At 41.9% G+C, this 1153433-nt stretch overlaps 5 protein-coding genes and 1 long non-coding RNA gene across 25 annotated transcripts in view; 4 read left to right on the forward strand and 2 right to left on the reverse strand.

Moving 5' to 3' along the window:
* The first annotated feature begins 93816 nt into the window (after positions 1–93816).
* NKAIN2 (sodium/potassium transporting ATPase interacting 2) lies at positions 93817–856614 on the forward strand. 5 transcript variants are annotated; one of them, XM_006139449.4, is made up of 9 exons: positions 93817–94823; positions 271845–271949; positions 447225–447362; positions 510486–510566; positions 741798–741998; positions 830996–831056; positions 847718–847799; positions 850547–850690; positions 853361–856614. In XM_006139449.4, exons 1-9 carry the CDS (start codon positions 94770–94772, stop codon positions 853368–853370), a joined length of 876 nt encoding a protein of 291 aa, XP_006139511.1. In that variant the 5' UTR covers positions 93817–94769; the 3' UTR covers positions 853371–856614. The 5 variants fall into 5 exon arrangements, with proteins under 5 accessions (XP_006139511.1, XP_014437208.1, XP_075780189.1 ...); XM_014581722.3 differs by lacking the exon at positions 850547–850690 and having other exon boundaries at positions 93818–94823; XM_075924074.1 differs by lacking the exon at positions 510486–510566 and having other exon boundaries at positions 93819–94823.
* A 72238-nt stretch (positions 856615–928852) lies between these two features.
* On the forward strand, positions 928853–1010633 carry RNF217 (ring finger protein 217). 3 transcript variants are annotated; one of them, XM_075924096.1, is made up of 7 exons: positions 928856–929760; positions 954418–954651; positions 971256–971420; positions 979380–979581; positions 993670–993741; positions 997567–997636; positions 1008624–1010633. In XM_075924096.1, coding segments are annotated over exons 1-7 (1347 nt in total). In that variant the 5' UTR covers positions 928856–929157; the 3' UTR covers positions 1008625–1010633. The 3 variants fall into 3 exon arrangements, with proteins under 3 accessions (XP_075780212.1, XP_075780211.1, XP_006139509.3); XM_006139447.4 differs by having other exon boundaries at positions 928857–929760; positions 997567–1010633; XM_075924097.1 differs by lacking the exon at positions 971256–971420 and having other exon boundaries at positions 928853–929760; positions 997567–1010633.
* Positions 1010634–1015071: 4438 nt separating this feature from the next.
* On the reverse strand, positions 1015072–1027150 carry LOC112544100 (uncharacterized). Of its 2 annotated transcripts, XR_012902661.1 has the most exons (4): positions 1027031–1027150; positions 1021785–1021908; positions 1020614–1020750; positions 1015072–1018787 (listed from the first exon to the last, which is right to left on the reverse strand). It is a non-coding gene; the product is annotated as an uncharacterized LOC112544100 (long non-coding RNA). The 2 variants fall into 2 exon arrangements; XR_003087421.2 differs by lacking the exon at positions 1027031–1027150 and having other exon boundaries at positions 1021785–1023661.
* LOC102454699 (uncharacterized) lies at positions 1027109–1064818 on the forward strand. 8 transcript variants are annotated; one of them, XM_075924098.1, is made up of 12 exons: positions 1027342–1027685; positions 1027832–1027909; positions 1029866–1029903; positions 1032577–1032667; positions 1032867–1032945; positions 1044218–1044332; positions 1051997–1052181; positions 1055895–1056049; positions 1057816–1057978; positions 1062250–1062408; positions 1063609–1063776; positions 1063961–1064816. In XM_075924098.1, the coding sequence occupies exons 3-12, from the start codon at positions 1029894–1029896 to the stop codon at positions 1064162–1064164; spliced, it is 1329 nt and encodes a 442-aa protein (XP_075780213.1). In that variant the 5' UTR covers positions 1027342–1027685; positions 1027832–1027909; positions 1029866–1029893; the 3' UTR covers positions 1064165–1064816. The 8 variants fall into 8 exon arrangements, with proteins under 8 accessions (XP_014437217.2, XP_006139507.2, XP_075780217.1 ...); XM_014581731.3 differs by lacking the exons at positions 1027342–1027685; positions 1027832–1027909 and adding an exon at positions 1027109–1027266; XM_075924101.1 differs by lacking the exon at positions 1029866–1029903.
* Positions 1064819–1069943: 5125 nt separating this feature from the next.
* TPD52L1 (TPD52 like 1) overlaps positions 1069944–1153433 on the forward strand; it is an 86615-nt gene continuing 3125 nt past the window's right edge. The window contains exons 1-7 of one of the 5 annotated variants that reach the window (XR_012902658.1): positions 1069944–1070116; positions 1109646–1109761; positions 1116669–1116817; positions 1135946–1136047; positions 1145136–1145196; positions 1148428–1148619; positions 1148651–1150275. Coding sequence is in view for 4 of the 5 variants with exons in the window: in XM_075924103.1 (XP_075780218.1) it covers positions 1070095–1070116; positions 1109646–1109761; positions 1116669–1116817; positions 1135946–1136047; positions 1145136–1145196; positions 1148428–1148559 (582 nt within the window). In the remaining variant the exon portion in view is untranslated. Of the gene's footprint in view, positions 1070117–1109645; positions 1109762–1116668; positions 1116818–1135945; positions 1136048–1145135; positions 1145197–1148427; positions 1150276–1151232 lie in introns of those variants that run through there. The other 4 variants (XM_075924103.1, XM_075924104.1, XM_006139443.4 and 1 more) reach the window with 4 other exon arrangements.
* HDDC2 (HD domain containing 2) overlaps positions 1152506–1153433 on the reverse strand; it is a 16875-nt gene continuing 15947 nt past the window's right edge. The window contains exon 6 of one of the 2 annotated variants that reach the window (XM_075924107.1): positions 1152506–1152650. In XM_075924107.1, coding sequence (XP_075780222.1) covers positions 1152553–1152650 — 98 coding nt within the window. In that variant the 3' untranslated portion in view covers positions 1152506–1152552. Of the gene's footprint in view, positions 1152651–1153428 lie in introns of those variants that run through there. The other variant, XM_075924106.1, reaches the window with a different exon arrangement.

The following is a 1153433-nucleotide window of genomic DNA, read 5'->3' on the forward strand; positions in this document are numbered from 1 at the left end:
TCTTAAGTAGATCAGGGCAAAGACCACGTCTAAACATTTCACAAACAAATATGCCGCGTGCTTGTGTTTCTGTCTATCTGCCCTCACTCTCAGTCCCCTCCATGTACTCTCCCATCTCCATTGCTGGAGAAGCACTGAGGCACCATGTCTATGCCCTCTCTTTTCCTCAGCTGCTTCATGCTGAACTAGTCCCAGAAAAGGAAGAGGAGACAAAGCCCAGCTGGTGGTAATGGTTCCATCGCAGCGGCAGTGTGAGCAGGCAGAGAAATGGTGTGGGTACCCCTGCAGCATTCTGGAAGGGCTGCAAGGAGGCACAGCAGGACTGCCAAATGCAGGAACATTACATGAGAATCATGACATGTGGCAGCTCAACGGCTAATTTCACAGACACTGCCTGAAATGGAGACCTGGGTGAGAGCGGGGCATTTTCTATGCAGGAGATCAGCTTGTCTTTGGCTTCAGGGGAAACATTCAATCAGTGCACCAAGGGTGAGTTAAGTTAGAGACACATGAAAATAGAACCTACTGGCTCTGAATGAAGAGGAATATTCTTTGGGGCTGAGCAAGGGAGGATCCTCTAGTGAACCTTAGAGATGAGCAGGACACCACAAGACCTATTTAAACTGTTGACTCTGATCATAAGATCTAGCCTCCAGGGCTGTGTCTAGATTGGCATGATTTTCCGCAAATGCTTTTAATGGAAAAGTTTTCCGTTAAAATCATTTTTGGAAAAGAGCGTCTAGATTGGTATGGATGCTTTTCTGCAAAAGCACTTTTTGCGGAAAAGCGTCCGTGACAATCTAGACACGCTTTTCTGCAAAAAAGCCCCGATCGCCATTTTCACGATCGGGGCTTTTTTGCAGAAAACAAATCTGAGCTGTCTACACTGGCCCTTTTGCACAAAAGTTTTGCGCAAAAGGACTTTTGCCTGAACGGGAACAGCATAGTATTTCTGCAAGAAGCACTGATTTCTTACAGTAGGAAGTCAGTACTTTGCGGAAATTCAAGCAGCCAGTGTAGACAGCTGGCAAGTTTTTCTGGAAAAGCGGCTGTTTTTCCAGAAAAACTGGCCAGTCTAGATACAGCCCAGGTGTCTAGACAGGGTTGTGCTCTCAAGATGAATTTCTATGCAGGGAACCAACACAGAGTCTATGCAACACTTGCACCCACAAAGCAAGGCTGATCCTCTGAACAAGAGTAAGTTTGTACCTAACCTCTTAAGTTGGGTAACACTTTCACTGATACTATGACAGTTTTTAAAAGAATGAAAACACATATAAACCTTGCTGTGGTTCTTTCAGGAGCTATCACAGCCTGTTAAACCAGGAAAAGGTTTTGTATGCTAATTCTCCACACATCTCAGAAGGTGGGAGAGAGAGATTTACCCTTCAGCTCCCTCACTAGCCACTAGGTTCCTGCATACAGGGATGCTCACTGTCCACCCACTTGCATGGGAGGAGAAGTGGCAGTCCAGCGAAGGCAAGAAGAGAGAAATTTTCATAGAGGCATTCTATAGTCCCCTGCATGACTGTATACCATAGATCACAATTTGGCGAGAAACAAGATTTCTGAGCAGGAACTCATAATAAACCAAGGTGAGTACTTCATTTGCAAAACTGACTATTTGAGAAGCTCCAGTATTAATTGCTATTTTAGATGACAAATTGTATAGCTCAGAGAGTCAAATTACTGGTACCCATCTTTCAGGAGCTGATTTCCAAGTTGTCATGACAATAATGCTCAAAGAGGGGGTGGAGGCAGCAAATAACTGACATTATATTGGTAGAGAGTGGGAGAAGGAAGAACAGACATTCATACTAATTAAGGGAAGCATTTGAAGAGCCAATCAAGTTAGCTTTTATTAACAAGGAAATACAGAACAGGTTTTAGATTGTCTGCTAATTTGTTAGGACATTTGGTGATTTTTCCTAGGTTTTTTTTCTCCCTTCATTCTCTTGCTCAAGTTATAATCCTGTATATATATCACATCACAATTTCCATAATATTTTATTATGATGTCACACTGGGTTAGGCCTTCCTGTAAATAATCAATTTTCCTTTAGCTCCAGGTCCTGGTTTTACAGCTGTTGCATTGGAATTCTGTCTCTGCTTATATCCATGATTGGTCACAATTAATTTTTTTGCGATCTTTTTGTAGTCCTTGGTGTCACAAATTCTTCACAAAGTACTCAAAAGTTTACCTTCCATTCTGGGCTGAAATACTGTGAATAAAGTTTCTGAGCTCTTGGAATCTCATATCCAGACCTTAAACCTGCTTTGAACACATGCCAAAAACTAGATCCAAATACTGTCTCTGATCTAGATGGGCATCACTTAGGACTCCTTGCAATATTTTCAGATGCTTAGTTTTGATATTTCAGTCTCAGTCTCATAGGCCTTCTTTCAGGAAATATCACAGCCTCTCTAGAGGCTGAGTTGGATTCAGAGCAACTCTCTAGCCAGGAGATTCAGGGGGTAGTCTGTTACAGAAAAAAACAACAAATGGTCTGGTAGCACTTTATAGAGTAACAAAACATGTAGATGGTATCATGAGCTTTCGGGGGCACAACCCACTTCTTCAGATGACCGGAGTTATGAGCTGCAGATATGAAAACTTGAAATAAATAGGAGAGGGGAAGAAGAGGGGGGAGAGAAAGAAAAAGGGAAGGTGGTAGGAAACAGAGCATCATTAAGTATCTGGAGAATGGGTACTTAAACCTAAGCAGATAAAAATCAAAGTCAATAGATAGATTTCTAAAACAGGAAGGATACCATTCAGGGCGCTGTTAGCACCTTCAGTGGTTATTAAGTAGGTAGAGTCCCCACCAGCCCATATCACAACTGAGTCCATTGGCATGTGAATTGAATTTGTGGATGAACTGGGATTCTAGGGCTTCTCTGTGTATTTGGCTTGTAGAGCTGGTTTGTGACAAGACAGCTACTTGCAGGTCTGTAAGACTGTGGTTAGGCAAGCTGAAATGCTCACCAACAGGATTCTGTATATTCCCTTTACGTATATCTGATTTGTGTCCATTGATTCTTTCCCGCAGAGACCATCCAGTTTATCCAAAATATATAGCATACCTGCATCCTAACACCTTGAGACTTTATTTATAATTAAGGGACATTTGATCTGCTAGGTTTTAAGAGTAGAAATTACTCCACAGCTCAATGTTGGGATGTTAATAGATAGAGAGGAAAATATCTACTGCATAGACAATAGACTATTCCACTTCCACCTAGATAGCATGGATTATTAGAGGACATTGCAGAACTGCTAATATAATCTAAACCTACATGCCTGATATGACAAGGAATCCTGTTGCATTTTTAACATAAAAAGGGTCACAGATTACCAATGACTGGAATTTCAGAGAGAAGGAATAAGGGTGATGTTATAAGGTATCTGAATCCATATTCCTGATTCACTGCCTGTGTAAAAGGTCAAAATAATGAAAGGAACAATCAGAAACAGATTTGAGGCATTCACTAGCTATGTACATATTTGCTTATTTTCTTGTAACTAAACAGTTCCTTCTAAGAGCCAGATCTCAGGGGGCATAAAGCAAAATAGCTCCATTGAGGTCAGTGGAAACTACATCAGTTAATACTAGCTGAGAATCTGGTCCTCTATGTGGATGACTTTTGCAGAGTTTAAATTAAATCTATATGGGACACTATTTCTTGCTCTTTAATCTGATTTACTCACTTTAAAATAGATTGGTGTATTTCAGCTCCTGTGGTTTTAGACTGTTTGACTATTTGACACAATCTGTCCTGGAGACATGAAACAAGCTTCAGCTTCTAGAAGCTAGAAGAAAGGTGCCTGGAACCTCCTTGTCCGGAGATTCAGAAACAAAGTGTAGACAAGGCTGCAATCCTGAAAGTTACAGGAAATGCCAAATGACCAAGGAAGAGAACTGGGCTTAAGTGGCCTGACGTGAAATAATGACATGAATCATATATCTGATCTTTGGAAGAGATATCGGTCAAGATCTGGTTTAATAGTATGAAAATATACACTAGCCATCATTTTCTCTCTCTTTCTCATTCTCTCTCTCTCTCTCTCTGTAGAACAGATTTTATAATCCAAGACTATGTGGATGTGTCAGGAAATCAGGCTGAGGGCAGACTGGCCTACTGGTCAGAGTCCAAACAGCAGAGGCAAGACTGAGTCAGAACCAGGATCAATGGCCACAGCCTAGCAACAGGGAAGGCAGGAGCAAGGCTGAGAAAGAACTGGAACAAGGGTTGTTGCAAGGCAATGTCTAGGCTGGAGCAAAAAGCAAGACAGTAACAGGACCTGGAAAGCAGCAGACACAGGGAGATGGAGATGCTGCAGGTATACACATTGAGAAGCCAGCAAGATATTGCTGTTGCTGGGTTTAAGAATGGGCCTGATAGCTTCCTTAGACAATCAGGTGGCCTGCATGATGTGATCCAGCTTTGCTCATTAGGCTGCCAGGGGAACGAGCAGCTGCAGCTGCAGGTCCTCATTCTTGAGAAGATGTTTTCCCAGATAGACTTTTTCTACTCCATTTGCTCATTGCTTTCTTAAGTGCTTTGGCTTGGCTTGAGTAGGAAAGACTGTTTAAAGACCAAATTCTATGCTCAAAGCACAGGCTTTTGAAACACTTCTCTTTAATGTTCAGTTGCAAAATAATTAAGAGTTGGTTCTGTGTGGCAAAGTTCAGATCTAGTTACAACTTTCCCCCCATGGATTCAGAGTTCAACTCTGGGATTCTCTCTTTTAAAAAAATAGTGATAGAAATGTAGTCATGTTAGTCTGGTGTAGCTGAAGCAAATATTAAAAAATAGCCTTTGAAACTGTTCATGCAAGATACTAAGGGTATAGGACAAGAGTTTAAAAGTTATTTAGGTGTCTAAAGATACAGATAGTACTCGTGAAAATCCCTAATGGCCTAACTCACATTGTGAAATCAATGACTAACTTGCATTGATTTCAATATTAGTTAGGCACCTAATGCTTTTAAAAATCTCATTAGGTACCTAAATGCCTTTAAAGCTCTGGCTCAGACTCCATAAAAGAATATGTTTCTCAAAAAAACAAAAAAGAATATTTCAACACCAACCTTGTATAGTAAAAGAAATCTGCTGGTACCTGTCTTAGCAAAGCTGAAAGTATCAAATAGCACACAGACAAATATATTCTCATGCCAAATGCTTTTGAAAAAAAATAGGATCAAATCAACACTCACAATGCTATGACTAATGAAAACCCTCTTTATTAGACTATGGAAACTATTTGATGAGTCTGACCTTCATAATCACAAGGAAGCCTATCCTTTTTCTACTCTATGACTCGTTCTCTTACTTGAGATATTTTATATGTAATGTATAGTTTATACTAGGTTGTGATTTCCATCTTTATATATATTGAATAACTGCTCACATTAAGGCTATGGCTACATAGCAGCATTATTTTGGAATAATGTGAGTGTGTCTACACTTCTTTCTATCACTATTCTACACTTCAAGCCATTATTTTGAAACAGTGGCGAGCTGGAGGACTTCTTGCTCCAACACCTGTAACCATCATTTTTTGAGGAGTAAAGGAAGTTGAAAGAAGAGTGTTCTTCCTTCAACTTCCAGCTGTGTAGACAGAACCAAAACCGAATTAAGAAATTTGAATTAAGCTATGCAATTGACATAGATGAAGTTGCATCGCTTAATTCAACTTTTTCCCTGCTGTGTAGACGTGCACCAATAGGTTGTCCCATTTAAGTGGAATTGCTCACCTATCTGAGAGAAAATTACAACCAGGCCCATACAGTATATGCTATATTTCATATTTACACATTTCTCATATGATTCATACATTTCATATACTCATACTATTACAAATATTGAAGAAACATATGTATTGTCAGAGATAAAATAAACAGCATCTGCCATCTACTATTATGGAACATAAGAAAGGCCAGACTGGGTCACACCAAAGGTCTACCTAGCCCAGTATCTTGTCTGCCAACAGTGGTCAATACCAGATACCTCAGAGGGAGTAAACAGAGTAGAGAATCTTCAAACAATCCCTCTCCCGTCACCCATTCCCAACCTCTGACAGAGGCTAGGGACACCATTCCTACCCATCCTGGCTAATAGCCATTGATGGACCTAACCTCCATGAACCTATCTAGATAGGTTTTTTGAACCCTGCTAAAGTCCTAGTCTTCACAACATCCTCTGGCAAAGAGTTCCACAGGTTGACTGTGCGCTGAGACTGTGCTTTTGTTTGTTTTAAACCTGCTGCCTATTATTTCATTTGGTGACCCCTCATTCTTATATTGTGGGAATAAGTAAATAACTTTTCCTTATTCACTTTTTCCATACCAGTCATGATTTTATAGACTTCTATCATATCTCCCCTTAGTCTCCTCTTTTCTAAGATGAAAATGATAAAGTTCTGTCATTGGTTATATACCTGTGGAACATGCATTTGTTTCAATAAGAAAATTTTTAGCCCATAATATTGAAGTAAATGAACCTTATCTCATCAAACTTCAATAACATGCACAGAGAAAAATTAAGCAGAAAATGAAAACGATATAAAGCATGCAAATAATTTCACTGGTAATTAATTAGGAGAGAGAGCCATTTTTAAACAGCTTTGATTGCAATAGAATTTCTGAAAAGGTTTTTAAAAACAAGACAATAGTATTTTCTCCATTATAGTTATTACTTTTGCTGGTCTGAATGCAAGCAACGCTCCTGAACCAATCAAGGTTAGAAATGTAGTTGTCAGCGCCAACAATACTTCTCTATTTTCTGTTTTCTTACTGAAAAATATAAATGGATAGCTTTTTCATTAGGCAATCGAGTTTCTTCATAGAATATGAATGGATGCTATGAAATAGCAGATTGAGAGCCAGAGATGACAGCTGCAACTGCTCTGAAAAAATAAGAATAAAAATTAAAGGATGTTTTTAAAGCAAAAAAGGTTGGTGCATTAATGGTTTTGCCACTCAGCACAGATACATTAGTTTTTCCTGAACAGTTTGTCACCACTTGTCTATGTCAATCATATTAAATCCCTATCCATGCTCTAACATATGTCCCAACAAAGTCAACTTTCTAATGCAGACCAAAAAGGTATTTTGCTGTATATGCAGCCATTACAGACCCCTTGCCCTTTCCTCGCTCTCCTCCTCACCTCCCTAAATATGAGTGACATGGAATGCAATGATCCTAAAGGGCAAATCTCAGCATTTCCAGCTTTTAGTTAACAGATTAAATAAACCAGCAAAATGAGCAGCCAGGAGAATGCAGAGCCAAATACTCAGCTATGTTTGTGGATGACACAGAATGCAATCCAGGGAGATAGGGAGAGAGTACAAAAGTGGTGTGAAGTTCATCTTAGCACTCCACGGGTTCGGAGGACATTCTGTGAGTGGTACCCAGGTACACAGCACAGCTGCAAAAGAGCCAATCTGATTAATGCTGACTATTAATGGTGTGAGGGCTAGTGAACAGGGCACTGGATTGGGGATCAGAAGATCTTTTTTCTATTTTTGCTACTTGCACGGACCTCTGTGTCATCTTGGGTAAGTCTGTGTCTCCCTTTCCCTCTCACTTTTTCTCTGTTTTGATTTTAAACTCTGAAATTGCAGGCAGTGTTTCCTACTATATGTTTGTAAACTACAGAACACACTGGGGACCTGATCTTGATTGGGACATATGGTGCTACTGCAATGCAAATAATAATAAGCCAGAAATGGTAGAGGAGACAACACAAAGTTGGGGTGTCACAATCATACCCACTACACCTGCTGTAGGAAAGATAATATTGAAAACACCACAGCACCATCCCTCGTGCCCTACGGGGTGATCCTTCTGGAGTAGATATGACAGACACAGCCAGAGCCAGCCAGCTGTGTTATGTGGTGCAAGGTAACCACACTCTATAGAAACTCTGGCCAGGAATGTACTCAAATTCATGCCAGTCCAGAGCCACTGAATCCACATATCAATATGAACTTTCATTGTTCGTGGGTGTGCAGATCTGGGTGTTTTGGTTTGGGATTATCTTTAGCTAACATTTGGGAGTCTCTCTGGCTATGTCTACACTACAAGTTTTTGTGGTAGACAATATGCTAATGAGGGGCTCATTAGCATAAGTCACTATCTCATTTGCATATTTTCTGCCAATCCATTTTTTCGCTGGGGTTTTTGTGCAAAAAGGGAACATCCACACTGCTTGTTTTTGCGCAAAAACCCCTAGCAAAAAATCAGATCGGCAGAAAATATGCAAATGAATCACAGCTTATGCTGCAAAAACTCATAATGTAGACGTCGTCTCCATGTAGTACTTCTGAGGTCCACAAATGCACTGGTTTTAAATTCCTGCAACCCATTCAAAATGCAGATTTTGATCGGTAAATCTCTTGGGATCCCAGGTGCCTTACAGACTGCCCCTCTTTCAGGCTAGGTCTACACTAGGGGATAAATTCTAATGAAGACATGCAATTTCAGCTACATTAATTATGTAGCTGGAGTCAAGGTATCTTAAATCTCGTTTTGGCACCATCCACACAGTGGAATGCTGACAGAAGGACACTCTTCTATCCACTTCCCTTATTCCTTGTAGGAGCAGGACTATTGGCACCAAAGGCAGCACCTCATAGTTTGAATTAGCGTGTCCTTACTAGACCTGCTAATTCAAATACCAGAAGATTGACTGCAGCAGCTTCAATCTTCTCTGCAGCGTAGATAAGCCAGGTACCAGTTTGGATCAGTGAGGCCACTAACACTGACATATGTCAGTGAAAGCGCTTAACTTCCGGTATTTATTTTCCACATGGGCCAACAGAGTCACTTTTTGGTGACCTGAGCCCATTAAAAGCCACGATTATTCATTTTCTGAATGGACAAGTGGTATACATGGAAGGTTTTGTAAATGGAAGGAGGGGGATACTGAAGTTTTTAATGAGGCATAATACAGTCATAAACCCAACAATGGAAATGTCAAAATAGAAACAAGGAACAAAACTTAGTTCTCTATAGTGCAAATAAAAAACAGAGCTTGCCAATTAGCAAACTATTCTGGGGTTCATCTGCATTAGTCGCAGCAGCAGCAATGCAGTGTTAAGACCTCCCAAGCCCAAAACTAGAAGCACATCTGGCCATACATTTACTTTTCACACATCACCAAATGCATACTAAAATGAGTATCAGGTATATTGTTTCCTTCTCTGGGTAAAAATGTGGAGCAGGGGTACAGATGCTTCTTTGTCCTCGTGGTGTAGTGCACGTGGTTGGGGAAAGAGTAAGTTGACACAGACACCTTTTATTAAAAGTACATAGCCATTTGAAACTGGGCCAGTTGAGCTGGATTTCTGGTTGTTTTGTGGCATTGCAGCATAGGGAAAATTAAGGTTTTTACCTTTGACAATATAGAACCCAATTTTCCAAGATGCTGAGCAACCATCAGCTTCAGTTTGAGTCAGAGAAGTGAGGATGCTCAGTAGTTTGAAGAATCAGGTACTTCAAAATTGTTTTTCCTGAAATCAAACCATGACTTGAATAGTCTGTTTTTCAGGATGATTAATTTAAATACAATTGTCACTCCTAAGTACAAGAAAGTTATGGGATATTAATAGCCTGTTGAATTATTGAAGAGAGATGACTAATGCTTCATGTGCCATAAGACTGCTATCTGCAAAAATAACATCTGTGTCTTTGCTGGGCAGAGCTACAATTAATCACTATTTCTGAACCCTGAATGAAAAGGATTCCATCAGGTTGTGAGTTCTTCGCCTCCAGATGTAAAACTCAACTCTCAGCTACTTTCACTTGAAATTTCAAGAGTTAACATGTTAAAAATAGACACCAATGGCAATGTGAGCAGCAGAGCAGGGTAGCTGTCCTGAGTACCTGGCCACCAGAGGTCCTAGGCACATATTGAGGGTAGCTTATTCATACCACCATTCACATTGCCACAGTCACATGTCAGTAAACTAGTTTGATGAGAGCTGGCACACATACATCGCTAAAGTGCAGATCACAACCCCTAGCTACAAGTGTGGTGAGGCTCAATGATCTTACAGCAAATGTGATCCTTGCTTTTCCACCATATTTATGGAAGAGGCTCCTTATTATCCATTGCCTACTTAGTGGCTCCATACATCAGAGGGCAGGATTTAACATTTTTGGTTAAGTCTTGCTTACCCAATTATGGCTAAATTGTCAGAGGGACTGAACACACATCACCTCAGCTGAAGCAAATGGGAGCAACTCAGTATTCAGCACTTTTGAAAATCAGGCCACTTATTTAGGTAACTAAAAGTGGTCTTGAGAATCTAACTATGGGCATACATAGATTTTTAGAAATCTTGGCCATGATTAGTTCAATATGTGGGTGTTCCTCGCCATTTATCTTTTAAACAAAGCTATGTTGCTTGTGTATTCAACAGCAATAGCCGTCACTTCAAGCTAGACTGCAATGTGTGTCCAAAACCTTTGAGCTTTCTGTAGTTAAATATACATTTCAAAATACTACTGCATTTAAATAGGAGTCTCCCACTGGAACAAGAGACACATTTCAGCCATAGATTTCAGGTAACTCCTCAAGAACTGAATTAATCACAGTATCATCTTGTTAAGCTTGAGAAGAGTCTGGGGCCCGATTTCAGAATGTTACACCTGTGATCACCCACTGTGTCTGTTGCTCAACACTAAAATAACATAGGCAGCATCCATCTGTCAGTGTTAAAAAAACCCAGGGTTATTAAAAAGGAAGCTCACTGTGATCATTTTAAATACTTTCACACATTTTTATAAAAACACTTAAAAGCTATTTTTCAAGTGATTAACATTGATTAATTCACCACTACAGTGATTATTTGCATAATTTTTAGAATGCATAATTAACCCAGTGATTTGTATGAACACTGTGGTCCCAAAAGTGTGGGTTTTTGAAAAAAAAAGGTTTTCCTTTCAAGTCAAGCTACTATTTTAACATTGTGACCCCATAGAACAAGATTAAACAGGTGTATATATAGATTGTCCTATTATACTATCCATATTTATTATATAAACAGATTAAGAGTGTATTTACAGACTCTTATTAGTAGCAGCCACTGATAAGACTACTGTAGGTGTTGGACAGCTATATTCTGTAATGCAATTAAGATGAATGTACTCTCCAGGCAACTGTAAAGTTACTGGATGTTAGGACTGCTGCTGACCCCTAGCACCTAAATGATTCTGGAGCAAATCTAGTATTTATCAATTTCTACTTGTTAGCTTAGCTAAACCTCTTGTAAATTGACTAAGAGCTTACACAATAAGCTAGTTTGGTGACAGAGATAGCAGGTGGAATGAGCATGTGAAGAGTGCCTCTAGCAGTTTTTATTACCCTGATACAGTTTTCTTTTATGTCCGTAATCCTCTCTGTTACCCCTTTTATGATAGGCTTTCACCTCGGGGGCACCCCTCTGGGTCCAGAGGAAGTATTTCCAGGGGTCATCATCCCTGGCACCCTCTGGTCTATGCTTTCTTGGTCCCACAGGCTGTGTCCAGACTCAGGGGTTTTTTCGGGAAAAGTAGCCTTTTCCCGAAAAAACTTCCCCTGCATCCAGACTCAAGCCGCATTCTTTCGAAATTATTTCGAAAGAACGCGGCTTTTCTTTCGATGGCGGTAAACCTCGTTTCACGAGGAAGAACGCCTTCTTTCGAAAGTTCCTCTTCAATGTAAATAGGGCTTCCTCGAAAGAGAGCATCCAGACTCGCTGGGTGCTCTCTTTCGAAAAAGCGGATTGCTCTTTCGAAAGATCCGCCTGCAGTCTAGACGCGATCTTTTGAAAGAGGCTCTTTCGAAAGATGCTTTCGAAAGAGCCTCTTTCGAAAGAAGCCTGCAGTCTAGACATAGCCACAGTGGCCTGTCTGGATCTTCCATGGGAACTTAAAAGTGCAATCCCCTTCCAGGATAACAAAAGATCCCATAAATCTAAAATCTCAAATAACTTTTTCTGCCTTCTCAAACCACAAGGAAGTCTTCTGCTCCTAGGTCCTGCAGAGTTCCTCCCTGGTTGCTTCTTCACCAGAAGGATTCCCTATGCCACTTCCTTTCCTCAAAGAAGTTTACTGCAGGGATCTCCTGCCATTTATAAGCCCTATCTCAGGACCCTCCTCCTCCCCTAATCTAGTCTCTTTCCAACTGATTCTCCACCCCACCCCAAAAAGCTCTTTCTCTGAGAGAGATACCTTTTTGTTCCTATCTGCTGGGTGACCTCCATTTGACTGAGTTTACATAATCCTTCATAGCTTGGACCAATAAATGTAATCTCAGCCATCTGTGTCCACTAACTGACTGGATCATGGGCAAAGCTGAGAGGCAACTTCTAGGTAACAAGCAAGGATGAGCCCAGCAAGTTTGTAACACACTCCAGTTTCTAGACAAAGGGAAGCTTATCATTATGATTCACCCTGAATACTCCTGGACTCTTCCAAATTTTATAGCTGACTAATGGAATATTCTTCTCCTCTAAGGAGAATTAATGAAGCAATACAATTACATGCAATAGGTACTTTGGCACCAAACCATCCTCTTCTACCACATGTCCACACAGATCTGCTTGGCTCTATGACAGTGTTTCTCTAAGTGGTCCGCGGATGGACCCACTCTGAGAAAGCTGCTACCGGACTGCAGCCAAGGGGAGCTGCGAACCACAGCCAATAGGAGCCATGAGGCTCTATGGATGCAGAGCTGGTAAGTAAACAAACCAGAATGACCCGCTAGCAGCTTTCTTAGAGTGGGCCCATGGAAAAAATAAACAAGAGAGCACACATGACAAAGATTTCTCCCTCCAAAGGTATACTCCTGTTTTACTAGAGCAGGGGTGCACAAATACCAGCCTGCAGGCTGGATCTAATCTGCTGGGGCTTGCTTATGGTGGCCTCCTCATCCCTCCCCTGTATATTTACTTTCACGGCTGCAGGTACAGGTGATCCAACTCCCATTGGTTATGGCTAACAGGAGCAGGAAGGGAGCCGTGTCCTGGTCCGCACCACTTCCCGCCGCTCCTATTGGCCGATAACAGCAATCCACGAACAGAAGCTTCAATCGCCAGTACCTGTGGCTGTGCGGGTAAATATAGCAGTGGTCCACCGGGGTAACTCAGATGAACCAGCCCCAAGTTTTTGCCCACCTCTGTATTAGCATCTACAACAGCTTATTTCCACACAGCTATAGACAGCATTTTTCTCATCAGTCATAGAGGTAGAAATGTCATGCTCTTCAGAGCTCTTCCGAATGGTAACCAGTTATAAACTCAAAAGGTCTCTATTTATTTCCAGTACATGGCACTTCTCATGAGGAATTATCTTCTCTACCTGCATTCAAGACCATCTCACAGACCTTCACAAGCAAGTAAATCCCAGGACAAGAGACACCATGCTGTGCTCCCTTTCTTGTCCCCTTATGCAATATGTGATAATCCTCTATGTCTTCAGTGCTTCAGTCACCTGAAAATCTGATCCTTGCCCTTTTTGCTGTCAGGAAAATAGATTAGGAAACACTGAGGACCAGTGGCAATAGATATCAACAATTCCTTTTATGAAAGTTGTCTAACTTACAGTGCTACAATAAGTGGTTCTACCCCTTATCAAAGAAGCCATTACTTCATTCCAGCAACTTTGCAAATCATCCTTCCCCCCACATATACACACACACCTTTCTAAGCAAGCTAATCACAAAGTTAATGAAATATAATTTTTGAAACCACATCTCTGCAGCCACCATCCTGGAGCTAGCTTCAGGCAAAGACAGGGCACTCATATACCCTGACAAATAGCTTCCCTCTATCCACTGATATGGGAAATATATTCATACTTATCCTGCCGTATTTTTCAAGAGATATGATGGATCTCCTAGCTCTTCTGCACCAATTCCAAGGCAGCAGTTAACAGAAATGCTCCACAGTGACTCAGGTCTTTCTTTTCAGAGGAAACCTAAAAGTTCATCATGTGAAACTGCTCCCTTGCCTCCAGACCTCTCATATGCAAGACTCTTTGTTCTATTTCCATCCTTTTTCGTCATTTGCAGCAAGCCTTTGAAAGAGCTCATGAGACAGGATGGGCTGAAGTCTCGACAGTACACAGACAAATCTACTTCTCCTTTACATAAAAATGATACCGTCTCTATGCTTTCTGACCACTTTTTTAAGATCAGCACTTGAATGAAGAACAAGACTTAGGTGCTGCTAAGGATGGGATGAAGCGGGGAACTCTACTTATCAATGCTATTCCCTTCTCTCAAGGAATTCTCTATTTATCAGTTCCATTCACTATAGACATTTGTCCACAGATTGTCAGATTGGTTCCCAGCTTTTGGGAACCATAGGGCTTTTCTATACTTGAAAGTTATTTTAATTTAAGGTATGGTGTGACTTTAAAGCATAAGAGCTACTCCATAACAGTTCTCAGTATGGCCACTATTATTCTGGAATAAGTTCATGCACTGGGAGGTATTATGCAATAACTATTCTGTGCAATATACTTGGACACTGAAGTAGTAACAGTAGCTAAGAAAACCTTTGTGGCTGGCTGATCCTAATGAATAAAAATACGGCCATAGTCATCTGTGTACATATAAGCTGGAAAACGTCAGTTTCCTATAGCTAGGAAGAAAGCCCTAAGCAAGATTCAGCTTATTCATATTGCAGTGGCTCACTAATTAAGATCAAATCACCCAACATTCTGATCTATGCATTGGCTCCCCGTGGAATACAGAATGTTGTTGGAGGTTGCTATCCTGTAACAACAGCTGTGTTCCACTGGAAAAAATATATCCATCAACCCACCGATGAAGACTCATGTGACCATGAGAGGCAGAACCTTCACAGCACTCGAATCACAATGATCATCAACTCTGTTTAGGACATGTTGTTTGTGTATTGTATTTAGCTATTTAGAAAGTATAAAGGCTTTAAAATAAAACTAGATTCAAATACAAAAAATGATAGTATGTATAGGGAGTTCTGTTAGTTCATTCTTCTCAATAATGGTCCTCTGTCTTTGTCTCTCAAAAATGGTACAGAACCAGGGTAAGAACAGTATCTTTTCCTCTTCATAAGTTGGAGAGCTTGTACTTTGGCCCCATCTGAGAAGCATAAAGTGCAAAGTGTGTGTATACATAAAGCAATGTAAAGACTACCTTTGCATTCCTTCAGCTGTAGGGTTGCTGCATGCAGAGCTGGTGCCTCAGCATAAGTGATAACAGCCTTAAGGATTTACTTAAAATGCTAATAGGCCCAAGAGGCAAAGCTGAAGCATCAGATCAGCACAACATAGGTGAGTGCTGGCTATGCCCTGTTTCCTCTGGACATGTCAGCATGTCAGTAAAAGGCTTCAGTTTCCTCTATGCTGAGGTAATCTTTCCAGGGATAGATGCACCACATGTATAGCCAGATTTTACCAGCACAAAGTGGCTGCAGGGAATTTTAAAATCTGCCCCATAGACTTTGCTTCCCTGGATAAATGTAAAACCGTCTTTTCTCAAAATATCAATAATTCTATTACAATTAGTTTCAGTGATCTGTCAGCAGAAGTTATTGCTATGTTAATTCAAAGACAAACTCAGAGGTTCTGTATTGCTAGGTTGATTATAAATGGCAGCACATCTTATCCTTAGTCCCCATATTTCTTCTGTTTTTGTACCCTCTTGCATCAGGCAGTTGCAGTGCATGTACTCCCTGCTTATGTTTACATGGTGGGGCAGCCAGTTTGGAGAAGTTCAACTGTGTTATAGCAGGTTTCTGTGGCTATGCTGAGATGGCCAAATCAGGGTGAATTGCTTAAAGACAGAGCTACTTACAGCCCAAGACTGGTGGTCCTGCACTATAAGGCACCAAACCAGTCACACAGAGCACTTCTGTTCACCACAGTGGCTAGCAACAAGTCACACAAGCAGTCCCCTTGGACACTCCAGCTTATCCTATGCCTCAACCAATATCCCTCCTTACACAGATGAGAGGTTATGAAAAAAACCTCACTAAATCCAAACAGATCCTTCTGATCCCAAAGGCCACATTCCCAGGTCAATTTATGCCTCTGATCTTACCCAAAAGAGCACGCTGTGCCAATCCTTTAGAATCTATCATCTAAATGTGTATTAATAAAAGTAAGAAAGAAGAGGTTGAGAGTACAATTGTTAAAGGAATCAAATTACTTGCACCAATGCAAAGTTCTTGATACAGGCTTGTAACAGAGGTGGAATTACTTCAGAACGACAGAGCTTTAAAAAGCCAGTTTCCAACTAAGTGACCAGAGGAGCTAATGAATAGTGAAGTTTTGCAAGGAAGCTTAATGAGGAAGTATGAGAGCCAGATAAATCTAACAAACACTCTCCAAACTTTGACCAATGAGCCCAATCCACCCACTCCCAAAAAATCCCCAAAGAACAAATTAAAAAATTCAAGAGTAAAAATAATAGAGTCCAAAGTCCATCAGCAGACTGAGGGCTATCCAGTTTATTGTACTGAATGCTACATAGTTAAATGAAGGTATTGATATAATAGGAATCATAAAAACTTGGAGAATGCTTAACAAGGGGACATGATAATACCAGGGTACAAAATATACAGCAATGACAGAGTACACTGCATTGGTTGAGGAATGGCACTAAATGTGAAAGAAATCACAGAGTCAAATATAGTAAAAATCTTAAATGACTCAAATGTTACCCTTGACTTTTTTTTGATAGAATCCCATGCTCAGATAATAAGAGTATAATAGTAGATATATTACTGACCACCTGATCAGGATGGTGACTGTGAAATGCTCAGGGAAATTAAAGAGGCTACAAAAATAGGAAACTCATAGTAATGGGCACTTTCAACTATCTGCATATTGACTGGCTTCATGTCACTTTAGGATGGGATGCAGAGATTAAATGTCTAGACAGTGTTAATGACTGCTTCTCAGAGAAGCTAATCCTTGAACCCACAAGGGCAGAGGCAATTTTTAATTTAGTCCTAAGTGGAAAGAAGGATCTGGTCCAAGAGGTGAATATAGCTGAACCACTCAGTAATAGCGGCTAGAATGTAATTAAATTTAACATCCTTGTGGGACAGGAAGTATCAAAGAAACCCAATAAAGTGCCATTTAACTTCAAAAGATGGAACTACACAACGAGGAAACTAGTTAAACAGACATTAAAAGGAACAAAAATGAAATGCTTGTAAGATACATAGAAACAACTTTTAAAAAACATAACAGTGGCTCAAACTAAATGTACGTTGGAATTTTTAAAAAAATCAAAAAAAGTACCAAAAATGTTCTCTTAGGCTATGTCTAGACTGCAGGCTCCTTTTGGAAGAAGCTTTTCCAGAAGAGATCTTCTGAAAAACTTCTTTTGAAAGAGAGTGTCCACACTGCCAAAACGCATCGAAAAAGCGATCTGCTTTTTTGAAAGATAGAGTCCCCACTGAATGGATGCTATCTCGCACTTAAGCTTTGATTACTATGGACGGGGTAGTCAACAGGGCACCTGTGCTTTTTCCTATTTCCTCTTATTTCGAAAGAACTCCCTCTTCCCCAACCACACACACCTTTTTCCAAAAGAGCTCTTTCGGAAAAAGGCTTTTTCCGCGTAGAATGAGATTTATCAATGTCGGAAAACCCCTCTGTTCTTTCGATTTTCATTTGAAAGAATGCGATTGCAGTGTGGATGTAAGGGAAGGTTTTTTCGGAAAAATGGCTGTTTTTCTGAACTAATTCTGTAGTGTAGATATAACCTTGGTTAAGCAACAAAATAAAGGAGATTAGAGACAAAAAGACTTCCTTTAAAAATTGGAAGTTTAATCCTACTGAGAAAAATAGAAAGAAACATAAATTCTGGCAAATCAAGTGTAAGAATAATTAGGCGAAAAAAGAATGTGAAGAGCAACTAGCAAAAGACAAAAACAAAGAGTGCCTCTGAAGCATGATGAAGGCCAAATAGTCAGCCAGCCCATTGGATTATCAAGATGTTAAAGGAGCACTCAAGGAAGATAAGGCAGTTGTAGAGAAGCTACATGAATTCTCTGCATCAGTCTTTACAGCAGAGGATATGAGGGAGAGTTCCACACCTGAGCCATCTTTTAGGTGTCAAATCTGAGATACTGTCCCACACTGAGGTGTCATTCAAGGATACTTGGAATAAATGATACAGTAATTAAGTCACCCGCACCAAATGGTATTCAACCAAGAGTTCTGAAGGAACTCATCTATGACATTCAAAACTGTGGGATGTAACCTATTGTACAGATGTGGTTGCCTCATCTCAAAAATATATATTGGCATTGGGAAAGGTTCAGAAAAGGGCAACAAAAATTAAGGCTTTGGAATGGGTCCCATATGAAAAGAGATTAAAAAGACTGGGATTTTTCAGCTTAGAAAAGAGGAGACTATGGGGATATATGACTGAGGTCTATAAAATCATTACTGGTACGGAAAAAGTGAATAAGGAAAAGTTATTTACTTGTTCCCATAAGATAAGAACTAGAGGTCACCAAAGAAATTAATAGGTTGCTGGCTGAAAACAAACAAAAGGAAGTTTTTCTTTACACACTGGCTACGTCTAGACTGGCATGATTTTCCGCAAATGCTTTTAATGGCAAAGTTTTCCGTTAAAAGCATTTGCGGAAAAGAGCGTCTAGATTGGCACAGACATTTTTCCGCAAAAGCACTTTTGCGGAAAAGCATCCGTGCCAATCTAGACGCGCTTTTGCGCAAAAAAGCCCCGATCGCCATTTTCGCAATCGGGGCTTTTTTGCGCAAAACAAATCTGAGCTGTCTACACTGGCCCTTTTGCACAAAAGCTTTTGCACAAAAGGCCTTTTGCCCGAATGGGAGCAGCATAATATTTCTTCAAGAAGCACTGATTTCTTACATGAGATCGTCAGTGTTCTTGCAGAAATTCATGTGTAGACAGTGTAGACAGCTGGCAAGTTTTTCTGCAAAAGCAGCTGCTTTTGTGGAAAAACTTGCCAGTCTAGACGCAGCCAGCATGCATGGTCTGCCTATGGAACTCCTTGTCAGAGGAGGTTGTAAAGACCAGGACTTTAACAGCATTCAAGAAAGAGCTAGATAAATTCATAGAGATTAGGTCCATCAATGGCTATTAGCCAGGAGGGGTAGGAATGGTGTCCCTAGCCTCTGATAGAGGCTGGGAATAGGTGATGGGAGAGGGATTTCTTAAAGATTCCTGTTCTGTTTACTCCCCCTGGGACACCTGGCATTCACCAGGAAGACAGGATACTGGGCTAAATGGACCTTTGGTCTGACCCAGTATGACCGTTCTTATGCTCTTATGACCCAACCCATACTATTCCTCAGAAAGACTCACCATTCTCAGATTTGGTCCTGCTTATTATTCCAGATCTTCACATTTCTCCTGAATACTTACACTGACATGAATTTCTCTTCAAATGACTGAGCAGTACTTTGTTGTCTCAATCCTGAAATTCTTTCTTAGAAATCCAGTATACCAAGCTTCTGGTCCTTGCCAGCATTGAAATATCTTGGACCCAGGAGCCAGAAAAAACACTGAAAGATTAGTGTTTGAAGGAGTATATTTTTATCAATAAATGCTAGTAAATGTCAATGGCGTCAAAGATATTTCCATTTATGATCATCAAAATTTACAGATAGGCAAAGCAAAAAAAAAATGCTGCTTAACAGCTAATTAGCAGTTGATTTAAGGATATTTATTCTGTATATTTTGACATCTGATGCTGCCAATTTTTATATTAAAAGTTATAAAGCTTTAACTTTTAAATCTTCACTTTTATTAAATATTTATTGTCTGAGTCCTTCATTGCCTAACCCCCATAATTTCTCAAAACTATGAAAAATGTAATTGATTACATTAAAACAGGTGTTTTAAAATAAGCATCAGTTTTTATCATTGAACTTTTACACACACACAAAAAAATCAAGCTGCCTAGAGTAAGTGTAAATATTACTCAGTGCTAATTCATCTTTTTTAATTAGCATAACTAAGGAGCTTCTTCAAGGTAAAATCAGGAAGCCCAGTTTCCCAATATGAGTGTCTAATTAGGACATCTTAGAACTCAATTCAATATTTAAGTTTTCTGGAAAGGGAAAATTGCTTACCTGTATCTCTTTGGAGGTTACTGTTACCAGTCCCTAAAGTCACTATGCATGCTGCAGTGACACCCCTTGAAATTTGGAGTAATGCACCAGATTGTTGGAGGCAAACACTGTAAATGTTCTCAGCACTCGGCCTCAGGCTCTGTCCCTTGGTGGGTTCCCATGAACACTCAAAGAAGCTGATGAACAACAAAGGGTTGCTTTCCTAGGTCTGCCAGAAATAAACAGTTTAATTACCCTAGACATGATTGCTTAATCAAAAAGATGGCAAAGAACACAATAAGTCCCAATCCAGTCTCCACAGAGAGCTCATTTGGGGTGCATCTACACTGCACCCGTAGCTCGAAATAAGCTACATAATTTGAGCTATACAAATTGCGTAGCGTTTTTCATGTCAATTTCGAAATTGCTTATTGCTAAATTTGCACTGTCTACACAGCACTTATTTTGAACTAAATCACTATTCCAAAATGTCCCTTACGCCTCATGGAACGAGGCTTACAGAGATGCCGGAATAGCAAGCCCATTGTATTTCAAAATAATGGGCGTGATCAAAAGACATGAAATAGTGCTGCAGTGTATACATAGCCTTGGAGAGTATAGATGCGGAGCTCTCAGACCTACTGCCAAGGATATCTGTGCCTGGCTAGCCATCTCTCTGAAGCAATCATGCTCTGCCCTGCAGATACATCAGTCTTTTTTGCTCAGCACCTGCTATCTCAATCAGGCCTATCTACACAGTCTTGTGACTGCAGGATACTCTTGGCTAGCCACCTATCATAGCTACTGCTAGCCCCTAGGCTCTCTACAGTCAGCTATTCCATTGCTACTTCCAACCTATCGTTTCTGCTCACTGCTTCCCCCCGAACCAATCCCCCTCAGACTATAGGCAATACAGCTCTTTCTTTTCCTTTTCAACCACAGCTCTTAGATTTTCTGTCCCCAAAACTTACAGAGGTGGTATAGAACATGAGCCAGGCTGCAGCCACAGGCTTTAAATATCATTCCCTCAGCCTTCCAGGCTGTTGAAAAAGGAGCTTCTGGTATCACAATCGGTAGTGTAGTCAAGGGTAAACTTTTACCCATTTCTCATTTGGAGAATATAGAGTTTAGTTTTAGTTAGTTTACCCACTTCTTTCTTTACCACTATATCATTGGTGACAAACTCCTCCAGCACTGCAAGTGTTTTTTTTTATTATCATCTTCTCACATTAACTCATTTCCAGTCAGTTTGGTAGGTTACCTAATGTAGTACACAGTGGCCTCACTGTTTCTGTATTTTTTGCTTTGGTGTGCTTCAGCACACCTCAAACTCTTCTGGTCAAAAATAATCTTTAGAGAAAGCACATTATAGTCACTCGTTGCTGTTGTAAACACACACATACAAGGCTTGTACATGCTTAGGCTTCAAATTTGAGTTTAAAATGAAAAAATAAAGCAATAGAAACCCCTTTCAGAATAAACAAAAATTACTTAAAAATGAAAGCTATGCCATACTGCCCGGGCTAGTAGCCAATATATGCTACTAAAGTGGAAGGTCCTGGTAATAATGATAACCAACTGTGCAAAGCTATACTAATTCCTCCATTTCATTAACTGACTCCATTTTGTACTTTACAATGTACAGCATTTTGCATACCAATTTAACTGCACCTCACCAAAGGGACCTATTAACCTACTGCTGTTCTTGATATAGAGAGCTAAAAATAACTCTTAATTCTACCCTTTAATCTGAATGAGTAATGTCAATAGTTTACCTTTGCCATGCTTATGGTGCAGTCATTTGGTGAGAAGGAATAAAACAAGGTTTCATGAGGAAAGAGTCCCTTCAAATCTTATTTATGAGCTATTCCCTCTTTATATAAAATCTTCTTCTCTGAGTTGTCTGTTTCATCACTGTTCATCAATAGCTCAGATAATGACAATTAATGGAAATACTGAAAAAAAATCTGATCTTGATAAGGTACCTATTTGAATGTTTGTAGTATTTTATTACATATTTTAGTAATTTTTCTCTATCATTGCTGAATGAATAGATATTCATTCATTGCTGACAAGAATCCATTTCCACTGATTTGGAATGCTTTTGGAAGCCACATTTTCTTCAATAGCATCTTTCTAAACCACACATTTACAGATCCTATTTTCACTTGTAAATGCTCACAAAGATTATTTGACACAAATAACTTGAGATATTTCAGAATCTAATTGCATATGTTTCCTTAATTCTCATTGGTGCAGTTCATGGGGCCATATCATAGAATCCCCCAAACACTTGCATGCAGAGACCACTAGGCACAGTTCTCACTTCCATGCAAGAACTGGGATGCAGTTAACTTTGTAACACTATTCCCATACTTAAGACCCCACAGGGGGCTAGAGAATCATGTAAAGGGAGGGAACAGAAGCTAAGTGGGGTGAGGCAGAGAATGGAAGGCCTCACAGTTAGTAGAAAAGAGACTAGAGAAATACACATAGTTCTCCTACATGTCCTTACTGAAATTACCCAGAAAAGATGCATCATGGGGACTGTGGATCTCCCCAGCCCTGTTGTCATTCTAATGAAGCCATGAGTGTTGTGGTTTTTCCTCACTAGACCTCAAATGAAGGAGCAGAAAGACACCATCTGGCACCTTGCTATGAAGAGGTCAGTTCACTATAAACTTCACAGACCTCTCTCAGGGTATGTCTAGACTACATCCCTCTGTAGTCAGAGGGATGTAAATTAGACATACCAAAATTACTAATGAAGTGGGGATTTAATTATCCCACGCTTTTTGCCGAAATAGCGGTTTGCATGTGTAGCCCCTATTAAAGTTAATTCGAACTAACGGCTGTTAGTTCGAATTAACTTTGTAGTGTAGACATACCCTCCGTTATGATGTTGACACTTGGGGTGTGTCTAGACTACATGCCTCCTTCGACGGAGGCATGTAGATTAGCCAGATCGGAAGAGGGAAATGAAGCCGCGATTAAAATAATCGCGGCTTCATTTAAATTTAAATGGCTGCCCCGATCTGCCGATCAGCTGTTTGTCGGCAGATCGGGGGAGTCTGGACGCGATGCCCCGACAAAGAAGCCTTTCTTCATCGACACAGGTAAGCCTCGTGAAACCAGGCTTACCTGTGTCGATGAAGAAAGGCTTCTTTGTCGGGGCATCGCGTCCAGACTCCCCCGATCTGCCGACAAACAGCTGATCGGCAGATCGGGGCAGCCATTTAAATTTAAATGAAGCCGCGATTATTTTAATCGCGGCTTCATTTCCCTCTTCCGATCTGGCTAATCTACATGCCTCCGTCGAAGGAGGCATGTAGTCTAGACACACCCTTAGGCTGTGTCCAGACTCCATGCCTCCGTCGACGGAGGCATGTAGATTAGCCAGCTCGGAAGAGGGAAATGAAGCCGCGATTAAAATAATCGCGGCTTCATTTAAATTTAAATGGCTGCCCCGATCTGCCGATCAGCTGTTTGTCGGCAGATCGGGAGAGTCTGGACGCGATGCCCCGACAAAGAAGCCTTTCTTCATCGACACAGGTAAACCTGGTTTCACGAGGCTTACCTGTGTCGATGAAGAAAGGCTTCTTTGTCGGGGCATCGCGTCCAGACTCTCCCGATCTGCCGACAAACAGCTGATCGGCAGATCGGGGCAGCCATTTAAATTTAAATGAAGCCGCGATTATTTTAATCGCGGCTTCATTTCCCTCTTCCGAGCTGGCTAATCTACATGCCTCCGTCGACGGAGGCATGGAGTCTGGACACAGCCTTAGTCACTGCTTTCCCCTGGCTGTACCAATTCAGCTGCAGAAGTAGGTGAGGACTGGGCAAATCCTTTACTAACTCCCTTCAGCATGCCAACCAGTGTTGCTGAACTGTCACAGAGAGGACACAATGACCATCTAGTCAAGATGATAAGTATGGGAGCTCTCAGCAGCTGTCCCCTTGTGCACATAGTCCAGCAATACAGATAAATCAGTTCTGGAACCAGATGCTGTTTTATACCTCCTAACTAAATAAGCCTGGATGATCATATGCAGATTCCCCTAACGTATGGAAATGCCTGGGTGGTGTAAATCCAGTTTAGGTAGCTCTGTGCCATCTGCTTTCCCTACTCCCAGCTGATGGTGTATTTAGGACATACTGGCTCTGATAGTTTTCAACCAGCAGAGGGGTCCTGACGGTATTACTCCTGTTAGCATAATTTAGATCAGAATTTGGTCAGCTCCATGACTGGGGGATTTAGATCTGTATAATAATAACTTTTTACAATCCCTTTGGAGAGGTAAGTACCCTTTTGAATAAGTACCAGCATCCGTCACAGGGTGGTTCCCTGAGCATATTTTCTCATTGTAAGTATAGACCACATCCATTCTAAGCCACCTCTGCTACCACTCTTGATTATAGCATTCCAACAGACCTTGACCCATAGTACTATTTATCTATTCACAAGTCCTCCTCCTCTTCTTTGGGGGGGGGAGAGGGGGAGAAGGGAGTGGTATTAGTGTCAGCCAGCTCTACTTTCCTTTGGGCTCTTTATTTCTTCCTTCCTTCACCACCCACCCTCACTCTCCTTGCCTTCACTATTTTTCAACTCCCAGAAGCTCGAATTGCTTCCCTTCGCTAATTAGACATTCAGTTCTGGCCCTGTTTGTTAGCTGATTCTCTATTTAGGTTCAAATTAACCTATATTGGCAGGGATTTGAGTGACAGGGTACTGAGATAGCACATGGCTCAGAACCCCTGTAATGGCATCCACACTCATGAAGCTGCTGCAAGATGTTTAGTGAGGAGTAGTTTGAACTGCATGCCGTTCTTATTGTATCAAATTAAAAAAAGTGTGAGTAGTAAATGTTCTATATCTAGCTAGGTCTTCTATTAATATTATAAAAGCTAATGAAATGCTTGTTGATGTTGTGACCCATTTCTGGGGAGGCTACCTTTACACCCTCTAATTTCTGGGTTGTGATGGGGCCTGAAATAGCTAATGGTTTAAATTAGGCAGTGAACCATCCCCATCAATCCAGAAAGCTTGTAGTATTCTGGCCTTGACATGCCCAACCAGGGGCAGATGACGGTTTTGCGGGGCCCTGGGCAGCATAACTCCGCGGGGCCCCCCCTTTGCCACGGCGCATGCGCCGTGACACCATGTGCATGTGCAGTGGCGCCACGGCGCATGCACGGGGCTTTTTTAAGTGCGGAGCCTGGGGCGATTGCCCCGTTCGCCCTGCCCTATATCTGCCCCTGTGCCCAACACATAGGGCATGTCCTTCTTCCCATTTACACTGGGACTTCCTAGGAGTCCTTGAAATATGTTTATTTTTATCAGTTACTAAAATTCTTCCTCTGCTGGAGATAAGGTTTTTAGAGTCCCTTTATAGTGCTGCAGCCCATATGCCATGAATAAAAGAAGACTGGAGGTGTGAAATTTGCCCCAAATGTGTAAACATCTATTTTTAGATTTTAGGTTTGCTTTGCTGAATTTTCTTTTGTTGTATGAAAGTAGCACTGCTCATAGTCCTGGAATATATTCCCAATAACTAGTTTTCATAGTAATAAAATATCTTAGCTTTGGTATAGCATGAGACCACATATATATTCATGTGTTGATCCACACATTGTCAGGTACCATTAATATTAATTCTTAATCAAGAAAAAATACACAAATATATGAAAATGTGGAAGGCTAGAGAAAATGTCTGAAGTATGGTTGTAAAAAAAAGAGAAAAAAAGAAAATGAGAATGCAAAAAAACCCTTGGAGAAATACATTTGCTTTAAATATCAGAAAGGGAAAAATAATTAAGCAATAAGACACAACAGGGAGTGCAATTATCACATGATAATAATTCCCGTAGGCCTTTCCAAATGGTCTTTAATCCAGGCTATAAATAGCATAATAGTAACTGCTAAAGACTGATTTTTGCATTCATTTGCAGTGTTATCATTGTGCAGTTCTTAAGGGATGCAATCCTGATAATGTCCATGATGCCCTTCTGCAAAATGAGCAGGATTACAGAAACAAGGACTGAACAATAGGTTTTACAGAGCGTGACTGAGAAAATCCATTTTTTAACCAGTCTTGAAATATGTTTTAGAATTGGGGTTGCAGAGAGTCACATCAATTTCTTTATATGGAAATTGGAAGAAATGTCTTCTCTCTTCTTAGTTATGTTTATCAGATCAGGGCCTAGAGGAAAGCATACTAGACTGGAACTCAATGGGCCTTACTTCTCCCCCCGGGCTCTACCACTGGGATGCTGAATAACCTCCAGCAAGCCACTTCACTGCTCTGTGCATCAATTTCCACATCTGCAAAATAGTGATAATGATAATATCAGCTTTGTAAAACACATGGGGCCTACTGCTAAAAAGTGTTGGCTATGAGAGATAGTATTATTATAGCAACAATGCATAGGGCCATTAGGTAAGATGTACGGGATTTCAACTGATTTAATCAGTGTGTGTGTGGGAGGAGGTAGATATAGGAGTTTGACAGCTGCATATGTTGGAGTTGCTTGTCATTTGAGGCTACGAAAAGGTGATCTGCTTTTTTGAAAGATAGTGTGCACACTGAATGTACGCTATATCGCATTTAAGTTGTGATTACTATGAATGGAATGGCCACTAGGGCACCTGTGCTTTTCCCTAGAGGCCTCTTCTTTCGGAAAAAAAAACCTACTTTCCCGTCCACACATGCCTTTTTCCAAAAGAGCTCTTCTTCATAGAAAGAGGTTTACTGCTGTCGGAAAAACCTCTCTGTTCTTTTGATTTTCTGTCGAAAGAACACAATTGCAGTGTGGATGTAAGTGTAGTTTTTCCAGAAAAACAGCCACTTCCAGCAGCAGCAATTACCAGAGGGATATTTACTCCAGCCACAACAGGTTAGGCATGTTAGAACTCACTACTCAAAGAATTAAATTTAAGCAAAGGAAAGAACTGAAAATTATGAAATGCACAGACCAGTCAAAAACCCTAAATAACCTACTTTGCAAGGAGTAAAAGAAGTAACACCAATGCCCCATTTATGTGTTGGGTCAGGAAATAAGAGTGAAGGACAGTGTGTGTTTATGAGAATGACAGACACACACACAGGGTGCTAGAGTGACAGAGACTGGCATTGCCAAGCTCCCTCCATCACCTTCCCCTTGTGTGGAGATAGGGTACAGAAGTGCGGGACACACCCTGACAGCAGTGCCCCCCTTCTTCTCCCTCCCATACTCTCAACAGCAGGCAGGAGCCTCCCAGAGGAGGTGGGGTAGCTCCAAGGCAGAGGGCAGGAGCAGCATGACAGTGGGGGGAGGGGCAATTGAAGTGCCAGTGCTTGATAGCTTCCTGGCCAAATCAGTCAGGATCTCCTGTCAGAGGCTCCAAGATCTACCGGTAGATCCTGATCCACTAGTAGGTGATCATTGTTCTAATATAAAGTTTCAGTGTAACATTATATACTTAGATACTTGATCTTGCACACATAAATTCATTCTCCTCCGATCTGCTCTCAGAGATGATTTTCCTGTCTTATTTAGTGTAACCAAATTATGTTGTGCATGCCACCTGCAATCTTTAGAGCTTAAGAATGGCAGTATCAGTCACATGATCCCTGTGATGGAAGATAGCTGCTGAGTCCCAAATCTCCTCACTTCACATATATCAATTTGTCTCTATAATTACCTTCCTAACAAAATGGAAATAAGTTTCTGTCATCACCTTTTGAATTAATCTCCCAAATGAACTTCAAACTGTTGAATAGGGAGACCAGTGGGGGGGAAAAAAAAGAGAAGCAAAGGGGGAAACTGAAAAGCCACAGCAGAATCCAGCCCTAAATATTGCAGCACGGAAAGAACTTCTCTGTCCAATTGGGTTCCATCTGAAAAGATATTCATGGCATCTCTAAAGGTGAAGTCAGATCCCCTATGACTCACTTGGGATATGTCTACACTACAGAGTTTTGTCGGGAAAATGGCCATTTTTCTGACAAAACCTGAGTTATGTCCACGCTGCAATTGTGTTCTTCCGAAAGTAAATTAAAAAAAAAAAAAGAGAGGGCTTTTTCCAGTGTTGGTAATCCTCTTTCTAAAAAGAAGAAACCTTTTTCTGAAAGAACTTTTCCAGAAAAAGGCGTGTTTGGATGGGGAAGAGGGAGTTCTTTCAAAAGAAGAGGAAAGAGGAAAAAGCACAGGTGCCCTGGTGGCCATTCCACCCATAGCAATCACAGCTTACATCTGAGATATTGTCCATTCAGTATGGATGGTATCTTTCAAAAAAGCAGATCACTTCTTCGATGCACTTTTGTATGTGGACACTCTCTTCTCCTCTCAACTGTCTTCTCAATATTTATTAAATATTTTGGACAAATTCATAAAGGGTTTTATCCTCCATTGTAATAAGCCCTTTTACTTGCCCACTTGTCACTGATGTTAATTGGAATTGAGGGTGTTTATCACCTCAAAGGTTCAAATCCACATTAGGTGTATTCCATATCTACTTTCTTTAATGCACATATTCAGTTACTTTTCTAATTTGCAAAGAAAAACAATTTAAAAGAATCTGAAAAATAAATTCAACTAATAAAAGGATGTTAGCAGTTGCACATAATTTTATGTTGCAAACACATCCCCTTAACTTCAATCAGTCTTTCATTGTTTTGCACCACCCCAAAAATTAATTTGTTGAAAACCCACCAGGCAGTCACATTGCTGTTTGAATTAAATAATTAAGAGAGCCATTATATCATTAGTGGACAATTTTACTAAGATGTAGCTATATAAATTGGTAGTTTGTAATATAGGAACCAATGGTTTTCTAAAAAAATGAGCAAAGTGGTTCCAACTCAAGTAATGCACTTGCTACAATTCTGCCTGCAAGAATGCAAGTATACTTAATAAAATAGCAGGTCCTTTCCATTTTCACATAAAGTATCATTCATCATTTTCACAATAGAACAACACATTTTCTTTTAGCTTTGTCCCATTCCCAAAAGTAGGTTTTAAAAAAGTCAGAAGAGATGGACTGATGGAGAGATATTTTTCTTTTATCTTTAAAGGCTTGTTGACATTAGCAAAATGTCCAGTTGTTGATAACTTGCCCAACCTGGCTGCTCCATAAGTAGTATTGAAACCGATTTGACTGAAAGGAAATTGACTACTCAATTTCCAGTGCCCTTTATAGCAGTGGCTTTCAATGTTTCCAGATTATTGTATGCTTTTCAGGAGTCTGATTTGTCGTGTGTGTCCCCAAATTTCACCTCACTTTAAAACTAGTTGTTTACAAAATCAGACATAAAAATACAAAAGTGTCACAGCACAATATTGCAGACAAATGGCTTGCTTTCTCATTTTTTACCATAGAATTATAAAATAAATCAGTCGGAATATAAATATTGGGCTTATGTTTCAGTTTAGTGTATAGAACTGTATAAACAAATCACTGTTGTTATGACATTTGAATTTGTACTGATTTTGCAAGCATTTTTTTATGTTGCCTGTTGTAAAATTAGGAAAATGTTTAGATAAGTTGATACGCCCCCTGGAAGACCTTCGCATATCTTTTGGGATATGCATTTGCCTGACTAAGAACCACTGCTTATTTAGCATGTGTGCTAGACACCCAGCTGAGAGACTATGCTGTGTGGCATATTTTCTGTAGTCAGTGCTGAAAACAAATTAACTCCACCAATGTTAAGTCACAATCTATGGGAAGTTATTGTTGACAGCAATTCAATTTCTTAACATATTGTGGTCAGAACATGTCTATTAACCATGTATCTTTAACCTCCCTTTTTATATTATGATGGAGAAAATGTAAAACTTCTAATAAGAAGGACTTAGATGTATCATATAAGACCATATCTTCCAGCAGATACCAAGATGTACCAAGGTATTTTAGACCGAATACTATAAAATTGCATTTATTTTCTTTTGACACTTTTTAGTTTCAGAAAGTACCAATACCATTTACATTTGATTAAAAAAGTTATTTAGATGACTACATGGAATTTTCATGTTTGTGAAGCGGGGGGAGGTTGTTGTTTTGTTTTGGTTTGGGTATTTTGAGCCTGGTTCTGGTACTCAGTACCAGTAATGACTGAGGCCACTGTCTGTTCCAAGGGGGAAATAACCTTTTCTACAGGCATTACTGGAGTCAGGTGTCTCTTGGCCTGGGGACAGAATCCATGCCTGTGTTCCAACTCATTTTTATCTATGGCCACCAGGATCATAAAAATGATCCTGAGTGAATAAACATGAGTTTTCTGACATCCTGATGTAGGAGTGGACAGATACTCACCCAGTTGTCCAAGGAAGAGTATTAGGAGCTCTTTATGGCTGCAAGTTGTATTTTAGAGCTCTGCTAGCTACAATAAGACAGGAGGTCAACTGAGATTACCCCATACTCCAGATAACCTATTCCAAGAAAATCTTCAGCTTCCTTCCCTGGAGGGGGTAGCCTTTTTATTTGGTTCTGGTGAGAGGAGTTTCTGTGACAGGCCAACATTTCTGCTGGGCTGGTTCCAGAATTTATGAGATAGTCAGTCTGCTAAGAAAAAGGTTTTTTTAATTGCTATTCAAGTAGCATTTGACATATTATTACAGTCTAATTGTTACAAACATTCTCAATGACCTAGAGGGCATGCCATTAAGTTCTGCTAGCAAGTTCACTGTGATGTAGGATGTACAGAAATACAAATACTATAGTAAAATTAAATTACTGTAGCTTTGCAGAAATAATAGGAGCATGCGGCACTATGTAATTTACAGGTAATTAGAGATGGTGCTGCTTTCACCAATGTCATAAAAGGAGATTTTTATTAAAGCTTCTTTTTTAATGAAGTGGGATAAATATATTCTGCTGCCTTACAGATTACACAAACAACTGCACAAAAACCAAAATAACGAGATTCACTAAAAAAAATACATTGGTTGTATAACTCCTCCTCCTGCCTCAACAAATATGGAGATAGCCCTGCATTTTATTGTAGATTTCATCAGTAGATTCAGATCTAGAGCTGTGATTAGGGTCCCAAAGTCTTGTGCTAAAACTGAAAGATGCACTTCAGCTGCAAATATGTAGCAATTATCATGAAATGAAGTTCATTCCACATTTTAGCAAATCACCATGGAAACCTGCATTCATTGGATTCTAATTGGAAACATTGTAGTCTTTGAAAACATTTTAGGTTTAGGATTGAATAATTTTTTTATTTGAGCAATCATATTATTATTTACAGGATGTGACCATCCAGCATAATTGAGGGTAGGGAGAAAGGGAGTTGACAATAGTCTTTGAAAAAATGTACTCCTCTAATTGTATGCAGGATCTAATCTTGCAGTTTTTATTCATACATCAATGGGACATCTATCAAAGTAAGGATTGCTGGATCAGGCCATTAGCATGTTAACAAACACAAACACACACTCACCATGAGAGGAGGAAGTATTGATTATTATCTAGCAACTTTGACTTTGATTGTCTGGATATTTCCTATTTTTTTAAATGTAACATACTCAACTGTGTTCAGAAACAAAACATTATGCACATAGCATATTCTCCTCCTGAAAACAGGACAAAGTTCCTCCACATTCTGTATCATGTTCAGTATCATGGAGTTACAAAAGTATACATATTTATGAGATACAATCTATTTCAACCACAAACAATTGGGCTGTGTAGTGATTGTTATTTCTCTATATATATATTCCTTTTTTTTTCCTGCGGGATGACAAAATGACATCATCACATCATCTGCACTCCTTACCCGTTCCTAGGGCTCAGGCATAACCTTTCCAATATAGGCACCCACCCTTACCTTTCTGCAGGCTCGGGCATAACCTTATACTTGGCGGGTTTTTGGGCTCTTTTACCCGCGAAAGAGCCTTACACAGTAATATCCTTCTTAATCTCTATTTATTTACAATAATCAAAAACAGGTGCACACTCCAGGCACACAGTGCTCACCACTCCCAATGGGACAGATGAACTTGTCTTGATGGCCACTCAAGATCAGGTCCTTTTGGGGGACTCCAATTTCAGCACAGTGTCATGGGCACAGGGTTGAGGTCTGGCAGCTCTGATCTTGGAGCTGTGTCCTGGAGTTGGTTCCCAAAGAATTTCCTATTCGGTCCCAGTTTATATAATGAAACCTGAATACAGCTTAGCTCTACTTTAACCAATTATTTTAGTATAATTTTTCTATTCAGTCGTAGCCTACAGTAACAGATTTACCTAACCAATCAAACCTCACCTCCTAGTTGATTTACACTTAGCAAAATTAGTTATACAGCTGACAGTAACAATTAAAAACCAAACAGAGATCATACAGACAAACAATAGGAAAGTGAGGACCATAACCATAGAATGAGGATTCCACAACCTCAGCTGTACAGTTTCTTGCCAGATGAAATGCTATTAACTAAGTTTTCTTTATCCATTTTGAAATCTGGCTGTAGAGGAAGGTTTTAGGCCTACCAATATGGCTACAGGTCTTCCAACAGAGATATAGAAAAATCATATTATTACACCCACTACCAGCCTGGCCCTCCTCAGCAGCCATGTGGAGAGCCTGGACTGCCCGACCCCTCCTCCCTAACAGCCAGGGGAAGAGCTGGGGCTGGGGCCAGGGCTGCCAGGGCCTTGGCCCAGCCCTTACTGGTGGCTGTGGGGGAGAGCTAGGGCTGTTTTGCTGTGGCCTCGGCCTTCCTCAGTGGCTGGGGAGAGATCGGGGTTGCCACAACTCGTCCTTGGTCCAGCCTTCCCTGGCAGTTGGGGGGAGAGTCAGAACTGCCTATCCCCAGAGAGAGGGATTGGTGAGCATAGCAAGTCCCCTAACATATCAGGAAAGAATAATTCCCTCCACAGAGTCACTGAGCAAAATGCAATGGCCTGTGTCATGCAGAAGGTCAGAATAAATTAACATGAAACACAATGCACTCACCTAACCATAAAATCAATTAATCTATATATCTATATCTACCATACATTTAACCCCATGTGTTATGATGAATGTGTATAAAAGTGGTAGGCTGTGTCTAGACTGCATCCCTTTTCTGTAAAAGGGATGCAAATTAGACACATCGCAATTGCAAATGAAGCGGGGATTTAAATCCCCCCCGCTTCATTTGCATAAACATGGCTGCCGCTTTTTTCTTGCTTAGAGCTTTGCCGGAAAAAAGCGCCAGTCTATACACGGATCTTTCAGAAAATAAAGCCTTTTCCAAAAGATCCCTTATTCCTTATTTTAAGAGGTTTACATATTTATCCAACTCTTTTAATGAATTAGCACAAAATTTTCAGACTTCGATGCCTAAAAACATTTAGGGTGGGATTTTCAAAAGTATCTAAAGGTATTTAAGATACATTGCCTTTCTCTAGGGTTTGTGGTCCTAAATCAGGTAGAAGGAAAATCATATTTGTTAAGCCATATATATGCATCTAAACAAGTAGCCCTATATTCAAAGGGGCTGAATACATGTACATTCCATTGATATTAATGGGAACTTTGTGTGCTCAGGTTTCCTGAAAATCAGCTCATTTTGTTAACCAGATCCCTCTTTTTGCCTTATTTTTATTGTCCACTTCACCTCTACATTTGTAAATAATTGGCTAGATTTCAAGAAATGCTAAGCTCTTGCTGATGCCGCTAACATCCTATGCCCATGGTATATATGACCTGTGACATAAAAGACACAAACACAGAGGGATCCCAACACCTCAGTCAGACACATAGGAGTGTTTAGCTTTCATTAAGACTGTGGGGAATAATTCTCTCCACCATTTTAAAATTAGAGTTAAATAGTTTCAGTTAAGAATTGCTCTTAGTGGAAAAAAAAGCCCTCTGATTAGATATGAAGTCCCAGAATTCCTGGGCTCCTTGCTCAGGCTCAGACTTAGGCTTCAGAGCTCCCAGACATCCTGCTGCAGAGCCAAGAAGAAGTCCTGAGATGACTGTCTCAAGCAAGGATTTCCAGGCTGTCAGCTCCATAGCAGGGAGTCTGGAAGCCCTAACAACTCCAGCTTAGGCTAGGGGTGTCAGGATTTCCAGGTGCTAGGACTAGGGTCCCCGCCCTGGAAATTCACATGATGGTCTACCCTGCAGTTCTAAACCCTAAGGTTATGTCTACAGTGCAGAAAACATAGAAGCTACTGCTGTTGATCTTCCAGGGTTTGAATTAGCAGGTCTAATGAAGACAGCTAATTGGAACTGAGAGGGTGACTCTGGTCGATGCTGGTAGTCCTGATTCCATGAGAAGTAAGGGAAGTCGAATGGAGAGTGTTTTCCCTCTGACTTCCTGCAGAGTAGACAGTGCCAAAAGTCAAGTTAAGGTACTTCGACTTCAGCTACGCAATGAATGTAGATGAAATTGCATATCTTAATTTGGCCTTATCCCATAGTGTAGAAGTACTCTAAGAGCCCTGGATCCTAGTCTATGGTGCAGTCCATCGTGGGTTTGCTCTGGAACTGTGAACCCTGGAGTCCGAGGCGGTTACATTTTTCAAAACACTTTGGGTTTGAGGAATGCACATTTCCTAATAAAACCCTGTTGCATCAAAAACCTCCCAACCAGCTCTAACGTTGATTGATTTTCCAGTCCTGGTTGTTCATCAGGTTTACCTCTCAGCTGCTCCTATGAATCACATAGGGTATGTCTACACTACGCTCCTAGTTCGAACTAGGAGGGTAATGTAGGCATACCGCACTTGCAGATGAAGCCCGGGATTTGAATTTCCCGGGCTTCATTTGCATAAACTGGGCGCTGCCATTTTTAAATCCCTGCTCGTTCGAACCCTGTGCCGCGCAGCTACATGCAGCACGAACTAGGTAGTTCGGACTAGGCTTCCTAGTCCGAACTACCGTTACTCCTCGTGGAACTACCTAGTTTGTGCCGCGTGTAGCCACGCGGCACGGGGTTCGAACGAGCAGGGATTTTAAAATGGCGGCACCCAGTTTATGCAAATGAAGCCCGGGAAATTCAAATCCTGGGCTTCATTTGCAAGTGCAGTATGCCTACATTACCCCGCTAGTTCGAACTAGCGGGGTAGTGTAGACATACCCATAATGGGCTACACTCTGTTCTCGGTTCAACATGTGTAATGAGAGTTGCACCCTTGTACTTGAAAGTAGATTGCCCAATCTAAGTATTAGGCAAAACCACAAAGACCACACATATGTCACCATGCAGTTTGTTTCCCTTTTGTTAAGACAAGAACTCATACCCAAAAACTCTTGAACATTCATATTGTAGGGAGCACTGCATCAATATAAATTCATTTCAATGAATCTAGCCATCAGAGGATGAAAAAATTCTGCAGAATTCTGGGTGATTCTGGGTTGGACAAATTAACATGTACTAAAGCAGGAAAGGAACACAAAAGCCAGAAAGCAGTGTTCATGTGATGTCACACTATGCTTATCCTCTCTATTAACACCAAACCCATGATTACAGAAGCACACAGCAATATTAACAGTAATAGTCATAGCCATAAAAAGTCAAATCTACCAACATTTGCCAATATTTAGTAATCACACAGTTCAACTATAGAGAAACAATGTGGTAACTTAGGCCATGTCTATACTATAATGTTAAGTTGATGTAAGCTGTGTTGATGATTATAAGTCACTTTAATTACATAGGCTGTACAGGTCCACATGAGGCTTCTTGTGTCTACAGAGTGTATCCACAGTTGGTGCCCGTGCATCAACAGAGAGCTTTGCATTATGGGTACCTGTCCCAACATACAATTCACTACCCTCTGCTACTCTGTGCTGCTGGAAACTAATGGAATGGATCACAATGCATCATTAGGACATGCTCACCATCCTATGAAACAGTTTTTGCTATCCATTATTCATGGGATTCTGACTTTGTTTCATGCTGCTTTTCAACAATCCTTGTTAACTGTGCACCTGCCATCTCTTGCTGAAAACATAGATCCTCAACTGCTGACCAGTCTGGTGATGAGCATTATGAACACAATGCAGCTGATCCTGCATTATTTAAACAGTTCTGCTGTATTCCATATAGGAATCCGTTTACCGTGGAAATCCAAAATAGTCAACTGGGACAATGCTGTGTGGATTGTACATGCTGAGCAAACAGGAAGAGGAATTTCAAAAATTCCCAGGCTTTAAACAGGGCAGGAGCACGTGCCTATTTACCTTCAGGACAAGGAAATTCAAACTGCTGACCAGAGTAGTCTTGATGGGCACTGTGATACACCTCCTGGAGGACAATTTGGGTGTCATAATGAAGTACAGTGTCTATACTGACACTGTATCAATCTAACCTTTTCACAAAAAGCTTTGTGCCTCTTGCCAAGGTGGCTTTATTTTGTCAATGTAATAGGAGAGTTAAATCCTCTAGAGGAGGAGCTCTGTAGTGTGTACACCCACACTATTTTCTTGATAAAAACTGACTTTTGTCGACAAAGTGCTGTAGTGTAGACAAGGCCTTAGATATTGTGAATCTTGATCATCCAGTCAAACAAGTTCCAAACAATGATTTTCTAGTCTGATGTCTGGCATTTAAAATCATCTGGCTACACGTTGAAGGGTTGTCTGCTGCCAAGTGAGAATTTATTAGAGTTCTGGCAAAGGACATTCTAGCTGACATTATTTGTGGACAAGAAATTCATATTACACTGAATGACGCTCGTTAGTTTAAAATCATAGGTTTCACTCTATTAAGTTATGATCTTCATGTAAAACATCCCTGAAACTGAATCACATCTGTAGTGATATATCAGCTGCTATCCATACCGAATCTTCACCCTTTTTGAGACATGATTGAAGTTGGTGGGTTTCCAATCACACATGTATAATAGCTACCAGGTAAAACACTGAATGCACAAGATTTCCCAAGGCTTAATCATTCATCAGTGTATTTGGCAATTTTAATGGTCATCACAGCGAGTGGAGTTATGTGACTGCAGATCCAACCAGAAAACAACTGTTGGAGTGTGAAACAAATAAGAATTTCACATTAGTCCATGACTTCAAGCATCATAAAAGTTTCCATCAGCACATTTGAATAATAATACTGCCCAGACCTGTGCTGTGTCAAGTTGTTTGTACACTGAAATCTACTCCTCTACCATGGCTAAGAGTTCTCTGCAATATTGTTCCACCCTGTATTCACAGACAGGAAAGTGTAGCAAAGCTCATGACAAAATTATGTGATATGTGAGAAAGTGACAAACACGTATCGTGTCTTGGACCCTATTCAACATCAGCCCAGGTTTGATTTACCACAAAGGCAATAGAGCCTTCTGATTGGGTTTCATGTCTAGCATGGAATTTGTGCTGCTCCACAGGATTTCAGTGGGGTTTTGGAGACAGTCCACTATGTCAATGTGAGCAGCCACAAACCATGGCACACATTGCTGAAGACTGCAAAATAAATCAACTTCCTAGAGGCCTTCATACCTTCAACATTGTGGATGAGAATGTTGACTCGGTTTCACCAGATTGTATACAACATATAAGTAACCTTTCCCATGAGCCGGCAGGGTGGCGCTGAACCTTTCCTCTGTTTTGTAATTCATTTGTCTTTCTACCTCTGCCTTCTATATTTTTCACAAACATCTTGCTGAGTGTATTGTGGTTGTCTCAGAGAATCTCATTGTTGCCTTGTTATTTGTCGCATGGATTTTAGTCTTTGGATTTACACCAGATATTATTTCAAGTTCAAACACTCGGGCTGCAACTACACTACCTCCAGTATCCCGAAATAGCTATTCCACATCTTAAGAGCAAGCCACTTTTGGAGAAATATAATAGGCTCACTATTCTGATTTCCCTGTAAACCTCGTTGCATAAGGGTTAAGGGACGTTTAAGAATAACGCCTTATTTTGAAATTACTTTGCAATAAGCTACACAATTTGCATAGTGCAAATTGTGTAGTTTATTTTGAGGTAAGGGTGCTATGTAGATGCACCCTAAGCTACTTCACTGGTTGTTATTTGCTTCAGGCTTTTATTTTACATACTGGTATAAAGACAGAAAAAACAATTCTTTCCTATTGGATCTTGTAACAATGTACTTGTATGTTACTGACAGTCCAATCTGCTAGTAAGGAACTTTAAAGGAACATACATAGGCCTTTTATAAGCTATCTTTTGCATCAACTTTAACAGAATTTCCAGATTTTAGATCTTGCAAAACATCTCTGCTCAGAGTATCAGACTAAGCATATGGTACATGTTTTTAAGTACACTATTAGGCCCATATCCACCCAGGGACTTAGGTGTTGTGATGCTTGACATCAGAACACCTAACTTTTGGGCACTTAGAAAAATCATAGGAACGTCACTGCAATCCCTAAAGCCCAAATCAGTTGCTTAGGCACCCTGTTCAGTGAATGAGGAGAAATAGGCATATTACAATGTGATACATAAAGTCAGAATGCTGGAAAAGGGGAAATCTAAGCTATCCAATGAGACCCGTGGATGAAAAGGGAGTGTCCTAAGTATCCTACCCTTATCATGCAGGTAAGCACTCAGATCCAGGCCCATTAGATCAGTAAGGCCCATAAGATCCTCTGTCTAGATCACCTATCTATCTAACATTGGTAGGCATACTTAGAAGCTGTCTAGAGCTGCATTAATCAGCCAGGATGAGGGAAGGAGGGGAATTTCCCTTATAACCTTTTGCCCTATCATTAGAACTCTCATTTAGAATGAGGGAAACCACTGGTTCAAGTTGCCTATTTGCTATCATAATTCATATAGTTAAGGGGATACAGGCAGTCCCCGACTTACGCGGATCCGACTTATGTCGGATCCGAACTTACGAACGGAGCTTTCTCGCCCCGGAGGTCGAGGTAGCGGATTGCTACCTGCGAGCTCCGGGGCGAGAAAGCCCCGTTCGTAAGCTGCTCTGGTGCCCCTGGTCTGCTGGAGACCGTCTCCAGCAGACCAGGGGCACCGGGCGGGTTCCCGCGCTTCTGAGGCTTTGCCAGAGCAAAGCCTCAGAAGCGCGGGAACCGCTGCTGCTGCCGCTTGAGACCCGGTGCCTGTGGTCTGCTGGGGACCGTCCCCAGCAGACCACAGGCACCGGGACCCAAGCGGCAGCAGCGGCCGGGTCTCAAGCGGCAGCAGCGGCGGTTCCCCGCGCTTCTGAGGCTTTGCTCTGGCAAAGCCTCAGAAGCGCGGGAACCCGCCCACTGCTGCCACTTGGGTCCCGGTGCCTGTGGTCTGCTGGGGATGGTCCCCAGCAGACCACAGGCACCGGGACTGAAGCCGCAGCCGCGGGGGGGAGGGGTCCCGCGCCTCTGAGACTTTGCCAGAGCAAAGCCTCAGAGGTGCGGCACCCCGCTGCCGCTGCTGCTCTGCTCCCCGTGTCCCTGGTCTGCTGGGGGGGGGGGCGTGGATAGTGTGCCCCCCCCAGCAGACCAGGCTTTTGTTTTGAACCCTGGAGCAGAGCAGCTGGGGTGCTGCTGATTGGTCCTGTAGCACCCGCTCTGGGCACTACTGGACCAACCCGGCAGCACCCCAGCTGCTCTGCCCCAGGTCCTGATTCAGCCGCTGCTGGTCAGTTTCAAGCAGTGGCTGAATCAGGACGCCTGGGGCAGAGCAGCTGGGGTGCTGCTGGGTTGGTCCAGTAGCACCGAGGGGTGCTACTGGAGCAACCCAGCAGCACCCCAGCTGCTCTGCCCCAGGCGTCCCCAAGTCAGCCGCTGCTGAAACTGACCAGCGCTGACTACAGGAAGCCCAAGGCAGAGTTGCTCTGCCCCAGGCTTCCTGGAATCAGCGCTCATCAGTTTCAGCAGCAGCTGACTTGGGGAAACTTGGGGTTCTTAAGTTGAATCTGTATGTAAGTCAGAACTGGCGGTCAGTTTCAGCAGCGGCTGAATCTGGACGCCAGTTCCGACTTACATACAGATTCAACTTAAGAACAAACCTACAGTCCCTATCTTGTACGTAACCCGGGGACTGCCTGTATTTCGTGATGGGCCTCTTCTTCTCTCCTATTGTTGTTCCCCTTATCTATTTGAATTAAATATTAATTGTGCAAGAAAAGTAAAGAGAATGACAAAATTCCACAGTTCTACTTCTTTCATGCAAATATTTCGTAGACCTTAAATATTTTTTGCTGGCATATATTTAATTGTATTTGATGAGAGTTGATATGGGTAAACCCTAAGGTTTGTCTAGACTACATCCCTCTTTCGAAAGAGGGATGTAAATGAGCCCGATTGAAAGTGCAAATGAAGCGGGCATTTAAATATCCCGCACTTCATTTGCATAATGGCATCCGAGCGCTTTTTTGAAAAAGGGTTTTTCTAAAGTGAAAGCATCGTCTAGATGCAGTTCCTTTTAAAAACACCCTTTTTTAAAAGATTCCATACTCCTCATTCTAGATGGCGTTTTTTCACTTTCAAAAAACCCTTTTTCGAAAAAACACTCAAATGCCATTATGCAAATGAAGCGCGGGTTATTTAAATCCCCGCTTCATTTGCACTTTCAATTTGCCTAATTTACATCCCTCTTTCAACAGAGGTATGTTATCACTATTCCGCAGCTTCTTTGTTTCCCTAAACATAACCACATTATTTCCATTAAAATCCTAACTTCAGAAATGAATGTCCTTGCTTTTCCCTGGTGGCTTTACAGTAGGAAAATATAACCCAAAGTTATGTCTACAAACACAATTAGTAGACATTTTAGATTCTAATTTTCTGACATTCACTCACATGCATGAAACTTCAGAAAGACTTAAAATTACAAAGCATTTCTTGTTAGATATCTGATTGTTCATCTGATAACTATGCATCTAATGTATAATTAATAATATAATTATTGTGCTTACCTGGTTTAGATTAAGCACTACTTCATCCAAATCATGAAACTTTACTGGAAATAAGCCTTTTACAATTTTATAGATTAAAATGATAGCAGGTGGAATAGATTCACTGCATCTACATATACTAAAACCTTTTACAGCACTTGTGGACAGAGATTTATAGACAGGGTATAATTCTGAAATACTTAATAAAGCAAATTTCATTTAAAATATTACACAGAACAGATAACACACATTGGTAGGATTATTAAGACAGAGAGGTACTGCAGTTGGAAACCCTTAAACACACATTTTAAGAGGTTAATTCAAATACAATATGCTATTGAGGTTATTTAGTGTCACTTTCTTCTTGCCAAGAACTTTTAGGGGTTCAGATACACCAAAGGTGTGGGCAAATGTAAAAGTTTAGAAAGAAACCCTGATGCTAAGATTAAAACAAACAAACAAACAAAAAGCCTTCCAAACCATTTCATACTTCTATATGGTACTGGTGTAGCAATATCTATTTAATGAATGTTCACAACATCAAAGTGTTTGCATAGGAAACTAATTGGGATCATTAGAGTGGTAACCAAAACCATTAATAAGGGAACTTGTGTTTAGTGATAATAACTAATTGAATGTCTTTACTTCTAGTGAGATTTTTATTTTGCAAAAGTAAATAATTCTAATGGCATGTGAGATGGGCAGCAGGGCTTATAATTCAATTTAAATTCTATGACTCAAAATCATTATTCTTTGCAGATCCAAAGGGAATGGTATCCAAGGTTACATAATGTTGACTTCTCTACCCTTGAGACTGTGGTGATTGTCTTATCGTTAGTGAAGCAAAAGCTAGCCAGTCAGTTAGTGTCAATCAAAGCTTGTGAGGCATTTTACAGATTAGTCCTTATTGATATATAATGATGTATGAATCAAAAGCAAGAGATGGAGCAATTTGTCATTGTAACAGCCAGATTTCCAATTAGCCTTTTTAGCTATTTTTGTTGGCTATACCATGCATTTTTCATTGCTCCGTGCATTTTGATTGCATAACACAAATGCTTGAAGGAGCTGACATTAATCCAAATCTTTGTTTTATAATTTAGTCAAGGGAAAGCACATATAGGGAAGAAGGAGGGAAGTAGATTCAGTACACTTAGGGTTAGTGGAGTTACTTTTGTTTTACACCATTGTGGCTGCTCATTCCCCACTCCCCACCCTCTGAAGCGTCTGACAGTGGGAAGCTACAAAGGAAATAAATGTATAAATGTATAGCTCGAGAATGCAGGGGAGTTATCAGGAAGGCGAAAGCGCAATTGGAATTGCGACTCTCAAGGGATGTGAAGGATAACAAGAAAGGTTTCTACAGGCATGTTAGCAAGAAGAAGGTGATGAGAGAGGGTGTGGAGTCCCTACTGGATGAGGGTGGTAACCTAGGCTATGTCTAGACTGCAAGCCTCTTTCGAAAGAGGCTCTTTCGAAAGTATCTTTCGAAAGAGCATCTTTCGAAAGAGAGCGTCTAGACTGCACGTTGAACTTTCGAAAAAGCGGCTTGCTTTTTTGAAAGAAAGCATCCAGTGAGTCTGGATGCTCTCTTTTGAAGAAGCCCTATTTATATTGAAGAACGCCTTCTTTCGAAAAGCTGCGTTCTTTCGATTTAATTTTGAAAGAACGCGGCTTGAGTCTGGACGCAGGGGAAATTTTTTCGGAAAAAGGCTACTGAGTCTGGACACAGCCCCTGTGACAGATGATGTGGGGAAAGCTGAAGTACTTAATGCTTTCTTTGCCTCTGTTTTCACAGACAAGGTTAGATCCCATACTAATGAGCTAAGTGATGCAATTTGGGATGAAGGTGAACAGCCCTTGGTGGGGAAAGAACAGGTTAGGAACTATTTAGAGAAGCTAAACGTACATAAATCCATGGGTCCAGACTTAATACATCCAAGGGTACTGAGGGAGTTGGCAAATGTCATTGAGGAGCCTTTGGCCATTGTCTTTGAAAAGTCGTGGAAATTGGGAGAGATCCCAGAAATTGGAAAAAGGCAAATGTAGTGCCCATCTTTAAGAAAGAGAAGAAGGGCGATCCAGGGAGCTATAGGCCGGTCAGTCTTACCTCAGTCCCAGTAAAATCATGGACGGGATCCTCAAGGAATCCATTTTGAAGCACTTGGAAGAAGGGAAGGTGATCAAGAATAGTCAGCATGGATTCATGGAGACCAAGTCATGCCTGATCAATATGATTAGCTTCTATGATGAGGCTCTGTGGATATGGAGAAGTCAGTGGATGTGATATACCTGGACTTTAGCAAGGCTTTTGATACAGTCTCCCACAATATTCTTGCCAGCAAGTTAAGGGAATGTGGATTGGATAAATGGACGGCAAGATGGATAGAAAGCTGGCTGGAAGGTTGGGCCCAGCGGGTAGTGATCAATGGCTCGATGTCAGGATGGTGGTTGGTTTCTAGTGGAGTGCCCAAGGTTAAGTTCTGGGACCAGTTTTGTTCAACATCTTTATTAATGACCTGGGGATGGATTGCACCCTCAGCAAGTTTACAGATGACACTAAGCTAGGGAGAGAGGTAGATATGCTGGAGGGCAGGTGATAGAGTCCAGAGTGACTTAGACAAATTGGAGGATTGGGCCACAAGAAATCTGATGAGGTACAATAAGGACAAGTGTAGAGTCCTACACTTGGGACAGAAGAATCCCAAGCTTTGTTACAGGATGGGGACCAACCAGCTAAGTAGTAGTTCTGCAGAAAAAGACCTGGGGATTACAGTGGATGAGAAGCTGGACATGAGTCAACAGTGTGCTCTTGTAGCCATGAAAGCTAATGGCATATTAGGTTGCATTAAGAGGAGCATTGCCAGTTGATCCAGAGATGTGATTATTTCTCTTTACTCGGCTCTGGTGAAGCCACATCTGGATTATTGTGTCCAGTTCTGGGCCCCCAATTACAGGCAGGATGTGGATGCATTGGAGAGGGTCCAGTAGAGGGCAACCAGAATGATTAGGGGGCTGGAGCATATGACCTACGAAGAGAGGCTGAGGGAGCTGGGTCTATTTAATCTGCAGAAGCGAAGAGTGAGGGGGGATTTGATAGCAGCCTTCAACTTCCTGAAGGGAGGTTCCAAAGAGGATGGAGAAAGGCTGTTCTCAGTAGTGATGGATGGCAGAACAAGGAACAATGGTCTCAAGTTGTGGTGGGAGAGGTCCAGGTTGGATATTAGGAAAAACTATTTGATTAGGAGGGTGGTGAATCACTGGAATGGGTTACCTACGGAAGTAGTGGAGTCTGCATCCCTAGAGGTGTTTAAGTCTTGGTTTGACAAAGCCCTGGCTGGGTTGATTTAATTGGGATTGGTCCTGCCTTAGGCAGGGGGCTGGACTTGATGGCCTTCTAAGGTCTCTTCCAGCTCTATGGTTCTATGATTCTATGAAATAAGGAAGTATAAGGAGCAGATAGGGTTCAGGGTTCACCCTCTCGTCACTGTATTACAGCATAATTCTCTATTGACTGGACAGAGAACACTCAGACCAGAGAGATTCAGTTAAGCAGTGGCTGATAAGCTATCCAGTGGAGAACTTATTCAATGTCTGGAGATGATATTCTGTAGTTAAAAGATAATAGTAGTATTTTAATTACTCTATGTCTTCCAGGATTATAAACAGTGGAACAGCGGACTATTTTATTCTTCTCTTTTTATTGTATAAAATGTAGCTTTGGAAGCTTATTATATTTCTTATTGTATCATGCCAGTAATCCTGCTAAAATTATTCTTGAGTTGGCATTTTCATTATAAATTCCAGTTTTAGGTTTCATATCCTAGCTATTCAAAATCACACTGATCTGCCATTTGGCTGTCAGCTTGGATTCAGAAACTATTGTAGCTCCATTAAGCTACTTTTTGAGGATTCCATATTTTAAGGCAACAAAATGGCAACATAGAATAAGATGCTTTTCTCAGAATAAAAACAAAGAAAATTTTTAAAAAGTGAAAGCTATGGATTTCACATAATTTACTCAATCAAATATTAACTTGCATCTTTTAAGGTATGGAAGAATAATCACAAGTAGAATAGGGAATGGTCTCAGAAATTCTGTTCATAAAGATCTTGGCTCTGAAGATTTTGGCAGCTTCCAGTTCATCTGAAGATTTGGATTTTGCCCATGAAAGCTCATGATAAAATATATACATATACGTTCATATAGTTAGTTTCTAAAGGCTTGCTGTACTAGGAAATTATTTCAAAATTACTTATTTTGAAATAATGACTCCTGAAATAGCTATTTCAAAATAGCATGTCCACACTACAGGGAAGCCTCAAAATCAATCCGAGGCAGGCTCCCTTAATGTGGATGTGCTACCTTGACTCAGAGCTCTGGGAAGCACTGGGGAGTAATTACTTTAAATGGCTCTGGGGAGTAGTTATTTCAAAATACCAGCAGTGGAGCATCCACTCTACTGCCATTTCAAAATAACAATTTCAAAATAAGCGTTATTCCACGTGGAAAGCAGAAGTTATTATTTGAAATAACCAGCCCCTAATTTCAAAATAACAGGCTTGATAGCGTGGACACTCCGCTAGTTATTTCAAAATAAGGGTAATTATTTCGAAATAACTTCCTAGAGCAGACCAGAGCTAAGGTGCCACAGGACTATTTGTTGGCGTTGAAAAATGATTCTTGTAAGTATGAATCTTACTATACTTTACCACATCTTCATCAGCTTGGGGGGACTTTTCAGAAGAATTTAAGAGAGTTAGGTACACACTTTCCCATCACTGTTCAGGACAGTTGCACCTGTATCTCCCCTCTATGATCCAACAAGGACATCTATTCTTAGGCTTCCAACCACCCATCCATGTTTCTTTCTCTCCTGGCTGCAGAGCTTTCTGCCTTCACTATGAATTCCCCAGCAAAATCAGACTTCATCCATAGGACTTTTTAGCTTTTCTCCTCAACAATGGCTAACAGTGCAATCGCCTGCAATCTAAATGAACACTTGCCTGCAAGCCCATTTATTCTTAAGGAAACCATTAAAAAAACCTAAGAACCTACACACATGCCAGTAATCTTACCAGAGATCACCCTGTTAGGCCCTAGAGAATTGGGCCTAGTGCAGTTATGTTAAGACAGATCAAGGAAAGAGGTTAACAAAGGTTTCTGGGTAGTCCCTGAACAGAACTAGAGACATGGTTCAAGCAAGGGGCGCTTCCTACATACTTGCTTGAGTTCCAGAGGTAAAATAAGTGAAAGGCTGCATTCCTATACTGGTTGTGATGGGAACAGCTAGTTTGAGAACTGATAAGGTAACTCCCTGTTTCTGTTCTCACCCTGATCTTAACAAACTGTCTCTGCCCTCTGTTTGTTTTAACTCCCTGTCTCCTTGTTGTTTGGTACTTGCCTTCTGGGCTGATAAGAAAGCTGTTGACGCATTATGAATTGCTGAAGGCCATGAAGTATACACATTAACACTAGAAGCTTCTAACTAATTAAGGGGGGGCTGAGATGCTTGGACAAATGTTTTATGATGCGACGGAACTGTCTATATAATCTTAATTGTTACTGAAATCGTGGCTGGTTCACTTTGGAGACGGGCTGCTCTCTATTGTAGTGCGCACTATTGAATAAAGAGCTTGTGATTGGATCTTGCTGGTGTTGCCTGTCTCTTTGTGGTCAGACAACGAACAGAGGCCGTCCAGGTTTGAGTCCCTGACAACCCCAAACCCAACCCCAACCCCAACAAGGGCTCTGGCTGTTGAAAAGTCCTTCACACCCTACTCTGGAGATTTCCTATGATTATAAATTCTTGTCTCCTTTTGCAGAACTCCTGGGAATCTAGAAGATATTCCTTTGTACCATCTTGGCCTTTTGCTTCTGGGAACAGGTAATTCATAGACAAAGGTACTCTTCCCTGGGTGAAGTTTCTAAACCATTTACATTCCCTCCTCCCACACATTTCCTAGGAAACTCATTCTTGTTCAATTGTTTAAACAAGTTGAAGCTCCTAACACTTCCCAAGGTTTACATTGGTCATGACTTTTACTCAATTTACATATAATCCCACATCAACACAAATATTTGCATTCTTAATACAGTGAGCTCCTAAGATACTTAAATGACCAATCTGAAATCAATATGATTTAATTTAATTCAGTAAGGTTTCTCCTGGATATTAAAAGAATTTACTATACTTGTAACTCTCATTGAAACTCAAAGGAATTGTGCACGTGACTTCTATTTGTTCTATTTGTTCCTGTGAAAATCCACCCTAAGAAAAGACTGCAATGCATACTACATAAGGATACATATGGAGAACACTTGGAAGCTGAAGTGGTTGCAGAATACGGTGGCTTGCATATTGACCTTGATCCTGTAAAGTCCTTATGTATGTTTAACTTTAAGCACATGCATAAACTCTGATTTTTCTTATGTAAACCTTTATTGCTTGTTAATCTAGTTTTTCCTCTGCTTTTGTACTTTCTCCTATGTTGCCCCATAAGCATAGACACTGTTCATTGTAAAATCCACAGTCACATTATCTTTTCACACAGCTTCTGAGTACAAATAATAATAAGAGTAGGTGTGGAGGAAGAGTGTTTTTGGGAGAAAGGGTAAAACACAGCACTCTCTTCCAAACATAACTTTTATTTATATCTGGTATATTTGTGTAAGTGCAGGAGAAGCAGGGTCAGGCTGGAAGTAAGTCAGCTGGAGCAAATGGTCTCTAAGTGGTGAGAGAAAGAAGGTGGGATAATCTTTTGAAAAGGTGGGAGTGAAGTTGCTGAAAATAATTTCATTCCCGTTTCCCTTTCAATTTATAAAATTACTTACAGCAGTGCAAAATTTGTGTAAAAGAACATATAGTAAGCCACTTTGCAGTGATGTGAATGACTACATTACATGTAAGTCAGCAAGGAATCTAGCACTATGTACTTACATAAAACTATATTCCAGGAAAAGTGTCTTCTTTGAAAATAAATGTCTTCGTCTGCTTTAAGTGTTTACTTTCCATAAGTGTCTTAGCTTTCATGTAGAAGCAAGAGACTATAATTCTGTGACAATGTTCTCGTCACTTCATGTTATATCTCAATTATGTTAAAGTATGCTGTAGTGCAGACACTTATTAAACTGATAATTTGCATAAAGCAGGGATATAATAAATTTGTTTCCTAATCAACCAGAGATCATGGCTTGATAGAGTAAATATCTGGATTTGGTTTAGATTCTGTTATAATATTAGAATTCATAAATATTAATATTATAAGATTAATAGTATAATATACAGTTCAAACTACTGTTTAAACTTTAGATTGTATTGGGCCTAACTTTCCATTGCATTGTACCACCTTTCTAATAGATTGTCTCCACTGACTTCAGCTGTGTAAAATGGCATAAGACTGCAGAATCAAACCCTAGAGTTTACGTTTGGCTAGCACTAAGAAAATTAGCATCTACATGTAGTCTCCTCACTAAAGGTGCCTCTGCTTATCTTCTGGGAAGACCCTGTGTGCTGCAATCTAGTCCCACAGACTACAATTCCCATGAGCCCTGGAGGAAAACAGGAAGAAAGTGACTTTTGTTTTGGAGACCTGAGTCTCTCCACATATGTGGAGGAAGACTCAGTAGCCTATGGACTCTTCCCTTTATTTTTTGGAACAAAAGGGAGCCAGGGCTGCTGTGGAGGAGTTTTTATCCAGTTCAGGAGCTGATAAGTTGTAGTTACAGATTGGGACAGAGAGCCTTTGGAACAGGTTCTAGCATGCTGCTTCTGATTGCCCTAGAGGGGAGGCCCTTTGGATGTACTTGTGGCTAGAAGCTACTCTGCATCTAGCACACAGAAGAAGACTGTGAGTAACTGGGCATCTTTGGGAAAATGCTGCTTGGGACAGACCTCAGAGATTCAGACTAACTCTGGGTTCAAAGAGAGGCAGAGAGGCCAACCCAGTGAACTAGAGCTGCTGCATAGCTTGGACCCACATACACACTATCTACAGAGAATCTCCATTACAGCTGTAGTTCTTCAAGCGTGCTCACACAAGCAAGAGTTTGGGACTCTGAGTCCAGGGGTGTGTATACTCTGGGGTGGGATAAATATTGTCAGTGCAAATGGCAGCTAGATAAGTTCCTTTTTCATAGAATCATAGAATCATAGAACCATTGAACTGGAAGAGACCTCAGAAGGTCATCAAGTCCAGCCCCCTGTTCTAGGCAGGACCATTCCCAACTAAATCAACCCGGCCAGGGCTTTGTCAAGCCAAGACTTAAACACCTCTAGGGATGGAGACTCCACTACTTCCCTAGGTAACCCATTCCAGTGCTTCACTACCCTCCTAGTGAAATAATTTTTCCTAATATCCAACCTGGACCTCTCCCACCACAACTTGAGACCATTGCTCCTTGTTCTGCCGTCTGTCACTACTGAGAACAGCCTTTCTCCATCCTCTTTGGAACCTCCCTTCAGGAAGTTGAAGGCTGCTATCAAATCCCCCCTCACTCTTCTCTTCTGCAGCCTAAATAAACTCAACTCCCTCAGCCTCTCCTTATAGGTCGTATGGTCCAGCCCCCTAATCATTCTGGTTGCCCTCTGCTGAACCCTCTCCAATGTATCCACATCCTGCCTATAATTGAGGGCCTAGAACTGGACACAATACTCCAGATGTGGCCTCACCAGAGCCGAATAAAAGGGAATAATGACATCTCTAGATCTGCTGGCAATGCTCCTCTCCCACCTCAACTTGAGATCATTTATCCTAGTTCTGCCATATGTCACTACTGAGAACTGCATTTCTCCATCCTCTTTGGAACCTCCCTTCAGGAAGTTGAAGGCTGCTATCAAATCCCCCCTCACTCTTCACTTCTGCAGACTAAACAGACCCAACTCCCTCAGCCTCTTCTCATAAGTCATGTGCTCCAGCCCCCTAATGTGTCCACATCCTTTTTGTAGTGGGGGGCCCAGAACTGGACACAATACTTCAGATGTGGCCTCACCAAAGCCGAATAAAGGGGAATAATGACATCTCTGGATCTGCTGGCAATGCTCCTCTTAATGCACCTAATATGCCATTAGCCTTTTTACTTCTGTGTACTTTGTTAATTGATGTAATTCACTGTTAATTTGTTCAATCCTGTTTCTTTAAGTTAAGTAAAGGTTGTTCATTCTAATGCAATCTATTAGATGTATATTATTTATGATTTGTAATTGTTGTTCTGGAGTTAGATCCAGTTTATTGCTAGAATAAGTTTATTCCTGGAGGTTCCCAAGGCACACCAGTAAGTGTGTACAGGGCCAGCCAGGTGGAGGCACCGCCATTGTACATTCTTTATGAGCAAGGAACTGCGGCAAGGGGGTGGATAGGTTTTCCCCAACCAAACAACATCACCACTGGGGTACTTAGGATCTCCTTTTATGTCAAGACCACCAGGTGCCCACACACACATCCACATCAGCAGCACAGCCATGGGTACATGCATTGCCCCACAGTATGCTAACATCTTTATGGCTGACTTAGAACAATGTTTCCTCAGATCCTGTTCCCTCTTACCCCTTCTCTACTTATGCTACTTCGATGACATCTTTATGATCTGGACCCATGGCCAAGAAAAACTAGAGACAGTCCACAGAGATTTTAATAACCTACACCCCACCATCAATCTCAGCCTGGACCATTCTACACGAGAGATCCATTTCCTGGATACCACAGTACAAATCACCAATGGTAAATTAGACACCACTCTCTACAGAAAACCCACCGACTCATACAGTTACCTTCATGCCTCCAGCTCCCATCCAGAACACACCATACAATCTATCATGTATAGCCAAGCCCTTCGATACAATCGCATCTTCTCTAATCCCACTGACAGAGACCAGAAACTTCAGGATCTCTTCCAAGCAATTATAAACCTCAACTACCCACCCAGAGAAGTAAAAAAACAAATTGAAAGAGCCAGACGAATACCCAGAAACCATCTACTTCAAGACAGACCCAAGAAAACCAACAATAGAACACCACTTGTCATCACCTATAGCCCCCAACTTAAACCCTTCTAACACATTATCAATAAACTACAACCTATACTGGAACAGGATACTAAACTTTGAGAGGCTCTGGGAGACAGACCTATAGTCTTACCAACAACCACAGGACATACCCCACTAACACCAACTGTGGAACTTTCCCTTGCAACAAACCCCGTTGCGAGCTTTGTCCACATATTCACTCTGCTGATACCATTATTGGACCTAACCAATTGAGTTATAAGATTAAGAACACATATTCCGGCTCATCCAGAAATATAATTTATGCTATCATGTGCCGACAATGTCTGTCTGCTATGTACATTGGACAAATGTCTCAGACACTTCGCCTAAGAATCAATGCACACAAAACAGATATTAGACAGGATCACAAAGAAAAAACAGTTTCTTGCTATTTCAGCCAGAAAGGGCATTGTCTCAATGACCTGATTACCTGCATTCTGCTTCAAAGACCTTTTAACACCAAAGTTGAAAGAGAATCCTCTGAACTGTCATTCATGCTTAAATTTGATACTTTACACCTAGGTCTTAACAAGGACGCTAATTACCTTACCCATTACAAAGATAGCCCCCAATTATCACCTCTAATATCATTAGCTCACAGACATTTACCTCCCCACTTCATCCCTCTTCTGTTCTGAAATTTGATTAGTCCTTTTCATATGTATTCATTTTTTTGATTGTATCCTTTTGTATATATGGTCGTGCCAATTTTCTTCCACAATTTGATCTGAGGAAGTGGGTATGGCCCACGAAAGCTCATCACCTAATAAACCATCTTGTTAGTTTTTAAAGTGCTAAATAGTCCTGTTTTTTGTTCCACACACCTGTGAGTGTGACCTGCTCCCAAGTAACCTGGGGAAGAAAAAGGGGATTATACACATAACTATGTTAATGCAATAACACTGGTGCAACCACCTAATGTAGGACTGCTAACCTGGTCTAAAGCGGTGCATATACTTGTGTTAATTCATTTGGCAAGTTATTCTCAAGGGGAAGATTTCTGCAGGCACAAAGGATGAGAAGTGGGGCACCTATTTGCACTTTTTGTATTGGAAAATGGCCCCTTTATTGTTTCCATTGTCTCAATATACAGCTGGGCATTTTATGGTTTGCAGTGTTTATATTCATATTAATTCTATTAAAACATGAAGAAACATGTTTCTCTAAGTTGTTTCTCTAAATGTATTAGGGATACTTGCCCTCCAACAAGTTTTCATGTATTACCTGATATTAACTGTAATAAGTCTAATAGGGTATGTCTACACTGCCACCCTAGTTCGAACTGGGGTGGTTAATGTAGGCAACCGAAGTTGCAAATGAAGCCCAGGATTTGAATTTCCCGGGCTTCATTTGCATCTTGCCAGGTGCCGCCATTTTTAAATGTCCGCTAGTTCGGACTCCGTGCCCGCGGCTACACGTGGCACGGACTAGGTAGTTCGGATTAGGCTTCCTATTCTGAACTACCGGTACCCCTCGTTCCATGAGGAGTAACGGTAGTTTGGAATAGGGAGCCTAATCCAAACTACCTAGTCCGTGCAGCGTGTAGCCACGGGCAGGGAGTCCGAACTAGCGGACATTTAAAAATGGCGGCGCCTGACAAGATGCAAATGAAGCCCGGGAAATTCAAATCCTGGGCTTCATTTGCAACTTCGGTTGCCTACATTAACCACCCTAGTTCGAACTAGGGTGGTAGTGTAGACATACCCATAATTAGTGTAAGATTTTTAATTGTAAACCCGTTAGATGATATTTTACTGAAGAGATCAATGTTTTTGTTGCCTTTTGCATTACCTCAAAAATTTACAATGAACATTAATTATGAGCCAAATTTGCCCTTTGAATGAACACATTTTGCTCCCACTGAAGTGAATGGGAGTAGTATGGATTTATGAGTAGACTTTGCCATTTCCCTGGGAACTGCAACAAAATTGCTTCAATTAACTTAGGCCCAGATCCTCAGAGGTATTTATGTACCTAAGTCCCACTGATTTTAAGGATCTAGACCTTAATCTTTTTCTCTGAACTAGAGATGGGCCTGAACCAAAACCACATGCCAGAACATCCTGGACATGAACTTCACAGGTAGCCTTTTACAAAGGCTGATCCAAAATCCATTCTCAAATTTTGAATAAATTTGGATCTAGAACCAAATTTTGACATTCATATCCACATATACCCGATAAAATACTATTCATGATAAACTTTTATGTTCATTTTGAGGATGAGTATTTCAATAGCTAAATGTCAAAGGGGTTAGGTACTTTAGGAATAATGAAGATAGATGATTATCTATTATTCTGTAAACTGGTATAATCGTATTAGGCTTAACTTTCCAGACCTGATGTGTTCCCAGGACACTTAAAGATTTTGCAGAATGCCAAACCATCTTTGAAAAATATAGCAGATAAGAATAGGCTTGCGTGTAAATTGTGGAATAGGCTGCCAACCCAGCAAGGGATTGGTTGCCATGGCTGCTGGTTATAAAAGCAGCTAGCTTCTTGAGCATCCCATTATTATAATTTATTGGGTAGCATTCTCCATGTATGAAAAAGTAAAAATGATGTAAAATGAAATCTGCATAGGCAGCATTATGAACAGCATGATACACTAAGTCTTTTGTGTCTATTCCTGTAATATTCCGGTACTGGTCACAGCAGACATGGACTTTGGATTTGATGGACAAGTGAGCAGACTCAGTATGCTAAATTCTGTACTCCTACCTCTGGTATATGCATGCAGATGTTATGATATTTACCTTCATTTGTGAGGATAGGTGGGATAATATATTCATTTCTACACCACTTCATTTTTTTCCTTCTTGCCATTAAACTGGGAAAGAAAAGGGAGAGTGAAAGAGCCATCTGTGTTTGAACTTTATGTAGGCATGATATTCACACAAAGAATTTCCTAGCACAGCCAATTTTTCTTTTGATTATTTTGAGTAATTAAATTAGCTGCAAATACAAATGAAAAAATAAAAGAAAAACAAACTTACAAACTTCTAACTCATAATTCAGTTGCTCCAAGCTTTTTACTTTTATTTTTGCTTGTTCTTAGAACGTAAGTATAGATGTTTGATTCTTTGGTGCACAATTCATTATTGAAGCTTGTGTGATGACAATTTGCTATAGTATAGCAAGAATTATCATGTACAGCTACCATGACTTTCAAAGGGAATCATTTTTTCCCAGGCTTAAGCTGCAACTGGAAAAGTTCCAAATCACTACCTAAATTTACATTCCACTGATGTCCAGAAATGTATTTTTTATAATTAAGAGCTATGGCCTACTCCCATTAAAGTAAATGAGAGTTTTGCCATTGACTTCAATGTGAGCAGACTTAAGTCTTAGCTTTTTTTGGAGTGCGGGGAGTTCTGTCTGCCAATATTATTACATATACTATATGTTTGTGTGTTGAAAAAAAAGAATGGCACAAAGTCTGATAAGAGACATTTGTACATAATGGATGATTATATGAATAGCAGTAACATCCTTGCAGAGGAATAATGTTTATTTATATACATGTATTGCCGAGACTTATTTCTGATCTTTTAAAGGTATAATGTGGAAGCTTGTACCTGAACGTAAGACTCTGTGAAGGGAGTTTTACAAGACACATGCATTAGATTCTTATTTCCCTTAACCATTGATTAAAAAGCCTTATGATGAGATGACCTGATTGCTAATTATGGAAGGGAAAGCTGTGAGATAGAAAGATTTCACTGCTTACAAAAACAAGGACATATTATAGAACAGGGACATATTGATATTGACGTCAGAGTTTTATCACTCCCTTGGTTGATACAGGTTAGGCCAAATATAAGAATATAATTGAATTTGGGGATAAAACATGCTGAAAGTTTGCCTGTATAAAGTTCCAAACCAGCAAAGAATTTAGGCACATGGGACTACTCACATAGGGTATGTCTACACTACCCTCCTAGTTCGAACTAGGAGGGTAATATAGGCATACCGCACTTGCAAATGAAGCCCGGGATTTGAATTTCCCGGGCTTCATTTGCATAAGCGGGGAGCCGCCATTTTTAAAACCCCGCTGGTTCGAACCCCGTGCAGCGCGGCTACACGGGGCTCGAACTAGGTAGTTCGGACTAGGCTTCCTATTCCGAACTACCGGTACACCTCGTTCCGGTAGTTCGGAATAGGAAGCCTAGTCCGAACTACCTAGTTCGAGCCCCGTGTAGCCGCGCTGCACGGGGTTCGAACCAGCGGGGTTTTAAAAATGGCAGCTCCCTGCTTATGCAAATGAAGCCCAGGAAATTCAAATCCCGGGCTTCATTTGCAAGTGCGGTATGCCTACATTACCCCGCTAGTTCGAACTAGCGGGGTAGTGTAGACATACCCATACTTACCAAGCTGGAATGAAATCTAAGGCTATGTCTAGACTGCAAGCCTCTTTCGAAAGAGGCTCTTTCGAAAGAGAGCGTCTAGACTGCACGGAGAAATTTTGAAAAAGTGGCTTGCTATTTCGAAAGAAAGCATCCAGTGAGTCTGGATGCTCTCTTTTGAGGAAGCCCTATTTACATTGAAGAACGCCTTCTTTCGAAAGAGGAACTTTCGAAAGAAAGCGTTCTTCCTCGTAAATTGAGGTTTACCGCCATCGAAAGAAAAGCCGCGTTCTTTAGAATTAATCGAAGAACGCGGCTTGAGTCTGGACGCAGGGGAAGTTTTTTCGAAAAAAGGCTACTTTTTTCGAAAAAACCCCTGAGTCTAGACACAGCCTAAGTGAGATCAAATCTTGCAGTTCTAACTTGGACTTTAATTAGGCAAAACTCCTATTATTCAGTTGAAGGATTTAATGAATGAGGTGCGTAAATGTGAAAAAATGAGGAAAGTGTGAGTCTTCCTTCTTTTTTGTGATGCCACATTCCATCTTATACCAACTTGTATAAAGGTTAAGTCAGCAGGCACTGCTGTGATTATCTAGTATGGAAGTGCTAGCCACAGAAGAAAATGTGGCAAACCAAGACAAGATGATGTGTTGGGTAAACTTATGGTATGTCTAAACAGCAAAGTTATTTTGAAATAACAGTTGTTATTTCGAAATAGCTTTCCTAGCATCTACACAAGCCAACTGCTATTTCACAATTAATTCGAAATAGTGGAAGGCTTATTTTGAAATTGATAAACCTCATTTCATGAGGAATCGTGCCAATTTCAAAACTGATATTTCAAAATAAGTGCTGTGTAGACGCTTATTTCGAAATAGGGGGCCTCCAGCCCTTCCCAGGTTGCCGTGCTGGCTGCCCTAGCCACAAGGTAACTTCTGACCTGATGCCCTGCCAGAACTAGTTCCAGCTGGCCTGAAATGCGATTCAGCATCCAATCAGCGTGGACGTGCTATTTCGAAATAGCAAAAAGCTATTTCGAAATGCATTTTGTATGTAGATGCGTTATTTTGAAATAAGATATTTCAAAATAACTATTTCTAAATTAGATATTTTGAAATAAAGCTGTAGTGTAGACATACCCTTACCATGTGTTTGGCTACACAAAAAGGCAAATATATACAGCAACATAAAAGTTTTCCCTGCAGTAGGAATTCAGTAGCCTAAATCTGCCTGCCAAAACACAAGTATCGTCTAGGCCACGGGTGGGCAAAAGGGCTTCTGTGGGCTGGATCCAGCCCGCCAAGTGGGTTGATCTGGCCCGCGGAGGCCCTGCCACTCTCCTGCCCCCAGGCCAATTAGGGCCTGGGGGAGGGGAAGCGCACAGAACTCCCTTCCACTCTGTGCGGAGCATGCGGCACTTCAAAGTTCTACATGCTCCTCACAGGGTGGGAGGTGACATCACGCACCCAGCCACCCCCAAGCCCCGATTGGCCTGAGGGTGGGGGAGCTGTATGAAGTTTCCTTCACCCTGCGAGGAGCACATGGCACTTCAAAGTGTTGTACACTCATGCAGGGCAGGGGCAGGGCAAAGGAAGCTTCACACAGCTCCCCTGTCCCCAGACCCTGATTGGCCTGGGGGCAGGGGGAGGGTGCAAAACTTCATTCGTCTTGTCCTGGCCTTGAGAGAACCAACCGTGCGGCACTTCAAAGTGCCACATGCTCCTTGCAGAATGGGAGGAGGCTTCCCGTGTTCCCCCACCCCCAGGCCCTGATTGGCCTGGAGGTGGAAGAGCATGGGAAAACTCTTCTCATCCTGCCAGGGGCATGGGTGCCTAGTGGAAAGGGTGGGGTAGCCCGGAAGCATCCTGAACCCGCCCCCTTACGGTTTAGGCCCTGCCCCTTCTGGGAGGCCCAGGACCACTTCAAAAATTTTTGAAGTGGCCCCCGGCCCAAAATTATTGCCCACCCGTGGTCTAAGCCACTGCTTTGTAACTGCACTTCCAAGTCTTGTTAAAGGGGCACAGTACTTGATAAAGATTTCAAAGATTCTTAACATTAAGGAGCTGAAGTAAGGGTTCAAAGATAGGAATCTAAGGTCAGTCAAGGAGACCATCTGATTACACATTCAAGTTGTTAAGTTGTTTAGACTTACAGTTGTTATGGTTTGTAAGTATCTAGATGGGGAACAAATATTTAGCAATGAGCTCTTCAATCTAGCAAAAGGAAGTATAAAGCTGAAAGTTGAAGCTAGACAAATAAGGTGTAATTTTTTAACAGTGAGCATATTTGACCATTACATTTTACCAACAAGTGCAATTGATTCTCTATCACTGACAATTTTTAAGTCAAGATTGAATGTTTTTCTAGAAGATCTGCTCTTGAAATTATTTTAGGGAAGTTCTTTTATGACCTGTGTTATACAGGTCAGACTTAGAGCTACCATATTTCCCAATGTAAAAATGGGACACTGTATGGGGCTGGCCTGAGCTGGTTGGCTTCCCCACTGAACTGAAGATGCCCACTGTGTGCGGTCGGCCTGACCTCCCACTTCCTGTCCCAAGCGAGTCTGGGCCAAGCCATCTGGTGTTGCCACCTGTGCAAAACCTGAACCACCTGGAGTTGATGCCTGAGCCCAAGAATCCAGCACCACACATCACCATTTCCCTCCCCAATTTTTTTTTTTTTTTTTTGTGGAACTGGTCATTTGTTCCATTTGCTCTTGTCAACCGATGGCCAATTGACAAGAAGAAATGGGACAAATACCCATTTTTACCAAAATAGTTTGGATGTTTGGGACAGGATTTAAGAAGTGGACTGTCCTGATCAAAATGGGAAGTTTGGTCACCTTAATCAGACTAGATGATCACAGCAGTTCCATCTGATTTGCAATCTGAGCCTATGAAATGTCATGTTATACAAATCAAATTTGTCTGGGGACTCTCAAAAATTATAGGATTGTTATTAAATTTAGATGATAGGTAAGTACAGTTTAGGAGTGCTTGGTGGCTAGATCTATCAACGCATCCCTTATAGAACTGATTTCTTTAAAATCAATATTGTAAGAAATGTTATACAAAGACAAAAACTATAATACATTGCTATGTATGGGTTTCCTTTGAACCCTTCTAAAATCCTGTGATGAAGAAACACTTCATTCATTTGTTCTTTGATAAATGTGCATCCCAGAAGCAATAGCCACATGAGGTCACTGTTGTTCATCCATGAATTATAAATTTAAACCTTGATGGTTTGAGTTGACTGATGCCCACATGTGAGACTGGTAAAAAGCAAAGTGCTATACAGTATACATTGATAAATGGTATAGTTCAAGAATTAACAGCTTCTGTTGATTTTTTTTTAAATACAAACTTTAACTCCAGAAAGATAAGAAGATTATCAATTGTAAATCAGTTGTTAGTTGAGGTTTGAAAATGATCAGAAAAGTTTTTTATATTGGTCAAAAAACCCTCATAACATGAAATTTAATGTCTTGTTTCATTCACTTTCGGGATATCACCATGTATATCTGGGTTATATTTTAATTGATGGCCTGGGATCGCATACAAAGATGGCCTGAGAACAAAAAGCTTTATATTCTCAGTGGTTGCTTTATGGTTTTCATACAACAGATTTTTGTTTTGTATTTAAAGTTCAGCATCTGGAGAGTTGTGACATTCCACAATGTGTCATTCTCCCACCACCCCCAAAATACTGTACTGTGTTCCTGGAAAGCCAGGTACAGCATTAGAGGAATAAGATTACCACAGTCTGCACTAGTTCATTTTGTGTACTGAGTTGATGAGTGTGATGTGAAAGCAGCCTGACCATAAATCTACTTCTTGGATTCTTTTCCTTAGAATCTTAAGAAAAAAATTCTACCTCTTCTCTATTAAGCTCATATAATTTATGTGATTGGCTCCTTTCTTACAGAAACCCTTTCTTTCATGTAATATTGATAAGTGAATTGCATGAAAGTCAAGAAACTGACTTAGGTCAATTTGTGTAGCTTATTTCAAGTTAAGGCCTGCTGTGCAGATTCACCCTAACATGCCAGGCAGTATATATGCAGTAATACAAAGTGCATTATGAGTGTACTTACATTACAGAAAAGGTGCATTTACTTTCCATTATAGTGCATTATTTGGAGAATTATATGTCACAGCGTCCATTGTTATATGGTCATGTAATGAAAGGCCCTATTTTAATGATACAATCAAGAAGACAGAATTAATTTATCTACGGAGAATATCAGCTTTGAATTTCTAGAATATATATGATTTATTTATATGAGTAAAATATATTTACATTATTAAAATCTTTACTTCTAATATGGGCTCATTCCTATTAATATCGCGTACATATTTTCTGGAAAAAAATTACTTAAGTAGTTGTGTTCATCAATGCACATTTAAACACAAATCATGATTTATACCATAGCTAAAATAACCAGGAAGTGTGTAGAAATCAATTAATTTTACAGCATATTTCATAAAACAATTATTTATATAAGTCTCAAAGAGTTTTACAGAATTATAAACAAACTATAATAAAAAAATGAAGAATGCTAAAATTGCAAAGTCTAGAATTCAAAAGTTAGGAAATGCTAAAATAAAAGCCATCCAGATATTCTTAACTTTATTACAAATATAAGCATCAAAATATATTATATTCTAAATAAAGAATGTGTCTCAGATGACACAGTTATGTCATCAAATTTAGATTAATATGTAAGACAGTAGAGGACTGTGCGCTAATGTGGGACTGTAAACAAAAATAAAACACATACATTGCTGACTCAAAAATACATAATAAAGTAATAAAGCTTAAAGAACCTAGCCCTGATGCAATACAGTAAAAAAAATAAATAGTAAGTTAACAGGGGATAGCATTGTCAATTTCCTTCGATGGGATATATTGGCTTAGAAAAATTACAAAAAAGTTCCCTAATTACATAACCATGACAGATTTCTAATTCTATAGCATATCTTGCTGTTCTCTCTGTGCCTCAATATTCTGTTACTGTGAGCATTACTATTTAATCCAACAATCTATACTAATATAGCACACGCCATAGTTCCATGGTTTTCAGTTTAGTTTACTTTGTGACTTTGAGAGAAGTCAAGATGATGGATCTTAAAGGAGAAACAGTTTACTCTCTCAGGGTATGTCTACGCTACCACCCTAGTTCGAACTAGGGTGGTTAATGTAGTCATACAAACTTGCAAATGAAGCCCGGGATTTGAATTTCCCGGGCTTCATTTGCATGTTGCCGGGCGCCGCCATTTTTAAATGTCCGCTAGTGCGGACTCCGTGCCCGCGGCTACACGCGGCACGAACTAGATAGTTCGGAATAGGAAGCCTAGTCCGAACTATCTAGTTCGTGCCGCGTGTAGCCACGGGCACGGAGTCCGCACTAGCGGACATTTAAAAATGGCGGCGCCCAGCAACATGCAAATGAAGCCCGGGAAATTCAAATCCCGGGCTTCATTTGCAAGTTCGTATGACTACATTAACCACCCTAGTTTGAACTAGGGTGGTAGTATTGACATACCCTCACTGGGTTTGGTTTTTCTTTCTTCCTTTCATAAAATAAGACATCTAGGCTGAAAATATATGCCCTTCATCCTGCAAATGCTTAAGCACTTGTGTATTTTTAATCACACAAATGGTCCAAAAAACTTAATGGGACTATCATAGAATCATAGATCCACAGAGCTGGAAAAGGCCTCAGATGGTCATCAAGTCCAGCCCCCTGCTCTACGCAGGACCAATCCCAACTAAATCAACCCAGGCAGAGCTTTGTCATGCCAAGACTTAAACACCCTTAGGGATGGAGATTCTACTACTTCCATAGGTAACCCATTCCAGTGTTTCACCACCCTCCTAGTGAAATAGTTTTTCCTAATATCCAACCTGGACCTCTCCCACCGCAACTTGAGACCATTGCTCCTTGTTTTGCCATCTGTCACTACTGAGAACAGCCTTTCTCCATCCTCTTTGGAACCTCCCTTCAGGAAGTTGAAGGCTGCTATCAAATCCTCCTTCCCCCCATTCTTCACTTCTGCAGCCTAAATAAACTCAACTCTCTCAACCTCTCCTTATAGGCCATATGCTCCAGCCCCCTAATCATTCTGGTTGCCCTCTGCTGGACCTTCTCCAATGCATCCACATCCTGCTTGTAATTGGGGGCCCAGAACTGGACACAATACTCCAGATGTGGCCTCACCAGAGCCGAATAAAAGGGAATAATGACATCTCTGGATCTGCTGGCAATTCTCCTCTTAATGCAACCTAAGATGCCATTAGCCTCCTTGACTACAAAGGCATACTGTTGACTCATGTCCAGCTTCTCATCCACTGTATCCCCCAGGTCCTTTTCTGCAAAACTACTACTTAGCCGGTTGGTCCCCGGCCTGTTACAATGCTTGGGGTTCTTCCGTCCCAAGTGCAGGATTCTGCACTTGTCCTTGTTGAACCTCATCAGATTTCTTGTGGCCCAATCCTCCAATTTGTCTAAGTCACTCTGAACCCTATCTCTGCCCTCAAGCATATCTACCTCTCTCCCTAGCTTAGTGTCATCTTCAAACTTGCTGAGGGTGCAACCCATCCCCTCATCCAGGTCATTAATAAAGAGGCTGAACAAAACCGGTCCTAGAACCAAACCTTGGGGTACTCCGCTAGAAACCGACCGCCATCCTGACATCGAGCCGTTGATATCATAGGTGGCAAATTATAAATATCTTTAATTGCTTGTAGTATTGGGGCCTGAGAAAGAAAGTATATTGTTTTGCTTTTTGCGTAAGAAAATCATAGCACAGGAGGTTTGAATTATCTAACATGCTCCTTCTATTTACAGTGCTATAGATGTTAAAGAATTAAGTCATCTTAAATCAAAACAGATTTTTGAAGGTATGTAGGTGTTGCTACAAGGTAACTTCTGACCTGATGCCCTGCCAGAACTAGTTGCGGCTGGCCTTAAATGCGATTTAGTGTCCAATCAGTGTGGACGTGCTATTTCGAAATAGCAAAAAGCTATTTTGAAATGCATTTTGTGCATAGATGCGTTATTTCGAAATAAGATATTTTAAGAATAATAACTTTTAAAATTAGATATTTTGAAATAACGCTGTAGTGTAGACATACCCTTACTGTGTGTGTTTGACTACACAAAAAGACAAATACATACAGCAACATAAAAGTTTTCCCTGCAGTATGAATTCAGTAGTCTAAAACTGCCTGCCAAAACACAAGTATCGTCTAGTGCCTACGTTTCATTTTGCTGTGATATGTCAATGTGATTTTGTACCTCACTGCTTAAATCCCATTTGAAATGAGATTTAAGATCTTCAATTAGCTGTGCATTGCGGTGCTGAGGGTAGCAGCATCTAAATACCTTTAACCATAGGGCCTTATTCTGGGCCTTAACCATAGGCTTGACATTACTCCCAGGAAAAGGGACTGCAAGGGGTCCATTCATGTGGTTTGAGTGCTTTGCTAGATCATGGCCTTGATCCTCTCAACATCCTTCTGAGGTAGATATTTATTATTTTCTCCAGTTTACAGTAAAAGATGCACAGAGAGATTATGTGGCTTGCTCAAGGTTGTACAAAAAAGTATACAGCAAAACGAAAAATGAAACTCAAATCAGTATGAAAGAGCTCTTAGGGTCACTGAAGGGTGTGGACTTATCCAGACTTCCTGTCCCCTGATGCAGACTTATCTCTTTTAAATACCGCATTGATGCGTGGCAGTCCTGTGCTGTAGGACACTCCCAGGAGAGCCATGTTAAAATGTCTCCACCAATTTGAAGAGAAGATTTAGATGATTTTCCTGCCTCTGCCTAGAGTCATTCCCTCTCTGGACACTACAAAGGCATCCCTGCCAGAGCGCTCATAACAATACTTAAAAAAAGCAAATTATTTTATCTTTTGAAAGGATCAGATTGCACCCAAGGACTGGAATTTTTAAAAAAAATGTCTCAATGAAGAATAATTCTAGACTTCTCTACAGTATTTTCACTGCATGCTTTGCCCTCTCAAGTTGTATAAGATTAACAGGATGGTATTAAATCAATACACTAGATATATTTTCTGGATCAAACCAATTTTCCTTTTATGGCCAGATTCAAACACTCATTAAACTCAGCAGAAAGATACTCACTGACTTTAATGGGTGCTGAGTCTGGATGTTAAGGCATTAGAGGCCTTTGGGCATGCAGTAGTAATAGTAGGCATCCTTTAGTCTCAAGAGACCACAGGTATGCCACCATAAAAAAATTATTCAGTTTGTTTTATGGCAGCTGCAAATGTGGTTGAAGAGACCCATTCAAGAGAGACAATATCTGCTGCATCTGTCACATTGAAAGTTGATGTTTTGACCTCTGCTTCTGCAAGCTATTTTCTCTTCTGCTAAATTGGACTATGGTATTGGGGCAGTATGCAACCTAGATGAACTCCCCTACAAATCTATCACAGGAAAGGTATCTATCATAGGTAATGGATTACTATGTTCTTGGAAATAGAATCTTTCATTGGAAAATGAACCTTCCATTCCATTACTGGTAATGGAGTCTTTCATTGTATCTTTCTTTGCCATTACTGGATTTTCTAAATTTAAACTTGTATTAATTTTTATTTAAATAAAGCTTTGTTCTTAAAAAAATCTAATTACTAGTCTAAACATGCCAAAGGGTCCTGACACTATTACAACTCTTTTTATGTCCAATTAAACAAGTTATAATTCTCCCTGAGGTTTTTCTGCACACTTTCATCTATTCTAAGGCAATCCAAACAAATGAGGCAAAATCTCTTGTCTCAGTGAGAAGATCATATTGATAGTAGACCTTTCAGCTCTGAAGCCACATTGTAATTCAGGATAGATTCTGTCTGCCAGGGTCTGAAGTCAGGAAATAATGATAATAACAATAATAATAATATTTAAATTGTGCATTTCAATAAACGAATATGTATTCTGCTGTGTATATTAAGGACAATTCTCTGGATGATGTATGTATATTTTCACTTGTGACATGAAACATTTTCTTGATTTACTTTAATTATCACCAGTACAAATTACAACAAAATGTAAAAATCTGAATGGACATAAATTATGGCATCAAAATAATCTGATATTTTACGATTAAGTAAATTCTGCAAATTAGCCTTTCAGTTTCATTCAAACCTATACATTTCTCCTCCCCCTTCAAATCCTATAGATTTTGTTAGGGTGTATAATCCATAGTGATAAAACTGATCTAGGATTGAAGAAATTGCAGTTATATTATTACATATTATTAGGGCATTCTTTTTTTCAAAACCATGTTACTCCCCTTTTCTCATCTATAAAGAGAAAGACCATTAGATTTACTGAAAGAGATGAAAGTACTTAAAACAAAAAGCTCCATTCTCCCAGACACCCCTATTTCAACCTTTTCTAACGAATATATCATATATTATGAGATGGACACTCTATATGACATGTTGAGAGTATGTCAGTTGCCCTTCATTACATATTGTATCATTTTAACAAGTCAATGCTAACCTGGGTGACATCTAATTAAGACACTGCTAATGAGGTTGTAAAAATTGGGGTCACTAGAGACACTTGATTACTGACACATATTGCTCTTTTTATCCAAGAATTATATAGCTGTCTGTCTTTGGTCATTAGACAGAGAGAAACATCCCTGAGTGAAAATTTTAATATTTTTAAATAGGTTTTGAAGAGCACAGCCTTCTGTTGTAAGTAGAAAACAAATGTACTTAATCATTCAGTTTTCAGCAGATCTTGGCGCAATAGGCTTTTATATTCATACTAAAAGAAAATGTGCATGATGTAGTAGCTGTAGCTTTATAATGGCTTAATAGAACCAATATTAAGCATATTCAAATAACAGAATATGAACAAATGTATGTGCTGACATTCTGAAAGCTTTCATATGGGTGCAATTTTCAAATTAGTAAACTGAAAGTTATCAAAAAGGCAACGTATTGTTATCCTCTAATGGACTATTATGGCATAACTTATTTACTTCTGTAGTGATCTGCTCAAGCTTAAATTCAATTTCTGCAGTTTTGGACACAGAGGCCCCACAGGGCTTTTACAATCTGGCTGCTGTAGAGCCTAATCCTGATTCAAGAACCAGAGGTTTTCTGGACTATTCCAGTGGAACTAACACTTCCGTGTTTGGCAATGCATCTATCTAACACAATGTAATTCTGTGGAGGCATTTGTAACTCTGTTCATTAGCTGTGAATCGTACAGTGGAAAAAGTCACATGTCCTAACATCCTCTTACATGCAATGCTGAAACAAGACAGACCTGAGAACAAGGCCACCAGTGGTGGGCTGAGGGAGAGAAGAAAAGGACAAAGGAGGCAGCTGCCCAGAGGCCCAGCAATTTAAAAGTGAGAAACAGTGAAGCCAGACTGCAGCCAATTAACCTCAAAAGGAAAACATCAAGGTTCTCTGTGTTGGTTCCATTGCTCTGCTGGCTGACAAGCATTTAAATACTCTCATTCATGATAGTTTCCCTTGACTTTTCCTTTTGTCTGTCTCTTTCCCCACCCCTAACACATAATGCTGTGGTTCTCTTAGGTTCAGCCTCTTGACTTGGCTGTCAACCCTCTAGGACAATTTGCACAACTGGTATCTTAGCCTATACCATAATCACTCATTTCTCATTAAATTCAACCTGTAGTACTGTCACAGAATCATTGTAGGAATCATTGCAGGAATTAAATATGGAAAATACTCCTGTCTCTGAAGGATTGTTTCTTTAAATAAGCCATATCCTTAGATGGTCTAAAGGAGGGGTGAACAAATACTGACCTCCTGGGCTGGATCTGGTCCAGCAGGGTTAGGTCCTGGGTAGGCCCCCACTGTTATGTTTATCTGCACAGCCATAGGTACCTGCAATCACAGCTCCCGTTAGCCACAGATTGTAGTTCCCAGTCAGTGGGAGCTGCGGGAACTGGTGACCTGGTCTGTGTTGCTTCCCACTGCTCCCATTGGGCAGGAATGGTGATCTGCAGCTAATGGGAGCTGTGCAAGTAAATATAGTGGTAGTGGCCTGCCAGGGCTAACCTTGGTAAACTGCCTTCATGCTGTAAAGCCTGGTCTCCAAAGTCTCAGGCTACCATTCTATCTATTTGACTATTCCTCCTTTCTCATATCTATTGTTTTCCCTTCATCCACTAATTTTATAATTCTATCCCAAAAGCAATCAGCTTTGTCTGGAATGATCTGCTCTTTATAAATGTGTTCTTTGGCATCCCTGCATTCCTCTTGGTGAGAGGAATAAGGGATGTTCTGAAAGAGGAGTTTTTTTATGAAATTTGGCCCTGTATAGACGAGCCAAATTTTGGAAAAACCTCTTAAAAGGGGTGGGGGGGAGATACGCAAATTGTCTATAAAACTCTGCAGTGGAGATGGAGCCTCAGTGACATACAACTCTGAGTTCCCAATTTGTCACCCCTTTCTTGGGACTGGGAGAAGAAACAAACTGTTTTCTAGCCAGTAGTGAGGCTGTGAGAGTATAAACTTTCTGAAGAATCAGAGAATAATTATATAAAAGGTTTCATTATAAAAATTAAAAAGAGAAACTACAGTAAAACTCCAATAGTCCGGCATCCAATTGTATGACACTTCTGATAGTCTGGCATCAAAATGGCAAGAGCCTAGTAAGTGAGCTTCGGCAAAAAACGAGTCACAAGGCAGCAGTGGCAGCAGCTGAACCGAGCAAAACTGGACGGGACCAAGTCAGTCTGCCACTGGCATTGTGTGATGCTGGACAGTGCTTGTGCTACAATAAAAAGGGTTAAAAACACTTTATATACAGTATATAATGTATGTATATATATATATATAAACCACCTATAGTACCAGCTGATAGTCCAGAATATCTGATAATCTGGCACCACCTAGGTCCCAATTTAAAAAACTAAGGTTACATCTACATTGCTCATTCTTGCACAAGAAGATATGCAAATGAGGCACGGTGATGAATATTGCCATTCCTCATTTGCATACCTAATGAGCTACCATTTTTGCACAAGAGGCTTTTGCACAAGGAGCAGTCTACACTGCTCCTTCTTGCACAAAAGCCCCCTCTTGCACAAGAGCTGTTCTGTTGCTTATTTTCTGGCAAAATGGCTCTTGCACAAAAGCCCCTTGTGCAAAATTAGCAGCTCGTTCAGTATGCAGTTGAGGTGCAGCAATATTCATCACTGAGCCTCATTTGCATATATTCTTGCACAAGAATGCACAATGTAGACATAGCCTAAAAGGACTAAATTCCTCTGTCCTAGAGATCACAATGAGATTCAGAAATCTATCTGATCCCATGTTACCTCGGAAACTTTCTTTGTGTCTTTATACCACCAAAGCAATTAAATCCCAATCAGACGCCCCTTTTCCACTCCCCAAGTACTTTTCTTTCCCTCCAAAAAAACTGTTAGTATGATGAAACCTGATCATGTACATTTTTGCTTTCATTAATACAAGAAATCCAATGGTATTTATATAATATAACTAAGCATAACCAACAATGGTGGCAAAGAGGCTACCAATTTACTACACTACCTTTCTCAAGAGGTCTTCATAATGTTAAGGCGAATTTCAAATTACCCTTCCAGGAAACCAGTGGTCATATCTCCAATACAATGAGCATCACAGTGAGGGAAACACACATAGGATTAGTACCATCCTATGGCCCTATAGCTGTCTGGGAAAATACACAACAAATAAACCAAATGATAATGAACCCCAGCAATACCTAGGGCATTAACTACATCATATCACTCAGGGTATGTCTATATTAGCTCGTTAATTTGAGCTAGGTAGGCAAATGAGGTGACCAGAGTTGCAAATGAAGCCCGGGATTTAAATATCCCGGGCTTTATTTGCATGTTCCCATCCGGTCGCCATTTTGAAATTTCACTAGCCCGAACACACTGCCGCGCGGCTACACGCGGCAGTGAAACACTAATTCAAACTAAGTCCTTAGTTAATGAGGAGTAACAGTTAATTTGAACTAAGGACTTAGTTCAAATTAACGTTTCACTGCCGCGTGTAGCCGTGCGGCAGTGAGTTCGGGCTAGTGAAATTTCAAAATGGCGACTGGACGGGAATATGCAAATAAAGCCCGGGATATTTAAATCCCGGGCTTCATTTGCAACTCCGGTCGCCTCATTTGCCTACCTAGCTCAAAGTAACAAGGTAGTGTAGACATACCCTCACAGAGTTGCATAACATTTATTTCATAATCAGCTGCATGCTTGCTTTCACCATCCTCCCCAAGAAAGGACTTGTAAATTCAGAAATTCTCTCAAAGATTATTTTAAATACCTTTTTTGCTCAGTTTAAAAAGAATAAAACAAACAACCCCGTGCCCTCAAATCTAGACTCTTGTAAACAGAGCTGTTGGTTATTTGAATCAGGTAAATATTACATACAGTATTTTACTGACATTTCCTTCAGCATCTATATAGAAGTAACCAAACAACCTTATGCTACCTATGTGTTTTCTGACTTTTGAGTGAATAGGTTAGAAATGTGAAAAAACCACTTCCACAGAAGAGAGGCTGAATAACCACTGATGGAAAAGAAACATTAAAGTATAATTTTCTGAGATGTTCTGAATTGTTGCATTACTGTTATTAGAATACAAATAGAAAAAACTGGCCTTCAACACAAATATAATGGCTACAGACATTTAAATGGCAGGTGAAAAGGAAAAAATATTCTTTTTTTTTTAATAATGATTATTTTGTATAAATAAATTTTATAGTACTGCATATTTACAAAGCTTTGGACACACACATTGAAATAGTCATTACTAAAAGAAGGATTCTCCTTTCATTCTGTCTCTCTTCTTCCACATGAAAGAACATATTGCAAATGTAAACAAACTTCAAGTGAATATAACACTGTCATTTTGCAGATGGATGACAAACTCTTACATCAAAAAATAAATTGTGAAAATTGTTGTATTCACTTTTACTGATACACTTCTTTGTGATATGTGTACTGCCTGTCTGAAAGTGTAGGACCAACATATTTGTGTATTATTAACCATCTGCATATTAAAACAATGTCACTTGGATGTTTGGTGATGCAAAACTGAGGCTATGTCTACACTACAAAGTTTTCCTGGGATACTGTATCCTGGAAAACTCTGCTGCATCCAGGGAACGCATCTGCTTTCTGATATTTTTTTTTTTTTTTTTGGAAGAGCAGAGACACTCTTTCGGAAGCCCTGTAAATCTTATTTCGCAAGGAAGAAGGTTCTTCTGAAAGAGGAGGTTTTTCCAAAATTTGGCCCCTTGTAGATGGGCCAAATTCAGAAAAGCCTTTTCCAAAAAAAGAATTGGAAAAAGGTAAGTAAATTGCATACCTTTTTCCAGAAAAGAAGTGTAGTGTAGACATAGCCTGAGTTACATGGAAAGTTTATGACTAAATGCTGCAACCTAAATTAACTTAGTGATATTATTAAAAACTACATACAAAAAAATCCTTTTTGCTTCTATATTCCAGTTTGTATTTACATTTGACATTGGTGCTAACAATAAAAGGGAAGACCATACCCAAAACAAGTCTGAAAACTAGCATATAGAAGTGAAATTATGACTATAGGAATAGACCTTGCCAAGAAAAATCACAGTAAACCAGCAGCAGCCCCAGGAGATATTATACCTTAGAGACACCCCTCTGAGTCAAAATTCCTCCCCTGCTTCCTTTTTCTTCCAGGAGAAACAGGTTAGAAATTTACTGCTGGCTAATAAATCATGACACAATCTTTCTCTATGTTTTGATAAAATAATGGGGGAAGTCAGTACTCTACTCTGTCCCCACCCACCTGTTCCAAAAATAAAATAAGTAAGAACGTAGACTGATTTAATCTTACACATCTGGAGCCAAGATTATCTCATGAAAGTGGAGTTCATACTCCCTTGTGAAGGCCCCACAGTCCAAATCAGAATTTAAACCCTAAATTATACAAATAAATCACCTATCGGTCAGTGTGTTTTATATATCCCTGCCCTCCTTTGTCTGATCCACAAAGGTTGTGAGTTTGCTATCAACCCCACCTACAAAGCCCAAGCTGTGCAGATATATGCTTTCAGTTCTGTAGTGGCAGGGAGAGCAAGAAGGGGACTGTCATATATTACAAAAAGTTCACTGAGAAGGTGTGATCACAGACCTCAATATTAATGCACAATTATATTAATACAATTATCACTATTTTAATATTATGTCATTACAAACTTGTTTGCACCTTTACTAAATATTAAGATATAGATAAAACTATGTTATATCCAGGATGCTAGAAATATAACAATATTTATGCATATTGTTGTTGGTTATGATATAAAAGGTTCAGGATGATTATGGTGTCACTCAAAGACAAACAAATAGCAGGAAGACCCTTCTTAGCCATGAAAATTTGTTTAGTACCTTTAAGATTGTCTGATCTATATCAGGACTCTTTTATGTATAAAATATCAGTTTGGTAAATGTAATCCTTATCTCAAGAAAACAAACCATGTAAAACATTAATGTTCTAGAAAAAGATCAAGTGGTGAAAAGGAATGTGCAGCTGTTTTTTCAAAGTAATAAACTGAGTCTTAAGTGGGTTTTTTCATCCTCCGGAGAAAAAATTGTTAAGTTAACCTACACAGATATTCTAGAAATTTCCTTGTTGAAATGAATGTTCTAATTACTCTAAAAACTTCCTTCAGAAAAGCGTATTGGAAAAACATGTGCAGTTGGAAATGTTTTTAAACTTTTGTTTATTTCTTAAATGTTGAAATGACAAATTGTTTTGACTGGCATAGCTGCAAAAACTGTTTAAATGCAAATTAGATTAGATGAGAGTACATGCTCCTGTGCCTTGTGAATCATGAGGCAATACAGTGCTTCCACCTCAGTCCGTCTAGTGCCACTTTTCTTGATCCGTTATAGTCTGTTTCCATGATAGTGGAATATTCTCATTACATTTCTAATATGTCCTCTGTTGTCTTCTGTTATTCCAATTTCCACCAGGTGGTATCCCAGCAAGGGCTTGTTCAATAGTGTGAGTTTTTTATGTGCACACAACACATCACTTCAGCCTTCCTTCTCAGCATATTGTCTCCAAGTGACCAGTCCTTTGTTACATATCTGAAAGAGCTAACCTACCATAACTTATTTCTCTAAACTATTATTAGTAATTTTAAAAATAAAACTATTTGGGATGGGTCTTTACAAAGGCAAAGAGGAAACTAATAAGATCCTCAGGACCAGTTCAACAACAATAAGGGCACCTGCAAGGCGAGTTCTGGCTAAGGCACAGGGAGACAACAATAAGTCTCAATGGTCCCACTGGACAATGCAGTTTGCACAACACAGACTTTGTACAATGCAGCCTCAGAGCAGAATTTCTCAGTGAAGAAGGGCCGGAGGTAGACCCCATTTTAAACAAAGTCCAAAGGCCTGACCCAGCAAGAATGCCTGAGATTCTCTTTATTTTCATATGGCCTCCCTTCTCTCATAAGGAAAGAAAGATGGCAGAGGACTTTTTTTGTTGTCTTGAAGAACTTCATTGTGCCTCTGCTGTGGAAAGAGAGGAGAGAGAGGCAATTACGAAGGACCTGAATTGGAGGTGGAGAAAAAGAGAAATGTCTATAGTCAATTTCATTCAATTTGGTCTTATCTTATTCCTTTGTATAGTACTAGGGGTTATTCCCAGCATTGCTTGGGTCCTTGTGAGGACTCTGGATAGAGAATGCAGAGGTGTAGGAATCCAGGGTGGGGGTTGGGAGGTCTGTGAAGGCTCACCTGGACCGTTCGTGGCAGCACAGGTGGCGCTACTCCAGCTATGGCAGCTCCCTAGAGTGCTCAGGGGAAAGGGTGCCTGGGGCCATGCTGCTTAGCTGATAGCTTCTCCCAAGACAGGGGGCATGCTGCCTGGCTCTGGCCTACAGCTTCTCTGGGTGCTGCTCCCTCCCCGACTCTGCTTCCCCCCTCACTGCTTCTGAGGGCTGGGGGAGAAGTGATTTGGCACAGGACAGCAACTTACCCATGGCTGGTGACTGGCAACATGAAGAGTCCTGGCCTCAGCTGGCCATTCTCTTCCTCATACTCTTGTGGTCACTGTGCAGTATAACTATCTCTCCCCAAGTGGTCATTGCACAGCATAACTGTCCTTGCTCTCATAACTCTCTCTTTCCGAATGCTGGGGGAAACAATTCAATTTCAGTCGCTTCCCATTTTCCTGTCAGAACCAAATCCTAACCTGGCTTTAAAATATGATAAGAGAAAGCTGCATACCAAATTTAGTGGTCCTAGCTCTTATATTTTAGGAGGAATTATTGAACAAACAGACTCACAGATGGACGGACAGACTCACAGAGAGAAAAATACACAAACTCTCTAAATATGGACCATAGATAGATTTTCATTATACTTATCAGATATACCCATTCCTAGACTCTTGTCTGATGTAATAAAAGTAGGTTTAATGTTACAGTTTATGTAGGGCATAGAGAACAAATGTGTTTGTTCATAAATTATATGCCTATTATTCATGGAATATTTATAAAAATTGTTTCTGGCTATGAGTATGGAAAATAAATGTTTACAATCTTCTTATATTTAATTTCCCATATGATTTTTAAATTCCTTTTTCAAAATATACAACATGATCTAAGAAACCTTTGGCTTGGAGATTTTGGCAAGTCAAAAATTGCAAGGTAAGAGCATCTTCATTTCATGATTGTACTTTCTTGCATCATATGTTTTATAGATACAGGCAGTCCCCAGGTTACGTACAAGATAGGGACTGTAGGTTTGTTCTTAAGTTGAATTTGTATGTAAGTCGGAACTGGTACATATTGTAGGGGAAACTCTAGCCAAACATTTCTCCAGAGCTCAGTTTTATTCTCCCACACCTCACTTCCCTCAGTCCTTTATTCTCAAGCTGAGGTGTCTGCTGAGAAAAGCCGCTCCGCGTCTCCCTGGTCTGCTGGGGAGGGGGGGCGCTAGCTTCACGTCTCCCTGGTCTGCTGGGGGGAAGCAGCTAGTGCGGGGTTGCCTCACCCCGTTTGTAAGTAGGGATTCGATGTAAGTTGGATCCATGTAACCCGGGGACTGCCTGTAATTGGCAAGAATAGATAACCAACCTTTTAAATTCAAAAGAGTGCTTATAATATATCTACTGGCATCCTTTTGAGACAGCTGACTTCCCCTGAAGGGTCAAGATAGAGCATCACAATTTTAGAGAGAGAGCAAAATCATGAAAAAGAAAAAAAGAAAAAAATTCAAAGTGCTTAGATCAGGGAAAGTGGGCAATATTCAGTGCAGGGGGTTGAAAGGAAAATACCATAAGATATTTCTTGTTGGTTACAATTATGCACTTAATATTATGACATTTTAGGTAAAGATTTTAATAATAGTCAGTTTTTATGAAGCCAAATACTCAATAGTCTTCAATGGTAATTTGTTCAGATCCTTAGTAGTTGCCCAAAGTTACACAGTGGGAAAATAGTCAAAATGGGAGTAGAACTCAGGTGCTTGACTCAACGTTCTGCTTTATTTCCCAACATGTTCTAGCTACACCTTGAGTGAATCTTTTTTTCCTACTTGTGTTTGAACAGCAGCCAGACTCTTTTGAGTTATGTCTGTGGGCTAGGAAAATAACTGTAACTGAAATTAAGAGAATATGGACTGCAGGAATTAGCTGGAAATGAGCTTGAGAAGGTCCAGAAAATTTGGGGAATAGAAATAATTTTAGCAAGGAGAAGAAAAATGAAGGAAGTCCAACAATAGCAATAGGCTATAGCCCTAAAGAAAACAGGTTAATATGTGTGTCCAGAAAGGGAAAAATCTGAGGAAAGAAAAAAGAGAAAAAGCAAAAGAATAAACTGAATTGAATAAGAGCAGAGAAAGTTCCACCAGCCAAGGGCTGGAGGCTGCCCAGAGATCAATCCCTTATGACATGGATGCATGAAGTTCTGACATTGAGCTCTTGGCCCATCCAGCCTTTGAAGCTGCATAGGAATGGACCAACTAATGAACAATCACTCCAGCTGACCATGTGGCTATGCACTGAAGAAGAATAGAAAGGAAGTGGTTTAGTAACCTGATGAAATAGAATCTTCTTCACTCATGAAAAAGTACACAGGCTTTGAAACAAGAATGCCCAGATCCAGAATGAATGAAAATTCTGTGGCATACAACACAAGAAGATATTCAAAATAGTATTGCACAGATCATGCTTACCAATCAATAATCTATTCACAGACTTTGCCATTAACATCCATTACCTCAACAGCCCTTTAAAGTTCACTTAAACTCTAAGGCTTTTAAATATTTCAGGGGTCTTATAATGGCAAATAATGGTGAAATTAAAATTAGCAATATAATCCCCACCTAGCTATATTCATCTCAAGTGTTTTCCAGGCAGTCACTGTGTCTGCCTTTATTTGAAGAGCACCTAGCATACTGAGGCACTAGTATGATAATAATCCATACAGTACATGTGTGAAGAATATAATATAGCTATCACTGAATCCTGGATGGGAAAGTCTGGCTAGAGTCTTTAAAGTCTCTCCCCTGCTGATAGGGGCTGCTCTGCTACACACTCATGCATCTTGATATAGGTATGGAAAATGGAGTAAAGTGGATCAGAAGCTACTGAAAATGAGCCATCCTTACCTGAGGAGAATGGTTGTCTCTAGAGAGGATTTCAACTGGGGACGCACACATTGGAACCTTGGTAAAATTCATATCAAGAGAAAGGAAGAAGGCATAAAGGAAGTGCTAAAAGAATCTTAAAGAAATTGTGTCAAAATCCCAGGGAATTATTGATAACTAGATAGAAACTACTCTAATAAAGGCTCAGCTCTGGTAGCTGCAGGAATTGACAAACCTTTCTAGTTCAAATCTAACCTTAAGGCAGAACATGAAAAATGGGAAAGGGTATTAATTGCAGCAGATCAGACAGCGCTGACACCTGCCACCGCTGAGGAAAAATGCACATAAAATCACTTTGAAAGAATATGTGAATATTAAAAGTAACCAAGAAACCTGCAATAAATGTTAATGAAGCTCTGAAAAAAGGCAAAAGTGGGATGAAGTGTTTAGTCAGTGTAAGCTTATGTACAGCTTAATGGTTCAAGAGGAGGGAATTAAACTTGCATTTGGTAAAGAGAATGTCAGAAATTAGTTTTGAGGAGGGATTTGAATGAGAAAAACTAAAATTGAGAGGTAAATTGGGTATCCCATGGACGTAGAAGGTGCAGGGGGGAATGGGAATATGAAAAGAGTCATATAGTGGCTCAAATATTCCATGAGTCTCTAAAAAAAATTAAAGTTAAAGATGGCTGGTGTCAGCAGATCTCATCATTTTGACATTAGAGGATTCTATTATTATAAAAATGAAAGAATCATAATGAGGGGTCAAAGCTTACTGTGATTTCAAGGTGCATGGGGGAATCAGTGTTTCTAGCGGAGAAGTTTACTTCACAAGTCTTATGAGAAGGCAGTAGCCTCTGCAAAGCTATTATTACAACCACCTTCCATTATAAGAATTTATTTGTGACCCCCCCCCTTGTAATTTTGTAATTGTGAGGTGGTAAATTGTTTGACTGGAACATTTCTGTATTTTCCTCTTAAAGAAGAGAAGAATGGTTCTGCAAAGACTGAAGAAAATTCTTCAAACTGTTTTTTCAGTTATAGGTCACTACAATTATTGATATGAAATGTTTCTATCTCTAACATTTTGTCTCTTTCTAGCTAACAAATGGCTTGTTACTACTACATCTATATTTAAATTACCTTTCAAATCCTGTATGCCAGATATCTATAAAGAAAATCAAAATCCAAGGAAGACAGATTATCTTTTTTGTGGATTCTATAGGGGACAAGCAGGCTTAGACTAGTTAGAGTGATTCAATAGTTTTGCCAGTTGACTGGATTTAACTGCTCTAGCCAGTTTTTGCAGTGCTTTGCTAGTTGCAAATTGCTGGTGAAAATGTGCCTATCCTTTTCCTACAGCACCAACATCCCCTCTTGAGCTGTGTGCAAGCATGGCAGCAGCCATACAGCAATATTGTAACTACCAAAGCTCACCAGCAGAGAGGGGTAAACAGTCAGGACTAAGATGGGGGAGTCAAGAGTGTCTACACAGGATGGTAGGGGGACTCCCTCAAGAGCTAGGGCTCCTTGGAGGTGGGGTGGACACAAAGAAGGGGTATGTCTACACTACAAAGTTAGTTCGAACTAACAGACGTTAGTTCGAACTAACTTTCATAGGCGCTACACTAGCACTCTGTTAGTTCAAATTTAATTCGAACTAACGGAGCGCTTAGTTTGAACTAGGTAAACCTCATTCCACGAGGATTAAGACTAGTTCGAACTTACTAGTTCGAATTAAGGGATGTGTAGCCCCTTAATTTGAACTAGTGGGAGGCGAGCCCTTCCCAGCTTTCCCTGGTGGCCACTCTGGCCAACACCAGGGAAACTCTACTGCTCCCCTCCCGGCCCCAGAGCCCTTAAAGGGGCACTGGCTGGCTACAGGGTTTGTGCCAGTTGCAAGGCTGCCAGCACCTGTGCCAGGACACCCAGAAGCTGACACCCCATGAGCCAGCCACCCGATGCTCCCCACCCCTCCCCCGTCTTCCCGGGACCAGCCTGGCGGCTCCCAGGACCCTCCCAGGGCCACAAGAGGTGGGCGCCTGCGTGGTCTAGTGCGGAGATCATGGACCTCATTCAGGTTTGGGGGGAAGCCTCCAATGTCCACGATCTCCGCACTAGCCACAGGAACGCGGCAGTGTATGGCCGCATGGCTGCCAGCCTGGTCGCCAGGGGCCACCAGCGCAGCCGGGAGAAGGTGCACTGTAAGATCAAGGACCTGCGGCAGTCCTACTCCCGGGCCTGCCTGCCAGGGGCCGACCCGGAGGAGTGCTCCCAATTCCAGGCTCTGGACCGCATCCTGGGGGCTCATGCCGTCCCTGCCCCCTGGGAGGTGATAGACCCCGGGGCAGAGGGACCGTTCCCAGATACCAAGGAGGAGGAGGAGGGCTCCAAGAGCCAGGAGCCTGCCGGCAGCCTGCCCAGGACCCAGGACTCCCGAGGCACCCCACAGAGCCACTCGCCTGTGTCGTCCAAAGTCGAGGAGGCGTCCACATGTGAGTACCATCATGCTCCCCTTATGTGTACAGGGGGCTGGGGCGAGAGGGAGCCCAGGGACCGTGCGCCTGGGCCTTGCCCACCACGGAGCAGCAGCTGGGGATCCTGCAGGAGCCCTGGCCTTGCAGAGGGGGGCTGGGTTTCACAAACCTGGGTCCCTGGGGTAATTGACTGCTGTTCTTGTTTCATCACAGCCGCAGCACCTGGGACTGCAGGGTGCACCACCCCGCCTGCAGCAGCCGTCCGCGCCTGGGCCAGCAGGAGAGCCAGGAACCAAGAGGAGTATCAGAGGCGGCACATCCGGTTCCTGGAGCACCAGCTCCGCATCCAGGACCACTGGGTCCAGGAGGACCTGAGGCTGCGCCGGAGGAGCTTGGAGGCACTGGAGGAGCAGGGCCGTGCCCTGCGAAGCCACCTCCAGAACCTGCTCGACCGCTTCCCAATTCCTCCTGCTCCGGCTCCTGCTCCTGCTCCCCCTGCTCCCGCTCCTGCTTCCTCCACACCGCCCGTCCCTCCTGCCCCACCCTCCACAACCATTCCCCACCAACGCCCCCGGACCCGCAGTGTTGCGAGACGGGAGAGGCAGCCAGACCCTCACCCCTGAGCTTTCCTTTCCCTTCCTCCCTTCCCTCCCCTTCCAGCTCCCTCATCCCAGGTTTCCCCCTCCCCTGTCCTACCATCCCCCCTCCCTCCTCCCTCTCCCCACCCCAGTTATGTTAAATAAAAAGATGTTTTTGTTTGAAAAACAGGTGTCTTTATTTGACAGTAGGTAGGGAGGGGAAAGGGGAAGGGGGGTAGGGTGGAAGAAGGCCCCAGTGGGGCATGCAAGAGAGAGGTCAGTCCTCCTCCTCCACCAGGAAGCTCTCCCGCAGGGCTTCCTGGATCCGGACGGACCCCCGCTGGGCTTCCCAGACGGCGGCGGTGCTGGGCTGACCGTAGTGGCCAGCCATGCGGTCAGCCTCAGCCATCCAGGCTGGCAGGAAAGCCTCCCCCTTTCTCTCACATAAATTGTGGAGCACACAACATGCTGCCACCATGGGAGGGATGTTGTGCTCGGCCAGGTCCAGACAGGTGAGGAGGCATCGAAAGCGGGCTTTCAGTCGCCCGAAGGCCCCCTCCACCACGATGCGGGCCCTGGTGAGCCTGGCATTGACAGCCTGGCGGGAGGGATTGAGGTGCCCCGTGTAGGGCTTCATCAGCCACGGCTGCAGTGGGTAGGCAGCATCCCCCACCAGGCACACGGGCATGTCCACGTCCCTGACCCTGATGTGGTGGTTGGGGAAGAAGGTCCCGTCCTGCAGCCGCTGGCACACGGAGAAGTTGCGGTACACCAGGGCGTCGTGTGCTTTGCCGGACCAGCCCACATTAATGTCCATGAACTGTCCCCGGTGGTGTCACACGGCCTGCAGCATCATGGAGAAGTACCCCTTGCGGTTCACGTAACAGGACGCCTGGTGTTCCGGGGTACGGATGGGGATGTGCGTCCTGTCGATGGCCACCCCGCAGTTGGGGAAGCTGAGGGTGCCGAATCCCCAGATGATGGCGTCCGGGTCGGCGAGGCGGACCACCCTGCGGAGCAGCACCCGGTTGATGGCCTTGGCCACCTGAGGAGAGACACAGCAAAGCGCCAATCAGTGGGGCTCCCGGGTGGCTGGGAGCATTCGTGCCCTGGCAGTGCCCCGCGCCCCACTCCCGGAAGCAACCCCCTGGCAGCGTGTAGTACGGCCGGGACAGACCGACCCCTCCGGTGTGGGGTGCTTTCGCCTCCTCCCGCCCCCCCTTTGTCCCTGGGGCAGCCCATCCCCTCCTTGCAGCCCCCCTCTCCCCTCCGGCGCAGTGGCCGACGAGTGCCATATCTGCATGAGCATTGCTCCGACGGTGGATCTCCCCACGCCGAACTGGTTCCCGACGGATCGGTAGCTGTCCGGCGTGGAGAGCTTCCAGAGGGCGATGGCCACCCGCTTCTGGAGGGGGATGGCGGGCCTCATGTGAGTGTCCCTTCTGTGCAGAGCAGGGGCGAGCCACTCACAGAGCTCCAGGAAGGTGTCCCTCCTTATCCTGAAGTTCTGGGTCCACTGTCGGTCTTCCCAGTGCTCCAGGACGATGCGGTCCCACCAGTCGCTGCTGGTGTCCAGAAGCCAGATGCGGCGGTGCACGCCGGTGCTGGTGCGCTGCCGCGGCTCCTCCATGGCCCTCAGGGTGGCCAGGTGGAGAGGCAGGGGGTTGACGTGCACCAGGTGGTGCCAGGCAGCCTCGAGCCATTGCTGGCAGGCTTGCAGCAGCAAGTCCAGAAAGTGCACCAGAAGGTGCAGGGTGAGCTCTGGCTCCATGTTGCCTGAAGGGAAGCACCGACACAGACGGGCACAGAGACCAACACTTTGCTGTCCCTCGGCGAGGTTGGCAAGCAAGCAGGAAAAGCTGAGAACTGGCTGTCCAGGGGGGGTCCCTTTAAGCACGAGCCTCAGATAGCCTCAGACAGCAGCCACACAACGCAACTACTGACCTGATGCCCTGCCAGAACTGGTTTCAGCTGCCCTTAAATGCGCCCCTGCGTCCAATCAGTGTCGACGCGCTAGTTCAAACTAGTTTTTAGGTCTAGCTGCGTTAGTTCGAATTAGCTTAGTTCGAATTAATTAATTCAAACTAAGTTAGTTCAAATTAGTGCTGTAGTGTAGACATACCCAAGGTAAGACACAAAGAAGACTTGAATCACTTTTTGCACCCAGCCCCTATCTCCACTGCTACCTTCATGAGCAGTGCAGAGGGAGTGTCAGTCAGCTGGTGTGGATGGCACTTGGGAGGGAACGAAGGAGGTCAGGAAGTAGGGGGAGGGACAGTGTCTCATTCTTTCTGTGTCTCAATGACAACTCTATGTTAAATGAACAACAAATGGGAAAGGGGAAAAGGGAGAACTTATGAACCCTTGGTTAGCACAAGAAGCTGAGAACAAAATTAATCAAAGCTCCAAAGCATGAAGTTCTTTAATTGCCAGTACACCAAAACTAGAAGCCTAGGTAATGAAAGAGGAATTGGAACTGTGCATTTTGGAGCACAAATTTAACCTGTTTGGTGATACTGAAGCTTGATGGGAAGTTTTGCATGAATGAAAAATTAAAACCAGGAGGCTCAACATATTTAGGAAGAAGGTTTGAGCAATCAAAAGGGGAGAGGGAGTCACAGAGTAGGTCGATAATGACATTAACTATTTCCAAGTCAATAACAACTCAGAGGGTATGTCTACACTGCCACCCTAGCTTGAACTAGGGTGGCTAATGTAGGCATTCGAAGTTGCAAATGAAGCCTGGGATTTAAATATCCCGGGCTTCATTTGCATCTTGCCGGGTGCCGCCATTTTAAAACCCCGTTAGTGCGGACTCCATGCCCGCAGCTACACGCGGCATGGAGTAGGTAGTTCGAATTAGACTCTCTAATTCGAACTACCGTTACTCCTAGTGGAACTACCTACTCCTAATAGAGAGCCTAATTCGAACTACCTACTCTGTGCCGCGTGTAGCCGCGGGCACGGAGTCCGCACTAACGGGGATTTAAAAATGGCAGCGCCCGGCAAGATGCAAACGAAGCCCAGGATATTTAAATCCCGGGCTTCATTTGCAACTTCAAATGCCTACATTAGCCACCCTCGTTCGAACTAGGGTAGCAGTGTAGACATACCCAGAGGTAGCAATAGGAATGCTTATGGCTCAATGTCCTAACATGTAAAACATGGGTGAGTGCTACAGACCACCAAATCAAACAGCAGAATGACCAGCTCCTTAATCACTTAATTATGCAGGGAGGAAAGCTGTGCTATCATGGTTGACTTCAATCTGAGTGACATATGCTAGAAGTCTTGAGCAGTCTGTACTAAAATATTCTCAGAATTCTTAAATATTATAATGACAAAATTCTAACTCAAAAAGTGTTGGGGAGTTCTATAATAGACCTGTTCTTGATAGACAATAATTGATCACAGCAACTTAGTGGTTGCTTACATGCAAGAGAATATGTCACATTGTAAAATTGAATAAGATCCAAATCAGTGTTATGTATACTTGGTCTTTAAAATGGTCACTTTAGCAAAGCTGAAAACAATTGTGAAAGGCTACACTGGTTTAAATATGTTTGGCTTGGAGGGAAAGTGAAAGCAGTGATAAAAACTTTCTAAAGATACATAACAAAATGGGGAAAGGGAAGTTGATACTTTAGCAAGTAATGTAAAATACAGGTTAGAAATGATAGAAAATTGATAAAAGAAGCAAAAGGACACAAGCAGAAATCTATAACCATTAGAATGAAGGACAGTAGAGTTTATTAAATACAATAGGAACAAAAGGAACAATGTCACTGGTCCACTGCTACACAAAAATAGTAGAACTTACAACAATAATGTTAAAAAGGTGGGAGTGATTAATAAATATTTCTGTTTGACATTTGGGAAAAAGCTAAGAGGAATAGTCAGCCATTTAATAATGAAGAAATTCTTTCCATTTTGATAGTAACTCGGGAGGATATTAAACAAAGTCAGACATTTTCAGACCAGCATGTCCAGAAAATGTTTACCCAAGAGTTTTAAATGAACTGTCCAAAGAGCTGTCTGTACCATTAACGTTGATTGTTTTCAGTCAGTCTTTGAACTCTGGGGAAGTTCTAGGAGATGGGAAGAAAGTGAAGGTTGTGCCAACATTTAAATGAGATAAACCAGATAATTATAGACCTGTCATCCTGACATCAATCTTGAACTAAATAATGGAACAGCTGGTATTAGATTTGTTTGATAAAGAATTAAAATATTATAATATAATTTGTAGGTTATAAATCCAGTAGACACCATTGTGACCATCTAGTCTGACCTTCTGTAGAACTAATGGGCAATAGGACTTCCCTGAACTAATTGTTGTTTGAACTAGAATATATATTTTAGAATCATTGGTCTTCCATTCTGACTATGGCCTTACCTAAAAGGCTGCTAAAACTAAATCAGTGCGTGGCTGGCAATCACATGTATGCCAAATGCTTTAGTGCAGGGGTGGGCAATGAAACAGAAGCCGTTCGCCAAGGTCAGCCCTTGGCAGGCCACTGCCAATATATATACCTGCACCACCAAAGGTAAAGGCGATTGCAGCTCCCATTGGCCACAGATCACAGTTCCAAGACAATGGGAGCTGTGGGAAGTGGTGCGAACTGAGACACCACTTCCCACAGTTCCCAGTGACCAGGAGTGGTGATCTGCAGCCAACAGGAGCTGCAATCACCTATAACTGCGAAGGTGCAGGGAAATATAGCAGCAGTGACTTATCAAAGGCTAGCCCCTGGGGAACCATATCTGGCCCATAGGCTGGTAATTACCACTCCTGCTTTCATGGTAAAATATTGCTCATGATGGGCATATACTGAACATTCAACCAGACCATCTTGAGATCCAGGTGCCACTCGACCAGCAAGGAGGTCACATCCCTTTTTTCCATGATGATTGTTATATATTTTAGGAAAACATCCAATATTGATTTTAAAAATTTCCATGATGGCGCATCTACCACAGTCCTAGGTCAAATGTTCCAATGGTTAAGTAACTGTTAAAAAAAGTGTGGCTTATTTCCAGCTTGAAATTTCTAACTTCAAATTCCAGCCTTTGCATCTTTGCCTGCTAGGTTGGAGCCCTTTATTACTGGAGGGAGAAGGGAAGAGGGTGGCAGGGTGAGCTGCTCTACATAAAAGACTATATACACTGTAGTCAAGTCACCCTTTAATCTTCTTTTTGTTAAGATAAACAGACTGAACTCTTCTCAAAAGGCATTTTTCCAGTTCTTTAACTATGCTTGTGGATTTTCTCTGAACCCTGTATGATTTATCAATACTCTTGAATTGTGGGTATCAGAATACAGTATGCCAGTAATTGTCTCACTAGATACAGAGGAAATATTATTAAATACAAGAGTAAGATAATCTCCCTACTCCCTCTCAAATGCCTCTGTTTATATAACTGGGGCTCACATTAACTTGTTAGGGAACAATATTGCACTGGGAGCTCATGTTCAGCTGATTATGTGCAACACCTTGAAAGTCCTTTTCAGAGCCACTGCTTCTGAGACTACAGTTTCCCATTCAGTAGATTATGGCCTGCATTCTAGGTATATGATTTTACATTTAGCTGTACTAAAACTCATTGTTTGCTTGTGTCTAAGTGATGAAGTGAGCTAGAGTGCTGTGAATGATTTGTCCTTTACCCCAATCTTGGTGTTATCTATCCTTTGTGGGGGAAGAACAGCTCAGTGTTTTGAGCATGGGCATGCTAAACCCAGGGCTGTGAGTTCAATCCTTGAGAAGGGATTTTGGGGCAAAAATTTGTCAGGGATGGTACTTGGTCCTGTTGTGAAAGCAGGGAACTGGACTCAATAACCTTCCCTTCCAATTCTAGGAGATAGGCAATCTAAAAAAGAAATGTATCAGAAATTAACATTTTAATCAACTCAATGGAAGAGAAATAAAATAAATAGTGTAGAGGCAAAAACCAGCCCCTGTGGGATGCCTTTAGATACACACCTGCTCAGTATTGGTTCCTTGTTTATAATTACATTTTCCCATCTATCAGTTAGGGTATTTTTAACTCTTTCAATGAGTGCAATCTTAATTTTGTATCATTCCAGCTTCTTTATCAAAAAATTCCGTGGTACCAAGTCAAATACCTTACAGAAGTATAAGCATATTCTAGCAACACTGGTAACTTTATCAGCCAAGTTTGTAATCTGACTGAAAAAGTTATCAATCTATTCATGCCACATGCTTTTATCTGATATCTAATCTGATATCTTTTTGAAGAGGTAACTGAGAAGCAGAATGTTTAAATGACTTGCCAAACACTGCACAGGAGGTCAATAGAGGGCCTAGTAACAAACTTTATCTTGAATCCTTTAAATGACTCATATTTTACTTGCTAGACCAAAGTATCTCATGCAAATTGCTTCAAATCTCAGCACTTATATGAGGTGAAACAAGGGACCAATAATGCTTACCCGCCTTTGTATAATGCTTTAGGAGCTACAAATGGAAAAGAACTAGTTTAGTAAAAAGCATTATTATTTGCCATATTTTTCAAATGTGCTAACTAAGGCACAGACAGGTTTAGTGACTCACTTTGAGGCACACTAATCTAATAACATATGCATTAAGAGTGCTACTTTAAAGCCCACTGATTTCAGCAGGAGTTTTTCCATTAACTCCAATGGACTTTGGATCAGGCACTAGCTGAAATACCTGAGGGTATGTCTACACTACAGCGCTAATTCGAACTAACTTAGTTCGAATTAGTTAATTCGAACTAAACTAATTCGAAGTAATGCATCTAGAACTAAAAACTAGTTCGAATTAGCATTTTGCTAATTCGAACTAGCATGTCCACATTAAGTGGACTCTTAACCGGGGTTAAGGATGGCCGGAAGCAGTGCCGACAGGGCATCAGATGAGGACTTAGAGCGTGGAGCTGCTGTCTCTGGCTAGCCGAGGGCTGTGCTTAAAGGGACCCGACCCCCACCCCGGACAGACAGTTCTCAGGGGTGCCCTGCTTGCAAAGCAGTCCTGGCTTGGAGTGCCCTGAGTGCCCACACTGGGCACATCACAGCACTCGGCCATCAGACCAGCTGCACTTGCCGCAGGCTGCCATCTGGGGAGAGGGGGTAATTGGGGGGGCTGCAGGAGAGCTTCCACTCCCAGAAGCCCGTAGAGCCAGCCCAGTCCTTCCCATCGGGGGCTCGTACCCCATTCCTCCCTCACCTCTTTCCACTTACCCTTCTCTAGCCCCCCTTCCTGATGTACAAAATAAAGAAAATGTGTGGTCAAAAATAAAATCTCTCTTTATTGAAGAAAACTCAGGGAGACTGGGAAAAGGAAGTGGGAGAGGGGAAGAGAGAGGGTGGGAGAGGGGAGGGCAACTAAAATGATCAGAGGTTTGGAAGAGGTCCCATATGAAGAGAGGCTAAAGAGACTGGGACTTTTCAGTTTAGAAAAGAGGAGACTGAGGGGGGATAGGATAGAGGTCTATAAAAGCATGAGTGGGGTGGAGAGGGTGCATACAGAAAAGTTCTTCATTAGTTCCTATATAGAAGGACTAGAGGACACCAAAGGAAAGGAATGGGTAGCAGGCTTCAAACTAGTAACAGAAAGTTCTTCTTCACAAAGCAAAGAGTCAACCTGTGGAACTCCTTGCTGCAGGAGCCTGTGAAGGCTAGAACTAGAACAGAGTTTAAAGGGAAGTGAGATCAATTCATGGAGGTTGGGTCCATGGAGTGGTATTAGCCAGGGGGTAGGAGTGGTGTCCCTGCCCAAAGTTTGTGGAAGGCTGGAGAGGGATGGCACGAGACAAATGGCTTGGTCACTGTCGTCGGTCCATCCCCTCCAAGGTCCCTAGGGTTGGCCTCTGTCGGCAGACAGGCTACTGGGCTAGATGGACCTTTGGTCTGACCCAGGACGGCCATTGTAAGCTCAGGGCTCAGGGTCGGGGGTCTCAGTGCACCACCTTGATTTTCATGCACACCTGCTCCTGGGTGGCCAGGCTGGCAGCTCTCCTGCCCTAGACAGCCACTTTCCTGTGCCTAGTGTGGAGGTCGTGGATGAGGTCCACGATGTCCGCACTAGACCAGGCGGGTGCCTGCCTCTTGCGGTCCCGAGCAAGCCTGGTCCCGGGAAGGGGGGGGGGGGGGGCTGGAGGGCATCGGGTGGCTTGTTCGAGCTGTGCCAGGTGCAGGGTCTGCTAGCTGGGTGCTGGCAGGCTTGCACCTGGCATGGGCATCGTAGCCAGCCCGTGCCCCTTTAAGGGGTCCGGGGCTGGGAGGGGGTCAATAGAGTTTCCCTGGTGCTGGCCAGAGTGGCCACCAGGGAAAGCTGGGGAGGGCTAGCCTCCCACTAATTCGAATTAAGGGGCTACACACCCCTTAATTCGAACTAGTAAGTTCGAACTAGGTTTAGTCCTTGTACAATGAGGTTTACCTAGTTCGAACTAAGCGCTCCGCTAATTCGAATTAAGTGCGAACTAGCGGAGCGCTAGTGTAGCGCCTATCAAAGTTAATTCGAACTAACTTTGTAGTGTAGACATACCCAAACAGACTAGATATGGGTCTAGCAATTAACTTACTATGACTCTGCCAGCATTCTGAATGTTAGTAAACTGTGTGGTGCACACACACATGGTTGAGTTACCTACCTAGATACATTGCCATGGAAGCATTGAGGTCTCCAGAGGAGCCATTAATTTCAGCTCTCACTCCTTCAATGTAATGTAATAATTTGGTGCTCTATCCCATTCCATTTCCTTACCATTCTGAAACCTGCATAAGTGGTTACTGCACACAAGAAAATGTGTGTGTGTGTTTGTGTGTTTAAAAAAAATCTTGGGAAATTCTCACAACTAGAAAATTCAGAAACTGGTTAAGATTGCTAAGGAAAATCAGTAAAAGCAATGTACTTTACCTTTCACATTAGTTACAGAATCCTGATAACTAAGAATCAAGAAAATGAATTAAAAACCTCAGTGTTCAAGAACATGAATTAAAGATGTCACATGTTAAACACTCTATTCTGATTTATGTTTTGTCAAAACCTGCAGGGTGGGTGAGAAGTGGTATAATAGAAAGGCCCCATTATGTTAATCAAAAGGTAGGTGGAACGCCAGAGTAGTGGAATCCTCTTCCCAACAGGGAGGGTCTTCTAGCTGTCAGAGAAAAGAACAAGATCATTTTTCCTCTCAGCAGCCACAATGTGATGTGAGGACACTTTAAATTATCTGCCATATGCTGTTGGGATTCCCCAAAGAAGAGCTGGTGACAGGCAGCACACACTTCCTCTTTACAACAGTAGGTCATTCCACCAGACCACTGGGCTCTTTGTTTCATGGATGGAATGATCCCACTCATTCTTCGGATCAGCCTCTAGGGGTATGTCTACACTACCCCACTAGTTCGAACTAGCGGGGTAATGTAGGCATACCGCACTTGCAAATGAAGCCCGGGATTTGAATTTCCCGGGCTTCATTTGCATAAGCTGGGCGCTGCCATTTTTTAATCCCGGCTAGTTCGAACCCCGTGCCGCGCAGCTACACGCGGCATTGAGTAGCTAGTTTGGATTAGGCTTCCTAATCCGAACTAGCTGTACTCCTCATTCCAGGAGGAGTGAAATGGAATGAGGAGTACAGCTCGTTCGGATTAGGAAGCCTAATCCGAACTAGCTACTCCGTGCCGCGTGTAGCCGCACGGCACGGGGTTCGAACTAGCCGGGATTTAAAAATGGCGGTGCCCGTCTTATGCAAATGAAGCCCGGGAAATTCAAATCCCGGGCTTCATTTGCAAGTGCGGTATGCCTACATTACCCCGCTAGTTCGAACTAGCGGGGTAGTGTAGACATACCCCAGGTAGTTAGTTTGATTAATTTTACTTGCCTTGATCCCTAGCATAGTGGGATAATATAGCTCTTGCCATTTAGCTAAAACAGAGCCCTGCTTAAGAAACTTACATATTCAAATCCATTTCAATGCTCTGAATATCATTAATTTCAACAGAAACTGCTTCTTAGTGAAATGGATTTCAGGCATCAGACTCTTATATGACAGGTGATTTTGTCACTATGCAAAATGTGAAACCTGTAATCAACTTGTTATGGCATTTCACAAAAGTCTGTGACAGTAAAGTAAGTAAACTGTCATTTGGGCAATCAGGTCTTGAAATCCTGCGGGGAGGGGGAGGAGGGGAGGGAAGTGCTTGACATTCAATCTTCGTGGTAGAGATGAGGTTAAAAAAATAGTTTAAGATGACTACAGTTTTTCTGGTTTGAATAGAGTTCTTGGTGAAATGTATTTACGCTTACAATAATTTTCTCCTAGGTATAACATTTATATTTTTTCTCGTCATTGATCACCTCCACCCCCAATTTCCTGGTAATACATAAAAGGTCTATGATTTTAACAAGTGTGTTAAACTGAAGTGACATATCCTTCCCTCTTTATCACCATTGCATTTTATCTTTTACCAACATTAGTTTGAAACTAGGGTAGGTATAGTGGGCAAGTATCTACATTGATTTACCTAGAGTTGTGTCAGACTGTATAGACATGATATCGATGGATGGAATGTTGTGTACATATGCAAAATTTCTTGTGATACATGTGTGGGCATATTACTAAGGGAAATTGTAACCAACGCAAGGTTGCAAAATAGTATTTCAGTTGATTCACCTAGAAGCTTCACCATTTGGGCTGACATCTCCCCAGCTTGTTCTTTGCCCATGAACAAAGATGATTTGGGGGAATACAAGTATAATTAGGTAAATTATTACTAAGAGCAAGTAAAGTGGGGAAAGAATACACCCTTCCCTTCTCCTTGTGATAATTTTAATATTACAATCCATCCTATGAAATCACTGATGTTTGAAAGTTAACATTTGCGTAGTAATTCCTTCAGTGAGAAGCAGTCTCCTGCCTTGTTTCCCAGAAAATCAGTTTTGATCTGAGCATTTGAAAACTACTTGCTGAATACACACAATAGAGTGTAAGTTAATTAAGTATGAACCAAGAAAACAAACACACTGTCCATGTGTGCACAACTGACTTTTCCGCACCCTGAACTACATGGGCTACAAAATGGATCCAAACGGGCCTGGGGAAAGTTCAGAGTGTCTGCTCGGCAGCTCTTTCAAACTAACTCCTCCCTGGCTGATTACAAGTGCTCAGAAGTGAGCCTCACAGTAGTGGATATAGGGATAAGGATATAGTCTACCTACACTCCATGAAGTTCATCAGGGTGTAAAGTCAAGGGACTCTGGTCTTTGGCAGGAGGGATTGAACCTGTGCCTTTACTGCATGAGCTAAAAGCCAACTGCCTCTTAACTAAGGCTGTAAATCAGACTTAATTATCCCTTTTCAGTGGTCTCAGTGCCTATGGATTACAAGAGCATAAGGTTTTCATTTTTCGAAATAGTATTTTGATTGTTAAGAAAACCTTCTGAAGGGGGAATCAAAAGCAAACCTATGTTGTGTGGAGACTGTTACAGATTACATAGCTAAATGAGAGATACAAACTCTTCCCAACCATCTCAGTGAAACACCCACTAGAGGATAATTTAAAGGTCGTTATTTGACCAGCATTAGTTGAGAGGGAGGGACATGTGCCTCGCTCTTTGGCACCCTGCTTGCATGAGACCAGGAACTCCCATGCTGTTTGCAGAAATCTAGAAAGACTCCATAATAAACATAGGCCATGCGATCTTCTCTTGACCTTAACTACTCATCTGATTGCATAACAGTGCCCCAAGGATTCAAGAATATTCACTAGGAGATAGATCTAAGGATTTCAAGCAAGTCCTCACAAGCTGAGATATACAGTTGAACTGGCATGTTTATATTCCTTTTTTCTGCTTTGCTAGCTGATTTTCTTTCCTCCTCAGTGCAACTGCTGGTGAAAAGAAGCTGGGGCAGAAATGGAGAGGAAAGGCTGCAGAGGTAGAGAACAGGATGTAACCGTGTAGTGCAGGGAGCTATGAGCTACAGAGCTCCCAGGGAAAAAGCAGGCTCTGGGGGAATGTGGAGAAGGCAGGAAGGAGAATGATCCAAGGAAGTTAAATAGCATGGAAAGAAACACAAAGGATTAGCATGGAAGGAATAGAACAAGATAAAGGCAAAGCGTTGAGGGAGAAGAGCAAAGGGGAAGTGAGAAAACAGAATAAGGACAGACAGATGGAAACACAAGAACTAGAAGAAGGGAGGAACTATAAAGATGGGGAAGAGTGGAAGGTACAGAGATCCATGAAGGATTGTGCTCTATTATTATTTTCACTGTAAAGATTTGACAGTGTAATAAATGTGTTGGAGTGCTAACAGGAAAGTGCCCCTCTGTTTTGGTTCTAGGGTCACAGAGGTTTCTACCTCATCATATGACAGTGGTCAGTCTCCAGAAATTCCAGGAGCTACTGTGGCATTTTTGATATTGAAAATAAAGTCAAATTAAAATCAGACATAATATGAATCAAAATAACAAGCATGAATTGGTGGCATCAGTTAATAAAACACATAAATGAAGATGTTAAGGGTGGTGCTCAAAGTAGACAACCAAAGTTCCCTGGTAGATGAAAACTATTCTATTTCTTGCAGGGCACTTGTGAGTATCAAGTGTCTCTGATTTGCCATGGCTTTCTGATCACGTGGCCTCTTCTTGTTCTCCAAAGAGCTCCTTCTGCAGTGACTTGCTATGCTGAGGTGGATCCATGACCTGGATCTTGTGTGTGATGTTCTTAGTGTTTTTTTATGAGTGATATGACAAGCACGTTTACTTCTGTCAGCACCATCAATAGCAAGACAGTGTCTTCAGTGTCTTCATTTTTTGGTTTTGCTTAGATGGCTTCTGTTCCCCCTGTATGGCTGTTCCTCAGTGGCAGTTATGTCAGATGACATTGTGGATGGTATAGCTACAGCAATTTTGTGCTTGGAATTGTCATTTTAAGTGCATACCGGAGCAGTTGACAAAGGCTTCCCTTGTCGACCGCACTGCATCTAGACTGCCGCGCTGTGCCAGATCAGCTGATCGTTGGCACAGCGCGGCAGCCATTTTTATTTTCATGAAGCGGGGATTATTTAATCCGCTTCTTTGACTATGCCGAGTAAACTATTTTACATGGCTCCGTCGATGGAGCCATGTAGTCTAGACGTACCCACGGTTACTATTACAGACACGTATGATCTCAGCAGGCTTTGTTTAGGCTTTAATAGTGCTCATGCATTGAGTGTCCAGTTTTCCGGAGTTAGGCATTCATTCACAGTGAGCATTCAGTGGACCTGCATATTCATTGTGCAAGTCTCTGTCTAAATTTGATTAGTAAATCTAGAGTGATTCCTGCAATTCATAATTGTTATAATTGCTAAAACAACAGCACTAATCAGTAACTCAGCCAAAAGAGTGACTTCCCTGGAACATTATGTTGAGTGCTTCTGATGACACAGCAGGTAAATGGCTTTGCACTCATAGATATTGGATGGTTTACATGATTTAATGCTGTCAGTTTTTCCCAAACTTTATCCACATATTTTGGACACCTTGGAAATAAAGAAAAAGCTGGAACATCCCAGTCAGTGCAAATATTTTCCATAGTGCTTTATAAGACACTGAATTTGTCTCTTCCAACAATTTTGAGCAGCATCAGAAATTGTATTTAGTGTTCTTATAGCTGTGTTAGTCCCAAGATATTGGAGAGAGAGAGTGGATAAGATAATATCTCTTATTAGACCAACTTCTGCTGGTGAAAAAGACAAACCTTTGAGCTATCCAGAGTTCTTTTCTAGGTCTGGGAAAGTAGCTTGTTAACATTCTTCCGGACAAAATTGTGGAGTTAGTTGGTTACAGGTTGTTGTAATAATTTATAAATCCAGTGTTTTCATAAAGATGATGACTTTTAGTGTCTAGCAAAGTTCTGAATTTAAACTCCCAGGCTGATCTTTTGAAAGTGTTGTGCAGGTTTCCTTTGAGGATAAGAACTGTCAAATATGGAATGATCTCTTTGTGAAAAGTGTCCACTCAGAAATGACAGGGTGTTTTTATCTTTTATCATTTTCCTGTGAGTTCATCTGAGAAAATAGTGATTGTCTGGTTTCTTCCACATAGTTGTTACTGGGACTACATAGTATGTTGTGATAGGCATGTGTATGCATCCATGGATCTTGAAAGGTATGTTGTGTAGGGAAGTGTTGATTACTGCAGAAGCAGAAACATCTGCAGATTCTGCAGTTATTCTGGCGGGATCTAGTGTTGCTTTCAGTTGATGTACCTGTTCTGTGTGGAGCTTGCTTCTGATGATGAGTTTGGTGAGGTGGAAGAAGGGGTTGTTTAAAGTGTGTGTGTATGGGGGGGGGGGGGGAGAGATTTCCCATCCTTTAGCTCCCTCCACCAGATCTGCTACTACACCAAACCCACTCAAAATTTTCCAAGCCCCTTTCCTCATTTCAACAGCCCACCAATTCTCTGAGCCCTTCCAGTTAACCTGCCTCTCCACAACCCTGGCCCTTCCATGCAGGGGCAGCCCGAGGCAGGCTGACGGCAGCTGGCGCCCCAGGCAGAATGTGCGATTGGCACCCCCGCCTCCACAGCCCTGAATGGTGTGATGTCATCATTGGGCACCCCGTTTAATGCGGCGCCCTAGGCGACGGCTGAGTCAGCCTATACTCAAGGGCCGCCCCTGCTTCCATGCCTCTAAGCTTCCCACCATTCATCCCTTCCATCTTGGGTTGCCAGGTGTCCAATATTCAACTGGATAGCCCAGTCAAAAACAGACTCTAGCAATGGTGCTGACCAGGCCATTAAAAGTCCAGTTGGCGAGGATGGTAGGCTCCCTGTGGCTCCAGGAAGCAGTGACATCTTCCTCTGGCTCCTAAGCAGAGGGTCAACCAAGGACAAGTTCTTGCATCACTAGAGCTGGCTCCACAACTTTCCTTATATGGGAACTGCAGCCAATAGGAGCTGTGGGACAGTGCCTGGGGCAAGAGCTCATTTCACAGAGCTCCCTGACCCCTCATGTTGCTGCTTCCACAGAGCCTCTCCTGGAAAGTACTGCCCACAGCCTGCTTCCAACAGCCTCTTCAGCATCCCAACCTTCAGCATCCCAACCCCCTGCCCTAAGCCTGAGCCACCTCCCACACTACAAACTTCTATACCTCAACCCCTATCTCCAACCCCCCCCCCCCCAGAACCTGGACCCCAGACCAGAGCCTGTATCCCTTCCCACACCCTAAGCGCTGCCCCAGCTCCGAGTCAGACACACCTTCCACATCTTCAACCCTTCCTTTGTGGCCCCACCCAAATCCCGTAGCTCTGGCATTAGCCATCACCCCTTTCCAGCCTCCTGTAAGATGGGGCGGGGCGGGAGTGCAGCCAAGGGGAAGGGGGAGAGCAAATGTGTTTGGTTTTGTGGGATGAGAAACTTGCCCGCTCAATGTCTATCCCCTCTGCCTCCTGCCTTTCTCTGGCTTTAGAGCAGGGCGCGCTGGGGGCGGCCCAGAGCAGCGGCTTCTCTTTCTGAGCAGCCAGGAGCAGGGGCTAGGATCGGGCTCCCCGGAGCCGCCCCTGCAGCTGGCGCGGAGGCGCTGGGGGCACAGTGCCAGGACTGAGACGGGGGGAGCGTTGCCAGCGTTTTGCGCTGCTTCTCCAGGGCTGCCCGGCAGGCGGCAGCAGAGAGCTCCTCCCGCGCCCGGTCCGTGGCTGGCTCTCCGAGCCGGGAGCCACCGCCTCCCCTTCCAAAACCGGGAGCGTGGGAGGGGGCCTGGCCGCTGCCAGTCCCCCCGCAGCTCCCGGACAGGAGCCGCGTCCCCACCGCCGCCCCCCGCCCGCCCCCTTGTCTGACCCAAAGAGCAGCTCCCCCGCCTCCCCCCGAGCAAGCTCCGTGCGAGCATCTGCCGCTGGAGCGTGTGGCAGGCAGCCACAGCCGCTCCCGCCGCCGCCCACCGCCAAGGCCGCCCGGCTGCGCGGGCGGGGTGGGGGGAGGCACTTCGGAGAAGTGGCGATTTCACCACTGAAGGGGGAACCCCCCCTATGGGAGGGGGTGGAGGAGGCAGCAAAGTCGGTGGCAGAGCCCGAGCCCTAAGGGGAGTGGGAAGCCCTCCCCTCCCCGCGCCTCCGCCGGGCTGGGCTGGAGCAGGCAGGCAGAGCAGCAGCAGTCCCCCCGTGGCGAGCCAGCCCGTGCCATGCCGCTGAGCAGCCGCCGCCCGCGCCGTGCCACGCTCTCCTCCCGCTGCTGCACTGGGAGCCCGGCCGGCGCCGCATGGAGCAGCTGAAGCCTTCGCCCAGGGGACGCGGGAGAGCCGGCTGAGCCTCCCGGCGGAGGGACAACCGCCGCTGTCGCTGCCCGAGAGCGGCTGGGGAAGGAGCAGGCGGAGGAAGGGGGCAGCGCTGCTCGGGCAGCCGGGGAACCCCTCGCCCAGCATGAACTGAGCTCGGCCGCCCTGCAGGCTTCGCGAGCCGCGCTGCGGGGCAGGCTTTGAAGCCCAGATGCCTTTGGGGCTTCCCAGCACAGCGCGGCTGCTCCTGCTGGCACCTGGCGCAGCATTGCCCCCCGCGCTGCCGCCGACGCGCTCGCTGGAGGCTCGCTCCGTGGTCCGCGGGCAGAGCGACGGTAGCGGCGGCGGCGGGCTGCGGCTGCTCACCCGGCGCAGCGGGTCCTAATGCCTGTCACTTCCCGGGACTCGCTGGCGGCGGCGGCAGCAGCAGGCAAAAGCCCCCGGAGCCCCGCGCAGGTTTGCCTGGCCTCTCCCGCAATCTGATTGGATCAAGTCGGGCTCTACGTGGCGAGGGGGTCTTGGAAACCATGGGTTATTGCAGCGGCAGGTGCACGCTGATCTTTGTCTGTGGCATGCAACTGGTAAGTGACACGCGCTGTGTGCGGGTCCTCGGCGAGAGTGGCAAAGCCGTGCAGGGCAGAGGCTGACACATGGGCTGCAAGGGGGAGGTGGAAGGTTAAAAAAAAAAGACTTTTTAATGGATCACTGACACACGGTATCATTCATCACAGGGAGCTTCTGCCCCAGCTGCCTTGAAGTATCTCCCGCCTCCCCAGAACTTGGGAGACTCCTTCAAATGGGAGAGATCTGGTACTTTGGATATGTATTAGAAAAAATATCGTTACGGGTTTTGCTTAGGGAACTATTGAGCTGTGTACATAAAGTAAAGTTAATTTAGAGGGGAAATAAACCCCTGAGGACAGTTTTGACAGGAATTGACTAAACTTGGTGTCAGATTTAGCGAACATATTTAGTTAGCACTCAGTTTAAAGATTGTTATATTGATAATCCTGAACAGCTTGCCACACAGGTGTAAGTGAATTTACCTCAGATTTTTTTTCTGCAGCTATGTTTCTTCTTGCAGTATTAGTGGCCAATGTTTAACTGCATTACATTATTAAAGAAGTGAAAAAATATGTGGGAATTCATGGCAGATACTGTATTTACAGCCATCAGACATACAAACCATAGTGAGTTTAACGAGTATGCAGTAGAGGTCCAATAACTTAGAAAAGATTTAAAGATAGATCTACTTATGAGAAGTACAAAATAGATAAACATACTGACTGCACAGGATGGTGGAGTTTGTAGAATTCAGATTAAATGTGATACTAGTACAGTACACATTGTTAAGGACTCAGCCACACACAAAAATGTCCTGTCTTTGGATTTCAGTTGCCCAAGAGTGGAACATGTAGTACAGGGTTTCTTTAAGCAGTCAACCTTGATCAGGAAGGAGATCATTCACACTACCCATTCCCCTCTATCTCTTGTTGCTGGAAAAGCCTGAGCTGGTATCAATGGCAACCAGCATTGCCAACAATTCTTCCAATGTAGGCAGGTACTAAGAAGACTAAAAAAGAGGAAGAAAACAGTAGATTTCAGGGACCTAAATCAGTACAGTACATAACAAGTAGATTTATCAGTAGAACTGAAGTACAAATGTCTGTGGTTTTTATATATGTTGTGATCAATCCTTCATTCTTCTGTATTATGGGAAGCCTTCTATTTGTACAAATGGTCTTCTCCTCAAAAGTTATCTGATCCTTTGCATATGGTGTATCCTGGTAGACTTGATTTGTTCATGTGCAATCTAAAAAGAAAAGCGTGAATAGAAGTCTGTAGTACAAGGAATTGTAGGAATGTAACCTTTTCCGAGCATTTTGGAAACACAAAGTACATCATTGAAGTTTTCCAGATTTATTAAAGTTTCAGACCCATGCTTTTCATTTTCTTTGACAAAGACAACAAAAAGTTTAATGTTCTTTATATGGACAAAAGATTCCTTTGAACAAATATTAGCTTGAGTGAATTAATTTATGAATGTGAAAAGATGTAAAATACATTCTTCTTTATAGGGTCTTTGTATTTGCTAACTCATTTTGTGTATGTATAAAAACAAAAACAACCTCCAGGGATGTATGAATTTGTGATCAGGTAAAATAATGGAGGATCTTGTTTCACATTATATTACTTTTGTATTTTAACTTGGTAGGATGTTATAGAATAAGTAAAACATAACCTGAGTACTTTATTCCATCCCTGTTTTTAAAAAAAGTTGAGAAACAATATATTTTAAATAGCTTGCAAGGCACTACTATTGCCCCCTTTGACCTGAGCAGTTACCCAAAAAATGGGGATTTAGTTAGGTTGTTCCAGTTCGGAGGAGAAAGCAGTAATAGGTTCTTCTCTGATTCAATTTTATCTATTTAAAAAAAATGTATAAAGTCCTTTGTCAATGAATGCAGAGAGAATCAAATAGCAGGAAACCGATTATTTTGCTCACAGCACCAAGAGTACTTTTAACCAGCACCCCAAAAAACATCTCCCAATATCCTCCAGGGTCAGCCTCTATCAGCTGTTTCTTCAGGCTCTCTCTCTGAGTGTATGCCACATTTTTCTTTTTATTCAGCCTTCTCTCCACCCCCAATCCTATTGAAAATGATATTCAGCAAAAGCTCCAGGATTGGTTCACATATTCCTTGTTTTAAGTGGGGGCTTATATTTACAGTTATACTAATTAAATGTGTATACAGACCTATCAATCTCCATGAGGGTTTTAACTTAATCTATAACAAGTTTTCAGCTGGCTCATGATAGTATGAAGTGTCCTGAGAAACCTGAAAGCTTTAATTTCTTTACAGCACAATAGGGGGCACCTTACTAATAAAACAGCTGAATCATAGTGCATCTGTGTAATGACATTTCAGTAGGTTTTTATGGAAGAGTGCTCATTTACATGAAAAATATAGTTGGCCATAGAAAAATACTCTTTTCTCACTTCTTAATAATCGCGTTCCTCCCATTTCTGTGCCATCACATTGACATAGGTCATGAGCCTTCAAACCCTTTCTCATATGAATACTTCTACTGTTTGATTGGTGTGACTTTGTAAGGACTCCTTATGTTTAAGTCCTGCTCTACAGTAGAAAATTAAGTTGGCTTAACTATATTTCCTAGCTTCAGAGGGGTAGCCGAGTTAGTCTATAACTGGAAAACTTAAAAAACAATTAATAGAAAACATCTGAAGAAGTGGGTTGTACCCCCAAAAGCTCATGATACCTCTACATGTTTTCTTAGTCTTTAAGGTGCTTCTAAATTATTCATTGTTTTTATATTTCCTATGGGTTTGAAAAATCAACATCCCTGATCACTATAGTTCAGCCAACTTAAAAATTGTATTGACAGTGCTAAGTCAAGGTAGATTTCTTCTGTTGATGTATCTACTGCTTCTCAGGACATGGATTACCTACATCAATCAGATGACTGAACCAAAGAGCATCAGTGGTGTAGCTGTAGGGGAGTAGCTTGCCACTTTAGCATTTTTCGGATAGATAATTCCCTAACTGCCATTGCTCAGGGAGATGGTGTTCTTACAAAGATAGAAGAACTCCTTCCATTGCTGCAAGCTGTGCTGGCATAGCTCTGGCACCATAGCTATACCATAGTAATCTGTATAGAGTAGAATGGCCTACATTTTTTAGGATTCAGGCCATAATTAGCAGCCATATTAATGCAGATCATGATTTTTTACAAATGATGAAGAGTCAACTGGCATGATATAGTGAAAGAGCATTAGTTGACTGTTAGTCATTTTTTTTATCCACATCATTTTCAATAGAGAAAAAAATTAATTGAAAAAACAGTGGTTTAATTTTTAAAACAATTATAAAACATAGAAAAATGTTCTTTTAAGGGAAAAGTTTCAAATTTTAAGAAGGAAAAGTGTTTTGCAACTTGGTTTATATTAAAATTTTTGCATAATTTGCTTAGTATAGATGTTGTGATTTAACTAGTCTTAGCAGGATTACCAAAATATGTAATACAATTCAATAATGTGGGTCGCTAGAAAAGTTTCTGCAGGCTCATGTGTACCATGTTTGGCTAATCTCTGAAATGTACCATATAGGCTACATTTGCAAAGAGCGCATCAGGAATGCAGATAGATGCAGTTGAGAGGTCCGGCTTAAACACAGGATTATTTTTATAAATGCAGTTTAAACACCTATTGCTTGTGCAGTGTATACTATATCATCCGTTAGCAAAAGGATCCAAGAATAGTTTGCTTCCAACTGCACACAGATCAGTTCTTCCTTGCTTAACATACATTTTCCTTCCTATTTGTGCTCTCACTTACACTATGCAAAGCAGCTTTTGATAGTTCATTTTCTTCTATATTTGTTAACCCATAAGAAAAATTAATGCAGTTGTGACTGTTGCAGGAATGCTGTATCCAGTCTGGTACCCACAATTCAAAAAGGAGTTTGGTAAATTGGAGAGATTCAGGGAAGAGCCAAGAGAATGATTAAAGAAAACATGCCTTGTAGTGATAGATTGAACATCTTGAGTCCATGTAGTTTAACAGAGAAAATTAAGGGGAGACTTGCTTGCATTCTATCAGTATCTACATAAGGAACAATGTATTAATAGTTTCTACAGTCTAACTGAGAAAGATAAGATGAACCAGTGGCTGGAAGCTGAAACTAGACAAATTCAAACTGGAAAAAAAGGCAAAGTTTTACCATTAATCACTGGAACAATGTACAAAAAGTTATGGTGGATTCTCCTTCACTGACAGTTTTTAAATTAAGATTGGATGTTTTTTTCTAAAGGATCTGCTCCAGGAATTTATTTTGGGGAAATTCTATGGCCTATGTTATACAGAAGCTTCAGAGGGGTAGCCAAATTAGTTTGTACAGGATAAACTTAAAAAAAACCCAAATAGTCTGGTGGTACTTGAAAGACTAACAAAACATGTAGATGGTATCATGAGCTTTCGTGGGCACACGAAACAGACCGGTCATCTGAAGAAGTGGGCTGTGCCCACGAAAGCTCATGATACCATCTACATGTTTTGTTAGTCTTTCAAGTGCTACTAAACTATTTGTTGTTTTTGAAGTTATACAGAAGGTTAGATTATCACAAGGGTTCTTTCTGGCCTTCGAATCTATGAATTTTATCAGGTTAGAGATAATTTGGCTGATGTCAGGTCCAAAGTGTTAATTCATTTAGTAAATGAAAACAAATCTCAGTATACCTCTTAATTCTCCAAAGATATTGAACTGATTCTTTGTAAGTCTCTCTCCCCTTCAAGAGGTCATAGAGAATGAATGTGTGTGAAATGGAATCTCAGTTTCTTTCAGTTCTCACCCAGATTTCATGTTGCTTTGAGAGACATTTTCTAGTATTCTATCTCTTCTCCTACCTCTCTGACTCTTTCTTTTTGGGGTCTCCTTTCTCATTAATAGCTCGACTGGCAGCCGCCTATGCTGTTGCTTAACAACATTCTCAAGCAGCAACATGAAATTGACCTTATTAGCAGCTTCAGGGCTGTCCTTAAAGCTCTGAAGATCAGTAATGAAAATGACCAGTTTTGTTTCCCTGTGTTGCTGTGTGTGAGAGAAGACTATGAACAATGACAGAAGCACTGAGTTGGCCATCTGGAACTTCAGGAAGATAGTACTTCATATTTTCAAACTTGAAAGTCATAGTCATAAGCAAAGACTAGAAAGTTTAAGAGTTAACTTAACATTCTGCAGAATTTAATAGTTTATCAGTTCACTTCTCTTAATTGGGAAAGGATCTCACTTCCCAGACACGATTAGGTGAATGGTATTCTCCATTTCTGTGCAATGTTTTATACTATTTCTCTATGTTACTGTTCACATTTTTTCTTTGTGTTCTATACAGTCACAGGGTCCATTTACTATTAAAGCACCTCCTCCTGGAAGGTCTAGATTTAGCTCCATCCAAATCAGTTGCCCTTTTTCATCATGGTGCTTCTTTCAGTCTGGGTCTCAGATCTCTCTCCTTAAAGACTCAAATCCAGCCACATCACTATAGTCTTCTCCTACTGGGGTAGCAAAGTCCTTGTCCAACACTTTCTGCACCATGGTCCAATCTGTGCCATTTTAACAGTTGGTAGAAAAACCCTTCCCCAAGTAGAGAAACTCTACTCCAAGTTCCAGTCCAAGGTCCGTCGTGTTTAGAGACTGTGATCTGTTTGCATCCAGAGCCTGTTGCTGTTTCGTTTGGACTCCTTCCTACTTCTCCGCTCTTATTTTCTGTACATGCAGCCCCTCCCCCACTCTGAATTTATTAACCCAAACTCTCTGCAGAGTACCTAAATCTGTAGTGCTAAACACACCTTCCTTCTCCCAAGGAGTGACTAGAGACTAGTTCCCCGTAGCCCTTTTCTGGTACCAACTTGCTGACACTACCTGTTTCTTTCCTGCTGGACTCCCTCCTCAGTTAGACTTTCAATCCCTGACTCTTCAAGCATCTAAGGGTAATTAATCTAATTTAACCTGCTCTGTTTTGCATGGGGTGGACATCCTTTCACATATACTTGTTTGATTGTAATAAAATTCAAGAGCAAAATTTATTTTCTCTTTTTTAAAAGGCATAGCCTCATCAATTTGTTTGCAGAAAATTTCAGCTACACTTGACAAATAAACATAATGTTTTTGAAATATTACTAATGATTTTAGGCACCTCAATTTTTGAATGCACAAGTTCAATTGCTTTAAAGAGGTCTGATTTTAAAAGGTATTTATTAAGGACTTTCTGAAAGTCAAAAAATTGATACAGCCAGAATCACTAGTCACTTTTGAAATTGCAGGCTTTAATACTTAACCTGAGTTTTATGCTGTTTAAAGTAGTGATCCGTGATCCAGATGCCTAATGGAATCTGACAGCTTGCTTCAAAAACTCACTTGAGCTTCATGGCCTTGCACAAATTATTAACATGAGTGTAGAGAAAATTCAAACAATTTATTTCAGAAACAACAGCTATTGCGGTAATTTCTATACTTATCTGTGATATTTGTGTATGTGAACCAATACTTAGTTACACTGTTGCACCTGTATGCACATTTGTTCTGCTGGAAATAAAGCTCTAGAAACTTTCAAATAGAGGAAATAAATTACATAGAATCAGAAAGTAATACCTGCAGTATGCCTTTCATGGTCAGAGGTGCAACTATTCCACAGTCCACACAGTGCTAGCCTTCATACTTACAGCATTTTCTCTTCCAATTATTGCATAAACTGTAAAACAATGATACATTTAATCAAATCGAACAGAGCTTTATTCTTTGGAGAACAAGTTTGCCTTAGTGATCATTTCTGTAAAAAGTAAGAAATATAACATGACACACTTTGGTTTTAATAGAAAGCAATCTTTATGCTCATTTTTATCTGTCATGAACAGAATGTTTTAAATCATCATTACTGGCAAACTTGTAGATTCTGTCATGTTTTGTGAGTGTTGGCTTTTCATGTCAGAAACTTAGATTAAACACCAGCTTAATGTCTGAAATGAGAATGGTGATTTCAGGTCCGTAGCAGTCTATATCACAGTTCAAGCCCACTTGATTTGGCATAGTTTTATATCATTAGTATCCTTATTTAAGAGAAACCCTTGTTTGAATAGCTTTCAGATTGAATTATCTGCAGTTTTCCAAAGAGCTATGGCTATCCAGGTTGGAGCTGATGTCACTTAGGTTGCATCTCGATGTCGACACTATTTTGGGATATGTCTGATATCCCGAAATTTTGTTTTCCATGTCTTAACAGCACACCTGTAATTTCGAAATGCGATCGAAATAAGGGGCTTGTTATTCCAATGTTTCTGTAAACCTCGTTCCATGAGGATTATGGGATTTGTCAGAATACTGGGCTATTTTGGAATTTGGTGCTGTATACACAGCACCACATTTTGAAATAGACTATCTTCAAATAAGATTGAAATAAGCTACGTAATTTACATAGCTCAAATTGCATAGCTTATTTTGAGCTAGTGCTGCTGTATAGGTACATTCTTACGGAGTAGTATTAGAAAACTCACAGGGTTGTGCCTATGCAATATTTACCTGGAAGTTTTACAGAATAATTAACATTCCAGTCTAGATTTGTTCTTATGCCATGCTCTTCTCCATAGTATCTGAGTGCCTTCCAGCAGTGCATTAAGGGATGTGACTGACATCACGTTTGTGTTCTTTCATCCTCTCTCCAGTTGGGAAGTGTGTACAGGGGAGTATTTTCTTTTGGAATTCTTTTGATAATGACACACATGTTGTTATATTTTTATGTTGGAGAAGGCCAGGTCATAAAAATGTGCCTTGTACTTAGAGCGGAAGGTGGTAGGTTTGTGATGGTCCTCAGTTTCCAGATCCATATACTTTTTAAAAGTACAACGATTCTTTTTGCTTCTGAAACTGGGTCCGTGGATTCCTTCAAAATTGCATATGTGTTTTAAAACAGGCTTGTTTCTTCCTAAACATTTTTTTCTGTTTTTGTTTTTTTAGTTCTGGTAGAAAAAAATGGAATGGATGTAGATGGATATCCTAGCCTCTTTCTATCCCAAAACTTTCTGATGTCACTAACTATACAAAGAAAGTAAACAGATTTACCTGCAGCAGACATTACACAAATGTATATATATATATATTTAAAAACTGCTGTGTAATGCTGAAGAGTTCATTTGAGGAACCAACTGGTTTTGTAACAATTTTTAAGTGAGCAAAAAGTGGAGGGAGAGGTGATAAGCACTATATTTCTGTGCTGTTATTCAGATGAAGTACTCCAGATTGATAACTAAGATCTTTATTTCTTAAGATTTTGGGATATACATGGTGGCATAGCTATTATGTAATTTAAGTGTATTGAGTTGACTTCCAATATGAATGATACAAGGTTATTTTTATAGAAAGATGGCCATAAGCAGATAAGGATTTTCAAAATGGAGCAATGTGAAATAGGGATATGAGGTGAATTTTTCCTGAAGTTGCTTACATATTTTCTTGGTTTAATGGTGTTTTACTGAGAGGAAAATAGTGTGATTAGCCTGACATTTATGATTTGACAACACCCATTACTCTCTCTTCTACCTGCTTCTCTGCTAAAAATAGATATGTATCACCCAGGACTTGCTTTGTTATGCCCTCTGTTTGGGCCATTTTCTATTCACTGGTTTCATGTATTAGAGAATTTGTAGAGAAATTTAGTGTAAGAACAAAAGTTTTTAACTATCAAGCATGTTTTATTCTTGTTCTAATTAAGTTTTGTTCTTGGTTTTAAATATGGATAGACTAACAGTGCTCTTCTAGAGGGAAATAACCGCTTTCAATATCTGGTGAGTCACATCATGGAAGATTTAGCTCCTTCTAAGTTGTAAAGTGATAACAAGATACTATAATAGCTTGAATGACACCTCCTTGCCAGAGCCAACCAGTAGGTCCCAAACTACTACCCCGTTTATTTAAAAAATATACAATATACTGTTGTGTTGATGGTGCTTGAAAATGTTTCTGGAAATAACATCTAGAAGGAAAACTATTGATCTCTGTGTTCACTAAGAATAAACATGCATACCTAATAGTTCTATTCAACATGCATCATAGGTATGCATTTTTAATTTAAAATCTTGATTTGAATTAATAAATAACATAAAAATATTTATCCATTTGACTGTTGATTCCTGCTAAAATGTAAATGTAATATAGTATAAAATGAAGGATACTGGTGAGATATAATGGTAAATTCATTTACCTTTCATTCTCAAACCTGATGCTCAGCTATTTATGTAATTGTAAGTTATTTAAGTGAGAAATATTAAACTGGGAAACTAAAGTTAGAAAAATGTTACTGATGTTGAAAACCCCCCACCCTTAACATTGTTTTACATTTCTCCACTGATAGCTTTCTAGAGCTCCTCTTTTTAGGCAATTTAACCTACATATGGTTTAATTCTGGTGCTATTGAATGAACTGAAAAAAGCAGGGGTAGGGGGGCCTCTGAGCCATAGAAAAATTAGTTGGGGGCCACATGCAAGAGAGAACGATAAATAAATAAATAAACCAACCCTCACCAAGGTGGCCCCTCACTGAGAAGGAGAAAGACACTTCCCAATATTCCCCTTGCTCACTAGAGCATCTGGACCCCAGGCCTTAGCTTCCCTATCCCTGGTATAAATTATCAGTTACATCAGTAGGAGAAGGATTGATTCAGCATGTCCTCTATTTGCATCTAAGTTGGTTAAGACTCAGAGTTTTATTTCCTGCAAATCACAAGTGTCTTGATGGAAGAGATAAGTGGAGAAGACATAAATGTGAAGTTAATTATATTACTTCTAAGAGAAACTTAGTTTTTTTGTCCACTGTAACAGTATCTACCACCATTATATTTTGTATCCCCTTTATAGAGTTAGAGTTCTCTAGTGCAGGGGTGGGCAATATCCATCCATGGGCCAGACACAGTTTGCCAAGGTTAGCCTGTGGTGGGCTGCCAGTGGTTTATTTGCCTGCTCATCTGCAGGTACAGCCACTTCCAGATACCATTGGTCATGGACCGCCATTCCTGGATAATGGGAGCTCTAGGAACATTGCTTCTCACAGCTCCCACTGGCCAGAAATGGTGATCAGTAGCCAACAGAGCTGCAAGGGGCCATACCTGCGGATGTACACATAAATAAAGCATTGGCGGCCCATCAGTGACTCACTCTGGTGAACTGTCTCCAGCTTATTGCCCACTTCTTCTCTAGTGGGCAGGTGAGGTATGGTAGTTAATTTTTAAAAAGCCCTGAATTATAATTGTTCTGTTCCCAAATCTTCAATGGCTTTGGGTAAGTCATTTCACTTCCCTGCGATGTAGTTTCCATATCTGTAAAATGGGGATATAATGATGCATAGTTCTTGGGTAAATCACTTTCAGATCTGCTGAAGAAAATGCTATAAAAGAGATAGGTACTCATCTTCTTCTTTCAGAAGATATTACTACAAGATCCTTTGGAGACTCTGCCTCTATAAGGATCACATCAGTTTCTTCTTAAATTCAGCCACTTCTGTATTGTCACAGCTGCTGCTTAACAGTACAGAGTGGGACAGGAAGTGAACAGTAATTTCTCTTATAGAACTACAGTGGAAATTGAGACAGAGCATAATATAGAACTGTTAATTGGAATTTAGTTGACATAAGCATGAAAGGTATATAAAATGTTACCTGTACTCTATTTAAGTAATGTTGCAGACCTAACAAAAGGGCCAGATTTTGCATAGTACCTGACACATCTCCAAATAATCACACAAAAATAACTTATAGAATAAGATACTATTCACTGAAGGTTTGTCTATACTGCTCCGTAGCTCAAAATAAAATACGCAATTTGAGCTATGCATATTGCCTATCTTATTTTGATCTTATTTTGAAATATTTTATTTTGTAATTTAGAACTGTCTACACAGCACCAAATTTCAAAATAACCCACTTTTCCGAAACATCCCTTACTCCTTCTGGAATGAGATTTACAGGGACATTGGAATAGCGAGCCCGTTATATTTTGAAATATAGATATTTCGGGATACTCTGGTATCCCAAAATACCATCGCAGTGTATACGTAGCCTGAGAGAAAAGGTAGTGAATCTGACTTAGAGACAAATGTTGGCTAATATTTATATCTGAAATCTTAACTGCTATTTGAACTAAAGTAATTCTTTCTCAGGTGACTCATACTATGGTTCACTTTACGAATTAAAAATTCTTTTAGAATTTCTCCACAGAAGGATCTACTAATTGGGTATCAACAATTATTTTCCTTTTAACTTTAAGATAAAAAGGAAGAATGATATTATGATGTTTCTTTAGAGTAATGCATGGGAGTATGAAAAACAGTTATCCAATAATTCATAACAAAATGTAAAGCTTACAGATGTTGGCTATGATCAACAATGGCTCTGAGTTTTTCCTTTATTTTGTGGTCACTGATTGAACAGACTTTCCTAGAAACTCATAAAGCATTGAAACAAATGAAAGAAAAAGCATGTTGCATATCATTGCTGCTTTCACAAACAAAAACACAAATATATTATGCCTAAGAAGTCCCTGTTTAATATCCATTGGACCGACTGGTGACATGGGTTTTTATGAGTAGCTTTACTGGCCAGTGGTGTGTCATTGCATTTTTATTCAAGGTGGTAGTGAAAAAGACAAAAAATATGGGGAGTTTAGGAAACGCTAAAGAGTAAAAGACTGATCTGGAAAATGACTTTAAATAAAGATGCTGTATTTCTTGTTAATGCTGTTATAAACCTTTAAAAATAAGGCATACACACCAGGCCCACCCCATGTATTTCACACCAATAGTATTTTAAGTTTCTTTTGAAATTAGTACTCATGATGACAGCCATTCATGGTAAACCAGTTGATGACAATAGTAGTGTTGATTATAAAACTCTGGCTCAAATTGTAAAACTCTGGCTCAAATTTAGTGTATAGTGAAAAGAGAATAAATTGTCTTGTGTTTTCCATGCTAAGCGAAGCCCTCATGATAACCAGCAAAAGTGGTACTTGCAACAAAAAAAAAAAGAAAAACCCAACCACAACAACAACAAACTGCAGCTGGATGTAGAATCTAGAACACAACTAATAATGTTTTGTTTCAATTTTTGGCAATCTCTAACAATAGTTAGGGGCTCTACCATCTAGTGCAATGCATTTTCTTGTAATGAATGTGTAACCCAGAGCTGGGGCTATAATAGTAGGTAAGGAAAATGTTATCAGTCTCTACTTCTGAAAGAGACATTGTGCTGTATAATGCTCAATTGTTCCTTTCCAGATTCAGATTAAGAAAGTTATTTATGCACACTGATCAAGTGCTGTTTGTTGTATAAAATTAGATAGGCATATTATGAAAGGTACCAAAAGGCAGCTACTTTAGCAGGTCCTATGCATGCCATTTCTCATGTATTTGAATAAAAATACTTTTTGTGATTGCTGGTATTTGCAATCATTCTTATTTTGTAGTATGCATTGTGGCAGAGCTCCAGCTGTGCCCCATGGGTCTCACATTACTGGTGGATGGTATTAGCCTCAGAGGCTCACTGTGGTCCTGCACACAGTCTCGTTTTCTTTACAAGAGGCAGGGACCACAGCTTACTGAACCATACTCATCACAGGCTTTTTCATGGTTTTGGGGAGTAAGCCCTCTATAGACCTGGTCTCTCTTCTCAGGGAAGTCTCTGTGTTGGTGTGGGGGAGACTTGAGAGGGAACCCAGAACCATCCACTACTCCGGGTTTCAGCCCAGGGACCCTAAGGCAGCAGCAACAAACAGGGTTGCTTTGCTTCCGATAGGACGGCTTTTTCCCTGGGCCACTTCACTTCCCCAAATGATCCCCTCCCTCCAAGTGCCTTCCCTCTGGTATCTTAGCCACATACAGCATTTCTGTACCACTTTTCCTCTTTCTGGGTCCATCGCTCTTTGTCTTCCCCCCTCCTTACCCGGGTAAACCTTTTAAAGGTTTACCACAGGTTTTAATTAGCTGCAGGTGTTTAACGACTTGCCTGAGGGAGCAAGCTAATTAACTAGCCCCCAGGCCTGCCTTCATTTTGTGGCAGCAGTCTCTAGAAGCTTATTTGGGGAATAGAAAGCCATTCACCCAGTGCCCTGTATACCTGCCCTCGATTAGAGCACGGCAGCTTGCTGGTTTGGGTCTGTCACAGCATAAAAATATCATCATGTGTGTTCCTTATCAGTATTATATATGTTGGTGGTCAGCTATTCCTCTCTATACAAAACATTAATGAAACTCCCACAGATAATAAAGTTAGGAGTATAACTCACCACATCATTACTATAATTTATGCATGAATAACTGTCAGTTTCAAATAAACATGGATGTAAAGCAGGAATTGTACAATTCTGTATCAAATCAATGCATATTATTGAGAGAAGACTAGACCCTTATATTGATATAGTTAGAGTGTGTTTGCAATGCTGATGTTAGGAAATAAAAGACCGGTGGTAGCATAAGATGGAAAAGACTCCTTGAGCTTGGCTTTAATACAGAGAATTCTTACAGAAGGCATGTGTTGGAAAATAAGAGTCTATGTGGACATTGACATCATATTAATTGCCTTCAATATTAAGGAAGGGTGAGAGTCTTATGTGCTCCATCAGCAAAAAGCAGCTGGGAAGTCATTTAACTGGCTCCATGAGGCTTCTCCTTGTGTAAGGGAAATTTGAGTTGTATGGAGCTAGCACACTGACACATTCACCACAGGAGGGCATTCCTGGGATAAAGAGGTATGGCTGGACATTCCTATGACCCATAGATCCGAGGCTGCTGGAGGTTTTGGATCTGGAAGGAGCTAGTTCCAAGACCAGCCAGGAGGCGGTGCCCAGGGACATATTCTTGGGAATCATCCACTGACATCGTATGTATTAAATAACTGTTTATATATGCAGACAGAACTTTCTTTAAAAATGTGCCTCCCCCCATATCCTGTGCAGAGTGAATCTCAGATGGATTAGAGCACTTAGCTAGGCATAGTACCATGTTTTTGTAAATGTTTCCTATTTTTAAAACAAAAATGTCAAATAATTTAAAAGATTATATACCATATTTAGAATGAATGAGGTTATATTTTTAAACACTGAACTGAACACCCTTCATTGAGAGCAGAAACAATTATTTTTAAGAGGCTAACCACCATTCCAGACAAAGTTATTGAGGAATTAAGTGATCTAAACTGAGCTATAACTTCTGTGCTGAATGGAGCTATTGAATGGGTACTCTGTTACATTTGATTATTTGAGAACTTTGCCATTTAAAAAGTGATGTTTTGTTGGCATGGACACCTCAGTAGCATATTTTTATTTGAATCAAAGAGTCTGGGTTTAGTATAGGAGATCCTATTACCTTTTTGGTCTCTGGAGGAAGAATGGACTGAAGAATGGAAGGTCCCAGAAGCACTGATCACTGAGGACCTTTAGTAAAAGATTTAATGTCAATGATTCTAGAGAAAGGGGACACTTGCTTGCTCTGGTACGTCTAGACTTATTTCCACTTTCGAAAGAAGATATGCAAATTTGGTGGTAATTTGCATATCTTCGTCCGATCGTTTTTTCAAAAGTTTTTTTTGAAAAAGCAAGCAGTTTAGACGCAGTTCTTTTGAAAAAAAAAACCACTTTTTTTTCAAAAGAACCTGTAAACTTCAATTTTTGAGGAAGAAGGTTCTTTCAAAAAGAGGTTTTTTTTTTTTAAAGAACCACGTCTAAACTGTTTGCTTTTTCAAAAAAAACTCTTAAGAAAAAGCGATCGGAAGAAGACATGCAAATTACCACCAAATTTGCATATCTTCCTTCGAAAGTGAAAGTAAGTCTAGATGTACCCTCAGCTAGGGTGATCAGTTGGCAACTGGGAGGAAAACATAGGCCAGTGGGAAAACTCCAAAAAAGGTCACTTTTAAAAGAAATTACAAAAGTAAAAATTGTTAATGTTGGCAAGAATCAGGCAGAGACTAAGCAACCTGTCTTAAATAATTGTACTAGTGTAGGTAGAGCTTGAGTGTAGAACACTGGCTTCACATGCTGTATCTACCTCTGAATAGGTGACATGGCACCAACCCTATAACCTGGTTCTTAGTATTTCCAAACGTGGAGAAACTTTAGCCCGCAGTGTAAATGTACCCTTCTGGAGTTGTCACCCCTTATTTCAAGGATCAGTCTAGTCTTCAGTGATGGAGATGAATATTAGGTCAATTTTTACTAAAACTGTTCTGTCACCAAAGCTATACTGAAACCCAAATGGAGATAAGTATAAGGTCAGTATATTAACATGCTGCCACCTGAATCCCTAGGAATGTCAAAGTTGATCAAGATAAAGCATGGTTCATGAATTGTATTTTTAAAAGGTCAAGAAGTAAAGATGATTTATTTATTTCAATTGAAATTCACCAGGTCCAGGGACAGGGTGAAGGGAAAAGGAATTAAAACTTGAGAGCTATTTATTTGTTTAGAAGATATTAATCAACAATTGTCCCAACCCCAGATGTTTGTGAATATTGTCTATGTCTCCAAAAATATTTTGGGATAGTAACTCCTTTCAAAATGAGTTTTCAAGACTCATTTCTTGCAATGTTTGACTTTGAATTAGTGTTCCCAGAACATTTGGAAGTCTTAGTTTTTCCATAGATAATCTTCTAAGCAACTGAATTTGTGTTCAGAGATTAAATTTTGTTCTTTCAAAGTTTACAACTGAACATTGACTTAATACAACTTTGAAACTTTACTATGCAGAAGAAAAATGCTGCTATTAACCATCTTAATTTAAATGAAACAAGCACAGCAAGCACTGTTTCCTTGCCTTGTTCATTAAAAAAAATCCTTTTTGTTTTTGGTAGTTCACATTAAACACAGTATTGTATGATAGGGTAGAGTATTTGCCCTTTTTCTCTCTGCTGTCTGATTGCTTACTTCCAGTTCCAGATGAGATGTGTGGTTTACTGGTCACTTCATTACTCTGGTGTTCATAACTCTGAGGTTTTATTGTAGGTAACTATTGGCCAAGATGGTCAGGGATTCAATCCCATGCCCTGGGTTTCCCTAAATGCCTGACTGTTAGAAGCTACGGAATGGATCACTTAATAAATTGCCCTGTTCTGTTCATTCTCTGAAGCATCTAGCACTGGCCGCTGTTGAAACACAGGCTACTGGGCTAGATGGATGATTGGTGTGACCCAGTATTGTGGTTTATATATCACCCTCCAAAAATCATACAAACCAAACAACAAAAACCAAAAATACATTCACTTTTTAAAGAAGCTGTGACATATAGTAAGTAAAATCCATCCTTACAAGGATTATTTACCCACATAATGGTGACCGACTTCCTGCTTTTCAAGAGCTAACAGGCAGTGATGTAGTATGTAGCCTCACGTTTGCCACCTTGAGTATCTTTTAACTACTTAGGTCTCTTATGCACCGCTTCCTTAAGAAGACTTAGTAGGAACAAAAAGATTGAGCAATTGTTTAGAATCTATCTCATTGGCTCGAAAAAAGCTACCCAATTTGAGCTACGCAAATTGCATAGCTTATTCTGAGTGTATTTTGAAATAAACCACTATTCTAAAATGTCCCTAAATCCTTATGGAACGAGGTTTACGGGGATGTCGGAATAGTGTGCTTGTTATTTCAAAAGATATTTTGATGGATATTTCGAAATAACAGGCTTGTTCAAAAGACACGGAATAGCTATTTTAGGATACGGGAAGTATCCAACAATAGCTCCTCAGTGTAGATATTTTCTTAGTTACAATGGACACAGACACCTCATATCTCTGGTAAAGTCTTTGTCATGAAATGTTACTGAAAATCATTAAGGGTATGTCTAGACGACTTTTTTTTTAAACTACCCTTTTTTCTAAAAAGCTTCACCTGCATCCACACTGCAATCATGTTCTTTCTAAATTAAATTGAAAGAAGGCAGGGTTTTTTGTTTTGGTAAATCTCAAATTATGAGTAAGAACGCCTTTTCTGAAAGAGCTTTTTCGAAAAAAGGTGTGTATGGATGCAGAACAGGGACATTTTTTGAAAGAAGGGGCAGTCGAAAAAAGCACAGGTGCCCTGGTGTCCATTCTGTGAATAGCAATCAGGGCTTTCTTTCGAAAAAGCGTCCATGCAGTCTCGATGCTCCCTTTCAAAAAAGCAGATTGCTTTTTCGATCCAGTTTTGAGGTGTGGATGCTCTCTTTCGAAAGACACTTTTTTGAAAGAGCTCTTTCAAAAAAGCTTCTTTCGACAGACGCTTGCAGTCTAGACGTACCCTTAGATTTCTTAAGTCAGTAACACATCTAGTCATGAGATCATTTGTACTCTCTACCCACATAAAATCTTATTACAGTGATATTGCAGTGGTTAATTTTTTCATTTCTCCTTTAAAACAAGAATTAATAATACAAGGGAATGTCATATATTAGCAAAGACACTCTGGCCCCTGCCACAGCACATCAGAACAAAAAGTAGCAGAGAAATACAATGTAATTTTGTGCACTTTGGGGGAAATTAAATCCAGCTATTGAGTTAAGTGGCTAGAATTACAATAGGGATTATTAATTTGAAGACATGCAGTTGTGGAAATAAGAGCTGGATTGCTGAAATGTTAATAGAGCATTTTAATAGGATTTTTTTTGGGGGGGAGGGAGAGTGCAGAGGAAAATGGAACTGCTCTTGCATTTATAGAATTTTGGCATCACAAAGATTTTTTTCCCCTTCATAGCTCACCTTCTTTCCTCCAGCGTGCCCTTCTCTAAACTAACAGTGCAAAATGAATGATGGAGTCAAAGGAGCTTTCTGTAGGTAGAGAATTCACAGCACTCATACCTGCAGTACTGCCTGCTCGTGTGACCTTTTTTGTGAGATATAAGGGTTCACGGGGGCTGGAGCTCATCTGGTGCTGAAAGTTCAGCCCTGCTAGAAGCTGGCAGATTTCTGTTTTCACAGGAGGGAAGACACAAGCTCAGAGACCCCAGCCACAACATCTCTCTGCTTCCTCCTCCTCTCTGTGAGCAGCAGGGGCAGGACATCTGGTCCTTCCCCCCAGGCAGCACCTGGCCTGGAAAGGGGCAGAGAGGGGTAAAGAGCCCCTGGATGTACCTCTTTATTTGGATGAGAAACAGTGGTCCCTCTGCAGCACCCCTACCTTTTCCCCTGAACAACACCAGAAGGAGCAGAAGTGAGGTTGGAGGAACTGGACTGATGTGAGTGATGGGAGTGGTGATTGAACTCATATGGAGAGTACTGGATGGGACGCAACTGGTGCGAGACTAGGGGACAGAATTAGCTACTCGGCAGAGGACAGTCAGATGTGAGGGTGAAAGTTTCTTCAGCAGGAGACAAAATCACCTTACCCAAAACATTTGGGAGCACTGGTAACATTAATAGTCACACATTAATAGTATTGGGGATGGGAAGGGGAAGTTCAAAAATCAAGATAGGTCACAAATACAATATAATGGTTTTAAAAAAAAAAATCTCATGGTGCATGATTTCATGAGATTGTCAGTACCATTACTGGTATGTCAAAGAGCATATGCAATAACTGTCATCTTCACTGACATACTAACGATTGGATGGGGACCTCCAGAGATAAAGCATGTGAATCCCTACAGTTTGAGGTGAAAGGTCATCTTTTCAAGCTGAAAGCTGTAACACACCCATGTCCTCTGTGAATGACACACAGTTGGGGACATGTCATACACTGACTGGTAGGTTACATAGGCATTTTCCGCAAAATACTGTAGCAGTCAAAGTGGAAACTGAGGTCAGTGATTGTGCTTGAATGAGTTCACATCTGTTATGGATTTATTAGTGTATTTCTAGTTACAGAGTCAGGTTTTCCCACAGAGTGTAGATGGTGCTTCAAGCTTTAAGAAAAAGAATGGTAAATCTGTTTTTGATTAAAGAATATTGCTGTAACCTTTAGGAACAGATCTGAGTTTACTTTAAAGTATATGTTATTAGTGAACTCATCATTAACAGTCTATTCTGGACATAATAAGTAATACATACCTCATGCTTTTTCTGCTCAATTAAATTAAAAGAATAGTGATAATTTCACTTTAAACTTTGCAGTACTATAATTACACCATTGATTAAAAACATAAATGTTAATTTAAGTGGTGTGTAACAGGGTTCCAGGATGCTCTGTATGAATGTTAGATTCCTTTCCTGAAAGGAAACACTGAGTTCAAATGGAGAGCATTTGGTGCACACTCTTGATTATAAATGAAACTCGTTGGCTCAGACTATTCTGTAAGGCAGCTAGAATGTCTCCCTTGGCCAGAAGGAGGCCTTTAGGGAAATGGGGAACTGTCAAATTAGGAGAGCGAAGTTATGCTGGGCTTCGTTTTGACCAATAAAGGCAAACCCCAGGAAAGGGGTAAATTTGGACTATGTATGGCATATAGAGATGCTGTTCAAGACATGGGGACTCCTTCAAGTGGTTATATAGTTCAAATGTGTAGAGCTCTGTGCAAAATTGGTATCTGCATCCACAGCTGCAAAAATGATCTGCAGATATTTGTGTTCACATCTGTGGATGTAGATACCTACAGATATAAAGTGGATATGTGCAGATTTGCATGATTCTAGATAAACAATTAGTATCTGCAAATATGAGCTGCGGCTAGCTACTTCCTCATGTGCAGATGTGAATACCTGCAGCTATAAAGCAGATATCCATGGATTTGCAAAGTTTTAAAAATGTATATTGCTCTTGTCTAAAAAACTGCAGCCCTTCTGTTGTATGTATGTATTTCTTGTTCCCAAGGTGCAACCTAATTATAGGACTGCTTAGCTCTCCCAAACCCACCAACCCGAGTTGCCTCTCACACTGTGATGATGTTGTCAAGCCACAGACCTCTGTCAGGTATTGCACCTACACAGACATCCACAGGCAGGGACATACACAACTGAATTAAATGAATGATACCCCAGCTACTCATGAACCATCTATAGGGAGGCTCCAGCCAATTCCCCCCAGATCCCTAGCCTTCTTGCACTGGACAGAAGCCTGGACAGAGTCAGTTCACTATCCTTGGTAAAATGAGCTAAGATTTCAAAAGCACTTCAACCAAAACACACTGTTCTAGGTAAGATATAAAACAGAATTATGAAGTACAGTATGATTTTAAGTGATTTTAAGTGAAAGCATAGCAATCAAAGTCAGTTACCTAAGAAATGAATTCATGGTCTGAGCTCTACAAATGTGAATTAAGCAGAGTTTCACCCAAACAGGTTACAGATTCTCATTGTGCAGGCTTCCGCCCCAGGACCCTCCTTTCCCGGCTCAAAGTCTTTGCCCTGCAGATATTCAGGTGTTGAGGTGGCAGTGTAGGCACAGAGATACCTAGTGGTGATGTCACTTCCCCTCTGTTATAGTTTGTTCCAGCTTGATGAAGGACTTTTGCTGTGACTTGGGGATTAAGCAGTCCCCATAGGTTAAGCAGACTCCATTTTCTATCTGCTCTCTCTGAGAAGTAATCATTGTATACAGTTTCTGGGATTGTGGATTCTTTCCTTGAGGGGGGTTGATGAGCCATTATCCACTATCTGGCTACTCCATGGTTGTATTTGAAAGGCTACTTGTGGGTGTTTCCAACATCCCAACATATTTCAATAATATACACATAGCAAAACTTAATAACTTCACATGCAGTGACAGTACATACAAAAGGATATTAATGTTCAGCAGATCAAGACTTTTAAAATGATACCTCACAATACATATCATAATTATATGACATTGTTGTATATAGAGGTTCCAGAGGTACAGAGTATCACAATGTATATATGTATAGATCCCTTTTTAGAAGATATATCAATTTCTGCTGAATTTAGGAGTTCCAGTTTAGTCATTCTAACTGTTTCACACATTTATAGCTTTCTCAAACTGATGTTTTCTTTTGGTTAAGGATTCATATGAATGTTTTACGAATTTCTGAGCAAAATAAGCTAAACCATTTAAGTCATGGGGACATAAAAAATATTCCTTGCACTTAGGTTCCAGCCACAAACACATGCATAACCCAAACATAGCAGTATGCATTCATTTCAAACCTAACTGATCTTGTAGGTATTATTCATAATGAATGAATTATCCTACTTTGGATAAGCTTTGCCCAGTAGTTGTAAAGCCCTGAGCACTTAAATTTTAAAAAATTATTTGTAGCCACTAAAATTTTATCTATATTATTTTTTATCTGTTTACTGCTAAAGAGAGCAGACAACGGTGGGCAAAGAGTTGAATCTATATATATTTTAGAGTTTGTCTTTCTGTCTTTGAGCCCATTTGTTCAAGAACTCCTAAACTGTAAGAGCTTGGATCACCACATTTGCTGTGCATCTTCCTCTTATCTTAACTTAAAGCAAGGTCAGGGTTTGGTTGTGCCAGGAAAATGGGATGTGCCTGGAATTCAGTTGTTTTCCATAACATGATAGGAGGGATAGTTATGTTCCACGATGTCCACAGGGGGCAGTGAGTGTGGGAAACAGTTATACTTCAGAGTGACCAGAGGGGGGAGGTCCCCCCAGGAAGAAAGTGGCCAGCTGGGGTCAAGGCTCTTCATATTGATAGCCAGTGATCTAGAGGAGGAGGGATAGCTCAGTGGTTTGAGCAGTGGCCTGCTAAACCCAGAGTTATGAGCTAAAGCCTGGAGGTGGCCATTTAGGGATCTGGGGCAAATCTGTTAGGAATGGTACTTGGTCCTGCCATGAGGGCAGGGGACTGGAGTTGGTGACCTTTCAAGGTCCCTTCCAGCTCTATGAGATAGGTATATTATTGTAAGTGGTTGTTATGCCCCTGAGCCACTTCCCCTCCCAGATCCAGGCCTGGTCCACAGGGAACAACCAGCCAGAGGGATGTCAGGGCAACTCCCCCATGAGGAGATGTCAGGACAGTGCAGCCCTGGCCCTCTGGAAAGAGGTGCCCTTGGAACAGTGCCACCCCTGCTGCCACAGGTAGTCCCAGTAAGCCCTGCTTTAACATCCCAGCCTCCTGCCCTGGCTCCTGCGCCCATAATAGCTTCAGTGCCTGGACCTGAAGGACCTGAGTAATGCTGGATACATTTTCTATAATTATTTATACAATAGCCATGAAAACCCTAACAGAGACTAAACCCCCTTTTGTGTTTTGATGCTTTATGTTCAAAGAGTCAGAGACAATACCTGTCTCAAAGAGATTACAATCTAAAGAGACAATACTGACAAAGAGGAGAAAGGAAATACTATTTTTCTCATTTTACAGTTGGGGCACAGAGACATAAAGGCCTCAATTCAGAGTCATATCAATGACTTGATTAAGGACATAATGCAAAACTGGGAGAATTGGGGACTGAAAACATAATTACTGAAATCAGCACCTTAGTTTCTGGGGTGATTTTAATGTTGACTTGATCTGTAGAAGCTTATTGTAGGCTCATTGTTTAAAGCATCTTGTTTCTTGATCAATGGTAAATTGGGTGTTAAATCATATCAGTCAATATAAAACTAGACCCAGAAAACCCCAGGACAAATATTGTGATATCAAATAAAGTGACATTTGCAGTTGCATTTTTTAAATACAATTCATACAAAAGGAAAATGCAGTGCTAGGATTTAAAGTTCAAGTCTAATTCTGGTTGCTTTTGCTAGTTTTTTAAACTATATTCTCTCTTTTAAATCATAAATAAAATGAATAATTCAAATGGAATTTCTTTAAATATATTTCTCATACTTAGTCACTGTTCATGGCTTGATTTGCATCCAGTGAGAATTGTAAAATAAGCCCAGATTTGGGAAAAAAAAACATTTTTTCAATATCTCATACAGATATCAAATAAGTCTGAATCCTAATTTTGTGGCTCCAGAAACTGAATCCCAAGCATCAAGAACTCAGGGGAAGTGCATACAAACATCATGGTTTCATTAAATTTGCTGCCTTTTGTAGCCATTGATTTTAATTGCATAGTCTTTATTTATTGTGTAGTGTTATATTTAATAAATATGTTATATTACATATGTAACCAAAGCACTGAGACCACTAAGGTGGGTGAAGTCTACCCTACAACCTCAGCTAAGAGCTGGTTGTGTTTTAGATCATGTAGTTGAGGCTCATGGCTCGGGTCCCAGGTTCAATCCCACCTGCTGACAGTCAGGGTCTATTGGCTTTATAAATATATTCACTATAAATCAAAGTTACTTGGCAGAATAATAAAAATCTAAAATGAATGTTGGCAAAAGCCTACCCATCCTGTAAAATGCAGTCTCTCTTTTGTTTTCAGGGGACACAACTAATAAAAAAGGAAGGGTTAATCCTTTCATGTACATGCACAAAATGCAGGTATAAACAAACTCACAATATTAAAAAAGGTGCCTCAATAGAAAAATTAATCCTTGTATGAAAAATTCCAGCAGGAATCACTCTTGTATCAATGAAATGGCCAACAAACCATAACGCTATCTAAAAGGATGTGTGTTTGCCCGTATAACTAGTACATAATATTTATCTTTAGAAATTGTTTATGCTGTAACATTTATAACTTTATTGGTATTTATATTATAACTTTTTGGTAACTTTAATAAAACTATATATATATATATATATATATATATATATGAGAGAGAGAGAGAAAGAGAAAGAGAAAGAGTATGTTATTTGCCTATGGTTTCATGTGTTCCTATGAATTCTAAATCCACAACCAACAGGTTGAATTTAAGACTCTGACTGTAAGAGTCTGGCTGTAAGAGCTAAATGCACAAAAGCATAATGAGCCACTAAATAAAATAAAAGACTACAATTTAGACTTTGAGGACAATCCAGAATATTCCTATGCAGCCCACATATTTCTTAGTTGGCCTTTGAACTGCATGTCCAGATAGTTATCCGACTTGTTGAAGTTACAGTCAGTCCCCGAGTTACGCAGATCCGACTTACGTCAGATCTGCAGTTACAAACGGGGTTTGCTGCCCATCTCCCTGGTCTGCTGGTTTCCAGAAGACCAGGGAGACGGGGAGCAAAGCTGGGGAGCATGCGGGCAGCGGACAGCCCAGACGCGCCATGGCTGTCCCGCTGCCGGCGTGTTCCGCGGCTTTGCTCCCCGTCTCCCTGGTCTGCTGGAGACCAACAGACCAGGGAGACGGGGAGCAAAGCAGAGCAAAGCCGCGGTGCACGCGGGCAGCGGACAGCCCAGATGCGCCGCGGTGCAAGCGGGCAGCGGACAGCCCAGATGCGCCGCGGCTGTCCCGCTGCCGGCATGCTCCGCGGCATTGCTCCACTGTGCTCCCCGTCTCCCTGGTCTGCTGGAGACCAGCAGACCAGGGAGACGGGGAGCAAAGCCGGGGAGCATGCCGGCAGCAGGACAGCTGTGGCGCATCTGGGCTGTCCCGCTGCCCCCATGCTCCACGGCTTTGCTCCGGGCGCCTGTGGTACAGCAGCTGGGGCGCTGCCGGTTGGTCCCGTAGCACCGCTCTGGGCGCTACTGGACCAACTCGGCAGCACCCCATCTGCTCTGCCCCAGGCGTCCTGATTCAGCCACTGCTGGTCAGTTTCAGCAGCGGCTGAATCAGGATGCCTGGAGCAGAGCAGCTTGGGTGTTGCTGGGTTGGTCCAGTAGCGCCGAGGAGCAGCGCTACTGGAGCAATCCAGCAGCACCCAAGCTGCTCTGCCCCAGGCGTCCCCAAGTCAGCCGCTGCTGAAACTGACCAGCGCTGACTACAGGAAGCCCGAGGCAGAGTTGCTCTGCCCCGGGCTTCCTGGAATCAGCTGCTGATCAGTTTCAGCAGCAGCTGACTTGGGGACGCCTGGGGTTCTTAAGTTGAATCTGTATGTAAGAACTGGCGTCCAGATTCAGCCTGTTGAAACTGATCAGCGGCTGATTCCAGGAATCCCGGGGCAGAGCAACTCTGCCTCGGGCTTCCTGTAGTCAGCCGCTGGTCAGTTTCAGCAGTGGCTGAATCTGGATGCCAGTTCCGACTTACATACAGATTCAACTTAAGAACAAACCTACAGTCCCTATCTTGTGCGTAACCCGGGGACTGCCTGTACTCTGAAATCCAAGTCTGGCTCTTCACCATGCTTTTTTATACCATCAATGCCTGAGACATATCTTACGCAAGTATGGAGTTTTGCACTGCGATATCTCACCATCTTTCATGCCAGTTTTTTTTTTAAGCCAAGATTTTATCCAATTCTTATCCAACTACCTTTTTGCCTGTGTGCTGCACAATGAATCCAGAAGAGAATTTTGTGAGTTCTGATAAGATTTTGATTATTATTTCTGTAAGCTAACAGGCTTGACAAAATGCGACCTATTGTCATCTTCACAAATACTGTATAGTTTTTATACCTCCAGAAGAATGGTCTGATTTTCTACCTTATCAAAGTTTATTAGTATCTCATCTATGTTACCAGTCTGCTGAAATTCATACACATGTTCTTAGTATAGCCTGATTCTGAACTTGTGAAAACTGTCTACTTTAAGGCTGAGATTTGTAAAGGTGACAATAGGATTTAGACTCCCAGTTCCTATTGAAATGGAAAAGGGACAACCAAATCCTTTCAGCAGTTTTGAAAATCTCAGCCTTAATCCTTTGGAAGTTTTTTTGTTTTTGTTGGGGTTTATATTGTTTTTCAATCTTTTCACTAATAACCTAACAGTCCATGAAATTGGTATATCACTCTATTATTTGGTACCTGCCACCTTATATTTTTCTTATTTCCAATTTCAGTGTTTTAAGACTTACCTATTCCTATCTGCTACTTTTACAGTGCTTTACGTCAAAACTATTAAGTTATGCTTTTATAACAATAGAGAGAGAGGTTGTCTTTGGCAGAAACACTTTGCTTACTAGGCTTCTGGTAAAAAGCCACTTTATTTGGGGAGGGGGATTAATTCTATTTTTACATAGACTAAGTTAATTAGATAATGCTCAATATTTGGTATGCTTTCTACACTTTGTAACTGGCTGTATAAAAGTAGCATAAGTCAGGGAACTTTTTCTACTTCTGAATCACTTTTTATATCCTGCTCCCTCTCCAGTCTCAGAACCCTTATCACTTGCCTACTATTGTACTATATTTCACCTGTTTGACTGTCAATTTCTTCTCCATTTCATGTTGCTCTAAAATTGTAACTTATTTTCTTGGCTTATAAATATGATATGATGTTTCAATATGGAATACGACATCGGGTAGTAGCTGGTGCTTTTCTAGTTCTGGTAATTAAAAGTACTTCTTGTCAGGTTCCCCCATCACAAAAGCATTTAAAGCATAGACTTTTTTCTGTAAAAGTTGATGAAATAATTATATGTAAAGCCTACTCTATAGAATCAGACAGACATCTGAACAAATAACTTCCTATGATGCCTCTGTAAGATGCACACATAATATAAATGTCTACTAGCCCCTGCAGTTATTCCACATTTAAGAACCACTGATGAACAAGAATAGTTGCTATAACAACTTCCATTTGAAGGCAACTAAGGATAAAAATTGTCAAGCATGGAGCATTTGTTTATATTTAATCCATGTTTTCTTTCCCATCATCTGTACAAATAGAAAACCTGTTGATGATAACACCAGAGATGGGTTGGTGCATACCTGAACTTGTCATTGATGCTGGAGAGACAATCGCAAAAATGTAGTTGCAATGTATTTTGGGGAACAAATTATGCAAATGATAAAATAATAGAACAGGAAAGATCTTTTGTCACAGATATCTATTGTCATTTTCACGGTGCTGTCACCATGTCTTCTGAAAAATGTCTTGTGCAAGAGAATGTCCACACACAAAAGCACATTGAAAAAGCGAGGCACTTTTGCGAAAGAGAGCGTCCAGACTGATTGGATGCTCTCTCGCATAAAAGGCCACCTGGAACCAGTTCAGGCTGGGCTTTAGGTCTCCAGTTGCTTCTGAGTGCTGGTGTCAGAGCCCTTGCAGAGACACGAGCTTAACGGGACCCTCCTGGGCAGCCGTTTCTCTGCTGCTGCTATGTGCTTGCTACCTCTTCAAAGGACAGAAAAGCTTTCAGGGTATGTCTACACTTGCTCCCTAGTTTGAACTAGGGAGGCAAATGAAGCATACCGAAGTTGCAAATCAAACGCGGGATTTAAATATCCCGTGCTTGATTAGCATATTCGTGTCCGGTCACCATTTTAAAATGCTAGTCGCCTGATGTAACTTGCCGCATGTAGACTCATTAGTCTGATTTAAATCCCTTCCCTCGAATTAACAGGTACTTCTCATGCTGAAATTCATACATATGTTCTTAGTATAGCCTGATTCTGATCTTGTGAAAACTGTCTACTTTAAGGCTGGGATTTGTAAAAGTGACAATAAGTCTTAGACTCCCAGTTCCTATTGAAATGGAAAAGGGACAACCAAATCCTTTTGGCAGTTTTGAAAATGCAAATGAGGAGTACCAGTTAATTCTAGGGAAGGGATTTAAATCAGACTACTGTGTCTACACACAGCAAGTTACATCGGGCAACTGGCATTTTAAAATGGCGACCGGCTACGAATACGCTAATCAAGTACGAGATATTTAAATCCCGCGCTTGATTTGCAACTTCGGTATGCTTCATTTGCCTCCCTAGTTCGAATTAGGGGGCTAGTGTAGACATACCCTCACAGTGCCTTCTGTGGTTGCCCTCTTCTTTTTTGGACACCACAGTTTTGTTCTTTTGTGCCATGGAGTCGGATGGCCCCATGCGATGGGCCTACATGGCCATGCCGCAGTTTCTGAAGCACTTAGTGCCAGCTGCCTTCCTGGTCCTGCAGTACCTGAACTCCGAGCTCATTCTGGGATCCCTCTCTGTGGCTGCGGCTGCTCCACTCTGGCTACCACACCCCATTGTGGAGAGAAGGTTCTGGAGGCTCAACACAGTTCGGACTGGTGGGACGGCTGGTCATGCAGCTGTGGGATGACCAGCAGTGGCTCAACAACTTCCGCATGCAAAAGGCCACTTTTCTAGAACTCTGTGCCTGGCTCACCCCCCGCCCTCTGGAGATGCAACACCCACCTGCGACCCGTCATAACCATGGAGAAGCAGGTCGCAGTCGCACTCAGGAAGCTGGCCACCCCCGACAGTTACCCGTCAGTGGGCAACCAGTTTGGAGTGGGGAAGTCCATCGTTGGGGCCCTCCTCATGGAGGTAAGGCACTGTAGGGCTACAGTCCCTGCAAGGGGTGGGGAGAGTGTTGGATAAGGGGAACCCTCGGGTCTGGGAGGCTGGGGACTTTGGGGGATGGAGTGGGAGTGGTGGGGGAATCTCCATCCCTGGGGGCTTGTGCAGTCCTGCCCACACACAGCCCTGCTGCTGGTGGGTGTGGGGGAGCAGCCTTATAGGAGGTGGCTCCTGGAGTGTTGGGGGGGTAGGGGAGAGGAGCAAAGTTGCCACCTTTCAAGGGCTCAGGAACCCCCCTCCCTCATTCTCTGTTTTGTGTGTTTCTTTGTCTCCTTCTGCAGGTGGTGAGGGCCATCAACTCCCTCCTGCTGAGGAGGGTGATCCGTGTGGGAGACTTGGGCACGACCATGGCCAGATTTTCTGCCCTGGGGTTTCCGAACTGCAAGTGAGCAATCAATGGGATCCACATCCCCATCCACGCACCGCACCATCAAGCGGCTTAGTACATAAATCGAAAGGGCTTTTCCGTTGTCCTGCAGGCCCTGTTTGACCATCAGGGACAGTTTTCTGACATTTTTGTTGGGTGGTCGGGCAGGGCACATGAGGCCTGCATGTTCAGGAACTCAATCCTGTACCATAAGCTGAAGGTGGGCACATTTTTCCCCCGCCGGGACTTTGTGGTCGGGGACATTCACAAGCTTCTGTACATAGTAGGGGACGTGGCCTACCCTCTCATGCCGTGGCTCATGAAGCCATACACCGTCCACACAGATCCCAGCAGGGACCTGTTTAATGCCCACCTGAACTGGGCCAGGTTCCAGGTGGAGTACACCTTCGGCTACCTCAAGACATGTTTACGGTGCCTCCTCACCTACCTGAATGTAGGGGAGCACGACATCCCCAAGGTGGTGGCAGCATGTTGCATCCTCCACAATATTGTGGAGCAGAACAGGGAGGCCTTCTCCTGGGATGGGGGGCAGATGCCAACCACGAGAGCTGAGGTTTTGAGCAGCCCCAGACAGCTGCCATCCGCCAAGCTCATCAGTTGGGGGGGGGGGGGCGCATCCGGGAGGCCCTGAGGGAGAGGTTCTCTTAAGCACCCCACTAACTCTCCCCAGGGCCTTCCCAATAGGGGATTTTGGCTTGCTGCTCTATCCCTTCCCCACCACCACTTCTCCCTTTGCCCCTTCCCTGACCTCCCAATAAACACTCCTGTTTGATTTTCAAAAAAAATGCAGTCTGTATTAATGAAAGATTAAGAAAAGGTGGGCAGGGGGAGAGGGATCAGACCTGGGAGGGAGGTTCTGAATGGGGAGAGGGGCAGCTCGATGTGCCACCTCAGGTGTGGGGACCTCGTTGGGGTTGTGCGAGTCTGGGGACCACAAAGAGGTGGAGAGGAGGGAGGGCTGCAGCGGGGTGAGGGTTGGCGAGGGGGTGGAGGAGGGGTCATGGGTATCACTTGGGGAGGGGGCATGGGCATTACTAAACGAGGGAGCAGAGGCATGGCAGGAGGGGCAGGCAGAGGGTGAATGGGAAGGAGAGTGAAAGCCAGGAATAGCGGCATCAGGCACGTGTTCCATCAGGTGAGACATGATGACGCAAATGTTATCACACTGCTGCATCAGTTGGTCCCAGACGCACTCCCACTACTGCCGGAGAGGGATAAGGATCTTGTGCATAAAGGGGTTTTTGCTCAAAATGGACACGTCTACACTACTTGTTTTTACGCAAAAACCCCTTGCACAAAAACGGCTCAGAATAGATTATGCAAATGAAGCACAACAATATGCTAATAAGAGCTTGATTTGCATTGCCTCTTCTGGCAAAAACTGATAGGCTACGTCTACACTGGCACCCTTTTCCGGAAATGCTTAAAACGGAACAGTTTTCCGTTATAAGTATTTCCAGAAAAAGCACGTCTACATTGGCAGGATGCTTTTCCGGAAAAGCACTTTTTCCGGAAAAGCTTCCGTGCCAATGTAGACGCGCTTTTCCGCAAAAAAGCCCCAATCGTCATTTTCGCAATCTGGGCTTTTTTGCGGAAAAGAAATCTGTGCTGTCTACACTGGCCCTTTTCCAGAACAGTTTTCCAGAAAAGGACTTTTGCCCGAACGGGAGCAGCATAGTTTTTTCAGAAAAGCACTGGTGATTTTACATTAGATCCTCAGTGCTTTTCCTGAAATTCAAGCGGCCAGTGTAGCCAGCTGGCAAGTTTTTCCGGAAAAGCGGCTGATTTTCCTGAATAACTTGCCAGTGTAGACACAGCCATAGTGTAGACATAGCTTTTGAGTTCTGTTGATTTAAAGCATCTGGGAATCTGGTCCAAAAATGTCAAAAGTGCTTCCATTTGTGAAGAATTGTTTGGAGAACACACACACACACTGTAAATTTGTCTACACTAGTGTTAGCTCATTTTGGAGTCTCAGATGAGGAAATAAACAGGATGGGACCCAAATATGAATACCGAGGATGTTTTTTCACTCCCTAGAGAGGTTTCTAAAGAGAATTGGTGCTGCCAGTGATAATTAGGGATGTGAAATCCTGGTTAGGTGGTTAACTGGTTAAATGAAGTGTTTAACTGGTTAACTGCAGTCTCCCCACCTGCAGTGCAGTGGTCTTATGTGTGTTGAAGCACCCACTGGCGGGGGCTGCTCCAGCCCAGCCACACCTACCAGGGCCAGCTTTAGGTCGTTTCGCCCAATTCCCTGAATCGGGCCCCGTGCCTAAAAGGGCCCCGCACCCTAAAGGAAGAGGGCCCCATGCCCTAAATCCGTTAAGTGTGCTGGCTTGCCAGGTGCGCTGCGGGAGAGGGCGTTGGCTCTGGAGGAGCATAGTGGCTTCTATGCACTGCAGAAGGGGTGAGTTGAGCGCAAGGTTTGGTAGGGAGGTGGGATTCTGCTTTGTAACTGGGAATTTAAAGGCGCTGTGACTTTTTTGTGTGAGCTATTTTTTTTGCTCAACCAAAATTTGTGTGTGGTTTTTTTTTTTGCTCAACGAAAAATCCTGGCTGACAGGGCCCCACACTTCCTAAAGCCAGCCCTGACATCTACAGTGTCATGGGCTGCTCAAGCCTGGACCACCATGGTGTGTCACAGGAGCTGCTCCAGTTGTAGTGCTCTGTTCCAGTCCAGCCAGGATGGAATGGCTCCTGTGAGCCCCCTCATAGCATGGTTCACTTGGAGAGGCTGGAGCACCCTGGCCCGCAGCACAGAGCAGTTGGCTTGGCCAGGGTGGAGCAGCCAGGTAACATGTCAGTAAAGAGCATGCTTACTGATTAAACTGTTAAACTTTTACATTCCTAGTGATAAAGCCTACAGACATGGAAAGTTCAGATCCTAGTATTGAATATACTGAAATTATAATTGAGCAGGTGACTGGAATTTAAAGCTGTAGGCCTCTGAAGTAAAGTTCCAATGCACAACCCGTCATCCTACCAGATCTAGTACTTGGATATTTTTCCCTAGAAGTATGCTGAAGGGTCCCAGCTTATTATCACTAATCTTAGAATTAACTTGAAATGCTTTTGAATTATTACCACACTAGAAAACTTATCTGGTATTGCCAAGGTCTATCCAAGGGCCTGGCCAAAGGGGACAGGAGCCATATTTCCTGGCTGCCAGCTTCTTCTCAGGGCTGGCCTACAGCTAGGGTGGGGAGGAGCCATGAAGGATGCCCACCAGCTTCTCCCCAGGGCAACTGTCCCCTGGAGCAGGTTAGGGTGGCATGGGCCAGTAGCTACTCCCCAGGTCTGGGGTTTTTGCTGCTACCCCTATGGTCACTCGTGAGTAGTACTGTCCCTGCCATCACATCCATCACATCCATCTCATTTGATGAGAAACAGTCACATTCCAGGCACATCCATTGTCCTGGCACAACCAAAGCCTGACCTTGCTTTAAGATATAAGTGAAAGCTGCATACCAAATTGGGTGGTCCTAGCTCCTACAATTTAGGAGGAGTTCTTGAACAAACAGACTCACATATGGATGAACACACAGACAAATAGATGCACAGACTCTCTAAAATTTAGATAATTAAATTGTGTGTTTAACTATGACCTCTCATGGCTGATTAAGAAAATGAAAGATTTAAACTGCTCAACTGGCTCTTTCTATATTATTTAAGGAAGTGTTATATCACTTTTCCCATTTTTAGTGTCCTAACAGATCATTATGTGAAAGCGATGAGGAGTCCTGTGGCACCCTATAGACTAACTGAAGTGTAGGAGCATAAGCTTTCGTGGGCAAAGACCCACTTCGTCAGATGCATGCAGATGTCAGATGTGTTCAGGTTTTGCAAACAGAAATGTATACCAGCAGCACACATATTTGACTATGAGTCATAGGAATCAAACTCAAGAGCTGGAATAGTATTTTGGAATAACAGTGTTCTTTAGAACTGTACTCAATCCATCTTTATGAAGAGTGCCTGCTGTCTAAAAGGATATAAAGATGAAATTGCTAGGATGTAGAATATTGTGTTTTTCTGGTTTTAATTAAAATTGAGTTCAGGTAGAGTGAATTTTACTAGATACTTCATCTTGTTCAGTATGTGTTTATTTTTGAAGAAGTGGGATGTGCCCATGAAAGCAGATAATACTATCTATATTTTTTGGTTAGTTTCTAAGGTGCTACAAGACCATTCGTTGTTTTGTAAGTTTCCTTAATATGTCCATTCTTTCTTCAATTAGTCCTAGAAGATTTAATAACATACTGCAAGGATTGCAATTGACTAAAGTTGTGTTCTTTTTTAATTACAGTTATTTTTTAAATACAACTTAGGCAAGTGGTGGTATTCTTACCATATGATTATACAGTGTTCTTAAAATATTTACTTTTTGAAGTGTAAGAGTTGTATTTAGTAAAAATTTACATATAAATTATATCTCTTGCTTCAAAAAATTGCAGAACACACAGCAAAAAGCACCACAAACCCAAATCCACAGATTTTCCATGCAGTCAGAGCTGGCTTTGGAAGCTTACAAATTTGCTATTGCAAGCATACCTCTCAAGTGTTCCACATTGTCAGAAATGTTCTGCATTTCAGATCCAAAATACATGTTTGTTCCGCATGATGTTGAAAAAAATGGGCCCACCTATCTTCTAGAAGGCAAGGTTCCCTTAAAATTTTGTGAACACTACATTGAAAATTGCTTTTGGTATGTTCTGACCACTTTACTCATTCATATTGTGTGAAAGCAATCAGTTCCTATTCTCAGGCATTATTCTCTACATTCGTGACCTGTGTTTCATATTAGCAGAAATGAAAGATAAAACAAAGACACAATTCAGAGAAAAGTCGCTTTACCTTTTAGTTTTACTATTAGCACGTAGACACCAATCCTGTAAAGGTTGAAGCTCTCTAGTCTGGCATTCTCTGGTCTAGCAACACCATGATTCGGCATGATTTTAATTAGCTGGATGTCCACTTATCATGGGTTGGCCGAGTTTTTTGTGGTCCCATAAAGTTTGTTTACAGCTACCAGTTCTTGCTCTCAGTATTCTGTACTGTCTTTTTATAGCTCAGTAAGCTATGGAAGTGTTGGTAATGGTGCTAGCTTGACAGTATTGACCTTCTGTGGTCAATGACCTCTCTGTGGTCAATGACCTAGTTCAAACTAGGAGGGTAATGTAGGCATACTGCACTTGCAAATGAAGCCCGGGATTTGAATTTCCCGGGCTTCATTTGCATAAGTGGGGAGCCACCATTTTTAAAACCCCGCTGGTTCGAACCCCATTTCACGAGGAGTAACGGTAGTTCGAATTAGGAAGCCTAGTTCGAACTACCTAGTTCATGCCCCGTGTAGCTGCGCTGCACGGGGTTCGAACCAGCGGGGTTTTAAAAATGGCGGCTCCCCGCTTATGCAAATGAAGCCCGGGAAATTCAAATCCCGGGCTTCATTTGCAACTGCGGTATGCCTACATTACCCCGCTAGTTCGAACTAGCGGGGTAGTGTAGACATACCCACTAAATGGGGAGACAAGCCCTATGTTATGTTTAAGAAATGTTTTTTTCTCATGTTGATGAAGAGAATTAGCTTCTACTGTGGCACAGTGGTCTTCAATACAGGCTGGCCTTGCTGGTCCAGCACCCTTGGGACCTGACTGGTCCTGAACAAGGGGATTTGCTGGACCAGGGAAGATCCCTCCCCTCATGGGCCATGCTGCCACCAGGTTAGGGCTCCAGTCTGTCCCCCCTGTTGCCTCATCGCCCTCGGCTTTCTCCAGTCCTGCTACTGCTGGGGCCGGAGTGCCACAGCCAGAGCTGCACAGAGTCAGAGTTCTGTGGCCACCTGGCTCCGCAGCCAGGGCAGAGCTTTGCAGCTGCCTGGCTTTGTGGCTGGGGCCGGAGCTCTGTGGCCGGGTAGAGGGAAAGGGCCAGAGTTCCAGGAACTGTTCAGCACAAAGATAAACATGCTCAGCCAAAGCTGTCACCCTGATTTTACAGTCCCCTACCCCATACACACCCATCAAGCCTGCTGATGGGAGGAACAAAGAGTGCAGTTCTTCTGGGGCCTGGTAATTTAAAAGGCTGAGACTGGGGCTAGAGTTCCTTGGTCTCTGGACCAGAATGAGACCGGAGCTCCACAGCAGGGGATGGGGCCAGAGCTGCCTAGCCGCTGCTGGGGTTGGAGAATCCTTGGCTGGGGCCAGAGGTCTACTTGCTGAATCATCAGGCCCTGTGTTTTAGGAAAGAAAGATCCTGATTTCACATTCAATAAACAGCCATGGAATCTGTGGTCACAATATATCTTATAATATATTTATTGTCAAATGAATCACTAATGTATTGGCCAGAATCACAATTTCTTGACCATCACAGAAGAAAACACAACTTTCACAATTTTGTTTTGTTAGAACTTACATTACAATTGGGTGCTTCTTTGTCTGCAGGACATTTATAGTGAGCCAACGTTCAGTTCTGAAATGTGTCTTCATTTACGACTGTGTTGAACCACTGAACTGCTGACTGACTGAGTGAAGCAGAGTTTTATGCGGAACTCAATACCATTTCCGTTTGTCTGTCTGTAAGGGTATGTCTACACTACAAAGTTAATTCGAACTAACAGACGTTAGTTCGAATTAACTTTGATAGGCGCTACACTAGCGCTCCGCTAGTTCAAACTTAATTCGAACTAGAGGAGCTCTTAATTCGAACTAGGTAAACCTCATTTTACGAAGACTAACGCCTAGTTCGAATTAGCTAGTTCGAACTAGCTTTCCCTGGTGGCCACTCTGGGCACCACCAGGGAAACTCGTCTGCCCCGCTCCCGGACCCGGAGCCCTTAAAGGGGCATGGGCTGGCTACGGTGCCGTGCCAGGTGCAAGCCTGCCAGCACCCAGCCAGCAGACTCTGCACCTGGCACGGCTCAAGGCACCCACCCGCTGCCACCTAGCCCTCCGCCTCTTCCCGGGACCAGGCTGGCAGCTCCCGGGAGCCTGCCCGGGTCTGCAAGAGGCGGGCGCCCGCCTGGTCTAGTGCGGAGATCGTGGACCTCATCCATGACCTCCGCACTAGGCACAGGAAAGTGGCCGTCTAGGGCAGGATAGCTGCCAGCCTGGCCACCCGGGAGCAGGTTTGCATGAAAATCAAGGTGGCCCACTGAGACCCCCGAACCTGAGCCCTGAGCTTAGAATGCCCGTACTGGGTCAGACCAAAGGTCCATCTAGCCCAGTAGCCTGTCTGCCAACAGTGGCCAACACTACGGGTCCTGGAGGGGATGGACTGAAACAATGACCAAGCCATTTATCTCGTGCCATCCATCTCCAGTCTTCCACAAACAGAGGCCAGGGACACCATTTCTACCCCCTGGCTAATAGCACTCCATGGACCCAACCTCCATGACTTGATCTCACGTCTCTTTAAACTCTGTTCTAGTTCTAGCCTTCACAGCCTCCTGCAGCAAGGAGTTCCACAGATTGATTATTTGCTTTGTGAAGAAGAACTTTCTGTTATTAGTTTGAAGCCTGCTACCCATTCATTTCATTTGGTGTCCTATAGTCCTTCTATTATGGGAACTCTAATGAAGAACTTTTCTTTATGCACCCTCTCCACACCACTCATGCTTTTATAGACCTCTATCATATCCCCCCTCAGTCTCCTCTTTTCTAAGCTGAGAAGTCCCAGTCTCTTTAGCCTCTCTTCCTATGGGACCTCTTCCAAACCCCTGATCATTTTAGTTGCCATCCCCTCTCCCACCCTCTATCTCCCCCTCTCCCTCCTCCTTTTCCCAGTCTCCCTGAGTTTTGTTCAATAAAGAGAGTTTCTATTTTTGAACACACGTGTCCTTTATTTTGTACATCAGGAAGGGGGGCTAGGGAGGGGTAAATGGAAGGAGGTGAGGGAGGAATGGGGTACGAGCCCCCGATGGGGAGGACTGGGGTGGCTCTGTGGGCTTCTCGGGGTGGAAGCTCTCCTGAAGCCCCTTGATTGACCCCCCATCCGGATGGCAGCCTGCAGCAAGTGCAGCCGGTCTGATGGCCAAGTGCTGTGATGTGCCGAGTGTGGGCACTCAGGGCACTCCAAGCCAGGACTGCTTTGCAAGCGGGGAACCCCTGGGAATTGTCTGTCCGGGGTGGGGGTCGGGTCCCTTTAAGCACAGCCCTCGGGTAGCCTGAGACAGCAGCTCCACGCTCTAAGTCCTAATCTCATGCCCTGCCGGCACTGCTTCCGTCCATCCTTAACCTCAGTTCAGGGTCCACTCAGTGTGGACATGCTAGTTCGAATTAGCAAAACACTAATTCGAACTAGTTTTTAAGTCTAGATGCGCTAATTCGAATTAGCTTAGTTCGAATTAGTGCTGTAGTGTACACATACCCTCACAGAAGAGGCGTGGGTTTTTTTTTTTAAAAGAATTTTCCAATCAATTCTGAAATGTCAAGGTATGATCTACACCAGAAGGGAGAGAACCCTGTTGATTCTGATGATGAAATTTAGAAAAGGGTAAGAGAGGACACCTGGAGTACCTTGTACATGAAAGAAAATAAATAACGATGTACAATGGGACTGACAAAAGGGGTGGGGCAGTGGCTGGTCTCCCCTAGGCAGTGTCACTGCCAGCTCTAGCGTGTTGCTTCTATTCCAGGCAGCCCTCCCAGAGTGTGCCGTACAGGGCTGCAGCACTGATTTAAAGGGACTTGAGCTCTTTCTGCTGCCACAATGACAATGGCAGTGGCTGGGAGCTCTGGACCCTTTTAAATTACCGGGCCCCAAGAGAACTGCACTCTTTGCTCCTCCCAACAGCAAGCCTGATGGGTGTGTATGTGGAGGGGGGGGGGTTGTAAAATGAGAGGGAGAGCTTTGGCTGAGCATGTGTATTCTTGGGCTGGACAGTTCAATACCCCAGGTCACAAATCTCTCCTGATCTAGATCATAACCCAAACCCCTGCACCCCAATCCCTTAGCCCAGGTCACAACTGACTTCTTCACCTGAACTCCCTCCCAGATCTCTCCGGTCATCCTTCATCCCACTCCCTTACCCCAAGCTCCCTTCTTCACTCAACCTCTATTCCAGACCCAGCACCTCCATTAATATCATGGAAGAGTGCGGCCCTCTACCACTTTCCAAAATCCGGGAGTGGGCCCCCATCAAAAATTATTGCCCACCTCTGGTTTAAAAGATGGAAGTGCTGTAGCTTCAGCACCATTCTCCTCTGTGTTTCACTGGGTAGGATCCAGAAGCAGAGGTGGAGGGATTTGGAGGAGACAGTTGGGCCCTTAGCTAGCACACATTTTTCTCCTCTTAGTGACATCCCTTTCACCGCTTTGTATTATTATACCTTTAGCAATTATGGTTTCAGTTAAGTGTTTTTAAATAGCCCGCTCACTTTATTATACATATGTATTCATTTCAAATGCAGCATAAACAAGGTAAGATCATACTGCAAGAGTAAAATAAATAGTAGATGTAGCTGTAGACATAGTATTATTAGGCTGTCAGCTTTACACTATTCTTAACTTATCATAGATCTTGAAATATGCAGCACAGCCAATTTTGGATCAAATGACCCAGAAAAGAATCTATTTTATCTGAAAGTCAGTACACTTCTTAGCAAATAAACCATCACGATGGTTGGCCTGAGAATGCTGAACTTTGATAGTCCTCTGGGCTACTCTGCACCAACTATATAGGCAAATTGAATGGTTGTAGCTAAAACGCACAATCAAGCTAATGATTTCACTGTGAAATGCTGAATTGATTCATAACTTGTTGGTTTTATTCATATGGGTTGTTTTATATGTGCGGTTCAATACAGTCTCTTTCCTGCTTAATTTATAAATCAACAGTGCAAGTACAGCTATGCTTCCAGTATGCAAATGAACTTCATGGATTGCAGATCTCAAATCGCACTCTATTAAGATTGCAACATACAGAAAGTTTGAATGGGCACTGTTTATACTGTCCACTGAATGAGGCAGGGATCTTATGAACAACAGTATGTAATTACAAACTGTATCATAATACATATGCACAAGAGGGCCAAATTAACGTTTCAATGGCATTTACTAACTTTTGAATTCTGGACTTAATATTCTTTTAACTGAGTTTTTATGTGTAATTTTTTAGACTTTTTAAAAAAGTGAAAAAATAAAATTCTATAATGTGGGACCATATTGACACCCATGTGGATCATAGAAGCCTAGAAGATTAGGGTTGGAAGAGACCTCAGGAGGTCATTTAGTCCAATCCCCTGCTCAAAGCAGGACCAAAGCAGGCATCACCAGTAGGTAGGTGTGACGGAGTGGGCCGCCTCCACCCCGCGGAGGAAGACCTCCCCCGCACTGAACCCGCGGTCGCTCTAACACTCCTCGAGACGACCCGAGGAGTAAAGATGATGTGCCGCTCCTGCTCCGCCGCCGCCGCCGCCCAGCTGACGGGCGGCACACAAGGGACAAAGCCGGCAGAGGGGCGGAGACAGGGGGAAGGGGTGGGCCTAACGTGCGCAGCGTCCGACGTCACTACGTCGGGACACTGGCGCGGGATTTCAAAAACCCCAGCGAGGCTGGGAGATGGGAGGAGGAGGCAGGAGTGGAGTGGGGAAAGAAGGAGGCAGGAGTGGAGCAGAGAGAGGAGGCAGGAGTGGAGCGGAGCGGAGCGGAGGGAGGACGCAGGAGTGGAATCACGGGGGAGATAGGGACGGGGGATAGGAAGTAGCCCAGGGCCGGGTAGGACCTGGCGTGCTGGTGAGTTTCGGGCAGGTGCCCCACCAGCAGGACAGGTCTCGGTGTACCTGTCCTTAGGGCCCTGGGCTGGGGTCCGGGAGAGAGGGTGGGCCCAGACCCCTCTATTCCCCCCCCCCCATTGGTGAATAACCAGGGGATCGCGACTAGAGACTGAGGACAACAGGAAGGGGGACAAGACTCTCCTGTTACAGTAGGAAAATGTTATTTACACTGTGCAAACCTTGACCACTTGAGCTAATAGAGTAACTGATAGCTGTAGCACGTTTTCATTCTGTATGTGGGCCAGCCATTAGAGCAGTGTTTCTCAAAGAGAGCCACAGTCCACAGCAGGGCTGGTGGTCCAGAGAGGAGTCCTCCCAGTGGGCTGAGGGCAGTGCACTGGTCAGGCCAGCATCTAGGAGTGGAGCCTCAGGACAGCCTGAAGCCTGACCTCTCCTGCTCTGGCAAACTCCTTATTTGGGATCACTCAGGTCCTGAGGATGCTGGACCAGAAAGGTCAAACCTGTATTATGTTGGTTAGGGCTGATTGAGAGCTCTATTGAAGCCAGTAAGAATTTTTCCATTAACTTTATATGGGAGTTAGATCAATCTCTGGGAGCTGTTCAGGAGTTACAAGAACATTGTTTCTTTTGAATATTGCCATTTTCTGTTTCATGTGCATGTTTTATATTCTGGTACATTTCTAAATTTTTGCTTTGAATTTTGAAATTTTGATCCTTTGTTATACAAAAGCTAGTACCTAACTAGTGTCAAAAGCCTAACTACTGTTGATAAGACTGGGAAAACCTCTGTTAATTTCAGTGGTTACTCTTCTCCTCACAGTATTTTTGAACTTGTTCGCATAGTGTGTTCTTCCTATTCCGGTTATCCACTGTACTATGCAAGGTAAATGAAACAAATACAATAAAAATCATATTAAATTTTACAAGTTTAAACTTAGTATTTTTTTACTTAACATTGATCTTGGCCTTCCATAAATTATTTGCATTCTTAATCATTAAGGCAGATAATTGTTTTCTCTCTTGCTCAAATCAGCATATAGATGGTATTTCCTAGTCTAATATATGCTCCCAGCATAGTATGTAAAGAAAGCAAATCAGTTTACCTAAAACCATCTATGTAAACCTAGTCTCAGATGTGTCGTTATTAGCTGTTCAAAACATGTATAAGGATAATTTCACTCCAGGCTATTTTAATGAAGCCTTGTTTGTTTAAGGATAATTTTGAACAGAATATATAATTTTGAATATATCTTACAAAATTAGGAATTTAGGACATGGTGTAAGGCATAATAACTTCTGTCTTGTGGAGTTATTTGTTCTTCGATTTTGTTCTATCATTTACTCAATTTTATATGTATTTATTTATTTTTTTGTATAAGCTCTTATATATATATATATATATAATATATATAAAATCAAGAGCTTATATAAAAAATCCAGTCATGTTTCCTCTAGGCTGGTGTTCCAGAAATTAAAAGTAAAATATTTACATGGGTTATTTTTTTTTCAAGAAGACAGCAACTCCACTAATCTGGAAAATAATGAAAACTGCACTTCAGTTTTCTTCTTGTGTACTGGTACAATATGTGCAGGCATTTAATTGGTAAGAAAGGCTGTGTAAATAAAGACACAGTAAAGGAAAATATTCTCATTCATTATGAAAGTGTCATTTGGAAAATATGTCTTGTATAAAAGAATGCTGCCAGGGTAACAAGACCTGTTAAGCCCATGCTAGACACTGATTTAAGCAGCTAATCTAGTTATATTGCATTTTGATATCAGTGTAGTTTGTTTCCTTCTACTCTATATTTTTACTTAGCAGTGATGCAGGACTAACTGTACTATTCAACACTGGATAACTCTATTGTTAAGTATCGACATATTGGTTAGAATTCAACCTTACCATCCATCTCTGTTGTCAGGACATGTCTACACTAGGAAACTATTTGAAATAACTAAATTCAACTTAATTATTCCCGATTTTACAAAATTGAAATAATGTGTCCCCCCTATGGGGAAGTCTTAAAATTAGTTCAAGGCAGGCTCCATTACTGTGGATGCGCTTCCTTGACTTAGGGCACGTCTACACTATGTTTTACTTTCGAAAGAAGATATGCAAATTTGGCAGGAATTTGCATATCTTCTTCCGATCACTTTTTCAAAAGAGGTTTTCTTGAAAAAGCAAGCAGTCTAGACGCGGCTCTTTTGAAAAAAGCCCTTTTTTCAAAAGAACCTGTAAACCTCATTTTTTGAGGAAGAACAGTTCTTTCGAAAAAAGGTGGGGGTTTTTTTCAGAAGAACCATGTCTAGACTGCTTTCATTTTCGAAAAAACCTCTTTGGAAAAAGCGATCAGAAGAAGATATGCAAATTCCCGCCAAATTTACATATCTTCTTTAGAAAGTAAAATGTAGTCTAGAGTTGCCCCAGTGGGGAATAATTAATTCAAATTACTCTGGGGAGTAGTTATTTCAAAATAGTGGCACTGAAGCATCCACACTAATAATGACGAAGTGGGTCTTTGCCCACGAAAGCTCCAGTACATCTGTTAGTCTATAAGGTGCCACAAGACTCCTTGTCGCTTTTGCAGATCCAGACTAATACGGCTACACCACTGATACTTCACACTAATACTATTTCTTAATAACAATTTCAGAGTTAGAATTATTTCACCCAAAAAGTAGGCATACAGGTTTCAAAATAAGTGGCCCCTTATTTCAAAATAATGGGCTTGGTAGTGTGGAAACTCTGCTTATAAATTTGACCTAAGGGGCAGTTATTTTGAAATAAAGCCCTACTATAGAACAAGGCTTATAGACTATAATCCATGGTTTCTGTAGTGTTTCTGTCACCAAGTGGCATATGCTATATATGACATATCTAATCTTACTGAATTTAGACATATGCATTTGTGTTTCTGCATTAAACATTGCTACAGCCTGACAGCTTGGCTATTTGTGTATCTAACATGTAACTGTTATAGGGAAATATCTAAATTCATGTGAAGCTACCCTAAATAGATGTTCTTATCAATACCATGCAATTAATTGATCTGCATAAAGTTATGACAAAACTTAAAATTATTGCAATGTTTTAGAGAGGCATTAAAAATAATTTATTATTTGTACCCTTAGGAGTATAAGTGTATGCTTAAAATACAAAAGAAATATTATTCTGGAAGTTAAGATGTAAGTAAATTGTATTCCCTCATAGATCTTGAGATTTTACTATAATATAAAGGTGCCAAGTGACCTATAACTTAAACTCACCAAATCAGAAAAGATACAACCATTCATACTGTGACATTCTGAATGAGTCTTCAGTTTCTTTACCCCAGCTAGTTTGACAGATTTTTTTAATGAGTTGTCAAATTTCTGTCATATAAGTATAGAGCCAAAACCCGACGTATTTTTTCCTATGTTCAGAGTATGACAGCAGGAATCAAAGTGTAAGGATTGCACATTATTCCCATGCTGTACAAGAAAACCTTTTTGATCAGTAAGCCACATCTGACTTTTTTGTACCACTCAAAAATATTCCCCTGATTTTTTCCTTAGATTTTGGACATATTGAATAAGTAAATAAAGCTTTAAGTATGTTTGTGAAGCTTTAAGTATGTTGTTGCTTGTTATTTTAAGAACATGAACAAATGAACATGAAACTCTGGTGAGACTGGGGAAAGGAGGCTAGAGAGGGGAGAAGAGAGGGTGGGAGAGGGGAGGGGGAAACCTGGCAGGAGGGAGCTGGAAGGGGGATGCAAGGGGAAGAAGGAGGAGGGGAAGCTCAGGGCTCAGACTGAGGGTCTCGCCAGACCAACTTGATTTTCATGAAAACCTGCTCCTGGGTTTGCATGTGGCTTTTGGTGGCCAGGCTGGCAGCTATCCTGCCATAGGTGGCTGTGTTCCTCCATCTAGTGCGGAGATCATGGATGTTGAGGGCATCCCCTGCAAACCTGAATAAGGTCCATGATCTCCATCCTGGACCAGGAAGGTGCCCACCTTCTCTGGGCCCTGGCAGGCTCCTTGGAGCTGGAAGACTGCTCCTGGGGAGCGGTGAAGGGCTGGCTGCCAGTGGCTGCTGGCTCATGTTTTGGGGCCACTGGGTCAGGGGCAGTGACTGCTGGCTCCGGGCTGGTAGGCTTGGAGCTGGCACAGAGACTGTGGCCAGAGTCAACCCTTTAAGGGCTCTGGGGAGAAGGGAGGAAGAGGAGTGTTCTTGGTTGAGCTCAGCTGGAGTGGTTACCAGGGCACCCTGGGAAGGCAGGAGGCCCCCTATTTCGATATAAGAGTCTACACAGCACTTATTTCGAAATAGCTATTTCTAATTTGGCATTATTCCTCATGGAATGAGATTTACCAAATTCGAAATAAGTGCTCTGCTATTTTGAATTAATTTCGGAATAGCGGTTTGGCTATGTAGATGCTAGTAAAGTTATTTCGAACTGTGTAGACATACCCTAAGTGATTGCGTCTAGTACACAGTACCTTTGCTGAAGCTAGGATGATTAAGAACATAAGAACAGCCATACTGGGTCAGACCAAAGATCCATCTAGCCCAGTATCCTGTCTGCCGACACCTGTAACCCACCTCCAGAGAAACAGAGGCTAGGGATACCATTTCTACCCATCCTGGCTAATAGCCATTGATGGACCTAACCTCCATGAATCTATCTGGTTCTTTTTAAATCCTGTTAAAGTTCTAGTCTTCACCTCATCCTCTGCCAAGGAGTTCCACAGGTTGACTGTGCACTGACTGAAGAAATACTTCCTTTTGTTTATATACACCAGTTGAGGATCTGCCCCATTAGGCTTTTGTGAGTGAAAAAACCCTCACTTTTCCTTATCGTGGTAGCGTTTGTATTACTACACTTATAAACAGACACAGTTATGTCAAGATTAATTATAGTTTTTTAGTCGTATTATATTGCCATCCGTAGTTGAGATGTTCTAAAGAGCTTAATAAAACCATAGGTGGTAGCTGTAATGTGGGAAGGATAGCTCACCCAGTTTCAAGCGTTGGAGAATGTTTTGCTAACAGAGACTGATGACCAAGACATCAGATTAAACCTCTTTTTTCCCAATGTATACTTTGTACCACTTAGAATGCAGCAATTAAACTCCTCCTACCAACAAAGGCTTCAATTCAGCAAAGCATTTAAGCATATATCTAATACTTTGCTTAGCTGGCCTAAAGTGAAATAGTGATAGAAATGTAGCCGTGTTAGTCTGGTGTAGCTGAAACAAAATACAGGACTATGTAGCACTTTAAAGACTAACAAGATGGTTTATTAGATGATGAGCTTTCGTGGGCCAGACCCACTTCCTCAGATCAAATAGTGGAAGAAAATAGTCACTATAGTCACTATTTTCTTCCACTATTTGATCTGAGGAAGTGGGTCTGGCCCACGAAAGCTCATCATCTAATAAACCATCTTGTTAGTCTTTAAAGTGCTACATAGTCCTGTATTTTGTTAAAGTGAAATAATCGTTTTTGGTAAGAGCCTGAGACCTGGTGTGGCAAATACGGGCATTCGGCTTACCTCTCAGTTTCCTCTCTGCTGAAGGATTTCAGTCTGACCTTTACTAATAATTTAACATATTTTGGGTGAAAGTCTCATTTTGTTTTCACTGCAACAATAGGCATTCTACAACTATGGGGTTTCCTGCCTATGCATTCTTTAGTTAATAGTCTATAATGGTTCCAAAGGAGTTATAATCCTGTAAAAAATGTAATTATAGATTAAAAAAAATACACGTATTTTTTGTAGATAGTCCATAATGGCTGCAATGTGTAAACATGCAATTATGGAGTTTTTCTAAACACTTACTATTTACTCAATAGGCCGTGAGAGCTCCAGAAGGAGTTCTTTATTACTTTGCAGATCATTGAACCTATAGACTATATAATAGCTCCCTTGAAGCCAAAATGTACTATTTAACGTGGGTGCTGTGTGTAAAGTCTACATGCCTTTTTAAAAGTGAATTGTAGAAATATATTTTGTTCATAATACTGAAATGGTTGTTCCTTATTTTGGGAAGTGTCAAAAAGTTAACCATAAGTTATCTGAGAATGGTAAAGATTTGGGTTTTTTTCATTTCAGTTTTATGATTTTTTCAAAGTAATGCTTGTTTATTTCAGAGCTGAGATTGTGCATGCCAATATTTGACCCGGATTATTATTACTATTTTTACTTTTTTAAAAGTTTTTTGAAACTCAGTTGGAAATCTCTTAAGTCATTGGTCACCAACTGGCAGATCACGAAACCTTGACAGACAATTTCAGTCTAGGGTTGCCAGCCTTCCTGGTTTGGCTGTGAATCTCCCAGAATTGGGCTCAAGCTCTGGGAGACATCTTCAGAGAAATGGGGAGATTGGTCACAAAGGGCACATCTGCACAGCAGGGCTAAAGCCAAAATAAGTTATGCAACTCGAGCTACGTCAATTGTGTTACTTAAGTCAAAATACAGTAGACTTCCAATAATCCAGCACCTTTGGGACCCAGGGGGTGTTGGATTATTGGATATGCTGGAGTATCAGAAGGTACTCCGGCGGGGGGGCTATGACGGGTCTGTGGGGGAGGAGGGTCGGCGGGGAATGGCGTGGCGAGGGGTGAACCCCCCGCCGTTTTGCAGGGAGGTGGGGAAGCCCCACACAGCTGCCAGCGATAGGCCAGCTGGGGCTGCAAGCAGCAGTGGCGGACTTGGGGAAGCAGCTGAGCAGAGCAGCTTGGGTGCTGCCGGGCTGGTCCCACAGCACCGCCCCTCACCTGAGTGGTGCTGTGGGACCAACCTGGCAGCACCCCAGCTACTCTGCTCAGCTGTTTCTCCAAGTCCGCCGCTCGTCAGTTTCAGAAGTGGCAGCCGGACGAGTGCGTTCCCCACCCGCCCGCCGGATGAGTGTGTTCCGGCAGACCCGTCACAGGGGTATAATTCCCTTCCCCTCGTCTCTCCTTTCCTTTCCCGACCCGTGAGCGCTCATGGGGCTCACAGGAGCTCCAATTGTCCAGCTGGCTGGAGCACTTTCGGGTTCCAGTTGGTGCTGGACTATCAGGAGTGCCGGACCACTGGATGCCGGACAATTGGAGTTTTACTGTAGCTTATTTCAGCTTTCGGCGCTGTCTATACAGCAGAAAGTCCGAGTTAGAGCATTCTTCCTCCAACTTCTCTTGTTCCTTGTAAAATGAGGGTTACAGGAGTTGGAGTCAGAAGTCCTCCAGCTCAACATTATTTCAACATTATGTTGAAATAACTGCTTACTGTGTAGATGCAGGATATGTTATTTTGGAATAACATCAGTTATTCTGAAATAATGCATTTGACATGCATCTGATGAAGTGGGTCTTTGCCCACGAAAGCTTATGCTCCAACACTTCAGTTAGTCTATAAGGTGCCACAGACTCCTTGCCGCTTCTGAAATAATGCTGCTTTGTAGACATAGCCTAACTGTCCAGCAGTGTAGTGAGTCTAAGGCAGACTCCCTACCTGTGTTGGCCCTGTGCCAATCCTGGTAGTGGCTGGCATGCTCCTGTGACCCCTGGGGAGTTAGAGGATCTCTGCAAACTTCCCTCTTCCGCAGGGACTGGCCCAGCAACTCCCATTGTCTGGGAAGGAAGAACTACAGCTAATTGGAGCTAATTGGGTAGTGCCTGTGGATGAGGGCAATGAACAGACCACCTGTCCCTCCCAGCCCCAGGAGTTGCTGCCAGACATTCTGGCTGCCTCTGAGAGTGACACAAGGCCAGTATAGGTAGGGAGCCTGCCTTAGCCCCATTGCCCTGCTGCTGGGAGTCACAGTCACTGAGGTAAGTGTGCATGGCTGGAGCCTGCACCTCAACCTCACTCCTGGCTGGTGAGAGGAGGAGCAGAGAAATAATTCATGAATTTGTGTAGTTTCCCCTTACTCCCTGATAGGGGAACGGGAAGAAAAGCAAGAAGCAGCATCCTGGTACGCATGGCTGTTGCCCCCACCCCTCCCCCCCACTCTCCCAAAATGGCACCCTTGAGCAGAGCACTGTCTTGCTGAAGTGGAGATTGAATAGGCTGGAGAGGCAGGAAATCATCTTCTCGATGACAGGTCAAAGTGGGACACTTTCCAAAAGAGGAAGATGTCAGGAATCTTGACGTATGGAGAGGTTTCAGCCTGTTGAGGGAGAAGTGAATCAGCTACTAGATGGTAGTTTGATTATTTTTATATATTTTTTAAAAGCTTAAAATCCACTAGAATAATGCTTTCCAGACAGACTCACTTGTTAGTGGGATGATTACAGCTCATGTTCCATTACACTAAATGAAAATCTTGTAGTAGTTCTACACTAAAGACAGCCAAGATTAAAGTTATGCAGATAATCGTTTCAGTTAAATCTTCAGCATGAGATACAGCATCTTTGTCCAACAGATTAATCAGTTCTCAGAGGAGCTCCCTCTATACTTCTCCATGCTGTGAGTTGGGAGTAAATATCAGGTTTTTTTAACTAATCATTTCTATAGTGAAAAGGATGGGGGAGACAACAGCATTGTGAATACATATGCTGTATTCATGGGCACTATTATAGGGCTAGAAGACCAAAGGTTGCATTTTCATAATGTCATTGAACCTCTCTAAAATGCAGTCAGCTGCACCCGTGTGTCAGAGCAACTGTATATCAAGAGTGAAAGTGACAGAGATTGTGGGCATGACAAGGTAACTAGGTAAAAGCAGACATGTTGTATTTAACTGACGACTGAGAGGAGGATATATTTCTGTTTCTTTTTTCATGCGAGCAAGAGTCTATTCAACTGCACAAAGCAAAAACAAATTATCTCCCTCCCCATCCCTCAATAATATTCATTTTATGCAGGGAGAAGGGGAAAGGACACAGATCCTTTGGCCTTCAACATGTGTAATGTAACGAAATACTCTAATTATGTTCACAAACAGGAATAAAAGAAATCATTTAAAACTAGTCAAGAGTGGATTCAAAAATAGCTGTGATTCAGAATAAATGTTTGCATTCAAATGGAAAGTTTAAAGTAATTTATACTTCAGGAATCAGCATATCTGAAACAAAGGTATTATCTGAATGTGGAGTTAACTGTCATGTCAACATGTTGCAGTTGGACACACCACCATACATTAGGAACAGTTAACACTGTCAGATCTTAAGTATGTCATCAGTCTTGATTTTATAATGATGTGTGATTTACTGATTAATTTGTTGGTGTGATACTGAGTACAAAGGGATCATTAGAAACACCTAACATAAAACATTTCCTGTCTTTAGTCACAGAAGCACTTATTGGAAGTAACATTGTGAAATGGATTGGGTCTTGAACCAGTTAGTAGTAGGTTATGATAAATACCATTATCAAAGGCACTAATTAACAGTCTCAGTAGAGATATAATGTTTTCTCCACTGTGGACATGAAGATTGAACTACTTGTCCAACAGCTTACAGTCTCTTTAACCAGAAGACCCAAAAGCACTCTCTAGAGTTATTTTTCCACAGGATTACACTGTGCTCACTGGCTGTTGCTTGGCTTTTTAGCTTTTTGCCTCTGCCTCTGCCTCTGACACCTTCCTCTCAGTTTTTGTGTGTTCTGTCTACACCTTCATTCTTTTTCTCTCTCAAGGGTATGTCTACATTACAGAGTTTTTTTCAGAAAAATGATGGTTTTTCTGAAAAAAAAACTTCAATTACTTCCACACTGCAATCACATTCTTTCTGAAAAAATATTGAAAGAACTGAGAGGTTTTTCTGACATTGGAAAAACCCCTTTCTATGAGAGAGAAGCCTTTTTTCTGAAGGAGCTCTTTCAGAAAAAGGCATGTGTGGACGGGGAAGAGGGAGTCTTTCTTAAGAAGAGAAAAGAGGAAAAAGCACAGGTGCCCTGGTGGCCATTTCACCCATAGTAATCACAGCTTACAGGTGAGATAGCATCCATTCAGTGTGGATGCTATCTGTGGAAAAAGCAAATCTTTTTTCGATGCGGTTTGGCAGTGTGGACGCTCTCTTTCAGAAGAAGTTTTTTTGGAAGATCTCTTCTGGAAAAGCTTCTTCCGAAAGAAGCCTGCAGTCTAGACATAGCCTCACACACCTGCATCTCAGCCAAAGCCTCCTTCCCATTCGGTCCAAAAATCCTGGGTGGTCCACAAAATCTTTTTGTTACAAGGGCCTTGTGATTAATTTATTCTTACAGTTGTGTTAATTGAAGGATGAGTTCACATTCATCAGTCTCAGTGAGGTTTTAATCTGATTTATAACAATGTTTCAGCTAGTTCATAGTTCAACAATTTACAAATGATACAATGTTAACTATTTTGTACAGTGTGTTCCTGTTAAAATGTTTTCACATCATCAACCCACAATGATTTTTATTGACACCCAAGCCCCTTATGAGATTTTTCTCCCTGATGGACTTTCTTTGAAACACCAGGGAGTGCTCATTTCAGTCAGGAATCTGGGTGAGTGGCTGGGGAGGGCCACTCACCCTCTTAGGAATCTGGGTGAGTGGCTGGAGAGGGATCACATGAGGATTACCTGTTGTGATCCCTCCCTCTAAGGTTGTGGTTCTCAACTGGTGGTCCATGGTGACTGTCTCGGTGGTCCACAGGAACATTGTCCAAAGTCACATGGCGTGAGCAGGTGCCGTTGTTAGGCTGTTTTACGCTGTGTTCACAAGCATGCGGTGCGTCCTCCATAACGTCACTTAGGATTGGCCTGGTGGTTCGTGGACTGAAATGAGTTGAGAACCATTGCTCTAAGGCATCTGATATTGGCCACTGTTGGCAGACAGGATACTGGGCTAGATGGACCTTTGGTCTGACCCAGTATGACCGTTCTTATGTTCTTATGAATCTCTTGTGTTTCAATGGAATTTCCTGGCTGAGGCAGACCTTTGCCCTTTCTGTTCAAATGGAGGATTTGCCTCAAATTTTCCAGCTTCAAATTCTACAGATAAAATTCTCAAATGTGATGGGGAAGGTGGTCCAACATGAAAAGGGTTTTGAAACCTGGATATACCTAGACAGTCCCAAGAGCCCTTTTCAACTGTGAAAATGCTAAATCACACCCACCTCCTGAGCACTGAAATGGTTTCCTATCTTCTCTATTCGCTATTTGTCACAAACATTCCACTAATGAACAGAGATCAGTTCTTGTATCAAATTCACAAGAGTTTTAGCAGCTAACATCTCCTCCCACTCCTGATACCTTGGATCTAAAAACAGGTTTCAACAACTTCCCACCTTTCTGGAAAGCTTCTCTAATGCATAGCAGTTATAATGCTCTCTGACAACTTGCTCATTGCAAACCAGTTGTCTACAAACAAGTTGTCTCACCTTGGCCTTATCTTTAAAGGAAATTTGCAGAGATAGAATTTGTAAAATATATTTACCTTTCTGGCAAAGATTACACTGTTATTAGCCACCATGAAACCCAAGCCAATTAGTAGTTTTTCCACTATTTCAGACACCCAAACTTCCTCCTTGAATTCAGACGTCCAGTCCTCAAACCCATTTTTCCCAATATTTGGGTGGGTGCACTTACCCCAATCACTGTCTTTGTTGGAAACAAGTTAGGTGGCTCAATTTTGGATCCTCTATTCCCTACTCTTTTTAGTGTGTCTGATCTAATAATGATTATGTTGGAGCCTGTGTTAATCACTGCTGTGTTTTTACAGATCCTATCACAAACTCAGTAGCCAAACTCCCATTATTGTTGTTAAATTGCCCAGATCTGAACATAAAACTATGGAGCTGATCCTTGTATCACCAGCAAGCTTTGTCCCTCAGCTTGACATTTCCACATTTCATGAACTGGGTGTGACATTTCTGATATGCTGTTTTGCCCAGCATTAAATTAATGCTCCATTCTGTGGCCAAGTTTGTCACAGTACCATCATGTAACTGAACTGTTTCCTTTAATTTTTGCATTTTTATCACTTTCCCTTCTTTTACAAACCAGTTTGCTTGTGAATGAGATTAGATTTCTCTTTTCCCCTTAGACGTATTAAATGCGAAGTCTCACTTGCAGGACTCAGAGTGATCAATTTACTTCTTACTAGTGGCTGCTTCCACTTCTGGTGCATTGCTGCTAAGGAAGTTGCAGATTGCAGCCTCTGAGTGTCTTTGGCCTCTGTTTGCTGATCTTGATCTTCAAGTCAGCTAAACATCTATAAATTGGTCTATTGACAGTTTATCCTGGAAGGCTTGGTGATACCTGGGTATGGCATCAACATATTCCACAGGTCTTCTGCCACTTTGGGTGGCATTTCTTCATTCTGTCTCCTTCTAGCTGTGCCTTGACCATCTCAAATTGATGGCTAGATCTAAATCCCAAGTCAAGGACTTGTACCAGGTGTGGATACCTCGGTCTCTTTTATGAGGGTAAATTCTGCACCACCATCAGAGGTAGGACACCCACTTCACTGCGGTAACACCCTCTTTCTGTTCATCATGTCAGCCATTAATTTGGGTTACAATGCCTCCCACTTGGCTTTTGCATAATTTTAAGCTGGGACAGCCCAGTTTTCCCCCTTTGGGCACTTTTGGTTTACAAACAGTCAGATTATTGGTCACTTCATCATTTGCCATTCCAGTTGAGGATGTACTACAGCAGGGTTTTCCAATCTGCATGGGCACTTTGTAGTTGTTGCTCCAAAAAGAGATCTAATCTTAGTCCTCATGTCATCTCTGAACCCTTTCTGGGAAACTTCCAGTTGTTGTTTAGGGTTTTGTCTTAATTCCTTTTGCCAAATCTCCAGCTCCTCTTTTAGAACTTGTTTTAGATCCCACTAGCCAGTCTTGATTTTTGCAAGCACCTCCATTATTTGTTTCTTATTGGTTCAATGGGTATACCAGCTCATATTCTCTCTCCTTAAAAATTGGATCCCACCACTTACAGCAGTGTTGCCTCTTCCTGACCTGAGTGTCTAGTCAGCTCTCGGGGTTCTAGGATATTCCAGTTGGTAGCAGAAATAGATGGAATCTGGTATTTTCTTAGATGCTATCTTGTTTATGTACAGGTGTGTACAAAATCCTGCTTCTTCAGACACAAGAGGTACCAAAAACAAAAGGAGCAGTTAGTTAGCTTATAGCCAGCAGATCTATAACTGCTTTCTTTAACTTTTTCCAGGGTCACTCTAAGCTCACTGAGTAACACTGGATTTTCACATTTGCTTTTCTCTCTCTCTTCTCCCCTCCTATGTGATTTGTGTGTTTGCATTTCTGACATAAACATCCCTGACCCCAAAACAAACCATTCATCAAATGCTCTCTGCCCACTCACTCCAAACTCTTGGGCAAGTTTACATACAGAGGACTAGTGACTAATTGATGCTTCCATTTATGTTAATAAGTGCACAATCATCTATCTTAGTGAGATAACTCGACCCATAATAAGGTTTCCCTCAGTTCATAAAAATGTGCATAAGATAGCTAGGGAAGGAATAAAAGGGCAGATTCTCAACACAGCTTCTTTCTGCCATCCCAGAGGAGCTAGATGTTGGTTTCTGTAAGGCCTGATCTACACAAGGATCTTAGTCCAAAATTAGCTCCCTCCTCCCTCCCCCCGTCCCCGGACCAAGGTCGAATTTGTAAGTAATGTGTCCACACTATGGAGGGATTTAGGGGCCATAGTAGACCACAAGTTAAACATGAGTCAACAGTGTGACACTGTTGCAATAAAAGCAAATATGATTCTGGGATGCATTAACAGACAAGTTTGTTGTGAGCAAGACATGAGAAGTCATTCCTCTGCTCTACCCTGAGCTGATTAGACCTCAATTGGAGTATTGTGTCTAGTTCTGGGCACCACATTTTCAAGAAAGATGTGGAGAAATTGGAGAAAGTCCAGAGAAGAGCAACAAAAATTATTAAAAATCTAGAAAACATGACCTATGAAGGAAGACTGAAAGAATTGGGCTTGTTTAGTTTAGAAAAGAGAAGACCGAGAGGGGACATGATAGTGGTTTTTAAGAATTTAAAAGATGTTATAAGGAGGAGTGTGACGGGGCGCGCCGCCCCCGCACCCCATCCGGTGGCCCGCCCCGCACTCAGCCCGCAATCGCGCTGTCCCTCCTGGGCGCCACCCAGGGAGCGCGGCGGCACTGCGGGGCCTGCTCCCTTGCCGTGGCTCGGATAACGAGCGGCGCGGCGGAGGCGGGGCTACGCCCGGACAGTGACGTAAGGCGGGGGCGGAGCCTCGGCGACGTGACGGCTGACGTCACCGGGCACAGGCGCACGGCGGGGGCGGAGCCTGGTGACGTGGCGCATTGCGTCACCCGGGCCGGACGCCGGCGGGGAATTCAAAAGGGGGAGGGAGCAGAAGGAAGGGGGGAGGACGGAGGAGCAAGGAGGAGGAAGGAAGGAGACAGAGAGCGAACGGAGGAGGAAGGAGCAGAGAAGGAGGAGGAGGAGGAAAGAATAGAGGAGGAGGAGAGAACAACGGAGGAAGGAGGCACGGAACACAGAAGGAGAGGCACGCAGCACAGGAAGGAGGGAAGTGGGGTAGCACAAGGGGTGAGGGGGACTACGTAGAAGAGGGGAAAGCAGAGACAGCGGGGAGCCGGACGGGCTCGCTCGTTACAAGGAGGGAGAAAAATTGTTCTCTTTGGCCTCTGATGTTAGGACAAGAAGTAATGGGATTAAATTGCTGCAAGGGAGGTTTAGGTTGGACATTAGGAAAAATTTCCCAACTGTCAGGATGGTCAAACACTGGAATAAATTGCTTAGAGAGGTTGTGGAATCTCCTTCACTGGAGATATTTAAGAGCAGGTTGGATAGACATCTGTCAAGAATGATCAAGACAGTGCATGGTCCTCCCATGAGGGCAGGGGACTGGACTGAATGACCTCTTGAGGTCCCTTCCAATTTTAGGATTCTAGGATCTATGACTACCAAGCCCATTATTCCAGAATAAGGGGCCACAGAATTCAAACTCCGTAGTCCTGCTTTTCACAAGGAATAACACTATTACTGAAATTTTAAGTACAAAATAACGTTAGTGTGGATGCTCCGATGCCACTAATTCAAACTAATTGGCCTCTGAGAGGTCTCCTGTAGCTCCCCAGAGTGCTTCCTGTGGCTCTGAGTCAAAGGCAACATGTCCACATAAATAGATCCTGCCTCAGCTATATTCTATTCTTCCTCATAGTGAGTACACAGTACCTCAAATTTGTAAAATCGGGTGCCCAGAAGTCAAACTTAGTAAACTCAAATTAATCTCCTAGTGTAGACATGGCCTAAAAGGGATCATCTGTAACAGGCAATGGGCTGTATTTTTTGTTTTTGCAACTTGAGTTCCGTATATGAACAGAACCTTTGGAAAAGATTAATATTTTTGACTCACTATCACATATGTGCCCTGTGTTTGGAGCAGAACTAGGAAATTGCCTATGGACAGTGCCATAGACGATAATAAGAATTTTACCAGCATAGGGTCTGTGAAATTGGACCTACTGTAGTCAATGGAAGGAGACTTCTTCCAATTCATCATTTATTAAACATGAGCCTCAGAAATCTTGATAATCTCATGTCCAGCTCTTCTTTTAGTAATGAATAATGTAATGGTTTATAGGCAGATGAAGAGAGCCATTGAATGTTTGGTATAAAGTTGTACTTAATACGATGATTCAAACAACCTTTTCAAAGTACATGATAGTAGAAAATAAATGTAAAACCTTTTATCCTAACAACTAACATTTTGCTAATCTGTTGTTTATTTCCAGTTCCTGAGTCTTCATTGAACTATATGGATAAAATCATACCCTTTCCTCTCTATCAAGTCTTTTAATCCTCATTCCATTTTTTTAGAAACAGATTCAATAAAAGAGATAAAGTTCCATTTCAGATGTCACTTATGTCAATCTGTGCTGAAATCTGCTGTTTAGGGCTCTATAATATCATTTGCAGTAAGATTGTACTAAAAGTCCTCAAGCATTTGGGTTTAAAATATTTCTTTTTGTAGTATGTTGCCATTAATGTAAATAATTATACATATATACAAATAGAGATGAATGAAAAATCTATGAATTCTTAATCTATGAAGTTTAATGTCATTATAGTAAGAAATATTTTAGTAAATAGGGAAATAATTCCTTTAGGCAGACAATTTGCAATTTCTCAGTATCAGCCTGCACATCATGACAGGTAAAAAACATTGAAACAAACATTGTAATAAAATATTCGACAAATTGGAAAAGTACAGTAACTACGAGAAAGCTTTTCAGTATATAAAGAAAAGCTTAAGACAATATGCAACTTCCTCTGGCAGAAAGACTGATTTGTACAGTAGCAAGATGATGAAATTCTCACTGAGTGAAATTCACACATCATAATAGTGAACCACAGAAAACCACCAATGAATTGTAGAAGGTAATACAGTAACTGTAAGTGATACAAAAGGCAGAGTTGTTGAAAAGAGATCTTTGTTATGATATATTATTTATTAAGCTATATAAGAACTAGATATTAAGTATGGTCAGAAAGGCTAAAGAAGAAAATGTGTTACACCTAACAAGGGGCATAAAAAGCTGTAATTCTTTAAATATATTAGGATAACTATTTAGTAGGGAATGAGAACTAATAATTGATGACATCAAGAAAGCTGTGGCATTTTATGCTTGTTTTGCTTCACTCTTCACTAAAATGCCTAATGGTGACCAAATACTCAATACAAGTAATATTAACAACAAGGGGGAAGGAATGCCAGACAAAACAGAGAAACAGGTTAAGAATATTTAGGCAAGTTAAATGTATTCAAGTTGGTGAGACCTGAATAAATTTACCATAAAGTACTTAAGGAATTAGTTGAAGCAATTTTGGACCTGTTAGCGATTATTTTGAGTACTCAAGGAGGACAGGTGAGGTCAAATAGAAGAACGTCAAATTCCAAAGGAAAGCAAAGAGGACTTGGGGAATTGTAGACCAATCATCCTAACTTCAATACCTGGAATGATACTGGAAGAAATGATTGAATGACCAATATGGAAGCCCTTGAAAGTTAATAGGAATATAAATAATAGCCATCATAGACTTGTCAAGAACAAATCATGCCAAACCAACATAGTTTTCTTCTTTGGCAGGGTTATTGGCTTCTTGAATGGAGGGAAACAGTAGATGTGCTAAGTATCAGAGGGGTAGCCATGTTAGTCTGAATCTGCAAAAGCGGCGAGGAGTCCTGTGGCACCTTATAGACTAACAGAAGTGTTGGAGCATAAGCTTTCGTGGGCAAAGACCCACTTCGTCAGTAGATGTGCTATATCTTGATTTTAGTAAGGCTTTTCATAGAGTCCCATCCGATAACCTCTCATAAGTCAAGTAGGAAAAAGTGGTCTAGGTGAAATGACTATAAGGTGGATGTATAACTAGTTGAATGACCATACTCAAAGGCTATGTTTACACTGGTGCGATCTTGTGTCAGAAGTATGCAAATGAGGCTAAGAGTGGAATATCACCAAGCCTCATTTGCATATCTAATGAGCTGCCATTTTTGCGGAAGAGGCTCTTGTGCCAGAAGGAGCTATCTACACTGCCCCTTCTTGCGCAAGAAAAACCCTCTTGTGCAATGCTGTTACGCTGATTATTTTCAGGAATAACGGCATTGCACAAGTGGGTTTTTCTTGCGCAAGAAAGGGCAGTGTAGACAGCTCCTTCTGGCGCAAGAGCCTCTTCTGCAAAAATGGTGGCTCATTAGATATGCAAATGAGGCTCTGCGATATTCCACACTTAGCCTCATTTGCATACTTGTGGCGCAAGATCGCACCAGTGTAGACATAGCCAAAGAGTAGTTATCAATAGTTCTCTCAAACTACAAGGATGTATCTAGTCACATCCACAGGAGTCAGTCCTGAGTCCAGTATTAGGCAATATTTTCATTGATGACTTGGATAACGGGGTAGAGGATATACTTAACATTTGTTGAGGACACCAGTCTGGGAGGGGTGTCAAAGAACAGAATTAGAATTCAAAATTATCTTCAATTGGAGAATCAGCCTGAATTCAATGAGATAAAATTCAATAAAGACAAATACAAAGCACTTCACTTTGGAAGGAAACCTAAAATGCACAGCTACAAAATGAGGAATAGCTGGTACTCCTGGTGAAAAGGATCTGATGTTTATAGTATAAATCGATCACATGATACAGTTGGAATATCATTATTGAGTGTTTTAACTAGAATGTCATTTGCAAGAGATGGGAAGAAACTGGTGACTTCTAAGGTAACTCCTAGCCCTACATTTTTATGATTATTAAATATGCTGAGTGGTCCAGAGTTCACAGTTAGAACTTCTCTTGAATCTCCTGGCTCCTGGAGCCATTCTAAACTATAGTTTGGACCTCCCTGGTCTGCCACCCTCAGGACCTGACCTGTCCCAAATAAGGGAATTTGCCAGATCAGAGGCAGTCCCCTGCCACCTGCCTCCCAGGACATTGTCCCTCCCTCCAGGTGGCTCTGCCGCAGCCCTGCCTGCTGCTGCCAGCGAGATAGGGGTCTCCAGGGATAGAGCTCTCCAACTTCTGAAGCCCTGCTTCTGTTCTGCCCGGCTGGGGCTTCCTAGGGATGGGACTTCGTGTCTGCCCCACTGCTGCTACACATAGACTTGCCTATACACAGCCTCTTTAGTCAGACTTTTCTCTGGAATTGAGAGCTCCTTGGTACAGAGAGTGAGTTACGGCTCTATGATTCTCATGGTATATCTGCAATATTCCTGGCCCTGGAAATTCTGAAGATTACAGTAGCACAGTATGCTCCATTCATCCCCAAATACACTCTCTGTTGTCCGACCATCCCCTATGTAGATACTGGTGTGAGGTGGATGGCACAAGGCCTTGAAATGCCGGCTGTAACCCTGATAGTTTTCCTATGCATGAGGAACTCTCAGTTGAGGAGATCTGCCTGTTTCCTGGTCTCTTGGTACCTATTAAGCATAAAACAAAGAATCTGGACTTTACATAGGATACCGGAATTAACACCACAACCTACCTAGCCATTTCTCTGTGTGGTTAATAATTTATGAATCTTCAGAGATTAAAAGCCTGGAATAATTTTATGCACATTTTTTAGAATATTGGTCTCCCAATCACATCTTGCCCACTTAGCAGTTTTTGCATTGATGGGTTTCTTGATCAGTTGCTGAAATAACAATGAAGTTTTTGCTGCATTGGAAAAAAATGATGAGTAAGGCATTATAAAATGTGTTATCGCTGTTGTGAAACGAAATTGTCAGAGTACAGAAGCGGGAATAAGAAGTGTCAGGTTTGCAAATATGGCTATTTTTAAACATGGGCCACCTACGTGAGCATCATCAAGACTGGAAAATATGTTCTTCGGATTATATAAAGCTCGCTGGAGGTGGGTTGCCAGTGGGTTGCCACAGGGATTCGTGTCAATGCCCGTTTAAATTAATGGGCCAGATTCTCTGATACATTTCCACTCTGGTGGCACAAAGGGACTGGAAAGCAGCAGAATTGGGCCAGCTATGAATTCCTACAGTGTACTTGATCTTCATGCTACTCCCAATGCACCCCCAGATTTGTGAGCATTTTGAAAGTATGGCTAGAATATAGTTGATAGGCTGTCACTTGGAAACACTGTGGGAGGAGAAATGATGTGAGATTCAGAACTTGAGTTTAAGCTGAGCTGCAACTTCAAGGCACTGTCTCAACAGGTATATTTTAGAGTACTAGCATAAGCCCCACTAACCTGAGTATGTGGATCTGGACTGCAAAATGCTTCATAGACATATCCTTACAGGGTAACTGACAACCCTCCCTCTCTGCTGCATCAAGCAGAAATGTAGGCAGTAAGATTGTGTGAGCCAGCATCTTTATTAATAACCTAGAATGGGTAAGCAGCTTGTTAATTACATTTTCAGATTATATGAGACTGGAAGGTGTTGTGAACACCAGAGAGAAGGGAAAAATAATACCGACAATGAGGTTTGCAATATGCAAAAGAAATGAGACTCAATCTGTAAAAGCTAAGCAATAATGGTAATAAGAGGTATAATAAACTGAAATAAATATGCAGGGGGAGGACACTCCAAGTAAAGAAGCAAGAGCAAATGACACCCAAGGGTGGTGGTGGACAGCTAATAAGCTATTGGGTTGCAATTCAATTTTATAGGAAAAATCCAATGTGTTTTTGAGTTGTGCACATAGAAGTGTTGTCATGTCATGGATCAGGAAGATGACAGCTCATTCCTATGTGGAGTTGTGATAGGGAAGGAATTGATGGAGGCTATTTATTTTAACAATATATTTTTATAAGATTGTCAAGGGCTCCTAGAATCTGGGGTGAGGGACTCTTTTTCCCCCTAGCACACTAAAATGTTATATAAATAAATAAAGAATACTCAGGCCAGATACAGAATTCCAGGTTCAATTCTCAGCACCTAAGAAAGGGAGATTTATCAACATACTAGAAAGAATTCAGAGAAAATTTTAAGAAAAGGTTAAGGAGATGGAGGAATTGATGTATTAGAAAAGAGTTAAAGCATCAAACGCTGTGAGCCAGATTCAGAGCTGGTATAAATGGGAATAGCTCCCTTGAAGCTATGTGAATTTATAGCAGCTGAGGCTTTTGCCTTTTTCTACTACTTGGCCAAACAATTGCAAAGATGGCCATTTAAAATATAATGGTGACTGCAAAAGATGGTCCTTTACCTACACTTATCACTGGGCTTAGCTGCTTTCTGTGGCAATGAAGTGGGTTGAGTTATTTTCTCTTTTTTCAGAGGGCTGAAGTGGGATTTATGTAGTGCATAGGCCTTATTCTGGCCCTATAGGTGAGCAAATTTCCCCTTAAGTATAGGAAAGAAAAGGGTTGAATAAGGTAGTCTGATTATAAAGCTAGTATCACATGGAAATACCACTTAGGACTTGTCTCCACTTACTGGGAGGGAGCTCAATGCTGTAGAGGCGGGTCTAGTAAGGATGCTGATCATGTTCCTGTTGACTCCGGTACTCCGCCAAGTTAGGAGAGTCAACGGAAGAGTTTCTCCTGTCGACACCCTGCAATGGGGAAGTCATGGTAAATCAAGCTATGATACGTTGACTCCAGCTGCTCTATTCACTTAGCTGGAGTTGCATACCTTAGTTTGACTTTGTCCAGTAATGAAGACATGATCTCAGAGTCTTGCCTTTTGGATTTCTGCTGATCCAGCTGGTGCACATGAGAATCACTGCAGAAAAGACATGTTGAGGGTTTGCTTGTATAGTCACTATAAAAAAAAAAACAGATGGCTTGTGAAAAGGAGATAAGTATTTGTGCTCTCTTTACTCTAAAATATACAAGAATACAGTGTGTGAGGAAGTCCACCCCTGTTTTATCTGGGCATTCTACAATCACACATAAAACTCTGAAGGCCAAGCCAATGTTAAAAAAAACAATAACAATAAACCATTCAACCTCAAGACAGCTCCTATACCCAAAGATATATTGTAATTTTCACTGCTCTCTATAGTTCACGTTTTTGCTCCTTTCAATTGTAAGACCTTTGGTACTTTCACATCCTTTGGAGTTTGGCCATGATAGCATTTACCTAGAGGTGGGGAGAATACACTAAAACTGCTTCTGTGCCATAAAACTGAACAAGCAGGTGCCATTAAACTGACCTGAGTTCATTCTTTAATAGACGTCACTTGACCTATCCTATCTCAAAGACATTAGCATGCTCAGTATTCAGAAATACAATATTCTGCTTTTAGTGAGGTTATTGCACAAGTCATTAGGTATTTTCTGTTGAAAAGCATGTCACAGTTTTTAATCTTTCAGTCTAAACAAACTATCAGTAATCAGAGAGGAGTTTTGCCCTTTTTCACAACTTTGCGTCTGTACGTTTAGGACGGGGTTGAAAGCTAAATTATCAGCTATGGCACTCTCAAATAATGGATTCAGTTAAAACACAGAGGCTACGTCTAGACTGGCATGATTATCTGGAAATGCTTTTAATGGAAAAGTTTTCCGTTAAAAGCATTTTTGGAAAAGCACGTCTAGATTGGCAGGACGCTTTTCCACAAAAGCACTTTTTGCGGAAAAGCGTCCATGGCCAATCTAGGCGCGCTTTTCCGCAAAAAAGCCATTTTCGCGATCGGGGCTTTTTTGCGGAAAACAGTACTGTGCTATCTACACTGGCCCTTTTGCGCAAAAGTCTTTCGGAAAAAGACTTTTGCCCAAACAGGAGCAGTATACTATTTCCGGAAAAGCACTGACAATCTTACATGAGATCGTCAATGCTTTTCCGGAAATTCAAGCGGCCAGTGTAGGCAGCTGGCAAGTTTTTCTGGAAAAGCGGCTGATTTTCCAGAAAAACAGAGACAGCCAGAAGGAATAATATTAAATAATCCTTCACTTGCCATTAAGCCTGATCTGTACTAATAGCTGTGTTCATAGCCAACAGCACTGGTTAAATCACTTCAAATGGGATTCCAGTGAAGTTCTTGAGCAATATAAAATGGCTTTGTGATTTCTGAGCTTTCTGCTGGGATGAGCAGCAACCTACCAGAACAACTCAGAATCCTTGAAAGTTATAGTTGATGTCTACTGCCAAGGAATTGTAGGACTCGATGGGACCTCAAGAGGCAAGACTAATTATTATCTAGACCTTCCCTGACAGGTATTTTTCTAACCTGTTCTTAAAAATCTCCAGTGATAGAAATTCCACAGCCTTCCTAGGCAATTTATTCCAGTGCTTAACTATCTGACAGGAATTTTTTTCTAATGTCCAACCGAAACTGCTGTTGCTGCAATTTAAGCCCATTGCTTCTTGTCCTAGCCTCAGAGGTTAATGCTTCTCTCTGCCTTGTAACAAACTTGTATGTACTTGTAAATGGTTATCATGTCCCCTCTTGGTTTTCTCCCATCCAGACTAAACAAACCTAATTTTTTCAATTTTCCCTCTTAAGTCATGTTTTCTAGACTTTTGATGTTTTTTATTTTTCTGGACTTTATTCAATTTGTCCACATCTTTCCTGAAATTCGGCGAGGCCCAACTGACATGGAGTAGTGAATGATTTACTTCTTGGTTATGTCTACACTGCAGGCTTCTTGCGCAAGAACTTTTTGCACAAGAGTTTTTGTGCAAAAGATTTTGCGCAAGAGTACGTCCATACTGCCATGTTCTTTTGCTCAAGAGTTGGCAATGTGGAGCCTTTCTTGTGCAAGAAAGCTCTGATGGCCATTTTAGCCATAGTTAATGTGTTCCTGTCTACACTAGCCTTTTTGCGCAAGAGCTCTTGCGCAAAAAGGTTTATTCCTCGTGGAGAGAGGAATAACTCTTGCACAAAAAGCCCTCTCTTCTGACAATCTATTGGAAACTTTCTTGTGCAAGAACGGGTGTGTAGTGTGGATGCTCCACAAGTTTTTGTACAAGAACAGCTGTTCTTGCACAAGAAGCCTGCAGTGTAGACACAGTCCTTGTGTCTTGCGTATAACATTCCTGCTAATACACCCAGAATTATGTTTGCTTTTTTTTGCAAGTGTTACACAGTATACTTACAGAGATCCACTACAACCCCAAAATCCCTTCCTGAAGTACTCCTCCCTAGGTAGTCATTTCCTATTTTGTATTATGTTACCTTTGTCAAAATATACTTACCTGGAACCAACTCAGATGATGACCAAAAACTCTGTAATGTAATTTAAAGGAAAATTTCAACTAAGAAGTGAATCTTGCATTGCACTCTAAAAGAGATAAAGATTCAGAGTTAGCTCTCTAACTGTCAACTGACAAAGGGTTGGTCCTCCATGTTGAAGTGGGGATAAACATTAGTTAACATTGGACAGTGCTTTGAAGTTGTAAAGTGCTGAAAATTTAAGTGCTAACTATAATTACTGTGAGGTTCTACAGCCAGAAAAAAGATATTTTAAAAAGTACTCAAAAATTTACCTATGCTAGGATAATCAGAGAGGTGACACTTAATTTAATTATGCATACAGATTACATCCGCATCCAAGTAAAATGGATTGAAGTAATGCTGTATAAAATCTAATCTAAGCTTTACTGCATAGACATCCAGATGTTTCATATATGCCAATGAGGTTTTTTTTAAGAGGCAATTCCTCCTTCAACCACAGGGCTATTTTTGTGCTGTGAAAAGGATTAAGAGTTGAATCCATGATCCATATAAAGGAAACAAAAAAGCAGTTTTATTGATTAAGGTTACATTTCCTTTCCTTTTCACGGACTTGAAGTAATTGCCTGTAATGGATTTTTTTGAGAGCTCAATATATTAAATACAAAAAAATCTACATCTAAGTAACATGAAATCTGTGACACAAAACAATAAAAAATAAAAAACTTGCAGTGAAAAATAGCTTTCATCATACTGACTAAGCAAGGCACAGAGCTGGGAGGCATATATGTTAATCCCAAACTCCTTCAAAGAATAATTTCATTAGATTCCATATTACTTACAGGATGTAATGTATACATTTTTAAAGGTATGCCATTAGATAGACTGGAAAACATCCATCAATTTTTTTTTCTGGCTTTCAGGCAATTAAAATGTGATTTCAAAGGGAGTTAAGGGATTAGATAACCAATTCCCACTGGGATTCCCACAGAATTTAATTTGGAGTTATGCATCCAACTGTAGCAGGCCTTGCAATTAAACATTCATGACTGGCCCATACCAGTTGACTTGACTCTTGGACCAAGAGACTGTTTAATTGTGTTGACATTCAGGCTTGGACTCAGGCTAGAGCCCAGATTCTAGAACCCTTCAAGATGGGAGAGAACCAGAGCTTGGGCAGCAGCATGAGCCCAAATGTCTACACCACAATTAAAGAGTCCCTTAGCCTGTTTCCCAGGAACCCACATCATAGGCTACGTCTACATTGGCCCCTTCTCCAGAAGAGGCATGTTAATTTCCAACTTCAGAATAGGGAAATCCGCGGGGGATTTAAATATCCCCCGCGGGATTTAAATAAACATGGCCGCCGCTTTTTTTCCGGCTTGGGGAAAAGAGGAATAAGTAGGAATAAGAGTAGGAATTTCAAAGTAGGAATAAGAGATCCTCCAGAAAAGGGCTTTATTCCGGAGGATCGCGCCAGTCTAGACGCTTTTTTCCGGCTTTTCCCCAAGCCGGAAAAAAAGCGTCGGCCATGTTTATTTAAATCCCGCGGGGGATATTTAAATCCCCCGCGGATTTCCCTATTCTGAAGTTGGAAATTAACATGCCTCTTCCGGAGAAGGGGCCAATGTAGATGTAGCCATATGGTATGGGTCAGCCATGGCTTGCTTTTCCTAAGAGTAGACGTACCCTTAAAAAATTGCTCCTTAAGGGTGCTTCACTGTATCTGCTAAATGTTTCTGCTAAACATTTTTTGTAAGACACTTACTGCACATTTAAGCTTTACATTTTCCTTAGGATGCCTGTACATACCGAGGCTTTTTTGTTTGGTTTGCTTTTTGTGCAGTCAGAATGTTAGTGAATTTAATGCAGCACCTGGATTAGGTTTATTGGTTAATTGGAGCTGCAAAACGAGAAATGAAACTCGAGAGCATAAAACATTTTTGTGTTTCTTTCAGAGATATTATTTTATAATAGCTATAGTTTTTTAGTGACAGAAGGTTAGATTTTTTTTAAAAAAAGTCTAATAGTCACTCTCTCTGGAGAACATTAGTAGAGTTCTCATCCTCTAATCAGAAACTTTTTTAGTCACCATTTAAACTGTCAACATTTTACTGTAATATTTCTGAATGGGCAGAGTCCACCCATTAGTCTGAACACAGAACATACGCACCATGCAAATTCTCTAAATTCATCCCCCTGCTTTTGGTTTCCATTTATTCTAATCAGTAAAGAAATCACCTTCATCCTTAGTCTGAGAATCTTACTGAACTGGTAGTCTTTTGGTGCTTTCTCAGTGAGATACTTTATTTTACACCCTAGAGAATCTCCAGTTTTCATCCTACTGAATTGGTGCTAATGGGACCCACCTGTTCTGCCTACCAAAGCTGAGTATGAAGAATAGCCCTGAATCTCAATGCAGATTCCTAGGACCTGACATCCTATCACAGTTTCCTGACACTGAGCCCAGGATGTAAGTAGTGTTTTGGATAGTGTTGCATGGTAACTTGATAAATACACTTTTTTAAGTGGAAACCCTTATATAATAATATATACAAGACATAGCAGAAATAGCTTTTTTTTCAGTGCAGAGTGACTGACTTTGTTTTTGTGGACTGTGAATTGCTCTTCCTTTTGGTGATCATACCTGAAGGCAATAACGTCACATTACACTATATGCATGGTGATCAATCTCCAATGTTAATTTTTCCTCTCCATTTTGGTTTTCACCTGTTTTAACCATGTCATGTGAAATTAAGGGGTTGACTCTGACATAATTTTGCTCATAACACACATTAGGAATCCATTAGCCTTAATCATTTGTTTCACCAAATATGGCTTTCCATTAGTACCCTTTGTAAAATCAAGGATGGTAAATGACTTGCTTCTGAAAGGGAGGGAAGCAGAAATTCAGAGAGATGAGTGCTTTCCTGATTCGTGTATCTTTGTGGTCAGCCAGCTGGAAAATAGTACTAAAATAAGTATGGCCATTAAAATATCAGTACTGAAAAAAAAAACCCTATTCATGCTATATTCCCACAGGGGTATGAAGGTTTCTTCATTTAATTCCAAAATGAGTTCTTTTATAACCATGGGAATTAGAGATGGGAAAAGATATTATTCATTCACCACCTCCATTCTTCTACTTCAACTCTCGATCAGTGTATGATTGTTCCCTACAAAACATTTTCAGGTAATAAATAAAATTTTAGAGGATCCAATTTTTCTTCACACAAGCTCTCAGAACACCTAGTCTACGTCTATACTGCAGCGATATTTCAGGATACCTCTGGTATCCCAAAATAGCTATTCCGTGTGTTTTGAGCATACCCTTTTTTTTAAATATAAGGGGCTCGCTATTTCAATGTCCCTATAAACCTCATTCCACGAGGAGTAAGGAAAATTTTGGAATAGTGATTTGTTTCAAAATAAGTGCTCTGTAGACAGTGCCAAATTTTGAAATAAGCTATTTTTAAATAACATCAAAATAAGATATTCAATTTACATAGGTCAAATTGAATATCTTATTTTGACCTATGGTGCAATATAGACGCACACCTATTGCAATGCTGCAGAGAGTGTATACAGTATTTAGATACTTGTGTGTGGTTTTCATATTACCTTGAAATTCTAGATGTTTAATTCTTTTAAATCTTTCCTGTGAGTTTTTCTGTATTATCTATTCTTTTCCCTTCTGTATTTTCTACTTAGAATATATGTCAAAACTGGACACAGAATTCTAAGTTCATCATCATCTGTACAGAAAGAAAATCTCTGTATCATGACATAATATTTTAATGAGGTAGTTAAAAATCATGTTGGTTGCTCCCATCTCTTCTCCGTCCTCTATGTATAGTGTTACTAATTCTTATCTAATTTAATTTACATGGTTGTCCATAGCTCTCTCTTGGAAGCAGTGTAAATAGGGCATTGAACTGATATTTAGGAAAACCAGGTACTAGTCCTGCCTGTGTCACTCGTCTGCTGGCTGAACTTAAGCAAGTCTTTTTACTTCTCAGGAGCTCAGTTTCTGTATGTTGCTCTTTGAGATCTATAGTCCTTTGTATAGTCTATAGTCTATGTATAGTCCTTTGAGATCTATGGATTAAAAGTGCTGGCTAAGAGCGTGGCAATATAGTCATGACTGATTTTCAAATGCCTTCACAATAAATATCTTTCTCTGAAGTCCTCTGTAAATTTACTATTGCCATAATCCTTGATTATGCGGCTCTTGTACATTTCAAAGGAGTAATGCAGAAGTGCCTATCGACTAGCTGAGAAGTCGATGGAAATTCCATCGACTACGTGACTAGTAAATTAATTGATATTTAACATCCTTAGCCCGTGATGGTTGTTGTAGTAGCTCTTTCTCTATCTTGCATTTGCAAGTGCTTCCTTAGTGGTCTTCTTTCTTCTCTATCTGTAAATAATTATACAGTTATATTCTAGTGGGTTTGTATAAATAGTTAAGTATATGTTGGTGGTTCCCCCCCTACAATCCATTCCCCAGGACTGAGGCATACTGTAGTCATAGGGTTTCAAGTCATACAGGTTGCAATGCCTGTCTCAATTGCCTGGGTGAAAGCCACCAGTTAGATAGATTCAAAATTTTCAAGGGCTTTAAGTCCAGAACAAGAATGGAACAGTATTTTCAATTGAAACTCTTCTTGATGGAGATAGCACTTTGCCCCAAGCCAGCCCAGGCAGCGTCAAGCCCAGCACCGGGAACGTCTATGTGCAGTGCCCTGACCTTAAAGTGGGAGGCTTCAACACAAAGGAAGGACTCATCTAAGGAGTCCCAGCAGCACCACTCCCTGTCACGGATTACCAGGTTGCAGTCCTCGGTGCCATACAAGAAGAAAAGAACTGCTGAGAGTATTCCCCTCCCAAGTTATCAGAGCATGTGGGCACCGAGGGGATGCATCCTGTATTGAGACACCCAACTTCAGGTCCACCTATGCCAGAACCATTGACTGTGGCCTCATGGGGAGGTCTGTTGAGTTCAGTTTTGGTGGACTCCCTAGTGTGGGAAGAACTGGAGGAGGATCTGGATCTTCCCCCTGTGCCAGACACATTTGACATGGCAAGGTACCTGATTGCCACAGGCTCTGGCAGTAGCACTGGATCAGGCACCGATTGTGGCATCGAAAGTGGCAGCACCAGTACTTATCTGTCACAGTGGCAAGCCCACTATGGTGCAGTACCTTTTCCCATTATCATGCCTCCATTCCCCAGCACATCAGTCAGGGGTGGAATCCCATGTGTCTTGGCAGAGCTGTTAATGCTGCAGGGCACCACTTCCAAGACTTCCCCAGGCACAGATAAGGGTTCCCATCATGTCCTACCCCTCTCAGAGGCAGGGGCTGGTTGAGTGTCCCTTTTGGATATTATGAGCCTATCACCAGGCTCAGGTGCCACAATCTAGAGCCTTATTGGTGTCATCAGAAGCAAGTGTGCATTCATCAGCCTCTTTGGTCACATGAGAATCCAGTAGAGTTTGGGAAACAGAGGCTCAGGCCATCGAACCAGCAAGGAGGATACTAGCATGAATGCCAGACTATAGCCACTTTGGCACAGGATACCGTAACAGCCATGGCATAACACAAGGAGCCAACACCCAGATGGTCTCCCATAAGCCAGAGAAACAGGAATATCTTGTCCCAACAAGGGTATTTTCCTCTTCCTCTCCCAGTGAGGCAGTAGTAGGGATTTACACCAGTTTGTCTGCCGTGGGCAACAGGGCCCATCAGGACCTTCTTAGAAAGGTGGCTCAAAACTTCAAGTTGCAGGCAGAGGAAGTCTCGGAGGACACAGACCAGATGGTGGATATTCTGACCAATGAATGGTTCTTGAGAGTAGCTTTGCCACTCCTTAAAAGAATTCAAATGACAACAAAGATATTGTAGCACACTCCTGGATTTGTCCTGCCAACTGCCAAGAGGGTAGGCTGGAGATACTTTGTGCTGTGCAAATAGTATGAGTTCTCTTTGTGCACCCCCAGCCTGGGACCCTGGTGATGGAGGTGGTGAACCATGAGTGGTAAGGGCAACTGGAGCCTACACCAAAATCCAAGGATGCCAAGAAGTTGAACCTCTTCAGGTGGAAAGTTTACTCCACTAGAGGGCTCCAGCTTCAAATAGCAAAACAGTATACAGTCCTGAACTTCTATCAGTGTTCTGTCGAACCTACATAGCAGCAGAGCCCCGCAGCTGTTTAATGAGCCCTGCACAGTCAGGGGCTCAGGACTCATACATGGAACTGCCTGGCTAGGGCACTTCTCCCTCAGCTACAGCAGCAGCTCCCTGCTGAGGTCAGAGCAACAAGTCTCTCCCGTCTGGGAGGGACATGCACAAGTCCCCTCTCTACTAGCTGGGAGAGATTTGCTGCTCTCTCCTCAGGAGGGAGCTGCTGCTGTCACTAAGGGAGAAATGCCTCTCCCCCACCAGGCAGCTCTGTGTATGAGTCCTGAGCCCCTGGCTGGGTGGAGCTCGTTAAGATGCTGTGGGACTGTGCTGCCACGCATCTTAGAGAGAACTCTGGCCTTTATGCATATATCTCCTGGAAAATTTTGGCAAAATTTCAGGGATTGCTCCTGGCAGACTCTTGCTTCGAGATTGTGATGCTCCTGGAAGAGGGCAAAATGGTGGCTAGGACCTCTCTCCAGGCTGCCCTGAAGTTGGCAGACTCTCCTACCTGCTCTATGGCTCTGGCCATAACATTGAGGTGCAGCTCTTGGCTCCAGTTTCTGGGCTCTCACATGGTACAAAATACAATCTAGGATCTGCTCTTCAACTGTTTGGCTTGTTTCTGGAGCAGACAGACTCAAGGCCTCAAAGAGTCACGAGGTGTACCGGTAGTTCGGAATAGGAATCCTAGTTCGAACTACCTAGTTCGAGCCCCGTGTAGCCGCGCTGCACGGGGTTCGAACCAGTGGGGTTTTAAAAATGGCGGCTCCCTGCTTATGCAAATGAAGCCCGGGAAATTCAAATCCCGGGCTTCATTTGCAAGTGTGATATGCCTACATTACCCCGCTAGTTCGAACTAGCGGGGTAGAGTAGACATACCCTCAGGGACTTGCGGCAGTCCCTCAAGTCTCTGGGAATTCACACACTGATGAAAAAGAGCTGTTTAAACTCCACACTGCACCACAATTCGGCTACGTCTAGACTGGCCCCTTCTCCGGAAGAGGCATGCAAAGCAGGCAAGTCAGAATAGGGAAATCCGCGGGGGATTTAAATATCCCCCGCGGGATTTAAATAAACATGGCCGCCGCTTTTTTTCCGGCTTGGGGAAAAGCCGGAAAAGAGCGTCTAGACTGGCGCGATCCTCCGGAATAAAGCCCTTTTCCGGAGGGTCACTGTCATTAGTCACATACACATTGGCACTGGAGTGGGGATGCCCCTGTGCAACATTAGGATTCAAGGTCTATGGTCCTAGGCAGAATTATCGCTGCACATTAATGCATGTAGCTTGACAGAATATTCAGGCCGCTCTGCAGGAACATAAGTTATCGGTGTTGATGGACAACACCACAACAATATTATATATAAACAAATAGGGTGATGTTTTCGACTCTCCCTTGTGTCTTGAAGCCCTCAAACTAGGAATTTTGCATCACCCACTCGCTACATATAGAGCTGTCATATCTGTTGGGCTCACAAAAGGAACTAGCCAATTGCCTCAGAAGATCCTTTCATGGCCATGAATAGTCCCTCCACCCGGACATCATCATCAGTATCTTCCAGAGGTGGGGCTCTTGTGGGAATTGAAATGACCAAACAGCTGATCAAGATAATAGGGTTACTTATCTTTTGTAACTGTTGTTCTTTGAGATGTGTTTCTCATGTCCATTCCATGACCAATGTCCTCTATTGGAGTATCTGACAAGAAGAAACTGAAGAAGCAGCGGATCAGCAGAGACCTAAATATACAGCCAAGAAGGCACCGCTTCAGAGAGACTTCACAGCTGACCCAACAGATACTGCTATGGAAAAACATTCCAACAATCATACACATGGCATGCACACCTACTTGGAATGGTCATGAGCAGCACATCTTGAAGAACAACAATTATGAAAGGCAAGCAACCATTTTTTATCAAAGGTGATGAATTTCCTCCATTCAGATAAGAAAACTGCAGAGGAGCTGCACACATGGTATGCTGTTATTAACGTGATACTGGACAATAATGGATACATTTTTATAAGAAATGAAAGAGGACGCTCCTTTTAATTCTGGTCAATATGTTATGCATTTATTTCCATGTTAGCCTTCACTGGAAGAAGTATTTGCATTCTCCACCACTGAAGAGGTTTAGATAGCTTGGAAGAGTATGTGAAGATTTTCCATTTTTTTTCAGGGAGGCTTGTTTACCTTAAATGACATCCATTAAAACAAGCTCTGCTGCCTGTCTCTTCAAACACCTTTGCCTATGTGAGGAGGCAGAGCTGGGTGAAAATGTCAAGTCAGCCAGCTGGTGCTAAGATAGAAGAGCTTGAGCAGGGAAAAACAAAAGCAACTTTCTCTGGAAGAAATTACTGGCCCTGAAATAACATTTCAGCAATGAAACATAAAAGCCATACACAGTGGGAGATCATTAAAAAGTATCCTGTCACTTCTGTAAAGACCCTGGATTGTAATGCAGATTATATTGATTTGCTTCCAATTTCTTTGTGAAACTGGAGTTTCCTCCAAGTGAGCACAGGTACTAAATCTCTTTGAGTTACAGTGGTGAGAAGCAGGGTAGCTGGTGGGATGTCTCTCTTACCAAAAACTTGAGATCAGAAGGTTATTAGCAGGAGGTTTTCAGACTTTTTGAAGGCTTAATAAATTATTAACTAATTGCATCCATAGTGTTCACTGTACCATCAGTGGACAGCTTAAAAGCGGGGGAGGGGCGGGGAGGAAGAGATCGCGCAGTGCTGTACTGTGTGGTGCCTTTATATTGATTGTAAAGAAGGATATTATTTTTGTTGTTCTTTTCAGAGATTAAGAGACGCTATCTCTGGTGGAAGTAAGTTACACTTTCCCAAGATCTAAATTCAAATCTTATATGTCACGTATCCCTGCAGTTACTGAGGCTTTAAGAAAATACCTCATTTTTACCTTTATAAAATGTTCTAACTTTATCAGTTTTACCTTTCACAGACACTTTAGCCTCTGCCCTCAATAGAACCAATTGCACAGGAAATACGAAAAGCCACTACAAACAGCCATGTCAGGACTACAGAAGAAGATGCTAGACTTATCCTCTTCTATGATTGCCTGTGACATTTCAAACCATCAAATGTAATAGTAAAGTTTGAGACATTCAGCTGAGCTGCCAAAATCATGCAGAATAGAGGTTTGCTGCTATTTTAATACCATGGTCTCACATTGGTATTACTCACAGCTGGACCTCAGTGGAATCCCAGAATAATGGGTCTCTGATTTCATAATGGTTCTAAGGAGGTGCCGAGGTAACTTCCACAATGGTTAATAAATTACTCCTGGTATCTGAGGAGAAATGACTGAGTACATCTACCTTTGCAGAAGGTCAAAGACAATGGGCCTGTTTCAGTTACCCTAAGGCCTCTTTATGCTGCTCTCGCAGCAGAAAGGGACCTTTAAAGGCTTGGAATGATCCCACTGTAAACACCCAGGCCTGCCAACATGGGGGGCAATGGGAACAGCTGCCCTGGGGCCTTGTGATTTAAAAGGGTTCGGGGCTCCAGGCTGCTGCTGCTACTACAGTGTCATCAGTAGCGATTGGAGCCCCACCCCCCTTCGATTGCAGCCTAAAGCCAGGCAGTACTGAAGGGCTGGCTGGGGAGGCTAGATTCCACCCTGCCCATTCTGCCTGAGGCCCCACTCCTTCTGGGGCCCTGCAGCCAGCCCCTCCACCTTGCCCAGGGCCCAGTAAAATCTGTTGGCTGCCCTGCACATGCCATCTGGACAAGGTGCCTTCACAGCCAGTGTCAACTAGCCTTCGAATTTGACATCAACCCTGCTTGCAGCCTCTGGAGTAGAGGATATGCCCAAGGGCAGGCTGGGTTTGGGAAATGAGTAAGTAGATGAATGTGGTGGGCCAGGGGAAGGACAGCAGTCTGAGGTAGCTCTAACTTGCACTGGGGCGGGCAGACATTCCCCTGGCTATCCCAGAGTACTAGCAGTGCAAAGCAAAGTTGGTTTAGAGACACTGTTCCCACCCTGTTCTTGCATCAAGTGGAAGAACTGAACAAAAGAGCTGGCATTAGGGAACAGGAATCAGATCATGGAGCTGTGGCTGATACCTGCGAGGTTTACAACTCAGAGGCTGAGAACTACTGAAGATTTTCTTCACTTTTCAAAGAAACAGCACTCACTCTGTTTGTGTCCCCTCAGTGTATCACATCTGATCTGTCAGGGTTTGTTTCACAGTAGAACTAGCTTTAAAATATGGTTGTACCATTTCTTTCCCTGAAAAGGTTTCCAGATGAAGTGGAGGAGTATGCCATAATTTATTTTTCAACTTGATTTACCATTTTGGAGCAGTGTTCGGTAGCTAATATATCATATGTACATTCTACCACTTGCTGAATTTAGCACTGGCGGGAGTTTAGCTCTGGTGAAAGGTGTTAGCCCTACAGCCCTGGAGACTGAGCTACTCTGTTTCTCTGTGTGCCATGGGCATTAACATAGCTAATTTCCCTCACATCAATCCACTAATATGCTCAAACTGGATATGAAGTGGACCTCTGTAATCATAAGGACTATGGGTATCCTCTTTCTTGGCATCTCTGTTGATAGTGTCATCAAGGGTGCCAGTTGTGGTGCCCCTTTTCTGATATGGCAACTTGTCCACTAGGAGCTGGGCTGAGTCTGTTACCTTATGTCATGCAGGCTGATAGGCATGTTCTTTTTGTTTGTTTTTTGTTTTTGTTGCAACAACAGCAAGTCAAGTATGACACTTTCTACAGGCAAGACCAGCCACCCCATGGCTTTTATTGGCAAGTTACTTTCAGTTCTTTTGTATTTTTAGAATTAGTTATCACTGGCTTGGGAGTTTTCATTATCATCATCATGGCTTGGCTTCGCGAACGAAGATCTAGGAAGGAAATCCACGTCTTCTGCAGGCACGCTGGTGGCTGACGAGGCCTATGTAGGACAGGCATGTCCTGCCACAACAGCTGCAAATATAGGTCTGATCTGGGATAGGTGCTGTGGGGTCACGGTTCTTCTTCCTTCTCCTTTTGTCCTCCATACAGGCCCTGCGGGTATCTTCGAAGAAAGAGGTGGCCTGGTGGACTGTGTGCCGCCAGCAGTTGCGATCAGCTGCTTGTGTTGCCCACTGACGGTGATCGATACAACAAGCAGTGAGGGACTTCTTCAGGGAGTCTTTGTACCTCTTTCGTGGTGCCCCTATGTCGCGGTAGCCAGAGGAGAGTTCCCCATACAGCACAATCTTGGGTAGGTGGTGGTTCTCCATCCTGGCGATGTGCCCTGCCCAGCGAAGCTGTATCTTGAGGACCATGGCCTCGATGCTGGTGACCTCCGCTAACTCGAGGACTTCAGTGTTGGCGACAAAGTCACTCCAATGAATATTGAGGATTGTGCGGAGGCAGCACTGATGGAAACACTAGAGGAGACTCAGGTGACGACGGTACTTGACCCAGGACTCAGCGCCATACAAGAGAGTGGTCAGCACAACAGCTTTGTAGATGCTGACCTTCGTGTCTCTTTTGAGGTTGCTGTTGTTCCAGACACGTTTGTATAGTCTGCCGAATGCACTGTTTGCCTTGGCCAGCCTGTTATCGACTTCTTTGTCGATCTTGGTGTCAGATGAGATCACGCACCCCAAGTAGCTGAACTGGTGGGCAACTTTCAGTTCTGTTTGTTCAATGAAGATGCTTGGTGGATGGTGCTCCTCGTGGGGTGTGGGCTGATGAAGAACTTCAGTCTTCTTCAGGCTGACTTCAAGACTGAAGAGCTGAGCAGTTTTTGCGAAACAAGACGTAATTCGCTGCATAGCTGCCTCTGTGTGAGCAAGGAGGGTGGCATCATCAGCAAACAGCAGCTCCCTGATCAGTTTCTCCATGGTTTTTGTATGGGCCTGCAAACACCTCAGGTTGAACACGCTCCCGTCGAGACGAAAACGGATGTATACGCCATCAGCGTCGTCGAGGTCCTCTGTGACCTGCTGGAGCGTCATGCTGAACAAAATGGTGAACAGTGTGGGAGCAAGAAAACAGCCCTGTTTCACGCCGTTTGCAATAGAGAAAGGCTGCGAGAGGTCGCTGCTATGTCTGACTTGTCCAAGCTGGTCTTCATGAAGCTGGATGATCATGGTGAGGAACTTCGGTGGGCAGCCTAGTTTTTCCAGGATTTTCCAAAGTCCCTGCATGCTCATGGTGTCAAACACTTTTGTCAGGTCCACAAAGGTGACGTACAACGCTTTGTTTTGCTCCCGGCACTTCTCCTGAATCTGCCTCAGGACAAACACCATGTCTGTGGTTCCCCGGTTGGCTCTGAAGCCACACTGTGTCTCTGGGAGGTGATCTTCTGCTATCGCGGGTGCCAGTCTATTCAGCAGTACTCTTGCGAGGATTTTGCCGGCGACGGACAGAAGTGTTATGCCGCGATAATTGGAACAGTCTGACTTCTCCCCTTTGTTCTTGTACAGGATGATGATAACTGAGGTCATGAGGGAGTTTACCCTGCTCCCAGCAGCAGACGAAGAATTCATGGAGTTTGGTGTACAGTGCTGGGCCTCCGTTCTTCCATACCTCAGGAGGGATGCCATCAACTCCTGCAGCTTTACCACTCTTCAGCTGTTCAATGGCTTCCTCAGTCTCTTGTAATGTTGGTGCCACATCCAGTTCAGTTTTCACTGGTTGTTGTGGGATGCGGTCAATCGCTGGTTCTTGAACTGAGCGGCTAGCATTGAAGAGGGTGTAGAAGTGCTCAGACCAGCGGTTCAGGATAGAGTCCTTTTTGGTGAGCAGTTCTTTCCCGTCTGCACTCCGCAAGGGGCTCAGGATTTGGTACGAAGGGCCATATACCACTTTTAGAGCTTCGTAGAATCCCCTGTAGTCGCCAGTATCAGCGCAAAGCTGAGTTCTTACTGCGAGGTTGGTCCACCACTCGTTCTGAATCTCTCGAAGCTTGCACTGGAAAGTGCTGCATTCCAGGCAGAAGGCTGCTTTTTTGTGCAGGCAGGATGGTTGGGCCAGGTGGGCCTGGTGTGCTGACCTCTTCTTTGACAGCAGCTCTTGGACTTCTAAGTTGTTCTCATCGAACCAATCCCTGTTCTTCTTCGTGGAGAATCCAAGGATATCTTCAGATGTTTGCAGAACAACGGTTTTGATACGATCCCACAGCACTTCTGGAGCCGGAGGTGAGTCTGCTAGGCAGCTCGGTTCCTCTAGCCTGGATCATAGGCTCTCCTGGAAAACCGCCTTGACCGCGGAAGACTGAAGGCTGCAGACTTTGAGCTTCTTCCTCGGGGCGTCACCTTTCCTTGGTTTGGGCTCAAAGTGGAAGCTGAGTTTGCAGCGGACAAGGTGGTGGTCTGTGTGACACTCGGCGCTGGGCATTACCCTGGTGTGAAAGACATCTTTTAGATCACACTGGCGCACTAAGATGTAGTCTATGAGATGCCAGTGTTTTGACCGAGGGTGCATCCAGGTTGTCTTTAGACTGTCTTTCTGCTGGAAGATAGTGTTGGTAATGGAAAGCTGCTGTTCCGCACAGAGTTCAAGTAACAAGCATCCATTATCGTTGCAGCTGCCCACACCATGCCTTCCAAGTACGCCTTTCCAGGTTTCCGAGTCTCTGCCCACTCTGGCGTTGATGTCGCCCAGGATGATAATCTTGTCATCAGCTGGAACATCCTGCAGAAGGCTGCGTAGGTCGGAATAAAACTTGTCTTTGTCAGCAGGGTCTGCCTGGAGAGTTGAAGCATACACACTAAACAGTGTGGCATGTTGCTGGTCACGAAGTGGTAGACGCATTGAGATGATGTGGTCAGAGTGGCCGGTTGGCAGGCTTGCAAGCTTGATAGCGATGGAGTCCCTGATCATGAAGCCGACACCTGAAAGGCGTCTCTCTGTCGCTGGTTTGCCTGACCAGTAGAGGGTGTAACCTGCGCCATGCTCTCTTAGACTGCCTTCCTCTCAAAAGCGGATTTCGCTGAGTGCGGCGATATCAACATCCAGCCTAGTGAGTTCGTGTGCAATTAAAGCGGATCGTCGCTCAGGTCGAGTGCTGTCGGCTGAGTCTAACATGGTTCTGATGTTCCAGCATGCGAGTTTAAGTCATTATAAGTATTACTGAAAAGGTAGGCCTACTATACTGTAAAATGTCAATAAAATGGACTAGCTTGATCCATATATTGTGCTAGATCCCCATCTGGAGTTCTGTGCTTTATACCAATCTAAAGAACTAGTCCAACTTGCTGACTTTCTAATTTTTCTCAGGACAATAGATAGGCCTGTCAGCCATTCAATATTGATAAATTGTTGGTTTCAATACAGGGTACTGACCACTGGCTATAAAGAATCTCAGGGGCTCACATATAAATATATAGAGGTTCACACTGTCAGCCTCTATATAAAACCATGGTACACCCACATCTTGAATACTGAGTACTCATCTCAAAAAAGATATATTGGCATTGGAAAAGGCTCAGAAAAGGGCAACAAAAATGATTAGGGTTTTGGAATGGGTCCCATATGTAGAGAGATTAAAAACACTTGGACTTTTCAACTTAAAAAAGAGGAGACTAAGGGAAGATATGATAGAGGTCTATAAAATCATGACTGGTATGGAAAAAGTAAATAAGGAAAAGTTATTTACATATTCCCACAATATAAGAACTAGAGGTCACCAAATTAAATTAATAGGCAGCGGGTTTAAAACAAACAAAAGAAAGATTTTCTTCACTCAGTGCACAGTCAACCTCTGGAATGTCTTGCCAGAGGATGTGGTGAAGGCTTGAACTTTAACAGGGTTCAAAAAAGAGCCAGATAGATTCATGGAGGTTAGGTCCATCAATGGCCATTAGCCAGGATAGGCAGGAATGGTGTCCCTAGCCTCTGTTTCTCTGGAGATTGGTGATACCCACTGTTGTGATCCCTTCCTCTGGGGCATCTGGTATTGGCCACTGTCAGCAGACAGGATACTGAGCTGGATGGACCATTGTTCTGACCCAGTTTGGCCGTTTTTATGTTCTTATGTTCACAACTACAGGAAACAAACAGACACTGAAGACCAAAAATCAGAATTTCACCTGTTGTACACTGGTGTCGATTTATTGACCTCAGTGGCATTATGTCTGTTTATATCAGATGAGGATTTATCTGATGTAAATATTCTTGTTCCTGGAAATGTTAGTCTGAGAGAAAAAGAGACTTTTTGCGATAGACATTCATGACTTATCTTTGTAATGCAGGAATTGAAACTCTGTTCTCTGCTCATTCACCAACACTTTTCTGACATTCAAAATCCTCTGCTGCAGCATTTTCTAGATCTTGGCTGAAAGGAGTAGCTCAGAAGCTGTACCGAATGTTAGATTTTAAGCAGACTACAGCATCATGCCAAAAATAAAGATAATCCTTTTCAGGATTTGGAGATTGAATTAGCCATAACTTTATTTGTCATTGGCCTGTTTGGCTAATGACAAATGCATTTTTAATTACATAGTAGTGACTTTGGATTATGGTTAAATTCATGCAAAGAACAAGGAAGAGAGCTAATTGGCAAGAGAAGTCAATAAAGTAATCAGTCTGAATTACAGGATACTAGAGATGGTTCTATATGAAGTTCATGTACATCATGATTGTGAGTGCCAATAGAACAAACTGCATTAGCGACTTGAGTTCAATAAGTCTCTGGTGCATAAAAAAATCAAGCTTGAGTTACATAGGATAAGATATTAAGTCAATTACACAATCGAAATATTTATTGCGAATCTAGTCTTGAAAGAGCAAGACCATTTTGAGGGAGGGGTCCTCATTTTAGACCCAAATTTACTGTATCTCATGACTGCGCATTGAGGATATTATTATTTGCTCCATAGGCACCCTCTAGCTGCTAGTTATCTCACAAATTCTTTCTCTTTCTTTCTTTCTTTCTTTCTTTCTTTCTTTCTTTCTTTCTTTCTTTCTTTCTTTCTTTCTTAGAACAGTTTTTACAAGAAACTTTGTCTCTCGTTTACTGATTATTATGTTGTCTCTGATCTTTGTCTGGCAAGGATTTTTAAGGCTATGTCTAGACTGCATATTTTTTTCAAGATACTGGAAGTATCCTGGAAAAACTCTGCCATGCTCAGGGAACACATCTGCTTTTTCGGAACAGTTTCTGAAAAAGCGGGCATGTTCTTTCGTTATCCCTGTATTCCTCTGTGAGAGGAATAAGGGATGTTTCAAAAGAGGAGGTTTTTCCAAAATTTGGCCCTGTTTACACTGGGCCAAATTTTGGAAAAGCCTCTTCCGAAAAAAAAGCAGAAAAACATACACAAATTGAGGTTCGCAATTTGTGTATATTTTTCTGAAAAAAAACCTGAAGTCCAGACGTAGCCTAAATATGTTAAAACTTCTCTATTGTATGTTTAAAAATCAATGAACCTAGTATCAAAGCTTTTCCACTCTAGGAATTTGAGTGTGTCCTTCATTTTAGATAATGTGTGAATATATTCCAGGATACTGAGAAGTGGTGATCTCATGTATGCCCAATTCTCCTGTGCCGCTGTGCCATTTTTCTTCAGGAAGAAAATATTAATAAAAGGATGGACCCAGAATGAAGGGGGAAGAGGAGACCTGAGAACCTAATTTGGGCCAGTTTTTGGCCCTGTACTAAATCTGAAAGAGGAAGTTGGTGCACAATTTGGAAGACCCCACAATCACAATAAGTCAGTGCAGTCATAGGAGAGTGGCTTATCTAACTTATTAATGACACTCCAATAAAAGATTCTAGTAGAGAGCTTGTTTAGAATTCATTGTTCTTTCTGTTTAGAGTGTTAAGTGGCAAAACCTGTGGAGATAAGGACCTTTACAAAATGGTTTTGTACTCAACAGAAGTTCAGCTCCTGTGATGGCCTTCATTTCTAAAAAGGATGTTTGTAATTAACAGAGTGAAGGACACAATTTATCTGGTGATAAGACAGGTGCTAAAGCTGCCTTATAAAGAGGAAGTCTGTATTAAGAAGGAATTAAGCAGCTTAGTGTCTCCACTACACTTGTGCATATTTGGGAAAAGATAAGAAAGGAGAACTACAGAGACCTTGAATACTTTACTAATGGATTTTGACAGTTAAAATTACTAGATCCAGAGAATGCCAGCATACTGCTATTTTCTCTACCCAGGTTTAAGATACCCTGCTAATTAAGAGTCATAAAATAACTCTGCATATTGTCAGATAACTAAGCTTATGTAGCAGATTTGGCATGTGCTCTATAGAAAAAAAAACAGAATTAGAAATTTGGTTATAGTTGGAAAGTTGACTGTAAAAATGACTTTCCATATCTGTTTTTTAATGACTTTCATATCACATTTATTCAGTTTTCATACAGGTCACAGTGATATCGTTTCAAGAAACAATCATTAGTGCATTTATTGCACATTATTTAGTCTGGGTTAAAGGGTTACAGTTTAGCTTACAGTTGCACAGCTAGCTATAAAAGGCTGGAAGTGTAACTTAACTCATCTAGACTCAAGGAATGAAGTCAATGGAAAGGGACTAAATGCTGAAGAAGGAACTAGAAACCACAACTTCATTAAAGAGGCAAGAAGAAAAGCCACAGGAAAGTCTGCAAGATATTTTCAGTGCCAATATATCAATGCAAAAAGTATGGGAAACAAGCAAGTTGAACTGGAAGTTGTGATACAAGAAAGAAAATTATGACTTAATTGTCATTATTGAGACCTGGACAATACCCATAATTGGAATGCCAACATTAATGGAGAGGGCTTGTTCTGAAAAGATACAAGGGTAAAGGAAGAGGTGGTTGTATTTATACGTGTATACACTTGCTCAAAGGTTCAAGAGGAAGTGAACAGCACATCTATTGAGAAGTCTCCAGGGGTGCATCTAGATAGCACTCTGCTCTTGGAATAAGATACACAATTTGTGCTATGCAAGTCTATTAGGGTATGTCTACACTACCCCGCTAGTTTGAACTAGCGGGGTAATGTAGGCATACCGCCCTTGCAAATGAAGCCCGGGATTTGAATTTCCCAGGCTTCATTTGCATAAGCGGGGCGCCGCCATTTTTAAAACCCCGCTGGTTCGAACCCCGTGCAGCACGGCTACACGGGGCACGAACTAGATAGTTTGAACTAGGCTTCCTAGTTCGAACTGCCATTACTCCTCATTCCATTCCATTCCATTCCATGAGGAGTAACGGTAGTTCGAACTAGGAAGCCTAGTTCGAACTACCTAGTTCGTGCCTCGTGCTGCACGGGGTTCGAACCAGCGGGGTTTTAAAAATGGCGGCCCGCTTATGCAAATGAAGCCCGGGAAATTCAAATCCCGGGCTTCATTTGCAAGTGCGGTATGCCTACATTACCCCGCTAGTTCAAACTAGCGGGGTAGTGTAGACATACCCTTACAGATTTGGACTACCAGATTAGGAAAAGGAGGTGAATGAAGCATTCTACAAGCAGACAAAAAGATCAGCTAACACACTAGTTAATACTAATGGAGGATTTTAACTTTTTTATATCTTCTGGAAGACTATTTCAGTAAAGCATAATATGTCCTGCAAATTCTTAGCATATGTAGCGAGCAAATTCCTGATCCAGAAAAGTAAAGAAATAATGAGGAGGGGTTCCATTTTGGATTTGTTTTTTACCAACAGGGATGAATTAATTGTGAATGTTAAAGTGGTCAAGAACTTTGGAGGAAGTGATCATGATCTCATAGAATGCAAGATCCTAGGGAAAGGAGGATGTTAGTACAGCAAAACAAGGACATTGGAATTCAGAAAAGCAGATTTCAATCAGCTCAGAGAAATAGTGGGCAAGGTCATATGGAAAGACCAATAAGGAAGAAAAGGAGTGAAAGGGGGCTGGCAGTGTCTAAAAGATGTAATACTACAGGCTCAACATCAGGCTTTTCCAATTCAGAGGAAAGATAAGAAGAGCCACAGGAAACCAATGTGACTGCAAAAGGAGCTTTTCAGGTATCTAAAACTCAAAAGAGATATATATAGGAAATGGAAGGAAGGTTATGTCACCAAGGAAGTATACATGGGAATAGCATCAGTTTGTAGGGACAAAATCAGGAAAGCCAAGGCAAAGAATGAGTCACAGCTGGCAAGAAATATTAGAGGCAACAAGAAAGGATTAAACAAATATGTCAGATAAAAAAGAAAATGAGAGATGGTGAGGGTCCACTGCTCAGCTGACCTCAGCTGGTTTTGGAAGATGATATGAGGGCAGAACCGCTCAGCATCTTCTTTGTTTCAGTCTTCTTACAAAAAGTAACATAGACAGGATGACAAAGAAAATTATGATACCAGTGGTTCCCAAACTTTTTGTTACCAGGGACCGACAAACCTATTCACAAACTTTTGGTGGACCAGCAACATTTGCATATTTCCATATTCATTTTGCAAATAATGAATATGAAAATAAAATAATACCGATCCACCAAAAGCTCTGGCCTCCAGAGTCCCCCAGTGCCAGCCCTAACCCCTAGAGCCCCCCCACCCTCCACTACCCTGAAGTGCCAGTCACTGACCCCAGAGTCCCCTGCACTCAGCCCCCCAGTCTCCCCTCCAGTGCCAACCCCAGTCCTCAATATTAACCCTGTCCCCAGAGTCCCCCAGTGCCAGCCCTGCTCCCATAACCTCCCAGTACTAGCCCCTCCCCCAGAGCTCCACAGTGCCAGGCCCCCAACTCTTAGAGCCCCCCAAGCCCAGAACCCCTCAGCATTAGCTGCACCCCTGGAAATCCTAGTGCCTTCCCTGTCCCCTTCACCTAGCTCTGCACTGCCTCCCAGCTGCCAGCTGAGCATTGCTGCCTGGGTTGTGGCTGCTTTAAGGCTGCTGTGCCAGGCTCCACGCGGTCCTCCTGCCGTGCAGCAAAGTTCTCTTCTGTGTCCGGGAAGAGCCCTCATCCCTGCCTGCCATGCCAGACCTGGTGACATCCCAGCCCCAAACACACACATGGGATCAGGGGTGTCTGTGGCACAAGTGACTGGGTGGGTGCACATTTCTGGTGGTTCGAGAGTTTCTCCTCAGGCAATTACAGTCAAGGCCTAGAGGTGTAGGGTCACTTAGCCCGTGCATGTCTCAGGCTTGCATCACCCACCCATCAGCTGGGCAGTACTAGCCCCCCTGACAGCTGCTGGATTGAGTGAGGGAGTCCGGCTCCCTTCGCACAACTCTGACCAGCTCTGCCGGCTGTGGTATTCCAGGGCATATATGCAGTGCAGACCGGAGCCGGCAGGGGAGACCCCTCAGGGGAAGCCGTGCCCTGCTGGAGGAGGGGCAGAATTTGCAGACACCCAGCGCGGCTCCCCGGAGCCTCTAACCAGCTCCTCCTCGATAAAGGCTGGGATACTCATAGCCTCAAAGGCTCTGCTCCCTCGTCCCAAACATGCCACCCAAAATGGAAAGGACACAAGGCAGCCACCTGCCACACAGCCCCACCGGCTGGGCCGCATGGCTGCCACCGGAGATAGAACCAGTGCCATAATGAAGCTTCCCCAGCAGGGACAGCCTCACCAGGAACAGCATCACTGTGGCCCAGCCCCAGCCGTGGCACACCGGGGCAGTGCACAGCACCATTCAGCATGGGAGGGTGGAAGAGAATTTTTAGTGCGTGTGCAAGTGCTCACCTTATAAGAAATAGAGTCCCCCAGTGGGTGGGGCTCATTAGCAGCTGGGGGTGTGGCCTGGCAGAGTTCTACAGCCCACCAGGCAGGGGTGCCCAGCTGCCACTGGTCTGTGGACCGTTGGTTGGGAACCGCTGCCATAGACAATAAAAGGGAGCGGATGCAACTCAGAATAAGTGTAAAAAATGTCACAAATGTTCTGACCAGTTTGAATTAATTCAAGCCATTGGGCCTGATACTATTCACCCCAGGGTGCTGAAGAAATCTCAGAGCCACTAGCTATAATATTTCCTGTCAAATGGTTGACAAGAAAGATCCTTGAAGACTGGAGAAGGACTACCATAGTGCCCATTTTTAAAAGGGGGGAAAAGCGTGATCTGGAGAACTATAGACTAGTGAGTGTGACTTTGATACCTGCGAAGGTAATAGAACAATTTATAAAATATTCAGTTTCTGTATTCCTGGAGGATTAAGGTAATCACTACCAGCCAGCATGGATTTACTAAGAACAAACTATGCCAAACAAGTATGATTTCCTTCTTTGACAGGGAAACTGGTTTGGTGGGTAGGGGGAATATAGTGGACATCGTATTCTGGGACATCAACTAAGCTTTTGACATCGTCCCTCATGGCAGTTTGATAAATACTGGATAAAAGCAGGCTTGGCAGAACTACAATTAGGTGGATACATAATTGGTAAGAAAACCACAAACAAAGTGTAACTATTAATGGAATGATGTCAGATTGGAGGGAGATCTCAAGTGAGGTTGCACAGTTATATGATCTGGTCTTGTATCTTTATTAATGACCAGGATATAGGAATGGAGAGCATACTGATCAAATTTGCAGAGGACACAAAGCTGGGAGGGTTGCCAACGCTTTGGAGGGTAGAGCTAAAATCAGAGGGATCTTGATAAATTGGAGAGCTGAGCTATAGACAACAACATGAAATTCAATAAACATAAATGTAAGATGCTACACTTAGTGCAGTAAAACCAAACGCACAAATATAGAATGGGGACAACTGGCCTAGCAGCAGCACTGCTGAGAAGGATGTGGGAGTTGTGGTGTATCACACCTCAACATGAGTCAATAATGTGATGCTGTTATAAAATAAGCAAATGCATTTTTAGGTTGTATTAACAGAGGCCTCGCATGCAAGTCATGGAAGTTGATAGCACCACTCTACTTGGTGCTGGGTAGGCCTCAGCTGTGGTACGGTGTCCAGTTTTGGTCACCAATATAAATGATGTAAAGAAATGGAAAGGATCCAGAAACGAGAAGTAAAGATGATCAAAGGGATAGGGAAGCCATATGAGGAAAGGCTGAAGGGACTGGGTATGTTAACCTTTGGAAAAGAAGAGATTAAGGTGTTGGGGCTGTTCCCCACTTTGGCACTCAGAGTGCAGAAGATGGGGACCCACAAGGGACCTTAAATACCTTGCCTCTTTAGGCTCTGCTTACAAAAACTCCCTAGAGTCACAGATTTACCGACTTTGGGGAGTTGGTGCCACCATCAAGTGATTTAACCCTGAAAAACAGAAAGGAACACTTGAATTCCTTCCCCAGGGGTATCCCAAGTTCTTTTACCCAATGGCTGTGTCTAGACTGGCATGATTTTGCACAAAAGCGACTGCACAAAAGGGTCTGTTTTGGGACCCGTACTGTTCAATATCTTCATCAATGATGTAGATATTGGGATAGAGAGTACGCTTATTAAGTTTGCAGATGACACCAAACTGGGTGGGGTTGCAACTTCTTTGGAGGATAGGGACATAATTCAAAATGACCTTAGCAAGTTAGAGAAATGGTCAGAGGTAAACAGGATGAGGTTTAATAAAGAGAAATGCAAAGTGCTCCACTTAGGAAGGAACAATCAGTTCCATACATACAAGATGGGAAGCGACTGTCTAGGAAGGAGCATGGCGGAAAGGGATCTAGGGGTCATAGTGGACCACAAGTTGAATATGAGTCAACAGTGTGATGCTGTTGCAAAAAAAGCAAATATGATTCTAGGTTGTATCAACAGGTGTGTTGTAAGCAAAACTCGTGAAGTCATTCTGCCGCTCTACTCTGCACTAGTTAGGCCTCAGCTGGAGTACTGTGTCCAGTTCTGGGCGCCACATTTCAAGAAAGATGTGGAGTAATTGGAAAGGGTCCAGAGAAGAGCGACAAGAATGATTAAAGGCCTAGAGAACATGACCTATGAAGCCAGGCTTCATGAACTGGGCTTGTTTAGTTTGGAAAAAAGAAGATTAAGGGGGGACATGATAGCGGTTTTCAAATATCTAAAAGGGTGTCACAAGGAGGAAGGAGAAAATTTGTTCCTCTTGGTTTCTGAGGACAGGACAAGGAGTAATGGGCTTAAAGTGCAGCAGGGGAGGTTTAGATTGGACATTAGGAAAAAATTCCTAACTGTCAGGGTGGTCAAATATTGGAATAAATTGCCAAGGGAGGTGGTGGAATCTCCCTCTCTGTAGATATTTAAGAACAGGTTAGATAGACATCTGTCAGGGATGGTGTAGACGGAGCTTGGTCCTGCCTTGAGGGCGGGGGGCTGGACTCGATGACCTCTTGAGGTCCCTTCCAGTCCTATTATTCTATGATTCTATGAAAATCTTGCTGCCTGTCTACACTGGCCGCAAGTATTTGCGTAACGTACAAAATCAGTGGTTCTTGTGCAAATACTCTGACGCTCCCGCTCAGGGATAAGCCCTCTTGTGCAAGTATTCTTGCACAAGAGGGCCAGTGTAGACAGCAATGTTAATTTCTTGTGCAAGAGAGCATCTACACTGGCACAAATCTTTTGCACAAAGGCACATGCCAGTATAGACGGTCTCTTGCGCAAATACTTTTAACGGAAAAACTTTTCCATTAAAAGTATTTGCGCAAAATCATGCCAGTCTAGACACAGCCTAAGAGATCTTGAGAAAAGAAGCAAAAAGCACAGAAAAACAAACTGTATCTCTGATAGCTGACCTCCAAGGCTGGGCAGACACACACTGAACTCCTATTACATTCCAGGACACCAGAATCAAATCATCACCTTAAAAAAAGATGGTTTTATTAACAAAACAAAAAGATATACTCGATAAAGCATACTTGGTTGTTAGGTATTATAGAGAACTAAGAAAAGAAAAGGTCAAAAACACAAATAATCATACTTCTCCAGGCTGTAATTTAAATGGTGAGTGTGGGAGAGAGGCATAGATTCACACAGAGAAGTTTAACCAAACAACCAAAAGAAAGAAAATACCCAGGATTTTCCTTTTCTTTACTCACGATCCCTTCCTGGTTCAGTCCTCATCCATGCCCCAAATTCTTTGGAGGCATGGTAGGCCTGTCTGGGTTTAAATCATTCTGTGTCTCTCCTCTCCTGGCTTAAATTCCTCACAAAGAAAACAGGCAAGGTACAATTCAAATTTCAACACTGTATCTCATCGGCTCTTCTGGCTCTCTGCCAATCCCTGTTATCTACCTGAGTTTAATCCTTTAGTCACTGGGTGCTAGCCACCACTCCTCCTATCCATCACATAAGGTTACAGATGAAACTTCAAATACTTGGGAGAAAAGTTGTTTTTTCTTGCCACAGAGGGCAAGACAAGAGACAATGGGTTCTAACTACAATATAGCAGATTTACAATAAAACAAAGGGAAAAAAAATCCTAACTGTAAGATTGGGAGTACAGTGGGCTGCCTAGGAAGGCTGGGGAAGCTCTTTCACTGGAGGTTTTCAAAGTAAAGTTGGACAGCCTTCTCTCTTGGATGGTTTAGATATAACAAACCCTGCCTGATGGCAGAGGATTAGATTAAATGACCCTTGCAGTCCCTTAACTCTATATCTGTCTACTATATATTTGAGAGGGGTTTGAGAGCAAGTGAGTCTGTCTGTCTGTCAGTCTGTCCATCTATTTGTTCAAGAATTTCTCCTAAATGGTAAAAACTAGGACCACCATATATAGTATGCTTATCATAAATTAAAGCAAGGTCAGGGTTTGACTGTTCAGGGGCAGGAGCAGGGCTAAAACTGTTCAGCTTGGAAAAGAGATGACTAATTGTAGCTGTGATCAGGGTTTGTGAAATCATCAATGGTGTGGAGAAATTGAATAACCTCTCGACATAACACACAAGTCAGGATCACCCAATGACATTAATAGGAAGCAAGCTTATAAAACAAACAAAAGGAAGCACATCACACAAGATGCAGTCAGTCTGTGGAATTCATTGCCAGGGATATTGTGAAAACCAAACATTTAACTGGGGTCAAAAAAAAGAACTAGATACGTTCATGAAGGACAGGTACCTCAATGGCTATGAGCCAAGATTGTTAGGGACACAACCCTATGCTCTGCATATCCTCTGACTACTAGAAGCTGGGACTGAATGACAGGGGAAGTATCACTCAATACATTTCCATGTTCAGGTCACTCCCTCTGATGCTCCTGACATTGGCCACTGTCAGAAGATGGGATACTGGGCTAGGTGGACCTTGGTCTAATTCTATATGATTATTCTCAGGGATCGACAAATAGTGTAATCTACTCACCCGTGGTGTGTAGGTTACACCCTGGAAGAACTGGTGCGGAGTGATATGTGCATGCGCAGAACAATCTGCACATGCGCAGATCACAGAACCGTGCAGCTGGCGAGCAGGGCTCGCCACCACTCGGCGAGACCTCGTTATTCTTATGTTCTTTCCAGCTGAGGATCTGTCCATTTCTATTGCTCTATTGAATGTAAGATATGTATATTTTGCTACAGGGTTGTTTCAATTCTACAATTGTTACAATACAATTCTAAGTGTAAAAAAAAAGTTGGTGTTCCCTTGACCTGGGCTGCATTATGAATTTCATTGACAAGCCGCAAAGCTAAAGAGACGTTGGTTGATACAGCCCATAACAACAACTTGCTGGTTAGAATACCAGAAAGTTATTTGCAGGAGATTTTGAAAATGTTTTCTGGAAGGCACACTGAATTGCTAACTAATTGCATTCACATTATTTGCCATACCATCAATGGGGAGCTTTTTATGGCTGGATGCAGCTAGATTAAAATCAATTAAAAAGATGAGTTGGTTTTATCATGTATTTTTATTTTGTCTGACAGCTGTTTTCTGAATGCCACAGAAGAGTGCACAGGAAGCAGATATTTCCCCTCTGAATAAACCAATTGTTATACTCTAACTCTTTTATAGTAGAAGCATTACATAAAAATGAGGCAGTTTTAAGTGACGTCTAAAACACCCTCTATTCTCCTGCCTCAAGACATCTCCAGCAATGGCACAATCTGCTGTCTGTGCTATAATACTAAGAAAGACCAGGGCAAAGCAAGAATAAAGTGTGGGGACTAAAATGAGAGGGGATGTAATGGTGGCATAAGTTACACATCACAATACTCATATAACAATGGTAAAACATGAGCTACCAAATAAGATGCAGTCCCATCCTGTCAAAAAATTCCAATTCAACATGTATCAGTTTTCATGCAGAGCTCTTTATATGTCTCTACCTGCTTACTTCGCTATCTAGGACTCTTTTGTTACTAATTACTTTGATGTAAATGCAACCATGATCAGGATTGATGACACCAAAATAAAGTGCATGTGACGGACCGGGCCGTGTCTGGGCACAGCTGAGGGCGTCCGCTCAGGGCGAATTGCTCAAATCCGGGGCTCCTTACAGCCTCCAGACTGGTGACCTCTCCAAACAGGCCACAAACCAGTCCCACAGAGCGCTTCAGCTGCCTGCCTGAAGCCTCACGAGCAAAACCCCTCCGACATCCCAGCAATATCTGTGCACCAGATGGCCCCGGGCCTTATACACAGGTAGGGGGTCGTAGCACCCAATCCCAAACAAGTTCTGTCCGGTTCCAAGAAACCAGCCACAGATCCCTGGTCAATTTACCCTCTGGATCTTACCCACAAATCACGCTGGGCCAATCCTTTAGAATCTATATCTAAACGTTTATTATCACAAGAAAGAAAAGCATGAGAGTAAGGTTATTAAAGTACAGTACGTTACATGCACCGAATCTCCCAGTTCTCGATGCAGGCTTTAGCAGAGATGTTGCAGCTGCTGGTTTAAAAGTTCTTATTGTGCATCCTAAGATCAGGATGGGTCCACAGGTCTTTCGGGCCCTTCAATCCCTGCAATGCTGCCTCTGGGATGAAGTCCTGAGCTGAAGACAGAAAATGGCATCGACCACATGGCCTCTTTATACCTCTTTCCTGGCCTCTTCTTGTATGCAGCAGGTCACCTGGTCAGAGGCCAATCTCTGTGTTTCCTGCTGGCTGCTCTCAGGTGACAGCCCCCATTCTTTGAGTGTGTCCTTGGCCCATTTAGTGCCATTGTCCTACAGGGCCTGGATAATCAGCCTGTCCATAGCAATGCTTAACCACATTCAGAGAAATATTCAGCTTCCACACAGATTACAGATTCCTACCTACACACACAGACATTATACACTCACACAGGGTATGTCTACACTACCCCGCTAGTTCGAACTAGCGGGGTAATGTAGGCATACCGCAATTGCAAATGAAGCCCAGGATTTGAATTTCCCAGGATTCATTTGCATAAGCGGGGCGCCGCCATTTTTAAATCCCCGCTCGTTTGAACCCTGTGCCGCGTGGCTACACGGGGCACGAACTAGGTAGTTCGAACTAGGCTTCCTAGTTCGAACTACCGTTACTCCTCGTGGAATGAGGAGTAATGGTAGTTCGAACTAGGAAGCCTAGTTCGAACTACCTAGTTCGTGCCGCGTGTAGCTACGCGGCACAGGGTTCGAACAAGCGGGGATTTAAAAATGGCGGCGCCCCGTTTATGCAAATGAAGCCCGGGAAATTCAAATCCTGGGCTTCATTTGCAATTGCGGTATGCCTACATTACCCCGCTAGTTCGAACTAGGTAGTGTAGACATACCCATAAATAGCGTACATAAGATCAGCAAACAATAAGCTCCCATTCAATACCCCACATGGCTCTCTTTTATACCAATTTCTGGGGCCAACACCTCCACCTAGGGGTGCAGCAGCGATCTGGCTGCTTCCCTCCAATTCGGTAATGTGACAGTGCGTACGAGGGCAAACACATGGGAGGGGAAAACCAAAGTGTAAAGCAACAGGAGAAAACAAAGCAGCATGACTATGGACAATGAGGGAAGACTTGGAACTGATTAGGCTTGGTCGAAACATTTCCACTTAAACTGGCTTTTGACAGGAATTAGCTTGGCAACTTTTCAACTCAACAACATATTGGGTTTAGGGAAGTCACATTGCACGTAATCAGCTGATTGAGTAGTAGATGGAATTTCCATTGACTACTCGATTAGACAATAAGGAGGGAAACTGCAGAGCCACAGTGGGTTTAGCCCCCAGCCCCAGGTGCTAACCCCACTGCAGCTCTGTCTTTTAAATGTATTAAGAGTTGCCAGGCTCCTAATGCATTTAAAAGGCAGAGCCATAGCACAGGAATGAGCCGGGAATCAGCTGATTCCCAGCACACACCCATCCCCTTGCTATACCTCTGCCTCCTTTGCCCCCCAGATGGTGCTGGGGGGAACCAGCTTTTAAGCCGGCTCCCTCCAGTACTGGCTCCTGCTCCCCCCACCTTTGAGGCGGGGGGGAGGGAGCAACTAGTCAAATCACTACTTCACTACCCAGTAAGCATGTGCTTATTGGCTAGTTGACTAGTTGACTAATCACTTACATCCCTAGCTGGGTTTGGATTTTTGTTTTTTGTTTGTTTGATGAAAAGTATCTGCTTTCTTGGAAAATTTCAACTTAACCCATAGGCTACGTCTAGACTACAGGCTTCTAATTGTGTTGGTGTATGTATAGAGAGGAGCAGAAATGTAATCAATCCATTTCACCCTTCACATTAAAGCATATATATTTTCATTCTCTCTCCTTTATGGAGCTCTAATAGCACTTTAACAAAACTATCAAGGTCTTTAGTTGCCACAGGGCAAGTGTTCATTTATGGCTGGGACTCTGGGAGAACAATTGGTCCATGAGAGGACCTAGTTAACCTTAAAAAAATGGTGTATTATGTAAAAGTTTGAGAATCATTCCTTGATAATAGAATACTAGCAGACTTACCCGGTATTGCCTTCAAAGCAGGGAACTGGTTGTGGGAGGTGGGCGCAGGAGTCAGGGCTAGGATTTAGGGATTTAGGGGGAGTGCAAGAGGCTGGGGGCGGGGGGAAGTGAGGGTTGGGAAGTTAGGGACTCAGGGCAGGGGATCCCATCCCACATGGGCCTTTGTTCTCCCAGCAGCCTCTCTTGGCCACCGGGGGCCTTTTTTCTCTCCCCCTCGTCCAGGCCAAGGGCTAGGAGTGGGGAAAGGGTTTGGGTCATAGGGTTACTTACTTGGTGTGTTAGCAGGCAAGATTGTGGAGCCCATGGGGGCTAGGCAGGGGAAAGCATTGATAGCTTGGCCACACCCACACTCTGCCCCCAGAACACCTACCATTGGCATCCTGGACCAAGACACCAAGTTCAACACTGCTATTCTTTGAAATTTAGTAAAAGTTTTAATTTAGCTAGACCAACTAAAATGATAGTGAAGAGGTGGTTGCATAGGCTTCGGTTATGAGACGTGCTAACTAGCCTGCTCCCCTGGGTACATTCTTGAATTGCTAGCTCACACTGTAATCACACCTCTGACTGCAATGTAGCCAGACTGTTGGATCCAACACATCTGGCACCTACTCTCTCTGGCTGTGTGTTAGACCATAAGTTTGGCAAGCTTTAATGCATGTCACAAGACATACCTCTATGTTCAAGCTTTTGAATAATATCCAGACCTTTAAATCTAGAATCACAGTTTTTAAGTCACTTTAGACCTATATTTTGTGAACTTCATTTTTATTTTTAATTAATATAAGGAGCCCAGGTGCTGAGGCAAAGGATGCAAACAGGTAAATACATAATTGTGGAACCATATATACATAAAGGTCTATAAATATATATAGGTATGTATCATACTTGCAGGCAGACTCCTTGAAATAATCCAGCGAGTGAATGTGGTGGGGAGGAGGTGAGAGGAGTGAGCAACGGGGAAAGAGGCTCAGAATGGGGCAAGGCCTAGGGGAAAAGGCAGAAAATGATGGGGCCTCAGGGAAAAAGGAATGGTGGGGCCAGAGCCAGGGGAGCAAGAGCAAGGCTTTATGTGTTCAGTTACCAGTAATTCAAAGATAGTGACCTTATAGATGTATCATGTAAAAATCTTTCTGGTCAACATCATTAGTTCATGTCATATACACCTCCAGAGAAAAAGCTATGACAGAGATGTAATAGGCTAGTCTTTTGTACTATTGTAATGTAAAAAAATGCAATATAGTTCTGATACTGTGTTCTTAATGTCCACAAATCCTGACAAATGTGCTTTTCAGAGACTTAGTAATACATGTGCTGAAGAACAATAATGTTTTTGTTGACATTGGTTCTAATGACACATTTGGTACAACTTAAATGTAAATGTAAAATGCTACTTGTTTTTTATATTTTGTATGCTGCTGCAAAAAGGAGCCACAGTATTTCTTAAAAAATACTTTTTAAAATACATTGATAAAAACAAGGAAATTCAAATTAAACTCAGCTCTGACAGCAGTGTATTTGAATGATCTGTAGTATTTAAGTGCAACTGAACAAGCTGTTTAGAGTTCAAACCTTAGCTGAATTTCGTAGCTTGTGATGTTCAGAGTGAGGGCTTGTCTACATACTGAGGTAGTGCGCATTATAGGAGCACATTGGTCCATGCAGCTTCTAAAGTGCATTAATACATTGCACAATTGTTGGTCCTGCTGTGCTTTAATGTCATGCTGTTTCAGTCATTTAGTGAGCACCAGCAGGGGCTACAAGGACAAATTTATGTACAGCATATTGCACTTTAGAAATCACACCCCCATAGTGCACATTACCCTACCATGTAGACAAGTTCTGGGATCAAACTGGTTCTACAGTGAATATTCCTATCTTAAGTACACTTGAACCTCCTTAATCCAGGTGTCCCTGATGTGGGAACACTCATGGTTTGGACCCTGGCAGGGGGAGGAAGAAGTGACTCTATCTGGGGGAACATCAGCACAGCAATGCACTTGTCCAGCAGGCTTGGGAACAACAAGGGGGTGCGGAGCCAATTGTGCCCCAAGGAGCAGGATGTTAGGTAAATGCCCCACCCACATCTTGCTCACGCCAAGTCCCCACACCCTCAATGAGCTCCTGTCACCCTCCCTTCCAGATATTGCACTCCCACTCACAGCATGATCCTGCATCCACCCTCTCTCAAAGGTAGACTTTGTTTACCCTTCATTTTGGCGAACACTAATGGTCCAGAAAATTCCATAATCTGGCATCATCTGTTTCTCAACATTGCTGGATTAAAGAGGTTCAAGAGTATTAGCTTTAATTAGTGGTAACTTGTTCTTAAACTCTCCCTATATGACAACAATGATCACGTTTTCTCAACTCTTTTTAAATTGTCATTTGCACTGAGAATTTGTGTTGTCATTCCCCATTTCTAGCCAGTGGCATTGCTAAGGAATCCTGCTTTTAGGTTGATGAATCTGAGATCTCAAATGAAGTCAGAGAGATACCATGGCCATTGTTGCACTCCTCTTTATCATTTGGTCATCTTGCGCCTCTTGTCCTGGTATCACGCATAGCTTCTCATTTAATAGACACAGAAGTTAACTTTCCATGGAGCTTCTTTTGTTAATGATTGTCTACTCTAAAAAAATAAATGCCAGTGGCAAAGAAGTGACCTGCAGTCAATGAAAACATTAAAAGAATTAGGCACCTAAGAACCCTTGAATCTTTTGAAAATATCACTTTACCAGCCTCGTAACTGTGGCTCCAAACTCTCAGGTCAGAATGTTCAGTTTAGTAGTTTGTGTAATTGAACCTAATTCATTTTCCCTTTGATTAGCACATCCTATTTTTAAAATTCCTTGTGTTCATGACCTGTGATATCTTTAAAGTTGCCTAATTTTTCCATTGAGAGTAAGCTAACTAAATTCTCCCATGAACACTGCTATGTAATCCCCATTGATCCCAACAAAAGTCACACATGCTTAGCAAGGGCAGTTTAGACTCCTAAGTTATCTTTATGAGAAAGAGGAGTGAATTACCTCTTGTACTGTTATAATACTGCACGTTTTTCCTCTGCAAGAAGTTTCTTTGAAAATATACCTGTAGGCACAATATATTATTACTCTAACATAATCAAATATCATTTTAAGAGAGAATTATTTTCTTAGTTGTCATCTAATGAGACCCGCTTTTATTTTAAGTATTTTCTATGAGATAACATGAGACCATTTCTGCCTGCAGGGTAACTTTTTATTAAGTACATGGAAAATACCAGTACTTTATATAAACCAGCTTGCTCACTTCTCTTTTTATTAATGATTTTTGCCTATAGTGATTTTATTACCTTTATACTTCTTGCATGTATTGATTCATTGGACATCTTCTGGAACTCATTACTGCATTGATATATAATTCAAAAATTTATTGTAAGCCTTTACTTACTGGAATAAGAGATTTATAAATTTTAACAAAGACACAAAGCATATGCTTTAAAAAGCTCTGCCACACTGAGAGATATTACTGGTTCTATTAGTGTTCCACATTTTAAGTATGTAGAATGGGTTTTTTTTTTCAATCTGGTAGGCTCTTTAAAATGGCAAGGAACTTTTGGATTATGCTCACTATATGAATGTACAACATCCATTGACTTCAGTGGAAACAAACAGGTATAACTGCCAGCAGAATTTGACTCATGTTTTTTAGCCTGGTCCAGAAAATGAGCCCCATTGCATCCTTATGCCATGCAATGCTTCTGGGTTGGTCATCAACACTGTGGAGCCCCAAAAGGTCTTCTGGATCTAAAAGCATGCCTCTACTGCCTTAACTAAAATTCCAATCATGTTGGTTCTAAGTATGTAGCACACCCACCAGCTTGTATTTGTGGCCCAGGGAGATGTACTGTATAACAGTATAAGAGCATGTTACATTTAAAATAACAGAAGCATCATACCAAGCTGTACTACTGGTTATCAAAATGTTTTTTCTTTTTGCATTCATTCATTTGAGCATTTGTAATTTTTTATAGCAATATGAAATTTGGGAAATAAACTATCCAAATATAAGTTTCAGAGGGGTAGCTGTGACAGTCTGTAACTGGAAAAACTTTAAAAACAGCCAATGGTCTTGCAGCACCTCAGAGACTAAAAAGAAATGTAGATGGTATCATGAGCTTTCGTGGGCACAACCCATGCCACGAAAGCTCATGATACCATCTACATTTTTTGTTAGTCTCTAAGGTGCTGCAAGATTATTGGTTATTTTTTAAGTTTTTCCTATCCGAAGATAGTTATGCATAGTGATGATAAGTCTCTGTAGGAACAAAGTTTCCATAATGTCCTCTCATTGATTTTCTTTGCTTGTCTTGAATTGACTAAGAATATGATGAGAAAGGTAAATCAATATAAAATATAGTTAATGAAAGAACTGTTCTTCCACTAGACTCTGATGATGGTTTTGCAAGTTTACACAGAGGAAAAATGTATCTTTCTGAGGGCAAATGGAAAAGAATTCTGAGTGAACTGGTTTCCAACTGGTTGAAGCACAGATACAGTTTGTCCTCTAAACAATAAGAATACAACTGTTCAAAAATGGTTCTGTATTTAAAAGTAGCAAAATCCACAATACTAAATTATGGCATTTGAATCATATGACATGAATGAAATAGTCACAGAAATAAATCATTGTCACAGAGTCAATATCGCTTTCTTTGAAAACAAATAGCTGTGACTTTGAGCATTTATTTTTGCTCAATATCTCGTCTTCAGTTCTGTATATAACTCCAATACCAGCTGAACAGCATACTATTGTGAAAAAATCAGGTACATCACAAAATATTTCACAGAGCTGGGTTTCAACTAAATAACAAATAACAGAACCAATATTTGAGTCCACTGGTAAATCAAAAGAAAAACTAGATAGTTGAGGCATTGCAAGTAGATAATATTCTTGAACCTTTAACATTCCACAATAAAGTTAAGTATTGTAAAGGCACAATTATAATGATTTTAACTGTGCCCTCTGTTCAAGCAGTGAGCCCCTACAGTAATCAGAAAAAGATGGAATGGGAGATGATTGATTTCCTTTTTTTCTATACTCTTATTTAACTTCTTATAAACAAATTATCTGACACTTCCTATAGATGCACAGAAGGCAGTGTTTAGCATAAAGGACTTTCTGTATAATGACTAAGTGATGGGCATCATGTTGAGCATATGCCTCTATGATTGTTGTTTGTGCTGCTACATTGCTTTTTAAAAACCAAATGAAAATAATGTGAGGGAGAAGGAGGCACCCAGCCAGTTAGCACAAGATGTACTTCAGCTCAAGAACAAGAAGCTTCATAATTTTACGGAGGAGTCAAAATCCCTGTTTTGAAAGGACTTATTTTAAAATGTAAAACCTTGTTCCAGGTGGATGTCACCAGTGAAGAGCTTATTTCACAGAAGGCTGGCTGTTAATTCTAGGGCACTACATCAAATTCCAGAAGATAAATTAACAAGGAACAAATTTGTACTAGTTCCGTCAATAACTAATCTGACTCTAGAGCTGTAGTTCATAGACAAAAGGAGCTTCGATAAACAGACGGGATGACAAAAGGCCCTTTCTTTCTCTTCTTATTCAAATGTTAAATGTCTGTAAATGTCTACCAGCACGAAAGCTGCTATTAATTAAAAAAATAAACTGCTGATGTTTGCTTCTTTCCCAGAAAACACACACACACACCCCACCCCCACCCCTAAGCCCTAACCCTACTCCCCTTTACAAGCTGCTGGTGGCTAGCCTATAGGCTCCTGGGGAAGTTTTATTATTGTTTGCCCATTCCGCAGAAAACAAAATGTAGCAACTTATGCCATGGCATTTTGTGACATTGAGATAGAACATCTGGGAAGTTTAGTGTGACAATGACAGCAAAGCTGACAGTGATGCTGACTAGCTTTGCTGAATACAGCTTGGGAATCTGCAATCATTGTCTCCCCCCCACCGCAGAAAACCACGGTACAGCTCATCTCTTTTTTGGCCTTGAAAATAGAATAATATCCCCCGTTTACTTTGAAGCTGTACATAGAGAACTGTGTATCACATACACCACAAAGCAAGTCATTCAGAAAAAAATATGAACTATAGTAAGTGAGAGGAAGTGCAGCTGAGAACATAGTCCAATTGCAGACATTGGGTGGATTTGATAATCAGATGTCTACTCTGCATAAAATGGAAGTTAAACAGCTAAACATTAATTACTCTTATTATCGCTTTTATATACTGAAATGTGGGACAAGATGAAAGAAGAAAAAAAACATCTTGGGAATAGAGCCAAGAAAGGGGGGATGGGAAAAATATTTGCATGTAGAATCTAAAATTACTCTTGCAGGCGATCAAAAGCTGCACTAGCCGAAAAGAAGGGAAGGCATTTAAAAAATTAAATCAAGTCTCTCCATCAGTAGGAATTTTTTAATACACTAATGTAAATGAAGTCAAAATATACCCAGCATTTTGCAAAACATTATTAAAATACTTTCTTATGTTGTCATTTATAAACATAGTGAGGGACCAAAGCAGAGTGAGAGAAAGCTCTGTGCCTGGTAGGAGTGTTTGTGTTGGAGTCAGGCTCTGAATGTGAGAACCTCTGTAAATGTGTGATGCATCTGGGAGAAATTTGCAATGCTCCTAAATGAGGATTAGCTGTTATCTAATGGTGTGTAGAATAAATACATACTAAACATGGGTATGTCTACACTACAGCGCTAATTCGAACTAAGGGTATGTCTACACTACCCTCCTAGTTCGAACTAGGAGGGTAATGTAGGCATACCGCACTTGCAAATGAAGCCCGGGATTTGAATTTCCCGGGCTTCATTTGCATAAGCGGGGAGCCGCCATTTTTAAATCCCCGCTTGTTCGAACCCCGTGTAGCGCGGCTACACGGGGCTCAAACGAGGTAGTTCGGACTAGGTTCCTATTCCGAACTACCGGTACACCTCGTTCCACTACCTCGAGGTGTACCGGTAGTTCGGAGTAGGAACCTAGTCCGAACTACCAAGTTCGAGCCCCGTGTAGCAGCGCTACACGGGGTTCGAACAAGCGGGGATTTAAAAATGGCGGCTCCCCGCTTATGCAAATGAAGCCCAGGAAATTCAAATCCCGGGCTTCATTTGCAAGTGTGGTATGCCTACATTACCCCGCTAGTTCGAACTAGCGGGGTAGTGTAGACATACCCTAATTTAGTTCGAATTAGTTAATTCGAACTAAGCTAATTCGAACTAACGCATCCAGACTAAAAAACTAGTTCGAATTAGCATTTTGCTAATTCAAACTAGCATGTCCACACAGAGTGGACCCTGAACCGGGGTTAAGGATGGCCGGAAGCAGTGTCGGCAGGCCATCAGATGAGGACTTAGAGCGTGGAGCTGCTGTCTCAGGCTAGCCGAGGGCTGTGCTTAAAGGGACCCGACCCCTACCCCGGACAGACAGTTCTCAGGGGTGCCCCGCTTGCAAAGCAGTCCTGGCTTGGATTGCCCTAGTACCCACACTGGGCACATAACAGCACTCGGCCATCAGCCCAGCTGCACTTGCCACAGGCTGCCATCTGGGGAGAGGGGACAATTGGGGGGGCTGCAGGAGAGCTTCCACCCCCAGAAGCCCACAGAGCCAGCCCAGTCCTCCCCATCAGGGGCTCGTACCCCATTCCTCCCTCACCTCCTTCCACTTATCCCTCCCTAGCCCCCCTTCCTGATGTACAAAATAAAGGACAATTGTGTTCAAAAATAGAATCTCTCTTTATCGAACAAAACTGGGGGAGACTGGGAAAAGGAGGTGGGAAAGGGGAAGAGAGAGGGTGGGAGAGGGGAGGGCAACTACAATGATGAGGGGTTTGGAACAGGTCCCATATGAAGAGAGGCTAAACAGACTGGGACTTTTCAGCTTAGAAAAGAGGAGATGGAGGGGGGATATGATAGAGGTCTATAAAAGCACGAGTGGGGTGGAGAGGGTGCATACAGAAAAGTTCTTCATTAGTTCCCATAATAGAAGGACTAGAGGACACCAAAGGAAAGGAATGGGTAGCAGGCTTCAACCTAGTAACAGAAAGTTGTTCTTCACAAAGCAAAGAGTCAACCTGTGGAACTCCTTGCTGCAGGAGGCTCTGAAGGCTAGAACTAGAACAGAGTTTAAAGAGAAGTTAGATAAAGTCATGGAGGTTGGGTCCATGGAGTGGTATTAGCCAGGGGGTAGGAGTGGTGTCCCTGCCCAAAGTTTGTGGAAGGCTGGAGAGGGATGGCACAAGACAAATGGCTTGGTCACTGTCTTCGGTCCATCCTCTCCAGGGTCCCCAGGGTTGGCCGCTGTTGGCAGACAGGCTACTGGGCTAGGTGTACCTTTGGTCTGACCCAGGACGGCCATTGTAAGCTCAGGGCTCAGGGTCGGGGGTCTCAGTGGACCACCTTGATTTTCATGCACAACTGCTCCTGGGTGGCCAGGCTGGCAGCTCTCCTGCCCTAGACAGCCACTTTCCTGTGCCTAGTGTGGAGGTCGTGGACAAGGTCCACGATGTCTGCACTAGACCAGGCGGGTGCCCGCCTCTTGCGGTCCCGGGCAAGCTCCCGGGAGCCGCCAGCCTGGTCCCTGGAAGAGGCGGAGGGCTGGGGGGCATCGGGTGGCTGGCTCGAGCCGTGCCAGGTGCAGGGTCTGCTGGCTAGGTGCTGGCAGGCTTGCACCTGGCACAGGCATCGTAGCCAGCCCGTGCCCCTTTAAGGGCTCCGGGGCCAGGAGGGGGGCATACGAGTTTCCCTGGTGTTGGCCAGAGTGGCCACCAGGGAAAGCTGGGGAGGGCTAGCCTCCCACTAGTTCGAATTAAGGGGCTACACACCCCTTAATTCGAACTAGTAAGTTCGAACTAGGCTTAGTCCTCGTAGAATGAGGTTTACCTAGTTCGAACTAAGCGCTCCGCTAGTTCGAATTAAGTTTGAACTAGCGGAGCGCTTGTGTAGCGCCTATCAAAGTTAATTCGAACTAACGTCCGTTAGTTCGAATTAACTTTGTAGTGTAGACATACCCCATGATTTTATGTTGGCTTCATTTTCAGATTCACTGTATCTTTACTCTTCTTATCTTTTTCCTGAAGGAGCACTTTGCAGGGAATGACCCTTCTGTTCTGAGGGAAAAAACCCAATGAGAGAATGTTACACAACATGACTGGTGTGTTTTTGACTGAACAGATGTTTGGGTGATATCTTTCAAAGGAACAAGTCTTTCAATACACACTGTAATTTTTAAAAGAAGTTTCAAGGACAAATGACTCGAAAACTCCATAATCTTAAAATAATATTCGGGTGGGGCATCCAATATGCATCTTTATAAAAAACTTTGACAGCCTCCCTTGTACTGGAGAGAGACTCTGAAATATAATTAGTTTCTTTTTAATTAATGGGGTGGACAGTACTATATTTCAGGAACCAGTTGTTGTGGTTAATGATATAGTACCCAAATCTTAACGGTTTTGTAAGGGTTTCTTCTACGTACATTTAAAAAGCACAAAGAAAAAGATATATAGCAAAAAGGAAACAACAGTTTTAACTGGGGGAACATAACTCTTTAAATCAACTTACCAAAGAGAAATTTCACATTTATTCTTTTAGAATTTTTGTAAAAGAATACAGGAATAGCTGTACCAGATAGGCCCTGTGATCCAGCAACTCCACTGTTCTGTCTCCACTGTCCATCTAAGAGATACTTCAGAGAAAGGAGCACAAAAACATTGGAATAGGCATTTGGGCAATAACCTGCTTACAATGAAAATTTTCCTCCTAGGGCCTCCTATAATTAAAGCATAAGTTTTATATTCCTCCCAGAATTTTTGTTTTTGATTTTCACTATTAAAATTGCTGTGAAAATACTTGCAAATAAACCCATTTACTAGAATATGCAGAGGTCTTACACTGTCTCAGGCAAATGAAGAATTAATTACAACTGAGGTCCACATAGGTTCTCCATGGATCGACCATGAAAGCAATTGCTCCTGGAAAAGGAAGAAAGACGTTCTGAAAGAATTCAGGGCTGCAGGTTAGAGGACTTGTTTATTTATTATATTCTGATAGGTGTTCTCTAGTCTCTGTGACCGAGAGATAATAATAGCTTGTAGTTCTTGTGCTTTTTAAAGTTTACCTTCAGCTGGACTCCTGTCATAGTCAGCATGGTCTGTCAAATTTTCTTTTAGTGTAGTAAGGCTCCTTAGTGTTCATTTCAGCCTGAAGGCGTTCTGAGAGCTCTAATATAACTTTGCAACACAGGACATAGGACAATATATTAAAACAAATCAAATGATCCCTTTCTAAAGTGCAAGTGAGGTGATGAATCAGACTTCTTGAGTGGTTGTCATTATCCCCACACACTGGCTTTGTGCTTATTTCTAAATATCTTATACATTCTCTCTTCTAGTTTCAGGGTTTCTGGCTCTTTCATTGCATCATTTTCTATTCTCCATTCTTTTCTTAAAACCTAAACTGAGGCTTATAGAGCAATGCCAAGATTCAGTGTGCCAGGATTAAGTGAAACTATCCTTAATAGCCAGTGTGCAGCAAAGCTGCATTTGCTGCTTCATAGCACGGGGAGGGTGGCAAATTTGATCAGCTGTTCCATGGAAAGTTTTGGCACAATGGATCTCTTCTGTGCACTGATATACTGGCTATACCCTCAAACTTTTCCACTCCTTTGCTCTTTTACACATTGTTCTGAAGAACTCTGTTGGTCAGGGGATGAGTTACTCAATACATTTTCTGTAAGGTTCAGGGTACATGTGCAGCAGAAATATGGCCTTAATACACCAGTATTAGCAGACAAAAAATTTGCCATCTATCCTACAACATCAATGGGGGCTACAGCACTTGTGGACTGTTTTTACGTACTTCCTCTACTATAAAATCTTTAAAAAAAATCCAACAATGGTCCTGTAGCATCGTAGGGTGTGTCTATACAGTAAAGTTGTTTCAGAATAATGACCATTATTCTGAAATAATTATGCAAGCATCTAGACAGCAATTCCATTATTTCAAAATCATTTGGAAATAACAGACAGCTTATTCTGACTTCTGTAAACCTCATTCTGTGAAGAATAATGCCTATTTCAAAATAGCTATTTCAAAATAAGGGGTGTAGATGTTCCACTTCTGCTATTTCAAAATAGCCCCTCACCAGGGCCATTGTAAGTTATTCCTCCTGGGGCTCTAAATCGAGATAGCATGTCTATATTAGGGAAGCCTGCCTTGGACTTATTTTTGAGGCTTCCCTGCAGTATAGACATGCTATTTCAAAATAAGCTATTTCGGAATAACTGTTCCGGAATAGCTTATTCCAACATAACTGTGCAGCGTAGACGTAGCCTTAGAGACTAACCAATATATATCATGAGCTTTTGTGGGCACAACCCACTTCTTCAGAAGACAAATATGGAGTAAGAGGTTCAAATATATAGCAGAAAAAGAAGGGGGAGGAGGGAGGAAAAAGACCTTTCAATTAAAGTGTCTTTGCTAAATGTGGCTAATAGTGTGGGCTGTAAGTTCCCATACTTAGCTTTTGATGTCATTTGGGTGTTGACTATAACTGCCCATCTAGTTCATGTCTTTGTTCAAACCATGAGAGAGAGTGTCAAATTTGTATCTGAAGGCCAGTTCCACACTCTCCCTCTAGGTGATTCCTGAAATTGTTTTGGAAGAGAATAGTCACCTTTAAATCCATTAATGAGTGCCCAGACAAGTTAAAATGTTCCCCAACAGGTTTCTGTATGTTGCCATTTTCAATATCTGATTTGTGTCCATTAATCCTTTGCCACAGAGACTGTCCAGTTTAGCCAATATACATGGCAGAGGGGCATTATCACATTAGTGGAAGTTCAGTTGTATGAGCCTCTGATGTCATGGCTTATGTGGTTAGGTTCTGTGATGATGTCGCTTGTGTAGATGTATGGACAGAGTTGGCACTGGAGTTTGTTGCAGGGGTGGGTTACTGGGTGAGTATGATTGAAATGTGCTGCGTGGTTGCTGGAAAGAATTTGTTTCAGGTTAAGAGTTTGTCTGTAGGTGAGGATTGGCCTGTTTCCCAAGTTCTGTGAGAGTGAGGGATCATTTTCCAAGATAATCTGTAGATTGTTAATTACATGCGGGGGGGGGGGGGGGTGTTAAAATTGAGGGCTGTGGGTGATGACCAGTGGTGTTCTGTTATTTTGTTTGTTGTGTCTATCTTGGAGAAGCTGATGCCTGTGTACATTTCTGGTTCTGTCAATCTGTTTTTTCACTACCCTGATGGGTATTTAAGTTTTAAGAATGCATGATAGAGATCCTGTAGGCGTTTGTCTCTGTCTATGGCATTGGAGCAAATCCAGTTGTATCTTAGGGCCTGGCTATAAACAATTGATCAGGTAATGTGTCCTGGATGAAAGCTAGAGGCATGTAGGTACGTATAAAGATTGGTAGGTTTCCGGTATAAGGTAGTGGAAATGTGGTCATCATTTAATTGTACTGCAGTGTCAAGGAAGTAGCTCTCTTGTGTAAATCGATCCAGGCTAAGGTTGATGGTAGGGTGGAAGCTGTTTCCTTTCCATGGATCCATATGATGAAGATGTTGTCAATGTAGCATAAGTAGAGTAAGGGTGCCAGGGAGCGAGAGCTGAGGAAATTTTGTTAAAGGTCAGCCATAAAGATGCTGGCATATTGTGGGGTCACGTGGGTGCCCATAGCTGTGCTGCTGACTTGAAGATATAAATTATCCCCAAATTGGAAATAGTTGTGGGGGAGAACAAAAGCTCAATCACCAGGTGTGAAGTGGTGTCATCAGTGATAATGTTTCTGACAGCCAGTAAGCATTGTTTGGAATACAAAGTTTCAGAGCGGTAGTAAACTTAGTCTATAACAGGAAAAACTTAAAAAACAACAAATAGTCCCACAAAAGCTTATGATACCATCCACATGTTTTGTTAGTCTTTAAAGTCCTACCAGACTATTTGTTGTTTTTTTATTGTTTGGAATGTTAGTGTAAAGAGATTCTACATCCATGCTGGTCAGGTTGGTGCTTTCAGAAAAATCACTGGTGTTCTTTAGTTTCCTCGGTAAGTCAGTGGTATCTCAAAAGTAGCTAGGAGTTCTGGTAGCATAGGGTCCAAGGAGAAAGTCAATATAACTGGATAACTCTGCTGTAAGTGTGCCAATGCCTAAATTAATGGGGACATCTGTGATTTTCAGGTTTGTGGATCTTGAGTAGCTACTTCCTCTGCTATAGTTGCATGTCCATTGTTATTCTGTGATACTAGAATATGAATTGTTCTATGCAAATGAAGGTGAGCTGTATACATGGAGCTATTATCTAATTCTGATCTAGTTTCCTGGCTAAGTTAAATGGTCTAAGTTTGTGGATAATTTTCTGCAGGGTTATCCTTAACTATACACATACATTGATGGGAGACCAAGAACTGTCAGCAGTTAGGGTATGTCTACACTACAAAGTTAATCGAACAGACGTTAGTTCGAATTAACTTTAATAGGGGCTACACATACAGACCACTAGTTCGAATTTAAATCGAACTAGCGGAGCGCTTAATTAGAACTAGGTAAACATAATTCTACGAGGAGTAACATCTAGTTCGAATTAAGTTGTTCAAATTAAGGGCTGTGTAGCCACTTAATTCGAACTAGTTGAAGGCTAGCCCCTCCCAGGTTAACCTGGTGGCCACTTTGAGCCAAACCAGGGAAACTCTTCTGCCTTCCTCCCGGCCCCGGAGCCCTTAAAGGGGCACGGTCTGGCTACAATGCTTGTGCCAGTTGCAAGCCTGCCAGCACCCAGCCAGCAGAACCTGCACCTGGCACAGCATGAGCCAGCCACCCGCTGCTATCCAGCCCTCCGCCTCTTCCCAGGACCAGGCTGGTGGCTCACCGGAGCCTGCCCGGGGCCGCAAGAGGTGGGTGCCCGCCTGGTCTAGTGCGGAGATCGTGGGCCTCATCGAGGTTTGGGGGAGGCCTCCAACGTCCACAATCTCCGCACTAGGCACAGGAAAGCGGCCGTCTAGGGCAGGATAGCTGCCAGCCTGGCCACCAAAGGCCACATGCGAACCCAGGAGCAGGTTTGCATGAAAATCAAGGTGGTCTGGTGAAACCCCCGACCCTGAGCCCTGAGCTTAGAACATAAGAACATAAGAATGGCCATACTGGGTCAGACCAAAGGTCCATCTAGCCCAATAGCCTGTCTGCCCACAGTGGCCAGCACCAGGTACTCCAGAGGGGATGGACTGAAGACAATGACCAAGCGATTTGTCTCATGCCATCCATCTCCAGCCTTCCACAAACACAGGCCAGGGACACCATTCCTACCCCCTGGCTAATAGCACTCCATAGACCCAACCTCCATGAATTTATCTAACTTCTTTTTAAACTCTGTTATAGTTCTAGCCTTCACAGCCTCCTCTGGCAAGGAGTTCCACAGGTTGACTATACGCTGTGTGAAGAAGAACTTTCTTTTATTAATTTGAAGCCTGCTACCCATTAATTTCATTTGATGTCCTCTAGTCCTTCTATTATGGGAACTAATGAAGAACTTTTCTTTTTTCACCCTCTCTACACCACTCATGATTTTATATACCTCTATCATATCCCCCCTCAGTCTCCTCTTTTCTAAGCTGAAAAGTCCCAATCTCTTTAGCCTCTCTTCATATGGGACCTGTTCAAAATGCCTAATCATTTTAGTTGCCCCTTTCTTAATCCTTTCCAAGGCCAAAATATCTTTTTTGAGGTGAGGAGACCACATCTGTACACAGTACTGAAGATATGGCATACCATAGTTTTATACTTCCTCTCCTCCTTCTTCCCCTGGCTTCCCCCTTCCAGCTCTCTCCTCCCAGGTTTCCACCTCCCCTCTTCCACCCTCTCTCTTTCCCTCTTCCATCTCCTTTTCTCAGTCTCCCCAGAGGTTAATCCCCTCCTCTCCCCAGTTTTGTTAAATAAAGAGAGTTTCTATTTTTGAACACACGTGTCCTTTATTTTTTACATCAGGAAGGGGGGGGTGGAGAGGGGTAAGTGGAAGGAGGTGGGGGAGGAATGGGGCACGAGCCCCTGATGGGAAGGACTGGGGTGTCTCTGCGGGCTCCTCGGGGTGGAACCTCTCCTGCAGGGCCTCCTGGATCCTGACAGCCCCCCAATTGACTCCCCCGGATGGCAGCCTGCAGCAAGTGCATCTGGGCTGATGGCCGAGTGCTGTGGTGTCCCGGGTGCGGGCACTCAGGGCACTCCAAGACAGGACTGCTTTGCTGTCCCTCATCGAGTTAGACAAGCAAGCGGGGAACCCTGAGAACTGTCTGTCTGGGGTGGGGGTCAGGTCCCTTTAAGAACAACCCTTGGCTAGCCTGAGGCAGCAGCTCCACACTCTAAGTCCTAACCCAGTGCCCTGCCGGCACTGGTTCTGGCCAGCCTTAACTTCGGTTCAGGGTCCACTCAATGTGGACATGCTAGTTTGAATTAGCAAAACACTAATTCGAATTAGTTTTTAGGTCTAGATGCACTAATTCGAATGAGCTTATTTCAAACTACCGCGCTGAGCCGACAAACAGCTGATAGGCTCAGCGCGGCAGACATGTAAATTTAAATGAAGTGGCGATTATTTAAATCGCCGCTTCATTTTAATATGCCTGGTAGCCTAATCTACATGCCTCTGTCGCCAGAGGCATGTAGTCTAGACGTACCTTAAGACAGCTCAAAGTTGCATGTATAGGTCCCCTTGCAAGTTCCAGCAGCAGTGTAAGGGAAGTGCTGGGGATAGATAGAGGGAGGGGGCCTATGGCATATAGTGTAGCTGTATAAGTACACATAGCCATTCTAAAACAGGGTGCAGTAATTTAGAGCAACCCCCTGAGATATTTAAGCTGTGAACTGTTTTAGTCACCGCAATAGCCTGCAGATTTCAAAAGTGACATAAAGTGACCTTTGCCTCTCTTTCCCTTGAGCTATGAGTTTTTTGCTCTGCCAGGAAGAGGTGCAGCATGGAATATTACCCAGAGTTTAACCTTTTACATAGTGTCTTATACTTCACTTATGAAATTTTGAAGCAGGGAACTCCCTTAGACTCCTATATATAACAATCCATTTTGCAAAAACTAGCGTCTGCATTATAGCACTTACAATAGGATGGTGAAGGTTACATTTAGCTGTCTCTATTCAGTATCTTGGACACAGCAGTTTTACACAGGATGTAAACAACACCAAAATGTTTCATCTGGAAGACACGGAAATATAAAAAAAACTGGGGAGGATAAGGTTGGGAACATATCTGCTATACAATTTTAAGACGTTGATATGAGTAATGACTATTAGCTTTGGCTTGCGCCTGTCCAAACAATCCATATATTAGGGCTTTTAGCAGTATTAATGAGATGTGGTTTTGGGAGTGCACACACTAAGTTAGATTTTTGATTTTCACTCTGACACTGCTAGCTTTCACCCTGAAGCTCACTATTATTTTGTGCCATTTGTTAATTTCTTGCATGAATGCCTTATTTACCTTCATTTAGACTATGCTGCAGGTGGGAACAGAACAGTATTTATTGGCAATGTTTCTGGTGGTAAAAACTGAAGGACAGTTCAGGGTCTTACATAGCTCTAGGGTGTCACCACTGTGAAAGCAATTTTGAGGTGTGATTTGTCATTTATGAAGAAGATGGATCTGTTAAATACTGGTGCTATCCAGTGCTAATTACAGGAATAAAGTGTTTTCAATGTCTTCAAAGCAATTAGATATTACTGTACTGTTAAAGAGCCTGATCCAAACCCCATTAGAATCAATAAGTGTCTATCCTTTGACTTCACTGGGTTTTAAATCAGGACCTCAGCACATTTCTGTTTTGTTCAAGAGTATATGATAACCATAGCTGATCTCTGTGAGATAACAGATTTATGTAATAAATTAGTTAGTTTCTGACACTAAATCATTATTAGATTTCAGCTGCTAGTCTGGCCACTATTTTTTTTTCTTTTAAGACATACTATTTATTGCACATTATTCTGTTTTATGTGCATTGTATAAGTTGTATCAACAGAGTTTATAGCAGGTTTCCTTTAATTTGACTTTAGCAGTTCTAATTATAACAGATATTCCACAAGGATATCTGGATATGAATACAAATTAAAACACTATTATAACTAAGCTTTGCAGATTCTAGTTGTCCTTTATAGGAATGTGAAAGGTTAACTAGTTAACTGTTAATCAGTAAGCAGCACCCATTATGGGAGATGCTTACTGATTCAGGTTAACCAGCGGGGGCTAGGCAGGTTAACCAGCCCCTTGGGAGTCGATGGCAGACCCAGTGCGTCGCAAGCAGGAGCAGCCCTTGTCCATGGTGGGCCCTGTGCATTGTAGGCAAAGCTGCTCCGGGCGTCTGGCACAGCCCCTGTCCCTGGCAGTTGTGGGTTGCTCCTACCCAGCCTTAGCAGAGCTGGGCTGGAGTTGACCCCCTTAATTGGTTAACTACTTAAAGATTAAATAAACTTCACATTTATTCAGTTTACCAATTACAGAGGACTTTACATCCCTAGTCCTTTATGGTTTATGCATCTTTATTCACTCCCTCTCATCAGTTTTCTTTTTTTTTTCTTAGTTACTTTGGTAGTTTTTGGATTTCAGAAGTGTCTTCCAGAAGGTTGCTCAGCAAATATTTTGGTTCTAAGTTGTTTTCATTATCCTGGAACCTTTGTGCAAATTTCACACCACAATCATTTAGTCCAACATTAAAGCAAATGCATTCCCAAGTGTGAAAAGAATAACTCAGTTGTTATTTATGGAAATGTAAGAAAATATGTACTAGATTTTTTTAAAAATTCAATTCTTTATTCTTAACACAGTCAGGCCCCCACTCAAACTAATGGAATTTTGGTGGGAGAAAGTAGTGCCCAATTGCATCCATAATAATAAAGGATGTGTGACATTGTTCAGGTAAAATAAGAAAAATCTCTGTTCTTCACCCACTTTCAAACCTTGAACTGGTTTCCAAAGTTTAGAACAGTTGGGAACCATTCCTTTTGCCATTTTCTCCGTCTCCACATTTTGTAGTAAATGAGATTACTAACTTTAAAGGGGCTAATAGTTCCTTTAAAGTTAGAAGCATAAATAGCAGAAATAAGCAGATATGTTTCAGGTTTTCTGACACTTATTAGCATTGCACTCAAAAGTGCAAGTGACTATAGCAGAGGGTTGACCTGTAGGCAGAACAAAAATGAATCAGAATAAGAATCCGCCTAATGCTTCAGCTGTCAAGTGTTTACATTTATCATTTTTTCCCAGTGAGTAAGATCTTTTATAGAAATTAAGAATGGAGGCAGATTATATTTATACACCGTTGTATATATGGCAGCATAAAAAACAAGGGTCTGTTATTCAACTGTATCATTGAAAAGTGTGTACACTCTAGAATTATGCCTTCACAAACACTGACTGAATAAAGAATATGGGTGTAAGAGTGCAGTCTCTAAAAATAGCCCAGTGTTTATGAAGCAGAAAAAGCTCAGGTAGAGGAGAAATGGGTATTACAGAATCTGTGTTAAAACTTTGATTTGATATGTAGTGAGAACTCTGATCTCAGTCCTTGGTGTTTTCTGACTCTATTATTTCTGTCGTTGTTTTGAATGTGTATACACCTTCCTTGACAGTACGGTGAGTAAAAACATTGTTTCCTCAGCCTTGGGAACTGTTTGTTGTTTTACATACAGAGGAGCAGGCAGAGCCAGCAATATGCAAATTAATTGTTTGTCTTGCCCCAAAGAAACAGGCTCCAGACGAAGATGAATTCTAAGTGAAGTGTGAATGTACTGCCTAGTGCTCTAGTGCATGAGTCGGGGAAGTTAAATTGTATAATCTTCAATGCCTGTTGGAAGCTCTGGGCAAAGAATTAACATTTTATGGTGTATCACTCTGCAGCAAGAAAAGACATTGAAAAGGAAAGGGAGTTCTGATTGGTTAATAAATGCACATCTGAGAATTTTAGATTGTGAGTGTAATGCACCTCACTGGCTGGACAGGTGAATCAAATACTGGGTAGCTACAGGATAAATCCAAATCCAGGCCACCTGTGGTTACTGAAAAATCTCTGCAGCTATTCTTTCATAATAGTCCAGTGCAATGTGGCTCCCTATAAAACACCTGTACAAGCTGGTTGGCAGTAACTCATTCTTGTTGTTAAAATGACCCAGATTGTACTCATTTTTAAAACTACATGTCTCATTATTATTAACAGCATCATAGAAATGGAGATAATGAAAATATGTCTGAACAGATAGAGCCCCACATTTTCACATTTGTGCCACATCTGTGCCACATTTCTGCTTTGTGTGGCAGAGAGGGGAGGCCACTAGGGAATCTATGATGATATGCACTAATCCTTGCCCTAGCTTGGGCTAAAACAACCATGGGGCTGTACATTAACAGGGCATATCTGGAATGTAGCAGGCTCCAGCTATTCCTCTCAAGAGCTCCCTCTAATATGGCTAGTTGGTGGATAATGCAGCAGAATCTGGATATGCTAGGTATGTGCTGACTGCAAGCTTACCCCCTCCCTCCCATACTTGGTGGATTCTCAGCTGACCAGATTTGACTGCATTGCAACATGTGCATTGCAGGCGTGACGAAAAGGGGCCAGAAGGCACCCAAAGCATAGGGGCCCATACCATAAAAATGATAGGTCAATTTTTAGACCTGACAATTATCCTTTTGAGGATATTTTGATGAAATTAGTGTTTCAAAAGCTGACAGTTTTTAGCCTGTTATTTTACATAATGTACAATAATTTAGAAGTCTGGTTTGGCAGCTAAACTAGTCATTGTCAAGAAGGTAGGCATTCTTGTCATGAATTTATGGTTGAGTAAACTAGCTGAGATTGTTAAAATTGTATGTTTGTATTAAACTCCAATATAAAATACCAGGTAAAAACAGGATAACACCTATTAGTCACCTTCAGGCTGGAATTTGTATTGCATAGTGGTTTATGTAAAATAGGAACATACTTTGTATTTTATTCATATTGGATATTATTTTTTGGGGGGAAAAAAACCAGACACCTTAAAAGAGATGAATGAAAAGTGATACATCTACACATTTTCAAGTTACTGGTTCATTATCTTATTTCCACATCTCATCCTGCTGCACTTTTCAGTGGTTAATGTCTTTCTAATCAGGCCAAACTAGAAAGTTCTTTGTAGCTTAAAAACGCTAAGTGGGAATACAGCTGATCAGAAGTGCAGTCCCTGAAAACAGGACAGCTTGTTCCAAGGCTTTCCTCACGAGAGATGATTGTACAGCAGAGAATCTCATCCAGCAGCTGTAGATCAGGAACTGACCATCCAAGACAATTGAGATAAAATACCTGCTTCCACAGGGATGTAAAGTCAAGATCATTTGGAATGGAGTCAGAAATGAATCAGCTTTCAAGGAAGGTTCATATTTCAAAAAGAAAAGAGGTTACGTAGAAGGCTGTAACCTTGCTGGAGCACGTTTTCAAAGCAATACAATTGTATTAAATGCATGGGGACTGATGTCTTAAGGAATGTAAAGAAAGATGAATGCAAGTTTCTCCTCTTCACAGTTCTGTAGCCCAGGATGCAGCTGACACTATCAGCAATTGAAAATTCACATTGGCAGTTAGAAATTTGTAAGAGACATTCTAGAAAGGAAAGACAATGCAGTACAAACATAGTGCCATAAATGCACTGACTTCCCTCCAGTGTCCCATTTTCTTCAGCAAAGTGAAATATTTCTTAAAACTGTACATAAAGCTTTTTCTTGCCTTATATTGCTGTTATTCCTGTTCCATTAAACACCTTCACTCCTATAATCAAACTTGTGGGAAAATAGCCATAGAACAAATGTGAAAAATCAAAGCCCAATTGCTTGTGCATTATTATTGCTATTAATCAGCATCAAGGGATTATTATAGTAGTGCAGTGTATCTGCAGTATATTTTACAAGTTCATAAGCACTCACTTCTTAAAGGATTGTAGACAGAATATGAAATAGAGGAAACTAGGTGTATCCTCATGGGCAATTACAGAATGGAAGAAACAATCCATTACACATATACAAAATGGGAAATGACTGCATAGGAAGGAATATTGCGTAAAGGGATCGTGGCGGTCACAGTGGACCACAAGCTAAATATAAGTCAACAGTGTAACACTTGCAAAAAAAGCAAACATCATTCTGGGATGCATTTACAAAAATGTTGTAGGCAAGATATGAGAAGTAATTTTTTCACTCTAATCTGCACTGATTAGGCCTCAACTGTAGCATTGTGTCCTGGTCTGGGTGCCACATTTCAGAAAAGATGTGGACAAATTAGAGATAGTGAAGGTGAAAAACTATTCTCCAGAACCTCTGAGGATAGGATAAGAAACAATAGGTCTAAAACAGAGATTTAGGTTGGACATTAGGAAAAACTGAAAGCGTGAACTGTGACCAGTGGGAGCTAGCAGCATCCCTGGTGAATCATGTGCAGCCAGAGTACTGGAGGTTCCTCAGTACTCGAGGTTCCTCAGGAGCTTCTTGCAGATAGAAACCGCATCAGTATCCAGCTATCAGACAGCCTTTTATTGCCTGTACCCACACCTATATTATATTCTTAAAGGGGCAGTTCTCATTTCTCATATTCCATAATTTTATATTATTATTAAGAAAATTAACAACAAAAATATTCTAGCTTGTTACTAAATAGAAGCAGCATCAGCCTAGCTCTCTAACAGCTATTTACCAGCATCAGACATCCTCCTCACTGATTCTGCTGCACTCCCCCACGTTTCTTGCTAGGACTTTGTGGCGCATAGCCCATGGTTCCCTGTGTTGCACTGAGCCGAGTGTCTGTCTTGGGTATGTAAATGGGTAGGGGATGAGGGATTGTGAGAATGTATCTGTACTTGCGTGGTTTGACCTGACTCCTCCCTGCCAAGCAGAAGGGTTACCAGTCTGAATGAAAGTGGAACCGGTGCTCTAACCCATTCCCTCATCTGCGCTGGTTAGCTTGAGTGGAAAACACTCCCAATCTCAAGTGAGAGGGTTTTGTGTGTGGATCAGGGTGGGGCAACACTTGAGTGAAAATTCTGGTTAACTCTGCAGTGCAGAAATAACCTGTGTTGAGGCAGGTCTGAGTGGGACAGGAATTGTGAGTATTCATCACCTCTAGTAAAGGTTTGCCTAGATGGGTGGCTTACATCAAATTGGATTAACCTTTCTTCTAAGTTATTCTTCTTTCCCTCAACCCTCTCTTACCCTTATAGAGACCTTGTTTCTAAGCCTGTGTAAGAGAGTGGCTGGTTAACTTCGCCGTAGATTTTTTTCCTCTATGAATATGAGGGCTGATATTAAGGCATAGTTTTATGTTATTTTGGAGGGGGTAGGATTTGAAGTTTCAGAAAGGGATGGGGGAGTGAGCCCTAAGGAGATTGAGTACAGGATTAAGAATTTTTGTGGTTGATATTTTCCTACTCCCTTTCCCCTACATTTTTGTATAATAGGGTAATTTGGTAAGGGAGCCCATGCAAAGTGTACTATAACTGGCTAACAAGGCTGGGATGTGGAAGAATAAGAAAGATCTTGGTTGGCTGATGGAAGTTACGTTATTAGAACAGATTTTGCAGCCTGTCCTGAATATCACTGTTTTATTGTGCACCGTGGGAGCTTCATCTCATTGATGGCAAATTTAGGGGGACTTACAGATGGAAGAATATTCATATGAACTGGGGTTTGGGGACCCTAGAGACAGTATGTCTGTATAGTGCCTAGAACAAGGGGGCTCTGATTCTTGACTGGATACTATTGCATGATATATAATAGTTTGTGGTAGTAGTGGTTTGAATGACCAAGGCTTGAGTCCTCAATCCCTGAGGTAGCAGGCAGAGGGAGACAAGATAGAGAAAAATATCATGCAAGGAGTGAACTTGAATTGAGATGTTTGATTGTTATGTTGTATGAAAAGGCCTACAGTGTTACAGGGGTATCCACAGTTGTAGGTTTTTATTGTGAACAGAATGTGGGGATGCCATTAAATACTGTGCCATAGGTCAGGAGGCACACCAGGAAGAGTATTATGATTGTATATAGCATGAACCTTTCTCTGCAATATCCGTAGTACAGTGGGCTGAAATCCTGGCCCCACTGTAGTCAGTGGGAAAACTCTGAAGCTGAGATTTCACCCGTTATTTCCTGATTTTTGAGTGCTTAAATGGGCAACCTTCACATTCTTCACACAGACATTTTTGTATAGGATTTTAGTGTAGATGTGAAAACATGATCTGAAGAGTTTTGTTTCCAAAGGGTTTGGCGTATAGTTTGGATGGCATAATGTTGTCAAACCACAAGTACATGATTTATTTTTGCAGATGACAGATGGCTCTCATGGCAAGATTATTTCTGTCATGAGACATGTCATAAAGTGCAAGGGATCTCTCATAAAAATAAACCAGATGTGTATTGCTGGCCTCAGCAATTTCTGATCATAAAAAGCCTTTAAAAGTGTAAATATAAAATATTTTAATAATCAGCCCCGCTGTTTTAACCTCCCCATATTATTGATGTGCTTTTAAAATATTTGCATTTGCAGACAGTTTACTATAAATCTTCCTCATCTTTTTTAATGTACACTTATAAAACTCCCTCTCATGCTCTCTTTGCTGTACGTGATCCAGTGGGGGCGGGAGAGGCAAGATTTCTGATGCCTTGGAGGCAATTTTATATTGTGTCTTCATGTCTGACTGAACCATGGAACAGTTTTTGGTGGCAAGGGGAAGAGAGAAATGTATAACTGGATCAAAGGCATTGCACTTAGGAGAAATCAGTCTTGAGTAGGATCAATGGAGAATTCAAGCTAGGGAGAGGAAATCCAGCTAAGGCATTTTAGTCTTTGGAAGACTTGGCCCAAATGGCAATTATTTTAAGATGCTGGTGTAATGTTTTTCATCTGAAAAGCCTCAATTTTAAACATGGTGTATATGCCATAGTTAAGGGTATGTCTACACTACCCCGCTAGTTCGAACTAGGGGGGTAATGTAGGCATACCGCACTTGCAAATGAAGCCCGGGATTTGAATTTCCCGGGCTTCATTTACATAAGCCGGCCGGCGCCATTTTTAAATGCCGGCTTGTTCGAACCCCGTGCTGCGCGGCTACACGCGGCACGGGCTAGATAGTTCGAACTAGCAAGCCATTCCGCACTATCTGTACGCCTCGTGGAACGTGGAACTAGGAATGGCTTGCTAGTTCGAACTATCTAGCCCGTGCCGCGTGTAGTCGCGCGGCACGGGGTTCGAACAAGCCGGCATTTAAAAATGGCGCCGGCCGGCTTATGCAAATGAAGCCCGGGAAATTCAAATCCCGGGCTTCATTTGCAAGTGTGGTATGCCTACATTACCACCCTAGTTCGAAGTAGGGTGGTAGTGTAGACATACCCTCTGAGAACAGCATCTGATACTAAGGAATGTCTGAGTAAAATTCTTGGGCTTATTTTATTCAGATGGACATTCTAGAGGATCACAATGACATTTTAAATATACAAAACCTAAGAAAGAAAGTTGTCTCTCTCTGGTTTCAGGATGCCTAGGTTCTGTTTGAGAGTTCAGAGATCAAGCACTTGTATACAGTCATATTATATTTATCACGTGTAAAACTTTATTTTATGGAAAGGGGAATATATGGGATGCAGCACTTAAATTATGCTCTGATCATGGAATTATTATGAGCTAACAGGGCATCTGCCATTAGGAACCAAAGTGGAGGGAAGAGCTGACTGAAAAATCGAGACATTTCAAAAGAAAAACAACATTTCCATTTTTTTCCAGGCCTTTATAGCAAATGTTTCAGCTTCATATTAAAAAATGGGATATTTTTTAACGGCAAGAAGTGATTTTTTAATGGAAATTTTCATTTAAATAAATAGTCAGGGTTTTTTCTTTGAAAGAATATGTCAATCAAAGAACAAAGAATTGCAACCTAATGGAAGTTGCAGAATTATTTTGCTGATTTTCTCCATTAACTAGACCAGGAAGGTTTTATTACAAGCACGACAGCTAGATAAATAGTAGGTGTGATGCCCTGAGGTAGCAGAGCATAAAAAAGAGGTAGGGTCAGCAGATGACCCAGGGAGAAGCCATTGGAATAAGCCATCTTGGGCCAGGGTTCTTGTTGAGGTGTTTGTAAATATAGTCCTGCCACAGAACTTGGTCACTTGAATCACATATAAACCTGCAGAATAAAAGAAACAACAAAGGGGGGAATTTTGGATCGGATTCTGCATGTTTAACTGGAAAACATTATTCATGTTTTGAACAGATCTGTATCCATGAACAATGAAAAAGAAAAGTCATCTGCAGAAAACATACAATATGCAGCCTGATTCTCAGTTACTCAGTTACTCTAGTTTCACAGTAATGTGACTTTATTGACTTCATCTGTGCTTCACTGAGGTATAATTGGAGTAATGCAGTGATGACTCAGGCCCTATATGTTTACTTGTAGGATTAGATGACTGTGTTTTCTGTTTCTTTGTAATTGAAATGCCACATTATTTGTTTAGGATGGTATGGCTGCAACTTTTTACCTTTTGCATGGCTCTGGATCTAACATGTTCAATTTAAAAGATAGATTGCACCCAAAGAGCATTTAAAAAAAAGGTTATTTCAGAGAAGTAAATTACTATTGTGTGGTTTAAAATGGCAACTGTATTTGCAATATAAAAGAAAAACCTTTATTTTATAATATTGGAGAGCAAAGATTTGAATGAGATTATAATGAGGCATGATTGGAAATAAAATTTTACTTTTACAAGCTAATTTCCTTGCAGGAGAGAGAGAACACTATTCAACTTAGTATTTCAACTAAAGAATAAGCATATGAGGCAGGAACAGTAGAGTGCTTGGGAAAATTAAGATGTGTATGTATGTGCGTGTGTAGGTACGATCATAGATGTGTAGGACTGAAAGCATACTTTCCAAGCCATTATCTAAGTTATTAATGAAACTGTTGAATAGTACTGGATTTCGGGCAGATCCTTAATGAACGACAACTCTATAGAGTAACCAGAATATATATATATATTCATATATACATATACCTTCCTGTGCTGTCTAATCTATTAATCCTTCTCTAAATTTTATTAACTGAAAATAATAACCCGTTAACTGTATCTGAAAATGGTATTGACAGTAAGGGTATTAGCAAGACTGTTTATATTTGACCACACTTGTGTAATGGAGTCTATTGCCAAACATTACAATTTCATTACTCATTTTATCCCTTTATTCACTTGATCATGTTGATAAACTGACTGTGTGATTAACAAAACAGCATGCTTCGGTTTTCCCATTATAGAAGAGTGCAGTACATGGAGAGAAGCTCTACATATTCTTTGGTTTTTACCGTGCTGTTTCAGAGTGAAAATAGTAAATCAAGTGTTGAAGTTTTCTTGAAATGTTGTAGCTGTTGTGCAGGAAATAGTTTATTTGAAATGCTCTATTCCTTATCTCAGACCGTTAACATTTTTGCCATTCAATACTTTTCTGTTATATAATGGGACTTTGCGAGCTCCCTCTGGTGGAAAAAAATAAAAATTCTTAGTTGTTGAATGACTAAAGATCAAGTGAGATTTCAAAAGCAGCTAAGTAATTTATTATTTATATTGCTGTAGTACCGAGGATCCCTAGTCATAGACCAACGCTGCATTGGGCTAGGCACTGATTTAGAAGACCTGTTCCTTTTCTTACATCCCACTGTTCGTGCAAGAATTGTAGAAGAGCCCAGAAAAGCATATCTTCCTCATGATGAAAAGAGAAGTTTGTTCTCAGTCTTACTTCAGGGTTGCCCTTAATCTAAACATATTATAGTTATGCCCTGACATTAATAGAATATGTTTCTGAATTAGGATCACTATGTAAAATATTATCAGGCCTATGTGTGGTAATTTGAGTGGTCACATATTTCAGCAGCAGAAGGGGGTCTATGAGTCTCCAAAAAAAAAAGGAAAATTTCAGCAGTAATTTTTCAACAGATGGACACAGCATTAGGAAGGTGACAGCAGGCAGTCAGCAGGTGGAGGAAACAGGAAAGCAATGTCACTTGCTGCAATGCTTGGCATTAATTACTACTGTTTGAATTGTGCATGCCCTTTGGCTTGCTAAAGTTAATCACTATGGATAATAAAATAAAAGTGCAAAATTATTACCTGGATTTAGTGAAGGAGCATAGGAAAACAAAGCATTCAAAAGCATCACAACCACCCTGAATTTTTAAATTGTCTTGAATTATGTTTACTGTGGGGAAGGTGGGAAGGGCAAGAAGATGGATCTGAATCTATCGTTTATTTAAGAAACATGTTAAGAGCCAGAAAACTTTTCAGCGATATTCTTTTTAGTAGCTTGGAGTGCAGTCATGGGTACCTTGAGTTGGGGGAGGGAAAAAATTAAGTTTTCCTCCCCCAAAATTTTACAAGCCATTTTTCCATCAATGAAATCAGTGCTGTCTCTATGGTGAACATAAACAGCAGTAAAAAATTAAAAAACAACAAATAGTCTAGTAGCACTTTAAAGACTAACAAAACACGTAGATAGTATCACGAGCTTTCTATCTATATGTTTTGTTAGTCTTTAAAGTGCTACTAGACTATTTGTTGTTTTTTTAAGTTTTTCCTGTTACAGACTAACTTGGCTACCCCTCTGAAGTTCATAAACACTAGTGTTCCCCACATATTAATGCAGGCAGAAGAGTGCATCTGACTAGGATCTACTAGCTCTGCCATAGGCATGAATGAAACAGTAGTATTACCAATGAGTAAGGGACAGGAAACAATTGCATATTTAAAATGTACAATATTTTAAAGAAGATCAAATATGTTCTGGATTTTGTCCTGATTCAGCAAAGCATGTGTGTAACTTTAAGCATGTAAGATGTGCCATTGACATCTGTTTATGCATGTGCTTAAATGCTGGGTTGGATCATTAGAAGTTTTTCTCCTGATTCCTACTTAGAAGTTAAAACATGAAATTCCCTTTGTTTCTTTTACTGATATTATGCTGGTATTCTTCTAAACAATGTAACCTGTCCATTATCTAATACAGGTTGAACCTCTCTAGTCCAGAACTCTCTGGTCCAGCAACATCCATGATCCAGCATGATTTTAGTTTGCCAGATGTCCACTTATTATCTATGTGGTCAAGTTTCCCACAGTTTGTTTACAGCCATCAGTCTTATCTGTCAGTGTTCTGTGCCATTACTTAGCTCTAATTTACCCTGAAATGCCTTCTAAGAGCCCAGTAAGCAGTTGAAGTGTTGGTAATGCTGCTAGACAATACTGACCCCCAGTGGTTCAGCAAATTCTCTGGTTTGGCACCAGTCAGGTCCTGAGGATGCCAGACCAGAGAGGTTCAACCTTTATTTGTATCACTTTGCTTTGGATGATGCTGAGAGTGAGTGCATCAAATGGAGTTAGCAAAATTATGCAAAAACATTACAGCAAAAACTCTGGGCATATTCTTGTTTAGTTCTGGCATCAACTTTTAATTGTTGACTTTCACTAAAACAAGTCTCTTGTTGACAGAAGAAAAGCAAGATAATATCTCTCACGTGCAGCAAAATTTCCTATCTTTTTGCTTCAACGAGGATCCGCTCTTTCCCCCCAGGCTGTTGTAAAATTGCAAAGGAACAAATGGACAAAACACTAATGGCCAACAGGATATAGAACAAACCTTTGCTTAGTAGGGAGCAACTTGATGTCTGTTTAGACAGAGAAGTTTGGATTCAGGACTCGGATGTAAGGAGAATGAAGTGGACTAGAAGTGAAGAAATATCACCTATAGTGAGTGGCAGTACACACTATGGAGTGAGATTTATTATAAACTCCCTATTCCTTAAATCCAAATATAGACAGTATACTCAGGAGACAGATATACAAAATGCCAAGGAACCTTTAGGTCCTCATTTACTCAGCACATGCCTCACCATTAACAAGAGGCTTTTAAAAGCTTTGCACTAAGATGTTAAGGTATATCTTTGTGACCTGGAAGAAAACACAAGATTTCTTCTTGAAACAAGGAGATGGCTAATGGATTATCAAGATTCTGGGCAGAATGTGCCTAACCAACAATGAAGAAACTAACTAAGTCTTTATAAATATAGTTGAAGTGATTAATGCAGAAGGGTGTCCTTTCCACACCCTCCTCCCCTCCAGAACTAGAACCAGAAAATATATTTAAGACATAAAAAGGGGAAAAGGTTACTAAGACACAAACCAAGTCTTAGATATTCACATTCTTCCTTAAAGAGCTCTATCTTTACAGAAGAGGCATTGGAGTCTGGTCCAGAGCACTTACAGGAAGAAACTAAGGACAGATTGTTCCCAGAGGATTTCTTTGATACTATGGTCAAAAGAGTCATAAAAAACTTTAGTGCATCAGCTGAAAGAGGACAAAATGAAAAAGTCAAAGGGGAAATACAGATAGTAAAAAGGAGTCTGATACTTATCCCTGAGGACTTGTAGATGAATTCAGAAACTTTAAAACAGCAGCAGTGGCAGTATAGGCCCCTTCATTACTTTATTTCCAGTGTAGGTCTTACGCATAACTGTAACCCATGAAAGGATAAATTAAAAGATAAGAAGTTAATTAATATTGTGGTAGATATTCCTAGAAGCATCTCCCCATTTCATATTCTTCTCTAGCCAGAATTAAGCGCTCTCATCCAAGGCTATGGTATCAAATGCTACTTCCAGGAAGCAGAAATTACTACCTTTGTGGAAAGCTAACACTCATGTATAGATAAAGCTGCTGCAGGATATGTGGGAAAAAATAAGGTAAATATAAAGAGGTCTAGAAAGTGATCTTCATTTTTTCCTATCAGAGTAATCACTCATGGAAAAATTACAGCTACAGCAGCTACATGTCAGGCAGGTATTAGGCCTATGGAGCAAAATAGCAGATAATCATTTCCTCTGTAAAAAAGACTATTTATACGGATTGCACATGTACTCTTTAATTGAGAGAGACTTTCCAATGGTTGAAAGACTGCCTTTCTTGAAATCAATATAGACAGTGACGATTACAGACAATTGGGTGGTTGAAGTTATACGAGAATGAAAAATTAGGTGTTTCAAGCAGAAATTCTTGAATTCCCTAACTTTTCAGTTGATTTGCAAGTGAAGTAACATAGAAGAGGACATACATATTGCGGATGAGTTCCTGGCCTCACTGAAATCAGAAGCATAACTCAGCAGGGCCAGGATTTCACCCAGTGTCCCGAGATAACCTAAGAACCACCATGCATATTTAGAAAACTAAGTAACATTAACTGGATAAGAAGGAAGAGTAAAACAAGGAAGAGTCTTCTTGTTAAAGCTGCTGCCCTGGATTCAGTCCCAATTCCAACAGTCTTCTTACTGACCAGTTTTGTTGCTACTTAAAGCTCTACAGTGCAAAGGCTCTGTACAAGTAAAGCAATTACAGTTACATACCGCATATACAACATCATATTTTTAACTGTCACAGCCATGGAAAAACATTCATGTTGTTCTCAAAGAAACAACAAGATGAGTAGGGAAAGAAGAGCGGCAAGGTACATTTCCCCTTTCGGCCACTCTAACAAAGTACAAAGATGAGACTGGAGCAGAGGCAGATAATGGGCAGGGTAAAAAGAAGGTATAAAATGTATGATGCATGGTTTGGGGAATGTCAGAATTATTGGTGCCCAGTTGGTGGATATTCTTGATGTCCTTGGGGATCATTGCTGAGATGGAGGCAAGACAATAACAAATAGACAACTAAGTTGATTGCAGACTGAAAGTATTGGCCAATATGTACCTCTCTTGTGGAAAATCATGATAAGACCCAATTACTTCTTATTCCCCATGGCTCTAGAGGTTACACAGTCTCCCTGTGATCTGCAGGGTCAATGAGGATGATGTGTGGACAGTGGCTAGGGTCAGAAAAATGAAGCATTTTAGAATGTTTCTGAACATGAGGCACTGTACCAATTGCTGTAGGCTAAAAATGAAAGCATTGGCATCTGGTCAATGCACTGGTCTACAAATTAGAAGATGTGGGTACAATTCCTAGCTCAGATACAAATTTTCTGTGTGACTTTGGATAGGTCAATTAATCCCTCTTGGGTAAATTCACAAAGGTGTAGTGCTGCAGCACCTGTCTTTTAGGAACCTAGAAAATCACAGGAACACCACTGTGTTTCAGAAAGCCTGAGTTAGGTGCCTAGGCTCCCTATAAAATGACTGGGGAAAGAGATGCATATTAGATTGTGATTGACAAAAGCCAGCATGCTATGTGGGGAGCTGTCAAAGCTAGTCAGTGGAAGATGGTGACCACAGGAGTGTGTGCTAAGCCCTATTCTTCTCCTGGAGATAGGCATCTAGTCCAAACTACAGAGAAACACCCAACTCTGGCGATAGGCACCTAAGGCATTTTTTTTTTTACAAGAAACTGTGAAAGAAGGCTTCTCTCATAACTTTCTGCTTCTCAGGTAAGAATATAGAATATTGTGATGTGGATTACCCTCTGTCTCTCCTGCTGAAGCTATTCCACTGTGAATAATAAGTCATTTGGGCTAGAGAGGGAAAGCATTATCTCAGGAATGACTCTGTGGCCTGGTGTTTAGATTGTTCACCTAGGGGATGAGAGACATAAGGATTTGCCCCCCTACTCAAGAGAGACTGAGGGACCTTGCCCCAACCACAATATCCCATTTCCTAGTGGCTAAAGGTTATCCCTGGGATGTGGCAGGTTGCTCTTTGGATCCCGTCTCCTCAGCTGGTGGAGAGCAGACTTGAAGCAGGGGTCTGCTGCATCCCATGTGAGGGTGGGCCTCACTTTGTCCAAATTCACTTGTGGCCCCCACATGAGCTAGACGGCTGAATGCCTTTTTTCCCCTGATTTATGAATCACTCTGGACCTTAGGCAGAAGACAGGCATCTGGACATCTAGAGGGAAACAGCAGTGTGCATGCCCAGAGTTACTGTAAAACTTTAGGCACTAAGTTCACGTGCCTACAGGTTTAATAGAAGTTTGGGGAATTGCTTAATACGGGAGTTTAGGCCTTTGTGCAGGGCTGGCCTTACCATGAGGCGAACTGAGGTGGCCGCCTCAGGTGCTAGACTGTGGGGAGCGGCACCACTAGGACCCAGAGTATAGAAAATTGTGCCTGCTGCTGGTGCATATGTATTCTCTCTGCTCTAGATGCACAGAGATGGTGGAGTGCCATGAGAGGAATAGAACAGGAAGAAGGCTGAATTGAGATCTTTCAAAGTTTTGGCCCAAGCGAGGTGGTGTGGGGGCATCATTTGAGCTCCCTGTCTCAGGTACCAAAATGTTATGGGTCGGCCCTGCCTTTGTACCACTTATAAATTTGAGATAATATTAATTTGCCATAAGTTCTTTGGAGCTAGGAGTGTCTCTCACTAGGTTTGTAAAATGTATAAAATATTTGGGGCCCTGATCTTACTTAGGGAACTCTATGTATATTATAAATAATAATGATTATTCAAAAGTTTAATAATAAGTTTTGATCAAGTATGACAAACTAGAAAATATAGTTAATAAAATGTGTATATGCATCGCTGGTGGATAATCTAATATAGAATTTCTAGTAAAGAAGCTTTCACATTTTGAGCAGTGTGTGATCATTCACATCAACATATGTAATAATTTACAGGCCTTTGAAATAGTAAACGGACTCCCATTTTCATTTTTTCTTGACAGCTCTGGGTGTTATGTATCCTATAATTTCCCTCGGGATTCTGCTTAAATTACACAAGATCCCCCATGATTCTCTGGTGAAAACTTTCATTGCGGGGAAACATTAAAGATATAATGATAGGAGTTCTGTACTTTAATTTTTTGCCATTTCATTTCTTGCTAGCCCTATGTAGGTTTAATTTCTCTTCAGCTTCAAGAATTGCTCTCCCTGGATTCCCTTTGATAAAAATGTCAAGCCTGAGAGACGTGCTGCATTTAATGGTATACTGTGCATTGTTTTATTCTCATTAGCCTACAGTTTGAGCCTTGTAGATGTTGTCTCACTCAGCTTGATGAATACAGTATATTTTTTTCAGTTAATTGCAAGCCTCATGAGTCTTTCACCTATCCCATTCTTAAAATAGAACTCTTTCACTATCCAGGAACTTAGTTTTTTATTTGAGCAATCCTTGATTTCTAATCTAATATGGACTTTACCGGTCCCTTGCTTAGTGCCCTCAGGGCACGTCTTCACTCACCGTGCCAGAGATCGACTAGTCTAGCATAGACCTGTAAATCAAACGCTGAGGACAGCTCCAACCGGCGCCTGTACTCCTTGCAGTCAGGAGGAGTACAGGAAGCCAACAGGAGTGTTTGCTCTTGTTGGCCTCCCCCAGTGGGGATGCCACTAATTTAGGTTTAAGGTAAACTGATTCCAGCAATGTATTCTACGTAGCTGGACTTGCATACTTTAAGCTGACCGTTCAAGTCTAGTGTAAGCCTGGCCTCAGTCAGATAATTTACATCTGTTTTCCCACCTGTAACATGGGGATAATACTGACCAGTTTCCCTATCACATGAGGGATTACTTAGTGAATTTTTGTACAGTGCTTTGATGATACAAACTGATATAAAAAGGTTAAACCTTATCATGTTTATTATACTTTCAGTACCTTCCCTGGGCTTTTAGCCACAGATTCCCACTGCCTTTAATGGGAGTTGTGCAGTTAAAACCTCATGCAACACTGTGGCCATATAGGGAAAAGAGTTAAGGGGCTTGTATTTTGATTGTTACACTGTGCACCTTTCTTTCTATTCCTATTAATATTCATTATTAGATTGCAGTTGTGTCTAGAATCAGAGTCTCTCATGCTAAATGATATCTATCCATATATTATGAGAAGGTTCCTGCCTCTAGGAGCTTACAGTATGAGGCCCTGGTCCTGAAAATATTTTTTGGACTACTCACATTTCAAACCAAGTATGTGCATGCATCACTGTTTGCAGATGCAGGGACTGAGAGCTCAAGACCAATTACTCTTATCCCGATTCTACAAAAGGAGGACAGACATAGAGATTAGGTGACATGCCCAACATATGTAACAGGCCTGTAAAAGAATTGAGCCCAAGTCTCTGGAGACGCAAGCCAGTGCCTTGACAAGGCAATTTCTCATGTTTATAGGCCCAACCTTTCTGATTTATGTACATTTTGCTTGCTCTGATTGGCAAAGCTCCTTTTACCAGCTTGGTTTTTTGTTTGAATCTTCATACCATTTTACTTACACAACAGTAATCTTCCATCCATGCTATGTATCAATTTATTTCTGGAAATTGCTTTATTCTGGGATGCAGATAATAATAACGCTGCCACCAGTCTCTTAGTATTACAACCATGTTTTTCTCCCTCAGATATTTGTGTGTGGAAATATACAATTTGCTATTGTTCTGTAAAATTATGTTACTTTTTCACAATAATATGTACAAGTGTGCTAATGCAGTGGGAATGAGTCAACCCTCATACAAAGAAATTGAAATCGTGCTTTAGCAGATAACGTTATTGCTGTCACATGGAACTTGGTATAATATTTGTCAGATAATAATATGACTTGACACTTACATTATAAACTCGTTGGGGCAAGGACCCTGTCTACTGTTATGTTTACACGGCGCTTTGTACATTATGGGAACTACAAGAAACAAATAATGATATTTTTATCCCAGTACAACAGAATGCTTTGCAAGAATTATAAGTATGTGTTTGCTATGGGATGTCTTCCCCTCACAAACATTGTTTTGCCTTCCTGCTTTTTTCCAAACGAGCCTGTTGATTTAACTCAGTAAACATAGTCATACGGTAAACATCCCAATATTTAACCCAATATAATGATGTGATATACATTCCAATAACCAGATCAAGATAATGGTATTTATAAATTATTACAGAGCAACTATATTTTTATCATAATGACTACATGGAATTTTGACTAAGAAGTTCAAATGGGCTCTACTTTAATATGGTAAGATTCATCCTGCAATCTTCTATGGAGGAATTTTTTTTTTAATTCTAAATTTAGGGTACTGAAATTGTGCAAATCATAATTAGTTGTCCCATCTTTTGGGAAAGTCTACATTCTTTTCAGATGTTTATGGAACTCCGTAGGTGAAGCATTTCCTTTTCCCACACAAAGGAACATAGGAAGAGACCTAAAAAAGAGTCACCATGGCTTAAAAGAAGCAGTGAGGGACAAAAAAGGTATCTTTTAAGAGTGGAAGTCCAATCCTAGTGAGATAAATAGAAAGGAACATAAACACTGTCAAATCAAGTGTAAAAATGTAATAAGAGAAGCAAAAAAAGATTTTGAGGAACAGCTAGCCAAAAACTCAAAAAGAAATAACAAAATGTTTTTTAAGTACATTAGAAGCAGGAAGCCTGCTAAAAAACCTGTGGGTCCCCTAGACTATCGAGATATAAAAGGAGCAATCAAGAATGATAAAGCCATTGCGAATCAACTAAATGATTTCTTTGCTTCAGTCTTCACGGCTGAGGACGTTAGGGAGATTCCCAAATCTGCACCATCCTTTGTGGGTGATGAATCTGAGGAGCTGTCCCAGATTGAAGTGTCATTAGAGGCGGTTTTGGAACAAACAGAAAAACTTAATGTTAACAAATCTCCGGGACCAGATGACATTCATCCAAGGGTTCTAAAAGAACTCAAATGGGAAATTGCTGAACTATTATCTGTGGTTTGTAACCTATCCTTTAAATCAGCTGCTGTACCTAATGACTGGAAGGCAGCCAACGTGACACCAATATCTAAAAAGGGCTCTAGAGGCGATACTGGCAATTACAGACTGGTAAGTCTAACTTCAGTACCAGGCAAATTAGTTGAAACAATAGTAAAGAATAAAATTGTGAGGCATGTAGAAGAACATAATTTGTTGGACAAAAGTCAACATGGTTTCTCTAAAGAGAAATCATGTCTTACTAATCTATTAGAGTTCTTTGAAGGGGTTAACAAACATGCAGACAAGGCGGATCCAGTAGATATAGTATACTTAGATTTTCAGAAAGGCTTTGACAAGGTCCCTCTCCAAAGGCTCTTGTGTAAATTACATGGCCATGAGATAAGAGGGAAGGTCCTTTCTTGTATTGAGATCTGGTTAAAAGACAGGAAACAAAGGGTAGGAATAAATGGTAAATTTTCAGAATGGAGAGGAGTAACTAGTGGTGTCCCCCAAGAGTCAGTCCTGGGACCAATCCTTTTCAACTTATTCATAAATGATCTGGAGAAAGGGGTAAGCAGTGAGGTGGTAAAGTTTGCGGATGATACCAAACTGTTTAGGATAGTCAAGACAGAAGCAGACTGTGAGGGACTCCAAAAAGATCTCACCAAACTGAGTGATGGGCAACAAAATGGCAAATGAAAAGTGTAAAGTAATGCACATCGGGAAAAATAACCCCAACTATATGTACAGTATGATGGGGGCTAATTTGGCTATGACAAATCAGGAAAGAGATCTTGGAGTTATCGTGGACAGTTCTCTGAAAACTTCCACACAGTGTGCATCGCGGTCAAAAAGGCAAATGGGATGCTAGGAATTATTAAGAAAGGGATAGAAAATGAGACACAGAATATCTTACTGCCCCTGTATAAAACGATGGTACACCCACATCTTGAATACTGTGTACAGATGTGATTCTCCTCACCTCAAAAAAGATATTTTGGCCTTGGAAAGGGTTCAGAAAAGGGCAACTAAAATGAGTAGGGGTTTGGAACGGGTCCCATATGAGGAGCGGTTAAAGCAACTGGGACTTTTCAGTTTAGAAAAGAGGAGACTGAGGGGGGATATGATAGAGGTATATAAAATCATGAGTGGTGTGGAGAGGGCAGATAAAGAAAAGTTATTTATTAGTTCCCATAATAGAAGAACTAGAGGACACCAAATGAACTTAATGGGTAGCAGGTTTAAAACTAATGAAAGAAAGTTCTTCTTCACACAGAATGTAGTCAACTTGTGGAACTCCTTGCCAGAGGAGGCTGTGAAGGATAGGACTATAACAGAGTTTAAAGAGAAGCTAGATAATTTCATGGAGGTTAGATCCATAAAAGGCTATTAGTCACAGGATAGAATTGGTGTCCCTGGCCTCTGTTTGTCAGAGGCTGGAGAGGGATGGCAGGAGACAAATCATTTGATCATTGTCTTCGGTCCACCCTCTCTGGGGCACCTGGTGGTGGCCACTGTCGGCAAACAGGCTACTGGGCTAGATGGACCTTTGGTCTGACCCAGTACGTCCGTTCTTATGTTCTTATGTTCTTATTATTTTCTAAAGTATAATCAGTTATTGGCCAATGAATGGATGTATGTTTTCACTTTGAAGGCTTCTCATGGACTATCTGCACCTTCCCCACTATAATTTCTGATTCAGAATGAAAAGGTCAGCTCCCTGCTTTGATAATCCCATGATTTCCTCCTCCAGCACCAATGTATGATTTCTCTTTGAGATTCATAGATCGCAATCTAGCATCCTAATTGCTCTGGTTGGTTAGGGACATAAGAATTGAATTGGGAAAGACTTCTCAGTTAGCCCTTATAGTGTGTTTTTTAAAAAATTCTCTCTGTCCCTAGGGTTTTCCTAGTGCCCATAATTGTAATAGTTCTTTTTTTAACATGACTGTACTTCTACATCATATATATAGTAGCCCAATGTCTGTGACTCTGTGATGCTGAAATGCTGGCTGTTCCCTCTGGGTGGCGCTGTTGCCTCCCTGGCTGTTCCCTCTGGGCGGCGCTGTTGCCTGAGTCACGTCCTTCGCCTCCCACCATAGCGCTCGGCTGACTTCTGCGCCACTCAGCCGGGCCGCCACAAGGGAGCAAGTGGCACAAGCGGGGGGTTGGGTGCCGCAGTCCCCATGCGGTACAAGGGTGCTGCATGGGGAGCATGGGGCCCAAACAGACGCTTTGTGCTGCTTGCTTCCTGCGGCAGCCCGGCTGAGCGGTGCAGAAGTCAGCCGAGCGCCACGGCGGGAGGGGAAGGGGGCGGGGCGGTGACGTACATGGCCAGGGGGCGGGGCCTGGCCATGTACGTCACTGCCCCGCCCCCCATCACGCCCCCCTTCACTCTTCACCTCCCGCCATGGCGCTTGGCTGACTTCTGTGCCACTCAGCCGGGCCACTGCATGGGAGCAAGTGGCGCAAGCGAATGTTTGGGCTCCACGCTCCCCATGCAGCACGGGGAGCATGGTGCCCAAGTGGCATTCTGGGCTCCGCGGTCCCCCAAGTTAGAGGCAGGAGGGGGAGGAGAAGAGAAAGAGAGAGACAGAGAGAGAGGCAGGAGGCGGAGGTGAGCTGAGAGGAGGGGGAGGAAGCAGTAGGAGGAGGAGACACACACACACACACACACACACACACACACACAGAGCAAGAGACTGGAGGCTCAGGAGAGAAGACCGATATGGAGGAGAGACCTGAAAATCCCGTCTTATGATGGGCTAATTGGCTAGTATCCTAAGAATTCATGTTATTTCTAGTCTGGCTCTTTTACAAGTGAAGGATCAGATCCTTAGGTCCTTTCTTGATTGCCTGAATAGAGACTAAGTACAAACTTCTTCTGAGGTCTAGAAAATGACCCAAAATATTGCATATCAGACGGATGTCTATGCCATTAACCAGGAATAAATACAGCACTGATTATTTACAATAGAATAACTGTAGCTCATTAATTTCAAAGAGATATGAAGACAGATTCAGATGCCACCAGAAATAAAGAATATGAATTGTCTGGTGCAGTATTTTAAAGAATAGAGTCCAAAGCTGTTAATGAGATGTAGTAACTGCCTTTTGTAAGAAAGACACGTTGTTTTTATCAAGAAGGTCATGCATGTCAGACAGAGTTATCGTTTTCTATGTTAGATTGACTTTGTCTCAGTCAGTGGGAATTAAGATTTCAATGCACATTACTCATAGTTAAGACATGTCTGGGGATGAAACTGGTTTTGATTTATTGTCATTACTGTTAAATACTGTTTAAATACAATCAGCCGATGCATGTCACTGAAGCCATAGAATCATGCAAGTATTAAATTTACAACACGGAAAATAGCTCAGGGATCAGAGGAGCACAGATAAATTCTGACTCACAAATGAATGTGAAGAGCTGCCTCTTCATCTCCAAAAGGTTCACACAGTGTAGTCTTTTGTGTCTAAATTACCAGGCATGTGACAGAAAACTCTTCACACAAACTCAGAGATACACATCCCCATATGGAGCAGCTTGAGATGCTTTATTTGTATTAGAGGGGTGCCCAAAATGTGCTAGATACTGTACGCACAAGAAAGAAGACACAATCCCTGCCCCAAACAAGTTAACAATCTAAAAGACAAGGGAAGTAATCTCTTTTCATGAATCATTCACAAATCATTCCTGTTTTCTACAGATGTACTTATTATCTACACGTATTCACTAAATAATTTGTGTGAACAAATTTCAGCCTGTGTGGTGTTTGCAAGCTGTTCATCCTTTCAGGCTGTCTGATTTCGTCAGACACAGTTCCGTAGTATATGTCAAGCTCCCACGAGTGTATCAGCCTCAGTACACTCTGCCAAGAAGCAGGATACAAACTCCAAACTGATTGTGAGTTCTGTATTTAGATGTCATCAACTGAGTAACAAGTGCAAATTCCTCAAGCACTATAGTAACCTAACCATGGAGTCATAGCCCCCTGGCATACTCCAGTCTGTCTTGCCACTCAGGCAAACATGCCATTGTTTAACTAAACTCTTTTCCCCAAATGTGAAAGTTGGTATTACGTCACCTAAAAATAGGGGAAAAATCAAACAACCCATGTATAGATAAAGATTTATTAACTAAGAAAAATAAATGAGAGTGATGGTAACGGTTAAAGCAGGTAAACATACACATACAAATGAGTTTCAGAGGTAACAGAAACTGCTGTGATATGTAAGCTTTCTATAGCCCCTAGAGCGAATCCAAGCAAAACATCTTGGGGATCCCTTGTTTATGCTTAGAAATATGCCTTCTCTAAATTCCAACCAGTAAAGTGATACAATTCCTCTTGGTCAGGGATTTTATTCCCCTTCCCCAGAATGCCCCTCAGTGCTCCAGTTACTACAATATCCTCTGGCAGCTGAGGGTAACTTAAAGCAGCTCAGTGGTTGATCCTGGAATTGGGGACGTGTGGAAGTTAGAGTGAAGCTCTTCATTTGTTGCACACTGCTGTGTTATGCCACTGAATACAGTGTAGCCTCTAAGGAGCTCTAGCCACTTAGCTGAGAATTCTCTCTACAGACTCCTTGAAGTATGATTTTTACCGTACTTTGTTTACATGTTAGCAATAGAAGCATCCCAGTAGCAGATAGAGGTGTATGATATAAACCGAATCTCGCTATATTTCTTTTCTTTTCTTTTCTTTTCTTTTCTTTTCTTTTCTTTTCTTTTCTTTTCTTTTCTTTTCTTTTCTTTTCGTCAGTTCTATCATTTTCTGGCTTGTCTCATGTACATGTTAATGTATATAGCTGTGATTATCTTGGAGCATCTGGCAAATCTGTTTTCCCCTAATGTGAAAGTTGTTATTATGTCACCTAAAAATAGGGGGGAAAATCAAACAACCCATGTCCTCAACAAATAACCAGCCCCACATTTTGGGGCCACTTAAAGGAACTCTCATTGCAGACTCGCCCAAATTTTTCTAGATTCTCCCCATATGCAGATTTGCTATTTTGGCTCTTCGGTTTTAAAAGGAAGCATGTGAATCCAGATAGATAAACAAGGACATTATGTTTCACAGCTACTTCCCTTACTACTGGCGGTAGCTCTGTTGCTCTAATGGCAATTATGGCCTATGTAGGCTTTAGTCTGTATAGAAAAAGTCCCGTGTCATAGCATTAGAACAGAGAGAAAAATAGAGAAGGTTGGGGTTTTTTTGATTCCTTGGGAGTGGTGGAAAGAGAAAATATATTTGGTTCATTATTTTTTAAAATGGCTTCTTGCTATAATAGCTGGATTGAAGTTATGATCACGCTTTCTGATGGCAGGAAATGTTGATAAAGAGTAACATGGGACACAGTTGCTTTTACAATTTGTATGACAAGCTTGCTGCATTCATTCTTTTCATTGCTCGGGAAAGATTGCAAACATTCTTTCATTTTTATTCTAACCTTGCTGATATTCCCTCTCTCTCCCCTCCCCCACACACTGTAAATCACTTGAGTGAGAACTGGTTTCTTCTGATTTTACTGTTTCTTCACTTTATAACTTTCTTGAAGTACAATAGACTCTAGGCATCCTTGACTCCTTGTCATCCAGTTTACACAATCTTGGCAGTGAAACCAGAGATGAGCAGCTGTATAGCACAAACAATCAGGGATAGGGCAGTGCCAATGAAATAACAGTATCAGGGTACGTACGGATATTGCCGTTGAGAATTAATAACATTAATATGTATTAGTTCTTATATGCATTTAGCACATGCAAAATTACAGTTGGACTGATTGCGCCTTTTTGAACTGTGGAGAGAGAGGAACCCACTGTACCTGAACATCTTACTGCAAAATGGAAAGGGAGTCAGTAGCCTCTGTTACAGTGCCTCCTGCTTCCCAAACCCTGTAAAAGAAATTCTGCTGGGATCCATTTGGGGATAGGGGAATGGGCAGGTTAGGGGGAAATTGTGCATCTCTCCCCAGTAGAATCACCCTTGGCACATTTGTACCATCTCTCCCAGGCTTCATTAACTTTCCATGACATGGACTTCTCATTTCAATATAGGGATACCCTTTTAAGAGGGTTTCTCTGGGCACTTGCTAACCAGGGAAGACATACTGAGGGACACAGAAGCCTCCCTCTGGTTTCCTGAAATTAGTGTGTTTTTAGCAGCCAGTCCAACAATCTGTTTAAAAAGAGTGAATCCCCACTGCCAGTTATTTTCCTGCAAGGTCTGCACAGCCCTAACTTATTGCCCACTTTGTGCTTCCTCTGTACCTCCTTTAGCACTTCAGACCCTCTCTGCCCTCATGGAAATCCCATGACAGGCTGACTTCCTTCACTACAAAGTTATTATTTCCTTTATTTCTGCTATCTTCTTAGCTACGTAGCTCTAATTTTCTAACTTAACTGAATCCCATGACCACAATCCCAGTTGCCTTTTCACCACTTATTCCTCAAACACCCCCTTCCTCACCTCTTTCTACTTGCCCAGTGACACCATCCCATTGACTGACTCCCTTAGTGGCCATTCTCAATTCACTTCCTTGCCCTTTTCCTCAACTTCTCACTCTCTTCCTCTCAAAATACAAACAACAACAAAAGCCCTTTGACTCAGTTGCCTCTAGCTACTGTACAACAGGGGAATTCTACAGGACATTTATTACTAGATTACAGCCCCTTTAAACTGCTGATGTGTCATCAAGGAGCTCAAAGGTAGCTAGAGACCCTGGCCTAGTGTATAACCATACAATATGACATTAAGGTTTTGAATGCATAGCACAAACTTGGAAAGAAATTTATGAAAGATAGGAAAAGTATTGATTCATTGTCATCAGTCACATATCCAAGAACTGACACACAGCAGTGGCTAATCAGAAGTGTCTGGGCATAGATTTAATAATGTGATTAAAGGTAGGGCAGATGTTGTTCCAAAGAATAAGTGAAAGTAATGATAAAGCCCTTTATGCATCACAATAGTCAACAGCTCTTGGGACTTCTCATTGACATGCATTTGTAAATACGCTTGACTCAGATCAATCTTGCTAAGCTTTTGCCCTTCAGCCAGGCCCTCAAAGCCGTCATGGATGTGTGAAGTATCAGAGGGGTAGCCGTGTTAGTCTGAATCTGCAAAAGCGACGAGGAGTCCTGTGGCACCTTATAGACTAACTGAAGTGTAGGAGCATAAGTTTTCGTGGGCAAAGACCCACTTCGTCAGGACATGCATCTGACGAAGTGGGTCTTTGCCCACGAAAGCTCATGGATGTGTGGAAGAGGGTATTGCTCTGCCAACAACACTAGATTAACAGTGTCCTTAAAATTACCACAAATCTGAATGGGACTGTCTTTCTTCAACATTGGAAGAATTGGAGTTGCCCATGGACTATGGGTAACTGATATTAGGACTCTATTTTTGGCTAGGTTCTCCAGGGCCACTTCAACTTTTGGCCTGATAGCATATGTCACAGTTCTGGCCTTCAGATATTTTGGTTGGCTGCCAGTTTTAATATTCAGTTTCACGGTGATTCCTCTCATACTTCCCAGATCCTCTCCAAAAACTGCAGCCTATTTCTTTAATACATCGATCAGACCTGTTTCTTCTTTTGTCATCTGGTGCACTTCTGCCCAGTTCATCTGGATCTTCCTAAGCCATGGTGAATGGTCTTTCGTCACAAACGGTGGCAATTCAGCAATCTGTCCATTGGGCTCCACCTTAACATCACTAGTGCTCTTCTCCCGTATATGTCATCAGAACAGTCTTTGTTGCCTTATGAAGAAGATACATTAGCTTTTCTTTATACACTGTGTCCGAGACCAACAAAACTGCTGAACTGGTGTCCTGTTCCATACATACAGGTTTGCCATCCAAAAACGGGATTATCAAGTATTCATGTGAGCCTGCTGCCAAAGACAAAACATAGCATGGCACTTCTTCAGATGGGGTGTCATCTTGAGTCTGCCCAATGGTATGCAGATTTCCCTTTTTGGTCCACCAACCCCAGGCCTTTTTCTTCTTTTGTTTTCAGGCATGCTCAATGTGTCCCTTTTCCCCACATTGTTGACACACCAGGTCGTTATATCAGCATTCAGATGCATGGTGACCTGGCTTACCACAGCAATAATATTCCTGACTCCCCACTGTTTTATGCGTAGGTTCTTGGGACACTTTATGAACCATAGGGGGTGCACTGAGGTATTGTGCCTCCAGCATGGCCAGTTCCATGGAGATTGCAATATTAACAGCCTTCTGTAGGGTGAGCTGGGCCTCTGTTAATAGGCGCTTCCAGATAGCTTAACTGTGCAGGCTACACACTAACCTGTCACATATGGCGTCATTTAACATCTCCTTAAATTCACAGCGTTCTGCAAGCTTTTTCAAATTTGCTACAGATTGTACAGCTATTTCACTTTCTTTTTGGTCTCTGTTGTGGAACCTATACCTTTCTGCAGTTATCAGTGCTTTTGGAACATAATGTGACCCCAGGATTTCCACAACGTCACTGTAAGATTTGGTATGTGGCTTAACAGGGTGCAGCAAACTGCGTAGCAGAAAGTAGGTGTTAGCCCCTATAACACTTAAGAATATTGGCACCTTCTTCTCTTCCTTAATGTCATTTGCAATAACAGAAAGCTTAACATGCTAAGTATATACGTGTCATTGCTCTATACATGCCTCCTCAAAAGCTCCAAGAGGCCCTGCAAGTGTAGCGATGGCTACTGCACCTCCCTTCCTTTCCTTCTTTCTCTTTTTCCCCCGCTCTCCCAGCCTCTGGGCTTCCCTCCGTCATAACAAAGCAGACCCTGATTTTAGCTTCAGTTTGCACTGTCAGTGTAACAATCAGTTCTCACCCTCATCTTCCAAAACAGCAAAAAGGTTTGTTTGCTTACATTGATTTCTACTTCTTCTGTTGCTGGAGGCAGCACAGGCATCTCATTCTCATCTCCACTTTGTTATATTGTTTAGAATTACAGAGCTTAGGAAGAAATCACTTGAAACACAGAGCACTCTAGTGGATTCAAGTTGCCATTTAATTCTATAATAGAACTAACTAGAACCAGCCCAAACTGGCTCGGCTGACCCCCTAATGACCAAACTGAGTTACTATAACAATAACAAGATCTATGGCTACATCTAGACTATAGCGTTTTTCCAGATATCCCAGAAAACTCTACCGCATCCAGGGAATGCGGCTGCTCTTCCAAATGCTTTTTGAGGAAGAGCAGACACGCTCTTTTGGAAGTCCTTCCACGAGGAAGAAGGGCTCTTTCAAAAGAGGAGGATTTTCCAAAATTTGGCTCCTTTCCTGTGCGATGCCCCAGAAGCAGCTGGCAACAGGCCTGGCTTCTAGGTGTGTGTTGGGAAGAGTGCACAGGGCTCCGCATACTCCCCCTGCTTTGAGCATTTTCTCTGCACTCTCATTGCCTGGGAAACTGCTGCTGATTGCTTCTGGGATGCAGCAAGGTCTATGGCGCCAGGAGAGGCAGGAAGCCTGCCTTAGTACTCCCTCTGCACTGCTGACTGGGAGTGGTTCAAGGTAAGCCCCTTCTGCCCCAGCCCTGGCCCCCATCTCAAAGCCAAAGCCAACTCCTACACCCCAAAGCTCATCCTCAGCCCCATTCTGGAGCTCACATTATAGTCAAATTATGTTGGGTTGCAGGCATAAAACATTTTCTTCAATTGGGTCATGATTAAAAGTTTGAAAACCCCTGGTCTAAAAGATAAAAGAGGTCTTAGAATTGCTATACATTTACCCAGCTAGAAAAGTATAAAATGGCCTAGATATAAATGAGAAGCCCAGATGCAAATTACACACATCGCAATTGCAAATGAAGCGGGGATTTAAATCCCCCCGCTTCATTTGCATAAACATGGCTGTCACTTTTTTTCCAGCTCGGAGCTTTGCCAGAAAAAAGCGCCAGTCTAGACAGGGATCTTTCAGAAAATAAAGCCTTTTTTTAAGAGGATAAGGGATCTTTCGGAAAAGGCTTTATTTTCCGAAAGATCCCCGTCTAGACTGGCGCTTTTTTCCGGCAAAGCCCCGAGCTGGGAAAAAGCGGCAGCCATGTTTATGCAAATGAAGCGGGGGGGATTTAAATCCCCGCTTCATTTGCAATTGCAATGTGTCTAATTTGCATCCCTTTTACGGAAAAGGGATGCAGTCTAGATACAGCCCTTATGTCCTCTGTTACATTTAAAAATGAAAAGCAACCTGTGAAGGATATACTACCAATGCAAAGGCTTCCTGTTTTCACATGTCCGACAAAATGTGATCTCTCTATTGGAAAGAGGCTGTTTCTCTTCCAAATAAAAAAGATGTGGTAATCTGTTTAGAGAGCACTGTATACACGGTGCCAAGATTGAAAATTGCAAGTGATATGGATTTATTAGCTACTTGAAATCTTCTCTTTATTTTCACAGAAATGATTATTTTGTTTTATTGAGGTTTTAACTTCAGTGCTTTCTGTAGAATAACATTAATTACAATTCATTTGCTGCTTTTAATTTAAAGGCATAACTAAATATTAATGAATCCACATCTTTGTAAATTCCCTCAGCTAAGTCACAAAATAAACAAATATTGTTTTAATGTGCAGTAGCCTTTAATATTCTAAATTACATTTTTTGCGCTTTTGATATAAACCTATCTGCCTCTCAACACAATAATATGTGGAGATATTCTGACCACACCTTATTCTGTCCACAGTGTGCTGGTTACATTAGAACAATAGTTAAGCTGTTAATTCAGGAGGAGGTCCTACAATTATTGATATACAATCTTCTTTCCAGTTCTTAACCACAGCCCTGCTACAGTGAAATGTAGAATCAGGGTCACTATTCATTGCCATATGACACAAGTCACCTCCCCGCTCAGCTCAAAATGTTGTTGTTTATTGTTATCCTCCATTTACCCTTTTATTCCATTTCAAAATTCTCATTCCAGGACCACTGAAATTTTGTGAGATCCTACCTCACATTCCTTTGTAAAATTACCTATTGTAAGACAACTCTGTTCCTTTTTCTAATTTTGAAATTTTGATTTAAAAAGCAGTTAGGTTCTCTAAAAAGATTAATTCCTTATGGCCCCACTTTAGAGAAGCACTTAGTTAAATTCTTAAATTGAACCAATATGTTTATATCCCATTGACTTAAGTGCATCTTCTTGTGTGTTTAAATTGAAATATATGCCTAAGTGCTTGATGAATTGGGACTACTGTTCATACATAATATAATATTTTTGTGCTTAAGTATTACTTGTAACAATAGCAGGGACAACATACTCAGAGTGACGTGATTTCCAGGTTGGTGGAATTTTTTAACGATGTAATTTATGTTGGTGCCATTAAATGGCTGGTAGATAAAATATGATCAGATATTTACATAACATAGAAACAACTAGCTGCCTCAGAACATGTTATTTTTGTACAAAATATTAAAGCTGCAAAACAAACTTTGAACTCAGAAATAATTCTGTTAATTTGACTTTAACAGATAGCTTTGATTGAAAGCACTAGTGAAGGACTTGGTGTGTAGAAGAAAATTCACAAATCATGAACAATGCAAATAGAATTACAAGGTGGTAATCTTCTCTGCTGCACTGAGAAGCTTACTGATGTGACAAAAGCCCTCAAGACCACATGCAATCTGAGACTGTGGCTGCTGGTGAGCATCATTCCTGGAGCCCAACAATAAGGAGGAAACTTAACATATGCAGGTTTTTATTGCTGGTCACTTAGCAACCTGATTAAGGATCCTCAAAGTTGCACCAAACTTGCATATAAGTATGAGAAGATTTTCTCCATAAAGGATGGATGGACTCAGTTCATAAGAATGGCCACATTGGGTCAGGCCAAAGGTCTAGCTAGCCCTGTATCTTGTCTTTCAACACTGACCAGTGCTTGGTCTTCTAGAAGGAATGAACTGTACAGATAATAATCAAGTGATCCATCCCCTGACATCCATTCCCAGCTTCTGACAATGAGAGGATAGGGACACCATAGCTGCCATACTGGCTAATAGCTATAGATTGACCTATCCTACATCTATCTGTCTAGTTCTTTTTTGAATCCTGTCATAGTCTTGGCCTTCACAACATCAGTATTTTCTTGTGTTCATCTCTTCTTTAGCAGATTAATTGCACTTGCTCTTTTGAACTCACTAGCAACCTACACGTACTAATTTTTTACTTTATCCTGTAATGCAAAAGGATGAAAGAACATGGCTAGCATCCCTTAGACTGATTATTTGCTAAATTGGAAAAATTGGCTGTATTTGTAGGATATAGTTAATTTCAGAAGAAAATATTTCCTAATCTTAAGGAAACAAAAGAAGCAAGGGAGGAAAACACGTAACTATCAATGAGGAGTCTTTCCAGATTTTAATGAAGTTTAGATTTAAGATTAGGAAGATTCAAAAATATATTTGACCCTTATATAGGCAGAGCAAGCATATATAAGGCTAACTAAATTTTTAAAATACTATTAAACTTATTCTGTGGGGTTTAAAACTCTATTTAAATCTCAATGTAAACCTCTCTATTTATTAGAGATTGGGATGAAATCTATATAGGAGGCAGATTATTCTATGTCTTTCTACAAAGGGATTCTTACTCCTTGGGTGTGTCTAGACTACATGCCTCTGTCGATGGAGGCATGTAGATTAGACAGATAGGCAAAGGGAAATGAAGCCGCGATTTAAATAATTGCGGCTTCATTTAAATTTACATGGCTGCCGCACTGAGCAGACAAACAGCTGATCAGCTGTTTGTCGGCTCCACACACTAGTCTGGATGCACCGCGCCGACCTGAAAGCCTTTTATCGACATCCCCCTTATGCCTCGTAGGATGAGGTTTACAGGGGATGTCGATAAAAGGCTTTTATTTCAACAGGGGAGTGTCCAGACTAGCGCCCGGAGCCGACAAACAGCTGATCAGCGCGGCAGCCATGTAAATTTAAATGAAGCCGCGATTATTTTAATCGCGGCTTCATTTCCCTTTTTCGAATACACAAATCTACATGCCTCCGTCAACGGAGGCATGTAGTTTAGACGTACGCCTTTATTTGACATCTCTTGGCTTCCTATTGGTTGAGCATACATCTCTTTCATGAGGGAGAATTTTCACTTTAGGTTCCGGTCCTGAATAGCTAGGTGATATACTGCCTTCCAGTGAAGAGTGATGCATGTTTTGGCCAGCAGAAAAGAAAGGTGTGTGAATTTGAGTTTATATTGGTACAGTATAAGGCCATGGAAACAGGACACTGGATAGAATTCTGTGACAGTTCCTGTAGTTTCTGTCACATTCTATAGCAACACATTTAATGTGGCCTCAGATAAGGTTGGTGAAAGCAATTAGCATCATAGCAGTGGCCGCTTCCATCCCTGTCATATTCAGGACACCCATTGGATCAGCCAGGAAACTGAGTCATTCTTAATTTGAGGATACATTTTCATCAAGATTTTGTATGTTTATTTGTGTTTATATTTTCTATACATTTGAGAGAGTTTGTCTGTCTGCCTGCCTGCCTGTCTGTCCATCTGTCTGTCTTTAAGTTTGTCTGTTTGTTCAAGATATTCTCCTAAATGATAAGACCTAGCACCACCAAATTTGGTACAGAGCTTCCTCTTATAATTTAAAGCAATGCAAGGAAAATGGGATGTGTCTGGAATGGGATTGTGTCTCATAAAAGCAAACACAAAAGACAGAATCAGCAGGCAGGTGAAAGGGGCTGGCTGGGGCATGCCCTCTTCCACCTAGCACTGCCCAACTCTGAGCCTCACGTCCTCCAAGAACCCTTTAGAGTGGGTGAGAGAATGTGAAGCTCCCTGCTGATTCATACTGTGATGTTGCTGGCTGTTCCCCTTTGTCAGGGAGTGAAGGGAAAGTGCACAGTTTGCTGCATTTCTCACTCTGTTTGGGGAGCAGAGGGGGCAGATGAACCTGGACCTGCCCCAGGTGGGGGATATGCAACCCTCCTCTGGCTGAAGAGCACTTTTCACCTGGCCTCAAGTTGCTACAGTAAGAGAGGGCTGGGGTAGTCCTCTCTTATTGGGGCACCCTGCATACTGGACCCTCATCTACAGCCCCATAGCAGAGCAAAGATTTAAATGAAGCATGCACATTTTCATTTTATTTTCCAAAAAACAAAAAATGAATTGAGTTAAGGACCTGAGGAATGCCAGGTAAATCTTCTAGCAAGTTATAAGCACATTACAAAACAAAATATATATAAATACATGCACAGAATGGAAATATTCAGTAAAAACATTTGATGTTCATTATTTTAAAACCTGTCAACAAAACAAAATGAACCCTCCATCCACCATCCCCAAACCACCAAACCCTGAATCCCTAGAGGTCATGAAAACCATCAATTATTGAAGTGATTATCTAGATGAATGAGAACAAAATCTATTAGTATAAGGGACTAATATATACTGAACTGCAGAGTATGCAATTTTCATGTGTGAGTTGACATCCTCATATTATTTCCTTTCTATTTGAAAGGGTCATTTTTTCCCTATTAATGCAGCAGTAGCAAGCTCTCTAAGTCAGTCTGTGTATGAGGGAGGAATTGCAGAGAACCATTTTCTCAAAATAACTCAGCCTCTAAAAAAGTTTGCTGAAATGCTAACTGGTAATACCAGTCAGCATCCCTAATATACAATAATACAAGCATGGAGAAGGAAAGAATTTTTGAGAGAGCACTAATATGGTATTCCAGAACATACACTTTCCTGGATAGGTACAAAGCAGGGGTTTTCAACGCTGGGTCACGGGCCTGCTTGGGTAAGCCACTAGCAGGCTGCGAGACACTTTGTGTATCTAAGTGTCCATAGGCATGGAGCCTTGCAGCTCCCATTGGCTGTGGTTCACCATTTCCAGCCAAGGAGAGCTGTGGGAAGATAAACAAAGCATCTTCTGGCTCACCTGTGATCCATCTTTGAAAACCCCAACTCTAGATCCTAAGCAGCTATAGCCGGCCAGAGTAAGTCTAAGGTCCGACACTGGGCTCTCAAAGTACAAAGGATGCTACACAGGTATCTGTCAAACAGAAACAGTTTATTTCCTGACAGCTAACAGCTAACAGCTGTGCCCCATAACTGAAAGAACAACATAACAAAGAAGCGGCATATCTTACGTCCCTTCCTGCAAGCCTGGAACCCCGGATTAGGCTGCGGACGAAGTGGGAGGTTGTCTCAGCTTCCAAAGTCCATCGTTGAGGTTCAATTTGCTAGGCTTTGAGGCCGCCTTAAATACAGTTTTTCCTGCCTTGTTTTGCAGTTTGGAAATTTCCAGAGGTTACTCATTAAGTGTTGATGTAGGGCTTAGCTGTTAGTTATTGATCTGGTTCTGATCTAGTTCTGCTTTTTCTTTGACCCTGTTTACGTGATCAGTACGTTAGGGTAAACAGAGTTGTTTATGCATTTTTGCCCTTTACCCTTATCATATACTTGTTCTTGCTATACTGGCAACAATGCTAATCTTAAATGGCGTATGTTCCCAAAGACTTGCTTCTGGCTCATCAGATATAGGGAAAAGGGTGACGTTCCCTATATCTGGGGTGACGTTCCCTCAGTGGGCAGCCTCTGCGATGCCCCAACTCACCTCGGCATCTCTGCTGCTTTCTCCTGGGGTCTCAGGTTGCTGCTGGTCAGGAGCTTCCTTTATAGGTCTTTCTCCTCTGGCTGCTAGCCCAGACTGAGCGCTTCTCCAGGCTTTTATAGTTGAGCTGCATCCTGGGCATGCTTGGTAGGGTTGCGGGGGTAGAGCCTCTGCAGCCAGGTAACCCTGTCTGGGCACTGCGGATTCAGTTCAGGGCTGCCTTGCCCCATCACATAGAACATAAGAATGGCCATACTGGGTGAGATCAAAGGTCCATCTAACTCAGTATCCTATCTTCCAACAACGGCCAATGGCAGATGCGCCAAAGAGAGTGAAGAAAAACAGGTAATCATCAAGTGATCCCTCTCCTGTCATCCATTTCCAGATTCTGACAGAGACTGGCCAATAAATATCTATGGACCTAACCTCCATAAATATATCTAGGATTTTTTTTTCATAGAATCATAGAATACTAGGACTGGAAGGGACCTCGAGAGGTCATCGAGTCCAGTCCCCTGACCTCATAGCAGGACCAAATACTGTCTAGACCATCCCTGATAGACATTTATCTAACCTACTCTTAAATATCTCTAGAGATGGGGATTCCACAACCTCTCTGGGCAATTTATTCCAGTGCTTGACCACCCTGACAGTTAGGAACTTTTTCCTAATGTCCAACCTAAACCTCCCTTGCTGCAGTTTAAGCCCATTGCTTCTTGTTCTATCCTCAGAGGCCAAGATGAACAAGTTTTCTCCCTCCTCCTTCAGACACCCTTTTAGATACCTGAAAACTGCTATCATGTCCCCCCTCAATCTTCTCTTTTCTAAACTAAACAAACCCAGTTCCTTCAGCCTTCCCTCATAGGTCATGTTCTCTAGACCTTTAATCATTCTCCTTGCTCTTCTCTGGACCCTCTCCAATTTTTCCACATCTTTCTTGAAATGCGGTGCCCAGAACTGGACACAATACTCCAATTGAGGCCTAACCAGCGCAGAGTAGAGTGGAAGAATGACTTCTTGTGTCTTGCTCACAACACACCTGTTAATACATCCCAGAATCATGTTTGCTTTCTTTGCAACAATATCACACTGCTGAGTCATATTTAACTTGTGGTCCACAATGACCCCTAGATCCCTTTCTGCCGTACTCCTTCCCAGACTGTCGCTTCCCATTCTGTATGGCTACGTCGACACTGGCACCCTTTTCCGGAAATGCTTAAAATGTTATAAGTATTTCCGGAAAAGCGCGTCTACATTGGCAGGATGCTCTTCCGGAAAAGTGTCCGTGCCAATGTAGACGCGCTTTTCCGCAAAAAAGCCCTGATCATCATTTTCGCGATCAGGGCTTTTTTGCGGAAAAAACTACTGTGCTGTCTACACAGGCCCTTTTCCGGAACAGTTTTTCCGGAAAAGGACTTTTGCCCGAACGGGAGCAGCATAGTTTTTCTGGAAAAACAATGACGATTTTACATTAGATCATCATTGCTTTTCCGAAAAGCAAGCGGCCAGTGTAGACAGCTTGCAGCTTATTCCGGAAAAGCGGCTGCTTTTCCGGAATAAGTGGCCCAGTGTAGACACAGCCTGGGCTCGTCTACACTGGCCCCTTTTCCGGAAGGGGCATGTAAATTTCACCAGTCGTAGTAGGGAAATGCGCGGGGGATTTAAATATCCCCCGCGGCATTTAAATAAAAATGTCCGCCGCTTTTTTCCGGCTTTTAAAAAAGCCGGAAAAGAGCGTCTACACTGGCCCCGATCCTCCGGAAAAAGCACCCTTTTCTGGAGGCTCTTATTCCTACTTTGACTTAGGAAGTAGGAATAAGAGCCTCCGGAAAAGGGCGCTTTTTCCGGAGGATCGGGGCCAGTGTAGACGCTCTTTTCCGGCTTTTTTAAAAGCCGGAAAAAAGCGGCGGACATTTTTATTTAAATGCCGCGGGGGATATTTAAATCCCCCGCGCATTTCCCTACTACGACTGGTGAAATTTACATGCCCCTTCCGGAAAAGGGGCCAGTGTAGACATAGCCCCTATGTGTAAAACTGATTGTTCCTTCCTAAGTGGAACACTTTGCATTTGTCTTTATTAAACTTCATCCTATTTATCTCAGACCATTTCTCCAATTTGTCTAGGTCATTTTGAATTATGACCCTATCCTCCAGATTAGTCGCAATCTCTCCCAGCTTGGTATCATCTGCAAACTTAATAAGTGTACTTTCTATATCAATATCTAAATCCTTGATGAAGATGTTGAACAGAGCCGGTCCCAAAACAGACCCCTGCGGAACCCCACTTATTAAACCTGTTAAAGTTTTAAACCTGTTAAAGTCCTGGTCTTCACATCATCCTCTGGCAAGGAGTTCCACAGGTTGACTTTTCATCACATGAAGAAAAATTTTTGTTTGTTTTAAACCTGCTACCTATTAATTATATGTGGTGACTCCTAATTCTTATCTCTATCTCATTTTCAAGTGAGCTGTTTGGGATTTTATGTCATGTATATCTTTGGAGAGGCCATGGATATCTTTGGAGAGGCCATGGATATCTTTTGAAATGAATCCAGTTGGTCTGTGTATTCTTTCCATGGCACGATATCCTGTGCTAGGTTCTGCTGTGGTTTTACAGGCTTCTCCATCAGCTGCTGAGGTGATTCAGGCTTAGGTCTTTTGTGGCCTTTGATTGTTTCCATGTGTGGAAACCATGTGCAACAGTCTGAAGTTTATTCAATGAATTAGTTTAAATGGTTTTGACAGAAACTTACTGCCAGTTTACTAATAAAGTAATTATTAGACATGAATTGCTATGAGAAGAGTGAGGAGGTCCAGGACTAGGCAGCCATCTTCCTCACAAGTGGCATTTGACTCCTTTTTTCAAATATAAATGTACATCATGTAATCTTAAAGTTTGCATGAATGTATGTCTCCCTTAATAAAATAATAGGCATTGTTCAATAATGTACCTCTTGAACTAGTTATTCTTTTATGTGTTTGGAGAGGATATGATCTTACAATGTGTTGAGCACTCAACTTCCTTTATTTTACATGGAAGATGAGGCCTTTGAAAATCTCACAGGATTGGGATCAGAAACAATCTCAGAATTCTCTCCTGGGATTTATTGTATGTTATTGCTTTGGCACCCATTAAACATGCCTCTCCAATAAATGACTAAAAATGGACTGCATTGGTTTTGTAGATTAGGGTTATATCTATAGCTTGTAGGTAAAACTTTGTGTGTGTGTGTGTGTGTGTGTGTGTGTGTGTGTGTGTGAGCATATTTTCATCAAATTATATTTCATAAATTATATTTACTTCTGAAATAAATAGTACCCACAAATTACCTTACCGATGTAATTAATCAAATTAATTAATATCAATAAATGTGAATATTTTTAATTTCTAAGATTACTGTGTGCCTGAGTGATAAGTAAGAGATGATTTACATGCTACATTGCTGGCATACAAAAATGTACCAAAAGACAAATGTAGAAAAATGTGTTGAATTAATGCATGTTGTGTCCTGATTCAGGAACCATTTAAACATGTGAGTAAATCAGTCATTACATTGGAAAGGTCTTACATATATGCTTAACCTTAATGGGACTTAAATATGTACTTTAAATGCTTTCCAGAATTTCAGCCTTAATATCTAGAAAATGTCTTGTAATATTACCTCAACATTACTAAAAATGGTGATCTGGAAACCAAAGAATTAGGTAGGATGAATGATTAATATTTTTATTTTTGGGATATAAATTCAGGGATGTGACCTGACTACTGCTTACCTGAAAATTCCTTCTAGGCCTTAGTTGGATGCTGTAAATTAGATGAGCTAGAGAAATCAAGTATATCAGTAGCTATGTATCTTTTTAATTCAAAAAATAATTCCATAAACCACACTGTGCTAGTTGAGTTATAACTTCATCTGCTGTGTCTTTCTCATAGAGAGATTCCAAGTAAGACTGTACTAACTGCAAGTGTGAGGCATGCAATGTATCTATTGTAGGAAAACTTTTCTCTATGCATGCTGAAAGAGAAGGTAATTTGAGCCAGGGGAGATAGATGGATTCTAACTATTGAAAGGAAGTCAGGTCCTGTTTAGATTTATAACAATTTATTAAATAACAAAAATAAGTGCTAAACCCTTAGAAGCTGGAGGAGAACTTTAATTCAGTTAGTAAAAGAAGCCACTTGTAGATTAGGGTTAGTTCTATATCAGTTGTATGGTGGAAGAAGGTAGGAGTGAAAAGTAATAAATATGTGGCCATCAATTGTTGTACTAAAACACCCTTGGAAAAGTTGTTTTTTCCAATTAGAAGGGAGTAACTGAGATGTATATTATAGGAGTTCCCTAATGCACACAATAACATTGTGTCTCATCATTCTTTGAGCTGAAGCTCATGGAGAACTTCCTGATTTAGTCAACATGTACATTGCTAATAGACTGAAAAATCAACTGTTCTACCTTGACGTCAGTGTTCTTATTTACACGCAGCAATACAAGGTGTGTATGATATCCTGGTTGCTGAAACCAGGGAGCAAACATGCTGCTGCATTCTAAATAAGTTATAAGCACTAGAGAAGCACTGCTGGAAGTCCTAAAAAGTGGAGCTACAATAATTAAGCCTTTTAATGCCAGGGTCATGCCTTATTTCTGTACAGTTATAACAGAGTAGACTGAGAAGGAGCTGGGTGCACTTAGAGGGAATTTATTTAACTTTTAAACTGTATATAACTTTATAAAAATATGCATAATTTGATTGCATTCTTTTCCCCCACCATTCCTATTGCTTGTCTTCTTAGACAGTAGACTCTTCAGGATAGCAGGTGTCTCAAATATTTTTTCAGTGGGGTCTTCCATGGAGCCACTGCAATACAAATAATTAATAGTAATAATAATAAAAACATGATTAATAGAAAATTGGGAAAAAACATACCTTTTGGCTATAGCCAACATATTTTTCTTTAGAATAGCTACGATTAAAAGTGTTACCAAGATTATTAACCTGATTAATTAGCCCTCCAACTAGAATATAAGAACATAAGAACTGTGTGAAACCAAAAGTCCATCTAGCCCAGTATCCTGTCTTTTGACAGAGGCCAACTCCAGGCGCCCCAGAAAGAATTAAGGGTATGTCTACACTACAGCACTAATTCAAACTAACTTAATTCGAATTAGTTAAATAGAACTAAGCTAATTCGAACTAGTGCATCTAGACCTAAAAACTAGTTCGAATTAGTGTTTTGCTAATTCGAACTAGCATGTCCACATTGAGTGGACCCTGAACCGACGTTAAGAATGGCTGGAAGCAGTGCCGGCAGGGCATCAGATTAGGACTTAGAGCATAGAGCTGCTGTCTCCGGCTAGCCGAGGGCTGTGCTTAAAGGGTCCTGACCCCCACCCCAGACAGACAGTTCTCAGGGGTTCCCCGCTTGCTTGTCTAACTCGATGAGGGACAGCAAAGCAGTCCTGGCTTGGAGTGCCCTGAATGCCCACACTTGGCACATCACAGCACTCAGCCATCAGCCCGGCTGCACTTGCCGCGGGCTACCATCTGGGGAGGGGTCAATCGGGGGGCTGCAGGAGAGCTTCCACCCAGAGGAGCCCGCAGAGCCACCCCAGTCCTCCCCATCGGGGGTTCGTACCCCATTCCTCCCTCACCTCCTTCCACTTACCCCCCCTAACCCCCCCTTCCTCATGTACAAAATAAAGGACACTTGTGTTCAAAAATAGAAACTCTCTTTATTGAACAAAACTCGGGGAGACTGGGAAAAGGAGGTGGGAGAGGGGAAGAGAGAGGGTGGGAGAGGGGAGGGCAACTAAAATGATCAGCAAAAGTGACGAGGAGTCCTGTGGCACCTTATAGACTAACTGAAGTGTAGGAGCATAAGCTTTCGTGGGCAAAGACCCACTTCATCAGATGCACGTCACATGCATCTGACGAAGTGGGTCTTTGCCCACGAAAGCTTATGCTCCTACACTTCAGTTAGTCTATAAGGTGCCACAGGACTCCTCGTCACTTTTGCAGATTCAGACTAACACGGCTACCCCTCTGATACTTAAAATGATCAGGGGTTTGGAACAGGTCCCATATGAAGAGAGGCTAAAGAGACTGGGACTTTTCAGCTTAGAAAAGAGGAGACTGAGGGGGGATATGATAGAGGTCTATAAAAGCACGAGTGGTGTGGAGAGGGTGCATAAAGAAAAGTGCTTCATTAGTTCCCATAATAGAAGGACTAGAGGACACCAAATGAAATTAATGGGTAGCAGGCTTCAAACTAATAACAGAAAGTATTTCTTCACAAAACAAATAGTCAACCTGTGGAACTCCGTGCTGCAGGAGGCTGTGAAGGCTAGAACTATAACAGAGTTTAAAGAGAAGTTAGATAAATTCATGGAGGCTGGGTCCATGGAGTGGCATTAGCCAGGGGATAGAAATTGTGTCCCTGGCCTCTGTTTTGGAAGTCTAGAGATGGATGGCACGAGATAAATGGCTTGGTCTTTATCTTCGGTCCAACCCTTCCGGGGTAGCTGGTGTTGGCCGCTGTCGGCAGACAGGCTACTTGGCTAGATGGACCTTTGGTCTGACCCAGTACGGCCATTCTAAGCTCAGGGCTCCGGGTTGGGGTTCTCACTGGACCACCTTGATTTTCATGCAAACCTGCTCCTGGGTGGCCAGGCTGGCAGCTATCCTGCCCTAAATGGCCACTTTCCTGTGCCTAGTGCGGAGGTCATGGATGAGGTCCACGATGTCCACACTAGACCAGGAGGGCACCCGTCTCTTGCGACCCAGGGCAGGCTCCTGGGAGCTGCCAGCCTGATCCTGGGAAGAGGCGGAGGGCTGGGTGGCAGCGGGTGGCTGGCTTGTGCCGTGCCAGGTGCAGGGTCTGCTGGCTGGGTGCTTGCAGGCTTGCACCTGGCACAGGCACCGTAGCCAGACCATGCCCCTTTAAGGGCTCCAGGGCTGGGAGGGGGGCAGAATAGTTTCCCTGGTGGTGCCCAGAGTGGCCACCAGGGAAAGCTGGGGAGGGGTAGCCTCCCATTAGTTCGAATGAAGTGGCTACACAGCCCTTAATTCGAACTACTTAATTCGAACTAGGCGTTAGCCCTCATAGAACGAGGTTTACCTAGTTCGAATTAAGCGCTCCACTTGTTCGAATTAAGTTCAAACTAGCGGTTTGCCTGTGTAGCGCCTATCAAAGTTAATTCGAACAAACGTCTGTTAGTTCGAATTAACTTTGTAGTGTAGACATACCCTAACATAACAGGAAATCATCAAGTGATCCACCTCCTGTCACCCATTTCCAGGTTCTGCAAACAGAGGTTAGGGACACCATCCTTCCTCATCCTGACTAATAGCCTTTGAACATACATAACATAAGAACATAAGATCGGCCGTACCGGGTCAGACCACAGGTCCTTCTAGCCCAGTATCCTGTCTGCCGACAGTGGCCAGCACCAGGTGCCCCAGAGAGGATGGACTGAAGACAATGATCAAGCGATTTGTCTCCTGCCACCTCTCTCTAGCCTCTGACAAATAGAGGCCAAGGACACCATTTTATCCCCTGGGTAATAGCCTTTTATGGACCTAACCTCCATGAAATTATCTAGCTTCTCAGATAATTATCTAGCTGCTCAGAGGGACAGGCAGCCTAACTGTTAGTGTGCATCACTGATGTTCCTATCCTCTATGAATTTATCTAATTCTTTTTTGGGACCTTTTGTTATAGTCTTGGGGTATGGCTACACTGCAAGGCTTTTTCAGGATACCAGAGATATCCCAAAATAGCTACCATGTATCTCCAAAAGCTGACTGTTGCATGAGGGATAAGGGATGGCTCAAAATATGGATGGCTCAAAATAGCATGTTATTTTGAAATTTGGCATTGTGTGAAATAACATACACAATTTGTGTAGGTTGTCTGTGAATTGTGTGAAGAAATGCTGCCTTTTGATTGTTTTAAACCTGTTGTATGTTAATTTCATTTGGTGACCCCTAGTTCTTGTGTTGTGAGAAGGTGTAAATAACACTTCCTTATTGATTTTTTTCCACTCCAGTCATGATTTTATAGACCTCTATCATATCCTTCCCGCCCCCGCCCCAGTAGTCTCTTTTCCAAGCTGAAAAATGTCAGTAACAGTAACATCACATATAAAACTATTTTGAAAAGATTCCATGTGATTGTCTGAATGACATGGGGTTTCAGTAGTGGAACAAATGTCTATCACCCTTTCTTTTTTGTATGACTTGAACTATTTAATAGCAATTCCAGACCCACCAGCAAAATTTCATCAATTATATTAAAAATGCTGAGACACGTTATAGTTTCATTTATAGTAATGGACGACTTCTATCTGAAATAGCAGATCGTTCATGAATCTGAGGCCAGATCAATACCAAAATGTGAGGACAACCCAGCTAGATCACTCATGGGTGTGAACAATCCACACCCTTGAACTATGTAGTTAAGGTAATTTAACACCTGGTACAGACAGTATTATGTTGATGGAAGAATTCTTCCATTTACCTAGCTTACATCATCTAGGGACAAGGATGAACCCCAACAGTGGCAAAACCCTTCCTTTCACTGAGGGAAATGTTTGCACTGAAATGGCATAGTTGTATGATTTCAGCAGTTCAAGTGTAGACATAGCCTATGAAACACAATCTTTACTTCAAAGGAAAACCTAAATCGTGGAAATCAAACTGGAATATCATTGGCATACAAGTGCACCTGGGAATGAATAGGGCCTCTTCTCAATTCCCTTCTCCAAAAACTAGAAGGCTTGAAAATTGGGCCTCAAATAGGAGCTGCTACAGGTTCAAGAAATGTTTCCTTGATAAGTAGGCAGTTCTGTGCATATCTGAGGAAGATCATGAGCTTGCAAATGAGGAGTTAATAATTTTGTAAATTATTGTACAACAGCCATCGTAGCTGCTTCAAACAAACAGGATGGAGAGGGGGTCCAATCCTGAGAAAATGGGTCTCGAGGCATTCAGAAGACTCTTGCAATCCAAAGGCCAAGAGAGAACAGGTTGCAAGCTATCTCATCCATGAAGGATATAAAACAGATTCCTCTCTGTAGCAAGAAAGCAGATTCCTCTCTGTAAAAAGTGGGTATAGGCAGTCCCCGGGTTACGTACAAGATAGGGACTGTAGGTTTGTTCTTAAGTTGAATTTGTATGTAAGTCAGAACTGGTACATATTGTAGGGGAAACTAGCCAAACATTTCTCCAGAGCTCAGTTTTATTCTCCCACACCTCACTTCCCTCAGTCCTTTATTCTCAAGCTGAGGTGTCTGCTGAGAAAAGCCGCTCCACGTCTCCCTGGTCTGCTGGGGGGGGCGCTAGCTTCGTGTCTCCCTGGTCTGCTGGGGGGAAGCAGCTAGTGCGGGGTTGCCTCACCCCATTTGTAAGTAGGGATCCGATGTAAGTCGGATCCATGTAACCCGGGGACTGCCTGTATACAAAATCCTTCTCCAAGTTGCTTCTTGGTCATCTTCTCACTATTCTGTACCTAGTCTACCTCAATGCACACAGATCACCAGTATGTTGCAGTAGTTTCTTTGCTAAGGGGACAGACAAACTAGTTAAGGCAGACAGGAAGGAAATCAAGGCCCCATTACAGTTGGTATCAAAACCATGATTTGAAGAGCGAAATTAATTATGTCTCAGCACCAATAAGGAGAGTACTAAAAGTCATGGGATTCATTAGTCTCTAAGGCATATGCAATTTAATTGGCTCTAGCATTAATAAATGTGAATTACCACTGGCATTTACATGCATATAATGATAGCGCGCGTATTTTGCGGGGTGAGACAATTATCTTAAGTACTTTAAACCAGCCCAAAAGATGAAGTAGAATATAAGGCCAGCCCTGGGCAATTTCTCCTTGGCCCTTTGAATAAAACCTAAAGCAGTGGTCTCCAACCTTTTTACACCCAAGATCACTTTTTAAATCTCCGAACAGGCAAAGATCTACCGCCCCGCCCCTTCCTTGAAGCCCCGTCCCTTTCTTGAAGCCCTGCCCTCTCTATTCTCCTCCTGTCCATCATTTGCTATCCCCAGCCCTTACTTACACACTCTGAGGGTATGTCTACACTAGAAAGTTAGTTCGAACTAACGGACGTTAGTTCGAACTAACTTTCCTATGCGCTACACTAGCGCTCCGTTAGTTCGAACTTAATTCGAACTAACGGAGCGCTTAGTTCGAACTAGGTAAACCTCATTTTACGAGGACTAACGCCTAGTTCGAACTAGCTAGTTCGAACTAAGGGCTGTGTAGCCCTTTAGTTCGAACTAGTGGGAGGCTAAGGCTTCCCAGGTTTCCCTGGTGGCCACTCTGGCCAACACCAGGGAAACTCTATTGCCCCCCTCCCGGCCCCGGAGCCCTTAAAGGGCCATGGGCTGGCTACTCACTTTGTGCCAGTTGCAAGGCTGCCAGCACCCGTGCCTGCACAGCCTGCACCTGCCACACAATGAGCCAGCCATCCGAGGGCTCCCAGCCCTCCACTGCTCCCCACGACCAGCCTGGCGGCTCCCAGGAGCCTGCCCGGGGGCGCAAAAGGCGGGCGCCCGCCTGGTCAAGTGCGGAGATCGTGGACCTCATCGAGGTTTGGGGGGAAGCCTCCAATGTCCACGATCTCCGCACTAGCCACCGGAATGCGGCCGTCTATGGACGCATGGCTGCCAGCCTGGCCGCCAGGGGCCACCAGCGCAGCCGGGAGCAGGTGCGCTGCAAGATTAAAGACTTGCGGCAGTCCTACTCCCGGGCCTGCCTGCCAGGGGCTGACCCGGAGGCCTGCCCCCACTTCCACGCCCTGGACCGCCTCCTGGGGGCTCATGCCGTCCCTGCCCCCCGGGACGTGATTGACCCCGGGGCAGAGGGACCGCTCCTGGAGACAGAGGAGGAGGAAGAGGGCTCTGAGAGCCAGGAGCCTGCTGCCAGCCTTCCCAGGACCCGGGACCCCCGAGGCACCCCACAGAGCCGCTCGCCTGCATCATCTGAGGCCGGGGAGGCGTCCACCTGTGAGTACCCTCGTGTTCCCCTTATGTGTACGGGGGGCTGGGGCGAGAGGGAGCCCCGGGACCGTGCGCCTGGGCCTTGCCCACCACGGAGCAGCAGCTGGGGATCCTGCAGGGGCCCTGGCCTTGCAGAGGGGAGCTGGGTTTCACACACCTGGGCCCCTGGGGTCATTGACCGCTGGTCTTCTTGCACCACAGCTGCAGCACCGGGGACTGCAGGGCGCACCACACCGCCTGCAGCAGCCGCCCGCGCCCGGGCAAGCAGGACAGCCAGGAACCAGGAGGACTACCAGAGGCGGCATCTCCGGTTCCTGGACCGACAGCTCCGTCTCCAGGACCACTGGGTCCAGGAGGACCTCAGGCTGCGCCAGAGGAGTCTGGAGGCCCTGGAGGAGCAGGGCCGTGCCCTGCGAGGCCACCTCCAGAGCCTGCTAGACCGCTTTCCATTTCCTCCTCCCCCTGCTCCCCCTCTTGCTCCCCCTCTTGCTCCTCCTGCTCCCCCTCTTGCTCCCCCTGCTCCCCCTCTTGCTCCTCCTGCTCCCCCTCTTGCTCCCCCTCTTGCTCCTCCTGCTCCCCCTCTTGCTCCCCCTGCTCCCCCTCTTGCTCCCCCTGCTCCCCCTCTTGCTCCTCCTGCTCCCCCTCTTGCTCCCCCTCTTGCTCCTCCTGCTCCCCCTCTTGCTCCCCCTGCTCCCCCTCTTGCTCCTCCTGCTCCCCCTCTTGCTCCTCCTGCTCCTCCTGCTCCTCCTGCTTCCGCTCCTGCTTCCTCCACACCCCCTGTCCTCTCTGCCCCCCCCTCCACAACCATTCCCCACCGACGCCCCCGGACCCGCAGTGTGGCGAGACGGGAGAGGCACCCAGACTCCCACCCCTGAGCTTTCCTTTCCCTTCCTCCCTTCCCTCCCCTCCCCTTCCAGCTCCCTCGTCCCAGGTTTCCCCCTCCCTTCTCCCACCTTCATTCCTCCCTCCCCCACCCCAGTTCTGTGAAATAAACAGACGTTTTTGTTGGAAAAACAGGTGTCTTTATTTGACAGTAGGTAGGGAGGGGAAAGGGGAAGGGGGGGGTAGGGTGGAAGAAGGCCCCGGTGGGGCATGCAGGGAGAGGTCAGTCCTCCTCCTCCTCCACCTGGAAGCTCTCCCGCAGGGCTTCCCGGATCCGGATGGCCCCCCGCTGGGCTTCCCGGACGGCGGCGGTGCGGGGCTGACCGTAGTGTCCAGCCATGCGGTCAGCCTCAGCCATCCAGGCTGGCAAGAAAGCCTCCCCCTTCCGCTCACACAAATTGTGGAGCACACAACATGCCGCCACCACGGGAGGGATGTTGTGCTCGGCCAGGTCCAGACGGGTGAGGAGGCATCGAAAGCGGGCTTTCAGTCGCCCGAAGGCCCCCTCCACCACGATGCGGGCCCTGCTCAGCCTGTTATTGAAGGCCTGGCGGGAGGGATTGAGGTGTCCCGTGTAGGGCTTCATGAGCCAGGGCTGCAGTGGGTAGGCGGCATCCCCCACCAGGCAGACGGGCATGTCCACGTCCCCGACCCTGATGTGGCGGTCGGGGAAGAAGGTCCCGTCCTGCAGCCGCTGGCACACGGAGGAGTTCCGGTACACCCGGGCGTCGTGTGCTTTGCCGGACCAGCCCACATTTATGTCCGTCAACTGTCCCCGGTGGTCACACACGGCCTGCAGGATGACGGAGAAGTACCCCTTGCGGTTCACGTACCGGGACGCCTGGTGTTCCGGGGCACGGATGGGGATGTGCGTCCCGTCGATGGCCCCCCCGCAGTTGGGGAAGCCGAGGGCGCCGAATCCCCGGATGACGGCATCCGGGTCGGCGAGGCGGACCACCCTGCGGAGCAGCACCCGATTGATGGCCTTGACCACCTGCGGAGAGAGACACAGCAAAGCGTCAATCAGTGGGGCGCCCGGGTGGCTGGGAGCGTGCGTGCCCTGGCAGTGCCCCGCGCCCCACTCCCGGAAGCAACCCCCCTGGCGGCGTGTAGTACGGCCGGGACAGCCCGACCCCTCCGGTGCGGGGCGCTTTCGCCTCCTCCCGCCCCCCCCTTTGTCCCTGGGGCGGCCCATCCCCTCCTCGCAGCCCCCCTCCCCCCCGGCTCGGTGGCCGACGAGCGCCGTACCTGCATGAGCACTGCTCCGACAGTGGATCTCCCCACGCCGAACTGGTTCCCGACGGATCGGTAGCTGTCCGGCGTGGAGAGCTTCCAGAGGGCGATGGCCACCCGCTTCTGGAGGGGGATGGCGGGCCTCATGCGAGTGTCCCTTCTTTGCAGGGCAGGGGCGAGCCACTCGCAGAGCTCCAGGAAGGTGTCCCTCCTCATCCTAAAGTTCTGGGTCCACTGTCGGTCGTCCCAGCGCTCCAGGACGATGCGGTCCCACCAGTCGCTGCTGGTGTCCAGACGCCAGATGCGGCGGGGCACGCCGGTGCCGGGGCGCCGCCGCGGCTCCTCCACGGCCCCCAGGGCGGCCAGGCGGAGAGGCAGGGGGCTGACGTTCCCCAGGTGGTGCCAGGCAGCCTCGAGCCATTGCTGGCAGGCTTGCAGCAGCAAGTCCAGAACGTGCACCAGAAGGTGCAGGGCGAGCCGTGGCTCCATGTTGCCACCTGCGGCGGTCCCCCCCGAAGGGAAGCACCGACACAGACGGGCACAGAGACCGACGCTTTGCTGTCCCTCGGCGAGGTTGGCAAGCAAGCAGGAAAAGCTGAGAACCGGCTGTCCAGGGGGGTCCCTTTAAGCACGAGCCTCAGATAGCCTCAGACAGCAGCCACACAAAGCAACTGCTGACCTGATGCCCTGCCAGAACCGGTTTCAGCTGCCCTTAAATGCCCCCCTGCGTCCAATCAGTGTGGACGCGCTAGTTCGAACTAGCAAAACGCTAGTTCGAACTAGTTTTTAGTTCTAGATGCGCTAGTTCGAACTAGCTTAGTTCGAATTAACTAATTCGAACTAAGTTAGTTCGAACTAGCGCTGTAGTGTAGACGTACCCTGATAAACAGTTTATTTTTAAATTATGCAATGTATAAAATTAAAATCACATGTTTATAGTTATGAAATAAATGGTCTGTTTTTTATTCATGCTGTTTAAATCTAAAATGAAGCATTTATAATTATACATTTTGTGGGAACAGAGTTCTTTGGCTGGGGGAAGGGGAAAGGGAACAGGGTGCTGGGAGGGCAGAGGACAGGGTTCTGCAGCAGGGGACAGAGTAACACTGGGGACAGGTTTCTGCAGCTGGGGACAGGGTGCCAGTGGGGACAGGAATAGGGACAGAATTCTGTGGCTGAGAAGTGGGGGCTGTGGAGTGGGGTGCCAATGGAGGCAGAGAGTCCCCTGTACCTGCCTACTCCCAGGATTCCCCCACCCCCAGAGGGAAACCAGCGCGTGCCTGCCCTGGGGCCGACCCAGCCGAGGCGCAGGGAAGCCTGCGCACGCACGCCTGTCCCAGGGCCGACCCCACGCAGGGAAGCCCCCCCGCACACTTGCGTCTGCCCCGGGGCCGACCCCCCCCCAGCGCAGGAAAACCCCACGTGTGCCTGCCCCAGGGCCGACTGCCCCGGTGCAGGGAAACCCCGCGCACGCACCTCCCCCGGGGCTGACTCACCCCTCCTGTGTGGTGCAGGGAGCTGATGCTCCCTCCCGCAGTACACCCGGCGGAGCAGCTAGCGCTACTTCCGGAATCGCCGGAAGTGGTGCTAAGCTGCGGGACTTCTGTCTATCCCCGGGAAGCGGACACTATCTCCATTTTCACTGGAGGTAGGTAGTGGGGCTTCTCAGGGGTGAGAGAGAAATGGGGGCGGGGCGGACAGGACATATGATTAGCATCAGTGTTCCCTCTAACCTGAAGGCAGCACAGCTTCACAGGTGATTAATCAGCTCCGCCCAGTCAGAGGCTCAGGGCTTCTTGCACAGAGCTAACTGATTAGGTGAGTCTGATTAATCACCTGTGAAGCTGTGCTGTCAGGCAGCTTAGAGGCAACACTGTTTAGCATACATACGTGTAATAGTTTTCTAGCAAATATGGTTCTTTTAGTAATAGTTCAGTTCCCGGCGCATTTTGTATGATGATACCAGATTAATGCATAAATTATAAAGACTTCTGTATTTGTATACCATGAGACCTATCTTGAGTGGCCCTCCAAAAAACCCAAAAATCAGTTGCCTAACAGTACAGCTTTTTAAGAAGAAGAATTGCTCTTAATATTTTTGGTGTAATCTCTCAAGATAGTAAGGGTGGTTTCTTATATAGGTTTATTTGCAGTGAAACCTATGTAAATCAGATATTTCAAAGCTCTGAATGAGGTTTAGAAAGCTAGTTTCTAAGACATTAATAATGTTAGCACTTTCAAAGGGATTCATTGACTGAGCAATAAAAACTCCATTTAGTATGAAATTTGGCATATGGCTTTCAAATGAGATCAGATTTTTATTTTTTGTTTTGTTACTGCTGATAGTATATCTGCTCCTGTAACTCCATCAAAGTCATTGGAATTACATCAGAAAAGTGTTTGCCCCTACACTCTTTTAAGACAAAAAACAATCATAGAATTTTCTAGACCAGTGTTTCTCAACCAGTGGTATGAATACCGTTGGGGTACTCAAGAGAAGCCTGGGGGGCACATCAGCACAACTGAAATTTGGAGAAACCTGAATTTTTGTTTTAAGTTTTACAGTGCTTTATTATTTTTGTACTTTTTACACCCAAAAATGTCATTGTTTGCCCAGCTACGATTAATTTGTTTAAACAAATGTGTTACAATAGTAGAAACAATTTTGTGTGTCTAAAAACTGTAGGTACTGGGGGTACTTTTTTTTTTTAAATGGAGTGATTTATAAAAAAAGGTTGAGAAACACTGTTCTAGACCCATTGGGCAAGATTCTCAGGTGATGTAAATTGACTTAACTGGAGCTATGTTGTCTAACACTAGCTAAGAATACTGTGCATCATTTTTTCATCATCTTGGCTAGTGTGGTCTGTTAAAAGTTGCTTATTTTGTGCTTTTTAAAAGTAAGACATCAACATTTAATTACTATATGACAATTGAATGTGGATAGCAACAGCTAAACTTTTAGTCTGATTCATTAGCAGTGACCAGGTTTAAAACCCATGAAAACTGTAGAATGCCTACAGAATAAATCTGTGAAAAAAAATTGGAGCTGTCACTGAATGTGAGGGGGCATAGGCTAGAAATAACTTTCACTAACGACAGTATAATTCACTGGCAAAACATTACTACATCAGTGTTTCTGTTACAGTAAGATAGGACTTGGTAGCTATCCACCAACTTACCTGGATAGTTATTTTAGCAATGGCAGGATAGAGTTCATAGTGTGCTTTTTTTTTTTTTTTTAAGTCTTGACTTCCCAAATAGCAGTACCAAGAGCACAGCTGGTTTCTGCTTGTCCACCCAGTTATGTTTACAGTGACCAGATATGATGAAATTCAGTAAAAAAGGTGCACAACTGCCTGCAAAACCATATAAAAAAAGCAGCCATCAGTGGCTCAAAATAAAGCTAGAAGGACATATCAATTGGGGTCCTGCATAGATCTGTCCTGGGTCTGGTTCTAATCAATATCTTCATAAATTATTTAGATGATGGCTTAGATAATACACTTATAAAATTTGTAGCAAGCTGGGAGATGTTGCAAGTGCTTTGAAAAACATGATTGAAATTCAAAATGATCCTGACAAACTGGAGGAATGCTCTCAATTATATAAGATGAAATTCAATAAGGACAAGTGCAAAGTAGTCCACTTAGGAAGAAATAATCAATTGCAGAAATGCAATATGGGAAATGACTGCCTTGGAATGAGTACTGCAGAAAAGGTTCTCGGGGTTACAGTGAATCACTAACCAAATATGAGTCAACATTGTAATACTCTTGCAAAATAAACAAAGTAAGAATCATGCTGGGATGTATTAGCAAGTCTCGTAAGCAAGACACCAGAAATCATTCTTTTACTCTGTATTCAGTATTGATAGGGCCTCAGGTAGAGTATCATGTCCAGTTCTGGGCATTACACGTCAGGAAAGATATGAACAAACTGGAGAAAGTCCAGAGAAGAGCAACAAAACTGATTAATTATCTAGAACACATGGCCCATAAGGGAAGACTGAAAAAAAGAATAGGTTTGTTTAGTCTGGAGAAGAGATGATTTAGGTGAGCCATAACAGTCTTCAAGTACATAAAAGGTTATTATAAAGAGAAGAGTGGTAATTTGTTCTCATTTATCATTTAGGACAGGACAAGAAGTAATGGGCTTAAATTTCAGGTAGGGAGATTTAGAGTAGATGTTAGGAAAAACTTCCTAACTATAAGGGTAATTAAGTTAAGGAGGCTGTGGAATCTCTGCCATTGTTAGAATGGTCTAAATAATATTTAGTTCTGACTCGGTGCAGGAGACTGTACTAGATGACTGACTGAGATCCCTTTCAGTCCTACACTTCTATGATTCCATGATTCAAGAAGGCATTCAGAATCAACAATCAAGGAAGTACAACTGAATAAATCATTCGTAAATGACATTAAACTTGTGAGAGAGTCCCCAAAGCCAATCATTCCATAACTGAAATGAAATGTAAGATTCCACATGATACCACAGCCATGACTGCTTTTTACAGGGTAATTCAGTGCCCAAATATTAGTGTGCCATCAACTGAAAACACCAAGTTGGGACCCTTTACCTCATGGTTACCATATTTATTTTTCTCAACACTCCATGCCGCTTAAAGAGCTTTTGAAGATTGCTTTTATTTCAGGAAGGGTTTCTGATCATTTCACATATTCAGAGATTTTTTTCAAGCCAATAAATTCTTAAGTTTTTTTAAGTAGTTGCAAGTTTTGGAGGGAATCCAAAATAGTGACTTCTAGTAGTGTGCAACTGACTTTGGAAATCCCAGAGGGAAAGAATTTTGAGGATCTATGAATGTATAGTGTGAATGTTTGTATTGGCTGTCTGTCACTGATATAATGTTATTTCAGTATAATTTTCATCTGTGAAGAAAATTATCTGTACCATCTCTGTTCAGGTTCAGAAATGAAAAACGGGTTATTTCAGTATATTACTGTAGTGGTATGGTGTAATCCTGACTCCACCTAAGTCAGTTACAATTTGCCAATCAGTATATTAGGGCTAGCATTTCACCCCTAATTATCAGCGATTATGACTGTATATTTACACAATGCTGCATCATCATAGGTTCAGAATGTGCTTGGCCCTAAAGAGCTTTTATTGAAATATGTGCATCTTCATATAAATGAAAAAAGACCATCCCAAAGTGGGGCAATGTCTTCTATGGAGGTTAATAGATAGTCTTTCACTTGTGTTATTAAGGCTAGATTTTCAGAAGAGTGTGATGCAGCTAACATGAAAATCTTACCACTGTTTTTGGTGTCCAAATGTGAGCCGAACTCTTTTGAAGGACTGAGCCCCATTGTGGGTTCTCAAAGGATTGTCTCATGGTATGGCTGAGAAAAATGGGACACAAAGCCGAACAATTCTGGAAACTAATGAAGCAGAGAATATTCTTGACCATAAGCTCAAGGGAGAGTTTGCAGCAATTGTACAATTATTTTAAAAAAGAAAATGTAGTAGAACTATTATTCTCTTTACCCTGATGGACAGCCTGGGTGGAATATCCCATGACAAGGACACAAAAAATATTTTCACTGGCTATGACCCTTCTCATGGCATTCAGTGCTGTGAGTTACTATCTGCCTACAGTATGAGGGACTATGGCCTATAGTAGCTGAATGTTAGCTCCCGAACTCAACCAGCCTGTCAGTGACTCAGCACTCCCTTCTGCACTATACCAGCTTTGGTTTTCCCCTGAAGTTTCACAACAGATGCACCCTTGCCCCCACATCCCTACAAAGTGTCCCCCTGCGGTATCCATCCACTGATCTCTTGATAGCCACAGAAATATCAGCTCCTCTGTTCCCAAAGGAACAGTGAATCAGTTTCCCAGGTTTACCTTAGATCCCCACATTCATATATAATGCAGAACACTTGAGTTCAGTTATTAAATAAAAAACATAAATTTATTTAAGAAAGAATAAAGATTCACATGTAAAATGTGAAGTGATTTATTTTGTGTGTGTGTGTGTGTGTGTGTGTGTGTGTGTATTTACTCAAAGACCAGAGTTGCATAGGTGGAAACAAAAAAGGGAGTTAAAATTTCCATCTTGAAATACTGGTTGAAATATTAATAAGTCACGCATTTAAAAACCATGAGATTTCTAAAAATAGCAAGATGTGCTAGCTAGGTTTTGTAGAAGAGATTTTAGGTGGAAAGCTATTATCCCTTGTTACTTCTAGGACACCAGAAAGTATGTGCATATGAATCTGTGTAATTATAATTATTCATGCTCTGACACACACACAGAAACCCACACACATAATATCTCCCTATATATGTCATGCATAACAAAGAATTTGCACTGAACTTTAGCTAGGGTTTTATGACCAGTGCCTCCATAATATAAGGCATCTTCAGATATGTTGAACTGGCCAATTAAAGATGGAATTTTTCTATATCTCTACTTCAGTTTTACTGCAAAAAGAATTAGTGGGGAAATAGAGAGGAATCGTCTTAAGAATCTCTGTCAGAAAAAGTTGACAGGCCTTGCAGAATAATGCTGAATATGAATTCACAAGCCCTTCATAGCAGAGAAGGTATATTCAAACTGGCTTATAAATAGACCATCGTTAGCTTTGAACTGCCTCCATTTTACTCTGAGCTTCCAGTAAACCTTTACTTATATGCAACTCCAGTGAGAGTTCTAAAGTTGGCTATGAAGAAATTGACAGAGGTTCTGTTTGGAGGTTTCTGTCAGCCATGGAAGAAGAAAAGAAGCCTGACTTTGTGCCTTCTCCTAACTGTGCAAGAGGTATAGAAAACTTTTGGCTCTCAGAACTAAAATCCTTATTTGGAAACGTGCCCTGTGTATTGGGGCGCAAGGGAGGTTAAAAAAGTCTTTCCTTCCATGTGCCGCTATATGTAGCATGTACAATAGGATTCCTTCAACTTTTTCCATATACCCTTTGAAGAGCAAATATCCGAGAACTTGCCCTTACCTACCATGGCCTCATGCAGTGGTCAGCAGAGCACATAGTGGCAACAATATGATGAACCTTCCAAAAGGATGCTGTGTACTAACTGTCTGCAGCAGGGAAGTATTCCTGCTGGATATTCCTGTTACAGGATTTACTTACAAACAGAAGGACACTTACCCACCTCAACATAGAAAGCTAGAAAGGTACTCTCTACCTATACTTCCTCATCCTTTTCCCCTTTTTAATAGATTGCATGGCACCACATTTGTCTGATCAAGCACATTGCTGGCAGGAGCTCCACGCATGTGTTGATGTGTTGACATGAAGCTACAGATTTTTGCTTTTCTTTTAGTTAAATATGACAAAACCAATGCACTCCCCAGAAAGAAAATCCATGATGACAAATGCATCTGTAAAACAAAATCAAAGCATTTCTTGTTGTAGGCAGAATGGAATCTTTCAGAATTAACAAACAAAGGGCAATGAACAAGTCTTTAGTTAGCCTTTAGTTTGCATCAGGTACATACCTTGTCGCCAGAATTCAAAGGGCACCCATTAGGAAAGGGTCCTAAATTACCTTTCATTGACAAACCCTCATAAAGGGTTGACAAATGGTAATTAAACCACCATATAAACAGTTCCTACAATAAGGCCTGTGGCGGGGTAGCCCCGCCCCTCCCGAAGACTGCCGGAACGCCGCGAGCACGGGGGGGGAAGCTCACCCCCCGCCGCAGCTCGGAGAGACGCCCGCTTGCCCCGAGAGGGAGGGCCGATGCGCCGGCCGGGGGACGAGCCGGGACTGGCGGGCAACGCAGCCAATGAGCAGTGGGAGGAGGCGGGAGGAGGGACGTCACAGGGAGGCCGGCCGGGGGAGGGGCCAGAAGCCGACGAGAGCGGTGACATCATCTGCCTGCGCCCAGCGGGCAGTTTAAATGAGTGCAGAAGGCCGGCAAGCAGGGGGGAGACCGAGGCGGCACACTCCCCCCAAGAGCCGGTGGACGGACGCAGATACTGGAGGCCCTGGGCAGGACCAGAGAGTGAACCCAGGTGAGACAAATGGACCTGGGGGGAAGAAGTGGCCCAGGACGGGGACGCAGACCCTGAGAGCAGGGGAGTTTAGGGGTCTCGACCTCCCCTGCTAGGTGGGGAGTCTTTCCCTGACCTTAGGGCCCTGGGCTGGGGTCCGGAGCGAGGACGGGCCCGGACCCCCTTCCCCCAACCGCCTAACGGAACCGAGCGAAACCGGTCACTTCGAGGCGCTAATGACGGAGAAACTGAGGGGGGCGGATGTAAGCCCCTCCGCACAAGGGGGGAACCCCTACAAGGCCCCGTCGCATAGGAACTATAATGAGGTTCCATAGGTTGAATAGTCACAAGTGGGTGCTGCACCTTTAAGAAATAATTGTGTAACTTCCAAAGAGGCCACCATGAAAGGAAAAATTGGGGGAAAGCAGGGAATGGTTCGGAGTGTAGGGTGGGAAACTGAGTCACAAATCAACTCATATTAGGTTTAAGTTATTTTAACCTTTATATGTCATTTTCAGACAGAATTGTTGTTACTTATAGTTTCTGGACATATATTTAGGCCAGACAGTAAACATAAAAGATAGAACAGGTCAAGTTACCAAGTTCCTGAGTACCAAGAAGTCTGCCTCCACTTCAGGATTGTCATGTTAGTCTCTGATTCCTAGTCTTATCTCTTAGGGTATGTCTACACTACCCCGCTAGTTCGAACTAGCGGGGTAATGTAGGCATACCGCACTTGCAAATGAAGCCCAGGATTTGAATTTCCCGGGCTTCATTTGCATAAGCCGGTCGCCGCCATTTTTAAATCCCGGCTAGTTTGAACCCCGTGCCGCGCGGCTACACGTGGCACGGAGTAGCTAGTTCGGATTAGGCTTCCTAATCCAAACTAGCTGTACTCCTCATTCCACGAGGAGTACAGCTAGTTCGGATTAGAAGCCTAATCCGAACTAGCTACTCCGCGCCGCGTGTAGCCATGCGGCACGGGGTTCGAACTAGCCGGGATTTAAAAATGGCAGCACCCAGCTTATGCAAATGAAGCCTGGGAAATTCAAATTCCGGGCTTCATTTGCAAGTGCGGTATGCCTACATTACCGTCCTAGTTCGAATTAGGAGGGTAGTGTAGACTTACCCTAAGTTTTGTTCCTTCACTTTCAGGTTCAGTATTCTTCTGATACAAGCCTTCTTCACTTGGTTATTTATATCTGTTCACATTACATATTCTGTAGCTTTCCTCCAACCAACATTAAGCATTGTGTCTTACATAACCTGTATGATATGTAGGTGCAAACTTTAGTTTAAACAACTTTTTATACTATTTTCATGTTGTTATGATTCCATGTCACCTTATTCTTGCTTTTCTTAGTACAGGGACACTTTGGCTATGTCTAGATTGCATCCTTTTTTCGTAAAAGGGATGCAAATTAGACGTATCGCAATTGCTAATGAAGCGGGGATTTAAATCTCCCCGCTTCATTAGCATAAAAATGGCTGCCTTTTTTTTCGGCACAGAGCTTTGCCAGAAAAAAGCGCCAGTCTAGACGTGGATCTTTCAGAAAATAAAGCCTTTTCTGAAAGATCCCTTATCCCTCTTAAAATAAGGGATAAGGGATCTCGGAAAAGGCTTTATTTTCCAAAAGATCAGCATCTAGACTGGCTCTTTTTTCCGGCAAAGCTCCGTGCCGAAAAAAAGCGACAGCCATTTTTATGTTAATGAAGCGGGGGAGATTTAAATCCCCACTCCATTAGCAATTGCGATACGTCTAATTTGCAGTCCTTTTATGAAAAAGGGATGCAATCTAGACGTAGCCTTTATATCTACACTACAGAGGGGTTTTTTTTAAAAACGGCCATTTTTCTGAAAAAACTCGCGGAACATCCACACCTCAAGAGCGTTTTTGCACCTAAAAATTGAAAGAACAGAGGGTTTTTTCCAGCTTATGCAGTCCTCATTCTATGAGGAAGAACACCTTTTTGCAAAAGAGCCCTTTCGCAAAAAGGTGTGTGTGGATGGGGAAGAGGGGAGTTTTGCACAAAAAGAGGAAAGAGGAAAAAGCACAGGTGCCTTGATGGCCATTCTGTGCATAGCAATCAGAGCTTACTTTCCAGAGAGTGTCCATGCAATCTGGACGTTCTCTTTTGCAAAAGCGCATTGCTTTTTTGATGTGCTTTTGCAGTGTGAATGTGATCTTGCACAAGAAGTTTTTGTGGAAGATCTCTTCCGATAAAAGCTTCTTGTGCAAGAAGCCTGCAGTCTAGACGTAGCCTAAGTGTGACATTTGTGAATTTATTAAACTAATTAACTTCCTTCTTTTTATCTAAATTTACCAATGCAATACCAAAATGCTACTTTTGTCTTATCAGTAATAAGCATTATATAAACAAATCTATATAAAAAGGGGGCAAAACAACTCTCATGCCAGGCATAAGTTCACATATAGTCTTAGCCAAACTTATTTACTATCTATAAATATAAATTAGTAAAATATAACTGACAGGACCCTTTTTATCAGTCTATAATTCTTCATCTTTACATTTCAAACTCACAATTGGACATATGTGTATCAGCCCCACCTTTCATTTGCATTTTATTTTATTTATTTTATTTTAATGGGAAATTTATGGTAAACATATTGATTTTTAATGTCAGCTATTTTTCTTCAGTCCTGGGTTTCCAAGAAATTTTCTATTTTATGGTCTAACATCATGTTTATATATTATTAAAATAGTTATCTATCATTTTGCCAGTTGCTTTTTAAGAGGTGCTTTTATTTTAGTTAATGAAGGATATTTATTTGTATTTGTATTTGTTTCCCAAGAGAATGATCTGGGGATGGACCTGTAAAAGGGTTATGGATCTCTGTGCATGCAGATACAGTAATCACAGTATCTCACACTCTCATTCACAGATTAGGATAGTAGCTGCCTTGTATCCAGCTCCCAGGATGGGAATTTAGTGCTAGAGAAATTCTGGTTGTATATGTGTTTTGCAAAAATGGCTTCAGAAGGGTAGCCGAGTTAGTCTGTAACTGGAAAAAACTTAAAAAACAACAAATAGTCTAGCAGTACTACAAAGACTAATAAAACATGTAGATGGCTGTGCCCACGAAAGCTCATGATACCATCTACATGTTTTGTTAATCTTTAAGGTCCTGTAAGAATATTGAAACAAAAAACAGGAATGTGTAGCACTTTAAAGATTAACAAGATGGTTTAATAGGTGATGAGCTTTCGTGGGCCAGACCCATTTCCTCAGATCAAATAGTGGAAGAAAAATATTCGCTTTTTAAAAAGTTTTTGCAATAATGTTAACTTCCCAATGCTGCATATAGGGTAATAACAATTGAAACTGTCATCCATAAAATTCAAAGAGCATCACAAAGGTGGGCATGCATTATTCCCATTTTACAGATGGTAATCTGATGCACAGAGCAGTTCCAAAATTAATTTCCTCTTAATATGAACTTCCGTCAATTACTGTGTTACCTATTCTATACTATAAAATGCAGAGATTATGTATTGTAGCCAACTGGCTAAAACTTTAACTTTTGTATATCCTTACTTGTGATTGCTGGACTTCTCTCTCACACAGCTGAATCAATAGTAGCTTTAGTATTTCATACGTGGTCAGTCCTTACTCTCAGCTGCTTCCTAGCTAAGACAGTATGGAGCTGGGTTTGGCTGCTGGGCTTCATGCAGAGTACATATGCCCCATCAAAGTGGACTGATTTTAAAAACCTTGTAAAGGTTTTCCTTGAATCTGATGGAGACATCCAATTATAGTGGGGAGAGAGGCTTTTAAACTCAGGCTTTTAAAACCAGTGATAAGTGAGGTGGAAAGTAAACAAATGATGGTCCAGTGGCAGTATATTTCAGGTTAAAAATGACATAGTGTTGGCCAAATCAAGTACAGTCATTATGCAGTGCAGGTACATAATAAGGCAGGAAGATGCTTGGAGGGTACAAAATTGCTATGCCAGAGTCACTAATAAATGCTAACGGTGACTAGCCTCACATACACAGCTGCAGAAACAATTGGGTCAGAGCTCCTATGTGGTGTTCTGCATCCCTCAAAAAGATTTCTTAGAAAAATAAAATTAGAGGGCAACTCAAAGGGCAGCTCCAAGGGAGATATGGTGACTAAAATCATTATAAAACAATTGGAAAATATTTTTCAAACACCAGATTGCTTTGGGCATTCTCATAAGCTACTTTGTGGTTCAGAACATTTTTGATTTGTCCAAAACAAACTACAAAACTTTCAGTTCTCCATGTGCCATTAGCTGGACCCAATATTTTGCCATATTATAAACAAAAGACCATTAAATATAACTAACCTCATGCCCAGCAAAAACAAGGCAGCAATAATCATCTTAGTTCTTTCACTTTTTCCTTCCATTTCTGTTTCATTAAGCCCTGTTTTTCCTCTGCTCTCTGTCCATTGCAGTTTTTTATCAGCCTTTGTCATAGTGTTTATTTCTGGCTGTGTCCTACTCAGAACTGATACTTGAGATCCTGAATTCAGAAATGTTCACAACAAGTGGCAACCAATTAGCTATTTTGTGGGGCAGATTCCCAATCTTGAGACCCATTATGACTGATCCTATTGTTCTTAGTTCTCCCACCACAAATTAATCAACAAGACAGCCTAAATATATAGTAGGTGCAATGGCTCTGCTACTCCATAAATGAGATCACTTTAACTTGTCTTTAAGACTAGAGTCTATTTTATCCATTTTCAAAATAACATTTAAAATATGTAATAGTACAGTGAATGTGTAAACATAGCATCTTCTTACTCAGTAACTCTGCTCCCTACAACTGTTCAGTCATATCTGGTGACATTTTATAGAATAGATTCCCTGGTTGGGCTTCCAGTGCAGGAAATTAGGAAATCTATCTTTTTATATGTAAAGTCAACACATTTGATCTAAAAATCATTAAGAGACAGTAAAAACAGAACATCATGATGACATTTTACAGTCACATTTCAGAGTATAACTTCACTTCATCTCATTGAGCACTTTGTTCTCATGCTGTGACTTCACTTCAGCTTTCTGTGTCACATGCAAACTTTTCTAACTGGGAAACAAAGAATCTTCCTCTACAGAGCAGAAATGATGGCTGTCCTGAACATCAACAGTGAGGCTTTCATTCTTTTTCACTTTATACAATAAGTATTTCCAGTGAGTATCAAAAAGTTTCTGATGTCTAGAGAGTAATGGTTAGTGCACAGAACTAAAAACTACCACCCAAACAGTTTGTTGCCATCTTTTTATTCTTAGACACTTTCAAGGATGCTGTTCATGCTCTAAAGTGCTGAGAAACAAGTACATCCACTTCTTTCTTCGAAATGATATAATTACATAGTAGGGGTTGTAAATGTATGAATTTGCTGTTTCTTGTATAAGATAAAATACATATATATATGTTGGGGGAGATGAATAAAATAGGCCCATGTAATCTCATTCCTAAAATCTTCTGCATTACAGAAATGGGCATTTCAGTAATTACTCATTTAACACGTGCCTGCTTAACATGTTTTCATGATAGCATGATTTTTTTAAGGGAATGTTTTTTGAATTACACGACTGTCCCCGGAATAACACGATTTCCCCAGCCGGCCTGTTGCCAGCGGCTGCACGGGGCTTCCCCCGTCTCCCTGCAAAGCGGCGGAGGGTTCATCGCTCGCCACACCATTCCCCGCTGACTCCCCGTCGCCCGACACCTTGCCCCCTCTCCTCCGCCCCCACTTACAGGCTGGTGGCTGGGTTTCCCCAGCCGGCCCATCGCCAGTGGCTGCGCGGGGCTTCCCCTGCCTCCCTGCAAAGCAGTGGAAGGTTTGCCGCTCGCCGCGCTGTTCCTCGGCGACGCCCCCTTGCCGGATGCAGTGTGGGTCCCAGCAGACCCGTCACAGGGGCATACTCCCAACCCAATCCCCCTCTCCTATCATCCCGTTCCCTTCCCCAGAGCCAAACACCTCCCCTCCCTGCTGTAACCCAGTCCCCTTTTTCCCCTTATGTCCCGGTCCCAACAGACACCACCGCTTGAAATGCAACTCCCACCTTTTCCATTATTTTCAATGGGAAAATTGACCCCGCACAACACGTTTTCACTTAACACGATCATTTTCTGAAACATATCTATAGTGTTAAATGAGGAATTACTGTATATAAAAATGACCATATTGAGCCTGACCTCATTTATCTGTGACCAGCACTAGATGTTTCAGAGGAATGAACAGATCAGAACAATTTCTAGTGATCTTCCCCCTATTGTCAAACCCTGGCTTTAGGCAGCTGAAGGTTTAGGGACAGCTAAAACACGTGGTTATGTCTGTCACCATCTTTGCTAATAGCTATTTGTGGAGGATCTCTGATTCCTACTTTTAAGAGAGGAATAAGAGATCCTCCTTTTAAGTAGGAATAAGAGATCCTCCGGAAAAGGCTTTATTTTCCGGAGAATCACGTCTAGACTGGCGCTTTTCTCCGGCTTATCTCCAAGCCAGAAAAAAGCGGCAGCCATGTTAATGCAAATACCGTGGGGGATATTTAAATCCCCCGCGGATTTGCCTATTCCAAAGTGCTACATTAGCATCCCTTTTCCAAAAGGGAGGCCAGTGTAGACACAGCCATTCTGTATTAATTTCAATAAGTGACCCCTAGTTTTTTTTATTATGTGAAGGACTAGATAAAACTTCCCTATTTACTTTCTCCCTACCATTTGTGATTGTATAGACCTTAGTCATATTCCTCCCTTAGTCGCCTCTCTTTTCTAAGCAGAACAGTCCCAGTCTTTTTAATCTCTTCTTGTACAGAACTGTTCCATACCCCTAATCATTTCTGTTGCCCTTCTCTTCACCTTTTCCAATTCTAATATATCTTTTTTGAGAGGAGGTGACCAGAAGTGCATGCAGTATTCAAGATGTGGGCGTATCATAGATTTATGAAGAGGCATTATGATATTTCCTGTCTTATTATCTATCCCTTTTCTAATGGTTCCTAACGTGCTGTTAGCTTTTTTGACTGCTGCTGCACATTGAGTGGATGTTTTCTGAGAACTTTGTATGAGAACTCCACAATCTCTTTCTTGAGTGGTAACAGCTAATTTAGAACCCATCATCTTTGTATGTATAGATGGATGTTTTTTTTCAATTTGCATTATTTTGTATGATCAACACTGAATTTCCTCAGCCATTTTGTTGTCCAACCACCCATTTTTTTGTGACAGCCTTTTAAACTCTGCAGGCAGTTTTGTTCTTAACTTTCTTACGTAATTTTTTATCATTTGCAATTTTTGCTACCTCACTATTTACCCTCTTTTCTAGACCATTTATGAATATATTGAATAGCAAAGTCCTCAGTGCAGATCTCAGGGGAGGGTGGGGAGGGTGAAGAGAGAAAACTGCCAAAAATATTTCCTGAGAAAACTGAGCTTTTACAACTACTTATTCCTCTTAGTATTATAATGCCAATACAGCTAGGTGAGGAGATGAAATCAGATCAATCGCTTGCACATCCTTGCATTATTCTCTGAATTCCAACTGCAGAAACTCTAATATGCACTGTAATTAGAAATACACCTTGACTGCACTTATGTGTCAGTTGGCTCAGAGACACTGATGCAGATGCCAGAAAGAACACAATTTGACTTTCAGATTCCAAGTTTGCATTGTCAGGACTGGCAGTTATAAAATAAGAAATAAACCAAACCTTCTTTCACATGGAAACTAAACTAAATTCCTATAACTTCTCTGAGAGATAATTAACATGGAACGCCACCTCCCCCCTCCCCAATGTTTTTTGCAGGGTCACTTTTCAGACCACAACCACACTTTAAATCCCTTTCCAATATCCTCATTTGTGTCATAGTGCATGTTTAGTAATCTTCTTTGGACTGATACATCCTATAGCAACCTGAGCACAGAGTACCATAGGGCAGTGAGCAACTTCTTGCATAGATGATAGATCACCATGCTGTATTCAGCCTAGCCTAGCCCATGAGATAAATATTTTACTGGTTGATTTCATAGTCCACTAAAAGAGTTCTATTTTCACACCATTAGGCTACAGATGAAAACACTGGGTGAGAAACTATATTACTGAGCTCCACTAACCTAAATGGCTATGCCTTTGGCAAGCATCAAAATCATTAACTGCAACCACATGATTATGAATTATTACATCTCTTTCATTACATACACATATTGGTTAGCCCAGAGAATTTCAACTGCCTTTCTGTATTCATAATATGTGAAATTTGGGTGTTTAGGGGCTATAGATCACAAGAAGAAAAAGTCAACTAATAAGAAAAGAATAGATTGTCTTTTAATGCTGTCTCCCAGGATTGTTGATTTTCATGTGGGTGGATGATGGAATTGGGGATGAATTATTGAGAAATGCACTTCCTACTGTACTTTTTTCTTTCACCCAACTTGTACAACCATTTTTTTCATACAGCTAGGGTGTGTCTAGACTACAGGGTTTTTTCGAAAAAAGTGGCACAGCGTGGTGGCCATTTTTATTTTAATGAAGCGGGGATTACTATGTTGAGTAAACTATTTTACATGGCTCCATTGAGAGAGCCATGTAGTCTAGACGTACCCTAAGGGTAACTCACAGCAACTAGACACAGATGTCCTGGTTTAAGGTATTTCCTTTCACCCATATGGACTGCTTAAAATGTGTGCGTGTGTTGGTGGTGTACATAAGAAATTTCAACCCGCCCAAAAGAAAACTCATCCTACCCAAGGATAGAAACTGTTAGAGGAAACACTGGTGACTGGACATCCCATTTTTTAAGGGACAGTTCTTTAATTAAGCCCTCCTGCAGGCATCCTGACTTTTTCTTAAAAACGGATGAATTGTCCCATATTTTCTGTCCCCTCAGTATTGGTGGATCCTGCTACTGGCCAGATCCTTGCTCACCAACTGATTGCCTTTCAGTGCTGAGCAGGAGGGTCCAGTGACCAATGATGAAGGTAGATGTGCAAGGCTGTTGGCAGGGACTGCTCCCCATCAGCTCAGCTCCATCCCATTTCCATCTGGCATTGGTGCAAACACAGTATCAGGGCACATCCTGCTCCTAGTGTTGTGCCTAGAATCAGCCCCTGGCAGGAGCATTCAGCTCAGCAAAAAGTCTGGATGGCAGGATCTTTCCTTCCCCTACTACCTATGGCTGGGCTGGTTCCCTTAGAAAGAAGAAGACCCTCCAGCCTAGAGTGCTGACCAGGCAGACCCAAGCCCTGCATGTGTCAAAGCCCTGGGCAGCACTGGTATGGGGAAGCCTCTCTGCCCTTCAGCTAAGCTCTGGTGAGGTGGAAGCACAGTTCCAGTCTGTTCACACCCTGACCATGCAGCCTCCATAGTCCACTAAACAGAAGCTTACCACCCTTTTCACACACACACACACACACACACACACACACACACACACACACACACACACACACACGTCCTGCCCCCCAAGGAGTTAGGCCCCAGCCCAATTTTGGTCACCAGTTTCTTAAAAGGATGTGGAGAAATTGGAAAAGATCCAGCAGCAAGTGACAAAGATGTCCAAAGACTGGAATGCCAGAATATGAGCAAAGGCTGATAGATATAGTATGTTTAGTTTCAAAAAGTTAGGGGAGGATGTGATAAGTCTTTAGATACTTGAAAGGCTGCTATGAAAAATTAGAGACAAGTTTTCCTATCTTGCCACAGCAGGCAGGACAAGAGGCAATGGTTTTGAACTACAGAATAGAAGATTTAGATTAATTCTCAAGAAAAAAACTTCTTAACTGTAAGACTGGGTGGACAACAAAACTAACAGGGAGGTTGTCTTAGCTCCTTTACTTTTTCTCTGATGAAAATAAGTTGTCCGTGTCTCCTCACCATACAGAAGAGTGCTGAGGATGTAAGCTTAGTGCACTAGCATTTTGGTCTTGAGGGTAAGCTTTGAGTTGTTCCATGCTCTTTTAGTTGGGTAAAGGTTGTAGCAGCCTTTCCAATGTGAACATTTAGTTCCTCATCCAGTGAGAGGCTGGTGGTCACTGTAGAACCTAAATAGCTGAATTGCTGGTTTACATTTAAGGAAATTGGAGGATCTTTTGGGAACCCCTGTCCCAATACAACTCTTTGCTTGATACTGATGGTGAGAGCAAATGACTGACAGGCACTTGAAAGGCAGTGTGTGAGTTCTTACGGTAGATCTTCAGTGAGGGACTTGAGGGCAACATCATCAATGAATAGAAGTTCCCTGATTAGCACCTCTTTGACGCTGGTCTTTCACTTAAGTCAGGAAAGGTTGAAGAATTTCCCATCTGATCTTGGGTGGAGAGACACTCCACCTTTCATGTCCTTAGATGAACAGTTCAAAAATACTGAGAAGATTCCAAAGTGTGTGGGGGCAAGAACACATCCATGCTTAATTCTGCTTTTCATCTCATGTCAGCTTGAACTGAACCCGTCAAATTAGATAGTAGCTCTCATATTATTATGGAATGAAGATATAAGATATAACAAGGTTTGTAGGCATCTTGTCTTCTCTAGTATTGCAAATAGATGTGCTTTGCTGACTGTGTAGAATGCTTTGTTTAGGTCCACAGAGGTGATGTACAATGATTGGTTTAGCTCTCTGCATTTTTTTCTTAGAGTTGTCACAGAGAAAACATCATGTCTCTAATGGATCCTCAGCCCTGAAAACCTGTACTGTGATTCAGTGCAGACATGATTCACCAGATGCTTTAGTTGGACTCAAGTGACTTTTGCAAAGGCTTTCCCTGCCACACTTAATAGTGAGGGTATGTCTACACTACCCCGCTAGTTCGAACTAGCGGGGTAATGTATGCATACCGCACTTGCTAATGAAGCCCGGGATTTGAATTTCCCGGGCTTCATTAGCATAAGCGGGGAGCCGCCATTTTTAAATCCCCGCTGCTTCGAACCCCGTGTAGTGCGGCTACACGGGGCTCGAACTAGGTAGTTCGGACTAGGGTTCTATTCCGAACTACCGTTACTCCTCGTGAAACGAGGTGTACCGGTAGTTCAGAATAGGCACCCTAGTCCGAACTACCTAGTTCGAGCCCCGTGTAGCCGCGCTACACGGGGTTCGAAGCAGCGGGGATTTAAAAATGGCGGCTCCCCGCTTATGCTAATGAAGCCCGGGAAATTCAAATCCCGGGCTTCATTAGCAAGTGCGGTATGCATACATTACCCCGCTAGTTCGAACTAGCGGGGTAGTGTAGACATACCCTGAGATACCCTTGTAGTTGCCCTTTTTGTCTTTATTTTTATACGTAGTGATGATGTGTGTGTCACACATCTTTTGTAGCCCTGCACCCTCTTGCCAGCATTGAAGTAGCAGCTGATGAAGGTATGGTAATGGGCTGTCTTTCCAGAGCTTAAGGATTTCTGTTGGAATGCCATCTTTTCCAGGAGTCGTTCCACTTAATAGAAAATCAATGGTCTTGCCTAGGTCTTCTATAGTGGGCTTCATGTCTATCTCTAGCACAACCTATAGAGTTGGTATTTGGACCAAAAATTCACTAGTCTCTTTCTTATGCATATAGCTCTGAATAGTGTTCAACCTAATGAGACAACTGCTTACTTTTATCTGTAATGATTTCGTTGCCAACGACAGTGTTGTTGACAGTGGGACCTAGAGTTTTCTTTGGACTGTAATGCACAACTTGTGAGTTTTCCTGTGTCTGAGGCTGTCTGGATCTCTTCACAGAGCTTGTTCAACGAAGGATTTGCACAGTGGTTTTTGTATCTTGTTTTTGCATGTTGAAGTCTCTTTTTGATGCTCTCTGTTGGCTTCTTGTCGTGTTTCAGATAGGTTTTGTTTTTTAGTACTGATGAGAGATAACAGTTTCACTCCATTTTCTTCATACCAGTCCTTTCTTGACAGTCTCTTTCCCAAATTGTTGCTAAACGTGTTTTGTGGATTGTTGTTCTTTAATCTTCCCAAAATTACTCTGCCTTCTCTGGTAATGACTTCATGCATGCTAAGTTCAAAAGTCTTCACAAACTCCTGGCATTTCTTCTGTTTTTTACATTAATAGCATTGATTTTGAGTTTGCTCCTAAGGTTTTGTTCTATGCAGTTTCTTGGCTATAATTTTTACATTGCTAATAATCAATGAGTGGTGAATGTCATGATCAGCACTGTGTGTGGTGGGGTGAGAGAGAGGGGGCATTTGAATGTTCTGCAGTAAACGTAGGTCTTTCCTCCTGATGATAACAGGTGCCAGTGGCTTGCACTTGGTTGTTGCCATAAAACTTTGTAGTGATCTTTTCCTGTAAAATATGAATTGATAATGCACATTTGGTTGTTGCTGTTCTCATAAATGTTGGCAATGCCAAAATGTCCTAGTCAATCTGTCCATGACTTATTGTATGTGCCAATATTTACATTGAAGTCATTAAAGGAGGAAAAATTGCTCAGTTGATGGTATTCTTTTATGACTTGATACAAAGAGTTGTAAAATATACCCTTCTCCTTGGGACTAGTTTGGAGTATTGGTGCATAAGTACTAATAATGTTCACAGAGCTGATGATTGTATGAAGCTTAAGTGAGATGGTATGCTCTGATTTCCCAAAGTGTGTTTCTAGGAGCTTCATTCATTTGTTTTTCGCTGCAAAGCTGACACCATGCAGATGTTTTTCTTTGTTGCTTGTACCTTGCCAAAAGAAGGTGTAATTGGTCACTTGGACTGAACGAGCATCTGCAAGTCTCATTTCCTGAAGTTCTGTAATGTCAACATAGAGTTTGTACAGCTGATAGTCTATTGAAGATGATTTCTGTATGCTGCTTATGCATTGTAGGCCATCATTGTCTGTCAATCCTGGACACATGGTCCTGACATTCTAGCTTCCAAGCTGAAATGACCTTGATTTCTTATTTTTGCTAGGTGCAACATTTCTGCATTCCTTTCAACTGTTGCTCAAGGTCCATGCACCCTATGAGATGGACAGATCATGGAGGGTCAGCACCTAACTGTTCAGGGGCTACTCAGGTTTGTAGTAGATGGTTACTGGCCAATGGAATGCAGTGATTCCTCCTAAGGTCAAAGGTGATCTGTGGCTCCCTTTTCTATACCAATGAAGTTAGAGCTTATTAACCATATTTGCATTTTAAAAACCACCCACAGTAGTGTTCTCTTCTGCTATATCTATATTGTGTAATCTACATTATGTATTCATGAGTCCTTGCCTACTGGTATCTCTTATGTTAGGTCTGGAGCTTTGGATGCTTCTATGAATTATGTGGAGCTAGCAGTATGTTAATACATTTGTCTGGGTGTTTTCCCGAAGCTAAGGATTCTTTGATGCTTGGTGTGCATTTACAAGTATTGTTGGCTTTTTAAAATACTGCTATGCATTCTGTAACATTTGTTGTGAACTAATAATGATCATTTGATCCTCCAAAAATATAATTTTACTGAGAGAAAAAAAACACTGCAGAAAATTAAAGTACCAAACTGACATGTAATGTTATACAAATCTAATGGGGCACAGGAGGATCTAAAATTAAAAGAATGTAAACTTTTATGTCCAATTTTGTAAACAGATGTGTTGTGGCTACACAAACACTAATCCCGACTCTCACAGATGAGAAGATGTGGTTTTCTTTGCTTTCCTCAGTGTGCAGTGGTAGGTGGAAGTATGCAGTCTGTGATTTCACACAGTATGCTGGGGAGTGGAGAGATTTAGGAAACACCAACCATGGAGTCCTGCAAAGGGACTTTTGGATGTGTGGGTCAGCTAAAGTCTGCAGCATTTGGGTTTGCTGCCTGAAAAGACACATTGGGTGCGTCCAGACTGGCAAGATTTTGCGCAAAAGCACATGCTTTTGCGCAAAAACTTGCCAGCTGTCTACACTGGCCGCTTGAATTTGCGCAAGAGCACTGACTTTGTAATGTACAAAATCAGTGCTTCTTGTGCAAATACTTTCCTGCTCCCGCTCAGGGATAAGCCTGAGTTGATGGGCCAGTGTAGACAGGCACCTTAATTTTTTGCACAAGAAAGCCTAATGGCAAAAGCACGTCTAGATTGGCATGGATGCTTTTTCGCAAAAGCACTTTTTGCACAAAAGCATCCGTGCTAGTCTAGACACTCTTGCGGAAATACTTTTAACGGAAAAACTTTTCCTTTAAAAGTATTTCCTCAAAATCGTGCCAGTCTAGACGCAGCCATTATGTTCTGGTGTATTTACTGCTTCTTATCCTGCGGGGACTCTTGGGCCTAGTTCTTGTCCCTCCCTGTCACCATGCTGTCAGTCATATTAGGTGCCTAAGCACTGTCTGATACAGAACTGGATTGCAAGATTTTGCTTTGATATAGAATGTCCTCCCTGGTCATCTTCTTCCTCCTCCTCATCAGGGTGAGGCATTCTGTGGGTTTGGAGGGGATACCATTCCCCACCTTCCACCAGGATTGTACTTATTCACACACACATGGCTGCTGCAGCCTGCACAGGGGCTGGGCAGGCAGGTAGGCTGCTTCAGAAATGAACTGGGCTACTGTCCAGGAGTCATTCAGGTAAGTCTCCTGGCCAGAGCCTGCCTCTGCCTCCAGCCTCCCTCTCCTTCCAACCCTCTGCCCCCCCCACTCCTGCCTCCTAACCCATATAACCCAAACTCTCTACCCCTTTCTGCATCCATTCCCCCTCCCAGATTTGGCAGCCCAATCTTCTGCCCCAGGTCCCAACTCACTCCTGTCCTAGGTCCCAACCCAAACTCCTGCACCCTAGGTCACAACCCCCTCCTGCCCTAGGTCACATCCCAAACCCCTGCATTCTAGTCTACTGCCCCAGATACAACTACCTTCTTCACCCCAACTCCATCTCAGACTCCTCACTTCCTCCATTAGTATCATGGAAGAGTGCAGCCCTTGACTACTCTCCAAAATCTTGAAATAAAAAATTATTGCCTACCCCTAATTTAGGATATGCTAGCAAACCCTATGAAAATAGCCCCCTTTCTGTTGCTGTGGTAAATGATACTCTATAGCTTTCTGATATTATTACACCAAAGTTTACTTCAACTAGTGTAAGGTGTTATGAGATACGCAAATTAATTGATCAGATTTATAGTAAAGGTATTGGCCAGTGTAGGTGATATAGCAGCTATACCGTTTTGTTTCATTCTAGTTGTGCTTAATACATACTAATATATGCATGGTGTAATTATAAAGCATATATTAGTCAACAATACACATGAACAATTCAAAAGAACTGAAAGTAAATATAGTTAAGCAGATCTGTAAGAGTTTGCAAGACCGAGATTTTAAATGGAGTTCTTTAGAGCAGGATCTCTATTTGTTTATTGTCATGTGTAACAGGGACCTAATCTTTAGTGCAGAAGAGGCAATGTGATTTAGCAGATGGAGCACTGAACTTAGATTCAGAAGGAAGAGGGGTTTATTCCTGGCTTTGCTATGACATTTTGGGGGGGGGGGGTCTTGGGCAAGTTACATTCTTGTGCCTCAGTCCCCTCGTCTGCTTTTCTTTGCAATGCACTTTCAGAGCTACTCAAAGGGTGTGTCTAGACTACATGCCTCCTTCGACGGAGGCATGTAGATTAGCCAGATCGGAAGAGGGAAATGAAGCCGCGATTAAAATAATCGCGGCTTCATTTAAATTTAAATGGCTGCCCCGATCTGCCGATCAGCTGTTTGTCGGCAGATCGGGGGAGTCTGGACGCGATGCCCCGACAAAGAAGCCTTTCTTCATCGACACAGGTAAGCCTCGTGAAACCAGGCTTACCTGTGTCGATGAAGAAAGGCTTCTTTGTCGGGGCATCGCGTCCAGACTCCCCCGATCTGCCGACAAACAGCTGATCGGCAGATCGGGGCAGCCATTTAAATTTAAATGAAGCCGCGATTATTTTAATCGCGGCTTCATTTCCCTCTTCCGATCTGGCTAATCTACATGCCTCCGTCGAAGGAGGCATGTAGTCTAGACACACCCAAAGTGTTAAATAAGAAGTATTATTATTATTTGGGCTTTCTGGGCAATACTGTGATAGATAGATAATTTTTTTCAGTAAAGGAGTCCACTGAGGCAGAGGCATTTCAGCCCTTTACCTTCCTCCATTTGCAGTGGTATGTTAAATAATGGCTATTCTACAAAATGTTGAGCCCATTAGAAAGCTGCCAGATTAGACAGAAATAGCAGATATCATGCATCCCAACTCATCTAGTTTTTAGGCAAACTTCTGACATGGTAAGTTCAGAAAAAAATAGTGGCAATGAATGAAGTAAGTTCTAAATGCATTAAAAATTGCTGTATGTGATATGGAACAAGTTAAAGGTGTAGAGACATACTTTTACAGATGGAATATCATAAGGAAAGAGTATTAAGATTAGTTTTCTTTATAGTTACTGTAGTAACTTTAGTCATTTTATTTGAAAGACTATTCACTATCATGACATCCACTTACTTATTTACAGTTTTATATAGTATAGTACATCATGGTAATCACAGATCTATGCAAAGTCTGTTAAAGACAGGACTCCTTTCCTTTTGTGATTTTAATATAGAACCTATTTTTAAACATCTTTTAACTATTATTCACAAGGTTCTTTAGCAAAAAGGAAATTCAGTTATGCACCTTATTATTATACTAATATAATATAAAGTATAGTAATAGTTGCTTAAATCCATTTTCATTGTTAACACTTTCAGATACAATATATAATTTTAGAGGCATTGTGTGATAATATGCAGAGTTTTGGAGAGCAGAGCAGTAGGATTATTCTAGCAACAGCTTTGCGTTTGCCGAGATGAAAAATGTGTTACAGAAGACAACCACAATTGATTTAGAAGGTTATAGGACCACAAAATATGGAAACTAATGAACCAGACTTAATTTCTAGTTCTCAAGAAAGAAAATGGTAATTTCATAAAAGCAGCAATTATTCTTGAAACTAGTTGCAAAAAAAGGCTGAAATCAACATATTCTGGACTGTTTTAAAAGGATTATTGTATATATGATTGTGACTTCACTATGAACCACTGCTGCTCATCTAGACAGGATCCCACTAGCCTTCATCTAGCTAGCATGAGTATAAATAGCAGTGTAGCAACAGTAGCACAGTTAGCAGCAGCAAAGGCACATCTGAGTCATGCTAAGTACAAATCTGCATGTGCCTCCACTCCTGTTACTAGTGCTGTTGTGGCTACACTGCTAGATGTAGACTGCTACTCTGTGGCTGGACAGATAGAGCCTAAAACACAGGAGGTTACTGTCAGACTGTACTTGACCCTGGTGAGGTCTCAGCTGGAGTGCTGTGTTCAGTTCAGGGCACCACACTTTAGGGAAAATGTGGACAGACTGGAGAGAGTCCAGAAGACAGCAACACAAATAAACTATTTAGAAAACTTGATCTATGTGGAAAGGTTAAAAAAACTGGGCATGTTTAATCTTGAAGTGATCAGTTGTCTTCTGTGTCCAGTAGGACAGGAAGTATTGACTTAATCAGCTGGAAGGAAAATTCAGTTTAACATATTAAGTAAAACTTTCTAATTATAAAGGTAAGATCTGGAATAGGCTTTTAAGAGAGGTAGTGAGATCCCCATCCCTGAAGATTTTTATGGACAGGTTGGACAAACACGTGTCTGGACTGGATTGGAAGACCCTCAAAGTCTTACATCTCATGAAGCAAATATCCTGTTTGGGGCAATAACTTATCTAAAAACAAAAGGTCGAGGACCAAAGTTGAACTAAAGCATAAACAAAGTTAATCAACCTTTCTTATCAGCAAAGGTGACTGAAATACAGGCAGTCCCCGGGTTACGTACAAGATAGGGACTGTAGGTTTGTTCTTAAGTTGAATCTGTATGTAAGTCGGAACTGGCGTCTAGATTCAGACACTGCTGAAACTGACCGCCAGTTCTGACTTACATACAGAATCAACTTAAGAACCCCAGGCGTCCCCAAGTCAGCTGCTGCTGAAACTGATCAGCAGCTGATTCCAGGAAGCCCGGGGCAGAGCAACTCTGCCTGGGGCTTCCTGTAGTCAGCGCTGGTCAGTTTCAGCAGAAGCTGACTTGGGGACGCCTGGGGCAGAGCAGCTGGGGTGCTGCTGGGTTGCTCCAGTAGGCCGCTCCTGGTGCTACTGGACCAACCCAGCAGCACCCCATCTGCTCTGCCCCAGGCGTCCTGATTCAGCTGCTGCTGAAACTGACCAGCAGCGGCTGAATCAGGACCTGGGGCAGAGCAGCTGGGGTGCTGCCGGGTTGGTCCAGTAGTGCCCAGAGCGGGCGCTGCAGGACCAATCGGCAGCGCCCCAGCTGCTCTGCCCCAGAGTCCAAAACAAAAGCCTGGTCTGCTGGGGGGAGGGGGGGAGCACACTAGCTGCGCTCCCCCCCCCCAGCAGACCAGGGACACGGGGAGCAGAGCCACAGCGGCAGCGGGGTGCCGCGCCTCTGAGGCTTTGCTCTGGCAAAGCCTCAGAGGCGAGGGACCCCGCCGCGGCTGCGGCTTCAGTCCGGGAGCCTGTGGTCTGCTGGGGACGGTCCAGAGCAAAACCTCAGAGGCGCGGGGAACCGCCGCTGCTGCCGCTTCAGTCGGATCCGCGTAAGTCGGGGACTGCCTGTATGAAATAAACTTTCTGGGTACAGTTTTGATCCTATTGAAATCAGTGTTAAAATTCCCATTGATTTTGGTGATGGCAGAATTTCTTTTATCATATCAACAGAAGCAGGTGGCACAAATCAATTTAAAAAATTTTAGCAAGAAAAATTCAAGCCAAAATCATCTAGCAGATTTGTGCGTTTAAATATTAGGAAATGGACTATTTTTTAGCTTTATAAAAGCATATTATTTTGTTCCCCACAAATCTTAGGAATATCTCAGTGAGAACATGCTTTTAACTTGATTATGTTGGGTTTTGACTTATAATCCATTGACTAGATGAGCCCAACCTAAACCTCTGAAAACCTCTGTCAGAAGGATTCAAAACCTGGATTAAGACTCATGTTTTTCAACTCCGACCTGTCTCTTAAATCTTGAGTGTTAAAATTTTGATTCTGACATAATACATAAAGGTTTCAAATGACATGATTTCTCAGACTCCAGATTTCTGATCCAACTCCCATTTTCTAGAGTTTGTGCTGGATCAGAATTTAAGAATATAAATTCAAAGACTGATTTATTAAAGCTGTCAAGGACAACAACTTAAAACTTTTTAATGATTGTATTCTTTATTCTCATATTTGAAAATTCATATTTCTCTTTAAACCTGTCTATTTGCGATTGTTTTCTATAAAGGTATGCAAACTTTTTGAAAAACAGATGATTAACTTAAAGAAAACACCAAGAATTGCTGTTCATGTGCTCATTCTTCATATCTTAGTTCATCTCCTGTGTTCTGCTCCTTGGTAATTGTATACAGGATCAGCGATTATATGGGATATTAAGGATGGCACAACACTGACTCATTAAACAATATCATGCAGTTCATTATCAATTCACATAAACTACTTAAATTGTTACTGATGCTATTCTACCATTTTATCATATGCCTGTTCCTACACTAACTTATCTATGCTTAGTTTTCTTTTATAGTTAGCTGCATGGGTCATTTAACAAGGGGTACACCTGCTTAAAAGATGAAGCATATCTCCTTAGGCTCAAAGTCAGCTACTCATAGACCATGGCCAGAACTCATTTCTTAGCATTTTTTAAACTTAATTTTTTCTAATATTTTTCCATATCACAGTTCTTCTTATTAACTCTGTTTCTAGTGCTGCTGCATCAGCTACAATAAGTGTTTTCACACTTCATTTCTGCCTTGGCTGCATATTTTGGTTCAGTGATTCAAGTTGATTCCCATTCATCACTAAGACTGTGGTCTTACTTCCTGAATGAATCCCCTACTTTCCTAATATACTAAATTACTGAAGCCAATTTTAGCTACCTTTTTATGTTTCTTAAACTGAGCAGTGACTATGAAAAAACACATTACAGCTTTGCTGAACATCAGGCCTAGCTGCCTAAAGTTTTGTACAATCACACCAGACTGGAGGGCTTACTGCTATAAAATAAACTTTAATTGCAACTGTATAAAGCTGCCACTGCAAAAAAAAGTCAGGATACATAGGAACATTTTTCCTTAGAGCTTGTCTACAAGGTACATTAATTCGTGGTAGAGGGGTGTGAATTCTACTGTGAATTTTAGAGTGTGCTGGACAGTAACTAACCCATGTGAACCCTGCTGGCACACAATACAAGTTAACAAGTACAGATTAAGTTTGCACTGCTTGGAATAGAACTGAATTGATGCACTCTTCGTAGCTTTTAGAATGTGCTAGCAGGAAAAATTGAATGAATTGTTCATGTTTAATGTAGAGAAGACTGAGATGAGACATAGTCTTCAAGTATATGAAGAGGTAGTTTAAAGAGGATGGTGATCAATTGTTCACTCTTCCTACCAACAATAAGAGAAGAAATAATAGGCTTAGTGTTCAAAAACAGAGATTTAAGTTACATATTAGTAATTGCTTTCTAACGACAAGTTGAACCTCTCCAGTCTGACACCTTTGGGACCTGACTGGTTTTGAAACAGAGAAATTTCCAGATCACAGGAGGTCAATATTGTCTGTCAGCATTACCAACACTTTCATCGCTTACTGGGTTCTTAGAGGACATGTAGGGGTAAATTAGAACTAAATAACAGCACAGAACATTAAGCGCTAGGATTGGTGGCTGTAAACAAACTTTATGGGACCGTGGGAAACTTGGCCACACCTATGAAAAGTAGACATCCGACTAAATCATGCTGGACCGTGGATGTTTCTGAACCAGAGAGTTCTGGACTAGTGAGGTTAAACCTGCAGGGCTTGACAAATAATACAATCTACTTGCCCGTGGCAAGTAGATTGCAACCTGGAAGAACCGGGTTTGGGCGATCTGCGCATGCGCAGAACAATCTGCGCATGCACAGATTGCTGGAAAGCGCTGCTGGCGAGTGGGGCTCGCTGCAGTTCAGAGAGCCCTGTGTATAAGGATAGTTAAACAATGGAACAGATTACATATAGAATTTGTAGAATCCCCATCCTCAAAGAATTTTACAAAAAAGGTGAGACAAACACCCATTAGGGATGCTATAGAAGTACTTGGTCATGTCTGAGGGCACGTCTACACTGTACCATTTTTCCGGAATAATAGCTGGTTTTCCACACACAAAAAAATACTGGAGTCCACACTGCAATTCTGTTATTTCAACAGAAAGTTGAAATAATGAACGACTTTTTCCAATGGCAGAATAAGCCCTTTTCCGAAAAAGCTTTTTCATAGGAGGGTGTGTATAGATGTTCCACTGCTGCTATGTTGAAAAAGCTCTTCACCAGGGCCATTATAGAGTTATGCATCCCCAGTGCCTCTCGGAGCTCTAAGTCAAGATAACACGTCCATATTAGAGGCTTTTGTGAAAAAAGGAGCAGTCTACACGGCTCCTTTTTGCACCCAATCTCCCTCTTGTGCAAGAGCCGGTCTTCTGGGAAAAAAAAGCGGAGGCTCCTTTCTACACAAAATCCTCTTGTGCGAAAATGGGCGCTCATTAATTATGCAAATGAGGCACGGTGATATTCCACACTCAACCTCATTTGCATATGTTTTTGCTCAAAAAGGCTATAGTGTAGACATAGCCTTAGACAGTAAAACTCTGAGCCAATTTCATTTTTTGCTTTTCATATATATTAGTATTGCCCTGCACTTTTTAGGATCCCACCAATACAGGGCAATATTAATGTTTAAATAATAATACAAATTGGAGAGAAGGGGAGAGAGAAATGAAGAAAGCATTTATTTTAAAATTAGGTTTTGATAAATTTCTTGAGACTAAATAAATAGATACATTTTTATCCTAAACAAAAATGAACAAAACAGTTTATGATAATGTAGAGAACACAAGGAAAACTAATATATAATTTTCTTTCTTTATTGGTGGGGGTGCTGATGTAAAAGCAAATGAATGCCCACAAAGTGAAAAGTGGAAACTAATGAACAACGTGATTCTGAAATAGCTGCAAAAATAAAAAAAGAAAGCCCAGTAAATTGCCATTTAACCACATTCTAGAGAAGCATATTACTAAATTCTATAAATCCTGTTGGGTTTAAATGAATTATTTTGAGCATATAGCATTATTAAAGGTTAGATTGTGGCTGGCACTATGCACCCTGCCCCACACGTTCTTATGTGGGTGACTGAATATTGGGTCCAGGAAATGTAAAATAAAAGGGCACTGTGTACCAACTTCCTCCTCCCTACACAGAACAAGTGAATGTGGTCTGGGCAGAGCCTTGTCCAATAGCCAACCACTGGCTCTGCAAAACAAGGGGGAAATAAGAAACAAAGAACATGTCTATACTACAGAGAAGATCGAAACTTTGAAGGTCAATCTTCTAGCATTCGATTTAGCAATTGAAGCTGAGACCCCCAAATTGAATGCTGAAGTCATCCCCCCACCAGTGTCCTGTATTCCTTCTGCAAGGAATAAGGGAAGCCAACAGAAGCGTGTGCTCCCATTGACCTCCGCAGTGTAGATGCTGTGGTGGCTTAGCTTGAAGTAAGCCAAATCCAGCTATGCATCTAGTGTAGGCCAGGCCAAATTGTCCCCTGAAGACATCTCTCTGAGGCACATTGTTTCCTGCGGTACTCCCAGGTTGGTGTATCTTAAAACTCCTAGCTCAGGGCTGTATCTAAACAAATACATAATCTGGGTTTGTGTACTTTGGTTATTTTTCTTTTTCTGCAATAAAGACTACACAAAAAAGGAAGGCATTGTAGTGTTTAAATGACTCTTATATCAATGAAGTGAGGTTTTCAAGTTAGAAATAGCCCAGTAATAATAGCAATTAGCTGATAATTCTACTAGTATTTTAATGCACACTTCAGTGCCTCCTTTAAAAGAAAACAATAGTTTCCAAACAAAGATAAGAACTAATGATAGCCATTGTTCTGTTGAGGGCATCATTCTTGATCAGTGTTGTGTTCTTATCCTTTTGTTTTCACTGTTGTTCTGTGCAAAGGCATTTGAGCAGATTTGCTTAGCTTAACAAAGCTGACATTACGTCACACTTGGCACATCAGAGAAATGGACAAAGAGCTGTTTGCTGGTGGCTCTGTCATTAGTGACAAATGCCATCCCACACAAAGAGAGAAATAGAGAGACCTCTGAATTATTAAACATCTGATCAGCAACTCAGCTGGGAATTTTGTTGGATCATGAATGCTGGTAGGTTGTCAGGGAAACAGGAATAATGTAACTGAATGCTTAGATCTGTTGTAAAGCGGTTTCATCTTTCATATTTTTGGTTGCTAATAGCTGAGCTGGATTTGCAGACTAGCTACAAAGGAAAAAATATAATATGCTTTTGATTTAATACAGACAGCTGTCTAAATATGCACGCATAATATGTGGGGTTTCTATTTTAGTTTGCCTGAAACTTATTTTTGCTATACTAATCAAATGCTCCCAAATGTCAAGATTTCTAGATATTTTGGTGGTACTGCAAGCAATTAAGTGGTGCTTTGCTGATGACACTACTTTGGTGTAATGCAGAAACAGTTCAAACTGGTCCAAATGAAACTGTTTCAGCACAACACATCATTTTCAATGGCCTCCCTCATACAAATTTTATCCTCAAACTCTATAGAATTAATATGTTCAGAGCAGCTAGATACATTTTCAACAAGTAAGTCACTGGCCCCTTGAATAAAACTGCAGTATGGAAGAGGAAGGTAAGAGGCATGGGCAAGAGAAAAGAGGGAGAGAGAGATTTATCTACTAAATGAGAAGGAATTGAGAATCTGTGAGATGCAGAGCTAGGAAAACTATTTTAGATTGATTGCATGGGCTGCAGAGGGAAGGACTCACACCAATAAAGCTATAGAGGAAAGCAGCCGGTGACACATGGACAGGAAGGGGTACATGGCTGTAGTACTCTCCAAACTGTCTCCATTCCAAGATCATCACAGCCTAAATTTGCTGACCATCACCTAGATGTGAAGCTCAGTTAACATGGGCAGTTGTGAAGGGAACGTGGTTGTTAATTTGGAAGGAGATTTGATAAAAGGAGGATGGCTTTACATTCAGGACCTCTTATTCCAAAGCCTTTTCTACATTCAGGGATTGCCCCAATTCACTCACTGGTGGCTATTAGTCTATGGCTGCACTGGTGTGATGATCCATGTAGGTGAGGGTCATTTGGGGTTTGCAATCAATGAATGGGGATTTATATTGATAATGAGAAGAGATGAATTTTAATTAACTCAATTGGGGGCAAGTCCCAGTTTGCCATTGTCTGCACTCATGGGTCAGCATTGTTACAGAATCACTAATTGCTGGCTGTTTAGGATATTCCCATGTGTTAAAATCTGTACTCTGCAACCACTATTATGAATTTCTTGCAGGCAATTTTGTGCCTTATTATTCAACATGTTGGAGAAAACTAAGCTAGTCATCCACCCAAACCTAGTTTCAATATGCTAAATTTTATGGGAAGACCTATTAGAATGGCTATCCTACAGAAAGCTCAGATTACTGTGTTACTTACTGGGGAAAAATAGTTCTGAACCGATGTGTAACACCAGCTGTTTAAACATTGAATATGTGGTATTGGAAATTTAAAAAGGTCTGAAGAAATTCACATTAACCCAAATCACCATAAACACAGTTGAAAAGTACTATGCAAATTGGTGCAAATATAGAGCAGCCTTTGTCTTTTCCTGAGTTATCTTCAAAATAACACTAATTGTACTGATTTGAGTTACTGATGATGTAAAATCCTACAATTGCTTTCATATCAGACTTAAAAACTCATACACTTCAATTGCCAATTTGCAGTGAACATTTCAGCCAGCTCTTGTCTATTGATTTTATTTTCAATTGGATGTCAGTCCATATGCTAGGTGTTCTATAGACCTCCAACTACTAGAACAATCTCATTGTAGATGTCAGACGTATTTTCTTTTTCCTTGAAAGATGTCTGTACTTGAGCTGAGACCGAGGCAGTAAGAGCACATGTTGTTTCAAGGTGTGAAGGGAAGCTATCCAAAGATCTAAACATTTTCTTCTGTAGTCATACTTACTTTGGATTACAATGTTTTTCACTGCTGGAATTGGGTTTGAAATAAAACCATCCTCATCTCTTGGATCAGCTGGCAACTGAGGGTATGTCTACACTAGCCACCCTAGTTTGAACTAGGGTGGCTAACGTAGTCATTCGAACTTGCAAATGAAGCCCGGGATTTAAATATCTCCTCCTGCAATGAGGAGTAACGGTAGTTCGAATTAGGAGCTTTAATTCAAACTACCTAGCCCGTGCTGCGTGTAACCGCGGGCAGGTAGTTCGAACTACCGGGCATTTAAAAATGGCAGCACTTGGGAACATGCAAATGAAGCCCGAGATATTTAAATCCTGGGCTTCATTTGCAAGGTCAAATGACTACATTAACCACCCTAGTTCGAACTAGGGTGGCAGTGTAAACATACCCTGAGTGTTTTGTGTCGAAGAAATTTTCCTTGCTGTGTTGGAGCGATATGTTTTTTTCCTGGAAATACAGGTTTTACCTCCATTAACTGGGACTCTGGTCTGGCAACATCCATGGTCTGGCACGGTCTGGCATAACCATGAATGTTTCTAGTCCACAGTGCCCAGGAAAACGGGAGGTCTGGTGGGGGGACAGGAGCACTGTAGGGGCCAATGACTCAGGCAGGAGCCCAGTGTTGGGGGCAGGGGAGCACGGCATGGCAGGGAGTTCTGGTCCCAGTGGCTGTGGAGTTCCAGCCCTGTAGCCAGGGAGCTCCAACCCCAGTGGCAATCAGGGAGCTCCAGTCCCAGACCCAGACCCATTCTGGCTCCAGCAGCCGGGGAGCTCCAGCCTCAGCCCCAGCCAAAGAACGTTCCATCCGTGCCTCTCTGGCCCTGGCAGTACTGGGACTGGTGGCAGTTAGAGAGCCCCAAGAGGGAAGCAGAGGGGCCAGGCTGGAGCCCTTGCCGGGTGTGAACAAGGTAACATGGGCCATAAGGAGAGGGACCTCCCCTGGTTCGGCAAATCCCCTTGTTCGGGACCGGTCATGTCCCAAGGGTGTTGGACAAGGAGGTGTCCAACCTGTAGTTTCAGCTGCATCTTCAAGGCTAAGACTCCCCAAATATCGTTATTTTCTGTTTGTTTTAAGGGACTTTCTCTTTGGGAAGAACATGCTTTTAGTCTCTTTCCCTGTTTGATTCTGAAAGTTACTGAGCCTTTTACACAGTCTGAACAAACAATTTCTCAACTAATCTGTCTTGTATTGCTGTTTGGTTCTTTCACAAGTGAAACTTTTCAAATGTCACATTAATAAAGAAACTCTTTATGGAAACTAAGTAAAACTACAGCCCATAGCAATCAGTATAATCAAATCCATTTCTCATCTATTTAAAAGAGGTATTTCTAAACTGCTAATGAAAGCATTAAGAAGTTTCATTTTTGAAGAGGGGAAAAGGTTTTCATTTATTTTCCTTCTGTTGTTTCCTTTGCCACAAGCTAAAGTTTAGAAATTTATCCATTTTGTTATTCAGTATGAATTTGACTAATCAAAGTGCATCTGAAATACCATTCTTCATTCTTATTAGGGATGTGAAGAGTTAACCAGTAAGCAACACCCAGTAAGGTGATGCTTACTGATTATGGGGGCTTTGGTTGCCCCGTATAAGCAGTTAACTGGTTAAACTAGTTAAACATAACATTTAACCAGTTAACTGATTAAACGGGATTTATGTCCCTAACTCTTACCCTATAATATGATCTTCAAGTGAGAACACTGGTCAGCTTACATGTTTTAGGGTATGTCTACACTACCCCGCTAGTTCGAACTAGCGGGATAATGTAGGCATACCGCACTTGCAAATGAAGCCCAGGATTTGAATTTCCCGGGCTTCATTTGCATAAGCGGGGAGCCACCATTTTAAAAACCCCGCTGGTTCGAACCCCGTGCAGCGCGGCTACACGGGGCACGAACTAGGTAGTTCGAACTAGGCTTCCTAGTTCGAACTACCATTACTCCTCATTTCACGAGGAGTAACGGTAGTTCGAACTAGAAAGCCTAGTTAGAACTACCTAGTTCATGCCCCGTGTAGCCGCGCTGCATGGGGTTCGAACCAGCGGGGTTTTAAAAATGGCGGCTCCCCGCTTATGCAAATGAAGCCCGGGAAATTCAAATCCTGGGCTTCATTTGCAAGTGCGGTATGCCTACATTGACCTCCTAGTTCGAACTAGGAGGGTAGTGTAGACATACCCTCTGATAGTTTTAGTATATGTGGATGAATGAAACGAGAATGAAAATACTGTAGATTAATTTCAACAGAATTTCTTCTTGCAGATGATTGTTTTCCTTCTTGTCATGTAGTTAAAAACCATCCATTTGTTCAACTGTATAGCAATCATTTCAATTAGTGGCAGTGGGCCTTTCACAACTCAAGAGTCATTTTATTATCAAATAATTGCAGAGAACTACAAACAATATAATAACAGGAAATGAGCTAGATACATTTCAGACACACAGGATGACTCAGGCTATGTCTAGACTGCACAGTTTTTCCAGGATACTGCAGGAGGGCAGGGATAGAGTACAGAGTGATTTAGACAAATTGGAGGATTGGGCCACAAGAAATCTGATGAGGTTCAACAAGGATAAGTGTAGAGTCCTGCACTTGGGACAGAAAAATCCCAAGCATTGTTACAGGCTGGGGACGGAATGGCTAAGTAGCAGTTCTGTAGAAAAATACCTGGGGATTACATTGGATGAGAAGCTGGACATGAGTCAACAGTGTGACCTTGCAGCCAAGAAAGTTAATGGCATATTAGGTTGCATTAAGAGGAGCATTGCCAGTCGATCCAAAGATGTGATTATTCCTCTTTACTTGGCTATGGTGTGGCCACATCTGGAGTATTGTGTCTAGTTCTGGGCCCCCAATTACAGGCAAGATGTGGCTGCATTGGAGAGGGTCCAGCGGTGGGCAACCAAAATGATTAGGGGGCTGGAGCATATGACATATGAGGAGAAGCTGAGGGACTTGGGTCTATTTAGTCTGCAGAAGCGAAGAGTGAGGGGGGATTTGATAGCAGCCTTCAACTTCCTGAAGGGAGGTTTCAAAGAGGCTGGAGACAGGCTGTTCATGGTAGTGATGGATGGCAGAACAAGGAACAATGGTCTCAAGTTGAGGTGGGAGAGGTCCAGGTTGGATATTAGGAAAAACTATTTCACTGAGAGAGTGGTAAAGCATTGAAATGGGTTACCTATGGAAGTAGTGGAATCTCCATCCCTAGAGGTGTTTAAGTCTCATCTTGACAAAGCCCTGGCTGGGTAGATTTAATTGGGATTTGTTCTGCCTTGGGTAGGGGGCTGGACTTGATGGCCTTCTAAGATCTCTTCCAGCTCTTTGATTCTATGATCCCGGAAAAACTCTGCTATGTCCAGGGAACATGTCCGATCTTCAGAACAGTTTCCGAAAAAGCGGGTGCATTCTTTTGGCATCTCTGAATTCATTTTGGTGAGAGGAATAAGGGATGTTCCAAAAGAGGAGGGTTTTCAGAAATTTAGCCCTGTGTAGGCCAAATTTCAGAAAAACCTCTTCCAAAAAGAATGCGGAAAAAGATACGCAAATTGCAAAAAACCTGCAGTCTAGACATAACCTCAATCCCTGCTCACAAAAGCCTACATTCAGAAAAGACAAAGTCGTACTAGTGATGTAGAGAAGATATACAACATACAAACAGATCAGAAGAATAGTCATTATAATGGTTGCGTCTACACTGGCATGATCTTGCGCAAGAAGTCTTTTGCGGAAGCGTTCTTGTGCAAAAACTTCCAGAAGAGAGCGTCTACACTGGCATCTGCATTTGCGCAAGAGATGTGCTGTTGCGCAATAGCATCCATGCCAGTGTAGACACTCTCTTGCGCAAGAAAGCTGTGATGGCCATTTTAACCATAGGGCTTTCTTGCGCAAGAAATTTATGTTGCCTGTCTACACTGGCGTCTTGCGCAAGAACAGTTGCGCAAGAAGACTTATTCCTGAGTGGGAGCATCAGAGTTCTTGCACAAGAAGCACTGATTTCATACATTAGAACATTCATGTACTTGCGCAAGAACTCGCGGCCAGTATAGACAGGCAGCAAGTTGCGCCAATATAGACACAGCCTATGAGTATGTCTACATAGCAACATTATTTCGAAATAGCTAGTGTTATTTTGAAATAACTCACTCCACATCTACATAGCAGTTACTTATTTCGAAATAATGTCAAAGTACTGTTAATCTGGTGGACTTCTTACTCTGACTCCTGCAACCCTCATTGTATGAGGAGTAAGGGAAGTCAGAAGAAGAGTGCTCTATTTCAAAAGAAGCGCTGTGTAGATGCTCCCAATTTCAAAATAAACTATTTTGGAATAAGCTCAAATTGACATGGCTCAATTTGTGTAACTTATTTCGAGTTAAGCCCCTATGTGATCATTTATATTTGTATTCTTCCCCAAACCAGCCTCCTCCCCCATCTTCCACATCATTTGTTTCTAAATTCAGTTCCAGTGCTCTTATAGCCTGGGGTGCTAGCAAGAAACTTTATTGTGGGCAAGTTGCCTCATAAATGTTTTCTGCAGGGTTTCTTGCACCTTCTTCTGTGGTATCATGTAATAGACTCTTTTGGAAACAAAATACTGGATTGAATGCATTTCTGGTGCTGAGTGGCAAATCTTCCTACCATTCTATTCCTTCAGCACAAATGACCAACTCACCTAAGCCCAATGCCCTTATACATTTTTTCCCACCATTCAGTCTCTATCCCATTTAATGGGAAATGAAATCACTGGGAGCTAGTTGTCTAACATGCTTATTCATTTTTGAAAATCTTGTTCTGCACTTATCTGTATTTTAGATGCCTAAATCTGTCACCTAATTTCTCCCAAGTGTACCAGGAGATCTCACAATTTTAGTATATCACACCTTTGTGAAAAGTTGGGTTCTACCAATATCTCTGCTGTCCACTTGTGTTTTTGTTAGTGTGTCAGCCTGGATATCTTGTTTTTGTGTACTATGTTTTCTCATGGCAAATTCTGTATTGACATTGATGACAGCATACTGTATCTTACTAAGAGCTATGTAGAGATCCACCTCCAGAGCTAGAACAGTTGTGATTTAAGTATCACTGATTTAGGTTAAAGACTCTGTTCTTCTGTCAATTAAACTATCTTTCAGCATTATTTAAAATGACAGAGTTGTTTAGGGCCTGTTGTCCATGAACTTGAAATCTTTTAGGTAAGGCAAGGTATCCCAAGTCAGGGAATAGCTAGCATCACTTACACTGTGTCAGACAATGCAGTCTTAGATTTATATGTAGTTGTGACATATGCAAAGAGTTCCCTAATGAACTGTCTAAAAAGTATACAAAAGCAGATAGGAGCCCTTTTACCGGTATGATATTGGATCATGCTGTATTGGCAAGCACATTTCCCTGATGATAGTCACATGGAAAAGTTAGATTGGAAATGATGAATTGTGTAAGGAGTAGCAGTGCAGCAGTAGCTTGCGAATTTCATATTGCTATCCATATTTTGGTATGCTGTTCTATTCTTAAGCTTGAGCTAAGCATTAGGTGACATCCTCACAGACCTTAAGGCCAGAGAGAACTTCAAGCCATAGAATTTCACCCAGTTACCCCTGTACTGAGCCAACAAATTGACAATGTGACTGTTGTCTGAGAGCAAACTGGTAATTTACAATACAGAAAGCACATACTCAAGAAAGGTAGGTTAAAATTGTCTCTGTGCCGATACTGGACTAAGGAAAGTGAACACTGGCAAGCAAGCCATAGAATTTTACCCAGTTACCTCTGTACTGAGCCAATTTGCATAGAATTAATCTTCCAAGCAGAATTTATTTTTTTTCTGCAGAATTTATGATTTACCCCCAGCCACCTGAAGCTGACAGCTGGAGCATGGTTATATTGTGTTATTTTGACAAGAATTTTTAATATTTTGGCATAGAATTCCCCTGGGAGTAGTAATATTCAGATGTGATTTGTGAGAGGACTTTTCATTTATAAAGTAGAGATACAGTCTTAAGATCTATCTTACATGACAAAGACCCCAGGGCTTCAAGAACAAGACAAGAAATCTGAATAAAATGGAGAGCCAGAGGCCATCAGAGATGCTGGAAGATAAAATGAGTGTTTGAAAACTATTTCAATGAATATGAGAGAGAGAATTTGAAATCAGAAGGCAGGGAGAATCAACAGAGAGAATATAGCCCTAATCTTTATTAATACCCCTACCAAACAAATCTTAGACTATGCTTCCAAGTTTACCCTAGATTGCCATCTAAACAACTCCATCAGAAAACTCTGTAAAGCAAGACACCTGTTTAGCCAGGAAGTCAGCTCTACTAGAGTAATTTGAGAGAATTAACTTTTTCAACAAGTGTAGCACTGAAATAAAGAATATCTATAGTGAATATTTCTGGAAAATAGTCCTGAATCACATTAATATTTTCATACTAGCAAACTGTTAAATCTATGCAGATTATTTTAGTGGAATATTGATTTATGATTAGTTGGGGGACAATCAGGGAGTTTTCATGTTAATTAACTTGGAAGAATTATGTTAATAGTAAAATATTGCAATTGGCATCGCTGAAATAATTTGAGTTAAATAAAATTCAGCAAGAGACAGTTTATTGATTTGAAATTCTTAAAGTTGAAGAACTGCTTTAGGATAATAGTATTAAAAATTAAAGGATTAATTTTATTATTTTATTAGAATAGGTGATATCACAGTTTCAGGGAAACTGCACCTGTATTTTCCCTCCATGGTCCCTAAAGGACACCCATTTAACATTTCAGGCTTCAAGACCTCACTTGTATTGAGCAGAGACACACATCTCTTTCTCTCCTGAAGGGAGGTTTAAAGGCTGTACAGCTCTCTGCTACTGTGGCTATCTCTAGACTGCAGAGCTATGCCGTGTCCAAGGAATGGGTCCACATTTTTGGAACAATTTCTGAAAAAACAGATGCATTCTTTCACCATCCCTATAATCCTTGTTCTACGAGGAAGAAGGGATGTTGCAAAAGAGGAGGTTTTTCCAAAATTTGGCACCGTGTAGAAGGGCCAAATTTCGGAAAAGCCTCTTTTGAAGAAAAGTGGAAAAACATATGTAAATTGCAGTTCGCAATTTCTGTATCTTTTTCCGACTTTTCTTTGCAGTGTAGACCTAGTCTCTGATATCCTCAGCAAGCCAGACGGCCTGAAGGCCTGTGTGTGTGCCTTCCTTTCTCTTAATGACCAGTGGCAGTGTTTTAAACCGAGACCACAGAGCTCTTCTAAGCAAGCACTTTTATTCATAACATAACTATGCTACAGAGAAAACACACCCCAAACCCAGATTTAAAACCACACTAAACAAACCCCAAATCACCCATCTTCCACATGGAAAATCTGATAAGTTAATGTCCTTTCCAACATATCAGCAAAGATTGTGGCCTCTCCTGGAACAAAGAGTCATGTTGATTTGCTGAATCAAAATGAAGACCCTGGATCAATTTAAAAGCAACCTTTATCTACCAAAAGCCCCTTTTATTCATCTGACTCTGTAGAAAACCTCTTTTGAACCAGTATATATATACCTCTCCATGGGTCAGTACCTATCAAGAGTTGTTTAGTCTCAGTGATTGGCCTTAACAATCCCACACTATTTTTAGTTCCTGGAGGAACTATTGTAACCCTCCCCCATGGAGTGGAACACAATCATACATAAAACCACTCATTAATGTAATAAAGGGGCTGATAAGATACAACATGGATTCATAGTATCTGTCATGGGTGACTATTAAAAATGTATTAACTCCCCTGCTATTTTTTAAATAGAAGATCTGTACTTCCCCTTTACCATGTACTTTCTTCTTCCCAAAATTCTAGGAGAAAGCACCTTGGTCTTCTCTGCCTACATGGATTAAGAGATTGTGTCATTTTCTGCTTGGAAAGCAGATGCGACTGTCAGCAACTGAGTCATAAGCAGTACCTGTGGGAGCAAGAGTCATTATAAAAGCAAGAGCTTTTATAAATACATTAAAAGCAAGAGGAAGACCAAGGACAGGGTAGGCCCACTGCTTAGTGAGGAGGGAGAAGCAGTAACAGGAAACTTGGAAATGGCAGAGATGCTCAATGACTTCTTTGTTTCGGTCTTCACCGAGAAGTCTGGAGGTGTGCCCAACGTAGTGAATACAAGCAGAGAGAGGGTAAGTTTAGAAGATAGGATACACAAAGAACAAGTTAAAAATCAATTAGGAAAGTTAGATGTCAGCAAGTCACCAGGTCCTGATGAAATGCATCCCAGGATACTCAAGGAGCTGATAGAGGAGGTATCTGAGCCTTTAGCTATGATTTTTGAAAAATCATGGCAGACAGGGGAGATTCCAGAAGACTGGAAAAGGGCAAATATTGTGCCCATCTATAAAAAGGGGAATAAGAACAACCCAGGAAACTACAGACCAGTCAGTTTAACGTCTGTCCCAGGGAAGATAATGGAGCAGGTAATTAAGGAAATCATATGCAAACACTTGGAAGGTAATAAAGTGATAGGGAGTAGCCAGCATGGGTTTGTGAAGAACAAGTCATGCCAAACTAATCAGATAGCTTTCTTTGATAGGATAACGAGCCTTGTGGATAAGGGAGAAGTGGTGGATGTAGTATACCTAGACTTTAGTAAGGCATTTGATACGGTCTCGCATGATATTCTTATTGATAAACTTGGCAAATATAACTTAGATAGGGCCACGATAAGGTGGGTGCATAATTGGCTAGATAACCATAGTCAGAGAGTTGTTGTTAACGGTTCTAAATCCTGCTGGAAAGGGATAACAAGTGGAGTTCCTCAAGGGTCTGTTTTGGGACCCGTACTGTTCAATATCTTCATCAATGACGTAGATATTGGGATAGAGAGAACGCTTATTAAGTTTGCAGATGATACCAAACTGGGTGGGGTTGCAACTTCTTTGGAGGATAGGGACATAATTCAAAATGACCTTAGCAAGTTGGAGAAATGGTCAGAGGTAAACAGGATGAGGTTTAATAAAGAGAAATGCAAAGTGCTCCACTTAGGAAGGAACAATCAGTTCCATACATACAAGATGGGAAGCGACTGTCTAGGAAGGATCTAGGGGTCATAGTGGACCACAAGTTGAATATGAGTCAACAGTGTGATGCTGTTGCAAAAAAAGCAAATATGATTCTAGGTTGTATCAACAGGTGTGTTGTAAGCAAAACTGGTGAAGTCATTCTGCCGCTCTACTCTGCACTAGTTAGGCCTCAGCTGGAGTACTGTGTCCAGTTCTGGGTGCCACATTTCAAGAAAGATGTGGAGAAATTGGAAAGGGTACAGAGAAGAGCGACAAGAATGATTAAAGGTTTAGAGAACATGACCTATGAAGCCAGGCTTCATGAACTGGGTTTGTTTAGTTTGGAAAAAAGAAGATTAAGGGGGGACATGATAGCGGTTTTCAAATATCTAAAAGGGTGTCACAAGGAGGAAGGAGAAAATTTGTTCCTCTTGGTTTCTGAAGACAGGACAAGGAGTAATGGGCTTAAAGTGCAGCAGGGGAGGTTTAGACTGGACATTAGGAAAAAATTCCTAACTGTCAGGGTGGTCAAATATTGGAATAAATTGCCAAGGGAGGTGGTAGAATCTCCCTCTCTGGAGATATTTAAGAACAGGTTAGATAGACATCTGTCAGGGACGGTGTAGATGGAGCTTGGTCCTGCCTTGAGGGCGGGGGGCTGGACTCGATGACCTCTTGAGGTCCCTTCCAGTCCTACTATTCTATGATTCTATGATTCTATGATTCCTAGCCAGCTAAAGGTGAATCCAGAGTCAGCACCAGACCTAAGCGTTGTTACCAGGAGTCCTCAGAGACCAAAGCATAAACCAAAGAATTAATTGGAGTTGCAAATGATAAAGCGTAGCAGAGGGTCAGAGTTGGGAGTCAGAAATCAAACCCTAAGCCAAAAGATTAGTTAGAGTCAGTTAAAAGGTGGAGATGAAAGTTTGAGCTGGACATCAGAGGTCAAGAAGAAGGTAGGTACCGGAGCATGAGCAGCACAGATGCTCTAGGAGGTAGAGCTGAGGGTCTGAGCCAGGGAATGGAGCAGGAGCAAGAGCAGGAGCAGGAGCAGGTACAGACAGGAGCATGGCTATGGATAGTTGAGGAAGGAGCAGACCCAAATGCAACTGCAGACTAAGAGTGTATAGCGCACTGTACTGCTGTTGTTACTGAGCTTGAGCACCAGCCTGCAGACTCAGGCAGCCAGGTGGCATGGTCAATTGGGCAGCTTCTATCAGGGCCATCTGTGCTCAGTGGGTTGCTTAGAGACTTGCTGTGCTACAGGCTGGCCCCTGACTGTGACATTCCCTCTAGATCAGTGGTTACCAGCCAGTAGATCAGGATCTACTGGTAGATCTTGGATCCTCTGTCAGGTGATTCTGACTGGTTTGGCCAAGCAGCTATTATGTGTCAGCACTTCAACTGCCCCTCCCCCCACGGCTGCACACCTCCTGCCTATTGCCTTGGAACTTCCTCCCTCTTCCTCCTCCCACCCTCCAACCCCAGGAGCCTCCTGCTTGCTGTGTAGAGCAGGGAAGGCAGAGGAAGGGGTGCTAATGATAGGGTGCCCCCTCTCTTTCACCCTGTATTCTGTCTGCACAGAATCGAGGAGGGGGGACACAACAGGACTTGGGATGGAGTCTGCTGGCTGCTTTTGGGAGTGGTGCAAGGCCAGGGCAGGGGTAAGCCTGCCTTAGCCCCATTGCACCACCATCCAAGAGCCACCTGAGGTAAGCAGTGTCCAGATGGACCCAGCTCCAAACCCTTGTCCCAGTCATGCATACTCTCCTACACAACAAGCCCTGAGCCCCCTGTATCCAAGCTCCCTTGCAGAGCCTATACTCTGAGCCCCCTCCTGCACCCAACTCCCTGCCCCAGGCTCAGCTCAGAGCACCTCTCACACTCCAAATCCCTTCACCCAAGACCAGAGACTCTGCCCGAACCCTCTGCCCTTTCCCAGTGAAAAGGAGGAAGGATAGTGGAGGGAAGGAGGATGGAGTGAGCAGGGGCAAGGCTTCGGAGAAGGGGCACAAAGGAGGCAGGGCAAGGTATTTGGGTTTGAGGTAGATCCTGGATTGTATTTAAATTCAAGAAGTGATTGTGTTTAAAAAGATTGGAGACCACTGCTCTAGATTCTCAACTTTTCCAGGTAATTGAGTTTAATACATTGATTTTGCTTGAACCACTGTTTTCCTTCTCTTGCAGTCACTACCTTTCTGCCCCCTTGCCTACAGCACTTATGATTGAACATTCAATTAAACACATTAGTGCCTGAATTCAACCCATTTTTCTTAGAGTAGCCAATTTTTAAGAAATGAACCAAGGTATTTAGGAAAGTTCTAAAAGACTGAGGCTAAGAAACCACTTCAGTATGGAAAAGAAGTGGAATCTGGAATCCAGAAGTATTTGACGTATGGCAGAGGTGATTACTGACTTGTAGTGATCACTGGTTCATTGCTTAGTGTGATTGCTGAAAAGGCTGACATAGATGTGCCATGTGTGTATAAAAACCATTAAAACTTTTATTTCTCCTTTGCAACACAGCTCCAAAACAGAGAAATAATGTTAACCATTTCACTAATTATAATTTACATTTTTATAAATTTAACTCAATAATTTTGTAGTTATATCATCTACAGCAATTCATTTCAACTGAATAGTGCTGTAAAATATTCACATTTGACCCATAGAACATCTTTTACTCATGGCTAATTAACAAAGTAACAGTTCAGTTATATACAGGGAAGTGGTATTATGCAAAAGTGGACGTTTATCATTTGTGTGAGTGAGAAGGAGGTGTTACTCCATTCTTTCATTTTATAATCTTTCCAAATTACATATTACAATGTATTAATAACATGTAACATGTATTATTTACATTTTCATATACAGGCAGTCCCCGAGTTACGCGGATCCGACTTACGTCGGATCCGCACTAACGAATGGGGCTTTTCTCGCCCCAGAACTCGTGGGCGGTGGGACGACCCAGACGTGCAGTGGTCCCGTCACCGCATCCTCCGGGGCGAGAAAAGCTGCTCCGGGTTTCCCTGGTCTGCTGGGGGGGTCCCTAGCAGACCAGGGACACCCCGAGCAAACCCTTGGAGGTGCGGGACCCTGCCGCCTCTGAGGCTTTGCTCGGGGTGTCCCTGGTCTGCTGGGGACCCCTCCCAGCAGACCAGGGACACCCCGAGCAGACCAGGAACACCTGGAACAAAGCCTTGGAGGCGGCGGGATCCCGCGCCTCTGCGGCTTTGCTCAGGGTGTCCCTGGTCTGCTGGGGACCCCTCCCAGCAGACCAGGGACACCCCGAGCAGACCAGGAACACTCGGAGCAAAGCCTTGGAGGCGGCGGGGTCCCGCGCCTCTGTGGCTTTGCTCCGGAGCAAAGCCTTGGAGGCGCGGGACCCCGCCACCTCTGCGGCTTTGCTCCGGGTGTTCCTGGTCTGCTGGGGACCCTCCCCCCCTCCGCAGCGGACCAGGGACACCCGGAGCAAAGCCTGAATCTAGAGCCAGTTCCGAGTTACGTACAAATTCAACTTAAGAACAAACCTATAGTCCCTATCTTGTACGTAACCCGGGGACTGCCTGTAGTTACTAGGCATTCCAGTTTGCAATCTATGTTGCTCCTTGGTATTACTACTGAGGTGTTACTATTGAAGTGCTTAAGAGGGCAGGATTTCTGTCACCATTTGCTTTGCTGGGATTGACGATTGATTCGAGGGTAAAGTGTTCCTTTGAAGTGACTGAGCATACCCACTATGGTATTCTTCCCATTTCTAAGAGGGTATGTCTACACATCAGTTATTTTGAAATAACTGACATTATTTTGAAATAACAATGCGAGTGTCTACACAGCAATTCCATTATTTCGAAATAAATTTGAAATAACGGATGGCTTTATCCTGACTTCTGTAAACCTCATTCCACCAGGAATAATGCATATTCCAAAACAGGTATTTTGAAATAGCAGTAGTGTGGACACTCCACCCTTGTTATTTCAAAATATCTCCTCCCCAGGGCCATTCAAAGTAAATACTCCCTAGTGCTTTCTGGGGCTGTATATGGTGGTGGCACACGAACATTAGGGGAGTCTGTCTTGGACTAATTTTGAGGCTTCTCTGTAGTGTAGATGCACTATTTTGAAATAAGCTATTCTGGAGTATTTCTTTTGGAATAGCTTATTCCTAAATAAGTGTAGAGTATAGATGTACCCTTAGAGTTCTCCTAAACCCTTTTTTGTATTTAGGCATCCAAGACTCCCTTTGCTTCAGTAGGCTTGGATTGGACCCATTTTTCCACATATTTCATCACATTAGGATTTGGAAGGGAGAATATAGACATGCAAAGTAAAAGTCAAACTTTTTAGTAGTAACAAAGGTATGAGAGTTGGGATTCCTTTGTATATACATTTTGCACAACAGAGGATAATCTATAGAATGTTTAAATATATGTAATTAGCTAAATAATGACACACAAATTTAAAAAAAATTGTCCTCCATTTTACTTCGCAGGTTTATCATGAAAAATAAAATGAACCTACCATCTTATTGCCAAGTTTGTTGGATTCACAAATTAAATGAGAGGATGAGCATTTGTGTATAATTTAGTCCAGTGGCTCTCAACCTTTCTAGACCATTGTATCCCTTTCAGGAGTCTGATTTATCTTTCATGCCCTCAAGTTTTACCTCATTTAAAACCACTTGATTACAAAATCAGATATAAAAATACACAAATGTCATGGCACAGTATTATTTAAAAATTGCTTACTTTATCGTGTTTACAATATAACTAGAAATAGAATATAAATATTATACTTACATATATACTTACAGTATATAAAGCAGTATAAAAAACTTACTGTCTGGATGAAACTTTAATTTGCACAGACTTTGCTAGTGCTTTTTTATGTAGCCTGTTGTAAAATGAAGCAAATATCTAGATAAATTAATATACCTCAAGGAAGACCCTTGCATGCCCCCAGCATATAACCCTGGTTGAGAATCATTGTTTTAGTCCATAAAGAGCTTAATTCCAAGATACAGGCTAAGAACAATGAGATATAAAACCACAGAACATATACCGTGATAGAATTTTAATGGTTCATCAAAAGCTTGTCTAAAAGAATAATATTGGTAACATTGGTAATATTGTGGTAACAAGATAATATTGTGGACTGAGTCTGTTAGAATGCTTACATGAAATGAATCAGTTCCTACCTGTTCTTATTCATATTTGCCCTTGTCTGAATGATCACTGCAAACCTCAGACATAAGAGCTTAATACTTCACTGATAGAAAATAGGAATGGTAACCTAGTAACCCTTGTCTGTTTCAGAGGCTTAAAAATGAGGCTAAGTGGTTCTTTCATGGTGATAGTGATTACAGTGTTTCATGTCATTTTTTCTAAATTACATTTAACTCACTTTAAAAAAAAATCAAAGTTGCTATGCAGTTTTTAAAATAACTTAACCTAAATCAGGGTTACCCTTCTATGCCCTTTTCTCTCAGATCCTTTTAGTAAACATGAAATATATAAATTAACATGTTAAAAGTGTTGTGCTAATACAGTGTGCATATAGAGATTGTTCATCTGACTGCAAGTAGAATCTGTCCTGTGAATGTTCCAGTTTGTATAGATCTAGTTCAGCCAGATGGCATACTGGATTAGACTCACTGGTCTTCCCTCAGATAACCACTTAATAAGGTATTTCCCAGATTTTGGAGGAGTATCCAAATCCCACTGAAGTCAACAGAACAAATTCAGGGTGTATCTAGACTACCTGCATCTAGACTGCTGCCGCATTCTTTTGAAATTAAACTGAAAGTACGCGGCAGTTTTTTTCGACCACGGAAAAACTCATTTTACAAGGAATAATGCTTTTTTTCGAAAGTGCTCTTTCAAAAATAGTGTTATTGAACACAAACAGTGCTTTTTTGAAAGAGGGCATCCAGACTGCCTGAGTGCTCTTTTTCGAAAAAGCGGCTCTCTCTTTCGAAAATACTGGTTGCTGTCTAGACTATATCTTTTGAAAGAAGCTTTTTTGAAAGATTCTTTCCAAAAAGCCTCTTTTGAAAGAGGCTTATAGTCTAGAAGTAGCCTCAGCTGATTTCAGTGGGAAGTGGAACTGCCCCTTGAACTACTACTCACTTTATGTTCTGTAAGGGTATGTCTACACTACCCCGCTAGTTCGAACTAGCGGGGTAATGTAGGCATACCGCACTTGCAAATGAAGCCCGGGATTTGAATTTCCCGGGCTTCATTTGCATAAGCGGGGCTCCGCCATTTTTAAAACCCCGCTCGTTCGAACCCTGTGCTGCGCGGCTACACGGGACATGAACTACCATTACTCCTCATTCCACGAGGAGTAACGGTAGTTCGAACTAGGAAGCCTAGTTCGAACTACCTAGTTCGTGCCCCGTGTAGCCGCGCAGCACAGGGTTCAAACGAGCGGGGTTTTAAAAATGGCGGAGCCCCGCTTATGCAAATGAAGCCCGGGAAATTCAAATCCCGGGCTCCATTTGCAAGTGAGGTATGCCTACATTACCCTCCTAGTTCGAACTAGGAGGGTAGTGTAGACATACCCTAAGCTAGTTGTGAGCGATTTGCCATACAGTATTCCCTCATCTACTGGATGCCTGTTGCCTGCTGGAGATTTCCTCCTCCTGGAAACAAAGTCAAAGAGCAGGACAAGGATACATTTTTACAGAAATTAATTTCTTTTAATTCTCAGCCTGTTTTTCCTGGGCTAGTTAGTAGTTTCCAAGGAAACAGGAAGGGATCAGAAACATGAAACCAACAACTGAATTTACTCCTTTCCAGTCCTAGTATTCTATGATTCTGTGATTCCTTACCTTATTTTGTTTTTCCATGTCTGGGATTTGGAAGAGTTACTACACCAGGGCTAAATCTAGACTGGCCCCTTCTCCGGAAGAAGCATGCAAAGCAGGCAAGACAGAATAGGGAAATCCACGGGGGATTTAAATATCCCCCGCGGGATTTAAATAAACATGGCCGCCGCTTTTTTTCCGGCTTGGGGAAAAGCCGGAAAAGAGCGTCTAGACTGGCGGAATAAAGCCCTACTTGCAAGTAGGAATAAGAGATCCTCCGGAATAGGGCTTTATTCCGGAGGATCGCACCAGTCTAGACGCTCTTTTCCGGCTTTTCCCCAAGCCGGAAAAAAAGCGGTGGCCATGTTTATTTAAATCCCGCGGGGGATATTTAATTCCCCCGCAGATTTCCCTATTCTGACTTGCCTGCTTTGCATGCCTCTTCCGGAGAAGGGGCCAGTCTAGACGTAGCCCAGAAGTACTATATTCAAACTCTCAAAGACTGTAACATTTTCATTTTGCTGACTGCCTGCTGTGTATCTGATTATTTTTAAAAGACAAATGTTCCTCTCATCTGTATTACTGTTAAAATGAAATGATTTTATAAAATCCAAATAAGGAATTAATAGTCCAAATAACAAGGTGAATCCGTTAAGTTATATCAACTCATTATTTTTGCTTCTGAGTCTTCACCTATTTTATTTATGAGTAAAGACCTATAAGAAAAAATTATGAATTGTTTGTTCCTAACAGATAAACAGAATAATTGGTTCATAAATTGAAGCTAATCTATTTTTATAAGACATATTTTGGCCACTTCTGCAGTATCGATCTTTTTTAGGGTTTCTATTACTGAACTGTTTTGCTTAGGTTAGTAGTATTACGTTTTCAGTGTTGGAAAAGCCACAAGATTAATAGATTTTCATTAGAGTATAATTCTAAGGATGATTAGAGATCTCCAAGAAAACTTTGCAGCAGGGACAAAACACTAATTCTTTTTCCCATGTATAAAATTGCAGAAAGGAGTCTCTGGTCATGACTAAATAATTCATTCTAAGCTGAAAAGAATAATTGAAGCTGCCGAGGGAGTATATAAAATTAAATACAGATGTTCAGTAACTTATTTAAGGTAGTGAACACAAGTAATTCATCTATCTTAGGTTGTAAAGAAAAAGAAGATAAACCATAAGTAGAGAGCAGTAGGAATACTAAGACCACTAACCTGATTTCACTTGTGAGACATGTAGTCTCATAAAACCTAGCAGCGCATAAGGACCAGGAGGGGCATGAGAAGTATTCAGATTAAACTAGTGTGGCCTTTCATTTATGAAAACTGCAAATTCTTAAGGATGCATTTGCCCTTTTCTCATGCAAGGGTGGGATTGTGAGATCTAGATAAACAATATTTTGGCAAGATCATCCCAAAGCTGAAAGATGCTACCACGAATCACTGAAGGAAGAAAATTACGATTTAAAGTTGTCTTACAAGAGAGTTACTATATAAATTAATCTTTGAAGAGTTAGATAATGCTAATATGTTCCCATGTAATTTTAGATCTCAGTGGTCTTTTGTCTGGAATAGGAAAAAATGGCTTAACTTTTTATCTCAGTTTCTGAGTTATTCCTAATGTTTTAAATGCAAGTGCATATTCCAGACTCTTAATATGACATTTCTGAGCTGCATGAATTTGATAAAACAGTCCCAATTCAAAACCCAGCAAAATGGATACATGCTTTGAGCCAGAAGGATCCTTCGGGTGCAGCATTAGGGTTGCTATTAATGGCAATGGATAATAGATACAATGCATTCACTTCTGAATCACTTCTTTGAATAGTGCACAGTCAATACTGATGGAAAATGGTTAGGATATGGTAGCTATTGATTAGTTTTTCATGAAATAAGGTGATGGCTCTGCTTCGTAGCTGTTATATGTATGCATATACCATAAAACTGACTATTGCAATTGGTACCTTGTCATTATGCCATTGTGTTTTATCTCAGGGGGGTTTTTTATTGTTAAAATTCTGGAAGGTAGGAAATGTCATGTCACATGTGGCCAATTAACACTTTTGTAAACAAACTTTGGTTACGAAAAGTTTGTTAATTCCTTGTTGTCTGTGGAGGAGTCAGATTCAGGAAAAGCTCACACGCATATACCAATAGAGGAAGCATTGTATATACTTTTCCACTACACAAGACAGAGATTCATCTAAATCTTAGATTAGATCTTTGCTGAAGCAATGATCTGGGTTACTCTAATTTGCAGAAACATTTGTCATATGTAGGCATTTTTTGTTGTTCTTTCTGTGCTAAGCAAATATTTGTGAGTTTAGTTTTTCCTAGAAAGACATCATTAAATAGCAGTGCTTGAATATGTCTTTACCCTCATCCCCTAAAATATGATTAATTAAAAGTGCTTCTTTGTAGGAGCCTCTTGTGACTGTATGGGAATTTTTCCTTTTTTATCCCGATGAGTTTAATAAATATTTAAATTATCCCTTGTTAAAAATCAGAACCATAGAACAAGTTATTCCTGTCACGGAAGCACCGAGAATTTGTTTACAGTAATATCTGAATGCAGTTCAAAGGATATGACACCATTAGGGCCTAAGGAATGTCTAAAGAATATGGTTTTTGCATCCTATTGAAATGTAATTTCAAATGTACCAACTTGTGAACTATACAAAATTTGTTCTAAAGGTAAGTATTGTATGAAACAAGGTTGAAATTAAATTTAGCCTCTTGACTAAATTTAGCCTCTTGACATATGGGTTAACTAAGGTCTCGATGCAATGCCTATTGGAATAAATGGAAAGACTGAAATTGCTTTAGTGGGTATTAGATCAGGCTCTAAATGATTCTGAAAATAGACTTATGGTCCAAATTACTGTATTTAGTACTTAGTTAAAAGAGTTTCCTCAACATTTTTGCAATAATTATTGTCCAATAACATCATTCAATGTGTTAAATCTAAGTCTAATAGATATAGATTAATTAGCATATTAGTGACTCTTTTAAGAGCCAGTTGACATAAACTTATTGGCCGCAGTCAATGGGTTTTAAACAAGTATCAATCTTTGTTTAATGGAATTGAATAAGGACATTTTTCTAATATCACAATCAGAGGAATTTGGCTGGGGATGTTGTTGAGATAAATCTTGCATACATTTTCTATTGTGACACTAGAATTCTTTCAATTTGGGAAAGTCCTATATCATATGATGGGGTCTTTATGCAACAGTATTCTATCCATTCTTTTCTCTGAATTTTGCATCTGTTGCTCCTTTAAGTCTGGTATATGCAAAATATTTCATCATAATTTTCCATTTGAACTTTTAGCATGCAAGAGACTTGGTACTATGTATTAAGGTTAGCTTTACATTTTTCTAGATACTTTGGAGAGATTTGTTGGTTTATTTCCTTTCCTAGCTTAACCTCATATTATCCATATTGCCGTACATATTTTTAGAAACATGGGTATTCAGTATACCTATTTAGCTTTTGATTTATTTTTGAACAGGAAACTTTATTTCAAAACCTTTTTTTCTAGTGAAACTGTGTTCCAGGATTATAATTTTTGTAAATATCAACCTGAAGATAAAAAAATGCTATTTTCTGATATATTTTTCTTTTAGTTGTGTGAAAGATTTTAGCTGGCTTTTTATGTGGTTACAGGAATAAAAGAATTAAGAGAAATGGAAGGAGGTACTGCTTGTTACAGGCTAAAAGTTCATCTGTTTGAAGAAACCTACAACAGGTGGGATGAACCAATTAATATAAATAATGTATATAGTTTTATTACTTTATAGTATATACAGCAGTCCACAACCTTCACTGACCTATCTCCACTGTTCTCAGCTAGCCCCTCAACCTGTAAGCTGATATATATGGGAAGACCCCTACAGTCATTCATAGCTCCATTGATTTCTAGCTGAACTCAGTGCATGTGTTTGTAGGATCAAGGTTTTAATTTATATATCCCTTGGAGTGCCAACAATTCTGTTTATATTTTTAGAAATGGTAATTAAATATACAACTACTTACAAGTATATTAAATTTATTAAGAGTATATCCTGTATATAAACATAATCTATCTTGTCTTTCTGGAGCAGTGACCTTTTACATCTTTTGAGATTGGCAATGGCACTAGTAAGTGCTGTCCAGTATACTGAAAGATGTACAGGAGGCACTCAATATGGATTTTAATCAGGCCACAACTTCATAGATGTTTGTGACTGGCCGGCAGATAAAGTATACAGTGTATACAAATCATTAACTGCGATAGGGAGCTTCAACAAGGACACTGCACTTGGGACGGAAAAATCCCAAACATTGTTACAGGTTGGGGACCAAGGGGCTAAGCAGCTGTTGGGCAGAGAAGCTGGATTACAGTACATGAGAAGCTGGATATGAGTCAACTGTGTGCCCTTGTAGCCAAGAAGGCTAATGGCATATTAGGAGAAGCATTTTCAGCAGATCTAGAGAAGTGATTATTCCCCTTTAATCGGCATTGATGACGCCACATCTGAAGTATTATGTCCAGTTCTGGAGCCCCCACTATAGAAAGGATGTGGACGCATTGGAGAGGGTCCAGCGGAGGGCAACCAAAATGATTAGGAACACATGACCTACAAGGAGAGGCTGAAGGATTTGGGTCTATTTAGTCTGCGGAAGAGAAGAGTGTGGGGGGATCTGATTGCAGCCTTCTGCTTCCTGAAGAGAGGTGCCAAAGAGGATTGAGGTTCTCGGTAGTGACAGATGGCAGAACAAGGAGCAATGGTCTCAAGTTACAGTGGGGGAGGTCTAGGTTGGATATTAGGAAAAACTATTTCACTAGGAGGGGGGTGAAATACTGGAATGGGTTACCTAGGGAGGTGATGGAATCTCTATCCCTAGGGGTTTTTAAGTCTTGGCTTGACAAAGCCCTGGCTGGGTTGATTTAGTTGGTCTCTTCCAGCCCTAGGATTCTATGATGTAAATCCAGGGTAGGGATGTGAATGAGTAGTCAAGTAGACGATTAACACATAAGCTGAAACTTATCAATTAATCATCTTGACTACTCGCATTTTTTCCCCCTTGCTGCCTCTATATCAGAGGCAGCAAGGGGGGGTCAGGAGCTAGTGCTATGGGGAGCTGGCTGCTGGGGGGAGTAGCTATCAGGGGTAGTAATGCAGAGAAGGGTGGGGGTGACAGGGGAGGCTGCTGCAAAGCAGCCACTGATTGTGGTGGCACCTGGCTCACCACAGAGGCTGCTTTGTGGCAGGAGCCCCTGTCCATGGGGGTCCAAGCTCCCTATACACAAGAGGTGCTGCCGGAGCAGCCTCTGTCTGCAGCGAGCCTGGGCCCACTATGGGCAGAGGCTGCTTCACAGCAGCCTATCCTGCCCCCACATGCGTTGCTGCCAAAGCAGCCTCTGTCTGTGGCCAGCCCAGGTTTCTGCGGACAGAGGCTGCTTTGCACAAGCTTCCCCCACCCTCTCCCCACTGCAGACTCTTTCTGCATGAGCTCAATTACCCCACTAACCAGGGCTGCTGCCACCCTGCACTGCTACCTCTGTATCAGAGGCAGCGGTGTGAGGCAATAGGCAGCCAGTCTGTAAGAGGAGCTGTTTTTTAAACTAGGTCCCCTCACAGAAAAACTCTTGCCTGGCACCCCACACTGCTGCCTTTGATACAGTGGCAGCAGTGCAGGGTGGCAGGAGGCTCCCTGGGAGATTGCACTAGCTGCTGGCCCCACGTGCAGGTTCTATTGAATAGTCATGTAGATAGTTGACTATTCTATTACCTGATAGCTAACATCTCTAACCCGAGGCTTCCATCAGCTTTCCTTCATTTCAATCTAAGTCCTCCAGTCCATCCATGGCTTGGACCTTGCCATCCACAAAGGGGCTTCCCCTGCCCAGGGCTTGTACCTTATGACTTTCAGACCTCACATTCCTGGGGGATTAGTCAGTGCCACACACAGATCTTTTGCAGCAGTCTCTGACCTCATTCTCCTAATCCCACCCCAAGCCATAAAGCACAGCTGACCTCCCTCCACTTTAAATGCAGTGCAGTTATTATGCTGATAATAGTAGGAGCATCAACATCTAGTATCAGTCTTTGAAATTTTTCATTTTATACCATGAAATTGATTACAAATACCAAAAAGGTCATATTTAAATAAAGCAATCATCTTATAAGATTAGAGAGAATAAAATATGTCTGTAGAAGTCTGCCGAGCAACTGCTAATTTAGGCCCAGTTTTACCAGGAACGAGCCTAACTCTACATATGCGGAGAAGTTCCACTGAAGACAGTAGAATCTGCACATGTGCAGGGGTCCATCCCTGGATATGAATTTGCTGGTAAAAGGGCTTAAGTGATTGTGACTCAGAGACCTCTTTGTGCCAAATGGCAGAAGGCATAGGGGTACATAAGTGATCATCTGGGTCCAATGTCTACAAATAGAGTGCACCAAATAATGTCATGTAAAGATCTTTCATGAAAGTCTGTCACAACTGTCATCATAATCAGTGTGAGATGTATGTGCAGATAATATATATATATATATATATATATATATATATATATATATGAAATAACGTCCTTAAGGATGGTAGATGAAGGCAAGATTACTCAACGGTAATAGGACTTGGACACTTATCTCTATAGCTAACCATAGTGAATTGCATGTCATACAAGAGAAGTCCATTACCAAACTGACTCAAATGCTAATAAAGAGCCTCAAAGGACATAAAAAGAAAATTAATAGGAAGAGAAAAATATCAGCAAGGAATCCCTATTTTCAAGGTGAAGATTAAAGATCCGGTCTGGTCTTGTCTAACTGGGGGAATAGATGCCTTCACATCATTCATTGGGGGAGGGAACTTGCTAGTGGGCTTTGCCATGTGAAAGAAAGGTTGCAACCATCCTAGTTGAAAAATGCTGTGAGAAGAGCTTTGGAGTAAGCAGTATCTTTATGGACAAGAGACGATATTGTTAGCTAGGTTTATTTAGGTTCTATAAAGGCATGTGATGATTTTGTTTTATATGTAACCTTTTGTTTTAATTATTTCTGTTTGCTACCATAATAATATGTATTCTATGTTAAATAATCTTCTACTTGCTTTCTCCTCAAACAAATCTAAGTTCAGTGTGTTAATCAGAACAGTGATCAAAGGCGAGCTAGTAAACTGTGGTTCCTTTGGGAACAGAGGCTGCTCTATGACAGGGGTTTTAAAACTCTGAGTCACAGCTTATAAGGGCAAGCTGCTAGCTGGCTGCAAGACACTTTGTTTACCTGTGTTTCTGTGGGTGTGGGTGTTTGCAGCTCCCATTGGCTGCAGATTGCCATTCCTATGGAATGGAAGCTGCAGGAAAACCCCTGGCCTAAGGTGACCAGACAGAAAGTGTGAAAAATTGGGACAGGAGGTTGGGAATAATAAGAAAAAACTGAATTTTGAGACTTTCTCTATAAAATTGGTCTACCCTGGGTCACCCCAGGCAGGTCATTCCAGGGGGATTTTTCCCCTGCCATCACTCTAGGCAGTTTGAAGGATTTCTATACTGTCCTTTTCCTGGTAAGGACATGCCAGGCCCTGAGGCCTCCAACATAGGGCCTCTGCCCTTAATCCTGCCTTTGTTTTGTTTTGACTTTGTTTTATACTTATACTGCAAGTCCTAGTAAAGATCAGTACCTTATGCAAGTCATTGGAAAAGGAGGTATGAAGGTTCTTTTCCCCGGCTGTGTCCAGACTCAGGGTTTTTTTCGAAAAAAGTAGCCTTTTTTCGAAAAAACTTCACCTTCGTCTAGACTGCAGACGCTTTTCTTTCGACGGCGGTAAACCTCATTTCACGAGGAAGAACGCCTTTTTTCAAAAGTGCTCTTTCGAAAAAAGGCATTCTTGAATGCCAACAGGGCATTTTAGAAAGAGAGCATCCAGACTTGCTTTTTCGAAAGTACTGCTTGCAGTCTAGACGCTCTTTTTCGAAAGAGGCTTTCAGTCTAGACATAGCCCAAGAGTTTACTGTCTAAAAAGACAAGCCTTTCAACTAAATGTTCATAAACATCTCACAAATGCTGAATGCTGTCACCAAAAAAATCCTTAAACTTGAGGGCTGTGTCTACATTGGCACGATTTTGCGCAAAAGTGCCCGCTTTTGCACAAAAACATGCTGCCTGTCTACACTGGCGGGGAGTTCTTGCGCAAGAACACTGATGTTCTAATGTGTGAAATCAGTGCTTCTTGCACAAGGACTATGATGTTCCCGTTCAGGAAAAAGCCCTCTTGCGCAACTGTTCTTGCGCAAGAGACCAGTATAGACAGGCAACATGATTTTCTTACGGAAGAAAGCCCAATGGCTAAAATGTCCATCGGAGCTTTCTTGCACAAGAGAGCATCTATACTGGCACAGATGCTTTGCGCAAAAGCACATCTCTTGCGCAAAAGCACATGCCAGTGTAGAGGCTCTTTTGCGCAAATACTTTAACGCAAAAACTCTTGCGTTAAAAGTATTTGCGCAAAATCATGCCAATGTAGACATAGCCATGACTGTATTTCACTGATTATAGATTAACCAGTTCAACATTCCAGTTTTACATCTTTTTATATTGTGTATTTCTTTTCCTAATGTATTGCAAATGTGCCAATCAGTTGTTATGGTGGATACTCGAATGAGACTGTGCAATCAGAGTAAACTCATGGCTCAGTTAGAGCTAAACAGTGTGACTCTCACCTAGCACATCTACCTTAAGCACCTGCTCAACTGTGAGCACACAAGTAGACCCATATGTCTACACAGCAGGCTTCTTCTGCAAGAACTTTTTGTGCAAGAGTTCTTGTGCAAAAGGTCTTGCACAAGAGCGTGTCCACACTGTCATGTACTTTTGCGCAAGAGATGTGCTTTTGCACAAGAGCATCCATGGCAGTGTGGATGCTTTCTTGTTCAAGAAAGCTCTGATGGCCATTTTAGCCATAGGGGTTTCTTACGCAAGAAACGCCTGTTCCCGTCCACACTAGCCTTTTTGTGCTAGAGCTCTTGCGCAAAAAGGCTTATTCCTTGTGGGGAGAGGAATAACTCTTGCGCAAAAAACCCTTTCTTCCGATGATCTAGTGTAAGCTTTCTTGGGCAAGAACAGGGTTGTAGTGTGGACACTCTGCAAGTTTTTGAGCAATAACAGATGTTCTTGCGTAAGAAGCCTGCAGTGTAGACATAGCCCCACTGTCTTTAACTGAGGGAACTCAGCCACTCCAGGGCTGTGTCTATACTGGCATGATTTTCTGGAACTGCTTAAAACGAAATACTATTCCGTTTTCAGTTTTTCCGGAAAAGGAGCGTCTACATTGGCAGGCTGCTTTTCTAGAAAAGCCCTTTTCCCGGAAAAGCGTCTGTGGCCAATGTAGACGCGCTTTTCTGGAAAAGACTACTGGGCTGTCTACACTGGCCCTTTTCCGGAACAGTGTTCCGGAATAAGGACTTATGCCCGAGTGGGAACAGAATAGTTTTTCCGGAATAGTGGCTGATTTTGTACAGTAGAGCGTCGTCACTTTTCCGGAAATTCAAGGGCCAGTGTAGACAGCTCGCAGCTTATTCCGGAAAAGCGGCTGATTTTCCGGAATAAGTGGCCCAGTGTAGACACAGCCCAGGAGTTGCTTAGTTCTTATCAGATCAAGACCTGTCTGTATCAAAGACTATCTAAGCTTTTCCTCGTGACATTTAAATCTATTAAAGATAACCCAGTACGTGCTCCTTTTTGCAGTGTAAAAACGAGTATCTAAATATAGGCAAATAATAAATCTGTATCATTAATCATTAATGGGGTAGTAGAAAAGCACAGGATCAGCATAATCCTCTTGGACTTTGACAAGTGCGTACTGCCACTTTAAATAATGGCATAAAAAAGCAGCTCTGCTACCCAATATAGATTTACCATAGTAAATGAGTTTGCATTACTGTATATATTTTGCACTATATGCCCTGTTATCAATAACAGTCCTCATGCTTTACAAAGGGCAGTGCAAGCAGGAAAAGAATAATTGCCATTCTGCATGGAGTCAGTTTATTGATGAGGTGGACAGAAGTAATATTTTTAGCCTGCTGGCTGTCCATCTGTAAGCAGTTTCCTGGAGCTGCCACTTCTCTTTTCTCTGGAAACTGTTATGGCTTTGTCTGCCCAAGGAAAATAATGAGATCCATCTATCAAATAGAGAACAAACAATAAACTCTATACCTTCCAATTAATTTGTTTTTCACCTCTGTTTACCACTGTGCATGCAGTTAACTATCCATCATATCATATGCATGTAAAGAAGTACATTTTTCAAAAGGTTAAATCCATTAACTCTTTTGCTAGCAAAATAGAGTTGAATGCCCTCCAGCTAAATGAGGGACTTGTAAAAATCAATCCTTTTGGAGAGCCTGAAACCTAACAGCACACAGTGTTTGGTGAAACCTGCTGAAATAATACCATCCAAACATAAAGCCTAGTTCTGCCACTCTTGAGATAAGCCATACTTTTGTTTTACTAAAACTACCTATGAAGTAAAATACCCCTCAACATTAGCCAGAGTGGCAGAATTTGTCCCATTCATTAGTTCTGGTGTTTGTACTGGTAGATACGTATCTTCTAAAGGTGGTTTCAGCCACTAACTCATGTTCTAATGCTTTATCTCCCCTTACATTTTGGGGAAGTTTTATTCCTGATCTATAATTATCCTTTTGATCACAGCTCTACTTTACACTCTTTAATTTTTGATGCTTTCCTAAAGCATCTTCAAATTTGTGACTTTTAAAAAACAGTACCAGCTGCTAATTGAAGATCCATACAGTCTGATTATGATTGATATGGTCATATGAGTAGAGCAGTGTTTCTCAAAGTGGTCCATGGATCCACTCTGAGAAACCTGCTAACTGACCACTCTGGTTTGTTTATTTCCTGGCTTCGCAGCCAAACAGCCTCGTGGTTTCCATTGGCTTTGGTTTGCCATTTGCAGCCAGGATTCCCATAGCTCTCCTTGGTTGCAAACAGAAAATCGGAACCAACTGGAGCCTCGAGGCTCTATGGCTACAGAGCCGGTAAATAAACGAACTGGAGCAGCCACTTAGTAGGTTTCTTAGAGTGGATTCGTAGCCCACTTTGAGAAACACTGGAATAGAGATGAAGGCAGAACTGCACCCTTTATTTGATAGGATAACCTATATTTTTGTGGGAACAATTCGTACCTTTATTTTTTGCATCCATAATCCTGGCATTTAGATGGCAAAGCAACTGGTTTGCCAGTTACACCTGCAGCTATTTCACCCCGAGTCCTAAAATATAAGAGTGTATTCAGGTCCCTTCATTACTCCCATATGCTACTCAATTTGCATTTCTTCCATATGCAAATCTCCAGGAATACAAGAAATCCATGTGATGACAGGAAAATTTTTAAAAGGTTTCAGGACTGTAGTATGAAGAAAATATCATAGAAATATGATGGGTAGGAGAGGGTCCAGGAAATATAAGACAACCAAAACCAAAAAGAAAATTATTTCTTAGAGATTTTCTCTTTTTATTGGATCTATACCTAACCACCATTACATTAAGTAAATAGATGAGATTTTATGCATATGAACTGATGATTTGCACAGTTCCTGTACTATATACAGTGTCTAATATGCAGTAGATGTTTTAGCTTCTATTTGTTAGGAAGCTACTTTGTATTCATATGTTTTTTGGAGCTCACCCACAATGGATTGGAGAGAGAAGTCCACTCATCTTGAATAAATGTGAGTTAGAGGGGCAGATGTATAATCTGGGATTACTTCCAGATTTTTTTTTAAATTGATGTGTTCAGTGTTGGCTACATGAAATAAGATCCTTCTGTCTGCAATAATACTACAATTGGTAGAAATGTTCTAGGAGTTCAGGCATCAGCAAACTTCACTAGAGGTTCAAATGTTTTATTGGTTCAATATAGACCCAGGTTTCAGCCTGGGGAGTTACAAGCCTTTAAATATGAATGGAGGATTTATTTTTGGTGCTTTAGTTTTGTTATTGATGTCTTTACAATATCCAGTAAGCCAAATTCTCATTTTTTGCTAAGTTGATGTATCTCTTTTCAACCAAATGCTCAGCTACTGATCTGGTCTAATATAGCATATGTATTAGTTTCAAAGCTTTTACTTGATTTTAATTTTTTTTAAATAAGAGATTTGGCTTTCCTTGTCTTTTGCTATTGTCCAGTTATGTCATATGGATTTCTGGCTAGCTAACTCTTCTTCTGTTCACACCACATCTGTCTGATACCTCTACTCAAATCCTTTCCAGCAGCAGCAATAATTATGTATAACCATAAAAAGGCTACAGAATACAATTCATGTCTTCTGAATTTGAACAAACTGTGGGCTGAGTGCAGTCCATATTAAGTCCTAAAGGACAATAAATGCATTAATCTCAATGGGAGGTAGGATTGCAGGTGTTATCTGATTGTTAAGCAATTATATGCACAGTGGTTACATTAAAAAGCTAACTTATCATTTACAATAATTCATATTTTAATATTCACAACATCACCAGGTTAAGTATGATAATTAGGTAAAGGGCAAATTCATAATGGATTTAATGGCAACCATGTACCCCAAAGGGTTTGTGTGTAGGGTTGCCAGATGGTTTCAACAAAAATACCGGACACACTTGAGATTACATCACAATCTACATTACATCTTATTTAGAAAATACCGGACATTTATATTTTCTCGTTTATATTTTCTCAATTTATTTTCCAAACAGAAAGATCAAATACTGGACTGTCCAGCTCAAAACCGGACACCTGGCAACCCTATTTGTGTGTAAAAAGATAAAGATATGTGTCTATTTTGATATACTGGCATACCAGCGAGACCTTATTCACAAATATGGGCATCTTAACATGATGTCCAAATCCTACACTTTGGATGTCAAATGATTTAGGAACATCATATGGGTATTTGGCAGAGACCAAGTTTGGAAAAAAAGGCTTCTGCTAAAATGGAATACACAAAGGCTGTGTCTAGACTGGCAAGTTTTTCTGCAAAAGCGATTGCTTTTGCAGAAAAACTTGCCAGCTATCTACACCGGCCGCTTGAATTTCCACAAGAACACTGACTTCCTACTGTCTGAAATCAGTGCTTCTTGCGGAAATACTATGCTGCTCCTGTTCGGGCAAAAGTCCTTTTGCGCAAAACTTTTGGGCAAAAGTCCTTTTGCGCAAAACTTTTGCACAAAAGGCCCAGTGTAGACAGCACAGATTTGTTTTGGGCAAAAAAGCCCCGATCGCGAAAATGGCGATCGGGGCTTTTTGCAGAAAAGCGCGTCTAGATTGGCACGGATCCCCATGCCAATCTAGATGATCTTTTCCACAAATGCTTTTAATGGAAAACTTTTCCGTTAAAAGCATTTGCAGAAAATCATGCCAGTCTAGACGTAGCCAAGGATATTACAGGCAGTCCCCGGGTTACGTATAAGATAGGGACTATAGGTTTGTTCTTAAGTTGAATTTGTATGTAAGTCGGAACTGGCTCCAGATTCAGCCGCTGCTGAAACTGATCAGCGGCTGACTACAGGAAGACCTAGGCAGAGTTGCTCTGCCCCCGGCTTCCTGGAATTAGCCGCTGATCAGTTTCAACAGCGGCTGAATCTGGACGCCTGGGACAGAACAGCTGGGTCACTGCCGGGTAGGTCCCCGCAGGACCAACCTGGCAGCACCCCAGCTGCTCTACCCCAGGTGTCCCGCAACAAAAGCCTGGTCTGCTGGGGGGGGGGGGGTGCACTAGTTGCACCCCCTCCCCCCCCAGCACACCAGGGAGACCCGGAGCAGCTTTTCTTGCCCCGGAGGACGCAGTGGCGGGACCGTTGCACTCTGGGCGTCCAGCCGCCCGCAAGCTCCAGGGCGAGAAAAACCCCGTTGGTAAGTGCGGATCCAACATAAGTCGGATCCGCGTAAGTCGGGGACTGCCTGTACATAAAATGGAATAAACAAGGACTAACATCTATCCCAGTCCCTCCCTCCCCCCTTGAATGAAAGAATGCAGCAACAGCAGGGCAAAATATCTCCTGGGTAAGAGGCCTGCTCCATTAGGACTAAGAACTTTCAGCTGCAGGTGTTCCCTGCTGCCATTACCAGGGGTGCGCTTAAAGCCAGGAGGCCGCTGCTGGTGGTGGGTCGCTCTGAAGGGGGAAGCCCTTGGTGTAGTCTGAGGGGGGGGTGTTGTAGTGGTGGTGGTTTTGTGTGATATAGTATAATTTTTGAGTGTGTGTTTGTGTGTGCTGGTGAAAGCAGCACACTTGTTGGTTGTATGCTGATCTATTCAGTCTCTAGTGAGAGCAGGGAGGTTAGGGGAGGGTTCTTGGTGAGAGGAAGTTCCCCTTACCTGCCTACACTGAAGGTGAAGGAAGATTTGAGTTTATTCTTTTTTGTTTGTTTTTTGTTATGTGCTTTGCAGAGATGGGGTGGCAAAGAGGGAGGGTTCAGATAGCACTGTGGAAGTTGTGATAGGTAGGGGAAGATATGTCAGCAAGATCCTGACTGGCCAGCCAAGGTGAACAAGGTTTAGACAGTTATGTGCTATTCCTTGTTTCGGTTCTGTTCCCAGCCTCAATAACTCTGGGAACCTTAACACCTGACTATCAGCCCTGAGGGTGCTGCTGCTGAATGCAAGATCAGTATCCCATAAGACAACTGTCATTCGTGACTTAATCCTGGATGAAGGGGCTGACCTGGCTGGTATCACTGGGAGTGGAGGGAGGTGTTGACCTTTCCCAATTGTGCCAGCTTGGTTCTCGGTACAGCACTAGCCATGACTCAATGGTCGAGGAGGTGGGGTGGCGATTGTCTATCGAGATACCATCTACTGGCCAGGGCCTTGGTCCAACAAAGTGTTAGATTTGAGTGTTTGTACCTGATTTGGGGTGGCCAGGATAGGTTGGGTATTCTACTTGTATACTGTCCACCCCACTGTACAGCAGATGCTCTGCTTGAGCTGGCCGAGGTAGTCTTGGACTTGGCATTGAGGACCCTGAGGCTTCTGGTCTTCCACACTAAGGCTGTCCTGTCTGGTCCGGCCCTTGATTTTATGGATATCATGATGACTCTAGGACTATCCCAGGAAATAACTGCTACCACACATGTTGCAGGTCATATATTCGATCTGGTCTTTTGGACTAATGGTGATAGAGTTCTTTGGATAAGGGATGTGGTTACACTCCCTTTGTCATGGACTGATCTCTAACTGGTCAAGTTTAGACAATCTACTGATCTTCCCCTCCACAGAGGCGGGGGACAAATTAAGATGGTCCACCCTTGGAGGCTGATGGATCCGGAGGTCTTCCTGAGGTCCCTGAGGGATTGTTCAGCCATTATGGCAAATAGTCCTGTAGATGCCCTAGTTGATATATGGAACATCAAGGTAGTCCAGGTAGTTGACACAACTGCTCCTAAGTGCTCTCTTTGGGCTAGTTAAGCCAAGTTTGCTCCCTGGTTTTCTGGAGAGTTGATGGTGGCAAAACAATCTGTGTGACGGTTAGAACACCACTGAAGGAGTCTGATCGATTGCAAGTTAGAGCTGAATTGCAAGCTTACTCTGTGGCGGTGCTGACAGTGAAGAAAAGCTACTTCTGCACCCATAGCTCATCCACGCAATGCCATCCAGAGAAACTGTTTTGAGTGGTGCAGAGATTGTTACAGTCTGTCACTCATGATGAAATGGAATTGCTCTTGGCTCCCCATTGTGATCTGTTCATGAAGCATTTTGCAGATAAGATAGTTTGCATTCAGTCTGATTTGGACTCTGGATGTACGTGAGGTACAGAATGCGTTGAGTGCACTGCCTAGTTGTTTTTCTTTGGAACAGTTTCAGCTATCGCAGACTGAGGATGTGGACAAGGTGCTTGGAGGATGTGACCGACCACGTGTTTGCTCGACACCTGCCCTTCATGACTTATTAAATCTAGCTGGGAAGGGATGACTGGTTGGGTCCAGGGGATTATTAATGCAACTTTTAGATCTGGTAGGTTCCCACCGCCTTAAAAGAGGCATTGAAAAACCTCTATTTAAGAAGCCTTCCCTGGACCCACATGATTTGAGTAACTATTGTTCAGTTGCTAATATTCCTCTCTTGGGCAAGATACTCAAGTGGGCGGTGGTGTTGCAACTCCAAGCTTTCTTGGAAGAAACAGATTATTTAGATTGATTTCAGTGTGGCTTTAGGCCGGATTTTGGAGCTGAAACTGCCTTGGTCACCCTGATATTCAACCTACTCCGGGAGATAGACGGGGGAGTGCATCCCTGTTCATTCTCTCGGACCTCTCAGCAGCTTTTGATACCATCGATCATGGTATCCTTCTGGAACACCTGGTGGAGATGGGTATTGGAGGCACTGTTCTGCAGTGGTTCCAGTCCTTCCTGTTGGGAAGTTTTCAGAAGGTGGAGCTAGGGGACTGCTATTCGACTCTGTGGTGATTGTGCTCCGGGATCCCGCAAGGTTCCATCTTGTCCCCTATGCTGTTTAACATCTACATGAAGCCGCTGAGAGAGGTCATAAGGAGTTTTGGAGGATGGTGCCATCAATATGCAGATAACACCAAACTCTATTTCCCTGTGACATCAGAACCAGGTGTGGCAGTGACTGACCTAAACCAGTGTCTGGAGGCAGTGATGGACTGGATGAAGTCAAACAAAGTGAAGTTGAATCCATATAAGACTGAGGTCCTGTGGATCAGGAGGGCACCTGTTTGGGAATGTGACATGGTACCTGTTCTAGATGGGGTTACTCTCTCCCTGAAAGAACAGGTATGCAGCTTGGGAGTCCTCCTGGACCCTTTTTTAACATTTGAGAACCAGATTTCTTCAGTGGCCAGGAGTGCTTTTGGGCAGCTTCGTCTGATCTGCCATCTCTGTGACCCTTCCTGAACAAGCATGATTTGGCCACAGTGATCCATGCTCTTGTTATATCCTGACTGGATTACTGTAATGCACTTTATGTGGGGCTGCCTCTAAAGAGGCTTTGGAAACTCCAACTTGTCCAGAATGTGGCTGTTCGAGTTTTAACTAATACTTGTTATATGGAGCACATAATGGTGCTGCACTGGCAGCTGCACTGGATTCTGGTATGTTTCCAGGCACAATTTAAGGTCTTGGTTATGATCTATGAAACCCTAAACGGGTTGGGTCTGGGGTGTCTGAAGGACAAACTTCCCCCATATGAACCTTCCCAGGGATTGAGGTCAGCTGGGGAGGCTCTGCTCAGTGTTCCCCCATTTATGGAGATAAGATTAACATCTACATGGAACAGGGCCTTCTCAGCTTTTGCTCCCAGGCTGTGGAATTCTCTTCTTCGGGATATTGGCATGGTGCAAACAGCATTTTTTTGACGTCAGGCTAAAGCCACCCTTTTATTCATGCTTTCATTGGTGTTTGAGTCTGTCTGTGTGTGTTCCTCTTCAGACATTTTTAGCAGGTTTTAGGTCCTTTTGTGGTCTCATATTTTAATTTTTATATATATTTGTATTGTGTTTTAAAAAATTGTGTAAGCCACCTCAAATATTTTAAATAGAGAGTTGGGGTAAAAATAAATACATAAATAAATTCTCAACTGGGAATAATTTTAGAGCACTCTACTGAATTTAGTGGAAACTATCCCAGTTTACACCAGATATGAATTTGTCCTTTAATTGTTAAAGACTCTTGGTCTCAACCTGTTGAAATTTGAAAACATGAATAAAGAGAATTTCTGTATAACCAAACTGCTTAGAATAAGACAGGAAACCCTGAAACCAAAGTGGCTAATGGGCTGTTTCTGTCATTTGCTATGCTGAATAAACTCTGGATGGTTGACATTAGGTAATCAAATAGAGGGAGAAAAAGAAACAGGCTTTGCCTGAGCTAATCACATCAGTTTTCAATACATTAAAGGGTTTTCTTGGGTATGTGTAAAGCTTTACTTATATACCATTATAGGGTTGACAGAACTTGTCTATATTAGTCCAGCTGTACTATATGCTAATGAGATACAGTACCTTTTAGTTTATCAATATGCTTAGCAATTGGTGCTGGTGGATATTTGTTGTAGCTGTATTTTTAAAAATGAGGAAAAACAGTAATGTGTTAAAAAAAGTGTTAACCTCAGAGAGAAACACAATACTCAGGCAGCAATAATTAGAAACAATAATGGAGCACCTTACCCTCTTGCCTCCCACACCTGCTCTGTACCTTTGTACATTGTATAGAAAGAATGGTAGAATTGGGCCTTTCTAGTGAATTATGACATAAGCTTTGTGTAATGCATAACACACATTCCAAATGGGATTTATATGATAGACTAGAACAATTCAGTCTCTTGGGTATTATAAATAATGCAGATTTTTAAAATAGAGTTTTAAATATATATGTCTTTGATGGACTAGTATGGCTCACAAACTGTTGCACATTTCGGATGTTTAGAAGACACTACTTCAAGCAGAATATACATCCTTCAAGCTCCATAAGAGACATACTGTCTTGAACTAATCCAGTAAAGAACTGAAGCAAATACCTAACTTTAGGCACCCGAGGAGTCCCATCATCCCACAGTTGGGCTGTTAGATCACTTGTATCAGTGAGATTACATGGATACTTGAAGTTACATTTAAGTTGCTTTGCTGGAGTGAAACCTAAACATGGTATTAAAATATAGTATTTTTAATTTTTGCCTTTGGGAACTGAGCTCTTCCACATCTTGCACATCTGACTCAAACTCCATATTTTTCCATAGCTTTGTTGTCTCATGGATCAGATAGAAATTTTCTTGGAGCATTATGACAGAAAGCTTTGTTGAGTGGTAATGATGGATCTGAAAATTTTAAAGAAAGTACCCTCATCTCATTCACTTATCATTTCTTGTTGCTTTAGTTTGATCCTTATGTCATCTTAATTGGAAGATCAGAGGGTACTTTAAGGTAGACATTAATAATCTTCATGCACTATCTATCCACTACTGAATAACAGTAATAATCTAAACCATAAGATCGCATGTAATGTCCAATATAAGACAGACTGTTAATTGTCTCAGCAGTCAGCCTCTGAAGATGATGCATAAAAATAGAAAAGAACAAATCACTAATCAAGAGTTTTCAGATCCTCTTCAGATAAAATATTATGGTGCACTAAGATTTTGGGATTGCAGCTTTTACTTGACTCAATGTCTTTTCTTGTCTTTAAATTTATTTCTTAGAAACAAAAAATTAGTATAAGAACATGAGAACATAAGAACAGTCAGACAGGGTAAGATCAAAGGTCCATCTAGCCCAGGATCCTGTCTGCCAATACCAGATGTCCCATAATGAGAGAACACAACAGGTAATACTCATGTGATCCTTCTCCTGTCACCCATTTCCAGAGGCTAGAGACACCATTCCTACCCATCCTGGCTAATAGGCATTGATGGACCTAACCTCCATGAATCTATCTAGCTCTTTTTTTAACCCTGTTAAAGTCCTAGTCTTCACAAAATTCTCTCACAAGGAGTTCCACAGGTTGACTACGTTGTATGGTAGAGGAATTATAATCAGTGACAAAGTTCTACTATGTTCTCACACGTATGGGTGCTAATAGCAATGTGTCATTAAAGTAGGGACCATAAAGAGATGTTGCATAGCCAGAAAGTTGGAGCTAAGCAGAGGGAAAGACCAATAAAGAGCCAAAGTATGAAATGAAAAGTTTTAGTAGGAGGAAAATTGTTACACAGTGTGTGAGAGGCAATAGAAAAGAAGAAAATATTGGTGCTTGGAAAATGGGAACCAGATCAAGCAGAAGAGATGGAACAAATATGAGAAAATACCAGACGTATAGGAGAAAACTTCATTAAAATCATATTCGATATGCATGCTTGTCCTAATGCATGATCTAATTACTGCGAGGTAATATTGTTTTGTCTACATAAGAAAGTTTCACCGATTTAAATTAATTAATTTTTTCAATTGATTTAGACTTTGTCTACACTTCCAATTTTAAAGAGCTGCCACAGTAGTGATTTTACTTGGCAGTATAGTCACTATGGGTATGTCTACACTACCACCCTAGTTTGAACTAGGGTGGTTAATGTAGACAACCGATGTTGCAAATGAAGCCCGGGATTGAAATATCCCGGGCTTCATTTGCATCTTGCCGGGCGCTGCCATTTTTAAATCCCCGGTAGTTTGGACTCCGTGCCCGCGGCTACTCGCGGCATGGAGTAGGTAGTTCAAATTAGGCTTTCTAATTCGAACTACCGGTACACCTCGTTCCACCTCGTTCCGATTTGCAACTTCAGTTGCCTACATTAACCACCCTAGTTCGAACTAGGGTGGTAGTGTAGACATACCTTATGGGTGCATCTACACTGCACCCATAGCTTGAAATAAGCAACACAATTTGAGCTACTATTATTTTGAGTCTGTTTCAAAATGGCTTATTTTCAAATTCAGTGCTATCTGCACAGCACTTATTTTGAAATAAATCACTATTCGGAAATGTCCCTTACTCCTCGTGGAATGAGGTTTACAGAGATACCAGAATAGCGAGCCCGTTATATTTCAAAATAACGGGCATGCTTAAAATATGTGGAGTAGCTATTTGTAGCTCTCGTGTGCTGGGTAGCCTGTTTAGACTTGTGCTTTATTGCACTGTAACTTGCAGCACTCGGAAGAGACAGGAAGGGGTGTTTTTTCTCATCCTTGAGCTACAAAGTTACAGTGCAGTAACTTGTCAGTGTGAATAAATCCTTAGTTAAACTGGCAGAAACCTTTATAGGGACATTCTTATTTCAGATAAAGATAGTTCATCTGGTATAGACCAAATGACCCTAAATGACCCTTGCTTATACCGAAATAAGAGTGTTCACAAAGGGATTTGTTCTGGTTTAACTAAATTGGCTGAAATTCACTCCTCTTTAACTAAACCACCATTCTCATATAAAAAAGTTCTAATACCACTAACCCCATATGAAATTGTCAAATGTCACCAAGGACAAGTTTTATAGCTGCAATTTTTTTGACAAATTAAGCAATTACTTTTGGGACAGGTGGTTAGGCACTCAAGAGAGATACTATTTTCCAGTTAGCCCAAAGTAACAGGCATGAATTGGTTCAAAAAGTAGCTAAAGTTGAGCCCATAGTTAGAGACCATGATATAACCGAAACCAACATTCTTGTGATAATATCAAATAATGATCCTATAATGTTATACATTTTGAATGAGGGAATTAAAAAATGAGCAAGCTGAAGATGGCCTGCAAGTGAAGAAATGAAAATCCTTAACTCAGTATGGAATACTGAGTCCAAAATAAGGGTACCATAACAAAGTCATGCATCCTCCTAAGCAAAAAAAAGAAGAAAAAAAACCCCAAAACAAAACCAAAAAAAAGGAGCACATATAGCAAAAGTAAAGAGGATAGTAAAGAGGATAGCCACGCCAAATGGGTTTCCTTCAGAAATTGGACATCAGACCTAAACAGAAGCTCTTAGAAGAAAATATAAAACATGGCAGATACAATGGAGTACTAAAGTAGAGTTGGAAAAGGAAATAGTCAAACACACAAAAACAAATACAAGAGAATCTTTAAATATACCAAGCAAGAAATCTACAAGGGAAACTGAGGAGCCAGCAGACAACCTGGGGGTAAAAGAACTATAAAAAGATAAGCAAAATGCAGGACTATGTAGCACTTTAAAGACTAACAAGATGGTTTATTAGATGATGAGCTTTCGTGGGCCAGACCCACTTCCTCAGATCAAATAGTGGAAGAAAATAGTCACAACTATATATACCAAAGGATACAATTTAAAAAAATGAACACATATGAAAAGGACAAATCACATTTCAGAACAGAAGGGAGATGCGGGGTGTGGGAGGAGGAAGGAAGGTAAGTGTCTGTGAGTTAATGATATTAGAGGTGGGGAAAGTTAGATGTCTGTGAGTTAATGGTATTAGAGGTGATAATTGGGGAAGCTATCTTGGTAATGGGTAAGATAGTTTGGGTCTTTGTTCATTCCCTCTCGGAGAGTGTCGGATTTTAACATGAATGACAGTTCAGAGGATTCCCTTTCAAGTGCAGATGTAAAAGGTCTTTGTAGCAGAATGCAGGTGGTTAAGTCATTTAGAGAGTGTCCTTTCTGGTTGAAATGGCAAGAAACTGTTTTTTCTTTGTGATCTTGTCTGATATCTGTTTTGTGGGCATTAATCCTTTGGCGAAGTGTCTGAGACGTTTGTCCAATGTACAAAGCAGATGGACACTTTCAGCACATGATAGCATAAATTATATTTCTGGATGCGCAGGAATATGTGTTCTTGATCTTATAACTCACTTGGTTAGGTCCAATAATGGTATCAGCAGAGTGAATATGTGGACAAAGCTGGCAACGGGGTTTGTTGCAAGGGAAGGTACCAGGGTTGGTATTAGTGTGGTATGTCCTGTGGTTGTTGGTAAGAATCATCTTGAGGTTAGGTGGTTGTCTATAGGAGACTATGGGTCTGTCTCCCAGAGCCTCTTGGAGTATGGTATTCTGTTCCAGTATAGGCTGTAGTTTATTGATAATGTGTTGGACAGGTTTAAGTTGGGGGTTGTAGGTGATGACAAGTGGTGTTCTATTGTTGGTTTTCTTGGGTCTGTCTTGAAGTAGATGGTTTCTAGGTATTCGTCTGGCTCTTTCAATTTGCTTTTTTATTTCTCCGGGTGGGTAGTTGAGGATTAATGCCCACAAAACAGATATCAGACAAGATCACAAAGAAAAAACAGTTTCTTGCCATTTCAACCAGAAAGGACACTCTCTCAGGGTATGTCTACACTACAGCGCTAATTCGAACTAAGCTAATTCGAACTAACACATCCAGACTAAAAAACTAGTTCGAATTAGCGTTTTGCTAATTCGAACTATCATGTCCACATTAAGTGGACCCTGAACCGGGGTTAAGGATGGCCGGAAGCAGTGCCGGCAGGGCATCAGATGAGGACTTAGAGCATGGAGCTGCTGCCTCAGGCTAGCCGAGGGCTGTGCTTAAAGGGACCCAACCCCCACCCCGGACAGACAGTTCTCAGGGGTGCCCCGCTTGCAAAGCAGTCCTGGCTTGGAGTGCCCTGAGTGCCCACACTGGGCACATCACAGCACTCGGCCATCAGCCCGGCTGCACTTGCCGCAGGCTGCCATCTGGGGAGAGGGGGCAATTGGGGGGCTGCATAGTCCTGCATTTTGCTTCAGCTACACCAGACTAACACAGCTACATTTCTATTACTATGAAAAGATAAGGATATTGCAGAAAAGTTAAATTTCCAATTTGCATCAATCTCTACCACAATGAATGTTATAAAAAGACCTTGGAGTCTAGTCCCTTTTCAACTAAAGCCAAGGTACTAACAGAGATTGAGGTATCAAAAAAAAAAGATGTAAAAACAAATGGATACATAAAAAATCTTCAAGTCACCAGCTTCAAATAGAACAGGTACTTTCAAATTCAGATGTAAAACTTTGTTTTACATAACTGGGTACAGTTCAGCTGTAACTTAAGGGAAGCATATTTGCCTATGCTTCACTGAAACTTCAGTTCAGGGGACAAAAAAGTAAAGAAAAGCTTTAAAGCAAATGAAAACAATATTTGTTGTAATTTATAGTAAGTAGGGGCCAGAGTAATACATGTTATACTTAAATATCCCCAAATACACTTCCTCTCTGTAGTTCAAGGCCTAGATTCTGAATTAAATGTTGAAATGTTACAATCAAAGTTTCTATTATTAGCTTTAATAAGAAATGTTTTCTTAAGAGAATCCAGAAATCACATGTGCTCCGTAGAGATCTCAGTCTTGCTGCTTTCATTAACAGAAGTCAGTGCTCACACTATTCATATCAGGATTCAGGCTGCTGCTATCCATCTATCAAAGTATTTAAGGGACATCACATTAATATTGAAGCACGTCCCACATAGTAATGAATTTATCCTCACAACACTACTGTTAAGATCCAGTGATCAAAACCCCAGCTCAACCCAAAACCATAGTGCATCCTAGGGTGTGGGAAACCTAATACATTAATCCAATAACACCCTGTTCTGAGGAACCATGCTGCTTCCATTGTCTGTCTAACTTTCTGTATTTTCAGGGGTAGGGAGGGAAGGACTGATTTTCACCCAAATGCTTTGTTTTTCTCTGTTAAAAATATATGATGCATAAGACTCTGTAGCTATTTGGAAAGAAATACTACTGCCTATGGTTTACAAGTCACCCTGGTGTCATTGAGGGTTTTTTTTTTCTGTACTGAGCAGGTGGAACTATCTAAGAACTCATCTTGTAAGAACCTCACAGATTTGAAAGAGTGCCATCATTTTCATAGTGAATATCATATTATAGGGTATGAAGAAATGAAATACTGTACTTGAAGCGATTAACACATATCAGATTTTCATCCCAGATTTTTTATTATAATTATAGATGGGGTAAATGAACAATGTCTCATTCCAGATGCTCTCTGTGCATATTTTCATGCATTGTATAATCAGAATAACTGCATCTCCCTTCACTCAGAACTCTCTGAAATACCATTTTGATTAATGGGTATTTCTATGAGGCAGAAGTGCAGTTATAAACTATAGTAGTCTTTATTATAACAAAGGAGAAGAGTGTTTGTTCATGAATGTTACAGGTTGTACTGAAACCAAATTAGGAAATATTTAGAACAAATTCATATCAGTGATAAGTTTAGGAATGATGTTCAATGATGAACATGGTCCCTTATGTAACAAACAATTTTCATAAAGTGTTTTCTGTTTTACCTTGGTAATAACAATAGGATTAAAAACTTTATACCTTATACATTTCCAACATAGTTAGGCTGGGAATTATTAGATTGTTATTGATAAATGTCCATTTCATCACACACATACATACACACACACCAATGGAAAAAAATCCATTGATAATAGTCAAATTTAGAGAGTGGTGAAATAGAAAAAAATGCTGTTTGCGAGGTTTGATTTAAGGATATTCACAATGTATATTTTAATATGTGATGTGAATATTTATGTTTTAAGAGTTATAAAACATTAATGTTTTTATCTTATTTGCCATTTAATAATTATTTTCGGATCCCTCATAATTTCCCAAAACTTAGGTTATGTCTAGACTGCAAAGAAAAGTCAGAAAAAAAATACTCGAATTGCAAACTGCAATTTCTGTATATTTTTCTCCTTTTCTTTTGAAAGAGGATTTTCCAAAATTTGGCATGTCTATACGGTCTATGAGGTATACAGGGATGGCGCAAGAATGTGTCCGCTTTTCCAAAATTTTTTTTTGGAAAAGCGGATGTGTTCCGTGGATGAGGCATTGCTTTTCAGGATTCTTCCAGTATCCCAGAAAAGCACTACAGTCTATATGTAGCCTTAGGAATTTAAAATAATGGAAAAAATATTTGAAAAAATACTGATATTATTATTTTCTGATCCCTTGTCATTTTCCAAAACTTTGACATTTTAAAACAATGGAAAAATGTTTGAAAATAGACACCAATATTATCCATCAAAATATATATAAAAGGGAATTCTGCCAAGTCTAAACATTTTTCACTAATTGTTAAAATATTTCCATCTGTTCTTAACCCTGCTGAGGAAGAAAAAAATCCCTTGGCAACTCTTTTGTGGCAAACCTGTCTAATTCTGCTGCCAATTCAATGGAAAATTTGTTTTACTTGACAAATGAGGAATTGGGCAATCTTGTAAAACTAATCATGGACAAGATATTGGTACTACTTAGGACCTGTTTTATTCAAATGGCCATCTGGTGGCATTGTTCTTCTGTTAATGTTTGGTAACGCCCTACAACTAGTAAGTCTAAGAAAGAAACAAGAGTTTTTTAATAATTAGAATTAATCATCAGAATGATGTCATTAATTTGGGGAAGCACAAAGCAAGCACAAAGTATATTTTTACAATTTGCTTTCACCACTTTCTGTGTTCTTTTTTTGCCCTGTATTGTCAGGAATTGAGAATGTTGTTGATTTTTGTCTTTCTGCACTGGATAAATACTTTTGCTGAGATTATAGCCCCTGATACAATCCTTTATACCACCCCAGAATTAAAGCTGCCCTAACTGAGGCTCTGGGGCTTCATCTGTCACTCCTCAGAAAGCCCAAAGCTGATAAGTAAGTTTACAGTACTCCACATGGAAGGCTTGACCACAAGGCTGCTCTACCATGGAATATAGCTTGGCCCCAGACAACCATAGTGATCAGAAGTGCAAAAATACACAGCGCCCCACATCTCTTTGTATCTTTTTGCTAAACTCAGCAGGCCTGCAACTTATGTTTTCATAGCACCAGTGGAGATGTGATATAAAACACTAATATTCTGATTGGAAAGCCTCTTACAACTTCTTGACACTGAGTGTACGTCTACTCTGCATGACTATTTCGGGATACTGGCGCTATCTGGAAATAGCTACCCCACATCTTAACAAGCCGCACTTTGTTTCAAAATATTTTTCGAAATAACAGGCGTGCTATTTTGGCATCCCTGTAACCCTCATTCCACAAGGGTTAAAGGATGTCTTGAAATAGGGCATTATTTTGAAATTTGGGGCTGTGTAGACATGCCAAATTTCAAAACAATTTCAAAATAGAATCAAAATAAGATACTGAACCCATTTCAACTGTAGGGTACTATGTACATGCACCCTTAATTTCCATTGGTGCCAATGATGTTATGTGGTGCAGACCAACAAAGGATCAGGTCCTTTATCTGCTTTTCCACCAAAACCTTCTTATTTTAATTCTTTTTTTTTCCTGCCCATGAATCACAGCTGCTAACTGAATGAATGCATGCAGCTCTTGGGACCGTTTTTTAATTAACTTCCTCTGAACTGAGGCTGAAGGGTCTCATAGATTGCATTTTGTAGTGACCACATCAAAATGGCAGTATTATATTTTTGAGTTGCCCTGCAAGGGTGCTAGCTATGTCAGGAAAATAGATAATTAGGTGTTGATTATAATCTGGGATATACAGGCACATGATAAATTGCTTTAGACCTAAGTGTTTATCCAAAGGCCTTCTCATATTATAATAAATATATAAAACATTCACAAGTTAATCACAAAATTTGATTATAGAAAATTATAGTGTACAGGTTAATCACGCATCAAAAATTGTGTTAAAATATAAACGGTATGCTTGACTTTGCTATTGTAATTTTATTCCCAAATGATTAGCCATATTATATACACCCTATGTGCACATATTTCAGAACAAAAACAGTCACAGCTGAATATAAAGTGTATTTTTACTTACAACATTTAAATACCAGAAATATTTGAAATACATTTTCATCATAAATTGAAAAATGAGATGATTTGCAGATGAGAAAAATGGGATTCTCTCCAATGAGAAATACATTTGTCCCAAATAACTTCCTAAAGTAACTTCTCAGTTATGAGACTATCTAGACCCTTCAGATGACATGACAGATAAATCAGTCACCTTGCACGAGGCACTTTCCATATGACAGATTTTTTATTATTTTCCCAATTTATTCTATTTCTTTGCTAATGCCCCTTTTCCTTTTTGGGCTGCCCTCACCTCCCCTGTGTCTGGATTCAGAGATGAGCGCCTTAGGGCAGGAATGAGACCAGTGACATAGGTGAACAAAATGTAGGACACAGAAACAGAATGTACAGATGCCATTTGTTCTCTTCCCGTATCCCTGCCCCCATCTTTTCGCTTTCTGAAGAATTATTCTTTAGAATCCTTTCCCTGAATTATTTCTTCTCTAAATCATCCGTTCTGTTGTTATATTCACTTCACTTTGCTGTTATCATCATCCACTTGGCCTGCATTCATTCCTCCAGGATGGCACTCATTCTTTGGCTGTGCTAGATATCTGACTCAGGTAACATCGGAGACACATAAAGTCAGAAGCTAATATTATTTATACAATGCTTTTTGTAAAGGGACTATACACATTTTAAATGTGTGTATTGTGTATAAAAGGTAGCATAGTGAGTACTCTGGAGTGTTTGACCCATCCACTGAATAGTTATAGTCAGAAGCAGTGCAAACATGTCATACATCAACCCTGCCCTAACTACCTAAGGTGCTTGTCACTGTAGTATCTGAGGGTATGTCTACACTACAACCCTAGTTCGAACTAGGGTGGTAATGTAGGCAACCGGAGTTGCAAATGAAGCCCGGGATTTGAATTTCCCGGGCTTCATTTGCATAAAGCTGCGTGTCGCCATTTTTAAATGTCCGCTAGTGCGGACTCCGTGCCGCGCGGCTACACGCGGCACGGACTAGGTAGTTCAGACTAGGCTTCCTAGTCTGAACTACCGTTTCACGAGGAGTAACGGTAGTTTGGACTAGGAAGCCTAGTTCGAACTACCTAATCCGTGCCGCGTGTAGCCGCGCGGCACGGAGTCCGCACTAGTGGACATTTAAAAATGGCGGCGCCCGGCTTTATGCAAATGAAGCCTGGGAAATTCAAATCCCAGGCTTCATTTGCAACTCCGGTTGCCTACTTTACCACCCTAGTTCGAACTAGGGTGGCAGTGTAGACATACCCTGAGTGTTTCACACTCTTTAACGTATTTAACCTCACAACACACCTGCGCCATTATCCCAACTTTACAGATGAGAAACAGAGGAACAGAAAAGCTAAGGGGCTTTCTCATGGTCACACAGGAAGTCTGGCAGTGTATAAATACTTTAACCAACGTTTTCCAACTCTTAGACTATTATCTATACATTGGGTCATCCAGCCTTCCTGCCAGGACCACATTAAAGACCAAAAAAGGAAAGCAGCGTCCAGCCCCATGTAGTTTTTGGCTTTCCAACTGAGAATGTGGACACCCAGTCACCATATGCTCTGTACGATGTCTGTGATTAGAGGAAATTAGGTATGAAGTCTTTAAAACAAATCAGCCTACAGACAACAAATCTAATAGGTAGTCTAGAGTCATTTTCTAGGTATGAACCAAGCAGCACAGTTGAAAGAACTATAGTGCATTGAAAAAGTTAGAGCTTCTAGCTTACATACAGCTGCACTCAGTGCTTTCATTCCCCTCTTGTGTGTAGTGAGGGTGATAGTCACAGTAGTGAAGGGCATTCAGGCAAAATATAGTGTAAAAGACGACAGGAAGGTGTGTCCAAAGTCTCTCCACGAGATGCGTGTACAAGAAATGTAAATGTAGCTGAACCAGGCATGTTACATCTACACTACTGATGGCCATTGACACTTTTTGCTGGGACATTACAGTGGGCCCCTATCCAAGGAGAGAGAACAGGGCTTGGGCAAGGGATACTATCAGCTTCTACCTTCTATGATGTGAATTCTTCATAGCAGAGGCCTGAAATCCAGTCTGGCCAATCCCTATAAAGACATCGGCCCCAATGACAGCAACCATATTCTAGAGGCATGTAATCATAACAACAGATGGCAGTAGTTCGTCAGCCCCACATTTCTGTGACAGCACAAGAACATGCATCAGGCATACACCATGCAGTCAGATCACACAGGCAGAACACCAACTGCATTATAATGGCATTTGCACTTCTCAGTCTAACAACCACTATGACTTTCTCACTCACACCCTTAGGGCCTTGTCAGAACCAGTACCAGTTCCCAGTGTCATCATCTTGAGCTGCTGAAACTGCCATTCTGAGCATTTGTCCTTGCTTTGTGATGACTTTCTCTGCATCACTGTCCTTATCTGGGTGGTGGAGGCAGGAGAGGACTGATGAGCTCCTCCCATAACTGGCTATTGCCAGCAGTTTTAAGGAAGACAACTGACTGTTTCAAATTCAGCCCTATTTTGAATTAACCTTTTCATTCATGCAATCTTACTAATGGAAAGGGGATAACCAGTGCTATGCTATGGAGCCTGTAGCAAGATTATGGATTGATGTAACTAGGTTCACATTCTGTTTGCCTGTCTCTGTTTCTGCCTAGAGAAAATTCCCCTGTTGTGTCACAACTCACATAGCAACACCATTAGACTCTGCAGTTGATCCATTTGAGTCTAAGTTCACATGCAGTTTCATCCATCTTTGCAAATTCACTAGCTCAAAACATTTAGTTTTGTAAATAAGGAATTTCCTTGGCTGCATATTTCCCGCTTGTAAATTTGTGACTGTCCACATTTCAAGAATAAACTTCCTTCCCAAAGCCTATACATATATCCCACCTGAATTGATACTGCATTTGGAAACATTACAACATTGAACCTCCCAAGAAAAGGAACCTGAAGTGGGGTTAACTAACAAAAAACAACTTTTAGCTACTGGTGTTGTTATGATTGAATCCAACAGTACAACAGCGAATTTTCACAGCTCATTACAAAGGCATCTTTTAGAGCTGTATGTTTCTGTAATTGTTTTCCTCTATTTATACAAATGAGAGAGAATTGTTTTTTTAAAAAAAACAGTCACTTGGTACAGTGGATTGTGTAGGGGTTTAAACTGAATGCTCCCATTGAAGGCAATGGGAATTTTGCAGCTAAAATGATGCACAATGCTTGGTAAATTTACTACAGTTTTTAGAGGAGATAGGGTGAATGAAGATCCTGTGACATCTTTTTTACCATGTGGGCCTTGATTCTACTTGATGCTTAGCATAATGCTCCTAATCCAGCAAAACACTAATTTTAACTTCAGTGGAACCACTCACATGCTTAAAGTTATCAATGTGCTCAAATATTTTGCTAGATGTGATCAGTGTTCCCTCTAAGCTATGCACCAGCACAGCCCCACAGCTGCTTCCGCAACCCCACCCAGTCAGGTAGCTCCGTGCTTGGAGCCCTGAGCCCCTGGCTTGGAGGCAGGGGAGCTTATTAAGCAGCTGCGGGGCTGTGCTTAGAGGGAACACTGGAAAGCTCAGCCTCTATACCTCAAGTGCTTGGTGAGTTTCAAGGTTATTACACTGCATCTATTGAATCAAGCTTTGAGCTGACCTCCCGACCATTTTATTGGTAGAACGTGCAGATTTGCTTGTGTAGTCTTTAAAGAACTAACATATGGAAGTGATGACTTGCAAGGTGAACCACTTACAAAAATGCAAGTAAATAAGAGGAAAAGCAAGGATACTTTTCTTTCATCGCTAAAATAAGGATTTCCATTCTGCATGTGCAGAGATGCAGGATATATGCAGTGTCCCACTCTTAGCACACATAGCATGAATTTCTGCAAGCTTTGGGTCTTGAATCTGTATTGGTTCTGTGTAGTTCCTTATTTTGTAGTTTAAACTAAGGCTGGCATTGTGATGTCACCAGTAATACGAGCAGTACTATTATTTTCTTTCCTTCAGATGACAAGCCTTTGTATGGAACTTGCAAGTAACGGGTGAAATACCTGTCAGATATTAGTGGGGTTACCTTCTTGATCATTGCATTTGACAATAAGAATTAGTTTTCTTTAAAGCAATTAATGTAGATGAGTGGTTTTCAGCCTGCAGTCTGTGGACTGCTGGGAATCCACAAACTGTGTCTCAGATTTACAAAGGGGTCTACATCTTTCTTTGAAATTCTTTAAGGTTTCAAAATGAAAATTAAAAAAGGTGGAAAATGAGTGATTTAGATCTACAGGAAGATTCCCTATTCTCTGACATGAAGCAATCTATTTTGAATTGAAGGGTCCTGTTGAATTGAAGGGTCTGCTCCTATGAAGAAAGATATGCACATGCTTAAATGCTTCGCAAGATTTGGCTTTGCTGAGTATATTAAATAACTGAGTTAGCTGATATTGGCTCTTAACCTTAAAATCATATCTAGAAACCAGTTGAAAAAAACTTTATATATGCAAAAAAGTCAATATAGCAAACTGAAGTTTCAGAAGTTGCTTAAATGTTGCAAGATCCCATTCCACCGATTTTGTGTAGCTCACAAAGCCACCTTTAAGAAAAATATGTACTATGTAAAAATAAATGTCCCCAGTGACATAAATGCACCCTCCCCAGACCTCCATCCTTGTGGGTACTCTTGTATACAGTTTAACCTTTTGGGAACACGTGGGAGTTACAGCAAGGAATTCTGAGATTTAGCAAGGTAGCTTTTTCCACACACTTACTTCACAGAGTGTAAAAGACCTACAGATCTGGAGTAAAATAACTTAACTCCTATACAAATAGCCTGTGCCCCCCACCACTCTTAGAGCTCCAACAGTTTTTCATCAGTTCTTTCACAGTCCCCAGACCCTCTAGTTCTCATGTTCAACCTTCAGGATTGTCCTGTCTTCACCTACAACATGTTCTGTTTAGCTTGCCTAGGTTAAATGTTCCATATAACTCAGAAAACATATCCCTTTGAGTATCTAGAACCTCTTGGAGTCTTTCTTTTAAAAAACACCTTTTATAACGTATTTTCTGTTCCTGTGTTCTTCTAGTGATTTTCTGCTGCTCTAACTCTGTGTACAGGCTAGATGCACTAGTTTTTCCTAAGATGGGGCTCTTCCATTGTTCTAAGGTGCTCCAATTGGATTGGGAGGCTATATAGGTTAATGACTCTCCATTGTTCTGTCTAGATACCTGACACAGTCCTCTGTCAACATCTGTTGAAATTTCCGTCTACCATCCAGGCAAAGAGAAAATAGGAAAGGGATAGTAAAGTGTCACAACCAAGGTGGTACTCAGAAAACAAAGTACAGTTTGATCTAGATATAGGCATATATTGACCCTCATAGTTTTCCATTGATTAGTGACAGTTGCAGTTCTCAAGACAAACAAACAAAAATAAAAATGTAATAAATAAAATGCAGCTATTAGTTTATTCAAAATACAAGGCTCCCAAGGGAGCTGGGATGTCAGGATCTTTGAAACTGAAGTATCTGTAATTTATTGATTTAAGATGTTTTATTCAGGTACAGGAGCAGGAAAATTTGGCCTAGTCTCAATATATTGCAAGCTATTTTTCAATTAAAAAGAATGACTTTTGGGCAGAGATGGTAAATTTCATCATAAAATTTTATTACAGTGTTATAAGCCCCTGAATATAAGGAATGGAAAGATTGTAACAGCCTGACACTACTGTAAGTAGTGTATCTATAGAGTTGCAAACAGGGTCATTATAATAAAAGAAGTGAGCAATGTATTTCATTGATTATGTTGATGAAGGTAAAGTAATGTACCAAAATTCAATTAGCATTCACAGTTGCGTTTCTATGGGGATTATTTTTAATGTTGCCTTTAAAATGAAAATCCATACATTTCCTGGTCACGAACTATTTCTAAGGAAGCTTTTTTATTTTTATTATTTTACAGTTTTAGGACTATAATTTGTATAATGCAGAAAGGAAATAAACCTGTACTTGTTGTTTTTAAAACATGCTCAAGAGCAAATAGTGCTAATTAAAGTTACAGAAAATATGGATTTAAATAGGTATGGTGAAGGAATTTGTTTCTTTGCTTGACTTTTTTTTAGAAGGTTATATATCACTTTTGAAAAAAAATTAGGCTTCTTGGGATAGATATCTTAGCAATCTCAAAGTATTTTCCTAAACAGATGATTAATTTATTTTTTCCATATCTCAGTCAGTGTACTACTTGTATATTACCTCTGTATATAGAGTGCATTTTTGTACATGTATAATTATATGGAACATTATGTGGTTATATAGATCATTTTATTGAGAATGCAGTTTAGGGATTTTTATAAGCATACCACATCCCTTATTAAGCACTCATCAATATACAATAAATAGCTCTCTACAGGCTCCATTTTTATTTTCTTCCTTTGGAAAATAATAGGAAGCAATCATATTTTTCAACAAACTACTTTGTATTAAGCATCAAGTTCAGTAGTTCTCCTGGGTGCTGTTAAATAGTCTGTCATAATGGCTGGTTTAGTGTTTGAAAAATCAGCTGGTGAAGTTACAGTGCTGATATAATGTTGTGTGCACATATGTGTATGCATGAATGTATATCAGATCTTTGGTACTTCTTTAATGCTTCCATGGGAGAGTTTATGAACTTGGAAAGTTTGTTAAGTAAACAATCAGGATGGCTTGGTGCAGAAAAGCAAAAAGAAAATAACCCCCTTCAAAATTTAAGCATTTATTTAATAAAGTAAATAACTTTTTTTGCACGAGTCGGTGATTATTCTAACTAGTTTAATCACATTGAAAGCAGGAAACTAAGGTGTTCTGTTAGAGCTGCAGCATTCTTTTTGCCTTCAATGTCATGTCGTAATCCCCTTGTAACAGATCATGAAGGCGTAACATACTATCCTTTGATAACTTCATTCCTTTTAATATGGTCTTATGGAAATCTGTCTGAGCTATTGCCATTACTTAATTGGACAAATTTGCATACAAAAATTGATAGATGACTGTAGGCTACGCCTTTCTGTTCTTATTACATTACAAAAAAAGTCAGTGATTAGGAACACATTTAATGAAATCCTTAATTTATAGGCAATCTTTTTATAGAATTTTGTTTTATATTGATATTCATTAGCTCACAGACACTTACCTTCCTCCCCCTCTCCCCCCCCCCCCCCCACATTCCCCTTCTGTTCTGAAATGTGATTTGTCCTTTTCATATGTGTTCATTTTTTTAAATTGTATCCTTTGGTATATATGGTTGTGACTATTTTCTTCCACTATTTGATCTGAGGAAGTGGGTATGGCCCATGAAAGCGCATCATCTAATAAACCAACTTGTTAGTCTTTAAAGTGCTACATAGTCCTGCATTTTGCTTCAGCTACACCAGACTAACACGGCTACATTTCTATCAATATACTTTATATGATCCATGAACTTTGGATATGGACAAATATTTCTGCAATAATTAAGCTAGTTGTACTGATGTCCGGACATCTTTTTAAGGGTTGCTTTTGGAATTACAGCTGCTCCCTGAGTTACTACCACCTCCACTTATGACCATCAGCACTTACGACCAAAGCGGTCATAAATGCAGATCCGAGTTACGAACGGCAATCTGCACTTACGAACAGCACGATCGCCATGTAACTCTATGGGATCTGAGTTATGATCACTTCAATTCACGGACCAAGTGTTGGTCTGTAATGTGTTTGTAACTCGGGGAGCGGCTGTAAGGATTTACTATTTTTACTAGGCAAATTTTGTGTAGGTCAGTTACTCAAACCTACATGTTTTCTTTTTTTCTTTATGTGTGTGTGTGTGCATGTGACCTATTTTACTGATTCTTGGCAATGAGTGTCACATATCTCTTGTACCGGAAAATGGTACCCAAAAGTGTGAACTCTCTTTGGGCACATCTATACTTACCAGAAGATAAAAGTTCTGGAAGTTGCTCTTCTGGCGTTTGCTCTAGTGGGTCTAGTATAGACCCATAAATTGGTGCTGAAAGCAGCTCCTAACAGCATCTAATACTTCTCCTTTTGCAAGGAGTAAGGGAAGCCGACTGTAGCAAAAACTCCCATCAGCTTCCTGCAGTGGGGATACCCCCAAGACTCGGCTTAAGCTAAGCTGACTCCTGCTACACATTTTGTGGAGTTGGAATTGGGTACCTTAAGATGACCTTCCTAGTCTAGTGTAGACCAGGACTTCCAGTATGTTTGTTGCTGTTTAGAATGTTGAGAATGCTTGAGATAGAGAAATATTTAACTCTTATGAAATTAAGAGGATCTACCTTCGCTTTGAGCTGGTAATAGTTTCTTTATGCATAGCTTGCATCCTGCCCCTGAGAAAATACAGTCTACCACTTAGAGCAGCCAATGTGTTCCATTTTCCACCTTCCTACTGCTTTCTGAGTAATCATGGCTAAGTCTCATGACCTCTCCTTATCTTAGTTTCCCCATCAGCAATAATCCTTTAAAAAGTGTTTTGGGATATTTAGCTAAAAGCACTATAAAAATGCAAACTATTATTTAATATTATCATTACCTGAAGACATTAACTAATCTGAGGACATTTATCTGGCTATCCAGAATATTGAGAGTTTTCATAATTAATAATTGTTCTTTGAGTGCTTGCTCATGTCAATTCTACCATGTACACAGTACCCAGAAAGTTATCTCCTAGCAGCAAAAATAGCATGTGATCATGTAAATAAATGTAGTATCACAGTGCAAACAAAAAAGGGTGCCAAATTCAAGGTCATTCAGCAAGCCAAAATTCTTGCATTTCTGAATTTTGAGTGCTTGTATTTGCAACCTTAACATGTCTTTTTACAAACATTCACTATGGAAAATTTAAACCTAAGCAATGGAACTGTGGCAAAATTATAAACAATTGAAAACAGAGAAGTGCTGAACAACTTTAACCACTGGTGACACTTCCACCTCTGCCTATAAATAATAGTGTATATGTTACCATTGGTGGCTTAAGTCTATTTTATTTTAGTTCTGTTCCTTTTGTTTTGGCAGTTCTTTGATAACGTCCTTCTTAGTCTGTCTTATATATGTCTGCCTGGCAATGGTCTGTCAGATGTAATTTGTGAAATCCAAAAGTATTATATCATTTAGGGAAATTTTCACTCTGTATACATGAAGGATTAACTTGGGGGTGTTTTCTGGCAGCTAGAGCTAGTAAAATAGGCACTGACAGCCTGACTTGCTCAATTTCCTTCCCTGGAGCAGAAGCTATGTAGATGCTGTCATCTTCTCTGAAGGTGCAGTTTTTCGTGCTGACTGAAGCTTTATTTTAGCAAGAAAGACGTAGGGAAAGTCTGGAAGATCTGTTTGTCTGCTTTCTGCACCTGGTATTTTAGATTGCCACTGATTAAATTGCAACCTGTTTTTCCTCCCACAGATTTTCCCTAGGTTTAACAGAGTCTTAGCTTTAATTTAAATACTCAATCTGGAACCAACTTGCCAGTCTCAGGAAAAACTTGTAGACTCTGAAAAGTGTACATATCCACTAGAAAGCAATCACTTCAATTAATCACGTAAGTTAAAATTAACATTATTACCTAGCATTATTCTGATACTGCTGTAAAAACAGTAGTCTCTACTAAAAAAAGACAGTATTTGCTAATAATTAAATTACCATTCTAGCTATAGGGGAAAGTTGTGGTATTTCAGGTGTTAACACAACTGATAGTGTTTAATGGAGACCACCATAAAAATGGTGTCACATCTGGTCTAATACCACAAATGGTAAAACAGCCTGGAAAGTACATTTGCATTTTTGCATCTGTTTACTTTAACATGGAATGAAACGTGATTTTATGTAAAGAAAGTTCTTTCTTCCTGTTAGTATCTGTAATTATGTAATATTTGAAAACCTCAAAGAACTACACATAAAATAAGTCTCCCAAAACCTTGGTACTGTGCATAGAGAACTCTGAAAGGGCCTTTACCACAGTCACTTGTGGGATGTGAAATTCTAAAAGGACAGAGAAAGCTGGAAGTGAGATGCTCAGGTAATAGCAGCAACTGAGGTTTTAGCTGTGAAAATGCTTTGAGAAAGGAAAATCTCCCGCTCCCAAAGATTCCGAATGGATAACAGTAGAACAGCACATAACTGCTTGAGAAGAAAGGCTTGATATAGTAGAGAAACCAAAGAATGAATAGATATATAAATGAGGAGAAAGAGAGTAAATGTCACAGGAACAGAACAGATAATAGTCTTTTGCTACCACATAAATGCTGAGGCCAGAGGGTGAAGCAGGAGACATTTCAAAACAGGCAGCATTGATCCTGTGATAACAGTCCATTACCATGATTTTATTTCCATGAAACTGATTGATACAGATGTAATCATTTTGTCTGATAGCTGTGGGTGCAATTGAATGGTATTTACTCACTGTGTGCCTGCTGCTAATATGATATGCCCACTTGGAACTCCCATTGACATCACTGCATCATTGTTAACATGCCAGGTTATAATCTGATGAGAGAACAAAAGCGGGACGAACTTGTTAGAGACAAGCACATGTTCAGAAGCACACTTCTAAAAATGCACATTCTATTTTTTTTTGGAGATTCTAGCTGCAGCCAGAAATGTAATACTTTTAAAACTGTGCTATCAGCAAATCTTGGTCAAGTGTCTAGCAGTCTAATAAGCTATAAATATTGACACTACACAGGAATGTAAAACAGTGAATCTACAAGTTTATTAAGAAATGGTTGCAAATTAAAAGACATCCTCAGATGGTGTAAATCAATATATATCTATTAATTCAATCAGCTACATCAATTTATACTTCCTGAGGATTTAGCCCTAAAATTGGCAGCTGTTTTGTTATTGTCTGAAGAGTTATATAAGCTAAACATCTTCTACTAAATACAAGCCTATAATGAACAAAAATTCAATCAATGGAAAATTATGCATCAAAATTATGATATTTTATATGCATGTTAACTCAATTTAATAAATAATATACAGTGTATTAATCATCACGGCCTTCCCACCACTTTGGATGTATGCTAATTGTGGCATAAAGGAGAACAGTGGTAAGACCATACATATACCATATAAATGTGACCCAAAGACCTTTGTAGCTATATAGGTCTTCACAAAGTCATTCTATTAAAAGTAAGTTTTAATGAAGCTTAGGGACATGAGTTACTTTTCATCTTAAAGAGATTTCATTTCCTAGTTTATTTTATTCAAGTAATTGATGGCACATTTACAAGAAAATAGACAAAGTTAAGTGTTTCGGTTAGTGCTCCTTTATCATAGAATCATAGAACCATAGAGCTGGAAGAGACCTCAGAAGGTCATCTAGGCAGGACCAATCCCAACTAAATCAAACTTTAAAATGGTTTTATACTCTAAAGTAGTTTTCCTACCTTCTTCTTAAAGGATTACATAAGAGAAAAATACAGGCAGTCCCCGACTTACGCGGATCCGACTTATGTCGGATCCGCACTTACGAACGGGGCTTTCTCTCCCCGGAGCTCACAGGCAGCGGTCAGCCACCTCGACCTCCAGGGCGAGAAAAGCTGCTCCCGGTGCCCCTGGTCTGCTGGGGACCATCTCCAGCAGACCAGGGGCACCACGAGCAAAGCCGCAGCCTCGGCGCGGTCCCGCGCTTCTGAGGCTTTGCTCTGGCAAAGCCTCAGAAGCGCGGGACGCGGCTGCGGCTTTGCTCGTGGTGTCCCTGGTCTGCTGGAGACGGTCCCCAGCAGACCAGGGGCACTGCGAGCAAAGCCTCAGAAGCGCGGGACCCCGCCGTGGCTGCGGATTTGCTCCCGGTGCCCCTGGTCTGCTGGGGACCATCTCCAGCAGACCAGGGGCACCGGGAGCAAAGCGGGTCCCGCGCCAGAGCAAAGCCTCAGAGGCGAGGCACCCCGCCGCTGCGGCTTTGCTCCCCGTGTCCCTGGTCTGTTATGGGGGGGCGCAGCTAGTGTGCCCCCCCCCAGCAGACCAGGCTTTTGTTGTGGACCCTGGGGCAGAGCAGCTGGGGCGCTGCCGGTTGGTCCCGCAGCGCCGCTCTGGGCACTACTGGACCAACCCGGCAGCACCCCAGCTGCTCTGCCCCAGGCGTCCTGATTCAGCCGCTGCTGGTCAGTTTCAGCAGCGGCTGAATCAGGACGCCTGGGGCAGAGCAGCTGGGGTGCTGCTGGGTAGGTCCAGTAGCGCCGAGGAGCGGCGCTACTGGAGCAACCCAGCAGCACCCCAGTTGCTCTGCCCCATGCGTCCCCAAGTCAGCCGTTGCTGAAACTGACCAGCGCTGACTACAGGAAGCCCGAGGCACAGTTGCTCTGCCCCGGGCTTCCTGGAATCAGCAGCTGATCAGTTTCAGCAGCAGCTGACTTGGGGTTCTTAAGTTTAATCTGTATGTAAGTCAGAACTGGCGGTCAGTTTCAGCAACGGCTTAATCTGGACGCCAGTTCCGACTTACATACAGATTCAACTTAAGAACAAACCTATAGTCCCTATCTTGTACGTAACCCGGGGACTGCCTGTATAGGGAAGCTGTGTGGTGTGCACAGGTCAGGGATTCTGGAACTCATGGTTTCTAATCTTAGTTTTGCTTTTGACTCTTTGGATTAAATTCTAAACTATTTTACAGCAGCGTAACCAGGAGGATTTCTGTTGATGTCCATAGGTATAATCTTAGCCCCAGTGAGGCCAATGATGAAAGTTTAAACTTAGCATAAATGAAGAGAATCATATTCACTGTGTTGCCTTAAGAAATCTTCTACCTTGTCTTGGCCTGATTCCTGGCCACTTCTATACATTTTGTTTAGCCATGACCTCTGCAAAGAGGGTTACATGACAATGAAAGGTACAAGGCCACAGGGAATCAGGCCTCCTGTGTGTTATTTTCTCATGTGTAAAATGGGAATAATATTTAGCAGCTACACTGGGGCGTTATACATGATAAAGGAAAGTGTATGAGTGATATTAATTAAAGAAGAGGTGAATAGTTTTATTTAGCAGTTTCATTCTCTGGAGGATATACAGAGGGGAATTTAATGTAAGCATATACATTAATTTAAAGTTAGTCTCCTTCAAACCAATGGATGGATGCCAAACTCTACCTGCTTGACAGGTCACAAAATGTATTGCACTTTCACAAAAGAAAGTGATAGTTAAATCACAGCCTAGAGTTTGAACCACTCTGCTTGGTATGTTTTGGTGCTAGTATATTATAGAAAGTTAAAGGCATTGCTTGTATTCAATGTGTAAATTTATTAGTGATGGAAATAAAAGACTAACAGCATTGACTTGAGCATAGTGCAAGTATTCTCTTCTCAAGCTTCTTCACTCATATGCTCGATGAAAGCGTGGCTGCATAATTCCAGTGAAGTCAGTGGAATAATGCTTGCTTACTGAAGAGTTGTATTTGGCCTAATTGTATAGATATATCACTCCTTTAACACATTTTCCCCCAGCCCTATAATGTACACCATATACCATGGGAGAAAAAAATATAAACAGAAGCTCTTTTGTAATCACTATTTATTAATGGGTGATAACACCATTTACAATAAAACTCCAATAGTCCGGCATCCAATAGTCCGGCACTCCTGATAGTCCAGCATCAAAATGGCAAGAGCCTAGTGAGTGAGTTTCGGCAAAAAATGAATCACAAGGTAACAGCGGCAGCAGCTGAACTGAACCTTTTTGTAAGCGGCAGCTTACAAAAAGGGTAAAAAAGGCTTAAAAAACCTAAAACATTACAGTATACTGTATACAGTATGTACAATAAAAAGGGTTCAGAACACTTTATATACAGTATATAATGTATACAATATGTATATAACTATCTTATAGTACCTCCTGATAGTCTGGCATATTTAATAATCCGGCACCACCTAAGTCCCATAGGTTCCGGATTATCGGAAGTCTACTGTAGTTGCAAAATAAATCTGTTTAGAGCAGATATTGGAAAATATACTTTGTTCCTGAAAAAAAAAAAGTAAATTGGTGATATATCACAGTCCATCTAGCGAACAGTCATATAGGGATTAGTTTGTGTGATTTTCAAATAGGGATAGAGGACAGTAGTAAAATACCTTGGGCTGATCTACAGATATAATCTACAGGGATTTTTTTTAAAAAAAGACTTGGCAATCAGAACATTAAGAAAGCCACTAAATAACTGTACTGGGTAATTATTTTTATGAATCTCAGAAAGAAGTCCTTTCTGACAGGGATTTTAACAGTGTCTGGAGATTTTCTGTTCAATTTGGTGTGGAATTTTAATAAGGGCACTAGTCAGAAACTCACATTTCCACTGTGATGGTATCAATGACTATCCAAGACGAACTATTGATTGAAAATTTTCCAACCTTTTTTTTTCAATTTCCCCTTTCCAATAACAGGAATATTATTCAAGTGCTAAAGCAGACTCACTATAAGTGACTTTTGCAGTTACCTAATATCTCAGCTTATTTGCAAGGCTATCCTATGTGAAAACCATTGCCTCTTATACATATTTAGGAAGATGTGCACACATGTGGACTACGAAAAAGTGAACTCATAGGCCATGGGTATACTAGGAAACTATTTCAAAATTACTAAATTCAACATAAGAATTCTTAATTTAACAAATTCGAACTAACGTGTCCACACCATTGGGAAGCCTCAAAATTAGTCCAAGGCAGGCAACAGAACAAGAAGTAAGGGTCTCAAGTTGCTGTGGGAGCAATCTAGATTGGATATTAGGAAAAACTATTTCAGTAGGAGGGTGGCAAAGCACTGGAATGGGTTACATAAGGAAGTGGTAGAATCTCCATCCTTAGAGGTTTTCAAGGTTTAACAAAGCCCTTGCTGGAATGATTTCATAGAATCATAGAACACTAGAACTGGAAGGAACCTCGAGAGGTCATTGAGTCCAGTCCCTTGCCCTCATGGCAGGACCAAGCACCGTCTAGACCATCCCTGATAGGTGTCTATCTAACCTGTTCTTAAATATCTTCAGAAATGGAGATTCCCCAACTTCTCTGGGCAATTGATTCCAGTGTTTAACCACCTGGACAATTAGGAAGTTTTTCCTAATGTCCAACCTAAACCTCCCTTGCTGTATTTTAAGCCCATTGCTTCTTGTCCTAAGTTGGTTCTATTTTGACCAGAGGATTGGACTATATGACCTCCTGAAGTCTCTTTTAACCCTACTCTTTTAGGGTATGTCTACACTACCCTCCTAGTTCAAACTAGGAGGGTAATGTAGGCATACCGCACTTGCAAATGAAGCCCGGGATTTGAATTTTCCGGGCTTCATTTGCATAAGCGGGGAGCCGCCATTTTTAAAACCCCGCTGGTTCGAACCCCATGCAGCGTGGCTACACGGGGCACGAACTAGGTAGTTCGAACTAGGCTTCCTAGTTCGAACTACTGTTACTCCTCATTTCACGAGGAGTAACGGTAGTTCGAACTAGGAAGCCTAATTCGAACTACCTAGTTCGTGCCCCGTGTAGCCGCGCTGCACGGGGTCCGAACCAGCGGGGTTTTAAAAATGGCGGCTCCCCGCTTATGCAAATGAAGCCCGGGAAATTCAAATCCCGGGCTTCATTTGCAAGTGCGGTATGCCTACATTACCCCGCTAGTTCGAACTAGCGGGTTAGTATAGACATACCCTTAGTGATATTATGATTCTAAGTCTAAAATCTAGATTGTGAGTTATGATTTTATTTGATATGTAATCATTTGTTTCCATTACTTCCACTTAAATTTCTGTACTTTGTTAAATAAACTTACTAGTCACATGCAAGGCATTATTTTTAGGTCTCTGGGCTATCAGACTTTCACAAGAAATCCTCATAAAGAACATCATTCTGTAGCTCTGACCCACAGAAATCTAAGGAAAGCAGAAGCTGCTGAATATGTTGTATCATACAACAGTTGGTTTTATGCTGTGGTAACACATTTCTAGGCTACCATTTTTCAAAAACAGAGAAGTAGGTAACTAATTATAATTGTATGATATCAAAAGAACTTCATAGGTGTAGTTCTTAAATTTCTGTTCTTCAGGTGAATGGACAGGTATTGAAGACAGATTTTGTAATAAGCAAACTACTAGTATGTACCAATCACATCATTGATTTAGAAGGGCAATTCTGGAAATTAAATTGTCCATGTGGATGGAGAGGATACTATTTATTGAAGTAACTGATATCTTTGCTTGAGCATTGTTCAATGTGCATCTGAGAATAATTACTTTATATGATTCTTTATTAATAATACAGTAAGTAGCACATTTAAGTATTGGAATGCATGTCTCAATAATGTACAGACAGTATGTAATTTATTTTATCTCTGGTTAAAAACAGCAACCTTTGTAATGGTTCTCTTATGCACCAAGGCGTCTCTCTGTCTTTGGATATTGCACTTTGCCCTCAGCAGCATACCGGGAAAGACTAACTAATGGTTGTGTCTGTCAGTGAGCTGTTTATATTTGTGCATATGCAAGTATAGTATTGCTGTGCTTCTATGCCCAGGTATTGTTTTATTCTGGTCTCAATTACATACATATCCAATTTTAAAGCATTATTATGAACTGTCAATACAATATTTATTATTTTACTTTAAAGAGGTTAACATAGACTGCAAAGGTGGGATCCAAATGGAATGTAGGGAGTGTGAGGCCTCAATCGAATGCCTGTGGGGTCACCAAATAGCAGTCTAACGTTTTGCACCACTGTGCTGCAAAGCTAATTAGGAAAAATGCATATGGTACCTCTCAAACAGAGGCTACCTCTGTTGCCCCATTAGCATCAGCTAAGTAGTAGCCAACTGCTGACTGGTCAGCTCCTAACATAAATCGTCCTGTTCTTGTCACACCCCTTTTTTTCTAAGCAGTTAGCTTCTAAGCCTGCTGCTGACTTGGCATCACCCCTCTCCCCCCTCCCCTCCCTCGCCCTGTTTTTGCCACTTTGTCTGGTTCCTACCATTTGTTCCTAATTCTTCATCCTGATACTAGTTATTGACTTTGGCTTTGACTCCTGGAGTGGCTTCTATATATGATTCCAGTTTGACTCTTGGAATTACTTTGGTCGCTGACTCATTGGCATGACTCCTGACCCTGACTGTGCTCTGGGTTTTGACCATTAGGTTAGATAGCCCATATACAGGGAGAGTCAATGGAATTGCCAGGCATGTGGCAAGTTGGAAAGATGTGGTGCTTTGGGGGGAAGAGGAAGAGTGGGGAGTGGGGATTTTGTAACTCAGAGTGGTGTAGCACACAGGGACTTAGGTGCCCGAGTCTGAAGTTTACATGCCTAAATTGTTTTGTGGCTTAAACCTCAAATAACTAATGGAAGAAGCATGAATTCCTAAGAGAAAATCTCTAACTAGAACCATAGGTGCTGGAGCTAAGGATGCTGCAACACCCAGGGCTTAAACAGAATAACAACAGAAATATGAAAGGATTTCTGTCTTCAGCACCCCCCACTGTAACACATAGTGGAAATTTGTGTGAACTAATATATATAGCGAGAGCGTGTGAGAGTGAAATGTGACATTAAACCATGAGTTTGCCTTATGTTTGAAAATCTGGTAAGAAATATGGTGTTATTGAATAAATAGGTTAGCTGAACTGAACAGTGCCCAGCTCTTCTGTATAAAGAAATATGAAGTATATGTCACTTTCGGGTGGAAAAATAGGTAGTATTTAGGCAGAATGAAAAAAAAGTACGGTAGCAAACTTTATTTGCTGAATGGCAAAGAAAGATCACAAAGGTATCAGAGGTTTTCATAGTCAGGTATGTAATTGCTGATCTGACTAAAATATGACACAATAAAAAAATTGTAGTATATCCTGGTCAAAAAGATAATGGAAACTCTGAAATTTTTCAGCAATACTTTTTTCCCATATCTATGCCCAATGTAATCTTTTCTATGCTTCTGTGTCATATTATACCGTAAAGAAGAGTTGTATGAATTTTGTTTATTTATTTTAAGATGCTCTGCATACAAATAATGTAGGCCTTATAGGTGGTGCTATTCAACAATACAAGTTGAAAGTAAATGTTAGCTTATTGGTTTAAAATATTTTCAAAATTAAAACTAAGGTGACCTAAGTCCATCACTCTTTGGTTCTAGAGTGGGCACAAGTAAAGAATGTTCACAATTGAAGAAAAAAAGTGCATGGTCCAGATAAGATCCAAAAATTCAACATAGATATGGTTCATACAGTTGCTTGCAGAGCAAGCAAACTCGAACTAAAGGAACTGCAAGATATTTTTCATATGATTCTTTTGCTGGCAACCATGCACATGATGCTTAAAAGATAAAATTTGTCTCTACTCCTCAGTACATTAGAGAGCCAATTGCTTTTCTCTTGCTGTCTGTGTATGAATTCCTAATGCACCATCATCACAGTAACTGAGCACAATATAAAAATTAGTAGAACCATTAGAGTGCTGTCTTATTTGACTCTAGGCTGTGCCTAGAGAGGCTTATCCTTCTTCAGGATCTGTTTTTGGATGGTTATTACAAACTAACAGGTGAGGTCAGTCATTGACCAGACAAAGTAATTTTGTGTAAATTACACTTATAGGAAAGTTCAAGAAATTAAATATACGTAATAGAATTTTTTAATAATGTGCTTGAAAACGGAAGAAAAAGAACAGTTTTAAATGTGTAGAATTTCAACTTCAAACATTATTTATTTTATTGAATAATTACCATACATAGTAAATTGGAATCAGAAACTGGTAAAGCTTCCATTACTCTTTCCATTACTAATTTGAATTATTTTGTGATTTAACAGTGAAAAATTTCTTGATACTAAAATGACAGTTGAATAGATGACTTGATTTTAATTTTGTTAGGAAATACTTTTTATGAACTCTAATCATAACAGTCATGACTTTTTTTCTGATGATAAACAAAATAAATTATTTCAATCTTTCACCCAGCATATTCTGGTATAAACAGTAATGCGTTCAGCTAATTGAAATGGCAGGACTATTTATGCAAAATTTGGCATCTGAAGTTAATAGTGAAATATGACTTTATTTTGCAAAAACAAATTGACAAACAAACTCTTCAAAATATATAATAGATAGATACAGTCAGCCATTCAACAATCTTCTTTTCGGAATAAATTCTCACACTGAGGTGAGTCTTGTTTTTTGCTATCACGGTGATCAACCCATTTTAGCTTGATCTTTCCTATCAGGGATCCCACAGCTATGGACTCTCCATCAAAAATGCTCTGTTCATGTTCTTAGTATTTGTTTTATTGTAGTACTCCAGAACACCATTGTGTTAGGCAGCATGCATATGCACAGAATAAGAGCCATCCTCCCCTGAATTTACAATTCAAATATACAAGACAGACAAAAGGCATGCAGCACATGTAACATACAAGAAGCATGAACAGTGTGGTGAGTTTGCTTGCAAATTTCATGTTATATGCAAAATACCTTTGCTGATTTGTTTCTTTTTTTAAAGTGAATATTGTGATGGGCTTATCTGAAAACAGAGACAAGAAAGGTAGAACAAGCCTGTGATCAGGTGTCTACCCCACACCTGAACAAGGGTTTAATAAAATCTGTGAGCTCAGTTAACCTCCAGGTGCAACACAGTGGGTGATGTCAGATTTCATTTATTATTAAACCCAGCTGGGTCTTGTTTATAAGAGGAGGTCTATGAGAAGAGGTTAATTAGGGAGTTCCTGCTCATTGAGATGGGCTTGGGGACAGGGAACAGAAGAAAGCCCCAGAGATGGAAAGAATTTCTGAGATGAGCCTGGGAAAGAGGGCAGGACTGAGAGACAGGGAAAGAGTTGGGAGGAAATGTGGAGGAGCCAGAGGTTTGAACCTGAAGACAGGCTGCAATGAGCATAGACTGGAGGGAAACAGCACATGGTGGGGCTTGGAGGAAGGAAGTGGCCCATGGAAACAGAAGTGTACCCAGGAGTAGAACTAGCTGCTTAATACAAGGGCCCTGTGCTGGAATGCAGAGAAGAGGATGGGAGTGGATTTCCCTCCTAGCCCTAAGAAGTGGTTGTACAAGTCTGATGTAAGGACTACTGATTCTAAAGGAGGGGTAGAAGGATCTCTTGTATTGGGACACTTTTGGACTTCTACATATACTCTTCTTTCCCCAGAAGAGGTGGGATTAAACTGTGATTGACCAGAGGGCCAAGTAGCAAAAAGGGAGCCATCACAGGGCCAGAGCAACTGTTGGTGGGAGTGATGAGTGGAAAAACCTACTATTTCACACGAGCTACAAGGGAGCATGCAAGTGGTGAGTCCCTTCTTCCATACGGAGCCACTACAGGGAGGGGTTGAGGGAAAAAAGGTAGAAAGCTTGTCAGCTGAAGAAGCCCTCTCAGTGGGAGTTTTCTCAGAAAGGTGCTGTGAGAAATGGAGGTAGGTTGTATCATATTGCTTTCTCCTTTGCTATTCTCAGATGAACATGTACAAAAGCATTTTTTAAACTTTCTGATAGGGATGGAACTCAAGTCAGGACACTACCCCAGATGACCATTCTGATTATCCTATCTGTTGCACAGGCACTGTTTGGGCCTCAAGTGATTGCATGAAGTAAAAGCAACTGTTCAGCGATTGCAAGACTAAATGCTTGCTTACAGCAGCCACTGTATCCTGCCTTGTAGTCACTTGCTTGCCTCATATTCAGAGTTGTAGAATACAACTCAGCTTGTACTCAGAGGGGATAATCTCTGTGCCAATATGGAAGGCAAGGCAAGAAACTTGCATTCCTGCACAAGTTCATCTGCAGTAATATCAGTTCTCTGGGCAGCAGCGTGACTGCGTGTTCCTTCCCTTTGCTAGGCAGAAGGATGCCACAAAGGGTACTGTGGACTCCATCTCTGTACATGCTGACCCCTGGAACCATCATGCCAGGAGCAGCAATGACACCCTCCCACACTGAAGAAAGTCTGTCTAGTGCTGTTCTGCAAAGCCCCCTGCATAGGAATTAAAGCTATAACATAGCCCAAAGTGTGTCCATGCTAACATCTGAGTTGCTACAAACCATAGCCCTTTGGAGAAAATAAAACTAGATTAAAGCTGCTCAAGCTGCACTGAGTTAAAGTGTACACAGATGAATGAGAGACATTAGGGACATTGCACTAAGGCCCAGCATGCATTACTCATAATTAGGAAAGTGCGCATGAGAGAATAGAATGCTAATCACAAAAACCTGAAGCACCAAGCCTGATATGCATGTCAGTGATGGACAACTACTGTGCTGAAGTACCTAGGGGACAGTCCTCTAAAAAGCTACCAATAAAACAATCTTTGAAATGATGCTACTATCAACCTGTGGAGGAAGAGTATTGCGGGCTCCATGTCCCCACTGCATTCCTGTGGAACTCCCAAGTCTAAAGACTGGTTGGATCTTTTTTGTAGCATTAATCTAAAGGAAGTAGGCCTCTTACAGATGCTCTGACATCCATTCAAACACTCTTGCCAAAAATAGGATTTAAAAAATGAGGTAGTAATACATTGGGATCCTACTTCAGGAAAGCATTAATTGCTTCCTCTTTGAATTGAGAAAAGAATTTGTATTTGTTTATAAACCATTGAATAAGGAAGGAAGGAACCCCTTGAGGTGCAATCATCTTTGTTCCAGGGCAGTCTGAGTAACAAAATCTGGGATAATAGAAAAAAACATAAACTCAACCTCCATTAGCAACTTGCTAACTATCTTCTTTTACTTACCAACAAGTCTGAATCAGTCCATAATAGAGATTGGGAGAGATTTTATGATAAGACTATAAAGATTATAAAGTGATAAAACTGTAAACCTTCAGGGCTGCTGGGTAGTCAAATGAGGAGATTTGAAATTGAGATGGTTTAATGAAGCTTTGTTGGACTGAAAGAAAACAGGCACTAAGCAGATCAGACCGCCTGTTTGGGGTTTTCAGTTGGTGAAATCTTGAGGCTAATAGTAATAGACTGTAAATGAAAAATAACTGTTTTATTATGTATAGATCTCATAATGCCAGGGGAAAAATGTCATGTCACTGTAGAGTTTATCCACTTTCCCCTTCTGTCTCGGACAGCCTAGTCATTCATGTATATGTAACATGAGTGAGTTCCAGTTACTTTTGAGTATTTTAATATTTGCATTTTCTGGTTCTAGAATGTGTAGAGATGTATCTTTAATGTTTTTGTAAGTTTTGTATTTTAATGTTTTTTTCTTTGTTTTGGTAGTCAAGAAATGAGGGAAGCTTTGAGCAAATGGAACAAAATAGAAAGTCTGTGCTTTTAAACATCTAACTTCTTACAAGCTCAATAAAGCAGGCCTAAGGCCCAGTCCTGCAAGCAGACTCACACAAGCAAACTTCAGTGCTTATGTGGTATCCTAATGACTTCAATGAACCTTTCTAAAGCCACAAAGGCACAGAGCTATTTTGATTTTAAAAGCCATCTTCTCTCCTCTCTGCTTCTTTCTTAAGGGTCTGTTTTCCCCTTGAAAATGTTGAGAATAAAGGGTAAGAGGAGTTCTATTCAACACTGAAATGTTTTTTGTTCCAACTTCTCTCTTCTCCCACAATAGGTCTTTGTTTTGGCAACCTGGGTCTTTTTAGATAACTAGGAAAATGGCATTGTCTAGGCTGGGTTATTGCCATTTATATTCCAGTGACTAGAGGAAATGGTTGATTCAATAACTGTAGAACTGCCATCTCATCTACAGACAACATATGCCATTTGCACATTTAGCTCCATGTTCATTGCTTAAATTCATAGCCAAATTATCCTTGTAACTGAGATCAAGTATAAAGAACCTTGTGTTGCTGTCACATCATTGTATAAGCCTGTTAACATTTGTCCATTGGTGACTCATCCTTTGTGTTTGTGAAAATAGGCATTCTCTCCCTTTCTCCTTCCCTTACATCTTGCTTTTGCTGTTGTTTGTTTCCATCTCTTGGTGTTAATGACCCCTGGTCTCCTATGCTTGTGTATTTTTATATAATTCTCAGTGTTAAAGGGGCTTAGGTACAAACAACTAAAGGATAAATCCCACCACCCTTCCTGTGGTATTCAGAATTTCTTTTGTTTTCTCTGAGCTTGCTTTTGAAGTCCAAATGTAGCTCTCTGAGAGACACTGTTGCATTGCCATCTTTTAGAGTTTTAATTGGTATTATACCTCCTTGACCTACAGAACAGGGGGTCATTTTCCAAAGCAGGAAAATTATGTACTTCTAGTTCTGCAGCAACATCACACTTTTGAGCCTATCCTTTAAATGAGTTCTGTAGAAAGTACTTTTGAATTACAATATATTGAACTAATAGTGTCCACATTAGTGTGTTATTTCTATGCCACTGTTAACACAGTAGTTCAAATCCCATAATTAAAGTCAGTGTAGTACAATATTCATCTCCTATTTAGATCGAAACCATTTCACCTCCTTTCTGAAATACTGTAATTGGAGAAATTATATTTGCTCTATTTTTATGAGTTAAAATACAGCTTTGGGCATAGTAAGAAAATTAGAGATAAAATAAAAAAAGACTTAAAGATAAAGGCAAAGATAAGTCAAACCACCCAACATAATATTTAGGGAACGTCAAGCAAATTCTTTGTGTGTGGTGGCGGGGAGATAGTTGTTTTTTGAGAGTGTAGAGGAAATTCATGCTGGTCAGCACTTCCCTCACCCTTCCAGTTCTGTTTAATGGGAAGCAGAAAGGAAAAGTATTGGCTAAATGCACCAGTTCTTGGTGGATGTAGGTAGATAGAGAAGACTTACTGGTACTTTAAACTCTACATGGAGAGTGGTGTCAGTGAGAGAACAAACTAAACACTAGAATCTCTCTTTAAAAGAGTTTTAATAAGAAAAATGCTCTATTTGAAATGAGCGTGTATTATGATTTCAGTAAGAAAATTTGGCTCGGGGGAGGAGAGAGTGAAAAGTGACTGTAGGCAGCACATCTTTAATACTGAGGATGGCTGCCTGAAAACATAAACTTCTCACATCCACATACATTGTATCAGGACATGTTTTTCAAAGTCCTGCTGAAAGCCTACTGATCAATAATATTTTGTGGTTTTTGTTCCCCTAAAGTCCAACTTGCTGTGTTCAGTTAATTAACTGAGAATCTCAACTTCAATTAAATAAAAAAAGCAATTTCTGGCCCTCATGATTGTGAAGAAAAGCATGAAAACATAACCCCCAAGGAATCTACTACCAGAGGGCATATATATATTCTTTTTAAAAGCATGATATTTTATAATCTTGTCCTTTTTTAGGCCAATTTAATGATTCTTGAGACCTGAGTCATGATTTTTTTTTTTACACAAAAAATGTTTGGGATTGACAATACTACTTTCCACACTCCCATCACCTTCCTGAATCAGAGGAGGAGGTCAGCTTTCCAGACTATCTCCACAAGGAAGAATGCCAAGTACCTACTTCTGTTTCTATTTCTCAGAAAAACAGGGCTCCTGGCCTTGGGCTTGCAGGCTTGAGAGAGTTGGCCACTGGCACAAAAGCCAACAAACTCCACCTTCCAACTGGCCAGCAGTGAGTCATTTGCACTGGTGTTTGTGTATAAGTGCAACCCTGGAAGACTATGTTATCCTTGCGTAATTTTAATCAGGTAACGAAGGCTAAAAATAACCACCCTGTTTGTGAAAGGAGAGGCAAGGTGGGAAAGATACAGACTCCCACACAGTAAGAAAAAAAAATAAAGGTAGAATTCACTGAATAACAATTGAATTTGAGATGTTGGGAAATTAGTATTCGCTTCAGCGAGAGAAGGAGAAAAGCCCAAAAGTAACTCCAGATTTTACTTGCATATACAACTGCTTCTCCTCCCACACGCTGAGCACTAATAGCTGAAGCACATCCCGACCAGAATTCTCAGACACACATAGGGGTCAGACAGTTCCCTGGAGCTCTCTCCTATTGCAAACCATTAAGTGAACAGAAGAAATACCACAAAGAACAGAGCTATAGTTCATCCAGTAAACACATTATGTCTCCTGTTGAGACGGCATCTTCCTGTACCAGCTCAGAAACACTTTGAGCTGGAAAATGGTTTGTGTCTGCAGAAATTAAATACTTGTGAAAAACACATAGACATTTGGCAGATACCAGGCTGGTGGTGTAAGTTTAACATAAACAAAAAACACTGGGCAATGAATCTGTATGACTCTTTTTCATTTTGCTATGTTTTGCCTAATTTTGAACCTATTCAAATACCATCGCTGGAAAAGTGCTGCTGCACTAAATATTGGCTGTCAAAACAGGAGAGGAGGCAGGCAGGGGAAAAAAAATCAATGAAACATGGGACACAGTAAAAAAAAACAAATGTAGAGCTGTTGTGGAAAAAGAGGAGGAGAACAGTCTAATAAAATAGTGTTGTCTTTTTTCTTGACATGAATGTAACCTCTTCTGAGTGGTAGCAGATGTCTGGGGCCTTGCAGATTTCATTTCCCGTGAAGGAGACATCAGTGATACAGCCTGTAACTTGTTTCGTTTATACATGCAGCATAGTGCTGAAACGTATATGGTCAAACAGCATGCAATGCACTTTGTTTTTCCCAGGAATCTCAGCAAAGCGCCAATGCTGGGTTCTCAGGCAGTAACTCTGCTTAAAGAATTTTGATTCAAGTCAGAGAAAACTCCTCCCACTCATGCAGCTCCTTCTATCCAGAACATTGTATATCATAAGATTGCTTTCACAATTAAAAACTTGCTGGCATGCTAAGAATATGGAAGACTGGGTAACAAGATGACCTGGTGATGCCTAGATAGTAACAATTGTTATAGCACAATATATACTGTCTGTTTACTTGCATGAAGATTTTTGGTTTGAGTATGTGGTTTCTTTCCTCACTAATATTTCAGATGTTACTCTAAAGATTAGGGTTGCCAATTTTTGAATCCCACAAAACCAAATCCTCTTGCTCCGCCCACCATCCTATCCCTTCTCAGGCTCTGGTCTCATACTCCACTCTCCTCCCCCAATATTCAATCTCCTCCACCCTCATTCCCTTTCATGGGGCTTGAGTTAGGGGGAAGGAGGGGATGAAGGCGCTAGCTGGTGGTTCATTCTCCAGGACAGGACTGGGAATGAGGGGTTTGGAGAGCAGCAAAGGGAATCAGAGCTGGAGCAGGGAGGGCCATAGAGACATACTGACCACTTCCAGGAGTCCTGCAGCTCTGCTGACTGGAGCCACGAGTCCCTTTCCAACCAGTTTCCAACTGAAAATTAGAACCTGGTAGCCCTACTTAAGATCAGTTTTTGTTTTGTTTTAGTTCAATTTACTTTTAACTTGGGGGGGGGTAGGTGGATGTATGTACTCAATACTTGAACAATTAATACATTTTGAACTGACACTAGTTATTTACAAACCTATTGCCCCCCCCCTTCCAAAGTTTTCCATTTCTGTACAATCCAGCTCTCATAAGTTTAATTTTTTTAAGTGGTGGGGGGTTGTTTTGTACTTCAAAGGATGCTCAGGTAGTGATTACCAGTTTTTTTCTCCACAACCAAGATAGCTAGTCGCTTGATACTTTTGCCTTTCTTTTATGTCAATGACATTCTTGTGTAATAAATTGTCTCCAAGAACTGGGAATTCGATTAAAAAATACACATTTTTGTGACAAAATTGAGAATTGGCAAAAAAAAAATTAGACACAATTACTATGTGTGAGAAGCCTGTTGAAGGATAATGTGCTGTTTGTAGTTTAAGGGAATTTGTTTAAAAACCAAAAAAGTCTTTTGCCATTGATAAATTAATTTTCTTCAACAGTAGTTTCCGGAATAGAAACTTTTAGTAAAAGTACTGCATTGCCTAATGCTCCATTGATTATTTCTCCTTGAAATACAAAACCAAAACAAGAAAAATAAGGCTCTGTGCAAAGAGAATGAACACTTGAACTGCATCACGTCTGTTCAGTTCCCAGGAATATCATTGCTGATCTAGATACAAAACCATCCTCCTGTAAGGTATGAAGACTAAAAACATCATCTAAAATATTGCAAACCCACAGTCCACTTAAGGGATAGACCTGCTCTCAGCCTTTTTGCAGAGGTAAGTTGCAGAGGATCTTGTAAAATTGGCTCCTAACACTGTGATGCTGAAACTTTGAGGCTCCATCTGCCTCAGATGGGACAGGAATTCTATGCCTTCCAGTATTATTCACCTTGCATGGCAAGAAATCTCTTGCATAACATGTGGCATTATAAATCTCCACGTCTATCATTGATTTTTTTTTTAGAAACACAGTGATGATCACTCCATATATCAGGCAACATGATCAAGCTCCATAAATGGTTTGTTCTATCTGTACAAGGCTTTCTGATTGTTTCATAACTCTTCAGCATCCTGTGGAGATGTATCTGATTGCATATTTGGCATTTTTACTGTATCAGCTGTGTGTCTCTGTGTTCTTTTGTGTTCTGCCTTCTCTTATCCATAATAATCAAATCACTTTCTTTCTGTTGATCTACCTACTTGGCCTTTCTTCCTTCACTCCATTTTACTTTGAAGGCTGTGTGAAATATTTACAGCAAAACTAACAGCTTTTCATTCATATTTCTTTTTAATTTCAGAAAGATGTTTCAAATCAATCAAGAATAGTACAATTTTGTGATGTTTGGGGGTGGAGGGCTGGTTCAAAAAATAGTACAATGTTTGAATGAGAATGAGCTTGTTTTTATCCTGAAGTGGTAAACCCATATAGTTCCAGATTATATTTTCAGTTTTCTTGAACTACAACAACAAAAAAACACCTACAAAGCTTAACTCAAAAATTATATTGAGAGAGTATTAAGGTCGTAAAATCATGCATTCTAAAACCGAGACTGTTTATGCATAGTCAAAGAAAATTAATTTAAATTAATACATTTCATACATAAATCACTATAACACATATAATTTGAGGATTTTTACAAACTATAAAATGGAGAGAGTTTTGATAAGACACAATGAAGGCTATGTATCAGTCTTGCTAATTAAAAAATTCTTAGCTACATTTGCAGAATGACACCTGCACTATAACAAAAAAAAAATCTGTACTATAAAAGTCAGCCTCCTTTGTGCTTTACTACTAATGAAACATGGAAGTATGATAATTTATATGCTTACGAATAATTTTTTTTTCTTTCAATCGGTCATATGGTTGTTATGTTGGTGCAAATTTGTGGAGGTATGTGTTAAACATTTTCAGTGAATAGGACTCCAGGAGGAAGGTTGGAGGAAAAGAAAGAAATTTGTCAGGGTGTATTAAGGTCCACCAATGCAGGATAACACTTATGCATGTGAGTATTCCCGTTAATCTGTGGATTAAGCACTGGTTAACTGACAGATCCCAAAAATTAGTAGTCCAGTGAGGAACCCTTTTTAAATGGGGTATTTTCTAGTGAGGTTCCATAGAGATCAGTTTTAGTTAATAATAGATAATATTTTTATCAGTCATCTGAGGCAAATACAAAATCTGTTGATAAAATTTGTAAGAGACAAAGATTAGCAGAGTAATTAATAGGACAGGGCAACCATATAGAGTGGTCTATAAGGTGGGCCCAATAAAACAAAATGTGTTTTGTTTTGTTTTAATATAGCTAAATGCAAATATATAGATTGAGGAGCAAGGAATGGAAACCACAGCTGCTGAATATACCTCTGGGCACAGTACTGTGGAGACTAATTCTGGAATATTGTGCATCAGTCTAATGCCCACATTTTTAAAAGATGTTGAATAACTGGAAATGGTGCAGAGAAGAGCCCCAAAACATGATGTGAGGATGGGGAGGGGCACTTATAAAAGTTTTAAGCAGCTCTCTTTTGGTCTTATCTAAATGAAGATAAAGTGATGACTTTATTATTGAGTAAATTTATGGGTAGAAAATACTAAGGCCCCAGTGGAAATAGGCATGAAATTCATACTAGAAAGAAGTCACAAAATATTAACTGTGAGGGTAAATAATGAATGGAACAAACTACCCAGATATTCTCTATTAAGAGTGGATGCCATGCTAGAAGATAGACTTTGGCTTGTGATATACAGGTCAGAGGATGGCACAAGTGAGAAGATATACAGAACTAATGGTACCTCTGAGTCTAAAAACGTATCTATATCTTAGAACTCTAAACAAAGTTGCTGGACCAGACCTGCATAGTTACGAAGATTCTTGCTATAGGCCTGATCCAAAGCCCAGTGTGGTTAGTATGAGTGTTTCCTTTGGCTTCACTGGACTTTAGATATGTTTCAAATCATACAGTTCTGCTAAATAATAATGAAAGTAAAGATGGGATCATTTCAGATAGCAATTAGAGTATACGAAATAAACTATGAATGGAACAAATCAATTTTCGCTTTGCTACATATTCTAGATTTAGAAGCTACTTGCAAACTGATCCGATATTTACAGTTGATATTCTTGAGGAATAGCATTCAGCACTGGCATAGTCAGTCCACTTTTATGCATTTAACGTGTCATTATAATTTCATTTGTTTTTAGTTATTTAGCTGGCTTCTTGTACTCACACCCTTGAAACACTTCAGTGCATTGTTTGTGGAAGTGCATGTAACCTTGAGCACATTGCTTCTAGACATTCCCTTCTCTTCTGAGAATACAAAACCTACATGGTTTATGGGTCCTCTCAAAAATGAAAGCATTTTTGCTGCCTTGATGCCAAAGTAGTTGCCACTACATTGAAATAAAAGGTAAACAGTTTGAGGCAAAATCTAATTATTTATTGTTGTCTATATTTGTTGTGCTAATTGAATATTTACATTTTTCAATAACAGTGCAGAATATTCAAGTGTACACCTTTCAGTGAGTAATTATTGCCACCACTTTTGGTCATAAACTCCTGTGGAGACAGACAGACAGAACAGCTAGGGAACTAATTACTTCAAATAGATTTCTTACAAGCTAACCAGTAAAAGTGTTGTCAAAATTATCACATATGAATTTATGAGGAGAATGTTGAACACTGTGTGATACTGTTCAAGCAGCTGTCCTTAGTATAGTTCAGTTTATAATAACTGGAATTTTTTTAAAGGTTATCTTAGGGAAAATTTAATAAGATGCTCTTTTTATTTTTAATTCCTAGTTAATATTTGTATAGAAAAGTAAATATTGGTGGATTTGGCATCTGAATTCCCTGCTTATCAATTTTTACTTGTTTAGATGACCCAGTCCCATAGATCCATGTGTGATGTAACTAATCAACAGTGCAACCTGTAAATGTAACAATTCAAACTAAAAATTTCCTGTTTGTGAGTATTGACTGGCAATACCTGAGCACCTGTATGCTTGTGGCACAAGAGTTGTGAACATGAGCAAATCAATTTTAGTATCAAATTCCAGCAAACCTTTGTGGAAATCATAGCCAAAACCGGTGCTTCAATTGGTGCCCAGAAAGGAATTGGAAAGTATTGCAAGCTATTAAGTACAGCTAGAGGTCCAAACTTCCAAAGGAGCTCAGGGTCGAGAGACAGAGTGCAAGGCTAAAAAGAACTCACCTGGCACATGAATAAGGACCAGATTTTCAAAAGTGCTTAGCAGCTTCTGTTGTGATACTTATTGCTGGACTTTCAAAAGAGGTCAACAGCCAACATGCTGAGTTCTTTGGGAAATTTGTCCCCAACTGTGAGAGCTTAGCTGTTCTGAACAACTTGGTCAAGAGTATTTCCTTAAGAGATATAAGTAAATGGAAAACACTCTATATGAGCTAAGTTTCCAGGTAGTGTTCAATTCCTTTGTGATTTTTCACTTGTACAGTTTTTTAACTGTATGTGGTGGAGAGATGTATTATGGTGTAGGATGCATTCACAGATCGTTATTTATTAGCAGCTTCTCCGATGACAGATAGCTGATGTACCCTGTATGTGTGTGTTAGGATGACACATCTCTTGAGAAAAATATGACTGGGGTTGAACTAAGCAAGTATCTAAAAGAATTTTAAATTGGACCTATTTTCAACGAACATTAAATACTCAGCTGACAAGTGATGACGTTCTTGAAATGCTTCAAGTTTGAAATACTTAAATAAGATTGTATGTCAAAACTGAAAGCTTTGTCTTGGTAGCAGGAAAAAGGTATTGCCTGTTTTGCTCTCCTGAAAGCTACTTTAATATCTCTTACATGAAAATTAAACATGATTGAATAGATTCTTAACATCTCAAATTTAACTTTGTAATTTAAATTGAATACTTTGTGTATTTATTTTAATAAATTGCCTATTTATGGATGTGAGAAATGCAATGTATTGTCTCTGAAACCTCAGTGGCTAATCTAATTGCTATTAATAAACTCTGAGGCTTTGTCTACACTGTAAGTTTTTGCAGCAAAAATATGCTAATGCTAGCACTACTTATGCTAATGAGTCTGTCATTAGCATATTTTCTGCAGCAAAAACTCGCAGAGTAGACAAAGTCTGAGAGTGCATCTAGACAATGGCTCTATTTCACTATCCGGAAATACTGAGATAGTGTTTTCTGTGTCTTGATAGTGTGCCCATTATTTTGAAACAACTTTTGAAATAACAGGCTTGCTATTCCAATGTCCCTGTAAATCTTGTTCCATGAGGATTATGGGACGTTGTGGAATAGCGCTCTATTTTAAAATTTGGCTCTGTATAGATAGCTTATTTCAAAATTTGGTGCTATTTCAAAATTAACTCTCAATAAACTATACAATTTGCATAGCTCAGGGTTTCCAGCTGCTGCTAGTGTGGCAGCTAGAACCCTGTATCTCTTAAATCTCTGCTGGCACCACAGGGGGGTCAGCATGTTCTGGATACTTCCGAAGAGCTGGTAGTGGGAAGCTAGCACCCAGCTCCACCCCTTCTACCCAAAGCCCTGCACATTCCAGGGGTGCAGAACTAGCCTGGAGGTCTGAAAGTTCTGTCAGCCCCCTGTACTCAAATGTGGTTTTTTCATCAGATAGAGGTGTTAAAGATGTCAAACATGAGGATTCTTCAACAGGGAGCTCTCCCTAAATGGAAATTCCTGTGAGCTCCCCAAGATCTTCTAAATGAAGATTGTACATCAATGTTTACTCTGTGTTTGCTTACTAGCCTTCTCTATTGTCATTTAAGGTGACAGACTGGTATGGGGCAAGACTGATTCCTAGTCCACATGGGTACACAAAGTGGAAGGGAGCATGTGGGAAACTATTTTTCTAACTTGAACTCCCAAAATAAGGAGGGAGTCACAGTACAAGTGGCCTAGAATGGTGTGGGTGGGAGATGGCGGAGTCACTCACTGATACATGGATACTTCTAGAAACTATCTCCATGCCGAACCTCTTCATATATCCCCTACAAATAGTAGTTTAAAGATATGTCAGCCCAAGATACAACCAGTGGTAACTTGTATTTAGCAGAAGACTGTAAAAATGACTGCTTTTGATTTCTAAAGCCCATCAAACCATTCCCATTGTTGCATGTACAATCATTTAAAAATTATATACAAGATCCAGTGGTTAATTTTAGTCATGCATTGTGCTGGAAAAGAGCCCTACATTAAAAAGATATATAGATATTCAGAATTTGTCTGTGACATTATTATTGCAGGACAGTGCTAATGCATTACTTAGCCTATTCAGATTGTACTTTGTAATGATTTCATAGAATTTTTTTATGCATCTTTTCAATTCTCCTTATAAAAATAAATTGACCTATTGGCTTGCAGGAGAACAGTTTCCATCCATGCCCCTGAAAATAATACCCTTCTCTGATATCTCTGTTGTTTGTTCATGCTCAGTGCTGAATAGCATGAGAGGTTACAAAAGTCAAATAGGGAGTCTTATTTCTTATTAGAAAAATCAGACATTTGGGGGCTGAATAGGTCAGGAACTTTGTAACAGGCTACAGAAGCTTTTCATCTCAAGGTCACTGGTTCATCTACAACCGAGGCTGGTAGTAACCAAAACATACAATCTATTAGCTGGTTGGTGTCTTGAATTCAGGTAAACTGGTATTATTACCATAAACATCACTACCGATTTCTGGCACTCTTGTTGGTAGACTCAGCAGAGAAATATAGGGTTGAGTGGACTACGGAAGATGAGCTCCTTTGTTCAATGGAGAAGGTAAGTTGAGGTCGGTGGTGTCACACTGGTGTTGTATGGGAAATTTGATGCTGCCATGGCTTGGGCTGCCCTATTCTCTAAGGAAAGAGAAGAAATATAAATGCAGAAGGGAACAGCTTAATAGCTCAAACCTCAGGCTAGGAACATGCAAACTTCTTGGAGCCATATTTCATTCATCCTGAAATAGATGAATTGACTATAGTGCAGGTGTCTTTGTGTGGCTCTTATAAACAAGACCTTGAAAACTACAATTCTCTCTGCTCAGTGTGGACACTGAATACCCCATGACAGATTTCATAAGTAAAGAGTTTTCTCTGGTGCACTTAGTTAAATGCCTCCCCTCTCTCCCTGCATCATTATTTAATGGGCTGCACACCAGCTGGCTGCATTTTAGTGCTGCTGTGTGTGTACAGTTTGATAATCACTCTGCAGCAAACCTTCAAATGAAAGCCTCTGTATAAAAGTCAATTATTTATTTATTTATAGAAGATTTCATTCTCCAGTGCCATTCACTGGTTTAAAAAACAACAACAACTTTAGTAGCCCCTAATGCCAGCACACTTAGCAACAATCCAAATCCTTGTTGGCAGAAAGGCTCAGGATTGAACTGGCACAGAGGTGAAAGTGACCCCATGTAAATGTGTTATTCAGGTCAGATTTGGAGGCATGTTAATGGGCTGTACCTTTTCTAGGAATTGAACTGATTCCACAATGCTGTCTGTCTGGCACTTTTTCTGAGCAGTAAGAGTTAAATACTAACTTAATATAGTGTGGTGGGTGGGTGTGTGAACCCTGACAGTTACTTGCATGCATTCTAGACCTGAATATGATTCTAAGGGCTTGCCTAAATGAGAAGGTGTTCCAGAATAGCTATTCCTGACTAATTTCATGTCTGGGCTCTCCTAGGGTATGTCTACACTGCACAGCTATTTCAGTATCCGAAAATAGCTACCCGGCGTCTACATAAGCTGCCTGTTGTTTTGAAATAATGGGTGTGCTATTTCACCATCTCAGTAAACCTTGTTGCACGAGGGATAAGGAATGGCTCAAAATACTGTATTATTTCAAAATTTGGCGCTATGTAGATGCCCCAACTTTCAAAATAAGCTATTTTGAAATAGATTTAAATTAAGATATACAATTTGCGTTATGCAAATTGCATATCTCATTTTGAGTTTAGGGTGCTGTGTAAATGCACCCCTACTCCAGGATAAGAGTGCTTTTATTCCAAATTATCATAATCCACTTTGAGTCCATTTGCAAAATTGTTTAAGCTTACTCAGAATAAGGCACTTGTATCCTAGAATAGGTGTCCATATATGAAGTTAATCAGGAATAGTTCCACTTTAAATTCATGTCCTATTTTAGCTTTCAAGCCCTAAATTCACTCTTAAGTATAGGGTATGGCTTTATTTTTATTACTTAGGTTATTTCATAAAGAGTTATGGTTTCTTTTTCGTAAATTTGTTTTGGCATCTTGGGCATTTTTTTAAAAGTGGCACAAAGCTTTCTTGCTTATTTCCAGGCCATTGATCTGTAACACACATTATGCTTTGTTTTTGTTAGAGTTCCAGCCTTTGGTGGTGTTACTTCTCTTGGCTTTCTGCTGCCCAAATCTGTCTTATTACTTTCATGCCCTTTTCTCAGTAGAAACAATCAATAGAAAGTGTTTTTAGCAGTGTCACAGTACACTGGTTTACTGCAGCGTGGGTGCGGGATGGTATTCAGACTGTTGACCTCCCATGCACTGTGATTTCAGTTAAATAGCAAGTATCTTTGTGCTCCATTTATGAGTGTCTTCCTTGTGACTGAACATGGATAATATGCATATTTGAACTTCTGAGTAAATGCCTCTCCCAGGATATTTTATTTTATTCATTGTTACTTTAAATTCCTCTGAAAGAACAATGGTTTATATTTATAAGGCATTTCTCATCAATGTTTCTGATAACAGTACAATGCTTATGAAAGGAAGCACAAAATAAAAAATAAATAAATTGGGGAGTTGAGATGAATTTCAGATATCCCGTCACCCCAGGGATCAGTGGGAATTAATTTGATGGGAAGTTTGCTTTTTACTTCATTGGGCCCAGGGAATCTCCAGTGCTTGGATATGGGAGTTTTGCCATTTCCTTTAGTGGCTCTGAGGTTTCGTTGTTTGTCCCGAATCTCAGGTCTCTGGGTATCTGTGTATGAGTATCTTAAATTTTAACATGACATGTGCCAAAAATTAAGACTGTTGGATTTCAAAATGTCCTATAGTACACGTTTCTTCATGCAAAATGACACTTGATGTTAAAAATTAGTTATATACATTAGCATTTTTAAAAAGTTAGACTATGCAGAGCTCCTAGTGAAAAGGCTGGTGAAAAGGACTTGCAGCACCAGGGACAGCTCAGTGTTATAGAGAGTGAGGAGGAACACTTGCCTGGCTGCTGGTTGTGAGCACAGAATCCTGAGGTAAGGGTGAAGATTTGGGGACTGTTAGGGTTGTGGGGAGATGAACCAGAGAAAAGAAAACAGTTTTGCTAAAAGGAACAAGGTGGCATATGACTGCTATTGTTAGGGTCCCTTGGATATAGCCAGGAGTAGTGGTTGGGCCTAGGTCTGCCCATAGGCCACTGGGGAAATGCTGGCCCACCAATGGGGATGGGGGAAAAAGGGGCAACTGCCCTGAGGCCTGGCAAGGCTGTTGGATCCCCCTGAAAAAGTGACCTACAATTGAATAGTCTCTGAACTATTTAATTGCCTAGTTTGGGCCAGAAAGGACAACAGAATTCATTGCCTTCAGGAAGCCTTGAGGGTATGGCCCCAAACTAGGTTTTTCTAATGTTACTCATCATTGCATATCTGACTCGAGATTTCCGTTTCTAGATTATTCAACATCTTTTGCCAGGCCTAAATTAGATTACAAAAATTAAAAAGCATGCCAAAATGCACTGTCATATGTTAATATGTGAATACAGCTTTTATCTTGTAAAGAAGATATAACTTGTCACTTCTTGAAATAAAGCCTTACAAATCCAGAGCTGGATTTTATTCTTGATAAATTAGTCTAGAACTGAGGGCTACAGTCCATTTGTAACCCATAGGAGGAAACCAACTGGTAGTTGTGGGACGTTAAGGAGGCCCCAAGGTTGAAGAGAGGCATCTCTCTACAGAAAAGAGAAGTGAAAATGTTCTAATGAAAATAACGCTGCTTCCATTTTTTACTGGCTACTGAGAATTGATTGGTCCTTCTCTGGGAGGGGGAGTTTTTAAAATAACTTTTTATTTGCTGTCTAGTGATGGATTGTTAGACTTTTCATTTAGATTCCAAAGCTTCAGTAAATCTATACTGTATAGATGTGAAGAGGTACAAGTATATCAAGGGAATAGGAATAAAACCCTAGCTAATGAGGTGGATAATTCATTGGTAAATATAGGAAATGCTTTATTGCATTTTACTACTTATTGTCAGTAGAAGCAAATAAAGGTCACCACTTGCTAATGGCACTGCAACCTCTGCCTCACTGGCATCAAAATCTTATGAAAGAAATGTTTCTGTGGAAAAAAGGCCTTTAATACATTCTTATAGTTTCATTTTAGTACCAGTCCATTTTCTTTCCATACTCTGGTGCTCAGTAATTTATTCATGACCTTTATTTGCTTTTAAGAATGCAGATAGGGAATTACGATTGTCCACACCATTGGAAGTGTTAAGGCAGGAATGCTTTGAGAAACTTCAAGGTATTTTAACAATGAGATCTACTTCTCAAGCAGAATGAAACAGCTGAAGATGCTGGTTTCAATCCATCTAGCCAACAGGTGGAGGAGGAAGATCTGTGTTTAAAATCACATATTGATAATTAGGGTCTACGATAAGCAAAATGTTAGTATACATGAGGATGATTTGTGACCAGTAATTAGGAAAAAAAAACCTTAATATACCAAGAATGGTTTGTCTGCTATTTTTCCAGGAACAGCTGGAAAGAAATGTCAGTGTATGAATTACAATAACGTACTCTTTCCCTTACTTCTAGGAAAAGTAGGTAGTGTGTGATATATATGTCACATATGTCATACGTATTTCCACATAAACACCGCTAGGGTGAAGCTAGTGCTGCAGGAGCAGAGGAAAAAGAAAGTCTCAACGTTAGACAACCAGCAAATATTAGAACTTCATCCTACATCCTTGAGTTGCTCGTAGGTGTCTCCACCACCATCTGCTTCTGGCAGTTCTTACTGATGGTGACTGACATTCCTGATTTAAAATTTAATACATTTTGAAATGGGTCTTTCATCAAGTTGCTGATCTCTTCTAGCTAAGTTCAATTTTATATCTCTTGTTCTGTTTCTGCTTTCCCCAAAAGAGCAGAACGGGTCAATACTTACCATGTTATAATTCAGATATCCCGTATTTAATTCAGTTCAAACTTGATAGAGTTGGGGTCAAAGTCAGATTTTTTTCTAACACCAGTTTTGATATCCATGTGATTTCTTTGTGTTTAGTAAAGAGAAGACCTAACGTTGTCCTAAGATAAACACAGCCGTGACCTTAACTAGGGAGTGGCTCAATCAGTGCATAACTAAAAGTAATCATTTACATTCTAGGGCAGGTTAAAGTAACTTCCATGTTCTGTTTCTTGCATACTTTGTGACGATTTTTTGAAAAACTAGATTTTTTTCTGTATAATAAAGGTATTTTAAGAATATTGGGGTTATATTATTTGATCAGTCTAAGTCTAATATATTAGAACTGGCTTTCTCAGCAGTGTAAATTGCATAGGTGTACTGTAAAAAGACATTTATAGTAATCGCCTTTATTAGGTTGCTTTCCTGCCTGCTCTCTAAACATCTACCTCTTTTATCTGAACTTATAAAAGGTAAGTGGGGCTGGCCTCTCTCACAATGGCCCTCTCTGACATTTGTGCCTTTATTTTTCACCAGAAATACTTCAGCTCTTTCGAGGAAATCCTTTCAGATTGTGACAGGTAATTGAATGGGGTCTGGTTCACAATAACTAGTGTAGTACATCTCATTTTCAGATTCATGTATATCATTGTGAAACCTGGTTATCTTTCAGGATAAAGAGGTGTACACACACCTTAGTTTTGCAACTTAATATTTGTATGTACAATATTGATCTGAATTCTAGACTGGCTGGTGGAGCAATTGAGATTGTATGACATTTCTCCTATTCTTAGCATAACTGAGCCCTGCTCCTGGTTGCTATTACAATACAATATAATGGTGAAATCCTGGTCCCATTAAAGTCAATGGGAATGTTGCCCTTTCAGTGGGGCTAAGATTTCATCCTTAATATTATGCAACATGAAGGTAAAGTTTTGCTTTTCCAATTATGGACAGAGAAGTGTTGCAGTTCATTTTTAATTCAGTGGGACATATTGTGCCATTAGGTCTCAAGATGAACTATTTATTGCTTTCCTTGGGGACCTTTACTTTGTGAGGGACATTGTATGGCTTCATGAAAACTTTGTGTATAAGCTAACTTGATAATTAGTCTTTGTTTATTAAAGCAGGGTTTATTTGGATGATAATGCAATCTTTTCCTCGAAGCAACAATCACTGGCTTACAAGTTTTATTTCTATAAATCATCTTACATTAATGTGGATTAGCATACTTTCTTAAATGTGCCATTTTCACTTTAAATAACATTTCTATTCATGACTCTCTTGCCATTAATGGTATATATTTTTATTTTCCACAAAACATGGTTCCTTTGGGTGCATGAGAATCTGACTTTAAAGGGTTAAAAATGTAAAAAACCTGGTGGTTGTTTCTAAGATTAGATAGCACTTGTATGAAATGTCAGGGCATATTTTCCCTAATCGCAGAAGAAGCTTCACATATACCTCACCATGCACAATGTAACTCCGACTGAAGTCCATGGGAGTCTTCCTCTTCGCTTTAATGGATGTTAAATCAAGCCTCAGTTCATTGATGTGCTTAGTAGAACTTAGCAAGATTTTTGTCAAATGAGAAAATTGTTGAGAAATGCATTTTGGGAGGACCAAAACGATTCAGAAAATCTGATGGGATTAAGTGAGTAGCCAGAAAAAATGATTTGAAAAACACCAGACCATTTTGACACTTTTGTTTAAAATGACATTCTCAAAACAGCATTCAGTTTGAAATAATGTTTGAAATGTTTCAATCAAAATATTTTTAGATTCTTGTTTTTACATAAAATTCAGTTTCTGTTCAAAAATCAACCTTTTTTTGGATAGCGGGGGGGTCAGCCACTTCAGTGAAAAACCAACTATTCACTCATAAAATGTGTCTAACTTTAAGCACATGAGTAGTTTTATGGATCTCAGTTATACTCTTTATATACTTAAACCAGCCATGAGCTTTGTACTTAGAGAATGGGGACTGCACGGAGTGATAGTTGGTCTTCCAGAGATAATTGGGATGTGAAGACAGGCCATAAAGGTGTCACAAGCTGCAATATCAGTTTAACAGGTTTTGTATTAGATTATGAAATCATTGGTGGCCTTGTTTCACAGTGTTCTAAATATGTTGCACTTTAGTTCCCTTCCAAAATAACTTTATAACTTTTATAGCTTAATGTCACTGTAAAATTATCAAAACCTAGTTCTACATGAAAGAAATGTGGTGTGTGGAAATAAATAAAGAAAAGCCCAGAAGCTGTATGTGATGAAGGGAAAACCTTCGAGAGTGATGCAGAATTTAGCCCCTGCCAATGCACAAAAACAAACGCTGAGTCAAGACTTTGTTAACATGCTTTGTGAAAGACACATTTTATATAATGAAAAATAAAATATTTTTCTGCTTAGTGACTCTTTCTATGCTGCCTTTCCTAGCTATTATCTCCACAATGGATTTGTCTGATTATTCAAATAAGCATAGTTTATAGTGTATCCTTTCACATGTGTGAAGCTATTTTTTTGGGGGGGCGGGGAGTGGTAAGTTTTTCATGCCTTAAATTATAAATATCACAGAATATGATAGGGCAGTTTGTAATTGTCAAAAACTAAGGTTTCCTTTTAATTCTGCTGCAATTCAGATTTAATGGTGTGGGAGTCAAATTAGTAGTGTTTGAAATAAGGACTATTAAGGATTTTGTTAGTCAGCATTTGTTAAGAAACCATATTTATTTTGATGGTAAATACTCATTACCTGACAGTACTAAGAACATAAGAATGGCCATACTGGGTCAGACCAATAGTCCACCTAGCCCACTATCCTGTCTTGCTGTCAGTGGCCAATACCGGGTACCCCAGAGCGAGGGAATATAACAGGTAGTCCTCACATGACCCACTCCCCTGTCACCCACCTACAGAGAAAAAGAGGCTAGGGACACCATTCGTACCCATCCTGCATTATAGCCATTTGTGGACCTAACCTCCGTGAATCTATCTAGCTCTTCTTTGAACCATGTTAAAGTCCTAGCCTTTCCCTCCCCCCCCCCCCCTTTTAATGCAGTGATGGTAGTGCAAAACTGGGAGAAAATGAAGCCATGAATCAAGATTCATATGACCAGCACATAGATGCATTTATATGAATCAGATCTTTTAGGAGTTAATGAAATGTCTCATATTGATTTCAACAAGCAATCATATGTGTCTGTCTTTCATGAAAACTGAGCATAAATCTTACAAAGAGGTTAATTTTTAGGCTCTCTATTTACATTTACGATGTGCACTGCTTATTCACAAAGTCACCTGAAAATGAGAACAGGCATTCACATCGCACTGTTGCTGGCATCTTAAGATATTTGTGCCAGACATGTTAAAAAATTATGTCATGATACAACCACTATTCCAGTGGGCATGAATCCATGCTGATGATGGGTTCTGCTCAATAACGATCCAGAGCAGAGCAAATCAACGCATGTCAATTTTCATCATCTGAATCCGATCCTACCAAGAGAAGGCTGATTTTCTTTTTTATGGTTCAGTTTTGTAGTTTTCACATCAAAGTGTTGCTTTTTTAAGACTTCTGAAAGTATATTCCCCTCCTCATTCTCAGATTTTGGATGGTACTTCAGGTCCTTAAATCTTAAGTTAAATGCTGTAGCTATTTTTAGAAATCTTACATTGATGCCACCTTTATGGTGTGTGGGGTGTGGTGGTGGTGGTGGTGGGTGTGTGTGTGTGTGTGTGTGTGTGTGTGGTTTTGTATGTGTGTGTGGTTTTTTTTGTGTGTGTGTCAAATGTGCTGTTTGAAAATGTTCTTAAAACCAACTTGTGCTGGGTCATCTGAGACTACTATCACATGAAATATATGGCAGAATGTGGATAAAACAGAGCAGGACATATTCAATTCTCCCCCAAGGAGTTCAGTCACAAATTTAATAAATTTTTTTAACAAGCATCAGCAAGGAAGTATGATCTCTGGAATGGTGGCCGAAGCATGAAGGGATTTATGAATGTTTAACATAACTGACACAAATACCTTTCAACATTACAAAAAGTGCCATGGGAACACCTGTTCTCACTTTCAGGTGACATTGTAAATGAGAAGTGCACATTGTAAACTTGTCTGTCTTAGAGAGTAGCTGAACAAGAAGTAGGACTATTTAACAATGTGATTTTTAATCTCAATTTGCCTTAGTTGCATGAGTTAACTGTAATCAACAGCCATACTTTTTTTTCCATATACCAGGAGTGTTACAAACACAGACAATTATTCTTACTTGGCAGACTATATATAACCCTCCACTACAACTCTTGCAGAGATTGAGCATACTCAATACTAAATTACTACTTCTCTACTTTTTTTCCTGCAATAAAAATAACATAGATGCATCTAGTTGTGTATTTAAATATTTTGGCAGATCAAGGTAGAATTATTGAACTTGCAGGGCAGTTCAATAAGAACACGCATCCCTGAGATGTCATAAGCAATGAAGCAGACTTATGTACAATCAATGACCTAGTGAGTTTTTGTTTAGTTAAACAGAAACTTATAAATCCTTCAAAATGACATCTTCAATGTGTGTTCAGCATTCACTGTAAGTATTTCTCTGATGGGCCAAGGTGCTTTGGGAGGAATTTGTACAAATCACCAAGTCATTTTCTATGATTGTTTTATTTAATTTCTTGGTGACTATGGGTTTTAATGTTAAAAGATGTGCTGCTTGTGACAAAGTATTCTCTTTAATAAATCTGAGCAGAAATCTTTCCTTGTCTTTAATTATAATTCAGATTACTTCATTCATGATACTCAGAAGATTTCCCTTTCCATGCTATGTCCTTTCAAATGGGGATTCCAAAGTGTTTGGAGGATGTTTTATTTCAGAGATCTTCATATAATACCTTGATATGTGCTACATGCTTTACTGTATCTCAGGGTATGTCTACACTACCCCCCTAGTTCGAACTAGGGGGGTAATGTATGCATACCGAACTTGCTAATGAAGCCCGGGATTTGAATTTCCCGGGCTTCATTAGCATAAAGCCGGCGCCGCCATTTTTAAAAGCCGGCTAGTGCGAACCCCGTGCCGCGCGGCTACACGCGGCACGGACTAGATAGTTCGGATTAGGAAGCCTAATCTGAACTATCTGTACACCTCCCGTTGACGCTTCCTTTACCTGTGAAGATCTGGCTATAAACTATGCCTTATATTGTGCTCTCTGGATCAGAAGCAAAACTCACCAAAGCTACTTCAGGCTTCCATATATATTTCGTTGGGCGGGAGATGAAGCCTCAACTGCAGTGAGAGACATGGCTCATCCTAATCTGTCAGGTGTTTTTGTTCTGTACCTCAGTGGCCTTTAAGATGATGTACTTACTCTCCCTAGCAGATGTAGTATTCTTCACCATATAATCCAGACCTCCTCCAGAAACAATGATCCCTTAGCTAACAAGAGGAAGTATTTCAAAATGAAATCTGGGGCATCTAGCCAAATGCTAGTATGACTGACCATCCATCTATCAGAGGGGTAGCTGTATTAGTCTGTGTTTGTAAAAACACTCATAGAACGCTAGAACTGGATGGGACCTCAAGAGGTCATCAAGTCCAGTCCCCTGCCCTCCCATCAAAACTAAGCATTATCTAGATCATCTCTGACAGATAGCTAACTTGCTCCTAAATATCTCCAGTGTTGGAGATTCCACAACCTATTTATTCCAGTAATTTACCGACCCTGACAGGAAGTTTTCCTAATGTCCAACCTAAACCTCCCTTGGTGCAATTTAAGCCCATTTCTTCTGTCCTATCATCAGAGGTCAAGGAAAATACTTTTCCCTCTTCCTTGTAGTACTATTTTATGTACTTGAAAACTGCTCCTCCTCCTCTACAGGGCTGAGATAGGGAACACTGGAGACAGGAGTAGGAGGATATGGTGGAGGAGACAACACATTACAATTGGACTAAAGCTGTTCTGGTTTGCGGAGCAACTTCTTAGCAGCTGTAAGGAAGCCTCAATACTTTAGAGCATTCCCTAAGGTTGTGGTAATGCATAGTTAGCCCCACAATACCAGAGGTATGAAGCAGCCAGATGTATCCCCACTGTTCCTGAATCATACTTTCTACCAACAGGTAGGTAGTGTCTTAACGCAAATGCTATGTCCACCCCTAATCAACAAAGAATATGTCCCCAAAGTTGTGTGTTCTTTGGTGCCTGCTAAATAAGCATGAACTTCTGAATTGAGACCTGTGTACTGTGCCTTGTGAGAGGAGTAGTACAGAATCTAGCTCTCGGTATTTTTTTTTTAAACCTATCTCCCATTGCTTGTTACAACCTCTGGCAAAATAGTCAAGCATCTCTTCTATTTCAATTCCTTTTCATGTCAAATTCATGACTCACTTCTAATACTTAGGGTGCTTGAAGATTTTGTTTCCCCCACCACCTAATTTTCTTGTAGTAAATCAACTGTAGCGAAGAGTTTCAAAAGGCTCTTACAAAAGTAGGTGATTGGGCAATGAAAAGGCAAATGAATTTTAATGTTTATAATTGTAAAATCATTCACATTAGAAAAAATAATCCCAATTATTCATCCAAAATGGAGACTAATTTAGCTATATCCACTCAAGAGAGTGATTTGGAGTCATTGTGGATAGTTCTCAGAAAACATTCACTTAATGTGCAGTGACAGTCAAAAAAGCAAATAGAATGTTAGGAATCATTTTAAACAGTATAAAGAATAACACAGTGAATATCATATTGCCTCTATATAAATCCATGGTAGGTCCACATCTTGAATACTGCATATAGATGTGGTTGCCTCATCTCAAAAAAATATATTGGCATTGGAAAAGGTTCAGAAAAGGGCAACAAAATTATTAGGGGTTTAACAAGTCCCATATTGTCAAGGTGTGCTCTCCCCACTGTGCCTCAGTGACCCACTGACTGTCTTCATCTAGCCCATCTCTGGGCAAGCTACAGTCTGTATTGGCTGCTCATCACCGGCTCTGGGGTATATCTGCTGCTCCGCTTACCTGGGCTGCATTGCTACCACCCTCCAAGCCCTGGGCCTTTCCTCAGGCCCCCAGCCAGGGAGTGCCTTAGCCGGTGCTCCCCTAGCCCTGCCTGGCTGCCCCAATACTGTTCTCCCTCCTGGGAGCCTCCTGCTTATTCTGCTGCCAGCTCTTCACTGCTCCCCCTTCCAAAGCAAACTGTGCTTCTTTATATATCCCCCAGCTGGGCTCTCATTAGCCCTAACGGCCTCAGCTGGGTCTTTGCTTTCAGCCCCTGCTCTAGGCCTGAGTTTTGCCCTTAAAGGGCCAGTGCAGAGCAGGTGCCCTGTCACACATATGAAGAGAGATTTTTAAAAAAACAACGGGACTTTTCAGCTTAAAAAGAGGACACTATAAAGGGGATATGGTAGAGGTCTATAAAATCATGACAGGTATGGAGAAAATGAATAAAGAAAAGTTGTTTCCATGACACAAGAATTAGAGGTCACCAAATGAAATTAATAGGTAACATTTTTTTTAAATAGGAAGGTTTTTTTTCATACAGTGCATTGTCAACCTGTGGTACTCCTTGCCGGAGGACCAGGACTTTGAAAGAGTTCAAAAAAGAAATAGATAAATTCATGAAGGTTAGGAAGGATGGATAGGAATGGTGCCCCTAGACTCTGCTGGTCAGAAGCTGGAAATGGATGATGGGAGAAGGATCACTTGGGGTGTGTCTAAACTACATGGCTCCATCGATGGAGCCATGCAGATTAGGCTGATCGGCAAAGGGAAATGAAGCCGTGATTACTTAAATCGCAGCTTCATTTAAATTTAAATGGCTGCCACACTGAGCTGACAAACAGCTGATCAGCTGTTTGTCGGCTCAGCGCACTAGTCTGGATGCTCCCGCACCGATCTGAAAGCCCTTTATCAACCTCCCCGTTATGCCTCGTAGGATGAGGTTTCCCGGGGAGGTCGATAAAGGGCTTTCATGTTGGCAGGGGAGCATCCAGACTAGCGCGCTGAGCCGACAAACAGCTGATCAGCTGTTTGTCGGCTCAGCGTGGCAGCCATTTACATTTAAATGAAGCCACGATTATTTAAATTGTGGCTTCATTTCCCTTTGCCGAACAAACAAATCTACATGGCTCCATCAACAGACCCATGTAGTTTAGACGTACCCTTGATGATTCCCTGTGCTGTTCTCTCCCTCCGGGGCATCTGGCATCAGACACTGTTGGAAGATAGATGAACCTTTGGTCTGACCCAGTATGGCCATTTTTATGTTGTTAAGATGTTAACAGCATATCAAAGAATAACTATTTTAAACACTGCTGCAGACCCACAGTGAATAGCTGCATACTGTTTCAGTGCAGTATCTACATAAGGAGTGCACGTTTTAGAGGATGGTGATAGTTTATTGTAATCCTCGCTAACAGAAATAGATTTTTCTTCTTCCACTCAATGAGTATTTAGAAAACACAACTACTACCTCACCAATTAAATTTGTGATGGTAGGTCAAATTTTGAGCCTAAATTATTACATACTATGGGCCAGATTTTCTGCAAGGCACCTTATGGAAAAGGACCAAAAGGTTGAGGTTCCCTCACTTTGAGGGTGGACCTTGGGTCTAGTCTGTGTGTTTTCAGTGCAAGCTTAATAAGAATGATCATCTGGTATACCGACTACATTTTGAGTGTGTCTGTAATGGAACATAGGAATAAACACCATATAAATTCTTTATCCTCTATTAGGGTATGTCTACCCTGGAGCTGGGAGCAATGTAGATGGACTAGGATTTTTCAGAAGTCTGAGCAAATGGCTGAATGCCTGGAGCCAGGGCCATTGACCTCTTTGCTACCTTGGAAAGGTTCATTTTTTGATTGACTCACCCAGAGAACTGACCTGTTGAAGACCTGCCAAATGTGGTCAGCAACCTACAGAGTTTGCTAGGAGCAGGAACATGGCTGCAGTACCATAGGAGGCACTGAAGAGGCAATTGCCTCTGTAACACATCCCTTAATAGGGATTTCTAACAAAGAGGCAGGACTATAATAAGGACAACACATGCCTAGGCTGTATTACAATGTCTTTTGTTCAGAATCTCCTCCAGGCCTGAGGAGGGGAATTATATATCCCATCCAATTCCTCATATGCAAGTCTTTCCATTGGCATCTGTGGGATTTGGGTTAGGTCAGTTACAGCATCTCTCACCTCTAGGGGCTTTCTCAGTAAAACAACCCAATCTGGTTATTCAACTCCACATGTTTTGTTAATCAGGAATGTCTGTAAGTATGTTCAAGATACTGCCTATACAGCAGACTGACTGAAAGGATTCCACTATACCAGTTGTGATAGCATATTGTAAATCTCTGCGGGATTACTCTATAATAAAGTATAATTAAATGTAACTGTTTTTCAATAATTTATATGTTCCTGTGTCTTCAGGGAGTCTTAAACATAGATGAAAAGTCTCCAAGGGGAAGCCATATTAGTCTGAGTCTGGAAAAACAACAAGGAATCCTGTGGTCTCTAAGGGTATGTCTACACTACCCCGCTAATTTGAACTAGGGGGTAATGTAGGCATACCGCAATTGCAAATGAAGCCCGGGATTTGAATTTCCCGGGCTTCATTTGCATAAGCCGGGCGCCGCCATTTTTAAATCCCGGCTGGTTCGAACCCCGTGCCGCGCGGCTACACGTGGCACAACCTAGTTCGTGCCACGTGTAGCCGCGCGGCATGGGGTTCGAACCAGCCGGGATTTAAAAATGGTGGCGCCCGGCTTATGCAAATGAAGCCCGGGATATTCAAATCCCGGGCTTCATTTGCAATTGCGGTATGTCTACATTACCCCCTAGTTCAAATTAGCGGGGTAGTGTAGACATACCCTTCGAGATTAACAGATTTGTTAGAGCATAAGCTTTCATGGGTAAAACCCACTGTAGATGTATTGGAGTGAAGTTTACGGAAGCATGGGTATATATAAACTCCACTCCAATTCATCTAAAGGGGTTTTTACCTACGAAAGCTTATGCCCTTATAAATCTGTTAGTTTCTAAGGTGCCACAGGTTTCCTCATTGTTTAAACATAGATGGTGATATATGGAGCATGAGAAATACATACACTTCATTTTTTTATATGAATACTTGAAATATAAAACTATGTACTTTATTATATTATGGAAATAATTTATAATGCAATGGGTACCCAGTCTCATTATTGAAAAATCATAACCCTAGAAGATACCTTGAGAATCCAGTCCCGTTCCCATGGCAGGACTAAGTATTATCAAAACCTTTCCTCGCAGGATTTTACTTAATCTGCTCTTTAAAATCGCCAATACTGTAGATTCCACAACCTCCCTAGGCAATTTATTCTATTGCTTAACCATCCTGACAGTTAGGAAGTTTTTCCTAATGTCCAACCTAAACCTCTCTTGCTGCAATTTAAGCCCATTGCTTCTTGTCCTATCCTCAAAAGCTAAGGAGAATAATTTTTCTCCCTCCTTGTAACAACCTTTTAGGTACTTGAAAATGTCATATCCAGTGTTCCCTCTAAGATTTTCCACTCGTGAGTGGAGTGAGTTTTGTCTTGTGCATCAGTATTGAGTTCATGTGCGTTTGTTCGGATGTTTGCTACTGTGGCACCCAAATTATTAAATATCTTATAAACCTCTCCCTTTTCCCATCTACTGGTCTTCTACCCTCCCCTCACCCCATTTGCTCCTTTGTTGCTTGCTGCTGTCCCCCCCCCCACTCCTCACTCTCCTCTGCTGTTCTGGTTCCTGCCCTTCTCACTCCTTTCAGCTCTTTGGGAATCTGCCCCTTTCCCCATCCTCCTTGACCCCTGCACCTGCCCACCCCTCTTCTAGCCTGACTCTGATAATCTGTAGCTATCCTTCCCCATCCCCTCTCCTAACACCACCCTCTACTCACCTGCCCTGCCTCTCTCCTCTGTCCTCTGGTGCCAATCCCTCCCCTCTACATGTCTGCCCTTCTGCTTCACCCCCACAATCCTCTGGCACCTGCACCTTCCCTTACCCTTGCACCTTCCTGGTGCCTCCCCCTTCCCTCACTGCCCGTGCCCTCCTTGCCCTCTTTCTCCCTGGTACCCACCCCCCTCACAACTCTCTGCCCCAGTTCTACTCATGCCCCTCTGTGCCCTCACGTGACTTGTTCCATTCCCTGCCTTCCTCATGCCCACCCCTCCTTCAGCCTTTTTTCTCCCAGCATCCACTCTTCCCCTTTTGTGTTCCTTCCTCTTGCCCCCATTGTCCCTCCCCTCTCATTTCCCAGTGTCAACCTGTCACCTTCCCTCCCCTCCCACTTCTGTCCTTTTCCTCATTGTCTCCTCTTGGCCACCTGGCGCATTTGTCTCTTCTCCTCCCTGCCCCTTGGTGCCTTCCCTTTTCTTCTCTGGCCCTGGCTCCTTCCTCTCCCCTAAACACAAGCTCATTCCTCTCCTCACTCTACCTTCCCATTAGTTCTCCCCCTGCCCTTTACCTAACTTTCTACCTTCAACGGGACAATGTGCTGGAGCAGAAGCCGCCTGTGGTGCTATTTTTAGCACCATGGTTCCAGTCCCTGCGGGACCATGGTACTAAAAATAGCACCGCGGGTGACCCTGGCTTTAGCTGGAGTAAAGCGGCAGCTGTACGAGGCCCATTCCACGTGGGGCAGCTTCACCAAAACAGCCTTGCCTTACATACCGTGGCTCTAGGCAGAACAAAAGGGCAGCCGCCTGTCACCAGGAACTCACCAAGCCATTGGCAGCTGCTGCTGCCATCACTCACCTTCCATTCCAGCAGGAAGGTGAGCAGTGAGTGCTGCTGCATGGCTCTTAAAATGACATGGGTGGACCTCAAATTTTTAATGCACAGCCACACAGGCAAGCAGCTTAGAGGGAATACTGTTCATCTCCCCTCTCAGCCTTGCTTTCTCAGACTAAAGAGACCCATAAGTTATGCTTTCTAGACTTTTAATAACTTTTGTTGCTCTTTTCTAAACCTTCTCCAATTTGCTTAGAACTGGACACAGTACTCCAGCTGAGGCCCAGTTAGCACAGAGTAGAGCAGAAGAATTACTTCTCAAGTCTTGCGTATGACACTCTACATCCCAGAATGTTAACTTTTTCTGCAACAGTGTAACACTGTAGACTTGTATTTAGCTTGCGATCCACTATGACCCCCAAATTGCTTTCCACAGTACTCCTTTCTAGGCAGTAATTTCCCATTTTATATGTGTACAGCTGATTGATCCTAAATTGAACACCTTGCTTTTGTCCTTATTGAATTTTAAACTATTTACTTCAGACCATTTCTCCAGTTTGTCCAGTTTTAATCCTATCCTTCAAAGTACTTGCAGCTAGGCAGCTCAGTGAGTAGTCAACTATATGATTACCTGATAAGCCTAGGCAGCCTCTGTTCACAATGAACGCAGACTCCCCATAGACAGCCTCTGATCTGACAGACCCAGGCTCACTGTAGACAGAGGCTTCTCTGTGTGAGGCAAAGCAGCTTCTGTCTGTGGGAATCTTAGACCCACTGTGGACAGGGTCTGCTGCCACTCCAGGCTGCTGCCTCTATCAGAGGCAGCAGCCCAGGGTGCCAGACAGCCGGTCCGTGAGGGGAGCTGTTTTTTTAAATGACTCCCCTCACAGATCAGCTGCAGCCTGGCACCATGCACTGCTCCCTCTGATACAGATAGTCAATTAACTAAGAATTCATGTGATCAGTCGACTATTCTATTATCTGCTTTCTAACATCCCTACTTGCAACCCCTCCCAGCTTAGTATCATCCTTAAATTTTATAAGTATACTCTCTATGCCATTAGCTAAATCACTGAAGATATTAAACAGAACTGATCCCTGTGGAACCTCACTTGTTATAAAGCTTCAGAGGGTAGCCAAGTTAGTCTGTAATAGGAAAAACTTAAACAAATAGACTAGTAGCATCTTAAAAGACTAACAAAACATGTAGATGGTATCATGAGCTTTGGTGGGCACAGCCTACTTCTTCAGTATAAATGATCACTACTCACTGGTTGGAAAACTGTTCCCAGATTTGCAGAACTCGGTCTCCAAATGTATTTATATGCCACGGTCTTCACATTTGTTTTTCCTCTGGTAAACTAAAATACTGAGGAGGGGGGAGTGGTTTTGTTTTTGGTTTTTTGGATTCAGTCCTGTCTCTTTCTGTGACTATTCCAAATTTTGTTAAATGTCATTCATTACAGGACTAAAGGACAGGAAGGCTGATTTTGCAGGCTTCTCCCTTTAGGTGGCACACTCACAAAAGAGTCTGAATTAGGTGCAATGATGGGTCTACCTGTACAGGCACACAATGGAGGTTGTCTTCTATATCTTTTTAACTGTTTCATCTATGAGCCACCTTTAAAATCATGTCTTGCTAGAAAGGTAACTGAGGAGTCTGGTAAGTTTACATTTAGACACAGTACAGATTTCAAAAACTGCAAAAAAAGAGGACTAATGGATGTGGGAATGATTTGCTTTATTTAATAAGATTTTTATACTCCAGAATTTATAATTAAATTGCGCACGCACACACAAAAACACATTACTTTTCTCTTATGCCTCTGAAGCTTGGTCACTTCATGCGTGGATATTTGGAACATCACAAAATATTTAAATGCGAGTATTTGATTACTTTTCAAAACTTGTCTTAATACTCCAGTCTGCAATGTGTGCTGGGTATTCGTGATTGGATTATGTGGCAGAGGGTAAGATGGACAACAGTCTGTGTTTACTAATTAGCCAACATCAAATGCAATCTTGCCATGGGTCAATAGTCTTCTCCATGAAGCTGGGTGAGCAAATTAGTTTGCTGTTTTAAACCAAAAGACTCAGTTTGGTATTAGACACTACTAGCAGAAAATGAAAGCAACATATTCACAAAAGACTGCTGGATATTTCATTCCCTCTTAGGAATTTGGGATCTTTGACAGCAGTAGATTTAAAGAGTTGTACCAGTAGCTCTAACCTGAATGAACAATGATAAAATGAAAAAACGAGGAGCATAAACTGACAGCACTGGCAAGGTCCATTAGTTTGATTCTATATAATCAATTTTCTGCTAACATCTTGTTTAATGCAGCTAACACTTCCAAGATTTTTTTTTACTTCTGCTCTTTTGAAAAAAATATATATTTATATTCACTGGTGGAAGAAAGTTAAGGGTTTAACAGATAAACATGTTGTAATACTTCATATCTTAGAGTTTCAAATGAAATACAATAGAAAAATCAACTAAAAATACTCCTAGCAAGTTTAGTACAAACAACAATTTTTAACACAGAATTGAAGCTGCTTGTCTGGTATTTTGCAGAGTGGAGGTATTGTGTATTATGAAACAGGCTTAAGTGTTTAGAATCAAACTGAGGGCTCCCACCCACCCCACTTGGGGGATTAACTGATTAAGTGGGATTTTACATACTTAAATTAAACCACCCAATATAAAAACTTTTATTATTTATCATAGCTGTTACGGAAAATTAGCTATCTATTGTTGTTGGTAGTTATTTTGTTGGTGGTAGGAGTACAGCAGTTCCATCTGTTTCTATCCCAGTTATCTGAAAGCACCTTGAATAATTGAAAAGGAAATAATACAGTATTTTCACAATTATGAGGTTATAAATAATTACTACTAAATATTTGTGAATTCCTTCTACTCAGGTACTTCTCAAACACATAAACTGGTCCAAAACATCTGCTTATTTCCATGTTATACAGAAAAGAAAAAAATATTGTTATAACAGTCATTGTATTAATGACCAGATTTAATTTTTGTTTTAGTATTATTCTGGATTGATGAGGCTGATCACTTTTCCTCTTTGGGTACAAAAATTATAGCTGTGTAATTTTGGGTGTATCACAGAGGGCCAGCTCTTTGTCTTCTGTTGCTTTAGGCAAACCATCAAATGCTCACACATTGTCAGTGAACGTTTTTCTGCCCTCTAATGTGTTACAACTTAGGGATGCCACCTGTTTGGCTTGTATAAGAGAGCCAGCTTAGTCCCATATCTCTCATTTTTAGGCTTTCATAGAATGCCTGTTAATGTGAATATAAAGCCTAGAAATCTAGGGTTTGCAGGGACCTCAGTCTTCAATGTAACCCCCAGAGCTGTGCCAGGACCAAGTAAACTTACACCCTCTTGACGTGTGTCTGTCCAACCTGTTTTTGGTTTTGTTTTTTTTAACCTCTGTTGAATGGATTCCACAGTTTCCTTTAGAGACCTATTCCAGAGCTAACTATACTCTCGTCTGGATTCCAGTCTGTCCACATCTTCCCTGAAGTGCTCAGATTTGAACATAGCTCTAGCTGAGAACTCACCAATGCCAATGAAAGTGAAACAGCTACCTCTAATTTCTTGACATACAAGATTTCTGTTATGCCGCAGAATTATTAGTCTTTTTGCAGCTGCATAACATTGCTGACTCTCATTCAATTTGTGATCCACTGCTACCACAGATTCTTCAGCAGCACTCCCACCTTATTTCCCATTTTGTAGCTATACATTTGATACTTTTTCTTTCAAATGTAGTAGTACTATAATTTACTGTCAGTGAATTTCAGCTTGTTGAATTGTGATCAATTCTCCAATTTTTCAGTTTTTTGGGGTGGTTTTCTAATCCTGTTCTACAGAGTGCTTGCACCCCCGCCCACCGTGGTGTCCTCTGCAAATCTGATAAGCATAATCTCCACTCCATTATCCAACTCATTAATGAAAATATTGAATAGTACTGGACTCGGGACTGATGCCTGCCCTCAAAGCCCTACTGTATATATCCTCCCAGTTGATCAGAAAACTACTGATAACTAGTCTTTTAAATAAATGTGCATCCATCTTGCAGTAATTTAATCTATTATAATTTTATCAGCATATTTCCCTACTTTATTATAAAAATGTAATGGGTGATTATGTCAAATCATCCTAAAAACAAGATGTATCCTAACTACTGCTTCTCCCACCCCCATCCATAGACCAGTGTTTCTCATGGACCCACTCTGAGAATGCTGCTACCAGGCTGTTCCAGTTTGTTTACTTACTGGCTCCACAGCTATGGAGTCTTGTAGCTCCCATTAGCTGTAGTTTGCCATTTGCAGCCAAGGTGAGTCATGGGAAGTAGCCAAGTGGGTCATGCTGCTTCCCACAGTTCCCCTTGGCTGCAAATGGCAAATCACAGCCAATGGGAGCCATGAGGATCTGTGGCTGCAGAGCTAGTAAGTAAACAAACTGGAGCGGCCCGGTAGCAGCAGTTTCAGAGTGAGCCTGCATACCACTTTGAGGGAGACTGTAGTAGGCCAATAACCTTCTCGGAATAAAAATTAGGCTGGTCTGCAATGGGTTGTCCATTCATGCTTGCTATTCTTTAGGACTCCAGGTGTTTAAAATGGAATATTTAACAATTGAATATCTTTCCAGATATCATATTCCTGGATTGTCTTAGTTTCCCTTTTTAAAGATAGGTATTATATTTGTTCCTTCCAGTAGTCTGGGATATCACCCATCCTCTGCAAAGGTAATAGCTGAAGCAATCTCAAAACCATTAGTTTTCCAGTGATGAATGTCATCAGGCTATGCTGACTTGAGTGCATCTAACTTAAATATTCTTTAACCTGTTTTTTCCTTATTTTGCATGCATTCCTTCCCTCTTGCTAATATTATAAAGTATTGGTCACCATGAATATATTAATGTAAAGCAATATTGACAAGAAACACCTTCATATTGTCCTTCTTTCTCTTGTTCCTAATGTGTCTTTTGCTATATATAACTCATTTTGTGCCTCACCTTTTCTGATTTGTTCATATATAGTTGTGCTATTCTTTGGTACTAATCTTTAGCAGATTCTCTGTTTCCTTTTTGTAAAATTCCTTTTTGAGTTTCTGGTCATTAGAGAACTCCTGATGGAGCCATAGTGGCTTCTTACTATTTTTTTCCTAACTTTCCTTTGTATGAAGATAGTTTGCAGCTGTGCTTTTTATATTGCATCCTTGAGAAATTACCAGATCTTTCAAACTCCCATTCAGAGTTTGGGAAGGGATCTTACCTACCACTCAGAGTTTGTTAAACCCTGCATTGTTGAAGTTCATTATCCTTCTGCTGCTTTCCTCTTTCCTTGTATTTCATGAACCCTTTAATCAAAACTGTGCTCCAGCTTCATATTCACAACCTCCCTATTAGTCAGAATCATGTCTGAAAAGGTTCATACTCTGGTTACTTCCTCTGCTTTGGAACAGAAAGTGGTCCCCAACATATTCTTAGAAATTACTGTACATTTTCTGTTTTCTCATATTGTTTTCCAACAGAATCTAGGCAGTTGAAGTCCTCTATTACTAAATCTTGTGTTTTGGCTATTTCTGTTATGTATTCTAGAAATACCTTGATCATATCTTCCTGATTTGACCCTAACAATGGCCTCACCCCTGTCTTTCTTGTTTTATCTTTACCCTGAGACTCTCAACTGCTTTGCCCTGTGCATCCTTGAAGGCTGCAGGAAAAAGTGTTTGTATTCTTTATATATGATACAATACCTCCTCTTTTTTTTAATCCCACTTGTTCTTCCTGAATAAAATATATATATATATCTTTATCAATAATCTGGTCATGAGACTTATACTAGCAAGTCTCTGATTCCAGGTGACACAGGCTGGACAGTGTTGAGGGTACGTCTAGACTGCAAGGGTATTTCGCAATACTGGCAGTATCCCAAAATAGTTACCCTGCATCCAAGGAACGCGTCCACTATTTCAAAATAATTTTTGAAATAACGGATGAGCTAATTTGGCATCCCTGTAAACCTCATTCCATGAGGAATAAGGGATGTCTCAAAATAGTGTTTTATTTTGAAATTTGGCACCGTGTAGGTATGCCAAACTTCAAAATAGCCTATTTTGAAATAAAATTGAAATCAGATATGCAATTGATTTTAGAGTGCAGTCTAAACATACCCTGAAGGGCTGGTTGTGGAAGGCTAGCCCCAGTCACATTCTTTCCACCCAAGCCCCTGTCCCTCCAGGGGACCCAGAGCTGGGGCCCACCACGTTGGCCAGGGGCTGGCAGTCCTGTCGGCAGCCTTGAAGACAGGAACAAGATTGATCCAAGGACTGACAATTGAAGCACCTGAGCTCTCTTTGCTGATACTTCTTTCAGTAAAAATGTGCAGTTAGGGTCAGAACTGATCATAGAACAACTGTGTGCTCATGTGAAGCCCTGTTGACTTCAGTGGTCTTGCGGATATAATGGTTTGCCTTCATGCAGTCATTTGCAGTATCAGGATCTAGATTAAATTGCTTTCCTTATATAGGAACTGTTAATATCAGTTTCCCTTTTCATATGTCACTAAAATTCAATTTATTAAATGCCCAATGGGGGAAATTTTCAAAGAAACAAATGATAGCCAGGTATGTAACTATTGCCACGTATCTAACTATTTTGCCTGTTAGTCATACCTACTGATTTCCAATCACTATGGTGCTAGAAGTGCTGTTTTAAAAAGAGAAAAGTGAAATGCTGACCACTTCTGTTATTTAAAGCTGTCTAGAGTCTGTTTTGGCTTTTGGAATGTTAGTCATAATCCTGGCAAAATGCTAATGGAGGAGATACTTCCTGTCAATTTGTCCTTTGCGGAAGCAATTGAACATGGTGATCTCTTCATGTTCCTGGTGCAGACTGCAACTTGTGGATTAGGCCTGGCTTTTATTATTAAACAGATGCTGTGTTTCACTTCACTGGAACTAGATTTTTAGTGGTGCCTGTAGTTTTTCTTAATACTGTTTATAAATTCAATTTTTGTAAAGCTCTTGATAATATTTATACTGAAAGAAGCTGTATTAACATATCTGGGTTTAGTAAGCTTCTTTGTAGATCAGATATCAACTGAACACATGGTTAATATTTTGTTTCCTTCATGAAGACTCTGCAAACTATAAACGTATGGGAGGGGAAAAGAACCCGCCAAAAAAAAAAATACAACTATGCATCTTTGCATGCTATTCTTGAACTGGAAATTAAAGGAAAACCCAAAACAAAACACATTTAGAGGCTCCTGTTTCCTTGATGAAAGGACCACAGTACAACTAATAGGTGTCCCCAGATGTTCAACATTTTAAAATCTCTATTACACTTTACAATACAGTGACCTTAATTACACTGCAATTACATTGTAGTTATGTTTGAAATGTCTCATTACTACCAAATTGATAGAACTGGAAGGTTAAATGAATGATTTAGATTAATCAGTTGCAGCTACCATGTAGCTAATGTACCTAATTTAAAAAAAATATTTATAGCAATTAAGGGTAATTGATAGTAAAAATTGAATCCCAGTGTAATCAGGTTGTAATTTCATCATTCTGTTATGATATATAACTAAAATTTCTTCACTGTTAACATTTTTTCAGAACTAAAAAACATGATGGTCCATATGCAGATGTGATATAGTTACACTAATGTATATCCATTTACATGAAATGTGTATCTTTCCTGCAGGCAAAGGGAAAATAGCCAATAAAAGTTTGAATACCTTTGGAGAAAACATATTTTGAGAGTCTATACTACAAAGTTTTGTTAGCATAGTTATGTTTGTGAGGCCATGAGGGGGAAAATGCACTGTTTAGCTGATACAGCTATACTGGCAAAACCAGCAGTCACAACTGTGACGAAAGAACAGCTATCGGGTGTGTCTAGACTGGCAAGATTTTGTGCAAAAGCGGCTGCTTTTGCTCAAAAACTTGCCAGCTGTCTACATTGGTCCCTTGAATTTGCAAAAAAGCACTGACGTTCTAATGTAAGAATTCAGTGCTTCTTTGCACAAATATTTTGACGCGCCTGCTCAGGGATAAGCCCTCTTGCTCAAGAATACTTGTGCAAAAGGGCCAGTGTAGACAGGCACCTTAATTTTTTGCGCAAGAAAGCCCGATGACTAAAATGGCCATCAGAGCTTTCTTGCGCAAAAGCACGTCTATACTGGGCACGAATGCTTTTGCGCAAAAGCACTTCTTGCGCAAAAGCATCCGAGACAATCTAGACATTCTTTTGCTGAAATACTTTTAATGGAAAAGTTTTTCTGTTAAAAGTATTTCCACAAAATCATGCCAGTCTAGACATGCAGCCATCCTGAAGCAATGTCATGGAAAGAGGTGGTGTAACTACGCTAAGAGGAAAATCCTATTGGAATATGCTGAATGTATAATAGAGGGCTCTGATATAAATTACAAAGTATTTGTATTGTAGAAAAAACTTCTATTTTACACTTAAGTCCAGTCATCCATTGTTTTGGTTTTAATTTTTTCTGCTCCAATTGTGCTTTTCCATTCTGGAGTGGAACATAAACCAACATCCATCCATTTATCTCTTTTTACCAGTTCAGAGCAAACACAGGCTACCCAGGAGTATTAAGTGGATTGATTCAGTGGCCTCAATCCAGTTCCCAAAGAACTGGTGTCCACAATCACAAAACCCATGGCTAAAACTGGCACTGATTACTGCTTTGCTTGGTCATCTCTGCAGAAGAATTTAGAATTAAATAGGAACAGCACCTGACCCATTCTTTCCCCACAAAGGAATTTCTCCTTCTGAAACAGGATTGAAGCCAGCTAGGTGGATGGGAGGTGCTATGCTGTTTCTTTGTAAATAACAAGAGACTTCAGAACTGATCCAAAACTTTCACAGTTTATTTATTGGATCTGAATTTGATCTACTAGTAGGTAAAGACTTGGCTGGCAGAAGAGACTACTAATCAAAGCAGTGAGTCCTAATTTTATGAAAATATCTGCAGCAATCTACAGTAACTTTGGGACATAAAGAATGCTCAATGTTGTTTGCAGTGAGAGTAAGTGAAGTAGGTGTTAGGATTGAAGAGGACAGCAAGGCTGGGGGGGGGGTCCTAAGTCAGAAGGAGAGACTGCTTCTTAGTAAAGAATACACATAAAACATTATGTATGCACCAAATCAATATTTCTTGTGAATCTAGCAGAGAACTTCATGTTTGTCACCCAGTGCCAATTCATATCAACTCACTGCAAGTTTTGCATTCCACTTTTTATGGCTGGCATATCACATTAGAAAGTCAAATTGAGATAACTGAATTAGGTAGTAACATCAGTTAAATAAAATGAAACAATGTCTTCCAGGCATTGGTTCAAATTCCATGATTGCCTAAGCCTGCCTGACTCCACTGACTTGAATTTAATTGCACCTGGTTATAGTGGTAGTAAATTTTGGTCCTCCTATTGAAAAGGCAAATCTATGTGGCTTCTTTGAATCCCAACAATTCTGACTCCAATGGAACTATGCCAGTTTATACCAGCAAAGTGTGTGGCTTCCAAACTGAAGCCTCATATATCTATCTGAAGGAATTACACAGCCAGCATTCTTGCTTCTTACAGATTCATGTGGTTTAATAATATTATAAACTTGGGCTGTGTAATTCTTTCAGTTGTTTGAGACCCCTTTTCTTGAAGGTATACGCCCATTTATCTGAAATCCTGTTAGCCATGCTGCCACATCTAAATCCCTTCCTTGATCCTATGCCTGAGATGTATGTCCTTAGCTGCAATCCATGCAGGTGGACAAGGAAGGGATTCAGCTGATGTGAAAATCTGGCTAATAGAGAAAAGATGCCCCCACAATCAGCCAGGACCACAAGGGGAAAGAGGACAAACTCCTGGTCCTAGGGGAGGCCATGCTGCTGCTCAATGGCTTCTTCATCAGCATAGCAAGCCTTTTGCTGTTATGGGGAAGGGACAGCAGCACTGCAGTGGGTTTCCTGCATAGCCACTGGGCTAATGATACCCGATCCCAGCAGGCACAAGGTGCAGGAGGAGGGAGGCTGCAATTCTGGCTGGACAAAGTAGGATGTTGGTCAGGAGTCTTAGCTGTGCTCCACCAGGACCACAGCCTTCTCTTCAGTACCTTGCTTCTGCAGGGACTGGATGTCACTGACTCTTTGGAAGCACAGGGAGCCCTCTGCAGCCCTGCTATCACAGAAGTGAGCAGGGCAGACAAAGACCCTTAGCCAAGACTGCAAGGAGTAGGACAATGAGACTTCAGCCCCCAAGGAGCCACCCTGCTGATGTATAGCTCCTGCCCTCTCAATTGACCAAAGTAAAACTCCTTATTAGCCAAATAAAATTCATATCCCCCATGTTGTCAAATAATCAGGAGGTCTGTGTGTGTGTGTAAATACACAGCTTCCTTGATTCAGTAGGCTGACTTTTTTACCCATTTACAGTAGCAGAGAATCTGGCTGGTTTGCATACAATACGGAAATCACATCCTCTAAGTGTATGCAATGTAGCTGGAACTAAAAGGAAATTATCTGTGTAGTCAAGGAATCTGAGTATGCTTGAGGAGTATGATGGGTGAGAGTTAAGACATGAAATTGGTTGTTGGTATTGTTGGTGATGTAACTATTTATGTGATTATGTTGATAGAAAGTACACTTGAGAAAGCTAAGTTTTGTTGTGTGGGGACTGTGCTACATGATTTTTTTGGTAGCACAGATTTGTGAGTATGTGACTTCTAGAACATGAGCACACTACTGAGATTACTCCACATGTCAAAAGTTGTCACCATTCTTTATGCATTACTAAAGGCACTTGTATGTTAGGTGATTAGGGTGTTATAAGACCGATATAGACTAGAAAATGTCTCAGAGCACCATGTTCCAAAAAGGAAGCACCAAAGGAAGCTATTAACTTGGATTCTTATTCCTAGGATCATCACACAAAACAAATGCTCTTCTTATTTTGACAAATTATAATACAATGGACTTTATTTTTGGAATACCTATGGCTTATCTTGAAATAAGAGCACTTTATTTCCCATCTGCTGTCACTCTGTGTATATGCACACCAATGCTGGTGCCCAAATAGCATTAATTAAGAAAAGCTTTTCTTAATGCCTGTAACAGAAATGTACTATATGCGGTCCTTTGCTGTCATCTAGATGATGCTTTTTAAAGGACTGTTTCTCATCTTGAGTTAAGGCATGATTTCATATAGAAAGGGTGGCTTGTTGGGGTTTGTAACTAGGATAACTGGAAAGGTCACTAACTATAATTTCTTGTAAATTAAGAAAGCTAATACTGATCTCTTTTTTCCCCCCCTCTCCCCTTCACAAAATAATGAAACCTCCAGCAGGGGTATCCATACTTCAACAGTGTGCTTCTATGTGGTGCATCAAAATTCACCAAATATATATTTGGGGGGAATTATTTCATTTATCTGTGATATTTAAACATGTTGCTTTCACTTTTCAATGAGGTTGAGATTTTGTCAGGTTGGTCTCAGTTACATCGAAGAACTCTTGGTCTTCCAGGTCATAGAAAGAGGATCAGAATGTTTGGATTTGAGGCAGTAGATGATCTTAAGTTAAATTTGTAATCCTAGTTGTAAATGTACATGTTCTCTGTTCCCCCATAGCATGCCAACAATCCACTCACTCATTATTTTCTACATAAATATTCCTTGGGAAGGACTCTCCCATGCTTGGCATGATGGGGTGTGCATATGCCATTCCCAAGTGAACTAACAAGGGAGAAAATTAAAAAGCACTTAAACTCATTCTCCCCAAACACAGTCTGAGCTATGGATTGGGAAGGATGATTTCTGCAGATGAGGTATTTTGGGACCAAGGAAACTCAAGGAAGTATCTGTTTTAAGATAACTCTTCTCAGGTAGGAAGGAAGAGTCACAACCCTCTAACTATGCATGAGGTTGGTAGACCTTGAAATAACCTTCCTAGTCCAGGGCTTAGCTAAAATTGAGAGACAGGAGCTCTTAGGAAGTAAAATAGATGATCTAAAGCAAGAGGTGGACTTTGTGTATTTAATTCATTTCTGAGGGTGGCAAGGATATTGTTTGGGAAGTGAGGGCTGGTTTTGTTTCATATTTCCTACACAATCTGGGACTGTACTGAGTCTCCCTGTAATAAAGGCCATTTATAGTTGGGCAATGGCCCATTGGCAGTAATACCATTTATTGTTCTCCCTTGTTGAAGAGACCACCATCCACTTTTAAAAAAATCCTTCTTGTGTAATGTCCCATTGATTGTGGTGGAGAGAAGGAGCTCCAAGTACTCTGATGGGGTGAGGTCACAGAAGACCCCTTGGGGGTGCCTCCAAGAGTGCTGACACAGCCACTGCCACTCGTCTTCATGATCTCTGGAGCTTTTCACCGTTCAGTCCTGCTGGGCCATCTCCACTGGTATCCCCCCAACCAAGCTGAGATGACTGCCCCTCCACAACCCTGCTCCCTTAAGAAGCAGTACAGACACTGAACCTCTTCAGGTCCAAAGAGAGGGCAGTTTTGGGCTCAGCCTCCTGGGATACCACTCCCTAAATGGGATCAAAAAACCCCAAATGAACTGTTTATTTAAGCCCCCTTTAATAATGAATGGGGGAATGTACACACTGATTCTCCCCCAGATAATTATTTACACTTGGCTTGATAGTAAGTAAGTGATTTTATTAAGTACAAGGAGTAAGATTTAAATCATAGAATACTAGGACTGGAAGGGACCTCGAGAGGTCATGGAGTCCAGACCCCTGCCCTCATGGCAGGACCAAATACTGTCTAGACCATCCCTGATAGACATTTATCTAACCTACTCTTAAATATCTCCACAGATGGAGATTCCACAACCTCCCTGGGCAATTTATTCCAGTGTTTGACTACCCTGACAGTTAGGAACTTTTTCCTAATGTCCAACCTAAACCTCCTTTGCTGCAGTTTAAGCCCATTGCTTCTTGTTCTATCCTCAGAGGCCAAGATGAACAAGTTTTCTCCCTCCTCCTTATGACACCCTTTTAGATATCTGAAAACTGCTCTCATGTCCCCTCTCAATCTTCTCTTTTCTAAACTAAACAAACCTAATTCCTTCAGCCTTCCCTCATAGGTCATGTTCTCTAGATCTTTAATCATTTCTCATTGCTCTTCTCTGGACCTTCTCCAATTTCTCCACATCTTTCTTGAAATGCGGTGCCCAGAACTGAACACAATACTCCAATTGAGGCCTAACCAGCGCAGAGTAGAGCGGAAGAATGACTTCTCGTGTCTTCCTCACAACACATCTGTTAATGCATCCCAGAATCGTGTTTGCTTTCTTTGCAACGGCATCACACTGCTGACTCTCATTCAACTGGTGATCCACTATAACCCCTAGATCCCTTTCTGCCGTACTCCTTCCCAGACAGTCGCTTCCCATTCTGTATGTGTGAAACTGATTGTTCCTTCCTAAGTGGAGCACTTTGCATTTGTCTTTATTAAACTTCATCCTATTTACCTCAGACCATTTCTCCAATTTATCTAGGTCATTTTGAATTATGACCCTATCCTGCAGATTAGTCGCAACTCCTCCCAGCTTCATATCATCTGCAAACTTAATAAGCATACTTTCTATACCAATATCTAAATCACTGATGAAGATATTGAACACAGCTGGTCCCAAAACAGATCCTGGTGGAACCCCACTTGTTATGCCTTTCAAGCAGGATTGTGAACTATAAATAACTATTCTCTGAGTACGGTTATCCAGCCAGTTATGCACCCATATTATAGTAGCCCCATCTAAGTTGTATTTACCTAGTTTATTGATAGGTCTTGCATGATATTCTTATCAAATGCCTTACTAAAGTCTAGGTATACCACGTCCACCACTTCTCCCTTATCCACAAGACTCGTTATCCTATTAAAGAAAGCTATCAGATTGGTTTGACATGATTTGTTCTTTACAAATCCATGCTGGCTGTTCCCTATCACCTTGCCACTTTCCAAGTGTTTACAAACGATTTCCTTAATTACTTGCTCCATTATCTTTCCTGGCACAGAAGTTAAACTAACTGGTCTGTAGTTTCCTGGGTTGTTCTTATTTCCCTTTTTATAGATGGTCACTATATTTGCCCTTTTCCAGTCCTCTAGAATCTCTCCTATCTCCCATGATTTTCCAAAGATGATAGCTAGATAGAGGCTCAGATACCTCCTCTATCAGCTCCTTTCTGACAATGTCCTTTCTGGTTTAAATGGCAAGAAACTGTTTTTTCTTTGTGATCCTGCTAATATCTGTTTTGTGGGCATTGATCCTTTGGCGAAGTGTCTGAGACGTTTGTCCAGACATTGTCTCAATGACTTGATTACCTGCATCCTGCTTCAAAGGCCTTTTAAGACTACACTTGAAAGAGAATCCTCTGAACTGTCATTCATGCTTAAATTCGACACTTTACACCTAAGTTTGAATAAAGATGCTAATTATCTTACCCATTACAAAGATAGCTTCCCCAATTATCACCTCTAATATCATTAGCTCACAGACATTTACCTCCCCCTCCCCATCCCCCTTCTATTCTGAAATTTGATTTGTCCTTTTCACATGTGTTCATTTTTTTTAAGTGTATCCTTTGCTATATATTGGTTGTGACAGTTTTCTTCCACTATTTGATCTGAGAAAGTGGGTCTGGCACACGAAAGCTCATCACGTAATAAACCATCTTGTTAGTCTTTAAAGTGCTACATAGTCCTGTTTTTTGTTTCAGCTACACCAGACTAACATGGCTACATTTCTATCACTATTGAGTATTCTAGGATGCATTTTATCATGCCCTGGTGACTTGCAGGCATCTAACTTTTCTAGGTGATTTTTAACTTGTTCTTTTTTTATTTTACCCTCTAATACTACCCTCTTCCCACTAACATTCACTGTTAGGCGTTCCTTCAGACTTCTCGGTGAAGACCGAAACAAAGAAGTCATGGAGCATCTCTTCCATTTCCAAGTTTCTTGTTACTGTTTCTCCCTCCTCACTGACCAGTGGGCCTACCCTCTCCTTGGTCTTCCTCTTGCTTCTAATGTATTTATAAAAAGTCTTCTTGTTTCCCTTTATTCCCATAGCTAGTTTGAGCTCATTCTGTGCCTTTGCCTTTCTAATCTTGCCCCTGCATTCCTGTGCTGTTTGCCTTTATTCATCCTTTGTAATTTGTCCTACTTTCCATTTTTTTATATGACTCCTTTTTTATTTTTAAATCATGCAAGATCTTGTGGTTAAGCCAAGGCAGTCATTTGCCATATTTTCTAGCTTTCTGACCCATCAGAATAGCTTGCTTTTGGGCCTTTAACAATATCCCTTTGAAAAACTGCCAACTCTCCTCAGTTGTTTTTCCCCCCCAGTCTCGATTCCCATGGGACCTTACCTCGCTGAGCTTACCAAAATCCACCTTCCCAAAATCCATTGTCTCTATTTTGCTCTTCTTCCTTCTACCCTTTATTAGAATTGTGAACTCTATGATTTCATGATCACTTTCACCCAAGCTGCCTTCCACTTTCAAATTCTCAACTAGCTTCTCCCTATTTGTTAGGATCAAATCTAGAACAGCTTTCCCCCTGGTAGCTTTTTCAACCTTCTGAAATAAAAAGTTGTCTCCAATGCAGTTCAAGAACTTATTGGATAGTCTGTGCCCCGCTATGTTATTTTCCCAACATATAACTGGATAGCTGAAGTCCCCCGTCACCACCAAATCTTGGGATTTGGATGATTTTGTTAGTTGTTTAAAAAAAGCCTCATCCACTTCTTCCATGTGGGTAGGTGGACTGTAGAAGACTCCCAGCATGACATCACCTTTGTTTTTAATCCCTTTTAGCCTAACCCAGGCTGTGTCCAGGGTTTTTTTTGGAAAAAGTAGCCTTTTTCCGAAAAAACTTCGCCTACATCTAGACTGCAGCTGCGTTCTTTCGAAATTAAATCGAAAGAACGCTGCTTTTCTTTCGACGGCGGTATACCTCATTTTACGAGGAAGAACGCCTTTTTTCGAAAGTGCTCTTTCGAAAAAAGGTGTTCTTGAATGCAAACGGGTTTTTCAAAAGTGAGCATCCAGACTGCCTTTCGAAAAAGCGGCTTGCTTTTTCGAAAGTTCTGCTTGCAGTCTAGACGCTCTTTTTTGAAAGAGGCTTTTTCGAAAGTATCTTTCGAAAAAGCCTCTTTCGAAAGAGGCTTGCAGTCTAGACTTAGCCCAAGTGTGTTCATTTTTAATGTATAAGGCAATACCTCCTCCCTTTTTTCCCTGTCTATCCTTCCTGAGCAAGCTGTACCCTTATATAGAAACATTCCAATCGTGAATTATCCTACCAAGTTTCTGTGATGCCAATAATGTCATAATTGTACTTATTTATTAACGCTTCCAATTCTTCCTGCTTATTTCCCATACTTCTCGCATTTGTATATAGGCATCTAAGATGCTGATTTGACCTTGCCTCCGAGTTTTGCCCTGACTGTCCTTTCTCTTTGCCATTGTAGCCCACGCTCCCTCCCATTTCTGACCCATGTCCCCATGTTCCCCATGTTCTCCACTTACCTGTGGGCTTTGCTCACCTGTCCCTGTCGAACCTAGTTTAAAGCCCTCCTCACTAGGTTAGCCATTCTGTGTCCAAATAGGGTCTTCCCCCTCCTCGAAAGGTGGACGCCATCCCTGCTTAGCAGTTCTTCTTTGAATAGCATCCCATGGTTGAGGAAGCCGTGGTTATATGTGAGAACAGGCAGAATAAAGTAGATTACAAATTAAAAACAGAAAATGCTTACCTAATTCTACCACTAAATCTTCAATACAAACTTATTACAAACTCACCCTAAAACTCTTTGTTCTAGCTGCACCTTCAAACCAGGGAAATCTCTACTTTCCCTTTGGGTCTCTGGTTCACTCTCCTAGGTCTGCCTGCCAAAGACTCCTACTTTCCTATTGTTTTTAAAGATTCCCTTATTGCACGGGGAATCACCTGGCTGCTCCCTACCAACCATTGCTAAGACTTAAGGACAAAAGGCTATTTGCATATGATTGCCCAAACACTGAGGTTTCTTTCAATTACTTTTTCACATGTTTAAAACCTATAAAGTATTCCCTACTCCATATGTCTAATTTTACACACACAAATGATACCTACACCAAAATAAGATAAACAAATCCAATGGGTTAAGACATGAAGATTGTTAGGTTACATGAACCAATTTGTCCAAAGCACTTTTGAGTTGTGTATTCATGTCCATAAGTCCATTTCATAAAGCATGGGAGAGGTCCATCACATACTCCTCATTCACATTTTAGTATCATATTGCACAAAATAGAAATGCTAGAGTCAGCATTTAAGGTCACATGGGACCACTAGTTTATCTAATCTGTTCTCAGATTACCACTGCCCACCAACAACTCCCAGCATCTGCACACTAAACCCAGCAACCTAAATAACACCAAAATACTACAGCCCACACAAGATGAAACTACTGTGTGCCACATGCAGAGAGAACTCTGATAGCACATTTTACAGGTAAATAATCCTTAACAAGAAACAGGCTCTGTGCTAATTTAAAAAGCATTCCTTACATCCACATCAATAACTCAATAGCTTTGGGAGGTTCATTACTCACTTCAACTCTAAGTATCACTTCTAATATTAGTAGCAATATCTCTGTATAGGTACTATGTTGAAATCTGTCTATTTCTTAAATATCTGTAATGCCCCAAGAGTATGTCTACATTGTAATTAAGTACCGTGGTTGGCCCATGCTAGCCAACTTGGGCTTAAGGGGCTGTTCAGTTCCTATGTAGACATTTTGGGCTCAGCCTGGAGCACAGGTCTTGGGCCTTGTGAGGTAGGAAGACCCCAGAATTTGGGCTGCAGCAACAAACATTGATAGAGTGGTTATGCAGCTCATTTGCCTGAGCCCCACAAGCCTGAATCAGCTGGCATGAGGACCAGGTCTACATTGTGGGGTTATGTCTACACTGCACACTTATTTGAAATAACTCATATTATTTTAAAATAGAATGTGCATCTACACACTTTACTTTGAAATAATTTTGAAATAACAGGCTTCTTACTCCAACTCCTGTAATCCTCATTTCACGAGGAGTAAGAAAATTCAGAGGAAGTGTGTTCTTCCTTCGACTTTCTGCTGTGTACACAGTGCCTAAAGCTGAATTTAGCTATTTCAACTTAAACCACACAATTGATGAAGCTCAAGTTGTGTAGCTTAATTCGACTTGTCCTACTGTGTTGAAGTACCCTGGATGTCTAATTGCCATGTAGGCATAACCTAAAAGGGTGGTTCTCTCCTACGGTGCTTATGTCCAGTGAAGGGAGCGCCCACATACCTGTGAAGTGTGATACAATCCTTATCACTCTTAAATTAGCGAGAGCTAAAATGGCCACCTTCTGCAAGTACACGTTTTTCTGTTATATTCTGTAAACTGTCTTGCTCCTTCCTAATTTTTCAGTCTTCTAGTTGATGTTATATTCTTCTTAAGGAGGAGTTTCTTCTATGGAGGTTATAGACTGGAGACAACTCAAATTTTGAGAAAGTCTAAGCTAATGACTGGCTCAGTAAATAGAGAATTAGAACTATAATGGTATATGATACTTAATTAAACAGTGTATGAAAAATTTTGAAAATTTTCCAAAATAACCAGTAAACCTCGTTCTATGAGGAATAAGGGTTATTTTGGAAGAAAGGTTTTCTTCTGAAATAACCGCGTCTACACAGCATTTGTTATTTTAAAATAGAGTATTTCAAAATTGTGGTGGTCCACGATTATGCAAATGAAGTGCAGGAAATTCAAACCCGCGCTTCATTTGCAATTTTGCTGAGCTGCATTTGCATCCCTCTCTCGAAAGAGGGTGCAAGTGTAGACATGCCCATAGTTATATTTTGCCCAAGTCATAGTCACTATGTAATGCCAGGAAATATTTTGCTAGATCAATAATTAGTGACTACAAGCAACCATCTATTTCACCTCTAATATATAACTGGCCCTATACTTCAAGGTGTGCTGTACATTTGTAATAATGTCCTTCAGTACGTTTGAAATTTCAGGCCTAGTTGAAAGTTCCTAACAAAACTGTCATCCCCTTGTACAGCTGTAACAAAAATAGTCTGCCTTATTTCAACTTCATATGTAAAAAGCTTCAAAAACAGGAACTGTTTTAAAAGCTATTTTACTTAGTAAGTAAAAGACAGGTAAGCACACAACTCCAATTTGTGCCTTTTGAAAAATACCCCTTCTGATGTACATAGCACTTAGTCTGAATTAAGGACTCTACTAACATAGTGTAAGCCACCATAGGTTGTTCAGAAGTGAGATACTGATGTATATCTCATTTTCATTATCAATGAACTATACTTATCTGTATCCTACTAATATATGCCCTGGTGTGATTTATTGGAATAAGAAGAGTTGTGTGAAATAATGGAAAAATGTTATGTGCAAAGATTTGATAATCTTCATTGATATATGTTCAGAAACTGAAAGTAATGACTCTCTGATCATGTGATAAATATAAGATGCATGATATATAACAAGAACCAAGTTGTTGTCTGATACGATTGAGTGGTGGCTGTGTCAGCTGATTGGGCAGTAGATACTGTACAGTATTATTTTGACAGAAAAGCCTCAGAAAAATGAGTAGGACTTGTTCAGGGAAAATCATTTTAAAATTAGTGCAGATTATTTGTTAGCTTTTCTCTATGTAACAATAACATGGCTTGTATTTTTACCAGATAAGATCTTGCACAAGAATGTTATTGTTTTCATGGAAGTATTCCCTAGAGGACACAGTATTCTATATTCAAAACAAAACAGAAATTAAGTGCATCATTATCTTCCACTGCGATTAATACATAGAGATAGCAATTGTGTCTATGTATGAATGAGAACCCTTCCTCTTCTAAGACTGTCATGTGTTCTTTATTCTTTAATTTGCTTGCTTTTTTGATCCTTAGTATTGAAATTAAGGTTCCTTACCTCAGATCTCAGCTCACGTCCTTATTATTGTAGCTTTTTTTGCTGAATTTATCATAGGACCTGAAATCATATGTTCTCCATTATGTAAATGAAGTATAAAAATGGTTTACAATTCCTGCAAGATGCCCTGCTTTAAAGTGAATAGCTCACTAAATTGCACTGAATAGAATGAATGGAATAAGAACATTGATGCTGTTACCTTTAGTGGATTATACCTTTGGTACTCATTTTTAAGCTAATCAGGACTCAGGATTGTAGATAAAAAACCTAACCTGAGGAAGAGTTCTGGGTAAACGTAAAAAGTTGGACCAACTTCTTTTGGTGAGAGAAACAATAGAAGATATTCCTTTCCCCCACTTTGTCCAATGGAAAAAAAATGTTCATGTTCACTTGGTAGCAGGAAACATAGAGGTGGCAAAAAACTTTCTTTGCTCTTAATAAATATACTTAATCTTTTAGATATGCTTTTAGATATGCTTGCAAAGAAAATATATCACCAAATTTTTCTAATTGTGTTCTCACCTCTCTGTTAAGACTACAAAAACTAACATGAAAATAAAGGTTTACTTATTAAACAGACAGTTTGGAAATGTAAATATGAAGTTTTACTCCTAACCCTAACCGAGTCATCATATTCTGCATAATTTATGATAGACATCTAATGTCATTAATATCTTAGCACAAAGTTAGTAACTTTGAGTTAAGGTTGCTAGACTGCATGGTCCACTGGCAGACTTGTTAGTATGTGAGTACTTCATTAGCCATATATACACAGTGCTGCTCTCACTTTCATTTTCCATTACCTTGCCACAATATCATGCAGCTGTATGGGCTAGATAGTTGAGCACCTCTGAACTCTGATCATGTGTACTGATAATCATGATTTTCAATTTCTGCATACTCTGATGGATAAGTAATTGAAGTAGAGTATAAAAACGTAAATGACCATTGTGCTTTGTTTTTCTGCAATCTAAACAAATCATGGGAGTATGTGAGCTTAATTTATTATGTTTCAAATCTTCACTTGTGTGTTTTTGGCACATTGTATGTATGGTCAGTGTTTTGGTTGTTTATTGTTAACGAAGTAGCTGGAGTAAAATGGATTGAAGCAGGTGGAAGGATAAGAGGGAAAGTAGTGAATGGGTATTTGATAGAGTTGACAGGTGTCCAGTAAAAAAAATCAGAAAATAGTGGACACCTAAATTTTGGGTATCTTCTGATTTCCCTCCCCCCCCCCCCGACAGGAGGCAAAAATACCAGGCACCTCGCAACCCTACCACACTCAGCAATGGGGCCTAGCCTCCAGGCCCCTTCTGCCCCCCCCCATTCCTCCCAAACCCTCCTTCCTGCACATGTACCTGGTTCCATAGGGGAGCTCTCTTCCCACACAGAGTAAGAAAACAAGATGGCCAACGGCAAAAAAACAAACCCATGCTGGTCTTTTTTTGTATTTTTTCTTTTGCACAACTTTGGTCTCCCCGCTCCTCCCTCCCCCCGTTTTTTTCTAAGTGTTTTTTGGGGGAGGGGGGAGGAGGAGGAGGAGGGAGATGCTCAGTATTTTTGGTTAAACCCTCTGGCAACCTTCGTATTTGATGATCAGAGTATAGCTTTGTTAAGGCCAGAATGGAGTAAGAGCTAATGAGTTCCATTACATGTGAAAGTATTCAGCCATTTTGCGGATGCCAGGACAAAAGTGTTCTTAAGGCTTAAAATGGGACAGTATTTATCATATCACATATCCTTACATGGACAGATTTTGTTCTGACTTTGTTCACACCACTTCACATTGATCCGTGCCCAATACTGCAAATTTAAGGCAGAAAGAAGGTCTTTAACCTGCATAGAATGCTGCATAGAATTGCATAGAATACTGTGGGACTGTGGCCTTGCTTTTGCTTTGAGCTATCCTCAAACATGACTGAGCCTGTATCTACCATACCTCATACTCCTCAAACTTGGTACTATGTGCCACAAAGCAATTGAAGATTAAGTATCTCAAATAGGAAACACCCTATTTTATTGAGTGTTAGGCTAAGCAGAATAAGTTATAGGGGTTTAACTATAAAATATTATTGTAAGGAAGTTCTCATTGTGACAATTAAACTAGGTGTGGGTTTAAACAAACAGAATAAAAACAACCTTATGGTGTGGTCGTGTGCAGAAATACAATCTCTAGAGATGGGACCAAACCTCATTATTCTGGTTTTAAGCTCAGAGTATTTTTCCCTAGCCTAATAGGATATTTGCAATTCTCACTAACCTGCACATTCATGCTATTGACATTTTCCTCACTGAACAGGACAGGCAGAAATAGAGAGAGTAGGCTAAAGATCCAGTATTCTTGAGCTGTAGAAGACTCCTTATATCTTCCCACTCCTCCCACTTCAGCATCCACTCAATACTAGGCACTATCTATCTCTAAGGCATTTTTTCTTTGCTTGTGTTTGGTGTAGTGCTCTGCTAAACAATTAGATAAATTCTTCAGGCAATACAAGGGCTATAATTGGCAAGATGCATCACATATGCTATGTTCCCTCTCTCCCTATGTTCCATTTTTACTTTCACCCATAATCACTCCTTCTCCCCCTCCCCTTTTTATTTTCCATATGTCTTACAGGCCTGGCAGATTTTGTGCTCCAAAACCAATTCTCTCCTGCTCAGCTTAATGGTTCCGTCTGGTCCAGCTTGCTCTACATGTATATTGTCATACAAGGACTCATGAGAGGTGGGATCAAATTAACCGCTAGGATCTGTGAAGGGGCAAAGTCCTCTGGAACACTTGTCATTCTAGCACAAGTCAAAATGTGAATGCCAGCAGAGTTTTAACTCATGAGGTTAAACTATTTTCCTGACATTAGCAATTTCAGGCTGACCAATGATGCCTCTTGATTTTATTTTATGTGACAGAAAGATGCTCTTGGAGAATTTATTTTATGGATTACATAAGATCAAATAATGTTTGAGTCTCTCCTCCACCATGGCTGTTAATTAGCATTGATTATGCTGGTTGTGACTTTTTTTTTCCTGAATAAGGATATTGTTGTAACTTTAAGAAATAAACACTTGCATCTTGATACCAAAAAGATCGATGGAAAGGCTTCCATTGACTTCAGTAGGCTTTGAATAAGCCCTTAATAGAAGAGGCCATACTCAGAACCATTTAACATGTGAGGCAGGGTCAATAGTTTGAACAAGTTATATCTCAGGCCATTTTTGTATATATGCTTCAAAGCCTCATTCATTATTCCGTGTGGTCGTCAGGCAACCATAAACAATAAGCCATTAGGCATTTCTTCTTCCCAAGTAAGGCTGTAATTTTGGAGAAGCCTTTCCAGATTCACCAGGAAAATCCTCCAAAACAACTTTGTTTCCCAGAAACTTACAAATTTGTTTTAATGAAATAATGTCTCTCCTTTCACTTTTTTTTTATATTTGTGTTCATAATTCTGTTGAGAAAAATAAACCATCTCTGGCGCCAAGCAAGGAGACGACAAAGCTTGCTTTTATTGTCATTGGTAAATTTTTATGTTTTTTTTAATTCCACAAATCGAGTGGAAATTTCATGCAAATGACAATTGCATGAGCTGAGACATAAGATACCACACTATCTGCAGTTTCAATTCTAACCTTATCTGTTGCTTAATGGCAACACTTGCTTGACCCATGAACTTTCTGTTTACTGCTCGCTGTTGTGTGGGCAATTTATTTAAATTACTTGATAACGGAATACTTTCCAGACAATAAACAAGTGCCATTAAATATATTGTCTTGAACACATTTACTTTTAAAAGTGTTTTTGATGCACTGAGCCTGGCAGAATTATGCACCTATCACCCATCAACAGCAATTTACATGCCCTGCTGTAACAGTTGCTGGTATGGCCAGAACTCAGCCAACTGAAGATCACCCACTGCAGAACTCAGCAAATGAGCTGTGTAGAACTCTAGCAGATGGGCTTATTCTTTTATGATTATGCATGTTATCTTATGAACCATTTTTATAGCTTGTGCTCCTTTAACCTGGCAGTTTAGTGTTTATGCTTATAAACAGACTAGTCATCTGGTTTAATTCATCTGAATTACTTAAGTCTTAAGAGGTTAAAGGTATATTAGAAAAGCTTTACTAGCAAATAGGAAGAATCTGTCCACTTCTTTGCAGCCTTTCTAAAGAGCAAAAATATATAGTTGTTTAAAAATATAATTGGCACTGTCTCACATTCTGTTATAACACAATCTTCCACTGCCACGTGTGGTCCCTGTACCACTGTCTCCCTAGACATAGAGATCTTGCCTTTCATAGATTGCTCAATGGGGAATGGAAATAATTATTCCATTGCATTTCTGCTGTCTCATAACTATGTCAAAGGTAGACCTGGTCTGGAATATTTTGACAAAACCAGTTTTTATTGGGAAATGCAGACTCAGCACCACCCATTCACCAGAAAGAGTTGGTTTTGCAAAATGTCCCTTAAGAAGTTATCTAGGGTTCAGAATGGACTTTCTGGAGAAAGAGACCAGCCCACTCTGATAGCTAATAGACTAATAGCTAAAATACTCACCTGAATGTGCAAGATCCAGGTTTGCATTTCTGTTCTGAGTCAGACCAAAGACTTCATTCAAGGTCTCTCACATCTTATGAGGACCATATCCACAGGGCTATAAAGTCTATTTCTTTATTCTAGTGAATGTTTATTTATAAAAAGTAAAATGGCTCTAACAGGAGAGTTTGAGACCCACCCCAAAAGAGCCAGATGTTTACAATATTCACCTACAGTGTGGGAGTCCTGAGCTCAAGTTCATCTGAATCAATCAGAGCCAGGATTTGTATCTGGGACTCTCACATCCTATTTAAATGCATGGACACCAAAATATTCTAGGGTAAGTCTTTCTCTCTCTCCTCCTGACTTCCTCACTTGTCCTCAGTTAAAAATTGTAAAGGGTTTTGGTTTCATTCCACTGGACAATGTTTTGAGATCTTGAATTTTTTTGTGGAAAGGGGAAACCATTTCCTCTCCATCTCTCAAATTTTCAGTATTGTATTCTGGTTTATTGTGATACTTTAAGATGCATGTTTGAGGGAATTTTTATGCGCTATTTAAAAAACCAGTTTTCAGCAAGATTTAAAAGTAGACTTACTTTAATTCAATTTTTTTCAGATTCATAATTGCTAATGGTTTTAGCCCTCACTAGCTCATGAAGAAAAATGAGATTAAAAATGAAACAGAATAATGAAAGTGAAATACTGTGCGAAAGTGCTTATTCTTGACATCTGATTGTCTACGGGTCTATATGTAAGGAAGAGAGTTCTGCTAAAAAACCTCTTTAGTTTATCAGAAAAAGACATAATCAAATGCAACAGTTGGATTTTGTGCTGGCAGGGCTCTGGGCCAGCATGCAGGAATGGGACTTAGTAGTTGTATCAGCTCTCCAGTACCTCCTGTAAACACTGATTTACTCTGGTTCACTAGTAGGGAAAAAAACTACTAATACTTGATAACTGACTCAAACAGACCCATAGTTGTAGAGCTAGCAAGTTACCAGCAAGATACTAGGAAGGAGAACTTAAATACATTTATTCAGGATGCAAAGCTATTCCTTGAGTTTGTTTCAGTTCAATAGGTCCACACTCAGACAAATGAAGACTTCTTTTCTAGTGAAAATTTTGTGAAAACTTTGTATTATGCTCTTTTTTTTTTTTATGAAATAAAGTTCAGGGTAGCTGTTGAAGGCTTGAGTTCCAGTCAGAGTCAGGGTAGGTGACGGTACTACCTTGACAACCACTGATGTCCCTATTTTTCAAATCTATCCATATATCTATTGGTATCTCATCCCGTGCAGACCGAAGGAACCACCAGTCAGCTGAGTAGAAGGGCACCCTTTGAAGACTGCAGTTTCTCAGAGTGGTTCCATTCTTCCTGTCTAGTTTACTAACCATTTTTTTTGTAAAACATCCGCTGGGCTGTCCCTAGCCCTTTTTTTACATTGCTGCAGAAGTGGGGAAGATGACCTTTTCACCTGCTCTCAGCTGCCAAATGCCTCCCACTGTCCTCTCTTCTCATCAAAACTTTCTACTACACACTCACGCACCTGCAACACATGTCCTTATGTGTCTTCTCTCTCCCCAACTTCCTCTTAATAAATCTGTTAATTCTATATCCAGGAAGCAGCATCACCCTTTCTAGAAAAACTTTCCAGAGCTGTAAGACTCCAAGGACCTCAAATTTACAGAATGGCTAGAAATGGCCACAATCACTGTGGACAGAGGGAGGGGAAAAAAGACTGTCTGTTTAAATACCAAAGAATCAATGTTCAAATAGTATGAAGGGACATCTAAAACCAACAAATGCCAAGTGAAATGGGAGTGCAAGTTTTGCCATTTCAATCCTTAGTCCCCATAACTGTTTCTACATACTGCATTTGGCTCAGAACCATGTATTCTATCATGGAGGTGAGTAAGGTGATTTAACATCACAAACTGTCTCGGAGCGGTAGCTATTACTAATCTGTAACTTTAAAAATGAGTAGTCCTGTGTCACTAAGGGTATGTCCACACTTGCTCCCTAGTTCGAACTAGCGATGCAAATGTAGGCGACCGAAATTGCTAATGAAGCAGGGATTTAAATATCCCGTGTTTAATTAGCATGATCTCGCCGGCACGTTACCCCGCTCAACAGCTGTTTCAACAGTGAAAGTGTGTGCCGGGATGCGCTAGTTCGAACCAAAATTAGGAGTAACATTAGTTCGAACCAAGGGGTTGGTTCGAACTAATGCGTCCCGGCGCACACTTTCACTTTCGAAACAGCTGTTGAGCAGAGTAAAGTGCCGGCGAGATCCCACAACCCACTTCTTTAAATGAGATGAGCTTATTTGTTCTCCCTTATTAATTAAGATAATTACTGTTATCTTAAAACAAAAGTAAAGGAAAATCTATGTCGACTTAGAAAAAAATAGCTGTCACCATGGAAGTGAGGTTGATGTAGTCTGTTTGCCATCACGTTTCCATTCTGCTGGTGTGCGCAAAACTTATTGAAAAATTGTCTGGACTGAAATTTTCTCTGTTTTCTTTCAGCCCAATGGTGAAATTTTGAGGGGAGTCTGGGTAAAGTGTACCCACACATTCCAATAATGAAAAAATAAGGGGAAAATTATGAACTGGGTCAAGGGTCTAAGTTCTTGATCTCAGAAAATGATTTTGCATGGTGAGAATTTGAGGGGTCTTCTCTTCTCTCTATAGGATAAGTCATTTATTTGGAAAATTACTAATCCTTCAAAGTGTGTTTGGGGGGCTGAGAGATTGGAATAATAGGCGAGGGAGATGTGGAGAATGCCAGTTTTAGTCCACTATTAGGACTTGTCTCCTGACAGGTTTCACTCGCACACTCATGATAGAAATGAAATTTTAGATTTATACTTTTTCAGTAAAAGCAAAACAGAAGAACACAACCTCCACCAGTATTTAATTACAGGACTACAGATTGAGGTAATGATATAATATGCTAAATTATTTAGGAGCTTGCTGCACAATGTTACTTTTGCTCTGTGCAGTTCCACAGCTGTGAAAGGGTGTGATTACACTATAACACTATAGCAGCATTAGAACAGAACCTAGGAACAGCCATACTGTATCAGACCAAAGGTCCATCTAGTCCAGTATCCTGTCTTCTGACAGTGTCTAATGCCAGATGACCCAGAGGGAGTGAACAGAGCAGGGAATTATCAAGTGATCCCTCTCCCGTCATCCATTTCCAGCCTCCGACAAACAGAGGCTAGGGCAGGGGTGGGCAATAATTATTGGCGGGGGGCCACTTCAAGATTTTGGAAAGTGGTCAAGGGCATGCACTTTTCTGTGGGGGGGGAGGGGTGCAGGGTCTAGGAAGGAGGTTAGGTACAGAATGGTGCATGGGGTAAGGGATTGGGGTGCAGGAGATGGTGTGAGGTCTGAGGAGGAGTTTGGGCGAAGGACGGGGTTGTGACTTGGGTCAGGGGATTGGGGTCTGGGCTTAGGAAGGGGCTATGGGTGCATGAGAGGATTCTGGCCTGGAGGAGGAGCACTAAGAGGAGGGGAAAGCTCTGACCTAGAAAAAGAGCAAAAGGGGGTGCAGATTGCAGAGCATTTGGGTGGTAACTTGGGGCAGGGGAATGGGGTGAAGGATCTGGGAGAGTGTTTGGGTGCAGGAGAGGATTCTGGTCTGGGGGAGGGATGTAGTAGGGAGTACAGGGTCTGGGAGGGACTTGTGACCTGGGTCAGAGGATTTGGATGATGACCTGGGGGAGGGAGTTGGGATGTGGGAGGGACTAGGGTGCCAGAGGCAGGCTCTGGCTGGGAGGTGCTTACTTAAGCCAGCAGCCCTGCAGCACCCTGAGGCAGGCTGGGCTCCTGCCTGCTGCAGCCCCACTTAAAACTGCAGGCTGCTCCCTCCATGTGGTGCTCAACTTCGGGAGGGGAAAGAGATTTGTGCTGCTCCCATCCCCCAGGCCAATCTCTCAGCTCCTCTTGGCTTGTTGTTTCCAGCCAATAGGAGCTGAGAGATTGGCTTGGATCAGTTCCTATTGTCCGGCTGTTTCCAGCCAATAGGAGCTGAGAATTAGGCGGAGACAGGGATATCGCACAAAGCTTCCCCACCCTGCAGAGCAGAGATCAGCATGGACTGCACTTTAATCCACGTAGCTGTGTGCCTGAGGGTTCTGACAGAGTGGTCCATGAGCTGGATCCAGTGGCTTGGCAGGCTGGATCTTGCCCCCGCACTGTATTTTGCCCAGCCCTGTGCTAGGGACACCTTTCCTACCCATCCTGTCTAATAGCCATAGATAGACCTAACCTCCATGAATTTATCTAGTTCTTTTTTTAACCCTGTTATAGGCCTGATCTTCACAACATCCTCTTGCAAGTCTATGTGGTAGTAATAAACCTCCTTTTTGAACTGATTGTAGGTGAACTTACACAAGAGAAGCCTTTCAGGATATCTGCGGAAATCTTTTTGAGTTTTCCACAAAAAGAGGCATTCCAGAACTCTTGGTATAATACTATTTCTTTATTCAATTTGGCCCAAGAAGGTTAAACTAGTAATTTTGGTTTTAAATGTAACTGAGTTTATGTATATCTACAGGCAGAATTAGACAAACTTTACTGACTTTTGCGGGAGTCAGAGGTGTTTGGTATTAAGATACATAACTATAACCAAAACTGTAATAATCCAAATCCTGAATAATATGGAGTGAATTAGGGATATTATGAAACTAATTTTTATATTTACATTTCTTGAGTTTAGCATATTAAAAACAGTGTGTTGAATGTTACCTTTATTTGCAAATTTGCTTAAAATAATAAAGTTAAATGCATAGAAAAACTCAATATTTTTAACATTCCTATTGAGACTTATTCAGTAGCTCTTGACCACTATATAAATGTTAATATTTCAATCTACAAATTTCACTGATGCAAGATCTTTCTGAGAATGCATTCATTCATTCATTACGTGCAGTATATATGAAACCACCATTCTTCTCAGTCTGAGCTGGGCAAACCATTCATAGTGAACAATTTATTCAGTGATTTTTAGCCCCATTTTTGATTGGCATATTAGTTAAAAATGTCCATGAATATTTATGAAGATTACTGATTGAAAAATATTCAACAAATCTCTTTAAACTCCCACTAGGGTATCTGAGCACCATCTCAGTTTTAGGCAGACAGATTTCATTCTTTAGATCAGTTGAAGTTTTCCTGTAATTATTTCTAGTTTTTGCTAGTTGCACTGTAAGATTTGCATGCTAAATCAAATAGTATAGATAATGTGCTATAGATCATAATTATTTAATTTTCAAACATAGGGTCATGATAAATGTACTGATGTTAGAAGTGGGGCCTACTCTCACATCTGGTCTTCAAGTGTTAGTTGTACAAAAACTTACATGTGTGACTTCAGGGTTAAGGTCAGGAAGTTGAACCACAGAATACTAGAACTGGAAGGGACCTCGAGAGATAATCACGTCCAGTCCCCTGGCCTCATGGCAGGACCAAACATGCTCTATATAATCCCTGATAGATGTCTGTGTAACCTGCTCTTAAATATCTCCAGTGATATTCCATAACCTCCTTAGGCAACTTATTCCAGTGTTTAACCACCCTGACAATTAGGATGTTTTTTCCTAATGTCCAACCTAAACCTGCCTTGCTGCAGTTTAAGCCCATTGCTTCTTATCCTATCCTCAGAGGCCAAGAAGAACAAGTTTTCTCCCTCCTCCTTGTATACTCTTTTAGGTACTTGAAAACCACTATGTCCCCTCTCAGTCTTCCCTTTTCCAAACTAAACAAGCCCCATTCCTTCAGCTTTCCCTCATAGTTCATGTTTTCTAGACCTTTAATCATTCTTGTTGCTCTTCTCTGGACCTTCTCCAATTTCTCCACATCTTTTTAAACATTTGATGCCCAGAACTGGACATAATACTCCAACTGAGGCCTAATCAGTGCAGAGTAGAGCAGAAGAATGACTTCTCATGTCTTGCTCACAACACTCTGGTTAATGCATCCCAGAATCAGGTTTGCTTTTTCTGCAACAGTGTCACACTCTTGACTCATACTTAGCTTGTGGTTCACTATGACCCCTAGATTTCCTTCTGCAGTACTCCTTCCTAGACAGTCACTTCCCATTATGTATTGGCTCACCTAGACTGCATTTCCCTCTCAAAAGAGGAATGCAAATGAAGCAGATAGAAAATTCAAATGAAGCATAGATTTACAAATCTCGCGTTTCATTTACAAAATGCGTCCGAGTGCTTTTTCGAAAAAGGATTTTAAAAAAAACCCACAGTCCAGATGGGGCTCTTTCAAAAAAGGGGGTGGCTTTTTTTTTTTTTTTTTTTTTTTTTTGAAAGAACCCATACTCCTGGAAAAAATGAGGTGTACAGATTCTTTCAAAAAAGGGGCTTTTCCCCCCCGAAAAAACCCCATCTAGACTGCATGGGTTTTTTCGAAAACCCCTTTTTCCAAAAAGCTCTGATGTGATTATGCAAATGAAGCGCAAGATTTCCAAATCCGCACTTCATTTGAATTTTCAATCTGCTTCATTTCAATTACTTTTTCGAGAGAGGAATGCAGTGTAGACGTAGCCTCTGTGTGAAAGTGATGGTTCCTTCCTTAGTGGAGTACTTTGTATTTGTCCTTATTAAACTTCATCCTATTTACCTCAGACCATTTTTCCAGTTTGTCCAGATCATTTTGAATTTTTACCTTATCCTCCAAAGGGCTTGCAATCTCTCCTAGCTTGGTATCATCAACAAACTTAATAATTGTAGTGTCTATGCCATCATCTAAATTGTTGGTGATGATATTGATCAGAATTGGTCCAAAACAGACCTCTGCTGAACCTCACTTGTTATGCCCTTCCAGCATGACTATGAACCATCACTCTCATAACTACTCTCTGAGAACGGTTATCCAGCCAGTTTTGCACCCATCTTAGGAACTATTCAGCTGCTTAATATTAAACGTATACACAGATATTTGCAGAACTGGTGCTTTATTTGTCATGTTCATTAGTGATCTGGAGGAGGAAGTAAACACTATGTTAATGAAATTCATAGAGAGCAGAAATTTGTAGGTGATGCTAGCAGTCATGAGGACAGAAGTAATCAATAGATTGAATGAATTACTTTGTAAACCTCAGAAAGGTAGCTGTGTTAACTTGCCCAGGCATTCATAAATGGATTTAAAAGTGACTGTCCTCTTACAAAGTAATTTCAGTGGACACACCAATATAAACCCTCCACCTGGAGAGGAAAATGGGGGAGCCCAGGACAGTTCCGGACACATCTCATGAGCCAGTCAGCGCCAAGACTCCCGCAGAGGGGATGTGGAGTTGGCAGCGGGGTTAGGGGTAAATCAGAGACTCGTGCAGGATCTGGACTTCTGGGGCCCGATCACAGACTCCAGCCCCGCAAACTGGAAGGCAGAAGGTGGGGTAGGGGAAGGAAGAAAAATAGGGGGAAAGGGTGGGAGAGGAAGGGGCTTGTGCTGAGGGGAGGGTGATGAGAGGGTGGGCATTAGAGAAGAAGAGGGAAAAGGGGACAGGGGCAGTGAGGGAAGGGGGAGGCACCAGGAGGGTGCAGGGGTAAGGGAAGGTGCAGGTGCCAGGAGATTCTGGGGGTGAAGCAGAAGGGCAGACACCTGCAGGGGAGGGACCAGCACAAGGGGAGAGAGGCAGGGCAGGTGTGCAGAGGGAAGTGTTAGAGGAGGGGTAGCGACACATGATCAGAGTCGGGCTACTGGAGGAGTGGGCACAGGGGGGAGAGAAGTGCTTGTTGGGGGGGGGGGGTCTCAGGAGGGCTGAGGGCAGTGAGAAGGGCAGGAGTCCGAATCAGGACAGCAGAGGAGGGTAAGGGGTTGGGAAGCAGCAGGCATCAGGGGAGTTGGTGGAGCAAGGGGAGGAGACATGGAAGCAGAGAGAAAAGGTAGAGGTTTATAAGATATTTATTAATAACTTGGGTGTCACAGTGGCACATCCAAACAAGCCATATGAACTCAGTACTGGTGCACAACACAAAATTCATTCTGTTCATGGGAGGAAACTCTTAGAGGGAACACTTCTCCCAACCTCTGCTCCCCTCCCCTCCCACTTGCCAGGTGTCTGGTTTTCTACTGGAGAGTCCGGTATTTGCACCATCTGTCCGGTAGAAAAATTCAGAAAATGTGCAATGTCCGGTATTTTCTGAATTCCTGGCTGGGCACCAGACGGAACCCTGGCAGAGGCAGGGGAATTACTGGGAGGCAGGGCCACAATTGATGCTAGGAGCCTCTGGTTGCATGCAAAAGCTGAGGGGGAAGAGCGGGGGCCAGGACTACAAGCCACTCGCCCTGTCTGGCTTCTGCACACAACCAGAGGCTCGCAGTGCCAATCATGGCCCTGCCTCCCAGCTGGAGCCCCTGGCTGCGTGCAGAAGCCAGACAGAGGGAGTGGCTCCAAGACCCTTCCCCCCCACCCCACCCGGCTTCTACAAGCAACTTGAAGGAGTGCCTGCCAGGGGCATGGCCCCTTGGACTCCAGCTGCAGCCTGTGGCTGCACAACCCCCACCAGCTCCCGTCCAGCCCCACGGCCCCCTTCCTCCCAGCTCCTCCCCTCTCCCGTTCCTCCCGGCCAGCCCCATGCCCCTGCCCCAGCTCTGCTTCTCATCCCCCCTTCCTCCCAGTTAGCCCTGCGGCCCCCAGATCCCCCCCCCCCCCCACCAGCTCTGCTTCCTGCTCCGCACCTCACCCTTCTCCCGGTCATTCCCTCGCCCCCCCCCCCCCACCCATGATCAGGTGTGTCCAGTTTTTTGGGAGGGTGTACCTGGTAACCCTACCTCCACCCCACTCTTGAGTTAATGTGACGCATACTGGGTTAATGCAATTGCAGGATAGTTGCATGAGGTCGGTTTGGTGGGGGCCAAACTAATCCCTATTGGTAGGAGTATGGTGAGAAAAGTCCTTAGAGAGGGGTCACATGACACCTTTTACTTCTGGTCATGTGTCCATCTTCCCTGAGAGTGTTACCTCCAAAGTCATGGCTAATGGGGGTCAGAGGTGTGGTTAACGGGTCAGGGGTGTGGCTAATGAGGGTCGAAGAGTAAATTTAAAAAAAAATTCTTTGATGTGAAAAAGTGGGCCATTCTCAACCCATTTTCCGGGCCTATTTTGATTGCCAGTCTGCCCCGAGACACAGTATCAGAAAAAGAAACTTCCTGACTGTGAGGCTGTGTCTACATTGGCAAGATTTTGTGCAAAAGCAGGTGCTTTTGCGCAAAAACTTGCTGCCTGTCTACAATGGCTCCTAGTACTTGCGCAAGAACACTGACATTCTAATGTATCAAATCAGTGCTCTTGCGCAAATATTCTGACGCTCCCGCTCAGGAATAAGCCCTCTGGCACAACTGTTCTTGCACGAGAGGCCAGTGTAGACAGGCAACATCCATTTCTTGCGCAAGAAAGCCCAATGTTTAAAATGGCCATTGGAGCTTTCTTGCACAAGAAAGTGTCTACACTGGCATGGATGCTCTTGCGCAAAAGCACATCGTTTGCGCAAAGGCACATGCCAGCGTAGACGCTCTCTTACTCAAATACTCTAATGCAAAAACTCTTGCGTTAAAGAGTATTTGTGGAAAATCTTGCCAATATAGACATAGACTGAGAGATGCTAGGCTTTGCAATAGCCTTTTAAGGAATGTAGTGAAAGCCTCATTTATTGGAACTTTAAAAAAATATTTTGTCTAGTCTAGTTTAAATCACTGTAGAATTGTTCCCTACAGTGTAATGGAGATTGCTTGGATGCTCTAAGAAGTCTTTTCCATTGGCTGATAATTGTGATATTTTGTGTATTTTACTGGGTCAGCAGGCCCATCCACAATGTTGACATTCTAAATCCAGTAGATTAGAAAAGCAGCTACTGCAAATGTGCAGTGCTATTTTCAGAGGTAAGTAATTTTCTAATTCACTTTTTATTTTTAATTAGAACAGTCAATGGTCCATAAGTTGAAAGTGCCCTTGGATTCTAAAGGTTGGATTTAATTTTCTGGTTGAATATTCTCTTGAATATTCATTTTGACTGAATATTTGGCTCAAAGAAAATAATGAATCCTGGAAACTAATAGAGAAGACCCAAGAATTATGGAGGTAGAGACTAGAACTACATTTTTTCAAAGACCCAATACAACAGACCAACTTGACTGTGGAAAACATATAGCTTCAATTATGTGCTAGAAGAATTATTCACAAATACAAATTATGTTTTAATGTAGCCACATGTAAAGTTACATATTCTGGGAAGAAAGCATGTAGGTTATACTTAGTCCTCCATCCTGTATTTTGGGAAGCAGCGACTCTGAAAAGATTTTAAATCTTATGGTGATAATTAGCTGAACTTGAGCTGTCAGTGTGGCCAAAGGGACTAATGTAATCCTTGTATGAATAAATAAGGGAAATATTTGATATTTTACTTCTGTATTTGCTCTGGTATGACCACTACATGAATTCTATGGCAATTTCTGGCACCCACAAAACAAGAAAGATGGTGATTACTGGAGAGGGATCAGGGAGGAGCCAAGAGAATGATTAAAAGGTTAAAAACATGCCTTATAGCAAGAGATTTAAGGAACACAATCTATTTAGCTAAACGGAGAGAAGATTATAAGGTGATTTAATCATATATTGTGAGTACCTTCCTGGGAAACAAATTTTGATAGACGGCTTTTCAATCTGACATACAAAGGTACAAGAAAATCCAGCATCTATAAGTTGAAGGTAGACAAATTCAGATGAAAAACAAGCTACAGGTCATCATGATAGTGGAGAGATCAGGCCAAATTTGAGTGAGCAGAGTTGCCACTTGCTTGGATTTGGCCTGGTCACTCCTCTGTCATGATGGGGATTGTGGCTCGGCCAAAGCTTATCAGCACCATGATCCTTGTGTGCCAAATCCTAATGCTAATTACAAGTCCTCTAATTACTAGTCGGGCTCTGTCTGCAACACAGTCCTCCCCAGGATCTCCAGGGGCAGGATCCCACCATGTGGATAAAATTAAATAATACGGTTTATGAAAAACCATGAAAACATCACCAGGCTTTAGCGAAGAGCCATTGATTTGTTTTTTGCCTGTAATTTTTGTGACACATCTTGATTCAATTTTGCCCCAGGATTTTATGATAGAATTTTGTTTACTTGAAAGAAGGTGACAAAGCTGGTACATTAGGTAAGGGAAATTGATTTAAAGTCTTGCTTTTGAAGGCCTGCTTTTGAGACATATTACTTCTCAGCTTTGTTGGAAAAGTCTCTTGGACATTGTTCTGGTGACTGGAGGATGAAACTTTCATTCTCTGGTGCAAGAACTGAAACACTATAATAGGCCAGCTCCTTTCTCCAGATTTTGTACATTTATTGGGAGTCTGCTAGCCCTGCAAAAAATAGGATCATTCCTTAATTGGTGTTGTGTTATAGGGATGTACCTGATCCCATTGTAGCTGTTTAAAGGTGCTATGTATCCTGTGTGTACTGAAAATAGTCACATACTGTTTTAAGATAGTTTTGTGCCCTTCCACTGGGTACACTTCTTCCCATTTTTAAAAACCAGAATTCAGTACAAAAAGAATTGAAGCTCTACAATACTGAAGTGCTGCTATCCCATGTTTTTCATATGGCAAAGTCAAATTCACAATGGTCAACAGAAAACAGTACAGTTATAAGCTTAAATGGCACCACTTCTTGCAGGAACAACTTACTAGGCAAGGCATGACAAGATCTACTGTAACTTTAGCAATTCATTATTAACACAAATCTAAAAATATCCCATTTAATAAGTACATTTAATAAGTACATCTTGTTAGTTGACACACAATTATGTTAATGCAGTAGAACTGAAGAGTAATTTAAATGTAATTATCGTTTTAGAGCTTAAAAGATAAATGGTACAGAACATTGAACTTGTTCTCATACAGTCTGTCTAAAATATTGTATTATCTTTCAAAATTCATTTCTGCAAAATGGAGAAAACATAGGATAAAAGTCATTTGTGAATTAAATACAGGTCTGCTGGTCATGGTGGTAGTTCACTTCCAAGTTGAGACCTGCACAATTATTAAAATCTTGGAAACAAATTCATGACTGAGACTCAGACAAATGGCATTAACATTTCTGACTACAGTTTTACCACTAAAAGATATATAATTGCTTCTTTATTGTATAACCTAACAAGCATTTTTAGCTACAGATTTAACAAGATTCCAAACTCAAACATTTTTTTTTTAAATCTGAGATCTCATCTTCAGCTTTTTCAACTTAGATTAAAGCTTTTTTCTTTTTCATAATGGTAACTGTATCTATTTAGTAAGCAACATGTAGCAGGATTAATGATCCTCACTTCCTCAAGAAGCACATTTGTTGGGTTTTTATTATGAAGTTATATAGGCTGATAGCAAAGAGTAAGTCTAAATCTTGTACAATATATCGTGGCATTAGAACAACTTTCGGAGTGAAGGTGCTGAAAGTCATTGAACAAACCTGTAAACCATGTACAGGATGGAAAAACAGCACCCCAGTAATAATGGTCTAGGAAATGTGAAAACAAAATCCAAATTAAATAATGGTTCACTGTATTAAAATTGTGCACTAAATCTTTCCTGTCATCTGTTTGGAGAAAATATTTAGGAGTCTTGTCTTTCTGCATGAATGTAATTGTTACAAGATGCATATGTATTTCTTAAATATTTCAACTTATGCATATCATAAAAGCAACCTTTATACCCCGGTTATGATAAATCATAACCGGGGCATAAAGGTTGCTTATTCTATTACACCCCCTCCTCCGTAGGACTACTCACTGCATCGATCCTAGCTAACCTTTTTTTGAATATGGACTGTGAGTTTCTTTCCCTTTTCCCTTGGGAATCTGGCTAATTATTCTTACTGTTGAGAATGTTTCTCTTCATATCAAGCCTATTTTTTTCCTTATCTGAGCTTCAGGCCATTGTTCCTTCCATTCTCACTATTATACTTTTTGTTTTCTTTTTAGTATATTATATTGACTGTATTTATAGACTGCCCTCATGATTCGTCCCTTTCCTATACTGGACATTTAAATTCCTTCTTTCTTGCTTCATTTGTTTTCTCCACACTTCAACTGTTTGCTGCTTTTTTTTTTAATGTTTCTCTTCATTGTCCATAATCTAAGGACTAGATCTACACACAATGCTCCAAGAATGGTCAACCCTAGCTATTTAAAGCAGTCTTGTGACTTTCTTGTTCTGTTTTGTTTTGTTTTTGTGGGGTTTTTTTTATGATTCCTCTGTGTACATATTCAAAACAAATATTTTTCACAATATAATCACACTGTAGCCAAATTGGTACTACATTCATCCCTATTTCTGTCCAGTTCATTACCAACTATCTGCCTCCCAGGGCTGCTGTTCCCTGAAAAGCTTTCCCCAGTTGCTAGGCATTGCATTGACAGCTTTCTGTTTCTTCTCCTTCCCATTCTACCTTACTGGCAAAGTCTGCAGTGCAGAGGTCTCATATGCACTATACGGAAAGAATTGGTTGGAACTATGTTGCATGATATTATGATCCAGGAGTAAATAGACCTAGGACAAGCTCAGCTAAGGTTGCTCTAAGCTTCTTTGTCCTCGCAAGTAGCTTGAAATCTAGCTTGTTTGGCAAATAAAGGGTTCTCCTTGCTCACTGGTATTTACGTTCTACATAGCCAGGCCTTTTTTATGTCCTATGGATCTTTGACTGATAAAACGGCCCTTGAACTTAAGTGGGATTTAATTAGGACACTATATTGTCCAGTCATCTGCGCAAGCAGGAATTTCATGGAGTGCCCTTTTTAAAAAATTATATGTCTTTTTATTATTATATCCTTTATGAACATGTTCATTTTATACTGATGAATTTATATAGTAAAGTTCAGATTCACCAACAAGAACAGCATAAAAATGTCTAATATTCACAATGGGATTCTTGGGTGTGAACGCCTTACTGATTCTGATGTCATATGAAAGTGTAAGTAAATGAAGCCTGGTAATGTTCTTCCAAAGAGCCAGGTCTCCCGTATTGTTATGGAGGAGGGCAAGAAAGTGAACCTACAAGCCAAGCAGTGCAAAACCAATTTAATAATCCTAATGGCTTAGTATTAGCTCATACAAATGATGTAGCAACACTTAATGGATACAAATTAGAATTGTACATGAAATTTTGAATTTGCCTGAGATGCAAACGTTGTCTTGATCTGCCAGCTGTATCTCTCTGTACCAAACTAATCTTTGTAATGCATCCCTGAAAATTTAATAAAGATAATAATTATTTTTAAAAGCCAGTCTTATACAGCATCAAAAACCCTATATGAAAGAAATTCAGGCTCCGAGGCTAGAGGACATTTTATATACAGGCAGTCCCCGGGTTACGTACAAGATAGGGACTGTAGGTTTGTTTCTAAGTTGAATCTGTATGTAAGTCAGAACTGGCGTCCAGATTCAGCCGCTGCTGAAACTGACCGCCAGTTCTGACTTACATACAGATTCAACTTAAGAACCCCAAGTCAGCTGCTGCTGAAACTGATCAGCAGCTGATTCCAGGAAGCCCGGGGCAGAGCAACTGTGCCTTGGGCTTCCTGTAGTCAGCACTGGTCAGTTTCAGCAACGGCTGACTTGGGGACGCCTGGGGCAGAGCAGCTGGGGTGCTGCTGGGTTGCTCCAGTAGCACCGCTCCTCGGCGCTACTGGACCAATCCAGCAGCACCCCAGCTGCTCTGCCCCAGGAGTCCTGATTCAGCCGCTGCTGAAACTGACCAGCAGCGGCTGAATCAGGACGCCTGGGGCAGAGCAGCTGAGGTGCTGCCGGGTTGGTCCAGTAGCGAATAAACCCCGGCCGCCCAGATCTAAGTGCCATGCCATGCTGCAGGGCCGCCAATGGCCAGATCTAAGTGCTGCGCTGCTCAAATTACCTTGGGGGTCACAACATGAGTACAATAAAAAATGGGGGTTGTGGCTGAAAAAAGGTTGCGCACCACTGATTTAGATGGGATGACCTGTATGAAGCTACCTGGACTTCAGTGGGCTCCAGATGTGTGCTGCTGCCTTCCTGCTCAGGCTATAGTTCTGGATTGGGTTCCAGTTATGCTTTTTGTTCCTCTCCCAAGCCTAGAACAATGACTTAGGTCAACATTTTCAAAATCTGACACATTTTGAATTCCTCAGTTTTGGTCTACCCAGCTTTGCTGCTCCTAAAGTAAATCAAGTTAAGTACTTCCCCAATCAGTGGTCATTTTTGAAATGTTGGCTGATGTCGAGTTACAGGCTGTCCATCAGGAAATGGTGACTGTGAGGAATCCATCAGGAAGGAATGCAGTTACATAAACAGATGACTGCATGTACAGGGTTTATGGAAGTTAACATTTTTGTCAACTTAATCTGCATTGACCTTCAGATTTTACTAATTAAATTTTAAAAAGGGAAAAAAGGGATACAGAATAAACAGAAAATATCTTATTGCCTCTATATAAAACCATGGTACGTCCAAATCTTGAATACTGTGTACCGATGTGGTTGCCTCATCTCAAAAAAGTTATATTAGCATTGGAAAAGGTTCAGAAAAGGGCAACAAAAATGATTAGGGGTTTGGAACGGGTGCCATGTGAAGAGAGATTAAAAAAATTGGACTTTTCATCTTAGAAAAGAGGGGACTAAGGGGGGATATGATAGAGGTCTGTAAAATCATGACTGGAGTGGAAAAAGTGAATAAGGAGAAGTTATTTACTTATTCCTACCGTATAAGAACTAGACGACATGAAATAAAATTAATAGGCAGCAGGTTTAAAAAAAACAAAAGGAAGTTTTTCTTCACTCAGCATAGTCAACCTCTGAAACTCTTTGCCAGAGAATGTAGTGATGGCTAGGACTTTAACAGGGTTCAAAAAAGAGCTAGACAGATTCATGGAGGTTAATTCCATCAATGGCTATTAGCCACAATGAATAGAAATGGTATCCCTAGGCTCTCATAGAATCATAGAGCTGGAAGAGATCTCAGGAGGTCATCAAGTCCAGCTCCCTGCCCAAGGCAGGACCAATCCCAACTAAATCAACCCAGCCAGGGCTTTGTCAAGCCGAGACTTAAAAACCTCTAAGGATGGAGATTCCACCACCTCCCCAGGTAACCCATTCCAGTGCTTCACTCCCCTTCTAGTGAAATAGTTTTTCCTAATATCCAACCTAGACCTCTCCCATTGCAACTTGAGACCATTGCTCCTTGTTCTGCCATCCATCACTACTGAGAACAGCCTTTCTCCATCCTCTTTGGAACCTCCCTTCAGGAAGCTGAAGGCTGCTATCAAATCCCCCCTCACTCTTCTCTTCTGCAGACTAAACAAACCCAATTCCCTCAGCCTTTCCTCATAGGTCATGTGCTCCAGCCCCCTTATTTTTGTTGCCCTGTGCTGGACCATCTCCATTGTGTCCACATCATTTCTATAGTGAGGGACCCAGAACTGGACACAGTACTCCAATGTGGCCTCACCAGAGCCAAATAAAGGGGAATAATCACTTCTCTGGATCTGCTGGTAATGCTCCTCCTAATGCAACTTAATATGCCATTAGCCTTCTTGGCTACAAGGGCACACTGTTGATTCATATCCATCTTCTCACCCACTGTAATCCCCAGATTCTTTTCTGCAGAACTACTACTTAGCCAGTCGTCCCCAGCCTGTAACAATGATTGGGAATCTTCCGTCCCAAGTTCAGACTCTATACCTCTCTTTGTTGAACCTCATCATATTTCTTTTTCTCCCTCTAAAAACTGGAGCTCCAAGCAATCATACTGCTCTCTTACATACAATGCAATTCCTCCTCTTTTTCTCCCCCGCCTGTTCTTCCTGAACAGTTTATACCCTTCCATGACAGTGCTCCAGTCATGCGAGTCATCCCACCAAGTTTCCGTTATTCCAATCCCATCATAATTCTTTGACTGGGCCAGGGTTTCTAATTCTTCCTGTTTGTTTCTCAGGCTTCTCATATTGGTGTACAAACACCTTACATAACCAGTTGATCGCCCTACTTTCTCCATCCGAATCGGTGGTCCTCCCTTGTTGCTCGTTCCTCCTTGTGTTTCTTCCGGTATCTGACTTCCTCACTTACCTCAGGGCTTTGGTCACCATCCCCCAATTAACCTAGTTTAAAGCCCTAAACACTAGATTTGCAAGCCTGCCTGCGAAGATGTTCTTTCCTCTCTTGGTTAGGTGGATCCCATCTCTTCCTAACAATCTTTGTGCCCAGAACATAGTCCTATGGTCAAAGAAACCAAAGCCCTCTCTCTGACACCACCTCTGTTTCTCTGGAGGTGAGTGATAGAGGAGGGTTCACCTCTGGGGCATCTGGCATTGGCCACTGTCAACAGACAGTATACTGGGCTTGATGGACCATTGGTCTGACCCAATATGGCCATTCTTTTGTTAATAGGCGTGATTATTGATTCATCTTTTCCAGTATTCTTCTTCTAGAATACTATACTAGAATATGGCCAAAGAAGGCAAAATACACCTATAACGTATCTCAGTAACTGTTTAATATTTCATAAGGTGGGAAGGATAGGTTCTTCATCACACCAGATTCATGCTGATTTTTTTTATAACTAGTGTAGTTATTGTATCAAAGGATGGCTGGTCCGTTTAAGTGAAGTGAGTGTAGCACATGTATGTCTCACATTGACCTTTTTAAGAGAGCAGGGCAGCAGCTGGGGATAATAAATGATAGGAAAAGACTGTGATTGGAAGGAAGTCCCTAGGGGCAGTTCTCTGCAGAAAGCTAAGAGCAGGAGCATATACAGACTAGTATATTGACCTTTCCCAGGCAGAGGCTTAGAAGCCATTAGATGTCTGGGATTTCTGCTGTGGTACAAAAGTGTGTGGAGTGAAAGAAGTCCAGGTGTGTCAGATACTGGAGCTGGGGCATGAGATAACTTGTTGGACTGGTTTTTAAGACTATTATTACTATATGCACTCTGAGATAAATAGACTTTCAAGGGCTCTTTGCACTGTGTGGAATAATGAACTAGCCTCAGGCAGGGATATGATCAGACCCAAGAGAACTTATGAACTTTAAAGAACGTGAGAAGAGTAACCCTACATAATTACATCCAGCTGCAAATGAGAGCTCGGAGTCAAGGGAGAAATCATGACAATAGTAATACTTATTCATGTGTCCTGTTTTTCTTTTAATCTTTCTAAACTATGAAACTCAGAGACAATACTATCCCCAAGCAATTAGTCCTATAGTTAGAAATAGAGAAAAGGGAAGGCAGAGATTTGGCTTCAGGCTATGAGGAATGCTTTGGGAAGGACCAAATATCTCATTTAGGGACAGATCATAACAGAGCTCTGCATGAGTGTGTAAGGTGGAAGAAAGCATACAAGAAGTATGAGGTAAAGTTTAGAAGATAGGATACACAAAAAACAAGTTAAAAATCACTTAGGGAAGTTAGATGTCAACAAGTCACCAGGTCCTGATGAAATGCATCCCAGGATACTCAAGGAGCTGATAGAGGAGGTATCTGAGCCTTTAGCTATGATTTTTGAAAAATCATGGCAGACAGGGGAGATTCCAGAAGACTGGAAAAGGGCAAATATTGTGCCCATCTATAAAAAGGGGAATAAGAACAACCCAGGAAACTACAGACGGGTCAGTTTAACGTCTGTCCCAGGGAAGATAATGGAGCAGGTAATTAAGGAAATCCTATGCAAACACTTGGAAGGTAATAAAGTGATAGGGAATAGCCAGCATGGGTTTGTGAAGAACAAGTCATGCCAAACTAATCTGATAGCTTTCTTTGATAGGATAACGAGCCTTGTGGATAAGGGAGAAGCAGTGGATGTCATATACCTAGACTTTAGTAAGGCATTTGATATGGTCTCGCATGATATTCTTATTGATAAACTAGGCAAATATAACTTAGATAGGGCCACGATAAGGTGGGTGCATAATTGGCTGGATAACCGTAGTCAGAGAGTTGTTGTTAACGGTTCTAAATCCTGCTGAAAAGGGATAACAAGTGGACTTCCGCAAGGGTCTGTTTTGGGACCCGTACTGTTCAATATCTTCATCAATGATGTAGATATTGGGATAGAGAGTATGCTTATTAAGCTTGCAGATGATACCAAACTGGGTGGGGTTGCAACTTCTTTGGAGGATAGGGACATAATTCAAAATGACCTTAGCAAGTTAGAGAAATGGTCAGAGGTAAACAGGATGAGGTTTAATAAAGAGAAATGCAAAGTGCTCCACTTAGGAAGGAACAATCAGTTCCATACATACAAGATGGGAAGCGACTGTCTAGGAAGGAGCATGGCAGAAAGGGATCTAGGGGTCATAGTGGACAACAAGTTGAATATGAGTCAACAGTGTGATGCTGTTGCAAAAAAAGCAAATATGATTCAAGGTTGTATCAACAGGTGTGTTGTAAGCAAAACTCGTGAAGTCATTCTGCCACTCTACTCTGCACTAGTTAGGCCTCAGCTGGAGTACTGTGTCCAGTTCTGGGCGCCACATTTCAAGAAAGATGTGGAGAAATTGGAAAGGGTACAGAGAAGAGCGACAAGAATGATTAAAGGTTTAGAGAACATGACCTATGAAGCCAGGCTTCATGAACTGGGCTTGTTTAGTTTGGAAAAAAGAAGATTAAGGGGGGGGACATGATAGCGGTTTTCAAATATCTAAAAGGGTGTCACAAGGAGGGAGGAGAAAATTTGTTCCTCTTGGTTTCTGAGGACAGGACAAGGAGTAATGGGCTTAAAGTGCAGCAGGGGAGGTTTAGATTGGACATTAGGAAAAAATTCCTAACTGTCAGGGTGGTCAAATATTGGAATAAATTGCCAAGGGAGGTGGTGGAATCTCCCTCTCTGGAGATATTTAAGAACAGGTTAGATAGACATCTGTCAGGGATGGTGTAGACGGAGCTTGGTCCTGCCTTGAGGGCGGGGGGCTGGACTCGATGACCTCTCGAGGTCCCTTCCAGTCCTATTATTCTATGATTCTAAGTCCCCACTTCCCATCTTGCACATTCCATATAAAGACACATGAAAACTGCACTCCTAGTGCAAAAGGGAATGATTTCCTAAATATCAACAGTGCATCACATTTAAATTCCTTCTATAAAGTTTTTACTGAAGAGAAGAAAATGTCCAACTTAAACTTTCTTTGGAAAACAGTGATACAAGATTTTATCTGAAACCAAACTTCTTTCTTAAGCTCACTAGAGCAAATGAGCAATTAGATATAGCTTGGTTAACCTCTTTTCATAATTTTGTATGGCTGCAGTTGCTTTATAAAATTGCAAAAAAAAGACCTATAATTCCTAAGTATTGCGCCACGGAAATCATGTGTGGATCTTCTGATTACATGTTGAATATTGTGCTATGTTTACATGCTAGTCAGCGTGTGTGTGTGTGTGTGTGTAGAGGGGTATTAGCCACTACTTAATCTTGTCATTTGGGGCCTTTAGGAGATGGTTCTACATCATGTTTTCAAATGTCAGTGTGAGATTTTTTTAAAACTGGATTTGGGGAGGTGAAAAGTAAGACTTAACTAATTAAAAGTGATTTGTTTTCATTATCTGGTTGAAGCACTGTATTCCAGATGCCCAAGATACCTCTGAGATGCAGGCAGAATTTTGTCACATCATCCAGGAAATCCTTATCAAAACACAGCTTGGTTCTCTGGTGGCACTGAGTGTGTGGTTTGATAAGTGGATCTTATTTTGCTGTCTGCACACAGGTCCTTTATAGCAGAGGGCATTTATTAAGGAAACAGATGGGGAAACATCAGTTATCTTTTGTGCCTTCTGTTTTCTATAAAGGCCAGAAAGACATGGAGAGCTTCACTGAAATAATTGAAGGTATCCTAAAATAAGTCAGGTATGTCAGGAGAAAGCACATTACTCAAACTCCATGACCTGCATAGCCGCTAACAAAGCAAAGCATTTTAATAACCTTTTTGCATTTGTGGCTTTTTTTTAATAGATAGCTTATGAAACTAGCTGAAGATTTGAAAAAAGCAGTGGGTTTTATTTTTAATGAAGTGGTCACGAGTAAACTAATATACATTCAGAAGGATTTTCATGCTGAGGGCAAAAAGCTAAACCTTGGTATCTTGTGAACACAATTTAGTTATTTGAAAGGAAATGGTCTGTTTTTTTCAGAGGTGCTGTTGATTACCCAGCTGCAAATTCCATTGACTTCAACTGACACAGTGAATTCTCAGGACTTGTGACAATTAGACCCAAGAGATTTAGCACAAAATAACTAACAATGCCAAGATTTCAATCTGATACAAAGATTTTTTTTTTTTTTTTTAGTGGCTAGTTAGGGGTAATATGCCTCATAAATCTGAGTTCAGTAGCAAACCATTCATTTAGAAGTTACAGGTGATCAATCTTGTTTGAGTTGTACTTGTGGTTGAAGGAGGATTTTTTGGGGGGGAGGGGGGAAGGGGTGTTATATTGTTATGAGTAATGATGAATGGAATCTCAAAACAATAAAGTCCAGTTAGAGAAATTGGCATCCTAGAACCCTCTGGAAATATGGATTAAAATATCTTAATTTATATGATTTACCAGGTTCTACTTTTTGTGGTGTATACAGCATCACTAGAAGCATGGGCCAGGACTTCAGATAATTGTATGTTGGGAATCACTGCTGTTCAATTTGCATTTAGATGAATTCACAAACTGTGTCCCAGAGTGTACTTCATCTCCCAAGAATGTGCAAGATGTGCTTTAAGCACAAACTGAGGACCATCAAAAAGGGGAGGGGGAGTCCCAAGAAAGCTAATAAACTTCTGGGAAGATTAAATTGTGGAATGTCCCATGGATGTAGGAGGAATTAAGGAGCACATTGAGATCTTGGATGATACTGGGGGAATAAAGTGGCGTGCCCCCCTTCCTTCAACACTTTGCTGGACCCAGAACTATGCATGGAGGCTCTCCCCAACTTTTGGAGGAACAAGAATCTAGATCAGTGGTAGGCAACTTATGGTCCTCGGGGTTCATGCAGCCCACCAGGGCAATCAACTGGCAGGCCACAAGATATTTTGCTGTAGACAGTTAACATCAGCAAAATGTCTCATAGCCTTCCAGTGGATTACCCTGATGGTCTGCAGGTTGCCCACCATGGACATAGGTGGTGCATTTCCTTCTACGTACTATGTAACCTGGGGGGTGGGTGTACTGCATAGAGGAGCCAGCTAGGGACTCCAGGTGATAGCAACAGGAGTTGTATTATTTTTATTTCTTTGCTTTAGATCCCTGTCTTAAGTTTTTTCTTGTTTTCTATTAGTATCATGCATTCTTCCCAAAGGAATTCAATCAATCCATTGCAGTGACATTTACTATAATGTGTAGTTGAACTATGTATTTTTTCTGATACAAATGGATGTGCATTTTTGCCAGATTTATTTCTCTAGGCATTCCATTATTTTTGTTATAAATCAAGCTAAAGAGTATGTATCCTGGGTTAGAGGTCTCTGACAGGCTTAAAAATATAGTGACACAAAGACAGCCACTTGAAAATAAGAAAATAGCCAAGCAGATATACCAAACAAACATCTCAGTGAAACCACCATCACAAGGAAGATCCCATGCTCCATGCGAAGGCATTGGTATATGCCTTGCAAGAAACATTTGGTCTATATTAAACTAAATACAGGCGAGATTTTCAAAGAGAGATGCATTTTTTTCATGGAAAATTCCCTGCCAACAGAGATAGTCACCCCCATCGTTACTTTTATGTTGTAGGGATTTTAACTCTGGTGTTTCTGCTGACTACATGTAAGGCAGGAAAAGAAAAATGTTCTCTCAAATGACTAGTTCTCAAGCCAATCAGGGCTCTATAACTGAAAACCAGCACCTCAAATTCCACTTGGAAATCACTGTACAGCCAGTGCAGATTCAGTCCCACTGGCCTATTATCTAGATCAGCGTTGTCCAAACTATGGGCCGCGGCCCGGTATCGGGCCACGGGAAAAAAATACCGGGCCTCAGCATGCCTGGTGGCTGCCATCAGGGCCGGCCTTAGGCTGATTCGGGCCCCACGCCCCTGAACCCGGAAGTGCCGGTGAGTTAGAGCCGGGGGCCCTGCTCCACCAATATGTGGAGCTGGGTCTCTCCCCCAGCTCTGCCTGGAGTGGGCCCCAGACCCCACGCCGGCCCCCCCTGCACGTCTTCCCACCCTGCCTCCAGAGCGTCCCTGCCATGCGTGGCTGCTCTTCACGGCCTGCTGCTGCCCATGTGCAGCGTTGATGTGATGTGATGTGATGTCACGGCCCAGGATTTTAAAACTCTTTGGAGGCACGTGGCGGGGCCATGTGGGCTCCGGGTTCAGCCTCCGGGGCCTGAGCGCGGCCTCCGGCCCCGCAATGTGGAAGGCAGAAGGTAGGGGACGGGCTTGGGCGGCGAGGTGGAGACAGGCTTGGGCTTGGGCGGGAGTGGAAGGAGAAGGGGTTTGGGCGGGGGAGGAGAAGGCACCAAGGGACAGGGTGCAGGAGAGAGACAAATGCTAGGGGGTCAAGTGCAGACAATAAGGGAAAGGGCAGGAGGGGAGGTGTCAGTGGGAGGGTGATGCTGGGAGAGAAGAAGAGAGGGGAAGGGCATTGGGGGCTGGAGGAGGAGGTGCTGGGAAAAGGCTTGAAAGAAGGGGGTGGGCATGAGGAAGGCCAGGATGGAGCAAGTCATGTGTGAGGGCACAGAGGGGCAGGAGCGGAATGGGACAGAGTGTGCTGAGGGGGTGAGTATTAGGGGGAAAAGAGGGCAAAGGGGGCAGGGGCAGTAAGGGAAGGGGGAGGCACCAGGAGGATGCAGGGCTAAGGGAAGGTGTAGGTGCCAGAGGATTCTGGGGTGAGGAGGAGGGGAGAGCTGGCCACTGGAAGCAGCACTGGATGGGGAATCGGGGCAGGCTGGGGAGATTGGGGGGCTGGTGGAAGCAGGGCTGCCAGGGGGTGTGAGGTTGGGGGCAGGGAGCTGGCTGGGGAAGATGTGGAGGGGGTGGGAAAAGCGGCCGCCGGAAGGAGGGCTGGCCAAGGGAGATTGGGAGGAGAAGCGGGGGAGAACTGGCTGCTTGGGAGGGGGTTGGGGGAAGTGGGGCTGGCCAGAGGCACAATGGGGGGAGCAGGAGGGAGGAATAAATCGTCCTGCAGGGAGTGGGACTGACCCAGCCATATGTAGATCTTGGGGCACTGCCCCCGTTCTCCCCTCCCCCCCACAAAGCACAAAGGATGAGTTAGTCTGGCCCGAGGATTCTATTGTCCCCACACACACACACACACCCCTCGAGTAGTTGCGAACTGTCTGGCTGGTAGAAACACTCATGCAGCCTGAGCACATTTACCAGCCAGGCAGTTCGAAACTACAAACTGATAAATCTAGTAATAATACAACTTACCTAATGAGAAAATACCAGACATGTTATATGTCTGGTATTTTCTCAGTTTGTTTTTTATGTGTGTATATTTTTTGGCTGCAAAAAGCAGTACTGAAAAAAAAGGGTTCCAACTAAAGTAAAAAGTTTGGGAAACCCTGGTCTAACCAGCTTTCTGTCTGTCTTACAGTCCATTTATCCAATCCGTGTTCCTTAACTTGCTGGCAAGAATATTGTGGGTGACCATATCAAAAGCTTTGCTAAAGCTGGCACTGGGGGTTTTGGGAGGACCAGAAACAACTTATTTGAATATTTATCATTCAATTCATGAATATGCAAATATGCAAATGAACGTTACTGGTCCTCCAAAAGTTTGTGAATGGATTTACTGGTCCCCGTGTCAAAAAGTATGGGAACCCCTGATCTAGATACATAGATAGCAAACAGCTGCCATATAGTTCAGCAATTTCAGCTGGAGAGATGATTTTTCTGTTTTGAGGTGTAGTACTATGTATTCCTATGTAATATTTTCATCAACAATTTAGATGATGACAGAGAGAGTACAATTATTAAATTTCAGATGATACCAAGGGGTTGCAAGTGCTTTGAAGAATAGGTTCATAATTAAAAATGATCTGCACAAACTGGAGAAATACGATGAAGTTTAATAAGGACAAATGCAAAGTACTCCACTTAGGAAGGAACAATCAGTTTCACACATACAGAATGGGAAGTGACTGTCTAGGAAGGAGTACTGCAGAAAGGGATATAGGGGTGACAGAGGACCAGAAGCTAAGTATGAGTCAAGAGTGTGACACTGTTGCAAAAAAAGTAAGACACAAGAAATCATTCTTCCGCTCTACTCTGTACTGATTAGGCCTCAATTGGAGTATTGTGTCCAGTTCTGGGCACCACATTTCAAGAAAGATGTGGAAAAATTGGAGAAGGTCCAGAGAAGAGCAACAAAAAATGATTAACAGTCTAGAAAACATGAGCTATGAGGCAAGGCTGAAGGAATTGGACTTGTTTCGTTTGGAGAAGAGGAGACAGAGGGGGACATGATAGCAGTTTTCAGGTATGTAAATGGGTGTCACAGGGAGGAGGAGGGGAAATTGTTCTCCTTGGTCTCTGATGATAGGATAAGAAGCAATGGGCTTAAACTGCAGCAGGGGTGGTTTAGATTTGACATTAGGAAAAACTTTCTAACTATCAGGGTAGTTAAACACTAGAATAAATGCCTAGGGTGGTTGTGGAATTTCCATCACTGGAGATATTTTAGAGCAAGTTAGACAGATATCTATCAGGGATGATATAGACAATGCTTGTTCCTGACATGAGGGCAGGGGACTGATCTCTCAAGGCCCCTTCCACATAGTGTTCTATGATTCTAGAGCATGTTGCAGTAGACTAATCTGGATGAGAGCAAAAAGGAATGGATTATTGTTGCTATCTACATCTAACAGAACTGATTTCAAGTCCTGGCCAGAAGAAAATTGGAAGAAATCCTTTGATACTGATGTTATGATTATCCCAAAAATGTACCCTGTACCACACCAATATGGATTTTTTAAAATTCTGAGAAGCGTTCCCTCCCACTTCTGCCTCTTCAGTTACCCATATGACTCCTGTCCTTTGCCACTGTTAACCAGCTGATCTATGGTATGGTTATCCCTTAAATGTCTCATAGCAATTAGACCTCCTCTGGCTTTCTTCACAACCTAATCTGTTTATGATCCCATTTCTGGCCATCACCTCACTCTGTTGACTACTGATAAATTCAGAGCCTGCATGCTTTTCAGAAAGCAAAGAACTCGCCACAACACATTATCTTAGCATGCAAAATTTAAATTAAATAATGCTTAGAGCCAATGAAGAAATTACCAGAGCCTCTAGGGCTGGTAAATAACTTGAAAGCGAAGAGAGAGGTCTGTGGGTTAATATTGGTGGAATCAAAGAGATACTAGCTGGTGGAGCTAGAAGGATATTGGAAGACACTCTGGCCTGGTGTATTCTAGAGGTGCACAATTCCAGCTACACAAAATGTAGTTGGCTTTCCTTAAGCCAGGGCTACTCAGCATGTGACCTGCAGCCTGTTTGTTTGCAGCCCGTGGTGCAGTTTGGGTTTATGCCAGGCTCAACGTGCAGCCTGTGGGTGGGATCATTTGAACATGGCCTCCACTGGGAACAGGCTCCATAATGGCGAGGCGTCTCCCAGGTGGGGTGAGCATTGAAAGACATAAGCAGAAGGACTGGCTGGAATAGACAGGTACAGAGTGTCGGCATTTCTAGCCTGCAGGGAGGAGGTGCCAGGCGTGCTAGGGTATTGTGGGAAGCGCTTTGTATTCATGATTGTCAGTGTGAAAGAAGCTATTTGCATATATTTGAATATATATGCAACCACAGTTAAGTTGCGGCTTCGGCATTTGCTGTGACTATCATTGTGGCCCCCCCCCCAGGCTTCCGAAGTTGAGTAGTCCTGCCTTGAGCCAACCCATGGCAGCGTCCACACAGTTGGAGGCCAATGGGAGCACACACTCCCATTGAACTTCCCTTACTCCTCACAGGAGAAATTCTGGATGCCGGTAGGGGCTACCCTCAGTGTTCATTTTAGTGGGTCTATATTAGACCCACTAAATCGAATACTAGAAAATTGACTTCTGGGTATAGACGTGTCCACAGAGGGTGGTGATGAGTGGAGAGTTTTAAAATGTTCAGCTAAGCATACAAACCTTCTGACTCTCAGCTAATCATTGTTTCTGATTGATACTGGCCCATTGTCCCTTTTTTAAAATGAAATTTGAGTTTCTTACACTTTGTCTAAGCTACACATCATTACCCTCAAGTACTATACTTCATCAGTGCAACTTTGTTTTCCATTGTGTAACTTAATAAGGTGTAGCTGTGTTGGCCACCATTCAGTGGATGACAGGTGGCTGATAAAGTACTCAGTGGAATTTTCCATCTGTTGTTCCATTTTCTTTTTCTAGCCAGGGCTTTGATGGCACACATTTTCTCCATACACAGCACACTTCTAACTACCAAAAGAATTTCCTTCATGTGCCTTCACTTCTATGATACTGCACTAACCTGACACGTCTTAGTGATTTTTTTTCTCATTATAAGGTACACATAGTGATTTATTTATATAGTATTGCTGGATTCTGAGTGGGTGTATACCCTGCAGCAGTAACAGATGTGTCACCTTCTGGTGCTCTGCCAACTAGTGTTCATCTGCTGAAAAGGCTAATTAAAAATTAAAGTATGTTTAGGATGCTTTTAAGGCATCAGAAACACCGTCACTCAGTTGTTATTAATGTACCTCATAGACTTACATTTTTCATGGCAGACATTATAAAAGCTTGGTAATATAGTTAACTGACATATTAATTAGTGATAAATAGATAGCTGCCAGCTTCAGGTTATTGCAAGTGAGGGGAAAGTTATTTAAACATACTTCTTTGGAAGCACTGAATGTATAAGGGACGGCATGATTCAGTGAATATGCCCCTCAGCTGTGTCTTTGTAGATCTGAATTCTATTCCATGGCTGTTGGCCTACTGGGTGACATTTCTTCACTTTTCACTTCCTTAGTTTCCCCATCTGTAAAGTGGAGATAATGATACTAACACTCTTTTTGTAAGGCACCATGAGATCCATGGATGACAAGCATTATAAAAGATCTAAGTGGTGGTGGTGGTGTTGCCTTGACTGATATAGCTCCTGTTATTTAAAACATTTTATTAAGGTTCTTGCTTATATTGTGCAATGTGTGGTTTAGATTGTACCACATCCTTTGAGGAGCAAAGTGATCAAGAATGGGGAGTTGGTTAACTCCAACAGAAAGAAAGCCATCCCAGCATAGTGACCCAAAGAAAAGACTTGAACTAAAATGAGCTCTAAAGTTCTGGGGTTATTTGATCCAGATTTTTGACTAAGTTTATTTTTATTTCTAAACAGTTGATTCTCCATTTCATGTTACCCACCTCTTGGCTATATGTCCATCCATGTTTTAATGTCATCTAGTCGATCTCTTAAACAATTCAATAACTCTGGGCAGTCTCTTATTTTAATCTTCTAACTAGTTATACCCTTAAACATAAGCTTATACTACATAGGCAAGTATGATCCAATTGAAACAGAAGATGTAAAAGTACCTTCAAGAAGTGTAAAAATAAGTAAATAAATTAATCCTAATTTTCATGGAGAACTCTCTTAATTCTTAGGAGATGCTGCCTAATCGCTAAACGGAAGAACTAACAGGAGAAGATTTTCTGATTGTTATTTTAAAGGCATTTAAACTAGCACAATTATTGAAATTATCATATCAGTGTAGTGTTGTATAATTGAGTTCAGCCTCCCTAATTCAAAGTTATATTATGTTAAAATAAAACCTTAACCTACCAAATTCCCGCGTTACACATAGGGGAGACTTCAGCACTTCTTTTCCATCATGTTCAGTGACTTGGATGCGAGTATCCATATATTTTGCACCAATTACACATTGGCTGTTAATATACACAGTTTGTTTATATCAGTGATTTCCAACCTTTTTACATTTGTGGACCCCTAAAAACTTTCAAATGTAGGTGCATTTAGTCTGGGAACCCCAGAGCTCTATAGATCACAGGTTGAAAACTGCTGGTTTATGTGGTATCCGTTGTGAGATTAGTCATTTCACTGTTCCTTAAATTGAAGGAGGGAGCTTTCAGCTTTTGTTAATAGGCATGTAGAATGTACATATGAGGACCAAACCTGTGTGTCTAAGTGGAAATTCCCATTGACTTAGCTCTTATGCAGACAAAACTTCTAGCAGCGTGGATGGGATCTATAGTAACAGAGATGTAGCCATGTTAGTCTGGTCTTGCTGAAAAGAGAGAGAGAACTATGCAGAACTTTAAAGACTAACAAGATGGTTTATTAGGTGATGAGCTTTCGTGGGCCAGACCCACTTCCTCAGATCAAATTGTGGAAGAAAATTGGCATGACCATATATACCAAAGGGATTAAAAAAAAGTGAACACACATAAAATTGACAAATCAGATTTTAGAACAGAGGGAGGTGAGGGGGGGAGGCTAGTGTCTATGAGATAATGATAGTAGGGGTGATAATTGGGGAAGCTATCTTTGTAATGGGTAAGGTAGTTAGCATCTTTGTTAAGGCCCATACGTAAAGTGTCAAATTTAAGCATGAATGACAGTTCTGAGGTTTTCCTTTGTAGTCTAGTGTTAAAGTCTCTTTGAAGTAAGATACATGTAGTTAGGTCCTTGAGACAATGCCCAATCTGGCTGAAATGACAAGAAACTGTTTTTTCTTTGTGAAACTGTCTGTCTGATTTGTGGGCATTAATTCTTTGGCGAAGAGTCTGAGAAGTTTGTCCAATATGGTGTACCGGGGCACGGAGTCCGCACTAACGGGGATTTAAAAATGGCGGTGCTTGGCAAGATGCAAATGAAGCCCGGGATATTTAAATCCTGGGCTTCATTTGCAACTTTGAATGACTACATTAACCACCCTAGTTCGAACTAGGGAGGTAGTGTAGACATACCCTAGGAGACCGTGGGTCTGTCTATGTGAACTATGGGATTAATGTGAACTATCTGTTAACACCAAAACTATTCTCTGCACTAAAAAGTCACTATCTAAAAGATCCCCTGCATGTATATGTTCAGTTTTATAGAAACAGACATAGGCACCCTTCTCAAGCTCTGGGTATCCTGCCAAAATCTAATTTCACAGTAAAGTATAATAAACAACTATTCTCAATATAAAAAAATCCCTACACAGCTTTAAGAAAAACTCCCCAAATGTTACTTTCCTCCCCATCCTAGCATCTTCTCTTCCTACAAATATTTGAGCGACAGTGCCATTTGTTACATACTCTAATGAAATCTGTACTCTGGACATAACATTTACAAAAAAGCAGGAGCCACAGGGAGAACAGGGCAGTCCTCTGTATTACAGAGTTTCCAGCTCGAGTGCCTCACCTGTTCTAAAAATATGGCCTAGAGCAGTGGTCCCCAACCTTTTGAGGTTGTCGGGCGCCAGGGGGCGTGGCCGTTCGCCCACCGGGCGCCAGGGGGCGGGGACACTTGCGCGCCTGGGGGCAGCCCCCCCCCATAGCTGCATGCGCGGGGCCGGGGCCCCCCCATAGCCACGCGCCCGGGGCCGCCGCTCCCCCCCCCCCACAAGCGCTGTGCGCCCAGGGCCGGCGCTCTCCGCAAGCACCGTGCCATGTGCCCAGGGCCAGGCCAGCCCCGAGTACCTGGCGGGCGCATGCAAGTGGCCCCGCAGGTGCCATGGCACCGTGTTGGGGACCACGGGCCTAGAGAGAGGCTTTCTCCCACATAACCTACTCCCACGGAATTTGGATTCTGCAGATCAACACTTAGTAGGTAAAACGTATGATGGAGGAATTAAGAAGAGAAATTGCAAAGAAACATGAACAAAAACCCTGCCTTCTCTCCCTGCCAGAGTAACTAATTGTTAGCACGCTAGTATTCAGTACTGTTTATAGGCACTCTTCTTTATTTTTGGTTAATAAGCTTTCTCTTGAGTTCTGTAGTAATTGACTTAGTCCTTGCATGGAATGTTTTCTTACCAAAAAGGATGATGAATTAAGCAGGCTGCCTCCCCTACAGAACAAGTAGAAACTAGTTTACAGGAAAGGCATCTGATCAATTTTTGTATCCCACCAAGGTGATTATTGCTGTGACCATAGCCCATAGACTTCTTTCCCTCCCAACTGCTTTTTGCAGTGAAGCAAGAGAAAAGCCCAGGATAATATTGGATGTTGGTCCTGTAATTATTTTCTCCACTTTTCAGATGAATTGGTATGTTTTTCAGATTTTTACCCAGCGAAATATGATTTGCCTATATTCAAAGTCTGGTGTGGAGCCTTGAACATAACCTAGTGCAGTAATTAAAGCACAGACCTTCTACCATGTCAGTTATATTGTTCCTAATGACATCCTTCTTGGATGTAAAATGAGCATATACTTCCTAGACAGGGGATACACTGGTGATAGGAAAGCTAGAGCACCTCACAAACAAATCTATATTTCCACAAGAAGGCACTTGCCTCAGATGTGAACAATATTTTTAAATTAAAGAAGTCCTTGAAGGAATGCAGTAGTTGATCCCTCAGCACATGAGGGTTTACATTTTCTTGCTCAGTAATTTCTGGCTTTGGGGCTACGGCCTGATCCCCTCTCTCTGAGGCTCTCACCTTGTCAGGGTAAGCTCAAGTAAGAGGCCCACCAGCAACCAGCATTCTTACCGTCCTGAGGTGCTCTATGTGAAGTTAGTGTTAATGTTACAGAAATAAAGCGTGTTGTAGAATAACAGCTACTCACTGCATGAAGCCCTGAAATTGGTCCCCTTAGTCCCAATGTTTGCGGTTTAATAGTCACCAGTACAAAGCTGCCTGTACATTGTGGTTTACATTATGATTCCAGCAGCCTACTAAGCATGCTGACATAAAGAACTTGTAACCACCCCCCTTCTCATTCTTTATTATTCTTTTGTGTGTGTGGTTTTTTTCCATCTGCTTAGGCTGTGTCTATTGCCAAGTCACAATATTCCTAGTGTAGAACTGTCAGTAGCACTGAATGTTCAATGGGTACTGATCCTGTCTTCTCCATGTTGTAGCACCTAGAAAGGCAGGGAGGGAGAAGACTGAGTCTGCATTGTCTTCCCTGCCCTCCCGCTGAAAGAAGGTAGTCTTCATTACTGTAACTTCCTTTTCACCCTGACTGTACCACTATCCGTTTAATTCTTCGGTTGTCATCGGAGGGCGGGTGGCATGAAGGAAAGAGAATAGATCATTATCTTGGCTGCAGCAAAATAATGCCACGCATGGCAGATGTGGTGTTTCACCTTTTGGTCTGCAAACAGCAAATAAAGCTATGTTCTTGCTTTTACATAACAGAAGTATTCCCCCAGCATATCAAATTACCTTTTTTGGATATTAGGTATTTAAACATACTACTCCTCTATATATACTGTTTGACTAATATTTAACAAAGTACTGCATATACTTCTGCAGCTATGCATATTTCTTGTTAATAAAATAACAGAAGCCAGCTTTGAAAAACACAGTATACTATAAAATAGTCTGTTAAAGGCTATTGCTCCAGAAAAGTTAGAAAACTAGCATCATTTACAGTATTGAGTAATATGGTCATTAAAAAAAAATCCCATTGGCTTAGAGAGCCACAGAAGGGAGCATACACTGACGCAGCTGTGTCAGTGCACCTGCACCGCTATAAGTCTGTCTCCTAGTCTAATCCTTGTTAAATGGGTCACAAGCAATTGTAAACAACTCTTTTTTTTTTGCAGATCATGATTGGATAAACGATCACATTTTGTATAGCTCTAAGAGGTCACTGACGAACAAGTTCGAGCACTCTGAATGGATAGATTTAAGCAGCTAACCTTAAATTGTCAGCTCATTTTGTGGGAGGCACTTTAGAAGAGTTAGGCACCGGCTGTTTAATTTGCCTTTCATGGTCTGTCATGATTATTTCTTACAACAAAATATCCAGCGCAACAAATTACTAGAGTGTGCTGTGTTGGTCAGGCTGCATTCCAACTCCTGCCATGCCGCTGCTGGCTGTTTGAAGCACTCCCCGCACAATAATTATTGCTGTGTTTCTAGACTGCATCAAACCAGCAAGGTGATCACCCCCTTGGAACAGCTGGGGATATGAGCTGTGGAAAAAGTGGAAAGAAATTGCTGCCCCTCTGTCTTATCATGCCAGCAACTGCCTCTTGAGTGATGGCAGCTCATGGCAGGGGAGGATTCTGGTGCAGGGGGAGCTTGTGGCAGTGGATTATAGCTTTTGCTGCTTCCAAGTGGAATTGGTATGGGCTGGGCACTGCAGCAAATAAACCAAATTGGAGGGCAAGGAATGTGGAAATTAGAAGGCAAATGCAGTAGGAGCAACTAATGTCACACATCACAATTCTACTTCATCGTACATGATTGAGTCTTCTGTGAAGCAGCAAATTTACCCAGTCAACAGAGTGGCATAAACTAAGCAGGTATATTAGACAGCCCTCTTATTTTGTCCATAGCATATTTAAGTAAACATGACTCTTTGAGCTTTTGTGGTGGTGTAATTTTAGGAATCTTGACCCCAATGGAAGTTATTGTAGGGGGGAATTACTGTACTACAGCAGGGGTAGGGAACTTCAGGCCCGGGGGCCAGATGTGGCTTCCAGCTTGCCTAGATCTGGTCCCCAAAGCTCATTCCTCGTGGAATGAGGTGTAACAGTTAATCCGAACTAAGGATTTAGTTTGGATTAACTTCTGACTGCCACATGTAGCATTTAAAAATGGCGCCCACCCGGGAACATGCAAATGAAGCCAGGGATATTTAAATCCCGGGCTTCATTTGCAAGTTCGAATGCCTACATTAGCCACCCTAGTTCGAACTAGGGGGCTAGTATAGACATACCCTATAATATTGTCTCTTAACAATTCATAAGTGCTTCTGGACAGAGGGCTATGACAGGCCATTCTCCTTCTGGTTTTCATTCCAGACGATCCGTGTGTCGAGTTAAAACAAGGGGAAACAATGTATCAGCAGTTAGGGCTGCAAAATAAGAATATACATTTGTTGGAACTACTTCTGTGAAAAAACTTCTACTATATAGTTGAGAGAATCCATTTGTTTGTCTGTTTGTTCAAGATCTCCTCCTAAACTGTAAAAGCCAATCTGGTGGTCCTCTTATAATAACTTACAGTAAGGTAAAGGCTTGGTTATAGCAGAAAAATGGGATATGCCTGGAATGGGGATGGCTTCTCAGAAAACCATAGAGAAAAGAGACAGTCACCAGGTATGCGAAAGAGGCTAACTGGAGGCACCTCCCCCTCATCTAGAAATGCCTCAGCCCTAAACCTCCCACCCACCAGGATGCCCTTAAAGGAGGACAGGAGGGGGCTGAAGTTCTCCCATTCGCTGATTCATACAGGGATATTGCTGTCTGTTCCCCTTTGTCAAGGAGTGAGGGGAAAGTGCACAATTTGCTGCATTCCTCACTCTGGCTGGGGAGTATAGGGGGCAGATGAAACTGGACCTGCCCTAGCCAGGAGAAATGTACCCCTCCCTCGGCTGTTCCTGCTGGAGCTGTAGCAGCCATGGAGAGGAACTTCTCCTTTGGTTCCAAACTGCTGCCAATAACTAGGCCAATATAGGTGAAAGAGGCAACCCTTCATTCCCAGCCCCACTGCAAGGCGATGGTTTAAATAAAGAAAAACAAAAATTAACTGGGTTAAGGACCCAGGCAAAAGCAGGTAAATCTTCAAATCTAAATATATGTATGAAATGTGCATTAGTCTGTCCATCTGACTCCTTTTGTTCAAGAACTCCCCTGAAAAGTTAAGATCTTGGGCCACCAAATTTGCGATGCAGATTCCTCTTATCATAACTCAAAGCCAGGTCAGAGTTTGGTTGTGCCAGGGCAATGGGATCTGCCTGGAATTCAACTGTTTCTCATGGGATTGTCTAGTATATTTATATAGTTAATATCCTGCCAATAAGTAGGCCAACATACAGTGTGCACATTTTTAAATACACCGCTATTCTGAAACATCCCTTAATCCTCATGGAACGAGGTTTACGGGGACATTGGAATAGTGAGCCCATTATATTTCAAAATAACAGGCTTGCTTAAAAGACATGGAATAGCGATTTCAGGATACAGGAAGTATCCCAAAATTGTGCTGCAGTGTAGTCGTACCCTTAAAGAGTGTTATAAGGTCAGAGGAAGTCAGACTTCTGCATATTCAAATGTGACGTGGAGTGAGTGACTACAAATCAGTAGGCTCTCTATGCTTATCAGTTCCAACATGGCTTAGCTATCTTTTTTGCAATAGCTTTGAGTAAGTTTGGCTATTGGATCACAGATAAAATGACCCTAGTATCTAGAGACTGGCTATTTTTCCCTGATATATTCCCTTGATACCCATTCCACATTGATTTTTACCTTCATATCTTTCACTTCTGATGAGTTGTGAGCAGTCTCTGTTAATGCATCTCAGTGCTGATTGATTGGCTGCAGAGTCTTATACAGCATTTGTTTTGAACTCTTTTCTCTCCAAAAAGATCCAGTGAATGAGATGATTTTTGTTTGTTTTTAACGGTAGGTAGGTAACTTTGTGCAGACATTGCTCCAAAGTCTGTTTTCTATAGCACGCGTGTAAATGAAGGATAATTCAGTTACCTGCAGAGGAATTAATCTAGATATATACTGGTGAAACTCTAAGTCCTACATCTACTGTAGGTCCAAAAAGTGTAACTGAACATAATTTGGTCCCCTATATGTAACATGAATTTTTGTGCATCTCAGAATTTCTGGATTCTCAAAAGTTTTAATAACATGGAAACAATTTTGAAATTCTTGATATGCACTTGCACATATCTGAAGTCATGGTTCTGCCTGCACTCATACTTTTGTGTACTACTTTCCCCCCTCCCCCCCACCCCTGTGATTTAAAAAAAACAAACAACGCATCCGGCGGCCTGCCAACATTGAATGCTAGGAAACTGCACACAGCCAGTGGGATATGTATTGCCCACCCCTCTTATAGCAATTAGTTCTTTTTTGAATAAAACTTCTATGTTAATATTGTTTAATACCCCTGTAGATTAAAAGTTATAGTAATGCAATAGTTAGTTTTTGTAGAACATGATTTCCAGAGAATTAACTCTTCAAATTTTCTTGCAGAGATTCAAAATGGGATGTGTGTGATGTTTCTCTGAGTCTGCGTTACTGCATGTCAGTTAGAAAAAAAACATAGCTACTTTCACCCTTCAAATAAACCATTCTATAGAGAATATTTTTCAAGATCTTTTTTTTTCTAATCTAAATTCCTCTAAAGCATGTTTTAAATCCATCCTATTTTAACCCAATGGGACCTGTGCATGAAGTTGAAAATTTTAAGCTTGCATTTAAGTGTTTGGCTGACTTGGGACTCTAAAACTGCAAAATGAATATACTCAGGAATTTTTCCCCTTGTCACTAATCATTGTTAACATATAATGTGCATCAGCTGAGATTGCTTTCATTAAAAGTCACTAAGTAAAGGTGGACACACAATTTTTGTATAAAAAATTAAATCTGAGATGTTAGTAGCAACTATATAAGCAGAAGAGAAACTGATACTTGCATTAGGTTTGAAAATATCAATTGTATCTACTTACAGTAATGTTAAAAATGTCATCCAGTTCCAAACAAACAGAGGCTAGAGACACCATTCCTACTCATCCTGGCTAATAGCCAATCATGGACCTAATCTCTATGAATTCATTTTGTTCTTCCTTGAACTCTGTTAAAGTCCTGGTCTTCACAACGTCCCCTGGCAAGGAGTTCCAGAGGCCAACTGTGTGCTGTATGAAGAAAAATGTCCTTTTGTTTGTTTTAAACCTGCTACCAAACAATTTCATTTGGTTACCCCTATTTCTGATGTTATGGGAACAAGTAAAAAACTTTTCCTTATTCACTTTAACCACATCAGTCATGATTTTATAGAATTCTGTCATATCCACTTTTGTCTCCTCTTTTCTAAGGTGAAAAGTCCCAATCTTTTTAATCTTTCTTCATATGGCACCCATTCCAAACCCCTAATCATTTTTGTTGCCCTTTTCTTAACCTTTTCCAATGCCAATAAATCTTTTTTGAGATGAGGTGACCACATTAGTACATAGTATTCAAGATGTGGACATACCATGGATTTACATAGGGACAATAAGATGTTTGCTTTTTTGATTGATGCTGTGCATTGAGTAGATGTTTTCAGAGAACTATCCACGATGAATCCAAGATCTCTCTTGCATAATTGTAGCTAAATTAATCCCCATCATACAGTATGTATAATTGGGATTATTTTTTCCAATGTGCATAACATTGTATCAAATTTACGTTAAATTTCATTTGCCATTTTCTTGCCCAGTCATTTAGTTTGGTGAGATCTTTTTGAAGCTCTTCACAGTCGTCTTTGTTCTTAACTATCTTGAGCTGTTTAGAATCTTCTGCAAATTTTGCCACTTCACTGTTTACCCCTTTCTCCAGATCATTTATAAAAAGGTTGAATAGAATTGGTCCCAGTATGGATCCTTGGGGGACACCACTAGTTACCTCTCTCTATTCTGAAAATGTACCATTTATTCTGATCTTTGTTTCTGTCTTTTAAATAGTTATCAGTCCATGAGAAGAGCTTCCCTCTTATTCTATGATAACTTACTTTATTTAAGACCCTTTGGTGAGAGATCTTGTCAAAGGTTTTCTGAAAATCTAAGTATGCTATATCCACTGGATCCCACTTTATCCACTTGTCTGACTCTCTCCCCCCCCTCCCCCACACCCACAAAGAACTCTAGTAGATTACTAAAGCATGATTTCCCTTTACAGAAAACCATGTGGACACTTCCCCAACAAATTATGTTAATCTATGTCTGACAATTTTATTCTTTACTATAGTTTCAACTGATTTGCCCGGTATTGATGTTAGATTTCCCATTCTGTAATTGCCAGGATCACATCTAGAGCTTTTTTAAAATATTGGCATCACATTAGCTATCTTCCGGCCATAAGGTACAGAACCTTATTCATTTTAAAGATATTTTGACCAACTGCCATCCTCTCAAATTCAACCTGGAATTTGAAAGTCCAGTTAGTCTTAATTTTATGTCACTAGTGACAAAAATGACAATTGCCATTTAGCTAACAAAACCATTCATTATATAAGTGAACTTAAAGAATCCAGCTCATTCTCCTTTTGCAGTATCTCCTTTGCAGGGCAAAACTAGTGTTTAAATGGTATTTTTAATTTTATTTTTTCAGGGGAGTCAGCAACTAACCCTCTGAACACACAAGAGGAACAGATATGTTGAATAATAACTCTATTGGTAATCCCATATCCGCCAAGTTATTGCAGGCAAGTAACTTGCTGTGCCCATGGAAAGCCATATTGGCTTCAGTAGGGCTTAGGGCAGGAGTGGAGATTTACATTATACATTTTTAGCACAATTATAGTAAGGTCTCATTCCTACTCCCAATGAAGTCAGAGGGAATAATTGTGCTAAGCTGTCAATAATCTCCTTGAGGGATCTCTATGCTGTGCTTCCTACAAAGAAGTCTGCGGGCAAAGAATAAATGATTTCTTGCTAATTATTTCTAGAATCTACTGTATTTGTAACTAGCTTCTGCAAACTTAAGACCTAGCCCTAGAATATCTTATGAACACACTGTACATATTTCCTCAGGGATCTTTGTATTTAGAACTGTGCATATAGTTCACAATGAATAATTTGTGTCAAGTTCAAGCTTTTGTTCTGCTCACCAAACATCTGCAAATATCTCACATCTTTCTAATTTTTATAAATTACTTGAAATTATTGAACTATTTTAAGCATGTTTAATTCTGTGGATTGATCCCAAACTTTTTGGTGGTATTTAATTTTTATGGGTATTGTTTCTTTTTTCTAACTGGGGGAGTGAATAATCATTTCTGCCTCAAACTCAGACCAACTGAAATTTTAGGTTCTGCAAATTAGTCTATGTCCCTTTAAATTAGCTTCAGATGAATGTTTGTTCTATTAAAAATTATTCCCTTGAATGCCAATGCAAAGTGAATGAGCATGGCTTGAAGCAATTAAAAACTGACCCTTTAAAAATCAAGACTAGGAAAATAAAGCCCAGCTGTGTTAATAAATTCTGTTGTTTTTATAATTATTTTTAATCCTGTATCTTCCTTTCAACAGCGCTTCTTTTTTCCAATATTATTCCAGTTATACCAGTATATATGGGCTTGATTCTCTGTTACTTCAGTTCTTTCACTGGAATAACTACAGTGAACTCAACGGAGTTACACTGGAAAATCAGGCCCTATATCTGAATCTACTATCCAGAATTGTCTGGAAAATATGTTGTTTTTTTTCTGAGCAAGCCATAAAGGGAAGAAATTTAGAACAATATGCTCAAAATGTAATGCTTGGGAACTCAATGGTCTTGCAGCTCTTTTTTATGAAGGTGTGTCTAACTTTAGGCACCTAACTTTGAAAATATTTGCTCCAAGTTTACAATAATCAGAGTCTGCTCAACAAAGTTCACTGTTCATTTTTATTTTTGTGTAAAGTTCTTTTCTGTGATTCATGGGCTTATGTTTTAGGCCCTCTTCTTACTACACACACATCTGTGGTTTTTAGAAAAGTGTGGGTAAAATTTCATCCCTTCAGGTAATCTTAGTTATTTCTCCAAGGTGTGGGGGAGGGGGGAGACAGATCTTGTATTTAACACATCAGCCACAACTTGGACAACACAATCCATGTTTAGGCACATAAATAAAGGATGGCTAATATTTAGAGGGGGTAAACACTAACAATAGGCACACATCCATGTTGTGCTCAGCATCTCTCCAAAAGAGGTGACGTTTATTTAGGTGTCTAAATGTTAATTGAGAGTTCCAAGTTTAGGCACCCACATTGGAGGACTTTTTGCCTTAATTTTTAGGGATGAGTAACACTGTCTCCTGTTTGATACTCTGCAATAGAGCAAAGTTTCTCAGAGTGGTTTCGCGGATCACTTTGAGAAACACGGCAATAGAGCCATTATAGTAAATTATGTAAAGTCCATTTCCAGCAATTTTTTTTTGTATGAGACCATCAGTTGAAGGCAAGTATCACACTATGCAGCTGAGAATGTGTCACGAGAGTGCTTTTTTGACCTCTCTGGTCCTTGGAGCTAATCTAATACACTCAGGGTATGTCTACACTACCCTCCTAGTTTGAACTAGGAGGGTAATGTAGGCATACCGCACTTGCAAATGAAGCCCGGGATTTGAATTTCCCGGGCTTCATTTGCATAAGCGGGGAGCCGCCATTTTTAAAACCCTGCTGGTTCGAACCCCGTGCAGCGCGGCTACACGGGGCACAAACTAGGTAGTTCGAACTAGGCTTCCTAGTTCGAACTACCGTTACTTTTCACGAGGAGTAATGGTAGTTCGAACTAGGAAGCCTAGTTCGAACTACCTAGTTTGTGCCCCGTGTAGCCGCGCTGCACGGGGTTCGAACCAGCGGGGTTTTAAAAATGGCGGCTCCCCGCTTATGCAAATGAAGCCTGGGAAATTCAAATCCCGGGCTTCATTTGCAAGTGCGGTATGCCTACATTACCCCGCTAGTTCGAACTAGCGGGGTAGTGTAGACATACCCTCAGGGACTTCAAGGCCAGAAGAAACCATCATGGTCACCAATGACATCCCAGTCTCCTGCTGTTGCTTATAGTACTATAAAGACTCCTCTAATCTGTGCCAGCCCTTAGTGGCTCAAAAGATCCATTACTGTAGTCTTCAGGTTGGTGGATTTGAAATACTGTGTTCAGATCCATCCCAGTAGATGGCTGGGGTATTAATGAAAAACTGACCACAAGCTCTCAGATTACTGCAAATATAAATAGCTAGATAGAATACAGCACTACTAGATTCCAGGCCCGCCGATGGGGGCAGTTGCCCTCAAGGCTCAGCAATTCAGAAAGGTGCAGGGCTCCCAGTTGCTGCTGCCGCTGCCACTATTGCAGGAACAACGGTGACTAGAGCCCCCGGTCCTTTAAATCACACAGCTTTCAGAGCTGGCTGATGGTTGGGGGTGGGGGGAGGAGAGGAGCAGTGTGGTGCGTTCCAGGTAGTGCTGAGGGCTGGCTCTTCGGAGAGTGCAGACCTGCCCTCCCCAACCTTGCTCAGGGTCCTGGCAAGCCTGTTGCCCTCCCCTGCTAGATTCTGAAACAAATTTGTAATTGCTGGGCTGGCTGAAGGACTTTTGAGCTCTGCTCTTTGAATTGTTATATTTCAATTTCTATTATGTATGATTTCAGGACTCAGTCTTCCTAACTGCATTCCATGGCGCGCAAAAAAAAAAAAAAAAAAAAAAAAGTCATAGCATCCTGACACACAAAACTACACTGGCACAAGTCAATCTGTCTCTGATCCATGTCATCCATGGGCTTACAGCTTAAAGAAAACAGCCATATAGTAGCAAAACAAAAAAAAAAAAAAAAAAAAAAAAAACGGTTAATAATAGAAAGGAAAATAAATGAAAGTATGTTAAGTGAAGATTTACTATAGAATATCCTCATAGTCAATATATCCTTGAAAGTAATATTTTGACAGAACTATTAGATCTGTCACAACTTTCTTCCTAAAAAACCTGTGATATACATTGTTGCAATTTTTTCTTACAGTTGCAGTAGGAATATTAAGTTCCCTATTTTTTTATAATTAACTATGGTACTATTTTATTCTATAATTGGTGCATTTATCTGTGAGATTTCCTACTGTTAGAATGATTTGCCTCATCCCCTCTGTATTTTGTAACTGATTCTCTGTAGTTACTCTAGTAGAAGTTTGTACAGCTTATTTTCTTCTTACAAGTGCTTTGCAATTCTTGTTTTACTGTTTTTTCAGTTGATGAAGATAAGAGCTCTCTGTTATGAATGAACATTTTCCCTTTGTTAGATGGTTAATAGGAGTATTCTAGATGTAACAGGTATTTTGTTGCTACCTTTACAGGATTTCACACAGACCTGCATAGTCACAGATGGATCTCATTTATTTCAAGTGTTAAAATATAAATTAATAGTTGAAGCAACTTTATAATGCAGCATTTAGAGGTTTCAGAGGACAGGGATGGTGTGAAATTTCTAAGACAGCTTGGTCTTTTAGTCACATCACTGCAATTACAATTAGCACATTCACTTTGCTTCTTTAGGAATCCTTCTGACGTGTTGCTGAAATTGTGTTTCTGAAGATGATGTGAACAGGATCTGCAGAATCTCGGGTACCTTAAAAACAATTATTTTCTAGCTTAGTCCATGACACTCTTGTAAAATGTGAAGCACAAAAAAATTGGCTATTCATCTGATTGACTGTACAGTGATAACCTGTACCTAGAGAGGAAGAATTGCAGGGGTCACCAATAAAGCTGGGATTTTAAAAGGAATATGAACTTCAATGGGATTAGGATGCCAGACTCCCTTAGGTTCCTTTAAAAATTCTAGGCTAAAAGATCAGCTTTTGTCAAAAGGCACCATATAGTTACACTTTCCTGCTATAAGCTGGGGGAAATGTATGGTATCTCAGTTACCATTGTGTGGCAGTGATTGGCAAATGGTGTCCTTTTAATGGTGGTATATATATTTAGTAACTTCTTAGTAAGGCCTTGTTTTATATTGGTTTTTGGGTGTCTCTGTGGACAAGAAAATACTGCCTATGAATTGAACATCCTAAAGAACTGCAGCCAACTAAAATTAATTATTCAGCTAGCACTTAATCTCAGACACCAATATTAACTTTTAAATTAGCTAAAAGCGTTCATGACAAAAACACCTAACTCAATTGATCCACTGCCTTTTATATACTGAGTAGATATTCACCAACAGATTTTGTGGGGGAGTTATAACTTCATATAGGAGCAGCTGTTTAAAAAAAATCCTGGATTGTAATGGATTTCATAAAGTTTGCTCAGAATTCTCACTGGACAAAATTGTCTAGAAAAATAAATGTGGTTGGGGATTTTTTCCCCCCCTGGAGGATGAATTTAATTTTATTCATGGTTTTTGATATGCAGTTCTGAACATGCATCAGTGTATAGACCTGCACGTTCATGAACTATCACTACACCAGTTAATGCATTCTGCTGAATTCTGAAAGGTGTCCCTAATTGAGTCAAACAGCTGCTTTGCTTTTCTTATTCTGATCGAATTACTTCAAATGTTTTTGTTTGATAGGGTCATCAACTGCCCTAACTTGGGTTGCATTTACAATGATGTAAATCAAGGATAGGGACCTAAGACCTGGAAGCTGAATGTGACCCCTGAATTGCCTGGACCTTAGGGCCTCCCCAAGCACTGAGGAGCCTGAGCTGGCACTTCAGCCCCCTACCCACCTCTCTGCAGCCCCTGGCCTCTGACTGATTTTTCTGTGGGTCACATAAATAGTTCTAAAAAATGAATCTCATGCACTCTTCCGTGATACTATTGATGGAGGTTGGGTGCAGAAGAGAGCTCAGGTTAGGGGATACAGTGCAAGAGGGGAGTGCAAGGTCCAGGAAGGGGTATGGGTGCAGGACAAGATTCTGACCTGAAGGAGGGGTGCAGGAGTGAGTCCAGAGTATTAGACAGGATCACAAAGAAAAACCAGTTTCTTGCCATTTCAATCAGAAAGGACACTGTCTCAACGACTTAATTACCTGCATCCTGCTTCAAAAGCCTTTTAAAACTGCACTTGAAAGGGAATCCTCTGAACTGTTGTTTATGCTAAAATTCGACACTTTGCGCGGGGATCTTAACAAAGACTCTAGTTATCTTACCCATTACAAAGATAGCTTCCCCAATTATCACCTCTAATATCATTAGCTCACATTTACCTCCCCCCCCCCCTGCATCCCTTCTGTTCTGAAATTTGATTTGTCCTTTTCATATATGTTCTTTTTTTTAATTGTATCCTTTGGTATGTATGATTGTGACTATTTTCTTCCACTATTTGATCTGAGGAAGTGGGTCTGGCTCATGAAAGCTCACATCTAATGAACCATCTTGTTAGTCTTTAAAGTGCTACATAGTCCTGTATTTTGCTCCAGACTATGGGAGGAAGTAGTGACCTAGAGCAGGGGTTTAGGAGGGGATGTAGAGGGTTTGGATTGTGACCTGGGTCAGGGATGCAGGGGGTTTGATTTTTTTACCTGGGGCAGGTATTTGGAGTGTGGGGTGCCAGGTACAGGTCTTGGCTGGGATGCACTCATGTTAGACAACCCAGTGTGACCCCCAGGCAGGCACCCTGCCTGCCATGCCCAGCACCACTACCCAAAGCAGCCAGTTGTGGGAGATATGTGTCTCCCCATGGGTTCCCCCCATGCTGCCTACATTGCAAGCACAGTCCTGGCAGTTCCTATTGGCCAGTTTTCAGCCAATGGGAGCTGCGAGAGGTTGTGGATGCAGTGTGTGATACCTCCCCCCCCCCACACACACACACAGCTGGCTGCATTGAGTGGCAGGGGGGAATGGCAGGAAGGGAGCCCGCCTGAGGCCCCTGCAGGATCGTGTGATGGTGGTGGGCCGTATCCAGCATGTGGGCCATATTTTGCCTACCCAGGGTCTTGACGATTGTGTAGCTATTCATATTTGCTGTGAAACTTTCAGCAGTGGTGACATTAAGATTTGGTGAGCTATTTCCTGCCAGTGATGCATTTTTGTATTTGATTTGCATAAAATTTTTATAATTTGTGTGTAATGTAAAAATACCCCCCAAACAGCAAGCAAATCCTTTGTTAAGAAGGTCAAGAATGTCAAGTTTGCAAAATCAAGTACTCAAAAGTTAGGAAATGCCAGAATACAGTCTTGCTTTATAACATTATCAGATATGAAAAAGAAGTTAGAGGTAGCACATGACTATGTATGTGCAGAGTCACGTGAGGAGGAAGGAAAAAATGTATATATCTGTAGCCAGTCAAACAGAAGGCAGGTAAGTATTTGGGAGTAGGGAGAACTACCGTGTCAGAAGGGAGACATTAGGAAAAAACAGACTTTATCTGTTCTGCAGTGGAGGAGAGAGAGGAAAGAGATTGAAGGATGAGGCTTACAGATGGGAAGAAAGCTCTTCAGGAGATAATCTATACAAATAACTTATCAATTTTCCTAGAAGTTCAGGGGAAGAGGGGAGAGGAGAAGAGGGCAAATACAAAAAATAGAACTTATGGGGGGATAAAATAATTGTTTAGACATTGTCCATGCTTAAATTCTATTAATAAAAGTGAAGGCAATGAAAAGCTAGATTTGTAAAACAGAGGAGATGCTATACCTTTTATCCCATACAAGTTAGAGAAGTCATGTGGGGAAGACAGGTTCAAATCCATTCTCTAGGCTAATCTTTGGACTATAGACTATTCTGGTGTGGGTCTGTCTCTTGAGGCTGTTCTCTTTTGGTCCAATGACTATTCAAGTGTTTCCAAGAGAGAAAGAGACTCTTAAATCTGATGGTTAGACTAATCACATGGGAGGGGCATTTCCAGGTTTTCATTCTTTCACCAATGGATATTTAATTATTTATACCAAATGGGAACAGTTTCCACAGGAGACATTGAGTGAGTCCTACCCTAGAGTATCTAGTAGTTGGGCAGTAAGGGCACTGACCTGGGAAAGAGGAGATCTGGGTTTCCATCCCCACACCAAAGAGAGCTTCAGATCTGGGATTCCTACATTGGGGGTGAGTGCCCTAACTACCAGGATCCTGGGAGGGTAGGTAAGCAAACACCACCTCCTCAATTCTTGTGAATGGTTTCTATCCCTTGTGATTTTATCCTGAAAAATCTAAATGTTTCATTTTGATAGTGTCTAGATTAATCACTTCAGCATTTCTGGGAAAAATCAACTATTTATGTTTTCACTAAACCACTTTGCCAGAATCAACATGGGTTTGGAAATCATTTAACTGAATCATTTGATCCAATATGCATTTTTTTTTATTGAAAAAGTTTCAGCTGAAAATATTTCGTTGAGCTCAAGTCTTAAACTACCACTGACTTTCAGCACCACTATAAAAATACAGCATTTGCCAGTGTATATGACAAAATGATTTGTGCTGTTTCTGCTGCATACACAACATCCCTGTGAAAAGGGCCTGGTATCTTGGCATAATCTCCCACATTAATATTTTAGCAAACTGAATATAACTCAGTAGGCTATCAATGAGGAAATGCTGCTTTCACTAAAACCAAAAGGTAAAACTTCGCAAATTCATTTCATTATATTGCTGACTGAACTAGTTTTAAACTCAGGGCAATTTTTGTGTTTTGGGGAGGGAATATGTTGTCTTATCTATTTTTTCTGACTTGTTCTAATCTGTGCATTTTGTTGTTTTTTAATCCTAGGTTTGTGTGCTGGAGAGGCAGATATTTGACTTCCTTGGGTATCAGTGGGCACCAATCCTGGCAAATTTTGTGCACATTATTATAGTCATACTTGGCTTATTTGGAACCATCCAGTATAGACCTCGCTACCTAACAGGAGTGAGTACCACTTACGTTTTTATTTTCTGAGCATCAGAAAAAATGGGAAAGAGATGGATGTGCAAACTTTACTCTTTTGCTTTGGAATATACATCTTACTGTTGTTAACTTGCATATGTATTTATTTTACAACTGTAACATTTTTAGGTGACACCTACCATAATTAAATAGAATCAGGCAACAGCAGCTGAAAGCAAATATTCTCACAATATATGAGGATGTGAATATAGTAAAAAGCTTAATTAGTTCACATTTATAAAGTACTTTGGTATCCTCAAAGAGGTGATAGAGAATATTGTACATACTGAATTGATTGGCGAATTACTGTAATTTTTAAGGGCTATTTGTTATTAAGCAACGTTGTTTAGAATGTTAAAAATATACCTGCTTCTTACAAATAAGACCACGTTCCTATACCAAAGAGTTCAAAGTAAAATATAGTGCTTATGGGTAGACAGTATTGGTCAGGGAAGTAATGACAAGACAAGAGTTATAAAAAATAATATGCAAATCTCAGGAGTTGATCTAATATTTTTTCCTTCATCCATCCTCCCTTTATCCTATTTGCATACTTGCAAACAAAATAGGCTTTGTTGTACTTTCTGGCCCATTGCAATTTTAACTAGGTTTTAGATTTACATTTGTAGCATTTTCTTTAGAGAAGGTAAGGTATAAAAAAGTTTGCATCTCAAAAATGGTGCTCAAAATGACTTTTTCTAAAATTAAATCCATAATAAAAATGCTAATTCCACAGTTTGGTATAGATTTTTTTAGACACAAACACAAATCAGAAAATTCTGAAGCCCCTGTTTCACTATCATCAGTAATTCAGCCTTCAATCACATGCTTGTTTGTCCAATTTGTATTGGTCCCTGTGGGGTCAACTGAGGTTGCCCTCCTTCACTGCTACCCAACATGTGGGTGAGCGGCCCATGATTTAAGAGGTCATGATGGTCTCCTTATGTCCTTGTATTCCCTGAGCCATAGATTGGTAGAGAATTGTGTAGATACAAAATTGGTATCGGCATTGCAAAAATGATCTGTGGATATCTGTATCCATAACCACAGGTATAAAGCAGATGCACTATATATGCAAATTTCCAGCACTCTAGATACAAAATTGGTATCCACAATTGTATCTGTAAAAATGTGCCATGGATATTTGCACCCCACATCTATGAATGCAGATACCCATGGATGTAAAGTGGATATCCACAGATTTGCAAGGCTCTACAGATTAGTCCTATGGTATTGATGTTTATGTGTAAGAGTGAAAATGTGCTTCTCTATATATGTATTATTATAGCCCAGGATATTAGAGGAATAAGGGAGATGAGGTAATATTTTTTATTGGACCAATCTCTGTTGGTGAGAGAGGGAAGCTTTGTGTCTGAAGAAAAGCAGTGTGTAAGCTTGAAAATTTGTCTTTCATCAACAGAAGTTGGTCCAATAAAATAAGGTACCTCCCTCACTATGTGTTTCTACCCTGGGATCTATGTGGCTATGAAAACACTTCAAACATTGTGTGTGTGATATATGCATACACCTAATTAATATTGCACTGACTATAGTGTGCTGCCAACTACCATGATTTTATCACAGGTTTCATATTTGAAGTTTTTCATCAAGTCTCGCCTTCTGCAGTCCCATGATCAAGTGAGAATCACAGCTTTCCTTTTCTGAGAGAGTCAGTTTCTAGTCCTTATGGTTGTGGAAGGGGAAAAGCTTGAAAACAGGACCTGAGTGCACCCTAAAGACTAAGAAACCATAAGGCAAATAGAACCCAACATTTACTTAAATTCTTATGATTTACATTTTCAGTCAACTATAAAGGGAAAAACATACTTTCACACCTAGAAACATTACAAGGGAAAATATAATGTTATCAAATGTTTGCTTTTTAAAAAATATCACCTTTGGGCTCAAAACCACTCTGAGAAATATAAGCACAAGGAATCTTTTTCCTGAAAAATGCCAGAAAATAGGGGCTAATATTTAAAAGGGTCTCTATAATAGCGCAAGGCACAGTTGTCTGCTACAACCATGACTATACCAAGAATCAGAATGAATTCAAATTCTAGTCATAAAGTAGATGCTAGTCTATTTCTACAACCAGTTTAAACTCCTGGATTATTGCCATTCCTACCATTCTTTCTATTATTCTTCTCTGATATCCTCTCTTTGAACTCTCCCTTCACTTTACTCTTTGTCTTAAAGGGCCCTGTCATCTGGCCTCTTAGTCTAGAGCTGAAGTATGTGTTCCTCAGATGTACAGCAAGTGCCTGATGCAGCTGCATCTCTGTAGTTGGCCATGGAGTGGGCTGTAAGTAGCCTGATCGTGCCAAAGAACATCTAACTAAGGGAAACTCCCTTTGCTGCTGCAACAGCTGTCTCGAGACCATGTACATCTTTACTTGTTACTCAGGAATCTCACTAGGAATCAGGAGCTGCCCCAGCTATCACAAAGTTGCTAGGAAACCACAAACTCATGGCATCTGTTTCCTCCAATCAGTCTGTCAGCTGCATTAGGGAGTATAATGTGTTTTTCACTTCATCTGCTGCTCTATCTGGAGTGACTGTGTCTGTAGATTGATTCTTGCCCATCATGGTTTTAGTGGGATCAGACCATGTATTCCATTGAAGCTAGGAGCTGGAGGGAGTTTCCACCTGGAGAATCAGAAGGTTACAAATTGCCAACAATATCTGTAAATATTCAGTAGGGGGTCTGTAAAACTCAGACCACCAAGTGAATATGAAAGGGATAGGCAGCCATCTTGTGGGAAAGTACTCTGCATGATCCCTACTCCTCAGTCATATTAGTATCTCAAGTATTTCTTGCTTCTACAACACCAATATCCTTTAAGAAACATGTAATATAAAATTAAAATTAATCATATTTTTAGAGACCGTGAGTCATATGTTAAAGAAAACAGACGGATTTAGAGGTGAGATTTAAAGAAATCAGTCCGCATCTCAGAGGGATGTGGAAATGAGTTCCTCACAGACATGACACAACAGGCATATCCATGACCTTGAACTCTGGAGAATTACAAGAAGCAGAGAGAGGCCAATACTGGCAGATTGGAGAATAGGTGACTATACTGTCAGATCTTGAGTGGTATTTTAATTGAAATAGGAGATGATACAGGCAGATAAAGAAGATGGGTATGGTAATATTTTAGGAAGGAATAGTATGGCTGAATTTTAGAGATCAGATATTAGAGAATGGATAGCATTCAGAAGTGATAGGATTGAGATGTGAATGTGGTTTTAGCAGAGCCATCAGTGGAAATGGCCAGTTTAGATGTTTGAGGCTCCCAGAGGCCTGAGGAGGTGCAGATCAATCTCTGCCTAGGCTACACACTGAGGCTCAGTCTTTTTCACTCCAGAGACTTCCTGCAGACCAGACCTCGGAGTGCACTGATGTGTGCAGTCACATTTCCTGCTCTACGGCTGGTTTGAAATGCCTGCAGCAGGAGAGTGCTCCTGAAAACATTGATGTTCTCTGGCTTCTGCTCTGTAGAGAAGTTCAGCGTTGATGTTCATCTTTTTTCCTCCCCCTTCCAAGAGTTCTGAATTGGGACAGGCATGTAAATATTTCCACAAGGTGTTACTCCTATCTCCTGACAATGAAGATGAAAACATTTTGGGATGCCCCTAGTCTATAGGGATGGTAAAACTGAACCCCGTGTTGCTCTTTGGCAGGGGGAAGAAGGTAAAAGGAATGTAAAATGGAGTGATGTGAAGGGATGAAGGGGAGTGTGGGGATGGAAAATGTGAAGAGAGGAATTTGAAGAGAGAAGCCACTGGGTGTCAGCCTTGCCTACTATCAGCTGTCAGCTGCAATTTTGGAGCTTTTAGTCCTGTTGGTGAACCAGTTCTTCTACAATAGGGGTTGTTCCAAGATGTATAAATCCTGGCTGTATACCTGATAGAAAGACCAAGACAAGCAAGAATTTTAGACACGGTAATTGGAGCTTTACAGATAGGAGGATTTGCACGGGGAGGTCAGAGAAATGAATTAAAAGTTTTAATAAGATTTGTGGCCATGTGAGTGAAGTGAAGATCTGATGTGAGACACTAGACAAGAAGAACTTCTTAACCAGAAGAGAAATTTAGGTTTTTTAAAGTCTGTACTAGTAGTGTAACTAAGCATATTTTTTTAAATTGGCTTTTACTGAATTTTAAAATTAATAGTGGTATAGATTATATGTGATACAGATATACAAAGAGGACAAGAAACAATCCCTCTTTTAGGGATAACAATAAGAAAAATTAGTAATAGTGGACATAAAGGAAGACTCCTATAGGCCTCTGAAAGTACTCACAAATATAATATGATGATGGGGAGGGAAGCAAATTTGCAGCCAGTTAAAGGAGGACAAACCTTATATAGTATAATACTTGGCCACATTATGTCTTGGAAAAAGGACAGATTATCATTGGTACAATACCGAACATGTAATTGCTGATATATATTAAAAGAGTGAGAGAGATGCAATTACATTATGTCTGAACTTCTTGCAGCCTCATCAGTCTGCCAGCCCATTAGGCCCCAGAGAGTATAACTGAGCTAATCCATACCTCCTTTAAGGCAAAGAATTGCCAACTGCCTCAAGCAACATAGGTAGACCAACTCAATGCCATATAGTGAATTTATCTCTGAATCTGCCAAGATTGCAGGAAATATTTCAGTAATATATTGAACTGCAAATGACAGCTTAGTACCTGCTGTGCTTTTAGAATGTTTCTGGTGCTGAATATAAATGTTCAGAAGCTCATTTGTAATGTGGATGTTAGCATATTATCAAATAGGTCAGTTACAAATTAGTTGTGCCACAAAAATTCCTATGCAGAAATTAAAAACAAATAAGATTTATAAAGTTAATCTTGAGAGTCCTGGATCACCCTATTGTCTGCTACCCTTTGCATGTTTGTATTTAGGTTGTGTTATTCAGTGATTTAAGAGTCATTGTTATTGGTTTTGGTAAAAGAATTTCACTGGTTTTTTTTTTTTTTTTGGTTTTGGTTTTTTACTCCCTAATATCTTACAACAGACGAGAACACAATGGATTGCCAGTGCTTTTCACAATAAAAGCTATTTACTCATACTATAACAAAAGCTGCATATTTTCAGAATTTTCTGTGAGGTAACATTTTCTGTGAGGTTAAGTCTTGCCATATTGACCTCATCCAATTTGCTTTCCAGAAATTTGTTTCCTTTAAAGGCCACATGTGCCTTCAATCCCTGAACAGCAATTATCCAAGTAAAATATTTCCCCTCTTACATTCTGTATACCTTTGGGGTAGGACACTACCTTGTAATCAATGTCACTAAGGGAAGGCTGAAAGGGAATGAAGTCTCTTAAATACAGGCAGTCCCCGGGTTACATGGATCCGACTTACATCGGATCCCTACTTACAAACGGGGTGAGGCAACCCTGCACTAGCTGCTTCCCCCCAGCAGACCAGGGAGACACGAAGCTAGCGCCCCCCTGCCAGCAGACCAGGGAGACGCGGAGGGGCTTTTCTCAGCAGACACCTCAGCTTGAGAATAAAGGACTGAGGGAAGTGAGGTGTGGGAGAATAAAACTGAGCTCTGGAGAAATGTTTGGCTAGAGTTTCCCCTACAATATGTACCAGTTCCGACTTACATACAAATTCAGCTTAAGAACAAACCTACAGTCCCTATCTTGTACGTAACCTGGGGACTGCCTGTATTCTGACCAGGCTGAGAAGAATAATATTCCTGATTGTTCAGAAACCTAGTTTCCTAGCTGAAGACACTCAATTTAAGTAGTGGCTCCTTGAGATGTTCTTGTCTAGATTACAATCCTTTAAGGCAACACTTCCAACAGGTCATTTATATATACTGCAGCACCAAATCATAACATGAGTTAAGGGCATTACAGCCTCAGAGAATCAGCTGGCACCTATATTGCAAGTACAGGTGCAAACAACTGTATGTATAAAGAAGCTTTTGCTCACACAGTTTTCCAGTATTCACAAATAGGATTTTGAAGCTCCTGATGCTGTGAGGAACACAGTCAAGGAAGTGTGGGACCTGAATATTTTGTAAATCTATTGCCTAAAAACAGATAATGATTTTTTGAACTTCTCATTATTTGAAATTACTTTCCATAAATATTTGTGGCTCTTAGTAGAGGAGCAACGTCATCTGAAATATTTAATGTTAGTGAGTCTTGATTATAAATTTAAATTATGCTTTCCCCTCCTCATTCAAAACCCATAATTCTTAGTTACAGGCTTCTGATGATAAAACATTTTTTAAAATACAAAATCTCCTTTCTGCAACTATTATGCAATATATGCATCAAACTGGCTATTTCTTTGAACATCCTGCCAATCTCTTCATTCGCTAAAAGATGTTTTGAAATTCAAAGCACAAGGGAGATGAGCATAACTGAAGTGAGCCCATTCAAAATTTTGAATAAGTAGTTGTAGGAAACATCTTGCAGTGTTCGCAGAGCTCTTGCTGTGTGATTGGCTTTAGTCTGATTGAAAATATTATCGGAATAGCCTTTCAATTTGTGTTTTAATATTTGTACTTACTTTCCTGGAAGAAAGAAACCAGGAAGTGCATGATCATGGATGCCCATTAGCTAGAAATAACAGATACCAGACAAAAAGTGAAATAGGTGCACAATCAATAGTGCTATAAATTTCCATATACGAACACAAGAAGGAGTATGTCTACACTACAGAATTTTGTCAGAAAAACAGCCATTTTTCCAACAAACCCTGAGTTACGTCCACACTGCAATCGCATTCTTCTGAAAGTAAATCGAAAGAACAGAGGGGTTTTTCTGGCATTGGTAATCAACTTTCTATGAGGTAGAAGCCTTTTTCCGAAAGAACTCTTTCAGACAAAGGTGTGTGTGGATGGGGAAAAGGGAGTTCTTTAGAAAGAAGAGGAATCCATAGTAATCACAGCTTAAATGTGAAATAGTGTCCATTCAGTATGGATACTATCTTTCAAAAAGCAGATTGCTTTTTCGATGCGCTTTTGTGTGTAGACACTCTTTTGGAAGAAGTTTTTTCAGAAGATCTCTTCCGAAAAAAAGTTCGTCTGAAAGAAGCCTGAAGTCTAGACATAGCCCAGCTGAAAAAGCAAAACTAGGGTATCTAAGTTGCCTGGCAATAGGGCTGCCAACCCCCCAACCTTGCCCTGTAATCTCCAGGAGTTTAATATTAATATTCAATTAAATATTATGTGATGTGATGAAACCTCCAGGAATGCAGAAGTAGCAACCCTACATAGAAAATAATTTTGACTGTAGAAAAAATTCTGAAACACGTTAGAATGCCAGAAGTCAGTAGAATAGTGGGTCACTGGTGCGTACATTGTACAAGGAAGACCATTTTGGGTATAGAAATTTGGGAGAAGCATTGTGCCAAACAGATGTCATAAAATCTGAGCATAATTATCTGAGTGGACAGACCCATGCAGTAGAATGAATATATATATATATATATATATATATATATATATATATATATATATATATATATATATATATATATATATATATATACACACACACACACACACACAAATTGCAGTTTGTCAGACTACAAATATACTAGTAGATTTATACCACAAATGTTTTCACCAGAAAGATATTGAGGATATTGAGTATGCAATGGAAAGCAAGATCAGAGGCAACAAAATTGTAAAACTTGGCTACTTTAACTACTGGCAGGCTGATGAAATGTCATGACAGGGCAAGGTTTAGAGAAACAAATTTTCAATATTTTAAGAAATTGCTTCTTGGAATAGTTCAAAATCAAACAAGAGTAGAGGCACTTTCAACTTAGTTCAAAGTAATGCACAGGAGTTGGTTCAAAAAGTAACTGTACTGAGTCAGAACTAACAGTAACTATAGTATGATAAAGTTCAACATCCTGTTGAGTGGGATCTTACCAAAAGCTATCATTGACACTAAACTTCAGAAGTAGGGATTTTAAAAAGATAATGAGGAATCTAGTTAAACTGACCCTAAAGTATTTGAGGAATAAGCTTAATCATAGCACAGTAGAATCCCAGAAAGCATTTATATCCCTACCTGGAAAAGGAGACTGACGGAAGGGGCAATAGTATGATTACATGTAGAGGTGCAACAAAAGGGTGGGAGCACACATTTTGTAAAACGTTGTCTTCTGAGTGGTAGTGCTTCTGCAGCCTCAGAGGCAGCACATTGCTGAGCCCACAGGACTCCTCTCCCTCCACATGAAGAATGTCAGTGGTAGAGCCTGTCTTTGGAGGTGGTTACCATTTGCAGCCTGGGAAATGGTATTGCCACTGCCAAGTCTTTTTGTACCATGCAGGCCTCACCCAGAAGCCTGAGCTCTGTTGCTCTCTCCCTGTAACACCTATGGTAGTGTAACCCTTTGGCCGGTACCAGTCAGCAACCAGAAGGGCTGGGTTCAATGTCTAGGGGGGGATCCCTTCAACATAGAGATAGAAACAGTCTGTTTAATCACAGTAGGCAAGTATTAACTGACAAGACCACACATAAACAGTGAAAAACCCATAACACGAACAACCTGTGAGCAAGGTACCATTCCCATGGTCTTCAGGGTGAAGTCTAGAGGTCTTAGTCCAACCCTGCTTTAAACGTCCCACTTACAGCTCTGTCCAGTCAGTGCAGACCCAGACACATCACCCTGATGACTTCCCTCACGGTATGTCTACACTAGCTCGTTAATTCGAGCTAGGTAGGCAAATCAGGCAACTGAACTAAGGACTTAGTTCAGATTAACTTTAAACTGCCGCGTGTAGCCACGGGCAGTTAGTTCGGACTAAGGGGGATTTAAAAATGGCGGCCGAACGGGAACATGCAAATAAAGCCCGGGTTATTTAAATCCCGGGCTTCATTTGCAACTCCAGTTGCCTGATTTGCCCACCTAGCTCGAATTAACGAGCTAGTGTAGACATACCCTCATAGAGCCTGATGTGATGCCACCTGTGTGCTGCCCCTGCTTCCCAGTAGGAAGCAGGGGCAGCACACAGGTGGCATCACATCAGGCTCTATGAGGGTATGTTTACACTAGCTCGTTAATTCGAGCTAGGTGGGCAAATCAGGCAACTGGAATTGCAAATGAAGCCCGGGATTTAAATATCCCGGGCTTTATTTACATGTTCCCACCAGCCACTCCACTGGCCGCCTGCCGCTGCTCCGCTGGCTGCAATGGGTCTGGCTCCAAGCAAAACCAGTGACTTCAGCTCTTAGTGATTTAAACTCTTTAGCCACCACCTAGGCTGGCAAAAGATTCCAGCTTCCACTGGACCAGCAAAAAGTCTCCTGATGGAGTCTGCTTTAGGTCTATCCTTAAAACAAGGGGGAAAGAGGCTGGTTGAACACGTGTTACAGCTCACCTGGCAGGCATGAAGCAGGCTGGCTTAAGCTCTTCTCCTCCCCTCCCCCAACTCAGTTCACTCAATTCTGGAAAGGGGAGGCTTGTTCATCTGAGACCTCTTACAATGATGATGTCTCTCCTGCAAGCACTGGTGTCATATTTAAAGTTCCCACATTTAAGGGTAACGTGATTTGTGACCCCCACAACAGCCCAAATTAGTTACAATACACCACATTCCATTCTAACAATGGATCCTCCATCAGCCCTGGCTGAATTGGTTTTACATAATCACCCCATAAAGCAGAAGAGGAGAAACCTTGTACCCTAAGGCTGGGAGGTCTGCAGTCATCACTTTCTGACTACAATAGCCCTCTGACTACCCCATGCTATTCATCCATGTGGTCACAAGGTGTGACTTCAAGCAGATCAAGAGTGACTACAGGGCTCTGGAAGTACAGGTGATTGAGTTTGGAATACAGGTGGTGTTCTTTTCAGTCCTTCCTGTGAAAGGTAGGGGCCCAGGCAGAGATAGGTGCATCCTGGAGGTGAATGCCTGCCTGAAAAGTTGAGAAAGCTACAGAGGGCGGGGGAGGCTGTTTTTTATTTAATTTTAACAAATCGGAAGCAACTGGATGAAAATTTGAAAGTGGAAAGCAGCTTGGGAGAAAGTGATCATGAAATCATAGAGTTCATGATTCTAAGTAATGGGAGAAGGGAGAACAACAAAATAGAGACAGTGGATTTCAGGAAGGCAGATTTTAGTAAACTCAGAGATCTGGTAGGTAAGATCCCATGGGAAGCAAGACTAAAAGGAAAAACAACTGAAGAGAGTTGGCTGTTTTTCAAAGGGACATTATTAAAGGCTCAAAACCGAATTATTCCACTGCATAGGAAAGATAGAAAGTATGGCAAGAGACTACCTTTGCTTAACAAAGAAATCTTACATGATCTAAAAATCAAAAAGGATTCCTATAAAAAGTGGAAACTATGTCACGTTACAAAGAATAAATACAGGCAAATAGCACAAGTATGTGGGGACAAGATTAGAAAGACAAAAGCACAAAATGAGCACAAACTAACTAGAGACATAAAGGATAACAAAGACATTCTACAAATATATTAGAAGCACAAGGAAGACCAAGGTCAGGGTAGGCCCATTGCTCAGTGAAGGAATAACAATAACAAGAAACCTGGAAATGGCAGAGGTGCTCAATGACTTTTTTGTTTTGGTTTTTGTCAAGGAGATTGATGGTGACAGGATGCCTAACATAGTGAGTGAATCATGAAAATGGGTTTAGTTTAGAAGTTAAAATTTTAAAAAAGTTAAAAATTACTTAGAAAAGTTAGATGTCACCAGGGCCTGATGAAATGCATCCTAGAATACTCAAGGAGATGATAGAGAAGGTGTCCGAGCCTTTAGCTATCATCCTTGAAAAATCATGGAAGTCGGGAGAGATTCCAGAATACTGGAAAATGGCAAGTACAGTACCCATCTTTTAAAAAGGAAATAAAAACAACCCGGAAAACTACAGATCAGTCAATTTAACTTCTGAGCCAGGGAAGATAATAGAGCAAGTAATTAAGGAATTCAACAGACAGCATGGATTTGTAAAGAACAAATCATGTCAAACCAATCTGATAACTTTCTTTGATAAGATAACAAGTCTTGTGCATAAGGGAGAAGATGTGGTATACCTAAACTTTAGTAAAGCATTTGATACGGTCTCGCATGACATTCTTATCTATAAACTAGGGAAATACAACCTAGGGTGGGGCTATTTGTAAGATGGGTGCATAACTGGCTGGATAACCATTCTCAGAGTAGTTATTAATGGTTCACACTCAGGCTGGAAGGGCATAAAAAGTGGGGTTCTACAGGGGTCTGTTTTGGGACTGGTTCTGTTCAATATCTTCTTCAACAATTTAGATACTGACATAAAGGCTGTGTCTACACTGGCATGAATTTCCGGAAATGCTTAAAACAGAATAGTTTTCGTTATAAGTATTTCCGGAAAAGGAGTGTCTACATTGGCAGGCTGCTTTTCCGGAAAAGTCCTTTTTCCGGAAAAGCATCCATGGCCAATGTAGACGCGCTTTTCCGAAAAATCCCCGAGCGTCATTTTCGTGATCAGGGCTTTTTTCCGGAAAAGACTACTGGGCTGTCTACCCTGGCCCTTTTCCGGAACAGTGTTCCGGAATAAGGATTTATGCCTGAGAGGGAGCAGAATAGTTTTTCTGGAATAGCGGCTGATTTTGTACAGTAGAGCATCATTGTTTTTCCAGAAATTCAAGGGCCAGTGTAGACAGCTCGCAGCTTATTCCGGAAAAGCGGCTGATTTTCCAGAATAAGTGGCCCAGTGTAGACACAGCCAGAGAGTATGCTTATTAAGTTTGCTGGGAGGGATTGCAAGTGATTTGGAGGATAGGGTTATAATTCAGAATGATCTGGACAAACTAGAGAAATGGTCTGAGGTAAATAGGATGAAGTTTAAGAAGGACAAATGTAAAGTACTCCACTTAGGAAGGAACAATCAGTTTTGCACATACAGAATGGGAATTGACTGTCTAGGAAGGAGTACTGCAGAAGGAGATCTAGGGATCATTCTGGACCACAAGCTAAGTATGAGTCAACAGTGTCCACTGTTGCAGAAAAAGTTTACATGCTTACATAATTCTGGGATGCATTAACAGGAGTGTTATGAGCAAGACATGAGAAGTCATTCTTCCACTCTACTCTTCACTGATTAGGCTTCAGCTGGAGTATTACGTCCAGTTCTTGGCAACACCTTTCATGGAGGATGTGGAGGAATTAGAGAAGGTCCAGAGAAGAGCAACAGAAATGACTAAAGGTCTAGAGAACATATGCTATGAAGGAAGACTGAAAGAATTGGGCTTATTTAGTTTATAAAAGAGAAGACTGAGAGCAAGCATGATAGCTGCCCACTAACGCTTATGATACCATCTACATGTTTTGTTAGTCTGAAAATATTGAAATCTTTCAACTTTCTTTTATTTGAAACATCTTGTTTCAAAAATTCTTTCTAATTTTACATTTAAAATATTAACTGACAAAAAAAATGGTCTGGTAGCACTTTATAGACTAACAATACATGTTGATGGTGATATGAGCTTTTGTGAGTGCAGCCCACTTCTTCAGATGACCAGAGTTTTTCCCCTGGAGCAAGAAAAAGAAAAAGTTTTTTGGGGGACCCAATTAAATATTTTTTTCAATCCCTGAAACAAATTTTGATTTTTTTTTTCAGTTTGCCAAAAAAATTCTATTTTGTGAAAGAATTTACTGGCCATGCTGATAATTTTTTTTAAAAAACCCTAAAACTTGACTTCTTAGTACAGTTCTGCTCTCAAGCACGAGGGGATTAAATCAGTCTAAGTAAAATTGTGACAGCTTTTTTTTCTCTTTTTCCTCTGAAGACCTTCGTAACTTCTTACCATGACTTTGGATGTCATAGCATTAATAATTCCAACAAGAACCTAGAATTTAAAGCACACAGAAATGCTTTTTGTCTTAAATCTTTCTTATTTTGCAAAAGGAATGCCTAATTAGAAAGCCTCCTAATCAGGCAGTAAAAAAGAGGTCAGAAATTTAAAAATCATTCTCTGCATTGCTAAGAAATCTCGGTGCTCCTATTAATAAAGTAATCTTTCAAAAGATACCAGTCCTCTCAAAACTTCCCTGCTCTCAGAGACTAAATTTCGAAAGACAAATGTATTCAATTGTGTGTTCCTACAGAATGAGAAGCTATGGACAATTTCTGACTCCCGGTATCCTTTTCAAGTAGTAAACATTTTGAAAATTCTTGTGGATTAATTCTTTTGGCTTGTTTGTGCATGGGATTTTTCTCCAGGCTCTGTGTCACTGGGTCTCAAATTTAATATAACTGGGATGCACTTTAAAACTATGAAGACGGTCACTCTAGAAAATCCTGAAACAGAAAGATGTATGTTCAAACTTCTTCTTTGACAATAGTTCTGGTTTTGGAGCTTATTTTCATTTTATTAAAAAAATTATTGCAGATGCCTTTTATGAGCATATTTTAAACTTTTCACGTCAATAAATCCCTTTAAAAGTACTTAGTTAATATTTCACATGGATATAAATTTTAAAAAGTATTGGAAGATGACAAATTATAATATGCATCATCTAATGAAGACTAACATTGATTTCTAGTAAATTTTGTGCATAACCTGTCCAGTACTTGAAGCTTTATGTTATTTTGATAATTTAAAGCTTTAATTATGAGATGCTTGTAACAGGTTTAGTTAGTGCAAAATTCAGAAACATTTATCCTTTCTAAATGCTTTTATCTTATTCAGTGAAGAGTATGTAAATAAAAAAGCCATTTAATATGTCTGTCCTCATCCTCTTCACAAAGAAAGATAGATGGTTTTCGATGGAGTCTTCATTGAGTACAGTTCCAGTTTAGGACTGTTAGTCATGTACAGAGAATATGAATTTTTATTCTAATTCAAGTTGGAGAGCTCCCTAAAAGTGGGAATGTTCCAAATACTTCTTCTCTTCCTTTAGATGATCTCCTCTGACCTCTTCCCATAAAAGACAAAAGGGTTCTACTCAAAATATTTTTAACAAGAAAACCTTTTTGTGTTGAAATAATGTCAGATTGGCACTGTGTAGTTTAAACTCTATCAGAAGCATGGAGCAACAAACAGCTTGGTGGGTGATGTGGGTTCTGACAGACAGTGTAAGAAATCAGGGTGAAGATCTGTAGCTTTTGGTTCTGCATCCTACACTTCTGCAAGGAAGTATTGACGTTTTCTCATAATGGCTCTTACTCTGGCCATCTAGGCATAAATTCCTTTTACCTACAGAGAGAGCTTCAAACCTTGTTACTATGCTTATGGATTTATGTACCATGAAAAGAGTCCCCCAGAGCCCCACGACTGGATAGTATATATTGGTTATGGCTGATTATTTTACAAAATGACCTGAACCTGAGTCAGTGACTGGCCAGGTGATGACTCAGTATTTTCTCTCAGCCTTCGGCTATGTATAAGATATGGTAGACATGGGAGAAACGCTGAATCACAGCTACTTGACAGTATATTGAAATTCTTAAAAACCCGAAGGCTGTGTGCTTCTATCTATCCTCCACAAGCGGATGAGCTTGTTGAGTTTCTACTCTCTGAGATGCAGTAAATAATCAGGAAGATGAGGGGGGCCTGTAGCTACAAACAGAAGTGTTTGCCGAAAGCAGTATTATGGAGGAAAACCTAGTACTTTGTCAGACCATTTATTCCAATTTCTCTTCCAGTAATAGCTGACTCTTGTGCTGACCTGCAGCAGAAGCTACGTGCTTTCCCTAGGAAGAGATGGGTAAATTCTTGTAATGGCCCAGGCTGAACTGAAAAACATTATGATAGTAATGTCCAAAGAAATGTCTGAACTCTTGCAATCTGACTACCAAACATGATTATACTGTTTGTGCTCCTTATCATTCTCCCCTCCCTGACTTTGTCCTTCTCCATTTTCTTCTACTCTGTTACTGCCCCATATCCACCAACATGACAAGTATCTACAATGAGCACTACACTGCTTCCACTTCTGGCTGAAACACATTTTGTTGATCACTTTTTTCTCGATTTTAAATTAAGCCCCATGGACAGAGGCTGCTCTTCATCCCATGCTGATGCCTCTTTTTTTTAAACTGGCTCCCCTAGCAGACCAGCCTCTGCCTGCCACCCTGTGCTGAGGCCTCTGATAGAGGCAGCAGCGCAGTGTGTCAGGGGGCTCCTCGGGAGTGGAGCCAAAGTGCACTGACTGCTCGGCCTGTCCCTGAGGACTATCAAATAGTCATGTAACCAATAATTTTTTATACAGTTACATGACTGTTCAAGTACACAATATCTAACACCCCTATTCAGCACCCATATTTCCCTTCAATACAGTAGAGTTGTTATAACTGATTCCAAGATCCACATCTTGGGGTTACCTTGCTGTCACAACATCCACATAAAGCACCTGAAACATGGTGGCATGTCCATGTCTTTTGAGTGTCTTGCCACACTGCCTAAATATTTGATAGTTGCCACCTGTTTGGTGTCATTTCTGGACAGGCTATTGTTGAGCTTATTGTAGTACTGAAGCTGGAGGCCGCTTGGTTGTAATGGCCCAGGGACTTTCTCACAACTGATAACTGGACCAGTGCATACTGCTTCTTGTCTCACTAGGTCATTCATCAGCTGTGGCAGTTCACCAAACTGAATCACCAAGATAATGTCATTGGCCTATTTGACATTGATTGATTGTATCAGTGGAGAATGATCATTGTGTTATAAGAAGCTCACAGGATCTTTTTCAGGGGAAAAGGCAATACACTGTATTTAAATGCAACATGAAAAGCAGCATTTGCTTATGCATTCTCAACCTCTCTCTTTTTTACACTTACACACACACACACACACACATACACGAGAGTCAGGTCCTGCAGATGATCTTATAGTTGCTAGTCTGCATTGTGGCTCAAGTCAATCTATTGGCCAATTAAAATGAATAAGAATGAGGAGTCTAGTGAAGAGTTGGATTCTGTCAATCACGATTTGAGGCTCTGAGACTTCGCTTTCAGGACCAAAGCCTGGCAAGAACACCTTGTTGTTACACTTGTGAGATCCCATTTGAGTATATGGGTTTTGTAGCATCATGCTGCTACCTGTGATGTATTAATCTTGGGGTTTTCCCGCAGTTATTCTTTGTTTGTGGTTTTATCCTTAGGGTGTCTGCTTATCTATTCTGCTAATTTGTTCAGACTTGGGCACAATGGATGTTCTCTGATTATCTCCAAGTCTCTTAGGGTATGTCTACACTACCCTCCTAATTCGAACTAGGAGGGTAATGTAGGCATACCGCACTTGCAAATGAAGGCCTGGATTTGAATTTCCCGGGCTTCATTTCCATAAAGCCGGACGGCGCCATTTTTAAATGCCGGCAGTTGGAACCCCGTGCCGTGCGGCTACATGCGGCACGGAGTAGCTAGTTCAGATTAGGCTTCCTAATCCGAACTAGCTGTACTCCTCATTCCATGAGTACTCCTCATTCCACGAGGAGTACAGCTAGTTCGGATTAGGAAGCCTAATCCGAACTAGCTACTCCGTGCCACGTGTAGCCGTGCGACATGGGGTTCGAACTGCCGGCATTTAAAAATGGCGCCGGCCGGTTTATGCAAATGAAGCCCGGGAAATTCAAATCCCGGGCTTCATTTGCAAGTGCAGTATGCCTACATTACCCTCCTAGTTCGAATTAGGAGGGTAGTGTAGACATACCCTTAGTCTTTTTGGTCATCTGGACATTTGGGGTGGCTTTCACACACATTCTTCACTCACACCAAACAATTTTACAGAGAATTTCGGACAAAGGATTACATAGTTATTAAAAACCTTTATATAACTTAGTTTGCAAATGAGATGAGAAGCACAACTTAATTGTGATGCTAACAAGAAGCAAAATTTTATAGCAAATACTGTCTAATCATGAGAAGCAGGGCGAAAGAAAACTCATCAAATCATGGTGTAAGGCATTATTATACTTATATTCTTTTACCAGCACTAAAATGCTTCATCTTGGCTAAAAATTCAAGATGCTCATCAACTATCCACCACTGGCAGTTCACCTTCCTTCATCCAAGAAAAGATTTGTATCATGATCCATAAACTATAGTCTGGGAAGGTCCCATAGGTTTGTAACATAACCCCAGAGGTCAAGTAAGTGTATTGTTGTATCAACGCTGAGTAGGTTGTTATGGACCTTTTAAGTATAATAATGTCATACCAAGGACAGGAAGAAGGTGATTGTTCTGACTGTTCAATAAGTGTGAATATTGCTGCATGCATAGAAGCATTATGCTATCACTCACTGTGAAGTCTTATGCACTGGAATTAATTGCCTGGAGAAGTTGTGGAATCTCCATCATTGTCTAGCCATCTCTTAAAAATCTCCAAACACTTTTCAGGAACTTTCTAGATGGTGCTTGGTCCTGCCATGAATGCAGGGGACTGGACTTGATGACCTCTCAAGATTCCTTCCAGTTCTATGACTCTATTATATGATTTCTTTTCTTCTCAGTTCCATGGCTGCTTCCTTTCTTTTGTGAGTTTCAATGTCATTGAGGTCATACTTCAGAAAAGCTGCATTGAAAATCACATATGTTGGCACTATCCCATTAATTTACCAGACACTACTTTTGAGAGATGCTGGAGATGATTTTTAGTCATATTCTAAATGTGGCTCTCTGCTTCCTTCCAACCAGAACCTTTGTGAACACTTTTCCTGAAAATCATCTTTTCATAATGTTCTACTTCAGAACTTCAATGATGTTTCTTGCTTCCCCTCTGTACTAATCTTTTTTCATTTTTAATATTTTCATTATGATTTTCAACTCTTGGATCTCAGCAGAAAAAAGGACACTGGTTTTTTTCAAGCTCTGCCTGTCTTAAAGAGTACCATTACCAAGGAAGGAACGTTTTCCAGCTGACACTGAAAAGAAAGATAAACAATGTGTGTGATAGTAAAATGCAGCACTAAAGATTTTCCAAAATGTCTATTGCTCACTGTTTCAATCATTTAACTGTCAACTGCACTATTTATTTGGAGATTGTTTTATGGGTTATTATCTATGCTCAGGCATTGATGATAATGCTACACACATTCATGTGGGATAAACTGAACCATAAATAAAGAATAATCTTAGGTTTAAAATAATAAAAATCACAGTGAAGCAGCAGCTTATGGTCTGTGAACTCAGCAGATAGAGTGTGAATTATAAATATCTACAAGTACAGAATGGCACTTTTCACATTCCTTGATATCAACATAAATTTTCTTACTAAACTTGAGTACCATAATTTTTGTTTCACAAGTAAATGTTACAGTTCACAGTGTGTCAGCCTGGGACACTAAGGACACTGCTGCTGTGTTTGGTCTCTGGATGCAGCCTCTTAGCTACGTTCAATACTATTTTTGGCTAGAATCATCTATTCTTGTTCCACAAAACTCTCTACAGCAAGTCTCTTTGATTGCAGAGTCACCTTCCTGTGAGCGCAGAGGTAATCAACTTTAGGCTCCCTACTGCTAAAGTCACCCAATAAGTCCACTTAAGGCTTCTCTGATGTTTCTGCTGAGACCAATAAGAACTTTATTTGCTTTACCTCCCTCAGGATCAAACATGGATTAAGATTCAGATGGATGAGGAGTGTGTGACTACCCATCCAGTGCTTGTTAGAAATGACTACAGAGCTCATTTAGTTAATTATACTAAAACTCATCTCTCACTGGAAGAACTACAAGAATAGGAATGTCTCTAAAGATAACATGGAATATAATAAAAGTAGTATTGGAGCATAAGCACCTCAAATGGTCTTCTTAAGTAATTACATTCTTTAGGTGTTACTTATTCATATCACATATTCCTTGCTCCTGTCATCTGCTGCTAAGCATACTGATCAACCTTGATTTAGGCATTATGCTTTCATTAAAAGCATAGCACCCTCTAACTCATGCATAAGCAAGGACAATTATTGTTTAGTAAGCAACCTTATTTTTCTTTCCATAAATGTTTCAGTAGAAATAAATCTAAAAAAAAACACAAAAACAAAAAAACCCAACAACCATGAGTTGAAGGTAGCTTCACTTATGTTAATATTCAACCTTTTACTGTTGGATAATCTGGGCATTTATTGCACAGGTTTACAGTGATCACATCTTTAAAAAAATAACTATATAATATGTCATAAAGAAGGAAGGGCTGATGCCAAGTGGTGTCACTGGGAACTTCAGATGTGTTGTATAATATTAATAGCACATTTTCCTAAATGCCTGTTCAGCATGTGTGCCAGAGTATGCTGTTTAGATCCTGCTTTTCTTCATTCTCCAGATTTATTTTAGGTGCAATGGGAATAAGCAATCTTCCTTCTGTTTTAAATTAAATTACAGGAAACAGCTGGGCATAGATTTAAAATGTTTTCTGAATATACGTAGAAGAGCAGAAGTAGTTCAGCATTGCTTATTGTGTTCTTCTGACCATGCGAGGGGCTTCTAAACGCCACACTACTTTAAATACATGGGGCCAAAATCTGTACTGGGGTACCTGCCTAACATTCTTATTGCATTCAGTGGGAATTATCAGTCTGTTTCTAAGAGAAACATTTAAATCCTATTGAGTGTTCACCCACTAATGAACCTCCTGTCTACTGTTGTCTTGTTTCTTCACGGTGCTTTGTGCCAGGGAACACAAACTGAATGGGCTTAATAGTCATACTCTAACCTAAATTTACACTGTATTTTCATCATAATTGGGGTTATTATTTGAAGCACACTAATGTTTGTGCTGGGTCATAAGAGATGGTGGAAAGATCCTATAATAAAGATACAATAACAGCTGTCTGAACACTCCATTAAGTCATTAAAATCCTTGAGATCTAAGGTTAAAGAGCTCTATAAAAGCAAGCTGTTTTTATTGTGATCTTCATTCTCACTGAGATATATGTACAGCATTTCAGAAATGTGCCAGTGAGAGCTTTCTAACCCACTTCCCTTTGTGGTATTTGTGGATATCATATTTGAATTCTATTTAAAACAATAACTCTGCACCATGCTACATAGGAACTCAGTAACTAAGCAAGTATACATAAGATAATAAACCTTTCTCTACATACATGGTTTTATTCTTTGTATTTTTGGCCAAGACTTTCAGTTCCAATTTTTTCCTCTTCATTGGGATCCATGTGTGTTAAGGATCCCTGTAAATCAGGCCACTTTTTTTTTTTTTGAATGCCCAAATATGGATTCAGTATTCTAACTGTAGTCACCCAATTTTGAAAAATTTAACCCATTTTATATTTTCATTGTGATAGTGCCCAAAAGCTCCAGTCAAGAACGATATCCCAGTGTGCTAAACAAGAATGGTATCCCAGTGTGCAGACTCCACTCCTAAAGGGCTTACAAATATAACTACTAATATGGAGACTTCTATGGTATGGTGTTTTCATCTGTTGTTCTCAGTATGCATTGTAACTGTTGAATCTGCATTACTATCCCCATTTCACAGATGGGGAAAATAAGTCAGGTTAATGATTTGCCCAGCTCAGATGGGTAATATTTTCAGACACATAATCTGTAAGCAGTCTTTTAGGATAGACATTTTAATGCTATTTCTTTTTGTGAAGTTTTTTTCATGGTCATGCCCTCAGTTCTGATTGCCTGTTCAGTTAGTCATTCTAATCTTTTCGTGATAGTTCTCCTTAAAATACACAGATTAACATCCCCCCCCTCAAAATATGGAAACTGTATTACTGCATACATGTCTCTGTGTGTTTAAGATGGAACACAGACAATAGAAGTCACACATAGTCAAAACCTTACATACGCTGCATAGGCCTCAATGATAATTAGGTGTATATTTCTAGTTAGTTTCTATGCAGGAATTTAGATTAGCCAAACATATTCAAACATCCTAATTTCAAATCCTTGCATGTAAGAATGTCTGGAATGTGAGTGCTATGGAATCTTCAATGAAAACTCAAAGTCTTAGGTTTACAGTAGGCTTATGGAAACTAACAAATAAGAAAAATTAATTTGTCTAAAGTTGCAAAGCTACAGAAGATTGCTTTGATTGTCTTAATGTCTTTAAAATCTCTCAAAAGGGCTGAATTGACAGAGCATACAAGGCTTAAGAGGCAAGATCCCATAGGGGGAAATTTCCTACTAAAACCTGCTACAAAAACCCTCTTAATATTACTAACTTTAAATGGATAGATTAAATTTCCAAATCTGCAATATTCCCTTGTAATTGCTCTAAGTACCTTGAATAATGGAAATATTAAAATTAGCTAACTGGAAATTGTATTTAAAATATCCTAATTACTTTAATAAATGTGCCATCACCAAAATACTCTTTGGAATGTGGAGGGAAAATATCCTGTACTGATGTCACAAAACCTATTAATGAGGTCATGAAATGATGAGATGATATCTTAGTGCACATTCCCCATTGTTTTGATTCATTTGTACTTAAGAGTGATGGCACAACTACTTAATGGAGGGATGATTATTGTGTAGACACCAGACCTGAGACAGAAGGTATTTAAACATTCTACCTGCCGTGGTCTGACGAATGCAGAATGATGTTGGGGCAGGGACAGCTACAGAGTCTTAAAGAGGAGCCTCATATACTCCTCCACAATGGCGTGGTGTGCCTCCTTCTCCTGGCTAGTGTGGAAACAAGGAGACTGAGCCTTCGTCTCGAATGACACAAACATTCACCCTTCAGCAAATGAAATCATGAGTTCATTGAAAGTTGGGAGTTTTACAATTTGGCTTCAATGAAGCTAAGCTAAAATTAGTGGTGACTCTAATTTACCCCTCTCCCTACCGCGTAACTCACCGCTTGCACTCGAGATGCTAAGTACCTGGCTTGTGCTGCCTACTGCTCAACCGTGGGTACAGTTTCTTGCATTCCAGTCTCTCCTTCGCATGCCTGTACAAGAATAGCCAGAATCTGGCCCTTTACTTCCACTAGAAGAAAGAAAATTCTGTTGTGCGATACATAAGCTTTCAGGCAAGAGGCTTATTGAACACAGTGAGAGCTTCCTGTAGAGTTACTGAAGGAGAACCAGCCACCATTAGATTTATAGCTCCAATAACATGCCCTACACAAACTTCACATGGCAGGATGTTATGTCAGTTCTCTGAAGTACTGAGTGAACTCATATAGATAAATGAACTCATATAGATAAGTGTATCAGCCTGACAATGATATACATATCAGGAGAAGTCAATTGTTTCTTTCCTTAAGAATTATGCCTTTTCAAATGTCATCCTTTGGATGTCTAAGCAGAAATAGAATGATCAGTCATCTATAATAAATGGCATCCATGTAAGTGTTTAATTTGATCCATTAAAACAGAGAGTGGCAATCTGAGCACAAATCAGGCAGATGTATATATAAAAATGCCAAATATGTTTGGTGCATTTCTTACATTTGTCTCAAGTTTAGCATCACTACACAGTGATTGGTATTAGGTTAAATTCCGGTTTGACAAAGCTCTGTCTGGGACGACTTTGTAGGGATTGGCCCTGCTTTTAGCAAAGGGTTGGACTCAATGACCTCCCGAGGTCTCGTCCAACCCTATGATTCTATGATTTCATATTTTAAAATGTGCTCCTGTATCATGATCACTGACTTTCATTTTTTTAAAGTAATGAGAAAATACAAAGTCAAACATCAGAAAGGGCCATAAACATCAAGTAATTGAGAGAGGGATGAATAATTCAGCAGCATTGAGGAGACATTCAAATGACCTTTCAAAATAGAAGAGTCCAAAATGGTATGTGAAATACATATCTTAGGGCAGCTAATGTGCCAAAAAAAAAGAGTAGCTCAGTAACGTAAGTTCAGTGTGTCAGTCTTTCAAAAGAGACACAATCCCTAATGTTGGAACAATTTAGTCAGTATTGTGATGGATTCTCCATGGCTGGCAATTTTTAAATCAAAACTGAATTTTTTCCCCTCAAAAGATAGGTGCAAGGAATTAAGGGGAGGTTCCCCTGTCGGTCAAACTAGATGATCACAGTGGTTGTTTCTTGTCTTGGAATCTGTGAATATATGAATAATACATAAACAGCCTTTTAGTGTTGGTGTAATGATTGTTTCCATCACCTAAGCACAATATGATGTGTGCATAATATTAGCAATACTGTCCTTTTATTTATTAGCGGTATTAAGGTTTTCCATTGTCACAGACCTACTGAGTTTGAATCCAAACACCAGAACCTGTGGGCTTGTAAGCCCATTGAGTCTCAGCAGATATCAGCGTCTTAGGCTTTTTCTTACATAGATGCCTATACCTCCCCTGATTTTCTCACTTGCTATCTGGTCACCCCTATGCCTAAGAAAGAGGCTTCCTGGCCTGTATCCCTTCTTGGAAGTGAGCCGCAGCTGCCCAAGGCTCCAAGATCACTACTGGATCCCTAAGTCTTCCCAGCATCTTAAGCGGAGGGGCCAACAGGATTTCCAGGCCCTTGGGCAATGTGCAGGGGCCATCTCTGTGATCCCGGAAGGGGAGTGGCCTCGGGGAAGGTGCGGGGCTGGGGCAATCCGAGCATACTGCATGGTGCTGTGGTGGTAATTTAAAGGGCCGGGGGCTCTGGCTGCCACTGCTGATATAGTAGCAGCAGCAGCCAGGTGCCCTGGGCACTTTTGAATCACCAGGCCTGGGGCAGTTGTCCCCTTGCCTCCCCACTCCCCAATAGTGGGTCTGATCTTAATCAGACCTTCCTCAGAGCTCCAGCCTTGTTTACAGTTTAGCCTCTGAGACCTGGCAAAGTAACTTCTTAAACCTACACACTCATTCCAGAGAAAACCTGGAGATGCACAGATCCATGTGATTAATAATGCCTTTCTGTAAAAAGCCTCCTTCAAGTGTCCTCACTGCTCCTAGAGTCCCTTGGGTTTTGGACAGTCCTTTCAGGATCGATTCTCCTCTCCTCTTGTCCAGCCCTCAGATTCTCTCTACCTGGCCCGGGAACAATTTCAGTTCAGTTCTGGTGGGCAAAGGTTCACTTTAGCTCAGGAAGCTTCAACAACATTCTATTGCCTCTCACTCCTCTTTTTCTGGAAAGGAATTTTCATTGTTTTAACCCCACTCGCTTCCCTGCAGACAGCCTTGGATAACCACTTTCCTTTAGTTTGGCCAGTCTCTTTAGCAGTGGGGTCACCAGACTTACCTCCACACCTCTGAAGTGGTAGAGTCTCATGCGGATGGGGCAGGACTAGAGTGAGCCTCACCTAGTCAGACCTCATGCTGCCTGGAGCATACTGTGCCTATCCCAGACAGCCCTCAGCACAGTCCAGAGCATGATGCGTGGGACTCCAGCAGGGATTCATAGGGCCCAGGTCTCTGGCTGCCACTGCTGCCAAAGTAGCGGAACCGGGAGCCAGGAGCCGCAGGTCCTTTTGACTCACCAAACCCTAGAGAAGTTTTCCTTTTGCCCCTCATGTTGGCAGGCCTGCTCGTTATTCAACCAGGACACCACCATTCCCTTTGAATCATTAATTTATTTGGCCTTGTCTCAGAGCATGGCAAGGCCCATGACTTCTGACTGTGCTAGGTCCACAAAGTCACTGAGACCCTGGGTTGAGTAACCACAGGTGCATTTTATTCTCTGGCTGGTTCCCACCACTGTTCCAACATGTATAAGTAACCCTTCACCATTTGCAAGGAGGAGAGAGCAGCCTCCCTGCTAAGCCCCACCTTTCCCCATTCTTCCTGCTCCCGTCAGTTTCCTTCTCCTGGGGCTTTAAGGTAGGAACTGTCTCCATTTCCCCAATTAGGGCCAGGTTATCTCCAGCCCACTCTAATTTGCTCCCCTAATGAGGGAGAGGAATGAGAGAGGGCTGAATCTTCAACTCCTTGGCTGGCACCCTGTTGCATGCCTGTAGCATAGAGCGTGTGACACATGGCAGCGAATAGTGGAATTATATATTGAAGTCATAAAATCAATGAGAATTTGTAAGTCATTCATAAACAGTTTCCCTAAAACTTCAGAGGCAAGCTAATGACTTTATGCTGCAAATTAAAGTCTTGATGATAAATGATCCTGAGGTCTCCACTCAAGGACTCCCATGAATTTAAGTGGGCTTAATACCTTGCTGAATCAGACCTTATGTTTCAATGAGCTGCATATCACTACATCTGGATTTTCCTGTTACTTGAAATGCATCCTATTGTATTGTGTGTCTATATCTTCACAACACTAAATCCATGAAGGTGAAGCCTAGTTTGGGAAGACAGCCAAAGCCCTGCCTCTTCTGCCCAATGCCACACCCCTTCCTCCAGCCTGACCCCTTCCCTGAGACCATGCCCCTTTGCAACCTTTCCCCTCCCCAGCCAAACCATGTCCAACCCCAGCTGAGGGCCAAGACATGGCCCCAGCCTTCCCCAGGAGCCAGACTGCTGCACAGTGCAGCCCCAGCCCTTCCTGGGCAGCTGGGCAGTTTAGGCAATTTTGGGAAGGCAATGCCTTCCCTTGCCAACATTACCAACCACACATTCATATGCCCAAAATTGCATCTACTGTATTTTGTAAAGGGTTTGTGTGTCTGTCAATCAGTTCATTGATTTGTGTTTACATTTTTTTTTAAGATCTCCTATGATCACCACATTTGGTATGCAGCCTCTGCTTATCCTAACACAAGGTCAGGGTTTGGTTGTGACAGGACAATGGGATGTGCCTGGAATTTTATTGCTTCTTGTAAAATGGAGATGGAGAGGTCTGTTAGGAGGGACAATTATACTTTAGAATGACCATGGGGGGCAGCAAGAGGTGGGGACCAGAACAGATATTATCCCATTGGCCCATCAGGGCAGAGAGAGAAAGGGAGAGCTATCTACTATATATTTCAGAGAGTTTGTGTGTGTGTGTGTGTGTGTGTGTCTGTGTCCCCTAGCCAAGGGACATGCATTACTCCTGGCCCGGCTATGCCCACTTGGCCCCAAGCTGCAGTAAGAGAGGGCTGAGGTAGTCCTCTCTCCCCAGGGCAGCCTGCATACTGAACCCCTCATTCCCCAGCCCCACCCCAAAACAATCATTTAAATGAAGAAAACAAAAACTTATTTGAGTTAAGGACCCAAGCAAGGCCAAGTAAATCTTCTAGTTTCATCTATTTATACTTCCAACAACTATCAATCAAGGCTATTTTAGGGTTTATCTGCATTGAAAAGGATTTTTTGTTGTTGTATTATAAATGAGATAACTAATGTGTTAACTATCCTGATGCAAAATCCTTGTGGAGACAGACACTGTAGTCTGTATCTTGAGATAGTCAGATGTAGTCAACAATATCCCCCCAAACTTTATTTGACCTTCCCTCCTTTAACTTTCAGGTAAAGTACTGCTTGGGTTTTGAAAACAAAAAAAAAAGTTTATTTTTGGTTATTTAATCAAAACCTGGAGTTTCTAAAGAAATTTTAAAAAGAAAAGGCCATTTTGGAGTGTGGGAGAATACCCTACCTTGTACTGGGAGTAGCTGAGATACCAGCCTTTTGCCCATTTTAAGAGTAATGAGGCCTCATGCTGAAGCAGAGCTGAAGGTAAGCATCAGTGAAGTATGCAGTTGCTTGCAGAATACTTTTGCCCAGGTCTTCCCTTCTGCATCCTGAAGCTCTAGTGCTACAACTGGCTGTGGTAGAGCCAGTTTTCCTTTAAGAGATGGAAGGGTGGGAAGAATTGGCGCTTCCTGTGGATAGCAGGTAGGAAAGCCATCATGGGGGATGGAGAAGAGAGTGGTGTTGAAACTGGCAGTCCTCTCTCATCTTCACTTCTCCCTCTTCCTCTGTTCCTGATGCATGGCCTCTAAGTATGAGACATCAGCACAACACTATAGGAAGATATATCACTGAAGGTGAAAGGTGTTTGGATCTGTAATTTCTTGTTCTTTCTTTCTTAGTTTCTTACTTTGCAGGATTACTTCATCGCTGAATAGCTGTGAATATATCAAGGCTGTGTCTAGACTGGCAAGTTTTTCCGCAAAACTTGCCAGCTGTCTACGTCATGTAAGATCGTCAGTGTTCTTGCAGAAATACTGTGCTGCTCCCGTTCGGGCAAAAGCCCTCTTGCACAAATCATTTGCGCAAGAGGGCCAGTGTAAACAGCACAGTACTGTTTTCTGCAAAAAAAAGTCCTGATCGCAAAAATGGCGATCGGGGCTTTTTTGCAGAAAACCGCGTCTAGATTGGCCACGGATGATTTTCCGCAAAAAGTGCTTTTGAGGAAAAGCATCCTGCCAATCTAGGCGTGCTTTTCTGAAAATGCTTTTAACGGAAAAGTTTTCCGTTAAAAGCATTTTCAGAAAATCATGCCAGTGTAGACGTAGTCCAAAGGTTTATTTGAAGGGATGCCTGCATTTCATGCAGAACTGCTGCCTCAGCCCTCTCTCACACCAGTTTACCATTAAGGGCACTAAATTGGAGATGGCTGAAGAAAACCAGACTGAAGGAGAGACAGCTGCCTGCCCAATTAGACTGGGACTATGCAAAAGGCTGGGAGAAGGGAATGAGAGTGGAAACAGAGAGAGAGCTCTTTCCTAGAAACCCAAAGGTTGTGTCTAGACTGGCCAGTTTTTCCAGAAAATCAGCCACTTTTCCGGAAAAACTTGCCAGCTGTCTACACTGGCCGCTTGAATTTCCGCAAAAGCACTGACTTCCTACTGTAAGAAATCAGTGCTTTTTGCGGAAATACTATGCTGCTCCCATTCAGGCACAAAAGGGCCAGTGTAGACAGCTCAGATTTGTTTTCCACAAAAAAGCCCCGATCGTGAAAATGGCGATCGGGGCTTTTTTGCGTAAAAGCGTGTCTAGATTGGCCATGGACGCTTTTCCGCAAAAAGCGCTTTTGCGGAAAAGCATCCGTGCCAATCTAAACGCTCTTTTCCAAAAATGTTTTTAACGGAAAACTTTTCCATTAAAAGCATTTCCGGTAAATCATGCCAGTCCAGACGTAGCCAAACTGTATACGGTGAAAAGGTAGAAAGAGCAAAACCAATGTTCTTTCTAATTTTTTCCATACATCTGCAGAATGAATTTTGTCATCAACACCAATATGCAGGTGATTTCTATATAAAACAAAATGCATGTGGTGGGGAGGAGGCTGAGGAATTCAAAGTGTGGAGTAGAGGGTTGAGGTTCGGGAGGTGGTAAGGGTTCTGGCTAGTGTGCAGACCCTGGGATGGGGCCAGGGATAAATTGCTCAGGGCTGGGACAGATGGCTGGGTTCAGGGAGACGAGGGCTCTGGTTCAGGGTGCAGGCTCTAGGATAGGGCCATGGATGAGGGGCTTAGGGTACAAGCTGTTCCAGGGCTGCAGTGAGGAGAGAGGACTTCCCCCAGCTCTCTTTTCTGTAGCAGAACCTGGACTATGGGGGGTGAAGTGCTCCATGACTGAGGCCAGCAGGTCCAGGGCTAAGCTGGGTTGAGGATGGGGGAAGAGGGCCTCTTCCCTAGCTGCAGTGGGTCTGGGGCCAGGTGTAGGTTGGAGCTGGGAGAGAGGTGTCTCTCCCCAGCCACTGCAAGTCCAGGGCTGAGGGAGAGGCATCTCACCATGCCACATCCCTGAATGCTTGTATGATGCTTAACAGGCTGTTGTCATGCCACACAGCTAAGAGACTGAAACATTTTTTATTTGGAAATGCCAATGAGATGCTTTTTCTGAGTTGTCGTTTAGGTGCCACTTAGTTGCACTGCCTCCAAGAAAAGAACGTGTGAGAAAAATAACCATTTACATATTTAACTATGCACAAGATATTACCTATCTGAACCTAAGATTGTGTCGTAATGGAGTAGGAGCTTCTGAAAAAAAAATCACATAGATGCTCTATATTAGCAATGTGAACGTGTATCCGAGTACATGGTTAATTGATGAGTCTGGGCTCATCAGTTAACCCTCTTACAGGCAACCTTCCGCTCTAACTGCCTCTGTATCAGTGGAGAGGAGAGACGAGTTGGTTTGTGTGGGGAGCTTGCTCCTGGGGTGCCACCTCCTCTGCCCCCATCCCGCTGCCTACCACAGAGGCGGCAGTGTGGGGGGAGGGAGAGCAGGTGGAAGCCAGTGCACATGGGTAGCCTACTTTCAAGCCAGCTCCCTATTTGTGCCAGCTCCCACTGAGCTGACTCCCTCCCCCTCCTCTGCACAGTATGCGCAGGGAGCCAGTTCTGTGGACCCACCTGCCCCGCTTGAAACTGCTACCTCTCATAGAGGCAGTGGGGTGGGGCAGGAAGGCGGAAGCCAGTGATCACAGGCAGCTGGCTTAAAAGTTGGCTCCCCATAAGCACTGGCTCCCATGAAGCCATCTGCCCCCCCCCCCCCCACACACACACACACACTGCTGCCTCTGATACAGGCTTTTAAGCTGGCTCCCTGTATAAGCACTGGCTCCTGCCAACCCTCTCCCCAACCCATGTATACATGTAACCCCTGAAAAAATCATCAGTTACATATTTACACAAATAACTGCATTTTAACATCCCTACTCTATATAGTTTTAAGGTTCCACAGGCTGTGAGAGAGTGGTTAGCCTCTGAATGAATCTGCTACAGTAATTTGCAAGACATGCTATGAACTTTAGTGACTTTCACAGGTATGGTGGCATAATGAATGTCCTTGATTTTCTTAGCATCTACTGATCTACCATCTTTGGAGAATGTGAATGCAAACAAAAATCTAATGTTGGTTTATCAGTTTATCATACATTTGTCTTGGTTTAATGTGAGAAATTATTCCCTACAGTCATTCAAAAACAGCTGCTTGTCGAGTATTGTGTTGTTCAGATGTGTCGCTAAATTCCAATATGTCATCGCTCATGTTAAGATCTCCAGAGATTTCAGCTAGTATCTCATGTACGGTGCTGGGAAAATATGCCTGTGATTGAAAAAATGCCCAAACAGTGTTTTGTTAGTCTCTAAGGAGCAACAGGACTTCTCGTTTCCCAACTGAATTGTTTATAGTGCATAAACCCAAGTATGTCATTAGTATGTAGCTAGAGTACAGGTAGAGCTCAAGTTGGTCTTTCTGTGAGGCCAAACTTGTAGAAGAATGTAGCTACTTTCAGATCTGCAATTTTATTTATAATGGGGCTGATGTGTCACTTACACTTAATAGCCCCATTGGCTATACACATATCTTTGCACATTTTGATCTTACCTGATTTGCAAGGTTGAGGAGAGGGCTGTCCCTGCACTCCCAGAAGGGGCAGAGCCACAGGAGGAAGGGACAGGGCTGGAGTAGCCAGCCCTCAGCGCTGCCCAGTTCATGCCATGCTGGCTCTCCCATCAGAAATTCCATCGACTATTCGATTAGCTGATTAATTGAAATTTAACATCCCTAGTTCTTAGTATGGTGTACACGTGCTGTTTCTGACAGTCTCTGTGGCCAGGTTGTCTAGTTTTGTTTGTTGAACATGTGTTTCCAACATCTTTGCTCAATAGTATCTGTCAGTATTCTGAGAAGTCGTTGTTGGATCTCAGAGAATTGTCTTCTCTGTTTAGCTGACAAATATTCTTGTTTTTATCTGCCCTTTTATGATCCACTTCTATCTGTCCTCTTATGAACTCACATGAAATCACAAGGTAGTGAAGGCACACATGATTTTCCTCTCTTGCTGATGTGCTTGCTGGGTCATTGATCATAGTCAATGTTTTTTGTGATTTAAAACACTTTACAAGTATAGGTGAAGTTGTCTTCCCCAACCACAAGAAATATGTTCAGACAATGTTCCTATTTGGGTCCCAGAGTGGAATATAATTCATGGACAAAAGAAGCTCTGGGAAGTACAAGAACATTATTTTCCAAGTTAAGACCACACTACTGCAAAACATACTGTATGGCTGTGGAAAATTTGTGATCAATTTGTCACAAAACCTTGGGTAGCAATACTATGTGTAACACTTTTTCCCCTGTGTGTTATTTAACTTAAGATGGGCTTGTTCTGGCTTTTTTATGCTTTTCAGAAGATATGCCCTACACTGCCAGTCTGACAGAAACAGGTGCAATTGCTGCAAAGTGCCAATTAGAGCATGGCATAAGTGTGGCTTCTGCAACTGCAGGTCGGCAGACTTTTTCTGTAGGCAGCTTTGTATAACCTAAACATTCAACAGTGAAAAGGCTCATACTTAGGGGTTTTGTTTTTGTTTTGTTGTCAATCCTTGTTACTATTGTTTTCTACCTGCGTATCCTACAAAGAATATATATGCTGTGTAGAGTTTTAATTAACATCCCACAGACCACTTGTTTAATCTGCAGCTCAGAGAACACAGCATGCTGTTTCTTGACCCTAGCTAACTGAACTCACCAGTAAAAACCTTAAATGTGAAACGGACTAAATGTGCTCTCAGTAGGCTATTCATTTGGTTGGAGTTCCTTCTGCCAGGCCAACTAATGAATAGTTTATTCTAAGATAGGATTTCCGTATGAATTTTTGAAAGCAAATATAACAGCTTCTATTTATATGACCTGGCTGATATACTTGAGGCGCTAAAAGAAAAAACCTGGCATAACTCACAGAATGAATTCTCCATAAACACTACACTTGAATCTCCTTTCCTGTAAGACTTCTGGGGGAAATGGTAGGAGAATGAAGAGGGATATCATTAACGGTTTCACTGTTTGATGTTTTAATGAGTTATAGATAAATTATTTATATTTATGGAGGAAACAAGGCTATTAATCCATCTCCCAAAAATGGCTCACAGTCAGTAGTTATGTGTATCCCGTGGTAACATTGTTAAAAGTGAAGTTTTTTAATCTACATAAAGGCTGATAATTAAAACTGAAATGCTTTTTCTCCTTTCAGTAATCTAAGGAAAAAGCTGTAGTTTAAAAATGCATCTGAGTAACTGCTATATTTTAGCTTATCATTCAGTTTAAAATGTTCTCCCAGTTGTAAATTTTATCCAGCCAATTTCTCTGATACCATATTTCCTTCCAGTATAGGCATTTGTCCAAAGCTTTATATCAGTTTTTAACAAATTAAGAGATTTGTATCATCTTAGATTTTAGTAATAAATTACCAAGATTTAGCCATTCTCTGCACATATAAACCAAGGCATAGTTGAACACTTTGTCCAACTTTGAATCTAAAGTTTAAGGGCTTACAGAAGCAATGTATTATGTGTTAGAATGGGACATCACCACACTTAAGTTTGGGCTATGGTTTCTGTTTAAAAAAAAAACTTTAAAAAGGCAGGGTGAGTATTAGTGATAATGGAAGCTTTCACTGAGGGGAGGGGGGATGAATTATTAGAGGTTTTCTGAAGCAGAAAAACACTTATTACTAGTAGAACCCCCAATTCTTAAGATACTTCTATATGTGCTTTAACTTGGTGAATATCTGTGGTCTCAGAAGTAGTCCCATTACTTCAGTGACCATCAGGTTATACACATGCATGTTTGATTAATTGAGACCAAATTGAAACTAAGTCAATGGTCATCTTGGTCATGACCAAATGATTTATCCTACAACTGAAACCCTTAAAAGTGGTAACAACTTTAGTTCATATAAAGAAATATGGGGATCATGATTTAGATTTGCATAGAGCAGTTTTTCCCAATTTTATTTGGCCTCGGAACACTATTAAACTCGAAAGAATTTTGCAGAACCTCTAATAACCGTCTAATATATGGAGCTGAAAAAGTAAACCACAAATAAGAAAGGACAATAATAAACAAATGCTAAACAAGGTCATGAGATCAACATTTAGTTTAATTGCACATATTTAAAAATAAAAATCACATTTAATGTGTACAAAAAATAAAGCTAAAAAACTAATATGCATTATATTGGCAGTTTTCAATGCGAAGAGTAGTTTTTCTTTTTTTTCTTAGCAAATTCTTTTTATATTTGGTTTAATACTGGAAAGTTGGATTCGTATATCTGCTGGCTGCAGTCATGAGTGAAAGAAAAAAACGCCTCTCTGGGGCAGCATTCAGAAATAGAAAGAAAGCAAAGGAAGCTTTTCTATCTAAGCAGGAAGGAGCTCTCCTGAGATACATAGACACAAACGTTCACAGTGAGCCTTCCGGCCCCAGTGAGGACTTGAGTGGTGAGAAGATGCCTGATCTTCCAGTAAGAGTGCAGGTGACCTGGCAGCTACTGCAGCATCCATATCTCCATCTCAAATGGATGTAACCATGTACATTCCTGAAGAAAAGTATAGATCAGAGAAGAGTGTGGTGGAGGCACAAAAAACAGCTGCTGCTGAGTTTAGTTCCTTAAGTCTAGATGATCCAGGGCTGTGGACCCACTTGAGCAGTAGCCTGAGGGACTTCCTTGTACTGCATGGGCCACAGCAAGTGAAAAACGTCATGTTCCCCAAAGACAATGAAAATAGAAGTTTCCATCTAACACATTACTGGTGTGAAATCCCCTGTGGTGACAAAGTGGAGAGGCTATGGCTTACGTAGTCAAGCCCCCAGAATGCTGCATACTGTTTTTCTTGCAAACTCTTCCAGTCTACTTTTCCAGCCACATTGGGTTCTACAGGAACAAAGGACTGGAAGAATCTGTCTAGAAATCTGGCATGCCATGAGAAGGCAGCAAATCACCAGAGAGCACTCCATAGGTGGAAAGAGTCTGAGGTTAAAGGACACCATAGATGATCAGCATCAAGAGAAGATTGCATCAGAGTCTCTTTACTGGCAAAATATTCTGAAAAAGCTCATTGCCATTATGAGAATGCTTGCTATCCAAAACCTAGCACTGTATGGCACTTCAGATCAGCTGTATGTGCCAAACAATGGAAATTTCCTTAAAATTGTGGAGCTGATCGCTGAGTTTGATGCTGCACTCCAGGAGCATCTAAGAAGAGTCACCACCCAAGAAATGTTCACACACCACTACCTTGGAAAAACAATTCAGCATGAGATCATACAGTTACTGGCAACAAAAGTCAAACAAAAGATTGTAGCAGATCTGAAGTCAGCAAGATATTACGCTGTTATTCTGGACTGCACACCAGACATCAGCCATACGGAACAAATGGTGACTTTAATGGTGCATTTTGTAACAACAACAGAACCTAGTGAAAATGTTCCTGCAGTGGTGGCTGTCAGAGAACGTTTTCTAGAATTTATTGACATTGATGATACTACAGGAGCTGGCATGACAAAAGTGCTTCTTAAAAAGCTGGAAGATATGGGAATTGCGATAGCTGACATGAGAGGTCAGGGCTACGATAATGGTGCCAACATGAGGGGAAAGAACAGAGGAGTACAGACACAGATCCAAGAGTTAAACCCTCGAGCTTTTTTTGTCCCATGGAGTACTCATTCATTCTGTGGTCAATGACGCAGCATCAGCTTCTAGTGAGGCTGCTGAATTTTTTAATGTAATTCAAAGCATCTATGTATTTTTCTCTGCGTCAACTCATCGATGGCAATTTTTGAAGCAACATCTGGGAACATCCTCTCTCACACTGAAACCACTGAGTGCCACATGATGGGAAAGTCGAGTAGAGATGATAAAGCCTATCAAACACCAAATAGGGAAGATAGATGATGCCATCGTTGCTATTATGGAGGATAATGCTATGACAGGAACTGTTCATGGGAGAACAGTGGCAGAGGGAAATGGAATCATCAGAAACATACATAACTTCAAATTTCTGTGTGACTTAATGTTGTGGCATGACATACTGTTTGAAATAAATGTTGTAAGCAAGAGACTCCAAGGTGTTGACCTTGATATATCTGGAGCAATGGAACAACTGGACAAATCAAAGTCATATCTACAGTCTTACCGGTCATATGAAGGATTTTAAAATGTTCTGAAGAGTGCACAGAAGTTGGCAGAGGAACTTCACGCTGAAGCTATTTTCCCACCCATTCAAGAATACAAGAGTCACCGAAGAAGACATTTTGATTATGAGGCATGGGATAATCCCATAAGAGACCCAAAACAACAATTCAAAGTTGAATTCTTTAACCAGATGCTACATTGTGCAATATAGTCAGCTGAAGAACGTTTCATGCAGCTTGAGGAACACAGCAGTATATTTGGGATGTTTTATGATTTTCCAAAACTCCTCACTATACCTGAAGAAGACCTACACCAGCAATGCAGGGCACTAGAGACAGTGTTGACATATGATGACATGCATGATATTGATGCGAGTGATTTAGGTGATGAATGGAAAGCCCTTTCAAGATACATTTCAGCAGGATCAACTCCAAAGGCTGTTCTGGAATATATGTGCACAAATAAGATGACCACCCGCTTTCCAAATGCTTTTGTTGCTCTGCACATACTTCTCACACTTCCTGTAACAGTTGCCAGTGGAGAATGCAGCTTCTCCAAGCTGAAGTTAATAAACACACATCTACGCTGCACAATGATACAGGAGAGGCTGGTCGGCCTTCCAACCATCTCAACAGAGCGTAAGCTGGCCCAGACTGTGGACCTTCAGGAAGCAGTTCAAATCTTTGCAAACAAGAAGGCATGGAAAGCACCACTTTGATTATTCAAACAGATAAAAATACCAGTGTTTACTATGCAGACAAGAAAGGTTACAGTTGCTGTACAGGTGTTTAAAAGTTAAATGTTACTTAATGTTTGAATAAGTCATTTTAAGGTGTTAGTTCTCCTTTATTGGGATAGGTAGCAGAGCAGTACCATGAGGGGACTAGAAGAGGAAGAAGGCAGAATTGAGACATTTCAAAGTTTTGGTCCAAGCGAGATAGCATGGGGCATCATTTGAGCTCCCCACCACAGGTGCCAAAATGTTGTGGGCCAGCCCTGCTTCCAGGGAGTATTTGCACAAATGAGCAAGTATGAATGCTCAGAGGTGGGGCTAAGGTAGGTGTGTGTGTGTGTGTGTGTGTGTGTGTGTGTGTGTGGAGAAAGGGGGAGAAAAGTCTAATCTGCCATGCTTGAATATTTCCTTGAAAATACATTCAAATTTTATATGCAGTCATATTATACCCCGTTCCCCATGTCTGTTACATAAGTGATATAACCAGGTACACAAACAATTCAATATGATTTATGGATCTATCCTGCACAGTTGAAATATTTAATTTCATACCACAGACAGCCTACAAATCCTCATTATTTTCTATTGTGCCTAATTTCAAACAGTAATTTTCTCAAGTTTATTTGCTATATATCGATAGTTTATAAAGAAAAAAGACAGGAAAACAGTCCCATAAATTACTTAATATAACTGTCTTGGCTAGCTGTACTCCAAAACATTGTAGCTCTTAATTCTATTCACCTCTTCTCTCGTTTCCCTAATACATTCTAAAAGCTTGTTTCAAATTAAAACATAAAAGTTCAATAGTGTGTGTATTTAGAGCCTACTTGTTTTAATAATACATCCAAACATTTGTCTTTAAACCATGGAAGATGGTTATTAGAGTAAAACCTTGGTTTTTACCAATATGGATCTTATGAGCAGCCAGTTATAAGAACCATTTCCCCTAATTTGATTTTAAAAACACATTACAAAAGTAGTATCAATGAAGAACAAGCAGCACATCCCTTCATATTCTGATGCCTTCAATTCACTGGAAATCACTTGGCAGTAATTTGAGAGACAAGAAAATCAATGCAGTGCAGCATACTACAACTTATGCACTGCAGTGTATTTTGAGAGATTCAATTTTATGAACTTTCCATATTTATGAAGTCTTCACTCCCCTTTTAATGTAAAATAGAAATACCTCTGTCACTCTAAAGTATTAAGGTCTTGTTTTTCAAAATGTGGGGTCTGCACAAATGCAGTTTTGCTTATACATTTTTGAGTACTATTAATTATCTGCAAACATCATTTGGAAAACTGCAGACTTTCATAATTTTTTGCTGTGTTTAAGGCTCATTGGCAATATACTGGAAACAGAAGTATCTCCCACATAATGGTGAATAGATTGGAAGGTTATTGGGAAATCTTCAGCAAGGGAAGTTGACTCATTATCCAAAATCATTTCTAGAGACACTTCTTTACCAATTTGTTTCCCTTTCCAACAACATGAAAAATTAGATGCCACATGAGTTCCTGCAGCTTATCTATATACTAAGGGTACATGTACACCACAGAGGAAAATCGAAGCTGCCACTGTCAATCGAATTAGTGGGTCTAGTTAAGACAGCTAATTTTAAGTGAGAGGGCCACCCCGGTCAATGCTGGTAACCCTGCTTTCATGAGGAGTAAAGAAAGTCAAAGAAAGAGTGTTCTTACTTTGACTTCCTGCACTGCACCGTGCCAGAAGCAGAGTTAAGCTACTTTGACTTCAGCTGTGCTATTAATGTAGCTGAAGTTGTGTAACTTAATTCAACATTGCCCTGTAGTGTAGATGTACCCCAAGTTATCATGTAACAAAACAGGGTGTAATTCATTAGCAAAACCAGCTTGCAAGACATTAATGTTCCTTATGGATTCTAACAAAATCCCATACAGCTTAATATTAGTAATAGCAAGCTGATGGACTGTAGATTCACACCTTGACTTGTCATACTGTAACTTGCTCTTGAGAAAAAACTTCAAAGAATAAATTATATAACATTGATCACATAGGGATACCCCTAGTATCTAAGCAATATGATTTTAAATACAAGAGTTGTCTGTAATTCTCAGCTGATGTAAATCTACATTAAGTCTATTGTCTTCACTGGAACTATGCTGAAAAATATCACCTGAGAATCTGAGACTGCAGTCAAACAGAATTTTAGTTAACCTGTTACAGCAAGATGCATTTTCTTACTGTAAAGAAGTTAAAGTAAATAGCAAATGCATCAAAGCCTGAAAGTGAGCAGTACTAATAGGAATAATATCTGTTTCATAGGTTTAGAGGATGTCAAATATAGTTAGCACTTGCTTATCCAACAGCTGATTACTTGCTTCTTCAAATACTGACATTGCAGGTGTAGAACTAATGTTTTAAGTAAATTCAATCATCATGAAAGGTGGCAGCTTGATGGCATTAGACAATAAAGTCATGTCATCTGCTGATCAGCTACCAACTTACCTTAATCATGATTACTGCAGGCACCTCCTACCAATGTACCTCAACCCTGGCCCACAGGCAAGAGAGTAGTTTAACTCTCCATGCATAATATTTGTGTGTGTAAATTCTCCATGACCGAGAATTTCAATCTTTGACCCATCTGCCACATCTAATCTACTCAAAGTAGGTATTTTACAACTGTGGTGTTGTAATACTTAACAAATATTTAATTAAAATCTAAAGGTATAATGAGCAAATAGTAACAGTTTTTGTTCTTTTTCTTCCAATAATATTTATTTTATTAGCAATTGTTCCCCTTCTTCCTCTTTTTGTATACATATTTTAGAGGATGCTTTTGAAATTCCCATCACTATGACATTTAAGCACAGCATAGATATTTCGGATTTCCCAGGCAGTTTCAATTAGGTCTCTAGTGGATTTAATGCAGAAATCTTCTTTTCACTTTTTCTTCCTTAGATGATAGTTGTTTCTGTGGGAAAAACATAGCAAAGGGATTCTTCTTCACTAGGCTCATTTTGTTCCACAAAGCAGCTTAACTTTAGGCATGTGTTCTTAAATTCCATTGATTTCAATGGTCATTTTGTCATTGGGTCCAGGTGTTCAATAGCTAAGTAAGACATTGCTGATGATTTTTGATGCAGTAAAGTTGTGGTCATAGCCCAGAGAGAGATGGTTCTTAAAATATCTCAGGGCTAGTTTGCTGAATGCTTTAAAGATCAGTTTCAAGCCGAGGATTTAGAGGTTAATCTGGAATCCAGGGGCAAGACTATTAAAAGTCTGCGGCACAAGGTAGATTTTTTCCATTGCCATCTCACTTAGCAACTAGGGTGTCACATTCAACTTCAGCTGGAGTTTCTTAAATGCCATCATATTCACACCCAGAAATAATGTGTGCCTACATAGAGTATAATCATATTTGTGAGGAATTACATTGTTCAGCAGCAGCTCTTTGAACAGGCCATTAATAAATGGGGACTTTATAGAGCAGCCACCCGAGATTCTAGTGTAGTGTCTCTTCTCTGATTTTTAACAAAAAAAAATAGTTGAAATGTGTAAGAATGAATTATTAAAATAAAGGAAAAATGAAAGAAAAGTGACTAACTGGCTGAGAAGCAATAGACATAGAGTGAAAATAGGGGTTGATATCATAGGGTATGTCTACACTAGAAAGTTAGTTCGAACTAACGGACGTTAGTTCGAACTAACTTTCCTATGCGCTACACTAGCGCTCCGCTAGTTCGAATTTGAATCGAACTAGCGGAGCGCTTAGTTCGAACTAGGAAAACCTCATTTTACGAGGACTAACGCCTAGTTCGAACTAGCTAGTTCGAACTAAGGGCTGTGTAGCCCTTTAGTTCGAACTAGTGGGAGGCTAGCCCTCCCCAGGTTTCCCTGGTGGCCACTCTGGCCAACACCAGGGAAACTCTATGCCCCCCTCCCGGCCCCGGACCCCTTAAAGGGGCACGGGCTGGCTACGGTGCCCGTGCCAGGTGCAAGCCTGCCAGCACCCAGCTAGCAGACCCTGCACCTGGCACGGCACAGAGCCACCCACCCGATGCCTCCCAGCCCACCCCCTCTTGCCGGGACCAGGCTGGCGGCTCCCGGGAGCTTGCCCTGGACCGCAAGAGGCGGGCACCTTCCTGGGCTAGTGCGGACATCGTGGACCTCGTCCACGATCTCCGCACTAGGCACAGGAAAGTGGCCGTCTAGGGCAGGAGAGCTGCCAGCCTGGCCACCCAGGAGCAGGTGTGCATGAAAATCAAGGGGGTCCACTGAGACCCCCGACCCTGAGCCCTGAGCTTACAATGGCCGTCCTGGGTCAGACCAAAGGTCCATCTAGCCCAGTAGCCTCTCTGCCAACAGCGGCCAACCCTAGGGACCCTGGAGGGGATGGACCGAAGACAATGACCAAGCCATTTGTCTCGTGCCATCCCTCTCCAGCCTTCCACAAACTTTGGGCAGGGACACCACTCCTACCCTCTGGCTAATAGGACTCCATGGACCCAACCTCCATCACTTGATCTCACTTCCCTTTAAACTCTGTTCTAGTTCTAGCCTTCACAGCCTCCTGCAGCAAGGAGTTCCACAGGTTAACTATTTGCTTTGGGAAGAAGAACAACTTTCTCTTACTAGTTTCAAGCCTGCTACCCATTCCTTTCCTTTGGTGTCCTCTAGTCCTTCTTTATGGGAACTCATGAAGAACTTTTCTGAATGCACCCTCTCCACCCAACCCCTGCTTTTAGAGACCTCTATCCTGTCCCCCCTCCGTCTCCTCTTTTCTAAGCTGAACAGTCCCAGTCTCTGTAGCCTCTCTTCATCTGGGACCTGTTCCCAACCCCTGATCATGTTAGTTGCCCTCCCCTCTCCCAGCCTTTCTCTTCCCCTCTCCCACCTCCTTTTCCCAGTCTCCCCCAGTTTTTTTCAATAAAGACAGAGTCAATGTTGGAAGAAACATTAGCTTTATTTTGTACATCAATAAGAAGGGGGGCTAGGGAAGGGCAAGTGGAAGAAGGTGAGGGAGGAATGGGGCACGAGCCCCCGATGGGGAGGACTGGGCTGGCTCTGCGGGCTTCTGGGGGTGGAAGCTCTCCTGCAGCCCCCCAATTACTCCCTCTCCCCAGATGGCAGCCTGCGGCAAGTGCAGCCGGGCTGATGGCCGAGTGGTGTGATGTGCCCAGTGTGGGCACTCAGGGCACTCCAAGCCAGAACTTCTTTGCAAGCGGGGCACCCCTTAGAACTGTGTGTCCGGGGTGGGGGTCGGGACCCTTTAAGCGCAGCCCTCGGCTAGCCTGAGACAGTATCTCCACGCTCTAAGTCCTCCTTTTATGCCCTGCCGGCACTGCTTCCGGCCATCATTAAGCCCTGTTCAGAGTCCACTCAATGTGGACTTACTAGTTCGAACTAGCAAAACGCTAGTTCGAACTAGTTTTTAGTTCTAGATGCGTTAGTTCGAACTAGCTTAGTTCGAATTAACTAATTCGAACTAAGTTAGTTCGAACTAGCGCTGTAGTGTAGACGTACCCATAGATACAGAGTAAGATAGCTCTAACATGAGCTAGGTCACCAGCATTTGGTGCTATTACAAGAGGTGAATTCTTCAAGACAGTAGTTCAAACTGCATTGGAGGAAGTTAAGTGTGTGGGACAAACCAATGGAGGGAAACAAGAGCAAATCCTTAAATTGATTCTCCATCCCTCAAAAACATTTCAAAAAGGTGTCCTATCCTGAATTGCACTGAAAAGCCAAAGACCCAAATTTTTGGAGAACCAAAATTAAAAAAAAACAACTTGGTAATTCTTTCAGGTCAATCAAAATGTTTTGATTAAAAAAAATCTAAATATTTTCTTTCTGATTTTAATGTAAATTAATATACATTTCCCATTGATAAGTCATTCCAAACTACAAAATTAAAACATTTTGTTTTGGAAATGTCAAAATGGAACATTTCAATATTTTTAAAATGTTTACTCCAAACTTTTTCTGAAATGAAAAAAATTGTCAAAATTGACCTGTTGCTGCAGAAAGTCCTCTTTTTGACAAATCCTCATCTTATCACCATAAAAAAATTCAGTGAAAAATTCATGACCAACTATATTGAAGACTCTGGTTGGAAATAGTCCAGCTCTCATAGGGAAATGGAATAAACTCCTCAAGTCTGTCTATAATTCCTAAGATATTTTGAAAGAATAAATGCACTGAGATGGAAAAACGTAAAGGAGACAGGCTGGCCATGTACAGACAGTCCCCGGGTTACGTACAAGATAGGGACTGTAGGTTTGTTCTTAAGTTGAATCTGTATGTAAGTCGGAACTGGCGTCCAGATTCAGCCGCTGCTGAAACTGATCAGTTTCAACAGCGGCTGAATCTGGACGCCAGTTCTGACTTACATACAGATTCAACTTAAGAACCCCAGGCATCCCCAAGTCACCTGCTGCTGAAACTCATCAGCGGCTGATTCCAGGAAGCCCGGGGCAGGGGCTTCCTGTAGTCAGCCACTGGTCAGTTTCAGCAGCGGCTGACTTGGGGACGCCTGGGGCAGAGCAGCTGGGGTGCTGCTGGGTTGGTCCAGTAGCGCCGCCGCTCCTCGGCGCTACTGGACCAACCCAGCAGCACCCAAGCTGCTCTGCCCCAGGCGTCCTGATTCGGCCGCTGCTAAAACTGACCAGCAGTGGCTGAATCAGGACGCCTGGGCAGAGCAGCTGGGGTGCTGCCCGGTTGGTCCAGTAGCGCCCAGAGCGGCGCTACGGGACCAACTGGCAGCGCCCCAGCTGCTGTACCACAGGTGTCTGGAGCAAAGCCACGGAGCAGGGGGGCAGCGGGACAGCCCAGACGCGCCGTGGCTGTCCTGCTGCCCTCGGGCTCCGTGGCTTTGCTCTGCTTTGCTCCCCGTCCCCCTGGTCTGCAGACCAGGGGGACGGGGAGCAAAGCGGCGGAACATGCGGCTAGCTGACAGCCCAGACGCGTCTGGGCTGTCAGCTGGCCGCGCGCTCCGCGGCTTGGCTCTGCTTTGCTCTGCTTTGCCCCTCCCCCCCCCGTCTCCCTGGTCTGCAGACCAGGGGGACAGGGGGGCAAAGCAGAGCCAAGCAGAGCCAAGCCGCGGAGCACGTGGGCAGCGGACAGCCCTGTCCGCTGCCCGCGTGTTCCGCCGCTTTGCTTCCTCTCCCTGGTCTGCTGGAGACCAGGGAGAGGAAGGGCCCCGTTCGTAACTGCGGATCCGACATAAGTCGGATCCGCGTAACTCGGGGACTGCCTGTAGTGAGAATGAGAGACAACAGATAGACAGCACGTATACTCCATTGGCATCCACAAGGCGTGAAAAGAACAAGAGGAAGGCCTCCAGCACATTGAGTGGATCCTCTATGCAGGATTCATAGAAGGACATGGATGAGAACTGCACAAAACAGAACAGCATGGAAAAGTTGTGATCGGCATCAGTGGCAAGACTATCTGCATCAGTGAAATTACAGATCTTCCAAGTATTACAAGTAAATGCACTGAACAAGGTCCGTGTTTCAGTCTACATACTATACTTTCAGGCTACACAGGACACCGTATATTGTGTACTCTTTGCTCTTTTAAGTATGCAACAGTTGTTGCAGCAGGAACTGAAGTCACAATAAACAGACTATAAAGTTCTTCAGAAAGCAACCAAGACCAAGAACACTTTTGAGCCTTTCTGCAGAGAAAGCTTTAAACTTTCTGTCCAGAACTATGACAAAGCAATACTAATTTGGTATTTCACATTTTTTGGTCTGTAGAAAAATCATACACCACCTTTTCTGATTTCTGTGCTAAAAAATGAATCAATAAAGCCATCAAAGCCTCTTAGATGGTTTGCCACAAAGAAACAGGAGTTAAAAGATAAGGCTTTAGATGTTTGGGGGTTTTTTTCCAAAAAGAAATTGTAAGAAGAAAATAAGCAGATATAATTTATGGGAAAAGTAGTAGGTTCCAATGCCAGAGAAAGTATCTGATTTGTCTCAGTAGAGCAATACAAGGCATAAAATCTCATACTACTGGGGAAAATCTTATTATGACAAAAGCAACTGACATATGTAAAGGTATACTTGAAGCACAGCAGAAGCTGCCAACAGGCTAGAAACTATTTTGTACATCTAAAAATAGAATCAAAGACATGATCTTAGTTTAAAACCCCAGCACTTGGACAGAATTGGGTAATAGGTTTATTTGTGTAATAATCTTTCTGCAGCAGAGGGAAGGACTAACTAAACGGTAGGGTTTTTGTCTTTTACTTTGGGGGGAATCTTTATAAACTAAAAAAATTAATCACAATTGTTACTCTTGTTGCATCCTATAATTAATGTCCCTCTGTCCCAAACTTTTAGCCCAGTAAGGCTATGTCTAGACTACATTCTATTCCACGGGATATGCAAATTCCCGTGGATCTTTCGAAAGTGAAAGTAGTCCGGATGCATTTTTTTTTTCAGAAAAAAAAACTTTTTTAAAAACAACGCTCTTCCTTAAAAAATGGGGTTTACATGTTTTTTTCGAAAAAGGTTTTTTTCCCCAAAAAAACTGCATCCAGACTACTTTCACTTTCGAAAGATCCTCTTTTGAAAGTGAGATCAGAAGAAAATATGCAAATTCCTGCTAAAAAAAATAGTTTAGACTTAACATATTATTTATTATCATTAGGGTCCCTATGCTCTTTTTTTCCCAAGAACATGAAGGGGAGATAGGAGTCAGACGAATGGTGTAAAAGGCCCATGCATTCATGACTGTGGGGTATAGTGCTATACTTTTCCCTTTCTTTTGAGTCTAGATGAGATCGAGCATCCATGCTAATTCCATATGTTTGGAGACGGGTGCAGTTTCAGAGGGCATACGGGAAGTGGGGAGGAAGGTGTTGGAGAGCCACCCTCTCATGCAACATACGGTACTCTAAAAATATGGATATCTAAGGGCAAGTTTATGGGAGAAGGATCCTGGGCTGAAGACAGTGGCAACGTAGGTCTGCAAGAGTCATGCATCATGGTACTTCACCCACTGCTCAGACATCCATAGTCCCTTCCCTTAAAGGGGAGAATCTAGCTGGAGGTTTGCTCTAGAGGAGCTTCATAGTCTGTCATCGTGACCTGCAGTGAAGCCAGTCTCTGGACAACCTAATGAGTGTATCTGGTTTGTCATAGACTGCCTAATTGGCTAAACTGCCTGTTTGGAGGGAAGTGTTGACAAACCAGCTGTTAAGCCCAGCAGCAACTCAAAGCAGTTCAGCAGCTGCTCAAAGCATTTACCCTTCACCTCCTTTTTCACTGCCTAGCTTCTGCTGTTTCTCAATCCATGAAAACTTGTTTGGACTGTTGACTTTTATTCTGGTCTCTAACCCACTAGGCATGACTTCCCAAGTTCCAGTCAGCGACACTCATTCACTTCTTGCTGGTTTAGCCTTGTGCAGAAAGGCTGTAACCCTAGAATCCCTCATGTACTTTTCTAACTACTAACCTGTGGGATGCCTCTCAGCTGGTACAGTGTGTTTTCCATATGTCCATTTCTACAGAAATACCGTCCTGTAGCTGAGAACCGGTACATATATGCCAATAGTTCCTTGATCTCTTTTGCCATTTCCTTAGTGTTCTTTAATAGAAATTTATCTGGTGTGAGGGAGTCCTCCTTGACTCCTCAACTTACCCTGAAGCATGAGTTTCAAATTAATTTAAGCATGAATTTCATCTGGTATGGCAACAAATGTTTTTAGTAGTCACAAAATTAGCAATTTTAAAAAATCCAACAGTATTTTCATGATGGACCTCCTGTAGTGCTGATCTCGATTCTGCAAAGAGGAGTAACTCCCTTTAAAGATTCTGACTTTATTGCCTTTTATTTCATTGAATGTCATCTTGTTTTATTATTACAAGGCAGAGTATAAAAAGAGAGACCTGCTATGTTTTTATTACACCTTTTATATCCCGTGTAATTTTTGAATAACTCAGAATGGCACCTCAAAAAAAAAATAAACCCTCATCCCCTTTGTAACCAAAGGTATCAGGCAGTACAATTGCTTGTCATAAAATTCTGAGTGTACTGACAAAGCTGTCTGATTTAGTTCTACTCTGAATTTTGTGTGGCAATCTGGGCTTGTTGAGGCAAACCTGAATTTAGCTCTCTTGTCAATGTGTGAGAGCTACTGCTCCTTTCATTATTAATATCATCAAATATTATCTTGACATATGGATATATTCCCATTCCATTTAAAGTGTCAGCTGTGTATTTTCTCACTTGGTTGACCTTTCCTACCTCCTTATAATTTGTTGAGCTATCATCTTTTCTACAAGCTGCTATTTTTCTCAAAAAAATGCTGGGAAAGGGTGGGTATCATTCTAAGTGTTTATCAACTTAAATTGGTATGATTTTCCATTTATGCTATAGAGTCACACTGCTAAGAAAGACCTCTGTCAAAGTCCATAGTAATCTTTTGTTGCAGGCTTGGTTTACAGCTTGCAGTTCATATAGTTAGGTATTTCAGCTGTATTTTTTATGATCTCTAATGATCCTCTCTATGTGGGAAACTATGCTAAAACTGGTTCTATTTAGCATACATGACCAATTTCAATTTTTATGTATCATATGTCTTACAAGAAATTCCTTAAGTTTGAAGCCCTACTTATGAAGTTCAAGAACTTCTTTTTGAGTCCTGTGTTTTTGAGGAATGTTATAATCTCTCTGGACTATAACTTGATGAGATACTACTATTTTGATGGCAGTACTTATGGTAGGGTTAACATGTATTAATGTCTACCTTGACCAGTGATTGGTTTCCAGATTGTATTTTTGCAATGATTTAAGGATCTGTCTGACAGCTCATGAATTGTATGATAAATGTTATGATATTGACTTCAACTCAAAGTCTCTGTGTTGATGTGTACCCACCATCAGAGTTGCACATCAGACTGGAAAACACTTAATTTTAATGTGTGGGTGTTTTTTTCTGGTCAATAGGCAAGGTAACCTCAGAAAAGTTAACTTCCTCCTTCTGTCTGAAGAGAGGGGGGATGTAGGAATTTGGAAAGTTACTCAAGAAGAAGCCCAGGTGATGGTAGATATATATAGAGAGAGAGAGAGCCACATGGGGAGCTTGAGGAGAAACACAAAATGAGTTTGGTTAGGACTGGCCTTCATCAGAACAATCTGATTTGAGGAAGAAGGTTCCGGAATGTAAGGCATGTACTGGAGCACAAAGTCTTTGGTGGATCCAAACGACATTGACCCCAGACCAAAGAATTTCCTGGATTGTTGAGGAACTTGAGGCAGGCAATTGGGTTTATCATTTTAGTATAGATCTGTGTGTTTCCCATGTGGTTTTAAACTGTGATGTGTAAGATTCAGTACAGATTGCCTTTTGTATTGTACACCTACCACTTGGCCCCTTGAAGAAGTAAGCCATGAAGTCCTGGGGCAGTCTGAATTTAAGCTCTACAAGTGTCTGAGGAATCAATGCTGGTTCCAGGGGTTGGTCAGGAGACTTTGTTGTTGCTGCTGTCATTATGGAGTGCTAGTCAGAGGGCCTGAACCTCAAAAATGTACCCATAGATGTCAAGACTGGAGCAGGGACTGGTAGGGTCACCAGGTGTCTGGGTCAAAAAGGGTTTCTGGTGGTTCTGGTCAGCACTGCTGACTGGGCCATTGCCTGTGTGGCTGGTGGTGCAGCAGGCCGGCAGGTTCCCTTATAGCTTCCATGCCACATGGCTCCCAGAAGCAGCATGTCCCCTCCAGGCACCTATGCAGCCTGTGGATGGGGCAGTGCACAAAGCTGCCTGGACGTGCCTTCCAGAACCACCTTGAGGTGAACATCACCCAGAGCCTCCTCCTCTGCCTCCCATTTGGGCCCCAATCCTTGCCCTGATCCCCCTCTTTCCCTCCAGACTCCTCATTTCCAGCCCAGAGTACCCTCCTACATCCAAAGCCCCCCATTCACAGTCCCACTGCAGAGCTCACAACCCCAGCAGGAGCCTTCACTACTTCATGCTCCAGGCCCCTGAGTTAGCCAGGTGAAAAGGAGTGAACGAGGGTATGGGGCACAAGTGATGCTTGGGAAAATGCAGTGAGAAGGGGCAAGGCATGGGCAGTGCTTCATAGGAGGGGTGGGGCAAGAGTGTTTGATTTTTGCCTAAGTAGAAAGTTGGCAAACTACTGACTGGATAGTCTGAACCTTTTGAAGCTTAAAATGCAAGCGGATCCAGCAGTCAACTGGGGAGCCTGACTGGATTTGTTGCAAATTGTAAACCCAAATTTGAGTTTCTACGTTGCTGCTCTTAATAATGAACTTTCAGCTAGACTTAATGCCATTTATAGAGTGGTGTTCCCAACCCTGATCTTCAATACCTCAAGTTTTTCATGTGTCATCAGTTATGTCACATTTAGCATAGAAAATCATGTTCTTAGCTTTTAGAAATGTATTACTGTACCTGTTCTAGCCATCTCACTTTGTGTTCCATCTCTTGCCATTCCTCAACCCTACCTAGCTTCATCTCTCACCCCAGCCCACTTAAAATGGGTAAAATAATAGCCTCATATGAAATGTGTAAAAAAACATTTTTCTATAAAATGCTGTTTGGTGGTTCAGATTCTGAATAACTATAATTTTGGGGGAGGGGAGGTTTCTTCTCAGGTTTTCAATTTTTTAAAATTGAGATAGAATCATAGAATAATAGGACTGGAAGGGACCTCGAGAGGTCATCGAGTCCAGCCCCCCGCCCTCAAGGCAGGATCAAGCTCCGTCTACACCATCCCTGACAGATGTCTATCTAACCTGTTCTTAAATATCTCCAGAGAGGGAGACTCCACCACCTCCCTTGGCAATTTATTCCAATATTTGACCACCCTGACAGTTAGGAATTTTTTCCTAATGTCCAATCTAAACCTCCCCTGCTGCACTTTAAGCCCATTACTCCTTGTCCTGTCCTCAGAAACCAAGAGGAACAAATTTTCGCCTTCCTCCTTGTGACACCCTTTTAGATATTTGAAAACCGCTATCATGTCCCCCCTTAATCTTCTTTTTTCCAAACTAAACAAGCCCAGTTCATGAAGCCTGGCTTCATAGGTCATGTTCTCTAAACCTTTAATCATTCTTGTCGCTATTCTCTGTACCCTTTCCAATTTCTCCACATCTTTCTTGAAATGTGGCGCCCAGAACTGGACACAGTACTCCAGCTGAGGCCTAACTAGTGCAGAGTAGAGCGGCAGAATGACTTCACGAGTTTTGCTTACAACACACCTGTTGATACAACCTAGAATCATATTTGCTTTTTTTGCAACAGCATCACACTGTTGACTCATATTCAACTTGTGGTCCACTATGACCCCTAGATCCCTTTCTGCCATGCTCCTTCCTAGACAGTCGCTTCCCATCTTGTATGTATGGAACTGATTGTTCCTTCCTAAGTGGAGCACTTTGCATTTCTCTTTATTAAACCTCATCCTGTTTACCTCTGACCATTTCTCTAACTTGGTAAGGTCATTTTGAATTATGTCCCTATCCTCCAAAGAAGTTGCAACCCCACCCAGTTTGGTATCATCTGCAAACTTAATAAGAGTACTCTCTATCCCAATATCTACATCATTGATGAAGATATTGAACAGTACGGGTCCCAAAACAGACCCTTGAGGAACTCCACTTGTTATCCCTTTCCAGCAGGATTTAGAACCGTTAACAACAACTCTCTGACTACGGTTATCCAGCCAATTATGCACCCACCTTATCGTGGCCCTATCTAAGTTATATTTGCCTAGTTTATCAATAAGAATATCATGCGAGACCGTATCAAATGCCTTACTAAAGTCTAGGTATATGACATCCACCGCTTCTCCCTTATCCACAAGGCTCGTTATCTTATCAAAGATAAGATTATTTAATCTGAGTAGCTCTATCGGTGTTAATGTAGGGTTTGTTTGTTTATTTACAGCTTGTTTGACCAGAAAAGGGGATTGGGATTTTTCTTTCCAACTCAAACAATATCAGTCTGTGACCTTAAGCAAGTCACTTTTAATTTACTTGTAATTCAGTTTACTCGCTTAAAAATAATTCTAATATTTTTATCTAAAAAAAATTGTTGTTTGATAATTTAATAATGTTAAATAGTTTAAAAATGTAGGGCTTGATCAATCAATGTCTTTCTCTAGTTTTTATACCAGTGTAATTACTAACTTCATTGACGTTAGAGCCACATGAAACTTGATTCGCTCACTGGTCAATCTGTCCCATGAAATATAGCCATGCCACAAAGGGAGAATATTTTAAAAATTTGTCTTTGAAAAGTTTCATCTAATCTTGGACAATAAACACCAACATAATTGCCAAAATTCTATGGATATTGCACCGTGTCACAACAGGGCAGAGTTAAGGTTGTGTGGATACCCTATCTATGTATTTGCACAGGTTGTCCTGTTTGGATTTATTTTAAGAGTAACTCTTTCTTGACTTTGCAATGCTTGATTTGGGATAACTGCAGCACCTCTGAGAATGGATTTTTAGCCATAATTAACAATATATACACTCTCAACCTTAATTCAGTTTTAATTTAGGTTATTGTTTTTTCCTCTTGGCTCATTAGCATTTTGTAGTTTTCTGCATTGCGGCATATCCATGACCATGAGCAATGTACATTTTCTTTTTCTCTACAAGAGTTTTAAAAATTGGCTTGGCACATAGGTGGAGTGTGATAGAATGTGGACTGTATTGGTTTTCTGCAGAATATCTGAAACCCCAACTTCCTGCAAAAGAGATGGCCCCTTTCAGGTCTTTCCAGGTTGACCTCCTACAACCATTAGTTGGCACTTGTGCCCTAATGCAATCATCCAACTAACTGATGGGTGGGCACCTTGCCATCTGAACAGATGGGCTTCAATGTAAAGAGCCAAAAGAGAAGGTACGTGCATCAAGTGTGGATGTTGATGGCAGGCTTCCCAGCCAGTGAAGTCTTAACAACTCAGTGTCCTGAGATCTTATATCTGTAGTGAAAGGGATGCCAGCCTTGCCTGGGATTGACTATCAAAAAGTAAAAATAAATAGTCCTATAGTACTTTTGGTGGATATTTGAACAGCGTATATTAGGCAAGAAATGACGATAAAGGCAACATATAACAGAGTTTTTACCTGCTAACTACTCTGAGGGCCAGAATATATTAATGCCAGCTTTTTTACTTCATCCTATATACTGCAGACCCATGGCTATATTATAGGAAACTAGTGCACAAGCACTCTTCTGAACAAATGTATCAAGGTTTCATTAACCCCAAATAAGCAATAGTTGTATGCACTTTTGTTACGTATGTACACAATAATCATATTGATTAATAAGTAAAATACTAGTGGTACATTTCATCCTTTAAATATATGCAATACCTTTTATTAATGCTACATAGATACCTATTTTCCAATTTCAGTGCAAAATTTATATTTTCAAACACTACTTTACACTTGCATCAATTTCGATTTCTTATTTTATGTTATTAGGCCTAGTGCATGAAGAAATTATTCTATGTTGTAGTTAGAGCAATCATTACTAGTTCATCCAACATTGTACAGATTTTTATAGAATTTTTTTTAAGTTATGCAGAGCCACATTGGTGTGTCAACCTAAACCCCTCATTTACAGAAGTGCAATTATATCCCCCCAAAATTGCACAACACGTCTGCAGTCTCAGCCTTTTACCCCAGTGAAAACAATTCTGGTGGGCTCAACTGACCAGTTGGCTTTAAACAGTTGTACTATCCGAAGTCTTTTTAGAGCTAGGCAGTTTGCAAAGTCACCAGTAATCATTCTGTTTACTCTTCGCTGGAAGATGAAGTGCAGCCTTTGTAGCTTTCTGGCCTCTTTCAAAACAGCCAACATCCTCTCAATTCAAGACTGCCAGCCAGCAGGCTTTGGAGTGCTTTATTCTGTAACCCCCAACTCTGGAATTTAAGCTTTTCAAAGCATTTTAGCTAGGTCTCCCTGGGTTATCAAACTGGGATTCTCCAAACTTTTTGGATGGCCTAGAAAACTTCAGGAAAAAGCTATAGCAGAATGACATATGTCTAGACAGAGCTTTGTCTAGAAGAGGGGTGGGCAATAATTTTTCCCCGCGAGCCACTTCAAAATTTTTGAAGTAGCCCTGGGCGCCACCCTGGAAGGAGCGGGGCCTAAACAGGAAGGGGTGTAGGAGCCTCTTTGTCCCCACCTTCCCACTAGGCACCCAGGCCCTGGAAGATGCTTGGCACGGTCCCCCACCTCCAGCCCAATCAGGGTTCGGGGGGCGGGGAAGTGTGGGAAGCCTCCACCCGCCTTGCGAGGAGCCCGTGGCACTTTGAAGTGCCACAGGCTCCTTGCAGGGTGAAGGAAGCTTCATGCAGCTCCCCCGCCCCCCGGACCCTGATTGGCCTGGGGATGGCGGAACACACAAAGCCTCCTTCCTCTCCCCTCTATTCTGTGAGCAGTGTGCGGCACTTCAAAGTGCCACATGCTTCTTGCAAGGCGGGAGGAGGCTTCGTGCGCTCCCACGCCCCCAGGCCAATTAAGTGGAGAAGGCTTCTGGTGCACCCCTAGCCCCAGGTCTTAATTGGCGTGGGGGCGGGGGAACAGTAGGGCCTCTGTGGGCTGGATCCACCCACTTGGCAGGCTGGATCTGGCCCACGGAGGCCCTTTTGACCACCCCTGGTCTAGAAGGAGGAAAGATTCTGCACTTCCTCTTCCTCCTGCCCACCCATACATCCTTGAACTACGGGTGCTGGGGATTGCTGCCTGGCTGAAAGTAGTAATCAACCAAATAAGTGGTTTCTGCCTTGAAAATTGTTCCAACACCACTGCACCAAGAAAAGAGGGAAAGATTTGAACACTTAGGACTTAATCTAACCCTCTCTTCCCCCAGTGAACAGACAATTGACTTCAGTGGACTTTTGATATGGAAGAATTTAAAAATTTAGCATGTTCCCCTAGAATATTGATACTGATGTGGTCATAGGCACCCTTGTATTCACACACTAATGCAATAATATTTATTCAAATATCCATCTTGTGAAGTATCTTACGAAAGTTAATAGTATGCTGGTTATTAATATCATTGTTAATGTTAGACATGAATTTAAGAATGTATTGTGTCTGATGTTACTACAACATATATAAAAATGGGACATATCTGTTTATCTCTCTAGGTAAAGGAGATCAACAGATAAAGGAATGGGGGGTCTACCTCAATTCACATATAAACAGTAAACAAAGCCATTGAGCTAAACTAACAGGGATTTTCCCCCACCTGAACTCAAGCCAGAGAGAACTAATGTGGTTCCTGCAAGCCAGAGAAACACAGGAGACTGAATGTCCAGGAGACCTTCCTGCCTTGTATGACAAAATCATCTCTTTAGAACAGAGAGACTCTCGCTCCAACTTTTTCCTTGCTTTAGACAAAGAAACCAAGCAATTCTATCTCTGTGCTGGGTGCTAGCTAACACAATATGGCAGGGCTGGTCTTACCATGAGGCAAACTGAGGTGGCCGCCTCAAGTGCCAAGCTGTAGGGGGGCACCAGTAGGACCCAGAGTATAGAAAATTGTGTCTGCTGCTGGTAAACAAGGCATTTTAAGTTGTTAGTTCTCCTTTATTGGGGTGGGTAGCAGAGCAGTACCATGAGAGGAGTAAAACAGGAAGAAGGCAGAATTGAGACCTTTCAAAGTTTTGGCCCAAGCAAGGGGGCATAGGGGTCATTTGAGCTCCCCGCCTTAGGGGCCAAAATGTTGTGGGCCAGCCCTGCAGTATGGAAATGAAATTGGGTGAGGCAATTTTTCTTCAGAACAGTTTATCTTGTTAGATTGTTTTTGCCTTTTAGTGGAGTGTTTTGGTTTGAGCTATTGGTCTACCTATTTCCTTTTACTTGGAATCTCTTGATCCATGGTTCTTTTGCTAATAGACATGCTTTGCTTTCTTTGTAAATCATCAGTGCTGTGTAAGTTCAATAAAGTGTGTGCTTCTACAAAACTGGCAGGCTAGAGTGCTTTACTCTCTCTCTAAAGGCAGCAATCTAAACCCTTTCTCTGTGAGGGTCCAGTGAGAGGAATTGGTCCCTGAAATAGGGTGAAGTCAGGGCTGGGAACATACCAAGGTCAGTCTGCAAGAAGTAACTGGTGTGGGCAAAGTCATAATGAAGCTCATGGATTGCTGACAGGCTGTTGGGGCCAGAACCCTGGACCAAAGCTTCTCAGCCATAGGACAGCCAGGGTTATGAGGTAGACAGCAATCAAACTCCTTATTGGCCTGGGTAAATCCCAAAATGTTACAATTGAATCAGCAATGTCAGTGCATAACATCTTAGCTACTATACTAATGTATTCATTATATGTTACAGGAGACTGATTCCCTTAATAGTTCCTTAGATGTCCAACAATTCTAAAGGGCATGCAGGCACTGTTATGATAGGCATCAATAGAATAATCTAGATAAATGTCTGTAGAGCTGTTTCTGGCTACAGGGTCTGATTTTATCTTGTTCTTTCTCTTAAAAATTAATACCAGAAGACTTTTGGATCTCATTACTTGTATATTTTATTAGAAAGTTTAAATTGTACAGCTGCTAAAAGCTCTATTTATATAAAACAGCTTCATGACCGAATCATAATCGTTATTCTTGTTTCTAAATTTCTCTGAAACAAGCCCCAGGCACTAAGAATGTGGTCTATTTTTCACCCAGTAATATTCCTTAATCTGTCTGCAAAACAAAATAAAAGAAATTCACTTTCTATGTTTCTTCATTCATTTAAAAGCTCTTAAGAATGGGGGGGGGAGGGGGAGGAAACAACACTCTTGCAAAAAAATTAGTGTGTCATTATTTCAATTCTGTTTAATCTGTGTACATTTTCAAGTACTGGGATTTCATTGAAAACAAATCCTTACGTCTGTTTCTATGAAGATTATTCTGCTGTATGTGCTGCAAATTTTAGTAAGCACTCAAGAAATAAAAATTCTTATTAACATCTTGCACACCCAACACAGAGGAAGTCTGCTTAGCCTTCTTGAAATATCTACACGTTGGACCTTCCCGGTCCCGCATGAGGGATTTTGCTGAACCAGAGTAGATCATTTCTGGATCCCTGTCACCAGCCCCCCGGCCTAGCTGCTGGCCTCCTAGGTGGTTCCCCACCTCTTGCTGACCCCACTGGGCATCCATCACTGCCACGGCTCCTGGACCTCCTGGGCAGCCCTGCTCTGGGACCTGCTGGGAAGCCACATGCACCCCACTGGGGCTCCAGGACCTGCTGGACAGCCATCAGCTGTGGCTTTCTGCCCCATCAAGCTACCACAGCTCCCAGCTCCGCTGATCAGCCACGCACCAAGTCTCCAAACCCTGCTGGGCAGCCCTGCTCCCATTCACTGGGCAGCCCTGCCATCAGCTCACTGCGGGCAGTCCACTGCCCTGCGAGCCTCATAGGGATCCTTGCCACTGGCTCCCTCCACTGGGACTCTCTGGTCCTACAACATCCTTACCGGACTATGGGTGTTGCCGGATCAGAGAATCCCGGTTAAGAGAGTTTCAACCGGTAGTACATATTGCACAGGTTGAAGACATATACAATTTATTAACAGAGCCACCATAGAATCATAGAACACTACAACTGGAAGGGACCTCGAAAGGTCATCGAGTTCAGTCCCCTGCCCTCATGGCAGGACCCAGTACCATCTAAATCCTCCCTGATAGATGTCTATCTAACCTGCTCTTAACTATCTCCAGAGATGGAGATTTTACAACTTCCCTAGGCAACTTATTCCAGTGTGGGACCACCTTGACAGGAATTTTTTCCTAATGTCCAACCTAAACCTCCCTTACTGCAGTTTAAGCCCATTGCTTCTTGTCCTGTCCTCATAGACCAAGGAGAACAATTTTTCTCCCTCCTCCTTGTGACAAGCTTTTAGATACCTGAAAACTGCTAACATGACCCCTCTCAGTCTTCTCCTTTGCAAACTAAACAAGCCCAATTCTTTCAGTCTTTCTTCATACGTCATGTTCTCTAGACTTTTAATCGTTCTTGTTGCTCTTCTCTGGACCTTATCCAATTTCTTCACATCTTTCTTCAAATGTGATGCCCAGAACTGGACACAATACTCAAACTGCGACCTAATCAGCGCAGAATAGAGTGGAAGAATGACTTCTCATGTCTTGATCACAACATACCTGTTAATTAATCCCGGAATCATTTTTGCTTTTTTTTGCAGCAGTCTCACATTGTTGACTCATATTTAGCTTGTGATCCACTATGACCCCTAAATCCCTTTCTGCAGTACTCCCCCCTAGACCATCGCTTCCTATTCTGTATGTGTAAGACTGATTGTTCCTTCCTAAGTGGAGCACTTTACATTTGTCCTCCTTAAACTTCATCCTATTTACCTCAGACCATTTCTCCAGTTTGTTCAGATCATTTTGAATTATGACCCTATTCCCCAAAGTAGTTGCAACCCCTTCCAGCTCTGTATCATCTGCAAACTTAATAAGCGTACTTTCTATGCCAATATCTAAATCATTGATGAAGACATTGAACAGAACCGGTCCCAAAACAGACCCTTGCAGAACTCCACTTGATATACCTTTCCAGCAGGATTGTGAACCATTAATAACTACTTTCTGAGAATGGTTATCCAGCTTGTTATGCACCCGCCTTATAGTAGCCCCATGTAAGTTGTATTTGCCTAGTTTATTGATAAGAATTTCATGTGAAACCATATCAAATGCCTTACTAAAGTATAGGTATACCACGTCCACTGCGTCTCCCTTCTCCACAAGACTCCACTTTAAGCAGGCTACCTCCATGGCCTTGCAGGAACACATCCTCCAACTCATTGCAGGAACTTCCTCATCTCTCTGCAGGCACTGCTCATACGGTACAACCCCCATGCCCTCCCCTGCACACTGTGCACCAGCACTTCTGGTGTCTGGACACCATTTCTGACTGGTGGGACTGGATCGTTATGGAGCGGTGGGACAACCAGCAGTGGCTCCAGAATTTTCACATGTGGAAGAACATCTTTCTGGAGCAGTGTGAGTAGCTCGCCCCGCCCTCAAGTGACAACATACCCACATGAGACCCACCATCCCCTTCGAGAAGTGGATAGCCATTGCCATCTAGAAGCTCGCCATACTGCACAGCTGCCACTCTGTCAACACAGGAGATCGACTGTCAGGACTGTGGACATGCAGGTATGGCATGCTCATGCTTTTGACTCAGGAGGGTAGTGAACTTCTGGAATGGGGTTCCCCTGGAAAGGAGCAGGGGTGGTGGGGGAAGCCCCATCCCTGGGAGGCTTTTCAGTCCCACCTTCACAAAGCCCTGACAGGGGATGGAGTTAGTAGGGGGTTGCTCCTGGTATGTGGAAGGGGGTTGTGGTCTCATGGACCTCATAAGAGCCCTGGCAACCCTGTGATTCTCTGTCTCCTCCTACAGGTGGTGCAGGCCATCAACACCATTCTGCTGCACAGGATCATCATCCTGGGCAACATGAATCCCATCATCACCAGTTTTGCCACCATGGGCTTCCCTAGCTTCAGGGGGTCTATTGACAGCACCGACATCCTCATCCGGGCCCCCGACCACCACACATCTGCATACATCAATCGCAAGGGGTACTTTTCAATGGTCTTGCAGGCCCTAGTAGGCCAACACAGGCAGTTCACGGATCTCTTCATCAGGTGGACAGGGAAGGCACACAATACGTTTGTCTTCCACAACTCTAGCCTCTTCCAGAAGCTGCATGCTGGCACCTTTTTCTTCAACTGCACGTGGACATACCAATCTGTATTGTGGGGGATGCAGCATATCCTCTGTTTCCCTGGCTAAGGAAGCCCTAATCTGGAGTTTGGACACCTGGGCAAAAGCAAAGGACACTTCAATGCCAGGGCCTGCATTGTGGTGGAGGACGTCTTCGGGCATTTGAGGGGAAGGTTCCACTGCCACCTCGGCCATGTGGATGTCAGGGATCAGAAAATCCCCCAAGTGGTGGCAGCATGTTGTGTCTTTCACAATATTTGTAAAAGCAAGGGGGAGACATTCTTCCCAGGGTTGGGGGGCTGCTGTCTGGTCAGACCATCAGAGTGCTGTGCACATCAGGGAGGCCCTGAGGGAGAGTTTCACACGGGATCCCAGTAACACTCTCCCCTGGGCTTCCCCACAAAGGGCCTGTGCATTGCCCCTCTTTTCCTCCCATATCCCTCTCTTCTCTTGCCCTATCTTCCTCCCCTGCAGAGACAATAAACTATGCTTTTTGTTTTCAAAAAATAAACTCTTTGATTTTATTTGGGGTAAATGTAACTGGGGAGGGGCTGAGGAAAGAATCTTGGAGGAGGGGGAGAGGAAGCAGGAAAAGAGAGGATGGGGGAGAAGAGGATCAAGTCTGAAGCTAGGAGTGGTGCTCGCTTTGGGTGGTCCCGCCACCACGTGTGTGGGCCATCAGTGGCCACGGGGGGAGCTAGCAGGAGGGGCAGGAGCTGGCATGGGAGCAGCATCAGGAGCAGGCACCATGCTCACAATGACTGCTTGGAGAGCTGCGCAGATGGTCCAGCCCTGCTCCAGAAGTTCCTGTCAGGTCTCTCTGTGCAGCTAGAGGTCCTCCTCCAGTCTCCGGTCCTGTAGGTCCATGAAGCGCTGGAGGGCTTGCAGGGTAGCATTATGCTCCCTCTGCAGGTCCTGTGGCCTCTAGTGCTGGCAGGTCATGTGGGATTGGGAGGCTACCACTGGAGGTGTTGATTGCTCCCCTCTTGCAGCTGGTGCAGTTGTGTAGAACAAAGAAGAGGGCAGTCATCCCTGGAGACAATGTGACTGAAGCTTACCCCCTCATCTCTGAGGCAACACCAAAATGCCTTGGGTCAGATGAAGGTGATGTTCCATCTGTGGCCTAGTTAGTGGGCCCGTTCCTACAGGGGCACAGATTTCCAAGAGGGAGCCTCACTACCCCCACATCCTGGGGTCAAGCAGGCATGGAAAGGTGCAAGCCAGGTCGAGATCCTGCAGGTGAGAGGGAGTCATGGGGAGGCTGGGCTTCTTTCCATGCCACGGACATGCCGGGTCCAGCAGTGGTGGCGTTCCACAGGGAGAAGATTTGTATCCCTGCCTGTTGGAGGAGAGGAGGGGCAGGATACTTGGGGGAGGTGTATGAGAGCAGCAGATGCTCCTGCACCTCGCCACACTGTCCTCAAAATGAGTGCTGCCCTGAGAGTGTGGGCATGTCCCGGTGCAGCACTGCTGTGTGTGTGTGTGTGTGTGTGTGTGTGTGTGTGTGTCTCCAGCCTCATTTTAGTGGTGGCTTCTGGTGGGAGGGTGTCCCACCCTGGAGTTAGGAGGAAGGCAGGCCTCTCCAGACACCCTGTGAGCAAGAGCACAAGGGTCTTTTGTTGCAGAGTCCTTGGGCTGTGTGCCTAAGAGTGGTGCCCCATGTGCACTCACATGCATAGGCTGTTGCGCAGTCCCCAGCGTGAGAAGGCTGAGCAAAGAGCACGCAGCTACCCCTTGCTGCCTGCCACCTCCACCCATGTGTGTCTATGGAAACTAACAGCACTCCTCAGATGGGCCTGCCCTGGTATCAGATGATGCCTGGGAGACATCCAAGGTAGGAGGTACCAGCTTCAGGGAGAGCAAATCATCCTGGCTGGTGGGCATCATAACACTTCTGGCTTCATACGTCTGCTGCTTCTCCTCCTCAGTGTCTCTGCCCCCCAGGAGGTCGATGACAGGCATCTCCCGCTCTGAGTACACTACCAGGGGTGGGAGAGAGGGACTCACCTGTCCCCCTAAGATGAGGTGGAGTTATATATAGTAGGGGCAGGTCTGGGGTGCTACCCCGGAGTGGTAGCTCCACTCGCTGGCCTTGGCATAGGTCTGCCTGAGCTCCTTAACCTTCATCCACACCTGCTCCTGGGTGTGGCTGTGGCCCTTAGTGTTCAGTCTCTCAGCCATAGATGTCGGCATTCCTGCATCTGGTGCGGAGATCCTGGAGGTTGGTCTCATCACCCCATACCTCAATGAGGCCCAGGATCTTTGCACCAGACTAGGAAGCTGCACACCTCTTTTGTCTAACAGCAGGGTCCTGGGAGCTGGCTGCCTGCTCAATTGCAGCAGTGGAGGGCTCAGACGGAGCACGGGGATGGCTCGTGTTAGCAGGGACAGCTGTGCAGACTGCTACTCTGTGGTTCAGGGCTGTCAGGGCCTGCCATGTACTACAAGCCTTTTCTCCTAAGGCTGCACCTTTGAGGCCTGCAGGGGAAGGTGTACTATAGAGTTTTGATGAGTGTGGACAGAGGGGCCAGCTGGGCACCCATGGGAAGGGCTGAAGGGCAATTATTCCAGCTGCACAGTCTATACATGCACTATTCCGAAATAGCTATTTCAGAATAGGCGTTATTCCTCGTAGAATGAGGGTTACAGACGTTGAAATAAGCCGCCCATTTTTTCAAAATTATTTCAAAATAACGGGCTTGCTGTGTAGACATTCATGTAGTTATTTCGAAATAATGCTGCTGTGTAGACATGCCCGCTCTCAGATAACGAAGCTCCTTAAACTACCAGAAAGGGGAAAAAAACAGGCAACTCTGGTTCCATGAAGATTTCTTATCAAATGTGTTTCTAATTAGTTACATATAATAGAGAGCACCAGAGGGATTTGTTCCTTGTCACAGAACTCTCAGTGCCAGATTTCCAAAATGTTTAGCTGAAGCTCCTGAGACCAAAGAGGCAGTTATGATTGTATGTGATCCAGTGATAAGAGATGCGCCTGATCTTAAGCAGCTGAAATAACTGTCAGTGGGAAGTGGGGGCATTCTTGTTTTTTGAGATAATTACGTTCGATGCTCATCTGGTAGCAAACACTCAACATCACATTTTCACAAGTAGGGGCTCTTAAAAATACTGGAAAGGATTTTTTGTGGTTGTCCTTTAATAGCAGTTGTTGGTTTAAAAAAAATCTAAAAGTCAGATGATGTTAGCATTTGGAATGATTGTGACTAGGCAGTTGGAAAAAAAAGAAAAAAAACAATAAATGGTCTAGTAGCACTTTATAGACTAACAAAACATGTAGATGGCATCATGAGCTTTTGTGGGCATAGCCCACTACTTTTTTAAACATAAAGGACTCTGCTATTACAAAGTGGCTTGCTGCATTGTATTGACCCAACACCGTGTGCTTGCTTTCCAAGGCATCTTTTAAATCAGCTACTGCACGCGTACAACATGAAACAGAAATCAGAATCTTTAACTCAGTCAAACTGCCCCCACCACAGTGCATGTGTAAACAATATAAAAAAATAAAAAGGCTAACTTCATGAAGCACTGAGAAATTAATAACTGCCAGAACTAAGGTTGCTTAGGAAGCCTTATTTTTGCCCTCATTTTGCTTTGCGTCACAACTTTGTGCTAAATCATGAAGGTGCTTTTGAAAGTCCCATCCTTAGAGAATGGACCTGTGTAAGTCAAAAATTAGCTTGCTCATAAAGAGTAACATCAATATTTAGATTTAAGGTTTAGTCTGCTAGACTAAAGCTTTATTAATAATAATTTTAAATAAAGGTTGCTTATCCAGTTGTCTGACAATGGTTTAATTGTAATGTAAGAAATGTAATACATAAATTTAAATGTTGTTTTCATATGATCACAGGCAAGATTTTTCAAGTAAAGTTAGAACAATGTGTGGAGGCTTAGGTTTTGGGTAGAAAGTAGGATGACAGACCATATGTACATGTTGAAGTGTCATATCAAGAAGTACCAGCAGAGCAGCACAGGGATCAGTTTTAGATTTAATAATATAACTTACTTACAGGCAAGTGTAAACAACAGTTAAACTACAGTACAATCCTTACACCTAGTTAGGAAATCAGACTGTAGCAAGAATGAGAAAGAGAGACATTGTAAAAGAATCTAGAGAATGGAGAGGACTAGGCAGAATTTAACAGAATGAGATTTACTTGAGATAAGACAGATTATAGACCTATAAAAGGTGAAAATGCTAGTGAAAAAGTAGTAAAGTGGGGAAAGATCTGGAAGCAGTACATTAATTCATAGTAACCTATATGTTTCACAGTGGAATGCTGTCAAAAATTAGAAAATGTTCTATTGGACCATATAAAAAACTGAACATTATAAGAAAGGGACGTATTTCTTTCTTTCTTTTCCCCCCTAGAAATGTGGTAAAGACAGCCATAGATTCAGAGCTGTCCTATCTGTAGCATGGTTTGGGATGGCCACCCTAACCCTAAGCTCCAGGGAGCCCCGCGTGACCACCTCAACCATGCTGTGGCCAGGTCCCAGGGAGGCCCAGATGATTACCTGGGAGGAGGGCCTTGGCAGAGGATGACAGCAGGGAATGATGCTCCTGTCCTGCACTCACTGGAGTGGTGGGATCCGGAGGAGCCCAACAGCATGCTCTGCTATGCCTATCACCCTCTCCCAGCCTGCTGTGCTAGGCTTCCCCACAGCAGTGGGGAGCAGAGTGCCTTGTCCCCAGGGCGTGCCGCTTCCTACCGCGGCAGAGAAGCAGGACATGGAGCGCTCAGAAAGGGCAGACGTGCAGAGTGAAATAGGGTGCCCTGGATCCCACCATCTCGGTGAGTGTGGGAGGGGGGATGACACCTGCTGCCACCCCCCCAGCTCTCATTACTGTGCGAGGGGACAGAGCATGTGTGGAATAAGGGGGTGGAGTGGGGAGGGGGACATGGCAAGAGAGGGGCATGCAGCAAGAAGGTTGCCATGGGCCTCACACCCGAGGCACTGGAGCGGGAGGGTCCCTAAGACCTGTGACCTCTATGGATGGCCCTGCTTAGATTACAATGTACAATATGTACTTCTCATGCACAAAATAAAGAGATGGAGATAGTCTAACAAAATACAAACATTTTAACAGAATTAAACATATGAAACAATGTCAGATTAATGTAATGTGTATGGCTTGAGGAAAAGGGAACAAAACAAAATGGAATCTGATAAATTTGTGAAGTCTTGAGGCAGAGGACATTCGTGGCATAACAATGAGAAATGCCCATAAACTAAAATTGGGGGAGGGGAAAGAGTATATATTATAGAGTTGTTCCATAAACCTGTAACACATACAAGATCCAGGGCCAATAGCATGAATTACCAAACATACAGAAATGAATCAGGAATCACTAGCAAATAGGAATAATAGTCATTAGAAAGGCATTTGCAGATGTTAAGATTTATTAGACATTGGAATAAATCATGAAAAGGTTTTTTGAGGTGCTAACAGCAGGCATGACTAGACAATGTGTCCAAAATTAGCATAGGAAATCTGCAGTTGAGAGGTTACATTTCCAAACTTGGAATTTATGATGTCTCTAGTAAGGCAAAAATGTAGCCATATGTGTAAATGTGAAGAGAAGGGCAGAAATAAAGTGTTACCCCCTTCACTTTCACAACATATGCATATTAGAGAACACAAACCATCAAATGAGTTTCATTCCAGCTTTTCTACTTCCACTGACTAGTATAGTTCAAACTCAGAGAAAAACAAACATTGTCAATGTTGTATTAAAATGAACATTTGTGAATAGTGTACCAGATAGTTTTGTATAGTAGTTCTGAAATGTCATAAAATACATGTACAGAATTCCCTCTAGATTCCTCACCAACATGGTAAAATAGCTATAAAAAAGAAACATCTTCCAGATATTTAAATTTAACTTATGTGATTGCAGAATTAATAATGTATTATTTCTTTCTTATTCCTCTACAGTATGCTGTATGGCTAGTCTTCTGGGTCACATGGAATGTGTTTGTTATTTGCTTCTACTTGGAGGCTGGGGACCTTTCAAAGGTAATTTATCATCTGATATGTCTAGGCCATCAATACAGTATTAACATGCCCCCATTCAGCGGCTAAGTCTTCTGCTACTTATCCTCTTGGTATCATTTAAATGAGATTAGCATGATGTAAACTTTGCATATTCTGTATATTTTACCATTCCACATCTCAGACAACTTGAGGTATTTTGATTTTTTTTATATCAACTATACTTTAAAAGGAAAATTAACTTAATTTTTTTCTGGTAGTTATTCAGTGCAAATGCCACCTTTGGGAACGATACAAATGAGATTCTATAACTACAAAGGAAGATATTCTTATTTGTCTTCTCAAGGGTAAATGTGTTCCTTTGGTATCATTTAACTTGCATATTGCTTTGCTGAATTCTTTCCAGAGGTCTATACTACAGTGTAAAAATGGTAAAACGAGGTGTCAGTCGTTAAATTAAAATGTAAACTGAGATGCTAGGATATACAGGCATTCATTGTGGTACGAATCTCGGTTTGTTATTCAGAATCTGTGATGAGCTAAGAGAAATTTCACTGAATCCAGAAAAGAACCAGACTCAGAGTGATAGCCATCTTAGACTGTATCTGTAAAAAGCACCAAGCAGTCCTGTGGCCCCTTAAAGACTAACAGATATTTTTGGGCATTCACTTTCTTGGGTGAAAACCACTTGGTCAGATGCATGGTGTAGAAATTACTCCAGAACTCCTTGTTGTTTTTCCAGAAAATAATTCATTTTTCACTCTTATTCCACTGTGTAAGTGCTGCCTCTCAAAGCACTCCCCAGAATATAAATTGAGTATACTATTCAAAAGTATGTTGCGTTCTGATGTGTGCTGCTCCTGCAAAAGTTGGATGAAATCCTAGGCTAATTTGTTACTGCTGCACAGTCATAGCGTGGCAACTGTATCATTGTGCTTCAGTATTCTACGTTTTCTGTGTAAACCAACCTCAATTGAAGTCAATGGTAAAATTCACTTTGACTTCAGCAATACCAGAGTTCACTTAACCTATTTTTGAGAGAGGAAAATGTGCTGTTCTTTCTGCTTTTGTAACTTTAAACAGGCCCACTCTATTAAAGAACTGGCCAGTGATACAGTAAATGCGATGACCTTCCAGACACTACTTTTTGTTGCTTTACAAATGCTATGTATATTGCAGAATGAATTATAACAGTCTTTGTAACAAACTAGTTATGCTTATGACATCATATACAAGCTAATATTTTGTGTTAAACTCATCCCTACTTAGACCTGTGCTTTGTATATGTTGCTTTGTGTACAATTGTTGCATACATTGGCTAGTCTCTGTCTGTGAATGGAAGTTGCTTATTGCAGACTGATTTGAGAAGGAATTAATATATTTTAGCATTGCATTTTCATGGTTAAAATTATTTAAAAACAACATAAATGAGGTGTTCTGAATAGATCTGGGCCAGAGCTGAGATTTTTTTCAGAAGTTGGGGGGGGGTCTAACTGAGGCCTATATAGTGGGTGCATTTGAAAAGTTTATTTTAGTTGCACTGGTATGCTCTATACTTCGAATGGGGAATACCCAGTATATTCCCATTATCTAAATTAAGTTTTCAAGCTATATGTCTACTCTCCTGAGGCTGGCCGGGGGTATCACCTCTAGGGTTGCCAGGTGTCCGGTATTCAACCGGACAGTCTGGTTTTTGGGCCCTCTGTCCAGTTAAAAAAATTCAAAAAATACCAGACGTGCAATGTCCGGTATTTTCTTGTTTTCAGACTGGGCACCTGACGGAAGCCTGGCAGAGACAGTGGGTGTGGCTGGGAGGTGGGGCACGATCGGCACTGTGAGCCTCTGGTTGTGTCTGACGTTTGAGTGATGCCTTAGGGAAGAGCAGAAGTCCTGTCTGTGCTCCTGAGCACTGTTCAAGCGCATTGTGGAGCTGTAGCTGGACTCGCTCATGCTTCGCCAGGACCATGCGTGGGACAGGCATCTCCCTGGGATCTGCGTGTGCCTGGGTCAGTCCCGCTCCCCACCGGCCGATTCTCTCCCCCCTTGTTCTCCCCCCCAGCCAGCCTCGCTCCCCCCAACACCTTCCTGGCCAGTGCTGCTTTCTGCGGCCCAGTTCTCCTCCCCCCAATCTCCCTAAGCCAGCCCCGCTTCCCCGGCCAGCTCTGGTTCTCCGCCCCCACTCCCCCCCCGACCAGCTCTGCTTCCTGCCAATTGCTCCCCTCCCGATCTCCCCTGGCCAGCCCCACTGCCCCCAAACCCTCCTCCCCACCAGCCCTGCTTCCTGTCCCCCTGCCCCTCCCAGCCAGCCCCACTCCCCTCCTGGCTGGATCCTCTTCCCTGATCAAGTTTGTCCGGTATTTTTTCTGAAGCTACCTGGTAACCCTAATTATCTCACAGCTAGGCATTCAGAAATGCTGTTATAATGAATGGTTAAAGTGGAGAGAGGAGGAAAAGGTGAGTTGATGGATCTAGCCCATGAAGGAATGTTGCAAGGCTTTGGTGAGGATGGTTCCGTTTAACCCTAAATAAAGTTGGTACCTACAACACTGCTATTTACCAAAACTAAGCACATAATTTGACATATCTGCAGAAATTCAACAGTCTAAGACATTCTGAAGCAAACTCATCCTTGTTGTAACACATTGCGTGTGTCTTCAGGCCACCTACTTCTAGCTATCCTGGTACATCTCGCATTGAATTCTCTTCATACGTGTATTTTCAGCTGAGAATAAGTATGAAATCAAAGCTTGAATAATACTCAGGAGTACTGTCTTCTGTTAGGAAAGACACATTCAATCTTTAAAAGATAAAGTACTGAGCTGGCTTTAAATAGAGAATAAAAAGTAACCTTTAGGGGAGCACGGAATTAACCTATATCTTCCACTAGGGACTCTGCTAAAGTCATAAACAATGAGAGAGGCAACTTATACAGCATAGTTTTAGGAAATGCTAGATTAAAGTTACAGCCTAATAATAGTCCATCTGGGCATAGTTATTTTATATGTATGATATATAGCTTTCTACCAAATAAAATAAAGCCAGACATTTTATTTTTGGAAATGTGAAGCTTGCTTCTACTCTATGGATGTCCATTTTATCATCACCTAGTAATTTAAAGAAGACCATGTATTTCAAGCTGTTAATATATCATATTAGTGATTTACTTGTTTATTTTTTTCTAAATTAATTTTTAGTGGCTAAGGTCATGGCATTTTTATAACTGTGCCTTATTACAATGAAAGAGCCCTGGAAAGACACTGATATTTTTAGAACTATGACATTATGACCTATTTAGTGAAGGAGCTAAAGGATTACCAGTGAACAGCCATATGGAGTTGTTCACATTCTATGCCAATATGCGGAATGTGTTTCTATACAATGGAGAGTGGTACAAGCAGTCCCCGACTTACGTGGATCCAACTTACGTCTGATCCCTAGATACGAACGGGGTGAGGCAACTCCCGCACATGCGCAGCAGCATTCCCGGGGCTCGCTCACCTGGGTCCTAGGATCCTCCTCCTCCTCGGGCCGGCTCCGACTGGGGTCCCACAGAGCTGCCGGGCTGAGGAAAAGTGCCTCCCCCACGCCCGCTGCCCCCCCCACCCCCCTGCCAGCAACAGGCTGCCCCCTCCCCTGAGCAACAGGCTGCCGAACAGACAAAAGCAGCCTCTCTGCCCCTCCCCCCCCATACATGCCGGGCTCCCGGAGCGCAGCAGCGTCCCCGGGGCTCGCTCACCTGGGTCCTAGAATCCACCTCCTCCTCCTCTTCGGCCGGCTCCAACTGGCCTCTGCCTGCAGCAGCTGGCCACAGGGACAGGGATCCCGCAGAGCTGCCGGGCAGAGGAAAAGTGCCTCCCCACGCCCCCCCCCCCCCCCCGCGGCCTCGCATCCTGCACGCCTCCCCCCTCCCCCCCTGCCAGCAACAGGCTGCCCCGTCCCCTGAGCAACAGGCTGCCGAACAGCAGACAAAAGCAGCCTCTCCGCCCCTCCTCCCCCTATACATGCTGGGCTCCCTGGGCAAACAAAGACTCCACCAAAACAAACAAAGTGCTGGCCTCATTGTGTTAGCAAAAAAAGGACCCTCCTCCTAGAACCCTGGGTGGTGTGTGGAAATAAAGCTATTAGCTCAAAGCATGGTGCAGAGCTGTTTGGTATTTGATGAGTTACTCCTTTAGTCCTGAGTTTGTCACAGGGACAGAAATAGATGTGAAATCTTCTGAACAGGGGAACAGACAGCAAAACAAACATTAGAGGGGAGTTAACCTTTCCCTATGCTATCCAAAACTAAAAAAAATGTTTGGCTAGAGTTTCCCCTACAATATGTACCAGTTCCGACTTACATACAAATTCAACTTAAGAACAAACCTACAGTCCCTATCTTGTACGTAACCCGGGGACTGCCTGTATTACACTTTTGAGTATTTTCCTGTCCCTGTATTTGTTCTTTTTTGGCGACTGGTTAGTTTTTTTGTTTTGTTTTGTTTTGTTTTGGTAAATGCCTTTGTTGACAATGTGACTTCTATCCAGAATAATTTGTTCATTTCCAAAAAGAAACTGGTTGTGTTTGTTGGGATTTTTAAAAAACTACTTGATTGATGTATAGATTTATGCCCACTTCATAGTATATTCTGTTACACAGTAACCTTTTTAAATAATATTTCACTGGCCGTGGTCTTTCTTTCTCATGGGCCGTATGGAGATCTTCTTAGAAAGGCACCATGCACAATATAGATGGGAGTTCATTGGCATCTGTAAGAGAAACAGATAAAATTACCATTTAAAATGTTTCAGGGGTGGAGGTAACCTATGGAATACAAAAGGCATAAAGTCCCCCAGATAACTATATGCATATGTTATGCCCATGTAATGAGCATACTGTCAAATATTGAAGAAAACGTATTTATTCTTTGTAAGACAAAAGCAGAATGAGTTTCCATTACATTTTAATTTTGCATTTACCACTTTAAAAAAAGACAAGAAATGTTTACAGATGTCACTGGAGTGAGGTGATTCTGCGACTTTGTTGGGGAGCATGAGATCAATTAAATGTAGGGCTGTATTCAGTATTACTTATTCAGGCAAAACTCCCTGTGGTTTTCTGTGGGAGTTTTGCCTGAACAATAGCTACTAAATAAAACCCCCTCAGAAAAGAAGTGTTGTGAATGCTTATGTAACAAACTTGGTTTCAAGAACATGGAGGCTTTCACCAATGACATCTATAGATGCTGCAAATTCCACAATAATGTATTCCGTATAACTAGTGTTGGTTAAAACTCGAGCAGCCGCATTCTGGACCAGTTGAAGTTTCCGAAGGCTCTTTAGAGGTAGCCCTACATAAAGTGCATTACAGTAATCCCGTCGGGATGTAACAAGAGCATGGATCACTGTGGCCAAGTCATGTTTGTTCAGTAAGGGTCGCAGCTGGCGGATTAAACAAAGTTGCCCAAAGGTACTCCTGGCCACTGAAGAAATCTGATTTTCAAATGTTAAAAAAGGGTCCAGGAGGACTCCCAAGATGCGTACCTGTTCTTTCAGGGGGAGATTAATCCCGACTATAACAGGTGCCATGCCACATTCACGCACAGATGGCCTGATGATCCACAGGACCTCAGTCTTATCTGGGTTAAACTTCAGCTTATTTGACTTCATCCAAACCGTCACTGCCTCCAGACACTGATTTAGATCAGTCATTGCCACACCTGGTTCTAATATCACAGGGAAATAGAGTTGGGTGTTATCTGCCTATTGATGGCACCGTCCTCCAAAACTCCTTATTCCTTCCTGGCTAGATTTAATAAGCCATGAAGGGCAGGGGTTAAGTGAGCACGTGGTTGGTCGCACTCCTCCAAGCACCCTGTCCACATAGCTCTTCTTCGCTGTCAGCACCACCACAGAGTAAGCTCACAGTTCAGCTCTAACCCGCAGCCGGTCAGACTCAGCTCTAGTTCTCCTCCAGCGGCGTTCTAGCCGTTGCACAGACTGTTTTGCTGCCATCAGCTCCCTAGAAAACCAGGGAGCAAACTTGGCTCGACTGGTCTGAAGAGGGCACTTAGCAGCAATCATATCAACTGCCTGGGCTACCTCGGTGTTCCATGTATCAATTAGGGTATGTATGTATAGGACTATTTGCCAAAATGGCTGAACAATCCCTCAGGGACCTCAGAAAACCCTTCGGATCTATCCGCCTCCGAGGGCGAATCATCTTAATTGGCCCTCCGCCTCTGTGGAGTGCTATATGTTAAGATGATAACAATTGCTTTGTATACATTCAGCTTTGTCTTCAAGGAAGCTGCCAGATGTTTTGGAGTCTTCAAAAAGCAATGTTTGCCTTCCTGAGCCTTTTTATTTCCTTGGAACTGGAACCTCTTTCCTGATGGTATTTCCAAAATAGGCCACATTGTCCACTTTCTCTAGTTTCTCTTCATCAAATAACATTAAAATAAGACAAAAATTCTATTCAGAGTCACCTCACTGTAATTCTAAAGTATGATAGCACTAACTTCAGTGGAGTTTCTCCACAATTATATAAAACTGGCAGAGTTCTGCTGATCTACTTTTTCATCTTTGTTGGTTGTTGATTGTGTAGGTTAACTTTATTTGCATTTATGTCGCATTTATGTTGCATTTATGTTAAAATAATCTTCATTATTTTAACTGAAAAAGTGGAACATTGCACTGTAAGTTTGCTTTCTCTCTCTTTTTCTAAAATTACACACAGAAATACATTAAAATAATGTTATATTTTCAAAGCCAAGAACTAAAAAGTTTAGGAAATGCCAGAATTTAGGTTGCCTGTGCAAATTGAATTCAGCCCTTTTGTGCGTATGAATTATGACATAGTCTTAGTTGCATGATCATATACAGGTTGAACCTCTCTAGTCCAACACTCTCTGGACCTTACCAGTGCCGAACCAGAGAATTTGAGAAACCATAGGAGGTCAATATTGTCTAGCAGTATTACCAACACTTTCACTGCTTACTGGGCTCTTAGAAGATATTTAGGGATAAATTAGATTTTAATAGCACAGAACACCGAGAGTCAGGCCTTGTGCCTATAAACAAACTTCATAAGTCCATAGGAAACTTGGACACCCTCATGATAAATGGACATCTAGCTGACTAAAATCATGCCTGACCACGGATGTTGCCACGCCAGAGAATTCCAGACTAGAGAGTTTCAACCTGTACTACTGCCTTACAGAAGACCCTTACTTCATTCAGTGCACAGGATGAATCGGAGAGATGTACAGTCAAACAGATTGTTGTCTGTAAGACTTCTGCCTTATTAGTTGCAGAAGTTGGAAGGTGTATAATGAATGAAGCAGAAATGAGTGGATGGTGCTATTCAATAACTTACTTTCATCTCATTGTTCACGGTGTGGTCCCAACTTCTATTTACTTCAGACTATTTGTACTCTAAGGATACTGAATTATTTTGTTTTTATTGCTAGGCACTCTAGTCATGGCTATGATGCTCTTCCCCATAATATCTGAGTGATTCACAAACTTTCATGAATTTATTTTGAGAACACCTCTGGGACGTGAGGTAGTATTATAAATCCCATTGTACAGATAGGGAACTGAAGTGATCAAAAGTGATTGCTAACTTTGGAATTCCAATCAGAGATGCTTAGGGGCTGGTTTTCAGAGTACTTAACACTGTGTAGCATTTCATTCCTTCACAGCACTGCTCCCATTGACTTCAGTTGTAGCTCTGAATGCTCAACACTTCTACAAATCAAAGCCCAGGGACTCAGTAAATGAGGAACACACAATTAGTGCCCACTTGTGAAGTTTGCTTTAAGTGACTTGCCCAGTTTCACACAGAATTCTGTGGCAGAGGTGAGATCCAGTTCTTTAGGGTCAGCATTCAGTTGTGTTAACCATGAGGCAGGTCCAGGACTAGAATGTCCTGTAGATGTCATAGACCATCTGTTCCTATCCCCTACTGGTTGTTGCTGTTCCAGGCTTCTCCCCCCTCCCCCCAACCTCCTTCATCCTGACTCTTCATCCCAGTGTCAATCTCCAGGCCCAGTAAGTCCCAGGGTTTGTTTTCCCACTTGGAGCTCTCCATATCTTTCTGAAACTTCCTCCTCTCCCACACAAGTTCTCAGACTTCTTCCTCCCTCTCAGATCCTCATTCCAGTCTACTTACTCTTTTTTCTGTCCTCTTCCTATGCTAGTTTCTTGACCCTCTACTTTCAGGTCAATATTCTTCCTCCTCCATGTAGTCTGAGTGTATTCAGGAGGAACATAAGAGAATAGAAGAGATCATCTCTCTTTCTAATTCTGAACAAAGGAGCATGTCCAATTCACAGCAGAAGTTCAGAAAATTGTTACTGAACTCTAACAAGTCTAAGCATGTATGAACCAAGATTTTTCAAATTGGCTCAATTTTGGTATCTGTTAATGGGGCATCCCCGCTACCAAGAGTGACTTTCAACCACATTTCTAGCTCCGACTTCAAAGCATGGGTGCACCAGAGCTTATCAATTAACTGGTTGTAAGAATTTAACATGAGCAAACAATGCTCCCCACCCTGTCTTATTCTCCAAAATGGCTGAAATTTGCCCAAAATGCACCCTGAAAAATCAACCTGTAATAGACTTCTTGCATGTCAAATCTGAAAACAAAATTGTGGCAAAATAATAAACAACCAAAAGCACGGCGTTATTGCCTTTTGCCAAAAGCAGGTAGTGCCTATCATTTGTGTTACGATTCACAGCTATTTAACGAGGGATCAACAACTTGTGAAAAACTAAGCAGTGTGTTAAGGAGATTCAAATTCTGTTTGTCTGGGCTATTCACAAGGAACATGTGGGTTTTGAGATGTCTTGATCTTGGGACTGTAAATTATAACACAGAATGTTTCTAGGCCCATGGAACTGAGAGTTTCGTTCTTTCTCCATTTCTTGTAACCTGGATCCAGGTAATTTTGTCATTTTTTTATCAGTTAATCTAAAAGATGGCCAGAGAGGGTCTAATTTTGCCAGCAGCTTCCATTTTTTGTATTCTATGTTTGTTTGTTTTTTTGGAGAAAATAAGCTTATACTATTTAATTCTTTCACTTCTGTGGCTGCTGCACATCCTCTCTGGTCAACTGGTACAACAGCAGATGCAATTAAGATCAATGTTGATGGAAAGAGGACAGAGATATTAAACCTATGAAAGGGAAACTTTCAAACCTCATTTATTGATGATGTTCTGAATATAGACTGCACATATATCAGATGAGAGCAGTGTGAGTGGCTGGGTGCTGATCAGTTGTGAAAATCAAACTCTTTCATTTATATTCCTAAGTAGGAACTGAACTCTTCAGTTCCTGCCACAATTGTGGGTACATAGAGCTGCCATGTGCCATGCATCTCCTGTGGTACTCACACATCTGGCAGCATTGCCCGGCTGATACATCTCTCTTCAGTTAAACTATAAGAATTGCTGCTTCTGGCTACTAGAGCACAGTAGCATCTAATTTCCTCTTGTTGCTCCTCCTACTGGATCCCTCTGGAAGGATTAGCAGAGAGGAAGGATAGGCGGGCAGCAGTCAAGGGGACAGAAATACCTGTTTGAGTACTGGTTCCCTGCTCACTTTGCATCTACCCCTCCCAAACATCAGGTTTTCCTACTAGCCTTCTCTAGCCCTCTAGTTTATTCTGCTAGTTTTGCCAAAAGCTCTCTGTCCCCCAGTTTACACACTAGATACCTAGCCCTGGCATCTCACCCCAAACAACCCTCCAGCTACACATGCCCAATGATTCTCCTAACTTCCCCACCCAGTCCTCTGCATTCTGTACCCTAGCACTCATCTAATCCAGAATCCTATACACACCTGTCAGAAATTCCAGATTCCTTCCATCATCCTCTCAACTATGCAGTATCCTGGATATCTTCCAAGATTTGCCCACTTACCTCCCCCCCAAACACCCATTCAAATGGACACCTCAGGCATCCTGGTACTCACCCACATGTATAACATAACAATCCCCACGTTTTCTTCTACCTTTTCTGGCTGAAGCTACCAAACTTCTACAGCTCCATATCCTGTCCTTGACCCTGCTTGAGTAGAGGGTGTGTCAAGCCACAAACTGAAGACATGGGCATATAGAAATTGTTGGCAATTAAGCCAGTTAGCTCAATACTGTATATCATTTATATAGATTTAGATATGGAGCTCAACAAAACTCAACAGCTAGGCACTTTTGAAGCACTTCATATGCTGGAATTGGATAATGACACTTAAAATAAAATAAACTCAATTCAGTTGAAAAAAACGGTGGAGGAGGGAAGAAGAGAAAAAAAAAGAAATAAAAAAATTAAATTCTTCCTTAGTGTAATTTGCAGGAGGGCAGCATTTGCACTAGGCACAAACTGACCCTATATTTTTTTCATATCTGTGAGTGTAATAATAATATTGTTTTGGCTTCACATTTACTAATTATTTTCATAAGGGAGTGGTGGTTTTCAGTTGAATGTCAATGCTGCACATACTCTAATGATACAACCTGCAGGATGTTTAATTTTCAACATATTACCTTCCTTGGATGTTGTTTTAACAGATGTCCCGTTAAGATAACAGAGAAATTAAATTAGTTTTCCATTCAAAGCATCTGGTTAACTTTGTAGGTAAATGCCTTTGAGCACTAAATCTGACCAGGGTTTTTGGATAAATAGCTATCACAATGTTTTAAGTAAATGACTTTATTTTTTCACTTCTACTACTTAGGGCAGATTTGACATGCTTGATCATATATCTAACAGATGAAAATTGAAAATATGCTGGCAACCAGCAGTGTTAGGTTATTTTGAGGGTAGTTTCATGGGTAGATACTATAAAGCTTGCTTATGGTTCCAGTTAAATTAGTTTGCAGCATTTTTTTAACCTCAAGATCTCAGCCAGCGAGAATGGAACTGATTACAAAATAAATCTGTTTTTCTGTAGATTCAGCATATGGTTGAAAGCATTTATAAAAATTTGCATTTTTTTCTTTTTTCTAGGATTGGTATTGCACATGGCCATAGGAAATGATTCAACAGTGGGAAAAAATACCATATGTGATTGTATGTTTCTGACTGGCATAGAATGTAGCCACATTATTGCAACCATAGCTTATATTTTATGCTAAGATTCCACGTAACGTGTGTGTGTGTGATAAATGCATAGTCTCCACATTAGTATAATAATTATGGTTCTAAGTGCAGGAAAACACATAAATAGCCTCTTAAGATAAACTTGCCAAAATTAATCATAGTGATAAAATGCTAATTATATCTAATACATATATTTATCTAAGGTCATGTTTAAAGATGATCCAGTTTATGGTACGTTGGAAACTGGTACAAGTGTGTTATAATTACAGGCGGTCACTAAATGGTTTCCTGTCCTGCTTGCGGATGAGGGAGTTCTATGGGAAGTCACATGATACGACTCTGTGGAGCCTTTGTAAAGTGGAGCAAGGTGGTGGTTTGAGTTGTGCACCTCTGCCTAAGGGAGCAACCTACTATGTCTCTCTATTTAGGTTCTTGTTTGTTAGGTTTCTGGATTCTGTTACAATCTTCCAGCAAGAGCGGCATATGTCTTTTCTCTTACTTCTCTGTGTGTATTCTGGGAACATAAATATTTCCTAGCTATTCAACCTATACCTCACACCAGCACATAGTATAATATGTATGCATGTACATTTGATAATATTTATATTCATGCAATGCATTATAATGGAGATTTCTGCAGGTTTTTCAAATTCTCCACTCTAGAGATTGCAGCAAAAGAGCAATGTTTAGATTTGTCATGTTATTATTTGTTTGTTATGTTGCAGCACCACAGAGCAGTCCCAATCAGTATCAAGGCTCCACTGGGCTAGGTGCTGTACGTACATATATTAACAAAAATGCTCCTTGACCCAAACAGTTAAGTGTCGACATATGAAGACAGAAGAAGAGGAGTGAACAAATAGGAAATGAAGGGTGGGAGGTGAAACAGAGCAGGAAGATGGCACTGAAAATACCTTCAGAACTATGAATGGTGTATTTAATGAGTGCTGCCATTTACCCCCATTTTTACCAGCAGGAAATCCAATGAATCTGATAAAAACAGAAAATAGTTCAGAGTCTCCGGCCAGATCCCCGGGCCCTTCAAATCACCCCCGGTGTGAGGACTGGAGGAGGGAGCGAAGGGTCAGATGCACTGAACTCTGGGTGGTGCTCAGGGCTGCCAGGGGACGGTGCAGCTCCATCCCTTCCTGCCAAGCCTCCCCCATCCCCCTTTTAGGAGCATGGAGCCAGGCCAATCCCATCTTACTCAAAGTTCCAGCAAGGCTGTTGTCCCTGATGTTTGAGTTACAAAAGAGAACAATCTACTTAGCACTGGGATTTTATACATTACTTTCCTTATACTATAATTCCTTGTTCTGTGCATATATATTATATCTCTCCTTATTTCTGTTGTCTCTAAACAATCCCTCACTGCTATTTTTTATTTACCAATAGTTTACCAGTTCATTTATTGGAATGTGAGTCTAAGAAATGTTAATGTCAGAATACTGATTTCAACCCAACCCAAGAAAATACATTTATGCCATTAGCAGCTTTTTTTTAAGAAGAATTGTGACACCGTACTTTTTTATGGCTAAGACAATATAAGGGAATTGAAGCACTAGTTGGTATGTAAAATTAAAATTTTAGCTTTGTTGTCTGCCTCCTTGATTTTTAATTTTCAATAACAAATTTGAGAGAAAATTTTTACAACAAAGGTAAGCAGAGTGTTCACTTGATTATGATACAACATAATTTTTGTCATTGTGTAACCTGCTATAGGATTGGGAACATAATGACAATTGCATGACTGTTGGGTTTTCATACACAAAACGTATAAAGGATGAAACTAAAGCAACTGGGATTTGTTTCAAGAAACATTTTGCATATTGTAGAACAAGGGGCTTATATCCGCTTATTGAGATTTAATTGCAATATTACACATTTGCAAGGCACTTTCAAGAGACTGTAGTTCATAGCTTGATGTAGATCTCACAGTGGAAATGAATGTGCTGGTCTCCAACTTATCCGCAGGGGACATTAGTCTGTGTCCTACAGAATGTGGCACAAATGGTAGACTTTGCTCAGGTGAGATTATCTCCCTATTGAAATAGTCACTCAGGACTGAAGTGAACTAGCAGAGTTTATTCAGGGGAATTTGCTTGATTTACGGAACCCCTATGCTTCAGGCTGGCTGACAGTCCTTTATACCAGCACTAAAATTCATCCAGTAAAAAGAAATAATTAAAAGAGTCTTATTATTGACTGCTTTTTTCCAGTGCATTGGTATTTTAACGTTATACAGCACACAATGTCAATAAGACAATTTCCTTTTGTCCGCTGACATAGTAAAAGCATCAATTTTTATGCTGGTAATATAAAATACAGTACTGATTTTTAGTTTTTTCACTGCACACAGGAAGAGTGCATAATGCAAAATCTTTCAAACACAGCTAGTATAATTTCTTGCAAAATACATTTGCCTCCTATATAGGTGAGAAATGGTCTTTGAACTAATGTTTTTTGATTGTGAAAAAGAGAAATCTTTGTGTATAATAGACTCAGCTATGAAGTAAAGAAAATGTGGCCCAGGTAGCCTTTTATAAAGCTGCAGAAAAAAGTGCTGCATATTTAAATAAAGTACTAGCTCCCCTCTTTTACTTTTATAGTATTTTATTTCAGAGTAGCTCAGCTGTGCTGAACTTCAAATTCACTGAAAATCTTGCTACAATAGCCATGAAAAAACAGGAACCTGGTTTGAAAAACCTTATTCAGAAAGTCATACTAAAATATAAATGAATAATCAGCACTAATATTTTTGCTTTTTCTGATCATGGAGTGATTGAATTTCAAGAAGTAATAAGGAGATTTCTAGAAGTTGCATAAAGTACATGCTTGGAAACAAAGAGCAGTGTTGAATACAATGAGTGTAAATGTTTGTGAGGTTTTCATGAGAAATATGGAGAGGACTATATATAACACTCAAAACAAGAAAAAAACGTGGTTTGGAGATTCCACATATTGAATAGTACATTTACACAATATACGAAATGATATAACTTTATGGCTATCACGTTTCTGTTACATTTTCTGATAACAGTTATAAGACAATATAAGGGGAAAAAAGCAAACTGTTAAATATTTTAAGTATTTCAGCAAATATTTTATTTAACATTTTTTAAAGTATATATTATGTTGTAGAAATGTGTGTTTTTTAGGCTTATAGGTATAAAGCCATGTGGCATATTTTTATTTTACAAACTTTTGGAGGATAATTTGAGTTATTATTTAGAGCTAAAAATTTGCTTATGAACAAATTACATATTCATATATCATTGTCATATAATTAGAGTTGTAACTAAAAGCTTAAATTGCCTTGCAGATTTTGCACCTTTGTTAGAATGATGCTAAACTTTTGCAGTTTATTTTGACTCTGAGTTTTTTGTTTTGTTTTGTTTGCCTTACATGCATGCTGCCTTTTGTGGTAAAGGTAAATGGAAACCTAGGGTCAAATCATTGCTTACAGAAAATACATGAATTGAATGAGTTATGCCATTGACTTCAAAGGGACCAGAATTTGAACTGTAGTCTTTTAAAGGCTCCTAACGTGTCATCTCTTTCCCCTCAAAACATGACTATTGCCTCAGAACACTGCATTTCAAAATCAGCTTTATAATAGAAGAAAATACTTAAGTTTCATTGATATGGAAATCATGTTATGAAGCATATCTTATTCAAACAGTCGGTGACTAAACCAGCATCCCCATAAGGCATGCACACCTAATTTCCTTCCTAGCCAATATGTTGTTAAATTTGATTTAGAAAAATACCTACTTGGTATTTATCATTGCGAAACATGGATAAATGTATGAGTGATAGTGTAGCATGAATTCAGTTTTTGATAAATTGCTTATTTCTGGCTTTCATAATATAGCAGGCTTTGAATATACCTAGCGTGCCAAGGCTTAGTGGACCAAAATCCTCATTGAGACTTTTTTAATACTTTAAAAACTGGCTTCACAAGAGAATTAGCAATTCCATTTATCTGCAGAAAAGAGAGATGATTGTATTGCTGGACTAGGACTCGAAAGATTTGGGTTCAGTTTCCACTCCTGTCACAGAATTTGTCTATGTCCTGGGAAAGGATGTAAGCTACCAGTCAACTACTCAGAGAGAGGCAGCAAGGTGGGGAGGCGGGGAGAAGGAGCAGGTGCTCTCCTCCCCAGCACCATCTCCAAGGGGGGGAGAGGTGAAAGAAGCAGAGGCATAGCGGGGGGGGGGGGAGGGGGAAATGGCATTGTGCCTTGTTTTTTAAATGTATTAAGAGCCAACGAGCTCTTAACATACTTAAAAAGCAGAGGTGCAGTGAGGGGGACCAGATGCGAGCTAGGAATCAACTGGCTGGGAGCTAACCCCACTGCAGATCTGTAGTTACCCCTTGTTGACTAATCACGTAGTCGATGGAAATCCCATCAACTCCTTGATTAGCTGATTACCCACAATTTAACATCCCTAGTCCTTGGGCAAGCCATTTATTCTCTGTTTCCAATGAGGATAACTGGTTTCCTTCATCAAAAGGATGTTGTGGGGCTATATCCATTGCTCATCTAATAGAAAAATAAGGATCTTAATCAGAGATCTCACTCAGCATTGTGCTGTTACTATTTGTGATCATAATTGGATATTCAAAATAATGTAAGTGTTTCATAAGGACAAATTGTAGCCAATAGATTGTACACAAATAGTCTTCATCTGGAATTCTTAATTTTTATACATTGTGTGAACATTGGTCGCTTTCATCCCATGGTATTATTTCCATTCTGGATGAGTGTAATTGCAATACAAGAGAGAGGTGGCCAAAGGAAAAAGCATTTTGTTCTTTCAAGGACATTGTGAGTGACATAGGAGCAATTTGCAGAACCCAGATGACAAAATAAGGACATCTGATTTTACTCTTTGTTTTTGTTCTCTTGAATTAGGACTTGACTATAAATTAAGCTATCATAATATTGTAGGGTAGGGGCAGATTTGATTTCTTGTCTCTGTGTAACATATTAGGAGATTATATATTTCTCTTGTCATTCATTTACCATGGCCACTGACACAGTGAACAAAAGGAAGCAATGGTAATATTGCCAATTTTTGTGTTATGGCAACTCTGCGATAGTTAGTATTTTCCATAAAGACCAACATCTTGGTTTCACTTTCCTCAAGGGTTGGATTCAGTGGTTATAAAAGGTAGGGGGAGTAATTTAAAGGTTGTTTAACCAGAGTATGTAATTTAATTGCAGCTTATGGCAGTTTACAAGTATATGTAAGAGGCTGAAAGAAACAAGCTTCAAAGGAAATCTGAACCAAAAGACTTGGAATATAGTCAGGGAACCCTGCTAACCTGTATGGAGAAAGACTGACCTTAAGTCTTTGTAGACACTGATAATCCTCATAAAAACCCTAATTCTTCCTTTATTCAGATGTGAGCCAAATACAAAGGGTTGGACTAAAGGTAACAGGTCTGAATATTGATTAGGTGGCATGTCCTTTAACACCACAGTGGATCTAAATTTATGTCTGCAGGTTTTGGGAAAGATTGGTTTCATACCCTTCTCACCCAATTAAAGGTCAAAGTTAATCAAGTTGTAGCCTGTGGCTTTAAATGCATCCCTGTATCTATTTTATTCTTCATGTCCCGTGATGAAATTATGGAAAATCTGAGCCACTGCTTGTTTTGGGAAATATGCCATTTAGGATTTCTATGGCTACTGTTTAAATGTTATTCACCGCTCTCTTAATATATATTTATTTGAGGGCCTGGATGAACTGTCTATCACTGAGTTCAAACCTGTATAATTATCCCAGGGATTCCTGAAACCAAAAATGCTGGCATAAATGATGGAGGTTAACTGCAAACTTCACTACAGTGGGCTTAAACGATTCTTTATGTAATGAAAGCTTTTGTCTGACACACATTAGAGTCAGATTTCACCTTATAAAAGTTAAATGTCTCAGACAAAAGCTTCTGGGAGTTTCATTGTAACTAAATTTATGAGTCAGGAAACTTGAAAATTAATTTCTACACCATAAAATGAGGCATAGCCTGGTATTTTTAAGATCCTTGAGAAGAAATGTATGATTTATATTTAGATATCACTTTTAATTTGGAAGGATCACAAAGCACAGTACAAGCTATAGGTACAGGAATCCCTTCACCCATCACTGAAATGTCTTAATTGGTTAAGAATGCACCACAAACTTGTATAAAAATTCAGTCCAGGACGTGAAGAATACATTATGCAGTAGGAGGAACTTAAGTAGGCAAAATGTAATTAATTCATTTTGAAATTTAGTCAGTAAACCGGGTTTACACTTCTCATCTAATAAAGGGTACCGCAGGACCTTTTAACAAATACAAGCACTAAACTTCAGATTTTTGTCTCTTCTGAAAGACAGAATCTAAGAAATTCTGTGAAACTTTTTCATGGCAAAGTGTTTTTTAACGGAAACTACTTCATTATAAGTAGTGCTTCACTATAGCAGAAGGAAAGCTATCTGTCAAAATAACCCTTTGCTTTTATCTGGGCATATTGGCAAAACCCCACAGCTGTAAAAAAAAAACAAATATTTTTCTTTATGGGAAACAGCTGACCCACAGCAAGACCCACACCACTCCTGTCTACTCTCTATTTGGTGCGGATCCAGTAAGATAGGGAGACAGGGATTTCACCACTTTCCTCCATGAGATCGTGGCAATGTCTTTTATTTTTCCCTCTTGTGATCTGCAAATGCTCCATCTGATAATTAGCCAACAGGGGTTAACACCCTATTGGCTTCCCTTTCCCCTTCTACGGGTCCCCAGGGGAGGATAATGAAGGACAATTGGAGAGTGCAGGTCAATCAGATTTCCCAACAGGAAAGACCGGGGAACTCTGGCTGTCTAGTAGAAAGGCTCACTGGTGCCTTAGAGTAAGGAAAACTTTCCATCCATCTGTCTATCCACAGAGTATCTCTGTATTTCCCTAGTTTCCCTAAGCAATATATGACAGTGGTTAACCACCCTGATGGGTAGATTGGACATTCTCCCTTGTTGCAATGTAACCCCATTGCTGCTTGTCCTGTCCTCAGAGATTACAAAGAATAATTTTTATCCTTCCTTTTGTTACAACCTTTTAGGTACTTAAAAACTATCATCATGTCCCCTCTCTACCTTCTCTTTTCCAGACTAAACGACCCCAGTCTTTTCAATGTTTTCTCATAGGTCACATTTCTAGACCCTTAGTCAGTTTTGTTACTCTTCTCTAGACTTTCTTCAGTTTGTTCACATCTTTCCTTCAGTGAGGCAACCAGACACAATTCTACAGCTAAGGCCTAATCAGTGCCGAGTAGAGAATTTTTTCCCATGTCTTGCTTACTACACTCCTGTTAATAAATCCCAGAATCATGTTTGCTTTTTTCAGTCATGTTACAATGTTGATTCATAATTAGCTTGTGGTCCTCGAGGACACCACCACCCTATCTGTAGTACTCCTTTCTCTAGAAGTCATTTCTCATTTTGTGTGTGTTCAAACAGATTGTTCCTTCCTGAGCAGACTACATTTTTCCTTTTTGAATATCATCCTAGTTACTTCAGACCATTTCTCCAGTTTGTCCAGATCATTTTGAATTTTAATCCTATCCTCCAAAGTATTTGCAACCCCTTCCAGCTTGGAATCATCCAAAAACTTAAGTGTACTCTCTGTGCCATTATCTAAATCCCTCATGAGATACTGAACACAATTGGACACAGAACTAATCCCTGTGGGATCATCTCAATACACCCTTCAAGCTTGGCTATGGAACACTGATAAGTACTCTCTAGAAGCAGTTTTCAACCTAATTATGCACCCATCTTATAAGAGCTTTGTTCGGGTTGTATTTCCCTCATTTGTTTATGGGAAGGTCATGCAACACAGCATAAAAAACCTTATTAAAATGTACATATGGTGCATCTACCACTCTCCCCCTCCCCCTTCACAAGACTTGTTACCTTGTCAAAGGAAGCTATGAGGTTGGTTTGACATTGGCTATGTCTACACTCGTGGCTTCTTGCGCAATTGTGGCTTTTCTTGCGCAAGAATCTGCAGAGCGTTCATACTGCCCACCTGCTCTTGCGCAAGGAAATTTACAGTACGGCGTGGTAAGAGAGGGCTTCTTGCGCAAGAGCCACGCTCTTTTTTAACAAGTGTAAGCCCTAAATGGCCACCAGAGCTTTCTTGCACAAGAGAGCATCCACACTGCCATGGGCGCTCTTGCACAAAAGCACAGCTCGCATATGACAGTGTGGACGTTTTCTTACACAAGACTTCTTGCACAAGAACGCTTGTGCAAGATGTTTTTGCGCAAGAAGCCGTGAGTGTAAACATAGCCAATTAGTTCTTGGCAAATCCATGCTTACTACTGTTTATCACTTTATCTTCTAGGTGTTTGCAAATTGCTTAATTACTTTGTCCATTATCTTCCCAGGCACTGAAATTAAGCTGACTAGTCTGTAATTCCCCAGGTAGCCTTTATTTCCTTTTTTTTTGTAAACGAACACTATATTTGCCCCTTCCCAGTCCTCCGGCATCTCTCCATCTTCCATGACTTTTCAGAATTAAACATATCATCTCAGTCAGGTCCTTGAGTATTTTAGACTCTATTTCATCAGGTGACTTAAAGATTCTAACTTGTCTAATTTTTAACTTGTTCTTTCCATATTTTAGCCTTTAATACAAGAAGTGGGCTGTGCACTAACATGATTTGTTAGTCTATAAAGTGCCACCAGACAATTTATTGTTTTTTAAGTTTATTCTGTACAGACTAACTCGGCTACCCCCTGAAGCTCCTTTTCACTAGTATTCACTGTTAGAGATTCAATCATTACTAACTTTTTTTTCATGAGAACTGATTCAATTTCTGCCATTTCCATATATTCTGTTATTGCTCCCTCTGTCCTCCCCCGTTAAGTAATGGACCTACTCTGTCCTTGATTTCTTTCTTTCTTCTAAAGTATTTGTAGAACATGTTCTTGTTACTCTTGGTTTCTCTAGCTAGTTTGATCTCATTTTGAGCCTTGACTTTTTTAGTTTTATCTCTACATATTTGTGCCACTTGTGTGTAATCATTTGTAATTTGTGTATATCATTTGTAATTTGACCTTGTTTTCACTCTTTGTAGGTCTTTTTGCGTTTCAGATAATTAAAGATCTCCTAGTTAAGACAGTATGTATCTTGCCATACCTCCTACATTTCCTACTCAGTGGAATAGTTTGCTCTTGTGCCCTTAATAAAGTCTCTTTGAAGTCCAGTCCATGAAAATGTTGTGTTTCTGAACACTCTGAAGAATAAAGAAATCTGAAGGACAAATACAGCTGGCTTGTAAAATTATTTTGGGGATTTTATTTGCTTATTTGTTTTGCTTTTCTAACAGTGAATCACTCTAACTACACATAACCCCTCTCCTCCATTACAGCAGAGAAAACAACAAGTATGATAATCCTTTTGGACTGAATTAGTGACAGTTCTTTATGTGTATGGAAATGAATTCAGGGTTTAATTTGATGTACTGCATTCTCCATGTAGGGTCACTGTAAGAGCTCAATGAACAATAGTTGTATCAGTTTAATCAATATTTGATTCTAAACCAATTTTTTTTATTTTAGTGTAAACCCTTATGTGTGTGCATAGTTACTATGGTTTACCTCTGGCTTACATTGCTTTGTCTAAAATTATGTGTGAAGATCAAACCAAACTCTGTTTACTATATAGACATTTATCATGTGGTATGTTTGGGACAGATGAAGTTTCATTGGACTCTTTGCTACTCTTCTCTAGATGAAGCATTCATTGTAATTGCCATCATAATCACTGTAATGCAGTAATATATATGAATTCAAGTAAATAGAAAGGATTTATTATTTAATCTTAATTTAAGTGCTATGAGTCCAGTGCATGAAAATTTACTTGCTAAATCTGTAAGAAAGAAAATTAAGGGACTATCTTGTCTTGAACTGATCTTTCAAGTTTATTGCAGTAAAAATAGCGGTAATTCTGCCCCCACCCCACCTCCATACTTTAGGCATTCTACCTGTTTACCTTGCTGAATGCAATGTGATTAAAATTTTATGGTTGAAATTATAAATCAAAATTGATTATTAGTCTGGTTTATTTACCTAAATTATTCTCTTCCCTCCCTCTTGCCAATTCATGACCTAAGTAATGTAGTAGACTAGCTATTCCGCTGCCCACATAGGAATAAAAAGGCAAATGTCTTACTGTAATACTGTATCTGATCAATACATGATTTAAAGAACAATCTGGAAAGAGGAAAGTGCAGTTCTTGTCTGGTTTTTCACATGTAGCACTTAATTTTCTCCAGTAGCTTCCTGATTAGTTTAACTTACGGGCGATTTATATTTTATTTATTTTTCCCACTTTTTCATTTATAAATGAAATTTGTTAATGCCCAGCAGGAAGCCAAATTGAAATAAATACAAATAAAAACCATATCCATGACTAAATATCCCTGAGTGTTGGACAGCTTCATAAATCGGAGAGTCTAAATGTAGGAGGCTTATGTTGGGATTTCATTTTCCCTTGTCACCAAGATAGCTACCCAGTATAGAAATACTGCCATTTATCTATTGCTGTGACAGAGACAGACTATTTTTAAAGTGGTTGATAGACTTTTATTGAACACTATTGTACATAATTTGAAATGCTGATGGAAGAGAATGGCCAATGAATTGATGTTATTGAATAGAGTTGTGCCTCCTAAAACTAGCAGATAGTCTGGCCATATAGTCATTTTTGATCACTAGTCCCAGCCTAGTTTAATTAAATTTCAATAATAAGGCACAGTACTACATAGGTTTATTTTGTGTGGAGTGTTGTTTGATTATCCGTTATGTCCCATTTTTAGTTGTTGTTGTTCTTTTGGTATTGTGTCCCATATATTTAGCAGTTATTTTGGTGCTTACTAAAGATCAGCTTTCCAATGGAGCTGACATCCAATTTTGAATGGTGGATGGCTCTTTAATCGTTGACATTTCCACTCAAAGTTTAAAGTCTTCAGCCTTATTACTGATCTTCAGTTTGCTGTTGATTGTGTCATCCTTATGCATCCTGAAAATGACTTCATTCCATGCTGGATTTCCTCATGCAAGCTTCTCATTCAATATTGAGAAGACTAACTTGCTTTATCGCCCTACATCAGGCCTTACATATGACCCACCACAAATCACCATTGAGGGTCAGACTTTTGTGACAGTTAAGCACTTTTGCTATCTCAGTAGCCAACTATCTCAAAATGCAACAATTGACAATGAAGTCCAGCACAAGATCCAGTGTGCAAGTGCTTCTTTTGGGAAATTGTATCAGCATGTTTTCATGGCCTATGACCTAAGGCAGGACACCAAGATACAGGTCTACAAGACAATTGTTCTTCCTGTGTTCTGTTATGGAAGTAATACCTCGATGATCTATTGACAGCATATCAAGAGTCTGGAGAGGAATCACCAATAATGCTTCCTAAAGCTCCTTGAAAATGGGTTTGAGAGAGAGAGAGAGAGAGAGAAAATGTGAATGAAACACACTTTCTCCCAGCAGGCAACCCGACTGCCACAAAATGTCTATGATTACTGCAGTTGCAGTTCCAGGATCAGATTCCTGAGTCATCTCAGGATCCATATATAAATCTGAGGTAGAGATGATCGTTGAATTGAGGGATTGCCAATGAACGAATGAATGAGTGATATGCCATTATGGAGAAAGGAAGCAATTTCATGAAACATGTTGGTGTCTTGTGCAGCATAGAGAGAAGAGCTTAGAATGATGATTTAGTCAGCCTACATGAAGAATGATTAGTGAAGTAATAAAAGATGCCTTCCTCTCACTAGGAAAAAAATTAAAATTATTTTTAAATTGTTACTAGTGGCCCTCAGAATATAATGCTCCAAACAGTTCCTATAACTGAATGTGGGAGAAATCTCTGATTATGATCTTCTCCATCATAATGCAGAAAAGTATAGCTATCAAAGGCAGAATTTATAAAACACTGACGTTGAGAATATATTATGCCTTGACAGCAAATGCACAGCTGAAATGATAGGTAACACATTTAACATACATATAAAACTTTAAGAGGAAAATCCTAACAAATTGCAATACTTTTACTGATGCACATGTCATTTTTACTATTTGAAAAGAGAAGCCAGAATGACTCATTAGAGAAGGAATTTAACAGTACAATATCGCCATATCTTTATTTAGCCTTTATATGAAAAGCCATTAAAAAGTACATTTACAACACTTGGCTTAGAATAGATTACCTCATGGTATTGTTGCAGCTATGCAGTACAAAATGTATTTATGATGGCAGAAGATAAAATGACTCATCCTCTGCTGATTTAGGCTGTAACATTTAAAAGCTGTCATGTTTGGAAAAACTGCCTACATCTTAGCTTTAATTGTTAATAATGTGTTGAAATGCTAAAAATCTTCTTGACACATGCAAAAATAAGAAGAGTAAAACATTTGCAGATTAATACTGCAGTACTAAAAAAACTATATATAGTTAGAAATATGATTTGATATTTAATATCAACAAATCTATTTTGCATGGAATGTAAGGATTTAGGACTTTAGTCAAAAATAATGTATGTGGTGATAAAAATGCACAGTACTGAAAACTCCTTTGCAGTTCAATTCCTGGATATATTTCCATGTAGATGAAATATGATGTGACTTTTCACTCAGATTAATTCTCGTAAAAGTGCTATGTAATGTTTTACTGGGGAGGTTATCCTATAGACAACTTTAGGTCTTAATCAACAATTTAAAAAAACCCTAGAGTATTCAGTATAATATTATTCAATCTTTTCTTTTAGAAGATTTCTATGAGGTGACAATTCTAACGCATTTCTTCACTGGTTGCAGAAGACAAGTTTCCTCACTAATTCAAGTAATGCGGGTTTTGTCAGTTGGGTTTTTTTAAAGGTATTTTCAGATGACTGTAAAAAGCAGTCTGAATCCAGAAGAAATGTTTCCTTCCCTGTTGCATGGTGGGTGGTCTCTGTTCTGGAGGCTTAGAACATCCTAACTAAAAAACTCCTGCCTACTCAACTTTTTTTTTTACAGTAGTAGTTTTTTGTTTTTTGTTTTGTTTTGTAGTATTTCCTTTATCTCAGGAAGGAATGCTCAGGAAGCTGCTCTCTTGCTTTTCCTAGGGAAAAATGTAATGTTCTCTCACTGGGGCCCGAAAAACCTTGCTTATCCAAGGAGAAAAGAACAGCTCAGGTTGATTGTATTCTGAATAGCAGTTATTTGAAAAAGGAATGCCAACAGATCTACTCCCATTGTTCAAACAGAGGCTTGGTCTATACTAGACCAGGCAGATCAGTTTAAGATATGCAGCTCTAGCTATGCAAAATGCATAGCTGGAGTCAACTTACTTTAAGCCAAGCATCCACACAGTGGAAGGCTGATGGGAGCACATGCTCCCATTGGTTCCCTTACTCCTCACAGAACCAAGAGTACCAGACACTGACTGGGGCTGCCCTCAGTATTCGACAATGGGTCTACATTAGACCTGCTAAATTGAACACTAGAAGATTGACCTACAGAGGGTTGATCGGGTATCAGAGGGGTAGCCGTGTTAGTCTGAATCTGCAAAAGCGACGAGGAGTCCTGTGGCACCTTATAGACTAACTGAAGTGTAGGAGCATAAGCTTTCGTGGGCAAAGACCCACTTCGTCAGATGCATGTAGAGGGTTGATCTTCTCTCTAGTGTAGATATACTCAGAGAGACTTCTGCTCCCTTTTCTGACAAATAATAAGTTTGTATTACTTTTTGCTGCCTTTGTATTTTAAAGGCAATGGAAATGTGAATGAGTGAACATGGCATATCATGCATATCATCAAAACACGTATTTACTAAATTACACTGGTGCAAACCTTTTAAAGGTAATTCAAAGATAACACTGTGTAGACAATCTGGAGATTTTAAGAGTCAGACATTGCAATGGTGGATGTGATTTGTCCCACCCAAATTTCTATTATTGGTGATGGTAGTGAAGGAGAGTCTAGGCTGACTTTCTGAGTCTAAGCTGAATTTTCATGGGATGCTCTTTTTTTAAAAAGAAAACTTGTACAAGGATGGCTTATAATCTAAAAATATCTCTGAGACATAATAAAAATGGAACTCTTTATTGCTATTTTAGTGTCTCTTTTCATAGTAGAACTATGTTTCAAGACCTGTACTTGGAGTAATTATCTCTATTTTTCAGATGCAAATAACTACACTGCTAGTCTGACTTGCCTGTCTTAGCCCCATTCCACCACCAAACTTTTTGGGGGTATATCTACACTATGGGATAAAGTTGAATTAAGATACACAATTTCAGCTATATTAATTGTGTAGCTGAAGTCGAAGTTCCTTAACTTGACTTTTGGCACATTTTTCCTTTGACTTTGCTTAGTCCTCTGGGAAGCAGGACTATTGGCATTGACCAGAGTGCCCCTCTCAGTTCAAATTAGTGTGCCTTGACTAGACTCACTAATTCAAACCCTGGAAGATCAACAGCAGCAGCTTCGATCTCCTCTTTATTGTAGACCATAGTTCCCACTCAGGTGTGCATCTGTGTGGCAGTGCACAGAAAATTCTTACCCTGCTCACCTCCTCTGGAGAGCCATGCAGCAGCCCTCATGTGGCAGGTGGCTGCTCCAGGGGTCAGGGCCAGCTGAGATGGCATGGTAAAGGAGCTTCTGGGGTGGGGGCTGGGACCTGCCGTGGCCCTGAAGGCCATGTGGTGGGAGTGTTGGGCCTGTTCTGGCAGCTGGGGCTAGGAATGGGACCTGCCATATGACTGGGGAAAGGGCAAGGTCTACTCTCGTGGCCAGAAATGTGTGTCTGTTAATAAACTGGGTGCCACAGTGGCACACATCCAAACCAGCTCAAATTGGTGCACAAGCCAAGTCTCAGTATAGATGTAGCCTTAGAGGCCTAAAATCTCCCAGTTTGGCATAAGTAGCCTTTGAAAGATAGAGCACGTTTGTAAGAGACTCTCGGGACTGGCAACCCTCTCAAGAAATCCATTTACAAAATACATAACTAAGAACTCTCCAGAAAAGAGTGAAGCATAAGACATCTTAGCAATAGAATTTCAATAATTTGATCTGTGCTCAGCATGTCTTAGAAATGGCAGCTACACCCAGTGTAATAGTACACTATTATGTTTTACATGTAATTATGGTTACATACTGTCAAAGGGAACTGCAAAAAAGGCATTTGTGCTTTGTTTTTGCTTATTTTTGTTATATGAACTAGGCATTAATTTTTTCCCTATTTTTTTAGAAATTAAGATGTTTTACCCAAGTATACCTTATGTATAACAGGCAATATTTTGCTATCACACATGTTAAGGCATTGACATCTACTTAAATAAAAAGAGGGAGTGTGGGTCCATCTGGATTTTGTCAATGCTTGTTTAACTCAACCACACTGTCTACAATAGAAAGAAAAGCTGATAGATAAAGAATGACCACTTTGGGCTTTCCATTTGAGAGAAAACAGAGCTCACAAAAGGCAGTTCTGAAGGAAGATCTGATCTGGCATTCCTGATATTTGAAATGTAAAGCAATTGGGATAAAAATGTACACACATACACACAGCAGTAAACCACAAACAACAAAAGATGTGCACACAAAACAAAAAGTCAACAACCTGCAAGGTTTGTTTGTCTCAATGAGCCCCAAAAGGGGACCCACCATTTTATTTTCTCTTTTGCAGATCACTTTTGTACCATTGTGTTCAAGATAGTTGTTCTTTTCCTATATGACAGGAGGACATTAGTTCTTTACTTTGCCTGAATGGAGGATCACATGTACGGAGACTTCATCTGGAGTTTTTGAAAAGCATTTTTAACAATGACAGCAAAAGGGTATTTTGGGTTTCAGTTCTATGCACAGCTCCATTGACTTTGCATAGCTCCTTGTAGAATTAGGGCCCAAGTGTAGATCTGGGTTCTATACAGTAGAAGAAAACAGTATTTGAAATGAAGTGTTCTTGAAAATGATGCTAGAAAAATGGTGTGAGTTTAGCTGGTGCTCTGAAAGGGGAATTGCCATTGTAAGGGTGGGTTGGTTTTTTTTCCTATTACTTTTGCCATCTGTGTCAAAGGTGAAGACAATCTGTGCATGCACTCTGAGTAAAACATCTGAAAGAGAATATACTGAGCCTCTGGATCACTCAGTGTTTCTCTCAGGCTCCAATTTAGCAAAACATACCTGAGTACATCTATCCATATTCAGAAGAGCACTTTGGCACAGGCTTACCTGTAAGCATGTCCTTAAATGCAGTCCTCAGTAAAGATACTTTCCTGAATCTGAGTTTTAGTTAACAGTCAACTCTTACTGGAAAGCTCAAACTTTTCTTCAGATACTGGGAGCTGGGGCATGTTAATTATTTTGATAAAAGTGGGCTTCTTTGTTTGGGGCATCCTCTAAAGACCTGTATGATGTCTGTAAATTTCCACCTAAAGTGAATATGTAGAGTGCTGAATAAGCTCTCTTGTACTCCAAAGCTATTAAGTTCAAGTCCTGTTGCATTTTTCAGTAGTGCAACTGTAGATGAATCCTTACCAATTTTCTAAAGGGAAAAAATAATTCAGATACAAACATTTCACATATGAAATCATCTAAGTTAGAGAAATGATAGATTCAGCCTCATGAGAGTGTAATAATTTAAACCACAAAAAAGCATTAACCAATCATGGCCATATTAAATGTGACACACACAGGACTAATTTGTTTGCTTTTCTCCAATTCACAGTTCCCATATATGTGTATATGAACCTTAAGAATGGGGACCAGGTTTTCAGTAATTGTTTAAATTACTTGTCCTTTCCTAATATAGAGGGGGGGAGGGTTATATAACATCCTTATAGATTAATACATTTTTAAGGTTTGAAGGGATTCTTATGATTATTTCTTCTGGCCTCCTACATGACATAGCCATAGACTTTTTCCTACATCAGATCTCTACTTATGACTGAGATGGAATGTATCTCTTGGACACTGTCTCTCTTTCAAGATAGAGAATTCATCACAACTTTGGGCTAATCATGTCTATTTCATTACCTTGTATTTATCGGCTTCATCTTTCAGCTCTCTTGTGGAGTGGGCAAGAGAAGCAAAAGGAAGGAACAATAAATCTAAAAGTGCTGCTGTCTACGAGACAGTTCTCAATGCTTGCCAAGCAACTTCTGAATTAATATTACTCCAGAGTTGACTGGATTAAATATATATTAAGCGTAAGCAGGGTCTGAATCAATGCTGCCATTACAGCCAGCTGGAATAGGAATGGAATTCTGGGTGTGGTTATTTAAATACACTTCAAGCAGGTTGCTCAGGCCTGCTAGATTTTCAACTGTTAGAAGATACTTTGCCCATTGTAACCAATTTGGCTGTTGTGGGGGTCACAAACTGTGTTAAAACTAAATGCAGGAATTGTAAGATATGACCACCGATGCTTGCAGTTATTGTGGGAATGCACAATGCAGAAATGTCAGACTGTGTTTAATTCGGTTAAAAGAAGAGACCTTGTTGGTGTAAATACACTTGGGCTATGTCTACATTATAGCCTTTTTGCAGAAAAGCATATGCAAATGAGGCTAAGCGTGGAATCTCGCTGCACCTCATTTGCATAATTGAGCACCCATTTTTGTGTAAGATGCTTTTCCGCAAAAAGGAGCCATCTATACAGCTCCTTTTTGCACAAAAAGCCCCTCTTGCACAAGAGCAGTTCTTCCGCATTTTTTTCTGGAAGAATGACTCTTGCACAAGAGGGTGGTTTTGCGCAAAAAGGAGCCATGTAGATAAGTGTTTCTTAAACTTTTTGAGTCTACAGAACACCAAACAATAATATTTTTTTGAGGAACACTTATGAAAATTTTCTTAGAAACAAATTGTCAGACCAAAAAAAGACACAAACAAAGAAGAAACAAAAACAAAGAAGAGGTCGCGGCACACCTGCGAGTTGTTCATGGAACACCAGTGTTCCGCAGATCATAGTTTAAGAAACACTTGTGTAGATGGCTCCTTTTTGAACAGAAGCCTCTTGCATAAAAACGGGCACTCATTAATTATGCAAATGAGGCACAGAGATATTCCATGCTTAGCCTCAATTGCCTATGCTTTACCACAAAAAGGATATAGACATATCCTTGGATGGACAGAAGCTGGTCTTTCAGAGACCTATAGAATGAGCTGGGGAGGGAGGTGAGTCAGCAGGCTGCATGCCCTCCAGGTGTGAGCTGTAAGACTGACTTAACCTGTTTCTCCCCACTGTTTCAATGTTAGAGTTAAAGACGGGATCCATAAGGAGGCCCTTTTTGTATGTAAACTTACTCCAGCAAATACTGGAATCTCTTGTAGCTGGACTGTGCTTTTGGGCCAAGAGCTGAAATCATGAGGTTTGGCCCAGGGTGGGGAAGTAGGGGCAGGTGTCAACCCCTGCTGCGGCGCCACCCCTGGTGGCCCTGGCAAACCCCTGTCGCAGCTCTTTAATTTTCCGGCATACATCCTCCTGGGTGCGCCTGTGGCCTTTCTGGGCCATGGTGGCCACTGTGCGGCCATAAATGGCCACGTTCCTTCGCCTGGTACAGAGATCATGGACATTGGGGGCCTCCCCCAAGCCTGTATGACGTCCATGATCTCCGCACCAGTCCAGGCAGGCACACGCCGTCTGCGGCCCCTGGCTTGCCCCTGGGTGCTGGGGGACTGGGCGAGGGATGGCTAGCTGGCACTGGCTGCCTGGCTCATTATGGGGCCACTGGGTCAGGGGCAGAGACTGCTGGCAGGCCTGACTCTGGCACGTGCCATCTGGCCAGAGTCTACCCCTTTAAGGGCTCTGGGCCTGTGGGAGAGGAGAGGAGTTTTCCTGGTTTGGCCCAGAGTGGCCACCAGGGGAAACTGGGAAGGGCTGGATGCCAGCTAATTCGAATTAAGTGTCTACACAGCACTTATTTTGAATTAGCTATTTCGAATTTGGAGTTACTCCCCATAGAATGAGGTTTACCAAATTTGAATTAAGTGCTCTGCTATTTCGAATTAAATTCAAAATAGCAGTTTGCATGTATAGACACTATTGAAGTTAATTCAAAATAACGGCTGTTATTTGGAATTAACTTTGCAGTGTAGACATACCCAAAGAGAGTGTTTGAACATTCTATTCATAGTGATAATTCATATGCCACAAATTTCCATCCTTTCCCACCTCTCTGTCAGCTTCTCGAAAGGGAAGGTATGTATATTTATAGGTTTTTTTTAAAAAAAACAAAAACACCTAGAGCTATACGTAAGGCATTGGGGATTTAGCTTCAAATAGCAAAACAAATAACATCTCTGGGTCTGAATTTTCTGCTGCATTTACGCTAGTTTTACCTTGGAGTAAATCTGCTGAAGTCTATGAAATTATACTTATGTAAAACTGATGCATTTATATACACTTATATAGCACAATGGAAAATCAAGCCCTCTGACTCCATAGGTAGCATTTGATTTTTTTTCTGAAACTTCCCATTCGTCTAAGCCACATATTATAAAAGCATCTAATGATCCCAATTATGTTACATCCAATGTTACTGCATTGTCTTCCCAAAAAAGATTTTAATAGCTTGCTGGGCTATTGCATAGTACTTTTCATTTAGAATTATCCCAAAGAACACTACAGATTTTGTGTGACACACAAAAAGATCAAATGCTCATTCATTCATGACTGGAAAGCACTGACTTTGGAGTGTCATGTGTAAGTTGTTTCAAGACAGCACAGGCATTTTTAAGATAGGATTTTAAAGATTTCATTTCTCTATTTTAAATATCAGGCAAAATTTAGGGTGGTAAACAGTTATAGTCAAAATTGGAATAGTGTTGCAATAAGTGTCATGGATACTTCAATAACAAGGGTTGAGGATATGGATTGTTGTGTCCTCTAGAAACTGGTATACTCAGCACCAGAATAGTTCCCTAATCCCATGCTGGGATATTGGTTTACTGATGAATTAGAAGGAAGAGTGCCAACTGCTGAATCACTGATGCTACTGTCTGTAGCACCTGAGATTTTCCTTGGAGATTTCCCATCCAATTGTTATTCAGCCTAGAGCCTGCTTAGTGTTTGATATCTGACAAGATCATGGTCTGAAGAGGTACAGATAGCAAGGCATTCCCATTAATATAGGCTCACAGACAAATGTACAATTTTCATTTCATATCTGCTCCTAAGAAAACTGTATGAAATTGGTATTAGGTGCAGATAAATATTTAAAGTGAATCTGAATCCATAGCAAATATGTATTGTCAATATATCCTAATTTAGCTATATGAATTTGGCTTCTATTGAAAAAACTGAGTGGTGACAGGTAACTTTTTGAGTATATGCATGTATAATCATATATACTCACTCATACTCTCTCACATTAAGACTATAGAGCATTTGAGGACTTGAACATGCTCTGTCATCTTTTTTTAAGTGCCAGGCTACTGCAGTTTTTGTTTGTGCACTTTCATTGTCTCTGTCCTGTTTCCCTTCTTTTCTAACAGTTGTTTTGATTATTCCACCATCCCCCATCTTAGCCTTTCCAAAATCTCCTTACATTTTCCTTTCCTTCATATATCTCTTTTCCCCTTTGCATGTCATTTTGTAATTTTTCTCCCATGCCAAGCTGCCTTTTGCTTGCAGTTGAATTGCAATATATTGGCTCAGTTATTTCATTTTCAGTTTCATTGACGGCGCTCTGTGATTCGAGACACCTACAGTTCACCTGTACTTGAAAGGTGACTCTGCATTGACTCCATTCACCTGTCTCTCCTCCTCCCCCAATATCTTTGTTGACCCTCAGGGAAGCCTTTTCCCTTGTAGTAAACTTGTGCTAACTGTTCATATTTCTATCAAGCATACAGATAAAGGGATCAGTACAAAATCAGCATGGTTAAGTTATGACTAGAAATCTTATTCCTCTGACTCATGTTAGGGAGAAGGGCTGGGAAGAATATAAAAGAGGGAGACTTCTGCTCCCTCCAGTGTGTGTGGTAATCCATAAATAATACAGGGAGGGATGATCAGTCATCCTAAAGAACAAAACCCCCTAATAAAAATGGTCACACATTTCTCAAGATGGACATTTTTTTGCTTGCAGCTGTGTCATAGTCATCATCATACTCCCCCTGCAATTACAATAGCATTTTACCCTGCAAAACCACTGCAATTAGCATTTCTAAACACATCCAGTTCAGAACTTGCTGTTTGGAAATTGTATAAATTAGAACTAGTGTATAAAATTCCAAATTAAGAATCAAAGACATTCAGGTTATTAACAAGATACACAAGGTTCTAAAATGTGCTTGAACCATGATGGAAAATTCTTGCCACTTAAGTGACTTGGCTATAATCCCTTTTCTTTGCAACAGCCTTGAAAACTATCCACATGAAATCTGCATCAAAAGTAAGACAGTTGTAGGCAGAATGTTTTCTGGATGTTTTTATTTTGCTTTATTATAGTTATTATTTATTTATTTTATTATTTTAAACATCTATGAATAAGATACAATTTCAGTATATTTGGAATAAGCTAAAGGCAGAAAAGCTTGTTGGAAATATAATATAATCTCTCATTAAATATCTTTAAATATCAAAACTTTCCAATGCCAGAGAACTGTATATGCGCTCGCATATAAAATTATTGTGATTGTATAATTATTTTAGATATCTCGGACTTTTATTTCTTGTGATAATATGTATTAAGGAGAGGGTAGAATGTTGGCCTACTGAATCAGAGTCAGAGCCACCCCTATGGAGCTGTGGGGCCCGGGAGGAAATCAGCCACTCTGCATTGGCGGCTGTCTGGTGGGACAGATTCGTCCTGGTGGTGGGCCTCTTGCTGCTGCTATTGATGGTAGCCAGTGGCTAACTACATGGGTCAGAGCCAATTGGAAAGGCAGGAGAGTTGCTGCACTGAAACATTGGTGGCTGGGCCAGGTGCTGTCTCCGCTAAGTTCCAACAAGGTGGAAGAGACAGATTTGTCTTTTCTAGACCAACCTCATCAGCCAATTGCACTGGCCAATGGGTTCCTAAAATGCAAGGCCTAGAGCTGTCACCCCAATTCGCCATATCTAAGGGCTGACTCTGTTTGGAGAGCTGGGTTTGAATCTAGGTTCAGGTAATAAGCCAAATTATTGTGACTGTAGGTAGGTCATGTAGTCCATTTTTCTGTATTGTAGTAGGATTAATTATTTCTAAGTTGATGGGTCACAGGAGTTAAGGTTGATCTGCAATTATCTATTTAGAGCTTCCTTTGATAGCTTTGCTGCAATGTCTAGTTAGGCTTTTAGCATTTTTGCTAGTATATTATTGATATTTTTTCCTACTGTAGCTTAAGATACATGTCTGGACTAATGAGAATTGAGTTTTCACATCTACTCATGTGATCCATGTCAACAGTATTGCATTTATAGCTTTTGCAGAAAGGAACCCAGGCAGTAGCAAAATTGAACAGGTATATATGACATTATAGTATTATGAGGGGGCATCACTATATACATACCCTTGTCTCATGTAACCAGTCCATGGCATGTAACCTGAACTTAAGGTGATCCTTTCATAAAAAACAGGAAGATTCAGATCAGCTGTTGTTTTATGCATCCACTTGTGCAGGGAATTCTAGAAACTCAACTTGGAAGCAGAGGATAAAATATAGTCTGATCAGTTCCCCATACGATCAACCTAAAAAACTACACTTTCTGTGATCCAGTTCTGGGGAAATAGTCAGGAATTTAGGGTAAGCTTCATTGAATCTGGGTAATAAAATTGAACCTGAACACAACTGACAAACAACTGACAAGCCTCCCCTCTGTCTTCGCTGCCTAATGTGTTCCATTGTCTTAATCTTCTCTTCACAGATTTGAATTTCAGGCCCACTGAGGATTTTTGAGTGTTTGTTTTATTACTCTACTTAATAGAGAATTCAGAATCAGGAGGAAAAAATTGGTGTCCAATTCATAGCTTCTACTAGATGTTGTTTCTATATCATAGAACTACTCAGTTTTTGTATCGTCAGCCTTCTCAGAGGGGCCAAGATGTAAAATGGAAGGAATAGTGTCAGAGAAGGGTGGCAAACTTGCATAGCCCCTAAACATGCTTAGCAAAATTCACATGGGGCTGAGGTGAGGTGTGGAGCCTTTTGTGGCAACAGAAGTAAAATTGCCTATTATGCATGAGTCCAGGTTAGTGTTAGTTCCTTGTTTTCACAAACAACAATATATTTTTTAAAAATCTAGGGCATTATAAGACCATCATTAGCATAGTATCTCAACACTTCCCAATTTAATAACAAGAACAGCAACAACCATTAGTGCAGTTGCTTTACCGGATAAGGTTATGCCCAATATTAATACAGTTTTGTTATGAAACTTTAATTCTTCTGCTATTGCAAATTTAACATACAGAGTGACAAAATGAAAGATGAGTTTACAAAGAGCAGAATACATATCGGTGGTAGGTTCACAAGGGTCATGGCCTAGAATATTCCTGTCTAAATCCTACTAAAGGGTAGTCGGTCTGTTTTTTCTTTCTGTCGTCAAGTGTGTGCGTGTCTATATGTATGTGTAGTGGAACCTAGCTTACATTTTTATTTGAATGCTTAGACCTTGTAAGGGGCAGTGCTCTTCAACAAGATTGAGTATAAGTCTTATTTCCTATCACCAGCCCCTACGACTTCATATAAAATTCCAGAATTCTGATAAACTGTCATGGGGAAAAATGATAAAGTGATTTATACTCAATTTTGCTGGAAGGGAGAAATGCAGGGGTTGTCATTCTAGGTCTTCAGAACAAATGAGTTACAGTTCACGAGGCAGCTCAATAAGGCTATCATTTCCCATCAGCTCCCATCACTGACAGTTAGAGATTTACTAGACAGAGAAAAGGAAAATGGCTGCATTTTGGTGCTCAATGAATCGACACTATTACTCTATCAACCAGACTTGTATAGACAAGAGGCTACCATGAATATTTGATAGAAGCTTCTTCCCAGAAATGCTTATGGAATGCAGTAAAACTATTCTTTTTATTTGCTGAGAAATATTCCCACTCTTCCTGCTTGGATCCCTTTGAAACTTGCCATTTGTAAGCCACAAAGGTTTCTCTGATTGTGTGCATATGTTTCATTCATCAATCTGTTTTTGCCACACTACTTATTTATAGCCCTCACAGAAAGAAACAAAAGAATCCTCAATCTGCTGGGATTTCTTATACAATACATTTGTCTTTATTCATCTAAAAGAATAGCAATATGCATGTAGCCACAGAGCCACCTGCGTGCCCAGAGGAAATAGACTTTGATCTGCTATGCTTACAAATTGTAAGAAATGTGTATGTTCCACTTTCAGACAGCAAAAGGTGTAGGTCATGACTGGCGTATGTATACTCTGCATCTTCTCACTAAAGCAGATCAACATAACTGGCTTCTACATTATCCCAGTTTTAAGTTACGCTGAACTTTTCTGGCTACCTTTAGCTTCTGTTCAAGGAGAGACTGAATATGGTACCTGCATTTGTCAGGGATGCTAGCATGTGATGATGCAACTAAAATCCAAATTGCTTATACTCATCTGTTAAGTCAGGGCTACTCAACTTTGGAAGCCCCAGGAGACACAATCACACACACATGCCGAGAGCCTCATCTTAAGTGTGGTTGCATATACATGCAAATATACATGCAAATAGCTTCTTTCACACTGATGGGCATGAATACAAAGATTAAGGAAAGACTACACAACATGCAGGCCCCATTTAAGTCAGTTCTGCTGATATTAATAAAATGCAATATTTACCCGATTTCCACCCGTATGACAGCACTTTTAATGAGCAATGCCAGTCCAGGAATTTAATTACTAAAATGTGTATTAACAGAAGACCATTATATTGACTCCTTTTTTTGTTTGGGCTTCCACCTGCAGGCCACGTGTTGATCCTCATGTCAACCCAAAGCACACTTCAGGCCACAAACAAACGGGTCATGGGCCACATGCGATCCATGGACCACATGTTGAGTAGTCCTGTGTTAAGGTATATATTTTTAAAAAACATATGGTGAGATTTCAGCTTTAAAAATTCTCTGAGGTGGATTGGCTACATTACGAAAAAAAGGGGTATATTTTTCCCTGGAAACCTAAAGTTGATTCCTCTTGAGGATTATTTTGATTTCATCCTTCTCTCACCAATATTGAGACACAAGGTGGAAACTAGTATCCTTCCCCCCCCCCCCCCCCCCCCCATGTGTCTGTGTCATTAGCTGCTGCTTCCATCTGCTCTCCAGTTTTGAGGTCAAGTATTCTGGCCTCCTCAGTAAGGATTCTTGTTAAGGTTTCTATGTCGTGACCTTGTTTCCTTGTACCAGTTGGTTGACAGCTTCATGTTGGAATGTGTTTTGGCCTCCAGAGTACATGACCCAGATGTATCCAACATTTCTTTCTCATTTTGGTAGAGATAAACTGCTGGTTGGTAAATTCTCTGTCTCCCTTTTGATGAGTCTCTCCATCCACCGTTCAGTCTCTTTTGTAGCTACTTATTTTCAAAGGGATCTAGCTTTCTATTAAGCATATTAACTCTACAGCTCTTATGGCTGTATGTTGGCACTGAGATTTTGTTTGAGTTGAAGATTGTCAGTTGCATTTTGGTACTGTATGTCCTCGATTTCTATACATTGTTAAGTTCAGGGAATGCTGTTGGTACCTTTCCTTACCTTAGTGTCCCTTCTTTCTTGAGGACTGAGGTATGAGGATAATGGAAATGTATGTAGATGGGCAGAATAATGGTCCTTAACGAGTAAATTAAAATGCTAAGTAGGGAGCAGCAAACAGCCATATTATTTCACATGCAGGACAGAAACCAGCTTCTGACTACAAATTGTTATCAACTGATTCTGGCTTCCCCTCCCCCATACCTTTCTTGATAGCTCTGGTAAGCAGGATGATATTGAAAAAGGAGACTCCATCTTTCCCTTGGCCCTGCTGACTCACACACACCCACCTGCATGGGTGGTGGCTCATATGATGTAGGTAGCCCATGCTGTGCCAAAAAGGATGTCATATATGCTTTACTCCTCTGCATAGGCATGCGGGATTCACAATCTGGACCAAAGGGAATATTATCAAAGATGAAATTGAAATCCAATATTTCTAAACCACACTCTATCCTTATATCCTGAGTTGTTTTGAAAGGATTATTTTATTACTTTTACTATCTAATCACTTGACTTTTAATGATGTTTTCAGTGTTGTTGCTCTTGTGCTATGTTGGTCTCAGGGTATGAGACACAAGGTGGGGGGAGGGTAATACTTTTTATTGGACCATCTTCTCTTTGTGGAAGACAGACAGGCTGTTCAGCTTCACAGAGCTCTTCTCCAGAAGGGATGCAAAACCTGCCTACATATCTCTGCTGTTATGATGATCACCACTCCCCCACAACAGACCTTTCAAGATGCCTGGGTCCTACACGTGCCTATCACAACATGTAATGCAGCGTACCTGATCCAGTGCATCAGTTACCCCAACAACTAGGTGGAGGAAACAGATAATCTCTACGCTCATGAATGAACTCACACAGAAAAATTAGAAAAGACAAATAAACTATATTATCCCTGGATAAACACTCTTCACAAAGTGATAACTCTGCACCTAACTTATCATTCCTTGTCTTCAAAGGAAACTTGCAAAACACCTTCAAAAGAGACAAGACTGGGAACTTAAATTCGTAACTCTGGTAGGGCAAATCTGCACTATGTGGACTGAACTTCTGGGATTTGATTTAGCAGGCTTAGGATAGACCCGCTAGATCAAACTCAAAAGGTACCCATTGACACTGGTCCTCCTGCTTCTTCCAATAAATATTAAAAAGAAAAAGAAAAAGAAAAACTGCAATCACACTTTTCCCACCCTCATCTCCAATGCAATTCAAAGGAACTGTGATGGTATGAAACTCCACTCTGGGACCTCCTGCTGGTTATCAAGGGGAATAGCTCTTCTTCTGGTGGTGCTTTGCCACTATTACTTCTGCACTGGGACTCACATCACTCCCATGACTGTGACATCTTCAGTGACACAGCTTTCTGGCTGTGTTACACTCTGAGCTCTCCCCTTCTGGGGAAATGTCGCAGTCCTTTAGTTCAGCCACATCCTCAGTGGTGAGTGGAGACCTACTACTCCTGCCTGTAGATGGCCTCAGCTTGTGATGCCTCCTCTGATTCCTCAGTAGATGTCCCTGGGCCTCTTACCCGCAGCCCAGCACCCTTTTCCCCCTTGCCTCATGGCCTCAGCCTGCAGATTCCTGTAGTCCTTTAGCTCCCTGAGTCTCTGCCTACAGCACTGCTCTGTCCAGGGTGCTTGCTGCCTTCAGCCTGTAAGGCAGCCAGTCCACTTCCCTCCTCAAGCTCTACAGTGTGACCTGCAGCTGGTCTGTAGCCCTTCTGATGTGGGCTAGACCATCCCCTCTCTAATTGGCTCACCTTCGCTGCTTCCCTGGGGATATATTAACCCCTTATGGGCCAGTGTGGAGCGCACACCTTATCACAGCATCATAAAAAGTTGATTTCTAATTATCAGAGCTGGCTTCAGGGAAGAAGGAAAATCACCAACATGCAGTAACATTTTGATAATTTCTCATAATTCAAATACTTTGTAACACCAGGCTGCCTAATTAATGGGCTGTTCTGTTCTAGATTTGAAATCACTCTTTCCAGGGTTTGTGGTTGCAGCCTTATATTAAAATATATTTGCAACGTCCCTAAAGCAGTTGTATGGGACTCAGTTAAATCATTAGGGCTCTGTCTATACTGCAAGATTTTTGAGCAAAAATGGCAGGTTTTGTGCAAAAATGCTGTTCTTACGCAAAAAACCTGTGGAGCGTGCACACCTCGAATGCGCTTTTGCGCAAGTAAATCAGCAGTAAAATAGCAGAACAGAAGGCTTTTACCGGTATAGGTAAACCTCCTTCTGTGAGGCATAACTCCCTTTTGTGCTACAGTTATTGCACAAAAAGGCAAGTGCTAGACTCTCCAAAAAAAAAAAAAAAGCACAGGTGCTCTGATGGATATTGTGTGCATGGCCATCAGAACTTTCTTATGCAAGAGAATCCACGCAGTGTGGATGCTTTCTTGTGCAAAAGCACATCACTTTTGCAATGCGCTTTGAGGTGCAGATGTGCTCTTGCCCAAGAAGTTTTTGAGCAAAAACTCTTGCGCAAATGGCTTCTTGCGCAAGAAGTCTGCAGTGTAGACATAGCCTAGGAGTTTTGTTTACATCATGCAACAGGGTCAAAAGCTCTGCAAAACAAATAAAAAAATTGTACTAGACATGCTATCAATGTGAAAAAAGAAGAAACAAATCATGCCTCCAACTAAAGAAAATTGCAGCCAATGTGTTTCAGCAATGTTTCATTAGTATGCTTTTAAAGTAAATCCTAACCGTTTTTATCTAGAGACTGAAATACTTTCCAAGGTTCTCTTTTGCCCATATGGTTGAGCCTTTCCCTGTTAATTACTAATAAGCAACAATATTTTAAAGAAAATAATGCTTTCATTTGTTCTAATGATGGAAAGCTGTGTGCTAGTTCTGTCTAATCTTTTTCTTCTCTTAAGCTTTGAGAACCTCAGTAAATATATTTTTAAAATGGAAAAAAAACATTCAAAGTCAAATCCGATTATCAGGTTTTTTATTTCATGGACATTTTTTCATTTAAATATAATAAATACATGGCTGTACTCCAGTGACTCCTATTTTTTCTCATTTAGCTGAATGAGTTGTGCATCACAAATACTCTCTTGTCTGGCACCCTCGGAACCTGACCATTCCCAGATGAGGGAATTTGCCGGACAAGGGGAGGTCCCCTGAAACCAACCCATCATCCTGCTGCCTTTCCCCACTGCTGGCTCCTTCAGTATGGCTGGGCTGTCTTCAGGCCAGTCCCAGCTCTAGTCCCACTGCTGAATGGCACATCCAGTCAGGCTTCCGCAGCCCCAGGCCCACTCCTGCGCGGCACATGGCCCCAGCTGCTCTGATTCTGCTGGGCTGCTGTGGCTGGCATCCCCTCCCAGGCAGCCGTGGCCATAATCCCAGACCCAAAGCCAGGTGGCAGGCAGAACCAATCATGCCGTTACCACTGCCGTTGCCCAGGCTACTGTGGCCCTGCCACCTCCCAACCTGACACGGCCCAGCCAGACTTCCCCTTTTCGGCTGCTGTGGTCCGGGCCAAACTGCCAGGCAGCAGATAGCCCCAACTGCTCTCCTCCCAGGCTGCTGTGGCCCTAATGCTAGTAGACTGGCAGGGTCGCACCAGGCTCCCAGCTGCTGGCCCTCCTGCCCCTGGGCTCTCTCATCTAGGAATATTCATGGTTACTCTGGACCACAGATGTTACCAGATGAGAGAATCCCAGATTTGCAACCTGTAATGTGTAACATATCATGAGCTTGAGGTGTTTGTCATTTGTCATCTATCATGTTCAGTTATCAGAGATCATAGCAAACACAAATTTAAACTATTTAGGAAATGCTAATGCATCCGCTACCAGATTATCTAGATGCCAAGTGCTTAGCTCCTTCCTTTTTTGGCTAGGTCTGCATTTGTACTTGATCAACAAAAAATGTATCTTGTTCACAGGTGCTTTAAAAAACTCCATGAACAACAAAGTCTGGTCACAGAAAGTGCAAGTGTGAATGTTGCTTTGATAGCAGAGAGTGCTCCTGAGAACAAAGCAAAACCCCCTTGTAGGGAGTGGAAGTGTTTTCTTGGTAAAAGTGCCAACCAACAGCATTCGTGTCAACACAGCGTTGGCACTGCAATGTACTTAGTGTAGACAGCCCCTTAGACATGCTCAGCAGCGGTGATGACTGCATCTCAAAAGATATCACAGTAATGGATGCATTAGACATTCCTACATAAATTAGAGTTTGATGTGTAATTTGGTAACTGAGCGCAATAGAGAGATTGCAAATTAATCAGTATAGGTCTCCATCACACCCAGCTCTCACTGTCCTCTATTTTGTTGGAGCTAGATCCTCCTATTTTGCTGGAGTAAACTGAGTGAAGGTGGCTCTGCCTTCTATCCTGGAAACCACCTTCTCCTCCTCTCCTCTCCTCCCCTCCATTCAGCTCTCACCTAAGAGGACAGGGAAAGTAAGGAAGAGTAAGGCCACATCTCCATTTGCTGCACCAGAGATTGATCTTTTGGCATTAAATTTAGCAGGTTAGTACCCACTAAATAGAATGCTGAGTGCCTCCAGGACTCCCACTGTGAAGACGGTGCCAAGCTCGGCTTAAGGTATGTCGACTCTAGCTATGTTATTTACATAGCTAGAGTTGCGTACCTTAAGCCAGGCTTCCATGTCTAGTATAGACCTGGCCTAATAAAAAGGAAGGTACATGGCAAAATGATTCTTCATCAACATAAGATCCTGGAGGTCAGGCCCAGCCCTTGGGGATGGCAAGCAAGGCAGTTATCTTGGGCCCCAAGCATTCAAGGCCCCGTGCTGCCCAGCTCCTGGCCCCACTCACCTAGCCGCTCAGTCAGGGCCCTGTGCTGCCCTTCCCCCAGACCTGCCACCCAGCTTAGCCACACTGCTTTGGGCCCCGCACACTGTTTGACCAAGCCTGCTGGAGGTAATTTGTATTAGTGGTGTAAGTTACAGTGGCTTCTTTGCCGTGTTAAATTGTGCTAGGGTCATCTGATAATCAGGGAAGTCTGGTACAGTGGAGAATCTGGTTCCTGCACAGCCATGATGTGATTATCGATCTCTTGTGTCTAGGCCCACTTAGAATATAAAATAAACACACTTAAATGAGAAGAAAAATAGGAGTCCTAAATTATAGATACGTACATATAATTCTTACATGAAAATCTGTCTATAAGAAAATGAAACTTAAATACTATGGGGAAAATCACTTTGGAAATAAATCTAAGTGTAAAGGGCTCCTCCGCCCTTCCTATGAGCGCCTCTCCGTGGCTGAGGGGAGTGTCCTAGTCTCTCTACCTGGTTCTCTATATGTGGCCTAGGACCAGGCTTCTTGCTTCCTGTTGTGGCTGCTGGAGGTTGGAGGAGACCCAGGCCCATCTTCTTCTCTGGGTCCTGGCCCTGGGACCCTATAAGTAGCAGTTACCTGCTGAGTCTCAAAGAGGTTGGCTATCATGTTCCCTGGGCCACTTCCCCCAGAAGCTGCTCTGTCTAGCCCTTTCTTTTGGGCCTTGTGGTCATGTCCTCCCTGTCCAGGGTTCTGCAAGGGTTGCTGTTGGCTTACCAGCTAGTCTTCAGCTGCAGGACCTGGTTCTGACCAGGTCTGAAGTCCAGGTCCCACTCAGAGGTGCCTGGAGTGCTGCTGTTCTCCCAGTGAGCCCTTAGGTCTGCCTAGGTCCAGCTCCAGGAAGGAACTGACAAATCCTGGCCCAGCAGCTTCTTTTATAGTGGCATGCTGCACTTGATTTGCTGCAACAGAGGCTGCCACTTTATTCTGCTTGCAGGATCTCTCTTCTGCTCCTGTTGCAGGGATATTGGGGCCTAGTCCCATCATTGTACTAAGATATTGTAATTAGATTAGAGAACAATGTATCTGAACAGGAAGGATCTATAAAATGGGGCTGGGTACATTGGAACATGTCTACTATTTATCCTGGTCACAATCACAATTAACCATTTTTTTTAGAACCACAAAAAAGGATCCATTTGAGTTTTAATAAGAGTTCAAGTTGCTTTTCATTTGCTCTAGATCTGACCTTGAGCCACATATTTTGGATCCAGATCTGTTTCTCAGCATTTGGGATTGTAATTTGATCTAAGTCCATTTCTAATTTTATCCAGACTGGTTCACCCATCTCTATAGAGAAACCAGTCTGCTCTGATAAGTTCACCATCAGCTGATTTCTGTGCTAGCTTATTATTTTCCTTATGTCTTGCCTCTCCATCTTTCACAGCCACTGTTGACTGTTGAAGAAATCAAAAGCCAGAGAAACATATGATTTGTCCAGAAGTTTCAAAAAAGCTCAAATTTTATATCTGACACATCTCAATTTTAGATGTATGAAAGGAGCAGGTGCTTCATAGCATGGCGCTTAAATGAAATAGACCTTTTCCTTTGGGGCTGTAGGTTCAAATATGGGTTAAGTTACATGTGAAAATGAATTTGCCATTTCAGTCTGTGGCTCATATTTGAAATCTGTTCACATCATAGAATCACTCTGTAGTTTGGCATGAGTAACAGTAGGAAAAGACGAAGACTGCAATAACAAGACAGAATAAGCATATAACTACAATGCTGTGGCTGGACAGCTTCCGCTGCCTGCTTGCCCACGCTTTCTGCATCAGCTCTCCATTTTTTATGAGCCTTCTGTTCTCCAAAGGTCACATCCTTCTCTCCACTTTCTGTTCTGGAGGAGATAAAACTATCATAAAACATGCTTTTTTGGGGCCACAATTCTGTTAAAAGCAAAGGAATTGAAGTCAACGCAGCAACGTCCCTTCTGTGTGTACAGTAACCCTTCTATCCAAATGTTGCATATTCTATCCAAATACTGTCTGCTAGGTGGTAGAGCAATCCTCCATGCATCCATGGGACTGATATGTGTGAGTGAGTGCTTTCTGTGCTATCATTATTTTATGGGGAATCCCAGTAAACGCTCACTTCCTGCTTTTTGTGGGGCAGGGAGGTGTAACTGAGGATCTCATAGCCACAGGAATCCAAGAGATATGTGGTTAGCCAGGAGAAGAAGTTGTGTTGAACAGGCACTGAACATGTGCATGAATGCCCAAGCTAACCCATGGGATTTTTGTGTATATCATGGAGCACACATGGATTTAGAGCACTCTGCTACTTCCTGCTAGGCTAAGAGGAAGCCAGGTATCCCATAAGTCAGAGAGGCTGCTACCCTGTGGAGCCAGGGAGTCTCAGCAGCATAAAAGACATCCAGGTCGGAATCCAAGGTTCCTGCCATCTGAGGTGCTAATAGCGTCGGCCCCCTGGAGAGCCCTCATTCTCCAGTATCTCACCAGGCAGTTAGGCAGGGGGCCTGCTTGATTTCTTTTGAAAGTTTAGGTACAGCTTACATCTTCTGTCAGATCTGTGTTTTCCAATAGAAAATGTTTCTATATGAACATTTTCGACCAGTTCTGTATCATGGCAAGATTTTTTTTTAGATGTGATGAGAAACCACATCCCTGTCAAATACCCTGTCTAAGTGGATACCTGTCAGAATACTTGTCAGTTTAATTGGCAACAAGGTCTGATAATTGTTGATTGTCACACAGAATTTGCAATAATCCAATTTAAGTGATTTGGAAAAATCTGCATTCTATAGTACTTTCTTCATCTGCATAAACATTTATAATAAAAAAGAGATTTAGGACAACTCTCTTTCTGCAAAATGACTTTCATATTGTATCCTGAATGATTTTGCCTTTTTCTTACTTGAAAATTCCTGTTAAATAAAAATAAAAAAGTCAATTGACATGTTCTTTCAATAAAACAAAATGTCGTTTAGATTTTGAATTTTTGTATTATTTAAGTCATCTCCATAATACATATCAAAAAGTTTAATTGAAATTTAATTTCAGATTTTAAACAAATATTTTAAATGATCACAAAACAAAATTTCATTAAAATGCCATGGAACATTTCAATGTAGACAAATTGGCATTTTGCTGATGGAAAAAAATGTTCCAACAGAAAACTTCTGATCAGCTCTTCATCTCAACTTTGTGCATATCTGACAATATCATGAAGTTTTATGGAACTTCACAGAATTCTCCTGAGGACTTCACATTCTGTTAGCTCCTTGCCAGCTAAGGCTTTAAAGAGGCTACAGAGAGGGAAGAGAATACAGACATTTGTAATGGATTTTTGACACTGTTACTTTCTACCCACTGTCTAATTATGCACACTTTCTGTTGGTGTATTCCAGCTGGATTTATTTATCTTTGTAGCTCATGATCAGGGTCCTAGTACTGAACTTGTGTAGTTTCTTTGTGATGTCTTTGTTTTTTTATAAAGAGGTTCATGTTGGCTTTGCTCTGTCTATGATCTTCTGTTAATTTTTTTCTTTGTCCTTCAGATTTGTTTCTGTCTTTCTGAATGTTACATTCCTTTCTTATCACAGCTTATTTATTCATTTCCTTTTCCTTATAGTCTTTGATATTTTCTTTGATAGGTAATTAATTCTTACCCAATACTCTTACTTTTTTATTTTATTTATATACTTTTATTCCTGGCACTTTTCACAATAAGGGATAAACCTCCATTGCTATCTCTTGATGTGCTATTAGTGCAAAAAAACTAGAAAGCTACAATATGACTGAAATGTTTGCACCTGGTCCCGCCGCCCGCCTCCTCCGGGGCGAGAAAAGCTGCTCCCCATCCCCCTGGTCTGCTGGGGGAGCCAGCAGACCAGGGAGACGCTGAGCAAAGCGGCGGAGGACCCGGGGCCGGACCCGCGGCGCTTCCAGATCAGCTGGAAGCGCCGCGGGTCCGGCCCGGGTCCTCCGCCGCTTTGCTCCACGTCTCCCTGGTCTGCTGGGGGGGGACACAGCTAGTGCCCTCCGCAGCAGACCAGGGAAACGTGGAGCAAAGCCCGGGGCCTGTGGTAGAGCAGGTGGGGCGCTGCCGGTTGGTCCTGCAGCACCGCTCCTTGGCACTACTGGGCCAACCTGGCAGCACCCCAGCTGCTCTGCCCCAGGAGTCCTGATTCAGCCGCTGCTGATCAGTTTCAGCAGCAGCTGAATCAGGACTCCTGGGGCAGAGCAGCTGGGGTGCTGCTGGGTTGGTCCAGTAGCGCCGAGGAGCGGCCACGCTACTGGACCAACCCAGCAGCACCCGAGCTGCTCTGCCCCAGGCATCCCCAAGTCAGCCGCTGCTGAAACTGACCAGCGGCTGACTACAGGAAGCCCGAGGCAGAGTTGCTCTGCCCCGGGCTTCCTGGAATCAGCTGCTGATCAGTTTCAGCAGCAGCTGACTTGAGGATGCCTGGGGTTCTTAAGTTGAATCTGTATGTAAGTCAGAACTGGTGTCCAGATTCAGCCGCTGTTGAAACTGATCAGTTTCAGCAGCGGCTGAATCTGGACACCAGTTCCGACTTACATACAGATTCAACTTAAGAACAAACCTACAGTCCCTATCTTGTACGTAACCCGAGGACTGCCTGTACTTAGAATTGGAATATAATTCATTTGGTTACATTTTCTTTAGTTTCCAGTGGCAATCAGAGGGCCTGATTCACTACTGCATTACTTTACCTGATTTCAATGGATTCACTCTGGTGGGAAATTGGAGTAACACAATGATAAACTGGTCCCAGAATTGGTGTTCTAAACAACTTCAATTTTTTTCATTAAATATTATGGGTTGAGTTAAAGCCCAGTTGAAACTCCTGGGTGTGAACGTATCTTTCATTTAGATAACTATGAGAGACATTTAAGCAGACCCATCTAACACAAGGTACAACAGAGTCTGCTGGTAGCTAGCAGCATATGGATGGAGAGTTACACTGGGTATTGTCAGAAGAGGGTGTATGTTTGTGTTGGGTACGGGGTGTAGATGTGTAAGATGAGCTGAAGTGTAATCAGAACCTGAGAGAGCACATAGAAGGATCCTGGGAGAGAGTGACAGAATCAGAGAAAGCAAGCCAAGCAGCAGCTTGAAAGCATGGTGCTACCATGGGAAAAGCCTAAGGAGAGTTTAGATCAGGGATTCTGGCTGAGAGAAGCTTGGGCCTGTGATCTGGGACACTTATCTCCTACCATTTTAGTTCCTCTTGGAATCAGGAATATGGGATTTTGTACATTGGATCATACAATCTTGTTTACATACAAATGTATTCAATTTCTCTTCCTAAGTGGAACAATCCACAAGATCTGGAATTTTTGGCTAGGTGCTTGATCAAAACGGATAAACATATAGTATAAACTAGTGGGCTATGTAGTTCAATGGTTTAGTGAACTAACCTTTTACTTTTCAGACCTGTGTTCAGCTCTCACCCTGGACACAAGTAAAAATGAGACTTGTGATTTTATTCTAGTATAGTGGTCTCCAACCTTTTTAAGCATGAGATCACTTTTTTTTAATGTAAGTGCAAATCAGGATCTACCTTAAACCCAAACACTTTTTCCATGCCTCCTTCCTACCTCTTCTCCAAGGCCCCGCCCCTGCTTACTCCATCCTCCCTCCCCAACCGTCACTCACCTTTATCAGGCTCGAGGTGGAGGGGGATGCAGGCTCTGATGTTGAGCTTAAAGGATTTGGAGTGTGGGAGGGGTTCTGAGCTGAGCATGGGGCAAGGAGTTGAGGTACAGGAGGGGATGCAGGGTGCAAGCTCTGAGAGGGAGTTTGGGTGCAGGGTGACTCAGGGCTAGGGCAGGAGTTTGGGGTGCAGGAAGGGTTCAGGACTGGGGCCAGGGTTCAGAATGTGGGCTCCAGCTGGGCATTGCTTACCACAGGTGGTAGTGCAGGGAGCTAAGGTAGGCTCACCCATACTCTGACCCTGCATCACTCCCAAAAGCAGACAGCAAATCTCTTTCCGTCCCTGATCCCCCCCCCCCCCCCCCCCATCACTCTGTGGCAATAAAATACAAAGCGGGGAGAGTATCAGAGGGGTATCCGTGTTAGTCTGGATCTGCAAAAGTGACAAGATGTCCTATAGCACCTTATAGACTAACAAATGTATTGAAGCATAAGCTTTCGTGGGCAAAGACCCACTCCGTCAGATGCATGTAGGGAGTAGGGAGAGAGGACCCTGACATCAGCACCACCTCCTCTTCTTCCTGTGCTCTGCACAACAAGTAAGAGGCTCCCAGGGGTGAGGAGCAGCTCCAAGACCGAGGTCAGGAGCAGCATGGCAGTGCTGAGAGGGGCAGATAAAGAGCCAGCACTTGATAGCCTCCTGGCCAAACTTGTCAGGATCACCTGTCAGAGACTCCAAGATCTACCAGTAGATCCCGATCTACTGGTAGGTACTAGGACAGTGGTCACCAATCTGACCTTATGACACAACAGCCATATAATCTGATACAATTGGCAAGTTTCATCACAAGAGAGATCCAGGACTTGAATTATGGCTTCCACCACACAGTCAAAAAATGACCAAATAATGCTTGTGTCCTCATCTATTCTATTAGTCCATACTCCTGAAGATATCATGATAATGTCTCCTTCCTCCAGGAAAAGATTTGAGAGCAGATTTTCTTCTGTTGCAGTCTTGTAAATCAAGACAAGTTGGTGGATTCCAAGTTCCAAGATTTACTTAAGTGCAAGTGAGTTCAGAATCTGGCTTTTTATTTCTCTCTTTCCTATCTTCCCTCTTGACTTCTTGTTCAGGGACCTCAATTCTCCTTTCTGCTAATAGGTAACATGATCTTGGTGCCTCCAGTAATGCTTAGACAGTTTTGGAGCTACTAATGAGACATACTTCTTTAGCAGACCCAGGAGTGTAAGATCCAGGCAGGAATATGAGGATTACTTATTAAGGCATCAATATTCTGAGTTGAAAAAGAGAGACTCCTTATAGATCAAATATAGAAGACAAAAAGCTGGGTCCTCCTCTCTAAAACATGGGCAAGTAATAATCATTTACTGGAATAGCAATTGTCATGAGTTAGGAGTGATATATGCTAGCAAAGCAGTATAGGGGAACTTGCAAAGTGCCTTCCTGCTCTTTTCTGAGTCTAAATCACCTGTTAGTTCACGTACACTACATTTCATTTCAAATTTTAACTCCAAAATATGCTTGAAGCTGCATCCAGAAAACTGTGTTTGAAGCAGGGCTGGCATGAAGCATGTACAGGCAGTCCCCGGGTTACATGGATCCGACTTGCATCAGATCCCTACTTACAAACGAGCTGAGGCAACCCCGCATTAGCTGCTTCCCCTCAGCAGACCAGGGAGACGCAAAGCTAGCACCCCTCCCAGCAGACCAGGGAGACGTGGAGCGGCTTTTCTCAGCAGACACCTCAGCTTGAGAATAAAGGACTGAGGGAAGTGAGGTGTGGGAGAATAAAACTGAGCTCTGGAGAAATGTTTGGCTAGAGTTTCCCCTACAATATGTACCAGTTCCGACTTACATACAAATTCAACTTAAGAACAAACCTACAGTCCCTATCTTGTATGTAACCCGGGGACTGCCTGTACACTCAATTCCCCCACTCATGGCACCACACTTGATTATTGACCCTGCTAGGGGCTGTTTTGACAATTTTGAATGTGTTAATGATGTTTTACCATTGCTTTAAAAAAACCATGTCATTTTTGCACCACCCAGAGTGTGTGTGTGTGTGTGTGTGCGCGCCCCACTCCTGCTCCACATATTCAAACTAAGCCCTGCAAATAATCATGTTGGCCCTTGTTAGAAAGATTGAAATTTCCTTTTCGAGAAGGCTACAAGAGAAAGTACATGAATCATTAAATCAAACTATCTAATGCAAGAAGACAGTGGAGGGAAGAAACCTAAAACTTAATGGCTGCATCTAGACTGGCAAGTTTTTCCGCAAAAGCATTTGCTTTTGCGGAAAAACTTGCCAGCTGTCTACACTGGCTGCTTGAATTTCCGCAAGAACACTGAATTCCAATGTCTGAAATCAGTGCTTCTTGCGGAAATGCTATGCTGCTCCCGTTCGGGCCAGTGTAGACAACACGGTATTGTTTTGTGAAAAAAAGCCCCGATCACGAAAATGGCGATCGGGGCTTTCTTGCGCAAAACCGCGTCTAGATTGGCATGGACGCTTTTCCGCAAAAAGTGCTTTTGCAAAAAAGCGTCCGTGCCAATCTAGACGGTCTTTTCCGTAAATGCTTTTAACGGAAAACTTTTCCGTTAAAAGCATTTGCGGAAAATCATGCCAGTCTAGACGTAGCCAATGTGTGGGGTCTATTTTTTTAAGAGCTGAATCTCTGAGGCCATTCTGTGTTGTCTGAAAACCTTTCCAACTCATGGTGAACAAAAAAATAATCTTCATGACAAATACATGAACCTGTGACAAAATGTTCTGTGAATCTATGCTAATATTTTCAATTCAGTGCACCCACAAGCCCTTACTAGGAGTTGAACACCTTCACTGTGGGGAAACTTTATTTCAGAGAATGCAAAGATATATCTATTTCTCTTGCATCAAGGATTCCAACAGTTGAAGTGTTGAATACTCAGATGTATATTTAAGGTAATAAAAAACTATTATTCAGGTATGTGACAGTAAAGGATGAGGTAAATATTATTACTGAGATACAGCACATATTTTTTTGTGTTGTAAGTGCATATTTATCAACAACAAGGAAGAATATTTTTAGAAAATTGAAAAAAGAAATAATTGCTTAAGGTTTTGTAAGGTTTTTTTAGAAAAGATTTTTAAACAGTTCTAATACAGTTGTTGTAGTGGGAGAATTTTGGGGGTAAAATCAGTTCCTAAATTTTGTATTTAATATTTTATAATGATTTAAAGGTATATGATAAGAACATATATTTTAAATCACTTCATCTCTAACTTTAATCAAAAGCACTGTACTTTCCCCAGTGACCCTTTCTGCTTGAATTGCTTTGCTCTGCTGCCCAAGGGAGTATGGGAACTTTAGACATATATACTTCAGATTACTTAAGGCTTGTAAATCTGCCACCTGGGAAGACAATGTAAGAGTCAGTAATGATGCATAAAAAATAGACTTAAACCAGCTGTGAAGCAGTAAGGGAGATGGCTAAAATATGCATCAGCAACAGTAGAAGTGGAAAAATCAATGGTATCTCTCAATGCAACCTCAACTAGTTTGTGTAGCAATTTAACATGATTGTGCAAGGTCCCTCGACATGAAATCACTTATCTATATTCATTGCAAGGTGATCCATCTGCACATAAGTAGTACTTATAATGGTTCAATTTTTTCTCATTTTAGGTTTTTTAAAAAAATATTAGAGCAGAAGCACTTTGTGATAACTCAACAGTCTTAGGAAACTAAAATCTATTTCCAGTTCTTCAACTGATTTGATCTCTGACCTTTGCCAAGCTACAGAAAAGCTGCCTTTAACAAACTCAGAACTGGTAGGTAAGGTCCCATGGAAAGAAAATAAGGGAGTTCAGGAGAACTGTATGTGTCTCAAGAACACAATATGAAAGGCACAACAGCAATCTAGATACAAAGGAAAGAAAGGAAGAACAGGAAACAGTCAAAATATGGCTTCATCAGGAGTGTTTTACAGGAAATTCAAAAAGAAATCCTACAACCATAAAAAATTGTGAAGGAAGAATAGAAAAGATTAGCATAAGCATGTAGAGACAAAATCAGAAAGTCTAAGGCACAAAATGAGTTATACCTATCTGGAGACATCTTAAGATAGTAACAAGAGGTTCTTCAAATACATTAGGAGCAAGAGAAAAAGGAAGGAAAGTGCAGATCTTCTACTCCAGCAATTCCCAACTCCTGGTCTGTAGACTGGTGCCAGGCCACAACTGCTGGCTTCCTGGTCATGGTGGCTCTGGGAGCTGGGGGTGGGCTTCACTACCCAGCACCTCATGGATAGAGGATAGTGGGGGGATTCTAGAGGTTAGGGCTGGCACTGGAGGATTCACGGGGCTGGGGTGTGCCCTGTCCCCCAGAGCTGCCATGAACAGTCAGTTTCAGCTTTGGCAGCCACCCACCACACAGCAACTGCTGGAGCTGAAGCCGGCTTTTCACTGTGGCTCTGGGGGCCAGGACTTCTGGCAGGCTAGTAACATTTTATTTGTATGTTTGCATATTCATATAATGAAGTCCCTTCTGTGGTTTGCTGTAGTGAGTGTGTGCATTCATGGAGAACATGTATGCATGGAGAACCAATATTAATGATTTTTGTATGTTTTCCAAGTTCTTGCAAATTGCAACATGCTTCCTGCTCACAAGAACAGAACAGAGAGGAGGACAGGAAGGGATTGTATAACATGCACATGTATGCACCCAGCGAGGAAAAAAAAGCAGGTAGTTTTCATTTTCAGGCTAACTGAATCCTTGACGGTCTCTTCAATAATATAGCTGTTTTACAATGAAATCTACTAATGCAGTAGAAAGACAGGCCTTTTAAAGCATATTAAGGCTCAGAGCTAAATAAATTGTCACAAAATTGATTGTGTACATAAATGTGAAGGCTATAATAATGGCAAAGTAGATGAAGAATTATTCTCTCCTATCTAGGGTCACTTTAAATGTAACCCGAGGTTTTCACTACAATAAATTTAGTGTTATTACCTGTTAGGCAACAGTCCCCCATCCGCCCATTAGAATGAATAAAAAGCATATAATTGATCATAGTTAGTCTTAATTGGTCATTCTCAGCTTCTTTTCAGTAGTATTCAAAAGTGAGACTACAGCAGGGACCTGACTCAACATCTTTGAACATGATTTCCTTTAAGTCACCACCAAGCTTGTTAGATGCTGAGAGAATCTCACTTAGTATTTTAAAGGCTATGAATAAAGTATGTTCATATCGAATTCTGTGGCAATACCTTTCATGTACCTCATCACATTCCTCCTCAAAATATATATTGCAAGCAATTTCAGACAGCAGTCAGGTAACTCCTGTCAGTGTGTCTCGGAGTAAGCAACTATGTGATGAGCATCAGGAAGTGTAATATGCTGTACATTATTCACATGCATAAGTAGACTGATATTGAAGTATGCTGTTGAATGCCAGGATGGCAAACCTTTGCACAATGAGAAAAGATTAAAAAAAAAGTGAGACCGTATCTTGAATATTATAAGAAAGTATTTCCTCATTCAGAATATATTTTGGAAAGGCTGAAACACTATTTCAGCTTGGTTGGTTATGTTTGTTTGTTTTGGAAAGCTTGAAATTCTGTACTGCTACATTTCTGAAAGTGTTCAAATGCCACACCACAGACTTCAAAATAGCTGTATGGAACAGAGGGCATCCTTTCGTAAAAACAGTGTTTAGTATTGTAGCCAAAACTCAGTTCTGTCAACCAATATAATATAGCTTTGTGAGCATTCAGAGTCCTAATGTGAAGATAAGCATGTGTCATTGCGCTATGATACTATGAAGTGTGACACTGCATTGGTCTATCGTGTTTCAGGTATCCTAAACAATGTGAAATACCTTTGTCAAAAATGAGGTTGCCCCATTGGGGAAGGAAGAAAAGATAGGCACAGGAGCAAACTTCAGTTTGATTCCTCTCCTCAGTGAAATCCTGTCTTCTACACTTCATAAGCTGATACATGTATCTATTCTGAAGCCAGAAGGAATCCTGCAGTAGACTGGGAAATGTGGTGAACACACGGATTAGCCTATAAGTACTTTTGTTGGGTCACAGTTAAAATGGTGGTCACCTAAAAGGACAATTATTTCATAATCAATGTATAGTGAAACTGTAGAACTGACAAAAGAGAATTATTGACTACTTCATGATGATATATTAAATATAACCTGAGGTGATTTCATTGTTGTATAAATTCGCTCCCTCCTCGTCATCTTACTTGTATCTAAACTCAGAGACTGTAATATCTTGCTGTTCTTTATCCATAAAAATGAGTACAGTAGAACCTCATTTATGAACTCCTCAGGAATGGAGGTTGTTTGTAGCTCTGAAATGTTCATAACTCTGAAATAAACATTTTTTCTTTCAAAAATTTACAGTTGAACGTTGTCTTAATGCAGCTTTGAAACTTTACCATGCAGAAGAAAAATACTGCTTTTAACCATTTTAATTTAAATGAAATAAGCAGAGAAACAGTTTCCTTACCTTGTTAAATGTTTTCAAACTTTCCCTTTATATTTTAGTAGTTTACATTTAAGAAAGTTCTGAACTACATTTGCACATTTTTTTCCTCTTTGGTGTCTGCTGCTGCCTGATTGCATACTTCTGGTTCCAAAAGAGGAGTGTGGTTGACCTACCAGTTTGTAACTGTGTTCATAGCTCTGATGTATCTAAACTACAAAAACCCCTGTACTAAGTCATTTCTGTTTAAAGTGTCCAGAATGTTAAATGTTGCTGTTCATGTACCAATTTCTTCACAAATCATTAATCTGAAATAGAGCACATGAATATAAAGTAATAAAATCTTGCAGGAAATGTATTTTTGAAGAATCAATACTTTACCCACTCACTTGAGATATAAGATCTAGGCCTTTGAATGTGTTCATTGTGACTTATGAGCAATGCAGAATTTAAAAAAGAAGACTCCTCAATGCAGTAACAACATACATTTATACATCATCTTTCCCAAAAGCTGATCTGCAATCTTTCAGCATACCAAACAAACTAGTTATGGCTAATTTCTAGAGTAGTGATGGCCAAAATGAAATACAAAGAAAGCTTCCTATTACAAAAATAAACTAAGTGTTAGGTATAGATAGCTATTATCTTTAAGAAGTCATAGTATATAGGAGAGATTCCAGAAAACTGGAAAAGGGCAAATATAGTCCATCTGTAAAATGGAAATAAGGACAACCCAGGAAACTACAGCCCAATCAGCAAAGATAGTGGAGCAAATAATTGAGGAATCCATTTGCAAACATCTAGAAGATGATAAAATAAGTAACAATTATCATAAATTTTTCAAGAATAAATCATGTCAAACCAATCTGATAGCTTTCTCTGAAAGGGTAACAATCCTTGTGGATAAGGGCAAAAGGGTAAATGTGCCATATTTAGACTTTAGTAAGTCATTGGTTATAAGATTTATATGACCTTCTCATTAACAAAGTAGGAAAAGATCATTTAGATGGAGCTAATGTTAGGAAGGTGCATAAGTTCTTAAATAACCATTTCCAGAAAGGACTCCCTGGTCCAGCAACATCTGTGGTCTGGCATTGAACATGGATGTTCCCAGATCACAGAGCCCAGGAAGAGGGAGGTCTGGCGGTGGGGCTGGAGTGTCGTAAAGGGCACCAGCGACTCAGCTGGGAGCCCGGAGTGTGTGTATATGTGTGGGGAGGACAGATGGCATGGGGGAGAGTTCTGGCCCAGAGGAGTTCCCTGGCCCCAGCAGCTGGGGAGGTCTAGCCTGGCCATGGCTGTGGATCTCCAGCCCTGACTAGGGAGCTCTGGCCCCATCCCTGGGTGTGGAGCTCCAGCTGTGTTCTGGCTCCACAGGCCAGGAAACTCCAGTCTCAGCCCAGCAGCAAATAGGGAGCTCTGGCCCAGGCTGTGAAGCTCCAGCCCCGTCACTCTGTCCCAGCCACAAAGCTCTAGCCCCAGGTGGCTGCAGAGCTCTGCCCCAGCTGCACATCACTGGCTGTGGCCCTCCGGCCCCAGCAGTACCAGGGCCGGGGGCAGGCGGCAGTCCTACTCCAGTTGCATCATAGCCATGAGGGGAGGGGTTTTCCCTGGTCCAGAAAATTCCCTCATTTGGGACTAGTCAGGTCCCAAGGGCACCAGACCAGCAAGGTTCAACTTGTAGTTAGAAATAATTCCGAGCTGTGCAGAATGGGCATAAATGTGAGGTTCTTAAGGGATACGAGTCAATAGGGTAACATTATGCAAAAAAACCAAACATCATTCTGAGATGTATTAGCAGGAGTGTTGTAAACAGGACACAAGGGCTATGTCTAGACTGGCATGATTTTCCAGAAATGCTTTTAACGGAAAAGCATTACACTAAAGTAACATAGAATTTCTGTTTTCTATTACAACAAATAAGTGTGGGCCAAAATAATTAAGAAAAGGACTTTAAGCCATACAGGTTGTCTTTAGAAAGAAATAGTGGTTTTTTTGTAGTATTCAAAATAAATGTACAATTTTCTTCTTGTTAAATTCATTGTTTTTAAGAGATGCCATGATCTCCAGCACCAGAATCTGAAAAGATTAATTTTAAGAAAACATAAACTACGCCTTAAAGAAAATGACAAGAACTTATGGTATAATTATTTTAAAATTTGTATTACTGTCCGTGAATATATAAGTAATTATGCAGGTTTGTTAAATTAAAACAGAATCCAAATAGGCATTTTGTCAACTACTATGTGAGTAGAAAACAGATCTATCTCCTAGCTGAACCTTCAGTTGTCATTCTATATTTGAATCATTTGTATATCTGAGATCATTCAGATACATGTATGTCAGAACACATGTTTAAAATGTTTAATATATTGACAGATATTTGGGATTAATTTTTATCCCATCACCTCTGAAATCTTAATTATCATAAATCCAATTTCACAAGCTTCAAATTGATACAAAATGTGTAAAGTTTTAGAAACATATTTTTTAAAATAGCTTATTTTCCTTCATAGAATAATATTGTGATTTCTGAAATTGTATACACATTGGGAACAGCATAAACCTGGCTCCACTGAAACCCATAATAAAATTCAGCTAACTCCCAGCACTCCTTATGGTGGACAGGGGCTATACTGACAAGTGAGCTGTCTGCTAGTTTCTGTTGCAAAGCAAGAGAAGTTAACTGAATGGAGCAGGCCTCATTTGCGCTTCAGTATTTTGACACTTGGGGGCATTTTGTTTAAAATTCAGTTTGGGAGCCATAAAATGCAATTGAGCTTATTGAGAAACACAAGGACAAAATATTCCTGTTGACTGCGATCACCATGACTGTGACTGCTCTCAGGTGCCCTTGGGTGATAAGGGAGCCTGCTGCTGAGTATGTTTCCGCAGGTGAATGCTCTGTAAAGAGCCCTAGATACCCACTCCCTAAGAGCTGAGCTGAGACTACTGAACAGCCAACATTGTGTAGTGCAGTGGTAACAGCGGCATCTTGGGGACTAGAGATGGCACAAAGCAGCTCAGAGGTGACTGATGGTGCTGGAAGCCAGCAGCAGCTTCTCCCAGGTAAAGGACATGTTCAGAGCAGCAGTGCCACCTTCGAGATGATGGACGGTGCAGAATTCTGGTAGAGTTAGGCAACTTGGGCTGAAACCAAAGACAGTAGTAGCCCACCCAAGGTGCAAGCTTCCCTATCTAGTAATTAAAACTCAAAATCCTCAAAAGCAGTCCTAAGAGGCCAGAAAAAAAAGGAGCGAGGTTGGAATCACTGTTAAAATATCCTTGGGGTCAGAGTCTTACATGATAGAATGTGTTCATTTTCCAGTTTTCCCAGATTCATTCTGTTATCTTCCTCATTCCTCCCCTCCCCCAATGATTGTTGCAAGCCTTGGACTCAGGGAAGAATAGCCCAAGACGGTGATTATATTTTTGGGAGGTGGAGGAGCTCGAGACTTTGCTAGTTAAGACTTCTAGGAAATCAACCCTGTCCTCTGTGCTGCTAAGGATACCTGGCAGAGGGGTCACAAAAGCTCTTATTGCTCTAGGACTCACTGTTGTTCTTACTGGTCTTTGAGCTCTTAGCTTTTCAGAGAAGAAAGAAAGAAACACTTCCTTGTATAACAGTTCTTAAAAATGGCAACCATTTGACACTGCTCAGAAACATGACATTATTATGTTACGATTACTCCTGGAGGAAACGGATCAGTAGGTAGAGTGCAAGAGAAGTGTTCAAAGCTGCAAATGGAACTTGTATTTAGTCACACTGGCGATGGGTCCTATAAAAATCTGTAAGTAGACACTAAGAAACACAGAATTTATTAGATCTACTCCTGGACACTACAGTGCAAATAAGTGATGGTCACATAAATACCACTCTGTATCAGAAACATACTTACCTACATGCCTCCAGCATTGATGCAGAACACATCGCACTATCCATTGTCTACAGCCAACCCCGTTTGCTCCAATCCCTCAGACAAACACCTACAGGATATATATCAAGCATTCTTAAAACTACAATGCCCACTTGGAGAAGTGAACAAACAAGTTGGCAAAGCCAGACAGGCACCCAGAGGTCACTTACTACAGGACAGATCCAGCAAAGAAAGCAACAGAATGTCACTAGCCATTACTTGCAGCCCCTAACTAAAACCTCTCCAACACATCATCAAGGATCTACAATCTATCGTATCTGACAATCCCTCGTTTTCACAGACCATGGCAGGCCAGTTCTCACTTAGACAGCCCCCAACCTGAGACAGATACTGCCAACATCACGCCACACAACAGAAACACTAACCAAGAATCCAATCCCTGCAACAGACCCATTGCCAGCTCTGTCCACATCTATCCTAGCGACACCATCACAGAACATAACCACATCAGCTATACCCTCAAAGGCTTGTTCATATGTACATCTACTAATGTAATATATGCCATCATGTACCAGAAATGCCCCTCTGCCATGTACTTTGGAGAAACCAGACTGTCTCTACACAAAAGAATAAATGGACACAAAGGAGACATCAAGAATGGCAATATACAAAAACCAGTCAGGGAGCACTAAAACCTCCCTGCACACAGCTACTGACTTGCAAGTTGCCATTCTCAAGTTAAAAAAAAAAACTTCAAAAACAGAATACAAAGAGAAGCTGCTGAGTTGGATTTCATATACAAATTTGACACTGTCAAAAGAGGTTTAAAAAGAATGGCTCTCACATTACTATAGGTAATTTCCTCTACAGGTTCTCTCACCTTCTCATCACTGTTGGAGGTGAGCCACATCAACTGTGATTTAATTAGTACTGATGTCACACTCCCATCTCTGCAGCCCTTCTTTTTTTCTTTTCTCTTCAAGCATCTGAAGAAGTGAGTTGTATCACTTTAGCCACTGCACTCCTTGTTGAATTTATTAGATTACTATAGCACCACTTTGTAAGGAGGGGTTTTAAATGAGCCAAATAATACATGTAATTCCCCTACAAAGAAATAGAGATGCAAATTGTAAAATCTGTTTAGAGTATAATTAGGGTTAGACATATGCATTTAGCCAGTGGGATTGTGGATACTTACATTGAATAGAATTTGTGTTTTTTATACCTACATGCTAGCTTCTGCATGAGTGACATGCCACTTGTCAATGCTTCACCTTGTAGTTTGTTTTGCTGAATTGAAGTGTAATTAAATCTGTAATAAAACATGACAAGACAACAAAATCTGCTAGTAGTTTTGAATCCTCAAAGCACACTGTTTAAAAATGCCATGCTTCGTTGCTACATCAAGGCCAAACATAACTTTGATTTATGCATAGAACAGGATGATTTGGCCATTCAGTTCAGCTCCTTAGGGTAACCTCAAAGAAAGGCAGAATGGCCAAAATGCCAATTTTTACTCCTATGATGGTAAATAAAAAATTACCTTTGTGACTTTGATGTAACATTGAAACACAGTCTTTTTAATGCTGTGCTAAGGGGATTTGAACTGCAGCGAAGAATTATCAGTTTTCTGAATGGGAACTTCCTACTAGCTTCAATTGTAAACACCTGAAACATACAATTTTTTTCCTTATGTAAAACTGATATTTTAGATTGTGCTGCGGGAAACTATTTTTAACTATTGTCACCTTGAAGGGAAATCTGGCATATAAATTTGTGTATAGTATGGTTTCAGTAAAGCAGAAAATATTGCTACTTTTAAAGATGAAGTGTGCTCAGCATCAGTGGAAAAAATATGGAAAAAACCTTGAACCATTCTTCAGCATCGTTACGCATAGCTTCATGCTGAACGTATTGAGCCAGAAATGTAAGAAAATGAAGTGACTGAGGCCTGTCAAAAAAGAAAAACAGCCAGCCGAGCGATGATATAGATCCATGGATAGCAAAATTGAATCTGCTATCTTCACTGCACTGATTAGACTATGACAATTCTATGGGATGAAAACTTTCAGAGAAACAATGATAAAGAAGAAGTAGTAGTACAATACAAAATGGGTGGCTATTAGCAACTACGGAGGAGCTAATTTCTTCTGTTATGATTCAACCTAGTAATGTAATGAAAAAATTGACTATAGCTGTGTGTGTTTTCCTTTGTTATGTACTTTGATATTTAGTAGACGTTAACAACCAGTTAAGAAACTATTAGCTTGGAAGGAGAATGCCTGGCCTCACTGACATTAAGGGGAATTTTGTCACCAACTTTGATGGGGAGAGAATTTCACTTCATAATGCTTTGAGATGTTAAAATGAAAGGTAGTTGTGTCTCTCTAATATGATCTACTCTACCTCTGGTAGATAAGCACCAGAATACAATTAGATAGCATTTGTGCATGACCATAATGCCGTAATTCTACATTTCTCCTCATTGCTTGCTTTATGTGAGGGTTTGCTGTTCTGTCAAAGATGAATTTTTCAGTGATGGAAAATTATTCCTCTATCTTCTCCTCCTCTTCCTTCCTTCATCACGGTGTTTGTGTTTTGTTGTTAATTATTGCAAATACATGGCTGCTTGAGACTGTGTCTGGCATCACTTCTCTCATGCCTTACCACTAATGTCTCATGCTGTGCATAGCTAACCTTTGCCCAACAAAGCACCACATTGTGTCAACTTGATGAGTGCACCTATTTTTCAAATAATGGCATGTATTGTACGTGTCCTCATAGTTACCATGAATTTGCAGCCTCCTGTAGATACTATAGTTCCTAACATGCAATAGTCATGCTTGATCAAAGTTGTGTGATTCTGTGCAAGTAACACTTGTTTATTAAGTATGAGGATGTCTTCCTACCCTATTTCACTTAAGGGTACATCTACCCTGCACAGACATTTCAAAATAAGCTATTCCAGAATAGTTATTCTGAAATAGCATGTCTACACTGCAGGGAAGCCTCAAAATTTGTCAAAGACAAGCATCCCTAATGTAGAAGTGCTATCTTGATTTATCCCCTCACCAGAGTCATTCTAAATTATTCTTCCCCAGTGCCTCCTGGGGCTCTATTTCAAAATAGCAGTAGTGGAGTATCTACACATGCCTTACTTTGAAATAGCTATTTTAGAATAGGCATTATTCATCATAAAATGAGGTTTACCAATTTCAGAATAAGCCACACGTTATTTTGAAATTATTTCAAAATAACGGAATGGCTGTGTAGATGATCGCAGAGTTATTTCAAAATAACTCTAGTTATCTTGAAATAACGGTGCAGTGTAGATGCATCCTTAGGATGATTTTGGAGTTTGTCACATACCAAATACCCCTGTGGTAGATTTCAGAATCTTACTATCTGCTGTTCTGTCAAAGATGAATTTTTCAGTGATGGAAAATTATTTACATTCCAGTTACTTTGAATTGTGAACAATTCATGCTTACATGTAATTTGATACAACAGTTTTATATTCCCTGTTTTAACTATTATTGCATGCAGTTAATATTTATATTGAAGTCTTCTTTTCTGTTTAAGAAGTAATATAGCTTTTTACCTGGAAATTTGACTTACACTATCTCCTCAATTGTGGAGTCAATTCTAAACAAAAGAATGAGATGAGTGCTTGAAAATATCAGAAAATAAAATTTTGAGAGACAATTTGTAGTCTTTATTGAAGTATTAATAATGTTGGTACCTTACTCATGAAGGAATTCTTTTAATGTCATTATTGAGTACATTGCAAATGACAAAATGCAACTTATATATGCAAGGTGTGAAATGTACAAATGACCTGAAAAGATGTTTTAAGAGGAACCACTGTCAAAATGACTTAGGACTTTGGCATTAGGTTAGATGGAATTCAGCATAAGAATAGACATTTATCAGGATAATGGTACATCCAGTTACATTCAATGGGTTAAAAACTATAGAAGGAATAAAATAAAGTATCATTCTTCTGAGTATAAGGCAGTCATAAGTTGCCTGAGGTTCGAAGGAACCTTCCACTAAGTTATTCCATAATTTTCCACCACTGGAATTTTATTTTATTTTTATTTTTATTTTTATTTTTATTTTTGCCATCTCCTTTGATACATCTGGTACCATCTGTTCTCAAAGGAAAAACACTGGACTAGATATGTTTGATCCATTCTGTCCATTCCTATTTTTGTATGACAGAATCAGCTGTCGTCTATAATAAGTAATTACTAAAAAGCATGAGTAAGTCCATTCAATAAAGAGAAATTAGACAAAGAATATTCTGTATGTATCATTTTTCTGAGAACAATTATCCATAATTAGTTGATAATTAAGATCTTATCAGGGAGAGAAGAAATTTTGAGGAGCATTCTTTCACTCTGCAGATTGCTACAAAGTAGCACCTCACTATTGGCTATACAACTGGAACAATACCAAAGAAAACCTCTATTCTGGTACTTGTCATGTATAGAAGTAGAAAAATAGAGTGTTCCCCACCAAATGAAGTTACAATTAAATAGTATTCTCTTCCTACAGCAGTCTTTGTTTTAAATTAATTGGATGAATTTAATTCAGAATATTTTTTTGTGCCCATCTGGAAACTGAGGCCTCTTGTTCATCATCCCTCAAAATTCATCATCATGAAAAACACGCACAAGCATAAGTAAACAATAAGGGGGATACCATAGAATTTGGATTATAACAGTATATTAGTAAGAATGGCCATACTGGATCAGACCAAAGGGACATCTAGCCCAATATCCAGATTTCCAACAGTGATGAATGCCAGGTGCCCCAGAAGGAATGAACAGAACAAGTAATCATCAAGTGATCCCTCCCCTGTCACCCATACCCAGCCTCTGACAAACAGAGGCTAGGGACACCATTCCTTCCCATCCTGGCTAAGAAGCATTGATGGACCTATCCTCCATGAATTTATCTAGCTCTTTGTTGAACCCTGTTAATATACTGGTCTTCACAACATCCCCTGGCAAGGAGTTCTACAGGTTAACTGTATGTTGTGTGAAGAAATACTTCCTTTTGTTTGGTTTAAACCTGCTACCTATTAATTTCATTTGCTAACTCCTAGTTCTTGAGGAACGAGAAGGAGCAAATAACTCTTCTTTGCTTTTCCCACTCCAGTCATAATTGTATAGACCTTTATCATATCTCCCCTTAGTCATTTCTTTTCCAAGCAAAACTGTCCCATTCTTATTTATCTCCCCTTCTATGGCAGTTGGTCTAAATCCTAATAATTTTGTTGCCCTTTTATGAAATGAGGTGACCACATCCTTACACAATATTCAACATGTGGGTGTAACATGGATTTACATAGAGGCATATAAGATATTCTCTGTCTTATTCTCTATCCCTTTTTAATGATTTCTAACATTCTGTTTGCTTACTTGACTGCTGCCACACATTGAGTAGCTGTTTTCAAAGACCTATCCGCAGTTATTCCAAGATCTCTCTCAAGTAGTAATAGCTAATTTAGTCCCCATCATTTTGTGTGTATCGTTAGGATTATGTTTTCCAATGTGCATTACTTTTCATTTATCAACATTAAAATTCATCTGCCATTTTGTTGCCTAGTCACTTAGTTTTGTGAGGTACTTTTGAAGCTCTTGACAATCTGCTTTGGACTTAACTATCTTGAGCAGTTTAGTATCATCTGCAAATTTTGCCACCTCACCTTTCTCCTGATCACTTATTAATATATTAAATAGGATTGGTCTGAGTACGGATCCTTGAGGGACACCACTAGTTACCTATTTCCATTCTGAAAACTATTTGTAACAGACATCAATATATCTTGAATTTGTATCATATCAACTAATAGTACAGGAGAAAACAGAAATTGACTACAGCTTCATAGGCCTTCATTGCAAAGAATGTCATGTTCTTATAGGTGCAGAGAAGAAGGCCGTCACAGAAAATCATTTGAGAATAGTTACGTGAGTATACTAAATGAACCTTTAAAATTAAGAAAAGCAGATTGTGTTAAGCACTCTAGCCCTCAGTGAATATTTCCCACCCTTGCTGTGATGACCTTCAAGTCACAGAAGACATTTTATAAAGTCCGAAAGCCTACCCTTTTGAATCTGCAATTTTGAGTTAGTGGAAAGAATGGCAAAAGCAACTCATTATCCTTTGTTGCATATGGAGGCATGTTTGCTTCCAATAATGTCAACCATCAGAAGTAAAATTAAATACCTTTGATAGGGTTTTGAGTTCTTTCTTCATTCCGAGGATAAGTTGAAAGTACTTCAGGCAGATAGTTTATTCCTCTGGGGTGCGTCTAGACCGGCAAGATTTTGCGCAAAAGCACCTGTTTTTGCGCAAAAACTTGCCAGCTGTCTACGCTGGCCGCTTGAATTTCCGCAAGAACACTGACATTCTAATATAAGAATTCAGTGCTTCTTGCACAAATACTTTGATGTTCCTGCTCAGGGATAAGCCCTCTTGTGCAAGAATACTTGCGCAAAAGGGCCAGTGTAGACAGACAACTTAATTTTTTCCACAAGAAAGCTCGATGGCTAAAGTGGCCATCGGAGCTTTTTTGAGCAAAAGTGCATCTATACTGGGCACAGATGCTTTTGCACAAAAGCACTTTTTGTGCAAAAGCATCCGTGCCAATCTAGATGCTCTTTTGCGGAAATACTTTTAATGGAAAAAAGTATTTCCGCAAAATCATGCCAGTCTAGACGCAACCTTGGTGTAAATGCAGTTTAACTACATTGAATTAAAGGATGTATGTTGGCATGACTAAGAGCCCTGTCTAGCCTCTAATCTTTGGTGAGTAACCATTTGAAATTGTTTTCCTTTATTATTTAGAAATGATCATATTACCAATCTTTACTTTAAACTTCTGACATGGAGCAAATTGGCAAAGCAGAATCATTATTGTTGCACATTTCCTATTTATACCCGGTACACCTGACTTGAATGAAATTCAAGTGATTAGCTTTAAAAACAAACAAAATAGTCAGTACTGTCCCTTCAAAGTAGTTATTCTAGACCCATAATATTGAAGTATCTCATACATGGAACATGTCTACCAAAAGTGGAGATTTCGATCATGCAGTTGACTAGCTTATATGATGCAAATACAAGAGGAATCGTGCTTCATCAACTCAAAGTTCAATTATGGAAAAACAGGCTTCATGAGGCTCATCTTTGAAGAAAGACCACTCAGAAGCTTCATCTAATACATCCAATGACCTGGTTAGAGTATCATGCTTAATACAATTGTGCTCTGTACACAATGGCTGCCGGTTAAATTCTAGGAGAAATTTAAGATGCTGATATAGAGATTCCTAAATGGTCTATGTCCTCATCATACAAGAGACAGCTTTTCATTTTGTGTCCAGACACCTGTTCTTAATTATTATCATGGAAAAAGCAACAGAAGCACAGGGTATTTGTAGTGGTAGGCTTGCATTTCTGGAATTTACCTCAGTAGGAATGTGTGAGGTTTGTCTACTTTTAGAGCTTTATATATGCCACAATTTTGGTCAGGCTGTGGCATCCCTAGCATTTAAACTAGTGCTTTATTTCTAGTCCCTTAGGCCCTTTCAAGGAGTTGCTTCACTTGCTGCAGGACATAATGGCTACGTCTACATTGGCCCCTTTTCCGGAAGGGGCATGGTAATTTTTGAAATCGCAATAGGGAAATGTGTGGGGGATTTAAATATCCCCCACGGCATTTAAATAAAAATGTCTGCCGCTTTTTTCCGGCTTTTAGAAAAGCCAGAAAAGAGCGTCTACACTGGCCCCGATCCTCCGGAAAAAGCGCCCTTTTCCGGAGGATCTTATTCCTACTTTGAAATAGGAATAAGATCCTCCGGAAAAGGGTGCTTTTTCCGGAGGATCGGGGCCAGTATAGACGCTCTTTTCCGGCTTTTCTAAAAGCCGGAAAAAAGCGGCAGACATTTTTATTTAAATGCCGCGGGGGATATTTAAATCCCCCGCGCATTTCCCTATTGCAATTTCAAAAATTACCATGCCCCTTCCGGAAAAGGGGCCAATGTAGACGAGCCCACACAGAACAATGTATGATCCCAGTTTTAGGGCAAATGTCACTTTGCTCCAGATGTAAATCCTATAAAGTGCTCCAAGAATCCACAGTGATAAGTCATATAAATGCATAATTATAAGTGGGGCTGACAGCTTTGCCAGGTCCCTGCACAAGGTAGTAGAAAGCCCTGCTCTGTGGCAGAGGCCTCAGGAGAAAGAGGCAAGGCTGAGGCAGAACTACTCAAATTGCTGCACACCTCTTCCTGCCCCCCTGCAACGAGCTCTCAGTGCTGCCAGGAGCACATTGTGCAGCACTCCAACAGTGATTTAAAAGGCCCAGGACTCTGGCCACTGCCACTGCTGCAGTAGAAGTGGTAGCAGCCAGGAGCTCTGGGCTCTTTTGTATCCCCAGATCTCAGGGCAATTATTTTCTTTGCCCTTCTCCCCCATTAGCAGGCCTGGTCATAGATAAATAAAAATAATTAGCTGTGCTGCCATGGAGGCTAGTGAGCAAGGAGGCAGTGCAGAGGCATAGCATGGAGATAGCACCAGGATGAGTGTTCACAGTAATGGCACAGTTAGTGCAGAAAAGGCTTAGTAGAAAATTATTTTCTATATCTTGCTGTAACAACTGTGAGGTCAATCATGTGAGATACTGAGGGCCTTCAATTCTCAATAAATTCAGCAGCATTTGAGAGCCTGAGCATCTTGTGGGTTTAAGCCCTTTATGTATAAAAATAGTTAACATTTCCTGACATTTATAAGCATTTTGTTGATATACAGATTGGTTGATGTATTTTACTTAGTGCTTTTTTTTTTTTTTTTTTTTGAAAATGTATACGCATTAATACAAAAGACCAAAAGAGCTGGTAAAGTTGAGGGCTTTTTAAATCTAATATTGGTTTACGAGCAAGGTTGAGTAATTTTACGTTTGTAATTAAATGTAACCATTTAATGCTGCAATGATGATAAGACGCTCCCAAATAAAAACATTTTCAATAAAAACAGTTATACTGCTACTGCAGACAAAATCCTAAATCCATCAAAAAATCTAACTGCTATTATTATATGATAGAACAGCGAGAAACTGATAGACCATATTTGCAATACCATAGCAGGGCTGAAGATATTTTTCCATCTCACTCCCTGCATTAATAATGACAGGTGGTTCTGAAGATAATTTTAACCAGATTATGATGAGCTATAGTTCAGATTCAAAGACTTTTTGCAGCTTTTCTTGCTTAGTATGTGACTGAACACACTTTTAAATGCAGTTCTTCAAAAAAAAGTATTTGAAGATTATGCGTATGAGAGCTGATGAGGTGCTTGCCTTTTTGAAAATAATTCTTTGAAAAACTTAAAAAGCATAGATTTCAAAAAGGTATCTTTGACTTTCATGTGAAGATACATATTTTGATATAAAATGTTTGTAAATGGAATTTCCAATTTGCAGATTTCTCCTTCTCCCCCCCCCCCCCCCCCAAAAAAAAAAATGAGTACAAACTAAACGAGGAACAAAAAGAATGCTGTGCTACATTTAGGTCTTGCAAATGAACTGTGACAGCTAATTGCAAGGTAGTGTTTCTTTTAAGAAGCAACGAACATTCAGATTTCAGTTGTAATCTCTTTACCCCATTGTCTAGTGCTGAGATATGTAAGACTTTTTTCGAAGCTTACTCTTAAGCAGAGTTTGAGTTTCCCAGTTCATTTTTTTTCAGTTTAATCTTCAGTGTTCTCTGTGTGTGTGTATATATGAATACATGCATGCAGATTAGTGAGGGGGTGTGCATGCTTGATCACATAGTAGCTGTATTGTAACAAAAACGGGAAAATTATTAAACCTTATTTATGCTAAAATTATAATTTAGACAGAAAATGGTCTCCCTGAAAAACGGTTAGCAGCCACCTCATATAAACATAAAAATGTAGAACAGGAAAGGACTTTGATAGGGCATCTGGCACTGAGATCAGAAGTATTATCTAGAGACCATCCCAGATAGGTTTGTCTAACCCATCCTTAAAAACCTCCAAATGATGTCCACAGTCGCTGTAGGTAACTTATTGCAGTGCTTACCTGCCTTTACCATTAGGAATTTTTTCCCTAATATCTAATTTAAATCTCCCTTGCCCATTATTTCTTGTTCTGTCTTTAGTTGTTAAGGAAAACAATTTATCACCCTTCTATTAATATCAACTTTTACATATTTGAAGACTATCATCAGTCTTCTCATCTCCAGGCTAAACACACCCACTTTTTCCCCAATATTTCCTCATTGGTGGTGTTTTCTAAATGTTTAATTATTTGTATTGCTCTCCTCTAGACTTCTCCAATTTGTTCACATCTTTTCTGAAGTATGGGTACCCAGAATTGTACACAGTACTATAGTTGAGGACTTATCATTGTTTGCTAGAATAGCAGAATTACTTCTTATGTTAAATGTCTTAGTCTATAACTGCAAAAACGAGTCACCTTTCTGGCAAATTCTCCTCTCTGGATATTCACATCTTCACACCATCTGCTATGAATGATCATTTTCACTCTGACTTGATTAGCTTCATTAACATAAGCAACTTGGTCCTTATATATACACCCCTGCTTCTGTATCTCTGATTCCAATTCATCTGATGAAGTGGATTTTGCACACAAAAGCTTATGTCCTAATAAATCTGTTAGTCTAAGGTGATACAGGACACCTTTTGTGTGTGTGTGTGTGTGTCTGTCTGTGTCTGTCTGTCTGTCTTGCTTACAACGTTCCTGCTAATACATCCCAGACTGATTTTTTTGCAACAAAAGTGTGTGCTCCATAACAACCCCTAGATTCTTTTCTGAAATACTCCTTAAGTAGTCATTTCCAATTTTGTATTTGTGTAATTGATTATTCCTTCATAAATTTAGTACTGTGCATTGGTCCTTATTGAATTTCAGCCTTATTTTAGATCATTTCTCCAGTTTCTCAAGACTATTTTGAATTCTAATCCTGTCCTCCCGAGCACTTGCATCCTTCCCCAACTTGGTATCATCCAGACCCTTTAAGTGTACTCTCTATGCCATCATGAATCATTATAAATTATTTATGAGCTCCATACAGCTCAATTTGAATAGTTTTTAATGGAAAACCAAATTAGGAATTTTGGCAATTGGTGTCAACTTATTTCAGTGTTGGGAGCTTAAAAGACATGGATCATTCCAAAGGCAGAGAAAAATTTGAAATGCAGGAAATTAGAGATGTAAATCAGAGTAATGGATGTGGAGATTCCAGCCATAGTATAATATTGATTGAAATCTGGATTAGCTGGCTGAGAGAGATGATTTTGAATGATATGAGCATATCAAAGGAGCAGTGCTGGGAATAGTAACAGAGTATATGTCTGGTTGGGCATTTGATTTCAATATAGTGTTCTGTGCTATTGTTCATTTTCTGTGTCTGAGTATTAACATTGCATTTTGTTTTTGTCAACTAATGTCCTTGTTTAAAAGTGTACACAACTGCACCTGCATTATCATATGACTAGACTGTGTTCTGTGTATACGTGAATGTATTTGTTTCTCATCAAGGAGAGAATCAAGTCCTGGAGCCTATAGTATCCCAACTCTTTGTAAAGGAATTTTTTTCCCCCACATTACACTCTCCATCTCCATACTAACTTTATAACATGCTATTCTTCTCAGCGCTACCATAAGAATTTTCTCCAACTTAAAATATAACACACAATCTTACCTTGGAAGCTCATTTTGCTCCCTTAAAACTGTGTGAGATTGCATTTATTAAATTATGAGTATGTAAAAATATAGAAGTTAATGGTTTTTGACATAATTTAGTACTTATATATCATGACTCAGAAATGTAGATTTTGTTTAATAACTATGGAATTTGACAGAGTGGTTCAAAAAATAGTCTGATCCTGTTAGTTGTTTTGAATAAAATTATTAAGAAGATGCTAAATTTTAAAATTTAAATAACAATCATATATAATGACTTTTTCCAATAAACTTTGACTTTTTCTTGCTTTATTTCTAACTATGGATTTATATTATAAATTGTAATTTCTCCCTGAGCACCAATTGCAGACAGTTTAATAAATATTGTTTTAATTAGTGAGATTTTAATTCTATATTTAACAGTTCTCTCTAGAAGTTTAGAATAAGCCACTATGGAATACTGAGTAAATAATACCATTTAAAAAAAACCACTATTATAAATGTTTATAATAAAACTTCCCACAAATATAATGCTTTTGCTCTTCAAAGTATTTTAGTTAGTTAATTTTTGTAATCTCCAAATTATCCCTCTGTTTGAAATAGTATTTCTATTTTACAGTTGGGAAAAGTGAAGCAAATAAATTAATTTACTTAACTCATTTTATTCCATGTGTTTTCCATGAAACTACTAATTGCTCTCAGCCCTGACAATGGGGGAAAGGGTAAAGAGGGAAGGGCACAGGGCCCAGGCTTCCTGACCACTGCCACTATCACTATGACAGCAGTAGCAGCCAGACCAGACCTAAAGGTCCTTTAAATCGCTGTGGGAGTGTGGCACAGAAGGCTGGGGGGCAGCAATGAGGGCTTCCTGCCCATGGCCCCACTTCTTCTGTTTGAAGCCCCACCCCTTCCAGGAGCACCCCACCACCACCACCTTGCCCTGGGGTCCCTGGAGGCTGTTGGCTCTGCTGGTTGCTTCACATATTCCTTGTTAGCCCCAAACTTTATTCCTGCTTACAAATAGTTAATAATTCCTCTGCAACTTCTAACTGTCCCACTTTAATCTTTCTGTCCCTGAATTATTTAACCTCAGTGTAGAATGAGTATTAAATTCCTTTCTGCTTCTGACTGGAATGGGAGAGGTTAAGGAGAATGGTGGAGAGATTGTAGTAGCAGCCTTGCCAGGAGAGAGTGAAATGTGAAGTGAGAGAAAGAGGTGGTACAGTACCAGACAGAGTATCTAGGACATCAGCTGGAATCTGGGGAAAGTGAGTTCATCAATCTCAACACCAGATGGGAGGCTGGGTTCAGCTGGGATTGTGAGAAAAAACGGTGGAATTCCATAGGAGGGAAAAGGTATATAGTCCCAGAATGACTGAATGGCATGAGAAGTTATGATGAGTAGATTAGAGAGGAAAATAGTGTGCAGAGAGTTGAAGAGAAGGATGGGCTGCAGTAGGAGTGCAAGTAGGTGGCTATACTCCAGTACACAGTACCCGCAAGAGATTTTTTTTAGTGGATAGAAGATATCAGAAAGAAGTTGGGGCTAACCCAGCTCCATTCTGCTCTTTAGAGGAGCAGAATGCAGATGCTAGGGTGGGCATTTGTTCTTTGTATGGTTTTAACACCACAATACATATGCTAACAAACTTAAAAAAAGCTCTTGCTTACATCCAGGGTATGTCTAGACTGCAGAGTTTTTCCGGTATACCAGAGGTTTAAAAAAATCAGAAAAGCAGACGCGGTTTTTTCAGCATCCCTGTAAACCTCATTCTATGAGGAAGAAGGGATGTTCCGAAAGAGGTGTAGACAGGCCAATTGCAGCAGGTGTAGACGGAGCTTGATCCTGCCTTGAGGGCGGGGGGCTGGACTCGATGACCTCTCGAGGTCCCTTCCAGTCCTATGATTCTATGATTCTATGATCCCTGCTCCTGCTTTGCCACCTCCCTGCCTCTCCCCTCAAGCATCCTCCCCCAAGGGAAATGGCCCAGTATGCTAGCAGAGGTCTAGTGCTAACAACAGGGGTCAGTCCCTAACCCCCACAGTCGCAGGCAGTGGCAGAGGAAGCACAGGCCCTGTCCTGCTCAGCTCTGCTCTGCTCCCCCAACTCCCAGCCTGTTGCTCACGGGAGGAGCGAGACCACCTTCTTGCATTCCTCAGCAGGAAGCAGAGCAACACAGCTGGAAGTAGGGGAAACTGAGCAGATGAGGGCCATGTCCCTCTGCTTCCCTCCACGACTGCCAGTGAGTGCAGGTCCCCTGCTAATTCCCCAGGTCATCCAGAGGCTGTGGCCACCTGCCACTCCTGCTTGTTGGGGACATGTGCTTCCTTGTGCTTCCCCTTTGCTCCCTCCCCCCCGTGTGTTGCCCCTATAGTTTAACATGAATTTTTTTAACTGGGACTGGAGCAGCAAATCAAAGAAATAAAATGCCTCATTTTTCAACTTTGGGGCAAGAGAACTGTAAATTAAGATTATAATGCCAGTTTCTGATGGCCTTAAACTAGCTGCCTCAGGAATCTGCTGAAAATAGGTTCCTCATCTTAGCAGTAGAGCTAAGACTTATCACACATCAGCCCACCTTTATTTTAATGAAGCTCCTTCTTATCTGATAGCTCAGGCATTGCCAGTTTCATCCAGAACTATTTACAAATTTGGAACCTAGTCCTGTAAACTCCTAATCATTAAATCAATCCCACTGAAAGCAAGGGGACCATTTGCATGACTACAGATCACTTTTGTAGTAAGAGTTTCAGGAGTCTGTTCGGTTCCTAGAAAGGATGTTGTCTCTTCCACTGAAATGCAGTGTTTGCATATAATACCACAATGCAGTTTAGGATACCATTCTGCTTAAAATTTCTTTTAATAAGTCATACACATACTGAAATGGCTCCTCACCCAATTCCCATATAAACAGACTGAAATACTACACATTTGGAGGGAAAGTAGGGAGTTAAGCATGTGGATGTTTGTATATACAAACACCAATTCCATCACCGTTCTGGAAAATACAGTTGAAATTAATATTCTAAGAAATTTGAAGAAAGTTTAAAATTGTTTTCTGTGTTAATCCATGTGTACCTGAAAAGAAATGATATACGTTCTAAGAGAAAAGAATCAGTCCCACTTAATGAAAAACAAATTCCTCCTAACTGGTGTTTAGAAGAGTGTGTTATAATCTTATGAGCAGGGGGAGGACAGAATATCCTCCCACATTATGACCAGCATAATAATAATAATAAATAAATCTCAAGGAGGCAGAGGTTCACAGATTTGCAAACCTAAAAGCCTGTGTTATGCTTTAAACTACCTCAGCACATACCAGATTTATGAGTATTAAACCGTTAACTGCAAAGGAAGACAGAAGCCCATTAACCTGAATGTGTGCCGGCCAATATGCCCTCAGTGACTAAAGGCACAGTCACACCTGAATAGCTAAAAATTTACCTTGCCCTTCTAGGCTTAATAGAGTCATATCACTGGCTGTCTCTCTGTTGTTGCATAACAAATAGCAGAACTCTAGTGGAGGCAGGCACATAGAATCTCAGGTATGTGCTATAATTTTTCCAGAATCTATTTTGGGAATAGTCATGTATGTGAAATAGCTGATATTTCACTGGGGCTGTCTCTATCAGAAAAAAGATATGCAAATCTTTTCCTGCTTGCCTTCCGAAAGAGGCTTTTCTGACAATTGGCCTGTCTACACCTCTTTCGGAACATCCCTTCTTCCTCATAGAATGAGGTTTACAGGGATGCTGAAAAAACCGCGTCTGCTTTTCTGATTTTTTTTAAACCTCTGGTATACCGGAAAAACTCTGCAGTCTAGACATACCCTGGATGACCTTTTCAGGAACACTTATGTCACAATGGACCCCGGAAAACGCCTGTCTATAGCTAATGGACTTTTCCTGTGAATATTCTAACTAGAATATGGGTGAGATGATGGATATGTAACTTTCCAATGTGACTCCAAATACCATCGTTCACAGTGAAAACAGATTTCTTTTTACCTGGCAGTTGGCAGAAGCTAAAAGGCCCTGTCCTGGAAACATCTCCATTTTGCCTCTTTCCTACTCCAGCCTTTGTATTATGAACATGTACTAATGAGGGCATTCTAATCAAGGGACTGAGGACTTAAGATTATCTGGAGCCTTCATATTTCCTTGATCCTTTGTAGATGGGTTTATGAATTGGATATGGTACAGAGACTGTTTTAGTCTCATTGACTGCTGATTTCTCCCTTGCTGGAGAAAGATCAGATGTTTTCTTAACTTGGCTTTTGGCGCTGTCTACACTGCAGGAAGTTGAAAGGAGAACACTCTTCCTTTGACTTCCCTTACTGCTCGTGAAAGCAGGGTTACCAGCATCCACCATCGTGCCCCTCTCACTTCAAATTATCTTAACTAGATTGCTAATTCAAATCCTGGAAGATTGACAGTGGCAGCTTCAATCTTCCTCTGTAGTGTAGAGGTACCGTCAGATACCTGTGGTATAAGCAAAATAGCCCTAGTTTGAGAGGTTTGGTTTTTTCCTCTCTAAATATCAAAGCCTGTTTCCCATTGAACTCAGTAGCAAAACTCCTTTTGATTTCAGTGGGAACTGGGTTTGGGCACCAACAAGTGCTCATAGAATGTGATTTTGATCAATTGGTTATCTGTTCTGCCAGGCTGATTCTGATCGACCATCCTGGACATCATGTTGAGGAAAATAATAAACCAATTTGCGCTGTAGTTCTACCCAGATGCACATGGCACATGTGGTTCTATGTCTCTTTCTATCAAACAGTGCAACATCTTTGCTTTCCTAGCACCTGGTGAAGAACAATACTTAGATAATGGCAAGCTGAGAGAAGCTTAGCTTAGATATAAGGAAGGCACGGATGCTGTGTGAAGGAAAAGTGGGTGATAATCATTCCTAGCCTTCTTTCATTTAAGAAATTTTCAATTTGAGGTGCTTCTGGATCCTCAATGATACCTGGAAGTAAAGGAGGCACTGGGGCCCAAAGTATTATTTTAAACTGCATCTGTGTAACAAATGGAGTTGTGAAATTTTAGATGGGTAAGAGGGTGTCAGAAAGGATGGGAGTCCCGGGCTAGGGGTGGGGAGAAGTCACATGGATGGTCATATGGGGAGGTCACATGCCCACCCTTGTGTTTCTCTCAAGAGTGCAGTACCAGCAAGAAATTGTTTCTACTTGCACCAGTAGGTTATAGGAATCCAAACTAGGCATGAGTGATGGAGACACAAGTTTACTTAGCTGATAGGAGATAGTGGGATAGAGTCCTTAAAGAGGAGCAGGGAAGAAAAAAGGGAGATGGATCAGGCCCTAGCTGTGGAGACAGAGGCAGTTGTTAGCTGCAGTTGATAGGATCAGTGAAGTGATTCGAGACACAATTAATTATTTTTCTAATTTTAAAAAGTTACCAAGGTGGAGTTTTTAAAGAATTTCATAGCAAGGGATATTTTCACTGATGTTAGATGTTTAAAAGGAAAAGTATAGAAGGCTTACATGGCTAGTCATTAGTTCATGGTGCCCACCAAACACTACCACATAACATGAGTGGATAACAAAAGTATTAGCCATGGTTTTAAATGTTCAGGTTTAATTAGACTGCTATTAACTAACATGTTTGTTCTGTATTTGGTTCAGTTTACACACTGTGCGGCTGCAGGAATGGAGGCATTATATCTATTTTGTTCCCTTTTCTGTTCCCTTTTTTGTTCCCTTTTTGTTTCTCTTTTTCAAAGAGCATAAATGCAATTCCCTCTTTTGGGAATCTCATCTCAACATCATGCCCAATTCCCAGGGAGTGATTGAACCTCCAAAATAGACTCTAATCAGAGATCAAGACAGAGAAGAGATTCTCTTTCTCTCTGCACACCTCCATCCTCAAGGACCACTGCCTCTACACAGAATCTCCCATAACCAAAACTTAAATTAAGAACAATCCAACCTGTTTCTGAATATTTGCTTGAACACACACACACACCATGAAGTCAGAAGACTGTGAAACAGCACTGTATAATGTAAGCAATGTTTATGTTTGAAGTACTACATTCTCCTAAGTGACCAGCATTAGAGTTGTACAGCAACTACTTCACTTTGGCCTTATAATTGTGAGATTGTGGTTGACTGAGTACTCCATTATTTATTAAATAATAGTTGCAGGGATAAAAAGTCACATGATTTCTGTTCTTAGTGTTACTGTGCTTCGTAATCACTACACTCCTGCTAGGATGGATTTAGTCTTTTTTTTTCCCCCAGACTTTTTTTTTCCTGTGTGCATGGACATGTAAAGTATCTCTTCTATTGATTATATTTTTTGTTGCCAGCAGATACATTTTCAATATTTTTTTCAATTTTGAATATAACAAAAGATTTGGAGGACTACAAAACAATCTATGGTGTAAGCCCCGAGAGAAGTTTATATAATAAATACAGGACTTGTGTGCCATTTACAGTTAAACTACACCCTAATTAACTAGACTGCTTAAAATGTGATTAAGAGCTTAAACTTATATAAAATCTTTTATTTGGCTATGGGGACAGAGTTTCTGTTTATGCTGTGACTTGTAACAGTGTTGCTACTAGGTTCCTTGGGTCCCTTATTGAAGAAGAATGGTCAGGTCTTTAGATTAGGCCCAGATTGACTGAAAAAATGTTTGCCCTTAATAAACTGAACTTAACCAAGAAGACTGAAATGTTTCTGAAAAAAGTTTGCTCACAAACTGGTTTTCTGTTAAAAAAGCACATTGTTAAAGTACGGCACATCTTCAGAACTAATTGCCATATTATTAACTCCTATGCAGTATTATAACTTGATGCATGAAATAACAATCCTTGTCTACCTGACATGGTTGCACTAGTTCAACTAAAGAAGTGACAGTAAACCAATACAACAAACAAGAGTTTAAACAAGGCCTTTTTCAGTTCACTTTAAGTCATTCAACCTTCTGTTTAAGTCAAAATTAAATAAACCACTTTTAAATAGACATCAGTGTTGCACAAGGAGTTGCACTAGTTTAACCAAACAAGGTTAAGAAATTACTTAAACTAGTGCAGATTTCTGGTGTAGACAAAGCACAAAGACATAATCAAAGTCCTTAAATCCTAAACTGATAAAAGGCAGTTGAAAAAACCATATATAATATTCACTCTTGGCTGAAGAATGGAAAAGGATCCATGCGTGACAGATGCTGTTTACGTAACCTTGTGTAATACTGGAAAGCACTCAAAAACCAAGATGAAAGGTGAGGCATACAATCCTGAATCAAAGAGAATGGAACTTGCAGGTGTTAGCATTGTAAATAAATCTTTTGTTAGATAATGTAAAGAATGCTCATGTACAGCACTTTGAAAAGTAAGCAGATATATTAAAGAGAGAGAAGCAAGGACAAACTGGATATGATCACATTGTGGTTGTACATGGGCCAAATTTTCAGCAGGCATACATCAACACAGCTCCATTGAAACTATTGGAGTTACCACAATTTACTCCAAATGAGGATCTATCCCAAGGAGAGTTTAGAACTGTAAACCAAATTCTCTTCTCACATAGGCCTCAAATCAGGAGAACATGCTTTTTTCAGAAAAGTACATAAGCATCTTATCTTTAAGCACATGTTTCAGTCCAACTGAATTCCTGAATAGGGATGGATCTCAGCCTGTGCCTAAGTGCTTTTCTGAATTGTACCTTATAACTCTACTGATTTCATAGAATCATAGAAGAGTAGGTTTGGAAGCGACCTCAGAAGGTCATCCCCACTCAAAGCAGGACCAACCCCAACTAAATCATCCCAGCCAAGGCTTTGTCAAGCCTGGCCTTAAAAATCCTCTAAGGTTGGAAATGCCAGCACCACCTTAGGCAAACCATTCCAGTGCTTCACCACCCTCTTAGTGATGTAGTTTTTCCTAATGTCGATCCTAGATTTCCCCTACTGCAACTTCAGACCATTGCTTCTTGTTTTATCATCTCCCACTACATAGAATAGCCTACATCCATTCTCTTTGGAATCCCCCTTCAGGTAGCTGAAGGCTGTTCTCAAATCCTCCTTCTTTCTTCTCTTCTGCAGAATGAACCCAGTTGCCTCAGTCCCTCCTCATAAGTCATGTGCCCCAGCCCCCTAATCATTTTTGTCGCCATACTTTGGAATCTCTCCAATTTATCCACATCTTTTCTGTAGTGGAGAGCCCAAAACTGGATGTTGCATTTGAGATGTGGTCTCACCAGTACTGCATAGAGGGGAATGATCATTTACCTCGATCTGTTGGCAATGCTTCTACTAATGCAGCCCAATATGTTGCTAGCCTTCTTGGCAACAAGGGCACTGTTGACTTATCCAGCTTCTCATCTACTGTAATCTTCAGACCATTTTTTGCAGAACTGCTGTTTAGCCAGTCAGTCTCAAGCCTATTGCGGTGCATGGGATTCTTCCATTCGAAGTACTTTGGACTTGTCCTTGTTGAATCTCATCAGATTTCTTTTGTTCCAATTTTCCAATTTGTCTACATCTCCTTGGATCCCATCCTTACCCTCTAGCATATCTACCTCTCCCATCATCCAGATTATTAATGAAGATGTTGAACAAAACCAGTGCCAGGACTAACCCCTGGGGGCACACCACTTGATACCAGCTGCCAGCTGGATATCAAGTTGTTGATCACTACGGCTACGTCTACACTGGCCCCAAATTCCGGAAAAGTCATGCAAAGCAGGTAAGTCAGAATAGGGAAATCCACGGGGGATTTAAATATCCCCTGCGGATTTAAATAAACATGTCCGCCGCTTTTTTTCCGGCTTGGGGAAAAGCCGGAAAAAAGCGTCTAGACTGGTGCGATCCTCCGGAATAAAGCCCTTTTCCGGAGGATAGGAATAAGAGATCCTCTGGAAAAGGGCTTTATTCTGGAGGATCGCGCCAGTCTAGACGCTTTTTTCCGGCTTTTCCCCAAGCCGGAAAAAAAGCGGCGGACATGTTTATTTAAATCCTCGGGGGATATTTAAATCCCCCGCGGATTTCCCTATTCTGACTTACCTGCTTTGCATGACTTTTCCGGAATTTGGGGCCAGTGTAGACGTAGGCTACCAGTTGAGCCTGACAATCTAGCCAGCTTTTGATCCACCTTATATTCCATTAATCCAAGCCATAGTTCTTTAATTTGCTACTATGAAGGACCATATATAAAGCTTTGCTAAAGTCAAAGTGTATCATATCTACCACTTTTCACATATGCACAGAGCTAGTTACGTCATCATAGAAGGCAATTAATTTGGCCAGGACATGACTTTCTCTTGGTGAATTCATGTTGATTGTTCCTAATCAACTTCCTCTTGTCCAAGTGTTTCAAAACTCCTTGAAGACCTGCTCCATGATTTTTTTTCCAGGGACTGAGGTGAGGCTGACTAGTCTGTAGTTCCACAGATCCTCTTTATTCCCTTTTTAAAAATGGATACTTTATTTGCCTTTTTCCAACCGATAGCCATGAGTTTTCAAAGATAATGGCCAGTGGCTCTATAATCACATCAGCCAACTCTCTCAGCATCCTTGATATTTTAGTGGAGTAATTCTGATTTATAGTGTTAAAAATTAAAAGAAAATTGGGATTTATAAATTCAAGCTACCATGTACCCACGTAATGCCTGTAGGTGGAGATTAAGGTTCCCAAAAGTTTCATCTCATTGGATGGAGATGCTCACCAGCCAGCAAAACAAGTGCAATTCTCCTGCACAGTAGGGGGACAGATTTCCAGTAGTCTTTGCGCAAAGGGAAAATTGCTTAGATAGTGCGTAGCAACCTGTGTGTTCAGAGTACAGCACTGGTGGACAACTTGTGGCTTGTGCATCATATGTGGCCCATCAGAGTAATCTGATGGTGGCTGTGAGACTTTTTTTCTGACACTGACTGTCTGCAGGTAATGTTCCCCACAGCTTGCCATTCCTAGTCAATCAGAGCTGTGGGAAGTGGCAGCCAGAACATCCTTCACTCCTGTTAGCCAGGAACAGCAAACCACAGCCACTGGGAGCTGCAGGGAAGGGGGCAGTGCCTGAGGACAGTCAATGTCAGCAAAACATCTCGTGGCCCACAATCAGATTACTATAGTAGGCACATGTGGATCATGGGCTGTAGACTGTCCACCACTGGAGTAGAAGCATGGGCCAGAGTAAATGGGATAATGCTGCAACTTGTTACAGAGGTTCCAGCATGAGGATTTGGGGGAGGAAAATACCAGGTTATAAAAGCAATTTCAGCCATTGCAGACAGGACTGCAGTCTCTTCAATTAGGAATGGGACCACGGATTTTAAGATCATTAAGTAATTTTGTTTGATGCCGCAAGTAAATGCAGAAAAAGTCCAAAAGTGCTATGTTTCCTCACATAGTCATTTCGTTTCTTGAATGTTTTTTCTTGAAACACAGCTGGAGGTTGACATGGCACTTGACCTCCTCTTACAGCATTTGTTCCACTGGCGCATGTAAAATGTTGCCAGAATGAAATAATTTAAAAATAAATAAGTAGCAAATGGAAAGCAGATAAAGATACCAAATCCAGTTAGGAGGGACTCCCTTCCCCCCAGTCTGAAAGCACGCATTATCCTCCTTCGATAGAGAAACACAGCTGTGCAGTACTGAGATACTAATACATTTTGCATTAAGTAGATTGTAGGGAGAAACAGACACCTACTTTGGGTACAATTCAAATGTTTGGCAGCATCGTCTAGCTTCTGAGGTGACTCGCTTCACTTCATTACAACACAGAGACATTGTTCATACCTTGTTATATGTCAATCAAGTATAAGTGAGGTATTTTCATGCTATTGATATGTAGTTTATTAAGAAGCATTTCATTTCAGAAATTTAAAATATTAAGTGAGCAGATGGCTATCTGCCAAGTACAAATTACCACATGTGCCTCTTAAGAGGAAAAAATATCCAATTCTTTTGCTAACAACCTCTCACTGCCCGGTATAGTACATGTGTAGACATAATAGCCAGCTAAATCCTCCTCTCATTTTAACCACTGTAAATCTGAAGTAACTCCGTAGATGCCAAAGGCTTTATTCTAGATTTACAGTTTTAATTATGATTAGAAAGTGGGCTATAGACATAATATACATTAAGGATGGGTTTAAAATATTGTGTTTTATAAAACTAAATACAAGCAAAATTGCAAATTGGGAAAAGAATAAGATGATATCAAGAGTGCTGAAATGTTTTCACAAATTAGACAACAAAAATCTTTTAACATTTTACAGCTTTTGGCCATTTTTGTTCTCATCCTTCTAATTGCTAATTTCTGTCGTTTTCAGCTAATTTTTTCATACCTGGCTGCCTATGGTTAGGCTCATAAATACATATTTATGTCCCTAAATAGAAATAGTTCACATTTCAAAGTTGCAAAACACCTTCAACTCTCATAGATTCCGCACCTCTCATTACAGAGCTAACCATATTTAAAAAAAATAGTAACTCTGTGTAAGATAAACAGTTATAGAAGCCATAAATCCTCATGTTCAAAGCATGGCTTGCATGCATTCCTAATAAACCTTCCCCTTGGAAATATTACTAATTTTCCATTATGGGGATGTTATACCTTCCTCTGAAGCATCTGAATTATGATCTTGACCTCATGCAAGCCAATGAGTTGGAGAGATGAGGCTGGGAATGACAGTCCCACCATCTATTGTGTTTTCTTCCAAGGAGAAGGTGTCATTTCAACCCTGTCCAACATTTTTACATAAGATTTCTTTTGCGTTGCACATTAGCCAAACTATTCAGCTTCCAGTTTTCTTTCCTAAGCTGCATTAGTCCACACAGGAATCTGATTTCCATAGACTAGATGTTAAAAGAAGATTAGCCTTTACTTGACAGATACAGGCCATTCCTGAAGACCCTTTAGATGTCTTGTTTCTATTGCAGATAGTTTCTAAGGCTGTGTCCAGACTCGGGTTTTTTCGATAAAAGTAGCCTTTTTTCAAAAAAACTTCACCTGCGTCTAGACTGCAGCCGCGTTCTTTCGAAATTAAATTGAAAGAATGCAGCTTTTCTTTCGACGGTGGTAAACCTAATTCCACGAGGAAGAACGCCTTCTTTCGAAAGTGCTCTTTCGAAAGAAGGCGTTCTTGAAAGCAAACAGGCTTTTTAGAAAGAGAGCATCCAGACTCACTGGGTGCTTTCTTTTGAAAAAGCGGCTTGCTTTTTCGAAATTCCGTGTGCAGTCTAGACGCTCTCTTTCGAAAGAGGCTCTTTCGAAAGTATCTTTCGAAAGAGCCTCTTTCGAAAGAGGCTTGCAGTCTAGACATAGCCTAAGTGGAGACAGACCTTTCTAAATGGATCTCTGAATGTGTTATTGCCTGTTGTGGTTCTGCTAAGTTTTCACATTCTACTAGATCACAATCTCCAGCCACAGGCCTACTCTAGAACTCTCCAGTTGCTGAAATCTGCAAAGCTCCAACATGGGTCTTGGTGCACACTTTTTATACTCATCATTATTTGGTTCAGGCTGCAACATCAGAAGCTGCAGGTAGCCATGCAAATCTTTCATCTCTGAAGTATTCTGCTCTGAAACGCCCACCTCCTTAAGGCATTACTGCTAAGGAATCACCTGAAGAGCAGCACTAACAAGGACACTATTCAAAGAAGAAGGGGACGACACTGACCTTACACAGTATCTGAAGTTCTTCAAGATTTGTGTCCCTGTGAGTACTTCTCTACTCAGTTCCTCTCCTCTGCTTAGTAGTTTCCTCTGAGGGCGGTTTGCACATTCAGCCTTATAGAGGGCATATGCATGGGCTGTACAGACTTGCTACTAAAAATCTCCAATCAAAGGCACAGGACACACATACACACCCCTGAAGTGGTGAGCCCACTGAGATGCACATCCTGAAGAACTTGAGTTACTGCACAAGGTGAGTCTTTTATCCTAGTCACTCCCTTATTTGAAGCGCAGCTGGTTCTCAGAAGTTATCCTCAGAAAACTGTCTCTTCTATTATGCTGTGTCCCCCATGTTCATCATGTTCCCATATTTCACCCTAATCCTTAGATACTGTTTATTCTTCATGACTTTAGTGAGATAATGACTGACAGACTGAAAAGCGATGACTAATGAAATGACTGATAAAAAGCCAAGAGTGACTTTTCCAGGCAAAGTCTCAAAACTTGAATAACTTCTATGTATCATAGTAATTGGGCTCATTTCTTCCATTTATTTTGACTTAGAACATTAATAGTCATAAATGCCTCATTACACATGTTTTGGAGTCTCTTCAGGTGACACTAAAAAAAGGTCTGTTTGGAGTTCCCCCAAAACTCACATATTAGCCTTAGACCTGGTCTACACTTCAAGTCTAGGTCAATGTAAGTTGCCTTTCATCAACCTAACTTTTTATGTATCTACACTTAAATTTGTTTTCTACTGATGAAAGCTCTTAATTACACTGATAAGTAAGAGACCGCTTCTCTGAGTTGCACCAGAGGTCAACACACTCTGAATGTAGACACTGCATTACCTCTGTTGACCCTAAAATTCTTCCAGCAGCTGTCCCACAATGCCTGATATATATTGCTATGCTCACAGTTGTGAACTCCACTACTTCAGTCAGGAACAAATTCCAGATCTTGTTCTTTCAAGGCACTTTTCATGTGGACAAGGTTGGAATGAAGATTCTGCTATTCACATCCAAGATAAGCTTAGAATTACACCTTTGTTCAAATCTTTGAAGTAACATAGAGAGGAAAGTGTATGTATATTACACGAATACCTTCCAAAAAAGGTAAACTTCTCTGTAGGGTACTGGCATGTTCAATGAGGCCACAATTGTAGAGCTATATCTCTCTATATATCTGTCCGAGTGGCTATATCTCTCTGCTTAAATAACTTTGGTCACAAGTTTGATCCTTTTTAAAAAATATATGAGGTTATGCACGAAAAATGCATATAGTATTCATTTGTAATATATCCCCGTGCTGTCAAATGAATAAGTCCAACTTACCTTCTGCGATATAAAGGAGCTCACAGACCAGTTTTTCAAGTAAAAAAAATACCTTACATTTTATGCTTTTCTCTTTTTTTACACATCTGAATTCTGCATTTTCCTATGCACCTGCAATATCAAAATAACCAAGGTAATGAATACATTAAATATAACAGTTAAATTACATAAAAACAATCTACAGTGATACCCCTTTTGGCCCGGTTTCATACATAAGCACATTTAAAGTGGCTGAGTTTCAAACCCCTCAAATAATAGATTTGCGATGAAACCCTGACAGACCCTTAATAAAGGAGCAGAGCTAATGCAAGCTGTGCCACTATAACTTTTGATAAATTAAAACTGATTATTTTATCACATTTTAATGGATGTATTCCTTTGGAGAAAAGTAACAATTTTCTACTTCTCTTCATTTCTAAAGGTAAAACCAATGCACAACAACATGACTTCAATATATCTAAAATTAAATTGATCATCATTTCTGCCTCCATTTTTTTGTATGTGTATATAGGGGAGTGGATGCATGTTTTCTTATATACAAACACCCAACATATATACAAAATACAGAACCTGTTTCCCATGTCTAAATGATTGCTCTGTACAGGCAGTCCCCAAGTTATGCGGATCCGACTTATGTCGGATCCGCAGTTACAAACGGGGCCCTCCCTCTCCCTGGTCTCCATCAGACTAGGGAGAGGAAGCAAAGCAGCGAAACACGCGGGCAGCGGACAGCCCAGTCACGTCTGGGCTGTCTGCTGCCCGCGTGCTCCACGGCTTTGCTCTGCTTTGCTCCCCGTCCCCCTGGTCTGCAGAACAAAGCAGAGCAAAGCCGCGGAGCACGCGGGCAGCGGACAGCCCAGACACGTCTGGGCTGTCCGCTGCCCGCGTGTTCCGCCGCTTTGCTCCCCGTCCCCCTGGTCTGCAGACCAGGGGGACGGGGAGCAAAGCAGAGCAAAGCTGCGGAGCCTGGGGTTCTTAAATTGAATCTGTATGTAAGTCAGAACTGGCATCCAGATTCAGCCGCTGTTGAAACTGATCAGTTTCAGCAGCGGCTGAATCTGGACGCCAGTTCCGACTTACATACAGATTCAACTTAAGAACAAACCTACAGTCCCTATCTTGTACGTAACCCGGGGACTGCCTGTATATATATGAGCTCTGCTTAACAAACTAAAAGACAAGATGTTTATCCTTAACTCATATGGGATTTTCTTCCACTCATAAAGCAAAACTTTGGAAATAGTCTATTTTATAAAGCTGACTGTATGAGAGACCCAGTAGAGTAGGTCCTTGCTCCCATCAGGAATATTGATCCAATTATATAGTTTCATTGAAACGTGTACCTCAACCATAAAGCCTTCAGTGTTGTGCTTCCAGTATTCATCATCCTTATAGGGAAGAAACAAGTATCCTTGTTCTAACCTGAAACCACTAAGCTGGGGGTATTGTAAATATTTGATAATCAAAAATGTATTTGCCAGCCAAGCCATGTACTGCTCTTGAATAAAAGTTATAACTACTTTTGAAACATGACAGATCTTAAATATTCTACATAATTTCACAAAACATTTTTCTACAAACTGGGATAAGTTATACAAGCACATTTGTGGGCAGATCTTTAGGATCACAGCAGAATAAAGTTGTGGTGCAGTTTATTTAACTCCAATTTTGATCTTTTGGTTTTCTTCTTCTCTTGCTTATTGAAATTGTGGATATTTTAGTTATGAATACTATCAGCAGTAAAGTGCAATAAAAATGATGAAGGGACCTTAAAGGGCTGATTTATGAGGAAAAAGGTAAAAGAGCTAAATATACAATGTTTCTCTAAATTATGACCAATGGAGTATATGCTAAACATAAGTCTTTTAAGACCATAAATGCCAAGAAGAGAGCAGAATGGTTTAGAACCATTATTATTTTAATAATATTTCTAATAGAAGGTTTTGTGTGAGGATCTCAAAGCATTTTACATGCAATATATAACTAATCCATGCAACACTTTTTGGGCAGGTCAATATTATTTGGATATGGACATTTAGTTGACAAACAACTGGTCAACTGAACTCACTCTGTCATTCACTCTCAAGCCGATATCATCCAGTAAGATTGACAACCTGGAATCTGAAATATTGATAAAACCAGCATTAGAAGGCCAGTTCCCAATTGTCTGAGAAGGGTAAATTCAGAGAAGGGAGAAGGAAGCTATTTTCGTATCACATTGAAGTCATTCTCTAAGGCTGAGTCTAGATTGCAGGCTTCTTTCAGAAGAAGCTTTTCAGAAGAGATCTTCCAAAAAAACTTCTTCTGAAAGAGAATTAATAGAGAATTAATGGAGATTGCCTAGCTCCTAGAACTGGAAGGGACCTTGAAAGGTCATCGAGTCCAGTCCCCTGCCTACACTCCAGTCCCCTGCCTACACACAGCATCCACACAGCAAAAGCGCATCTGCTTTTTGGAAAGATAGCATCCACACTGAATGGACACTATCTCACATTTAAGTGTGATTACTATGGATGGAGTGGCCACCAGGGCACTTGTGCTTTTTCCTCTTTCCTCTTCTTTTAAAAGAACTCGCTTTTCCCCGTCCACACACGCCTTTTAACGAAAGAGCCCTTTCAGAAAAAGGATTCTTCCTTGTAGAAAGAAGTTTACCAATGTCGGAAAACCCCCTCTGTTCTTCTGATTTTTTGTTGTTGAAACAATGCAATTGCAGTGTGGACATAAGTGAAGTTTTTTCAGGAAAACAACCTTTTTTCCGAAAAAACTCTGCAGTGTAGACATTCCCCAAAGTGATCTCCTTTACATGGATGTGGTTTAGTTATAGTATATTTTTCCCCACTCCTTCCATTCAGTTGCTAGCCTAACTTGCCATTAGCCTGCTCAGTCTCACCAACCTGGTCCAGGTTGAGCCACACAATATGCACTCAGGAGGAGAGGAATGAATAGAACCATGGTCACCAACCAGTCGCTCGTGAGCTACTGGTCGATCTCGAGGCCTCGATCAGTCGCTCACGAAGCATCCTGTAAGCCCCACCCCCATTTCCCTCCCACCCCCAGAAGCCCCACTACTTACCTCCAGAGAAGACAGAGGTAGCGTCGGCTTCCGGCGCGCTGGGGTTTGGCCACGGGGCTTCCCGGTGCGAGGAGGGGGTTGGCGCCGGGACAAGCACCTGCAGGGCTTCCCGGGGCGGGTAGGGGGGTTGGCTCCCTGGGCAGGTGTGCGTGCGCACAAGGCTTTCCTGCACAGGAGGGCGGTGGGGGGTTGGCCCCGGGGCAGGTGAGCGCGCGCAGGGCTTCCCTGCGTGGAGGGGGGATTTGGCCCCGGGGCAGGCATGCACGGGGCTTCCCTGCGTGGCGGGGTTTGGCCCCAGGGCAGGCAGGCGCATGCACACGTGGCTTTCCCTCTGCAGGTGGGGGGGTCGGCCCCCTGAGCAGGCGTGCGCGCGAGGCTTTCCTGCATGGGGGGGAGGTTTGGCTCCGGGGTAGGTGCGCGCGCGTGCGGGGGGCTTCCCTGCACAGGTTGGGCGGGGTTGGCTCTCTGGGCAGGTGCGCGCGGGGCTTCCCTGCGTGTGGGAGTTTGGCCCCGGGGAAGGCGCTCGCACGCAGGGCTTTGGCCCCAGGGCAGGCGCTCGCGCGCAGGGCTTTCTGCTCCCCAAACTCTGTCCGTACTCCCGTCCCCACTCCCCCAACTCTGTCCCCACTCCCCGAACTCTGTCCCCACTGGCACTCTGTCCCCTGCTGCAGAATCCTGTCCTCTGCCCTCCCAGGACCCTGTTCCCTCTCCCCTGCCCCCAGCCACAGTACTCCATCCCCACAAAATGTATAATTATAAATGCTTCATTTTAGATTTAAATAGCATGAATAAAAAACAGACCATTTATTTCATAACTATAAACACATGATTTTAATTGTATGTGATTTTAATTGTATGTATCGCATAATTTAAAAATAAACTGTTTATCAGAGTGTGTAAGTAAGGGCTGGGGATAGCAAGTGATGGACAGGAGGAGAATATAGAGGGCGGGGCTTCAAGGAAGGGGAGGGGCTTCAAGGAAGGGGAGAGGCAGTAGATCTTCGCCTGTTCTGAGATTTAAAAAGTGATCTTGGGTGTAAAAAGGTTGGAGACCACTGGAATAGAATAAGTGGCCCAGCAAAGAGGTGATTGAACCCCTAGTGGGATCAGGATGAAGGGGTTCCAAACTTGAAAGGGAGAGAGACATGCTCCACCACTATCACCCCTTTTCTAGGCAGCCACCATTTCATTTGCCTCTTTACTCTATTCACCAAAGGTCTAGTTGACTTTTGTGATAAATAGTCTATTGAATACATGCCAGGGGAAGTAATAGCAGTAGAAAGTCTATCTAGAGCACAGTTAAGTAGCCACCAATGGATGAAAAGGCTGTAGAGAAATATTCCAAAGCCTATATTAACTTTGTTCCGGCAGCAATTTCAGCTTCTGCCAGCTGACTTCAGAAAATTAAAGATAAACAACTAAAAGATGAGACTTGTCTAAATTTGTTCAACTTTGCCAAAGAAGAAGAGTCTATTAGGTGTTTAACATAGGCTAACCAGATTCTGCCACAGATTAACAAAGGAATTGGTTCTCTGCCAGGCATACAAAGGAATTGGTGAAACAAAAGACAGACGTATGTAGCACTTTAAAGACTAACAAGATGGTTTATTAGGTGATGAGCTTTCGTGGGCCAGACCCACTTCCTCAGATCAATATGTGGAAGAAAATCAGCACAACCATATAGACCAAAGTGATACAATCAAAGAAATGAATGCATGTGAAACTGACAAATCAAATTTGAGAACAGAGTGAGGGTGAGGGAGGAAGGTTAGTGTCTGTGAGGTAATGACATAGGGATGATAATTGGGGAAGCTATCTTTGTAATGGGTGAGATTATTATAGTCTTTGTTTAAACCCATACATAAAGTGTCAAATTTAAGCATGAATGACAATTCTGAAGCTTCTCATTGAAGTCTTGATTTAAAGTCTCTTTGAAGCAATATGCATGTTTTAAGGTCATTGAGGGAATGGTCAGTCTGGCTGAAATGGCAAGCAACAGCTTTCTCTCTGTGTGAGAGAGTCTTATGTCTGTTTTGTGAGCATTGATTCTTTGGCGAAGTGTCTGAGACGTTTGTCCAATGTACATAGCAGATGGACACTTTAGGCACATGATGGCATAAATTATATTTCTGGATGAATAGGAATACGTGTTCTTGATCTTGAAACTGGCATGGTTAGGTCCAATAATGGTGTCAGCAGAGTAAATATGTACACAAAGCTGGCACCGGGGTTTGTTGCAAGGGAAAGTTCCAGCGTTGGTATTAGTGTGATATGCCCTCTGGTTGTTAAGAATCATCCTGAGGTTAGGTGGTTGTCTATAGGAGACTATGGGTCTGTCTCCCAGAGCCTCTCGGAGTATAGTATCCTGTTCCAGTATAGGTTGTAGTTTATTGATAATGCATTGGACGGGTTTAATTGGGGGCTATATAGCTATATATATAAGTAGTAATGTGCTGTGATATTTTTATGTCTAATTTTGTAAGCAAGTAGTTTTTAAGTGAGGTGAAACATGGTGTAGGGAAACAAAAGACCAGTCAGACTCCTGAAAGAAGTACAATAGTCTAGAAAGGCAGAGAACCACTGAATTAGGGGTGAGCAGGAGCTGGCTCCCATATTAATGGACCAGGAACCATATTTTTGTTGGTTTTGAATTACACTACTTTTCAAATGGTTCTAGCAGTCCTTTGTTTCTTAGGACAAAAGATTTATCATAAATCTTCCCTTTGTGCTTCTTAGCTTCATCTTCTGTGGCCTTTATACTTTTCTCTTTCAGCTCATATTTCTGACATGAAATAGCAGAATTATTATGAAGCAATTAACTCTCTGCAGTAGTATCAATAAAAGATTGTAAAAGAAGAAAATGGTTCCCCCCATCTCCTCCTGAATTCCAGAAGCTGCTTTTGAGTGATGTTTGTTTATATTCCATTGTTAATTGTGGCACTAGATAATATAGTAGTATTTTTCTAAGATACAATAGCAAGTGCAGAGGCTGCATACTATATCATTAATATTAGAGAAAAGCATGACTAATGTAGTGCACATCAGAATGATATCTGTCCTGAGTTACTATGCATTAGTCACATAACCCATATTATTATATTTAAAATAATAATAAGACAAGAAATAATAGACTCCTAAAATTTAATGAGGTAGTTTAGTTGGCGTACAGGCCAACACAATGTGTGCTTGTTTTACTTCACTTTTCTTTTTTTAACAACCACGTACAATGGGGCTATCAATTTCCATAATTAAATGTAGACCATAACCTTAACAAGGAAATATGAGGAAATTTGCACATTTGTTTCCATAATCATTTTGTCTGCATAATACAGAAATGATAGTGGTGAAAGAAAACAAGTCCGACAACTCAAACATACACCCTGTCCATGTGTAATATAGGCAATTTTAAAACAAAAGAACTTGGTGAATAATGGTGAAGATGCTGTGTACACATGGCCAATTGAACTCCAGCTATCCATTTACAAATGCTAAGGAGATTAACTTTTTTATAATGGCAAAAGACAACAGAGAAGCATTGTATGTTTTATTTGGAGAGTAGATGGGATGAGCATCCCCCTACTTAAATGGTTATTGTGGCACATGGTCAACGGGCACCAGCCTGAGTGTGTGAGTGGCTATGGAGAATGGGAGATTGGTTTTGCTCACATAAATAAAAAGCAGGGTATAAACACATGATTAGTTTTTCTCTTTCTGTGAATCAGGCTATCGTACCTACTGAAGGACACCTTAAACTAGCAGCATTTGTATTACCTCTTTGTATTTGAATAATCATTTCTTGAAAAATAAAAAATAAACAACAGTTTGCAAAGTGAAAGCAAGGGAGAGCCAAGAAATTGAGGGAATATATATATTTTTCTTTATTAGATGGTAGTGGTGTGTGTTCAGAATGAATTATGCCACTTTAGAACAAGGCATATGCTGATGTATACCCAGCCTTATGTTCAGGAACAGAGGACGCTGGTATTCTTAATCCAGAGATATAATGTGAAAAAACACAAGTCTGTAAAGCAGTCATGTTTCAGTGAACCACATAGAATCCACTATAAAGGAAATGGTTTTCTTGAATCAGGCTGAGTAATGAGGGTTATTCCTTTGCACATTCCACAAACTGAAAGATGATAGGACAGAATGAGAAGATGCATGCAATAGGTCTTTGCCTCAGCAATGAGAGAGGTGGATATTCCATCATAGAATATTTTTCATCAGTGATAGTTGATTTTTTCAAAAATCATATGTAGCTTTTATAATCATCATATATCTGTGTGGGTTTTTTAACATCTGATTTGTCAGTAAATGACTCCACTATACTCAGAAGGCAATATAAATTAATTGTCCTAGAATTTCAATTGCAGATTGCCTTCTTTACCACTCTTACCCCTAGATTCAGTTTTGCCTCAGCCAATTTATGTTAACAGTCCTTATCTTGTGGTGCAGCACAGAGGGGGAGGGAGACTTGCATTTGTTTTAAACAAGGTGGTTTTCTAAAAGTATTTTTAGTTAAGCCATTAATTATACCCACTCATGAATCTAAAAAAGTCACCTTGAAAATGTGGTGATGTTCTTGTCATTGGACATATCGAAGTTTAATGTGAAGGTTTCAGTTTGGGATCCTCTGCATTTTGTGTTGTACTTCAGAGATTGATTTTTATCATGGAGCAGAAAATGAAGTGCATTACTAGTAGGCAAAATACTCTACTGATGATTATATCTTTGAAGGAGAATACTTGGACTCAAGTCAACATCTTAGATAATTAATTAAGTGGTCAAAACCCATGATTACTGTCAAAGACTCTCAGCTTCTTTATTATGTCTATTTTATGCACCACAAAGATAATGCTTGGATTGCTATGAAACTTACATGAGTTCAACAAAAGTTAATGCAGGCATTTCTTGTGCTTCTGAATGATGTGTGTGCCAAAATTTTTATTTCCCCAGAAGTTACTTTCTGAGCAAGAGTATTTCTTTGGTGCATTAATTAGACCGGGATAATCTCTGTATATATATATGACTGCATTCTGACATGGTAGAGTATAGAGATGGACCCAAAGTAAAGTTCAAAATGTGAACTCCCCTTAATGTTGGTGGGAAGGTTCACAATCTGGTTCCAGATTTTCAAATGGTCCATATCTTTATGATGGGCTGAACCCAAACCCCGCAGCATCTTCCACTCTCTTCATGGTATTGAGCTATCCATCTCAAGAGATCAGGTCTATCCCTCAGTTGACTCAAAGTACACCTTGTGGCTGTTGCTTTCCATCAGTAAATAGAAGGATGCTTAATTTTTCCCCACGTAGGGCTTAATTTATGCCCCACGAGGGCATAGAGAACCACTGTCCCAACCCAGACAACCCACTCAATGTGAAATCTAAATCTAATTTTTAAAAGCCTGACTATGCCACCCTTTAAACCTAATGTCTCTTGTTCATTCACATAGTTGTCAATGAAGACTACATTCTTCATAGTCATTGTTTTGGTGAGGAAAATGGAAGCAATAGCAGCACTAACTGCACACACACATACCCTTTGCACTATTCTTTAAGTACAGTGTTACTCCTAGATCACACCCGAAGTACATCCCCAAAATGACTTTGTCTTTTCACATAAACCAAACTAATTCACCTCCTGACCTTTTACCCTAAACATAAGAACGTAAGAACATAAGATTGGCCATACTGGGTCATACCAAAGGTCCATCTAGTCCAGTATCCTGTCTGCTGACAATGGCCAATACCAGATGCCCCAGAGGGAGGAATCACAAAAGGTAATCCTCATGTGATCCCTCCCCTGTCACCCACCTGCAGAGAAACAGAGGCTAGGGATACCATTCCTACCCATCCTGGCTAATAGTCATTGATGGACCTAACCCCCATTGATGGACCTAACCTCTATCTCTTTTTGAACCCTGTTATAGTTCTAGACTTCACCACATCCTCTGGCAAGGAGTTCCATATGTTAACTGTGCGCTGAGTGCAGAAAAACTTCTTTTTGTTTGTTTTAAACCTTCTGCCTATTAATTTCATTTGGTGACCCCTAGTTCTTTTATTGTGGGAATAAGTAAATAACTTTTCTTTATTCCCTTTTTCCATACCAGTCATGATTTTATAGATCTGTATCATATCCCCACTTAGTCTCCTCTTTTCTAAGCTGAAAAGTCCACGTCTTTTTAATCTCTCTTCATATGGAACCCACTCCAAACCCTTAACCATTTTTGTTGTCCTTTTCTGAACCTTTTCCAGTGCCAATATATCTTTTTTGAGATGTGGTGACCGCATCTGTACATAGCATTCAAGATGTGGATGTATCATGGTTTTATATAGAGGCAATAAAATATTTTCTGTTTTATTCTCTGTTCCTTTTTTAATGACTCCTAGCATTCTATTTGCTTTTTTGACTGCCCCTGCACCCTGAGTGGATGTTTGACTGAGTGGAGAACTATCCACAATGACTGCAAGATTTTCTCTTGAGTAGTTGTAGCCAAATTAGTCCCCATCATATTCTATAAATAGTTGGGATTATTTTTTCCAATGTACATTATTTTACATTTATCAACATTAAATTTCATTTGCTATTTTGTTGCCTAGTCACTTAGTTTGGTGAGATCTTTTTGAAGCTCTTCATAGTTAAGACTGAAGAAGACTATCTTGAGCAGTTTGGTATCATCTGCAAATTTTGCCACATGCCTGTTTACCCCTTTTTCTAGATCATTTATAAATAAGTTGAATAGGATGGGTCGTAGGACAGACCCTTGGGGGACTCCACTAGTTACCTCTCTCCACTCAGAAAACTTACCATTTATTCCTACCCTTTATTTCCTGTCTTTTAACCAGTTATCAGTCCGTGAAAGGACCTTCCCTCTTATCCCACAACAACTTACTTTACTTAAGAGTCTTTGGTGAGGGACCTTGTTAAAGGCTTTCTGGAAAACTAAGTATAATATATCCACTGAATCCACTATGTCCATGTTTGTTGACCCCCCTCAAAGAACTATAGAAGTTTAGTAAGGTATGATGTCCCTTTACAGAAACCATGTTGACTGTCCTCCAACAAATTATATTCATCCATGTGTCTGACAATTTTATTCTTACTATAGTTTCAACTTATTTGCCTGGTACTGATGTTAGACTTATCAGTGTGTAATTGCCAGGATCACCTCTAGACCCCTTTTTAAATATTGGTGTCACGTTAGCTATCTTCCAGTCATAAGATATGGAAGCCAATTTAAAGGATAGGTTACAAACCAGTTAATAGTTCCACAGTTTCCCATGTGGTCCCGGTGACTTGTTGTTAATTTTATCAATTTGTTCCAAAACCACTTCTAATGACACCTCAATTTGGGACAATTCCTCAGATTTGTCACCTAAAAAAATGGCTCAGGTTTGGGAATCTCCCCGATATCCTCAGCCATGAAGACTGAAGCAAAGAATTCATTTAGCTTCTCCGCTATGATTTTATCATCTTTGAGTGCTCTTTTAGCATCTTGATCATCCAAGGGCCCCACTGGTTGTTTAGCCAGCTCCCTGCTTCTGATGTACTTAAAAAACATTTTACTATTACTTTTTGAGTTTTTGGCTAGCTGTTCTTCAAACTCCTTTTTGGCTTTTCTTATTATATTTTTACACTTAAGTTGACAAAGTTTAGGCTCCTTTCTATTTTCCTCATTAGGATTTGACTTCCACTTTTTAAAAGAAATGTGTTTATCTGTGTCTGCTTCTTTCACCTGGTTGTTAAGCCACGGTGGCACTTTTTTTGTTCTCTTACTGTGTTTTTTAATTTGGGGTATACATTTAAGTTGGGCCTCTATTATGGTGTCTTTGAAAAGTTTCCAGTCAGCTTGCAGAGATTTTACTTTTGTCACTGTACCTTTTAATTTCTGTTTAACTAACTTCCTCATTTTTGTGTAGTTCTCCTTTCTGAAATTAAATGCCATGGTGTTGGGCTATTGAAGTGTTTTTCCCACCACAGGGATGTTACATTTTATAATATAATGGTCACTATTTCCAACTGGTCCAATTATAATTTACCTCTTGAACCAGAACCTGCACTCCACTTAGGACTAAATCAAGAATTGCCTCTCCCCTTGTGGTTTCCAGAACCAGCTGCTCAAAGAAGCAGTCATTTAAGGTATCAAGAAATTTTATCTGTGCATCCTTTCCTGAGGTGACGTGTACCAACTCAATATGGGGATAGTTGAAATCCCCCACCATTATTGAGTTTTTTAATTTGATAGCCTCTCTAATCTCCCTTAGCATTTCATAGTCACTATCACTATCCTGATCCGGTGGTCGATAATATAGCCCTACTGCTACATTCTTATTATTGGAGCACCGAATTACTATCCATGGAGATTCTATGGAACATTTTGGCTCATTTAAGATTTTTACTTTATTTGATTCTACATTTTCTTTCACATATAGTGCCAGTCCCCCATCAGCACGACCTGTTCTGTCCTTCCAATATATTTTGTACTCTGGTATTTGTACTCCTAAATTTTTTCTCTACAGTGAGTAAAGGTCCAAAAAGGTGCAGCAATTTCACCAGAGACTCACCAAATGAGTCTGGAACTGAATCAGCCACCACTATTGTCTTTTCAATGTTTTGACTCCATCTGGAAACTGCATGCACTCTGCACTATCAGTTTTTACCTCTTGTCACCTTCTTCAAGAATGTTTCTATCTTGGAAATCTGTAGGGTGAGCATTAGGGTTTCTGAGCATACCTTCACAGGACACTATATGATTACCAGAAACTCTGCTTCCAATACCATCTTTAGCTCAGCAGTATTGTCATCAATAATAGACTCAATTCTGAAGCCCCAATTTTCCACTGGGATACTGCTCAGAAATCACCTTCATTGGGGTACCTATTGGAACACTAATGAAGAAGAAGAAGAAGAAGAAGAAGAAGAAGAAGCTACTCACCTTGTGCAGTATCAAGAGTGCTTTGAAATGTTTGTCCTTATGGGTGCTTCACAACTATGCTCCTCCCCTCTTTCAGCTGGGACTCTGTGGTATAAAACTGATTCACCTGTGCTAGTTAGCCTTGAGGCAGAGTACGAGGTGGTGAGTATCTATGAATAGTCCAAAGAGACATTGCTACCAAAGATCTCCTATCAGAAGTGCAAAATGTATTGTGGAGCGCTTTTAGCAATAGGCATACCAAAGAACCATTGTTACTGTGCAAAGTGATATCTTCTTTGGGATATCTCTGTTAGGAAACAATAAGAGAAGCACAGAGTTAACAAGATGCCTAGGAAAATAGATGCAGCCATCAATGATCTGAGACATGGTTTTGGCTGTTGGATAGATTCAACAATTGTTAGTCACAGAAGAAATTGCTTTTGGGTGGAGTTGTAAACTATTAGGGGAGACCCAATTTGCTAAAATCTAATAACTGCAGGGCATTTGGTACAATGAGTCTATAATGAATGTCAATTCATATAGAGTCTTCAGAGTCAAAACAGGAATTTGCTTATCTTTTTAACTGAACAACACCATAAAAGTATCCAATTCAGTGTGCCTAAAGTTGAGGAAGTGGAAGGAGACAAGTGATTGTGGGATCTGAAATGAAAATTGATCATTCATTTAAATTTAAATGTAAAATATTGTCAAGAATCATTAAGTAGGGAAATAGAAAGGATTTTTATGCTTTTTCAAAATACAGAAAATTAATTCCTTTGGCTCCTTCAAGTTCAGATATTCCGTTGATTGAAATGTGTCTATTGAAAGCACAGAAAAATTGATGAGTCTGATGATCCTGCAAATGAGACATTTTAATGTCATCATCATTTCTGAAACTTAGTTGTAATGATAATTTATGTTCCTATTCCAGACCTGTCAGCAGCATTTCAACATCTGCTACTTTTAGGTGCAGCCTTTGTTCATTTTCAGCACCCCACAAATTACGAAGACCAACCTGTGTTTATGCCATAAAACCAACTAAAAGGCAAAATCTTAAAAAGAAGGTGATAACTTATTGATCAAGTTACACTTATGTCACCTATAACGGGGTGGGAACGTTTTTTGGGTCAGGTGCCACTAACCCACAGAAAAATCAGGCAAGGGTTGTACCTAAGTGAGGAACAAAAAAAAAATCTACCCTCACCGGCGAGGGCTCCCCAATCCTGAGGGGAGCCCTGAGCCTCAGGGGCCAGATCCAGGTAAACTGGGGGCACCATCTGGCCTCCAGGCCTTAGGTTCCCCACCACTGACCTATAAGCCCTTCTTCATGGTTGTATTTATTAGTCCAGTCTGATTTAAATTCATAGGTCTGTTACCAAATGCTGCAAGTAGAGAAATATGAGGAAAATTAAATGGAGGAGTAAAAGTATCAACATTATATTAATAGATTTCAAGGTAATAAGGGATCACTGTGGTCATCCAGTCTGACCACCTGCATAACACAGACATAGAACTCCCCAAAGTTCTTAAGCATGACTAATGATCCAAAAATGACTGCCCTCATGTGTCTAAGGATAAAACAAGTTCCTTCACAATTTGTTCCAGTTGTTGGAGGGAGGCTGTAGAATACTGTATCTGCAGGTATGTCTACACTACCCTCCTAGTTCGAACTAGGAGGGTAATGTAGGCATACCGCACTTGCAAATGAAGCCCGGGATTTGAATTTCCCGGGCTTCATTTGCAAGTGCGGTATGCCTACATTACCCCGCTAGTTCGAACTAGCGGGGTAGTGTAGACATACCCTGAGTTGCTTAAGGTACAATTTCTAAACAAAATCTGTTAAAGAAGCTATTCCAGAGCAACGCATTGAGAACACCTCCTTGTGGCATGATGTGGCTTTGCTTCTAGCTGTCTAGGATGGCTAGGTGTCTGGTTTTCAACCATAATACCCGGTTGAAAAGGGATCCCGGAAACTCAGGTGAGCACTGCCAACTGGACCATTAAAAGTGTGTTTGCAGCACAGTGGGGCTAAGGTAGGCTTCCTAGCTGTCCTGGCTTCCCACAGCTCCAGGAAGCAGCCGGCCAATCTCTGCAGTTCCTAGATGCATGGGGGCCATGGAGGCTTCTCCGACCACAACCCTGAGCACTGGCTTTACAATTTGTATTGGCCAGGAACTGCAACCAATGGGAGTTGCAATGGGCAGTGTCCGTGGGCATGGAAAGTGTGTGGAATCTCCCTGGCCTCCCACCTAGAAGATGCAGGCACCCACTGGTTGTTTCCTGGGAGCTGACTTACGTAAGTGCCAGCTGGACTCCTGAATTCCTCCCACATGCCAACCTACTGTTCAAGCTGTCTTTCCCAACCCTGAGCCTCTTCCTACACCCCAAACCTCATGGCCCCCGCCTGGAGTCCCTGCTGCAATCCAAACTCTTCACCCCCAGCCTAGAGACCTTTCTGCATCCCAAGCCCCTCATCTCTGGCTCCACTCCTGAGCTGTCTCCTCTTACCAGAGCCCTCATGCTCCCCTCCCCCTCAACCTTCTGATACAATCAAAAAAATGATTGTAGCACTTTGGTATATATGGTTGTGCCAATTTTCTTCCACATATTGATCAGAGGAAGTGGGTCTGGCCCACGAAAGCTCATCACGTAATAAACCATCTTGTTAGTCTTTAAAGTGCTACATAGTTCTGTCTTTTGTTTCAGCTACACCAGACTAACACGGCTACATCTCTATCACTATAGAAGCATCTCCCTATAACTGAGCCCTAATGTCTTTTTTTTTCCTGGTCCACATGTTCATTATTCAATTAATTGCATAGGTAGACTTGTTCCTTTAAAGTAAGTCTTCATGCATAATCTAGGTCTGGTGCTCCCTTAATGGGTCCAGCAACCATGTGACTGTTACAATTTGACAACATGATGGAAAACTGGGACATTTAAAATCACAAAGGGCAGGACAGTTGAATATAGAATTTTGTCAATATTGAAATGACCTGAAGACCTTTCCATTCATCAATTCAATATACATATTTAGATCAGTTTGGTCATAATGCAGTAGATGCTAAAAAAGTAAATAATTTGGTAAAAGTCTATGTAAGGATAGATACAAATAAGAGTGGCTGCTCCAACCTAGCTTTTTATACTGGGACTCAATTATTGTGTTCTTTTGTTTTTCTTGCAGAATGGACAATTTTTAATTTAGGTTGTGTACTTCTTTATATTTGAGAAACAATTATGTTCATAAATCAAAATGATCAACTTTAGATTATTACCAAACATATATATGTAAATCTTTTTCATTTTTTAGTCTTCTTTAGCACTATCTTCTGATGCACAGTGGAAAAATATTAGTGTTGAAATCTATATATAAAACACATGCATTATTTCTTATATTCTTAGTATTAGTAATACTAAATAAGAGCTAGAATAATTTAACTAAAAATGTTTCTTTTCCAGCATCAGATTATTTTGAGGCATTACAAAACCAATTTTGCACTTAGCAGATGTTATGTGAAAGAAACCACAATTCTTTGTTGAAAAATACTTCAATTATAATTGAAATGGCAGAAATGTCATTCAGACATGGCAACTAAGACATTTTGTGCCCTATGGCCCCAATGCTACAAACTATCCCTCTCAGCAAAGCATTTAGCATGTACTTAAATTCTATTAAAGAGATTTATTGAAGGGGGATGGATTTAAACTGCCATGAACACTAGCTTCCCCTGGGAAGACTTGTGCCAGGAGAGCTTGAGCTAGTGTGCTAAAAATAGCAGTATGAATATTATGGTTCCAGTACAGGTTGGACTTCACTGGTACTGCACTCTGAGGACCTTACTGGTCCTGAACGAGGGGATTTGCCAACCAGGAAAGGTCCCTCATGTCCCATGCTGCCACCGGGCTAGGACTCCAGCCTGCCCCCGCTGCTGCCCAGAGGCATGAGGTTTGCTCAGAAATCAAAAAGGGGGCATGATACTGAAAAGTTTGGGAACCACTGCTCTAGATGCTGCTGGCCCCGCTACTGCCAGGGCCAGGGCGCCACAGGTAGAACTGAGCAAATGGGGCAGAGCTCTGCAGCCACCGGTCTCCGGGGCCAGGGCGAAGGGATGAGGCTGGACCTCCACAGCCCAGGCCAGAGCTCCATGGCTGCCACTGGGGCTGGAGCAAAAGCTGGAATTCCCTGGCCATTGGTGCCACAACGGTTCCGGAGCTCTGCGGCTGGGGCTTGGGTCCCCTGACTGCCGCTGGGGTTGGAGCTCCCCAGCTGCTGGGGCCAGGGAGCGTTGCTGAGGCCAGAACTCCCTGCCTCGCCACACATCCCTTCCTCCCTCCGCCCCTGCACTCCCTACTGAGTGGCAGGTGCCTCCTAGGGAGCTCCTGCCCTGCCTCCAGGGCTCTGTAGTCCAGGAACATCCATGGTCCATGCTAGACCACGGATGTTCTGGACCAGGGAATCCCAGTTTAGGGAGGTAAAACTGGTGACTGTCATCTGAGCTCAGACCTAGGAGTCTGGATAAGCTTGAAAGAGAGCCCAAGTTGGTACCAGCATCATAATATTCACCCTATATTTTTTGCCTGCTAACTCAAGCCCTGCTAGTGTGAAACTGTGTATGTACCCTGAAAGTCTTGTCCACAGCTTCCATGTTAACATACCCTCTTAGATCCTGATCCTGCAGAAACTCACATATCTAGCTTTAGAAACAAAGGCAACTCAATTGACTTCAATAGTCATGTTCTCTCTCTCTCTCTCTCTCTCTCTCTTTCTCTCTTTCTCTCTTTCACACACACACACACACACACAATTTGTAGAATCAGAGCCACAGTCATTTAAAAATATTTTTTGCACAATTGATTTAGGGGTAAAATGGAATGGCCAATAAGAATTCTCCCTTCAGTAGCAAATTATGTAAGATTTTATTAAGGACACTAGAATATTCTGTTGAAGTTTCATTTTTTTTAATGTTCAAGCTTCTCGCTGTATTTTAAGATATTTTTTGCCTGCTAACTCAAGCCCTGCTAGTGTGAAACTGTGTATGTACCCTGAAAGTCTTGTCCACAGCTTCCATGTTAACATACCCTCTTAGATCCTGATCCTGCAGAAACTCACATATCTAGCTTTAGAAACAAAGGCAACTCAATTGACTTCAATAGTCATGTTCTCTCTCTCTCTCTCTCTCTCTCTCTCTTTCTCTCTTTCACACACACACACACACACAATTTGTAGAATCAGAGCCACAGTCATTTAAAAATATTTTTTGCACAATTGATTTAGGGGTAAAATGGAATGGCCAATAAGAATTCTCCCTTCAGTAGCAAATTATGTAAGATTTTATTAAGGACACTAGAATATTCTGTTGAAGTTTCATTTTTTTTAATGTTCAAGCTTCTCGCTGTATTTTAAGGTATTCTTTTAACTCAATACTAAAAGCAACATGATATACCTAATTTCTTTTAAATTAGCTTGCTTTTTTTTGTTTGTTTCTCTGTTTACCAATGTGGTGATTAACTGCTAATATTTTAAGTTACAACAGCATTTCACTATCCCAATAAAAATCATTGTATGGGTTGTTATGCTAATTCCTTGGCAGTAACTTAATTAACTTTCTCTCAACAATCCATGCTGAATTTTTGGGGAAGTTTTCCTCAGGTTTGTTTCTTCTTTGGACTTCAGTGTTTTTGTCATCTGTCGATGTCAGCTTCCATGTAGAGATGGACTAGATAATTCCACACGAATTGTGGAATTCATGCAGTCTAAGCAGGGTGTGTGGAGGAGGGTGCTCACTTTAGAGTTTTTTAAATGACTACTCCTTTCCACTGCTATGTGATTATATTTTTCAGGCTTATTTAGACTTGAAATTGGTTGGGATCACTCTTTCACTGGTTTCATGCCTTTGGAATTGGCTTAGTTGGCTCCTTCAGTAGAGATAGGGAAGTGTTTTCCATATGTAAGAAATATGAATTAAAACTAGAACTATTGTAGAGAAGAGCTACTAGGATGATCAGAGGAAGGGAAAATTAATGAGAGGAGACTCAAAGAGCTTGGCTTGTATACACTAACCAAATGAAGGGTAAGGGGAGAGATGACTGCTCTCTATAAATAGATAAGAGGAATAAACATAAGGGAAAGACAAAAGCTGTTCAAATTAGACACCAGTGTTGACACAAGAACAAATGGATATAAACTAGTCTTCAACAAGTTTAGACTTGAAATTAAATGAAGCTGTTTAACCATCAAAGGAGTGAAGTTCTGGAAAAGCCTTCCAATGTGAATGCGGGGGAGGGGAACTTAACTGGCTTCAAGAATGATCTTGATAAGTTTATGAAAGGGATGGAGTGATGAAACTGCCTAAAATGACAAGTAGCCAATCTGCAAGTGCTAGTAACAGGTATTACCAATGGCTCCGGTAAACCACTAGATGGAAAGGACTTTGACTTATTACGGAAAAATCTTTCTCAGGTGTCCAGTTATTGGGTCTTGTCCACATTCTCAGGATCTAACTGATTGCCATATTTGGGGTCTGGAAGGAATTTTTCTCTAGGTCAGATTAGCAAAGACTAATGTGTGTGTGGGGGGGGGGGGGTTCCTTTCTCTGCGGATCAGCCACAGGTCACTTGCAGGTTTAAACTAGTGATTAGAGTCCGTAAGTTGAAGTTTTTTCATGATTTTAGGACCTCAGTAACTCATTTGAAGGTTATGGGCCTATTAAAGGAGTGAGTGAGTGAGATTTTGTGGCCAGCTATGAACAGGAGATCAGACTAGTTGATCATGATGATTTCTTCTGACCTTAAATTCTAAGTCTCTATGGGTTTGTCTACACTACAGACAGGGGCGGATGAGAGTGCCGCGGGGCCCAGGGCAGCGCTGTGGGGATGTGTCACATTCTTTGATAAGAAACTCTGATTTGTGCTTTTTGAACAAGTAATTTCTAGGGTTACAACCTATCATTTGCAATGTATTTACATTTTGTAATTACAAATTCTTATGAAATATTTTATACAAAGTGCCATTTACCGTAACTAACACTTATATACATCTCTCAAAACCCAGTGGGACTGCTCCGCGTAGCCAGGATCCTGGAGCACCGCAGCGGGGCTGCCCCACAGGGCCGGGAGCTCAGCCCTCCATAGCAGGGCTGCCCCATGGGGCCGGAAGCTCAGCACTCCATAGCAGGGCTGCCCCATGGGGCCAGGAATTCAGCACACCACAGCTTGGCTGCCCTGTGTGGCCAGGAGTCTAGCGCACAGGAAGCTGGGCTACTCAACGTAGCAGGGAAGGGGTTGAGAACTGGTAACAGAGGAGCCAGATATGATCTCCCCTGGTCCAGCAAAATCCCTCATAGAGGACCGGTCAGGTCTCGAAGGTGCTAGACCAGGGAGGTCCAACTTGTATTTAAAGACTACTATCACGTCTCCCTTTAATCTCCTCTTAATACCCAGTTCAGAAGATATAACATTTTCAGACTGAAATATGATTTTTAAGTAGGTTGTCTCCTTTAATTCTGCACTAAGATGATGCTAACCAAAATGTACAGTTTGTCATGTCGTTTATTCTGCTTATTCCACGTTAATTATATTTGAAGTGTTCTTATGCTGGCAGGATAATGCACTGAGTTTACCACTGTCACTTAACTACAGGAGCTCTTCACAGACTCTCTAACCTGTCTTCCTTCATGGGATTACACAGAACTTTCCTTTCTTTCCTTTGTGTTGCAGTGAAGGACTTGTTGCTAAGAATACTGTGCCTACAAGAAGAAAACTGTGTAAATTTGCATGTGGCCAGCCCATCATTTTTAATGTTTTTCTTAAGCTGTCTTATTACCTCCTACTTGCTGCTACATATTTTTATCAGAATAGATAACAGACCATCATGATTTTTCATGAGGAAGAAAGGGATTTTAATGAAAATGCCACTTTTAATAAGAAAACTCAATATTATGCAGTCTTGGTTTTTCTAGCTGAGAAATTATTAATGTCTAGAACACTTTTCTATAGAATTCAATAACTAAGAGGGAGAAAGAAAGGAGCTGGAGAGTTAAACATGCTATGCTATACTAAATATATAAGATGGTCATTGAAAATGACAGTGGAACTGCCTTAAAGCCTTCTTGCAGTAGATTTAAAACTCTTAGCTGTCAAATAGATTTTTACATGGCTTTCTCAGTAAAATAGAATGGACGTCCTTCTCACTGTCTTATATTCTTGCTTACCTGAAGAGATGCAAATGATGGTTAATCTTTATATGTGAGGTGGATGTAGTGAAGGAAACACTTGTCCTAAGTATAAGATAAACTGAGTTAGGTTATCTTTGATGATTTTTTTATTTCGGTAAGAATGGTAGTTACATGAGGCTATATTTGAAATCCATCTGCATGCTGCAATGGAGCAGAATTCAGTGGTGAACCAACATTTCTTGTCACTGCATTTAATGTGTGATATGTAATCTGCAGTAGCAGCCTTTTGATTTCTACTTGTTTGGTGGATTTTAAGATATTGGTATAAAACCCTAAATACTTTGTGATCTAAGGGCCTAACTCTGCAAATCTGTATGCACGTGTTTAACTTTGTGTGTCTTAATAGTGCAATAACTTTGCTGGAACTGCTCACCTGCATAAAGATGATAAACTTGCCTAAGTGTTTGCAGGATATAGTCTCACAAAACTGACATCACTATGGGCATGTCTATACTTAATTCGAAATAACCAGGTGAGCATCCACACTACTAAGCCTGTTATTTTGAAATAAGGGACTTGTTATTTTGAAATAACTTGTGAAGAGGAATACACTTGTGAAGAGGAATACGCTTATTTTGAAATAGTTATTTTGGGAGTTATTATTTTGAAATAACCTGGTAGTGCAGACATAGCCTATGAAAGTCTGCCACAACTGTACTTAGTGGAGACACCTGAATTGGAATCCCACTGTTGTAAAAGAGTGGGGCTTCTGGGAAAGAGTTGTCTATTAGGAGTGTTGCCCAGTTCTTTAGCGGTTATTGATTTCCAGTGAATTACTGATTACATAACTGAAATAATAGGGTTCTAGTCCCAGAATCAGGCACAACAGAATAAAAGTTATCAAGTTTAATATCTGGTTGGAAACCCTAGGGTATGTCTAGACTGCATCCCTCTGTCAGCAGAGGGATACAGATTAGGCAGGTCAACATTGCAAATGAGGCAGGGATTTAAATATCCCACACCTAAATTTGCATAAAAATGGCCGGCGCGTTTTGATGTGTAGACTGTTATTTTGACTTATGCTAGTTATTTTGAAATAATATTGCTGTGCAAACATACCTTAACTCTGCTAAGAAAATTGCTTAGTTTTACTTTGCCCTCATTATGAGTTGTGCACACTAGGGGTATGTCTAGACTACAGCCCTCTGTCGGCAGAGGGATGCAGATTAGGCAGGTCGACATGGTAAATGAGGCAGAGATTTAAATATTCCACGCTTAATTTGCATAAACATGGCCACCGTGTTTTGCCAAGTCAGCACTTTGTCGGCAAAAAGCGGCAGTCTAGAGGGGGATCTGTTGAGCAGGAAAACCTTTTTCGACAGATCCTGTAAACCTCCTTGCAGGAGGCATAAGGGATCTGTCGAAAAAGGCTTTCTTTCTCGACAGATCCCCTTCTAGACTGCCGCTTTTTGCCAACAAAGTGCTGAGTTGGCAAAACGCGGTGGCCATGTTTATGCAAATTAAGCGTGGAATATTTAAATCTCTGCCTCATTTGCCATGTCGACCTGCCTAATCTGCATCCCTCTGCCGACAGAGGGCTGTAGTCTAGACATACCCCTAGTGTGCACAACTCATAATGAGGGCAAAGTAAAACTAAGCAATTTTCTTAGCATAGTTAAGGTACGTTTACACATGCAATATTATTTCAAAATAACTAGCATAAGTCAAAATAACTTAGTCCGCCTCTACACATCAGGCAGTTATTTAGAAATAATGTCGCAATACTGTCAAGCTGGAGGACTGCTTACTCCAGCTCCTCTAACCCTCATTTTACGAGCAGTAAGGGAAGTTGGAAGAAGAATGCTCTATTTTGAAATAAGTGCTGTGTAGACGCTCCCCATTTCAAAATGAGTTACGCAGTTTGTGTAGCTCAATTTGTGAGTAAGCCCTGCTGTGTAGATGCACCCTTAGTAAAGACCAAACTGCTTAAAGATATAGCAAAAGTATTAGCTCTTGTACCATTCCTCGTATACATGCTCATATACTCACACCCTTTCCTTTAAATCTGATGTTAAGAAATGAAAGTCCAGCTCTGTCCCTGGCATACCAAACAAGTGCAGTGGTCGAGATCTCTAACATGATAAGTTTTGATTATTACAGGACCTAGGGCAGGAGTGGGCAATAATTTTTGGATGGGGGCCCATTCCAAGATTTTGGTAAGTGGACAAGGGGGTACGGGGTCTGAGATGGAGTTTGCATGCAGAAGGGAGCTAGGGGTAGGGATCTGGGGTACAAGAGAAAGTGTGGGGTTTGAAAAGGAGTTTAGGTGAAGGAGGGGGTTATCACTTGGTTTGGGGGGGAAGGAAGGTTCAAAGTGTTTGGGTTGTGACCTTGGAGAGATTGGGGTGAGGAGTCTAGAGTGGGGTATGGGTACAGAAGAGGTTTCTGGCCTGGGGAGAGGGGTTGGAGGGGTTCAGGGTCAGAAATCACAGGGAGTTTAGCCACTGATTTCAACAGCGCTAAAATTTCACTATTATTCTTTAGATCTGACCTGCTTTGATAGTAATCACAGCTGTAAGCCTTTGTCTTCAAAATAACGCAGTATAATTTCTTGTTTCAACAAACGTATTTTGGAATATAAATATAAGGAGGACATGTTACTTATTGGGAGCTAAAACTTGAGTTTTTCAATAAAATCAAGTTTTCCTCTTTCCCCCTTTTTTGTAGAAGGTGAGGGCTGCAATGTCTGCATTGAGTTAACAGGAGTTACAGCAGATAGAAATGTCCCAGATTCACTGAGGAGAGAGACCAAGTGGCTGAATTCCCCATTCAACTCAGTTCACAAGCCTCATAGGTTTGGGTGCCCATTCAACTCAATTCACAATACACACATTTTAAACACACTAACGTCTTTTTTCTACATGACATCCATGTTGAAAAAATAAGCGTGGTTCTTCTAAAATTGTGACCTATTGAGACCTAGTGAAAGGCTAGAGTTTAAATTAAGCTCTTTGAGTGAAGGAAGAAAGTACCTGATCAGTGGAGTTCAAAGCCCTGCAGAAGCAGCGTTCCTGTTATGCTCCTTCTGACAGATGAAACACTACAGTACAGGCATGTTTCCCAGAGGGTTACTTCTTAACATTAGTCTGAGGGAAATTCTGTGCTGGTGGCCTAGGCACCTTTGCTAGAGATGCTGCTAGACTCTAGGTCTAGGTTTCCTCAGTCTCCTAGTCTGATTAAAGAGTCAATGGAGTTGGTACTGCCTCAGTCTTTCACGGATAATGCTTCATGTATACGTTTTGCATAACAATTATTATAATTATTGCAGAATTCTCATCTTAACAGTGTTTGACTCTTTCATTTCTATATACATGAAGGCCACCATGTTAGCCAACACTCCCGAAATGGTAACCTCCAGAGATTAAAGCATGAACTGCTACAGCCTGAGCTAAAAAGGCAGGGCTCTGTAATGAGGCACTATAATAACTTGCATCCTCGGTGCACTAGCAGAAAAGGAGGAGGAGAACACACTCTTCTGTGAGTTACTCATACCTATTAGCATACACGCTTCGTAGAATCTAATTAATAAAAATGATAGGGAGCCGCATTGTGAATTAATGAAAACACATACAATCTAAAAATGTTAGAAATAAGGCATCACAAACCATATTTTGTTCTTTTAAGCACCCACGCCTTTGAAGTCCTGGAAGCCCTCAACTTCCTTTGATTAAAATAGAATTGAAGTGTTCCACAACTTGTTGAATCAGGTCCCTAACTTAGTGTTCTTTTAGTTTAATTATGTACAAGAAGAGTTCATTGTATGATAGTGAATGTTCTATAGTCTATACTATAGAAGTAAAGTCCTAATTATATGAAACTTCAGTACCACAAAATGGTCATAAATCCACTGAAAATTGAGGAAAGGCTTCTCTTTTTGCTTGACACAAATTAGTGAAGTGCAGCAGGGACCTTCTACTTTTGTACAATATTAATTTGTACCTGTAACAAATATAGCCAAATATTCCACTTGGATGTATGTGAAGTTCCACTCAGATCTGTGGGAACACTCTATTGACCAAATACATGGAGTAATTGGCCCGCAGTGTTCATACGCTTGCCTTCAATAACCTGAACTATTGGTTTTGAAATAAAATACTATGCACGGATGGTCTGCTGAAGAATGTATTTTGGGGCTACTGTTAAATTGGTTCTATTCTGAAGCCTAGTTCTCTCAGAAGCATCCTTTTAAATTCTATAAATGAACTGAGGGTCAGAAAGAGCATTTTCCTGTGCTATCTTTCACTTCTGCTTTCCCAGTAATCTGCCTGCCTCAGAGCAGCCAACACTTTTAAGAGTCCCGACAAGGATGCATGTGCAACTACACCTTCTCTACCTCCATTACAAAAACAGTGTGGCTACGTCTACACTACATCCCTTTTTTGGAAAAGGGATGTAAATTAGACGTATCGCAATTGCTAATGAAGCGGGGATTTAAATCTCCCGCGCTTCATTAGCATAAAAATGGCTGCCGCTTTTTTCAGCACGGAACTTTGTCGGAGAAAAGCGCCAGTCTAGATGCTGATCTTTTGAAAAATAAAGCCTTTTCCGAAAGATCCCTTATCCCTCTTGAAATAAGGGATAAGAGATCTTATGGAAACGGCTTTATTTTTCAAAAGATCAGTGTCTAGACTGGCGCTTTTCTCCGACAAAGCTTCATGCCGAAAAAAAGCGGCAGCCATTTTTATGCTAATGAAGCGCGGGAGATTTAAATCCCCGCTTCATTAGCAATTGCGATAGGTCTAATTTACATCCCTTTTCCAAAAAAGGAATGTAGTCTAGACGTGTCCGTTTTGTACGTAAAGGATTATGGATTAAACACCTGTTTGAAATTAAGAGCATCTCCTAATAATTTCTTGCCTTGAAAGCAGGTTCCATAACTGATTCTTAGGCTTGCACAATATAAATTGACATTGATTACATAAATGACTCTGGACCATGCATGCTTGCAGACAGTAATAATAATAGCCTCTGCTAATGCTGTTTAAGACTGAATCCCAAAGCACACCCTTGAGGGATTTAAACAAGAGAATTTGAAATTAGCTGAAGTACTGAGCTGGTTGCTTGTTAAATAATTATCATTTACTTAACTTGTTTGACTGAACCTCACTCCCTCGCCTTCCCCCACTCTCTCCCTTAGCTGAAATAAGAATTATACTTATGTGCTTAGAAGTTAAAACCACTATGTGTAGTACCATTGAGGCAAAACATCCATGATGTTGATACAATATTTATACAGCTGTATTCAGTGAGATGCAGCCTCTCCTTCCTTTAAGTTAACAAGCTTCTGTCAGGTGCTGTATAGGGTAAAATAAAAGGCATGTAACTATAGAACTAAACCCTCCACAGAATATATTTATGGCACTTCAGTGGCCCATGTAATTCACAACCTCATTAATGCCACAGCATCCTAAGTACAGTCCAGAATGCAGATACAAGTATTTCTACTTAACTTATTTAATTCTAAACAGTTGGAAGCATTTTATTTTTGTCTTAACTCTAGCATGAGAGATCATTTCAGAAAGCAGCAACCTAACAAGCTGCTCATTGTCCACTGTCAGACCCAAATGGCCTATCTGTTTGCAAACTTCTGCATACAAGGCTATTGACTTCAGGGGAAGCATGACTGGCTTTATGTAGCTTGGATGAAGCAATCTAAGCAATGGACAAACAGAGATTAATATACAGAACTTCCTCCAGTCATGTTTATTATTTTTGCTCAGAAAGGAACAACTTAAGTACATTGCTTAAAATCCTTTAATTTACAAAGCAGAATAAATTATATAAGGGACTGAACCAATACATACAGTGCTACATTAAAAATTGATAATAGGTTTTAATATCTACATATAGAGCTGTGTCTATTATTTGAACAACAAAAGTCTTTGGTAATCTAAATCTAGATGGTGCTGTACTCTTACAAATTATGGCATCCCATTTTTTCTACTGTTTCAGCACTGGCTTCCTTCAAAATGGAAATGTTTGTAGCTCATCTCTTTTAAAAACCCACAGACACACACACTGTATTGGCGTGAAAATGTATCTATCACTGAACTGATTCAGGAAAACTAAGTATGTTTAAACTTCTGAATATTTTTCACCATAGTAATGTTCACAAGTGTGAATATCCCAGCTGGGTTCTTTGGGGGAGATGCTGGTTTATTGCTTTCCTTCCTATATTCCTTCCTTCTATCCAGATGAAAAATGTGTATAAGTAACCCACATGTGAGCAGCTTATATATAAAGTCTGGTTTACACACTTAAGTTTGATGAGCTCATATATAGACTCACCTATGAATTGATATAAAAGTGACCCTTTGGTATATTACAAACCCAATATATAGGATGATATGGTGTAATAAACGGTGTACTCCCATTTATCCAAAACCCTATTATCCAAACCTTCACATTATCCAAATCTCTCCTGATCCCCTGATGCAAGATTGAGGTTACAGAGCAGACATGAGGGCAGGGTCTACCTCACCAGAACTGAGAGGAGAGCTCCAAGCTGTTAAGAGCCACCTCAGTGCTGAATGGCTCCTGTCCTCTCAATTATCTCAACTCTCGATAAGCCAAATAATATCCATGTCCGCGATTCAGATAATTGGGAGTGTATTATATATGCCAATGAAATACATTTCAGTGTTGCCAACTTTTATCAGTTTATCACAGATCTCTCAATTATTTGATTTTTTTCTTCAAGTCCCGTGTAATTATCTGTTAATCCCAATTTTATTTAAAATAAAGAAATGTTCCAAACCTCTCAATTTCAGAGAGGTGCTGGAAAATGCTAACCATAAATTTTAAACATTCAAATAATAGAAAGTAAAGCAGACCCCAAAATTTTTAATCTCAGGATTTTGTGGGTCTAGTCTTGAATGTGTTGGCCTGGCAATAAAGTTGTTCTTCCCATAGAGGTCTAGGTCAAGCCACCATTCCATTCAAATGTAGCAGCAATCTTCTTGGGACTTGGGGTGATGTAGAAAATGTAGTAATTGCCCATAACAACTCCCTCCGACACAGGACCCATCTTCCTAGTGCTACCTGCTAAGACTACAAATCCCTAAAGTACCTTTTTAGTTCCTTTGTAACTTTGCAATGTGTTGTACATATTTGCACTTCCAGTGAGTAGTGCTACCATTGGGGACTAGACAATGTTGTTGAACATGGTTCCTCGTTGGACAGAACATTCCTCTGCACATGCTGTCAGAAGACCCATATTGTAATAGGAGGAGTAAAAGAGTGGTGGCAACTTATTTGAGAGTTTGCCACCATTTGGGTTTGGGTGGCAGGTGCATGTTCCAACATAGACCAGTTGGGGGAAATTTTGACTTTGGCATCTGGATCCCTTTCCCAAGTCAAACATGACTGCTTCTGCCCTTCTCTAATCTTAATAAATAACTAAATGACATGCCACTGTTATTATTTACCATTATAAATAATAGAATCATAGAAAAGTAGGAGACTGGAAGGGACTTTGAAAGGGTATCAAGTCTAGGTTCCTATGTTGAGGCAAGACCATGTAAACCTAGAACATTGCCTGACAGGTGTGTTTGTTTAATCTCTTCTTAATAATTTCCATGATGGGGTTTCTATAACCACCCTAGAAAACTATTCCAAAGCTCAGCTATTCTTGTAGTTAGAAAGCTTTTCCTAATATCTGACATAAATCTTCTTTTCTGCAGCTTAAGACTATTACTTCTTATCCTACCCTTGGTGGACATGGAGAACCATTGATCCCTTTCCTCTGCATAACAAACCTCAACATATTTGAAGACTGTTATCAGATTCCTCTTTAACCATCTGCTCTTAAAACTAAACATGCTCAGTTTTTTTAACTTTTCCTAATATTTCATGTTTTGTAAACCTTTCCTTGTTGTTGCTTTCCTCTGGACTCTCTCCAGTTTGTTTTTATCTTTCCTAAAGTGTGATGCTCAGAACTAGACCCAACACTCCAGCTGAGGCCTCATAAGTGCCAGGTATAGGGGGAACAATTGCTTCCCATGTCTTACATATGGCATTTCTGTTAATACAGCCCAGAATTATATTAGCCTTTATCACAACTTCACCACATTATTGACTCATTTTCAATTTGTGTTCCATTATACTACCAGATCCTTTATAGCAGTAGTACCACCTAGCCATATGTTAGCTATTTTCCATATTTTAGTTAGCCATTTGATTTTTCTTCCTAAGTGAAGTACATTTCACTTGACTTGATTGAATTTGGACCAGTTCTCCAATTTGTCAAAGTCATTTTGAATTTTAATATTGCCCTCCTAAATCATTGCAATCTCTCCCAGCTTGTATCATCTGCATTGTTAGACATATTCTCCACTCCATTATCCAAGTTATTAATGACAATATTTTATAGTATTTGATGCAGGACTGACTCCTGTGGGATCACACTATATACACTATATGCTATATACATTATATACACTCTCCCAGAACCACTTATTATTACTGTGGGATCAGTTGGTGTCCACTTTATAGTAATTGCATCAAGACCACATTTGTCTAGTTTGCTTATGAGAATGGGGCTGTTGAAAGCCTTACTAAAATCAAAATATATCACTCCTACTGCTTCCCCGCTCCCATTAGGCCAGTAATCTTGTCAAAATAAAAAAGGTAGGTTAGTTTGCCAGGAATTGTTCTTGACAGATCCATGCTGGCTATTCCTTTTGGTGATGTCCTATCTCTTTAAATATTTGGGCTTTGCTCACTTAAAGAAAGAGCCTCACTTTCATTTTGGTTTCAGCTTTTCAGTCAAAAAATAAAGTCTCCATAAGAAGCTCCTGTGTTTCCATTCGCTCCCTCTATGTTTTTGTATATCTCCTTCTCTGCCTAATGGAGATGTTTTTTGTGGCTTTGTACGATATTTATGGAAATGTGAATGTTCCCTCAGTCCCACCTAAATCCCCAAATCAGAGTTCAATGTGCACTCTCAGGTCTGGTTTGTGACCATCTGCCACTCAGACATGAAATAATTACATTTACATATGCAAACCAAATCATATTCAGTAACCTAAGACACAGAAGCAAGGTCATTGTATTAAACTGATTACTTTTATCTAACTATCCTTAGAACAAATGAGAGGACATACTAATGTGGGCTTCCATAACCTCCAAAGCAGCTCTAAAATTAGAAATAGGACACACAAAGTTCAAGGCTGTTTTGGATCTCTGATTCTGGAGCCTGACCCAGATTGTTCTCACTGTTTTCAGTGACACTAGTTGAGGAGTTATACATAAATGAACATGAGTAACAGAGGCAGATTTGTGCCTTTAAATAGCATTTGAGAATTGAAACAATAAAGACAATGGGACAACTTGGTAAGGCAAGTCAGATTTAACCCATAATGGGCTTGATTTTAATGGAAAACTCACAAATCTGCTGCTGAGACCAGTATTTGAATCAAAATGTACTCTCATCAGATTCTTCCAGGAATTTAGAAGTAGGAGAAAAAGGGAAAAAAAACAAGTTAAAATAGAGAACAAATTAATAGGACTTGTTTGATTTCATTTTTTTAATTTGAGCATAAAGAAATCTGTTTTTGTATCTTTAACTGAGACCTTTAGCATGGTATGAGTGTTTGGTATATGACATTTTGACTTGCATTTAATTGACAAGAGACTCGAGTGTAAAACTTCAAAAGTGCATTTCATCATAAATGTTAGTAAATGATTTAATTATAATGAAATGCTACAGTTTTCATGTTATCTTTATAAACTTATAGTAATTAGTCATGCTGTTCTTTTTGCATTTGGTATTTTTTTTTAGAGTTGAAAGGTCTGTACAGTAAGCAATCTGGTTCACAGCAAGGTGTTCAACTTGACATTTGAAAGTGTATGGATAGTTGGTCTTCTGTGTCTTCAGCTGTATGCATGATGGTTAAAATATTTCTGTTGTATTTTCTCTCTCTCTCTTTCTTAGCATGACTGCTCGTTGTGACTCGTAGAACATAGAATTTAAATGAAATGTAAACAACGTTTTTTTCAAGCAGTCCTACCTAATATCTTGAAACAATTTACATCAGTTGTAACTTAATATCAAGTACATTGGGAAAAGTCACCCCACAAGTTGGGTATGTCTGTTCATGGGTGCGTTGTGGGTAAAGGCAGGCATGTCTCTGTGAGCGTGTGGTTTTGTATGATATTTACTATACACACACTCTTTAATTTAAAGCTGAGTGAGTACAGAAAAAAAGTACTTGCGGATATTCCTGTGACTATAGCTGCTGATACACTTCATTGGCGCTCATGACTGCTTTTATTCATAAATGTTAGAGTGAGCAAAATTTTAGTCATAAGAATATTCATGCAAAGCAAAGCTATTGTGAACGTTAGGAAGAATAAGTGTTTACTAGAGTGCTTGCAATGGAAGGACGCTCCTGGTTATTTTAAATAGTTTTTTCATTATTCTCACAATAGATGGATCAAAGAATTGTTAAAATGTATGGGATAATTCATGAACTGAAAAGGCACTCTTTCTTTTTACAAAGCTTAAGTCATCCAGTCTGAGAACAGAAACAATGCCAGTGACTTAGGTGATTACGCAGGGTACGTCTACACTACAGCGCTAGTTCGAACTAACTTAGTTCGAATTAGTTAATTCGAACTAAGCTAGTTCGAACTAGCGCATCTAGAACTAAAAACTAGTTCGAACTAGCGTTTTGCTAGTTCGAACTAGCGCGTCCACACTGATTGGACGCAGGGGGGCATTTAAGGGCAGCTGAAACCGGTTCTGGCAGGGCATCAGGTCAGCAGTTGCTTTGTGTGGCTGCTGTCTGAGGCTATCTGAGGCTCGTGCTTAAAGGGACCCCCCCTGGACAGCCGGTTCTCAGCTTTTCCTGCTTGCTTGCCAACCTCGCCGAGGGACAGCAAAGCGTCGGTCTCTGTGCCCGTCTGTGTCGGTGCTTCCCTTCGGGGGGGACCGCCGCAGGTGGCAACATGGAGCCACGGCTCGCCCTGCACCTTCTGGTGCACGTTCTGGACTTGCTGCTGCAAGCCTGCCAGCAATGGCTCGAGGCTGCCTGGCACCACCTGGGGAACGTCAGCCCCCTGCCTCTCCGCCTGGCTGCCCTGGGGGCCGTGGAGGAGCCGCGGCGGCGCCCCGGCACCGGCGTGCCCCGCCGCATCTGGCGTCTGGACACCAGCAGCGACTGGTGGGACCGCATCGTCCTGGAGCGCTGGGACGACCGACAGTGGACCCAGAACTTTAGGATGAGGAGGGACACCTTCCTGGAGCTCTGCGAGTGGCTCGCCCCTGCCCTGCAAAGAAGGGACACTCGCATGAGGCCCGCCATCCCCCTCCAGAAGCGGGTGGCCATCGCCCTCTGGAAGCTCTCCACGCCGGACAGCTACCGATCCGTCGGGAACCAGTTCGGCGTGGGGAGATCCACTGTCGGAGCAGTGCTCATGCAGGTACGGCGCTCGTCGGCCACCGAGCCGGGGGGGAGGGGGGCTGCGAGGAGGGGATGGGCCGCCCCAGGGACAAAGGGGGGGGCGGGAGGAGGCGAAAGCGCCCCGCACCGGAGGGGTCGGGCTGTCCCGGCCATACTACACGCCGCCAGGGGGGTTGCTTCTGGGAGTGGGGCGCGGGGCACTGCCAGGGCACGCACGCTCCCAGCCACCCGGGCGCCCCACTGATTGACGCTTTGCTGTGTCTCTCTCCGCAGGTGGTCAAGGCCATCAACCGGGTGCTGCTCCGCAGGGTGGTCCGCCTCGCCGACCCGGATGCCGTCATCCGGGGATTCGGCGCCCTCGGCTTCCCCAACTGCGGGGGGGCCATCGACGGGACGCACATCCCCATCCGTGCCCCGGAACACCAGGCGTCCCGGTACGTGAACCGCAAGGGGTACTTCTCCGTCATCCTGCAGGCCGTGTGTGACCACCGGGGACAGTTGACGGACATAAATGTGGGCTGGTCCGGCAAAGCACACGACGCCCGGGTGTACCGGAACTCCTCCGTGTGCCAGCGGCTGCAGGACGGGACCTTCTTCCCCGACCGCCACATCAGGGTCGGGGACGTGGACATGCCCGTCTGCCTGGTGGGGGATGCCGCCTACCCACTGCAGCCCTGGCTCATGAAGCCCTACACGGGACACCTCAATCCCTCCCGCCAGGCCTTCAATAACAGGCTGAGCAGGGCCCGCATCGTGGTGGAGGGGGCCTTCGGGCGACTGAAAGCCCGCTTTCGATGCCTCCTCACCCGTCTGGACCTGGCCGAGCACAACATCCCTCCCGTGGTGGCGGCATGTTGTGTGCTCCACAATTTGTGTGAGCGGAAGGGGGAGGCTTTCTTGCCAGCCTGGATGGCTGAGGCTGACCGCATGGCTGGACACTACGGTCAGCCCCGCACCGCCGCCGTCCGGGAAGCCCAGCGGGGGGCCATCCGGATCCGGGAAGCCCTGCGGGAGAGCTTCCAGGTGGAGGAGGAGGAGGACTGACCTCTCCCTGCATGCCCCACCGGGGCCTTCTTCCACCCTACCCCCCCCCTTCCCCTTTCCCCTCCCTATCTACTGTACAATAAAGACACCTGTTTTTCAAACAAAAACGTCTGTTTATTTCAGAGAACTGGGGTGGGGGAGGGAGGAATGAAGGTGGGAGAAGGGAGGGGGAAACCTGGGACGAGGGAGCTGGAAGGGGAGGGGAGGGAAGGGAGGAAGGGAAAGGAAAGCTCAGGGGTGGGAGTCTGGGTGCCTCTCCCGTCTCGCCACACTGCGGGTCCGGGGGCGTCGGTGGGGAATGGTTGTGGAGGGGGGGGCAGAGAGGACAGGGGGTGTGGAGGAAGCAGGAGCGGAAGCAGGAGCGGAAGCAGGAGGAGCAGGAGGAGCAGGGGGAGCAGGGGGAGCAAGAGGGGGAGCAAGAGGGGGAGCAGGGGGAGCAAGAGGGGGAGCAAGAGGGGGAGCAGGGGGAGGAGGAAATGGAAAGCGGTCTAGCAGGCTCTGGAGGTGGCCTCGCAGGGCACGGCCCTGCTCCTCCAGGGCCTCCAGACTCCTCTGGCGCAGCCTGAGGTCCTCCTGGACCCAGTGGTCCTGGAGACGGAGCTGTCGGTCCAGGAACCGGAGATGCCGCCTCTGGTAGTCCTCCTGGTTCCTGGCTGTCCTGCTTGCCCGGGCGCGGGCGGCTGCTGCAGGCGGTGTGGTGTGCCCTGCAGTCCCCGGTGCTGCAGCTGTGGTGCAAGAAGACCAGCGGTCAATTACCCCAGGGGCCCAGGTGTGTGAAACCCAGCTCCCCTCTGCAAGGCCAGGGCCCCTGCAGGATCCCCAGCTGCTGCTCCGTAGTGGGCAAGGCCCAGGCGCACGGTCCCGGGGCTCCCTCTCGCCCCAGCCCCCCGTACACATAAGGGGAACACGAGGGTACTCACAGGTGGACGCCTCCCCGGCCTCTGATGATGCAGGCGAGCGGCTCTGTGGGGTGCCTCGGGGGTCCCGGGTCCTGGGAAGGCTGGCGGCAGGCTCCTGGCTCTCAGAGCCCTCTTCCTCCTCCTCGGTGTCCAGGAGCGGTCCCTCTGCCCCGGGGTCAATCACGTCCCGGGGGGCAGGGACGGCATGAGGCCCCAGGATGCGGTCCAGGGCATGGAAGTGGGGGCAGGCCTCCGGGTCAGCCCCTGGCAGGCAGGCCCGGGAGTAGGACTGCCGCAAGTCTTTAATCTTGCAGCGCACCTGCTCCCGGCTGCGCTGGTGGCCCCTGGCGGCCAGGCTGGCAGCCATGCGTCCATAGACGGCCGCGTTCCGGTGGCTAGTGCGGAGATCGTGGACATTTGAGGCTTCCCCCCAAACCTCGATGAGGTCCACGATCTCCGCACTTGACCAGGCGGGCGCCCGCCTTTTGCGCCCCCGGGCAGGCTCCCGGGAGCCGCCAGGCTGGTCGTGGGGAGCAGTGGAGGGCTGGGAGCCCTCGGATGGCTGGCTCATCCTGTGGCAGGTGCAGGCTGTGCAGGCACGGGTGCTGGCAGCCTTGCAACTGGCACAAAGTGAGTAGCCAGCCCGTGGCCCTTTAAGGGCTCCGGGGCCGGGAGGGGGGCAATAGAGTTTCCCTGGTGTTGGCCAGAGTGGCCACCAGGGAAACCTGGGAAGCCTTAGCCTCCCACTAGTTCGAACTAAAGGGCTACACAGCCCTTAGTTCGAACTAGCTAGTTCGAACTAGGCGTTAGTCCTCGTAAAATGAGGTTTACCTAGTTCGAACTAAGCGCTCCGTTAGTTCGAATTAAGTTCGAACTAACGGAGCGCTAGTGTAGCGCATAGGAAAGTTAGTTCGAACTAACGTCCGTTAGTTCGAACTAACTTTCTAGTGTAGACATACCCTCATATGGTATAAATAATAAATAGCAAGTACTGATATTGACCAGTTTATGAATATACTCCATAAGCTAAAAATTGCTTACACAAATGATTTCAGATAGCATATAAATTCATGAAAATCACAGCCTGTTCATGAAAAATTTGCAAGAAGTTTTAATTTATTTAATAAACTGTCCCATCGTTTGTAAAGACATGATCAACTATTAGATTTTTTTAAAAAAATTAGGGGCAGTACTTCTTGGACACTTTAAATATTTTCATATGATCATGAAGCAATAGACAGAAAGTCAGTAGGAGTGGGCAGTTCATTAAAAAGAGCATTTGAATAGTGAGGATAGAATTAATCTTGACTATATGTGTACAAATATTTTCCTGGCAATTAATGGAAGAAGAGAAGGAGGAGGCATGCTTCACTTTGGAGGAAAAATGTTTATTTTGGAAAATTAAAATATAGGTTGTACCTCCCTAAACCAGGACTCTCTGGTCTGGCAATGTTTCTTGACCAGAGTGCCCAAGGGCAGGGAAGCCAGTGGTGGACAGGGGGCTCAGATAATGTGGGGAGTACAGCACCAGAGGGTTCAGGTAGCACAGGGAATCCCACAATGAAGCCGGAAGCCCTGCAACAGGGGGTTCTGGCAGAAGAGGGAACCCTGTGTGGGGTTCTTCCAGTGCGGGGATCTCTGGTGACGCAGCCAAGAGAGGGGCTCAGGTGGTGCAGGGAGTCTCACAACACAGGAGGCTCAGGTGGCATGGGGAGCTCTGGTGGTTTGTACAGAGCTGCTCCCTGTAGTGATGTGCTACTTGGGAGAACTTATGGTTCTACTGGTAGCACATCACTATAGGGAGGAGCTCTGCATGAGCCACCAGTTTTTCAACCAGGAGCATAGCAGGGGGCTCAGGTGGTACAGGGAGTCCCACAGTACCAGGGATGGGGAGCCCTGCGGCAGGGGCTCAGCTGGGGAGTCCCATGGCTGAGGAGTCCAGCCAGGGCTGGCAGCACAGCTAGCAAAAGGCAGTGAGGGTCAGCAGATGCCAGAAGCAGAGTTGGCGGGTGACTGGGAGGTTAGTGACAGGGAACCTCCCCTGGTCCAGCAAATTCCCTTGTTTGGGATCTACCAGGTCCCAAGGGTGCTGGAACACAGAAGTCAAACCTGTATAAAAAATATTTTGGCTCAAAGGATGTTTGTAACATTCCTGAATTTAAAAAAATAAAATATTGATAAAACAACCACTACAATTCTTCCCCTTCTTTTTTGTCAGGTTTTTTCTTCCAATCTCCTTTCTTTTTCTGTTATAAATTGGAAGGTTTTCCTTTTTTCCCCGCTCTCATGCGAAGAAGTGGGTTTTGCCCATGAAAGCGCATGATACTATCTACATATTTTTGTTAGACTCTAAGGATATGTCTAGACTGCATGACTCCATTGATGGAGCCATATAGATGAGTTTACTACACTTAGGAAAATGATTTAAATAATTGCCGCTTCATTTACATCAAAATGGCCACCGCACTGTGCAGATCAGCTGCTTGGCAGCACAGCGGGGCAGTTTGGATGCGCCGCGGTCGACAAGTTGAATATGAGTCAGCAGTGTGATGCTGTTGCAAAAAAAGCAAACATGATTCTGGGATGCATTAACAGGGGTGTTGTGAGCAAGACACGAGAAATCATTTTTCTGCTCTACTCTGCGTTGGTTAGGCCTCAGTTGGAGTATTGTGACCAGTTCTGGGCACCGCATTTCAAGAAAGATGTGGAGAAATTGGAGAAGGTCCAGAGAAGAGCAACGAGAATGATTAAAGGTCTAGAGAACATGACCTATGAAGGAAGGCTGAAAGAATTGGGTTTGTTTAGTTTAAAAAAGAGAAGACTAAGGGGGGACATGATAGCCATTTTCAGGTATCTAAAAGGGTGTCATAAGGAGGAGGGAGAAAACTTGTTCATCTTGGCCTCTGAGGATAGAACAAGAAGCAATGGGCTTAAACTACAGAAAGGGAGGACATTAGGAAAAAGTTTCTAACTGTCAGGGTAGTTAAACACTGGAATAAATTGCCCAGGGAGGTTGTGGAATCCCCATCTCTGGAGATATTTAAGAGTAGGTTAGATAAATGTCTATCAGGGATGGTCTAGACAGTATTTGGTCCTGCCATGGGGGCAGGGGACTGGACTCGATGACCTCTCAAGGTTCCTTCCCGTCCTAGTATGCTATGATTATATTATTAGCTCTATCTACATAAAATAGTCAATTTGGTGGTTCAGTAGTAGCAGTATCTTGAGACAAGTGAGTTCAAAACAGTTTGAGGTACTCCAGAAGAACTTAAGCTCATACCAGCTGCTTATACTAGTCCATAACCCTCAGGACCTGACCAGTTACAAATGAGACAATTTTCTGGACTATGGGAGGTTAATATAGTCTAGCAGCATTACCAATACTTCCACTGCTTACTTTACGGTTAGACAGTTAGGGGTAAATTAGAGCTAAATAAAAACTCAGAATACTAGGAGCCAGGACTGGTGGCTGTAAACAAACTTTATGAGACTGCAGGAAACTTGGTGGCATCCATGAATAGTGGACATCCAGCTAACTAAAATCATTCTGGATGACAGATGTTTCTGGATAAGAGAGTTCTGGATTAGAGACGTTCAACCTGTACATATGGTAGTGCATTGCTAGATTCAAATTTGGTTTCTTTTGTCCAACTCTGGTAGCTGCCCAGACAGAAATTTTAAAAAAATGCACAGGTGGAGCCTTCTCCTACAGTATCCTGTCTTCTGATAGTGGCCAATGCCAGGTACCCAAGAGGGGATGAATAGAACAGGTGATCATCAAGTGACCTCTCCCCTGTCACTCATTCCCAGCTTCTGGCAAACAGAGGTTAGGGACACCATTCCTACCCATCCTGGCTAATAGCCATTGATGGATCTAACTTTCATGAGGACACAGCATCAAGGGAAAGACCTTTGCAGGCTATAAAGGTAGGTCTCACAGGCATTTGACCTAAATGGAGACAAAAGACAGCAGATCTACCACATGGCAGCCCTTGTAAGTGGGGCCTCAACCTAGTTTTTCTAGTTCTTTCTCTCTGTTGCTCTTCTATTCATTTCTCTTCTTCTTTCTCTTTCCCTCTCTCCTGAAGCAGAGGGCAATTGGGAGGCAGCACTTTCATCCACATTTTCAATGACTGCCATGAGATGAAAACACCAGCAATTATAATGCCATTTAGCCCTTCCTGGTCACACTGCCTGGGTTCCCTGTGGGTGTAGGTATCGTAAGCCATATATGCACATCCTTTCAGTTGAACTACATATACTTTGCTGTGTGACTATACTAAGTATATAATTAAGGATCTATTCTTCATTGGGAAAAATAGCAAAGTATGTGGTTTTTAAGATGTCCTGACTCACTTGGATCCCTAATCAAATAGTCAAATTATCTAGGATATAACATGAAACAAGGTAAGAGATTGTAATTCTTGCCATAGATGGATACCTACTTTCTTTGAAGATGCACAAGCTGGTGGAAATCTGAGGGCAGTGTTGTTGTTGTTGTTGTTGTTGGGGACATTTAACTCTGCATCTTTCTGTTTCAATTTGTGTCTTAAATTGTAGCCTTTACTCTGAACTTCTTGGCTTTCAGACATTTGTTATTTTTTAAATTATAATATTCTACTCTTTTATTTCACTTTGTTATGAGTATGTATTTATAACTGTAACTTTGAGAGTATGTATTTACAACTGCAACACTACCTCATGAACTCAAGCCATTAAGTCTTAACTGATGCCAACTATGGATGATTTTGTCTCTTGCCAGGAATCCTCGGTGTCTACATTGCAAAAAAATACTGCATGCTTTCATATGGTAAAAGGACAGATTAGTTGGGAATTCACATCTCAGATGAATGTTTTGGTATTACCTTTAGTCTCTCAAACTGTATTGAAAAGTAAGGAGGCCCCATACACTTCGAAGTGTATGTTTTTTTCATGCCACCTCCCTCACTATATCAGTGTTACTTAGAGCACTATAAAGTAAAGGAGATGGACTGCTTTCATCCACCCTTTTAGATTTCCATATTTCTCCCTTTTAAACTAAGTCTCCTTCCAAAGAACACGGTGTTAATAATTCTTTTTATATTCAGTTTTTCTACAGAACAGTATGAAATTAAGGCTAGGAAGTAGGTACTATAGAGTACATTACAACGGTAGGTTCCTAGTTCAAGCAGTTACATTTGGTGATAACGAAATGCATTTATCTTCCGTGGCATTTTAGATAGCTCCACAACCTGCTGTGTATTCTAATGAAACCTGTATCACTACCAATTAGACACCTGCAGTAGAAGTGGGCTATGTAAATGCCTTGCCCCTGAATGTTATTTTCCCTTTCTCATTAAGCTTTCAAACTAAATTACATCACAGTTAATGGTTAGAGACTTCTCCCCTCAAATTTCAAAGTGTTGCATGGAGTTTAGCCAAACACCTCCCACTGATTTTAATGGGAGTTGTGTGGCTGCAAGTCCTTTGAAAATGTATTTGCATTGCTTCCCACATGCATAACCCAGACCTTTATAATAAATAAATAAAATACTTTGGTAGGCTTAGCAGTATTATGGATTATTGTTTAAGCTTTTCCCCTTTAGAGGCCCTTACATTCAAATGTGACTTGATATGAGTTGCGTGTGATGTGAACAAATGTTTGTTGGCTACATAAATACAGTATAGAATACACACATCGGGTAACTAATTTACAGGGCAATATTTTCATTGAGAGGTTCTGCTCATATCATAAACCATAAGAACAAAGCCAGATCGATTTGTGTAGTCACCATAACCCCAAATTAGAATGATAGCTTTATCATTCAAGTTAGCTGTTTGATATAACGTAGTTCTGAGGGCTAGCTCCAAGCCCTATGCCGGACACATATCCCTCCTTATACTATCAATGCTGGTTTTGCCTCTTCATCGTCTCTGGGATGCTGCCCCATCCCCATACTTCTCTAGTGTATGCCACATGCTGTCTCCCCTACACCCTGGTTTGATGGACTTCTGATATAGCTGCTTTCCTCTCCTTCTCCAGTGTGTTGCCTGTTCTGTGTCTTGGCAGTAGCAGTGATCATTGCTCCCAGTCTTTCAATTATGCATCCAAACATATTTCTGCATACACGCTGTGTTCAGACATCAAAACTGGCTGAAGTAGCTAAACAATTTGTACTCAGAAAAGTTGTACCATCCCAACTGCAAAACTGCTGGAATGCCATTGATTATTGTATCCATATAAATGTGAAATTCTTACAGTGGTGGATCAGGTTATTTTATTTTCTATCTTGAAGAAAAGAAATCAGTGAGACTAATGAAAAAAACAGCTATTTTTTGCACAGAGAACAATAGTAATTAATGTCACTTAATAAATTTTCACATTTTAAATTGCAAAGGGACTGGAAGGTGGTTCAAATATATATCTATCTTTTCAGATGTACCTTTTCAATTGGATAAAGACAGAAAACAAAACAAACAAAACCCCACAGCTTATTGGGAACTAATTTAAGGTATCATGATAAAACTTCCATAACACCAGCCATTTCTAAAAAGAATAAAGTGGATGTATAATGTAATTTGATTATGTAATACACATTGTTTTCAATATCAAACTGTGTTGTCTTTTGAAAATATTCTTGTGGATTTCTATATTAGTATAAAATGTACTGTTCTTTCCACAAGAAGAGATTGAAAAAACACTCCTTGCCCTAAATTTGTTTTTAGGGTATCACAAGTGTTGCTCACTGGAATTAGCAGCATACAATAGTTTAAGCACAGTCTGCTTCAGCCTTGAAAAATGCAGAATTTAATTTTTAAAACTCTTAATTCTCTGTTGCAGCTAAGATGTAAGTGTTTGTATGCATGTGCATATGAAAGCATATGCTTAACAATGTAGAACGTTACTATTATGAATCCTATAATTTGTGTGACTTCTGTCTGTCATAAAGGTTACTCTTAGATGGCAAAAAAATTATATTTGTGTAAATACAAATGTTGCTGGCAGCAATGTTTACCCTAGCTGGCAATAAGGCTGTAAATATCTGTAAAGTGAGCTACCTTCAATCCAGAGAGACTTACATACAGTGCAAAATGTGAAAAGGCTGTAAAATGACTCACTAAACAGAGTAAAGCTTTGTGTTTGTTTTGTCATGGGGACTGCAGTTCTTTTATTACTTTGCAATGACACTTACCAAGGTGACAGAAAACCTGTGGCTTTGCTTTATGAGCTGTCTTTCACAAGCAGAAAGCAAAGAGTGTAGAAAGCATGCAATAATCCAAGGCCTTAACACAAACTAACAAACAAAAATATGAATTTTATATGGAAACAATCTGTTTATTATTGACTCATTTACTAGGAGAGTTTTTCTGTCCATTTAGAATTCCTTAGAGTCATAGACATTGTTCTGTAATTCAGAATCATTATTCCTGATTATAGAATATCCCTGCCATTAATTCATTGACAAAGAGTGTGTGGTCTTTTTCTCCATGTTGACTGTGTATCCTCTGTGGAAAAAATTGAAAATTTCAAAATACTAATCTGAGTGGATTGATTTATATATCACTCTACTTGGTCTACCCCAGTGTTGGCATGTAGAGTATGGATATCTACCTGCTGCAGTGAAGAACTTCAGTGGAGGGAAGCAATGGGGAAAGGCTTCTCCAGAGAGGAACTGCCAGACCCTTTCTGCACTGCCTCCCTTCTGCCAGCGCAATTCACCATCGCTGGAGAATTTCACTGTTCTAGAAGCAGGACACTATTCTGAGAAAAGTAGCAGTGTAAAAATATGGGAGAAATTGCTTGGGTATAATAGAGGGTAAGAATTCAGGCATGTGGGACAGTCTAGTCTATTTACCTACATACTGTTGTTTATACCAATGCTAGTAGGGTGTCTGTACTCTACACATTGCCATTTAGACTTACCCTAAATATTTTTGTCTTGTTTTATTGCTTTTCATTCTGAAAACTGTTAAAAGAATTATTAGAATTTAAGGGCTGATCTAAAACCGACTGCAGTGGAATGGAGAGACTTGTTTTAATTCAATCTTTAGGGGCTGGGATTTTCCTAGAAACCTGAGATGCTTTGGTGACCAGTTCCCATTTAAAGACCTATTCTGTGCCTTTCCCGAGGCAGTTTCAGCCTCTTGAAGCTGCTAGCTATGTCAGTGTTGCTAACTCTCTCAATTTTATCACAGGCCTCATGATATTCGAGGTCTTTAAAATGTTAGCTGCTGGAATGAAGACAAAGTAGGAAAATCTCCTAAAGTCATGAATATATGAAAATCTCAGTTTTTATTTTTGTTAAGAAACCAAATTTCTAGTTGCCTAGAAAAGCTTGAAAACATACAATGATTGTGCCGTAAATGCTTGGAAACCAAAAGCTAATGAAACATAATGTAATTTTATTATTATTATTTTAATCTTATGATTTTAAAAGTAATCTCATGATTTCTGGACATCTGACCCCTGTTTGACACTGGCAATACAGGGCTGCTCTGATTTAGCCAGGAGTCTGTCCCTGGCAGCAGCCTGAGAATTAAGATGTACAAACTATACCACTTTTGCACAATCACTTTTCTCCCTGAGCCACACTGATGGTTTCTTGCCTTGGAGAATATAAATAGTAGATAAGCCAAAAGGAGATAGTCACAGCTCCTCCTTGTGTTTTGGCAATAAAATGTGTGTGATCATCCTGCAACAGGTTCTTGTTAGTGAAAGTCTTTTCAACTCCATAAATAAGATTTCCCATCCTCAGTCAAGAAAGAACTTTAGAAAGTATAGATTAATAGCACAGGGAGTATTCACTTTGTTGGTAATATTACATAATGACCACTTATTAGGAAGGGCTTGCTGCTTATGCCACACAAGCTGTACTGTTTTATCAGATTTCTTTTTCTGATGGAACAACTGATAGGTTGTTTTGACAATGTGCTATTGATCTGGAAGAATCACAATCAATAAGTATTATAGCTACTCAGTGACTGGGTTATTAGAGAAATAAATTAGGAATTATCCTGCTGGCAAATAACCATTATTTCACATGGCCTATTGACAAATTGTTCCCATGTCATAGCATATTGTTCATTTTCAGAAAAGGATAGTCTTTTTCTAATGTTATAAATTTCATTTATTGATCACAGACCTTGATTAAGTGGTTGCTATAGAAGCATTGCTGGTCTGAGTTTTCTCTTTTAAAATAAGAATCTGTTGTATTGCACCACAATTTATCATAAAGAATTGTGTATGTATTAGCAAGTCCATTCCTTCCCTTCTTCCTTTTAATTATTACTGACTCAGTGGCCTCTCTGATTTAAAAAGGAAATTCCCTTATTGTGTCTTTTTCCAGCTTATCTCTGTGTTCAGGTATAGAGAACATATATTGATTCTTATTGTGGCTCATGCTACAAGCAATTCTGTGCATTTTGAACTAAAGAAGTGACAGTTTATTTCCATATTGAAAGCTGGGTTTTTACTAGATTTATTATTCTGTAAACTGTTGCTCTGGACTATCTTATTTGTTAAGAAGTTTTATACTAAGGGAGGAGAAGGTGTATAAATTCCGAGAGAGAGAAAATGGCACAAAGTGTCATCCTCACCTAGCACTGTATGCAGGTAGAGACTCATGCCTTGAGGCCCAGAATAGTAGAAAATGCAGAAGTAAATTTAATATGGAAGTAGTTTTAATATAAATAAATAAGTCCTTTTCAAGGGCATTTTGCTTTGTTGAGGGCTAGTCAAGAATTGATAGTGGCTGATAAAACAACTGCTTACCCACAAAAAAACTGAAAAGAAAAGGAGGAAGTTGGAATTGAAAAGGAAGTAAATATTTCAGCCATTCTTTAGCAATTATTAAAATGTGCCATAGCCCTGAATCACAACTTATTTTCATTGAGTTGATATTTTTGGAGATATTCATTCACAATGCTGATGGACAGGATATAAAAACCTAAACATAGGCACTGTGTCAATCTTTTTATAGAATTCTGGAATCTGTCATTTTATTACATGATATTGCTATCTCAAAAGGATTAATTTCCAGCTAAATTCATGTGTATTCATGGTGGCAGAATTATTAGATAAACTCGCTTTAGTCAGATGACTACCTGTTTTCCTCCAGAGAATATACAGTATATTGAAGGGATTACATGATCAGAAAGAAAGCTCAACAGGATGTGCTCGGTCATTAGTGGCATTTACACTGTTCTTCTGCCTCTATCTCTTCTTGTCTATCAATTAAATGTTTTTGAAGGAAACTCTACAAATGAAATAGCAGAACAAAAGAACCATAATAGGTCAGATGGCTGTGTGCTAACAAATATGAGTCTATACATTATATTTTACAAACAAATAACACAGTCCATACTCTGCTTTAATCATGAGATTATTTTTAATGGAAAATGACTTTAAATTCAGTAACTTAAAATGCAAAAGTTAGGAAGACAGGTCAATACGAATCAATGCTGTTTAGACCTACCTGAAGTTCTAGTTGCACAACAAAAAACAGAATTGAATCCTGATACTAACTGCAATACAAAGTGATTGTCTCAGTTTTGGAATCATACCATAGCAAAAGAGATAGTAAAATATGCAGGCCAATTATTTCTCAGATTATTTAATAGTAAAACTCATACAAATATTAGAAAATTGAATGCAAAATTTCTTGCTAATGCAATGTTAAGTTAAATTGTATCTCTATATAGGGAACAAAGATGAGGTGTCCTGACTCTTGCAGTATGGAAGGAGCAAATCCCAGCCGTAAAGCCAAATCCCAGCCGTAAAGCCATGTCCTCCACTATTTGCCATGACTCAGGAATCTGGGGCTGGCATCAGGCCTAGACTTGAGTGTTAAATGAATATATGGAAGTGGAAGGATTATAAATGGAGGAGAGGAGAGGAGAGGAACAGGGGGACTGCACCAGTGTTGCCTCTAAGATTTTCCATCCTTGGGAGGGTTGAAATTTCTTATGTGCACACCAATATTGAGGTAGTGAGTGGATGTGCACTCACTAGTGGAAACAAAAACTATAGATATATTTATATATTTTAAATAATCCATAGGTGTGAAAGAAAAGATAATATTAAAACAAGGGATAATTAACAAAGAACAATACTTATGATTATTTAATGTGAAATCAAATAAAAAGAAAATTAACACTATCCTTTGCTGAAGAAGTAGGTTATACCCATGAAAGCTCATGATACTATTTAAATATTTTCGTCGGTCTCTAAAGTGCTACATGACCATTAACTTAAGGGTTGGTTTTTTTAATTACAGACTACCCCTCTGAGACCTTGGAGTATATATATCATCATCCTTTCTAATAGACAGTTGTGTGTTCCAAAGAGCTTTCAAATAAGGTTTCATCCTACAAAACAGCTAGCATCACTCATAGTACTTGCTACTTCTGACTCATAAGAGCCAGAACTCTACCAGATAGCAAAGATCTGGCCTTAATGCAACAGTTTACTATGTATTAATTAGTAACACAAGATTTTTTAAGAAATCATTAAGATCAGAGTTCTAGATATCAGCAACACTTAAAAAAATTCTGTTAAAAGAATCTTTTTCTTTCTTACCTTAAGCCATTAAGACCAAAACTTTGTTTGAAATATAATCATGCAAGTGTCCTGGCACATCCCCCATGAAGCCTGCTTCAAGCCCTTTCCAAGGGGACTCATATCAGTCTTATGGTACTAAAAGAAGTCCCCCTCCCTTAACTGCCTAAGATAACATGTACAGAACAAATTTACCAGAGGCTCTAGCTTGCACTGTTCCCAAGGAAACATAGCTTCAAAATCATCTTACTCTTTAATCCAAAGTCTTGCATTTCACTTCTCACAACGTCTTTTCACAACATTGGGTTCCTTCCCTTCCCCCCAAAATCATTACCAAATGTCTTGATTCAAGCAGAAGACCATCTCCCCACCCTCATCCCATTTTCAACCTCTGCACTTGTAGGCTATGACTGTCCCAAAATAACAAAATCAAAATAGTGTGTTCCCACTACGGGGGAGCCTCGAAATTAGTCCAAGGCAGGCTCTGTTAATGTGGACATGCTACTTCAACTTAGAGCCCCAGGAAGCGGTGGGGAGGAATTACTTCAAATTACTCTGGGGAGTAGTTATTTCAAAAAAGCAGCAGCAGAGAACGCACACTAATGCTATTTTGAAATAGCTGTTTTGAAATGAGCATTATTCCCTGAGGAAAGCAGGAGTACACATGTTGAAATAAACGGCCCCTTATTTCAAACAGGCTTGGTAGTGTGGACACTCCACTTATTATTTCAAAAAAAGGGGTGTTGTTATTTTGAAATAACTCCCTAGTGTAGACCAAGGCTTAGTTCAGCAAAGCTACATCAAAGGGAAATAACTTTGCCCCTAATGTGAAGGATACACATCAAACCAGGGAAAAGTTAATTTTGTTGATATAAAAATACTCTTTTATAAAAATGCTATAATTTTCTATAAATATATTATCAAAAGATATAACGATCCCTGAAGACATCAGTGGCAGTGCCACCAACCTCTCCTCATTCAATTTTTTCCTAAATGTCCACTCCTACACAACATCTGCAAGGAATTCACCAACTGCTGTAAAAATGCCTAGGTTGAGAGGCAGAGGAAAAATTGAGAATACTGTATATCAGTGCTTAATTTGTTCCAGGGCTTGCCAGGGCTGAGACCTAACACCTCTGGGCTTGGCAAATGATACACCTCTGGGGTTGGCAAATCATATCCCCACCATCTTTGGGCTTGCTGCCTCAATTATGAATGTAAAGAAATTGCTTGAGCCTCAGCACCTAATTATTTCAGCCCTCGTACCTGTTTCATTAAAATGAAGAAAGACAATTGTGGAACTGACAAAATGAACACCAGTCATTACTCTGAGCTCATGATGTACATGTTATGTCCCTTTCCTCTGTTCTTCTGTTTGTGCATCTTCTTATAATGTAGACTTTGTGCGAGTACCATTTTGCTATTGATTGTATGGTTCCTACCACATTTCATGGCAGTGCTGTAACATAAAACCTGGCATTTCTGAGAGTTGCTTATGTTAGAAATAGTTTCCATCTTGCATTCTTTGCAGATAGATAAGAAAGCAAACTCTTGTACAATCCAAGCTAGTGTGTGACAACTGCCGAAAACACGTAGGATACTGTAATGGCTTGGATATTTTTTTCCAGAGGCCACTGAAGGAATAAATTTCAGTTCCCCTTTTCTCAGCACATCAAACAGGAAATGCTAATAAAGGACTAGATCATGAGTTTATGATTCACCATGAGCAGTGCATTGCGGCTGTGCACCTGAAGCAGCCTGGGAGCAAGATTGTAACTTAGTGGTTATAACCCTCCTATTCTCCCAGGGGCTCCTGGAAGAAAATAAACTGTTCTGTGTCTATATGCAGCACAGCATATGTCTGCTGACACTCTGGTGCAGTTATGTTTGCCTGGCATAGTGAGTGAACAGGACGGAGCCAAAACTCTGCCTCTTCCCAGATCCTTCCCATATATTATGCCTACCACATGTGTATGAAGATAAAATAAGGGCTCTCTGGGGCCCGCTTCTCATCCCATGCTGAGTGGTGATAGTTGTCAAAATGTAATAAAGAAGTGCCTTATGATCCCTTACTACCTGGTGCAGCTGCTGTAGCAGGACTACAGCCTGGCCTAGAATATATAATACACCAGTATATTCATTCCTCTCTCTCAGAGGAAATATTGAGTTATGCCTTAAAATAGAGAACCGTCATTGTGAGTAAGAGAAAATATAAGATTTTTGAAAACTCCAATTGCAATAACACAAAGGTGTTTCATGAACACCTTGTTATACAGCAATTGTTCCAAATATAGTCTTAGAGATAGAAGAGACTCAATAAGTTACATTGTCCACTCACCTGCTATTACATGATTGTTCCCTGTTCTGTTTTTTCTCAATTCTTTAGTTTGAAGCAAAACTAAGAGTGATGTTCATTTACACAATCCACCAGAGGATTTGACAAAACACCATTATAATAGGGTATATCTACACCGCAAAGTTATTTCAAAATAATAGCCGTTATTTTGAAATAATTTCACCAGCATCTACACTGCCAAACCGCTATTTTGAAATTAAATCAAAATAGCAGAGGGCTTATTTCGAAATTGGTAAACCTCATTCCATGAGGAATAGCCCCAATTTAGAAATTGCTATTTTTAAATAAGTGCTGTGTAGATGCTTATTTTGAAATAGGGGGCCTCCAGCCCTTCCCAGGGTGCTCTAGTGGCCACTCTGGGCACAACCAAGAAAACTCCTCTCCCTCCCCTTCTCCCTGGAGCCCTTAAAGGGGTAGACCCTGGCCACAGTGCCTGTGCCAGCTCCAAGCCTGCCAGCCCAGAGCCAGCAGTCGCTGCACCTGACCCAGTGGCCCCAGCATGAGCCAGGCAGCCAGTGCCAGCCAGCCCTCCACCGCTCTCCAGGACCAGTCTGCCAGCTCCCTGGAGCCTGGCAGGGGCTGGAAAAGGTAGATACCTGCGTGGTCCAGTGCGGAGATCAGGGACCTAATTCAGGTTTGGGGGGGATGCTCCAACGTCCACGATCTCCGCACTAGATGGAGGAAAGCAACCGTCTACAGGCGGATGGCTGCCAGCCTGGCCACCAAGGCTCACAAGTGAACCCAGGAGCAGGTTCGCATGAAAATAAAGGAGCTGCAGCAGGTGTATGCCAGGGCCACAGGGGGAAGTTCCCAACCAGGGGCAGACCTGGATCCCTGCCCCTATTTTAATGCCATGGACTGCATCCTGGGGGGCAGGACAATCTGTGCCCCTCCGGTGGTCATCAACCCTGAGGCAAAGCTTGCTGCCCCCTGCTGCTCCAGTCCCTGCTGCCTCCCCAGCTACCGCTCCTGCTCCCACTCCTTCTCCCTCTCCTGCTTCTTCCTCCCCACCCTCCCCATGCCCCCAGGGATGCCGAGGCCCCCCGCACCCATAGTGCCGGGAGATAGTTGGGCTGGCGAGACCCCCAACTCTGAGCCCAGAGCTTCTCCTCCCCTTGCCTCCCCCTGCCAACTCCGTCCTCCCAGGTTTCACCCTCCCTTCTCCCACCCTCCCTCCTCCTCTCTCCCACCTTCTTTCCCCAGTCTCACCTCAGTTTCATTCTCCCCCTCTGTTTTATTCAATAAAGAGGCTTTGTTGTAATGAACACGTGTATTTTATTGTACAGCAGGAAGTGGGGTTAGGGAGGGATAAGTGAAAGGACATGAGGGAGGAATGAAGCACAAGCCCCCAGTGGGGCACACCAGGCAGACTGTTACTTCCTGCAGAACGTGCTGCCAGGCTCACAGCAAAACGTCCAGGAGAAGCAACGGAGTGCCCAGGGGCAGCTCTGGCTCCGTGCTGCAGAGTGCTGTGGTGTCCTGAGGGAGGGCAACCAGAGCACACAGAGAAAAAAATGCTTTGCTGTCCCTCAGCGAGGTAGGCAAGCAAGCAGGGAAACCTTAGAACTGGCTGTCTGGGGGGTTCCATTTAAGCTCAGGTCTCAGATAGCCTTAGGTAGCAGCCACACAAGGTAACTCCTGACCTGATGCCCTGCCAGAATCAGTTCCGGACGGCCTTAAATTCAATTCAGTGTCCTATCAGTGTGGACGCGCTATTTCGAAGTAGCAAAACGCTATTTCAAAATGCATTTTGTGTGTAGACACGTTATTTTGAAATAAGCTATTTCAAAATAAGATATTTCGAAATAACGCTGTAGTGTAGACATACCCATAGGGAATAGACACTTCATCTGTAGGCTACAAAGCCACTTCCACTTCAGTATTGACATAAAATCATAAGTAGTGTGGAGAGGGCAGATAAAGAAAAGTTATTTATTAGTTCCCTAAATAGAAGAACCAAATGAAATTAATGAGGAGCAGGTTTAAAACTAATAAAAGAAAGTTCTTCTTCACACAGCGTGTAGTCAACCTGTGGAACTCCTTGCCAGAGAAGGCTGTGAAGGCTAGGACTATAATAGAGTTTTAAGAGAAGCTAGATAATTTCATGGAGGTTAGGTCCATAAAAGGCTATTAGCCAGGGGATAAAATGGTGTCCTTGGCCTCTGTTTGTCAGAGGCTGGAGAGGGATGGCAGGAGACAAATCGCTTGATCATTGTCTTTGATCCACTCTCTCTGGGGCACCTGGTGCTGGCCACTGTCGGTAGACAGGATACTGGGCTAGATGGAACTTTGGTCTGACCCAGTACGGCCGTTCTTATGAAGTGAATGGCTTCTTGTTATTTGACATTTAGTTATGCGTGTTGGTCAGTGCTTTTCATAAGTCACTGCCACAATAGTTTTGATAGCTTTGGTCATTGATAGGGTAGTGGATGAGGAAGTGATGTTAACTTCATCTCCAAAAATCTTTTGTATAGCAAGGGATGAAATGATAATAGAACATTATTTAAGCTTAATAGTTTTCCTTTGAGATTTTGCTCAGTTTTCTGTCTTTCAAAGATCAAAACAAAAATACATTGTGTACTGACAATAAATTGCATGTTGTATTTCAAGGGAGAGAGTCTGGTATTTGGTGTCTAGCTAGAGAGATAATCAATGTCCTGCTTAGGAAAACAGTAGAGATACTCAACATGTAGATTGTCACTGTATTACTTACTGTACACATCATTTAAGGCCTGATCCATAAAGCATGGAAAGACTGACATTGCTTTGAATAGAGCTGTATTAGGTCTTGTATGAAGAAACTTGATTGTTGGAAAAAATGGGACCAGAGCATAGAAAATAGAAAATGTGCCAGTAAAGAAAGTGAATGTGCTGCACAACATGGATTTTCTGTTGTTTGACAAAGCTAGGATTTAATCTACAAAAAGCAACAATAAATGTTCTTTTTAATCGGATAGTGGAACTCAGCAGGGTTTGGTGTAATAAACAGTGAATTTTTTTAATTAAGAAGGCATGTTTGTGCTACATGAATTAACAAAGTGTCCAAAGAAATATAAGACTTCCACCCTGAATGCATACAAAACAATAGAGAGTTGCAACAGACCTGTCGCTCGCATTTGTCTCTTTAGAGTGAACGGTACAATGATAACACCAGTGACCTGAAATAATTGCCATTTAAGTACACTTTGGATGAAAGTTCATTTTATTGCTCATATTGTTTCATTGACAGCAACCACAAACTTTTTTCTTTGTTTGGAGTAGAGGAAGGAACAGGAGCAGGTGCAAAATGACAGATCTGTGAATTCTCTTCCCTCTGCCTACCTTCTCTTTCTTTGCCCAAGGCATGAATCAACAGCTCCAGCCTGAAGGAAGAAATGAATCATTTTTTGTGTGTGTGATATGAAAAGGAACACTGCCTAGCTAGCAACCTGTTAAGTTGGCATGGCTAAATCCTATTTATGGCTGCCTGCTGTGTCAAAGATCATACCCCAGGAGACCTGGTATGCAGTGGACCACTGCACAATACAAGTCTGAAGCACTGACTTTCCAAATAGAATGGAGCCTATGGAGTTTGAAATCACTCAGCAACAAACTATTATTCAACCTTTCTTCTAAAATATGGTTCCACCCAGACCATCTTATGTAATAATGTGGACAGGATAGAAAACTGCCTTTCAGACAAGTTCTTGTAAGTTTATTTAAAGCAAAGCTATTGCCCCATATTTGCTGGAGAAAAAGGGTTTTTTTTAAAAAAAAAAATCCTTTATATATTAAATAAAATAGTGATATCAAACCTGTATAAATTGTGGAGTTCTGTGCTATGAAGGGGATTTATACATATAACTCAATTAATGATTAACTATCTGTATAAATCCTTGCTTTGTCAATAGGAAAAGTGTACTCTTAAAATATCAAATGTACAAATCAAATATATTGGATTCCTAAGATTGCATGTGGTACTTTCTGTCAGTAAGGGAGGCACCCTAAATATAATTGATATTTTGGTTTCCAAATAATATAAGATCAGTTAATTCATTCTTGTCAGGCAAGAATAAATTTGTGAAGCAGAATTAGCTTGAGCACTCTTGGGTGTATTTCTCAGGGAACCATGAATTAATTCTGTCATCACTGACTATGCATATGTTATGATAAAATAGTATATCTGTGATCAAATTCATTATATTCCCCGGAGTAAAACACTTGTATTTGAGTAAGCTTCTTCTATAGTTTTCCTTTAAAATGAATCAATATGCATATGATAGAGCCTTGGGAAGAAGGATGTTTACTCAGGAAGGGGGTAAAAGAAGGTGACAATCATTGTTTTATCCAAATAATATCCTCACACACACACACAAAATGTCTTGGCGTTTGCACATTGTGGATCCAAACTTAGCATTTCAGAGAGCACCTTGCAGCTCAAAATAAATGTCTTTTTTATATCTGACTATGATTGTGAATCAAAAGGGGGTAAGAGGCCCTTTTAATAACTTTGTGTATGACCTTTCTTCCACTGTAGTCAGTGGCAAAACTCTCGGGCACGTCTACACTCGCCACACTGGAAATTGACATTTGGGCATTTGATTTAGTGAATTTAGGATAGCCTTATGAATTGAACATTGAGGCCAGCTCCAGGCAGTGCCTGTACTCTTTGTAGTTGCCTCCCACTAGGTGGACACTGCCAAGCTTGGTTTAAGGTAATCTGACTCTAGCTACATATTCTGCGTTGCTTGAGTTGCGTATCTTAAGCCAACCTTTCAGGTCTAGTGTAGACCTAGCCTTATTGACTTCAGTGCAAAGAGAATTAGGCCCATTGTGATTTTCTTGTGGTTTTCTCACTGATCCATATGTCTGTCTATTCCACCTCACATCTTGTTTTATAGATTGTAAATTCTTTAAGCAGGGACTGTCATGTAGTTTATCTTTGTAGAGCATCAAGCACAGTGTGTCCCACCTTGTTTGTGATATTTAGGCTCTACCACAATATAAAAGTTAATAAATAACCACTATATCTTCCAGTTTTCTAGACTCATATGCAGTGCTATGTATGTACAGTTTGAGATTTACAGTTCTTATTTTAATGTATTCTTGAATTATGTTCCTGCTATCTTGTTTTAATCAAGTGCCTTGCATTATATCTGAAAAAAATGTAGAATGTCTATCAGCTATTTTATGACTGGCACAATTTTGTCCTACTTCACTGTATGTTAATATTTAGTTAATATTTCTCATCTAGTTAACTTTTAGTTAATATTTCTCATGTATCAGCTGTGAGAGGCGGAGAGAGTGGTTGAGCAGACACAACTAATAACAAGAGGCCCTTGCCTGATGATAGGAGAAGTGAGGAAGAAGGTTGTGGGCATGACTGCAGAAAGCTAAGGAAAATCTGAGGAGGCCAGTCTGTTACTTGAAGAATTTAAACCAATTACATTTATCCCGTGAGCCTACCTAAAACCACTACTTTTTAGTCTGAAACCTTATTTTGAATTCATCTGCTCTAGTATTAAGATTGTGATCAGCCCTATGGATTTTCCAGGGAAAAGCCACTAGCTTAAGGCTAGATGGCTTTCCCTTGAAGGAAACAGATACAGTCCTCTATTCAAGAATAGGTAGCAAACAGTAAATCCTTCAAAAACAAAAATAATATTTATTTGAAAGTGAGGTTGCAACAAAAGGGGAGAGATGTGAAATAAAATAAAACAATAAATATTACAGTTACAGTTTAAATGAAAGTGATGCAATAAATAAAGGTTTTGGAGAGGGAGCTGTGTTAGTCTGCTTCAACAAAAACAACAAGGAGTTTGGTGGCACTTAAGGCATGGTCTACTCTAGACCAGACACATCAGCTTAAGGTATGCAACTCTAGCGACATAAAATGCATTGCTAGAGTCAGCTTACAGAAGCCGACTCCATCTATGTAAAATGCATAGCTGGAGTCAGCTTACCTGAAGCCTTGGTGGCATCCATTATTGTGGGAGGCTGATGGGAGCACATGCAAATGAAAGGTGAATCTAAATAAGGGAAAATTAAATCTTTACGCGATCAATTGCTTTCAAAGGTAATTTATATTTGTTATAAATTTTCACATAAATTCACAAGACATTTGAGTGAATTTTGACTTCTGCATCAAAGCTTGTCTTGCACAGCTAACATCTGCTTTCATTTCTGTTCTATTCATATTCTTAAGCTTCATGGCATCATCTCACCAAACTCATTTCAAAAGTCTATGGGCCCAAAAGTGATGAGGTTTCATTAAAGCTGATAGAATCAGAGAAAAACAAAAAATTCTTGTTAAGAGTTCTATTTCTCCTGCTGGAAATTAAGGCACCATTTAACTTTTGCATTTTATTTAAGAACTTTATAATAGTAAACTATATAGTACATTATTTTGTATTATGTATTTATCCCACCATAAATCTCTCTTCCCTTAAGGAGATTTTCAAGGCCTGTCTTATGTACACAGGATCTAAGGTGAAAAATCTCTAGGGGCATTCATTAAATCTACAAAATCTACTTTGGAACTAGCAAACAGGCTTTAAAACCTATTTGCACAGACAGTTTAGTGTACTTCTTTCTTAGAGTTGTCTGTTGACAACTTAGTTTTGTGGTTACTGTCATAGCACTTCAGGATTGCATCCTCTTGAATTAACTCCTTCAGTTTCTCAGACTCCTGAATATTTGCATCCCATTTGTCCACTGGACTTTCTTTATAATAGTGTTCTGATTGATGCTTTTAGAACCTCAGTAAAGATACACATTTCCAACATAACCATTCCAAAGAACATTTGTACCTTTTCTTGTCTCTCATGCAAGGCATGTTGGTGTTGTCCTTCCCCTTGCTGTGATCTGTGTGAACACTTTGCTGTGTTAATGTATCTCTCAGGTAGGTTTATTCCCATTACATGAGATGTACATTTTGTTTGTTTAATTTTATCCTAGCAGTTCTAGTCCTTTCAAAGCTATTTGAAGCCTCTTATCCTTCTACTGTTTTTTCCAGGATCAAAAAGTCATCTGTGTAAATGTTAGCAATAAAAAATTATTAAAAAATTATTTTTTTTCCACACAGCTCAGATGGTAATCTGTGGAAACAGTGTTTCCCAAAAGGGGTGTAAAACTTGCATAAATACATGTGTTCCCCCTGCCCCAGAACTCTCCCAGAAACCTGCTGACACAGCAAGTGTAGAAAAATATTTGGCATCATCCACATTAATCTCTTGTAGTTAGTGGAAGTTAATCTCCTTTTATAATTTTAGTCCATTTTTTGTGTCAGTGCATAAGTGAGGGGGTCGATCTTTGTTTTCCTCCAACAATTGAGTGTACCCATGCTTGATTTTCCTACACACTAATTCGCAAAACAATGAGCTTATCCAGCTCTTCTTGTATCTTCTGCCTTAAGGAGCCTTTCATAGGGGTATGAATTATGAGGTGGTTTGACTCTTTAAGCTCTATTCTGTACTTGGGATATAAGCAATTAGTCGAGTCGACTACTCAACTACTTGCTGTGCTAGGGGGAGTTGCCCCCATGCTGCTGCCTAGAGGCAGCCTCTGCCCATGGTGGGAGCTGGGACCCCCCCGCAGACAGGGCCTGCTGCCAGAGCAGCCTGTGTTTGCAGCCAGCCTGGGCTACCATGGATAAAGGCTGCTGCTGGGAAGCATCCCGTCTATGGTGGGTCCCAGCTGCCCACTGGGACCCACCACAGACAGGGGGCGCTGCTGGTCCTGGCATAAGCCAGGACTGAGCAAGCTCAGCTTAGTTCCAGCTCATACCAGTTCCAGCTCATACCTGCGCTGCCGCTCTGCATTTTAAATGTAGGAATAGCCAAGCAACTCTTACTACATTTAAAATGCAGAGCTGCAGTAGTCCCAAACTCGGCGCGAGCTGGGACGGATCTGGGCTTGCTCAGTCTCAGCTCACACTGGGTCCAGAATCTACCTGTGAGCCCAGCTTCTACTGCATTTAAACTGCAGAGCCGCAGCGGGGATAGCTCCCAGACTTAGCACGAGCCAGGACTGAGCGCCTTCCTTTATTGACTAATGGTGTAGTCAGTACAAATTGTACCTGCCTCTTAACATCCTTATTCTTCCTCTGGAAGAAATCCTCAAACTCTTGTTTGTCTCTGCCCCTCCAAAAAGTGCACCCTCCGGATAAAACCAAGGGCTTGACATACTTTTAAACCCAATAATGGATGTTCTTTGCCCTGGAGCTATATATTTACTCAACATATGCCATTGGACTGTTAAGCTTACCAGTGTAAGTTTTGAGTTTCACCCATTTACCCACAAATGCATATATCTTTTCTTTTAGAACACTTTTCTGGCACCTTCTAGCTTGTGCTCAGTGTCCAACTTAAAGTTTAGTAAATGCCCCCAGGGTGATAGTCCAATTGTCATCTGCAACAGTGCTGTCCATGGATCCTTTGAATAATTCCTTTGTGCTACTGGTTTAGTCATTATCCTCTTTGTCCATACTGTGCACAGGTGAATGGTGTTTGCAAACCCTAGCAAGGAGATATCATCCATTACGTTTCTTGCATCTGTTACCATATGCTGAGCATTGTCTTATCTTGTGCTGATTGCCACAATGTGTTTGGTTCCATGACCTATTTTTAGGAGAATCTAAATATTTGTGCTCTAAATATCTTTCTGCCTTAGGTGTCTTTTCTTGTCAGTTGTTTAAACGTTATCCATTTGTTTTCCACATTTTCTGAGTGCCAGCTCTAATGGGGCTTTTAACTGCTCCATTCTTCCACGTGAGACCTTCTCTCAGTTCTTTTTTATTCCTGGTACCTGATGGTTTACAGGGATCACTAAGTGCTTAAGGAGATATCCTTTATCCGTGCCCGATTCCAACTAGCTGTGCACAACCACAAGAGCTTCAAACACCTTGCTCAAACTCTGTCTGGGAAGCTCAACCTTAAAAGCATAGTCCCCACAGTCCTACAGCTCTTACATATATACAATATCTGTTTGATTTCCTGTTAGGGAGAATGCTCTGCACCTACCAAAGCAGCATCCACCAGATCAAGAACTAGATTAAAAAAACAGATATTTTTAGGCTTTTCATCCCAGTATTGGGCTCTAAGCAACCATGTCTCATGGCTCATCCCTCACAGAGGGAAATCTAGAAGTCAGAGAAAAGCATTGGTTAAAATTCATCCCATGGTGCAGAGGCTAACACAAGCCACATACATCATTTAAGTCCCACTTAGGCTCTCAAATACAGTAGAGCACAGGGATACATTTCATCTATATCTAAGGGTACGTCTAGACTACAGGGTTTTGTCGACAGAAGTTTTGTCGACAGAATCTGTCGACAAAACTTATGTCGACATAGAGCGTCCAGACTACATCGCTTTGTCGACAAAGCGATCAGCTTTGTCGACATAAGAGCGTCCAGACTGCAGGACGCTCTGTCGACAGAAGGAGGCACCCGGAAGTGCTTCTGAAAGGTCATAAAGCCCTGGCACTGCTGCATGCTCTCTGCAGAGACGCGTGCTTAAAGGGATACTCCTGGATAGCTGTTCCTCTGCTCCTGCTTCTAGCTTGCCAACCTTTACAGGGAAAGCAAAGCTGCTGCAGTTTTCCTGGCTCTGGTTGCCTTGCTTTGTTGGACACCACAGCTGTGTATTATCTGGTTTGTCTGTTTGTGTGTTTGTGTGTTTGTGTGTTTGTTTGCTTCTGTGTGTGTTTGCTGGTTTGTTTGCTTGCTTTTAGACTTTTTTGGTTTTTTTGTTTGTTTGTATTTTTGTTCTTGTGTGCGTTTGTTTGTTTTGGTCTTTTGTTTGTGTGTTATTTTGGCTTCTTTGGGCATGGAGCCTGAGCTGCCCCTGGGCAGGCGATGGCCCCACACCATGCTGCTGGAAGCACTGCTTCATGCCCAGGAGAGCATGCTGACCTTTGCAGAAGAGCTGGATCCTAAGGCCAGCTTTGAGCCCCTCGCTCAGGATCCAGCTGCAGCCCTGCTGCCCTTGCCCCCCAACTTTTTCCTGGAGAGGCAGGTTTGGAGGCTGGACACCAGTTCGGAATGGTGGGACCGGCTAGTGCTGCAGCAGTGGGACGACGATCAGTGGCTCAGAAATTTCCAGATGCGGAAGGCCACCTTCCGGGAGCTCTGTACCTGGCTCGCCCCTGCCCTGCAACACCAGGACACCCACTTGCGGCCTGCCATCCCCCTGGAGAAGCACGTTGCCATTGCGCTCTGGAAGCTGGCCACCCCTGACAGCTACCGCTCTGTGGGGCATCAGTTTGGTGTGGAGAAGTCTACTGTTGGGGCTGTCTTGATGGAGGTAAGTCACTCTCGGGGGACAGTCCAGGGGGCAATCAGGACCAGGCACAGGGAATTGGGGATAGGGTGGCACAGGCAGAAGCCCTCTCAGCCTCCCCCTGCCATGGTGCAGGGCCAGGGAAGGGATTGTCTGGGGGACAAAGGAGGGGAGCACTCCTCATCAGGTGAGCCAATCCCTCTAAAGTCCTGTGCCGTGTGTTTCTATTTCTCCCATTCTGCAGGTGGTGACAGCCATCAATGCGGAGCTGCTCCACAGGACCATTCGCCTCGGAGACCTGCAGAACATCCTGGCTGGATTTGTGGGGCTGGGGTTCCCAAACTGCGGTGGAGCACTGGACGGGACCCACATCCCTATCCGTGCCCCGCCCCATCGAGCAGCACAGTACATCAATAGGAAGGGCTACTTCTCTATGGTGCTGCAGGCTCTGGTCGACCACAGAGAACAGTTCACGGATGTTTGTGTCGGGTGGTCAGGCCGTGCACACGATGCCTGTGTGTTCAGGAACTCCTACCTGTACCGCAGGCTTCAGACTGGGGCATTCTTCCCAGAGAGGAACCTGGCTGTCGGGGATGTGCAGATGCCTACGTGCATTGTGGCCGATGCGGCCTATCCCCTTATGCCCTGGCTCATGAAGCCCTACACCGACCACCTGGATGTGAGCAGGGAACTGTTTAACTCCTGCCTGAATAGGGCTCGCTTCCAGGTGGAGTGCGCCTTCGGCCGTTTGAAGGGCAGGTTTAGGTGCCTGCTGATGCGGCTGGACATGGGGGAACACAACATCCCTGATGTGGTTGCAGCACGCTGTGTGCTGCACAACCTCGTAGAGAGGAAAGGGGAGACCTTCCTCCCTGCGTGGAGGACACAGATGGAGATGGAGGGGAGGCAGTTTGGGCAGCCCCGGACAGCTGCCACCCGGCAAGCCCACCAGCTGGGCCTGTGCATTCGGGAAGCCCTGAGGGAGCAATTCTCACAGGGAGGCCCCTGATTGTTCCCAGGGCCTTCCACATGTGGGATTTCCCTATGCCCCTGGTGCCTTCCTCCCTGCAACCCCTCCCTGCCCCACATTCACCCATTCTACTCAGTCCCCACTCACTGAGAATGGAGACAGGTGATGTTGAAAAATACAGTACACTTTATGTAACTGTTTTTTTGTAACAATTGAAAATAAATAACTCTTGGATTCAGAGACAAAATAAGAATGCTTGTTATAGAAAATAAAGTGCTTAAAAAAATGCTTCTCTCAGTTTGTGTCACTGGTGGGAAGGGGGAATGTGAACGTGGAAGGGGGGAGAGAGGCTCAGGGCTGAGGGGGCTGCCTGGAGGCCGAGCTCCTGCTGTTTGGGCTCTGGCGGCCTTGTCGCGCCCGGCTGCGTGTGCGGGATGCCACAGAAGGGGGCTGAGCAGGAGGTGGGGATGGGGCTGAGGAGGGGGCAGGCTGAGGAGGAGGGGCAGGAGCAGGCAAAGGACCGGGGAAGGCCATGGCCCCCTGGATGGCAGCGCAGATGTCCCTGCGCTGCTGCCTAAATTCTAGCAGCAACTGCCAGCACCACTCGGCATCTGCCTCCCAGCCTCCTTTCCATGGAGTCCTTCATCTCGTGAAGGACTCCAATGTGCTGGCGCACCAACTCTAGATAGGTGCACCAGTGCCTAAGGGTGCCCTGCGGCCATCTGGGTGGTCGGGCAGGTGGGGCGTCCCCCTCCTGGTCAGCTGGTCCAGCTGTGGAGGACAAGAGGGAAAAGTCGTCAGTCATGCATGCTCACCCTTTCCCTGAGAGGCCATGCCCTCCTTCTTCTCATCAGGCAGTGCCTGTGCTAGGGTCAGAGGCTGCTCATGTGTGTCTCAGTAAGGCATGGTGCGGCCTGGCAGGTGTCATACCGCCCCGCCCCCACGCATCCCCCATGGCTGAGCAACACGGATGAGTGTCAGGCCACAGTCGGGGTTCCCACTGAGTGCTGAGAGGCCTGCAGCTGTGAGGCTGTCCCAGCGTCTCCAGCCCATGCCTGCATGTGGCATCCCTGCCTGCAGGAACAAGCGGTGCCTAGCAGCCATGTGGATGTAGGGGGGTAGCACGGTCCTCCCTGAGGGCAGCCATGGGTGTGCCCTCTCCCTCCCCCCGTCCCTTGCTCAGCATGACATGTTAGAGCACTGCACCGTCCCCTTTGCTCCCTCCTGCCCTGCCCTGCCTTGCCCTGTGTGTGTTGGACCTTCACAGCACTCACCTGATGTTCCCTCCCCGGGGTCCGAGGTGGTCTGGGAGGCCTCCTGTGTCTCAAGGCCTGGCTCCTGGGTGCCGTCCTCCTCATCTGCCTCCTCCTGGAGCTCCTGGTCCCCCAGCAGGTGTTCCAGCTGCTGTACAACTGGGGTCTCGAGCCCAGACTCCACCAGTCTCTCAGGAGGCAGAGGATCCCCTGCCCCCAGGATCCTGTCCAGGTCCTTGTAGTATTCACAAGAGTACGGTTTTTCCCCAGAGCGGGAGCTCTGCTCACGGGCCCAGACATACCCCTGCCTCAGCTCCTTAACTTTCACTCTAACCTGCTCCAGTGTGCGGGGATGGTGGCCTTGTTTGGCCAGGTCTTCTGCCATTCTGGCAAAGATGTCGGCATTCCGCCTCTTGGTGGAGTGCATGGCCTGGAGGGACTCCTCCTCAGCCCAGAGGCCCAGGAGGGCTTTTATCTCCGGCCCTGACCAGGAGGGTGCCCGGCGCTTCGAGCCCCGGGGTTCCCGGGAGGATGATTCCCTGGAAGGGCCGGAGGGGTTTGGGGGGGCTGGTCCCTCTGACATAGCTCACCCACAATTGAGCAGTACAGTTCTGATCTGATCTGGAGCTCGCTTGCTGCCAGAGTGCTGCTCCTGGGTGCCTGTGCCTTTTAAAGATGGCTACAGGCAGGAACAATAGAGTTGCAAGCTGTGGCAGGAGTGTCCACCAGGGGTTCTCCCTGGAGGCCTTTTATGTCGACATAACTTTTCCCCTGCGTCCACACTGCTGTTTTGTCGACAGAACTACGTCGACAAAGGAGTTATTCCTCGTAGAATGAGGTTTACATACGTCGACAAAACTGCTGAGTTCTGTCGACGTTATGTCGACAGAACTCAGCGGTAGTGTGGATGCAGGTATAGTTTTGTCGACAAAAGTCCACTTTTGTCGACAAAACCCTGTAGTCTAGACACACCCTAGATGATGTATTTTTAAATGACCATTTTTAGTGAGTAAAACCTTAGGCAAGTGTAAAGATGAGATATAAACTTCAACAAAGAAAAATAAAGTTGGTCTGATACCTCCCATGAAGAGGGCTCTGAGAATAGATTAAGCTAACATGTACCTCTCACTGAACAAACACATTCTGAAACCTTGACTTGTTTTGTTTTGTTTTCCATTTGTTTTCCACTCCAAAATTAGAAACAGGACATCTGGAAGATGAGGCTGATCAAGCCCTTTATTATCAGATATCATATCAATGTTTTCGTGTCACATTTTGACAAAATGGATAATTTCCAAAATGGATAATGCACATAAATATACACTGCAACCTGTGTTCATAAAATTAAATGGTCTTATGCAATTTTACAAGAAAAATATATTTAATTATCTTGCCTCTTCTAGTGAATGTATTAAACTGATTTGCCGTAAAATGTATTTAATGGTATTTTGAAAGATATGAACGGTGGGGGGGAGGGGAGATTTACATTTAAATCATATCCCAATCAACCTTAAGAGTGCTGTTTACACAGTAAGGGTTTAAAATGTTAGCTCATTAAATATGCACAATGTTTTGCATTGCAGAAAGGATGTGGATTGTACTTTTGATTTCCAAGCAAATTAAGCCTGCTGTCAGAAAGCATACTGTAGCAGGATACAGTGGGCTCTGCGGAAACCAATTTAAACAATTTATGCCGGTGCTTAAAAGTTTTGTGAATTGGATTGCAGATAAATTCTCTCTGACAAGCAGAGCTACTTCTTGAAAGATCAGGAAAAAACCTTTTTTCTCAGATTTAAGTGAATGGGATTTTTCATTTTCTTCCTGATTGCAAATGAAGGGCCACATTTTTATCCTCCATAACAGTGATTGACTCATGAGTAAATGGGATTAGTGTGGGAGGCCTATGAAGGAGATAACTGCCTTTCTTCCACACCTACAGCAAGGATACGGCAGCAGAAAAGCCTCCAGGGTTTAGTACTAGCCTACTTTGTCTCCCTGCTTACACATAGTGATTTTGGTTAATGAATTCATGTAGAATGAAGGCTCATCCCTAACCACCTTTACTACAAAAATAACCAGCCTAGGGAGTTCTCAGTGATATCCAGAGTATTTAGGATCTCCCTGTATGGCCTTGCTGACTCTGATCATCCCAAAATAAACAGTATCAGAGCCACTTTTATTTAGGTCTTTAAAAAACCATAGAAAGTGCCAGAATATGCACCTTAGAAATGCATTATTCTAAGTCATGAAACTGGTGGCATATTTTCCCTTAATATGTGTTTAGGGAAGAGAAACAGCGTATGCTTCCATACCCTGGAATTTTATCATAAATGGCATTCTAAGCCATAATCCTTCTGATCCCAGACCATTGTCCTAAAGAAAAGCTGGGAGCATTTCTTTAAACATAAGTGTGAATTGTACTTCTACCACTAAAAGGAGCATATTCCTGAACACTGCTTGACCAGCTTTCTGACAATGCTAGAGACTTACTTGTGGGTATAGCTAAGAATGATGAAGCTGAGGTAATGAAATAGCCATGCTAGTCAACTTATAAGCTTATGAAATGCTTCAGCTCATTACATATATACTAAAAATGACAGCAAAGGATCTATGATTCCTGCTTTCTTCCTCTCTTCTGCGGCCTTTTTTGAGGTTTACGTAGGATGGCCAATTTTAGTATTCCTGGAGGTTTCATCATATGACAAAATCTTTGATTAAAGATTAATCTTTAATTCCTGGCATCTCCAGTACAATCCTGGAGTGTTAGTAATTCAGTTTTAATTTAGATTTAGTTATAATTTCTCAGTGAATTCATTCTATCATCAAAGAACAAATGCTGTAATTTGGTGACGAGTGATTCTATTTTTTTCATACATAACAAAGAGTTCAAGCCCTTAAGTGTAAAACTTAACTAAACTTTAATTAAGTTTTGGAGTCAGAGTTCATCCATAATAAGAAGTAGTGTTTGACACATAGGGTACGTCTACTCTAGCCCCCTAGTTCGAACTAGGATGGCTAATGTAGGCATTCGAACTTGCAAATGAAGCCCGGGATTTAAACATCCCAGGCTTCATTTGCATGTTCCCGGGCGGGTGCCATTTTTAAATCCCCTTAGTTAGAACTCATTGCTGGAGGAGTAACAGTTATTCCGAACTAAGGATTTAGTTCGGATTAACTTCTGACTGCCGCGTGTAACCGTGGGCAGTCAGTTCAAATTTAGGGGATTTAAAAATGGCGCCCGCCCGGGAACATGCAAATGAAGCCTGGGATGTTTAAATCCCGGGCTTCATTTGCAAGTTCGAATGCCTACATTAGCCACCCTAGTTCGAACTAGGGGGCTAGTGTAGACATGCCCGCAGAGATATGATATACTGTGACTGCAATATCATATTATCAGAACATACAGATGAATTTATGTGAGAGGTTCCTATGATACTGGACAGTTATAATACAAACTGCTAGGAAAAATATTATTTAGCAGATTATTTTAAAGATCCTGAAGATTACATTATTTTCCGTATATAAAGAATGGCCTTTATATTGTATGCTAGGCAACACAGTAGAAAAGATTTCAACCAGCAACCATAGCTGCTTAATTAAATATTAATAGTGTCCCCACAAAACCATTATAACTAAAAGGAAAGAATGCTTTTAAGCATTTCATATTCATCACTTCATGAAAATACATAACAAATTATGACACATCTAATAGAGATGAAAAGGGATGTGAATCCTAGTGAATGTTTAACGCAAATAATAAAAAACATTAATAAAACTTAATTATATCAATAAATATTTAAAATTATATTCTAAGCTACACTTTATTGTTATTTAAAATACCTTCATGTGGAATACTTAAGAGAATGTTATATAAAACATTGTCAATTGGTCTCACAAGAGGAAATTAAAGTGGCTGTATTTGTTATCCTGGTAAATATTACCATTTAACATATCCTTATGAAATTTCAGCAGTCTTTAGACTTTATTACAGTTAATCCTTTTCTCCATACAGAGAGGAAAATAATTTACTACTACTGAAAATTCATGATAAATCTTTATCATTTAAAATTGACTTTGCATGTCATATGAATATTAGCACTGTGCAATTTAAATTTATGATTACATTTTTTTGGAAGATCTATACTGCATTTCTACACCTTCACCTCATGACTAGCATCATTCTTCCCACCACATCATCCAAACTGTGATCTATGTATTTAATCTTGTGACTGTGCCTAAGTTAGCATTACATTTGGCCCCTTTCTTGTCTCTCTGGGTTCACCCTTCAGGCAATGGTTCTCTCATCCTTACCTGTCTCTGAGTCATTATTCCACTCTAAGACTGGCTATATGCATCTCTTCCTCTCAGGTGCCAGTGACTAGTAATAGCGTAGCAAGCTGCTTTCTTAATACAAATATGTTTATTAGCCAGTGGAACAAGGCTTCAGAGTAAAAGGGCTTTAGATCAGGAAGCAACCTATACATGTCCATTTGTACCTAAAGTTTTACCATCCTATGATGGTAACCTAAGCAAGCCTAGTTTCTCCAGATACCTCCTCCCCTATCCTTGGTGGATTCCTGTGTCTGCATCTGGTTTCAAGGTGGTTTCCTCCTTGCATCCTGGAGACAGTGTCATTCTAAACCTGCCAGGAGACTTTCTTAGTATTGTTGGAAGGCTTGGGCCCTTCTTGTCAAACCACTCACACAGGCTCAGCCAGGACCAAGCCAATTCTGAGATAATAGTTCCAGCATTATCCTTTAAGGATTTTTAAAAGTCAACTGGGAGATGTGCATCTTGAGCCACCTTCCCCTTTCTGCCTGACAGATTCCTAGTTGCAACTAATTAAACAAGCTGTAGAAACACTATCCCAATAACTAAGCTACCAGATAATATTAATAAATCATTACAAGCACTGAATATTCATCGCAACCTCTGCATAGTTAACATGTACAATATTTATTTGATGAATAGTGCTTTGTATATTTGTGTGTATTTTTTAATGAAAGCCCCTTTCTGTGAGTTCTACATCAGCCAATGCTAATTTAGATCCTGTGCCTTCATGTTTGCAGTGGTTCCCACTCTGCACCATCACAGCTGTTCAACAACAACCCCTTTCCAGGAGCAGAACCTGTGACTAAGGGCATGTCTTCACTCTGTGGAAGATCACCGCTGCCGTAATCGATCTTCTGGACTTTGATTTAATGAGTTTAGTTCAGACTTACTAAATCGAGCTCAGAGGGCATCCCCACCAGCATCTGATACTCCCACTGTGGGGATGTTGTCAAGCTCGGCTTGAGGTAAGCCAACTCCAGCCACATATTCTATGTGGCTGGAGTTGTGTACCTTAAGCTGAGCTGCCAAGTCTAGTGCAGACCTGGTCTAAGAAATCTTCTTCTGCCATGGAGGTATTGCTTGCCTAGTGTCCCAGCGTAGACAAGCATAGTTCTTCCTAACTTAGTGCTGTTTGAGAGAATAGAATGGGTCATAAGACATGAGAGAGAGAATCTCTTATTGTCCCACTGGTGAAAGATTCTCAATTTACAATCAGGAAAAAAACAGAGCTATCCTCACGTCAGCCCCCTACAGAAAGACAGACAGAGATCATATGTGACAGGGTGGGGTCTCAAACCCAATTTACTTTTGGGCCAGCATCAGTCCTCAGATCCTCCTAGTGGGCCAGTAGGCCTGATGGGGGAAGTGTTTCAGGCTGTTACTAGCCCAGGAGTATGAGGCCCCTGATGTATGATCTTTCTCCTAAGCATGTTGCAAGAATAGTTTCTCCTATGCAGTTCACGGTCCTGGAACCTCAGCTTGGTGCAGAGCAGATTTAGGTTTCAGTATAGGGATATTGTTTTCCTTATTGCTGCACTGCTTGGATCCAGGACTGAACTTTTTATGTATATGCTCAATGCATTTGAAGATAAAATTCTCCTAAGAACCTTGATTTTAAACTTTCTGGATTTTGTGTTCTTAAATCTCAACCGTACTGCAGTAAGTGTTTAAGGACTAAGGAAAAACTTCAGGGTTAGTCCAGTGGCTTTTAGTATTTAATAGAAAGAGGACTACATTCATCCTTGGTGTGATTCCATGGAAGTCAATGATGAATTTGACTCCAAGAATGCAGTTTGTCTCTGTGCCACACACTTGTCATAAAAGAGGAATCCCTATCTAAGTCATTCTAGTAATGAGTTCATACATGCATTATGCGTCAACAGTTCTAATGCTATTGCTTATGTGGAAATTATAATACGACAGTAATATAATTAAAAATGCTGGCTCAAAGTTGCAAAGCATATGATTATAAAACAGAGTAGTAGAAGTAAAGTCACATAAATTCAGGCTTGAAACCTGACTTTGAGTTGCTGCCAACAACACCACATAGCATACTGCATTTTAAAGGAAAATACAGTAGCTCCTTAATACAGTAAATTTCAATCCCATAATCTAATCCAGCAACACAAAAACACAATGAAAATACCTTTGTTAACAGAATAGCCTCTTGGATCTCTTTGGTTTCTCCTCTTTTGAGCCTGCCTCTGCTTAGATTCTTAGGGTTAGTTTGATATTTAGCAGGTCAGAAATGTGTGTATTTATGGATCATAAATTCAGCAGTTGATGTTCTGATTTGTTCAGAGATACCTATGTCACCTATGCCACTGCTTGTGGCAATGTCTCCTTATCAGTTCTCACTGATGCTCTGTGAGCAGCCCTCATTAACTCATGCCCACTCCCTTTTCTAGGCCAGCGGTCCTGCCGTGTTTTGTATCCTCCTTTGATCATAGCTTTATTATTGGGACAAGTCAACCACTGTCATTGGGATGGAGCCAGGCAGTGGGTATTACCCAATTAACAGCTTCCTCATTGTTTCCACTGGTGTTCTTATACATGGCATTGATTTGCTTGTGCTTCTTGAGGCCTCTAACAGCCCCTTTTGATCTAATCCATCACAACTAACATCTCATAATCAGACATGCACAATATTCATTAAAAAAGATATTTCCCTGTTTTTCACAACTTGGTTCCTCCTGGGTACCCAGCAGAAAATATGAAGTTATGTTAGTAATCTGTCCACATAAGTGTCTTTTCTGTAACCGAATGATTCATTTATTTTACTTCCGTTATTTTTTTGGAAACTGGAATGTAGAGCCCTACCAGAGGGATCTTTTTTTACAAAATATAGTCATGCTATAGAAGATCAGCAGATTAGTCTTTAGTAATTACATTTATTTTGCTATAGGGAGTGCAACATTCAGACACACCAATAACTATATCACAAAAAGAGATTCCAACGAACACCCTCAAAATAAGTAATAAATTATTTTATGTATATTTTAAAGCTCTAATATTAAACATTATTTACAGGACATAAGAATCCTGATTTTCTCCTGCTTAATTATTCAGTAATGAGGGTGGTGTTGAATTCACCCTTCCTACACACACAAACACACACGAAAAAAAACTCATTAAATAGAATCACTTTGTAAATGCTGACCTTTGAATATTAAATGTGGACTCTCTCAGTGGTCAGGTGGCAATACCTGTACTCACATTCAATAAAACCTCACATTGCACAAAAATAATGGTGTGTCAGTATTATTAAGTGGCCACTTTAGACTAGTGTTGCTATGTGTTGGTGAAAATGTAGCAAATGACATAAATTTAAATAGCTTCATAGTTTGACTTTCTATTTCTCTTGCTGCATAAGTGTTTGCAAACTCTAGGTGTAGTGAACTGAAGTATAGTTATGTCCAAACTGATTGTCACGTTGCTGAATTGGAGGGAAGCAGCCAGATCGCTGCTGCACCCCTAGGTGGGGGTGTTGGCCCCAGAAATTGGTGTGGGGGGAGCCATGTGGGGTATTGAATGGGAGCTTGTTGTTTTCTGATCCTGTGTACACTGTTTATGTGAGTATATAATGTCTGTGTGTGTAGATCTGTAATCTGTGTAGAAACTGAAGATTTCCCTGCATGTGGTTAAGCATTGGGCAGGGCTGAGCCTGTGGAGCCTGTGGACATGCTAATTACCTGTGGAACAATGGTTCTCAATGGGCCAAAGACACACCCAAAGAATGGGGGCTGTCCTGAGAGCAGCCAGCAGGGAAGACAGAGAGGCTGAAGACCAGGTGACCTGCTACATACTAGAAGAGGCCAGGAAGGAGTATAAAGAGGCCATGTGGTCGATGCCATTTTGTTCTCAGCTCAGCACTTCATCCCAGAGGCAGCACTGCAGGGATTGAAGAGCCCGGAAGACCTGTGAACCCATCCTGATCGTAGGATGTGCAATAAGGACTTTTAACCAGCAGCTGCAACATCTCTGCTAGAGCCTGCATCGAGGACTGGGAGATTCGGTGCATGTAACGTACTATCCTTTAACAACCTTACTCTCAGGCTTTTCTTTCTTGTGTTAATAAACCTTTAGTTTTAGATTCTAAAGGATTGGCCCAGCGTGATTTGTGGGTAAGATCCAGAGGGTAAATTGACCAGGGATCTGTGGCTGGTTTCTTGGAACCGGACAGGACTTGTTTGGGGTAGGTGGGATTGGGTGCTAGGACCCCCCACCTGTGTATAGGCCCGGGGCCATCTGGGGCACGGATATTGCTGGGGTGTCGGAGGGGTTTTGCTCGGGAGGCTTCAGGCAGGCTGCTGAAGCGCTCTGTGAGACTGGTTTGTGGCTTGTTTGGAGAGGTCGCCAGTCAGGGGGACTGTAAAGAGCCCCGGATTTGAGCAATTCGCCCTGAGCGGATGCCCTTAGCTGTGCCCAGACACGGCCCGGTCTGTCACACTGATGTTGAAAGATCACAGCACAAACAGGACAGGAAAGCAATCTGTTCAACAGTTAGAATTACCTCCTGAGTATCCCTTTACTGGGATACAGAAGATAAGAAACATCCAGGGATTGAGACTGAAATGAATGGCAGAATTCAGGAACCAAATGATGCACAGACTGAGACTTTGAAAAAAAATCCCTAACTCTATAACTGAAAATGAAATAGCATGGACAGACCTGCCAATGGGGGGGGGGGGGGGGGGGAGAGAGAAAGACAAAGGGGACTAATGATTCAAAAGGGTTAAAGATTCAAAAGGTTCCTGGCTACTGCTGCCACTACTGTGGCAGTGGCAGTATCTGGAGCCAGTAACCCTTTAAATTGCCCCTGAAGTGCTGCGCTGCATGATGTGGATACCTCTGAAGGCTGGGGTGATGGTGCACAATAGTCTGGGCAGCACTTAGGGGTGGCTGCACCTGGCCCCACCTCTTCTGCTCAAAGCTCCTCCCCTTCTGGAATCCCCCAAACACCTTGCCCATGGGTCTGGGAAGCTCTCAGTTCCCCTGAGCACAGATTTTGTCAAGAGATTGACCCAAAATTAAAATCACAGGTTTAATCTCGCCAAATTCTGAAGGCAGAAGGTTTTTTAAAAATACAGACCCAATACTCTGATTGATCTGTACCTGTGTGTCTCTTCAGTATACTAGCCAGGATGGGCAGGGATTAGGGATGTCAATGTGAAGTCGACTACACAATTAACCGAGTAGCCTAGACTATGAACATTTGCCCTTCTCTCCCCACCCTCCCTCGTGTCCGAGGCAGCAAGGGAGGGGGAAGCAGGAGCTGATGTTTCATAGAGCTGGTATAAATGCCAGTTCCCCCCAGCATCAGTTCCACAGTGCTGCTTGCCCCCTTCTGGACTCTGCTTGCCAGAAACTAGAAATGGGCAATAAAGAAAGGATCACTTGATGATTACCAGTTCTGTTCATTCCCTCTAGGGCACCTAGCACTGGTCACTCTCAGAAGAGAAGATATTGAGCTAGATGGACCTTTGGTCTAATCCAAAATGGCCTTTTTTATGTTGTTATCTTGAGTGCATCTTTGGGTATATCTACACTGCACGCTTATTTTGAAATAAGATATTCTGGAATAGTTATTCCGAAATAGCTTATTTCAAAATAGCACATCTACACTGCAGGGAAGCCTCAAAATTACTCTATGGTAGGTTTCCTTAATGTAGATGTACTATCTTGATTTAGAGCCCCAGAAGGCACTGGGGAGGAATAATTTAGAATGGCCCTAGTGAGGTGCTATTTCAAAATAGCGGCAGTGGAGCATGTATATACACCTTATTTTGAAATAGCTATTTTGAAATAGGCATTATTCCTCACAGAATGAAGTTTACAGATTTTGGAATAAGCTGCCTGTTATTTTGAAATAATTTCAAAATAACAGAATGGCTATGTAGATGCTTGCATTGTTATTTCAAAATAACGCTAGTTATCTCAAAATAACGGTGCAGAGTAGACACCCCGTAATTGTCCTAATTTGACATCATGGAGTTGAGTTAATGCTTTCCTGAAACTCAGAAAACAAATGTGTGTCAGTCAGGGTAAATGATGATACCTGCATAAGAGATGGTATATCCTAAAGTAAAATATCTTGATCTGGGAACATTTTTTACTGTTTATTCCTTGTACTTATTTTGCTTTTTTTTCTTTCATGATAATTAAAGTGCAGTGTTAGAGCACAACATTTCTTGAGCACATTTGCCTTTATTAATGAAGGAGAAGTCCAATTCTAACCCTAAAAGAAATAAGTTCACAGCCAACTTCTCACTGATATAATTCCACAGAATCCAGTTATGAAGGCAGAGAATTTGACCCTATATCACTATAGGACTGCAAAGATGACATCAAGATTAAAGCAATAAAATGATCAAAAACAAACATCCTGCCTCTTTTTTTTCCCTATCCAGGAAGGTCTATAGAAGTTATTACACTATATATCCCTAGTCAGATATTGGAGTTCTGGCTTTCCTTTCAAAGAATCAATAACCACTTCCAGAGTATTGCACTCCAGAATGCTTTTCAGACATAGGGAGCACCTTCTCTCTAGTACCTCTGGCAGGAGCTGTGCCTTTGTACTGCTGTCACATGCATTATGTAGCTACACAGGACAGCTGAGATCAATAAATTGGCAGAACTGCCAGTGCAAACCATTCTGTAGAAAGATTACGGCATAACAGTGTGGAAAAAATGCACTGATAACTTTCCAGATTTTTGATGGACATGGTGGAAATGCTCTTATCTGTCAGCGGACCCAATAGCTTGCTTAAGGCCCTTTTCTGAGCCTCTTGCAGATGTTCAGAGCTCCCGGCGCAGGCAGGGAGCTCAGGCTGAAGAGGAAGGGGGGCAGACACTCGCTTCCTCGTAGTGGAGGAGCAGCCGAAGCAGCCGCTGCCTGCTGTACTGGCTCCCGCCTCTACTACCGTATTCACCCCACCCTTCCCTACCCCTCTGGAGGGTCTGTACTCGCAGAGGGATCATGTGCCCCAGATTGTGCTGAAGCTGCTGCTGAAGGGGAGGAGGGAACTTTGCTTCGTTGCCTGCAACCAGCCACGTGTAAAAAGCTGGGTAAGGTACAGGCCTGCCAGATTGGCTCCATTTCTCTGCCCCTTTCCCAAATCCTTCCCAGCCCTGTGAACTGCTAACAATGTAGCAGCCTCCCCTCTTCCTGCTTCTCCCCTAGTCCTCCCATTGGGGAATTGATTGGGCTGGGACCCCCTGTGTTACACTTCCCAGTTCTGTGTGTGTGTGTGTGTGTGTGTGTGTGTGTGTGTGTGTGTGTTTCCGATGACATTTCAAGCAAAGTTTAAAGAGGCGTTAATAGTTTAAGATAAGAGAGGAAAAGATTATTTTAACAAAATTTTTTTTGACTGTTGCAGATATCTAAAACTCTAATCTTAATTATTTGTGTTTAAATCCTGTGATACTAATTAATTCACGGTAAATTGTATTGCATTAAGGCCAGATCTTTGCTATGTAGTAGAGTTCTGGCTCTTATGAGTTAGAAATAGCAAGTGATGCTGTTTTGTAGGATGAAAACTTATTTGCAAGCCCTTTGAAACATGCATCTGTATGTTAGAAAGGATGATGATACATGTACTCCAGGGTCTCAGAGGGGTAGCCCTGTTAGACTGTCACTAAACGACATTAGTCCTGTAGCACCTTACAGACTAACAAAGATATACAAATAGTGTCATGAGCTTTCCTGGGCACAGTGCACTTCTTCAGCCATGGGTAGTGTTAATTTTCTTTTCATTTGTTTTCATATTAAATAATCATAAGCATTGCTCCTTGTTAATTATCCCTTGCTTTAATATATTGTCTTCCATAGCTATGGACTACTTAAAATATATATGTATATCTAGAGTTTTTGTTTGTACTGGTGGGTGCACATCAACACACTACCTCAATATTGGTGTTGCACATTAAAAAAATTCTGCCTGTCCAAGGATGGAAAATCTTAGAGGGAACACTCTAGCATCCCTGGCAGCGAGGCTGGGAGTAGCAAGCCCTTTTAAATAGAAGGAACTGAAAGGGCTTGCTGCTCCTGTCCCCCACTAATGTGATGCCTAGGAGCTGCAGGGGAGGCACAAACTTGTCAAAAACATAAAACCAACCAGTATCACACTTCATAGATTTTTCAGGCAAGAAGGGGCCATCATCTAATCTTACTTCTTGTATAATACAGGCTGTGAAAATTAATACAGGTATTGGTAAGGATCCATCATGGATGACTAAAATATTCTTAAAACCAAAAAATGTCTTCAAGTTAAATTTATGTTTGATCTGTGCCTGGCACTCAATGGTGATTGAAAAATTACTGGCTCCAAGGAAGCAGGAATAGTTCTTATGAAATAATAATAAGATATAAAATTCTACTCAGCCATAATAGTCAAGTCTTCCTTTCTTTCCAAGTTTGCAGTTAAACCCATATAATAGGGAATGAGTAGAATTAGCTCCAGATAATTGCGAGAAATTTGGAGTTGGCTATGTCCATCCGGTTTTTGGTAAAGATATTTTTTTTAAAAAAAAATTATGGATATCCTTATCTTTTAAACAACTTAGTTAAAACTTCCCTTGCAAAAAAATAAGTGGATGTTTAAATTAAATGTCCTTTTAGCCAAGAGATTACTGTGATTCTTATTTCTCGCATTGCCAAGCAACCTATTTTATTGCTGTTTTCTCCGGTTGTTTGACTTTGGTATGACAATTTTAGTCAGCTCAGGTGCTCCTTAAAGTTTTCAAAGAGATTGTATTAAAAAATATATATATCAAAAAGTGAAATGTGAAGTTTCTTTGTAATTAGCAGGAAAAATATATGCCTTTATATTAGATTCCACTGTAAAGAAAAGAGCAGTCTATTTGTTTTTGTATTTTTCTTCTTAGTACAGTACAATGTGTACCATCGGATGAGCAATGCCCATCCCTTGACCATTTTTCAGTATTTCTTTAGTTGTACAACCTAAGCCACAGACATGGAAATTATTAGGCTTAAAACACTGATAATGCACAAGTGTACGAATCCTGCAGTTGAATATGAAAGCCGTAGCCTATCAGCTCTCAAATCTGTTTTCCTTCTGCTGCTGTTGTCAGCTGACTACTCATTTGATGAGCAGTGAGATGACATTGTAGATGAAAGACTATTCCTGAAATTGGATTAATATTGGGTTCCTGTGCACTTTCAGGCCCCCTTACAGTTTCTAAAATTGAGTCCTCGCTCTGCTTCTCCAGAACAGAGCCGTGACAAACAAGTACTTTTTGATTTTCAGATATACATCCACATTCATCTTTTGATTGTCACAAAAATTCAAGCCAAAAAATAGAAGAAAATGTTTTGTCTTTTCACAAAATACATTGGCCTGGAAATATATAATATACATCTATTACATGCTTTTCACTCCCTTCTGTGTTTGCTGTCACATCAGTTTTATGATATTGTTCATCTAGTGTTTGGCTCCAACTGCTGGCATTCTCTGAAAACCTGGTTTTAATTTCAGCCCTCTTGGATTATGGTTCTCTCACTTCTAACCATACCTTAGCAAGCTCAGATATTTTTCAAGTACCTAAAAGGGTGTTACAAGAAGGAAGGAGAAAAATTGTTTTCCTTCACCTCTGATGTTAGGACAAGAAGCAACGGGCTTAAATTGCAGCAAGGGAGGTTGGATATTAGGAAAAACTTCCTAACTGTCAGGGTGGTTAAACGCTGGAATAAATTGCTTAGGGAGGTTGTAGAATCTCCAACACTGGAGATATTTAAGAGCAGGTTGGATAAGCATCTATCAGGGATGATCTAGACGATGCTTGGTCCTGCCGTGAGGTCAGGGGAATGGACTCGATGACCTCTCGAGGTCCCTTCCAGTTCTAGTATTCTATGCTTCTATGAAAATTATGGCCTAATTAAACCATATCAAGTATCTCCTGTCCTTATTCTGGTACAGATGGATAATGTTCACACTTACCCTATATTATAATACCAGTAGGGGAATTAGCTGGTACCCAAGAGAATTATAGTGATTCCCTTCACTATCATAGTGTGACCTTCACAGTGTGGTAATGCTGCTTCCAATCTTCCTTTCCTGCTTCCGTATGAATTGTGAAAATCTTTGCAGTAGTCTCAATATGAGGGAAATGTTGGTACCAGTGTTTCACTTAGCTGGGGCAGCACAGCTTCACAGGTGATTAATCAGCCCCACCCAGTCAGTCAGCTCTGTGCACTGAGCCTCTGACTGGGCGGGGCTGATTAATCGCCTGTGAAGCTGTGCTGCCCCAGTTTAGAGGGAACACTGGTTGGTATGGTCAATTCTATTTCCACTAGTTTTTGTCAGTGGTACAGTTGGCTCACAGCTTGTTCACTAGGAAACCCAGCAAGTTCGGCAGGACCCAATGAGCCTACTCCAAATGATTGAGCTTTCTGATTGGACTGGGGAGCCACCTGTTTGGTACAACAACAAAAGCAATAGCCCCAAAATGGCTGCTCAACACGTATCATGCCCACTTATCCAGTTCTCACGTCTACTTTCTGTTCCAATCCTTGATTCAGGCTGCTGCTTCCAATCCTTGCCCCAAACCTTGCTCCTGCCTTGGTCCAACTTCTGTTTGTGCTCCATCCCTAGCCTAAACCTGCTTGTTCTGGTTTCTGATTCCTGGTTTCACTATGTTTCTGACTACCTCTCTGACTGACCTTTCCCAGCTCTGACCCCTAACTATATCTCTGATTTCAGCTCTGCCTTACTCTTCAGTTCAGCTCCGACATCTGACTCTGGTTCTGACATTTGGTTTATTCCCTGAGCCCTAACTCTGGTTTCAGCCTTGGACCAGTGCCTGATTCCTGGATCTATACTTGCCATTATCTGAAATGCCATCATAACTGCCAGCCAAAGTCCTGCTCAACCCACTAGTTTGGCTGACCTGCTCTGGCAGCTTTACAGTGGTAGACAGTGGCATCTAAGATAAGTCCTAATTTGAAAGAGGACTCCTTCACCTGGAAAAAAATCTGTAGTAGCTTTTATTTCCTGGTTCTTATAGCAAGAAACCTTTTGAATGATCAGATTTTACTTCTTCAAAGAAGAGAATAAAAAGTTGCTGGGGTCTCAGGTTTTGGGCATAGAGCCATTCAATTCACTGTTATCTCATGAGCTAAAATGTTGTTTGATCTGACCTGACAAAAAATGTGCTTTGTATAACGTACTAATTGCAGTTATTCTAAAAAGCTGCAGTAAGGACCAGGATCCTGTTGTGCTATACAATTATGTAGGAAGATATGGTCCACTCCTAAAACTTAGAGTTTAATAAAAATAAAACAAGTGACATACTGAACGTGGAAGAGAGAGATACCATGACATATGTACAATGTTTATATTATATCCTTCTTAAAAATAAGGAAAAATATCATTGTGCCATTCATTACTTGGATACTAATGTTTCTCTTGCATAAAACTGTGCACTGAAAAACCAAAATTTAAAAAGCGACAGGATAAACTTGAAAGATGTCACATTCAAAATGAATTAAAGGAAATCAGAATCATTGGACTGGAAGGAACCTCGAGAAGTCATCAAATCAAGGCCCCTGCACACAAGGCAGCACTTACAACCATCTAGAGCAACCCTGACAGATATTTATCTACCCTGCTGTTAAAAATCTCCAGTGATGGAGATTCCACAACATAAGCAATTTATTCCAGTGCTTAACCACCTGACAGGAAGTTTTTCCTAATGTCCTTGCTGCCGTTTAAGTCCATTGCTTCTTAGCCTATCATCAGACATTAAGGAGATTAATTTTTCTCCATCCTCCTTGTAACAATCTTTTATGTATAGGTTGGACCTCCATGGTCCAGCACACTCGGGACCTGAGCAGTCCCAGATGAGGGAATTTGCTGGACCAAGGAAAGTCCCCTGCCACCAGCCCGCTCAGCCTGCCTCCCCTCCTCACTGCTGGCTCCTTCAGCCCCATTACCAGAGCGGCTGTCCCAGCCCTCATGCTGGCACAGCAGCCCACAGCCCTCTCTCTGACTCCATGGCACCAGCCCTGCTGCTAGGTGGCATGTCACCCTAACTGAGCTGTCCTGCTGCAAGCCAGATTGCTGCTGTAGCACCAGTCCCACTGCCGGCCAGTATGAAGCTCCAATCAGGCTGCCAACCACTGCCACAGCCCCTGATGGGTTTTTCCTGCTGGGCTGTCACAGCCCGGCCTTATTGCCAGCCAGGCTGCCATGGTTCTGCCCCCACCGCAGGGCCAGCACAGCTCTTTTTCCAGACCTACACACAGGCTGCTATAGCCCCAGATAGGTTGCTGGGCTGCCTCTGTCCTGATTCTTATGGCCCTGCTATCACCACAAGGCTGCTGAGGCTTCAGTCCTGCTACTACCAGCCTCCCCGTGCATGGGTTCCCACCTGCCTTGGGGCTCTCTCATTCAGGAACAGCCATGGTCCTGCCAGAGCATGGTGTGGTAGAAGAGAGTCCCGGTTTTTGGAGGTGCAACCTGTACTTGAAATCTATTATCATGTCTCCTTACAGGCTTCTCTTTTCCAGACTAAACAACCCCAGTTCTTTCAGTTTTCCCTCATAATTATTTTTATTGCTCTTCTTTGGGCTTTCTCTGATTTGTCAACCTCTTTCTTGAAATGTGGCACCCAGAACTGGACACAGTTAAGATCTCATCAGCATAGAGTAGAGCAAAAGAATTACTTATCATTTCTTACCTACAGCAAATACCTTGTCATAGTGGAAGTCATTGCCACAAGATATTCTGGAGGCCAAGAGTTTAGTTGAATTCCAACAGGGATTGGACATTTATATAGATGCCAAGAATATATAGACTTGTTATGCAGGTTGAACCTCTCTAGTCCAGCACTCTCTGGTCTGGCAACATCTGTGGTCCAGCATGATTTTAGTGTGTGGTCAAGTTTCCTGTGGTCCCATAAAGGTGTTTACAGCCACCAGTCGAGGTTCTCAATGTTCTGTGCTGTTGTTTTTCTCTAATTTATCCCTAAAAGTCTTCTAAGAGCCCAGTAAGCAGTGGAAGTGTTGGTAATACTTCTAGACAGTATTGACTTCCTGTGGTCTGGCAGATTCTCTGGTTTGGCACCGGTCAGGTCCCGAGGGTGCCGGATTAGAGTGGTTCAATTAGTAGTAAATAATCCAAGACTTTTGGAGGGAATATAAATCAAAATGCCTCAAGGTTTCAGTGCATCTGTAAACATCTAACAAAATCATCCAAAGTGCAGGATTTGGTAGAAATAGGGGACTTCAATTATACAGACATCTGTTGGAAAACTAACATAGCAAGGCAAAGATTATCCAATAAGCTCTTGGACTGCATTGGAAATATTTTTTTTATTTCAGAAGGTTGAGAAAGCTACTGGGGGGAAGCTGTCTTGATTTGATTGTAACAAATAGGGAGGAACAAGTTGAAAATTTGAAATGGAGGACAGGTTGTGACCATGAAATCACAGTGAACATGAAACCACAGAGTTCATGATTCTAAGGGATGGTAAAAGGGAGAAGAGCAAAATAGAGAGAATGGAATTTCGCAAGATAGATATTAGTAAACTCAGAGAGCTGGTAGGTAAAGTTTTATGGGAATCAAGATTAAGGATATGTCTACCTGCAGAGTTTTTCCTGAAAAACTGCCATTTTTCTGGGAAAATGACACATCCACACTGCTATTGCTTTCTTGTGACAGAAAGTTGAAAGAATGCAGGGTTTTTTCCGACAGCAGTAAACCTCTTTCTATGAGGAAGAAGCCTTTTTCCTAAAGAGCTTTTTTGGGAAAAGGCATGTGTGGACACAGAAAAGAGTGTTTTTTCAAAAGAGTCCTCAGGAATAAGCCACTCCATCCACAGTAATCACAATTGAAATGCGAGATAGCGTCCAATCAGTGTGGACACTATCTTTCAAAAAAGCACATTGCTTTTTTGTTGTACTTTTGCTGTGTGGATGCTTTCTTTCGAAAAATGTTTTTCTGGAAGCTCTCTTCTGGAAATGCTTCCTCCAAAAGAAGCTTGCAGTCTAGACATAGTCTAAGAGGAAAAACAACTGAAGAGAGTTGAGAGTTTTTTAATGGGCCATTATTAAGAGCCCAAAATCAAACTATTTCACTATGTAGGAAAGATAGAAAGTATGGCTGAAGACCACCTTGGATCAACCAGGAGATCTTACATGATTTAAAAGTAAAAAAGAAATCATATAAAAAGTGGAAACTAGATCAAATTACAAAGGATGAATATAAACAAATAACACAAGTATGCAGGAGCAAAATTAGAAAGGAAAGGTACAAAATGAGCTAAATCTTGCTAGAGACATAAAGGGTAACAAAGAAGATGTTCAACATGTATATTAGGAGCAAGAGGAAGTCCGATGACAAGGTAGGCCCATTGCTCAGTGAAGAGAGAGAAACAAAAGATACTTGGAAATGTCAGAGGTACTTAATGACTTCTTTGTTTCGGTTTTCATCAAGAAGATGAAGATGACAGGATGTCTAACACCATGAATTTAGAATTTTAAAGTAAAAGAACAAGTTAAAAATTACTAAGAAAAGTTAGAACAGGACTATGGAGCACTTTAAAGACTAACAAGATGGTTTATTAGGTGATGAGCTTTTGTGGGCCAGACCCACTTCCTCAGATCAAATATTGGAAGAAAATTGTCACAACCATATATACCAAAGGATACAATTAAGAAAAAGTGAACACATATGAAAAGGACAAATCAAATTTCAGAACAGAAGGAGGATGGGAAGAGGGAAGATAAATGTCTGTGAGCTAATCAACCCACCAGATAATATTGTTAACCTCTCCAGCTACAAACTCAATCCAGCGGAAGAGTCTGTCTTATCCCGGGGTCTCTCTTTCTGCCCCACATTCCCCACAAACTGGATACAATTTTGTGATGACCTTGAGGCTTTTTTCCGCCGCCTCCGAGAATATTTCCAAACCACCAATGAACATCAATCTGACCTACCAGATCCCCCCTATCAACACCAAAGGAAAAATAATTCTATATGGACTCCCCCTGACGGTCAGAATTACAATCTGGATTTCTATATACAAAGCTTTCACAACAACGCACAGACTGACATTATTTGCAAACGACAACAAGTGACACACCATCTTAGCCGCGCTGAACACCATGCCATCTAGAGTCTTAAAAACAACCTGGACATTATAATCAAATCAGCTGACAAATGGGGTGCTTTGGTCATTATGAATAAGGCCGACTATAACCAGGAGGCAACCAGACAACTCTCCAACACCACATTTTACAAACCTCTCTCCTCTGATCCCACCTCGGAATACCAAAAGAAAATACACTGTCTCCTTAAAAGCCTCCCTACAGCTACTTGGGAACAAATCCACACAGAAACACCTTCTGACCCCCGACCAGGATTGTTCTATCTGCTTCCCAAAATCCATAAACCTGGACACCCTGAACGTCCCATCATCTCAGGTAACGGCACGCTCACTGCTGGTTTATCCAGCTATGTTGACTCTCTTCTCAAACCCTACACAACCAACACCCCCAGCTATCTCCGAGATACTACTGACTTCCTAAGGAAACTACAAAACATCGATAACTTCCCCGATAACACCATCCTTGCCACCATGGACATAGAAGCTCTATACACCAACATCCCACATGAAGACAGATTACAAGAAATTAGAAACACTATCCCAGAGGACACCACTGCCAATCTGACAGCAGACCTATGTAATCATTCTACACGAGAGATCCATTTCCTGGACACCACAGTACAAATCAGCAATGGAAAATTAGACACCACTCTCTACAGAAAACCCACTGACTCATATAGTTACCTACATGCCTCCAGCTCCCATCCAGAACACACCATACGATCCATCATCTATAGCCAAGCCCTTCGATACAACCGCATCTGCTCTAATCCCACTGACAGAGACCAGAAACTTCCCTACCAAGCATTTATAAACCTCAACTACGCACCCGGAGAAATAAAAAAGCAAATTGAAAGAGCCAGATGAATACTTAGAAACCATCTACTTCAAGACAGACCCAAGAAAACCAACAATAGAACACCACTTGTCACCACCTACAGCCCCCAACTTAAACCTGTCCAACACATTATCAATAAACTACAGCCTATACTGGAACAGGAAACTCCAAGAGGCTCTGGGATACAGACCCATAGTCTCCTATAGACAACCACCTAACCTCAAGATGATTCTTACCAACAACCACAGGACATACCACACTAATACCAACCCTGGTACCTTCCCTTGCAACAAACCCCGCTGCCAGCTTTGTCCACATATTCACTCTGCTGATACCATTATTGGACCTAACCAAGTGAGTTATAAGATCAAGAACACATATTCCTGCTCATCCAGAAATATAATTTATGCTATCATGTGCCGAAAGTGTCCGTCTGCTATGTACATTGGACAAACGTCTCAGACACTTAGCCAAAGAATCAATGCCCACAAAACAGATATTAGACAGGATCACAAAGAAAACACAGTTTCTTGCCATTTCAACCAGAAAGGACATTATCTCAATGACTTGATTACCTGCAGCCTGCTTCAAAGACCTTTTAAGACCACACTTGAAAGAGAATCCTCTGAACTGACATTCATGCTTAAATTCGACACTTTACGCCTAAGTTTAAACAAAGACATTAATTATCTTACCCATTACAAAGATAGTTTCCCCAATTATCACCTCTAATATCATTAGCTCATAGACATTTACCTTCCCCCACACCCTCCTTCTGTTCTGAAATTTGATTTGTCCTTTTCATATGTGTTCATTTTTTTTAATTGTATCCTTTGGTATATATGGTTGTGACAATTTTCTTCCACTATTTGATCTGAGGAAGTGGGTCTGGCCCACGAAAGCTCATCACCTAATAAACCATCTTGTTAGTCTTTAAAGTGCTACATAGTCCCGTTTTTTGTTTCAGCTACACCAGACTAACACGGCTACATTTCTAAGAAAAGTTAGATGTCTGCAAGTCACCAGGGCCTGATTTAATGCATCCTAGAATACTCGAGGAGGTATCCGACCCTTTAGCTATCATCTTTGAAAAATCATGGAAGTCGGGAAAGATTCCAGAAGACTGGAAAAGGGCAAATATAGTGCCCATTTATACAAAGGGAAATAATAATAACCCAGGAAGCTACAGAGCAGTCAGTTTAACTTCTGTGCCAGGGAAGTTAATGGAGCAAGTAATTAAGGAATTCATCTGCAAACATCTAGAAGATAATAGGGCAATAGGTAACAGCCAGCATGGATTTGTAAAGAACAAATCAAGTCAAACCAATGCAATAGCTTTCCTTGATAGAATATCAAGCCTTGTGGATAAGGTAGAAGTGATGGATGTGGTATACCTAGACGTTAGTAAGACATTTGACATAGTCTCATGTGACCTTCTTATCAATAAATTAGGGAAATGCAACCTAGATGGGGCTACTATAAGGTGGTTGCATAACTATCTGGATAACTGTTCTCTGAGAGTAGTTATTACTGATTCACAGTCATGCTGGAAGGGCATATTGAGAGGGGACCTCCTCTTATGCTTAAACAAAGCACACAGGATCTTTTTCTATATTTTTTGATAATAAAGTAATACGCGCGCGCACATACACACACGCACATATGTCCCGCTGACATAATAGTTACCAGTCTGTTGCTTAGGCCAACCTATTGGCCGGATAGGTTGTGTGTGAGGAAGGAGTGGGTTCTTGTCAGTCCAGACTGATGTTCCACAGTCGTAGCAGGATAGAACCCTAAGAACCATACAAGACTCCCCATCCTTTATAGGATTTTTCTTCCATGAGAGTCTATGCATTTTGCCTTGTCAAGCCCTAATCAGTCATTCAGAATCACAATCAATCTTTCTGCGACATATGTTAATCTGTAAGGGTATGTCTACACTGTAGCACTAATTCAAACTAACTGAATTCGAATTAGTTAATTCAAACTAAGCTAATTCGAACTAGTGAATCTAGACCTAAAAACTAGTTCGAATTAGCGTTTTGCTAATTCGAACTAGCATGTCCACATTGAGTGGACCCTGAACCGAAGTTAAGGCTGGACGGATGCAGTGCCGGCAGGGCATCAGGTTAGGACTTAGAGCGCGGAGCTGCTGTCTCAGGCTAGCCGAGGGCTGTGCTTAAAGGGACCCAACTCCCACCCAGGACAGACAGTTCTCAGGGTTCCCTACTTGCTTGTCTACCTCGATGAGGGACAGCAAAGCAGTCCTGACTTGGAGTGCCCTGAGTGCCCACACTGGGCACATCACAGCACTCGGCCATCAGCCCGGCTGCACTTGCTGCAGGCTGCCATCCGGGGAGGGGGGGCTATCGGGGGGCTGCAGAAGAGCTTCCACCCTGAGGAGCCCGCAGAGCCACCCCAGTCCTCCCCATCGGGGGCTCATACCCCATTCCTCCCTCACCTCCTTCCACTTACCCCTCTCTAGCCCCCCTTCCTGATGTACAAAATAAAGGACACGTGTGTTCAAAAATAGAAACTTTCTTTATTGAACAAAACTGGGGGGGGATTAACCTCTGAGGAGACTGGGAAAAGGAGGTGGGAGAGGGAAAAAGAGAGAGTGGGAGAGGGGAAAGGGAAGGGGAAACCTGGGAGGAGAGAGCTGGAAGGGGGAAGCCAGGGGAAGGAGGAGGAGGGGAAGTATAAAACTATGGTACACCCACATCTTCAGTACTGCATACGGATGTGATCTCCTCACCCCAGAAAAGATGTTTTGGCCTTGAAAGGGTTCCAAAAAGGGCAACTAAAATGATCAGGGGTTTGGAACAGGTCCCATATGAAGAGAGGCTAAAGAGATTGGGACTTTTTAGCTTAGAAAAGTGGAGACTGAGGGGGGATATGATAGAGGTCCATAAAATCATGAGTGGTGTGGAGAGGGTGCATAAAGAAAAGTTCTTCATTAGTTCCCATAATATAAGGACTAGAGGACACCAAATGAAATGAATGGGTAGCAGGCTTCAAACTAATAAAAGAAAGTTCTTCACACAGCTCATAGTCAACATGTGGAACTCCTTGCCACAGGATGCTGTGAAGGCTAGAACTATAACAGAGTTTAAAGAGAAGTTAGATAAAGTCATGGAGGTTGGGTCCATGGAGTGGTATTAGCCAGGGGGTAGAAATGGTGTCCCTGGCCTCTGTTTGTGGAAGGCTGGAGATGGATGGCATGAGACAAATGGCTTGGTCATTGTCTTCGGTCCATCCCCTCCAGGGTACCTAGTGTGGGCCGCTGTCAGCAGACAGGCTACTGGGCTAGATGGACCTTTGGTCTGACCCAGTATGGCCGTTCTTATGTTCTAAGCTCAGGGGTCAGAGTCGGGGGTCTCACTGGACCACCTTGATTTTCATGCAAACCTGCTCCTGGGTTTGCATGTGGCCTTTGGTGGCCAAGCTGGCAGCTATCCTGCCCTAGACGGCTGCTTTCCTGTGCCTAGTGCGGAGATCGTGGACGTTGGAGGCCTCCCCCCAAACCTGGATGAGGTCCACGATCTCCGCACTAGACCAGGCAGGCACCCGCCTCTTGCGGCTCCGGGCAGTCTGCTGGGAGCCACCAGCCTGGTCCTGGTAAGAGGTGGAGGCCTGGGTGGCAGCGGGTGGCTGGCTTGTGCCGTGCCGGGTGCAGGGTCTGCTGGCTGGGTGCTGGAAGGCTTGCACCTGGCACGGGCACCGTAGCCAGACCGTGCCCCTTTAAGGGCTTTGGGACCTGGAGGGGGGCAGAAGAGTTTCCCTGGTTGTGCCCAGAGTGGCCACCAGGGCAAACTGGGAAGGGCTAGCCTCCCACTAGTTCGAATTAAGTGGCTACACAGCCCTTAATTCGAACTACTTAATTCGAACTAGGCATTAGTCCTCATAGAATGAGGTTTACCTAGTTCGAATTAAGTGCTCCGCTAGTTTGAATTAAGTTCGAACTAGCGGTTTGCCTGTGTAGCACCTATTAAAGTTAATTCGAACTAACGTCTGTTAGTTCGAATTAACTTTGTAGTGTAGACATACCCTAAGTTACGCACAGTCATCTGATATCACTGTGCTGATGACCCCTCAGCAATACATTTCCACAATTGTAGCACAGAACAAAGGGTGCTTTTAGTCACTTGAACAAAGTTACAAAGTCTTTCAACCTTAAACTTCTTTCTGTCTATTCCAAGGCCTTACCTAATATTAACATCACTACGCATTACAATATTCCATCCCTTCACTTTAACAGAGCTGGAGATAAGTTATTAAAGCTGCCTAGCCTGTCTGAGGCCTATATCTTGTGTTTAAGTTTAATCCAAACCTTATGCTATAATATACATTCATTATAACTAACTGAGGGTATGTCTTCACTACACCATTATTTCTAAATATCTTATTTCAAAATAGTTAATTCAAAATAAGTTATTTCAAAATAACACATCTACACACAAAATGCGTTTTGAAATAGCGTTTTGCTATTTCGAAATAGCGTGTCCACACTGAATAGACGCTGAATCGCATTTAACACCGGCCGGAACCAGGTCCAGCAGGGCATCAGGTCAAGAGTTGCTTTGTTTGGCTGCTCCCTGAGGCTATCTGAGGCCTGTGCTTAAAAGGACCCCCCCAGTCAGCCGGTTCTCAGCTTTCCCTGCTTGTTTGCCTACCTCGATGAGGGACAGCAAAGCATTTTGTCTCTGAATGCTCTGGTTGCCCTTACTCGGGACACCATAGCACTCTGGCAACATGGAGCCAGAGCTGCCCCTGGGCACTCTGGTGCTTCTCGTGGATGTGTTGCTGCGAGCCTGGCTGCACTTTCTTCAGGCTGCCATCCGGGACGTCCATCAGGGGGCTGTCAGTATCCAGGAGACCCTACAGGAGAGCTCTCGCCCTGAGGAGCACTAAGAGCCTCCCTGGTCTGCCCCACTGGGGGCTTGTGCCTCATCCCTTCCTCACATCCTTCCATTTACCCCACCCTAACCCCCCTTTCTGATGTCAAATAAAATACATGTATTTTCATGAACACAAACTCTTTTTATTTAACAAAACTGGGGGAGAGGAGGAATGAAACTCTGGTGAGACTGGGGAAAGGAGGCAGGAAGGGGGAAGAGAGAGGGTGGGAGAGGGGAGAGGGAAACCTGGGAGGAGGGAGCTGGAGGGGGGAAGAAGAGGGAGGGGAAGCTCAGGGATCAGGTTTGGGGGCCTAGCTGGATCAACTTGATTTTCATGCAAACCTGCTCCTGGGTTCACATGTGGCCTTTGGTGACCAGACTGGCAGCTATCCTTCCATAGATGGCCGTGTTCCTCTGTCAAGTGTGCAGATCATGGACATTGGGGGCATCCCCCCAAACCTGAATAAGGACCATAATCTCCACCCTGGACCAGGAAGGTGCCCACCTTCTCCAGGCCCTGGCAGACTCCTGGGACCTGGCAGACTGCTCCTTGGGAGCAGTGGAGGGCTGGCTGCCAGTGGCTTGCTGGCTCATGTTTTGGGGCACTGGGTCAGACTGCTGGCTCTGGGCTGACAGGCTTGGAGCTAGCACAGGCCCTGTGGCCAGAGTCAACCCCTTTAAGGGCTCAGGAGAGGGGGGAGGGAGAGAAGTGTTCTTGGTTGAGGCTGCAGTGCCCACCAGGGCACCCTGCAAAGGCTGGAGGCCCCCTATTTCAAAATAAGTATCTAAACAGCACTTATTTTGAAATTGTGATTTCGAAATTGGTGTTATTCCTCGTGGAATGAGATTTACCAAATTCAAAATAAGCCCTCCACTATTTCAAATTAATTTCGAAATAGCGGTTTGGCTGTGTAGATGCTAGTAAAGTTATTTCGAAATAACGGCTGTTATTTCGAAATAACTTTGCTGTGTAGACATACCCTGACTTATTGCCTTCAAAATTACAAGGTTACACTATGGGGGTCTGTTTTGGGACCGGTTCTGTTCAATATCTTAATCAATTATATAGATGATGGCATACAGAGTATGCTTATTAAGTTTGCAGGTGACACCAAGCTGGGAGGAGTTGCAAGTGCTTTGGAGAATGGAGTCAAAATTCAAAATAATCTGGACAAACTAGAGAAATGGTCTGAGGCAAACTGAAGTTTAATAAGGACAAATGCAAAGTACTCCACTTAGGAAGGAACAATCAGTTTCACTCATATAGAATGGGAAGTGATTGTCTAGGAAGGAGTATGGGAGAAAGGGATCTAGGGGTCATAGTGGACATCAAGCTAAATATGTCAGCAGTGTGACACTGTTGCAAAAAAAGAAAACATGATTCTGGGATGCATTGACAGGAATGTTGTGAACAAGACATGAGAAGTCATTCTTCTTCTCTACTCTGCACTGATTAGGCCTCAGTTGGAGTATTGTGTCCAGTTCTGGGCACCACATTTCAAGAAAGTTGTAGAGAAATTGGAGAAGTTCCCGAGAAGAGCAATAAAAATTATTAAAGGTCTAGAAAATGTGAGCTATGAGGGAAGACTGTAAGAGTTGGGCTTGTTTAGTTTAGAAAAGAGAAGATTGAGAGGGGATATGATAGCAGTTATCAAGTATCTAAAAAGGTGTTATAAGGAGGAGAGAGAAGTTGTTCTCTTTGGCCTTTGATGATAGGACAAGAAGAAATGGGCTTAAACTGCAGCAAGGGAGGTTTAGGTTGGACATTAGGAAAAACTTCCTAACTGTCTGGGTGATTAAACACTGGAATAAATTGCCTAGGGAGGTTGTGGAATCTCCATCACTGGAGATATTTAAGAGCAGGTTAGACAGACGTGTGAGAGATGATCTAGACAGTACTTGGTCCTGCCATGACAGCAGGGGATTGGACTCGATGACCTCTCAAGGTCCCTTCCAGTTCTTGTGTTCTACGATTCTATGAACTACTCGGAGTTAGAGGAAACCTATCCCCAAAATGGTATTCCATAACAGTCTTCTACCCTTTTCCCCCTTTCCTCTGAAGCAAATGATGTTGGCCAGTATTGGAGTAAGGTTACTGAACTAGATGAACTATAGGTGTGATCCAGGATAACAATTCCTTTTGTGTGTGTGTGAGTGTATGTGCATGCTTTCATGCACACATGAACACAAAAAGTAAATTTGAAAACAGTTTCATATAGTTAAGGGGAGAAGGAGATTAGGAGGAAATGTAATTCCCAAAACAGAAATGGCATTTTTAGGAAATCAATCAAAACCATCAATAAAGTTACCTTGCACTGAGTCAATTTCAAAGGAGAAGAGTGAAAATAAGCCTGGGCATGGAAGGACAGGGTGCCCCCTATGGATTTCTTATAGTCTCTGTAGCAAGTGACACATTTCACATAACCCGGGAAGCCCATGTCCCTGAAACACTTTTTTTCATTCAGAGTTTAATTGTTATGTGATGTGATCATTAAGGTCTGCACTGCCATCACAGGTGTGACTGCAGCAAGTATAGACATGACTGAGGAGCTGTTATGCAGCTAGCTTGAATTACAATACCAGGGAAGCTGTAGTACAGGCCAGACAATCATGCACATACACATCCAGGATCCCAGGCAGGCTTCGGCAGATCATGCTACTGAAGCGTCACAACAACAGTTATTCTAACGAGTCATATCAAAGTCAGCACTGATGTGTCTACACGTGCTTCAGCCACACCTCTGATTGCACTGTAGATATACCCAGTGGCAGAAACTGGTTTTGCAAAGAGGGACTTGAAAAGAAGTCTGCCCCACACTCACCTGGCAGGGGTAGTTCTTGTCCAGTGATGCCAGACCTGGCTCTCCACACTGGGCATTCCAATTTGGCTCACAGGGTCTCAGGTTTGGCCAGGCCACCCCATCATCAGACAGAGTAGTAGGCAGCCCTCTTTGAGTGAGTAGCATTGTGACATGGTGTCTCCAAACCTCATGTTCACTGTTGCAATTCCTGAAGCGGATAGCCAAGCACAGCTGCAATTCCTGGGTGCGTGCAGGATGGGATGTCTCTCCAGTTCTAAGTGAAAATGCCTGTCTTACACCTCCTCCTATCAGTTGCAGACCTCACACATTATCCAAAGGCCACTGGTGGAGACCAACACCCTTGCGTTTTACTCTGCCACTGGACATACCCTTAATGAAAGGGGCAACCAATGCTGACTTTCCAGCTGTTACATGCTACCTTATCTGTGGTCGGTGATGGATGGAAAATTTAGATGGAGCATCCAAAAGTTTGAATGCTTTTCTGAAACTCTTCCTCCTATTGATAGTTCTATTTGCATACTGCAGAGCGGCTGTCTTACCATAATTATAGCCATTAAAAATACATTTTATATCATTATAGATATTACTCCAAGGTTTACAGCCTAAAATGATAGCACTTTAATTCTAATAAATGATAAATTCTGTCTTAAGGAAATTCAGTCTTTGGCACCAAATCTGGGTTGTGCCTGTTATTAAGTCGACTTCCCACTTTATCTTCAGATCACGATCTCATTCAAATCTGGAATGAAGCACTCCCTCCAGAGCACCCTTGAACTCCGACTGCTCCAAAGGCTGATGGCTGGTCCTGCTGCAGTCATTTTTTGATGGGGAAGTTGAATTTGTATTCAGTTTTCAATCCACTAATAACTTTAACTTTCAAGTCATTGCCCAGAAGAATAGAATAGGAACTTCTGTGCATAGTGCCGAGGTCCTGGAGTAAATTAGAGTTGTAATTGGTATACAGAAAAACTGGATTGAACTGCAGAAGTCCTCAGTACACTAATCAGGTTCCTCTCAGTAGTGGCACTGGAGCTGTTAAGGCTGATAGTGCTCAGTGATTTCAGTGTCCAATGTGCATGGTGATGATTCACCTGAATCAGAATTTCATGGCTGCTATGACAACCATGGGACTTTTTGAGCTGTTTATTAGCTCAAACCATATGGCTGAGCATGATATTTAGGAGCTGATTAAATGATAGAGAAATGGGGATTATACTGCTGCCATGATCTGGACAAACTGGAGACATTGTCTGAAACTCATCAGGATGAAATTTAATAAGGACAAATGCAACGTACTCCGCAATTAGGAACAATCAGCTGCACACATTCACAATGGGAAATAAAATAGCAAGCAAATGGTCTGGTAGCACTTTATAGACTAACAAAACACGTAGATGGTATCATGAGCTTTCGTGGGCACAACCCACTTCTTCAGATGACTGGAGTTATGATTAGAGGATAAGGAAACTTGAAATAAATAGGAGAAGGGAAGGGGAGGGAAAGAAAGATGTTCTGTCGCCCACCCCTCTATCCACCGCTCTACCCACCTCCCACCCCCCTATGCATAGAGGTAGAGGGGTGGGCAGACAGAACATCTTTCTTCTCCTCCCCCCCTTCCCTTCTCCTATTTATTTTGAGTTTGCTTATCCTCTAAGCATAACTCCGGTCATCTGAAGAAGTGGGCTGTGCCCATGAAAGTGAACGATACCATCTACGTGTTTTGTTAGTCTATAAAGTGCTACCAGACCATTTGCTTGCTGTTTTATTTCTGTAACAGACTAACTCGGCTATCCCCTGATGCTCCTGAACATACAATGGGAAATGACTGCCTAGCAAGGAGTGCTGCAGAAACAGAACTCGGGGTCATGGTGAATCAGAAGACAAAAATGATCACGTTGTGTAACACTGCTGCCCCAAAACAAAAGATCTCAAACATAATTCTGGTATGTGTTAGGAGGAGTTTTGTAAATAAGACACAAGAAGTAATTCTTCTGATCTACTCTGTGCTGATCGCCTCAACTGAACTATTGTGTCCAGTTCTGAGTTCCATATTTCAGGAAATGTGGACAAAGGGAGGAATAATAACATTATTGAAGGTCTTACCTATGAAAGAAGATTGGGAAAAAACTGTGTGTTTAGATAAAAGAAAAGAAGGTTGAACAGGAACATAACCATTTTCAAGAATATAAAAGGCTATTACAAGGAAGGAGAATAATTGTTCTCGTTAATCTCTGAGGATAGAGCAGAAACAATGGACTTAAATTGCAGCAAGGGAGGTTTAGGTTGGTCATTAGGTAAAACTTCCTAACTGCCAGGGTGGTTAACCACTGGAATAAATTTCCTAGGGAAGTGGTGGAATCTCCATCACTGGAGATTTTTAAAAAAAATTAGACAAACACCTGTCTGCCAAGGACGGTCTAAATAATACTTAATTGTTCCTTAAGTGCGGTGGACTGGATGAGGTTCTTTTCAGTCCTTTGATTCTGATTTTAAGGATTATTTATTGTTGCCTGTATTTTGATGTTGAGATGCTCCTGTCTCAAATGCTCTTGTCTCAAAGGACCTATTTTTATGGCCAGACTAAAGAAATGTATGGAGCTGATTGGCTCCCAAATAATGCTGGAGGAATATGCTGTTCAACATTCCTCCACACATGTGTACACACATTTTTTTAATATTTTTGTCAACAACATTGACAATCTTTGTTTAAAATTGAAATTTTCCCACAAAATTTTCTTTCACAGAGAAAAAAAATCTATTTTCCATTGCAGAGGAGAGAGTGAGTGTTTGTATGTGTGAGTGTGTGTTTGTTTGCTGGCTTGATTGTTTGCTTGCTTCTTTGTTTTTAACAGCTTTAGTTATATAAAGCTGTTAAAAAAAACAAAGGTATAATGGATACCTCTGCTCACTGGAGACAGCAGACAGAGGAGTTTCTGGAGATTATTTTGACGCCTCTCATTGGGGTAATGAATCTGACATTCACAACTTATGCTTAAAAATCTTGGTATCTAAACAGATCACAATCTTCTCCTGTTCGTTCAGGTAGAACAATGTTTTTCCATTTCTGTTTATGCAAGATTGTGTAATTTTCTTTTTTCTCATGCAGACCTTGTTCTAGTTACTCATGTGCTTGTCAATGGAGAATAGATTACTATAATCTAGATCCATGAGTCTACTTGTTGATATTAATCAGGAACAAACACTGATACACAATATAGTTGCCCCTTTGTTGCATTGCGCACAATGAAGAGTGTATACTATACAGTGCTTCAGAATTTACAGCAGCAGCAAGGGTTACAGGGCTTAATGGGGGGCAATATTATTGTTGGTTCACTCATATATTTATTATTGTTGGGATATTGAACAGCACTTGCAGTTAAAAGAAGAGAAACCTAAGGTGCAATGGACAACCCTTTAGTAAAGATTTTCTGTCTTATCTTGTACACTTATATATTTTTCAAAAAGATCCCAGGCTTTAAATTTTAATGTAGCTTAAAGAAATAAAAATCTTTGTGTGTCCATTCTCGTATCTAGAGTAACCCTGTTTATTTCCCTTACAGATATTTTTAAAAAATGGTTTACTACAGGGTGAGATATTTTATTTTATAGTGCTCTGTACCGCTCTTACTTCTGCTGTTAGACCTCTATAATGGAGAAAATATTGCAATGGGAAAAGTCAGTGCTGATTTAATTTTAAGATTCATTATATCTGTTGTAATTTAATCATTTGCAAGTTTCTATCAATTTCCCAAAGTGAAAGACCACCTGTAGTATGAGATAGGTTAGCAGATGAAATCTGTTGTCAATAGTATCTAAAACCAGTAGGATAGGCTTTTGTACTATAATGAAAATTTGAGTCTAGACTAATATTAGAGAAAGGGAGCTCTGAGATAAATAGAGGTCCTGCCAATTTGAAATTGTAATGGAGCTTTTTTATTCTGTTATATGAATCACAGACCTCCTGGTGTACACCTGGGCTATGTCTAGACTGGCATGATTTTCCGCAAATGCTTTTAACGGAAAAGTTTTTCCATTAAAAGCATTTGCGGAAAAGAGCATCTAGATTGGCATGGATGCTTTTCTGCAAAAGCACTTTTTGCGGAAAAGCGTCTGTGCCAATCTAGACGCGGTTTTGTGCAAGAAAGCCCCGATCGCCATTTTCGCAATCGGGGCTTTTTTGCGCAAAACAATAACACATTGTTTACACTGGCCCTCTTGCATTAAAGCATTTGTGCAAGAGGGCTTTTGCCCGAACGGGAGCAGCATAGTATTTCTGCAAGAACACTGATAATCTTACATGAGATCGTCAGTGTTCTTGCGGAAATTCAGGCAGCCAGTGTAGACAGCTGGCAAGTTTTTCCTCAAAAGCAACTGCTTTTGCGGAAAAACTTGCCAGTCTAGACGCAGCCCTGGTGTAGCAGGAGATACCAGCAGAAATCTCCTCTGAAATGAGCCTCAAGGACCATGGATGGATTGACCATTTGTCTGAAATCATGTTATTTCTCTGGTTTATTCTCGTAGTGAGCAATGCTTTTGTCAGTGATTTCACAATCTTAATGTGTCTTATCAACCTCAAAAATATTGTCTTTAGTTCTAACATATAGAGGGTCCTTATTAAATACTTTCTTATTATGTTAAATCATGTACTGCAAGCCCAAAGTTTTCCTGGCATGCATTATTATAGGTAGTAGTATCTTCTTTTTTCTGTGCAGTACATTTTGCAGTCAAAGTGAGGAAGTGGCAAAATATTGGTTTATTTTTAAGAGAGAAATAGCTATTTGTGTAGTTATGCAGAGTTTTGCCCTCTTTGAACCTACACAGAAGAGAAAATTGGAGAGAATTGTCCTATGATAAATGTAAAGAGGAAAGAAATCTTAAACAATCACCTAAAAAAAATCAAATTGAAGAATAAGAAAAACTATATTATCCATGGGACAACTGCTTCTCTACTTTACTATAGTTATTCTTCCAATAATCTATCCACACTATCTCTTTCCTGGTTTTCTCTCATAGTAACTATGGGTATGTCTACACTACCCCCCTAGTTCGAACTAGGGGGGTAATGTATGCATACCGAACTTGCTAATGAAGCCCGGGATTTGAATTTCCCGGGCTTCATTAGCATAAAGCTGGCGCCGCCATTTTTAAAAGCTGGCTAGTGCGAACCCCGTGCCGCGTGTAGCCGCGCGGCACGGGGTTCGCACTAGCCGGCTTTTAAAAATGGCGGCGCCGGCTTTATGCTAATGAAGCCCGGGAAATTCAAATCCCGGGCTTCATTAACAAGTTCGGTATGCATACATTACCCCCCTAGTTCGAACTAGGGGGGTAGTGTAGACATACCCTATCTGTATAGCAATGAAGGTATATAGCAATGTGTTTTAAAAAATACTATGATACTTCATACTTCTACTATTTCTGGGCCCAACTCAGCAAAGCACATAAGCACATGACTAACTTTATGCATGAGCAACTTCACTGAATTCAGCAGAACTGTGACTATGCTTAGACCTTTTCTACACTCCAGGGGTAAGTTGACCAAAGTTATGCAACTCCAGCTACATGAATAACACAGCTGGAGACAAGATAGTTTAGGCTGATATACTACCGTGTCCACATCATACTGCATAAATTGGAGACACTCTCCCATCGACTTTCCTTACTCTTCTCATTCTGGTGGAGTACTGGAGTTGATGTAAAGGAATCGGTAGTTAATTTAGTGGGTCTTCATCAGTGTTCCCTGTAATCTGTGCACTTGTGGGGCTGCTCAGGAGAGATTCAAATGCTGCCCAGCTAATTAGTGGAGTGCTCAAAGCTCTTTTTTTGTGTGTTTCTACTGGTGGTGCACAAATGTATTGGTGTACATAAAAATTATTCCACACACAGATGGAAAAGAATAGAGGACACATTGGTCTTCACTAAATCAATCCATAATGCATCAGTCATCATAATATCGATCCCCTTTTAAGTATAGACAAACCTTTAGTTAGGTATGGTCTTAAGTAACTTGCAGGTCTTTGCACTCTGTATAAAGTAGATGTTTAGATATACAAATATCAATTTTTGGGCTTCAAAGAATAGTAGCTAATTCAAGTGGTTGTAGTGATTTTTATTCCTATCTGCATATTAACATTCCTGTGTCTTGTCATACTGAAGTGTATTTTATAATTAAGGTGCATGGTGGTACCATTACTGAAAGGGTTTCCTTTAAATATTTGAATATTTTAACAAAACTGTTCGCATTTTTTTCACCTAATCCTATTGTCTCTGATGAAGACAGTTCCTTTGGTTCTGCAGGCAAAAATGTTCAGAAATTTTAAGTGAAAATCTATCTTCATGAATCTCTGTTACCATGGTAACAAAATGTGTGCTGCATGCTTTTTACATGGATAAGGAGCAGACACATAAACATACACTTTAAATTTGCAGGGAATTCAACTTTAAAATAATAAATAATAACAGCAATGCAAATAATAATTATTGCATCTTTTCATTTAGAAGTCAGAAATGGGATGCAACCATGAGAAAAACGATGCTGATTCTTAAAAGGTTATTCCTCTTAAACCATAAATAGACTTGTGACGGTCCTCCATACTTTATGAAAATCAGCTTCTGAAAATAAATATGCATAACTCAAGCATGCTTTCGACAAAAGTACCTCGTTTAGCCTATCAATTTTAATGTTACAGTCTGCTGGATCTGTATATTCTATTTTGATGCATGTTTCATTATTGTATGTGAAGTTAAGAAATATGAAGTTTGAATCTCTGCATAGTCTTAAATGTGCTAATGACAGGTATTACTGGTGTCCTGGAAGCCTACTCGCTTAATGATCATCTCAACGACTTGTAAACAGCCTTGTTTGTCCTGTAAGTCCAAAGGTGGTTAGTCTAGAAAGACATGTGATCGTGCCACGTGGTACTGGAAGCCCATTTTGAACCTAGTATTTTTTGGTGGGAAGGTGAGATTACAAATGAAAGATTCCCACCCTGGGAGAGAATCCATCTAAGCATTGGGAAGCAATCAGCCCTTTGTCTTCAGCTGTCTTTTGAAACTGCCTGGCACATTCTAAGAGGAAACAAAGAACTTTCAAGAGCTGGAAATCCAAGTCAGAATTTGTCTCTGATTTGAAACTGACACCTGAAATAAAAACAGCTGTAAATAATGTTTAGACCTTTAAGGTATTCCCTCTCCTCTGTTACTTCGATTCTCATTTTTTCAATAGATCAGCTTATTCCTAATATAGTGATATTTTTAGAATGATCCAGTAGTTCAATGCATTTAGCAATAGCTGCTGACAATAGATTTTGTTGTAATAAAAATGCATTTTGATTTGAAGATTGAAAAGAAAGCTATATTGGGCTCAGTTTCCCAAAAGCACTTAAGTACATGTTCAAAATTAACTTTTGAAGCTAATGAGATTTAGGCAACTCCTTTCCTGAGCAGGGGCCTTGATGGGAAGATAAAGGAAAGCTATTTTAGTAGCAGGAGTGGCAAAGGAGATAGTTCTTTCACCACAATAAGTGTAAGTGAAATCACAATGAGGTAAGTGGAGTGAACAGAACAGGAAATGAGCGAGTCTGAGTGCTAGGCTTGATGCCAGTCCACAGAGGGTTTAGGGTTAGGGTGAGAATTTTAATCTTGGTGGAGTTTGTTATCCCACCTTCCCATTAAAGATACATTTCCATTAAAGATACATTTTAGATCAAATTAAAAAGTTATTGTGCTATTTTAAATACACATATCCTTTATTAATGTGGAAAATGGCTCCTTAGTGATATATAAGAGTAAACAATAAAATTAAATTAATATAGCCAACAAAAATATCCTAACATAACCAAAATGGGAGAAGGTGGAGAAGAAAAATGACTATTTACCTGATATATCTCTGAAAAATAAATTTAACTTCAGAATCTTGTGCTGAAGGTCGAAAGAGAAAATTAAACACTAAGATATAGAGCTAGAGGTATGCTAGTTGTAATGATAATAAAATGTAAACTCTGAACCAATCATTCAGTAAATGCTTTTCTTTTGTAGCATTAAAATACAATTTAAGAAACCTACTCTATTTATTGATTGGTGTGTAGAACGGTAGTAAAATCTTAAAACTCTAGAAACTTGCTTTGAGAATAATATGTAACTGTCTTGAGCTAGATGTCTTTGGTTCCTTCTGAACAATGCCCTGCTTTTGAAAAGAATCACATGTAATTTGATACAATTGTCAGGTGTGATCAAAAGAGACTGAGAACTTCATTTACATACCATAGGAACTGAAGCCCCTAGCCACTCTACAAAGAGTTGTTGAGAACAGAGTGCAGAGAAGTATTTTGTGTTTTCATTGAGCATATATAGACAGTGTATCAAAAAAAGGGCTTCAGATTTCAGCAAACCAGTTCCCAAACACCAATAAGCACCCATATTAATGTAAAAAAGTTTTTAAGATGGTAACAGAATTAATGTACCCAGTTGTTTCACTGTTATTTTAGTAACTATAAGATTCCCAACCAAAAAGATGGTTTGTATTTAAGTACAGTTTATGTTTGTATAGATTCCTAGAAAAATACCATGTACCTGCTAATGTGCTTTCAGCAGACAGGCCAACCAAATGAATTGATAAGAACATTGAAAATTAGTATGCATAAACATGTTGAGATAGTTTTCTTATAATGTATAATGCTCTTGGACTATTAAATTAAACAATTCTAGTGTTTAAAAAAAGTTTTATTCTGATAATTTTTCAGTCTGCAGCCTGTCATCCAATAAAGCAGCACATTTAAGTCTTTCTATCAAACAACTATAACTACTCTGTCAAGTTTGACTTTTTAAACCTGTCAAGTAGTCATTTCTTTTCCTTCTCAAAATGTCAAACTTTGAAGCTTTCTAACATGTTTTCCTAATAGAAGTTTCAACAAAATACTCAGTAAAAAAAATCCTATTTTAGAAATTTCTCTCTTGAAAACAGAGAGAGAGAGGGAGAGAGATCTTTCAAACCTGCCCCGTGTTATCATTTTTAAAATGATGACTATATAGGCCAGCAACAGTTACTTTTATGTTTAATTGGTAATTGATTATTTTTATATGTGGGTCTGGAAATGACAAGTCAGGCTAAAGTTATCTAACATTGTCCTGCATACGCTACAGTTTCAGTTGCTTGTAATTTGCCAAAGTTTATCTATTTATGCTAAAATTTGGTATGCTTCCTCTTTGCTGTAGGCTGATTTAAAAAGAAAGTTTCAGAGAAAACAATTTAACAATTTTCAAGAACAAGACTGGAAGAAAATTTATGTTTCTTCTCATTTATTTGAAGAGTTCTAATGTCCATGCTTTGGAATGAGAATTTGAAATTTGGCAGGAAGATGATCCTAAAATAATAATTATTGCCCAGGAAAACCCACTGAAATTTGCTCAAACTAAAAATCACTATTGGCATCTATTTGTTAGAAGCTTGCTGCTAAATTTTCTGAGCATTCCCTATATATTGATCATGCTCCAAGCCCACAAAGTTCACTATCTGTCAACTTCATTGAGTTCTTGCATAGCACCATTGAGCTAACTACAAGATAGGCACAAAGATAGAGTACTGAAATAGGTGTGAGTGGGATGTAAGAGAAGCAGCCATACACCACCCTTAACCTAGAAGATAGTGGTTTTGAGGACCTACTTGCATGCTTGTCTAGCTCATCCACTAATAGCTATGAATGTTGTGCCTTTCACAGCCCTTAGGAGGAAGGCAAGTGCTATTGATCTATTTTACAAATAACTGAGAGTTCACATAAGGTCATTTCTATCAGAGTTAGGAAAGGTGCCTAAAATGGCAACTTTCATGTACATAACCACAAATTATTCAAAACAAATATTTGCAAAGTCAGGAACTCAAAAGTTAGAAAATTCCAGAATGAATGTTTCGGAAACCTTAATTTAGACCCTTTTATGTAAATTATGATAGAATAGTATCTATATCAATTTTCAAACTCTGCTTTATTTTGGGAATGCCATGATGCCTTTTTACTGTCCTGTGCCCTTTGTAGAGTAGCCTCCATCTTTAGCTGGGACTCCTGGGAGGTGTCAGAATCCTTACCCCTTGCAGAGTGACTAGCAATGGGAATACTTCCATTCTGAATGGGTCCACAGTACGGCAATAGTCTGTCTACAGTCCAGAGGTTCCCTTTTCCAAAGTTTTTACCAAAGTGAAGAAATATTCAGCAACTGATCACCTGGTGATGGTTTTGAAGATGCTCAGGAGGTGACCTGATAGAAGAGGCCAGGACTGTATTTGAGGATCAGATTTTTCTTGAGCCGGAGTTCTCTCACCAGCCATTCATCAGCTGACAAGATGATTCAGCAGGAGGAATAGGGTGCAAAAGGGTCCTGGGACCTTCTAAGGCCATGAAAGTTGTTTAACCAAAACCCAGGAGGTGTTTGAAGGATGTTGTAGGGGGCAGAGCATGTGTGGTCCTGCCCAATACTTACCGTCAGAAATGTGGAAGCAAAGCCAGGGTCAGAGTCAGGAGTCATGCCAAGGTCAAAGCTGGAATGAATGAATAAAGATACTGAGGAAAGTAGGCTTTGGAGGAGGCTTGGGGTATCAGCACGTGTCTCTAGGCCTAGAACACTCGTACCCAAAAGAGGTTTAAGCCCAGGAAGTGTGCCTGAGAGTCTAGATTAAGAGGCAGTGTCTGGATACTGCTCAGACCCAATAGACGTAAAGGCATGTAGGGTTCAAAGATTTGGGGCCAATACAGCAGTCTGGTGTCTGACCACAATGGGAAGCTCAGCCAAGGCTGAAACACCACATGCATTATAATGACATGACGGCATGCTATTTGCTCTATATGAGCGGTACCTCACTCATTGTACGTGCTTGACAGTAACAGAATTCTATTCCTGGTTCCACCACAGGTATCTCATATGATGTATGTAAGATTATCCTGATGCATGCAACCAAGTCAAACAAGCTGCACAGGCAACCTTAATTCAAGGATTTCCTAACAGTTAAATGGCTTTACTTTGCAACCTTAATGTTTTTAACACAATGTTTTTGTATGTGATTGTTATTTATGCCACACTGCAAATATGCCAAAATTAATCAAATGGTAGCTCCTTCCCCTGCTAATTTTTTTTGCATAGTTAAGACAAATTGCGGTGGTTCTTAAAAAACTCACCAATTTTGCCTAAAATAAAGCGAGACCTCCATATCTGCAGTACTCATTTCTAATTGCTATTCCCGTATATGGATAGAAAATAACTTCGCTCCTACAGCTATTGAGATCATGTAAGATATTATGTATTTCAGGTTAACTAACTCTTCATTACATCAGGAAATTAGCCGTTTTAAATAACTCACCCCTGATATGACAACAGATGAAAATAAACAAAGGAAAACAAAGTAGAGTAGGGTTACATCAGTGAAAAATTCAGTGAGCTCAATGTCAAGTAATTATATAATTAATTCCTCTGATGCAGGATGAGGTAGAAGTTGGTGACATTTACAATGACACATTTTTAGAATGCGACTTAAAATAAATAGATGTTCTTATCACAGCTCTTCTACTTTTTACTAATTTCTTCTCTACTCTTTTTTATTTTTCCCACGTACTCAACATTGTCATCACAGAAGATATGAAATCAAACCACACCATGTTTTGGGCATGTTTTACATCTGTCACTGTGGGGCCCAGTTATGACTCAAGACTTTGGGCACTCTGGCAATGCATGTGATAAAGAGTAATAGTGAGGCTGACAACCTCACTGGGCCTTGGGCAAGGCAGGGACAAGGGGAAGGCTCTGCACCCCCAGAAGAGGAGGGACCTCAGGTGGAAGTAGCAGAGCTGGGGCTAGCTTCCAACAGGCAGCTTCAGTGCTGCCTGGAGTGCACCATGCCTACCCCAGGCAGTCCTCAGTGCTGCCTGGAGCACACCACTGGGGCTCCAGTGGTAAGCTAACAAGCCCAGGCCTCTGGCTGCCATTGCTGCCACAGTAGCAACAGCTGGAAGCCCCGGGTCCTTTTGAGTTGCTGAGCCTTAGAGCAGGCTGCCCCTTTTACCCTGCTGCCAGCTGTCCTGAAAAATAATAATAATCACTAATTACTGCCAATTTGGATTGACTTTGCCCAGCCATTCTCTTTGAGAAAAGAATCAAAATTGGTGAGTGAAAACAAGCCCACACCATCCCCCTTATGAACTTAAAAGATTTATCTTTTGTTTTAAAGGCATAGTTCATCTCAGTGCAGGCAGTCTTCAAACTGGCTCGTTAAACCATAATCTAATCTTTTAAGAAAACTGCTACTTCATTTTGCAGACTCCATTTTGCATTTGGTTGGTTTGAGATGACATGTAGCTTTCATAGTTTTCAGTGAAGTCACCTACCTGTGGTATGGCAGCACAGCAACATGATACAGGTGCTGTGAACTATAATGTGTTTATTATTTTAAAATTGTCATCAGAGAGACACTCCAGGAGAGCCAAGCATCTGCACCTGCTACAGAAGTGTCCAAATCCCTGTAGTTTGGCCATTTCATTTTTCAAATGATGCTTTAGCAGAATTTGTTTGGTATTCATTGGGTATTACTCTATATGACATCACAGCATAGACATGCATACAGGAAAAGACTGGTGATTTCCAAAGGCATCAGAGTTGCTGACTTTTACAGTAATGCTTAGTTTGGAAAAGAATTCAAACAGTAAAAGGCAAAATTCAGAGCCATTTCAGTTGCAATGAGACATCTCAAGACATGGTTAACATGCAACAATATGTATATTTAAAAGAAAAATAAAACCCAGACAAATCAATACCCTACAGTGCACACAGTTCTCCCCATTGTATGAGGATGAGACTGAAAATGCACCCCATGTGACAGATGATAACCACATTATTTAATGCCCTTTTAGAAGGCAATCCAATACTAGTGACAGAACATAAGAATGTATATAATATAGACTAGCCTAGTCTATATGTATAATGACACACTACACAGTCTGAAAATACTCAGTCTTGTTCTACTCTTAGATCTATGGCTGTAATTCAATAAGTGGGATTTTTGCTTGAGAAAGGACTTCAGGATTAGTAACGTAGTACTCCCAGCTACCAAACCATGAAGTGACATTGCACTTGCTTTGCAGATGCTACTGCAACCTCAGGGTCCAAGCATTTCATGGAAATTGTGCCCAATTCCCATAAGAAGGGAAGGGGTTTTGTCAAGGAAGCCACATATGCATGGAATTATTGGCCATGCCCAGAGCTAGATTCTGTACTAGAACAGATTCTGCCTCTGCAAAGCATATTTCTGTGGCATGCACATGCTGCAAGTTACTTTAGTGTGTGCTGTCAACAGCCTTCTTCATTCATTCTCTCTACTGTGGAGTAGTGGTTGAACAAAAAAAGAAGATAATTTCAGGTTGACCCAAAACATTTCATTTGAATGTATGTTACATATAAAAATAAAGTAAAATTTGAAATATCTTTTAAATGAAAAATAAAAACATTTCATTTAAAAAATGTTGAAAAATTGTTTGATTTTTTTCAGTATTGGGGGAAGGGAATAATGAAAGCAATTCAGAAAATTCAATATAATTTATTAAAAGTTTTGGTTGACCTGAATCTGTATATTATTTTGGCCAATAATTATTTGTCTGAAAAATTTCTCTTACTGTAAAATCGTGAGTATAGTGTGCACCTATGTATAATGCGCACCTACCTTTTCAATGTCAGAATCATGGAAAAATCTGAACTCCTATATATAAAGCACACCTATATATCTAGACTCCTGCCAACAGGTCCACCAGCACCAAGCCCAGCCTCATCCACTTCCCAGAGCCGGCCCCGGGTTGCCCGTGTGCCACACCAAGCTCGCGCCTGCTGCGGGGGCCCCCAGGCACAGCTACTTCCTCCAAGAGCCTCTCCAAGCAGAGGCTCCACCAGTCCCGCAGCCTGGACCCAGCCATCATTGGCAGCTGCAGGCGAGAGTAGGGGGATGGCCCGGCCAGGACACCATGGGCCAGGGAAGTTGGTGGCCCCTCGGCACAGTGCCTCACTGCCTTCTCCTCCCGTGCCCTGATGCGCCTGCGGGGCAGTGCACTCTCTACTCTCAGCCTGCCACGGGGGCCTCCGGGCGTAGCCTGAAGGAGCCAGGGCGCTGCAACCTGTTGGTGGTGCCACCAGCTCCTCACCTTGTCCGGGAGCCAAAATAAAACTTTAAAAAATAACTGCTATGTATAATGCGCACCCCGACTTTGACCCAGGAAAAAATCAGAAAAATGTGTGCATTATACTCGAGATGTTACGGTAGTTCTACTCTCCCGCTGCAGAATGAAGCCATGTGGTTTCCACCTATGAAGTGTGAGAGAAATCAGGATGTGTTAATTAGGAGTTCCTCTCCCTGCATTTTTAGGTTGATGCTACTCTGGGAGAAATTAGACCCATTAATTCTTCATAGGTTCACCTCTATTCATGGCAGCCATCCTGGAAACTATGAACCGAGCAAGATAGAGTATCCCTATGGTAGAAATGCTTCTTATCTATCCACATTGCAGCATCTACCATTACTGTAACTTGGAAAGCTGTATTGGTGGTGAATTGCAATTGTGTTCAGTAGATAAGCCCCTACTGGAGATGCTCTCTATAATAAAACCTTCTAGTAACCAGATCAAAGCAACAAGATACAAATGGAAAACTGAGGAAGTGCACAGAGCTTACTACAAAGCACCATGTCTTGGTTTTGAAAATGAAGTTTGATGGCCTGTAGTGAAATACAAGCCAGCTACACATAATAATAGGAGCCACAGATGGAAAAAAAAAAAAAAAAAAAAAAAAAGAACAAACTATCAGACTACTCACACCAGGTCTATGGGGACAGTGTAGAATGATTCCTATTATTATAGTGCATTGTAGCAGAATTTTTGTTCATAATGAACTTCTGAAAGCAATTTGGATATAATGGTTAGCTCACTGAATTCCCTTTGCAGGATATTCCTTTGCTTTTCTCAAAAATTTGAAGTTTTTTTGCAGATCTTTTGCTACAGAAAGAGAGTTGCCTTTGCAGATTGACACGTCCTTTCCAGATTTCTAAGAAAAAAATCTCTCCAACATGATGAAAAGACAGTTGCCAATTAAATATGTTTGGGAAATGCTCCATATGGGATTTAATTCAGTTTTTCTGAAGCACAGTTTTCTAAAACTTTGTTCAAAATGACATCTTCCTGACTGAGTTGCTCAGGGGTCAGCACACTGTCTGCTTAAAGTTGTCTGCTAAATGTAGTTCATCTTTTTTAACTTTGTCTGCGTGAAAGCGCTAGTCATTGGAGAGTATTGAGATGAGCTGTGATTTAAACCTGGGTCTAAATGGAATAATAATTTGGTGAAGAGGGAAGTTGTTCAGGCCATTCTATAGAGGTGCTTCACCAGTGGCTATCACTATGGTATCATTCCCAGAATTGTCCTGAGGACATACTAGTGAAGTAGGGTTTTGTTTTTGTATAGTAGTAGCAAGGAGGAATCCCTTTGTGGAGGGTGCTGTACAAATAAAAGAAATCTCTGGTGCCGAGAAGTTTACTGTCTAAGTAGGAGAGCTTATGGGCAGAACTGGGTAAAAAAACTGATTCTTCAGGTGTATGTCAGTTCTGAAAAATAAAAAAATAAATTTCAGTTCAAGTCTAACTCAATTTGATTTTTTTTTAAATTCATTTTGAATTTGTTAAAGACCAAGGATTTGAACTTGGGTCTCCCATAGCCCCAAATCCATTGTGTGAAAAACGATAATTGCCGTCTGCTTCTACAACTATTTTGTGAATGGCCAAAACTAGATGTGTCACATTCATGGGTAGTTTCAGATAGACCAAAATTGCATTTTTTTGTTGAATAAACTACTCATCCAAAAAAATTCACCACATTTCTGAGTTAACCAAAAATAAGCTTGTGGGTTTAGTATCGGATGTGACCAACTATCTCTAATTACTAGTTCACATTAACATTTCTGACACCGCCACGGGTTTTCTTGTCATCCTGTGAGTCACTCTTCTTCTGGTTCTTATATCTGCATCGTATCAGTGTGTTTTACCTCTTTGGGCCTGAGTTTCCCCATCTGAATAACAGGGCTGATAATAATACTCACCTTCCTTAAGAGGGTGATGCTATGCATATTGTATTAATAATGTCCCTATGGAGAGTGGACATTCCAATTCACAAAGGATTTTGAAATTTCATTTCATTACAGATTAAAACAACTTCCCCCACCCCAATATTTCTAAATTTTCCAGTGAAAAATTCACTGTGAAAAAATGGTGTCTGGTCAATTGAAATCGTTTGTTTTGATTTTGACTTTAAATACTCTGTAATAAACCATTCAAAACAATACTTTATCAAAATATTCCATTACCAAAACTTTTTTCTCCCATTTTTTCTCTGAAATTGAATTCCAGTGAAATTGGTCTGATTTTCTAAAGCATTCCATTTTAAGAGAACTACATATTCCAATGGAATATGGTTCTAAATTTCTCTGACTAGCTTTATGTTGCTTTGAAACCTTTGCATAAAAAGTTCTACAGAAATGTAGTATTATTATTGATGATCATTTTTAAAATGAAGCAATTTCTTCAAATTATGGGGGCATATAAAATCATCTGGAATCACAGAACTATTTTTTTAGTGTTGTTGTGCCGCTAACATGAAAATGGTAAAAATTAACAAAGTTAAATTTGGTTATCATCAATAATTAATTTCAAAGTCTGGGGTTAAAATTTTTGACCTATGTTGTAGTAATAGTACAAAAGCATTAAAGAAATCATTTTTAATTTTGTGGTTTCAAATGCTTTTATGTTATCCTATAATCAAGAATGACTGCCACATTTTTTAGTATTGTATGTGTCTGAAAATAGCTTAATTTAAAATTATCTTTCACATGTAGATGTCACTGGGCTAGAATCCACTAAATTCATCACCTGAAAAATATTCTCCTTTTGCAATGTGCCATATAAATTAATTACTTTTTCAACAAATAGTCATATTTTATAAGAACCACAAAATTCCATTATACTGTTATGAAGAGATTTTCTGCTAGATGTTTGGCCTGTAAATACATTATGGTGAAATAATTATTTGTAAATAATCAACAAATGGTGAGGATAGTTTAAATTGGGAAGGCCTGCAATCTTTCTTCTTTTATCCCAGAATAGAGCTTGCTACTAGTCTGATCAGCAATCAGAATGCTGTGGGAATCATGTATCCTTCAGATGATTAAATGTGAATGTAACCGTGTGCATGATCTGATTCTACATTTTAATGCAGACCACTTTAGTGCATTGATCTGCTGATGTGATTTTTGGTCTCTCTTTATACGTGACTATGAAACACTTTGAAATATCCTATCCTAGCCTCATAGACATTATTAGTGTTATGTAGGAGCAGAAGGAATCCATTTAAAATGAGTGTGACTCACTCAAAACATGCACATCTTGCTAAGTCAGTGGAAATCCTGAGTAATAATCACTGAACATGAACTCCCATGTTTTTCAAACTTTGGAGAGCGTTTTAGCCCATATGACTCCAATTAAAATGATAAGTTGCATGCCTGAAATACTGCACAACTTTTTGAAAATGTTCTCCTAAAGCTCTCTTTTGACCTCTTTACATTTGTACATTAAATTAGTGGTGCACATCACATTTTTGCTGTACAACTTTCAAATTAAAGTGCACATTCTGCCATGTAAGTGACTAAGATGGGCAACCATATAGGAGAATTTAAGTCAGGCATTTTTATTTTAGCTGTCAGGGAATAACATGGTACTTGCTTTTCCTCTAGTAAGGGCAAACCTGCATGCATGGGTTAAATGAGTTCTTGTTTTTCATCCTGCAAATGTACACCAATGCAACAGGGATACTGTTAATACCAAGAGGAATCTCATCAGAGACCATTTTCTTGTGGCTGCAAAATCAGATTTATATAATACTATCCTGGCTCCCAATGTACTTTGTTGCATTATTACATTAACTGTGATTCTTGTCTGGTTCTACTAGGTCTGATTTTAAGCTGCTTAGTCAAATAAAGGCAGAAGGACTTCTCTCGCAGTATAACTGGAAGATCAGTCTCATTTAAATCACCGCTCTCAAACTAGAGGTGGGACAATTTTTTTCAGCAAACAGTAAACTTCCCCAAAATGCATGCTTAGGCACACTGAAACTATTGATGAATTTTCTTAATAGTTTCAGCCCCAACATTTTTGGGGGGAGAGGAAGGTACTGAGGTACCAGTCACAAAAAGACCAAAGAAGTAATTGAAGCAGAGATGTAAACTTCGGCCCCTCATCTCCCACCTAACTGCCCTTATTTCTAAGTGATAGAGTCTTTCTCATTATAGCTTTGATCCATTGATTCTTTACACACAGTGAACCAGCTTGAACAGGAGCAACTGAGTAAAACACACACAGAATATCCTACATCCTCATGACTAGGGTATGTTTCTGCAGTACATGAGACCTGAGAGCAAATCTCTTCCCCATTGTAAGTTAGGGGAAAGAACTGAACTTGGATATCCCATATTCCAGCAAATGACCTTTGCCAGTGGACTGAAATTTCTAAGGTACTGCTCCTCCTATTCCTGTACCGACATTTTGTGACTAAACAAAGTGTTTTGGGTTGAACAAACCATTGTATAGAACCTGAAACTGACTTTATTTGTCAACATTTGTTAGAATTTTCAAATGTGGTTTGCTGTGAACTGAGTTTTTTTGAACTGTCAGCAAACTGACAAATCTGTCATTCACACAGTCAGCACTCCCAAGGGACCAGAATAGTGACTGAGGAGCAAAGCAGCATTTTTGAACTTTGGCTTTATTGCATCTTCCAAAGACAGGAAAATCAGAGTAGAGACAGAATTCAGTCCTCAGAGAAAAGAGGCAGGAAATATGAATTAATATAGTGATTTATTACAGGAAAATAGAAAACACTTTGTAACTTTGGGCAAAAATAGAGACTTATTCATTTTTGTATGCAGTGGGACTGGGAGAAAAAAAGAGTCAAGTAAACAAGGATGGTCTTGTTTTATTTCTTTAAAAATGTGAACACCAGATCTAGATTGCAGTGCTGATATTACCAATGCTGTATACAGAGGTAAGATTACCTCCCTACTCCCATGTTTACATATCAAGCATTGCATTAGCCCTTTGTGCATAGCATCACACTGAGAGCTTATGTTCAATTGTTCCTTCACTGTGATCCCTAAATCCTTTTCAGCATCACGGATCTCCAGGATACACTGATCTCCTTCATCCTGTACATCTGGGCTGCATTCTTTTTTAAAGTAGTTATATGACCTTGCATTTGTCTCTGTTAAAATGCATTTTGTTGGTATGAACCCTGCTGATCACACAATCCAGAATACTCACTCTGACTACCCTGTCCTCCTCATTATTTACTGTCCCACCAGTCTGTGTGTCATCTGCAAATTCTATTGTCAGTATTTCTTGTTAATTGAATACTGTAGCAGTTTTCCCATTATGTTGACCATGATTGATGCCAAGCTAATGGGTCTATAATTGCCTGGGTCATCCTATTTGTGCTTTTTGGATATTAATACAACACTATTACTTTTCTAGTCTTCTGGAAATTCCTTGGTTTTCTAATAATTATTACAAACTGACTGCAGAGGGCCAGTGATCTTCTCAAGGGACTTTTAAGATTCTTTGGGTGCAAGATGTCTGAGCCTGCTAATATGAAAATATTTATCTCTAGTAGATGTTATATATTTTAATATGCTTAACACATACTGTCATCCTTCTGTACATCCTCAATGTCCTCCATGTCCTCAAGATTTTAAATTAGCCCTTCTCTGTATATTAAGTCACTATTTCTTCTATGTCTGGATAGTCTGAAGGAGATGAACCTATAGACAGTTCAGCCACACTGCCATATGAAAATTAAAACAAGATACAGGACTATATAGCACTTTAAAGACTAACAAGATGGTTTATTAGATGATGAGCTTTCGTGGACTGGCAGTGATATTTAATGTTTCTTCCCCTGTGCCAAAAGTAGGCATTAGTTGTAGGAAGGCATGGAGACAAACATATCATCAGCTGAAGAATAGAGAAGTAAAAGACTGAGAGAAAATTAATGAGAGAAGAGAAAATGAATTTGCTAGAGAGAGAGAGGGTATGTCTACACTACAGAGTTAGTTCGAACTAACTTTGATAGGCGCTACACTAGCGCTCCGCTAGTTCGAACTTAATTCGAACTAGCGGAGCGCTTAGTTCGAACTAGGTAAACCTCATTTTACGAGGATTAAGCCTAGTTCGAACTAGCTAGTTCAAATTAAGGGCTGTGTAGACCCTTAATTCGAACTAGTGGGAGGCTAGCCCTCCCCAGATTTCCCTGGTGGCCACTCTGGCCAACACCAGGGAAACTCTATTGCCCCCCTCCCGGCCCCGGACCTCTTAAAGGGGCACGGGCTGGCTACGGTGCCCGTGCCAGGTGCAAGCCTGCCAGCACCCAGCCAGCAGACCCTGCACCTGGCACGGCTCGAGCCAGCCACCTGATGCCCCCCAGCCCTCCCCCTCTTCCCGGGACCAGGCTGGCGGCTCCCGGGAGCTTGCCCGGGACCGCAAGAGGCGGGCACCCGCCTGGGCTAGTGCGGACATCGTGGACCTCGTCCATGATCTCCGCACTAGGCACAGGAAAGTGGCCGGCTTCGGCAGGAGAGCTGCCAGCCTGGCCACCCAGGAGCAGGTGTGCATGAAAATCAAGGTGGTCCACTGAGACCCCCGACCCTGAGCCCTGAGCTTACAATGGCCGTCCTGGGTCAGACCAAAGGTCCAGCTAGCCCAGTAGTCTGTCTGCCGTCAGCGGCCAACCCTAGGGACCCTGGAGGGGATGGACCGAAGACAGTGACCAAGCCATTTGTCTCGTGCCATCCCTCTCCAGCCTTCCACAAACCTTGGGCAGGGACACCACTCCTACCCCCTGGCTAATACCACTCCATGGACCCAACCTCCATCACTTGATCTCACTTCCCTTTAAACTCTGTTCTAGTTCTAGCCTTCACAGCCTCCTGCAGCAAGGAGTTCCACAGGTTGACTCTTTGCTTTGTGAAGAACAACTTTCTGTTACTAGTTTGAAGCCTGCTACCCATTCCTTTCCTTTGGTGTCCTCTAGTCCTTCTATTATGAGAACTAATGAAGAACTTTTCTGTATGCACCCTCTCCACCCAACTCCTGCTTTTATAGACCTCTATCATATCCCCCCTCCGTCTCCTCTTTTCTAAGCTTAGAAGTCCCAGTCTCTTTAGCCTCTCTTCATATGGGACCTGTTCCCAACCCCTGATCATTGTAGTTGCCCTCCCCTCTCCCACCCTCTCTCTTCCCCTCTCCCACCTCCTTTTCCCAGTCTCCCCCAGTTTTGTTCAATAAAGACAGATTCCATTTTTGAACACAATTGTCCTTTATTTTGTACATCAAGAAAAGGGGCTAGGGAAGGGTAAGTGGAAGGAGGTGAGGGAGGAATGGGGTACGAGCCCCTGATGGGGAGGACTGGGCTGGCTCTGCGGGCTTCTGGGGGTGGAAGCTCTCCTGCAGCCCCCCAATTACCCCTTCTCCCCAGATGGCAGCCTGCGGCAAGTGCAGCCGGGCTGATGGCCGAGTGGTGTGATGTGCCCAGTGTGGGCACTCCGGGCACTCCAAGCCAGGACTGGTTTTCAAGCGGAGCACCCCTGAGAACTGTCTGTCCGTGGTGGAGGTCGGGTCCCTTTAAGCGCAGCCCTCGGCTAGCCTGAGGCAGCATCTCCACGCGCTAAGTCCTCCTCTGATGCCCTGCCGGCACTGCTTCCAGCCATCCTTAAGCCCAGTTCAGGGTCCACTTAATGTGGACATGCTAGTTCGAATTAGCAAAACACTAATTCGAACTAGTTTTTAGTTCTAGACGCGTTAGTTCGAATTAGCTTAGTTCGAATTAACTAATTCAAACTAAGTTAGTTCGAACTAACTCTGTAGTGTAGACATACCCAGAGAGAGGTGCTTGGGGGGTTGTGTATGGACAGGTAAGGGAGAGAAAAGAGGGAGAGGGGCTTTATTGAAAACGGAGGATTACAGTTGAGTGAGATTTTGAATTTCTCCTCCAAGGGGTAAATTCTGACATTTCAACATTTGTTTTCCCTCCAAAACTGGATGAAAATTTGAATTTTTGAAATTTTCCACGGAACAGAAATCCTGAAAAAAAATCTGCTCAGAAATATGCAAATGACTCATTTTGGATCAAAATGAAACATGTAGGCATTCTCAAAATATAAATGCTTCTTGCAGTAACCCAGAAGGCTTCCTTTGGAATCACGGCAACATCAAACTGTATTTCCTACCACCTATTTGGAGTCGTAGCTTACCCTCCGTCTCTCCTATGGGCCCAGCTTTCTGGCTGAACTATATCTCCCAAACTACAGTCAAAGCAATGTAATTCCCATGATGCCCCATTCAGATGACACACATTATGGGAAACGTAGGCTTCAGGAGCAGGGCCAGAGCTACAACTCCTCTACAGCCATATGCCCGAGGGGAACACAGCTTGCTTGTTTCTTTGGCTGATTCAAAATTAAACATTTGAAAATCAGAAAACTTAGACAAGGATAAGGATGGAGACAATAAAAATGTTAGAAATAAGGCAGGATTTTTGAGAAGGGATTTTTTTTTAATCAACCAGGGTTTGTTAATACACAAAAAAAAGTCAGCACTGGGAGACAATGGGAAAGGTTACAGAGGGGTAAATATTGTTTTCTCCGAATGAAGGGTGGGGCACCCTTTTCTCCTCCACCAAAACTATCCTGACCTCAGGTGTGACTATGCCTCTTGTCCACAAGCCTATCACAGATCTCCTTATTTTTCACTTTAAAAATCTGGTAATACTACGTTCCACGCATCAGTGCTTTGGAGCTCCTTCCTCCTGCTCCTGCTGTACTGAACAGTCATGGTGCAAGAATTCTGTGATTTTAGTCTCTGCCATTTGGAAAAGACTTTAGGCTGAGATTTTTCAAATTGGCTATGTGACCTGGATGCTCAATTTACATTAATTTCAACAAACCACTCTTTTTTTAATTGTTTAGTTACTGTACCATAGTAACTCCCTTCTGTGAATTTATTATCCTTTAAGGGTCCAGTCCACAGGCCATTAGTTAAGTTGGACCAGGCTCTAAAACAGCAAAGGTTACCTATCTATATGGGACTCTAAATTAAAACATGGCAGGGAAGTTTGAAAAGAAGTATATTTTGTGTGCTATGGAAATGATGCTGCAAAATATTGAGACAAAAGTTTCCAGTACAGTGAGTTTACAAAGTCAGTCTAAATATTGCTATTTTTGTTGCTGCATAGTACATACTAAACTTTAGAGACACATCAAAGTTATTGGAAGCCAAATTTCACTTACCTTTCTATTTCCTTGTAAAATCCATATTACTCCTGAAAATTCAGTATTTTAGTAGCTCAAAATTCATGAGCAAATGCACAATAATACATATACATACAAAGAAAGAATTGTGAGGAAACATATTTTAGGGTCACATTTGCAAGGGTTGTTATAAACAGTGAATTAAAAATATATGTTAAAATCCTCAGTAATATCTATTTCTAAATGCAGGTTTTATTATGAAGTTATATAAATAAGTAAAGCTTACTCTATTTTTATGCCCATTAAATAACTTGTAGGCTGTTGCAGTAGGTCAGTAATTAAAAACACCTTGGTATAGCGAAGTTGTTTTCATTGAAAGCTTAATTCTTGTTATCACAGTTGAGCTGGGAATCTTAGTTATATAATTATGAGCCACATTTCTGAATAAAACCTAAATTGGCTGGCTGCTCCTTATGCAAGAAAGTTTTTAAAACAGAAGTGAGAAAATAATAATAATGGAGACACAGAGTCAGACCCAGTAGACCTTTGTCTTTGTCTCCATTTCCAAAGGCAGCCATCACATAGCCCCTCTAATGAAATGAGGAAAATGTGTGAAATACTCTAAAGGCATGCCTACACAGCACAGCAAAACTATTTTGAAATAACTAGTGCTACTCCAAAAAAACTTAGTCCGTGTCTACACAGCAGGCAGTTATTTCAAAATAGTTTCAAAATACTGTGAAGCTGAAGGACTTCTTACTTTGACTCCTGTAACCTTCGTTGTATGAGGAATAAGTGAAGTCAGAGGAAGAGTGCTCTACATCAAAATAAGTGCCTTGTAGACGCTCCCTATTTCAAAATAAGAGACGCAAATGATGTAGCTCAATTTGCATAGCTTATTTTGAGTTAAGCCCTGCAGTGTAGATGCATCCTAAGATTGGCATTGTCAACCTCCACTTTCTAACTCTTACCTCTTTTGGCAAAGATCATTCTATATAAGTTTCACGTTGGCAAGCTTCACCTTCAGTAACAGAGACAAAAAACTGGGAGCCTCAAATCCAGTTAATCTCATTTGATAGGAACTGCAAAATTGTGCCTCCTGAAACAAGGGTCAGGCAATTCTCACCTATGGATCCAGAAAGTCTATTGTGAAGAGATCATAAATAAGGTGAGTTGTGAAAAATTGTGATCAAGTGTTAAACAAAAAGATACCACAAGGCATGTTTACTGATACAGTGTGCAGTGTCATGTGTCACCATTGGAACTAAAGGGAGGGATCTGAATGTTTGGGAGAAGATGTCTGATAATTTAATCTGGCCTCTGGAGAAGGGCTGGAAGTTGAAGTGAACAAAGATGAAACTGAAAATAAGACATAAGCTTTTAACAGTGATGGTCATAAACCCTTGCCTCAGATTAACAAGGTCACTTGGGGTCACCTACACTGCACCTGGTGCTTGAAATAAGCTACACAATTTGAGCTATGCAAATTGTGTAGCTTATTTTGAGTTAATTTCAAAATAGCTTGTTTCAAAATTTGACACTATCTACACAGCACTTATTTCTAAATAAATTGCCATTCCAAAACGTCCCTTACTCCTCATGGAATGAGGTTTACAGGGATGCCAGAATAGCAAGCCCGTTATATTTCAAAATAATGGAAACACTCAAAAACCATGGAATAGCTATTTCGGGATACTTCCAGAATCCCAAAATAGCGCTGTAGTGTAGATATAGCCTTGGAGTCTTTAAATCAAGCCTGGATGTCATCTGGATATCTTTTCCAAGGAGTTACTCTACTTCAACCATAAGTTATTGGGCTAGATTCAGGAATTTAGACTAGATGATCATAAATGGCCCTTCTGGCCCTCACATCTATAAATCACATGAAATATGGAGACAAGTCTCAGAGGGGTAGACAGGTTAGTCTGTATCTAGTCCAATGCACATGATGAAGTGTTTTTTACCCACAAAAGCATATGCCCAAATAAATCTGTTAGTCTTTACGGCAGTGTTTCTCAAAGGGGTCTGCAAAATATTATTCCAAAATAAGAAATGGCTACACAACAAGCCATTATTTCAAAATAGTGATGAGCTGGAGGACTTCTTACTCTGACTCCTGTAACTCTCATTTTACAAGGAATAAGGGAAATTGAAGGAAGAGTGTTCCTTCTTTGACTTCCTGCTGTGTAGGCAGAGCCAAAAGCCGAATTAAGCTATTTCAACTTAAGCTACATAGTTGACATAGCTCAACTTGCATAGCTTAATTCAACTTTAGACCTGCCCTGTAAACATGCCCTAAGGTGCCACAGGACTACTTATAAAAATAGGACAAATTAACCAACCATTCAGTGATAATGAACAATCTTGAGTTACTGCAGAGACTAATAAGCTTTCAAAATTGTATATATATATAAAATATAAAATTCATAATTTTGTGTGCAATTTGTGTTTCCTTTGCATGACAAGTTAATCATTTTGCACCTGCAGTTGCACCTCTAGGAACTGCAAACTGTGGAGGCAATTGGCCTTTTCAGGGATTAGTGTATGTTTTGCCTGCATCACTTAAGCATGTATTTAGGCCATGATTCAGCCATATGTTAATGCTTGCGCTCAACATTACACACACAAGATGAATTGAGTCATAACTTTCAGTGGTAAATTTTCATTGAGCTATGTGAATTAGCACATGCTCCAAGCAACTGTTCATATACCATAATTTATCATGCATAAATTCTGAGAATTTACTCTTTTGTAAATTTTCTCCTCTGCATTATTGGTCTTTGCGGTTTATTTGGCTAAAAGATTAACTTTTGGGCTAAAAGCTTGTGTGCTTACTTCTGACACTCACAATCTAACTAACAGCAGTTTGATAATATACTAAACTGAAATGTTTTCTGTAATTTTCCTAGTGGTATGGAATATAAATAAAATAGTGCTAGTATAGTGAACATTCCTTTTTGAATTTCCAGTGAAAAGGTGATAAAAGATATCTCACACATAGTATATTAAACAAAAGGCAGAACTATGTAGCGCTTTAAAGACTAACAAGATGGTTTATTAGGTAATGAGCTTTAGTGGTCCAGACCCACTTCCTCAGATTAATTTGTGGAAGAAAGCTCATTAAAGACTTGTTAGTCTTTAAAGTGCTACATAGTTCTATCTTTTGTTTCAGCTAGAACAGACTAACATGGCTGCATCTCTATCACTATATTATATGAAGACATTTATAGGAACAATGTTTAAAAGGAATAATATTTTTTCTGAAGGTAACTTGGTACAATATAAAATAGGTTGTTAAACATATCAACAGCTGGGATAGAAAGAAATAACTCCCAAAAGCTAAATGAATGTGCAGTTGATTTTTAAGAACAATGGATTTAAGACCCTTTGTGTAGGTTTGATGTAGTAAAGTTTCAGAAAATATATGAACTGTATTAATAGCTATGATTCTTCTTGAAATATTGCCTTATAATTACACTTAGTGCTATCAACCCCATTATTCACTGTAACTGGAAAATATAAAACATTCAAATGTAGGTTACTGCTTCTGCAGATTATAAATTTAAAGAGCATTGCGTTCATGCTATATGATAAAGTAAGTGAATATGGGCTTAATCCAGAATCTATTCAAATGCATGCAAAGATTCCTGTTGATTTATGTGTGCTTTGGATCGGGTCCTTCCTTGTTCTTTTTTATCATATAGGGTTGCAGAAATTATTCTTTCCTTTATTTTGGTTTTTTTTAAGAATCCTATAGTTATATAAAATAAATTGTAATAATTGCATATTATTTATGTAGAAGAAAGCAGAGAGGCAGTTTAGTCTGCTTGACTAAGAACAATGAGGAAAAAGAGAAACTCCTCAGTTCCTCTGTGTGGCCAATGTCAAATCATACTACTTTATATCTGTTTCCCCATCTGCAATAAGGGGAAATAAATAATACTTACTAGCACCACCACTTACCTCACACCACTTATTAATTCTAATGTGCTTTGAAAAAATAGAGGTGAATGTCTTTGTTATTAAATCACTAAACAAAATAATTAAACTGTCTAAATAGAAGTAACAAGAATAATTAGCAATTACACTGGATGCTGTTATCTACAGTGTGGGAGTGATAGAAGTAGAACTTTGAGAAGGCAGGACCCTTTGAATTCAAAAGAAAACAGGCACAGTGAAAACTATTGCAAAGTTCCAGTCACGTTGTAATTCTCCATTCATGAAAAGGCGACTAAACCATTTTTAGATTAACTGCTTACTCCTATTAAATGATAGAATTTGTGACTGTGAAAGAGTAACCTGGGACTTCTGCAGCTTAGTACATGAGTCTCAACAGCTTAAGCTAAATACCAGCTAACTCTCAGCTAAAGCTGAGTCTTTCTCTCTGTAAGTGGTGTACGTGTCATTACATGAGACAATACACCGCACCCAGTAGATGTGTGGGTTACAAAAGTATTTTCTTTTCCTGTGTTACCAAAAGAGGTTAGCAGTTTCTCCATCTTACTCTAAAAGATCAGAAAGATGCCCCTGCTACAAAATATCCCTAAAACAGAAGTGTCTATACTGAGTCAGCTGCCACCATTCACAGCCCAGCAGACAGTAAAATAGTGACAGATTTTTTAAAATAATCTTCAATCTGTATTTGTAAAGCCAAATTCTCCCCATAGATGTGGGTGTTCACATCTCATTGGAAGTCTAATAAAATTATCTCTATTTATCAAAGGAAAGAATTTTGACCCTTATTTGAGAAATATATATGTTGCTAAGATTTTATGGCTTTACTATGGCAATTTTCCATTAAATATATTTCAAGGGTTGTTTGTCAAAAAAAAGAAAATCAGGGGAAATGTGACCAGCAATCCTGTAACAAAATTTGGCCACCTTCTTTAGCATATCAATTGTATTGCCCAAGAAGACCTATTCAAATGTCAATGAGTTTTGTTAGTCTATGAATCTAATCCAGGTATGTAGGTATACTTTCCCTGTCATTTTAGCAGAATGAGTACAAAGCTAGAACACAACAAAGATCCAGATAGTTCATAAAATCAAACTGGAATTCATACATTGTACATTGACAGATTCCCCTAATCATCACATGGGGATAAGATTATGTATTGTTGACATAAATACACTAATTCATGGATTATCATGAAGCTATCACATGCTATGTTATTGGGGACCATATAAGATAGACTACTTGCAGGATTTGGCCATATATATGAACGAACTGCATTGTAAGAGTTTCTTACTAAGATACCCTTCACTGAATAATATATGAGCATAATGCTTTCCTTTGTACCAAACACCATGCATAAGGGAGAGTGGTGTATTGACAAGTTAGATTATTAATAAAGATGTGGCAGTACTGTATTGTCTCCATATTCACATTGTCTGAGGAAAATTCAAATTACCTGCTTTATGCAGACACCAATCTGCTGAACTCTCACCAAGCATTAGACACTGCAGAGGAATCATCCAATTTGCAATGAATGCTTTAAAAGGCTTTTCCACTTGTGCCATCATTAGAATGTAAAAACAACAAACAAATAACAGTAAAAATGTTTCTCTAGATTTAGTGCTTACTTACCATGTAAAAGCAGATCCTGAAGTCAGTAAATAAGTCATTGTGAGAGCTGAGCAATTAGCTAGGTGCCCCACATGTTTTCAGGTATGGCAGGTCTCTAATAAAATATTCTTCAGTCAGTTGACCTGTCATTAGCATTGTGTTAAAAATGCTGCAAAACAAAAAACAAACTGTATAGCCCCTTAAGCAAAACAGTAACACAGTAAAACTTCTGAAAGGCAACCTTTCAAGGCAGTGACAAGAAGGGAATATCCTGAAAGATGATGATCTATGATGTTTTAAAAAGTTAGATGGGTATTTTAGTTGAACAGCAGGAGGGAGTCCCATAAAAGATACAAATATTTATGTTATGTTATCTCAATTTCTAACTATTTACAAATGTCTTAATATACAAATATTTCAATACTTTTTTGATATTTTAAACACATAAATAACAAAGATATTTTAAAGTATAAGTATTCATTTGTAGTCTAAACCTTCATCAGTCTACCAGTTACTCTAGACCAGTGTTTCCCAGTGTTTCCCAAGTGGTGTTCCGGGGAACCCCGGGGTTCTGCGAGTGAAAATAAGGGTTCCGTGAGAAAATTCCATTACAATAACATGTTATTATTAAAAAATAATAATTAATATTAAGCATTTATGAATTTTATTGAAAACCATTTTCATTTGTGTCGATCTCATGACCTTGCTTAGCATTTGTTTATTATTATCCTTACTTATTTGTGGTCTACTTTTTCAGCTCCATATATAAGACTGTTATTAGGGGTTCCACAAAATTCTTTGGAGTTTCAGTGGGTTCCGTGGCCAAATAAAATTGGGACACACTGCTCTAGACTTTAGTTACATCAAAACATAACATTTAGCTGCTTTTTTTAATTTTTATTTTTTTACATATTTTGGTTGTTAACAGTCCCGCGTTTGTCAGTTATGCCAACGTTGAAGATGTGGACCTCCACACAACAACTGTTGCAATGTCCATGTGTTTCCTTCACTCACCCTTGAGTGTTCAGGGTTTGATTTTCCTTTGCCTTATATTCTGACACAATGCCAATGAGAGGTGTGTGAGATGAAGCTGCTTTGCTATAAGATAAAGTGAGTGGACGACAGGACATTATCCATTAGGGCCTGTTGTATTAATTTAGAAGGAGCATATAAATCCTAGTCCCTGTCCAACATTAAACAATGTTAAATAAGCGTTTGGTACACAGAAACCTTGGCCTGCTTAGTAACATGGCAAACACATTATCAAAACTATTTTAAGAATAGCAAAGAAAGAAAATGCAGCTTCTGTCGCTAGTGTTAATTTCACTTGCAATCCTACTGATAGAAAAATACAGTTCCAGCACACAGACTTATCAGCCACTTCAAGACGTGACAAATCTGTATGAGCATCAGACTGTTAGGGCATTGCCTTTAGCTGCCTCTTTCTGGTCTTCTGGTCACAGGATTACTGCAGTGTTGCAAAATATATAGTCTTGTCTGCCTAAGTGAGACCTTATTAGACAAAAGGAAGAAGTATAAAAAAAAATACGGAAGAGAAGAAATAAGGCTGGGAAGGGAAAGAACACAGGAGGAGGGATGTGAGACCAAGTCCCACATCTGATGTAGTATTCAGGGTTTAATCGGAACTGGTGAAGGTATCGATGTCACCAGGCTTCCTCTTTTTGGCACTGTATAGTCAGGCCATCTTACAGGATTTGGAGAATGAAGGTCCAGGATCTTGTAGAGCATTTGGGTGTGGACAGCCATGATGGTGAAGCTTTGTCTCTCCTCTTTCAGCCAGCCAGCATTGCAGGAACCATTTTTGGACCTTCATCTTTCAGTTCTGTAGGTAGGACCGTACGTGATTTGTATCTTCTGCAGATCAGGAACAGAAGAGAATTTGTTACATACTCACCAATGGGTTACATACTTCCTCTGATCAAAGGACGCTTGTCCCAAGAATCTAAGACCCATGGAAACTCAAATCCCAGAAAAGTCACTGCTTATGGTCAACACACTAGAGCTTGAACTGAGGTCTCCTGAGCTGAAAGCATAAGCTACTACAACTGGAGCTAAGCTCTGTATCTGAGAGCTGTAACAAATTCACAACCTCTGTGGACTGGGTTACACAGGAGTCCCATTGATTTCAGTGAGGCTACACAAATATTTAGAATTAAGCCTGTGCATAAGGGTTTGCAGGATTATGACTACTGTGAGTATTTCTGAGGTAAATGAAATGCTTAAAGGCTAGTGCTCTAATAGAAAGATCCTTTAAACAAAAAGAATCATAGCATCAGAAGTTGAGTTGCCATAGTATTGCATTAGAAGACATGGTGGGGGGACAATATCTATTTTGGACCCAATTCTGTTTGTGAAAGAGAAAAGCTTTTGAGCCAACACAGCATTCACCCAAGGCTCTCATATTTTGGAACCAAACCAGCTACAACTATACTGCAAACAATAGCACTCTATTAGAGTTGTAACATACCTTTTCTACTGTTAAGACCAGAGAATGGGATTTGTTCATTGCTCTGCTAATTGAAGAAAAAATAATGAAGCAGACAGACTTGGATAACTACTGTAAAATATGCATGCTATATTGAAGAAGTCATCTAAGTATATTTTTCTGGGTGAACACATAACCCCTATAATGCAGTTACCATAATGATCTACTGAGAAGTAATGTTAGTTTGAACCAAGGGGTTTGATTCGAACTAATGCAGCCCGGAGCGTACTTACTGGTTCGAATCAGCTGACAATTGGAATAGCGCGCAGGCAAGATCATGCTAATGAAATGCGGGATATTTAAATCCCCGCTTCATTAGCAATTGCGGTCACCTACATTTGCACCCCTAGTTCAAACTAGGGAGCATGTGTAGACGTACCCTAACAGAAAACCTTAATGAGCTCATTGTTCTTTAAGAATGTTTTTGGGTATTCTGTACATCCTGAGGTATGTGAGACCAAGATATCTTTCCTATATCTTCCACATGGTGCATTACTACATTGTCCCAATTCTCTTCCCAAAAGTGATCTTTCAGTTTTGTAAGTCTAAATGCTAAATCCTAAAGCGTATGTAAACAACAAAGATAATATAATAATAAAACTTTCTTTTGGTTAGGACTCTGCAAGTACAAAATTAAGTGTTAAGACTAATAGAAACTAAAATTCTGGTTTACATGTCTTTCTTGGAAGGCAGCCTTAGGACAAAGTGCATTAAACTGAAAGCATGGTGACGTCAAACATACGAATGCCAGTGAATGAATCACTGCAAGTAATAACTAATTGCATAGGGAAGGTTCTTTAGCTCATACCACATCAGCCCTTTTGCACTAAATCATTCTGTCCAAAAATCATAATCTTTGAGAAATTTGAAAGGATGGACAGAAATAAAAGATTTGATTTTGTGCCTACTTGCCACCTCCTATTTTCTGAATAATGTTCAATAACAAGAAAAAGCTTTTTCTCCTTTTCTACTGTGAGTTACATGATTGCTGATTAATATGGCATATTTCATAGACCTGTGCCCCAAGAAATAATTATTATATTAAATTCTGAGCTAAACATTGATGTGGCATTGACAGTCATTACAAATAAAGCTAAGGGTTTAGAGGACATGGTAAGCTAGGCTGAGTCACAGCATTCTAAGCCTTTTAGTACTGTGTATGGTCAAGTCAAATGTATTTTTTTCTAATGAAATAACTGGCTCAAAAGCTTGGAGGGGGGTTTACTGAATAAAAAGAAATGTGCGTAGCCTCAGAAAGCCAAAAAATCCTGTGAAAGAAAATTAGAAACAACCTGCCAGAGAGATCAAAGGATGTTTGGGATTTGTAGCCACAGAAACAATGAACTTTATGATCTTGGAACACGAAAGAAGGCATGTTTGGAGTCATTGTGTTTTAAGAGATGTGAAAAATAAATTTGGTCTATATGAAAATGTTTGCTGTGAGAACATGTGTATTGAAATATTATCACATCAGTTGTGGGAAGCCAATCAATGAAGCCTATACTGTGTACAGGAATTAAAGAGTTAAACACAAAGAGCTCCATTATGAGTACATTATTAAGGTTTGAAAAGCCTTGCACTCAAAAAGTAGAGAATGGCAACATTAAGCATTGCCTGTGCAATCATAAAGCAACATACTTGTGCATATAAGTTATGGTACAATCTTTAATTCTGTGATCACACACTGTTTTTCCACAGGACCCTAGTCTGTCAATGCACAGGATGGATAGTGCTCACTTAGGGCACATCTATACTTATGTGAAGATTGACCCTCCAGAGTCTTCTAGCGTTTGATTTCCTGGGTCTAATGAAGACCCACAAATCGAACATGGAGGGCAGCCCCCATTGGCGTCTGGTACTTTTCATTCTGCATCATGCCTAGTTATAATTTAGTTATTATAATGAATAGCAGATCAATGGGATTTGGCAAGAGATTAGAAAATTAAATAGTTCATTAGACCAACTACAGAATGATTATTAAAGAATACTCAGAGTCTAGATTAATTCAAAATAAAAGCAGAAAATATAAAAGAAAATGCAGTTTTCTGGTTAGAATTTCACAAATTGAACTGGCCTCTATGCACAATAAATCTAGTATGTGCGTATATTGCTGTTGAAATAAGGGTTGGAGGGTAAAGACTCTATTATGACTTATCAGATATATTTGAAGAAGTTTAATTCATCTTTCTCAATTATTTTAACTTTGAGATGTCTGATTCTTTAAGATGTCTGCTGTTATCAGTGATACTTGTACATTAGGATAATCAGTGGGGGTATGCCCAAACTTTAATAAAGTTTTTTTTGATCAGGTTGGAATGTCATTTATACAAATATGAGAAACTTAGTTTTCCAAAACAAGGTATGTATTAATGTCAGACATTAATAAATTAACCAAGGCAAGAAAAAAAAGTTCTCACTTTTGAGAGAGTTCCTTAAAATGTGACATTATCAAGAATTAATATATTCCTGTTTTTATTGATCTAATTGTGATGCCTTGAACATTATATTAACATCTGGGAGTTTGTTAATGAGGATTTTGAATAAGCGCTGTACTCTTCTGGAATACTAAACTAAGGAGAGGGAGTTCATTATCTTGACTGTGAAATGGGAAATGTGTTTCTCGTGTAAGAAATTATCAATTTTAGAGAGAGATTTTTGTATAACATTTAAAAATAATAAATAACAATGTAAAAAGATTAAACTTTTCCTTGATTTCCTCCTTTTTTATCCTTTTTTATCCATTGTAGTAAAAATGCTGACACTGCAAATGAAAATTTTACAGGCATGCTTTTGGATGAATCTTTTTGTTTTAATGTAAGGAAAATGAATATGTTTCTTGTTTTTTCCTACTGTGTGCAGATTAAGAGGAGAATGTGAAGATTTGAGGGCTATATATGGATGGTGTTTATTTGTGAAGCGCTTGAATTAAGCTTTAAAGAAAAATATCTAATTTATACAATTCTAGACTAGATAAAGCTTTTTATTTCAGAAAGTGATAAGTAAGTAAAAGAGAATTATGATGAGAATTCCAACCTACCCTTAGTTTATAACTAAGTCCAACATAATCGTAGTGGCTGTTTACTGCTATTCAGTATTACATATTAAAACTGAAATTTATAAAGGTGTGTGTATCTAATGAGCTATGAATCAATAGGAGTCTTTTAGCTGATGTAGGTTTTGGATCTGGTCTCACTCAGGAATATTAGGCTAGACATTAGCAGTCTGTTATGGGGTGAAAACTGAGTTTCGGTTTTTGCTGCTGAAAAACCTAAATTGGTGTTAGTGGTTTTTGGCTACTCGGTGGTAAACCTATTGGAGTCTTGATTTTCTCTTGAATGAACTGCATCCACAGTCCTCTTTTCCTGACAGTTGTCTCATGGAATGTGCTTCCTTTCACTTCAGTTATATTTCCTTTCTAATTCAAGACCACTTCTTGAACTAAGTCATACAACATATAAATTCTACTAATTCAAATCCCTTCTAGAAACAGATATTATAATGGTGTGACATTAGTTGTAAGAGTCTGAGTTCTATTTACTGGATGTGATCATCTGACATGGGTCAATATTCAGAGAGGTAAGTAGCCTTGTCAAATGAGCAGAGTCGGTGTCCATTGACTTCGTTGGTAGATCATCCTATCTTTTGGCATTCTACTCGTCTATCTTTTTCTCAGAGATTTTTATTCTTAATTATGTGGGTGACATTGCACAGAATTTGTAGATATATTGTATAAATGGTAAATAGGTCAAGCAAGGTAAATTACAGAACACCCTGCCCAATTACAACAGAAAAAGTCTATTTATTTACATACAATCACACATTCTACCCTTTTGCTGTAAATAGTGAAAAAATTAGAGTTTAGCAAATTAATATTCATCCCTAACGCCATAAAAGATGTGCACTGAATATCAGTGATTCGTAAAAGCCCCCATCTCATCTGAGTGAGAGGTTTACAATCTTTAGTTTTGGATTTATCACAGATTTAGGTCTGTATTATTACAGATCATTTCCATATTTATTCAAACTGTCTCTTCTGGATCAGCAAAATAATATCCCTCTCTGAAAGTAATCACAGGATTCTAATAGGAAATGTAAGGGATGGATATGCATTTTGGTTCAACATTTATTAGGACTATCACAATCTCAGTTTCACTGAATTTATAACCACAAAGGCAATGGAAATGTTTATTAGTTAGCCAACAAAAACTGTAAGTAACGAATGTTTTAGACTGTTAAAGAATCTCCTCAGTATAGCTCTTGCATATAAAACAAAAGTTGTGAACAGTGATCTGCTTGATAGCAGGATAGGGTGACTCACCTATCCCATTTTTAAAGGGACAGTCCCATATTTAAGCCCTCCTCTAGGTGTGTCTACTTTTTTTTTAAAGGCAAATTGTGATATATTTTTTCTCTCTCCCCTCATCAGTACTGGTGAGTCCTGCTGCTGTCTGGATCCTTGCTCACCTGCTGCCCACACACCAGTAATGAGTGGGAAGAGTGGGGAGGACTGTCCAAAAGCTGAGGATGGGAGTGAGTTCCTCTGCTGGTCAGTGTAGTCCCCGTTGTGTGCCAGCTGTTGGCCAGCAGGCTCCTCCCCCAGCCTACCCCATTTCCAGTGGAAGCTGGTGAGTGCGAGCAGGCTACATGTCATCTCTTTATTTATTTCCCCACTGTCCTCTCCCTGCTGTGCCTATAGTCCAGTCCACCCCCACCGCTCCTCCATATCCCCCCTGGCAGGGAGCATCCTGCTCCTGGCACTGAGTGAGGAACCTAGTTGGCTCTTTCATCCCACTAACAGCTTGACGATCAGAGTCCTTCCTTCCCTCACTGCTTCAGGCTAGGCCAGCACCCAGGGAAAGCTCGGGACCCTCTGGCCCAGGATGTTGGCCAGCAGAAGCCAGCCCTGCATGTGCCAAAGCCCTTCACAGTACTGACTGGGAGAATTTTCTCCACCCTTCAGCTAAGCTCTGGAGTGTCTGGGAGGAAGCTATTTCCAGCATATTTGCACCCCGCCCCTGAAAGTCCCCAGGCCATAGCTGCTTAGCATGCTCTTCACATGCTGCCCCCTGCTCTAGTTCTGGTCCCCAGGGAGTGTGGGGTTGCTCTGGATCCTAGACACCCTCCACCCGCCCTCCCCACTCTCTGTCCAGGTTTGCTGAAGCCCCTGCAGCCAGGTTCCCTGGGCTCTGTTGTTCAGTGCATCCTTAGGGTTTAACCCCTTCTTGCCATGCTGTAGCCAGGGGACAGGAGGTGGCTGGGTTATGTCTTGAAGATATTAGCTGCCTTTCCACACCATGCAGGCAGGAAGGGACAAGCTGCTTCTGGTCATAGGGGAGAGAGAAGAGATGACCTTTGGAAAAACATGGTCCAAGTCATCCCTACCTCCATCCCCATCCCTCTTGAGCTGGAAGCAGTTCCCATCCCTTCCCTCCTGCACAATGCTGAAAAGCTGCTGCTTGCCACATTCTGGTTTGAACTCTGATAGTAATCTGGGGAGGGGGACCTGCACGCCCCAACATGTTGTCTTGAGAAGAGATGGGGACAGATACCAGAGAAGATGGGTCCAGTCCAGAGGCCTAGCCAGGCATGAAGCATTGAGAGCACAGGATATGAAGGGTTGGATCAGGTCTGTCAGTCACTCCCATCCCTATGTAAGAGGTGTATAGGAACGTGTCACCTCTCCCTGTGCAAACCTTAAAGGTAAGAAGGCAAATAAAATTACTGCAGCTCCACTGTATTTCCTTTTAACAAGGGCTCAAGTTTGATGTTAATATGAATGTCCTGGATAGTTCTGATTGATTGTCATTGAACCTGCTTGCATAAGAGCAATTTTACCAGGTGTCCCATATTCAGAATAGAGAAGTATGGGTCACCTGATATTAGGAGGATATGTCCTATTTTAGTTCAGTGCTTAATATAAAAAATACATAACCTGATGAAGAAATGTTATGAGACTTAATTGTTGATATTTATAAATTACTTTGACTATGAAAGGAATGGAGATGAAGGATCTATGTACACGTTTGCACATAGCATGAGCAATTATTTACAGTTACAGCTTGAAGGAGAGGCTGGAAACAGAGACTTGACATGACTGGAAGAGGGTAAGAGCCAATAGGATGGCACAGGAACCAGGAAACCTAGGTGTGGGGGTCAGTTTGAATTCGAAATTAGAACCTAGCAAGAATGAAGAACATTAGTTGAAACTGGGGAAATAGGGATGCGAGAGAACTTTGGTCCACCCAGAGAAAGAAAAAGGATGAGCACACCATTATCTTTCTTGCAAACTACAACATAAATATCAGCTATGTTCACAATAGCAATTCCAACAAAAATAATAAGAGGTACAAATGTAGCCACTATAGTTTGCAAACAGATTTTATTTTTAAGATTCTAAAATATTCCTTCAACTGATTCTTTGTTTCATTCTGATCTTTTAGCTTGGGGCAAATTTATATAGACACTCAAAGCTACTTTCTGAAAAATTCCCATGTTTTCAGTGTCCATGTTGTCTACTTCCTCTCCAGCTGTAGCTTGAAGTTGACAAGCAAATTCACCCTACCAGAATTATGTAAGAAATGATCACCTGCAAGTCAGACTGGTTTCCTTGATTTTTCCATGGTCAATTAAATCCAGTCTGTCATGACAAATTTTTGTCCCTGCAGTAAGTTGTCATTTTTAGTAACAATATGTTTTGTCTGCTTTCCTCTCCTATGAATCCAAAACAAATCATGTGATTGTTTAGAGCAAGATTGTGAAAACAACAAAACAGTAAGGCTGTGTCTACATTGGCATCCCTTTCCAGAAAAGGGATGCTAATGAGACACTTCGGAATAGTAAAATCCACGGGGGATTTAAATATCCCCCACGGTATTTGCATTAACATGGCTGCCGCTTTTTTCCGGCTTGGGGATAAGCCGGAGAAAAGCGGCAGTCTAGACGTGATTCTCCGGAAAATAAACCCTTTTCCGGAGGATCTTTTATTCCTACTTTCAAGTATTCAAATAGGAATAAACGATCCTCAGGAAAAGGGTTTATTTTCCGGAGAATCACGTCTAGACTGGCACTTTTCTCCAGCTTATGCCCCAAGCGGCAGCCATGTTAATGCAAATACCGCGGGAGATATTTAAATCCCCTGTAGATTTTGCTATTCCGAAGTGTCTAATCTGCATCCCTTTTCTGGAAAAGGGGTGCAGTTTAGACACAGCCAGAATGTCTGCAATAAAGCTGGTCAGAAATTTTCTAGTGGAACATTTTTCCATCAGAGAATGTCATTTCGTGACAATCTAAAATTCTGTAGGAATGACATGATTTGACAAAATGCCAGTGGAAACAAGGCAGGTTTCCAACACAATCTTGCCTGGAATGTGAAATTTGCTTGGTTTAGTAGCAGTTCATCCACCTTGATCTTTTGTAGTCTAGTTCCTTGACCCCATCTCCCATATTCCTAATGTCATGGGCTTTGGAAACCTGAGCTTCCAGGGATCCTGGCGTCCCATCTGCTCAACACATGGAGGGCTTCCAGAGTGCCCTAGCTGCTCAGGACTCTGCTGGGTAGACTGCTTGAATTCTGGGCAGCAATGTCATTTTCAAAATGAAAATTTGAAATTCCCTTGCCTTGGAAAATTTTGAAATTTCATTTTGTGTTCTGTTTTACAACAGAATGTATTTCAAATTGTCAAATTCCAATTTTCCAGTTTATGGCAAGTTTGAATCAGAAGCCATTCCTGCTACCTGAATATGTAGTAAGCCAGTATTCTTGTTGTTTTTACTGCTCTATATGTATGCATAATGCTTTCTCCTTTTTGCGTCCTCTTTCATTCCCATTTCCTAAATGCACTCAGGCCCACCAAAAGGGAAAAAGGGGTCAATTTCCCTGGGGTCCAGCATTTCAAAAGGACCTAGGCTACGGGTTGCAGCTGCTATTACTACTGAGGCAGCAACAGCACCTGGAGCTTCAAGTCCTTTAAATTGCCTCTGGAGTGCTATGTGGCGCACCCCGGGCAGCTCTTAGTGCTGCCTGGGAAGGGTGGGGCATGACAGGACATGCTCCAGACAGCACAGCGGGAGCACACTCCACAGTCCCAACTGCCCCTGGCCCCACTCCTTTTACATGAGGCCCTGTCCCTTCTGGGAGTGCAGAGTCCCTCCCCCCCCCCCCCCACACACACCCCACAACTTGCCCAGGGGCCCAGCAAGGCTGTCAGCTCTCCTGGATACACACCACTCACATTTTGTGTTCAGGGTCCCATGGGTAGATTAAATAAATTACCAACAGAAAGTTAGAAACTTGAAAGGGAAATAACTTTTTCAAAAGGATGTCATTTCATTATAATTGCTTCTAAAATGAGCACCTCTTAAAATCATCTGATGTCTCTCAGAAAACTCTGATGATAATGTTTTATTTAGATTCAGTTATTCTTACGTAGCATATATTTGGGGAGATATTTCCACTCTTTATATTAAATATGTCGAACTCTGGTTAAACCACTTGTGGTGATTAATACGTGTTCACAGGGTCAGGCTTTAGAAATGGAGAAATTACATGAGAAGCCTAATAGCTTAGGGTATGTCTACACTACAAAGTTAATTCGAACTAACGGAGCTCTTAATTCAAAGTAGGTAAACCTCATTCTACGAGGACTAACGCCTAGTTCTAATTAACTAGTTCGAATTAAGGGCTGTGTAGCCACTTAATTCGAACTAGTGGGAGGCTAGCCCTCCCCAGCTTTCCCTGGTGGCCACTCTGGGCACCACCAGGGAAACTCTTCTGCCCCCCTCCCAGCCCCGGAGCCCTTAAAGGGGCACGGGCTGGCTACGGTGCCCGTGCCAGGTGCAAGCCTGCCAGCACGCAGCCAGCAGACCAAAGAGCCTGCCCAGGGAGCCTGCCCAGGTCCGCAAGAGGCGGGCGCCCGCCTGGTCTAGTGCGGACATCGTGGACCTCATCCATGACCTCCACACTAGGCACAGGATAGTTGCCAGCCTGGCCACCCAGGAGCAGGTTGGCATGAAAATCAAGGTGGTCCACTGAGATCCCCGACCCTGAGCCCTGAGCTTACAATGGCCAAAGGTCCATCTAGCCCAGTAGCCTGTCTGCCGACAGCGGCCAACACTAGGGACCCTGGAGGGGATGGAACGAAGACAATGACCAAGCCATTTGTCTCATGCCATCCATCTCCAGCCTTCCACAAACAGAGGCCAGGGACACCATTTCTACCCCCTGGCTAATAGCACTCCATGGACCCAACATCCATGACTTTATCTCACTTCTCTTTAAACTCTGTTATAGTTCTAGCCTTCACAGGCTCCTGCAGCAAGGAGTTCCACAGGTTGACTATTTGCTTTGTGAAGAACTTTTCTGTTGTTAGTTTGAAGCCTGCTACCCATTCATTTCATTTGGTGTCCTTTAGTCCTTCTATTATGGGAACTAATTAAGAACTTTTCTTTATGCACCCTCTCCACACCACTCATGCTTTTATAGACCTCTATTATATCCCACCTCAGTCTCCTCTTTTCTAAGCTGAAAAGTCCCAGTCTCTTTAGCCTCTCTTCATATGGGACCTGTTCCAAACCCCTGATCATTGTAGTTGCCCTCCCCTCTCCCATCCTCTCTCTTCCCCTCTCCCACCTCCTTTTCCCAGTCTCCCCGAATTTTGTTCAATAAAGAGAGTTTCTATTTTTGAACACACGTGTCCTTTATTTTGTACATCAGGAAGGGGGGGTTAGGGAGGGGTACGTGGAAGGAGGTGAGGGAGGAATGGGGTACGAGCCTCCGATGGGGAGGACTGGGCTGGCTCTGCGGGCTCCTCAGGGTGGAAGCTCTCCTGAAGCCCCTTGATTGACCCCTCCCTCCGGATGGCAGCCTGCGGCAAGTGCAGCCGGACTGATGGCCGAGTGCTGTGATGTGCCGAGTGTGGGCACTCAGGGCACTCCAAGCCAGGACTGTTTTGCAATCGGGGAACCCCTGAGAACTGTCTATCCCAGATGGGGGTCGGGTCCCTTTAAGCACAGCCCTCGGCTAGCCTGAGACAGCAGCTCCACGCTCTAATTCCTAATCTGATGCCCTGCCGGCTCTGCTTCCAGCCATCCTTAACCCCGGTTCAGGGTCCACTCAGTGTGGACATGCTAGTTCGAATTAGCAAAACACTCATTCGAACTAGTTTTTAAGTCTAGATGTGCTAATTTGAACTAACTTAGTTCGAATTAGTGCTGTAGTGTAGACATACCCTAAGTCCTTCAAGGATTTAGTCTCACACTTACTTTTATGCAGTGTGCTAAGTTGGGACCATTCCCAATTCATAAGGTTAAGTACATTTGGAAATCTTTGCAGTGTCAAACTGATAGTGTATGGAGATATATTAAACTGCTGCAACAGTGAAAATAATGTGGGTGTAAATAAATGATAAAGTATTACAAGATGTGTATCTTGTGTATCTAGGGTTGCAAAAAGCAGACTGCATTTCACTGTATAGGCAGAGGAAGGGAGAAACAAGGTTGTCTGTGGAAGCATAAGTTTGGCATTTCCTGACTTTTGAGTGCTAAACCATGCAGTTTTAATTTCCTCCTAACACGCGGCTTTGTTGTGCCATCAATTTTAAACAAATTCTATTTACATTAATGGGTATTTATGCTTAACCATCAATGATACAATATAGTTCAGCTTTTTAGATGGAATTAATGTATAACCTGATCTGTGATTGCTTATAAATTTCCAGTTTACCACCTTTAGGGTTGACAGGTCCTTTGTCCCAGCATCAGGCCCAGCATTCAATTATTCTGTGGTTGAGAACCCTGTTGTGCACAGATGCAACACTCACACTATAGGAACTCTTATATATTTACAAACATAGTTTATTAATACATTTAGCACAGTCCACAAACACCCCAATTTCATAAGATAAATAGGAAATGTACATCTATATTTCCATACCATTTACTCACATAATTCCTTCTAGAACAACCTGAGGTGCTAGCCATCATCTTCCTCATCACCTGTACCTTCCGCATCATCACCAGGGCCATCCTTCCAGCACCTCCTAAGGACTATATCTTCTGCTCCTACCACTCCTAGGCTGGGATGCCACTTTTATCATATGTTACACTGATGTTATGTTTGATGCATATTCAATAGGGGGTGTTTTCTTTTCTTCTTGTTTGTATTTCCTCACCTTACTAATGGTGAAGTGTCTTTTTCCTATAAGTCAGCATTTCACTGATCTCCGCTTATTATCATATGCATTAATTTTTGTTACCATGGGCCTTTTGAGGTTGTCTATCACATTTATTTCTGCCCTACCTGATATTTGGTCTGGTATCAACTGGTTATTTCAGATTTTTCTAAGTAATGATGCACCTGCTCAGTTTGAGGGTATTCTTGGACGTGCCTATACCATGGAATGTGTCTCTATTTTACCACCATCTAGCTAGGTGAAAGTTTCCGAACATATGTGAGCTAACTGCGCTATCTGGGTGAAAAGATCCAGACAAAAATACAAACTTTGCCTTAGCTCAACTAACTTTGCCTTAGCTGAATATATAGGATGTGACCTGTAAGTCTCTTGTGTTACAGGCAAACTTCCAATATAAACTTCTGTAACTTCTTGTAATGAACATATAAAACATAAGGAAATAATAAATTTAGATATCTACAGGCAAGCAAGCAGGTTAGCCCTATAGTCTACACTGCTTTGTGTTGTGAGTACAAAAGGAACTTAGTTCTACATTCTTTGTACATTTAGAACTCTTTGTGATGTCAGTAGAGCTATACAGATTTATACTAGCAGAGGTGCTGGTCCAGTATTGGGAATTAGAGGAAGTTTTAACTATTTTAATTTTTTTCATTAAAAAAAAATAAAAATAGATGGGGTCAATGTAAAATTTGTGTGCCTTGTGAAGAAAATGTCATTCTAATAAGTATAGAATCATAGAATCATAGAATAATAGGACTGGAAGGGACCTCGAGAGGTCATCGAGTCCAGCCCCCCGCCCTCAAGGCAGGACCAAGCTCCGTCTACACCATCCCTGACAGATGTCTATCTAACCTGTTCTTAAATATCTCCAGAGAGGGAGATTCCACCACCTCCCTTGGCAATTTATTCCAATATTTGACCACCCTGACAGTTAGGAATTTTTTCCTAATGTCCAACCTAAACCTCCCCTGCTGCACTTTAAGCCCATTACTCCTTGTCCTGTCCTCAGAAACCAAGAGGAACAAATTTTCTCCTTCCTCCTTGTGACGCCCTTTTAGATATTTGAAAACCGCTATCATGTCCCCCCTTAATCTTCTTTTTTCCAAACTAAACAAGCCCAGTTCATGAAGCCTGGCTTCATAGGTCATGTTCTCTAAACCTTTAATCATTCTTGTCGCTCTTCTCTGTACCCTTTCCAATTTCTCCACATCTTTCTTGAAATGTGGCGCCCAGAACTGGACACAGTACTCCAGCTGAGGCCTAACTAGTGCAGAGTAGAGCGGCAGAATGACTTCACGAGTTTTGCTTACAACACACCTGTTGATACAACCTAAAATCATATTTGCTTTTTTTGCAACAGCATCACACTGTTGACTCATATTCAACTTGTGGTCCACTATGACCCCTAGATCCCTTTCCGCCATGCTCCGCCATGTAATTTATTAGTAGCATCTTACACAATGAAGGGACAAGTCTTAAGTATTTTATTATTAGTACTTATAATAAAATAATTATATAGACACTATAGTAATGAATTACTAGATGTAACATTTATTGGGTACATATGTATTTTTTCTATAAAATCAATTTTTACCTGTCTTCAAAGCCTACATTTAATAAATCAGATATTTAATATTTATTCCTTGACAAGAAAATTAACTCTACATCCTAGAGTTCACAAGTCCCAATGTGTTACAATATGCTTAATACTATGAAGTCAAATTTCTTTGATTTTTTCCCCAGCTGGTACTCTATTTTGTATCCCAGCATTGTAATTCAAAGTAATAAAAGCATCGATCTTCTACTCTCTGACACTAAACACAAACAAAAAAATGCAGTATAAGAAGCCCCCAGAGACAATTCAACAAGATTTTGGATTTCCCTAGGCCAAATCAGCTATTGAAAACTTTCTTTAAGAGACTAAACCAGATACTACAGTTAGAATGGTAAATCTATTGTCTGTCAGTTTCTTAAATAAAGTTTTCAATCACCAATTAAGTCTACACTTCAGTGTTCCTTTCCAGCCGCCTCTCTGTCAAGTTAAGCTTATTAAAGTTTGGCAGTTGGCGTGTTTGATTCTAGTATTGATTGGCAACTGGAGCATCTTTAGATTGAGATGGAAACTGAAATGGTGTTTGATGGGAAATTTTAGCTACAATAGGCAAAAACTTGGCAAACAGAAAATATTGGCTGAGAAGTGTTATTTTACATCTCAAAGTTTAATTAATATATGTGAAAGAAAACACATAAAGACAAATTCCCCAAACTGTGGGCCAGATTGTCTCATCTCTGGCCTATTTCTGACATCTGAGTGGCAGGAAGGAGCTGAAACCTAGCCCACATCTGAACAGTTGATATTCTGTGTAGCACGAAGCTCTTTCCATTGGTGTAAAACATGTGAAGCAAGCACATACATCTCCTGCCCCTCTTCCATCCTCTTGAGATGAAATGTTAGAGGTGCATCAGGACTGAGAGGCAGCAAAGTGAAATTCAGTTCCAACCTATGAATTCACAGCTAATCTGATGCTTCCAGACATACCAACTTTGTAAAGTTATCCCAGTGGTCCTTGCCATGTCAAGTTGATCTTCCTTTCTGGGCATGAGGATGAAGCAAGTCACCAAAAAGGAAGTCCCTTGGGGAGACCTAGATTTTAAACCAGAATTTTGGACAGAATGATAAAGGAAAGTAAGGCTGAGACTGGATAGTTCCTCCCAGTACACAAATCATAACAGATTCTTATCACACATTCACTATGATGCCAAGAGGATTTTTTTTGATGCATACTCCAGTGTTAATATAAGCAAATAATATGTCAACGCACACTGTAAGTAAAGAAAAAATATATAAAACTCTTTATGTGGGAACTCAAAGTGCCTTTCAAACCTATGGGAGACTGTAAGCACCACCATGACATATGGACATCTACCACAATACAGTCCTCCGACATTCTCCCCTGATGTCTTCCTGTGAGGAAGGACAAAGTACTTCCCAATGTGGTGGAAAACTCTCCTTTCTGGTGGGAGCACAATAAATGTATGTACAAATAATTATGAAACTGGAGTCATGATAAGAAAGGTTGATTTGGTTTGGGATTCCTGGGTGGAGAAAGTGAGAGAGCATTATAACTGTTCTGAAGGAAGCCTGCATCCATCAGAATTGAAAGGTGATTTTCCTCTTCATACAACATTGTCAGATGAAGCTGAGCATCAATACATGAATTTCATGTGCTTATTTGATGCAATATATTTCTTTCATCTGTTGAAAAAAAAAGCAAACATCGTTCTACCTCTACACTCATTAGGTATCAAATGGAGTATTGTGTCCAGTTCTGGGCACCAGATGATGTCAGGAAGGATGTGGAGAAATTGGAGAAGGCCCAGAGAAGACCATCACAAACGATTGATGGTCCAGACAACATAACCTATGAGAGAAGAATGAAAGAATTGAGTTTGTTTAATTTGGCACAGAGAAGACCGAGAGGGGACATGATAGCACCTTTCAAGTACCTAAAGGGGTATTATAAGGAGAAGGGAGAAAAATTGTTCTCCTTGGTCTCTGATGATAGGACAAGAAGCAATGGGCTTAAATTGCAGCAAGGGATGTTCAGATTTAACATTAGGAAAAACTCCCTAATTGTCAGGGTGGTTAAGAACTGGAATAAATTGCCTAGGGAGGTTGTCGAATCTCCATCATTGGAGATTTCTCAGAGCAGGTTACACAAACACCTTCCAAAGGTGATCTAAACCGTGCTTGCTCCTGCTGTGAGTGCAGGGGGCCGGACTTGATGACTTCTTAAAGTCCCTTCCAGTTCTAGTATTCTGTGATTCTATGATTCTATGACTACAATGTAACCCTCACTGCTGTGCCAGTGAAGTTGTCAATTCATGTGAACTGCATCATTAAAGCATGCTTGATTCAGGAAGTATCTTCTTTAGGGAATATACATGAAAATGAGGGGCTGAAAAGGCATGAAAGAAAACCTGATTCTATGCACAATATTTCTTGTGAAAATATTTCTCAAGTTATTCCAACTTCAACCAGAAAAGCATGCAAATGCAGGAAGCAGACAATACACATCTTCCTTATTTCACACTGCTGTGTAAGCTATCACTTATATCTTAAATCTGTAGTCAGAAAAGGGTATTGATTCATGTAGTAGATAATCAAATTGCTTTAAATAAAACTAAAGCCATGATCATTACTAAGTGATGTAATATAGCGCCACACAAAGAAAGAGCAGAGTCACTTGCTTTTAAATTAATTATTGCATGTAAAGTGAAATGAGTTTTCTATATCAAGTCTGAATTTAGCTTTAGGCACTATGCTAAACTGCAACACCTCCAAGGGCAGAAGTGAACTTTTTCTGGAGTAAAGTTTGTCAGACTCATTAAACATATGCCTTGTTGATTTAAAAAAATGAATCTTTTACAGAGCAACCTGAAGAAGATAGTTATGCTTTCCAGAATGGATAGGCTAGAGATAGCTGTATTCTGAATCCTGAATGGCCAGATTCATCTTTCGTGCAAATCAGTATCAGGGTTACCACAACATTGATCTCTGGGGCAGGAGTTGTGCACCTATCGTCTTCGGAGTGTATTTGTGAGAATTAACAGATCTGAGTTTCACTTGGGACCCAGTTTTGAGCAGCAAAGCCAAACCTCTGGAACATTGTGAACTTTCAGATCTGAACCCAAAGTCTGTGGCTGGTAACCATCTCTATAGCATGGATATGTCCCTGAACATCAAAGGAAAACCTAGCCATCTAGGCTAGAGTCAAATCACTAAATGTGAAAAGATTCCCTGTCCTTGTAATTCCCTGAGGGTATGTCTACACTACCCTCCTATTTCGAAATAGGAGGGTAATGTAGGCATACCACAATTGCAAATGAAGCCCGGGATTTGAATTTCCCGGGCTTCATTTGCATAAGCGGGGCGCCGCCATTTTTAAATCCCCGCTCGTTCGAACCCCGTGCCGCGCGGCTACACGCGGCACGAACTAGGTAGTTCGAACTAGGCTTCCTAGTTCGAACTACCGTTACTCCTCATTCCACGAACTAGGCTTCCTAGTTCGAACTACCTAGTTCGTGCCGCGTGTAGCCGCGCGGCACGGGGTTCGAACGAGCGGGGATTTAAAAATGGCGGCGCCCAGCTTATGCAAATGAAGCCCGGGAAATTCAAATCCCGGTCTTCATTTGCAATTGCGGTATGCCTACATTACCCCACTAGTTCGAACCAGCGGGGTAGTGTAGACATACCCTGAGTCCCTTGAAGCGAATACTGTACTTTAAATGTCTAAAATTCAGATTAATATAAAATTGCTATTTACTGGGTGTGCTTAGGCGCTTTAGAGCACTAAACAGGAGCATATTTATCCTCAGTTTGGTGCACTAAATTGTTAAAGATGATATATTTATGCTTTTCTTCTCCGTTTTTGCACAGAAATGCAGTCTCGCATTTATCTGTGTTCTGTGCCATCCTCCTCCCTTCCGGGTTAATTGACAAAGCACATTTGCCTCCTCATAAGGTATCCTTACATTTCTAACCTGTCTTGGCCAACAGCTCGATCAGAGCTGTGCTGAGCTCCCTGCTTCTCCTCCAACCTTAAAATGATTTCCCAGTGTGACCTGGCTCCTCACAGCTCATTCCCAGCTCATAAAATTGGTTTGGTGGCAGGAAATGTCAGTAGTGTGTGTGCAAAGGAAGGAATGGGAATACTTGGCAGAGGTAGATGAGGTTGGCTGAATTTGGAAACATATTAGCTCCTGTAATAGGACTGTTGCTTTCTATGGAGCCCACAGGGTGAGCCACATTGTTCCATATCCTCCTTTTTTAACCTTTTCCACTCCAGGGTAAGGTCTACTGGAGAGAATTGGCAGATGAAACCACCTGACCTATAAGTGGTTGAAATTGTTCTAAAACAATTAGATCCTTGACTACCCCCAAGAACTTTGTCTCTGGATTCAGACACTGGTCAGCTAAGTCTCGCAACCTCTGGGCTATAATACAGGGCTAGGCTCCCAGTGGAAATGGCACTGTGTGGAATTTATGCCAAGATGCTTCAGCCAGGAACTCCTGCCAATCTACAGTAGCTGTTTTCAGTTTGGGGTACAAGCTTAACTATGCATCACTGAAGTTTCTGCGTGTTTAGTCTCTTCAGTTAGAAATGGCACCACCCTAGCATCCCCGTGGAGTCTTCCCAGCCAGCAGCATAGGCAACCCACTCAAAGATGCAAAGAAAGGCCTCAGCATCCTTCTCTAAATCAATTTTTTTCCAGTGCTAGATTTGGCCTGCTCTGTCCCAATCTTCCCAGAGATTCTGGGCCCATCTGTCCCATTGTTGCAGAAACTGCTCTTGCTGGTAACATTAGGACTCCTGCCACTGCTGCCAGGTTATCCAGCTGGACCACCTACTGCTTTTGTTGGCTTGCAAAACCAGATGGAGAAAGGTCTGAATCTTTTTGCTGCTGCTCTACTAATAGATAATTGCCTCTCTCTTTTCTTAATGTTACAGAATCTGTAGCAACTTCCTCTTTGGTTGGAGGGGTGTTTGAGCTTAATGAGCAGCCCTTCCTGGCCAGGGTTGTCACTGAAGGCTCCACACCTCAGATTTTCCTCTGTTCAAGGACCTTAAAGAAGCTTTCGCTGGTGAGCAGTACCCCTGCCTAGGGATAGTTTCATATCAGAAACAGTTTATAAACAACCTAAGGTGGCCACTTTCTAAAAAGAAAAAAGCTGGACACATGCAGGAGCCTTGCTTCCGCCCACTGCTCCTCTTCCCCCTGAGACCTGCTCCCTGGTTAGGCAGGCATCCAGAGCTAAGCCTGATAAGAGCTACTCAGGGAGCCTGGGCCATTGTGGGGAGCCCCACAGCCTTCACTTAACATGGACGGGGATTTGGGGTGCCGAAGACCAGCCCCCCAGTCCGTGCCCCTGTCTCCCAGGGCGTGCCACCCAGGGAAGGTGGAATATTCAGAGCTCCCCAAAGGGGCCCGAGGAGGCCTGCTTCCGGCTGGACATGGGACAGGGCCAGAGGAAGAGGAGGAGACAGAGATTGTGGTGAAAGGGGCCTAAGGCCCATCTCAGCCCTCCCACTAGGAACTGTCCCACCCAGTTTGGGTCAGGTGGCCACCATACAAAAGCCTGCAGTCTCAAACTAAAATCCATTCCAGCAGCACAAAGAAAAAGTCCATAGTCCTGTCATTTTGTCTCAGCCCCAGGGCTATCCCACTCTAATTGCCCAGTCAGACCTGCCAAAAGGGATATAGTTGGACAAAATAAAGCCTGTATGGAGCCTATGTAAGGAGCCCTTCAGAGGGGAAAATGTAGAAAGGGTTTGGTAGTGCCACATAGGAGGTACTGCAGGACAGCATTCCCACTTATAAAGTCATTGTACATCAGGAAAAGACAAATCCACTAGTTTACAATCTCACATTTTTCACAGCATTTTATAATATTTAACTGATGGTTTAAAACCAATGTCTATTCCACTCTGCTGAACAGATAGAGGGGAGTCATGTTCATCAGTGAGCTGTCTGGGTTAAGGAAGAATATTCTTGGGGGAAAAGCAACAAATTGATAATTTTGTCATGGAACTCTCTCTGACAAACATAAGACTTAGGGTAAGATTGGGTCTGTAGGCTCAGCCTCTAAGTAAAGGGTAGTGTATAAACTGTACAAGTCCAGGAGCAATTTGCTTTGGAGGGTAGTAATTTGCTACTGTCCAGTAAAGCAGCAAGTGACAAAAGCTCTCTGCTGGATCAGTTGATTTGGCCAGCAAGTGGAGCAGACGGGCTTGCCAGCACAGGAAGTGATTCTTGATCCATTGTTCCTGATTAACTCCATGGGTGGATACTCTTATTCAATAATAAAAAATCACTTATTCTGAATTAGCTTAATCTACACATATAACTAATGACTGAATAACTGCATCCACATGTAGTTAATCAGAAACAGCTAATCTGCTTTAAATTCACATCCTGTGTCTAGACAAACCCTAAAGCTCCCCCCAGTTCTGTGCCCCTGCTCACCCCTGCTGCCCCTAAAGTGTCCTCTCTACTCACTCACTCTAGGGGCAGCTGGGGTGAGAAAGGGCACAGAACTTTCCTTACTTCTATGCATCCAGATCCAAAGTCTAGGTAAGCTACATAAGGGACAAAGGGGTGTCTTTGTTCATATGCAGTCTTTTGTGCTCGTGTGTTATCCATGTCTCAGTCTAGTACAAGTTGAACCTCTCCAGTCTGGCACCCTCAGGACCTGATCAGTGCTGAACCAGAGAATTTGCCAGATTGCGGCAGGTCAATATTGTCTAGCATCATTACCAACATTTTCACTGCCTACTGGGCTTTTAGAAAACATTTAGGGGTAAATTAGCACTAAATTATGGCACAAGAACACTGAGAGCCAGAACTGGTGTATACTAACTCTATGATACTGTGTGAAACTTGGCCACACCTTTTATAAGTGGACATTCAGCTAACTAAAATCATGCCATACTGCAGATGTAGCCAAAATAGAGAGGTTCAACCCGTACTCTGTCGCAAACTTTGCCTTGTCTCCATTGCATGCCATAAGGACTTAGAATTCTCTGTTCTCCTTGTGCCACTCCAAACAGTGCAAAGGGACTCCAAAGCAGGCAAACCTTACCAGATATCCATCTATTCCCCTGCATGAAGAGAATTTCCAAGTTATGGAAAGCTGTCATAGAAGCTCTATCACACTCTTTTGCAGCCCTCCAGTCCTGGAGACATAGCTGAGGGAAAGAAGATTTTATATTGCACTCAAACTAGACCTCTTGATTGGATAGAGCTGATCAAGCAGAGTGCTTTTGGCACTGTGAAGAAATAATATTTTAGCCAAATCAATCACTCTAAAAGGGGAAGATTTAAAAAATTTTCTTTTGTGTCTCAATATTTCTTTCTCTTCAGCCTAGACTTTTCTATCAGCAACCAACTAGTTTTGTCCCTAGCACCCAGTCTTTTGGATGCTGTCCAGATGCAATAAATCCATGTCTTCAGAGTGTTTTATTTAGAATTAGGAGTTTGTTTATGTTTCTTTCAGCAAATTCTAAGCACTATTGATCTACATATTTGCCTTGATAAACCAAGACAAGAAACATAGCAACTGTCCTGAAACTGAAGTACAGCTAATATGTTTTTAAAAGCCCTTCCACGTTGCACACGAGAAACATGAATACTGGTATAGGCCAGTGGAATGAGACAGTTTTAATTATTAGTAAACAACCAACACCCTGAAAGTCTTTCACACATTTCTTTCATTCTGGAGAGATGTAAGAGAAGATTGAATTTGGAAAGTTTCTAAAATCCATTTTTAGTTGTATTTTCTAAAATATAACTTTGATGTGGGAAGAATGGTGGTGGAGACTAGAAACAGGGGATGGTGTCATGATTCTCTCTCTATGAAGTCGTGTTCTCACCTAAAGTAGGCCACTCAGTTTCACATTGTCAGACTGAAACAGGAACGTGGGTCCATAAAATAGGTCTCTGGATGCCTAATAGCTGATCTGAGCATCCAAATATAGAACTCAGCACTTTAAGTAAGGTGTCCAAGTTTGAAAACACTTCTCCATAGAATTTACATTGTCCTATACTTCGCTACTGATGGATAAGGAGATACCAAAAGACAAAGATTTTACTGGCAGTCATGTACACTGATGTTAATCATGAGAAATTACATTTCAATCTGTAGTGTTATACCAAGATAAAATTGATATGCGTGCATTAGGCTCACTGTACAGCTGCATCAATAAAGCTTCTAGGCTCCCATAGAACAAACTGTGAGATATAACTGTAGTTTCTTGTGATTTTTTTTTATTGAAGGACAATGCAGACCATTTGCAAAAGTGATAGTGAAACCGAACTCTACCACAATAAGAGCTGTGATTCTGGACTGATCGCTTTGAAAATGCTGGAGTTAAATCTTTTATGAGTTTTCCTAGAACAGGCCAGAAATCTTAGATGTGTTGAATGTACTTGTTCCATTAGGACTCATCTACAATAAAGAAGAAAGTCATCTTAAGATATTCAACTCCAGCTATGTTAATTACATAGTTGGAGTCAAAGTATCTTAAATTACATTTTAGCACCATCCAAACAATGGGAGGTCAATGGGAGCACACTCTCCCACTGACTTTCCTTACTCCTCGTAGGAGCAGGACTACCGGTGCTGATGGGAGCACCCTCTCGGTTTGAATTAGAATTAGAATTAGACTCACTAATTTGAACCCCAAAAGATCTACTACAGCAGCTTCAATCTTATCTGTAGTGTAGACAAGCCCTTAGAAGGCAGAACTAAGATGTTTAGACTCAGTTAGTTGAGACTGCACTAATCACAGCTTAAAAGTCTTCAGACAGCATTGATGGGAGTGGCCAAAACATTAATATTCTGTTGTAGTAAGTGACAAAACCAGTGGTGTGAAATGTTGGAGGATGTTGTAATTTCTGTAGCAATTCAAAGGGGCTCAGTCATCCCCATATTTCTTAATTTTTTATGTGCTTTAGTAGGGTTCTTGAAAGAATACCATCCCTAGAACTCATTTTAGATTAATTGGAGAAACTTTTCAATAGTGCCTTGATTGAACATGCTGATGAATGTGCTTCTGCTGTCTCCATTTATAAATCAGCAATTAGATGGCAATGCAATGAACCAGATTCTTCGCTCTTGTACGAATGAAAATCAGGAATAATACCATTGAAAATAACCATTATACTGATGAAAAATTGCTTGTGAGAGTGGACATTCAGGGCCAGGACATGCAGGATTTTATGCTTCTCACCCTCAAATATCAAATAAATAAAATTAAATATAAGATCTAACAATAATAAATATTAAATCAAAGAAAGGGACACAAAGATCCATGTGCAAGAGAAAGGAAACTGAAAGTGACAGACAATGAGTATTCAACAGGAGAAAAGAAAGTGTGCAAAAGAAATCCATGATCTCAAACACAAGCGTAATTACTGTTGGCAATAGCTTTGCTATATTACAACTAAATACGTGTGTGAAATTTATTGGTGTGATTACTTCATCCTTATATATTTCCAATTAATAACATTTACAGTTCCAATTTTTAAAAAAAGATAAATCAGTCACATTCCATAAAAAATACATCCCTTTCAATTTCTGTGCACATTATTAATTTTGAATCATTTAAGGATGACTGAAAGGTCTGCCTATGGGAACAGATGCTAGGCGGCTTTACATTATTTTGCCCCACTGGTGAATGCAAATGTTTCTTGAGACAGGAAAAGGTCTGCTTATATGATGAAAATGATACTGCCCAAAGAGAACTAGTGGAAGTTGGAATGTGAGATAACAGGAGAAAAAGCTGCCTGGGGAGGCTTCTGTGCATTTAAAACATCCAGAACTATAGAAGCTTTTGGAGGTTGATTTTATCAGTGAAACTGCATGTGATAATTCAGTCTCCACACAGCCTGCTCTTGATAGTGTGTTTGAAAAATGAAACAAGTGGTGTTGACTGCTGTATTTGACAAAACTGGTATTGAAACATTGCAGGCTTGCAGAGATTTCAGCAATTCCTAATTGGAACAATGAAAGCATCTGATTTCCCAGGACAAGATGAGCCAGCAAAACTGAAGCTGATACAGGGAGGTAGAAATTATATCTCCCCGTACCAGCAAACTTTGTTGCTCTTTGTGAGGGAGCTGCCCTGAAATACTACTACTTGCTGCCTTCTCTTGGGGTTGTCTCTAGATAGAGCTGCTATAACCAATTCAAGAACTTCATAGGGGAACCATTGTAAGGAAAAAGTTGAAACACTATAACCCAGACCATCTCTATGTGTTGGCTTCTTATGCCTGTTAGTGCAAAAGAGATTGTACCCATTTTCTGACGATTCTTTTGCTGAAATTAGTGTCACAGGGAGAGTAATCTTGAAGGCATCCAAATATATAATGCCTCACTGGAATCTCCAGAGTGTAGTTTTGTTATGTTATCCACTAGTACCTTCCCATATCTACAGCAAATATCTTTTGTCATTTAAAGAAAGACAATAAAGATTCCTTTCCAAATATTCTTTCCCAGTTTCTCTTTCTTGGTGCATAAACAACATCTAGTTTAATTTTTCTTAACAGATTTTGTAAATATCATGAGGATTTACAAAACCTTCACAGTAATCATCAATAAAGCTCATACAGATGTATTTGTGTCCGTAAGAGGAAGCAACTGTTTGATGAATTAGGGCAATAAAATCTTCCTTGGCATACAGGCTGTGAACAATACTATATCGGCATGCCCAGAATGTATCAACATTCCTGTAAGATCCAAAGCTTCAAGGCTTATCAGGCTACTTCTCAGTATTTCTCAAGAACAGCATCTGATCCACAGATACTGAAAAGAATACATACAGGAAATACACAAGAGGATTAAAAATAATCCCTTGCTGCTTCTGTAATCTTTTGCTATGTCCACTAACACTGTATTCAAATAGTGTGCATAGTAATGTGTGTAAATAGCAAGAGGAGTTTCTCCATGAAGAATTCTCGGTGCTCTTGCATAATGGATGGTTGTGATGGATGTATCTTTCCTCAAACTGACTTAGACAGTTCTTCAAAGACCTTTCAGCATTTACTGGTTTTGTCATTGGAACCTTTAACATAGATGCAGTAGGTCCCTCCCCACCCGCCAGCCATGGATTCTTCTCTCGTCTCCTTGTAAATGGAATGACACACACATGGAATCCAGATCCCCAGCTGGTGTAAATTGTCAAAGGCTCATTGGATTTGAAGCCCGTGTACCTATGATGATTTACATCAGCTGCAGACCTGCTCCTTAGTCCTGCTTTACTGATTTACTCACTACTTCACTGTAGGTAGGAGACATAATGGACTCTGGGACTGATTCTGAGCCTGTTTATGCCAGTTTTATATGGTAATACCTGTGAATTCAATAGAATTGCAGGAGTATCTAACAGAGATCACAATCAGGCCTATTATATTCCGATTTCTGTTGAGACATGTGGATGTATTTACTGAAATCAGTATGCCATTTGACTTAGCACCTCTTTTTGCTTTTTAAACTACATTTCTCTTAGCTGTTGATTCAGTTTTAAAATCTTATTAATATTCAACACTTTTTAGTACCTTCTACCCAAAGATCTCAAAGCTGGGATTCTGTTTTGTTTAAAAAAAATTATAATTGTTGAAGACTTTCAAACACTTCTTTGTGATAGATATCACTCCATTTTAAAGATGAGGAAAACAAACAACATTGATGTTCAGTGATTTGCTCAGGTAAGCAAGTCCTTGGTGGAGCCAGAAGTTAAACCCAGTTCATCCGCTCACAGCCACTGTGGTGTTGTGTACTTGCTTGAGTTTTCCTTTTTATTTTTTTATCGATAGCTCCCAAAAGCCTATCCTTATCTGAAGCAATTGTAATTGAATACTAATCACAGCTTTCCAATAAAATGCCAAAAACTGTTATTTGGGGGGTAAAAAAGTGTTAAGTGTAATAGAAAATCATTCCAGTGAAGCTTTAGGGAATGCGTTCAACAACGGAAGAAGACTGGAATATGCAATGTTTTATATGCATATGTAATTATGCAAATGTTAATGTGTAATTATATTGTCTATGCTGTTTAGAATTTTATTTGCATTTCTCATTTCTAATTCTGTGGATCAATGCAGCCAGGTGTAAGTGAACACAATTCCATTGAAATCAATGAAATTGCATCCACTTACATAAGGTTTGAAATTTGCCCCTCCATGGCCAACCACCTCGCTCTTTTTTCAATTCCAGCTTTACACACATAAAGAATTACTCCGTGTCTGACTGTTGTTTTTGTACTGTTTTTTTTCAGAGTTCACTTTGCATTTCTCATTTTTATTTCTTCAAATTTTTCATTGACCATGATACTTTTGAGTTTACTGCAAGCTATAAAACAGAATGAAACAATTCAATCCATTCTGACTGCTGCTCTGATAAGAAAGTAGAGAGGTTAAGAATTTCCCACAATTGCTACAATGACATAAAAAGGAACAGGTCTTCGGACAATAATGTAATGAACTTTGATTTACTTGTACCAGTGTAAATCCATTAATTTAACTTCAGCAGAAATACTGGTAGTGTAAGATCTTCACCCTTATTCCAGCCTCTTCGTGCCATGTAGCAGGAACTTCCAATTTTCTTGTATGGAATAGGCAATCAAAATTATTGCGGAGACAGATGTTCTGGGCACATAAAAATTATATGTCATTCCAAATGTTATTTTACAATGCTTGAGACAGCTAAGGTATTGAGACAAATTGGTTTCCTTTTGGGGTAATTTTAATATAAAGTGTTAGAATTCTCAACTTTATTGTACTACTTTTGCCTCTGTTATTTCTATATTCATATGTTTCCCCTTCCACTAGATTTTCAACTCTGTTTATTTCAAGATGAGTAATGTGGGTATGTATGTCCATGCTGTAGCTGGGAATATGTGAGTAGACAGATGCATGCTAACTGTACTCCCACTAGCACGCTAAAAATATCAGTAAATCTGGAGTAGCCTAGGTCACAGTTTGGGCTAGTCTCTTAGGGTATGTCTACACTACCCCGCTAGTTTGAACTAGCGGGGGTAATGTAGTCATCCGCAGTTGCAAATGAAGCCTGGGATTTGAATTTCCCGGGCTTCATTTGCATGAAGCCGGCCGGCGCCATTTTTAAATGCCGGCTAGTTCGGACCCCGTGCCACGCGGCTACACGCGGCACGGACTAGCTAGTTCGGATTAGAAGCCTAATCCGTGGAACAAGGCGTACAGCTAGTTCGGATTAGAAGCCTAATGCAAATGAAGCCTGGGAAATTCAAATCCCGGGCTTCATTTGCAATTGCGGATGACTACATTACCCCCGCTAGTTCGAACTAGCGGGGTAGTGTAGACATACCCTTAGGTACAAATCTGCCCAAAGTCCCTGGGTACATACTCTGCCAGAGAGCCTGAACCGAAGCCCATGCTACCCCACCTACCCTGCTGTTTTCTAATGCATCTATTTATCAGTGCTGTGAAATGTGCTCCAAGCTGCAATATAAGCAGACTATATATAAAACCAGAATCTTGTACATCTCTATTTCCAGGGCATCATCTTCATTATTCATGCTTAACTTGTGCAAAATAAGGGCATCTTTCTTTGCTCTCAATGCTCTTGCTGTTATGAAGTTTTATTTTGAAACATCTGCCAAATTAAACCACAGTATTCAGATTCAGTTCAGTGGACCTGACTATATCTAGATCTGTCGGGTTTTGCTATTTGTCCAAATGTTCACATGGGGTATGATTGTCCAAACACTTGCCACAAGGCATAGAAGTTAATATTATGAGTAGCCCTATTCACATTAATAAGCACTATCCATACCTAGAAGGCTCTTATGGGATTGCATGGTATTTATTGATCGCAAAAATATTCACAGCTGGCCCTGCTATCTGGTAGTTGTGTGGGTCCATACAGATTAATAATTGATTTTAAACATACCCAACAGTGATATCCCCATATTGAAGAAAAGTCTGCATATTTTAAAATATGTTTAGCTGCACGATGGTGCCAAATGCAAGCACAGATTGATATATCAGTCATGAAATAATGCAAAAAAAATTTGCATTAAATTACCGTTGTTTGAGTTAGTACAAACAAGGAGACTATGACTTAAATGCAATTGGAAAATGAGTACTTTTGAGAGAAGAGGAAAAAAACACCCAGTGTCTTCAGAATGGAGTTATTGTACTCGCTTCACTGTGGTAAACTTGGTTAAATAGTTATTTTGAAATCTTTGGCGGTCTTAAATATTCATGTATTCAACAAATTGAAAAATGTAAATAATCTGGATGTGTAGGAGAGCTTGGTTCTGCAAAGATGCTTCTTACAGCAAATTTTCTTTGTATGGCTGAGAATATGTGCTGATTGATACTTTACACTAGGGGTCTCAAATTCCCAGCCCATGGGCTAGTACCAGCTGGAGCAATTGCACAATCCATCCCGGGACTCCCAGTAGACTGGGGGGATCTGTCCGTTACTGGCCCCCAAGTAAATGAGGTTATTTTACTGCTCTTGCATCCCTTATGCCTATTGTTCATTGTCTAGATGAAGTACAAGGGTAATACTAGAACTGATACACCCAAGAACACCTCAGCACCAATCGGCAGGAAGGTGATACAAATATCCTGATCCTGGGATGTGCATTCTACTTCACCAAAGAGAATCATGTGAGGTCTCCTATAAATGCTTATGACACACAGATTCTCATAATGCTTGCAAAATGTACATATGGATGATGTTTAAAGAGGTGTGTGTATGTGCTGAAAATATGTTTTAAAGTTTGTCACCAAACAAAGATGTAAACAGGTTTCTTCTGGACCTTAGATACACCGTGTCTCCCTTTATCAAAAGATCAGCTAAGCATTATAAGCCAACAGAATGGAAGAATAGAGAGTCAACTGGAAAGGAGCACATAGGAAAACAACAAGACTGGGGATTAGCCTGGCTGTGCCCAAAGACTGAATGTTGGGGGACATATCTAGGCAGCAGAGAGAGAATCCCTTTTCCCTGCACTTAAGAACTAATCTGGCAGTGGCCTAAGATTCATGAAAGCAGGATAATAACCACCCCTAGATGAAACACTGCAGAAGACTTTTGGAGTGAAATAATGTTCTACATAGAATGTTAACAGGTTATACTTTCTAGAGACTAAACTTTTATTATACGTTAGTTTGATATGTCACTTCTTTGTTTCTTACCCATTATGTCCAAAATGTTGATCTTTGATAAATGTATGGTTGTTGCTTTTACCAGAAATATATCTCAGTGCTGTGGTATGAGCTGACACAAATAAGCTAGTTTGGACATTGTCCCCTTTCGGACTTTGAAGTAAGAATAAGAGCCTCCGGAAAAGGGCACTTTTTCCGGAGGATCGGGGCCAGTCTAGACGCTCTTTTCCGGCTTTTTTAAAAGCCGGAAAAAAGCGGCGGACATTTTTATTTAAATGCCGCGGGGGATATTTAAATCCCCCGCGGATTTCCCTACGACGACTCGTGAAATTTACATGCCCCTTCCGGAAAAGGGGCCAGTGTAGACGTAGCCCAAGGCTAAGCAAGGACTGGCATAGCCTGCAGGAGTGGCTAACAGCTGACACCCAATTGAGGGCAAGCAAATCTGCTTCTTGCAGGGACCAGTGACGTAATAAGGTGACTCTCAATCCTGAGTACTCCAATACCATCAAAGTACTATTCCAGAATTATAGCCTTCCCTTTTTCTTTTGTAGGAAACGGATCTTATCCTGACCTTCAATATCTCAATGCACCGTTCTTGGTGGATGGAGAATGGCCCAGGCTGTACAGTGACATCTGTGACACCAGCCCCAGATTGGGCACCAGAGGATCATCGTTACATCACTGTCTCAGGGTGTTTGCTTGAATATCAGTATATAGAAGTGGCTCACAGCTCCCTTCAGATCTTCCTTGCAGTAAGTGTTCACAATCTCTTTTCCAGCCCTTTTTCTAGAATTTATATTATAGTGAAGGCTACTTTCCTCACCAGTCCAAAACCACAACATCTTATGGCCCATCTAACCACTCAGAAAAAAAAACTGACTATATTTTGTAGCCTCATTCTCCAAAATGGCTGTTCTTGCTGAAACTTTGGAAAACATATGTTTCAGGGAGAGAGCAAGCAATTTCTGCCATATCACACAAAAGGTGAGAAATTCTCACTCCACTGACCTCAATAAGCAAAATTCCAAGTGCTGCCAGGTTTTCACCTTTAAAGTGACAAAATTATAAGCAACTGAAAATAGGCTTGTAACATAAAGTATTCAGCAACTTTAACTATAGCTGCTGCTACTAGCTCTGCCTATAATAACTATTCTATTCCAGCAGTACTTAGTGACTATTATTGAGTCTCCATTGAGTTTCACATCATACAAATGTGTAAAATAAATACAGTAGTTGCTCAAGCAACATCACAGTCTTGGATTATGACAAGATGCAGCTTGTGGATAAACAGGCCAATAGGCTTGAAGTGTGTGTGGGGGGAGGGTGGGCAAAGTAATCATAAATACAGGTTTATTTGCATAAATATGTAATCACAGGATAGTATTCATGCCCTAAGTTTATAGCTAAAGCTCATTTCCAAAGTCCATGTTTAGGATTTTATTCTCTACCTCAATTTTTGTAGAGAATAATAAGTGATGAGTGAAAGAATAAAGAAAAAATATAGTTCAGTGCAGGATCTATTCATGTTCAGAAAAACATGGTGTATTGTACGTCAGATCTTTTAGGGGTGTCAATATCTGAGCACAGCTGTAGTTCTAGATAAGGCCTTGCTTAGTACAGAATGACAAGCTATCAGATTCTGTGTTATAATCCGAGCACAATTTAGCCAGCCATAGTTAGACCTTTTATTACTGCCCATGCTACAGTTATTACAGGTATCCATTCACAAAGCAAAAACTTGGGCCAGTTTTCCAAACCATCATATTGGATTGCATAACATGTAGTTTAAATGTTTTCTTATAAATAATAACATGGAATATGGTTATACTAATAGAACCACTGGTGACATGCAACACAAAGTCAGACAAATTAATCTTTCCTTTTAATTCTCTTTTATGGGCACTTACCTGGCTCTTGGACTTTAACTGTAAAACCATACATAGAAATCTACAAATTGGTTCCTTGCTTTCAATTCTCCCCCTCTCCCATGTTCCTGGCTAGTATCAAGTTAATGTTGATTTTAGTTTTTTCAGGCACAGGAGTATCAGTGGTTGCTTTTGAAGGGGTTTTCTTGCAGGTAAAAACAGTAAGGAAATCATTCTTATTGAGCTGACTGTTAGGCTCCTTTGAAAGTGACAGAATATTCAGTGCATTTTCTATGACTTTTTACTAGGCTTGCAAAATGTGCAGCTAAAGAAAGTTGTGATGTACATGTGTGTACAACTTAGTGAAAAAAATACATAATGCGTTAGCAGAAGTGAGAGCTCTTGTTCTATCCTTTTACATGTTGTAAATAGAAGAGTTTATGGGGAACTTTTGTGCATTCACAAAAGGAAGCACTTCCGGAGGTACTACCAGAATTCCACAGCACTTAAAGTTTCCAGGGGAAGAGATCTCTCCTGAGAACTTTCTAAACTGTGTTGGACAAAGTGTACTGGTGGCATCTAAGTGGCAGATTATGGAATTCATATTTCCTATTGCAAATATTAATTATACATTCTGACGTTTGTTCTTTCTTTATTTTTTTTATTTTGATCTAAAATATCTTGAAAACATTAAAGAATGCTAACCCATGTTCTCAAAAGTCAAGAAATTCACCCTTGTGCAGAGAACCAGCCCAAGGCCTGGACACCACTTATATCCCACATACCTTCACAACAGGTTTTGAGAATAGCATTTGAGGACATAAGTGATATCCAAATCTTGTCCTGGCTTCCACAGAGTATCGAATTTCATTCAGTATGAATACACATCAAGGTCTGTTTCCTAGAATACAGCTGGTAACATTGAAGGAACAACAGAAATATTCTGATTGTTTGCAATTTTCTAAGCGACTGAAAGCAGGTAGCCTTCTAAAATTCTCCAAAATAGGAGCAGTTTTCAGAGAGGCACCATCTGCCTTCATAGAACAAGGAATACCCTGATTTTTCGATTGGGTGCTTATCTACTCTGGTGTTACAAATGCCTACGATAGTCACTTTGGTTATGTCTAGACTACATGGCTCTGTCGACGGAGCCATGTAGATGAGTTTATTAGACATAGGAAAATGAAGCGGCGATTCATTTTCATCAAAATCACCACTGCGTTGTGCCAATCAGCTGTTTGGCTGCACAGCAGGGCAGTCTGGACGCTCCGTCGTCGACAAAGGAAGCCTTTGTCGACCGCTCCATTATGCCTTGTGGAATGAGGTTTACCGGAGCAGTCGACAGAGGCTTCCGTTGTCAACCGTGGAGTGTCCAGACTGCCCCGCTGTACCTCCCAACAGCTGATCGGCACAGCGCGGTGGCCATTTTGATGTAAATGAAGCAGCGATTATTTAAATTGCCGCTTCATTTTCCTGTGTCTAGTCAACTCATGTACATGGCTCTGTCGATGGAGCCATGTAATCTAGACATACCCTTTATGCCCATTTATGCTCATTTGCTTGATAGCCATGTTGATTTTTTTTTACTTATTTGTTTAAACTCAGTATATTGATTTTATGTTGACAGATACTGCCCTTGACAGGAACACTTTCAAGTTCACCTAGATATTGTGGAGATCTCATCTGAACTTGCTATGCTTAGCTTGCCTCTCTGAAACTATGCAGGATCAAAGATCCCAGTGCCACAGCTATTTTGCCTGACAACTTTTCTTCAAAGCATCATTGCAAATAAAATCAGGAGTGGAGTCTCAGTTGTCAGTGAGTGTGTTTGTCGTTTGGTTCTTTTCAGGCCAAACTTGACCTAAATTTTATCACTTTCTTTCTATGCTGTTCATCATCTCACCTCTCCTCTTCCCTCATGCCTACGCCCCCAGTCATGTGAAGGAGAAAGAAAGAAAGAAATCTGTCATCTTTGGTCCTGCAGTCTGCAGAGCTGCAAAATAAAGTTTTCAGGCACTACCTACAGCACACATCTGTACTTACTGGAGGAGAACTGCTAAAGATGCGATTTGGTCTGTTTAGTATGAATCCCTGAGCTTTGGGAAAAGATCTGGAGCAGAAGTTTCTACATAATCATCCCACACATTCCCAGTTAATGCTACAGATGAAATTGCTAACCCAGAACCTTAACTCCATTATGTCTCACAAAGCAACAGTGTTTTAATTTGAGTAGAGTGTTCACATACTAATATCAATGAAATGTTTTGATATGTAACTCAGCTTTTACCATTTATTCAGCCAAATTGTATTAACAAGCGTGAGCCACTGTCGGTAGACAGGATACTGGGCTAGATGGACCTTTGGTCTGACCCAGTACGGCCGTTCTTATGTTCTTATAAGGGGCACAGTGGCCTCCCTTTGTGTGGTTATGGGCAGGTGACCCTGGGCCCTCCTACTCCACCAGGTTGTGAGCTAGGGGCCCTCTGTAACACTGTAATGAGGAATCTGTTATCTGTGGTCCAGCTAATGCTGTCCCCGGGGCTTTTTCCTACCACTATATCTCTCCCTTTGGGACACATCATGGCTGGTATTTGACTCTGGTGACCTTATCCAGGGGTTTCAACAGGGTACGGATAATCATAGAATACTAGAACCAGAGGGGACCTCAGTAAGTCATCAAATCCCCTGTACTTAGGGCAGGACCAAGGACGATCTAGATCATCCGTGGCAGATACTTATCTAACTTGCTTTTAAATATCTCTAATTATGAAGATCCCACAACCTACCTAGGCAATTTATTCCATTACTTAATCACCCTTACAGTTAGGACGTTTTTCCTAATGTCCAACCTAAATATCTCTTACTGCAATTTAAGCCCATTGCTCTTCTCCCATCATCAGAGGGTAAGGGAATATTTTTTTCCCTCCTCCTTGAAACACCCTTTTAGGTACTTGAGAGCTGTTATCATGTCCTCTCTCAGTCTTCTCTTTTCCAAACTAAACAAACCCAATTCTTTCAGTCTTCCCTCATATAGATCATGTTTTCTAGATCAATTATTTTTTATGCTCTTTTCTGGACTCTTTCCAATTTCTCCACATCTTTCCTGAAATGTGATGCCCAGAACTGGACATAATATTCTAACTGAAGCCTAATCAGTGCAGAGTAGAGCAGTAGAATTACTTTTCATGTTAATGGAAAGTGTGTTTATCTACCCCATCACAATAAACTATGCCAATTTATATCACTTGAGAGTCTGTCCCTATTTCTAAATAGAACTTTAAGTAAAAACAGAAATATTCAACCTGATATTTTACAAATCCCATCTCCTTGTGAAATACCGTATATACTCGAGTATAAGCCGACCCGAATATAAGCCAAGGCACCTAATTTTACCACAAAGAACCGGGAAAAAATATTGACTCGAGTATAAGCCTAGGGTAGGAAATGAGGCAGCTAACAACCTTAGCTCAATCAGCAACCAAGCTCAATCAGCTCCCCATAGCTCTTTTCCTCAGGTGTCCTGGCTTCCTAGCTGTTTTCGTGTTTTTAGCTGAGGGAAACTTGCAGATGGCAACTCCCTCTCCACATATACCATTCCCCCGACACAGAGGATAAAATATTTCCACAATCCCTGGGCAGATCCTCCTTTCCATAAGGATTTTATCCTTTCCATTCAGGCCCCTTACCTTATCTCTTCTCTTCAGCCTGCGCCGAGCCGCGCTTCTGCCTCCGGACCCGCCCCCTGCCCACAGCACAGTGACAAGCCAATCACTGGCAGTCACTGTGCAGCCAACAAGCCTATGTATGTGCGCTGTTCATCGCACATACATAGAGCTTTCAGACCTCAGAAATTGACACGAGATACTTTGATGATGAATTTACAGCGCAGTCCATAACAATAACACCTCCTGACAGATACGACAACCTGGATGCCTTAGAACCTGACCAGCGTACTCACTTTCCTCAGTTCTCGAGACGCTGACTCGAGTATAAGCCGAGGGGGGCATTTTTCAGCACAAAAATGTGCTGAAAAACTCGGCTTATACTCGAGTATATACGGGTATTTACCTTTTTACATTGTTGCATTGACTTTCTCTGAAATGCAAGTATTCTTTGATATAAATGTATTTGCATTGTTTGTCTCTTATTCCATTAGCTGTCTGCTTCTGCAAAGATAAATATCTAACTGGAGAACTCTCTTGTAGACCTTTCACCTAACTCCCACTTACCAAATGGTCTTTTGCAACTCTTTGGTTTGGCTCCCATTTGTTTATGTGTCTGTGTTGGTTTCATGGTCATCAAATATGTAGTGAGATAATCAGTGATTCAGTCTTTCTCTAGCTGCTCTGTATGACTAGACTGAGCTGTTGTGGTGATGGAGTAGCTTAGGGTATGTCTACACTGCAAAGTTAATTCAAAATAACAGACATTATTCTGAATTAACTTTAATAGCGTCTATACCTGCAAACCGCTATTTCAAAATTAATTCAAAATAGTGGAGCACTTAATTTGAATTTGGTAAACCTCATTCTACAAAGAGTAATGCTAAATTCGAAATAGCTATTTTGAATTAAGTGCTGTGTAAACACTTAATTCGAAATAGTGGGCCTCCAGCCCTTCCCAGTTTCCCCTGGTAGCCACTCTGGGTTCAACCAGGAAAACTTACTGTCCTCTCCCCCAGCCCCGGAGCCCTTAAAGGGGTAGACTCTGGACACAGTGCCTGTGCCAGCTCTAAGCCTGCCAGCCCAGATCCAGCAGTGGCCACCAGGGCCCCCTGACCCAGTGGCCCCAAAACATGAGCCAGCAAGTCACTGGCAGCCAGCCCTCCACCACTCCCCAGGAGCAGTCTGCCAGCTCCCAGAAGCCTGACGGGATGGAGAAGGCGGCGCCTTCCTGGTCCAGAGTGGAGATTATGGACCTTCTTCAGGTTTGGGGAGATGCCCCCAATGTCCATGATCTCCACACTAGATGGAGGAACACGGTCATCTATGGCAGAATAGCTGCCAGCCTGGCCACCAAAAGCCACATGCGAATCCAGGAGCAGGTTTGCATGAAAATCAAGTTGGTCTGGTGAGACCCCCCCCCCAATCCAGCAATGCAGGTAAGCACATGCTTAAGTCCCACTGTCATTAATAGGATTCAATCACGTGCTTAAAGTTAAGCACATGCATAATTGTTTTGCTAAACCTAAGCCTTAGAGCATGTCTGAATTTGGCCCTTGTTTAAATAGCATATGGTTGTTGTAGTTCAGGCATTGGAGTGAGATTCTGCCTCAAGTTTGTACGGCAGACTTTTTGCATGTCCTTAGACAAGTCACTTCATCTCACTTTGCCTTGATTTTCTACCTATAAAGGAAGGAAAATATTTTCTGTATATGTCTAATCTGTTTTGTAAGTAGATTGTAAGTTTTTCAAAGTCGGGACTATATTTTACGGCACATCTACACTGCACGGCAAAAGTCAAATTAAGCTATGCAACTTCAGCTACATCAAGTTGCATAGCTGAAGTCAAAATAGCTTAATTCATCTTTTGGTGCTGTCTACAGTTAGAACATCTTCTTCTAACTTCCCTTACTCCTTGTGAAATCAGGGTTACAGAAGCTGGAGTAAGAAGTCCTCCATCTTGACATTATTTCAAAATAACAGCTTGCTGTGTAGACATACTCTTTGTTGTTTCAAAATAACACTGTGGTGTATGCGTGTCCTTAAAATCTCTGTGTTTATACGGCATCCTGCACAGGAGGCCTTTTAAGTAACACAAAGAGTAATAATAATTACATTTCTCATAGCAGTGGAGTCCAGACTCATTATGTACAACTTGTATCAGCCTATATTTTACTCTCTGATTAGCCTTTACCTTCCTTCATTCCCAAAAGTCTGTTTCTTCAAAAGAACACAAATTAAAATCCATTTGTAGATCAAAACCTTGAAATTATGCAAAGAAAAGATCGGTCATGCAAATAAGTATGGAAGAATTAAATAAGTATTTGCCAACATAGGATTTGGACTATTTATTATGCTTGTATTTTACTTCTGCACTTTCACGCTCACAAGCCTATTGATTTTAGTGGAACTAAGTGCCTGAGTTATGGGAATATGATTAATGCAAGGGTACCATCATAGGCAATTTGGTTTTTACTTATACAGGCCCTGGAAAAGACAAACTGGGTAACATGCACCACTGAGTATGATTCAGTAATATTATTTGAATAAAACAAGTGAGTAGGCATTTCTTCATATGCTGTATATGTATTATTCCTGATAACGTAACTGTCAAACAAAACCATAAGAAAATTAGTGTATATAAATATTGGCCAAAACCATAATAATCTTAATGGACTTAGTACATTTTATGTTGTATATTGTTTGCATGTTTTAATCCTTCCTGAATTAATACAAGAAAATACGCATTACAAGAACTACTATTTATATCATCGTTAAAAATTATTTCATGGTTTAGAAAACTGTAATCAATACTTACTAATCCAGGTTGTTTACAGTAAATACCTACCACTCAGAAACCTGCATATCCTTTTTAGTTTATATGATCTTTCAAGCTATGATATTAAGCCAACATGATTTAAGCCAACACAAACCAAAATTGTGTTAAGAGGAGATAGGAAAGATGGTTAGCATGCTAGCTTAACACAGCGGGGAGATCCAAGTTCCTCTGCTATTACAGACTTCCTGGGTGGCCTTGGGCAAGTGTGTGTGTGTGTGTGTGTGTACAGCTTAATTCCCCATAGGTCAGTGGTTCTCAAACTTTTTGGCCTGCAGCCCACCTGGCTCAGTGTAAACCTTTCTGCAGAGCATCAGTTGCTAATGGAAACTTGCCATTAATTACATAAATACACCCAAGTCCTTTTGCTAGTGCAGCTATGGAGAATGGTTTAATTTAAATTATTAAACAGATTAAGTGCAAGACTTTTTTTAAGTGTTGCCAGTTACAATACAAAAGGTTTCAATGTTTTCTTTATTTACGGCAGGGGTAGGGAACTTTTTCTGGGTTTGAGGCCACTGACTCAAAAAAACATCAGTGAGAAGCAAAAAAGCTCCTCTAAAAACCCTCATTGATGTGGGCCCCCAACTGAGACATCTCACTCCTCTGGCAATTCAGCTGTGGTGGGAGAGGCAGAGAGAACTGAGATTCAGGGCTTCCCATAGGCCACATTTGCTCTTCTGGAGTACTGGGGTTAATGGATGTTGTGAACCCATTTAGGTTTTGGAGTGGGGACAAAAATGAGGGGTTCAATGTACAGAAGAGGGCTACCAGTGAGTGGGATAGGGATGAGGGTGCAGGATCTGAGCAGGCGGTGGGGTAGAGGAGAGGGTGATAGTGTGAGGTCTGGGTGGGAGGTAAGGTGCAGGAGCAGGCTGGAAGTCGGATGTGTGGCCAGGAGGGAGGGTGCAGGGGAGGGGCCGGGAAAGGGTCTCTGGCCGGGGGGGGGGGCGGGAAGGAGTAGGCAGAAGGTAGGATGTCTAGCCAAGAGGGACGGTGCAGGAGAAGGGCGGGGAAAGGTTTTCTGGCCAGGGGTGAGGGTGCAGGAGCAAGGGAGAGTGCAGGAGCAGACAAAGGTGTTTGGACAAGAGGGAGGGTGCAGGAGCAGGCTGGAAGTGTGGGATGTCTGTCCAGGGAGAAGGGTGCAGGAGCGGGCTGGGAATGTGGGGTCTCAGCGGGGGGTGCATGAGAGGGTTGGGACTGCAGGCTCTGGGCATGAGGGAAAGAAGGGGAATTCTTTGCTCCCCCCGCTGCTCCCATTGACTAGAATGTGGCACTTCAATGTCATGTGAGGGAGGTGGGGGTGTGAGGCTGCAGCATGCACAAGGGTTCCCTGCTGTGAGAAGAGTGAGGGGACTGAGCTCAAGCCATGGACCACCTGGAAGGCATAATGGTCCGCAGACCACAGTCTGAGAACCACTGCCATAGGTAAAATGGGAATAATAGCTCTTCCATACATTGTAAGGATATTGGGAAAATGTATTTAAGATTGTTAAACACTTAGGCTGGGTCTAGACTACATGCCTCTGTCGTCAGAGGCATGTATATTAGACACATAGGCAAAGGCAAATGAAGCCGCGATTTAAATGATTGCGGCTTCATTTAAATTTACATGGCTGCCGCGCTGAGCCGACAAACAGCTGATCAGCTGTTTGTCCGCTCAGCACGCTAGTCTGGACGCTCCCCTGCCGACATCAAAGCCCTTTGTCGGCAGCCCCGTTATTCCTCGTGGGATGAGGTTTACCGGGGCTGCCAACAAAGGGCTTTGATGTCTGCAGGGGAGCGTCCAGACTAGCGTGCTGAGCGGACAAACAGCTGATCAGCTGTTTGTCGGCTCAGCGCGGCAGCCATGTAAATTTAAATGAAGCCACAATCATTTAAATCGCAGCTTCATTTGCCTTTGCCAAAACAACAAATCTACACGGCTCCGTCGACGGAGCCATGTAGTTTAGACGTACCCTTAGATATAGTGTTGATGGGGGCCATATAAGCACTTAAATACCTGAGAGAGACTAGCATTGCTATATAAAATATATATGAAGAGGCAATTTTAAGCAGGCACCGCTCAATAATAAAAATGAGTCATTGTGACAGTCTTCATGAGAATATATTGCTGGTGTCATCAGATAGATGCATGTTTTGGAGTTATCAGTCTGATTCAGTGCATTGTGGCATTTACTTTCAGGGGAGTAAGGCCACAAAGGTTTAATAATTAACTTGGTTTAAAGGAAGTGAAAACCATATATATAAAAAACGGAAAAAAGGGGAAGTTGTTAGTAATACATATAAATTAGAAGCTAGATATTGTGGAAAATGGTTAAGGGAACCAAACGAATAAAGAGAATGCTGTAGGGTGCCTTGATCACAATCTATAAGCAAGGGGAACAAACATTTGGGATCGTCTAAAGTTCTTGGACCAGCTTTTCCTCTGTGGCTGCAGACACTGTTCAATATCAGAAAGTTCAGCGGCAAAAGTTGGACTGAAAATTAATGGGAGGAAAATAAAAATTCTTCTGGTTGGTATTTTTAAACACTTTGCAGGCTCTGGCAACCTAGTGGGTGACCATCCAGTTGAGATTCTCAGTGATTCCACCTGCCTTGGCTCTGCTGTCATAACATGAGCAGCACTGAGAAAGAACTTTAATCCCATGCTGCAAAATAGTCATGAGGCACCTCATTAGGTATGCCAGTCACAAACTGAATACTTTGATAAGTAGAGAGATGTAGCTGAGGATATACAATATATAAGAAACATAGGATCACTTCTGGATTTAAACCTGAGTGACTTTGGCAAGCCAAAATATTGAATAAAAGCTAGCAGTTGTTTGTATGCAGTTTTTTGTATGTAGGCAAAGGGTTATTAGGACAAAAGGTTACATATTTGGCCTAGTTGCTATCCCACTTCTTAGGATATTTTCCCAGTGTCATAATTAACTCATTGCCATGACAAAGTATGAAAATGAGAACATACATTACCATGAATAAACCCTAAATTATATTTAAACAATCAAGACTAAACCAAATCTGAGGTGCAACCAAGAGAGTGAAGATCAAATACCACTGCATGTGAAAGTACAGCTCATATCTTATCATCGGTGAAGATACTGGTGAATATCAGCTTAAGTTCAACTAAGGCCAATTACATGGGTTAAAAACTTTGAATGGAAAGCCCTTCTGCAGAGCAATTTGAAGATGCTGGAATCATTTCCCACTTAAAACAGTGAAGGATCTCTGGATTAAACCAGTATCATTCTAAGGCTGCTGTAAGACTAGAGTTTGAGAAATCTTTTATGTTTGTGCCAGACTATTGGAAAACTACAGGCATTGTGCAGCATGGGGAGGGAAATACAATAGACAAACCCAAACACAGAATAATTGCTATCAACAGTAAAGCCTAATGGGAGAGAAGTATCCAAAAGGAAAGCTGTTGGGAAATCATTTTAAGAGTTTACATCCTAAAATCCAGGCAAAGTTACAGCGGCTGCTTGCAGCAGATTTTAAGTTAAATTAATCAAGTTAAAGGAAAAGGGAGTCTCCCATCAACCTTTCTGTAAAACAATGATTTTTTTAATTAATTTGTTTAGTGAGATTTAATTACTAATTGCATTAATGGTGAGACAGTTCAAACCATTGACATTGATTATATTTCAATTTTAATATCACTTTGCCCAATTTAATATGCTCTTATAAATTAAGACAGGAGAACTAGTTAGTAACAAATTTTGCTTAAACTTATATAATACATTTATAAATGATACACTAATCTGGTCTATTTCCTAGAACTTCAGTGCAGACAAAGTAACTTACATAGAAGGAAAAGGTAAAATCCATAACACAATTGAGCCCATTATAGATTTCAATAAGTTAAAATATTGCCCTATTATTTTTACAAATGCTTGAGTGGTCCGTATTCTGACTTATAGGACCAAAACTTGGCCCCTCTCTGGCTACATCTATACTGTGAGCTCACATACACATACTTGTGCAGTCTCTCATCAAGCTACTAAGAGTATAAATAGCAGTGTAGCCATAGTAGTAAGGATAGTGGTACCAAGGAAACATGGCTGAGCCACGTCAAGTACATGCTTTCTGGTTTCAGGAGGCTCTGCATGGCTCAACAATGCCTCCACTACTGCTGCCTATGCTAATGAAGCACTAGCTTGATAAGAGCTATCGATAAAAGAACAAAAATTTGTGGAGAAACATAACTTGTTCTGTGCTGCCCAACAGCATGAAAACTCATCTCTTCAATCTAGCAGAAAAAGGTAAAGCATGAGCCAATGGCCGGAAGTTGATCCTACTGAGAAAAAAAGGCAAAAAATTGTTTACACTGAGGTAATTGATCATTGAAACAACTTGCCATTGCTGACTATTTTAAAATCTATGAATCTCAGATGTTGTTGTGGGACCTTTTGTATTTAGATAAAAGCACATTTAAATTTACTCGCGTTCTAGCCTCTGAGGTGCCACATAGGAAAAAACAGTAATTGTCATTAGGCAGCACAGAGTAGGAATCATAGCACAAAGAGAGGAAGGGTGTTAGAGAGTGTGTTCTTGTGAAGCTCAGAACATTTTTGCCTGTAAATAGAATCCTAAATGTGGTATAGTAATAGAGATGTAGCTGTGTTAGTCTGGTCTTGCATACAGCTATTACATATTATTATTTGTATCACCATGAGGCCTTTGTGTTATCTCAATGGCCACACTGAGGAAATGATTAGAGAGGTAGGAGGAGAACCAAGATTTCAAGAACAGGAGCCTGTCTGACAGTGTCAAAGTCAACTGACACATCACGAGTACTTGTTTTGAAGTTTAGAGAAATTCGCGAGAGTACTTTCGGTGTGGTCCAAGGGAAGCTGGGTTGGAGAGGGTCTATGGTTTCACTGAAGAAGAAACACTCCAAACACCAGCAGAGTGTTCAATTAGGTTAGGTATGAAAAGGAGAAGGACGCTAGAGTGTTAATTAGAGAGACAACTGGGGTAAAGGGTGGCTTTTTTAGCCTTTTTTAGGCTGGGAGAGACTACACCATGCTTGTGTTGTGAGAGGAAAGTGCCATAAGAGAGTGAGGCACTAAGGGGGAAGGGAAGGGATGAGAGAGATGTGATGGCAGGAAGAGGAAGAGTTTAAGGAGTGACTCAAAGGTGCTGCAATGATGGCAGGGATCACAGGCATGGCAATCAGATAAATTGGAAAGGGGCCGTTCTTTAGCTGGAAAGGTGGCAGAACTGAAGGAGGAGGGAACAAATTGGTGGTGGTGGAAGTCAGCCTGATCAGGGACGGATTAAGGAGGGGCTAGCCTCCCACCTATGGGAGGCGCCTGATGGCAGCTGGAAGGGGCGCAGCACACCGGGAGGGCGGGCCGCACATGTGCAGTGCACTCGGGGGCAGAGCCGCGCATACCCCAGGAATGGCTGGAGCTGGCCTGGAGCTTGATCATTGGGGGAAGACAAAAAAATGGGGGAGAGAGGCAAAAAAATTGTCAAGGATTCAAGACAGCGAGGCAAATAGAGAATCCATAACTATATCAATGGAAGAAAGAAAAGAGGAAAATTAGAAGTTTTAATAAGTAAAAAGGAAAATGCCAGAATTAAATCTACTGTATATTTTAGAGAGCTTGTCTCTTTGTCTGTTGGTCTTTCTGTCTGTTCAAGAACTCCTAAATGATAGGAGCTAGGACCACCAAATTCAGTATACAACTTCCTCTCATCAGAACTGTTGTGTGAGGATAATGGGATGTGTCTGGAATAGGATTGCTTCTCAGAAAACCCATACAAAAAACATACACACTCTCTAGGCAGGTGAAAGCAGCTAGCTGGGGGTGCCACCCCTCTCTGAGACTGCCCCTGCCCCAAGCCTCCCACCTTCCAGGTAACCTGTAGGGAGATTGGGTGGGGATGATTCACATGGGGATGTTGCTGGCTGAATCTCTCATTCCCTGATTCGTATGGAGACATTGTTGGCTGTTTCCCTTCATCACTGTCAAGAAGTGAGGGGAAATTACACAAACTTAATTGACTTAAGGACCCTAGCAACACTGGGTACATGTGCTAATAAATTATAATTATTAGATATCTTTGGAATGAGGATCCCATTGCGAAAATGAGTAGGGTACTAGTGTGTCTCCAATATGTTACTGAGTAGAAATAAAGAAAGTATAGAGTGGTTTTGAATTTAAGTAAAAAGTAAGCAGTTCAAATTAGGGTCACTTTTTCTCTAAGTCACTCAGGATATGGGCTAACCACCATCTTCAATGCTAGTTTCTTCATAGCATAATAAAGGGGCTTTGAATTCAAATTAAAGATTACAATCTGTAAGGAAATACTACTGTTTAACATGGGTTTTAAACACTTTTAGTAGTCCAGTGAATGAGTACGTAATTCCTATTTTTAGAATAAATATAAATTGAACCCTTTTAAATAACACTTATTTTGCAAACAGAGAGCTTACTTTCTGTAAGATCAAGAACCTACTCAAAGCCTAAAAGGGAAACTTGGATGAGCTCAGAAGAAACTGGAGGAGGAAAGAAATTTTGGAGAGTAATAAATGAGGAAGGATTATGTTAGGAAGGAAAGTCTGTACAGAGCTGAGAGCACATGTTGTGAGTAATGTTAGAGAAAAAACAGGTGACCCAGGAGTGGATGGGGTAAAAGGGACAGCTTTATTGCCTACATGTTTACCTCGGACATTCAACACAATGTCCGAGTGGAAACAACATAGCAGGAATCAGACTCTGTTATCTATTTTAGTATATCAATTCACATGTTTATCACTACTTTTCCGAAAGCCTTATTTAGTAATGTTAACTCCCATAAAATGAATATTAATACGCAAATAATTAATACAATTATATCTGCCCCTAATTACTATTCACAGAATTTCTAATTAAATCAACACTTTTATACTACAAACTAACAAATCACAGAGATTACAAGGAAGTTGACTCTAAAAATATTATGCAGATCCAATGAGGATAAGCAAGAGACACAACAAGGTAGAGCAGCCCCATACTTATCTGGTTTCCTAGGCTACAGAATAGACAGAGAGCAAGGTTATATACATCAAAACATAATACTGGTCTCAACCAGACCCTATCATCCCAAACTACAAAACAAAAGGAAAAAAATATGTCCAAGGTCAATGCTTTCTGTGGCTGAATTCTGAACCACCAATGCAAAAAGGCCTTTCCAAACCTATTGATTTTTACACACACACACACACACACCCCCAACAAGTAATTTTGTGCTTCTATAGAAAGATTGTTACAATTTCCTTCTGAGTTCCCATCCAAAGCTGTACGGAATAAACATCTGGAGAAGTTTCTTACAAGGTACTCTCAAAGTGCCTGATGCCTCTTGTATTTGTGTCATCCTGGGGATATAATTTTTATGGGAAAATGGGCCAGAATTTCTTGTAATCAACTTTTGACTTTTTGAACCTGATAGTGAAGAATAACCTTATTTGATTAGTGTAGAGTTCTTTTCCAGATCAATACAGTTTTCTGTTTAAAAAATCTAACTGGTATAGACTGGTACTTGAGAGAGACTAGTCTTTACTGCAGAACTGGTACAATAAGTACAGTAGAAGTGGTGTATAAATCATTGCTAATTTAATAACACTGGCATGCTGTGTTAGCTGAGGAGTGACATCAGGTTAAGGTTTATTTGACAGTGCCTCAGAGAACAGTATATTGCTGTTTCTCTATTAAACAGTATTGTTAGGGCACATGTCATTAGTGTTTTGAAGGAACAAAACAAAGATTGCTCTATGCCTGTTTATGTTAGTTGTTGTCTGCCTTTATCAAATTGCACCTGCTTTCTTTTGCCAGTCTTTGCAGGAAACTAAATTGCATATATCAAAGCATATACTGTACTTGCAAAAATTGCTTTTTTTAAAAGCGGGGAGCTTTGTATGTAAAATTATACTTGTTCACTTACATAAAGGATTATTGTCTAAACAAATGTCATTCACATGAAGGGAGTTCCATAATAGTTGCATGGAAAATTTGTGCAGCCAAGTCATCGTTATGGTTATTTGCATGTCCAGTATGACCAGGATTTATGGCACCAAATTTATTTCCCTAATATTATAGGTGAGTTTTTCAGGTGAGACTCGTTCCTTAATGGCATGGACATGTTTTCCTAACAGTTTAGTAGGGACCAGGATTCTGGCCCTCCATGTAAGAGGTCTGAGGGAAAAACTCTTCTATGGCTATTCTCCCCTTTTGGATGTTACATACATGCTTATATTCTAAGGTCTTCCATTATGGAAACACATATTACAGGCCACTATATCCTTTCCAGAGATGGTACAGAAAACACATCCCAGTTGCTGTTTAGAAGGAAAATCCTGAGACAAGTATATGGAAATACCTGAAGTACATAAATATCTTATTGTTCTAAGTATTCTTACTCCCTTATATATCATGGTTCCATGGAGCATTGAATATCACCTGACTGAAAATTATAGATGCCAGAGTGACATAATTATATTGACCTTAACCACCCATGTAGATAACCGGGGGGGACAGCTTCTCCCACCAACATAGCTCTGCCTCTCTCAGAGGTGGGGTTATTTAGCTGACCAGAGAATTCTCACCCATTGGCATAGAGCATTTTCACCAGGTGCTACACTGACTCAGCTGCACCACTATAGGTTGAACCTCCCTGGTCTGGCACCCATGGGACCTGAGAGGTCCCAAACCAGGGAATTTGCTGGACCAGGAGAGGTCAATATTCCCATGCTGACTGCCCCACTCCACGGCTCCCAAGGCTGAGACTCCCACCCTGCTGCCAGATCCGCTGCCACCAGGGTTCCCTGGGGTCTCCTGGGGCCAGAGCGGGCTGGGGCTCTGCTGGACCATGAATGTTGCTGGACCAGAGAGTTCTGGATTTGGGAGGTTCAACCTGTGTACATTTGTAGTGTAGATGAGCCCAGAGTGTAGTGCATTCACTTCAGTGTACTATGATTGTAGCTTACATGTATGCTATGGTTATGGCTTACATGTTGGCTGATACTAGGTGTGCCAGCTTTCCAAAGGCAGAAAACCAAACACCTCTGCCCTGACCTTACCCCGCCCCTGGGGTTTCTAGAATTTGGACAGGAGATAAGGTATGGGGAGTGGGGTTGGGTTCTGGGCTAGGCATGTAGGCTCTAGGGTGGGGCTGATTTTGGGGGGTGCAGGGTGTGGACTCTGGGCTGGGAACGAGGGGTTTGGAGTGTGGAGGGGTGTGGGCTCTGGGTGGGAGTTTGGGGATTTGACTTTTGGCACTGTCTACACAGCAGGAAGTCAAAGAAAAAACACTCTTCTTTAGTCTTCCCTTACTCCTTGTGAAATGAGGGTTACAGGAGTCAGAGTAAGAAGTCCTCCAGTTTGCCATTATTTTGAAATAATGACTTGCAGTGTAGAAACACTCTTTATTAATTCGGAATAAAGTCAGTTATTCCAAAATAATTCTGCTGTGTAGACATACCCTGAGTGACCAGAGTGACACACATTCCCTGTTTCTCTCTCACACACAAACACACACACACACATTAACTGAAAAAAATGAAAGTAATGCACTACAATGATTGGTGTTGTAAACCATGTTTTCCAAGTTGCGTGCAAACATATATGTGCTACTTTGTATTTCATTGCTGTGTGCAGTTCTCACAATGGCATCTTCAAAAAAAATGTTAACTGCGGGCACAAAACTATACTTTGTCTTAGACATACACTTGTGTATTTGCTTTGAATTACCCATTATGTATCCATAATTCTCTACACAAAATGATGTACATACTATTTTTAAAAACTGGTTTGCTGAACTTATAGAAGGCCAGAAAAAGTTATTTATTTCTCAGCCATTGCAATTTGGCTTTACTGAAGATACCATATTAGGTACATTTACACACTCACAAGCATATTGATTTTAGTGGAACTAAGTGTTTGACCACAGAAAATACTACATGTGCACATAAGAAAATGGAAAACTGAGAAATATGACTTGATTATGCTTGCTTCTGTGAGTGTGTAAACATCAGTCAACACCACATTATGAATCTTTAGCTTTTTCATTTTCTATTACAGTCATTTCAACATAAATGCTTTTTAAAATGCTGTAAAGGAACTATTCATGAATGTTTGAGGCAAGCCAATGAAGTGGAGTTGGAAAAAAGGTCATTGTATTTTTGCCCTGGGAGGGGCCTTCGTATCATGCTAAGTTCTTCCTTGAAAGAAGGACCAGCCTGAGTTTACAGAGAAATAGATGACTTAAGGACGTTTCCTTCTCTAGCTTCTATGATGCTTCAATTCTGCTATTCTATAGTACAGAGGAATCTGAGAATTTTTTTGGCATGAGTGTTTTGGAACTCTCACCTGATACCAAGATTTCAATTGACAGGTAATAGTGAAAATGTCATTGTTCCACCCAAATAGAAAGAATGACCTTTCCACAAAAGCACAGGTAATCTGTTCTTAGCACGTACTTTGAGAGGATGTCAGCCTACTCTCAATCTGTTCCTCAGCAGATGATACCTGCAAAAGCCCACTGGAAATGGTTTGGCTAGACAGCACATTTGTGTGCTGCTGATATATTGTTTGGGCTTTCGAGATGTGCTCTTCAGAAGCACCATTCAGTTAAACTGCAGAACCATTTAGATATCACACTTCTTCAATTCCCAACCTCTGTAAATTGATTGGTGCAAAGGGATTCATATTTCCAAAGCCAACAAGGCAGATTCCTTTTTCCAGCAGACAGGATTTTTTTTTTTAACCGCAACCTTGGGCATTGCTGACTTAACCTCCACTCAATTCTAAATGTGGAAAAGGAAATGGTTACATTTTAATGAACACAAATTAATAATGAAGTACACTGACTTTTTTTTTTTTATGTGCAAGCTCTATATGGTTTTGGAGCAGATCATTCCTGTGTGATTTATCACTGCCAGAAAATGGCATTTGCCATTTCTTAAGGTCATTTAGCTATTGAGAGTGTGCGTTGCTATATGTGAGAATCCTATATTAGCATAGAATTCTTTCTCTTTAAATGCATTTACAGAGAGCAATGAAATGGTCACATCTGGACACTTTCCCACAGATTCTAGTCAATAAAATATTAATAGCTGTCGTTTCGAGCAACAGGAATATGACAATAGCACAATGGAGAACTCTCCAATATTCCCCGCACCAATAGGGCTCCCTAATTAATTAACCAGACATCTTTTTTCCTTTCACACCTGTGAAGATCAGGGACAGTAAAACCTGGGGATGAGATATGAATTACTAGGGAAATTGTCACCCAGTACCACTCATCTATTTCTTGAGGAAGGTTTTCTGTATTTGAGATGACAAGGTCATATCATAAGTTATAGTAAATCATGAACCTGATCCTTCAGTCTATACTCAGACAAAACTACCATTGAAATCAATGGGAGTTGAGTGCCAGTAAGGACTGCTGAATTGTATCCTGTAATTATAGATCAGTGTTTCTCAAATTGGTCCACAAAATCACTCCCCTTGGCTACAAATAGTGAACCGAAGTAAATGGGAGTTGCGGAGCCAGTAAATAAACACACTGGAGCAGCCAGTAAGCAAGTTTATCAGAGTGGTTTCACAGACCACTTTGAGAAACACTGTTATAGAGTAATAGCTGCAGGAAACCCATATATTGAAATTCAGATTATACTATGCAGTCTTAACTTGCGCACTCGACAATTTGCCAGATGTTTCAGGCTCCTAGCAAATACGTGAATTCTGTATTATAATGGCTCATAGAGAGGATACGAGGCAGATGTCATGTTCTTGTTTCAAGCAATTCTGCTTCCCCTTCTCTGCCCATGTAGCGTATATATCAGTGATGGGCAACCTCGGTTAGTGAATGGGCCTCTTTCCTTTCAGTGGGCAGCAAGATTGTCATAATCAAGATGGCCTCCCAGGAAAGAAAGGTATTTTTGCTACCTGTGCTTGCATACCTAAAATTTGCAAGATGTGCCGATTGAACCATAGCAGTACTTCAATTGGATGCAGAGGGAACACACGGCTTTCACAATGTCGTGTACAATCAGCCTGCACCTCACTTTATGTGCCCTTGCTTTATGTGCTTGTCATTTTAGTAATACTGTACCAGTAGGAAAAAACTATGCAGATGGAAACCAGCAGAATATTGCAACCCTGTGCATGGGCAAGGGAAAAAAAATGTCTCATGGGTCACACATAGAACCCCAATGGTCCCCATGTGGCCCATGGGCTGCAGGTTTCCCACCACTGGTATATATGCTAATAATCACTTATGCATAGGAGGAAATAATTAGGTTTAATGAACCTCCGAATATCAGTCACTTTGTAAAAGACCATTGTGTGCTTTTATCAGCTAAAGGCACCCAAACTCTGTATAAATGTGAGAATCTTTTAAACAAACTACATCCAGCATCAATAAATTATCATAGACTGATTACTAGACTTTTAGCCAGATAACATTATAATCCCCATGTGAGCTATTTTATTGTTATTCGTGTCTGCTTCAAAACATGTCTTCCCTAGAAAGCTTTCCTTCATTCAGTCAGCTTCTGCTGCTGGAAGCAGGCAACAGCTTGAAGCTAGCAGCTGCTCCTGAACAAAGCAGGTAGAGATGCAAGAAAGGCTGCTGAATTCATAACAATAAGCACATCATGATATAATTACAGTAAATCTCCAGAGTGGCCCACGCACACAGAATGCCATATGTTTCTTGTTGAGGAAGCATGCAATACTGAAGGCATAGTTTAATATCGGCATAGTACTTCTGCTAGTGTTAAACTGATATTTTATCCAGAAAACTAGCATATAAACATGATGGCAGAACTGAAGATAATGTTTGCAGCATCAGCTAATTGTGCTGGTAGATCTAATTAATAATAAAAAATTCTGAAGGACATGAACAGGTAGAGGGAAGGTTTCTGATTCTTTGCAGTGTAACTGTACATGTTTGTAATGGGCAGTACATCCATTTAACCTCTCTTTGATAAGATGTTCTTTGAACAGTGCATGTAATAGCTGTTCCATTTTAAAAATGTCTTCATTTGACTTTGACCAGGTTAATAGGATTTACTGCTTCTGCAGCCTGTCCATACAAAACAGATTGTCAGTGTGGACAATACCTTGCAGTCTGTCAAGAATTAATAAACTGTAGTCTCAGTCCCTGCTTCAGGAAATGATTTATTCCCTAGAAGATTTAGACACAAGCAGGTATGAGTCTTGTCTGAGCTGGAATTGCTTTATAGCCACTTGGTATTTGCTCGATCTGCTGGCAATGGCTGCCACATTTTCAGATGACACACTCCTGATTCTCCTTTAGAGAAGTGTGCAGAAATGTTGCCAGATGCTGACTGTTTAAAATAGATCTCTCACATACATTTCAAAGATGGCACTGTACTTTTGCAAACATTTTCGCTTACAAACGACACAAATCAATTTGCTCTTCAGAAGCATTCATCTCCTAAATCATTGCTTTATGCTTTATCAGAACTCGGCTTTTATGTTCCAATGACTCTGTGTACTGTAAAGAAGTTCCTGAAATCTGTGTGCCATAAGAAAAGGATTAGTTCCCTGGTTGCTTGCTGTTTCTTGTCATGATTACTTCCTGCTGCAGTGATCAGAATATAATGCCGCAGCAAAATTTTGCAGAGATGTAAATGGAGTAAAACAAACATATGTTATTAATTTCTAAAGATGCAGGTCATAAACCCAGTTATTATACGGATACTAAGTGAGCACACACACATGTACACATTTTGTATGATTTGTGAAGCTCCAAGAAAGAGGGCCCAAGTTGCTGTCATGGACAGCAGGAAACAGGGGTTGTGGTATAATTGCCATTTGACTGCACCTGCTGAAAAGGGAAGTTAAGCCAAACTGTGAGCACTTTAGCACAGAAGCACATGATGCCTGACCTCAAGCCCACTGTTGCGGGGGGCAGGGGAGAGGGAGAGAAGGGAGGGCTCAATTCATCATTCTGAACCTAATGTCAACCTTCCTGCATGTACTCTCCCTCATCCTACATCCACTCCCTTTATTTAATTCTACCACTTTTAAAACAAGAAGAATACATACAATCCTACCACAGCTTATTGTAGTCTCCATCCTGAAATACTCCTTGTGGGCCAAAACTTCTGCTGCTTTGAACGTAAAACTGTCTTAATCCATTTCAAAAATTGATATTTTGCAAATATGTGACACTGCTCACTCTTAGAAAGTACAAACCACAGGTGGATGCTGGAATTTTTAAATTGTCCACATCATTACAGCGGGTATTTCCCCTGGTGATTGCAATTCCAGACTAATGAAACAAGGCTATCCATTTTCCATGAACTCAGTAATTTAGTCATAACCTCTCCGGTTTTTTTCTAGACCACTTAGCTCTCATACAAAGTCATCAAAACTAGAGATGAGCCCAAACTGAAGCCCTGGACCATAACATCCTTAAATGTAAGGAGTTTGATCTGGGATCATATATGAATTTTGTGCCTCAGTCCCGCCTCTAATCAAAAGCTCCATCTCCAAATCCAAGTCATTTAGGAGTGAGAGTCCTCGTTTGACCTGTGGCTCCACTGGGCGCACATATGGAGAGCAGGTATCTGAGTCTGGAGCTCAGGTGTCATTTACCTAGGAGGTATGCAGGCAACTAGACCATTGCCTGGCTCATATGATGACTCAATGGAGCTTTTGAAATCAGGGACATAGTTGGATGAACCATTGCTTCGGAGGCTTCACAGTTCTTAGCATAAGTCCCTCATTTTCATAAGCACTAACTCAGACAGAAATGTATTTAAATGTACCCCAGAACCCTTTACAGCAGGTGCTACAGCATGACTTTTAAAGAAAAACACTATATTATTCTTATTTACTGTACTGTTTGATTATATGCTGTATTATTATATGTCCACCAGTGCCTAAAATGGTGAGGGATGTCCCTAAATCTCTCACTGCCAGGATCACAGGGGATGATTTCCCTGTACTGTCCATTCCCTCTGAAGCATCTGGCATTGGCCACTGTGGAAGACTGGATTCTGAGCTACATAGACCATTAGCGTGACCCAGTATTGCCGGTCTTATGATTTTATATCCTTGGTTTGGCCAGCTGGAACTTCAAATGAAATCCAAAGGTGAAAATAATAGTAATAATAATGGTAAATACAAACTTGTCTTGTTAAAATTATCATTATACAATAGAGAAATTGTTGGCTATATTTACTATAATGTTTCCATAATTATTTATTGAACCGCACTGCTTTTCATGTGAGCTAGCTAGCAAACTGCAGTGAGTTGTTCACTTACCTGTATTGAAAATTATTATAAAATACACCTGCTAGAAGTGAAGTTCAATATCCTTGAACACCCTCTCATGTAATAGTGCTAGAGCTGTACCACACCTATTTTGTTTACTGACCAATAGCTACACTAAAGCTATAGAGCTGAGTGAGCTAAGCTGTGTCAGTATCTTGCAATTTGGAATGTTCTTGTGGTAATATCTTGCCATCTCCAACGCCATTATAATTACACATGTGACCAAGACAGGTGATTGGAAGTAGAGTGGATGTACAGAGACAGATGGATTAAGACTGTTATAATTGCAGTTTTACTTGATTATAATTTTAACAGGCTCCAGGTGATTTCTATTTTTTACAGCGTCACTCATCTCAGTATGTCCCAGCGGGCCTAGAAACAGGGGAGAGACACATTCTGATTTTTATATGAGCCCGTCTGTATTGTGAGCACTTAGGAGAGTTGTGCTGTGAAAAAGCAATTAGCTTTTTTAGTCTAGGGTGCCATTTAGAATATTCAGGCTCATGTGTTTCATCATAAAATTGACCTTTTTAATTTTTTATGGCTGAGATTCCCCACTAAAAGAGTTAGCATAAAAAAAATACAGCCCTAGAGAAAATACTGAAGGAACGTGTAGAATTTATTAAAGGAGGTCTGGCCCTCAAGTGCTGCAGAGAGCAACTCTATCTGAATACAGTAAATGTGAAACATGAAGTACTGTGTGCCTAATTTTTAAATAATTGGTGTCATTAAGTAACATAATGACACTAGTTATATATAAAACATAGGCAAGCAATGTGTGGTGCATTTACATTTTCTGTCACATTTTGCTCAGAGTAATTGCTTTCTCTGGAAAATAGGACTGCCTCCTGTTACCTTTGAATGCCATTCCCATCTGCTAATCATCCTAATGTGTTAGGATTTTAACCATCCCACCCCCCGGCACATACATTATCATACATAGATTACTAATATATTTTCCTAATAAAACCCTAGAGGATTTTTAGGTGAGAGAGACTGTCATGCAGGGTTTATTTTGCTCCAGGACAGGTAAAGAACACATAGAGTTGAGGATACCTGTAGGTACCGGAGTGTCAATGATTGTGAACAGTAAATGGTTGCAGTGTTATATGAATACCTATAGCTCAGTGGTAATTTCCCTCAGGGAGTTTGTGGGTTCCTCCTATACCCTTGTGTCCTTTGGAATGCATCTTCTGTTCCTCCCATAGAAAGCTGATAGGACCCTTATTGCTACTTGAAAGCAGTGATGCTCTGACTATGGTTTACATAGTCCCAGCCCACCCCCACACCTTGCCCCAAAGCCCACAGTTGTTTTAGGCCCTGCTGGATCCCTGTAATCTGAAGATAACTTAATTCTCATTCATTATCAAGAAAGCCATCACAATACAGAAAATAAATCCAAAATATTTCAACATTGTGAGTGTAATTTTTCAAACCGAGCAATTTTTAAGCTATACATAATATGGTCCATAAATGTTCATTTGGCTTACTGTCTCACTCACACAATGAGTTTTACTTAAAAATGAATCAAAATGTAACCTCTGAGGTCTCTATAGAAATTATCTGGAGCTGATGTGCTGTAGAAAGTAAATATGACATGCAAAGAAAAGGTTATTTGTGTCATTCTATTCAGTATAATTAAATTCAGATTCAACTTTTGCAGTATGTATATTAAATCACAGACATCCTACAAATGCATCTTTATTTAGGAATTTGTCCATCCAAACTATCAAGGGTCAAAATACTTGAGTATCTTCCGGTAATGGCCAATGGAGAATGTTTTGGATTAAGGCATAATGTAACCTAATCCCCATAATGCACGTAACTTGGCAATATTATACTTTGGTTTAATTTATCACATTTGGGATTAGTTTATGCTTTGAAATGTAGCTCTTTGTAGTTTTTGTTATTTTGTTGAAACTATTTAATTACAGATACTACTGTTATTCATGCAAATTAATAATTCTTTTAAATAAATTTATCAAATTATTTAATATCCTGCAGGTTTATTTTATATTATATTTTAAAGTGTTTCCTTTGTCTTGTATACAGTTATTTCTACCACATTCTATTTTTACCTTCAAACTCCTTCCCATCTTCAAGTCTCATAATCTTTGTTTAAGATATCACTTTTCTTCTGTCCTCTCTTCACCGTGCCCACTCTGTCTGTAAGTCCTGTTGCATCTTTCTCTTGTTCCCTACCACTCTCACTGCTAAATCAATGGGCTATCACTAAATTATCTCTTGCCTTTAGTACAATAGTCTTTCTTCTATCTAGACTGGCTACCTTTCACCCTTCTAGTCCAAAATGCAGTTGATGAAGTCATATTCCTCTCGAGTCCTATTCTCTGAGTCCCTTTATTGGCTTCATATAACTTGGTGCGTCACATTAAAATTCCCTACTCTGATGCTAACAGCCCTACATATTCTTGAATGCATCTAACTCTCTGTACTCCTTATCTTTCCTTTGGCGTCGTGCTTTTCCTAATCCTTTTTGCTTATGCTTTTTCATCTCCTTTTCCTAGGATAGGCTTCATAATTCCTATTATGCTTTCTCTGCCCATGGGACGGTCTCCTTTCCCTCTTCCCCTAAGCACCTCCTCTGTGTGCCAAATCCCTCTTTAAAACTCACCACTTCCTTTGTTCTTATCATAAATCCTCCCACTCCTGGATGGTTGTCCTGTGTTTTCTCTAGAGTATGTGTTAGTATGGTCTGTCTTAGGCTGTAACACAACGGTGGGCAAGTACTGGCCCATGGTCACGATCTGGTCTGCAGGGTTTACCCCTGGTGGGCCTCCACATTGCCATATTTACCTGTGCCTCTGCAAGTAGGGGGATTACAGCTCCCATTGGTCATAAGAACATAAGAACGGCTGTACTGGGTCAGACCAAAGGTCCATCTAGCCCAGTATCCTGTCTGCTAACAGTGGCCAGCACCAGGTGCCCCAGAGAGGGTGGACCAAAGACAATGATCAAGAGATTTGTCTCCTGCCATCCCTCTCCAGCCTCTGACAAACAGAGGCCAAGGACACCATTTTATCCCCTGGCTAATAGCCTTTATGGACCTAATGTCCATGAAATTATCTAGCTTCTCTTTAAACTCTATTATAGTCCTAGCCTTTGTGGATTGCCATTCCCTCCAATGGGAGCTGCGATCATCTGTACATGCAGAGGCGCAGATAAATATAACACCAGCTAACCCTGGTGAACTGCTGCTGGTTTATTTACCATCCCTGCTGAAACCCCTTTGGGGCAGAGAATGTGCCTTTATCTATGTGATAAAGCACAGAATAAATTGACAGCACTTTTTAAATGTTTTTAAGTAGCTATTTGATAAATCAATTTGTAGAAATATTTTCAACGATAAATTATTTTGTCATAACATCTAGGTCACATGCTAATTGTTTTCAAGGTTCTGACAAATATAAAAGCAATTAATTATATTAGCCATGGCCTGCTTACTGCTTACAGCTGAAACAGAAGTTTTAGTTTCATTTCAATGGCAAGGAGTTTGTAAGGCAGTTTATTTATTTTGCTTCCACTCTCTGCTTTCCAACTGCAATCATAAGAAATATTTATTTTGGGGATTTTGCTCATTAATGGTTTAGTTAAGTTTAAGCTCCTTCAATCCACATTGAAGAGAAAAGAACACAGGCAAACATGGAGGGTTTTCCAAGCAGGCAACAGAAGAAAGTACCGTACTTACAAAACTAATTTTCATCGAAGGATAGGAGATTGCAGTTCCCTTAGGCAGAGTCCTCGATATCAGAAAACCAATTTCCAGCAGATTGAAGGGGTTATTCCCCTTTGGTTTTCCAATGTCAGAAAGGAGATGGGAATAGAAGACCCTCTCTCAGGGGGCTGGCGACTTCACAAAAAAACAGATGGGACCTGACAGGCTCTTTCCAGAAGATGGAGATTTTGAAACAGGAAGCAGGGATGCCTGAGTGACTATTGAGAGGCACCTGCTTTTAAACTGGGAAAGTCAAGGACTCAGTTGACAGCAGGCAGCATTAACTCACATGCTGCCAACTGTTGTGTGTGTTGTAGGATGATGGTTAACCCTGTACAACACCAGTTACCTCAATTTAATTCTGAAAAGAATTATTTGTGTTGTTTGGTTTGGTTTTGTAGTTTTTTAGCTCTAAGGCCTTTATTGTGTATAGAAATAGCCTTTGATCAGCTCGGGTATATTACACAACACCCACATTGTTGTTGTGGTGGTGGTTATTACTATTAATAATAATAATAATAATTATTATTATTATTATTGTTATTATTATTGTTATTATTTTATTATTGTGTAATCTGAAAGGAACTGTAAACTTCAGACCTATTCCCTTCTTTCTGCCTTTTTTTTCCTACAAGTTCTTTAAAATTAGTGACTGGAAGACTATTAAAAAAGAAATCAAGTTTGGAAAATGCTGGAAATATAAGTAGTTAGGGCTTAGCTCATGGCTATTTCTGAAATTCTAATCTCACATCTTGAAAATCTAATTGAGTGTACATAAAACAACAATGTCTCTGTAGGAACGTGATGCAATTTGAATCTCTCTAGACCATCCCAAAATATGAATTGTGTGGTGTGGCATCCTTAGAAGCAAGTATTTCTCTATACCATCTGCAGGGAGAATCAATGCTTTTAAGGTACATAGGCTGTGTCCAGACTCCATGCCTCCGTCGACGGAGGCATGTAGATTAGCCAGATCGGAAGAGGGAAATGAAGCCGCGATTAAAATAATCGCGGCTTCATTTAAATTTAAATGGCTGCCCCGATCTGCCGATCAGCTGTTTGTCGGCAGATCGGGAGAGTCTGGACGCGATGCCCCGACAAAGAAGCCTTTCTTCATCGACACAGGTAAGCCTCGTGAAACCAGGTTTACCTGTGTCGATGAAGAAAGGCTTCTTTGTCGGGGCATCGCGTCCAGACTCTCCCGATCTGCCGACAAACAGCTGATCGGCAGATCGGGGCAGCCATTTAAATTTAAATGAAGCCGCGATTATTTTAATCGCGGCTTCATTTCCCTCTTCCGATCTGGCTAATCTACATGCCTCCGTCGACGGAGGCATGGAGTCTGGACACAGCCATAGAGAATATTTTGTACTGGGAGGAAAGAAATATTGATGTGAAAAGGAAGAGAAGGCCCACAATTTGTTTTTGTGTGGATTGTATGTTAATCTCATTCATATACAGTGGAGCCCCATTTATCCAATCTAATTGGGCCAAGGGCCAGATTGAATAATCAGAAGAATGGATGGGACTTGGACTCAGTTCAGTTAATACAGAGAGCCAGATAACTGAGGCTCAGACAAACAAGATTCTACTGTATCTCTATTTTGATAAATGTTTATTGGTATCAATTGCAAGGGAAATTTCACTCTCTCTTTTTGTCCTTCTTACAGTATCAAGGGAATTGTGCAAATACTTGTCATTTTTGTAGAGTTCCAGTTGGAGCCTTAGTAACCAATATCCATGTAAACAATATCTAGAAGCTAGTTAATTTGGATGGCAGGGCAAGAATGGTGTTACCGAGAAGTAGATAAACACCTGGTATGCTGAAGACATTACTTCTCATTCTGACCAAAATTGTCTCAATGCTTACTAGTGCTCCCTTGGCCTACTACAGTGTTTCCCAACCGGGGTTCCACAGACCATCGTCATGGAACAAATAACTCTGGGCGGGGCCTGGAGTGTCTGTCACGCCCTTCGCCTCTTGCCCTGGTGCTCAGCTGACTTCTGCGCCGCTCAGCCGGGCCACTGTGCAGGAGCAAGCAGCCATTTGGGCTCCGCAAGTGAGAGGCAGGAGGGGGGGAGAAGAGACAGAGAGAGTGAGGCAGGAGTGGAAGGAGAAGAGAAAGAGAGAATGAGGCAGGAGGAGGAGGAGATTTGATATTTGAAAAAAAGATTAGATAATACAAAAAAAAGACAGGAAAAATGCTCCAATTTTTTTTCTTACAATGTAAGCTGATATATATATATATATATAAACAGCTCTTTACAAATAAATTTTCTTGAAAAAATTTAGCAGTAATTGAATTGCACTCCCCGCTGTCAACTTTTTCTGGCCAAGCAAACGTTTTCATAGGTAGAGGTTCCTCGGGATATGAAAAATTATTTTAGAGGTTCCTCCATGGGAAAAAGATTAGGAATCACTGGACTACTATCTATAGCTATCTGTGGTCTTATCTCATATTTATCTTAAGGTCAGGGACCATATTCTTCTTCTGTTTTTGTTCTGAGCCTAACACAATGGGCTCCTGATCTATGATTAAGGTCCTAGGTGTTACTGCATGACAAATACATGGCATGACTGCTATAAATCGCCCCTGTATACATCCATTCCACACTAAAGTTGTTGATGCTTATAGGTACTGATGTGTTATAAGTCCTCCTATTCCCCACTCTTTAAGTCACGCCAAAAAAAAATTGCACAAATGGAAGTCAGCCACAGGAAAATAGTCCCCACTTCAAGTTGTTTCACCATGGCTACGTCTAGACTACATCCCTTTTTCGTAAAAGGGATGTAAATTAGATGAATCACAATTGCTAATGAAGCAGGGATTTAAATCTCCCCTGCTTCATTAGCATAAAAATGGCTGCCGCTTTTTTTCAGCACGGAGCTTTGCCGGAGAAAAGCGCCAGTCTAGATGCTGATCTTGCAGAAAATAAAGCCTTTTCTGAAATATTCCTTATCCCTTATTTCATAGAATATTTCAGAAAAAGCTTTATTTTCCGCAAGATCAGCGTCTAGACTGGCGCTTTTCTCCGGCAAAACTCCGTGCCGAAAAAAAGCGGCAGCCATTTTTATGCTAATGAAGCGGGGGAGATTTAAATCCCCGCTTGATTAGCAATTGCGATTCGTCTAATTTACATCCCTTTTACAAAAAAAGGGATGTAGTCTAGACGTAGCCCATAAGTCCAAGTTTTTTTGAATGTATCTTGGACTTATAGCAAGGATGGTTTGTAAGTAATATTAATGTGTGCAAGTTCCTCAAGGAAATTTTTTGTGAAGGTTGTTTCTCACAATAGAGCACTGAGGCTCATTTATCTAATTTTGGAACCTGAAGCTCTTACGAACAGGTGGGAAAACTTTTTTCTAGCAGAGGCCACTGTCACCACTCACACGCAGCCATCAGGGGCACTGTGATGGCTCAGGTGGATGGATCCGGTGCCATTTCTTCCAGTGGCAGCTGGTCTGTCCAGTTGGGAAAGTTGGCAACCCTATAATTGAGATGAGGGGTTCATGGTGTAGGAGGAGGCTCCAGGCTAGTGCAGGCAATTGGAGAGTGGGAGGAGAGTAAGGGCTCAAACTGGGGGTGTGGGCTCCAGGGTTGGGCCTGAGATCAGGGCTTTGGGGTGTAGGAGGGAGTTCACGGCAGAAGGTTAGGATGAGGTGTGGAGTCTGGGTAGGAACTAGGGAGGGGGCTCAGGGTTGAGGCAGGGAGGGAGTTGAGGTGAAGGAGGGGTGTGGAGTTCTTACCTCTGGCAGCTCCCAGTCTCAGTGTCCCTGTAGTCCCTGGGAGGGAGACAGGAGGCTCTGTGAGCTGCCCTTGCTGGCAGATGCTACCCCCACAGCTCCCAAAGGGGGGCTGTAGTGGTGGCACCTGCAGGCGAGGGTAGCATGTGGAGCTACCCTGATTGCCATGAGCTGAAGCTTGCAGCCCCAGTCCCATGGGAAGGGGTGGAGTTCCAAACTCAGAGATTCCAGCCCATGGCACAGAGCCTTGCTGTGGTCCAGATTAAATTAAGCAGGGGACTAGATCTGGGCCACGGGCTGTAGGTTCCCCACCCAGGAGTGTTTTCTCCTTGGACTAATAACAGACATCATAAAAGGAAGAATTAAGCATGTCAATATTAGCAGACTGACAATTTTTTTCCATGTATGTGTGTGGTTCTGAGTAATGCAAGCTTTGGATTGGGCCAGATTTATGGTGTTTTGAAGCATGCATATGTGCTGCTGTTTTGTGGCATAGGAATGCTATACAGTGGTGACTGAGAAGGGGTCTAGAATGAAGTGGTATGTGAACATCCTCACCAGATCTGTTGTTCAACTGAACTAACTGTCTGGGGCAGGTGATTCATAACATATTTCTACAAGAGAGGATATGGCAGTAGTGACTAAAATTACTGTAGCATAGAACGCTGAGTCCAGGAGAAGAGAAGATCTAAGGAGACTTTTGTAATGAAGTGGTCATGAAAGAATTAATTGGCTTATTCAGTTTATTGTGGGTTGGTTCCATATTCTACCCATCCCTCATTTCCTGTTAGTTAGTGTGTGCTTTCCTTCTTTTATTATGTAGCTGAATAAAGCAGCATGTTCCTAGCCTGCAGTATGGTAAGGTGTGTTTCTTCTGCATTGAGTGGATCATTGAATATATTGGAACATTGGACCATGTTTTTGCAAATGAAATTATAGATAAGGACAGACAGAATTTCCTCAGTGTCTAAGACAGTAACATCTAGTTATTAAAGAGTATGTGACAACCTCAGACTCTAAAAGTTTAAAAGTCTGCAAAATATATTAATAAAGCAATACAGACCAAAGCCTAACATATTATAGCTTGGTAGCAATGTATAGACAAACAAAACATGTAGGCTGTGTCTACACTGGCATGAATTTCCGGAACTGCTTAAAACGGAATACTATTCTGTTTTCAGTTTTTCCGGAAAAGGAGTGTCTACATTGGCAGGCTGCTTTTTCGGAAAAGCCCTTTTTCCGGAAAAGCGTCTGTGGCCAATGTAGACGCGCTTTTCCGGAAAAGAGCCCCGATCGCCATTTTCACGATCGGGGCTTTTTTCCGGAAAAGACTACTGGGCTGTCTACACTGGTCCTTTTCCGGAACAGTGTTCCAGAATAAGGACTTATGCCCGAGCGGAAGCAGAATAGTTTTTCCAGAATAGCGGCTGATTTTGTACAGTAGAGCGTCATTGCTTTTCTGGAAATTCAAGGGCCAGAGTAGACAGCTCACAGCTTATTCCGGAACAGCGGCTGATTTTCCGGAATAAGTGGCCCAGTGTAGACACAGCCGTAGATGGTATCATGAGCTTTCGTGGGCACAGCCCACTTCTTTAGATGACTGGAGTTCTTCAGAAGATCTGAAGAAGTGGGCTGTGCCCACGAAAGCTCATGATACCATCTACATGTTTTGTTACTCTATAAAGTGCTAGCAGACCATTTGTTGTTTTTCTGTACAGACTAACTCGGCTACCCCCTGAAGCTTCTGATTATTGTATCCTGTTTTGAGAACGAGGAGGCAAGGTGAACTGTAGCTGTGTATGTAGCAGAGCTGAAACAACTAACAGAATAATGCTCATTTGAAAGTGTCCTAGAGGACATGCAGGGGGCAGATTTGTTTGTGACATTAATAATAAGAGAATTCAAAGACTGTTGCTGTCAGTGATGACTTATCCTGGCCCAAAGCAGTAGAAATTAGCAATCCCAGTGGAATCAACAGTGAGAAATTTACAAGACGTGCACTGCAAATGCAGGGGCAAACTGATTCAATAAATGAAATAAAAGCGGCGAGGAGTCCTGTGTCACCTTATAGACTAACTGAAGTGTAGGAGCATAAGCTTTCGTGGGCAAAGACCCACTTTGTCAGATGCATCTGACAAAGTGGGTCTTTGCCCACGAAAGCTTATGCTCCTACACTTCAGTTAGTCTATAAGGTGCCACAGGACTCCTCGCCGCTTTTGCAGATTCAGACTAACACGGCTACTCCTCTGATAATAAATGAAATGTAAAGCCAACAGCAAGAGATTTATGTTCCTTTGGGGTGTTCCCACTGTGGAAGAGCTCATTTTGCATTTGTTTGGAAATTTAAAGCAACCATGTCATAAATGCTTCAAAATTGGATACTTAGCCAGAAAATGCAAAGTTGACTATCAAACAGCATTTCAAGCACAGGGGAATAGACGCCAAAAGACAGGAGGAAAAAGAAGAAAGCAAAGGGGGTTTTGCCTTTTGGGGGGGGAGGAAGACATAGAGGCTGAGGCGCATGCTATGTACTATTGAAAAGGGAAGATTGTGGGACCTTATGAAGTAACAGTAGAATTAATCAGTTGGTCCTACTAGTGAATATAGGAGTGACTTACACTGGAGGAACATTGAGAGGATAGGTTCTGTGCTTGTCCCTGTAAAATATAAAAGCCAAACAAGAAAAAGTGACAAGTCATAGTGATCTGGGGACAAGGGCAAACGTTGTTCATTGGTTGCAAGAATGATAACTGATTAGGAAACAAAATTTTCACTTTCAACCATAGCAAAGCACCAGCATTCCAGGAAATTCACCTTGCTCTAAGATGTGCTGGGGACCACGGATGGTGTAATGGTCATGATTTATAGCCAGGGTGGGAGTCAATCAAAAACATTTTAAAGTAAGGACAGTTTTTTTATGCCAGGAAAAAGCATGAGGCTGAGTTAGACATCTGTAATGCTTGTGATTAAACCAGCCAATCCCATCAACATCTGCAGGGATTTTAAAGTCATAGTGAATCACATCTCCGGGGTAGACAATTACCACATTCCACAGGTGGAGACTTGCTGAAGCATTAGATGTAGGTCAAAAATCTAGAAAGCGTGGCACTTTGTAGATGAGGCTGGAAAAGAGTTGTAATAAGTTTACCACTGGAAACATTCTCAGAGGCATATACTATACCATCAGTTGCCATATGGAATACAATCAGCACTTGGAATTTTCCAGAGAGCAAAGAAGAATTTGCTATGGGACCTAGGTGGTGCCGGATTATCAGATATGCCGGACTATCAGGAGGTACTATAAGATGGTTATATATATACACTGTATACATTATACACTGTACATAAAGTGTTCTTAACCCTTTTTATTGTACATACTGTTTACAGTATACTGTAATATTTTAGTTTTTTTAAGCCTTTTTTACCTTTTTGCTCAGTTCAGCTGCTGCCGCTGTTACCTTGTGACTCATTTTCTGCTGAAGCTCACTCATTAGGCTCTTGCCATTTTGATGCCGGACTATCAGGAGTGCCGGACTATTGGATGCGGGACTATTGGAGTTTTACTGTATAACTTAGCTATAGAAGTAAATTATGCCAAATTTCTGGAGCTTGCCATATGGGCCACAGTGCTTCCCAGAATTACTCCACGGGGCAGGTGATAGCCCGACCTTAGGTTCACTCTCTCCCTAGATGTATGAGATTGGTCAGGATGCCATTGCCAGGGAGTCAGCTTTATGGCTACCTTCTTCATGCCTGCACCGGGGACCATCTGTTACCAGATTTGCCCAGTACTCTGGGGTATGCTCATCTATTAGGGTTACTCTTATGGGACTGGGGGAAGTCCCAATAACAATTCTATCAGTGTGCTGCTTGTGCTTACTTGTGCTCTCATATGGAGCTGAATTCTCCCTGCTGCCAATTCCCCCTCACACTGGAGCTCTCCTGCAGGAACTAGGTTCCTCAGGATGGGGTTCTTACCACCTTGGCAACACACACAGACACTCACACCCACTAACAGAGCACGTCTGAGAGGACTGGGTAATCAGCACTCACAAGTTGACCCCCTCATATGTCCCTGGACTCAGCTGGCTGGATTAAACAGCACTTTAAGCTGCCATCCTCTACACCCCCAGGTTCAGCACTTCCCTATCCCCACTTTCACACCACAATCATTCACTGGTAAACCACATGATGAGCAAACCCCACAGGACTTTGGGCACTACAGAGATCTTTAGCTTGGGTACAAGAGGCGTTGTTGCAGAGCAAATGGGGAAGCCAAAACAACACCTCTTGAGGAAGAGTGAGCAAAAGAGAAAGAAAGAAAGAAAGAAAGAAAGAAAGAAAGAAAGAAAGAAAGAAAGAAAGAAAGAAAGAAAGAAAGAAAGAAAGAAAGAAGCTTAATAATGAAAGTTATTTATTTCTGAGTAGTGAATTGATATAAAATGTTACAATAGTAAATCTAACAGTTACAATATTAAATCTAAATTGAAACGGAATACAAATGTTATGGCTAGCTAACCATTTAACAGTTTACATAGGGCAGGGTTAGGAGGCTATGCTTAGAGAGGTAGTTGATGGGGGAGAGAGAGAGAGATTTCACCACTCCATGGAGCTTGCACCGATCAGGGTTCCCAGATGCTGATGGTAGCTGGGGGTCCAGAGGGCAGGAGACCAACAAAGCAGAGCCCCCCAACACGATCAGGCAGGAGATGAAGAAATCTCAATGGAACTGATGCAGTTTAAATCCAGGTATCAGAACAGTTTGTCTTGGGGCAAGGATAGGAATTTTTATAGGGATAGGACAATAGTTCAAAGAGAAAGAAGTGAGACAATAGAGACTGATCACCCTGGTTATGGATGATGTTCCTTGAACGAGCTCACAGTGCAACTAGGCAGTTTCGGTATTTTAGATGTCAATAGGATCGTTACTAGAATTGGTCTGATAATGACTAATTGGGTGTGAGCAGGCCTGGGTTCATTAGCCTCTGGAGTAGAGATTTCCCATCAGGCAGTGCTTCTCTGCTTTCGGTATCCCATAGTTCACTGCGGTTCCTGCCTTGGAAGAGCTGGTGTCCATTCTTCATGCTAATGAGTTCTATCTTCAATGCAGATGAGGCTGGGGTATTTCCTTAATTAGTTTAGGTGTGTCTTCCCTGGCCTTTTCAATGCTTTGTCTGATTCTAGCAAAAGCTTAGGGGAAGGGAGGGGAGGATAGTTTTCCATGAATGTCACTCCCTGGCTCCCAAGAGCACAGTGCTGGTAGGTAACACATCCTCCAGCTGGTTTCATATATTTTAGAGACATTTTATGCTCCACTGTTTGACCCTTTATGCTGGAGTAAAGGACCAATGTAGAGATGATGATCTCACTCTTGGTCTCTATTCCTGACTTTGCTTCTGACCCACTATATGATCATGGGCAAGTCAGTTAACCACTGTATGCCCAAGCTTACCTGTCTCTAAAAGATAATATAATATTACTTACCTATCTCATAGTGAAAATTAATTGTCTGCAAACAGTTTTGACATCTTCCAATGAAAAGCCCTGTACCACGCCAGGGCTAAGTACAATTATTATTTACTTCAGTAACATATGCTCAAATGTCAAAAATCTTCTGCCACCAAACTCCAGGGCTATGTCTAGACTGGCCCCAAATTCCGGAAAAGGGATGCAAAGCAGGTAAGTCAGCATAGGGAAATCCGCGGGGGATTTAAATATCCCCCGCGGATTTAAATAAACATGTCTGCCGCTTTTTTTCCAGCTTGGGGAAAAGCCGGAAAAAAAGCGTCTAGACTGGCGCGATCCTCCGGAATAAAGCCCTTTTCCAGAGGATCTCTTATTCCTCCTTTCAAGTAGGGATATTTAAATCCCCCGCAGATTTCCCTATGCTGACTTACCTGCTTTGCATCCCTTTTCCGGAATTTGGGGCCAGTCTAGACGTAGCCCAGGTGTGGTCAACTAATTTTGAGTACAGAGTACATTAAAGTCTGCCAAGCAACAAGATTGGAACTTGGATTCCAGATGCACAATCTGGTGGATGCTTGCTACCATCCTACCATGCAGCATGAGTCACACCTCAAAGGATGATGTGTATGTGTGCATCAAGTTTTAATGAATAGGGTCCTTATCAATCATTCTTTAGACCTCTAATCTCAATTGTTTTATGCAGTTCATTCATCACTTTTAAAAATTAGAGCAATTCGGTAACATAATTTGAATGTATAATTGAATTTGCTAGTTACTCTCAGGATTTACAAGTTAATCAAATGACATAGACTTAAATAAGTTTTAGTGCTTGGTGCAGGCTAAGTGGGTGGCCAATCAGCCCATTATGAACAGAAAATTCTTATACATCATGCTCATTCAGATTTTTTACTGATTAAACTTGTTCTTTTTACAAATAATAGAATAATTTTTTTCCTTCCAAGATAACAATTAATAACACAAGGCTATGGGGAAGGATGAAAAAAGTGTAATTTCAGTTAGAAGACTGGAATGACGAGTAAATGAAAAATGCTAAGTGAGGTGGAAGAGAAATGTGTAATTGAGCAGCACGAGAACCATATGTCAAATGCCTTCATAGAAAGAGACAGGAAAAGAAAATCTTAGATGCAGTTCTAAAAAAAACCAACGTGTGTGCGTCTCTCTCTCTTATCTTGACATAGTGGGCTCATCAGGGAGATCCTACCTGATCTAACATTTGACAAGTTAGTATCTCAGTTGATGTATTCTGACATCCAGTCAGCCTTCTTTCTTGCTTGCTGGGGCTAGAAAGACATTGAAATTATGCAACAACAAGGTAACAAAAGTAAATTAGGCTAAAACTGCATACATCTTCTGTTAAAACAATTTAAATATATTGGAAGGTTAGCTGTTTAAAGCCCTGATACGTTTGAATTGTTGCTTCTCTGAGATTTCTAGGCTTTGTCTCAGATGTGATTCCAAAAGCCAGGTAAGCAACTAATAGATGTGTGTCATGCCCTGAATGGAATCCAAGAAAAGGTTAGCTTTTCTTGCAAATACTAATGGAACAGAAGGATCTTTAAATTCATGCCTTTCAGTTATGAATATGTCTATGGAATCTTTTCAAAGGGGTTGCTACCATTGGGATGTCATTTCATTAATAAATCTCCACATGGCTTTTAATCTGACTCAGATTATAATTGAAGTTGATAGTCCCAGTTTATCTCTGGTTTAATTCCTTGGATTCCTGAGGAGTTACATCAGAAATTAATATGGTCCACTATTTTTTTCTAATCTCAGTGTAGCTTCTTCTGGATATTTGTATGTCCCAATCTGCAAATCCCCATCAGGGGAGTTGTATGAAAAAAACTTCTGTAGTATATGCCTATGGTTCACTTAGACCCAATTTTAGACACCAAAATACCTTAGATGATCTGGGCCTGAGCTCTTAACAATGTCAGTCTCTGATCATCATGAGCATTAAAAATCCCCAGTTTAGCTCAAAATATGAAACATAAATTCATCCTAAATTATGCTTTTTTCACTATCTCCATTTCTTGCATAGAATCCACCTGCTCGTACAAACACACCTATCCTGGGATCCTCATTGTGGTTGTAGGATGGCATCATAATACAAATAACAGCTGGTCTTCTTAAGTATATGTGCTGGCCTGTTCTTTGACTGTTCCATTTAAATCATGATCATCATGATAAAGCTGGGACTCCTGTCACTTATGGTGCATGTTGTTCCCCATGTAATGCCGACATTTTAAATAACAATAAAAATGAATATAGTATCACTAACTGTGTTAAGTAAGTAAATTTCACTTCATTGGAGGAAGGGAATAGAATAGCAAATCAATATACTGGTAATTATGTGTATTTATATCGCTATCTTTATCTTTATACTGAATATCTATTTTATAATTCATATAGTAGTCTCTTTTGATTCACTAGATACTATCGTATTATAATTCTTAATTCGTCTTTTTCCATTAAGCAATTAAAAAGAAAAGATTACATTTTAATTCCTCTGTTTATTTAATGGCTATTTCAAAGTCTTTTAGATTAATTAGTGCTCCTGCTACTATTGATTTCACATAGCCCGCTATGGAATAAGCAGACTTAAATAGATCTATTTATATTTTTCCAGTTCATTGATGGTGAGAACCGAAGAAATATGGTGATAATTGTATCTTTAAATGCCAGTCTGCAAGGGAGTGAAGACACGGGCTATATGAAAACCAATTTAATTCTCCATGCATATGAGGGCATCTGAATCAGTACTTAATGTCAGAGCTTCAATTAACAGGATTTGGGAAATGTCCAGAATTTTTCAAAAAGGATATAAAATATCCATCTCAGATTCAATTTTTTAAAATGGAATTACACTGTTAAAAGTGTGTCTGATCAGACACTTACCTTCCAGAGAACTGGAACATTTCCAGATTTGGACTTGACGATTTATTGTACTCATACCCTCTTTTCTATTTCCCAAGTGCTGTCTGCTTTCAACAATTAATACAAATGTTATGGCTTTTGATTTGCATCACTGCAGCATATGAACTCAATTACTTTTCATCTGTAGCTTTGAAATGGAATACACCTCTTTGTGATGAAGTTTTGTATTGCACTGGTAGGAATTACTGGACCATGGACTCTTACCATGAGAGCCAGTCTTGAAAAGCACCTTCCATTTGTTTTAGTTTAATGTGACTCCACTCACTGATATGTTCCACTATGGCAGGAGGTCATAGAGGCAAGTACCATAATTGGATTTTTAAATTTCTTGTTAATTTCCTGACCGATAATAACTTACATAGTTTTGCATGCTAAAGTAGGAGTAAACAACTTTCACATTTCAGGACATAAGATGAGCACTACCACGGTCAAGAATGACTTTTCTTTCTATATGCAGAAAGGCATTATTGGGGTACCTCTAAAGTATTGAGTGCTGGCAGCTGCTGGAGGCAGGATAAGAAGATGAAATTCCAATCAGAAAAACAAAGAAAAGGGGAAATGACACAGACTAAGGGAAAAAGAAAGAGCCAGACCTTCTGTTGTTTGAGGAGTGTTCACATGGAGCCAAGTTAAAAAAGAGCAGCACAAAGGTATTTTATGTGTGCATAAGCAGTCCCACACACACACAGAATCCTAGGCTGTCTCAGTGCTGAGCCTATTCCTGGTATAAATTAAAGCAAGCTGGGGGATGCTGTAATTTAAATCAGATATTATAGCATCCAAAATTTGCTGTAGCATAGAAATGAGCAAGCCATACCCCGTTACAAAAAAGGGCATCCAACAGTGGCTAGCTAAGATTGCTTGAGAGTAGCTTTGTGCGAATAAGTCACAACATTCTCATGATTTGGCCAAAAAGCATGGAAAAATCAGACTGTTGTATATATATGCTCATTGTCCATTAACATGATCCACTGTTTTGGTCTGTTGCTTTGCTTACTGGATTGTAGGAGTTGGCAATAGATTACACTACATTCTTTCTCCCATGCAACAGCCGTCAAGAGTTGTTTAGATGACAATTGCTCCCCATTCATCATGAATGCATTCTAGGGATGTAAGTGACTAGTGGACTACTCGGGTAGTTGAGTAGTGACTTGACTAGTCACTTCCCCTGCCTTTGCTGCCTCTATCAGTGAGAGGCAGGAAGGGGAGGGAGCGGGAGCTGGCCTAAACGCCAGTTCCCCCCAGCACTGTCTCCTCAGGGGGCAGTGGAGTCAAAAACGTCCCAACTTCTGCACCTCTCCCTTTGAAATGTATAAGAGCTGCTCGTGGCTCTCGTATATTTCAAAGGCAGAGGCTCAGTGGGGAACCAGCGTGAGCAGGGACCTATGCAGTCCCGCGGTGCCTCTACCTTTGAAATGTACAAGAGCCACAGATTTCGAAGAGAGAGGTGCAGCAGTTGAGACCCCACATGAGTGGGGACTGCTTTGTCCCTGCTTGTGTAGGTTCCCCGCTGCACCTTTTCCTTTGAAATATACAAGAGACATGTGGGACCCCTCCACATCTCTTGTACATTTCAAAGGCAGAGGCGCAATGGCATAGCAAGCGCTCTGCATCCCCCCACCCCCGTTATTGGCTAATTGAGTAATCAATGGAAATTCCATTGGCTACTCAATTAGTTGATTAATCAAAATGTAACATCCCTAATGTATTGCTTAATCATATTGGGTGCATCTAGACTGGCAAGATTTTGCACAAAAGTGGCCGCTTTTACACAAAAACTTGCCAGCTGTCTACACTGGCCGCTTGAATTTGCGCAAGAGCACTGACTTTGTAATGTACAAAATCAGTGCTTCTTGCACAAATACTTTCACGCTCCCGCTTGGGAAAAAGCCCTCTTGCACAAGAATACTTGGGCCAGTGTAGACCATGAAGAACTGTTTTGCGCAAAAAAGCCCCGATGGCTAAAATGGCAATCGGGGCTTTTTTGCGCAAAATCGCGTCTACACTGGCCACGGATGCTTTTGCGCAAAAGCACTTTTTGCACAAAAGCATCCGTGCCAATCTAGACGCACTTTTGCGGAAATACTTTTAACGGAAAAACTTTTCCGTTAAAATTATTTCCGGAAAATCATGCCAGTCTAGACACAGCCATTGAGCCAAGCCCTTTTTTCAGTGGCATGAGCAGAAGATAATTAGTGGTGCTCAAGTTACGTAGCTGTAGTTCTACCAATTGTAGTTACTTTGTGCTTTATTTTGTCAAAAACAAAGTGATCAGGATCATAATACAGAAGAAGGACAGGAACTTTAACATAAAATTATACAATGAGTCCTCTATCCCAGTGACATTTCATACTGGTACAAGACATCTAGTAAAATTACTTGTATTCAAGCAAGTTCCATAGCAATCAGAACTATGCAGTACAAACATTCAATTTAATATCAAATCAACTGAGCCTCCATTAAAAAGAAATACTGTGTATTTGGATTCTTTTGATTTATCTTCTTATTGGCTTCTTAAGGCTGTAGGTTTCACATAGGGAGAGGTGACACATACCCCCCTACTCCCCGATCTCACAGATACACACTCCCATACATCTCTCACACAGTGGAGGTGAGCACCTGAGCCAACCCTCCTCACCCTTTCCATCTTCTATGCCTGGCTGGGCTCCAGGGACAGACCCATCTCTCCTAGTACCTTGCGTTACATCTTCCCAAGGCAACGTGTGTGGGGACATGAGGGCTATATGCCCCTATATCTCAGATTTCTGCCAGGGTTCACCACAGAATCTGGCCAGTAGCAGCCTTCTGGCACTGTGCAGAAGGAAAGGGATGGGAGTTATTTCCAACCACATGCAAGGAATTGAGGGAAGGAATGACTTGGCCCATGTCTTTGCAGGGCTCATCTCTTCTTCTCCCCTATGTTCCCCTTCCCCTCCACGTGGGTTCAAAGCAGCTTGTCTCTTTCTGCCCGCACAGTGTCAAAAGTCAGCTAACATCTCCAGACTGATGTTGGCTATCAACATAGTTTTTCTGTTGCCTGTCCCTTGGTTATAGCATAAGCAGGAAGGGATTAAGCTCTCAGGATACACTGTGCACCAGGTCCTATGGAACCTAACTGCAGGAGCTTCAATGAACCTGCCCAGAGACATAGAATCATAGAACTGGAAGGGACCTCCTCCCAGCAGGACCAAGCACTGTCTCGATTATCCCTGACATGTGTCTGTCTAACCTTCTCTGAAATATCTCCAATGATGGAGATTCTACAGCCCTCCTAGGCAATTTATTCCAGTGTTTAACCACCCTGAAAGTTAGAAAATTTTTCCTAATGTCCAACTTAAACCTCCTTTCTGCAGTTTAAGCCCATTCATTGCTTCTTGTCCTATCATCAGAGGCCAAGGAGAACAATTTTTTCTCCCTCTTCCTTATATCACCCTTTTAGGTACTTGAAAACTGCTATCATGTCCCCCCCTCAGTCTTCTCTTTTCTAAACTAAACAATCCCAATTCTTTCAATCTTCCCTCATAGCTCATGTTTTCTAGACCTTTAATCATTTTTGTTGCTCTTCTGTGGACCCTCTCCAATTTCTCCACATCTTTCTTGAAATGTGTTGCCCAGAACTGAAATGAAAATTAAATGAAATAAATGAAAATCAGGCCTTGAGTTTAGGTGACATCCTTCCTTGGAAATAGTGACTTGTTAACCATGAAGATGTACTTGTTTCCTGTCTTGCCAAGTGATGACTGTGTAGGAAAAATCGAATACTATATAAATGGGGCCTTGTAATAGTGTAAGCACAAATGAGCTGTCTAGCCCTGGGATACTTTTTACCAGTTAGTTCCACGTAATTGTTAGTAATATTTGTTGCTTGAAAAATATTTGCAGCTCAGCTGAGATTAATGACTCTTGTTGATTTCAGCAGTCAAAGCAATGTTATGGTAGCCAGAAAATAAATGTAATATTGTACAGCAATTATAAAGTCTTTGATGAACATTTCATCAGCACGGCTGCCACTTGCAAGTTTTTGTCCCTTACTAAAGAACTGGGGAACTCATGCGGCCAAACCATGAGTTCACAGACAGGCATCACATTACCTCTTTCACTTGTATGACAATATTCTTAAAGCTTTAGGGGGTGGCCGAGTTAGTCTGTATAGGTAAACTGAAAAAACATCAAATAATCTGGTAGTACCTTATAGACTAACAAAACATGTGCCCACAAAAGCTCATGATTCCATCTACATGTTTTGTTAGTCTATAAAGTGCTACCAGATTATTTGTTGATTTTTCAATATTCTTAAAACCGTTCTAGTGAGAGAAGTTGAAGGCCAGCTTTCTTTTTGAATATATAAATGCTTACGTACATAGGGATTGAAAGCACAGTGCAGGACTGATCCTATAAGAAAGAATCCTTTAACATAATGAAACTGACTTGGAAAGAAGAACCAGAACACTGAAGATAAATAATAATTACATATCACTTAAAACTAAACCATTTCTTAGGAAGATGTTTTTATAATGAGTTATGCAATTCAGTCCTGTCAATTGCCTCCATTCAGGTAATGTAAGATTGCAAACATAATGCCTGATTCTGCATTCCTTACTCATGTGAGTAGATGAAACTACTGTCATAAGGAAGGGCTGAGACCAAGCCCCAGCCATTATATAGCTTGTTTGAACCTGGGTAACATGGTCAAACAGACAGATTCATTCCCGGGGAGTTCAGACATTCAATTCCACACAAATTTCAAAATCCCCAGGTTGCTAGAGAATCAGGCTTTAATGTCCAAGGAAGTGTGAGTAGGATCACAGCTGTGAAAACATTTTTATCATAGGTTGGAGCTGACATTTATAACAGTGGTAAGGCAATTGCTGGGGTTTAATAGCAGGATGCATTCTCAGTTACAGTTATACGCACACATCAACCAATGATAGTCTCTTCTGTCAGCCAGTATCATCCAATCTAGGATAATAGGCAAGAGACAATGAGTCGTCATCTTGCCACAGTTAAAAATAATCCTGTGAAAGTGAGAGCGTCAAACAGTTTGTCAAGTATACTTAATTGAGTTAAAGAAGCCAAACCACTGATCAAATGCCCAGGGGGTATCAACATAAACAACAATTGATGACAGCATAGATTACGAAGACACTTAAATGATAAGTAAATAAAGAGAATTATGAGACTGCAAATATATCAGGGGATTCTGGTAGTGTTATAATAAAGTACAAATGCATTTTTCACCTTCTTTAAAATGGCATCACAACATCTACTTGTATTCTTAGCCTTGTTCATAGTTTTCTTAGTTTTGTATTTATCTTACTATATATATTTTAGAAATGTGTGTTTGTCTGTGTGTCCATCCATCTGTGAGTCCATTTGTTCAAGAACTCTTCCTAAATGGTAAGAGCTAGGGCCACCAAATATGGTATGCAGCTTTCTCTTACCATAACTTAAAGTAAGGTCAGAGTTTGGTTGTGCCAGGACAATGGGATGTGCCTAGAATTTGATTGTTTCTCATAAAATGGAACAGGAGAGGTCTGGTAGCAGGGAGTTACACTGCAGAAAGAACACAGGGGGGCAGCAAGGCACCTGAGATGGGGATCAGGTTAGCTATCTTCCCATTGGGTCTGCAGGGGGCAGAGGTGGAGAAAGGGACAGCTATTTACTATATATTTCAAAGAGTTTACCTGTTTGTGTTTCTGTCTGTTTCCCAGCTGGGAGACATGCACCCCTCTCTATGCAGCTGCAGTGGGTAAAGGCAGGCTCTTCTCACCTGCCCCCAACCTGCTGTGGTGAGAGAGGGCTGGGGGTGTAACTTTTATGAAATGTGTAACTTTTATGAACAATAAATGCACTTCCCCAAATTTCAAAATATCATGCTTTTTGTGACAGTACTCAAAGCAGAAACAAATAATCAGGGAGATTCTTCTATTGCTAGCATCTGCCAAAGGAGGTGCATGGTGGCTAATTAGATTTGTAAATGTGCCAGAGTTCAGTGACATTAAAGAAAACTCGTGTTGTATCTTAAAACTGCAATAAATAGCTTCCAACAGATAATCAGCAATAAATAGATTCATTGTTTCATTTCCTAACAATTAAAAAAGAGAAAGAAATCTGAAGTTTATTAGTCACTTATAAGTGCTCTGACCTTCCAAGTAATTGAGCTACTAAACCAGCTGAATATTGTTTGAGTTTCCTATTAGAATCCTTGCCCCTCCAAATAATGATTTTTCCATAATTCTTAATTTAGTGTGTGCAAAATGGAACACAACTGTTTCAACAAATGAAATCACTTCACCATTGTAACCAGGCGGAAGTTGAGAAGTGAAAGTACCTTTTGATTATTGCTGGACAAATAATGGATTTTTTTTCCACTGTCAACTCTGAAAAATAAAAATAGTTATTTGTGATCAATAATAATTTTTTTTGAAACTTCTGCCAAACAATTTGAAAAAAGTATTAAACATAATTCTTCATTTTGACAAAAAGCATTTGTTTTGTTTTGATTTTGTCCACTTTACATTATTTTTATTAATTTTAAAAATGTAAAGGAAGCTTTAAACACAAAGTCACTTCAAGACAAAAAAAACCCTCAAAATATATAACACTGAAAATATTCAAGCAACATTTCTTTTTTCTTTTTAATTTTTATTAGGGTTTTCTTGAGCAAAACAATTGGGCAAAATCTTTACAAATGTGTGAAATATTTTGGTGTTACAAAATCTGCCTCTTTTCACAGAAGACATTTCATATAAAAAATTGCCCAGATCACACTTTTGAACTTCCAACAAGATCTCCTTTTTGGCGGAGGTTTTTTTCATGCTTCTAACATAAATCATGAAATATAGTCTGGAACTTTGACAGTTGCACTTCTCAGTTTAGTTGGCCCATGTTACAATTTAGAATATTTACAAAGGTAACTCTGCTACCAAAGGGAAGCCCTGGGCTATCCCTTTGGATTCCCTTTGTGCTGTTCAAGCTGTTTAACCCTGACTAGTGTCCGTGTGAATTTTTCTCACTGAAAATTTATTTCAATATGAACAGGGTTTTTAATATGAAAGTAAATTTTTTGGTGTGATATTCCCTGAAAGTAGGTTTGTTGTTAGTTTATCATCCTTAATTGCCAAATCCTCATATTCATGGGCCTATTTTGGTTTCCATTAATCCTAAAGAAAACTTAACAACAACTTGAAGAATAATGACATATATTTCCAGCATAATTGTTTGTAGCTTTTATACTTTTAAGACCAGTGCATCTCATGGTCCCCACTATTTTGATCACTTCATTTAAAATGCATTCAGTTCTGGTTTCTATCACTGATCATTTTTTCTAAAGCCTTTGGTTTGCCCCATTAAAGGAATCATAAATATCCTTGTTTCCTCTTCTCCCTTCTTCTCCTTATGTGTTAGAACTACAAAACCTAAGGCATACATGAATATAAAACATATCAGTAACATTATTTTTATATTTTCTAGTTAAAAGGTCTAAATGTAGCACAATTGCTCTGTCTCCAGAGGAAATGTAGAGAATGTGATAATCCTAGACAACCAATTGTGAACATCTGTCAAGCAAGGAAGCAAATCATATAATCTCATCAACACATATAAACCAATGGTAGATGGTTTACAAGGGAGGAAAATAGGATGAGACATTACAGTCACCAGTGACAGAAGGTCATAGACTGTCAAAACAAAATCTTGCATGACAATGTACTGAAATATCATAAGCCACCTTCAGCAATTCAGCTGTTGATTATTGTTATACTTATGTGAATATGTGTTATAGTATAATGGTTTTCCATCTGTGGTTCATAGATCCCTGGACATCCACAGACTATCATGTAAGATTTCCAAAGGTGTCCACACATACATTCAAAAAATTTTAGTAGTTCACAAAATGAAAAAAAAAGGTTGAAAACCACTGTTATATATACAATATGCTATATGGTCCTTCTGTATGAACCTAGTTCATCTTTTTGAACAGGCTTGGTCCCCATGCTTCCATTTGGTTCTCTTTTCAGGTTAACTGTAAATGTAAATATAAATATAAATATAAGCATAAATATAAATATAAATATAAATATAAGCTTCAGAAAACTGATTATCCTATTAGTGATACATTGATAAAGAGGTGCAAGTTTTTTTTGTTTTGTTTAACAACAGGAAGAAGATTAAAATTATTCCCTGTGCTGAAGCATTAAAAGTCTAATCACACAAATTACATGCAGCTAGTGAGATACATTCACACTCTTTGGTAGTTATTAATATTACTATTCACTAAGTTCATTTTGGTAGCACAACCAATGGGATTTTGTACCAGTAACTCAAAATTTAATAAGAGACAGTCAAAAGATAGAAGAGAAAGATTAAGAGGTTACTTGCTATGGTATTTTAATCTCCATGTGTCTTGCAATTTCACCACTACTAAAAGGAATTACCACACATGCCGACTCCATGGGTACTCTGGGACTTGAACACCCATAGGAAAAAATAGGACTCAACACCCGCCAGCCACAGCTAGTTGGTGGTGCCACTAAACAGCTGATCAGTGGCTCAGAAAGCGGTTTGGGAGAGGGCAAAGAGCTGGGACCAAATGGTGGGCAGGGGCCTCAGGGAGGGGATGGAAAATGGGCAAGAAAAAGTGAATCAAGGGAGTGGCTTTGAGGGCCGGGACAAAGCAGGAGTAAGAAGAGACAGAGGAACAGTGAAATCTTGGGGGGAGGGGAGGAGGCAGCAAAGGTAGGTCCTTAAAAGGAGGGGTCAGAATTGGAGTGAGAAGAGGTTGAATGATGACGGGGCCTCGGGGAATGAGTGGAATAGGGGCAGGACCTCAGGATGGAGTAGAGATAGAGCACCACCTGGGAAAAATAAAAGTCGGCATCTGTGCAACCACATTGTCCATGTATGGAAGGCCATGAAACTATTTTATACTGAATTACCTGACATAATTTCAGGGCAATAATAAGTCTAATGTAAAGCTGCAACATCATTGAGCTTTCTCCTAGGTTTACAAAAGTTACAGGGGAATACATTTGTGAGCGTGGAGGAATGTTCAACCTGACAACCAGTCTAATGCTATGTCTTTAATCTTAGAACTGCCTAGATGTGATCCATCAAAAAGCATGAAGTTGAAATCTTTCCTGAGAAGCAACTGTAAGATACTAAAATTCAGTTAAGTTCAATATCATTCAAGGCTACAGCAGCCCTTTTCCTCCTTCTGATAATGCATGAGTATCTCTCCCAAGTTTTCAACATGAATGAAAAATGCCAAGGGCTTGAACATTGATTTGAGTCCCAACCAATTTACAACTGATGAAGCATATCTGAATGATTCCACTCTAAATCTTCTGAATTTATTTGTCTTCAGGGTCCCTAATGCCATAAGAGAAAGAAAAAGATGCATTTATCCAGTTCAACATACTGCAAACTATTCCCTAACAGAAAGCAGATTTGGTAGTGTTCCAATACTGGAAATTTAAATCAGACCGAGATTCAAAAATCCAAGATTAGGTATTGCCAGGGAGAGGATGGAATGTGACAAAAATTACTTACTGAATGGTATATTCCTTTGGTTTCTTCACTGGCTTTGTTTTGGATATTTTATCATTATTTAGCATTCGTGTAGAAAAGAGACAGAGGGAAGGACTACAATATAGATCTTTTGGAAGAAGTGTTTTCTAAGAATAAGAAAGGAGTTGAAGCATAACAAGTTGGAGGTATGGGTGGGCCTGGTCAGAGAAGTGGTCTTGCATGTAGGAGTTCATGTGGAAGAAGGAAGAAGACTTGTAGGATACATGTCATCTAAAAAGGTCAGGTATTCTCTCTAACATGGTGTCAAGAATATCATATGAAGTAGCAGGGTCAAGAAGAATGTTACCTTTCTGTTGCATGCACTGCTGACCATTTATTTGATTGGTAAAGAACTGATTCCAATTCTAGAAAATGAAGAGAGGCAGGATGAGAAGAACAAAATAGGGTATCAAGGCTTGATTTAAAACCAATTGAAGTCAATTGAAGTCCTTGATTTGCTGAACCAGTATGTTGTGATTCACTAGATTTTGCATATTGAAGTATGACCTTAATTAGCTATCACACAGAAATCAATGAAAGGGATGTACTCGGGCCTGAACTAGCCAGCTTATGTTCAGCTTACAGGGGGGCACTTCATCATCTTCAGTGTGCAGGAAACATGGTTGGAGGGAAGAAGCTTCCTGTGCCTTCTCCTTCCGTTGTATTCTCATGCACAAGCATGTCAAATGTGGGCCATATATTTTAAAGCACTAAGGTAGTTCAACATTTATTGAAGCTCTGATGGGGCTATGTTTACCAATTGAAGTTTGATTTTAAATGAAGTACATGGGAAATATGTCCAGGGAATTTATGTATATAGCTGCTCTGCACTGCTTTAAACACATACTCCCTAAGGGCTCGACTCACTAAAACGTTGTTGGTTCTTTATGTGTCTTATACACTTTAAAAATAACATTCCAACACTGGTAGTGTGATTATGATGTTGCCAGCTGTTCAAGCCCACCAAGAAAAACTGGTCCTAAAATATTTCATGCCTACAGGTATTCTGAAGAATATTGAAATGTCATTTTATATTGTCTTCCCATAGCACAAAGCAAAGGAAAATAGTGGTAAAGTGACAAGCAGGGAAATCAGGAGAGCAAGCAGAGGCAGGTATCAACAAATCTGAAGTGTCATTTTCATTATCATTTCTGATTATGGACTCCAAAATGGAAGTGAGAGACTTTATTTTACTATGCAACATTGTATTAAATACAAACTGCCTCTAATGTTACTTGGTACTCTGTGAAAATGAGGATTGTTTTGCAAATGCAGGCTTAGATTGATACCACCAGTATGAATGCAGAATAAAACATGTCAGACTGTTGAATCTAGCACCTGACAAAAATCCAGCATATTTTTAGTTCTGACTTGTTGTCCAGTGTCATTCAACCTTGACCTGAGTCTCAGTGTACCAAAGGAATTAAACCAATTTAGAAAACAATGGTCCATGCCATATGTCTATAAAGGAACATATAGAAATGGAAGGACTTTCAAGACAGCAGATGTTTGTTTTGCAGTTCAGTGTCTACACTAGCAAAAGTTGTCTGTTCCTGAAGGGCAATTTTGTTCTCGTTAACTGTGTTTTTAACTCCAGATGGTCTTCTCCACCCTTTAATTATTTCCCATTTTACTATGAGATGCAAATCGAGTATTGCTGCATTACAGTCATTCTGGCCCAGTGTAGATTTAGGCCTTGAAGCGATAGTTGCCCATCACTACTCTTCCTTTTCCAGAGTTTTACCTTTGAAGACGTTTTCTTAATTATATTATTAGGAAAGTATTTTTTTCTCTGCTTTGGGGTTTCTTCCAAGAAAGCATTTGCAGTCATAATTAAGAAATGTGTTAAGCTTTCTGTCAATTAGCTTAATTGATGTAAAAAGCTGATTGGGTCCTGGGAGGGTTAGCTTTTCCCAGCTGAACCTTATCAAAGAACAGCTTTGTGCAAAATGAGGAAGAAGCCAAAGCATATAAGACAGTCAGAAAAGCTAACAAAGCTTCAACAGAAGGTGAAAATCAAAACTCATGTGCACAGACTACTGTGTGGGTGTTTTAAAAAGTACTCAAGCATTCTTTAAATGTTTTCATGCTAGTGCATGGCAGCAGCATACAGAGGGTTTAACAATAAGTGTGTAAGGGAAGAAGAGAAATCTGTGTTGGTATAAAAGACTTATCTGGAAAGATTATCAGAATCTGGGAAGAAGAAAGGTTTCCCAAAAGCAGAGGACCCGTGAGTCAGATAGTCCAGATAAAGAACTTTGGTTTCTGCTGGAAAGACTCCTTATGAATTCCAGAGGTTGGAGAGATCATAGGATATCAAATTATCTTTATCTGAATGTATTATGTGACTTGGAGTCTTGTATGTACTGTAGTGAAAGACAGCCCATGATGAACACATAATAATGGCTCAAAGTGGGATAAGAAATAGATTTTGAATATTTGGGTCTCGACTTGCACAATGGAAAATTTCCATTAATATTTAAGCTGCTGTCTGTACTAATGCTAGATGTAATATGTACATGAACATAGTCAACAGCACGGCAACAAAAAAAGACCCATGGCAGAAAGTCTCAGAGCCCACATCACCTGATCCTGGCTCATACTGGGGGGCTAAAAACATCAATGTAGTCATTTGGGCTTGGTCTGGAGCCTGATCTTGAACCCCTTCTCCTATGCCAGGTTTCAGAGCCTAAGCCTGATCCTGAGCCTGATCTGCCTTCTCTTTTGGTTGTCTTGACAACATTTGTAGGAAACAGTTCCCTTTCTACAAACATTTGGATGCAGGTCACTAACACTACATGCATGACCACATCCAGTACCTAGTCTTAAGGAAGGAAATCTGGACAGGAAGAATAAAGGTTAATACTACAGCAGCATGCAGCAAAATGGCAAACCATGCATGTGTGGCTTCCAGAAATCATATGCTATGTGAAACTGGCTATACAAGTTGAGGAGACTCTCTGGGAATGGCTAACTGCTTACTAATTCCTTGCTATTCCCTGTGTTTGAGGCTCTGAAGCTCCTAGGGTTTTTAAGTCAGTTTCCTGCATGTACCAGCTCCCACCAGCCCACTCCCCTGCTCTGCTGCCTCTGACACAGAGGCATCGGGGGAGGTAGAGGCAGGAAACTCTCTGGGGCTTGTGTGTACTGAGAGCCTGTGTGTAACTGTGAAGGTTAACCTATGAGCCAAGGCTCATTGGTTCACTGAGTACACAGTTATACTTTCACAAACCACATACAATTTTCATACTTTATGCAAGCCACATACAATTTTCAGACATTAAGGAGCCTCAGGGCGTACATAACCAGCTGAGTAGGGCATTGCCTATTGGTGCATGGGGCTTCTACCATAGTGTCTTCCTTCCTGCAGGGCTAAAGCCCAAGACCACCTCCCCCTCAGGTGGAAACTCCTAGCTCTGCCTCAGGAAAGAAGCCAGGCAGAGATGGGGACATGAAGGGCTCTGCTGTGCAAACACAGAACAAAAAGACAGTCTCTGCCTCAAAGATTTTTAGTGATTTCTCTGCTTATGAAGCGACATTTTCAGAAGCTCTAGTGTAAATCATTACATATCTGGGTAGTCTGAGCAAATGTAAATAGGTGTGTGCTGAGTTAAAGCTACTTCTCCATAGAATTGAAGGAATTTATAGGCAATAAAAAACACTAATAATGTAACATCATGTGAGGCAAGGATAACCAGTCATCAGTCCATACACTAAAGCCAATGATCCCCCCCAAAAAGGCAAAGATATGTAAAGTCCTACTGGCCAGTACACTTCCCCCGCTGCCATACATTGTTTGCATGTTATCATCATATTGTCGAATAAGAACTTCTGAAAATTGCATACCCATAAGAGCAGAGATGAAGCTTTTGTGATGGGGTCCTGTGTGTTAACCTGGTTCACCCCCATCAGCCCAATGCAGGGTTGGTACACCCTGTCACCCAGTCATCAGGATTCCCCATTAAGCAGGTGATTTCAGTCAAATGGGCCCCAACCCCAGACTGGCTCTCTTACAAGAATAGCCCATGGGCCCTGAGCAGGCAAAACAAACAACTAGTCTTGAGCCCTGTAGGTTCTTGCTGGGGCAGGCAATAGCCCTTAGGGAGTGTGGTAGGGAAACCAACCCTTCCTGCTCCACAGGATTCCAACCCAGGGCCCGATAGAGCCAGGGATTCCCCAGTTAAGAGTGGAGGCAACAATTTCTGCTATAGCCCCTGGGTCACTTCCTAGCACAAGTAGTATCTCAGGCCTCTCCTCAGCTGGTGGCAATCCGACATCCCCATCAGTCTCTATAGTCAGTGAGCTGTGGATAGCTCACTGACTCTTTGAGTTCACAGGCTCTGCCACCTGGAGCATCGCTGGCACCTCTGGTGGAGCCCCTGGGACACGTCTTTCTTCCTCCTCAGCCAGCCCTGACTGAGCTGGGCTCCCTCCTTTTGTCTGGCTCCTCCACTTGGAGCATGCACAGCAGAGAAAAGAGGTCAGGGGCCCACAGTGATTGGCCTACCCCACATTGGCCCATTGCAGGGCTGGTGAACCCTGTCACAGTCCCAAAGAGACCCTGGACATGGCTGAAGTGTAATCATTGGTCAGACACATGCATTCAGTTATGATACGTGGCTGAGTATGGACTGAATTATGCAGCTATTGCTCACTGTAAATGTGTCCTGCAGTGTGCTCCGTTAGCGCCTAACAACGCCTCCCTGTCCCCGTGTTTCCTTCACCCTTTCGGGCGCCCTTCGGCATCCGAGTCTGTTTTGACCAAGGCTTGCAGGGCCCTCACTCATTTGGGGTTTTGCTGGCCCCTAAGCAGGAACCGGCCTCGCACCGACTGCGGAGAGAGGGGGGGTCCGGGCCCGCCCCCTCTCACAGACCCTAGCCCAGGGCCCTAAGGACACGGACGTTTCTACCGTCTGGTCCGGCTGGCTGGGCACCTGCCATAACTCACCAGCCCACAGACTCCCTTTGCCCACCCTGGGCTACTTCCTCTCTCCGCGGTCAAATATTCCCTTGCCTCCGGGCTCACCTCCTCACCTTGGGTCCTCAGCAAGAGGTCGCTCCCTCGGACCTCCTCCTCTCTCCGGCATCTCCTGGAGATTAAATCCCTGTGCCGGCTCCCAGCCCATGGGGTCCCGCCCCTTCCGGTGTGGCCCCACTTGCGGGCCGTCGGCGGGGCTGTGACCTGATGTCGCTCCCCCACGTCGGCCCCCGGCCTCCAGGCTGTACGTGGGCATCCTGCTGGGGCAGCCGCCCGGGAACAGCTGCAGCACAGCCGGTAGGCCGGCCCCTGCGCCGCTCGGCCAGCGGCATGGGGCGTGCCCGACACCGCTACTCTGCCCCCTGCCCTGGGAGCCGCCAGTAAGCGGCAGCTGGCGGGACCAGAGTGCAGGGTGCCTCCGCCCCATCACACTCACATTGATTCAGGAGCTAATTAATGTCAATGAGAGGCCCATGTGAGATAAGTACTCCTGAAAGGGTATGTCTACACGGCAGAGTTATTTCGAAATAACTATCCTAGCATCTACACAGCCATTCTGTTATTTTGAAATTAAATCAAAATAGTGGAGGACTTATTTTGAATTTGGTGAACCTCATTCCATGAGGAATAATGCCAAATTCGAAATAGCTATTTCGAAATAAGTGCTGTGTAGACACTTAGGCTGTGTCCAGACTCCATGCCTCCGTCGACGGAGGCATGTAGATTAGCCAGATCGGAAGAGGGAAATGAAGCCGCGATTAAAATAATCGCGGCTTCATTTAAATTTAAATGGCTGCCCCGATCTGCCGATCAGCTGTTTGTCGGCAGATCGGGAGAGTCTGGACGCGATGCCCCGACAAAGAAGCCTTTCTTCATCGACACAGGTAAACCTGGTTTCACGAGGCTTACCTGTGTCGATGAAGAAAGGCTTCTTTGTCGGGGCATCGCGTCCAGACTCCCCCGATCTGCCGACAAACAGCTGATCGGCAGATCGGGGCAGCCATTTAAATTTAAATGAAGCCGCGATTATTTTAATCGCGGCTTCATTTCCCTCTTCCGATCTGGCTAATCTACATGCCTCCGTCGACGGAGGCATGGAGTCTGGACACAGCCTTATTTCGAAATACGGGGCCTCCAGCCTTCCCAGGGTGCCCTGATGGCCACTGCAGTCTCAACCAAGTACACTCCTCTCCCTCCCCGCTCCCTGGAGCCCTTAAAGGGGTTGACTCTGGCTATAGTGCCTGTGCCAGCTCCAAGCCTGCCAGCCCAGAGCCAGCAGTCACTGCCCCTGATACAGTGGCCCCAAAACATGGGCCAGCAAGCCACTGGCAGCCATCCCTCCACCACTCCCCAGGAGCAGTCTGCCAGCTCCCAGGAGCCTGCCAGGGCCCAGAGAAGGTGGGCACCTTCCTGGTCCACGGTGGAGATCATGGACTTTATTCAGGTTTGGGGGGATGCCCCCAATGTCCATGATCTCCACACTAGATGGAAGAACGCGGTTATCTATGGCAGGATAGCTGCCAGCCTGGCCACCAAAGTCCATATGCGAACCCAGGAGCAGGTGTGCATGAAAATCAAGTTGGTCCAGCGAGACCCTGAGCTCTGAGCTTCCCCAATCCCTTCTTCCCCTTGCTTCCCCCTTCCAGCTTCCTCCTCCCAGGTTTCCTCCTCCCCTCTCCCACCCTCCCTTCTCCCCTCTCCCACCTCCTTTCCCAAGTCTCACCAGAGTTTCATTCTCTCCCCCCCAGTTTTGTTAAATAAAGAGAGTTTGTGTTCATGAAAATACATGTATTTTATTTGACATCAGAAAGAGGGGTTAGGGAGGGGTAAGCAGAAGGACGTGAGGGAGGAATGAGGCACAAGCTCCCAGTGGTGCAGACCAGGGAGGCTTTTAGTGCTCCTCAGGGTGGAAGCTCTCCTGCAGGGCCTCCTGGATACTGACAGCCTCCCGATGAACCTCCTGGATGGCAGCCTGCAGAAAGTGCAGCCAGGCTCGCAGCAACGCATCCAAGAGAAGCACCAGCGTGCCCAGGGGCAGCTCTGGCTCCATGTTGCAGAGTGCTGTGGTGTCCCAAATGATGGCAACCAGAGCATGCAGAGACAAAATGCTTTGCTGTCCCTCATTGAGGTAGGCAAGGAAGCAGGGAAACCTGAGAACTGGCTGTCCATAGGGGGGGGTCTCTTTAAGCACAGGCCTCAGATAGCCTCAGGCAGCAGCCACACAAAGTAACTCCTGACCTGATGCCCTGCCGGATCTGGTTCCAGCCGGCCTTAAATGCAATTCAGTGTCCACTCAGTGTGGACGCGCTATTTCAAAATAGCAAAAAGCTATTTTGAAATTTATTTTGTGTGTAGACGCGTTATTTGGAAATAAGCTATTTCGAAATAATGCTGTAGTGTAGACATACCCAAAGTGAGCAAGGATTTACAAAATGACACTCTCTGACAATGTCTGTGTCTGCCACCTCCTGGAAGTTGGAAGGTCTAAAGTGATGTTCTGAAAGTATCTCTGCTATAGCTCATGCACTACACAGCTCCTTTGAAGATATTTTACCTTACTAACCTATAATGTTTCCAAACACTGCTGTTCAGGCTCTGTTTCTCCGCCACTTCCCCCAAGGGACTTTACTTCCTCAGATGCAAAATGCATACATTTTCCTGTTGTTTTAATGTGCATCCAATGAATTCTATTCTACTAAATGGTAAGAGAGTTCTCCAGCTATGGGTGCAGTCCAGGCAGATGTTTAGCCTTCAGTTTTCTTGCATGCTTAATTTCTAAAAGAAATGCCTAACTGGTTGGTTATATGATGTTCTGTGGAGAGCAGCTATATTTGCTTTCAGCACTGTTCTGCAGAGTTTTAAAATACTTATTTTGAAAGTTTTTGCCTCTATCTACTTCATATCTGCTCCCAACTCTCAAAATTGAGACACCTAAGGCGTAGTATGTCCCTTACAAAGATAAATGAAAAGAAAGTGCAGGAAGGATAGGACAGTGGTTTCCCCTGAAGCTCTTCTCTTGTTCTCTCTTCATCCCATATTACATTACTTGTATCTTGCATGGTTTATTATAGAAGACATACGCTAATATTCTTTTTTCTTGTCTGTATTTTTCTTTTTTTTAGGTGCAAAAATGATTTTTTTAAAATATGGGGTTGAAGACAAAGGGAACCCTGATCTAGAACCCTGCAAATTTGTGAATATCTGCTTTATATTGTGTGCATGTCGATGCTGATAACTCTAGCTCATTCTTGTGGAAATGTGAGAAGCACAAAAAGAAATAAAGGATGGCTGGAAGAAAAAAAGAAAAGGCACAATTTACCTTATGTGTTAGTTCAGTTTTAAATCAGTAAATTTCACTGGAGTCTATGGAAATGTACCAGGAGAAAACTACAGTAACACAGTGGAGAAATCAGATCCTAAATATAATGTTGCCGATTTTCATGATATTTAGTGCATTTCTTAAATCTCTGCCTCTGAAATCATGTTAGCTAGAGCTGATTAGGATTTTCTGATGGAACTGGGGTTTGTTCAAAAATACCATTTTGTCAAACCCAGAATGTTTCATGGAAGCCTTTGGTTTAATTAACTATCCATGGAGCATACGTAGGTGCTATGTGAGCCCAGGATTCCAGAGTGCCAAGCAGCCCTGCCATATAAATGGGCCCAGAGTCTCCAGAGCTTTCAGGATCCTTGCTGCAGAACCTGAAGCCTGGAAACATTGGTTGATCTCAGAGTTTCCAGGGTATGCAGCTTCTGGATATCCCCGCCACGCAAGCTGCCCCTGACCAACAGAGTTTGCAGATTCCCAAAGTATCTGGCTGCCTGACTATTCTGCTTGGTTAGCCAGCTGCCCCCAAAATGAGGGAGCCTAGGGGAGCAGTTGGCCTGGTAGTCTGGAAGCCCTGGGGAACCTGGCTTGGGGCATTCCACATGTCAAAGTTATCCTGGAGTTTTGGACACTGGGAGTCCTACTAGCTTGGGAGTGAAACGGATAACATGATTCCAAAGAAATCTGAGTGTAAATACAGGGGAAAAAAAGCATGGGAGTTGCTGAGGCATAACAGAGTATAACTAATGCTGTGCAAAAATTGCTAATGGAAATTACCAAGTGTTTTGGCCATTTCTGGTCATGTGGTGCTCCTAAAATTGTGGGGAACCACTGTAGGGAAATAAATCCTGCCAGGCTCTACGTCCTATGACAGAAGAAGTTGGATGAAACTCCACAAGACAAACTTTCTGCAGTTTTCTGGCTCCTACAGGTATTTCAGTGGGAGAAGGCAATTGGGAGTGAGCAAATAATGCTCTTCACTGAACCCTAAAGAATTTACTTTTGTTTTTTTCTTTAAACAATTCTTGCAAATTTGTTAGGCATGGGGTAAAATTTTCAAAAGCTTCTAAGCAGCTCAAGAGTGGCTTATTGATTTTGCAAATGCTATCAAGAACTGTCTTGCGTGAAAGGAGGTTATTTAAATAATAATAATAATAATAATGAACTAATAATTAATGATAAAATTAGTATGAAGAAACTCCCAGAACCTGTGCAGACAAGCCCTAGCTTGGGCTGCCTTTCAATCAGACAGGCTTTTAAGTCCTGGAAACAGGGCTTGTGTGCTTTTGAAAATTTTACCCATGATCTCCTCTTTCAGATTCAGTTCAAACAAACTGCCTGACTCTTAACTCTCTAATGCATTTTTTCTCCTCTTTTTGGGTATGTCTACACTACAAAGTTAATTCGAACTAACGGACGTTAGTTCGAATTAACTTTGATAGGTGCTACACTAGCGCTCTGCTAGTTCGAACTTAATTCGAACTAGCGGAGCGCTTAGTTCGAAGTAGGTAAACCTCATTCCACGAGGATTAAGCCTAGTTCGAATTTACTAGTTCGAATTAAGGGGTGTGTAGCCCCTTAATTCGAACTAGTGGGAGGCTAGCCCTCCCCAGGTTTCCCTGGTGGCCACTCTGGCCAACACCAGGGAAACTCTATTGCCCCCCTCCTGGCCCCGGACCTCTTAAAAGAGCACGGGCTGGCTACGGTGCCCGTGCCAGGTGCAAGCCTGCCAGCACCCAGCTAGCAGACCCTGCACCTGGCACGGCTCGAGCCAGCCACCCGATGCCCCCCAGCCCTCCCCCTCTTCCCGGGACCAGGCTGGTGGCTCCCGGGAGCTTGCCCGGGACCGCAAGAGGCGGGCACCCACCTGGTCTAGTGTGGACATCGTGGACCTCGTCCACGACCTCCGCACTAGGCACAGGTAAGTGGCCGTCTAGGGCAGGAGAGCTGCCAGCCTGGCCACCCAGGAGCAGGTGTGCATGAAAATCAAGGTGGTCCACTGAGACCCCTGACCCTGAGCCCTGAGCTTACAATGGCCGTCCTGGGTAAGACCAAAGGTCCATCTAGCCCAGTAGCCTGTCTGCCGACAGTGGCCAACCCTAGGGACCCTGGAGGGGATGGACCAAAGACAGTGACCAAGTCATTTGTCTCGTGCTATCCCTCTCCAGCCTTCCACAAACTTTGGGCAGGGACAACACTCCTACCCCCTGGCTAATACCACTCCATGGACCCAACCTCCATGACTTGATCTAACTTCTCTTTAAACTCTGTTCTAGTTCTAGCCTTCACAGCCTCCTGTGGCAAGGAGTTCCACAGGTTGACTCTTTGCTTTGTGAAGAACAACTTTCTCTTACTAGTTTGAAGCCTGCTACCCATTCCTTTCCTTTGGTGTCCTCTAGTCCTTCTATTATGGGAACTAATGAAGAACTTTTTTGTATGCACCCTCTCCACCCCACTCATGCTTTTATAGACCTCTATCATATCCCCCCTCAGTCTCCTCTTTTCTAAACTGAAAAGTCCCAGGCTCTTTAGATCATTTTAGTTGCCCTCTCCTCTCCCACCCTCTCTCTTCCCCTCTCCCACATCCTTTTCCCAGTCTCCCCCAGTTTTGTTCAATAAAGAGAGTTTCAATTTTTGAACACACATGTCCTTTATTTTGTACATCAGGAAGGGGGGCTAGGGAAGGGTAAGTGGAAGGAGGTGAGGGAGGATTGGGGTACGAGCCCCTGATGGGGAGGACTGGGCTGGCTCTGCGGGCTTCTGGTTGTGGAAGCTCTCCTGCAGCCCCCCAATTGCCTCCTGTCCCCAGATGGCAGCCTGCAGCAAGTGCAGCCGGTCTGATGGCCGAGTGCTGTGATGTGCCCAGTGTGGGTACTCTGGGCAATCCAAGCCAGGACTGCTTTGCAAGCGGGGCACCCCGGAGAACTGTCTGTCCGGGGTGGGGGTCAGGTCCCTTTAAGCACAGCCCTTGGCTAGCCTGAGGCAGCAGCTCTATGCTCTAAGTCCTCATCTGATGCCCTGCCGGCACTGCTTCCGGCCATCCTTAACCCCGGTTCAGGGTCCACTTAATGTGGACATGCTAGTTCGAATTAGCAAAACGCTAATTCGAACTAGTTTTTTAGTCTGGATGCGTTAGTTCGAATTAGCGCTGTATTGTAGACATACCCTTTCTGTGTCTTTGTCATCTTCTCTATCATTGATGTCACTATTAGTGGTTTAAAGTTTTCTAAATCTTCCCCAACTCCTGTGTATGTTTTGTTTTTTCCTTCGTAGACCTATTATACAGATGTTGCATTATATTTGGGGTAGGGGTTCACTGGTCCTTGCATTCTGAGTGGTTTTATCAGTTCAAGATTTTTCTGTCTGTTTCTTTTATACCACTGAGTAATGGAATTATGGGATTATAGTCTGTTGGAGGATTTTCAATTTTAATTTTAACCTAATCTCTTCAAGACCTTTATTGATATATTCCTGATTTTCTTCTTTTTCTCAGGGGAAATTTAAGCCTGTTTCTTTAACCTACCCCATTCTGTGCCTTGTGAACATGAAACTAGAGACTCAATTTCATTTTGAGGAACAGATTCATTTCCAAAGCATATTTTACTCCTAAAAGTCCTGCTGTCTCTTTCACTGACCTCTTGTTCTGTTAAGTGTTTGAACCATCTCTTATTTATCTTAGACTCTAATGAAATCTTCCTTGCAAACTCTGAATTGGTTTTTCTTATCATTTATGCAACCTTAAGGTCATTCAGCAGTGCTTCTGATCCTCTATTATGCCTCCTGTGTTATGCCTTAGCATTTATGCTATAGACTTCATTTCAGATTAGTAATTTTTTGTCCTCTTCATGCTTATTTGTTGTAAATTTGAAACATGAACTTTGTTAACCATTCACAAGAAAGTATTAGCTTTTTACTCCACTAAACATGATCTGAAATCCAGCCAGATCCATTAGTTTATGAAAGTGTAGTTTATCTGTGACTTGAGAAAGAACAACCTTAAGAAAGATACTGTGTTTCTGCTCAAACCTTAAACCAAAGATTTGTATTAATGGTTATCTTCAGAAGTACAATATGCTTCTCAGAGATATCGATGGCATTTAACCAAGCAATAAAATATGATGGTGATGGGGTTATTAAGAGGTAATCTTTCTAATTAGAGGTTAAGAGTTTTGTGGTGCTGTAAACCTAGCTACATATATGGCTACCACTTTAAAGTCATTGCCTTTGAATCTGCAGAAGTAAACACTTTAAATTTAATGAGACGGCTATTATGTATGATGTTTATAAAAAGTAGTTTTCAAAAGCACCTTAGACCCAGTTTAAACAGTTACATCGGTACTGAAATCTTATTAAAGGTCAGTTCAGATAGGATCCTAAGTGCTAAAGCCACATTTGAAAATGAGACTTAGGCTCCCCAAGTATTTAACCACTTTGGAAATGTTATGGAATATACCTAAATCTGCTCTCACTCTAGTGTAAAGCTGGAGAAATTCCACTGAAATCCATGGAGCTACCCCAATTTTACAGCTGAATAAGTGAGAGTAGAATTTGGCCAAATGGCTTTTTGAGTTCCTGAGAAATATATTTATCTGTTATATATTTGAGAGAGTTTGTGTGGCTAGCTAGCTGGCTGGCTGGCCATCTGCCTGCCTGCCTGTCTGTTCAAGAGCTTCTCCTAAATGATAATAGCAAGAACCACCAATTTTGGTATATAGCTGTATGGTTTCCTCTCATCCTAACTTAAAGCGAGGTAAGAGTTTGGCTGTGCTAGGAAAATAATATATGTCTGAAATGGGATTGCTTCTCAAAAAACCATACAGAAAAAAGACCGTGAAAGAGGCTGGCTAGGGGAGTGCCCCTGTCATCCGAGACTGCCACGCCCAGAGCCTTAGAGACATCAGGCAGCTTTTAGGGAGGGCAGCGGGGTTGAAGCTTCCCCTCCCCTGATTTGTATGGGAACATTGCTGGCTGTTCCCCTTCATCATGGAGAGAGGGGAAAGTGCACAGTTTGCTGCATTCCTCACTCTTGTTGGGGACAAATCTGGACCTGCCCTAGTCAGGGCTCATGCACCCCTCTCTGAGCAGCGCCTGCTGGAGCTACAGAAGCCATGAAGTGATGCTTCTCACCTGGCCCCAAACTGCTGCATTGACAGAGAACTGAACTAGTCCTCTCTCCCTGTGGCAGCCTGCATACTAAATCCTCATCCCCAGCCTCACCCCAGAGCACTGATTTAAAAGAAGCATGCACATTTTCATTTTATTTTCCAAAAGCCAAAAAATAACTGAGTTAAGGACCCAAGCAATGCTGGGTAAATCTTCTAGTAGTCTATAAATATAATTCTATAGGCAGTGTGTGCATATATTTGCCTCAGTTACCTTTAGTGCCTTGTCACTGAGGAAGGCAGAGCATCAAAGTGAGTGGAAAGGTACATTAGCTAGCCCAGAGGCATAAACACGAAGACTGTTTTAGCATGAAAGTCTCAGTTTTGCTCTCAGAGACTTCCTTCTCAGCTCTGCATCAGTAAGGTACATCTCTACTAGTTATCTGGTGCTGCCCAAAATGTCCAAGAAGAGTGCAGGGCTGGCCTTACCATGAGGCGAACTGAGGCAGCCGCCTCAGGTTCCAGTCTGCATGTGGGAGGTGCCACTAGGACCCAGAGGGTAGAAAATTGTGTCTACTGCTGGTGCATATGTATTCTCTCTGCTCTAGATGCACAGAGATGGCGGAGTGCTATGCTGGAGGAAGGAGGGCACAAGAGACATAACAGGCAGGCAGGAGAAAAGGTGAGAGGGAATAACAAACGAGGAGGTATGGGGGTGTCATTTGAGCTCCCCACCTCAGGTGCCAAAATGTTGTGGGCCAGCCCCAGAAGAGTGACATTTTATTTGGCATCTTCAGAGCAATATTATAATAATGTCCAGAGTAATATTATGTATTATTTTAGACCTCTTATAGTACAGTGAGCACTTCATAGAACACATGGAAAGATTTGGTCCCTACCCCAAAGGACTTGGGATCCAAATTATGAATGTAACACAACTGTCAGAATGACAGTGAGGAGGGGGGACAAGGAAAGGCAAAGATGACAATAATCTGATAATTCAGTTCTTCATTTCAAGGCATGTGCACAGCTTGGTAGTTCTAATGTATGTATATTTTAAGTATAAGATAATATTGGAGATGAAGATAATTATAGCTAGAGATGATTAGTGACTCACTAACAGTTAGCATGCAATACTCATGCAATCACTAAATCTGACTAGCCACCACCCTCCCTTCTGTCCCATTTAGGTTGGATTAAATTGAGTATCCTAATAATTGAGAAGAATGTGTATCTATAAAGAGAAGTAGAGTTTTAGTTCTTCTTACATGTTGATTATATATCAACTCATAATTAAAGGTGTGTATTGAGGTTTAACAGGCATGCTAAATAAATATTCATTTCCTAGTTTTTAAACCTCAATACTCTTTTAATGCCAAAGTTAGACAATATCATTTTTCAGAGAGCCTTACATAGCCTTATCACCATCTCACAATCTTTATTGTATTTATCCAATTTCCCTTCAGGTAGGGAATTACTGTTATTCCCATTTTACAGATGAGGAACTCAGGCACAAAGACACAAAGTGACTTGTCCAGTGTCACACAGAATGTTTGCAGGTATTGATTCCAGGTTTTCTTCAGTCTAATCAGGCACCTAACCTCTGACCATCCTTCCTCTCATGCTTGGAATATCCATGAAAGACCAAAAGTCTATCATCTCTGTGGCCTGATCTATCAATTATGTAATTGTAAACTAGAATCCTGTGGTTATATCTTAACAGTCGAGTTATTACAGAATCCTCTTATGATCTGGGTGACTATGTAGATGAAGGCTGTTGGACTTATGTCTTAGTTCGCTAAGGTATGGTCTTACAAGCTTGAGGCCTGTAGGTGCATTGATTTACTGTACAAGTTGCACCTCTATAAACTGGAACTCTCTGATTTGGCAACATCCGTGGTCCACCAGGACCATGGATGTTCCAGCATAGAGAGTCCCAGCCACTGCAGAGGGCGAGGGAGTCCAGGATCCAGTGTGCGACTTAGCTGGGCTGAGGGGGAATGTGGAAGCCAGCATGTGGGGCTGTGGGGGTTCCAAGAACTGGCACCCAGCTCTGCTGGACTGTGGGGGGAGAGGCGGGAGTCAGCACACAGCTCAACTGAGCTGGGGAGGGAGCAGGGGCTGGTGCATGGCTCAGCTGGCTTGCAGGGGGATCTGGAAAGCCTGTGAGGTGCTGGGCAGGGGGTGGGCTGGGCAATAGAGAGGCCAGAAATGACCACCCCTGTTCCATCAAAATCCCTCATCCAGGACCAGTCAGGTCTCGATGGTGACAGACCAGAAAGGTTCAAAATATATTAATTTATGGCTATGACTTACATAGCAAATGCCTGTACCTGTAGGCTATACATGTCTCTTTTTTATCTCTGCAATGGCAGCATTCTTATGCTCCAAGTTTTTCCACCTCTCAAGTGACTGACACAAAATCTGAGATTTTTAATCTTCCTGCTATTCTCTCTTCTAATGCTTTCAAATAAGTATGACTTTAAGTGGCTGTAAATAGCACTAAATAGCTGGATATTTGTGTATCAACTAAATCTTTTGCAAGTTTGTAAATGCAATCCAGGCTGACCTGTAACAATCGGGTAGTCTATTCCTCTCCATTTTGAAGACAATTAATTCAGTCATAATGAACTGTATCCCTAATCTCTTATGTCCTTATCACTTCCATGGCTCATTTAAAGATATTAACAGAGAAACATATCTTGGTGGTGATAGGGGACTTCAGTTATCCAGACACTTGTTAGGAAAATGACATAGCAGAGCACAGATTACCCAACAAGTTCTTGGAATGTATTGGAAACCATTTTTTTTAATTTCAGAAAGTGGCGAAAGCAACTGGGGGAGGCTGTTCTAGATTTGATTTTAACTAATAGAGCGAAACTGGTTGAGAATTTGAAAGTGGAAGGCAGCTTGTGTGAAAGCAATCATGAAATGGTAGAGTTCATGATTTATAAGGAAAGGTCGGAGGGAGAACAACAAAATATAGTGGATTTCAAGAAGGCAGACTTTAGCAAACTCAGGGAGTTGTTAGGTAAGGTCCCATCGAAAGAAAGTCTAAGAGGAAAAACAATTGAAGAAGTTGGCAGTTTTTCAAAGACACATTAATGAGAGCATAAGAAATAACTATTGAACTACATGGGAAAGGAAATATGGCAAGAGATCACCTGGCATAACCAAGAAATCTTCAATGATCTAAACATCAAAAAGGCACCCCACAAAAAATGGAAACTAGGTCAAGTTACAAATGATTAATACAAACAAATAAAAAATATGTAGCAGCAAAATTAGAAAGGCCAAGGCACAAAACAAGCTCGAATTAGCTAGAGACCTAAAGAGTAATAAGAAAACACCCTACAAATATATTAGAAGCCAGAGGAAGACCAAGGATAAGATAAGACAATTACTCAATGAAAAGGGAAAAACAATAACAGAAAATGTAAAAACAGCAGAGGTGCTTAATGACGTCTTCGTTTCAGTTTTCACCAAGAAGGTTGGTGATAATTGGATACCTACTATAGTGAATGGTAGTAAAAATGAAGTAGGTTCAGAAGTTAAAATAGAAAAAGAACAAGTTCAAAGTTACTTAAACAAGTTAGATGTCTTCAAGTCCCAAAGGCCTGATGAAATGCATCCTAGAATACTCGGGGAGCTAATTGAGGAGATATCTGAGCTATTAGCAATTATTTTTTAAAAGTCATGGAAGATGGGAGAGATTCCAGAATACTGGAAAAAGGCAAATATAGTGCCCATCTATAAAAAGGAAAATAAGGACAACCAAGGAAACTACGACCACTCAGTTTAACTTCTGTACCAGGAAAGATAATGGAGCAAATCATTAAGGAATCTTTTTGCACATAGAAGATAATATGATAATAAGTAGCAGTCAATATGGATTTGTCAAAAACAAACAACGTCAAACCAACCTGATAGCTTTCCTTGATAAGATCACAAGCCTTGTGGATAAGGGGGAAGAGGTAGTTATGTATACCTAGCCTTTAATAAAGCATTTGATACAATATCACATTACCTTCTCATTAATAAACTAGGGAAATACTACCTAGCAGGGGCTACTATAAGGTGGGTGCATAACTGGTTGGATAACCATTCTCAGAAAGTAGTTATCAATGGTTTACAGTCAACCTGGAAGGGTATAACAAGTGTGGTTCCAAAGGGATCAGTTTTGGGACTTGTTCTGTTCAATATCTTCATCAATAATTTACACAACGGCATAGAGAGTATGCTTATAAAGTTTTTGGATGATGCCAAGCTGAGAAGGGTTGCAAGTGCTTTGGACGATAGGATTATAATTTAAAATTACGTTGACAAACTAGAGAAATGTTACTGAGGTAAATAGGATTAAATTCAACAAGAACAAATGCATAGTACTTCACTTAGGAAGAAACAATCAGTTTCACACATACAAAATGGGAAATGATTGTCTAGAAAGGAGTACTGTGGAAAGGGATGTAGAGATCATAGTGCACATCACGCTAAATATGAGTCAACAGTGTGACACTGTTGCAAAAAAATCAAACATCATTTTGGGATGTATTAGCAGCAGTGTTATAAGCAAGACACAAGAAGTCATTCCTCTGCTCTACTCTGCACTGATTAGGCCTTAACTGGAGTACTGCGTCCTAGGTGCCACATTTCAGGAATTATGTTGACAAAATGGAAAAGTTCCAGAGAAGAGAGACAAAAATTATTAAAGGTCTCAAAAACATAACCTCTGAGGGAAGACTGAAAGAATTGGGTTTGTTTAGTCTGGAAAGAGAAAATTGAGAAAAGACATGATAACAGCTTTCAAGTACCTAAAAGGTTGTTACAAGAAGAAGAGAGAAAAATTATTCTCCTTAACCTCTGATGATTGGACAAGAAGCAAGGAGCAAAGGAGGTTTAGGTTGGACATTAGGAAACACTTCCAAACTGTCAGGGTGGGTAAACGCTGGAATAAATTGCCTACCTGGGGTGAGGAGTGAGTTGTGAAATCTCCATCACTGAGATTTTTAAGAGCAGGTTAGACAAACCTGTATGGTCTTGTCATGGTGCATGGTCCTGTCGTGAGTACAAGGGACTGGATTTATTGACCTTGCAAGGTTCCTTCCAGTGGTATGATTCCATGATTCTGTAAGATGCCAAGGAGAAAATCTCCTAAATTGCACTATGTCTTAATTTTATTGAATGTTTAGTGTGATCATGCAGCTATACAGCTCTTGTGTCTTCACAGATGGTTATATGACTTGGACCTCATTGTATGGTATCGTATTGCATCCTCCTTTTCTTGCCAATTAAATTATCGTTTCTTCCCTTTATTCTGCCAAGATAATACAACAGATGGAATATTTGTCAATTGTGGTGTTGAAATTTGGATCCAGGACATCAAAACATGTGAGAACCATCTCGCTTCTCGATGTTATTAGGGCATAACTCTGGTTTTCATTCTTCAAAGCTCCAGGTTTATTAGACAATGCGGGTAAGACACAGAGGTGAAAGTAACCCCATGAGTCCTGGTGTGGTGCTTCAGCAAGAAGCCAGTCTGCTGGGGCAATTAGCTGCAGGGGGAGGGCTGGCTCTTCCGGCCCAGCTTCCTGAAGGCTGCTGTGTTCAGCAGCAGGCAGCCAGGCAGATTGAAGGAGCTGACTGGAGGCTCCCTCCTATCTGGGATTTCGCTAGCCCCAAGTTTCCTCCCCCCATTGCCATTGGGAGGGTGAGGGGGCTGTAGCTGCACATACCAACTCCTTGTGTTGCTTTTCCTGTTTTCTGTGACTAGGGAGCAAGGGAAAATGCACTACCTGCTGCATTCCTCTCTCTCCCAACTGCTCAGGAACGCAGCAGGCTCTGCCCTTTCCCCTCATTCCCTAGTCACAGCAAACAGGAAAATGAATACACAAAGTATGGTATATTTGGCTGTAGACCCTTGCATCCCCTGAAATGGTGTCCTTCCCTTTCCCCCTCCCCCGCTCCAAGCTAGCCCCTTGTCCTGAATCCTGCACCCCCCACACCTTCCCTTCCCTGAGCTCCCTCTCATTCCTCCTGCCCTCTGTCCTGAGCCCTTCCTCATACCCCCTGCCCTTAGCCCCTCATACACGCCAACCCTGACTCCTGCATCCCCAGCCCTAACTCCTGCACACACCACACCCTCTGCATGGAGCCCCCCGCACTCCACCCCACACTTACATTTCTTATAAGTACTGTTGTATTGCCAGACCCTCCCCCCCAGCCTAAAGCCCCCTTAAAGAGGATGGGTGGTGATGGGACAGTACCTGTAAGAAATGTAAATTACTTTCTCCCCCTGATGAGATAAACCTTTCATATTGGATCTTCTGCTGCTAAGAGAGAAAAGCATTCAGTCTTACACACAGCTATTCTTCAGGTCTGGAAAGTGTACTCTTGAGTGTCAGCTAAATACGAGATGAAACAGATTGCTTAGCATAAGTAGTTAACACATATTCAGGGGCCCATTCACGGTGAGGTGTCCTATTAAACCTCTTCAGTTATAGGGTGGAAAGGAGGAAAAAAGGCTGGGGGAGGAGAAGAGACAGTTAGTGGATTATAGATTGTTGAAATAGGCCATAAATCCAGTGACTCTATTCAGCCCATGATTTTTAGAGTCTAGCAAAGTTATGAACTTAAAGTCCCAGGCTTATCTTTTGAAGGTATTATGGAGGTTTCCTTTGAGGATGAAGACTGAGAGGTCAGATATAGAGTGATTACTCTGTGAAAAGTGTTCACTCATAGGTGAGAGGGAGTTTTTGCCTTTAATCATTTTTCTGTATGATTTTATCTGAGCATCTCCTGCCAACATAGCACTGTGCACATGAGCACTTGTGCCAGCAAAACTTCTGGTGTTCTTTCATATCCCTGAGCAACAAAAGCTTTGCTGACGTAAGTACTAGTGTAGACATGGCATCAGTCACTCATGTTTCCCCTCAGGGCAAATGATACAGCAGCATGCTGAACAATGTCTTACTCAAAGCTCAGAAGAGAACTACATGCAGGTCTGTTGAGAACTACATGCAGCAGCTTGAGAGCTTCCAAATGAGTATCAGTGATTTAGTGGACAGCAGAGAAGGGACTCGCTCAATTGAAACATTTAGCATTAAATGAGTCTCTGATGTCTGTCGACAGTCTGAGTTCGAATTGTGACTTCCCTGGATCATCCTGGCTGGCACTGTCCCAGATATTGCATTATATGAGCAAGACTCATAAACTGTTAGATATAACTCATCCACTTAGCTCCCTAGAATGATGCATAGATTCTAAGAATGCAGCCTTTTCAAGAAGTGTAGCTTTATCATTTGTCATTGTCCCAAATGCTTCAGGATATAGGGTGTTACTGGAATCTTCAGCTAAAGTTGTTGGGGTGGTTTGGTTTGGGGGTTTTGTTGTTTTTTGTTTGTTTGTTTGTTGTTTTGGTTTTGGTCACACACATTTCTGAGACTCTTGTATTCTTATACCTAGGGTACCCCTTTGCTCCAGGCTGTGATGGGGGCACATAACTTTAAATTCATCCTATCATTACTACTTACTGTGCATCATACAAAGTAAATAATAAAATGATTTCCTCTCCACCTCCACACACGTACTTATGACAGAAGGCATGTGTGATGAAAGTTAGCCCTGGCTGTGTTTTTTTTTAATTGTCCTTTCCTTTGAAATTCCTAGAGAGTTATGTCTTTTCACAAAAGCCAGACTGCACAATATGATATTCCTTTAAAATGTCTAGCTGCTTTCATTGCAGGGCAGGTTTCATAAGGTGTTGTAGTGTTGGCTTTTTTTGAAGCCTACTTAGCCTATTTGAACAATAGCATTGCCATGTCAGTTTCAATATAAATCACACAAGTAGCAAAAGCCTGATCCCTGCAGTAGCCTGACACTAGAAGAAAAGTAGTGAAATGCGAGCCATGCTCAGTCATGGCAAATGTTAGGTACCAGAGAAAGGGCTTTTAGTGATCATGTCCTTCAAGCCTCATGGGACTTGGAATAATTATATTGTGTTTATAGGGCCAAATCCTCATGGCAGGCCAAGTGTCTGGGGTGTGCATTGGACAGATGCACAGGGAGTAGGAAGGAGGAATTCTGTGGAGCTGCTTCAGTCTGTTTACTAAAGTAGCCACCCAAGACTCTGCCCCAGATCAAAAAGCTTGAATATCTGTACAGGGTATGGTGGCCAGGTGGCCAGTTTGCAACCAGAACACCCAATGAAAAGGGATCCTGGCAGTTTTGGTCAGCACTGCTGATCAAGTAGTTAAAAGTCCAGTTGGTGTTGAGCCAGTAGGCTCCCTACCCATCTCCATACAACTCCCAGGAAGCGGTGACAGGCCCCTCTAGCTCCTAGTCATAGGAGTGGCCATAGGGGCTCCACTCGCTACTCCCACCCCAAGCTCTGGTTCCACAGCTCCTAGTGGTCAGGATTCCCAGCCTATGGGAGCTGTAGAGCCAGAACTCAAGGCAGCACGTGGAGTCACCTGACTGTGCTCTTGCCAAGGAGCGGAAGTGGCCTGTTGTCACTTCTGGGGGCCCCCTAACGTAACCAGCGCCCACATCCTGAATCCCCTCCCACATCCTAACCCTCATCCCTGAGCCCCCTCTGACATCCAAACTCTCTCCCAGGACCTCACTACCTCCCCCACCCAAACCACCTGACCCAGCCTAGAGCCTCCTCCTGCACTCCAAATCCCTGGCCACATACCAGAGTCTACTTCTGCAGCCAGAAGCTTCACACCCTTCCATATCTATTCCCCAGCTCCCCTCCTCCCCCGCCCTTGTGCAAGAGCTCTGCTGTCAGTGGTTCCTCTGTGGCCATGGACATGAGACTAGCCCCTTTGCAAGAAAACCAACTGCCCTTTTGTTGTGTATGCACTTACAAATTGTGGGTCACTATATCCCTAGGCTATTACTCTGATTCCTGCTTCCCTCCCAAACTTTTGTTCTTGTCTTTTAATAGTCAATTGATATTCATTGTAGAAAAAATGAAATCATTATTTGGCAAGCAAGGTTGAAAGTGTGATCAATAATCTGTACTGTGATTGAAAAGATAGCCCAGGCTGTTACATCCTGATCATCCACCCACCATGAAGCTAGTGAAATCTATTGAGACTCATCCCCAAGACTAACTGCCCTCAGAACCTTCAAACACACAGGGATTCATAAGAATAAAAATAAACAGCATCACGGGGAAAGAGTCATTCTTCACAGGAAAGCTTCTCTCACCTCCTCTGAAACATTCTGTCTCTTGGTGTAAGTGTGATAGCATTGTTCTAATTTAACACAATATGGGACTGTAAAGAACAATGAATTATCTCTGCTTCTACAACACCCTTTCCTTCCACATTGTTTTCCATTAAGCCTGAAAAATCTTTTTTGAGCTGGCAAATCAACACAGCACCTTTTCACATTCTCCTGCATTTCTTTTTTTCCTAATGCTGCCTCTTTGGGAGTGTTCACAATCAGATCTCCCAGCTTCACTGGCCATATAGACACCTGCACATGATGATTTTTCATGGTAGCAGAGGTATTTGCATGTATTTGTATAGTGGGGGAGACGATGACTGTGATGGCACAAGGGAACACTAAAAACCTTTGATAAAACAAACTGCACAATCTTCAGTTATGCACATTTTTCCCATGGTCCCTTAAATGAATGCCTAGCATTAATAATCAACTGTTTCATCTCATCCAGGTCGATTTTAAATGCTAGGCTTTCATTTGGTGGGCTGTGAGCAGTCTGTGGTTTTGTTAGATCTGTAGCATAAAGAGCCAATTTTTCTTTTCTTAATCCTATAGCTGTCTGGAAAAGGTGACACGCAGTAAGAAATAATGATAAGAAATCTACAGCTGCCCAAGGCAGTCAGATACCAAAGCCAGATGATTAAACTATTCTGTAGCATTCCCAGAAGACAAGGGGCAAGGGGAGGATATCTCCATGCCTAGTGCTATAAAACCTTCAGAGTAAAACATAAGAATGACCATGCTGGAGCAAGACTATGTTTCATCTAGGCCAGTATCCTCTCTTCTGACAGTGGCCAGTGTCAGATGCTTCAGGGGGAGTGAACAGATCAGAGAAATGTATTGAGTGAATTATTATAAAGTGGACTGTTGTCCAGTCCCAGCTTCTAGCAGTCAGAGGCTTAGGGATACTAAGAGCTTTGAATAGTCAAGCAGGTGTTTACACACAAAAAAAGTCAAGTGGAGTTAAGTTTCTCAAAAGTAGAAAAAGAAAAAGCAGAGGTTGATTTGCTAACTTAGGTATTGTTCACGTGACAGTAAGGCCTTGATCCTAAGATGCTCCCAGTATCTATCAAATACAGCTCTTCTGTACTAACATCTATCCAGTAGGGATTGCCATAGGACAGTGTATTCTGGTCATGCTTCGTCGTGCCAAGAAAAATCCCCACATGCTCTTTGTGCAGCAGAAACTGTTCAGAAGGAATGCAGTGGGACTCAGGGTTGAGTTGGATGGTAGTAAAATACAGTAAAACCTCTGTTATTCAGCAAGCGGCATGGGGAGGTTGGTTGAATATTCTGGCTAACTAAATAGAATAGAATAGAATCGTTCAAAGAAGTAGAATACAATAAAATGAATAAAGTATAAAATAGCATATGGGTACTCACTAACTCAGTGGTAGTACTGCACTGTATAGTGGTTGGTTTCCTGGAGCACTTAGGTGTTTTCCATATAGTAGGTTATCTTACGACACTACATACCACTATGGGGGTGCATTGTGTGCATTCAGATCACTAAAAATACACTTAACGCTAAAACTATATTAACATAATTTAATCTTTTTTGATGATTCAGAAGGATCTTGCAGTGCCTCAGGCATGGGTGCCAATTGCCTCCCCCTTTGATTTCCTACTGTAGCAGAATAGTATCTCCTGCCTCCCCTCTCTAGCCAGGACTCAGAGTAACACAGGTAGTTTTCTTTGTTTACCCCTCTCCCCTCCTCCGCTTTGCTCACCGAAGTGAAGAAATGCAAGCTCATCAAGGGCACATCTGCACAGCAGGGCAAAAGTAGAATTAAGCTACGCAACGTGAGCTACGTCAATTGGGCAGCTGAAGTCAAAATAGTTTAACCCAGCTTTTGGCACAGTCTACACAGCAGAAAGCCGAAAGAATAACACTCTTCCTTTGACTTCCCTTACTCCTGGTAAAATGAGGGTTACCAGGAGTTGGAGTAAGAAGTCCTCAAGCTCACCATCATTTCGAAATAATGACTTGCAGTGTAGACACGCTCTAATGCTGTTGTATAGCTGTATCCCCAGGCTCATCAAGTAGAACAAAAGGACCCACCCATACAAACTGCTACTTGGCTTCCTAAATTCCCTCTAAGGTGTGCCCCTGCATGGGCGCACACAAAGAATTTTAATCACACCCACCTCCTCAGCTGAGCCACAGTACTCACCTTCCTTGACGTTGAAGGTAAGATGGTGCACTGGGCTTGGTAGGTGGGAGAGTGGGAGGCCAGGGCTAGGTGGTCGATGACAGGAGCTCGGGCCAGAGCTGGGGCCATGTAGCAGCAGTTGGAGCTGTGGCCAGGGTGAGGCCACATGGTGGCGGCTGGAGCTGGGACTGGAGCGGGGGCCGTGTGGCAGCAGCCGAAGCTGAGGCCAGAGATGGCTTACACATGTAGCTACCCGCTACCAAAATCTGAAATTGCACTCCTGGCCTCAGAGCCATCATCATCAACATCAGTTATCACTGTAGAGGTTGAAAGTGTGGGAGATTGGGCTGAATCTGTAATGATCCTATGACACATCCTGGAAGCTGGGGTGGTTTTTTTTTAAAATAAATCCCTGGTTTCTGTTTGCTAAGTAGTCTTCTCCCTCTTTTGCATAAAAATAGAGTGAAGACTGTTCAACTGCATAACTTCTTGGGCAGCATATTAGTCACGGTTACTAAACTGAAGATTTGCATGGAGAGATATCAGAAATGCTGGTTATTTGGGTGCCGGATAACCCAGAGCTTTTACTGTACTATGTTGTTTGAGCTTAATCAGGTACAACAAACAATATGTAGTTTCAGTTCTGACAAGCTGGCACCCTCTCAATTTTACTTGTACATTGGGGGGTCTGAAAAAACTTGAAAACAAAGCGAAACAGTCCAAATGTCAGCATTTCCTAGTGCTTCACATTGAAACCATGACAAGGTACCGAACTGTACATGCTTAGAGTCAAAACCATAAACCCAAAAAATACCTATTCAGATAGAAAATTTGTGTAAAGCATAGCACAGTTTTGCACAACAGGTCTGCAAAATATTCTGCAAACCTAGGTCAAGTTAAAGGTTTGTAACAAATCTTCAAAACAAGTGACACCTAGTTTCCACTGTTTTTAAGAAAGATTTGCACAATTCTCAAGTGACAAATCTGTTATTTAGTTTTCTGTGTCCCTGTAGTGTCTCCTCCATACATTAGGTGAGAAGGCTAGCTAGGGGAGAAGTTAAAGGAAAAACTGCTCTTAACAATATATATGTGCAAAAGCCCAGCAGCATTTCAAATAAAAATGTTCTAGCTTGTTCTTGGTGCAGATCTTGAGATATTTAAGCAAAGAAGAAATTTGAAACACAAGTCAGGAAACACAGGCCTATCCCAAGTATCTTCTAAATTCCTCCCTCATGTCCTTCCACTTATCCCTCCCTAACCCTCCTTCCTGATGTCAAATAAAAGACACGTATTTTCATGAACACAAACTCTCTTTATTTAACAAAACGGGGGGGGGGGGGAAGGATGAAACTCTGGTGAGACTGGGGAAAGAAGGTGGGAGAGGGGAGAAGAGAGGGTGGGAGAGGGGAGGAGGAAACCTGGAAGGAGGAAGCTGGAAGGGGGAAGCAAGGGGAAGAAAGGGGAGGGGAAGCTCAGGGTTTGGGGTCTCACCGGACCAACTTAATTTTCATGCAAACCTGCTCCTGGGTTTGCATGTGGCCTTTGGCAGCTGGCAGCTATCCTGCAATAGATGGCCGTATTCCTCCATATACTGTGGCAATCCTGGACATTGGGGGCATCCCCCCCAAACCTGAATAAGGACCATGATCTCCACCCTGGACCAGAAAGGTGCCCACCTTCTCTGGGCCCTGGCAGGCTCCTGGGAGCTGGCAGACTGCTCCTGGGGAGTGGAGGAGGGCTGGCTGCCAGTGGCTTGCTGGCTCATGTTTTGCGGCCACTGTGTCAGGGGCAGTGACTGCTGGCTCTGGGCTGGCAGGCTTGGAGCTGACACAGGCGCTGTGGCCAGAGTTTACCCCTTTAAGGGCTTCGGGGAGGAGGAAGGGAGAGGAGTGTTCTTGGTTGAGGCTGCAGTGGCCACCAGAGCACCCTATTTCGAAATAAGTGTTTACACAGCACTTATTTCGAAATAGCTATTTCGAATTTGGCATTATTCCTCATGGAATGAGGTTTACCAAATTCAAAATAAGTGCTCCGCTATTTCGAATTAATTTTGAAATAGCGGTTTGGCTGTGTAGACACTAGTAAAGTTATTTTGAAATAACGGCTGTTATTTTGAAATAACTTTGCTGTGTACACATACCCTGGTATACTGCATAGGTGGCCCATCTCAAAAAAAAAATATTGGAAATGAAAAAATATGGCCGCCACACTGTGCCGACGATCAGCCTATCCGGCACAGCGCAGCAGTCTAGATGCGGATCTGTTCACTGGGGAAGCGGTCGGCATAGGCTTCCCCAGCTGACAGATCCGTGTCTAGAATACCATGCTGTGCCGGATCAGCTGATCATCGGCACAGCATGGCAGCCATGTTTATTTTAATGAAGCGGGGATTATTTAAATCCCCGCTTCTTTGCCTATGCCAGGTAAACTAGTTTACATGGCTCTGTTGACAGAGCCATGTAGTCTAGACATATCCTAACAGGGTTCAAAAAAGAACTGATGGAGGTTAGGTACATCTATTGCTATTAATCAGGATTGGCTGGGATGCAAAATCATGCTCTGAAGTGTCCCTAGACTCTGTTTGCCAGAAGTTGGGAATGGGCAACAGCTGCCTTTTCTGCTCATTTCCTCTGAAGCACCTGGCATTGGTCACAGAATAGTGGGCTGGATGAACCATTGTTATGTTCTTATGTTCTCCAATCATTTAAGACAGCTTCTAAAAGATCAGTTAATCTGGCTATCAGTTAGGGCCAAGAGATTTGATCACATTAAATATCTGCTTTATATAGTATAGCATTTTTTAATTCCACAGCCAGAGTTCAGTGTCTGTGCAAATTGCATTCTCCAAATGGCTTTGGGCCCAGCATGTTAACATTTTTAAATGCACCTGCCTACTGTTTCAATAAGGAGTAGTTAAACTTTTAAGCAGATAAGAACTCTCAAAAAATCAGGATAACACTTGTACATATAAACATAAACAAAGCTGCATCTCTGAAGAATAGTTTCTGTACTGTACTACTTCAGTAGCATCATAAACTCTAGCTGTGATCTGCTGTCTACAATGCTATAATGCTTCAGGCAGCCAAAATATAATTTGAAAGGGTTATTTCATGGGGCAGCTTCAGAACCCCCAACTAATCTCATTCTACAGCTATTGATAGAAAGCTCTCTGTCTCCTTTGTTCTGTTAAGTAATAGATATGATTTCCTTGAAAAAATCAATATACTACAAATTTTCTTGATGGTAATTTACCAATCCTGATCTTCATATATTACACCGTCAAAAATCCATTTAAAGAAACATTGACTCTTAACCGCATTGTGTTTTGGGGACTCTAGCAACATACTTCTCGGTAATGTCAGTGGAAGACACATAGCTAAATTGCAGGTGACTGATAATTTAGGTACAAGGGTTTGACCTTTGCAGTTACCATATAAACAACAAAATCCAGAAACAACACTGACATTCTGGGCCTGATCCTACAGCATTGGTCCAGCTTTCTATCTGTAGCCTCCCTCCCCCTTTTCTTTTCTCCTCTTCAGAGAGCTTCAGCCTCTGAGTGATCTTTTCAAACCCCTGTGTTTTACAAAACTTTGGCTTGACCTGAGAAACTAAAAGACAAGCATTAGCATTTATCTGCTGCTGCGGATGCTGCTGTTTTTCAGCCCAAAGACACAATGCATTTGTGTTGGATTGACCTTTCTTCTGACAAAGAGCAGTCATAGAAGAAAATAAGAATTATTCATTTCAGTGAGGACAAGACCTTATGCTACTTCCAGAATCCTTAAGTCATTCATCTTCATATTTATAAGTTTTCCTCTTCAGCACCACATGCAAAACTTACCTTCTTCTAATTTTGTTTTCCTTGTTGTTATTCTTTGATTCAGCTAACTAGCTTAATAAATATGCCTCTTTATAATTAGCAATGCAGGTGCTATATTCCAAAAAATTGAACAGGAATGCTGTGTTTTCCAAAAAATAGTCTGCTGTCATTTGCTGTGAATGAAAATATTTTGTCTCAATCAAAGGGGTAAAGGAAAAATAACTAGACAGGTTTTTGAACAATATTGATTTAGATGTAGTGTGATCACAGCACTTGGCAACCTTGGCCACACCAGAAGTGCACTCAGATTAAGCTCAGGGTTAAGTCTGACAAAGACCTTAAGAGTATACTTCTGGGTTACAGTGGTAAATAATCAGTCAGATTTTCTTAAAGAGATGTTTTTAACTTGGTGTGGACATGAAAAGGGTGTATGCATCAAACAAAACTAAAGCAGTCATGAAGTAATCTTTGAAACCTTGTAAGTTCCTCTTGGGGTTGTATGTCTGGGTTGGGTTTTTCTTTGTTGGTTTAGGGCAGAGGTGAGGAACCTTCTGTTCCTGGGCTGCACATGGTTCGTGAGGGTTAGCCGCTGGTGAGCTGCCAGATGGAATGTTTACCTGAGTGTCTGCAAGCACTGAGCCCTGCAGCTGCGAGTGGCTATGGTTCTCTGTTCCCAGCCTATGGGAGCTTCAGGAAGCAGGGGCCCAGTCTGTGCCACTTCCCATAGCTCCTATTGCCCTGGAACAGTGAACGTGACCCCTAGGAACTGTGAGTGGCCATACCTGTGAACATTCAGGTAAACAAAGCATCTGGTGGCCTGCCGGGGATAATCTTGGTGAACCACATTGGCCTGTGGGTTGGTTATTGCCCATCCCTGCTTTACAATGTCTATAACAGAAGTAGCAGTGACCGGAATGCACTCAAAGTAACAAGAGTCTCCATGGCAACTTTTCCAGCTCAGAAGTGTTCTTTGAGATCAAGTCAAGGTTCTTCTCTCCATAATACCCAAGGGCTCATTCACTACCTGCTCATAGCAAATTTTTCCCATCAGATGCTGAATTTGAGAAGTTATCTTTATATAGGTTTTGATATCACACTCCATCAGGGTAGCACCTGAACACATTCCAGTTGTGTATTAGGTGACATGATTAACATCTGTCACACATTTGTTCTTTGATACTATGCATTGGAGTGTTTTATTAACTGTAGAGAAAGCAAAGTCAAAGAAATGTGCTCTGCACTTGGAACCAAAGGTGGTGAGGTTTGTGATAGTCTTTAGTCCCTCACAGAGTTCATTCCACAGGCTTAGGCTGGCCACTGAGATATACAAATGAGCTTTATCCTTAATGCACAAAGTGCCACTGTGCCTGAGGTGCAAAGTTGTCTACCAGGGTCTTCATTCTGGAGCTCTAGACAATCTTTTAGTGCTACACCTTCATTTGTACACTTCCTTGGGTACTAGTCCATGTATTGGTAGTACATGGACCTGCACCCCCACCAAGTGTTCACAGAGCCTGGGTTGGGCACAAATTAAGGTATCCAGATCTCCTGATTTTATAGGGCATTATTTCAAACTTTGTCTTACATAGAATCCTATAACTCCCTCACTCCTATTCCAATTTTTCACATTTGCTGTCTGGTCAGTCTAGCACAGGTACACACTGTGCCCAGGCCTATACCCATATCCACACTACCCCTTTTTGGTACACAATGACAGTGCTATTCTTTTGGGGTGGTATTTCAGAGCCCTGTGTATCTCAGAACTGCATTGTGATGTGTTGCTAGGACGGTACACCACCTTCACACAGTTGGTAATAGCAGCTCCCAGTCATCTCTCCCTTGTGTCAAACTTCTGATGACCAAAGTAGCTCCAAGACTTTCAAATAGGAAGCAGATCTTCATGGGGTTGTGTGGGAAGCTTGCACCAGTGCACTAGTGCTAGACCATTCCATTTTGAAAACCAATGTCATTGCAAAAGCAGGTGACTATCATCCTGCCAATCTGTTGTAAACCAGTTCAGGATTGTAAAGTCTGCCATCTATGTGGTAATTGTCATGAGATGGTCAATTTCAGGATCCTGACAAAACAAAGAAAGGAGAGCAGCAAAATACACACCCGGGACTTCAGAAAAGCAGACTTTGACTCCTGCAGAGAACTGATAGGCAGGATCCCCTGGGATGCTATCATGAAGGGTAAGGTGTCCAGGAGAGCTGACAGTATTTTAAAGAAGCTTTATTGAAGGTACAGGAAGAAACCATCCCTAATATGTTAGGCAACCAGATTGGCTTACTGGAGAAATCCTTGGTGAGCTTAAACACAAAAAGGAAGCTTACAAGAAGCAGAAACTTGGACAGATGACTAGGTGGGAGTAAAAATATATTGCTCAAGAATGCAGGGGAGTAATCAAGAAGTCAAAAGCACTATTGGAATTGCAGCTAGCAAGGAATATGAGGGGTAACAAGAAAGGTTTTTACAGTCATGTTAACAATAAGAGAGTGATCAGGAAGGGTGTGGGGCCCTTACTGGATGAGGGAGGTAACAAGACAACACAATATGGGAAGAAGGTGGGCAGCTCTTGGTGCAGAAAGTACAGGTTAGGAACTATTTAGAAAAGCTAGACATACACAAATCCATGGGGCCAGATTTAATGAATCCGAGGCTAGTGAGGGAGTTGGCAAATGTCACTGCAGAGTCTTTGGCCATTATCTTTGAAAACTCATAAAGATCAGGAGAGGTCCCGGATGACTGGAAAAAGGCAAATGTAGTGCCCATCTTTAAAAAGGGAAGACGGAGAATCTAGGGAACTACAGACCTGTCAGCCTTACCTTAGTCCCTGGAAAAATCATGAAGGGGATCCTCAAGGAATCCATTTTGAAACACTTGGAAGAGGGGAAAGTGATCAGGAATGGTCAGCATGAATTCATCAAGGGCAACTCATGCCTGACCAATCTAATTAGCTTCTACGATGAGGAAACTGGCTCTGTGGATATGGGGAAATCAGTGGATATGATATATCTTGACTTTAGCAAAGCTTTAGATACAGTCTCCCACAATATTCTTGCCAGCAAGTTAAGGAAGTATGGACTGGATAAATGGATTGTAAGGTGGATAGAAAGCTAGCTAGATTGTTGGGCCCAACAGGTAATGATCAACGGTGCAATGTATGGTTGGTGGTTGGTTTCAAGCGGAGTGCCCTAAGGATCAGTTCTAGGGCTGGTTTTGTTCAACATCTTTATTAAGTATCTGGATGAGGGGATGAATTGCACCCACAGCAAGTTTGGGGATGATACTAAGCTAGGGGGAGAGGTAGTTGTGTTGGAGGGAAGGGATAGGGTCCAGAGTGACAAATTGAAGGACTGGGCCAAAAGAAATCTGATGAGGTTCAACAAGGACAAGTGCACAGTCCTGCACTTGGGCTGGAAGAATCCCAAACTTGCTACATGCTGGGGACCAACTGGCTAAGTAGCAGTTCAACAGAAAAGGACCTGGGGATTACAGTGGATGAAAAGCTAAATGAGTCTACAGTGTACCCTTGTTGCCAAGAAAGCTAATGGCATATTAGGATGCATTAGGAGGAGCATTTCCAGCAGATCTAGAGAGTAATTATTCCTGTTTATCAGGTATTGTTGAGACCACAGCTGGAGTATTGTGTCCAGGTCTAGGCCCCCCACTATAATAAAGATGTGGATGCATTAGAGAGGGTCCAGCAGAGGGCAACCAAAATGATTAAGGGGCTGGAGCACATGACCTACAAGGAGAATCTAAGAGATTTGGATGTCTGCAGAAGAGAAGAGTGAGGGGGTATTTGATAGCAGCCTTCAATTTCCTGAAAGGTGGTTCCAAAGAGGATGGAGAGAGGCTGTTCTCAGTAGTGATGGATGGCAGAACAAGGAGCAATGGTCTCAAGTTATAGTGGGGATAGTTGGATATTAGGAAAAGCTATTTCACTGGGAGGGTGAAGCACTGGAATGGGTTACCTAGTTAGGAGGTGGAATCTCCTTCCCTAGAGTTTTTTAAGTCCCAGTTTGACAAAATCCTGGGTGGGAAGATTTAGTTAGGGCTGGTCCTGCTTTGAGCAGGGGGATGGATTTTATGACCTCCTGAAATTTCTTCCAGCCCTAGAATTCTATGTTGTACAGGTTTTGCCAGGCTATCGATACTGTAATGTACCTATTGATCATTGCCATAAGCCAAGTACCTGAAATTCTTGCAGAATTTCTGAGGATGGAGTTTCTAAACTGTGTGAGGTGTCATCGATGGAAAACACATCCCTATACTTTGCTCACCAAAAGGGGCCAGTGAATATATGAACCACAAAGGTTAGTATTCATGGGTTCTCCAAAGCTCAATGGACTAGAAGAGTTGGTTCATGAACATGATTCTTGTACAAATGGGAAAGATCCTTGATTCCAGAGAGCCCAGGAGTTCATGGTTGTTCTGCAATGGGGAATAAAGGGCTTCCTTCCCTGCTGATGACGTGTGAAGCCCATTACAACTATTTCCAGGCAGATGCAATCTGGATGCTTGGCACAAAGTCTAGCCCTAACAAAGACCAGCCCTAACTAAATCTTCCCACCCAGGATTTTGTCAAACTGGGACTTAAAAAACTCTAGGGAAGGAGATTCCACCTCCTAACTAGGTAACCCATTCCAGTTTTCTGTGGCAACGTTTATTCTGGGAGTTCCCACGTGCCTATTCTTATGACGGCACATGACGCCATATCCTGACATTGTTAGCAAATTCATAGCCACAGTGTGTGTTGGAGGGACGAAATTCTTCACACTTCCATAGGACCAGACTTTTAAGAAATCACAGTTATTGCTGGGAGGTCTTCTGCCTCATCCCAAACCTCTGGAAAGTACCACATTGATCATACTAGGAAAACAGAGTGAAGTGAACAGCAACTTTTATTTACATCCATCTATTGTCAATAGAGCTGAAACTGATTGTGACAGGAACAAATGAAACAAAAAAATAAAGGTCAAATTCCTTGAGAAGCAATCAAACATTAATGTCCCTTGGCATGTCTCTTCACCCTTCCTATCCCCCCTCACCCTGAAAATGGAAAAACAACTGTGGACTATTATACAGGACATCTCCTGCATGACACAGAGCTGAACACAGGCTAGACTATAGGGATTAGATTGGGTTCATTGTTCCCTTCCAAGGACTTTGTGCGAAGTATCCAGATTGCATCTGCCTGGAAATAGTTGTGATGGGCTTCACACCTCATCAGCAGCCAGGATGGCACCTGGCAGAGTAGAGGAGGAGGTGGTGCTTGTTCCTGGACTGGAGCAGCTGCTCCAGTGGCAGGTGAATACTGAAAGCTTTTCTTCAGCTGTACTAGATCTACATGAGGACATGATCCCATTCTTGTTGTGCATGCTCTCATTGCCTATGCTGTCTCTCCACTTGCAGAAGTGTCTCATCCTGTCGAAGAGCCCATGCCTCCCTTTACTTAAAGTTAAAATGCTCATGGCTCCTCCTGTCTATGCTGAGAAGCAGGGTCCTTCATCTTCCTCTGCTAGCTTTGGAGTGCCACTCCTGCTGTACCACTGGAATGGTTTCCCTGCCAGCCTCAGAATATCCTGCTAGGCCAAAGACAAGGGTAGTATTTACCTAAAATTTACCTAAATTCCCCCCACATAAGGCAACTGTGCTGTTAAAGGTCCCAATATGGATACTTTTAAGCATCCCCAGAATTCAACTGGTACATTCTCCTTCCTTCAAACTACTTTTGCCGCCCCGTGAGGAAGGAGTTGAGGAATTGAGGAGTTGCAGATAACACTAAGCTAGGGGGAGAGAGAGATACATTGGATGGCAGGGATAGGGTCCAGACTGACCTAGACAGATTAGATGATTGGGCCAAAAGAAATCTGATGAGGTTCAACAAGGACAAGTGCACAGTCCTGTACTTGGTATGGAAGAATCCCAAGCATTGTTACAGGCTGGGGACCGACTGGCTACGTAGCAGTTCGGCAGAAAAGGACCTGGGGATTACAGTGGATGAGAAGCTGGATATGAATCAACAGTGTGCCCTGTACCCAAGAAGGAGGATGGACTATTAGGTTGCATTAGGAGGCACATTGCCAGCAGATCTAGAGAAGTGATTATTCCCCTTTATTCGGCACTGGCGAGGCCACATCTGGCATATTGTGTCTAGTTCTGGGCCCCCTACTACAGAAAGGATGTGGATACATTGGAGAGGGTACAGTAGAGGGCAACCAAAATTATTAGGGGGCTGGAGCACATGACCTATGAGGAGAGGCTGAGGAATTTGGGCTTATTTAGTCTGCAGAAGAGAAGAGTAAGAGGGTATTTGATAGCAGCCTTCAACTTCCTGAAAGGCAGTTCCAAAGAGGATGGAGAGAGGCTGTTCTCAGTAGTGATGGAAGGCAGAACAAGGAGCAATGGTCTCAAGTTACAGTGGGGGATCTCTAGGTTGGATATTAGGAAAAACTGTTTCACTAGGAGGGTGGAGAAGTACAGAAATGGGTTAGATAGGGAGGCGTTGGAATATCCATCCCTAGAGGTTTTTAAGTCTCAGTTTGACAAAGCCCTGACTGGGATGATTAATTGGGATTGGTCCTGGTTTGGGCAGGGGGCTGGACTCGATGACATCCTGAGGTCTCTTCCAACCTATGATTCTATGATAAAATTGATAAGATACCTTCATTACTTTTATTAAACTGTTGTAATGTTTCCAGTGCATCAAGAGGACCAGTTTGGATCTGATTTGTTTCCTTCAGAGTAACATTACCAGTCACCTTTTTCTTCTTTAAAGACTGGCCATCACTTGGAGAACATAGATGTTTTGAAAGGTACTGGAACAAAAGTAGCTATGTATGCCAGAGAGATGTTTCTGTTAATAGTGATGCTCTACATATTGCTGAGTGGATGGGCTCTACCCTGGTGAGCACACAGTCTTGATCCTCATAATATGAGTATGTGCTAAGTCCCCTCCAAGAGTGATTGTTGAAGTCTTTCACCCTCTGGTACAGGCACCCAATGCTCCTGGCACTTGGACAGAGGGATGAATGCCTGTCTCCTCAAACCTCTGCAAAATCTCCTAGTACAGGAGATGTGAGCAAGTTCATGGAGAATGTTGGATGATCTTCTTTGACCTCCATTGATCAAGTCGGGGGTATTATACAGAGACCAGGGAACTGCTCTCAGACTTTGATCCGTAATTGCCAGTATAGGTCAATGGAGGTCAGCAGAAAACTATTTTGAAGCATTCAGTACGGATTGCTACTACTACTGGCAAAGGATCAAGGCCAGAGGTCATTATATTTTTAGGCAAAGACCAGGCAGAAAAGGGCTCAATGCATTGTGGGAATAGCTCTGGATGATTAGCAGTCTCAGGACCTGGTGTGTGTGCCCCTTGCCCTCATTTACACTGTACTATAGATTGGGTAGAGGGCTATGCAGCATTGGTAGTGTGTAAATACCCACATCCCTCGTTCATACTAGCTTTTGTGCACTAGGCTGTCCTTCAGAAATGTGCTTCAAGGTTTTAGATGTGGATAATACAGAAGTTATGGTACAACAATAGACGTGCAGTTGTGTACTGTCAGAAGTGTAGGTGATCATTGGATATGTTGGGCCCAGACCATTTAGCACCTTACATATATGAACCAGTACCTTGAACTTGACTCTATTCTACAGAAGCCAGTGTAGAGCTCATAGGACAGAGCTGACAGTGATGTTCATGGTAGCCTGTGCTACTGAGGAGGTATGCTGTAATGTTCTGTCCTACTTGGAGTTTCCTAAGGGCTAGTGGCTTTGTGCCCAGATATATGACACTGGTAACTGATCACCTGTTTAGAGACATCATGCAATAACTGTGTGAAATAATGAAAAGCTACTTTGCTAAATGATATTTATTCAGTGCAGTCCATCTGTGCTGTGTGAACCATTGGTGCTCAGCTATAAAGGCTACTTTTTATTGTTCATAGAATATGTCTCCCTTTGTGAATAGCAGTGGAATGTCCAGGGCTGCATCTGAACCAATGCATTATGAAAAACAGCTGTGATGTTAAAATTAAAATGAAGGTTGATCCGTGCCTCAAGAAAGGGCTGGAGGAACGTGAGAGAAGGAGACGTTTGTTTTACGAACCCTGATTATCTCATGGGAAACAAACTTCCATTTGTGTTCAGAGCAGAACAATTTCTAGCTTAAAGGCACTGTTTTAATCAGCAAGCTCATCTGATGAAATTCTGTAGGATTTACTTATATATCAAAGGAGTTCCCCAGATATCTAAGACATACGACTGAATGCAATTAAAAGATCAGTGGTAAGTACAATTTGTGATACGGTTTGTTTGCTTCACTTTGTGAGAGGAGGTTAGTTAATAACACATGAACTCATGGCATTTTTGAAAGTAAAATACCAAACTATTGTCAAAATGTCTTTACCACTGTGATTGCCTACCAGAGATGTAACTATTAAGCTAACTTGGATCTGATGATCTGTAAAAACAGAACAGAGAAACTATTAAGCGGAGCCTTACATTCAAGGGTTGGAATCATTTATGAATAGCATTTATGGGCCTAATTCTTGCTCAATGAAACTCCATATAACATCATTTAAGGCAATGGGTATTGCACAGCACTATGTGGGTGCATCTACACTGCAATGGAGTATCCCGAAATAGCTATCCCACATCTTCACAGCAAGCCTGTTATTTCGGGCTCTCTATTCCAACCTCCCTGTAAACCTCATTCTATGAGGAGTAAGACACGTTTCGGAATAGCGCTTTATTTCAAAATGTGGCACTGTGTGCTAAATGATGAAATAAGCTATTTCAAATAGCATCGAAATAAGAAACACAATTTGCATAGCTCAAATTGCGTATCTTATTTTGAGTTACAGAGCTGTGTAGATGGCTCCCTGTCAATGGAGTAATTTAGTGCTCTTAGCTTTAAGCCAAAATACAAAGGAAAATAGTGAACCAATAAAGTAGAGATGAAACACTCCTGTTAACAGAAGGTGCCACTGTTCTTGGTACAATAGTTCTTTGTATCCAACAGCGAATTTTCACATGCCTCCCTGGTGTCAAAGCCTCCCAGCAGAACTATATGAAATAAATAACTGAAATGATCATTTAGCTCTGTTGTAACAAAAATATGCCTCTAGTGATGTTTTTGCTCCCAATAGGGATCTAACTGCCCCCATGCAGCATCTGCATTGGTTGCAAGAGATCTCCGAAAAGAAACTTGATTTGGCCAAAAAAAAGGTGTTTTGTTATTGTTTGGTTGCTTGTTTGCTTGCTTATTTGTTTGTTTTAAGCTTTTTGCATCAGAAATCTGGACTCTAGTATCTCAAAACTGACAATGATGCAAAAGGGTTTTCACTACAAAAAAAATAAAGAACTTAGACTAAGTTGTTTCACTACCATCATTATGTATATCTTAATGATAAGCTAAAAGATGTAGCAGTCTGTTAAAACTATGTAAAGGAAAACTTCCCAGTTATCATATGTGACAAAAAAACCTTGAAATTATTATCTGTGGTAATCCACTTGTGACCCTGGTCTTCTAGCATCAAATATGTATGTTCTTTGAATGATATTGTTGCCATTTATTAAGTTCTGTTCCCATTCTTACAAGGGGGAATCTAAGGAACAAAATCTGTTTTTGCCAATTTCTGTAAGAGAAACTGATATAAATACACCCATAAATCTTTCTTTAGATGTAAGACTAGCTATTTCTTGGGTCTGAGAGAGCAATACAGACATGGTAATCCATTCCACAGCTTCAACTACAGCACTCATTTCTATGTGGTGGGTGACGGAACATTTAGATATCAACTCTCAAATTCATTGAACTAGATTCTAAACCAAACTGAAGTTTTTTTACTAAAAAGTTTGTTTCTTTGTTTCATTGCCATCCCTCCCCACAAAAAATAAGGCTTCATTCAAAAAGAAATCTTTCCACCAGAATTTTTTATAAAAACAGTTGCCAAAAAACAAAAACATTCAGTTTTAACAAATTTAACAATTTCAGTTTAACAAAAAAATACACATTTTTATGGGACTAAAATTGACTGAAACAATTTTTGCTTTCTTTTCTTTTTTTTTTTTAATGTTTGCAGACGAAAAAAATAATGTACTGACTAGTTCTAATAAAGTCACAGAAAATAAGAGAAATCCACTCACTAAAGGACATGAAGAGCTATCATAGGGTATGTCTACACTACAAAGGAGCCTGCCCGAGGCCGCAAGAGGCGGGTGCCCGCCTGGTCTAGTGTGGCGATCGTGGACCTCATCCAGGTTTGGGGGGAGGCCTCCAATGTCCACAATCTCCGCACTAGGCACAGGAAAGTGGCTGTCTAGGGCAGGATAGCTGCCAGCCTGGCCACCAAAGGCCACATGCGAACCCAGGAGCAGGTTTGCATGAAAATCAAGTTGGTCCAGTGAGTTCCCCGACCCTGAGCCCTGAGCTTAGAACATAAGAACAATGGCCATACTGGGTCAGACCAAAGGTCCATCTAGCCCAGTAGCCTGACTGCCGACAGCGGCCAACACCAGCTACCCTGGAGGGGATGGACCGAAGAAAATGACCAAGCCATTTGTCTTGTGCCATCCCTCTCCACCTTCCACAAACAGAGGCCAGGGACACCATTCCTACCCCCTGGCTAATAGCACTCCATGGACCCAGCCTCCATGAATTTATCTAACTTCTCTTTAAACTCTGTTATAGTTCTAGCCTTCACAGCCTCCTGTGGCAAGGAGTTCCACAGGTTGACTATTTGCTTTGTGAAGAAGAACTTTCTTTTATTAGTTGGAAGCCTGCTACCCGTTCATTTCATTTGGTGTCCTCTAGTCCTTATATTATGGGAACTAATGAAGAACTTTTCTTTATGCACCCTCTCCACACCACTCATGATTTTATAGACCTCTATCATATCCCCCCTCAGTCTCCTCTTTTCTAAGCTGAAAAGTCCCAGTCTTTTTAGCCTCTCTTCATATGGGACCTGTTCCAAACCCCTAATCATTTTAGTTGCCCTTTTCTGAACCCTTTCCAAGGCCAAAACATCTCTTTTGAGGTGAGGAGACCACATCTGTACACAGTACTGAAGATATGGCGTATCATAGTTTGATACCTCCCCTCCTCCTTCTTCCCCTGGCTTCCCCCTTCCAGCTCCCTCCTCCCAGGTTTCCTCCACCCCTCTCCCACCCTCTCTCTTCCCCTGTCCCATCTCCTTTTCCCAGTCTCCCCAGAGGTTAATCCCCCCCCACCCAGTTTTGTTAAATAAAGAGAGTTTCTATTTTTGAACATATGTATCCTTTATTTTTTACATCAGAATGGGGATCTAGGGAGCGGTAAGTGGAAGGAGGTGAGGGAGGAATGGGGTGCGAGCCCCTGATGGAGAGGACTGGGGTGGCTCTGCAGGCTCCTCGGGGTGGAAGCTCTCCTGCAGTATCCCCTGGATCCTGACAGCCCCCTGATTAACCCCGCCCCCCCCCCCCCCCACGATGGCAGCCAGAGGCAAGTGCAGCCGGGCTGATGGCCGAGTGCTGTGATGTGCCGAGTGCGAGTACTCAGGGCACTCCAAGACTGGACTGCTTTGCTGTCCCTCATCGAGGTAGACAAGCAAGCGGGGAACTCTGAGAACTGTCTGTCCGGGGTGGGAGTTGGGTCCCTTTAAGCACAGCCCTCGGCTAGCCTGAGGCAGCAGCTCCATGTAAGTCCTAACCTGATGCCCTGCCAGCACCTGCCAGCCTTAACTTCGGTTCAGGATCCACTCAATGTGGACATGCTAGTTCGAATTAGGAAAACGCTAATTAGTTTTTAAGTCTAGATGCACTAGTTCGAATTAACTAATTCGAATTAAGTTAGTTCGAATTAGTGCTGTAGTGTACCCATAAAGAATAGTCAATATTCATACCCATAAAGAATAGTCAATGCTGCAGCACATAGCCTAGGAAGGTTTTTGTTTTTTAAAGCAATTATTGTGTTTGCATTATAATTAATACTGTTACATTTTGTTTCAGCTGGGAGGGTTCATCTATGCCTGTTATGTTGTGAAATGTATTACCGAAGAAGAAGACAGCTGTAAGTACTAAAGCTTTATTAATACTAGATGAATTCTTTGTAATATCCTTAACTCTGCTGACACTCTCTGACAAAGCGTCACCCTAAATACTTTGTTAGAGGGTTGTCAGGAGCATGCCTTCTTTCCCACATACTTGATATATCAGTAAATATCTAGTAAATCAAGGTAGCAATGAAATGCAACTTCTAAAAAAAGTCTTTAGTATTCCGAAAGCAGGACTTACAACTTTTTTTTTCCTCCGCCACATGTTGTTAAAGCAAAACAAATCAAAACACCCCCAGAATGGGTAAACAATACTTTTTTTTGAAACTGTTATTAACTACTGTGATAATAATTGGCTACCACTGGGGGTACAATCTCTCCTGTGTTGACTGCCAGGGATTATAAAAGCACTTCTGGAAAGAACTGGCTTTAGATCATTGCAGGAACTTCCTTTAAGAGATGTGACACTGTGTTTCTGTTAGTTCCCACTGTTCCAGTGTACAATTAAAAGTATTGGAAATTTTTAAAACATATGTTTAGGTTTCTCTTGCTTACTTGTGTCGATAAAACCTATTGAGCCCAATTCAGTATGAAGAGATATTATGGATCCATGTAATCTTGTTTATTATTTATTTTATCTTTGATTTTTAAAAAAGAGGTATGGCAGTATTTCAGTGCACTTTGGGATTGAAATGTTTCGGAAACAAATATCAGAACCACATGTAACTTTGATAAAATATACATGAATCCTAGAGACTTAGTTTTCCAAAAGAAAGCTTACAGGCTTTTATTTGATTGAGAGCAATGATAAACCTGGTGGGGTTTCCTTTGTATGTTTTCCTGTGCAGAAAATAGCTAGAACACTCTAATCTATTGGTTTTTCAGTGCCACTGTGAGCCATTATGGAGATTTAGCTTTTCAGTAAGTCTCATTTCCAAAGTCCTAGAGAAGAGGTTCATCATAACAGCCTTCTTTTGTTTTAAAGTAGTACAAGTGGAATACTAATAAAAAGGGCTCTGAACATATTCAATGTGAAAGCCTAAATCATGGATGTACTGCCATTTAATGAAATGTCTAGGCATATGGAATTGGTCCTGTTGTCTAATTTGGTGAGTTGAGTAGCAATAGAGCTACAGGGAAATTAGACCACCCCAAAATGGAATAATATTTTAAAACATTCTGCCTTGTCTTCTAAGAGATTATATTCATGTTCAGTTTTCTGTAATGTCATTGGGCCAAATCCAAGTAAAAACTGAGTAAGGACATCGGTACTTGGCTCATTATGTGAAACTCAAATGGTTTCTCCTGTGTTCTGTAAAATGGTATTTCTCTGTCAAATCTTGTACAGCTAATATGCTATTTTTCCATTCATTGTTGTGAGAACTATCTCTAGGAAAAGAGTTCCATGCTTTTCAGAAGATTTTCTTGACAGTGTCTTGCCTGTTTTGGGTTTTTTATAACTTTGCTAATGTACTGTATGCCATTGGCCCCTTTCTCCAGATAGGTATATCAGCTTTAGCCAGTAGATTCTGGCTAAAGAGTCAGATTTTCAGTTCTGGGAGCATCATCATAGTGCAGGGATGGCCCCATGTAAGTAAAGATGGAATGGAGGCTTCTCCATTACCCCTCTATCTGGGACCAGTTTATAAAGCAAAGCTGGAGAAAATGGGAGTGTGTCTGAGCTGCCCATAGACTACAATGATCCCCATCTGTGGTATTGGTCTTTTCTTGCTATTAACTGACAAAGGCGTGGGAGATTAGAGGTGCAGAAGGTGCTACAGCACCCCCAGATTTGGCTAGGGTCCCAGCTGCTGCCCAGAGTCCTGGATACCAACTCCATCGTGTTCCGGCTACCAACCCTGCTGCATGTGAGGTCTGGCAACTGGCCCAGTGGTCTCCGTTTTCAGCCCAGGGTCCTGTCCACCAGGGACTCTGCTGCTGCCTGGAGTCCTAGCAACTCCTCTGCAGACCCCTGGACCATGTTCATTGGCGCAGTGCCTGGGGCGCTGCAGCCACCCTGGTTGTGGCCCGCAGTTGGGGCAATGCGGGATGAAGATGGGATAAGCTGGAAGGATTGCAGCTCAGAATCTCTACCCTAAACATTGTTCCGACACCACTGTTAACTGAGGTCATAAAGCAAAGCTGAGGAAAATTCTCCATTTATACTATGGGGCCAGTCCTAGGTATATGGTCCAGGTTTAGGGTAATACAAAAGTGAGTTTTTCTCTTCCTTTTCATGGCACCCTGATTTGTACCATGCTCTCCTCAGCATTAGGCAAGGATGTGGGACCTCACACATCGACCTGTACTTAGGTTTATTTTTTTTATTTCTGAATTACTGGATGACTGTGTTTTCTAGTCACTCCCCTCCATTTCCCCATACATATATCTTTAACAGACCCGTCAGGCCAGTTAAGTGTCTGCTGTTGCTGTTGTGATTTCACGTCTCCTGGTGTTCATATTCTAAATATAGATTCTGTGTGTAACTTCTTCAAAATACTCTGGGCCAGATCATCTCATGTGCATCAAGCCAGAAAAGGGGATGGTTTCAGGAGAAGACGGTTTTATCCCTAATGTTACTCCCCAGCTATCACTGTAATCCAAGACCCTGGAAAAGCTGCACCTCCAGTTTATGTGAGTGGTTCGGTCTGTTGATCTGAATCACTGCAGATGCACTAGCCATGCTTTTACTCCTCTTATAGCCTGCCCTTGCTCTCCACCCCCATGCTGCAAGAGAGAAACACAGGGAACTCAAGGAGTATAGACCTGACCTCAGTTGTGCTTATTCCCTGATAAATAACGACTTTGGTTCTGCTATATCTGCCAGTTCCTACATGCCTATCAGTAGGAGGAAGGGTTGCATCTTTATATAGAGCTATATCTTCTTCCTGTTGGCTGGCTATTCTTTATTTATTTATATCAGGGGTGGGGTACCTCCGGCCCACGGGCCACATGTGGTTCATTGGGATTAAATGCCAGAAGAGTCATTTAACTCGCAGGTCCCAATGGCCACAGTTTGCCTTTCTTGTAAATGCAGGAATAAGTTTATTAATAAAGATGTTAGTGATACTAAGCAGAGAGAGAAGACACAGAAAATGGTTATGACTAAAACAAAATACAACATACTTTCTAGTGGGTAAGATTGGACAGATTACTATCCTGGTCTCAGGCACTTATTCACCTACACTCAGTTCTCAGCATCCTCAACCCACATGGTAGGGGGATCCACCTTTCACGGATTCCCAGAGTGTTGTCCCTGTTGGTGATGTATAACAAAGGAATCCCCTTTTTCCCCTTACAGTCCAGAAGAATTCCTTGAAAAGTTAGTCCAGAAAGGACCAAAAACCTTCTGCTTGCTCTTTAGGGTGTAGTCCCTGCTTTATCCTGTGGTCAATTTTCTTTCTCGATTGGCTTGATCACTTTGTTTACCTTAGATGCAAATGTATGTCTATTGTATTTTGCTTTCAATCTGCTCAAGTGATTTTCTCTTCTCCTGTTCACTTGATCTAAACAGACAGATAAATCCATGATCCTTTGTCTAGGGCAGGCTTGTTTATCAGCTGCCTTCACAACATATTTTAAGATCACATTTCCAAAACCCATACATAGCTCTTTATATACAAGGTGTACACACATCACACAGTGACATCAATGAACAGAATGTCAGCAGTTTTTATGTGATACCTTACAAAACACTGTTTGTGTGAATATTTTGAGAAGAATTTGTTGGGTGTGCCCTTTGCTGGGTGGCAGAAAAGGCATTTTAGGCTCACAGCAATGTAAAAGCCAAGTGATCAAGCTTATGATGAACACCTCATTTACTTAATCTAGGGCTTTTGGCCTGAAGGTAAGGTCTTTTCAAAGTTTCCCAGGCCTTCAGAGTAATCTCTGTAATCTCAGGATTTTGTTTGACTCCTGCTAAGAGTGTCACAAGCATGAAAGTGGTGCCAGATAAAATTGGAGGAATAATAGAAATATGAACCCTGCAAGGACAGGATATAAAAAAGAACAGTTCTGTTAGAACAATTGTCAGAAGTCACTTAAAATGGGGTCAAGTATTTTTTTTCTAATTTAAAGCAACAGCAACAACAACAAAACCCTATAGCCATTTTTTCAGTTGGGGGGAGGAGGAAATTAGGTGTAGGTGCAAAGTAGAGAATGAGATGGGCATTGTAGCCAAAAAGGAAAAGCTCTGGCTTTTAACTTGCCTAATGTAGGCCATTATAGTGGTTACACCTCTTGTTAATATCATATTCTCTTTTATTTGTGGTAAAATGGGAACAGCAGTTGTGGTGAAGCAAAATGTTAAGAGGGGCTGAGAGCATGGGGAAAAAAAGGAAGGAAGGGAAAGAGGGATGGAGGAAGGCTGGCAACAGGGAGACCGGAGAAGAGCCAGGTGGAAGGAGACCGGGGACAAATAACCAATCAGCAAACAGAAGAGAACACTCAGAGTTCTAATGGTTATAAATACCCATTGTCAACCCCAATGTCTCAGGGCTCTGAAGGTGCCTCGCCCCCTGCCTTGCTAATGCTACACTTGGCTGTGGCTAAATAAGACCCTGTTGTCTCTGGAGCCTGCCGTGCCTCCTGCTCCATGCACTTGAGTGGGGAGGGAGTTCCCTGAAGGTATACATCTGGAAAAAGGGGAGGGCCTGGATCATCCCCAAGTGAGTCTTTCATTGCTCCTCCCCTCTCATGTGCCCTGTTGCTAATGGTAGGGTGAAATAATTGTCATTCTAACTTCATTAGCATTATTAGTGCAGCAATTTTTTTAAAAACCATGAAAATGTTAACAGCTATCATTGCTTGGCAGCATTCAACAGCTGTAAACTTACCAGAGCTTCTCGTTTGTTTTCTGGAATCTTATTAGGGCTACATTTTAGATTGCAAACTATTTTTAATACTTTGAAATGTTCACTGAAAGTGCTTTTGCTCACTAGCAGTTTGGCTCCCTGCTATCTGCTGTTAGCTGCCTTCTGTAAAGAACAGTCAACGTATTTTTGAAAATGTTATTAAATATTCAGATACTTAGTGAAAAAAACCCAGGAATGTCATCAATAAAACAACATCCTCCTGGGATTTTTATACTGCAGGAAATTAAACACAGAACATGGCTACTTAAATGGAATGCCCCCGCACCAACTTTCAACAGACTCAACCTCTCCTGTGCTGGGAGACAGGCAGTAGCAAGGGGGTCAGCTGAGCCCAGAGGTGGGCAGCACTAAGTGGAGAGGAGGTGCAACTGAGATGGCTGGAAAATTGCAAATGTAGTGCAGCCCCACACAGCACCCTCACCAGAATGCCTGTGCAGCCAGAGCTACCAATAAAGGCTGACTTCTCCCTTTGTAATGCACCCTCAAAGAAAGCAGTAGTATAACTATTGCCTGTCCAGAGTGAAAAACAACAAATAGTCTGGTAGCACTTTATAGACTAACAAAACATGTAGATGGTATCATGAGCTTTCGTGGGCACAGCCCACTTCGATACCCTGTACTAGCAGGGGTGAATCTAAAACATGGAAACTGTGCCTACTCACCTTGTGGCTACTCATGTTACTACCTTTTAAGTACTTGGTCCCTCTTTTGTTATTTCAAGGTGAAATACAAGGCAAAAATGACAGATTTCCATGCTGACTATCCATCGAGCCAGGATTCTGGGGATATTTGACATAGAAATAAGTTCTAAGTAATCCTTTTTAATTTCTTCACTCCCTTCTCTGCAAACCTCCTGGTACTTCCTGATTCTCTGAAGATATTCCGAAATGCAGTGTCTCAGATACTACAAATCCATCTGCCACACCAATAAATCAATGTGATTTGTTATGTTAAAGAATGCAGTGCATTGGAATATCAGCCATGAACAGATATGCCATGATGATTTCACATTGTGGGGGAAAGAGATTTTAATTTGGTTAGTTATAAGAGATGTGATCCTCTGGATAATGCACAGGATGGGGAGCCAGGACTTCCATCTTCTATTTTTGGCACTGATGTAGACTTCTTTGTGACCTTGGGAAAGTTATTTAACCTACTCATATTTGTTTCCCATATTTAAATTAGCAGGTAATAATAAAATAAGTGCTTGAGGTGCTATGCAAGATCATAAAAATAGTTTTCCAATCATTATGAAATAGAACATGCCACCATCAACAAAATTACAGACAAGGTAGATATGTGTGAACTGGGAGTTTTGAGGCTATTATGATGCAACTGTGCCTTTTAGAACAGTACTCTCTTCAGTAGGACTGTTTATCTCAGTATTCATATTTGAGTCTATATTTTCTGCCTCTGGGAGCCTTTTATCAGGTCAGAGTAATGTAAAAGCAATCTACCACCTAAAAAATGAAATATCATGAGAAGCCCGACTCTTGCATTATTTTGGCCCCACAAATGGCTCTTTGAGGCATTAAAAAAGCTCTGAAAAACCAGTTACAAATACAGCTATAAACACAAAGATGAGACCACACACACACACATACACACCTCTGTTTTCTCACCTGTTCAACAAATTGTGTGTGTCGTGTATGAGCAAACTAAGACAGAGAGGCTAAAAATATGTTTGAAATTTGCCAGAGTCCTTTGACACAGGTGAACTCCCAAATTTACAGCCTGGCTAGAAGCTTTTCTGAGTACTTGTTTGGTTTAGTGCTCTGACTGCTACATAAAACCAAAGCGGGGGGAGGGCGGATGGTGGAGAGCAATGGGCTGTTTTCTGCTGTCAGGATGCTGATGCAAACACACACAGAATGAAGATTCAGAAATCCCATGGCACTGTCTGACACATTTCATCCTACAACAAGCTGGCTTGGGAAAGCAAACCACCACTATGAGCAATGAGCATGTAGGAAACTTACTGAGAAGTCTATACAGCATCAGCCTTTTGAAAGTAACAATAGCCAATTCCCACTTCATTACTTTCACTTGTGTTCTAACCTTGTAAGTGGCCTCTAATAAAAACAGAAAAGGCTGGCTTATACCATCTCATTCCCCCCAGCAGTGAGACGTAAACACTCTGAATCCCACAAGGTCTGGCCACTTGTTCTAAAATACAAACTGGAAACAACTAGGTAGCAGAATTAACTGCTGGGAGGAGGTATATAAATAGCAGATAGAAAAATTTTAAAAAAAATGTGTTTGACATGTAAATTGAACGAAACTATCCAGGTATTTACAGGACCTACACAGACATTACGCTGCCTTAGCTATGATCAGCTGGCATGTGTTGCAGCAAGAGAAATGAACTGAAAGCTCAGAGGAGGGGCAGTTTATTTAAATAATAACAAGTAATTAGGCTAAAGACAAAATCAGCGATGGCATTTTATAATTACAATTAATTTAAAGGTTAATTTCCTTTGGTGCTAAAATCTTATTTAAAACATTTACCAGGAAAGGAAATTAGGATGTTATTATCAAGATGCATAGAGTGCTTCTGGGAATCCATGCCTATTATTACTAGAAAATTAGGTTAGGTTCAAAGTGGGAATTTCAATTCATTTAATGTATAATAGATGGTGGTCAGGACCTTGAATCAGAAGGGTTGGTTAGGGTAGTCTGTAAGATTTGCATTTTCTTTGTTTTCAGGATTAATTGCAAATGTTTCCAACAAAAGGGCTGGGTTTAAACGTGAACAAGCTTGACATGAAAGGAAAATTGGTTATGGATTGCTGCCTTCATAGCTAATGAAGTTGATGTTAAAGGAATCCCTAAGAGACTGGGATGTGGTATGAAACAAAATATATAAATAAATGAAATCATGCGGGGGGGGGGAGGGGACATGGTTCTGTCTCTGGCTTCAGAGATGTTAATTTCCCTTCTTCCTCTATGTCTTGCCTTCCCCTTCCTCTACATCCCTCACCTCCTCCTGTGGGGATTGTCAAGCTTGAGTTTCAAAAAAAAATATCTAAATAACATAACATTAGTGCTTGAAGGAAGTAACATTTCCATTTTGGTGGCTCATCACGATGGAACACTGTTTAATAAAATCAATGCACCGCAGTAGCCAAGGGGATGTGTCTGCCTTACATTATTGTATTTTTTTCATTCATCATCCATCGCTGAATCTTATTAAATGAAAAGTGTTTTAAAATAAGGATGCTTAAAATATTATATTGATTCCCCTAGTATAGAAAGCCATCTTAGAAGCAAATTGCACTGGAAAAGATGCAGGGAGCATGCAAAGTTAATCTCCTTTCTATAAAGAGAAATGAATTTTACCCCCCAAACCCTTTCAAAAATCTTACACTGCTACTCACAGATGTCATTATACTTGGAGGAAAAACTCAAGACAGGAGATCAAGATAACAATGCCCTGCACAACTTTATCAAGTCCATAACAGAAATGGGGGTATGTCTACACTACCCCGCTAGTTCGAACTAGCGGGGTAATGTATGCATACCGCACTTGCTAATGAAGCCCGGGATTTGAATTTCCCGGGCTTCATTAGCATAAGCGGGGAGCCGCCATTTTTAAATCCCCGCTGCTTCGAACCCCGTGTAGCGCGGCTACACGGGGCTCGAACTAGGTAGTTCGGACTAGGGTGCCTATTCCGAACTACCGGTACACCTCGTTTCACGAGGAGTACCGGTAGTTCGGAATAGGACCCTAGTCCGAACTACCTAGTTCGAGCCCCGTGTAGCCGCGCTACACGGGGTTCGAAGCAGCGGGGATTTAAAAATGGCGGCTCCCCGCTTATGCTAATGAAGCCCGGGAAATTCAAATCCCGGGCTTCATTAGCAAGTGCGGTATGCATACATTACCCTCCTAGTTCGAACTAGGAGGGTAGTGTAGACATACCCTGGGTTAGTAACATAGGAGTTTGTGCCTACTTTCACTGGACTACGTACTGAGAATGCCCATATATGATTAACTTAATGCAATGTACAGTTTGTTACAGTTGCTCCACACAAGTACAGCTGAAAAGCATTGTCACCATTTATCTGGCACTCTTTAAAATAGGTTTGATATGAACAACCAAGCTCCAAAATCCCTTATTTGGGGACCCAAAGCTATAGAGCCAACCTTTCAAGGTGTGTCTGCTCACTTGCACTGTCTGGCATTCTCCTGTTCCATCCAATTTAGTGTTTTCTCCACTGTAGGAGTCAAACTGAACTTTTTATAATGTCCTGGAAATTCCAAGACTCTTTCTGACACGTATATTTGTGCTAAATTTCTCTAGTCTACTAGTATGTCACCTCTCAAAGGTCCTCTTATTTCTTATTACTATTGCCCTTTCCTTTTAAATGTTTGGATAGCTGTTCATTAACCTTGCTTTGTTAGTCTTCACACATTCAGTGCCCAATTCTCCTTTTTGTTCCACTTATTAATTCTTATTATGCTTATTTATTTGTATTATATCATTTCTCATTTGCTACTGAGTTATCAATTCCTGCCTCAGATTGGCCCATGATGCCAGTCTCTGTCTTCCCTGTTTGTGCTTTCTGCCTGCTGCCTCTCACACCTAGAAGGAACTCCCCATAAACATCCACAAAACAAACTCATTATCCTCCTCCTACCCTCCTTAAAACATTTCTCTGCAGAAAGGCCTACAAAAAACTTGACATCTGTTATGCTGTTGATGTGCAGAGAACACAGCCCATCAAGTTGACCACTATTGTTTCTGTGTACTCCCCCATGTGTCTCTATCCATCTGTTGTCTTTTGTCTTATATTTAGATTGTAAGATCTTTGGACAGTGACTTTTTTTTCTATGTATATAAAGCATCCAGCACAATGGGACCGTGGTCAATGACTGCAGCTCCTAGGTGTTACAAATAATGACTGTGGCAGTGTGGCCCCAGTCTGCTTTTTCTTATCACTACCTTAGCCCTAGGAATTAGCTAGCCTATAGCAAATTCTTCCTAAGATCTCCTTTTATCACTGCCTTGGTGATCCTATTTAACCTGCATTACCTCCAGCTGGCACTGGGCAAAACCTGTCGAGACTTTAGCTAATTTAGAAATGTTTTATCTCAAGGACACTTTGGAAATGTTCACATGCACAAAGATTGGAAAGCAAATAGAAACTCTTGGAAGGACCAGGCCTGTCTGAGATATACTTAAAAGGAAAAAATAAAATATATTTTTAAATTATCGTAACTGAAGTGGAGGCATTTAACAGAATGGAGGAAGGACCTTGTTGGCACTACATTTGACAATTTGATTTTGCTAGCCCATGCATTACCGAGACCCAATATCTTATACCAGATGGAGTGGGGGAAGAGCTGGCCAGGGATAAGCAGGGCTCACAGAGGGCCCCAAATTATCTTAAAGAACACATTAAGTGGTATAAGGAGCTGCTGCGAAGCCTGGAAATTCATGAGCAACCAGAAAGGAATGCCAAAGAGAACAGTTTCCACTGGTATGAAAGGGAATGGAATTGCAATGATGAGAGCCCATCAAAACCAAAGCAGATAAATCTGGATAGAGTGTTTCCCTTTGCTAATCCTTCAGTCTTTGGCTGTAATGTCTCAATGGTAATGGCACAGCTTCACAAACTGGCACATGTGCTCTTTGTTGCTGCCACTTTTCTACTGTTCTCGTCTGTGGATCTTAATTGTTATGTCCACAGGACAAAGACCTCTGGCATTTGTTTATCATTGTAAACAAACTTTATTGAGAATTTGTATTAGAACAAACATCAGTCTATCTGCTGAACAGTGTGCAACAGCCATGCTCACAGTTTACAAAAGGTATGGCTAGGTAGGTTTGTCAGAGAGGGAGTATTGTGCCGTCACAAAACAGCTTGGCAGGAAGCCAGACAGTGGTAATAGCCTACAAGATCATAAAGCTCTTCCTACTTGTTTAAAGATTTTCTTTATTTTTTTACAGCAGACATCTGGTGTTCTGATTTAATTTCTAATTTAATAAAATTGTCCCTAATTTCAGTGCATTAAGTGTTTCTAAATTGTGTCAAGGTTTGTTAAAATCAGCATTTTTGCACCGCTCTTAACTATATCCAGTATTCTATTCTATTTTATTCTATTCTAGACAGATTCTTATACCCCCAGCATCACCATGTATCTGTTCTGTCTACTCTGTTCAGAACGTCTACTCTGTTCAGAAGATTGATGCTGCTGCAGTCGATCTTCTGGGCTTTGATTTAGCGGGTGTAGTATAGACCCGCTAGAATGAACTGAAAAGGAGTACCATCAGCCCCGGTACTCCTACTCCTCACAAGAAGCAAGGGAAGCCGATGGGAGTGTTTACTCCCATCGACCTCATGCTGTGTGGACAGGGATTTAAGATACGTTAACTCTAGGTACATAATTTACATAGCTGGAGTTGCGTACCTTACCAACCAGAGAGCCTTGCAGTAGAGCATTGAGTAACATGACTTTGATGTTTGTAATGTGGAGTTCATTCTCTCATAGTTTCTCTGCAAGGGGAATTGTGTGTACAGTGGAAATATTTTGTGTAATGATCATGCACATGATAAAGTGTATGGCTATTTCCCAAACTTCCTTTATAGATAAGGCCTCTCTTCCTCTCAAGAGTCCATAGCCTTTCATATTTAATTTGCACTGATTTTTATGTCCCTACTAAATTTTGATGAGTGCCAAAATGTCAGTGTTATTTCTATAGGTGAGTGTCCTAACTGCTTGTTAGACATCTTGGCTCAGATCCAAACTGGTAGAAAATACCATAGCTCTGCTGAAGCCATGTGTATTATTTTCTGGAGGAGGATGGCCAGTCACCTGATTTCTTTTTCTTTTAATATTCTTCCTTTTTTTTCTGCATGAGCATCATTTTGCTACATTATGCCACATTCTTTCCTGCCTACTTATCTATCTATTTCTTTGTTCCTCACTGCTGGTCTTGGTAGTGACGCCTCGCTCTTTGATATGAATGAGGCCTCTTCTGTTCAGGTCCATTTGCATATCAGCAAATTTCCAGCAACTGAAGCTGAATACCAACTTTAGACTTACAATCCCATCCTGCAGGCTGAGATGTGTTCAAAGCTTCCATTGACTTCAGTGGGAGTTTTGACTATGTGCAAGGGCTGCAAGATCAGGTCCTGGGTGGGCGTATTAATAGAAAATAGGCCCATTATTTTGAACTATAACCTATTTTAATTACATGACTTCCACAGTTATGTCCTAGAAAGAGTTGGTGATAGTTTTGTAAACTTGACTTCCTGACCAAGAGGAGGTTAGTATCAGTGAGTCAAGAAATAAATTCAGACTCACAAAATGAAAGTGATATTTTCATTGTTAAATGTTTAGAAATAAATTATAGCAGCACTTCCAGAGTTCAAGCAAGCCTCCCAGTATGTTTCATCTGTTGAGATGGTATGTAAGCAGGATTGTGTGTGTGTGTTTATGAAGGCAAAGCATGATTAAAGGCCTGAGTTTTGTAATGATGATATACAAGATTAAAGTAAAATATAGTAGGCAAAAAATGTGTTTGATGGGTAAGGTTAGGAATTGAAACATCTGTAATGATTCAACTAATGAGGCTTATTTTATTCATCTCATGTTACTGCTGCCAGGAATGTATCAGTGGTATGACACTTTTAGTGACCTTTTAGGCACAGCCAGGATAAAATGCCCAGTAAAAAGGGCAGCATTTTGCATACTTTGAGAAACTCACTCAAAATCCATAGGGAGCTTTTAGCACAGTCTAGGCACCACGGGCTTGGCAGCACTGAAATGCTGCCACAATGAAGGTGCTGCAAAGAAATTATAGACATTCTCTGCAGCAGAGTTCATATTGCATTAACCCCTGCACACACTTCCCAGTTCACTTGCAGGTACGTGAGGAGCCATTGTAGGCTTTAACAAGGTCACAGTCATATTCTCTCCCCTACCTCATACTCTCTCCTCTACCGTCATCTGGATATACAAGTGGGGAGTCTCTAATGTCTGCTTAAAACAGAGCTCGCTCTACAGGCCCATCTTGTTTATGTCACTTGGTATTCTGGCCTGCTTATACACTGAGTTTCCTTTGTGCAAGAGAGCAAAAGACAGGGACACACTGCCATGCAGAAATAATAAGCACACTTTTTTTTTACTGACCCCATACAAATTCCTTTTATTGCTGGGAATTTGTTTCTGAATGTTTTGCTTTAGCTTTCTGGAAAAGGACCTAGAAACTCCCTTTGGGATATTTCTTCTTGTGTCTTCAAAACAAAGCTTTCCTGCCTGTGACATTAGAGTAATTTTGTCATTACTTACAAGGTAAAATTTTATGTAACAACATGCCTCTGAAAGCACTCACACACTATACAGAGGGACAAGTCCCCCAGCTGACTTAAATTGGCATTGTTCTGTTGAAGCTTGCGGAGCTATGCTGATTTATACCAGTGGATGATCTAGCCCAGACTGCTTGTTTTCTGAATTCTTTGTTCAGAAGGTCAAGGCTGAAAAAGAGAGCATTTATATCAAAGGCAATTCACTACAAGATGTATCGGCAAAGACCTGAGTCACCCATATCTGTGTTGAATAAGAGTTCAACCATCTCCTAAAATCTCAATCCTGTGTTCATTACTTATGTCTCTTCCTATGATAATAACTATGATGTCACAAACATAGGCGGCATGTTGTATGGGCCTGTGGTACCAGCGCTCTACCAATATTCAGAGCACTAGGGCCAGATCCACCAATGTTCGAGGCCAAGCCACTCCCCAGCCCTTGCCTATCGCCCCCACACAGCTTCCTCAGAGCATCCCTGAGAAGAATTGTGAATGTAGTATGTCTTTGTTTTGAAAGGGATTTGAGTGTTGGCTAGGGGGGTATATAATTGCTTGGTTTTGTTTTTTAATTACATACTATTATGTGTTTATGTTAGAGAAGGAAAAGTGAAGAACTTTGCCTTGTTCTTAAAGTGGAAGATGGCGAGGTTTGAAATAATCCTTAGTTCTTGGGCCAAGCACCAAGCAAGTTCGGTCTCTTGTAAAGATGAGCTTTACCCTTATGGATGAAAGCACCATTGTGCCAGAGGAAAAAAGTTGTTGACAAAGGCCTTCAGCCTAGAGCTTTTGGTGATCTTTTAGATATGCTGGCCCAGACCATTGGGCACCTTGAAGATAAGTCTCAAGACCTTGAACTTGACCCAATATTCTATGGGAAGCCAGAGTAGAGAGTAAAGGACAGACCTGATGTGTTCACAGTAGGCTGTGTTGCTAAGGAGATGTACTGCAGTATTCTGTACTAATTGGAGTTTTCTAAGAGCTGGTGGCCTCATGCCCAGATCTTGTGTGGATAAAGGGAAGGGTATGGCCCTACGAACACAGTAGTTCAGAGTTTTTGGAAAGTAGATATGTGTATGTGTAAGTATGATTATATGTTAATGTTTATCTTAGAGCAAAAGCTCTTCATAATAATGTGTTGTGAAATGCCGTATGTAATCTGTCCACTGTGAAAGCTCTCAAATAAAGATTTGTGAATTATAAAAGGAATAACACGTGAACTCTAATTTTATTGTTGCAGTCATATAATTAGAGAGTAGTATGTTACTTTCTGGTGCATGCAGATACCTTCAGAATCACAGTTTGCTTAGGGGAATCTCAGTATTTAAGGTAAACAGAGTTCCAAATCTGAACTTGGCAGGTTTGGCTTCTCTTTTGATAAGTAAAGTCAAAGTGGTATACACTAGAGCAGGGGTAAGCAAATACCAGTCTGTGGGCCAGATCTGGTCCACCAGAGTTAGCTGCCTGTGCAATAAAATGGCAGTGGTTTGCCAGGGTTAGGCCCTAGTGCGCCACCACCACTATACTTACCTGTGCTTCCACAGATGAGGGTGATTGCAGTTTCTGTTGATGATGGATAACTGTTCCTGGCCAAGGGGAGCTGTGGGAAAAGGTGTCCTGATCCATGCCACTTCCCACAGCTCCCAGTGGCCAGGAATGGTGTTCTGCAGCCATGGGGAGCTGCAATTACCAGTGTCTGTGAAGGTACCGGTAAATATAGTACGGGCGGCACACCAGAGGTTAATCCTGGCAAACCACTGCCATTTAATGCCCATCCCTGCACTCAAGCTAGGTGAAATTTTTTAGCTGAAACTTATTTTGCTGAAAAAATGCAGATTTGGGTCAAATCATTTCATGTATGCATATATATTTTGGTAATTGATTTAATTAAAACAAAAAAATGGAAACATCCAAATGGGTCATCTAAATGTCAAATCTCTCTTAATTTTCAGGCAAGATACACAATAGAATTTAGGGTACATTAACAAAATGACAATGATGGGAGATGCTCCCTTTTTACCTATCAGAGGGGTGGCCGTGTTAGTCTGGATCTGCAAAAGCGACAAGGAGTCCTGTAGCACCTTTTAGACTAACACATGTATTGGAGCATAAGCTTTCGTGGGCAAAGACCCACTTCGTCAGATGCATGCACGTCTTCGTCTTTGCCCACGAAAGCTTATGCTCCAATACATCTGTTAGTCTAAAAGGTGCTACAGGACTTCTTGTCCCTTTTTACCTAATAGCTCAATAGTTGAGGCACTCACCTAAGATGTGGAAAATGCAGATTCTAATTCCTGCTCTTGAGCAGGTTCTAAACACCAGACTATAGGCTACTCGAGGGTAGGTATCTCTCAGTCTCTCCTATAGAAGTAGATCCAATTATTCATGCCTCTCTAGCGTACAATGTGTAGGTTAGAAGATTGCATGAAGATAGCATCCAAATGTATATGTGGGTTACAGTTATGTGAGACACAAAGACCTCATATTACATATAAAAGAAAGTATTTGAGTATGGAAAACTGGAAGTCTCAGAACTGAATGTGACTGTCTATCAGGAGTGGGCAATAAAAAACAGGGGCTAACCCTGGCAGGCCACCACCATTATGTATACCTACATTTCTGCAGGTGTTGGACAATTGCAGCTCTCATTGGCCATGGATCACCGTTTGTGGCCAATGCAAGTGGGGGGAAGCAGCATCCCAGTCTTCGCCGCTTCCTGCCGCTCGCATTGGCCATGAACAGCAATTTGCAGCCATAAAGAGTTTTGATTGTCTGATATCTGCAGTGGCGCAGGTAAACATAGAGGTGGGGGCCTGCCAGGGATTAACCTTGCAGACAGGATCTGGCTCCCGGGCTGGAATTTGCCCACCTTTGCTGCATATGATTTTATAAAATAAATAAACATAGATAGCCAGTGTTTGAGTTAAAAACTAACCCCCACTCACAGACCTCCATTATATTTGGAGTATCTTTAGAACTGTGAAGTGCCCTCTCCAATGCTCGGATAAATTGTTCTCAGCCTCTCTCTCTCTGCATTTCAACCCAAATGTCAAAGCAGGGAATCAGAGAAACTTCTGTCTCTCAAACAGAATAGGATCAATATCCTTTCTCCTCTAGACCATTGAACCACAGTATGTCAGTGAGCTTGACACAGTAATCACAGTCAGTAGCATTGCATCCATACCAACAAATAAATGATTTACATCATTTGTCGTATCAAAATAAAATGTAATTTTATATTCCAATCATGTGGTCTGCTTGAGAAAAGAGTGATGTATAATTCTCAATAGTGTAAAAGGATTTTATAAATCCCTCATTGTCTCTGAAGACACTACCTCTCTTCTCCCATTCACCTGCCACCTACCCTATGTACAATTAATCACTCTAATTTTAGTAGATAGATTATTAGGAGGTCTGTCCAATGCAATCAGTGTGATAGTGCCTATTATTTTTGAAAAGATGTTTCTAATGGAAGCAATTTCCCCCTCTTTCAGTTGACTTCATAGGTGGATTTGACTCTTACGGCTATCAAGGCCCACAGAAGACATCTCATTTACAGCTACAGCCCATGTATATGTAAGTACTTCACTTCTGAGATACTCTATGGGGTGCCATACAGATATTAAAGGATTATTAAACTGAAAGATTACATGACTTAAAAATTCAGGGGAGGCAGAAGTCTTTCTTGACAGACTGAATTCAAGTTGTGCACTTAACCACTAGCATTATCCTTCTCTTGCAATATAATGATTTCTTGTGGTGGGATACAATATATCACATTTATTTTAATAAGTCTGATGTGTCCGGATAGTCAAACTGAGACTTGGTCTAAACTTCAGACCTAATTGGTACCTGCCAGCAATGCGATTATACTGATCAAACTCCTACTATAGACCGTGCTATGTCAACAGGAGGGCTTCTCCCCTCCAAATAGCTACTGCCTCTCAGGGAGGTGGATTAACTACACCAATGGGAGAATCTCTCACATTGGCAAAGGTAATATCTTCACCCAGTGCTAGAATGGGGCAGTTGCACTGATGCAGTGCTGTATGTAGACTAGTCCTCAGTAAAATCTGACTGAGGATTTGGCCCAGTGATTTTATCAGAGGTTTGGAAACATGTTATGTAAGAAACACAGTTACTTTATTTTTTCTTATTAAACATCTATTCTTTTCAGGTGTTCCACTACTTTATTTGCTTTCTTCTCATCTTCTTCTTCTTCTTTTTTAATGGCATGTTGCTTTTGAAATCAGTTTAAGTAGGATGATATATTTTGACTGCAGTGTGAGAGTGACAGTTCCCTCTACTGCCTAGAAACACAAGCTGATACATTTTGGGGTTGAATGAAAAAGAAAATGTCAGCAAAAGCACAAGACTGGAACAGATTTACACTGAAGTCCTTGCTCATCCTTAGACTGCAACATGGCAATGATTTACAAACATCACTTGAACTAGTGCCAAGCAAAAAGCAAGCCAGATTCATTACTGCCCAGGTGAATCGTGCCTCAGTACAGAGGTGTAACTTTTGGGGATTTGTTTAATGTCATAGACTCATTAGATGACAGTGTGACATGTCATGTCTTACAAGAGAGCATCCTTTCCTTTGTGCCTTTTCTCTTCCAATCACTTGTACTGAAGGAGAGAACTAAACATAACTAGGCAACATCAATTCAACCCTAGTAACCATTCACACTGTAATGGAAACATTAAACTAAATCTTGTAATTACTTTTTAGAAAGGAAACCTGCTGCTGAATTACCAGCCATTATTATTTACATGAGTCTGGTATTTACACTTTTGCTGGTTGTGGACTTTGTATTGGGAGGGTGCTCAAGACTTGGCCTTTTGTGAGGCATGCTAGTTTCTGGCAGGATTGTAGCAGTTTTAAATTAAAATAGCGCATAGCTCTCATTTCAGCTCAACCTCAGCTTTTCCTCTGCATATGTTCAAATAAAGATTTTTCACCTGCACTTTTGGAATCATGTTGTACATTTAGAAAATGTTATTTCCTTCCTTGTACTCGGGGTGGCTCATAGGTACTTAGAACAATTCTAATCCTATTTTTTCCTCCGTGTACTGTGCATTGCCATCAACATATGGAGCCCTCTAGCTGAGATATTATCCTATTTTCTTTATGCGCTCTGTGTTTCTTCTTCAAGACTAGTTGATTGCATTTACAGAGCCTCCTAACACTGAGTGGAGGGAATGCTGGAGCTGTAGAAAACAGAAGCCAATATACATTTGAAAGCATGTAGCTGAGACAAATAAATATATGATGAACCTTTAAAACTGAATTCTGTTTTATGGCTCTACTGCTTTTCTGCTTGGGTGCGTGTGATTTTATGGCACTGAAAGACAGAAATCAGTATGAAAGTTAATATTATTTCCAATAAACCCAGAGAAGGCATATTGTCATGTATCAGTGACAGTCAAACAAAGACATGTAATGTTTCCCTCTCACTGAGTAGTGTTTGATCAGGGTTCTATAGAATTCCTTCCTGCAATGTTTAACCATCTTTGACAACATGTAGCAACAGCTTTAAACTGCACACTGCAGAGGCAGGCCAGGAGCACACACGTGTGTATCCTGGAGCAATGCCTTGCCTTCAGCTCTGTTGATGTGCGCAGATCATTTTTAGATAGTGGAATGATAAATTCAAAATTCCATTTAATCATATTGCAGTATCACTAGTTTGTAGCATTTTTTTAAGACAATACTTAGTGGAAATTGCATCCCTTCAATGATAACAGAAGATTATAGTTGGTTGCTTAAAATTTTATGTCTATCTTTCATTTCCACATGGCTCTTGTCTACTGGAGAACAGCAATATTAGCTCCATAAGATTCAAGGGGAAAGTAATTTTAAAATAGCTAGACTTCACACTACTGTGTGTGGCCAAAGATTCTGTGTTTTACAAACAACCAACACCGCTGTGAAGTAGGTAAAGAATATGCACATATTGGTAAATAGCCTGCCAGCGAAATATAATCATCTCTGGGTAGGAATGTGACAGCTGTTTAACAGTGCACAGAAACACAACACAGCAATGCAGGAAGAAATATGAAGAAAAACAGTGAATTCAGTTGAAATTGCAGCCAAGAATTTAGATAGGCTGAAAGTAATTGCTCAACTCAGAATGTGGTTTTGCCAGTGAGGGTTACTATGCAGATCAAATTCTGACATGGGCAATTATATTCTTCTTGCCTATGTTGAAATCATGCACAAACCATGGGCTCATAATTGACCACAAGTGATGAAGACCTAAACTTTGTAACTTATGTGAAAACATCACAGTTCCCCTTAACACCATGTTGGGTTCTAGGCTCAGCACTGAACTAGAGGAAAGAGCACCACCTATTGAATCAGCAACACCACTTCCAACAGCATTGAGCTCTTCCTTGGAGGTCCCCTATCCATCCCAGTGCTGCTTAGTTTCTGAAATCTTCCAGGATCACAGCACAAGGCGGTATGTTTTCTGGTCATATATGATTAATCAAATCCCACTCTTCAAAGTATGTATAATTTCATCACTTGCAGGAATTGGCTAAATACATTGGACCAGATTGATCCAATTTAAGGAAATCTTTGAGTTGTGCAGAGCTGCCTTAGAAACTCTGACACCGTCCACTTTCCTGGCCTCCAGTGATAGCGAAGATTCCTAGTATAGAGGGAGTATGGCATGGGCATTCCTGCGTCCAGTGCTCCCAGGTTGCAGAAATAAACCCTTCAAGCTATGGGCAGCCTCATTTAAATTAAAGCATCTTTGTGGCTGCTATAATTTATGCCAGCCATCGAGGGTCCATAAGGGTGAACTAAAGCTACCTATGCAGTCTCCTTCCTCCATTCTTGCACTTCATGCAGCTCAGCAGGACCAGAGGATATGCACTATTGTGTCTGTGCAGAGAGAGAAGAGAGGTGGCCTTCCTCTGTTGTATTAGGTATCAAAGGCAGGATGTTTATTTGTAATTTATGTTGTAGTTGTGCCTATTGGCTTCAATCAGGGTGGGGGTCCTGTTGTTTTAGACACTGTTCAAAAACCAAGGACACGGTTTCTGCTCTGACAATATAAACTTTCAGTGATTTCATTTGAGTATGGCTGCTTCTGTGTGGTGCCCATAAGACTCACTGAATTGTGGCTTACAGCATGGATTTCAATAATGAGTGCAGCGATTCCTCCCCATCTATTTAATATTTTTGATCCTTTAAGGAAACCTCACAAATATTAGTTCCACCTGTGTAGTTCCAAGTATATTTATTAGCCTTCACCAGTAAATTGTTCACAGGAAGCGATGGATTTTGTGGATTATGATGAGAGAATTCCATCAACCTGAATTTTTATCTGTATTCTAAATATCTATTATGTTTATTATTGAAGTGCCAGCAATGTGCTCCATGCTGCACAAGGCACACAACACAGACAGTTGTGTACAAATCATTTTCCTCTCCTTCCTTCCTCACCATACTTGTTTACAAACTGTCTGACCATAGCACCAGGCTATAAAAGTTGCCAACTAAATAGAACCAAGCAGCACTGATGTTCATGTACATCCTTCCCATGCTCACATGGCTGATACCCCACAACACAGCTTCATGGCAATCTGTGTTGAAAGTGCCCATGCCCACTTTCAGACAACAGGGCAGGAGTGTGCCCACAGGCTTTGAATGATAAGATGATGCAATAAATAGTCAAAAGATGGGAGAGCTGGCATGGAAGGCAAACTGAACACTAGGAGCTGCTCTGTGTCACTGGAATTAGTGAATTAGTGCCAGTGAAATCCAAAAATAAAACAAAACAAACCCCTTGAGTTCTGGAACACGATTCTGCACTGTGTGACCATTTCTCTGGGAGAGTGTTGGAGGGAAGGAGATGTAAATAGAAAGAGAGAGAGTTTTTTTCCCATATTGTTCACAATAAACATGTTTGTTCAAGAAAAAAAGAGATGAAACAAAACATCGTCACTGTCTAATCTTGAAGCCTAATGTGCTGGAGAAATTGTTCAGGCACAGTTCATCCTTAAGAAAAGATTTCCTTGTCATTCCATGAGATTTGTGAATCTTTGAGTTATCTGTCATGTCGATGCCACACAGAAATATTTATAGGCTTTTTGGTTACATGCAATTTACTTTCTGGAGGGACCTGAGCTATGAAATTCAGTTCAGGATCCAAATATCCCAAAGAATAAAGAGGTTTGGATCTAGTGACCCACTTTGGGCCATCTCTAGTTTGTTTGGCCTCCTTCCCTGTTCCTTCATTTCCTCTGCCTGCTGAAATTGCATGATCACTCTGCCTGTATTAGTCTCCTATTATAATGCTGCAGCTACATGTTCAGGTGACTGAATAATAATTTCACATACATTAGGTCAAAGAATTAATGTACATTGTGCCATTTACCATTCAGATTGTCTGAAGATCAGATATAAACCTAGTGTAGGTCTAATTTTCATAAGAGAGCCCCTGATGTGTAGCAGCCATCATAATGCCCAGTCCTTCACAGTGACTATGAATCTGACATGATGTGATTGTCTCTTTCAGCTGAAATGCCTTGATTAGAATTTATTTGTGTAATTTAAACTACTAGCAAAGTTTCACTCAAGTAAACGGCTGTTGAACACCTATCTAGCAAATGGTACCAATACAAGTTTAGTCATAGGCCTTACTAAAGTCAGCAGGAGCTGTGCAGCTAAAACCTTGCACACTTGCTTTGCTGAGGCAGTCATAGGTGATTTGAGTATGCAGCCATTCTGTTCTATATACCAAGTCCATCTATTTTGCTGGATTACCATGGTTCAGGTCCTCCTCTAGGTTACACATGGTCAGCAGCTTGAGAGAATTATAAATACTGCTCCTACCCAAAATGGTTTTGAGAACCTGCTTCAAATACCTTGATAACGTTTTAAAAGATGCTAAAGAGATTATATGAGTAAATCACTTGCCCATGCCTTCTTTCTGTGCACATATGTATGCAATCTGTCTGAGCATGCAAACGGGCAGAGGAAGTGATCTCTGTCTTCAGGGGGGGAGGTTGTTGCAGCTGAACTTTGCAGTCTAGTGGGTGTCTCACATGAAGGGAGGTGATACATCAGTACATTTGTGAGATGATTACAAATATCTTTTTTTCCTGTGTCTCTCTTTTAGGTCAAAGTGAACACGGTGACTTCTGTGTGGGGCTGAAAGACCTTTCAAAAAACTTGTTTCAGGATGGCCCCATGTGTTCTACAAACAGAAAAAAAAAACCACCAACCTTTGTGTTTTAAAAAATGAGCATACACAGAGACAGAGAAACAAAAGGTGCATTCGACCTCTCTTTCCAACAAGTACAGGCAGAGATGTACATTACCCCCTTCCTGGATTTCCTGAATACACAAAAACAACTGCCAGACCTTTGGAAGGTTCAAAAGGAGAAGCATTAGTGCCATCTGCTGGCTATTACGTGTGTTTACTACCTTCATTCTTTTTAATTGAGTTATGAAATTATTTCATCTAATTGAGTTCTTTCTGGGACCACTTCAAGTAGCACCACGTCTCCTTAGTCATTACAATATTTAAAAAAATACCATGATGACCTTGTAACAGAAGCCAATAGACAGCAAGTTGTTTGCCCTAAAGGCTGTACAGTACATACTTGCCTTAACCCAACTAAATTGCACATCAGAGAAACTCAGTGCAGGCTTACTGAAGCGACTTCCTTTAGATTCAACATGCTGCTCTTAACTCTGAAAGATTGTGTGTGTTTATGTGTGTGTGTGTGTGTGTGTGTGTGTGTGTGTGTGTGTGTGTGTGTGTGTGTGTGTGTGTGTCAGGGGAATAGGCTCTGTTGCTCAGCAGCACCAGAGCGACCGTGTATGAAAACTGCCAGCTGTCAGAGAAGTGCTTTACTAATGAGCCTTCACAGTGGTCAAGAAAACAAACAATTTATAACGCTCTAAAAAAAAACCAAATAGAGCTCTGGGGTTGGGAAAGGGGCAAAGGGAATCCCTCATTAAACCAATAACTGAACCTTTCAGAAATAAACACCAGAAACAGTGTTTCGTAACCCCACTGGTTTTATTTATTACACTGTAGGTGCTTTTATAACTACTCTAAATATACCTTTTATTAACTAAAGAGACATCTGCAGATTTCTATCAACAGAGGCCAGCTGAATATGTATTAGCTACGTTTACTCTTTTATATCTAATTTCAGTTGAAAACCCTGTAAGTAAGCATTCTTTTTTCTAATTGCACCAGAAGGGAGTTAACTTTTTTTTTTTTTTTTGGATGGTTGGTGTAGAGTAGAGAGAGACTAGCTGCATTGGTGAAATATTGGAGACCTTTTTGTGGTATATTTGGGGATATGTTGTGTGTTAGAATGTGTATTTTATCTTCCTGTATTATTGTGGCTGAAAAAAAAACTGTGCTGTTATGTAGTTGGCAACAAGATGCCTTTGGGGATTTTACTTAGTAGGTCAATGTGCTTATGACATATTCTGAACTCATAGGAACGTTTGTTTTATTCTGAATTTGATCTGTATTTTCAAGCACTTAGGCAGCTTTCATTAGGAAAAAAAATATTTTGCTCAGGCTTTTCAAGAACTTGAACTGTCATTCTTTCTTTGCTCAGAATCTGCACAGACAAATACATATGCCTGCCACATACACCTGAAAGCCACCTGTCCTTGAGGCATGAGGGTTCAGTGCTTGGAAAGGTACAAGTCATCACAAAGTTACTCTTGTCTTAGTTTGACAAACCTTCACAGTCTCTGTGGTTTATAGGTTCTGTTGCCCTGAGCACTAACTCTACTTATCCATTATTATAGAAATTGGCACCCTTTGCTGTGTATGCATGGATGTAACATGTCACAAACAATAAATCTGGATAATGACAGTGTGGCAAGTATTTCCCACTGAAAATAAGATATAAGACAGGCTTAGGAACTATATTTACATTAATTCTGTAAGATTTTCTCTATATGTGTGTGTGTGTGTATGTGTGCATGTATGTATGTATATATAATACACACCTACATATATTGAGGGAAGCTGTATAACATTTTGGCTTGAACATGGGGCTAAGAGCCAGGATTTCCTGATTTTTAATCCCGGTTTCTGACAAGCCATGTGACTACAGACAAGTCACTTAGGCCCTGGACCAGCAAACCACTTTAAATGCTTAATGTCTTTTGCTAAATTGGGGTCTTCAAAAATTTTCCTATGTGGGTAACTAAGTTTAGACTCCTAATCTATATTTAGTAGAGCTGGCTAGAAACTGGAATTGCCCATTCTATGAAAAATTCTTACAGCTCAAACTCTTTTTCATTATGACTCAGAAAAAAAAAAGCTGAAATTTCTGACAAATATCTGACAAATTTTGAGTTGGGCCAATTGAAACATGTTGTTCCTGTTGAACCATTTTGTTTTGATCATGCTGATTTATTTCATATTAACTTTTATATTAGATTTTAAATGTTTACAAATGCAGATAAATTAAATATAAAAGTCCAGATTAAATTAATCAAAATGTATAAAATAATGAAAAAGTCAAAAACAATTCATTTTCACTTCTTCCCATCAAAAATACTGTTCCAGTGAAACATTTTGAATTAAACACAACTGCATTTTTCATTTACATTTTTTTTTACCAGCTCCAGTATGTAAGCACCTAAATTGTGGCTTATTTTCAAGGATAATGAGCAGTCATGCCTTGCATTGACATTCCATTCACATTGAATGGGAGCTATATTTGCTCTGCTCCTTTGAAAGTTAAACAGTTTATTTAGGTGCCTCAGCATGGATTTAGGGCCCTAACTTTAGGTACCCAAGTTAGAAAATTTGTCCTTAACATCACTCTGTTTCAGTTTCCCCAACTATAAAATGGGAATAATAATAACTACCTCACACAGTGGTTGTGAGGATTAATTAATGTTTGTGCAGTGCTTAGAATTACTATGTAAGTGCTAAGTATTAAAAATAATGTGTGTATATTTATATATTGCATATGTACACACATATGTATACATACACTCAAATATATAAAGATATATACACATATATATAGTAGGCATTCATATTCCTGATTAAGTTGCAGTTAAAGCACTAGTATTTCAGGACTGTTGACTACTACACTAAAGGATGATGTCTTGGAAGCAGTTTGGAGCACAGTAGTGTGAAAATATCTGGAATGACATTTTTGATTTGTACAGCTGTATCCACCTCAAAATCCAGTAAAGAATGTTATTTTTCTAGGCTGGGTTTTTGTTATAAAGCTAAATATTCAGAAGGCAAGAGTTACAATCCAAATGTGTCTTTTTTTTTCCTTTTTGCGTTTGTTAATTCTGAATGTATTTTTAACAAAAGTGATTTTTTTTACTTACTAGTGTAATTTGCATTAAAAAATAAATGAAAAAAATATATAGGCTTCCAAGCTATTCATGGCCCATCTGGTGCTATTCACAATTTGCAAGAAACTTAGAATTACAGTTCCTGGCCGACAACAATCCAGCATGAGGACTCCTTTTAAATTTACAAGATGCCGCATGAATGTGTCAGTGCTGAAAAGAAATTGCCAGGTCATGACATCATTTTAACTGAGTCATAGGTAACACGTATTTTCATTATCTACTGACACTAAAAGGATCCTTTTACAAGGCTCACTGCAACAGATGCATTGTCATTTAGAAAATGTCTTTTTATTTTGTCTACTCATCAGGAATGTTAAGTCTGTGACAGGTTTACAGTTGCCAACAGTGCTAAGTACTGTATTAAGTAATCCTTGCTAAGAGGGAGCTATGTAATATGGATTTTTCCACTGCAGTTCATTTATTAAAATGCTGCTTCATTGCCCATACAGTGCAATAACACAATAAAATGAAAACCTGACTTAAGCAACCATGTCAAGGGCCTCACAAAAATTGGTTACTTAGATTACATGCTTAATAAAGGTGGCCCAGAATTGTTTCTTAAGATAGGCGATTGCTTAAGAGTAGCCTTTTACATGGGTATTTTAATCCTTTCATTATTATTCTGTGCATACCCTCATAGGTACTACTGTGTATAAGTTACAATTCAGATACGTGAGAAGACAAGCTCTGTGACCCAGAAGGCTGGTTGTGGTACTAAGTTATTGTATAGCATTTTGGAAGGGGTTGGGCCAGACTATGAACAGTGTTCCCTCTAAACTCCATTGCAGCACGCTTCACAGGTGATTAATCAGCCCCACCCAGTCAGAGGCTCAGGGCTCCTTGCACGGAGCTGACTGACTGGTTGGGGCTGATTAATCACCTAGGAAGCTGTGCTGCCACACAGTTAAGAGGGAACACTGACTATAAACTACAAATGCTATACACAGTGATTCCTGGTTGTATCTGGATGGGATTTAAGCTATTAACTCTGAAGTTGAATCTTTTAATCTTTTAAATATTGACAGCCACCCCGTGAAAACAGTGATGCACCTGCTCTCATACACATGAACTTCTATATATCTTCAGAATGCCAAACAAAATTCTTTGTAAAATCAAACCTGAAGGCCTGTATCATTTGTATTTTCCAAAAAGTATTAGTTGTCTGTATTTTTCTTTTTAAACTTTATTAATCAGAACACAAGTTTGTTCTTGAGAAGATGGAAGGCTCCATCTATAAATTAATAGTGATGTTTGTTTTTAAGTGTAACCCTTATAGGGTATGTCTACACTATGGGATAAGGTTGAATTAAGATAGGCAACTTCAGCTACGTTAATTGTAGCTCAATTCAACTTTTGGAGCTGTCCATACTGCAGGAAGTTGAAGGGAGAACTGTCCCTTACTCCTCGTGGAAGCATCGACCGGAGTGCCCTCTTCACTAGACCCACTAATTCAAACCCTGGAAGATCAAGAGTGGCAGCTTCGATCTCCTCTGTAGTGAAGACATACTCATAGGTGGAATCTAACCTGGGATCTCTGGCTTAGTGCATAAGCCTCTACTGCATGAGCTAAAAGCCAGCTGGCTCTCGGCTAAGGCTGTAGAGCAAACTCATTCTTTCTCTCTGTAAGTGATGTAAGTACCACTACTTGGGACAGTGAACCATGCTCAGAAGGTGTGTGTGAGTTACATAAGCATTTTCTAATAGTAAGCTTAAGCCGGGCTGAAAGCAACTCATGCGTTCATCAGGTTTGTATTCTAGTCATTCCCTTGTTATTACAACACCTTCGTATTGTATATGGACTCTGACTCAATGCTGAAGAACACTGCTGGTTAGATGTGCTGCTGGCAGCACTATATCAATTGTTCCATTACAACTTGAGAACAATGTAGATTGGATGCTGGATACACACATCAATCCATTCCAGAAAAGTGTATGTACTTTTAAATGTATCTAGTTCTTGTGACAAATGCACTTTAGACTGAAATAATCTGTTTATACATAGAACAAATATCATATTGACTGAGTGCTGGCTAGCCTCGACCTCAGAATTCCAATAAGAATGCCAATCAGCACCAACTGGATTTATACATCTGTTCACTAGACTCTGGACTAAAGCACTGATGTGCCTGAATCTGGACTGAGGCCATTGGTTCATGGCAAAAAAGTGATCCCGTTCATCTGTCAGATGTTCTCCATTGTTTGGCTGCATCATAATGTTGTGCATGGATCATATCGGCATGTTTTGTAACTTGGAGAACGATGGCACAACATTAATGCTATATAACAACTAGCCATGTGGCTAAGTGATACACAATCAAAATATTTTTCTGCAAACAATGGGGGGAAATCCTCAACTATTACACAAAAACATTAGTTCCTGATAATATTGTATATATATTCCTTACATGTATCTTGCCACTAACTGCCTTTCCAGAAATCCAAAGTGTTTTTTAATATACACTCTTTCCTTAGAAGGTGCTTTATCTAGGCATCTGGCTCCTAAATCAAATGTAAAGTCTCTCTTTATGGGCCTGGTTCAAGCTAACTGAAGTTGTAGACAGTCATTCCATTGATATTGGTTGACTTTGGATCAGACCCTACCAAACATGCTACATTCTAGATTGCTCATTAAACAACCCAGTCATGCTGTCTACACAGTCATATTCCCCGCATGTCAACATTGACCTGTCCTTTGCTTGGCCTGCCCCTCACATAGTGACTAAGGGGCTGTGGGCCCTTAGGGAAGCCTCACTTTGTGAAAAATAGGGAGTAGCATCCATCTTGCTGGGGGAAGTCTGTGGATTCCATCACGTTGACATTAATGGTGGATAGCAGCCATTTTGGGTAAGGGAAAAAACTTCAAAGCAATTGAAGACAGAAATCAATGAGACTCGCAATAAAACTTCAAGAGTTGGCAACACTATAATCACAATAACAATCAAGGACTTTCTTTTTCTCTAAAGTAAATCCTTGTTGGAATCATTTTCAAACATTTGCTAAAAGTTATCGTTCAGTGATCACAAAAAACTCATAAATAGCAATGATTACAAAATGAACGAGTGGGAAAATATATTAGTGAACAAGTTCACTGAATCAGACTCAAGCTTCAATCAGATAATATATAGGCTGCTTTTTGTGCTTTCCCTCACACACACACACACACACACACTCTTTCAAGTGATTGGTTAAGGTTTGTATACATGTGTGGGAAAGCACTTTTATTCATGTGCAATTGAGCATATTTATATATCATTGATATTCATGCAACTGTATGTATTTACATTAGAAGTGCTGGCACCTCACCCTGCACGTACTCTAGCTGTGTGTGCTTGGTAATGAAGGCATTCTAAAACTACCTTGAAATCACTTTCCACTTCTCCCTACTATTCCCTAGTTGATAAATAGACCTCAGTGCTGGTGGGCCATGGCCATGACTCAGGCACTTTTTGGTCAGGACAAACCTGGATAGTGCTGCTACACCACACACCAGGTTGCAGTGCCACTCGCTCAGATTTAGAGGGAGTGTGGGTGTAGGGCTCTAAGATCAGAGAGGTCAAGATGCTGGTGTGGGGAAGGGATGGAGCCTGAGAGGAGAAAAGAAGGGTCAGGCATAGTGGAAAATCTCTCTCTCTCTCTCTCTCTCTCTCTCACACACACACACACACACACACACACTCTCTCTCTCTCTCTCTCTCTCTCTCTCTCTCTCACACTCACACACACACACACACACACACACACACACACACACACACACTTTAAATACAGCTCCTCCTCCAGAGAGCTTTAAAGACCCAGCCATTTTTTTCAGACATGCATTCTGTTTATAAAGGTTAGGCTCAGTACCTGTGGAGAGGAAAGGTGCAGGGAGGACCACACAGAGAGGCAGGAGGCATGTGGGGGCACCACATTTAGCTATTAAAATTGTGGCAGGGAAATCGGGGGTGCCTCCTGAGTGCAACCATGAGTCACCTGTGGATCCAATCTCAACAAAAATTACTCCATGTGACTTTATTTGGAATTCAGTTTCTGTGTTTACTACCTGTCTGTAACATTCCCATATTGTTAGTAGGTAGCCCTAGTTATATTTATGACAGCAATGAGGAACCCTAGACATGGACCAGAACTACATTGGACTAGGTACTGCACAAAGCAGAAAAAAGAAAGTTCCTGTTCCAAAGTGCTTAGAGTCTGTGTAATCTAGGCACTTTACCGGTGGGGTTACCAACCCTTCAGGATTATCCTGAAGTCTCCAGGAGTTAAAGATTATGTCATGTAATGAAATCTGCAGGAATTCATGCAACCAAGGTTGCCAGTCCTATTTACAGTAGAAATAGCAAAATGCAATAGCTGAGTTTACAGTCTAATATTGGATAGAGATGTAATGCAAAAAAGAGGATATAACACAAAAGTAGGAAAAGAATTTGAGGTGCAAGAAAGTAGATTATAGCTATAAAGGTATATTGTTTATTTGTATAAACGTGCACACTATGATAGTTCAGTTATATTTTAATATGAGCAAAATACGTTTGCTTGTTCTAGTTATTTATTTTCATATTGGCTATGTTGTGCTTTGAGGCACCAAGATTTGGTTTAATTAGGTTAAAGTTTAGCATGCACTGGTGTGTTTTTACTATTATGTCAACAGCATAGGCTCTTGGCTATGGCAGTTAAATCAAAATACATTAAGAATGAGATGATCAAAGTATTACAGAAAACAAACCATTTTTGAAAAATCTTCACTAATTGGTAGATAATTACCAACTGGAAAACAAGGACAAATGTGATGTCATAAGGGGTCCAGTCTGCTTTAGCTGTTTTCCTTAGAGATGTGCCTATGTTTTATAGGTCACTTTTTAAAACTGGAATAATATGAACTTCATTGTCACATGAGATCAGTATTGTGCCTTATAGATTAAATTCAATCCTGACCTGGGGAAAGGTCTATATCACTACTAAAGCCCTGTTTCTAGTGTTAAGTAGCATATATAGTTCATGCTGACTTTGTGAATTCACTCTAACAGTTCACTTCCTAGATTTGGTGAATCAGGCTCAGATTACTCAAAGTGTACAGGGACTCTAATCTCAGGAGGGTCCCTGATTAGCTAGTTGGTTTTTAACCAGCCTCACTAGTTTTCCTTCTTCACTGCGGGTTGCAATGTGAACAAGGGAGGTTCACATGTAACATGTAAGTTACACGTCGAAAGAAGTCCTAGGCCATTCCAATCATTGCTACATGAGGCCACCAACAGATGATTCCACTACAACCTTCAATTGCCTTGGCCCCTTGGAGTGCTGCTGGCACAATACCCGGTTCTCATTCTCTGGGATGGCCTCAGTTTCCAATGTGGCAGATCCTACGCCACTTGGCATCAAAAAGCAGGCTGGACCCAAGGATTGCCAACAAGGAGGACTAAGGAAGTTTAGGGAGTCAGGGGCTTCTGAGAGCTTGGGAGGAAGGGGTAGGGGGTTCCCTGAACTGAGTTCTTGGGAAGGGGTGGTTGTAGGGGTCAGGACAGGATAGGGGTCAAGCTGATTTGAGGGGAAAATGCCTAAAAGGGGAAGAGGAGGGTCAATCTGGGGGGGTTGCCGTGGAGGAAAAGAGGAAAGTCAGGTTGGTGATGGTGGCAGTATCTGGAAGGGGGAATGGGCTGGTAGTAGAGACAGTGCATGGGACGGGGAGGGAGTTCAGACTAGTGGGATGGTGCCTCAGTCAGAGTAGTGGGGGGCAGTTCCTGGGAGAAGGGGAGTGAGGCTGGTGGGTGGGTGCCTAGAAGAGGAAGAGTGGGAATGAGGCAAGTGGAGAGATCAGTCGCTGGGAGAGGAAAGGGGATTTCAGATTGGTGGGAGCAGGCATTGTCACGTTTTCTGTCTCTCAGCGGCTACAGCCTGGTTTGATCCAGTCATTCATGATGCAGAGCAGGAAGACCAAATTTCCAAGTGAGTGGGATTGCAACTTGGCATGCTGGGTTTCAGTCCTGCTCACACTTGATGCCCAAGAGCTGGACTGCCTCTTGGCCCTTTCCCAAATGGCCATAGTGATCAGACACATAAGAGTAGGGCAGCTTCTCTGGTCCCTTTACGTGGCTCAGCTTATCTTTGGCTTGTTTTGCCTCCTTCGTAGTGCTATTATCATGAGCCATCAGAGTCACAGCCCCCTCTTCAGTGTCCCAGTAGCTAGGCAACACAGCCCCCAAGTCCACCTTTCTCTCCAGGGGAAAGAGAACCAGCTTTCCTGCTTGTTCATCTGTTGAACGAGCCCACAGTCAGTAGCTTGGAATCAGTCTCTTAGTTGTACTGATTTCAATCAATCTTGTGGCCAGAGCCAGCTGAGATTCCGGGCCCCTTTCCCTTAAGCGCCCATAAGGTTACTTTCTTAGCCTGCCTGTTTTTCAATAGGCAACAACCTGTTTCTGATTCAGGAGGCTCAGGCATCCAATTCACTAATGTATTCTCTCTTTTCTGGTTTGCATGGCCTCCAGCAAATTGGTCTCTACTTTCATCAGGACCCTTTTCACCTATAGCTGGGGAGCCAGCTGAGTTCAGTTCTAAATCTCACTTCATAAATACACACAAGAGATTAGCTCCAACTTAGCAAATGCTGCACAGAGCAAGAGAAAGTGGGTATTTGGGGTTTTTTAATCAAATCACTATATGTGATTGAATAAATTAATATGAGTTTTTATAATCTATCTCCAATCAAATAGTAGTAATTAGTGATTGGAGATAGTCTCATATTTATACATTGTCTCTCACATGCTCTGCCTCATTTAAGAAAGGTGGAGAGCCCTAAATTTCCATAGTGCACCGGGGCTACACAATTAATTAATCCAGTCTTGAAAGGAACAGAAAACAAAAGTTTCAGCTAACAACATCTCAGGGTACATCTAGACTGCAGAGTTTTTCCGGGATACCAGGAAAAGTTCTGCCACATCCAAGGAACGAAAAAGCAGATGCGGTGTTTTGGCATCCCTGTAAACCTCATTCTATGAGGAAGAAGGGATGTGCTGAAAGAGGCTTTCTTTCTGATATTTGGCCCAGTGTAGATGGGCCAATTGTCAGAAAGGCCTCTTTTAGAAGAAGAACAGAAAAAGATACACAAATTGCACTTCACAATTTGTGTATCTTTTTCCGATAGAACTTTGTAGTTCAGACACAGCCTCAGTAAACTAACAGATTCCTGTACAATACATGTTTATATATATTAACATGCTACACAACTTTTTACCTGGATACAGATATAAAGCAGCAGCTATGAAAGAACAACAACAAAAGACTGCAAATTGATGCTGTCACAAAAAGGATGATGGATTGATTCAATTAATCAGTCCGTCATTTCTAAGAGTTCTGCAGGGAGTTATTTACCAAAGCCATACCCTGTTTATTCTCTTCTCTGGAGAGTATACATTCTGTCATTTTTCTTCATTATTCTTCCTGTTTCATACATCAACTTTTGGAGCATATTCTCATCATGGTGTGTGGGAAGCTGCACATGTAAATCTCCCCCTCCTGCCATTTACTAATTTAAAGCTTTGCATTGAACACTTCCACTAGTACAGCCTGCAAGCTTTGTTTATTGCCTTTCTGACAGTGAGAAGCACTAAGCAAGTGTGTCAAATTGAGGGGGTTTTTATTATTATTATTATTTAATCTATGCTTTTACTATTTGATTCATGTACAGTAGATTTAGGCCCTGATCCAACAAAGCATTTAAGAGCATGCTTAATTTTAAGCATGTGAATACTCCTATTGAAGTCAATGGGATTATTTATGTGCTTAAAGTTAAATGCATATTTAAGTGTAATACAGACTCCATCATTATTATTATTCTAAAAACCGCCATAGGAATGCGTACTTAGCCCTATCCAACCTTGGCACTGAAAATACCGGTAGATGCCGATTATTAGGTGTTTGTGATATTTCAAGGGTTAAATATAAAGAAATGATCTCTGAGGTGAGAAGGCATATACTCTAAAATGTGATCAAAAACACAAAGAAGGAACAATTGGCGTGTGTGCGTGTGTATTGGTAAGTGTAAATAAACACATACACACACAGATATATAGCAGACACACTTAGAAAGCTCATTCCAATTTTAGAGGTATAGTTAGTTCTAATAGTGTCTCTGATTTAAAAATATAAAAATATAAGGGATATCATTAGCACTAGTAATACTTCTAAAACCGGAATGAACATTCTAAGTGTGTCTGCTATATACGTATAGCTGAGATATGAGTGAGATTATAAAAAGTACACACGATCTAGCTTTACTCCACTAAAGTAAATCCAGTAGGTAAGAGTTAGGCCAGAGACTTCAGTGGAGCCATGAAAATGTATACTGGCTGAGGATGTACCCTAGCGTGTTTTTGAAAACCCACTCTAGTTACATATATACACAAACATTATATGTGGTGGTAACATTTGTGTTATGAAGGCAGCTGGGACACCAAGGACATTAGCCAGCTGAGTTTGCCAGCAGAGAAAGGGAGGTGTTTTTCTTCAACCTGCAAGTACTCTGCAAGGAAGAACCCACAGGCTGTGTCTAGACTGGCAAGTTTTTCCAGAAAATCAACCGCTTTTCCGGAAAAACTTGCCAGCTGTCTACACTGGCCGCTTGAATTTCCGGAAAAACACTGATGATCTCATGTAAGATTGTCAGTGCTTTTCCGGAAATATTATGCTGCTCCCATTTGGGCAAAAGTCTTTTTCCAAAAGACTTTTGCACAAAAGGGCCAGTGTAGACAGCACAGTACTATTTTCCGCAAAAAAGCCCCGATCGCGAAAATGGTGATCGGGGCTTTTTTGCGGAAAAGCGCATCTAGATTGGCCACGGATGCTTTTCCGCAAAAAGTGCTTTTGCGGAAAAGCATCCTGCCAATATAGACGCGCTTTTCCGAAAATGCTTTTAACAGAAAACGTTTCCGCCCTCGCTTGGGCCAAAACTTTGAAAGGTCTCAGTTCTGTCTTCTTCCTGTTCTACTCCTCTCATGGTACTGCAGAGAGACTACATATGCACCAGCAGCAAACACAATTTTCTACACTCTGGGTCCTAGTGGTGCCCCTCCACAGTCTGGCACCTGAGGCGACCACCTCAGTTCTCCTCATGGTAAGGCCAGCCCTGCTCCTATATATCAAAAGTGAAAATGAATCAGGTGACAAATTTAGGAAGGCCAGAGAAGGGCTAGTGCCTCTATAATGGAAATAATGTGGAGGCTCTGCCTTGTGCATACTCTACAGCATGAGAGGTTGGAAATCAAAGGGAGAGAGGGATGGAGCATCTGTCATCGGGCCCAGGTTTGAGACAAGGAACAAATCTCAGAGGGGCTGTAATGAGCCAGGGACTCTCAGGAACCTCCTTTCCTAGCATGCAACAGGCTGCCTCCTCCTCTCAGATTCCTACTACCTCCCCTCTTATCCTTTTCTCTCCTTCTTCCATCTCCCACTCCTGAGTTGAATCATTCTTGTTACTAATTATATCTAAAATCCAGTCAGTTTGCCAAATTCACTTGCATTTCTTATAGATATTATAAAATGTTGGGCAAATACATTCACTGAAATCTTCCAACAGTCGAGAAACTATGAAATCTTCCAACAGTCGAAGACTTCCCTTCCCAGCTTTCTAAAATCTAGTGCAGGCTTATAGTCTCTGTGGATTGGTATCAGAATGTATGAAACTTCGGAAACACCTGGGAGCCCACAAACACAACATGGATGAGCAGCTTCCTCAAAACAAGCACACTAATATCAGACTACCAAGGCAACTGCTGGCAGGTTTTTGACATATTTGGAGCATGCCAAAGGTTTGGGCTATAGACACAGAAACAGCCACTCAGTCGGCTTCACTTAAGGAATTAAGTGTAGAACAAACCCCTCTTTACCCCCATAAAGTATTGCAGGGAGTGTGTTTTAACTGTCACTGTTACACTCCTCGGGGACTCCATACAGCCATTTGTTTCATATGCTTTGGATATGGGATATGGACCAGGAATCTTTCTACTGAAATAACTGTTATAACGTAGAGAGGAACAAATCTTCCCCAGGATGTCGTGCCTGTTAACAGACTGGAGGATTGGGAATGTAGCCCAGTTATGTTTCATAGAAATATGCCTGCTCTATACCAAATAAGTGGGACTTGATTCTCATTTACACTTTGTACCACTCAGGGAGTTTAAAGAGACTTTCAAGTATCTGCTAATTAATTTATGTCCACTTTAAGGTTCCTTTACATTTCTAGAGGGGAGTCAAGGGGCACTTACATTACTAGAGGGGAGTCAAGTATAAATGAGAATCAGGCCCAGAGTATTTAACTGAGAGTTATCTAGCCACTGAAGAGCCTGACTCAGCATTCATGTTGCCAACCACCAGATCAAATTCAGTGATGAATCTTGTTCACGTGCCACCTAAGGCACATTTTGCATGTGCTAAGAAGACTAATCCACCCACCCAGTTCAAAAATATATTTAAATATTCACCATCCAATGCAAATTAGCAATTGGTGCAGTGGCTGGTTTTCCAAGATAGATAATCAGTTAATCTAGAGACTTGGGAGAGGGATTTTTCTGACCAAGCATGACTGTGGAATCTTACCAATGAAAATTGGAAGTATAACAAATCTTCTTAGCCTTGTAACAAGTGGGCTGCAGTTTAAACTCCTGCACATAGGGTCAGGGATATGTGGGAAAGTAAGTGAAAAAGGAAAATAAAGCAACATAACCATTATAACCTAAAAGAAGCAGATGAAGCACTTCTAGAAAAAATAGCAGCAACAGACAAAACACAAGACCTGATAGTAATGAGGGACTTTAACGCCTCAAACGTCAGTTGGAGAAGTAATACAGTAAAGTACAAAATGTCCTGTAAGTTCTTGGAAGGTATTTAGGATGTTTTGTTTCAGAAAGTGAGGGATGTTACCAGAGAGATGGCCATTTCAGACTTGATTTTGAGCAACAGGAAGAAATCAGTTTTTTATCTGAAGATAGGAGGCAAGTCAGATGAGAATGATCATGAAGTGATACATTTCATGTGTCTAAGGAAAGGAAGGAGAGCAGCAGAATAAAGAATTCAAAAAGAAGACTTTTAAAAACTCAGAGAACTGGTCTGTAAGGTCCCTTAGGAAGAACACCTAAGGAATTAAGGTGGTATCAGATCATTCTTTGGTCAGTTATGTTAATCATTTCTTAAACCTACTAGCCAATTAGCCCGTCATAAGACGGGATTTTCAGGTCTTCTCTCCTGAGCTCTCTCGCTCTCTCTCTCTCTTCCTAGTGCCTCCCCCGCTCTCTCTCAGCTCTCCTCCTCTTCCTGCCTCTCTCTCCGTCTCTTTCTTTCTCTTCTCTCCCTCCTGCCTCTCACTCTCCCTTTCTCTTCTCCTCCTCCTCCTGCCTCTCTCTCCCCGCCCCTCTTCCCCTTCTCCTTCCCTTCCCCTTCCCTCCCACCGTGGCACTTGGCTGAGTGATGCCTGCTCAGCTGGGCTGCCGCAAGGGAGGGGAGCGGGGCGGTGACGTACACGGCTGGGGCTGGGGCTGTGTACATCACCGCTCTCCCTTCCCCTCCCATCCCGGGGGAGCCCAAACAGACCCTTGCACTGCTGGCTCCCCCGGTGGCCCGGCTGAGGGGCGCAGCACTCAGCTGAGTGCCACAGCAGGAGGGGAAAGGGGGCGGTGACGTACACGGCCCCGCCCCCTGGCCATGTACTTCACCGTCCCACCCCTATCCTCTCCCTCCACGGCAGCTCGGCTGAGTGTTGGCCCAATGGCCTGGCTAAGGGGCGCCCACTCAGCGCCACGGCAGGAGGAGGAAGGGGGGCGGTGATGTACATGGCCCCGCCCCCTGGCCGTGTACATCACCGCCCCGCCCCCCTTCCTGTCCCACCAGGGCTCAGCTGAGCGGCGTAGTGCCAGCACCACTCTGCTGGGCCCCGCATCAGGGGAGCAAGCGACAGCAAGCAGCCATTTCGGGTCCGGCTGCGGCCAGCTCTGCTTCCCACCCCCTCTTCCTGCCGGTAAGCCCCACAGCCTCCCCGGGTCCCGCCCCCGCCAGCACTGCTTCCCTCCCCCCTTCCTCCGGGCCCCCCCATCGTCCCCTACAGCTCCCGATCCCCCCCAAGTTCTGCTTCCCACCCCCCTTCCGGCCAGCCCGCCCCCTTCCCCTCCCTGTGTGGCGCCCTGCCCCCCTTCCCCTCCCTCTCCCTCCGTGGCATGCTGCGCCACTCCCAGCTGAGAGGCGCTCCCGCCGGGCCCTGGCAAGGGAGCAAGCAGCGGCAAGTGGCCCTTTGGGGTCCACGCTCCCCACAGCGGGCCCGGCTTAGGTGGGCCCTGCGGGAGCGGCGGTCAATGGGGCCCGGGGTTGCAAGCGGCTGTTTGGGGTCCGCGCTCCCCAAAGGGCCGTTTGCCGCAGCTTGCTCCCCCGCCGGGGCCCAGTGGGAGCGCCGCTCAGTTGGAAGCGGCGCAGCACGCCACAGCACACCAGGCAGGGAGGGGAAGGGGGCGGGGCAGGGCTGGCCAGAAGGGTGGTGGAAAGCAGAGCTGGGGGGGCGATTGGGGGCTGTGGGGCTGGAGGGGAGGATGGGGGGGCAGAAGAAGGGGGGAGGGAAGAAGCGCTGGTGGGGGGGAATGTCCGGGGGACCGTGCAGCCTGAACCGCTACGGAGTGAGGGGAAGGGGGGCGGGCCGCTAACATACACGGCCAGGGGGGCATCACAGACGCACAGACATTGGGCTACTATATATATGATGCCCTTGTATGGCTTAATTGAATTCTTACAGGCCTCAGCCTGTAGGCTTTGCATTTCAGCCCTACTTACTTAAATACCTAATCCATGGCTATTGCATCTGATTACTGATCAGTTTTATACTTATATCATCCAAACATTGCACAACACACAATAAATAGATGCTAAGATAAAATAATTAGATATAAATGTTATTGTCACCCTTGTATTTTCTCTCATCTTCCTCCTTCCACTTGACTGTTTAGGACCCTCCCTTACTGAGTCATGTTAAATAGTAGTCTCTGGGGAAGGACTGTGACTTTGCTTGGATTTGCAGGGTATAAACATGCTCTGTGTTGATGAAATTCATTCTCCAGGCTAGTGAAGACAAAAATGTACTATTCTTGTGGATGAAAATGCTTCCAAGGGGCCATATGATGTTGAAATCAAAACCAAATTTCACCAGGACACACAAAGGCCCTTCTTCTCAGAGAGGGCTTTGTCCCTGTGAAATTTCAATTTCCCATACCAATCCATTTTGAATATAGAATTCTTCAACACTTCGGCTAACCCACACTCCAAAACAGAATGGCTCCTATAGACACATGGTATTTATGCAGGGTTTTCTACCAGTTCAAATAACACTGGTTCAATTCTCTACCAAAGAGTAGGCCTATGAAACCAGATTTCAAGTCCTGTGTTGATCTCTAGTACACTGCTTTATTACAAAAAAAATTAGCTGGCAAACTCATCTTTGAAATACACTGGTCACTGTTAGAGAGATTTAATGGCAAGAAAATAACTTTAATAACTTTCAGATTCCTCCTTTAACTGCTGTAATACAGTCTGTACAGCTGATTGCTAGGTTGTCATTTTTAATGAAGTTGAAAACATGCTGACAACTCAGTAATGTTTTCTTTTCAGCCCTACAAATGCTGTAGCAACAGATTACAGCCAGATTGAAAGTGCTTAACAAGAGCATTACAAAAAGGAAAGAACAATTGGACATGTGGGGAGGGGAGGAGAAAGTGAAAAACATTAAAATAAATTAAATTAATGAAAAGGAAGAAGGAAAGAGAAGCCAATCCAATACACTTTATTACTTTAAAATTTAGAACTACAATAGCAGAAAAACAATTCAGTGATGAATTCCCTTTATGGTTCCTTGTACCAATTTGTAAACTGTCTTTCTACTTCCATTATTCTCTCCCTGGGGGGAAAAATGGATGTATGAACTTCTCCAGACTATGAGTGTTAAATAGAACAAAGCATCACACATTTCACATGAGGTATTCTGTGCAAATGTACAATTCTTCTGAGTTTAGGAATAACTGCAGTACTCTAATTAAATTTATTTTTAATTGTGTGTGTCTTGGAATGCTAAAAGCCCAGCTCTGGGTCAAAGACACTCTCTAAAACAAACACAAAAATCAGCTGTTATTTGCATTTTAAAAAATGAAAACAAAACGTAGTTAAATCCTTCCGTGATGTTGTGAAGGTATTTTAATCATAAATGGCTGATTGGAGAAGTTGAGTGCAGGAATGCCAATTAATTATGGTATTTACATATTAGTCTGCACAGATCATTGCAGAGTTTGAGGGGGAAGAAATTGTTCTAATTATTGTAGATCCCTGTGACAGGTCAGGACCCCCTTAGAACTGTTACCTGATGTTTTGAGACCCCACTGAGCCTATTTTCTCTTTCAGCTTGGTCCCCCAGTACCCTGTTTTGTTGAGTCAGACATGCTAGCCTGCTGCAATACAGACACAGGGTCGGGGATATATCTTCAAACCTGTGGACCTTAACTAAAAACAGCACAGCAAGATACCTGTCTCTAGCACTCAAGAACATAGCTCCTCTGGGAGCTGAACCCTAGATAAATCCATTTTATGCTGTATAGAGATCTATACAGTGTAAGCTCATGAAATTCACCCTCTTTCTCAATGTAAAGAAAAATATGCACAGACTCCTTGCCTAACAATTATTTACGCTGGGTTTACTAATAAACAAAAGTGATTTTATTAAGTACAAACGGTAGGATTTAAGTGGTCCTAACAGATAGCAGACAAAACAAAATAGGTTACAAAGCAAAACAGAACACACCAACTAAGCTTAATACTATAAGGGAAATGGTAACACATAAGTTCTCACCCTAGATGTGGTTCCAATAATCTGTGTACAGACTGGACACTTTTCTAGTCTGGGTCCAATCTATATCTCTTTTTGGCTTTAGATGTTTCTAGCAGTCCTCTTGGTGTGGTCTCAGGAGAAAACTGATGACCTGGATTAGCTCATTCCCCATTCCTAAATAGTATGACAACATTAATAACATAGTACGTCTACACTTGCGCTATTCCGATCACCAGCCGATTCGAACCAGGAAATGCACTCTGCGACGCATTAGTTTGAATCAAACCCCTTGGTTCGAACTAACATTACTCCTCATTTATGAGGGAGTAATGAGGAGTAACGTTTGTTTGAACCAAGGGGTTTAATTCGAACTAACGCGTCCCGGAGCGCACGTCCTGGTTCGAATCAGCTGCGAGCGGAATAGCGCGCAGCGAGATTATGCCAATGAAGCGCAGGATATTTAAATCCCTGCTTCATTAGCAATTTTGGTCAGCTACATTTGCATCTCTAGTTCAAACTGGGGAGCAAGTGTAGACGTACCCACAGGTTTATACTTCATACTTTTATCTTTAAATACTGGAACGATACATGCACATAAATAGGATAATCATATTTAGGAGACTACAGCTTTTCCAATGATAGCTCACATGAAGTATCTTGCATAAAGCTTATTCCTTTTGTGTCATTTTCAGGGGGGAGGGAGAAGCAACTGCCCCGGTGCCCAGAGTCTAAAAGGGCCTGAAGATCTCGGCCACTGCAGTGGTGCCCAGAGCACTGGGCCCTTTGAGTTGCTGCCACCATGCATTGAGCTCCAGACAGCACTAAGAGCTGGTGGTGATAAAAGTTGGATACCCCAGACCCGCTCCTTCCAGGAGCATAGAGCCACCACCCCCATCATCACCATCACCACTGTCCAGGGCCTGGCTTGGCTGTAAGCTCTCCTGGTCATATTCGTAAACATATTCCCATAAAGAATAAGAAATATCCCAGCACAATTCCTATGCATCAACTGTATAAATTTGCATGCCACCCCCAAACTGTACCCCAAACTGTAAGTGCACAAGGGTGATGGAGAATGAATATACTGCCAAAGTTGTAGAAAGGGTTCAGGGCAGAGGGCAGCTCCATAGCCTTTACTGTAAGCCCTGGTTGGAAAATGAAAAACAAACCCTGTACAGCTTCTACCTGAGAATCTGTGACCCCTGAAGTCATATAATTGCAGAACCAGTCATATACCATCACTCTCCCTAGTTATTACCATACCTCTCTCTTGCCATGGTGGACTATTTAGAACTAACGCATAGACCAGCCCCAATATGCACATGGGTGGAATCCTGGCCCTGTTGTAGTCTGTAACAAAACTTCCATTGACTTCTGTGGAGCCAGAATTTTGCCAATGGGGTGAGAAATCCCATTCCACAGCCATTTCTCCACTTTGCAGTGGAACTACATGAGTTATGCTGAGCTGAGGATCTTTGAGGACTGTTATGTGATTATTCCTTCCCTCCTCCAGAACATGGACCTAATCCTAATGTCCTTACTCAGGGAAAAGTTTCAGAGGGGTAGCCATGTTAGTCTGTAGGGGTACATCTAGACAGCAGCACTATTTTGGGATACTTCTGGTATTCCAAAATAGTCTTTTCTGCGTCTTGACAGCACGCCCATTATTTCAAAATATAACGGGTACGCTATTCTGACGTCCCTGTAAACCTCATTCCATGAGGATTAAGGGATGTTTTGGAAAAGCGCTCTATTTCAAAATTTCTAAACAAGCTATTTCAAAATACAATTGAAATAAGCTACACAATTTGCGTAGCTCAAATTGTGTAGCTTATTTTGACCCACGGGTGCAGTGTAGACATACTCTAACCAAAAAAACTTCAAAGACAGCAAATAGCCCTGCAGCACCTTAGAGACTAACAAAAGATGTAGATGGTATCATGTGCTTTTGTGGGTATCTGAAGAAGTAGGCTGTGCCCATGAAAGCTCATGATGCTCTCTACATCTTTTGCTAGTCTCTAAGTTGCTGCAAGGCTATTTGTTGTTTTTGAAGTTGACTCAGGGAAAACTCTTATAGCAGGTATTGGGAATTTTGCCTGGGCGAGGACTTAAGGGCAAATCATACCCTGTTTGTATGGACATAGAGCCCAAAACATAGCAGACCTACAGCAGTTCCAATGTACAGCAAGATGCTGAGCTGAGGGAATCTACAGCCTCTTCTCCTTGCTCCTCTTCTGTGGCCAGCCTGGAGGAGGAAGGAGTCAAGGACCACTGACTCCCACGAATTATATGTAGCCCTTAACTGAAAGTTAGTGCAAGGGGAACAGAGTAGGGTCTTGACCTCAAGAGCTATAGTAAGCACCATGGAGTTACTATAAAGTGCTCTACAGTTTGGGGGAGTGTCATGGGATGTACAGAGCCCAGGCAGACCCAGCAACCAAGGAATTAATGCAGTAACTATGGGGCCAGCACTGCTTGGTAGCCTCAGAGCACCTGGATTTGCTGAGACGAGCAAATAGAAGAGCTGGCCTCCTCAGACCAAATAGAAGAGATGAGAAACAGTCAAGTGAGGCTACTGCCAAAGGAGCAAGTAGGCCAGAGAAAGAAGGTCCTGCCAGCAAGCTGGTGAGAAATGGCCTCAGAATGACCACAACCAGTGTTCCCTCTAACCTGCACTGAAGCAGAGCTTTGCAGATGATTAATCAGCCCCTCCCATTCAGTCAGCTACTTGCTCAGAGCCCTGAGCCTCTGACTGGGTGGAGCAGATTAATCACTTGTGAAGCTGTGCTGTTTAGAGGGAACGCTGACCACAACCCAAAGAAAAAACAACCAGAGCCACAGACTGCAGAAATCTACTGAACTAAGAGAGGTAAGAAGGAGCTGAGGTACATCTGGAGAATTGTGGAGGACTGATACTGGCTTCCTATGTTAAGGGCCCTGACCTGGAACCCAATGAAGCAGGTGAGCTGGTGTTTCCTATCTAACAACAGAAACTGAAATACCAAAGGGGTTTCAGGGCCCTAGAGGATAAGGACCACCGCCTGGCATAAGGTGGTGCCCATGCATCCCAGTGGTACAGAAATTAATCTCCTTGGCTCCAGAACAGGACTATGCAGACTGAGAAAAGACGCTTGGACTGACTGCCACACCAATGTGAGCAGATTCTCTGCAGTGTCCTGTCTGTCCAAAAGAATGTGCTGATGCACTGGGGCACAAAGCTCACAGGAAGATAATTGTACCTTCCATCAACCCTTTATAGCTCACCCAACCAAAATGATTTGCTCAGACTTCACACAGTAGGATATCACCAAGTGAGAGGCCTGGGCCTGTATGGTACTGCTCATAACTGGGCCGTATATGAGTACACTTAAAAATCTACTAATAATGCCACTTTTATTCTGAGATTTTCTGTGAAAATAGGTTCCTCCTTCATTTAATTACTAGTATCTGAGTTCAGGATACTGAAGGTTCTCTGCAGCAGCTGATAACATCAGCAGTAATGACAACAAGGTTTTGTCTTCCCATACACAAAGAGCAACCATACATTGTCAGCCCAAATTACTTTTATTTTACTTAAAAAAAAAAAAAAAAAAGAACAGTGATGAAGGTATACAGTACAATCTGTATATCAAAGCCCAGAGTGGCTATCTCTTTTGTCTAGGTTGCAGAGACTCAGAAACAAAATGGCTACTATCCCTGTACACTGGCAAAACTACAAGAGATGTATGGAGCAATGTGCATACATCCTGGCCACACACACAATATGAACCATGGTAGGAATGCTGTATTAGGAGGTTGATGTATCATCAGCTACTGCCCAGCAAATACAGATCCCTGAATTCAGTTATTGGTAGTAAGTAAAGAAGAAACTGACTATTTATACTTTCTATCAATATGTGCCAGCCTTAGGGTTGCCAGATGGTTTTAACAAAAATACCGGACACACTTGACATTACATCTTATTTAGAAAATACTGGACATTTATATTTTCTCATTTATATTTTCTCAATTTGTTTCCCAAACAGAAAGCTCAAATACTGGACTGTCCTGTTCAAAACTGGACACCTGGCAACCCTAGCCAACTTCCACATTCAATGTGGTTGAAATGGCATTTTGAACATCCTAAGGGTTTTTTTAAAGCTGTGCCATACATATCAGAACAATGAAAACATTACAAGAACCAGAAAACCAAGAATACAATTTTTAATTTCAGGCAAATTAGTAAGAAAAGAGAGGGCAGGTGTTGCTTCACTCGCACAATTTGTATACAAGTGTAAGCCAGGGGTCTGAAGGACTGCTTGCAATTCAGCCAGCTGAAGATGTTTAGCCCTGAAAGATAATTAACTGTTGATCTGCAAATACAGCTCATGCTGGGATGGGGAAGGAAACCGGGGTGTGGTTATGTAAATCCAGTTCAGCCAGGGCTGATGGAGGATTGGTTGTTAGAACGGAATGTGATGTATTGTAACTAATTTGGCTGTTGTGGGTCACAAACCACGCTATCCCCTAAATGTAGGAACTGTAAAATATGATACCAGTGATTGCAGGAGAGATACCATCATTGGAAGGGGTCTCAGATAAACAAGCCTCCCCCTTCCAGAGTTGAATTAACAGAGTTGAGGTGAAGGGCTTGAGCCAGCCTGCTTCATACCTGCCAGGTGTGAGCTGTAAGACTGGTTCAACCTGTCTCTTTTCCTTCCCCTTCCCCTTCCCCTGTGTTCTAAGGCTAGACCTAAAGCAGACTCTATCAGGAGTCTTTTTGCCAGTCTAGGTGGTGGCTAAAGAATTGAAATCACTAGGGCTGTGTTTACATTGGCAAGATTTTGCACAACAGCAGACGCTTTTGCACAAAATCTTGCTGCCTGTCTACACTGGCCACGAATATTTGCACAAGAACACTGATGAACTGTATGGCTACGTCTACACTGGCCCCTCTTCTGGAAGGGGCATGTAAATTTCACTAGTCGTCGTAGGGAAATCCGCGGGGGATTTAAATATCCCCCGCGGCATTTAAATAAAAATGTCCGCCGCTTTTTTCCGGCTTTTAAAAAAGCCGGAAAAGAGCGTCTAGACTGGCCCCGATCCTCCGGAAAAAGTGCCCTTTTCCGGAGGCTCTTATTCTTACTTTGAAGTAAGAATAAGAGCCTCCGGAAAAGGGCACTTTTTCCGGAGGATCGGGGCCAGTCTAGACGCTCTTTTCCGGCTTTTTTAAAAGCCGGAAAAAAGCGGCGGACATTTTTATTTAAATGCCGCGGGGGATATTTAAATCCCCCGCGGATTTCCCTACGACGACTAGTGAAATTTACATGCCCCTTCCGGAAGAGGGGCCAGTGTAGACGTAGCCTATATGTTTCTTGTGCAAATACTCTGACACTCCTGCTCAGGGATAAGTCCTCTTGCGCAAGTGTTCTTGTGCAAGAGGCCAGTGTAGACAGGTAATGTCAATTTCTTGCGCAAGAAAGCCCAATGGCTAAAATGGCCATCGGAGCTTTCTTGCGCAAGAGAGCATCTACACTGGCACGGATGCTTTTGCACGAAAGCAAATCTTTTGTGCAAAGGCACATGCCAGTATAGATGCTCTCTTGCGCAAATACTTTTAACGGAAAAACTTTTTCGTTAGAAGTATTTGCACAAAATCTTGCCAGTGTAGACGCAGCCTAAGAGCTGAAGTCACTGGTGTGGCTTGGAGCCAGACCCGTTGCGGCCAGCAGAGTGGCTGGTGAGAGCAACTGGCAGGTGCCAGCAGAGCGGCTGGTGAGAGTGACCGGCAGGCGGCCTATAGGAGCAGCGGCAGGAGGCCAGCAGGACAGCTGGTAGAGCAAGCAGACCACAGAAGCAGCACAAAGGTGGCATGGCCTCAGGCTCAATGAGTGGAGACATCAGGGTGATGTGTCTGGGTCCACACTGACTGGACAGAGCTGTAAGTGGGGTGTTTGAAGTGGGGTATGGAGGATGTTTGGGCAGATGAATGGGACCCTTACATTGTTGGACTAGTGAGCCTGAGAGGCAAAGGACATTGCTCAATTCATTTGAGCTGGGATGGTTACTCATGGGTTGATTATGAACTCTGGTTACGGTATTTTCCCAAGCTAATACCATATGACTTCTCTCTCTCTCTCTTTCATTAAAAGTTTCTTTTCTATGCTCAGACTCTCTGCTTGTGAGTGGGGAACCATTGTTTCTCAGAGGGAACCACTGCCACGCCCAGGGGTGTGTGAATTTCCCAGGCTATTGGGTGGGGGCTCAAGCCGGTTCTGTGTGAGATGAATGAAAAGGAACCCCTCGATAATGAACCCAGCCCTGGCTGCTGCTGGCGCTACCTGGCAGAAGGGTTATACAAGTAAACAAATTGCTTTGCTGTAGTTTAAGTATTCCATTTTTAAAATGCTGAAAGTGAATTTACAGCAGAAAGCTAAATTTTCTTCTTCAGACCAACCAATCTAGTAGGTAAATTAGATCGCAGAGTGAGTGATGTTGCTATTCGCCATTTGAATCTTACACATTCTTACTACTAGCCCTGTAAATAACCACTTTAAAACCTACATCACTGCCAAATAACCCCTTTAATTCCCAAAAGACATTGTACAGTCAGCTTACTTCACGTTTTTATTATTGAGTCTCCGTAAGCTTGATTTTCAAAATAAACACTGGATCCTTATCTATAAATGTATTTAGCAGCAGTAGCACAGAATGCTGTTCCCATGCTTACTGATCAATTTTATGTACATTCAGTCAAATCAATTTTTTCCCTCCAGTTTCCTAACTGGGTCTTTCCACAGAAGGAGGCCAGCTTAGCATTGGAGACACTCAGTCACTTGCCGTCACTACTAATGCAGAGCCAGCTTATGCTGCCTCTTCGTGCAAAGAGCAAGAACTTTCCTGGATTTATTGCTATTAAAAAAAGAAAGATTTCTTTGTGTCGTCTGGTGCAGAGTCAGGATTGTTTGATGGTTTCCAAATGTGTATTTCCTTGTGCTTTTTCCAGTTTTCTGTTCTACAGCATCTTCTGTTCTTCCCCCACATCTTTTAGGGTATGTCTATACTACCACCCTAGTTCGAACTAGGGTGGTTAATGTAGGCAACCGGAGTTGCAAATGAAGCTCGGGATTTGAATTTCCCGGGCTTCATTTGCATATTGCCGGGCACCACCATTTTTAAATGTCCGCTAGTTCGGACTCCGTGCCCGCGGCTACACGCAGCATGAACTAGGTAGTTCGGATTAGGCTTCCTATTCCGAACTACTGTTACTCCTCGTGGAACAAGGTGTACCGGTAGTTCGGAATAGGAAGCCTAATCCGAACTACCTAGTTCGTGCCGCATATAGCCGCAGGAACGGAGTCCGAACTAGCGGACATTTAAAAATGGCGACGCCCGGCAATATGCAAATGAAGCCCGGGAAATTCAAATCCCGGGCTTCATTTGCAACTCCGGTTGCCTACATTAACCACCCTAGTTCGAACTAGGGTGGTAGTGTAGATATACCCTTAGAGACTATTCCACAACCTAATATGTCTCATCATCAGATTTTTTTCCCTCTGCAATTCAATACATTTCCCCCTCTTAATTTAATCTCCTCTCCCTTAGTTAAACTTCCCTTGTACCATGCTAAATAATCCTCTTCTTTGTCCCTGTTAGACCTTGCTGTGATAGGTAGATCCCCAACCTAGTCAAGAGTTCCTCTGAGCACACACAGCCTCACCCTGGTGCACTTGTGAGACCTGCTAAGCCTGGAGTTGGGTAGGTCCTTAAAAGGGAGGACTCCTGCTCAGCCTATATCTCCCTAGTACCTGCAAGGAGGGGGTTGCTGACTGGGAAAATGGTGTGAAAGTCTCAGTAGTCAAGGCTATCTCAGAAGGAAGAACCATAATGGAATGCTAAATTGTGTTATATTATGTGACCACTAGGTGGTGCTGTGTTTAAAAAACACAGGTTAGACCTCCTTGGTCCAGCCCTCTCAGGACCTGACTGGTCCTGAACCAGGGAGTTTGCCAAACCAGGAGAGGTCACAGACTTCAGGCTCTCCTGGGGTTGGGCAGTAGACCAGGCAGGGCTCCCCTCCCCTACCACCTGCCACTGGGCTCCCAGCTCTGCAGCTATTCCTGGGATTGCCAAGACAGCTGCTGCCCTTGTGCTGGCAGCACTCAACCACTCGAGATCAGTATTCTCTTTCAAACTATTAACAAAGGTGTTAAATGGTGTCAGTCCTCATGCTACCCAACAAGTAACTCTCTTCCAGCATGACACATTTACACTGTTACCAATCATTTATTTCAGTCAGTTTTCAATCTATATGACAGTTTTCCTACCCAATCCAATTTGAATTAGTTTTAAAATTAAAATGTTGTAAGACATTGTAACAAATGCTGGACTGAAATTCAAATATATGGCATCTAGTGCTTTCCCTTCACTCACTAATGCGATGTGTCTATTAAAAAGCAATTAAACCTTGTCTAGAAAAATTTATTCTCTATAAACTCATGCTGCTTGTTACTAATGATTCCTTTACATGCTGGGGCGATGCAAGACAGGAATCCCAGATCCAGTGAATCTCTGCAACAGGAAGTGGTGAGTACTCTACACCAATTTATCGCCAGGCCCTACACAAGGTATAACCTGAGATAGAGCAGACTGGAGGAGAAATCAAATTGCCCTCCTACACAGTGAATATGGCTTGTGCCTTGGGAGATTTGAGGGCTTCAGCAGACTGTAACTCCCTTCAGGGGCTGTGCTGCTATGAAGGTTAACCAGTTAGAAGGCAATGTTCATGTGTGGTTCATCTAAAATAAATAACAGGTAGGAGGGACAAAATGCTGGCCCAAAACACTGCTGAGTGCCAAAATGCCTGATATTTAGAGGCCTAATCAAAGGGTTTGAGAAATTTAAGACTCTTAAAATTGTATATAGCATTGCCACAAAATTAGTTTCAGAAGTTAGTGATTAGCCTCTGATTAGTTTACTCATTTGTATAGGAGTAATTCACTTTGAGTATAATATTTTATGTATTATTAGTTGTACTACAGTAGCACGTAGGAGTCCTCATCATGGACTAGGAACTATTGTGCTAAGTGTTTTACAAATAGAAATAAAACTGCCTTTCCCAAGAGAGCTTACAATCTAAGAGTGCATCTACACAGCAAAGTTATTTTGAAATAACGGCCGTTATGCCGAAATAACTATGCGAGCGTCTACACAGCAATTCCATTATTTTGAAATAACAGACGGCTTATTTCAACTTCTATAAACTTCATTCTATGAAAAAAAACGCCCATTTCCCTGGAGCCCTTAAAGGTGCAGCCTCAGCAGAAAGGGCTTGTGGCATTCAGGAAGCCCTGACAGCCCTGAGCCACCCTACAGCTTCCCCAGCTTAACTTTTCCCCAAAATGTGCCTGTCTGCTGCTCCCACCCAGGACGCAGGAATGCCAATGTCTATGGCCGGATGGCCAAAAGCCTGGCCAACAAGGGGCACATCCACATCCAGGAGCAAGTTCAGATGCAAGTAAAAGAGCTCTGCCAAGCATATGCCAGGGCCAAGGAGGGCAACTTCTGCTCCAAAGCAAAACCCCACACCTGCATTTATTTTAAGAACCTGGACTGAATCCTGCGGGGGGAGCAGTCCCTTCACCCAGGGACTCCAGGTTCGAGACACCCATTGTCATCCTTGTGAGAGGAGGAGGAGGAGGAGGAGCCAAACGAAGCCAGCACCAGCACTCTCCTGACCGTGGAGCCGGTACCCCTCCCTGCTGATATATCCCAGGGATTGTCCAAGGCCGGGGAAGGAACATCATGTGAGTGCCATCATATTCCCTTCACACAGGGGGTGAAGAGGTTGGGCAGCGAGGAGTAGCTGGGTGCTCCACGCTTGGCCCTTGTGGCCTGGGGATCGTGCAGCAGCCTGTGCACGTGGGAGCATGTCACACTGCTCCTGCCCACACAGTCCCAGGAGGCTGCCACAGAGGACTCTGGCGCTATTGGCCACTGGGTGTCTAGAGAGGCCTGACATGCTCAAGACCCTGGGGTGAGCCACCCTCCACCTTCCCTCCACAAGCCACCTCCAGAAGGAGACTAGGGACACACACACACACACACACACACACACACGCACAGCAGACCTGCACATGGCACATCGGCATGCCCGCACTCTTGGGACAGAACCTACTCCTGGGGACATCTGGGCCTCTGTAGGAATGGGCCCACTAGTCAAAGTGCACATAGCATTGTTCCAAGCACGTCACCTTCAACTGAGCTGAGAACTGTCGCTTTCGGCTCACAGATGAGTGCAAGGATTCAGGCACAGTGTCCCCTGGGATGACTGACCATCTCTCTTTATTCTCCACAGCCAGGCCAGCTTTGAGAGGGGGGCAGCCGACACCATACGGGACAGCCTTCCAAACTCAAGGGACTCTTAGGTGCTGGAGACCCATGGATGAGTTCTGGAAACAGCACCTGCTGGCACTCCAATCACTGGAGCAGACCATCAACCACAGGCTTCAAGAGGACATTCAGCTGCGGTGAGACACCTGGCAGGAGCTGCTGGAGCAAGGCCACTTCCTGTGTACGGCTGTGCACTCCCTCGTTGCCAGCATGATGCCTGCTCCTGCTCTTGCTGCTGCTCCCACTCCTGCCATCGCTGTAGCTCCTCCTCCCACTCCCGCTTCTCCCCCCAACACCCTCTCCCCACCGTGGCTGCCAAGGCCCCTGTATCTGTGGCAGTGGGATCAGCAGAACCAGGCACCACTCCCAGCTCTAGCCCTGAGTCTCTCCTCACCCCTCCTCCCCCTTCCAGCTCCCTTCTCTCTCCTCCAAAGTTCTCATCCCCCCTCCCTCTCTCCCAGGTTCTTTCCCCAGTCTCTCCCCAGTTTCTTTGACCCCAAATAAAAAGATACAAAGTGTTTAGTTTTTCAAAAACAAATTTTGTGTTTATTCCGTCAGCAGGGAAAGAGGGAAAGAAAGGAAGGGAGGGGTTGTTGGAGGAAAGGCAGTGAGCGGTGAAACAGAAGCCTCTAGTGGGACGACTCGGGAGACTGTCCCTGGGCCCCTGGGTTGAAACTCTTCCTCAGGGTATCCCGGATGTACATGGCCCCCTGATAGGCCTGCTTGATGGCAGCAGTGTGTGGTTGTTCAAAGGCCCTGCTGATGCGGTCTGCCTGCGCCCCGGGCCCCCATCCTGGAAGGAATGCTTCCCCCTTCCACTCACACATTGTAAAGCACACAACACACTCTTTAAGCAAAAGTCTCAGATAGCCTCAAGCAGGAATCACACAAAGTAATTGCTGACCTAATGCCTTGCCTGAATTGGTCCCAGGGGGCCTTATATGCGAGTTAGCATCCCATCAATGTGAATGCTCAATTTCGAAATAGCTAAGCACTATTTCTATACACATTTTTGTGTGTAGATGCACTATTTTGAAATAAGCTATTTTGGAAGATATCTTCTGGAATAGCTTATTCCAAAATAAATGTGCAATGTAGACATCGCCTATGTGTAAGACAAGAGATAGCAGATGGGGAAGTACAAGGGAAAAAATGAGACAATATTGGTCATCACGATATGCTGTGGTCTCAGCACACCTGTAGCCTAACGATTGTCAAGTTTTTTGTAGACATCACAGCAGAGAAGATTTGAAGAGAAATATGAAGGTGGATGAGATATATTCATGTGTCTTTATAGGGAATGCATCCTAAGCCTGTGAAGAAGCAGGAAGATGCTTGTTTGACAGTTTTACAAGTGGGTGATGGAAGCTGGCACCCTGGGCTAATTGGAGGGAAACTAATGAAAGATGATCAATAGAGAGGAGATTAACCATGAAGAGCCTTTAAAGTGAATACAAGCAGCTTATGCTGAAGTGACAAAGAAGGAGCACAGTGAAAAGATGCAAAGAGAAGGGTAACATGATCAAAGAGAGGGTTACGAAAATCTTTACAGCAGAAATCTTAATAGATATGAGCAGGGCAGGACTGCATTTGCCAAGACCACAGAAAAGGAGGTTCCAAGAACTGAGACACAGGATGATTGTTTCCGCTGTGTGGATTCATAAGAAAGACCAAGTCTTGGTATTATACAGAAAGAACTGGCTAAATTTAGAAGTAGCCATATTGTGAGGACCTAGAGAGAGAGCTCGGAGTCAAAGATGATACCCAAGATACTGGCCTGCATGACAGGCAGAATGGTGGTATTGTCCTTAGTGATCAAAACAAGAGAAAGTGGGGTTGTTTGAGGAGAGGGAGAGATTCACAGTGTAGCTTGAGCTAATGGCTATACATGTAAAAGGTGATGTCTGTGAGTCCACATCCTCATCTGTGATGGAAGGAGGTGGAGGATTTCTTGCAATATCACCACCTGAAGTTGATTTCCATCCTCTTCCTTGACCCAGTCACCCAGAAAAGACAAGGCAAAAAGACTCTGGCCATCAGCTAAGCCAAGCCTGATGTCTACCAAAGAAAGAAAAAAACAGATTCATCCCTGCATGCAATAAGCTTCAAGTTTATCCTATCAATAAGTACCAGTAAATACCAACTTAGTTCTAAATGAAAACAAAGCATGAAAGACAAAGACTGTGAGAAGGTGTGCAAATCCTTCTGTATAGCAATTTAAGAATGACCAAATCACATTTACACTCATTGATGAGTGTGTACAGGAGGCCTCTGTTTTACGACGGCCCGATTTACAATCCCCCGCACTTACAACCTTTTCCGTAAGTGAGGAAGGGGACGAAATCCCCCAACTTATGTCTTCAGCCCCGCATTTACGATGGCATACAACACCTGTCATAAATGCAGGTTCAAGTTACGACGCCCCCAACTTGCAACGCTATCCCCAGAGTCAATCGCATTGCAAATCAGGGAGCAGCCTGTATGTCTCTTCATTCCCAGCCAATGGGAGCTGTGAGAAGTGATACGGACCAGGACACTGCTTCCCGCAGCTCCCATTGGCCGAGAACAGCAATCCATGGCCAACAGGATCTGCAATCACCCCTAACTGCAGAGATGCAAATAAACAAAGCATCTCATGGCCAACTAGCAGCTTGCATTTAAAAGCTGCAACCCAGCGTTTGAAAACCCCTTTGGTAGAGGGACATGGCTTTAGCTCATAAGGTCTCAGGTTCAAACTACACTTTCTTAAAACCAAGGCAAGGAATAGAACCTGCTTTTAGCAGACTCTTAGCAACATGCCTTAAATCAAAGGGAACAGCTTCTCCCTTTAACCTTCCTGCAAAACTGTGAGAGAATTGTTTCCTTGGCCAGTTCATTATAATTTGATTTAATTACTTATTGTAGTAACTGGCAAGCAGGATAAATTGAGTTATTGACTACATTTCAATTATACTCTTGATTTGACTGTTACACTGTAGTATTGTAAATAGGTTAGAAAAATTATAGGATAAAATAACTAATGGCATTTTTGCTTATACTCATATTTGTCTGAGAATTGTTTTCTTAATTGTTCAATAATTTTATAAAAGATACAGTGAACTGGTATATCTCCCCAACATTTCAATGGAGACAAAGTAACCTGCACAAAAGTGAAAGGAATTAGCTATGCAGGCAGTCCCCGGGTTACGTACAAGATAGGGACTGTAGGTTTGTTCTTAAGTTGAATTTGTATGTAAGTTGGAACTGGTACATATTGTAGGGGAAACTCTAGCCAAACATTTCTCCAGAGCTCAGTTTTATTCTCCCACACCTCACTTCCCTCAGTCCTTTATTCTCAAGCTGAGGTGTCTGCTGAGAAAAGCCGCTCCGCGTCTCCCTGGTCTGCTGTGGCGGGGGGGGGGGGCGCTAGCTTCGAGTCTCCCTGGTCTGTTGGGGGGAAGCAGCTAGTGCGGGGTTGTCTCACCCCGTTTGTAAGTAGGGATCCGATGTAAGTCGGATCCATGTAACCCGGGGACTGCCTGTAGTTTCACCTGAACCCATCTTTTATTTTTATTAAAATAACACACTATAAACTGTACATGCTGTAATTTTCACCTTCCACTGCCTCCCTCCTCTTTTTGTGTTACACCAACTTAGAGGATCCCTTAAATGCACAGGCATGCAAATTATACTCTCTTATTTGACCCAAAGCCAAGCAGAGGTGCTCTGTTTGGAACTGGTCAATCAATACAGCAATCACATTGATTGAGTAAGTAAACAACACCAGAAATCACTTTGAGTACCTAAGAGTTTACCTATTATAAACATTCAAAATCACACCAGCTGGCCCTGAAGTGAATAAATAAATATGCTTGTACCTCTCTGAATAATTAATAGTATATTGCAGGTAGAGTTGTTAGAACAATTTGTGTTGTACGGGTGCTGAGAGCCATTGAACCAAACTGCAAACCAGGTATAGGATGGAGAGCACTCCAAGCCTGGGAGGTGCAGCAGCACCCCCAGCATAACCGATTTCAGCACCTATGCAGGCTGCACTGTGTACATCTCATCATGATATCAGCTTGGGTATTAATTTATGAACAGTTCAGCTCAAGCCATATCCTGCAGTTTATACTTTGCCTCAAAACTCTCCCATCTAAACACCTGCTCCTATGGCTACCACTGTATATTCTATTGGGCTTTTGACATATTTTATCTAGTGCCCATCTAGAAATCTTAATCATGGTTTATAAATGGCTAGTATAAGAGCAACAACTATCTTATCTCTTCTCCCCTTGAAGGATTAACTGCTTCAGCCTGCTGTAAACGGCTATAGAGTTGGTGGTAAAAATTTAATAGCATTCTTGTCTCAGGAATCAAGCAAAACAGTGCCTGCAGACCCTCCGGATGGCATGAAATAGACTCAGCCAAGCAGTAACACATTGGACACTTCCCATTTAAATACATAATGCAGCGGTGAACAAGGGCCCGGAAAGGGTCCTAGCCACTTACTTAGAGCAAAAGAACTTGTACACAATTCTGGATATGACTACAATTCCCAACCAGCTTTGGGTCATGAATTTAATTTCAACTCAATCAAAGTCTGATTTTGAATGTGTTTGCAGCTTGAGTCAAACATAATTCACATATGCATGTGCTTAACAGACTAACCAGGATTTTACGAGCATCATGAGCTTCTTGTTGCTGCTCTAAGTTGCTCTTTACAACAAGGGAACTAGAAATTTGTGGCAGAATACATTAAATATCATCAGATATTATGCAGACTATAGGGTAAGGAACACTGAAAAATGCTACTAGTGCCACACAGTAATAAAAAAGCAATAGGGACAATGGATCTTGTTAAATTGCTAGTGCCACCTCCTGATGAAAGGGCAAAATTGAAGGTGCTTGTTGCTAATATGGATGTAAGAGCCCAGGGTTCTCCCCACAGAGGCCCTATGCCCATAGAGGCTCCATGCCTTCATAAAAGTTCCTTTCCCATCTGCTTTCTAGGTGTGTTTTTCCCTTGAAGTTCTATTATCAGGGTACTCCCTGCTAATGCTCCTGATGTATTGGAAGCATTAGGCTCCAAAAAAGGTAATATAGTCCTTCAGTCATATTTCCTTCATTTAACATACATCTGCACAGCAGGGCTAAAGTCAAATTAAGCTATGCAACGTGAGCTATGTCAATTGTGTAGCTTAGGTCAAAATAGCTTAATTTGGCTTTAGACGCTGTCTACACAGCAGGAAGTCGAAGGAAGAGCACTCTTCCTTTGACGTCCCTTACTCCTTGTACAATGAGGGTTACAGGAGTCAGAGTAAGAAGTCCTCCAGCTCACCATCATTTTGAAATAATGGCTTGCAGTGTAGACATGCTTTTTGCTATTTCGGAATAACATCAGTTATTATGAAATAATACTGCTGTGTAGACATCACCCATGTTAGTATGTAGGGGACTAATGTGTCCAGGGTGGCCTGGGGCTACTTCAAAATTTTTTGAAGTGGCCCTCAGGGAAAAATTATTGCTCACCCCTTGTATACACAGAGAATCTGAGGCATAAGAACATACTAGGCTGCAGTAACATTGAGGAAAAATGTGTGTTAGAAAATATACTATCCTCTGCTGGGTTTCCTAGCCAGCACAGAGTTTATCTCCTTTGATAGTTGTCAGATACTGAGTTTTTTCACAACCTAGGCTAATAACATTTGAATCAGAGGTCAAATCAAAGCCTCAGAGAAGGAGGCTGGGAAGGAGTATGGCAGAAAGGGACCTAGGGGTTATAGTGGACCACAAGTTGAATATGAGTCAGCAGTGTGGTGCTGTTGCAAAGAAAGCAAATATGATTCTGGGATGCATTAACAGGTGTGTTGTGAGCAAGACACAAGAAGTCATTCTTCCGCTCTACTCTGCGCTGGTTAGGCCTCAGTTGGAGTATTGTGTCCAGTTCTGGGCACTGCATTTCAAGAAAGATGTGGAGAAATTGGAGAGGGTCCAGAGAAGAGCAACGAGAATGATTAAAGGTCTAGAGAACATGACCTATGAGGGAAGACTGAAGGAATTGGGTTTGTTAGTTTAGAAAAGAGAAGATTGAGGGGGGACATGATAGCAGTTTTCAGATATCTAAAAGGGTGTCATAAGGAGGAGGGAGAAAACTTGATCATCTTGGCCTCTGAGGATAGAACAAGAAGCAATGGGCTTAAACTGCAGGAAGGGAGATTTAGGTTGGACATTAGGAAAATGTTCCTAACTGTCAGGGTAGTCAAACACTGGAATAAATTGCCCAGGGAGGTTGTGGAATCTCCATCTCTGGAGATATTTAAGAGTAGGTTAGATAAATGTCTATCAGGGATGGTCTAGACAGTATATGGTCCTGCGATGAGGGCAGGGGACTAGCTCCCCCACCCTCAGGCCAATCAGGCCCTGGGGGCGGGGAAGAGCGGGAAACCTCCTCCCACCCTGCTAGGAGCATGTGGCATTTTGAAGTGCCACGGGCTCCTCACAGGGCCAAGGTAGGGCAAAGGAAGCTTCACACAGCTCCCCCACCCCCAAGCCCTGATTGGCCTGGGGACAGGGGAGCACTAGGGTCTTTGCGGGCCAGATCCACCCATCTGGCAGGTCGGATTCAGCTCACGGAAGCCCTTTTGCCCACTCCTGGTGTATACAGCTATGTGCTCACAGTCTTTCTTCCTTCAATAAGTAGCTAAGTGTTTCATAGAGTTTTAATCACCATAAACATAGTCATTGGGTTATCTTCAAATTCTACCCAAGAAAGGATTAGTTTGGTGGTTAAGGCACTGGACCGGGACTCAAGAGAACTGTCAATTCTTGGCTCTGTCATGTACTTCCTGTGTGACCTTAGGCAAGATGCTAGAGTGAAATTCTAGCCCTACTGAAGTCAATAGGAAGATTCACCTTGATTTCAGTACAGCCTGATACAACCCTGTCACCTCTCAGGGCCACATTTTCAAAAGCAGTGAATGATGCAGATAGGTGCTTTTAAAAACTCACACTAGACACCTAACTAACATTGGGAGTTGGCACCTAGCCTGCTTAGGCCCTTTTGGAAATTCCATTATGCACTGATCTGCATCTTTATGAACCTAAATTCTTTTGAAAAATTGGTCCCCTGTGTCTCATCTCTGTACCTATACAGCAAAATACAGATAAACTTATTTATGCCTATGCAGTGCTCACATCTAACAGTGACAGGAGCCATTTAAGTAACTGCAATTATCTAATAGCAGTGAGCTGCTGGCTGAATATCTCATGTTTATGATAAATAAACAGAAGAGGGAGCTCTAGGACCAACATGATTATTCAACTAATAAACTATTGATTGACCAAATCTGAAATACTTGAATAAACAAAGATAAACAGAATCCAAAAAAATCTCATGCCAGCTAATATTCTTTTAGGGTTATGTACTTTTCACATAACATCAGCGTGCTGTAAGTGAAAACACATCACACAGAAGAAAATAGGGCAATACTGGTCAATGCACTCTCTGATCTACCAATGTGTCATCATTTCAGAAATACTTTTTTTAAATTTTTTAGTGGTGAATTAAGACTCTCTACTGCCTTGTAGTGACATCAATAGCTGTGCCAGATGAATGCAAATGTTGCCAGATCAGAATGACTTTGTTTTACACTTTCTTTGCAGAGGTGTCAATGATTATCAAAGGGGCAAGACAATGGAGAATAAGGGTCCAGGAATAGAGGGGACAGATCAGATTAGATTAAAAGAATAATTATAATAATTGGAGAACATCCCATAGAACTTTAAATTCATTGAATATTTAAACTCAAATCAGTGTATAGGTAAGAGAATTTCCCTTGTTTAGTTCTTTTGGTACCATAACTTTGACTTATGTACGGACCTGTACAAGTTGCTTCTCAATTTTTAACTTAATTTGTAAACGATGTAGCAGCAGAAGTTATTTCCTCTCCATGACTTCTGGATCAGTATCACTGAACTGGTTATTGTGGTTGGATTACTTGATTGAGTCCTAGCTAATCTGGGTCACTTTTAAATATTTATCAATTCTATATAACATGTTTCTGAATTCATTCTGTCTTCATTAAAATTGGCTGGGACTAACCATTCCTCTGACATATATATCCCTTGCCAAACAGGTTAAAAGACTGTTCTAGGACAGGGAGTGAAAAATCTGCTTAAAACTACAAGTCTACCCAAATGCTGGAGGGAAAAACTTCTAGCTGTAGCTGGCTATCAAAAGGAAATAAAGGTTAGTCTAATTTATGTTAGGATATTTTTTCTAAAAAAGAATACATATTACAGTAAAACTCCATTGGTCCGGCATCTGACGGTCCAGCACTCTGATGGTCCGGCACCATCAGGAACCCGGAAGTGCTCCGCAGCCGGACCATTGGAGCTGCTCTGCCCTCAGCTACCCCTATTCAGCCGCTGCTAAAACTGGCCAGCGGCTGAATCGGGGAAGCCGAAGGCAGAGCAGCTGGGGCGCTGCCGGGTAGGTCCCCTAGCGCTGCCCCTGGGGGCTGCGGGACCAACCCGGCAGCACCCCAAGCGTCCTGATTCAGCCGCTGCTGAAATTGACCAGCAGCTGATTCCAGGAAGCCGGAGGCAGAGCAGCTCTGCTTCGGGCTTCCTGGAGTCAGCTGCTGATCAGTATCAGCAATGTCTGACTTGGGGACGCCTGAGGCAGAGCAGCTGGGGTGCTGCCGGGTTGATCCAGTAGCGCCAAGGAGCGGTGCTGCGGGACCAACCCAGAAGCACCCCAGCTGCTCTGCCCCAGGCGTCCCCAAGAGCAGCTGGGGTGCTGCCTGGTTGGTCTTGCCGCGCCAAGGGTCAGCGTTACCCCGACCAACCCTGCAGCACTCCAGCTGCTCTGCCCCAGGCGTCTCCAATTCAGCCGCTGCTGGTCAGTTTCAGCAGTGGCGAATCAGGGACGCCTGTGGCAGAGCCGGACTATCGGAAAGGGAGGCTATGAGGGGTCTGGGGTGGCACCTCGCACCCCAGACCCCTCATAGCCCCCCCTTCCGATAGTCCAGCATATCTGATAATCCAGCACCCCCTGGGTCCCAAAGGTGCCGGATTATCAGAAGTTTACTGTACTGTACTGGACTTGAAGGAGGAAGGTTTGGGTTACCTAGGGAATACAAAGGCTGCTGCTTCAGGCCATGTCTAGACTTTTGAGAAGATCGACACTGTGGCGGTCAATCTTCTGACGTTTGATTTAGTGAGTCTAGTAAACACACACGAAATTGAACGCTGAAGGCAATCATGTCAGCGCTGGTACTCCTCACTGTTGCAAGGACCAAGGGAAGTCAATGGGAACGTTTCTCCCATTGACCTCCCACTGTAGCAATGGTGCCAAAGTTTGGCTTAAGGTACATCAACTCCAGCTACATAATTAATGTAGCTGGTATTGCGTACTGTAAGCCAACCTTCTCCAGTAGTATAGATCTGGCCTGAGGCATGAAAGAACTAAGAAAAGAATCCAAATGCAGCTGAAACATTTTATTCTTTGTCTTAATATCTAGATTCTTAGCCCTACTTATGCCTATGCCACAAGCCAAAAATTGATGTTCACTCCCGTGACCTGGGACTACTTGAGGGTATGTCTATACCACGACACAAAGTTGAATTAAGATATGCAACTTCAGCTATGTTAATTGCATAGCTGAAGTCAAAGTACCTTAACTCAGCTTTTGGTGGTGTCTACACTGCAGGAAATCAAAGGGAGAACACTCTCCCTTCGACTTCCCTTAGTCCTCATGGAAGCAAGACTACTGGCATTGACTGGAGTGCCCCTTTCAGTTCGAATTAACTGCCTTAACTAGACCAGCTAATTTGAACCCTGGAAGATCAACAGTGGCAGCTTCAATCTTCCTCTGTAGTGTAGACGTACCCTGAAAGACCAATCTGAACCAAGAATTGACCAGTTTGTTTATTGTGTAGCAATAGAGATTGATTCTAGTATGTCTCTATTCCATAAACCTAAAGCCCCATTCCATAAACCTGCAGGATTAAGTAATGTTGGATGGTACAAGAGAGACATTTATTATTGTTAAAAAACAACGAATAGTCTAGTAGAACCTTAAAGACTAACAAAACATGTAGATGGTGTCATGAGCTTTCATGGGCGCAACCCACTTCTTAAGATGACTCTGTGGGTTGCGTCTATGAAAGTTCATGATACTATCTACGGGTATGTCTACACTACCCCGCTGGTTCGAACTAGCGGGGTAATGTAGGCATACCGCACTTGCAAATGAAGCCCGGGATTTGAATTTCCCGGGCTTCATTTGCATAAGCCGGCCGGCGCCATTTTTAAATGCCGGCTTGTTCGAACCCCGTGCCGCGCGGCTACATGCGGCACGGGCTAGATAGTTCGAACTAGCAAGCCATTCCGCACTATCTGGCGCCGGCCGGCTTATGCAAATGAAGCCCGGGAAATTCAAATCCCGGGCTTCATTTGCAAGTGCGGTATGCCTATATTACCACCCTAGTTCGAACTAGGGTGGTAGTGTAGACATACCCTATATGTTTAATCCTCTGAACTGTCATTCATGCTAAAATTCAACACTTTACGCCTCGGTCTCAACAAACAATCTAGTTATCTTACCCATTACTAAGATAGCTTCCCCAATTATCACCTCTAATATCATTAGCTCACAGACATCTACCTTTCTCCCCCTCCCCCCGCATTCCCCTTCGGTTCTGAAATTTGATTTGTCCTTTTCATATGTGTTCATTTTTTTAAATTGTATCCTTTGGTATATATGGTTGTGACTATTTTCTTCCACTATTTGATCTGAGGAAGTGGGTCTGGCCCACGAAAGCTCATCATCTAATAAACCATCTTGTTAGTCTTTAAAATGCTACATAGTCCTGTATTTTGCTTCAGATACACCAGACTAACATGGCTACATTTCTATCACGAATCTACATGTTTTGTTAGTCTTTAAGGTGCTATTAGGCTATTCATTGTTTTTTAAGTTTTTCTAATTACAGTCTAACTCAGCTACCCCTCTGAAACGTACTATTGTGTTTTTGTGCTAGAGACACTTGAGTGAATAAAACTGTTGTTCTCCACCCATGAGCCATAGGCCACCTACAGCTCAATCAGCCAAAAGCTGCAGCCCATGCAATATCCTCAGGGCCAGACAGGTAGTCTATATATATTGTGTGAATGCAGCCCACATAATAAATAGAGAGTTGTATATGTGGTCACAATGGTAAATAGTTTGAGAACTACTGGAGTAAATTGTATTTCTTTCACCTGCTACATTGCTTGTTTGCAGCCTTGGCCAGTAAACTGAGATGTTCTCAGGAAACTTGGTTTAAATGACTGTCTAAAGCTATGTCTACACTAAAAATGCCACAGTACCATGTTAATTCTTCTAGGTTGATGTAAGAGTTCTTTTTCACTCTCTATACCTGGGGTTAGATTGGCTTAACTACCATATTAAGGGGGGGTGGATTTTTCCAGCATAGTTGGTTCAGCCTAACTTTTTAGTATTGACCTGCCCCATCTTTAGCTGCATATCAAATTCACCAATTTAGCTCATTATCATGAAGAAATATTCACCCCTCAGTTCCAGAGGCATCTAAATATAAGAGAGAAGCCAGATGGTTTCAGAGCTGATAACTTTACAAAAGTGAGGATCAACTCCCATGTAAATCATAGGGCATTTTGCCATTGACTACTGTAGAAACAGGATCAGGCCCTGTAACGGGTTGTGACTGACCATGATGGCACCTCCTTCTGGTCATTCCTTATGAATTAGCTCTTCAGCCTCAGAGCACCCCCGTTGGCCAGTGTTTCTCTCACTGTGTTGCCTGTCTCCTGCACTGTGGGGTCCTACCCTCCCAGGAAACCCCAGTCTCCTATATCCACCTTTCCTCAGTGATCCACCACCAGTCATCATCTAGCCCCTGCCTCAGAAGCACACTGCAGTCTGAAATGGCCACTCATCATTGGCAAGAGGTGTGGACCTGCTGCCTTCTTATATTCTGGCTGCCTCTCTGCAGCCGTAGTGCCCTCGGGCCTTGAGAGCAAGGCTTTAGCCTGGGAGTTTGCCTGGCCAGAGCTCCCAAGCTCCGCCGGCCCTTCCTCAGAACTGCTCTGTCTCAGGAATTTTCCATAGTTTTCCTGGCAGCCAGGTCTCTCCTGCTCCTCAGCTAGAGCAAGCGTGTTCTCTCCTCCACTCCAGGAGCCCTAATTTATACAGCCCCTGTTGGGTCCTAATTGTCTGCTACCTGCCATAGATGTGGGCTCCACAATCTCAGCCCTTTCTCAGAACTGGGTTTAAGCCTCATTAAGCCAGTGCAGGGCTGCCATCCCATCACACATGCCCCTTCTTAAGCTCACCAATCCGGTGGGTAAGTTTCCTAGCCTGCACCAGGTGCAGGTGCCCCTGCAGGCCACTCACTTCTCTTCTTTCACCTGGCCATGGCCTTGTACTCTCTGGACATATCTACCTCATCTACCCATGCCTGGCAGTGGCTCTTTTCCAGTGCCTCTAGCTGCATATACAGTCCAGGCTCCTCTGGACCCTCTACCTTCAGAGTCTGGGTCCACACAATAGCTTGCTCCACCACTGCAGTGTTTGCCCCACAATCCTACTGGGACATCTCTGTCATAATCCCCCTCTCAGCCACTTCTTATCAATAGCTCTTAGGGAGGTCTTCTGCCATCACCATGGCATCTGCCCTATCAGTTTGTAACTTCCCTTGGTCAATAGGCACCACTGCCCTGTGTCCCTTCTGGGAACAGTGCCTTTTCATACATCCCCACTCATGGCACAAGAAGCAGACCCCTCACCTCTCCTTGCTCCTTCTTGGGTTCTGCCCTTTCTGGGTCACCTTGGACCTTACCTTGTGGGTCAGGGCAACCTCTCCATGGGTGCCCCTGCTGTCCACTGGCCCAGTATGTCTGCCCTGTCCCTAGATCTCCATACATGGGGGAATGTGAGTTCTCTTAGGACACTGCCCCTTTTCTAAATTTGGGCATAGATTTCTCCCCCCCCCCCCATCCTATAGTGACAAGCCCTCCATAGGTGTCCGTAGCCACCACTGGTGTAACAAGTCCTCATCTCAGTCACCAGCCTCCTGGCCCTGGGATTCCCCCTCTGCCCTGGGTGGCTGCTCCTGTATGCCCTCTACAGCAGTTTTACCAGGTCCCACTGTTCTGTGACCAGCTGCTCCAACTGTTCCTGAAGGTCTAACTGTTCTCCCCAAATTCCTGCAGCAGTGTCTCCAGCCTTACCTTGTGATAAGGATAAAAGAGTTCCTCTATGAGAGTTTTATGGAGATGTGCTGGGAGGACTCCTGCTACATATCCAGACACATTAACAAGCTGTTTTGGGAGCCCCACACTGTGTAGGGACAGTGGCCACCATAGATCACATGCAATTGCCATAACACACTTGTTGCATGATTAAAAATGTGAACACACCAGAAGTGCCCTCCCTGTCATCAGGGCCCTGAAGCGATACATCCTGGGAGGAGGGGAGTGTCTCCAGAGCTATAAAAAGTTCCTGGCTGTTGATGAGCTTGGATGCTCTGCTTGCCTGCTGACCATTCTCCTTCTCCTCTTCTTCCTCATCCACACTGTCCTCTGTGCTGCTGCCTGAGTGTCTTGGGAGGAATCCATGGATTGGTTTGGGAAATTAGTTGGGTCTCCCTCAGAATGTTTGTGGTGATGGCCCAGAATATCCATTTGTCTTGTGATACACCTGCCTGCCTTTATTTTTACATGGCATTGCTGGGCGTCCCTAGTGTATCCTTTTTCCACCAACCCCCTTGCAATCTTGGCATAGATATCAGTATTTCTTTTGCTATTTTTTGACAACTAACAATGTTCATTTTTAGTATATAGAATATCTTTGACATCCCACTATCATTAAATCAGGAAAAAAATGTAGATCTACTGGTAGATCCTGGAGCCTCTGAGAGGTGATCCTGACTAGTTTTATTGGGAGGTTATCAAGTGCCAGCACTTCAGCTGTCCCCACCTTCCCCTGCCATGCTGCTCCTACCCTCTGCCTTGGAGTTGCCTGCTGGGAGCTTTCTGTCTGCTATGCATGGTGGGGGAGACTGAGGATGGGGATGCTGATATGTTAGGGTGTCCCCTTCCTCTGATCCCTGTATCCCATCTCCACAAAGTGAGCAGTGTGGGGCCTCAGAGGAGGAGCAAAGAAGGAAGCGGGACAAGGGTATTTGGGTTTGAGGTAGATCCTGGATTGACTTAAATTCAAAAAGTGATCTTGTACTTTGAAAGCACAGCTTTAATGCAACTCTATATCTCATGTTTATAAAAATGCCACACACATCTCTAGGATCATGTGAACAACAAATTATCAGTCGCTGTCAAACTCCATTCATAAATAACAAATTACAATGGACATACTATAACAAAATCAACTGATAGGCTTCATGTTCAGCATGTTACTGCTATTCTCATCTATTAATGATGTAGTCTTTATACTGAGTGACAGAAATCTCTTCTACTGATGTTTAAAATCTACCTATTTTATTAAGGAAAATGTCTATGGATTCAGTGCCAATGAAAGTATTGCATATATGCAGATAGAGAGCATACCGCACAGCACTCTTGTAATGGGTAAAACATTGTTCCATATGTTTGACTACATTTTAGCTATCATTTCCTGTTCTCTTGTTACATGTTAATAGTGTGTGTCTGTATCATTTCAGTTAAATTGGTGTAACTGAAATTAGAACCTTGTGGAAACATCTTTAATCATTGCTTATGTATTTTTTTCTCGAGAATGGAAAATGCTTGACATACATTAATGTGTTTCTTGGAGAATGGGCTTCATTGATTAAAAATGGAGGTTAAATTCATAACTCTGCTAGACACTGAAAACTATAGACTTAATAGATACTGTTACAACTATTTGTAACACACCCTGCTGCCTATGTCCTATCACAGCAAAAAATTTAATTATCCACTTTATTTTAAGTGGTCTTCTACAGTGGTTCTCAAACAGGGGCAGGGGTGGCCTGGCCTGGCGGGATACCGGGAATTTCCCAGTGGGCTGTCCTCCAAAGCATGCGTGGCGTGCTCAAATGCCGCACAACAGCTGAGAGGGGAGACACCCGGGCATGGTGTCCTGTCACAATCCCCCGGCCCAGAGTTGCACCGCGCGACTCAGCTCCAGGCCTGGCAAGTGGTCTGAAGCTCCGGAAGCAGCTGGGGCCACGGCTGCGGGGACTTCTGGGGCCTGATCACAGACTCCAGCACCACAAACTGGAAGGCAGAAGGTGGGGGGAAGGGGGAAAAATAAGGGGAAGAGGTGGGAGAGGAAGGGGCTTGTGCTGAGGGGAGGGGTGCAGGTCAGGAGAAGAAAGGGGAAGGCACCAAGGGACAGCGTGGAGGAGAGACAAATGCCAGGGGGCCAAGTGGAGACAATGAAGAAAAGGGCAGGAGGAGGGGGGCAGGGTTATGCTGGGAGAGGAGAGGGTAAGGCCATTGGGAGCTGGAGGGGGAGGTGCTGGGAGAAGGCTTGAAAGAAGGGGTGGGTATAAGAAAGGTGGAATGGAGCAAGTCATGTGTGAGGGCACAGGGGCATGGGGGGAAGAGGCATCAGGGAAAAGGAGGGCAAAAGAGGCAGGGCAGTGAAGGAAGGGGGAGCACCAGGAGGGTGCAGGGGTAAGGGAAGGTGCAGGTGCCAGGAGAGTCTGGGGGTGAAGAAGAAGGGTAGACACCTGCAGGGGAGGGACAAGCACTAGAGGAGAGTCAGGGGGTGTGGCTAATGGGGGTCAAAGAGTACATTTAAAAAAAATTCTTTGATGTGAAAAAGTGGGCCGTTCTCAACCCATTTCCCGGGCCTATTTTGATTGCCAGTCCACCCCTGAACAGGGGTATGTGTAACCTTGGAGATGCAAAAGTTTTTCGGGGGAATATCTACTTGTCTTGTCAGTTGCTTAATTTTACAACAGGCTACAGAAAAAGAACTAGAAAAGTCAGTACAAACTAAAATTTCATACAGACAATGGCCTGTTTACACTGCTCTAGATGCAATATACCGAAATGTTAAATATAATATCTATATATTCCAATTGATTTATTTTATGGTAATAACAAGAAAGTAGACCATTTTTCAATGATAATGTGCTATGACATTTTTGTATTTTATGTTTGATTTTGTGTGTGTGTGTGTGTGTGTGTGTGTAGTTTTTAAGTGAGGTGTAGTTTGGGGTATGCAAGACAAATCAGAACTCCAGAAAGGGGACCAATAGTTTGGAAAGGTTAAACGCCACTATTCTACCCTATGTGGGACCTCCTTATGCTTAACAATCTGTTCCTTCTTGTATTTAGCTGTGACACGCTGGTCACAATAAAATATTTTGCCATTTACCTGGGGCTTAATTTTTTCCAGGGCCGAGTCCCAGCAACTCTGAGTTTGCCACATTAGTTATGAAAGTAAATCACTGATCGAGCACTGGCATCTCTGTGCTTGAGCCCGGGAACTTCTTTCATTATAAGTTAAGCACTTCATTTACCCCAGAAACCTCGTATCTCTCATATCCTGGGTCCAACAAAACTGAAAACAACTGATTAATCTTGGCAGACTATCATTAAGAATTTTTCTTCTTTCTTGGATTATATGGACTCTGATCTTTTAAAAAAAATATGCATATGGCATTCTTATGATTTCAGCAGTCAATAAAAAAGAACTGAAGTGGGAAGAGAGAAATTATACTTACCCACCTTTATAAAGTCATTTGAGATGTATTACAGTAAAATATCAAAGTTAAAACACCAGAGTTATGAACTATAAGTCAACCACACATCTCATTTGGGACTAGAACAGCAGCAGAGATTTTTTTTTTAAAGAAAAAAAATGGGGGAGGGAATACAGCACAGTACTGTGTTAAATGTGAACACCTAAAAATGAAGAGAAATTTTAACAACAAATATTTGAAAAGGTAAGGAAACTTTCAGGTGCTTGTTTCATTTAAATTAAGAGGGTTAAAAGTAGCATTTTTCTTCTGCATATTAAACTATTCAAAGCTGTATTAAGTCAATGTTCAGTTGTAAACTTTTGAAAGAACAACCATAATATTTTGTTCAGAGTTGTGAACATTTCAGTTATCGACAATCGCCATTTCTGTAGTGTTCACAGCTCTGAGATTCTACTGTATGTTCAAATAGTTGTTACAACATTTAATATTGTGTATTTAAGCAAAACTGTGATGCCTGTGGTCAAATTTATCCCTGGAAAATCTAATTTTAATCTGGAATGAATTTAAGCTCTTTGAATCCATTATCAAGCTAAGTTAGTTTACTGTTATAATGTTTAGGGAGTAAACAAAGTTTCTCTGAAACATTCCTATTCTGAACATTATGTTCCTTCCTTGATGCATATCAGACTAGAACACTTTTTACCTGGCAACAATGAAAAATATAAGGTAAATAGCAATACACTCTTTCCCCTGTACAGGCAGTCCCCGGGTTACGTACAAGATAGGGACTGTAGGTTTGTTCTTAAGTTGAATCTGTATGTAAGTCGGAACTGGCGTCCAGATTCAGCCGCTGCTGAAACTGACCGCCAGTTCTGACTTACATACAGATTCAACTTAAGAACCCCAAGTCCCCAAGTCAGCTGCTGCTGAAACTGATCAGCGGCTGATTCCAGGAACCCCGGGCCGGAGCAACTGTGCCTCGGGCTTCCTGTAGTCAGCGCTGGTCAGTTTCATCAGCGGCTGACTTGGGGACGCCTGGGGACGAGCAGCTGGGGTGCTGCTGGGTTGCTCCAGTAGTGCCGAGAGCGGCGCTGCAGGACCAACTGGCAGCACCCCAGCTACTCTGCCCCACGGTCCACAACAAAAGCCTGGTCTTCTGGGGGGGCACACTAGCTGCGCCCCCCCCCCCAGCAGACCAGGGACACTGGAAGCAAAGCCGCAGCGGCGGGGTGCCGCGCCTCTGAGGCTTTGCTCTGGCGCGGACCGCCACCGCTGCGGCTTTGCTCCCGGTGCCCCTGGTCTGCTGGAGACGGTCCCCAGCAGACCAGGGGCACCGGGAGCAGCTTTTCTCGCCCCAGAGGTCGAGGTGGCGGACCGCTGCCTGCGAGCTCCGGGGCGAGAAAGCCCCGTTCGTAAGTGCAGATCCAACGTAAGTCAGATCCGCATAAGTCGGGAACTGCCTGTATATCATATACTTGGCACACATCCAGGTATTTTCATTGCAAACTGGATTATTTTACTTACTCTCTGCCTGGAATTGTTTTTTAAATGAGATACAGATCCATGTCACTGTACATACTATTTTAGTACCAGAGACAGCATTCACACTGAACAAGAAATCAAATCAAATAAATGCTTTATGGCAGAAAATTCAAACTGCATTCATCAGAGTCTCTGTCAATGATTTTGGCCAAACCAACTATTTCCTCCTCAATCTCTACATTCTGTGTCATTGAAGAAACTTTAAAGGGAGCCAATCTTTTTTGAAGTTTTAAAGTCACTGGGGACACCTAATGACATTAATACTCTCGGAATGTTACTCAACTAGTTATGTTAAATGGATTGTAAACTTTATCCCTAGAGACAGCTGCTGCTTTCAAAAAAGAACAATCTTTAAAAACCACTGTAACAAGAGTTATTAAGACTTTACATTTGAGGATACCGAACTGAATGTATAAATGGAAAATCAGCAGTGCAAGAAAATGATCAAGGGTGAGAGCATAGTGAGGAAGAATAATTTAAACCCATCACACTATAAGACTATCAACAGCTCCAGCTTGCTGAATTCTTCTTTTAAAGCACACATTGGTAAAACTAATTATATTCCAAATGTTCTAGCTGTAAAAAAAATACCTGACCCCCCCCAAATCAGTGCAAAGCCACAGGCGTAGAAGTCACCTGTGCTATGTCTATACTGAACCCATTTTGCGCAAGAAATATGCAAATGAGGCTAAGCGTGGAATATCGCTGAGCCTCATTTGCATAATTAATGAGCACCTGCTTTTTGTGCAAGAGGCTTTTGCACCAAAAGGAGCTGTCTATATGGCTCCTTTTTGCGCAAAACCCCCTCATGCGCAAGAGCCATTTTTCTGGAAAAAAATGCGGAAGAACGGCTCTTGCACAAAAGAAGGGTTTTGGACAAAAAGGAGCTGTATAGACGGTTCCTTTTTGCACACATGGCTCTTTTTGCACAAAAGCCTCTTGTGCAGAATGTGGGAGCTCATTAATTATGCAAATGAGGCTCGGTGATATTCCATGCTTAGCCACATTTGTATATTGCTTGCGCAAAACGGGTGCAGTATAGACATAGCCTTTGTGTCTCCCTCTGCCTAAGACCTTGTCTACAGTACAAAGGTAGACCAGCTGACATAAGGCACCTTTTACCTATGGAGGAGTACACGCTACAATGCTCCTTCTGCCACTTTAACTTGTGTGCTACACCAACCTAATAAAACCACGTTGGTGAGAGATGTGGCACTTAGGTTAATGTAGTGCCAATATAGACACTCTGTTGTTTACATCAACTAAGTGGCTTCCAGGAGGTGTCCCACAATGCCCATTGTGACCTCTCTAACAATCACCATTTTGAATTCCACTGCCCTGCAGCTAGGTACACAGTTATTCATCCCTTCCCTTTTAATGTCCCAGAAGTGATCCCATCTTCACCATCATGCGCCCTGTGGATATTTTAGGTGAGATGGAGTCACAGGGCTCTGAAGTAAACCCTGAGGATGAGGTGATGCATGAGGAAGTATAGAAAAATGGGTTACAGGCTTCAGGGAATCAAGTGGCATGGTGAGCCAGAACCTCTTTTTGACTCCTGAGCAGCCTAGCCACTTCCAGCAGTCGAGCACTGATGAGCCAGATGCAGGAAAGGGAAATTCTGGTAAGTACTAATTTTGCTTCAGTACTACTTGTGTATTACTTTTTAAATCAGGCTAGAAGAGGTAGTGGAAAACCAATACTAGTGCAGTTGCTATATGCTTTTTAGTCTCCTTGTATTGCTAAGCATAGGAAGAACAGGGATTTTTATGCACATAGCATAGAGATCTCTAGAAAACTTTCCTAGGATAATCTTTAATCCTCTGCTAAAGGTTTCTTGGGAGGGCTACCTTGTTTCTTCCCTGGCAGTAGGAAACTTTGCCATGCTACCCAGAAATTAGTTCAGCAGACACCCTACAGTACACAGGTGAGCAGCACATAGACCTGGTCTGCATCCAGACACAGGCAAGAGCTGCTCCCTGGGATGCTCTCAGGAGTGAGATATCAGCTACAATCACTGCCATCTGTGGAAAACCATGCCAGTATTCAGTACAATAGTCCTTTCCTCTTGTACTGATACACAAGTGCTAATTCACACTTATTGCCCCATCTCTCCCCTCCCACTGCCAGCTGTACTCATCATGACAGGGGCTGCCACCTGTTCCATGATTCCTAAGAGAAAGTGAGAAAGTTGTGCTTGTAATTTGTTTGGCTTAAGGAGTGAAAGTGCTCTGACAATGGTACCTCTGTCCATTGTTTCTTTACCAGCTGCAGCTATGACCTTGTGGGTTTCCTCAGGCACACTGGGAAAGCAGCTCACCCAGATAAGAAGAAAGAAGAGGAGGAATGAAGACATGTGCCAGGAGATGCTGAAAGTTGCTGGTGCTTATGATTGTCAGCAGAGGTGCTTGGAGGGTAGCAATCAATGACAAAATGCAGAGGGATCATGTGGACAATAAAATGGACATCGGGAAATCACACTGCTCAGGGAGCAACCAAACATGATTGGTTTCACAAGGAGTAACGGTAGTTCGGAATAGGAAACCTAGTCCGAACTACCTAGTCCGTGCCGCGTGTAGCCGCGCAGCACGGAGTCTGCACTAGCCGACATTTAAAAATGACGGTGCCCGGCTTTATGCAAATGAAGCCCGGGAAATTCAAATTCCGGGCTTCATTTGCAACTCCGGTTGCCTACATTACCACCCTAGTTCGAACTAGGGTGGTAGTGTAGACATATCCTCAGATATTGAAGTCCTCAAATGGTTTAAAGACCCCAAGATGTAGAGAATCCTCCAGCAAGTGATCCGTGCCCCATGCTACTGAGGAAGGTAAAAAACCTCCAGGGCCTCTGCCAATCTACCCTGGAGGAAAATTCCTTCCCAATCCCAAATATGGCGATCAGCTGTACCCTGAACATGTGGGCAAGACTGACCAGCCAGACACCCAGGAAAAAATTCTCTATAGTAACTCCTATCATCCCTCCATTGGCCTATTTACCACTGATAGTGAAAGATCAATTAGTTACCAAGATCATGTTATCTCATCAAACCATCCCCTTCATAAACCCATCTAGTTTAATCTTGAAGCCAGATAGATCTTTTGCCCCCACTACTTCCCTTGGAAGGCTATTCCAGAATTTCACTCCTCTAATGGTTAGAAACCTTCATCTAATTTCAAGTCTAAACTTCCTAATAGCTAGCTTATATCCATTTGTTCTTGTGTCCACATTGGTATTAAGCTTAAATAATTCCTTTACCTCCCTGGTATTTATCCCTCTAATATATTTAAAGAGAGCAATCATGTCTCCCCTCAGCCTTCTTTTGCTTAAGGTAAACAAGCCAAGCTCCTTAAGTATCCTTTCATAAGACAGGTTTTCCATTCCTCGGATCATCCTAGTGGCCCTTCTTTGTACCTGTTCCAGTTTGAATTCATTCTTCTTAACCATGGGAGACCAGAACTGCACACAGTATTCCAAATGAGATCTCACCAATGCCTTGTATAACGGCTCTAACACCTCCTTATTTCTACTGGAAATACCTCATCTAATGCATCCCAAGACCGTATTAGCCTTTTTCACGACCATGTCACATTGGCGGCTCATAGTCATCCTATGATCAACCAGGACTCCGAGGTCCTTCTCCTCTTCCGTTACTTCCAACTGATGTGTCCCCAGCTTATAACTAAAATTCTTGTTATTAATCCCTAAATGCATAACCTTACACTTCTCACTATTAAATTTCATCCTATTCATATCACTCCAATTTACAAGATCATCCAGATCTTCCTGTATGATATCCTGATCCTTTTCTGAATTGGCAATACCTCCCAACTTTGTGTCATCCGCAAACTTTATTAGGCCACTCCCACTTTTGGTATCAAGGTCAGTAATAAAAAGATTAAATAAGATTGGTCCCAAAATTGATCCCTGAGGAACTCCGCTAGTAACCTCCCTCCAACCTGACAGTTCATCTTTCAGTGTGATCCGATGTAGTATCCCCTTTAACCAGTTGCTTATCCACCTCTCAACTTTCATATTGATCCCCATCTTTTTCAATTTAACCAACAATTCCCCATGTGGTACTGTATCAAATGCTTTACTGAAATCGAGGTATCTGTGTGAGAGAGATTTTCCTCTTCCTGATAAGGGCAGTTTATTTTAAATGTGCCTACTTCTTGTTCATTACACATAAACTGGAGAGGGACCTGAGCCATAGGTTTGAATCCAGATCTGTATCTATAGAATCATAGAACACTAGGGCTGTGTCTATACTGGCACCCTTTTCCGTAAAAGGGATGCTAATGAGACACTTCGGAATTGCAAATACCATGGGGGATTTAAATATCCCCCGCGGCATTTGCATGAACATGGCTGCCGCTTTTTTCCAGCTCGGGGTTTTGCCGGAGAAAAGCGCCAGTCTAGACGGGATCTAGCGGAAAATAAGCCCTTTTCCGCAAGATCCCTTATTCCTACTTTCAAGTACTTTCAAGTAGGAATAAGGGATCTTGCGGAAAAGGGCTTATTTTCTGCTAGATCCCATCTAGACTGGTGCTTTTCTCCGGCAAAACCCCGAGCCGGAAAAAAGCGGCAGCCATGTTCATGCAAATGCCGCGGGGGATATTTAAATCCCCTGCGGAATTTGCAATTCTGACTGGTCTCATTAGCATCCCTTTTCCGGAAAGGGGTGCCAATGTAGACACAGCCTAGAACTGAAGGGACCTCAAGAGATCCAGTTCCTTGCCCACCATATAGAAAGGTTATAGAAAATGTAGGCTCTAAATCAAGCTTGTCACTGGGAAGAAAAATTATATGTGTCTGTAAGTCTTTGGCCCCTAATCCATTAAAATGTTCACTGCCACACTTTTCAGCTGAGACCTTAGCTCCATCCCTTCCGCCTGAGGCCCTGCCCCTTCCGGAGCAGCCCGGGGCCACTTCAAAAATTTGTGAAGTGGCCCTCCCCTTCTAAAATTATTGCCCACCCCTGCTAAAGACAGTCCTGAACCTGGTAGTACGTATCCTAGATGGCTCTCTACACACCCAAGTAGTGCCTCTCCTGTCTACATGGCTATTTTTAGTGAAGTGTCTCCCCACAAAGCCTTTTCCTGATGCAGAGAAAGACCCTGGCAGTACAGAGCCTGCTTCCTGCTGCCTGAGTCTTTCCCAAGCACAGGGAGCCTTTCCCCCCACTGTTTTTGCCCCCTACCAGAGTCTCTCACTGACACATTAGCTACACACTGAAGTGTGTACATACCCTACATGCGGCTGCCTGTTTTGTGTTGCATAAATGTAGCCTGAAAGGAAGCCAAGCCCCATGCTCCCCTTTGCTTTGTTTTCCTAAGGCAGCCTCTACAGCTGCTCCAGACAGTTGCTTTAGGATTTGAAATGGCAATACCCTCCCTCTCTCTGAGAGCAGTGACGTGTCCTGCTTCCTCTCTCCTCAACAGGATTCAAAAAGCTTATGTCACATCTTTATTTTGATGCAGAGCTTAAAGACAATCACCTGGAGAGCAGGAAGTGTATGGCCATCACAAGTGAAACTTACAAAGCAGTAGGAATGTGCAGTGAAATAGTCCACAACACAATTAAGTAATATATTGTACAGAGTCTGGAATGATGAGAGTAATGTCCCTGCAATCACTACTTTCAAGAACAAAGGCAGAAAATTCAGAAACAAAGACATCTGTAATGACACCTACCACCACAAAAATGGTGATTCAGGAAGTACGTATGTTGAGGGGTAGGGGCAGGGAGACTAAAAAAAATAAAAGAATAGACAATGTACTTGTTTTCCCTCTGCAGTCTCTGAAACAGGATTTCCTTTTCACATTATGTGGGGCCATGTAAATATGGCCCCTTTGGCTCAGTGGCAGAAATCATTTCCTCTAATGCTTACAGGGAAAGAAAGGGGAAGTCAGGGTCTTGGGGATTTGTATCAGCAGATAGCACTTACCCAGGAAAAGGATAACAATTACAGAGAAAATGTTGCTACTGCTCAGTAATCCTATTCTATCACACACACACTTCCCCTGCCCTGAATCATAGAGATTTGTAAATGTAAAAAAAAAATCTTTATTTTGCTTTACTTTATCTTTTTCTAATTGATGCATAATGGAGAAATTAATATCCCCTTATATCCATATATTAAGCAAGTAAGCATAAATTCAGTATCTACCAGTAGAGGGATATAAAAAAGTTCCCTTTCTGTGTCTGCTCACTCAAGGCATATAGAAGATTATGGGCCAAATTATTCCTACTTTCAGAACAAAGCAAAAACATTGGAAAAGAAAAAGGTCTTTTTAAAAAGGGACTGGTACCTTGACACAACCCTACATTTCCTTCTCTGTTCTTGTTGTTTTGAAGATTATTTCAAAAACAAGAATTTACTATCTAAATCTGGATGAAACACAGGTACAAAAAGAAAACATCCCAACCATCCCCATGCCAGACTCTTCATCCTGAAATCTAAAAGATCTACTTGGTATCTTAGTCCCCCTTCCTTCCTCATTCCACTGAACTCATTCTTTCCCCCCACCCCCACCATGGCCAGTTATGAATTCACAAATCGTGTGAACTGAGTCTCAGATACGTTATTCTGTGCTAAAAGACAAGCCTAAAGCAATTCTGCCACAGGCAATATAAAACCCAGTATGTTAACACCTGCTACCATTATCAAAGAAAATATGCAGCACATGTCTGTCTTTCCTTATCAAGCAAGATGCTGAGTCCTCTTGTGTGTATCTGAACGAGTCCAAAAGCCAGTTGTCTCATATCAGTCTGGCAATGGAACAGTGGTACTCTCGGGTTTTGAAGCCAATAAGTCCCAAATGCAGACATTAAGAGCATGTCTACGCTAGGATATTATTTTGAAATAACTAAATTTGAAATAACTATTTTGAAATAAGCTTATTCCCCAAGGAAAACAGGAGTACAGATTTCGAAATAACCAGCCTGTTATTTTGAAATAATGGTCTTGGTAGTTTGGACACTCCGGTTGTTATTTTGAAATAGGGGGGGGGGGGCGGTTATTTCAAAATAACTCCCTAGTGTAGACCAGGGCTAAGAGGGCAGAATAAAAATATTCCATTGTCTCCCTTCATGCAGTATAGGCTTCTCAGGCACAGCCTTTATCTTCAGAGTACATCCCTCAAAGGTGGATAACATGCAATTTACCCTGAACTAACCGCCACCATATAGCACTGTATTTACAGGGAATTCTATTTCAAAGGTACAACAAAGCCTTCCTAAGGCAGTCTTCAGAGCAATTCAATATGGCTACATGTTCTGGGGAAAAAATACCTTAAACACTCTCTGGTATTGGTATAGCACTTGCATAACCTGTAGTCAGTGTGTTAGAATGCTGTCTTACATCAATATGTACGTAAGAAGGAGCCTGCCTTTTGCAGAAGGAAAACAGTCCTTTTTAGGGGCTTTGTCCCACTACTTACTCCATCTCTTCCCCTGTAACATTTCCCAATAGCACTGGGAAATGAATGGCCATACACAGCCTCCAATTGTCTGAATCCTATGATAATTAAACAAAAACACCACTAGTTAGAAAATTTCAGCACATACCATCCCCTTTTTAAACTGTCATGTGGATCCCACTTCTCTTCACAGCATTTATTGCCCCACAGCATCTGAAAATATAATCCTGTCACTCTGATGCAGTTTTCCAGGGAAAGAATACACGTATGCCTTATAAATGCAAAGGAGTAACAGGAATGTTTTAATAAACATCTCCCTCAGATGACTCAGCTACTGAATCACCAATGATAGCTCACACCCAACTAACAGAAATCAACTAACAAACCCTACCCAGCTCCATTTCTATTATCCTCAACATCAAAAACATCACCTGTTTAGAACAATAAGCGACAGGTTCTATGGACCAAAAAGATAGGACCTTTAAACCTTCAAAACATCATGCCTAGAACATAGTTTTATTTCCTGGGTCCCTGCTAGATCCAAATCCTGCCCCTTCAAAAACTAAAGAACATTTACTTTTGGCAATGCTCAGGATGAAGTGCACATTCCAAGTTGGAATCTTCATCTATATAAAGGCTCAGGTCCAAGTTGTGACAGGTATGTGCACTCCACACCTAGTTGACCGTTGTCTCTCTCCTACTAAACCTCTCTGACTTACCCTCTCTTCTCATTCTTCCCTTTTCTGTCTCCATTTCCCCCTTGTTGGCTAGTTCATTTTCCTCAACTGGTGGACTTCCTAAATCCCCATCTTCTAATCCCAACTTTGAAGTTCTTTTTGAAGTTGCTCAAGCCCCTAACCCTGAATTCCTTTCCCCAGGTTGATGTGCTTGCATTGCATCCACAGGCTCACCTCTCTTCACTCCCTTCTTTCCAAAAATGCGTAACATAGAAAACCTGTTATCCATTTCAACAGTGAAAACGTTGTGTGATTCAGATAGTTGTAGGTCACCCTCAGTTGCCATCCCCCCAGCAGTGTCTTTGGAGCCTCTCTCTACCTGTCTGACTTCAAGAAATTCTTCTACTCCTGGAGCTGAGCACATCAAAACCTCCTCCCCAACTGTTTAGTCTGCCTTACCCACTGCTGGGCAACCTCTCCCTGGGGACGAGGACTCCTGCATAAACAAAAGCACTGGCTGATGTTCCTTATCCTGCTTCTTCCCCTGCTTCCCATCCCTGATAGTCTTCCCCCACGTTACTAGTGCTTGTGTCAACCTGGCTCTCAATGGTTCCAACTCCCTCTCCCAAAAGTAGAGAAACCTTGTTACTCAAAATAGGCCTTCATTAATCTCTGCAGGACTACTTGGAATCCTCTGGCCCTCTGGCTCAGGGAAAGAGGAAGGGTCCTTGAAAGTTTGGGAATTGAGTCTTTCTCTACTGTGCTACTGGGCTCTGCCTACAAACATGACCATTTCCCCACACATGTTGCATCTAATAGAGTCCCTACCATCTTCAGATTTGTGTGTATGAGAAACAAAGCACATATATTCATTATGCTTACAAGTAGCACAGGATTTTCTCCAGGGGAAAAGGCAATATGCTTTCTTTAATGCACATACAACATAGATATCAGTATATGCATGCATTCATGTTCACACACGTGTCCTGAAGCTGGTGTTATAGTTACCAGTCTAATTGGTGCTCATGCCAGCCTAGTGGCCAGTTAGTCTGGGCCTGAGGAAGGAGCCAGGTTCTGTTGGTTGTGATCCACTGCTCTAAAGCTGTCTTCACAGGACAAACCCAGAGCTTCATGGCTAAACACTCCACTTTTATAGTTGTAAGTTCCAACTTAGTCTATGGGTTTCATAGTGCCATGCAGGAGTCATCTAATTGTTAATTTGTATTTACCTCAAGGATACTTCCATTGTCATGCTCCATCAGTATTTTGATGAATGTCCTGGGAGTAACTGCAGCTGATTTATCTCGGCCCCTCTTTGACCATCCTGAATTTGACTGATGCCTGAATTCACACCTCCTTGTTAACCATTCTGACCATCTGGTACTGGCTTCTTCTGTCTCTTGTCTTCACACATTCCACAGTTACACAAAGGACAGTTCATTTCAGATAAAGCAATTTATCTTACAAAGGAACAGGAAAGATTTCTTACGGACTTAAAAAGCTGAAAAACAATTTGTTTTACAAACAATCTCTTACTTACATATAAGACCTAAAACAAAATACATTTTAATACCTAGCAGCTGCTATAAAACAAAGCTTATAAAACAAAATCTATATAATTATATAAAACAAAGCTAAAAAATAAATCCTTTATAATTACCACTATGTGTCAGACCTACATATTTCCTCACACCACACCCTAGACTAAAATTCCCTGTAAAGTCACAGCGCAAACAAGCTCATGGCTACCCAGGATACTTACAATAACCCTGCTCAAAACCTACATAAAATATATGGGAATATATTGTAGGAAAAGTTCAATGCTGCCTTTAAATTCACCATTCCAAACTCAAAATCAATCAAACTTAAATTGGAGACTGCAACTCTTTAGCATAACATGGAACATAATGCAGAACAGCCACTTCAGGTATATTCTCATTGTGGAAGAAAATAGTCACTGGGTTAAAGGCAGGCTGGAATAAAGAAACAGCCACTGTTTCATGTCCTTTTCCTAATTCCAAACTGCCCCCAGAAAAATTCTACCTCATCAGTAAGAGGAAATGTTGGCAATGAATTCTCTGCTGCCCAATAGATGTATCACAGGTCTTGATTGTGCAGAAAAGCATCAAAAAAATTTTAACAAGAGCCCCACCAACAGAAAAATAAAGCCCATTGTGGGACATTTATCCATGTTTCATTATGATGAGCCTTGCCCAGAAGCCTGATCCTGGGCAGCTGAGGCTACGTCATGGGATATCTCCCTAGGCAGGCCTTCATGTGCCTTTATTTTCACTGTTCTTCAGTTTCCCTCATGTGTTCCCTTATCAGCAGTGAGGCTTTTCCTTTGAGTTGCTGGGAGTCTCAAGGTCAAGAAAAACAAAAGATCCCATTTCAGATTCTTAAGGGCTACTTTTCCCTCTGGTCAACTCATACCCTTAATAATCCTCTGTGGGGAGCAAATGAAGTTACTAAGCATACACAAGGGAGTAGCTCCCCGCAGCTCCACCCCAGGCCCTGCCCCCATTCTACCCCAGCCCCACCTCTTCCCCTGCCATTCTGCCCCCTCCTCCCAGTGCCTACTGCATGCCACAGAACAGCTGATTGCAGTGGGCAGGAGGTGTTGGTGAGCAGGAGGAAACACTGACCAATGGGGCTACCAGTAGGTGAGAGGTGCTGGAAGATAGTGGAGGTGCTAATAACGGGACTACCAATGGATGATGTGCACTCTGGTGCCTAAGAATAGCCCAATGTTGTTCTCATTTCCACTCATAGGCAAAAGGAGAGCTGCTAGTGGGCAGCTAAACAGCCCTTTAACTTTACATTTCTGATGTAGCCTGACTGAGGCAAAACTCCACTGTGTTCCTTGAGACCACAGGCAGGATCTGAAATGGAGGATATGTTCCATAATCCATTTTGCAGAATAAATGGACTTAATTCTGTGACTGCTAGCAGCAAATATCTCCAAAGCTGGTGATGGGGCACTGGATGGAGAGGCTCTGAGTTTCTGCAGATAATTCTTTCCCTGGTGTCTGGCTGGTGAGTCTTGCCTACAACTCATTGCCATATCTGGAGTCAGGAAGGGATTTTTCCCCAGGTCAGATTGGCAAAGATCTTAGAGGTGTCTTGCCTTCCTCTGCAGAGGGGTCATAGGTCACATGCAGGTTTAAACTACTATAAATGATTAACTCTCTATAACTTGCAGCCTTTAAATTATGATTTGAAGACTTCAGGAACTCAGCCAGCGGTTATGGGGCTTTCACAGGAGTGAGTGGGGAAGGTTCTGTGGCCATGATGTCCAGCCAGTTCTGGAGCAGTAGCCACAAAGTGGCTATAGTGAACTAGACACACTCAACTAGCCAAATATCTACATTGTTCAAGCCAACTAGTCACATGTGACTAGTGGCTAGCATGTTGGACATCACAGTACTATAGCCTTTAGTGTGCAGGAAGTCAAACTAAATGACCATGACGGTATCCTCTGACTTTTAGTTTGTGATTTCTACCTTCTCCATACCCTGGTCTTTTGTCAGCTGCCTCCCAAAAGCAGGGAGTCACAAAGCCAACTCTTTTTTCCTTTTAAACATGCACTCCTATTATCTGTGCCTTCTTCCCCAATAGGGGAGCTGTCAACCTCCACAGGCCCCAGGTAAGGTATGTGTGTGGGGGTGACTCCATGCCTCCAGAAGGGTCAGGAGTAGGGCAGACAGTCCTCAGAGCCTTTTGGAGCAAGGATGCTCCAGTGGAGATTTAAAGGGCCCAAGGTTCCAGCTTCTACTGCTGCTCCTGGTGCAGTGGAGGCATTTGGGAGTCCAGGGCCCCCTTTGAATTGTTGGGCCCCAGGGCTATTGCCCACTTTGCTTTTCCCCTCCCTTAACAGCAGGCCTGCTCTCATGATCCACCCACTCAGTTCCCAAATCAGCTTCCCAACAGGTACCTTCAGTCAGGAGGCATGTGACAGAGTGCTGAAAGCCTGTACCTATTGGCTGTGTCTACACTGGTGCGATCTTGCGCAAAAGCGGCCGCTCTTGTACAAAAACTTGCTGCCTGTCTACACTGGCCGCGTGTTCTTGAGCAAGTAAACTGACGTTCTAATGTATAAAATCAGGGCTTCTTGCTCAAGAACTCTGACGCTCCCTCTCAGGAATAAGCCCTCTTGTGCAAGAGCTCTTCCAGAAGAGGCCAGTGTAGACAGGCAACATGAATTTCTACGGTTAAAATGGCCATCAGAGCTTTCTTGCACAAGAGAGTGTCTACACTGGCATGGATGCTCTTGCGCAAAAGCACATCTCTTGCACAAAAGCACATGCCAGTGTAGATGCTCTCTTCTAAAAGAGTTTTTGAAGAAGAACTCTTCCGCAAAAGAGTTTTTGCATGAGAATGTGCCAGTGTAGACGCAGCCACTGAGTTCTGGGAGACAGATATACAAGCCCATCCACATTTGAAGCCTCCTCCCTCAGGCTGATCCAGCACTCTGGTCACTTAAAAATTAACTAGCTCCCCAGGGAAAAAAAGTCTGATGGAAGTGTGGAGAACTAAATTAAATAATGAAACTTGGAGTTGGAAGGGGGCTGAGGAGCTAAGAAGTTAATTAGCTCGTTAGCTGTGAGGATAGTTAAATAGCACTGGAAGGAAGTCTACAGGAAATAAGATCTCAGTGTGGTAAGCTCTCTTCCTCAGGAATGAACTGAGGACTAGAGAAAACTTATAAATAGAATGGCTGCATGGGGTTTTGGTGGAGGTACTGTAAATAAAACACAGGGAGATACAAACAAACAGAAACCATCCAGGCTATTTGGGCTGGATCTTAGGGCAGGAGCAGAGCCTGCTTTGTTACAAGGTACAATCCCCAGCAGCAGGGCCGTCTCTAAGGAGGTGTGGGGTCCAGGACCTTCCCTCTGCCGCAGACCCTGTCCCCACCCTGCCTATTTCCACCCCCATTCTGCCCCTCCCCTATTCCATCGCTTTCTCCAAGCTCCACCTCTGTTCTGCCCCTACCCACCTCTTCCCACCCCTCATTCTCCATCTCCTGCCCTCATTGTACCCCTTCCCTCAAGCCCCCTCCTCCAAGTGATGCAGCCCAGGGTATGTCTACACTACCCCGCTAGTTCGAACTAGCAGGGTAATGTATGCATACCGCACTTGCTAATGAAGCCCGGGATTTGAATTTCCCGGGCTTCATTAGCATAAGCGGGGAGCCGCCATTTTTAAATCCCCGCTGCTTCGAACCCCATGCAGCGCAGCTACACGGGGCTCGAACTAGGTAGTTCGGACTAGGTTCCTATTCTGAACTACCGTTACTCCTCGTGAAACGAGGTGTACCGGGAGTTCGGAATAGGCACCCTAGTCCGAACTACCTAGTTCAAACCCCGTGTAGCCGCGCTGCACAGGGTTCGAACCAGCGGGGATTTAAAAATGGCGGCTCCCCGCTTATGCAAATGAAGCCCGGGAAATTCAAATCCCGGGCTTCATTAGCAAGTGCGGTATGCATACATTACCCTCCTAGTTCGAACTAGGAGGGTAGTGTAGACATACCCCCAGAGATTACTGGGGGGCCATGCACCAGGCATTGGCAGGAGGGGTTGGTCCCCCTGCACTCATGACAGTGGCAGAAAGTGGAGTGATCTGGCCCCAGCATGCTCCATTCCCCTGAATCTGGCTCCCAGCCATGTCACTCGAGGGAGTAAAAAAGGCTACAGTTGGGTCACTCTGCTTCCTGCAGTTTCCATCACTGCTGGTGAGTGCAAGAGATAGGTCCAACTCCTGAGGCTGGTGGTAGTGCTAGCGCCCTCCAGTAATCCCGCAGACTGGGCCCCTCAGGGTCTCCAACATTCAAGGCCCAGAGCGGTTGCCCAGAATGGTCTTATGTATAGGACAGCTCTGCTCAGTAGCATCACAGGAACCAGGCTCAGACCATCAGCTGATAGTGCTGCACAGAAACTTCTGCATCAGTCACCAAACAGATACTCTTCCACCATCACATCCAAAAATACTCCCTTCAGTCCCACTATCTGAGAGGGCAGGAAGATGATGTGAAAGATCTTTTTCTCTCACGTGCCCCACCCCCACACACTGAGTAATGTGGGAATGGTGGCCTAGTGGGAAGTGGACAAAGCTGCTTAGATTAGATAGCCACGTGAAATATAGGCCTGTACACATACAGTATACATATCCTATATGAATTCATGCAGATGTTTTCTTCTTATTTGCCCTCCAGCTGTTTTTTACCTTGGCAGCATAGCTGATTTCTATGTCCGGTTGCCATTGGCTCCTTTGATGTAGTCGCACATTGCAATCATGGAGTTCCTACCATGAGGCAAGTTCATTTAAAAAAAGTTTTGGAAATCCAATGTGCTTTTTATTACTTTTTAAACTTTCAGACCTAGCCTACACATAGTGCTTGTATTAATTAACTTCTTCAGTTAGGCATGTGATTTTTTCCCTGCCAAATTAACTAAATTGGTTCAACCCTTCAGTGTGGACAGTGTTACATCAGTATAAAGGTACTTTATTACAGTGAAGCTTATTCCTCTCTTCTAGGAGAATAGTTATACTAATATAAGGCTGCTATCAGTGCTTCCATGTAAAGGGGTTATACCACTTTAATTGTAGTGGTATAGCTAAGGGAGCACAATTTTTGTGTATAGACATGGCTTTGGCCAACTGTATTTTTCTGAACTTCACTATTGTCAGAGACTCTCTCATCTTTTTAGACCACTGCTGAGTTTATTCTTTGTTTTCAGCTGTCTATGGAGACTTGAGCCTTGCCTGTATGCACAAGTTGTACTACTTTAACTATATGGGTGCGTCTAGACTGGCAAGATTTTGTGCAAAAGCAGTTGCTTTTGCGCAAAAACTTTCCAGCTGTCTACACTAGCCACTTGAATTTGCGCAAGACCACTGACGTTCTAATGTAAGAATTCAGTGCTTCTTGCGCAAATACTTTGATGCTCCCGCTCAAGGATAAGCCTTCTTGCGCAAGAATACGTGCCAATGTAGACAATTTTTGTGCAAGAAAGCCCGATGGCTAAAAGCGCGTCTATACTGGGCACGGATGCTTTTGCTCAAAAGCACTTTTTGCGCAAAAGCATCCGTGCCAATCTAGACGCTCTTTTGTGGAAATACTTTTAACGGAAAAACTTTTCCGTTAAAAGTATTTCCGCAAAATTATGCCAGTCTAAACGTAGCCCATGTGTATATAAGAGTGTGGCTTATTGTTGTATAAGAGATGAATAGGCACTATACTACTTTTCTACGGATATAATTACATCCTATCGTAGGCATTGTACTGGTATAAACAGTTTGGTTAAAACTTTCTTAACCAAAATGGTTATGCTGACCCAAAATTTGCATGTAGACCAAGATCTGCTCATTTCTCTCTGGCTAGCTGTTAGTGGGCTACTTGCAGAAGTACCTGTGATTCACTGCTTCCAGAATACAGTCCTTCTTTGTGTAGGTATGGCCTGCATTCCTTGTTCCTAGATGTTTAACTTTGCATTTGACTCTATTAAAACATTTTCCGTGCCATCATTAGGATTTATGGAGCCCTACACACAGTACTATTATACTAGTGCTCCTATGCCTAACAACTGCCTGGGGAGGACAGAGGGTGATTTTTTAGAGATGTGAGTTTATAATCTTCAGCAAAGTAACAAACTAATAAAATATTTGTAAGCAAATTTTAAACTAAGGTCCTATAGACTAACACAGTAAATTCAGAAACTGACAAGACATACCTGGGTAGGCAAATGCCTGTTAAGTGGCATCATTACCACTGGAATGGCTCTTTCACAGGTCCAGTGTTCTGCTAAAAGCTCTGGCAGGCTTTTTGTCTTTTAAGTTAACTAGATCCTTTCCAAAGCCACAGAACAGGAATAGGAAGAGGCAGATGGGTAGACAGTGGGGCCCCAAATTTTGGGTGCCCTTCTCAACTGCATATTTTGTGTCTGGGTAGGGATGGCCCTGCACATTTTGTTTGTATGTGCTCAGCCTACCAAGTGATCCAGGTGATTCTTTGACTGCTATTTACCATTCTGCCTATCTTTGTGTCGTCTGCAAATTTTATAATTAGTGATTTTATGTTTACTTTTAGATCACAAAGGAAATGTCAAAGTGTTGAACAACTGGGCAACCCCACTAGAAATGTCCCCATTTTGATTCCTTATTTTGAACGCTATCAATTAGCTAGTTCATAATCCATGTCATATGTTTTATTGCTATTATATAGTGATAATTTTTAAATCAGAATGTCATGAAGTTCTATGACTTATGACAGGGTATTATATCTATGTAGGTGTACATGTTTTTGTCTTTTGATCCTAAATTAATTCATAGGAGCTGGAAGCAATGTAATTTAATATAAGTGTGAAGAGATTGCTCTGAAGGAACGGTAGTGAGTAGATACATGTGATGCTGAACTAATGAAACTTGTGGGAGCACTTACAATGATTTAAGCCTGGTTTATATTGATTTAATCAGCAGTAACACAAAGTTGCACTAATTTAACTAAACTGAATTAGAATCATACTTTTAGTTAACACTCTATGTATAGATAAGCCCTACCTTAAATATAACTATAATCCTATATTTCTGTTTTGAGGCATCATGATCATCAAACACACATAGGACTGTTGTGCTAGCCAAAGTGACTACAGTTGATGGCATCGGGCCAAGCATTTTACAGTGAAATTCCCAAATCTGGTTCAATCCTGCAAATCTTAAGGCAGTGCCAGAGTCAAGGCATGTACCCCTTTGTGCATTGATGGAGGGGTTGAAAGCATAGTATGCTGGGGTGTTCTGCACCATTTTGTGAACATAGCCAAAGAGCATGCAACATGCCAGTGAATATAAAGAATCATTTAAGGGAGCCCAAATCTCAGCAAGATTCACAAAGTCAAGCCAGTTTATTCTTAGGCTTTAGTGTTGACAGCACATATGGAATGCCTCTGATTCTTCCAAGTCTGCCTGTGAGAAGGTCCAGGTTTCTGATACAAATAGCAATGTAGATAGTATACAGGTTTGATAGATCCTGAACTCTGCCTCAATGCAAAGATGTTTTTGTATCCGTAATTGAGACAACAACTAATGCAGAAGGTAGCAAGACCTAGTCATCAAACGAACATCTAGTTTGTATTTTGAGAAAACCCTAGATAAATCTGTTCTTATACTTAAAAAAAAGTTTCCAGTGCTACACAGTGAATTAATGGCAGGTTAGCAGTGTCAGCACATACCAGCGTACATTTATGTCACATCTGAAATACTTAGCCAGCACATTCCCATTCAATCTTTCTAAGTGTGAAAAGTGCATCGACAATACGAATTTAGAACAAAAGATAAATCCAATTACAAACACATGATTGTGTGTTTCTCATTTGCACTCTCATTCTGTATTTTTTTTTTCTTCTACTGCTCCCTATTTCTCCATAGGGAAAGGGATCTATCTACTGAGTACTTTCAGAGGTGCAAATGTATCTTCAGTATCACTTGTTCTTTTTATCTCTCTCCCTTTAAATTTCATCAACTCCCTGACATTATGAAAAACTGAGCAACTATCTCTTTGGAAGAGTTATACATTAATGTCACTGTCAAAATGAGACTTTGCTCACTAATCCTATCTCTATGATCAAAAGCCAAAATTTGAGTCCTGTGCTTGAATTCCACATTTTGCAGACTGGCTGAGCCACTTGTTAGTACTATTAACACAGGATATTTGTATTCAATAGCTATTAGAAAAATACTTTATTGGACTGATTTTTACTTATTTATTGCACTCCCCATTTTTGTAAACACAAATGTCTTATTTGTATGTGCAATTACAAAAGCAACATACACAAACTGGGTGTAATTTACAGACAGATGATTGTTTGGACATTAACACTGCATCATGTGAGGAGAACCAAACTTTCAACTGCTGACAAAATACTGTATCATCTTGCTTTTTAATTATTGCTTTTTTAATAATTTATTTTAACTTTGTTCCCTGTTGATTGTTGTTATGTGCAATGACAGGGTGTGTTTAGACTACATGGCTCCGTCAATGGAGTCATGTAGATTCGGCAAGACGGCAAAGGGAAATGAAGCTGCAATTTAAATAATCGCTGCTTCATTTAAATCAAAATGGCTGCCGTGCTGTGCTGATCAGCTGATTGTCGGCACAGCGCGGCAGTCTAGACAGGGAACTGCCAACCACAGAACACTTTGTCAGCAGATCCTTTATGCCTCGTGAAATGAGGCTTACAGGATCTGCTAATGAAGGGTTCTGGGGTCGGCAGATCCCCATCTAGACTGATGTGCTATGCCAACAATCAGCTGATTGGCACAGCGCGGCGGCCATTTTGATTTAAATGAAGCTGAGATTATTTAAATTGCCGCTTCATTTCCCTTTTTCGCGAGCCATGTAGTTTAGACATATCCACAGTGTTTGACATTCTTTAAAGTCTTAGCAGCACTTAGAAGAGATGTACCATCTGTCGTTTTGTGTTTTGCATCATATGCTGACTACCATAATGCAGTGGACAAACGTTAAAACATGTGGTCAAGACCATTTGCTTCCGAATCCTGCTTACTAATTGATCTTGATTTTTGTTAGAATGCAGCAAAAGCAGAACTATCTATAGAATAATCAATAAACAGTTCTGCTTTTTCTGGGTCACGAAATATTAAGACAGAAAGAAATTCCTTGGAAGAAGGGTTGGGGATTTTGGAGGGGTTGGTTTGTTTTGTTTGTTGCTTGCTTGTTTGCTTTTTTCTTCATTTACCATTGGTTTTCTGAGACTCTCTTGGAAAGGCATAGTGACTCTGTAGTGAAGCCATTCTCTCTGCTTGAGAAACACTGCAGAATGGTACAAAAGTCTGAATCATTCAACACATCACACTGCCAAAGCTTACCGGGCAGGTCTCTTCTGAAGAGGTACTGTGTAGAACTGTCACTCTTTTATAGGGTGACCAGATGCCCTGATTTTATAGGGACAGTCCCAATATTCAGGGCTTTTTTTTCTTACATTGGCAACTATCAATGTTACTTCTGATCTTTTCTATCTATTGTCAGTCCCCGTAATACACGAGGTTCGAAGGGATGCCGGAAAGGATGAGACCACAACTGGGGGTTTCAAAAAGCACAAACTGATTTTATTTTGATGGCGCCAGACAATCATCAGAACAAAAATTAAACAGATTGCCAGACAACACAAAACAATTCCCTGAGGCTTTTCTAAATCACAATAATTTCCAATAACTGCCCAGGGGTTAGGAACAGTTGAATTAGCACTGGTATTGTCCATAGGGCTGATTATTTACACAACTTTATACAAGGAAACAGTAAAAAACCTAAACCACAACTATTTATAAACTAACTTAGTAACTCTTTAGCCACTGTCACTTGGCAAGCAATAAGGACAACTAAAAAATCAATTAGGATAGGGATGATGGTGGTGGGGGGGGGGGGTGTTATACCAGTTCTGGAGATAGCAGGAACACAAGTACCGGTCACACGCTCATAAACTGTCTCCACTCGGGTCGACCAACTCAGAGTAAGCTCAGTAAGACTCAAGAGCGGGGAGTGCAAGGTGTCTGGGTGATCAGGTCAGGCGTTCACTCAATGCGAATCCCCAGTGAGAGAGGGGCTGCCTGCCTGTTTTATTGCCTGTGAACTTATCACCCCATAGGTTGGTTTTTGCTGCAGTGGGTGGAGTAGCAGGCCTGAGCACCAGTCAGCCCATTAGCTGATCTGTTACTGCAATGGGTGGAGCGAGCAGGGGAAGATTATTAATTTACATGCCCTTATATGGAAAACACTCCACCTCACAGACAGAGCCCCCTATACCAGCCTCAGAGGTATTACAGGCTATGGCTCCCTGCGACGGGCAGCCATTTCTGATGTTCTGTCTCGGACATCTATATATGTAGTTTTTCCATCCATATGAAGAATGATTTTTAATGTGCACCGAGGCATGTGTGACTGTGCACCTCCAATAGAAACACAAAACCTACTTGAGGGAGCTCTGCTAATCAGCTGGGTAGCATTTAAATTTCTCCTGAGCAGCTGCACATACACACAGTTTATAAGGAACACATGTACCTATTACCCCTTACACTCTGTCACAATTTTTCATACTTGTTATCTGATCACCCTATCTTCTTACTTATTGTTTACAGTATTATTATAGCCATGTTGCTCCCTAAAGAAGGCCTCTGTGTAGTTCGAAATCTTGTCTTGTTCACCCACAGAAACTGGTCCAAGAAAAGATGTCCTCACCCATCTTAAATTGAGCAGAATGTCCTGTGTATAGACAATCACATCTTTTTACCTGAAGGGACTGAACTAAAGAGTGGGTTTGATTAGGATATTTTACTCTTAGCCCTGGAATGCCAACATAGTTATGGGAGAGTGAGCTGGATTCTATTCTAGCTTGTGATATATCCATGTAATTATTAAGTAAGGTCTTTTATTGGGACAAATTCTACCCTTAGCAAGCTGAGAAATACTATATTGCACAGAAGTCTGAGACAAGTGGAGGTGTTACATAGAGAAGTGAAAATGTTGAGTTTCCTCCTTCTGTACAAGGACAGTTTAGGGCAGGCATGTCCAAAGTCCGGCCCGCGGGCCAATTGCGGCCCGTGTTCCGGTTTAATACGGCCCCACAGGTAATTTGGCAATATCTATCTTTTAAGGCCCCCAACAAATCCATATGTATTGAGATGAATACATTGTAAAATCTCAGTTAATGTCAGTTGGTCTAAATCAGTTATAAATATATTTGGACACAACATGTATACTTGGTGTTATGTTCCTGTTCATATTTTTGGAACTTAAAAGTTGACAGACAACCTTTATTACCAATAATATGTAATGTACTTTACAATGTTCCTGACATATATTTCAGCTTCCTGGATTTTTTTTTTCATCTGGCCTTCAGATATGAAAGGCAGAGTGATTTAACACCTGTTTAGATTTGTGATCCATGTGACAAAATGAAAAGTATGCCGTTTGCAATAAACTTTGCATAAAATAGTTAATTTGCATTTAATTTTAATGGTTCAAAGAATGTCAGGCAAAATGGTCGGCCCTCACGCATGTTCACTTCATCAAATCTGGCCCTCTTTGAAAAAAGTTTGGACTCCCCTGGTTTAGGGGGTTAGGGTAGGTTGATTTTTCATGTTTCTAGCCTAGATAACCAAAATATGGTTTAATTTGTTACAACCTGCACCATTATTATTTAGTAGTAGTCTGGGACAGTGTTGCCTCTAAGATGCGCTGCATCACAGCCCCACAGCTGCTTAATGAGCCGTATCCAGCCAGGGGCTCAGAAACTGCCTGGATGGGGAAGGGGCACTTCTCCCTCAGCGGCAGCAGCAACTCCCTACCGGCTGGGAAAGATGTAGGATCCAACATTTTCCCTAATTTGGGCCATGCTGGGTTCTCAATGACAGTGTAAGTCATTACAAGTCTAGTGATATTAGTGCAATTTCAAGGAAATATCAGTGATAGCACCTGCATGGAGGCTGCTAGAAGCTGGAAAGTATAGTTTGAGGTCTTTTTAGGGTTTGGGCTCAAATAATTCACTTTTTGAAGACTGATCTAATAGATAAAAATATTATCAGAGGGTAGGGTCAAAATAATTTCTGTAGCAATTAAACTAGACATCCATTCATCCTTTTTGGTTAATTAAGAAAGTATTGTATTAAGAGATTATAATAAAATTATTCCAATTTACACTTGTTTTTCTTATTCCACATATTCTGTAATATAGTAATATTGTTCCTTTATCTCAGGAAAGGAAACAACAGAAATTCAAAGACTTGAGCCTGCAAGAAACTACCATAATGCAGAAGGTAGCAAGACCTAGTTATCAAAAGAACATCTAGTTATTCCTCATTTTTTGAGGAGTAATGTTAGTTCGAACCAAGGGGTCTGATTTAAACTAACGCGGCCTGGAGCACACTTCCTGGTTCAAATCAGCTGGTGATCGGAATAGTGTGCGGGTGAGATTATGCTAATGAAGCACAGGATATTTAAATCCCCATTTCATTAGCAATTTCGGTAGGCTACATTTGCATCCCTATCTGGATATAGGGAGCACGTGTAGACGTACTCAAAGAGAATTTGACACAGATTACTGAGTATGTCTTTGCTATGGAATGTATTTGCTATGATCCAGACTAGTGATAGTGAAATGAGTATTACTCAAGCGTGAATAAGAGATATTTTGAATTTTTGTGTGGTGCTTATATGATAAATCATAGGAAAAAAAAGTTCTTCCTCTATGGTGACAAATCAAAACCAGTTTTACTGATTCTTTGAAGCCTTCTACACAAAATAATTAACATTCTGTGAACTATTTCACAAATTCATTATTTTGTATTTATTACCCATGTATTTTCAATATAAAGACTTATATCACTGTAAGTGGAGAGCTGAAGTGAGCTGACCTTAGCTGAAGTGAAGTCTGCCATGAGTAACACTGCAATGACAACTATACAATGCTGTACATGGAAAAATGAACTGGCCCACAGATGAACCTTAGCATGAGGTAAAGTAGATGAGGTCAGCCCCATGTGGGGGTATAAAGTGTTATTTCTTTTACTGGGGTAAACCTGACACTGCTTTAGAGTTTGCTAGCTCCTGAAATTCTGGACTGAGTCACTAGGCGCTCTACCTTATGAACTACAACACTACAGGCTACCAGCACCGTAGGTACAATTTTCCAGCACACCTGGAACCAGGGGTAGTGATAGAAGAGACTAGAAACTCTTGCTGAGGCCAGTTAGGAGGCTTCTGCATATGGTATGTGGACACTTTGGACAAACAGTTGCTGGGCAGTGATGAGCTAAGGCTGCTCAGCCCCACAATGGGAGGGGACAGCTTGACTCAGAGCCAAAGTGATTCATGTAGTTTCTGTTGTAAGCATTGGAATTTTTGGAGCTGAAAGAAGAATAGTTAAAGGAGTCTTTGATTAACTTCACTCTTGAGAAAGGGAGTTTTTGATCTGCGGTGGGAGCTAGTGCATGGGTCAGACAGTTCCAGCCCAGCAATGCCTATTGTTCATACTGGAAAAGAGCCAGCTGAAACTTGCACAGGACTCCAGACCAGGGTAACCAGGACAGGACCTTGTAGATTCCCATTGAGTGATATGAAAATCGATTCCATAAATTAAAAATCACAATGTCACAAAAGTACTGTCCCTAAATATTTTGACTCATGCTCTCTGCAAGAGACTTAAAAAGAAGAAAAAAGTTAGACTTTGCAACATGTATGAAAAGTTAACAAATCTGAGTTCTGATGGACCGTGTTGGAAAGCGAATTCTGAAACTGAGGATCCATCACAGAGAATGCCCTGTCAGCAGCTTTCTCATACATGTAAAATGTCATACATGTAGGCTACGTCTAGACTGGCATGTTTTTCCACAAATGAATTTAACAGAAAAGTTTTCCATTAAAAGCATTTGCAGAAAAGAGTATCTAGATTGGCACGGACACTTTTCCGCAAAAGCACTTTTTGGGGAAAAGCGTCCATGCCAATCTAGACATGCTTTTGTGCAAAAAAGCCCCGATAACCATTTTCGCGATCGGGGCTTTTTTGCGCAAAAAAAATCTGAGCTGTCTACACTGGCCCTTTTGTGCAAAAGCTTTGCGCAAAAGGGACTTTTGCCCGAACGGGAGCAGCATAGTATTTCCGCAAGAAGCACTGATTTCAGACAGTAGGAAGTCAGTGTTCTTGCGGAAATTCAAGTGGCCAATGTAGACAACTGGCAAGTTTTTCCGCAAAAGCATATGCTTTTGCGGAAAAACCTGCCAGTCTAAATGCAGCCCTCCTGTTAGTTACCTTTCCTTTTAATTTCCTTGCTTCCTTGTGTTGTGAGGTATGTTGCATGTCGCAAGCCTAACTGCTTCACAAAAAGACTGGTAAAGATTGAACGGGGAGGAGTGGAGCTGTAGAGTTAAAGATGCAACTGGTAATGGGGAAACTAGCAGCAGTGCACCAACTCTCATGTTCAAGCAGCTGCTTGTGAATTCTGTATAGGGTAAAATCTGATAGAAAAATGGAGCTCTTGGCAGGTTTTATGCCTAGCCCCATCTGGCAATCATATTTAAGTGCATCTATTTCATATCAATAAAATGTTGTACAGAACACATTAATTTTATCTATAAATTTTAAAAAAATCAAACAATGACCCTAACTCCTATACACACACACACACACACCCCTATACCTCAACATAGTACTCCAGAACCTCTATATTCGGCACTGTCATATGATTAAGATATGTGTACTCTGTGAGGTAACATTTAAAAAGACTTGATCTGTTGAACCTTGATATCCTGTAGGATTCTGTGCACTATTATTGTATGTGATGTTATGAAGTATTGCTATATGTGCTATCTAAATATGTCATGCAGTGGGGGAGACACCAATATCTGGACTTTCAATAGGGTCAAAGGAGCAACTACCACTGGCCAGACAGACATTAATGGCACAGCAGGAAGAATCCACTACCCAGTCACAGACTTTTCAGAGAGGGCATGTACGCAGTGAGGACTGCCTGATTCCTGGAGGCTGCCTGATTCCTGAATCAATTCAAGGATCTTTCTTGCACCTGGAAGAAAGTATAAAAGAGACACAGTGACATTATCACGTGGCTTCCCATCCTCCTCCCCCTTTCCCATTTCAGCACCTGGAAGATCATCTGGAAGACAGACTTTGAGCAAAGGAGATTGGTCCACGCTGGAAGGGATTCCATTGGTGTATTGAGAGCTATGAACAGTCAGTAACATCTACTATAGAGAGAGACTAATTGATTCAAATCCTACTTAATCTATTAAAGTTAGAATTTAGACTTTCTATTTTTATTTCTTAAGTAACCAAATTTGTATTCTATACCTGCTACTAATTATAATAACTTAATCTTTCTGTAGTTAAAACAACCTGATTTATATTTTATCAAAAACAGTGTTTTTGGTTGAAGTGCTTAGGGAATTCAAGTTCAGATTACAAAGACTGAAGCATGTCCATGTTCCTTTGAAGAAATGGTGATCTAATTAATGAACTTGGTCTGTCCAAGGGATTCTTGAGCAAGGTAAGATGGTATATTTCTGGGATGCAAGGCTGGGGGCTGGAGTTATTCATGAGTGGCTCAGGGAGAATTCATGCACTTTAGCTGGGTATGGAGGTCTACATGCTGATGGCTGATTGACTACAGTGCCTGCAGGGGTTTGCTACTTGTCACTAGCATAGCATTGTGTGAGACAACCCAGGCTGGAGTGTAAAGGAGGCACCTCTGTGCCTCTCCTCTTCTCTCTCAGAATTCCACCCCACTCCTGACCAGGCTGAAAGCTGGATTCTGGCTCCCATAAGAGCAGCTTGAGGATCCTGGATGGCTGTGGGGGGCCTCAGACCATCCATTTACATGGGGGAAGGGGGGATAAAAGCAGTCTCAGTTTGCCCATGTGACTCTTACCATGGCCTGGCTGCAGCTCTTTGACCAAATTTCTAATAGCAGAAAAACACACAACCTGCTCCCCTCCCCAAAGCCACTCACCTTTTCTGAGACCCTGCTCCCCACTCATTCCATCCATCCTCTCTTCATCACTCACGCTTCCGCCATCCTTGCTCACTTGCTCATTTTCTCCAGGCTGGGGCAGGCGGTTGTTGGTGGGAGGGTCTTGGGTGGGGTTGGGGATGAGGAGTTTGGAATACAAGAGGCTCCCAGACAGAATCTGAGGGGTTTGCAGTATGTAAAGGGGTTCTGTGCAAGGGGTTGGCATGTGTGAGGGAGTATGGGCTCTGGGCCTGGGGCTGTTCTAATTAGGTGTTCAGGGTAAAGGAGGGGGCTCAGAGTTAGGATGCAGTAGGGGCTTTGGGCTCCAATTGGCAAATACCTCAGGGTAGTTCCCAGAAGCATTTGGCATGTCTCTTCATCTCTTAGGTGGCAGTATATGATAGCTGCCAACTGGGCTCCTTTTTGACTGGGTGTTTCAGTCAAAAGCTGAACACCTGACAACTCTATCTTTAGCCTCCAAGGCCTCACCCTCAGATCAGGCCAGAAGCTGGAGCTGAGTCAGGATACAAGCCTTGCAGGCAGCTGTGGGGAGCTGTGGACCTGCCACATCAGTGGATGTGGAACATTTTTTCAAATGGCGGTGATGAGCTGCATCACCTTACCCTTGTTCATGCTCCCTAAAGTGGGGCCCAGGAGCAATGCCATGGCTCTGGGAGAGATGGACGTGGATAGGGGTAAGACAGCCAAGACTGGGTCCACATTAAGGATGTTAAATATCGACTAGTCAATAGGCACTTTCGCATTCCTCCTTTGAAATGTACAAGAGCCCCCGCTGACTTTGTGCTCCACGTGAGCACTTCCACTTTGAAATGCACAAGAACCCCTGCTGGAGCTCTTGTACATTTCAAAGGAGGAATGCAGAAATGCCTATAGACTAGTGGAGTGAGCTGCTGCTTTGAAGTACCCCCCTTCTCCCTCCGTTGCTGCCTCTAGCTCAGTGGTCCCCAACCCATTTGGAGCTGCTGAGCACCAGGAAGCGGGGCCGTTCGCCTGCCGGGCGCCAGAGGGCGGGGAAACTCGCGCACCCGGAGACAGGGCCGCGCATATGCCACACCCCCATGAGCTACGCGCCTGGGGCCAGCAACCCCATGCGCCACGTGGCCACAGGCGGGGCCGCCCATTCGCCACAAGCCTGGGGCTGGTGCCCTCCAGAGCTGTGCGCCCAGGACCGGCACCCCCCATATCCGCGCACCTGGAGCCAGCGCCCCCCATAGCCATGCGCCTGGGGCCAGGGCAGCCAATTTGCCGCGCGCCCGGGGACAGCGCTCGCCATGCACCCAGGGCTGGCACCGCGTATGCGCAGCGTGCCTGGGGACGGCATCGCGCATGCACCATGCACCCAGGGTGGGGCCAGCCCCGAGCACTTGGCAGGCGCACACAAACGCCCCTGCGGGCGCCATGGCACCCATGGGCACTGTGTTGGAGACCACTGCTCTATCTGATAGAGGCAGTAAGGGGGCGGAGTGACTAGTCGACTCGACTATCTGATAAGGATTTGCTTATTGGATAGCCGACTAGTCCTCCACCTTTAGTCCACACCTGGTGGTGGGTGGGGGAAGGAGGATGAGAATTGGGCCCAGAAGAGGCAGGGACTCATGCTCCTTCTTTTAGGAAGAACTATTGCATACTTCTAGCTATTTTTATGTAGATAACTCACCACAGGATTATCGGTCATACTGCATTAGTTAGTTCTCAGTTCATTTGAATTACCTCGCCTGCGCTATGCTCTACCAGATTGGCTACCTAACAGAAGATGCAGTTTATCCTGGTATGTGCAATTATCTTAAGGTAGTGTATAGAACCCATGGGGTTATACACATCTGTGGGTTATCTAAAACTTTTTTTACACATTCAGGAAAAACCGTGGGTTATGCACGGGTGTGGGTTATACACAAGTGTGGGTTATATATGCTAATTTACGGTAATTGAAATGACAGTGTCTCAGATCCTCAAAAGTATTTAGGCTCCTAACTTCCATTGATTTTAATAAGGCAGTTAGGAGTATCTGGGGTAATGGACCAAAACTGCTAGTCTTGATAAGGTAGAACAAGGAAGAATACGCATCTGTTATTAAATGACCAATATACTTGTCACTACCAATGCTTCAGTTATCCTAGAATGGGCATTTCTTGTTATCTCCTGTACCTACCAGTGATGTTGAGTTCTGAAGGGTATTTTTCCTAACAGCTTGCTTCTGGGCAGGCTTTCTGAACCGCATGCACAGTAATTGTTTCTTTAATCCTCTTACTAGCAAGTGACAAGACATGTTGGATGTACATTTATCAATCTGTCTGATTTTAATTATTTAAATCACTTTTGCAGATGTCATAGTATTGCTCACATTTGGTGTGCCAGTCATAAACCTAAATGTCTATGACACTAAGAGGATAAAGACAATGCTTCTACTTTTTACAGTTTTTCTTTGAAAGTGATTTTTAATTGGACATTGGATTTTTAATTGGACATTGGATAAAATATAGTACATTCTAAGCGTGGGCAGCTAGGGAAGCTGGCCTGATAGCCTGGGTGAGTGAATGAGAGAGGCAGGGGCCGCCCTAGACTAACTGCCAGCAACTGGTGCCCTAGGCGAACCAGGCAATTGGCGCCCCACCTCCAAACCCCTCAATGATATTGTGCCACCATTTGGCGCCCCATTTAACTTGGCATCCTAGGCTACTGCCTAGTTTGCCTATATGGACGGACTGCCCCTGGAGAGAGGCAGTGTTAACAGATATGTGTATGTGGGGGTGGGGAGCAGAGTTAAGAGGAGAGTAGGTATGTGAGAGAGGCAATGTTAAAGGGTGAGTAAAGGTGTGAGAAGGGTCTGGTTTAAAATGTAGGCAGAAGTTTGTGTATGTTACAGTGTAACAGGATGAAGGGTATGTGTGTGAGAGGTGTCTATGTGAGGGGTGGAAGTGAAAGGTGGGTGAGGGACGGGTGCGAATCGGGAAGGATTAAGGGGTGTGTATAAACTAGGGTGACCTGACATCCAAAATGATTGGAACCGTCTCCCCCGCCCTCCCCACTCGGCCACACCAAACGAGTTGCAGTTTTCCACACATGCAATCTGGACACTCTAGTTAAGTGCAGGAAAGGCGGGTGGGAGAGGCGCAGCGCTAGGGCGGGGTGTGTGGGTGGCAGGCACAGGCGGGGCGGTGTGAGAGGGGGCAGGTTAGGGGCGAGGCGAGGTGTACGTGTAGAGCTGAGTGGGGGCGGGCGGCTCCGGCGTGTGGCCAGGAAGGGGCGTGACTGAGCCCGGGCCGGGAAGGATACATGTGAGGGGCCGGCGCGGGGGCGGGTGGTCGCAGCCCTTCAGTCGGCCCCGGCTCGGGGACTCTGCTGCGGCCGCAGCGCGGCGGGATGGGCGCCGGGCCGGGTGGGGCCCGCGGGCCGCGTTGACCAGCGCGGCGGCGGCGGCGGGGCCCGGACCCGGAAGCGGGGCCGGAGGCGGCTGGATGCGACGCGGCGGGGATGGGGGAGCAGCAGAGCTCGCTCAGCGCCCTGCGGCCGCCCCCCGCCGAGACGCCGCCGCCCGCAGGCGGGCCCGGGGAGCCGGGGCAGGAGGCGGCGGGGCCGCGGGAGCCCGGCAGCAGGCGGCGGAGCGGGGAGCTGGAGCCGCTTCCTGCCGGGGCCCCGGGGAGCCCGGAGCGCAGCGAGGAGCCGCCGCCCCCTGACTCTCCCGCGGGGGAGCCGGGGGCCGGCGGGGAGCCCCCCGAGGAGGGGCCCGAGGGGGGCAGCCGCCGCCGCCGCCTCCCCCCGCCGCGGAGGCACGTGTACTGCACCGTGTACTGCGTGGAGAACGACCACGCTGGGCCGGGACCCCCGCCCGCCGGAGCCCCCGGGGCCCTGCCCCCCGGCCGCGCCCATGCCGGAGACCCCCTGTCCTCGGGGGGCAGCATCGAGGTGGACTTTTACCTGCTGCCCGAGCCCTTCTCCGGGCTGATCGCGGGGGACTTCGGGCCCTTGCTGGTGCTGAGCTGCCGGGTGTGCCTGGAGGAGAAGCCGGTCAAGCCCCTGCCCTGCTGCAAGAAGGCGGTGTGTGAGGAGTGCCTGAAGCGCTACCTGAGTGCCCAGGTAAACACCAGCCCTCCTCACCCTCTCTATGGGGGCCTGCCCCATCCCACCCCAGCGCCCAGGGAAACCTCTCCCTCCTCAGCCTTGGCCCTCCTCAGCAGAGCATGCCAGCTGTCATCCATAGCTGGAGGAGCCTTACCATTGGGGTGGGCTTCACGCTCCCTTTTCTATCCCATGTCTTAGATCAGAGAAAAATATTAACTTTCTTTCAGAAGTGACTAGTTACAGGGCTGCTCTCTCTCGTTTGGAGCAGATGGACATGCTGCTCCACTGGAAGTGGACACTATGAACACGATGTGCACACATGTTGCTTAAGGATTTGTGTGCCTGTAAACTGGAGATGCTCTAAAGTTTAAACTCATTTTCATTAAGTGTCTCTTGAATTATCCCAGGCTGATAGCATCAGCAGGTCAAGAAAACATGGAAGAGACTGATTGACTCCTGCTGTTGTTTGCCAGAGATCTACTAAAACTTTCCACTAAGCATTGACTAGTACATTAGTCATTTTGTATGGACCTTGTGACTTTTTTCAGTGATTACTTGGAACTGGACTGGGTTTTATATGGGGGAGGCACCATCTCCTTCCTCCAATGCCTCTTAGATAAAAATATAATTGAAAACTGTTTCCCTCACCCTCGTTTAATGTCAGTAAGAAAGTCTATAGCTGGACTTTAAACTACAGGTTGAACCTCTTCAGTCAGGAACCCACAGAACTTGGCGAGTGCCAAACCAGATAATTTGCTGAACCACAGGAGGTCAATCTTTGTCTTACTGGCTCTTAGAAGACATTTAAGGTCAAATTAGAGCTAAGTAACAGCACAGAAAACAGAGTAGGACTGGTGACTGTAAACAACTTTATGGGGCCTTTGGGAAACTTGGCCACAGCCATGATAAATGGACATACACCTCACTAAAATCATGTCAGATCATGAATGTTCCTGGACTAGAGAGGTTCAACTTGTTGTCTGTTCATATCAGTGATATAAATAGATTTATCAGGTTAATTTCATATAGCATATTGCAAACTACTTTTGAATTGCAGACTATAGCTTTTTTTCAGTGAATTACCTAAAAGTACGGTCCAGCCTTATGGTCCAGTATGGCAACACTTTGTGCTACCTTGTTCAAATAAAAATATTTACCAAATTGCTTCAAAACTCTATGATTTTTATTAATATCTGAGACCTATTGGCTTTAGTGTTTATTATCTAAATGCTAGGCAGTTCAAAGCACAACAAAACGTGGTTGTGCATGATATTTTAGTGAGCCTACTTCATCTTTCTCTCCATTTTTACATTGTTGCTTCCTGGTCTTGATTGAAAAGAGTATTATTTTATCCTTTAAATTGATTACTGTGCAATGATTGACTTAATCTCTCCCAACACTTTCTCTTAAAACAAAGAGAGAATTGATAAGTAACTTAGTAACTATAGGCATTTTTTGCTTTGAGGTTGCATGATACTTGAGTTCAGAACTTTGGTCCTTATCCTGCAGAATCTTACTTGCAAAGTCAACAGCACTGTTTTTGAGCTCCAGAGGGTAGCCAAGTTAGTTACAGAAAACAACAACAAATGGTCTGGTAGCACTTTATACTAACAAAACATGTAGATCAGTGGTCTCCAACCTTTTTATACCCAAGATCACTTTTTAAATGACAGACCAAGCCAAGATCTACCGCCCTGCCCCTTCCTTGAAGCCCTGCCCCTTCCTTGAAGTCCCGCCCTCTCTATTCTCTTCCTCTCCATCACTTGCTATCCCCAGTCTTTATACTGCTGCTTATTTTATTTTTTTATTCTTCTGTAGGAAGAGGTTTTTCCAACATTTGGCCTGTCTATACTGGACCAAATGTCAGAAAAAAAAAGTGATAGAAATATAGCCGTGTTAGTCTGGGATAGCTGAAGCAAAATGCAGGACAATGTAGCACTTTAAAGACTAACAAGATGGTTTATCATCATCTAATAAACCATCTTGTTAGTCTTTAAAGTGCTACATTGTCCGGCATTTTGCTTCAGAAAAAAAAAAACCCTTCTTTTGGAAGCCACCTTATTCCTTGTGGAAAGAGGAATATAGGGGTGACCAAAAGAGCCTGTTTGCTCTTCCACTAAAAAAGCGGAAGAACAAACGCAACCCTGGATGCAGAAGAGTTTTTCTGGGATACCTCCAGAATCTGAAAAACTCCTGCAGTTTAGCTGGACCCTTGCTGTGTTGAGACAGCATGTGTAGGCTCTGGGGGGGGGGGGGGGGGGGAAATGAGGGATTTGGGTGTGGTAAGGGGTGAGAGGTGCAAGCTCTGGGAGGAAATCTGGTTGCAGGAGGAGGTGGAGAAGGGGACACTGGCTCGGGGAGGGGGCTCCAGGCTGGACAGTGTTGGGATACTAAGCAAGCCACAGGCTTGCCGATGTGAGGGTACAGGAATTTGGGTTGGGGTATGTGAGGGGCTGAGGGCATGAGGTTCTAGTGTTTTATAGGCTCAGATCTATGGTCTGGGGCAGGGGGAGTGCAGGAGTGGTTGTGGCCAGATGGGGGATTGGCCCCAATTAGGGGTTTGTTGGCCAGGCTTCATTTTTAAATAGAATACTATGTTAAACACAAAAAGTTTCTGCATTGTCTTTATTTATGAGAATGGCAGGGAACCTGCCTTGAGTCAGGGGTCACTGATCCATAGAAAAGTCATTTGGGAGCAGGGGACACAGTACTGGGGAGGAGTGCTAGTGGGTTCTGGAGCAGGGAACAGGGTGCCAGTGGGGGCAGGGGAGAGGGGGCAGGGTGCCAGGACGGGTTTCTGCAGCAGGGGACAATGCTGGGGGGGACAGGTTTCTGCAGAGGGGAGCAGGGGGATAGGTTTCTGTAGTAGGAGACAGGGTGTCAGAAGGAACTGGTTTCTGCAGGGGGGGCAGGGTTCTGGGGGACAAGTTTCTGCAGGGGGGGGCCAGGAGGGCAGGGAACAAGTTTGGGGCAGAGGAGAGGGAACAAGGTTGGGGGCAGGGAGTTCCCTACACCAGCCACGGAGGGAAGCCTCCGAACCGTGCTACCTCCAGACTGACCGCAGGGCAGCCGGGCTGGAGTGAAGAAAAGTGGCTGCCCGGCCAGCTGGCCATGGCGCTCAGCCAGGGTGCCACCAAGCTCCACGTGGGCAGGCGCAGAGGGGAAGCCGCCCAATCAGCTGGAGCGCGGTTCAGCCTCCTCTGGGCTGAACACCACAGCCAGCAGGCCAGGCAGCATCTCCTCTGCGCCAGCTCACATGGAGCGTGGTGCACCCTGGCTGAGCGCCATGGCCAGCTGGCTGGGCAGCTGCTTCTCTTCCCTACAGCCCAGCTGCCCTGCGCTCAGCCCAGGGAGGCTGTGCCTAGCTCCAGCTGACAGCCACAATCAGCTTGCTGGGGTGTTTCAGCCCTCCCGGCCTCCCAGCTCCCACTGTTCCTCGCAGCTACTCACCTGTGTTGTTGCTCAGTGAGTAGCTGCTCCTCAAATGAGGAAATCTAATGTAAATGTACTGCGCAGGTGCACAGTTCAGAGAGGGCTCGAGCTACTCTTAGAGCCCCTGAGATCTACCGGTATCTCACGATCTACTGGTTGGTGACCACGGATGTAGATGGTATAATGAGCTTTCATGGGCACAGCCCACTTCTGTGTGCATCTGTATTTTCAGGATCAAAGGCCTTTTTGGGTAGCAGCATGTGTGGTTTTTTGTTTGTTTGTTTTTGTTGTTGTTGGGTTTTTTTAAAGTTGGATGGGTGCATTAGTTTTGTCTGTGCATTCCTGCTGGTAGATACAAAGGAGGTAATAACACCAACTACAGCTCAGTTCCTTCTAGTAAATAAAAATCAATTGTAAGACTGAAATAATGTTGATAAAGAAGGTGGGGAGTTTAGGTGCATACAGTCGGCCATTGTGAAGAACCATATTTACTGTAGTAAGTAAATGTTCCCCTTGTTTAAAACATAACATTCCTGCCCTGGGTGAATAGCAAGTACATAGGATATCCACTGTATGATTCTAAATAATCTCAGGAGATGATGTGGTGTCTCAGTTTAATAGTGACAGAAGGTCTGCTATTCCAAGGTGAGACCATCTGATTTATACGTTAAGGCTTTGTGTACAATGCGGTTTTTAGCCTCTGGTGTAGCTGCACCAGGGCAAGCTTTAGTGTAGACACTAGTGTAAACTACCTCAGTGCAGATACTCACTAAATCCATGAAATAAACCATGTAAAGGTATGGATAAAACTCCACCTACTGGATTTATGTACTGATATTAATGGAACATCTGAGATGAAATAGAGAGCCTTTAACAGTTGATGGTACTGGAATCTTTGCTGGTGAATATGTAGGTCCATGTAAAATTCACAGCCATGGAAAAAACGCATCATGGACCATGAAATCTAGGCTTTTGTGTGCTTTTACCCTATACTATGCAGATTTTTTAGGGGAGACCAGCATTTCTCAAACTGGGGGCCCTGACTCAAAAGGGCACTTCAGGAGGGTTGCAAGGTTATTTTAGGAGGGATCACAACATTGCCACTCTGACTTCTGTACTGTCTTCAGAACTGTTGGCTGGGTGCCCAGTTCCAAAGGCAGTGCCCTGCCAGCAGCAGTGCAGAAGTAACAATGGCAGTACCAAACTGTGTCGTGTCATCCTTTTGGCAAGTTTGTCTTGGCTAGGTAACTTCCTTGGTTTTGCTTTTTAGAACTGATTAATGAGCGTGTTCTCACACGAACGTAAAAAGGCAACTAACACATTTTTCATTTCAAGCTGGTCGAGTTTAGGTTTTAACTTGACCAGCTAGTGTGTGTGCCAAAGTACAGTTTGCTTTGTTTGTGTTAGTGTTGGAATGTGTTAGATGACATTTAAAAAACCAAAACTCTAGATCAAGACGCACTCTAAATGTCTTATTGAATGGTTTAGTTCTTAAGTTAAGATAGTAACAAATCCCTGCTGCTGGGATTAGAGCAATTTGGAGGGGGGTACATACAGGTTAGGGATGTTAATGGTTAATCTGTAAGCCTCACTGCTTACCAGTTATGGTGAATTGGCAGAGGCAGGAGTACTCCCCTGCCTGAGGCAGGCTCCAGGGGGGAGGGTGACTGTTCCAGCCCAGCTGCCGCAGGCAAAGAGGTCACTCCTGTTTAGTCAGTTAATGGGTTATACTTAATTAGTTATCTAATTCCAGGGGATTTTACATATCTAATACAGGTATGTCTGTTTCTGGTCCAAGAGGATTATATCCAGTAAGGATCCTCGACATGTCCTGTCCTAAGAAGAGAACAGATTTCTCTCTGGGACCATGGGTTTGCCAGTGCACTCTTCAGGAGGCACTTGTACTTGATGCTATACTTACAACTGAGGTCATCTATCAGCATGTTATCTTTGCAGATTTGATGTGATACTGGGTGCCATTTCCAGTTCTTCATAGCTTCCTGGTATGGTAGTTGTTTTGAGCCCCACCCTGCCAGTTGACTTGGCATACAGCAATAGTATTGCTCACTTGTGAAAAGGAACACTTCAAGGCAGGAAAAAAATGCCTTGCAGGCTAGAAGGCATGACAGGCCATCAGGGAAGTGATAGTTGGGACTCTTTGTAAACACAGAGATCCTGTATTATGAGATGGTCCAGCTGAGTTCTGCAATCTAAACCTTATGTGTCTATTACAAATACTGTACATGATGGGCTGGATTGAAGAGAGCGTCTCACCAAGCATGTAGTGATTTCACCTACCCCACTCCCCCCCCCCCCCCCCCCCCCCGTCACCCATGGAGATTTCAGTTGCAGTGTGCACAGTTCTCTTTCTAGGTCTAAAACTCAGGGGTGATTGAATTCATTTAAGCTAAAAGTTTCATTATATAAGCAAGAAGCCATTAGACTGAGGAATCTTGTGCTGAATCTCTGTTGTCTGAGGATTTGTCCTGAGCTAATGCAACTTTGAACATAAGCCTGTAACTAGTCTAGAGGGGGTACATTATCTGGAGTCTAAAGCTATCTCTTAATAACTTCATCTGCATGAGTATGGGCTTTTTGGGGATGGTTCTTAGACCTAAGAAACAGAACAGCTGATTATTTTAGTAACCTAATGTACAGCCCTTTGAGGAGTGAGATCTAGTATTGACTAGTTATAGGAAATTGATATACACAAGCCTCCTTTAGGGATGTAAAATCCTGTTAACAAGTTAAACATTATGTTTAATTGGTTAACCACTTAAACTGGGCGGGGAGCGTAAAGGGAGAGTGTGGTGTGGCATGCCAAGCTGGGCTGCTGGTTAACTGTAACTATTAAGTATCAGAGGGGTAGCCGTGTTAGTCTGAATCTGCAAAAGCGACGAGGAGTCCTGTGGCACCTTATAGACTAACTGAAGTGTAGGAGCATAAGCTTTCGTGGGCAAAGACCCACTTCGTCAGATGCGTGTCTTTGCCCACGAAAGCTTATGCTCCTACACTTCAGTTAGTCTATAAGGTGCCACAGGACTCCTCGTCGCTGTAACTATTAAGTTTCACTCAGTAAGGGTGTTGCTAACCAGTTAACCATTCACATCACTAGCCTCCTTAAGGTTGCTGTTAATGCTGTACACCAATTGGGGGCTGGGAGATGCAGGGGGGCTGGAGTGCCAGTGTAGGCTTGCCAGTGCTGAGGGAGGCCATAAAAGCCTCGGGCCAGATCTGAGCGACCCAGGGGCTGCATCCAGCCCCCTGAGCCTTAGGTTCCCCACCCCCGATATGCACTCTGATAGATCTTGGGGCTGGCTATACAGAGTCCAGATGGCAGGACTCCCCTCTTTTCCCCTTCCTCCTCCATTTCCCCCCCGCCCCCCCTCCATCCCAAATTGTGCTGCTCTCCTACACAAAACTTGGATTATTTGCTGTCTTCAAGTCTATATTCTCGGACTAGTCTTGTAGATATAAGGATGTTATCACAGTTGCTAATATCACCCTCCACAATTTCATTTGCTTGATAAATTTCTTCAGAAGTCTCAAATACAGCGTGAGCAGGTCCCTCTTTTGGGACTCAGGAAATCACAAGTATTAATCCTTTTTCATGTACTGTTGAAGAACCTCCCCTATGACTCTAGTCTATCTAGAATAGGAAAAAGTTTTGTGAGAAGAATTCCTGGGAAAAGAAAAGGTAGGATAGAGTGGAAATAGATCTTAGAAATTTAGGAGGTTACACTATCTGAACTAAATTCTCACGTAGCAAGGAAAAAGAAAAGGTAGGTGGCAAAAGGGGAAAACGTCTAGAAACAAGTTTGGTTTGAGCTTCTCAAAAGACATCAGGCACTTTTAACTAGGAAAGTTAAAATACGTTTATTTTTGTAAAAGAGTAACCGTTGAAATTTTTAGCAGTCACGTGTTTACATCCGGGTGGCAGCTGATGCTTGTGGGGAGCCTACTTTTAAGCTGGCTTGGCAGGAATACCTGCATTTCCTCCCCCCCCCCCCCCCCACCTCCTTCCCTCACATGCTGCTTCTCATACAGAGGCTGCAATGTGGGAAACAGGTGGTTTCTCAGGAGCCCGGTAGGTAGGGGTGGGTGGGTGGTTTAACCCATGGAGGTTAACTGATCAGCCCAGGCTTATTGATTAACTGTGTACACTGGTATACATTAACATCCCTACTTAAACTGCATTCACCATGGTAGTTACAAGAACCCACACAGATTAGAATACAACAGAATTGTGAAATGTAGTGTTTGGATCCAAGTGTTGTAGGAGTTGAACGCTGGCAGTGATGGTCTTGGGTAGTAAAATCTGCTCTTCTCTTTAGATATTGATTGCTTTTTATTTAATTCCGGACTGGACAGCTGCTGGAAAAATTCTGATCTTTGAATCATCTTGTCATTAAACAAGTCTGGGGTCTGTACGAACAGATTTTCAACTAATTTTGGTTAGCTATGGTTTCTAAAATGGTGCTGAACAGGGTTTTTCTTCAACTGCAATTGCAAGAGAAATGGTGCAGGAGAATAGTCACTGGTTCATTGTCAATGTCTATTTTCTCCTTTGTTTAATTTTGATAGCATAGGGCAAGACTTAAAAATCAGAGCCACTAACGCAACCCCTCTCCCACATATCCATCAAATTCCACCTAAAACTATCTTCCCTGTCTGTCTCCTGATGCTTAGGCAGTGTGGTGGAGCACTTCCTGTAGAAGGAAAAAGTACTCTAACTGCAAAGTATTCTTTGTTTTGTAGATGTAAAATCCAAAAGCTGAGATTAATTTACTGGTGGTGGAGTGGGGACTGATTTAGTGGTTAGAAGCTTAGCAGAGGAGACCAGAGTTCTTATAATGGGCCTGATACTGACTGTGTGACTTTCTGTAAGTCACGTTTTTTTTTTCTGCCTCATTTCATCAATCCAAAACTTGGGTGTGATTCTTAGCAGATATCTCCGGAAGTCCCTTAGGAGGAGCTGTTTGCTTGAGAGAATGCTTCTGTTTGCTGTATTGTTGTTTGCTGCCTTTGAACAGAGCCATTGGGGCTGTGGATAGGTGATGATTGGAGTGAGATTTCAGCCTCTGTATGCTAGGTGTAGATGGTTCTAGAAGGGATGAATCTGACCACAATTCCCCTGGCATGGGAGCTGAAGAAGACAGCCACTCTCAATCCTCAGCATAGGTAGCATGTTTGGGTGGGGCTGGACGGTCAGATATGATGGAACTACAATGCTGTTTCTGGGAAGCACCATGGTTGGGTAGCCTCCTTAGTGCTGACTAAATTACCCCTAGAGCAGTTCAGGACAGGGTGGCAGAAAGGAGGCTGAAACCTGTGTTAGCAACCCTTCCCTTGGGCTGTCAATTCTGTTCTGCATAGGGTATAAACTAAAAAGAAAAGGGAGAGATTATTGTACTTGATTTCTCAACCTTAATATTGTATTCATGCCACTCAGCTTTCCTTATTTTAGAAGCTGTGTGTACATGCAAGCCTGCTCAATGAATCATTCATTTCCTAAGCTCTGTTGGTGGCTTGTAAATCTGAGTCAGAATGAATATTTGGTGTTTGGGTTTTGTTTCTAAGAGGAATTCTCAAATAAACTTAGTCAAGACATTTGTTACAAGGCTGTTTCCGGGGAGGCTTTGCTGCAGATTCTGCAGCATTAAGCTTATTTAAGCTTTATACTACAGAGCCCACAGCGTGTGTCACTGCTAGGATTTTTAGAGGTTACATTTTTAAATGCCTTTTTACGTTTCTACTCCTGTTCAAGACCCTTGCTGTTTTTATTGCCTTGTTTACTTGTGGATCAAGTGTGGTTTGGTTCCCCCATTTGTTAGTGATGTGTTTTATTTGAAGCTTTCACTTGAAGGAACATAGTCAACTTAAACAGAATACTGTATTATGCATTTTTAATGTAGTATGATGACACCTTAAAAGTTACTATATCTGAATGGAGGAAACATTCTGTGTTTTTGTTTTTGTTTTGTTTTGATAGTACTTTGTATACTTTCATTTTCTCCTGAAGTCAGTCTGCCTGGGTCTTTCACACATCTGTAAGAAAAAACTAAGAAAGCATGACTAAAACCATGCAAATAGGGAATGCAGAGGGGGGCGTGGAAGCAGGTGTATTGCCTAATATTATCTTTAAAACTGACTGGATTTAAAGCTGCCTCCGTTCTGCTAAATAGACATTGTTTTGTAAACGTTATAGAACCAAGTACCAATAGAAATGATTCCATATAGTTTTAAAATTTAAAACTTATTTTTTAAAATCAAATGAATATTTCTGTGAACCATAAAACTGCAATGTTGCACTTGTATGACCTGGATCTGGCTCCTTTTGTGCTAAGTCCTCTTTATGCTTCTCTGGTGGTATAAAGTGGCTGCAACTTTATGAACAGCTGAGAATTATGCTGTGTGGGAAAATCCATCATGGGGGTGTACAACTGACACATCCAGCTCTAATCTCCCCACCCCAGCCCCCTTTGATATTTAGAGCTGGAGAGTATGTGTCCAGTGTGTTCTGTGCTTCAATTGTTGCTGCATGGCACAATAGTCCCAGGAGCTGTTACGAACCATTTTAACACTTGACACTGCTCTAAACAATGTTGCGATTTGGGATGGTTTAGACTAGATCCCAAGATTGGGGACCTACAAAGAGATCTGTCACTATCCTCACAGTAGATGTTCTCAGCGCTTATTGGGCATGGTTGAGGATTAAGCTCAAGAACTTGAAAGTCAAGTGGATTAAAAGCTAAACTGTCAAATTTTCTTTGGCTAAGTGGCAAGAAATGTAAGAGTTTAAGGGGAAGAGGCAGAGCAGTTGATAACTTACCTTCACTCCAGTCTGCTGTTTCTTCATTCTGAGTAACTGTTCTTTCAACTGCCTGGGGCCTCCTGGCCAATCATTCATCTCTACTTTTCACTTGCAGCATCGTGCTGTTTAAATGCCTAGACGCATGATGTCCAACTATTTCTGAAACAGTAGCCACTACAGTGGCTACTGCTATCCACACTCAACCGGCCAAACAGCCCCATGTGGCTAGCATGTTGGACACCACAGAACTCGAGTGTGATAAGATACCCGGGGTGTAGCATGGGAATGTGGGACTGCTGTGCCCCTTTAACGTTCCAGTTGGGCTGTCTCAGTGCTTTGCTAACCTTTACAGGTGCTGTTATCACTCAGCACAACGACATGTGAAGAATCCCACCCAGTTAAGTTGAATGAATGCTCCCAGAGCTACATATGAATCATACAGCAAGGCACCAGCCAGATTGCCTCAGCCTTGTACCTCAGGAATACAGCATCCCGCACTGCTCAAAACAAGCACTGCAACTTTATTCATTGGTTTACCACTTCATCATTGGAAAGTTGGTATATACCAGCCTTTGTAAACTTGAACAGATTTGCCAAGTACTTCAGGGAAATTCACTGGTAAAGATCAACAGTAAAACAAGTTTATTGGGTACATAAGAGATTTTTAAGTGGCCATAAGTTAGGGATGTAAAGTCCTGTTTAATCAGTTAACCAGTTGAATGTTACGTCTAACTGATGAAGTGGAAGGAATCTAATGGGCATGCACGGCTAAAGCTGCCCCCAACCTGCAGGGCTGCCACCTCTGCTAGCCTGCCCTGTGGGCGGCCTGGTAGAGCTGGAGTAGCTCTTCACCCATGGCGGGCTGCTCCTGGGTGCTGGTTAACCAGTTACCATAAGCATCAACTGGTAATGGTGATGTTTATCAGTTAACCCATTACCCATTCATAGCCATACTATTAAGTGATAGGCATAAAGTTAGAATAGTTACCAAAATAAAATAAAACACAAACACACGTTAAACTGGACAGCATCTAGATTAAGCAGTTTCTCTCACCCCACTGGATATATTGTAGTTCTATAGTACACAGGTTTCACCCTTGAAACTTAGCAAGTTCCCTCATAATATTAGGTTTCAGAAAGTCCAGTTATGCCTAGATCTTCTCTAGTTATCGATCATTCTTCCTCACCTACTTTTTCTTACAGTTAGTGCCACCTCTTCAAATTAAGTGCTCCCTTTGAACTTAAGTCCCTACAGCTAGTTAAAAGAAGTATTGCTCTGAAATGTGTAGGTAACTACTTGGGGTTCAGTTCATGCTTTGACCTAGCATAATTCCTTTTTTTAAGTTTCAAGATTTCTGGCAGGGTTGTTCTGCAATTTTTTAGATTGAGTACCTACCTTCTGAGTGTGTCAGAAATTGGGAGGTGAAAATACTTTTCTATACAATATTGTGTTCATTTCTGGCCATTGTTATCAGAAGGACATGGAAAAGTTAGAGGAAGTTCATGGTGAGAAATTAGCTTTTATGTGGGACTGACTGGAGAAGAAACATTAAAAAATATGTAGAAGAGTCTAAAACTTTTTAAAAGATGTGAACATTAGGAAGGGAGGAGAAACTTAGTGAGTGAAGGCTGATATAATGAAAGTACAGGTAGTCCCCGGGTTACGTACAAGATAGGGACTATAGGTTTGTTCTTAAGTTGAATTTGTATGTAAGTCGGAACTGGCTCCAGATTCAGCTGCTGCTGCTGAAACTGACCAGGGGCTGACTACAGGAAGCTGGAGGCAGAGTTGCTCTGCCCCCAGCTTCCTGGAATCAGCCACTGATCAGTTTCAACAGCGACTGAATCTCGAGCCTGGGACAGAACAGCTGGGCTGCCAGGCAGGTCCCTGCAGGACCAACCCGGCAGCACCCCAGCTGCTCTACCCCAGGGTCCACAACAAAAGCCTGGTCTGCTGGTCTGCTACTGCGCCCCCCACCCCAGCAGACCAGGGACACCGGGAGCAAAGCCGCAGCGGTGGAGGGGTCCCGCGCCTCTGAGGCTTTGCAGACCAGGGGCACCAGCAGACCAGGGGCACCTGAAGCAAAGCCGGGGAGGCGGAGGGGTCCCGCGCCTCTGACACTTTGCTGTGGCAAAGCCCAGAGGCACGGGACCCCGCCGCCGCTGCGGCTTTGCTCCCGGTGCCTCTGGTCTGCTGGGGACCGTCTCCAGCAGACCAGGGACATCAGGAGCAAAGCCGCAGCGGCGGCGAGTCCCGCGCCTCCCCAGCTTTGCTCCAGGTCTCCCTGGTCTGCTGGAGACGGTCCCCAGCAGACCAGGGGCACCTGGAGCAGCTTTTCTCGCCCCGGAGGTCAAGGTGGCGGGACCGCTGCACTCTGGGCGGTCCCGCTGCCTGCGAGCTCCGAGGCGAGAGAGCCCCGTTCATAAGTGCGGATCCGACATAAGTCGGATCCGCGTAACTCGGGGACTGCCTGTAAAGGAAAACTTCCTGAGCTGGAAATGGTAGGTGTAGAGTAGTCTTACTAAAGTGGAGGAAAAACCTACTGGTTTTCTTCAGTCTAGTTTAAATATAATGTATAGTAGTGGATGCCTTGTATCTAAGGAAACCAACTGGATATTTCATCTCTTTATTTCTGATGTCTATGATTCTGTGAGCCTGTCTAGCAGTAGCCCTGGTAGCACTTAAGACTTGTACTTATTTCAGGCCTGCACAACTTGGAAAGTGGAGAGGGCCATATTACTCCAAAGAAAACAGCTGTGGGCCACAAGTAGGATTGCCAGATGCTCTCCCAAAAAATACCAAACATGCCGGCTAAAAATTTTTGTCGAGCAAAAAAAAAAAAAAAAAAAAAAACCACACGTCAGACATACAAAAAAACCCCCCGCACCACCCGGCTTCAGCGCACAACCACAGGAGGCGCCACCACGCTTCCATCCAGTGCCCAGCTGTCTGGTAGAAAGCCAGACACCTGGCAACTCTAGCTGCAAGGGTAGGTGGTGGAGGGTAATACTTTATTAATAATTTTTCAATTAAATCCAGCCTGCACAACATATGCAACATACAGCTCCTAATGCCCTTGCCCTCTCCTCTCCCAGCATCACCCTGTCCCCCCCCCCCCCCCCCACTGACACTTCCCTTCCTACCCTTTTCCTCATTGTCTCCACTTGGCCCTCGGGCATTTGTCTCTCCTGCACCCTGTCCCTTGGTGCCTTCCCCTTTCTCCTAACCTGCCTCCCCTCACCTCAGCACAAGCCCCTTCCCCTCCCCTACCTGGCTTCTGCCTTCCAGTTTGCGGGGCTGCCAGAGCCTTTTTTTAATTCAGCGGTCGCCGGCCGTGATGTCACGACGCCACATCACGCCAGCGTCTTGGCGTCTGCCAGCATCCTGCCCTCTGGCTCATGCCCCGCCTCCTCGCGCCAGAGCTGCACGCAGGCAGCCCGGCGACAAGAATCGCTGCACTTGCCCCTCCCCAGCGGCGCTCTGCTCCTCCACCTGGCTGGCGGATTGGATGGGGCTGCGCCGCCCGTAGTCGTCACAGGCCGCACAGTGGTCCCCTGCAGGCCGCATGTTGTGCAGGCCTGGCTTATTTAATGTTTAATGTTAAGGAGCTGTTAGGTTTTTTTAATGTCTTGTCTTATTTCAGTCCACATTTAACAGAGACTATGCTAATGGAAGCCAAGTTGGAAGTTTATTTTCAGCTATTTTTGAATTATTGGTGAGCAAAATAAAGCCAAATGTTAAGAGTACTTTTATAGCACACTTAAACATAGAAAGAGGTTTTTCCACAAACTTTTATTCTTAAATGGAAAAATAGCCACTGGTGGGAGTAGGCTTGGAAAATTTTGACCCCAAAAGAAAATGTTTCTGCAAGTTATGAATATATAAAAACAGAAGATGTTAATTAGGCATATAAAAGGTTAACTGGTAAATTAGAAGGGACTCAAGCAGCCCGAGGCAGGACGATGCTTCCGCCTCTCAGGGCCTGCTGGAGCAGCTCCTGTTAGTGGCAGGCCAGACCACCCTCCACCTCACCTCGGGTTACAAATGGGCTCCCCAGGAATGGGACCATCCCTAGGAACTGGGCCTGCAGCAGCTCCTGCCAGCCTCACTCCTAAGGAGGCTTTGCTCCGGGCTCAGCAGTATAAAGATTATTTAAACTTTATACTGCAGAGCCCACAGCACATGCAACTGCTTGGATTTTTTTTTTTTTAGTAGTTACACAATTAAGTGCATTTTTACATCCCTGATGTTAATAGAACTATGTGATTGTCCTAATGATTGCATTAATTACCACAAACGTGAACTGAAAATATTGGTGTGTCTGAATTATAATCAGATTTAGCAATCTAGCTCCCTCAAAAATCGTGCAGCCCATGCTTTGTGGAATGCAGTTTCATATTCAATGTTCTTATAGAATTTGGCAAGCGTATTTAGGTAGAACGCTGCAGGTTTAGCAAGTATATATTCTGAAGATAATAAAGTTTACTTGGTGTGAGGGATCATCCAGGTTACCAAATATTAAGTGGCAAATGGTGAAGGGCATGTGGGGTTGTTCTTCAGGACACAGCAGGAGAAAAGAGGGTTTGAGAAAGACAGGGCAAATGAAATGGGAGGCTGACAGGCTTGCTGGTCGGAAACTGACAGCTAGCTGTATAGGAAGAAGGTATCACATTATGCTAAGTTGTACTATGTTAGTGTATTAAATCAGTTTTCTAAGTTGTTTGTTTTTATTTCCAGACAAAAATGACATTAAATAGGAGTTAAGATTGATAATACGTATCCATAGTTACAGTTTTTTTAAAAAAAAGAGTGCTGTAATTATTCCAATGCCAAATGTTGCAAAACAAGAAATTCATAGTTAAGATTCAATTTAAAAAGAAATTCAAACATGTTAAATTATGAAACTATAGTTAGGGCACCTAAATAATTGTAACTCAGTCCTAAGGTGACACTATGCAAAATCACATAATTACAAAATGTGTGGCTGCATATTACAGTGACTCTTTAGGAGACATTAGGGTTGGTTCCCCCCCCCCTCCCCCCAGAACCTTGATGTACCATGAAGGGTCCAATTTTAACTCTAGGTAATTGTAAACTTGTAAAATCTTAGAAAATTAATGTTGAGATCAGAAAGCAAATATTGCGATTTTGGGCAGGATATGTTGTATTCTTTAAGTATCAAGTGGCTGAATACAAGTGCAAATCTTAAATTTGTGGAGCAGTGATCTGCATTTCATAATAATAAAACTGAGTTATAGTATTGCAGAACTTTCCTTGAAGAGGAAAATGTATACATTTTGGCCATATCTCATTCCTTCTGCTTGTAACTTTTATATATTGTTAAAACTGCTGTTTCACATTCCTCCCCCCCTTTTTTTTGAGGGGAGGGATATCTAGGGCAACAATAGATTAATGGAAAATGACTTATGATTCCCTTTACCGTTGAAGTATAGTACATAAAGACTGTGAATCTTCCTATCTGTGTAGTTTTGCTTTGTTGACTTTCTTTCATATTCAGTTTTTCTTATATTCTCATTTACATTTAGATCCCTTGAAAACAGCTTCTAGAGCAGTGTGTTAAATTGAATTCACTGTACTGCACTTTCATTTGTTGCTCATAAGGGTAGTTAGCTTCAGACTCAGATTGATGTTAGGTGTCATATCTGTTGCTGTTCTGTGCTGTTAATTCTTCACCATACAGCTGCTGTTAGCCATTCAAGTTAACAGTGGACAAAAATCAGCCATCTTCTTGCAATGAGCCATCACCTGTTGTCACAAGGGAAAATTGTAAGCAAAAAATCCTTCAGTATAGGTAGCACAGCCTATACTTAAGGTTGCTCCACTCTTCCTATTATAAGACCCTTTTTTCAGTTGCTTATAACTTTGGCAAGCTTGAACCATCAAGCTGAAATTTTCCATGCCAGGTGTCTGCTTTTCAGATAAAATTTAGTCCCAAAAATTCAAGCAAAAAACGGATCATCCATTTCTGAGAATAAGATTATAGGAAATGGCTTTTTTACCCCTTTTTTGTGCAAAGCACGTCTCCCAGTTATTTCAATTGCTGCTATGTGTATTCAAGTTGAGCACCCATAAAATGAGAAACATTCTGTTAGTGACCACCTGTGGAAAGTTTGGTTTGTGTGATTTGACTAGTGTCACAAGTAGGGAAGTAAGCAAACTAGTCGACTATCAGATAAGCAAAACCTTATCAGATCCTCAACTAGTCACGCCCTCCCCCTGCTGCCTCGATCAGAGGCAGCAAGGGGGGGAGCAGGCGCCAGTGCTGGGAGGAGCTGGCTTAAAAGTCGGCTTCCCCCAGCACCTTGTCCATGGGGGGAAGGGGAGGCAAGGAGGTAGCTGGCTGATTCTACTGTCTGTGCTAATATTTAGCATGCTTGAATGTTTAGTACACTTCTATAAAATGGATTTCAGTAGAGGTAGAAGTAGACTCCAGAGATTTTTATTAATAAAACAGATTTATAATTAGGGTACACCATGCCCCAGAGTAGAACAAAGGATCACTTTGGTTTTAATAAAATATGTTCCATTACATCTAAATGATTCCATAAAATGCTCTTAAATTTTCCCCTGGTGCTTATTACTGTTGTTTGGCAGGGATGGGCTTTTGCATTTAAAAAGTAATTTTGTGCCTTTTTTTGTAATTTAGTAATTGAGTGACCCAGAAGTAGACTGTGTAATTTATTTATTTTCCAGGTCCCATGTTTTCTACACTAGTATGACATTTTCTACGGACAGACACCCTAGCAATAAGATTTGGCTGCAACAACTAAACTTTTTATTTATTTTTTAACATTGATTTTTAGCTCTTTCTGGTTGTGAAGATAACTGCCCAAATGTGAATCTGTGTAGTATGCTTTACTGTGCAGACAGCATGAACAAGAAAGCTCTAAGAGTAGTATGATTTGCGCCTGTCCACCCTAATATAGTGGTTCTCAAAATTTTTGGCCTGCAGCCCGCACTGTTCAACACAAATCTTTTGGCGGACCGCCAGCCCACCATGATGAAAAATTAGGTGCAGGACGGGGTGGGATTGCAGAGACTGGGCAGGAGGTTTGGTGCAGGAGCAGGCTTAGGTCTGGCCAGGATTCTTGCCAATGGGAGCAGTGGGGGAAGCTTTCAGGTGTGCAGTTTCCTGCAGTGCCATTTCTCCAGCCTGGGAGAAGGGGAATGGCAGCATCTGTGGAGCCACTTTCTCCTCTTCCCGCCCCTCCCTCCTCCCCTCCGCCTTCTCCCCCTCTCCCATGAGCTGGATCTGGCCCATGAGGCTTCGAACTTTCCTCCCCTCTCTGCCGCTGCCTCAGCCAAACTAACTTGTGCGCGCGCGCGGTACTGGAGTGCCAGTGTGGGCTCCACGCTGCAGCCTGAGCCCGTGGCCCACCTGCAAGTCTGTGGTCTGCAGGCCACACTTTGAGAACCATTGCCCTGATAAGATATTAGTCAGAAATTCACTCGTGTAATTTTAAATGTCCTGTGAGATGTATTTCACTGCTGACAGTGTTGGCATACTGTCCAGCTAATGTTTTTATCCATCACATGTTCTTATTATCAGTAATGATGGAGAAATAAAAGGCGGGAGGGGGGCACAACCAGACATTTGGCTGTTGACTAGGGTTTGTGGGTATGGAAAGCAGTGAAAAACCATGCCTGCTTCCCATGGTTTTCCTTCACCTCCCCTGGAAAAAAGATCAGATGATTGTAGTCTCTGCCAATAAGGGAGGAACAGAAGGAAACTCTTATCCCAAGAACGAGAAATCTTAACTATCCTTGTGGTATTAAGACCCAAGCCATCTACTGCTCCTTCCAAGTTGCCAAAAGCCCCAGCTTCACAGAAATCTGCAGCTTTCCTCAATAACAACTTTCACAATCGGTTTTATGTGTTAATTCAAAGTTTTGCAGCATACTGAACAATGAAAATCTGGAGGTAGTGCATATGGACAAAATCCAAGATTTTGGTGTTTAATATGCAACTAAAAATAGTCATTAGGTAAAGTTTTGAATTTATCTGAATCTAGTGAAGAAATTTCATTGACTCGGAATTTAGCACTATATTGCAGCAATTAGGATTTTGCTACAGGTTTTAATTTGTGTGCCAGAGAGCATTCATTCAGGCCCTTCATATAATCTGATCAGGAGATCCCCGAGGCAATCTTTGTTTTTCACTTTCACAGCATTCTTGCTAACAGTTTTTCACCTCTACTTTCCAATTTCCCACATCATTACTACATCTTGTCATATGAATTCCTTTGGATTTAGTTAATAAAACTATGAACAGTTGAACTGCTTCTGTCTTTGACTTTGGAACTGGAAGTAGATGTAGTTGGCTTTTTTTCCTGATTGTGTTTGTGTTGATTTGAAATGCCTTCTGACAGTCTTAGAAGAACAATACTGCCTTCTCAAAAATGACCTTTACTGTGATTAGAAACTGGTGCAGCTGAACTGGTGCAATCTGAGACCTACCAAAAGGTTTGGTATGGGTGTCTTGAACTTCATGTTGGTGTAACCCACTCCTAGCACCACTACATGAGTCTCTGAACCACGCCCACTAGGTATGTGGGTTACATTGCGTCTAGGTGTGTTACCCATCTCACCACTTAAAATACACCACTCAGCCACTGATCTTTGAGTTGACTAGATTGAGAGAAATGTTTGTTGTGGGTGAATTGATGTTTGCTATGGAAAAGTTATGGAGGGAAAAATTCTGCTCATAGTTGGAGGCAAAAAAACTTGCTTTGCCTGTCTTCTACAGACATTTCAGAATAGCTTATCCAAGCTACAGAACCAAAAAGGCTATCTAGTTTATTTGAAAAGTATGACAAAAGGGCAGTGTTCATAAAATATCCTTACAATAGTGTAATTACATCCTTTACTGAATCATTCTTGCACATCTGCCCCCATCAGATGGGAATTATTGACTGTCACTCTACCTCCTTGTTTTTTGAGATGTTATTTCTTTCTCTGCATTAAGCTTGAATTGATTCAATGAAGTGTTTGCATTTAGTTTCAGACATTCCTCAAGAGGAAGTCTGGTTAGTCCATAATAAAAGCAGTGCCCTTAAGGCATATCTATAATTGGGCTGCTTTAATTTCAAAGAAGAAAATACTTTTATCACCAAAACAGTGTTGTTCAGTGTGATGATCTGATAAAAGAAAACAATAACACTGTAAATAAGTGTTCTTCAAAAGATCAACATAGAAGTATTATGCATAATTAAAGACCAAATCTGAAGTTTTAATGAGGAATTTCTAAACATGGAAGAGTGAAATGTTTAATTTAGAGCTTTTTTTTTTTAAAGAAGGATGTGCTACATCACGTGTGTGTAAACTCACACATTAAACAATGGCTTTCCAGTTTGTTAGAAGTCACATTTGAAAAAACCCAACAGTCCCCAAGCAGGAGAGAGTCAGTGTCCTACCCAGAATCTTCCACATCTTTCTCCTTCCTTGAGAGATGGTAGAAGATGATTGTATCTCTGTGGTGCCAAAACAGCAGCCCTGGAGCCCTGAGTTATCCATTCACCCACAGAACAAGTAAAGCACAAACAGAAGATTCCCCTACCAGGGTTCTGAAATCACACCCGGGAGAGATCATTTCAGTTTACTCTTCGTGCCCATTCATTCCGACACTGCCAACAAAGATGCCAGTTCATGCTAGTGGTGACTGTGTTGGGACCACTACACTGGGAAAGGAGCCCATCAGATCATTGTATATAAGCCTAAGAGCCTGTAGGGAATAGCAGCTTTTACTCATCACTGAAACAGATAAGGTCCAAATAAGTAACCTAGGAGTAAAAGGCCCAGTATTCTGTTATCGGCTTCCTGAACTATTCACTCAATGTTCTCTCTAAGTAACATGGATCTGGAGAGCACAGTATGTATTTAAGCTATTACTGAGCCTGTAATCTAGGATATATTTGCTTACACAATCACTTAACTACCACCATGAACAATAATAAGTCATTCATTAAAGGGCATGTATAGCAAAGAGATTGAAAAGCACTGTGAACATTATTTATACAGTTAAATTTAGTGAAGTGTGTGGTGTATTACATTTATAATAATCAGGGTGAACCCCTTCAGTGAACCCTGCTTTAAAAAAGCTGATGAGCTAGCATTACCTGTAGGTTGTAATGCACAGTAACGATGGCTCTCTGGCTTATAATTTAATCATTGTGATAAAGAACATCGCACTACACTAACTAAAAGAATAATGTTCATATATTCATTATGAGGCTAAAATGCTACTGTCAAGTAACAAGGGGCTAAGAGAGGGAGTATGATTTAGGATTGATAATGGAGAGACAACTTTTCACCCAGATCCCATTGTACTTGGCAGCAAAGGTATGCCAACAATTTACGAATGCTGCCTTTGAAAATTAAGTAGCATAAAAAATGAACTAGGCTATAAGTGACCTGTAAATGATGAGATTATCCTCAGATTTAAACGGACCTGATTCTGGCTAACCTCCAAGAAAACTGAATTGATCCAGTAACCAAAGATTTCTAAATTGAGTGTGAAGAATATATCCGCTTTGGCAATGGTTTTGGGTTTGATAGTCTGAGTCACTTGGAGATTTAATGTGGCTTCCCCAGAAACTCATGTATTAGAGCATAGAGGGATTGACAAAAAGAACTCGAAGCGTGTAGGAGGGACTTCTGTTCTGAAGTATGCTAGGCATCCTGTTATGACTTATGAGAGACCTTCTCAAAGCACCTCCTAAATTGTTACTCTACTACCTTTCTCTGGACCATGTCAATTTCAGTTCCAAGTGTTCTGAAGCATACTGGAGCTAAATTCTCAAGTATTTAAACCACTTTGAATCTTGTGATGCAATAGTGCAAAGTTCTGTACAGGTTGGCACTCCCTGGACCAGGAACATCCATAGTCCAGAATGAGTTTAGTTAGCCAAATGTCTACTTGTCATGGTTGTGGTCAAGTTTCTCAGTCCCATAAAGTTTGTTTATAGCTACCAGTCCTTGCTTTTAGTGTTCTGTGCTGTTGTTTAGCTCTAATTTACCCTTAAATGTCTAAGAGCCCAGAAAGCAGTGTCAGTGTTTGTAATACTGCCAGACAATATTGACCTCCTGTGGTTTGGTAGATTTTCTGGTTTGGCAAACTCTGACTACAGAGGTTCTAGACTACAGAGGTTCAACCTGTAATATATTTTTCAGAGGCCCATTTTAGGATTCTGTGGAAAATCATAACTGAACCGTTTGGATTTTGTGCATGTAACGTATGAACCACAACCTAAACATCAGCAGTTTTGGCCCATATACATACACAAGTATTTTTCAAAACTTATTTTTTTAAAGTAATTTATGAAAATAGCAGTGCACCCATTCCCTTTTTCATCTTTATTGTGATTTTCTGGCTCAAACCCAAATGAAAAATGTAGTAGGAAGGGTGAAGAGAAGATTGTCAGGAAAAGAAACCAGTATTTGTTTTTGTGGTGTTGCTTTATTTGTCCCAGAGTATGAATGTGACCAGATGAGTGAAGTAGTATCTTTAATCGGGCCAGCTTCTATTGATGGGAATGTACTAGCTTTTGAGCTTCACTGAGCTTTAGGTGAGTGTCCAAATTGAATACAGAGTGGGATGGATCACGCATAAAGGAGTCACGCACATTGTCCAATACCACTTAAAAATAAGTGCACATTTAACACTGCTGGAGTCATAGGACAGTGCAGGGTTAGTAGGCAGCAGGATACATTGCAAATTGTTGTAGTGGGTCATCAAATCTGTACATCTCCTTTTACCAGCTGTTCTCCTACTCTTAGACCTGGTTCCAGGTTGCAGTATCCTGTATACTAACCAGGCTTTCCCTGATCCTATGAACTTGATACCTGCAACTTTTTCCTTTGGGAGCTATGGTCAGTGGTAGGTTAGTCATATTGGGTTCAAATTTCAATCTGTAACTTAAGGTATCAAAACTAGACAAGCTTTTGGAATTTAAACTGAGTGCACTTAAGGGATGTTAAATGGTGTTTAATCAGCTAATCGGCTAATTGGTTAGTTGATGGGGAGGGGGGGACGGGACTGCAGATCTACAGTGGGATTGGCTCCCAGCCCCAGGCGTGAACCAGGAATCAGCTGTCCCAGTGCGCCTGGTCCCCTGCTACACCTCTGCCTCCCCTGCCCCTACCAGGGAGATGGTGCTGGGGGGAATTGGCTTTTAAGCTTGCTCCCCCCTCCTTGCTGCCTCTTTGATAGAGGCAGCAAGCGGGAGGGAGGAGGGGAGAGTGACTAGTTGAGTCACTAGTCAACTATCCAATAAGCATACACTTATCAGATATTTGATTATTTGCTTATGTGTGCATTATCAGGGCTTGACAAACCGCTGAATCTGCTCACCCATGGTGAGTAGATTTCAGCTCGTCGCTCCATGCGCCCCATTCACAAGCGCTTTGCGCATGCGCAGTACCAGTCTGGCGCATGTGCGGTGCGGGGCTGACAAGTAGCTCTTGCCAGGGTTTGTCAAGCCCTGTGCGTTGGGTCCAAAAGTTTTTATAACAGCATGTCTTAAACATCAAACTTTTGTATTAAATGTGTTTGTATTGCAGGTGTAATATGTGGCATTTTCTTCCTTACTTGTCTCTCCCTCCTTGCTCTGTGTTCTGTCCTTGTAAGCAGATTGTATATTAAAATGTTCAAGAATCCTGCTCAAGTGCCTCAACAGGATTTTTTGTGTAACTTACGCCTTTTTACTTTTTATCAACAAAAAAATGGCTGAGGATAGTAGAGCACGTTTACATACTTATAAGGCTGTGTGCCATGTATGGACCCTAGGAAAAAATAAAGAATTTGAAGGTAACTTGGCAATAATACAAGATCTGCAGGCCAGAATTCTTTCACTTGCGTATGTGGAATCCCACCACACTTTTTTCCTCACTAACACCCTCCATGGCTTGAGTGGACTACATACCTGCTGGGTGTAGTTTATGTCCAGTGCACTGGCACTTAGACTACTCACAGAGAAAGAAAAGAAAAGAGGAGTGTGCTCAGCAGCCTTAGCTGCGAGTCAGCTGGCTTTTAGCTCAACCGGTAGAGGTTCATGCACTAAGCTCCAGAGGTCTCATGTTTAGTTTCACCTGTTGGTGTTGTACATGCATCTGTATCATAAGACAGAATTTGTCCCTGTGATAAGAATTAAATTATTCCCCTAATGGAAGACTTTAAATGTAATCCTGCTTACTTTTCCATGTCTGTCTGCAGTTCTAATAGTAGCAAAAGGCAGTAGTGAAGCTAGCAGATGAGTCTCAGAACACACACAGCCAACTTCTAAGAAAGTACCATTTATGCAAAATCACATCTGGTCATCTTAAGCACATACTTCAGGCTGTGACTTTGAAACTGATCTTTCTGAGTGGAAAATGAGGCCATTTTGGTGCTTAATGTAAGGTCCCCTTCTTCACAAATTATGGCTTTGAACTTTTTACCTTTTTCCTCTAAAATGGAGAATTGTGAGGTTTAATTGTGATTCTACAGTATTGCAATGATTGAATACCATAGAAATTCCTGTAGATAAAATTTGCCTTTATATACATAGTTCATGAGAGTAGAGTAGGTTGCATATAGAGATGCAACACCATTATATGGTAAACCTCTGACAGAAGAAATGATTTCAAAACTTTAACCTTTTTTATATTTAAAAGTACAGCCTTTCCCTTGTTTAAAGCTTTACTTTCTGTAATTATAGTATTCTTATTCTTTCTGTATGGATGAAATTCTCCCAGTGTGGAGTTTGTCTGCACTGGACCCTATGCATTTACTTCCTATGAAGTGCATGCTATAACTGTGTGTGTGTGTGTGGTTTTTAATCTATGAAATGTATTATATTAAGCACTCTCTGTCTAAAACAAGTATCTGTGTTTAAGAACATAAGAATGGCCATAGTGGGTCAGACCAATGGTGCATCTAGCTCAGCATCTTCTCTTCTGATAGTAGTCAGTGTTAGATGGATGCTTCAGAGGGAGTGAATAGAAAAGGGCAATTATCAAATTTTGAACACATTTTGCACAATCGACAAGGAGTCCTGTGGCACCTTATAGACTAACTGAAGTGTAGGAGCATAAGCTTTCATGGGCAAAGACATGCATCTGACGAAGTGGGTCTTTGCCCACGAAAGCTTATGCTCCTACACTTCAGTTAGTGTATAAGGTGCCACAGGACTCCTAGTCTGAATTTGCAAAAGCGACGAACATGGCTACCCCTCTGATATTTTGCACAATGTGTTCAAAATGATTTTAAAATGGCATGTCTTATTAATTCAGAACAAATTCATTTTCTTGTGCAATTCATTAGATGTTTTGGAAGTGCTTTGCTTTTGACATTGTTGACATGAAATATTAGCTGTACCAGTCAAAAGATCATAGAGCTGTAATATTTTACCCTTCTGTTTACATGCAGGTGCAGCTGGGACAGGCAGATATAAAATGTCCAATCACAGAGTGCAGTGAACACCTGGATGAAACAACTGTCCTCTACAACCTGCCGCATGATGACATCATCAAGTATAAATACTTCCTGGAACTCAGCCGTATTGACTCCAGCACCAAGCCATGCCCTCAATGCAAACATTTTACCACTTTCAGGAGGCGAGGTCACATTCCAACCCCTACAAAACTGGAGAACAAATACAAAGTGAGCATGCTCACCAAACCTATGGATTAGATGGCACAGCTGTGAGCAGCAAAAGTAGGACAGCATATGGTGGGCATTAAATAGGCTTTCCTTCATTACTGGAGCCTAATGTAAGCTGTGATTTAGAATATAAATCTATAGTAAGATACATCTGAATAACTGATCAAATCATGTAATAGTTCACTAGTCTATATGAACTTTGTTTTTATCATTTATTTCTTGTGGTGGTAGAATAGTTTTGACCATTACATTTTCATGGTTCTTTGTAAGGTGATTAAGCCCTTCACTTGTCTCTGCATTAACTGAATGACAGGACAGAAAAATTTGAGGGGTACTAAGACTGACTTTCATAACTAACTAGAATTTTTAGCCACATGATTCTAGTCAACTTTTCTCTGATTAACAAAAATGTTAAGGTACACATTTAAATCTCTGTGTGTTAGGGAAGCACTTCTGATGGCTGCTATGCTGTTCTGTGATAAGTTGCTTATAGGTGCAACTTTTTATTTTTGTAACAAATAACTACTTTTTGGGAATTATAAAACAATCTGATTATCAGTTGCTTGGAATTATCCATTACCCTGTCGAGGGAGAGATGATACCAGAGGGCAAGAAAGCTAAAGGTTTAAAAAAAAAAAAAAGTATCATATTTGTCTGTGGTCCTGTCAGGTCAGAAGATCATACTCTGAGAAGGGACATACTGGGTATTATGATGTTGGTGTATATACAGTAAACTTCCGATAATCCGGCATCTTTAGGACCCGGGGGTGCCGGATTATCAGATATGCCGGACTATCGGAAAGGGGGGCTATTAGGGGTTTGGGGTGGGGTGGGAGGGATGCCATCCCAGACCCCTCACAGCCCCCACTTCCGATAGTCCGGCTCTGCCCCAGGTGTCCCTGATTCAGCCGCTGCTGGTCAGTTTCAGCAGCAGCTGAATCGGGGATGCCTGCAGCAGAGCAGCTGGAGTGCTGCCTGGTTGTTCTGGTAGCGCCGACCCTTGGCGCGGTGGGACCAACCTGTCAGCATCCCAGCTGCTCTTGGGGACGCCTGGGGCAGAGCATCTGGAGTGCTGCCGGGGGCTGGTCCCGCAGTGCCGCTCCTCGGCATTACGGGACCAACCCGGCAGCACCCCAGCTTCTCTGCCCCAGGTGTCCCCAAGTCAGCTGCTGCTGATACTGATCAGCAGCTGACTCCAGGAAGCCCAAGGCAGAGCTGCTCTGCCCCGGGCTTCCTGGAGTCAGCTGCTGGTCAGTTTTAGCAGCAGCTGAATCGGGGAAGCTGGGGGCAGAGCAGCTCCAATGGTCCGTCTTCCTGGAGCACTTCCGGGTTCCTGATGGTGCGGGACCATCAGGAGTACCAGACCATTGGAGTTTTACTGTACATTCATAGCCAAAAATGCAAAGCATTACCCACTATGCCTGTAGTCTGACTGAAAACTTGCATGATGCAAAAACAACCAGTCACATTTAGTCACTTGTACTAGATTTTAGATTTTCTCAGTTATTTAATGTTCTTAGAGCACATAGTGCTTGTATGATAAGTGATTAAGTTTACAACAGTGGGAACTATATTTTTAGGAGAAAAACCATATGTAGTCTTTAACACTATCCTCACCTTCCTCCTCCCTTTTTTTACTTCTTATTGCTTCAAATACTTTTTGTTGTTTTGGGGAAGGAACATGTAGGGTGGACGATATTACACATTTTACTTAACTATTTTACCCATTTCCTCTTTCTTCACTCTCTCTTTCCATGACTTTTTAAATATAAAATACTAAAGATGACAGAACTTGTTTATATATTAGAGCCACATTTTTATCATTTTATTTTATTAGTGACTACTTACTTCCATTTACATATTGTTTGTAACCTCTAAATGAATTGCAAAGATGTGTAGCATATTCTGCTCCTTGAGTCACCACCATCTGTGCTAGAAATTCCCTACAGTGGCAAATGGCAGTTATTTCATTGCTCAGTCGGGAGGGAGAAACAGTAACAGGAAACTTGGAAATGGCAGAGGTGCTTAATGACTTTTTTGTTTCGGTCTTTACCAAGAAGTCTAATGATGAAGGAATGCCTAACATAGTAAATGCTAGTGGGAAAGGTGTAGGTTTAGAAGATTTAAAAAAAAAAAAAAAAAAGTTAAAAATCACTTAGAAAAGTTGGATGACTGTAAATCACCAGGGCCTGATGAAATGCATGCTGGAATACTCAAGGAGCTGATAGAGGTATCTGAGCCGTTAGATATCATTTTTGAAAAATCGTGGAAGACGAGAGATTCCGGAAGACTGGAAAAGGGGCAAATACAGTGCCCATCTATAAAAAGGGAGATAAGAATAACCCAGGAAACTATAGGCCGGTCAGTTTAACTTCTGTGCCAGGAAAGATAATGGAGCCAGTAATTAAGGAATTCATCTGCAAACACCTGGAAGATAATAAGGTAACAGACAGCATGGATTTGTAAAGAACAAATAGTATCAAACGGATAGGATAGCTTTCTTTGATAGGATAATGAGCCTTGTGGATAAGGGAGAAGCAGTGGACGTGGTATACCTAGACTTTTGTAAGGCATTTGATATGGTCTCTCCTCATCATCTTATCAATAAACTAGGCAAATACAACTTAGATGGGGCTACTGTAAAGTGGGTGCATAACTGGCTGGATAACCTTTCTCAGAGCAGTTATTAATGGTTCACAATCCTGCTGGAAGGGCATAACAAGTGGGATTCCACAGGGGTCTGTTTTGGGACTAGTTCTGTACAATATCTTCATCAACAATTTAGATATTGGCATAGAGAATATGACCATTAAGTTTGCAGATGATACCAACCTAGGAATGGTTGCAACTGCTTTGGAGGATAGGGTCATAATTCAAAATTATCTGGAGAAATTATCTGAAGTAAATAGGGTGTAGTTTAATAAGGACAAATGCAAAGTGCTCCTCCTAAGGAGGAGCAAGCAGTTTCACACATGGGAAGCAACTGTCTAGGAAAGAGATCTAGGGGTCATAGTGGACCACTAGCTAAATATGAGCCAACAGCGTGATGCTGTTACCAAAAAAAAAAAAAGCAAACATGATTCTGGGATGCATTAACAGGAGTGTTCTGAGCAAGACACAAGAAGTCATTCTTCCACTCGACTCTGCGCTGTTTAGGCCTCAATTGGAGTATTGTGTCCAGTTCTAGGCACCGCATTTCAAGAAGAATGTGGAGACATTGGAGAAAGTCCAGAGAAAAGCAACAAGAATGATTAACAGTCTAGAGAACATGACCTATGGAGGAAGAATAAAAGAATTGGGCTTGTTTAATTTGGAAAGGCGAAGACTGAGAGGGGACATGATAGCAGTTTTCAGGTATCTAAAAGGGTGTCACAAGGAGGAGGGAGACAAATTGTTCTTTGGCCTCTGATGATAGGACAAGAAGCAATGGGCTTAATTTGCAGCAAGGGAGGTTTAGGTTGGACATTAGGGAAAACTTCCTAACTGACAGGGTGGTTAAACACTGGAATAAGTTGCCTAGGGAGGTTGTGGAATCTCCATCTCTGGAGATACTTAAGAGCACGTTAGATAGACATCTATCAGGGATGGTCTAGACCAGTGGTCTCCAACCTTTTTACACCCAAGATCACTTTTTAAGTCTCAGAACAGGTGAAGATCTACTGCCCCGCCCCTTCCTTGAAGCCCTGCCTACATTACATAAGGAAATCTAATGTAAATGTACTGCGCAGGTGCGCAGTTCAGAGAGGGCTCAAGAGCTACTCTTAGAACCCCTGAGATCTACTGGTAGATCGTAATCTACTGGTTGGTGACCATGGGTCTAGACAGTACTGGGGCCTGCTGTGAGGGTAGGGGACTGGAATCGATGACCTCTTGGTCCCGTCCAGTTCTAGTGTCCTATGATTCTATGGCAGTTATTTCAAAGGGCGACATGATTCTGGGCATGACATTCAGGAGGTAATTCTTTGCCTTCTATGTATTTTATTGATTAATTTAGGAGACATTTGGAAGAAAATTACCAGCAGAAGCTTAAAAATACTGTAATTTGCCTGTTACAATCACTTTTTTCTTTTTTTCTTGCTTGAATGATCAGAATGTTACACATTTTCTAGTCTGTGAAATATGCTGGTGGGTTGTTTGGTTTGAAGTCATTTGGGGGTGCACTACAGCCAGAGTGACCCTCCCAGACTGCATGGACAAACTTGTGCTAATGGTGTATTAGTTATAGCAATAAACACATCAGTATGGACTTTCTGACTGGAGCTAGAGCTTTAGCTCTCAAGCCTGAGGATCAGGTGGGTTTCACAGCCTGTGCTACTATGTCTATGCTGCTCTTTTTAGTATGATGACTCGAGCCCATTAGCATGTCTGTCCATCTTGCTTGGGAAGCTTGCTCTCAACCACAGTATAGACACACTCCCAAGGGAAGCTGAAGTCAGAATGACACCGGCTGGGCTGTGACCAAAGCTGTGCTTACCAAATTAACTAGGAGTAGTATAAAGGTATTTCATCTTTACAACTCCCTCTCCAAATCCCCAAGCATTCCAGCCATTAGGCCTCTTCAGAGCATGAATTAGAGCATCCTTACAATAGTTGTACTTTATGCTGTGTGTCCATCCCTCAGGGTACACAGCAGCAGCTGAATATCACTGGCACAGGACACACTGATCATAGTGCTTACAACTCCAGTCTCTCCTAGGCTGTGTCCAGACTCAGGGTTTTTTTTAGAAAAAAGTAGCCTTTTTTTGAAAAAACTTCACCTGCGTCTAGACTGTAGCCACGTTCTTTCGAAATTAAATCGAAAGAACACGGCTTTTCTTTCGATGGCGGTAAACCTAATTTCACGAGGAAGAACGCCTTTTTTCGAAAGTGCTCTTTCGAAAAAAGGCGTTCTTGAATGCAAACGGGTTTTTCGAAAGAGAGCATCCAGACTGCCTGGGTGCTCTCTTTCGAAAAAGCGGCTTGCTTTTTTGAAAGTTCTGCTTGCAGTCTAGACGCTCTTTTTTTCGAAAGAGGCTTGCAGTCTAGACATAGCCCTAGACAGGCAGAATCACCACGTGGCCTATTAAGCCTAGTCTAGGTCTACCACAGCAGACTAGAAAATGAGGCATAATATATTTTTTAAATGCAGGCTTTTCTCCTCAAGGAATGTAGAATTTAATGTGACTCTGAAATAAAGCTTCATAGTAACATTAGTTTTTTGTTAAATTTATCCTTGTTAGATAGACCAATCTTTTTACTGTACAACCTAAAAGCTAGAAAGGGCTTCTGACCCTTGGGAGTACTGGGCTAAGGGCATTAGATGCAGGGGGAATTACTAGCATCAGTACTGACAGTGGGGCACTGGGGCTCAGACTTTGAGGGGAGTGAGGCTTTTAGCCCAAATGCTCCCCCTATAGCTAAAGCCCTGAACCTTGGTATGCATTTCTCTTCACACACTCACACTGCTGCCCCACTGAAACTGGGAGCAGAGTCCTGGGAAGCCCCCATACAGAAGCTGGGAATAGAGCTACAGGGCTGAAGCCCCAAGTCCTAGACCTCCCTCATGAAGCTGAGACTGGGAGTGGAGCCTCGGGCTTGAAGCCCTGAGACCCAGTGCGCCCCCAAAATCTACAGTCCTGGTACTCCTGAAACCCACTCTCCCTCCATACCTTTAACAGTGTCTGAAGTCTGTAATGTCTTGTTTGGAGTTACGGACAACATCCATTCCCAAAGTGTCCATACCCATGAGGTTTTACTGTAGCTTTATTATAAGCATTCTTCCCCTTTTTTGTAGACTTGGTCTAAGATTAGTTTGGTAAATTTAGACTTCCCAGATTGTGTTCTCTGAGTGACTGACAATAAAGCCTTTCCGCTTGCCCTGGTAGACCTGAGCTCATTTGTGTAATTTTGCAAAAAGCAATAATCTTTCTATGCTGGAGTCCTCTGAATGGAAATAATTGAAAATGTCAACCTTTGCTTACATGAGCTATTCAGGTCACCTGTGTGTTTCTACTAGTTGCACTTAGCCAAATCTTCATCCAGCTGCTTCTTTTCCAGCTCAGTGCATATCAGAGTAGCTGCTTTGCATACAGTAATATGAAATTATTTGTGTCTATCACCAATAAACTGTGTGATGTGTGGAGCTCTCCAGTCATTGCTGCCCTGCCCATAAAGATTACCCTCCCTGATGCTGTTACTGTGCAAATGCCTCTTTTCCCTGCTTCTCACTCCTGTAGTTTACACTTGAGAGAATTCTTCCTATTCATTATTGAATCAGAAACAGGAAATATACTGCTTTCAGAAGAACTAGCTTACATATGTGAGGCTTACAGAAAATCAGCAGAGGGACAGAAGTTTAGAAATTCTGTATCAGAAGTGCATTTTTATAGTAGATCAGATTTTTATCTCTTAGCACCACTGTCTAGACGTACCCTATTTCGGGATACTTCTGGTATCCCAAAATAGTTATTCCTCATCTTGACAGCATGCCCATTATTTTGAAATATCTTTCAAAATAATTAGCGTGCTATTCCGACATCCCTGTAAACCTTGTTCCACGAGGATTAAAGGATGTTTTGGACTAGCATTTTATTTCAAAATTTGGCACTGTAGACTGCACCAAATCACAAAATAAGCTATTTTGAAATTAACTCGAAATAAGCTACACAATTTGCTAGGAATACTCTTTTTTTTTTTTAACCAGATATAAAAAATAGCATATTCTCACAAACTAAGTAATGAATGCAGTTTGAAAACAATTACAAATCAGTCACTTCTTAAAAGCTAAATTCAAACTTAATAGTATTTATTTTGCTTGCTGTTGCTGAGTCTTCTACAAACTAAAACCTAAAGTTCAGTCGTTCATTGCATTCTAGCAATGATTACTAGAGACATCAGTCAAGATCAGGACCCCATGGTAGTAAGCACTTTATGAACATAGAATTAAAGGACAGACACTGCCCTGAAGTTTAGAACTTATTTCAGGAGTGTTAAACTCATTTTGTGATGCAGGCCTAATTATCCAATCAGTCAGTGGGTTGGGAGTATAAAGATCATTAGCAAGTAGTAAATTTTGTAGTCTTGTCCAACTTCAGAAGTAAACTACTTTAGTAAAATTTACAGGTAAAGGGTGAAATCCTGGCCTCATTGATTTCTTATAGCATTTATGAAATCTGTTGTCCTGTGTGTACCATACTACTCCTTTGATCACATAATTATTCATTTGCTCTCTCTATTCCCTGCTATGCCTTTGCCCGCTCCCCTGCTCCTGCTCTTCTATGGGAGTTCTTTGCTTTTTCAACCTCTCATTTTTTACCCATACTTCCCCTTTGTCGTCTCCATACATCTCCTTCTATGGTGATTTCTTTGTCCCTTTCCTCCTTTTTCAGGCATGTGTGTATACAGGGCACTAATGTAATGTAGTATGGGGGAAGGCAGGTATAGGAATAGAGGTCAGGAACAGATTACTGGAAAGAAAAAACATAAAGGGAAAAGTATTGAGGGAAGGTAAGTAAAAGAAATAAGGAAGGTGAAGAGAGGCCGAAAGGGAGAGGTATCTAATAGGTTGGGGGTGTTAAAAAATGCAGTTCATCAACTTTGAGTTTATATCTATAAATCTTACACTTTGAAGAGTTCAATATATTTTGAATTACTTTCAGTTAATTTTTAAAATCTGTGATGGAGGAAAGAAAAGTGGCTGCATTAACACAATGTAATATAGCATTAAGAACTTTCCTACTTTTCATCCTTTTTATGGGGGTGAGGCTAGATTGGGACCATTTTCCTCCTAAAAATTGCTGCTGTCTTCACACAAAGGAAAATGGAGGCAGAATGATCATTGTCTACCTCTCACGTCTTTCCTCCCCCAGAGTTTAATTCACTGTTGCCTGCTTGGTGGCAGGATCCAGAGATGATTCTTAAAAACAACAGACTTGGACAGGAGAATGAAAGAAATGTGTGAACTCTTAAGGCCTGGTCTACACTGAGTTTAGGTTGAACTTAGCTGCATTAGGTCAAATTTCTATACCGTGAGTCCACACCACCAATCCCAATCTGCTAACTTTAATGTCTATTTCTTTACTTCTGCCTGTCAAAAGGAGTGCTAATACAGCACTGTGAAAGTCAACGTTCTTAGACTCCAAGAGGTATCCCACAGTGCTCCAATGTGACCACTCTGGCCAGCGCTTTCAACTCTGCTACTCTCCAGGTGCACAGGAAAAGCCCCAGGAAAATTGATTTTCACTTCCTGTTTGGCTAGTGAGGCAGACCTCAGAGCAGGCAGCATACCTCAGAAGAGCAACTGACCATGAATTCCCAGGATCACAAATGAGCACCAGCACGGATCATGCAGGAGCTCCTGAATCTGATTGCTGTGTAGAAAGAGGATTCTGTGTAGGCAGAACTACGAAGCAGCAGAAAAAAGGCTGATGTCTATGCCAAAATTGCACAGGACATAGTAGACAAAGGATATGCCAGGGACATCCAGCAGTGCACTGTGAAAATAAAGAAGCTCAGGCAGGCATGCCAGAAGACAAAGGAGGCAAACAGAAGGTCTGGGTCAGTGCTGCAAACGTGCTATTTCTATGAGCAGCACATGGATTCCAGGGTGGGCCTGACCAATATCCCACAGGAGTCTGTGAATACCTCCCAAAAGACACTTCAGGAAGCCTCTGGCAACATAGAGGAGGGCATTATGGAGGAGGAGGAGAATGGTCAGCAGGTGAGCTCTCCCGACAGCCTGGACCTTTATAGCTCTAGCATCAGTCCTGTCCTGATGGATTCTGGTGAGTTCACACTTTTAATTGCTACAAATGAGTTAAGGCAGTTGAGTGTAATGTCATGGCCACTGTGCCTACACAGCAAATGCTCCCCAGAACAGTTTAACGTGTCTGGAAACTGAGCGAGAATCCTCCTTACATATCTCCATAAAGCTGTCAGACTTATATTCTGATCCTCTCAAGGTTTCTGGGGAGGCCTGCCTTATTGTCCTCCATGGTAGGACACCTTTCCATGCCAAACCAGCAGTAAGCGGCTTGACATCACTGCAACACAAAGCATTGCAACATAAGGTCCAGGTTTCTGGCCTCATTCAGTCAGCATCTGTTCCCTATCATCAGTCTTCTGCGAATCACACAGGATATTGCACGTGGCAATGAGGATGAAGTAGGGGAAGCTATGTAACTGATACCACAGCAGTACACTTCTAAGCCATGCTTTGTTGGGGATGAATGCTGACCATGTGAGACATGCCTAACCCGGACAGACTCTTGTGAGAAGGGAAAGTTGCACTGTCCCAGCAAACAGGGTGTGCCAAACAGAAAATGACCATATGAGCTCCTGCTGTCACAACTGTTTCCTCTTCCCGGGATAGCTGCTGGTGACTGTGGGTCCCTCAGTGTTGTACAAAACATATGCCTATTTTGTTGGGCAGATGCTCTTTCTTGGTAAGAGATTAGCTTTTGTGTTCTACAGTGTATCCCCTGTAAAGTTTGTACTTCACTTCTTTCATTACAGCAGGTGAGAGAGTGAGTCTGTTACCCGCTGCCCAGCTCCTCCAGCTGTTTGGCTTGCACAGATCTGAAGCAAAAAAAAATTAATCGGGATGATATGCTCACTGAGCAAATGCAATCTGCCTGCATTGACAAGGCACAAATTAAATGTGCGGAGGAGGCTGATGCTGCAGGAGGTGTGAAGGGAGCATGGGAAGAGGCAAGTGTGCAGGAAATGTGAAGCCCAGGAGGAGATCTTGTGTCCCGTGGGGCAGCAAACAGAGCTGCTGATGTACCCAGAGCCCCCCTCCACTCAATGCTGAACTACCTGCCCTTGTCAACAGGTTCCATAATCTCCTTTCCCAGGTGCCCTAGAATCCAGGCACTGTAGAATTGGAGGGAGGGGAGGAGGAGACAAGGGCAGCTTTCCATTCACCTCCTAGGGCTGACTCCCAGAACAGAAGGCTGTCATTCCCACACCTGTACTTGCTGAGCAGGTGTACTGTAATATGCCACTTGCCCGTGCTCCCTCCAACACCCCAGGACTCCTGCCCTGAACTCCTTTTCTATCTCTGCTTCCTTGTGTTCCTAAATAAAAATGCATGATTTCTCAATCCTATCTTTATTGCTTGTTTTACAAGAGGAGGTGAGAGGTTACAGACTTGCACACTTAATGCAGGGGACATCTTGATAAGAACAACATATATTACTATCATATCGCTGTCAGGCCAGTCACAACACTGTTTTTCAAAGCCTTTCTGATTTCCAGTGTCTTTTGATAGGCTTTCCTTATTGCCCTGGTATCTGGCCGCTCATAGTTAGCAGCTAGGTGACCAGCCTCAATCCCTTTTCCCCAGCATAAAATGTCCCTCCCCCCTTTCACAGATATGGAGCACACAGCAGGCTTCTACAACAATGGGAAATTGCTTTCACTGAGCTCTAACCTAGTTAAACTGCAGAACCTTACCTTTAAACATCCAAAAGCACATTCCATGACCATTCTCCACTTTCTCAGCGTTCAGTTGAACTGCTCCTTATTGCTGTCCAGGCTTCCTGTGTACGGCTTCATGAGCCATGGGAACAAGGGGTATAGTGGTGTCTCCAAGGATCGGTATTGGCATTTCAGTGCCTTCGATGGTTTCTTTCTGGTTTGGGAAGAAAGTTCCAGCTTGCAGCTTTCTGAAGAGACCAGAGTTCTAAAGATGCGCGTGTCATGCACCTTTCTCAACCATCCCGCAAGATATCGGTGAAACAGCCTTTATGATCCACCAGTGTCTGCAACACCATCAAAGTATCCCTTGTGACTTATGTACTCTTTGGTAATGTGGTCAGATGCCGAGAGGGATACATGTTCCATCTATTACCCCACAACAGTTAGTGGATGGCTTTGCGGCAATGGTGTTCCCTATGTGCTGCACATTTCCTAGAGCAACTATCCTTTGTAGCAGAAGAGTATTGATTGCCTTGGCTAATTGAATCTCAGCAGCTCCCACTATAGATTTCCCTCATTCCACATTAATTGATTCCCAACTGCCTGCGAGTTGTCTGGCATTTCAAGCTTCCACAAAGCTATTGCCACTTGCTTCTCCATTGTCAGACTGGGTCTCATTCTGGTATTCCTGAACTTTTGGGTGGGGAAAAAGCAATTTGCAAGCTTTCCTGTAAGTGGCTTTATGCATGCAAAAGTTTTGCAGCCGCTGCTGATCGTCCCATAGCAGCATAACTATGCAGTCCCACCAGTCTGTGCTTCTCATGGCACCAGAACCAGCATTCTGCTGTGTTAACAGGATCGACTGCTGCCAGCATCTGCCATTTGCTCCGCTCTATGGTTTCATACATGTCTGTGTTCATGCCCTCCTTGAATTCTTCCTTGCTCCTACCTAGGCTCTGGACATACTGCAGCATAATGTGTGAGGTGTTTGCAATACTTGCTATAGCACTTTGCAGCTGAACAAGGTCCATGCTTGCCCTGTTATGGCGTCTGCACAGATAACCAGAGAAAGAGGGGTATGAAAAGATTGTTTGCCATTGCTTTCAAATGTGTGTGTAGGGTAGGGAGAAGTGGGTGAGAAGCTAAGTACACCATGTGAAGTTGACATTATTTACCCAGAACCACCTGCTGCACTGGGTTTATCCTAGCCTAGAATGTAGAGAGGCAGCAAGAAGTGTGGGATAGCTACCCACAGTGTAACGCTGTTGGTCATCATTAATCACCCTACTGGGGATGCACTACATTGAGCTCTTGCGCACAGTGGGGACATGCACCTTTGACTTTACAAAATTGGGTGCTAAAAACTGACCTTAATAAGTTCAGCCTAATCTCGTAGTGTAGGCATGGTCTCAATAAGGGATAAACAGCAAAAGAAATGCGGTGGAGTGTAGAGATGTAAAATTTCAATTAATTGGTTAATCAAATAGTCGATGCAATTTGCTGTTGCTACGCTTCAAAGGGGAAAGCACTGCGGGGAGCCCAGGCCAGCAGGGGACTCAAGCAGTACCCCGCTAGCCCCCCAGCATTTCAAAGCAGTAGTGCTGCATAGAGCCTGGGGTCAGGTGGGGAGTTGCCAGCTGACCCCAGGCTCCACGCAGCACTGCTACTTTGAAATGCCGGGGGGAGCATGGGGCTAGCGGGGTACTCCCAGCTGGCCCCGGGCTGTATGCAGCGTTTCAAAGTGGCAAACCCTGGGCTCCATGTAGTGCTGAAGCTTTAAGCATCCCCTCCTCTCCTCCCGCCCTCTTGCTGCTGCTTTCTGATAGAGGCAGCAAGGGTGGGGTGTGGGGGGGACCAGCTGACTAGTGCATCGACTATCCGATAAGCAAATGCTTATCGGATATTCGACTAGTCATTCAAATCCCTAATGGAGTGGAAATTGAGGCGAGAAAAGGAGAGGTAGATTGAAGATATGGCTTAAATATGGAATATTTTTTCATTCACACTCCACTTTTTTGAGTTCTTTGTCTGCTGCTGGATCTTCATTTTTCTGCTTTCCCAGTTCATCCTGTTGGTATGGATTGGGGTGATTTCCCGTATTCTGTCTAGCTTTGAACTATGTTGTTTGGGTTCCCATCTCCCTTTGTGTGACTCTAGTATCTGCTTTTCTGCTAATAGTTACCAAGTAGTAATGTGAAACTTATCAATTCTACCACTGCTACTCAGTGTACCCCTGTGAAACTCCCAGTGACATTTTAATTTCACTTTGCCACTGCTTGGAAAGTTATGAAAGTTATGAAGCCCCACTGCAATGGATTTCATTTTGGTTAATTGTTAAAGATTCCTTTATAACCATAAGAGCTAGACAATTTTCTCAAATGAAAATTTCCATTCTGAAGAAATTTCATAGTCTCCTGTTCTCCGCTCTCCCTCTATATGTTTTGGGTTATCATTGGAGAGTGGATAATCCTTTGTCTTTTGTCTTTTAGTTTGGGATTTTTGTTTCTAGCCTCTCATTTGTAAAATGAATTTTTTCAGACTTATTATTTGCTAAGGTATTTTCTATTTACTGATCAGCTTTGGAACTATTTTGTGGTGAGGGGAAATGGTGTTTTGAGCATTTAACAGTAGGAAATATATCTATTCATGAAAAATTTCAGCCTGAAGGTCATGTTTTAAAATGTCAGGAAACTAGAGGTTAGTTTAGAAGAAGTTTTTCAACCTTCAGTATAGCAAGGGTGACTTCTGAATTCTACATAACAAAGTACAGTGAAACCTCTGTTATCTGGCACTCTGTTAACCAGAAAACTTTAACTGGCATTGCCCCCAGCCATAATACTTTCATATCTTCAGGCGCACAGGCCTGGCTTGGTTTACCATGATTGGCTTAAGTTTTTTTATTTAAAAAGTACTAATCATCTTTAACTCAAAATAGAAATGTGAAACCAACTGCCTCACACTTCAAAACTACCAATATTAAAAACTTGAGTTTTACTATTATTGTCCATTGGTTTTTCCTGGGTTGGTGGGACCTTCAGACAACTGGAATGCCCTAATCCCCAAGTGTGCTGGATAACACAGGTTTTATTGTATTTTATATTGTCTATTCTGATTCCCTATATATAGGGAAACCTAAAACAAGCTGCACATATGTGTGAAGAAACGTTCAGTTCATCAAAATGTTGGAATAATGATGTCTGGTTGCAGATTTAGGATCAAACTGCTTTGCAGGGTTACAGTGTATTTTGCTGGAGTAAATCATAAATGCTATCAACGAGTTTGGTACACAATTGCAGAGATATCATGAAGTTGTTAGAAGAAGAGCTGATGGGGGCATCATGTGTTAACTTATTTTTCTGTTTAACATAAATAGAGTTCTGGCCACTGGTCCCTAGAACGTTTCCTTGAAATTTTGGAATTGATTGGTTAGAGCCTTGACAAGTTACTGCCTTACTGATATATTGCCAAGTGTTTCTCGGTCTGAGGCCTCCTTGCAAGCTTGGCCACCTGCTGGAGGTCTTCAATTTTTGGAAGAGGGTTCTATGGCTATATATTAATGTTGGAGTGGAGATCACAAACTAATCACAAATGTAGCATAATGTGTCATAAGAACATAAAAATGGCCATACGGGGTCAGAACAAAGGTCCGTCTAGCCCAGTACCCCGTCTGCCAACAGTGGGCAATGCCAGGTGTCCCAGAGGGAGTGAATCGAACAGGTGGTGATCAAGCCATCTCTTTCCTGCCATCCATCTCCACCCTCTGGCAAACAGAGGCTAGGGACACCATTCCTTACCCATAATGGCTATTAACCATTAATGGGCTTAACCTCCATGAATTTATCTAGTTCTCTTTTAAGCCTTGACCAAAAAAGTTTCCCCACCCCTGCCATGAATAAAGACAACATTGAAACCTTTTTTGTTAGACATAATATTTTACTTTATTTACAATGAAGCCTGACCAACAAAGCCTCACTAGGAGCCCAGCCCCCATCTGGCTTCAGCATCCTGTCCCTGGCCTCAATCCTGGGGCAGGCCCTGTGATCCAGCCCCCATCTGGCTCAGAAAGGGCTGATGGTGGCCCTCCTGCTGCAGCAAGGGTAGGAGGGGAGGCCACAATCTGATTGCGGTGGATAGAGGGGCGTTGGTGAGCATACCAAACGGGCATAGCCCCCTAATTTTTTTTTTTAAATCTGCTTTTGTTTGTTTGTTTGTTTGTTTGTTTTTTTAAATCTTGGATATTGAAAATCAGTCAGTGAGTCTGACTTTCATGTTCTCATGCACTGTCACTGTCTGAAATACTTGGATTACAACTGCTGCAGAGAAGTACTTACAGGCAAAAAAGCTTTCATTTTTTAAATGTGATGGAAACATTCCTATTAATATTAACTCTTTTCTCACAATCTTTGTACTGCCTTCCTTGAGGACTTCAATAGTTCTTTATACTATTTGCCAAATGCACTATATTGTGGGTTTTTTTTTTCAATGTTATGTGTAATGTGAAGGCTGTTGTAGGACTATGGAGCACTACTATGTTCAAAGACTAGAATATAATATACACTAAAAGTACTAAGTAAATGAATTTACATAATCTACTACACACAAATTTTAAATAATTTCCTATAGGCTATCTAACTTACCAGCAAAGTTTAACAGTCTCATATTTTGAATTATGCATAAGGAAGACTGTACTTGTTAGAGAGAATATGTAATACAGGGCATCCCCGCTATAAGTCACCCCAGGTATACATCTGTTCCGCACTAATATCATTGATGCTTATAGGAACTGATGCATTAAAAGTCCTTCCATTTCCTGCTCTTAAGTCATGCAAAAAAAAAAAAAAAACCCTAGTTTGCACAAATGGAAGTCAGCTGTGAGAGAAATTCTCCCCTTTAAGTTGTTTTGCTGTAAGTCCAAGTTTTTTGGAACATATCTTTTGCGGATGGCCTGTACATGGCAACTCCTAAAAATATTAAAATAGATATAAAGAGGATAACCTCCATCGGAATTCTGGTACTGATTCTCTGCCTTTTTGGTTTATGGTAGACGGGGCTTGACAAATGGCGGTGAAATCTACTCACCAGTCGCGCACTGCACATGCGCAAGACCTGCATTGTGCATGCGCGTGCCGCCGGTGAATGGGGCAACCGGCTGAAACCTACTTGCCACAGACAAGTAGAAACAGCAATTTGTCAAGCCCTGGTGGTAGATACTTGTACCTGTGAAAAGTGGCTTAAAACACCATCAAATGACAGCTGTAGGAAGACCGCATAAGCTCTTTGGGGTCTTTTTTAGGGGCTAGTCTAAACACACAGTTGAAGTGGTTGAGTTAAGCCATATGCAGTTCTGTACATTTAATATGGATTGAATTAGTTGAACTGGCCTTTGTAAAGCTATTGGGGGCAAGAGAAACCTTTGTGTGAGGACATAGTTGCAATTCTTTAGCTAAATTGGTTTAGAATCACAGCTCACATTAAAATGGGTGCAACTTAGGGTGGACCAGACCCTTGTGTTTGTCAAGTGCCTACTACAATGGGTTTGGGGCTTCTAGGTACTATTTGCTCTGTGCAGATAAAAAATAGTTTTTAACTGAGAGTGTACCTAAACTGAGAATACTACACAAGGTACCAGGTAGTGAAAATGAGGTCATGTAAATCTATAAAGCTGTGACCACATCTGTGTGCAAATCAGAATGTGAAAGGAAAAAATACTGAATGTTACTCATCATGAAACGCATTTAAATTGTATTAAAGTTCAAAGAAAAAGCTGTGCTATTATGAAACACGTTATCTATCAGATAACTAATATTTGTATTGAACTGCTTAGTCACAAAAGGTCAGAGAACTGTGCGTGCAACAATAACTTCAGTTCAGTCCAACAAAACAATTAACATTTGAGTAATTCCATTGAATTCAATGGGACTGTTAAGCACCTGACCGGGGACTTTGTTGTCTCCTGATCTTGAGTAATTAATCATGTAATTAATTATGTAGCTTTAACATTTTCTTAATACAGTTTAAATTGCCACTTTTTGATATGCTTTTTTAAACTATTCATCAAACTTTTAGGTTTGTTTGACGTTAACAGTCATACAAAATTGAGATCTTAATTCAAATTAATTATAAAGGTGGTGGTGGTGGTGGTAGTTTTTTCCATACACATTCAATGCCCAGCTTGAAAATTTGTGTTTTCACTTGTGTTTATGCAGATCCAGTGTCCAACTTGCCAATTTGTCTGGTGTTTTAAGTGCCACTCTCCCTGGCATGAAGGTGTTAACTGTAAAGAATACAAAAAGGGAGACAAGTTGTTGCGTCACTGGGCCAGTGAAATTGAACATGGGCAAAGAAATGCCCAGAAATGTCCAAAGTGCAAGGTAAGCTATCCTCTATTATGACACAACATAAGCTTTCAAAATTTCATTTGAATGATCTAAATAATTAGCCAGACAGAGCCTTCTATTTGTCATCTCAGCAAATTTATAATGGATGTATATTAAGGAGGTGCAGGGCTCTAGCTGCATAAATAAGATTGAGTTTTGAATTTAACAAGAGGTGCTTGTGCTTTATTCTCTGAGTTCAGAATGAAATTTCTCAGAATTTACAAATAAACATGAAGACAAGATTATTCTAAAAATAGATCTTTAAGAAATGTTGTATCCCTCTAAATCGGGTGGGCAAAAATTTTTGATGGGGGGGAGGGGCACTCCAAGAATTAGGAAAGTGGTAGAGGGTGGCATATTAATGGAGGAGGTACAGGGTCTGGGATGGAGGTTGGGTGCAGAAGGGAGCTTGGGTAAGGGAGGGAGGTTGGGTGAAGGAGGCAGTTGTCCTGGGGCACTGGACTACGGTGTGGAGGGTTGGATTGTGATCTGGGGTAGGGGATGGGGTGCCGGATCTGGGAGGGGATATGGGTACAGGAGGGGGATAGAGGATTTGGGTATGTGGAGTGGGGGGTAGAGGGTTGGGGAAGGGAGGGGCTGGGGCGCCAGAGTTGGGATTTGGCCAGGAGACTTACTGGCCAGTATCCTGTTCTTGTTAATTCCTTTTGGTAGTGATTTTTTTCCTGTAACAACATAATATTAAATCAAAGCTGCACTAATATCGGGGTGGGAATTCTGGTTGTTCCCAGAATGCGGTATCTATACTTTACTTCACCCTAGAACACCGCAAATAGGCCAAACAATATCAGCTAGATGAACTGGGTTTACAGTTGCTTTGCATTGTGCTGGATTGTGAAAGAATTTTTCACAATCTTTTACCCTGTCAAATCTCTAAGCACAATTTTGCCCCTTGCCCTCTTAGTATCTTCCTCCCGCCTATCCCCAACATACCAGTGCATTCCCACACAAGATTTCCCCTCTACTTCCTACACACTTTCCTATGGGAAAGTTTTCCCTATCCTAGATCCCTGGTGATTAGGTCAGGTGTTATGAGTGTGCTTTTTTAACACAGAAATATTTAGGGTAAGTGGTCTTTTGCTGTTATTTTTCTTAACTGAAAAATGATGACGACAGACTAGTGCATAGAGTCTTTGAAGGAATTTTAAGAACTGCCTACTTTCCCAATGCCAGCCACTGCCTATAGTACAAATAATCAAGAGCTGCCCTTAGTTAGGTATGTCTTCTTTCAAAATCACTACCACTTCCCATTGTTTGTAAATAGGAATGAAAACACAATACCTTAAGGAAAAGTTATGTCTTCTTATGCTGGAAGTAGCAGAAGAGCAATATGAAAATCAGGTGAATGAAAATAGTCACCTGTGCTAAGAAGAGCCTCTGGCCTTGGTCTCATCTGAACTGTAGAAGAAGGTTGCCACTTTCACAGAAGAAATTTAATGAAATTCTCTTAACTGAAAGTTTATTCTACAGCAAACCCTCGTTTTAGACAGTTCTCTGTCAACAAATGAGTTTTTATTGACCTATCTACCAGTTCTCAGGGAAGTGGATTATGAAGTATTGCTGTAGCATTTCATAGACAAGCAAATGTGTGGAAAAGAAACTTTAATAAAACCCTGTCTGCAGTTCAGTGATGTTTAAGAATTGTGTATTTCTGTTGAGCTGTAATCTGTGTGTGAGGAAGTGTGATTGTTGCTTAAACAATTTTTTTCATGGTGTCACAGGATGGATACGGCAGGTCTTCAAAGTTGAATGTTTTGTGTTATCATTTTAAAGTGAAATATTGACACTGTACTCTCTTTACTGTAGGTCGTTCTTGTTAATTCCTTTTGGTAGTGATTTTTTTCCTGTAACAACATAATATTAAATCAAAGCTGCACTAATATCGGGGTGGGAATTCTGGTTGTTCAGCATGCATCTTTGGAGGAGAACAGAGTTCTCTTAGCTTATAGAGTCTGAAAAGTTTGTATCAAAATATTTAAGCAAAATCTAGTCAATGAAGTAATAACAATAACTACTTAAAGAATTAAAATGTTTCTGCTCTTCTCAGTGTTTGTAGTACAAAGTATCAATAATACTATCATCTAGTCGGATGTATTATTTTTCATCTGTAGATCTCATAGTACAGAAAATGACCTCAGGAAAGTGGAGATGCACCACAAAATAGCACTTGTAACTTTTATGAAAATAAAAATTGTATCTGAAGTAGTGGGATATCTTGAAGCAGATGAATATCCCATATGCATATTGGGAAAGGAGAGGAGAAACAAAGGGAGGAGGAGAATCTGCAGCAAATATGCTCTGTTTGATGAATCTTAACTTGTTCTAGGTCCAGTACCTTCTTTCTTGACATACAGGTTGGACCTCCCTGGTCTGGCACCCTTGAGACCTGAGTGGTCCCGAATGAGGGATTTTGCCAGACAAGGGGAGGTCGTGTCTCACTCCCTTGCCATTGGTTCTGCTCCTGGCCTGGCTTCCTGGCTAGCTCCCCACCAGCCCTGATGCTCTGCTATGACAGTCCCTGGTCCCGCTGCTGGGGCTCCTGGCCCTGCCTGCCCTGCTGCAGAAGCTCATTCCTGCCATTGGGGGCCCTTGGCCCCACCACAGATGATCGCTGCTGTGCCAGAGCTCAACTGCCCTACCACTGCTCAGCCAGACTTCTGCAACAAGGGCTTACGGCCACTGGTCCCTCTGCAGCCAGCATAGCTTGGTTCCCACCCCCACAAGGCTCCTGCTTCTGGTCCTCCTCCGGTTGAGAGAGGTTCAACCTGTACTTAATTAAATCAGTTTTCTTGCATATTCTAGTAGGCAGTAATGTTTATTATATAGTAAAATCAACATCAGCCATTAAATCAGGATACTGAAAAAAGTAGTAAAGCTTAAGTATTAAAAGGAGCAGGGTATTACTGTTTGTTTTAAGCAAACATGATCAAAGTGGTATACGTTGAATCGAGAACATATTATGATTTTATTTTTCAATACAGCTATACGTTTCTGTATTTCCTTTTGGATCTTCTTTTGAATGGCTGTGTTTTTGCTGCTTTGTGTTTTCCACCAACTCCCTTTCCCACCAAAAAATCCAAATGTTCATGGAAGGTAGGAATTAGGGCTTTATTCTGGAGGATCGCGCCAGTCTAGATGCTTTTTTCCGGCTTTTCCCCAAGCCGGAAAAAAAGCGGCGGACATGTTTATTTAAATCCCGCGGGGGATATTTAAATCCCCCGCGGATTTCCCTATTCCAAAGTTAGAAATTAGCATGCCTCTTCCGGAGAAGGGGCCAGTCTAGACGTAGCCGATAAGTCTAAGCAGATGCGATAAATTGACTGTCAGTGGATTGATTGCTGTGGTATCAATCCACTGTGTAGTAGAGAGAGGCCTTTTGTTGCCAACATAGTGCCAATAAAGTGTTCCTTAAACAATGTTTTGATTTTTCTGAAGTTTGTGAGGGTTTTAGTGTTATGACAGTGCTCCTTTGGGGGATATATGGGGAGTATTTCTTGTTTTACAACATTTTAAGGTAGGTATCTTAGAGTTTCATATTCTAGAAAGGTACACCGAGCACAAGGCATCATCATGTTGCCACAACTTTAATCCCACCGTAACTTTTTTGTGAGTGAATACCACTTTTAATGCATCTGACAGAAACATTTGTTTAGGTGCAGTTGCTGCTTGTAAGATGTACTTACATAAGCAGCCACAAACATGTGTGATCAAAACCCATGGTATGTTATGTTTTGCCTTTAATATTTGTAAAAGATAATTAAAATGGCAGGCTTGAAGTTTCTTTGGATTCTATATTAAATGATTTATGACTAAATAATTTAACTTTTTATTAACCGATCCTGTTTGTTCTGTTTCTGGAGTATCTAGTGCATTGTGACTTTCTGAATAGTTACACCAATATGCTTCTTGGTGTAAAGTTCTAGGTTTATTTCAGGCAGAGATGTCTAGAGCAGTCAACTAGTTTCCTCTTAACATAAGTTTTCAAAAACTCTGAAAATAGTGTGGTTAAACAAAATTCCCCTGCTTTCTTGTTTTACTGTACAGCATCTACACTTGAAGTGTCATATGTAGAATATGTGAATTTGCTGGGGATTTCAGGAGAAATGTGCCCTCCCCATCCCCCAGCCCACACACTCAGTTCTACCTTTGTTCAACTTTCATGATAGAGATTGCACTACAGGGCTTAAGTGAACTGAGAAATACTATTTTACTTCTACAGTGCTAATATTTATAATAAATATAAAGTGAGCATCATAGACTTTTCAGTTACAATACAGAATACAATCAATATACAGTAATTGAAAATGTGAAAAACATCCAAAATATGTAAGTGGTATTCTATTAAGAGCATAATTAATCATGATTAATGTTTAGTTGCTTGACAGCCTTAATGTAGATGTTGGTTATTTTATAACTATGTAATAAACAATGTGGTTGTTTAGAGCAGGAGCTTAGGGATCTATTTCAGTCTCTGCCACTGATTCAATGTGACATCCTGGCCAAGTCATTCTCTGTTGCAATTTGCCCATCTCTGAAAAGGGTATAATTATCCACCTTTTATAAAGCATCATTGGATTCTTGGATAAACTTGTTAGGTAGACCTAATCTGTAATATGAAGAATGTTCTTTGACTGCAGTGGGAGTTGGAGGTGCTTGTTGCCATGTAGGGGCAGGCCAATAATAGATTCTTCAGATTCAAGTTGTCTTGTGTTTGGCTGCTCTCATTTTCCATCTCTGTTAGAGAGGAGGATTACACAAAGAAATTAACAAAGAAATTAAATGTATCGAGCAATTGAAATGTGCTAATTATAGCAAAGTACATTTCTAGGGCTGCACAATCCTCATGGTGTCTATTGTATGTCACAATCTTGCTGTTTAGGATAGAAACATGTAAATGATATCTGATCCGTCACTTTTTTCCCCAACCTTTAGCTGCATAATAATCCATCTCCATTGGAGTATTCTCAAGATGGTGAGGGGAAAATGCCCACTGAACCAGAGCTATGTGGGTGCTAAGAGGAAGCCAATATGTGACGAGATCCAGCTTTTAAGCTGACTCTCCATGGATGTTAGTTTTGTGGTACTACCTCCTTGCCACCCACCCTCCCAGAGCCTGTACCTAGAACCCCCTCCTGCATCCCAACAGCCTGCCCCAAGCTCAGCTCGGAGGCGGCAGCAGCACGGTAGGATGCGGGGGAGGCGACTCTGTGGGAGTCTTGTGTGGTTTCAGGTCTTGTGAGGTGCTTGTGTGGTTTCAGCTTTTAAGACAGCAAGATGGAGGAAGACACAGATAACCACAATAAGATGATGCAGTGACTCAGTTCAAATATGTGAATGGTTCATGTTTTATTGGTTTAGTTGAGTGTGTTTATAGAAGGATATTTAAAGATGTGAGAATGAACCTTCAGGAATAGTTTCCTTAGCCTTGCAGGCAGAGATTTCTTTCAGGATATTCTTTAGTGGTTTTCAGATTTGAGGCCTATTCTAAGGATGCTAAAATGTGTTTATTTAGGTAAATATGTAACTGTTGAAAATCCCAGTGGTTACACATTTACATGCTGGGCTGGGGCAGGCAGCATTTGTAGGCAGCCAGCTTAAAAGCTCTGTGCATGACTCCTGCTTTCCCACTCTTCCCCCTGGGGAATGGGGTAGGGAAGGGAGAAGAGTACTGCATGTAACTGTGAAGGTTAATTGGTGAGCCTAGCTTGATCTGATACAGTCCCTAGGGGCTGGGATCCAGAACTCTAAATGTTTTTTGTTTTGTGAGGTGTTTTTTTTTTTAATAAAAATAAATTTGTTAGTCAACTGAACAACATAAAAATTGGGTGGTAGTGTGATGGAAGCATCCTTTATTCTGTTCAGTGAAACATGTTTGACCCTTGACTCTGTAAATGATGCACTTTCAAAGTGATCCAGCAAAAATTCTTTAGCATCCTCTAGCATGCTGGAGAAACTGAGGGTGCCAGTAAATTGAAAATGCTGGTTAACTAGAAGGAAGGAAGGAAGGAAGGAGTGTGTGTGTTTGTGTGTGGTGGGGGGGGGGGAGGGAGGGCGGGAGAATTATGGGAGTGGCTTTGGAGCACAGGTTCTGGGAGGGGTTGGGGCTGGCAGGGGGTTGTGATGCATGGGATACCAGATGATCAGGCAGGTTCTCACCGTTGGTGGCCCCCACATATGGCTCCACTTCTGATGCTCTTGAACAGTGGTGGGCAGCCTTAGCTGTAAGTGGTTAAAAGTGGTGGTATGAGGGAATATGACACTAATGATGATTTGCACCACCTACTGCTCTCTGTGGTGATAGTATCACTGAGGATCTCTGAGCTGATACCATGCTTTTGTCTGTCTTTTCAAGAACCCCTCCTAAATGGTAAGAGCTAGGACCGCCAAATTCATAAGCAGTTTCCTCTGATCCTAACTTAAAGCAAGGTCAGGGTTTGGTTGTATCAGGAAAATGGGATGTACCTGGAATGGGATTGCTTTTCATAAAGCCATGCGGGAAAGAGACAGTCACCATACAGGTGAAAGAAGCCGGCTGGCGGTACATCCCTCTTCCATCCGCATCTGGGATTGTCCCAGTCCCGAGCCTCTCACCTTGCAGATACGCTTTAGGGAGGGTGGTGGGGCTGAAAAATGATTCAAGTGAAGCATTTACATTTTTCATTTTATTTAAAAAAAAAAAGGGGGGGTGAGGGTGGGGGACCTGAGCAATGCCTGGTGAATCTTCTGAGAGAGACATGAAATGATCACAAATGATATCAGAGAACTCATAGCAGCGAAGGGGAGGTAGGTGACAGACTTTCTTTTCATTTAAAAAAAAAAAAGGTGGGAGGGGTTTCAGTGTTCATGTTAGTTATTTCTAAGGCATGCTAGATTTTGTTCAGACATAGGAAGACAATCCCTCCCTTAAATGGCTGATAATCCAAAGAGAGCAGTGGGTAGAGGCAGGAGATCTGAAGTGTAACTTAAAATTCAAGCAAAGATAACACATTTTGTTGTATCTGTGAGTTTTTGCTGTACTTCAGTGGTGCAGGGTGGGGAAGGTAAAGACAGGGCAATGGTGGAGTTGGGTTTCTAGTTGCGATTTGAGTGATATAAAGTTGGATGCTAGACCATTTGAAGAGGTGACCCTAAGTATAAGGGGCAAGAATCAGGGGTGTATATATATATTTGTGGAAGGAGATGAGGACATGTAAAGCACTTTTCAGTGGCTCTATGTTTCTCTCAATCAGTTGACTCTTTAAAATAAAGAATGTACCAAATCTGATCTTTTACATTTTGTGGTTCCTTGTGTATGAATCAGTGTGCAGGATCTTTGGGCAAACTTCCATAATTTGTACATTGAGATGTCAATGAAGATGGAGAATAGGGGAGTTCAGCAGTTGCAGTAGGGACCAGTATGCTTGGGACCAGGCAAGATTGGTGCTCACTTGCGTTTTCAATATGGAATAGGGTAATGACAGATCAGCAGACAGGGAAAGGTGCCTTTCTAAATTAGGTTTTTTCAGTACTTTTTAAATTGAACCATAGTTGTACTTATTGAATAAAGTATCTGAATAATCACCAAAGCTTTTATTTTAAAACTGCAATAACATTTGGATTATTTGGGGAACTCCATTGAGCTCTTAGCTGGGGTACAAAAAGAATGTTCTCTTTAAAAAAATAAATAAATAAAAGAGGGCATATAAATGGGGAGGTAATCCAACATTAACTTTGTCTGTGGAGCAGCAAAACCATGTATTAATTTCATTGACCAGTTATTGAAGATGATAATGTTACCAGTAGAATGGCTGTGATATGCAAGGTGACTGTTTCTCTGGGAATCACTCGTAGTGACTCTTCATCTGACCTTCGTTCCAGATAATTATTAGATAGTACCTGCTTTACTGTTTTTGTTTAAATTAACATTTTCTTTTTCTTTCTCTTGTCCTCATAAAGATCCACATCCAGAGAACAGAAGGATGTGACCACATGACCTGTTCGCAATGCAACACTAATTTCTGTTACCGATGTGGGGAGAGATACCGCCAGCTCCGTTTCTTTGGAGATCACACATCAAACCTCAGTATATTTGGATGCAAATATCGCTACCTCCCTGAGAGACCGCATTTAAGGAGACTAGTGCGAGGCTCTGTTTGTGGTGAGTGGATGATGTGCTTTGCAGAGAACTGCATTATGAAGTGATGATGGGTGGGAAAGCTTTTTTTGATCGGGGCCACTGACTTTCAGAAAAATCAATGAGGAGCCACACACAGTGAGAAGCAAAAAAATGCAAAACAAAACAACAACAAACCATTCTCTCACTCAACTCATTTGGGGTAGGGAGCACCAACGCTTTCGGCTTCTCTCAGAGTGGAGACTGCTGTGGGCCTGATCAGAGTAAGCCTGGATCTCGCTCGTGGGTCATAAGTTCACTGCCTCTATATTAAACAATTAACAATTGGTTCAAATTTCAGGATAGACCTCTTTATAAAAAATTGTTTTAAGATGCTTCATTAAAAATATTTAAAAAATTGATTTTTTTTTTTATTATCGGGCTATGAATGAATACTTTTTTTTTCTTTACCTTTTCTGATGGACTTCACTTGTATTGGAACTTTTTGTAATTGGAGTGTTATGTTAGCAGGCAAAATGGAAAAAACTTTATATGCAACATAAAACCATGTTAATGGGGAATTGAAGCATGTGCATCTGAGAAGACAAACTTAAGAAATAAGGATGCCTTGGTGAACATACTTTAAGAGCAACTTAGATTTCCAAAGAGATTTAAATTCTGGGATTCTGCATTTCTCTTTGCACTCTGTCCCTTGTTACTTTTGTACTCTACACACAGACATACACACTTGAACAAATTAGCAAGCACTTTTTTGGTAATGCAGAGAAAACTACATCTGTGGCCTTACAGATGAACAAAGGGTATTGTAGGAACCATGGGCGTTGCCTCCGTGGTATTTCCCTTCTGTTTGTCATGCTACCAGACTTTGATGATCCAATTACTAATGCAAAACAGTGCTCATCTAGAGCTGGTTGAGAATTTTCTTTCAATGGTTTTTTCCATTGGAAAAAATAGTTTCTGCAGAAAAACGTTGACTTTTGTCTGTGTTTTTATTTTCACTCTTATTTTTGGTCTGCTATCTAAATGAAATATTTTGAGATGGGTCATCATGAATTAAAACATTTCATTTCCAGTCAGTTTGATGTTGAACTGTGCATCATGAAAAATGCCTGGCCCAGAAAGGAGAAGGGGGGCTTGAGGAATATGAAGTGTCATGGTAGCTGGATGAACACAGTTCATAGTCAAACAAGCTGCAATGAAACATTTTGATTAGGACTATCAATATAGTTTCAATTGAAAATGGAAAAATGAAGTGCTTCAACACTTATTTACATTTTTGTAAACTTCCCATTTGGGGTAAATTTGTGATGATACAACTTCTCATCCAAATCAGGAAGAAAGGAAATGTTAACCTAACAGAATATCAGATTTTTTGACCGTCCTGGCCAGCTACCTCATTGAATATTAATATTCAAAACCAGCAAAATACTATTCAGGGTCAACATGGACTAGAAAGCAGTTATGAGATTGGGTGGGAGGTATATCTAACTTTCCATCTGAGGACTTCTGACTGCTTTCTGTGTAGCCTTGGGCAAGTTATTTTAGTGTCTCATTTGCCGATTCTGTAATGGAGATAATACTTTGCCTTGTAGATTTGTTGGGTGGCATAAATCATTATTTTGAAGATGCTCTTGTAAAGTCTGTAGCCTATTCAACTATTTGTGGATATTTCTCTTAGTGAAGGTAACAGTAAGCGGTAATAGCTAATTTGACCCCATCATCTTGTATCTAGGCATGCTTCCAGGTGTTGAGATGGAGGGGAAATGAGGTTAAATAATTGTCCCTTCCACTTCTTTATAAGTTCCTCCACATCAGGGGTGAGCAATAATTTTTGCCTGGGGGGCCACTTCAAAAAATTTTTGAAGTAGCTCCAGGCCACTCTGGAAGGGGCGGACCCTAAGCTGGGCTACCCCACTCCCAGACCATGATTAGTCTGGGGGTAGGGGAAGCTCTTTGCGCCCCCCCTTCCCACTAGGCACCCATGCCCTGGAGGAGGCTTGGCATGCTCCCCCACCCCAGGGGGCACAGTGAAGGAAGCTTCACGCAGCTTCCCCGCCCCCAAGTCCTGATTAGCGTGGGGGTGGGGAGCACACGAAGCCTCCTCCGCTCTCCCCCTACCCTGCAAGCAGTACATGGCACTTCAAGGCACCACATGCTCCTAGCAGGGCAGGAGGAAGCTTTGCGTGCTCCCTGCCCTCAGGCCAATTAGGGCCTGGGGACAAGGGGAGGGCCCAAAGCCTTCTCTGCTCTGCCCCCACCCTTGTGAATAGTGTGCGCAGCCTTCTCCACTCTGCCCCTACCCTGCGCGCAGCACTTTGAAGCGCTGTGCACTGCTCGCAGAGTGGAGAAGGCTTCAGGCGCTCCCCCCTCCCTCAGGCCCTACTTGGCCTGGGAGCAGCAGGGCCTCAGCGGGCCAGATCTGGTCCATGGAGGCCCGTTAACCCACCCCTGCTCCACATTCTGGAAAGATCTGTTGCTATGATGTGAGTCAAACAGTTCTCATTGTCCACATACTCTCTGAGTTCCTGGGGAAGTCTTTGTAAGTGTGTATTCCCCTTTATGGGCTATCAATCCTTTCTGGCTTCTCTACTGTTGCACCTGAAAGACTGGTTGTGGGTGTTTCCAGCTTTCCAACAAATTTCAGTAATACAGGCAGTCCCCGGGTTACGTACAAGATAGGGACTGTAGGTTTGTTCTTAAGTTGAATTTGTATGTAAGTTGGAACTGGTACATATTGTAGGGGAAACTCTAGCCAAACATTTCTCCAGAGCTCAGTTTTATTCTCCCACACCTCACTTCCCTCAGTCCTTTATTCTCAAGCTGAGGTGTCTGCTGAGAAAAGCCGCTCCGCGTCTCCCTGGTCTGCTCGGGGGGGCACTAGCTTCGCGTCTCCCTGGTCTGCTTGAGGGAAGCAGCTAGTGCGGGGTTGCCTCACCCCGTTTGTAAGTAGGGATCCGATGTAAGTCGGATCCATGTAACTCGGGGACTGCCTGTACATAGCAAAACATAATAATTTAGCATACAATGACAGCATATATAATCCAACAGGATATTGATATTCAACGGATCGAGACTTTGAGTGATACTTCACAAGGCATATTTTGTACAAAATATATCCTAATCATATCACTGTGGTAAACATGGGACAACCAGTGAGTTACTTTGTCCATATAGAGTCACAGTGTTACTCTGTTGCAATGCTGATATTATTGCAATCTAGACCTCTAAAAAGCACATTTTCTAAGTTTCTGTGTGATGGACACATTTGTTTTAAATTAAATGTTACAGCACTCCTGATTTCACTAGAGAAAACCTTACATGTTGAGGATTCAAAACAGAAAATAAATCCAGAATATTATTCATTGATTTCTGTTGTACGGCAAAATTCAAGTAATAGGGTGCAAACAAATATAGCTAGTTGTATGTCAGTAAACAAAACTCTTAGGTAACAAATTACAAAATGTTCTCTTAAAAACAATGAAACAAAAATAAAATCACACTTTTTTTTTCTTTCCTTTGCTTGCTCCCTCATTGCCTACTTTAGAACTACTGTACTTCTCTGGAAGCCAGAGAGAAGTGTTTCTGTTTATGGTCTCTTCTTTCTTCCCCTTCAGCTCTTTCTATCCTTTTGTGATGTTCTGCAAACTATATTAATTATGCTTTCTCTGTGTTAACCTTTACCCATAGATGAGTAAAAACAGTGGCTCAGTTGTTGCTTCAGAATTATTTCCTCCAAATGACAGCTCACTGTTCTGAAAAAAATGCTGTACAAGATCTGGATTCCTTCCAGAAAGATACTGAATTATCTATGTTAATGCAGACCTCAGGCAACCTTAAGGCTGACCAATGACATCAATGCCAAAAGACCTCCTTGGGCAGTGAAGCCAGTTTCAGAAGAAAGTTATAGCAAATGATACAACCACACTCTGTCCTTCCTCCCACTCCCCTCTTTCATAACCATATTCTTGGTAGCACATGCTTCTGTACATCTCCGTAGAACAGTATTTCTCAAAGTTGTCCACAAAACCTATTAACTGGCGGCACTGGTTTGCTTATTTACCAGTGGTGCAGCCATGGAGCCTTGCAGCTCTTATTGGCTCCGTTTCACTGTTTGCAGCTAAGGGGCGTTGTGGGAAGAAGAGGCCCAGGCCACGCTGCTTCCCCCAGCTGCCTTTGGCTTCAGACGACGAAACGGAGCCATGAGACAATAGGAACCTGGTGGTCAGGGCGCCAGTAAATAAACAAACTGTGGTGCAGCCAGTTAATAGGTTTCTCAAAGTGGTTTCGTGGACCATTTTGAGAGACACTATCATAGAACAATCATTTTGGGGGGATTTTGGCATTTCTTAGTCTCTCTCACCCAACTCTCTTTAGGGCTTTGCATCTAAAGGAATATTCAGAAGCTTTGTAACCAAATTCAGACACCACTAGAAGATACTAGAGGCCAAGTGTGGCCAAACTATGTATTAGGAGCTGCATGTGGCTCTTTCACTGTTAGAGTGGCTTATGAAGACTGTTCCCCCCCCCCCCCCCATGCCTCACCTCTGTTTCCCCCCTATCAAACGCCGGAGGAGGGGGTTTGCAGTTGAGATTTCTGCCCTGCTAGGAAGTGGGGGTGTCTGGGACTTTAGCCCCATGTCCCAGAAGGTGCTACCGCACAGGGCAGATTGTGCATGTCTTGCATCTCTTGTACTTCTGAAGATTATCAAATGTGGCTCAGAGGGTTGGTAAATTTGGCCACCCCCACTATAAGCAATCCATCATAAAAGCTCCCGCTGCTATCTTTCTTATTAATCTGAATAAAATCTGCAAAATATGGTGTCTCTCTTGATAGCTTAATATGCTTTTATGAATCTAGCTTTTGTTGCCAAATTACACTTGTACTGAATACTATTGATAAGAATATTTAGCATTCCTAGAGAGTATCTACAATTGCATAGTTTATTTTGAGTCAATTTTGCAGTAGCTTATTTTGAGATTTGGTGCTGTCTACACAGCACTTATTTAGAAATGAATCGCTATTCTAAAATGTCCCTTAATCCTTGTACAATGAGGTTTACAGGGACATTGGAATAGCAAGCTTGTTGTATTTCAAAATAATGGGCACACTCAAAAGACGTGGACTAGCTATTTTGGGATACCACAGGTGTCCCGAAATAGTACTGCAGTGTAGATGTAGTCAGAGTCCTTCTGGAGGAGACTTGTGCACTTCCTGAAAGGCTTAAACTCTGTCTTAACAGCTATTTTTGGGACCTAGCAAAGGAATTAATAATTATTCATGTTTTCCAATTGCCATTGTTCTCTTTTTTTAAAAAAAATATTATAAGAAGAAATTCATGTGCATTATTTCACTTGCAAAAAGAGAATTTCCCTGTCCAAACACCATGACTTCTCTAAACCTACAAGGGAGAAATGGGCCAAAACAAGAATATTTTTCCCCAATGAACCTCTGGATCTGGGTTTTGGTTTGGATCTGAACCATATCTTTGGCTCTGCAAAACTGAAGTGGAGATTCCATGCTGCCTTTATGCTACAGCATTAACGTCATGACTACAGTAATGCAATAATTAGTTCTTCTTGGTATAAAGACATGCATAGTTCATCAGATTCATCCCAATGTAGCTACCTACAATTAAAATATTATTCTTGTATCTAAATATACAACCCATACAGAAATCTGACCAAAAAAGGTTATATTTATATACTGTATTAAGACATGTTGGTAAGACCTAACTTCAAGTCTTACATGCATAATTTTACAATAAAATCAATATTTTATTGTATTACAGCATTATAGGTCCTCAATAAATAATATTTCTGTTAAGGCAAAAAAGTACAATATTCTGTCAAAAATGCTGTCATTTGATTAGTGTAAAAATACTGAACCACCAGATTCTTTTTAACAGACCTCACATTTTTATTTACTAATCTTTTAAAAATTTCCTTTGGAGGCTGGACCTTACCTATACTTGACCAAGAAGTTTGGACCTTGGAAAAAGAAGACTACACCTACCTATGTCATGTAGGGGTGTACTTAAGCGACACTAAGCCACAGTCCATTAACTTATCTTTCATCTCAGTGTGATGGATTTACTACAGCAATGGAAATGGTGGCAATGGTCTACATGGTTGTGCTACAGAGACAGCTCTGCAATGTGGCAATGGTCTACATGGTTGTGCTACAGAGACAGCTCTGCAGCTGTAATGCTAATCGCTTAGATTTAGCCTAACTTGGTTTTATGGCAAAGATTGTGAATACTGTTGATCACTGAAAAGGGAGGAAAATACACATCTTGTTTAAATGTATTAAAGCAGACTCCAATTAAGTGAATTAAATGGTAAATGGCGTGCTGCATTACTGATTACATGCTACGTAGCAGAGCGAAACAACAAATCATAAATCGGGTTTTTTTAACAACTGAAGCATTTACATCAGAAATAACTGCTTAAACTTGCTCTAGTTCTAAGACTTAATATACTTTTATGCCTGTTCTTTTTACAGGTTGAACCTCTGTAATCCGGGACTCCCTAGTCCAGCAACATTTGTCGTCCGGCAGGACCACAGGTGTTCCAGGACCAGTGTGTCCCAGTGGAGGGCTGGCAGATGGGCTCCCCGCAGCTGGGCTGTCCAGCGCACCACAACTGGGCAGCCAGGTACAACCTGGTAGCACTGGCCCCCGGGGCCAGGAGCTTGGCGCACCACAGCAGGTGCAGAGAAAGAGATGGGGGGACTGGCAGGACAGTGAGGCTGGTAACAAGGGAGAATCAGGTAGGAGGCTGGTGGCTGGTCCAGGGCTGTGGAGAGCCAATAACAGGGGAGCCAGATATGATCTCTCCTGCAAAATTCCTCATCTGGGACTGGTCAGGTCCCAAGGGTGCCGGACGAGGGAGGTCCAACCTGTACATCTATATTCTACTCCCTCTAATGCTCTTCAGATTAGGTGCTTACTTCAGCAGGATACATTCACACAATTTATGTACTACAGAAACCAGTGTATACCCTCTGTGTCCAACCTTCATTAGACAGATGCCAGGCTTCTTTATTTTTGAGCTAAGATTCCTTATATATGAGAAGCTGAAACTAGTATTTGCACAGACTAGTTAATCTGCCTGTATTTGTGTTCTGAATACAGGTATTGGATTGAGTCCATAGTTAAAAGATATATTGAGATTTGTGCACGCATGGATGAAACACTCGTTTCACATTGAATTCAATGTCCAAATCTGTCCGAATCACTCAATAGAACAATGCTTTTAAGTTTAACTGTAATTTTAATAACACATGCAGAGAAACAGATTTTTTTTTGGAGGGAGGGAACAGAGGGTCTGCAATGTTTTGAAGTTGATTTGTAGTACCAGTTCTTGCCCTGAAGAAAAGTATCATGAACTATACCAAAATATGAAAAGGTACAGTATAACTTCAGTTATGAACACCAGACTTACAAACTGCCAGTCTCTCATACCACATTTTGAGCTAGATGTACACAATCAGACAGCAGACCAAAAAACCCAAAACAAACCCACAACCAATACTTAACAGCAGAGTTTCATGGGAAATATGTTACCTTATCATAGCCTTTAATACTTTTTTTAAAGTAAGAAAATTGTTTATGCTTATTTCTTTTAAATTCTGATGGTTAAAAGCAACATTTTTATTCTTGTGAAAGAACAACCATAATGTTTAGTTCAGATTTATGAACAATCTCCATTCCTGAAAAATTCCTACTTCTGAGGTACTACGGGAGCTGGACTTGCTTAGAATTACTCTCTTGTTGTCAGACAATCAATCTTGAGCAGTTAGCTTCATTTAATGAAGGTGTAGAGTTTTAAAAACTTTTCTTTTCAAGTTTGGTTCTTTACTTAGTCTCCAGGAGGTCTCAGCATTTAATGTTCCTATAATAGTGATTGACAGTGTCATGATACTTTTGCATTAGTTGGACTAGAATCTCAGCTGGTGTAAATTAGTGATAGATGTAGCCGTGTTAGTCTAGTCTAGCTGATTTTTGGGAAGCAGATAGAACAATCCTGGTAGTGGTTCAGAAGGTGTTTGTGTGGATTTGGTCAACTTATACCTCCAGATCAGTGGCACATAAACCAGGACACCCCGGATGTCCCCTCATCTCAGATATTGGCACGCTCACTACTGGAATACCCAGCTATGTAGACTCTCTTCTCAAACCCTATGCAACCACCACTCGCAGCTATCTCTGAGATACTACTGACTTCCTGAGAAAACTACAAAACATCGATAACCTCCCTGATAACACCATCCTTGCTACTATGGATGTAGAAGCTCTATACACCAACATCCCACATGAAGACGGATTACAAGCAATTAAAAACACTATCCCAGAGGACACCACTGCCAATCTGGCAGCAGACCTATGTAACTTCGTTCTCACCCACAATTATTTCCAATTTGAGGACAACTTATACCTCCAGATCAGCGGCACAGCCATGGGCACCCGCATGGCCCCACAGTACGCTAACATCTTTATGGCTGACTTAGAACAATGTTTCCTCAGATCCCGTCCCTTTTTACCCCTTCTCTACTTACGCTACATCGATGACATTTTTATGATCTGGACCCACGGCCAAGAAACACTGGAGACATTCCACAGAGATTTTAACAACCTACACCCCACCATCAATCTCAGCCTGGACCAGTCTACACGAGAGATCCATTTCCTGGATACCACAGTACAAATCACCAATGGTAAATTAGACACCACTCTCTACAGAAAACCCACTAACTCATACAGTTACCTTCATGCCTCCAGCTCCCATCCAGAACACACCATACGATCCATCGTCTATAGCCAAGCCTTTCGATACAACTGCATCTGCTCTAATCCCTCTGACAGAGACCAGAAACTTCAGGATCTCTACCAAGCATTTATAAACCTCAATTACCCACCCGGAAAAATAAAAAAACAAATTGAAAGAGCCAGACGAATATCCAGAAGCCATCTACTTCAAGACAGACCCCAGAAAACCAACAATAGAACACCACTTGTCATCACCTATAGCCCCCAACTTAAACCTGTCCAATACATTATCAATAAACTACAACCTATACTAAAACAGGACACTACACTCCGAGAGGCTCTGGGAGACAGATCCATAGTCTCCTACAGACAACCACCTAACCTCAGGATGATTCTTACCTACAACCACAGGACATACCACACTAATACCAACCCTGGAACTTTTCCTTGCAACAAACCCCGTTGCCAGCTTTGTCCACATATTTACTCTGCTCACACCGTTATTAGACCTAACCAATTCAGTAATAAGATCAAGAACACATATTCCTGCTCATCCAGAAATATAATTTGTCATCATGTACCAACAGTGTCAATCTGCTATGTATATTGGACAAACGTCTCAGACGCTTCGCCAAAGAATCAATGCACACACAACGGACGTCAGACAGTATCATAAAGAAAAAAGTTTCTTGCCATTTCAACCAGAAAGGGCATTGTCTCAATGACTTGATTACCTGCATGCTGCTTCAAAGGCATTTTAACACCACACTTGAAAGAGAAACCTCTGAACTGTTGTTCATGCTTAAATTTGACACTTTATGCCGGGGTCTTAACAAAGACGCTAATTACCTTACCCATTATAAAGATAGCTTCCCCAATTATCACCTCTAATATCATTAGCTCACAGACATTTACCTCCTCACCCCATCCCCCCTCTGTTTTGAAATTAGATTTGTCCTTTTTGTGTTCACTTTTTTTGATCGTATCCCTTTGGTATATATGGTCATGCCTATTTTCTTCCACAATTTGATCTGAGGAAGTGGGTTTGGCCCATGAAAGCTCATCACCTAATAAACCATCTTGTTAGTCTTTAAAGTGCTACATAGTCCTGTTTTTTGTTTCTGGTGTAAATTGGTAGAGACTACACTTGAAGACAGTGGATATATCCCAATTCACACCAGCTGTTTCTTACTTAACTTTTGTTCTGTGTAGAGGCCATACTATAAAGCAGAGGTAGGGACCCTTTCTGGGGGCCAGGGCCACTGACCCACAGAAAAATCAGTTGGGGGCCACACACAAGTGAGAAGCGAGGAGATGGGGAGCCCTCACTGACATGGCCCCCAACTAAGAAGAAAGATGCAGATCTTAGGGGGGCCCAGGCTAGTAGATTTTGTGTATTCTAACCCCACAGAGGGCCACAGGGTGGCTGGAGCACAGACTCCCCAATGCTGTAGGGTGGAGTCCGAAGCTCAGGGGCCAAATTCTACAAGCCGGTAGCCACATCCAGCCCACAGGCCTTTAGTCTCCCCACCCCTGCTATAAAGTGTCATTGGTGCATTCTGTTTATCGTGAGAACGGTTTTTATTGGTGGCTATGGCAGACTCATTTTAACCAGTGGAATTCATTACAATTTATGCTTTTGTTTAATATGATTAATCAGAAATATTCTTTTGCGGACTCAAGTCATATCTGCTTCTCTTTTACTTAAACTGGACGTTGGATATACCAATTTACTAATTTGGTATTACTTTTTGTTAACCAAGAGAATGCACACTGGAGAACGTCACATCTATATAGTTACTTAAATGTGCATAGACAGAGTACAATCTGGGCAATTGAACAGCTGCGTCCTCTCAACCTTCCAACCTTGGGACCCTTTCACATTGCTTGGCTATGAGAACTACTTCTCTTGGCCTGTTCACATACAGTCTCTAGAACATTCAAAATCACTCCCAGCTGAATTATATAAATGCTTTTAGCCAGCCACTTCTGAATGACGTTGCAGAGTGACACCAGAAAATTCTGTCCCAAACTTGTCCCCAGAAATGTGCGTTTTGTACTACCTAACTCTTTCCTTCTATGCAGTATAAGCTCATAGAAAGTCTATCGTTGCATTAATAGAAAATATGCACAGAGCTTGTTATCTCAGGGAGGAGACTGTGCATGCTCCCCCACCCCCAGGTCTTGATTGGCCTGGGGCGGGGGAATGATAAGGCAGCCACAGGTCAGATCAATGCACTTGGCAGGCCAGATCCAGCCCACGGAGGCTCTCTTCCCATCCCTACCATAGGTGTTTCCTACGGCGCACAGTCAGTCCAGAAAGGTATATGACCCATGCATCTTTTGGAACACTGGTCTGTTCAGGAAGCTGCAGGTGGGGACCTCTACATTTTGTTGCCAAAACTTGCCTTTTGGTGACAAAACAACGAAAGCTAGGGTTGCCAGGTGAACCGGACAGTCCAGTATTTGAGCTTTCTGTTCGGGGAGACAAATTGAGAAACTATAAATGTCCGGTATTTTCTAAATAAGATGTAATGTAGATTGTGATGTAAAGTGTGTCCAGTATTTTTGTTGAAACCATCTGGCAACCCTAAAGAGCTTACTCTGCCATGCAACTATTGGGAAGGTGGGGGGCAGGGAGAGCAACCAGTTTTGTCAACAAAAAACTTCCAGCCCTGCAAGAGACTTCTTGCTTTTCCCCCCCTTTATTGTTGACAAAAAGCCAGCATGGACTCTGCTATTTGTTTGTTTTTCAGAGAACTGGCTTTGGCCAGTATCCCACAGTGCGCTAGCCCTGATAGCTGTGCTCAGCTTTGTGATATCTGCTGCCTGCGGACATGCAACCCTCCCTTTTTTTTCAAAACTCTGGGAAGTATCTGACAGCTGAGTGACCTGCTTTGTTTGGGGAAACAAAGAAAGAGCAAATCACCAGAATGCTCCTGTTCTGCCCTGCTAGGAATACAGTGGCAGGCAGACTGCTGCTGCAGGGGGAGGCTAGTGAGACTTCTCTGCTGATTCTCTGCATTCTTTAGCACAGAGAGCTCACAGAGCTATGTCAAAATCCCAAGAAGTGCAAGGATCAGCTCTGCTCTCCCTCAGCACTGCACTGTGTTGTGCATTGTTTCACTCTATCAGTCCACAGGGTCCTAGCAATGTGCCATAAAATGTCCACAGTGGGACGCAGAAAAACCTGTTTGACCAATTTTAATTCTGGTGACTTTTGCGTGTCGATAGCACTTTTGTTGTCGAACCTTCCCAGTGTGGAAATAGCTGAAGCTACACAGCAGTCTGTCGAGGGTTTCATGGGTATTTAGGGCTGTAGCAGGGGCAGGCCTCTATCCCTCAGCTCCAGCCCTAGAGATTCTATGGGTTGAGAGAAGCAAGAGGAGACACTCCTTTTTCCCCCCCTGAGCTCTGGCTCTCAGAGCTTCCACAGCCAGGGAGATAGCTGGGGGAGGGAGTTCTCTCCCCTCCATAGCCTCGGGGCAGCCAGCATCCAATACCCCTCATCCCTGGGCACACACCCTTTTGGAGCCCTCACCATTCCCATATCCCAATTCTCTGCCCCAGCCTTGGTCTCTCTCACACTCTGGACCTCTCGGTCCTACCCCCACCAAATGAATTTTGTTATATGCACCATCACCTCCATATTGATGCACATAACAAAAGTCATTCTGCACATGCATGGGGAAAAATTAGTGGGATTATTGCTTCCAGAGGTAATGTCTTAATGGCATGACCTAATTTACGGATTTATTGAAATTTACATCTCCATTTGAACTATAGGAGCATTAAGAACAACAAAACACTTGGCATTTACTTCCCACCTCACATTTTCAAGCAGCTGGACCAGAGCCCCTTTGTTGCAACATCCTGTGCAAACACACAGAGAGAAACTATCCCTGTTTCAAGAGTTCAGTTTGCATCAGCAAGACAAAATAATTGTATTGCACAGGTTCTGGTTTGATCCAAATTGCTACTGTTTGGAAATCATCTTGGCTGCTCAGTCCCTCCATGCAGTTCTACAAGCTGTAAACTTAAAAAATACCAGTCTGAAAATAACAACTCATATGGGGTAACATCTGTGGGGTCTGCTCATCACAGCTCTTCTCACCCAGGCCTGTGAGCTATACCTTTTTTTTAAAATTTATTATTGATTGAAAAGAGTCTTAGATGCTCTTAGGGATTGGCCCTGCATCATGAAAACCTATGGGAGTGCTACCATTGTTTTCAAAGTGCAATGGGTCAAACCTTAAATTAGCTATCAGTTGACAAGGTCTGTTTTGAGCTGCTGCTACTGACTATGTACTGGGTTCCCAATTTTGGATCAGGGTCTAACTCCCCCAAGCCCCAGAGTGATGTCTGCTTTGATGGGCATTTTCCTAGGGACAGTAGTGGGGTGAATGTAGTAGGGCTTCTGGAGTCTTCCCAGAGGATGCCAAAAATACTGAGCAGTCCATGCCCATCATTCTGCTTTTAATTCTGAAATGTCTTAAAATTAGAACTGGTAATAGATGCAGGCTCACTGTGAAAGCTGATCCATGCACTCAGGTATGGGGTGCATGAGAGAGAGGTTAGCCTGCACGAAGAGCAAAAGAAGACTGGGTTCTTACTAATGGCCTCTCATTGGAGTTAAAGGTATTCCAAAGGGGAACGTCCAAAATGTCCAAAAATCAGTTTTATATCAGAAGTATCTGATTAGGGGTTTGGAATGGGTGCCATATAATACGAGATTAAAAAGATTGGGACTTTTCATCTTAGAAAAGAGGAGACTAAGTGGGGGAATATGATAAAGATCTATAAAATCATGTCAGGTATGGAGAAAGTGAATAAGGATAAGTTATTTACTTGTACCCATAATATAAGAACTAGGGAGTCACCAAATGAAATTAATAGGTAGCAGGTTTAAAACCAACAAGCAAAAGGAAGTTTTTCTTTACAGAGCACACTCAACCTGTGGCACTCCTGGCCAGAGGATGTCACCAAGACCAGGACTTTTAGCAGGGTTCAAAAAAGAGTGAGATACATTCATGGAGGTTAGGTCCATCAGTACTTATTAGCCATGATGGGTCGGAATGGTGTCCCTAGCATCTGTTTGTCAGGGGCCGGAAATGGATGACAGGAGAGGAATCTCTTGATTCCCTGTTTCTGTTCACTCCTTCTGGGGCATCTGGCATTGGCTACTGTCAGAAGACAGAATACTGGGCTAGATGGATCTTTGGTCTGACCCAATATGGCTGGTCTTATGTTCTTATCTATGAGGTTAGATTTTTTTTTTTTAAATGTGTTTGAGTAGCCAGGAAGATAATAAAGTAAAGTAACTAATTTTTAATTTTTTTTTCAGCTGGAAAATTGCTCATTGCACCCTTAATACTGGTATTGGGACTGGCGCTGGGAGCTATAGCTGTTGTAATAGGTAAGAACTCATGTAATGTAATGTAATAACTATTCTGTATTTTGCTAAAAATGGAATTGGTAAGTCTAAGTAGTCAGTAGTATCATGCAGTTGAAGCTTAGTGATCGTGTCAAAAGATTACTCGGAAAATGAGAATCAGAAATTGCTCTTCTGGGTTCTAACCTGATTTTGCCACTGACCTGACATGACTTTGAGCAATTTATTCAGCCTACAGTATTGCCATTTTTAGAAATACATACATGGAGGCACAAATTACATACATACCTCACAGGCATGTTTCTGTGATTCTTGTTTGTTAAAGCAGTTTGCATGTTGTTAATGGTTTCTATATGAGAATCTCAATGCGTTATAATTATGTTTTCCTATACAGAACGGATGCCTACCAGTTATTTAAAAAGAACAAATTCTTATCAGTGAGTTATACTTTGGGCTTGTCTACACTAGAACATTTTGCCACTTAAACTATATCAGTATAGTTACAGGAATAAAACCTCTGTTAGCATGGATGTAGTTTATCACAGTATGAAAGAGTTTATATCAGTAACAGAGGTAGCTGTGTTAGTCCGATCCTGGTAAAACAAAAAAAGCAGTCATGTTGTACTTTAAAGACTAACAAGATGGTTTATTAGATGATGAGCTTTCGTGGGCCAGACCCACTTCCTCAGATCAAAACTAACGGACGTTAGTTCGAACTAACATTCATAGCCGCTATACTAGCGCTCCGCTAGTTCGAATTTGAATCGAACTAGCGGAGCGCTTAGTTCGAACTAGGAAAACCTCATTTTACGAGGATTAAGCCTAGTTCGAACTTGTTCGAATTAAGGGGTGTGTAGCCCCTTAATTCGAACTAGTGGGAGGCTAGCCCTCCCCAGGTTTCCCTGGTGGCCACTCTGGCCAACACCAGGGAAACTATGCCCCCCTCCCGGCCCTGGACCCCTTAAAGGGGCACGGGCTGGCTACGGTGCCCGTGCCAGGTGCAAGCCTGCCAGCACCCAGCCAGCAGACCCTGCACCTGGCACGGCTCGAGCCAGCCACCCGATGTCCCCCAGCCCACCCCCTCTTCCCGGGACCAGGCTGGCGGCTCCCAGGAGCTTGCCCTGGACCACAAGAGGCAGGCACCCGCCTGGGCTAGTGCGGAAATCGTGGACCTCGTCCACGATCTCCGCACTAGGCACAGGAAAGTGGCCGTCTAGGGCAGGAGAGCTGCCAGCCTGGCCACCCAGGAGCAAGTGTGCATGAAAATCAAGGGGGTCCACTGAGACCCCCGACCCTGAGCCCTGAGCTTACAATGGCCGTCCTGGGTCAGACCAAAGGTCCATCTAGCCCAGTAGCCTGTCTGCCGACAGCGGTCAACCCTAGGGACCCTGGAGGGGATGGACCGAAGACAGTGACCAAGCCATTTGTCTCGTGCCATCCCTCTCCAGCCTTCCACAAACCTTGGGCAGGGACACCACTCCTACCCCGTGGCTAAGACTACTCCATGGACCCAACCTCCATGACTTGATCTCACTTCCCTTTAAACTCTGTTCTAGTTGTAGCCTTCACAGCCTCCTGCAGCAAGGAGTTCCACAGGTTAACTCTTTGCTTTCTGAAGAAGAACAACTTTCTCTTACTAGTTTCAAGCCTGCTACCCATTCCTTTCCTTTGGTGTCCTCTAGTCCTTCTTTATGGGAACTCATGAAGAACTTTTCTGAATGCACCCTCTCCACCCAACCCCTGCTTTTAGAGACCTCTATCCTGTCCCCCCTCCGTCTCCTCTTTTCTAAGCTGAACAGTCCCAGTCTCTGTAGCCTCTCTTCATCTGGGACCTGTTCCCAACCCCTGATCATGTTAGTTGCCCTCCCCTCTCCCAGCCTTTCTCTTTCCCTCTCCCACCTCCTTTTCCCAGTCTCCCCCAGTTTTGTTCAATAAAGACAGATTCCATTTTGGAAGACACGTTATCTTTATTTTGTACATCAATAAGAAGGGGGGCTAGGGAAGGGTAAGTGGAAGGAGGTGAGGGAGGAATGGGGTACGAGCCCCCGATGGGGAGGACTGGGCTGGCTCTGCGGGCTTCTGGGGGTGGAAGCTCTCCTGCAGCCCCCCGATTGCCCCCTCTCCCCAGATGGCAGCCTGCGGCAAGTGCAGCCGGGCTGATGGCCGAGTGCTGTGATGTGCCCAGTGTGGGTACTCCGGGCAATCCAAGCCAGGACTGCTTTGCAAGTGGGGCACCCCTTAGAACTGTCTGTCCGGGGTGGGGGTCGGGACCCTTTAAGCGCAGCCCTCGGCTAGCTTAAGACAGCATCTCCACGCTCTAAGTCCTCCTCTGATGCCCTGCCGGCACTGCTTCCGGCCATCCTTAAGCCCTGTTCAGGGTCCACTCAATGTGGACTTGCTAGTTCGAATTAGCAAAACGCTAATTCGAACTAGTTTTTAGTTCTAGACGCGTTAGTTCGAATTAGCTTAGTTCGAATTAACTAATTCGAACTAAGTTAGTTCGAATTAGCGCTGTAGTGTAGACGTACCCTGAGAGTGGTTATCCAGCCAGTTATGCACCCACCTTATAGTAGCCCCATCTAAGTTATATTTGCCTACTATATTGATAAGAATATCATGTGAGACCATATCAAATGCCTTACTAAATGTGTTTTTCTTGTAAAGTTTATTTTGCTTATCAAGCTATATTGTACTGAAGCTATATTGCATTCTCTGTATTAAGAGGGGTTTGTATAGCTATATACTGGCATAGGTATAATAGCAAATTTCTAAGTGTAAATTTGGCCTATCTATGATCAGACAACTCAAATAATCCTGAAAAGTAATGTATGTGCATTTTTAAAAAGAAATGTTGATTATATATAGTAAATCTCTGAAATTGAAGTAATTATGGCAACATCTGGTAATAGCATAGTGTAAAAGTAATCTTAATATTTGTAATGTAAACCATTCTACACCAGTAATTTCAACATCTGTATTTTGACAGTTCATTAGGGTATATACTGAGCTAGGAGTAATGATTTCAGGAGACATTCTTTATGATACGATAGAGCAGTAGTCTCTGAAAAGCACATCTTTCCTAACCAGTTTGTATGGACAAAATGTATGACACTACTATTTCAATTTCAATTGAAAAGTACTTCTTCTAACAAACTGTTCTTTTTCACTTAAACAGAGTCAGGTTTATTGAATAGCTTGCTTTTTACAGAAATGCTTTAAAGATCAACTCAAGGGTGTGATGTTAGTACATATTTGTTGATGTGAAGATAAAACATGCTGCTTTTGCCCATAATAAAGTGATTGAATTCAAGTCTAGAGAGAGGAACCTGGACTTCAACATGACCAAATTGAGCATGTTTTAAAGCAAAATATCAATGTGTTAGAACATGTTGGATAACACGGACAAACATCACACATTTAAATCCTGGTCTAGACAAGGCATGAATGAAAAATACTCCGTTGTATTTTGTTGCACCTTCTCTCTGACCAATTCAGAGTACTTTATAAATATTAATGAACTAAGCCACATCCCTTTCAGGACAGAAAGGATTGTTAACCTCATTCTGCTGAAAGGTATTTTATACTATACATTTTCACAAGTCTAATAATAAGTTTAAAACTCCACACTAATAAAAGATAAAGAAATGTTAACCAATAGGCTATTGCAGATCAATATTTTCCATGCTAGTCTAAATGTCATAACCATTTAAAATTTGTCTGGAATTTATAGAACAGTATTTGAATACTGGGTGGTGGTTGTTTTTCAGCAGATGCACAAACATTGAGAAATTATGGTTTAGTGTTTCATAATATGCTATTTTAATTTTGTATGTTCTTTTTTTTTGGCAGGTTTATTTGTGTTTCCTATCTATTGCCTTTGTAAAAAGCAGAGGAAAAGGTCACGGACAGGTATGCCCTGGTAAGAATGGACCTTACTCACCTGAACTGAGCTGGTTGTGTAAGGGCATGTGACAGAGCAATATAGTGCTGGTTAACAGCTCTGAAGCCTCAGTTCTGGAAAAAGAATGAGAACTTTCTGCCATATTCCCTCCACACAGTACACTACTGCTGACCAGAATGCCTCTTACAGTGGTGCACTCCAAACAAGATGGACTCCCCAGCTGCTGCTTTTTAAATGTGTTTTTATTTTATTTTTAAAGATTTAGATCTAAGTTTGTTTCCTGGACAATCAAAGTCTGTATTGTAGCCACAACTCTACTGAGTGTCATGTGAAGAAAGCATTGTTAACATTTTCCATTTCGCTTCTGTAGAGACCTTTCAGGGGAAATGCCTAGAAGTTTTTGGACTTTTAGTGTACAGCAGTGGTCCCCAACCTTTAGAGGCTCCCAGGCGCCCACGTCCGGGGGCTCGCCAGGGGACTGGGATTCCCTTGCACCTGGCGCCGGCGTGTGCCCTAGGGTCGGGGCTGGGGCCGCCCGAGTGCCTTGTGCTGTGGGCCCGGGGCCTGCGCTGCCACCCGAGCCACGCGCCTGGGACCGGCGCCGCTCGAGCACCGAGCGCCCGCATGTGCCCTGGGGCTGGGGCCGCCCGAGTGCCTTGTGCCGTGGGCCCAGGGCCGGCGCTGCCACCCGAGCCACGCGCCTGGGGCTGGCGCCTGGGGCCGGCACCGGCACCGCTTGAGCACCGCGCGCCCGAGCGCCCGCATGTGCCCCGGGGCTGGGGCCGCCCGAGTGCCGCGCACCCAGCGCCGGTGCATGTCGCGCACCTGAGGCCGGCGCCTCCCGTGCACCGGGGGCGGGGCCGGCCCAGGTTGTCGGCGGGCACACACGAATGCCCTGGCGGGCGCCCGCAGGCACCGCGTTGGGGACCACTGGTGTACAGCGAAGAGCCTAGTCTGATGTTAGTCTAATTCTGTAAATATTTCTCATCACAAAGTGTTCTGTCTAACATACCAATATGTAAAATCAGATGCTAGAAGATGACGACTGGTTACATTATCTGCCAATTTTACCAGCCGATAAGGGAGTTTAATCACCGATGTGGCAGGAGTTGCCACTGCCAAAATATCAGTGCCTCAAAGGGAAGTAAGGAGGAAAATTATGGGAGGAACCAAGTCAATGATATTTGTCGTAGTTTAAATTATATGTTAGCAATATAAGAAACGATTTTGGGAAGCCTAATTCTGTAAGAAAGAACAGCATTTCAGCCCCTCTCAGCAAAAAAGAAATATCTGTCTTGGCTAAAGAAACCAATACTGTATTAGTTGCCCTTTCTGCTTTTAGGCACTCACTGAATTGAGATGGGGAAATGGGTAGGAGAATCTATTTTCATGGCGGAGCTAAAACTAATTTGTATTTTGGCACATGCACTGCAAGCTACTACATTATGAAGATTCAATCTGACAATATTTACACAAACAGCATATGTTTAAGGAGACAGCTCAATTCCTAAAAGATTCAATGTCTCATTGATAGGAGCAAGCAGCACGTGGGGACAGGGAGGTAGAAACAGTACTGTTGGTATGCCATACTTTGTGTTTTTCTTCCTTGGTGTTTAACTTGGCTGAGGTACTGTGACAATAGTAACTTTGTTTGAAGAGGTTTATTTCTAACTTAAAATCATATTATTCTAACTGGCTTTTTCACAGTCTGTTGCAATCCGAACAATGTACAGTAAACTTCCAGTAATCCAGCACCTTTAGGACCCAGGGGGTGCCGGATTATCAAATATGCTGGACTATCGGAAGGGGGGGGGGCTATGAGGGATCTGGTGTGGAGTGGGGGGGATGCCCCCCTAGGTGCTGCGCGACCAGCCCAGCAGCACCCCAGCTGCTCTGCCCCAGACTTCCCCAAGTCAGCTGCTGCTGAAACTGACCAGCAGTGGGGCAGAGCACTCCAGCTGCTCTGTCGTCTCTCCCCTCCCCTCCCCTCCCCCCCCGGGCTTCCCCGAGTCAGCCGCTGGTCAGTTTCAGCAGCGGCTGACTTGGGGACGCCTGGGGCAGAGCAGCTGGGGTGCTGCCGGGTTGGTCCCGCAGCACTGAGGGGCAGTGCTAGGGGATCAACCCGGTAGCACTCCAGCTGCTCTGCCCCAGGCGTCCGAGTGCTGCCGGGTTGGTCCCCTAGCGCCGCCCCTCGGTGCTGCGGGATCAACCCGACAGCACCCCAGCTGCTCTGCCCCAGACTTCCCCAAGTCAGCCGCTGCTGAAACTGACCAGCGGCTGACTCAGGGAAGCCGGGGGCAGAGCAGCTCCAATTGTCCTGCTGCCTGGAGCACTTCTGGGTTCCAGATGGTGCCGGACCATCAGGAGTGCCGGACCATTGGATGTCGGACCACTGGAGTTTTACTGTAATTAAAATTTAGGAATAAGTTACTAGAACTAAAAAGAACACACACACAATCTCACTATCTTGCTATTGTGCAAATATAATTGAATCTTTTTATTAAAATGTTAGGAAGAAGAAATTAAGATGTATTTAACTAAAATGTCTAAACATGAAAGGAGGTGGAAAGAAAAATACCATTTTTTTCCCATAAAACATCAGTCAGCCTTTTAGGAAATAAAAGGAATAAGATTACTTAAAGTGGCCGTATTAACTGGCCACATCTAACCAGGTATCTGTATATGTTGTTTTTTAGTCTCCATGAAAGCCTGTAGGTACTGTAGATTGCACCCAAATGCAGCATAGGATTTTGAGAGTATGTATTTTGCACCAATATCCTTAAAAAGAAAAGCTGAAACCTGAATATAACAGCAGTTTAGTGATCCATGTTTACTCCTGCAGTAGTGTGTATACTTCAAAGCCTCAGTGGAAGAAACTGTAGTGGATTTTGTTTACTTGGCAACACAAGTCAGCTTACTGTAGTTGGCTAGTGTTGACTTACTTACAGGCTTTAGCCAGCTTGCTTTTTTTTTTTTTTTTAACCAAAACACTGTGCACAAGTATATAATGGTAGCCAAGATGGATCCAACAGCACTTCTGTTCATCTTACTTTTCAGTTTAAAGGTATGCAGATTCTGCAGTGTTTGTGGAAACAGGACCTTTTCAGAGAGTTTTGCTGAGGCAATTACCTAATTTCCAAGTAGAGGATTTCCAATTAAAATATATCTATTATGTAGCTTTTAAAATCCTATCTGCTCTGACACATCTGTCCCTTACTTTGGTAGCATCTGAAAGTTGTCAGCTGCCTTGAAACTAGTTTAAGTGAGTCTGTTTTCAGAAGCATTACATATCAGTTGTCTTTGGATTACTCAGGGATTTTTATTCCTTTCTTTTAAAAGTCAAATCACTCTTTGGAGATATTTTTGTATTATTTAGAAAAGTTTCAGACCTTACAATATAGAGAGAGTTTGCAATGCAGACTTTAAAACAGGGTCAAATCCATTATTTCATTTAAGAATATCTTACTTATATTGAGTAAGATTTTCTGTAATTGGTTACACAGTGGAATGATTCAGTTATTCTTCATGGCTCTTTAAAAATGTTTGAAATATTCTTGCATTGTGTAACCTATTTTTGTAGGGGTTTTTTTTTTTTTTCCAGTGTTGGAGGTTTGAGGAAATAACTTCAGATTTTCTTATCGGAATGCAAGTAAGATCTTAAGATGAGAGAATGGGATGAGGAGCATGCATTTCCACGTTAGTGGATAGGATAATAGATCCAGTCACTTTTTGTTTTACAATCAGAAAAAATATTTCTGAACACAAAACGTGCCATTAAGGTAAAAAAAAAAAATACAAAAGAACATCTCTCAATCCATACAAATACTATGTCATCTAGGCAAGTTAAACAATCAAATAAGTTTCCATTTTGTTTGTACATATAACAAAATTACACAAAATTGTACTAATGAATTTATAAAGATGAGATCTTTTGTATGCTCCCTCTCCAAAAGAATGATAGGAACAATTGATTGTGCTTTCTTGTACGAGAGGTAAGAGATTCAGTCCTGGATGACTTGCCCACTTTATATTCCATGATTTACTTTTTCTTAAATAAAAGATATCTTACAAATTTAAATACTGTATCAGAAAGATGACTTTATTTTCCAGTTGCTTAAATATACGTTATCACACAAATTGACAACTGTTCAAATGTGACTACTTAACAAGTTTAACTATTGTATGTTGATAAATTCGTGAGTTCTAAACAGTCATTTAATTTCCTGGGAAATACATTTAAGAGTTTGATTTTTAATTACAAATCTGTAGTTTCTCAATTTCTAATGCACATAAATTGTATCAGTTTAAGGAATAGAATTTATTTAGCTACTATGGTAGGGAAACTGATAAATGCTTTTCATTCATCCTCTTAAGATATTTTTACTTGTAATTTATACAGAATAAAACCTGCATTACACCATTCTTTACTAGGCAATAGTTCCTCTCCACCTTTATCAGTAAACCACTTTAATTAAAAACATAAGTTGTTTGCCATTTGAATAATTCTAAAAACAGGTTTCATGTTACAGTATGCTGGATTCACAGATCTAATCAGCACTGGGAAATAGCTTCAATAGACAAGACTGTTTTTCATTTGAGGTGCTCTTTCATACCAAGAGCCATATTCAAATGGAGATTCCACGGGGTAATTGGGGAGAGGCAAGCCAGTTCAGTACCTGATCACTGCCCACTGTAGAGATTCCTGTGAAAAAATAATACAGCCTTAGCTTGCAATTAGAAGATCTCCTTAAAAGTAGGCCTCAGCATCTGCTGCCAGTAGTATAAGCTCTATTGTAGTGGTGCCACTTGCAGAGCCTGATAAAACCAAGATAGGCAGAGGTCCTGGACTTCACTGTGGAATGCTCTGGCCTCGTATTGATCTTCTTGAATCTGTGGATTTTGGATGCCATCTTTTTTGTTCTTCAATGAAGAGGAGCAACCTACCACTCACAAGACATCTTAAAAACTTACTCGTTTTTGTCCCTTGACAAATTGTCCTGTCAGAAGAGGAAATACGGCCCTTTTTACTTATCTTCAAGCTGATAGCTCCCTTGCTATTTGAGGGCAAAACTCAGAAGGAGTTAGCCTTATATATAGTTGTTACAGAGTTATTAGAAACCCCTGAATTAATGCTGTATGGAAAAGAACCCTTTTAATCTTGCTCTCTGAATGGCTAGTGATTTGGTTGTGAACATATGGAAGGGGAGTTCAAACATTGCCATGTGCCAATTTACCTAATTCTAGTTTTCCCAGTAATTCTCTCCCATGCTGCTGTTTGCTCCTTGAGGAAGGCTTAGTCCCCTCCCTTCCTTCTCAAAGTATAATTGAAATTGTATTTATTACAATAAGGTAAGGTTACAAGATGAGACCTGGACCAGAATCTGAGACACCCATATTTATGACAGTTATGTTGTGGAGTTCTAGATGTGATAGCCTTTCAAAATGGAGGCATTTGTGTAACCCTGCAGTGATTGTGCAGGGAATTGCATATTGTATAATCTGGAAAATAACTACAGTTATTGTGCAAATTATCTCCTCTTGGCCATTAAGAATGGCTATGCAACTGGAAGGTGGGAGTATAATTGAGTCAATAACTGTATAGCAATCCTGTCCTACAGTCGACTATAACATTTCCTTTTCAACGTCAAAAATTATATTTATATTGCAATTTTATCACTTTTTTTAATATATAGCACAGTACAGTCACAGCTTTAAAGTCATTACAAATGCACTTTCAAATCACCTCTGGACAGCAGGGGTTGCAGATCTTGTCCATAGTTCATTTTTTTATATAATATATAAATAGTTGATTGTTGCACAGCTTTTGATGACATGGTGTGTGGTTTTTTTTATTGTATCTGTTCACCTTGCTTATGGAAGGTTGGACAATGTGACATTTTTAATTTTTCTATAATGTTAAGTGAATATTGCCAATATTCAAAATCATTTGCCACTATGAATTTTGTTTAATCAGTGGGCTGTCTGTTTTTCCAGTGAATCACAGCAGTTAGTATGATATTTAAAAAAAAAAAAAAAGTTCAGGACAGTATCCCTCTGTTACAGAGGACTGATAATCCCTACAGATACAAGCAGAGAATGAAATGATTCTTAGAGTTTAATGGTTTCTCTTGCCAAATGTACCTGGGGAAATTTGTTCAAATGCAGTGTCAAAATGGATCATTTTTATAAGCTTTGAACTTTTAAATTTTGTCGCATTTCTTTCTGGAATGGATCTTATACCATTTATAATTCTTGGCCATGATTATGGCTGTATAATTCTAAGTTGTAAATGTGAACCATGGCCATTAGAACTTAAATCTATATTTTAGATCACTTCGAATTTTGTTGATCGGAAGCATCCTACAGGAGCACTTTATTGGAAGAGAATTTCATTATTTCTTCATGTAGCCTTTTAGTTGCAATAGGCCAAATTTGCTGCTAGTGTTTGCTGTAGGTACAATTCCATTGGAGTCACTGAAGTTGCTTCCATTTTTATGCCGATAATTAACTTGATCCACAATGTTTTCACCCAGTTACATGAAGTTATGTTTAAGGATTGTAACACAACAACTTTTTTACAACTTCTGTAAGAGCAGAATTTTTCAGATTGGCTGCTGTCCTCTCCACTCTTCTAAAGCATCCTATCTCTTTTCTGACTATCAAAACCTCTTAGTGGTTTAGCACTGATTTTATGTGTTTTGGCAGGGATGTGAGGCTAACAATGGTTGTTCTGGTCACATTGCTTTCTATGTAAGGTTGCAAACTAAGGGACTGTTGACTTGTAATAGTCCATCGCCATTTTTCCTCTTTGAGATATTGGTTAACCGCTTCACATATGCTAATTTAGGCATTTTTTTGAAACCTGCTTTATTCAGCGGACCCGTATCAGTAAGTTCTAGGAACTGAAGCCAGCAGCTTTCTATTGTTTTTAAAAAGGGAATATCACACTTTGGGACAAACTTAAAGACTACTAACTAGTAGTTTGAGTTGCTAATATTTTTTGATATTTTACCTATTGTTAGTAGAAATATTATTTATATAAAAAAAACTTTCAGAACCCAGTTTCATTAGTTCTTTTATTTTGCAGTGATTCATTACTTGCACAGGAGTAAATTGACTTAAACATTAAAATAAATAAGAATAAATTTGAGCTGAAAGTGTGAATATATTTGTAAGTTTTCATGCCACTTTTCATACACATAATACATTGTGACTCCTTTAAAAACAGCACCTACAACAAAATTACTATCTGTTTGCAGGACTTCTTCCATGTCAATCCAAGTAATAGTAAAGGCTTTAGAGCTATGTATATTCTCTTTCTGTAAAAAGTGGAAACATTAGCAGTAACAAGGCATTAATCATTAATGCTCTTCTTGATATGGCAGTAAAATCCTTGCTACTACCTACAGTAGGGAATAGGAAGCATAGAATCATGAATACATCATGTATTTGAACCATGGGAGTGAATAAGTACAATTACTTATTTCCTTGAAAATTAAAATTGGATGTCTAAATATCTCATCCTTCCCCATAAAATGTATTGTAAGTCTCATTATATGAACTCAGTACTCAATGGTAATTAGGAAAAAAATATTGAATACAGTGCAGTAGAAACCCTTTCATTTTCTCTTTGGCTTGTGAGAGAAACAACAATATATTTGAAATTATGTGGATCAAAGTCAAAATGGCAGAAATTTATTTGTAAATTATTAGAGAAATACCCAATTTACACTTAAAAAAAAAATTGAACAAAAAGTATATGCAAGAGCCTTTTAAACATCAGTGCATGCCAGCTCTTTGCATTCTTGGCATTAATGTTGTGGAAGACCGGACATAGGCAAGAAGGAAATTCTTGGAAAACAGCGAGATGACAAATGATACTTCGTTGGCATTATTTTTATTATTTATTATCACTATCTCAGCATAGTGTTACTAATGTGATTCCTCACTTGCCTCATTTTACAAAGGAAAAAAAGGTGAAATGAAAAAACAGTCAAAACAAACTGTTAAAATATGAACACTGCTGCTTGTAAATTGCTGATATAATCAAGAAATGCATTCATATTTGATCCAAGCTCCAGGGGAAGTCAAGCAGGTTCAATCTAGAGCCCCCTTTTTTTACACAGAAAATGCATTGCTAAGAATTTTTCATGTCAATCTATGTTCTCCTGCTTCAGATGCAGAAATCGCAAGGACAAAGAGGTAAATTTGTTTTAGTCTGTGTGCCATCTCATAATGTTTGCCTTATTGCTAGTTATACATTTGATGTAATCATATTCTTAATTCACAAACTGATTGTTAAAGGGACTAAAGAGGGAAATAATTGCATATAAAATTGACCATTAGAGACCATATTGATGCATAATTTTATTAGTTAATGCTGTTTTATATATAGAAATAGTATCACGTGGGATTATAGTACATACAGGTTGAACCTCCCAACTCTGGGACTCTCATGGTCTGGCAACCAGGCCACAGATGTTGCTGAATCAAAGAGCACCGGAAGAGTGGGGTCTGTGTAGTCCCAGCTTGGAGGTTGCTGGACCAGGGAGGGCCAATCTGTATGATAAGATCTGTATCATTAGATAATATTGCTCGGTTTAATAGTAATGCGCCCTAAAGAGAGAACGATCTTAGGCTAGTTTACATGGATATAACTCAGTAGACTTCAGATCTATAAAAGGAGGATATATTTATAAGGAAAAATTTAAAAACAAATTATCAATGTCTCCTTTGGCATTCTAAATTATATTTCTTTAAAAAATTGAAATAAAATAGGGAGGTTGTATGTAATGTAGATAAGTATCATGTACAATGAGAAAATGAAAATATTGCTCCTGCTCCTAACATGATTCACAGCATAGGTGCCGATTCTATTTTCAGTGGAAAAAAGTGACAAACTTTCTTCTCTTTATATGCAGTAGTAGGAATGCTGTGGCAAGAGAGAACTTGGATTCATTAAATAAGCAATTCCTTCAAATTTCATTTTAAATGAAATGTTGCACACATAAATAAGATGCTGTAATATGTCTCTTAGCCATTCAACAAAGAGAAACACAAAGGCCATTAAAATGAGAAAAGTGGATATAACACTTGTTTTTCAGCTTTGATTTAGTGTGTTGACATTGTTTGTATTAACCTATGTTAGTGCCTTATTGGTTCAGTCAGTTGAGTTTTCCTTTATAAAAGAGCCATATGGAAAATCCAACCAGTTTATTGCTTACATATAGACATATTTAGGCCAAAAGTCTGTTGCTCTGAAATTGGGATATTTAGGAATAGGAAAAGTAATCTAACCTATTCAGTTCTCAGAAGCTTCAGGTGGTAGCCGAGTTAGTCTTACAGAATAAACTTTAAAAACAACTAATGGTCTGGTAGTACTTTATAGACTAACAAAACATATAGATGGTATCATGAGCTTTCATGGGTCATCTGAAGTGGGCTGAGCCCACGAAAGCTCATGATGCCATCTACATGTTTTGTTAGTCTATAAAATGCTACCAGACCATTTGTTGGTTTTAGGTTTATCCTGTTCAATTTTGTTTGATCTTAATCCTGCCTTTCTGATTTTTAATCTGCTATTCACTCCCATTCCTTTTCTACAAATGCATCTAAATATGTATTGTCAGTATTCATTTTGTCTTTTAATAAAAGTACCTGTGGGTTTTCATACAACCTTTCAGGCCAAATTTTAGATGAAAGTCAGTGGTTGATCCAGGTTTTGAAACCTGGGGACAAGGAAGCATTGGGTCATTTATGGAAAATCCCTGTTCAGAGGATATACTCCTAATCTAACATGGCCTCCTTGTCCAACTGAGGAGACACCTACCTCCTGCAGCAGCACATTCCATCCTGGCACTACAACCCTGATCCTTGTGAGGTGCATGAAGGAGGCCATAAATATGTGGGGGAAGGGGTCTGGAAAGCAAGCCTGCCACCACCACCCCTTCCCCCCACATGGCAGTTGTGGCTTCTGACTTATAGGGCTGGGCCTAGCTCCCTACTCTAGGCATTGCAACCTAGCACCATGGGGTCACAGCACCTTCAAGATTGGTTACCTTTTCATGGCAGAGGAGCAACCATGCCAAATCTGAATGAGTGGCATTGTGAAAAGTGGTTCATGGGGTTGTTACACCACTTGACCCTGTGTATGTCATGGTGCAACTCCTGTAATGGGCAGCCAGGTCTATCTACATGGGACAGGAGCTGCTATTGCTGGGTGAGGGTGGGGCAGGCTTGCAGTATCTGTAGCATCCAAGGATGTTTGAAGAGACATCCTGGCTAATACTTGACCCTCCATGATGACGGCATGAAACTTCCCTCTAAAAATTGTCATCCATTTTTTTGGCAGTTCTATAATATGCTTGAAAAGGCTTCACACACATGGCTTAAAGGCCATTTTGGGGGAGGAGAGCGAGAAGAGCAGCTGCCCCCTAACCCTGTATTAATTGTTACTGATGATATATTAAAAGTTACCCTGAATTAGAGACTCATGTGACAAGACTCTAGTGAATGTGAAACTGATGCTGCTCACTCAGTATGGTCAGTATTAGTTGTCCCTGTCAGTTTCAAGGCAGAAGATGTGATTGCAATGTCTTTTCTCCTTTCTGTGAAAATGTTTGGTGACATTCTGGCATCCCACTAACCTCATTGATGGCCAGGATTTAGAGTGTATGAATTATATTTTAGTGTGTGTGAAGTGCTAATTTGTCATGTACCACACAAGTTACTGATGTTTTGTTTTTTGTGGTGTTTTTAAATGTGGTGGCGAAGTAAGGAATAATTTCTGTTTCTGAATTTTTGTAGATTCTTCTGAACTGTTGAAAATCATCAGTTTTAAAAAAAATACTGTAGACAATCTGATATTTAGATGAAAACTCAGGCTTGTTTTGGAAAATTATTTATTTATGAAACCATGGTCATTAATAGGCTTCCTTTTATAAACTGTTTTCTACACTCTGTCTAGTCTGACCAAAAATAAGATGGTGGGATTTTTGTTTTGCAGAAATTTGCCTGCTACTGAAATTTCTGAATTACAGAATTCTGGAAGATGTTTCATCCAGTGCCATTAAGTTTCTCATAACAGTAAGGAAAATCTTTGTAGAAATTATAAGTCAAACTGAAGGTGGGAATAAAGAAATTTACAAGTACTTAACTAGGATCCAGTCAAATATGTCTTAATTCCAACATTTTACAATTCTGGAGTTAATAAGAACAGGGAATATGACTGAGAGTCTCACTTCAGTGAAATTTACTGAATTGCCATTTCCTTGTTAGACCAATAACTTTATTCCTGCATTAAATTTACCAAAATGTAAGTACTCCAAAATCTAATGAATGAGACCATGTATCATCACACTTCAGTTATTCTAGGAAAAACAGAGTACTAACAGGTGAAGGCCATAGTTGATGGGCAAAGTCATTTTGTATATATTACACTTACAGGAATGTTTAAATATGTGTAATATAATTTTTTATTAATGTGTTTGCAAAAGGAAAATAAAAGAACAGGTTTACATTTGTAGGATTTTAATTTCAAACATTATTCATTTTATTGAATAATTACCATACATAGTAAATTTAAATCAGAAACTCATAAAGCTTCCATTACTCTTTCTGTAATGATACTAATTTGAATTATTTTGTGATTTGTAACAGTGAAAATTTTCTTTGCACTAAAATGACAGTTGAATAGGTGACTCAATTTTAATTTTGTTAGCAAATATTTTATGAATGGTAATCAGTCATGGCTATTTTTCCAATGAAAAACAAAAATAATTATTCAAACCTCTCACCCAGCCTATTCTGGTGTAAAAAGTAGTGCATTCAGCTAATTTAAGTGGCAGGATTGTTTATGCAAAATTTGGTATCTGTAGGTAATCGCAAAGTATGATTTTATTTTGTATAAACAAATCCACAAACCTTTCAAAATATATAATACATTTGTGTAACATTGTTTCTTTAAAAGCACATTCCTCTGTTTCCATGCAACATTCAGACAACTAAAATACTGAGATACAAACAAGAATTGTCAGTTATTTGAAAATTACATTACACAGCAAAATTATTTTAAATAATTGTAGCAAGAGTGATTGTCTTATACCAAATTTGTGAATGTTAGTCTAAACTTCTGTTATAGTAATTTGACAAAAGAAAACCTCAACAGATAATTTTAGGTAGTAGGGTTTTTTGGTTTTTGATTTTTGATTTTTATACTAATCTACCTTTCAGACTGATACTTTAGAATTATCCCAGTATCTGTTACTGAATAAGCTCCTACCACAATTGCTTCAATTTGTGTCAATGTTTTGTAACTAATATTTTTCCTCTTCTTTTGAGTGCCTTTTGTTTTTCGTGGCCTATAGACAGTGTTTGTCCTCTATCCTCTTCTGTACAATGTCTGAGTAGTGTCTGTTTAAACTTGTCCTAATGAATGTACAACTAATACTGAAATGAATTGTTCAAAAACATGTAGACACAGGTTGTATATACACATGTACAAAAACATGAGAATAAGGAAAAATGTCCTGCTGGACAGGATCTTTTGAAATTAAGTGAAATTTTTAACAGTTTATTTTCAAATGATACCTCACTAATATTCATTTATAGGTATGTCACTGTACTGTTCCACTTTGCTAAATTCAGTCACACTTACTGCGTAGGCATTTTGAGTAAAGTATCCAGTGAATCTGGTGTATATGCTGTGGGTGAAATTCAGAAGTCAGAAGCTTATTGTGCTTCATTGAATGCATCCCTTTGACGTTCATCAATATTCTAATGTCCTTTATTTATGAGGAATTAAAAGGAAACTATCTCATGATGAAACTAGAGAATGTTGTTAAAAAAATGTGAATGTACTCCACCTATTCCAGACTTAATCTTGGCAGAGAGTGTTCTGAGTGTTAACATCTGGATTGTGTGATGGTATACACAGTGCAATTTCTTTACTTGCATGCTGAGGGTTATATGGTGTCATCTAGTAATGTCTAATAAAATTTTGGAGAAGAAAAGGCTATTGATGTTTCTGAATCCTTTTTTGAAAGCAAAGGACCAAAATTCTCTATATCTGCAAATTATGCAATCAGCTCTAACAGTAGTCATGTTCGATTGATCATTACACAACAGGGATGGAGAACCTACAGTCCATGGGCCGGGTACCAGCAGCTTGCCTTGATCTAGCCCATGGGACTTGGGGCTCTCTAAGGATGTTAACCAGTAAGCCTGGGCTTAACGATTAATGTGCATGATTACATGCAGCCTGACCCTCCCCCCATGCTGTTGCCTCTGTATCTTCACGTTGGGGAGAGAGCCCTGAGCTTCCTAGGCCCAATCAAGGCAAGGCAGGGAGGTATTTGGTCCACAGGCTCCATCTGGCAGGGGGAAGGAAGCATTTCTGCCCTCTGCAGGCAAACAGCCAATGGGAATTGCGTGCTGTCACGGGGAGGGGAGGAGTAAGGTGCAAGCTTCTCGAGCAGTTGTGGTTGGCAGCAGGGGAATAAAGTCCCCAGCATGCTGGCTCCAGCAGCTACTCGGGCAGTGGGAACGGGGAGTCCCAGACCATGCCATCCCCAACGGCCTGGGCAGCGCGCGCTGCCTGAGCAGCTGGAGCCAGCTTGCTAGGGACTTTATTCCCCTGCTCCCTGCCTGCGGGGGAGGGGGAATCCCAGCTCACGCCAACCACAACTGCTCAAGAAGCTTGCGCCTTACTCCTCCCCTCCGCATAGCAGCATGTGCTGCCTGAGCAGCCAGAGCCGGCGCAGTCCCGGACACTCAACCCCTTCCCCCTGCGCAAGAAGGCAGCAGGGGAACAAAGTCCCCAGCACGTGATGGACCAGCATTTTTGGTTGGGGCTGGCGTGGTCTGGGACTCTCACTCCCCCTGCCACTCCCCAAGGCAGAGGGGAATAAAGTCTCCAATGCGCTGGCTGGAGCAGGCGTAGTCCAGGACTCCTCATCCCCTCTGTTCCCAGCCTGCACAGGAAGGCATCAGGCTACACAACAAACCAGTGTTTCAGGTACCGTGCTATTGTTTAGGGCTGTGGGGAGCAGCCCACTCACTTCCTGGGCCTTGGCGTGCAGGTGCAGGATCCCCAGGTACTGGTCCCTGTCCCCTCCCCCTGCCCAAACCCCTGAAAGTACCCTGCCCCACCACCCACTGGCACCCTGTCCTCTGCCCTGGCACCCAGTCTCCTGCCCCAGCACCCATTTGCACCCTACCCAGCACCCTGTCCTGGTACCCCCTGGCACCCTTCCCCAATACCATACCCCCTGTTCCCACCAGCACAGTTGGGGCCACATTAGTGAGGATGGGGGGGGGGGTTGGAGTTTGCATCTCACTTGTGTGGCCTCAACTGATTTTTCTGTGGGTCAGTGACCCCGACTCTCAACAGGTTCCCTGCCCTTCTCATAAATAAAGGCAATGCAGAAACTTGTGTTTGACATAGTATTTTATTTAAAAATGAAGCCTGGCCAACAAACCCCCCATGGGGCCAAGCCCCCATCTGCCCACAGCATCGTAACACTGCTGCACTCCCCCTTCCTCCAGACCCTAGATCTGAGCCTATCATACACTGGAACCCCCTGCCCTGAGCCCCTCACATACCCCAACCCAAATTTCTGCACCCTCATACCCACAAGCCTGTGGATTGCTTAGTACCCCAACACTGCCTGGAGCCCCCCTCTGCAAGCCAGTGTCCCCTTCTCCACTTCCTCCTCCTGCATCCAGATTTCCTCCAAAAGCTTGCACCTCTCACCCCATCCCACACCCAAATCCCTCATTTCCACTCCAGAGCCTACACATCCTACCTCAACACAGCAAGGGTACAGCTAGGCTGCAGGAGTCTTTCAGGATTCTGGAGATTTCCTGGAAAAAAACTTCTGCATCCAGGGATGTATGTTCTTCCACTTTTTTTAGTGGAAGAGTAAACGTGCTCTTTCGGTCACCCCTATATTCTTTCCACGAGGAATAAGGGGGCTTCCAAAAGAAGGGTTTTTTCTGACATTTGGTCCAAATGTTGGAAAAAAACTCTTCCTACAGAAGAATTGTGGGGGAAAAAGCAGCAGTATAAGGGTTGGGGATAGCAAGTGATGGAGAGGAGGAAAATAAAGAGGAAGGGGCGGGGCAGTAGATCTTGGCTTGTTCTGTCATTTAAAAGGTAATCTTGGGTGTAAGAAGGTTGGAGACCATGGATATAGGTCTTTTGCTAGACTTGGACAAGTCAACCCTAATGTCCACTCCAATAATAGAGTTCATGGGAGCCACCCTGGACTCTACCTCAGTGAGAGCCTCCCTACCCAATTGCTGGTTTCTCACGATAGAGGCGGCAGTCAGGGACCTTCAGAACTTTCCAGTGACCACAGCCCGGACTTGCATGTTCTTCCTGGGTGTCATTGCCACCTGCACTTATGTAGTGCAACACGCCAGGCTGCACATGCACCTGCTACAGATGTGGCTATTGTGAGTCTACAACCTGGTCATCCATTCATGAGATAGGGTGGGGATGGTCCCCGCCCCCATCCTTCTTGCTCTGAACTGGTGGACCAACCAGGCAGAGGTCTCCGCGGGGATACCATTTTCCAGGCTGGTACTTATCCGCCTTATCAGGGACACATCAGACACCGCCGGGGGAGCCCACCTGCAAGACCTTCATACACAAGGTATGTGGTCTGTGGACGAGATCTCCCTGCTCGGAACATGAGGGAGCTCCAGGCAGTCTTACTGGCTTGTGCTGTTTTCCTTCCCCACCTCAGGGACATGTCCTCATTCCATCACAATATGACAGCGGTGGTATATATAAACAAGCAAGGCGGGGCCCGTTCCCCTCACCTGTGCTTGAAAGGGATTCACCTGTGGGAACTTTGCATTGGGGCAGATATCCACCTCATGGCCTCATACCTCCCAAAACGTCCTGGCGGACAAACTGAGCAGATCCTTTGTAGGACACGAATGGTCTTTGAGGTGGGATGTAGCCCAATCTATCTTCCATGCATGGAGGTCTCTCCATCTGGACCTTTTCACCTCAGGGCAGAACAGGACGTACCACCGATTCTGCTCCCTCATGGGCTCACTGGGAGATGCTCTCCTCCTCCCCTGGCCACAGGGCCTACTATACGCCTTCCCACCATTTCCCACTAATCCACAAGGTCTTACTCAGGGTGCAGGAGTTCAGAGCATCCCGGATTTTAATTGCCCCAGCCTGGCCCAGGCAGCACTGGTTCTCAACCCTCCTCAACCTGTTATGCAAGAGACCTATGACCCTCCCACTGCTCCCTGACCTGATTACTCAGGATTACATTTGACAGCGTGGAAGCTCCATGGCTAATGGCTGAAGAACTTCAGTGCTCGTAACAGGTCCAGGAAGTCCTACTGGGTAGCAGGAAGCCCTCCACTAGGACCACATACAGAATTGTTTCCACTTAGCCAAGTATCTGGGCCGCCCAGAAGGGGGTACACCCAAGGCGAGCTGTGATCCCCTTGATCCTGGATTACCTGTTAGACCTCAGGCTCCAGGACCTCTCTTCCTCCTCCATCAAGGTTCACTTGGTGGCCATTTCAGCCTTCCACCTGGGGGAAAAGGGGGAAAACTCTGTTGGATATCCTAGTGGTCATCAGATTTCTGAAAGGGTTGGCCTCTACCCACACATCCTCCAGCCTGTCCCACGGTGGGACCTAAAGCTGGTCCTTTCCAAACTTATGGGACCCCCATTCGAACCTTTAGCAACGTGTTCCCTTCTATACCTGTCTTATAAGGTCTCTCTCCTGGTGGCACTCACATCTGCCAGGCAGGTATATGATTCAGGGCACTCACCTCAGATTCCCCCCCAACACAGTGTTTTTCAAAGACAAGGTTAGGCCCCGCCCCCTCCCAGCTTTTCTACTTTTCTGGGTGGGGTCATCTTTCCATTCATCCCAGAATATTTTCCTGATGGTCTTTTACCCCAAGCTGCACGTGTCTGGGAAAGAACAGGCTTTACACACTCTAGATGTGCACAGGGCATTTGGTTTTATCCTGTCTCAGTAAAAAGCTTTCAGGAAGTCACTGCAACTCTTTGTGGCCATCGCCGAACGGGCAAGGGGTCAACCTGTGTCCTCCCACCGGATCTCCTCCTGGATAACCACTTGTATCAAGGAGTGCTATGCCCTAGCGGGGGTACCGGTTCCACCCCTTAGAGCGCACTCCACAAGAGCTGTGGTGGCCTCCACCACTTTCATGGCACAGGTTCCCATCCTGGACATCTGCAGAGCCTCTGTCCATACCTTCGCCAATCACTATGCACTAATGCATCAAGCCAGGGAAGATGCTGCCCTGGGCAGGGCGGTCCTCCACTCCCCCGTAGCTTCAATATCCGGCCCTCCCCCATAGGTTCTGCTTTGGAATGCACATGAGCAATCACTCGAAGAAAACGGTTTCTTACCTCGTAACTGATTCTTCGAGATTTGTTGCTCATGTCCATTCCAAATCCCCACCTGCCGCCCTGTCTCCAAAGTATTCCGGTAAAAAGGAACTGAGTGGGTAAGAGGGGCCAGCAGGGGTATACATGGGTACTGCTTAGGGAAAAACTTCCAATGACACATGCACGCTGCGCACACACACCTAATTAGAATAGACATGAGCAACACATATCAAAGAATCATAGTTATGAGGTAAGTAACCGTTCTTTAAGTGTTTAAAGTGGAAGAAATGCTTGGGAATGAAAATGGTAGTTATTCTTTACAGATAAACATAGCTATGTTGAAATTCCACCTTCCTACAACATTAGGTAGCTTTGTTTTAAATTTGCCAGAGGACCTCACAAAGGGTGAGCTGAAGATCTAAGAACTCGATCCTAAGCTGAGAAACAATGAACTCCTGGAGGGTTATAATTCCATTAACGGTCAAAATGCTCTCAGTTTCTTGATCAAAAAGCTAGTGATGAAAAATAAAATTTGCATGGGGCCTCTAGTTGACAGACCCTATGAAAAGAGGCTGGAGGAAAACTTGCATCTCACCCAGCTCCAGGATATGATCTGGGTAAGATGCATCTCTTGCTAACCCTGCCTATACAGCCTGAACATTTAGATGGCTATAATTATGATAATTCTGTGTACATGCCTAAATAGCTGGATCACAATGGTTGTTTAAGTCCATTTCTAAGTTAATTGTAACAGGCATAATAATTGATGAGGAATTCAACAAATCAACTTAACTTTGATACCTGGAAAGATACTGGAACAAATTACTAATTTGTAAGCAGATGGCAGATAATGAGGTTACATGGATAGGCCAGCATGGATTTATCAAGAACTAATCATTCTGAATCAACCTCACTTCCTCCTTTGACAATCATCGCCCTAGCGAAGAGGACAAAAGTAGTTTTTAGTGCAGCTTTTTATGCTGTCCTAAATGACACTCTGAAGCAAACTAAGGAAATGTGGTCTAGATTAAACTACTATAAAGTGGGTTACAGCTGGTTGAGACTATACTAAAATAGCAGTTATCAATTATTCACTGTCAAACTGTGAGGGCATATGTAAGTGGGGTCCTTTGAGGTCATTCCAGGGCCTGGTACTAATTAATATTTTTATAGATGACCTGGATAATGGAATAAAGAGTATATTTATAAACTTTGCAGATGACATGAAACATGGAGGAGTTGCAAATGATTTGGAGGCCAGGATTATAATTCAAAATAACATTAATGACACAGAGAATTGATCTGAAATGAAAATCAATAAAGATAAGTGCAAAGTACTTCACTTGGGAAGAAAATCTAAAATAATTAAAAATACACAGTGGGGAATAACTGGCTAGGTGGTAGTATTGCTGAAAAGGATTTGAGGGTTATAGTGAATCTCAAATTGAATGAGTCTAGACTCATGCAGTCATAATAAACATTCTGGGGTGACTTAAGTGTCATATGCAAGACCTGGCTTGCTGGATAGGGAGCTGCCTAAGCCAGCCAATAGAATAAGGAGAGACATGGTTTCTAAACCCTAGTTAAGGCCCACTAAATCGAGCAGTGAGGGCAGCTCTGGTACTCCTTGCAGCTGCAATGAGTAAGGGAAGCTGAGGGGAGCATTTAAACCCATTGGCTGCCTTCTGTAAAGATGTTTCAGGTAAGCAGACTACAGGTCTGTATTTTATGTGGCTGGAGTTGGTTATCTTAACCCCATTGATCGCGATCAACTGGTCGATCGGGAGGGCTCAACCAGTCGATCACGAGGCATTTAGGGCCCCCCCATTCCCTTTCCCCCACAAGAAGCCCAACTACCTACCTCCAGTGACAATGGAGGTAGTTCCGGCATCCCGCAGGGTGGACGGAAGTCTGGCAGCTGCACGCCACTTCTGGGGTTTCTGGAAGTGCGCTGCCTGCTTCCCTCCTCCAGGTCTGTGGCGCACTGGGGACTTTCTGCGTGGGGGGAGGAGGTAGGCGTCCCAGGGGAAAATGCACACTGGGGCTTCCCTCCTCTGGGGGAGGTGGGAGAGAGGAGGAGTCAGGCGTCCCGGGGGGAGGTGTGCGACAGGGCTTCCTTTTTCCGTGTGAGGGGGAAGTTGGGCCTGGAAGAGGCATGCGACAGGGCTTCCCTCCTCTTCGGCGGGCGGGGGGGGGGAGAATCCTGGGAGGAGGCTGGTGCAGGGGACTCTCTGCCCCCACTGGCACCCTGTCTCCTGCTGCAGCAACCTATTCCCACTGGCACCCTGTCCCCTGCCCTCCTGGCACCCTGTTCCCTCTCCCCTGCCCCCAGCTGCAGGACCCTGCCCTCACTGGCACCCTGTTCCCTGCCCCAGCACCCACTAGCACCCTTCCCCAGTACCATGTCCCCTACTCTTACCAGCACAGTTGGGGCCACATTAGTGAGGCTTGGGGGGAGGGAGAGTTTTTTTGCATCTCACTTGTGTGGCCTCAACTGACTTTTCTGTGCGTCAGTGACCCCTGACTCAAAACAGGTTCCCTGCCCTGCTCATAAAGAAAGACAATGCAGAAACTTTGTGTTTGACATAGTATTTAAAAATTAAGCCTAGCCAACAAACCCCGTTTGTTCTGCTTTTTTTAGTGGAAGAGCAAACATGCTCTTTCAGTCACCCCTATATTCCTCTTTCCACGAGGAATAAGGGGGCTTCCAAAAGAAGGGCTTTTTCTGACATTTGTTCCAGTCTAGACAGGCCAAATGTTGGAAAAACCTCTTCCTATAGAAGAATTGAAAAAAAAGCAGTAGGGGATAGCAAGTGATGGAGAGGAGGAGAATAGAAAGGAAGGGGTGGGGCAGTAGATCTTGGCTTGCTCTGTCATTTAAAAAGTGATCTTGGGTGTAAAAAGGTTGGAAACCACTGCCTTAGCTCAACTTTCCAGGTCTAATGTAAACCTGGCCTCAGGCAGGAAGTAGGCATCCGCAGGCCAAGAGTGCTCATGATCAGAGGAAGAAACATCAGTGTCTGGGGAGCTTTTATTCCTGAAAATTTAGGAACCAAGTGGGTTTAGTCACCTATGGGGTGTGGGGAGAGTTCTCTGCATTATTGTGAAGCCTAAGCCCCTGATTAGCTGCTTAAGTACCTTTTGTTAATCCAGTCACGAGTCTCTATTATGTTGCCATAATATGTAGTGTATGTAACCGGCTAATATGAGTGCTAGTGTTTTAAAAACACTTCCCAGTGTGGTCAGCAAAGCCATCACTCAGAGTAGACCAGCATGCTCTTTCCTTAATGAGCCACTGAAGAGACATATGGCTTACCTAGGCAGATATCTAACATTTCTCCCAATGAGGCTTGATTGGCTCAACCAGCAGGTAAGTGATCAGGGAGCAATCAGCCAGGTGGCTTGCCTATAACAAAAATTACTGCTTCAGAAATATATTGAGGCTGTCTACACTGCACGCTTTTTGTGCAAAAATGTGTGGAGTGTCTACACTGCACACATGTTCTTGTGCAAGTAAATTTACAGTACAGCGTCAGAACAGAGCGTAAGAGTTATTCTTCTTCGAGTGATGTCCCTGTGGGTGCTCCACTATAGGTGTTGGGCTTGTCCCGGTGCCGCAATCCGGAAAGTTTTCATCAGCAGTAGCCCCCTCCGGAGGACTGCGCATGCGCAGAGCTGTCCCGTGCCGTTCGCGCCTTTTCTGCATCACGCGGTCCGACGCGCCAGTTCCTCCTAGCCGTCCACGGCCGCAGACAGACTTGGAACATGCTCCTCTCCTGAGGAGAAATTCTATCTTAAATTCTTACTGTTCCTTCCCAGTTAGCCCCTTCCTACATAGTGTTAGTCAGTTTATTATCATAGTTAGTTAGTCGTTTAAAAAAAAAATCTCTTTTGCCGTTATCATTACTGAGGGCCGCTCCGACCAGCCCCTCAAGTTGTTTCTTCCCCGGAAGACCGCCGCACTAAACATGCCCGGCTCTCCCGGCTTCAAGAAATGTGCCTCGTGCGGCAACCCCATGCCGGCCTCCAATGGCCACTCCCGTTGCATTCACTGCCTGGGAGAGGGCCACATCCCCCAGAAATGCGGTCACTGTTCGAAGTTGATCGCTCAGGCAAGATGGGATAGAGAAATGTGCCTGAAGATGTTACTCTTCAATAAGGCGCTTCAGCCCCCATCAGCAGAACGGGAAGCTCCAGTCCCATGTAAGTCCAGGGACAGAAAAAGCTCCGCTCCGCCTAGGAGCGTAAGTGCAGGAGAGGCACGGAGCTCATTGGGCTTCCCTCCCAGACAGGGTGCGGACAAGTCAACAAAAGCCCGAAGTACATCGGCGCCTAGCCCCGTGCTTTCAGTATTCTCGGTACCGCCAGGTCATCCAGAATCGGCACCATCATCTGCGGCACCGAATCTCCACACGGCACCGCAGCTACATACGGTGCGGTCCTCGGCACCGACGCACCGTTGCCACATACGGCACCGGACCAGTCGTCCAGGGCGGAGTCGGCACCGATGACCGATCCTGCACCGAGGACCGATCCAACACCGTCACGTAAGCCGGCACTGAAGACTAAGTCGGCACCAAGAGCCGAATCAGCACAGACAGCGGAGCCAGCACCGAGAAAACACTCGGCACCCAGATCAACCCGGCCCCATTCAAGACCTGGGGACTCGGCTCCGCATCGCATACAGGGCACGCCCGCGCCTGCCTGCACCGACCACCCAATGTGTGCGACCCGACCTGCACCGCCTGTCATTTCGGCTCCAGTCCCTGTGATCCAACAATCCGGCAGCTCAGGGGAGGATACGGCACCAGTATCCCCATCCTCCACACCTAGGTCACCACGCCTCTTGGGGGAAGTTTCCGACTGCATCGGTCGTCTCGATCCCCAGTAGCCCAATCCCCATGGCTCCCCCATCCACAAGAATACCGACTAAGGCACAAAGGAAGACTCACCATCCCCATACGCCTTCCCCCAGTCCCGACAGGGTGGCATTTTCCCCTGAGCCATCGCTCTCACCTTGTCAAAGATGACGGCACTACCATTATAGACACTCTCCCATACACTGTTACTGCAAATCTCCAAGGCAATCTATCACACTGCCACGTTACCACCGCACATACTACTCAAGATCTCCATGTTGTCATTCCCATTGCTCACGATCCCCAGGATCCCCTCCGCGCTCGTGTTACTATCGTCATAGGAGTGCTTCTTCTTACTCTCCGGCATATTCGCACCATGACTCCCATTACCGTAGGTGTACCTCGCCCCATCGTGATCGTTCACGTTCCTTCACAAGGCCGTCCCTCCCCACCTTGTCTCCAGAGCAGCAGCAATTATACTCACCACGACCAATAACCCAGGACTCTATCCTGCTGGTTCAGTGCCCACCAACGCCTACCGGTGATGCGTCAACAACTTCTGCTCCCCACAGCGATGTCACTCAGTCACCTGTCGCGGAGCAACCACCCACAGCTTTCCCAACAGACATCTCTTCCTCCTCCCCAGATGACGCAGTATTTAATGAACCACCCTCTCTTATGGATGATTACAAACAATTCCACGAGTTTTTTAAACGGGTAGCTTATTCACAAAATTTACGTACCTCCAAGGCACCACAGAAGCAGCATGCCCTCCTCAGAAACCTCCAACAGTCCAACAAGTCGAAGCTGGCTCTCCCTTTCGATGCCGTGATCCTTGAAATATCTAATGACATCTGGCAGACCCCAGCGTCCATGCCCCCTACCAACAAATGCACAGAAAAGAAATACTTTGACGCCAAGGATGCGGAATTTCTTTTTACACACCCCGCTCCAAAATCCATCATCGTTGACGCGACGCAGTGCAGCGCAGCGCAGCAAAAGGTGAAGTCCGCACAATCGAGAAACTCTGCCGCAGACAAGGAAGCTAAGCATCTGGACTTGCTCAGGAGGAAGGTATATTCGTCGGCAACAGCCACACTGAGGATGGCCAACTACTCCGCCCAACTTGCTAACCACGACTTCGATAATTACTCAAAGTTGGTGCCTTTAATGCAACATTTGCCGGACTCCAAACGGGACATACTGAAATCCATTGTGCAGGAGGGTTATACAGCAGCCCGTAATGCACTCCAGATATCTCTGGATACTGTCGACTCGGTTTCCCGCACTACGGCGACATTGGTCGTCATGCGACGTGCCTCTTGGCTCCACCTTGCTTCTGTACTGAAAGATCTACAGCCCAAGGTGGAGGACCTCCCATTTGATCGGGCCTTCGTTTGCCCAGAACACAGATCAAGTGTTCCATTCTGGAAAAGACTCCCGAACCACCTTAAGAACCCTCGGGATGTACACTCTGCCTTTCAGGCGCAAGAGAACATGGCCATATAACAGCTAGAGGCCGCCACCGCCTTCTTCTTCTTCTTCTACCACCCAACATAAACAAAGGCAGCGCCCCCAATGACGCTGCCAGCAGCCTAATAAGCCGCAAAACCAACAGCAGCCTTGGCAGCAGGTTTGACGCCCTTGTCGAGAGTCTGCGCACCATCCCCCTATTGGAGCCTTCGTCATGAGTAACCAAACTTTTCCACTGCCAGCTGGGCCCTTATTGCCACCACTGGTTCGCTGCCACCACTGGTTCGCCATCACCACAGACCGTTGGGTCAGGGAGATCGTAACCTCTGGACTCACCATTCCCTTCTCCACTCTACCTCTCTCCAACCCCCCATCCCCGTCCCTTTTCAGGGACCCCTCTCACGACCTTCTACTGCATCAGGAGGTCATGCGCCTACTTACCATCGGTGCAGTAGAAGAAGTTCCTCCCGAGTTCCGAGGCAGAGGCTTTTATTCCCGGTACTTCCTCACCGAGAAATCTGGGAGATGGAGACAGATCCTGGATCTTCGTGGACTCAACTGCCACCTGCGGAAACAGAAATTCAAAATGGTTACTTTGGGCTCCATCATCCCAGCGCTACACCAAGGAGATTGGTTCACGTCCCTCGAGCTCCAGGACGTGTACTTCCATATTTCCGTCCATCCAGCTCACAGAAGATTTCTAAGCTTTACCCTGGGCATCGATCACTACCAATATGCGGTGCTTCCCTTTGGTCTCTCCGCAGCCCCAAGAGTTTTTTCAAAGACCCTGGCAGTTGTAGCTGCGTACCTTCGATGGGCCAGCATCACCATCTTTCCCTATCTCAACGACTGCCTCCTCACGGCCCCCTCTATGCAAGAGACTGAGACCACAGTTACTGCTACAAGAGGTATTTGAGACTCTTGAACTAATAATCAATCTTCCAAAATCTTCTCTGGTCCCGGCCCAGTCCATCGAATTCATTGGTGCCAGACTGGATTCTACAACCGCTATGGCATACCTACCCATAGACAGAGCTCACGCCAACCGAGACCTATCGAGCGTCCTGCTTACTGCCCTGGCAGTCTCGTACCTTACCTGCCTGAAGCTGTTAGGCCACATGGCGTCTACAACGTATGTGATAGCACACGCTCATCTTTGTATGCGGTGCCTGCAACATTGGCTTCTGGCAGTCTACAAACCCGGTATCACCAGTATCCACAACCCTGTGGCTCGACCCTGCCAATACTCTTGCGGGTGTCCCCTTCCGCGCTCACGCCCCGTCAATCCAGCTTACCACAGACGTGTCCCTTGTAGGCTGGGGAGCACATATGTGAAAGCATCACGTCCAAGGCTTGTGGTTCCACCAGGAATCCCTACTCCATATAAACTTCCTGGAGCTCAGGGCAGTTTTCAATGCTTGCCGCCACTTTGTCCATCAGATCCAGGGAACCACACTACATGTTCTCATGTACAACATGTGCACTGTATACTACATCAATCGCCAGGGCGGAGCCAGATCCTGAACTTTATGTGCGGAATCGGTACGCCTTTGGAACTGGGCGATTCGCCACGGCGTCACACTCATAGCCTCCTACCTCCCCGGCAGGATCAATACCATTGCAGATGCACTCAGCAGATCCTTCCACTCCCAACACGAATGGGAACTCCTCGACTACGTAGCCCGCGATCTTTTTCAACTATGGGGCTATCCAGAAATCAACCTCTTTGCCACCCACGACAACAAGAAATGCCGCTGTTACTGCTCAAGAGCTGGCATAGGCAGCCAATCTAAGGGAGATGCCTTCCTGCTCAATTGGGGGACATATAATCTATACGCCTTTCCCCCGATTCCGCTGATACTGAGTGATAGGGAAAATACTAGCCGATGCAGCGACAGTAATCCTGGTGGCTCCCTTCTGGCCTAGTCAGACCTGGCTGACGCAGCTCATGCAGATGTCGCTATCCCGACCTCAACGACTTCCACAACTGCACAACTTGCTCTCGCAACAACGCAGCAATCTTCTCAATCCAAACATCGACCGGTTGCATCTGACAGCATGGCTCCTAACTGGCTTCAAGGGCTAGAACTAACCTGCTCCCAAGCAGTTGGAGACGTGTTGGTACAAAGCAGGTAGCAGACCACTCAGTGGTCTTACCTCTACAAGTGGCGTTGCTTCTACGCCTGGTACCACGCACAGGCCATTGATCCTCTCCAGGCACATATCCAATGCATCCTAGACTAAATACTCCACTTGCATTCACATGGCTTGGCGGTCGCTTCCCTGAGAGTACATTTGGCAGTGATTTCAGCTTTTCACACTCCGATAGAGGGTTTTTCCATCTTCTCACATCCACTCACGAAGAGGTTCTTTAAGGGTATTTCCAATCTCTACCCACCACACAGGCCTACCCCAGAACCATGGGACCTTACCTTCGTATTGGACACTCTTACTCGCCCACCATTTGAACCGCTCGCAACTTTTGACTTACAGACTCGCACTATTAAAGTTGCCTTTCTCCTCGTGATCACCTCGGCCTGCCGAGTTTCCAAACTCGCTGCACTCTCCGCCGATCCTCCCTACACAGTATTCACTCAACAGGGCACCACGCTGAGATGTCACCTAGCCTTTGTCCCAAAAGTTAATTTGTCATTCCACGTCAATGAGCCTATAGTTTTTCCTACCTTCTACCCCAAGCCACATGCTATGCCCGAGGAAGCGTGCTTACATACACTAGACGTCAGAAGGGTGCTTGCATTCTACTTGGACAGAACGTGTCCCTTCCGGAAGTCCCCACGATTACTATTATCAGTGGCGAACCGTTCTAAAGTTCATCAACTGTCATCACAACGTATATTGTCGCATATCGTTAACTGCATCACTCGCTGCTACACCCTTAGGGGCAGGCCTCTGCCCTGTGCACCAACAGCACACTCGACCAGGAGCATGGCAACTTCCGCAGCATTCCTGAAGAACGTCCCGCTACGAGACATATGCCACGCGGCAACCTGGTCGTCGTCATCCATGTTTGCTAGGCGTTATGCCCTTGATCGTTTCAGAGCTATGGACGTAGCAGTCGCTCAAGCAGTTCTTTCTTCTGTACACAGATAATTCCGAAGCACGATCAGCCGTTTGGATTACTGCTTCATACTCACCTATAGTGGAGCACCCATCACTCGAAGAAGAAGAAGAAATTGTTACTCACCTTGTGCAGTAACATCTGTTCTTCGAGATGTGTGTCCCCGTGGGTGCTCCACAACCCACCCTCCTCCCTGCTTCGGAGCTCTTTTATTTCTCTATTTCAGATGTTCCGGTTAGGAGGAACTGGTGCATTGGACCGCGTGACGCAGAAAAGGCGCGAACAGTGCGGGACACCTCTGTGTATGCGCGGTCCTCCGGAGGGGGCTACTGCTGGCGAAAACTTTCCAGATTGCGGCGCTGGGACAAGCCCGACACCTATCGTGGAGCACCCACGGGAACACACATCTCGAAGAACAGATGTTACTGCACAAGGTGAGTAACAATTTCTTCCTCTCCCTATGAGGAATAAGCGTCTTGCACAAGAAGGTAGTGTGGACAGGCAACAGGGGTTTCTTGCACAGGAAACCCCTATGGCTAAAATTGCCATCAGAGATTTCTTGCCCAAGACAGCATCCACACTGTCATGGATGCTCCTGCACAAAAGCACATTTCTTGCACAAAAGCTCATGGCAGTGTGGACGTGCTCTTGCACAAGAACTCTTGTACAAAACAGTCCTTGCGCAAAAAGCCTGCAGTGTAGACGTAGCCTCAGAGGCTACGGTCTACATTGGCAAGTTTTTGCGCAAATACTCTAACGCAAGAGTTTTTGCATTAGAGTATTTGCGGAAGACAGTGTCTACACTGGCATGTGCTTTTGCGCAAAAGCATCTGTGCCCGTGTAGATGCGCTCTTGCACAAGAAAGCGCCGATGGCCATTTTAATCATTGGGCTTTCTTGCGCAAGAAATTCACATTGCCTGTCTACACTGGCCTCTTGCGCAAGAGGGCTTATTCCTGAGCGGGAGAGTCATAGTTCTTGCACAAGAAGCACCGATTTCTTACATTACAACGTCAGTGTTCTTGTGCAAGAACTCGCGGCCAGTGTAGACAGGCAGCAAATTTCTGTGTAAAAGTGGCCGCTTTTGCACAAAATCTTGCCAATGTAGACACCGCCAGAGAGTATATCTAGTAGCTGTCTCCTTATTTCTGGCCAGGTAATGAATCCTGCATTCTGCACATCAGTTGAGACACAATCATGCTGTTTTCAGCTAATTTTAAACTTCTGTCATGGCCTATCAGACTGTCTTCACACCATTGATGATAACAGCAATCATGGACTCCCTGTCATCGCAACAGGTTCCTTAATACTACTCTGTGTAAGTTAAAATTTCCTAGGAGCATCTAGTAAAGATAAGGTTTGGATTACATGTACTAATGAGCAAGTAGCGGCTAAAAGAAAAATCTCATCAGTTGTATTCTGCAGAGGGCAACTCCATGGGCCTAGGGGATCACAAGAGGACCTTTACTTGACTAGATCAGCTGTTTTGTCCAGCTCTCTTTCTCTCTCTGGCTCTGTGCTTCTCTGAACCTTGAGTGCATAACTCTATATTTTCTTAATTCTTGTGGCTGTCAGTCTTGTATATCTGAGTAAACATTACACGATGAAATCCTTCTCAAAGGCAAATTTCTACAACATAAAAAAGTGTTATTTCAGTCACTAGTAAGAATTTGGAAGCAGCTGGATGTTTTCAACCTTAAAAAATCTGGCCTGTACTGAACGTTTGGGACACAAGTTCTACCCAAGTGGTGAAATGCACTGGAATGCTGGGTACAGATACAAAATAGCAGTTGCCAAGGGCCACTGGTAGATGAAAAAAAATCAGAGACTGGGGCACCAATCCAAGAAATGTCAGCCTTGAAATCATATGAGCCTAAGAATAGACTTTTGTTTAAAAAAGTGGGACAGGACTGGATGAATACTAGGAATAAAAATTAGTAGGATGACCAAAAAAAATCACAAGAAGAACACAGGGACTGTTACTAGGGAAACTGGTGTGCTGAAGCTACTGTCAATATTTTCGCTCGTTATTAACGTGTCAGCTAACCTGTTCATTTTTTAAAAATTGTCTCCTTTGGTATATATGGTTGTGACAATTTTCTTCCACTATTTGATCTGAGGAAGTGGGTCTGGCCCACGAAAGCTCATCACCTAATAAACCATCTTGTTCGTCTTTAAAGTGCTACATAGTCCTGTATTTTGCTTGAGATACACCGGACTAACAGGGCTACATTTCTATCACTCAGCTAATAGAGACATTCACCCTTCACAGGGGAGCCTCACTTAAAGGAGTGACAAGTCCAGGGCCGATGACACAAGCGGCGGTGCATGCAGCAGCTCAGGCACGTGGGTGCAGCTTGGCAGTTGCTGCAGCCATTTACTGGTAAGAGGCTCCTAGCAGTAAAAAAAACAAACAACTGTGGCAAGTGGGGTCCCGGGGCTAAGTCTGTAAAATCCTTCCCTAAATCCAATCTCCTCGGGCAACGCCCTAGCGCCTTGCAGGGACAGCGCCCAGCCCGGGGGCGCCGCGGACACCGCACCCGCTTCGTGCTCCGCGCCGCCCTTCTCCGCCCGCCAGCAGGCCCCGCCCCCAGGCGCGCGCCGGGCACCTCACGGCGGCGGGCTCGGGGCGGGGCCTCACAGGCAGGGGGCAGCGCGCGCCCTCCCCGCCCGCAGAGGGCGGCTCCGTAGGCCGGGCTGGTTGCCCTGGCAACCGACGCGCAGCGGAGGCGTCTCCATCTTGCCCAGTAGCGCCCGGGGCTGCCCAGCCGACGTCTTCCATTCCCCTCCCCCACCAACTCCGCGAGCGCGTGACCCGGCTGCGGGCGTTGCGCGGCGGAGTTAGGTGGGTGCTTCCGCTGTGACGTCAATGGGAGGAAGGGTTCCTAGCAGCGCGCGTGATCCAGGCCCGGCCGGAGCTGCTGCTGCTGGGGGGGGGGGCGCTGGGTCTGGGTGGCCATTGGCCCCGCGGGGCCCTCGCGCGCAAGCGGAATCCGAGGCGGGACCCTTCAGCGCCGCGCACCATCGACCGGCTCCGGGGGCAGCGCTGGTTTTACGGAACTGCCGTGTCCCCAGCATGCGCAGGCAGCCTCCGTACAACAGCCTCTTGCTTCACTGCGGGAGGTGGTTGGTTGGTTGGTTGGTTTTTTTTTTTCCAAGCAGAAAAGGAATCTTACACTTTCCGCTGCCTAATGGCTTCGTTTCTGTGCATTAAACCTAGTTTTTTAAAAAGCTGCCTTCATCATTGCATCTGGTTTTTATGAGGTGAGGCACCAGCCTGAGCTAGCAATAAATTGCTCAGGTGGCACCTCTTGGCCAAAGTAAACAAGCTTTAAATTCAGTACAGCTTTCCAATAAGGCCTTCAATTGTTCTGGATTTTCAAATAAATCTGCTGTTGCCTTTCCTTCAGATTCCTTACTAACCTTTATAAGTACATAGCCTTGGCTATTGTGCTTCTAAAAATCACACATCAATCATAGAAGTTTAGGTAAGCTGTGCCTTTTTTAAACTCTTGCTTATTCTGAATTGACTCATAAAATTCAGCAGTTTCATGAGGAGTTTTATAAGTCCAGAATGTATGAATTAGATTAACATTTTTGTATAATTTGTTGGTGCCATCTTTAGATGTAAAAGGGTAAAAGGTATAAAGTGCTAAAGAAAAAAAATTTCCTTTTTCACACAATGGTCACGTCACCAAATGTATCCTTAAATTGAATTTTAGAAACACTTCTTCATACTATCACCCACTGATCTCTTGAAACCAGAGTGCTAAAGTTGCAATTCTATGCATAGCCAATTAGCTAATTGAGTAGGATTGGCAAAATGTTACTCCAAAAGTTTCTTTACTAAAAATAATGTTGCTATTTTCTTGTAGATAAAGCAATTTCATGTTATCATGCTATGAAACAACTATATTGAAATAATTTGGCAAAGGTTTTCTTATATCATGATACAACACTATGGTTGCTTTTTCTTTAATTGAAAATTTTAATGTCTAACCAGGCAGTGTTTCATCCTAAGGATGTTAAATATCTATTAATTTACTAGTTGAGTATTTGATGGAAATTCCATCAGCTACTCAACTAGATGATAGGCACGTCCTTATTCCTCCTTTGAAATGTACAAGAGCCTCAGCAGAGGCTCTTGTGCATTTCCAAGTTGGAACTCCATGTGCAGCCCTGGGCCAGCAGGAAGTCCCTCTCACTCCAGGCTCCATGCAGTGTTTCAAAGCAGCAGCGCCACATGGAGCCTGTACCATGACTCGACTATCCGATAAGCAAATGCTTATTGGATAGTCAACTAGTCCTTAATATTACTGGGAGTCATGGCAGATGTGCATTACAATCTGTGGAATCATTAAAAACAGTAGGAACATAAGAATTGCCAGATCAGCTCCATCTCTTCTGGTATGATGTTTCTAAGGCAGGGGTTCTTAATCGGGGAGGTGTGAAGGGGGTACAGGGGAGGTGTGAGGTACCGCCCAGAAAATTTATCACAATTGCCTTCTTACTGGATAAAATTCTAAAGTTTAGATTTCTTCATAATTAATATTAGGAATTAAAATTATAAACATTAGTTTAACTTGTAGATATCAGCACACTACAATAGCAGTGCAACTCCCAGACCAGGGAGACGGGGAGCAAAGCCTTGGAGCACACCCGCAGCGGGACAGCCCAAGCGCGCCCGGGCTGTCCCGCTGCGGGCGAGCTCCAAGGCTTTGCTCCCGGACTCCCTGCAGACCAAGGAGACGGGGAGCGGCTTTTCTCACCCCGGAGGATGGGGGCGGCAGACTGCGGCGCATCTGGGCATCCCGCCGCTCCCGTCCTCCGGGGCGAGAAAAGCCCCGTTCGTAACTGCGGATCCGACATAAGTTGGATCCGCATAACTCGGGGACTGCCTGTAACTTTATGATTCTTGCTAAGTTATTGGTCTCTGTTTGATAGTATGACAGTCTAATTACACATAGTTGGGGAAAGTATTTATTTTTATAAGTATTGAATTTTCTATTGCCATTAAAGGTAAGGTTCTGTTGCATGGTTCCTGAATCTGTTTATACTGATGATCATCATTGCACTATAGGAAGGGTTAAAAATGGGAAAAATAAACTGACCACAAGTGGCTAAATATGCATCCAACAAAAGGCATCTGAGTTTTTTTTAGTATAATTGCATATTCAGTTTTACACGCTGATTATTTGATCTAAATGCTAGAAGTTGAATATTGTATTAAATTTGACTAAACATGTGCCTATTTTGTCTGACCTTGTCTGAAAGTATGTTTGTACTTTCAAGAACATGCATAAGAACACCTCTATTTTCTTCTTGTTTTGGAATTAGATACTATGTGAGCATTTATTATTCATAAAATAATGTATATAATACGGTATGGTGCTTTTACAAACAGATTAAGGTATGGTCCAAGACTCAAGGTTCTTTGTCTTTAGGTAGGCAAGATGGACAGACAAATGTGGCATGATTTCAGGTAAGGGAGGCTATAAGGAGGAAGCATTCCTTTGGGTTTTATGAAGGAATATGGCAGAGAGTGAGTTATGGAATTTGAGAGGGAGAGAAAAGCATGGGAGAGCTGCCCCCAGGCCTGGAGATTTAGAGTGCCCTGGCCTGCCCTCCTCCCCCGCTGCTACTACTGCTGCAGTGGCTGAAGCCCTGAGCCCTTGAAATCCCTGTTGGAGCCCTGGGCAGTACTGAAGGGTTAGCTCAGGAAGGCTAACCCCACCCCTGACCATTCTGCCCAAGGCCCCACCTCTCCTAGAGGTGCAGGGCTGGGTCCTGCCCTTCACCTTGCCCACAAACCTGGCAATTCTGCTGGCAGCCCTGAATATGTATGAACGAAGAGGGAGGAAGAACTGGAAGGAACAATGATTTGGGGTAGGATAAATAAGGACAAAACGATAGGTATGGTTTGTAATGTATATAGTGCCTTTAAGTAAGGACAAGGAATTTTGAGAGGGTGTATGTGGTCGGTTGTTGGTTTGGGGTTTTTTCCAGGATGAAACAAGAAATAATGAGAGGACTGAAATGGGTTGCAAGTACTTTGGAGAACAGCATTAAAATTCAACATGATCTGGAAGAGCTGGAGAAATGGTCTGAAGGAAATAACATGAAATTAAATTAGAACAAATGAGAGAATCTCAGTTTAGGAAGGAACAATCAATTGCACACACATGATACTGACTACCTAGGAATAATTAGTGCAGAAAAGAATCTGTGGCTCAAACTAAATAAGAGTCAACAGTGTAACCACTTGTTTTAAAAAAGCCAGCAAACATCATTCTGGGATGTATTACCAGGAGATTGTAAACAAGACACAAGAAGTAATTTATCCATCTATTCTGTGCTGTTAAGAGATGGACCATGGAGCTGTCCAGTTCTGCATGTCACATTTCAGGAAAGATGTGGGCAAATTGGAAAAAGTCCAGAGGAGAGCAACAGAAATGATTAAAAGTCTAGAAAATATTATCTATGAGGAAAGATTGGAAAAATGGGGTTATTTTATCTGGAGAAGAGAAGATTGGGAATGGGGAGGAGGAAAGCTATCCGGTTTCAAGTACATAAGGGCTGTGTCTACACTGGCATGAATTTCCGGAAATGCTTAAAACGGAATACTATTCCGTTTTCAGTTTTTCCGGAAAAGGAGCGTCTACATTGGCAGGCTGCTTTTCCGGAAAAGCCCTTTTTCCGGAAAAGCCCCTGTGGCCAATGTAGACGCGCTTTTCCGGAAAAGAGCCCCAATCGCCATTTTCGTGATCGGGGCTTTTTTCCGGAAAAGACTACTGGGCTGTCTACACTGGCCCTTTTCCGGAACAGTGTTCCGGAATAAGGACTTATGCCCGAGCGGGAGCAGAATAGTTTTTCCGGAATAGCGGCTGATTTTGTACAATAGAGCATCTTTGCTTTTCCGGAAATTCAAGGGCCAGTGTAGACAGCTCGCAGCTTATTCCGGAAAAGCGGCTGATTTTCCGGAATAAGTGGCCCAGTGTAGACACAGCCAAGAAGTTAAAAGGAGGAAGGAGAAAAAAAATTTAACTTCTGAGGACAGAACAAGAAACAATCATAGTCTTAACTTACAGCAACAGAAGTTTAGGTTGGATGTTAGGAAAAAATTCAAATTGTCAGGGTAGTTAAACTGGAATAAATTGTCAAGGGAGATTTTGGAGTTACTGTCATTGGGGGATTTTAACAGCAGGTTAAACACACATCTCTCAGGATTGTGTAGATAATAAGTCCTGCCCTGAATGTAAGGGACTTCTCTAAATGACCTTTTGTGAGCCCTATTATTTCTATGATCCCATGGCAAAAGAGAGCTGAAAATGTCAGTTCATTGGGAAAATACTTTAACTAATAGAAGGTTTGAGAAGGATGGAAAGAAGAGCCCATTGTCACTGGTACCCCTTGTAGGGAGCATGCACCTGTGTGTATGTTAAATATTGACCATATTAGGGGATGTGTTCATCTTTAAACCCTAGTTAATTGTTGAGAAGCAGAATCTTGTAATTCTGTGTGCATTAGAGATGTGAATGGATAACCAGTTAACTGGTAAGTCTCACCCTTAACAGGAGAGGCTTACTGTTCCAATTAACTAGTGGCGGTCAGAGCAGCTCCCCACCTGCTGTGGGTAGAGTGTTGCTCCAGCCCCTGCAGGCCCAGCCTGAGTGCACTGCAGGCAGGGGCACTCTAGTCAGCCAGAGCACACCCTATCCACGGTGAGCCTGGCCTGGGCTTGCTGCAGGCAGCCTGCTCCACCCAGTCGGAACAGCCCCTGTCTGGGGGGGAGGGGCTGGGCGCGGCGCACTGCAGCCCTGCTATGGCCAAACCAGGCTGGAGCATCCACTCCGCCTGCCCCTCTTTAATTGGTTAACCAATTACACAGGATTTTATATCCCTAGTTTGCATTGCTTATAAGTTCTACATAATAGGCATAAATTCTTCAGAAAAAAAGCAGGGATTGGTCCTTGGATGTTTTCCTTAAATAAGGTTTTTCCTGGTATTTGAATTGGAAGTCATCTTATTTTTAGAACTGTTACTACTACACAAAAATAGGAACTGAACCTCCTTTATAAAATGTGCATTACAGTGTGCTGTGCACTATTATCAGTAAATTAAAATGTACATATAGTTCTGAATTAATCTTTTCTAGCAATGGAGAATACAACTTCAAGTTTAGAATCTGAATACATCAAGAATCTGCAGCAACAAATCTACTTCCTTGAACTAGAAGCCAATTTTCTATATCCTTTAATATACCTTGCTAAAAAAATGTGATAAATATCCCCAAGAAAAACTTCTCTTGGAAATACGTTAAGATCACACACGTTAAGTAAAACCATTTTAGCTGTTTAGTATTATGATTTTCATTGAAGAAAAAGTTTTCTGCGCTTTATGTAATTCATTTAAAATAATTTTTTGACCTTAACTTTCCATCATCACGCGTGGGCAGACTAAAAAAGCCACTTATATCCAGCCCCGCATTACTTCTGAAACCGAACACTTGCTTCAAAAGCTAAAGGTAATTTTTTCTAGTTATACTACTTCATTTTCATATGAATAACTCTACAGTCTATTATGTTTCTATTAAATATTTAGTTTTTTTGCATTTGGGATTTTTTAATGTATTTTGAAAATAAAGTGAAATATTGTCAACATGAAACATAGTTTCAAGGAATGAATTAAAATAGTTTCATCTACTGTACCTGTTCTAAGTTCTCCTGCCCAGTCTTATGATTTTACCATCACTTAAAAAATCCTTACTCCTGTTATCAAATGAAAAACTCAACAGAATGGCTAATTGAATGATTCAGACTCTCAGGCCAGGTCTACGTTAGACCTGGAAGGTCGGCTTAACGTATGCAACTCCAGCTATGTAAAAAACATAGTGGGAGTTGGTTTATCTTAAGCCGAGCTTGGCGCCATCTTTACAGGGGAAGGCCAATGGGAGCAAACACTCTCATCAGATTCCCTTACTCCTTGCAACTGTGAGAAATACAGGTGCTGGCTGAACTTGCCCTCAGCATTTGATTTACGGGTCTTATCTAGACCCACAAAATTGAACGCCAGATGATTGATCTCCAGAGCGGAGAGTGAAGATGTGCCCTCCTTCTACAAAGACATGTGCACATACTTTACTCAGACTACTAATAAGCTTAAAATTAAGCATGTGTATAAAGGCTTGCAGGATTGAGGCCTGACTACAGAAATGCTGTCAATATATATACACACACAAAATACAATACTTTCTTAAATTTTTTAATTATAATAAATCTAAGTGTTATTTGCAACAATAACTTAAGAATTTTCATTGTTTTTTTTAAGTTGACAATGTTCCTTTTAAAAGTGTGTTGCCTAAACTGGTCATATCTGCTTTATATACAGTCCTGATGGTACAAAGAGAATAAAGCAGAAGTTAGTAACCAAGGGTATGTCTACACTACAAAGTTAATTCGAACTAACAGACGTTAGTTCGAATTAACTTTAATAGGCGCTACACTAGTGCTCCGCTAGTTCGAATTTAAATCGAACTAGCGGAGCGCTTAGTTCGAACTAGGAAAACCTCATTTTACGAGGATTAAGCCTAGTTCGAACTAGCTAGTTCGAATTAAGGGGTGTGTAGCCCCTTAATTCGAACTAGTGGGAGGCTACCCCTCCCCAGGTTTCCCTGGTGGCCACTCTGGCCAACACCAGGGAAACTCATCTGCCCCCCTCCCGGCCCCGGACTCCTTAAAGGGGCACGGGCTGGCTACAGTGCCCGTGCCAGGTGCAAGCCTGCCAGCACCCAGCCAGCAGACCCTGCACCTGGCACGGATCGAGCCACCCACCCGATGCCCCCCAGTTCTCCCCCTCTTCCTGGGACCAGGCTGGCGGCTCCCGGGAGCTTGCCCGGGACCGCAAGAGGCGGGCACCCGCCTGGGCTAGTGCAGACATCGTGGATCTCGTCCACGATCTCCACACTCAGCACAGGAAAGTGGCCGGCTAGGGCAGGAGAGCTGCCAGCCTGGCCACCCAGGAGCAGGTGTGCAAGAGAATCAAGAGGGTCCACTGAGACCCCCGACCCTGAGCCCTGTGCTTACAATGGCCGTCCTGGGTCAGACCAAAGGTCCATCTAGCCCAGTAGCCTGTCTGCCGACAGCGGCCAACCCTAGGGACCCTGGAGGGGATGGACCGAAGACAGTGACCAAGCCATTTGTCTCGTGCCATCCCTCTCCAGCCTTCAACAAACCTTGGGCAGGGACACCATTCCTACCCCCTGGCTAATACCACTCCATGGACCCAACCTCCATGACTTGATCTCACTTCCCTTTAAACTCTGTTCTAGTTGTAGCCTTCAGAGCCTCCTGCAGCAAGGAGTTCCACAGGTTGACTCTTTGCTTTGGGAAGAACAACTTTCTCTTACTAGTTTGAAGCCTGCTACCCATTCCTTTCCTTTGCTGTCCTCTAGTCCTTCTTTATGGGAACTCAGGAAGAACTTTTCTGTATGCACCCTCTCCACCCAACTCCTGCTTTTAGAGACCTCTATCCTGTCCCCCCTCAGTCTCCTCTTTTCTAAGCTGAAAAGTCCCAGTCTCTTTAGCCTCTCTTCATATGGCACCTGTTCCCAACCCCTGATCATTGTAGTTGCCCTCCCCTCTCCCAGCCTCTCTCTTCCCCTCTCCCACCTCCTTTTCCCAGTCTCCCCCAGTTTTGTTCAATAAAGACAGATTCCATTTTGGAAGACACGTTATCTTTATTTTGTACATCAAGAAGAGGGGCTACGGAAGGGTAAGTGGAAGGAGGTGAGGGAGGAATGGGGCACGAGCCCCCGATGGGGAGGACTGGGCTGGCTCTGTGGGCTTCTGGGGGTGGAAGCTCTCCTGCAGCCCCCCAATTGCCCTCTCTCCCCAGATGGCAGCCTGTGGCAAGTGCAGTCGGTCTGATGGCCGAGTGGTGTGATGTGCCCAGTGTGGGTAGTCCGGGCAATGCAAGCCAGGACTGCTTTGCAAGCGGGGCACCCCTGAGAACTGTCCGTCCGGGGTGCGGGTCGGGACCCTTTAAGCACAGCCCTCGGCTAGCCTGAGACAGCATCTTCACGCTCTAAGTCCTCCTCTGATGTCCTGCCCGCACTGCTTCTGGCCATCCTTAACCCTAGTTCAGGGTCCACTTAATGTGGACATGCTAGTTCGAATTAGCAAAACGCTAATTCGAACTAATTTTTTAGTCTGGATCCGTTAGTTCGAATTATCTTAGTTCGAATTAACTAATTCAAACTAAGTTCGAATTAACGTTGTAGTGTAGACATACCCCAAGAGCTTATCTCTATGGGCAAATTGACTGGCATAGCTATAATGGAGCAATTATTCTGCTATAGTTATGCAAATATAATTTCTTTGTGAGTACACTGTGTTTAGGAGAAAATGTGACTGACTTCTAGAATAATTACTCCACAATAGATTTGTTTTTCAGAATAAAGTGTCCACATAGGGAGCTGTATAGACATAGCAGAATAAAGAAGGTTTTGGTACAGAAAGGAGTTGTGCAGCCCACCTAAACCCAATAACTAATCTAGGTGAGGGAATATAGTGAGGAAAATGGAACATTTTTCAAAAGCTTCTACGTAAATAAATATGGAGAAAGTAGTTTTCACTTTGGTTATGCCAGGAAAAAGAGGCATTTTGTCTTCTGGGGCTTCACATCTCTGCTAAATCTTTTATGTCCATACATACATTTTTTATGGATAGCCCACCATGACAGAAAAAGGAAATGATCAAGTGGATTAAAGGAGTTGACATTTGATTTATTAGGTGTTGTTGGTTTACATAATGTTTAAGTAATTTTGTATGGCATGCTGGTTTGCTACCATGTTCTTAGTGAATTTGTGGAGGAGTTAACTAAAGTTAATAACAAATTAGTAAAGGAACAGCATATCAGATAGGTTGTTATAAATCAAACGGATTAATTTTTATGAAACAAATTCTGTGTACAATAAAGGGGAAAATGCAGCCATTTCACTGCACCAGGGATATTATGCTTTTTGCTTATGATTTGGAAAATAAAATCACTAGTAGACATAAGCTGCAGAGTTCAGTTTGGAAATACATTGAAGTGGAATATTGCCTCCATGGATCTGCAGTGGGAGCTACTAAGCATTTGCAGATCCATGAGTACTAAGCATGCAGTAATGAGTACTAAGCATTTCTGAAAACTTGACCACCTATTTAGGAGCCTGATTAAAAAAAGGTAAAATCTTCTGCTGACCACAAATTTACAACCTTATTAAGATTTTTCCACAACTGAGAACCATAAAGATTCGGGAATAGTATCTTTGAAGTTAGCTATACTATGCTTTGCTGTACATCAGCTGTGAGATTTTGGGGGCTGGGAATGTCTCTGTTTTTGTATGTTGTGCAGCACCAAGCACATTGGTAATAAATAATAACACAATTATACATGCTGCAAGATATATCAGTTTCTTTAAAATAGATCATACTAACTCAGAAGTCTTTTACATATGTTTTCCATCACTTTGAGGGTCTTTCCACTTGTGCTTTAGAGCCTAACGTAACTTGAAGCTCCATGTCATAGCCATAAGCAAAAAAGAAAATCTCCCTAAATTCTCCTGTCATATTTCATCTCAGAGTTGACATTTTCTGGTAAATTTGGGAGAAAAATTGGAAAAGGAGGTTGAGTGCGCTTGACATTTTTCTCTGCTGTAGACTATTTGAAAATGTTTCTTACTTTTTTTTTTCATCATAATGCTAAAATGTTCTGGAACTGCTGAGGAAAAGTGCCTTCTTGTATATTTGGGATGCAGGTTTGTGGTGGAGTTATAAAGACATAATAATGGAGGCATCAGTAATACTTCATAGTTAAAGATGCATTGAGACCTCACAAAGCAAGTCAAAACCAGGCAAACATATGATATGATCTGTCACATTTTCCACATCATGATTTTAATTAAATATTTGATAATATTGGCAGAGGAAATATTGTTTTTAAAAATATTTCCTCTTTTAAAGTTTGCTTTGTTATTCTTGCATTTTTTAGGGTTCCTAATTGTTCAACTAGTTCAATAATTGCCATATGCTCCAAACTTCACACCCACATATATTTTGGTAAACCCTAGACACAGGCCATTTTTAAAACAAATTGCTATTCCTGTAATTCAAAATTAAAACTTTGGACTATGCCAAGATTAGCCAAAGAGACTGATCAGAGCTATGAGTTACTTCCATTTTCTGATTCCGCCAGCCATGTATGCATGCTCCTGATGAGTAGGGAACCATTTCCACAGTCTTGGAGGCAGACATGGTGGGAAGGAAGACGCAGTGAATGGGCCTTCAGTGAGAAGGGGTTTTTGCCAGTTAGTGGGGTGTTGTGATCATGTACACTGCTGGGGGCCTAGAGTGGCTGAATCCCATGTTTCTGTCACTAGATGTTAGCATGTCAAAGGCTCTCCATGACATTGAGCCAAGGTGACACTGCCATCCACAGTCCTTGATGTGCTGATGCCTCATCACAGAGGCACTGGACTTCTTCCTAACTCAAGCCATCCCAAACTCTGGCTCTGATATAGATCATGTCCCTTATGGCCTCCCATTTGAATCTGTTCCTTAGCAGGAGAGTTACAGTCCAAAATTTTCACTTTGAGAAGCTGTAAAAGGCGGAGCCTCCAGCCAAGTTCATGCTCATCTTTTACTGATTTGTCAGTGCTACACCCGCGCTCTGAGCCCTCGTCCCGCGCTTAGACGAGAGTCCTACATCAGCCGCTCGTGATTCAAGGCAGGTAGGGGGGCTCGGGCCCTCCCTCTCTCCGAGCCCTGATCCAGGGCCCAAGACCCTAAAGACTGGGGTCACGGACCCCATCCGGTTGGTGGGGATGCTTCCCACAACACACCAACCCACAGGCTACTCGCTAGCCGTGCCCTGGGTCGCTTTCTACCGTCTCATGTCCTTGCTGGTTGGCTCCTTCCCTCTGCTCGCTGTCCTGGGCAGGGAGGGGATCTGTCCCCTGGCTCCGGGCTGCCTCCGCTTCCAGCTCCTCATCCCCCTTTCTGGGTGTGGCAGTGGCCTTTAAATGCCCTGCTGCGTCTGTGCCGTAGCCGCCAGGGTCCACGTGCCCTCCGGGGCTGACCCTGACCCTGATGTCCAGCCACGCGCCCTGCTGTAGCTCTGCTGTGGCTGCCTCGCATGCCTCGCAACAGCACTGATGCTGGAGGCTGTCCTGCCCAGCATGCCGGGGATGGCGCCGGATGAGTGCAGGGACCACTGGCACACCGTCACACTTGCCCCCTCCTAAAGATCCTTTCTCTTCCCCTCAGTCTTCCTCTCCAATCTGCGAACAAAAAAATTGACATTACCATGTACTCTGCCAGGCCGATGGAACACCTCAAACTGGTATGGCTGTAACGAGAGGTACGATCTCATCACCCTCCAATTGACACTCTTCATTGAGTTTATCCACTTCAGTGGTGCATGGTCAGTTATGAGTTGGATAGGGTTGCCTAGGAGAGAATATCTTAGCGAGTCAATGGCCCACTTGGCCGCAAACTCTTCCTTCTCAATTGTCGCATAGTTCTGTTCCCGAGGGCACAATTTCCTACTTACATAAAGGATGGGGTGCTCCCCTCCCCTTACCTCTTGGGACAGGACAGCACCCAATCCTACTTCTGACGCATCTCTTTGTAAGATGAATGGGCGAGAGGAATCTGGCTGGATAAGCACTGGCAGTTGGGTTAAGTGCTCTTTTGATTTCTGTAACGCTGCCTCTCACTGCAGGTAGCACTGAACCTTGTTCGATTCACTATTTCTGGTCAAATCCATTAGGGGAGAGGCAATTTCCGCGACCCCGGCTACAAACCTTCAGTAATAACCAGCCAGGCTGAGGCATTGTCTAACCTGTTTCTTTGTTACGGGGTAGGGGTAATCCCTGAGGGCCTTTCCCTTGAGTCTCAGGGTCCCTTCTCCCACAAAGTACAAGACTTCCTTTTGCCCAAATTTATATTTCCCGGGATTGGCGACTAGCTCAGCCCCTAGCAAGGCTCGCAGGACGGCCTCCAGGTGTTTGAGGTGATCCTCCCATGACTGACTATATATTATTATATCGTCTATGTATGTGGCCGTGTAGTCGTAATGACCTTTTAGGATCTTATCCATGAGCCTTTGGAATGTGACCGCCACCCCATGGAGCCCAAAGAGCATGGTAACAAACTGGAACAACCCCCATGGTGTGGAAAAGGCCGTGGTTTTTTTTAAGGCTGGTGTCAAGGAGATTTGCCAGTACCTCTTCGATAAGTCCAGGGTAGACATGAATTGGGCTCGCCCTAAGCGATCGAGGAGTTCGTCTATTTGGGGCATCAGGTAGGCATCAAAACGAGAGATTGCATTTACTCTCCGAAAGTCTATGCAAAATCTCACCGTCCCATCGCACTTGGGTACAAGCACAATCGGGCTGTGCCACTCACTATGGGACTCCTCAATCACCCCTAGTTGTAATATGGCCTGCACCTTCGCCCTTACCATGTCCCACATCTTTCTAGGGAGGGGCTGCGTGGGGTCCCGTATTTTCTTACCCGATGGCATCACGATGTGATGACTTGCTTGGGACGTTTGGCCTGGGCAGGTCGAGAATACTGAGGCATACCTCCATTGCAGTGCCTGCAGGCCCGAGCATTGGTCGGCGCTTAGCTCGGTTCCCACTAGGGCCATTGTTGCTTGTTCCAGGTTTCCTGCCCAGGGCCCCAGTTCTAGCTTCGGGGGGGCTTGTCACTATTAATAGTTGTTCCCAGGTGTTCCACCTTTTAATAGATTCACATGGTAAATATGTGTTGCTTTCCGTTTCCCTGTCAGTTGGACCTCATAATCTACCTCCCCTACCTGTCGTAGTACCTTGTACAGCCCTTGCCACTTGACAAGCAGTTTAGACTCTTTAAATGGAAGCAAGAGTAAGCCTTGTTGCCTGGCTTAGAAGGGCGAAGCTCGGTGTCCCGATTATAGTACCGAGCCTGTCTTTCTCGTGTCCTCATAAGATTCTCCTTGGCGTATTTGCCCACCGCCCAGAGCCTCTCTCTCAGAGTATATATTGTAGTGATCCAACCTGGCAAGGCCTCTGCTCTTCCTATGTCTCTTTCACCAGTTCTAATACTCCCCGGGGTTGATGCCCATACAACAGTTCAAATGGGGAGAATCCCGTAGATGACTGGGGTACCTCTCTTACGGCAAACAACAGCGTGGGAAGTAGCCTGTCCCACTCCCGGAGGTCATCCTCTACCAGGCGACGGCGCATTGATTTCAGGGTCCTATTGAATCACTCCACTAAGCCATCTGTCTGGAGGTGGTACACGGACATTTTCAGAGTTTTAATCTGTAATAGCTGGCACAGTTTGGCCATCAATCAAGATGTCACATTCATGCCCTGATTGGTTAAGATCTCTTTCAGAAGACCTACCCACAAAAATATTTTTATCATTTCTGTCGCAAGGCTCAGGGCAGTTTTGTTCTGAGGAGGCACAGCCTCCGGGTACCAGTCACATAGTCCATGACGACAATGAGTACATACTGGTTCCCCCCCTTTGACCGCTCCAAAGGCCCTATCAAGTCAAGGGCTATTCGCTCAAAGGGGGTGCCCACCACAGGGAGGGGGACCAAGGAGGCTTTAGGTACTGTCCCCGACCCAGTACGCTGGCAGGCAGGGCAGGATTTACAGAAGTTCTTAATATCCTGGTGCACCCCCGGCCAGTAGAACCTCTGTCGTAGCGTTTTCTCATGACCCAAATAGGCAGCCCAGGGGTTATTATAGGCGAGTTTGAATAGGGTCCGGTGGTACTGAGCGGGCACGAACAGCTGCCGTAACTCCCCTCCCTTGGGTTTCTCTAAAACACGATAAAGTCAGTCAGCACGTACCTCAAATCGTGATCCTCTCGTTTGAAAGGTCTGGTCTGGCTCTCCATCTGTCACATAGTCCCACGCTCGGTGGAGTGATGGGTCCGCTCTTTGTTCTTCCACGAAATTTTCTCCTTACCCCCAGTCCATGCTGGTAGTATCCGGGTCAGGACCACCCCCTTGGTTGAGGAGTGTGGGGGCCGTCCTCGCATCTGTATTCACCATTTCTGGGGTCTCTCCCTGGCTCTCTGTGGGCTGGTCCTGGTGGACAAGGGTATGGCTCCAGTCACGCCTGAGGATCATGGGGTAGGCCAACTGAGGGGCGACGGTCACTCAACACCAGGTCTCCTCGCCCCCTTCAGCTAGATGCCCCAGACCATAGGATAAAGTGCGAATCTCGCCGTGCACGCACTGCATGCGCACAGGGGGTCCTGCCTCTGGAAAGCCTTTTACTAGGTCGCTGTATCTACTAATGTGTCTATGGGTACGTCTTCCAGCACCACCCTGGCCATAATCTTTAATAGCCCGCTATCCTGTTCCTCGGGGGTCAGCGTGAACACCTGCCCGAAAGAACAGTCCATGAAGGGGCAGTCCCTCTTGAAGTGCCCTTCTTGCCCGCACTCGAAACAAACATTTTTGGTGTCCCCTTTCCCACCACCGTCAGGGGCTCTGTCAGGTCACCAGTGGGGGTGTTGGGTTCTCCCTTTTGAGGGTTCCCGGCCAGATGGGGGCTAGCTGCCACCCGTTACCTCTCATCATGGGGCTCAGTGTTGGCTTCCCGGGCCCCTTCCCCTGGCTCTGGGGCAGACAATGCCTCCCTCGCCGTAGATCTTCGATCTTCCACCCCTTCAGCAGCCATATATTCCTCCATGAGGGTTACAGCCTCAGTTAAGGTGGCTGGCTGGTGGTGGCAGACCCATCGTTGCCCCTCACCCGGCAGAATCTTCATGAATTGCTCCAGGATAATTACTCTGCGACCTGGGCCCCTGTCTTCTGGTCGGGCTCTAGCCACTGCCAACCCGCCTCTCAAGACTTCTAGGCCACGGCCCTCGGGCGGGCCCCCGGCAGATACTTCTCCCTTTGGAACTGCTGTCTGTCTGTCTCTGGCGTAACTCCCAGCTGGTCCAAAATTGCTTCTTTAACTTTAAAGTAATGCAGCGCGTCCCACGCAGAGAGGCTGAGGTACGCTAACTGGGCAGGGCCTGTGAGGTAGGGAGCCAGCAGCGTTGCCCAGTGGTCCTCTGGCCACTTTGCCACCAGCGCCACTCATTCGAATGTCACCAGGTATGTCTCGGGATCATCATTCACCCCCATCTTGGTCAGCCGTATTGGCAGCTGTGCTCATCCCTCAGTGCCCATCTCGGGTCCTCTAGGTAGGGTGGTCGTTGGGCGGCTCTGACTCGTCTGTTGCTGCACCCAGCATTCCTGCTGGGCTTGCTGGTGCTCTATTAGTTCACGCATCAGCTGCCTTTGCTGCTCCTGGTTTTGGGCCATCAGTTGTTGCAGCAGCTGGGCTTGCTGCTGCTGCTGCTGCTGCTGTCTATGGCTCTCAGCCATCCATTCAGGACGTCTCCATCCTGGTCCCCTTCTCCCGCCCAGCGGGGGTCCCTTAAACACAATAACTACAGTTGCCTGGCTCCTCGCTCGCCTCACTACCCTTCCCTCTCTCTCCTCCTTCCCTCTCCCTTCCCCGCGTGGGCCCGCTATGCCCACATTCTCCACCAAGTGTAAATGGCAGAGCCTCCAGCCAAGTTCGTGCTCGCTTTTCATTGATTGGTCAGCGCTACACCTGTGCTCTGAGCCCTCGTCCCGCGCTTAGACGAGAGTCCTACATTGGCCGCTTGCGATTCGAGGCAAGTAGGGGGGCTCTGGCCCTCCCTCTCTCCGAGCTCTGACCCAGGGCCCTAGGACTCGGGTCACAGACCCCGTCCGGTTGGTGGGGACGCTTCCCACAACACACCAACCCATGGGCTACTCGCTAGCTGCACCCTGGGTCGCTTCCTACTGCCTTGTGTTCTCGCTGGTTGGCTCCTTCCCGCTGCTTGATGTCCCTGGGAGGGGAGGGGTTCGTCCTCCGGCTCCGGCCTGCCTCCACTCCCAGCTTCTTGCCCTCCCTTACGGGTATGGTGTTGGTCTTTACATGCCCACTGCACCTGCGCCATAGCCGCCGGGGTCAACGTGTCCTCTCGGGCTGACTCTGCTCCCGACATCTGGCTGCGTGCCTTGCCATGACTTTGCTGCAGCCACTGAGCACGCCTTGTAATGGCACCGCTGCGCTGCCACCGGCGGCTGTCCTGCCCAGCACGCCGGGAATGGCGCCAGGTGAGTGTGGGGCCCGTGGGATGCTCTGTCACAGAAGCTTTCATTGCTTTGCTCCTGCTTGATAAAGTGCATCAAAATTTTTTCTTTTAAGATACATTTTAATTTTAAGCCATGGTCAGTCACTTTTTTTAAAATAGAAGGAAAACACGTAGTGTTTGGTTGTTTACACTGTAAGCAATCAGTTGTTTCTCTAATACTAAAATTAAAAATGGTGGGCTTTTTATAACCTGATAAAACTGGTGAATGGACATGTATGTTTAATGTCAAAGCTTATTAATTTAAAAAGTTAAAGCTCCTTAAATTGAAACATTATTACAAGTACTATCGCAAATGAAATCATCATTTTACATTCATAATTCAAAATTTTAATGTGTCTAAACTTAACTGCATTCAGTATGACAGACATTTGAAGTAGAAGGTGTGGAATGTTGATGCTGTGAATACGCAATTTGCGTCTGAATACATTTCTGTGTGTTTAGTTTCTTTTTGAAAGTTTATTGGTTTGAACTGAGATGCAGTAGGCCAGAACAGATGAGTATTTGGCACTTGTGGAAATATTTAGTAATAATTAAATATACTTTCACCACAAAAATATTTATTTTTTACAGGAATTACAGTCCCAAGCTGATGGTCTCCATTTGGAACTCAAGCGAAAGGAAGCAAGTTTAAAAATGATGAAAACAGACAGAGAAAGAATGAATAACCAGATCAATGCTGCAGATGGTAATTGTTTTTCGGGAATCAAATGTCGGCATCTGAATGTGTGTAGTCCTTTCTCTCCCTTCTCCCCTGCCCTCTGCTACTTTGAGTGGCACAAACTACAGAGTTTCAGAGAAAAGATGGGTGAGAATCTAGGAAAGCAGGGGGAGTACCGTGGCTCCAGTTTGTACAATGTCTGGGTCTTTGGTGTCAGGCAGAGCTGGGCCACTTGAGAGCAGGCGAGTTGGGGCGACTCTCTTGCTCTTTAGAAGTACTCTGTGTCCTTTCTGCCTCTTAATGAATAATTAGGGAGAAAAGATGGATGAGGTAATATCTTTTATTGGACCAACTTCTGTTGGTGAGAGAGATTAGCCTTTGAGCTACACAGACTCTTTCTTCACTCCTGGAAAAGGTATTCAGTGTCACAGCTAAATATAGGATTGAACAGATACTATGTAGCAAATATTCTAAGGAGGAAGCTGAAGTGGCCTGTTAACACAACGGGGGGAGGAATTAATAGGTTACAGATTTTTGTAATAAGCCATAAATCCAGTCTCTTTATTAAGACCATGATTTTCCCAGGCTCCGTTATTCAGTTCTTTGGGAGAAAGCTACTCTCTCCAACAATGGAAACTACAGGCTTTATGGCTTTCCTGACCAGAAGATACTGCTGACAACTTCTCCTTGGAGCTTACTGGGCCACTGCTATCCACTCCTCAGTCCAGGCCTGGCATCTCCACTCAGCCCAGGCAATGGATCTAAAGAAGAGCTCTATATGGCTTGAAAGCTTGTCTCTAAAACCAAACGAAGTGGCCCATTACCTCACCTGCCTTGTCTCTCATCTCCTAGAATCAACACAGCTACAGCAACATTCTCACTGAATAATCTAGCAAATGCTTCATAATGAGAAATGATCTTTAGATCACAGTCTTAAGGAATCATAGCAGACAGCACAGACAGAACAAAATGCAAATAACCTCTCTGACTTGGGCAGGCCTGTCTGTTTCTCTGTCAGGGGCCTGATATGCCTGCAGTGTCCTGCCAAGCAGTGGCTCAGTGGGTTCCCTGTCCAGACAGCCACCAGTGACAGTGGACCAGGACTGGGTGACAGTGTTGCACTTCAAAGCTCAATTCAGATATGGGCAGGAGAATCAGGGCAGTGAACTGGTAGAAATGGTAGTTGGTTCGCTCTGATCTTTAATACAAGCTACTCCTCCCTCCTGCCCCTGAGGAAGAAGCAGAAACTCAGTTCACAGGGCAACACGTACATTGACAAAACCTTTCAGACATACATCTTTGACCTTATCCTAGTTCATCTAGGGTTAGACATTTTTGTAAAGATATATGGGGTGTATATACCCCATTACAATCTCCATTTATATTTTAGAGGGTGTCTGTGACTCCATCTGTCTGCCTACAATTCCGTTTGTTCAAGAACTGCTCCTGAACAGTAAGAGTTGGGATCACCAAAGTCGGTATGCAGCTTCTTATTCTAACTTAATGCAATTTCAGGGTTTGGTTGTGCCAGGAAAACAGGAGTGGCATAGAATCTGATTGTTTCCCATAACATGGAAAGGGAGGGGGCTGATCAGAGGACAGTAATACTACCAAGTGACCACTGAGAGCAGTGAGCTCAGGGGACAGCTATACTGCAGAGTGACCACTGGGGGGCAGCCACAACAGCAAGAAAGTGACCAAGAACCACCAGGGATGAGCAGCCCAGCCCCCACCCAGGAGATGCCAGGGCCAGGAACCAGACCAGCTGTGGGGGGGGGGGGGGGGAGAAGCAGCTGGAGGCCAAGACTGGCCCCCAGATCCCCTCTCTGCCATGGAGAAGCTGCAGGCAGAGAGGGCATCTGGAGTCCAGGGCCAGCCTCTGGATCTCCTCCCCCAGACAACCTGCAGGCTGGAGAGGCAGCTGGCTGGGCATTACAGTCTGGTGGGAGGGAAGGAAGGGACAAGCTGGAGGTCTGCATCCTTGGACCCCCAGGAGGAGTTGCCACCAGGCCTAGCTGGCCATGTTACACTTCAAAATGCCTTCACTAAATCCGGATATTGGCAGGAGGCTCAGGGAAGAGCCGCTGGCTGAGGACCATGGCCCTGCCCCCCAGAGCAGCACCACTGTCACCACCAGAGGTTGCCCCGGTAAACTCCCTCACTGTCTCCCCCTCCCTTACCCTGCACCCCAGCTAATTTTTTTTCTTCTTTTGTCTGTAAAGATCCCTGGGTTTCCCCTGCCTACAGCCAGACTGCTAACCCCGTCCCTCTCTCCCATACACTGGAAGGAGAGCCCTTGTCGGTTTTGGTACTCCAGGTGGGACCTCCTTGGTCTGGCGCCCTTGGGACCTCAGTGGTCCCAAGCCACATAGTTTGCTGGACCAGGGGAGCTCAGTGCTCCCCTCCCAGCTGTCAGCCCTGCCCACTGGTCTCTGCTTCTAGTCCTGTCTAGGCCTGTGCTCCCCACTGCCTTCACCGCTGCCAGGGCTGTGCTTCTTGACCTGGTCCAGGCTGTGCTCTTTGCCATGCCCGCCCTGCTGCATCTGGCTCTGGCCAGCGCGGTGCTCCCAGCCCTGATGTCTCCGGCCCCAGTTGGGGCTGCGTCCCTGGCCACTGCACTGTACTCCCCGCCACTCTGGCCCCACTGCACCTCCTGAACCTGGCCACTCAGGGCTCTCTTGTCTGGCAATGCCAGACCAGAGAGTGCCATATTGTAGGGATTCAACCTATGCTAGTCATCCCCATCATGAACATTGGGGACCTAAACCACAGAACAAGCATTTTTACCTAATAATTGGCATCAATGTAGATATCTATGTAGGAAGTCCCTCAGGCTAAAGCAAATGTTCTGGTTTGAAAGGGATGGTATCAGAATAATTACATAAGAGAGTATTTCTTGTATGATGTGGATGTGTATTTTTCCTATAAGATAGAATATACATCTACATCTATCTTGGTTAAATGTTTTATATTCCATTGGGGAAAATGCACGATACCTGGTATATACTAAATAATTAGAGGCACGATTGCTTAACTTACTCCATGGAATATTTATTTTCTTACTGAATCCTGTTAATTCTTGAACTATTTTGAGCTGTGTTTATCTGATTACACTAGGTTGACATTGAATTACACTTATTCTTAAGAATAAGTCAAGTTTTGAGCAATGCTGACAGTTACTGCATTCTACTTTGTATGTAATTATGATGGGCATACATACTCCAAATATATCAACTAAAAAGGCCATCCTTGGCAGACCCAGGAAGTGGTCAAATCCATTGAGCTGAGCAGGAAAACCTGAACCATAGAAACTTCTGGAGGTGCAGGCCAGGACAGAGATGCTGACAGTTGTGTCCCATTAAGATGCTAGAAGACTAGGCAGATGAACTGTCAACTTGCCAGGAAAGTTATAAAATCTCATGGTTTCCAGTGTAGAAAGTTGCTTTCTCCCAAACAGAAGATTAAATAGTGGAGCTTGGAAATAGGGTTGCCAGGTGTCCAGTATTGACCCGGACAGTCCGGTATTATCGCCTCTTGTCCAGTAAAAAAAATTCAGAAAATACTGGGCACCTAAAATGTCCGGTATTTTCTGTTTTTTCCCTGCCAGGATTAAAAAATACCGGACACCTGGCAACCCTATGACACATTCAGCAACTGGGCCCAACTCCTGACCCCTCCAGACCCCCTGCTTACCTGGTTCCGCAGGGAAGCTGCTTTCTGGCTTGACCAAGAAAACAAGATGGCCACTGGCAAAAAACCTAAAGATCCTAAGCAAGGGGAAGCAATGCCTTCCCTGAGTCTTAGTGCTCACCCCCTCCCTCTCCCTAATTTGACTCTGCACACACTTAAAGGGGACATGCTGTTTTAATGCTGTTTTATTTTTTATGTATATATTTATTTATTTTTTTGCCTAATAACTCTCAGTTGTTTTTTTTTTGGCTCAATAACTTTGGTCTCCCCACCTTTTTTTCCCCCCTCAACAGATTTTTTTCCCTGGTGTTTGTTTGGGTTTTTTTTGGGGGGGGAGGCGGGGGGTCAGTATTTTTGGTTAAACCATCTGGCAACCCTACCTGGAAAAGGAATTTTTTTCCTCAATTTTCAGCCCAGAGATTTGAAAGACTAGAGTTGATTAAGTACCTTGCTGATAGGGGAAATTCTCCAGACTATTCTCTGTCTTTTAGTTAAGTCTCTGAGCCACCTGCTACTTAGGGAATATTGTTATTGCCACTTGCAACAGATCCAAATACAGGGAGTAAGAATGAAGCAGGGTGGTTGTTTGTTTTTTGTTTATGTTTTCAACACTTAAAGGAATGATGATTTCAAATGTAAAGAGATAAGCAGAGACCCTTGTCCAGTAGTGTTCTTAATGGCAAGTGAAGAATTTTAGACATGAAAAGGTAGTATATAATTGTGCAGGTTTCTAGGTTTGCACATGAACATTTGTAAGAATTGCAAAAGCTGTACAGGTTATTGTCACTTTTCTGTTCGTGATCACTGGAATATAATTTTAATTTTCTATGCTATATGAAATATATACATTGGTTCTGTATCTCAAGTAGGGATGTGAAAGGTTAACCAGTAACCCATAGCCAGGGCCGGCCCACACATTTTGGCACTTGAAGTGGCGAGCTCAAATGACGCCCCCATGCCACCTTTTCTTCTGCCTGCCTGTTATGTCTCTTGTGCCTCCTTCCTCCAGCACAGCACTCCACCATCTCTGTGCATCTAGAGCAGAGAGAATACATATGCACCAGCAGCAGACACAATTTTCTACACTCTGGGTCCTAGTGGTGCCCCCCCATAGTCTGGCACCTGAGGTGGCCGCCTCAGTTCGCCTCATGGTAAGGCCAGCCCTACCCATAGGGTTAGAGCAGCTTCCCACCTGCCACAGGCAGGGAGCTGCTTCAGGCCCACAGGGGTCCTGCTGTGGACGGGGGCTGCTCTCATCTGGAGTAGCCCCTGTCCATACCGGCCCCGGGTGTCCTGCAGGCAGGGACTGCTACAACGTCTGCAGCAGCCTCTGTCCATGGGGAACCTGGGCCCACCACAGACGGAAGCTGTTCTGGCAGGGGCTAGGAGCTGGGAGTCAGCAGCAGGAAATGGCAGAGCCAGCCCCAGCACAGGGACTGGGAGCTAGGAGCTGGCAGCAGCTACAGCCGCAGCCACAGCATGAGGGTGGGATCTGGCAGCCCACGCGGGGCTAGGAGCAGGAGCTCTATGGGCTGGGGGTTGCTTCAGCTGGGCTGGAGTGGTCCCCAGCTTGGATTCCACTTAGTCAGTTAACCAGTTTAGCCTAATGTTTAACCGATTAACTGAGTAATTGGGATTTTACATCCCTAATCTCAGGTGTTCCAAGAATATTGTTATTTAACATTTTAAAATTTAATAATTGAGAGGGCAATCAAATAACATATACACAGATACAGTATGTAATTTTTTGCTTGCTAAGATGATGTTGAAAGATTTGCCTTCTTTTCGTTTTTCTTTTAGTGAATATGGATGTTTTGCATAACAGCTTGGAATACTGTAGTTTTGACACATTCAGAGTTCCATCCAACTCTAGTCACATGAATAAGGAAAAAATGATCATAGAAATGTAAAGAAAAAAGGGGGTTGGTGAATTTCAAGCAAGTCTATTACCGTAAACTATAACCACAGAGGTTCACACTGGAGCTTAAGCAGCATGGCAAAATGTGATTTTTTTTAAAGTCTTTTAAAATATATTTGGCACCATCAAGTGGTAAAATTGTGTATTGCTATTGCAGATCAACAGTTCATTGTGGTAAGGAGGGAATAGTCAGATCAAATCTCATAGTCAAGGCCCTACCAAATTCACCACCGTGGAAAACACATCATGGATTGTGAAATCTGGTCTCCCCCTTTGAAATAAGGTCTTTTTGCATTTTCAGACTGGGGGGTCCTCACCCAAAAGGAAGTTGCATAGAGGTCACAGTATTCCCACCCTTACTTCTACATTGCCTTCAGAGCTGGCTGGCTGCAGCATGGCAGCTGTTGACCAGGTGCTTAGCTCTGCATGCAGCAATGCACAAATAAGGATGGTCATACCATACCATACTCTCCCTATATCTGCACTGCTGCTGGCAACTGATTTGTTTTCAGAGCTGGGATTCTGACCAGCAGCCACTTCTCTCCAGCTGCCCAGTTCTCAAGGCAAGGCTGTCCCCAGCATCAGCACAGAAGTAAGGGTGGCAGTACCCAACCCCCCACAATGACCTTGACCACCCCAGAACTCCTATTTGAGTCAGGATCGCTACAAGTTTGACACCATTGCATTTTGGATTTAAATAGCTGAAATTAACAACTTTATTATTTTTTTAAAAATCCTATGACTATGAAATTGACGAAAATGGACCATGAATTTTGTAGGGCTCTACTCATAGTAACATGCAATATAAGTATACATACATGGAAGGCTTTTTGTTTTATTTTATTCATCTGTATTTTCTGGGCTTTCTTATTAAATCAAACAGAAGAAATGCCTGATGTAAAATGTATGTTTTAAGGGTAATTTTCAGAAAATCTTCTGACATTAAGGGTATGTCTATACTGCAATTTTAAATAAAACACTGCAGCACCTAGTCTTAGTGCCCATGTCAGCTGACTTAAGGTCATGGGGCTATAAAATTTCAGTGTAGATCTCAAAAACTCAGTCCCCCAGACTAAGCCCCCACAAAGATACTATTCCAGGTACATCTTATTTTTCTGGCTCATCTTGAGTCAGTCTTCAGCAGTTATGTCAATTTTGAGGACTGAACTTGATTTGCTGATTCTTTCTCCTTTTCTGTTTTGTTTTATGAGAAGCAATTCCATTCCAGGCACATTACATTTTCCTGGCACAACTAAACCTTACGTTGCTTTAAGTTATGATAAGAGGAAGCTGTATACCAAATTTGGTAGTCCTAGCTTCTACAGTTGAGTAGGAGTTCTTAATCAAAAGACAAACTCTCTAAACTAGATAGTAGATGTGTTTGAATGGCTATAGTGCCCTGAATGCAGTAGGCACTATAGATAGACTTATGAAGATGCATTTTTCCTGTCTCAAAGAGCTTATGCACTAAACAGATAAAATAAATATACTGGGAGAAAGGGAAATATTACACATTTTTTCTCTAGTATCTCTCCTTTCCTCCCCAAGTTTTCTATGGTAATCCTAAAGTCAGATCTCATTTAGTCTCCTTGTAGCTTGTAACAATTCTTTGTTGTTGTTCACAATAAAATTTAATGGCGGTAAGAATAATAAAATTTGCCTTTTGTTCATGACTGTTGGCACAGCAAAGAGGGAAGTTTCAGAGCCTTAAGATCTTTTGGCAGCCATTTTAACAAAAAATCGTATCGAATTTTGACATTTTGGCTTTCTTGGAAAACCCACAGATTTTATATTCTTGCAGAGCCCGCCAGAGTTTGTAGGGATAGATCCCACAGGGTTGCCGCAAAGTGCCAGGGGCAACGGTGCCAGGTCGCTGGGAAGAGGAGCCCAGTGGGGAGGATGGTGCCCATCACTCCCAGATCTCCTATGGTCCGGCAAACTCCTTTGTCTGGGACTGGTCAAATCCCTAGAGTGTTGGAACAGGGAGGTCCAACCTCTACAATGTTTGCTTACCAATAAAAATGTCAACCGGTTTATGCTGAAAAAACTCAAAACCATTAAAATTTCTCTTTCCTTCTTTTAGAACTTCATTCTAGAGAGAAGCAGGCCTTAGCAGAAGAGATCATACATTTGAAGCGCAGGAAGGAACAGACAGACAGACAGGCATCTAAAAAAGAAATGGAGCTATTGCATGCCAAGCAGGAATTAGAACAGCAACAAACCAATCTGAGTAATTGTGAACAGAAAATCCTTATGATACAATCAAAGGTATACAGCCTGCATTTATGGGATTTGATTTCTTGTGTGTTGTGACAGGGAAGAGATTTTAATAGGAACCTGTTATATATTTATTGCAGTTAATATATTAGATGGACTTCAGTTGGTCATGAAAAAAATCATCATTTTGCAATTTATAGTCTCATTTTTAAATATACAGCTATTATAATAAAATCCTTTTATAATACACTGAAAAATCATGCAGTGAGCTTTGTGTGGAATCATTATTAATCAGAATTAGTGATCTGATCCTGCATAGTGCTTCAAACTCCACTCATTAAACTGACATTTTTTTGAAAATGGTACAGAGTCAATGAACAAGGGAATCTAGCTGAACCCCAGGGGAACAGATTTCTACCACCTTACACATCACCTCTAAATTCAGCTCTCTCTTGCTCTTTTCCCCTTTAATGGAGATTGTCTATCTCCTAGAACTGTAAGGGACTGGGTCATTGAGTCCAGTTGCCTGCCTTCATAGCAGGACCAAGTACCATCCCTGACAAATTTTTGCCCCAAATCCCTAAATGGTCTCCGCAAGGGTTGAACTCACAGGCCCGGGTTTAGCAGGCCAATGCTCAAACCACTGAGCTATTCTACTCCTTTGTATTTATAGAGACAAAGTCACACCCAGGATGTACTTTTCATTTCATTAGCACTCATCCTACAATCAGTACAGAATCCAGCATCCCACACTTTTCCCCATCGTTTCCAGTACAATGTGGCTATGTCTACATTGGCACCCCTTTCTGGAAAAGGGATGCTAATGAGACCAGTCGGAATTGCAAATCCGCAGGGGATTTAAATATCCCCCGCGGCATTTGCATTTACATGGCTGCCGCTTTTTTCCGGATTGGGGATAAGCCGGAGAAAAGCACCAGTCTAGACGCGATTCTCCGGAAAATAAGCCCTTTTCCGGAGGATTTCTTATTCCTACTTTCAAGAGTCCTACTTTCAAAAAGGAATAAGAAATCCTCCAGAAAAGGGCTTATTTTCCGGAGAATCACGTCTAGACTGGCGCTTTTCTCCGGCTTATCCCCAAGCCGGAAAAAAGCGGCATCCATGTAAATGCAAATGCCGCAGGGGATATTTAAATCCCCCGTGGATTTGCAATTCCGACTCGTCTCATTAACATCCCTTTTCCGGAAAGAGGTGCCAATGTAGACGTAGCCTGTGTGTTTAGAGGCTTTTACAAGTAGATTTATACCACAATGTTCATAGTATAGTATTCCCTTTGAATACTAAGTACAGGGATACTGTGGCTATCACAGTAGCATGAATTACCAGCAGAAGTAACAGTTACTTGTGTATGGTTCAAATGAGTGGACTGAGTTTTAGTTCTTGATCCTGCAGTGCATCTGCCCAAGGCCTCAAAGGCCTAATCCTGCACTGCTGAAAATAGTTGTGCATTGACTTCAGCTGGCACAGGACTGAGCCTGTAGCGTGTAAGGTTTTGACTATGCTTCTGAGTTTCAAGTGCTGCCTCAACAGAGATTTAACGGGACAAGGTAGTCACAGCACCTGTACTGGGAAAAAGCTCTCCCAGCATTCTATGTAAACTACCTCCATGACGGGCATATCTCCCTGTGCTAGGAGCCTATTTAACTGGGGCTTTACAGCACTGTAACTTGCTGTGCTTGAGGGGTGGTTTTTTTCACACTCCTGAGCAAGAAGCTTGCTAATGTAGACAAGCCCTACATTGTTTGAAGTAGGATCTCTGACTTGTTTGTACATTTCTTAGCACAAAGTGGGACTAGTCTTGGTGTAGCTTCTGGGTGCTGCCACATTCTAAACATTATAAATGACAATATTTGGCCAGGTCTACATTTCATTAATTCAATCTGTGCATTTAAGGCTATACAAACAATTTAAATAGTTTAGGAGACGTTTGTGATGTTAAATGAACAAGAACAAAGCACCAAAAATGCAAAGTAGTATTCGCAGAGTTTAAAATGTACTAATGCATTGTCGGAATTTTATTTCTCCAGCTAGATCAATAGGACTAATTGTGCATAAAATTGCTGGCATGTATAAGTATTTGCAGGATCCCAGTAACTCTACCTCATCTTCATTTCTCTTTTCTGTTTTTTCACTATTTTGGTAAATGGTTACATTAAATAAACACAAATTCATTGCTCAAATATTTGTATCTGTGGTGCAATTTAATGGAGACACTTATTTGAATTGAAAATGCTTGTTGATCAGGAAATGTTAAAATAATAGATATATAAAAATACATATTACAAGCTCTCATTATACATATATTTTCTCAAGAATCCATATAACAAACCCTAACACATATATGTAGATACCACATTCGGGAACTGGGACTGAAGTTAGTCCTTTCACTTCCAAAAGCACAAACCCCTGCCATTTGAGCTTATGTACCTGGTCAAAAGTCATCATCTAATTATGATAAGACAATAAAGGAATTAGACCAGGGGTTCCCAAACTTTTTGACACGGGGACCAGTAAATCCATGCATGAACTTTTGGAGGACTGGTACAATTCATTTGCATATTCATTAATCAAATGATGAATATTCAAATAAGTTGTTTCTGGTCCTCCCAAAAACCCCAGTGCCAGCTTTAGCAAAGTCACCTGCAATATTCTTGCCAGCAAGTTCAGGAATATGGATTGGATAAATGGACTGTAAGACAGACAGAAAGCTTGTTAGCCCAGGGTTTCCCAAACTTTTTACTTTAGTTGGAACCCTTTTTTTCAGTACTGTTTTTTGCAGCCCAAAAATTTAAACACATAGAAAACAAACTGAGAAAATACCAGACATATAACATGTCTAGTATTTTCTCACTAGGTAAGTGTTGTTATTACTAGATGTATCAGTTTGTAGTTTCTAACTGCCTGGCTGGCAAATGTGCTCAGGCTGCATGAGTGTGTTTACCAGCCAGCCAGTTCGCAACTGCTCAAGGGTGTGTGTGTGTGGGGGGAACAACAGAATCCCCGAGCCGGACTAACTCGTGCTTTGCGGGGAGGGGGGGCAGCACCCTGAGATCTACATATGCCCAGGTCAGTCCCGCTCCCCGCCGGCCGATTCACTCCCCCCCTCCCTCCGCTGCGCCTCTGGCCAGCCCCACTTCCCTCAACTCCCTCCCAGACAGCCAGTTCTCCCCCACTTCTCCTCCCAATCTCCCTTGGCCAGCCCCGCTGCCTGCGTCCAGCCCTGCTTCCGGCGGCCACTTCTCCCCCCATCCCATCTTCCCTGGCCAGCTCCTATCCACGACCTCGTGCCACTACCCCCCCCCAATCTCCTTAGCCTGCCCTGCCCCGATTTCCCTCATCCAGTGCTGCTCTCCCCTCCTCTTCCTCCTCCCTCCACCCTCCCCTAGCTAGGACTCTTCCGGGAGTCAGAACATCCAGCTGCAGATTCCATCCAGGCCGGACGAGGGCTTGGGGGACCCGGCACCACACAGGCACACCGGGAGTGCAGAACACCCTGGCAACCACGCTGAGGCCCGGTAGTTTTTTCCTGTGGCCCAGTAGCAGGCCACGGCCCATAGTTTGGGAAACGCTGAATTAGACTACTGGACAGTTTTGTAGTAGTCAAACCAGTTTTAACCTATTTATGGGAACTACTCAATGAATGACGTATGTTTTATAGTTATTTTAGAAAGAAATATTCAATAAGCCTGAATCTCAGTCTTCATTAACCTGTAACTTTATCTCCTTTCATATATGTGGACACCAAGCTGAAACAGCGGTCAGAGCAGCAGAAGGCATTAGAGATGCAGCTTTCTGAAAAGAGAAGGGAACTTATGAAAGTGCAGTTTGCTATGCATGAAATGGAAGACAAAATGTTTAAAAAAACAGCAATGATGCAAGACAAGATCACACATGACATCAGGTATTGGGCAGGTTTTGAAGGATGGTCCTGGTATTGATTTACTGACCCATTCAGTGTTAGGTTACTGGTTTTTGTCTTTATTGTGGATGGGGTCGCTTTCAGCTTGCACCCATTTTTTGACATATTACAGGGAATCATGATGTACTGCTTTCAGTTCATCCCCATTTACTAAAAAAAGATACACTATTTTAATAGAGTGAAAAATGAAGACACAAACAAATGGATAAGAGAGCTTGCAAAGTAGCTCCACTTGTAGTGTTGTAAGGAATAAATGGTTAGATTTAGTCCATGTAGTCAACAATTTAGCACCTTTCAGGAATTTGCTTAATTTAAAAATTACAGGGTTCCTTTTGGGAAAGAGCAGCCATTTGGAACTACTGTAGGAAGTTAGTGGAGTTTTCTTCCTCTCCCCTTAGGAGTGAACATGATTTTCACAGGAAGGGAGAAGGGAACAAGAAGAGCCCAGCAGCCTAGGGCAGCTGCAATCCATCCCCCCTCCACTTCTGTGAACAAACAGAAAGCTCTTCTCTGCATGTGCCTTCCTTCTAACACCAGGCTAGGGAGGGCAGAGGGGCTGAAGAACTCCTGTGCCTGCCTGTTCACCCAGTCTGGAAGGGGAAGAAGAGAACATTGCATCAGCCCTTTGCCTCTGGCTTAAGAGAGTGGGATGAAGAGCTCCAGAAACAGGAGCAGAGATGTTGAATTTCTCTAAAAGACAGTATTTTTGATTCTCAGCTATGAAAAATAATGAAAAAAAATGAACATTAATCCTAAATAATCTTCTAAAAATAATCATTGCAGCTGATTGGCTCAGTAGAAACATAGTAAACTAAGGGTGTGTATGTGAGGTGCAGAATATAAGGAACTGGATCATGTGAGAGATGTGGAAGGTGAGAATCATGAGAGAGAGGAAAACTTATGTGTGAGTGGTAAAACAGGTACAGAAGGGAGACTGCCCCTCTGAGTGCATGTGAGAGGGAAACAAGGATATGTGTATTTGGGCAGGGGAAAGAGGAGCATATGTGGAAGGGGAAAATGAGAGTGTGTCCTCCAGCTATTTTGTGTTGTTCAGGCAATGCAAAACAGCTGGAAACCCAGCTGAACTGACCAGTCTGCTTTTGCTCCTATGGGTTGTTTGAGATGCTCCAAATCAGCCAGATCAAATCTGGCCTCAAAATAAAAATGATTTGTCATAGTACATACCTTCAGAGCTTTAGAAACGTCAAACAGTAGTATTTGTGTGGGAAGGGAATATCTTGTGAGTGTTCAATTATGACATTTAAATAATTTTTAACTGATTTTTTTAATTTTCACTTGAGTGTCTTGAGGGCTTTTAAACTGTGTAATATATTTTACTAGAATATTGCTAATGTCCTTGTTTTGAGAGAAAAAAAAAGACAGTACGTGAGTCTTGATTGTTACAACACTATGTCCTCCTACAAGTAAGATGTGCTTTACCGGTGATTCATCCTTATTTTTGGAAATAATTTTTAACAAACAGACCTAAGTAGATTGTATAATATAACTAACAATGTTCATGGAAAGAGCTTGTTTTAATGAGATAATTTAGAGTATTCAGAAAGCTGTATAAAATGTCCTAACACTAAGAACCTATTACACAATCCTTATAACTGGATCTTAATGTTAGGACATTTTATACAACTCTCTCAATGTCATATGTGTCTTTAAAAATATGGCTTGCTTGTCATTTTCAGGTGGAACATTTTTTAACAAATATCATTTTTCTCTGTGTTTTATCTGATCAGAAGTAAGATGAGTTTTCTTCATCAGCAATTAAGAGAGAAAGATCTACTGGCAGAGCAAGATCGTTTCTTAAGAAGTAAAATGATGGATGATTATGCATCTCTGACCACAGAGAATGCTGTGCTGCGTTCCCAGCTCTTGGAACTTAACAAGCAACTGAACATAGTAAGAATGGGATAAAGATGACCAATTGGTCTTACGTATAAAAAGAAAGTTAATGCAATGAAGATGGCATAGATTAAAATGCTGTTCTTTTTCCACTGCCTTACATTAAAACATCTATGATTTTATATTTTTACACTTTAGTAATGTTCGGACTTAGTAATGTTCAATTTAGTAATGTTCAGACTATACTCATTTCACTTTTCTTAGTAAACTTCTAGCAGCTGTACCTAGCATGGCTCAGTTCTTGATCTTTAGTAATAGTGTGGCGGGAGGGTTGTTTTTTGGAAATTAAAAGGAAAATGTATGTGCTTTATTTAAATGATGGGGCTCAGAGCAAGGAGTGAGGGAGGGTGCAACAGGCAGAGTAGGAGTTTGAGTGTGGGGGGACTCAGAGCAAGGAGTCAGGCTGGGGGGATCAGGGCAGGAAGTGGAGGCTGCAGAAGTCAGGGTATGGGGTTGGAAAGTGTGGGAATGCTGAGGGCAGGGGGTGCAGGTGAAGGAGTCAGGACAGGGGTTGGCAGGTGGTGGGACTTGGAAGAGTCGGGGGGGGGGATGGGCTCAGGGCAGGGGCCTGGGAGGCCAGGGAGGGGGGAAGAGAGAGCTTACTGAGGCCGCCCACGATGGCTGCTCTGGAGGCAGCTCCTTCCAGTCCTGTGTCTGGCAACATGAAAAGCCCCATCCCCAACTGGCCACTCTACTGTTAGTGTGGCTGCCCCAAGTAGTCACTCTGAAGTATAGCTATCCCTCTGATCAGCTCCCTCTCTTTCCATGTGGTGGAAAACAATCCCATTCCAGGCACTTCCCATTTTCTTGGCACAACCAAATCCTGACCTTACTTTAAGTTTGGATAAGAAGGATCTGCATGCCAAATTTGGTGGCCCTAGCTTTTACCATTTAGGAGGAGTTTTTGAATAAACAGACTTGCAGACGGATGAATGGACTCACAGACAGATGCACAAACTCTCTAAAATATATAGACAGATACAGTTGAGACTACAAAGAAAGCCTGATCCAAATTAGAGAACATTTTTAAATTTTTGAAGAAACATGATAAAAGTAGGCCAATTAAATTCTCTGCCTCCCTTTTTAGAGTGGTAAGCTATTCATGGTTCTTAACTATGAACACATCAGCATGTAATTCAAACTGAGAAATAAAAATACTAATTTAAACATGCATGTTCTTATTAAATAAGCAGTTTCCTTAAGCTTGCATTTGCTATTTCTTTCGGTAGTGCTTTGGCCTAATTTTCACCTGAGATATTGCTTAAGGACTTCTTGCTGCCTTTAAATTCCATTTGATAGTAGTGACTTCTGAACCCTAAGCAAAAAATGCTACAGCAGTCCTCCATGTGTGGAAAAGGTGTGAAAAAAAGATAGTTAAGAAGTGCTGGGTTCACCTGCCCTCAAATATAGAATGATTTTCAAGTCACTGAATAGTGATTGTAGAACATGACGGAAAGATTAAACCAGTCTGACAAATGCTGCATTGCATTCTTTTTTTAACTCATGAGATGTTTGAGCAGGATTCATCAACATTCCATGGATGCTTCTTTGAGCCTACTTTTCATTTCTTCTGCCTTTGCTCCATAGGTAAGTACCCCATACCTAGCAGCTTCTGGGCTTTTGTGGCTCTACCAGTATTGGCTAAGTATATTTGATCCTGCTGTAGGTGCACCTGTGCCCCATTCATTAGAGTTCAGAACCTACGAATAGCAGCACCTCAGCACTGCCATTAGAGGAAATCTATTCTTTCTTCCTTTCTCATGACTACATTTTCTTACTACACCCTATCCCATTCCGGTGGAAATCTTCACCTCCTTACTCAACAAAATCAGAAGCTTATTCATCCCTTTAGATCAAAACTACTCATTTCAGAGCCTTCACCCTACCCATTGTATGAATGGGAGTGGCCCAGCGAACCATATCTTAACCAGCCTGGTCAATCTTATCCATAACAGCTTTTCACCATGGCCATTCTGGACTAACTGGGGCTGATGATAACCCAGAGCCTCCAGAAGTGAGTCTCTTTTCTAGTATCTCCCAAACAGAGAAGGTCTCATTCTCCTTGAAAAGCTTGTACGGAGGGAAATGAAGAACTGAATAGTGAGAGAAAATCAGATTCCAAACTACAACTGCCCTTCAGCTTCTCCCAAAAATTCATCATCATCATTATTTCCCAAGGGCCGTGTCCAGACTCAGGGGTTTTTTCGGGAAAAGTAGCCTTTTCCCGAAAAAACTTCCCCTGCGTCCAGACTCAAGCCGCGTTCTTTCGAAATTATTTCGAAAGAACACGGCTTTTCTTTCGATGGCGGTAAACCTCAATTTACGAGGAAGAACGCCTTCTTTCGAAAGTTCCTCTTTCGAAAGAAGGCGTTCTTCAATGTAAAGAGGCCGTCTTCGAAAGAGAGCATCCAGACTCGCTGGGTGCTCTCTTTCGAAAAAGCGGATTTCTCTTTCGAAAGATCCGCCTGCAGTCTAGACGCGATCTTTCGAAAGAGGCTCTTTCGAAAGATGCTTTCGAAAGAGCCTCTTTCGAAAGAAGCCTGCAGTCTAGACATAGCCAAGGAGACAGTATCTTTGGCTCTGGTACCAGCTCCAGAGGATTTCAAGGTTTTTAAGAGCTGCTGCCTCAAATTACTATTGTTGAGGATTGAGACTCTGGTGATCAAGAAAAAGCTCCATAAATTACTGGTTATCATCCACAGGTTATCAGTTCCTATATATGTGGCTATGTATGAAAGCGTTTTAGAGCCAGCTAAATATCTCTGGCACACCCCTGCTATATTTGCCAAACTACAAAAGAAAAAAAATCCACAGAGGATCTTTGAACAATTCTATACACATCCAATCCCTCAATCTCTGTTGAGCTGTGTGGTCTGCAAGAAAGCTTCTCAACCTAATAAAGACTACTAGACCCCATATAACTATCTCTCTTTGGAAGGAAAGCTTCTTCCTCTATTTCATTCCAATGACATATAGAAAACTACCAGGCATTATTTGATAGGTACTTTTTGACCTGAAATGAATTACCTCCCTTTGTGAACTGGATTCCATTTGAAGGGTAAATGGAAACAAAAACTTCTTACAGCTCAGTCTATGACCACGGCACTTATAACAAGGAACAACTTGTAAGTTTTAAAAGTCATGCAAAAAGAGACAGAACACCACAGATGTCTTTCCCTTTGTTTAGCAGTTCAACGTAAGGGCTATGTCTACATTCACAGCTTCTTGTGCAAGAAATATGCAAATGAGGTTAAGCGTGGAATAACGGTGAGCCTCATTTGCATACCTAATGAACCGCCATTTTTACAGAAGGTGCTCTTATGCCAGAAGGAGCTGTCTACACTGCCCCTTCCTGTGCAAGAAAAACTCTTGCGCAATGCCGCTACACTGATTATTTTCAGGAATTACGGCATTGCACAAGACGGTTTTTCTTGCACATATCAGCAAGCCTCATTGGCATACCTAATGAGCCACCATTTTTACAGATTATTCTCTGAAGAAGAAACCCTGGTTCTCTCAAAGTCCACTAGTCTGCTTTAGATTTGATTTTGATAAATAGGGAAGGAGTGGTTGAGAATATTGAAAGTGGAAGGCAGCTTCATACTCACGAAATGGTAGAGTTCATGATTCTAAGGAATGGTAAGAGGAAGAACAGAAAAATAAAGACAATGGGTTTCAAAAAGGCAGATGTTAGAAAACTCAGAGTTGGTAGGAAAGCAAATCTAAGAGGAAAAAATAATTGAAAACCATTGGCAGTTTTTCAGACACACATTATTAAGGGCACCTCCCTGGTTCAGCAAACTCCCTGGTTCGGGACAGGTCAGGTCCCAAGAGTGCTGGACCAGGGAGGTCCAACCTGTACTTATATTGAAGTGCTGTGTGTTAAGAGATGTTGTGATCTAAGGTATAACTTGTAAGCTGGCAGTACTGTTCCTTTTTAGAATAACAAATCTGTGAATTCTCTGAGTGTCTCTTGGATGAGAGGCTGGACAATCCAGGGAGATGCTCAATGAGCTCAGGCTTTGGAGTGTGCCCGTCACTAACATGCAGAGATTACAAGGGAGCCTGCCTACACTGGAGAACAAGGGAGTGCTCATGTGTTACCCATGTCTAGTGGAGTCAGGGGACTGTCACATGGCAGGTACACGCAAACTTCCTCATGCTAAAAACAGGTGATAGCAAATTCCCTCACAACCTGGGGGGCTCACAATAATCTTATTTCATTTTAATAAATTTTGATCCAGCTGTGCTTTTATAATGTATTTCAGGAGAGAGCCCTCAGGGAAGAGAGTTGTACAGCTGAGTCCTCCAGCTTTACGCAGCTTCTCACAGTGAAAGACCACAAAGAGCAACTGAAACATGAGATCAAGATGCACCAAGAGCTCTTGCAGCAGGAAAAGAAAAACTTGCAAGACTTTATGGAAAAGGTTGTCTGTGACTACACTGACTTCCTAAAAGCACCTTCTTTGTTCACCTAAAGAGAAGGAATCATTTTCCTTTCTATTAGATTCCTTTGTTAAGAAGAGTAGACTCCACTTTGTGCTTATAGGACCTGATCCAGCTTCCGCTGAAGTCAACAGGAGCTTTTTTTCATTTTTTTTTCCAACAGGAGCTTTTTTCATGCATATCCATAGTGTTCTGCCCTGCTTATTGAATAAATGCTTATTGGTAAAATTTATTTTTCCATTTTATTATATTGCTTATTCAGGCCCATGGGATCAAAAGCATACTGGTTCTTTCTGTTTGGAGCCATTTTATTTATTATTCAGAGGTCACAGCCTCCAGATCTCATGACACCAGAGTCTCTCATGATCTGCAGTTAGAATAATCTCTTCGTGACTAACTTTGCTATTCTGGAGTCACTGTGTTTTATCCCAGTTTTTCTGTGACTCCTACTGTAGGCAGCTACAATCACACCTTCCCGCTTGTCAGAAAGACAGAATATGCAGACATCTCCAAAGATGCTGTCAATGGCTTTTGTTCAGCCAGTTGGGAGTTTTGAATTAATAGCACCACTCCTCCCTTCCTTCAGAAATTGGCATGAGTGGTGGGTGAACCGCAGATTTGAGAAAGCTAGCCCCTGGTCAGCTCCCCCAACCCTCTCCCTTTCTTCTGCCAGCCCACCCCTCCATTCTCATGCCCCAGGTCAGCAGAATGCAGACTTGTCACAAAGATAATGGCTTTGTTTGGTAAGGAGGTTGTGAGCTGTAGTTAAACATTCTATTTAATTTGTAGTTTACTATTCACAGTGCTCCTAGATGGAGGTCACAGACAGAAAGTAACATTTGCTGATCCTGGTTGCATGTGGTAGGTCATAATGAAAACATATCTTTAGGTCTCAGAACTAAGAAAACAAAACTGATTGCAGATGCCTGATCCTAGAGAGCGGTCCCAAGCTCAGAAATCAATCAGTATTGCTTTTTACTTACATTGGAAATTGGCTTTTTTTAAAATAAAATAGGGGAGTGATATAATCCCAGATGTTTTCTAAAGATTACATAACAGGAAATTTACTGTGTAAGTAGTCAATTGTATTTGACATTGAACAATACTACAGCTTGTGTGTGCTTGTGCATGTACATAGTTAGCATATAGATCTTGACCCTGGTTTGTTTTACTCTTCTCAGATTCATATTTTGGAACAAGGAAGCATATCTCTTGACTTAAATGTTGCAACATTAAACAGTCGAATAGCTGAAATGAAGGGTATGCTGGACAAAGAGGAACAGGAAAATATTGAACTGCAAAGAGATAAAGCTTTGTTGGTAGATCTTGTATCTAGTTCACAAAACCAGGTAAATTACTTAAAGGTCTCCAAAACTGAATCTTTATCTTTGATTACTCTGGGTTTTAAAACCAGTGCAATATCATGTGTGTACATATCTGTCCAATAATTCACAAGATTTTAAAAATCTTAAATCACTTTGCTTTTGTTACACCTGACCTCCTTTTTAACTGACTACATTTTTCCCATTCCAGCTTGTTGGCAGGGACAATGAACTCACGCAAACATCTACTAAGGTGCTGCAGCTTGATCAGGATATTTCAGTGCTAAAAACAAAGCATGTTTTACATCAGTCTCTTCAGTCGGAAAAATGGCAGGAAATCTCCAAAATGGAAAGCTCAATGAGGAAGCTTACCAAATCAATGACAGATGTAGCAGATCACATGGGCAAACATTAGGTTGGGTGGAACAATAAGAGGTGGTATGCTATAGATAGAAAATTAATCCTTTAAATACAACTTGACTTTAATTTCAGTGAGCCATTTGTCTTTATGATCACTTCTGTTTTTAATAAAATTGAATTAAGAGATTTAAATGCTATAAAAATACTGCTAATGGAGCAGTTTCTTTTTCACTCTACCACGTAGACATGAGAATGTCTTCATGAAGCCAGTTAACAATATAGATTTGGTTCCCTGAAAGTACCTGAAATCCAATAAATGTAATTGCCAAATATTGTCATTTTGGTGAGTAAAGGTCACAGTTTCTCTTTACATGGTAATGAATAAGATTCTATGCATGAAAAAATGAGTGCTAAGTGAGTGAAAAAGATTTTATCCACAATAGGACTTCATAAAATTGTGACTAAAATAATGTATTATTCAGCAGACTGAGTGGCAGCAAACTTGGATCTGTATTACATATCTAGCTAGGATTTTTAATTATGCTTCTTTACAAAAAGAATGACGAAGATTTTCCAAGATGCGTAATGGATTTAGATGCATAGTTCCCATTAAATTTAATCCAGATTTTTTAAACAGTTTTGAAAATCTCATCCTGTATTTTTAAAAAGGCAAATGTACTAATCATGTGTTCTGTTGAGTGAAACATATATATATATATATATATATATATATATATATATACAGAGAGAGAGAGAGATTGATTACTCTGTTGTTTCATGATTTTTTGCCTATATCCTGCCATTAGTGTGTTTTAGAATTTTTAGTCCAAAATATCTGTTCACATAAATTAGAGAGATAAGGTAGGTGAAGTAATATCTTAGTTCCAAGATTTAAAAGCAGAATACTCTCAAGAGCTAAAAGACATGCTGCCACACAACCAAAGTTGACCATCCACCATTCTTACCAGCACAGCATTTTAGACCTCAAGAAGTCAAATTCTCATTCAGCTCCTGCAAGATACATCTCGCAGTGAAAACATCTTTCCACCACCAGGTAGACAGATCCTTGGTGTTTCCTCACTTGCTCACATGTAGATTCCTTAAAGACATTGTGGATCTCTTCATGCATGTGACAACACCCTCCATCCTGAAATCTTAACCTAGTTCTCAGGGCTTTGACTAGCCCTCCCTTTGAGTCCATGGCAACTTGCTCTCTCTTACACATGTCCATGAAGACAGCATTTCTTATTGCCATCACTTCAGCTAGGCACAGGAGAAATAGCAAGCCCCGATGACATACCCACCATTCATGGTCTTTTTTAAAGATCAAGTACTGTAAATTAGCGAATATAACACGTGTATAACACGCACTCATGTATCACCCGCAGTTTTTCTATCGTGTGTAAAAAATATATTAGAAAACTCGCGGACGTATATAACCCACAGAGACTTCTGCCGCCTTCATAAAAGAATCTGGTGGTCTTTGATGTGGTTGCCACTTGCCAGCTATAAAGATTGAAGTTTATGACGTCATGCAGCCCGATAATACTGGGTCTTGTTATTTTATTTTAGTAAACACAACAACATTGCCACTCTTTAAATTATTATTAAATCGAAGATGCTGGTTTTATTATGTTGATCTTGTCTTCTTGTAATATGAGTAAAATAAGAGTAAAAATCAAATTGCATAAGACGTGGACATATATACCCTGCAAGGAGGGGGGAGGGTGGTAGGTAAAAACACGGACAACCCGTGGGCTATATTTGCTAAATACGGTAACTCTAAGGCCATATCTCAAGTTTCTCCTTACTTTCTAAGCATTTTCCATATGGAACACATGTATCTCCCTATTTTTCCCCCCCAAAACCACTTTCTGACAACAGGGAGATGATTCTGCATATGCTAGATGTATAGTATCTATAGTGTTCTATGTAGTAATAGACTCCACTCTGAAATTCCAACCTCCAGTGGTAGGTACTACTTGGATTCACCTACAGTGAACCCATAGGGACATTACTTGAAGAAGAAGATTGTACAGTAACAATGTTTTTTTGAGATTTGTGTCCCCTTGGATGCTCCACAACTCTCCCTCCTCCCCTCTACTTCAGACTTCTCTATAAGGGCTCTGCAGTCTAGAAGGAAATGAGGTGGTTTTTCCCATGCAGTGCTAGATAGTTTGAGGCAGACCACTAGAGAAGGAGAGCCTATGCGTGGGCTCAACAGACACTGCTACCAAAAAGCTCCGATTAGAGGCTCAAAAGTTCACTTATACCTACAGTGAGGCACCCATAGAGGGAACGCATCTCAAAGAACCACTGTGACTATACAAGATGAATAACTTCCTTTCTTTTGATATGCATAATGTATAATCATCTAAAGGTAGGATGAAGAGAATAGTGTTTCCAAACACTAGTTTACTAAACATCAAACAGAAATTGAAGACCTGGATAATCTAGGCCATCTCTTGCCACTAGAGAATTTTACCAACACTATCTTTGAATGCATTGTTCCGTCTTACTATTGAAGTGCACAAGTGATGGGACTTACATAATTTTCTATGAGGAATAAATTACATTACAAAACGATGTTTAAAATAGCTCACAAACATCTAGCATATGCAGAATCAAGTGGGGTGGGTGGGTGGAGGGAGCTGATCTAGATGGAGCCTAACAGAGTTCTCATCCTTGTGACTAATACATGACTCCTAATCTTAGTTTATTTTCTCTGAAAATTGTTTTGAACACAATTTGATCCTGTACTCACAAGCCACAAAGAATGTTCAAGATCATTATAGTGTGAATTATGTGTAACCCCATTTTATTAAAAAATTTTAAGCAGAATGCCTTCTGTTGTGCAAAAACACCTACATTGTTTCACTTCTATGAAATGTTTTCCTGGTATTCAGTCTAATTTTTCTTTTGCTTAATGTTATTGTATATCTATTTTAAAAATTCATACTGTACATGTATTCTTCCATGTTGGTGAACAGTACTAAAAATGAGGAGCTTTCCAAAGTCCCACTCCTGCAAAAACTTAAAACTTACTTTTTATGTATAGATTATATGGGACACCTTATGTGCATAAATATTTTCAGGAGTAGGGCCTAAATCTGTCATTGATGACTAACTTCTGTGTTCCAGCCTGGCTGACTATAGGTATATCATTTTATATGTTTAATTTGAATTCATTTGGTCTTATGCAGACACCAGCCATGTGAAAACAAACCAACTTTTTTTCTTACTATTTTTACTTATAGTACGTAAAATGACTATAGCTAAAAGAAATTAGAAATAAATGTTCTTTTTTCATTTTGTTTAATATGTGCATTTAACAGCACTGCATATAACCACTTCCATTATTTTTATCACACTCATTTCCTAATGTGGTTTGTGTGAGTCTTTCACACAGCAACAAGGAAGAAAACATTTTTTAAAACTGTGACCGTAAAACCACCCAAGATGGCAGCAACCCTCAGTAAAATGTCATACATAAAATTACTTTTTAAGGAACTATATCACATTGAGATTTTGAAAATTTTGCCATCCAGCACCCAAGACTTTGTCTACACTACTAAAAGTTTAAAGCACAACCACAGTCACAGGGCACCAGAGCTGTGAGAGAACTCTTTAAGCACTCTTGGTAAATCCCGGACCGGCCCAACCATGTAAGTGAACTAGGCAGTTATCTAGAGTGTCAGGCTTTGAGGAGCACCAAATTAGACAGAAGTAATGTTTTCTCTATTTAAAAAAAATATATATATTAATATGTTATCTACAGGTAAGGGTGTGTGTGTGTGTGTGAGAGAGACAATCTGTTGGTTCAAGAATTCCTCCCAAATGGTAAGAGATAGGACCGCCAAATTTAGTATGCAGCTTCCTCTTATCATAACTTAAAGCAAGGTCAGGGGTTGGTGGTGGTGATGGGGGGGGGGAGGAGTTGCTGAAGCTCCCCCCCCAATTAATATGGGGACACATAAAAGCATACAGAAAAGAGAGCCAATCATTAGGCAGGTGAAAAGGGCTGGCTTGGGGCACCCCCTTCCACCATCCAGGATTGCCCCAGTCCTGACTTCCTACCTCTCAGGTGCCCTTTAAATGGGGGGGCTACAGCCGTGATTCATACAGGAACATTTCTGGCTGTTCCCCTTCCTCATGGCAGGGAAAGTGCATAGTTTGCTTCATGCCTCACTCTGGCTGGGGAGAATGGGGCAGATGTCCCTTGATCAGCCCCACCTGGGGGACATGCACCCTTCCCCCAGCCATGCCCACAGGAACCGTAAAGCCATGGAGATGTACTTCTCACCTTGCCCCAAGGTACTGCTGTGAGAGAGGGCTGGGGTTGTCCTCTCTCCTCAGGGCAGCCTGCATACTGAACCCCTCATCCCAGAGCAATGATTTAAATGAAGAAAACAAAAATTAAGTGAGTTAAGGACCTGAGCAACACCACTTAAATCTTCTAGTCTCTTATAAACAAAAGTATCAAGTATTGTACTTGTAAAAGAGTACATCACACCCATGTCAGAAGATGAGTTATATTATTTATTTCATGTTTTGGAGCATGTCTGTTGCCTGTGCAATTTGTGAGGGTTGGGTCTGCCAGTTCAGTCTGTCTCCATAGCCCAGTTATGGCCAGTCATACAACTGAGTCACTGTTGCTTGCTACTTAATGAAAGCCAGTCAGCAACCCACAACAGCTGTTCTGCCATGTTACAAGCTGTGATCCTGAAGTTGCTGTGCCCACAAAGAATTTGTATTGTGTTGGACTTGATTAAAATTGCATATTTATTGTAGACTATTATTGTTAAAATAGTAAAGACCTGATTTTCAAACACCTGACTGCTAATGTAAACACATACCACTTAAAATATACACTCATTTCCATTCTAATTGCAATAATTTTCAATAATAATAAACATTCTTGCCTTCTGTTTAATTTTTAGTTTTACATGAACACCAAAATGATAAATTACCAGATTTATGTTATTATGATGTCATCACATGCACAATAATTCACCAGGAAAGGTTTCAGTAGGTATAGAGCTACATGCTCTATTGCCCCATGGCTTTGCAAATGAATAATTTTTCTTTTTCCATGTGTTATTTTCTTCATATTTAATCACTCTCACTGATCATTTTGATTCGCTTATCTTTTAGTTTAACCTAAATAATATTCTACATTATTATTGTTCTCTATTTTGGTAACTTAGTTTAAACAGTCACAACATTTTTCAGAAGATTAACACCATGGCAAATAAAAAGAAACCATATGTGGTATCCTAAAAGAAAAAAAAATTCACTGTTGCTTAGTGTATGACTGGGAGATGAGGATGGGGATCAGGGGGAGAAATAACAATGTACTTCTCTGCTATTTTTGGTGTTACTTGTAACAATAATACATTACAAATCCTACAGGAGTGTGATTTGTAAATGGATAGTATCTCTTAAACACATTCATTGCAAATTGTAGAATTCATGTTCAGCATGTCCCTAAACAAAGATAGATCCTTTACCTGGCTTGAAACAGATTGAGAGAGCAGGTGCAATGCCAGCTCTCACACCCAGCACAGGTCCCTTCTCTGCAGGTTTGCTCTATTTCTGTCCAGTAACAGTCTTTTCATTAAAAAAAAAAAAAATCCCCGCCTGGGGATCCTATGGCTTCGCAGCTGTTTCTACTCAAGGCCGGAGTGGAAGCCCTCGGGAGAGGGGGAAAGGGCCGCCCGCGCCTGGCCCAGGTGAGCAGCAATAGTGCAGTGCGCTGCTCGCCGTGTTCTGCGTGCGGGTCTGGCCGCTAGAGGGCGTGGGGTTGCGCTCCTGGACTCCAGGGGAGGAGGCGGGGGCAGCTGGAAAAGAGGTAACTAGAGGCCGGACCACTGGCGGCGGCTCCTGCAGCAGCTCTGAGCCCTTTCCCTGCACACCGCGCGGTGCGCTGGGCGCCAGGCAGCGGCTCTGTCTCACCCTCGGCTCGTCCTTCCAGTCCCCTGGAGAATGGAGGCGCAGCAGGCACAAGGTCAGTCCCTGGGAGGGCGGCAGAGACCGCAGGAGGCTGGAGCTTTGGGGTGGTACTTGGGAGTCACTTTGTTGTTGGCTCTCTTCACATTTCCCTTGTGGGGCGGCGTGTCCGGGCTCCCGAGGGAGGAATCTCACCCCCCTGGATCCAGGGACGTGCAGCTTTTGCTTTCGTCAGCCTTGGGAGCTCTGCCTGAGCAAGGGATGCTCCTCAGACCCACCCCTGCAAACAAACAGCCCCCTTCTCGCAATCAAACAGCGGGCACCTGGGGGTTAAGGGAGGCTACTGCTGCTGTGTTTATGCTTCTCCCGTATGGGAGAGGAGAGCACCTTCCTACCCCTTAGCAAAACAGCTACAGGTTGGATGTAGCATTAGGTTTGGGCTGGTTTACAACAAAGTTGAGGAGATCTGAGTTGCTTTATATGTGAGCAGGAACGAGACTGTTCTTAAACACTGGCAAATGCTTTTCGTTTTATTTTCTTTTTCCTTATAATTTGCTATGGTCCTCTGCATTATCCTATACTCTATATCAGGATAAACTTAAAAAACCAACAGTCTGGTAGCATTTATAGACTAACAAAACATGTAGATGGTATCATGAGCTTTTGTGGGCATAGCCCACTTCTTCAGATGACCAGCAACTGAACATGCTATCTGCCTGGCCCTGCGGCTTCCAAACCATTGTGAGGCTTTCTTTATTCCTTACGCCCAATCCATTTCACAGATAAATCATTTGTGCTTTAGTCCATCTTTTATTAACCTGTTCACTGGAACTTTAATGGTAAATCCAAGCCTGTTGGCCACAGCAGAAAGGTTTGGAGGATGGTGAAGGAAGCCCATTCTGCTGAATAACGGAAGACTTTATTTACCTCTTAGGGATTAAATAGTGCTCAAAATACATTGTGGGTTCTTATGTCACTAATGACATGCATGTCTGTCTTGTTTAAAAGCGGGAGGAGGGAGTGATTGCATTATCTCTCCAAGGCTTTGGAGGGATTGCTGTATAACTGGACCCAGAACGTAGTGTCCTGAGAGCTCCTTTGAAAAAAAACCCTCTCCTTATCTTCATGTGTCCTGGTTCCAGATCTATTTCTTCTGGGATCACCATTGTACTGTCTCGCAACTCTGAATTCTGCTTCTCTTCATTATTTCTAGACACAGTAAATGTAGTACAGCAACATATTAAGTGACTTTTTAAAAAGCAAAGCACTATGTTTATTTAAAGCATTAATTATACAAATAATCCTCTGTTTAAACCAGAGCCTTCTCATTCACAGGTCACTTCTTTCTGAGCTTTCTCGACATAGAGAAATTATAATCCTGGTCTTGTGACACTCCCAATGCCTGTGTGAGTTGCACACAATAGGCCAGATCATGCCATCAGTTTTTAAACAGAGAGCTCAGCTGAAGTCAGTGGGGAGTTCTGTTTTAAAACTGATAGCTTAATCTGTCCCGAGATAGTTGTGTTAAGTTTCTCTGTATACAGTTTTAGTTAAAAAAAAAAAAAAATCACTCTACTGGTAATACTGTATTTAATTATCATATAAAGTATAACTTGCACTGGGTAAAATTCATCACTGTGAGGAAAAGCCAGTTTATTTTGAAGGTTTATGAAGGATTTAAGAGGTGCGGGGGGGCCAAGATAAAGCCTCCTGCACAAAGATGAATTTCACTTTCTTTCTAACTCCCATTGGCTTTTTTGAGAGTTGAGGAATCTCAGCATGGGGACTTCTTAACCACAAGGGCAAGTACAATCATTTCACTGAGACTGGCATGTTTAGACAACATGATTTAATAGGTAAAGACAGAGAAACAGGAGGGTGAAATTTAATGCAGTAAATATAGGCTGCTTTGAAATTTAACATAATTATATTAAACAGGTGTCCTGAAGGAAAGCAAATATTGATTGTGAACAGGATTGTATCTATGTCCTTGGAGCAAAACAAAGGGGAATTTGGCCTTTGTTTAGTTTTTAAGGAAAATGGTTACATGTCATTGTAGTTAGTGTTTGGTGTCTCCTGAAGAGCGGGAATTCTCAGGCAAAATCATGTTCTGTTTGCTATTATTACAGAAGCTGATCAACAAAGTTATTGGAGTGAAATAGCACAGCTCCTGGACTTTTGTAATGCTCTACATTGAGGTTGCAATGTAATATAGTTTATTTTGTATCTTTATTTCCTGAATATATCTTAACCAAACATGGTATTTGTAATCCCGTTTGTTGAAGAGCTTGATATGACAGCACACTTTATTCTTTTCCTGCTTTGTAGGGTCTGTGTAAATGGCCCAGTTTCAATTTGTCACTTTATGCTGTAAAATATTTACTTTCTACTATGGTAATGTTCATGGGACAATTTAAAAAGTGCAATAATGTATATTACTAAATTGTTTCAGCCAACAGCTTTTCATAATAAGGATGTAATAGTGTAATCGATTAACCAATAAGCAAATGCTTATAGGTTGTTAATGCTAATTGGTTAATGCTATGGAATACATACATTCTCTCCCCTCCCCCCACAAGTAAATTTTTTAGAAGGCTGGTTAGCAGCCCTGCTCAGTCCTGGCTTGTGTCGCACCTAAGACCTGCCCGTGCTACGGCTCTGCATTTAAAGTGTATTATGTGCCAGGCAGGCAGCTCGACTCAGTTCCAGCTCGCATCAGGTCTAGGAGCTCTCACACCCCTTTGAAGAGGGGCTGCTGCCACTTTGTGCTGCTGTTTCTGTATCAGAAGCAACAGTGCAGGGCAACAGGCAACCAGTCTGTGAGGAGATCTGGTTTTTAAACTGGCTCCCCTTGCAGACCAGCTGCTGCCTGGCACCCCATGCCTCTGATGCAAAGGCAGCAGCATGGAGTGGCAGGGGGCTCCTCGACTGTGGGACCAGAGTGCACTGGCTGTTGGCCCTGACCTTGGGGACTATAGAATACTCGAGTAACCGATAAGAATTCATGAGGTTAATCAACTATTCACTTAACCCATATTTAACATCCTTATTTCATAATAGTCCCCTTGCTGCTTGCTGCCATGAAAGAGATTGTCCTTGTCACGCTGGTCTTTTACTATGCCTGTTAGTGTTGAATGCATGTTGGGTAGAGAGATTAAATTAAGCCATTTCATGTTGCTTAGTTTTGTTCTGTTTGTGATTTATTTTTAGCCCTGAGTGTGGCTGGGTCTTAGTGCACAGATGCATTTTATGAAATGTACATGGTTATGAAAAAATATTGCAATTTGTTAATAAGAAAACATACAGGTGTGAGATGCCCCAAGGTTTCAGTAACTTTTTTTTTTAGGTTATGCTTTTTTCCCCACTGTTGTGTGTCATTTTTGTCTCATTCTCCCCCAGGATAGTGTCCAGGGTGTGTGTGGTTTTTACACACACACACGAAAATATATAATATTTAATATGCAAATAGAGCCCATGCTAAAGCTTCATAGCACTTGTATTCCTGGAAATCCTTTTATTCTGATATCTCCCTTCTCTTTTCAGACCTAACTTAACCCTCATTGCAGTTACAGACTTCAGCCTAATCATCAGCAGAGAACTGAACTTCCATGCTTTTAGCACAATGAGATTCAATTAGAGACACTTAAATACAGGCCAGAAAATTGAATATTTTGAGTCATGAAGATTCACAGAGCAATTTTTCAGGACGTTGCTACTGTTTTGTTAGTTACTTGCTAAAGCTGTATACTGTGGAAAAACCCTAATGTATCTGATTAAGCATCAGGAAAAAATATGGACATGTTTTAATGAGTATGAAAGGACCTTTAGATGACCCAAGAAGTGAATTCTGACTAGTTGGTTTCAACATGCACTGCTGGGAGACTCTATTCTGACTTAAAAAAAAATATTCACAAATGCCCCATTATTTAACAGCTTTCAGGAAATTAAATGGCGTTTCAAGTATTTCTTTCTACACAGTCTAGTTCTTTGTTCCATGTTATGTTGTCACTGTGTAGGGGTGACATAATTCAGTAAAATGTGCAATAAGTCAAATACAGGTATATGACCATAAAATGTAATAGGGGCAAGGGAGTTAGCCACCATCTTCTGCAAATCTGCATGTACTATATGCTGCATGTACTATAGGCAGACTATCTGAATTCAAGCTTTTAATGGGCTCTGTGAATCTTCATGAAACTGCAAAAGCTATAATAATAATAATAATAATAATAATAGTTATTATTATTATTATTGTATTATCAAAGTTTCTGGTGGTCTTGGCTAAGCTCAGCACTCCATTTTTAGGCACTATACAAACACATAAATCAATAAGAGACTACTTGTTCCCCAAAGATCTTACAAACCGAATTCCTAATCACATGCTTAATACTAAGCATTAGTGTAGTACCACTGACTTAACCTTAAGCACATCCTTAATCTCATTTAAGTGCACAGAAAAGCATTTGTAGGTTTGGGGCCAAGACAAGACCATAGGAGAGAGACTGAGAGAAATTATTAGGATCCTTCTTTTTAGTTTAAGCAAGTATTTATTAATAAAAGCCCACATAAAGCTAGAAAGTAATGCAGATGTTCTAAATAATAAATATCATAAAATACAAATCTTTCTTCACCCAATCTTTAAACCCCTCTCTGCTTTTATTTTTCTTGACTTTCTCTCTATATAAGCACAGGTTTGATGCTGGGAACATCCCATTAAGTAATGGCATTAAGTGCTGAAAATACCTGGAGTTCTTAATACCTATTTTCCAAATAGTCTGGATTCAGAAATTGGGATATTTTCAGAGATTGAAGAGAGTGAGTAGACTAAGGACTTGTGTCTGGAGAGTCAGGCCTGCTTATCCACCTCCAATTCCCTTCATGCAATAACAATCTTATTGTTTCTATCTAGTTCACTTTCCCATCCTAAATCTCCTGAAATTAGTGTCCCATGAATCCCTTCTGTCCCTCTCCCTAAACTGAGCAGTTTACTTTTCCTTCTCTTGTACCTTCTAACACAGCAGGTGTTTAACCTTTTACTCTCTGCAGTCCTCTTTTGATTTCTTCTCTGATTAGACTTTGTTTGTTGTTCAGCTGTGTGCACTTCGGCGCCATCTGGCGTTGCATATGCACGGAATACTTTTCAGGGGCCTTTGAGGCATCTTAGCAACTGACGCAAAAGATTTGAGGTACATGAAGGTACTAGATGGTAAACAAGAAAGTCCCTTCATAACAAACAATGGATGAGAGTGCCATTTTCCTTGCTCATTACAGTAAAGTGCTGCCAGAATTGTAAAGACTTCCTTTAATATTTGTCACTCAGCTGGTGATGTGTGACATCCACTGGGCAGAAGATTCCTCTATCTCAGTCCCTTGAAATACACAAATCAATGCCATTTTTTCCCCACCTGCATCCTGTCTTTTGGGCTATGTCTAGACTACATCCCTCTTTCGAAAGAGGGATGTAAATTAGACAGATCGAAATTGCAAATGAAGCTGGGATTTGAATTTCCCGCTGATGGAGAATTTTAATCCGAGGGTTCAGATGGGGGTCCAAGCCCCTGTCCCAATCTATTCCAGACACCCTTCTTAAACAACCAGCTTTGTTTAGGAATGCATTCCAGGGAAAAAACTCCAGGATACACTCAGGAAAGTTTTGCAATTTCCCAAACAAAAGGCAATGTCTTTTGTACTATCTGAGATGGTAATCACTCCTTTCCCACTGACCACTTACAGTTGCACGCATAGACAGGTCATGCCTTTGGCACCAAATCCCCTCCAATCATTACCTACCCTCTCACATTCCCTTCTCAGGCCTTACAACAGGCTCATACCAGTAAAACAGGTTTATACCAGTTTCACCTATCCCTCTCGTTGCAACCTGTGACCAAGCACATACCTCTTTGCAAAGACCAGGCTTTACATCCAGGTCATACTGACAACAAATTAATTTTATCCTTCACTGTGCTTCAGTTGCACAATGGCAGCAGCGCGTTCTTTCGAAAATCGGTATTTCGAAAGTGAAACCACCGTCTAGACATGGTTCTTTAAAAAAAACAACACTTTTTTTTTTTGAAAGATTCTGTAAACCTCTTTTTTGAGGAGTTCAGGCTCTTTTGAAAGGTTTTTTTTTAAACTGTCTAGATGGCGGTTTCATTTTCGAAATACCCATTTTCGAATGAACGCGTGGCTGCCATTATGCAACTGAAGCACGGGAAATTCAAATCCCAGCTTCATTTGCAAGTTCTATCTGTCTAATTTACATCCCTTTTTTGAAAGAGGAATGTAGTTTAGACATGCCTTGGTTTCCTATTTTTTAATCAGTTATCAGTTCATGAGGATCCTCCCTCCTATCCCATTACTGCTTACTTGCTTAAGAGCCTTTAGTGAGGGACCTTATCAAAGTCTTCCTGAAAGTCTAAGTACACTGTATCCACTCGATCCTCATTGACCACATTTGTTGACCCTTTCAGAAGATTCTAATTGGTGAGGCACGATTTCACTTTATAAAAGCCATGTTGACACTCTCCCAACAAATTATCTTCATCTGTGTGTCTAATAATTCTATTCCCTATTATAATTTCAACCAACTTCCCTAGTTCTCCAGTTATGCTTTCCAATTTATAATTGCCAGAATTGCCTCTGAAGTCTTTGTTTGGTTTTTTTTTAATTGGCATGACTGTAGCTATTCATTTATCTAGTACAGAAGCTGGTTTAAGTGAGGGGTCACATCCCACAGTTAATATTTTTGCAATTTTATATTTGAGTTCCTTCCTTCATAACGCTTGGGTGAATACCAACTTGTCTTCCTGACTTATTTCTGTTAAATGTATCAGTTTGTTCCAAAACCTTCTCTATTGGTACCTCAGTCTGGGACAGTGCCTCAGATTTGTCATCTAAAAAGAATGACTCAGATGTGCAAATCTCCCTCATCCTCTGCAGTGAAGGCCAATGTAAAGAATTCATTTAGTTTTTCCACATTGGGCCTTATGTTTCTTGAGTGCTCCTTTAGCACCTCTATTGCCCAGTGGCCCATTGATTGTTGGGCAGGTTTCCTGTTCTGATGTGCTTACAAAAATAGCTGTTTAGCTTTTGAGTCCTTGGCAACTTACTCTTCAAATTATTTTTTTTTCATCTTCTTAATTATTCCTTTACATTTGACTTACCAGAGTTTAGGCACCTTTTTGTTTTCATCAGTAGGATTTAACTCTTGCTTTTTACATGATGCCTTTTTGCCATTAATCACTTCATTTACTTTGTTTAGACCATGGCGGCATTTTTTTTTATTTTGGTCCCCTATGCTTTTTAATTTGGAGTATACATTACTTGGCTCTCTCATTACAATAAGTAATTTCCTCTTCAGGTATTCTCACCTTCTCATTACTGTTAGAGGTGAGCCACATCCACCCTGATTTAGTTAGCGCTGATGTTGCACTCCCATTTTTGTATCCCTGCCTTCCTTTTGCTTCAGATATCTGAGGAAGTTGTATCTCATGAAAGTTTATTTCCTAATAATTTTGTTAGTCTTTAAGGTACCACTGGACTCCTTTCCTTTTCTTCTTTTTTTAAATTTCCAGACTGGCCCACAGGGATTGTTCTGTAACTATCACAGAGAAGTTATATAATTGTGAAATGAAAGGACAGTGGTCTATGTGAATGGAAGAGGTCCACAAAACTGTTTATAAAGATATGGTCCATGCTATGAGAGTTTGATTTCCTCTATCCTGGAGCAGGTGTTTTCTCCACAAGGCAGGCCATAGTTTCAACCCACTATTGAAGAGAAGCAGTTTTCAAGGCCTTACAACATATCTTCCTGTCAGAGAAATCAGTACCAGAGGCTGGCCATGCATTTTCTCAGTGTAATTTATTGTATTTGCACATGTATGTTAATCTGTACACTTTCATTTTCATGGTAGCACAAAATTATAGGTTTTAAGCATTTCTTTTGTTTTTATCAATTTAAATTTCTACAGTTGCAGGGAAGAGGTCAGACAGTAATTATTTAATGACAGTAGACTCAAGGCTCACCGTTAAAGCTTTTTAACGGTAAAAAGACACATTGTCAAAACATACAAATTATTCTTAAACTTGGATTTAACATTTGCAAACAGCATTTTTCTAACTTCCCCACCTTGTAATTTTCTGTTATTGCTGGAAACATAGTTTTGTTGGTTTGATTACATGAAATTGATGTTTATCAACATTTACCAATAACAGTATAGTCCTCCCAAGTCTACCTACACACTAGTCCTTGAACAGATTTGGCTTGCAAGTAAACCACTCTTTGAGCAATCTTATCAAGAACCTCAGTACTTGGCTCTTGAGAAGCAACTGTCCCCCAATAATTGACTCTAGGTAAAGACTGAAAGCAAAATATCCTGCTGTTTACAGTTTCCCTCTGGGATAGCAACACAAAACTAACAGCAATGCACCAGGTCTTCAAAGGCTGGATCATTCTTGCACAATAAGAAAAATAATTTGTAAAACCAACAGAGCCAGCTGGTGACATCTGCTATAAAACATGCCCTGTACAAGACAGCCTGCAATGACTTCAGAAGTTCAAAGTGACTATGGTGGTGATTCCCTACATCTACTGTCGTTGCTACATACAGCTGCAGCTTGATTGCTACATATCTCCTTCAAGAGCTATCATTAATGTAGTTTGGGTTAGGTTAGCTTGTGCTTTGATTTTAAATGTGGGACTTCTAATCATAAACTCACCTTTGTCCTCAAAACTTTTAGCTCCTGCACTGTCTGTGGGCCTTGCCTCAATCATTTGGCCCACTGAGATGAAGGAAGGCTACTCATGCAGCCCATTCATTAGTCTTGACTGTAAGCCATTTGTGAGGGATTACTTTCTTAGGGACAGAGATAAATAGCTCATAGATAACTTACCAATTAAGCTTTAAGTTCAGGTGTGGAGGTCACTCTGTTTCAATTTTGGAAGAAAAGCCAGCCTTAGGAATTTTATTAAAAATTCCTAAGACAAATTTAATATTAATCAGAATTCATCTGAAACTATTGTAAATCTTACTAAACAAATTAAAATTGGGATTGAGTTAACCAATAAAATGGCAACAGGGCATGAAACTGACAGATTAAATTATTGGATGAATGCAGTAAAGACATTAACAAACACATAATCAATTCTTATATGTTACTATCCCAGATTACTTTAAGGTTGCCATTTATTGAATGCCTTCTATAGTTTACTCTCTTCATTAATCTAGTCTGATGGGTAGCCATTTTAGTCTGTATCTGTAAAAACAAACAGGAGTCCCATGGCACCTTAAAAGACTAACAGATTTATTTGGGCATAATATTATTAGTTAATCCTTAAAATGCCACAGGACTCCTTGTTGTTTTTGCTGATTAATCTAATCACTGTAATGAGTGCCTGGAAAAGTACAACAAACTCTGAGAATTTTAAGGAATAAGGATCATTAACTTTCTGTGGTCTTGATTCACATTTAGGATGTAATAGTATAGTGGATTAACTGATAAGCAAGAGCTTATCAGTTAATGCTATAGACTACATACATTTCCCTCCCTCCTACTCCACCCCACAAGTAAATGTTTTAGCAGACTGGACAGCAGCCTGGCTCAGTCCCACCTTATGCTGGGTCCAAGACTTACCCCTGCTGAGGCTCTTCATTCAAAGTACATTAGGAGCCAGGTGGGCAGGCAGCCTGGCTCAGTTCTGACTCATGACAGGTCCAGGAACTCAGACCCTTCCCTCCCCCAGACAGGGGTTGCTGCCACTCCATGCTGCTGCCTCTGTATCAACAGCAGCAACACAGGGCAACAGGCAGCCAGTCCATGAGGGGAGCTGGCTTTTAAACTGGCTCCCCTCACAGACCAGCTCTCACCTGGCACCCTGCGCTGCTGCCTTTGATACAGAGGCTAGTGTGTGGAGTGGCAGGGGACTCCTTGGGAGGTGGGGGTAGAGTGCACTGGCTGCCGGCCCCACCCCCAGAGGCTATAGAATAATCCAGTAACTGATAAGAATTAATGAGGCTAGACTATTCAATTAACCAATATTTAACATTCCTAGCTCACGCTTATTTTTCACATGCATCAATTTGAATCAGCTGAGAGTGTGGCCCAAAGTAACTGTCAATTTTGAGATAAGTTCCTCCCTCCTCCGATGTTTCCCTATTTTAGCTTCCCCTACATTAATATAATTCTAGTCTAATTTGATTCTTTTCTTCGTGTGTTTTATACAAATCATGCTGATGTTTCTTTTTTTAAAAACTTTTTTTAGATTTGAAATCTGTCTTGTAGAACAATGGCACTTACTTATTTTCATCTCCGATCATTAAGCTACGATGCCAACTTTTCTCTGTTCCTGGTTATAGAAAAGAAGGACAATAACCTTCTATCTGTGATATGATTTTTCTTTTTTCTTGATCCCAAAAGAAATTATGAAAAATAATCAATAAATAGCAGTGAATGATAAAATACTGTTATTACGTTCACTATTGATATTATGGAAAGAAGCCTATGCCATCTTTACTTTATTTCAACATTTTACAGTAATTGCTTTGTAATCTCATGCCTACAATTTAAAAAGCAAAGTCATCCTTATTCCTTCAGGCAGACAAGAGTACTATACCATGCAGAAAGCATTAGACATGATTGCATGAGATGTTGAAGTCCATGCATGATTAATACATACACTGGATATTTAAGAAAATGGTTTTGGTTGGAGGGTTAGATCTTGAGTTGCAGTCTGGTAATTGTTTTTCATAGGTATTGTATGCTCTTTACTACAGCTAGTATTGGGTTGCTTTTATCCACTGAACTCCCAGTTGATTTATCTGTGGCAAGATGGGCAAACTCTTTCAGAATGTATAGTGGGCATTCCCACTATAAGTCACCCCGGTATACTCCACACTAAAGTTGTTGATGCTTGTAGGAACGGATGTGCTATAAGTCCTCCCATTCCACACTCTTAAGTTGCATAAAACAAAAAACAATTTGCGCAAATGGAAATCAGCCATATGAAAAAAATTTTCCTGCTTTAAGTTATTGTGCTGTAAGTCCAAGTTTTTTGGAATGTATCTTGAACTTATGGTAAGGATGGCCTATATCAGATCTTATCACAGAGGTCACAGAGCATATTCTCTGTTTTATTGCACCTTCCATTAAGGATGGAATAACAGCCCTCTGGTAACTGCCGTGATTCCAGCTATAGGAAAACAAAATGTTAGAAAAGTATCAGAGTGGTAGCCGTGTTAGTCTGAATAATCTGCATAAACACAGCTACCCCTCTGATACTTGTCACCATGCAAGGCACTGTAGTTATCCGTATGGAGTGGAAATCCATCAACCTCATGAAAAAACTTGCACAAGTACAGACAGATATCTTCCTTTCCAAATGCAAATGGATGGACATCATACCAAATGGACTGAAGGTAAAAAATCCATTGCAATCGACATACTGCACAGACTATGATGAGAGATTGTGCCATAAACTGAGGATTGTGCCATAAACCTGATCAGCATCCTGTACAGCAAACAGGAAAATATCAAAAAGAGCTCTCAAGTCTGGGGAGACTCATAAAAAACCAACCTTCCACACAACTTCTACATGACTGGACTTTACTAAAACAAGACAGGAGATTTACACTGCACACTTCACTTCTCTACCAAGGGGGAAAAAACTGTAAGCTGTCTAAACTCCTACTTGCCACATGAGGCCACAATAGTGGTACCCTTAACTTACCCAGCAATATTGTCAATCTATCCAACTACACACTCAGCCTGGCAGAAGAGTCTGTTGTATCTTAGGGACACTCCTTTTGTCCCATCACCCCCAACAAACATGATACAGTTCTGCAGTGATCTGGAAACCTACTTTTACCATCTCCGACTCAAGGAATACTTTCAACTGAACAGCGCACTGACATACAGATACCCTCCCACCAACAGTACAAGAAGAAGAATTCTGAATGGACTCCTCCTGACGGTCGAAACGACAGACTGGACCTATACATAGAATGCTTCCGCCGATGTGCACAGACAGAAATTGTGGAAAAGCAGCATTGCTTGCCCCATAACCTCAGCCGTGTGGAACGTAATGCCATCCACGGCCTCAAACAATTCTGACATTATAATCAAAGATGCTGATAAAGTAGGTGCTGTTGTCATCATGAATAGGTCAGACTACCAAAAGGAGGCTTCTAGACAACTCTACAATACCACATTCTACAGGTCACTTTCCTCAAATCCCACTGAGGAGTACACAAAGAAACTGCACCATCTGCTCAAGACACTCCCTACACAAGCACAGGAACAAATCTACACAAACACCTAGAGCCCCAACCAATGTTATTCTATCTACTACTCATAAACCTGGAAATTCTGGACACACCATCTCGGGCATTGAACTCTCATTGCAGGACTTTCTGGATATGTGGACTCTACTCAGACCCTATGCCACCAGCACTCCCAGATCTCAAAGATAGACACCACTGACTTGCTGAGAAAACTACAATGCATTGGTGATCTTCCAGAAAACACCATCCAAGCCACCATGGATATAGATATCAGAGGGGTAGCCGTGTTAGTCTGAATCTGCAAAAGCGACGAGGAGTCCTGTGGCACCTTATAGACTAACTGAAGTGTAGGAGCATAAGCTTTTGTGGGCAAAGACGAAGTGGGTCTTTTCTCACCAGCAACTTGCATCTGACGAAGTGGGTCTTTGCCCACGAAAGCTTATGCTCCTACACTTCAGTTAGTCTATAAGGTGCCACAGGACTCCTCGTCGCTCATGGATATAGAGGCTCTCAACACCAACATCCCACACGTAGATGGAATACAAGCTGTCAGGAACGGTATTCCTGATGATGCCATGGCAAAACTGGTGGCCGAGCTCTGTGATTTTATCTTCTCACACACAACTATTTCAGATTTGGGGATAGTCTATACCTTCAAACCAGTGACACTGCTATGGGCACCCACATGGCCCCACAATATGACAACATTTTTATGGCTGACCTAGAACAACGCTTCCTCACCTCTCATCCTCTAGCAGCCCTCCTGTATTTATGCTACATTGATGACATCTTCACCCATGGGAAGAACGCTCTGGAAGAATTCCACCGAGATTTCAACAGTTGCCAGCCCACCATCAATCTTAGCCTGGACCAGTCTACACGAGATCAGCTTCCTGGACACTACAGTGCAACTAAGTGGTCACCCTATACCGAAAAGCTACAGACAGCTATGCTTACCTACATGCTTCCATCCCAGACACCCCACATGATCCATTGTCTATATTTGCTCTAACCCCTCAGACAGAGACGAACGCCTACAAGATCTTCACCAAGAATTCTTGAAACTACAATACCTGCCCAAGGAAGTGAGGAAACAGATTGACAAAGCCAAATATATACCTAGAAGCTTCCTGCTACAAGAACAACCCAAAAAAAAATAACAGAACACCACTGGCCATCACTTACAGTTCCCAGTTAAAACCTCTCCAATGCATCATCAGTGATCTACAACCCACCCTAGACAATGATCCCTCACTCTCACAGGCCTTGGTAGGCAGGCCATTCCATGCCCACAGACAACCCGCCAACCTGAAGCAAATTCTCACCAGCAACTATACACTGCACCACAGTAACTAACTCAGGAATCAATCCCTGCAACAAACCTCGGTGCCAATTCTGCCTGCATATTTACACCAGCAACACCATCACAAGACCGTACCACATCAGCCACCCCATCACGGGCTCATTCACTTGCGCATCTACCAATGTAATATACGTCATCGTGTGCCAGCAATGCCCCTCTGCCATATACATCGGCCAAACTGGACAGTCCCTATGTAAGAATAAACGGACACAAATCAGATATCAGGAATGGTAACATACAAAAGACTGTAGGAGAACACTTCAGTCTCCCTGGACACACGCTAGCAGATTTAAAAGCCATCCTGCAACCAAAAAAACCTTCAAAAACAGACTTCAAAGAGAAACTACAGAGCTACAATTCATTTGCAAATTTGACACTCTCATTTTAGGATTAAACAAAGACTATGAATGGCTAGCCAACTACAAAAGCAGATTCTCCTCTCTTGGTGTTCACACCTCCACATCAGCTGCTAGAAGTGGGCCTCATGCTCCCTGACTGGATTGACCTCACTATCTCTAGCCTTACTCTTGATTGATACTCCTTTCATATGCCTGTATATTTATACCTGCCTCTGGAATTTCCACTACATGCATCTGACGAAGTGGGTCTTTGCCCATGAAAACTTATGCTCCAATAAATTTGTTAGTCTATAAGATGACACAGGACTTCTCAATATTAGAAAAGTATTGTATTTTTAGCTTCTTTTAATGTGATGTAGTATCTGAAAACAAAGGCCAGCACCTGCACACTGTGATCAGCAAGTTGGCCAGCGACTGCAACAAGTGTTCCCCAAACCATAATTTGAGAACCGCAAAGCTGTGATCTTTCTAAAGTGATTTCCAAATTAGATCCAGATAAGGAGCTGGAAGGAGTACTAGGAGGTATGATTTGCCTTGAAAACAGCATTGCGTACACAGAGGCTATACTCCAATACTAGGGAAGAATTTAAAGCATTGGTCCCACAACAGCCTCCCTCTTCTTTAAGGTAGGAAGCATCCCCAATGAAAAGGGGCAGACCAGTCCCTACTTACCTCAGAAGGCTGAGGCCACAGTTCTTCTTGGTCCTTCACGGAATGAAGGAAAGGCTTCTTGTCTACTTTCTCCAGTGTGCACCTATGTGCAGGAATTTAAAATGTTTGCAGAACAAATGTTTACAGTTCCCCCAGGAGTATGATAGGCAATGGAAGTGCCTATAAATGGAGACGCAGCTGAGAGTGAAAGAGTTCTTATTCAGACTTTTTTTGCTGGTAGAGCCTGTTCCAGGGGTGAATTAGGCTATACTGACAGAAGGACTTTTTTTGCTGGTATAACTATATCCACACTGGGACTTTTGCTGGCACAGCGATGTCTTAGAAGGGGCTGATTTTTAAAAAAAATTTTTTTAATGTCTAGCCATAGCTTTTCTAGCAATACTTAATAAATGACGTATGCCTTATCTGTACTTTTCATCCCCCCACACTTGCTTCCATCTCCGCTTTCTTTCTCACTTCTGTTCTATAGGTAGGTCTGGCCAAGCCACAAAGAAGCCTTGGCTTCATCCTGGAAGGAGGTGTGAGAAATAAAGCATTACCATCCCCAGGAGAAAGTAAAAGCTTTAGGATGCTTGCCAGATTCAAGCGTCCTAGGTCCATATGGTTAGGAACAAGCAAAGAAGGGAAATCTCTCCCTCAAAGTGTTGTCTGCATTGACTAGAATGGAAAAATTACACTTTTCCTGCTTGCTCTTAGTGTAATTTAAGGAAGGAGAAAATAAGAACAGTTGTAATTTGTGCAATTTGAACTGGATTTTCTGGTCACTTTAATTTCTACTGCAAGTATTTCAGGTGTCTTTTCTGGCTTTGTGTGTTAATGAAGAAAAGATCAATGACACTAATGCAGTATTACAATCTGGATAGGTCCACTGTTTTAATTTAGCTTCTAAAATCTGAACACTTATATATTTCAACTGTAATTATGCTTTTTCTCTGCTTAGTTTCCTAACAAACAAAATATAAATGTTTGTCCTTTAGGCACTAATGGAAGATGTACATTAAACCCCACAGCCTACAATGTTCAGGGAAGCAGAAGATCTAACTAATCAATATTTAATATTGTTGTCTCTTATCTTCAAAATGTGACTGAGGCTTAATAATTTGAAGGAAAAACTAGACTTGAAACATGTATTTTGGCTGATAATTCCAGCAAATATACTTACTGGTAGAACATTTAACCTGACAGTTTCCCATTAAGAGGAACAGATGGGTTTCAAAGGCCATCTACAGGGGAAAGAGTCAGTAAGTACTTACTCAGCTTTATCCCATGACTGCAGGAATGATCTATCAATATTTTAGATGCAGCAGAAGTTGAAACTTTTCATAAAAACTGGGACACCTGCTAGGTAACACAATTGAATTCCAAGAGTAAGAGTGTAACGGAAAAGCCTTGTCTACATTAGAAAGAGTTAACTGGGATAACCATACTACTCAGTCGGAATTCTGCACCACTGTGCATGCGCAGTACAGGCAGTCCCCGGGTTATGTACAAGATAGGGACTGTAGGTTTGTTCTTAAGTTGAATTTGTATGTAAGTCGGAACTGGTACATATTGTACCCCAGGTGTCCCCGATTCAGCCGCTGCTGAAACTGACCAGCGGCGAGAAAAGCCTGGTCTGCTGGCGGGGGGGGGGGGGGGGAGGGGCGCACTAGCTGTGCCCCCCTCCCCCAGCAGACCAAGCTTTTCTCGCCACAGAGGACGGGGGCGGCGGGACCCTGGCGCGTCTCAGCGGTCCCGCCGCCCGCGTCCTCCATGGCGAGAAAAGCCTGGTCTGCTTGGGGGGGGGGGGGCGTACTAGCTGCGCTCCCTCCCCCCCCCCCCCCCCCCCCAGCAGACCAGGGAGACGCGGAGCGGCTTTTCTTGCCGCGGAGGACGCGGGCGGCGGGACCGCTCAGATGTGCCGTGGTCCCGCCGCCCGCATCCTCCGCGGCGAGAAAAGCCGCTCCGCGTCTCCCTGATCTGCTGGGGGGGGGGGGGGGGGCAGCAGACCAGGGAAAAACAGAGCAAAGCCACAGAGAACGCAAGCGGCGGGACTGCGGCGCATCTGGGCAGTCTGCTGTGGGGGGCGCAGCTAGTTCAGGGTTCCCTCACCCTGTTCTTAAGTAGGGATCCGACGTAAGTCGGATCCACGTAACCCGGGGACTGCCTGTATTCATGTCCCTGTGGATATCTTTGCTTCTTTGCATATAAATCATTTCTGATGAGGAAACAAAGTGAAGCCTCCACAGCAGTCATACACCCCTGTCATGGGGAGACGTCAGTCACTCCTGGCAGGGTGGGCAGAGGCTTGGCATGTGAGTAAATGAGACTTTGTTCCTATCACTTGCTATTGCGACATGCCTGGCGTAGATGGTCAGGACTTCAGGATGTTTCTGAGGAGGTAGTCATGGGGCAGGCTCTGTTTCCTCCGGCAGAGCAGAATGTAGCAGCGTGCTTTGTAAATAGTTCTTCTAGTTCTGAATGAATTTGCACAAGAGTATTAAACAGGTGCAATGGAGCTTTAAACCTTTTACATTGCCAGAATGATGTGAAGGCGATATATTACAAATGACAATATGGCCTTATAAATGCTTTGGTTTTTTTTAATGATTAGAACTGGTTTAAATTTTTTTGGATGGGCAAATGTTCTTATCAAAATGTGCTCCATGAACTGTTGATTGCTGACCTTTCTGGAGATGGTCAGTATCCAGTATAAATTGTTTCATTCCCCAGTCCTCACTTATAATCAACTGAAGAGTAAGACCAAGCATATGGCTGCATATATTTGTTGAGAAATAATTAGAAATAAAAGGTCAAACCTAGCTACATTACTGTTAGCCAAAGAGAGTTTGGGGATTTCCTCTAGTGCTCCCCACTGCCATTTCCTAGCCATTGTACTGTAGTTTAAATTACTGTAGTATCATTGAAACTGGCATTGTATTGCATTATTTTGACAAATATGGAGATTTTTAAAATACTGCGTGTGGAACTTCTAATTTTATTTAGCATACAGTTCCCTCACATACTGGCACTTCCATTGCTTAATGCAGATGCAGCGGATAGTGGAAGAGTTCTTATTTGGACTTTTCTGCCAGGAGATATAGCTCCCAGAGTGAATTTGGCTATACTGACAAAAGGACTCTCTTGCTGGTATAACTACATCCACAGTTGGACTTTTGCTGGCATTTTTTTTTTTTAAATGCTTAGCCATAGCTCTGTCAGCAACACTTATTTATAGACCAGGCCTATGTTTCAAAATGAAAGTAGAAACTAAGGGATTTTAAAATATCTGTTTGTAGTGGATTGCATCATATCTCACACTCTGTGCTACACAATTCCCAAAGGCTGGTTCCATGACCCTGTTCGGTGGGGGTTGGCTGCCATGGAAGCCAAAAGATAACAAACACACAAGGGAAGTCACAAGTATAAATTGCATACAGGATTGCATTCTTACTCCATTTCCTGCTCCATTATAAAAATCCTACATAGAAGCTCCACTAATTTAAAGTCCAGATTAAGCGCTTTTCACACCAGTGGCCAATTCCTCATGTTCAGCTGAGAGATGTTGGTATAAGATCAGAGAAGGAAAGGTAGCAGAGTTATCTGTCCGCTGTTCCAGGCCAGGGCTAGATGTGGTTCATTAGTGTTAGCCAATGGGAGCTGCAGAAGTGGTGTCCTGTATGCGACGCTTCCTGCAGCTCCTGTTGGCCAGGAATAGTGATGTGCAGCCAGTAGAAGCCAGAAGCACCCATGCTAGTGGTGGTGCAGGTAAATGCAGCAGCAGCGGCCTGCGAGGGGCTAACTCTCTGGAGAATCATCCCCATCTTAATGCCCACCCCTGATTTAGATGATTTCCTACAGACAGTTTCAGCGGCTGAGAAGAGCCAGAATGCAAAGCACCTACTTCCTCTTGCTGGTGGTTTGCTTCCAGTGTCCTCTAAAGCAGGAAGTTGGGGGGAGGGAAGGGTATAAAACAAGGCTAGAATGAATGCAGAGCTTTGCAAAACAGAGGCAGTGACTCCAGTGGAACTTCTTCTATCAGGCTGGAGCCTGCAGAGTCCTGACAAGCTTCTAGTGTAAGCATGTGTTTGTGGAGTTAGGGCAGCTAAAAAAGGGATTGGCATCTATTTCTCTATTGCAAGCCATGAATACATAGCTTATCTTATCTTGCCATCCAAGTCAAAATCACATACACTGTGAATAGAAACATTCTTACTTACCATCACCCAATATGCTTTAAATTCACACACATTCTTAAAAACAGTGAATAGTCTTGTTGCACCTTAGAGACTAACAAAAATACATAGAATCATGAGCTTTCATAGGTAAAAATCATTTCTTCAGATGAATTGGAGTGGAAATAATAGAAAACAAGATATATAAATAGCAGGAAAGTACCTGTCAGTACCGTGTTAATGAGGTTAATTAAGCCATTCATAGCTTTCAATGTAAAAATGTGCAAGTCAGAGGCAGGCGAAACTGGCTTTGTAATGAGCCAACCAGTTAATGTCTTTATTCAAGCCCAGGATTAGTGTCAAATATGAAGATGAATTCTTAGTCTGCAGCTCACTTGAACTGAGTAGTCGCATTGAAGTGATCATAACTATTCTCAGCTCCTGATCTGAATGCTGTAGTAGTAAAGTAATCTTTCAATTGACTTCTTTGGGATTTGGTTCAAGCCCACTGTTTTTAAAAAAAAAAAAAAAAAATCAAGCACATGCACAGATATTTGCAGATTTGGGGCTGAAATTTGTATAAATATTGCTTTTAAGAGGAAATACTCTGTCAGGATTAAGTGTAGAGATTTTGTTTTTTGCTGTTGAAGTCACAGCACATTACAAAGAAATAAATAAATCCACCCATCATAACTTGTACATCAGTAACTATTGTATAATGCAGCAGGTCCCAACCACTAATCATGGTGGCGGGCTGCGAACCTCTTCCTGCTGGGCCATGTCCCTAGCTGTTAATGAGCCCCACCCACTGGGGAATTCTGTTCCCTATAAGATGCATGCCTGCACATGCACTAAAAATTCTCCTTCTGCCTTCCCACAGTGAGTGGTGCTGCGGGCTGCCCCATGTGCCGCAGATGGAGCTGGGCCGCAGTGATGCTGCCCTGCTGGGGCAGCCTCATCACAGCCCTAGTTCCAGCTTTGGTGGCAACCACATGACCCGGCCAGTGGGGCTGCCCGGCCGGTGGCTGCCCGTGTCTTTTCCATTGCTGGCGGTGTTTCGGGAGCAGAGCCTTTATTGCCATGAGCGTCCCAGACTTTATCAATATTACCGAGGACGATCAGGTTAGAAGCCCCAGGAAGCCATGCTGGGTGTCCACGATTTCTACCCCTTCTCTGGCGGGGCCTGGCTTCCCCTGAGGGGTCTCCTCTGCCGTCTCTGGCCTGCACTGCATGTCTGGCCACTTCCCAACGTCCCAGGGGCACCACAGCCAGCAGCATCGGTCGGAGTTATTCGAGGGGGTGCCAGGCTCCCTGACTCAAACCAGCGGGTTTCGGGGGGGCTAGTACTGCCCAGCTGTCAGGTGGGTGCCAGGACTATGAGAGACACATGAGCTGAGTGACCCTATGCCTCTACGCCCCAACTGTTAACGGCCTGAGGAGGAACTCTTGAGCCACCAGAAACGTGCGCCTGCCCCGTCACTTGTGCCACAGACACCTCCAATCCCGAGCATGTGTCAGGGGCTGGGCTGTTGCCCGGCCTGTCCCGAGAGGAGGGTGGAATTTAAAAATGATAATTAATCTTCATGTTAGTGTCTCCCTATGATCAGTTCCAGAGAGAGGAGGGCAGGAGAGTAAGGAGAGAATCTCTTTTTATGCTAGTTTTCTACTGGAAAAAGAAACAAAACCTGAAGAAGAACATGCCTCTCGCCAGATGCAGTTGGTCCAATAACATATATTCTCACCCATGCTGTCTCTAATATCCTGGACCAATAGGGCTATAACAACACAGCAAATGTGATCATTTTCAGGCCATCTCAGAATGGCCCTAACTCAGTGTACTCACTGAAAGACTTTGTAAGAGAAGAGTATCAGAGGGGTGGCCGTGTTAGTCTGGATCTGCAAAAGCGACAAGGAGTCCTGTGGCACCTTATAGGTTAACAGATGTATAGGAGCATAAGCTTTCGTGGGCAAAGACCCACTTCGTCAGATGCATGTAGTGGAAATTTCCAGAGGCAGGTATAAATATGCAGGCTGTCTCTGTCTCAAAGAATACTTTCAACACAACACTGAACTTATACAGATACCCTCCCACCAACAGCACAAGAACAACTACTCCACGTGGACTCTTCCTGAGGGTTGACATGACAGTCTGGACCTATACATAGAATGCTTCCGCCGACGTGCACAGGCAGAAGTTGTGCAAAAACAGCATCCGCTTGCCTCATAACCTCAGTCGTGCAGAACGCAATGCTATCTACTACCAACACACACGTAGAGCCCCGACCAGGGTTATTCTATCTACTACCAAAGATCCACTAACCTGGAAATCCTGGATGCCCCATCATCTCGGGCGTTGGCACTCTCACTGAAGGACTGTCTGGATATGTGGACTCTCTACTCAGACCCTACACCACCAGCACTCCCAGCTATCTCCGAGACACTACTGATTTCCTGAAAAAACTACAATGCATTGGTGATCTTCCAGAAAACACCATCGAAGCCACCATGGATGTAGAGGCTCTCTACACAAACATCCCACACATCTACCAATATAATATACGCGATCATGTGTCAGCAATGCCCTTCTGCTATATACATCTGCCAAACTGGACAGTCCCTATGTAAGAGAATAAATGGACACAAATCAGATATTAGGAATGTCAATATACAAAAACCTGTAGGAGAACACTTCAATCTCCCTGGACACACAGTAGCAGATTTAAAGGTAGCCATCCTGCAGCAAAAAACCTTCAAGACCAGACTTCAAAGAGAAACTGCTGAGCTACGGTTCATCTGCAAATTTGACACCATCAGTTCAGGATTAAACAAAGACTGTGAATGGCTAGCCAAATACAAAAGCAGTTTCTCCTCTCTTGGTGTTCACATCTCCACATCAGCTACTAGAAGTGGGCCTCATCCTCCCTGACTGAATTAACCTCGTTATCTCTAGCCTGCATATTTATACCTGCCTCTGGCAATTTCCACTACATGCATCTGACGAAGTGGGTCTTTGCCCATGAAAGCTTATGCTCCAATACATCTGTTAGTCTATAAGGTTCCACAGGACTCCTTGTGGCTTTTGTAGGAGAAATCCACAACACCTCAAAGTCAGAATTAATAATATACAAGAGTCATATAATTCTATCACCAATGATTCCAGAACACTTTATTGTATGTATCCGTCACCTGTTACCACCATTTTGTTTAAGCTAAGGGAAACCAGTTGATTAACAGTGTTCAGCAATATGAAACTCTTGAGGGCATGAAGCATAGAGATAATATTGAATGTGGAAAGTTCCATTTGATATTTCATTGACATTTAATCATTCTAAGACTAAATATTTGCAAAGCAAACATAAAATATTTCCTGAGAATAGAAAACAAATAACTGAAGCACTGGTGAATGAAAATGTTTAGGGAGTTCAAACACATGACCCATAAGGAGAGGCTGAGGGATTTGGGCTTGTTTAGTCTGCAGAATAGAAAAGTGAGGGGGGATTTGATAGAAGCCTTTAACTACCTGAATGGAGGTTCCAAAGAGAGGCTGTTCTCAGTGGTGACAGATGACAGAATGAGAAGCATTGGTCTCAAGTTGCAGTGGGGGAGGTCTAGCTTAGATATTAGGAAAAACTATTTCACTAGGAGGGTGGTGAAGTACTGGAATGGGTTACCTAGGGAGGTGGTAGAATCTCCATCCCAAGAAGTCTTTAAGTCCCAGCTTAACAAAGCCCTGTCTGGGTTGATTTAGTTGGGGTTGGTCCTGCTTTGGGCAGGGAGTTGGGCTTGATGACCTCCTGAGGTTTCCTCCAGCCTTACAAGTAGATGAGGCTGTCTTTGCTGGGTAGCCTCACCACAGCCCCAGTTCCTGCTCCACGGCCGAGCCGGCAGGCCCGCGTGGCAGGTGGCTGCTCTGGGGGGTGGGGCTGCTCCAGGGGTGGCCAACCTTCATGGTGGAGCAGGGCTGCTCTGGGGCAGGTAGGCTGCATAGCGGAGCAGGGTCGCCTGGCCACACTGAGCACTGGGGGCTGGCTCGGGAACCCCCTGGTGGAGCAGCTGGGGCTGAGCAGGGCCACCAGCTAGCCAGATGGCTGGGGTGTGGTGAGGGGAAAAGCCCTCCAAGTCAGTCAGCGCTCCACTGCTTTCAGCCCAGCCTCTCCCTAGCTTGATTCCCCTTTTCTTATCTTTCCCTCCCTTCTTGTTCTGGGCCACGGTGCCCCTTCTACCCTGCCTACTGTACTCCATTGCCTCTAAAAATTAGTGAAAACCAGAACTATTCTGCAAAGCATGCCATCTGTTTCACAATGTATGGTTTTGATCTTCCCATCCACACATTGACATGTTGTGTGCATACAGCTCTCAATGTAAAATAACACACAACCGCTTAACAATATTCACCACAATGTATATGCAAATTAATTACCATAATGAATATGTAGATGTTTCAGTGCTGGTCCGCCAAAAAATTTTGAATGAGTTTGCCAGTCTGTGGTATAAAAAAGGCTTATTTCTCTGATTCATCTAATGTACAGAGAAAATAGTTTTGAACTATTAGGAATATAGGAAACTTGTCACTTTAACACTCTATTTGATTTTTAAAAAGTGTTTTAGACTAATACTCACTGAATCAGTACAGTAGGCAAGTCTCTGCGCAGGTTTGTATGCATGTATGATATTATTCTTGCTTTTTCTGACACCAGTGTCATCCTATTCTTTCTATATACCATGGCCGGGTGGTGGTAGATGTTTGGGGACAGTGTCTTGGAATAGTCTAAATGTAACCTAGTTTATTTACACACGTACTAATCTAAGCAGAAGTGATCAAACAGCATGCAGAGCAATACCTTCTTTCTAGATGCTCAGCCCAGTACCAATGCCTGGTTTCCAGAGAGCAATGCCTGGTTTCCAGAGAGCAATTAACCTTCAAGTATTGATGCTAATCGTAGAATAAGGCAGAGCAGAGAAAAGACTTGCTAGTCACTTACCACTATGCTACCGTTACATTAAACTTTGCAATAACCCAACACCAACAAAATCATGTTTCCAAGAGTCAAAACTAACTTACTTAAAGGCAAAAATACTTGGAAGACGTGTGTGGCGATGCCCCCCATAACAGTATTACCAGCTGTATAGAACACAGAACACTCAATTCATGATTTAGCAGTCTGCTTTTCCAGGACATTTTCAGAAATGGATAGTTATCCTACCATTGTAGGGTTGGACTGATTTTCAGAAATTGAAGTCACTCAAATGTTTAGATGCCAGAACATTAATATGGTCGATTGTTTAATGGTTTTAATTTTGAGCACATGGCTGAAAGTTAGTTCCATTTTTCTACATGCAGAAACAATCAGTAATTTGGCAATGAGGTAAAATATGAATGTTCATTTAATATGTAATATGTTCATCTAAAACTAATTCAGTAATTCTGAAATGTCTAATTTGTAAACTTTGTCTGGGAAGTATTGGCAAACTTAATGAAATCATAAATATGTCCACAATCTATTACTTAAAAAGCATAATTTCAGTTTACAGTCTCTCATTCTTTCATTAAAATCTAGGGGAAATGCAGCTTATTGATTCATTCTAAAATGTCATCTGGTCTTAATAGAATTTTTCCTAAATAAAACACATTTTCACACTGAGTAGTTACATACTCTGCATGTACCTCAGCTGAAATCAAGGGAGGTACAGGTTGAATCTCTCTAGTCTCAGGCTCTGACCAGTTCCGAATCAGAGCATTTTCCAGACCACAGGAGGCTCATATAGTCTAGTGGCATTACCAACACTTTCACTGCTTACTGAGTTGTTAGAGAACATCTGGGGTAAATTAGAGCTAAGTAACAGTACAGAACACTGCGAGCCAGGACTGGTGGCCATAAACAAACGGCAGGAAACTTGGCTACACCCATGAAAAGTAGACCAGCGGTTCTAGACCAGCGGTTCCCAAACTTTTCGGCATCATGCCCCATATAGCAGCAGCAAAACTTCTTGAGCAAAAAAGAAATAATAATAAAAAAGGAACTGACTGGGGCCGAAAAACTAAAATAGCAGCAAAATTTACAGGGGGCTGGGTTGAGGTCCTAATAGTTTGTCTTGAGAGTATACTTTTTATAACAATTATATAAATTGTATAGACAGCCCATTGTGTAAAACAATATGGGTTGCCCTCAAAGGATATTTTAATAGCCAAGTAAGTTTTAAAGTAACCAAAAAAATTGAATCAATCAATAACTAAGCAAAAATATGTGTTGCCCTAGAAAATAAGATCTGGTAATAGCAAAGACCATCTACTTGAAAAGCTTAGTCTCAGGAAACAAAAGCAGTACCATCTTATTTTGTACGTATTCTGATGAGGTGTAACACGAGAAGTAGTTTCTCAGGGTTTCAAATACAAGGGCTGTATTTGTTTTTAAGGATTTTGGGAAACTAACACAGCAAGACACAGATTATCCAACAAGTTCTTGGACTGCATTGGAGGCAGTTTTTTATTTCAGAAGGTTGAGAGAGCTACTGGGAGGAAGCAGTTCTAGATTCGATTTTAATAATTAAGGAGGAACTGGCTGAAAATTTTGATGTGGAAGGCAGCTTGGGTGAAAGTGATCATGAAATCATAGAGTTCATGATTCTAAGGAATGGTAGAAAGGAGAACAGCAAAAGAGACAGATTTCAGGAAAGCAGATCTTAGTAAACTTGGAGAGCTGGTAAGTAAGGTCCTTAGGGGAAGCAAGACTAAGAGGAAAAATAACTGAAGAAAATTGACAGTGTTTCAAAGGGACATTATTAAGAGCCCAAAAGCAAACTATTCCACTGCATAGGAAAGATAGAAAGAGACCACCTTGGTTCAACCAGGAGATCTTACATGATCCAAAAACCAAAAAGAGTTGTATAAAAAGTGGAAACTAGGTAAAATTACAAAGGATGAATATAGGCAAATAACACAAGTATACAGAGGCAAGATTAGAAAAGCAAAAGGCACAGAACGAGTTCAGGCTAGCTAGAGACATAAAGCGTAACAAGACAATATTCTACAAATATTAAAAGCAAGAAGATGACTAAGGACAAGGTAGGCACATTGCTCAGTGAAGATGGAGAAACAATGACAGGAAACTTGGAAGTGGAGGAGGTGCTTAATGATTTATTTTTGGTTTTCACCAAGAAGATTGATAGATGACTGGATGCCTAACATAGTGAATGCTAGTGGAAATGGTGTAGGTTTAAAAGTTAAAATGGAAAAAAAAGTTAAAAATTTCTTAGAAAAGTTAGATATATCTTCAAATCACCAGGGCTTGATGAATGCATCCTAAAATACTTAAGGAGCTGATGAAGTTAGGATCTGAGCCTTTAGCTGTCATGTTTGAAAAGTCATGAAAGTAGGGAAAGATTCTAGAAGACTAGAAAAACACAAATATAGTGCCTATCTATAAAAAGGGAAATAAGAACAACCCAGGAAACTACAGAGCAGTCAGTTTAACTTCTGTGCCAGGGAAGATAATGGCGCAAGTAACTGAGGAATTAATTTGCAAACATCTGGAAGATAAGGCAAGAGGTAACAGCCAGCATGGATTTGTAAAAACATATGTCAAATCAATCTGTTAACTTTTTCTTTGATCAGATAACAAGTCTTGTGGATAAAGGAGAAGTGGTGAATGTGGTATGCCTAGACTCCAGTAAAGCATTTGATATGGTCTCGCATAACATTCTTATCACTAATATAGGGAAAAATAACCTAGAGGGGGACACTGTAAGGTAGGTGCATAACTGGCTGAATAACCGCTCTCTGAGGATATGTCTACACTGAATTCCTCTTTCGAGAGAGGAATGCAAATGCAGCCAAGAGAAATTGCAAATGAAGCATGGATTTGAATTTCCTGTGCTTCATATGCATAATCGCGTCCGGCCGCTATTTCGAAATACCCTATTTCAAGATAAAAATGCCATGTAGACGTGGTTATTTTGGAAAAAAAACCCTTCTTTTAAAATAACCATTAAACCTCATTTTTTAAGGAGTAAGGATTATTTCGGAAGAAGGGGTTTCTTTCAAAATAAAAAAATGCCATGTAGACAGTTATTTTGATGCAATTATGCAACTGAAGCACGGGAAATTCAAATCCGCGCTTCATTTGCAATTTCACTTGGCTGTATTTGCATTCCTCTCTCGAAAGAAGAATGCAGTGTAGACCTACTCGGAGAGTAGTTATTTAATGGCTCAGTCATGCTGTAAGGGCATAACAAGTGGGGTTATGCAGAGATCTATTTTGGGATTGGTTCTGTTCAATATCTTCAATTTAGATATTGGCATAGAGAGTACGCTTATTAAGTTTGCAGATGACACCAAGCTGGGAGGGATTGCAAGTGCATTGAAGGGTAGGGTCATAATTCAAAATGATCTGGACAAACTGGAGAAATGGCGTCAGGGAAATAGGATGAAGTTTAATAAGGACAAATGAAGTACTCCACTTAAAAAGGAACAATCAGTTTCACAGATACAGAATGGGAAAGACTGTGCAGAAAGGAATACTGCAGAAAGGTAATATACTGCAGAGTGGACCACAAGCTAAATATTAGTCAACAGTGTGACACTTGCAAAAAAGCAAACTTGATTATCAAATGCATTAACAGGTATTGTGAGCAAGACATAAGTCATTCTTTCACTCTACTCTGCTGATTAGGCCTCAGTTGTGCTGTATTGTGTCCAGTTCTGGGCACTACATTTCAAGAAAGATGTGGAGAAATTGGCGAAGGTCCAGAGAAGAGCAACAAGAATGATTAAAGGTCTAGAAAACATGACCTATGAGGGAAGACTGAAATAATTGGGCTTATATAGTTTAGTTTAAAAAACAGCAGACTGAGTGGGGATTTGACAGCTGTTTTCAAATATATAAAAGGGTGTTACAAGGAGAAGGGAGAAAAAGTGTTCTCCTTAACCTCTGTGGACAGGACAAGAAGCAATGGGCTTGATTTGCAGCAAGGAAGGTTAAGGTTGGACATTGTGGAAAAAAACTTCCTGTCAGGGTAGTTAAACACTGGAATAAATTGCCTAGGGAGGTTGTGGAATCTTCACTACTGGTGTAGAGATCTATCAAGGATGATCTACATCATGGTTCCAAACTTTTTTATGTCAGAGACTGGCAAACCCATTTTTTGTGGACTGGTAACTTATTTGCATGTTTCCAGACAGCCAAAAGCTCCAGCCCCCAAAATCCCCTGCACCCAAGACCCCCAGTGCCAGTCCCCATCCCAAATGCTTCAGTGCCAGCCCCCACCCCTTAAAGCATCGCACCACCAGACCCCACCCTATACCAGCCTCCTGTTTCCAGAGCTCTATTGCCCCAACACTCTTAGTTCTCCCCAGTGCCATTCCCCAATATTAGTCCTGTCCCCAGAGCCTTCAAGTGCCAGCTCCCCACCCTGTGCACCCCATTCTCTTAGGGTACGTCTACACTACAACTTTAATTCGAACTAACTTAGTTTGAATTAGTTAATTCGAACTAAGCTAATTCAAACGAACGGATCCAGACTAAAAAACTAATTCGAATTAGCAAAAGGCTAATTCGAACTAGCATGTCCACATTAAGTGGACCCTGAACCAGGCTTAAGGATGGCCGGAAGCAGTGCCGGCAGGGCATCAGAGGAGGACTTAGAGCGTGGAGATGCTGTGTCAGGCTAGCAGAGGGCTGTGCTTAAAGGGTCCCGACCCCCACCCCGGACAGACAGTTCTCAGGGGTGCCTCGCTTGCAAAGCAGTCCTGGCTTGGATTGCCCGGAGTACCCACACTGGGCACATCACAGCACTCAGCCTCAGACCGGCTGCACTTGCCGCAGGCTGCCATCTGGGGAGAGGGGGCAATTGGGGGGCTGCAGGAGAGCTTCCACCCCGAAAGCCCGCAGAGCCAGCCCAGTCCTCCCCATCAGGGGTGTGTACCCCATTCCTCCCTCACCTCCTTCCACTTACCCTTCCCTAGCCCCTCTTCTTGATGTACAAAATAAAGGACAACTGTGTTCCAAAAAGGAATCTGTCTTTATTGAACAAAACTGGGGGAGACTGGGAAAAGGAGGTGGGAAAGGGGAAGAGAGAGGCTGGGAGAGGGGAGGGCAACTAAAATGATCAGAGGTTGGGAACAGGTCCCATATGAAGAGAGGCTACAGAGACTGGGACTTTTCAGCTTAGAAAAGAGGAGACGGAGGGGGGACAGGATAGAGGTCTCTAAAAGCAGGAGTTGGGTGGAGAGGGTGCATACAGAAAAGTTCTTCATTAGTTCCCATAATAGAAGGACTAGAGGACACCAAAGGAAAGGAATGGGTAGCAGGCTTCAAACTAGTAACAGAAAGTTGTTCTTCACAAAGCAAAGAGTCAACCTGTGGAACTCCTTGCTGCAGGAGGCTGTGAAGGCTAGAACTAGAACAGAGTTGAAAGGGACGTGAGATCAAGTCATGGAGGTTGGGTCCATGGAGTGGTATTAGCCAGGGGGTAGGAGTGGTGTCCCTGCCCAAGGTTTGTGGAAGGCTGGAGAGGGATGGCATGAGACAAATGGCTTGGTCACTGTCTTCGGTCCATCCCCTCCAGGGTCCCTAGGGTTGGCCGCTGTCGGCAGACAGGCTACTGGGCTAGATGTACCTTTGGTCTGACCCAGTACGGCCATTGTAAGCTCAAGGCTCAGGGTCGGGGGTCTCAGTGGACCACCTTGATTTTCATGCACACCTGCTCCTGGGTGGCCAGGCTGGCAGCTCTCCTGCCCTAGACGGCCACTTTCCTGTGCCTAGTGTGGAGGTCATGGACGAGGTCCACGACGTCCACACTAGCCCAGGCGGGTGCCCGCCTCTTGCGGTGCCAGGCAAGCTCCCAGGAGCCTCCAGCCTGGTCCCGGGAAGAGGGGGAGGGCTGGGGGGCATCGGATGGGTGGCTCGATCCGTGCCAGGTGCAGGGTCTGCTGGCTGGGTGCTGGCAGGCTTGCACCTAGCACGGGCACTGTAGCCAGCCCGTGCCCCTTTAAGGGGTCCAGGGCCGGGAGGGGGGCAGTAGAGTTTCCCTGGTGTTGGCCATAGTGGCCACCAGGGAAACCTGGGGAGGGCTAGCCTCCCACTAGTTCGAATTAAGGGTCTACACAGCCCTTAATTCGGACTAGTAAATTCGAACTAGGCTTAATCCTCGTGGAATGAGGATTACCCAGTTCGAACTAAGCGCTCCGTTAGTTCGAATTTAATTCGAACTAACGGAGTGCTAGTGTAGCGCCTACGAAAGTTAGTTCGAACTAACTTTGTAGTGTAGACATACCCTTAGAGTCTTCCACCCCTAGAGTTCCCCAGCACCAATCCCAGTAGCCCTCAATGCCTGTCCCGCCTCCCTCACTTAGCCCTGCGCTGCCTGCTTGCCACCAGCTGAGCGTTGCTGCCTGGGTTGTGGCTGTTCTAAGGCTGCTGTACTGGGCTCTGCACAGATCATCTGCTGCACAATGAACTGCTATTACACATCTGGGAAGAGACCCTGCCGCTGGCTGGCTGAGAGGCAGGACCGGGTACATCTCTCCCAACCACTGCGGTGGGAGGGGAGGCGAGGCACTGGGCAGTGTATCCCAGCCCCGACCCCCAGAGTTGCTGCTGCCTGGCAGGCAGAGGTCTGAGGCCTGGCAGTTGGAAACTACCAATCTAGATCGGGGTGGGGAACCGCTGACTCTCAGAAAAATCAGTTGGGGGTCACACACAGGTGAGGAGAAAAACAACAAAAACCACCAAACAAACCCTAAAATCCTATTGACATGGCCTGCAACTGAGGAGAAAGACACTCCCCACATTTCGCTTTCACACCAGAGCTTAGGGGGAGCCATCTGAGTAGATTGTGTGCCCTAGCCCTGCAGGACGACCAGGGCCAGATCCAGGCAGGCCCCTAAGCCTGATGTTCCTCACCCCTGATATAGATGGTGCTTGGTCCTGCTGAGAGAGGAGGGGACTGGCCTTGATGACCTCTCAAGTTCCCTTCGAGTTCTAGTATTCTATCATGAGGCTTAAATTCTACAGGGGAAAACTGTACATTTGGACACCTTCATTTGCCTGCTCCATTACAACCAGATGCATGCACAAGCTCAGTCTTTGTGCTTGGATGTGGGTAAATGTCTGTCTACATATTTAATTTTGCAATTGGGGTACATGGTTTCAGTAATGCACACTTTAAAGTGCAAACACACACAACCATATTTTGTGCATTAAAGTTCTGGCTCTCAGCTCTCTAGATCCACTGATTTGGGCACAGTAGAACCTTCAGCTTTTCATTCAACTTTCTTTGATTTTGGGGGCACTAAATTTATGCTACTTTTGTATCATGGAAGCAAGGTATTAACAAACTTCAACAGAACTTTATTTACCAAAAGTGAAACCTCTTTACAAAGCTGCTGCACCCCTCTGTAGCTCTTACTCAGCCCCTGCTAATCTTCCCCCCCCCACTCCTTCCTGTTTCCTGTGCTTCCAGACTCCCAACAACCAATGCTCCCAGTTCTAATAATTACAAACAGCATCTAAAACACCACATTTCCTCCTCTCTTAAGGCCTCTCAATTATAAAATAAACATAGTTGTTCTAACCACAGCAACAAATATGGAACAAGCCACTATACTATTGGCAGAAATATTACACTGTAAATACGACATACATAGTCTCGAGTCCAGACAGGTGGTCATCTGGGTCTGACAGACCGTCTCTCAGACCCTGTTTCTAGTGCAATGTCTTTGGTACTACAGTGAAGTCATCCAACACAAGCTGGGTGTTGGTATCATCTCCTCTTGGTGCATAAGCAGGTGCAAGATAAGAAGCATTCCATACACGCCCATCAGAAAGTCAATAGGTGCAAGGTTCTCTCTTCTCAATGATTTTGAGATGTAAATTTATGGTCCGCTTTGTGTAGAATTCCAGGTTTTCTTATTCTAATGAAGGAACCACACTCAAACTTTGGTTCCTTAGCACCCCACCGTTTCTCTGTGAAAGCCTTATACTTTTCTTGGTTCTGTTCAACTGTTTTTCTCACATCATCCTCTTTTGGTGCATCAGGTCTTGACTTTAACAATCCAGAGATTTTCAGTTTAGTAGTCCTCTGTTTTCCATGGAGTAACTCTGCAGGTGATCTTTGTGTTGTGGCACGTTCTGTAGCCTTGTATTGCAAGAAATCAGTAGTGAAGGTTATCCATGATCGCCCTTCCAGTTTAGCCATTTGCAAATTCTTTCAAGCTTCTGTTAAACGTTTGATTGGCTTGAGGGTAATAATACAGGGATGATCTTCTATGTAAAATGTTCCTCTCTGCTAGAAAAGTTTCAAATTCCAGGGAAGTAAATTGACTACCATTATCTGAAACCAGTTCTTTGGGTTTACCTTTCCTGCTAAAAACTGTAGAGAGGAACTTAATTACTGTAGCAGAAGAGATTTGTAATGTAAACACCACTTCAGGTCATTTACTGAGCCCCAAGTCCATAATAAGAAGCATCAGCAGTCACAATTGTGGGAAATACAGGACTGAATAGTGCAAGTACTGGACTATGTACAATCGAGTCTTTCACTGTTTCCAAACTAGCTTGTACTTCTGTTGTCCACACTAAGGTTGAACTTCTCTGTAGTAATTCTTGTAATGGTTTAATGACAGAAGCATAATTGGGAATAAATTTTGCATGTCAGGAGGTAAGGTTATTCTCATGCTCCTCGAAGTATTTCCTAACACAATAATATCATCCAGATAGCACAGAACTCCATGTTGATTCTTCAGAATCTATGACATTTTTTGAAAGGCACTTGGAGCAGATGCAAGACCATATGGAACATGTTTAAAATAAAATAGTCCCTCATATATAATAAATGCTGTGAGGTCTCTGCTGTCTCCATGCAACATAACCTGGTGGTATGCGCTCTGCCAATCAAGAGTAGAAAATGGCTTTGCTCCATGGAGTTCTGCAAATACTTCTTCTGTGTGAGGCAGTGGGTGGCTATCAATCACAATAGCTTTATTTGGCTTCCTTAAGTCCACACAAAGGCGAATGCCTCTATCCACCCATTCCAATGAGTCAGTCTCTTCAATAATGTCCTTTTGCACAAGTTTAAATTTCTCTGAAACAGCTTCCCTGACTGAAAATGGTAAGCGCTGTAACTTCTGTCATACAGGCATCACATTGTCTCATTTTAACTTTGTGCACAAACCCATAAGCATAGCCAAGTTTCTCCTCCACCTGGTCTTGGATCCCAGCTGAAACTGGTGTGTGTACTGCATGACTGCTTTGCTGAGGAAGCTCAATACGTCCATTAACTACCTTAAGGTTTAAAGCCGCCAATAAATCTCTACCAAGGATAGGAGTGCCTTTGTGGACAACGTAGAACTCAGCAGTTACACAGCAGTCACCAAAAGTCATGATTGCTGGCAGGGAGCCACGTACTGGAATTTGATTTTTCAAATAGCACACCAAGGCTATGTCTACACTCGTGGCTTCTTGTGCCAGAGAGATGCAAATGAGGCAAAGCGTGGAATATCACCAAGCCTCATTTGCATACCTAATGAGCCACCATCTTTTTCAGAAGAGGCTCTTGCGCAAGAAGGAGCATCTACACTGCCCCTTCTTGCGCAAGAAAAATCCTCTTGCGCAATGCCGTTCTTCCTGAAAAGTAATAGGTGTAACGGCATTGCGCAAGAGTTTTTCTTGCGTAAGAAGGGGCAGTGTAGACACTCCTTCTTGCGCAAGAGCCTCTTCTGAAAAAAATGGTGGCTCATTAGGTATGCAAATAAGGCTCGGCGATATTCCACGCTTAGCCTCATTTGCATATCTCTGGTGCAAGATGCCATGAGTGTAGACAGAGCCCAAGTGAAGTTTGGGTTCTGTAAGAGGCATATCCTTAAAGTAATGCAAATAGATGGAATCAGGTGGACTAGATACTGCTGAGCCAGTGTCCAACATTAGCTAAATAGGATGTGATTTGCCAGAAGATGTGGCAGAAACACTTACAATGCACCTTATCTGTCCTGGAATATGTGCAGTAGTGATTTTTGTCCACACTCAGCACAGTAACATCTGGTGTTGTAACTGCATGCACCTGTTGATTGGACTGTTTGGCATACTGTAGAACAGTGGTCCTCAACCTTTTGGGGCTGCCGGACACCCGGGGGCGGGGTCGCACATGCCCGGGGGCGGGGTCACCCATATGTTGCCTGCCCGGAGCTGGTGCCACCCATGCGCCACACTCCCGGGGCTGGCATCACAACTGTGCTGCACACCCCGGGGTGGGGCCGCCCATACTCCGCGTTCCCGGGGCCGGAACAGCCCATGTCCCATGCTCCTGGGGACAGGGCTGCCACGGCCAATGCCAGGCGCCCAGGCACCAGCAGCGCCCGTGCACCTGGTGGCGGGGCCGCCTGTACGCTGCGCGCCCGGGGCCAGCACAGCCGTCACGCTGCGCACCTGGAGATAGGGCCGCCTAACCGCTGCGTGCCCGGGGCCGGCACTGACCATGTGCTGCACACCTGGGGCCGGCGCCGCTCATGCGCCAAGGGGTTGGCACCGCCCATGTGCCACTCACCCGGGCCCGGCAGGTGCCATGGCCCGGTGGGCGCCATGTTGGGGGCCACTGCTGTAGAAACATGCTCAATCTTTTCGCAGTGATTGCACTGAGCTACTTTTGCAAGACATTTTGTGTAGCTTGCGAGGTGTTGTGGGGATCCACAGCGGAAGCATGCTTTTGCTGTGCTTTGAATTTGCTGATTCTGTAGTTTTTCATTAGCTTTCTCCTTCTAATTGTTTGTCTGCAGTGATAGTGGACTTTTCTGCAAAGGAGTCATAGCCTGGATTGGGCCTCCTGTATCCATGCTCATTAGGCTTCTGCTATAGCTGACTCAATCTGGGTAGCAATGGTTATTGCTTTTTCCAGTGTGAGCTGTGGTCCTAGAAGCATGTGTTCTTCTTACACAAAGCATGGTTGTTTTCTCAATCAGCTGGTCTCTAATAATGTCGTCTGCCATATTCCCAAAGTCACAAATTACACTTAGACTCCTCAGAGAAGCAATATACTGCATTGTAGTCTCCCCTGGTTTCTGCTCATGCTGGCTAAATCTGTAGCAATTAGCTATTACATTCACTTTTGGCACAAAAAAGTTATTTAATGCAGTGAGTGCAGTCTCATATTTATCATCTGTAAGGGGGAAAGTGTAAAATATACGCTGCCCTTCTGCTCCAAGGCAGTGGATTAGCAGAGCACGCTTCCTTACTTCAGAAATCTCTGTAGCACTGATTGCAAGCAGATAAGTCTCAAACATATGAATCCAGGCAGTAAAAGCAATTGGAGGCTCACCTGGGCTTTGCAGAAAGGGTGCAGGTGGGTTCAGAGGCAGAAGATCTATCCTTGTCACCAGAATGTTGTATCATGCAAGCAAGGTACTAACAAACTTCAACAGGACTTTATTTACCAAAAGTGAAACCTCTTTACAAGGCTGCTGCTGCTCCCCTCTGTAGCTCTCAGTCCCAGCTAATCTTCTCCCCCCGCCTTCCTGTCTTCTGTGCTTCCAGACTACCAACAGCCAATGGTCCCAGTTCTATTAATTACAAGTAGCATCTAAAACATCACAACTACATTAATATAATCTGTGACATTCTGCCTCTAGAGCATGAGCCGGGAAAATCTTGCCCAACATTAAATGGAATTTCAAACACTAGGTCAGATCTCTCCATCCTTCTTTTACCTTCTTTTATCATTTGCCTCCTGATGCTGTATCTCAATCATTTACCAGGCGCTCGAGTTATTTTATCCTCCTTAAGCTGTGCTGAGTTCTGCTTCGCCATAACGCTTGTCTGTGTAGCAGCTGAGTGATGTACATTGTAAAGCATTTATGTAGGCTATAACTGACCCTGAGGTTGTGTGGTTTGTTTGTTTTGTTTTTTCTGGACAGAAGTTACACTGGATGCAGGTGATTGTGGATTACAAGGAAATCATATTTATTGAAGCGTCAGTCTAATGTAGAAATTTACAGAGGTGGAGGTTTTGACATACAGGTGGATGATGGACTTTGGAAGGACAAAACACAATCCTTAACTTTTTTTTTAAGCTGGAGCCTGTAATTTATTTCATTTTTGTAGCAGGGACTGGAACTATAAAAAAGTGGTTAACAAAATCTTAAACTCAAGAGTAGATTGGAAACAACAATTGGGTCTTCTGGCTAATAAGCACTTGAAAATTATTTACTTGTACAGTTTCTGTTAAATCGTTTGTTTGTTTTGGTCAATTTAAAACACCCACGTATCTAGCTTTTCTGAGAGAACTTGGTATGATGTGGTAGCTAAACTATCAATTTCTGCACAATTCAAGCTTTTTATTTTTAAGTTTCTGACCCATGTGGCTGCCAAGTAAGCTTCCAAACATAAATCAACAGTGATTTGTTCTGGAGAGTGCCACTAGACAGTTCAGTGCCTCTGTTGCAACCCATTGCTTTCCCAAGCAGCATCAGAGTGAAGTTAGTAATATTATGGTCCAGTTCACTCTTAGTATTCAGAACCCTGTGGTCTGCAGTGTAAAATTGTAAGAATTGGATTTGTTAAACTTTTCTATACAGCACAACACCATGAGTCAGGCTCCCTAGTCAATCCACAGGGGAAGAAAAGAGGCCGGGGAGAGGAAGGGGGAGAAATACGGCTAAGTTCTGCTCTCTCCTTGCAACCAAGAATAGGAAGCATCCATCATTTATTTGACCCACCAGATTCCTCTTGACAGTCACTAGATGCTATTTCCTGTTTCCTTTCTGTCGGTGCTTTTCAAATAAAACATGATACTGATGATCTCCAGAGCATCCAAGCATAGAAGACCAATCATGACCCTGATCCTGAAAACAGTGAAGCATGTGCTTAAATACAAGTACTGTCATTAGTTTCAATGGGATTAAGCATTTGTAAGATCAGGGCCTAAGTGTGACAGCACAGTGAACTAAACTATCAAGAAAAGTCACAAGTACACTCCAAACTTCTGGACTGTTCCACTCCCTTACCTATTGCTTGTATTTTGGACTTACCAACTTTCTGAAACCTTCATATAGCATCACCTCTTAAAGTAGTGATGTTTACCTCAGATAATGCATGTGAGCTCTCTTGAGGTAATGACACAGCAAACACAAGGCACTTCAATTTCACCACCAGGTAAATCTCAGATAAGGATCTAGAAACATAGAAATATATGGCTAGAAGGAACAATTGCGTTTAGTATAGTCTGTATAACTCTCCTCTTCATGCACCCCTGGATATTAGCCTTTTTTGCAATTGCATCACATCATTAACTCATATTCAATTTGTGATCCACTATAATCACCAGATCCTTTTCAGTATTACTACCTTTTAGCCAATTATTCCCCTTTTCGGAGATGTGCATTTTATATTTTCATTTCCTAAGTGTAGAAGTTTTCTATTGAACGGTTAATTTCAGACCAATTTAATCAAGGTTGTCTAGAATTCTAATTGTGTCCTCCAAAGTACTGGCTATCCTTCCCAACTTGGTGTCGTGCATATTTTAGAAGCGCACACTTCAATCCATTTTACCCCAGTCATTAATGAAAATATTGAATCTGATCCCCTGTGAAACTCCACTTGAAAGGACACGTCAATGTGACTGAATCATTGATATCTGCTCTTTCAGTATGGCCTTTCAATAGGTTGTACAACTCTCCCTCCTCTTCCCACCCCCCATGTTAATTTCATCTAAACCATATTTCTCTAGGTTTTTTTGAAATATCATGTGAGACTTTCAAAAGCCTTATCTTTTAGTATCACATCTACTGCTTCACCCCCATCCCTAATAGCTTTTGGCTGATATAGGAGTAAGCGTAGTAATTTTACCTCCTAGTAAAAGTAAAATGCTTTGTTTTCACTTGTTTTTAAAAACAAACAAAAAAAAACAAAAACAAAAAAAACTTGGGATAGCGCATGTGCATAAGTCAGATGATTTAAAAAAATGCACCTTTTCAACAGTGAAGTTAAACCCTGGGGTACTCTTCTTCCATAGTAGCATTACTCAGTTAATCGGAGAGGCTCTGCTACATCTCTAAGGGTACGTCTACACTTGCACCCTCGTTCGAACTAGGGATGCAAATGTAGGCGACCGAAATTGCTAATGAAGTGGGGATTTAAATATCTCACACTTATTAGCATGATCTCGCTGGTGCGTTTCTCCACTCAACAGCAGTTTCGAAAGTGAAAGTGCGCGCCGGAACGCGTTAGTTCGAGCCAAACCCCTTGGTTCGAACTAATGTTACCCCTCAAAAATGAACGAGGGTGCAAGTGTAGACATACCCAACAACTTTTTTATATTTTCAAAGCATATTTGAACTACTGTAAAACATAGCACTATATTGACCAGCAGTGTTGTTGTCATCCATGTGGTTGACATCACACAGCAATGACCCATATTTTATTAACTGATTAATTGTTTTACGTTGAAGAAAAGGCTGGATTTTTCACTTTTTTTCCCCTACATTGTTCCATGATGCACTAGTGTTGTGTGTGGTGTCCAGTGATGTTTGATTTCTTGATCTTGTTGGTGCTTTCACATCCATATATTATTCAAAAACAATAAAACAAAATACTGTTGTTCTTCATGACCATCAAGGGCAGTGCAGGAAGTGATACGCTTAGTTTACATCAAGGGAGATCTAGGCTGGTGTGATGGGGTATGTGAATCTCACACTGGGACTGAAGATGTTAAAGAGCAATTTTTACATCTGCAGACCATATACCAGATGGGAATGAAGCTTAAAAGGAAGCCTGACAGCTCAGAATGATTCTGACAAAGCAGAGAGGTGAACGTGTCCTGGGTGATCCTGAGAAGGGATGCTGCAGAAGCTCCTCAGGGAAAAGAGGAACCTAGCACACAGACTAAAGACAGTCAGTACTCTTTTTGCCCACAGTTCTGCTACAGACTGAAAAACTAGGACTATAAGATGGAAAATGGGAAGTGTCCCAAAAATAACAGCTGTAAGGTGCTTAGGGTACTTGGCCTTTGAAGAGTCACCCAGAGTCTGGGGCCATTGTCCCGTGGAGTGGGAGAGCCTCGACTCCCCTACCCACTCTCCTCTCCATGGGGGAAAAAAATTACCGTAACCACTAGGTAATGCATCCATCCAGCTCCCGTCATCACAGTTAGATCTTAGGAAAAGCATTCTAGCTATAAGGATAGTTAAGCACCAGAGCAGCAGCAAAGAAGTAGAATCCCCACCATTAAAGGTTTTTAAGAATATGATAGACAAACACCACTCCAGGATGTCCTACGTATACTTAATCTTGCCTGAGGCAGGGAGATGGACTGGATGATCCCTTGACGTCCTTTCCAGCCCTGCATTTCTATGATTATCTACCCTTTGCAATGGGTTTGCAAAAGTAAAAAGAAGAGGAATCCAAATGGGCTATATTAAAAAGACCTGGATAACTGTGATGCAGTGGTTTTCAAAGTTCGGTCATGGGCCCACTTGGGTAAGTCTCTGGCAGGCCTGCAACCCTTTGTTTATCAAAGTGTCCATAGCCACGGAGCCTTGCAGCTCCCTTAGGCTGTGGTTTGCTATATCCAACAAAGGGGAGCCGTGGGAAGTGGGCATGGCCTGGGCGGGCCTGCAATCCAACTTTGAAAACCACTGCTCTAATGCATGTAGCAAATACTAGACCATTATTTAGGTTTCATACAGATGTCTGCCTCTTCTCTCCCCCGCCCCTCCCCTTATTCGTGCTCAGTGAAATGTATTGTAAGAGTATTGATTATTACTTGCTTATTTTCAAAGGTCTATTGGAAACACAGCCGTTGCACGAGACGGATGAAGAAACGGTTGTTGATGTTGATTTCACCAGCATTATTTCTGAAGAAGAGAAAGAAGAGTTAAAGATTGAGTTAGCCAAGGTAATGGTTTTTGATCCTCTGCATATTAATATTTCTACCTTCTCAATTTGGAAGTTGTTAGTAGCAGGATGAAGTGCAGATATCACAAGTACATTATATTTTCTTTATTTAATTATTCTAGACTAGAATAATGCAGGGTGATTGATTCTGTCAGATTATTTTTGGAAGGTAAATCGTCTATTACCTGTTGATGACAGAGGTAGAATTAATGGTTGTGCTGTTTTAACAAACAAGAGTCTTGTCATTAGTTTTAAATTTGCAGCACAGATGATGAATGAAAGCCCCCCGAAAAAAATTATAGCTTCATGTTCTTTGAAGAGTACGCATTTGTGCCATAACCTTTCGTAACAGCGTCAAATACTTCCTGAGAGCCTCCTTGTGGCTTGGGATTGGCTCTTGTGGCTCCCAACCTCAGTTTTCCCACTTCCTGGCCCCTCAGTACACAATTCCTCATGCACAAAAGGCTTTCACAAGTCCAGTAACAACCACTCTTCTTGGGTTATGATGCGTTAAAACAAAATTCCAAAACAAACAATGACGGTCTTCCATCTACCTACGCCTTTAAATCTAGACCCAAATCCTCCTTCCTGAGGTTTTGGCTCTTTAGTCACACAGAAAGACCTAAGGCCTGGCCTGGCCTTCCTCCTTTGTCACTCCCCAAATGGAAAGCAAAACTATCAGTTAGGTCTTTATACCTAGCTACTACTGCCAGAGAGTTGCTCTTCCTGCCACTCTACTCTACATTGCCCCACTTTGGCTGTTCACAGGCTTCTGTTTTTCTACCCCCACAGAGACCTGGGTTAGTCAATGACTGCCTGTAAAAACTATCTGTCGTGTGACTTGATTCATTCTTTCCACTGTGGAGGCAAATCAGCAGTGTCACCAATGGGATGAGATCTGTCTTTGGAAAAACCATCCACCCTGTGGCATGCTTACTGAAAAGAACTGCTTACAGGATTCTTAGATTGCAATGTCCTGATAACAGAACTTCTTACAGTACAGTGAAGAGAATTCTCCTCCCTCCAGCCAAAAAAAAAAAAAATCTCCAAATGAGTGAAGGAAGTTGGGAAGAGACTGAACTAGATGAAATTACATGGCATTATTGATTTAGTTTTGGTGAAGTTAGGAAGAGAATCAACATCAAGCTTAAGTCCAGTCTGAGTGCAGCCTTTCACAATATCTGCTGTATGATACGGAAGAAATAGATGATATTCAGGGCCAAACCAATTAGAAATGTGGAAAACCTTTATATGGAGCAAGACTGAAATAATTGGGATTGTTTGCTTTAGAGAAGAGACAAATAAGAAGAGGGACTGAGAGAAGTATTCACAATAAGGAAGGGCAAAGAGAAAGTAGATTGGGAATTTCTGTTCACATTTTCACTAAAATCAGAAAACCGTAAGAAATGGATTCAGTGAAACTACAAGATGGGCAATTCAAAACTAATAAAAGTAACAGTTCTAAAGTTTTTAATAAGCCAAATGTTTTGGGAGGGACAAAATCCTTCAAAACTGTAGGGCATGAAAGGACACTAACAATTGTCAGTCATAGAAAGGTTCTTTTGTAATTGTACCATCCTCTGGAACATCTGGTACTGGTTGCTTTTGGAAAATGATGCAAGACTTGTTATCCTCTGGATTAGATCAATCCTCTGAATTAGAAGAGTTCTCTTTTTTTCCTTTTTTTTTCCCCCTCCACTATACAGTAAAAGTATTACAGTTATAAGAATAGCTATACAGGGTTAGCCCAGTGATTCCTTTAACCCAATATCCTGTCTTTTGAGAGTAGCCTGTGCCACATGCTTCAGAGGGAACAAACAATACAATACCTTGCCATCCTCCTGGCCCCGCTTCTGGCAGTCAGCAGTTTAGAAACACGCAGAGCATAGGGTTCCATTCCTTACCATTTTGGCTAATAGCCCTTGATTGCCATCTCTTCCATGACCTTATCTGGTTTTTGAACCGAGCTACTCAGACTTCTGTTTGATTCCTTCTATATGCTGGTACATGAATTTCAGGGAGAGTAAAAAGCCTGTTGATTGTTTCTGTCCCATTGGGTTTTTATGGATATGAAAAGACCTAATGTCTCTGAAATGCATGTGACATGTTGCTTCTTGAGTGAATTTGTACACCTGTGAATAATAGGAGGGATGCTTAAGTATGGCTACTAATTATATGTATATATCTGGCTCGGGCCATGCAGATGAGGTAGGAGTTATTTCATGTTTAAAGAAAATGTGTGCCAGTCCACATGATAGCTCTTGAATTCATTGCTTTTCTGGCAGACTAAAAGCAGGAGCGGGACAGAGTGGTGAATTCCGTAAGGGTCTCCTCCTGTGAGATTCTAAGCACCCTTCACTCTCATTGATGTCAGTGGAAATTTAGGGCACTCAGCACTCACCACATTGGATGAGACCATTAATTCAAATTTACAAAGACAAATTGAAAGTTCTGAACTCACTACAACTACAGTATCTAGGCCAGCTGGCCTTATAAGACTGCTTTAAATTGCTTATGGCATTCTAGTGGCATGTAATTATGTTCAAAGGGAAAACACTTGCATTTAGAAAAAAGTCAGGAAAATCTGAGAATTTGAGGAGATTAAGTCTATAATTCAATTAAAATTAAGTATTCTGGAATAGATTTTTTTTTTTTTTAAAGCACCTTAGGGTAGGGAGCTTCCAGTGTGCTACTGTGGTTCTAAAACCCTAAAGCTCTTGGTGAGACAGTTGCAGGAATTAAATCAATGGAGCTCTGTCTGTTTGATAGGTGGCTGGCACAAACAGTATGCCATGAGTGCTTTTACTTGAAGCTCTACTTTATTTAGTCTCAAGCACTTATGTACAGCTGCATCAGGTTAGTAAAATGTCGCCAAAATTCGTAATTACTGAAGTCTGGAGTAGTCTTGAATAGAACGATGATAGCCGTTCAATTGGCCCAACTTTCAGCGGCTGATGGGGACTCTATGATGTGTTCCTGAAGAGTCTAACTACCCCATATTTTCTTCCATTATTTATTTGATTTGGTGAAACTGTAACACAGAGTGTGGGGGCAGCCCTCACTGAAATTGCCAAAGCGAGGGCAGGCTGCAAAGAGGAGAGCAGATAGTCCTCGAACTGATGGGCAACACTGAAGCTAAACTTCCCAACCAGTCACAAACTGCTTCTGATTCCTCCCCCTTTCCTTCTAGTGGTGAAAAAAGAAGCAAAAGAAAAATTACAGGGCCCCCTTACTGCATTCCAGTTCTGTGGCTCCCAGTCTGCATGTAGGTCCAAGTATAGTGACATTATTTTAAAAACTCTGCTTACGTATACAAAATGTTCTTCTGATTCCAAAGGGTCAGCCACATTACCAGGTAATTATAGGTTTGGTTCTTACACCAAATATCATACTTCTAGCCAATCCTTTAGTGTCTATAAAACTAAAGGTTTACTATAAAGAAAAAAGAACAAGAAAAATGTTAAATGATAAAGCCGTCACACACATACAGAAGACTTCAAAGTCTGTCATGTTCCTAGCAATACTAGTGAGTTTGCTGGCTTAAAGATCTGTCTGAAATACATCTACAGCTTGGGTGGGTCATTCAGTCCCTTTTTCAGAGTTTTGAGTCACAAGATTTGAGATCGTCAAGCCTTCTTGGGCTCATTCTGAAATATGAGCTTTGGACTATAGCCTACGTGCTAATTTTGTAAGAGTTCTTTGCAACCACAAAGCTCACAATTTATACTGTGAATCTGATCTCACAGGTGTACTTGTGTCTGTATGTACCTTTTAACCAATACTCCTTTTTTTTCTATTAAAATACATTTTAATGTGTTTATAAGCATGGTTTTTTTTTGGTGTTTTTTTTTGTTTTAAAGAACTGAAATATCCATGACCGAGGAGGTAATGTATCTGGATTCTTCAGGATTGCAAGAACTTTCTTTTGTGATCCTCATTCTATTTAAGTTAGGTATCTGAGTGGAGGCCTAAGGCTGGGTTGCTTTAAGAGAACTGAGGTGTTACCTTAGTAGCTACCCAGAAGCTATTATAGAAGCTGTTTTGTGCTGGCTTAGTAAGTATTGGAATATCCACCAGCTTTGGGGATTGTCTGCCCTATTCTTTTCAGTTTGGCCCCAATTAAGTGACCTCATTTGGCTCCCCTGGAACCCTAGTCATCATCACCATAAAATATCAGTCAAGCTTGCTTGCTTAGTTATACTAAGCCATTGTAGTGGCTTACTAAGATCTATTGATTTAGCTGGTTTGGCCATAAGTACGATATTCCAGTTTTCAGCAGCGGTCCAGGCATTTAACTAGTTCACCAAGATCTCCCTGTACAAGCAGGAATGGACCATTCCCCAAAGGGGAAGGAATTGTGCTGCCCTGCCAGCTGGCGCTTCCCCTGGCTGCACGCTCCCTCTGGCTGCGCGCTCAGGCAGCTCTGGGGTAGAGAGGGCTCAGGCAGGCAGGAAAGGGGACTGCTGGGCACACAGTGCAGAGGGGGCTGTAGTGCAGGAGGGCCACACCCTATCTTTCCAGGGGGCTGCCTGGCTGCTCCTATAGCACTCTTCTGATCTGCACTCCCAGGCAGCTTGCTGGAGCTGAGGGGCTGGCAAATCCCTTGGGGCTGCTCATTCTGGAGTTGAGGTGGGAGAACGGTGGGGTAGGCGGGAGAAGGGTGAATGGAGTATGGGGCTTGAGAGAAGAGGCAGAGCATGAGTTCAGCTTTGTGGGAAGAGGCAGGCAACGGTTCAGTTTTCAGACATTGTAGGGTGGCCAGCTTTCCACTTGGACATCTATTTATTGGATATGCAGGGAAAAAAATAAAATCACTTTAATGGAAATTCTAATTGTGATGTCAAGAATGATAATTACATTCCCCCCTCCCCCCCCCAATGACTCCTGCAGATTCATTATTACAGGGGGCTACTTCTGCTTAGACTGTGAGGCTTGCCTGGTAGAGATTTTTAATCCTGATGCTGACTCTCAGCATAAGTCTGAGTAAATGGTAAACTAGTGGCTGAAACGGTTTCTAGTTGTCCTCTCCTTAATCAAATGTCCTATTAATATGCTAGTGAACAGCATTATTTTTGTATAAAACAAAGACTGAAAAATCGAAAAGAAGTTTGTCAGAGTACAAAGAGTAGGTTAAAAGCCATCTCCCCAGGTGCACCAGCCCCCAGAGAAAGGAGCCTGCCACCAGAGCTGCTACCAGCATTTCCATGGTTACTTAAATGCATATTAATGTCCCTAGTCCAGACAGGGGCCAGGTCCAATAACAGTCCTTGTATCTACACTATAACGGTGTGGTCTCTGTACTAGGCAACCATTGGTAGCTTCTAGTGCTTTGTAAAAATCTGTTTTAATTATTTCACACCATGTGAAACAGCAACAGAGATTAAAAGTCACACAGAAAAGCACAGCAGTTCTTTTTAAACGGTGCTCTTTATTTGAAACCTACAGTGTGTGTGTCGGGGGGGAGGGGGGGCAGTAGGGTTGTCATCAGATAGATAACCTTACGATAACCTAGAGATGTAAGCGGGTAGTCAAATAGGAGCTTGACTAGTCGCTCTTCCCCCCACCTACCTTGCTACCTCTCTCTGATAGAGGCCGCAAAGGGGGGAGCACGAGCTGGTGCTGGGGGAGCAAGCTTAAAAGCCGGTTCTCTTTCCCCTCCTCCCAGCACTGGCTCCGCAGGGGGCAGCATGGAAAAGGCATGGTCTCATGCCGGTCCCACTGCTGCTCCTCTCCTTTTGGAAAGTATGAGAGCTGCCTGCAGCTCTCATACATTTCAAAGGAAGAGGCACAGAGGGGAACTCTTGCTGGTGAGGACTGCTTTGTTCCAGCTGCCTCTCGCCCTTTGAAATGCGTAAGAGCCATGGGTGGCTCTTACACATTTCAAAGGGCGAGAGGCAGCTGGAACAAAGCAGTCCTCACAGGCAAGGGTTCCCCTCTGTGCCTCTGCCTTTGAAATGTACAAGAGCCACAGGTGGCTCTTATGCGTTTCAAAGGAAGAGAGGCAGAGGGCACCCCGTGGGCGGCTCTTGTATATTTCAAAGGGAGAGGAACAGTGGGATAGTGAGTGCCCCCTTATCGATTAATCGAGTAGTCAATGGAATTGGACCCCACACTGACAGGTGCTGCTGCTACCCCATGCTGCTCCCTCAGTATCAGAAGCAGTAGCACAGGGCAGCAAGTAGCAGTCTGCATGGCGAGCTGGTTTTTCAACTGGCTCCCCTTGCAGACTGTCTCTGCCTGCCATCCTGAGCTGCTGCCTCTGATACAGAAGCAGAAGTGTGAGGTAGCAGGGGGCTTCCCAGGAATGGGGCCAGGAGCACACTGAATGGTTGTGTAACCTCTAAGATTTCATGTGGTTACATGACTATTCAGTTATACTATATCCAACATCCCTAGTGGGGGCTGGGACAGGCTTGCTATGAATGTTTTTATATGATCCAAGGCAGGTGGGCTGTAACCTATGTTAAGCTGAAGCTGTAAATAGGAAATGTAAATCTCATGCATTCAAAGGAAGTTGTCTGTGTTACATGGTCTACTCTGGCTCTTACCACTCCCATTTTCTGTGTAAATCAAGTGACTTCATTGAAAGATTCCTGATGCCCCAAACAGTAGTTGCTGTGTGTTTTTTCCTGATGGTGAGAGAATTCCCCTCCTTGCTAGGTGTGTGTGGAGGGGGGAGAGGGGTCATATATTTAAAGAGACGTGAATTTTGAAAAGAATTCTACTAATGGATGTGGTGGTTTGAGCAGCTTCCCAAGGAATCTCTCCTCCCTCCACACAGACACACCCACCCCATACGCCTCTGTCAAATACAGATGCACATGAACCTTCGTACAGCTTCTAATTCTGAGCATGTGGTATTGATTTATACTTCCATGATGAGCTAACTTTTTTTTTTTTCTATTCAGCTAGAAGATGAAATTTCAACTTTACGGCAAGTGTTAGTAGCCAAAGAGAAGCACCTGGCAGAACTAAAACAAAAGCTTGGTATCAGCCTGATGAATGAGCTGAAACAGAATTTTAGCAAAAGCTGGCACGACATGCAGACTACTTCTGCGTGAGTATGAAACCCTTAACAATTCATTCTTCTCTGTGGCGTAGCATATTGTGTACTTCATCTTTTAGGCCTTTATCTGCTGAAATATGTGGCCAAACTTGAACACGGTGCAGGAACTAGCATGGTAAGTTCCTCAAAACACTAAAGTGGTTTAAAAAAATTCCTGCAGAAGCAGCAACAACCTACAATTCTACTGTACCTCTCCAAATGTTACCCATATCTCACTAACCCCAGATTGGGGGTAGAATATCTCTGATCTGATGACATTGTTTGTTTTCCTACTTCTTGGGGAGGGGGAGTTCTTTGTACCAAAATAGCAGCAGCAACAAGAAACATATCTATGACTCCATATGGGAATTTTCTACCATTTTTCATAATCTACTTCAATAATTGAAAGCAGGAAATTGCAGAGTTGTTGACTTGAGTTCCACGACTTGAACTAGAGTCTGACTTAAGTCACCTAGGTGACTTGACTTGAGACTCAACTTCGGTTTATTGTTTGTGACTTGAAACTTGACTTGAGACTTGCTAATTTTGTTAAATCGACTTGGTGAAAAAATTGTCAGAAAATGCCGCTGTTCAGACGTGCCCAGAGTGGCGATAGCAGCCCTGCCTCCCAGCTGGGACTCCCAGGCGGGGAGGTGGAGCCACGGTCGCCGCTCTAGGCGTGTCAGAAGCCTGGTGGGGACAAGGGGAGTGGCTGGGACTCCCAGCCGCTCCCCCCGCCCCCAACAGGCTTCTGCACAGTCACAGGGTCCTAGCGCTGATCATGGCCCTGCCTTCCAGCCACTCCCCCTGCCCACGCCAGGCTTCTGTCCGGTGCGCAGCCAGAAAAATCAGAAAATACCATACTGTCCAGTAGAATACCGGACACCTGGCAACCCGAAGTACTTCAGCCAAGTAAACAATTATCATATGCATGAAGATGGGAGATTTCAGATTTGTAAAAAAATTGATAAAAATATCGTGTTTACTTGTCAACAATATGCTACATTGTTGAGGGCTACTTTTCTTTCGAAACGATGCAATACATGGTGAATGTGTTTCGTTGTTTTTTATTTTGAACGCATCTAGGCGCAATTTCTGATTTTACATGGATATATGACAATGTGAAAATCGTATTGATTGTATGTGTATGTCTATGAAATTTTACATTAATACGCCATTTTTGAAGTAGGAATAAGACCCTCCGGAAAAGGGCACTTTTTCCGGAGGATCGGGGCCAGTGTAGATGCTCTTTTCCGGCTTTTTTAAAAGCCGGAAAAAAGCGGCGGACATTTTTATTTAAATGCCGCGGGGGATATTTAAATCCCCCGCGGATTTCCCTACGACGACTGGTGAAATTTACATGCCCCTTCCGGAAAAGGGGCCAGTGTAGACGTAGCCAAGGTGTTTATGGAATAAATTATCCCAAACCAAGAAGAATAGTCCTTTAATTAGGGACCTGATAATCGGTTGCTCACTACCACTTTCAACAGCAGAAAAACCGCAGTTCAGGCGACTTGGTCATGTGTTGGATCCCCAGTCACGAGAAATAAGTCTGTATTCGGTTATGACAGAACTGGACAACTTGTACCATAACGTGAAAGCACTTCTTTCTGAGGCAGACACAATTGCATTGATGCTCGACATCTGGTGAGATAGAAGAATGAGAGGCTTTTGGGAGTAACAGCCCATATGATGATAAGGCATGCACTCATGACAAAACTGTTGTCGTGTGAAAGGTTCCTTGGCCAGCATTCTGGTGAGAACATTGCAGAAGTGTTTGAGAACATATGTGATTCTTATAAAATCGAGGATAAAATTAGATCTGTTATAACAGACAATGCTGCGAACATGCATAAAGCATTCACCATAGCATTTAACAACCATGAATCAGAGCAGCAAATTGATATGCAAGGTGACACTTTGGAAAATGAAGAATTATGGGAAGACTTAAACCCAGAAGTCGTTACATCAGTCATCCATCATGTAAACTCAAGTGGACCTCTAATTAAGAGACTAAGTTGCTTTGCTCATATTCTGCAACTCGCTGTCGGGGATGGTTTCAAGGAGGCGAAGTTTATGGTGCCCAGGCAAAAGTGTCAAAAATCTGCAGCCTTCTTTACACAAGTACCCTATTCAAGGAAACCTTTGAAAGAAGGTTTGGTCTTCAAGCTAGTATTCCCCAAACCAATGCCACCAGGTGGAACAGTATTCTCAGACAAATGCATGCTTTTTTGTCCCTGGATGAAGAAAAGCTGAAACACATGCTTGAAGAACAAAACCAGTGTAATTTAAAACCCAGCCAGAGGGATTATTCCCAACTAAGAGAACTAGCGTTGCTACTCCAGCCATTTCTGGACGCCACAGAGAAAGTACAAGGTGAACAGCATGTTATGATTTCAGCAGTGGTGCCATCAATAATTGGACTATGCCACCACCTTTTGGAATTTATTCCAACATACTTGGGGAACATGGTTACAGCTTTAAGAAGCAGTAGTGAAAAACATTCATTGTCATTTGCATTAATACCATTTGATACCATTACCAAGTCCTTTGGATGACACAAAAAATCACTATTTGCTTTCAGTCATTTCATGTACTTTGTGGCAGCCGTGTTAGACCCTCGTTTTTGCTTCTGGTGGCTGGAAAAAATTAGTTCTGATGATGCTAAAACTAATGCTGTGAAAGCAGAAATTGTTTTATAACTTCAGCAGTTTTGTTCAAATCCTCACAGTTTGTCTGCCTCTAGCTGTACTGGCCATGATAATGTCTCAAACTCTGATGCTGATGGCCCACTAGTTAAATCAAAACCTGCATCCTCACTGTATGTTTATCGAAGGCCAGCTAACACCACCATACCACAGCCAGGAAATTTTGATGATGAGCTGAGGTGTTATCAAGAGCTAGCTGCTAAGATAGCAGATGATGGAATGGATGTGATGTCTTTCTGGAAAAGTCATGGAGAAAGCCTTCCATTGTTGCACAAGGCTGCTATGAGTGTGTTTATGGTTCCTGCCAGTAGTGCACCAGTTGAAAGGATGTTTAGCCAAGGAGGGATTGTAATGCACCCACATTGTGCCAGACTGGATGATGATGTGGTGGAAAAGATAATATTTCTCAAATATAATACCGAATACTAACTTTGTTAATGAATGAAGACTTTTTTTTTTATTTCTAATTTCATTTTGTGCACCTAGTTTTACATAGCTGTAGCTCAAGGCTACTATGAATATGTTTGTATAAATACATAACGTGTGTAGTTTGTTACATTTTAGCCAAGTAGTCAAAAACTAAACAGGACTACTAGTAGTTAGCAAGTACTGCAAGTATGATTCGGATTTATGTTAAGTGAAAACAGTGAATATTGTTGTTTATCGATATTGATGGCTTGTACAAAAGTGACTTGACATTTTTAAAATTAAGCCTTGAGACTCAACTTGGGACTTGAACTGTAGTGACTTGAGACTCGACTTGGACTTGACGATGACTTGAAGACAACACTGGGAAATTGTCACAGGAGAAGTAGTGCTGTGTCTAGTGGTTAGACCAGGGGATACTTAACTTCATGATTCCTGAGTTTGTTCATATGAGTGCAGTTTGAATTTAGTTGAGTCTCACTCTGTGGCTCTGCCTTAGTTTACCTGCGTGTAATATGGATATTAAGAATACTTACTTAGTTTCCAAGAATGTGGAGAGGCTCAACTAGATGAGATCCATAAATTAAAGATACTATAGAAGTGCAAAGCATTGGTATACCACTTGCAATGTATAAATGATGGTAATTGACACTGAAGTGTTGTTAAATCAACTCAGGAAAAGTCTCTATCTGTAAATCTTTTAAAAATCAAACCAATGATACTGTGGATTTCTAATGGTCTAGCTCAGTTGCTGTCTGCCAAGAGGGTATTTTTGAAAAATGGGTTGCTTGTTTGTAGGTTGGAGAGATGGCTTTTTATTTGTGCTACTGAGTAAAACTAACATGGGCCTCTTTGTCTAGCATGGGGAAAGGAGTTAATGATGGAAACAGTGGTGAAACCTGTCTTCAGTCTACCACAAAATGAAGACCCAGGGCAGGTACAACACACTTAAGCTTTGGACTTAATAATTTTGACTGTATTGGAGTAGGACTCACTCACTTTGACCGGGCTGGGGTAGGGGTTGGGATCCAGGATGGGGGGGAGGGCTCTGGCTGGGGATGTGGACTCTGGGGTGGGAGTTTCAGAAACAAGGTTTTTGAGAGGGGTTTTGGAGTGTGGGATGTGGACTCCAGGAGGGAGTTTGGGTGAAGCAGAGAGCTCTGGGCTGGGTCAGGAGGTTAGGGTGTAGAATAAGGTCTCTGGTTGGGAATGTGGGCTCTAGAATCAGAACAGGAGTGAGGGGTCTGGAGTGTGAAAAGAGTTTGGGATGCAGGCTCTGGCTGCGTGGCGCTTATCTTAAGTGGCTCCTTAGTGGAAGGGTCAGGAGGATCTGTATGCTGACCCTGTATACAAGCTGTGCCATCACAGCTCCTGTTGGCTGTAGTTCCAGGCCAACTCCTATTTATTCCAGTGCAATTCAATATTTGCAACAATGCTGCAAAATGTCAGAGCTAAAGTAGCTTTTCTAATAGAAAAGTTGCAAGGCTGTTAAAACTTTCAGCCCTGAATGTAAAATACCTTCTGTTTGATCTAACTCCTTTACTTGTGTCCATTTCTGGGCACCACAGCAACCAGAGGAGAGCAACAAAATGAATTAAAGGCCTAAAACATGAACTTTCAGGAAAGATTGAGAAAATGGGGGTTTATTTAGTCTGGAGAAGACTTGGGGTAGGTATAAGTCTTCAAGTACATAAAAGATTGTTATAAAGAGGGGGGTGATAAATTGTTCTCCTTAACCGCTGTTGACAGGACAAGAAGTAATGGACTTAAATTGCAGCAAGATCTAGGTTAGAGGAAAAGCTTCCTAACTGTAAATACTGGTTAAGTGCTGCAATAAATTACCTAGGGGGCTTATGAAATCTGTCATTGAAAATTTTTAAGAACCAGTTAGACTAGAATGGCCTGTCAGGGACGATCTGGATAATACTTAGTGTAGGGGACTGAACTAGATGGACTATAAAGTTCCCTTCCAGTCCTACATTTCCAAGATTTCTATCATGGCCAGAACTATTTCAAACCTGTTGTGTTTTTTTAACTTATTGTCCATTCTTTTTCCTCTGGTGCTCTACAATGGGCTGATTTTAACATAACCTATGTGTCTGAAGAGGGGGGCTTTATTTTCACAAGCCTTCTTGCCTGTATAAAACATACCAATAGTTTCCTAAAGAATGAGTAATCAACTCCAATCATTCCATGTTGGTGGTAGTTGAGGAGGCGTTCAGATGGAATCATTTTTCCTGAGCTCAGGTTTGCAGTGAATAGAGACTGCCAGGCATTTTGGTAGCTTACAGTGCTATGTGCAATTTATTTTCAAGTATGAATAACTGCACTTTTTAATTAGATGCTGGAAGCAGGATAATGTTGGTGGATTTTAAGAAAATGTAGTAATTTTGGGTTAAAGTATAATTGTATTTTATTTACAACATACAAAGGCAGTTGCACTGCTTTTTAAAATTTATTTTCTTAATTAACATTTTCTTACCAAGATAAGAGGCTTATATAACATGATTTTTTTTCTTCATTATAGGCCTTTGCTTATGATTGGCTGCACCTCTTTCTTTTATGTTTAAAATAAGTTTTGCAGTTCCCAGTATAAGAAGAAGAAATGCGCCCTCTAATTCAGGGCTACTCGACACACGGCCTGCAGCCCATTTGTTGGTGCGGTTTGGATTTACGTGGTGCTCAACATGCAGCCACGGGTGGGAGCCAAAACAAAAAAGCAGTCAATATAATAGTATTCTGTTGATATGCGTTTTAGTAGTTAAATTCCTGGACTGTCATTGCTGATAGAAAGTGCTATCATATGCTTGAAAATTGGGTAAATATTGCATTTTATTAATATCAGCAGAACTAACTTAAATGGGGCCTGTGTGTTGTGTAGTCCTGCCTTAATCTTTGTATTCATACCCATCAGTGTGAAAGAAGCTATTTGCATATATATTTGCATGTATATTCAACCACACTTAAGTTGCGGCCCTTAGCATGTGCTGTGAGTATCATTGTGCCCCCGGGGGCTTCCAAAGTTGAGTAGCCCTGGACTAATATTTTCCATGTGACACAAGTCATGTGGTGAAATAGTCCTAATGGGTTCAGTGCTTTTCTGGCCCTGTTTTAGCCATTAAATTTTAAATAATCATCTGTAGCTGATGTCAGGTTAATGTATCCTGCAATGTCTATGATCATCGATCTCTCATATGAAGCACTGGAAATATATCTCAAAAAGACTAAGGCATCCTCACCATAGTCCTCCCATGAGAAGTAACTTTGTCTGCCATTTTGCCCATCAGTGTCCTTCTGGGTCTTTTTGGTAACAGCAGCAAATCACTCCAGAATTGTCTTGGGCAGCATCAGGAGTGGACTAGTAAATTTACAAAGGGGTAATTACTATAACCAAACTTTTCTTATTGATTATCTGGCAACAGCTCCTTTTATGTCAGTGTGGTCTGATGGCTCCCAAGACATACCTTAGTTTCTCTCTGTTTTATGATTAGGGCTCTCCCAAACTAATGGCCATGAAAAATGTATCATGAATGGTGAAGTGTGTGTGTGTGTGTGTGTGTGTGTGTGTGTGCTTTTACCCGATATTATACAGATTTCACAAGGGGGAGACGAGCATTACTAAAATTGGGTGTGCAATTCTAAAGTGAGATGAAGGGAGATTGGGGTATTGTCACTCTCTTGATTTTGCACAGCCTTCAAAGTTGGGAGGGGCTATGGAATGGTAGTTGATGACTGAGGGCAGACAGCAGTACAGAAGTAAGGGTGTTAGTACCAAAACATGCCATCCTTCTGTGGTGCTGTGGGTGGTGGCTCTGCCTTCAGTGCTGGGCTCCGAGCAAGCAGCCATGGAGTTCAATAGCAACCTCTTGCTCCTATCCTCACATCCAGAGATGGAACACAGATACCTCCCCAGAACCCTAGTGAGGATTCATGTGTACAGGGGCGAGGAGTCCTGTGGCACCTTATACACTACCTGAAGTGTTGGAGCATAAGCTTTCGTGGGCAAAGACCCACTTCGTCAGGTGCATGTAGTGCATGTGTACAGGGTCATCTTTGCTCACAGTAACTTGAGGATAATCCTCCATTATAGAGTATATTGTGGCACAGCCAGACCTTGTTACTTTGTTGTGCAGATTTCCATCAGTCAGTGTGGAAACAGGAGAGCACAGTGCTCTGCTTGCATTGTACAATTTAACAGCGTAATATACGGAGGCTTTATTAGTATGACATTAAATATATAGCAATGTGTCCTAGAGGATCAGAAATTTCTCAGTCTGCCATAATATATGGGCAATTGTAATCCTGCTGTGGAATTTCGAGAATGCAGTATCCTGCATTCCCACACAGGATTAATAACAAGCAGTAGTAATGATTAGCATGGAAACGTGGGTGTTTTTGCTAGCTATGTGTCACTGTTTTTAGAAATGTTGTTGTTTAAATTTGCAAGTAAATGTGCTTTTAAGAATAATGGAATAATTGTGTTGATTCCATCAAGCATAGACCCAGCTCCAAAGCCCCGTAGAGTCATAGGAGTCCATCCTACCGACTTTGGTGGGCTCTGGATTGGGCTTGGATCCCACAGCGCAGACACATGCTAATCATATATTTCTGTAAGCTACTTTTTGCCCATTGTTATTCACAGCACAACAGTGCCTTACTTAAGAAGTAGTCCTGTGGAAATCAGCAGTCATGTGTTCAGCATGAGTGGGAGGGGGCAATATCTGGCCCTATATTTCTATTCCTATATAGCATCACCGCTGTCATGATTTGCCTCCCCCTTTTTATTCTTGTTAGTCTTGAACAGTATCTGACAGTTGTGCCAGATAGTGTGATGAAGCACAAACAGTGATGACTGAGATCACCAAACACATTTGAACTTATTTCAGGCGAAAATAAATTGTATGTAGAAATTCACTCTGACCCCCTTTTTAAAATTATGTTCACAGTGTGAACTACAGATCATGGATCAGATTCTGCTCTGTTACTTCTGTCCAGGCCTGTTGAAGTCTGCAAGACTGCATAGGGCTGACAGCAAGTCATGTCCTTTCTGTGATTTCTTTAACCAAACAAATCCAAAAAACTTAATTACAGCAGTGGGCTCTCAAGAATTCTGTGCATTACCCATATTCTCTTTCTGGTGTATGTCTCTGCTAGAATGACTGGATAGAAGTAGTTTGTGCCTTAGAGCCAATTATTTCCCCAAAACACAGTTTTAAGTACTACAGGCTACTGGGCGATGCTACATATAACTGTCAATATTAATTCCTCAAGGACCCCTTCTTGAGCCTGTGGATGCTCTCCCCCACCCACCTTCTTGCTCTGACTGAAGGTCCAGACAGACAACAGGTGAAATCTTGGCCATTGAAATCTATGGTAAAACTGTTTTGCCTTCAGTGAGGCCAAATTTTCATTCAGTGATTTTACTCAATTGTCATGGAGGGACCCCAATAAGCAAGGCAGAGTGCTGTTTGCATAGTACTACTGTGACCCCATCCCTATTGCATGTGGCACTCTCCCCCATGTGGTAGAACTTAGACCACTTACAGGGAGAGAGAATGAGTTGGCTCTTAGCTAAGGCTATAGAGCAAGCTGGCTTTTAGTTCAAGCTATAGAGGCTCATGCACTAAGCTCCAGAGGTCCCAGGTTCGGTTCTGCCTGTTGGCATTATTCCAGCCTCGGGCAGATCTCCCAGGATGTGTAGATTTTTGTGGTCAAGATCCCTCTGCTCATTTTTCAGAGGCAAAAGGGAGGCTGCACCAAAAGAACATTGCAAGGTATGTCTGTCCTGCGAGCTTTACTCTAGCTTGCTCAGAACGGTGACGCTGTGGCCCTACGCACTTCAGTTGTAGAAAGCTGGCTGAACAGTTATCCAGAGTTCTAAGTGGGCTTGTACAGCTAATAATGAAGCAAGCATTGCTTAAAGCTGCAACTTCTCACTACTCTGCATCCTATGCCAACAAGACAAAGTTAGCTTGGAGACATGTGCTGGAGCATCACTCTCACTCTGTGGTTTCTGTATACACATGCCATGCATAAAGTTTCCAGACCCTCTGGCTTCTCTTTTGATTTCTCCATCGCTAAGGTCAAATGGGAGCATAAATCCTTTGAATGAGTTGAGGGGTGTTCTCTCTAAGCAAAGTACCTATGTAATTTCCATCTTGTCTGTCTTTATTTGGGGACAGGAAACATTGTTAAAAATAAAAATTCTGCCAGGCATAAGTTGTGAGGGTTTTTTGGGTGGTATCTTCCCCCCCCCCCCCCCAAAAAAAAGTCAGTCAAAGGACTGTATTCTTACCTGTCATAAATGGATTAATTCCATTGATGCTCTGAGTTTGACTCTTGAGTGTTGATCCAAATGACACGCCCCCTGAAATTGAAGGTTTATCCTAAAAGCACAGATCTAACTTTAACTAGAGCAGTGCCAGTGAAAGCCAGTGAATGCCAAGAAAAGGGTTTCCCTTTTCTGTAGATACAGATTTTTTTAAAAATCAATTCCTGGTAAGACTCTTACAAGTATCAGTTTAGTGGGGTGACCATTACAGTGCTACATTAGGCAAAATAATTACAGTACATTTTTGCTTCACTTTCCACTATAAATGCTATTATAGGTTCCAGGTAGGCAGAGGAGAAAAAGCTGCAGCCTCTGTCGCTAGTTGCAGAATTAAAATTAAGTTCAGGTCACTGATAAACCTTTGTGCTTATCTGTACGGGTGAGATGACAAGATACAAGCTCAGTCATTCTGACATTCTTAAGAACATGTTCTTAATTGTGGATTATTAGAATAGACTGTTCTTGTAACATGTCATTTAAATGCATTTCAAAGCTCAAATCAAATGTGTTAATAATACTCTAGTTAGCCCTCCGCTTTTCCATGGAATCCCTAGCAAAATATCTGTAAAGCCAAGAGTTTCTTATCTGCTTTACATTCATTCTAGAGCATTTCATTCTTAAGATGACTAATGCTTTAATCCTGAAAAAGAATCAAGCTCTGTAAGACGTGGCTTGTGCCACCAGGCTCCGCTCCTGTATGGTTTTGTTCTTGTTTGAGTCTTCTTAAATCTTGTGAAAGCTTTATCATTAAGGAAAGCTCCTAATGGATTAATCTTTGCCAGAAAAGACCAAAAGAGAACACTATTGAATGCCATTAGCAAAATGAAGGTACATTAATTTACAATATATGTTATCATATGTTTCACTGATGCTTTAAAATATTTATACCCAATTATTCATAGTTTCATAGAGTATATGCCAGAAGGGACCATTAGCTCATTAAGCCTTTATATGCCCAGCCATTAATTTCACTCAGTGAGCACAGTAAATTGGTTTAGACTAATCATTATAGTCCTGAGGTGAGCCAATAAGTTGTATGTCACACAAAGAGAATAGGAGAGACTAAGTTATCACCAATGCCTAGGGCATCTGCAGTGGGAAGGATTCTGTAACAGTCAGCTGTTCTTGTTATTTACAGTCTCACCAGTCTTTCTCACATGCAAACATTAGCAACAAAAATGTCATCTAGAAGATTGAAAAAAAATTGAATGGCATTGGACAAAGAACCAATCCTGGGGGACCCATTAGAAATCCCCACACTCACTGAGGTCAACTACATTTGAGGTGTCAGACACATCCTAATCCAACTAACGTGCTCTCTGAATTCCATATAATTTTTTAAATCAAAATGCCATATCTAATACATGATTTGTATGAGTTGGGAATAATATATTGATATCTGCTTTTTACTGGCTTATTTGAGTCCTTGAAAGACGATCAAACTTCAGCTTCCTGGCCTGAGATCAGCTAGTACCTTGAAGCATGAGATTTGAATATCCAATTTTATTCTGTGTAACTATAAATATTAATCATTTACGTATCCAGTTACAGTATTTAACTCTATCTAATAAATATGTCCAGTCTGACTATATATTGTGTGAAGCAGTATATTGTACTAATTACATATTGAAACAAAATACAGGACTATGTAGCACTTTAAAGACTAACACGGCTACATTTCTATCACTAATTACATATTGCGTGAATCAATTTCCTTTTATTTGTTTGCATTAAATCTGCCATAAAAATCAGCAGTAGTGTCTTGTTCTCATTTCAGGACAATGCAAATAAGAGTGAAGAGTTATATAAGTCAGGCTTGGTAGGTGATATGATCAAAATATGCCGCAAGTCTACTTTATCTAATGGAGGATAACTTAGCTCCCTTGGAGGTCAGTTGTCCAACCCCACAGTGTCACAATAATTCATAAAAAAGTTTATTTTACTGTAAATAGTTGTGAAAAATATCTAACTGTAGGTGCATATCTAAGATTGCCTCCAATAATACCCTTGCTCCATACATCTGAAGAAGTAGGTTATGCCTACAAAAACTCATGATACAATGTACGTTTTTTGTTAGTGTCTAAGGTGCTTCTGGACATTCATTGTGTGTTTAAGTTTTTTCAGCTACAGACTACTCTGAGATGTTTTGTTCATCCCAAAAGTTATAGGAATCACTGGGTAGTATAATCTGCAGAGAAAAATGAACTGGGAATTTCAGAAGGCAACCAAGTAACAGAAGATAAATACTAGAAAAGTTCAGATTGAGGCAGGTCAGTTTAATTACAGATTAATCCTGGTAGTGATTCATGTACTATTTGCTGAGGTGTGGAAAATTTTTTACTTAATCCTTTTTTGGATAAAGCAGAATAAAACATGGACAAAATAATAATAAAAAAACCTTACCCTCCCTGATCTGCATCATCTTTCCTCTCCCCTGATACCAAGAAATAAATGTTGATTCCCTGTATATAGGAAGCCTGATTTTTATAATTTTACTATATATTTTAGAAATGTGTGTCTGTCTATCTGTGAGTTTGTTTGTTGAAGAACTCCTCCTAAAAAGTAAGAACTAGGACATCCAAATGTGGTATGCAGATTCCACTTATCCTAACTTAAAGCAAGGTGAGGGTTTGGTTGTGCCGAGATAATGGGATGTGCAAGGAATGCAATCTTTTCATATCAAATGGAAACAGAGGGGTATGAGAGCAGGGACAGTGAAACTCATGAATGAACACCCAGGCAGCAAGCACACCAATGACAAACCCCTGCTGTCCTAGGTCAGTCTCAGGGAGCTCCAGCAAGTGACCTCAGGGGCCACTGCTGTCTCCTACCCTGAAGTACTCAAGCAATGCTGGGTAAGTCTTCTAGTTTTAATATAATTTAGGAATAACTATGGAAATAGTGTCAGATTCTTTTCTTATGTGGGCTAGTATAAATGTGGAGTAACTGTTAGACTCAGTGGGTTTAGAGCACTGTGAGCATGAAGAGAATCCGGCCTAATGAATTTACCATGCAAAACTAACAAGTGAGTTGGTGATCCATTGTTTCTTGAATATCTTTGCTCTAAATTTATTGAATCTTAAGTTAATTTCTGCAGAGGCTTCTCTGTCTGAAGGCTCAGGGTCATTTGTCTGTATTTTAGACTGCTTTTGACTAGCTATTGATCATCTTAAGAACTTGTCATTATCATTTACAGCCACTGATCCCACACTGTCAGTACTTACCAAGTAATTATAAATAAAGATTATTTGAAGGCCAATAGTGAAAAGTTGAGTTAAACCACATATCTCAGTAGTTCTGAGCATTAAGCAGTCCAAGGAGGTAATTACTAAACACTGTCTATTCTATACTGTTTTCTCAGGGCAGATCTGAATTAACATGTATAGTTCTTAACCTGAATACTGCATTTCATTGCTACTCTTATTGGCTTCTAAAATTATTTAAAATGGTACATTAAAATACCAATAGTTAGTGAGTGGCTGTTACATGAGAATTTGAAACGAGTTAGCTAATGCTATTAACACTGAGAAATATCATAATGACTGTGGAAGTCAGAAACCCTGTTAAAGACCGGAAGGTCACTACAGTAAAACTCCATTGGTCCGGCATCCAATGCTCCGGCACTCCTGATGGTCCGGCACTATCAGGAATCCGGAAGTGCTCCGGCTGCCTGACAATTGGAGCTGCTCTGCACCCGGCTTCCCCGATTCAGCTACTGCTGAAACTGACCAGCAGCTGAATCAGGGAAGCCGGGGGCAGAGCAGCTGGGGTGCTGCCAGGTTGGTCCCGCAGTGCCGAGGAGCGGCGCTGCGAGACCAACCCAGTAGCACCAAGGGGTGGTGGCACGGGACCAACCCGGCAGCACCCCAGCTGCTCTGCCCCAGGCGTCCCTGATTCAGCCGCTGCTGAAACTGACCAGCAGCGGCTGAATCGGGGACGCCTGGGGCATCCCCCCCACCCCACCCCACCCCAGACCCCTCATAGCTCCCCCTTCTGATAGTCTGGCATATCGAATAATCCGGCACCCCCTGGGTCCTAAAGGTGCCAGATTATCGGAAGTTTACTGTACTTACCAATATTTTTGACATGGTATAAAACAGCAAGATTTATACATAAAATCAGGCACCAAAAGCATCTTAATAAATACAGTGTTTAACAAATACATGTTTAACACATAATTCAGTAACCATATGAGGCAAAACCACTAAACCCTGTGGACTTGTACACTTTTTTACAAATGACATCTATCCTAGTAATCTGAAAGGACGATAAAAATGTGAGAGGAGAGGGAAAAGTTTTCATTTCATCCCTGGCTTAGATTGACCCTCATGTAACTTTAGCAAAATGCAAGTTAAAGTTCTTATCTCCATAATGGCCAGAGTTGCCTGTAGTTCTGTTGATTTATTGTGCTTCATTATTATTCCCATCCGTGTTTGAGTTTCATAAAGTTTTCCAACTTCAGCACTGCCATTTTTTCTACATCCAAGCTTAGCTTTCCAGAGATGTTGGTGGTGTCATTAGCTCAAAGACTATTTGCATGACAGTTTTAATTGGACTTAGTGTTATGTAACATCTATAGTATTAGGAACACAAATGCTGTCTGCTTCCTATTAAGAAGGACAGAGTATTTGAGAGTTACAAAAAAGTAATATTAGTCAGACTAAGAAATTTGTCTTATTCTATTTGGTCCCTACAATGAATGTGTACTCTACACAAAGTAGTACTCTTAAATACACAAGGATATGGACAGTTTGTCATCATCTATGTATTTGTTTATTAATCAAAAAGTACTTGTCTGGTGGACGCAGCCATTTGGGGATTGTCCTTTAAGTTTCATTGCCATATGTAGAATTTGCTGTACATACAAAGATAAGGCATTTGGATGATTTATGGCAGAGAGCTGTTTATACTCACATTCGGGGGGGGGGGGGGGGAAGGGAGTGAAAGGCGTGTATCAGTTATTTTATTCAAATATTCAACTCTAAACTATAATAGAGTGATATTTTTTTTTAAGTACTCCACCCTCTGTTAAAGAACACATTGTTATTTCCTAGGACCTAGAGTTTTCTTGTCTTGGCTTCCAGCTACATTAAATCCTTGTAATATGTTCCTTACATATAGCTATTGGGCCTATATGACCTGATTCATTCAAGCAGCCCTGTTTAGGAAAACATCATGCACGTAGTTAAAGTTGAATCTGTGCTTAATTGCTTTCCTGAATAGGAGCAAATAGAAATGCAGGGATAAGGAAAGGAGCTTAGCATTGGAAGATCATTTGAGATCAAGATACAAGATGAGCTGGTGGCAGAGAGAATGGAATTTTATTTTACCTCTACTGAAGAGAGACATCAAATTGCACATTGTTTTTGGCTGGTTGGTTTGGAATAACTTCTAATCCCGACCAACGCATATCAGTTCATGTGCATGGCTTTCACAAATTTGTGTTGTAGCCTCTGAATTTGTCTCTAATCAGCAGCATATTTATAAAATGTTATGACTGCAGCATTTGATGGGCTTTTCTGAGGTGTATGTGATAAATGAGAAGTAGAGGTTAGAATGAATTCCATGTGGCAAGCAGGTGTTTTGGTTTTTTTGGAAGAAGGCAGGGAGAGTTTGATACATGGGATCCATTGCATTTAGTATTTATATAGCAGAAAAAAAATTACAGGTCACTTATAGAATCACCCTAAATGCACAATATCAGTACTTCAGAAAGGAAATATAAATGTCTGTTGAATTCAACTGAGCCAAGATTTCAACCACAATGTGCAAAAATACATTCTTTCTGGGTTTAGTTTGTTTCCATTGTGAAAGAACAAATCACATGATGCTAGAATGTTTATATCTGATTTAAGATCATCAGGACAGCCAAAAGGCTGTATGCTCATAGCTATAAAAAGCTTATGTTAAGGCCCAGTTCTTCTCTCTTGCACTAGGAAATATCCTCTGTCATTTGAAATACATAGGTATAAAGCCAGCATTTGTGATGGGAGAACCAACTTTAAAAAAGGAAATTAGAAAAGTTATTTTAATAAAATAACGTGTCTCCATTTTGTTTAGTAGTACAGTACTTAGAAGCTATAGTCATGAGTCAGCACCCCATTAGGCTAAGCACTATACACACCAGAACAAAGAGATGCCGCTGCTCCCAGGGAGCTTACAAGCTCCTATGGTTTCCTTACTAGTGAGGCAGAACCCCTGGCTTCAGTACCACTTGGATAAAATAAGATGAGGATTCAGTCGTCATGGTTATTCAGCCCTGCTCTCATTGCTGAACCATCCTCTTGTGGAGTCAGTTTTGATGGTGTTTTGTGAGATGAGCATCTCTGTCTGCTGTGAATTTAATAAAACCTTCAACTTAGTTGGTGGCTGTTATCTATCAACTGTAAAATAAACCTTTTGTCACTGACTTGTAATAGATTTGAATTGATGATCTGGAGTTTAAAAGGTCAGGTATCCAGGTCCTCTTAGCAAACCTAGTTCCTAAATGTGCCTTTTTAAAAGTGACCTGAAAATGAGGAAAAACAAATGGCTTTCTATCCTTTGTTTTTTGTTTGTTTGTTTGTTTGTTTTTAAAGCTTCTTCATGTTCCACCTTCACCCCGTGTTGTTTAAAACCTTCTTTACCTGTTTTTTCCTGAAAGACTTTCTAGATATCTGAGGCCCTATCTAAAACCCATTCAAGTTTCTTGGAAGGCTTCCTTTGACTTCTGTGGGCTTTGGAGCTGGTCTGTGGAGACGGGCTGGGAAGATTATGGTATTAGAGATGCTGTAGAGTTAATTGTGATAAAATGTGAGGGGAAAATAGTCCTTGTTAAAAATGTTTAAAGCTCTTTCACTATTTGTCTTTGGTAACACCCACTTCACTGAAATATCTAAATCTGCATCTGGGGAAAAAAAGATTGCTTTCTTAGAGTCAACATTCCCACCCCGCTCCTTTCAACACAGGAGCTGAGTGTGCTCACAATACGCATGTAGTGTTGCCAGGTGTATGGTTCTCAACTGGAACGCCTGGTCAGAAAGTGACCCTGTCAGCACTGCTGACTGGGCCATTGAAAGTTCTGTCAGCAATGCAGCAGGGCTCAGACAGCTCCCGGAAGCGGCCAGAATGTCCCTGTGGCCTCTAGGCACAGGGGCAATCAGGGAAGTTCTGTGTGCTGCCTGAGTGCCTGCTCCTCAGCTCCCATTTGCCAGGAACTGTGGCCAGTGGGATCTGCAGGGGTTGGTGTTTGCAGACAACAGTCCGCAGACCACCTGGCCATCCTGTGCATACAGGCACAGGGACATGCTGGCTTCTTCCAGGAGCTGCGCAGAGCTACAGCAAGCAGGGAGCCTGCCTTAGTCCCTCTTGGCCACAGACCAGGAGCCACGAAGGTAAGCACCTCTCAGCTGAGTCTAAATCCCCCACCTCAATCCACTATCCCAGGTTAGAGTCCCCTCCTGCATCCTAACTCCCTCTGAGCCCACATCCCAACTAACTTTTGGGCCTTCTTTACATGTTTAGAGAAAAAACCCAAAACAGAAAACTACCACCAAGTATAATCACCGTTCTTTCCTTTGCAATTCTCTTTATGCTCTTTTATCCAACACTTGCAGTCGTCATAGCAATGCCACTTGGTGAGAGCTGGAGCGGAGCACTGGAGTTCTAGAACGGTCAACTGCTGAATCAGCTGGACACATTGGTTTTTAGGGGAAGGGAGTGTATGTATAACCGAAGTGTGTTCATTGGGAAACAATGCAGTACACAATTTTTGTAATCTTACCAGCATAAAAAGCAAGGTTTGTCTGGCAGCCTTAATTCTGTTTCTTTTATCATTGTTATAAAAGATGTAGCATGGAGGTAATGTGGGTAATATATATCCCATACTATATGGCAAATGTTAATAACATATCCTCTTCTCCCCCACCCCTCAATTCCTCTGCCTCCCAGTGCTATATTATTTACATATCTCCGATAAGTAAGAAAACAATGTTCTGCATAAAGAACTGGCAAATGAATAAAGTTTCCCAATTGGTCTCTGGTGTGTGTTTTATTATGTGTTTTTTCTGTTGCACATGCTGAGAGGATAAATAAGATTTATAATGCTTTCACGTTCATTTCATTGTTTCTTTTCTACCAATCTAGACATCAGGGTATAAGGTAATTTATTGCAAGTACTCTCATTTTGTTGTTAGGTCAGCGTTCCTAATTCTGGGATCATTTGCTTCACTGAAAACATCATGTAATACCTTAGAGAGAGTGGTTTTAATGTCATCAGAACTTGTCTGTTCAGCAAAAGAACTGTCAGTGCAGAAAAGTGGAATGATTAACCTATGAATTGTGAAACAGTTTAAGAGCATTGAGGGGGAATGAAAGCATGACAAGTCAAAGCATGTCCTATAAATCACCAGTGTGTAAATTAAGAAGATTGTGTCTGAACACACATGCTATACATTACTTGAGTGATTTAAGAAAGGATTCAGACCGTTTTGAATATGCATCTCTGCTGCTCATATTTCTTCTGGAGTCTTTTTTCATCTTATTAGCGTTTTTATTTCCTTCAGTATTTTAAGGAAGTGTAACAAAAGATTGGAATTACTTTGGCTAATTGCAAAGATAAGTAAGTAAATTATTTTAGGAAGTGTTTTGTGTGTGTGTGTAAGTCAAATATGAAGATGTTATTTTGACAGTCCAATAATGTAGAGTAGGACTCAGAATTAAGCTAATTTTCTTATGCAATATTCCTATGAGATATTGTTATTTAGTTCAGTGGAGTAGAATCAAGTAGTAAGTAAGCAACACTTAAAATAATAAAAATAAAATGCAATAATTAACTATCAGGTTACAATACATATTGTGGCAGAAACAAAAATAATTGCACAGACAATGATTGTGTATAGGAGCAAGTAATGATAGTGGCTTTTCTTGGCTCATGGTATCTCTCTCTCTCTGTCTCTCTCTCTCTCTCTGCCTTCGTGGATAGGGGCTAAATGTTCCTGTAACTCGTGCCAATGCACGTTTGGCTTCCATTGTAATATTAATATTTAACGTTAGCTGACATTTTTCAAATTTTGATTTTTCATGGAAACTTCAAATACAAAAAATTTTGCTAAAGTTTCAAATTAATTGTTTTTGTTGATCAGATCTGATGCTGATGTGTCCACAAATGTGAGGAATTCCCAAGTTAAGAGTTACATTGTAGTAACATAATGTTTACAACAGCTTTTGAGATTCCTTGCTTTCCCATCGCTCTCTGTCCGACACTGTATCTTCAGACTGGAACTTTTGCTGGAATGTATATTACTACAATATCAGCTGCTACTGAGGGATAGTTCCCCCTTTCACTTTCCAATGATGGATTTAGTGACACAGGGAGGTGTTCACTCTGTTGTGGCCCTGGAGTGGGGTTGGTCCTGCTTTGGGCAGGGGACTGGACTTGATGACCTCCTGCGGTTTCTGTGAGCCCTATGATTCTATGAGTAATATGGTCATAGTAGGGCTAGCTGCATTTGGAAAGCTGCATAAGAAGCATGCATTGCACATCCTCACCTGACAAGCCATCCCATTTCTTAACCCTTAGTAAGAATGGGTTTCAAATTTAGAAATGTGGAGAAAGAAAACAAATTGCAGAACAGATGAGCATCTGTTGTCTCTCTTTATATGAACCACTTAGCACTGTTTTGTTTCTGTTTCTAGTTATAAGAAAACACATGAAACTCTGAGCCATGCAGGACAGAAGGCAACAGCAGCTATCAGCAATGTAGGAACAGCCATCAGCAAGAGATTTGGAGATATGAGGTGCAGCAATTCACTTCTGATTTTGTTTTGGGAGAAGGGGGAGAACTTGCCATGTGTTCTTCTCTTTTCTTTCTTTCTTTCTAAATTAAGGTTTAAAGAATTATTGCTGACACTGCTGGTTGTGGTGATTTTATATCCTAGCTTTTTGTGTGTTGTGTTGTATTTGTTATGAGTCCTGAAGATACCAGTTGCCTTTTTGTCAACCTGGACCCCACTTTAACCCTGCCTTGCTGAGTCAGTTACTAAAGCCTCCTCCTCCTGCAGCTGAATATGGCAGGGCCATATTCAGCTGCAGAACAATAGACACTGAGATCAGCTCTGGAAAGATTCAGCTTAAGGGACTTGCCCAGCACCCAGGTGTACACCCCCACTTTTAGGGTACAAACCTGAAGTTTTATATGAAATTCAACTTCTCCCTTAGTGTGGAGGAAGGGATTCACAGCCCAGTTCGAAATTACAAAAACTGGGTTATTTTATAAACCAGAAATAAGTTTATTAACTATGAAAAGTATTTTATGTGGTGAAAGAGGTAGCAAACAGAACAAAGCAGATGACCAAGAAAATAATATAAAGCATACAAACTAAGCTAGACTGACTGAAGAAACTGGCTAAAAATAAGAATTCATCACCCTAGGTATTGTGGAGTCCTCCACAAGTCAGAGGTGTCTTTTCTAGCCTGGGTACATCAGTCCACATCTCTGCCCCCTCTTCCCCCCCCCTCCCCGTTTTATTTCTTTTCATTTCCAGGTGTGTTCCCGTAACTCTTTGGGGTGGAGAGGCAGAGGTGATGCAAGCTGAAGACCATCACTGTTTTCTTCCCCCAAATTTATATACATTTCAATAAGGTGGGAATCCTTTGTTTGATTCCTTCATCCCTCTATGGAAAAGTACATCAGACCAAAGAGTCGGTTAGTAATGCAAACAATGAATATGCAGATAAAAGGTTACCGGACTGCCAAAAACCCTGGCCCCCAGAGTTGCCATGAACAGATGGCTACAGCTCCACCAGCCCTCCGCCCCTTAGGCTATGTCCAGACTACATTCCTCTTTCGAAAGAGGAATGTAAATGAGGCAAATCAGAAGTGCAGATTTAAATATCCTGTGCTTCATTTGCATATTTGCATCCGATCCTGTTTCGAAAAAGGGTATTTTGAAAGTGAAACTGCAGTCTAGACATGGTTCTTTCGGTGGGGGAAAAAAACCCTTTTTCAAAAGAACTTGTACTCCTCAGAGTAAAGTCTAGATGGCAGTTTCACTTTCAAAATACTGTAAAGAGATGAAAGAAGATGTGTATATTACCTTGTATTTAGATGTATGAACTGTATATGCTAAAAGCTACAAGTACAGCAGATCAAATCATTTGTTTAATAGGATTTTTGTACAAAAATAGGGTGTCATTGAAAATAAAAGATTTTGGAAAATTAAAAATTTCACAAATGAAATGCATTGGGGGGGAAAAGATTTTTTTTTTCTGGGAAAACCCTGTTATTTTGAAACAATCTTATTCCTGTTTTTCCAACTTGTGCCAGTAAGAAACGAGTCAGAAACTGGCGGAAATTCACCGTTTTGTTAGTAAGAACATAAGTACATAAGAATGGCCATATTGGGTCAAACCAAAGGTTTGGTACTAGTCCAATATCCTGTCTTCTGACAGTGGTCAGTGCCAGGTGGCCCAGAGGAAATGAACAGAACAGGTAGCTTTCAAGAGATCCCTCCTGTGTCACCCATTCCCAGACTCTTACGAGCAGAGGGTAGGGACACCATTCCTACCTATCCAGGCTAATAAGCATTCATGGACCTATCCTCCATGAATTTATATAGTTCTTTTTTGAACCCTGAAAATCCTGGTCTTCACAACATCCTCTGGCAAGGAGTTCCGCAGGTTGATTGTGTGTTGCATGAAATACTTCATTTTGTTTGTTTAAAAATAGGTTTAAAACATTTCTCCTAAGTTTTGCCAGTTGGAAAGGAGTAACAAAGTGCTGACAATGCTACTTTAGAAAGTTTTTTTCTTTTAAAAGCAAAACCTGTTATTCCCCCTAATTTCCCTATTGTTTTACTGCTTCTGAGTTATTTCCAGTTGATAAACTGTAACAAAATACAACATGTATAATGGTTATTTCCCTATGTTCTCATGTTTTCTTACTGTTTCCCAAATGAAAAACCTTGGGAAATAATAAGGAAGTCCCAGGAAAGTGGGAACTAAAACAGTTTTCCATATTTTTCAAAATTTCCTACAGGGAAACTTTTGTAAGGGAGGTGTGTTTCATCATTTTTTTTTAAAGAAGCTGCTGCTCTTTTCATCAGCTCTTGCTACAATTGAAACCTTCAGACATGGATCCTCAAAGTGAGGCACCTACATCCATATTTAGGCTCTTAAATGAGAAATAGAAAGAATTCGATACATCAAAATCTTGATACCAGGAGAATGTGGATCAGTTGAAACTCCTTCAAATATACCTTCTTTAAAACAAACATCACCTACTGCTGTGTTACATAATCAACACACACTTGGCACACACCAGTGACTTGAGTATTAGTCCACTTAACCTTGTGCTGGCTCACATTGGTTCAGCTTCATTAAGTCCCAGTTCAAACAGACATTCTTGGGTTCAGTGAGACAGCACAGTATCTCACACTTACAGTCAACAAGACTGGGCAATTGGAAAATAATACTAAAGTAATTATAATGATGAGTGTTAATTTTAACACGCTTCAGCTTTCAGAACTGCCAGCCACAACACTGCTGAGTACACGTCTGGGTACAGTCTAAGAGCCATTATGCCTCCGAGACACCCTTCTCCAGACTTTACACTTACTTTGGAGGGGGGTGGGTATGAATACATTGCTCATCTGTATTCATTGCAGATTATTGTCAGATGATAGGCTGAGCACACTGTTCCCACAGAAGTCAGCTGATCAGTACTTCTGGAAAAAAAAAAATCAGGACCCTCATTTAAGAGCCTAAATATGGATGTAGGTGCCTCACTTTGAGGATTCATGTCTGAAGGTTTCAATGTGAGCCAGCACAAGGTTAAGTGGACTAATACTCAAGTCACTGGTGTGTGCCAAGTGTGTGTTGATTATGTAACACAGCAGTAGGTGATGTTTGTTTTAAAGAAGGTATATTTGAAGGAGTTTCAACTGATCCACATTCTCCTGGTATCAAGATTTTGATGTATCGAATTCTTTCTATTTCTCCCAAGAGCCGTTTGACATTTTAATGGGAGATTGTTTGGATTTAATTTTTTTTAATCCATGTTTTGCATCATAAAATGCCAACTGTTAACTTTTGCTGTTCTTTCCTTATGCTGCCCTCCCAGATCACATTCGATTGGGTAAGCTGCATATTACGCTTCATAAATATTGCCATTGTCCTTGGTGTATTTTATTTTATGGAACAGAGCACAATGCCTTCTTCATGTTCAACATTATTATCCCAAATAAAAAACACATTCCAGATCAGCCACAATATCTTGTGTTTTACAGTGTGATGTATCTAGCACGGTTATGGCTTGGATATGTGGAAAGACCCTGAGATTGGATTCAGAATATTGTTTACCACATTCTTGACCAGGTTAACTTTAGCCTACGTGTGGGCAAATTTTGGCCCGCAGGTTAGATCCGGTCCACGGGGTTAGTCCTTGTCAGACCTTCACCTCTCTTTACCTGCGCCTCTGCAGGTATCTAGCGAACACCGCTCTCATTGGCCTCGGATCGCTATTCGCAGCCAATGGGAGCAGCGGGAAGCAGTGTCCAGGTCCGCACCGCTTCCTGCCTAACACCTGCAGAGTGGCAGGTAAATATAGCGGCAATGGCCCACCAGGGATTAATCCTGTGGGCCACTTTTTATATTATTATTATTATTATTATTATTTCCCATCCCTGGATTAGCTTCAAATTCACATAATACAGCGATGAGCAACCAAGACTAGTTGGCAGATTACATGAGTGACCCGCTTCGTCTCAGTGGGCTGCAAGACTGAAAGTGGTGGGCAACCTGAAGCCAATTGGGCTTCCCCCTGCAGCCCATCCACTCCCCACCTTCCCTTTTTCTCAAGCTTCTCACACACTGGGGTATTGGAGCCCTCACTTACTTCTCCTACTTTTCCCTCCCAGCCATTTCGGAGTGCCACAAATCAGCTGATTTGTGCTCATTCCCCTCCCGCCCAGGGCTTGAATGCTGTGAATCAGCCAATTCATGGCACTCCAAAAGGGCTAGGTAGGAGGGAGTAGGTAAGTGAGGGGCTCCAGTGTGCAAGGCACGTGGCGGAAGGGGCAAAAGGGGGTGCGCAGGCCACAGGTGGAACCCCAACGGGCTGCATGTCGCTCACCACTGACATAATGAATGTGTTGAATAGATGCGTGTCTTGGCCAAATCCACTTACTTACTGCCCCTGGTGATTTTTTGAGTTGGAGTATAAATGTCAAAAGCGCAGTACGAAGTATGGTTGGACAGCAGTTTTGTAACTTCACATCACTGATTAACTACCACCTTTTAAATAAAGCAAGAATGCCCAAGCCCTGCCCTGAAGTATACTGAGCAACTTTGCCTTCAGCAGACACAACCCAGGTTATAGAGTGGCCCTAACTAATAAAGCAGCCAGGTGCTGAGCCTGCAAAGCACATAAAATTGTTTTTAAGTTCAGAATGTTCAAAGGGCTCCCAATAAAGTCAGGTTCCCTTTCAGAGCAAATAGAGAGTGTGGGGTGGTTTCTGAATCAGACTGGAACCAAATACTGAAATTCTCCATGAGACAGAATTACTGTTCTCTACCGATCTCTGCTCAGCACCCAACTGGGCTGAAGCTCCCACAGCCTTGCAGACCTCTTCTTCATAAACTTCCTAGAGTTTTAGGTGTTTAATATTTATAGACACCCCCAGTTGTCTGTCTTCTAGGCCAGAATTTCTGTCTATAATTTTAATAATTATGAGTGGCAAGAATACTCTTATTTCTTTTAAAGAAAATAACATTTCAGGGGTATGAGGAACTCAGCAAACTTTCTCTCTACTCATTGTATCCATCACATCGCCCCTCCTACTGAATCCTGTTTTATTGCAATTTTGGACTAAATCATCTTTTTGCTTGAGCTTATATTTTGGCACGTGTCTGTGACAGTAGATGAGCAGCCTGCTCTGAATTATTCAAATAGCTCCAGTTTTCTGCTTCTTTCCTATGCAGCTCAAGAACAAAGTGGAACATACATTTGTTTCATTTAATGTGGCTCATCAACTATTGCAAGTATTAGTAGGGAGCTGAGAGAGAGCATGTGATCCACTGCATTTGTGGAATGCTTGGGCTGTAGGATTTAACAGCAGTGTGAAATAGTTGAACTATAAAAACCTTGTTTTGCATTCATAACTGAATGATTATGGGTGTACAGCAGTATATTGGGGTTTTTTAATTATTTTGTCTTAGCTGATTACTAGAAAATATACAGTAGAGAATATAGCTGCCTTGGCAGGAAGATGAAGTGTTATGACCAAATAGATGTTTCAATGTGTATTTTTGTTTTATGTCCATGTGTGAGAATGATTTTTTCCTTCTGTTAACAGCAGTTTCAAAGACGATGTTGAGTGCATGTCCAGTATATGAGAGACATTGTAATGTATGATTTATGTGAATGATGACATTGTTATAATCAGTTTGATAGGAATTAAATCCTGGTGGCACTTAATGCAAAGTACCCATTGTCTTCAGTAAGACCAGAATCTGTCAGTCAATAATTAAATAGCAGTGAATGGATTTTTGGCACTCCAGTATAGGAAGTACTCCTAGCCTGCATACTGAAAGGTAGTTGAGAGAGATTCTTAAATTCCAAAGAAAGCAAAGCTTTATGTTCATATGAAACCCTAGAATTTCATTTATTCACCTACTACAGAGCTCTTTACAGGGTTTACCCTTCTCTGAGGGAATACAAAGGCACTTCCAAACCCCTCTGCATGATATTAGCATGCGCATGCCATGCTTTTTTGGTCTGAAAATATTTGATTCCATTATTGTAGTCTTAGCAGGAGATATTTTGTACAGTTCTTCAGAGCCCTATTCAGCCTCTTAATCAGCTGCAGAGTGGCAGTACACAGATGTTCTGTGATCAAAGTGAAGAGGAGAGTCCTTTGCAGTAAGAATAGAAGTATCAGTGCTTCTGAATCAAAAATAAATAAATTGCTATGTAGACATGTTGCAAACTATTGCTTATAGTGCTGTCTTTTTTTTTTCTTTCCTTCCTTCTTGCTTTCACATGGCAGTTACTCTATTCGCCATTCCATAAGTATGCCTGCTATGAGGTAACGTGCCAACACCTGTTTGTATACTCTATGCTGAAGTCAAACCACTCATTCTTTATTTGGGGATTTGCTTTTCTTGGTCCTCACCTTTCAGCTTTTACTTGCTTTAAGTAGGTTGGTTTAAAATCAATGTGTTTACTTATCTGAGTAAGAGTTGCAAGACTGAGCCATGTGTTTGGCTTATTTATTCACTGTTAAAATACTATACATGCCATTACACGAGAGGGAGCTGAGAAGAATTGGAGGGAGTGGATGTTTATAGTTCCATATTATCAAATGTGAAATTTAAATATTTTCACTGCATCTCAGAACTGTGCTACCATGTCAGTGGGAGCAGTGTCTGGCTCTTTGATTTCTAAGTATCTTTTAGACAAACTTCAATAAACGGAAATTGGGGGGAAAAACAACTTAAGTAAAGATTGCATATCTGCGTCAATATTATTTGGACTTACAGGGATCAGTAGACCACATCTCTTCTTCACCTGTTACAGTAAATGAAGAAGGACAATATGTACCCAGAGGAAAGTAGTGATGCCAGAGGAGTCTGTTAGACAGTGGGTTACGACAAGTAAATTGGAACACTGTAAATTGATGGGCAAGTTGTGGAGTTAGAAACTGACAATGAGGGCACTAGACTGTTCCACCCTATTACTTTGGCTTGTCCTGAATCAGATGTGCTGGCCAATGTGTGTTTCCGCTCCCCCTCCTCCCTAGTCATGCTTGCCTAATCCTCACCTATCTGCATGGGATTGGGTAATAGCTCCAGGGATGTTGCTGTAGCCACATTGGGAGTAGCCAAATTACAAGTTCAAGGAAGCTCCTTAATTCCCCTACCAGGGAGGAGGAGGAGAGAATGCGATTCATGATCTCACCTTAACACAGAGCATGTGCATATCACATCTTTTACACTCCCAACATCAGTGTGATCAATGTGTGATTGCTTGTCAGCTGGCAATATTAAAAATCAAAAGTATTTAAAATGATAAAAAGAAGCTGTATATATATTTTTGAATAAAATAGATTGCAGCTGGCAAGATGATTGTCACTTGCGCGGAAGAAAAAATCAAGCCCGATACACATTTTATTTTTTCTGAGGTATTTTCACACCCATGACATTGACACAAATGAAGGGCTCATTTCTACTCTTTTTGGAGTCTGAGGCAGAATGTCAGTTGTGAGCTGAATGGGGTGCAGATAGCTGCATAAAAAGGGTTTACTGACGCTTTAGGTGCTTCAGTCCCAGAATCGGGCCCCAGAATCTCCCTAATCAGTTCCCTTCAAACCCATCATGCTGTCAGCTCCTACCTGTTTGTTAAAGATCCATGCATACCTATGTCTGTCTGAGCACATGTGTGCTGCAGCTCTACACCAGGTGTCTGGACACTCTAGCTAGAGTAGGCACTGGGAGAAAGAGGCATTCCTCTGCTATCGTGCCTGTGGGGCCTGATCTGGTGAGGGGGCTCCATGCTCATCTACTGGATCAGGCCCCCCTGAATGAATTTACACATATTTTGAAGGAGGCTCTCCTCTTTTCCATCCAGCTTCTTACCAACAGGTGGTTACTGCTGCAAATCACAAGCAGAAGGAGGCCTGTTTCTTCAGTGGCAACTTAGATGCCTCTTTCCTAGTGGGGTGGGGATTGCTACACACCTCAGTTTGGCATCTCTCACTTGTTAGCTTTGGCAAGGAACTGCCTAGCATGCTGGCTTTTGTGAACCCCATTCCGAGGTAGGGATGTTAAATTGTGTTTACTGACTAATTATGTCGTCAATACAAGTTGTATTGACAACATGATTAGTCCATAAGGACTGCTTGGCAGAGCTGCAGCAGGGGCTCCACCAGGCTCTTACTACATTTAAAATGCAGAGGCGCAGCATCCCAGACCAGCTCAGTCCTGGCTGCCGGAGCAGCCCGTGCATGCAGCCAGCCCAGGCCACTGCAAACGGGCTGCTTGGCAGCAGCAGCCTGTCTGTGGGGGAGTCCAGCTCCTCCCTGGGACCCCCGCAGATGGGCTGCTGCAGAAGCAGCCTCCCCTGTCCCTCCACCCCCTGACTCTGATAGGCAGGGGGCAGGTGGCACTGCAGAGATGGCCACTGGAGGGCAGGGGGGAGCGAGTAGTCTGTACTCCAGTCAACCACTTGCTAAGATCCGTATTCTGAGGTGCCTGTTTGTCCCCTTTCTTTGTATAGGAAGCCAAGGAGACTAACCCAGGCCACGTGAATCCCAATGATTTTCTAGATGGCTAAAAGTTAGGTGTGGCAATGCTCTGTGCTTCCAGGCCTCAGCTTATTTGTGTCTCTAGCCCTGATCCTGGTAAAGGCTGAGCATCTCGTTTCCATCTGAAAGCAATGGGAATTGATGGCACTACATTTCCATGATTTAAAAAAATTTACTATTATTCATAGATACAAAGTGTTAATTTGAGTGAGGGGCTAAAATTAAGAAAATGCAGAATTAAGGCTAGCAGTCACTTAACTCTTACATGGATACTATAAATGCATCCCAGCATAGCGTAGCTGTCAAACAATAGTAAATATTTAGTTCAAATTATTAGATTCTGCTCTTGCCTGTTTGTAACTATAAAAACCCTAATCAGAGTGGTGTAATTGGATTTGAATGAGAGCAGCACAAGGGTCTGCTGTTGTACACTACTGATATGTAGTTGCACGCTGACAACTACTCTTCATTTGTTAGAGATCATTGTCTAGCAGAAATCGGACAAATAAACCGTACTGTTACTCTACACAATTAAATGCAGAACTGATTCTCTCTCTTCTTGTGTGTGTGTTTTTCTGCCTAGGAATTCTCCAACTTTCAAATCATTTGAGGAGAAGGTTGAGACCACTGTCACAAGCCTGAAGGTAATGATTAGAAGCTGTGTTATATGGCTGTACTTGTTAAAATGTGACAGCTTAGACACCACTGTCATTTGTACCAAAGGCAGATTGGGTTTCATCCTTCCATGAAGGATTCCCGTAGTGCCATGAAAGAAAATGAAGACAATACGAAGAGAAATATTATTTCTCTGCTTCCTGAATGCCAAGTGGCAAACTGTTGTCTGACAGCTTAAAATAACCAATCTTAACCAATACTCCATTGAAGCATTACACGTCAGGTGCTTAGCTGATATGACCCAATGGCTGGATCTCTGACAGTTTACACCAGTGGAGGTGCTAGCCAAGAGTTTGGAATTGCTTAAAATGTCATGTGCTAAATTCCCAACTATGTCAATCTTTCCTCTGGATTGCCTCAAAACTGTGTAAAAGGATAGCTCAAGGTTAAGAGCTGATAGCAGACACAGAGCAGTTACAGGTCGAACCTCTTTAGTCTGGCACTCCCTGGTCTGGCAACATCCGTGGTCCAGCATGATTTTAGATGCTGGATGTCCACTTATCATAGGTGTGGTCAAGTTTCTCGTGGCCTGTACGGTTTGTTTACAGCCACCAATCCTGGCACTATGCTGTTATTTAGCTCTAATGTTTTCTAAGAGCCCAGTAAGTACTGTAGACTTCCGATAATCCGGCACCTTTGGGACCTAAATGCTGCTGGATTATTGGATATGCTGGAGTACCAGGAGGTACTATACGGGGGCATACGCCCAACCCAATCCCCCTCCATCCCACCTTATGCTTGGGTCCTGGAGCTGCTGGTACAGCCATGTGTCTCCCTCCAGGCTCTGGGGCACGTGCGCCGAGCAGCCGGCTTTTCAATGAGCTTGCCGGGATGCCGTGCACAACCCAATCCCCTTCCTCTCCCCTCCCTTTTCCTTCCCCAGAGCCAAACACCTCCCCTCCCTGCTGTCACCCAATCCCCCTTCTCCCCCAACCTTATGTCCAGGTCCCAAAGCAGCTGCCTGTGCTCAGCGGCCGGCTGCTAGCACGTGCAGGCTGGACACTGTGGCTGTGTCTAGACTACATGCCTCTGTCGTCAGAGGCATGTAGATTAGACACATAGGCAAAGGCAAATGAAGCCGCGATTTACATGGCTGCCGCGCTGAGCCGACAAACAGCTGATCAGCGCGCTAGTCTGGATGCTCCCCTGCCGACATCAAAGCCCTTTGTCGGCAGCCCCGTTATTCCTTGTGGGATGATCAGCTGTTTGTCGGCTCAGCGCGGCAGCCATGTAAATGTAAGTGAAGCCGCGATCATTTAAATAGCGGCTTCATTTGCCTTTGCCAAAACAACAAATCTACATGGCTCCGTCGACGGAGCCATGTAGTTTAGACGTACCCTGTGTGCACTGGAGACTGTGAGCAGAGGGCCATGAGCACACATGGCTCACAGTGGCCCGGCCGTGAGAACGGCTGACCTGAGCAGTTCTGGGTTCCAGTTGATGCCGGACTATCAGGAGTGCTGAACAACTGGATGCCGGATTATTGGAGTTTTACTGTAGTTGGTAATGCTGCTAGACAATATCGACCTCCCGTGGTCCAGCAAATTTTCTGGTTCAGTGCCAGGCTAGAGTGGTGCACCTTTTGGTGCTCCTGTATTAACAAAGCAGAGCATGCATGACACATTTTGAAAGGAGCTAGCCTTTGCACCACATGGAGGGGGAGTTGAGAGGTCATCTTCCAAGCCATCTTGTTCTCCTCAGGTTGGTAGAAGTATACAGACACCACCATAAAGGCATCACCACAGGGGGCACCAGTACTGACCCAATTGTTACCACTAGGGAAAATCTTCCAATAATAGTGCATGCAGTGTGTGTACACATGTCTTGGAATGCATGTGAGCAATCATTTGAATATGTATTGCCATTTGCAAATATCAATAAAGAGGGAATATTCTGTAAACATCAGTAAACTGTCCTATTCCTAAATTCATACAGATTTTCCATCAGTGGCCTGCGTTCAGGGCAAGGTATTTACGATCCTATTACGTGCAAGCTGCTCCTGCTCTCCATTATATACTAGCAAATGAAACCAAGGATTAGTGGGATTAACCCTTTGGAGGCAAAGGACACAGAGTACATTCAATTATAATAATTTTCCTAAGCATTCACTCAGCTGAGAGTCTAGAAAAGACCTGCATTTTGGAAGTGCTGTTTCAGCTGCAGGATGAGGTAAAAAAATCCTTTTCTATCCATAGACATGAATCAACTTGCAGAAGTGATGCCCAGGCCTCATCAGAGAACTACGGGATACTCTCTTGTTAATTCAAAGCAGCTCTTATTAAAGCCCTTGTTTAATTAAGTGTAAATCTGTTGTTTGTCCCATGGAGGAGTGATTAAAAAGGCAAATGCTTGGGTGAGATGAAGGGACAAATGCGCTAACATTTGCCAAAGCTTTATTTACAAATTAAACATACTAGCCTTTGCTAAAATCTTGTCAGATAAAACTGCTTTGATGCAGTGTTTTACATATTTATTTTTAATTCCTCCAGCCTCTAGTTCTTCATAATCCATGTCTCCGGAAACTGGTTGATGCTGAACACTACTCTCAGGAGCCTCATGAATGGGATTTATGTTAGGTTTTTTTTAATCTGCTTTGTGTAAAATACTAACTCCTCCTTTATATTCTCCAGTTATCGTATTGATTCTGTTGACTTCAATGGGTAACATCATTTACTCACTGCTGCCCAGTTCTTCCACTGTTATCTACGTTGCATGGTACCTTATTCTGCAAACTGAGCCATTGCTATAAATATGTAGTGAGGTGCAATTCAATATACACAAGGGAGAATCTAGTACTATAGAGAAATACAATAATAAACACGCTCATTAAAACAACACATACTAAGGCTGCAGTTTTCAAAGCCACCTAAACGACTTGAATATTCAGTTCACATTTAATATATGGTTACTTAATTTCCAAATAGCCTACACTATTTTGACAATCTCAGCCTTGATATTAAAAATGTTGTGGGGTTTTTGTTTTTAGCTCAGAACAGAAGCCCTCTGTGTGCTTGGCATTGCTGCTTATTTCTCAGGGTATGAGCACATATTCTCTCTCTCTCTCTCTCTCCAATGAAAAGTCAATTTCTTTTTAAAACAAAACATTTGAGTATCTGGTGGAACAGGAATTAAGCAAATTGGAACCACTGCAAAATGTAATGAGAAACATCACTGTTTTCTTTACTTATTTGCCATTTCAGACAAAGGTTGGAGGGACAAACCACAGCGGAGGGAGTTTTGAAGATGTTCTTAGTTCTGCTGCCCATGCCAGTGCTCAGAGCTCTATCGCAAGCCCCCAACTTCCTGAGAACAAGGAGGAGCTTCAGTGTTAGACCGTGGCGCCTACTGGACATCTGTATCCTACCTGGTGAGACTTATCCCAGTCTTTTCTGTGCTTCCCTTCCACATCCCCAGTCTTTTCTATGCTTCCCTTCCACATCCAGCTTGACACACAAGTCTTTGTAACCTCTAGAAAATGGCCTCACGCATGTTATCTTATTCTTCCCAGTGTATTTGTATTTTTACTAGGCCACTTTACCAGTACACATTTTTGTACGCCATAGAAATTGCACATGCCTCATCATCAGTTCTTAATATTCCAATTTCTATAAATGTGAGTAACCAAAGAGTTCTTGCTTTATGGTATTTTCCGTCTCTCTCCTAAGCTCTGGTCCGGTTGTTAGTTCTTCATTTGTTGTTTATTTAAAGGACTGAACATGCATTTGTTTTTAGTATGCTTGTTTCTGTTGGTTATGTAACCCCTCTGAGTGCCACAGCAGACAGATGGGTCCAGGACTCTGCAAGGATTTCTGTTGCCAGCAATAGCCCATACACCAGCTGTCCAAGCAAATTATACTAGTGCCCTTTACTCAGAAGCATAGAGATGGTCTGAGCTGCTTAAGGAGTCAAACAGAATCATCTGTTACACTGAAGTTTCTATTCCTTTTTCACTTCCACAGTGTCTTTGAATTTCCTCTCCTAAAGAGGAACCCAATTATTCAGATGCATACTAAGTTGATCGGTTACTGTGCCACAGCAGGAAATACTACTGTGGAAAAATGTGTTGTTACTTGCTGTTTGATAAGACTTGATTCTGGGAACCAATTATAGTATTACAAATAAAAATTAACTGTTTGCCTCTATACCATCTGCTTAGACTGTAAGATAAATGCCTGAATAATGTGAGCCTCATCAAAGTTAGAGCCGTGAGAGAGGCTATGTACAACTTAATAAAGATGTGCCGTAGGCTAGAGAGCCCAGGCCTTTAATCTACACTCCAAAGCTGGTACTCAGTATAAACCTTACAGTTTATGGTACACTGGAAGAGTATGAGCTTCAGACTGGACCTAACTGTCCTGCTTTAGTGCACTTCAGGGCATGATTCAGTCAGTTGAATGTTTAACTGCTTTATCTCCAAAAGGGCAGAATCATCTTTTGGCTTAGATACAGCATGATGGTTCCATTATTTTATATCATTTTTAAGGAAAAGGAATCCGTAACGTTTTTTATAGTAATGTTGGTCAGCTAGCGGTGGCAGCAAAAGAAAACGTGATCTAATCTGCAGCTGGGTTTCCCAGACTGAGATGAGCACAAACCTATCAAGTATGAACAAGAATGAGGGGTCGGGGTGAAACTTAGCCTGCTTTTACAATAGGCCTCTTTAATGTTATCCTATTGCAAAGTTACAAATCAACTTTAGCCATTCTGTATCATAGGCTTTGCTAAAAGCTTGTCAGGGAAATCCTGTGTCAAAGTGGTTTTGTAGGAGGGTTGGGCGAGGGCTGTTCTGTTTTTTGGGTGTGGTCTGTGTGGATGGGGTTTTTTTCCTTTAATTCTCCTGTGACTGGACACATCTAAAATGCCTCCTTAATGTGATTTTTTTTTTTTTTAAATGTTACCAAGAAAGCAAATTAGTTTTTCAAATAGTTTTCTTGTGACAATTGGTAAGTTTCTCAGCACTGTTGTGCATAAACATTCATTTTATTTTTAAAACCGTGTATTCAAATGAAGTTAGTAAAATTCTTATTTAAAAGAGTTTTTAAAATGAGTATCTTTTTTTACTCTGCCTTGTGTTCTTAATTGCAAGGAGCCACTTGTAATTCAATCTTGTAAGATGTTACCATACCAAAGTTATATAGACTGATGGTTTGGGCCGGCATATACTTTTTCTTATCTTTCTGAACTTAGGTTTAGAAGTATCAATGATGGGAATACTACTATTAACCCTATAGCCATTTAAAATTAGACTCTTCCTGCTGACTGCACAATGTGCAAAAGTTCTTCTAGAACTGCATTTTTTTTATCCAAAGCTTGTGTATAAATATACTGTTGAAAATCCACATCTTTCCAGCCTAACTCTTAAAGGGATGGTGACATCTATATGAATATTGTCAATGCCAAGCATTCCAGATGTTAACAACAAATAAATAATCCACCAGATTTTTAAAAAGGAAGTCTAAGATTTGCAGTGCAACACAAGTACACACAGACATGGTCATACTAATATGGGCCTTCTGCCTGGAGTGAAGTTGCATTATTCCTTTAAGTGCAATGCATTTATCATAGCGATGTGCCTTTAGGAAGCTAAGGTTATTTTATATACCTGTGCTTCCTGTTTTACTGCAGTCTCAATTGGATATTTTTCCTTCTTTCCCAGTCATTGAGAGGCTTGTCTGGTGGGAGAGAAACAGTTTCAATGAGACACGCCTCTTTTTCTGATGCAATCTAATGCAATGAGCTGCTTCAGAATTGGCTTTAGTACTTCGGCTGTAATGACATAATTCCTTCTGATTCACTCTGGATAGAGGCTAAATTGTTTTTTGGGAAGGGTGGGGGGAGGGAGAATTGTTGCTGCTGACTGGCTACAAAGTGTGCATCCACCTTATCTAATCTAAAACTGGTGGAGTTCCCTTGGCACTCACAAACTATAAGAGGCTTCTCTCAAACCTACATAATCAAAAATATGTAGCACGCTGAATATACCTTGCCTAAAATTGTCCGTGCAGGATCCCTGACCACTGGAGGCGAATATAGAAGAGAGAACAAATATTTTTTCCAGCTATTAAAAAAAACCTGTAACATCCCAACAATCAAAAATACCATCGTGTTGTTGAAAGGTGATCTGAAAATGGCTGACACAGAAATGTTACATGGCCATATTCCATAGTAAATAGTTTACTAATAAATGAGTTATTTGAAAATTATGCTTCTGACCATTTCTTTTTTTGGCTAAGTTCATTAAGGTCACACCAACGAGGTTGGTCTATGAATGCTGCTATTAGTTTTATACTATCCCCTGCACTTTTTAATAGTGTCAACACAGACACTGCAGCAGTGGGGGCAAAAGCACCAGCCCACCTTGGAAGGTATTTGGTGGCTGTTACTTGTAAAAAGTTACCTTATTCCCAGCAGAATTGATGCCACTGGCTCTCTATATATGGGGGGGAGGGGGTGTGTCTGTTCAAGAATTCCTCCTGAGCAGTAAGAACTAGGACCACCAAATTTGATATGTAGCTGCCTCTTCTCCTAAGGTCAGGGTTTGATTGTGCCAGGACAACTGGAAGCCCTGGGAAAGAGACTGCTGTTTGGAGGGACAGGATACTGGAAGTGGCCACTGAAGGCAGAGTGCTTGTAGAGGACGGCTATCTTGCAGTGTGCCCACTGGGGGAAGCTGCCATCTTGCCTGACAGCACATGGGGTAAGTACCCCACCCAGCCCTTGGGAAGGAGGAGAGAGGCCCCTCGTGGCTGGGAGGAGAGAAGTCCTGGCTGGATGGGACACCCCCCCCCCAACCCTCACTCATGCTCCTGCACTGCATCTCCCCCACCCCCTGCCTGAAGGACCTGGGCAATGCCAAATAAGTTTATTAATACCAAAAGAGCTTCCAGGAAAGCTACTGGAACCCCACTTCTGTTCCCGGTCCAGCTGCTTTGGGATGGCAGTGGTGGTTCATATCTTCGCCTGCAAATCTCAGCATCTTCAATATCTAGCTAGAAGTGGGTAACCTGACTGTGGGGGTGGGGATGGGTAGCCCAGATGTGCCTACACCTACCTAACTGGCTACTTTCATGTTCACATGGCGTCTGGTCAATCCATAACTCTGCTATTATATCTTTGAAGTTCTACTGTATTTCATAATGAACTAAAATTGGTCAGGCAATTGACTATGAAAATTAAATAGTATACAGGTAGACAAAGCCCTATGTACGCTGTTTGATCTCTAGTATCCCATAGATAAGGGACCGCTGATATATTTTTCCATGGACTCTCAGCACTTGATGGGAGGAGAAAAGTTAGTGATTTTATTTGAGTTATAAAGAAATGCCTTAAGAGTGTGGTTCACTTGTTGTGGCAGCTATTTTTCTATTTCTCTCTGTGTTAATGGAAGACACAAGCTGGACTACTTCTGGGTGATTAAATTTTCCTGTAAAATGAAAAAAAAGTCATTACCATGCTTTTATTTCAATTTGTGTAACAAATTAGTACAATACAAACTATGTATTAATAGTTTTTTGTGATATTCTCCCTTTAATGGTGGACACTAAATGAGATTTCTGGCCTATAACTATAGTTTTGAAAAGAGTAATTGAATAAATGCTTGGGTGCATTGTTGAATAGAGTACACCCTGTTCAATATACTATTTGGAGGAAGGTCCTGAATACAAAATTCATGCTATGAACCCTGATTCAGGATGTTACTTAAACTTGAAGCTCATGTTTGCAGGGAGATGTACTCAATTCCATCTCAACCTCTAGAGCTGGCACTGGTGCTACTGGACAAGTGTATCCAGTTCTGGTGCTTGCTGTACAAGAACAGCTGATAAACTCCACAGATTAAGTTCACTGAGTGTCACTAGGAGGAGGCATGTTTTCCAAGCCATTAATCATACTTTTTAGCTTAAGAGACGGTTAAATATTTATTCTTACAGGTGACCAGGTCTTCCCTTAAAGGCCAGCACCACGATCCAGATTAGACGTTTAAGGCAGACAAACTCATACTTAGCACTAAGATACACAGGGTAATCAACCATTGTAACAATTTACTAGGGCTATTACCCTTCTTGCTCTGGAATCTATGAATTGTGATGGGCATAAGCACCTGGATATTTTTTCCTGAACTGGAGACATAATGGGGTGCAAAAGTTAACAAGCATGATATGTTGCCAAGAAAACATTGTGTGCAGGAAGTTTTCTGAAGCTGGGTAGA

Source organism: Pelodiscus sinensis, chromosome 3 (assembly GCF_049634645.1).
Source record: "Pelodiscus sinensis isolate JC-2024 chromosome 3, ASM4963464v1, whole genome shotgun sequence".
NCBI classification, from domain to species: domain Eukaryota; kingdom Metazoa; phylum Chordata; order Testudines; family Trionychidae; genus Pelodiscus; species Pelodiscus sinensis.

Excerpts from the sequence above, each read along its gene's own strand:
- NKAIN2 (XM_006139449.4), top strand. The coding sequence starts at position 94,770 with ATGGGTTATTGCAGCGGCAGGTGCACGCTGATCTTTGTCTGTGGCATG. Across the intron at positions 271,950-447,224 it reads ACTGTTCAGGGGCTACTCAG|GTTTGTGTGCTGGAGAGGCA; the intron begins GTTTGTAGTAGA and ends TTTTAATCCTAG. Across the intron at positions 741,999-830,995 it reads CCCTTCAGATCTTCCTTGCA|CTGGGAGGGTTCATCTATGC; the intron begins GTAAGTGTTCAC and ends ATTTTGTTTCAG.
- RNF217 (XM_006139447.4), top strand. The coding sequence starts at position 929,158 with ATGGGGGAGCAGCAGAGCTCGCTCAGCGCCCTGCGGCCGCCCCCCGCC. Across the intron at positions 954,652-971,255 it reads AACTGGAGAACAAATACAAA|ATCCAGTGTCCAACTTGCCA; the intron begins GTGAGCATGCTC and ends GTGTTTATGCAG. Across the intron at positions 971,421-979,379 it reads AGAAATGTCCAAAGTGCAAG|ATCCACATCCAGAGAACAGA; the intron begins GTAAGCTATCCT and ends GTCCTCATAAAG.
- LOC102454699 (XM_014581731.3), top strand. Across the intron at positions 1,057,979-1,062,249 it reads TTAACAAGCAACTGAACATA|GAGAGAGCCCTCAGGGAAGA; the intron begins GTAAGAATGGGA and ends AATGTATTTCAG. Across the intron at positions 1,062,409-1,063,608 it reads TGCAAGACTTTATGGAAAAG|ATTCATATTTTGGAACAAGG; the intron begins GTTGTCTGTGAC and ends TACTCTTCTCAG.